The sequence below is a fragment of the Pleurodeles waltl genome, chromosome 2_2 (assembly GCF_031143425.1).
Source record: "Pleurodeles waltl isolate 20211129_DDA chromosome 2_2, aPleWal1.hap1.20221129, whole genome shotgun sequence".
NCBI lineage: Eukaryota > Metazoa > Chordata > Amphibia > Caudata > Salamandridae > Pleurodeles > Pleurodeles waltl.
In genome coordinates, this window is record NC_090439.1 from 924,918,865 (window position 1) to 926,060,859 (window position 1,141,995).

Sequence of the window (1,141,995 nt, forward strand, 5' to 3'; positions counted from 1 at the left end):
ATCTTATAAGTCACCTATCTGTCTAACCCTCACTTAGTGAAGGTTAGGTGCAAAGTTACTTAGTGTGAGGTCACTCTGGCACTAGCCAAGGTGCCCCCACATTGTTCAGGGCAAATTCCCCAGACTTTGTGAGTGCGGGACACCATTACATGCGTGAACTACATATAGGTCAATACCTATATGTAGCGTCACAATGGTAACTCTGAACATGGCCATGTAACATGTCTAGGATCATGGAATTGTCCCCCTAATACCATTCTGGTATTGGGGGGACAATTCCATGCATCCCCGGGGCTCCAGCATAGAGCCCAGGTACTGCCAAACTAACTCTCTGGGGTTTTCTCTGCAGCTACCGCTGCTGCCAACCCTTAGACAGGTTTCTTCCCCCCTGGGGCCTGGGCAGCCCAGTGCCAGGAAGGCAGAACAAAGGATTTCCTATGAGAGAGGGTGTTACACCCTCTCCCTTTGGAAATAGGTGTTAAGGGCTTGAGAGGAGTAGCCTCTCCTGGCCTCTGGAAATGCTTTGAAGTGCTCAGATGGTACCCTCCTTGCATAAGCCAGTCTACACCGGTTCAGGGATCCCCCAGCCCTGCTGTGGCACGAAGCTGGACAAAGGAAAGGAGAGTGAACACTCCCCTGACCAGCACCTCCCAAGGGGAGGTGCCCAGAGCTCCTCCAGTGTGTCCCAGACCTCTGCCATCTTGGATGCCGAGGTGTGAGGGCACAATGGAGACCTCTGAGTGGCCAGTGCCAGCAGGTGACGTCAGAGACCCCTCCTGATAGGTGCTTACCTCTCTCTGTAGCCAATCCTCCTCTGAGGGCTATTTAGGGTCTCTCCTGTGGGTTTCTCACCAGATAACGAATGCAAGAGCTCACCAGAGTTCCTCTGCACTTCTCTCTTCGACTTCTGCCAAGGATCGACCGCTGACTGCTCCGGGACGCCTGCAAAACTTCAACAAAGTAGCAAGAAGACTACCAGCAACATTGTAGCGCCTCATCTTGCAGGCTTTCTCAACTGTTTCCTGGTGGTGCATGCTCTGAGGGCTGTCTGCCTTTACCTTGCACTGGAAGCCAAGAAGAAATCTCCCATGGGTCGAAGGAATCTTCCCCCTGCCAAAGCAGGCACCAAACTTCTGCATCACTGGTCCTCTGGGTCCCCTCTCATCTTGACGAGCGTGGTCCCTGGAACACAGGAGCTGGATCCAAGTGTCCAGTGGCCCTTCTGCCCAAATTTGGTGGAGGTAAGTCCTTGCCTCCCCACGCCAGACATTAATCCTGTGTACTGCGTGAACTGCAGCTGCTAGGGCTTCTGTACACTTTTGCAAGACTTCCTTCGTGCACAGCCCAGCCCAGGTCCCCAGCACTCTGTCCTGCGTTGCCCAACTTGCTGAGTTGACCTCCGACTTTGTGGGACTCCCTTTTGTTGTGCTGAGACGACCACTGTGCTCAGATCTTCTGAACACCTGTTTAGGTGCTTCTGTTGGTGCTGCCTGCTTCTGCGTTGGCTCTCTCTGTTGCTGAGCGCCCCCTCCGTCTCCTCCTCCAAGGGGCGACCTCCTGGTCCTTCCTGGGCCCTGGCAGCACCCAAAATCCTCAACAGCAACTCTTGCAGCTAGCAAGGCTTGTTTGCTGTCTTTCTGCGCGGAAACAACTCTGCATCCTCCAGCACACCGTGGGACATCTTCTGACCCAAGAAGAACTTCCTGGCACCTTCAGTTGTTGCAGAATCTTTGGCTTCATCCACCCGGAGGCAGCCCTTCTGCACCTTCATCCGGGGTTTAGTGGGCTCCTGCCCCCCCCGGACACTTGCGTGACTCTTGGACTTGGTCCCCTTCCTTTGCAGGTCCTCAGGTCCAGGAATCCGTCTTCAGTGCTTTGCAGTCAGTTGTTGTCTTTGCAGAATACCCTACCTCGACTTTACTGTCTTTCTGGGGTAGTAGGGTAACTTTACTCCTACTTTTCAGGATCTTGGGGTGGGGTATCTTGGACATCCTTAGTGTTTTCTTATACTCCCAGCGACCCTCTACACACTACACTAGGCCTGGGGGGTCCATTCACGGTTCGCATTCCACTTTTGGAGTATATGGTTTGTGCTGCCCCTAGGCCTATTGTCTCCTATTGCATTCTATTGTGTTCTACAGTGTTTACACTACTTTTCTAACTGTTTACTTACCTGATTTTAGTTTGTGTATATATTTTGGATATATTACTTACCTCCTAAAGGAGTATATCCTCTGAGATACTTTTGGCATATTGCCACTAAAATAAAGTACCTTTATTTTTAGTAACTCTGGGTATTGTGTTTTCTTGTGATACAGAGCTATATAAGTGGTATAGTAGGAGCTTTGCATGTCTCCGGGTTCAGCCTAAGCTGCTCTGCTATAGCTACCTCTATCAGGCTAAGCTGCTAGAACACTTCTAATCTACTAATAAGGGATAACTGGACCTGGCACAAGGTGTAAGTACCACAAGGTACCCAGTATAAGCCAGGCCAGCCTCCTACACTGGCATGCTTTGATGCCTTCCCTCGTTCCATTAATCGATTGGCAGTGCCACAACAACTCTTGCAAAGATAACCGTAAACATACAAAATGACATGGGGCACTGCTGTCAGGATGTTGCATGTGGGCTAGTTCAAGTGGCCACAGCACTTGAAAACGTGCAGACCCACAACCTCTCAGTACCAACATTCCGCCACCACCTGAGAGTGGAGACCACCATAGCATCAGTGCCACATGAACACGAGGGATGCTGTACCAGGCGTACATACCAAAATATTTCTGTGTCTGACATGTCCCCACTTGTACAGGCCAGAGTTGCTGACAAGGCACCCAACCCCAGAGGCTGTAAAAGATGAATACACTGAACACTCAGAGTCATGAGTCTAACTTTTTTGTTTGTAATGAAATACTTTGTTGCCTTCTTGACACAATATTACATCAGCAATGGATACATTTGATTTAGGAGAGATACCTAATTGTCACTATCTGAATAAAAGGTAATCGTTCAGTTATACACCATGCATTACCATCATGTTTGATGTACATTTTGTAGATGTTCTAATCACTCTTACCTGATAAATAATTGTTGGTGATCTCTGTGCATCATGCACAACCCCCTGCTACACATGCCCCATCCTGCTGCACCTGTAAAGGTGGTAATTCATCATCTGGGTCAGATTCGGGCTCTTTGGTGATGCTGTGTAGACCCGTCCTTGTGGCAATATTATGTAGTAAGGCACACACAACATGATCTTATAGCAAGTCTCATGTCTGTACAGTAGTGCTCTGAGAGGCTGGTGGAACCTGGAGTTAAGTATTCCAAAGATCTGTTCAATGATGGAGTGTTGTCTTGTGGGCCCTGTTGTACTGCCTTTCACTTATTGTTCTTGGAGTATACAAGGATGCAAGGCATATGTACTGTCTCCTTAAAGAAAAGAGCATGAGAAGGGTGAACCATTAGGTCACATTGCACAAACATTTCTGGCCACTGAGTCTGAAAATGTCTTACCTAGTAGAAAACCATTGCCAAATTCACCCTGAGACAATTGGTTATGTATTACACTGTGGCAGAACATGAAGGGGTTATGGGTGCTGCCTGGGAATCTGTCCACAAGGTCTGTTATGATACATGAGGCATCACACACTACCTCTACATTGAGTGAGTGCACACTTTTCCTATTTCTATAGATTAATTCATTTGCAGAGGGGGGACATATAGGAATATGTGGGCCATAAGCCTAGCCAATTACATTGGGGAACTGTGCTACCCGATAAAACATTAATTTAGTTGGTAGCAAATATTGGGGGGTATTTGGGAAATAACTTTGCTAACCATGATGTCCAGAAACCTGTGAAAGAACCTAGAAAAAGCACTTTGTGACACCCCCGCCACTGCTAATACCCCAAGGTAACTGCCCAAAGCTAAAAGGTGTAGGTAACACAATACCTACACATGTGGATTGCATTTTGGTCTAAAGCTGAAGTTGTAACTCAGCAATTAATTCCAGGATTACCTCACTTCTGAGTCTGTATTTCTCATACAACTATTCATCTCTCTGTTCAAACAGGGTGATCCTCACCCTAAATACCCTCTCCTGTCTCCTCTCTGCCTGCCATCAAAAAATCCTCATCCTCCTCGCCAAAACATACACAGCCGCTATTCTGACAGAGCCAGGTGCATTTTGGTTGCCTTTTTATAGCTTGCATCTGGTTATCAGCAGATTGATGGTAATTGCATTTCTTAAATGCCCATTTTGCAACTATTCACAATTAGGAAATCCTTTGTACATGCTGCTAGCAATTCACTGTTTGGAAATCCGTTTTTGCAATTTCCTATTTAGCGATTTCAAAATGTGATTTCTACTGGATAGAAATCACATATCACGCCACCAAAACAGCCTTTCGTACATTCTGCAATGGCATTTTGTATTTCCTAACAGCCTGAAATTAGGAAATGCAAAATGCCAGCATACAAATGGCCCTTAGAACTACTGAAGTTGTTCTCAGGAAGGAAAGTTAAGATTGAGATTTTTGTGTATGTTGTTGTCACACCCATTAGTGATACATAGTTACAGAGGGCAGGACAAGGGCAGTAACTAACTAGATGACAGTATCACTGATAGGTGGCTGGGTGTTGCAAAACCTCATCAAACAAGTCAAATACAATTAGTTCTCTAGTACTACACTGATGGCAGGATATACGCGACTGTAACAAGAAGTAAGAAACTTTCTCAAGAATAAATAAATGACAAGGAACTTCAGGTAGGGAAAGTCTAGGGGGTAAAGTGGATGTGCAGTATAATCTGTGACAGTTTCAGGCGGCAGCTTCTCATCTCATCAATAAGCCACAATTCTTTGTATGTATGTATTGGTATTTATAGAGTGCTTTCCGGCCGTAGCATCGAAGCGCTAAGTGGCAACAAGTGATATAGAAGAAGAGAACCAAGGGTGGAGGCAGGGAAGCTGCCAAAAACAACTAGAATTAGTTTGGAAAAAGCCAAGTTTTGAGCTGCTTCCTAAAAGACAGAAAGTTATTGTCCTTCCTAATGGATAGAGGGAGAGTGTTCCAGCATTTGGCCGCTGCTGCTATAAAAGCATTGTCACCCCACCTAGCCTTAAAGCTACGAGGGACAGAAATCAAATTGAGAACTGATGACCTAAGCTGACAACCTGGCACATACCATTGTAAGGAAGAACAAAGGTATTCAGACCCTACAGAGTGAAGTGCTTTATGAGCTACACAAAGAGCCTTGAATGTAATGTGCCTCTTAACAGGTAACCAATACAACTGTCTCAGGCTGCCGCTAGCCGAAGCTGAACAAGGGAGATCTAATTTCAAGTGGGCAGCAATGTTCTGAATCAGTTGCAATTTGGCGAGAGAGCCTTTGTCAATATTTAACATCAGCGCATTGCAGTATTCGAGTTTGGAAATCACTGAGGCAAGAGACACAGAGATTCTAAGTTCCTTCTGGAGGTAGGGGAAGATTTTCTTCAAGGTTTTTAGAATCCAATAGCAGGCTTTGGTGGTTGAATTTACTTGGGACTTGCAGGACAAGGAATTGTCAAACACAATCCCAAGATTTCTAGTAGATGCTATGGGGACAGGCATGTCACCGCAAGATTGCGGCCACCAACGTGAGCTCCACAACTCATCCATTTATTAATCTCGCTCATGCGGTGGTGGAATCTGTCTGCTACCTCCTCCCAGTTCTTATTAACAGGAACAATTAGCTGAGTATCGTCAGCATAGGAGGCAGCCAGAAAGCCAAAGGAACGGATAAGTCTAGCTAGTGGGGCCACAGAAAGATTAAACAAAGTAGGGCTGAGAGAAGAGCCCTGTGGGACCCCACAAGTTAGTTGAAATGGGGGAGCTCTGAAATCACCACTGGAAATTAGTGAGAGTAGGAGTATCATTGCTTTCTGAACTATTTAATTGCTCATGAGGATCTGGCACCCCAGAGTACTGAGCAAAATTAGCTTGAATTTGAATGACTTTATATTTGAAAAAATTAGCGACCTTGTTGCAAAATTCTTGTGAATTTTCCAGTTCTGGGGGGCAGTAGAAACAGTGAGGGAGCGTACCACTCTAAAAAATGCTGTGGGGACATTATTTGCTTCCTCGATTTTACGCAGTTAAAAGTCAGTTTTAGCTTTATTGATCGCATGTTTATGATCACTGAGCATGGATCTAAGCTTCTCTTTTTCCGCAGGATTCTGATTTAATTTCCACCTGCGTTCCTGTCATCAAGTTAGCAATTCTACCCCAACTAGCAATAAAAAGACAGATACTAAAGACAAAGAAAGGGCCATTTATTTTTTTGACATATGAAACCCACCATCTCTACCCACAACATGTCCACCCCCTCCCCAAGCAAAAACCCCAAATATCCCTTTGGGCCTTTCCCAAACTCCCCTTCCCACCCTCTCTACCCACAACAGCCCCACCCCCTCCCAAAGCAATCAATCAATCAATAATTTATAAAGCGCGCTATGTACCCGTTAGGGTTTCGAGGCGCTGGGGGGGGTGCTGCTATCGTTTGAAGAGCCATGTCTTGAGGAGTATCCTGAAGGTGAGGAGGTCCTGGGTCTGGCGTAGTGAGGACGGGAGTGAGTTCCAGGTTTTGGCGGCGAGGTAGGAGAAGGATCTGCTGCGAGAGGTCTTGCGCTGGATTCGGGGGACGATGGCGAGGGCAAGGTTGGCAGAGCGTAGTTGACGTGAGGGAACGTAGAAGTTGAGTTTGGTGTTCAGGTAGGCGGGTCCGGTGTCGTGTAGAGCCTTGTGTGCGTGGGTGAGGAGTTTAAAGGTGATCCTCTTGTCCACAGGGAGCCAGTGGAGGTCCTTCAGGTGAGGGGAGATGTGACATCGGCGGGGTATGTCGAGGATCAGGCGGGCGGATGCGTTCTGGATGCGTTGGAGTCGTTTGATGTCTTTTGTTGGGATGCCTGTGTAGAGTGCGTTGCCGTAGTCGAGTCTGCTACTGACGAGGGCATGGGTCACTGTGTTTCTGGTTCCTGTTGGAATCCACTTGAAGATCCTGCGGAGCATTCGGAGGGTGTTAAAAGAGGAGGATGAGACTGCGTTGACCTGTTTGGACATGGTGAGGGCGGAGTCGAGGATGAAGCCGAGATTTCGTGCGTGGCTGGCTGGGGTGGGTGGGGGGCCCAGGGCGGTGGGCCACCACGAGTCGTTCCAGGCCGAGGGGGTGCGCCCGAGGATGAGGACTTCTGTCTTGTCGGAGTTGAGTTTCAGGCGGCTGTTGTTCATCCACTCGGCGATGGATTTCAGTCCCTCGTGGAGGTTGGCTTTGGCGGTGAGAGGATCTTTGGTCAGGGAGAGGACGAGTTGGGTGTCATCGGCGTAGGTGAGGATGCTGAGGTTGTGCTGGCGGGCCAGTTGTGCGAGGGGGGCCATGTAGACGTTGAACAGTGTTGGGCTTAGTGAGGAGCCTTGGGGTACGCCGCAGATGAGGTTGGTGGCATTGGAACGGAAAGGTGAGAGTCGGACCCTCTGGGTTCTGCCGGAGAGAAAGGAGGAGATCCAGTTGAGGGCCTTTTCTTGGATGCCGGCTTCGTGTAAGTGGGTTAGTAGGGTGCGGTGGCAGACTGTATCGAAGGCGGCTGATAGGCCTAAGAGGATCAGGGCTGAGGTTTCGCCGTTGTCCATTTGTAGTCTGATGTCATCTGTGGCGGCGAGGAGTGCAGTCTCTGTGCTGTGGTTTCGTCTGAAGCCAGATTGGGAGGGGTCAAGGATGGAGTTGTCTTCTAGGTAGTGGGCGAGCTGTGCGTTGACGATCTTCTCGATGACTTTCGCTGGGAAAGGGAGGAGGGAGATCGGTCGGAAGTTTTTGAGATCGTTGAGGTCAGCCTTAGGTTTCTTGAGGAGGGGTTGGATTTCTGCGTGCTTCCAGCTGTCCGGGAAGGTAGCGGTGTTGGACGAAAGTTTGATGATCTTTCGGAGTGCGGGGGCGATGGTGACGTCGGCTTTGTTGAACACGTGATGTGGGCAGGGGTCAGAGGGAGATCCTGAGTGGATGGAGTTCATGGTCTTTAGGGTTTCGGCGTCGTCTACTTGGGTCCAGGTGGGGATGTGGTCGGCGTGGGAGGAGTTGTTGGGGGTGGGGTCTGGCGGAGGTGAGGTGTTGAAGCTGTCGTGGATGGCTGCGATTTTCTGGTAGAAGAAGGTGGAGAGATCGTCGCACAGTTTCTGGGATGGAGGGATGTCGTTGACAATGGCGTTGGGGTTGGCGAGTTCCTTCACGATGCCGAAGAGTTCCTTGCAGTTGTGAGCGTTGTTGTTGAGGCGTTCTGTGAAGTGGGAGTGCTTCGCGAGTCGGATCCGTTGGTGGTGTTCACAGTTGGCTTCCTTGAGGGTAGCAAGGTTCTCAGGTGTGCGCTCGAGGATCCATTTTTTCTTGAGTTTCTGGTAGGTGCGTTTGGAGGTGGTCAGTTTGTCTGTGAACCAGGCTGTTTTTTTCTTTTCTTGGTTGGCGGTGGGTCTCTTGAGTGGGGCTAGAATGTTGGCGCAGTCGAGGATCCAGTGTTGGAGGTTGATGGCGGCGGAGTCCGGGTCGGTGGGGTCGGGTGGTGGGTTTTTGGCGAGGGTGTTGGTAAGTTGATCTTCGGTGACTTTTCCCCAGCGGCGGTGAGGCGGTAGAGGAGTGCGGTGGTGTTCGGTGTTTTTCTTGAAGGAGAAATGGACGCAGTGATGGTCGGTCAAGTGGAGTTCAGAGGTGTGGCTGAAAGAGATGTGATTGCTTGAAGTGAAGAGTGGGTCAAGGGTGTGGCCGGCGATGTGGGTGGGAGTGTTGACCAGCTGACGGAGTCCGAGGTTGGAGAGGTTGGTGGTCAGTGATGCAGTATTGACGTCATTGTTGTTCTCCAGGTGGAAGTTTAGGTCTCCCAGGAGGATGTAGTCTGAAGAGGCGAGGGCGTGGGTGCTTGCGAGGTCGGAGACGGCTTCGCTGAAGAGGGCTCTAGGTCCTGGGGGACAGTATATGAGAGTTCCTCTGAGGGTAGTGTTGGGGTCTGTGTGAATCTGGAAGTGGAGGTGTTCGGCTGTCTTGAGGGTGTCGTCCGTGTGGGTGTGGATCTTGAGGGTAGATTTGTGGGCGATGGCTATTCCTCCGCCGATTCCGTTGGTGCGATCTCTTCTGGTGATCTTGTAGCCGTCAGGGATGGCGATGGCGATGTCAGGGGCCGAGGAGTCGTTCCACCAGGTTTCGGTCAGGAAGGCTACGTCTGGGGCGGTGGTGTCGAGCAGGTCCCAGAGTTTGATGGCGTGCTTTCTTGCGGAGCGTGTGTTGAGGAGGATGCAGTGCAGGTGGTTTGTGTTGGTTGTTGCTGGTTTCGTTGTTTTGTTGCAGGTGCGGCAGGAAAAAGGTCCTTTGGTGTGCTTCGGGGAGGCCAGGAAGCACTCTGAGGAGGGGCCAGGATTGAGGGCGAGGAGTTCGCTGGCCGAGTAGCGGAGGCATGGGGCGCGGGGGGCGTGAGGGCCAGGGGGGGTGGCACTGGGCGCGGTCCAGGCGCGGACGGGCACAGATGGGCTTGCCTCTGGTGCGCCTCCGGCGCGCCAGCGGCGCGCCCGCTGCGCGGATGCGCAGCGCCAGCCATTAAGAAGGGAGGGAGGAGCAGCTGGGAGGCGGGAGGCGGGAGCGGCGAATGGGGGCGCGAGGGGGGCGGGGCCGCAGGGAGGCAGCGGCAGGGAGAGGACTGCAAGGGGGAGCGCACAAGGGGCGAAAACAGAAAAACAAGGCACAAAAAAGTCGGGCACAATATGAAAAACAGTCACAGAAATACACTAATGGCACAAAATCCAATCGGGGTACAGCAATCAGAGGGGCACAACGGGGGCAGAAGCGCAAGGAGGCAAGGCGCTGAAAAATAGGAGAAAACACTTACAAGACGGCGAAAAGCGGCACACGGGTCAAGTGAGGCTTACCAGGGCCTCGAACACGCTAGCAGCAGCGTGGGTGGGGGTCAGAGGCAGGAGACAGCAGGTTGGTGCTGCGGACGTGGGGGGCGAGCTCTGGACCAAAAACAGGTCAGAGGTTGCTCACTCGCGACGCGCAGCGCCAGCCATTAAGAAGGGAGGGGGGAGGGAGGAGCAGCTGGGAGGCGGGAGGGAGCGGCGAATGGGGGCGCGAGGGTGGCGGGGCCACAGGGAGGCAGCGGCAGGGAGAAGACTGCAAGGGGGAGCGCACAAGGGGCGAAAACAGAAAAACAAGGCACAAAAAAGTCAGGCACAATATGAAAAACAGTCACAGAAATACACTAATGGCACAAAATCCAATCGGGGTACAGCAATCAGAGGGGCACAACGGGGGCAGAAGCGCAAGGAGGCAAGGCACTGAAAAATAGGAGAAAACACTTACAAGACGGCGAAAAGCGGCACACGGGTCAAGTGAGGCTTACCAGGGCCTCGAACACGCTAGCAGCAGCGTGGGCGGGGGTCAGAGGCAGGAGACAGCAGGTTGGTGCTGCGGACGTGGGGGGCGAGCTCTGGACCAAAAACAGGTCAGAGGTCGCTCACTCGTGATGCGCAGCGCCAGCCATTAAGAAGGGAGGGGGGAGGGAGGAGCAGCTGGGAAGCGGGAGGCGGGAGGGAGCGGCGAATGGGGGCACGAGGGGGCGGGGCCGCAGGGAGGCAGCGGCAGGGAGAGGACTGCAAGGGGGAGCGCACAAGGGGCGAAAACAGAAAAACAAGGCACAAAAAAGTCGGGCACAATATGAAAAACAGTCACAGAAATACACTAATGGCACAAAATCCAATCGGGGTACAGCAATCAGAGTGGCACAACGGGGGCAGAAGCGCAAGGAGGCAAGGCGCTGAAAAATAGGAGAAAACACTTACAAGACGGCGAAAAGCGGCACACGGGTCAAGTGAGGCTTACCAGGGCCTCGAACACGCTAGCAGCAGCGTGGGCGGGGGTCAGAGGCAGGAGACAGCAGGTTGGTGCTGCGGACGTGGGGGGCGAGCTCTGGACCAAAAACAGGTCAGAGGTCGCTCACTCGCGACGCGCAGCGCCAGCCATTAAGAAGGGAGGGGGGAGGGAGGAGCAGCTGGGAGGCGGGAGGGAGCGGCGAATGGGGGCGCGAGGGGGGCGGGCCACAGGGAGGCAGCGGCAGGGAGAGGACTGCAAGGGGGAGCGCACAAGGGGCGAAAACAGAAAAACAAGGCACAAAAAAGTCGGGCACAATATGAAAAACAGTCACAGAAATACACTAATGGCAAAAAATCCAATCGGGGTACAGCAATCAGAGGGGCACAAGGGGGGCAGAAGTGCAAGGAGGCAAGGCGCTGAAAAATAGGAGAAAACACTTACAAGACGGCGAAAAGCGGCACACGGGTCAAGTGAGGCTTACCAGGGCCTCGAACACGCTAGCAGCAGCGTGGGCGGGGGTCAGAGGCAGGAGACAGCAGGTTGGTGCTGCGGACGTGGGGGGCGAGCTCTTGACCAAAAACAGGTCAGAGTTCGCTCACTCGCGACGCGCAGCGCCAGCCATTAAGAAGGGAGGGGGGAGGGAGGAGCAGCTGGGAGGCGAGAGGGAGCGGCGAATGGGGGCGCGATGGGGGCGGGGCCGCAGGGAGGCAGCGGCAGGGAGAGGACTGCAAGGGGGAGCGCATAAGGGGCGAAAACAGAAAAACAAGGCACAAAAAAGTCGGGCACAATATGAAAAACAGTCACAGAAATACACTAATGGCACAAAATCCAATCGGGGTACAGCAATCAGAGGGGCACAACGGGGGCAGAAGCGCAAGGAGGCAAGGCGCTGAAAAATAGGAGAAAACACTTACAAGATGGCGAAAAGCGGCACACGGGTCAAGTGAGGCTTACCAGGGCATCGAACACGCTAACAGCAGCGTGGGCGGGGGTCAGAGGCAGGAGACAGCAGGTTGGTGCTGCGGACGTGGGGGGCGAGCTCTGGACCAAAAACAGCAACAACCCCAAATGTCCCTTTGACCCTTTCCCAATCTCCCCTTCCCACCCTCCTATCCCACAATAGGCCCATCCCCCTCCTCAAGCAAATAATCCTAAACCTCCCTTGGACCCTTTCTCCAACTCCCCTTTCTACCCTCACCAACTTCAACAGGCCCTCCCACCCAAAAATATGTTCAGTAACAAAGGGCTTTGAGGGTATATATGTCCTTTTTGATATCTGTCACCTCCAGAGCCAGGTTCTGTTGTCCATTCTTGAGGAGCTCCATCTCCCATAGGATGTGGTGGAGGAGGGGGTTAGAAGATGACACAAGAAGGGGGGGTGGTGCTGTTCCAGTGGGCAGTGGACCCTGGCTGCAGGCAGTGCCAGCGGTGGAATGGCCGGGTTGGAGCCTAGCCTGGAACTAGAGGCCAATGCCTCTTCTTCCTCCACGACCACCAGTGGGTGGTATTCTGCAGCCACAGCTGTGCAGCTGTCTCCCACTGAGGTGGTTGCTGCTGGCCAGCTCCAGCAGCCAGAGTGGCTATATCAAGAAAGAAAAATAATTGTGATGGTCAACGCAAACACTTGTTTATACTATCTACAGTGGCACAGTAGCAGAACATTGCTGGTCCCCTAGGGCCATTGAAATTTAATTTGTATGTGATTAGTCATAGGGACACATTTTTCCCACACATGCATCACATAATGTAATTCAACTGACTGCAAAGACATAATCGAAAAGTGATTTTCGTTTAAAGGATTTCATAGTGAAAATGAACAGACACTTTATGTGTATAAATGAATTGGCTGCCATTAATGAATATGGCGTATATATGCTGCATAATTTCTTGACTACATATGTCACACATTGATTGTGCCATGATGAACAGTCTGCTATTCTGCTGCCACATGTTTTAGGCAGCTTCAATGTTATGATTTATTACAATATTATCATTAAATTCCATTGGCACTGCTCTTCTCCTACTTTCTCTTCAAATCTACCCAGAGTCCAAGCTCAGGGGCTGATAGAGTCTGGCAGATGGGATACTCCATTACACACATGGCAGATAACAGATATCCAGTCAGCATATTACAACAGACAGTGAATAGAATATTAGTGATGCAGCAAACAGGAACCATTTTATTCATCATGTTTGTCACAGAGTATGCCACCAGCCAAACTCCAAATCAAGTACTTAGGTCCACATAACATTCTGGGCTCCACCGCAAATTATTTTCAACAAACACCTTCACTTGGCAGTGAGGAAAGTCATTCTACAGAAAGGTAACTTATAGGGATTGGGTTAGATGAGGGTTTTGTTATGGAATGGTTCTGTGTCAATGATCATGTACTAATCTTTGGAACCATAAATCCATAATGGAAGCCATGAAATATAAGTCACTTGGGCAGAAATATGTGGCACATGCTGAGATGGAGTTTAAATTTTTGGATAAACTGGGACAGAAAGAATGATCAAGTGAAGGTGACCGAGTGGGTAGTGGAAAACACACCCTGTCTTCAGCTTGTATGCTTTGCAGACTTCGTACTGCACTGTTAACTGAAGCAGGCTCACATTTCCTCACCTACAGCGCCAAATTAATCCAGCTGCAGTTTTAAGTGGTGAAATAACAGGGAGCTGATGGGTGAACTGCCTCGCTTAACAAATACAGTATTGTCAATAAGAATTCAAGGTGACTTACCACTTGTCCCCACCATGCTGGTTGGTCTTAGCCAACCAGAATGTGATGCCTCCAACACATCTGGAGCTTCTCACAGAAGAATGTGTGACATATATGGACCAGCAATTTGGGAAGGCCTCACTTACTGTCCTGAGAGCCAGAAGACCAACATATGAACAGCATATTGGAGAATGTGAAATCCCTTGTTGACACAAAGAGGACCATACCAGAAATCAGAAAACAATGGTATGACCTGAGATCTCACACAAAGGAGAAGGTGGCCAGCAGGAGGGTTTTGGTACCTAGAGGACCCTCCAAACACCCCCTCCTAATCCCAATATCTCTCACCTAGCTAGGCTTGCTTTTCTGTTCATGGCTAACTGGTGCTGGCCGTAGCACTGGTGGTCTGCGTGCCTAGACTAAAGCATAATGCATCAATTTAAGAAACCACATTAGGCATCTAAGTAATTATTTTGCACAAGGCACTGCTATGGCAATGCCTCACTAAAGTTAGGTTAGCTATCACTATCTTCTATCAAAAGTATCAATTTGGGAGGTTTGGTTGACAACATTTTCAAAACCAGGTAGTCAACCAAAAACACCTTTCTCTTAATGGATGGATAAATACTAATGGATAAGAATGAAACACAATGAAGAGGTGGAAGGAAATACAAAGGATATATAGTATGGGTTAGAAATGGATGGTATCAATCCATGTCATGGAAACTGCCAGTATAATACAACATTGGGGGTCTATCACCATGACTACTCAGTACTTTTCGACTGTTTGTTCAAGAAAGCCTTCTCAACCAACATGTTTGGTGAATCCTTGGGCCTGTGATCCTCTTTACGTTACCAGAAGTCTGTTCTCGTAACAGTGCTACACAAGGCATGTAAAAGACAGGTGAGGGAATGCTTCATACAAAAGGGAGCAGAAGAAAGCTAGAGGCAGAAGAAAGTCAGTTATGGAATTAGAAAATATAGAAAACAGGGAAATGCAGGGATAACAAACATTAGGTAGATGAGTTGAAACAAAGTATGTACAGAAGGCCATATTTACTAGTGGGAATAGTTAAAAGTAAGAAATAATAATAAACATGACTGCGTTCAGCAGAACCATCTTCTGCGGCTGTGACGCTGGTGGTGTTAGTTGTGGTCAGTTGACTTGCAGAGGCACTGGTGATGGTGGCAGCTGATTGGGGAAATGCTTTCTTCCCCTTGGATGCTTATGAAAGTAATAAAGTTAAAAAGAAAAATGATTAGTGGTACTGTCTACAAAACACATCTTGACAGGCACAGCACTGTAATTTGTAAATCAGATAGCCTATTTCTAGTTTCCTAACCATTTAATTTTGAACATTCATTCCAACAAAAGATCTTTGCTTCTCCACCCCCTTTTAGTATTGCTGGGCAAGGCTGGTCTCCCTCTGCGTACTGCACACAGGGAGACAGGGACTGCCACTGTATGAATGAGGTACATAAAACCTCAGAGAAGAATGCTAACACCACTGATATACTACTATTGTAATAGTAATCATCTCAAGTGAGCAACTGGTTCACAATAGAACAGAATCCTGACAATATCATTCACTTGAGGTCCCCGCCACTTCTATGGTCCTATAACCTCCCTGTCAGGCTGAGACCATGTACCACTACTCTGGATACCAGAGCCCATATTTATCAAGGGTTTTGTGTTGCTGATGCACCACACAAGTTGGCACATGGGCAAAGCAAACCCTTAAGTGATATTTATTAAGACATGAAAAGCTACTTTGTGTGGCCCTATGTCATTTGGTAAATCTGGAGTAACGTAACAAGGCAGTGCAAGTTCCTACCTTGTTGTGTTATTCTGTGCTGGGAAGGCATTACGCTTTACATGGGTGGAGACAGAGAGTGGGTATTCTAACACATCTATCCATCTACACTGTTTCGTTCATTTCCATGTTTTTCATCACTGGTAAGCCTGGGAATGTGCCAAAATGTTATGCTTTCCTGTAGCAGTGCGTGCAGTGAGGAGAAATATGTTTATTTCTCCTTGTGGTTTCCTATTTTCCACGTGTGCTGTGTTCTGATGCAGCACACTTAGAAAGAGGAAAACGAAAACACAATATTGTTTATGAGCAAGAAGATTTTCCTTTCTGCACAAAACAAAAATATTTCAGGATCTGTGAGTGGGTGTGTGAGTGGTTGTGTGCGAATGGTTGTATGGGTGTATAAGCGGGTGAGTGTAAGCAGGTGTGTGAGTGGGTGTATGAGTGGTTATGTGGGTCTTTCACTGGGCGTTGTGGTGGTTTTGTGGGTGTGTGAGTGTGTGAGTGGGTGGGTGCATGAGTGGCTGTGTGGGTTTGTGAGTGGGTGAGTGGCTGTATGGATGTGTGAGTGGGTGTTTTAGTTCTTGTGTGGGTGTGTAAGTGGGTGTGTGAATGGGTGTCTTAGTGAGTGTGTGAGTGGATCTGTGATTGAATGCATTTTTTTAAATGTAGTCTGAACAAGCAAATCTGTCACGGATTCACACAAAGGCCACACTGAGCACAGCAGAAGATCTGCAGAGCCTCGTACACCCCAAAAGAATTTTGGGGTACCATCTTCCCATGTGGGGTCCCTCATGGACCCCTCCATCAGTCCTATTGAGTCAGGATACCTCTACACTGACCCCTTATATTCTATTTCATCTTTAATTCCCCTCCTATGGCTCAAGGGGGCCTGTGTTGGCACATTCATAGTATATCTAAAATATATAATTATACTATATATATATATTTTAATATATACATGCTTCAAATAACTCAAACTATAACAGGTGAATTTCTATAGTTTTGTATGTTTAAAATGTGAGCCTAACTATAACGTCCCGCAAAATTTTGTTTTTTTAATTGAACTTCTATGTTTTTTTAAATTCTATTTCCTAACTATAATGTCCCTGTAACCTTTGATTTTTTCAATGAATTTCTATGTTTTATTTAATGTAAAATCATTTTCATTACTATACGTTAATCCAACCACCAAACCCTGTGGCCAACCCCTATAACCACCCAACCCTATGCTGCCGACAGCCTTAAGCCATGCACAGCATTGGTTGTACACAGGTCTGTATTTCCCGCTCCCCCGGCCAATATCGGCCTTGGAGACCACATCCCCTTCTGTCCGGTCTTCTATTTTTTTTCAGGGGGGAGGGGAGACATCGCCTGGGACGCCACCTAAATATTTTATATTTTTTTTGGGGGGACCATGTGGCCCCCCTCCCCAGGCTGATCTCGGCCCGAGGGACCACATCCCCCGGGGCCCAGCCTGAGTATTTAATTGTGGTTTTTGGGGAAGGAGGCAGCTCGGAACCCAGCCCAGGCCGATCTCGCCCCCAGGGACTCTGTCCCCCGAGGCCCAGCCTAAATATTTTTTTCTTGGGAGAGGGGTCACACAGCCACCCTTCTGTGGCAGATATTGGCCCCCGAGACCCCATATCCCATGGCCCAATCTAATTATTTTTTTATTTTTAGGGGGTGGGACTGCAGGCCCCCCTGCCCCAGGGCTAATCTTGGCCCTGAGGACCCCATACCCTGATGCCAAGCCATGTGATCTGGGTGCCCCCCAGGGAACCGAGTAACAATGTTGAGGACCACAGGGGAAGCCTGATGGCCCTCATTGTCCCAGCTGACTTTCCACCTCCTTTGGGAGTCAGCAATGTTGTCACAGAGAGGCAGCTGCTAAAGCAGCTGCCTCTCTGTGAGAGCAGTTTCATCTGTTTCCCTGCCTGCACTCGCGGGCAGGGAAACTGTCACAGTGTCCTTTCCTCTGGATCTACACGCTGCTGAGCAAAAGGCCCACCTCCCGGCGCCAACTCAGAAAGTTATTAAAGCACTGAGGCGGTCATTACAACATTGGCGGTAAAAGCCGCTTACCGCCGTGCAGAAGACCGCCAACACACCGCCGCCGCCGCGTATTTCCGCCACAGCTATTATGACCCACATTACGGAATCCGCCAAAATTCATACACCCACACAAGTCCGCCACACCAAAGGTCAGTGATAAACTGGCTAAAACAAAACCTCCACCGTCACGCCAACAGATATACGCCCACACTATCATGACACACAAATCCACGCAACGGTCTTTCAACTGCGGTATTCTATTGGCGGTACACACCGCCGCGCTCAAAATACACACACATTTACAAAACACTACCACATTGGACAATTCCAAATACACACACCTGATACACATACACACACCACTCCCACACACCCTCACCACTATAAAACACACACCACAACACCCACAAACCCCCACGACAAAAAATTCCGAAAGAAGGCCAGAGAGAGAGCACCAGCAAAAACAATAGCAACCACAGGCGCACAACACCATCACCCACAGAACTTCCATGCACCTCACACAACACACAACTACATATCAGCACACATATCACCACACACTCCACCCCACACATCACCTACACCACCCCATGGCACGGCAAAGTCACCCCAGGTTCCCGGAGGAGGAGCTCAGGGTCATGGTGGAGGAAATCGTCCGGGTAGAGCCACAGCTATTCGGATCACAGGTGCAGCACACCTCCATTGCAAGGAAGATGGAGCTATGGCGAAGAATAGAGGACAGGGTCAACGCAGTGGGACAGCACCCAAGAAATCGGGAGGACATCAGGAAGAGGTGGAACGACCTACGGGGGAAGGTGCGTTCTGTGGTCTCAAGACACCACGTGGCGGTTTAGCGGACTGGCGGCGGACCCCCACCTTTTCCCCACAACTAACAACATGGGAGGAGCAGGAGAAGGAGAAGATTCTGCGTCCTGAAGGCCTCGCAGGAGTAGGTGGAGGAATGGATTCTGGTAAATCAAATCTTAACTATTACAACCCCCACCTTACCTGCATGCTATCACGTACCCCTACCCTCACCCTTAGCACCCCAACTCCTCACATATGTCCCAATATCACAAACCACCCATCCGATCACCAAGCCCTGCATGCAACAACAAAGCATGGACACCCATCACTAAAGCATGCCCACTGCACATACCCATACAACCCCCTAAACTATCCCCACATAAGGTCTTACACAGGAATGCAAGCACTGGGGTACACGGTCACCCACCCATTGCACACCATGACACACACAGATGCAATAACCATCCTTTTATACCCCTGCAGGACCCCTACCCAACGTCACCGGACAGGAGGTTCCACACATGTCCACACCACCAACAGAAGAGGCCCACAGTGATGACAGCACCTCTGTCCAACTGGATCTAGATGACCAGCCCTGCCCATCGGGGACCTTGGGACAGTCGGTTCCCATCACCCAGTCACAGGCCACTACAGACCTTCCACCCTCTGGAAACACCAGCACATCACCCACCCAATGGGCCCACACCTCCGTCCCCAGGACACGTCAATCAGCTGTGAGCTCACCACTACAGGGAACCCAGGATAACCTACCACCCCAACAACAACAGGGACCTGGGGGCAGTGGTAGTGGCCACACGGTCCAGGGGACGGAGGCCCAGGAACACAGGGGAACTGGGAGGGCTGCTGTGCGACAGGGGGCGGACAGGCCAAGGGAACCTACTCTCCACGAGTCCCTCTCCTCCATCATGGAAGCATACCACCACTCCCAGGAGACGATGGCGACGGTCCTAGCCAAGTTTCAGGAGACCCAGCGCATGCAGGAGGAACAATATTTGGGGTTCAGGGAGGAACTCAGAACCATCAGCTCCACCCTGGGCACCATCGTAGGGGTGCTGAAGGACATACAGAACACCATGAGGGACACTGTGGCACTACAAGTGACCCCTGACACTAGCATGGACGATGAACTGCCCACCACCTCCGCCGGAGCTAGTGGACAGGACGCCCAGCCACAGGACCACCACGCCAGCACCCCACCCCCTGCAGAGGGAGAACCACCCCGCAAACGGTCCCTGAGATCCAGGACAAAGACAGAGCATGATGCCAAGACCCCTGCCAAGAAATGAGACCACCCTGATTGTCATCCTACTGTCCCACTTTGTCACCCTGTCCATACTAAAACTGCCCCAGCTCCACTTCCTATGCCCATATGGGCAATGCACCTGTGAGACTAATAGACTGGACATGGGTCATGCCCTGGACATTCCTCCGCCATCACCCCTCACCATTTCCCTACCCCCTCCAATATTGAGCACTTAAATAAACACACTTAAAGCAGAAAACAATCTGGAGTCTGTCTGTGATTTCGAAATAGTGTATTAGCAATTACAGTGACAAAATGCTCTTTCAAGTTTAATGTCAACATACCTATGTCACACAGCTCTAGTCCATGAGGAATCTAAGCAGATGTCACACACTGGGACCCACATCTGTGAAATCGTAAGGGAAAGTGGCAACTCAGTGACCATACACTGGGTGAAAACCACACACAGTAGAGAGGTAGTAGTGTTAAAGTACATGTAGTAGGCAGGTCTGTACTCTTACCTGTGTCTCACTGGAAATATTGCTGGATCACTGAGTCCCTGTTGTTCATGTCTTCTTCCTCTGCTTCCTCGTCTTCACTGTCCACAGGCTCCACAGCTGCAACAACACCACCATCTGGACCATCCTCCTGCAGAAAAGGCACCTGTCGTCGCAAAGCCAAGTTATGAAGCATACAGCAGGCCACGATGATCTGGCACACCTTCTTTGGTGAGTAGAATAGGGATCCACCTGTCATATGGAGGCACCTGAACCTGGCCTTCAGGAGGCCAAAGGTCTGCTCGAACACCCTCCTAGTTCGCTCATGGGCCTCATTGTAGCGTTCCTCTGCCCTTGTCCTGGGATTCCTCACTGGGGTCAGTAGCCATGACAGGTTGGGGTAACCAGAGTCACCTGCAAATGGTGATGGACAACTGTTAGACACGCACTAACCTGGAGGGATATCCCCAGACCCAGACAACCATTCCCACTGACTTGCTTCCAGGTGCTCACCTAATAGCCACACACAGTGCCTCTGGAGTTGACCCATCACATAAGGGATGCTGCTATTCCGCAGGATGTAGGCGTCATGCACTGAGCCAGGGAACTTGGCATTCACATGGGAGATGTACTAGTCTGCCAAACATACCATCTGTACATTCATAGAATGATAAATCTTCCGGTTTCTGTACACCTGTTCACTCCTGTGGGGGGGACCAAAGCCACATGTGTCCCATCAATGGCACCTATGATGTTGGGGATGTGTCCCAGGGCATAGAAATCCCCTTTTACTGTAGGCAAATCCTCCACCTGAGGGAAAACGATGTAGCTCTGCATGTGTTTCAGACAACACTCTGGACAATAGGTTGGAAAACATAGGCTGGGACATCCCTGATGCCATGGCCACTGTTGTCTGAAAGGAACCACTTGCAAGGAAATGGAGCACTGACAGCACCTGCACTTGAGGGGGGATTCCTGTGGGATGGTGGATTGCTGACATCAGGTCTGGCTCCAACTGGGTACACAATTCCTGGATTGTGGCACGGTCAAGCCTGTATGTGATAATCAAATGTCGCTCCTCCATTGTCGACAGGTCCACCAACGGTCGATACACCGGAGGATGCCGCCATCTCCTCACATGTCCCAGCGGACGGTGCCTATGAAGGACAACACCGAGCACAGAGTCAAACAACTCAGAGGTACGTACCCACAGTTTAAACAGAACACCTATCATACACAAAAGGTGACCTGTATTTGTGTTGAGTCTAGGCCTAGGTATGAGTGACGCAGTTGGAAATGAAGCCATGTGGGCCGCTGAAATGGCGGCTGCCTGACCTGTAAAGTGGGACACTGGGAAGTGAGGTAACTGCGCTGGCGTTGTATACCTTTGCGGTAGGCGGTCGAAGACTGCGGCGCAACGCTGCATTGGTTAACATTGGACCCTATGGGTACCAGGAGCCAATGGCGATGTACGCCGGCAGTGACGGTACGCACCGCCGCAGATGTGACCGCCATTTTCTATCACTTCAATCACTCGATACCTGATCTCCGACAGGAGAGGACCTACACTGCAAGTGCTGCTGTGACCTCGGTCTGGAAGAGACAATGGCTTGAGTGTCTGGGGAAAGGGCCCCTGCCTTTACATCGGAGGAGTTGGAGAAACTCGTGGATGGGGTCCTCCCCCAGTACACGCTACTCTACGGTCCTCCAGACAAACAGGTAAGTACACTGGGAGCATGCTGTATGGGCTATGCCTGTGTGGAGAGGGAGGAAGGGGGGAGAGTGCTGCATGCATGAAAGACGGTGAATGCATGTGCCACATGGCAAGGGTAGGGATGGGGGCCAATCACTTCAACGGTGCAGTTGGTAATAACTTCTCTTTTTCCCCTGTACATTTCATGTAGGTCAGCGCCCACCAGAAGAAAGATATTTGGCGTGCCATCACCAAGGACGTCCGGACCCCGGGGGTCTACCACCGACGGACACCCACTGCCGGAAAAGATGGGGGGACATTCGCAGCTGGAGCAAGAAGACAGCGGAGGCTCAGCTGGGGATGGCCTCCCAACGTGGGAGGGGTGACCGTCGTACCATGACCCCCCTGATGTTCAGGATCCTGGCGGTGGCCTACCCAGAGTTGGATGGGCGCTTGAGGGCATCACAGCAGCCACAAGGGGGTGATTACACTCTCATTCTGCTGACTTTGCACGCAGTGGAGGTGTCTGGGTGGGGGAGGAGGGCTGTGGGTTTCCCTAGGCCAGGGCGAGTTCCATAGGCAAGGCCCCTCCGTATGTCAGGCCATGTGGCACCCCAGCCCACCTCTGTAGAGTGCCAAGTACAGCTATTCATGCCCCTGTGTCATCTATAGGTGCAGATGTCGTCCATAGCCTTGTAGGCCATTTCCCATAAATTGAACAGTGGAGCCCAAGAGCGCGGCGTAGTGCAGGGGGGCTTCTGTGTCTGTCGTGTCCGCCAATGGTAGCGGTAATGCATGCACTTAACCTGTCTTTCTTCTGTTGTCCCCCCCCTTTTTGTGGTCTCTCTGTTCTTGTGTGCATTAGCATCATCAGGCGAAGGAGCAGTGGCAACAGAGCACGAGGGAGCTGCATCCCACATGGCCCTGGAGGGCGACACTACGGAGTCAGAATTCATCAGTGGGATGTAGGGCGAGGGGAGCTCCACGGCGGGGACAGGAGCTGACACCAGCGACACGGAATCGTCCTCTGATGGGAGCTCCCTTGTGGTGGCGGCACCCCCGCATCTACAGGTACAGCTGCCACCCCCCCTACCAGCACCGCCCTCCCAGCAGCCCCTCAGCCTTTGCCCCGTGCCCGCTCACCCCGGAGGGTGGGCATCACCTTTGCCCCAGGCACCTCAGGCCCTGCCCCAGTCACCCCTGCTGCCCTCAGTGAGGAGGCCATTGACCTCCTCACGTCCCTTACTGTTGGGCAGTCTACCATTTTGAATGCCATCCAGAGTGTAGAGAGGCAGTTGCAACAAACCAATGTTTTCCTGGAGGGCATTCATTCTGGTCAGGCGGCCCTTCACCGAGCTTTTCAGACTCTGGCCTCAGCACTGATGGCAGCCATTGTCCCCGTCTCTAGCCTCCCCCCTCCAACTTCTTCAACCCCGACCCAATTCCCTGTACCTCAGCCTATCCCAAGCACACCTACAGACCAACATGCACACACATCAATACCCAAGGGAAGCTCAGGCAAATTTAAGCACCACACATCCCACAGGCACTCAACAAGCATCACACACATGCAGACACACCAACATCCACTGCCTCCACTGTGTCCCCCTCCTCCTCGTCTCCCTCCTCCCTCCCAGTCTTGTCTACACTCACACCTGCATGCACTACCTCTACAGCCCCTACGTCCCTCTCCAGCACACCCACCACCACACCACGCTCACGTGCAGTCACCACCCCCACTACCATTCACACGTCCCCTGTGTCCTCTCCCAGTGTGTCTGTGATGCCATCTCCCAAGATACACAAATGCAGGCACACACCCACCCAACAGTCATCCACCTCACGACAGCCTCCAGCGCATGCACCTTCACCCAAAGTCACCAAACATACAACCACCACCTCTTCCTCCACTCCCAAACCCCCTCCAGCTACCCGTCCCAGTGTGTCCCAAAAACTTTTCCTGTCCAACCTTGACCTCTTTCCCACACCTCCCCCACCCCGTCTGTCTCATAGGTCCCGCACTAGAACCTCAGCCACAACATCTCCGGGACCAGTGGTGCCTGTAGTCACCGGAATCTGGAGTGCACCGGCCACCAGGGCAGCCAGTGTGGCACGGAGCCACAGCACAGACAGTCCCCCCCCCTGTGAAGCATCAGAAGTTGGCCAGTGCCCGGCGGGAGAGGGTGAAGACTCCAGCCACCAAAGCCGCTCCCAGGGGTCCCGTTCGGAGTGTGGAGTCAGCTGTGACACCTTCCAAGGTGTGGAAGAGCCACAAGAAACTCGGCAAGTCTGGGAAGAGCTGCAAGGCGGACAAGACAGCCATCACACCCGCTGCCCAGGAGGCCACCGCCAGCACCAGCCCAGCTGCCCAGTAGGCCACCACCAGCACCAGCCCAGCTGCCCAGGAGGCCAGCACCAGCCCAGCTGCTCAGGAGGCCACCGCCAGCACCAGCCCAGCTGCCCAGGAGGCCACCGCCAGCACAAACCCAGCTGGGCCATGAAGGACCGCCAGCAAAAGTCCAGCTGGGCCATGATGGACCGCCAGCAAAAGGCCCGTTGGGCCATGAAGGACCGCCAGCAGCTGAGACTCTGCAATGGAGACTGCCATCTGAAGCACCGCTGAACAGGGCACCCGCAACTGAAGCACCGCTGAACAGGGCACCGCCATCTTAAGCACCGCTGAACAGGGCACCTCCATCTGAAGCACCGCTGAACAGGGCACCACCATCTCAAGCACCGCTGAACAGGGCACTGCCATCTGAAGCACCGCTGAACAGGGCACCGCCATCTGAAGCACCGCTAGCCCATGAGCGGCAGGGGCACTGACGCAACTGAGTCCGTCACAGGGTGAATGATGCACTCTGGGCACCATGCCCCCTCCAGAACCAGTGGAGACTGTCATCCACTACCTCTGTCCTTAACAGGATGAAGCACTCTGGGCACCATGCCCCCTCCAGAACAAGTGGAGACTGACATCCACTTGAGAGACTGTGGCTTTGCACTCCCCAGGATTGAACAGTGGGCAGACCACCCACTGTAGATACTTGAGAGACTGTGGCTTTGCACTCCCCAGGATGGAACAGTGGGCAGACCGCCCACTGCAGAGACTTGAGCGACTGTGGCTTTGCACTCCCCAGGAAGGAACAGTGGGCAGACCACCCACTGTAGAGACTTGAGAGACTGTGGCTTTGCACTCCCCAGGATGGAACAGTGGGCATGTAGCCCCCTCGTGGATTTGGCGTCGTGCACTCAAGCGGCTGAGGTGCCCCCCCTTTCCTTCCCCCTGAGGTGCCTGTTTTCTTGGTATCTAATGCCCCAGCAGTGTTCTCTCCATCATGGACGGGGTTCTTGTGTGGGCCTCGCCCATACCGTGTGGTCCCAGTGTTCCACGGACTATCTTAGTGCACTACCTGGACTACTATGCTTGGTATTTATTTTGTACATGGTGTATATATATATTTCTGCCTACTTGTTTTTAATATATTACAATGGTTACACAAATTTTCTATTGTCTTTGCATTCTTCCGGGGGGTTTGGGGGTTGTTACTGTGATGTATTGATATGCATTTGTGTGTGTTGTAGTGGGTGAGGGTGGGGGTGTTGGGTGTGTGTGTCCCTGTTTTTTGCCTCCCCCCTCCCCTGTGTCGTAGGTGCAGTACTCACCGTGGTCTTTGCCGCCGGCGTTCGTGCTCCTGGTAGAGGAGCAGGAAGACTACCGCAGGGAGAATTTGGAGTTCCGGGTCCATGGTGTCTTCGTTCCTCGTGGGGTGTGTAGAGGTGAGAGTTTTCCCTTCGAAATTCCTGTTTCTGCTGTGTTTTTATCCGCGGTGAATCTGCCCCGGAAAAGGTGGTGGATTGGCCTGTCATAATAGTGTGGGCGGTACATTGTCTCCCGCCTGTCTGTTGGCGGTGACCACCGTGCTGTTTGTTTGTACCGCCGTGGCGGTCGGAGTGTTAAAGTGGCTGTCTTTGTTGGCGGTTTCTGCCATGGTCGTAATTGCAATTTTTTTACCGCCGGCCTGTTGGCGGTTTTACCGCCGTTTAACACCGTCCGCCAGGGTTGTAATGACCACCTGAGTCTTGACAACGCCAGGCGTGGGGAAGGGGAATTAGGATATGAACTGCAGGGAAGGAGATCTGAAAAGGAAATGATTAAAGTATATATATATATATATATATATATATATATATATATATATATATCTACATTCATAACTGTTATTAAATCACAATTATCACACTCCCAGACAAAGCGTCTCCATGATAGCAAGACAAGACTCTTATGAACTGGGGGTGGCCCCTCTTGAACTGTGGGACAAAGAAAAACTGCAATCACGATACCTGAGGATGGTGTGAGCTTTAGGCAATGATCGCCCTTTCAAAACAGCATCCTCAGTATCAGAACCAAATACAAATATACTTTCATTAAATGAATGTCAAAACCTCGGCATAGGATTCCACAAAGAATAAAACATGTATCCCACATACTTTGCTTCCAAAAAAGAAATAAACTTATCAACATGCTTTTCTCTTTTGTAACTGAAGCGCTTTGTTCATGCTTTTTCTCTTTTGCAACTGAAGCGCTTTTCTCCTTTGTAACTGAATCGCTTTATTCATACTTTTCTCTTTTGTAACTGGAGCACCTCTTTTTTCATGCTTTTTCTCTTTTATACCTAAAGTGCTTTTCTTTTTCGTAACTGAAACGCTTTTTTCTTTTGTAATTAAAGTGCTTTCCTTAAACCTTTCTCTTTTGTAAGTGAAGCGCTTTTCTCATTTTTCTCTTTTGTAATTGAAGTACTTCTCTTTTTTGTAATTAGAGTGCTTGTCACTCTTATAACTGAACCGCCCTTTTTAGCTGAAACGCCTTTCAAGGCTGGCAAAACAGAGCCCTCCTGTTGACCTTACTGCTACGAGTACGACCTAGTCGTTATTATGGATCTGACTAGAAACACGAACTCTCTGCAATGCTGCAACTCATCGCGTTTCCTGAAGAGAAGACTCTACGAGGTCAGGCAGAACCGACGTCTCCAAAATAGTGAGCAATGTGCTTGGGTATGGGTGGGGTTTATAGTCCTGCCACACCCCAAGATGGCCGCTGCCCCTAAAATCTTGGGAGTTGTAGTCCATTCACAGAATGCCACTGATAAGTACATTGTGTCCACCAATGCCCTGATCCTGCAGCTAAATGAGCTTTACCACCGGGAAAGCGATGCCTGGAGCAAGAGGGGATAAATAGCGGCACACATGAAATGCTGCTAATGCGCAAATTGGAGGTCAGGGCGGGACCTGGACCACGCAGTCTTATTCCTGACAGAAACAGAAGAAATCTCCCTGTATGTTTGACAGCTCTCACTTTGGTGGAGCAGAGTGTTTGCTGTGTCACCAGTTGTTAGTGACATTACCAACCAGGTTTATTGTCAGTGAACAACTGACAACCTCAGTGCCCAGGGAATGGGTGTCATGGTGGTGTAAGGATGAGGACAAAACTAGAATAGATATGAAATTAAACAGATACATGTAGAATAATAGCATAGTTACAAGGGAATTAATATTCAAGTCCTACAAAAAGCAGTTATGAAATTAATGACCTAAGGAGCTGAGGAATATTTGTTATACCAGTAACTCCCCAATTTCTTGGTGCCATAAAGGTAAGCTTGTGCCTCAGATGCTGAGGTTCATGCCAGTCAACTTCCTCCAGGACTTTACCAATATAAATGTACCTCCCCTGTAAGCCATACTCCAAAGCTCCTTCCGAACCACCCCAGAGTCAATGAAAATGTTTCAAGGAAAAGATGCTAAGAGAAAAGGCCAAATACAATAGCTGTCCAAAGAGAATACCAGGTTTTAGCTGGAAAAGGTGAGAGTACATGTTAGAAATTGGGTTTCTGGTTGTCAGAGGTATGCACCCTATCCAAGCAGGAACCACAATCCTAGTCAGGGTAAGTCAGATACACACCATAAATTAACTTGTGCTCACCCTATGGTAGCTTGACAAAGAGTAGGCAGGTGTAACTTAAGTGGCAATGTGTAAAGTATTTGTAAAACACTTAAAATAGTAAAACGGTGACAGCACCACACAAAAATAATCCACACCAGACTAGATATATAGAATGTATAGAACTTAAGAACAAAACAAGACTAAAATGACAAAAACATAATACGTAGAAGTTGAAATGTAAATTTTTAAAGAATATCTGCAAATACAGTGCTTAAAAGAGTAAAGCACCAACTGGGGCTATCTGGTCATGCTAGACTGGGTAAAATCTGACAGTGATGAAGCGCAGGTTAGATACATGGATCAACCTGCTGAATTTAGTACCTTGGTTTAGGATTGCGTCGACGTAAAGGAGCAATGCAAGGAGCAGCAGTGTTGATGCATCATCGTGGATCCTGGTGGTGTAGGTGACGCATTGATTCCGAACCGTGCAATCGGAGATGTGTCAGTGTCAAAACCCTTAGATGCAGGTGATGTTTTGTAGTCGAGTCATGCAACCAGGGATGCGATGTCTCTTGCGGAGGCAATGCATCGTCGAAGGGGATGTGTTGGTGTCAACACCAGGACAGTGCGCGCTCTGCGGGCATCTGGAGTGCAGAGGCCCAACACTCTCAAGATGGTGTCGTTTATGCATTGTGATGGTATGTTGTTGTTTGTCCTTTTGCATTGCAGAATTCAGTCCAGAAGATTAATTCTTGAGGTGCTTGTAAGTGCTGTTTATTTGCGGTGTGTTGAAGCGGGCTTTCGGGGTGGGTCGGGTGTGATCCCTTTCCAGGGCTCTCTGGGGGCTTTCCCTGTGGCATGCCTGGGTGTGGTTGTGGCCTGGGCCGGGACTCTGTGGGGGGGGGGCAGCCCAGCTCCATGGGCTTGCTGTTCAGAGGTCCCGTTGCAGAGCAGCAGCAACTTCCTGAGCTCCTGTTCCGGTGGCCTACCTTGACCTTCCAGGCCTCTGTGCTTCATACTACAGTGGTGATACTTAGTCAGGGTGGTAAGGCGGAGGTTGGGCTGGGCCCCCGACCCCGTAATCGAAGACGCTCAAATTCTTGGGCCTAATTCTTTATGTTAATAACATTTCGCTCTTGTGCATGTAATTGTGCGTTTAGAGTTTTCATGGCATTTGTATGCACGAATTCGAATCAGCAAGACGGGCGATTCTTTCCTTGTGATTAATTCATGTTATTCATTGTGCGCTACCATTCCTTGGCAGTTTCATGGTGGCATTTGAATCGGCAACACACGCAATTCTTTCCTTGAGTGTAATTCTTGATATTCACTGTACGCTACCATTCCTTGGCAGTTTCATGGTGGCATTCGAATCGGCAACACGTGCAATTATTTCCTTGTGTGAAATTCTTGATGTTAATTGTAAACTACGATTTCCGAGGCATTTTCCTGGTGGCATTCGAATCGGCAAGACGCGCAATTCTTTCCTTGTGGTTAATTCATGATATTCATTGTGCGCTACCATTTCTTGGCAGTTTCATGGTGGCGTTCAAATCAGCAAGAAGCCCGATTTCTTCCTCGTGTTTAATTCATGTTATTCATAATGCGCTATCATTTTTTGGCAGTTTCATGGTGACATTCGAATTGGCAACACATGCGATTCTTTCCTTGTGTGCGATTCTTGATATTCATTGTACGCTACCATTTCCGAGGCATTTTCATGGTGGCATTCGAATCGGCAAGACGCGCGATTCTTTCCTTGTGGTTAATTCATGATATTCATTGTGCGCTACCATTTCTTGGCAGTTTCATGGTGGCGTTCAAATCGGCAAGATGCACGATTCCTTCCTCGTGTTTAATTCATGTTATTCATAATGCGCTATCATTTTTTGGCAGTTTCATGGTGACATTCGAATCGGCAACACATGCGATTCTTTCCTTGTGTGCGATTCTTGATATTCATTGTACGCTACCATTTCTGAGGTATTTTCATGGTGTCATTCGAATTGGCAAGACGCCCGATTTTTTCCTTGTGGTTAATTCATGATATTCATTGTGCGCTACCATTTCTTGGTAGTTTCATGGTGGCGTTCGAATCGTCAAGATGCGCGATTCCTTCCTCGTGTTTAATTCATGTTATTCATAGTGCGCTACCAGTTTTTGGCAGTTCCACAGTGCCACTCGAATCGTCAAGACGCGCAATTCTTTCCTCGTGTGTAAATAATGTGATTTACTGTGCGCTACCATTCTAAGGCATTTCCTTGGTAGCATTTCGAGTTGACAAGTCGCGTAATTTATTCTTTGAATCTACGTTGTGTGATTTCATGGTGCACAATCTTTTATGGTGTTTAATACATATATATATATAAACCTACAATGTGCGCAATTCACTTTTCAATGTTTTGAGAAGAACACAACAAGACCAGAGTTCTAGATGTAATCCTGTGTGTTCCTGATATGTAGTCTTAAATGGAGATTCATATGATGGTTTAGAAGTTACTCAGAGTGTTTCCTGATTCCCATGCTAAAGTAAGTACTTGAATCTGAAAGTTTTATTTAACTTTTATTGTTTCCTCCACAGGTATTCAGTCATCTAAAAGCCTAGTCAGTTTTAGGACTATTCTAAGGTTGTTCATGTTTTCAGAGTGACGAAGCTAGAGTTATAGCATAGTACTGATTTCATGAGATGTAATTTTGATGTTGTGTGTTTTTAACCTTTTGCTTCCTACAGGTCTCCTTCCCAGCTGTTCCCTTCCTAATCCCCTTTTCCCCACTTGGACTCTCTTAGACTCTGTGATAAATCTAACCAGAGTATTGGAGCTGTCTTGTGGTGGAAGTGTTGGGAACGTGCACAGACCCCGAGGATCTGGTGACTCTGACAGTTGGTTCCAGCTGGCGCAACAATGGCGATGTATGGATTCTGGAAGAAAACAGCTAGCAAGCCTACTTTCATGGCCTGGCACCACTTGGCAGGATAGGACTCACAGATGACAGAGTCCAGAAGCTGCTATAGGGTTGTTGGAAGTCTTTGATGTCCCTGAGACTTCAGAACAGGAGGCAAGTCAGCAAGCCCTTGGAGTCACTTTGGTTCTGGGGATGCAGAGGTGCAGGTCTAGTCCTTCTAACTCCCAGGCAAGGACGGTAGCAGGCAGCAGAGCAGGCACAACAAAGAATTAGTCTAGGAAAGTAAAGCAGAGTCCAGCAGAGTGATAGCCCTTTCAGTAGCACAGCAGTCCTTCTTCCTAGCAGAATGGCTCAGGTCCAGAAGTGTACTCATTTGGTAGGGTCAGAAGTCAATTTCTTATACCCATTAGTGACTTTTAAGTGAGGGAGACTTCAAAGAGAGGTCTTTAAAGTGCACCAAGTCCCTGCCTTTCCTGCCCTGGCTCAGGACACACCCCACTTAGATGTAAGTGTCAACTGCTTCCTCCCATCTTGCCCATCAACATGCAGTCACACCTAAGCTCCCTTTGTGTGTAGCTGTCTGGAGGGAATGCACAAGAGCCAAGCTCTTACCTAAGGCTATGTATATTTAGAGACAGGCAGAAGGCACAATGGGCCAGATGTACGAAAATGCAGTTTTGCCTTTCTTAAATAGCGGCTTCATAGAAATCGCTATTTAGGAAATGCAAAATGCTATGTACAAATATACCGATTTCCTAATAGTGATTCATACAGAGTAGGAATCGCTATTAGGAAATCAGTATTACGAAATCCCATTGCGTTTGAGTCAATGGGATGGTTTTACGTTTCCTAAATAGCGATTTCTTATTAAAAACTGCTATTTAGGAAATGCTAAACCAGGGATGGCAATGGAAAAAAGGCCCCCCTGATGTGCCCCAAAAAAGTGGTGCACCTGGAGAGCACACATATGCCTAAGGGGCTATGTGTGCTCTATTGCAATTTTAAAAAAGCACCTTGAGGTGCTTTTTTTTTTACATTGCACCTGGTTCAAGACCAGACTTCAAGTCAGTGGAAATTGCATCTCCAAAATGCCCAAATTGTATTTTGGAAATGCATGGTACATCAGAACAGACGGGCTTTATACATTAGAAAAGCCCAGCTTACATTTCTTAACAGCCTGAAATACTAATTCGGACTGTTACGAAATGCAAACAGGCTTCATACATCTGGCCACAAATGATTTAAAGAAAGAAAAGGACAAATTTCTGAAAATAGCTTTTTCAGATTTACAATTTAAAATCCGACTTCACCATAAGTTATGATTTTAAATTGTGTTTCCAGAGACACCAAACGCAGGGTCCCATCTTTTACCAATTGGAAATTAAACTTATAAAATATAACAAGGTAATCTCAATGTTTACCTATGGGACAAATAGGTCTTACAGCAGTGAAAAATGAATTTAGAGGTTTTCCACTACCTGCACATGTAAAACTAATAAGTTTATGTCCAATTTTTTTAACATACTGCATCCTGCCCTTGGGACTGTCCGTGGCCTACCATAGGGGTTTCTTTTAAATATTAGAAAGGAAGTTTTGAGCTTGGCAAGAGGGTTAACTTGCCAGGTCAGCATGGCAGTTTAGAACTGCACACAAAGGCTCTGCAATGGCTGGCCTCACACATTTTTAAAGGGCTACTGAGGTGGTTGGCACAATTAGTGGGCACATGTAGTTCACGTTACTAGGAACTTGTAAGTAAATTAAATATACCAATCATGGATAATGGCATCATGTTTTGGGGAAAGAGCACATGCACTTTAGCACTAATAAGAAGTGGTCAAGTGCACAAAGTTAGTTCTTGAATCCAGCATAATTGAAGTCAACAAACAGGAGGTTAGAAGAGAATGAGGTCAGAGAAGATCTCACCAAGGATTCCAGGTCTAACAGTAGAACAGATGAAGTGAAGAATATGGATACGCTTTTGAAGGAGTAGAAGATTGTGAATTAACATAATTATTGCAGGGTGCACTACATTCAGCCTTAATAATCAGCTTCAGCTCTTTCTAATGCTTCCTCTTCTGACCTCAAAGTCCTAAAGGATGCTGTGCCACTTGTGCTAACACCCTTGTATGGCTGAGTGCTTTTGACCATAATTGTGAGATGCTAAGGCTCACAAAGGAAGTAGAAGTGGCCCTATTAGGTTGTCGACATCGCCCCTGACCAGCAATAAAATCTAAATGGATTTGTTGAATGATGGTGATAGAAATAACTATGTTTGCTTTGAAAAGGAAATTCTGCAGTGGGGTTGGCTCATTTAGATTTGAAAAATGGCCAGGAGTACATAGAAAGCTATTGGTGTGTGGTGGATATACTATGGGCCGAGAAATATCAGAGACAGGAGCTAACTAAATACCTAGGACAGATTGTTGAATCTTCTGTTTGAGAAGCAACTTTTGAATAAACGTTCTTAGGAGCTGCAGCAGTATTTCGATGATTTTCAAATCACCAACCCAAGATAACTTGAATCTGTTGATTGGTGGATTGTGAACAATGTGGGCCAGATGGAACAGGGTTCTTGGAAGAACAACTCACATATTAAGAACACAACATAGCAAGTTAACCAAATGAAATTCCTTACATAGCTGTTGTAGTGGGGGCCGATCTTGAGCACCAAAAACCATGACATTTTACAAAAATAGAAGAAGCACCACATATTTCCATCAATGGAGCATCGTTGAATGACAGCTCTGATCAATACCGGAACGCAGAAGAGACAATAAGAAAGTAAATAAAATGAATTGTTTTTAAACTAGTGTCGCTTAAATGAGATTTTACCTTAAAAAACAAAAGGCAAGAGGTGTCTGGCAGAGCAGGTAACAGTTTGTTTAATAAAACAGTAGGCAGGGAGATCAGTTACAGAATCAGGTCTGAGGACTATCTCTCAAAGTACATCAGTTCAGAACACATTTTATACCACTCTCAGGGACCATAAAATGAGAACAGCTGCCCTGGAGTCATCAACATAAATTTTGGAGAGCCAATGCAGGTGGGCCCCAACCTGGCGTGGACACAAATGTGGGCCAGGGATATCTTGCCCAGGTGTCTGGCATGAGGGGTGCATGGTCACCTCGTGTGCTGTGTGTGTTGCATCCTAATTGGCTGGGTGTACCTAACTACATGTGGCGTCTAACCTTATGGGAATTTGGAATATCCATGTCCCTCTGGCCATGTGTTCTTTATTGGGGTGTGATGCTATCTGTATTCTACCCCCTGCTCCATCTTGACCACTGACTCCATTTTGTACTCAGCTTAGCTTCACACACCATCAGTTGTTTTTCCGTGCACAGCTTGTGCAATGTGTTTTTGCTCTTTCTCACTGAAGGATGAGTACATAACATTGGGGAGTGAAGGTCACAGATGATAAGATGTACTAAGCTGAGAATGTTTACAGGAAGGCAGGGAACAGCTCGGTCTTGTAAAAACACAGTGAGACTTGGCAAACCTCTAGTGTGTTCTTTTTAGCACTGACCTGGTATGGCCAACAGTTGAACAACAACTCACTGCATGGGAGGAGGAGGTATCCAGAATTCTCCTCTCTAGCTTGTTTACGGTATATAAGAGGTGAGCTTGACAACTGGGGTTGGATAGAACTCTTTCTAGGGAGGGGATGCCTTTGCCTGGATTCCATTGGGTAGTTTTTTCTTTTGCGGTCGGTTGGGTACACGTCTTGCTGTTGGCAAAGAGGTGATGTCTCCGTCATGCCCCATGGTGATGCATTTTTAATTCTTATTTTCTTAGCTTTGCATTGTGTATGCATGTATACGCAGTATGTATATATATATATATTAGTCATTGTTGATTCATGTGAACATTATTATTTCATTGCTGTGATCATTTTCAGAGTTGCGCATGTGTTTTCTCATGTGAAATAAAAGCTCACATTATTTTTCTGTGCATGAGACTTGAGAGGCATTTAAATAAATTCAGTCTCAGACTAAGACTGCTGGCCTTTTACATTTCTTTTACTTCTTCTCCTAGTCTGCAGCAGAGCAGAACAAGGGGCCAGCTTGGGACTGTTGTGGTATAGCTGCCTATCTGTGGGATCTTAATCTAAGATGTCCTGTGTGCGTGTTTGGCTGGTGGCTAAACGTTGTCCCACCTGTAATCTGTCAGTTATTAACCCTCAGGCCTCGGTCGCAGGTCCTGAATGACCAAATACCTTCATGCTAGGGTCGATGGAGAGTTCACAATGGGGTAATCTAACAGTGGAGATGCAATTTCATTTGAATATCAAAAATGAGATACCTTATTATTGTGCGTATCAACACCAGCATCATATCAGCTAATTAAATGGCTTACTTACAACAAATGCTAACTAACCCTGCTTTGGAACACCTAAAAAGTGCCTCTCATTATTTTCAGTCTGAAAACCAGAACATAAGCCAAATTTACTGAAATATGCAGAGTCAGCTGGTGAAAAACTGCGACTGACCCAGCAAATCAGGGACGGCTGGTCACCTTATGTTGTAGGGAAACTGAAATAAAGAAAAACAGGACTCCTCTTGGCAAGGCAAAACAGGTTTACTGTTGCTGCAGGAAGAGTAGCTATCCCCACACAGGTAGACAGCTGGTCTCAAATGGCTCTTCACAGACATCTGCTTGTATAGTTACATGAACAATGTTTTTTACAGAAAGTCAAATAACAGGTTACTCAATAGTTACATATTGGTTACAGAACATCACATCCCCTGTGTCCTCAAACACTTAGGCTTTTCTCTACACATTCTTCATTGTAATTCTAACAATGCTTAACACACCATTCATTTGCTTCTTTCCTATGCTTGTGTACGCATATGTGTTTTATTGTTCTGCTCGCAAAGACTCCTTATCAGACTCTGTGTACACTTGGCTAACTCCTACTCATATTATTTCAGTCACGTTTTCAATTTACCACAAACACAGAATATGTGCTTGTGTGCTCTGACCTTAAAGTCTTCTGAGCTTGCAAATGCAGGTTTTCCTTTAACTAAGACCTTGCTGATCATGCACTCTATTTTCAGGTGAACTCTTCACCTGCCTTGCATCATTGTGGAACTTATGCCTACACTGTCCTTTAATCATGTATAATTCTGCAATGCTCTCTATTAATGTCTGTGATGCAACTTCTTCACATTTTGTTTCCAAGCTAACATGGCCATGGGAATTCCTGTAGTACTCATCATCATGCCCCTAGCTCTGACAAAGGGAGGAATGGTTCTGATATCTTGAATTTGGGTACAGAGATACACTGTGGGATTGTTTAGTGCCAATCTCCCAGGAAGTGATGCAAGAATGGGTAGGGAACTTTACCCTCATTGGTTAGGAGGTTTTCTCCACCCACAAAATCGAACATAACAGTAGCACCACTGGGTATCAGCCTCTAAACACTAGCTGACTCACAAAGGGCTGAAGAAGGACTGCACCTGCTGAAGCTTTGGCCCTTAAAAAAAGGGCTGCAGCAAGGAGGGCTTTACCTTCTGAATCAAAAGCAGGACTTCAGAAAGAGAAAGCTGCTCCTGCTGGTAACATCATGGAAAGAGAGACTCTCAGAACTGCACTTGGTTCCATTCGTGCCAAGGACCAGTGAGTGAACTCCAGGGGCTAATGGTGGTTAGCCCCCTGTTAATCTCCAGAAACATAAAAACCAAAGAAGTTCTGCATCTGCCCTTCTACATGCACTGCTTAGGCCCTTTCATCTAATATCACTTGTCGCATGTTAAATTATAGCATTCCTAACTACACTTATCACAGGTATAAATACATAATTTATGGGAAGATGGTTCATGTAGAGTGGTGAGTTATAGTTAATATGGTGTGGCTACAGTTTTCATACCAGTGTGGTCTGAAGTGTGCAACTTAGAGTATTTTTGGATGTGGAAAAAGATATAATTGTAAGTTATAACTTTAACTTTGACATTTCAAAGTTTGTGTAGTTTTGTATTGTAATAAAATTATCTTCCTAACTATAACTAAGCTTTGACCTTTGTTTTTTTCATTTTTTTCAATGCATTCGTATGCTTTTTTAATGTTTAAAACATTTGTTGAACAGATATGAAAGGCATATTTACATTTAAAAAAGGTCATTTGAGTCAACTAGGAATGTGACACTTTAATTGTATTGTATTGTATTGTAATCGTATTTATATAGCGCTTACTACCCCTGAAGAGGCGTCAAAGCGCTTTTCGGTGAGTAGCATGCTACTCTGGAACACGAATTAGTGATGGATTAGTATCTGGAAATAATGAGTACAGTTTTAGTATTATTATGAGTTAATTTGAGCCTCGGGTATGAGAGTTTGTTAGTTAGATTGACTGGAGTAATGGAGGGGTGGAGGAGGAAAGAAATCCAGAAGTGTTAATTGGGAGTATATCCTTCATTTACTCAACCCAAAGACTTGGGATGAGTAAAGGGGGATGGAGGAGGGAAGAGTATGTGGAAGGGTTAGGGAGAGCATAGTAGCAGGGTGAGATACAGGCAGGAGCATTTAGTAGGGTTGTGTGGGAGGTCACGGTAGTAGAGTGAGGTTTGGTGAGTTAGATGTGGAAGCGGAGGGAAGAGCTTAGGCAGAGTTATTTAGGAGATAAAGTAGTAGAAAGGATTTGGGATGAGTCAGAGTGGGAATGGAGGATAGTTTGATAGAAACATGACATATGATGATGGGTAGATAAGTGTGATAAGATGAGAGCAGGAATTCATACATATCTAGTATAACAACCCACCCAGGAGCCATGCAATGACCCACGAACATGCCAAGCACAGAAACAACATATACACATAGACACATACATACATATATATATATATACATACATACATACACACACACATACAAACACACATGAATACACACACATATGCACATACCATACATAATTAGAACCATGGGTAAAATATACTTAGTCAAACAGGTTTAAAGAGTGTGTGTGTATTTTATTGTTATGACATAGTAGCAATACATATTTTCTAAAGAACTATACATAACTAGAAATATACACATAATCAGAAAAAATATTTATCAACATAGGCATATGCAGTACATAGTTGTTTGAATATGGTGGTTATGAAGGAAAGAGCCAACTCTTGAGTAGTTTTCTGAAGACAAGAAAGTCATCTGTGACTCTTATAGTTGGGGGTAATGAATTCCATAGTTTGGCTGCTTGAACGGAGAAGGACGTACCACCTATAGGGCCTGATTCTAACTTTGGAGGACGGTGTTAAACCGTCCCAAAAGTGGCGGATATACCACCTACCGTATTACGAGTTCCATAGGATATAATGGACTCGTAATACGGTAGGTGGTATATCCGCCACTTTTGGGACGGTTTAACACCGTCCTCCAAAGTTAGAATCAGGCCCATAGTCTTTTTCTTGTATGGTGGTGTCCTAAGGCGGGGTGCCAATCTTGAGCGGAGGTTTCTTTGTTGGATGTATTTGGTTATTTTGTTTCTGATAAAAAGCGATCCTGTTCCATGTATAGCTTTGTGGGTGATACAAAGCAGCTTGAAAGTGCATCTTCTGGCAACGGGTAACCAGTGTAGTGCTCTCAAAGCAGGGGAGATGTGGGCTTGTGGCTTCACATGTAATAGTAGCCTGGCTGCAGAATTCTGGATACGTTGTAGTTTTTTCATAATAGATAGAGATGATCCATGGTAGAGGCCATTGGCATAATCCAGTTTGGATAGTACAAGCGAGATAGTAGCTTGCACCTTGTGTGGAAATCCGAGGTGGGGGAAGATGCGTCGTAAAGTCTTCAAGGTGATGAAGCTTGTTCGTGCTAATTTGTCCACTTGGGCATTCATAGTTAACTTGGAATCCATGGTGATTCCTAGGTTTTTAACTTCCTTGGATAATTGAGGAGGTGGTCTGAGATCGTCATGCCAGACGCACAGAGGGTCATAATTTTTCCAGTCACCACATATGAGTATTTCTGTTTTGGAGGTATTTAGTTTGAGATGGCTCCACGTCATCCACTGATCAACGGCTCTGAGGCAACTGAAGATTTGTGAGTTTTCAATGTTTTTGGGGCATTCTAATTTAAGTAGTATTTGTGTGTCATCTGCATAGTTGTAGCATGTGAGATGGAAATCATTGATCAGTTCTGGTAAAGATATCATGGAGATATTGAAAAGCAAAGGTGAGATGATTGATCCTTGGGGGACCCCTGCTTTTTTGAGGTAGGGTTCGGACTAGAAGGGGGGGTGAGTGGATGATATTAGATCTTTTTTGAAGATAGGAAGTAATCCAGTCGAGAGCAATCCCTTGTATGCCGGCTTCGTGGAGTCTTTGAATTAGGGTGTCATGGTCAACTGTATCAAAGGCAGCTGAGAGGTCCAAGAGAAGTAGTGCAGCAACTCCATTGCGGTCGACTGTGTTTTTAAGATCATTCCAGATTGCAATGAGTGCCGATTCAGTGCTTCTTCCTGGGCGGAATCCAGTCTGGAAGTCTGAAAGTATAGAATTGTCTTCAATGAATTGTGACATTTGGGCGAATGCTGCTCTTTCTATCAATTTGCTCAGGAAAGGTCCATTTGTGATTGGTCTGTAGTTGTTGGGGTCTTGCGGGTCTAGGTTTGTTTACTTTAATAACTGTCGTATGTATGCCTTTTTCAGGTCCATAGGAAAAGTTCCTGTAGTTAAAGAGTTGTTGATAATTCTTACAGGTGTGGCAGCAGAAGTAGATAGAAGAATGTTCTTGAAGATTTGTGGTGGGCAACGGTCAGAAGGGCAACCGGAAGGTATGCTTGCTTTGACCAAATCTATAAATTCACCTTGGGATATTTGCTTTAAGGACTGTAGAGGCTGGGTTAGTTTATTCTTAGAGGGTATTTTAGGAAAGGGGTTGGTGCTGATGGTTTTCTTCTGTTTTAAATAGGAGCCCAATATGTCTGCCTTGGTTGTGTAGTGAATTGCCAATTTGTTTGTGAAATCCTGAGTAGTGGGATGACTTCCTTCCATACATGTAGGTTTTCGAAATTCATTGAGAATTTTACAAAATTCCTTGGTTGTAGATTGAGCATTTTGAATTCTGTCTGAGTAGTATCTTTATTTAGCTTTTTTGATTGATGATTTGTATATTCTGTTAAGTTTGTGAAGCTGCAGTTTGTCTTGACTGTTGTTTGTTTTGAGCCAGGTCCGCTGCAACTTTCTGATTTGTTGCTTTATCTTTTTAAGTTCTGTGTTTCTCCAAGGTGTTGGTTTTCTTTTGTTGTGTTTAGTTTTTCTGAGTGGTATTAGGATATCAAAAGCTTCCTCTAGCCACTCATAAAGTTTTGGCACAGAATTAATTGTATCTAGATCTGTTATGGCTGTAGTTGTGTTTCTAAGTCATCCAAATTGAGTTTGCTCCATGGTCGATAGGTGTATGTATGTAAGTAGTTGTGGGGAGTGTTGATTTGTGGAGTTGTATGTCGGAAAGTTATCAAATGGTGGTCTGACCAAGTGATTGGTGTGATGCGATGAATAGCAACTAGTTCAGGCTTAGCAAAAATGACATCTAGGATGTGTCCAGCGATGTGTGTGGGATTGTGTACAATCTGATGTAGGTTTAATGCGACTAGGCCAGTGGTGATAGCTTTCGGATGGGGCATATTGGGTTTGTCAAACCAAATGTTTAGATCCCCAAGAATGCATAGGTTGGGGTATAGTGTAATAAGGTTTGAGACTGTGTCTAGAAAAGCATCTGGGAATGTGGAGTTGTTAGGTGGAGGTCTGTAAAGGAGGAGAAAGTTACAGGAGGAAGTTGGAGTAGGGTGGCATCTGGTAAGGAGGGCTTCACAACCTTGAATGGAGATGTTGTCTGTTTTACTGAGGTTCAATGCCTGTTTGAATATAATAGCTAGTCCACCTCCTCTCTTGCCTATACGGTTTTGTGCAATGCTTTGATAGCCTGGAGGAACGGCTTTGTGCAACACTGGAGCCATGCCATCTCCCAACCAGGATTCCGTTATGAATAGTAAGTCAGGTTGTGTGTCCGTGAGCAGGTCGTAGATGTGGTGCTTGTTTTTTTAGAGTGATCGAATGTTTATGAGCTGGCAGTTTAGAAAAGGTGTGTTAGTGGTAGTGTTGTTTTGTTTAGGAGAAGGGTAAGTAGTATAATATGAGCTTGAAGCAGGAGTGTTGTTAGTTGTGATAACTGTTTAAGGCTCACAATAGTCTTGCTTTTCAATATAGTGTTCCTCTTCCAGCAGGTTAAGGAGGCATTTTGTTGGGTCTGTGTGTGTGGGTGGTGGACTTGGTGGCTGAGGGAGCCATGAAGAGTGTACTGTTTTTTGTAGGGTAGTCTTATTATGTAATAGACAGGGGGATGCGAGGTTGCTATGAGTGGCATGTTTTTTGATTTTGTTTGCGTTTGTTTAGTGTGGATGGAGTATGGGTTAGGGGTGGTGGAGGAGCATGTGGATCATGATGTGAGGCTCTAAATTGTGCAATGGAGGAGAGGCGAGTGAATGAAAGTTGCTGGGTTGGGGTGCTTGTGGTAGATGTTTGTGAAGAGTGAGAAAGTAGGGGTGGAGATAGGATGGAATTTGTATTCTTTGTATAGTCCTGAGGGTGGGAGTGGGTATGACAATAAGTGCAATGTAAGTTTGTGTTGATTTGATGTGCTGGTGTTTGTGGTCTGTATTGTTTTTCTGGAATAGTGAGCAGGGATATTGGTGTAGTTGTTTTTGGTGCTGGATTTGTATGTGAGTTAGTGCTGGTGAGTGGAATTAGAGTGTTAGATGGGGTGTTGATATGTTTTGGAGATTAATGTAAGAGGTGTGTAAGAGGTGATAGATATGTGTCAGGGGAGTTAGTGTTAGTTGTGATGACTGGAAGAGGTAATATGTGTGGTGGAGTGAAATGTGGGGATTGTATGGTTGTGTGTTGTTGGTGAAGAGAGGGGAAGAGTGTAGATGGGGTGTTTGAAGGCAGGGTTTGGGCATTGTTATTATGACAGGTGGTCTGTGTGGAGCAAACAGTGGATAGTGTTGTTTGTTAGTATGAGCAGAGAGAGTGTATCTGGAAGGCTGAGACTGAGAGAAATGTATACTGTAGTTTTGTGTTGTGTGGGTGATGGCAGGTTGTGTTAGTGGGAGTGGACAGAGTAGTGTTTGCTGTGAGAATGCAGCTGTTTGACTGTTGTAGTTGTGGAGGATATGTGTATATGTGTTGTATAAAGGGTATTGTGTTGGGTGATAGGACAATGCAATCTGTCTGTGGTTAGTTTGTGATTCATGAATTGGATGTCTTTGTAGAATATGTGTTTGCATGTTGAGGGATGTGTAGGGACTGTAATCATTCCTGGTCAATTGAGAATTGGGCAGCATTTCTGGCCCTAGTACTTAGTCCCTACCTGTCCTGAACAGGCCCAAACAGGCAGCTGCCCTTGTCCTCTCCGCCCTTTGCCTCGATGCCCAGGCTGAGACGCCCTGAGTACTAGGCTTAAATAGCCCTACTGGCCAATATGAAACTTGTCCTAACCCTAGCCAATCCAATTTCAAGTCCTGATTCAAACAACTAATGGGAGACTCAGCCATAATCACCAATCATAGCCCTATTTCTGACCACCAATCACAGCCCCAGCCCTAAAACCAGCAACCAATCAGAATCCCAGCCCTATCCACCAATCACAGCCCTAGAACCAACAGCCAATCAGAATCCCAGCCCTATCCACCAATCACAGCCCTAGAACAAACAGCCAATCAGACTCTCAGACCTATCTACCAATCACAGCCTTAGAACCAACAGCCAATCAGACGCTCAGCCCTATCCACCAATCACAGCCCTAGAACCAACAGCCAATCAGATTATCAGCCCTCTCCACCAATCATAACCCCAGCCCTGGAGCCAGCAACCAATGAAAAGACCATCTCCCAAAAACCTATCACAACAACATATGCAACAACCAATAGGAACTTATATAAGGAGCAAGTTAACTGAAGTCCAGTCCCTCTATTCAGAATCTCCTTGGATACAGACAGGCTGAATCCACACTTCCAAGCTAGCAGAGTCTACTTTCCAGGTAAGGGAGAGATTGTTTAAAAAACAAACACTGGAATACTGCTGGGCACGCACTGTGAAATCAGGCTTTTTTAAAGGCAAAAAAACAAGGGGGCAGACAGTTTTTAAACACAATTTAAATCACAGAAACAGATTAAAACAGTCTCCTAAAAACACACTCTGCAAGCTGTATGTAGCCTTTTTACTTAGAAGAAAAAAAGGGGGGGGGGTTTATGTGCCACAAACTAGCGAGGCAATTCACACAGTCACGGCAAAAACGAATTTTACAAAAACACCACTTGAAAAGAGGCCAGGCTACCTGAAACACAGAGAGCCCACAGTAAAACAGACACAGGTAGCTGAAATAAACACTTTTGAACAAATAATACTATTTACCCAGAAAAATCTCAGGGCTCCTTACCTAGGTCTTTTTGCAATCCTTGAACACTGGGCTGTATCAGGACACAGGGAAGATGCAGAGGCTCACAAAATAGAGATGGCTGTCTTGGGCTTCCCTCCACAAACTTAAGGGGCCAGAGCAGGTGTGGGGGGGTGGGCCTCAGGTGCAACAGGGACTCAGAGAGCCAATCAGCTAAGTCCAGTCCCTGTGGGCAGGGAGAAAGGCAGCTGCTGTTCTATTCAGAATCTACTTGGATACAGACAGGCTGAATCCACACTTCCAAGCTATCAGAGTCTACTTTCCAGGTAAGGGAGAGATTGTTTAAAAAACAAACATTGGAATACTGCTGGGTGCGCACTCTGAAATCGGGCTTTTTTAAAGGCAAAAAAACAGGGGGGCAGACAGTTTTTAAACACAATTTAAATCACCGAAACAGATTACAACAGTCTCCTAAAAACACACTCTGCAAGATGTATGGAGCCTTTTTACTTAGAAGAAAAAAGGGGGGGCTTTATGTGCCACAAACTAGCAAGGCAATTCACACAGTCACAGCAAAAACTAATTTTACAAAAACACCACTTTAAAAGAGGCCAGGCTGCCTTAAACACAGAGGGGGTCATTACAAAATTGGCGGTATAAGGCGCTTACCGCCGTGCAGAAGACCGCCAATACACTGCTGCGGTCGCGGTAGACCGCCACAGCTATTATGACACACATCACGGAATCCGCCGAAATTCCGACACTCACACAACACTGCCACACCAAAGGTCAGCGATAAACATGCGGAAACAAATCCTCCACGCCAACAGAAACACGCCCATGCTATTACGACCCACGAATCCAGGCGGCGGTCTTTCAACCGCGGTATTCCATTGGCGGTACACACCCCCTCGCTCAAAATACACACACAGCTCCAAAACACCGGCACATTGGACAATTCCAAATACACACACTTGAGACACATACACACACCACTCCCACACACCCAACACAATATAAAATACACACCCACATCACCCACAAACCCCTACAACCAAAAATTCTGAGAGAAGGCGAGAGATAGAGCACAGCTATTGACAACCCCATCACACCGAGGCACACAACACCATCACCCACACAACATCCACGCACAAAACACCACATACCACTACACTCACCACACTCATCAACACATACACCACCCCACACATCACACAAACCACCCCATGTCACACCAAAGACACCCCCGCTTCTCCGAGGAGGAGCTCAGGGTCATGGTGGAGGAAATCCTACGGGTAGAGCCACAGCTATTTGGCTCACAGGTACAGCACACATCAATAGCCAGGAAGATGGAGCTATGGCGAAGAATAGTGGACAGGGTGAACGCCGTGGGACAGCACCCATGAAATAGGGAGGACATCAGGAAGAGGTGGAACGACCTACGGGGGAAGGTGCGTTCCACAATATCCAGGCACAACATCGCGGTACAGCGGACTGGCGGCGGACCCCCACCTCCTCCCCCACAACTAACAATATGGGAGGAGCAAGTCTTGACCATCATGCATCCTGAGGGCCTCGGAGGAGTCGGTGGAGGATGGGACACTGGTAAGTCAATTCTTAACTATCATATCCTGTGGTTCTAAAAATTCTGGACCCATGTAATCTGCTTTTCCACAGCAGTACGATTTTAGTATCAAAAGACCGATAATGACTAGTACACTAAGCATGAGCATTTTCGCTCAATTCCAGCAGCGTTTTCACCTCGAAATCGCCATTTTCGTCCTGCACTCGTGGCTCCCATTTTATACACGACAGCCATTTTAAAAGTTGCCCTCACATAGGCTTATAATACAGTCAGATTTGATTCCAAGGACACGTACACCTTGATTGACTTTTCTCTGACCTGGGCAAGCTGGAACCATTGCCTCAGGCCAAACCTGTTTGGTCAGTCCCTCTCCCAGTGGCCGAATCAGATAGCATCAAGGCACACCAGGCCATAAAACCCTTATTATCGCTCACACACCCTGCCTAACTTGCTCACACCTGCACCTGCTCTTTTCTTCTTCTTACTTTACGAGGGGGAGGTGCCCGTTTTTATTGGGGGTCCACACGTATCTGATGTGAAATTCTAGGCCTTGCCGGGTAATTTATTATGGGTTGGATGACATGAAATATGAGGTTTCATCATGACACTGTTTTTTCCTTTGTAGTGAAAACATGTGAATGACCAACCAAAATGTCAAGAATGTTTGTCTGAAGCTTAAAAAACTGTATATAAGGAAACCTGATTTTGCATTGACACTGTCTCCTGAGAACATACAAGTCGTGCTGTTGTACTTCTAGGACGCCTGTCAATTGGTTGCAGCCAATAAATTCGATCTTTGACTTCACCTAGAAGACACTGAGTTTCTGTAGTCTGAATCAGGAAAGTACCCGAGGTCTTTGGGTGTACCCTGGCACCGCTGGGTTACCGGATCAGTACCGGTTCTGAAAAACCCAGTACCTCAGTTGGCGCCCAACGTGGGGCGATACCAGCGGTACCGGTCCAAGCCTGAGGTTCGTGAGGAGCTTCGTGTGAAAATTCTGGAGGAAGGCCGCCACTTCATCGACCCCTGCATGTCGACGTGGTCCGAAATTCTTTGCTGCGAGGTTCCCCGCTTCCAGACGGCTACGAAGGACTGCTGCCCTGGCTATCGCCCTGATTTGGACCCTTGATTTTTGGTAGAGCGAAACGATAAGACGAGTCTTCTGGTGACGTCATTGATATTTTCAGTTAAGTATAAGTGGAGCGTCTCCCAGTCCTTAGTTGGACACTTGGTTTGGTCCTTAGTTGGACACTTGGTTTGGTCCTTAAGTTGGACATTTGGTTTGGTATCCCTTTGGGATCACTTTGATTTGGAACTTGCAAGTACCAAAGCCGAAGGACTCATGTATTCACGAGACTATCGTAAACGATAATCCTTTGAAGTTTGAAGCTAGACTAGTGAGCGAAGATGCCTGGTCTTAGCAGACTTGGAAATTTGTTTTGTCTTGGTTGTAAAAGGGACTCCCGGTTGGAGGACTCATGTCCGGTTCCTCCGATTGGAACTCCAACTTATGAACTATATGTGAAGCACGGAGTAGGCCCCATCACATATAATGAAGTATGGATCCGTTACACCAGAAAAGATGGTGTTTTAAAATGGCCCCAAAATGGTAGCTTTGACACAGAAATCTTAGATAACCTCGAAGTTAGACTTTTTAAGAAGAAAGCCCGGCCGGCAATGTTTGATTCTTTCCGCTTATGGCGTAAAGAAGCCAAGCAAAAGGAAATTAAATTAGCTAAGAAAAATAAGAGAGAAAAAGGTATTTCGATTATGCAAGCTGCTATACAGTTTAAAGATAACGAAGCAGAACAGTTGAATGAGCAGTTGCATAGGCGACATAAAATGACAGTAGATAAATGCTATCCAGTTTTGTCACCTCTTCAGCAAGATGCAGCAAAAGACTCTGAAAAAGATCCCCTAATGTCGCATTTGCTAAGTTCGCCACCACCCTATGCGCAGAATGCAACGGCACCTCCGCAACCTCTAGTTGCACAACCAGTGGTTGCATTGCCTCCTGCTCCTCCCCAGCACCCACCAGCTATTCTTCAGTTGGTTCCTATTCCTCCGGTGCAGCCTTCTCAAGGGCCACCGGCTTTGACATCTGCTCTGCCTTTACTTCCTACAACTTTGACTACTATAGCGACTACCACTCCTGGTATTGTTTCTGATACTGCTTCTGTCTCTGCCTTGTCTCATTCTGTTTTTCCTCCTGTTCATTTGTCAACCTCTCCCTCTATCCGTCAGAGAATGACAAACACTGTGACTAGTCTTTTATCCCCTCTCTTTGGGTCATTAGCTACGACCCCAGTTACAGAGCGTAAGCAATTGCGTAGCCAATTGCCTGATGGTATGGAGAAAGAGACACTGAATTATTTGGCGCATAAATGGGTTACTGAACCAGCGAGATATGAACTAGAGTCTGTTATGGATGTCTTCCATCAGTGGGAAGAACCGAAACAGAGATACGTTTTTGAGAAAATGTGTACTTTTCTTTCTGAGGATTTAGAGGAAAATGGTTTGGAGCCCAATCCGCCTAAGTTGTGTCGTGTACGGTTTGATTTTTCGACAGGTTTGATTGTGGGTTCAGATGTCGAGAAAGCAGTTGCGACGTTATTGTCGTTTAGGACTGAAGGTGTTTCCAGGTTATTGTTTAAATATGATTCTTCTGCTAAAAAGAAAGGGAAACAGTACCCCATGAGAGAAGTTCCCCCACAGTGGAGGGAAGGGGACCCAAATGCTAATCCACCTGTCCTGCCTCACTTCCAGCGTGTATGGGTACACGTTCCATGGAAGCGAGCTGAAGTTTTAGCCCTTAAGCAGACATTGCCTGATCCCCGTAAGAACCCTACAGGGTATTACAAGGAATTGTCACAGACTGCGGGGTCTTGCATTATGAATTTAGCGGACATAGACATGTTGTTTGGGAATGTTGTTCCACAGCCTTTATGGGGAAAGATTCGCCATGCAGACCATGCTCAAGAATTAGGTGACACATGGGCTAATATTGCTGCTGCAGATGCCCGACAAATTGGTGGTGCTAAACCTGAGCCTTTAGTGACAGAACTTCCTGGTAGAATTATTGATTACATGAAAACTATAATGCCTGCGATGCGTGTAAACTGGGATAAATTGTCTGCATGTAAGCAAAAGAAAGAAGAAACGGTATCAGATTTCTTCACCAGGTTTGAAGAAACGTTTGTGGACCACAGTGGTCAAGATATGAGCACGGAAGGTGGTCAACGTTTGTTCGTCGATAAATTTGTGCATAATCTGCTTCCTGAGTTGTGTAAAAAGTTAAAAGATTCAGAAAGTTCTTGGGCAGTTTCCTCTTCAGCGCAGATATTGGCTACTGCACAGTACTACGAAAATAGAGATAAAGATGAGAGAGATAGAATAGAGAAGAAAACAAAAGATTTGAAAACGAAGGTTCTGTTACAACAAGCGTACCCGCCACATGGTGGTCAGAATAGTGGTGTACAGAACAACTATCAGAATAACTATCAGCCCCAACCGTTTCAGAGAAACTCGCAAAGAGCCGAGTATGCTCAACCACGTATCCCAGTAGGTCCCAATCAGTGTTCATATTGCAAGGAAGAGGGTCAGTTCAAGTATAGTTGCCCTGCTTTGCTGCAGCGCGCAAATGGTACTTCCGGTTTAAGAGGTCGAGGTGTTCCACAAGCACCTAGAGGAAGAGGACGTGGATATGTTCCCCAGAACGCGTGCCCATTCCTCCCTCAAAACTCAATGAACAGATTTGATCAACAGGTTAATGCATCCGGTAGGACGGCTCAGTACTATACTGATGATTACTATACAGAGGGTGAGCATTTGGACAGTAATGATTGCTAGGACAGCCATAGACAAAGAGAGGGAGTTGTTTCAGTTCCAGTAGACCAGAGTGGGCCTTATGTTGAGGTGATTGCATCAGGTGTGTCAGAACCTTTTCTGTTGGATACTGGTGCTACCAAGAGTTCTATTATGCACTCAAAACTCCCTGGCGCACCTTTGTCTGGCGAAACAAATGTATCAGTAGGTTTTTCCGGCGCCCCAGTTAGAAATCCGATTTCTAACCCTATATCTCTTTCTGTTGGACCTTGTAAATTTGAAACACCCCTTATTTTGACGACAGGTTGTGGCGAGAACTTGTTAGGATTAGATTTGTTAAAAAGATTGTATGCGACATTGTATTGCTCTCCTTCTGGAGTGCAACTCACATTGGGTAAGAAAGTGGTTTCACCAATGTATTTGTCAAAGGACAGATTTCCACCAGAATTTTCGTCTCTTCCTAATACTCTTTGGGCTACTGGACCTAATGATGTAGGTCTTTTGGAAATTCAGCCATATGTGATAACATTAAAAGCCAATGTTAAAATGCCACGTATTCCCCAATACAAGATCTCTAGTGAAGGGGAAAAAGCGTTGATGGCAATTATTCGTGATCTGATTGAGAAGGATGTAATTGAAGAGACAAGAGGCAACGTTTGCAATAGTCCTGTTTTGCCTGTCTTGAAGCATACTGACCCTACTCAGCCACCTGTTTATAGGTTTGTAATTGATCTTAGACAGGTGAACAAAATAGTTGTGCCACAGTTTCCAGTCGTCCCCGATATCACTGCATTGTTGACAATGATTCCGGCTTCAGCCACTTGGTTCTCAGTAATAGACCTGAAGAATGCTTTCTTCAGCATCCCTATTGCAGAAGAGAGCAGGGACATTTTTGGCTTCAATTTGGGAGGACGAAGCTTCAGATTTAAGAGAGCTCCTCAAGGCTATTGTGAAAGTCCATCCATCTATAGTCAGGCTTTGAAAGCACAACTTGACACTCTTATGTTACCTGATGGCGCCACTCTCATTCAATATGTCGATGATTTGCTAGTTGCCGCAGATACTAAGGAGATCTGCAAAGAAGCAACTTTGTCATTATTGCGTCATTTGTCTGATTTACACCACAAAGTGTCCCTTTCAAAGTTACAGTATTGTCAAAAAGAAGTGACCTATTTAGGTCATCTCTTTTCGAAGGAGGGAAGGCAACTGACCCCAGAGAGAATCAGAGCTGTTGCAGCAATGAGTGTGCCAAGAACACAAAGAGAAGTGCGTGCTTTCTTGGGTATTACATCATATTGCAGAAAATGGATACCTAATTTTTCGTTAATAGCCAAACCCTTGGTGGCATTAACTTGTAAAGATATACCGAATCCCGTCCCATGGTCTGAAGATTGTCAGAAAAGTTTTGTCGAATTACGTGATGCATTATGTTCAGCTCCTGTGTTGGGTACCCCCAACTACAGCAAGCCTTTTACATTGTATGTCCATGAGAAAGAAGGTTGTGCGTTAGCAATTTTGACACAACAGTTTGGAGACAGGGAGCGTCCATGCGCCTATTTCTCTTCAACCTTAGACCCAGTAGCTAAGGCACTACCGAGCTGCTTAAGAGCGGCAGCGGCAGCTGCTGTTTCTATCCGACAGTCTGCTGGTTTAGTGATGAATAACACATTAGTCGTAATGGTTCTACATGCAGTGGACACGTTGTTAAACAGAACCAAGACACAGCATTTAACTAGTGCTCGATTGTCAGGTTACGAGTTGACATTGTTAGCAAGCCATGTACATATAAAAAGATGCACTACACTTAACCCAGCTACGTTATTGCCAATTGTGATGGAGTTAGATACTTCTGAACAACATGATTGTCTCCGTAGAACAGAAGAGGAAACGAAAGGGAGAATAGACCTTCTGGACACTCCCATTGCAAAGAGTGATGGTACTTTGTGGGTGGATGGTTCATGCTTTAAGCTCCCGAATGGTGACACGACTGCGGCGTCTGCTGTGACAACTTTGTGTACGATTGTTGAAGCTGCACGTATCCCACATAATTCAGCCCAAGCAGCTGAGTTAATAGCCCTAACAAGAGCATGTACAGTATCAAAAGGAATGAAAGTGACTATCTATACCGATAGCCAATATGCGTTTGGTGTGGCCCATAGTTTTGGGCGTTTGTGGAAGGAACGTGGGTTCCTGACCTCGCATGGAACTAAAATACAGCATGGTCAGTTGGTAAATTAGCTCCTTGATTCACTTACTTTACCGTTGCAAGTTGCGATTGTGAAGTGTAGCGCACATAAAAAGGTGACTGATGATGTTGGTCGTGGGAATGCATTTGCTGACGAGGTCGCAAAAGAAACGGCAAGGAATGTGATGAGCCGAATGTATGTCGCGAGCCCTGCAAGATGGATTGGTGATGTTGGAATGTGTGAAGACACGATAGAAAGCGTGAAATCGATTCAAGCTGAAGCCACAGAGAGAGAATTGAGTGTGTGGAGAGAAAGTACGGGTAAATTGGATGCGAATGGTTGTTGGGTTGAGTTGTCAGAACATCAGAGATGGTTGCTACCCGATTCGTATGTGCTTGCAGTAGTTACAATGGCTCATGGAATGGCTCACATCAGTGTGAAAGGAATTTGTAAGTTGTTGGCCCCAGTATGGCAAAATGCGGGAATTCCCAAGTGCGCAGAAAATGTAGTTAAAAATTGCATGGTATGCCTGAAACACAACCCTGGTAGAGGAACCCCAACTCCAGCTGGTCATTTTGCACCTCCTACGTATCCGTTTGAGGTTTTGCAGCTAGATTTCATCCACATGGAGAGGTGCAACAACTTAAAATATGTACTCGTTGTTGTTTGTGCCTTTTCAAGATGGGTGGAAGCCTATCCCCTAAAAGACAATACTGCGCTATCCACAGCCAAAGCCCTTGTGAAAGAGTTCTTCCCTAGGTTCGGAATGCCGAGAATGATCTGGAGTGACAATGGAAGTGAATTTGTGGGTCAAGTGATGAAGAAAGTATGCGAAGGGCTAGGCATCAACCAAAAGTTTCACGCTGCAAATCACCCCCAATCAGCTGGATTAGTGGAGTGCTATAACGGCACTCTAAAGCTAAAATTGGCCAAGATACAAGCGAGCTCTGGTCTCAAATGGCCTGACGCTCTACCCTTAGCACTCCTATCAACCAGAATGACTGTGCATTCACGAGTGAAACTTAGTCCTTACGAAATAGTCTTTGGCCGCCCGGCCAATATATGGGGAGTGCCTAGGCCCAAGAAATTCAGCGAGATAGAGCATCCTGTCTTGCTTGACTATCTGTATGAATTGACGGCTAAATTGCGTGTCTTACATCAACAGGTCCACGACACCTTGCCTCCGGTCTCTGAATCTCCAGGTCATCCCATTGAGCCTGGATCCTGGGTTTTAATAAAGAACTTTCAGCGAACCAAAAACGAGCAGCCCAGGTGGACCGGACCGCACCTCGTTCTTCTCTCCACAAGATCAGCTGTTCGAGTAGAAGGGAAGAAACACTGGATCCATGGGACCCATTGCAAAAGGGTACCCCTACCTCTGACATGTGACCGGTGGGTCCAGGAAGGTATCGCCGACTCAGAGACTGAAACCGTGCCACGTTTTTTGCCTTTCAGCGATGCACGAATAAAAGGAACACTCACTGAGAAAGAAAGTGATGACATTTTACAATCAGCAGTATCACCGTCAGTCCGATTGGACACTACAGAACCTGAACTCCTTTTTCAGGACCACACGATATCTGGGACTAACCGTTATAATCTACGACCAAGAATAAAGGACAAATAAAACAGTTTACTTTTCTTCTCTTTAACAAAGTTCTCCAATATGGAAAATTATTTTTGAATGACTTTTTGCTTTTTGTATTTTTTGAACCTCCATCCGGGTTCAGCTGTAGGATCGTGGCTGAAAAGACTTAGGGGGGTAGCCTGTGGACACAAGGTCTACAGGTCTGGTTTGTTCTAGGGCGGCCTGGAACATTCAGAACACTCCTAAGTGAAGTAAACCAACCGCCACGAGCGGCAACGGTTAGAGGATGGAATCTTTCCAAAATGGAGAACATGTTGAAAGACTGAGTTTCAAGAAGAGAATATGTGAAACGATAACCAGGAAACGGTTTTTGCTGCTGTGCATTTTTATGTTATTTAGTATACTTATGTTTTTTATAGGATATATTTTATTCTGTTTTAATGTGATATTGGCACCCACTACCTCGTCTGCACCTCCTCCTTCCACTGTTTCCCCACATTCTTTTCAACTCCTCCCTAAACATGAATCTGCTAGGAGACTAGAGTTCATTAATAACTCCTTCATACAGCTTTTGCACCAACACCAACTAGTGATAAATACAACTAACTGTTGGGTGTGTGGCCTTATGCCTCACACAGCAGATAAAGGTATCCCTTATCTGATCCTGCCTTTTAGCCACAATGGTTCTGTGTGGGCATTCAGAACGATATTCATCTATGCACACTACCCCCTACGTTTTGCGGAAGACAACCCTAAGAAAAATGCTTTGGTTAAAGGAATCATAGACATGATGAAGGACAATATCTCCTACGAGACTATCCCCAGAGATGAGACAATGGCATATATAGGATGGAACATGACCGGATATGAAGCCACAATGAATGAGAAACAGCAAGCTAAGATATCTTCCCTGATTTGGGTTGTACCCCATCAGGGTCACCTGTGTCTGCAAGGTACTGGCAAGAATCCCAGAGCTCAGCTAGGGGAAAGCGTCTGCACTGAGACATATGTCTTCGCATCTCAGACCTCCCCTCCGCTTTTGGCAGCTAAGGGTACCTATTTCATCTGCCATGATAGAGCCTTTACATGGTTGCCCCCTGACTTTTCGGGCACATGCTTCGTTTCGTTCCTGTTGCCCCCTACCTACACAGCAGTGGCAGATTACCACAAGACAAGGATAGTTAGAGGCGTCTTCAGTGAAGAAGACACTGCAGGACAAGAATTTGGGGACTTCGTAAAGGGTTTTCTGCCGTTCTGGGGACAAATAAGTAACAGCAGGAGTATAAGGCAATTGATAAGAGTGGTTGAATCCACTGTGGCTGAAACCGCTGGTGCCCTTGGTAACTTGACTGCTGAGCTCCAGTCGGATCGTCTTATGACCCTTCAGAACAGGGTCGCATTAGATGTCATACTTGCAGACCGGGGTGGAGTATGTACATTGATCCAGTCGAGTTGCTGTGTTTTTGTCCCAGATAACGCTCCAACAGTATACCAGGCCATCTCCAAACTGCATAGAATTTCCGAATCTATTCATTTAGATAAAGGAGATTCGTCATTAATGGGATGGCTCTGGGAACTGATATCAGCATGGGGATGGAAGATTCTGATGGTCATTGGGATGATCTTGGCCATTCTTTTCCTGTTCTGTCTATGCGTGCAGTGTGCTCCTGCGATATGTGGCCTCTGTGTTACATCATGCATAAGGAAACCTGCACCAAGAGACGAGCTAAATACTAGGATGATGTTACAGCAACATCTCAACGACTTTAGAAACTTAGACCTGGACTCAGATTAGCATGAGAATAGGTTTATTGCCTATGTAAGGGCAAAAGGAGGGTTTGTGGTTCTAAAAATTCTGGACCCATGTAATCTGCTTTTCCACAGCAGTACGATTTTAGTATCAAAAGACCGATAATGACTAGTACACTAAGCATGAGCATTTTCGCTCAATTCCAGCAGCGTTTTCACCTCGAAATCGCCATTTTCGTCCTGCACTCGTGGCTCCCATTTTATACACGACAGCCATTTTAAAAGTTGCCCTCACATAGGCTTATAATACAGTCAGATTTGATTCCAAGGACACGTACACCTTGATTGACTTTTCTCTGACCTGGGCAAGCTGGAACCATTGCCTCAGGCCAAACCTGTTTGGTCAGTCCCTCTCCCAGTGGCCGAATCAGATAGCATCAAGGCACACCAGGCCATAAAACCCTTATTATCGCTCACACACCCTGCCTAACTTGCTCACACCTGCACCTGCTCTTTTCTTCTTCTTACTTTACGAGGGGGAGGTGCCCGTTTTTATTGGGGGTCCACACGTATCTGATGTGAAATTCTAGGCCTTGCCGGGTAATTTATTATGGGTTGGATGACATGAAATATGAGGTTTCATCATGACACTGTTTTTTCCTTTGTAGTGAAAACATGTGAATGACCAACCAAAATGTCAAGAATGTTTGCCTGAAGCTTAAAAAACTGTATATAAGGAAACCTGATTTTGCATTGACACACAGTCTCCTGAGAACATACAAGTCGTGCTGTTGTACTTCTAGGACGCCTGTCAATTGGTTGCAGCCAATAAATTCGATCTTTGACTTCACCTAGAAGACTCTGAGTTTCTGTAGTCTGAATCAGGAAAGTACCCGAGGTCTTTGGGTGTACCCTGGCACCGCTGGGTTACCGGATCAGTACCGGTTCTGAAAAACCCAGTACCTCAATCCCCCACCCTACTTGCATGCTATCACACACCCCCACCCTCACACCCTCCCCTATCACCCCAAATCCTCACTAATCTACCCATGACACCAACCACCCATCTCAACACCAAGCCCTGCATGACACAACTAAGCATGCTCACCCCTCACCAAAGCATGCTCACTGCACATACCCAGAACACCCCCCAACCATCATCACACAAGCCCCCACACAGGAATGCCTGCACTGGGGATCACGCACACCCACCCATTGCACACCATCAAACACACAGATGGAATAATCATGTTCTCATACCCCTGCAGGAACCCGAAGGAACGTCACCACACCAGAGGGTCCAGACAACACCACTCCACCCCCAGAAGAGGCCCACAGTGACGACAGCAGCTCTGCCCCACTGGATCTTGATGACCAGCCCGGACCATCGTGGGCCTCAGGACAGTCGGTTCCCCTTGGCCAGCCACAGCCCAACACCAAACTTCCACCCTCTGGTAACACCAGCACAGCACCCACCCAGCGGGCCCAAACCTCCCTACCGAGGACAGGTCAATCAGCGGTGTGTCCACCACTACAGGGCACCCAGGGTAACCCACCACCCCAACAACAACAGGGACCTGGGGGCAGTGGTAGTGGGCACACGGTCCAGGGGACGGAGGCCCAGGAACATAGGGGAACTGGGAGGGCTGCTGTGCGACAGAGGGAGGACAGGCCAAGGGAACCCACTCTCCACGAGGCCCTATCCTCCATCATGGGAGCATACCACCACTCTCAGGAGACGATGGCCACGGTCCTGGACAAGTTGCAGGAGACCCTGCGTCTGCAGGAGGAGCAGTATTTGGGGTTCAGGGAGGAGCTCAGGACCATCGGCTCCGCCCTGCGCACCATCGTAGGGGTGCTGACGGACATTCAAAAGACCTTGAGGGACACCGTGGCACTCCAAGGGGCCCCTGACACTAGCCACGACAATGAACTGCCCACCACCTCCGCCGGCGCTAGAGGACAGGACGCCCCGCCACAGGACCACCACACCAGCACCCCATCCCCTGCAGACGGACAACCACCACGCAAGCGGTCTCTGAGATCCAGGAACAGGACAGAGCAAGATGGCAAGGCCCCGCCAGGAAATTAGACAACCCTGATTGTCCTCCCACTGTCCCACTTTGTCACCCTGTCCATACTTGAACTGCCCCAGCTCCACTTCCAATGCCCAGATGGCCAGTGCACCTGTGAGACTAATAGACTGGACTCTGCCATGGACATTCCTCCACCATCCCCCATCACCAGTTTACAACCCCCCTTCATTTTTTGAGCACTTAAATAAACACCCTTGAAACACAAAACAATCTGGAGTCAGTCTATGATTTGGAACTTTGTATTATCAATTACAGTGTCATAATGGGTTACCCATTGTAAGGCCAACATACCAATGTCACACATCACAAGCCCTTCAAGGATGCAAGCAGTTGACACGTAGGTTACCACACTTGTGAAACTGAAATGGAAGGGTACAACTAAATTAACAAATAGTGTGTGAAATGTAGGTACAGGATAGAGGTAGACGTGTGAAAGTTAATGTAATGTTAAACCAGAAAATGTTCCCACCTGTGTGTCACTGGAAATATTGCTGTATGACTGAATCCCTGTTGTCGTTTTCTTCTTCCTCAGCTTCATCCTCATCAGTGTCCACAGGCTCCACAGGCTCCACAGCTGCCACAATACCGTCATCTGGATCATCCTCCTGCAGAAAAGGCACCTGGCGTCGCAATGCCAAATTATGGAGCATGGAGCACGCAACAATGATGTCGCACACCTTCTTCGGTGAGTAGAATAGGGATCCACCTGTCATATGGAGGCACCTGAATCTGGCCTTAAGAAGGCCAAAGGTGCGTTCGATTACCCTCCTAGTCCGCCCATGGGCCTCATTGTACCGTTCCTCTGCCCTGGTCCTGGGATTCCTCACTGGGGTCAATAGCCAGGAAAGGTTGGGGTAACCGGAGTCCCCCAATAGCCATACACGGTGCCTCTGGAGTTGACCCATCATATCAGGGATGCTGCTATTCTGCAGGATGTAGGCGTCATGCACAGAGCCTGGGAACATTGCATTAACCTGTGAGATGTACTGGTCTGCCAAACAGACCATCTGGACATTCATCGAATGATAACTCTTCCTGTTCCTGTACACCTGTTCACTCCTGTGGGGGGGACCAGAGCTACATGGGTCCCATCAATGGCACCTATGATGTTGGGGATATGTCCAAGGGCATAGAAGTCACCTTTCACTGTAGGCAAATCCTCCACCTGAGGGAATATGATGTATCTCCTTACGTGTTTCAGCAGGGCAGCCAACACTCTGGACAAGACGTTGGAAAACATAGGCTGGGACATCCCTGATGCCATGGCCACAGTTGTCTGAAAAGACCCACTTGCAAGGAAATGGAGCACTGACAGCACCTGCACGTCAGGGGGGATTCCAGTCGGATGGCGGATTGGTGACATCAGGTCTGGCTCCAACTGGGTACATAGTTCCTGGATTGTGGCACGGTCAAACCTGTAGGTGACAATGACATGTCTTTCTTCCATTGTCAACAGGTCCACCAGCGGTCGGTACACCGGAGGATTCCGCCATCTTCTCATATGTCCCAGCTGACGGTGCCTAAGAAGGACAACAGCGAAGAACCAGTCACTATTCCTCCAGGTATGTACCCACAGTTACACACAAGACTACACAAGACAATAAACCCTTCCTGTATGTGTGTTGAGTATAGGCCTAGCTATGTGTGACGCAGTAGTAACTGAAGCCATGTGGGCCCCTGAAATGGCGGCTGCCTGACCTCTAAACTGGGACAATGGGATTGTGGGGTAACTGCGCTGGCGTTGCACACCGTCGCGGTAGGCGGTCGTAGACCGCGGCGCACTGATGCATTGGTTAACATTGGACCCTATGGGTCTCAGGAGCCAATGAACAGGTGCGCCGGCGGTGATGATGCGCCCGCCGCGGACGTCACCGCCGCGGACGTCACCGCCATTTTCTATCTGTTCAAACACTAGATACCTGACTTTCGACAGGAGAGGACCTACACTGCTAGTGCTGCTGTGACCTCGGTCTGGAAGCGACAATGGCTGCTGCGTCTGGGGAAAGGGCCCCTGCCTTCACTGCACAGGAGTTGGAGAAACTTGTGGATGGGGTCCTCCCCCAGTACATGCTACCCTACGGTCCTCCAGACCAACAGGTTAGTACAGAGGGAGCACGTTGTATGGGCTAGGCCTGGGTGGAGAGGGCTGGGTGGAAGAGGGAAGGGGCCAGAGTTCATAGTACATTAATGCATGGGAATGAATGGGCCACATGGTCAGAGTAAGGAGGGGGCCACTCACATTGACGGTGCAGTTGGTAATGACTGTTCCTCTTCCCTTGTGCATGTCATGTAGGTCAGCGCCCACCAGAAGAGGCACATTTGGCGTGCTATCGCCAAGGAGGTCTGGACCCTGGGGGCCCACCAGAGACAGGGCACCCACTGCCGGAAGAGATGGGAGGACATTCGCCGCTGCAGGAAGAAGACGGCGGAGGCTCAGCTGGGGATGGCCTCCCAACGTGGGAGGGGTGCCTGTCGCACCATGACCCCCCTGATGTTCCGGATCCTGGCGGTGGCCTACCCGGAGTTGGATGGGCGCTTGAGGACATCACAGCAGACACAAGGGGGTTAGTACAACCTCATTCTGCGGACTTTGTGTGCAGTGGAGGGGTCTGGGTGGGGGTGGTGGGCTGTGGGTGTCCCTAGGCCAGGGTGAGTTAGGTAGGCAAGGCCCCTCCGTTATGTAGGCCATGTGGCACTCAACCCCACCTCAGCAGAGTGGCAAGTTGAGGTATAGTTGCCCCTGTGGCATCCATGTGCGCAGATTTCCACAATTGCCATGTAGGCCATAACCCAGAAATTGCATGTGCAGAGCTCAGGAGCACGGCGTAATGCATGGGGCTGCTGCGTCTGTCTTGTCTGCCAACGGTAGCGGTATGCCATGCACAAAAACTCTCTTTCTTCTGTCTCCCCCCCTTTTCCTGCTCTCCCTGTCCTTTTGTACATCAGCATCATCAGGCGGAGGTACAGTGGCACCGGAGCACGAGGGAGCTGCATCCCACATGGCCATGGAGAGCCACACCACAGACTCTGAATGCACCAGTGGGACGGAGGGCGAGGGGAGCTTCACGTCGGCCACCGGATCACCAACCAGCGACACGGACTCGTCCGCCGATGGGAGCTCCCCTGTGGTGGCGGCACCATCTGTGCGCCCCACTTCTACAGGTACAGCCGCCACCTCCCCTACCAGCACCGCCCTCCCAGCAGCCCCTCAGTGTTCGCCCTGTGCCCGCTCACCCAGGAGGGTGGGCATCACCTTCGCCCCAGGCACCTCAGGCCCTGCCCAGTCACCCCTGCTGCCCTCAGTGAGGAGGCCATTGACCTCCTCAGGTCACTCACTGTTGGGCAGTCTACCATTGTGAATGCCATCCAGGGTGTAGAACGAGAGTTGCAACACAGTAATGCATTCCTGGAGGACATTCATTCTGGTCAGGCTGCCCTTCAGCGAACCCTGCAATCTCTGGCCTCAGCACTGATGGCAGCCATTGTCCCTGTGTCCAGCCTCCCCCCTCCAACTTCCTCCACCCAGACCCAATCCCCTGTACCCCAGCCCATCCCAAGCACACCTACAGACCAGCATGCACACAAGTCAACACACACAAGCAGCTCAAGCAAACATAGGCACCACACACACCACAGGCACTCATGCAAGCCTCACCCACATACAGACACAGCAACATCCACTGTCTCCACTGTGTCCCCCTCCTCCTCTTCTCCCTCCTCCCTCCCAGTCTCGTCTACACACACACACTGCATGCACCTCATCTACTCGCACCAGGACACCCAGCACCACAAGCCGCTCACCTGCACTCACCACCTCCACTGCCACTTGCACGTCCCCTGTGTCCTCTCCCAGTGTGTCTGTGACGCCCCCTCCCAAAGTACACAAACGCTGGCAATCACTCACCCAACATCCATCCACCTCACGAAAGCCTACAGTACCTGCACCTGCACCCAAAACACCTAAAGTGACACCTCCTACAACCACCTCCTCTTCCTCCACTCCCAGACCCCCTCCAGCTACCCATCCCAGTGTCCGTCAGAAACTGTCCCTATGTCAAATTGACCTTTTTGTCCCCACCCCGCCCTCCAATTCATCAGTCCCGTCGTAGCGCCTCAGCCAAAAAGCCTCCAGTACCAGTGGTGCGTGTTCCAGGTTTTTGGAGTGCACCGTCCACCAGGGCAGGCAGTAGGACCCGGAGCCAAGGCACTGGCAGCCCACCCCCTGTAAAGGCTCTGAAATTGGAGAGTGGACGAAGGGACCGTGTTAAGACTCCTGGTGGGACAACAAGTGACATGGGATCGAAGGCGATTGGTGAGTCAGCTGTAACTCCAAAAAAGGTGGGGAAGGTCCAGAGGAAGTCTGCCCAGCCTGTTGTGAGTGTCACAGCGGAGAAGTGCGCCATCGTTTCCGGCGGTCCAGACACAACCGCCAGCACCGTCGTCACTGGTCCAGAGACCACCGCCAGAGTCACAGCCCAGGAGGGCCCAAGTATCGTTACTGGTCCAGAGACCACCGCCAGAGTCACAGCCCAGGAGGGCCCAAGTATCGTTACTGGTCCAGAAACCACCGCCGGAGTCACAGCCCAGGAGGGCCCAAGTATCGTCACTGGTCAGGAGACCACCGCCGGAGTCACAGCCCAGGAGGGCCCAAGTATCGTTACTGGTCCAGAGACCACCGCCAGTGTCACAGCCCAGGAGGGCACAAGTATTGTCACTGATCCAGAAACCACCGCCGGAGTCACAGCCCAGGAGGGGCCAGGATGCCACAGCCCTGCTGGGCAATGATGGAACGTCATGCCACACACCAATGCCCATTGGAGGGATCGTCATGCCACACACCAATGCCCATTGTAGAGATCGTCATGCCACACACCAATGTCCAGTGTGGAGATCGTCATGCCACACACCAATGTCCAGTATGGAGATCGTCATGCCACACATCAATGTCCAGTGTGGAGATCGTCATGCCACACACCAATGTCCGTATCAGAACCGCCATGTCAAAGCACTGCTGAACAGGGCAAAGACCGCCATGTCAAAGCACCGCTGAACAGGGCAAAGACCGCCATGGCAAAGCACCGCTGAACAGGGCAAAGACCGCCATGGCAAAGCACCGCTGAACAGGACAAAAACCGCCATGTCAAAGCGCCGCTGAACAGGGCAAAGACCGCCATGTCAAAGCACCGCCGAACAGTGCAGAACCGCCATGGCTAAGCACCGCTGAACAGGGCAAAGACCGCCATGGCAAAGCACCGCTGAACAGGGCAAAGACCGCCATGTCAAAGCACCGCTGAACAGGGCAAAGACCGCCATGTCAAAGCACTGCTGAACAGTCCAGAACCGCCATGGCAAAGCACCGCTGAACAGGGCAAAGACCGCCATGGCAAAGCACCGCTGAACAGGGCAAAGACCGCCATGTCAAAGCACCGCTGAAAAGGGCAAAGACCGCCATGTCAAAGCACCGCTGAACAGTCCAGAACCGCCATGGCAAAGCACCGCTGAACAGGGCAAAGACCGCCATGGCAAAGCACCGCTGAACAGGGTAAAGACCGCCATGCCAAAGCACCGCTGAACAGGGCAAAGACCGCCATGTCAAAGCACCGCTGAACAGGGCAAAGACCGCCATGGCAAAGCACTGCTGAACAGGGCAAAGACCGCCATGTCAAAGCACCGCTGAACAGTCCAGAACCGCCATGGCAATGCACCGCTGAACAGGGCAAAGACCGCCATGGTGAAGACCGCTGAACAGGGCAAGCACCGTGTAGGAATGAATAGGCCGCCACATCAGGCATCCTTATCCCATGTGCAGCTGGGACAGTGACAGGACAGGAAGTTTCACGGGGAGACTCATCCAGTCTGGGCACCAGTCCCACCCAGTACCAGTAGAGAACTCCATCTACTTGAGAGACTGTGGCTTTGCACTCCCCAGGATGGCACAGTGGGCAAACCACCCACTGTAGAGACTTGAGAGACTGTGGATTTGCACTCCCCAGGATGGCACAGTGGGCAAATCACCCACTGTAGAGACTTGAGAGACTGTGGCTTTGCACTCCCCAGGATGGCACAGTGGGCAAACCACCCACTGTAGAGACTTGAGAGACTGTGGCTTTGCACTCCCCAGGATGGCACAGTGGGCAAACCACCCACTGTAGAGACTTGAGAGACTGTGGCTTTGCACTCCCCAGGATATATCAATGGGCATGGAGCCCCGTCGTGGATCTGGCTTCGCATTCTTGTGGCTGAGGTGCCCCCCCTTACCTTCCCCCTGAGGTGCCTGTAGTATTTTCTATCTGATGCCCTGGCAGTGTTCTCTCCGATTTTGGTCAGGTATTGTGGGCCTCGCCCATGCATTTTTGGACTGTTGGTGCACGGACATTGTTGTGTACATATCTGCACTACTTCTCGGATTGTATGTGTAATAAGAGTGATTTAGAGATATATATCTGTATATTTTTGTATGACATGTATATTGGCACATTACAATGTTTGCCCGAAATTCGCATTGTCTTTGCATTCTTCCGGGGGATTGTGGGTTGTTAATGTGATTTTTGTGACTGCATTGGTGTGTATGTTGTATAATGCGAGGGTGGGGGTGGGGGTGTTTGGTGGGTGTCCCCCTGACTTTTGCCTCCCCCCTCCCCTGTGTCGTAGATGCAGTACTCACCGGTATCTTCTGCGCCTACGTAGCTGTTGGTCGTAAAGGAGCAGAAAGACAAGGGCAGGGAGTATTTGTAATTCCGGCTCCATGGTGTCCTCGTTCCTCGTGGGATGTGTTCAGGTGAGCGTTTTCCCATTGCAGAAACTGTTTCCGCCGTGTTTTTATCCACGGTGAATCCGCCCCGGAAAAGGTGGCGGATTGGCGGGTTGTAATAGTGTGGGCGGTACATTGGCTCCCGCCTGTCTGTTGGCGGTAACCGCTGCGATGCGCTGCTTGTCTGTACCGCCGTGGCGGGCGGTGTGTTAAAGTGGCTGTCTTTGTTGGCGGTTTCCGCCAGGGTCGTAATTCCAGTTTTTTGTCCGCCGGCCTGTTTGCGGTATTACTGCACCTTTAACACCGTCCGCCAGGGTTGTAATGACCCCCAGAGAGTCCACAGTAAAACAGACACAGGAGCTGAAATAAACACTTTTGAGCAAATAATACTATTTAACCAGAAAAATCTCAGGGCTCCTTACCTAGGTCTTTTTCAATCCTTGAACACTGGGCTGTATCAGGACACAGGGAAGATGCAGAGGCTCACAAAATGGAGGTGGCTGTCTTGGGCTTCCATCCCCAATCTTAAGGGGCCAGAGCAGGTGTGGGGAGTGGGCCTCAGGTGCAACAGGGACTCAGAGAGCTAATCAGCTAAGTCCAGTCCCTGTGGGCAGGGGGAAAGGGAGCTGCTGCTCTATTCAGAATCTCCTTGGATACAGACAGGCTGAATCCACACTTCCAAGCTAGCAGAGTCTACTTTCCAGGTAAGGGAGAGATTATTTAAAAAACAAACACTGGAATACTGCTGGGCGCGCACTCTGAAATCTGGCTTTTTTAAAGGCAAAAAAACAGGGGGGCAGACAGTTTTTAAACACAATTTAAATCACAGAAACAGAATAAAACAGTCTCCTAATAACACACTCTGCAAGATGTATGTAGCCTTCATACTTGTGTATGCACACACACACCCACCCACCCACACACACACATATAGTTATATCTATCCATCTCTCTCTGGCTCTCTCTCACTCTCTCTCTCTATATATTTACATATATATTTATATCTTCAAAAGCAACAATTGTCAAACAATTGATTGGTTGCACTCCAGGAGAGTTTTATTGCTTCTATCCAAAGAAGTATAAAAAGACATAGGGGGTCATTCTAACCCTGGGGGTAGGCGACCGCCAGGGCTAAAATGACGGAAGCACCACCAACAGGCTGGCGGTGCTTCCCAGCCCATTCTGACCGCGGCGGTAAAGCCGCAGTCAGAAAAGGGGATCCGGCGGTTTCCCGCCGGTTCTCCCCTTGCTGGGCTGAATCTGCATGGCGGCGCTGCAAGCAGCGCCACCATGGAGATTCTGACCCCCTTCCCGCCATCCTGTTCCTGGCGGTTTTTACCGCCAGGAACAGGATGGCGGGAACGGGTGTGCACTGCCCATGCCACTGGCATGGGCAGTGCAGGGGCCCCCTAACAGGGCCCCATAAAAATTTTCACTGTCTGCATAGCAGACAGTGAAAATCGCGACGGGTTCAACTGCACCCGTCGCACCCCTGCAACTCCGCCGGCTCCATTCGGAGCCGGCTTCCTTGTTGCAGGGCCTTTCCCGCTGGGCCGGCGGGCGCTCCTTTGGCGGTCGCCCGCCGGCCCAGCGGGAAAGCCAGAATGGCCTCCGCGGTCTTCTGACTGCGGAGCGGCCATTTGGCGGTACCCGCCAGGCGGGCGGCGGGATACTTCTTTGGATAGAAGCAATAAAACTCTTCTGGAGGGCAACAAATCAATTATTTGACAATTGTTGGTTTTGGAGATTGCAGAGAAATGGTCCTTTCCTCACGTTTGCACCCATAAACTTTGTGCGCCACAAGGTGGACCTTTGGATGGTGTAATATATATTTATATATATATACATACAGGTGTGTATATTCTACAACACAAGTTACAAGAGTTGATGGTGCGTTAGTGTAAGCAGGGCTCCTGCAGTCCCTATTAAATCCACTTCAGCATCTTCACAAATTCTGGGAAAGATACGCCCAGACTCTCCTATGATAAGCACAGTGAAGTTTATTGAACATATGGCTTCCCCCAACACCTTTCTAGTATGTTAAAACACAAATGCTGTTGTAACTGACTATGCGTGTGTATGTTAATTTGGAGTCCAAAATTGTAGTTCACCGGTACCATGATGCCTCCTAGATACTATTGCGTTAGTACAGTGGTACTTTTCAATTGTAACAACTTTTCATTGGCTTAAAACAATGTCAATTGTCAGAAAGAGGAAGGTGACACCTCTTGGTCATCATGTCAGTGTTAGCCTGTAAGGGGAAGATGGGGCTCTTTCACAGTTAGAGAAGTTTCTAGTTTGGATGTAGCTTTTCCTTTTCCTTGTACAGAACAATGGCTGACCAGCAGGATCCTGCCATGCAGCAAGAGGATGAGGAATACCAGAAGGACATGCTCTCATGCAGGAAGAAAAGAAGTTGGAGAGGCACAAGAAATTAAAGTACCCTGGATGGCAATTTTTATATTGCCACTAGGGGAGTAGAAAGTGAATGCCAAGCTGGTAACGTGTATCCATTGCAGAAAGGTGAAATCACAGTAGGCTTGCCAGCAGAGCAACTGGAATGTGTGATGAAGTTTTGTCATGGTTTTGTAGAAATGTTGATGTCCATGTTGGTTTATTAGTTCTTTAACTGACTGTACATATAAAGGTAGATAAACAATCAATCACATTGCTATAGCGAACGTACTAATGCCATTCTGATTTTGCAACTGATTTAATTTCCATCTGTTTTATTGTCTGTTTTTTTTTAGATTGCTTCAAAACAATCCAGTAATTGTAGTTTGAATCAATTTCCCTTTTAAAATAAAGTTTAGGTTTTGTCAGAAGGGAATACATTCACCAAGATGAGGAGAGTATCTCTTTCGCAAATTATTGTATTAATTGACACAGCTACTATATTTATTAATTCTTGTGTCATCTACATCAGTAATATATAGGCCTGTTCCTTTATTAATGCTTGATAGAGCAACATATACCATTTCCTTTTTGAATAATGTGGAGTCACTGTTAAGTAGTGCCTAAAGTAGGCTTGGTCCTTGTGATTTGTTTATTTTTGCCACATAAGCCAGATAAGGAGTACATTGTTATCTATGAACAGGTATATCTTTGACAAGTGGAAAGCTGGCTACACTCTGAGAGATGCTTTTGCTTTTAAATATAGTCAAATCACATTTGACCACTATAAGGTAAATCTTTCTTCTCTTTTTCAGATGGTGTAAAGTTTCTACAAATCCCATTACTCTATTTACTAGTCCTTCTTCTACATGTAAATTTCGACTTAATTTGGCACAACAATTTTTGCATCGCTGTTAATCATTCCTACAGTTTGTGAAACAGATTTCTCCATCTGTTATAATTTTGTGGCAAAAGCTTTGCTTATAGGTATGTGTACTCCGTGATTTTTGCCTTTATCTTTACAAAGATGTACACTTTCTCCTTTTTCCTGATGTAGGTTTTTATTATTCAGTTGAGCACGTTCTTTTAGGAAGTAACATAGCGGGCAACCACTGTAGAGTTATCTGCAGCAAATTGTATACCCTTGTTAGCATCCCACATGCGTAGAATTAAAGAATTGTAGCTATTGATCCATTGTTATGTTTGTGGTCTCTGAAGATTGTAAGAGTTTTTCAGTGATTTGCCAGTAACCGCATGTCATACAGATGACATGAAATTGTTTAATTTTCCTTTCTGTAGAATTGATATTGGGAATCTAAAGCAACATTTTGAGTACTATTTAGATTTGTTCCAAAATATTCTTACTGCACTTATATGATTGCAAGCATAAAGCTTGTTCAAATGTGTTTTTTTTTTGCTCATTTTTGGGATGTCACAAGGGATATAACATTCAATTAAATGTAGAATGGATTCATAAGAGTTGTATCCGAATTTAGGTTCACATTTGACACAAAGAAGCATTAGATGAAGTTTGGAATGTCCAAATTTTATGGTAGATGTTGTTTTTCTGAAGGTAATGTGGGCTTCTGAATTTCGTCTATACCTTTTAATTGTTGCCAAACTTTTTTAGGGTGGAGCCTGCGTTGCATGCGCTCGCGCATGCGTTTCGCAGGGAGACTCTTTTGTATTTATAAAAGGGCTCGGAGCCCTGTCAACTTCACATCAGTGTTTTTTATTGGTTGGTGGGCTTCCCTAAAAAATCTGCTTGCTTTCATTAGTCGAAGGCACGCATATGGCATGCCTTTTCCGGTGGGTAGCCCTCCTCCAGCGCAGCGACCAAGTACAGAAAACATGAGAGGCTCGCTGTTTTCCATTGGGCTCGTGGACTTTTTTTTCTCTAATTTACGAGCCCGATCTCGCTTGGCAGAAGTCGAGCGCTTTAGGTACTTGATTTCACTTTTTCGGGTTATGTACATAAATGCACTTTTGCCCAATAGGTGAAAAGTCGGGTTAGGAGTTTACAACGCGATCAGTTCTAACATGAGCAAACGCGAGACCCAATGCATTGTAAATGCTTGTTGTCTTTTGTAGGCACTCCATTGACTAGAACCAGTAAAAGTTCCTCTATTATGCATTCAATTCCAAGAGTGGTTATGTGTTTGTTGACATCTAGTGGTAGGAAATCAACTTTTCCTTTCAGTGTATGTACTAATTCATGTGACTGAAATCTTCCTGATTTTGGTTGCATTATTTTAATGGTTTGAAGAGAATGGACAATTCAAATGAGAATGCTTCCATATAAATTATGTTGCTGTACTTTAGTTGAAATAGGATAAATTTCAATTTCCATGAATTGCACCTAAAGTCTTAAAGTTATAGTTTAGTTTTACAAGACATAATTACAGACAATATGGTGTTTGCAAAGATCGTATGTTTCTCCTCCAAATAGAAACAGTGCCAGATTTCTCCAGTGAATTCGGTAATCATTTTCAGTTGTCTCAATTGTTTCTTATAATGTGTTCTTTGGCAACAGATGCAAATCTGATTCAGTATTTCAGGACCTGTTTCTTCAAATTGAAGAATTGTGATTTTGTAATTGGCTACGTCCAGCAATGGATAGTATGCTTCATCCTGAGTAAAGGTGACTTTTGGACAATTATTGTTATCAAAGAGTAAATCATGGTATTTAGATTGTGTGTGTGTAGCCTGTAATATTCTTGACTTGTGCTGGATTAGTGTGAAGTGGAGTTTAATTAAGTTGTTCCAATTGCAATGAAGGTGATTTCTTATGAATGATGTGTGGAGAACATTTTAATATAACAGAATGTGGTGTCATACATGTGATTTCTGAAGTATGCTAAGGAATGTCCTTGTACGTTTGTATGTGTCTGAAATCAGTACATGCCCAAGTTTTGTAGCAGTTAGATCTTTTTAAGTAGTGATGACCTTTCATATGTTATTAGAAATATCCTTAGCTTCATAATGGATGTTTTTCTAATATTACAAATGAAAGTGCTATTCCATTCATATATTAGCATTGATTTTTTTCCTCCGGCCAGCCTTGCTTACATATTGTCCTTTCTTTCAATTTTATTCCCCACTACATTCCAATTCTAAGATTTCACAACAGTGGCTTTTATTTCTGACTGAAAAGACAGGACTGTTATGTTGATGGTAACCTTCATCATGAAAGTATGATTCAGTGATAGATTTATGTCTCCAATTTCCTTCGAAAATTGTGCAGAAGTTTCAATTTGTTAGTTGTTTCTTATGCGTTTTATGTAGTTTATAGGCACAGTTGTCTCATCAATAATTTCACTGTAAATGTTGCGCTGATATTATCAATGATGCAACAGAAGATGTCTTTAGTGGTATAATATGTGAGGTAATTAGCAGTACATGGCGAAGGCACAAATTATAGCTACTCAAGATAACTGTAACAATAACAGGGGAATTTCTGTGTTTTTTACAGTTGAAAACAATATGTTGTTGCTGAACTTTTTACGTAATTATAATGCTACTTTAACCGTTGGCTTTTTCATTTCATTCCTAGTTTTTTTTTTAAATGTAAAGTGTCAGCATCAGGGCAGTGCGCGCTCTACGGGCGACTAAAAATGCAAAATCCTAGCCATTTCAAGCTAACATAATTTATGCAGTGTACTGATATGATGTTGTTTAACCTTTTGCATTGCAGAGTTTAATCTTGAAGACTTATGTTCAGCATGCATATAAATACTGTTCACATGTGATGTACTGCTGCAGTCTTTCAGACTGTGTCAGGGTGTGGTCCCCTTCCAGAGCCTTCTAGACGTTTTCCCTGCAGCATGCCTGGGTGAGGTTTGTGGGCTGGGCCAAGACTCTATATAAGGGAGCCAGCCCAGCTCCACGTGCTCACTATTCAGAGGTCCCGGTGCAGAGCAGCAGCAACTTCCTGAGCTCCTGTTCTGGCGGCCTACTTTGACCCTCCAGGCCTCGCCCTCTTTTCACTTCGTTTGGTGATCCTAGATCAGGGTGGTAAGACGGAGGTGGGGCTGGGCCCCTGACTCCATAATCAAAGACGCTCGAGTTCTTAGGCCTATTCTTCGCATGATAAGCGATTTGACTCTTGTGCGTGTGAATGTGCGCTTGGTTGTTTCATGGCATTTACATGTGGATACTCGAATCGGCAAAACGCGCGATTCTTTCCTCGTGCTTAATTCATGTTATTCATTGTGCGCTACCATTCCTTGGCAGTTACATGGTGGCTTTCGAATCGGCAAGACGCGGGATTAGTTTCTCGTGCTTAATTCATGTTATTCATTGTGCGCTACCATTCCTTGGCAGTTTACATGGTGGCATTCGAATCGGCAAGACGCGCAATTTCGATTTCTTGTACTTTAACCCTTGATATTCATTGTGCGCTACCATACCTAGGCAGTTATATGGTGGCATTCGAATCGGCAAGATGCGCATTCTTTTCTCGTGTTTAATCCATGTTATTCATTGTGCGCCAATGTTCCCTGTAAGGCGCGTGCGTCACCTTTCCTTCCCCCATCGCGCAGGCCCCTTTGGCAAGCGCGCACGTTGTTCCACCATTCCTATACTTTGTGGTAGTTTATATGCGTTATCACTTTCTAAGCCTAAATAAGCCTTTTAGAGCGATATACGTGCTCACCTAAGGCAGATAATACTCATATTTGAATCTGGATTGAAGTCAATGAAAACAGCGTTTAAATGTCGCGTGGAGTGTTTTAAACATCATTTGGCGTACTTTAGCATACAAGCGAGCAAGTGATATTTGTCTTGGAAATTAATGGTTCATGAGCTAGGAAATGCTTCAGAACAGTAGAAAATGTGCTATTATCAAATGTTCCACCATAGTCTAATATTGATTCATATGAAAATTTTTTGATATTGTGTGTTCTAACCTTTTTGCTTCCTACAGGTCTGCTTCCCAGCTGTTCCCTTCCTAATCCCCTTTTCCCCACTTGGACTCTCTTAGACTCTGTGACAATTCTAATCAGAGTATTGGAGCTGTCTTGTGGTGGAAGTGTTGAGAACGTGCACAGACCCCGAGGATTTGGTGACTCTGACAGTAAAGTAATATTTAGTTACAATATGTAAATTCAACTCCCCACTGTGCATGGCCTCCAGCCGTGCATGGCAGGGAGTTGGCTTGGCTGCGGCCCAGGGAGGGGGGCAGTATGCCCCACTCTTAAAGGAAATAGCACCGGGCCCCAGTGGATGGGGTCCCTGTGGACTGAAATCAGCCTGGGGGGCACGTCTACAGCCACCGAGGAAATACTGCCAGGCCCCGGGGAATGGGTCGTCGGGGCTCAAACTGGCCTAAGGTGAGGGAACCCACATGCCTTTTGGCCGTCTCAACCAGATCAATCATTTTTACTTGCTTCTTGTAACGTGTTCTTCAGCAACAGATGCAAATCTGATTAGATATTTCAGATATCGCTTCTTCAAATTGAAGAATATTCATCAAGGCAACTTTTGGACAATTATTGTTGTCAGAGAGTGAATCAAAGTATTTAGATTGTGTGTAGTCTGTAATATTGTTGATTTGTGCTGGATTAGAGTGAGGTAGAGCTTAATTAAGTTGTTCCAATTGCAATGAATGTGTTTTCACAAAGTATATTGTGCACACAGGTTTTCCTACTGCTGAATGATGTGTGGAGAGCATTTTATTATGATGGAATGCGTTGTCACATGTGATTTCTGAGGCACACTAAGGAATGTGCTTGTAGGTTTGTATGATTCTGAAATGGGTAGACGCCCAAGTTTTGTAGTAGTTTGGGGCTAGATGTATCAAAGCTTTTTGCATTCGCAAATGGTGCGAATCACAAAATTCAACCGCTTGCAAATGCAAAAATGCCTTTCAAGATTTGTGAAATACAGTCACAGTGCAATTTCAAGGAATCACTAAAATAGCGATTCCCTGAAATTGCGACTCCATTTAGGGACTCGCAAATTGCGATTCTCTAAATAGGAAATCGCAAATAGGGAATTCCTATTTGCGATTTCCAAAGCACAAATATCATGCATTTCCCAAATGTGAATTGGGCATTTAGGAAATGCAATTACCACCAAATCCAATTTGGTGGTAACCATGTGCATTTTTAAAAATGGATTAAAATGCATTTTTAAAAATGACATGAAGCGCACACATGTAGCGCACACATGCCCCTATGCAACAAAGGAGGCCTCAGGCCCCCAGCACCCTGGGATTTGCATTACCTAATTTGAGAATTCCTAACCGGAACTCGCAAATTCGAAAATGCAAAACCATTTGCACCTATGGGCCTACAGGTCTACATGCCCATAGGGATGAATGGAGTCCCATTCCCTCATTGCGATTCAGTAATAGTGATTGCAACTTTTAAGAAATCGCTATTAGTGAATCACAATTTTCATACATCCTATTTTGCATTTCTTAAATAGCGATTTCTTAAAAATCCTATTTAGGAAATGCAAACCGGGATAATGATACATCTAACCCTTGATCTTTTAAAGTAGTGATGACCTTTTATATGTCATTAGAAATGTCCTTAGTTTGGATGTTTTTCTAATATTAAAATAAAAAGTGCAATTCCATTCATATACGAGTTTTGGGTTTTTTCTTTCTGCGAGTCATGCATACATATTTTATTTTCTTTAAAAAATATTTCTTTCCCCATTACATTACAATGTAAGACTTCATAACAGTTGACCTAATTTGACTGAAAGGACAGAACTGTTATATTGATGGTAACTTTCTTCATGAAAGTATGATTCAGTGTTAGTTGTATGTCTCTAATTTCCCTGGAAAATTGTGAAATCATTTAGTATTGTTAGATGTTTCCCATGCATTTTATGTATTTTATAGGCACAGTTGTCTCATCAATGATTTCAATGCAAATGTGGCAAATGTTGTAGTGATATGATCAATGATATGATAGAAGATGCCATGAGTGATATAATATGTGAAGTAATTAGCAGTGAATGGCAAAGGCACAAGTTATAGTAACTTAAGATAACAGTAACTGGTGAATTTCTGTATTTTTTAGAGCTTAAAACATTATGTTGTTACTGAACATATCACCTAATTATAACGTCACTTTAACCTTTAGCTTTTTCAGTGAATTTCTAGGGTTTTTTAAATGTAAAGTAATATTTAATTACAATAAGTAAACACAATCCCCTACCATGCATGGCCTCCGCAGTTGTCTGCAGGGCCTAGCTGTGGCCCAGTGAGGTGGGCAGCCTGCCATTCTCTTCTCAGTAGATGAGGTCCCTGGGCCTGAAATCGGCCTTGTGGATTGGGGGCGTATGCCTCCCAGAAAATAGTGCTGGGCCCCAGGGGATGGGGCCCTGGGGGCAAAACCAGCTGGGGAAGGGGGCTAATACACTACTGTACTCCAAAATATAAACATTTCTTCCCCTGGGACATGTCCCACCCAGGTGTCTCACAAAACAAGCAGAGGAGAGCATGCTTGTTTTTTTTCTTAATTTTGTCACAGATCCTTTATGACTTCATGGCAAAATAAACCAAAATGTGTTTTCTACCCTCCCCCTTATGTCCTTTTTTTATATTTTTCCTTAGGACTCAAACCACTTACTAGTTGAGGTGGTGGAAGCCAATCAGATCTCAGTTTGAGATCTGTCGGATCCACAGAGCACTCTCCATCCCTAGATTTGAGCATTAATTGTTCAAAAAGTACTCAAAAGATTTACACCAAAACATAAAAGACACACTTTCTGGATCTAGATCTAGCTTTCTGCCAATTGTTTTGTAAATCAGTAGGTAGTAGTTGTGTCTAAAGTTCCTATGGTAAAATGAATTGGGATATGCATTCCCCCCTCACGGTCCTAGCCGGCTACCGATGTCCTGCGGGATCTGGCATTGCTCCCACAAACAAAGAGCTGCTTTAAATAGCCTGCTTGTGGGAGCAATGTTTTCATCTGTTTCCCTGCAGGCATATTTGAGCACAGGGAAACAGACGGAATCTTCACTTTTCTGCAAGTGTTTGACAGTTCTCACTTGCAGAAAGGGAAGTGTTTGCTCTGACTTGGCGGGAGCTGTCAAAGGTCCCGCCAAGTCAGAGCAAACAGCTCTGTCCTGGAGGATGGGCACCCCATGAAATAGCGTGAGCCAGCCCTGGGGGGTGCTGGCCCCCAGGGCCATCAGTGGCTCCCCTCCAACATGCAACTAACCCCCCAGAGAAGTGTTGGTCCGCAGGGTTTGGGGGTCCACAATGGCATTATTTTACTTAATACTCTAGGGAGATGGGGGTCACTGGGGCTGCAGGGGGGGTGAGTGCCCCCCCCCACATTACATTTACTTAAAGCCCCAAGGAGGTGGTGGTCCCTGGGCATGTGGGGGCTGGGTGGCCCGTCAGCATTATTGTTACTTAATGCCCTGGGGAGGTGGCAGTTCCAGGGCCTTGGGGGGGGCGGGTGGCCACCCCATATTATCTTAATCGAATACCCTGGTGAGGTGGTGGTGGTTCCCGGGGTGGCCTGCATACAATTAGCATTAAGCCACGGGGAGGTGGCAGCCCCCGGGGCTTCGTGGGGGGCACACAGCCCCCTGCTTTGTATTTATTTAAAGCTCCAGAGAGGTGCCGGTCCCCGTGGTCTACCTGCAGACAATGAACATTAAGCCTTGGGGAGGTGGGGGTACCTAGGGCTGCGGGCAGGGCCACACAGACCTCTGTACAGATTCAGCATTTAAGCCCCGGGTAGGTGGTGGTCCCCAGGGCAGAGATGAGCCCAGGAGGGGGGCCTGGTGCACTCTCTCCTTCATTATAAACATTCCCCTGGGACCTGCCCAGCCAGGCCCTTCAATCAAACAAGTGTGGGAGACCGGCCCACCCACATTACAGTTACTTAAAGCCCTGGGGAGGTGGCGGTCCCGGGGGCTGCAGTAGGGGTGGGCAGTCACCCCCATTGTATTTTTTAAATGACCTCAGGAGACAGCGGTCCCGGGACTGAGGGTGGTCCTGAGCATTATCGTTACTTAATGCCCCTGGAAGGTGTCCGTCCCTGGGGCTGCAGTGGTGCTGGGTGGCCCACATTGTCTTTACTTAATGCCCCAGGGAGGTGGTGGTCCAGGGGCTGCAGGGTGGCAATGCAGCCCCCCGCTTTGTATGTATTTAAAGCTCTTGTGTGGTGGAGGTCTGCGTGGCCCCCCTGCATACACTTACATTAAGCCCCAGGAAGGTGGCAGTTTTCTGGGACGCGAGGGTGCAATACCCCCACATAGAATCAGCATTTAAGCCCCTGGAGGTGGCGGTCCCCAGGGCAGAGATAAGCCCAGGAGGGGGAGGCCAATGTGCCCCCTCCTTTATTTTAATAATGCGCATGGGACCTGCCCACCCGGGCTTCAATCAAACAAGTGTGGGAGACCGGCCCCCCACTTTACAGTTACTTAACACACTGGGGAGGGGGCAGTCCCCAGGGCTGCAGAAGGGGTGGGTGTCCACCTTCATTGCATTCTTTTTTTTTAATGGCCTCGGGTGGCAGTGGTCCCCGGGACTGCAGGGAGGCTGGGTGGCCCCCCAGCATTATCGTTACTTAATGCTCCTGGGAGGTGGCGGTCCCTGGAGCTGCGGGGGCCCAGGTGGCCACCCCACATTATCTTTACCTAATGCCCCAGAGAGGTGGTGGTCCCGGGGCAGCAGGGCGGCCATGCAGTCCCCCGCTTTGTATTTATTTAAAGCTCCGGAGAGGTGGCAGTCCCCCTCCCCCCCTGCATACAATTAGCATGAAGCCCCAGGGATGTGGCAGTTCCTGGGGCTGCAAAGAGGGCTGCAAAGACCCCCACATAGGATCAGCATTTAGGCTTCGGGAGGTGGCTGTCCCCAGGGCAGAGAGGAGCCCAGGAGGGTGGCAGTGTGCCCCCTCCTTTATTTTAAACATGCCCCAGCCCACCCTGGGGCTTTAATCAAGCAAGTGCAGGAGACCACCCCCCACATTACACTTACTTAAAGCCCCGGAGAGGTGGTGTTCCCTGGGGCTGCGGAAGGAGCAGGCAGCCACCTGCAGTGTATTTTTGTAATGCTCGCAGGAAGCGGTGGTCCACAGGGCTGCAGGAGGCTGGGTGGCCGCCCCAGCATTATTGTTACTTAATGCCCTGGTGAGGTGGTGGTCCCTGGGACTGCGGGGGGTCCAGGTGGCCGCCCCACATTATCTTTACTTAATTTTCCGGGGAGGTGGTGGTTTCCTGGGCTGCGGAGGGCTACGCAGCCACCCTCTTTGTATTTATTTAAAGCTCCAGAGAGGTGTCGCTCCCCAAGTCCCCCCTGCATTCAACTAGCATTCAGCCCAGGGGAAGTGGCAGGCCCCGGGGCAGCGGGGGAGGGCACACAGCCCCCACTTTGTATTTATTTAAAACCCCAGAGAAGTGTCAGTCCCTGCGGCCCCCTGCATGCAATTAGCTTTAAGCCCCAGGGAGGTGGCAGTCCCCGGGGCTGCATGGGGAGGGCCACTCAGACCCCCCGCAAAGAATCAGCATTTAAGTCCTGGGTAGGTGGTGGTCGCCGAGGCAGAGATAAACCCAGAAGTGGGGCCCAGTGCGACTCTCCTTTATTTTATAAATGCCTCTGTGACCTGCCCACCTGGGGGATTTAGGCAAACATGTGCCAGAGACCGCATTTGGTCTTTTTTGTTTTTTTTACCGCAAATTCGCAACACGTTGGGAATTTGCGGTAAAAAATTTTTTTTACCTGCTTTTGCCCTGGTGGGGTCCCTCTGAGACCCTAGCATCAGAGCTAAGAGGTCAGAGTGACTCTACCCTGACCCCTTTTCCTTTTTTTTTACGTTTTGTTCTGTGGGACTTGGCTGAAGCCGAGTCCTAAGATGGCTGCCAACACTTCCTGGTTGAAGTGTTAACAGCCAATCATAGCTGTGCATTTCCCTGCACAAGATTGTCATTATTTGCAAATTCATCATGAAGGATCCCCAGCCCTAGATATACCAATTTATTTTTCCTTTAATATCTCAAAAACTACTGAACATATTTACAGCAAATAAGCAAAAGTGTAATCTGCGTACTGAAAGGCAGCTTTCTGCCAAATTTGGTGTAATTCCGTCCAGTGGTTTAGGCTGTAGTCATGTCTAAAGGTCCTGCACCCACTAACATGGGGAATGCAACTTTTTTGACCCCCCCCCTTTTCTCTGCCCCCGCTTCACGGATCACCTCAAAACTTTCCATGTATAACAAGAATCACATGGGCACTTTTTTCTTTAGAAAATGTCATCAAGATTGGGCAAATGGTGCCAAAGATATAGGCAAGTTAAAAAATGCTTTTTCTATGGAAACATGGTTATTTTGCCTATAACTTTGGTGCCGCTTGAGGAATCTTCACAAAATTTTCAAAATGTATACTCTGCTAAGTTCAGCTTCTGTCTTGAAAGTTTCGGGGTATCCATCAAATGGGGGGCTGAGAAAAGGGGGGTCCCAAAATGCGTTTTCCTCAGTCATTTTTCTATAAGGCCTTTAAACAAGCCTACAGCCCGAACTACTGAACAGAATTACACCAAATTGGGCACAATGCTCGATTCTGCTCCGCAGGCCCTGAGGACCACCATCACCCGGGGCAAAAATGCTTTTAAGAACGTGGGGGAGGCCCGATGGCCACCCTTAGAGCCCTAGGAATGCATCACCTCCCCGGAGCGATCAATTTAATTAATGCGGGGGCCTGTAGCCCCCACATCCCAGGGACCACCATACCCAGGGGCTACACTTTATTTGGGGAGGGGCTGCATGGCCCCTGCTCCTCGGAGACACCCACCCACAGGGCCTCATGGCCCTCCCGCTGCCACGGAGATGACCAACACCTGGGGCAAATTTTTAATAAAAGAAAGGGGGTCCCTATGGGACCCACAAACCCTGGGGACCACCACCTCCCTGGGGCTAAGCCCTTGTTAGAGTGAGCTGTGCGGCCTCCCTCTTGGAGCCACGGATGGCCTTGGGGACAGCCATCCCCAGGGCTGGTTCCTGTTATGTCCCAATGTGCCCATCCCCGGGGCTTAGCTGTTTGCTGTGGCTTGGCTGCAGCACTAAAGCTAAGCAACAGTGCAAAGCAGGTCCGGCTGTCAAAGACTGAAGCTTTAATCTCTGTCCCCTGCCCGGGTGCAGGGGACAGAGATGAAATGCTGTAGCAAGCATGGAGCTGCTTTCAAAGCAGCTCTGTGCTTGCTGAAGCAATGGCACCATGATGGAAGCCTTAAGGCTTCCCCGCAGTGCCTGGCAGCCCATAAAGGGCATTTGATTTAAAGAAAAGAAAGAAAATCAATTAATAAATATATATGGACCACAAGGTGTCACGGTTTCGGGCGGGGCTGATCAGGACTTTGGTTGGGACACCCCTTGAGGTCACCGAATATCCTAAAGAGGTAGTACACTGGGGCAGAGGAGCAGCTAAAGGCATACGCAGAAAGGACAGCTATGGATAGGCACAGGAAACAGGAAAGTAAAAGCAGAGCAACCCTTGTGTGAACAAACAGGAAACGGATTACCAGTGGACAAACACGCTGGGGTTGTACACAGAGTAAGGCGCAGAACCTCCCACGGTGACAGGGAATCTCAATGCCTCTGTGCAGTTTGCTCTTACAGATAGTCACCCTGCCAGCCCCATAGAAAGGAGGCGGCAGAAGTGATTCTGTCTCTGGACCCTAGAGCACAAACAAGGATAGTACTTACATACACAGGACACGCTCTTGTGGGTCCAGCTGGAAACACAGTGGCGATTCCTGAGAAAACAGCAATAGCACACTGTCACTGTTAGGCACGAAATACAACGTATAACACTGGACAAGGATGGGGGCTGGAATTGCCTCCTGGAAACCAGGAGCCAACCCCAGTACACAGGAGGACACGTATACACTGGTGAAGACTGATAGAACACTTACCAGACACAAAGAACCAAGAAGAAACAGAAACAGAAGGGAACAAACAAAGAGGCAGAGGCAAGAACTAGGAACAGGCTCAGGCTGAAGCAAAGGCGGGACTAGGACTTGAAAACAGGGCGCAAACTTCTGTCTGGGACAGACAGAGACAGGACTGGGAAACTGAGAACAGGCTCTGGCTGGAACAGGCAAGGACAGGACTGGAATACAGGGAGTAGGAAATGAGCAGTAAACAGGACTGGGAAACAGAGAGAAGGTTCAGGCTGAAACAAGGCAGGAGCAGGGCAGAGAAACAGGGAGCAGGCTTTGGAAGAAACAAACAGGTACAAGGCTAAGAAATAGGGAGCAGACTCTGGCTGGAACAATCAGGAGCAGGGCAGAGAAACAGGAAACAGGATCAGGCTGGAACAGAACAGGAACAAAACTGGAACACCATCCGACAAGGGGTCTGTAACACAAAGGAATTGAAGTCCGATGCACGACGGGGAGCTTGAGGAAATGGCTGCTTATAAGCAGTTCCAAGCTGGGCTGCACAGGAGAGGTTTCAGGTGTGTGTGGTTTCGGACACTTGCAAGTCCTGGAGGAGAGGATCCAGTGAAAAGGAGCAACTGGACTTCTCCCATTGAAAACAATGGGAAACAGAATCCGGGTTTTCCTGACTACCAAGCTGTGCATTATGGGATTTGCAGTCCCAAGAAGCAAATGTAGTCCTACACAAGTGTACCATGGAGAAAAGAGAAACAAACAGGAGTCAGCAAGGGACTCTAGATAGGTGTTCAAGGTGATTCCCAGGCTTCTGACAGTCCCCTTACAGCGCCCCCTGGAAATGGGACGACCGAGTCGTAACACAAGGAGCCCTTGAAGGCTCTCTCCCAGCCCCAGATAGCCCACAAAGGTTTTTTTTTTTTAAAAAAGTACAAACAAATAATAAATTAATAAAGGTCCCAGATAGCCGATAAAGGGCTAAAAAAGAAAAAAAAAAGAAAAAAAAACACAGCAGCATTAGGGGTTCGAGTCCAGCTGGACTCTTTTTTTCAAACTTTTTTTTTTAAATAACAAATATATTTTTGATTTTAAGTTGTACACAAATATGTCACTCTAAGTATATTAGACCCTAAAAAAACTATCTCTCTACCTCACTTTCTCTCTTTCTTTCTGTCTCTCTTTCAGGCAATTTCCCCTACTCACACACCCACTCAGACACTTATGCACCCACTCACAGACCCACTCAGAACCTCATGCACTCACTCACAGCCCCAGTCAGACCCTCATGCGCCCACTCACAGACACACTCAGACAGTTACACACCAACTCACACACCCACTCAGACTGTCACACACCCACTCACAGACCCATTGACACCCTTATGCACCCACTCACATACCCGCACACACACTGAAGCACCCAATAAAAATTTGATGTACGTACCTTTACACCCAGACAGACAATCCGTCAGCCACTTTCACCCCCAGACATGCCCTCTCAGATCTATTTTCACACCCAGAGAGGCAGCAGAAAACTCCTGCCGTGCACCGCCAAAGGGCAATGGGCAGCATGGGGTTGGTTGGTTAGGGAGGTTGGCCGCAGGGTCTGGCTGTAGGCCAGTTCTTGCGGGCAACCTCTGCTGCACATGGGTGAAGGCCATGCATGGTGTAAGGTTGGGTGGTTATCGGGCTGTCACAGGGCACGGTGGCGGTTGGATTAACGTATAGTAATGAAAATTACTGTACATTAAAAAAATATAGAAATTCACTGAAAAAAACAAAGGTTCTAAGGTTGTTATAGTTAGGAAATAGAATTTTAAAAAACCATAGGAATTCAGTGAAAAAAACAATGGTTAGAGGGACGTTATAGTTAGGCTCACATTTTAAACGTTCAAAACCATAGAAATTCACCAGTTATAGTTAGAGTTATCTCAAGTAACTATAACTCGTGCCTTAAGGTAACTACAATTTGTGTCCTAGCTGGGCTGACTGGCGGGAACAGTGTTATGGTATCCCCTTAAAGGAGCTGAGGCCAATACCAATAGCACCCCAGCACCCTCAGAAAGCGCACTGTCTGCAAAGCAGACAGTGCGTCTTCCCATGGTGCTGGGCTGGGGGGTCCCCAGCAGTGGCTTACCGCCAGCCTTTCCAAAGCAGTACAACCATCATGGAAATGCTGGCGGTAAGTGGAGTTGTGATCAGCACGGCGGTGCTGAGTTCAGCACCATAGTGGCTGAGCACAACCCCGACCTCTGTCAGCCTATCAGGAACCATGTTCTCAGAGTTGACGGAGGTCCCCTGGGTTTGTAATTTGGTGGTCAGACTGCCTGTAGTGCAGCGGCCCAACCGTCACCGCGGATCTGGCGGTCCTTGAGGCCCTATGCTGGTGAGTGCTGTCATATAAGTTATTCTGTGCATCATGGTCGCTGAAGAAATGTATCCCTACTTCTATAAGATCCCAATTTTTGGTTTTCAAAATCCGGTCACTATATATGTGCCTTTGTAGTACTTCTTAAGATTTGCTGTTTACATATGACCGTTTTGCTAGTTGTATTAACATTCTATTCTGCCCTTGGTCTCTTCAGACCACCAAGGGGGTCATTCAGTATAATTGGATATAATGTCAACTCTTTCGTACGTGTTTACAACCCGACTATAACTTGAAGGTCACCAGCTAACTTATTCTAAATTGTTGCCACTGTGTTGCAACACATGGGCATTGTTCATTTGCTAACATTTGAGCAGTTTATGCTAGAATCAACATTTTTTTTGAGTCTGCATATTACGCAGCAGGTATTGTATGACATAACCAGTATGGCAAATCCTTAATTTCTCACGAAAAGCCACAGCCACAGAATTACATATTTCCAGTGGCTTCATGTATGATCTATTTTGTTGTAGTCTATTGAAAATTCTTTCAAGCTGTAGCTGCCGGGCAGTGAAAGTATACTTACCTGTTGTGTTAAGTCGAGGAAAAAGACAACTTTCCCATGATAGTATCAAACCTAACCGAAACCTAAACGAAACTAGAGCTAATCTTCTCTTCCTATAGTGCCTACCAGCAGTGACACTGAATACTAAGCAAAGGTTCTGCAAGCTATGGTGTTGTTGTCTACCTCTGGGAGGTCCCTGCCCCGGGCTGGCATGTGCTATGTGGCTCTGGTGATATCAGTACCTGACATGAAAAGCAAATCAGATCTCACTGCCATGTCTTGTTTCCCTGTCTATTGGTGGGTTTTGGCATTCCGATCTTTCACAAGAGCACATAAGCACACTAAGTAGCTCCCTCCAGTGACAGGGAATACTATAGCAATGCGTGCCTTTTAACACCGAACATATATTTGGTTTAAGCCAATGTCTTTTTTTTTATATTGGTGGTGGCCCAAGAGCTGTCACTGCCATTCATTTTAGAAAGTGACAAAACGAAACAGGCGCTGACAAACAAAGCCAAAGGGTTGCCATCCAATGCTAGATCTGCTGGCATTGCCAATGCTCTCTTTATACTTAGAGTAGGGTGCTTGTGCCATCATGAAAAAACGGAAATAGGGCCCTGCATCTAGTTCTTTTCTGGTTTGGGGCCAGGCAAAATCTTGAGACATGCCTTCTTCTCAACATCAACATCAGGAGTAGAAAGCTGGTGACTTATTGAAACTGCTTAACAAAATTAAAGTTGATTTAGTAACCAGTAATGGATATTTTAACTGGCTGGGGAAGCCACACGGCTCGAATAAATTAATGCATCAAAGATTTTGCTAACCGGGCTTATTTTGACCTACATGACTGTAGGTTTTGTTATACTGAGGATAGAATATGACCGGACAAAACAATCTGGTCATCTTTCCAAGATGGGACTCATAAATGTTCTCCATCTCGTACATTAGCATTAAACAATGCAAGCCCCTGAAATAAGTTCCATAGTAGTCTGTGAGTTTCATCCGCTGCGCAATTATATAAAAACTGAGCACCTTTAACTACACAGTAACAGGCGAAAATTGCCGTTTGCGAGGCGCAAATGCCTCTTTGCTATGCCGAAATGCATATTGCGAGTTGGGACCGACTAGCAAAATGCATTTCAGAATCGCAAATAGGAAGGGGTGTTCCCTTCCTATTTGCGATTCGGAGTGGCATGCAATACCATTTGCGACCGCATATGTGGTCGCAAGGGGTGTCGCAGTTACCATCCATTTCAAGTGGATGGTAACCCACTCGCAAATTGGAAGGGGTCCCCATGGGACCCCTTCCCCTTTGCGAATGGACCCAATACTATTTTTTCAGGGCAGGTAGTGGCCTAAGGGACCACTACCTGCCCTGAAAAAATACCGAAACTAAAGGTTTCAGTTTTTTTTAAGTGCAGCTCGTTTTCCTTTAAGAAAAACCGGCTACACTTAAAAAAAAACTGCTTTATTGAGAAAGCAGTCACGAACATGGAGGTCTGCTGACGACAGCAGGCCTCCATGTTTGCGAGTGCCTAGACTCGCTATGGGGCCGCAATTTGCGACCCACCTCATTAATATTAATGAGGTGGTTCATTGCGACCCCATAGCGACTCGCAGACGGTGTCTGAGACACCGTACTGCATACCAATTTGCGAGTTGCAAATTGCGAGTCGCATGGACTCGCAATTTGCAACTCGCAAATTTTCTTTTTGCTACATCTGGCCCTTAGTGCTTTATTTTTAGATAGTGCAGCTCAGAATCAATGAATAAGGTTTGCCACTCTGCGTTGTTATTCATGGTCTCATAGATATGGAGTAAGAGAAAGCAGCGCAAGTCACTGCATTGCCTTACCCTGTGCAGGGGGCATTCAATGGGCATTGCAGTAGGTTTTCCCACGCAACACCCATGGATTTTGATGCTGCCACAGATTTACTTATTGGCGTAATCCTGGGGCAGCGACAAAGCCTTACGCCTCTCCTGGTTTTTTCCTGTTTCATGTGTGCAGCATTCGACAGCACACATGGAAAGAGGAAAACGCCTCTCAGGATTGTGTTTGTGCAGGAAGATGCCTCTTCCTGCACAAAAACAATCCTACGTGCAACGCAGACACCCTTGAACCATGGTGCAAGGGTGCCTGCACTAGTCAGCAAATTGTGCGCCAGCGAAGGGGAAAAGACAGGAATGCACTATATTTCATACATAAGGTGCATTCCTGCCCTTTCACATTGGCGTAGGGCAGCGCAGCTAGACGACTTGCAGTGCAGCTCTTCACCAATTGCCCATAAATATGGGCCATAGTTCTGAACAAAATGGGTCCTTGAGCCAATTTGTGAAGCGAGAACACATTTTATTCAAAACAATTGTGGAAGAAACAAGAGCACCCTGAACAACAGCTGCTCGAATTCTGCTGTTCCCATGCATTTGAGGTAATTTTTTACTTCAAATGGATCACTCACAGTAAATGTCTACTGCAAGTAGCATGTAATTATCTGAAGTGATGTAATGGCATAATTTTAGGAATTCTGCATAACACAAAAGTGCGCTGTCGCACAGACAAATTTAAGTTTAAGAAAGCCCTAGCTTGCCACTTTCTGTTTCAGACTGAGTTGTGATGACCCAGGCACTGTATAATGATGGTCATGACTGCTGCTAAATAGAGCCAGGCACCTGTTTTATGTGACTGCAGGGCGTTAAACGAATTAATTTTACCCGATATTTCTCTCTCTTAGGGCCAGATGTACCAAAGGATTTTACCCATTCTGTGTCTATGGGAAAAAGCTTTCGTACATATGGCCCTTAGTGTTTTATTTTCAGACAGCATAGCTCAGAAACAGAGAAAGGAGACATCCATCAATGCTTCCGAACTATACTATCTGAAAATAAAGCCATAACTTTGAGAAATACCGCGTTAAAGGATTTCACTTTATGCCATGCCGGTACATAGAAGAGTTGCTTGTCTCTGCCCTGCACCAGGAAAGACAACCATAAGTCATGATGGCATGTTCTGTGCTGTGTTGGCGCAGACGGGGTCTGTGCACTCCATTTTGACGTCTTCAACGTTAATGCATGATTTGCAGACGGCACACCTCAGAAATATGCCTCTTTGTGTTTCTGAGATTTGCTGTCAGAAAAGTTAATGTATACTCAATGGGCCACATGTATGATTGGTACACTTTGCGAGTTCCTAATTGTGAATTTTTGGAATTCGTAAGTAGGAAGTTGCAAAATGCGACGTGCAACAGTATGACATTGTTTGCGATTCACTGTGGGTCGTAAATTGACCTGCCTCATCAGTATTCACAAGGCAGGTCCCAATTTGTGACCCGTTGAGAATGGTCAAAATCATAGGGATGGTGGCCTGCTGGGGTCAGTGATGTCTGTGATTGCTTTGAAAATAACAAAACATTCGGCATGCTGTTAGGAAAGGGCGCCCTTAACATGCCCCTTTCTAATACCAACTTGCAAACCCTATTTTGTGATTTGGTGATATGTTACTGACTTGCAAAATAGGATTAGTACGTGTCAAAAGGCTATTTAGTGGTCGCAAACGGCCTGATTCTCCGTTTGCAACTGCTAAAACATTTTGTACATGTGGCGCAAGATGCCAAAAGAAGTGCATATAGCCCCTCAGTGCGAGCACAGCGCAGAAAACACCGTCGTGATACTGCCACAGGTGCTTGGCGGCGCAAAGGTATGCCCCAGAAGCCATTTTTGCACACAAAAGTTGCTAGACACTGCTGTTTGTGTCGAGAAGCATCGGAATCTATTGCGCTAGTGCTCGTGCAAACAGACAGTAAATCTGTTCATGTATAATATGTCAAACTGTGCTACTGCTTGAAGAGATGCACTAATCTGTTTAGAAAATGTTAATAACCGAAGGCGGAAACTATAAATCAGGAAATGCTGCAAACATTTGAAAAGAAAAATACCTCACAGCAAATATTTATCTCTACAGGAGAAGGTAGTCGGGGAAACGGAAACAGAAGGAATGTACAACGAACAATTCTCCTGACTTTACCCAATCCGCCATAGTGACTGGTGGTACTTAAGGCTATATTAGGGCTCAGCTGACACGCAGGCCAAGTGAGCGGCAGTGTCACCTTTACCGACGCACATTGTTATCCAGGATGACAAGCGAGCCTCAGCGTGTCTGACTCACTACGTCTCACATAACGGAAACCCCAAAAATTGACACTTTGATTCTTAGAAACCTGTCGGACAGCTTCGGCTCTATGTAGTTTCCCCGAGAACAATCACCAGTACGTGGGGTCCATGTCTTGACATCTTCCCTTCTGTTAAGGGCAGCGCCCTCTGCCTGTTGCTACGGGCGGCGGCTTTAGACAGATGATAAATAGCGGGCCGGCAGGTCAGGAGAACACCTGTCTTCATGGAGAAGGTTCGAAGAGAGACACAAAGTTGATCACGGCTAAAAGAAGCAGCGTCCCGGGACAGCAGAAACCGAGCCGCGGCGCAGCCGGTAAGGGGGGTACCGACGACCTGCGGGCGTTTACACCGTGCCTGCTGAGGGTCATCCCACCCTGTACCCGCTGTGGTGTTGGGGCGGGCACCCCCAACCCGGGCGTTGTTAATTTGTTGCACGCTTTCCGAATTTATTGGGATTTCTTTCTTACCTTGAGCACACATTTCTTTGATATCGAGGAGCTGAGTGGCCATCGTTTTAATTGCGTAAGAAGTACAAGAGGCTTTTTGGACTCCCTGGGAATTGACCCAGTGACCTCCATGTCTATAAAAGAAACTCAATTATGTAACTTATTTAACACTTAGGAAGCTATTTTCCTCTCCCCGAGCCTCTATTGAAAGCTATTATTCTCAGTTCACGACTTTTGTGTGCCATTTCCTTGAGGGCCTCTCCCAGAGATCGAAGTGTAACTTAGGAGGTGTAAACCTGTGATCTGTAGGCTGGAGATAGGCTGTTAGGCGAAATTGTTTGCAGTTTAGATTCCCTGCTCATTGTGTTTGTGTGAGAGTGGCGGGGGTGTGGTGGGGGAATGGTTGCATTTAGCTTTAAAAAAGCAATGAGTACAGTCGTAAAACAAAAAGTTATGCCTTAACTTAAAGAACTACATAAGTGTGAAAACGGTTGAAAAAGTGGAGGGACTTGTTTCTCACCAGTGGTCTACCTAAGTTGACTTGTACCTAATGCAAGCTATGAAAATTTCCCATCCTTCTTGGTTGGAAAGGAAAAGAAAGCAGTAAGTTCAAAACTTACTGCTAAAGCTGAACACCGACAAGACCAAAATTGTGATCTTCAGGAACAAATGTCACTGTGGAAGTCCACCTGGGGCTGTATTACACAAGTGCCATCGGGCGCAATGAGCATGTGTGCCTTCTCTGCTGACCCCTACGGCACTTTGGTATTACAGAAAGGCCCACAGGTCCTTGTACTGTCCATTCTGAAATATTGATAACACTGGTGCACATGTAGCACCAGAATTATCGCAAGAGAGCATTCTCTTATTTGCATTATATTATGTACATGGGGGCAGAGAAGCTGTCAGGAGGTACACTGACAATGCGCCTCAGAAAGGTGGAGCACTTTTAATGCGCCCAACCCTCCGAAGGGGACAAAGGACCATGGAGGGTCTCTATCCCTTCTGTAAATGCAGGCAGGTGCTATCTGCACAGTGAAACACACAGTGGCTGAATAAAGCAGCTGCTCTGTATTTCACTAAATGTGCTGCCCCAAAGGAAACTCCAAGTAACACAATAATATTGACCGAATTGGCCAACGAGCTAGGATTGACACCCACTCCCACCTTCCAAGCTAAGAGCCTCGGGATCGTCATCAACAGCAAACTCAACATGACCATTCAAATCATTGCTGGCATCTCTTCATGCTTCTGTACCCTGAGATGCTGAGGAAGATTTTCAAATGACTCAGAATTCACACTTAGAAAACCATCACAAGCAACCTGGACTACGGAACACCCTCTATTCCGGGATCAACAAAAAACTCGCCAGAAGGCTGCAGACCACCAGGAACTTGGTGGCCAGAATCACTCTCAACATCAACTAAAATCACACCACACCTGAAGGAGCTCATCTGGCTCCCCATACACAAACAAGCACAAATCAAACTCCTCATCCACATTTTCAAGGCACTACATAATGGTGGCCTAGCACACCTCAACAATTGCATCTGCTTTTACACACTTTCCAGACACCTCCACTTGGGTGGACTCCTTCTCAAACACATTCAGTGCATATGGAAACCAGATTTGGTGGTCAAACCTTCTCCTTCATTGCTCTTAAAGATTGGAGCGACCTGCCACTACACATGAGAGCCTCCTTCTCACTTCTTGAATTCTGCCTGAAACTGAAGACTTAGGGCCTGATTACGACTTTGGCGGAGGGGATTACTTCGTCCCAAATGTGACAGATATCCTGCCCGCCGTATTACGAGTTCCATAGGATATAATGGACTCGTAATTCGGCGGGCGGGATATCTGCCACATTTGGGATGGAGTAATCCCCTCCGCCAAAGGAGTAATCAGGCCCTTCGTTTTTTGAGTAGCCCACTAGGCATTAGGTTACTAGTTTAGGGTCACACCGGCTCAGCACCAGGATACCCTCCCAGGTGACAGTGCACTCTACAAATCTGCATATCGTAAGTGGGGCACAGTGGGCCTCTCACATACATAGGCATCAGTGTTACTGCACCTGCTGCACTATTAACAATTGCGCCTCACTCATTTAATCATTGGATGTTTCCACAATCGCCTCTAAATCTCTTGTTGTATGTTGGATAAAGTCTACGAGGAAATGCTGTACCAGTCCTTTTGGCACTACTAGGCTCATAACACTTGTTCCTGGTGTGCTAATATTCACTAAACTGAGCCAAGACCCATGGGTGGGATGTTGGGGCAGTGTATGATGGTTCCGAGGCATTTTTGGCATCTGTGTTCTTTTTAGGGTCGAGCCTGTGACGCATGCGCTTGTGCATGCATTTCGCTTACGAGACACTTTAGGAGTTAGAAAAGGGCTCGGAGCCCCGTCCATGTCACGTCAGTGTCTTTCATTGGTTCATGGGCTTGCCTGTTAAAAAAATCTATTTGCTTTCATTAGTGGAAGGCACGCATGCGTCATGCCTTTTTCGGTGGTTAGCCCTCCTCGAGCGCAGCGACCAAGGACTGAAAACATGCGAGGCTCACTGTTTCCCATCAGGTTTGTAGACTACTTTTGATCTTTTGTTCGCAGTGCGATCTCGCTTGGCAGAAGTTGAGCGCTTTGCATAACATCGACCCTTTTACATAGTTAATTGCACTTTTGCCGGTTACGTAGATAATTGCACTTTTGCCGATAGGTTTCACTACGAGTGAACTGTAGCACCGTGATCGCGCTGTTTTTTTCCATTCAATGTGGTAAGAAAAATCCGTTTGGGAGTTTACAACTGCTAATAGCTGTAACTCGGAGAAATGCGAGACCCTATTGCATTGCAAATGCTTGTTTACTCTTGCAGGTACAAAAAGAAACATTTACTAGTCAGTTTCTAATTTCTCACATGTGGAGATCCAATGTTGCCTGATCCTGAGCCATTGATGTGTGATCCTAGGCCAAATTTGTGTGCTATTGGACCATGTTAGGCCTGGCCCTTCCTGTAGGGTCATCCCCAAACATTTAGCTTTCCTCCTCCTCTTTTTCCGACCTTGTGTTTGTTGGCTTTAGGACTCTGGTCGCTTTACCACCGCTTACCAGTGCTAATGTTCTCTCTGCTCAGAACATGGTAACACTGGCTTATTAACAATTGACATATTTAATTTACTTATAGGTCCCTAGTAAAGTGCACTACATGTGCCTAGGTCCCGTACATTAAATGCCACTGGTAGGCCTGCAGCACTGATTGAGACACCCACTTCAGTAGCCCTTCAACTATGGCTCAGGCCTGCCATTGCAGAGCCTGTGTATGCAGTTTTAAATTGCCCTGTCGAACCTGGTAAGTTAGCCCACTTGTCAGGCCCAAACCTTCTTTTGTAATGCAAATAAGACAACCCTAGGGTAGGCCCTGAACAGCCCCAAGAGCAGAGTGCAGTGTATTAAAAAAGTTGGACAAGTACTTTTAAGTTTTACATAGCCAGGTAGTGAAAAACTCTCAAATTATTTTTTCACTGCTGCAAAGCCTATCTCTTGAATAGGTTAACATTGGGATTGCCTTATTACATAAGTGTAATGTCCAATTGGGACCAGATAGATATGTTGAGTTTGGTTTCTCTGAATTTACAATTTAAAGTCACAACTTATGATAAAGTTGGATTTTTTTTGTTGCTTTGCAATTTTTTTATTAATAGTACGTAATGATACAGAGAGAAAAGGAATCAAGGTCACTGTACATTTTGGAAATATCACAAACTGTATCACAGAAATGGTGGGGTAGGCTAAGTGGGTACAGCGACAAATCTAATCATTGCAAGAGGGCCATGGAAATTAAGAAAAGGGGGGAAGGCTAGCGGGGGGAGGGGGAAAACATGGGGAGGGAGGGAAGAGAAGCGAGAACACGAGATAGTTGGGAAATGAGGAGGGAGAGGGGGGTGGGTAAGGCGGGGGAGGTTAAGGCTGAAACTAAGGCTGCAAAGTGTGGTGGTACCTGGGATTACATGTCACACTGTGATGGGCCGTGACCTGAAGTGATCGCGTCGAGTAGGCCTATTGTGTCCGTGCGGGCTGCTTCCCCTCGCGCCTAAGGTCGGGATGTCTGGTATCACTTCAACGAGTCTATTGTCAATGCGTAGGCAGGATCTACCATCTTGCATTGGAACTGTAGCTTGTTGAGGGCCAGGTTGTAGGTTACAGTGTACAGGAGGGAATAAAGAGCGAGGGCTGATGGCCGTCATCAGGAGATTTCTGCGGAGCCTGCGTTTGATTGTACCGTATGGGCGGCATTTCAAAGAGGATAAAGTTGGATTTTAAGCTGCAGGTCTGATAATGCTACTTTTAAAAAGGTGGCATTTTCTTACTTTAATCATTCTGTGCCGATGCCTCTCTCTGAATACACATCTGGGTGGGTGACAACTGGGCTCTTGTGCATTCCCTCCAGACAGCTACACACAAAGAGAGCGCAGGTGTGACTGGGAAGCCATCTCCATGTTGATGGCTCATCCTGAGCAGAATGGGAGGGAATAGCTGACACTTACACATGAATAGGTTTGGTCCAGAGCCCTCACAAAGGACTGCATAACCCCCCATAGTGCGTCTGGAGCAAGGGAAGAAAGGGCAGGGACATTGTGCACTTCAAAAGCCTTTCTTTGTAGTTTCCCCCACTTCAAAGGCACAACTGAGTATAAGTAAAGGACCCCAGACACCACCAAATCAGTACACTTCTGAACCTGAGGACATTCAGCCCGAAAAAAAGGACTGCTGTGGTGCTAAAGGGACTGTCACTCTGCTGGAGTTCTGCTGGAGCTTGCTGAACTCCTGCTTTGAGTGCCTGCTGCCCTCCTTGGCTGGGATTGAAAAGGGATGGATCTGCATCTCTATATCCCCAGAACCAAAGTGACTCCAAGGGCTTGCTGGCTTGTCTCCTGTTCTGAAGTCAGGGACATCAAAGACTTCATTCACCTCTGTTACAGTTGTTGAGCTGCCAACTGCGAGTCCTACCCTGTCAAGTTGTGCCATTCCAGGGCCCTTGGAAGTGGTTCTGCAGCTGTGTTCTATGGAAATCCACGCATTGCCGTCACTGTGCTGATCAGAACGACTGCATCTCTCCTCAGTGCTGATACATCACTGCTGAATACAAGGACTGCTGATCTCTGACTGCACGGGTCAGGATCGACGCACAACCATGTGCCCAGCCGCAAAACTTTCGCATTGCCTACTGCGCAGCTCGACAGCGGCGCATCACTTTCATTGTGAAGGGTTCCACACCACACCACTGCCTGAGGATCAACGACTGCGTGGCTCGACGACAACACATATCTGACTGCACGGACTGGAACCAACACATCGCATCGTCTCCTTTGCTCTTTGCATAAGATCCTCAACATCAACACAACCCTCCATTGAAGGTACTCTTTCAGTGGGTCAAGGTTAGTCCCTAAAGGTGTTCTGCGATATATCGCAGTCAGCGTGAACTTTTGACTTTACTTTGGCCTTGTTCAACCAGATAGCCCAGGTTGGCGCTTTAAGCTTCTAAGCACTACAATTGCAGATATTCTTTAAAAATTCATATCTCGACTTCTACTTATTGGATTTTTTGTTGTGTTGGTCCTGTTTTACTCATCAAAATATAATCTTTTTTTCAAACTTTGGAGTGGAGGCTTTTGGTGGGATTTTCACTATGTTATTGTTTTAAGTATTGCTCAAATACTTTATACACTGCCTCTTAAATTTAGCCAGCATGCTCTCTGCCAAGCTACCAGAGGGTGAGCACAGACAGGTTAATTTAAGGTGGGTATCTGACTCTGCCAAACATAAACCCAATTTCTAACAGACCAATATTGTGTTATCTTTTACCAGATCTGTGGAATCTTGAACCATACATTTTTGAGATTGGCCTAATGCTGTGTGTCACACAGTGCCATTGAAGTATACAAAAAGTGAGGGATAAAATGCTTGAGTTAATACCAGTCACTGATAATTACTTGAGCCTCCTCCCAGTCCAGTGTTACCCACCTCGGTTTGGACCCAGCCATACACAAATCAGGCCTGCTCCTGCTCCAAGAGCAACAGTCCAGGCTGACTTCCCAGACCAGACCAGGTCCTAACTGAACCAGAGCACAAGCACTCTAGGACTGATTTCACTCTAGTTAGGGCTCATCAGCCAGGTGTAGCTTGGTCACAGGGTGCACAAGACTAATGTCTAAGCATACCAGTACCACTTATAGTCACACATTGGACTGAAGGTGCACTTCAGTGATGGAGCCCACAGAAGCCATGGCTGGGCTGGGGTTGACAGTGTTCCTGGTTCCCATCTAGAAGCTATTGTGGCAAAGTGAGCAGAAATGATGCACTGGAATGTGGGTCTGAGTAGCACCAGTGGTCAATCATCTCACTCATCATTTTTGGATTTTAGGTCTTCCTGAGAGTGCATTGTTTGCAATGATTTACTGTTAACTAAAACTTACTAAAAAGGGCTTCAAGCACATCCATTGCTCACCAATGGTTGGCTCCATTGTCACTCTTCTATTACATCTATATACATTTCTATTCCTTTCCTAGCAACAACTGGTCTCATTTTGCTTGTCTTGCTACAGACATCTTTGGAGGATTTGGGTTTCACATTCTTAAGTTCTACACACAAACACTGCACAGCACTGCAGGGAATCAGATATGTGTGCTTTACAACTATAAAATGTGTTACACATGTACACAATGCACTACAGAGGGTTATGCATCAATCCCAAAGAGGGATGCTGCCCGCTTGTGTGAGGATAACGTTTTGTCACAAATCTGTCTGCAATTTTGTTTTAAAAATTGTCACAGCCTCTAGCAACCAGGTTCATGAAAAGGGTCCAGTCTTTGTTCCTATTTGACATCTCCACTATGTCATGCATCAGTGCTGCATCTCCCCATGTGTTGTTGCTCGCACCAGTCTCCAGTACCTCCCAGGAAAAAATGCGCTATGATGCGGTTTCATCAAAGCACTTTTTTCCTTCGCTTTTAGGCATGTTACACAGCAGCCAAGCTGGTGTGCAACCAGAGCTGGTCTGAAGGGGGACCCCTGATCTGGCTGCAATTTATTCAGCCAGATTGTGGATCTGTCTTGCTCCAGAGAGATATGCTGAATTGGTCCTGGTGTAAGTTGCCAGCACCGAGACAAAATTCAGCAGTGCTGCATGTTTTCTGCTCGGAGCAGCAATGTGCAGGTGATGAGGAGCTTTTTATTTTCTCTTCCAACTTGAGCCCCCCAAAAAAGGCAATTTAAAGGACTGTCAGCTATCCTTTTGTTGGAGTAGAATCCTGGCTGGGAGCTATCTGCAGCCTATCGCCTAGATGCCAATGCAATGAGGAAACAAGCATTGGTAAATGCATTAGGTTTCAACTATGTGATTATTATTATTGTTTGTTGTTATAAGATTTAGCTTGGTGAGCAGTATAAGTCACTGAAACTCCATAAAAGTGTTATGACTTATTTATTGAGAAAGCCAATATATTGAGCAGTAACTGGTGGTAATATAATGGGCGGCGATTTGGACAAATGGCGGACAACAAAGAAAACAACATATAGTGGCCAAGCACATTTGATACATGTGCCATAATTGAGCAAGCTCATGTACTAAGGTTGCAAAGAGCTATAACCACACCCACCGCACGCCCATCACTAACACTTGTCCATGGTCTTGCCTTTTAAAACTCCTTTGTCATCATTAGTAAATGCTTTACGTTTGTCCCTCCTGGGGGGCAGTTTTGTTACCATCTTGGCCATTGACCCTGTTACATGGATAATTGCATGCCTGCTGGTACGTTTGACTGCGAGCAAACTTCTTTTTCCTTTTGTGTCTCTCCTTGGCGCTCATGCTCATTTCAGTTGCGGCAATTTGAATCAGCTTGCTTATGTCAACTGTTTTACTTTTCATTTTCAATTTATGTGGCAAGAAAAGTCCAGTTAGGAATTTACAATGCTGATAGCTCTAACTCAAGCAAACGCGAGACCCATTGCATAGCAAATGCTTGTTTTCTCTATTGGGCCGTTTTGAAGCAATGTTAGTTTGGCAGAAAAGGTAACTGGGGCATGAGAAGGGAACGTAATTTGCGCTGGATTATATGATGTGGACAAGTGAAGAGTATGACAGGCAGTACTTTAGTCACAAAGCAGTGGACATTTGTGGACCTCCATTGCTAGCATGCAGTAGGGTTCAGTTTGCAAGGCAGTAACTGCAGAACAGAGTGATGCATGACACACTCTACTGACACTAGTAGAAACTGGCATGTGAGTGATGGGGTGATGTAATTATTGATGGAGTTCCACCCTTTCTGCCCCTTCCCCTCAAAGCCTCATGAGACCCAGCAGCTGGCCAATCTCCACTTTTCACAAATTTACAAACACTGCCGCACCCACATTACAGCCCAAGCCACACCACACCTTGGAGCCACAGATGGCCAACACTGAAACACTAGAGCAGGGACTGAAGGTGGTGCTACTGCTGTGCATGGCAATGGCTAATGCCATGTCTTCCCTTGTCAGAGCAGCACCAGGAGTGGCAGCTGCTCTCAATGCTAAGTGGTGGGACAGGGGGAAATACCAAAAAAAAAACACAGATGAAATAATTAAAATAAATATAAAATAGTACTTAACAGCCACTGCTTTATTGCTGGAGTAGGTGGTGAGCATTAGCTCAACATGTTTTGTTTGAACAAAATCAATTAGTTCTAGTCAGTATGACCTGTCTTTTAGATATTTTGCCAGTACCCTTTTAAATATGATGTGCCAATCCAACTGGCCATATCTCCTGTATATCCAATGATGTTAATATATGAGTATGTAAACCGTGGGTCCATGGGGGAAGCCCTCAAACCAAGCAACTGAAAAAAAATGATATTTTAGTATGGTACTCTTACTTTCTACTATGGGGCCAGATCTGGACAAAGCAAGTTTCCTTCCCAGGGTTTGCTTGGTTAGGCTCAACTCCAATCTTCTTTGCTCTTGTGAGGTGAGGTGGAATGAGCGAACCTGAATAAGATTCTGAACAAGCTGGGAGAATTTCTTTGCGTATGTTGCTTTGGCCTTCCTAAGATGGCCACCCAACCTGACATGCGCAATTACAGTGACCACTCCTCCTCCTCCCTGAAGCTGAGGATGGTCCACCCGCCCTAAGACTCAGCTGGCACAGTGAAAAACAAAATGATAATAAAATTGCTTTATTGACATTTAATTTTTCATGTTTGCCTCTGCAGGCTATTAGCAATAGGGTAATGCTCCTCCACCATAAAAGAGGAGCCCCTGTTGAGCACCAAGTCACAAAAGTCGCTATCTGCTGGGTCACCCTCAAAAGAACTTCAGCGCAAACTTTAGTTCATAGATTTCCAGTAAGATACATCAGAGGGTTAATGTAGCTGCTGTAGAATGTGTGTCAAGCTCGAATACTGTGAGAGTTGAAGTCAGCTCTTTAGTCTTCTAAGTTCAAATAGGGTGAACGTAGTGCAGTGCTCGTCTCACCCCACTCAATCTTTATTTATGTATTTGTTTGTTTTATATAGCTCTTTATAGACCCTTGATAAGAGTGTCTGAGTGATGCACATGTTTAGTAGAACATGAGAATTACACCAAGAAGAATAATACACAAGACGATGTGACAGTGAGCAAAGAAACCAACATTTTATAACATTGTAAAAAAATAGTGCTCCACTTTGATAAGAAGCAAAGACGCCACTACAGAGAGTTAAGAATATCTTTTACTAACAGACAGCTAGTATGTGGCTCTTTACACCTTATTTGAACTCACCGAGGGAGGCTTGTGGAGTTTGTTGGATAGGCGAGAGTTCCACATTTTTCTATTTTGTCAGAGGAGGAGTGCTTCATAGTACATCATATCTTACTCTTAGATGACCATCTTTTCGGGCAGCTTTTTTTTGCAGTTGTGTAGTTATGTTTTTCTCAAACTCAGCCCACGGGCATTGGAGCAACTTACATGAGCACCAGTTACTTTACATAAGGTCAGATTAATTTTTAGGTCCCACCTAAGACAGTAAGCAGTGGTGTTGCTTGCAAAAGATATTATTTACTAAAAAGGGCTTGGAGCCGCCCATTGCTTACTATTTGGTGTCTTCATCTTCATTCTTAGTTGCTGCTTCCTGATTGGCCCGTGTGTGCATGCTCCACTTCCTTTACTTTGTGTGAAGCATGGACCAAGTAATGATTGCTTTATCTTGGCTTGTGTCCTTTTGCTTGCACTGTGATTGAGGTACTATTTTTATTTTGTCTTTCCCTGTCGTCTTTATCCGTGTCCTTCTTTCCTCCCATCCCTTGTTGTCATGTTGCTTCTTCACCTCTCATCACCGATTGCCCATGTTGATTTTTCTCCCTCGTATACCTGTTGTCCGTGTTGCTTCTTTTCCATCCCACCCATCTTTGTCTGTGTTCCTTCTTCCTTTTCCCACCCCTCCATGCCTTGTTGTAGGTGGAGTTTCTTGCCCCCTAAAGCCTATGTGCATGTTGCTTTTTACCCCCTAACCCTCTTGTCCATGTTGCTTCTTCCCCTCTCACCCCATTGTCTGTGGTGCTTTTCCTCTCTCAGCACACAGTTGACGGTTTTGCTTCTTGCCCTACCCCCTTGTCCATTTTGCTTCTTCCCTTCCCACATCCCTGTTGCTTATTCCCCTCATACCTCCCCTTGTCAATGATACTTCTTCCCCTCCCGGCCCTCCTCTTGTCAGTTACCCACCCACCCTTCCCCCTTGTCTTTATTGCTTCTTCATCTCCCTCACACCCTTGTTCATGATGCATCTTTCCCTCCTGCACCTTTTTTCTGTGTTTTTTTTTTCACTCTCATCCCCCTTGACCGTGTTGCTTCTTCTCTTCTTATCCCCCATTGTCCGGGTTGCTTCTTCCCTTTCAGCCTTGTTGACTATGTTGCTTCTTACATCCCACCCTCCCTCATTTTGTCCATGTTGCCCCAAAAAAGCGCTGTGATGCATCCAGTGCTGCTGTGTAACAGTGCTTTTTTAAATAACTTTTAGCCATGCTGCACAGCTGCTGCGCTGCTCTACAACAAGGTTATGAGGTTTTGGCAAAGCCAATACTTCTAGCATAGTCAAGACCTGTTTGCTTTGCTTATGCTTTTCCTGACTGAAATGCCGTGAGCGAAATGGGTAGGCCTAGATATGAATGTCACTGATGCAGCCCACAGAGCTCAAAACTAGTCTTAGGTTTCTTAGGATCCTGCATACAGGGCGCTCCGTGGCTTGGCCGGTCAGGCTGGAGTCTTCCTTTTGAATCTCCTATTTATCAATAACCATGCAGAAGTATGTAAGTGCTTAAATAAACTAAAACAAACACTGGCAATGCCAATAATGCACACCTTTGGGACCTATTGGCTTTGCCAATGCCTTGAGATGATGCTGTACAGAATAGCTCTAAGTACAAAGTGTGATGACGTGGATGCAGGAACTGTGTTATTTGGTAGGTACATTCATGTGCGATGACGTGCATGCGCATATGTTATTACTCATGTGCAAAACCAATTTTTGGGTTTACCATTTTTTTCATATACTGATCCGAGATGGACCGGTACATATTAAATAAAATAAAAAAGAAGTTTTGTTTAAAGGCAGAGGGGCTGGCAGCTATTTCCTGCCTAGTCACTCCCCCTAACAAATCTACATTTTGCAACAAAAAAAAGGATGGTGGCCCTGGGGGGGAATGGAGGGGCTGATGGGGGAAAGCAACAGGGAGTTGGTGAGGGTGGAAGCAGCACACAAGCAAGAGCAACACAGAGTGGGTGGGAGAAACATGAGAGAAAAAGCAACATGGAGCGTGGGGGACGCAGGATGTTTAGCGAGAAGATACGCATGAGAGAGCGTGCAACACACAGGAGAAAGCAACACAGCAAGGAGGATGGGTATTATGGTGGGGGAGGGCACACAGGGAGAGAGCTGGAAAACACATGCAATCTTATGCAGTGCTGAATCCATAATAACAAAATAGTTCCCTAAAAGGGAGCAGTGGAATGATAGAAGCCAACCAATGAGAGAGGTTTTAAAAAGGCGATGCTACAGAGAAGGGACAAACAGAAGATGGACCAGCTGGGGCAACAGAAGCAATTGAAAAAGAAGCAAATAAAGGAGGGTGACAATAAAGTCAACCACTGGTAAGTAATGGGTGGGCTGTAAGCTGTTCTAAGCTCCTGGCAAGCCACACAATACAGCTTTTGCAAAAAGACAGGTTGTGTTGTCTGGTGCTCAGTTTAAAATTCTTATGCTTCATCATTCCACCTGAAGAATTCTGTGATTAAAAAGCACTGCAAATAGTTTACTCTATTACTGCAGCGCTAAATAAATATTTTACGTTGATTGAATCGTGATACGAAAATGAAGACCAAACGTGATATTATACTCAACTTTTCATAATTTGTGATTTGTTAGCCAACCCTAGTGAAAGGTTAAAGTCTGCAACATATGCAACCCAACATTCAGGATACGCACTTCCTTTCCAACTTTATTTGGCACTTACCGCCATTATTCCATTTACAGTGATTGGGCAGTATGCATAAAACTAGTGCATGCATGCTTGAACACACGCAAAAACAGACACACTGACGCATCTACTCAAACCATTCAATGCATTTTAAAAATACTTAACTGTCGCAGCTGTCATGATGCTCCTTCTGATCTAGCCCCTGGATTCCCCACGTGCGCACAGCTTGCCTGTCAGACCATTTAGCACGCGTACAGCGTGAATGTGATGAGATCAGGGCCTGATTGGATCCCGTACTACCAATTACAGTGCGTCCCACGACCACCCAGGTAGCCGTGACTTCTGTGCACGCGAGCAGCTGTTGAAGAATTTGAGCGCCGCTTAGCAATAGGGCTACAACGGTGTGCTTGACTGCTACAATGACAGAATCTGACAGCCTCGTCCCTAGCGGTACTTACATCTACCAACAAACCGGACCCTGCCCAACTGCCCGTATTGTACCATTATACTCCTAAACCAAGGGAGAAGCTGAGGAGCTAAAACGGAAACTAGTAGTGCTGGAACTCAGCGTGCTTGAGTATGTGGAAGCACAGGTCCATTTGGAGCATTGCTCCGGATTCTGGTTGAATGTTTACACAGATGCCCTGCAGTGATTTCGCCCTTCAGCTCTCCAGAAGCGCTCAGCCTGCCTCATTGGGGGCCACGGCCACTACAGCCCCACTGTCAATAATGTGCTCCAGTAGTGCTGTCGTAGGTTGAGGACGTCACTGCGGTTGTTACAACCGAGTGGCCGTCATTGCGATTTTCACCTGCTCATGAACTATGTCTACTTGAGAAAAAATGGTGTAAAATATTTTAAAGAGCTGCGCTAAACTCCTGGGCCAGCTGCGAGTTAAATCTGGGGTGCATAGGGCACTTCAGTGTTTGTCTTCCATTCTCTCTCTCGCTCTCTCTGTTTTTAACTTACCCCTCTCTTTCTGAGCCCTCTTTCTCTCCTACACTCTTCCTCCTTTGGCTTTCTCTTTCCACGGGGTGTATGTCAGATATAAATGCTAGGGCATAAGTATCATTTACAAAAACATTACTCTAAGTGCAATATATTTTATTGCATTAAATCCAATGGGTTTGTATATTTAGGGCATGATATTTTTGTCAATGCTATTTTGCTAACAAACTCTGTCCCTGTTCGTTTCTCTCTCTTTCCCACACTCTCTAGACAGGCCCAGCTCTAGGATTCTCATTCTGGGAGGGCCATGAAACATAACATCTAGGTGGGCCATGAAGATGCATGGTGCTTTAAAAAAAAACATTGGGAAAGCCAGTATTTCTTGTCTGTGAAACCTATTGGGGCTGGCAATTCTTTTTAATTATACTGCACAGAGTGGCGGAAAAAAAACAAAAAAAAGGAGACATGACTGCAGTGTCATTTTATGGGTGTGATAAAGTTCTTAAAAAATATTAAAATGTAGGGGCAGGTTGCAGGAGTGGACTGAGGAGCAAGGGGTAATTGCAACACTGCAAATGGAGGAGAAGCAACACAGAGAGACCACAGGGGCTAAGGGAGAAACACATGAATAAAAGAGAAGTGTAGTGTGGGGGAGAACCACAAAGTGCTGGCAGCACAACACAAGTGCAGGTGAGCACAACACAAGTGTAGGTGGAGCACAGAAGCACATGGGTCAGAGACGCGAACGTGGAGGGGGAGAAAAGCACACGAGGGAGAAAGCTGGAAAACACATGCATGGAGTGCTTAAACAAAAAGAAAACCATAGGTTCTTAAAGCAAGCAGATCAAGAGTAGAAGCCAAACAATCAAAGATTTGATAAAGAGGCTAGGGTTCATAGGAGAGACAAACAAGCACAGGCAGGCAGGAACAAGGAAAGCCATCAAACAAAAAGTAAGGAAATAAGAGTGACGTAAAAAAAACAACTATTGATAAAAAATGGGTGGGCTGCAAGCTTCTCTGTTTTATTGTTAAGTAAATGATATGACTTTCTCAACCAGGCAATTTGCGCTGTTTGTTAGGCTCAGCCCCAAAAGGCGCCCACAGAGCCATCAAAGTGACTAATTGCAGTACTTGATGTTGAAGACAAATATTGCACAAAATCTAAGTATCTGAACTAGAAGGTTAGAATGCAAATTAAATCTGTTACCAGTCTTTTCATAGAGGCTTCTGCAAGGGTACATCAGCCAAAACTGCAGGACTGTCTGCTGTCATCCACAAATTTGTTAATGTTGGAGAGCTACTGTATGCTTCCTTCCTCGACTTCAAAACCATATTTGACTCAGGTGAGAAGAACATACCGTGGAGTAAATTGAATAGTTGAGGAATTCTATACTGGTCCAAGCTATCCATAAGCAAGCTATAGAGTATCCCATGGGTTCAAATTAAGTTTAGTAGCACCTCCGCTTTATCCCAATAGGATATACACCAAAAGGGTGTTAGAATAAGGCTGTGTTCTCACCCCTCACTTGCTCAGCCTCTAAGAAGCAGACATATTGGGGTTTTTGGCTCATCACGGATCCCCAAAACACAGGGAGACATTGACACTAATATTACAGTGTACATAGAATTAGTACCTGCCTGCTGCATCAATGGCCTTCATCAGTACTGTGAAAACTCAAAGATGTCGGTGATTTCAAAAATAACAAATGTTTTAGCATTTGGCAGAAAGGTCAAGAAACCAGGGTGGTGATGTATAAATGGACAAGAAGTTGCCAAATTACCAGCCTACAGATACCTTGGTCTAGTTTGATGCAAAAGGTAGTCGTCATGATAAACTAGCATTTCTAAAATTGAAAGCTGCTTTATGAGTAATTTGGTTGTTGGTTGACTGTGCTGTGAGTCCTGGTCAAGCAACAGCTGCAAATCCCTTTTAGGTTGAACCACAAAAAGTCACTAATTTAACCTGTGCTTAACTCTGGGTAGATTGGCACAAAAAGCAGCCAGGAGAACTTAGAGGCAACATGTTAATTATTTATGCAGCACACAAACAGTAGTACACTGAAAACACACCACAACAAATAAACTCAAACCAGTTTTGACGATTAGAGAAAATGTTAATAAATTATGTAACACAAAACAATCAAAATCCAATTAGTAGTACCTGAGTTATAAATTTGTAAAGTTTTAGGTTTACAATAGCAAGTCCTCAGTTTTGAAAAACAGACACCTTCAGCACCACAACCAAGGGTCCAGGACTGAATGGAGACCTCTTGGGGGTTCAAGACTCACTCAAGCTGGGTCCAGGTGTGGATTCAAGATGATGGGAGCCTATTATGTTTCTGTGGCTCTGAACGGGAGGCCTGCAAAATAAGCCGTCGGAGTCACTTCTAGAAGTACTAGGTACAGGTGAAGCAAGGCTGGCCTCTGAAGGTTCAAGGTAGTCTCCAGGCAGCAATGTAGTCCTTTCAGGTAGAGCAGTATTCTGGCAGAGTGCACAGTAGGTCACAGCAGCAGGCAGTCCTCTGACACTCCTTCCGCAGGTTCAGTACTGAACTCAAGAGTGGGTCAGAGAGCCCTGACTTTATACCCTGGTGCCATGCTTCTGGAACCTGGGAGACGCTTCTAGAAGGGTTCTTTGAAGTTCCAGGAGTTTCCTGACTCCCGTGCCGTGGCTCCTAGCTGGCTGCACTGACAATACAGACTCATTAAGCCTATTGTGTGGAGGCAGAGCACAGCCTATTTAGGTGCAAGTTGGGCTATGCTTAGGTCCACCCTCCCCTCCATCAAGTAATTTAATGGCCCATTCAGACACTGCTAATCATGCTATTGTGTGACTGACTTGGTGAATTCACAAAGTCTCAACTGTCAGTTACAGCCAGTCATGTGACCTAAGGCAGACTGCAGGCACAGTGGGCCAAGGGCAGGAAATTGCCAGTGTTCTAAAAGTGGCATTTTGAAACTTGTAATGATAAACCCAACTTTACCTTAAAGACGATTTATAATGAGAAGTTCATAAATACCAATCATGATATATCTACCACCTCTGATTTAGGAATGACAGTATTTGAAATATAATAAGTAATCCCCAATGTTATCCTATGGGAGGGGTAGGGCTCACAGTACTGAAAAATGAATTTGGGAGTTTTTAACTACTAGGCCATGTAAAACTGAAGGTACTTGCCTTACTTTAAATTACACAGCACCCTGCACCCTGCACTATAGGCTACCTAGGGTCTAGCTTAGCAGTGACATGTGTAATAAAAGGGAGTTTACAGCTTGGCAAGGGGTTTTTAAATGTCAAGTTGACATGGCAGTGGGACATTGCCTTCAAGCTGCAATGGCAAGTCTGGGACAAGTTCCAAGGCGCTACTTAAGTGGGTAGCACAACAAATGCTGCAGGCCTACTGGTAACATTTAATATACAGGCCCTGGGAATATGGTATATCACTCTACAAGTGACTTACATGTGAATTAAGAATGCCAGTCATGTGTATGTAAATCAACCATGTTTTGGAGAGAGCACAAGTACCTTAGCACTTTTTGGCAGCGGTAAAGTGCACCGAGTCCTGAGGCCAACAAGCAAGAGAATCAGCAAAAGGTAGGAGGAGAAAGGCAAAATGTTTGGGGGGTGACCCTGTAGAGAGAGCCATTTCCAACATCCTTCTTAAACGTATGTGTTGCACAAGCTATTTACTCAGCTATGAGGCCTGTCATCCAATCCAATTCTAGGTGCAGGAAGGACTGTATTTCTGTGCTGTTTTAGCCTATGGTGCAGAGGCATATCCAAATAAATTCTCAAAGTAGTTGTATACTGAGCTTGCTCAGAATCTTATTCAGGTTAATTAATTCCACCTCACCTCACAAGACCAAATTAGATTGGACTAACCAAGCAAACCCTGGGAAGGAAGCTTGTCTTGTCCACATCTGGCACCAAACTAGAAATTAAGAGTACCATACTGATTCTCTGTTTTTTTAGTTGTTTGGCTGGAGGGCCTGCCCCCAAAGACCTGTGTTTCCCATACTCATGTGTTAACATCATTAGATATGCAGGAGTTGTGGCAAATTGAACTGACACATCATATTTAAAAAGGTACTGGCAAAATATCTAAAAGACAAGCTATGCTGACTAGAACTAATTTATTTTGTTCAATGTTCAACATGTTGAGCTAGTGCTTACCACCGACTCCTGCACTAAGCTGCAGAGGTATCTGTTGGACCCGCCTTCCAATATTTTGTAAATCTAGGTTTTCTCATTTGGGGAACAAGTCCTGGTGCAGCCTAAAAAATTATAGAAATGTTAAGAGAACTGCAGGTGTAGTCATCTGAATAATCTACTTGACCTAACTGTAATGCACTTGACCAGTAAATTGGTCTCAAGTTGTGTGATCCTAGGCAAATATTTTATTTTACCAAGTTGCCTTTTTCTACATTGTCACGAGGCACCGCCCGTCCTCTAGGACGGAGGGGCCACCCCCCCCACCTTTTGCCCCTCATGAATAGTGCCTGTCAGGCTGAGCAAAAGTCAGCCTGACAGACACACTTCATGTTCAGCACAGGCAGCCAGGAGCGAGACATGCACGATTTGCGCAGACTCCTGGCTGCCTGAGCTGAACTTTGCTGGGCTGAAGAGATCATAGCTCCTATGGGCGTGGCCTCCTCAGCTCAGCAAAGGTGCCTCAAGGCCCTCCTCCTCGGTGACGAGGGAAGCGTCACCCATTGACTCCGACCTGGGCGCTTCAGGTTTAATCTCTGAAGTGCCCAGGGTGAGTGTCAATCAGTAACACCTCGTCACAGAGTGGGGTGGGATCAGCAGTCTCACTGACCCCATCCCACTCTGTGATGAAGTTGGGACTGCTGCCTTAAAGGAAGGCAGCAGTCCCAACCCTCCTGGGACCTCCGAGCTGAAGGTAAGTGTGTGTGTGTTTTTTTTTTTAATGAATGTTTGGTGCCTGCGTGTATGTTTGAGTGTTGATGAGTGTTGTGAATGGCTGTGCGTGCATGTGTGAATGAATGAGCGTGAGTGTGCTTTCCACCTACCCCCCTCCCTCCTAAAATTGCCAGTCACCACTGATTATCACATATGTGAGTGCTTTCAAATATGTGAGGTCTCCATGTCTGCTGCACAAAAAACTACTTTGTTTGATTCACTAGACTAAACCTTTGCTCCATGTATAATAGGAATCTATCCTACATATAGTATACACATGATTCTTTATTTGCCTCTTAGGCCCAGATTTATACTTTTTGATGCAAAACTGCGCAAATGCAGTTTTGTGTCAAAAAGTATAGCGCTGGCTTGCGCCATTCCAGGACTCCAGCCAGGCACCAAGTTTATAGAATGGCACAATCTGGCGCAAAGGGTGGGCTAACGCCATGTAAATGACATTAGCCGGGTTGGGGTGGCGGTATGAGAGAAGGGTATTTTGCAGCAAAAAATGACTTTAGGCTGGTTAGAGTAAAAAAAGACGACTCTAACTAGCCTAGCGTCATTTCCTGATGCAAAGCCATTCATACCACATGACTCCTGACTTATAAAATACAGTAGTCATGCTCACCAACCCAACGGCCAGCACAGGGGATAATGGTCCCCTGTGCATGGCAATTGCACCCAATGCCATGTATGGGGGACCATTTCAGGGCCCCAATGGCACTTAAAACAAAATCTAAAATACTTACCTCTACTTACCTCTAGTTACCTAGGATGGGGTCCTCCATCCTGTGGTGTCCCTCTGGTGTGAGTGGGGGTGTTCCTGGGGCTTGGGGATGGCACCTGTGGGCTCTTTCCATGGTGTTTAACCATGGAAATGGGTCCACAGATCCCCTAACGCCTGCCCAGACCCAGGGGTTAAATGATGGTGCTAAGCAGGCTTAGCACCATTATTTAGGCCGCCTCCCGTGCACTATTTTTGCATGGGAGGATAAATAAGGCGCAAGGGCCTTAGAGTCATTTTTTGGAAGGGAACTTCTTCCTTGAATCTCATTGACGCAAGGTAGTTTCACACATCCAAAAAATGACTTTAACTCCAATATTTTGGCACTAGACTTGTTTAATGGCAAAATATAAATAAGGAGTTAAGTTTGCGCTGAACTAGCGTAAAAAAATGTACGCTAATTCAGCGCAAACAGAGTATAAATCTGGGCCTTAGTTTATTAATAACATTGTCATCAGGGAAGAGTCAGGAATGCTTCTCAGTTCATGTTTAAAAACTATCACTTTGAATAAATATTTAAAAGCATGATGTTGCAGCACACTGTCATTTACAGGCAGCACATTTTCGATTGAGATGGCCACAATAACATGCAGTTTTATTGATAAAACAGTGCAGAATTCATACAATAATGTGTGGAAAATGGTTTCAGAAAAAATAGTTATCATTTACATTAAGCACATCATCCCTGGTGAAGAGGCAGATCACTTTCACACCATCAATCGAATCTGGTCTTCCTTAGTTATAATTCTGGAGTTCATAAATCAGTGCATGAAACGGATAAATGTATCATCTTATGTGGAGCAGAAAAGTCTAAAATGTTAGTTTTTTATGAAAAATGTGGGCAAGTAACATTGATCAAAACACAATATAATGTGTTGTTATAACTGGAGATGGGTTTCCCTTTAAGATAATTTGGGGAGAACCAGTGAATGGTCCATTTTATTGCTTGTAAGGCAAGACAGCTTAAAATATTAGGAATTAAACACCATTTTACCAAAGACTTGTAGTTTCTCTCCAAGATTTTCTTACCAAAAAAGGTGTGGTGCATATAAAGCATTAGAGGCAGTAGCAGTAATCTTAGGGTTTCAGAAAAAAAGGATAACATTGATTATTTTAAAGCACCCATAGAAATAGAATATTCTTACTTCGAAAGGAGATACATTCTAGGCCGGATTAAGTCACTTGCCAGGCCACAATATAATTAAGATTACCCCTGACATGTGATTAACTCCCCCCACTTTTTGCTCCCTTTAGAATTACTAGATTCTGGTTTTTGATTCTGACAGTGAACTGAGTCCTGCTAATTAGACCTCAGCTGCAGTGCTCTTTCACTTCAAACAAGTAAAGTCTGATTGCAACCCAATTGGCATGTACTTTAGCACCCCTGTAAGTCCCTAGTAAATGGTATCATTGGTACCTTGGGGATGGGTGCAAAAGAGGGTCCCTAAGGGCTGCAGCACATTTTGTGCCACCCTCAGGGACCCACAAACAAATTACACACAAACTGCCTTAGTAGGTTGCATGACATGGTGCAAACCATGTTTGAAAACAGGATAGGGCACACTCCTGTGTGCCATGCCAAAAACACTGCATGGGCTATATGTAAGTCACCCCTACAGCAGGCCTTGGAGCCCTAAGGCAGGGTGCATTGTAGCACATGTGAGGACATATCTGCATATGCAGATATGCCCCTGTGATGTCTAGTTTCTTTGCTAGATATTACAAGTGGGCAGTGAAGCCATCTTAATGTATGTACTGGGCACTGGTCAAAATCAGTTACCCACCCACATACTGGGTTCACTGAAACCCATTGTGTTTGGTATCAAATGCCTCGTCTTAATAAATCTGTACTGATGCCAGTACTAGATGTATTATGACAGACATCCAGAGGGCACTTTAGAGGTGCCCCCTGAAATCTTACTAGTTCTCTTGTGTACTGGCTGACTGGTCTTGTCCAGCTTGGCACCCCAGACGCATTTCTGAGCCCCTGCAGGTGGGAGCGCATGCTCTCAGGAGGTCAGGAACAATGCTTGCTCAGGCAGGAATTGTTATCACCTCATCAAGCAGGAAGGCTAGTAAATCAGCATATGAAGGCCAAAGGCTTCAGAGCCTCTGCCGCCTTTGATATGCGACCCTGGCTTCCTCCAGACCTGGAGAATGCCACCCCCTGCTCTGAGGCCCATTTGGCACCAGGACAGGTGGCCAATTAGATAGTCAGGAGACTTGTTACACTATCAGGCTAATAACATTGCTAAGTGGGCTACGTGAAGTGAACACAAAAGAAATAATTCCACCATCTTGTGTGTAGTGAAATTAGGAGCTCTAAGAAAGGGTTATGCCCACTTCATGCAGGAAATGGTCATATAGGGAGTTTAGTGACCTCAGAGGTAAATAGCCCATTGGCTACTACCTTACACTCCCCTTAACACACCTAAATGTAGTATTTAGGTGGCCCCCTTAAAGCAGGAAAATAGATCAAGTCAAGACTTTGACTACTGGAAACAGAGGAAGAAAGTAGAAAGACCTAAGAGAGTGAGAACTGAAGACCTGCACGAAAGATTGGTGCTAATCACTTCCAGGCTGCTTGCACTTCGACAATCGCTGGGACTGACTTTGCAAAGAGCTGAAAAACATCCCCCAACCCCTAAAGGACTGCCCGGGACCTCAAACTCTGGGAAAGTTCTTCCACTGTGTAGTATAACTACTTTCCTCCATCTGCAGGCACCAAACGCAGCTGTCTGGTACACCATGTTGCTGATTATTGGGCCCACCGAGGGAGCCAGGAAGAGGTCACCGAGGGTTTTGGAGGTCAGCCCTGTCTTCCCAGAGAATCTTGAGAAGCTGACCCCTCCAGGAGCCCCCAAGCATAACTATCCTAGGTACCAGAGCAGTTGCATTAGCCAAGGCTTGTTTGTCGAGTCTAGACACCAACACTGAGGAAGACTGACCTGCATTTCGAGGGACTTCAGGAGAGTGAGACCCACATTGAGTGTGGCCCAGATGTCGTGTTTGCCCCTTTTCTGCTGAAACAATGACAACAGTAAGAGTGTCTGACCGCCGTGACCCACTGGCCAAAACACCTATGCCCCCGAGCCCCACAACCCAAGTTCCCAGGAAGCAAATGTGCCTATGTGGCCCAAAGACCTTAAATAGCTCACACTTCTCCCTTTAGGTTTGGCCAGACTGGCCCCCAGTCCTTGCTAGCAGCCTCTTCTGCAGAAGACCAATAACCGTGAGAGCCTCAGTCAGCACAACCCCACTTGGCAAATCACTGCTTCACCCAAGCTCGCCAGCCTGAGTACGAGTGAACCAACAGTGTCTCTAGCCCCCAGAAACCCTCAAGACCTGAGCCCCCTTTTGGGTTCAACCAGACTGCCCCCCCAGTCTTTGCTTGCAACCTCTTTTTCCAGGTACCATTCCTCATTGACAATAACTGGTAGTGTTTGAGTCTACCACCATGAGAAGCACCTCAGCACCCAGACACCCCAATCCACCATCAGCTGATGCATTCTTAGACCTTGGTCCATACTTACCATAAGTCCTAAAGAACAGCCCTGGAAGTCGATTGTATATGACCCTATGCAGTGAATGTTTCTCTCATAGGATAACAGTACTGATTTTGAGGCTCATGCCTCAAATCTACACTATTTCCAATTTGATGTAAAAACCTAATTCTGAAAGTACTTACCCAATTCTGATGATCCTGGTGATTAAAAGTGCATAAAAATTTGTGTTATGTTTATAAATTGACGTTGGATGTCTTCTTTAAGTGTGTGGCACCCTTACTGACTCTATGTGCAATGAATGCCTACCTTTCCCCTTTGATTAGCCTAAGCTGCTCGATCACCCTACCACAAAATAGTGGACTTGGGATTATTAAAGAAAGCCCCTGTACATCAATAAGGGTCCTCCTGGCTATTTGTATTATGTATCCCTTTAGATGCACTACATAAATAGGTAGCTTCATACATTGATTTGAAATATTTTTATGAGTCTGCCATTTATTTTCATGTGTAGGGCTAGAAAGCAGAAAAAACAGCCTATATTTTTTCTAATTCATGACAAAGTTGAAAGGTACACACATACATCTCTTCAAAGGTGCTCTTGAGTTGTCTGTAGTATTCCCAAAGGATCTATAAACCAAACAGGTGACATCTGACAGGTTGAAAAAAAATGCAGAGAATTTTACAAAATATATTCAGGTATCAACTCCAGGGGCCTCATTACGACCTTGGTGGAGGGAGTTACTCCATCCCAAACATGACGGATATCCCACCCGCCATATTGCAAGTTCCATTATATCCTATGGAACTTGTAAAACAGTGGCTGGGCTATCCATCACTTTTGGGACAGAGTAATACCCTCCACCAAGGTCATAATCGAGCCCTAGGTCCTTCTGGAGAAAAAATAGTTTACATTTATCTCTGAAAATCAAACCCATCTTTTAATGCTGTACAGATTAAAGGGCCTCATTATAAATTTGGCGGTCTGACTATCGGGCCGCCATATTATGACGTTCCTGTGGGGCTGGTGGGACAGTCAGAGCAGCTTCATTGGCTCTAAAAGAGAGCCGAGGCCAATGCCAGCTGCACTAACTGTGCTGCTAGCACAGTCGGAATGCGCATTGTCTGCCATGGCATTCCAACTGTGCAGACAGACGGGCCTCTGCACTGCCCATGACGTGGCTACTTACAGCTCCGTCTTTGCGTTTCCTCTGGCCTTTTCATGGTGGGTTCCCTGCCATGAAAAGTCTGACAGAAAGGCAAGTCATGATCATGTTTTGCTTCAATAATGACCGAGCTGAAACACTCATGCACTGACAAAAATCTCTGGATTGCGCTTCTTAGTCCAAAGAAGACATTTATTATTTCACTATGCAAGGTTCCTAAAAGGAGATTAGCATGCTGAAAGCACATGTTCAAAAATGGTCACAGCAATGAAATGAAAGAATTTACAAATGATTCTCCACTGCAATATACACAGCAAATATATGTATCTATATTATAATGCAAAGCAAATAATGAATTAAAAAATATACATCACCATGAGAAAAGGGCATCACTGCTTCATCTCCCTCCTATTGAGCATCAGATCGCCAGATCCCAGAATTGATCGAGGAGAGAGAGATCAATTATCCTCACTAGAAAGATGGCACACTCCAGCATCCTGGATGTGCCTGAGATCTGCAAACACTCTCTGTCTGCGGTCCATCTGGTCTCTGCCTCTTATACTTTGAACAAACAAGAGATGAAAAGTCTACAACCTCCCTCTCCCTGCAGAAGTTTATTTATTTAAAAAAATGCTGATTGCTTTAGGCCAGCTGTGAAAATAACACGTCGGGACTTGGCCACAATCCCAAGGTGCCAATTCAAAACAAGACCGTCCCTGCCGTCTGAGTCCATTCTTTTCAGCCTAAGCCCTTGGGGGGAAAAACACGAAGAATAAAAACATGAGCACAGTACAACATGGAAAACTATTTGCAGCTTTTAACGTGGCAGTGGCTATTGCTAAAATAAAGTCAATAGGCAAAATTAAGCTGATGGTCACTAATGTGATGGTGTAATGCTAGGCTAAGTGCAACATGGAGTCAGTGGTCAAAACACACATATCATTACAGATCAGCACAACATTGCTGACATCAGTGCCGCCGTCCTGGAACACAGCTTTTGCCCCTGCGAATGTGCCAGGATCCACAATCCTGGCGGATTACGGTGGTTTCGTGGTGCTCCAACCTCCAGCATCGTAATCTGGTGGACGCACCCACAAGGTTGCAGCGGTCAGACTCCCACCACAGGTACGGCGGTCTTAGGACCGCCGTACTCATTGTAAGGCCCAAAGTCTGATACAGAAGATGCTGCCTCACCTGAGGTTGAGAGTGCCCATCCTTGCGAGTAGCTAAAGAACCGATGGGATTTGTTCTGGCAACAAAGTGTTTTTACTTCAGCTCTCATAGAAGGGAGGCGATAAGCAGAGAGAAACATTAAAAAAAGAACACACAAAAGGAGATTTCTCCTGAATGTGCTTTGGGAGGGCCAGGGTGCCTATCTCTGTCGTTCTCTCTCTATTGTATTTTCTCTCTATTTATCTCAGGAATTGCATGGCTTTCTCCTCCTCTATCCTTTGGTGTGTGTCCTTCTGCAATGCTGTCTCTCCTCTTTCATATTCACTTTTAGTGTTTTTGTCCCTTACTTGCATATTCACATCTATATTGTCTCTATTTATGTTCCTATGTATTTTTCCAATTTCCTTCTCTGGGCCATGTAGGGTTAGAAGTATTACCTGTTTAATGACAGCTGTTTTTGCTTCCTCTTGTAGGTGCTGGCTGTAGCCCACCTTCGGGCCCCAGATGAGATGGGTCCGACCATGGCCATCCTACACAATTTGTACCCCTACCTCCTCTGGGTCCTGCTGACCACCACCCTCACACCAGCAGGTATGCACTCCATTGCTCCCAGCTAAGATTGGTTTATACAAGTAGATCTACATGCACACATACATACACAGCCATACACTAACCTGTGGCAATCACCATCCTGGGGTGTGGCTTCCATGTTTATAGTCCAATCAGTGGCGTATTGAAACTGGGTTCCCCCTGCACAGAACAAGGAGGGAGGCCCCTCTGTACTCATTCAGGCAAAGTGCTGTGCCGAGGGGTCCCCCTAGAGCTCAGAGGCCCCCTGCACCATGGGAGCTATGGGGGCCTTTGTACGCCACCATGTCCAATTGCATTTACAGATGACTGGTGACAGGGAATTGGACTTTGGCTCTAAGGTGTTCGCTTACATCTCCTTAGGTTGATGCTGTTTTATTTTTGTTTCATTACATTTTGTATGTGCTTGCACGATGTTTCTTACAATGTTGTTTGTCTATTCGGAGGCACTGGTCTGGTACATTCTCATTATGTAAGGAAAGGGACAATGAAGTGCAGTTGCTCAACACCCTTTGGATTGATAGGGCTTTAGCCTCTCTCCCCTGTCAGTCCCTATGGACTGGGTTGAGCTTGTCAGTCACACCGCCAGGTGCCATCTCACCTACGGAGCTGTTCTGACTCATCCTCTAGAGGCCGTTTACAGCCCATCCACCTTTCATTGTCTCTTTGAATGGCTTCTTGATCTCCTTGCAGCCCCTGATCTTTCTGCCTAATCGAGATATCTGCATACAACAAAGCACGCTAAATGTAGTGTGTGAAATCGGCAGGTCATAACACAACAAAAAATGCAAGTTTAAAAGCTGTATACAGGAATTTTGCCTTCTCAATGAAAGTTTTACAAAACAGGTATGACATTTTAATGTAATTCTATAGCTCAAAGCCATTTGTTTTATTGTATCAGTACTGTGAGACCATACATAACATGGATCTCTTTTTAAATGAAAAGAAATGTTGCATGTTGACTTACAATTATTTAAGACTGTTCTATCAGCCTTTCTCTTGATGCATGTGTGTTTGTGTGAATGCTTACTAGAGATGGACCAATTAACAGGGAGAGCAGAACCAAATGGGAGTCAAGGACCTGGCTCAGATCTTAGAGCCTGTAGATGAGCAGAGCCCTTAAAATATGTGTTATGTAAACTTATAAAACAAATCACATAAAATATTACAAAGTCTCCTTAAAGTTCAAAAACTGTATTTCCTTAACAAGTGAAAGCTTTGACATTATTAATTCACCTTATAGCACTGCACTCAGAAGTATTTATTAAAATTCATAGTATTGTACTACTGCGAGTCTGAACTCACATATTTGAAAGTGCTTTCATATGAGTTAATGAAGAAAAAAGAGAGATTTTGTGAAATAAAATATTTTCCTAAGATAACACAGTTTAAGCAGGGAAGTCACAAACTATCCAGGCTTTCTGGTTTTACTCAGTACAAATCAGAACCTCTCCCCCCAGGATATTGCGGGATGGATAAGCAAATTAGGTGGCACAAATAAGCACATTTTCCAGCACTGTTATGCAAATTTTATGGAATTTTTGTGGCAATTTATTTTGCTAAAAAATAAATGCCCGTGGACAGCGGGTCCCTAATCATTAAAAAACATGAGTGCCCCCAGGGCATTTGATAAGCCCTAACCATTAAAACAAACAATGCCCCGAGGACATACCGCATTCCCTGTGGGCCCCTAATCATATACAAAAAAAAAAATAATGCCCCTGTGCCCACCGCATATCCTGTGGGCCCAAAACTTGATAAAAATGAATGACCCCCAGGTGCCCTGTGGGTGGTGAGCTCAGAGGGCATTCATTTTTATCAAGGTTTGGGCCCACACCTCACATGGCGGGCCCAGGGGACATTTAGGGGCTCATTCTGAGCCCGGCGGGCGCCGCCCGCCTGGAGGGAGCCGCCAAATGACCGCACCGCGGTCATAAGACCGCGGCGGCCATTCAGACATTTCCTCTGGGCCGGCGGGCGCTCTCCAAAAGAGCGCCCGCCGGCCCAGAGGAAATGCCCCTGCAACGAGGACGCCGGCTCAGAATTGAGCCGGCGTAGTTGCAGGGGTGCGACGGGTGCAGTTTGCACCCGTCGCGTATTTCAGTGTCTGCATTGCAGACACTGAAATACACAGTGGGGCCCTCTTACGGGGGCCCCTGCAGTGCCCATGCCATTGGCATGGGCACTGCAGGGGCCCCCAGGGGCCCCGCAGCACCCCCTACCGCCATCCTGTTCCTGGCGGGAGACCCGCCAGGAACAGGATGGCGGTAGGGGGTGTCAGAATCCCCATGGCTGCGGAGCGCGCTCCACAGCCATGGAGGATTCCCCCGAGCAGCGGGAAGTCGGCGGGAGACCGCCGACTTTCCGCTTCTGACCGCGGCTGAACCGCCGCGGTCAGAATGCTCGTGGGAGCACCGCCAGCCTGTTGGCAGTGCTCCCGTGGTCGGTGGCCCTGGCGGCCACCGGCCGCCAGGGTCAGAATGACCCCCTTATTTTTTAAATGATTAGGGTCCACAGTATGATGTGTGGGGGACCGGCCCAAAAAAAAAAAAAAAAACCACCCCCTAGGCAGAGACGTTCTAAGGCATGGGCAGGGGAGCTCGGGATAGAGCTGGCTCTGTTCTGCAGAGAGTCTTTGCTTGATGGCCTTGAATAGTTCTTAAACAAATTGTTTTAAATGTAATTTCCTTTAATGTATTTTTAATGTGGGTGGTGTGTGAGAGTCTATTACATACATTGTGCACAGAAATGTTGTGATGTTTCATACAGCATCCATAAAAAAAGTTTCTTTTAGATCAAAACTGGACCTCACATATGAGAAAAGGGTGGGTGTCACTGAGATTTTGAAGTAATATTAGTGAGCTGCTGTTGAGTTACAATATTGAAAACACACACCAGTAGTATCCTTGAATATTATATGTAAACACAATTTGTAACAGTGTGCTGTGCACTGTCAGTGACTTGCCGAAGGGGGCATGAAAGAACTGAAATTTGCCCTGACTTCAAAGCCTAACAGAAACCTGCTTAGCAATAATGTGCAGGCGGTATTTCCAGGTTACTATCAGTCCCGCTAGATGAGTTTATGCACACAGTGGCAATACATACAATCTTTTGTTTATGGATAACCCACTCAAAGGTAGCACTAAGAAATAGGGACATGTGGTTTAAAATATTTAATTCAAAGTTCTCAATCTCCAACATAAAATATCTATGGTAACCCTACAGAATGAAAACAAAAAACAGACATATAACTGTCAAGAACACAAAATAACCTCTTCTAATATTTTAGTAAGTTTATGACATCCTACCACTATGTGCTATTCGTTAGGGCTTCACTAAACCTTAGCCAAAGCATTAAATCTCCAAACCTGTTTTAGGAGTTTCTTAGGATAGACTGCACAGCATACCTTTGTATAGCTGGCTGCAGCTATTCCTAATCAAACTTGACTGAGAAAGCCCAGTGTGTGCTTTCCATAAAAGACACCTTCTGGGGGGCTTTTGAAATCACCTCTATGACTGAAAGAAGTGGGCATGACCTCTGGTGATAATTCTGGCACAAAGCCCTTTCCTTACCAATGATCATATCCTTTGTTGTTTATTCGGCCTGGGTGGAATTTCAATTACACCGGAGTAACTGGAGTAATTTCATTAAGTCAGCATTATTTTTTAAATTGTAAATGCTGATAAACTTGGGTAAATAATTCATCTTGGTTGTGAGAGTGCATTTTTCATTAAGAAACTAGCACTAAATGAAAGGAATAAGCTGGGAGAAAATCCTACTCCAAGTAAACATGCAGAGATCATGAGTGGATGCACCCTCACTTTCTATTCAGTTTCTGTTGCTTTTAGCAAAGCTCTTCACAGCAAAACACATCTTTGTGTCCATTTTGGATAAAAGGTACATTTCTGTGCTAGGAAAATAGTGCTGAATGCATAAATACACTTCTTGCATGATTCTGCGTAATTTTGCAGAATTTGGGGGTAATTCTGTGTGATTATTCAGCACACTGTTACATGAGTTATGCCCACCCCTATTTTTTATACCACATGAGCACTGATTTGATTTCCTATTCACAAAAAAAAACAGGGTTTGGAGACACTAACAATACTGTCAGTCTGAACTAGATGTTGCATAATTCATCTGCTTGAGCCACAAGTTGACTTCACGCATCCATCTTTGATAACATTACGGGGCCATACTGTAATTTCTATACCCATTAACATAAATAAAATGTCAACTTACAGAATTGTTGTTCATGAATATATCAGCATTTTTGCATGTGCTCTAGGAACTTTACACTTTCTATTAAAGTTAAGAAAAGCTGACAGCAAGCACAGAATGAAACCAGACTAAGGGCCTGATTACAACTTTGGAGGAGGTGTTAATTCGTCCCAAAAGTGACGGATATACCACCAGCCGTATTACGAGTTCCATAGGATATAATGGACTCGTAATATGGCTGGTGGTATATCCGTCACTTTACCGTCACTTTTGGGACGGATTAACACCTCCTCCAAAGTTGTAATCAGGCCCTAAGTCCCTTATTAGGACTTTGGTGGTCTTTTTACAAGACCTCCAAAGCAGCGGGTGCTGAAAGACCGCGAGTGCTGGCTGTCTTAAGACCATCGCATTACGACTGCCATCAAATTTCTACCTGAAATCAGGCGGAACTCTGACAGCAGTCATGCTGGCGGTCAGCTGGGAAGAGGCGGTTCCACCACAGGCACTGCCATGTCAAAACGACACCGAACGCACTCTTACGATGGCATGGCGGAGACCTGATGGAGGGGCACTGCCAGCAGTGGAAGCACCGGGACCCATCCCGTCCCGGACGACCTCCTCGACAGATGAGGTAAGTGATCGTCCGACAGGGGTGGGGGCGTGGGGTGTGTGTGTGCATGTATGAGTGTGTGAGTACGTGTGTGAGTGTCGTGAATGTGGGGGAGGTGGGTGCGTGTATGTTGTTGAATGCGGATGGATGGGGTGAGTGCATGTGTGCAGTGCGGAAGGGGGAGTGACTGGGTCTATGCGGTGCGTAGGGTGGTGTGAATGGATGCATGCGGGTGAGGGTGGGAAGGGGCTTGAATGTGGGTATGCGCTGGAGTGGGGAATAGGATGGGGCAGTGAATGTGTGTGTTAGCGGTGTTTGTGTATGTATGTCAGTGTGAATGGATGAGTATGTCGTATTTGCGTGGCTGAGTGGGGGTGTGTTTGTGTGTAGAAGTGTGTGAGTGCATGCGTGCAGGTATGTGGAAATGTGTGCCAGTGTATCCTGGCAATGAGGGTGTATTTATGGTGGACAAAATACATGGGATTGGCTGTGCTATGTCATAAGAAAACAAGAACAATCACTGAAAAACATTGTTAAAGGTAAGTAATGGTTTCTTATGGTCACAAGATATTAACGTTTTTAAAACGCCTCAGAAATTACAAAAACTAATACCCCTCTGAAATCAGATACTGCCTCCTGTGATGGGACTGTATCCATTTGCAAAGAAGAATTGGTGCCTGAGAGACAGCTTACAACTTGTGAATCAGTACACTCACCATTAAGGGAAGCAGATGATGATTGAGGGGACCACCACAGGCTTTCTATGTGCCATTCATTAAATATCTACTTTATTTTTGATTGAGCCCCCGTCTCTTGTGATCTAAGGAGATGAATACCAAGGTGGAGGCTTGCTATCCCATGCAGGCCTCTGCCCTGCATTTGTAGATTTAGTGAGATACGGAAATTAATACTGTCTCATTATTGTTAATAAGGAAGAGTTTGGCAATCCTCCTAAATTGTCATCTTGTGCTGTAACCCACTGGTACATCCATTGCAATTCAAAATATAGACCTGGTCACAAAAACATCAACTGTCTTGCAACATGAACCTTTGTCCTTTAGGCTTGTAATATATAGGGCAAATGCTATTATAGGTTGGCATCATAATTGTCCAAAAGTGTTGATGCAGGATGAGCATCACCATGAGTTTTCATTAAAATAAACAGGCCTGTTTACTATTTTCCTCCTGCTTGCGTCTTTATAGTTATCAGATGTTATTTCTAGCTGTAAATATTATTTAGCTGTTTAGTGCAATTACACATGAAGTTACTTCTTAAAACAACATATACCAATTTTTTCTCTTTGCAGCTGGACAGACTGCTAGAATAACACAAATCCAGCCCTACTATGGGGGCAGGAATGGAGCTGTGCGAATTACCATTTCAGGAGAGGGTGAGTTACGACAAATACTAACCATTTTTATCAGATTAATAATACAGGTGGTTAACCAATAAGATGTTCATAAATTTCAGGTCAAATCATAGCAGTAGATCAACAGACGGTGCATAGTATTTGAGAATAATTGGGTTACTGGTTGAGGAGGGTGAAATCCTACTCAAAGAGCAACCACAATCCTTGTCAGGGTGAAGCTCAGCCAAACCCCAAATTAACCTGTGCCCAACCCTCTGGTAGCTTGGCACAGAGTAGTCAGGCTTAACTTAGAGGCAATGTGTAAAGAATGTATGCAGTTCTTCAAACTGTAATGAAGTGAGAACACAACAAAAAAAAATCCCTTACCAATTTAGAACAAAATAGTGTGAAATGTAATAAATAATTCAAGACCAAAACAACAAAAATCTAGTCAATAGAACTGGAGATGTGCAATTTTATAGATTTGAGTGAAAATAGCACCAAACGACCTCATGTCCCATCCGCAGCTCTCTGGCCGTGCAAGACCAAAAGAAATCACAAGTTCAGGCTGACCAAGATGAACTGTGGGTAGGATTCAGGCTCCAGGCTAGTCCTGCTGGAAAATTACCTCCTCAGTCCAGTGCAAAAGAATCCTATTTGTTGTGGAGGGGACTGCAAGGACCAGAGAAGTGTCACCAATGGTCGTCGTTGCAGTACGAAGAGCAAGCTGGACATCAAGGACAGTCATCGCTGCAGTGCAAAGATCCTGTTGTCGTGGGAGGTCAGGCCAGAGCTTTGTGAATGGGGCTGCCGCCAAGTGGTTGATGCTGTAGCATGAAGGTTGGGTTAATGGAACTTCACATTGGCAGACAAGGTTTTGTCACCAATGGGTACATTTGCGGTTGCAAAGAGCCCCAAAACTTCCATTCAACTCCACTTAGGCCATATCAATATTCAAGAGCATGGGGGGCACCACCTGGGAATCAGGGGCTTACTCCTGCTGGATCGGGGTGCTGGCTCAGGTGGTTGAGGAGCCTCTTTTGTCCCTGTGGCTTTGAGTAGGAAGCCAGTAGACTAGCCCGCGGCGTCACTCTGGGAGACCTGGGTTTAGTACAGGTTCAATCCCTCTGACCTAAGTAAGAAGGCAGCAGGGCAGCAATCAAGCAATACAGGAGGAGGTCTGGCAAGACAGTAGTCCAGCTGGGCAGCAATCCAGTAAAGTGGCAGTCCTTTCAGCACTACAGCAGTCCTTCTTCCTGGCAGAGTCTCCACAGGTTGTTCCCCCCTGAAGTGGGCGAAGTTTCTAGAGGTTCCCCTTTGAGTGCACAGGTTTCCTGCCTCCCCAGCCATTGCTTCAGGCTGACTACAGGGGTATGCAGCCCTCTGTCCGGCAACAGGATACCACCTATTCAGGTGTAAGTAGGGCTGTTCCCTGCTCTGCCCTCTCGTCGTGCCAGTGTTGACCTATCTAGGCACACCCAAGTCCTCTATTGTATGTGGCTGTCTAGGAGAAATACACTAAGCCCAACTGTCAGCTAACCCAGTCATGTGCCCCAGAGACAGGTAGCAGGCACTAAGGGGCATGTTTACAAGGAACTTGCGCATCAGCTTTGTTGCACCAGTTTCCTTGCGTTGCCCTGCGCCTCCCTAACAACACCATGGTAGCACTGTATTTACAATGCAGCACACCATGGTGTTTGTTAGCACAACAGCGTCAACGTTTTTGATGCTGTTAAGGCGCTTTGTTGGACTAGCGCCAAATATTTTGGAGCTAGTCCAGCAAAGCTCAGGGAGGCCCTTAGGATAAAGCACTAGTGTCATTTTAACGCCTGCCCTGGACAGGTGGTAAAAAATTACTCTAGAATGGTGCAGTGAAATCTTGTAAATTTCACTGTGCCGCCCTTGCATTCATTGTACTTGCCGCAGGTATAATGTGGTGCAAGGTTTTACAAAGTGGCACAATGCATTGCACCACTTTGTACATAGAGCGCAGGGTGAGGGCCTGCTTAGCACCACCGTAGCGTCAAAACAAATGTTGCTACAGTATCGCTAAGGGGCTTGTAAATAGGCCCCTAAATGGCTAAGGTCAGAAGATGCCAACTCTCTAAATTTGTTTTTTTCAAAATTATAATTTAAAATCCGACTTCACTATATGACAGTTTATTTTCCTTACAATTCCAAAGACAGCAAGCATGAACTGGTTAGCTTTTTCAATTTGGATGTTACAGTTTATTAAATGTAATAAGGTGACTCCAGTGTTATCCTATAGGAGAGCTAGGCCTTGCAGGTGTGAAAAATGAATTTAAAAGTGTTTCACTGCCAGGACATGTAAAACTTAAAAGTACACATCCAGTTTTTAAGTACACTGCACCCTGCCTTCTGGGCTGTCTAGAGCTGACCCCGTGGGTAACTTATATTTATTAAAAAGGGAGGTTTGGGCCTGGCAAAAGGTTTATTTTGCCATGTCAAAATGGCAGTTTAAAACTGTACACAAAGGCTGCAGTGGCAGATATCAGACATGTTTAAAGGGCTACCTAGGTGGGAGACTTGGGAATTGTTGTAAGCCCACTGGTAGCAGTTAATTTCCAGCCCCTGGGCACAGGTAATACCACTTTAATACAGTCTTACATGTAAAGTAAATATGCCAATTGAGTATGAGCCAATTCTACCCTGTTTTAAGGTGAGAGCACTTTAGCACCTGTTAGGAAAGACAAAGTGTGCAGAGTCCTAAAAGACAACAAAAACGGATCCAGAAACAAGAGAATGAAGGCAAAAAGTTTGGGGATGACTCTGCAGAAAGGGCCAAGTCCAATAGCATTAAACTGCCTAGAAGTGTACTTTGTCAGGCCATTTCTCCAATCATTGCAGTTAAAGGGAACACCTGACAATATTAAAAAGAGTGCAGCTATTTCCTGTGAACCAGGACACTAGGTACATTGTGTGCAATGGGAAGTTGGCCTCCTGTTACCTTTGATTCAAGATTAACTTGGCTGAGGAGTGAACGCTCAAAGGAGGCAGTTTCCAGTGAGAGACGAGTTACAGGGTAACACAATTATCAACACTGGAGTAAAGATTCAATGAACATCATCGCTTGTTAAATTGTATAAAAACAGCCGTTTGCGGAAAACATATATAATGAAATATATGTACTGCGAAAAGAATATCCAAACAGAGAATCAGGCAAATCAACAAAGTAAAGCAACATCACCCAAGAAATACATTAGCAACACTTGGAGCCCTCATTGCACTCTGTATAACCTTTTTGCGGTCACTAATTGATCATGAACTCTGTGCTGTTCATAATTATTTAAGGATTTGGGGAAAGTACTGCCCTAAACAGTATTGGCTTTTACACTCTTCAGGTTCTCCAAATGGTTGTGCTGCTTGCAAAAGTTCAAAACTAGCCCATGTAACCTGTGAGGAATGAAAATAAGATTGTACCATGAAAAAAGTGAGAGGCATATTTATACTCCATTTGCGCCATGTCATTTTTTACGCAAATTCGGCATATATCAGAAGCATAGAGTCCACAATGCCTATCTTCCTGGGTTGAGGTAAGCTTAATGCAGCAGTTTGGCATCCTTCCGTGTCCAAACTGTTCAAGTGCATACCAAGTGTTCACAAATCCAACAAGTCAACTTTGGCAGAAATTCCTCCCTCAGTGAGAATATTGGCTAGAACGGGACTTGCCCTTGTTTCCAAAATGCGTTATGGGGTCTGGTGTCTATGTTGTCTGCAGAAACAATCTCCAGAGGTCTGCAATGGTACAAAATCTTCTTTATTGTCTGCGCATGGATCTATGGTCAAAGAAGCAAGAGGAAAACAAAATGGTGAATTGTGTGTTCCTGTTGTTTCTCAGAGGAAAGCATCAATCTTGCATCGCACATTCACTGTTTATTTAAAACATACGCTTATGGTTCCTTGAGGCGCTCCGGATGTCCTTGTGGTAAGCCACATGCTTGCTTTCGCTCTTCCAATATGTCTTACCATTAATGAAGATTTAGCTTAGATGCAGTTAACAAACATTCCTATTCAATAAAAAATAAACCCCAATGTTGCAAGTTTACCAGAGATCACTAGTAAAGTGCATCCCAAAGCTATATCAGAGATGGGTGGGGTTAATTTGGAAACTCCTAATCATTGGGCACATACTCTCTGTCACTAGAAACCACTAACTTAGATTTTGTGGGGTTCTTGGAATTGGGGTCCTCTCACACATACCCCAAAATGAAAAATGCAAAGGAACTTCAGTTTCACCCAGACCTAAGGCTTCTTGTTCCACTTCTTGATCAGTACTCACCTTGCAACCTTACGGGCACGGCTGTGCATTCACCTCTGCAGTCGAATAGTGTTAATTTAGGATGAATTGGTAATCCCTGTTTTGGTTTTTCCTCATATATAATACACCTCTCCTTTAATCATTGCATGATATTAAGTACTGATGTCACTCCCTCCGGCAATTTTGGAGGTAGGAATTGGTCCAAGAAGCCTTTCAACATCCAGGAATTCGACCAACTAGGCCACCACGTAGGTGATTGACCATGGTGGTTTAATGCAAACTTCAAGACAACAACTCACAGCCTACAAACTGCACCAGCACAGAGTAAAACCTTGTCTGTCGATGTTGTGTCCACCTCGAAGGGCTGGTTGCCCCCAGCCTTCAGAATCATACAACAAGGAGAGACTCCAACTATTAGCCATAGATTTACCTGTAATGGTTTTTACATATACTGTTTGTTAGAAATGGGGTCTTCGGTTGGCAGTCAGGTTACCCCCTGTTCAAGCAAGGACCCTCACTCTAGTCAGGGTAAGTCACGCACAATCCAAATTATCCTGTGCCCACCCTCTGGTTGCTTGGCACTGAGCAGTCAGGCTTAACTTAGAAGGCAATGTGTAAAGTATTTGTGCAATAAATCATACAACATCATAACACCATATAGCACCACAAAAATACACCACACGGTGTTTAGAAAAATATATAATATTTATCTGGCTTAATGCAGGTCAAAACAATTAAAATGCAATAAGTAGATGTTGAGATATCACTGTAAAAGTGATATAAAGTGTCCTAAGTCTCTGCAAAACAAATAAATGTCTCTTAAAAACAATAAAGGTCTCTTGCAAGCACAAAGTACCTGGTTCCCGTTCAAAATCTCCGCAAGGGACCGCAGAGGAGGCGATGCGTGGAAAACGAGTAGGTGTGCGTCGGTTTCGCTCCTTCGCACACCGACTTGCGCCGTTATTTTCCACGCATCAGAAGACTTTGAGTCGATTTCCGGTGCGCAGACTTGGTTCCTCTTCTGTTTGCGGGGTTTTCTGGCACCCTGGAGACAGTGCGTGGAATCCTGGGCTTGCGGAGCGAAGTCACAAGCAATATGTCGATCCAGTGGGCATTGCATGGAAATTTCTCCTGCATGGCAGGCGCTGCGTTGATTCCTCTCTGGAAGTCGGGCTGCGTCGTCCCAGGTCAGCTGTGCGTCGATCCGGTGGGCCATACATCGAAGTTCCGGTTGCAAAGCAGGCGCTGCGTCGATCTTCTCCTTGCGAAGTCAGGCGGCGTCATTACGGTTCAGCGTGCTGTGAATTTCTCATCGCGGGGCAGGCTGTGCATTGTTTTTAGCAGGCTATGCGTTGAATTTTCACCGCACAAGGAGTTTAGTTGCAGGAGTGAAGTCTTTTTGGTACTGAGACTTCAGGGAACAGGAGGCAAGCTCTATCCAAGCCCTTGGGGAGCACTTCTCAGTACAGCCAGAGAGCAGCAAGGCATCAGGGCAACAGCAAGGCAACAGTCCTTCTCAGAAAAGAAGTCCCAGTGAGTCCTTTGGGTAGCCAGGCAGTTCCTCTTGGCAGGTCTGGTTCAGGGATTCTTCACCAGCAGGTTTCTTGTCCAGAAGTGTCTGTGAGGTAGAGTGTCTACCTCAAGAAGTGTCTAAAGTCTGTGGTTTTTGGTGCTCTTCTTATACCCATTTTGGCCTTTTAAGTAGGCTTACTTCAAAGGAAAGTCTTGCTTGTTTGTGAAATCCTGCCTTGCCCAGGCAAGACCTCAGACACACACCAGGGGGTTGGAGACTGCATTGTGTGAGGGCAGGCGCAGCTCTTCCAGGTGCGAGTGACCACACCTCCCCTCCCTCCTAGCACAGATGGCTCATCAGGATCTGCAGGCTACACCCCAGCCCCCTTTGTGTCACTGTCTGGAGAGAGTTGCAAACAGCCCAACTGTCAAACTAACCCAGACAGGGAATCCACAAACAGACAGAGTCACAAAAATGGTTCAAGCAAAAAAAGTGGCATTTTCAAACACACAATCTTAAAACCAACTTTACTAAAAGATGTATTTTTAAATTGTGAGTTCAGAGGTCCCAGACTCCACATGTCTATCTGCTCCCAAAAGGAATCTACGCTTTAATCATGTTTAAAGGCAGCCCCCAGGTAAACCTATGAGAGAGATAGGCCTTGCAACAGTGAAAACCTAATTTGGCAGTGCTTCACTGTCAGGACATGTAAAACACATTAGTATACATCCTACCTCAACCATACACTGCACCCTGCCCATTGGGCTACCTAGGGCCTTCCTTAGGGTGTCTTATATGCAGGAAAAGGGAAGGATTAGGCCTGGCAAGTGGGTACACTTGCGAAGTCGAACTTGCAGTTTAAAGGTGCACAAACAGACACTGCAGTGGCAGGTCTGAGACATTATTAGAGGGCCACTCATGTGGGTGGCACAACCAGTCCTGCAGGCCCACTAGTAGCATTTGATTTACAGGCCCTGGGCACCTTTAGTGCACTTTACTAGGAACTTACTAGTAAATCAACTATGCCAATCATGGATAAACCAATTAACAGTACAATTTACACAGAGAGCATATGCACTTTAGCACTGGTTAGCAGTGGTAAAGTGCTCAGAGTTCCAAAGCCAACAAAAAGAGGTCAGGAAAAATAGGAGGAAGGAGGCAAAAGGTTTGTGGATGACCCTGAAAAAAGGGCCTGGTCCAACACAGTTAACATAGATCCACAGATTTTCTAGAGGTAATAGTCCATATTAAAAACATGTTCTTTATTTGGATAATATCCTGAGCAACACAACAAACAAATACCCAACACATTTTCCTCTTTGAAAAAAAGCTTTTTCAGGGCTAGAATATGTTAATGGATGCTTACTTCTACTGACAGCCTTCCACATATATCTCACATCAAGCACACCATCTCTTAGTGGTTCAACAAATGTCAACATATGTGTATCAGATGCTTTTGTATCTGTGATGTAAAGTCTCCCCTGTAACTCCTAAAAAGTAACAGTAGCATAGATATGAGGGCATCATCATGAGAGTTTGTCATCCACCGGTCGCTGGGCTAAGGAGAAAAGACTTCTCTCAAAGATCCATATGGATTTCTAGAAGGAATTTATGGTTCAAAGGCAAAGCAACAAACCATTAATGCATTCTCTCATCTTATGACCCACAGTGTCCTTTCTTGCACTCCTCCTAGTTTTTCAATTTTCAGAACTCATAATAGACTTTTCACTTCACTTTTCTACTGTATTACTTTTCCAGGACTAAGCGTGATTAACTCACTCAATTAATGTTCTGGTACTCCTTTCAAGCATGAATTAGATGAGTTTATGTTTGACCCCTTATTGTAGCCTTATTAGTCTCTACTGTCTCCCTACTCTTATAATGCTCTTTATTGATTGGCCATGAAAGATATTACATGTCTCTACATTTTATTCCATTTTTGAATGCTAGTATGTTTTTCCTTTTACAAACCAGTCTCTGAGGTAATAGCACATCTGTTCTGTGATTTGATTTTGGACAGCACTTCTTTTTACTTATCCTGCAGCCCACAATAAAAGTCGGAGACCTTTTAGTTTTACAGCCAATTGGTGTTAGAAATGGGGTCTTTGGTTGACAGTCAGGTTACCCCCTGTTCAAGCAAGGACACTCACTCTAGTCAGGGTAAAAGAGAATCACCCTCAGCTAACCCCTGCTTTCCCCCTTGGTAGCTTGGCAGAGCAGTAGGCTTAACTTCAGAGTGCTAGGTGTAAAGTATTTGTACCAACACACACAGTAACTTAATGAAAACACTACAAAATGACACAAGTTTAGAAAAATAGGAATTATTTATCTAAACAAAACAAGGCCAAAACAAGAAAAATCCGACAAGTTATGAATTTTTAAATATTAAACTCAAAAATAGGGCTTAGAAACACAAAATGCTTTGATGAGGTGTTACCACGGCGTCATGATGGAGTCGTTCCCAACAAGTATGGTTTTAATAACTTATGATGTCCTTATTGTCTTGTTTGAGTTCTATCAAGTGTTTGTCTGTGGAATGAGCAATAGACTAACAGTTGAAAACATGGGCAAGTTCTGCTAAGAATGAAGGACAATCATATGGCAAACGGTTTTTGGGTTGGAACAAGGGATTAGGCTAAAATGGGTGTCCCACACAAACAGGAATTGAGGAATGCTAATCTGATTTTGGAGTCCAGAAACTATTGGGACCTGCAAAGATAGTCAAGATGGACTCTTATAATTAATCTTTGGACACTATTGGAACCCTAAAATACAGTTCTTGACCAACTAATGAAAGTACAGGTGCAAAGCACATCATTGTCAAAAGAGGCAGTGTAGCAAGATGTGGAGGTGTTACATGAAAGAGTGTAAATGGATTATTTAGGTGCTCTCCTGATGACAGTAAGTATGTCCTGTCAAGAGAGTGATCCAAGCCTGCAGGTAATCTAACCAATTGTGTAAGGAAGTAGTCTTTGCTTGTGACATGACAATCTTGGAACTTGATGCAGCGCCTCAAGATATAGCTTGTTTGAGGCCTTAGATATGGAGTTGAGGGCCTCTTGAATTGAATGCATTGTACCTAAACATGTCGATATTCATAAGACAGTCTATCTGTTGGACCTGGGCCTTTTTGCAGGGTCATCCCCAAACTTTTTGCTTACTTCCTCCTATTTTTTCTGACCAGTTTTTGTTGGCTTTAGGACTCTGGGCACTTTACCACTGCTAACCAGTGCTAAAGTGCACATGCTCTACGTCTAAATTGAATTGGTAAGTGGTTGATACCATGTGGCATATTAGATTTACGAGTAAGTCCCTAGTAAAGTGCACCAGATGTGCCTAGGGTCAGTAAATCAAATGCTACTGGTGGGCCTGCAGCACTGATTATGCCACCCTCATGAGTAGCCTTGTAAACATGTCTCAGACCTGGAATTACGGTGTCTGTGTGTACAGTCTTACACTGCCAAATTGACCTGGCAAGTTTATTCACTTGCCAGACACAAACCTTCCATTTCACTATATGCATGTCACTCCTAAGGAAGGCCCTAAGTAGTCCCAGGGGCAGGGTGCAGTGTATTTAAAAAGCAGGACATGTACTGCTGTGTTTTACATGTCCTGATAGTGAAATACTGCCAAGTTCGGTTTTCACTACTGCAAGACCTATCTCTCCCGTAGGTTAACCTGGGGATTGCCACATCTTTCTTAGTGAAGTTTCCCATTGGGAGCAGATAGAGACTTGGAGTTTGGGGTCTCTGAGGTCACAATTTAAAAATACATCTTTTTGTAAAGTTGGTTTTTAGGTTGTCAGTTTGAAAATGCTACTTTTAGAAAGTGGGCATTTTCTTGCTTAACCATTCTTTGTCTCTGCCTGCCTGTGGAATCCACATCTGGGTCAGACTGACAGTTGGGCTACTTGTGAATTCCATGTAGACAGTGACACAAACAAAGCTAACATGTGTCTTGCATATTCTGATGAGTCTTCCTGAGCTCAAGTGGGAGGGAAGAGATGATACCTACATCTGAAAGGGCTGTGCCTGTCCTCACACAATGCATTCTCCAACCCCCTGGTGTGTGTCTGGGGCTACACCTGGTCAAGGAAGGATCTTGCGAACAACAGAGACTTCAAAAGCAGAAATGAGTATAAGTAGTGGAGCACAAACCCCACATTTTCAGATTACTTCTGGATCAAGAGGAACCTCTGCCAAGGAGAAGAGCTTGATGCTTGAGAAGGACCTGCCAATCTGCCTGTTGCTTTTCAGTGCTGGCCTGCTGCTTCTGCCTTAAGAGGGAAAGGAATGGGCTTTGCTTCCTGAAATCCTGCTTCTGAAATTTCTCCAAGGGCTTGGACTCAGCTTGCCCTCTGTTCTGAAGTCTCACAGACATCAAAGACTTCATCTGCAAGTGACTGGGCTCTTCTGCTGAGAGTTCTGACTTGCTAAATTGTGCCAAATCCAGTCCCTGGGCCCTAAGAAGTGGAAGCTGGCAATGTGCAGGAGAAAATCCATGCACCGTTGTGTGCTCATCAGAAAAATCTGTGCAGAGCCTTTCCCGTGGCTGAAAATTTGACGCAGCGCCTGTTCTCAACGTGAACCCTTCGCACAACGCATCAGAATTTTCCACACATAGACCCTGAGTGTCACAATCTTCAACATCACTGCACAGACCTGAGGCTGCTTGTCTAAAAATCAACACATTCCTGTAAGGAATCGATGCATCACTTACTTTTCCGATGCAAACATACAAGGTACTTTGTGCTAAAACAACCCATCCATTGATTTCTATGGATTAAGATTGTTTTTACTTTCAATATTCATATATTTGCTTGTGTATGTTGGATGTTTGTCATTTTGGTCTTGTTTGATTTAGATAAATATTGTCTATTGTTCTATCCTGGTGTTGTGTCCCTTTTGTAGTGTTTTCATGGCGTTACTGTGTGTGTTGGTACAAATACTTTACACATTGCCTCAGAGATAAGCTTGACTGCTTGTGCCAAGCTATCAAGGGGGTGAGCAGGGGTTATCTGAGCTGTATATCTTCCTTACCCTGACTAGAGGGATGGTCCCTACTTGGACAGGGTGTAAACTGACTGCCAATTAAAGACCCCATTTCTAACACAGTCTGTTAAACTAGCTTGAAATACTTACCTGGGTAGAAGAGAACCACTCACAACCCTTCCCCTAGTACAGAAAGGATGGTGCAGGCTAACAAACATGTTGCAGGTACGGGGAGGGGAAGTGTAAGAGATGCATTGCAATAGACCTTTGAAGATATAAAGACATCTGGTTATTATGGTTCCCAGTACAACTCTTCTATCAACATAATCAATGTTAATCAACATACCTGCCTGGTGCCACAGAACCCATAGTGACATAAAGTGTTAGGTTCATGGTGTTAAGATGAATTATTATACCCTATGGTATACACTGGTACAACCTCCTCGGTAAGCCACCTACTCCGCCTGCAGGGCTCACGACTCACCTAAAAGAGCATCTCTGTATTCCAGTATGGGAAACATTCACAGGGGACCGTTCTGCAGCACAATTCAGCCATAACAGCACATTCATGCAAGTTCACAGTTTGTATCATAAGGTAGCATCATGTCTCTGTGCTATGACCTAGTCAGTTTGAGTCTTACAATGCCTTTCAGTGCAAGAAGCACACTGTTGTTAGCACTGTTAGTATATGTCTTAAGGTATGCATTTTACCTTAATCATGGGTATTATCTTTTCTCACAAGAAGGCCTCACAATTTTGTAGTTCAATTACGCTTAAGAAAAGGTCAAATTATTATCTTGCACTTACTGGCTAAATAAGCAAGAAGACGGAGCTGTAAGTGGAAATCCCACTTACCAGCTTATTGTATTGACTACATTTGAGAACCTGGGTGTGGTGATTTTATTCTAATGCAGTTACTGGAAACTCATGTGAAACATTGGACATCTCACAAAATATTCAATCACAACCTTCATATGAAATAATGTGGGTTGTGTGCCATCCCCTGAGGTATTGTGAGAGATATGGGGCCATATTTATGAAAAGGTGGTGCATTAGAGCTGATGCGCCACATTTCTGTGACCTCCTGCCGGCACCTAACTACACTATGGTTGCATCATATCTATAACACGGTGCACCATGGCAGTTGTTAGCACAATAGCGTCAATTTTTTTTGTGCTATTGTGGTGCTTTGCTACACTAGCATAAACAATGTGGATGCTAGTGTTGCAAAGTGCAAGGAGGCCCATAGGTTTCTATAGGTGCGTCATTTTAAGGCCTGCTCAAAGCAGGCGTTAAAAATGATGCCAAAAATGGTGCAGTGAAATCTGTTAAATTTAATTCTGCCATTTTTGCGGGCCTTCTAGCAGTGGAACACCCCCCTTACATACATTATACCTGGTGCAGCCATAATGTGGTGCAAGGGGTTACAACGTGGTGTAATGCATGCACTTTGTAAATATGGTAGGGAAAAAGCCACCTTAGCACAGCCTTAGCATCCAAACAACAACGGTAAGGCAGCGCTAAGGCAGCACAAGTAATATGTCCCATGGTATCCATATGTGGGAGTGGGAACCCTATATAGACCATCCTCCACCCTGATGGGCTCTGTCACACAAGCGCCTTCCGTGTCATGTGTACTTGTGCTGCCTTACCTGCTGAAGACCCTGAAGACAAGGGAAGTGTGTGCTTCTCAGGCAGCCTCTATCTTCCGCATCTGTAGCAGTCATTCTCTAAGACAGCCTGGCTCAATCTCTTGTGAGTGGTATGGGGGGACCAGCCGATGTTTAAGGACACCAGAAGTCTTCAAGGTAGTTTCTTCAGCAGCTTGCCTCCAAACTCATGATGAGGGTAGAGTGGGTTTCAGGGCACTGTACGCAATTTCAAGTGTTCTTGGGCTGACTGGGGTGTTCCACAAAAGGCAAGGGCTGCAGAAGGACAGCAGACAAGCAGAGCTTCAGCAGAGGCTTTATGTTGGACGTAGGTAGCACACTGACTCCAAAATCTGAAAAGGTATGATAATGGAATATCAAAGTCACAACACATTTTACTGAATCCAGACAATTTGGAATCCTAATTGTAATAGACCGTGGAAGGACGGTCTAGTATTTGCTGCAATTGCCTTGACACCGTAAGGGGTCCAGGATATCCTCTGGCCAGGCATGACCAGAGGCTATAAAATAAAGGGGATGAGAACACACAAGGTTCTTCGGTCCCAACCTGACTAATGTGTCTGTTCTTTTGCGCCAGGCAGGGCTCGAGCCAAGGCATCATGTGGGCCTTTACACTGGCAACGAGGATCCTGTCACCTGTGCATCCTCATACTACCAAGGCCTGCATGTATGGCAATATTCTGAACCTGCCCGTCCACCTGCCTGTACTGATCCGCTTGAAACCTGGCCATCACGTCTGGAGCACTCCGGCCCCACTTTGCTCCTCTTTCCCAGCCCAGGTGGGCCTGGTGTTAACCACCTCACTCCAGCAAGAGACTACAGTCTACTAGCTAGCTACTGAAAAGGAGGAGAAATAAAAATGGATAATAACTGTGAGTTTATATAAAACAAGAGGGCAGAGAGAGGGAGTGAAAAAAAAGTATAAAATAGAGGGAAGCTCAGTCGCAATGCCCCCAACACACATCAGCTCCAAAGCGATCACTAGCAACATGGCATATGACCACCCAGCATCTGCAACACTGGCGCAATTCCCACAACAGCACACCATGGTAGGGGCGCTTCTCCCATTCAGCGAACTTGTTGACCCAGTGACAGCCTCCCCACAGGGGAAAATATGGGTCGGATGACTATAAAACTACTTCATTGAAATCGGTGAATGCGATGGAGCTGTCAAGAGACCTCTGGTACTGCACTGTGGCGGTGATTAAATTTACAAGCTTTTCCAAAACCTACCCAGCACCAGTGCCACAGATGACTACGGCTAGGAGGTAAGAGTGCTCAACGCTCATTTTGACCCGCAACTAAACCCAGACTTTAAGCAAGTCAAGCTCCGCCAAGCACACCAGTCAGAAGGGGAATCCATAGACCAGTTCTATGTGTGACTAAAAGAGCTAGCCAGCACATGCATGTCTGATGACCAGCCCAAGGAGATATGCGCACAGATAATCCAAGGCTGTCGCAACAAGACATTGAGAGGGCTCATCTTAAGGCAACCTAGATGACATCCTCAAAATGGCCAGGTCTCATTACCTCGCCACAACCAGAGCAACTGAAATGGTCGCTGCCATAACACAAACCCTGGAGAAAAGCCCCACTATCAAAACAGAATGACTTGGTGTTGTGTAAACCCAACACCCCATAGCCAAACCCAAAATGGCTCTGCTAACAAAACAAGGATCACAATGCATGTACTGTGGGTGAGAAGAGCAGGCCCCTAGGGACTGGCCAGCACAAGGATGGCAGTGCTCAAACTGTGGGAAAATTAACTATTTTTCAACTGTCTGAAGTGGAGGGGCCAGAAGCAGAGGCGCCAGAGATAGGTGACGGACCGCCAGAGCAGTGAAACACCTATCGCTTGAAGACCCTGAACACCCACAGTAGGACCAACGAGTGATGAAATGGAGGGACACACCTGAAGACTTTTCTGCAGATGAAGAGGAAGTGTTTCTCATCTCATTCAGGGTGACCTGAAGAGACACCAGAGGCCTCAACTGACCTGTGTAGTCAAAATTGCTGGATCATGTGTGAAGGCGCTAATTGACACAGGTGCCTTAGCAAACTAAATGAATGAGCGTCTAGCAATACTGCTGCCTTCAACCACGCCCTCTGCAAGTACCATCCGGCACAAAGATCTTTACATACGAAAGCCACAAACCACTACCACTTAGAGGCAAGATAATCACACAGGTTACAGTAAATGGCAAGAAAACACAAGCTGTTTTCTACATCGTGGAGAGGCGGACATGCTGCTTGGCAGCCATCTAGCAGAAGAGTTGGGGCTGGTGTCATTTGCAAAAAGTGTAAAGGTTTTTTAAGTTGACGAGCTCCTACAACAGTTCCCAGAATTGTTCACCAGCCTTGGATGCTTGAAGGCCCCACCTATGCACCTGCACATCAACAAGTTGGTAAAACCCACGCTCTACGACCCTGTTCCATCTTCGCCCACTGGTAGAACAAGAGTGAAGCACAAGGCATCATCATAAAGGTCACTGGGCCCATGCCATGGATCTCTCTGATGATGATCACAACAAAGCCAGTAAAAATATGCTCCTGCATTGATATGCGCCTCCCCAATCAAGTGATTAAACGTGAGAGGCCCATAACGCCAACCACCAATTACATAATCGGTGACTTGAACGGCTCTTGCTGGTTTCCAAAATTAGACCTCAATGCTGTCTACCACCAGCTGTGCCTGGCCGAGGAAAGTAGGTACATCACCACCTTCTCCATACACATAGGACTCCAACAATGCTACGATGCCTGGCAGACCACTGCCTAACCCTTCACAAGGAGAAATGCTTGTTCTTCCAAACATTCATTGAGTTTTTCGGCTACATCTTCAATCAGAACAGGGTGCAATTTAACCCAAGGAAGTCCCAGGTTATCAAGCAGGCCCCACCACAAAGGACAGTAGATGAATTATGCAGCTTCCTCAGAATGGCTACCTAATGTGACTGGTTTACATCAAACCTAGTCGCTTTAGCAGAACCCCTGCGAGCCCTCACCAAAACAGACCCTCGGTGTTCATGGGGTAACAGAGAAGAAGGTGCATTTCACGATCTCAAAGAGAACCTTCTGAGCAAGACCACCATGGTCTACTTTGACCTGAAAAAAAAATGGAATTGGTGGTAGATGCCAGCCCTGTAGGCCTCTGTGCTGTAATGACTCAGGAAATGGAACCAGGAAGGTGGGCCCGCTTTTGTCCACATGTAAAGCACTAACCCTGACTGAGAGGTGCTATGTTCAGATCGAACGAGATGCACTAGCGATCAAGTGGGCCTCTGGGCAATATTACCTCTACCCGTGTGGTAGGCCGTTCAAGGTGATTACCAATCACCAGCCCCCTCACCATGCATAGAACACTAGGTCATCCAACTACAATATTACCAGACGGATGTCATATACCACCCAGGTGCTAGGAACCCCGCAGACTTTCTGTCACATCACTGGCTGTGCTTAGACGACAAGGACACCAACTGATGACGCAGCCGATGAGTACATCCAGACACTGGCACAAAGAGCTTGTCCCAAGCCACTTAACCTTGATGAAATTGCAGAGGCAACTACCCACGACGCAGTACTGACAAAGGTGAAAGCAGCCCTGGCTGGAGAATCCTGGGAAGGATTCCTGAAAGATGGTAACAGTTGGACTGATCAGGAGAGACATCGACTGACAAAAGCTTGTAGAGTCCAAAATGAACTGAGCACAACGCCAAATGGCCTTATACTAAGGGGGCATCGGCTAGTAATCCCTGCCAGCATTCAACAGTGGCTGATCATGTTAGCACACGTAGATCACCATAGAACAGCAAAAATGAAGGCACATGAGATGGTGGATGAGCACGTTATTCAATGCCCTCCCTGCCAACTGACAAGGACCTTTGAAGCCCCTGTCATGACTGATGGGCTGTGGGACACACATTGGTCCAAGATAAGCTTGGATTTTAGGAGCTTCCCGGATAGGAGAACCACCCGCGTGATAGTGGACAACTACTCAAAGTACCCAATTGTTGAAATGATAGACTCTATGGCGTTTTGGCAATGTCGCACCAATGCTAGAGAAGACTGCCACAATGTTCGGCCTCCCTAAAGAGATAAAAACCAACAATGGCCCACCATTTCAAGGGGCAGAGTTCAAAGACCTGCTGGACTACCTAGGGGCAAGACACCAGTGCATCACACCGCATTGGCCATAAGGAGGTCGACCGGTTTATGTGCAGCCTGCACAAGGCCCTCCAAATTGCCATTCTAGAGGGTGCCAACCCTGAGGCAGCTTTGCAATAGTTCCTGAGGGAATATTGCAGCACCCCACATTGCACCACCCAACGGTTTCCTTGGTCGCTCATACTAAACAGGGTGAGACGAGATACCATACCAACATGCCCAGGATGGGCACTGTTGGACCTGGCACTTTTACAGGGTCATTCCCCAAACTTTTTTGCCTTTTTCCTCCTCATTTTTCTGACCCTTGTTGACTGACGTTATGATTCTGAGCACTTTTTCAATGCTGATCAGTGCTAAAGTGCATGTGCTCTCCCTTGTAAACTTGGTATGGTTGCCTTCTACCTGATTGGCATATTTAATTTACCTATAAGTCCCTTGTAAAGTGGTATCCCTATACCCACGGCCTACAAATTAAATTCTACTAGTGGGCTTGCAGCGCTGCTTGCACCACCCAGTAGCCTGACCTGTGACCCACAGAAGGAACTGCCACTGTTTGCATCCACTTTGTGCTGGCCTGTTGCTGGGACCCACTGCCCTGCGCTCCACTTTGTGTCCTCCAGGATCCGGGTGCTGTGGCCCCTGCCTCCCTTCGTACCTCTGCTCTTCAGCATAAAGGAGCGCTGTGCCCTGATTACAGAGGGCACGAGGAGCACCTTTTCTATTAATTACTTTGGGCACCTAGAGAAGCGCCTTGCTGTGTTCTCCAAAATGCACCTGGAGCAGTGCTTTCCGGGGCCATGGGAGGGATAATCACCGCCGCAACCCGGATTACTCGAGTGCATCTCAAACGTGCATCTTCTGATGCCCTCAGGGCACGAAATGGCAAAGATTGGAGCAACTGTGCTCCCACCAGGAGCCCTGGGGCACGGGAGCCATCTAGAGGCGCCCCTGGGGCACAAACCAGCACCTCTTTTGGTGCGCTTTCACCACCGCGGCCCAGGAAGACCTCAGGAACAGCACGCACACTATGTTGGGTGTGGCTGCTCCCCGAGCAGGGTGGAAGCCTCATTGGAGGCCCCCAACGCTCCATCTGGGCCCCATTTCAGGAGAAGCTTGGGGAGAAGGGAGGCCTCAAAGGAGGCTCCTCGCCTCCTTAGCCCCAATGGAGATCACGGGCGGGTGGAAGCCTCATCGGAGGCCCCCGCACCATCCAGTCCCTCTGTTTTCCCCTTGGCAGATTTTTGGCACTGATCCCCTGTCTATGGGAGGGTCTGTAGTGGCCTGGGGGCACCCCAGGAGATCACAGGCCCCAGGAGGGGCCCGATATAAAAGTAGGAGGGGGTGCGTGTTGCTCCCTACACCCTAATATCAGCTTGAGGCCCCCGTGGAGCGCTGGGGGCCCCCCTTATGCTTCATGGCATTAGGAGTGCCTTCTCATCGGATAAACAGGTACTCTTTTGCGAGACATAGGATTTCCCAATGTTCCTACTATGGGCATTATTGAATAATATGTTTTCCTGTCTCTTCTGATAAGGGGCTATATAGGGTTGCTGATGTTCCTTTTATGGGCATTCTATGCCACTATGTATTTTATGACTTGCCATATGTTTTATGATGTTCCTGATATGGGCGTTTAGGATATTTCTATGACAAGTGCATTTATTTCTTTACTGTGGTTCCTGAGTACGGCTTATGTTGCAGAATCCTGAGTACTTACGTGTTCTAATGTGACTACTGCTTATTCTTGCAGAGTATTAGTAGCCTGTGTAACGTTCTGACAACTGCTAAGGTAGCAGGCTATTTCTGGCATTTAATGTTGGGTCTAATTATGTTTTGTTCAGTACAGTTTATTTTTACATAGCTCAGTGTTGTGTTTACTTTGTGGTATATATATTGTGTCATGTGTGTTGTGTGTGTTGTGCAAACGCTTTACACATTGCCTCTGGGTTAAGCCTGACTGCTCGTGCCAAGCTACCAAGGGGGTGAGTAGTAACTCCCTTGCCCTGACTAGAGTGGGTGGGTTCTGCCTGGCTTAGGTGCATACCCTAGCCAACCAGAAATCCTATTTCTAACAGGCACCACCTCCCTACAGCCCAGAGAAGACCCAGTCACGAAGGCAGGAAACAAACGCACGAGCCAGCAAGAGCCAACATGCGACCATGCGAGGGGAAGATCCAGGAGATCATGTGATCATTTGAGACAGAAGGCTGGGATGGAAGCTACGAACACCGTTTGAACCTAGGACATGGACAGTCATCTCCATGACCAGCACGATGGTCACTGCCAGGAAGGGAGTGGAACAAGGGACTCAGAGCATATCATGGTTCCGCAAGGTCCCTGCCCCGGATGATGCGGAAGGCGACAGAGGGTCTGAGGACAGCACGTGGGACATGCACCCGAGGATCAAGGATCCCATGCTGGGCCCTCACCCAATACCTGAAACTGACTCCAGCACCCTGATTACCAGTGGAGTCTCAGATACCCAGGAGGGCACCATCCATCTCCATTCTCGGCGTCAGTGACTCTGGTCGAATCTTCAGCCCAGCCAGAGTCTCAGAGACTTCATGTTTTTCATGAACAAAACAATAATTTAGAACTAAGTTGGGGAGGGATGTCATAGACCGTGGGGTGAAGATCTAGTATTTGCTTGCACTGGCTTTGACACCTGAAGAGGTCCAGGATATCTTCTGGTCAGGCGTGGTCACAAGCTATAAAATAAAGGGGACGAGAACACACGTGCTTCTTCGGTCCCAACCTGACTAATGTGTCTATACTTAGCACCAGGCAGCACGTGAGCCAATGCCTCATTCGGTCCTTTACACTACAGATGTTCAACAAGCTGCAGGCCTGCTTCAGATTAAATCCTCAAGACCAGGCAATTGGACAGCAGCTCACTCCAAACCATGGGCAGTGTATTTTTCATTTCAAAAGGTCAGTCAATCAGGCTAAACCACAGTTTCCCTCCTCAAAGGAGGCTTATGGGATAGCTCTTTTCCACAATACCTCCAGATGCAGCAGAAAGAGGAAGTGCAGCGCCACTTTCCCTGTGCCCCATAGCACCCCCTACCGCCACCATGTGTACGCCGTATTGAAAATACAGGGCATCATGGCGCAGGGTATGGGGCAATAGCGTCATCTTTCATGACGCTATTGATGTACTCTGCAGGAGTGCAGAGTACATAGGGCCCAATTCTAAAGAATGGAAGGCCCCTTTTAACACCTGCTCTTGAGTAGGTGTTAAAAGTGCCGTACAAAATGACGTAAGGAAATCTCAAAGATTTCCTTACGCCATTTTTCGGGCTTCCATAACGGGGGAACGCCCCCTTTGCATACATTATGCCTGGCGCAGGCATAATGTAGGGCAAAGGGTACAGGGTGACGCAATGCATGCATTGCGCCATGCGCCACCCTGTAAATACAGCATGGAGATTTTGGCCTGGTTGGGCCACATTAACGTCAGAATAAATGACGCTGATGTGCCGCTAGGGGCCTATAGATATGCCCCTACATACCTATGTGTACTGATTACAAAGTTTGTGGTCTGTAGGATTTAAGGGATTCTAAATGGACTCACAGATCAGTTGCTTGTACAGGTTAAGTCATGCATTGTGCACTATACTTGGAGAGTCTTAAGCTGTAAAAGTTTGTTCATTTAAATGAAGCTAGTTCTTGCCTGGTATCATGATGCGAAATGTAGGCCATAAAAAAACGAGAGACTGTTGTATTGTAGATGCAATCTTGGTTATATGTATTAGGCTCACTCGTGATTAGCGCGAGCCGGTGAATGGGAGAATGTTTAGAGTGAATGTTGTGAAATGAATGTAGGGGAAGATTCGGGAGCGGTAGAGATGGAGACGACAGGAGAAGAGGTGGCAGGTCTGTGTGCAGCCAGGGCTATTTCTTTGTAAAGAACCTACTTGTTTGAACATTGCAGTCCTGGAAGAATAAATACGGTCATCCTACGGGCTTTCTTGGACTCATTTCTAACTGCCGCTGGAAACCCATATAACAAAATTGGCGACGAGTTGCTAGCCCCGCCTGCGTCCAGTGTTGCGGTCAGAGTTGCAATCTTCAAGTTTCGACGATTCCCCCACAACAAGACTTTCGAGGATCTCCATGCATAGATGCGCAACTGTTTATAAGTGTGAGTAGCTTATTTTCAACTTGTAGTCCTGAAGCAGAGGCTGTATGCGCACATCTTACGGCCCGCGCTACGTGCGCGCGTACGTCTGTAACGTGTAATTGTCTCCTACAAAACGCTCAGGCCTACCACTGCACACTGACCTGTAAAAACTTTACAGGATTTTAACGACTAGACCGCTAACTTCCAGTAAACTTCAGAAGTCACCCATAACGTTTTTTTTTTCCTGAACGAAAAAAGTAATAATACTTTTGCAAGGGAACTCACACGTTATTCAAGACGTTGGAAGTGAATTAAATTTAGATTTTTTTTTTTTCACACATATCAATGGTCTCTAGCAATTTGAACCTACCACCTCTGCAACCTTTTATTCCTGGAAGTAGCGATGTCTCAATTAAATGGCAAGAGTGGCAAGAATATTTTATAAATTACATCTCCGCTTGTGATGAAGAAAATGATTTTTCAGGGGAAAAGAAGAAGATTTTACTGTATTGTTTAGGGCCGCATGGCCTTAAAACTTACAATAGGATTGAAAAGAAACCCAGAGAGCCAGGAGATGTATTTATTCACGCATTGGAGGATTTGGATAGATACTATTCTCCCACAGTTTGAGTAGGGATTGATCGCTATCAATTTTATCATAGGAAGCAGGGAAAAGAGGAAACCATTGAAGAATATGTGTCAGCCTTAAAAAATTTGGCCTTAACGTGTAGGTTTGGCATCTTACATGATGAACTCCTTAGAGACCAGATAGTCACGCATGCGGCCAACCAGAACATACAGGATTGCTTATGGACTAAAGGGGAATCGCCCTTACAAGAAGTAATAGAAGTAGTAAAAAAGCAGAACTGACAGGGAGGTGCGCAAAATCCGTGTTACAGGGAAATCACAAAGAAGATGATTTAAAAGCAGAATCTTATAAACTAGTGAACAGAGTCTTAGAAACAAAAAAATGTTCGACTGGATCAGAGGGATTCTCGAGGAAGGACAACTCCTGTAAAAATAAAAAGAAGTCTAAATGGGACATCACAAAGGCGGATGTTACATGTTTCAGATGTGGATTACTTGGTCACTATGCGAATGACAAAAGTTGTCCAGCACGTAATCAGAAATGTTCTGGTGGCGGTATTGTTGGTCATTTTATTAAGGTTTGCAGGAGGAAAAAAGGAACAGCAATAAAATTGTTAGAGGATGCTACTGAATCAGCTTCCTCCTCGGATAGTGACGACAAGAATATGTGGGTGCTTAGTGTAAGAAATTCTGGAACTGTAATGTCGGAGTGCCAGCGGAAAAGACCAAAGTGTGACATATCTATTGGGGGTGTTACCATCACGATTACTGCTGACTCTGGGTCACCTTATACAATTGTTAATGAACAAGTTTGGTTAAAAAAAATTGAAACACACTGTAGGTGGGGTTTGAGATACTCCGGATATCTCACCGAAAAGTTTTACAGGAGAATCAATCCAGTTACTTGGCTACAAGAAATTGTTATTTGCTTTCAAAGATCACAAAGCAGAATGTAAGATGTATGTATCTAAGTCTGGGCCCTCTGTATTAGGTTGGTGGGACCAGGGAGCTCTAGGAATGATTTTAGACCCAAACGGTGCAGAACCGGTATCGGTGATCCAGGATGGTGAGGTGTGTGATGCAACTATAAAGGATCTGTATCCCCTAGTGTTTTCAGGAATTGTTGGCAAGCTAAAAAAATTCCAACATAAAATAATACTAAAGGATGATGCCGTACCTGTCATTCATAAGGCGAAGAATATTCCTCTTAGTATCAGGAATGAAGTTTCTGGTGAGTTGGATAAGTTACTACAGACAGGTATAATTGAACAGGTTGAGTCATCCGATTGGATTTCTCCACTAGTGGTAGCTAGACGTTCGAATGGCAAATTGAGGTTATGTGTGGACCTCAGGGACCTCAATAAGAATATTTTGGTTGATCAATTTCCATTGCCCACGATTAATGAGGTCGTAGCGCTAACCAAAGGTAAGGAATGGTTCACCACAATAGACCTTACTTCTGCATATCACCAAGTTCCATTGCATCCTGACAGCCGCAGACTAAGCGCGTTTATTACGCCGTTTGGGTGTTATCAATTTGTCAGAGTTCCATTTGGGTTAGCTTCTGCAGCTGCTACGTTCCAAAGGCTGATGTATAAACTTTTTAGTAAAATGCGGGATGTATTGTTTTTCCAAGATGATATTTTAATTATGGGTGATTCAAAAGATGACCACGACACTAAGATCAAGAATGTTCTTCAAGTGCTAGGAGATAATGGGCTTACGGCTGAATATAGTAAGTGCAAAATAGCTAGGAAAAGTGTCACTTATTTGGGACATGAAATTAGCGGCAAAGGTATAGAACCAAAAGCTAGTCTAGTAGAAGCCATTAGGAATTCACCTGCACCTACTAATAAAGACGAAGTTAGAGCCTTTTTGGGCCTAGCGGAGTATTATGCAAAGTTTGTACACAATTTTTCCCATAAAACATTCCCCATTAGGCAATTGCTGAAAGGGAAATGTGTATTTAAGTGGTGTGAATAGTGTGAAACAGCGTTTGAATTGATTAAAAGTGACATTACCCGAGCACCTGCTTTACAAGGTTTTGATCCTAATCTACAAAGTATAGTTACAACAGATGCCAGCAATAAGGGTTTGGGAGCTGTTCTTACGCAAGTGGATACGAATAATAAGGAATGTGTGATTGCATTTGCTTCTCGTTCTATAACCAATACTGAAGCAAAATATTCTGTTATTGAAAGGGAGGCCCTTGCATGTGTGTGGGGTTTGGAACATTTCAGATCATTTGTATGAGGTCTGAATGTCATCTTACGAAGTGACCACAAACCGCTTACCAAAGTGCTGACGACAAAAGGTTTATTCAAAGCCTCGCCACGTATTGCCCGGTTGTCCATAAGACTTTTGGACTACAAATATGAAGTATGTTACGTACCGGGAATCAAGAATAAGATTGCTGATTTCTTAAGTAGAATGCCTTTAGGCAATACTGACGAAGAGGTGAAGGGGTTGGAGGATTGTTGTGTAGCTGATGCCATACAAGACGGTCAGGGCATCTCTGAAAGCGATTGGGATAAGGCCATGGTTGAAGACGTGACATTAAATAAAGTTCGAAACTTGTTAAGTGAGGGGTGGCCCCATAAAAAAAATCTTGAAGAATGTGTAAAGGGGTTTTGGGAAGTCAAAGAAGAGTTGTCTGTTGAACACAACAGATTAATGCGCAACGGAAGGGTCGTTCCTCCAGAAGCACTCAGGAATAAAATTTTGAATTTATGCCATGATGGTCATTTGGGTATATCTAAAACGAAAAGTAAGGTTAAACCATTGTATTGGTGGCCAGGTATTGATTTAGCTGTGGAGAGGACAGTAAGAGAATGTGTTCTATGCAATGAGTCAGAAAAAACGTTATCCACGTTTAAACCACCGCTTGTTCCTGTTGAGTGTCCAGACATGCCATGGGAGAAGATTGGCCTGGATATAACTGGGCCGATACAGGTGGATGGTGAATGCAGATATATTGTGGTGGTGTTTGATAATTTCTCTAAATGGCCAGAATTGGAATTGTGAGCAAGTTGGATGCCAGGTCTATTGTGGAATTTTTGGATACTGTTTTTTTGAGAGATGGCCTTCCCAAAACCATTATCACGGACAATGGCGCGCAATTCACATCTGACCAATTCAAAGCTTTCTTAATGAGGTGTGGTATTAGACACATCACTACTTCCAACTATCATCCAGCTGGTAATGGCACTGTGGAACGTTTCAACAGAGTATTGAAGAATAGTATACAATTGGCAGAGTGTGCAAAATTAGATTGGGAAAAGGAAGTTTGGAAAATTACACCATGTGGTTCCACTGGTCACAGCCCTTTTGAGATAACGAGAGGGAGGGTTCCATTGAGGAAGGACAATGTAGGTTGGATGATCGAAGGTAGGAAAAGCAGTTGGATAAGTGAAGGTGTTAGGAAAAATATTTAAAAAGCACAAATTCGTTCGAAGGAATACTATGATGCAAAACATAAATGCAAAGATGTAAGAATACAGGTGGGCGATTTGGTTAGAGTGAAGGTTCCAGGTTTCAAAAAGTATGAAAAGGGAAAATTCTATCGTCCTTTAAAGGTTATAAAAATTTTGTGTAATACAGTACAACTCGAGAATGGGAAAGTATGGCATTTAAGCAGAGTCTCTCTGTATAAGGGCAATGGAAAGAGAGGTTTGGTTGGATCTGACTGGCTAACGTATGATGATGCTAGGAATAACAGGTGCTTGCAAGGTGTAGTTGGTGTTCCGATACAACGTGCCAATGTTGCACAAGCTGCACAGGCGGGTAGAAGCGGCGTGATTACTGCACAAGAGGGGCACGGAACTGAGAAGAGGCATAAGGGAGACAATGTACGGAACGGCGACACGACTGGTGCGAAGAATACGTTTAGCAGATGTGGTAGGAGGATCACAAGACCAGAAAAGCTTGATGACTATGTATGTAACTGAGTTTCAGTAAGGGTATTGGATCCAATATTATTGGTTATATTATTATTAGCAATCGCTATGACATATGTATAAAATTTATTAGGAAGGAAAATCCTATACAGTGTTAGAATTAGGAAATTAGAAAATGTTAATTAGAAAATGTTAGAGTTTTAAATTAGAAAATGTTAATTAGAAAATGTTAGAATTTTCCTTGTATGTTTAAAGTCTCTTATAGCTTTAGGCATGTAGTAGTACTTTTATTATTACGTTGTTATATGTAAAAAAAAAAAAAAAAATTAACAAGTGTAAAGGGGAAGATGTGTTGTATTGTAGATGCAATCTTGATTATATGTATTAGGCTCGCGCGTGATTAGCGCGAGCCGGTGAACGGGAGAATGTTTTGAGTGAATGTTGTGAAATGAATGTATGGGAAGATTCGAGAGCGGTTGAGATGGAGACGACAGGTGAAGGGGTGGCAGGTCTGTGTGCAGCCGGGGCTATTTCTTTGTAAAGAACCTACTTTTTGGAACATTGCGGTCCTGGAAGAATAAATACGTTCATCCTACCGGGTTTCTTGGACTCATTTCTAAACTGCGGCTGGAAACCATCATAACAGAGACATGTCAGCCACGAAAGCCTTCAGGGCATTTTTTATACTAGGAAGGACAATATCACGACAAAGTCTTCAACGTCACTTGTTCTGGTTCTCCTTATGTATTACATATGCCCTTCGATTTGTTATTAATTAGTGAGTGGCAAAATTCACTTTAAAGCTACAATCCGTGGATTGAATCCTTATTACTAGAGGTGCCATTTCCTCCGGACGTTAGCTCTGAGTACAATTACGCCACCCACATCTCCAGGTGTGGAGTTACCCGAACTGATCATTCGGGACGAGAGACACCAGACCTTACTTTACTGCTGCAGGGGTTGTAGAATCTGGACAGCAACACAGTCTGGCCCCCACCTCCAGACTGTGCTTCCCTGGAGCGACGGAAGCCTGCCCTGAACGGCAGGCCCCCCATCCAGGACACCCGCCTGCCTGCAGCTGTCTAGCTGACACTTTCTGCCTGCACAGAATAGGCGGAAGACATCAGTAGTTTTCTTCCCGGAACGGGGACAAAATGCAAGTTAAAGGATCGGGTATTTCACCCGGGTACGTGAGAATACTGTATACACCCCCACCCACCCACCCAGGATCCCCACAACAGCTTCCAGCCAACACGTAATGATGGCCTTAGTGGTTTATTTTCATTCTGCTATATTCTTGCCTGGTAGTTGCTTGGATCCCGGCTTCTGGTGGGAAGAGCCACCAAACTAAACGCTTCTCCGCTCATAATCCATCTAGAATAGTATATTTATAAAACATTAGCATTACTTCAAAACCGTGCATATTTAATCTCTTAATCTGTGTTTTATATTGTGGCACTAACGGACACATACATACAATTGTTCATTTGTTTTGTATTTTCAGGCTTCGCTGACTCAAGCCAATTTGACTACAGCAGCGACAACAACAACAACAACGAGGGAAACTCAGTGCAGATGGTGTCTTCGACTCAGTCGTTTCCTTGTGATGTGGAAAAAGATGCCAGTCACTCCAATTTACTAACTTGCAACACCCGGTAAAATTATTTTTCATTTTAAATATATTCCATTTTACATTTCAGATCCAACTGTTTTTCTCAAGTACAACAAACGTTAGAAACCAATAATACAGATTACAACGGTAAATTCTTTCTACAGAGTGCTTAAATGCACATAAAGAAGAGATTTCTTGCGCGTGTGTGAACATTTCCCGTTATTTCCCTGTTTTTCCAGAGCCATGCCACAGGGGTACTATTCAGTGCAAGTGAGCGTGAATGGAAATCTCGTCCCATGCTACTACTGGTGGTACGGGTGCTACTATTATGTAAGTAATTATCCGCTGATATATTAAGAGCGACTGCTGTGTAGTATTAAAAGACACTAGAAAACGCCACCTGCAAGCCCACAGCGTAGTGTGTGCAACGCCACCTGATTTGTTCATTCACCTGGTAGCTGAAGCCCACAGGGGGCAGTCTGGAAGGGAACCAAGGCGACCTCCTGTTTCTTTGCAAAGTTTGTAGATAGTATAGTATCTTACCTGCTTCCATATAATTGTGTTTTCCCTTTGTAACTCTTTCGTGTACAATTTAACCATATCAAAATATTCTATTCCATGACGTTGAATGCGGTAAAATAAGGTATCACGATCTCACAAACTGTGATCATAGAGAGCCGAAACCAGTCTGTTTAAACAAGTCTGAAAGCGTAAGACATCAGAAATCTTTCAAGTGTAGGGAGCAAACATAGGTGGTCATTCTGACCCTGGCGGTCTTTGACCGCCAGGGCGGAGGACCGCGGGAGCACCGCCGACAGGCCGGCGGTGCTCCAATGGGGATTCCGACCGTGGCGGTAAAGCCGCGGTCGGACCGGCACCACTGGCGGGGTCCCGCCAGTGTACCGCCGCCCCATTGAATCCTCCGCGGCGGCGCAGCTTGCTGCACCGCCGCGGGGATTCCGACCCCCCCTACCGCCATCCAGATCCCGGCGGTCGGACCGCCGGGATCCGGATGGCGGTAGGGGGGGTCACGGGGCCCCTGGGGGCCCCTGCAGTGCCCATGCCACTGGCATGGGCATTGCAGGGGCCCCCGTAAGAGGGCCCCTACATGTATTTCACTGTCTGCTGCGCAGACAGTGAAATACGCGACGGGTGCAACTGCACCCGTCGCACAGCTTCCACTCCGCCGGCTCGATTCCGAGCCGGCTTCATCGTGGAAGCCTCTTTCCCGCTGGGCTGGCTGGCGGTCTGAAGGCGACCGCCCGCCAGCCCAGCGGGAAAGTCAGAATTACCGCCGCGGTCTTTCGACCGCGGAACGGTAACCTGACGGCGGGACTTTGGCGGGCGGCCTCCGCCGCCCGCCAAGGTCAGAATGAGGGCCATAGTCCTCAAATTACCCCATCATTGAGTTGTATAACAGCACCACATGTCATTGACAGTGTCTAGAAATGGCAGACTTGGGGTATAAGCACTATATAAAAGACACATTATAATTATTACAAAGCATTGTTTTGTGTAGATTTGGTATGCATAGCGCTTTACTCACTCCTTGCGAAGCTCGGAGATACAGGCTATTAGCTTACAGAAACAGTGATCATTCTGCATAAACATTTATTGCGATTTTAAGGTTATAAAAATATCAATACAAATCATACAGCTATTCCACATAAATCATTGAATAACTTCCATAGCAGCGGGTGTATGTGTGTGTGGGGGGTGGGGGAGGGGGGGGGTGTAAGAGAAGGGGGGACGACAAACGCACCGTACCACCATGGAAATACTGCCATAATATCCGCAACAAGGGTTACAAAATAGGCATACATTGTCATTCAAATATCAGCTTGAAATATTTTATAAATGCTTCAATTATGCGTCATTATATATATGCCTAGATTCACCCATAATATGCGGGTACCTCCTTGTATGTCCATGTACTGGTATGATATGCCAAGCACAGCTTCCCCTGCTAGGATTCAGCCTCATATATCTCTAGCCTTCTGCATAACCCCACCATATGCGTTGAACAGATTTTCCCTCACGTAGCCATATACAGCCTTATAGAGTGACACGTATCTCACCGTTTGCCTGCCATCACTGTTGAATGTCAAATTATTTTAACCCCTTCGCTGCCACACCTTTTCCCCCTCAGGTGCCAGGCCTTTTTTGGCTATTTGGAGCAGTTCACGCTTAGGCCCTCATAACTTTTTGTCCACATAAGCTACCCACCCCACATTTGTGTTCTTTTTTTCCAACATCACAGGGATTCTAGAGATACCCAGAGTTTGTTGGTTCCCCTGAAGGAGACCAAGAAATTAGCCAAAATACAGCAAAAAATTAGTTTTTTTAAAAACAAATGGGAAAAAAGGGCTGCATAATAAGAAGATTTTTTAAAGCAATATACCGTTACGTCTGCTGGACTCCTCTGGTTGTGAGGATAGACAGGGCTTGTAGGTTCATCAAGAACACTAGGTACCCACAGCCTATAAAAGAGCTGCACCTTGCAATGGGTTTTCATTCAATACCGGGTATACAGCAATTCATTTGCTGAAATATAAAAAGTGAAAAATAGGTATCAAGAAAACCTTTGTATTTCCAAAAATGGGCACAAGATAAGGTGTTGAGAAGCAGTGGTTATTTGCACCTCTCTGAATTCTAGGGTCCCTATACTAGCATGTGAATTACAGGGCATTTCTCAAATAGACGTCTTTTTTACACACTGTCTTACATTTGAAAGGTAAAAATGTAGAGAAACATAAGGGGCAATAACACTTGTTCTGCTATTCTGTGTTCCCTCAAGTCTCCCGATAAAAATGGTACCTCACTTGCGTGGGTAGGCCTAATGGCCACGACAGGAAACGCAACATGGACACATTAGATTTTCCAAAGAAAACTGACGTGTTTTTTGGAAAGTGCCTAGCTGTGGACTTTGGCCTCTAGCTCAGCCGGCACCTAGGAAAACCTACCAAACCTCTGCATTTTGGAAAACTATACACCTAGGGGAATCCAAAATGGGGTGACTTGTGGGACTCTCACCAGGTTCTGTTACCCAGAATCCTCAAAATTTGCCCCCAAAACACCTTTTCCTCATATTTCAGTGACAGAAAGTTCTGGAATCTGAGAGAAGCCACAAATTTCCTTCCACCCAGCATTCCTCCAAGTCTCCCAATAAAAATGGTACCTCATTTGTGTGGGTAGGCCTAGCGCCCGTGACAGCAAATGCCCCAAAATACAACATGAACACATCACATTTTCTCAAAGAAACAGAGCTGTTTTTTGCAAAGTGCCAAGCTGTGGATTTTGGCCACTAGCTCAGCCGGCACCTAGGGAAACCTACCAAACCTGTGCATTTTTTAAAACTAGACACCTAAGGGACTCCAGAATGGGGTGACTTGTGTGGCCCAGAATCCTTTCAAACCTCAAAATTTGGCCCAAAAAACACCTTTTCCTCATATTTCGGTGACAGAAAGTTCTGGAATCTGAGAGGAGCCCCAAATTTCCTTCTACCAAGCATTCCCCCAAGTCTCCCAATAAAAATGGTACCTCACTTGTGTGGGTAGGCCTAGCACCAGCGACAGGAAATGCCCCAAAATACAATGTGGACACATCACAATTTTTGACAGAAAACAGAGGTGTTTTTTGCAAAGTGCCTACCTGTAGATTTTGGCCTCTAGCTCAGCCGGCACCTAGGGAAACCTACCAAACCTGTGCATTTTTTAAAACTAAGGACCTAGGGGAATCCAAGATGGGGTGACTTGTGGGGCTCTGACCAGGTTCTGTTACCCAGAATCCTTAGCAAACCTCAAAATTTGGCCAAAAAAACACATTTTCCTCCATTTCGGTAACATAAAGTTCTGGAATCTGAGAAGAGCAACAAATATTCTTCCACCCAGCGTTCCCCGAAGTCTCCTGATAAGAATGGTACCTCATTTGTGTGAGTAGGCCTAGTGCCTGTGAAAGGAAAGGCCCCAAAACACTATGTGGACACATCAAAATGATCAAATACTAAACTACCTGTTGTTGCGGGGGTGGGGACCTGTGTTTTTCCCTGGTCTCAGTTGGGCTTTCTGTCACCCCATTGGGGGCAGATGGGCCTTAACAAAAATTAGGCATGGGGCAGATATGGCCAACAATAATGTGCCCCCATGGGGAGTAACCCTTGCCCAAGGGGCTGCTCCCAGCAAAACACACACATACACACACACCAATCCCTGGGGCTCCCGGGGGCAGATTGACCTAATAGAAATAGGCCAATCTGCCCCCCAGGGGAGCAGAAATGGCCTAAAATAAATTTGTCCCGCAGGGGAACGACCATTGCCTAAGGGATCCCTCCACTTGCGTGAAATTGACGCAAAAAAATAAAACTCCCTGGTGTCTAGTGGTTTCTGCCCCCTTTGGGGCAGATTGGCCGAACAAAAATAGGAGGATCAGCCCCCAAGGGGGGCAGAAATGGCCTAAAGACTATTTAGCACCCAAGGGGAGTGACTCTTGCCTAAGGGGTCGCTCCTCAGATATAAAAGAACAAAACAAACAAACATAAAATCCCTGTTGTCTACAAATTTGCCTTCCCCAGGGGAGCGATTCTTGCCTAAGGGGTCGCTCCCCTCATGTGAAACTGATAAAAAAAATCCATGGTGTCTAGTGGTTTCTGCCCCCCTTGAGGGCAGATTGGCCTAAAAAAATTAGGCCAATCTGCCCCCAAGGGGGGCATAAATGGCCTAAATACAGTGTGCCCCCAAGGGGAGCGACCCTTGCCTCAGGGGTCGCTAATCATATATACAAAAATAAAGTAAAAAAAAAAATATAAATCCCTGGAGCCCAGGGGTTTCTGCCCCCCCAGGGGCAGATCAGCCTAATTATAATAGAGGCCTACAAATATTTTGTCCCCCTGGGGAGTGGCCCTTGCCAAGGGGCCGCTCCCCTTGTGTATAAATATAATTAAAAAAAAAAACCTGGTGTCTAGTCGTTTCTGCCCCCCTTGGGGGCAGATTGGCCTAATAAAAATAGGCTGATCTGGGCAGAAAAGGCCTAAAAGTAATTTTGCCCCCAGGGGAGCGACCCTTGCCTAAGGGGTCGCTCTCCACATAAAAAAATAAATAAAGAAACCAAAATAAATATCCCTGATGTCTGGCGGTTTCTGCCCCCCCTGGGGGCAGATTGGCCTAATTATAATAGAGGCCTAAAAATATTTTGCCCCCTAGGGTGCGGCCCTTGCCCAAGGGGCCGCTCCCCTTATGTATAAATATAAATAAATACAAAAATTCCCTTGTGTCTAGTCATTTTAATAAAAAATAGGCTGATCTGCCCCCAAGGGGGGCAGAAAAGGCCTAAAAGTAATTTTGCCCCCAGGGGAGTGACCCTTGCCTAAGGGGTTGCTCCCCACATATTAAAAAATATATATATATCCCTGGTGTCTAGTGGTTTCTGCCCCCCTAGGGGCAGATCGGCCTAATTATAATAGGCCAATCTACCCCCGGGGGGGCAGAAATGGCCTAAGAAATAAATTCCCCCCTTGGGGAGTAGCCCTTGCCCAAGGGGCCGCTCTCCTTATTCAATAACAACAAAAAACAAAAAAAACTCCCTGGTGTCTAGTGGGCATTTCTGCTGCCCGATCGCATCGCAATCGGGCAGCAGAAATGCAGAGGGAGACATCAAAGGGCAGGAAAGGCCTTTCCTTTTCTTTGATGCCTCTCTAGGCCCCTCCACGTGATCGGAGGAGAAATGCTTTTGCATTTCTCCTCCGATCCACAGTTGCAGCTGAGCTTCCAGCGCAGAGGGGTAGGCCTCTGAAGAGGTCAGCATGCGATCGCGCGCTGTCATCATCAGACATCACGGGAGGGTCAGGGGTGCGGGGCTGGAAGGGGAAGAGATTCCCCTTCCATCCCTGCTCTGGGGGTGCAGAGGCAAGGCTCATAGGGGGAGCACTATGGTTACGTCCTTGGCGCCTCAGCCAAGGACGAAACCCTTACGTCCTTGGTTGCCAAGGAGTTAAGTATTGCTTTCATGTGGGGCAGAGGTTGCATTAAGTAATTAAGCTTTAGCTTTAAATGCCTTCGATAACAATAATGTGCCATGGATTGCATTATCATGTAGGTAATTTTATTTTCCAGCATATGTTAAGGATTGCATTTATGTAGCCCAGTGATTTGCATAATTTTAATCAGACATTCCTCATATGTAACTATATGAACAATTTTCTTCCAATTACCGCCATCTTATGACAGTTTTTCATCTCATATGATATAATATATCTTCATAAACCCAGATGCTGTCACTTGCACATGCAGAGGAATACATTCATACACCCCCTACACACACACACACCACAGACACGCCCATGAACACCTGAACAGTCAAACGTGAACATGTGTGCAGACACACTCACACATACACACATGCAAAGAACCAACTGCTGACTTCCATTTATTGAGTATTTACTATTCTAACTCCTCCTTCCTTCCAAACAGTACAAAGTTTATACAGTGGACCTGAGTAAATGTATATAAAATAATATTTTTGAAAAGCATACTCTGCATTCTGAACTTAAAAGCACGAGACAGCTTATGAAGATCATTCCCCAAAGTACTCTCTGCTCTTGCAATTCTACTTACACACACACACACACATACACGTTGTTATTTAATCGCACACACAGAACCCACTTTATGGGGACTTGAACACGTTACCATCCTTTTGGGGACTTACTCAATAATTATAATTTCTGATTGAATATACTCAGAAACAGATAGGTAACTGCTGTTTTTCAGTGCTGTAGCTAAATCACATTATAGTTTAGGTATATATAATTGGCTCACTGTGTCCTGAGAGTACCCTGAAGATGGATTTTGATGACAATGTATTTCTCAACAGAAAACTGTAACATTTCAAGCCCATGGAAATTGGTTCACAGATAATCTAGTCTAATTCAGTGTGCTAACCAACTGTAGGGGGTAAGGAAAGAGCACATAGTTAAATTAATTTAGAGGCCAAAGACCGTGCAACGTGGTCAGATGGGAAAACTAAGTTGATATTACCTAGTTCTTTTTCATCAATTTCACCACTAGGCATCATTGTCTTCATAAGGCTGTGCAATAATAGTACTAAAGTTATTGCACACAAATATAGTACTGTTCTAGAGCTGACAGAAAGAGTGTGTGGTGATAGTCATTGTCAAGCACCCGCAGAGATAGTTAGTCCATAATTACATTGATGCCCAGGTCCCCACAGATATAGCGTTTAATTATAGTAACTATCACGTCCCCATGGACATAGGCCCTCATTATGACTTCTGCGGGTGGAAAAGGCCGCCCGCCGAAGTCCTGCAGTCAGGTCACCACCAGCGCAGTGACTTTCTTGCTTCCCCATTACAAGTTTCCCACTGGCCCAGCGGGAAACAGCCCACAACATTGACACCAGCTCGTAATCGAGCCGTCAGATATGTTGCGGTGCATAGGGTGCAACTACACCTGTCGTGCTTTTTACTGTCTGCTAGGCAGACAGTGAAAAGCGCGACGGAGCTGTCCATGGAACCCCTGCACTGCCCATGCCAAGTGCAAGGGCAGTGAAGGGTCCCCCATGGGGCCCCATGCACCCTGTCTCTGCCAACTCCTCTAAAAGCTGGCAAAGAGGGGTGTCGTATTCCCCAGGGCGTCGTTGCATGCAGTGCTGCCCTGGCTGATTAGGACCACCAGCACCGCTAGTCCCTCCAGTGGAGGGAAACTAGCGGTACTGGCAGGCCGACCATGGTGCAACCGCCATCGTTGTAATGTGGCAGTCAGACTGCGGCGAAAGCGGTCGGACCATTGCTTTGGTGGCGGTCAGACCGCCACCGCAAGTCTGGCGGTCCTAGGCCCGCCAGACTCGTAATGAGGGCCATAGTGTGTGATTATATTTATGTTCAAGCCACCGCTGATATGGTGTGTGATTATACTGATACTCAAATTCCTGCAGAGACAGTGTGTGATTATAATTATGTTGAATTCATATGAGACAGTGTTTCCTGATGCCCATGATACACATCCCGTGTTTCCTGATGCCCATGATACACATCCCATGACTACTAGAGAACCTCACCACCATCGGTCTCAAACAACTGGTCACCTCCCTAACCCACTCAAAAAGACACAGGCTCAACCCCATCTTCTCCACTGGCAACAACATCTCCATCACCCACACCTCCAAACTACATTGGACTGACCACCACTGTGTCCACTTCTCCTTCACCAAACCCACTGAACACCACTGTAGGTGTGAGACCTTATATTATGTTATATTATTATGATAAGGTGTCATGTAATAGGGTAAAGGCATCTATTACCCTTAGAGGTCGATTTTAATCTTTGGACTTAGACAGGAGTAAGAGAACATTCAAACAGACAACATGAGCCATTAACCATCAAATATATCATCCAATAATCAAAATATTCAATTTAGAGTCAGTAATTTATACACACCTTGACCTATGTGGCCATGAATGACCACACTAGTTGAGTAAAGTTTAAACATTTATTGCCCTAAAATTAACAATTGTAAAGTCATATAGATCATGTGCAAAGCCAAATGATAAAAGTACAAAAACAGCACAGGTTGACCAAAGCATTTAAAGAATCTCAATCTAGCTAAAGCATTTATCATGAGACACTCCAATAAAATAATGCAGAATAACAACAGAATTAAGTGAAAAATAAAAACAACATACATTTAGTTTGTGCAGATGAATTAATCACATTTATTTAATAAACAATCTAATTTGGATCAGGCAGCCATAGTCCTAATGTACCTGAACTAATAGGATTATAGGCAATGACAGAAACCCATCTAACTCAACACAGATCTAGAACAGAACACACTGGAACTAACTAACATCACCTAAAATTTTGCCATGTTAAAGTCCTAAAAGTAACTAACTAAACTTCTATAGGACAAGACTATAGGGTGAGAGTGTTAATAGCCAATTAGGCTTTACTTGCGTCACCAAAGTAACTATTCTTTATACAGAGTAGCTCGGATTGGTTTACGTTGTCACTCCTCTCTCGTCTTCGGTCAGCAGCTTCTGTGATTTAATACATTTTAGAAAGCAACATGAAACATGACATTGAGCACTGAAGCCCATTGTTAAAACTTACATTTATTATCTCGCGGAAATACGACAAGTGAAGCAAGAACAAAACATAATTTTTCTACTGTGAAGTCACACAGGATATTTAATAAACTAAGCTTTCAAACATTTCAATGAAGTCAGCAACAGTTAAAACATCTTGCTTCTAGAAAATGCTAAAACGTAGGCCTTTTCATTAAGCTCTGACATGAAAAAAATAAACAAAATAATAATACATTTCAAACCATTAGTTTTATAATTAATGAATAATTCATCTTCTTTAGTACATATAATTATGATTAATCAAAATACGTTTTCATTAGACATTATTATTTCATATAATGCACGTTGTGGTGGACACCATGTCAGTCATTTTAAAGCTGCACGTTTATTTTTCTAACACACGTTTTCCGTTAGGCCCTTAAATACATGCTATTTCACATTGAGTTTTAGTGATTCATTTTTATTAAGAATGTTTGCTGTCTAACAATCCCTCCTCGGATGTCTATTTGTTCCATCACAAAAGAAACATATATTAATACTAGTATTATTACTAATGAGACAATTCAAAACTTAGGCACTGATTACGAGTCTGGTGGTCGCCAGAATTGTGGATGGCTGTGAGACTGGCACCAATGCAGCGGTCTGACTGCCACATTACAACTCTGGTAGTCTGGCCGCCAGGGAACTGCTAGCTCTGCCAGGATCAGAGATCCCAGCGGTCTGGCGGTAGGTGGTGGTCGTAATCCACCAAGGCAGTGCTCCAAGCAGCGCTGCCCTGGGGATTAGAACCTTGTTCTGTGACAGCCATTTCATGGCAGTAGCTCTGCCATGAAAAGGCTGGTGGAGAACGGGTGCAAGCAGCCCCAGGGGAGACCCTGGCCAGCAGCTTTGCAAGTTCACTGAAATTGAACATTGTGAGTGTGCTAGTACACCCTGCAGCCTCCAGCATTGCCTCCGAGTCTATTATGAGCCGCAGACAATGATGTAGGATGTTTCCTGCTAGACCTGTGGGCGGAAACCTGGTTTCTGCCCGCTGACCTAGTAGGTAACTCTCAGTGGGCCCGGCGGGGAGGTAGCCAGTATGGCGGCAACCTTCCCGACGGAAGTTCGGAGGACAGTGAAAACCTTCCGCCTAACTCGTAATCAGACCCATAGTGTTTGGTTATAGTTGGGTTCTTCCCATTCCGCTGCAGAATGGGGCATGCTACGACCTGCAAGATACGTGGGAGCACTTGTATCATTTCATCAATGTGACTCAAGTGAAGGGAAAGATAGGAGTGGGGGGTCTTGAAGAGATTAAAAATACCTGCCTCCTAGCAGTTCCAATACTTCAATAGATCTCCTAGTGGCGGTATGGTTAAAAAAAAGGGGGATACGTGGAAGTAGGGTATATAGTGTACCTGCCTTCCTGGTCTACATGTTTCAAAGTCTACCCCTAGGCTTATCATCAGGACCAAGAATGACTCCTGAGTTCCACTACTTGCAGAGAGATCAAATATACAAGTTCATACTTTGTATGCTAAAGGATGGAGAATGCTACACCTATTTTATGTGGTGTCATCAAAGATATACCTGTGGAGACATAAAAGACAGAATTAACCTGCCCCTGTGCAATATTGGGCTTAAATACATTACATATGGTTATGGGTGTGGTGCCAAAACTGAGCAAACCACATCCCCAAAACGTGTAAAACACTTGTGGGTTTCAATGATCAAGTAATGAGTACTGATAAATTGTCAAGAGAGCTTTGCGATGTCTGTGGACAATACAAGACAAACTTAATATAGAACATGTAAAGCTCATCGAATAACACAGAGGGTCCATGCATGGCATACTTTGTAGGTTACTGGCTCCGGTGCCATAGATCCACAGGGTGGGGTGTGTGCTTATAGTCACACTCTAAGGATGTAATATGGCAGTAAAATACAATAAATTCCTCTGATATCCAGCGTCAACGACGCAATGAGGGGAAATCAAGGTAGCACTTACTTCGTCAAAGCGACACTCTTGCTCCATTACCTATTTCTCACCTCCCTGGGGTCCAGATGTTACCAGTTTCCAAAAGGACGGAGTTCTTAAACTTTTGAAAGCCGGCTTCTGTACATTCATAGCATTGTGGTACGATGTAAGAATATGTCGTAGCATTAGACTGCTAACCTGAATAAAATGGCGGCTTTCTGCGTTGTGTGTGAGGGCCCCTTTTGGTGTCCCAGAGGCTGCCTGTGAAAAAAGCTATTTGGCTGGGTTAAATTGCAGAAAAATCAGTTCCGGTTTGGCAGAATATTATATTGATACTAAGGTCAAGAAATGGTCATAAAATGCTGCATACTGATTGGACTCACCCTGTTGATCATAATATATATGGGTTATAGGTGCTATGCACCCAAATGTAATGATTTGGTGATTACCAATGCAGTTGCAATCATGATATTACTATTTCATCAGCTGGCTCCATTTAATGTGCTCATTTAACTCCTTCAGATGTGTGCGCAATCTGTAAAATCACCATTGTTATCTTTCAATATGTCTGGATTCCCAGTTATTAGTGTCTTGAAGATGTTCCAGAAAGGCCCACTGGTAGTCCTCTACTGTGTGGGTTTTCTCTTTATAGTGGGTAGACATCTTCATGGTGGCATGTCCACACCTTAGGTTACTGCGATGTTCGCAGATTCTGGTTCTAACTTTGCGAGTGGTCATACCAACATAATGTAAATTACAGGGGCTGGTTATCAGATACACTACTCATTGGGTGTTACAGTTGGTAAAATCTCTGATACCCCTTATAAGGAATGGCCATGCAGGTGCTACCCTTAACCACTTCCGCACCACGTGGCAGGCAACCCTGAGCAGGGACTACAATCCAGAAGATTGGACGACCTTTACTACAGAGTCACAATAAAGTCCTTAGAGATTCTCATCTAAAATTCTTGCATTTCAAAATCCTTCAAGGGTTGTACTGGACCCAGCAGAGGCTCGAATGGGTAAGAGTACTCCTCCATAGTTATTGCAGCAGCTTCTCAGAAGGTGACTGCAATCTGTATCATATCCTATGGAGTTGTAGGGACCTCCAACCCTATTTAGGGCTGGCCGAATGCACATGCAGTGGCTCTACCCACATGCAGTGAAACCCTTGGCCTACTTGGCCTTATTCTATGACATTTCTGAAACCGAGAGCTAGTTACCCACACACACAACACTGGGTGGCATGGCTTTGGTGGTGGTGAAACTATACATTGTTTGTCACTGGCATCCAGCCACCTGCCTGAATGCACTTTTTATACTTATGCTTTGAAAGCTGCACCAAGTGCAAATTTCCAGGTGTAGTCCTAGAAATGTCAGGTGACTTTTACAATGGGATCCTCTTCTCTACATACAAAGTTCTCAATAGCAAAAACATCAGCATAGGTGGAATCAGATCACTGTGAGAATGAATGCATTCTTTGTTTTCTTTGTAGCGCATTCCTTTATTAGTATTTTCATTATAGGTAAAAACAACTACAATGAAATACCACGTAACCCCTTCTAATCTAAATGTTATTCTAAATAAGACCCCAAAAGCGATGAAAAAGAATTTCAAAAGTGAAAAACAATCCAGTTAGGAGCAAAAGAGCAACCCTGCTCAACAAACAACATTGAAGCAATTCCTAAGATAACTAGCCCCCACATACAACATAACTTCCACCCCACAAACAAATGAATGAAGTCACCAAGCTCAGAAATTTAATCTCAAACTCAGATCACAGATGAAAGCACACACTTAACCATCACAGCAAAGTGGATAAGGAAGTGTATTTCACACAGGAGGAATATTACTAGAGTTCACACAGGCTCAACAATGGTTCCCAAATCCCATTAGATTCCTGAATTTGATCCGGGAGCGTGTAAATCAGACACTCATACTTAGCTAACTGGTAAAGTTTTGTTAATGATCCCTGATGAGAGAGAACCTGTATTGTACATCAGTGCCTCAATCTACAGATCTTAGCCATAATAAGGGCTGTCAATATCCATCTACACCAATGAATAGTCTTACTATCTGATGCCACAAGATCATGCAATAAGGCCATCTTGTCTGACTCCTCAAAAAGGAATGAGACTAGTTGAATGTAACGTCTCCTATACACAGCTCCAACAGATATCTAATGCAGGGCATAACCAAGTATATTGTACAAATCACATGCAACATCTGGACACATCAAGCATGCTTCCCAAGAAACCAGACGAGCCTTATATAATTTGAAAGGAGACCAGTACCGATTATGGAGGAGGATCTCAGCAATTGATCATGATACGCTAGAATTTCTTTCCAGTCATCCTTGAAATACTCTCCGCCCATCCGCTCTTGCCAGTAGGATTTTGTTGTATTGTAAGTATCATGTGAGTAGAGATTGTCAATGAGCATCTGGAACACGTTTGATATTCCTCCTCTCGATAAACCACACAACTTGAGATAGTTCAGAATCAGCAAAGTAGAAAGATGAATCAGATCCTGAACTTACCTTTTAAGCAATGCTGTATTTTCCAATACCTCCGGAGCTGTGCCTGTGGAAGCGAAAATGTTAATTTTAACACTTTATCTATCAAGAATATTTCTAATTGTTTTAATACACCATTCTTCCCATATAGTCCATTCAATTGGCTGTCGGTCCACAGTAATTCCTTCATTGTGCCAAAGTGGCACATTTTATGTATTATTCTAGTGATTCCCAAGAGTCAATGTAAAGCTATCCATGCAGCCCACATAGCCCTTATGGTAGGAGGACAAAGTTGGGTTGTTAAAACTTAGAAATTATACAAGATACATAAAGCCACAGGAGCCTCTTTAATGGTCATTCCAAAGACACCCAGTGAAGATGCTCCACTATGGGAACCAATAGATATGCCAATTGTGATAACTGTTATGCCAATTAGTAAAGCGACATGTTGGGAAGACGGAAACTATCCGATCCAGTATCTGCATGTAACTTTGAAGATTTAAGCCATGGTTTTCTGCCTGCCCAGATTAACTTCTAAATACTCTGATTTATGTTATGAAGTGTACACACTGGAATCATTAACGGCAGCATACTAGAACATAGTTAAATCTTGGAGCTGTCACCATCATAATCATTTTTACTTTACCCCAAAATGAAACCTGTAGGGCAGACCATTTTGTGAAGTCCTGATCCATTTTATTCATCAATGGCTGGATATTATCAGCCACCATATTGTCAAATCCTTTTTTTATTAGCAAACCCAGGTACTTCAAACCCAAGTTCTTCCATGAGAAGCCAAACGTTTTTTGCAGCAATCTATAATCCCTATGCCTGAAGGGCATTGCTTCACTTTTAGACCACTTTATTTTATGAACCAGAAAACACTGAGAAAGCCTTGATTGAAGAAATGAGTTGGAGAACAGAAGAATTTGGTTCACTCAGAGTCAATAAGATATCATCAGCATATGACAAGATTTTGCATGTACCGACAGGTGTTTCTATTTCTCGTAGAAGGGGAGATTGATGGATTGCTGCCACTAATGGTTCAATTGCTAAGAGGACCAGCAAGGGTGACAGCAGACCCATTGTCTCGTGCCTCACATCATATGAAAGGGCTACAATAGATGACCTCCACAGTCAATCTGTGCCAAGGGGGCAGAATACAGTCCACAAAGTTTGGTCAAAAAGCCAGGTCCTATTCCTACCCTACTCATGGTATAGAAAAGATACCCCTACTCGACCCGATCAGAGGACTTCTCTGCATCCAAAGAGAGCAGCAATTTACAATCTGAATCATTTTGTACTTTCCATATCACATTAGACAGAAGACTCATATCATTACAGGAAGAACGCCCCGGTACAAAACCAAGCTGAGAACTATGTATTAAGCTAGGAAGAACTTTTCCTAAGAGAGTTACAAAGATCTTTGCAAGAATTTTAATGCCTGCACTAATGAGTGAAATGGGATGGTAATTTGCACAATTATTAGGATCCTTATCAGGCTTCAAAATAAATAAGACTAATGAGTGCTCTATTATACTCTGGTCTAATGAAAGTAGCAGTCTCTAGTTCCTTGAAAAGCCTTTATAAAAGTGTAATCATCAACTCTTGGTTAATTTTATAAAAATCAATTGGGAAACCATCATCTCCCGGGGCTTTGTTGTTAGGGATGCTTTGGATAGCATTTGAAATCTCCTCAGTGATCTCCCTCTCAAGGAGCAAGGAGTTGCTTACCATCTCCAGACAAAGGGAGGAGTTGGACATCTCTGAGGAAATCTTTCTCCGAGGCAACATCAACAGCAGCCTCTGACCTATATAGTGCAGAGAAGAAATGCAAATGTTTCTATAATCTCCAAAAGGTGAGAAATCAATTCTTGATTCTCATTTAGAATCACTGAAATGGCAAAGATTGCCTCATGTTGCCCCAACTGTACCTCAAGAACCCTTCTAGCCTTCTCACCCTTTACATAGTGGCGCTATTTTAGGCGAAGTAGAGCATATTCACTATGTGCTGTTACATCACGTTTTGCTTGCTCCAATTGATGTAATAAAGCTGTTGTGGATGCTGTACATAAATTTTAGTGAGATCACATTCCTCTCTCTCTAATCGGGTTTGCGCTTCTCGTGCTTCATGTTTGCAAATTGCTGAATCATGCAAGGGCATACCTCTTAAGGTGGCCTTTCCTGCTGCCCATAACAGTGGTGCAGAAGTTGTAGAGGATTTATTATTTGATAAGAATTGACACAGATGATTAGTAAGTTTCTGTTTACTGTCTGGAGTTCGATAATGTGAGAGGTTCAACCTCCACTGCTTGGATACAGGGGATACATGCCCTAGCTTCAATTCCAGAACAATCTCAGTATGGTCAGAGATTCTCCCAGATTCATTAACACAAGCATTCAAGTAGGCTAGTGAAGTATGAGACATTAAAAAGAAGTCTATCCCGGAACAAATTCCATGAACACAGGAGATAAATGTATACACTCAATCTCTTGGGTGTGTTAAGTGCCACTGATCCTTCAAGCTGTGATCACTCAACATATCACGCAAAATAGCTCTATCTCTTGCATTAGCTTTGTCTATTGAACCAGAACAATCCAAGTATTAGATATTCCAGTCTCTTCCGATAATTGTCTTGCTACTACCAAACTCAGTCAGTAGTCCGTATAATGCTGAGAAAAAAAGATGCCCAGTCATAATTAGGGGCGTACACTGACCCCCACAATCAAAATCTGATCCATAGCTTTAAAGTTTACAAAGACAGTATAACCCAACGGGTCCATCAATGTCTTTAGAACAGTGATTGGTGCAGATTTGTGGAACAAGAGGGCAACTGCGCAGCTTTCAAAAGAAGATTGAGTATCAAAAAGGGTTGCTGGCAATACTCTACTACTAATAACACAGCCCTACCAAACTGGCCTTAATTTACTTGATTTCAGGGTTGAAAGACTTTGAGGCAATGTAAGACACTACCTACTTCCTTAAATGTATTGTGTGAGGTCACTAACGTAGGGATTGGGTGCACAAATGTTTTAGCTGTGATGGCAATGACGTGAGTCTAGGACAGAATTAAAGTAAACTATTCACAGTTTGAATGCGGTGACCTGATATTAAATTAGAGAAAATGTAGCAACAACTACATTGCTGCAGAGTGTGAGATGCTGTGTATATATATATGTGTATATATATATATATATATATATATATATATATATATATATATATATATATATATATATATAAAACAGAGGTTACAGAGACATGATACTTAGGCTCACATTTGAAACGTATAAAAACATAGAAATTCACCTGTTATAGTTAGAGTATCTCAAGTAACTATAACTTGTGCCCTAAGGTAGCTTTAACTTGCACCCTCGCCACACACATATTTTTCATGAACATGTTTTACTGCAAATATTAAATTGATATGATCAATGTTGTTGTCAAAGATGTCATGAGTGCTTAATGAGTTATACTTACCTTAGGGCACAAGTTATTTGCCGTGTTGCAGTGCTTGGCAGAGGTTGGCCACTGGGCTTGGCCTGCAGCCAGTCCCTGCGGCCAACCCCCTATAATCACACAACTTTGTGAACTGCACAGCCTTTGGCCATTTGCAGCGGGCATTGGCCGAAGGGCCTGGCCTGCAGCCAGTCCCTGCGGTAAACCCCCTATAACCACACAACCCTGCATCAGGCCATGCGTGACATGGGGTTGGGTCTCAGCAGAAGTTGACAAGAAAGAACCCACATGTCTCCATCACCACATGAGATATTGCGCTTGAAAAAGACAAGGATTCAAACACCTCCATCAAGGATTGCAGATAACTTTTGAAGGTGGAAATACAGAGAAAATACATTTGCTTTGCCTTGGCCATGCACAGAAAGTCATGCTGATTTGTACTTTGCAGAAGTGGAACTTCACAGGCACCTGCTTAGTTTGTGTCTGTAAGTTCTTGCTGCTGAGGTTTAATTTCTATAAAATGACCATCATGCCAGAATGACTCTTGCCTTGTGTATTTATCCAACAAGAGGCCATTATTTTGTACAAAATGTCTACCCAACTGGAGTACTTTCTACTGCGAATTAGTACGTTCTATCTCATTTGGTAGATGTATAGTGCATCTCCTACACTACAGCTGCTTAAAGGACGTTAGGGAAATGTCTCCAGTGACCTGGTGTGTCTATAACTTTTTCAATGTGATTGTACCTTGAGCATCTCCATCATATAATTTTTATATTCTGCAATTCCACCTTGAAAATTATTATTTGTATTTTTTATTTTAGGGGACCACAGGGATGCCACAAGTCCTGCTTAAAATACCAGCTCCCTGCTTGTGGGAGCAATGTTTTCATCTGTTTCACATTTCTGAGCAGGGAAACAGATGAAAACTTTGCTTTCTGGAAGTGGGAGATGTTTGACTCCTCCCACCAAGCAGAAGCAAACGGCTACCGCCAGAGGGTGGGCACCACTGGAGGTAGCAGGAGCAGGCCCTGGGGGGTGGTGGTCCCTAGGCATAAATGGCTCCACGAAGGAGACCTCACACCCCCTCATCATTTACTTTAGCCACGTTGAGGTGTTGGTCCCCGGGTATCTGCGATGGACCCCCTTTGTTATTTTATTCCAGCCCCGGGAAGGGCTGGAATTGCTCTGCAGAGGTAGTGGTCGCTGAGGCAGCGGGGCCGTGCCGCCCCGTATAAATTTAGGATCCTTTGCCCTGGGGAAGTGGCGTCCCAGTGGCAGAGGCAGGCCTACTGAGCCCTCCCATATACATATTTTTCAGTGCCCTTGGGAGGTGGCGGTTAAGCTCCCAAATCACTGCCACTCCAGTACCACAAAGTAGAAACACATTTAAAATTGCGAAATAGGACCACTCCTGACCCCCAAAGCTATCTCAGTCTTTTAATTCTGTACAGCAGAAGGACCCATATAACAATCAATATGAACAGGTGTTCACTTGGACACACATAGGAGATTCCTGGAGACTGCTAATTTCTCTGAGGGGTGCCAGGCATCGTCGAGTTCTAACCGAAGATGGCCATTTTGCATGGAGCGATCCTCTCCCTTCACACCCTTTGTTTCTCCAATGGGAAAATATTTTTCCTAATGGACAAATCACTTATTCTGTATCCCCAGCTAAACTGAGGATGATCTCATATCCTTCATATCTTGGAAAGGGAATTACTCCAGCTCTTTGCTGGAGTAAGTTTAATACCCTTTCCAGTGTATTGAGTGGAGGGAGTGGAGTTCGGAAATGCCCATCAATATACAAATGTGTGAGCATTCCCAAGCTTTCAAGGCAAACCACGCCTGGAATGCTCACTTCTGACTGCTGAGTGGGATTTACAGAAGTAGAGCTTCCCTCACTCGTGCCAAAGATCTCCGCCCTTTAAAAAGGGTTTACATATGTCAGGGATCCCATTGTGATTCCCTGGCAGGCATAAGAAATGTAAATTCAATCAGAAAAATGTATATATGGCTATAATTACTTTTGTGAATCAATTCCTTTGTCTTCTACAACAGCCAAAGCCACAAGTGCCTTTTCAGTCAGTTGTTCAAAGACTTACCAAGTGACCAAAAACTCGCTCTGCTAGCTTCTTTCTGGTTTATAGTATTGCAAACTGTCTCCAATAATGCAGAACCACTTTGCAGTACAACCTATTTCATTCAGGACAATACTGATGTGTATGAGAGTTAGGTACAGATTTCTCTTGTAGTTTTACCCGGCGAACTGTAAAGCAACAGTGCCTCGATGTAGTCTGATTCCTTTTGCTTAAGCGCATACTGAAATGTCTTATTCACTTGTCAGGCAAGATAAATTTTTTATCTATAATTTAACTTTGACTGTTATGTCATGAACTGTTCAGTCATTTGAAATCTCATCCCATTTTAGAGAAAATGGCATGTTGGTCTTCTTCCCAGACAGAGGTAATTGTGTTTCCCTTGGGGGTTCCTTGGCTCACCTTTGACTGGTACTCCGGTGCTCAGGGAAAATGTATGATGTGCACTTGTCAGCCCTTATGAAAAAGCTAGACCTATGTGCATTTTCAGTGCTTACTTTTCCTGGTTATACGTCCGTCATACATAATCTTTGCTCATAAACTTTCACATGGTTTTGTTAAATGCGGATCAGGCCTCAAGGCCGTAGGAGCACTGTACTAAAAAAAATACATTAGATAGGAAGGAGGTTCAGTGCAAGAAACGTATTACAGGCCAACATCTAAACGTGTTACATGCAGAAACGAGGAACACATTCTAATAAATAAAGGATCAATATGTTAAAAGTAGAGAAAGACTCAAAGGCTCTGACGGCAATGATTTAGAATTTTTCAACAAGACATACAATATTTATCAAATTAAGTGCTCCTGAAGGTGAACCGACCTACTTTTCTTCCAGGTAAATACAGTCTTACAGCATGCATATCTCCCATTGAATCATGAAGAAGCCCTGGACATTGTCTTGATTTTCTTGACAATATGCAGGCTAGTTAGCAATAATGCTTTGCTGTGCTTCTGAAAAGGTAACATTTTTACATGCTTACTTTTCGTTCTGGCTTCAGTGGAAGTTTCAGACCAGTCACACGTTTTGCTGTTTCTGGTGCTCTGTCTTAATAAACATGTTTGTATTCTGTTGGAGCACTGTCCATCACCCACTGTGTGGTAGAAAAAGGTTTTTTATAGTCTTTTTTAGTTGCATTTGAACATAGCACTATGCATAACATAGTCATCCACATTTGAACAGCTAACCCCAAACAGAACATGTAATTCCTCCCCCCGCAGACATTGGCTCAGTAGCATTTACAACCAGGTGGCATAAGAGCTCCCCCAGCCCCTGTAGCGGGTATACTTTCGGGAGAGAAAGAGGCTACTTGGACTACTTTGAATGTCTCATGGCACCATTTCCGGGCATGTCCATCCATGCACTATCCCTCCCCGGGCTAAGGCTGCTATTGACCAATTTTGTCAGAGCAAGGTTTAGAGGTGTTTCAGGTCTCCTAGTTCACTACCACAATGCTATGCAGGATGGTGACCATGGGCATGCCCTGACACCACCCTGTTCTTCTCCGTGAATAAGAACAGAAGGCTGAGCATCTTCCAATTCTTTTAACAAAAAATCTAAAGAACCAGTGCATTCTAAACAAAATAGTTGCTCACTGCTAAGAACAGAAATCGTGAACATTTAGGGCATATTTACAATCCTTGTGCGCCACCGATGCGTCACTTTTTGTGACACACCAGTGACGGATAGTGAAGGCACATATCTACAAGGCCACATAAAGCCACTTTGTGTGGCTTTTCATGGCCTTGTAGATATGGTATAAGGCAACGCAGCACAAGTCGCTGCTATGCCTTAGACTGGATCAGGGAGGCTTACCATGGGCGCTGCAGTGGGTGTTCCCAACACCCATGAGTTTGGAGGGATTTACTACTTTACAAGGATCTGTAACCCTGGGAATGCATCAAAACTGTATGCCTCCCCAAGGCAGGTTCAACATGGTAAAATATCTTCATTTCTCCTGGTTGTTTCCTCTTTCCATGTGTGCTGTATTCTTCAGCCAAAAAAGAAAGAGCAAAACGCCTCTTGGGATTGTTTTTGTGCTGAAGGCTTCTCTTCCTGCACAAAAATAATCCTGCTGACAACGCAGACTCCCTTGCACCATGATGCAAGGGTGGCTGCATTGGTGATAGGTAGCAATTTGTGCACCAGTGCAGAGGGAAAGGACAGAAATGCACCTTTTCCTATACATGCTTTGCATTTTTGCCCTTTCCCTGTGGCGCAGGGCAGCGCAGTAAGGTCACTAGCTCCGCTGCGCTGCCCTGTGCCATGGGCTTGTAAACATTCCCCTTACAAGTTGTGCCTACAATGGATATGGCTTCATTGCTGCGTTTGAAAGTCAACAAAATTCTGTTCTGATTTTTTTTTGGTGATTATTCCATAAAGTCTATTTGTTATATTTCGAAGAATCACTGCCACCACTGCAACCATATATTTTCTGTGAAGAGTTACAGCAATTGGGACCAGCAATGAGTGTGTTCCTGCACAGTAGTACTGTATAAGCACTAGCTTTAAATTATTAACCCAATAACTGCTGCCCCCTCCCCCAGCGCTGAGCCTTTTTATTTTTTCTATTTGGGGTACTTCATGATTAGACTTCCTTATCTTTTTGTTATATCCATATAAAGTATCCACATCAACTTTGTGGTCTTCTTTCCATCCCCTCGGAAATTCTAAAGGTATCCAGGGTTTGTGGATTCCCCTGGAGGGGACAAAGAAAATAGGCAAAATAAAGCTACATTTTGTTTTTTGTAACAAATAGGAAAAAAGTGCACAGGATAAAAATGCCTGTTTTTTCCCCAAAAATTGCATTAGTGAATGGTTTACTGTGCTAAAGTCACCATCTTCCCAGCTGTCAGGAACATACAGAGCTGAATCAAAAAACGTAATTTTTCTACCACAGTTTTGGCAATTTGCAAGGAGGTAGCCCATATTTTCCATTTCTTTTATTGATTGTAACCTACTTCCAGTTTGTGGAAGAAACCTTGTGAAACCCAGGAAAGCTATAGATTTCTTAAACGTAGTCAAAATTCTGAATTCAGTAAGGGGTCATGTATGGATATACCTCAGAGCTGTCTTAAAGAAACTGACTGCTGAAATAAAGAAATATTGAAAATTAGTAGGAAAATATGGCCATTTGTGATAACGTTTTCATCTGTAATTTTTGTCACACTGGCCGATTTACAAAAACAATATATCATTACGTTCGCTAGACCCTCCGAGTTGCAGGGTTGTATAGGGTTTGTAGGTTCCTTAAGAACCCAAGATATCCAGAGCCAACAACTCAGCTGCACCATACAATGGTTTCTCACTGTGTACACAGTATAGACCAATTATTATGGCGAAATTCATACAGTGAAAAAAGTATAGTTAGTATAAAGGAAACCTATGTAACATGGACACTGCACATTTTCCACTGAAACTGACCCTTTCTTTCCAGTGTGGGTAGCTGTGGATTTCTGGCCTTACCTCAGCCGGCACCTAGGGAAACATAGCAAACCTGACATGTTTGAAATCCAGACACCTATGGTAATCCAGTGTGGGGTGTGACTTATGTGGCTCTCAACAGCATTTCATACCCAGAAGCCCTTGCAAATGTCAGACTTTGACCAAAAAAACACGTTCCCCCCATTTCTGTGATGGAAGTCTTTCAGTAAAAATGGTACCTCACTTCTGTGGGTAGGGCTAGTGGGACAAAAGGGACAAAAGGGATCAAAACGCATCATGAACACATCCCATTTGTCCCAGAAAACACCCTTTTTATGCAAGGAGGGTAACTTTGGATTTCAGCCCCTAGCTCAGTCAGCACCTTGGGAAAGCTAGTAAATTTTAACATTTTTGAAAACTAGACAGTCGGAGGAATCCAGGGTAGGATGACTTGTGGTGCTCTTACTAGGTTTTTTTGTACCCGGACTCCCTTACAAACATCACACTTTGGCTAAAAAACACATCTTCCTCACATTTCTGTGATAGAAAGTTCTGGAATCTGTGGGGAGCGATCATAAATTTCCTTCCACTCAACATTCCCACAAGTCTACCAATAAAAATTGTGCCTCACTTGTGTGGGAAGGCCTAGTGCCCGTGACAGGAAACGGCCCAAAAATCAACATGGAGACATCATATTTCTCCACACAAAACTGACCCTTTTTTGTTAAGTGGGTAGCTGTTGATATTGGGCCCTAGCTCAGCCAACACATCGAGAAACTTAGCAAACTTGCTCTGTTTTGAAAACTAAACACATGGGGGAATAGAGAGTGGGGTGACTTGCATGGCTGTCTTCAGGTTTTTTTTTAGCTAGAATCCCTTGCAAACATCAAAGTTTGACTAAAAATACACATTTTCTTCATATTTCTGTGACCGAAAGTTCTGGAATCTTCGGAGCCACAAACCTCCTTCAACCGAGCATTCCCCAAAGTCTGCTGAGAAAAATGGTACCTCACTTCAGTGGGTAGGGGTAGTTCTCACAGCAGGAAACAGCCCAAAAATGCACCATAGACAAATCAAATTTTTCCAATCAAAACTTACCCTTTTTCTGCAAAGGAGGTAGCTTTGGATTTCAGCCCCTAGCTCAGCCACACCTAGGGAAACCTAGCAAACCTGTACATTTTTTAATACTGGACAACCCGAGTACGCCCAGCCTGCTCTTCACACTACTTTGATAGCCATCCGTGACGTTCTCCCTGCCCCTCGTGGCACCTTCCACTGCTAACGGATCTCTTTGCGTTGGACTATGAAAGTAGCTCATTCAGAGGGACTAACCTGGTCTCTGTATCTGGCCCGCATTCCACCTCAGTCAGCCTGAACTTGTGACTTTCACCCGACTTGCATGACCACACTATTATTACTTAAATATTTAAAAATGCATAACATTGCCTTTATTTATTGGACTTTGTCATTTTGGTGTCAAATAATTTATTAAATCTTACTCTATTTTTCTAAATTAGTGCGGGATTTCTCTTGTGTTGAATTTTCACTTTATAGCTGTTTGTGTAAGGCATAAATACTTTCTACATTGCCTCTAAGTTAATCCTGACTTCTTTTTGTGCCAAGCTACCCAGGAGTAAGCACAGTTTGATTTAGTCAGTTTTTGTGCTTCGCCCTGCCAGCCATTGTGGCTGTTGCTTGACCAGGCTTATCACCCAAAACAACCAACAACCCAATTGCTTACATTGTGAAATAAAGGATCAGCAGTGCCTGGTAGCGGATTAAAGAGGCTCGGGGTGAATTCAACACTACAAAGCCTTGGTATTCAATGCAACAGTTTTTAATAGCACCACCAAAGCACTGGCACTCATTTGTTTACTTATTAAGCATTTCTGGTTGTTAAAGCTGAAGGAAAGATATACTGGGTCACTTGCAAAGAATTTCTCAATTGATTGTGAAAAGACATATCCCTTGATAAATGTGGCCATCAGCAGACATTATATATAGATAAAGAAGGTTTGCCTTATGAGATAGTTTTCTTTCCTCTTTAAATGAGGGGTGTTTGGTAATGCTTGGGCTGATCTTTAGCAGAGTGCGTGATTTGGCCTTTGATCTTTTCCCCAAAAACGTTTGTGGGGATAGCTTTGATATGTGGTAAGATGTAAAGATCGTTGCACATCAGAGATTTTATTTAATAAAAAATAACTACTATTTTCCTTTGATGTTGGGTGCTCCTTTGCTTTTTTAGAAGATGATGTTTTGTTTGGATACCATTTTCCTGGTTTTAACATTATGATTTTCTCCTGTTTTGTATTTAAGGATGGTTGGCTTTTTATAGTTTTAATTGGCTGCATATTATCCTGTTTTTTGGATTCTGAAAGATTTTGACATTAACTCAGAACAGAAGAACAATTGTATTGAGTCAGATGTTAAATTCTGACAGGTGTTGCTTAGTCAAACAAGAGAGATATACACTGCTATTAACTAATTTTATGGAGCAGGCATCTTCTCTTGTTGCTGGAAACTGCTGAGTTGTGCTGTTTGTTAATGGAGCACATTTTCAATGGGCCTGCAATGACATTTCTTATTTTCGATTTCACAGAAAGAAATGCTGTGACTTGTTCTCAAACATAATCGGGGTGGCTCCTTCGGTATGGCAAAGGAGCGTTGGCCCCCTGTCTGAGCCAGCAAAAGGAAAATAAAATGATAGTTCAGTATTGTTTTATTTTTCTGCTGCTGGTTCATCCAACAGTGAAGGGATGGGTGGGGCTGGGCCACGGGAGGTGGGAGGTAGGGAGAGAGGGAAGAGAAGAGAGTGTGCCTAAGTGCGCATGTGTGTTTGGCCGGGTGTCTCAGGTCGACCAAACACACATGCGCACTTAGGTTTCTCCTGTCCAACTGTGTTTACCAGCCAGGCTGGAGAAACTGCACAGACCCCAGGACTCTGTCTGAGCCGCAGTCCGAGCCACTCAGACCAACCTAGCGCTGCTTTCATGCTAAGGTTAGAATGAAAGCAGCACCAGGGTTGCTGGGGAGCCTGTGCTGGTGTCCCAGTGAATTCTGGGACACCACATTGACGAAAGAGGAGCGACAAACGTGGCTGTGGCATATGTAAATGTAAATTTAATTTATTTTATTATTTTATTTTCTCCCCTGCGTGTCCGCCCCCTCTCTGCCCCTCCCCTTGTGATTTGCTGCGGCCGCCGCTGAACATAATACTTAATTTTTGAAGAAATGAATGAGAACAAATGCACTTTTGGTGAAGTAAAATTGTCAGCTATGAATATTTGGAGTTTTCTTACACTGTCCATACAATCCAAATTATATTAAAACGTTTTAATCGTATGTAAATATTTAACATCGTAAAGGACAATTTTGGTTGTGTAGTGTTCGCAAAAAATGTTATGTTGAACGTTTTATCATGTTTATGGCAAATCACAAAGTAGCAGAATGTACAATTGTGGTGAAAAACAATATTCTCGAATCATCAACATTAAAATCAAATACTGTTTGTATTGTAGGCTGATTCATACTATACTCCATCAATAACCAGCATCGCACCTTTATCGGGATTACCAGGTAAGGCTCATTGAATGCATATACTGAATGCTCTTTAGCTCTTTACAGTACAACTTTAAAGCGCGTTTTAAAATTTCCTAGCGTGTATCTCTATTCAGTTATGCATTAATAGGCAGAAGACCAGAGAATGGTTTTCCTTCTAGTTACCCCTTAGTAGCGCGCAGAAACCTCCACATATGTTTTGGAATTTCCAAATCGGAAAAACCTTCATTACTAAGTTACCCTTTTCAAATTAATAGAGCTCTCCAGAGTTCAGGGTAAGCTGCAAGAAAAGTGTTTTGCTTGATTCTGTGATGTTTGTATGGAACTCGAGTAGGAATTTTTATCAAACTAAAAAACACTTTTCAATGTACCTGTTTGAAATCTCATTGTAGCGTTTTGATGCTTCGTGTATTTCAGTAAGATATGACTATGTAACTTAGATGTCCCAAGGGCTCACAAGCCCTATCCCCTTTGATTATCATAATGAGTGATTTTCTCCTGAGGCCCTCAAATTTCACACGAACCATGCCCAAACATTTAGCCCTCATTGTAGAAGCTACGGAAGCAACAAGTAATTCATGGTAAGGTGCTCTGTGGCACAGTATCGGAGGACAGGAGAGTGGCTTATGAAAAGTTGCAACCGAGTGTGCTGGATCTTTTTTCTGCTTCTCTAAGGTTTTGAAATTGCTTATTGGACATATAGGGGGTTATTCCAACTTTGGAGGAGGTGGTAAATCCGTCCCAAATGTGACGGATTTACCACCAGCCGTATTACGAGTTCCATAGGATATAATGGACTCGTAATACGGCTGGTGGTATATCCGTCACTTTACCGTCACTTTTGGGACGGATTACCACTTCCTCCAAAGTTGGAATAACTCCCATAGTTATTTTAGGGGTGTTGTGTCCTCTTTGGCTGATCAGGGATCAAAATGTACATAGTTCATGTCTTGTCAGAGGGGCAAAGGTCATGTGCCAAGCAATTAGATGTGAAATGTCTCTGTTGCTTCAGAGAGTGGATCACAACAAAGCATCCGTAAATTACAGGAAACCTTAGGGACTCAAAGTACCACATATGCAAAAGCCTGTGGCAAGGCTATGTTGCTGTTAGCATTTTCACAGTGTGGTGAAACTCGTTTTACTTCCCCTCTTTCAGCACTTCTCAGATGACTGTCATAATCAAGGCATTTCCTCATAAAGTTAACATTATAATTTATGAAACATCACTTCTGCGACTTTTGAAATGCAATAATGCATGTATTGTTATCTAAATGTTGATTAATGGGACATTTTAACAATACTCCCAAGTGTGGGAGTCCAATGGAAAATAATTCTACATTTCGCCCACAATGTTACAACAATTTTGTGGTTTAAATAAATGGTGATATCATTTACTGTCTGCAAACATGGGAGCTACTATTTAGGGTAATAGCGCAACATCTATGCAATGATAATAACCTACCCCCGGTTCTACCCTAGTATAAATAGAACAAAATTATATATTCTTAACGAATTGAGTCCCGAATCTTTCCTCCCTGCTTTGTAGTGCCTTCTGTGTAGTTATTTTTTTTAAAACTATGTGACACTCCTTAGGGGCTGGGCCAACTCCACCTCATTGAGTGTCAATGTTCAAAGATTTTTTCATATGCATTTGAAACCCGAGTAGGTAAGCTAATTACATTGTTCAATGTTTATATGAGATCCAGAATTTCCTCAAAAATCACTACAAAATATTCACAACCAAAATATTCACAAAGCCCTGCCTTGGTTAAATTACTGAGATTTTATTTGCTGTAGTTTTGGCATTCCTCCTGTGCGCTTCCACTATGATACTCCAAATGCAGTAAAGATGATCTGTATGCTTCTTTCTGACAATCTCAGCTTGCCCATTGATTGGTATGTTGAGCATCTCACTATGTTAATTGAAAAAATATGTTCAAATAGAACTCATGATTCATCATGTCTAATAACTGCCTAGGACATGTCTCGTGTTGAAATGTATATTTGTATGGTGACCGTTATTTGATTTATTCAGGTTCGATGATCACCATCAGTGGAAACATCTTTACTGATGTCTACGGCAGTAGTACCGCTCACAGTTCTAATGGTGTAAATGCCCGAATTTTGAGGTAACTCCTGTTAACTATATTTATGTGTTTTTCAAATCACTAAATATATATATATAGATATATATATTAACGTGTATGGGCACTTGCATATGTTTTGTACATGTATGCTTTCGTATATCATTTTCCTATGTATGTCAAAAATTATATTTGTTACACTGTAAATAAAATCTAAAACCTGAATGAGTTATTTATGGTCCCCATTGCTGCACTGCGTTGTGATTTACTGCCTTCTAACACAATTACAACAATCTTAGGCAATAATGGTGGATACTAATAATTCCAGTATTAATATATGTTTGAAAAATAATGTTCTGTCTGAGTATAACATTGTGCATCATGAAACTGTTATATTATTTCACTATCTGCCCCCAATGAAATTGTTGTATTATTTTACTATCTCGCCACCATTTTTAGAACCTATGCAGGAGGAATGCCTTGTGAACTGCTGGCACCCAACTCAGACACTCTGTAAGTACCATGCTTGCAAACATGTTAGGGCTTGAATTGTGGAACCCTAGGGGCTTTTGTGGGGGGTGCGTCTGGCTCAATAAACCGTACCGGTCATTTTCTATACATTTATCATTAGCAATCATTGTGAAGCATGTTCTCTTGCATGTAAGGACTCCGTGCTTAATTACTTAAAAGATAAGAGCAGGGGCACAACGTTAATCTTATGTGCCAGTGCTGCCAAATGCTAGGGTTGCCTAATAACAAGGCTCCCTAAACTTGATTCAATCACATGCCACTTTCTCCCATCACTATAACCTTGCTGTCTACTTATCTCACTCACCTGGGATTTATTTCATCACTGCTTTCTCCCGTTGTCACTGCTTACCTATCCTTTTATACCCACTTCCTTCTCACATTTCTGCCCTTCTAACTTTTCGTCTGGGTGAAAGTCTGATGATCAAAACTAAGAGCCTAATTTACAAGGCCGTAGCGGCACACTGCACCAATGTAGAGTCATTTTATTTACACAGTGTGCCGACCCATATTTACAAAGCCACACAAAGCCAGCTTTTGTTGCTTTTCATGGCCTTGTAAATATCGCCCCTTTTCATGCATAACAATGTGTGAAAGGGACATTCCTTGGGTGTTACTGTAGATGTTTCCACAGCAACACCCAGGGAATCTGATGGAATCTGACGCATTCCCAGATTTACAAGTCTGGGAATGCATTATATTCCTATGCCCCCACAGGGGTGGCATTAAAGTGGTACAACAGGGAGTAATACCAATATTTCTCCCTGTTTTTCCCCTTTCTATGTGTGCTGCATTCTACAGCACACATAGAAAGAGGAAAACGCCATTAATGATTGTTTCTGTGCAGGAAGGTGTCCCTTCCTGCACATAAACAGTCATCCCTTTAATCAAGGCACCCTTGCTCCATGGTGCATGGGTACCTGCATTGGCGCTAGGCAGCAATTTGTTTGCCAGTGCAGGGGACAAGGACAGAAATGCACCATATGTTATAGATACAGCACATTCCAACTGTTTTGTTATAATGCAGAATAGCGCAGCAAAAAGGCTTGTGGGGCTAAAACACAGTAAATGAGGCTCTAAGTTCCTGTCTCCCTTGTAAGTGCTGGTGCTCACCACTGGCAGGCATCAACACAAATTAAGCAGTATATTGACCACATGGCTACTACAAGCCAAGAGATCTCTCTGATCTCTGACAGGCTATTCAGGATGCAGTGATCGCACAAGATGAACTATCGTGAAGCTGTTAAACACAAACTTCGATCAACATATGCAGTAAAAGTTTTAAAATGTAGTCTTTTCTGAGAATTCGAATCAGCACATGTGACAGTATGAATGTCACCAGTGAGGAGGTAAATGGCGACATACAAAATCACATCACATGTTGTTATTGCAATGGTGGAAGATGAGCATAGAAATGACAGCGCACAAGTGCCTGCAGTTGGTGATGGTGCACATTCCTCGCCGTGTTTTGTGTTACAGCACTTCATTGGACATTAGCCATTTAATTAAATCAGTGCTAAATTCAAATCGATGGTTGCTGGTGAGACCAACCCTTCCTGATTTGTTGGGACCGGCATTTATTTTTTTCTCATCAGATATTTCCCAAAAGCAAGAGAGGTAAAACACACAAGCGGGAAAGAAAGAGGAAGAGAAAGACGGGAAGAAAACGGGAAGAAAACACCTCAAGAGTGAGATAAACGGGCAGGGAGTGTCTTGTAGTGTATTAAAGAGGCGTTAGGTAGATTCAAGAATAGGCAGCCTTGGTATTCACCGAGCTGATATTTAATAGCATCAGACGCACTTTGAGCGTTGCTTTTGGCACCCGGCACTCATTCTTGTCTAAATTAGGAGCTAAATTAAAGACAGGAGATGTGAAATCCATTTTTACATTAAGGAATTGAACTAAAATCATATGCCACTTTAAACTTCATCTAGCAGCTTTCTAATAAGGATATTAAGTGCCTTCAAGATACACTTTGCTTTATTAGGCTTATTTGTCAAAGGTTGACACCTCTATAAGTATAAATATATGTGTGTATCTTTGAAGACTGTCACCAGTGCCCGAAGGTGGCAATATAGGAGCATATTACATGTTATACCTTATGTATTTTTTATATGAAGGATTTTTTTGGGGTTGTTAGCTTGAAAAGGTGCTTTTTCAAACAGTGAAATGTTTATTGAAAATACTGAGTGAAATACTGGGCTATCCCTTTTTGTCTGCAGAAAAAAAAATCTTAAATATTGTTAGAAATGGGGTTTTTGGTTGGCAGTCAGGTTACCCTCTGTCCAAGCAAGAACCCTCACTCTAGTCAGGGTAAGTCACACACAATCCAAAATTATCCTGTGCCCACCCTCTGGGAACTTGGCACGAGCAGTCAGGCTTAACTTAGAAGGCAATGTGTAAAGTATTTGTGCAATAAATCATACAATAACACCAAATAGCACCACAAAATACACCACACAGTGTTTAGAAAAATATATAATATTTATCAGGATAATTGTAGGTCAAAACGAATAAAGATGCAATGTGAAATTGTGGAGATATCGCTGAAAAGTGATATAAAGTGTCTTAAGTCTTTAAGAAGCAAACAAAGTCTCTTTCAAGCACAAACTACCTGGTTTAAAGTGGAGATACATGGAAAAATGGTGTGTGCGTCGATTTCTCCCCTGCACACACAGACTTGCGTCGTTATTTTTCACGCGGGGAAGTCGTGCGTCGTTTTCCGGTGCGCGGACAGTCTCTTTCTGTGGGTCACGGGATTACCAGATGTCCCGGGGTCTCTGCGTGGATTCTCCTGCTTGTTTTCCGGCTGCGCGTTGTTCCGCGGGGCTGCGCGTCGAAGTTTCGCTCTCACGGCAGGCGTCGCATCGATTTCCCCTCTGGAAGTTGGGCGGCGTTGTACTTGCGAGGCCGTGCATCGAAGTTCCGGTCGTCCTGAAGGCGTCGTGTCGATCAGCGTCTGTGTGCGGTGTTTTTCTCGCCGCGGAGCAAGCTGTGCGTCGAAATGTTCGGCGCACAAAGAGTCCAAATGAAAAAGAGAAGTCTTTTTGGTCCTGAGACTTCTCCCCTGCACACACAGACTTGCGTCGTTATTTTTCACGCGGGGAAGTCGTGCGTCGTTTTCCGGTGCGCGGACAGTCTCTTTCTGTGGGTCACGGGATTACCAGATGTCCCGGGGTCTCTGCGTGGATTCTCCTGCTTGTTTTCCGGCTGCGCGTTGTTCCGCGGGGCTGTGCGTCGAAGTTTCGCTCTCACGGCAGGCATCGCGTCGATTTCCCCTCTGGAAGTTGGGCGGCGTTGTACTTGCGAGGCCGTGCATCAAAGTTCCGGTCGTCCTGAAGGCGTCGTGTCGATCAGCGTCTGTGTGCGGTGTTTTTCTCGCCGCGGAGCAAGCTGTGCGTCGAAATGTTCGGCGCACAAAGAGTCCAAATGAAAAAGAGAAGTCTTTTTGGTCCTGAGACTTCAGAGAACAGGAGGCAAGCTCTATCCAAGCCCTTGGAGAGCACTTTTACAGCCAGACAAGAGTTCAACAAGGCAGCAGGGCAACAGCAAGGCAGCAGTCCCTTGTAGAAAGCAGTCAGGTGAGTCCTTTAGGCAGCCAGGCAGTTTTTCTTGGCAGGATTCAGGCTCTGGTTCAGGTTTCTTCTCCAGCAAGTGTCTGATGAGGTAGGGCAGAGGCCCTATTTTATACCCAAGTGTGCCTTTGAAGTGGGGGAGACTTCAAAGAGTGGCTAAGAAGTGCACCAGGTCCCCTTTCAGTTCAATCCTGTCTGCCAGGGTCCCAGTAGGGGGTGTGGCAGTCCTTTGTGTGAGAGCAGGCCCTCCACCCTCCCAGCCCAGAAAGACCCATTCAAAATGCAGATTTATGCAAGTGAGGCTGAGTACCCTGTGTTTGGGGTGTGTCTGAGTGAATGCACAAGGAGCTGTCAACCAAGCCCAGCCAGACGTGGATTGTAAGGCACAGAAAGATTTAAGTGCAAAGAAATGCTCACTTTCTAAAAGTGGCATTTCTAGAATAGTAATATTAAATCCAACTTCACCAGTCAGCAGGATTTGGTATTACCATTCTGGCCTTACTAAATATGACCTTCCTACTCCTTTCAGATCAGCAGCTACCACTTCAATATGTATGAGGGCAGCCCCAATGTTAGCCTTTGAAGGGAGCAGGCCTCAAAGTAGTGTAAAAACGAATTTAGGAGTTTTACAGTACCAGGTCATGTAACTACACAGGTACATATCCTGCCTTTCACCCACACCGCACCCTGCTCTAGGGGTTACCTATGGCACACATTAGAGGTGACATATGTTGAGAAAGGGGAGGTTTAGGCTTGCCAAGTACTTTTAAATGCCAAGTCGAGGTGACAGTGAAACTGCACATACAGGTCTTGCAATGGCAGGCCTGAGACAAGGTAAAGGGGCTACTTAGGTGGGTGGCACAACCAGTGCTGCAGGCCCACTAGTAGCATTTAATCTACAGGCCCTAGGCACATATAGTGCACATTACTAGGGACTTATAACTAGATTTAATAGTCCAATCAGGCATGATCCAAGGTTACCATGTTTAAAGGGAGAGAGCATATGCACTTTAGCACTGGTTAGCAGTGATAAAGTGTGCAGAGTCTAAAAGCTAGCAAAAACAGTGTCCAAAAAGTGGAGGGAGGCAGGCAAAAAGTTAGGGGTGACCACCCTAAGGCTGTCAGGTCTAACAAATATGTTGGTAAGAATAAGAAATTTGAGTTCGGCCCACCGTATTTAGATGTGTTGCGGCTGAGCCACTGACCCCGCTACGGAGTGCTTTTTCTCATCATCAGGTGGGTGGGTTCCTGCAAACCATATTTAGATTTTACAGTCCTGCAGGCAGTGTACTGCCGGCGGATTGCTGATGGAGAGAGACCATCGCTGAACCCAATGGACACGGGAGAATGGCAGTAGCTATGGAATACAGGCAAGTCACACACAAACACACACACTATATTTAGCCCATATGTGTACACCTGCATCACACATGACACAACACAGCACATGCTCATATCAATTTCCATTACATCACAACACAACCCGTGCATGCCACAAACACACATTAACGTAGATCCATGACACAACATACACACACTATTGACATTGCACCCACACATGACACAACCACAGTAACTAACACAACTACACACTCATTTACACAAACACACACACACACAAAGGCATAACTACATACATCACGACAATGACCGCCACACAACAACACTCAAATGAATGTTGCATGCAGAAACACAACGCACAACATACACAACAACATCCATCCCATATGCAAGTGGAACACATACTGACAAAACCACATCACCCACTTCATCTCCCTCCACCTCAACCAGTCAATAGCATTGCAGATACACATACACATACACGTACTGGCTCACATACACTACGGGAAGCACAACATGACAGGTACAGGTCCCCTTGCAGTGTGCACACATGGACACATTTGACAAGTGCAATTGAACCATCATTGCGGTGCCAGCATTCATTTGGATATGAATACTGACACCAAAATGACAGTTGTGTATGTGTGTGATATGTGTGATGTACCAGTGTGTCCCCATCCGTGTCTGACCCAATCATGTCCCTGAGATATGCATGTCATGGTAATTTAAAAAAAATACTGTGACATGTGTATGACTGCAGTGGTCCCAAGTCTTATGCAGTGCCCACACAATGTACATAGGGAATGCGGGGTCCCTATCTTCGAGTCGGGTGACGGGGGGTTGTGTTTCCTCCGTGCTCCAGCGGCAGCAGCGATGGAAGGTGTTGTCCAGTTGCGTCCAGTCGAAAACAGAAGTAGATTCTGGAAAAAAGGTACTTTTTTACCACATTTCCCCCCAATCCCCCAACTCAGATGTGGAGGTCGGACTGCCACAGATGATTTGGTGATAAGGCACATCAAGTCTGCATGGTGGTAAGGGTGGCTGGAGTCCCCCCTTCAGCCAACTTTTTCCTACGGCACCATTTATGCAGATGGAATCCTTGGTGGAGTTGGCTGGACTTGGGTGCGCTTTCCCTTATGGGCCTTCCAGAATCTAAATTGTGCAGGCAGACCCCCAATGAAGCGGACCGGTTTTCAGGAAAAAAACTACTCAGGACCATTGCCGCGAAGTTCTAAATCAAGCCCTAAGGATGGAGGAAAGGTCATGTGGCGAGGCTGGGGGAGAAGGGGGGCAAGTACACATGATTCCATCAGACTTACAGTGAGGGAAAGTGGCAATGTGTGTGCAACCAGGAGACCCTAGTTGGACTGTTGAAGGCTCAGTTCTCATCTGACGATACCTCATCTGAGGCACGGAGCAGGCTGCCATCCCTGACTATCCATGGGGTGTCTCAAAGTATTGTGTCCCACACTTGCACATGGTCAGGGCTGCGTCTGCCTTTCTGTGCTTCTAGATTTGGAATGGCACTCTTGCATTCCACCCAGCTAGGCAACTCCTGCTCACATTCCAGTAAAGAGGGTGTTACAGGAGACTTCCAAAACATAGCCATATGGCATTGTGCCAGGATGAAGGCCAGATCCGCAAATCTGGTGGTGATAATTCCGGAATGGGGTTTAGGGAAATAATCCAAACAGGCAGATAGCTGTGAAGTTTGAAGCTGGAGGCAGCACTGTGTCCCAGAATGGAGTAAGGATCAGGTAGCTCAATACCATGTGCTAGAAATCTGCATCCCCAGCTGGCATCTGGGAAAAGCTGTCTGGATCCCCAGGTATTTCCTATTGAGTCAAATAGGAATCAGGTATACCCTATGCAAGTAATAACACTGAATTCATTTGAAATGGGCAGTTCCAGATGTCTGGGCGGTGTAACAAAGAACATTGGCTCAATCACTATCTGGAAGTTCTTGTCCCAGATCAGTAATCCAAAGGTTTCGTAAGCTGGAAAGGTCATGCTTAGCGTGAGAGAACAGGGACCAATATGGATGATTACAAGGTGGGGGCTGTATAATTTGATTGTCAGAGAGCACATGTTCAGTAATTGTTTGACAGAGCTGCCACACACCTAGTGGATAGTAAGCTCACTGATACCAGGGAGCTTTCTGAGGAGGCGGGCCACAGGCTCAGCACGAGGGATCACTTGAGGGAATTGGGGGAGGAATCACAAAAAAGGTGGACAGGGTCCTCAGTAGGCGAAAGAAGGGAGAAACAAACCTAAAAAGGGAGTTCTATAAAGGCCCCAAAACTAGTTCATAGTAGAAGGATACCGAGTCCCAACATGACCAAAGAGAAGAGTGGGTTTACTGATAAGAAGTCAGGAAAGTTAATTCCCAAGTGCTAAGGGTGCTATAGGTATGGCTACTTTAAAAGAGACATCAGATGTCCTAAGAGGGTGCAGCTTGGTGGGTAGACACCAGAGCTGGCTAGTGTGGCGCTTGTGCAGGAGGTTGTCCCAGTTATTATGAGGGTAGAGCAGGGGTAATCCTAGTGTCCCTGTGTAATAAGGAGATGGTGCCCAAAGTGGTGTCCTCAGAGCAGGTATTCCCCAATACATTCCACCAGGTTGTGGTAGCAGACAACCTTGAGAGCCACTACTTTGTGGCTCTGGTTCCCCTTGAGTGGGGGAGGGGGCTTTCAGATTCCCTGAAGGTAGCTGTAAGTCCAGCCATGCATGTAGATTGTCTACTAGGGAATGAGTTAGAGGACACAATCTCGAAAGAGGTGGAGCTCCAGTCTCATTTTAAAATGCTAGGGTTGCCTGAATACAAGGTCCATGGCAGCCCGAGGAGGTAGTCAAGAAGACCTGGAGAATGGAAGATGGTCCAGGTAGCTGCCAAGTGGAGGAAGAGCAAGAGGCATGGTAATTCAGCCCCTGAAACTCCCACTGTCCATGAGGAGGCTGACTGGAGGCTAACTGGATGTCCCGGAGACTACCAAGGACCTGAGCTGGCTGGTTAGCAAGCAGAAGGCTGGCCATCCAGAGAGGTGTTCTGCAGAGCTCAAATGGAATGTCCCACTCCGGAGGGCCTGCGGCAGCAAGCTGAGGCCCAGGCAGCTGGTGACACCTCTGGGGATCACCTGATATAATGAAGAATAACTTCCTGTATTGTGAGTGTTAGACCTGACAGAGCTTAAGGTTCTGGAGCCTGAGGAAACCCATGTATTGGTGGCCCCCAATGCTACAGAGCCTTCCTACTGAATGTGGCTTATGACATCCCTCTGGCAGGACATCTGGGGAAGGACAAGATCTTTGCCAGGTGTATCACCCACTTCTATTAGTGCCAGGTGAAGACGGCCTCAAATGCATTCTGCATGTCATGTCCTAGGTGCCAAGCCAGTAGGAAATTAGGGAAAAAGCAAAAGCCTCCCTGCCCCGGTTCCCTTACCTGTTATTGACACCCCTTTGAAAGGGTGGGCATTGACATTGCTGGGCCACTGAACCCTCAGATTGCCTTAGGAAACAGGCTTATACTGATCTTGGTGGACCATGCCACTAGATACCAATAGGTCTGTAGCTGCACCTGCATTGTCTAGGGCCTTGATGGTAATTTGTAACCGGGGGGTTCCCCATAGAAGTAGTGTCTGACCGGGGCACACACTTCATGTGTGGTTACAGGAAGTCAGTGTGGGATGAGTGTGGGGCAACTTACCAGTTCTACACACCCTATCACCCTCAGAACAGTGGGCTTGTTGAAAGGTACAACAAGTCCCTCAAAGGCATGATTATGGGCCTACCACAACCCATTTGGCGGAATTTGGATGTCATCTTGCCATGTATTTGTTTTGCCTACAAGGAGGTGCCATGAAAAGGAGTTGAGTCCAGACCCTTTGAGCTCCTGTATGGCCACCCTGTTAGGGAGCCTCTTAGTCTGGTGATGGAGGGGTGGGAGTAAGCTCCCAAGAAGTCCCCTACCAGGATGTAGTTAGCTACATGTTGGCTTTTAGGAACCAAGTGCAGCACTTCTGAAAGAAGACCCCTGTGAACCTAGAAGCCAACAAGGACATAACTAGGATCTTGCATGACCATAAGGCCACTCTGGTTAAGTTTCAGCCTAGCCAGATAGTGTAGGTTATGGAGCCAGTGGATTCCCGTACCCTAAAATATTTCTGGTCTGGGTCTTATGTGGTGAAGGAGAGAAAGGGGGAGGTAACCTTGCTTGTGGACCTTAAGACCCCCAGGAACCCCTGAAGGGTAGAGAAAGGGAAGCAGAGCGGAGGAGTCGGGTGGGCTGATGGACGTCCAGGTGGTGGTTCAAGTAGGTGGGTATGCAGTTATGTAAGGCTTTGTATGCATGGGTCAGAAGCTTGAACTGGCATCTTTTCTGTACAGTGTGCCAGTGGAGTTCCCTGAGGTAGGGGGTGATGTGGGTTTGACTAGGGAGATTCAGGACGAGTCTGCCTGCTGCATTCTGTGTGGTCTGTAGTCATCAGAGGAGGTGAGCTGTGATCCCTGCTGTAGAGAGCATTGCTGTAGACCAGTCGGATGGAGATAAGGGCCTGGGCAATAGTGCATCTTCAACTTGGGTAGCCATTTGAATAACTTATGAAGCATGCAGAGGATGTAGAAGCATGAGGGGGAGACAGAGTTGACCTGAGTCATCATAGTTAGCTTATTGTCCAGAATGATGCATAGGTTACTAGCATGGTCATTGGAAGTAGGCGTAGGTCCAAGTTCTGATGGCCATCAGGATGCTTGGGGTACTCCACAGATGATTACCTTGGATGCGGAGGTGGAGGCAGACACTTTGAGTACTTTCTGTAGGGAAAGAAGCGACCTATCTAAATGCGGCTTATTGGATGCCTTTGCTCCGAAATCTTGTGATAAGCACGTGGTGGGAGAACATTTGAAGGATGCCTAGAGGGTCAGAGCTGCAGTCTCTCCTCAGTTGAGAGCGGCTCAGATGTTGTTGGTAGCCGATGTAAGGGCTGTTTCAGTGCTGTGGTTGCTGTGCATTCTGGATTGGGAGGAGTCGAGTAGGAGGTTCCTTTCCAGATGTTAGGAGTTGTTGGTTGATGCCTTTTTCTAATACTTTGGCTGGGAACGGGAGCAGGGAGATTGGTCGATAGTTGTTGAGTTCACTTGGGGCTGTTGATGGTTTCTTTAATATGGTATTGATTTCTGCATGTTTCCAGTCCTAGAAGAAGGTAGCCATTGCGAATGAGGTGTTGAACAAGGTGGTGAGCGTGTGGCTGATTCTGGCTTCGCCTAGGTTGAAGATGTGGTGAGGGCATGGGTTGGTTGGGGCCCCTAAATGGACCACATTCATGATGTAGGCGCTGTCCTGTGGGACGAGCTGGCTCCATTCGGTTCATCGGATGTCTGTGGTAATAGTGGGTTCTGTGTGTTGCCTGAAGAAGTCTTGTCATGGAAGACGTTTGCAAGGTTGTCGCAGAGTTCCTGTCAGGGGGTAATGTTGTTTATTGCAGCTGAGGGTTCGGAGAATTATTTGATGATAATGAGGAGTTTTTTGCTGTTATTGGAGCTTGATTTGATGCATGAGGCTAAGGCCTTTCTCTTTGATTCTTTCAACTGTCTGTGGTAGAGGTTGACGGCTGTCTTGAAGGCGGCCTTGTTGGTTGTGTTCTTGCTGGTGTGTTATCCCCTTTCCCATTCTTTCCAGTGTTGTTTAGCGGTTCTGAGGTCTAAAGTGTACCAGCTAACCTGCTTGTTGGAGCTTCTGTGGGTATTGAGGCTGATGGGAGTGACACTGTCGGTGCGGTTGGTTATGCAGTTGTTGAAATTTCTGACATTCGGGTCTGGATTGTTGGAGGAGATGAAGTGGGTGGTGTTGAGGGCATTGATCAATGTCTCCTTTGAGACATTGCTACAGCTGCGATGAGGGCACTGGGCAGACTAAGGGAGGAGGCCTGTGAGTTGTTGATGTTGAAGCAGACGATCAAGTGGTCGGCCCAGGCGAGTGCCATGGTATGACTGTACCTGAAATGGTCGTTGGCAGTGAAGATGGGGTCTACCGTGTGGCCAGCACTGTACGTGGGGTTGTGGATACGTTGGATGAGTCCGATGTTGTTCATGCTGTCAAAGAGGTTAGTAGTGTTGATGTCTTTGTGGTATTCAAGAAGGAAGTTGAGGTCACCAAGGAAAACGTAGTTGTTGGAGTCTTTGACCAGCTGGGGCGAAGAAGTTGGCAATGAAGTTGCAAAAAGCTGGCGGCGGTCCTGGAGGATGGTAGGGGATGGAGTTTTGCTGCCTGTTTGGATTCAGAAGTTGAGGTCTTCCCTGGTTGGGGGGATGTTGTCATTTGTGGTAGTGCATTGGATTGATTCCTTGTGTATAATGGTGATGCCTCTGTCAGGTTTGTTGATGTGATCTTGCATCCTTTGGATATTGGTGTGGTGATGTTGGGCACAGAAGTGGTGTTGAGGTAAGTCTCAGTGAGGAAGAGGACGTTGCATATGGGGGTAGTGATGAGGTCCAAAATTTCAGTGGTGTGCTTGCATAGTGAGCCTGTATTGAGAAGGGTGCATGCAAGTTGATGTTTTTGTTCAGGTGGTGTCTGCTGTGTGTTTAGGGGGGCCCTGGTTAGTGGGCAGGTGTGTGTGCTGTGGCAGGTGAAAGGCAGTGGATGCAGGTGAAAGGTCCTATAGTGGAGCGTGTGTCAGCACGGTGGCAGTATTTGTTGTAGTGTCCGGAAGCGAGGTTGTAGAGCTCGATGATGGTGTATCAGCATGGGATGGGAGGGGCAGGGGTCATGGGGCTGGGCTAGGTCCAGGTGAGAACAGGCACAGACAGGCTTGCCTTTAGTGCACTCTTGGCATACCCAATAAGCATGCCCACTGCACAATCACACTGAAGCCTACATTAAATAGGACCTGGGGTGAAAGGGGCTTCTGTTGGCAGGAATAATGGTGAGCGGGAGAAGACAGTGGGAAAACCAGGCAGCGACGGTATTATTTGGTCAAATGGCAGCAACTGGATCAGCCTGGAACAAGGAGGAACAGGCAAGAGGCAGACTAGGCTATGATCCTCCCAACTTTCTAGTCGGGAGGATCATCTGTTCCACCTCCAGAAGGTGCTTCAGGCACTGCAACATGCAAGCCCGACCATCACAACCAGCAAGTGACAGATAGGGCATGGATGGTGGTGTATCTGGGACACCTGGTTGGGGTGCAAGGTGCAGGCCCTCCATGCCAAGATTGAGACTATTATCGCCTGGAAACCACCTAAAATTCATACTGAGGCAAAGTACTTCCTGGGCATCAGTGGATACAATAGAAGGTTTCCCAATGGATATGTCTCCATTGTTGCCCCCTTGACTGATATGACTTCCAAGAAGCAACCGATGAAGGTGATCTGGGCAGAGGCCTGTCAAAAAGCGTTTCATACCCTCAAGGAGGCCATGTGTACAGCACCAGTGCACAAGGCCCCTGGCTTCTCCAGGGAGTTTATAGTGTAGACACATGCTTCAGAGTGTGCCATTGGGGGCTATGCTGTCACAGCTAAATGAGGAGGGCCTAGACCAGCCTGTAGCCTTAATAATTAGAAGGTTACTTCCCTGGGGACAGAGGTAGATTGATAGTTAAAGAGAAGCTTTTGCAGTGATTTGGGCATGGAGGAAGTGGAGACCATACCTGCCTGGGACCAACTTCCAGGTTCAGATAGACCACGGGCCCATCAGATGGCTCATGCAGATGAGGGGGTAAGAATGCCAAACTGTTGAGGTGGCCTTTCTTCCCACAGGAAATGGACTTTATAGTGGATCACCGCCTTGGGTCTGAGCAGTCTGGTGCTGACATTCTTTCCTGGTTCTTTGGCCTTAGGTTGAGTAGTTCGCCCCCTTTTCAGCTGGGGGGGGACACATGTTAGACCTGACAGCCTTTTATGTGGTCTTCCTCCAAATATGTTGCCTTCTCCCTTCCTGTTCGTTCAAATGTGTTTTTGTTGGCCTTAGGGCAGCTAACCAGTGCTAAAGGTCATGTGATCACTCCTTAGAACATGGTAGAATCAGTCCACACTCAATTAGCACTTTTAATTTATTTACATATAAGTCCCTAGTAAAGTGGCACTACTTGTACCCGGGGCCTATAAATTAATGCTACTATTGGGCCTGCAGCACTTGTTGTATTAAGTAGCCTTTTAAAACATGTCTCAGGTCTACCATTGCAGCTTGTGTGCAGTTTTAAACTGCCAGTCTAAACTGGCCAAATAAACGTTTTGTCAGGCCTAAACTTCAATTTTTAAAACATATTTCACCCCTTTGATAGGCCCTAAACTACTCAGGGCACATTGTTCTATATGTCCTGACAGTGAATCAAACACCCAAATTAGTTTTTCACTATTGTGAACCTTACCACTCCCATTGGATAACATTGTGTTACTACATTTAAGTCCTAACCTATGATTGGGAACAGGGAAAAATATAATTTCTGATGGATACAACTACCTGTGGATTCCTCACCTCATGAATACTCCCATGGCGCCAGCATTCTACGGAAATCTTCTTACTAGTCTCTGCACGTCGACGAGGACGTCACTGTCTCGCACGCGACGCCGTCTGACGTCATACAGGCAATAAGAGGTCCTCGACGACGTGCGGACGTCAGTTCCCTTTTTTCCGTGCATTCGAAACGGTTATCTTCGAGGGAGCAACTGTTACTCTTGCGGTTACAGTGTATATCTTGCTGCGTACTCTTTCTCTGTGGAAATAATGTCGCAGAGAAAGTCTGGATTTAAGCCTTGTCGTGAGTGTGGAGGCAAGATGTCGGTGACGGATCCTCATTCCGATTGCCTTTGGTGTTTGAGCTCCGACCACGACGTCTCGACTTGTGATTCATGTCAGCACATGAATCCGAAGGCCCTTAAAGAACGTGAGGCGAAGCTGTTTATGGCCAAGTCAAAGGAGAAGCATCACAAGAAGTCTTCTCCAAAACATCGGCGTCATCGAGACTCCCGGCGCCGTAGAGAATCTCGGCGTCATTCAAGAGAGGCTCGTTCCAGGTCTCCGGATCGGCGCCGAAAGACATGGGAGGTCAGCCCCACGGTGACGCCGCATCCTTCGACGCCGTTGCCCTCTCCGGCGTCACCAACTTCGCCTGGACAGGCGTCGGTGATTGAGGTATTGGAGCCTCAAGTGTTTTCTCCGGCGCAGACGCCGAGGCCGGCGTCGGGGTCGCCTCCGAGACAGGCACCCCAGTATCCGGCTTTTCCCACCCCTGGAGCCGATAGTTCCGCATTCTTGAATGCGATGTATGCCATCTTCCAACAGATGGCTCCAGGGGGTGCTCCGGCTGGGCCTTTGGCCTTTTCTTTGGGTGATCCTGCGCCTCTTCGGCCGGCACCCTTTATGCCCTTTCTCCCGTTTGGGAACGTGGGCTCGGCGCCAGTGTCGGCGCCGGTGGCCGCTCCGGTGGCTTCGGAGGGATTGGCCCCAGGGATTTCCATCCCGTCGACGTCGAGATTTCGGCCTGTGACTCCGGTGGGTCCATCTGTTTCAGCTGCTCTTCAGTCGGCGCCGAAGTTACCCGTGGCGCCGGATGCGGCGTCGGTGGCTTCGGAAGATCGGCGCCGATCTCCGACTTCGGCGGAGGCATTGTCGACTCCGCGGATTGAGCAACGACTGCATTCAAGGAGGCGTGCTCTCCGGGTACTAGAAGAGCAGGAGTACCAACGAGCCCTAGAGGAAGGAGAGCTAGAGGACTCGGGTGATGGGCTGCGTGGACTGGAGTCGGCCAGTGGGCTGGACACTTCCCCTGAGTGGGACCTTTCGTCCCCGGGGGAATATACTGAGGAAGCTGCTTCCTTTCATACAGTGGTACGGAAGGCAGCTAGTTTTTTGGACCTGCCTTTGCCGGTGGTGGAGGCAAAACAAAACCTTTTGACGGAGGTGTTGCATCCGGCCTCAGCCGCGGCGGAGCCTCTGTTACCTTTTAATGACGCTCTGCTGGATCCGGTTTTAGAGGTGTGGAAGAGGCCGGCATCTTCCCCAGCAGTTCACAGAGCCGTGGCCAGGAGGTATCGGACGGCTCCAACTGATCCTGGTTTCCTATCTAGGCACCCTACGCCGGAGAGCTTGGTAGTGCAGGCCTCCTGTTCGTCCAAGTCAGCGCCTGGTTCTTTCCCGACGGTGCCTGGGGACAGAGACTCAAAAAAGCTAGAGGCGCAGTCGAAGAAGATTTTTTCGTCCTGCAGTCTGGCGTTAAAAGCCACTAATGCGACCTGTATCCTGGGGAGGTATATTCATGCTCTGATGGATGACATCTCCTCTTCGTTTACAGAGCTTCCCCAGGGTCTTTTGGATCTTGTCTCTGATGCCCAGGCTGCTGCGACCCAAATTATCCAGACGGGACTGGATACCACCGACTCGGTAGCCAGAGCAATGGGCACAACTGTGGTGGAAAGGAGACAGGCCTGGCTCCGTAACTCGGGCTTTTCGGCAGATGTACAGTCCACATTGTTGGATCTCCCGTTTGATGGGGACAAACTGTTTGGGGCTAAGGCTGATTCGGCCTTGGAACGTTTTAAGGAGAGCAGGGCCACGGCTAAGTCGTTGGGACTCCAAGCTCCTTCTTCCACGGCCTCTTCCAGATTCTTCAGGAGGTTTCGTGGATTTGGGCGTGGCTCTTCCTCCTCTTCCTTTCGGGGAAGATATCAGCAACCTGCCTCTTCCCACCCCTATAGATCTTTTAGGGGGAGGGGTAGGGTCCGCACCAGGGGAGCCTCTCAGCAGCACTCTGCCTCTTCCTCATCCTCTGGCGGGGTGCAGCAGGGGAAGCAGCCTTAGGCTTCCACCATTTCCCACTCACTCCTCTCCTGTAGGGGGAAGATTACAGCATTTTCTCACCAAATGGGAGACTGTTACGTCGGACACTTGGGTTCTCAGTGTTGTGGGAAAAGGCTACACCCTTCCCTTTCGGGAGTTTCCGCCCCTCATCCCGCCCCGCCCTTCGTATTGTTCACAAGAACACCTCCTGTTGCTAGAACAGGAGGTAGAAGTCCTCCTTTTAAAGGGCGCGGTGGAGTTGGTCCCGGAGCAGGAAAGGGGTCAAGGAGTTTACTCAAGGTATTTCCTGATTCCCAAGAAGGATGGTCGTTTGAGACCAATTCTGGACCTGAGGATCTTGAATTGGTTCCTCAAGCAGGAAAAGTTCAAGATGCTGACCCTAGCACAGGTGCTTTTGGCGTTGAACATGGAAGACTGGATGGTGTCTGTCGACTTGCAGGATGCTTACTTTCATATCCCGATACTCAAGTCACACAGGAAGTATCTTCGGTTTGTGGTGGGATCGCAACACTACCAGTTTGCGGTCCTTCCGTTTGGTCTTACTTCAGCACCTCGAGTCTTCACGAAGGTGATGTCGGTGGTTGCGGCAGAGCTCAGAAGGAAGGGGATAGCAGTATTCCCTTACTTGGACGATTGGTTGATCAAAGCCAAGTCCCCGGAGCTTGTGTTGCGTCATCTGCAGTCAACAACCCAGTTGTTGTTCGACCTAGGCTTTTCGGTGAACGAGCCCAAATCTCACCTGGAGCCCTCTCAGCGCCTCCTGTTCATAGGGGCAGTACTGGATACAACATTGGGTCGGGCCTTTCCTCCGCCTCAGCGGATTCAAGATATTCAGGATTTGGTTCCAATGTTTCGAAATGGAGCGGTAGTTCCAGTCCTCAAGGTCCTTCGTCTGCTCGGTCTTTTTGCCTCCTGCATTCTGTTGGTCACGCATGCTCGCTGGCACATGAGGGCTCTTCAGTGGTGCCTCCGAAGGCAGTGGTCTCAACACAGAGGGGATCTAGAGGGTACTGTCAAGATCTCCAGAGATGCTGCTGTGGATTTGAAGTGGTGGATTGCAAGCAACAATCTTTCACAAGGAAAGCCGTTCCAGCAGTCGCCACCAGTGGCCACAGTTATAACGGATGCTTCCACTCTAGGGTGGGGAGCTCATCTGGGGGATCTGGAGATCAAAGGTCTTTGGTCTCCAGAGGAACAGATTTTTCACATCAATCTGTTAGAGTTACGGGCTGTACGTCTGGCTCTCAAGGCCTTCCTCCCTTCCCTTCGTGGTCAGTCGGTACAGGTCCTAACGGACAATACTACCACGATGTGGTACATAAACAAGCAGGGAGGAGTGGGGTCGTACCTTCTCTGCAGAGAAGCTCTTCGACTATGGTCCTGGGCAAAGGACCATCGGATTTGCTTGATAGCAAACCATCTGGCCGGAGTCTTGAACGTGCGTGCGGACAGTCTCAGTCGCCACTTCTCGGCAGACCACGAGTGGCGTCTCCATCCAGATCAAGTCCGTTTAATCTTCCAGAAGTGGGGGTTTCCTCGGGTAGATCTGTTCGCCACTCGAGAGAACGCGCATTGTCCGTTGTTCTGCAGCCTTCAGTATCCGATGCAGGAAGCGTTGGGGGACGCGTTTCAAATGACCTGGTGCGGCCAGTTGCTTTACGCGTTTCCTCCCATACCCTTGATTCCTCGAGTATTGAGGAAGATTCGCCAAGACCGGGCTCTAGTAATCTTAATAGCTCCGGATTGGCCAAGGAGGGTGTGGTACTCCGACCTTCTCCAACTCTCAACGTGCCCGCCGCTCCGTCTCCCTTTCAGGGCAGACCTCCTCTCACAGTCGCAGGGGCAGGTTCTACACCCCAACCTCCAGAGTCTGCACCTACATGCCTGGAGATTGAACGGGGCAACCTGAGTTCCTTCTCTCTCCCGCCTGAGGTAGTGGATGTTATATTAGCGGCCAGGCGACACTCCACTAAATCTATCTACGCTAATAGGTGGTCTAAATTTGTTGCGTGGTGTGGAGAGAGGCAGATTGATCCTTTACATGCTCATCTATCGGACGTTTTGTCTTTTGCTCTATCTCTGGCGCAGAAAGGTTGTGCAGTGGCTACCATTAAAGGTTATTTATCGGCCTTGTCAGCCTTCATATGTCTTCCAGACCAACCATCTTTATTTAAATCCCCTATTGTTATCAGATTCTTAAAAGGTCTTCTAAATCAATATCCTCCAAAGCCATTTGTTATGCCGCAATGGGATTTGTCCTTAGTCCTGACTTTCCTTATGGGGTCCCCTTTTGAACCTATGCATTCTTGCCCCTTGAGGTATTTGGTTTTAAAAACAGTCTTCCTGATAGCTATAACATCAGCAAGGAGAGTGAGTGAGTTGCAGGCCTTATCAGTAAAACCCCCTTATACAACTTTTTATGGGGATAAGGTGGTGTTGAGGACCAAGGCTGCTTTCCTCCCGAAGGTTGTTTCACCCTTCCATTTGGCTCAGGCAATTACTTTGTCCACGTTCTATCCTCCGCCTCATCCTTCCAAAGAGGAAGAAAGACTGCACCGTCTGGACCCAAAGAGAGCGTTGAGCTTCTTTATCGATAGAACAAAGGATTTCAGGCTGGAGGATCAGCTGTTTATTGGATACGTGGGCAAGAGGAGAGGAAAGGCAGTCCACAAGAGAACACTATCCAGGTGGGTTGTTCTTTGCATTAAAATATGTTACTCTTTGGCAAAGAAGGATCCTCCTGAGGGCATTAGAGCTCATTCCACCAGAGCTAAGTCGGCCACTTCGGCCTTAGCCAGAGGTGTTCCTGTGGTCGACATCTGCAAGGCCGCAACTTGGTCGTCCCTTCACACTTTTGCAAAACATTACTGTTTAGATTCTGAGGTTAGAAGGGACGGCCATTTTGCACGGTCAGTGCTGCAGGATTTCTTGGTTTGACCATTTAGGCACCCACCGCCGGGCGTGGTACTGCTTTGGGACTCTATTCATGAGGTGAGGAATCCACAGGTAGTTGTATCCATCAGAAGAACGAGTTACTTACCTTCGGTAACGACTTTTCTGGTGGATACATTAGCTACCTGTGGATTCCTCACGGTCCCACCCGCCTCCCCGTTGCCTTTATGGTCTTGCCAAGTAATCCTTGAGTGTGCTCCTCTTGGTCTTTGAGGGTGCAATAGATGTATATATATAATATATTTATATATATATAGGTATATGTGTATTTATCTTTATGTATATACTTGGTGTGTGTATATATTTTAAAAGAGAGAGTTTTATATATATATATATATATATGTACATAAAAAGATTTACAGTTATTCATACAATGTGGTGTATTTTTACAATATAATGGATGTTGCTTTGTTCTTTCATTGCATTACCTGGTTGTTCTCATGCACGTAAAAAATGATTGGTACTGACGTCCGCACGTCGTCGAGGACCTCTTATTGCCTGTATGACGTCAGACGGCGTCGCGTGCGAGACAGTGACGTCCTCGTCGACGTGCAGAGACTAGTAAGAAGATTTCCGTAGAATGCTGGCGCCATGGGAGTATTCATGAGGTGAGGAATCTACAGGTAGCTAATGTATCCACCAGAAAAGTCGTTACCGAAGGTAAGTAACTCGTTCGTTTGGTCTCAAAGGAATTGTATTTAAAAATTCTCTTTATCAGTAAAGTTGGACTTTAAGTCACTGTTCCGAAAATGGAAAGTTGTTATTTTCTTCTTCTAACCATTTGGTACCTGCAGATGTGTACTGGGTCACATGACTGTGAATAGTTGGCTGTTGGCATGTCTATTCCTCCCAGACCGTGAGACAAAGGGGAACTAAGGGTTGGCAGGATGGGTATGGCTGAGCTATCCCTGTCCCACCTACATCTCAAAGGTCTGTCTCCAGCACACCCGCAAAGGAACTTGACACCAGCATATTGTAACCCTAGACCAGTGTTTCCCAAACAGTGAGTTGCAACCCATTGACAGGTTCTGAGCATATTTTGATACGGTCATGAAAGCTCAAGCAATAAATAAAGATGCCTTTAAAATCTGTGTCCACATTTGCTGTGCTTCAAAGACAGAGGCCAATTGTCAGTCTACGTCTTCTGAAAAATTGCTGTTTTTAACATGGGGATTGACATGTAAGTTACATTTTTGGAGTAAATTTACACTCAGATTTTGTGACTAGCCAAAAATTAGTAAACATACTCCAAAGTGTAGATTACTGAAAAAGTATAAGTTACTTTTGTGAATCAGTCCCATAGAGTGTAAAGTTACTTGTGGTAATTGTACAATTGTAAATTGAGTAAGAAACTCCACCCCCTCATTTGAGGAGATGGAGACTTTAAAGTCTACATCTAGTTGAAAATATCCACTTGGAAAAATCGAATAGCACCAAAGTTGAAATCTACACCTAGAGATGTGAGTTAATCTACACATGAGTAGAGCTACACATGCAAACATACCTGTGTGTTAGACCTTACAGCCTTGGGGTGGTCACCCCTAACTTATTGCCTTCCTCCCTCCACTTTTTGGAAACTGTTTTTGCTGGTTTTAGGACTCTGCGCACTTTACCACTCCTAACCAGTGCTAAAGTGCATATACTCTCTCCCTCAAAACATGGTGACATTGGTTCATACGCAGTTGGCTTATTTAACCTACTTGTAAGTCCCTAATAAAGTGCACTACATGTGCCCAGGGCCCATAGATTAAATGCTACTTGTGGGCCTGCAGCACTGATTGTGAGATCCACATAAGTAGCCCCTTAACCATGCCTCAGGCCTGCCATTGCAAGGCCTGTGGGTGCATTTTCACTGCCACTTCGACTTGGCATTTAAAAGTACTTGCCAAGCCTTAAACTCCCCTTTTTCTACATATAAGTCACCCCTAAGGTAGGCCCTAGGTAACCCATAGGGCAGGGTGCTAAGTAGGTAAAAGACAGGACATGTACCTGTGTAGTGTATATGTCCTGGTAGTGTAAAACTCCTAAATTAGTTTTACACTGCTGTGAGGCCGGCTCCTTTCATAGGCTAACATTAGGGCTACCCTCATATACTGTTTGAGTGGTAGATTCTGATCTGGAAGGAGTAGCAAGGTCATATTTAGTATGGCCAGAATGGTAATACAAAATCCTGCTGACTGGTGAATTTGGATTTAATATTACTGTTTAAGAAATGGCACTTTTAGAAAGTAAGCATTTCTCTGCACTTAAATCCTTCTGTGCCTTACAATTCACATCTGTCTGGGTTAGTTTACAGCTCCCTTGTGCATTTCACACAGACAACGCCAAATACAGGATGCTCAGTCACACCTGCACACATCTGCATACTGAATGGGTCTTCCTGGGCTGGGAGGGTGGAAGGCCTGACACTTACATGTCAAAGGACAGTGGTCTACCCTCACACAACGGACTGCCAAACCCCCTACTGGGACCCTGGCAGACAGGATGGAACTGAAAGGGGACTTTGTGCACTTGTAAGCCACTCTTTGAAGTCTCCCCCAGTTCATAGGCACATTTGGGTATTTAAGCAGGGCCTCTGACCCTACCAACTTAGACACTTCTGGACAAGGCACTTCCTGGGAAAGAAACTCTGCACCACAATCTGCAACCTGCCAAGAGAAGTTGCCTGGCTGCACAAAAGACTCACCTGACTGCTTTGCTGTAAAGGACTGCTGCCTTGCTGTTGCGCTGCTGCCTTGCTGCCCTCTAGCTCTGTTGAGAAGTGCTCTCCAAGGGCTTGGATAGAGCTTGCCTCCTGTTCCTTGAAGTCTCAGGGCCAAAAAGACTTAATCTCTGCAAAGAACTCCTTGTGTGGTGAAAATTCGACGCACAGCCTGCCAGAAATGACGCACAGCCTGCATCGTGGTGAGAAAATCACCACACGCCAAACCAGAACTATGCAGACTGGCTCCCCGAGGGGAGATCGATGCAGCACCAGCATTGCGACTGGAACTTCAATGCACAGCCCACTGGATCGACGCACAGCCGAGTCAGAATGACGCAGCTCGACTTCCTGCGAGAAGAATTGATGCAGTGCCTGCTGTGTAACAGAAATTTCCCCGCAACACCCGCCGGATTGACGCAGCTCCTGTGACTTCGTCAGGCACACTCAGGATTTCTCTGCATCGTCCCCGGGGCAACCAAATATCTGCAACCTAAAGAGGATCCAAGTCCACGCACTAGAAATCGACGCAAGGCCCTTGCTGTGTGAAAAATATAAACGGGTCTGTGTGTGCCGAGAGAAGCCGACGCACACCTCCCTGTTTTCCACACATCTCCTCCTCTGCGGTCCCTTGCAGATAATTTAGACCCAAACTAGGTACTTTGTGCTTGCAAGAGACTCTAATTGCTTTTAAGGACTTAAGACTCTTTTTATCATTCTCTAAAGTGATATTTCAATGTGTACTTATCAAATCTTGATTGTTTTGACCTGCATTTTATCAGATAAATATGCTATATTTTTCTAAACCTGTATGGTGTATTTTTGTGGTGTTTATACTGTGTTATTGCATGATTTATTGCACAAATACTTTACACATTGCCTTTTAAGTTAAGCCTGACTGCTCAGTGCCAAGCTACCAGAGGGTGGGCACAGGATAATTTGGATTGTGTGTGACTTACCCTGACTAGAAAGAGGGCCCTTGCTTGGACAGGGGGTAACCTAACTGCCAACCAAAGACCCCATTTCTAGCACACTGTTAAAGGGTTTGTAGGAAAGTGCCCCTTTTGGATGGCTACTCCCCTATGTTTTGCTCGATACTGATGCTGACTTGCGTGCGAGTATGCTGGGTTCCTGCTAACCAGGCCCCAGCACCAGTGTTCTTTCCCTAAACTGTACCATTGTTTCCACAATTGGCACAACCCTGGTACACAGCTAAGCAAAAGGTACCAGTGGTACCAAGGCCTCTGTTACCAGGGAGGGTCCTTAAGAGCTGCAGCACATATTGTGCCACCCTAAGGGACCCCTCACCAAGCACATGCACACTGCCATTGCAGATTGTGTGTGTTGGTGAGGAGAAAAAGGTAAAGTCGACATGGGATTCCTCTCAGGGTGCCATGCACACCAAAGTCTGCCTGTGGCATAGGTAAGTCACCTCTCTAGCAGGCCTTACAACCCTAAGGCAGGGTGCATTATACCACAGGTGAGGGCATAGATGCATGAGCAACATGCCCCTACAGTGCCTAAGTCCATTCTTAGACATTGTAAGTACAGTGTGGCCATATTAAGTACATTGGCTAGGAGTTTGTCATTACGAACTCCACAGCTCCATGATGGCTTCACTGGAGGGTCGGAATTTTGGTATCAAACTTCTCAGCACAATATACCCACACTGATGCCAGTGTTGGGTTTATTGTACAATGCTACAATGCACCCAAAGGTCATCTTAGAGGTGTATTTTAACCAACCCTTTAGTGTAGGGCTGACCACTCTGTGCCAGCCTGCCACTAAAAGACAAGTCTCTGACCCCATGGGGTGAGGGCCTTTGTGCTCTCTGGAGTCAGAAACAAAGCCTGCTCTGGGTGGAGGGTTACAGGGCCCTAGAGCACTCCAGCTAGTGGAGATGTCTGCTCCCTGGATGAAAACCCATTTTTGGTGGCAAGTCCAGTGGTAAAATTAGGTAAAACAGGGAGAAGTGACCACTGCAGCTAGGACCACCCCTAAGGTGTCCAGAGCTGAAGTGACCCCCTATCTGCAGAATCCTCCATCTTGGTTTGGAGGACAGGGACCAATAAGGTTAGGAATGTGCCCCCCTTCCCCAAAGGGAGTGGGCACAGGAAGGGTGTAACCACCCTCAGGGACAGTAGCCATTGGCTACTGCCCTCTCACCCTTGTTAACACCCTTAAATCTAGGATTTAAGGGCACCCCTAAACCTAGCTCACCAGATTCCTGGGACCTCAAGACGAGAAGAAAGAAGAAGGACTGCTAAGCCAACCCTCCAGCAGTGAAGACTTCAGATGACAACTGACTTGGCCCCAGCCATTCCAGCCTGTCTGCAGCTTCATGGACTCTGCTACATAAAGGCGATGCATCTGGCAGGACAAGTGACCTCTACAAACCCCCAGAGGAAGGCCTGCCCACCGGAGCCCCAAGAACTCCTGAGGACAGCAGACCTGTCCACAGCAACTCCAAAAATGACTCCAGAACCCCTCCGGATCTGCAAGTCCTGCCCACTCTGCACCTGATGCCTATGGCTCGTGTCCAGGTGGCCCATCAGTCCAGAGCAGGTCTCCGGATGATTCTGACCTTGTGTCCACCCTGTGTTGACCCCTTGACAAATGGTCCAGCAACTTCAACAAAAAGGCCTCCTGCTTGTCCAGCCTTTGGTTTTCCAGAATGGACCCCCTGGACCCAGCTTGCAGCATCTTTGTGAACCCTGGGATTCCCATATTGAAAAGCATTGGGAGCCCGATGCTGTGTTTGCACCCTGCCGCCCCTGTGCCATTGAGGGTGCATGTTTGGTGCTAACCTGTGACCCCCCCCCCGATGCTCACCTTAACCCTCCAAGTCCGCCCTCTGAAGTCACAGGTACTTACCTGCCAACAGATCTGTTTCCGAGGGCCCCAGTCTCCATAGGATCCCATTCTAAATCCAACACCAACTTTGATCTCTGCACCCGACCTGCCCCATACTGCTAGTGGTGTATGTTTGGGGTCATCTTGAACCTTGACCATTGAACATCCTAACCCCCAGAGACTGGAACTGTAAGTTGAGTACCCCAAAACTGCACTAACACTTTTCCTCCCCAAGGACTGTACTGAAAATTGCAGTGTGTCAACTTTTGAAAGTGAAAAGTGTTACTTGCCTGTAAACTGTTTTTATTGCCAAACCAAAACAAAGTACATTTGATACATTTGCTTGATACATACTTACAACTGTACGTACCTACAACAGGAATCTTTTGGTTTTTAGAAATAAAGTAACACATATATTTTTGCTATATAAAAACAATTGGCCTGGAGTGTGTGCCTCACTTCTTGACTGTGTGTACAACAAATGCTTTGCACTACCCTCTGATACGCCTATTTGCTCGACCACACTACCACAAAAGAGAGCAATAGTATTATCTACTTTAGCCTCTGTTAAGCCTCTGGGGAACCCCTGGTTCTGTGCACACTATATCTCATTTTGATATAGTATATACAGAGTAAGCTTCCTACAGGGTCCTTCATCTATAGTATGCTTTAGGAGGCTAGAAGCAGGGCCAGTTATGTCATTAAAGAAAGATGTTACTGTCATTGTGTATTGTTTTAAAATGCTGTGGATTGTTTGAACCCTATCAATGTGGAACTTCTGTTAATGGCTGTTATTAAAATGAAATTGACTGAAGAAGCATTATACTCGTACCCTCGTCCTGAGAAAAGTAGTACTACTCCTCTCTGATGATGGCCAAAATGCACATGAGCAGATTGTGGTATTTAATTGCAATGCAGTTGTGTCTGCACTGTCCCTGACCTCAACACCATTAGACTTAGAGCATTGACCGCTACAAGTACTACAATGCATGGAGAAGTTAACTGCTGTGCCTTATAAAAAATATAATTAATTTAACAATTTATTTTGAACCTCAGTTATATATAGCGTGTTCGCTACGCTTGGGGGTTGCTGTCATGAGTGGCCTTATAGGTTAAACAGCAGATATTAAATTACATTCTGGCTATGATGGGGAATCCTGACTGCAGATGGGAGCATTGTTTTGAGTCGAGCAAATGATGTTTGTGGATACCTACTAGAAACGAACACCCATAGGCCAGTGCCAAAATGGTCTAAGTTTGGACGTCTTTTTTTAGTTGCTCCGAAGGCATGAGGTGTCTATTTTGTACACTTCAAGATGGAATTTGCTGCTTTTGCCATCTTGCTGAAATGTATGGTAAGTATGACAGTGCAGTCAAGTTTGAAACCGAAATAGTCTGCAGAGAGATTGGTATGGTCATGAATCCTCCCACTTTCAGAAAGTCCAGGACAGAGGGCCCAGTTTGCTCTTGAGAGATGTGTAACGATGAAATTCCGACTCCTGAGTATATTATGTAAGAATAGAAAGTTATCCACCAACGAGTGCTGCAGCTGGGAGAGGAGTCAGGGTCGTACAGGGACAGAAAATAGGCCCTGGCACCAAAATAAAAGTGGTCACCATTACTGAATTATAACGTTAAAAAAGTGCCCTATGTTTGTAAATTTGAGCAGTTTTGAACTTGTGGAGACAAACTGTGTGTATTGCATTTATTGGACACTGCATGGATTGAGCTTGCTGAAGCCGATGTCCGTTTAATATAAGGGCAATCAACTGCAGAAAGCGGCCAGTAGACTGTAAAACAGGCATTTAAACAGCCAGGAAACCGGCATGGAGGACCCTGCCTGATTGCCGTATATTCCAGTCAGTGGAGACAGTTTTGGAGGAAAATAAAATTTTCTGTTGCTGAAAACTTTTAGGTATAGTTGGATATTGTCTGCACGTTGGTGCACGGCAACTGTGTCGTTGATGAGATACAGACCTAAAAGCTTCAGGTATATGTTGAATATGGTGGTAGCTAGGATGAAGGTCTGTCACATGTCATTTGAGCTTTGATTGAAATATGATTTTGCTTCTTCACTATTTGGTGTCTGTTGATTAGGAACAATGCCACTCTGTCTTTAATATTGATAAGAGGGATAATCTATTTATAAAATCGATTATGATGTTTAGCGTTATCCCTTTAACAACCCTGTAGACAAGCAAGGGCGGCTTTAGCGCTGGTGGTGCCTGGTTCGACAAACATTTCAGGCATCATCTAATTACCTCCTTTTCTACATACTCCCTGACTACCACCCTCCAACCGTGGCCCTCATCTCTCCATAGCCCTTTGTCACATGCATCTCAATTGTTTCATAGCACTACTCATACCAATATAGGGTGTCAGAGTGCGTTACATCACATGATATACTAAGGCAATGAATTATGCCTATGGAAATCAGCGTATAGGAATTGTTACATAAGACAATGAGGATTACAAGGTGTAGGAATCACAAGTCATCCATACTAGTAGGCAGTATATTTTATAAGTGTTTGGTTTAGTGAAGCAATAACTCAGGATTTAGAATGTACCATAATGGTTGGGGTTGGCTTTGCTAATAAGCGTGTACTTCAACCCAAACCCTTCTTAGCAACATTAAGCTAATGAAAGACTGGGGAAGAACATAACGTTCTCACCTGTAGCATGGAGTTTCCAAGCAGCTCTTTATTGGCAGTTCGTAGGTCACTGCTCTATGTTACCATTATAATTGAAGAACTGCCAGCAAAAAAAGAATTGCTGTTACAAAAGCAGTAACCCACTAATGTATCCACATAAAATACAGTTCTGTGATCTGCATGGTACACGTTCTTAGCAGCAGGCATGTTAACCTTCTGTGCTACTTTATGGTGAGTCAGAACTGCCACATGACAAAACTCTGATCTCTCTACAGCAGAAACAAGTTATCTTGACATTGTGTTTGTTGCCTGAAAACTGCTGAACTCACAAGGAACTCTGCCGCAGGTGCTTTTAAACCTATTAGTTATTTCTAAATACAACCCCCGCCCCGTGCTCAGTGGCAGATGCAACTGTCTAAATACAAGCTTTATCATATTCCATAAAATCAGACATTGCCAGTCAAAATTTTATTGGGTGCAATAAATAGCACCTTTTACTAGTTTAGCCCAAAATCGAATATAACAAATGGATTTTGGTTCTAACTACACTTCAATTTGCATGTCGCTGTTTATGCTGGGGATTTCTCCACCTGTTAAGTTCCAGGCTTGACCTGCCGAATATTCTTCATGGAATGCGGACATTATCTCACTGATTAGTGGCTGGGTATGATAAAGTTCACGTAACTCATAATTCTGACCCAATCCAAAACGTGGATTTATGCAAGGGTCAGAATTGTCTTTTTCAGATTCAGAGTCCTAGTCCCACAAAAAATATAAAGATGATTGGCTCAACCTCTTTTAATATATTGGCTTCAGAGATCTGCTGAGATCAAAGGTTCTTGGTGGATTGTCAATTAAACACGTGATTGAATGTTTTTTGATCCCTCATTTCTGGTGGCAGGTTGAATATCAAACATATCTAGTGGATTGCTTTTATATTTATGTCCAAAAGTGGCTTGTTTCAAAATGAAATTATGCTACGAGTAGCTAAACTCGTTCCACTATTAAAGTTCAGTATTTATTTACTGAAAAATATACTTCATTATTGCAATGTATTCCCTTAGGTATGGATTGCAGCTTACCTCTTCTAATGCGGGAACCATGATTTGCAAAATGACGGGAACATACGTTGGTAAGCTGCCATTTTTGTGCATATTTGTTTTGTGCCACTAAAGAGGCCCTGTTTTACGCTTACAATTGTTTTATGTTTTATACAGGTCATCATAATGTGAGCTTCATCGTGGATTCTCTGTATGGAAGGTATTCTACGTGTGCAATATTAAGAATATAAGCATATTCTAGAGTGATATTTTTATTCAATTTTAGAACTATTTGTATCATCGCTTTATGAGCTATCATGTTTGTACCGTCTTTCCTTCTGCCTGAAAAACAACTACATTTTTTTTACAGTAACACACTTCTTATTAAATTATAGAAAATATAAAAACGTGGTACGTGCCTGCAAAGGAATTACAATAAATATTTGTAAATTAGATATGATGGTAAGGACAGGGTGAATAATAAAATCATATTCTGAATATCTGTATACCATACAACGTTATTTCACTTCTGCCTCAAATGTATATTTACTAGGAGTGATTGAAGAATTCTGCTCCGCCGGTGGAGTTTGCGAAGTTTTCCGCACTATGTGCGGAGTCCCGAAAAACTCTGTGGAGTGATGTGGAGCAGAGTTTTTTCTCTTGCTCGCCAACATTAAGTTGGAGAGCGTGATTAATTAGGCAAGCACGAGTGAGTTTTCCGAATTCAAGCGATAGGCCGCAACAGCTCATGATGAGGAAGCTGCTGCTCGCGTTGAGGAAGCTGCCTCTCGAGTAGAAATTCTACTCGAGTGGCTGAAAGAAGTTAGCGCCCTCTGGCGCTCTGTCTGCTGCCATTCGCACTGATTTTACAGCGCAGGAGAAACTCCTGTACTGAAAGTCAGTGCAAACAGCGCAACTTACCCAGACTCTGCCGCTTGCTTAACGTCATGTTGCGCTGCAGAGTTTTTCGGCACTTCGCGGAGTTCCGCATAGCAGAACTCCGCAAACTCCGCCCAGATGCATACTGTCATTTTTGTCCTTAACGGGCAAGTGGAACAGCAGGAAGCACTGGTAGTTAGCCTTCTCAAACATTCTTGTGTGACCACACTGCATTTGCAACTGATGCTTAGTGACACAGAGTTCTTTTTTGCACCTGGCAGAGGATTTGTCCATAAATAGTGATGTTTGGTCAAAGCAAACATCAGAAAAATTAATAACTTTTTTGAAAATCATGTGCACTGCTAGGTCTGAAAACTGTTTCTGGCGAACCCATCAAACTCATAGAAAGCATGATAGTACTTATAGAGACCTAGGCCATGTTACAAATAAGGTGCACTCTTCCTGGTTGTGCTGCTACACTCCTTCACATTGGTGTGCCAGGACAAACAGGGACAATGCAGTCTATTGCTCGTAATACGTTACCCCAAAGGCAGACGCCGCTGCCTTCAGGGCAGTGCATTAGTGCACTAGCAAAGATGATGTCTTCTGTTGTTGAAAGATTTTAAGTACAGTTGGGTGTTGTCAGCATTTTAGTGCATGGACAACTTTGCCGTTGATTCGATACAGCCCTAACGCTTCATTTATATGTTGAATATGGTGGTATCTAGGATCAAGGTCTGTCACTGTCACATGCCATTTGAGCTTTGACTGAAGTATGATTTTGCGTGCTCGCGATTTGGTGTCTGTTGATTAGGAACAATGCCACTCTGTCTTTCACTGTGCAGGCAGCACCCACCTTAGCATCAAAGGAAGGGGCAGAGATCCCTCTGCAGACGGGTGCAGTGAGTGACTGTACCCTCTTAGAGGGGAATGTCTGGGAGGCCTATAGGTCCCCATTTCTCTCCTCCAGAAGGCTGCCCTCAGCGAGCACACTTAGGTCCTGATTTATACTTTTTGATGCAAACCTGTGTTAGTGTAGGTTTGCATAAAAAAGTATAGCGCCGGCTAGCGCCATTCCAGAGCGCCATTCCAGAGCGCCAGCTGGGTGCCATATTTAAGGAATGGAGCAAGCTGGCGCTTAGGCCCGGTAAGTGTCAAAATACATAACGCTGACCGGGTGGGGGAGGCGTAGGGAAAACTGGAGGTTGTGCGTGAAAGAATGGCACTAGTCAGGCTAGATTAAAAATAATGACTCTAACCTGACTAGCGCCATTGTTAGACGCACAACCCCCATGGATATGACTCCTGTCGAAGAAAAGACAGGAGCCATGGCCCCCAGCCCAATGGCCATGCCCAGGGGACCTTGGTCCCCTGGGCATGGCCATTGGGCACAGTGCCATGTAGGGGGCCCAAGTTTGGCCCCCCTATGGCACTTAAAAAGAAAAAGGTAAATACTTATCTCTAATTACAGGTCCCCTAACGCCTGCCCTGACCTAGGCGTTAAATAATGGCACTAAACAAGCTTAACGCCATTATTTAGGCCCGCCTCCCTCCTGTGCACCATTTTTGCCCTGGAGGATAAATAAGGCGCTAGGGCCTTTGAGTAATTTTTTGTCCGGGAATGCCTACCTTGCATCTCATTGACGCAAGGTAGTTTTCTGCAGGCAAAAAATGACTTTAACTCCAATAAAATATAAATATGGAGTTAAGTTTGCGCTGAATTAGCATAACAAAAATTACGTTAATTCAGCACAACAGAGCATAAATATGCCCCTTACTGTATGCCATCTTTTTGTGGCGCTCAGTCAGTGCACTTCTTGATGTCACATTTGTCTCTGCTCCTGCGTCCATAACATGGTAAGGTCTTTGACAAGTTGCAGATATAGGGAACTGAAGACATTGCCCCAAAATTAAAATGTTCCTGCTGCAAAGTTTTTCAAGAAAACATTTCTTTGCATGATAATTTTACTGGATTAAAAAAAAACAAGACAGACGCCGGCAGACTTTTATATCTCAATTCTGGGGAAGCAAAGTTTGCCAACTTTGTGCTATCATATCTGGATTCCTTAGGGCTGCTTTGTAGAGCATTACAATCCTTTCAGGAGGCCTCACAGCGTTTAAGGTATCCAGTAACTCATTTAGTAGGAATGATGGCTATTTCTCTGGGTCGGATAACTATCTGGGATAGTGTAGTATTTCCTACTGGAATCTGATAACTCCTACTGTTGATGCATTAGGTGGTGGGTCCAGGCAGCCCTTTCCGGAAGTCAGAATGCTTTTTTCAGATGCATGGGTACTCTTTCGACTAGACAAATTGCTCATTTGGGAGACAGATATTTCAAGAGGTAGGTCATAGGTTCTTAGAGCTGTTTTGTTACATTATGCAATTATTATACAATAAAGACGTTCAAAGTGAAAATTAGAAGGAATTACACGTTGAAGTAATAGAATGTGCATTTCGCTATGGCAGTGTGAGCCATAATATGATCACTGGTTTCTAAAGGGTATTTGTGTTTTTTTTCCATAGGAGTTCTCCAGAGAGGAACACCTATTTTGTATCTTCACTGAATAAGATTGCAATGTTTCAGACCTATGCAGGTATGCATTTCTAGAAAATGAGAGGGAGCACCTCAGATAGGTTTGACATGAACCCACTGGTGCAGATGGTTTGTGGTAACATGTTAATGGTGCAAAGTTGTAATGTGGAATACATCATTTTATTCTTTGGGCTCTCTAAGGTTACAGCAGCTGGTATAGCATCACTGTTTATGTTTGAAAATGCTTATTGAAAGATGCTTGTAAATGGAGAAGCTTCATTTTTGGCAGCCTTTAACACTGCTTCGGTTACATTCATTTCCCACACTTTCATGAAAAGTGAGCATCTACTTTCCTTAATAACTAATATAGGTCCAGCCAGAATTTGGAGCTAGTTAATTGAGTATAACAGGGTCACCTACTGATGTACTGTTTGTTTGAGCTGGGAGAGTTGAGTCAATGAAGGCCCAGTAGAGTTTTCATAATGACGAAGACGCATGCAAATTACCTCCACTGGCATTCACAATATGTAAATTTACCTCAAATGTAGCTGCTGCGAATACAGAAAACCTGACTAAATTTCACTATTCTATGGGTCTAGACCCAATTCTAATTTTGTGTTACATGTTATTAGTTATAAATGAAACCAGCATCATTTTATTTCCAGTAAACAACCGCTTACATTTTCTACTGTGAGGGATAGTTTAAAAGGAAAAAATGTAAATTTCTGATAAAACAGAAGAGTACGGCATTAAGAGTGCGCATAACGTTGGGTGGAAGAGAGCTCCGTCCCCACAGCGACCCATGCAATACTTTTTATTGAGTGCAAAGTTTTAAGAACTGCACATCAATTGGGGAACTCTTACCCAACTTTAGATTCACTCTGAATCTTGTACTTTTCTAGCTTGATTGTTTGTACAATCGAACAGTTTAGTGAAAAAGCTAGGAATTTCTCTCACATGGCTCAAATTCATGAAATTAATTCTATCTGAAAAAGAAAAAATAGATATGAATATTTTGACATTTCCCACCATGCTGACTCTTAATACAAATCTTTTATTCAGTGGTCTCTTCAATTTCACCCTCTGCTGGAAGTATCCAAGGAGGAAGCCTGCTAACAGTAACAGGCCAGTACTTTGATGCCACAGACCAGCCGATCAGTGTTTTTGTTGGAGGTATGTTCTGGCGGTTTATGTTCTATGTTCTGTTTTAATCCTCCTTTTTCTTTTATTCGTTGAGTGTGGTACACGTTGAACACCCTCAGTATACTGCAGAAACCTGCATTGAGGGATTTGGATCAAGTAGCATAGCAATACTTCCACACTGTATTATGAGATTGTTTGATTTTCAGAGTACCATGTATTTGAAGAAGACAGACACTGAATTGGAACAACATGCTCTCCTCCACTGGTGAACCTCAATTATCAAATAATCAGGGGTGAGATAATTGTAGAGAAATATTCTTCATTTGCTTTTGTCCACCTACTAAACTGACAACAGGCATAAACTGAGTTGTGTAGCATGTATGGGACTTTAACCATGGAATGTGGAAACAAAGCAAGTCACTAGAAGGCTGCAGACAGAAAGACATTTCATCACTCCTACTTAGGGACCCCACTCAAACTGATACAATTGTGCAGCTTCTATATTTGATGCACTGGGAATTCTATTTGAAGGGCATTAGTGAGACTAAGGGGGTAACTTTGGCCCTCGTGGAAAGACGCTGGTTTACCAGGGGGATGGAAGCTATGCCCCAATCTTCCTATTGTTGGAGGTCATTCGGACGTCATACCCTAATCTTCCGACTGGTGGTCTGCCCTATTTAGTCATCCCTGCTTGGCTCGCGGTGATGTCTGTGCCGTAAAGGTAGCTGCTGCTTTGACAGCATCTTTCAAAGCACTGCAAGTTTGCCGAGCTGGCTTAAATTATTTTAAAAATGCCCTCTATGCAGACTTTTCATTCAGAGAAAGCAAACACCCGAAGCAACAGTTATTTTTCTTTAAATGAAAATCAAAAAATCCTGATACACAGGTAGTTTTTTTCTCTGTGCACTGGGGTGACTGTTTAATTGTTCCTGCATGTGTGCACCATGCCTCACCTGGTAGTAATGAACAGAGAAAATCAGTGATGGTCGCCACCCTCAAAAGGAGAGGGAAGAACACTATGACCTGACAGTCCTGTGGAAGACAGACCGTTGAGTCGTGGGATACCATTCTGTCTATTTTCTTACCTTTTACCCCTCAAAGCTGCTGCTTGGGGGCTGCAAGCAAACATAGAGGTCAACCTCGTATTTCAAATGGGAACCTGGATAAATAATCAATGTGAAACATGTTCCCTCAAGAATGGGTTAATTTCGAATACTTTTTCTAAACAAAACATAACAATTGGCCCAGAAGTGGGTCATGAGTGATCCAAAAATGTGAAAAATTAGCAAAAAAGCATCTTGTGGGTAAATATGTCGTAAACGTATTTGCAATAGAAATGTGGCATAACATAGCAACACTTGCAATAATCCAAGTTAATGGTTAAAATAAGAAAATGAAAAAAGAAAAACTACAATATGTTGAAAAACATACAATTTTCATAATAATTATAGTGTGATATTAGCGATTCATCTGTTAATAATTTGTACCCTGAAGTAGTGTTCATGCTACCACCCCAATTGGCAAGGCCTTCCTCTGGAGAGTGAATATTCAGATAATTCAATCCATGAATCAGGAGCACAAAGCACATGTAAATCAAGCATCCCCCGAAAAAAATGAAAAAGCAGGACCATCAAATTGAAAAGTGATGAATTAGAGTACTGGTATAGAAGGTCATAAGATCCAATTTGGCAGGCCTAAAAGATCCAAAACAAATAAGTGCTGAAGGTCCAATGCAGTTTTCAGCCATGCATGCATCACCTCAAGTGGGTGTAGAGGGAGCTGCTAGTAAATGTTGGAGTTCAAGTTAGATAGGACTGCTAAAGTCCTGCGTGCACAGGGACCAGATGTGTAAAGTGAAATGGGCCGGTGTGTGAACTGCGTTCATCCTAACAATCAGCCTAATGATATTTTCCCCAAATGAAGAGGGTCCTGAGGATTACAAGAAGATAGATGTGTTTTTCTATTAAATATTTGTGGTGAATTATTTTTTAATAGTTTCCGTTGTTTTTTATTTCAATGTTAACTGTCTTTCCTCAACAATTTCATCATCCATAAACTTAGTGCTGAGGATAGATGGGTTTGACTTAAGCTTACATTCTTTACACCAGAGGCACGGACATGTGTCAAGTTAAACAACCTCTGGTACAAGTGAGGGGGCAGACCTTGGAATGGAGGGCTGCGTCAGCCTCTCCACGCGAGTTCTCTACAAGTTGTCGTCACGCAATAAACTAAAGAAGGAAGGGTAATAATAAGAAAGAAGTGAACAGAACCACCAGATTCCCAGACAGCTTACTGATGAAATAAAACATGAAATCGAGTTAAAGTAAAGGGGAGAATGTAAATTAATGATGAAATGCAAGCTCAAATAATACCAACCCCATGCGCCTAAACTGAAATAGTAGATTTAAATAATTAGAAGGGATTATGAGACAGGCTCCCATCAAGCATATTAGAAAAATTACAGTTCGGCTGAAGGAAAAGCTAAAACACACACAGAAGTGTGTTCAATGTCACTGAGTGCTCGATATTAGCAAAAGGACTTTCTTTATGTTTTTTCAGTTTCTAAATTTTATTATTTAAAAGTGGCATGGATTTTGACAACCATTACTGTAAGAAAATAGGTTAATAGTTGGGAAGCATGCTACTCAAAGTAATAAGTCCCAAAGTCCGTTCAAATACAGTTTCAGTAATTTAAATCTCGGATCAACCCCTGGTCAAATTCAACATTCGCAGCTGCCAAAAACATCTTGTCAGGCAGATACATTTTGTGCTCTTGTCTGGTCAAGGTTGCTACCTTTGAACTTAGGGCCTGATTTATATGTTGTTGGTAAACATACACTGTCGCATGGAGGTGAGTTATGCTTATCACCAACATATTGGTCTGCCCGCCGAATTTAAAAGCAGGCAGACCATGGTTTGTCCACGGCAGAGACTACCCCTTTTGCGCCATGGGCAAACTTTTCTGACTGCCTGGTGGCATAACGGCCGTTGGAGAATTGGTTACAAGTCTGCCCACCCAATCCAGTATGGGCAGACATATAGCCGTTTATACTGTCCCTCAAACCCTGGTGGAGAGGGACAGTAAAAAGGAAATATTGCCCACCTTGCCATGGGAGATGACTCCTATGACAAGGGGGGCATTATCGTTTTCATTTTTAAAAAAAATAATCAATTTCTAGATTTTCTTTTGCGAAATAAAGAAAAAGGTTTTGTGCAAGAGTCCATCATGATGGCAGTTCCTGCCTATGTTTTTATAAATGATCGCCTGTCCCTTTTATCTACTTCTGAGGCTCCCAGGACCTTAGGGAAAGCATTTATTGACTATCACACACTCCATCAGAGGCCACCAGCAAGGTCCCATCCTGTTCCAGTTGTACGTGGTAAACTGGGCATGCCAGAAAGCATGCCTGGCACAGCTCGCTGTGTCCCTATATCCACACAGGTCAGCCAATTAATTCTTGCAGTCCACTTCTCAGTTCTGGTACAAGTGGGAGCAGGTCCAGCCCTTCAGGTTACCCCACAGGTTACATACAGCAGGTCCAGTCCTCTTTTGTTCTACCACAGAGTCAGAAAGTGTTCTGAGGAGCTGGGGGTGTGGTGTTACTTCTGCTCAAGTCACTAGCCAGTGGTTGACTCCTGGAATCTCCCCAACCAAAGGGCAATATGTTCCCAAGGACTAACCGTTCCACTTTTTCAGCAAATCTTGTTTGCCTCACTGCAAACTATCCCACTGTGCACCATTATCAGTAAAATCCAAGATGGCAAACCTTTCTACCCTTGAAGGAAGCCTGTGGCACCCATAGGGGTTTGATTAAGGTAAGCAGTCCCCTCCCACTAAACTACTCCAGCTGCAGCCAGTTTCCTTCTCCACAGAAACTAATAAAGGGAGGCTAAAGTACGTTTTGGTAACAAAAGACCCATCTTCTCCGGGCTTCCCTTATCACTAAACTGTATGAGTATATGTTTCAACAGAGCCCATTAAGTTAGTGTAGTTCCTGGCACTCCTAATCTGCAGTACTTGGGTTATGCTGAGTCACAGTCTTCTCCAAGGCCCAAGCAATTTTCTGTGCTCTGAGAACAGTATTTTATACCGTATTTAATGCAGCACTGACTGGCAGCTACAGGCAGACCAATGCTACTCAGAGTGCAAGAGCTTCACACAGGGAAAGGTTTACTTTTCAAAAGTTACTTTTCCTTTATATATATCAAAGGCAACTTCACCACTGATGCTGATTTTGAATACCTTTTAAAAATAGTGTTTGAGCCATCTCTGTAACTCATTAAAAACCATAGATAATGGATTAACTCATTATTTGTACATAAGCTTTTTCTTCATAGAACCAGGTACAGTACTCAAAGTGAAAATATCTTTTGGAGGCTGGTCGCTGTAGGAACATGCAAACATTACATTTTTATATGCCCCACTTTTAACTGCCAGGCACTATCCCTTGTGGGCTGCAAAGCCAACTTAGGGGTGACCTAATTCATTTAATCATTTAACCTTATTCAGCAACACATATATTGCTTCTCATGGGTGTTACCCTTCAAGATTTTTCAAGCATAGTGTGTAACTTGAGCTGTATTTCAAGGTGTTCCCATTCACCCTTTGTATATTCTTCATTTTAACTTAACATGATTGTGTCGTCAGAATTGCCTATTGAGCTACCTGTCAATTATATGTTCAGCACACGTGCTGAATGTACATCCTGCAAGAAACTTTTACTGAGCCTACATGTAGCAAAACTTACATGTAGCTGCATGACATTCACTTCCAATTCTTTGAAAAATATTTTATTCCCAGTTTATCAGGGCTCAGTCAAAAGCAGAAGTCAATATTATAAAGAGTGAAAGAGAATAAAACACATGGAAACATACTATGCAAATGGAATCTACTACAAGTTATTTCTGGGAGTACAGAGTCTACAGAAATGGTAGATGCATCTTGAGAAGTTGAAAAGCCCACAATAAATGGAGAAACACTGTCCCTGACAAAACCACAAAAGCAAGCATCAGTGTGTTTCACCACTTCTGTTCCCTTAATGTGATGCTGTGCCATTCTTCACAGCACAAAGGAACAGTCACATGCTCTGTTTGCATTACAAAAAAATATTGTTTCTGGTGATGCCTAGAGATGCTACAGTATGGCAAATATCGCTTTCATAATTGTACAAAATCCTATTCTAAAGTATGCATGGTATAATGCCCTGTTGTGAACACATTCTGCACAGTAAGACAGTAATGTTTTGAGTATTACCTTCTTGCAGGAAAGAGTTGTGAGGTTCAAGCTCATACTGATGGAGCAATAACATGCGTGGCTCCCACAAAACCAACAGAAGATCAGCTAAATTTTACAAGTGTGTTTCCAGGTAAGTTTGGTAAATACTCATGTGTTTTTTTTCAAATTGATGTATTTTCTGTGTATCCGTGTGAGTGACTTCTACAGACATACATGCTAAATTGTCTTTCCCACTGAAAATGGAACATTAAACAAAGATACCTAGAATGTGAATACACTTACAATTCAATTTTCTTCTAAAGGAAACAAGGCATCTTGCTTGACTTTCCTTGTTAACAGCCGACTCACATTTCTCCCAGTGATCTGGTGCCCTGTGCCCGATGTTTTTTTTCACAGTTTGGTTTTATCTGTTAATGGGAAATTGAAGTAGATCATTAGCTCTTGCAACCAGAAGATTCAACAATAGATGGAGGCTAATCTATCAAAATTGATGCATGGAAGGCAACTGTAAGAAATTGGTTATTGGGTGAGGAGGGTGGAAGCCTCACTAAGGCAACAAATAACAATCCTTGTCACGGTGAACCACAAATAGTCACTAAATTGACCTGCCCTTAACCTTCTGGTAGCTTGGCACAAAACAGACAGGCTTAACCTAGAGACAATGTTTAAAGTCTGTATGCAGCACGCAAACAGTAATAAAGTGAAAACACAAAATTAAAAATTCCAAACCAATTTGGAGAAATAGAGTAAATTTTAATAAAGTTATACCATAATGATGAGAATTCAATCAGTAGAATTTTAAATTTTGAAGTGTTATGTGAAAATATTGGTTGAAATAATAAAGCGCCACTTGAGGTCATCTGGTCACTCTATACCGGGGGAAAGTCACAAGTTCAGGCTGACCACGATGAAGCGCAGGTCGAATACAGGGACAAGATTAGTCCTGCTAAAAAGTTACCTTAAAAATCTGGTGCAAAGAGTTCTGTTTGCATTGTAAGAGTCTGTGAGGAGGAGGCTGACCATCCCAGATGGTCATCGCTGTAGCCCAAAAAGCAGGTCAGGCGTCATGGACAGCCATCACTGTAGCACAAAGAGCTGGTCAGGTGTCGCAGACAGTTGTTGCTGTAGCACAGGCAGTCATTGTGGGCTGTTCTTGCTGTAGCACGCAGTACAGGGCTCACATTGCCAGTGATCACTGGTGGTCATCGTCAGCACGAAGAGCAGATCTCTTCAGGATTTTCAACTTTTCTTGTGGAGGAGTACACTTTGATGCCAGCCAAAGGTCCAGGACCTTGGAAGGCACCTCTTGGGGATCAGGGAGTCACTCTAGAAGGGGCTAGCAGGGCTCAGGCAAGTTCAGTTGCATGTCCAGGAAGGTCGAGTTGCAGCTGGTCAGCTGGACAGTTGCAGGGAGGTCTCTGAATTATGTTGTTTCACTGTATCTCACACAGGAGGTTAGCCAACTGACCCTTAGATTCACTCTGAATAGCCTGGAATGAAGGCAAGAAGATCCACTCTTCCTTCTCAGACTGAGAGGCAGCCCATCACGCAGAAGGGCAGTCTTCTGGCAACAAGGCATTCCTCCTCTAACTTTCACAGGTCCAAAAGTTTTCTTAAGAGTGACTCTGGAGGTCTAATATTTATAACTCATGCCAGCCTTCCACATTAGTTCTAGAAAGGGCTTCCCCTTCCCCTGTCAAGGCTGCAGGCAAACAGTCTGTGGGTGACAAAAGGTGACAAAAGGCAGGACATGTCAGTTGTCAGTTTCCTTTGTGTGTGCAGGAAGAAGTACCATTTACTTGGGACTTATAAGTAACTTGCATATTATGTCCTGTGAACATCGTAATAAGACGGACTTGATATCCGTCACATTAGTGGTGGAGTAACCCATCCACGAAACTCTAAATCAGGCCCAGAATCTTATCCCACCATTCTTATGAGATCACAAAAAGACATGCACAATCCCATCAGTAATCGGTGGCACAGCTGGCATCCTTTAAACATCCTTAAAATCAAACCAAATGCCATTGTGCACGTAGCTCCTTTAATAAGCACCACAGCTAATTTCACAATGATACATGCTGATTATCCCTACCCCCCAAACACAAGCATCAGAGAAACCTGACCTCATCACAGCTCACCTGTTAAAGTTGCTTTTCAATCCTGAAATGGCATTGATTCACTTTTACATACCAGATGGATTCTTTATCTTGCACAAAGATAGACATCACATTATGGAAGTGGCATTGTTATTATGCTATAAAAATTGACTATGCTGTAGCAGAATCCCCATAAGTCTCTTTCTTTAAACTTCTGTCAGTAACCCTAAATATTTGCCACAAGAACGCCTTCTGTTTTCATATCATTTACCGCCCACCGGAATATGACAATTCCGTCCATGATCGAATCACTTTTGTGATACGCACTATTGAAATAATATTTTTGTATGTGACATTCCATGGATCAAATCCCCTTCAAACTAAAAGAAATCGGCATATTACATGATCTCACATACCTTGCCTAAACAAAAGGCAAATCTTTAATATGTATCGCTATTCCAGACACGTCTAAAAGAGGTGACATTCTTCAATAAAAATTGGGTGAAGAACACAGAAACACCCTTCTATCTTGCCATTATTGTTGGAGTATCTCAAAGATTCATTTACAACAAAAAACATTTCTCATGCTACTGAAAAGTTCATAAAGTACTAAATAAGGTTACCCAAGATGCCACAAACAAGGTATACTCTAACATGCATTGATCCATCACACACACACTGTGTGTTGCCTGGTGCATTATTGAATTCAGCCCTAGCAACAGAACAACCAGAAAGCTGGAAACAAGTTGGAAAAAAGCTCAAAACAAGTGAAGCACTGCAAGAAATTAACTCTCAAAGAAAATCTGCAAGAATGCAGTCATTCTCTCCGTGGTGAACTACTTCAAAAACAAGATCATCAAAAGCAAAACCCACCCAAGAGTGATCTTTCAAAATATCAAATATTATATCCATCTAGTCTAAAAGCTGGACAAAAATGCTTAACTATGATTAGCACAAAGTTAGTCAACTCACAGAAAGGACAAACTTAAAATGAACAACTTTAAAAACTCTTGACGCCCAGGGGTAGATTTACTAAGACCGTGTGTTGTCTTTGCGTTACGTAAGACGACACAAGGAAATGCAAGCCCCTAAGTAGGATTTATTAAGCTATGCAAATTCACCTTGCATGTCAGCATCCAGTACCACTCCCTAAGCTCTCCACTGACAGGTGGGTGAGCTGCTTTAGGGGAAACTGTGGGGTCCTGGCACCCCTCTTGCTGTTTAGAGTGGGGGCTACCACCTCCTGTGGCAGACACCCTACTTCCACTCTCCCGTCAGTCACTTCAGGGGCAACACCCTGCATCTGGACAGCTGCCTGACAACTCAGGACTTGGGGTCAGGTGAGGCCTCACCTGACTTGGGGTCAGGTGAGGCCTCACCCCTGTCTCCTAACTGTAGGAACTGGTTCCCCAGGACTTTGAGTTGGGGGGTTGCCCTGGGCGACCGCCCCATCTGGGATCAGACTCACCTCTCGGAGGTCATTGCCCAGGATACAATCATGTCTGGGGTCACCAACCAGTCACTCACTATGGTGCGACTGGCACAGGTGTCTCTCAGGCCAGTGGAAGGGATCCCATTCACCTGAATGGGGTGAAAGTGCCTACTCCCACTCTCAGGGATCACCAGCTTACCATCTGGTCCTGTTTCACAGCCCAATGCTATGAGGACTTAATCATCTGAGGAGTCCTCCTCTATGGCTGCACTGGACAGCCCAGTGCTAACCACCTTCCTTGGACAGGCTGCATCTCCTCTGAAGTGACCTGTCTGCTCACTGTCAAAGTAAGCCTTACTGTCCAAGAGCTTTATCAACCCTGGGTCTCCCTTCCTCTACTTGTCAGAGTTGGAGTGGGATTTACTCCCCTCCTTCTTAGGGTTCTGGGTTATAGAGGGAGGAGTCCCTGTGGTGGGCCTACCACCTCCCTCATAGGGTTTTGGGGACCTGACGCCCCCTTCTTGGAGTCTCCCCACTGGGGCTTGACAACAACCCTGGTTCTCAACCACTCATCAGCTGCCTCCCCCAGCTCTCTGGGGTTGGTCAGCCTAGAGGCCACTAGGTGCTGGCGTAACATTTCTTGGATACAATTGTCAAGATGTGCTCTCTCATGATCAAATTATATAACCCCTCAGAAGTATTTACTTTGTTACCGTGTATCCAGCCCTCTAGTGCCTTAAGTGAGGTATCTACAAAGTCAACCCAAGACTGGGTATGGATCTTTTGGGTGTCCCTAAACTTCATCCTATACTGCTCTGGGGTCAGACCAAACTTTTTATTTAGGCACCTCTTCATACTAGGGTCATCCTCCCCACTTAAGGTCAGAAGCCTATTCCTCCCAGAGTTGGGGACCAACTCCCATAGAAGTGAACCCCAGTATTGAGGCTTAACCCTTCTCATCTGGTGTGCCCTCTCAAAGGCCCCCAGCCATTTGTCTATATCGGCCCCCTCTACAAAGGCAGGAACCACCCCCTTAGGTACGGACAAAACCCCCCACCCATGGACATCTCAACTTCTCTGTTGCTGCTACCATCTCTCTGTTCAACCCTTGCCCACTTCTCCTTCTCTAGGGTCAACTTCTCTGCCTTGAAATCTATGAGAACTAACTGGACCTCAAGTTCCCTTTCCCTGACATCCAGGTCTGCTTCTTCCTGGTCTGATTCCACAGACCCTCCCCTCCTACTAACTCTGGATGGGGCCCTAACTGCTGGGATTATAGTGAGGCAATCATCCTCCTCCTCCTGGAAGTTGGAGAGGACATCTTCCCTCTCCCTACCTACCTCTGAAGCTTGCTCTGTCTCCTTCTGCGATAGATTATATTTTTATCTTTAAAATGACAACAAAACAACTAAAAATAGGATAAGGGGAGCTGGAGATATGCATTTTTAAAGAATTAATGTTTTCTATCGCATAGAAGCAACTAGCGCTCAAAGGGTTAAAAATGGTCACACTGGAATGAAACAAAGTCCAGAGTTAGGGCCACCCAGGATGTAACAATGTCACACTTACTTTCAGAAGTGTTTCTTGATTGAAGAAAGTGTTCCAGAGCATCAGCTAAAGGTTCAGAGGCTCTGGTATGCCTCTTGGGGTCTGGGACTACAACTCCCACAATGCACCTCTTCAACTTATGGAGTTGCTCCAAACATCTCCAAACTTCTGGATCTTCTTCCAGAGGTCCTTTTGTGGTCCTTGAGGTGTCCACAACTTGATCTATGGTTACAGAAGCTCTGAATTTCTACTTGGGAGTTGAGACTACAATTCCCAGAATGCACCTGGTCAGAATGCTCAAATGGCCACTGGGTAGCCAGCTGGGCTCTGCTTGCAGGACTTGATGCAGGAGACTCTGGGCAGCTCCTTTGTACCTGTAGCAAATAGGGAGTCCCTTCTTGAAGCAGTAGAAGACAGGCAAAGTCCTTTTAGTGGTAAAGCCCAAGTGTGCAGCTGGTGCAGTCCTTCAGAGTGCAGTGTCCAGGTGCAGGTCAGTGGTCCAGAAGGGCAGTCCATCTTCTTCTTTGTCTTGTTCCTTGTAGGGATCTGGTATGGATCTGAGGTGTGGGTCCTGCTTGACATATTTATCCTTGCTCCTGGGTGAAAAACAGGGGGGTCATGGTTCTCCAATCAAATGCAGGGTCCTTCCCCCGGTGATGACCACTTCCTGGGAAGTGTGGCAAAAATCAATCCCAGGGAGCAGCATTCTTTAAAAATCCATCATGGCTGAAGCTGATTTTTGGAGGTTACATTTGGCTGAGCCCACCCACTGGTGTGTCTAAAAATCTTAAAAACACCCTTCTCCTGCCCTCTCCTAATCTAATCAAGAGGGCACCTAATTATCTGAGGTTGCAGGATGTGAGGGAGGTGCTGGGTGTCTCCAAATGTCCTTCCCTGCCTTTGAAGACCAGTTTGGCAGCCCTCCTCCCTTCCTGCTTCCCCATCTGCTGAGGTAGTTCTCCTCCCCCAGGCACATCTTTTGTATTCAGCCCAGGCCACTTCACACCTCATCAATGCAGCCTGGCTACGCTGCCAGAGGCTGGCTAATCAAAGAAGGGCACTACAGAGCTGAAGTTGGCAACTTTTAAGGTAGAGTTTAAAACTCTTTACCTGAACTCGTTATATTAAATCCAACCATTGTGGGATTTATTATAACAATTAATTTGATACTAAACTCGAGGAATCTGACACTTAAGGGGACTTTGTTAATTAAAATAAAGTGTCCCTATTTTAGCCTATGAAGGCCATTCACTTCAGTGAGGGAAAAAATGAATTTGGCTATTTTACCTCACCAGGGCTTATAAAACTATTTTTATAAGGTCCCTGCTTATAGTTACATGGCACCCAAACCTAGGGGTACATAGGGCACACCTTAGGGGTGACTTATATGTAAAGATAAGGTAGTTTAAGACTTTGGAAGTACTTTTAATTCCAAAGATGAATTTGCATTTAACTTTAATTTAAAAGCAGCCAGCAAGGCAGGCCTGCTTTAAAACGACACTAGGCAACTCAGCAGTGCACCTATGGGCGCACCACCTATGCTGGGGTCCATAAACCTACATCTCTACCATATACTAGGGACTTATGGGTAGGTTGACATAGCCAATTATAATCAGCCTAATTTGCATGTTCATTTTACACAGAGCACAGGCACTGGAACTGGTTAGCAGTACCCAGGGCATCATCAGAGGCACCACCAGCAAAAAGTGAGGGTAAAAAGATAGGGGGCCTTTGCAATCAGCCCTGTTTTCTCACAGGTCCCTTCTGCACCAGGGTACCAAAGCGCAGTTCTTGGGCTGCGCACGCCCTCACACGGGCACACACGCGTGTGCACACCTGATTGTGTAACCACCCCTGGGCCTCCCACCCTTCCTGTATCACAGCAGCCTTTGCTTAACAAGACGGCAGCGGCGGTTAACACGTGCAGTCCATTTTACCATGAGTTTACAGTGGGTGAGTCCCAAACTATGAAGCTCCCTCACAGTGAAAGGTCAAAAAAACAGGTGATCCATATATATATATATATATATATATATATATATATATATATATATATATATATATTGTTAGACTTTTCATCCTCGGCGTGGTCTCCCTTAACTTTTTGCCTCTGTTCCCCAGGTTGTTGATGTGTGCTGGACTCTGATTTTGCTGTTTTTATTACTCTGGGCACTTTACCACTGCTAACCAGTGCTAAAGTGCAAGTGCTCCTTTACAAAATGTGTATGTAATTGGCTTATCCATGATTGCCATATTTGATTTACTAGTAAGTCCCTAGTAAAGTGCACTGGATGTGCCAGGCCCTGTAAATCAAATGCTACTAGTGGGTCTGCAGCGCTGGTTGTGCCACCCACATAAGTAGCTGTGTAATCATGTCTCAGACCTGCCATTGCAGTGTCAGTGTGTGCAGATTTAACTGTAAATTCGACTTGGCAAGTGTACCCACTTGCCAGGCCTAAACCTTCACTTTTCTTACATGTCAGACAACCCTAAGGTAGGCCCTAGGTAGCCCCAAGGGCAGGGTGCAGTGTGTGGTTAAGGTAGAACATATAGTAATGTGTTCTATATGTCCTGACAGTGAAATATTGCTAAATTTGTTTTTCACTCTTGGAAGGCCTGTCTGATTAAAGTGTAGATTCCCTTTGGGAGCGGATGGACATGTGGAGTTTGGTGTCTCTGAGCTCACAATTTAAAAATACATCTTTTAGTAAAGTTGATTTTAAGATTGTGCGTTTGACAATGCCACTTTATAAAGTGAGCATTTTCTTGCTTATACTGTTTCTGTGACTGTTTGTGGATTCCCTGTCTGGGTCAGTTTGACAGTTGGGCTGGTTCCACCTTACACTAGACAGTGACACAAAGGGAGCTGGGGTGTAGCCTGCATATCCTGATGAGCCATCTGTGCTAGGAGGGAGGGGAGGAGTAGTCACTCACACCTGAAAGGGCTGTGCCTGCCCTCCCACATTGCGGCCTCCAACCCCCTGGTGAGTGGGTGGGGCCTGGCGTGGGCAAGACAGGATTTCACATTCACAAGAGACTTTGCTTTGAAGTAGGCCTACTTCAAAGGAGAAATTGGGTATAAAAAGGGCACCCAAACCACAGACTTTAGAACACTTCTGGAAACAAGAGGAACCTGTGCCTGGAAAAGATCTGAAGAGCTGAGGAAGAAGAGCTGCCCTGCCTGTGACCGTGCTTTGTGGAGCTATCCTGCAGTTGCTGCTTCTGCCAGAATAAGAGGGCAAAGACTGGACTTTGTGTGCCTTCCATCTTGAGAAGAAATCCCCAAGGGCTTGATTTAGAGCTTCGCTGGAACGCGATGACCTTCGCAGGCCCGACATCGCTGCAGCCACGCCGAAGTCCACGACTCTGTGTAAGTCTCCGCACCACATCATGACCGAACCCGCTCGAAGTGCGCGGATTCAATGTTTCGCACAGACGCTGCAAACCTCATTTTCATTTCTTCACCAATTTACTGTTCCTGGGGGTCTACGCGACTCCGTGTCCGGCGCCGCTGGTGTCGGATTATTGGGAACGACTCCGTTACGAGGCCATGTTAACTAGGATTCACTACAACCTCATCGAAGCATTTTGTGTTTCTAAGCACTATTTATTAGTTTAATCTTTAAAAATTCATAACTTGACTTGTGTATAGCGGATTTTTGTCGTTTTGGTCTTGTTTTGTTTAGATAAATATTTCCTATATTTCTAAACCTGTGTTGTGTCATTTTGTAGTGTTTTCATTAAGTTACTGTGTGTGTTGGTACAAATACTTTACACCTAGCACTCTGAAGTTAGGCCTACTGCTCTGCCAAGCTACGAAGGGGAGAAGCAGGGGTCAGCTGAGGGTGATCCTCTTTTACCCTGACTATAGTGAGGGTCCTTGCTTGAACAGGGGGTAACCTGACTGTCAACCAAAGACCCCATTTCTAACATATATATATATATATATATATATATATATATACTAGGTAGTTATAGTTAGGACCTAGTTTCTATGAAAAAATCGTTTTTTTAAAAATAATAACTTTGCCACCGTTTCATTGATCTTTACAAAAACGCCCACTTTAGCTGGCCATCCTCAGTGTGGGGTTGGGTGGTTGGGGGGGGCCGCAGGCCATTCACGCCTGTAGTTGGATTAAAGTATAGTGATGAAAATTACTTTACGTAAGAAATACCATAGAAATTCACTTAATCAAAGTTTACAAGGATGTTATAGTTAGACTCACATTTTAAACATACAAAATTACAGAAATTCACCTGTTATAGTTATAATTATCTCAAGGTAACTATAGCTCACACCCTCGCCATGCACTGCTAATTACCTCACAAATTACATCACTCATGACTTCTTTGATAACATTATTGATAATATCAATGTAATATTTGCAGTGACACTTTTGGCGAAAAAACTGTGCATGGTGGGGGCGCAAATTGTAGTTACCTTAGGGCACGAGTTATAGTTACTCGAGATAACTCTAACAGATGAATTTCTATGGTTTTGTACGTTTAAAATGTGAACTTAACTATAAAGTCCCTGTAACCTTTGTTTTTTTTTCAGTGAATTATATACACACACACATACATACACACACGATACATTTAAAAAAATGCACACTTGTGAAAAGTTTTGTTTTTTTGTTTTTGCAATTTGCATTCATGATGAAATGAGACCCTTTATCTCCTTCAGAAACAAGACAATGCTAAAAGAAGAGAACATTGTTTTTAGGGTTAGTATGCCTGCAAAGGCAAAGGAGGAACATATTGAAATCTGTGGCATTCTTTGGCCTTTAATTGAAAAACAAAATTGCTAGACCTGACAGCCTTAGGATGGTCACCCCTAACTTTTTGCCTGCCTCCCTCCACTTTTTAGATACTGTTTTTGCTGGTTTTTAGACTCTGCACACTTTACCACTGCTAACCAGTGCTAAAGTACATATGCTCTCTCCCTTTTAACATGGTAACATTGGATCACACCCAATTGGACTATTTAATTTACTTATAAGTTCCGAGTAGAGTGCACTATGTGTGCCCAGGGCCTGTAGATTAAATGCTACTAGTGGGCCTGCAGCACGGATTGTGCCCCCCACTGAAATCGTCCCTTAACCTTGTCTCAGGCCTTTCATTGCTAGGCCTGTGTGTGCAGTTTCACTGCCAATTCGACTTGGCATTTAAAAGTACTTGCCAAGCCTAAAACTTCCCTTTTTCTACACATAAGACACCCCTAAGGTATGCCCTAGGTAACCCATAGGGCAGGGTGCTGTGTAGGCAAAAGGCAGGACATGTACCTCGGTAGTTTACATGTCCTGATAGTTTAAAACTCCTAAATTCGTTTTTACACTGCTGTGCGGCCTGCTCCCTTCATAGGCTAACATTGGGGCTGCCCTCATACATTGTTTGAGTGGTAGGTGCTGATCTGAAAGGGGTAGGAAGGTCATATTTAGTATGGCCAGAATGGTGATATATAAACTCCTGCTGACTGGTGAAGTTGGATTTAATATTACTATTTTAGAAATGCCACTTTTAGAAATGAGCATTTCTCTGCACTTAAATCTTTCTGTGCCTTACAATCCACGTTTGGCTGGGTTTAGTTGACTGCTCCTTGTGCATTCACTCAGACACACCCCAAATACAGGATACTCAGCCTCACTTGCACATATCTGCATTTTGAACGGGTCTTCCTGGGCTGGGAGGGTAGAGGGCCTACTTTCCCACTAAGGACTGCCACACCCCCTACTGGGAACCTGGCAGACAGGATTGAACTGAAAGGGGACCTGGTGCACTTCTAAGCCACTCTTTGAATTCTCCCCCACTTCAAAGGCACATTTGGGTATATAACTCTGCCCCTACCAACTCAGACACTTCCTGGAGGAGAAACTTGTAACCAGAACCTGCATCCTGCCAAGAAGAACTGCCTGAGTGCCCAAAGGACTCACCTGACTGCTTTTTGTGAAGGACTGCTGCCTTGCTGTTGCCCTGCTGCCTTGCTGCTCTCTGGCTGAGGTGCAGAAGTGCTCTCCAAGGGCTTGGATAGAGCTTGCCTCCTGTTCCCTGAAGTCTCAGGACCAAAAAGACTTCATCTCTTCAAGAAGGACTCCTTGTGTAGTGAAATTAGACGCATCCCGCCAGAAATGACGCACTGCCTGCACCGCAGTGAAAATTTCACAGCACGCCAAACCGGAATGACGCAGCCTGACTTCGCAATGAGAAGATCGACGCATCGTCTGCATAGTGACCGGAAATTCAACACATGGCCCACTGGATCGATGCACAGCCGACCCGGAACGACGCAGCTCAACTTCTGTAGAGGAATCGACACAGCGCCTGCTGTGCGGTAGAAAATTCAACGCAATGCTCACTGGATCGACACAGCTCCTGTGACTTCATCCTGACAGTGCAGGAAATCCACACACCGTCCCCGGGGCGTCTGAAAACCCCGCAACCCGAAGAGGATCCACGACCGAGCGCCGGAAGTCAACACACAGCCGTCCCTGCGTGAAAACTAAACAACGCATCACTGCATGCAGCCCGAGAAATTGACGAACACCCCTTTGTTTCCACGCATCTCATCCTCTGCGGTTCTTTGCAGAGATTTTTCACGCGAACCAGGTACTTTTTGCTTGAAAGAGACTTTGTTTGCTTTAAAGAGACTTAAGACACTTTATATCACTTTTCAGTGATATATCTACATTTACTTATTGCATCTTTGATCGTTTTGACCTGCATTTAACCAGATAAATATTATATATTTTTCTAAACACTGTGTGGTGTATTTGTGTGGTGCTATATGGTGCTATTGTATGATTTATTGCACAAATACTTTACACATTGCCTTCTAAGTTAAGCCTGACTGCTCAGTGCCAGGCTACCAGAGGGTGGGCACAGGATAATTTGGATTGTGTGTGACTTACCCTGACTAGAGTGAGGGTTCTTGCTTGGACAGGGGGTAACCTGACTGCCAACCAAAGACCCCATTTCTAACAAAAATCCATTCCCTAGAAGTCATGCCTAGGTTATTAAGTTTCTAACTTACATCTTACTGAACTCAGTGAGAGGCAAACATGCCTCACAAAAGGCTTTTCCAGAGTTCATTGCTCCCAAATTGTTTCATTTCCTGAACCTACTTATAAAAAGAACTTCACCAGTACTTGAATTTATAGTGGTGCGATACGCCCACACTAAATCATAAATCAGATTATCTTCATCAATGCCATTACAGATTGCCAATTGTAACGCACCCTTAATCATTCGATTAGCCCTTTCTACAATGCCATTAGCCTATGGATTATACAGCACAGTACGAGCATGTTTAGTACCACAAGATAGTAAAAATTCCAGCATCTCATTTGAGGTCAGTTGTATACCATTGTCAGTTATTAATACTCTTGGAAACCCTTCCTCCTGAAAAACTTCCCGTAATTCTGCTATTGTCTTCTTAGTGGATTTTTCAGAAATTTAACTACCAACCACCGTGTATTAAAATCAACCAATACCATGGCAAAGTGCTTCCTGCAATGTAACCAAGACATAGGTCCTACGAAATCCAAGCAAACACTATGCCATGGAATTCCAGGATCGCGAATGCTGCCAACATCACTCTGAGAACCAATCTTCAATCTTTTTTCACTCTCCCTGCACTCAACACACTGTTCAACCCATTCTACGACGTCACCATCCATTGCAGGCCACCAATAATCCATTCTCAATCTTTTTTTAGTTACAGTCTGTCCTAAATGCCCCTCATGACTCACATCGAACAAACTCTTATGAACGCCTACTGGGGGAATAATTTTATCTCCACGCATTAAAATTCTTCCATCAAGAATTTACACTTCTCCTTGCGAAGAGTCATTCCAGCATCAGCTATCTTCCTTAAAGCAAGATTCAAAGTACTGTTGTGTTTCTCTACACTGTCTCCAAAGATCAGTATATCATCTTGAAAATATATGATATTATCCATGTCCTGAAATAGCTCTTTCATCATCCTTTGAAAAAAACTAGCAGCCCATGACAAACCAAAAGGCATTCTTAAAAACTGATAGGAGCCCTCCATAGTAATGAACGCCGTCAAATGCTTAGATTCCTTGTGCAGACGTATTTGGTGATATGCATGTTTTAGATCAATTTGGAGAAGAATCTAGCCCCATTCCATAACAAAATCAGCTCATTGATGTTAGGTAGTGGAAAATTGTTGATTATGATATTCTGATTCAAATTTCTCAAATCCACACAAAATCTTAAACTCCCATCCCTTTACTTAGTGATCACAACAGTAGAGATCCATTCAGATGCCTCTACCGGCTCAATTACTCCATTCTGCAACATTTCTTTAAACAAGTGTTTCACTTCTTCTCTCACTACTATGGGAACTCTCCTCACTTTATGCTGGGTAGGAATTGCCCCTTTCTTCAGTTCAGTTTTGTGTTTCTAACCCTTCAATCCTCCCATTTCTTCTCTGAAAACCTTCCGTTCATGTAAAATATTATCACATTACTTATCCCCCACCATCATTATTTGTTGAGGTGCTCGTGGATTTATCACAATATTCAAATCATATTGATGAAACCACCCTAAAATTAGAGGACCTTTTTTTTGCAATATAGACTTTCCCTTTTATTTGTCTGTCATTAAACTTTGTCTGTTAACATATAGCCAATTATATCAATCTTTTCGCCTTGATAGCCCGCAGGATTGATATCAATAGGCAACAGACGCACATGTTGCCACACCGAGGTAAACAAATTATTTGGAATTATGATGTACAATGACCCAGAATCGGTCATCAATCCAACCTCCTTTCCTTTATTCATGAAACGAGCTTTCGGTCTATTTTTTCCTCCACTCACTTCAATTTGTTCACTAACACATAGCACTCTATCCACAGCTAAATCAGATGTGTCAATGACTTCCTCCGATAATGTGGCTACTTTTCCTTTCTTGATACCCCTCTCTTTACACATCCTGGCGAAATGGCCCTTCCGACCACAGATTCTGCACTCCTTACCCATGCCATAACACTTAGTAGACTCAGAATTGTGATACAGTCTCCCCCATTTGCTACAAAGTTTGGAAAAGGACTTAGCAGGAGTCAAGGTTTTGGAACCATTTGTCTTCTGCCCGATAGCAGCAACATCTGTGTTTACTGGTGAAACTTGACTATCTTCTCTTGCATCTTTTTTTACTCATCTCCCGCATGCAATAGTCCATCTTCAATAACCTTAGCAACTTCAATTGCATCTTTTAAAGACAGATCTCTCATTGCCCAAAGTCTTTCTTGACTCTTCTTGTTTCTACATTGTGCAACTAATTGGTCTCTAATCATTTCAACCACCATTGCCCCAAATTTGCATTTTAAAGATAATTCTCTGAAGCATGTAACAAATTCATCAATTGATTCCCCTTCCCTCTTAGGCTGCATATAGATCTTATAGCGTCTCATAGCTATATTTTTGCTTTTAGAGAACCTCACTTCCAGTCTTCTGTCTGCTTCTACAAATTCATCATCAATAACTTGACCTGCATTAGACACAGCTACTGGCAAATATTTGAAAATGTGTTTGCCCTCTGTCCCTAAAGAGTTCAATAAAATTTCTTTTGTTCTTCTAGGCGTAAATCCTTGACCATCTAGTGCTTCCAAATAGTTTTCAAAAATATCTATCCACTCTTCCCATTCTATCGACGGTACTCCAGGATGCGCTAAATATTGCGGGGTGGAAAGATTGAAGAGGAATCCATGTTCTAACATTATTGAATATTTTGCCAAGGTATACTTAATATATATACATATTATTTTTTTAATGAGGAGAAAAAAAAATGTTTCCAACTTTAATTGCCCACTAGAATTATGGGTAATAATACAGTATTTATCCAGGGATGTCGAAATATGTATCCAAATTAAGAGGTTTTTTTTTAGCCTTGAAAGTTACGATGCATCAGTCTGCGATCGTAGACACCTTTGTCATGGATATGAAGAGCAAACACTGTAGTCCCTTCTCAGTGTTCACAGAATTACAAGGGAAGATGAGACGTGAGGTGTGAGGCGTCGCTTCCGGTCTGCATGCGCTGAGTCCTCGCGCTGAGCAGTCCTCGCTCACCAACAGATTAGTGCTCAGACATGATAAAGTAACCTTGTGAGGTTGCGACTTTCACCGGAAACAGCTACACAGATGCGCTAAGAATAGCCCACAAAACAACTCACACGGATGTGCCGAGGTCCGCAGGCATGACGGTGAGTTCACGCTGAAAAGCAGCGATGAACGGGTCTGTGCTGGTGTGGAATCGTCACCAAAATATGTAGTAATGATGCTGACTTGACGATAGTTGACAGATCGCTCTGATCAACGGGATGCTCCCAAGACCAGCCAGCCACAACTGCCACTGGCCCAGAACACACGTTACAAGCATCTCCAAGAAGATAGAATCATTGAAGGATTCTGAACCCACAGAACCCTCTCATTAGATTACAACACCCTTCTTGTGAAAAACTTCAACACTGTAGGGAGTATTAACAAGAGAAGCTACAGCCATATGTTTATGTGAGATGTATTGTAGAGCTCTCATACATTGGAATGTCTCTTGTTGCTTTATAATTTAGGTTTAGGCAGAATGTTCCATCTAGATGTTACCCATATGACAGGAGAGTTGCTTAGAGAAAGGCATGTGTTTTATGTTTTTTTCTGTAACTATATGATTACATTTGAATTGCTTAAGGGAAGTCCATGACTGGAAAGTTAACTGTAAGGTGGTTTGAAAGTTTACACAAATATATTTTATCAAAGTGGTAAGGTGGACATCCACATTGATATCTCAATGAACCATTGAGAAAATAGCCTAGCTCTGAGCTAATATTGTAAGGGTAATATAGCCAGGAGTTTATTTTATGCTGAAGCATGATCCCCCTTTCTTCTGTCTTCTCTGCCATAGGATTAGTTGTGGACTTTGGAGTCTTGGTGCCTGTGTTCTAATCCTGGCCTCAGCTCTTAACCGAAGGTTACCCTTGTGATGCAAAACTAGGCAATTACAACAGCACAAGTAATTAACAGTAATTTGGAGCCCAAATCCTACCTCAGGAGAACAGGAACAACACCCTTAGAGAACACGAGTGACTGCTTGATGCCGCTGTTCATATCTTGTTGCATTTCGAGCTATTTTCTTAGCGCTAAATGCCATATACATTTTGGTCACAATAGTGCTAAATGCTAGATAAACCCTCCTTGTGTAATTAAGCATAGTTTTGTGTGAATTATGCATGAATACGCTAGAGGCAATTATGCTCACTAATCAAATATATCTAGAAAGTGAACTATCTGCTATACCAGGTGTCATTTGCAGTTCTGATTTTCTTTAGCTTCATTATTATTTTACTCTACACTTATTTTACTCCCTCTATCTCTTCCACTGTGTACAATTAAACCTTCACCCCATGCAGTCCACACATTTTTAACTTATGCATATTTTACTCTGTTTTTACTTTAATCCCATAAATGGTTCAGTTATCACCTTTTACAGACACACAGGGGGTCATTCTGACCCCCGCCGGCGGCAGTAGCCGCCGGTCTGGCTGGGACCGCCAGAAGACCGTACCGCGGTCAAAAGACCGCGGCGGTCATTCTGGGTTTCCCACTGGGCTGGCCGGCGACCGACAAAAGGCCGCCCGCCAGCCCAGTGGGAAACAACCTTCCACGATGAAGCCGGCTCCGAATGGAGCCGGCGGAGTGGAAGGTGTGCGACGGGTGCAGTAGCACCCGTCGCGAATTTCAGTGTCTGCTGAGCAGACACTGAAATTCAAAGTGGGGCCCTCTTACGGGGGCCCCTGCAGTGCCCATGCCAATGGCATGGGCACTGCAGGGGCCCCCAGGGGCCCCACGACACCCCATACCGCCATCCTGTTCCTGGCGGGCGAACCGCCAGGAACCGGATGGCGGTATGGGGTGTCGGAATCCCCATGGCGGCGCAGCAAGCTGCGCCGCCATGGAGGATTCAGCAGGGCATCGGAAATCTGCCAAACCGCCGCGGTCAGAATGCCCTGCGGGGCACCGCCAGCCTGTTGGCAGTGCTCCCGCCGACCCCGGCCCCGGCGGTCCTTGACCGCCGGGGTCGGAATGACCCCCACACAGTTTTTACTCTATTCACGTTTTACCCCACTCATTTATTGCCCAATGTATTTTTCAATCGTCTCACTGTATCCTTTTTTCATTTTCTCCCAGCATTATTGCTACACTCATGTTGCTTACTTGTGATTATTCTTTATTTTCTATTTCTAGGATGCACGGATCCATTAGTGCATGTAAGCACACACACCCACACACATATGTTCACACACTGTTTATTCTTCACTTTTGTATTTGTTCCATGTTGCAAGGATGTCTGCTTTGCAGGAATTCTTATTTTTGTGCAGGATTTGACACCTTCCTGCTCAAAAAAAATCACAAGAGGCTTTTTCCTCCTTCCATGTGTGCTTCAGAATGCAGCACAAATAGAAAGAGGAAAGAATGGAGAGAAATAATGTTATTTCTCCCCATTGCGCCACCCCTGGAATGCGTCAGATTCCATGGGGGTTGCCTGGGAACACCCATGGAACGCCCATTTCACGCAGATTAATTCGTGAAAGGGGGCCATATCTACAAGGCCATATAAAGCCACACAAAGCGGCTTTGCATGGCCTTGTAGACAGGGACCTGCAGCCTGCACCGCCAGTGTGTCAGAAAAAAAAAGTGATGCACAAGTGGTGCAGACGGCTTGTAAATGAGACCCCATGTTTTTCTAAACCACACATTATCACCTTTTTATGATGCTACTCAAATTCACTCCTTAGTCCTCGTGCCTCATCTCATCAAAGCACCATTGTGCAGTGTCACTCAGCCATATAACCAATATTTAGTTTCATATAGCCCTTGCCAATCTCTAGTGCCACAGTGTCACCCTCTATCCTCCAAATCTCCATATGGACTATATTACCATTCCCTGAGTCCACACAGGAGCCAACCTACCATGCAGTGCCATACATTTACTTTGTTTTTGCTTGGTAACACACATTTAGCATTCCACTCTTCTGTTAGACTCAGATAACCTCACTTTTTCAAATTAACCTTCTGCCATACATTCTCACTGAATTCTCCCATCCCCTACATGGTAATGGCAGACACTGCCATACTCCATTCTGCATCTTCTCTAATCATCCACCATCTATGATGCCTGCAATGAGATAACTATAACTCCTCTGTTAATAAGTCATACCCTGTTACTTTTTCATTCTTCAGAAGCTCATAGTCACCTGCGTCTTTCCAAACCAACACAGGGAGCACTTTGTTCTCCATCTCCAGATGCTGAACTTCCTTAACACTGCCCACCTTCCACTAGTCAGTCAATTCAGTAATTTTTTGTCTCCGCACCACAGAGCTACCCCTCTCTTTTCTCTGTTCCTGTTTTCCCCCGCCTCTAAACTTTTCCCACTTATTTACTGCATTTTCATGCATCCATTCTGTGGCCTCTGTGATTGTGGTTACATAATGAACCCATGATCCTTCAATGTACATGCTAACAGAGTTAGGGTCTGATTATGAGTGCCCTGGATTTAAATAGGGTATTCCTCTATAAACCTCACCCCTGGAATCACAATACTGGGGACATTGGTGATCCTGGAGAGGGGATGCTTTGCTTGGAATTATGATGTGTAACCAGAGTATACCATTGGAAATAGAGAAATGTTGGTAGAATGTATGGTCTCCAAGTTTCAGTGGTAGGGAAATCTGGATTTCATTAAAGAAACATAGGCTTGCATTATGCATGTGTTTTTATTGCAACTCCAGGCAGCATTTCAATGAACCATTAGCAAAACTCAAAATTCGAGAACCAGAACTGGAACACGAAATTCAAACAAAGCACAAAAGCACAGGTAGAGGATCTTCCTCTTTATATCTGCTCTGTGGCATCGAAATCCCAACCAATATTGAACTGCAAACCGAATCCTCTTCTCAAAGATTGTTTGTTAAAAAAAAAGAACAAAATGCACAAAATACAGTTTTACGCACAAATAACAAAGGATCTTTTGCATTATAAAATCATGAATACCTTTTTCGTAAGTTTTAATAACAAACAAACTTATCAAAAACGAAAACATTACAAAACAATCATCATACCTGTTCTTTTTTCCCAAACAATATTTACACACCTATGGGGGGGAAGGGCTGGATAATGCTAGCCTCCTTATCTTTAATTAAATCCAGATTCTCCTAACATTGAAACTTGGGGAATCTATATTTCATGTCAAGACCGGAGGTAGAATTAGCCACACTGAAAGCTCTATTTAGCTACATAAGAAACAAGCTGTAAAGTTTTTAGATACAATCAATACAATCAGTCTGCTGCCCTCAAAATATTTTCCAAATGACCACCTGAGAAAAAAACTACTTGCCATTGCCCCTTGCACAGAATGTGCTACAATTTTTTTTTAATCTATTCCAGATTCATTAATTAGCACTCGCACCCATCTGGCAATAGTAGAGGAAGTTACAACTCTGTAAGATTTAACATGGAATAAAAGCAATTGATATTCTCCATCATTTCCAAACTCACTCATTTCTCATTCATACTTATTCAAATACCTCACTACATACAGTTGTGGCTGTTCCTCAAACATAGGATGGAATACAGAAGAATGGTTCTCCTATTGATTTAGCACATAACCCCATCTGGACTATAAAAATGGTTATTCACATCTGACGCCTTAACATCACCAACTCTTCTGAATGAAAAGAAACAAAGCAATGTAGCTAACTTACATGATAACTGTTGTAAGAAATCTGTTTGAAGGCCAAGAGCAAATTTATGTTCCATAATGAATTATACTTTTGTTTCAGAGGTCTGCAAAACCTAATACCAGTCATGATCCTGCAAACGACTACATATTTATCAATTTTCTACTAAAATTATGACCTGCAGCTACAGCGGGTCTGCAACAATTTATAGATCTGTAACCCAAACCTTTGTCAAACAACATAATCTAGAAGTTACTCAATTGTACTGCAGAAGCGGCCATGGGATCCAAACCTTTCTCCAGGCACCAACAAACTCAGACTGTCATGCACCCATATACCGCTTCCTTGTTCCTGGAACCCAAGATTCCCTGAGTAACTCTTGAGTTATGTCTGAAAGGCCCGGTAAGCTGTCTCGTGCCCTGACATATTCCGAACAGGAAGGTTAATCAAACTGATTGCTTGGCCATTCTAATCCTCTCAATTGTTCAACCACTATATCAACTCCTTTACTCTTTCGACAAAACAGTCTAATCTCCGTACCAAAAACCTCTCCGAAAACTGTTGTCCTTCAGCCTCTGTAATGCTCTTTAGTGTAAAGGATTTGGAAATACAGCCTAATTAGAAGAAAGAAAAAGGCCTGCAACTGTTGCTAATGTCTCAAAGAGATCATCTGTTTGTTCAGAACTTAACTTACTTCTGATTTTATTTTTGATATTTATTTTTTCTTCCATGGCAGACACCACCTTTAGAGTGTCCACTTGAAAACCCAAAAACTCCAGAATCTGAGTGGATGCTAATGCTGATATATCCACATTTAAAAGAAAGCCCAAACTTTCCAACAGATCTGTCACCAATGGCAAATCAACCTTCAAAGCCAAATGATTCTGGGACATTATGCAAAAATCATATAGATACATAATCATGCAAACTTCCCTTTCTCTGAGATGCTGAGAAGCTGCAACTGGCCTTAAAACCTCTGTAAATCACCAGAAACACTAACCAAACGCTAACACTAAACCAAAAGGAAGGCAAACACTGTTATAGGATAACTGACCACCTTAATTGAAGACATTTTTGACTTCTCTTCGACACTGCAATAGTAAAATAATCATCCTTTGGGTCTAGTTTCAACAAATAATCTTTCACATGTAAAATATATTTCAAAAGATGGATCCCTTCCAGCTTGCAATGCCTGTATTCCACAAACCAATTCAAATCCCGTAGATTTATCATAGGATGCCATCCTTTGTCCTTCCTTTTTACCAGGAAAATTATGCTTACAAAACACTTTTGATCTTCCCCTTCTTCAACATTTCCTGAATCACTTGACCCACTGACATCATTAGATTTTTTGAAAAAAGCAATCTCTCTTGAACCCTGAGATTGACACTGGATTATATTGAAATCTATTACATAAAACATCAAATAATTCCATGTTTTAGGATTAAATTACCCAGACCTTCAAAGGGGAAAACAATAAATCATCTCTGTACTTATCTTGATTCCTGTTTTGTAAGTTATGAGATCTTAATCTTGACTGGCGACCTCTCTCAGGTCGAGATCTTAATCTTGACTGGCGACCTCTCTCAGGTCTTTCTCTCTGTGGAAAAAAATTCCAGTGTTGTGGAATGGATTTTTCTAAAACTGCCTCATCCTTGTCTTTGATGATGGGACTTATTATATCCTAGGGCCAAAAAAAATTCCACTTCTTCTGGCCAAGTCTAAAACTCTCCCACTAAAGAACCTTCTGAGAGACCTGTGGGCCTTATCAATAAAAGTTAAAGTAGACAGACACATGCCTTTTGCCTTCTCCAAGTCACCAGCCAAGAAAATATCTTTTGGATCTTCAGTGGGCTTTTTTTTGCCAATTCTACTAGCCAGGGATTTATTCTTATTAAAAATGTGTTCCTTCTTTCAGTTATCAAAGCCGCATTGGCATTTCCTAACAAACATACAGCTTTCTGACTCCAGCCTGATAACTAATCGATGTCCACCGACACCCACTTCATCTTGGCTTCTTTGACCGTGTGAAAGCTTCAAGCCAAAGGTCCAATGACATCCAACAGCCTATTCTGACATTGTTTGAATGATTGCTTCATAGTAGGCCTGGGTGAAATTGTAATTACGCCAGAGTAATCTGAGTAATTTTGGCAATTTTGTGTTACTATTTTAATGGGAAATTGCTGACAACTACGTGATTATGCCCCCTTGTATAATTTAGATCAATTTGGGGGGCAAAGTGCCTCCCACAAGAAAATAGAGACATAGCGTGAGCAGCTGTTGATGCTCTTGCTCGTGTTCTGTTTCATTTAACGCTGTTTTCTTCGCAGAAAATTCATCCTCGGGTCCATTTCGAACATGAAGATGCATTTTGCTTTACAAAAACACCTCTACATGCAGGGTCACACTGCTTGCATAATTCTGTGTAGTCTTGAGTAATTTAGCTGTAATTTAAATTAAGTAAGTTACGCTCACTTCTCTGTGAGGAGAACCCAATAATTCACCACACCCCAATATTTTACCACACTGAGTATTACCTCAATTAGTTCTTCTACCGCACCCTTGATCTCAGTATAGATTCACCACCACTCCTAACATGGTGTCAATCAAAATAACATTTATAGAACAAGTGATCTAGATCACTCAATAAACAAGTTCTAGCCCATGAGTAATTTCTAAACGATTTATTACAGAATTTTAAATAAGTGATTTAAAATACATTAGATGTCATAAAGACACTGTATTACAGAATGCATAGTAAATGTAATCCCAATTCTCATTCATACAGCAAAATCAGTAGAGCATTATTAGGAACTAGTGGACGAGAGGGAAAATAATAACAAAGTCTGTGAAGGAACTCAGAAAGGTAATTCATAAAGCTGTCTTAATCACATAGGAAACCATCAGTACCTCTAGTCTAAACAGGAAAGTCATCTGACAAATGGACAGAGTCTCAGAAGGAAATCAGAAAATCTCTGGAAAGACCAGGGGTTTTTATACACATTTTCGCATAGTTAGGAAGCCAAAATAGTTACTTACATTGGTATGAGTCCTCATTGAACAAATCAGAGGCTGCAACATACTTAAAAGTGTTCTTAGTGCTACCCCTTTTCTTCCTACTGCTGCTAGCAGCGACTTCGCCATATTCATCCAGAGATGACAACACAAATGTTACATCAGAACAATTGCCCATAAACAATGTTTCAAACAGGTCAACTAAGAAGCTCTGTGAAAGCAACCTTGCTAAAGTACATTTTTCTGCAACTAGGGTACATTCAGAAACCAGCTCCATTCATAATACATCTGCTCGAAGAACAAAGAAGATTTGTTACATCCTAATATCCAGCGGCTTCTGCTGCAAATCTCAAGGGGAGCATGGAATGGGAAAATAAAAAAGCAAAAAAATGTTTTAAAGTACCTTTCCGACGCCGCCACCTGACGCGTTGCTACTTTTCTCTCCTGGTGTCCAGCAGTCCCTGGGACACCAGCACAGGCTCCCCTTGCAATCCTGGATGGTCTGAGCGGCTTGTTCTGCCACTCAGACACTGCATGGGAGGCTGTGCAGCTGGGATGGAGATACCTAAGTGCCCATGTCGGTTTGGCCGGCCTGAGACAGCCAGCCAAGCTGACATTGCACCTAGTGCACTGACTCCACTCCCCCTCCTCCCTCCTACCATGGACCAGCCCTTGCCCTCCCTCCGCCTTCTGGCTGAGCCAGCAGCTGAAAAATAAAACGATAGAGCAATATTATTTTATTTTTCAGCTACTGGCTCTCAGCCAGGGGGGCGACTCTCCTTTGCAATTGCGAAGGAGCCATCCCTGCTAATATCCCATGCTCTGTAAAATAAACAATACACTATGGGAAAGAAAGTCACTCAGAGAAAATAGAATGTTTTCTCAGTTGGAAGAGTGAATGAAACAGTAGGAGTTAGTGCAGCTTTTGAGCTTTGTGGAAAATCACCAATTTAACGTCCATTTTAACAAAATGTGGCACAACTTAAACATGTTAAAAACATTTCTAACTCTAGCATGAACGTAATTTTAATGCAAAACTACTAATTCTTCGGTTAGAGTTATAAAAGTATGAAATTAAGTTATTTTCAAAAGTATTTTTCAACGTGAAAATTACAACTAAACAAAATTCTAACTCCCCTACTATGGGGGTTATTACAACTTTGGAGGTGGTGTTAATCCGTCCCAAAAGTGACTGTAAAGTGACGGATATACCACCAGCTGTATTACGAGTTCCATAGGATATAATGGACTCGTAATACGGCTGGTGGTATATCCGTCACTTTACAGTCACTTTTAGGACGGATTAACACCACCTCCAAAGTTGTAATAACCCCCTATGTATCCTTCATAGGGTCACAACCCAGTTTAGAAAGAAAAATGATTAGATTTAAATGAGACACACAGGGGGTCATTCCGACTCCCGCCGGCCGCGGTAACCGCGGTGCCGGTGGGAGCCGCCAGAATACCGCTGCGCGGTCAGAAGACCGCCGCGGTTATTCTGTGTTTCCCGCTGGGCTGGCGGGCGACCGCCAGAAGGCCGCCCGCCAGCCCAGCGGGAAACCCCTTCCCACGAGGAAGCCGGCTCCGAATGGAGCCGGCGGAGTGGGAAGTGTGCGAAGGGTGCAGTAGCACCCGTCGCGAATTTCAGTGTCTGCTATGCAGACACTGAAATTCTCAGTGGGGCCCTCTTACGGGGGCCCCTGCAGTGCCCATGCCATTGGCATGGGCACTGCAGGGGGCCCCAGGGGCCCCACGACACCCCTCACCGCCATCCTGTTCCTGGCGGTCAAAACCGCCAGGAACAGGATGGCGGTGAGGGGGTCGGAATCCCCCATGGCGGCGCAGCAAGCTGCGCCGCCATGGGGGATTCCTCAGGGCAGCGGAAAACTGGCGGGAGACCGCCGGTTTTCCGTGTCTGACCGCGGCCAAACCGCCGCGGTCAGAATGCCCTTAGGAGCACCGCCAGCCTGTTGGCGGTGCTCCCGCCGACCCCGGCCCTGGCGGTCAAGGACCGCCAGGGTCGGAATGAGGCCCAGAATGTCTGTTACCAATCAGAAGGAGTGAAAACTCTGCATGCATTACTGTCCTAGTCTCATTTTGCAAATGTCTACAAATCTATAACTTAATGAACTCAGCCACGAGTCAGAGGCCACCAGTCTGCACTAGGGTGCCTAATCATACCAGCGGAAAACATGACCTCACCCTGAGAATCCATGACAATTCCTTTATCAGTATTCCATGACTCCTTTGTATCACTAAGCCCAATAATTATCATCACATTAAGCATCAAATATGTATTCATCATAATTTGATGAACCAAAATCTTCTTCAGGTCTAGCCTGAATCTCCTTTGTGCCATAAAGGACTTCTTCCTGAATGTTGCAACGGACATCTTTGTGTTCTGTAGTGCTCAGGCCACCCCTCTGAATAGAGCAAAATACCTCTTCATGAAGTCTATTTCAAGATGCTTTTCATTCATCTTTCTGTTTCCACTTTCCTTAGTATTCACTCTTACATCTCCCTCATCCAGGGACCAAATGTCCTCACAAGTCTCTGATATCTAATTACATCCTTATGAACCTGTACATAAGAATTTCCTGTGTTCTCCAACATCTTCGGCCCATATTTATACATTTTTAGCGCCTCATTTGCATCATTTTTTGATGCAAAAACAGCGCAAACTTACAAAATACAAATGTATTTTGTAAATGTGCGACGATTTTGCGTCAAAAGATTACACAAATGTGGTACTAAAAAAGTATAAATATGGGCCTTAGTGTCCAATCTAGAATTTAGCAAGAAAAAATATGTCTTTAGATATATAAATTCAAATTAGATTATCCCCACCAAGCTGCAAAACAACATTACCTCAATAAACAAACTTCCTCATGTGTAATACATTTCCTGAAACTGCTGAAGTGAACTGTTAAAAATAAGGGTTCCTGGCCCTAAAGAAATATGGCTGAGTGTGACCTCAGTGCTGCCTAAAGTATTGATTTGATATTGATTCATATTTACCTGCTTTTCATGCTGTTTACTAGCCCCATCTGGATTTCTTTTGGACAATGAGGGGATAAATCTATCATTTAACGCACTCAACTTCTTCTTAAATACTTAAATATTTACAGTCAGGAATTACATGCTTTTTTTTTTGTAGCTTTCAAAAGCAAACTTTTTTTTTACTACGCTTTTTATCAGTAGCCTAGACAACTTTAACATTCATTTAAAGATTCTCATTCACCGCAAGGTTTATTCTATATTACAAATCCCAATATCCACGCATGCATTTTACAGATATCTATTGTGAGACATTGGGTTGTTGGTTGACTGGGATATGGGGCCTGGACAAGCAGCAGCTTTCATCCCTTACAGGGTGAACTACAAAAAGTCACTAAATTAATGTGTACTTAACCCTGGGTAGCTTGGAACAAAAAGCAGCCAGGCTTAATTTAGAGGCAATGTGTACAGTATTTATGCAGCACACAAACAGTAATGTGAAAACACAACAAAATAGAATCAATTTTAAGAATGTATTCAACACCAAACAACAAAAATCCAATCAATAATTTCTTTTCATTTTTAAGAAAAACTAGTGTCTAAAAGATCAATGCACCAGCTGTGGACATCCAGTCACACAAAAAAGTAAAAAAGTAAAAACAAATATTTCCGACCTCGATAGAGCGCAGTTCTGATACAGAAAGTGTATTGGGCCCAGTCAACGCTTACCCTGGCACTTAAAAGAACTTCTGAGAAAAAGTGTCTGAGAGGGTAAAGTTCAGGGGTGCTTCAGAAGGTATCGGAGGAGTAGGCAGCATTCTCATTGTATAGCCTTGGGTCAAAGTCGTAGTGAATATTTCTAGATTTTGACTTAGTCTCCGAGATGTAAGTTGAAAATCTCAAGCGGAACGAGGCAGATGGCTGTAACCGATGGCTGTGCCATGAGATCAGATACCACTTTGGTGAAGGACTGCTGAAAGGGATTTGCTGCTGTGGAGAACAGCATAGCAAGAGGAGCCAGGAAGTCAATCCAACCGGTGATGCACCTCAGGTGTCTAGGCGAGAAGGGTGGTCCCGGTCTCCTCCTGGTTCTTCAGAGCTCTTTTGAGCCAAAATGTGTCTAAATCCTCAGTTTTGGATTTTGGCTACCTGGGCACCTTTAGCACCACTTCCAAGGATCCAGGACTGGGAGGACACCACTTGGATGGCCAGGGATCAGTCAGGCTGGGTCCAGGGCGGGTTCAACAGGGGGGTAGTCTTATGTGTCCATGTGTGTTGCTCTGAACAGGAGGCCAGGAAACCAGCCCTTGTGAGTCACTCAGGTGTTCCTGGGACAGATGAAGATCCAGTCATTGTACCAAGGTAGAAGGCAGCAGAGCAGCTGAACAACAGGGCAGTGGTTCAGCAGGGCAGCAGTCTTCCAGAGCAGTAGATCAGAAGAGTAACAGTCATTCCAGGTGCCCTCCTCCTGGAAGGTGGGAGAAGCTTGTATACAGTGGGTGAAAAGTGCATGGAATTTCCTGCCTCTCTTGCCCTGGCACGAAGCTGGGTGCGGTGACAATGTGGATTTGTTAGGTTCTTTGTGTGGAGGCAGTACACACCCTATACAGGTGCAAGTGGGGCTGAGCTTGGCTCTGCCCCCATCCTACCAGCAGATGGCTCATTGAGGCACACCTAATCCTTCTATTGTGTGACTGCCTGGGAGAAATTTAGGCCCATATTTATACTTTCTTAGCGCCGCATTTGCGTCATTTTTTGACGCAAAAGCGGCGCAAACATACAAAATACAGTTGTATTTTGTATGTTTGCGCCGCTTTTGCGTCAAAAAGTGGCGCAAATGTGGCACTAAAAAAGTATAAACATGGGCCTTACAGTCTAAGAGTCAGTCAGTCATGTGACCCAAAGCAGGCTACAGGCACAAAAGGGATAAGGGCAGGAAAATGCCAATTTTCTAAAAGTGGCATTTTCCAAATTGTAATGACAAATCTGACTTTACCATTAAACAGAGTTTATCATTACAATTTCATGGACACCAAACATGATAAACCTACCTGCTCCCAATTCAACATTGCAGCTTCTCAAATGTAATAAGGAACCCCCAGTGTAATTCTATTAGAGGGGTAGGCCTCACAGTAGTGAAAAACAAATCTAGGAGTTTTTCACTACCAGGGCATGTAGAACATGTCCAAACTTTTAGTTTAGACTTTAGTCCCCTATGGGCTAACCAGCCCTCCCTTAGGGGTGACTTATATGTACTACTGCATTCAGGCTGCAGTGGCAGGCTTGGGACATGTTTTAACATGCTACCTAAGTGGATAGCACAATAAGTGCTGCAGACCCACTGGTAGCATTTAATTTATAGGTCCTGGGTATATGTTATACAGCTCTACAAGAGACTTATAAGTAATTTAAATATGCAATCAGGTGTATGCCAATCCAACCATAATTAGGGGAGTGAGCACAAGTAATTTAGCACTTGTTAGCAGTGGTAAAGTGCACAGAGTCCTAAGGCCAACTAAAACAAACTCAGAAAAAAGTGGATGGTAAAAGGCAAACTTTTAGGGGTGATCATGTGGAGAGGGTCAGGTCCAACATATATATTGACCCACGTGGTATTTTTTTTTAAGGGTAACATTGCATACAATGATGGAGTTATCTTCATTTGAGAGCATCATGATAGTGCCTAAATGCATTATTGAAAACTTTATAGGGCTACAATATTATAATGCCTTAGGCTGCTGCAGTAGTTCTACCAGTAATACAGTAAGAGTACCATGGGCCTAGGTGCAAGCAAGGAAATGGGTTCCCTGTCAACTGAAAGAAAAGTAAAATATAGCATAATTGGAGTTCAGTGGGCCCTTACGGTGCATGTGCCCTGGTGCCACTGTACCTGCTGCACTCTGGAAATGTAAGTATGATGTGAGATTTAACTTTTTCATTCAAAAGAAGGATGTTACAGTTACGTAATGAAATACCACGTATCGAAAAGCCATTTGGTAATCAACGGTATTGCAGTTTGAAGTTGCTATACCGGTAGATAAATACACATTAGTAATACTATTTAAAATAGTGGTAAATGTTGTTTATTACTTTGATTTTATATTTCTCTTTATCAAGGGGGAAGAGGACTAATGCTACAAGTGTGGAATAATACCAACCCTTCTCGCTTGGAAGATGCACTCATGTACAACGAGAACACCACCGGATATGCTGGAGCATCATGGGTCGATTCAGCTTCATACAAGTGGCCCTTGGGACAGGATGCATTTGTTGCTCGTCTCAGTGGATTCTTTGTGCCCCCTAAATCAGACAATTACACATTCATCATAAAAGGAGGCGTCAGATTTTCACTCTATTTTAGCCAGACTGGAAACCCTCAAAATAAGGTAACACTACATTTCAAAAGTATGCATCTGTTCTGAAACATTTGTTTATTTATTTGGCAGTTTAATATGGTAAAGGGAAGGGCACTAGTGAATTGCCCAGTCTGAAAAAAATCAATGAAAGGGGGGGGCAGCCCAAATAGGTGCCTGTAGCGATCACAGCTCTGAGATTTTAGAAAGTAAGCCTAAATATCTCAGTTTTTAAGAGGTAACATATACATTTGTATACACGAAGTAGTGTGTATTAGGAAAACGTACAAGCCAATCCGATTTAGTTAAAACACTAAGATATGAGCACGTTTTTTGCAATATATGAAAAATCACAGCTCAGCAACTGAAAACTGAAACTGGTGTTGCCAGTGCCATTTGAGGAATTTTGAAACTGGTGAGGCGTAACACCTGCCACGAATTACAGTGATATAATCAAAGTGAGCAGACCTCACTGTCTACATGGCGTCTGCTGAAGATACTCCCTTCCAAGAAAATGTTTAAAAAACGGTGAGAAACACTGGATTTTACAGCACATTTTCATGAAAGTTTGCTTATATGCTATAGACTTTGAACGGGCACTTCTGAATTATTCCAGTACTTTCATGGTGTGCCAAAGAAGCATAAGCTTGTCGGACGGATCTTACTTCTCAAGTAAGACTGTGTGTTTGTACAACATATGCGCCAAAATATGGGGACCCAGGGCCATATTTATGGGCTTTTGACGCAGGGCGGTGTAGCAAGTCACCTTGCTGCGCTGCCCTGCGTCAAAGGAAAAGAGCAGAAATGTGCTGTATCTATACAATACAGCACATTCCTGTCCTTTCCCACTGCGCTTGCGCCATTTTGGCTGCCAATGCAGGAGCCCTTGCACCATGATATAAGGGTGTATATATTGTAGGCAGGATTGTTTTTGTGCAGGAAGGTGCACCTTCCTGCACAAAAAATAATCCTGGGAGACGTTTTCCTCTTTCTATGTGTGCTGCATAATGCAGCACACATAGAAAAAGGAGACAACGAGGAGAAATAAACATATAAGGTTTTGATGCATCCCCAGGCTTACAAGATCTTGTAAATGTGGAAATTTGTCAGAATCAATGAGTGTTGCATGGGAAAACCCACTGCAATGTCTATGGAACTCTTCCCTTGTGCAAAGTAAGGCAACCAGTGATTTGCGCTGCCTTGCCTTACTCCATATCTATGAGGCATTCAAAGCCACTCAGAATCCAATCCTATAACAATTAGTGACATCTTGATGTACCTTATCCAGGCAATGTCTAGCTCCTGAGGTCTGCATATTATATCGCTAAGCCCTACTCTATAGTGTGCTAGCCCTTCAGCCGGCCATACCCTAATCCCATACAAGATTGGTTTCAGTCTGCCACTCTCACTTATCTTGTGTAGGCCTAAATCTATGTGGAGGGATTCCTCAGCAAAGAGTTTGCGGGCAGGATGAATAATTCAGCCATTATAGCATTGCAGTGATTATTGGAATGTATGAATATATATCATACTGATAACCCTACCTAAGGTAAGCTATGCTAGAGAGCAGAATAAGGTGTGAATTCTGCCAGATCTCTTGCAGTAGTTTAACTCCTCATTTACCTGTATGAGCGATGTATCAGGAAGCCACCCTTGTGTGGGACAGGTCTCTGACCTTTGCAGGATGGTGATCGCAGTCAGCAGGGCTGTGAATCAGCCAACGGTGAATGTCCAGGATAATCCATGGAAGTGAACCTCTGACAAGCTAAATGTCAAAAGAAGTTTATGTAATAAAAACCGGCCTCGTTCGCACTGTGTTTGAGGTTCTTAGCTATTTATTGTTTGTACTTCCAACTCAAAGCTGTCTCCAAATGGACAACAACAAAACGCAAGGGCAGCATATTCAGTGTACTCTAACCTTGAACATAATGTGCAGTTTTGTGATAAAATGCTTATGAAGAAATGGGCTTTGAAGCAGAGCACCTTCTGAGTATGTTATCATGTAAGTGCAAAGCAAGCAAAAAGTATTTTGTCTAAAAATGCCACGTTTACACGTGAACATTAAAAATGGAAGCTCTAGTGCATGGGTCTTGTTAAACATCACAACAAGCTTCCCTGATATGTTGCAGTTTCTCCTGCCCTGAAATAAGTTTTAGAAAAAGTAACTTTGCTGCGCTGCCCTGCGTCACAAGGAAAGAACAGGAATGCACTGTATTTATCCCCCTCTTGGCAGCCTAGCTCTAATGCAGGCACTCTTGCACCATGGTGCAAGGGTGCATGCATTGCTTGCAGGATTGTGAGGAAAGGCAAGGAGAAATAAAGATACTTCTTCTTGTTACGCCTCTCCGGGCGAGGCGCATCTTTTTGACGCATTCCCAGGTTTACCAGGTTTGGTAACTCTGTAAATGCGTTAAAAACCATAGGAGTTGTGTGGAAATACCCATGCAATGCCCATGGAACACCTCCCTTGCACAGAGTAAGGCAGTGCAGCGATCTGTGCTGCCTTACTCGCAATATTTGTGAAACCATCCAAAACCACAAAAAGAGGCTTTGCATGGCCTCATAAATATGCCCCTATGTGTCTAAAAAGAAATATAAAGCCACCAAAATGAGAGCCAGTGGGATAAATATTTAAATAGAGATTTAGGCCCGCATTACGACTTCGGCAGTCTTTTTCAAAGACCACCGAAGCCACTGTAGCCAGCATACCGCAGTGCTGGAGGTATGCTGGCTGCCCTATTAGGAGTTTTCCGCTGGGCCAGTGGGTGAAAACAGCGTTTCTGCCCTCTCGCCCAGTGGAAAAGTCACCACAACATTGAAGCCGGCTCATAATCGTAATTCGGGCAGTGAAAAGTGCGACAGGGCGGTCCATGGGGGCCCTGCACTGCCCATGCCAAATGCATAGGAAGTGCAAGTGCCCCCATGGGACACCGGCACCCCCTTTCCGCCAGCCTTTGCATGGCGGGGCTACCGCCATGCAACAGCTGGCGGAAAGGGGACCAGTAATCCCCAGGGCAGCGCTCTTGCAGCGCTGCAATGGCAGATTGCGACCGCCGAGACCGTCAGGTTGTCGACAGGCGGCAACCTGACGGTGCCGGCTGTCGGACCGTGGAGCATCTGCCTCATTCATAATAGGGCGGTCGGACTGCCCTGTTTGCGGCGGTCCAACCGTCATTGCCACACTAGTAATGAGGGCCTTAGACTCCATGAAAATTAAAAAAAATTGGAATCTCCATTTTCTTTGCTTTAAATTAAGAGAAATAAAGCCCTGAAACATTTTTTAGGTACGATAAAATCATCTATCCAAAGAGAACCAAAGGGCTGGACTTGATAAATACATTTAAAAAATGTATACACTTGGAAATACTTGTGTGATTCATTTGCTATGTTTCTTAAACATTCATTAATGATGTTTGAGGCTTGGTTTGATTCTCAATTTAGATTTTCTACCCAAATAGATGTCTTTGCACTATGCAATCTTTTGCAGACTTAGGGCCATATGTACGAACACTTTTTCCCATAGACACAGAATGGGTAAAAACCTTGCTACATCTGGCCCTTTGTTACTACAGGATGGAATCATTTGGACATACTAAATGTGCTTGACCAGCCCTTTTTATGGAACACAGTAGATGACCTTGAAATCTGTTTAATTATTTTAACATGCTGCTAGGCCATCATAATTTGTTTAAAGGGCGAGCAACCACTGCTGGTAACAAGGTTCATTGCAACCATGAAAGAAGCTTCTATTTTATTAAATCAACAAGGCAAAGATTAAATAATAAATGTCCACCATGATTTAATTGGTATCACATTCTATAATTTTAGATCCCAGGGTGGAACAATTTATTAATAATTGAATCTTTGTCACAGAAGGAGTCTAAAGTGCAACGATTGCTTTAAAATTGATTGTTGCTTAAATTATTATTCATTGGCTTTTATTCTAAACCTTAAATGAAATACGTTTTTAACGATGGAGGCACATTTACATTTAGTAAGTTTGAAATTATTTTTTTGTGAATGGCAAAGATACCCTTAAGAAATGTTGATTAGAAAATGCAGATAACATATCCATGGTAAAATGCAGATCACATGTCCACGTTAAAGTGCAGACGGCATGTCCACAGTTTTAGGTGCAGCTTTAATTGCATTATATTGCCAGGGGCCTGCAGCAAGGATGTTTTTAGTAACAAACACTGGCAAAGCCAATGGTGTTTGGCTCAAAAATACCACTGATTACCTTAGCCAATGCTTCTTTACTGGGTGCATGTGAACTCATGCATCATGAGGCTGGCACACATGACAGATAATTTTACAATGCATTTACTATTAAAGAAAACCCCATTTCAAGGTGGCCTCTGACATTTGTGATGCATCTTGACACATGCCGATCGTGAAGCTTGTGCACATATTTAAAGTGAAGCTTGTGCAAATGTGTGTCATGATGCAGTTGTACGTGTGGAGTGACAAATGGCGGCCATTTTTAATTTATCATTCTAATATGGGTGGTCAGCAAGTGAAAAAACAAACAAAAACAAAGTGCGCATAGGAGGAATAAAAAAAAAAAAACCACCCCAGTGGCAATGAGATGCATAGCTTTCATTAAAAAAATAAAAAAATATTGAAAACAGGAAGTAGGATGGGAAGCAGGAGCTGGGGAGGAGAGTGAAAAGGGAGTTCGCAGAGGGCACAGGAGCAAGCGTCCCCAGTGAGCATGGAAACACATGCACTTCCTTGATGTGATGAATGCTAAAAAAGTCTCATAAAGTCAGCAGTGGAGAAATATAACTTATCCAATCGGAAAACACTTTGAGATTGAAATAGTCCTGGGTGGGATAAAGATAAGCATAGGGAGGAAAGACATCAAACCTAAAGCAGACACTTTAGAAAGACAACAGAGCCATCCAGTCATGCACAGGAAAGTGACCCAAAGCCCACTCTATATACTAGGGCCCTCATTACGAGAGTGGCAGACTCAAGACCGCCACACTTGCGATGGAGGTATGACCGCCGCCGTAATGGCGGTCCGACTGCCCTATTATGACCGTGGCGGATGTGCCACGGTCCGACTGCCGGCACAGCCATGTTGCCGCCTGTCGACAGCCTGGCGGTCTTGGCGGTCGCAATCCGCCAGGGCAGCGCTTTCCGCCAGCCTTTGCATGGCGGTAGCCCCACCATGCAAAGGCTGGTGGAAAGGGGGTGCCGGGTGCCCCATGGGGGCCCCTGCACTGCCCATGCTTAAAGCATGGGCAGTGCAGGGGCCCCCATGGACAGCCCCATCGTGCTTTTCACTGCCTGAATTACGGGCAGTGAAAAGCGCGATGGGTGCTGTGGCACCCGACGCACCGCAACATTGCCGCCGGGTCGATTATGAGCCGGCTTCAATGTTGTGGTGAGTTTTCTGCTGGGCCAACGGGCGGAAATTATGTTTTCGCTCGCTGGCCCAGCGGCAAACTCCTAATATTTGGGTGGCCAGCATACCGCCGGCACTGGTGTTATGCTGGCTGCAGTGTCTTCGGCTGTCTTTGAACGAGACCGCCAAAGTCGTAATGAGGGCCTGGGTATTGGAAATAATATGCCTGCCAACAAACAGTTAAACTGCCTGTAACTGAGATCTAAAATAGAAGGAGCGCTCTATGAGAGCAGAAGTGAGACCAATAGACAAGAAGCAAAACCATGTACTGAATTTCAGCACGTCACTTCTCTTAAAATATTTTAAAAACGGAAAACTGACATTTGCATTTGATAGCGGACATGCAATGTAAAACAGTTTTAAGCTGCTGGTGAAAAATAGCCAGGGCACTTTTAGTTCTTGCTACAGGTAGCTTGAGATGTTTTTCAAAGATCCTTTGTATCCAATAATTTATCATATATCTAAAGTGGATATTACGTCGCTGTCTGCTTTCTGCGTGTGATTGGTTGGTTTTCCTCACTATTTCTGTGTTTGCCCAGCCCGAGTATCATTTTGGTTTCGCTGTCTTTTGGCTGCATGAGCTGTATCCTTTCATTGCCGACATCTGGGATCTATTTTTCCCTCCCAGGTTTCTATAGCGCTTGTATTTTAGCACTGACAAAGAGTGCATATTTTTTATTTATTTTACCTACTTTTACCGGTTTCCTATGCCTGATGGGTAATAAAGATGTGCAACTAAATTATTTTTCGAGTTGGATGATGAAAGCATCAACAGATCTATATAAGCTGTTGAGGATAAAACACATTTTTGAAAGTAAATGAAAGTTCAAATTAATAACTTTGTTCAAACCATAGATATTGTAGATACGGTGGTGACGCTGCTTATTGTATCATGACCGACTGAAGGTTTTTGCATAATAAAGTGTACATTTTATGTACTGCATTCTAACATAGTATTCAAAGTTTTCAAAAGATACAAATATAGGGAACACCGATTTTTCATAGCAACATAGTTTATTGTCATCTTATTAGCTGTTATTATTTTGAAGTTGTCGCTGCCCCCCCTCTCCTGATGTTACTACGCAAGTTCTTTTTATGTTGCTAAACTGCACGCATCATTTGGATTAGCTATCATATATGACCATACACTGATGTTATTGGTATGAGTGTTATCCTGGCTTTGACCTGTTCCTTTGTTTCACTGTGGTTTTGAATAGCGAGATGGTTATACATTGATCGTGGTGCTGGGTACCTTAGCCTGCCTCCTGTCCACTGATTTATTCAAGTGTTGGGGGTGGCTTTTCGCTCATCCTGCCAAGGGACAATATTACACTTAAATTTTATGCAGCAGCTACACTTTTACTTGGTGTCAAGCATGTCAACATTTCCTTGTCTGATGCTTCTGTAAAGCGTGTAATTTATAGTTTTACTACCGTCTTTTGCTGCTGTTTTTTAATGTGGTTAAATCATGAAAATAAAAATTCCTTTTACGCTTAGCTTCAGACATCTCAAGCTTGTGGCATGACCTCATGTCAGTACAACACAATATAAAACACACCATATATTTTGGTCACACCTTTTTAGCCATTGGTGGTCTTATGGTTAGCCACTTTCAGGCTCTGGCTGAAGGGCTCGTCTATCTATTTTTGGCTCAGCCCACTGCATTTTGTGGATGTTTGCACTGTTGCCTGTAGATCTGCGCCTTGTGACTTGAGCACAAAATAGGCTTGCAAATAGAGAATGTGCATACATTATCAGCAAGGAACAATTACACAAATGTGAAATATTCATTGCTTTCAACTGCAGACCACTCAGCTCATTAGAAATTAAAACACTTAACCATTGAGCTGATGTTCAGGCCTTGGATGAGATGTGCTGCTGTGTGAAGGATCCCCTTAAGCAGTCCCAATGTAAAGTGCGGAGGCCATGGAGTAGGGTATTACCACTATGTAAATGAAAAAGTATGTGACATTGAATACCAGTTCTGAAATCACTTTTTGGAAGAAACTGTTTTACTTTCTTAAAAAAAAAATATGGTTCCAGACAATGTTTGTGTGTTTGGTAATGTGTTGATGTGAAGTCGATGTCAAGGGTAAATCCAAATGCCTTGGAATTCAGTGAAAATGTGTATTGGAAGCTTCAATGTTCATGTCATTGAGGCAAGTTTATACTATTTCTTGTTTGTTGTTCTTGTCAAATAGCAGGAGTTCTGACTTGGTTGGGTTCAGCTGCAGGTAGGCCTGAAAACCCATGTCTGGATGATGTACAAGCAGTGCTTGAGGCACTAGGGCCCATAGTTATAATTTGTTACCACTGCATTTGTGTCATTTTTTGCCGCAAAAGCGGCGCAATCTTACAAAATATAATTGTATTTTGTAAGTTTGCGCCACTTTTGCGTCAAACATAGACGCAAATGTGGCACTAAAAAAGTATAAATACCGGCCTAGATATCTGAAGCAGCGGAAATATTTAGGTAGAGTTATGCACCATAAGCATATTGGTGAACTTAGGTGCTGATATCTGTTAGATGAGCTCCAAGTGACTCCATGTAGTTGTTGAAGATGACAGGTGACAGTGTGGAACCCTGGGAGAGACCACAGGTGACGTATCTTTTGGAACCTGGAGATGCCTGTTAGAAACTGGGTTTCTGGTTGGCAGAGATGTGTGCCCTGTCCAAGCAGGAACTGCAATCCTAGTCAGGTTAAGTCATATACACACCCTAAATTAACCTGTTCTCACCCTCTGTTAGCTTGGCACAGAGCAGTCAGGCTTAACTTAAGAGGCAATGTGTAAAGTATATGTGCAACACTTAAAACAGTAAACCAGTGCAAAGACCACACCTAGATAGGAAAATAGAGCTTAATTAAATGACAAAAACAAGACCAAACCAACACAAATCCAATAAGTAGAACTGGAGTAAAGAATTGTTAAAGGTTAAACTGAAATGTAGTGCTTAAAAGCATAAAGTGCCAAAAGGGGCTATATGGTCACACTAGACCTGGCAAATCCAAAAGTTCAAACCGACCGTGATGGAGTGCAGGTCGAATACAGGGACTATACTTGGTCCACTGAAAAAGTACCTTGGTTCAGGTTTGGGCCGAGGTTGAGAATGAGATGCGAGGGCCAAAGTAGACAATGCGTCGGCGTCGATTCTGGAGATGTAGGTGAAGCGCTGGTTCTCAGCCACTCAATAGTCAACGGGACGTAGATGATGCACTGTTCGTCGAGCCTTGCAGTCTGCGATGCAATGTCCTTGCAGCAGAGGCGATGCATTGATTCTGAGGTGTGCATTGAGGGCTGTGTGTGGGTTTTGTTTTTAGCTGCAAAACTTTAAACCCACTTCCAAGGGCCGAGAACTAGATTGGCATTACTTGGCAGGGCAAGACTCTCAGATGGCAGAATCCAGGTACTGTTAATGTTGAGGTGAGTGGAGTGAAATATTTGATTGTCCTGAGACTTCCAACAGGAGGCAAGCATACAAGCCCTTGCAGCAACTCTGGGGTCATGTGGTAAACAGATGCAGGTCCAGTCCTTCTAACTCCTAGGCAAGAAGGGCAGTAGGCATCAAGGAAGGCACTGCAGAGCAGGAGTCCAGCAACGTCCAGCAGAGTCCAACAGAGTGACAGTCCTTCCAGCAGCATAGCAGTCTTTCTTCCTTGCAGAGTATCCACAGGTCGAGAAGTGTACTGATTTGGTGGTGTCGGATGTCCAGTACTTTGACTCAGTTGTGCATTTGAAGCGGGCAAGACTTCAAGGAGATGCATTTGAAGTGTACAGAGTCCCTGTCCTTCCTACCTCGGCTCCAGACTAACTACAGGGGGATCTGCTGCCCTTTGTGTGGGGAGAGGACACAGCCTTTTCAGGTGTGTCAGCTCCTCCCTCCCATCCTGCCCAGGATGGCCCATCAGTCACGCTTGTGGCTCCCATTATGTGTGGCTGCCTAGATGGAATGCACAAAGCCCAGCTGCCACTCATCCCAGAAGTGTTTTCAGAGACAGGTGTAAAGCACCAAATGGCTAACATAAACAAAATCCCAACTTTATAAAAGTGGCATTTTTAGAATTACAATTTAAAATCTAACCTCACCATAAGTTAAGATTTTAAATTGGGAAATTACATTCATAAAATGTATTAAGATAATCCCAGTGTTAACCTATGGGACAGCTAGGCCTTGCAGTAGTGAAAAACCAATGTAAGAGTCTTTCACTACCAGGACATGTAAAACGAAAAGTACATGTCCTATTTTCAAATATACTGCACCCTGCTCTTGGGCTGTCCATGGTCTTCCTTAGGAGTGACGTGTATTAAAATGGAAGGCTTGGCCTGACAAGAGGATTAACTTGCCAAGTTGACATGGCAGTTTAAAACTGCACACACAGGCTCTGCAGTGGCCGACCTGGGTTATGTTTAAAGGGCTACTTAAGTGGGTGACAAAATCAATGCTGCAGGCCCACTAGAAGCATTTAGGGCCATATTTATACTTTTTGACGCAAAACTGTGCCAACGCAGTTTTGCGCCCAAAAAATTAGCGCCGGCTAACGCCATTCTGAAGCACCATGCGGGCGCCGTATTTATTGAATGGCGTTAGCCGGCGTTAGCCGACCGGCGCTGCCAGGTGTGCGTGAAAAAAAACAACGTACACCAGGCAGCGCCGGCGTAGGGAAAAATGGCGTTTGGGCGTCCCAAAATGGGGCAAGTCAGGCTGAGGCAAAAAAATCGTCTTAACCCGATTTGCGCCATTTTTTTTGGGCGCCCAGACGCCATTAACATGACTCCTGTCTTAGCAAAGACAGGAGTCATGCCCCCTTGCCCAATGGCCATGCCCAGAGGACTTCTGTCCCCTGGGCATGGTCATTGGGCATAGTGGCATGTAGGGGGGCACAAATCAGGCCCCCCTATGCCACTAAAAAAAATGTAAAAAAATACTTACCACAACTTACCTTTTCTTCCCTGGGATGGGTCCCTCCATCCTTGGGTGTCCTCCTGGGGTGGGCAAGGGTGGCATGGGGTGTCCCTGGGGGCAGGGGAGGGCACCTCTGGGCTCATTCTGAGCCCACAGGTCCCTTAACACCTGCCCTGACCCAGGCGTTAAAAAGAGGCGCAAATGCAGGTTTTTTTGCCCCGCCCACTCCCGGGCATGATTTTTGCCCGGGAGTATAAATACCACTCACATGCCTGGGAGTCATTTTTTAAGACGGGAACGCCTACCTTGCATCTCATTAACGCAAGGAAGGTGTTCACGCAAAAAAATGACGCTAACTCCATGAACTTTGGCGCTAGACGCGTCTAACGCCAAAGTATAAATATGGAGTTAGTTTTGCGTCGAATTTGCGTCGAAAAAAACGACGCAAATTCGGCACAAACGGAGTATAAATATGCCCCTTAATTTACAGGCTTTGGGTAGATGTAGTGCACTTTACTAGGGAATTATAATTAAATGTAAAATGCCAGTTGTGGAGAAGCCAGTGTTACCATGTTTAAAGTAGAGAGCACAAGCACTTTAGCATTGGTTAGCAGTGGTAAGGTGCTCAGAGTCCTAAGGCCCACAAAAATGAATTCAGGAAAAATGGGAGGAGGAAGGCAAAAAGTCTGGCGGTGACCCTGCAGAAAGTGCCATTTGCAACAGTGCCCTTATGAACAAAAGAGTGTCAGTTGGAAGGGTAAGAAGAGGACCAGTGAAAGATATTGCCTGTGAATTCAACTCAAGACTCCATGGTGCATATGAGAGTGATGAAAGTGGTATGGTCGACTGTGATGAAGGTAGCTAAGAGGTCCATTAATATCAGGAGGCAGAGGTTACCTTCATCTATGGTCAGGAGGGCATTGTCTATGATGTGTAAGGCTGCAGTCTCCATGCTGCGGCATAAGTTAACCCCAGAGTGGTATTCGTGCAGGAGATGTGACCTTAGAGTTGAACATATACAGCGTTTTAAGGGGTGTAGCTTCATGTTGGTGTCTGGGGTGTTACATCCCCTAATAATTGTATTTTTTGACAAATAGTTGGGTGTAGGTACTTTCTGTCGGGTATGGTGAGGTGTCTGTTGGATTTCACCAGGAATCTTTACACACTCAGACAAAACCACACACACTCTCTCCCTCTCTCTGTTGGAAAGACTTCAAAAATGTTTGTTATTTCACAAAATAATGCACTTTCTCTCAGTACACCTACCAATCTGCATTCCTCTCCCTTTCCACTGCCTCTTCAGCCCCTCTTGTGCGCTTTGCTTGTCGTATTATGTATTCTAACATCATGTGACAGCATAATTGTTGGGAAATCTGAAGCTAACACTCCCCCTCCATCATACTGACCAAGTTACGAACCAGACTGCTTTTCAAGGATTTTGCAGTTGAAAGATATGTGAGTGATGGGCCAGTAGTTGACGAGGACAGCAGGATCTAGTGTAGGTTTCTTTATGAGTGAGAGGATCTGGCCTGTCACAAGAGCTTCTGGGTAGGTACCATGGGTGAGGGAGGCATTGACAATGGCAGGATTGAGAGAACCTATTGTAAAAAAAAAAAGTATTTTGTTGTCCCTATTGTACACTCAGACTTACTAAACAAAATGAGATCTTTTCCAAGATGCTGATGTTTAAATGCAAATGGGGACTGGTGAGCAGGCTGCAAGGTCTTCATGGAATTTTGACCTCTCACCATTATCCATACAGCCATTCAACAGCATAGCATTGGAAATGTCAATCCTTCCAACATCACAATCTGGCGATGCGGGAACGGAGGAGACATCAGAGAGTCCAGTCAGTATTGCAATTAAAGTGCAGGAAGGTGTAGGTGAGGTAAATAGACAGTCAGAGCATCTGAGGGCTCCTGCATTTAAATAATCTAATCGGGGGAGAGCAGGTATTTTACATCCAGTATCCGCAGTGAGCAGTTTTGTGATTTATTAGCTCACAGCTTACTCCATCAGGTAGGTATTGTGATGTGTGCCGACTGTCCTTGTTTTCCAACGCAGCAATGGGCTTTCATGCTGTAACACAGTAGCTTTAGTGGACAAACAATTTTGAATTATCATGCTCTAAAGCGACGAGCATGATTGTTTGCCTGTGCGTGTCATGTCAAGAAAATAACATATAAGAAGGTTTAGAGCGTGCAAGATCACAGCAGGAGGACGTGTGCTTCACTGTGCAGTTAAAAAAGCAAGAACACAGGACATAGCACAGTCCCTAATTATGCAAGCACTGTAACGGAGTAGCTCAGGGGTCTTGGTACCTGCTGCTGTATTCCTGGAAGGTGGTGCAGAATCTACAAGATAGTAACTATTAGGATTTTATTTACTGTAATACTATTTAGCCCACTGCACCACTGCACCACCAACCCACTCTTTATAACGTTGTTGCCGTCAGTAGCTGTTAATGAAGTATATTTCATGCCCATGTTAATGAGTATGCCAAATAACAATAAATACAGAATTTCTCGGCCATGGCTTAAATTGTTTACATTGATTAATTTAGAACTGTCATCTTTCCATAGTACAAAATGCTGATTGTGTGTTGGACCTGGCTTTTTGACAGGGACATCCCCAAACTTTTTGCCTCCTTCCTCCTATTTTTTTCTGACCTGTTGTTGTTGGCTTTTGACCTCTGAGCACTTTACCACTGCTAACCAGTGCTAAAGTGCATATGCTCTCTGTGTAAATTGTACTATTGATTGGTTTATCCATGATTGACTATTTAATTTACCTGTAAGTCCCTAGTAGAGTGCACTACATGTGCCTGGGGCATGTAGATGAAATGCTACTAGTGGGCCTGCAGCACTGGTTGTGCCACCCACCTCAGTAGCCCCTTAACCTTGTCTCAGGCCTGCCATTGCAAGGCCTGTGTGTGCAGTTTCACTGCCACTTCGACTTGGCATTTAAAAGTACTTGCCAAGCCTAGAACTCCCCTTTTTTCTACATATAAGTCATCCCTAATGTGTGCCCTAGGTAACCCCTAGAGCAGGGTGCTGTGTAGGTAAAAGGCAGGACATGTACCTGTGTAGTTATATGTCCTGGTAGTGTAAAACTCCTAAATTCGTTTTTACACTACTGTGAGGCCTGCTCCCTTCATAGGCTAACATTGGGGCTGCCCTCATACACTGTTGAAGTGGCAGCTGCTGATCTGAAAGGAGCAGGAAGGTCATATTTAGTATGGCCAGAATGGTAATACAAAATCCTGCTGACTGGTGAAGTCGGATTTAATATTACTATTCTAGAAATGCCACTTTTAGAAAGTGAGCATTTCTTTGCACTAAAATCTTGTTGTGCCCTTCAATCCACGTCTGGCTAGGTTTAGTTGACAGCTCCTTGTGCATTCACTCAGACACACCCCAAACACAGGGTACTCAGCCTCACTTGCATACATCTGCATTTTGAATGGGTCTTCCTGGGCTGGGAGGGTGGAGGGCCTGCCCTCACACAAAGGACTGCCACACCCCCTACTGGGACTCTGGCAGACAGGATTGAGCTGAAAGGGAACTTGGTGCATTTCTTAGAGACTCTTTGAAATCACCCCCACTTCAAAGGCACAACTTAGTATAAAACAGGGCCTCTGCCCTACCTCATCAGACACTTGCTGGAGAAGAAACCGGAACCAGAAACTACATCCTGCCAAGAAGAACTGCCTGGCTGCTCAAAGGACTCACCTGTCTGCTTTCTCCAAAGGACTGCTGTCTTGCTGTTGCCCTGCTGCCTTGCTGAACTCTTGTCTGGCTGTGAAAGTGCTCTCCAAGGGCTTGGATAGAGCTTGCCTCCTGTTCCTTGAAGTCTCAGGACCAAAAAGACTTCTGCCTTTCACGTGGACGCTCCGTGCGCCGAAAATTTCGACGCACCGCTTGTTTCGCGGCGAGAAAAACGCCGCACACCGACGCTGATCAACGCGACGCCCTCGGGACGATCGAGACTTCGACGCACAACCTCGCAAGGACAAAGCCGCCCGACTTCCAAGGAGAAATCGACGCGACGCCTACCGTGAGTGCGAAACTTTGACGCACGGCCTCGCAAGGACAACGCCGCCCGACTTCCAAGGAGAAATCGACGCGACGCCTGCCGTGAGACCAAAATTTCGACGCACGGCCTCGCAAGGACAACGCCGCCCGACTTCCAAGGAGAAATCGACGCGACGCCTACCGTGAGATCGAAACTTCGATGCGCAGCCCCGCAGAACGACGCGCAGCCGGAAAATAAGCAGGAGAATCCACGCACAGACCCGGGACATCTGGTAATCCCCGCGATCCACAAAAAGAGACTGTCTGCGCGCCGGAAAACGACGCCCGACTTCCCCGCGTGGAAAAGAACGACGCAAGTCTGTGTGTGCTGAGGAGAAATCGACGCACACACCCATTTTTCCACGCATCTCTTCTCCTGTGGCCCTCTGAGGAGATTTCCCACCAGAAACCAGGTACTCTGTGCTTGAAAGACACTTTATTGCTTTTTAAAAGACTTAAAGACACTTAATATCACTTTTCAGTGATATCTTTACAAATTCGTATTGCAACTTTGATCGTTTTGACCTACAAGTACCCAGATAAATATTCTATATTTTTCTAAACACTGTGTGGTGTATTTTTGTGGTGTTATACTATGGTGTTGTATGATTTATTGCACAAATGCTTTACACATTGCCTTCTAAGTTAAGCCTGACTGCTCGTGCCAAGCTACCGGAGGGTGAGCACAGGCTGATTTTGGATTGTGTGTGACTTACCCTGACTAGAGTGAGGGTTCTTGCTTGGACAGAGGGCAACCTAACTGCCAACCAAAAACCCCATTTCTAACATTGGTGATCAGCGGTGAGGATAGGACTTGTGTTTGTGCAGTGACATACAGTAGCTAAGTATTTCACTACCTACCCACAGTTGAAGGTCAACTTGATTTTTTATCTCTTTTTTGACTTTTGGTCTCTGATGTCCTCCTGGATATACTATTGATATTTTGGACTTTGGATTTTGGTTTTTGCTGGTAAGATCCTATCAGAATGGGATCGCTTACCTACTTATTCTTTTTGCCTACTGACCACCTCACTAAGGCTGACCTAAGGAGGCTTTGCAGAGAATGTGGCCTTCCTGTAGCAAAGAGATCTACTAAAGCAGAGATGCTACATGCCTACATAGTCTGGGAGGAAGACAGATGGGCAGAGAGAGAGGCAGCAAGAAACCAAATGACTAAGTACCCCTCAGAGGAGGAGGAGGACGACTCAGATGAGGAAAGAGACCCAGTGAAAAAAGAATGGCTCATGGCTCAAGCACGGTGGATGGAAGAGCTAGATGAGTTTATTGAAAGGGCTGAGGCAGCAAGTCTCTTAGCCCTGGAAGAAGAAAAGATTGCAGCTCAAGAGCTGAGCTGTAAAGAGCTGAAACTGGAGGCCGGAAGGGCTGAGTCCAGTTCAGATGGTGGCAGCAAAAATCTTGCATCTAGTACTGCTGAAGAAGGGCAAAAGCCCAGAGATGTGGTACCCAACTTGAAGAAGAGAGTTGACACACCCCAGGCGGTTCAAGGGTATGAGGTAGTTCCCGTTATGCACAGGGTCCCTGAGAAGGATTGGGGAACTGGCTCAGGGAGTCATATTCCTACTGGGGGGAGGGACACTTTACTGACTCTAGCAGAGAGTGACAGAGAAAAGGGTTCCCCCCTGGTGGACGTCCTGGATATAGAGTGTAGAGACATCCCAGAAGAGTTTGGGTTGAGTGTCAGGGAAATACAGATACTGTCTCACCAGTCTCAGGAGGGTGAAGTAGAGTGCTTTTCCAAGGTTGAGTTACTGGGTGGTTGGGTGAAGGGTACTGTGGTTAATACATGTGAAGGGCAGAGTGATGTAATTGCTGGAGAGCATATGTCTGGTCCTTATTTTCCAGAGCTACGCCAACACCAGGTGGAGTGTGAGTTCTCTGACCCCAGGGAACTTACAGTGGAGGCAGACTTTTGGGTGAGTACCAGAGAGTCTGAAGAGGCATTTGGGGGTGCTCCTGAAGGGAGTGGTCTAGGTGGTTCCCGACCAAGTGAGGTGGGAGAGGATTGTAGTGTCCCAGGTAGGTCTCAGAGCCTAACCTGTACCGTAGGGCTACCTTTTGAGGGAAGCCCCGCAGTGTCAGAAGAACTTGGGGGGATGACTGTAGACAGCATCCCAACAGTTCTGGTGTCTGGCAGTACCACTCCTAGTGAGGGGGTGCAGAAGTCCAGACATAGGGTTGAGAGGGGGTGGCCGACCCCAGTGGAGGATCTTGAAAGTCAGGGGTCAGCTCTGAGAGCAGAGCCCCCCAGGAATGACCCAGGTGAAACCGTTTCTGGTTTGGGGGAAACCCAGACTCTGCCGGATGGGCAGAGGTCGGGAGACCTGCGCCAACCAGACTCTTGTGTGGCCCTTGGGGACGGCGTGTCCCTTGTGGGGGGTGAGAGTGCCCCCCAGGAAGTCCTGGCATGCCAGGCAAAGATTCAACCTCAGGGTGGTGACTCTGGGTTGGATAACCGGGTTCAGAGGTTAAACTTTGACCTGGTGGGGGGTAGATGTGCCCCCCAGAAAGTCCTGGAATGCCAGGCAATGGTTCAACCTCAGGGTGGTGACTCTGGGTTGGCTTACCAGGTGAAGAGGTCAAACTCTGACCGGGTGGGAGGTAGGTGTGCCTCCCAAGAAGTCCTGCTGTGCCAGGAAATTGTCCAACCTCAGGGTGTTGACTCTGGGTTGGATGGTCAGGTTCAGAGGTTAAACTCTGACCTGGTGGGGGGTAGGTGTGCCCCCCAGAAAGTCCTGGCGTGCCAGGCAGTTGTACAACCTCAGGGTGTCGACTCTGGGTTGGATGGCCAGGTTCAGAGGTTAAACTCTGACCTGGTGGGAGGTAGGTGTGCCTCCCAGAAAGTCCTGGGGTGCCAGGCAATTGCCCAACCTCAGGGTGGTGACTCTGGGTTGGAGAACCAGGCTCAGAGGTTAAACTCTGACCTGGTGGGAGGTAGGTGTGCCTCCCTGAAAGTCCTGGCCTGCCAGGCAATGGTTCAACCTCAGGGTGGTGACTCTGGGTTGGATATCCCGGTTCAGAGGTTAACCTCTGACCTGGTGGGGGGTAGGTGTGCCCCCCAGAAAGCCCTGGTGTACCAGGCAGTTGTCCAACCTCAGGATGGTGACCCTAGGTTGGAGAACCAGGTTCAGAGGTTAAACTCTGACCTGGTGGAGGGTCAGTGTGCCCTCCAGGAAGTCCTGGCATGCCAGGCGATTGTTCAACTTCAGGGTGGTGACTCTGAGTTGAATGGCCCAGTTCAGAGGTTAAACTCTGACCTGGTGGAGGGTCAGTGTGCCCTCCAGAAAGTCCTGGCGTGCCAGGCAATTGTTCAACCTCAGAGTGCTGACTCTGGGTTGGATAACCGGGTTCAGAGGTTAAACTCTGACCTGGTGGGGGGTAGGTGTGCCCCCCAGAAAGTCCTGGTGTGCCAGGCAATTGTTCAACCTCAGGGCGGTGACTCTGGGTTGGATACCCAGGTTCAGAGGTTAAACTCTGACCTGGTGGGAGGTAGGTGTGCCTCCCAAGAAGCCCTGCTGTGCCAGGCAATTGTCCAACCTCAGGGTGTTGATTCTGGGTTGGATGACCAGGTTCAGAGGTTAAACTCTGACCTGGTGGGGGGTAGGTGTGCCCCCCAGAAAGTCCTGGCGTGCCAGGCAATTGACCAACCTCAGGGTGGTGACCCTGGGTTGGGGAACCAGGCTCAGAGGTTAAACTCTGACCTGGTGGGAGGTAGGTGTGCCTCCCAGAAAGTCCTGGTGCGCCAGGCAATTGTTCAACTTCAGGGTGGTAACTCTGAGTTGAATGGTCAGGTGCAGAGGTTAAACTCTGACCTGGTGGAGGGTCAGTGTGCCCTCCAGGAAGTCCTGGTGTGCCAGGCAATTGTTCAACTTCAGGGTGGTGACTCTGAGTTGAATGGTCAGGTGCAGAGGTTAAACTCTGACCTGGTGGAGGGTCAGGGTGCCCTCCAGGAAGTCCTGGCGTGCCAGGCAATTGTTCAACTTCAGGGTGGTGACTCTGAGTTGAATGGGCAGGTGCAGAGGTTAAACTCTGACCTGGTGGGGGGTAGGTGTGCCTCCCAGGAAGTCCTGGTTTGCCAGGCAGTGATCCAGTCTGAGGGTACAGACCCTGGGCTGGAAGACCAGGTTCAGGGTGTCCCCCCGGACCTGGAGGGAGGGGCTACTGATAACAGTGCCCCTACCATGTTGTCTTCTGAGGAGGCCACTCCTAGTTGGAGGGTGCTGGACCCCAGAAGGGAGGGCAGGGGGAGGGAAGCCTCACCCCGGGCCCTAGTCCAACCTGAAGGTACAGGCCCCAGGTTGGAGGGCCAGTGGCAGGTTAACAGCCCTGCACTGGTGGAGGAATGGTACAGGGTGACTTCTGTAAGCACCCTGACCATGTTGGACCCTGGGGGTACCGCTCCAGGAGGGAGGGTACAAAGCCCCAGAGGGGAGGACCAGTTTCAGGCTGTCATCCCTGACCTGGTGGAAGGGAGAGTGGTTAAAGGGTGCCCAGCACCTGGGGCTACCGCCCCCCACTCTCCACAGCCACAGTGGTTGGAGAGCTTTGAGAGGCCTGGGGCCTGGCTCTCATCCCTGGCAGCTGTCAGTAATCACTGTGGCTTGCTGTCCGGGTGGACAGAGTTATCCCTGGGGAGGGGACAAGTGTCACACCCCAGGGGTAGAGTGGGCAACACCACTATGTTGGTCATGGTGGTACTATCCTGCTCCTGGGATACATCTGTGAGCAAAGTAAGGTTAGGTGCTACACAGATGGGATCCGCAGGAAAGGAGAAAGGTTCCCCATGGATGGGCTTAGTGGGCCCTGAGAGTATGGACAGAGGGATCCAATGGGAGTCAGGAAGGCGAAGAACTGGAGCATGCCCCTGCTGTTGTGGGCCTGGGTCCTTGTTCTGTCGCCTCAAACAGGGAAGTACATCAGGATAGTGATTGTTCTCCCCTGGCTTTAGGCTGGTGGGGGGTCATGTTGGACCTGGCTTTTTGACAGGGACATCCCCAAACTTTTTGCCTCCTTCCTCCTATTTTTTTCTGACCTGTTGTTGTTGGCTTTTGACCTCTGAGCACTTTACCACTGCTAACCAGTGCTAAAGTGCATATGCTCTCTGTGTAAATTGTACTATTGATTGGTTTATCCATGATTGACTATTTAATTTACCTGTAAGTCCCTAGTAGAGTGCACTACATGTGCCTGGGGCATGTAGATTAAATGCTACTAGTGGGCCTGCAGCACTGGTTGTGCCACCCACCTCAGTAGCCCCTTAACCTTGTCTCAGGCCTGCCATTGCAAGGCCTGTGTGTGCAGTTTCACTGCCACTTCGACTTGGCATTTAAAAGTACTTGCCAAGCCTAGAACTCCCCTTTTTTCTACATATAAGTCATCCCTAATGTGTGCCCTAGGTAACCCCTAGAGCAGGGTGCTGTGTAGGTAAAAGGCAGGACATGTACCTGTGTAGTTATATGTCCTGGTAGTGTAAAACTCCTAAATTCGTTTTTACACTACTGTGAGGCCTGCTCCCTTCATAGGCTAACATTGGGGCTGCCCTCATACACTGTTGAAGTGGCAGCTGCTGATCTGAAAGGAGCAGGAAGGTCATATTTAGTATGGCCAGAATGGTAATACAAAATCCTGCTGACTGGTGAAGTCGGATTTAATATTACTATTCTAGAAATGCCACTTTTAGAAAGTGAGCATTTCTTTGCACTAAAATCTTGTTGTGCCCTTCAATCCACGTCTGGCTAGGTTTAGTTGACAGCTCCTTGTGCATTCACTCAGACACACCCCAAACACAGGGTACTCAGCCTCACTTGCATACATCTGCATTTTGAATGGGTCTTCCTGGGCTGGGAGGGTGGAGGGCCTGCCCTCACACAAAGGACTGCCACACCCCCTACTGGGACTCTGGCAGACAGGATTGAGCTGAAAGGGAACTTGGTGCATTTCTTAGAGACTCTTTGAAATCACCCCCACTTCAAAGGCACAACTTAGTATAAAACAGGGCCTCTGCCCTACCTCATCAGACACTTGCTGGAGAAGAAACCGGAACCAGAAACTACATCCTGCCAAGAAGAACTGCCTGGCTGCTCAAAGGACTCACCTGTCTGCTTTCTCCAAAGGACTGCTGTCTTGCTGTTGCCCTGCTGCCTTGCTGAACTCTTGTCTGGCTGTGAAAGTGCTCTCCAAGGGCTTGGATAGAGCTTGCCTCCTGTTCCTTGAAGTCTCAGGACCAAAAAGACTTCTGCCTTTCACGTGGACGCTCCGTGCGCCGAAAATTTCGACGCACCGCTTGTTTCGCGGCGAGAAAAACGCCGCACACCGACGCTGATCAACGCGACGCCCTCGGGACGATCGAGACTTCGACGCACAACCTCGCAAGGACAAAGCCGCCCGACTTCCAAGGAGAAATCGACGCGACGCCTACCGTGAGTGCGAAACTTTGACGCACGGCCTCGCAAGGACAACGCCGCCCGACTTCCAAGGAGAAATCGACGCGACGCCTGCCGTGAGACCAAAATTTCGACGCACGGCCTCGCAAGGACAACGCCGCCCGACTTCCAAGGAGAAATCGACGCGACGCCTACCGTGAGATCGAAACTTCGATGCGCAGCCCCGCAGAACGACGCGCAGCCGGAAAATAAGCAGGAGAATCCACGCACAGACCCGGGACATCTGGTAATCCCCGCGATCCACAAAAAGAGACTGTCTGCGCGCCGGAAAACGACGCCCGACTTCCCCGCGTGGAAAAGAACGACGCAAGTCTGTGTGTGCTGAGGAGAAATCGACGCACACACCCCTTTTTCCACGCATCTCTTCTCCTGTGGCCCTCTGAGGAGATTTCCCACCAGAAACCAGGTACTCTGTGCTTGAAAGACACTTTATTGCTTTTTAAAAGACTTAAAGACACTTAATATCACTTTTCAGTGATATCTTTACAAATTCGTATTGCAACTTTGATCGTTTTGACCTACAAGTACCCAGATAAATATTCTATATTTTTCTAAACACTGTGTGGTGTATTTTTGTGGTGTTATACTATGGTGTTGTATGATTTATTGCACAAATGCTTTACACATTGCCTTCTAAGTTAAGCCTGACTGCTCGTGCCAAGCTACCGGAGGGTGAGCACAGGCTGATTTTGGATTGTGTGTGACTTACCCTGACTAGAGTGAGGGTTCTTGCTTGGACAGAGGGCAACCTAACTGCCAACCAAAAACCCCATTTCTAACATTGGTGATCAGCGGTGAGGATAGGACTTGTGTTTGTGCAGTGACATACAGTAGCTAAGTATTTCACTACCTACCCACAGTTGAAGGTCAACTTGATTTTTTATCTCTTTTTTGACTTTTGGTCTCTGATGTCCTCCTGGATATACTATTGATATTTTGGACTTTGGATTTTGGTTTTTGCTGGTAAGATCCTATCAGAATGGGATCGCTTACCTACTTATTCTTTTTGCCTACTGACCACCTCACTAAGGCTGACCTAAGGAGGCTTTGCAGAGAATGTGGCCTTCCTGTAGCAAAGAGATCTACTAAAGCAGAGATGCTACATGCCTACATAGTCTGGGAGGAAGACAGATGGGCAGAGAGAGAGGCAGCAGGAAACCAAATGACTAAGTACCCCTCAGAGGAGGAGGAGGACGACTCAGATGAGGAAAGAGACCCAGTGAAAAAAGAATGGCTCATGGCTCAAGCACGGTGGATGGAAGAGCTAGATGAGTTTATTGAAAGGGCTGAGGCAGCAAGTCTCTTAGCCCTGGAAGAAGAAAAGATTGCAGCTCAAGAGCTGAGCTGTAAAGAGCTGAAACTGGAGGCCGGAAGGGCTGAGTCCAGTTCAGATGGTGGCAGCAAAAATCTTGCATCTAGTACTGCTGAAGAAGGGCACAAGCCCAGAGATGTGGTACCCAACTTGAAGAAGAGAGTTGACACACCCCAGGCGGTTCAAGGGTATGAGGTAGTTCCCGTTATGCACAGGGTCCCTGAGAAGGATTGGGGAACTGGCTCAGGGAGTCATATTCCTACTGGGGGGAGGGACACTTTACTGACTCTAGCAGAGAGTGACAGAGAAAAGGGTTCCCCCCTGGTGGACGTCCTGGATATAGAGTGTAGAGACATCCCAGAAGAGTTTGGGTTGAGTGTCAGGGAAATACAGATACTGTCTCACCAGTCTCAGGAGGGTGAAGTAGAGTGCTTTTCCAAGGTTGAGTTACTGGGTGGTTGGGTGAAGGGTACTGTGGTTAATACATGTGAAGGGCAGAGTGATGTAATTGCTGGAGAGCATATGTCTGGTCCTTATTTTCCAGAGCTACGCCAACACCAGGTGGAGTGTGAGTTCTCTGACCCCAGGGAACTTACAGTGGAGGCAGACTTTTGGGTGAGTACCAGAGAGTCTGAAGAGGCATTTGGGGGTGCTCCTGAAGGGAGTGGTCTAGGTGGTTCCCGACCAAGTGAGGTGGGAGAGGATTGTAGTGTCCCAGGTAGGTCTCAGAGCCTAACCTGTACCGTAGGGCTACCTTTTGAGGGAAGCCCCGCAGTGTCAGAAGAACTTGGGGGGATGACTGTAGACAGCATCCCAACAGTTCTGGTGTCTGGCAGTACCACTCCTAGTGAGGGGGTGCAGAAGTCCAGACATAGGGTTGAGAGGGGGTGGCCGACCCCAGTGGAGGATCTTGAAAGTCAGGGGTCAGCTCTGAGAGCAGAGCCCCCCAGGAATGACCCAGGTGAAACCGTTTCTGGTTTGGGGGAAACCCAGACTCTGCCGGATGGGCAGAGGTCGGGAGACCTGCGCCAACCAGACTCTTGTGTGGCCCTTGGGGACGGCGTGTCCCTTGTGGGGGGTGAGAGTGCCCCCCAGGAAGTCCTGGCATGCCAGGCAAAGATTCAACCTCAGGGTGGTGACTCTGGGTTGGATAACCGGGTTCAGAGGTTAAACTTTGACCTGGTGGGGGGTAGATGTGCCCCCCAGAAAGTCCTGGAATGCCAGGCAATGGTTCAACCTCAGGGTGGTGACTCTGGGTTGGCTTACCAGGTGAAGAGGTCAAACTCTGACCGGGTGGGAGGTAGGTGTGCCTCCCAAGAAGTCCTGCTGTGCCAGGAAATTGTCCAACCTCAGGGTGTTGACTCTGGGTTGGATGGTCAGGTTCAGAGGTTAAACTCTGACCTGGTGGGGGGTAGGTGTGCCCCCCAGAAAGTCCTGGCGTGCCAGGCAGTTGTACAACCTCAGGGTGTCGACTCTGGGTTGGATGGCCAGGTTCAGAGGTTAAACTCTGACCTGGTGGGAGGTAGGTGTGCCTCCCAGAAAGTCCTGGGGTGCCAGGCAATTGCCCAACCTCAGGGTGGTGACTCTGGGTTGGAGAACCAGGCTCAGAGGTTAAACTCTGACCTGGTGGGAGGTAGGTGTGCCTCCCTGAAAGTCCTGGCCTGCCAGGCAATGGTTCAACCTCAGGGTGGTGACTCTGGGTTGGATATCCCGGTTCAGAGGTTAACCTCTGACCTGGTGGGGGGTAGGTGTGCCCCCCAGAAAGCCCTGGTGTACCAGGCAGTTGTCCAACCTCAGGATGGTGACCCTAGGTTGGAGAACCAGGTTCAGAGGTTAAACTCTGACCTGGTGGAGGGTCAGTGTGCCCTCCAGGAAGTCCTGGCATGCCAGGCGATTGTTCAACTTCAGGGTGGTGACTCTGAGTTGAATGGCCCAGTTCAGAGGTTAAACTCTGACCTGGTGGAGGGTCAGTGTGCCCTCCAGAAAGTCCTGGCGTGCCAGGCAATTGTTCAACCTCAGAGTGCTGACTCTGGGTTGGATAACCGGGTTCAGAGGTTAAACTCTGACCTGGTGGGGGGTAGGTGTGCCCCCCAGAAAGTCCTGGCGTGCCAGGCAATTGTTCAACCTCAGGGCGGTGACTCTGGGTTGGATACCCAGGTTCAGAGGTTAAACTCTGACCTGGTGGGAGGTAGGTGTGCCTCCCAAGAAGCCCTGCTGTGCCAGGCAATTGTCCAACCTCAGGGTGTTGATTCTGGGTTGGATGACCAGGTTCAGAGGTTAAACTCTGACCTGGTGGGGGGTAGGTGTGCCCCCCAGAAAGTCCTGGCGTGCCAGGCAATTGACCAACCTCAGGGTGGTGACCCTGGGTTGGGGAACCAGGCTCAGAGGTTAAACTCTGACCTGGTGGGAGGTAGGTGTGCCTCCCAGAAAGTCCTGGTGCGCCAGGCAATTGTTCAACTTCAGGGTGGTAACTCTGAGTTGAATGGTCAGGTGCAGAGGTTAAACTCTGACCTGGTGGAGGGTCAGTGTGCCCTCCAGGAAGTCCTGGTGTGCCAGGCAATTGTTCAACTTCAGGGTGGTGACTCTGAGTTGAATGGTCAGGTGCAGAGGTTAAACTCTGACCTGGTGGAGGGTCAGGGTGCCCTCCAGGAAGTCCTGGCGTGCCAGGCAATTGTTCAACTTCAGGGTGGTGACTCTGAGTTGAATGGGCAGGTGCAGAGGTTAAACTCTGACCTGGTGGGGGGTAGGTGTGCCTCCCAGGAAGTCCTGGTTTGCCAGGCAGTGATCCAGTCTGAGGGTACAGACCCTGGGCTGGAAGACCAGGTTCAGGGTGTCCCCCCGGACCTGGAGGGAGGGGCTACTGATAACAGTGCCCCTACCATGTTGTCTTCTGAGGAGGCCACTCCTAGTTGGAGGGTGCTGGACCCCAGAAGGGAGGGCAGGGGGAGGGAAGCCTCACCCCGGGCCCTAGTCCAACCTGAAGGTACAGGCCCCAGGTTGGAGGGCCAGTGGCAGGTTAACAGCCCTGCACTGGTGGAGGAATGGTACAGGGTGACTTCTGTAAGCACCCTGACCATGTTGGACCCTGGGGGTACCGCTCCAGGAGGGAGGGTACAAAGCCCCAGAGGGGAGGACCAGTTTCAGGCTGTCATCCCTGACCTGGTGGAAGGGAGAGTGGTTAAAGGGTGCCCAGCACCTGGGGCTACCGCCCCCCACTCTCCACAGCCACAGTGGTTGGAGAGCTTTGAGAGGCCTGGGGCCTGGCTCTCATCCCTGGCAGCTGTCAGTAATCACTGTGGCTTGCTGTCCGGGTGGACAGAGTTATCCCTGGGGAGGGGACAAGTGTCACACCCCAGGGGTAGAGTGGGCAACACCACTATGTTGGTCATGGTGGTACTATCCTGCTCCTGGGATACATCTGTGAGCAAAGTAAGGTTAGGTGCTACACAGATGGGATCCGCAGGAAAGGAGAAAGGTTCCCCATGGATGGGCTTAGTGGGCCCTGAGAGTATGGACAGAGGGATCCAATGGGAGTCAGGAAGGCGAAGAACTGGAGCATGCCCCTGCTGTTGTGGGCCTGGGTCCTTGTTCTGTCGCCTCAAACAGGGAAGTACATCAGGATAGTGATTGTTCTCCCCTGGCTTTAGGCTGGTGGGGGGTCATGTTGGACCTGGCTTTTTGACAGGGACATCCCCAAACTTTTTGCCTCCTTCCTCCTATTTTTTTCTGACCTGTTGTTGTTGGCTTTTGACCTCTGAGCACTTTACCACTGCTAACCAGTGCTAAAGTGCATATGCTCTCTGTGTAAATTGTACTATTGATTGGTTTATCCATGATTGACTATTTAATTTACCTGTAAGTCCCTAGTAGAGTGCACTACATGTGCCTGGGGCATGTAGATTAAATGCTACTAGTGGGCCTGCAGCACTGGTTGTGCCACCCACCTCAGTAGCCCCTTAACCTTGTCTCAGGCCTGCCATTGCAAGGCCTGTGTGTGCAGTTTCACTGCCACTTCGACTTGGCATTTAAAAGTACTTGCCAAGCCTAGAACTCCCCTTTTTTCTACATATAAGTCATCCCTAATGTGTGCCCTAGGTAACCCCTAGAGCAGGGTGCTGTGTAGGTAAAAGGCAGGACATGTACCTGTGTAGTTATATGTCCTGGTAGTGTAAAACTCCTAAATTCGTTTTTACACTACTGTGAGGCCTGCTCCCTTCATAGGCTAACATTGGGGCTGCCCTCATACACTGTTGAAGTGGCAGCTGCTGATCTGAAAGGAGCAGGAAGGTCATATTTAGTATGGCCAGAATGGTAATACAAAATCCTGCTGACTGGTGAAGTCGGATTTAATATTACTATTCTAGAAATGCCACTTTTAGAAAGTGAGCATTTCTTTGCACTAAAATCTTGTTGTGCCCTTCAATCCACGTCTGGCTAGGTTTAGTTGACAGCTCCTTGTGCATTCACTCAGACACACCCCAAACACAGGGTACTCAGCCTCACTTGCATACATCTGCATTTTGAATGGGTCTTCCTGGGCTGGGAGGGTGGAGGGCCTGCCCTCATACAAAGGACTGCCACACCCCCTACTGGGACTCTGGCAGACAGGATTGAGCTGAAAGGGAACTTGGTGCATTTCTTAGAGACTCTTTGAAATCACCCCCACTTCAAAGGCACAACTTAGTATAAAACAGGGCCTCTGCCCTACCTCATCAGACACTTGCTGGAGAAGAAACCGGAACCAGAAACTACATCCTGCCAAGAAGAACTGCCTGGCTGCTCAAAGGACTCACCTGTCTGCTTTCTCCAAAGGACTGCTGTCTTGCTGTTGCCCTGCTGCCTTGCTGAACTCTTGTCTGGCTGTGAAAGTGCTCTCCAAGGGCTTGGATAGAGCTTGCCTCCTGTTCCTTGAAGTCTCAGGACCAAAAAGACTTCTGCCTTTCACGTGGACGCTCCGTGCGCCGAAAATTTCGACGCACCGCTTGTTTCGCGGCGAGAAAAACGCCGCACACCGACGCTGATCAACGCGACGCCCTCGGGACGATCGAGACTTCGACGCACAACCTCGCAAGGACAAAGCCGCCCGACTTCCAAGGAGAAATCGACGCGACGCCTACCGTTAGTGCGAAACTTTGACGCACGGCCTCACAAGGACAACGCCGCCCGACTTCCAAGGAGAAATCGACGCGACGCCTGCCGTGAGACCAAAATTTCGACGCACGGCCTCGCAAGGACAACGCCGCCCGACTTCCAAGGAGAAATCGACGCGACGCCTACCGTGAGATCGAAACTTCGACGCGCAGCCCCGCAGAACGACGCGCAGCCGGAAAATAAGCAGGAGAATCCACGCACAGACCCGGGACATCTGGTAATCCCCGCGATCCACAAAAAGAGACTGTCTGCGCGCCGGAAAACGACGCCCGACTTCCCCGCGTGGAAAAGAACGACGCAAGTCTGTGTGTGCTGAGGAGAAATCGACGCACACACCCCTTTTTCCACGCATCTCTTCTCCTGTGGCCCTCTGAGGAGATTTCCCACCAGAAACCAGGTACTCTGTGCTTGAAAGACACTTTATTGCTTTTTAAAAGACTTAAAGACACTTAATATCACTTTTCAGTGATATCTTTACAAATTCGTATTGCAACTTTGATCGTTTTGACCTACAAGTACCCAGATAAATATTCTATATTTTTCTAAACACTGTGTGGTGTATTTTTGTGGTGTTATACTATGGTGTTGTATGATTTATTGCACAAATGCTTTACACATTGCCTTCTAAGTTAAGCCTGACTGCTCGTGCCAAGCTACCGGAGGGTGAGCACAGGCTGATTTTGGATTGTGTGTGACTTACCCTGACTAGAGTGAGGGTTCTTGCTTGGACAGAGGGCAACCTAACTGCCAACCAAAAACCCCATTTCTAACATTGTGCTATGCGGTTTGCAGCGAATTTGGTCTAGAGCACCCTTGTAAGTTGAGATAGTCATATTCATGAGATAAAGGGAGATGGCATTTAAGTGACAACATTACTATATGTGTTAAAGGACACATAGATTACCGTCCCGCCACCCCCATTGCCGAAGTTACCTGAACAAATAATTTTGCCCTTTGCGTTAATTTCTCTTTTGTTCATTTGTTTGTCACCTTTGTCCTAGAGATTTAAATGGAAGAACATACTTGATTACATTTAACGTGTTTAGATAATAATGAAATTAATGTACATTTTAACCTTTGTAAAGTTTGCTTACATAAGTTAAAGTGCAATTGTATTTTACCAGTTCATTCCAGAGAGAAATGTATATATTGGCATTTCGCTGCCAATACATTAAGAATGAATGATGTTATGTCACTAGCAATGCCCAGCCTTAAAAGGCGGCATTGTCTCCCTAATAACTGAAACCTGCCAGATTGTTTAATATAATATTCATTTTTCTTTCATAGCCACCCCCTTGCCTTAGCCCACTGCCTCTTTCGTGTGAATGCACAAACAATATAGGTTCAAAGTAAGTTTCCAGTTGCAATTGTTTACTTCGTTTTGCTATGTAAATATGTTAGAAACAGAGAGCTATTAAATTGACTTTAATGTACACCAACAAAATTTACTGTTTTTTTCTCTCCAAAGGTCAGGATTGCCAATGGAGACAATTACTGGTATTATTACTGGTACAGCGCACGGTCTCAGGCTTTTCTACTTCAGAAAGGAAAAGAGTAAGTTGTGTTTTATTTTTTATTGCATTTATTTGCAGCCATTTCTACTCATGAGCAGCATCCCTGCGCTTTATGTTAGGAAGACAATATACACGAGTAATCGGTTCAAATATTTAATATCTATATTATAAATGCATGCATGTTGGATTTTACCTTGTCACGTCTGAATATTTAAAGCACATAAAAGGGCTGCACACTAAACTTGTATCTGTTTGTTTTAAGTCACTACCAAAGCTTTAGTTGAGACTTACACTGGATAAAGAGTCGAAGACACCACGAGCTAATGATATTGCAATTGATCATTTCTGTATAACATTAATCCCATGGATATTTTAGCATAAATATACTGACATTTAGTTAATTAGGTAAGTTATTGTTTTTAATTGAGGATTTTCTACAAAAGAAACGAAAACGTGACTTTATATTTCTTTTATAGATTTATAGAAAAATATTTTGTTAAAAAAATATGTAACATGACTCTTTTGAGATTTCTTTTCATCAGTCTACAAATTTATTTTTTGGTTGATTTAGATCCCAAAAATTGTTTGTTGAACTAAACACTACAAATCAACTAATGTGTTTTAAAATTTACCGAAAAGAGGGAAATTGTAAGGGACACAATTTAGAAAATGATTTAAATTGCACAATTTGTTGAATTTTTCATAAATGAATTTTTGTGATGTATATCAGAAGAATTAAATGTTACATACCCATATGTAATTTAAACACCTATCCACAAAATTAACATTTTCAATTGAAAAGTTACTGCATCACAAACATGACAGATACCCCCCACCACCATATTACAAGTGCATTGTAGCCTATGACACTTGTAATTTAGTGGACAGGATAGCTGCCATATTTGTTATGGAGTAATCTGTTCCCAAAAGTCTCAATCAGACCCTACGTTTTCAAAAATCTCCAAACCATAGAAATGTGCATTTTAAGTTATTTCTCCAGCATCGCAACCACCAAAATCCCACTGCACCTCTCATTACCTCACACATGCCGCTTTCCATGACATGTTACATGAGAGACACTACATATGATGTCATATGACGCAATATATGTTTCCGAATCTCTGTTTCATCGTTTTTTTTACAACCAAGAGTTGTAAAGGCTTTGTGTGGACATTCTGCTTGTCATTTTTAGAGCTTAGGATTTTAGTGTCAAACATTAGGTGTCTGAATAGTGGTCTGAAACGGACAAGACCTTTGGCAGATTTGCTAAAAAGTGAGCTGCCATTTGATGCTATTAAAGGAAATACATCTCACAAAAAAAGGAAGGGAAATGCTACAACTCAGATGCAGTTGCTACAATGTCCCAGAAGACACAAAAGTTCACAGAACAAAGATCCATTCACTACATTGAAGATAGTGCAAAACATAAGATAGTACTTTTAGCACAGATTAGTGGAAGGAATCTCATGACATTGGACATGAGTGCCCAGCAAAAAAGGAGCACTGTCCTTCAAAACAAGCATCCTAGCTTCTTATCCAACATATGGGGAATTGTAGGGTGGTGGTTACTCTATGAGAGATAAATCCTGAAAAAGACAGGCGTAATGATGAAAACATGTTCACTAGGAAAGCCGCCTCATACAAAATGACCTCAACTATGCGGAAAGTTGGATTATTATATGCACAGCGGCTGTGCTACCCAGATATACAAGATTACTCACTGTGCTACACATGCTACGTGCCACACAACCTATGGATTAAAATGGGCACTACACTCATACAGACATCAATGTTGATGGATTGCCATGATTCTACTCATACACTCGGTGATAAACTCCTCCAACAAGGATTTTTTGTGGAGCTTCATTAACACAATGCTGAATTATCCCCAATCAACACACAGGGTGAAAGCAGCTACTAACGCTTCATGAAAGTAAATGACCTGGGAGAAGCAGCTATGCCATTTGTTTGTGACATTGTCAATGCACTGCAAAAATTTTGCCCTTATTACTGAGGCATCTTACAAAAACAGAGCAAAAAGGGAGAAGGCAGTTAGGTAAACTAGACTACTTGAGGTGAAGTTCAAATAATCTAGAGCCAGGGAGGTGTGGGAGGAAATAAAAAAGGCAGGAACATATTAAACACAACAGATGGTAAGAAACGTCTTGTATTTAAAGCAATAGTCCTGTAAACAAAATAACAGAACAGCTACATTTTTGTTAGTGCAACTAAAGCAAACAAGCCTCCAAGGCCACACAGACAAGCCAACAAGCACCTCTCAAACTGAGAACCCACAACAATTGCAGCAGCTTTGGAACTTTTTGAAGAGAAATTGAATCCAGAAGTAGATTATGCTCTGTTAAATGAAGTAGGGAAGCGATTACAAACACTGGTGCTAGCAATAGTACCACCCATGGTAGGGGGGACCACAGATATACCTTTCTCAAAAGTAACCTAAAATAGTCTCATAGAGATTGCCCTGTTAAATGACCTACTTTCCAGATGGTGTCAAAAATTTCAAAACCTTTTTGCTTCTTGTTTAGGCATAAAAAGTTAAACAAGATATGCACCTCAAACAACGAGATTCCTGGAACTTGGATGCATTTGTCTATAACAATAATATAGAAACTGATCCAAGACCTAACCGCAGTGATGCATGTTGTCCCTTCTTATTGATAAATATTGTATATATGGAACTAACTATTTTAACAGCGAATAGGTTAAAAGAACCTTCCATTGTTTTAGATACAGACCAATAGGATTATGTTAGGCTCCTTCTTACAGTACAGGCTCCACATAGGAAAAACATTGGTGAAGTCACAGTGATGGCCCTCAGTGAAGAAATAGCATTTGACCTTGTCGAACTGCCACACACAGTGATCTGTTGCTCAAGATGGGGTTCCCCTCAGGTTTACGCACTTTTTGCACAAATTCCACACATCTCCAACTTGTTGAATAAAACCTAGGGAGTGAAGTTAAAATCAGTTAAGTTAGAAAAAACATTTTTTTTTATATATGTGAGCCAATGGTCAAGCATATCCGCACCAACAAGAGTCTATAGGAGATGGAGGTAATGGGCATAGATAATAGAATATCAATGTTTGCAGGCAATGTACTCTTGTAGTTGGCAGTTTTCACATCTAAGACTACACAGATATTGGGAGACCTAGGGCAATCTCTGGCTGTACACAAAATACTGGCAAGACATAATGGTTGCAATGCATACTATGCATAAGCACTTGGAATCAATATCACAGCAAACTAAGATGCTTTACATGTGGTAAATTGTTTTCCAGGCTCAGAGCCTCTCTATAGGAAGCCTAAGACATGGATGGCTGCAACTCTCTTATGAAAGGGGGTGGGCATACACAGTAAAAGTTCACTTACTACCAAGAATCTTGGAAGCACAATATTTTTGCACTAGAGAAGCCCACTGTGTCCTTAATGTTGTGTAATGACCTCCCAGGAATCATCAAAAGCATTTTACTGAGTTGTGGTTTAGGTCTGCTATCCATGCTGAGGTAGTTTTAGTCTGCTCCATTTTATTATGTAGGGAAATGGCTCCATTGGGACACCTTGAAATAAGGTTCGAGATAGACCAGAAAACACATGCCTCCTAGTCCCTCAGCCCACATCTAACCTGCCCCTCACACTCCAACTCCCTATATGATACATTCATATATTCCTGGTCCTATACTACTAATCCCTACTACACTCTGGAATACCCTCTCTTCTCCTGTAAACTCCAATAATATACAACCTTTCTATAACACTCCCTCACCAGTCTTGATAATGTCTTCCCCAGCCCAGCCCACTTTTTACAATACCTGGCTTCCTGGTTCCCTCCACCATCCCTCCCCACGTTAGCTTGCTTCCCCAACCTGTGGTAATTTATAAAAAAAATGTATTACCTGGCTCCCTGACCTCATGTCAGTGTCAAAACGTCTAAAATCTCCTGTCAGCCATCTGTCTGCAGACACCTTCAGTTGACCAGGGCTAGGTACAAGAGCACCACCCACAATTATGTGACTGCAGAAACACCAGGGAAGCAGATGAAGGTGAGCAGGGCTGCAAATGGTTAAACATCATTCCAACACTCTCTTGGAATTCTGGAGATGCAAGAGAGTTAGTGAACTCACATCTGCAAAGCCATGTTTTTCACTGCTCTGATGTCAAACTAGTTAATAACCAATGTGTACTCTAATGGCTGCCACAACAAAATAATTCATGCCACATCTCTTTGCAGAAAAATGGATTGCTGATTTTTGCAATTTGTTTTTATTATTATAAAGACAACTTTTTTCTTCTCTACTGGGGTTAATTATAGCTGTATATAGCATATTAAACACAGCTTACTACTAATTTACGTCAGGGCAATGTCATGTTATCTATACACCCACAACACATACACACAGATGCATACACACACACACACGCATGAAACAGGAGGCCAATGGAATGATATCTACATACAAGGGCTACATATATTCTGCATCAAAAACAGAATAGGTTTTCACTGTACAGAAATATGAGATTCAAATCCAATCCAAAAAATCCAGTTCATTTCAATGGATACTTTCCAGCTATAAGCAGTTCAATCTTAATATTACTGCCAAAATGAAACAGCCATTAGCAAAGTCAATAGGTTGTGCCTGTGATATTGGGCACCAACTTATTGGTTTGCAAAGTAATTTTTTTTACCTCAGAGATGGTGCCCTGAATTTACGCACATGGATGGCAGTTATTTGCAATGGAGTTTCTAATAAACTCAATCTGCATTACAAGGTGACTGTCGTGCATGCCCACATGTCCTGTGGCCAGCATGTAATACAGTTTCAAAAAAGCATAAAGAACTACATTGCAAGATGGCTGCCATGCATATGTATTGTATTGAAGCTTCTTATGTTTTTTTAAGCTCCTTTACTATATGGCTGCCCTATATGCACCTTCCTGTATGGCATCTACTTTGAAATGGTTTGTCTTTGTCAATGCCTATAAAGCCATTCATCAAACATTGGCAAATCCAGATAGCGAACAGCTGCAAAGGGAAGTTTGATGAGGATAGTGTAGTGGAATGTTGGGGGGTGGAAAGGCACAGAGACAGCAAGAGGAAGGCAGTAAAATGATGAGGTCACAAAGGGGACAATGTAAAACCCCATGTACCCTTCCATTAAATATCATGGCTTTAATGACAGACCACCTCATCAAAGCAAGTATTAAACAAGCAGTGACAAATCCAGTAGGTCGCTTTAGTGAACCAATAAATGCAAACCACATTTATTTGTGTTTGTACTAGCTCATCAAGTCCAGACCTGTAGGCTTTGGTCAAAATGGTAGTTGTAGTGTTAATGGTGATAGTAGTGATAGTGGTAATAGTAAATGTAATGTTGGTGATGATAATGTTATGGTGATAATGGTAATGCATGGTGATGTTAATGGTGGGGTTATGATGGTGGTACTGATCAGTGGTAATGGTAGTTAAGTTAATGGGGATGGTGAAAGTGGAAATAGTTCTGGGGATGGTAATGGTGGAGGCAGTGGTTGTAATGGTGGTAATGGTGATGTTAATGGTAGTAACTGTGGTAGTAGTGGCATTAGTATTAGTAATGGTGGTAGTAGTGGTAACAGTGGAGGTAGTGATGTTGGCTATGTCAGTAATGGTGGTGCTGGCAGTAATGGCTGTTCTGATAATGGTTGTGATGATAATAGAATAAAAGAAGTGACAAAAGAAGTGGTCATCGTCCTCAGCTCACCAAACACCCGGAGAGAAACAACTTGCTAGACCCTTCCCAATCTGGTTTCTGAGCCAACCACAGAACAAGACCACTCTGATTGCCGTGCCATTACTCAACACATTGCCCTGATGCTTCTCGACCTCTCTGCAGCCTTTGACACTGTTTCCCCCACACACTCCTCAAGAGACTGCACCAGTTCAGAATCAAAGGAGATGCACTCATATGGACTGCATCATTCCTCATGGAATGCATGCAGAGTATCGGTCTCCCCCCCTTCACCACAGAACCCAAGAGCACCATCAGCAGCATCCAGCAACGTTCATCCCTCAGCCCCACCCTCCTCAACATTTACATGACGCCTCTAGCCAACATCGTCAGAATCTGAAATATCAACATCATATCCTAAGCCAGCAACATCAAGCTCATCTTCTCGCTCTCAGCTGACCCCACCACAATGAACTTCTAAAACTGCATGAAGAACATCACAGTCTGTAAGAAAGAAAACTGTGTGAAGCTCAACACGGACAAGACTGAGGTGCTGATCTGTGGCACCCATACTTCCCCCCGGAACAAAACCTGGTGGCCTGCTGAACTCCGACCCACCACACCACACCAAAAGACCACACCCATGACCTCGACATCATCCTGGACAGCAAACTCACCATGAAATGACAGATCAACAGATTCTCCTCAGTCTGTACAACACCTTCCGCATGCTCCAAAAAATCTTCAAATGGCTCCCCACAAGCACCAGGAAAACAGTCACACAACCCCTGATCACCAGTCGTCTGGACTATGGCAATGCACTGCACGCAGGAACCATCACTGAACTCATGTGAAGGCTGTCGATGATACAGAATTCGGTGGTCAGACTAATCCCAACTTTACCAAACAGGCCCACATCACCCAGCACCTGAGGAACCTTCACTGGCTCCTCATCAAGAAAAGATGCCAATTCAAACTACTGACACACGCCTACAAAGCCCTCCATGACCATGAACCAGCATACATGAATCACCACCTAAACGTCCTCCAACCATCCAGAAACCTCTGCTCCGCCTCCCTCACCCAGGAACAGATACCTCACATCCACTACCACAACCTTTGACCCTGCTTACAGGTAGGTCGCTCCCCGCTCCGCCTTCCACACCACCACCTTTTTCCCATTCCCTCTAGCTTCTTTCCCTGCCGCTGCATCCCCTGCGGCCCCTCCCACCTCCCCCATCGTTCTCTCACCGTTTTCTCTTCCCTTTTCCCGCCGCTGCGTCCCCTGCGGCCCCTCCGCCTCCCCCTCGTTCTCTCATCGTCTTCTCTTCCCTTTTCCTGCTGCTGTGTCCCCTGCGGCCCCACCCTTCAGCCCTCCCATAGGACAAGCCCTCCCACTTCCCAGCTGCCACTCCCACCCTCCCCTCCTCTTATGGCAGCAGCGGCGCGCTAGCAGGGGGCAACCTTTGACCCTGCTTGCAGGTAGGTCGCTCCCCGCTCCGCCTTCCGCACCACCACCTTTTTCCCGTTCCCTCTAGCTTCTTTCCCCGCCGCTGCGTCCCCTGCGGCCCCTCCGCCTCCCCCCTCGTTCTCTCACTGTTTTCTCTTCCCTTTTCCCGCCGCTGCATCCCCTGTGGCCCCACCCCCAGCCCTCCCATAGGACAAGCCCTCCTGCCTCCCAGCTGCCACTCCCACCCTCCCCTCCTCTTATGGCAGCCGTGGTGCGGCCGCACCTCTGGCGCGCCAAAGGCAAGCCCATCTGCGCCCGTCCGTGCCTGGACCGCGCCCAGCGCCACCCCCCTGGTCCGCGAGACCCCTGCACCTCCAGACGCCGCTACACAGCCGACCAACTCAATGCCCTCAATCCCAGCCGCACCACAGCATGCTCCCAGTCCTCACCAAGGAACACCCACGGACCCTTCGCATGCCGCAACTGCAGATTCACCTGCGACAGAACAACAAAACCAACAAAGACCGAAACTAACCACTTCCACTGCATACTCCTCAACACCCGCTCCGCACGCAAGCACGCCATCGAGTTCTGGGACCTGCTCGACTCCACCGCCCCAGGCGTAGCCTTCCTGACCGAAACCTGGTGGAATGACTCCTCGGCGCCAGACATCGCAATAGCCATCCCGGACGGCTACAAGATCATCCGTAGGGACCGCAACAACGGAATCGGAGGAGGTATAGCCATCGCCCACAAATCCTCCCTCAAGGTCGACACCCACACTGACGACTCCCTCAAGACCGCCAAACACCTACACTTCCGCATCCACACCGACCCCAACACCACTCTCAGAGGAACGCTCATCTACAGACCCCCCGGACCATGAGCACCATTCAGCGAATCCCTCGCCAACCTCACCAGCACCCACGCACTCACCTCAACGGATTACATCCTCCTCGGGGACCTAAATTTCCACCTGGAGAACAACAACGTCACCAACTCCACTACTCTGATCGACAACCTCACCAACCACGGCCTCAGACAACTCGTCAACACACCACACGCTTGATCCCATCTTCTCCTCAAGCGCCCACGTCACCTTCAACCATACCACCGTACTCCACTGGACCGACCACCACTGCATCCACTTCACCTACAAGAAACACACCGAACACCATCGCACCCAACAACCACCCCGCCGATGTTGGAGCAAAGTTAATGAAGACCAGCTTACCAACGCCCTCGTCCAGAACCCACCCCGACTCCACCGACCCAGACACCGCCGCCAACAATCTCACCCTGTGGATCAACGACTGCGCCAACACCCTCGCGCCACACAAACAACCCACCGACAACCAAGCCAGAAGAAAAGCCACCTGGTTCACCGACGAGCTCCTAAATTCCAAACGTGACTGTCGGAAACTAAAAAAGGAATGGCTCCTCAAACGCACACCTGACAGCCTCACAGCCCACAAGGACGCCACCCGCAAGCACCACCAACTCATCAGACAAGCCAAACGATCCCACTTCAAAGACCACCTAGACAACAATGCACATGACAGCAAAGAGCTCTTCAGCATCGTGAAAGAACTCTCCAACCCCAGCGCCAACATCAACGACATCCCTCCATCCCAAGAACTCTGCAACGCACTGTCCACCTTCTTCCACCGGAAGGTCACCGACATCCACGACAGTTTAGACGCCACTCCCACGCCAGACCCCACCCCCGAACACTCCATCTGTGCTAACCACCTGACCTCCTGGACCAACGTGAATGACACAGAGACACGCAAGATCATGAACTCCATCCACTCAGGATCTCCGTCAGACCCCTGCACCCACCACGTACACAGCAAAGCCGACTCCACCATTGCCCCCCAACTACGGAAGGTCATCAATATCTCCTTCGAAACAGTGACATTCCCTGAAAAATGGAAACACGCCGAAATCCGCGCCCTCCTCAAGAAGCCCAAAGCAGACCCCAACGACCTCAAGAACTTCCGACCCATCTCCCTGCTCCCCTTTCCAACAAAAGTGATTGAAATAATCATCAACACACAACTAACCAGCCACCTCGAAGACAACGGCATCCTTGACCCCTCCCAGTCCGGCTTCAGACGAAACCACAGCACCGAAACCGCCCTTCTCGCCGCCACAGACGACATCAGATGCCAAATGGACAACGGCGAAACATCAGCCCTCATCCTCCTGGACCTATCTGCCGCCTTTGACACAGTCTGCCACGCACCCTGGAATCACGACTCCACGAAACCGGAATTCAAGGAAAAGCCCTCGACTGGATCGGCTTATTCCTCTCCGGCAGAACCCAGAGTCCGCCTCCCCCCCTTCCGCTCCGAAGCCACCGACATCATCTGCGGCGTCCCCCAAGGCTCAGCCAGACGCTGTTCAACATCTACATGGCCCCCCTCGCACAAGTGGCCCGACAACACAACCTCAACATTCTCACCTACGCCGACGACACCCAGCTCATCCTCTCACTCACCAAAGACCCGCGCACCGCCAAAACTAATCTCCACGAGGGAATGAAATCCATCGCTGAATGGATGAGAAACAGCCGTCTGAAACTGAACTCGGAAAAGACGGAGGTCCTCATCCTCAGATCCACCCCCTCCGGCTGGGATGTCTCCTGGTGGCCCACAGCACTAGGAACCCCACTGACACCGACCGACCACGCTCGCAACCTGGGCTTCATCCTCGATTCCTCCCTCACCTTGTCTAAACAGGTCAACGCAGTTTCCTCCTCCTGCTACAACACACTCCGCATGCTCTGCAGAATCTACAAGTGGATCCCGAGAGAAACAAGAAGAACAGTGACACAGGCCCTCGTCAGCAGCAGGCTGGACTATGGCAACGCACTCTACACAGGCATCCCAGCAAAAGACCTACTACGCCTCCAACGCATCCAAAATGCCTCCGCCCGACTGATCCTCAACGTACCCCGCCACAGCCACATCTCCCACCACCTGAGAATCCTTCACTGGCTCCCCGTGGACAAAAGGATCACTTTCAAGCTTCTTACCCATGCTCACAAAGCGCTCCACGACACTGGACCAGCCTACCTAAACAACAGACTCAGCTTCTACACCCCCACCCGTCAGCTCCGCTCCTCTAACCTCGTCCTCGCCGTTGTCCCCCGCATCCGAAGAAAAACCTCTGGCGGCAGATCCTTCTCATACCTCGCCGCCAAAACCTGGAACACCCTCACCACCAACCTGCGACAAACTCAAGACCTACTCACCTTGAGAAGACTCCTCAAGACCTGGCTCTTCGACCAGTAACACCAGCTCCCCCCCCAGCGCCTTGAAACCCTCACGGGTACGTAGTGCGCTTTATAAATCCAATGATTGATTGACTATAGCCACAGCAGAGGATGCTCCTTATCCCACCTCACCATCAAAAACCTGAAATGCCCTCCCCCACCTTTAAACATCATCCTCGCTGATGGACTTCAGGAGAAGACTCAAGACCTGGCTCTTTGACTAAGCCCAGCAACCCAGTGCCTGGATACCCTCAAAGGTAATAAGCCACCCTCTACAATTACTGAGTGATTGATTGATAATGGTAGTAATGGTGAAGGTAATAGTGGGTTTGTACAAGTGGCAGTTGTGTTGGTCATAATGTTGGTGATTAGAAGTGGTAATAGTGTTGGTAATAGTGGTACTAGTAATGGTTGTGGTGGTGATGGCATTGGTAATCTTGGGGTCATGCTAATGATGGAGTTTAAAATGGTAGTAAGAGTGGTGGTAACGATATTAGTAGTAATGGTGGTGGTGGTGGTAGTGGTAGTAATTGTGCAAATGTTGGCAAATGTGTTCATACGAGCTACCATACTGCATGAACAAATAAGCAATCCAACCCACTGCAGTGTCAACTCAGGGGCAGCCATGTTTTCCTCCCACTCACTTCCCAGGCAGCCTAGAGTGCCAAGCGGCCCAACAGCGGCAGACGTGTGCTATGTAAGTACATACAACATACACTAGTACTGAACAAAGCAAAAGTATTGTCACTCTTTTTCAGGTACTACATAGAAATTTATGCCCAGCACTACAATAATGGCTACTATACTGGATTTGTTGAAGTGGGATTATTCAGCGAGTTCTCTTCCTACACTAACGACCAATTTGTGGATGCTGCAAATGAAGTACAGGCCCTCGAGTCCACTTCTGATGTCGTACTGGAGAAACAGGTTTGTTCCTTCACAGCATGTCTTTGCAGCAATGTAAAAAAATCTTATCACCATCTTAAGTATTTTATGATTTACAACTGTGTTCAAATAGTAGTAGGCGAGCAAGTTATGACTTCATACGAATGTGAGCATACATCGCCAGTCTATTGTCTTAGATTGCAAAGACTCAGCATTTTCAGCAATACCAAGGTTGTTTGAAATTATGTGACAAAACCTACTGCTGCCTCGGATGATTTAGGGAATTGGCTGCAACAGTTCTGTACCATGACTATCATTATCATGTGTATTAGTGTTTGCAGTCGACAATGATTTGTGCAAAATGTATTGTTTTTTTAATGGCATTACATATAATTCTTTCATCTAAGAATGATCGTCTTTCATGTAAGGACTGCATAAAGCCATCTCAGAAATTATGACACAGTGACTTTTGCAGTAGCTCTAGGCAACATTTCAAAATGGGGGTGTAAAAATCCATTCCCTGAAATGCATAAAGCAAGAAAAAAGTGCCAGCCTGGTCCACTGCAACATGATTGTGAATTATTTTCCCACTCAAAGCTTACAACATTAGGCCAATTGATTTATCTTGCAGCATAATCGTCAAATATGTTAGCCAAATGCAGTATGTTATACTCAAAGTTTTAAAAGGTACTTAAGAAATTTTCCAGTACCTTCATGTTCTACCAAAGTAGCCCAATGTCCCCCCTTGTCTGTTTCATGAGTTCACCTTCAGACATTCAAGCAATGAAAAGGGGTCACACAGTGCACTTTGTGCTCAATTTCATTAAAACATTAAAGGTTTGACTACAAATAGAAGACACAGGGTTGCTAAGCAGATCAATTATTCTTTTTAAGTTGCTCCGATCTATCATTTTTGCTTTTTAAGCAGGGGCGGCTCCTCCCCTAAGGAGGAGGAGCGTTGTCCCCACCTAACTTTTCCAAAAAGGAAAAATAAAATGATAATAACATACATTACATTGTTATCGTTTTATTTTTTCTTGTAGGGCTGGACGGGCCGGGCTGGAGGGAGGGGTCCGAGGAGGTCTATGTGCATACAAAGTGTGAATGTCTTTTTGACCGGCCTTGTTCAGTCGGCCAAAAAGACATGCACACTTTGCATGTTCTCTACCCGGCTGTGCTATTTTAAGTAGAAAATGTATTTGGAAGGGGAGAGGGAAGGTGCATGAGTAGTTAAACAGATCTCACAGTCTCTAGTCTTAGACACCAGAGCTTTGGGTTGCATAGATACCTCATGCTCGAAAAGCAGATCTTACCTTTCAGATTAGAGAGTTTCCTAGTTCAAACAGAAGATATATCCCATAGATAAATATGAGGCCCCAGCCACTAATCCTTATGATAGTTTCAGAAAAAAAGTATATCAATAAAGCTGATGGATTGCCTCTATGTAATAAAAAGCATAGGAGCAAGCACCATTTGGGAACAAAAAACTGACATCAACAGTGGTTCTCAATTCACCATGCATTGTTACAGGAATATCAGTTTAAATTATTTTTGCCAATGCACTGATTTTTTACTGAAACAGCTTGTCATCTTTTGACTATTCACCTATTTTGTCATTGTATACAAATTATTCATTTTTTGGGAATATAACCGTCTATCCTCAGATATCCTCTTTCTTTTTGGAAAATAATACATATTCTTTGCCATTCAGTAATAGTGTTTGTTTTCTCATAAACTAAAATATTTCTCTTTAACTGTTAGCTTGATATTTACAGAAAATACTTTTACTTTGCCTTTGAAATACTAGCTTTTAGTTTTTATTAAATTATCAAGTTTGTCTTCAAACATCAGCCTGCCATTATATGGCAGCATATTAATTTTGACCCTTAATTTCCGTTTTTTTCTTGTATTAAATACAATCTTCTGGACTCCAAATATCAATTTAAGGATTTCACTAGGCTGCTGCTTGACATAGGCAGGTACTGGATATCATTACTCACCACTTTATCTCAAGGATACTGAAAAGGTGACAAGCTTGAGACCAACTATGTAGGGTGGATGCCAGATGCCAAGAGAAGCCTCCTTACATTAAATGTGGCCTTCAGATGTAAGAGAAAATGACAATCTTATGTCTAGAGAAGCCACAAAATGATAGGAGTTCCCCCAAAATTCCAAGAATGCCCATCTTATGTAATGGATGCCCTCCTTAACTCAGCAATATTGTTGTGACATGTCACCAATTTATCTTTTTACAAATATCCAGAACCATTGTGCAGGATGTCATGCTGTTCTAGATCTTAGCATGCAGACTTCGTTTGAGATGTACTTGGCAGCCTGTGGAAGTTAGTGTGCTGTGTATTGTTAAGAATAAAACTTGCTAATTGAAGTTCCTGTGTTATGTCACCAACATTTTGGTGATAAGTGTAACACTGCAGTGCTTGAAGTCTAGACCAGAGCAGAGAAAGGAAGATTTTGTTGTGGAGTAGAGGCTGGATATCTCTGTGCGTGGCGATTTACTGTTCCTATTGACATCTACTGGATGCAGTGATTTCATGATGGTGGAACCTGTGTTTTATACCTGAGTATTTTGGTGATAATGGTTGTGATGCCACTATAGTAGAACCAGTCACTGACATTTATTCTAAATGTGGAGATGGAGACATTGGTGAACACATATCAATCATTACCATTGCAGGTAAGTGAAGCAGATCACAATGTGTTCTGGCTATCGGATGCATCATCAGTGTTAGCGTATGAATGCTATTTCAACAACAAGCACCATTGTGTGATCAGGTAGCCTAACAGTACAGTGTCTGTGCCGCAGCATTAGGATTATGCTTACAACCAATCAGAGTTAATCTCTGAAAATAATTTGGAAAAGGAAGATAATGAATAATAACAAAACAAAAAAATAAACCAAATGTTATGATTGTTTAACTGTGATTCATTTAGTGGAATGGGGTACATTGATCATCTTTCATGATATAATCAAGTGAATGTATGTGTACCTTTGTATATTACATATACGCCGCCGCTAGGGTAAGCCCTAAATGGCCCATAGGGCATGGTGCAGTGTATTTTAAAAAGCTAGACATGTAATTTTTACTTTTACATGTCCTGGTAGTGAAAGAGTCTTAAATTCAATTTTCACTTCTGCAAGGCCTACCTCTCCCATATGATAAAATTGAGTTAACGTATTACATTTAATACGTGATAACTTTCAGTTGGGAGCAGGTAGGAATGCAGAGTTTGGTATCTAAAGAATTTTACTTTTTGGTCCTATTTAATGATAAAGTCAGATTGTGAGTCTATTGTGACCCCAGACAATCTGTGGCTAGAACAGGGAAGCAGGAAATTCCAAACACCTCTAGGAGCGGAAGTCTCCAGAACCTTCTCCTACTTGAAGTGGCAACAAGTATAGATACTGGGCCATCAGACCCAACTCTTCAGTATACCTTTAGACCTGTGGAAGTCTCAGAAGGACTGCTGAGCTGCTGTGTGAGAAGGACTGCTATTCCATTGCCCCGCTGCCTGTGTAAAGTACTAGACCTGCCTCTTGAACCCAAGACCACCAGAGTGACTCTACAGGCCAGTTGGCTGGCCTCCTGATCAGAAGCCTTAGGGACAGAACAGGCTTCAATAATCTTAAACCCAGCACAGGACTCAGTTTGCTGCGAGTCTTATCCCCAAGTGGTGCCCAGTCCTGGACCCTTGGAAGTGGATCTGAAGGTGCTCTGCCAGCCCAGGTTTAGTCCCAGCATAACTGATGCAGCATGACACGTCACATCACATCACAAATCACCACATCAGAGCCTCTGTTCAAAGCATCTTCGATGCAGGACCAGCAGGCTTGTGGGAACCATAGCTGCTTGAAGCATCCTCAATGCAGACCTTCGCATTGCAAGCCCCTCGACAACAGCATCCTTGCCGACAAGGCAGGACACCACATTGCAAGCCCTGCAACGTATTTGGAACCTGATGGAGTGTGATGCAGGACTTTGCATCGCAATTCCCTCGTTTACAGCATTCTCAACAATGATGCAAGACTGCATTGCAAGCCTTGCAACTCCTTCAGAACCAGCTGGTGTGCGACAGAGGACTTTGCATCACAAACCCCTTGTCGAGGGAATCCTTGATGATGATGGAGAATCTCACATCAATGCCTTGCAGCTTCCTGGAGCTGCTGCTGCATGACGCACCTCCATACCAGGACCTTGCATCATCTCAGCTGTGTGACATATCCTCGATGTGGGACTTTGAAACACTCTTCAACCAGGATTTAAATACTCTTGCTACATGGCCTACATGGGTCCCAGTATGTGGCCTGCACTCCATCGTGCTCGGCCTGAACTTGTGACTTTGTCCCGGTCTGGTGCAACTGGATTACCACAGTTGGTCCTTTGTGCCTCTGCGCACTATGTTTACCCAAAACTTTGAGATTACATATCATCGGTTCTACTGATTGGATTTTGTTATATTGGTCTCAAATGATTTATTGACATTTACTGTATTTCTTAATTAGTGTGGGATTTTTTTTCCGTTGTGTTTTCACTTTACTGTTTGAAGTACTGCATAAATACTATATACATTGCCTCTAAATTAAGCCTGACTGCTCTGTGCCTTCTACCAGATTGTTAAGCACAGGTTAATTTGAGGTTTGCTTGTAACTTCTGTGCAGAAGTCGTGGCTGCTGCGTGAGTAGGGTATCACCCCGTAACCAAGTTACCTACAATTGCATTCAATGTGAGATTTGGACTTGTGTTTGTGCAGTGCCATTCAGTGATTTTGTGTTACACTAAAATCCCAGGTAAATAAGTGTTTGTGCAGTGCCATTCAGTGATTTTGTGTTACACTAAAATCCTAGGTAAATAATTTGATTCCAACTTGAGGTTTTTTAAACTTCACCTTAATGGGCTCTTTTGTTTTTTCCAAATCTACTGTCATTGCTACCTTACTGTCTGTGACCCTACCAGAAGTAATGGAATTTGAGCTAGTCAACCTAGAAGGTTACAATGTGGTTGAGCTCAAACATTTTGTTGAGAAAGGGGTCTGAAAATGAAGAAGGGCAAGAAAAAGTTAAATCTTCAGAAAGCTCTGAGGACCTGAATGGTTGTCCACCAGTTGCTTACAGCAGCAGACGAAGGTAATGAGGAGGATGATATGGATCAGCGGGAGCAGGGCCTGGATACCAGCCCTGAGATGCAGAATTCAGAGGAGTGGGAGGACTAATCTTCTCAGTAGAAGCTCCCTGCCAGAACAGGAAACAGTGTATCTTCCCATGGCCTGTCCCCAGAGGAGCTGGGCAGACAGGAAGGCAGAGAGAGAGAGAATTTCAGCTGCAGAGTCCTAAGTTCAAGATGGAGAAAGGTCTGCAGTAAACAATTTGCTTCTGGCTCATTAACTGAGTATTAGAGAGCTGGACATAAGAGCTAAGTAAGTATTTGAGCATACCCACAGTGTCTGAGGGGGAACAAAATCACATGCCCAAAGATATGGTGCCCAGCTCTGTGGTAGGGGATGACAGACAAGTCAAGTGGCGTTCTGTCTATGAGGTGGCTCTTAAGATGCATAGGGTCCCAGAAGCATTTTGGGGTCATCAGTCTGGAAGCACATGCCTACAGTGAGGAGGGATACCTTGCCTACACTGGAGATTGGGACCAGATGAAATACCTACCAATGAAGACCATTCTTGTCACCAAGTGTTGACTCTCTCCAGGGAAGTACCGCATTAGGTTCAGTAGTAGCCAAAAGATGCAGAAACAGTCTTGGATGGACTTCCTTGATAACGCCAGCAAGGCTTGGGTGCGGGCAGAAAAGTCGATGTGTTTTTGGGTTGTTTAATCTGATCCTAAGCGAGCACATGTTCAATACTCATTTTACAGAGCTGCACCGGCACATAGTTGATAGTAAACTCACTGATCCCAGGAAGCTTACTAAGGAGGCAGCTCTTGGGGCAAGCACCAGAATGTCCAAAAAGGTGTCTGGGGGAACCACCAGAATGGTGGTCAGGGGTCTCACCAGAAAAAAGAGGGGTGGCCCCCAAAATCATTCTCAAGGGAACTATAATACCCAGTCCCAATCTGAACCTAAGAGAAAGGGGTTTGTTGAGAAACAGACAGGGACGTTCCTTCCCCAATGTATTGAGTGCTACAAATATGCACTTCTAGGGAGACACCAGATGTCCCAAAAGGGCACAGCCACCCTCTCCCTCCCACTGGTGGGAAGACACCTGTGTTGACGTGTGTAGCATTTGGGGCGGAGATGGTCCTGTTAGCTTGGGGGAGAGGACAGAAATTAACTTAGTATCCCTACGAGATGGAGAGATGGTTTTTATTGATACAGGTTTTCAACAAACCAAGAATATGTTTGTAAATGTTTTGAATTATTGTACATGAACGTACAAAGATAAAAAGATGAATACACACCCATCCCTTCCTTCTGTGCTGCACATACGTGTATATAAGAGAGAGACTTTTGAGCCAAGTTAAAAAGGCAGATTGCCGAGGACTGTTTATACTATTTCTAGTTTTTGCCCTGTCCTAGGAATCTATTTCGGAACAGGGGTCCTGTAATTTACAAATTGCCAAGAGCCCATATGCCTTCTAATACTGCTAAGTATAGGCAGTGGGTCACCATCAAAAGGTGGAGACTCTGGGGGTCATTCCGACCCTGGCGGTAAATACCGCCAGGGCCTGGGTCGGCGGTAGCACCGCCAACAGGCTGGCGGTGCTCTGCCGGGCATTCTGACCGCAGCGGTACAGCCGCGGCCAGAAGCGGAAAGCCGGCGGTGTACCGCCGACTTTCCGCTGCCCATGGGAATGGGGATTCTGACACCCCATACCGCCATCCTGTTCCTGGCGGTTCGCCTGCCAGGAACAGGATGGCGGTATGGGGTGTCGTGGGGCCCCCGTAAGAGGGCCCCACTAAGAATTTCAGTGTCTGCTTTGCAGACACTGAAATTCGCGACGGGTGCAACTGCACCCGTCGCACCTTCCCACTCCGCCGGCTCCATTCGGAGCCGGCTTCCTCGTGGGAAGGGTGTTTCCCACTGGGCTGGCGGGCGGCCTTTTGGCGGTCGCCCGCCAGCCCAGTGGGAAACCCAGAATGACCGCCGCGGTCTTTTGACCGCTGTACGGTCTTCTGGCGGTTCCCGGGAGCCGCCCGCCAAGCTTAGAATCAGCCCCTCTGTGTGATGCAGGAGCTGGTATGACCACTGTGAAGTATCATCTGGTGTCCTCAGAGCAAGTCAAGCCTAATACATTCCACCAGGTAATAGGCACAGACAACTGTGAGAGTCACTAAACAGTGGCTCTGGTTCCCTTTGAGTGAAGGCTCAGACCTGCCTGAGATTGAGGGTGGGCCACCAGCGAAGAGTTCTGCAAGGTGCAGAAAGAGTGCCCATCTCTAGAGAACTTGAGGTGGCAAGCTGAAGTACAGGCAACAGGTAGTACCTCTAGGGATCACCTAATCTATTGGGAGAATGACCTCCTATAGAGTGGGGCTAAGGTTCCCGGACCTTGGGCTGCCCATGTCCTGGTGGTCTCTCATTGGTACAGAGCCTTCCTACTGGGTTTGGCTCATGATATATCCCTGGGAGGACATCTGGAGCAACAGAAGACCTTTGCCAGGCTTTTCCCCCACAATCACAATGCATCTATCATTGGGAAAGGGGTGTTGGGTGAGCCCCAGTGCCCCAGTGGACCCTGCCCGCTCCCCTGCCAGCACCCTTTGTGGGTGACAGCAACAGTCAGCTTCTTTCCTTTGCTCCAACCTGAGTGGGAGCATCTCCTTTCTGTGCTCCCACTCAAGCAGGAACAATGTTCCTTGGGCTTTCTCTGCTCTCACTCTCCCTGGCAGAAACAGCAGTTTCCCAGGGGATGGGATCCCTGGGATATTGCTTGGATCGGGCCCTGGGAGATGGGGGCCATCAGCCTTGAAAACACTGGCCCTAAAAGATGGGCTCCTCAGGCCCTACAATGGCTTGGGAGGGAGGCTTCACGCCCCTCCCCTAAACTTGAAAAGAGCTCTGGGGTTTGGGGTCACCAGGCTTCATAAGCGCTTGGAGAAGGGACTGCATGCTGCCTTTCTTTAATTATAATACATCCTAGGAAGTCATTCAGACTGAACATGCCTCGTTCTGTGATCACATGTTCTCTGCATCATCAACATGCAAGGGATATAATGTGCTTGCAATCAGGCAGACTGAATATCTGTCACTTTTGTGATGGAGTAATACATCCTTTAAACTAAAAATCAGGCCCTTTGCATGAACTTCTAGAACCAGCAATAATGATCTACATTGTGAATAAAAGGACAGCAGAATGAGCTGAAATTCATAGATATACTTGAATTAACATCAGTGGAAGTAAAGTCAGTCCTCTTGACAACCAAAGTGACCTAAATGCATTACCTGTTTGATGATTTTTGGCAAACCCCTGATGATCCACTCACCTTCAAAAGCCTGAACCACAAAAGCTCAATTGAAGAAATCTGCCCACGATATCAGACATTTTGAATAAAGAGAGAGAAGTCCAGGTCACCTTTGAAAAGCAATTTCCGCACAGTAGAACCAGTTGAAACCTCTTCTTGTCTTAATATGTTACTCTGTCCAAGCGGGCATTATCACATGCTCACCTTTACAATGATTGAATGGGTCTCTGCTTGCCAGATGGGGTCGTGGACTCTTTGTTTGAAGATCTGCCTTTGTATATGTCAATCATTATTGCATTCCTAGGGATGTCCCTGTGGATTACTGCTGATCTGTGCTCTGAGTTTCTTTATGACGTTTTGTTTTAACCATACTATGTGTCACTGTGGAACTACAGGGCGGGAGTATTTTTTCCATATCACACCCCTTACTCCTATCCCCCATATTTAGTTTACTTCCATCTCATTTTACTTCCTTAATGCTATAAGATTGTGTGTTCCTGTTGTATTATACTCGTCTCCTGTGGGTTCATTGTTGATTAAAGCTTCGGCCTGCTTAGAGACGCAGCTGTTGATTGTTCTGGGTCCCAATCTGCCCAGGATCCTGCACCTCTGTTGGTTCACCACCTCTCTTTGCTGCAAACTTCATTTTTATGGCACTAGCATATGATTACTTCTACTACCCAGATGCCCCTTTTGGCGCACCCACTCCCTCCTATTTTGAGATCGTACTTTGACACTATATAGTTGTGATACCTCTGTGGGTGCTAAGTTTTATAGTTCTCCATTCTTCTTTTATCACTTGTTGGATTAGATTCAGTGTGCCTCTGTAATTATCTTGTTCAATCTCCAGGTACTGCTGCACCGAGTATAGGTCGCTGATTTTAGATATGCTGCACTGTATGCAATGTCACCGACACTGTGCTAGTAGAATAGTGATCTCCTGGCTAAACATTAGTGGCATTTTCCAATGTGACAAACATAGGAATGCACATTTAGGAGGCACCTGTCAGAAACTGACTTGTTGAAACTAAGACATGTGGGTGGGTATGATTAGCTGTAGTAAGGCAGCAGGGATTTGAGGTTTGAGGGATGGCCCCTCCTATAGTGAAACAAAATGTGTGGTATGGTGATCCTTCTGTGTTCTGCATACAATAATTAGAAGGTGGGTGGATGCTGAAAACTGATTAGTCTTTGTTAAGATGAAACCAACAGACACAACTCTGATTGTTAGGCCAATATTTTTATAATTTTTGCAAAAGGTTCTTTGTTTCTTGACTATCACTGATCTTCACTGTATGTGGTTACACCCAAACTATCGTGGTGGGTGACTGGAATACAGCTGGCAAGATCTCTATAGCTAAGATAGGTCTAGTTGATTGGTGTATTGAAACACATAGGGTTGTGGTGCATGATCCTATGACATAATTAATCCATCCAAAGGACATTGGCTTTGCATTACTTTCCAGTGCGTGTGGCATGACCTCACATTGATTATTTTTTTTAGTTTAGACTTTGCTCCTTCCAGCTGTGCCTTACTCTGATATACTATAAGGGGGGCCCTTTGCTCATTTGTTGATACAGTTTGGTTTAGGCCTGTGCTATGTATCAACTCCCCCGTCTACGTGGCACATGCAGGCTACCAGATGCAGAATCCCCACTGCTAAAAAAATCTCTTAAAATGCATGTACATAACAGAGGGGAATGGTCAGGGTCAGTTTCCTCAGTGCAACTGTTATAGGCAGTCAGATAGGGGACCTCAAGGATCCCGCTTATGATGGACTTCCTGTTTGAGACCTGAGAGTACCTGACTGACGCTTTGACTGTGTTACACAGTTTGGAGAAAGCCTTCAACTGCATTGATTGGGGCTCTGTTGGTGGCGAGCCAAATGCCAGGTGGCAGTAAAGGTATAAAAACACAATTTGGAATGATGGTCTTTTTTGTGTTCAGATTATATTGCTTACACAAACCATCTGAGGCTTCAGTTGCCAATTTGGTGATGGTGATGGAGTATTTCTCTGCACTTTTTGGGTGTAAAATCGAATGGTGCAAATGTGAGGGGTTGTCCATGTTATGTCACCACAAAAGGCTGTCTTTGTATTCAAAATATGAAGTTGGTCACTAAAGGTCTTCAGTTTCATGGGATTCTGCTACATCCTGTACTGGAAAGTGTTGTCAAGAATAAACATATTCACTTTGAATGCTAAGACTCAGAACGCCATTACTTGTTGAGCTCATCTTAACCCGCCGTTTAAAGGGTGGAATCCATATAGTGAAGATGACAATAATGCTTTCATTAGTGCTTAATTTGTACAAAATGTTTTTTTTACAAGACAGCCACCATCTTCCATCTTCCATCATTAGCATGGACCACTTCCACCACTGGGGTTCCCCGCTGCAACATGGACACTGCTAAGTTTATTCAGTGGAAATACTAGACATACCTGTACTAGCAAGCAGTGACTACTTGTGAACAATTTACGTGGTGGGGCATAAGTGCCTGCCTTGAACAGCATAGTATGAGTGAGTGATGCAAGCAAGTCCTACATTTTTAGATCGGTTTTAGAGGACCCTCTCTAAGAAAGGACTAAATATCAACAGGTGCTGACTGGCACTAATTGTATATTCCAATGTTTATTGGTGTTGTCAGTAAAACTAATCCTCCTAAGGGTTATTGTCGGTCCCCCATTGAATAAAATCTTTGAAAATAGTAACACAACAGTGGATTTGTTGTAACTATTCTCCTAACATCTGGCAAAAAAAGGTATGTGTATAATAGGCAAAAAAAACAGAAATCTGATTTAGGAAATGCACACCAAAGGGAATGGAGTGGAATTTTTAGATTCAAACACCTCTCAGTCTTGTGCTGTTAACATGATTGTCTGCCCTCATTGTCATGGTTTCCACATGGCTAAATCTTTCTGCAAAGCCCTGTGCACTTTTGTATCCTCCATTTCAGCTTCATTGACCATAATATCCAGGAAAGAAGAACAGAGGGAATTGGCTCCTGCTGGTGGCTGCTGACTATGTACGGTGCAAAAAAGCTATTTCAATTTCTGTTTAGCATAGTGCATTATGGGGGGGTACTGCTTTTTCTTGGCACAAACAGATTATACAGATGTGCACCTAGTATTTGTGCCTACCCTGTAATTTTCCAGTATGCCCTTCCATGATTTGCAGCTATTGAGGAACTGTGTGTCTCAGAGTTGGGGCAAACTGAAGCATTGGAATAGGACATGAGTTCCGCTCCAGATCTTCTAGAAAAGCCTAAAGCCTGTGCAAATGTACTTAAAAAATGTGCAGTCAGACCCCAGTTGTTACAACGTTCTTTTGGGAGTGGAACACCCCAAAGCCTTCCACAGGGGCTTCAAGCTCACAGGTATGAATATTTTAACCAGAACATTAGCTGTGGAACAAGGCCTTTTCAGGGGGAAACGTAATGATCTTCTGCATTACGTTTTTGTTATGGATTCCAAGTCTCTAAAGCGAGAGACTTTGCTGTCTCCTTAAAAGGGGCACTTTGGATTTGAACTTTGGTAATTAGGGCATCTTTGGCTTTGCCAATTTAGTAAATTTTTAACAAAGTGCCTGACTTAGGTCTTGGCGCGGGAAATACTCGGTAACAAGCATGAAGGATATTCCGTCCGCTGTATTATGATCCCATTATATCCTATGAGGATCCTAATACTGCAGACAGGATATCCGTCACATTTGTGGCAGAGCATTCCTTCGCCCAGACCTAAATCATGCCCTAAGACCCCAGGCGATGAAGCAAACATTCAAAAGCTTGAGGTAACAGAGGACATTCTCAGGACCCCGGGGCTGAACAACTCAATGAGTGTAATCGCTGCAAAGCAATGCTTTTGGAACAGATGACAATAAAGGCTTGTTATGTATCGCAGATGGCTCCTCCAACCAGGGACATCTTAAGGATTTTTCAGGACTATGGTCCAAACGTAATTTGGCCCATGCTCCTTCTGCTCATATTTACGCTAATTTTTTATTTGAATTTAACCTAATCACGTTTTCAGAGACTTTGGGTGGATCATTGACAATCGTCTTCCTTGGCCACCCTACATCTTGGCCCACACCTGGTGCAAACAGTTTCTGACTGGCCAGCACCAGAGAAATAGAAAGATTGTCAGCTTGAAGAAGGCAGCTGCATGTGGTGCGGTGGACTGGTGTCCCACCTTTTGGGCCTGTTCATATGCAGGGTGTTTTTTTTTGTTTACTGCACTCCAGTCCCTTCTCTGTGCGAAAAAGGTGCCTTGTGGTAGGTGGCACAAGCTGTAATCGCAGCAGCCCAGTGGTGGCTCCACATGTATGTTGTAATCATTGAGGGAGCATATAATTATGCACTGCAAAATGCACCTGACCTGCTTGCCAGAAAAGCAAAAAGACAAATGGTCTGACCACGTCTTCTACCCACAATCTATGTTGTTATACTGTATCTAACATGTCACGGCCATTTGGGTATACAGTGCTGATGGGTGCCTTTGTCTACTGCATTTCCTTTGCTGCTAGTGAAAGGTATTCCGAGGCAGGAGGTGGCAAGCTGTATTTATACCACCACCCAGCAGCTTCAAAGGGACAACGCAGTCACAGAGGGACCATACCATGCCAATTTGTACTGCACAGTAACATAGCTGCCAAGATGTACATAGTACTTAGGTGTGGCACTTCCAACGTGACAATACTCAAGTGCAACTTTTCAAAGCTTTATGTGTGACTCTCTGGGTGGCACTTTAGAGAAAGTAGGTGTTAAAGACATATTAGAACTTACCCCTTTTGAGGACTGTATTGATCTAGACATTGCTTTAAAACAGCTGCAAATCTTGAAGTGGTTACGTTAGGGTAATAACCTATTCCTTTCTAAACCTAACACAGGTCACCAAACAACTATGGTGACATATCTCAATGTTCTACCATCTGTGTGCCCCTCACTCTCTGCTGGTAGAGATTTTAGACCAGGTCAGATCAACCAAGTCATATAAAATTTGTAAAAATAAATGTGTACATTTGCGGATGTTGACTGTCCCTTATAGCAATGCTTCCCAAACTTTTTAGAATTATGAAACATATTTAGAGCAATAACTGTTCATGACCCACCTTACTTTAATTACATGAGGCAGGGGCTAGTTTTTCATGCAATAACAGCAATTGTTTGTACATGCCATGGCCTTGACCACGCTATTCAGTGTGAGACTGTGGCCAAAATATTAATCTGGCCATGAACGTGGTAGATGGTCAACTGCACTGGAGTCGGAACACTTTTCAGAGTCAGATGCTGGCCTGAGACATGCATTCATTAAAATCACAAGGCTTCTGAAAAAATCTTGGTGTTGATATCAGTGGCATTAACAAACTTGAGAAGCCACTTATGCATCAGGCTATGGGTTAAGTGGGGTAAGGCCCCCTATCCATTATTGTGTTAAAACGAGGCCCAGGGGTTCAAATTGGCCTATATAGCTGTTGATAGACAGACAGATAAAGATTGCAGTTTTATATAGCAGAAGCACAGCCCAAGGGCATTGGAGCACTTTACATGAGCATCAGATTACATTACACAAGATCATATGCATTTCATTATAGGCACCGAAGACTAAGGGCCTGATTTAGAACTTAGTGGCTGGGTTACGCTGTCACCGTTGTGACAGAGTAACTCGTCTGCTGAGTTCGTAATCAGTCCCTAAGTGATTTGTCCAGAAATTTGTTATGCCAATGCCATGACTCAAACCTGCTTCCCCAGATTCAAACATCCAAATTCCTCAATTTATGTGTGAAAGTCAAATACAAGTGGCATGGGTATGCTTGCTCATATGTAGTGAGGACATTCTTTGTATAAATGGCTTTGTGAAGTAAACCCCGGCAGCAACAAATACTGGAACGTTCACCCAGATTGTTGATTGGGAATACTTGCAAGGATTTGTTTTAAACTGGATTTGGGGACATTGTTCAGCTCCTTTGCACAGGTGCACAAATAGAGCTAATCACTTTGAATATTAACTTAAATATAAACCAAGGGGTTTTTGGGACCTACCAAAAATCAGCTCATGACCTACCAGTGGGTCCTGACGTACAGTTTGGGAAACACTGCCTTACAGACATCCATAGCTATAGTGTCTTTGTACTGGGAGTACCCTGAGCTCCACCTACTTCCAAAGGACAGCTGGTAAAATAAAGGGGTCTTGCTTAGCCGCCTGTGGCAGTGAGCATGCCTAGGACCTGCTTTAATGTTTTAATGCTGAGTGCAAGAGAAAACCTCCTGGAGGAAGTACCAGGACCAGACAAGGATCCTAACCACAATCTCTACTGTTTGTGAGGTGAAGGAAATTACATTAACAAAATTGTACTTATGAACCCTAGCCATCTTTCCTTGTGGTTACAGACCAGGAAACTCCTGACACTCTCCCCCTCCTTTCCATCTCAATCCTTAACTTTGCTGTACATGCCTCCCTCTCTTCCTTTCTCATCTCTCTACTCTCCACTTTCCTTTGCACTCTATCTTTCATTCTCTTCCTCTATCCACTCGCTGCATCTTTCCTGCCACCACCATCTTCAGCTTCTAATTTTCCTTGATCCCACTTTTTACTTTTCTAATACTCTCCCTCTTTCTTTCACCTTTTCTCTAGCTTTGTGTCTCTCCCTCCTCCAAGTTTTCTCTCTGTGCCCCTCTCTATACTTATTCTTCCACATTCACTTTTTCTCTCCCTCTTCCATTTTATCTTCAAATTTTGGTCATCTTGGTCTTGACTCTTCCCCTCTCATCTTCTCCAGTCTTCCATCAACTCTCTCGCCTTTTTTACTACTCTCTCGTCAATTGGTCTCTCCCTCAAATCCCTCTTTTCTCTTGTCTCTTTCATTGTCTCTTCTGCTTATTTTCACCTCCTACTTTTTTCTAGTCCCTCTTTCAGACTCTCCTTCTCCCACTTGTTTGTCCCTCTCTAGTTTTGTTTCTTACTCCTTTGCCAGTGTTGATAGTTCATATATAAAAAAAAAATCTACTAAGTCACTCATTTGAACATTATTTTTTACTTCATTTAGTTAAAGAACTTAACTCGTTTGGCCCAGTAATTCCAGAAAAAAACTTGTTTTAAACAGGGATTGTCCACATTAGTATCCTTCACACTAATTGAGAAGCTGCGCTGATAACTGTTCCATACAAATACATTTGGCTGTAGACACAGCACTTGGGACGGCTGTGTCAGTGTCACATGCTCAATAAAGACAAAGGCCTGCGCAGCAATGCTGGGCCTATGCATCTGAGAGGTTGGAGTGCCTGCTGAACCAAATCAGAATAAAACAAATATTTTCTCTAACTTTCTCTGTTTCTCTGGCAGGGGCCGGACTGGCCTGGCTCAGTAAACTGTTTTTTTGATAACCCCTAGACAGCGTGGGAAGGTTCCGAAAGATTACTACGGGGGTCGTCCCTTTAAAGGTGTGGGCCCTTGCCCCGAGAACACTGTCATCATGCCTTAAAAGGCCTCTGCCTCTAACCTTTCCAACTAGGTCTGCACCTTTCTGACATCCCAAACTTGGGATATGAGTGTAGCCCTCAGTTCAAAGATACACTTTAATCTTTATGTGCAAAAGAGACAGCAACATAAGAAATCATCGTTAGTACTTTTGAAAAGTTTGCAAGATAGTCCAGCGTGCCGAGCTCTCGTTTGTAGTTCAGACTTAGCCATGAACAACTCATCATTCTGACTTTCATAAAATGTTTAACAATCAGCACAGGTTTAGTGATACCTATGTATAGCGCCAAAAAGAAACTCAGTTTGCAGTATGGCTGATACAATAGAAAACAGCTAAGATGGACTCTGGAGTCTTTTTGGTTTATGCTGGCTAAGTTATAAGGAAAAACAGTCACTTGAAAGGTGTAATAGAGCCCTTCAATTCTCTTTCCCAACCGTTACCTACTAATTACTTAAATTCTTGCTATATCACTTCAGTGCATGTTTCTCCCTTCAAAATTCTTTGTAGAGACTCACAACACAATTTACTCTCTATTCCTGTGCCCCCCCCCTTTTCCCTTAATGTATTTTTACCCCCTCACTCTTCCCTGGCTTTTCTCTCCTGTCTTCCCCCTCTTGGCCTCTTTCCTGTCTCGCTTTCTTTTCTCTCAGCCCCTTTCGTTTCCATTTCTTTTTTGTCTCTATTCACTGCCTATTTTTGCTTCTTTCTATCTTTCCGCTTCCTGTCACTCCCTCCCTCTTCAAAGTGTTTTCACAAAAAAAACGGGTAAAACAGAGCATGCCTCTTGTATCAAAAGGTTTGCTTCATGGTCAGACAGAGTAGTATTCAGTAGTATTCAATGATTTAGAGAATTACACTTTATGGTTCAAGAGGGTGAGGAGTAGCTGAGCCATGGCTAGATCTGAAATTCTTTGATGGAGTGCAGCTGCGCACCTAAGGAAAACAAGGGGGCGGCGATGTGAAGGAGAAATGGCCAGATGCCCAGAGGTGCCGACCTTGGACCTGGTGAACCAGGTTTGAGTCCCAGCATCGGCTCACCACCCTGTGATTCTGAGCAAATCACTTAGGGGCTGATTTACATTTGGACGACGAGTACTCTGTCACAATGGTGATGGATATCCCATCTGCCTAAATATAAATCCCATAGGAAATCATGGATTTTATATTTCAGTGAATGGGATATACGTCACTGTTTTGAGGGTGTATCCCGTCCGCCGAAATCTAAATCAGGCCCTTAATCTCTTGGTGTGAAAAAAACATAAATAAAAAGAGATCTGACCTTGAGTTATATATTTTGGTGCTCATGAAAAGCACTCTAATGCCCTTGGGCTAAATTGCCAAGTTATAGAAGTGTATATGAAGAATTACTAAGGCCAGGTTAAAAAGTATCCAGCAGACACACTTTGTAGTGTTCTGTTCTTTTGCCGCTTTCTCTAATCTTGTACACTTAGGCCCTGATTTAAACCTTTTGGTGCAAACTGCACTAACGCAGTTTTTCACCAAAAAGTTTAGCACCGGCTTGCAGCATTTCTGTGCACCAGCCGGGCACCATATTTATGGAATGGTGCAAGTCGGTGCAAAGAGTAGACTAGAGTAAAAAAATATGACATTAGTTGGGTGGGGCTGCCGGTATGGAAGAAGGGGGTTTTGGACCAAAACATGACGTTAGGCATGGAAGAGTAAATAAAAATGACTCTAACCTGCCTAGAGTCAATTTCTGACACAAAACCAGCCATACTACATGAGTCCTGTCTTATAAAAGACAGGAGTCATGCCCAACACCCCAATGTCCAGCACAGGGACCAGAGTCCCCTGGGCATGGCCATTGCACCCAGTGCCATGTAGGGGGACCCATTTCAGGGCCCCCAATGGCACTTAAAGCAAAAAAAATACTTACCTGTACTTACCTATAATTACCTGGGATAGGGTCCCCCATCCTCTGCTGCCTCTCTGGTGTGGGTGGGAGTGGCCCTGGGGCCTGGGTAGGGCACCTGTGGGCTTATTGCATGGTGTTCCACCATGGAAATAGGCCCACAGGTCCCCTAACACCTGCCCTGACCCAGGCGTTAAAAAATGGGGCAAAGCAAGCTTTGCACCATTTTGTGACCCCTCCTCCCTCCCGTGCACCATTTTTGCACAGGAGAATAAATATGGCGTTAAGGCCATAGAGTCATTTTTTGCACGGGAACGCCTACCTTGCATCTCATTAAGGCAAGGTAGGTTTCCACTTCCAAACAATGACTTTAACTCCATAAATTTGGCGCTAGACGGGTCTAGCGCCAAAGTATAAATATGGAGTTAGTTTTGCACCGAATTGGAGTAAAAAAAAAGATGCTAATTCAGTGCAAACAGAGTATAAATATGCCCCTTACTTTTATCTACCTCACACTTGCCGTGATCATCTGCTGATTTATTGGGACTCTGCTACTGTCAGGAATGATTAAGCTAGAGAAGGTATAGGTTAGTTGATTTTAAGTCCTGAAATTCACTTGGAGGAAAAGTTGTTCAATCAAAAGTGGTTAAGTAATATACTTCTTTCCAAGGTGTCTTATTAGGATGTTAAATCCAATGTCATTAGTCAGGTAAAGCCTTCTGATACTAAGCCAGCCAACATGTGTTTCAGCCCTTCAGTGGCGCGCAGGCCTGTGTTTTTTTCAAGGCTGTGTACGTTTAACATATACATCCAAAAGATTAAAATAAAGCAACCAGACCATAATAACACAATGCAACAAATCATAAGTAATGGTCAAATCATAAAGCATAGATATCCAAAAGATAAGAAAATAACCAAACCATTAAAAAACGAATCATAAGTAATGGTCAAATCATAAAGCATAGATATCTAAAAGATAAGAAAATAACCAAACCATTAAAAAACGAATCATAAGTAATGGTCAAATCATAAAGTAAAATGGGTGAGACATCACAAAAAGGAACGACAAGATAAAAGAAAGACAACATATAGAAAACATGCACTTAATTTTCAGAAGTAGCAAATAGCAGAATGTTATGATCATTCAGTTCAAAACTCAGTGTATTTTCCCAAAATAACCATATATGTTACCATTGGTCAATTAGAGTCAAAAGAGGAAGATATCCCGTGATAAGGGTGTGAACATTATAGAGCCAAAAACTATAATCAGGTGCTCATGACAGTGTCTGGTGAGAGGCCAAGATAGGACATCATTGTTTACGAAAAGTACATATGCATGCAGTGTAAGTGAGTACATAGAAAAAAAGCCTTATTTATGAAGATCAGCAGGTAAAAATAGAATATAGCCACACAATATGCACAGCAAATGGACACCAGCACCTGAAGTTATATGGGGGTCAATCAAGACAGATATAGCAGGATCTTAGTATGTAATTGCGAGCCATATTACCACCCCCCCACGTGTGAACAATTGTGTCATGCCCCAGGCTCACAATACCAAACCGCTGAAAGATGAGCAGTAATGCTAACAGGGGTAGGTGCAAGGATAATACTTCAGCATGTACTGGCATTTTAGCTGGGTGCAGTTGTGCCTGCTCAGCGCACATGCTGGGCTGATGAGTCACATGCGGAAACCTAAAGTTTAACACTCAGGCACTTGCTCATATACTCCAAGTGCCAGATTGATTACAAGGAACTTTGAAGCAGTGCTCCTGTATGCTGAAAGGTGGCATTGTGCAGCTCCAATCTGAAACCATACCATCCCAGAAGTGACAAAAGCAGAGATGCATATAAATGCCATTTCTGCATGCTGACAGCAGTTATTTTCTGTTTATACCTTTTGACACATGCAGCTCAAACCTTGTTGGTCTTCTGATGACTTTCAGAAACAATTCTTGTTCAATGAGCTAGGGGATAATGTTCCCACGAAATACAATAGGATTCAGGCTGTGCTGTGACTGCAGAAAGGAGATGCCATTTGTGGACCAGCATGAGCTGTGACTTTGGTGTCTAAGCTGTGGGCACTACACAAGTCAAGTGATAATAATGTCCTTATACACCTGATGGGATGGAGGCTTGTAGGTGAAGTTTTATGCCACTGACACAAGAAGGAGTCATAGCCTTCACTCAGGTTCTGCTCCCTTTCCCCATCATGAACTTGTTACAAAGCAAGGAGCCATTACCATGACAGATCCACTTTCCCTTAGAAATCTTCAGGTAAGTCAAAGTCCAAGGTCAAGCATATAAGAAAGGAATGCAGGACTCAACTGCATCCTGCCACTCTGGCTCCAGAGAGAAGACTCAAGGCTGCCAAGATCAGTTTGCACTCCCTCAAGGTCACTGGGCACTGAACAGATTCCTCAGTTGGTCCCAACATACCCCAAGATTCCTGGGCCTTCATTAAGTCTGCAGCCGATTGAGGCTTCAAAGAGTCTATGCTGCGAATCCTCAGTGTGGTTCAAGCTTCCTCTCTGGTGTGCCTTTGGGTCCCACAGAACCAAGAGGGGCTCCAGTTGGTTTTCTCTTGGTAGGTCCTTCCCTGGCACCATCTGTCCCCTTGTGACTTGTTACTGAGCTTGTACCAACACTGGTCTGGCCACTAGATCCACACCAGTCCCCACCACCCCAATCCATTACCAATGCCCTTGGCACCAGTTGAAGATCTTGTGTTGTTGCCCATGTCTGAACCCTGAACTGGCATTGGCTCAAGATCAACTGACGTTTGCTACAAAATTACAACAGCATGACTAGTTGTTATGCATCCTGGCTGTAACCCAGTGCCTCTACCACGTCAGAACTTTCAGCAGATGCACCATTTTTATTCTGGCTCAGACTGTACTCTTTCAGCAAGAGAAAGGTATACTTCAAGTGATAATGGTGGTGTGGGCGATGGATTGCTCCTTTACTGTGATTGGTGTGGGTGTAAGGGCAAATGATATTTGCAGAGAGAACAAACAAAAGTGTCTAAGAAAATCTTTGGGTGAACACTTAATTTTATTCTTAGTGGACAAAGGATAAAAGAGAAAACTAGGACCAATTTTACCCATTCTGGGAGTTCTGCCTAGGATATACACTGCCAAAAGAGAAGTGTGAAGACATTCTTCAAGATCATATCTCTCTGCTTAAGCAACTAGAAGTGTTGGAGTAGATGAAAAGTAAAGAAATTTTGAATAAATCTACAACTGGAGGTGAAAGAATGTTCACTGGAGACCACTGGGTATGAACCTTTGTAAGGTTAGTGTCTTGCATGATGTAGGGCTCACTGTATACTTTCATCACCAGGGCAAAGAGCTTTACAAATTGTAGAACTACTGCACAGTTCTTGGGGCTGATGATGCGAGCCAGCAGAATTCCTCACCAGTGCCAAACATTCTGGGGCAATTCCGTAAGGCTGGCTATAGGCAGGACCATTGGAAATATGTAATTCTGTGGCCACTGAATTTTTCTCATAGTTATGGATTTGCTGCATTTACCACATTATCCATCATCTGCTGCATAATCTGCAGATTTCAACAAAAAATGTGTTTCTAGCTCAATCAGAACAAATGTTACTAAAACATTGAACGTGTTCACGCACAGTGGAAGGCCATTCACAAAGGTCAAGTGGTAATTTTTCAGTTGCTTATTTCTATATTTGGTTGTTCAACTGGTTATAATGAGGTGATATATTTGCCCAGACAAGACTACCATGTCTAATAATGACAAAATAGTGAAGTATAGCAAAACAATTGTTCTGCATTATGCAGCATAATTTGCCTTTTTTTGCTGCATAATTTAGTCAACCCTGCATTATTTTAGTCAACCCTGCATTATTTGGTGTGCCACTGTTGCATAATTCCAGTTGCCCTGGTTAAAGGCAAAGACAGCCTTCCGAATAAGTGATGCAGCAAGCAGCCTAGTCCTTTTGGGGTTGCAGATGCAGAACCGGCAAACAGCGTGCAGGCCAACAGGGAAAACTGGTCCTCCATCTCCTGCTCCCTTGCTACTATGGCCAACAAACCACTTTTGTTTATCCTCATCAATGCACAGCCAATTGGGGGAGTATCCAGCACTTCCTCCCAGGTTAACAATTTATCACCTTAGTAAGGATGGGCCTTGCAAATTGTTCAAAAAGGCCATACCATACCTCTTCCCTCCTCCGAACCTAATATTTGTCTCAAAGCTGACGGAATTTAGAAGAGCACCTTCCTATCCTGTTTATGAGGTCTTCATGTTGCTTTTCAAAGGCACCACAGATAGGGGACAGGACCTGAAGAAAGACAGGGGTTGTTATGCATGATACTTCTTCATGATGGGGCTACAGTCCTATCTTAAGCTAATGAAGCATAAGAGCGACCCAAATGTTCATGTGAAGTTAGGATTTTAAATGTGAAGAAGAAACCCACTTAAAACAATATACAATCAGCCAGGAAATCCTGCTGCAATCTGTCCACAATATGTCAATGATATATAGAGAAACCAATACTGTATTATGTCATACAATTCAAGAACATATACTTTTATTATTGTAAATTACTTTCATAACACAAACAACTTTGTGAGTGACAAGGACACAATAGTGAAGAAAGTGCACCCCAAGTGAAAAAATATCATGAAAACATTTCAAACATAAAATCAATGTTCTATTGGTGTATTCATATGTGTACAAAGACATCCTTGATTGATATTTAAACAAATGCATGCATAGGGCAATCCCAGGTTTACCAGGTTTTCGTGAGGACAAAAGATAACCTGGGGGACTCATATGAAAGATAGTATTAGGAACTGAAGATGGGATAGTGTTATAGGGTTACAAATGAAGAAAATACAGGAAAAAATATTTACTGGTTGCCTTACAGTAGGGCTGCAAATATTGAAAATCTTAGGATAAAAGCCACACTTGGCATAGTATGTAGTATCCGGGATTCAAAAAAAGGCCACAAATAGTAAGTCTGTTGAACAAGGTATTTCAAGCCTCTCTGTTGTTTCTCATAAGGGCAATGCTTACCAAATCATGCTTGTAAAAATTGCCAATTGCGTCAAGCACATCAGATAGGATAGAGTATTCACAAGGCCTGTAGATGTACAAATTGCCATGAAAAGAGTGATAATCAATTTGTGTTAGGTTCATGTAAGGAATGTGATAACTCAAGGTATAGGGAAATTAACAATTCACCCTTGGTTGGCGAAATGTGGCTTCTGGTAGCAGTTGATATTACCAGTAGCAGTTCCTACAATGAGCAATGGTCTAAGTGTCTGAATCAGCATGTCCTCCCGGTCAGAGAGAAAATGGAAAAAGTGTAACATTGCTCTCTTCCTAAAATAAACAAAACCAGCGGCACCTGCGCGGCTGCGTTTGCCCAGGGGCACAAAATTAATTAAGGCACAGCTGAGAAAGGGTGTGAGCAGACTTGCATGCACTATTAAGGGAACCTGGGGCCTCCCAGCGGTGAAACATTTCTACCAGAGAGAAACAGTGACATAGATAAAATGATTCTAAAAATTAGAATTTAAGGCTTAATAAAAAATAAAAAAAAATTAGTTAAACAATCAAGGAAGGAATCAAACCTCGAATATCAATGTCTGATGAATTTTGCATTAGACTACTGAGCTACTCCAGAACCTACCAAAAGGGACAGTTTTTAATCCTAAGGGTATCATCTCATTAGAAATTTAACCAGAAAGACTACTAGTCTGTAGTTACTGGCCTGTGGAAATTTTGATTATGGATAATTATATTTGAAAATGCTATTTATTAATTTATAATGAAGTATTAACTGTAGCAGTATATGTGTATGAAGGAGCTAAAGATGTATTATTGAAGAAGCGTATAAACGAAGGTAAGAAAATGGAGAAAAGAACCCTGGGTATCATAGGTTGAAGACTGATGAAGCTATAGAGCAATTCCTATAACCTGCCTAAGGACAATGTTTTAAGTATTCATTTTCGGTGTGATAAGGATGACCTGGTCTATAATTTCTGGCCTATGGCAATCAAACCAAATAATTATAATATTTTGACAAGTTATCAATGAGATAACATCGAGGGACTCTCACATGCTTAAGATATAAAGTGGGGTCAGCCAAGGGGATTATCAACCATGGAATAATTTTCTTAATGAGGGACAGCAATGAGGCACCTGTCAAATTAAGTGAAGGAAGGGTGTGGCACATTTGTTATTGATACATCACTGAATTACACATACATTTCAAACATCTCAGTTCAAGAATGCAATATATATTCGCCTTACCTCCATTATGTTCAAACATTTTCTTATAGAGTCACATTTATCTATCCATTTACAATCCAGTTTTTGCAAGTTTAAATCAGTTATCTCCCCCTCTTGGAGATGGAGTGACTTTTCAGTTACTTGCCATGTAAGGTCCTCCATCATATGTCCTTGAAAGTGTTTAACCATTGGTGCAGTTTCTCCATAACATCTGATGCTGTCCCTGTTCTGGCTGATTTTTGTCCATACTTGTTGAGTGGTCTGGCCAATATAAGTAAGAGTACAAGGACACCAGGCACAAAAAATAACATTAGTGGAAGCACAATTAGTATGATGCCATAGGGTAACCTGGAGATCACCATGTATGAACATGTTTGTGTTAGATGTGTATTTACAGGCAACACAGGTTCCACATTTGTAATGACCATTGATGAGGTACAAACCAAGTAAAGATGGCAATGTGTGGTCAGCTTTTGGGATTGTGATGTACTTTTATCAAATACTTTTTTCCTCTTTTAGAAACATATGTTAGGGACAGCACATATATGATTTCTGGCTGGATTAGTTTTTGACCTCTTTACATCTTCACACCACTGACTCTCTTACCCTGAGTACTGTAGAAGACCAAGAATGACAGGGCCTAGGTCAACCTATTGGCCCTGGATTGGGCAAGGAGAGTGTGGCACCCAGAATTCCTAACCTTGCGCATCTGTCTTTGGATCCGTCTTCTTCTTGAAGAGGACCTCATATCTCAGCAGCAGGGCAAAGTCCTTGTCCCGATCTCTGCAACTTACACCTCCATCTCCATGGCTGGAAATTGTGCAGCAGCAATTGCAATTAACTCCTTTTGATTTGCTGTCTGACGTGGTGGAGGGCATCCGTGCTACTAAATGTGACTTCACAAAATTCATTTATTCTGAGTTCTGCAACAAATTTGTAATCTGGTGTGGTGCCAAGGATACTGACCCCTTACAGGAAAAGCTTTCAGATGTCCTGCAAGGCCTTACAGTGGGCACTTCAAAAGGTTGTTTGTTGGCCATTTCAGCCTTTCAGTGTGCCAGACAAACTTCCATTTTTAAACCATCTGAAGTGATAAGGTTTTTTAAAAGTGTGTTATTTCACAGCGAGACCTTAACGTGACCTTAGCACTCATCATTTATGTGCCTTCTGAACCTATGCATAGTTGCTCGCTTTGACTCCTGACCTTGAACACTGTCTTCCTCTATATTTCAGCTTGTTGTGTGAATGAAAATCAGCATTTTCAGTGGCAACGACCTACACCACCTTCTTTCCAGACAAATTGGTGCTGTGAACTTGGGTGGCCTTCCTACTGAAAGTTGTGACTCCCTTTTATATCGGGCAGTTGATCATTCACTAGCAATCCTTTCTCCCCTTTCACATAGAAAGAGGAGAAGAAGGTCCATATGTTGGACTCCAAAGGGGTTTTGTGTTTTTACATTGATTGTACCCTGATCAATCATGTGGATGATCATCTTTTTTGTGGGGTTTTATGGCGCAAAGAAAGGGAAGGCTGACCAGAAGACCCTGTCCAGCTGGATAGACCTCTGCATTAAGATCTCCTACATGGTGTCCAAGATACATCTCTAGAATGTCTGGAGCTGCCACCACTGCATCGGCATCATGGGTGACTGTTCTAGATATTGACCAGGCTGTGACCTGGGCATCATTATAAACATTCACAAAACACCACGCAAGACTTTTTGGTCTCAGCCCTCTCTATGTACCCTTCACATGGGGATGTACTGCTTAGGTATCTATTCTAAGTTGTGGAATCTGCAGTTAGAAGTATCCGTCTGAAAAACAAGTCACATACCTTCAGTAGAGATCTTTCTGATGAATATTCTAACTGCAGATTTCTCACTACCCTCCCACTTCCCAATTCTGTAGACTATTCTCTTTTTTAACTTCTAGCAAGGTTGCACATTAGAACTCTGATCACTGTTACCAACATTGGTTCAAAATGAAAAGGCAAAAAAACAAAGTTAGTGCACAGAGGTTACATTTATATTCAGCTCCTCTCCATCATTTCTTGGGAGGGCCATACAACTCAATTTTTCAGCATGCAGGAGCAGTGCTACAAAATTCTCCAGATCCAGCCTGGCACCAAAGGAATATTCCAAACTTGATTAATCTGTGGTTACATAGAGTATCCACCAGAAACGTAGCTTGTGTTTTGGCATGCTTCATTAACTGATACAAAAATTCTGTTATGATTCTGAGTGACTCTTCTATCAAGTCCTTTCTCTGGGAATATTGCATGCCTGAGGCTTAAGCCTCATAAACTGCAGACCCACCATGCTTTGGACAGAGTATGGATGGTACATATGCACTCAATGCCTAGCACACAATTTGTCACAACTAGTGTGTCCATGCACCAGTTGTGGGTACCCCTAGAGCCACACTAAATTATATAGAGGCTGTCGGCTCTATACTTGTTCAAATCCCTAACCCACCATTTCATAATCCTATACTTACAACCACCACTGTTTAATGGAAAACTGTACACAAATACTGGGTGTTGACCCTTTTCTACGTAATTCAGCTTTTTTTGCTCAGAACAAAAAAGATTTGTTTTTCATCACAGAAAGTTGATTGTGGGAATCTTCTTCCCCTGATGTACTGTTGGCCATACCTAATTAAAATTATTCATCTTGAACATGGTACGAGGCTAGGAGGAGGTCCTAAGAGTACTCTTCGTCAGTTGATAGTGTTTCCTTAGTCCCCTTATCAAGGTTCTCACAAGCAGAAGTTCTAGTATTTAGTTGCTTACCTTATGAGCATTCTAGTATATCATCCCCCAGCTTAGGCTCTACATTTCAGTAATATATTTGACCAACTCATCTCTCCTCTCACCTTAACAGCTACCAACTTGCAAATTATTGGCAATTTTAATATTTTCATTGATGATTGATCCCTTGATACATCAACTGCTCTATTTGATACTAGTGTTTCTATTGACCTCCAGCCGTTTGTCAATACTCCCATCGATAGCACCGTTCATATCACTGACATGACTTTCTTCTCCCCTGATCTGGTTACTCAATATCAACTTGTCAAGGTGAGCTGCTCTGTCCATTCATCCGCAACCTTTGTATTACTTTACCTTTTCCAATCTTGAACATACAAAGTTATTCTGAGCTCTCTAAATGCAAGATAGGAGTCTTCCCATATAATCATCAGGTTAGTTTGGATTATAATCTTGCTGACTCCATGGATTCAGTTTGTACTTTGACTATTAAGGCAATGAACATCTTTGGCCCAATCATACTATATACTTGGTCCATGAGAATTCAATCAGCTCTTTGATACACAGAGTTCCAGAGGGAAGCTAAAGGATCCTGTGAAGCTCTAGAAAGGTTGTGGTGTAGAGACTACTTCCTTAGGAGCAAATCTATCGACCAAATGGCTGTAAAGGATTATAAAAAAGAAGTCAGAACTCCCTGTGTTACTTACTACCCTGATAGGATCAAATCAGCCAACAAATCTACCTGACAGTTTTTCAAAATCTGTAAAGAACTCTTTTAACCATTTTCTGCAGTTTTTCAACCGTGCCTTGATTAGATATCTGCGATTTTCCCTCATATTTCATCAAGAAATATTCGGTCTTCTTGTAACCCCACTACTGTTACCCAGCTCCCTGAGACCTCATCGGAATCCAATAACAAATCCAAAGACCCTATCTTGTCTGCATTGTTGACTCTAACCTCAGTCATTGAAGTGCCATGATTTTGGCTACTGTGTTTTTGCCTAGGATATTGCGTTTATCATTAGCATCATGTTTAGCTCCACCTCTCTTCCAAAATAATGAAAGCAGACGGTGGCTGCTCTACTCTTTATAAAAAAACTATTGTAGTCCCTGCTGTGGTCAGAAACATGTCCCTGGTTTCCCAATTGACGTTTTTTTAGCTAAAGTAGATAAAGGGCAATTCAACACCCAACCTTCTTCCTTCATGAATGAAAACTCTGTCGTAGATCAGGCTTAAGCTGATTTTATAACCCACCACACCACTGCACCTGTTCTGATCAAAGTCATAGACAATGATGACCCTGGATAACTGCGGGTGTTCCAAGCTCATCCTGTTAGACATCTCAGTGGCATTTGATTCTATGGTCATGCAATACTTCATCGTAGTAAACTGGGTATCAACGGGAAATGCCTTTGTTTGGCTTTCATCTATCCTAAAAGTGCCCAAGTGGTGTCCATTTCTCCGTTTCTATCATCATTCATGCGTCTTACCTGTAATATCCCTCAAGGTTCCTGACTCAGCCATACCCTTTTCAATATCTTTGTGGCACCACTGACTAAACATAGTAGGTCTTCAACTTAAAATGTATGCCCTACTCTGATGAGACTCAAATTATGTTAAGGCTTGATTGGTCGCCACACAGAGCGCTGTCGCCACACAGATGAAATTCAATTGTCTTAAAGAGAGGTACTTCTACAAGGTGGCTTTAAATCTATTTGGTTACACCACTAGTGACCTGCAGCCCTAGGGGCTAGTCCATCTCATGTTGATACTGTTCGCAACTTGGGTTTTTATTTGACAGAAATAAAAGGAACAAAATCCTTCCTTTTCTACCTACCAGTACTCACTTTCCACTTATTCTCACACAGATTGGGTAATTTCTCTATTTTTGCAAGGCTCTCTGTAGGAAAGTAAGTTCAGTCCCACAGGCAAAAAAAGGATAGCCAGACCACTACAGTCATTCACAGGAGAGGTATCCCTTTGAAGTTGGTGGGGGGCAGGATGCCGGGGCCAGCAAGGGTCAGGACTTAGCTTTCCTGAGATAGTCTTTCAACAGACCACTTCAAGTCGCCATTTTCAAATTCCCAAAATGCTGTGCAAGACAATTGGGATAGGGGATATGTCATCCCAGGACCATACAGAGGACCCTAGCTTCAGAAAATTCCTTACCCTACTTAAAAACCTTTGACAGAAGAGAGAGAGGGAGAGAGAGAGAGAGAGAGAGAGAGAAGGAGACAGGATGGATTTTACAGGACCTTAATAAAACCGGACCCATGTTGGAGTGTTGGAGCACCCTGAACTCAGCATGGATGGGACATTCTGGAATCACCAATCCAGTTGGCCTGTTGTTGGGTACCCCTCATCAGATGGTAGTCCACTACCTTGTGCTAACACACAGGTGCCCTTCAAGATGCCAAGCTAGCCATGGGACCCCCAAGAGTGCAATCATGTATGGTATTCTGACTTGATTGCTTCAGGATGCCACTGGATGTAACCCAAGTCTGAGGAAAACACCAGGCGCTAGATAGAGGACAGTTCCAGAGAATGGAGCTAAAGCCAACTAAAGCAAGTACCCAAAAGAATAAAAAGCTTTAGGATCTAGGAGGCTTCCAAAATATCCTGGTGGCTAGAGCCAGCAATTAGGAGGCAAACAACACCAGAATTGTTTAAACAAGTTCTACGTGCCAAGAGAAAACAGACAGAGGTCTGGTCATCCCAGTGGACCTGCTGGGAACATTAGGAGTCCTCCCAAAGTTTGTATGGAATGTGTTTTTGGTCCCTTATCTCACTAGCTATCCAAAGCAATAGAAATTGGCCTTGGATGGAACATGTACATTATTATTTATTTTCACCAAAAATGCTTACAGGTTCCCCCAGCAGATGCCACAAGCGAGACAAGTAAAACTGAGTGCCACCACTTTCCAATGCATCTATACCCACTAGCGCTGACTGCATGTGGGAGACAAGAGACAGTGCAAGTCTTTGCTTTCACAGGTGCAGACGTGTGAGCAGGGAATTGGTCAATGCTGCCTTTGTGATGGTGCACAACAGTGGTATAAGCGGTGGGAGTGGGCTGGGCCATGTGAAAGCAGGGATTTTTGTCCTGCCCTATAGATAAGCTATACTGTGTGCCCTATTGGATGGCAGGAGCACCCAACCTTAAAAGAATAAAGAGCAGAGTGAGTCAGCAATATTTAAAGAAATAAAGCATTTCAGCGTAGTGCAAAGTTGCTAATAAAATATTCAAACCTCAGGGGAAGGAGTGCCCCAGAAGCTTCTAGGGCATTACAATTTGCAGTTTGTTTTTTGTGATGCCCCAGAATGAGTAGCAGCACCACCAATAAAAAGCAGCTTTGTGTGGATGCCAGGAGTGCAACAGATACCACAGGAGCCCCCACAAAAGATTTTCTCTAGGATGCCATACAGAGGCAGCTGGTGAGCTCTGAACGTGGAGAGGTGTAAATAACTATTCCTTGGACTTCTCCCAGCTAACTTTTGTTTTAAAATTTGGTGTGAAAATGTGCTTTTTACTGCTCCCTTCTCTCATAAGAATATTTGTTGCTTATCCTTTAACATACATTATTGAAAATGTTAAAAGAAATGTATTTTTAACTGTCCTGTACCAACAAGCTTCCATCAGATCAACAATTCGAAATGCCTGTTCACGACTGCTAGCATTCACATTTGCATGCTCGCATTGCACTCTGACATGCACATACTTAACTTGACACATTTAACAACCAGAATACTTACCTTTCCTGAGGTGCAGGCAGGTATCTCTGAATCACAGTTTATGGCTCACGGTTGCCCCAAGCAGCTTTTAGCTGTGGGCCTATCACCGGCCAAAGGCCTTCACAGCACTAGGCCTCCCCGAGCAGTACAAATAAGAATGACCGTGTGGGGAGTGTGGAGGAGAGATGTGTAATAAGGGCAGAAACTCAGGCCTCTAAGGCAGCTTGACAGAGGAGTATTACTCTAGTGGCTCACAGCTATAGTAGCATTTCTCTGAGAGGTGTCTCTCAGCTGCAGCTGGTGAAAGAAGAAGGGGATTACGGGCCCACCACAGGCACACATCACTGAATGCTCCCAGCTCCAATTCAGGTAAGTTAGAAGCATTTGGCCGGCCTGAGTGAGAAGACAGAGGGCTGCAGTGGTTAGAGAGCTGAAAAGTGACTAGGAGGCAAAAGGCTTCAGTAAAGGTTAAGAAGGGACACGTGAAATACTTTGTCCCACCAAACTCTCACCTCCTGTTCTCATAGGCTGATAGTATCAAGAGTCAGCCAGTCGGAGGAGTGGGTGGGATCCTGAAAAGACATACTCAGCCTACGTAGCAGATCCAGGAAGCTGATTAATCAACCAAAGCTCTGGAAATACTGCTGCTTTAGACAGCACCTGACTGCCCTCACCTCTGCCTCACAGACACACATTGCGCACGTGGGATTTGGCCGATATTGAAGTCATCCACCACACATGTGCAATGTGTGATTGTGTAATGTCGTGGTGCACTGCTACTCACGGACTGGGCAGTATGAGTGTCTCAGACCAGTCTAACGGTCTCCTTCTTCTCCTTCCTCCAAGACTAGTGGGGCTCTGCCCCCATCACTCTCATACAGGAACCACCCCTGATGAGATAAGTCTTCTAAGGGGGTAAAACTGGTGACCCCAGGAGACTTTTCTCTCAGAGGTTTTGGAGTGTAGAGACCTTTCCTATTCTAAAGCTGGGCTTGCAGTTTGTTAAAAGTAGAACAAATATTTATACATATATTTTATTGAAATCGAAGTGCTATTAACAAAGGAAATGCTGGCAGTGAAGCATTATATATTTTCATGAAGGTCATGGGAATGCTTTATTGGAAATCACAAAGTTAAATGTGAATATTTTAAGGACAATCATTGAAATGTTTTGCAATGCTTAAAAGTTAAGAGTGAGTCACCACTTCCCTAAAAAATGTTATTGGCAGATTGCCACAGCCATAGCAATTTAATGGTACTGTATTGGTTTATTACAACATATTTCTGCTTTTATGAGTTTAGTTACAACCTAGCAAAGCCAATAGGCCTACAGGAAGGTGCACCTTCTTTCACAGGAACTATCCCAAGAGGCATTTTCCTCTTTCTTGGTGTGCTGCAGAGTTCCTTGGGTATTTATCAGAAGAGTGTGATAGCAAAAGTGCAGGCTCTTACCTTTTTGTTTTTGCCTAAAGGAAGATTAGATAATGCTCACCAACCATTAAAAAACAGGTCTCCTAGCTGGCAAACTGTCCTTATCATACACATTGCTTGTTAAGCCTGAGGAGGAAGACAAGATGTATTGGGATCTTGTGTTTTCCCCCACATGAAAAAGCCCTAAATTCATTGCTGGAAATATAAAGGAGCGAACGTGCATCAAAATATGGGGAGTTTCAAGCAAACATGTAATATAATGTTACGCTAGTTAGAATAGCAAAGTTCCTTCTCATGGCATATTCTAACTAAAAGGCCCATTTCCTTACTGAATAAGCATCACCATGGGTGCTTCCTTTTGGTTTGGGCAGTCTACATTGCCTTATTATTAATTGGTGCTATGGGTTGGTAAAAGAGGGTGTGCATGTGTTGGCATGCCTACATCCTCCATGGTAATAGTCTGCAAAAAGAATACATTCTGATTGATCGTGTCCTTCTTAGGTGTGATTGATTGTGTCCTTCTTAGGTGTGATTGTAAATACCATAATGGTGTTTTCCATGGCAGGTAGCAGGCCTATTGTAAACCCTCATGTTGACTGCCTCACGTGGGATGACTGCTTTAACTTCTGGATCTAAAGCGTCCAGTGGCTGTCAATGGAGTATAAATGATCCGTGATCTAGCCATGCAGTCCTTTCAGTGATAGGTTTTACGTGTTTTGTTTAGCATTTCTAATGGGAGGTCATCATTTCCAATACTTTCTGTGCTGAGTCGCTTAGCACATCTTACTGATTTTAAGTTTTGATTTTTTCTGAGAGTCTTGCAATACTGGCAACCTTTTTGCAAACAAATAAGGTGCAGCATTTGTGTAACAAGTCGACTTTCTCTGATGGTTCAGTAAGTGTTCAGTCTTTGTTTTGCTTACTTAATCATTTTAATACTTTTCTATTCTTAGAAATATTTCTCTCACTTTGAGACTGGATGGTTTCTATAGCGGGGGGTCAGTGAATGGAGTATCTGAGCTGACATTCTTTATTTCTTTAGCAACTGAGGTATCTTCCTTTTGAACCTCTGCTTCTTGTAGAAAGATGTGACCTGTTGCTTTTGAAGTATGGATAATGTGGAGGTCTCCTTTTAACTCCTCAATAACTGTTGTTAACCTTCTAAGAAATATGCTCAATACCTTAAACATTCTGTAAAATTACTAAGGATCTTGCAACAAGCTCTAAGGCCAGGTCTAAAGTAGAATGATAAGAACATAGTAATTTAATGTCTCCAGGAGATAGACGTGAGCCTCAGATTTACCAGAAGTTACAGTAAGAGCTCCTACAGAAGCCTCAACTATTCAGTATTTGGATGATTTACCTGTGTCTAAATTAACAATTAGCTCATGTGTATCCGCTTCAGAATCTTTAGTCCCCACCAAAAGTGAGGGCACATTAAGGGATATGGATGGAATGAGGACACCAGACTGTGTGTTTCAGGCAGCTACATCACACAAAATGGGAGCACCTTCTACAGCTGCACCACCCGCCCCCTTAATAAAAAACCTGGCATTGTTCCATCTGGTTGGGTTCAGAATGTCCCCAAAAGTAGTAAGTGCAGACAAATAGGGGTGATTTATTCAGGGGCATTACCACACTGAGGCTGAGGTGTTGGGATAGATGTGGTGGGCTTTCATGTTTGTTGGCAAATTATGTAGCAACATTTTCCAACTCTGTTTTTAAATATAATATTTTTTTAGTTCCCCCCTTCATAGGAGCATCTTGAAGAGAAACATTTTGTTAAAGATCTGGACTTTACCACTCTCAAAGTCTCTAAGAGGAAAACATACCTTACTAAATGTTTCCTTCTAAATTCCTCTTGACCACTGTGCAGTGTCACCTGCCTCAAGTTTCTTTTTAAAGCAGAGTTGGACAATAACGGTGGTATATCCAGCAATGCCTCCTCCTACCTCCTTCCTACAGGTCACCACCCCACTTTTCTCACACAAACTGAAGTGGCCCACTAATGAGAAAGTAAAGTGCTCTGTGCAAACAATGTGCATGAAGTAAAGTGCATGTCTCAAGCAGCTGCTATGGCTTGCAATTTTCTTTTAAATCATAGATGAACAAGAAAGCACAGCAGCCTCAGTGGTTCTACTCACCTGCTTCCATGACTCCACTGCTTGTTTCTATAACTCCACTGCTTGGTGATGCTCACAGCAAGCAGGGATGACTTTAATGGAGCAGCAGCGCAAGGTATGGTTGCTGCTCTGACAAAATGCCAAAAATAAAGTACTAACATTTTTTTTATCACCCGCTCAGTTTCCTTTAAGTCAGAGTTTGCCAATGACAGTGTTGTGGTCCAGTACCCTGCTCCCACCTCCTTTATTGAGTTACCCAACCTGTGTGTCTCACACCAACTGGTAAGGATCCTTAACGGAGCGTAAGATCATTGAAAAGTGTGCAGTACAAAGTGCAAAAAGTAATGCACTTGGGCGAAATGCCTTTCTTAGAAATTGGGTATTGGTGACTGGGATATGGGCCGTAGTCAAGCAGAAACAACAATCCTGGATAGGTGTCAGGAAAACCCTAAATTAACCTGTGCTCACCCTCTAGCAGCTTGGCTCAGAGCAGTCAGGCTTAACTTAAAAGCAATGTGTACATTGTTTGTGCAAGACTTCAAACAGTGAAACAGTGAAAACACCATACAAAAAGATATAAACCAGGTTAGACAAATAGACCAAAATGACAAAAATCAAATTAGTAGAACTGGAGTTCTGAATTTTTAACGAACAAAATGCAGTATAGCACCAAAAAGCAAAAAGTGCAAACCGTGGCTATCTGGTTATGCTGGACCGGGTCAAAGTCAACATTACAAGCTAACCGTAATGGAGTGTGGGTTGGATACAGTTCCAGCTTTGTCCCACTGAAGTTTTTCCTTCTCAAGAATTGTGCCAAGAGTCCCATTCTCAGGAATGTAGTTCTCTGGGAGCAATGAGAGAGTCACTGACGAGGGTCGGTGGGGCAGGAAGAGCAGGCCGGGTGTCACTGAAGGGCGGGCTAGAACTTCATGCTGGAGAACCATGCCGGCAGAGAACGGTTGCTGTACGAAAAGACAGGGTTTCTGCGGCTTGCAATGGATTTCCTGTCCAAGCAACAAGGTTCCAGAGCGAACTGGCCCTTTGGCATTCACAAAGACCAAAAGCTTGGCTTTAGGAATTTTAAAATGACTTCCAAGGAACCAGGACCCGAGAGGCAACTCTTGGGGGGTTAGGAGCTCATTGAAGATGGGTCAAGGAGCTGTGGAGAGCCTATTATGTCCCTGTGGCCCAGATCAGGAAGCCAGCAGACTAGCCTTTTGAGTCTCTATGGGGTCCTAGGTTCAAGATGGGTTCGAGGTCCAGTTCTCCAGGCAAAAGGGCAGCAGGCAGCAGGTCAACAAAGCAAGGCAACAGCTTCTTCAGAGTGGCAGTCCAGTACATTGTCAGTTCTTTCAGCAGCACAGGGGTTCTTCTTCCTGATAGAGTACCCACAGGCCCAGAGGTGCATTGAGTTAGTGGTATCAGAGATTAGGTACTTATACCCCATTGGGCCTCTAAAGTGGTGGGAATTCAAAGACAGTCTTTTGAAGTGCACAGAGGTCCTGCCCTTCCTGCCCTGGCTCCAGACTCACTACAGTGGGGTATGCACCCCTTTGTGTGGGGACAGGACATAGGCCCTCGATATGACCCTGGCGGACGGCATAATTTTGGAGAAAGGTACTGCCAACAGGCTGGCGGTACCTTTCCCCAAAATATGACATTGGCGGTTTGGCTCAAGCCAAACCGCAAATGTATCATCTGTCCGCCATGGCGGTTACACCCGCCAGGTTGGAGACTTTAGTCTCCAGCCAGGCAGCCGTCACAATCCCACCCTCAGGGTTATGACCCCGCCTACTGCCATGGTTTTCATGGCAATCTTACCATCATGAAAACCATGGCGGTAGGCACTATCAGTGCCAAGGAATTCCTTCCCTGGCACTGATAGGGGTCTCCCCCACCCCCCCTACAACTCCCCAGAATCCTCCCCCACCCTCCTCCTTCCAACCCCCGACAAACAAACACCTACACGGGCAAACCCACATCCACCCACTCATGCATATATTCATACACATACCACAACACACACTAGCATACATAAAAACACACACGCATTCACATGACACAACATACACTCACACCCATTCATGCACACACGCATTCCACACTCCTCACACCCGTATGCACGTATACAAAAACAATCACTCACACCCCCCCACACACACACACAACACCCCACTCCCCTGTTAGAGAACCCGACCTACCTGCTTGCAGGGGGTCCTCCGGCAGGAGACGGGATGCAGCGCTGCTGCCAGGAGCAGCGTCCACCAGCTGAACACCGCCAGGCCGTATCATGGGTCATGATACTGTTGGCGGAACTCTACTGGTGTGACGCTGCTGCTGGCAGCATCCCCACCTTATCGCCGTCCGCCGCCATAACCGTAGCTGGAATTCCGCCAGCCTTCTGGTGGAATTCCAGCTAAGGTCATGTTATGGTGGACGGTAGGTAGGCGTAGCGATGGTCTTTTGGAGGCCGTCATCGTGGCAGTAGGCGGGATTTACGACTATGTTATAATGAGGCCCATAGTCTTTTTAGGTGTATGTGAGGCTGGGTCCAGCTCCTTCCTCTCACTCTCATCGTACCAGGGTGGCCCATCAAGTCACACATAAGTCCCCACTCTGTGTAGCTGTTTAGGGGTAATTCACAAAGCCCTGCTGTCACCCCCCCCCCCCCCTAGGCATGTGAGCAGAGACAGGCAGCAGGCATTTAATTATTTTTCAAGTGAATTGTACACAGGACATAAAAATATCTAGGAGAGTTGTGACATTCTACAAGTTGTAAATGGTGGTATAACAGAGGAGCCTATATAAACAGAATCTGTCTTTGCAAAGAAATGAGTGGATTGGAGTGAGATTGGGCTAGATTACAGTCAAGTACAGAAATAGCATACCTAGTTTTAAACTAGCTTTTGTGAGGAAAGTGCTTTTTATTTCAATGACATATTGAACTTTACAAGAAATACACTTCTTTATTAGTTTAATTATCTTTGCAGAATTCTCAAGTTGTTTATTTTTTATTAGGAAAGTAATATGAAAGAATTGTGGGTTATTGGTATCAAACACTGGGTGTGATAAGGATTTGTTTTTGAGGCATTGATAATTCTGGATGTTAGGCTACAGATGTAGAACAGAGTTTGAGAATTGCAGTTTCTTCTAACAGGTTGTGAAGGAGTGCCCTGATTTTATTAAAGACAAGAAGGCAAATATTATGCAGTCTATTTCGTCACTGCTCTATTCACAGCCTTTTTAAGGACTACAATACCTATAATGTATTTTGGTTCAAAAGAGGAAATTACATCATAACATAATAAAAATAAAAGGTATATAAAAGACAAACTGCTAACTCACCTCTTTTCTTGCTGCAGATAATGTATAAACTGTGTGCAAATTTCAACAGTATAAACAAAAGTCTGAACCAAAACAAAACACTTTGTCCCAAGACTGTTGTGGTTGCAATTCAGCCATCCCTTAATGACCCACATAGAAACATTCAAAATCCACTGCTGTGTCTTCAGTTTGGGGCTTGATTTGTTGATGGCACTAAGATAGATGAAATTAGAATTAATCAATGTGGATAATGTAGGAGCAGACGTGGGACAATAATCAACACCCTTTAAATTCAGGTCTCTCCATAACCTGTTAGAAGAATCTGCAATATTATTATAAGATGGAGGCTCAAATTATGCAGGTTTAAAGTTTATCAACATACTGCATGCTGAGCTGGTTTCTAATAGCCCAATTGTAAAGTTGACACCCTAAACCAATCTGCAGTTTTCAGAATACCTTCCATTCTGGCACTTGTCCAAATGGCCTTGGAAGCCATCACTCCCCTGGCTGATTAGGCTCCAAATTCATTCATATCTACCCCTTCCTAAAGACATAACAAGTTTCACTCATTTACCCACATCAGACACAGAAGCAAAGAGTTTACTCATGGCAATCAAAAGCTGAGGATGATTTGATCTTAATCTTTCAGTCACCTCTCTAGGTACCTCTTGAAACATCTTAACATACAATTTATAATGTGAAGGACAGCTTGGAAAAAAGCCTTAGTCAACGTAGACATCATCTGGAGTGAAGCTGATTCCCAATACATCTAGCACTTTGTCAGAGATTCTCCTAAAAGGTACCAAACACAAAACATCACCAATTTCACCGACAAAAGCTTGAATGATAAGCAGGATTCAAACATGTTCAACACCTTATTGGCATCCCAAATGGTTGAATTTGGGGGTTTAGGAGGATTTGCATATTTTATCCCTTTCATCTGTCTTCAGACTATAAGATTCTCAACAATTGGTTTAGCTCCATTTTAATAATGCCCTGCCAAAATAGCTGATCTATGTCCATTAATCATATTATAGGTTTTCCCATTACCTGCTAAAGCTGCTAAGAATTAAGGACAGTAACCACATTCACTGAAATGGGATCCTTATGCCTTTTCAAATACCATCTACACCAGCCTCCCTATGACGATTTCTAAGTCTTGAGAGTGGCTTGAGACTAAGATGCCCTGATATAATCTATAGCTGACTCAGAAAGCTGTGAAATGCTTGTGTCTGACCTGAAAGGTTCCATCTCACTAATTGTTACTTGCTCTGTACTGCCAGAGGGTTCATCAGGATTTTGGGCAATAGAGAAAGAAGGATCAAATAATCCAGTGGCATTTCCAAAGGAACTGGATACCGAGTTTGAGTTCGCCAAAGAGGAGTAACCACCACTACGCTTGGCAAATAACTGAGAATATGATCTGGAGCTCATTGAGAGGAGAGGGGGGAAAGCATAGTGTGTCCTTTAGATCAATCATGAAGAAAGGCATCTTTTGCTAGTGCCACCAGTTCTGAGTGAAAAATATGAATAATTATTTGGTGAGTTTGGATCAAAGGGATTGATCCTGAAAGGCGCCCAGATATCCTGAAGATGACTGAACACCGACACATTTAACATTCCCTGGAGTCATGAAGTCTCCATGAAGAGCAGTCCACTACTACATTGACATGCACTGGAAGATTTCCCGCTAATAAGGACACCTTGTGCTGAAGGCAATAATCCTAACACACCTTGGCTATGTCTACTAGAGACTTAGATTTGATGCCCTCTAGCTTGGTGATTTATATCACTGCTGTTAGAATCTACATTCTCAATGGAATTGCTCATTTCAACCTTTTGTTAAACTTTGGATCACAAGGGAGCCTGCAGAAAGCTCTAAACATTAGATATGCAGTCTGCACTCCTTCACTGACCATCCTCTCCCAGTCTGTATTGTTCCACAGCTTGCTCCCCAATATGTCAGACTTGCCTCTGACTCTGAATCAAGACCTGGGGAAATAGGGATGATGATGAGGCCATTCCAGACTTCTATGTGACCAGCCACCATTCTAATTCCTGCCTTGCCTTGCTGTCTAAGAGAATTAGGTGTGAATTACTTAACTGATTTCTTAAATAGTGAACTTTTAAACTTTGTAGTGTTCTCTAATGGAGTGGTTTGGATAAGATTGCCTGAATGGAGAAAGCCCATGGACCCACTATTCTCACAAAATATCTGAGAGATATATGAAAGCCTTAAAACGTTTTTCCCAACACTTTTTTGTTAACTTTTGACTTTGAACAGGGAAGTCTCAGCACACCTTTCTCCAAATCTATCATGAACCCCCAAAAACCAATTTATGTTGAAAGTTTCAAATCAGATTTTGTCTTGTCTTAGCATCCTAAAACCCTTTGACCTTAGCAATGCTGCCACTGATTTCAGGGTCTTTAGAAAGCTCAAAGAACTGAAGAAAGACTGAATGGTACAGACTTTGACCTGTAGGCTTGACTGTCCCAGAAGATACTTTCTGTGATGCTACCAAATGGTGACTGCAAAGTAAGCATTTTTTAGATTTCTCCTCATCATCCAATCTTACAACAAAAGAATGCCCTTCAGAGCTATTATACTCTCTGTCTTGAAGTGCCTGTCGGTGACAAAGCTTTACAACCATTTCAGGTTCAATATTGGTCTAAACTTCTTGTTTCTCTTCTGGAGGAGAAACATTTTGCTTACACATCCTCTCAGATGTAAGTTGCACCTCTCTGTTGCCCCTTTCTCCTAGGAGATCTCTCTGGCCTTTGGAGATGAGGTTCACACCTTCCTTTGAGCAATGTATAGGACATGGCATTCTGGAATGACAAGGATTAGCAAAGAAATCTATTATGAATCCCCATTACATTACGAAACACCCAAAGTTCTTGTGGAAAAGCTTGTCATATGTTGTGAAATAGAGCTAATCTGCACCCAACTTACCCCAGGGTGAGGATAAGAACCCTTACCTGTGGCTCACCTTCTCCTGCCTTGTCCTACAAATGAGCCAAAGAGTCTTCCTCTCCATCTCTGCCAAAAGATCAGTCTGGAGAAGTCACTCTGCTGGTCATAATGGGGCCAGTGATACCTTTCATGGCTGGCAAATTGGCCCCTGAAGCTGCCAAGCCTGTCAGCGACCCATCAAAAAATGTGCATGAGAGAGGAGTGACCTTTATCAAAGGACATAAAAGCCTGTACATTCTTTCTAATTACTTAAATGCACTCATCCCCAAATAAAGTGCCTTGGGAGAAACATCAACTTTCTGATCTTGCCAGACTGCACAGCTTTGGGTCAGTCCTGACGAGAATACTTTGCCCCCTTTCAAAGGAGAGTCCTGCATTTCTATTTCAAAGGGAAAAACATGCCCTTTGTGCCCAGATGGAAATAATAGCTCTCACTGCTCTCACTGGACACCTTATCCCCTGCCATTTAAAAAAATCTTTGCTACAAGTCTAAAGATGTAAAGTAACTTAAGCTGGCATGAGGACCAACCTCTTCAACTCCTTTCCAAGAATCTTTACATTTATTGCTCTGATAGATAGCATTCTTTTTATGCAGTACCAGGGTCGTGGAGGTCTTATCTGAAACACTGGGCTTTAGGCATTCAGCTCCAACTTTGAACCTAGTAGCTCTATCAACTGGGGACATAATGCAGGCTTTAAAAGACTCCTACAGTAATGTTGTGAGGCCTTCTTGGGCCCACAATGGTTCTCCATGTTTTAGCTGACATTGATTTAGCAATTCCATTTTACACACTTTATGCTTGGACAATATTATTTCAAGAATACATTGTACATGCTGCTTTAGCTAGCCTTCCCCCATATGTAATCTGTACACTTGGTTCAAAGCTAAGAACAAAGAACTATAACTTGCGCCTTCACCATACACAGCTAATTACTTCACATATTACATCATTGATGACACCTTCTAGGGCATCATTGACATTATTACTGCAACATTTGCAATAAAATTATTAATGAGAAAACTGCATGGCGGGCGGCAAGTTATAGTTACCTTAGGGCCGAAGTCATAGTTACTTGAGTTAACCAAAGCTATAACTGCTCAATTTCTATGGTTTTGTGCGTGGAAATTCAGAACCTAGCTATATGGAAATATAAATAATGAAAAAAGTATCATAAAAACATAAAAAGATAAATAAAATATATACAAAGACTGATCTGTCTTCACAAATCTAAAGTAAATAATACGACAAGATAGAGGGAATTACTGATTTTCACTCGAGCGCGAAGGGAAATGCATAATGGATTAAGTTGCGCCCTTGAGTTGACAACCAAACACTCTGCCAAGGGAGCAACTATGTATTTGAAGTACCAGGAGGCTTTATACAGACAACTGGTAGACAGGGAAACAAGCCCACTCCTGCCTGTAGGAAACGCATATAAAGAATAAACAGAACCACAAGAAAGAAGCAATAATACGAATTGAAATTGAACACCAGCAGTAATAAACAGAAAGCATGGCGCACAGTTAAAGATATGAAATAACAGAGAGTGAAATAGTTACATATAAATTGCACTTGTTTTTGCAAGACACAAAAAAGACGGGGAGCTGACAGGTCATGGCTCTTATATATCTTATATTGCTATTGTGCTACATCATTTTCTGTTTTGAACTGAAATGCATTATGGGCTTTGCAGTCCTTTAAAAAGCGTGAATAAAGCAATGAGGAAAGAGAATGCATATTATGAGCCTCCTTCTTGTTATAAACTTGTTGTGGTGAAAGGAGATGAGATATTCATAGAAACATATGCCCAGATTTAGTCTACTGAGGATGTGTTTGTGGGAGCCTGTGTGTATGCAAATACATGTGGGCTTCAGACCAATCTGAAGAAGCAGAGAGGAGCCAAACAATTGTAGGTATTCATGGGAGGAAAGAAAGGTTAATCTGGGCTGAACAGGAGCAATGCATGCCAAACAGAATTAGAGAAAACCCCAATGAGGAAGAGCTGGAATACTTTCTACATTGTATCGAACCATCGAGCTGTACAATAATTCAAGTGGCTAACCATGCATTGTAAAACTCTTGAAAAACAATAAGAAGGAAGAAGCACAAATATGTTTAAACGTTGAAAAAGTGAAGGCAGGAATACAAACAGAGCAAATCTCTCATCCTTAGTAGTAGAAGAAAAAAACTAGAGTTGGATGTACTAATCTATGTTTATATTTCTTGCTTAGGTGATCACTTTGGAGAACTGGACGATGACGAATGCCACTGAAGAAGTCCAGGCAATAACCATTGCCTGTGCAGAATCGTGTTATTTGTTCTCTTTTGCACTCATTTATGATACGGAAAAGACAAGTATGTACTCAAAGTGAAACTTTATATTCAGCACTTTCACTGCTAAGTCCAACCTAAATGTACCATTTCACTATATATTTTGGTATGGCTCCTTTATGATCGACTTGAAAGAAAATTATTTTGTCACACTCTTTATAACATTGCGCATTTAGTTGGATGTGACTCCTGAGCCCAGTGTTCCTAAATTTCTGTTGCAAAGAGAAATTGCATTACTGTGGAAGAGTTCTTGACATTTGAGACGGTGATTCATGTTATTTAGAGGTCTACTAAATTAATAAAAGTACACAATCCTAAATATGTTAAAATAAAAAATTTAAAATACGGCCCTTACAGATATATTAGGAATAGTAGCTCTTTATAGATTTAACAATAATGTATTTATATTTTCAAGTCATCTAACTTTGCACTTCGAATCCCAGTTTTTTTGTCAGCTGATGCCTCAGACCTTGAAGTGGAATCTGCTTTGAATGACCTGTTGTCAATAAAACCAGACACGGTAGAAGTTACGAAGACTGATGCTATTGACGAGCACATCTATACTGTGACATTCCACTCACACAGAGGTATGCAATATGCCATCATGCTTAGCGGCGACTTTACTGCGTGGCACTCTACCCTTCTAATGTTCCTGTATTGTTCTTCCTATTTACCATCACATAGTTTACTGGACAATGTATCAAGACATCAAGTGCTTTTAGAGCCCTATTACGCCACCTATGTCTTTTGGTTTAGTCACCTGCTAATGCAGGGCACTCTTTGGTAGTACTTATGGCACTTCAGGCGCATTACATTTAACTATCCAGGGCTCCTTTCATATGGTTTATGCGTCAATGACTCAATCCTTTTTCAGCCATACCATAAGTTCACTCTTCTCTTCCTTTACTAGTCTAAAAATGTTGATTTGCTGCTTGTGCAACCATCATAATAATACCTTTTTCACATGGTCAGCATACCCAAACTCATATAAACAGAACATCATCAAACTATTTTCAATTCATTAGTTACATCACAGTGCATTAGATACATCACAAACATTAAAAATCAATGTAGACCTAACCGCATGTTTGGCCGTGGTGAGAAGTTCTTCCTTAATGTTTAGTGGTCGCTGCGCCCTGTGGGATCTGAGGCCTAATTGTAAGTCACTTAAAAGGCTGTTTAACTCCAGGTGGGAAAAAGAGTAGGCTGTTCAAACGCTTTGTAAGGTCTTTGTGACACAAGGAAGGCAAGAGCAGAGATGGGTATGTGGTCATTTTCTTTAGGGCCGGGGTGATCCTTGCACGTTAACGGACCCTGGGATGACTCATCTGCATATGGAGGTATTTATGGGGTACATGTTTATCAGCTGGGCTGAAATATTTTTGGTAAATGTTTTCTTTTTGATAGGAGTCTTTGAACAGCTCTGTAATTAGGCAAAACATTTCCTATTGGGTTTTATTTCTATGTCATACATCAAGTGCTTTTCGAAAAAGACGCAACTGTATAATTACTATATGATTATCAAAAAATGTTATGCACTTTTCTAACCACTATATGTTTTCTTTTCAGGTGATTTTAATTTGCTCAATTATGAGGTTGCTGAGGGAAGTAACATGACAATCGACATTGTTGAGCAAACGAAGGGAATCCCCAGCATGCAGGACTTCACCTTAATGTGGGATGGCGTACCCTCTCAGCCTATAGCAGCACAGGCGTCGGCATCCGAGGTTTGTGATTTACATGAACTTCATTTTTTAGGTATAATAGACAAGTGTGTGTGATAACATGAAATGCCCAATTGCAAAAGGAATGAAAATGGTGAAGGCACTAAGCACAAATTTAACTTCCAGTAAATGTCAATAGCACAGGGTTTGATGTTTGCCAGGTACGCAATTTACACTCCATTATGATTTGCATACCCCAAAATGGGGAATAATGCACTAATATGACGTTTTATTCCCATTGAGAAGTGGGCATGGGAGCCAGGTGCATTATATGCTCCTGCAGTTTTCAGTTTATCCTCTGTAAATCAGTTATAAGTGTTGAAAAGACAACGTTCATACTTTGGAGTGACAAATAACAAGAGCGTTTGTCATGCATCATTTATTTAATATTGTGATATATTTTGGCAAACTAATTTGACAAAACGCAATGTACTATATGCAGCAGAATAGAAATTAGCAGGCTAGCTTTAGAAGTGCACTTTTCACTTTTAGTCACATTTGTGGCAGTCTTTATCCTTTAAAGCGTTGTTCATGAAACAACAGAATGGGAAAACATTGTTATCTGAGCTCTACCATTCAAACTCGTTCTTTGTTTGGTCGGAGGCCAAAGCAAAAACAGTTTCTGCATACACATTGTGGTGAAGAACTGCTCTGAAAATACTAAGAATGAGATCAAATAAATGTTTACATAACATTGTGGTTTTGTCTAATGAATTGTGTGTGGTTTTTTTCACATTTTAAACTTAAAAGATTTATGTTAATATATTCTTACTCAAAACATAATTTTTACATAGGTGTGTATCATAACCAAGGTTAAAATTGTCCAGAGAAAACCACTGGAGCTTTGACTTCTAAAGGAAGCATTTACATTACCGTTTCATAATTATTTCGAAAGGAATCATGTTAAAATTTATAAAATGATATGACATAGAGGCCACCTTGTCTTGTAAGTTCATAATTACCAGTGTAGGCGTCCTCAGAGAATGTTCTATTAATATTTTTTTTCTTCAGAAGTGGAGATCAAAACACTACCACCTATACAATAGGTGTTCTCACTAAGTGCTTGCCTAAAGCTGGCGCCACAAGTGTGCATAGTTTGACCGAGGGTGAGGTTGCTTATCTATTTTTACTGTTTTAATGTGCTTTACCATCATGACAAACCTGGCCCCTGTATCCAACAAGCGCTACATCGCATTCAGTCTTAATTCTTGCCTTCTTGCCTCGGTGCTGGTGCTGGTCAAGTGCAACCAGATTACCGTGGTCGATGCTTAACACTTTTTTGTCCTGTTTTCATTTAAAACTTTAAATGTAAAAAATCATATCTGAGGCTTATTGGATTTTTGTTGTTGTGTCAATTTATTCATTACGTTATTCTCTATGAGCCCAATTCACAAAGGTAAACTTAGACCTAAAGTCTAAGTTTAGACCAAAAGTCTAAACTTACACCTAAAGTCTAACTTTACTCATAGTAAAGTTGGTAAAATTAGACTTTTGGTCTAAGTTTGGACTTTTGGTCTAAACGAACACCAAAAGTCTCAACTTACACTAAAAGTGTAACGTTACTCAATAAACTTACACCAAAAGTCTAAACTTACACCAAAAGTTTACTATGAGCAAAGTTAGACTTTAGGTCTGAAAGTAGACTTTTGGTCTAAGTTTACCTTTGTGAATCGGGCCCTTCATTTATAAATCGGAGAGGAATTTTTAATGTGTTGTGTTTTCAACTTTTCACCTGTTTTGGTACTTTTAAATGTTTTCATATTTTCTTGAATTAAGTCTGTGGGCTCCATACCATGGCTACCAGGGCTTGACCTCAAGTGTAAATTACTGATACCTTTACTGGAACTACCACAAATAGTGTCATTGTTACTTGTGGTGGACTAACTTCCACCCCAAGTAATAATAAAATTTCTCACAAGCAAATTATCACTGACACATTGGACCTTTTATATTTTTGGTTGTAAGCCAAAAACTGGGTGATATACTTTAATCATCAGGTCTTTGGTGGACAAATCAATTAAAACATACAGGACACATACCAGGCACAAGAGAAATAAAGTGACCAGAAATATTTTGTTAGCTGTGATTTATCTACAAATATGGACTTAATCAAATTTAATACACGGTGGAGCTCAGATGAAAGACTGTGAAACAAAAAAGCAATGTATAGATTTTGAATAGCAACAAGGTGTCTGGAAATTGGCATTGACTACATACGAAATATGAAAAACAAGGAACAACTTTTTGGAGGAAGCAGGCACAAGGGCCAAAGAAAATGACAAGGAAGCAATATAAATGTAAATACCATTTATTGTCAAAGAACCTACTTCTTTGAGTGCAGCCATCTCCTGGGGTGTGCCAGAATTACGCGCATTTACCACAAGGTTCCAAAAAGGTATTCCAGCTTCTCCAGTAAGAAATTATCTTTCGCATATGTCCCCAGCTTGTCTGCATTTTTGAGGACTTTCATTGCAGTTTTTCACTGCAAGCAGGATTCTTTTCGGGTGGCCTCTTCTACAACTTAAAAATTGCTGCCTTTCCTGTTGCATGGTTAGGTTGTATATTACTCTAAAATATGTCAAGTCTTTGGTAGACACAGAGTCCTTTCTTAGCTTTGTATCAAGCTATGATTGCACCCTCTCACTCAAAGTGACAAGGGTTCATGGTGTTAGTGATCATGATATTAGAATTACTGGCAATACATGAATGCAAGTTTACACCTCTATTCATAGGCAGAACCAATCTCTTTACATACATAAAAGATTAGTCTTGTACCAGTGACAAAAATAGCCAATGTCCAAGCTAACGTCAAGTCAAAAAAAAAATTATTATGCAGAAATAAGACAAAATTATCATATAGGCATACTGCGAGACAGTTTTACATCTCTAAAGCAATTGAAAATATAATGCTAGCCCCTCTCAAAATCTCCCCACTTTGATACATTTTCTCTACATACAGTACATAAACCATAGGAGACCTTCAACTGACAGTAACTTAAACTTAGACAGTAGGAGTTAGTGGGTGCTCAGCTTTCTCACCAGAAAATGTAAATAAACTTGAAAATATACAAATGATGCAAACTTCCAGATGCTGATATAGTCATCATCACTTGAACACCCCAAAAATGACAATGAGGCTGAATGTGCCAGAAATAAGATGGCATAAGTAGGCCTCTGTAAACATGGCCATACAAATTGAACGTAAGATAAACAATATTGCCTTTTATTAACTGCACTATAAAGTAAGCATAAACCATTAAAAAAATGAAAGAAATAACCCGTCTGCTCTATGGATAATTGACTCATCTTCTCTGTGACCTTCATTTCCTCAGGATGATTCATGTTTGAAGAGTTTACACTTTATGTTTTTTTGCCAATTCAATGGTCATCTGATTTCTTTGAGCAGAGGATCCTTAGGAATTTTCTGTTCATGTACCCATCCCTCTTTTTGATTCAGGACTAAAATCTGGTTTTACCATTGGCCAATATCATTAACATTTTGGGTTGTACAGAACTGAAGCATTATGTTATCCACCACTAACAGTAGTGCAGAAAACTGTTGCATGGTGGCCACTTGAATCTGACTGTAGACCAGATTGACTTTTTGGATGTCTTCAACCTTCCTCTAAATACTCTTCATGTTACTAACAGAGAAAGAACCTTTTCCTAGGACTTCATTGGTAAGTCAATACCTTTTGTGCTACAATGTCCAATGGGCATTTATGAAACCCAGCACTTTGCCTTTTGGGGATGTCAATTAGCAAGAATCTTTGGGCATGCTTGTTTTCTTCTAGGAACGGGCTGTCAGGAACACTTGTGTAAAATCAAGACTATACTGATTAACAGGAGTAGCTTGCTCTCTGCAGAAACAAAGTATGTCTTGAGGAAGGGAGTACCTGAAAGTCTGGAAAGGAAGGCATAAGGCAGAAGCTGAAGACTGGGGCAGGTTGGAATGTTCTTGGATTGGAACACTGGACATAAACTGGGTAATGCCTGCAAAGACAGTAGTAGACAGCTGATGCATATACTGGTCAATAAGCAATACAAATGCAATCCAAACGTACAAGGAAGAAAACAGTACACACTATGTTATATGATAGTTTGTGGAAAGGGATCTCTCTGTGAGGGTTAAAGGTCTTACGAGAAGGCAGGTAACAGTTCAGTCAGTCAACCAATCAGTAGATTTGTTGAGCGCCTCTTGTCACTGGTGAGATTATCCAGGTGCAAGTATCCAGGCACCAGCAGGATCCAGTTGATCAGCAGGACAGCCAGGTCTTGAGGGACATTTGGAACTCTGGAAGCGATCGGAAGGTTCAGAGATAAAATGGTAGCTCATTCCATGTCTTCACTTCTAGGTAGGAGAAGAAGCAACCTTTGCATCTGCTACGCCGGATGCAGAGGGCGTGTGGGTTAGAGAATGGGAAGCAGAGCGGAGGTGTCTGGTGGGCTGTTGGAGGTTTTGGCAGTGGTTAAAGTAGACGGGACTGCAGTTGTATAGGGCCTTATATTTATGAGTCAGGAGCTTGAACTGTCATTTTTTCTGTGCAGGGAGCCAGTGGAGTTCCCTGAATTAGAGTTCGCCTTGGGAGATTCAGGACAAGTCTGGCTCTAGTGTTCTATATTGTTTGTAGTCTTCACAGGAGATGGTCTGCGATCTCTGCATAGAGAGCATTGTTGTACTCCAGTTGGCTGAAGATGAGGGCTTAGTGATGGTGGTCTTGAGATTTGGGGTACAAATTTTAACATCTTACAAAGCATGCAGAGGATGAAGAAGCAGGACGAGGAGACAGCCTTGACTTGAGTCATCATGGTTAGCTTGTTGTCCAGAATGATGCCTTGGTTCCTAGAGTAGGCAGTGGGGGTAGCAATAGGGCTGAGTTCTGAGGGCCACCAGATTGAATCCTATTCTGAGTTTTTGTTTACAAAGATCAGTCCCTCTGTCTTGTTCATGTTGAGCTTCAGGCAGTTGTCCTCCATCCAGCTGGTGGCCTCTGTTAAGCAATTGTGGAAGATGGTTTTGGTGTTGGTGGTGTCTTCGGAGAGGATTAGTTTTTTGTCATCAGCGTAGGATATGATGTTGAGTCTGTGGGTTTTGACTATGCAGGCCAGAGGTGTCATATATAAATGTTGCAGAGGGTGGGGCTGAGTTATCCTCAGAGTCTTGTAAGACACTCAGCAGCTCCTTTGGAAGAAGAGTGCTGGGTGAGTTTCCTTGCAGAGGCGCCAAGCTTCAATATCTCACTGGCACTCTTTGTATAATGATAATCACGATTACACTGCAAGCAAGGGAGAGGACAAAAGGGAATAGAAGAAACACTGACTACAGTGAATTTGCTCAGGGAAAAGCAGACCCATATTTTAGGAACAGGACTCGCATAAAGTCTGCAGAGTTAGGAATACTGAAATCAGAAAAGGAAATCCATATATAAACAAGAACAGGACTGTAACAATCAACACAAAACAAGAGATAACATAATTCAAGCCTACACCTAGGAATATGCAAAACAACCGGGGCAGGACAGGGAGTGTGCAGGTAGAACTCCAAACAATGGTATCCAAAGTGATAGAGAAGCTATTCCAATGAGGGAGGAATATGCAAAAATAACTAAATAGAAAGAGGGGAGCAAGTAATAAGGAAACCCAAGATATGAAGTCTTTACAACCAAATCTGAAAGCAGAATCATTAGAGTGCATTGTTTCATCTGGGGCCTCAGCAATAAAGAGTGATGCCAGCTGCTGCACACTGAACTCACAGGTAGAACCAGTTGAAGGCTCAAGGGTGAAACCACAGGTGCTGGGAGAAATCCAGCTGTGAGAAATATATAAATTGCAGGGACTCGGGAAACAACCAATTGAGGAAAGGTCTGGACTTGGAGAGAGAAAGACTATGTAAGCCATCAGGCAAAAGCATGGAAATAGGGAAACCTGAAATGGAGTGTTATTCAGAGTTGAGAGCACAACAAGTTGATGAAGCAAGTATGAATGAGTCACGGAGAGGGGTAGGAAGTGCAAGAACCAGTAACCGAACAAGACAGATGACAGGCTGGCGCTGGCACTACAGATGGAACATAAGACCCAACCGGCTAGAGACAACAAAATGGACTGGCCAGTAGTGAGGATCTCACCTGGGCCTTTCCAGAGGAACATTGCCTGACATTAAGCTCAGGGGGTGCCTTTTGTTCTTCCAGATAGAAAGGAGCAAACACTGAGATAGTGGGAGCACTAGCCCCCCTGCCTGAATGGACACTGTACTTCATACTTTGGGACTGGAACTCTCCACATGTTGACAATTTCAGTGGTAACATTACACTTTTTGTATGCAGAGAGGGCGGTTGGATGGCAGTCTTACAGGATCCACAGCCTCCTTTCATTAGTTTGTATTATGTTTGGGGGCCACAGGCACTTCGCAAAGTTGTGGGGGCGGTCAGTTTCAGGTCCATCATACAGGAAGGCAGGGTGGGGGTATGTTATTGGGGTTTGTGTTGAACAGTTCATTTAATTTTTGTTATATCAATTTTATGGCAATGCTCTCACATCTACACCGCAGCAGTTCAGAATAGACATTCCAGCATACCATCTAATGGCTGCCCCCATTGCTCGGGAGACGTGGCTTTGTCCCACACAGCCAATTCTTCATGACCTCTAGAATGGCGTTTCTCTTCCCCCTATTGCTTGTTGGGCAGCCCCAGAACAGGGTGGGGGTCTTCACCAGCAGGCTCCAAGCTCACTTGCTACCAATCCTCCATGGCCCTAGGAATTTCTAATTTTAAGATCCTCTCCTGTGATGTTGACCGGCTGGGAGATAGGATCAAAAGACGAGTGGTATTATAATACCTCAAGAGGGAACACCTACCACACCCTAGATAGATGGGGTTTTCAAATGGTTGCCAATGCAGGATATGCAGCGGAATCCAGGAGGGTGGGGATCCTTTTCCATGGATATCTCCCATTTAGCACACTAAACACCTGGCATGACTCACATGGGAGCTACATGGCGATCACGGGACAGTGGGAGGGCAAAACCATGAAAATCATCTCGCTCTATATACCCCAAAACTCCATGATGCAGCATTTTCAGACCTCAGCATGCTTCTTCTCAGTGCCCCGAGGGCGGCTTCTTGCTGCGGGGAGACTTTAATGTGACCCTCTATTATGCCACTGACCACTGCCCTCCTGGTCAGTCGCTGTAAGTCAGTCAACCATTGGTGGACTTTATTTGGGTGATTGGCCTTGTGGCTGTGTGGCATACCTTTAACCTACAACACAACAGTATTCATATCACTCAGGAGCACATGGGAGCCTCTCGCACATAGACTACATACCTACCCTGGCTCAAAAACTTCCCCCACATCGGTGAGGTTCACCACCTTGCCAGAGGTATCTCTGATCACTCCCCAGTTTGTGCAGCCTACAGACTGACTGACCCTAGGAGTAGACCGAGAATGGTGCTTAATCCCTGGTACCTCAACATACTTTGCATATGGGTGAACCTCCATGGGTCCACAGAACAACATTTTGATGAATACAAGGTTTCAGACGAATCTGCACAGACATTAAAGAAAGCATATAAAACCATCATAAGGGGTCAGGGCAGAGCATTGATGGTGGGGCACAAAAAATAAAAACAAGCCCAGTTGTAAAAACTTAAAGGGGAAATCTGGGAGTTGGAATCCCAACGTGTTATGGATAAACAGGGGATTTTACAACATAAAATCTCTCTGAAACAAAAGGAATATTGAGATGTTGCAATATAGGCCGCAAGGGCTTGTCACCGCGCAACTCAGTACCGCATATAAGTTGAAAGATAGAGCGGGGAGGCTTCTGGCTTGGATGGATAAAAGAGAGGTGGCATCTCCGTGGGTGCTCAAGGAGGTGAAAGTGTACGGGGTAGGCAAGGCATGGCAGGTGCCTTTGAGGAGTACTATGGCCGTCTTTTTTCCCCAACACATACGGCTATGGCTTCAGAATCTTGTCAATTGCTATATGATATCCAAATGCCGGGTCTTTCATAGACAGACGAAGAGTTTCTAGAGCAGGGCCTGACAACAAGTGAAGTGAAGCAGGCGATCCGTGACTTGGCATCAGGTAAAGCTGTAGGTCCTAATGGCTTACCTATAGAATACCAAAAACTTACAGCAATGTTCATTGCTGCTCATCTCTTGAAGATGTTTTTGGAGTGCTGAGATGCCGGAGTACTGCCCAACGACTAGACAGTAGCCAACATAGCTGTCCTACATAAGAAGGTTAAACTGCCGGAACTGTGTGCCCCCTATATATCATTACTAAATGCTGATGTTAAAATTTTGGCGAAGCTTTTAGCTACACGATTGATTAAGGTGATTGGATCATTGGTCCACCAAGATCAATATGGCTTCATGCTGGGGAGAAATACTGCACTGAATCTGAGACATCTAAATGGTGCCCTGGGTCGTGCAATGAGAATCGGATAAGCAGCTCTTGTATTGTCTCTCAAGACACAGATGGCCTTTGACACAGTGGAGTGGCCCTTTATGTATGCAGTACTGGAGAAATTGGGCTTTGGCCCGTACTTTGTTTCCTGGATATGGCTCTTATATTCTGATCCTCTCGCTCAGTAAATGGGAAATGGAGGGGCACATCTGCACTATTCCACCTCTGACGAGGCACGAGACAGGGCTGTCCACTCTCTCCCCTAATTTTTGCTTTGGTCCTATAACCGATCGTGGCCTATGAAAGTCAGGGTTGTCCTAGCAAGCAGACAAAAATATGGGGAAAATGCAATGTATATCAAGGAGAGCTGTGTGCTCCTATTTCAAATATCAATCCAGATGTTTGGGGTCAAAGATGCTAGAACTTTGATACTGCCCTGTGAATTTCTGGGGGAGGTGGGTGGGTGGTTCCGTGGTTATAGATTCCAGAAGGGAATTAATTACTGTGTACCAATGTTTTTCCTATTGCGAAATTTGCTGCTTAATGTCACCATGGTTCTTTTTGATTTATATGCAATTAAAATATATTTTAATAAAAGTAGTATGAATGAGTCTGTATATCTCTAGAAACAATGAAGCTGAACAGAGCTCCACCTACATTACATGTTCTAGGCAAGGTTTGATAACAGAAAGAACTACATATACCATTATGCATCAGTGTGGTCTGGAAACACGGACAAGAACGTAATGCGATGAGAGATGTGCAGAGTGTTTTAGAGTGCTTTGACAAGGGTAGGCCTAGAAGAAGGACCGCACAGGGCCTTCTTTATTATCCTCTAATGGCCAAAAACGAGAATCCTGACATGGTCTTCTTAATTTCGGCTAGTGGATTGGGGATCCTTTGAATTTGTTTTAGAATTGGTGTAAAATGTATTCACTTGAGAGGTGTGAATTTTTCCTCATTTACTTTTTTAAGTACGTTGGGTGTGGTGTAGGAAATCCCTTCGTCTACCCTTGGATTATCCAAAGCCTGGGAAGGAGTGGGCACAGCTTTTCTTCTAGTATCAAAAAATGCCTGATAATTTAAGGTTATGGGCCTGGGTGGGTGTATATCTGAGGCTGTTCTTCTCCCTCCCATTTTGGCATCTAACCGCCCCTTGCACTGGCCAACTGACACATCAGAGATTACATCTTCCTGATCTCCTGTGGTGGTGTCATTGGTATACCTGGATTAAAGTATTTCCTCTCGGCAAAAAATACAGTTCAAGTCCAAGACTAATTGCTCAACTTTAAGAAAATCTGTGATCTTCTGTTGGGTTCTCATAACTTTTTACAGTAGTGATTGCTGTCCCCGCAGCTTTTACTGTTCATGTGAGCTCCTGTGCTAGTGATTTCTTCCTTTTGTGTGAAGAGAAATGTTATTAGAAAATAGGGGAAGTTGTGCCGTATTTATGTAATGGAACATTGCAGCTCAAGGAGGATGCAATTGAGGCCCAATGAGATAGCAAACTTAACACAGTAACAGGTTAAAGACTGAGCGCTAGAACAGCTAGATGTAAATGAAGCATAGGGAAATGCAAATGATTGGTACAGGCATCCACTCCAGAACAGTGGAGACCTCTCAGTGGGTTAGGGTACTCAGACTGCCATGGGCTAAAAACTCACAAGCCTGGGCATGCTTCATCATCTCCTCAGAGCTTTTTATAGACTCTTTCTTTCCCCGTAACACATAAAACTATATTTGTGTCTTACCTGGCTGCACTGAGCTTGGTTCTCCATGGAAGCCCTCAGTAACCCATGCTGCTCCTATGACAGGTGTACTCCTTCGCTAGGCCTTCAGCCTGACATTTGATTCGGCTGCATAACCTTAGAGCACTCTTCCCTCATCCCTCTTCTATCCAGGCCCTAAATCTCCTAACCTGCGAGGCACACATGCTGCGGAAGGAGGGCAACCTGCGCTGCCACCTCGAAGTGCTAACCTGTTCAATAGGCCCCTTGATCTCCGCAACTCACTGGCAACACACTGAGCGCCAACAGCAAGACATCTTGGTACCACACTTCTGTAACGTTGGCTAATCTTCAGTGAACTTAAACACGAAACAGTCCTTGTACATACATTAAACAAATGACAGTTTCTGTACAGCTGCTAAAATCAGTGCTCCCTACCTGTGGCTGTAATTCATAGGGGAGTGTGTTGACTATGAACAGATTCAGATATTAACACATACACTTCACAGTGATGCAGAGTATCATTAAATGATGACGTTTTAGCCCTTGTGCTTGGTGTGTCAGTGTACATTCATTCATACATATAGAAAATTAAAACATAGAAAATAGAAAATTGAAGTCAGCTTGTACGATTCTCAGACCATAGTATCGAAGAAAGCACATTCGTGTGCTCCAAAAAAGAGAAAAAGTCTTCACAGCGAGTCGCTTGAATATGTTTAACCTGGTGCCAGTGGGATGTGTTTGTCCCATTTGAGAATACAAATTGCAAGGAAAACCTGATGACATTTGCACAGAGAAAACTGGTCGGAAAGAGGAGCAATCTGTCGTAATTGATTCTGCCGTACCCCCACTCGTCAATCCAAAACGTGGAATGGGGATGTCAAGCCACTGAAGGCAAAACGGCACCGTGCCAAACCAGTGACTTACTGGCCGGTTTTACTGGAACTAAATACACGACCTCTCAAAACGAGGGCCAAAGTTGTCCATGAGAGGGACTCTCATTTTTTGGTAATCGTCATACTCTTTCTGATCTGTAATCCTTTTGAGAATATGTTCCAAAATTAACCCAACTTCTTCCATCTGTGCACAAGTGAGCCACGCAGTCTTTTTCCTGCACTGTTGCATGGTTCAGTGGGTGGAGTCTGAGATGGGTGGCTTTCTGCGCTCTACACCTACTTCTCTCTCGGAGGCACTGGCCTGTCTACCGCCAAGCACTATACAAATGTTTCAACGTTTCCTTCTCATTCTGTGGTCGTGCTCTCATGGTTTACAATAAGACAATTAGACAATTTGTGATGTGAATTCTGTATTCAGTATGTTATTGTGTTACAATTCTGCTTTAATGTTTTAGGTTCAAGCTGCGATCAAAGGAATGATCAGTTCTAGTTGCCCAGACTCCATTGCTAATGTCATTGAAAACCAGTATGTGAAGTACTTTAATAACTATGAAACAGAGGTACGTGGTATCTTCGTGCTTTTTAGAACCAAGAAAAATCAGTGTGTTTTACAATGAACATTAAATATATCAGTGTAGTGTTAATATGTATTAATACATTGAACAGAAAAGGTGTGCTTATATTCATTTCAATCGAACTGTGCTACCATAAATGTACATTTGTGACTCTGTTGTACTAGTTATACACACTAAATCCGATATCGATCTCTGTACTTCCTTCCTGCTGCTTTAGATTTTAACTCTGCTATGATCCCTAATTGCATGGCTTCCTTCTTAAATATAAAATGTAGATTACAAATGTGATTACAACATACATTTACAATGGCCATCCATATGAAGTATATAATTTGCTATTGGGATGAGCCTTGACTGATTTTAAAAATATTACTGCTCAGCAGCCATTTTGTATTTGATGAGTAATTGGCCCAGTGTTGGTTATTGGGTTTGATCGCTGAATGTAATCACTAAAGAAAACCTGTAGAACATTACTTTTGAGGATATTCTCCATCTAGCCTGTTGCCTCAAAATTTCCAAGAAAATTGGCAAACACTAGTTGTTAAAATCCAATTCAGTGAATGCCTTTTATCTCGATATTGCTTTCAAGTTTCGTTTTCATAAAGGGTTGCACACATTCTCGTTTTCCAGTTCTTTCTACAGCCATCCCTTTTTCACAGCTGCAATATTCTCCCATAATTTGTATTCCCTTCTAAGCGTAGCCATCCAAGGGTAATTGAATAGTAGTGCTCCTATTCCTCTCTCCTTGTTATCATCCTTTCCTCACTCTCTGTCCTCTCCCACACCCTTTCCTTCTTTTTCTTCATTTTTGCTTTCCTTGGGGGAGGAGGGTATGCAGGCCCTTCCCATAAACAAAACAACCTGCCTATGCACCTATATTAATCTTTATGTTATCCTCCTCTTTGCCATATAAATCTCTTTCGCCCCTATGCCTCATTTTTAAACCAAAAGGAATCAATTTCACAGTACCTAGGTTGTTTTCCCTTCGTTCTACTCTCCCATGCCACCCAGTATTTCTGCCCCCTGTCTCTTTTCCTTGTACGTTTCCTTTTGCTGTTGCCCACTATCCATGTTCCCTCTTATTTTGAGAGTTACAGTTGAACTAGAACATGGACTGCTCCAAAACCTTTACCTATTTTTTTTACCCAGTTTTTCAATTTCCAATTTATTAGGCATCTCTGGGTGTTTATATGTTTCTTTTTTAATGCTATATCTCTTCAGCTATACACACGATGTGATACTAGGCGTGCTATATTTTTCTTATTTTTGGCCAGTGTCATAAATAGGACTTCCCACAAAATGTTCTTTGTGGTTTCCGATTATCATGTCTTGTAGTCACACAACTTTATGTTGTATACTTCTTACTGCCGATTCATCACCATTAGAAAATTCCTAGGTGCAGATGGGCTTTGTCAGAATTCCATGCTTGTGCTCCCCCGTTCCACCCTCTGTTCCCCCATGCAGATCACTGTCACCCCAATGCTTAGGCTGACCTAAGATGACTATCTCCCTTTCATTTATTTTAAAGTGTCTACTAAATGTGAGCCAGTTCATTTCTGCCCCCAGGCCTTTAACCCCCCGCTACTAGACCTCCCTCCTATGATAAGCCTTTTTTGGCTATTTGAGGTAGTTCAGGCTTAGGCCCCCATATGAGTTGATCCACATAAGCTATCCACACCAAATTTGCATCCTTTTTCCCCAATATGCTGGGGATTCTAAAGGTGAACAGGGGTTGTGGATTCCATTGGAGAGGACTGAGAAACTAGTCAAAGTACAGCTAAATTGTGGATTTTGGGGGAAAAATTGAAAAAGGTGCTGCAGGAGTAAGCTTCATGTTTTTCCTCTGCACATGGCATCCATGAAGGGTTTGTGGTACTAAAATCACCATCTTCCCAGCTTTCAGGAACAGGCAGACTAGAATCAGAAAACTCAATTTTTCAACACAGTTTTGGCATTTTACAAGGACATACCCCCTTTTTCATATTTTGTGCTTTCAACCTCCTTCCAGTTAGTGACGGAAATGGGCAGGAAACCAATAGTGGATCCCTGGAAGATATACATGTTTATTTAGACAAAATTCTGAATTCAGAAAGGGGTAATTTGTGTAGATCCTTCAAGGTTTTCCTATAGAAAGTAACAGTTTAAATAAAAAAATATTGAATTTGAGTTGGAAAAAAAAAAGTAATTTCTGTCTACGTTTTCATCTGTAACTTTTTTGCATCTATGGTAGATTTACAAAAGCAATATACCGTTACGTCTGCTGGACCCTTCTGGTTGCAGGGATATATAGGACTTGTAGGTTTAGCAAGAACCCGAGGTACCCAGAGCCAATAAATGACCTGTACCTTGGAAAGGGTTTAAAACAGCAATTCATTTGGTAAAATATAAAGAGTGAAAAATGGTTATCAAGGAAACCTATGCATTTCCAAAATGAGCACAATATAAGGAGTTTAGAAGAAGAGGTTATTGGGACAACTCTGAATTTTGGGCTACCCATAAAGGCATGTGAAGTAGAGAGCATTTCTCAAAATGACTTCTTTCTTAAACACTGTCTTACATTTGGAATGTGCATATGAAGAGAAAGACAATCTGTAATAGCACTTGTTCTGCTATTCTGTGTTTCCCCAGATCTTCCAATAAAAATGGCACCTCACTTATGTGGGTAGGCTTAGTGCCCAGGACAGGAAATGCCCAAAACACAATGTGGACACATCACATTTTTCCACTGAAAAGGTGTTTTTTGCAGTGTGCCTAGCTGTGGATTTTGGGACCTAGCTCAGCTGACACCTAGGGAAACCTAGCAAGCCTGTACATTTTTTGAAAACTACACACCTAGGGGAATCCAGAATGGTGTGACTTTCACCACATGTTTTTATCCAGAATCACTTGCAAACTTTAAAATGTGTCTAAAAAACAGATTTTCCTCACTTTTATGTGATGCAAAGTTTTGCTAACTGAGGGGAGCCACAAACATCCTCCCACCCAGCATTTCCCCAAGTCTCTCAATAGAAATGGTTCCTCACTTGTGTGGGTAGGTCTAGTGCCTGGGACAGGAAATGCCCAAACCACAATGTGGACACATCACATTTTTCCACTGATTGTTTTTTTACAATGTGCCTAGCTGTGGATTTTGGGTCCTAGCTCAATCAGCACTTAGAGAAACCTAGCAAACATGTAAATTTTTTAAAACTAGAAACATAGGTGAATCCAGGATGGGGTGACTTGTGTGGCTCTTGCCACACGTTTCTACTCAAAATCCCTTCAAAATTCAAAATTTGTCTAAAAACATATTTTCCCCACATTGCTGTGATGGGGAGTTCTGCAATCTGTGGGGAGCCACAAATTACCTACCACTCAGCATTCCCCGTGGTCTCCCAATAAAAATGATACCAAAATGATGCCAAAAACATGTAGAGATTGAGGGGGCACCAAAGCATGTTCATAGGTGCAGTTTCTTTTTTATACATTTTTAAGCTGAATCTGCTTTGGGCACCCACACTAGTGAGACATAATTTTTATTGGGAGACCAAGAGATACCCTGGGTGGTAGGCCATTTGTGCTTTATTTCTGTTTCTGGAAGAATAAGGCACAGAAATGCAAGGAAATGTGTGATTTTATTCACATTTTGACATTTGCAGGGCATTATGGGTAGCAAATTGTGATTGGATCTGCGAGAGGCACACCGCACTGTACTCCCCCTGGTGTTTTCTTTTTTTTTCTATCTAGAGTGGGTAGATTTCCCCAAACAAGAAGCAAGCATGTTACCAAGTCTCTTACTTCTGTGGTGTCCCAAACACTCAAATTGTGAAAAAAACACCCTTAGGTTTTGTTAAAAAGATCCTTCGCCCACCAACGTAGTTGGTGGCATGCTTCATCAATGGGGTTCCACCCTAGACACCTAGCATGTCAGGGGTGTGCTTTGACACCTGATTACAGCGGAAGAGGTTTTTTTCATGAGTTGAATTCCCAACTAAGACGAGCAGTGCAATAAATACGTCATGTGGCTACCCACCAATATTGTTGCAAACATACTGGTTGGATTTGGCACAAGGTTGAGTGATGGTTGAATGTATCAAATTTTATTAACAAGAGATTTTACAAAAATGAAATGTACTGTTAATAATTGAAAGGTCAAAAAACTGAAACAATAACTCACAGCTTGTGAGCTGTAAAGCCGCAACAAGACACCAACTGCTTAACAGGCCATTCACACTCCTTTAATATGTGACACATATAGACCATTCACACCACCAGCCGCGGGCCCAGCACATTACAACATTCACAACAGAAGACAATGTACACCCTGGCAGAGAAAGAGAGAAAAGATAATTATTACTGCACAACCATATATTCATCAAGTAAACACACATGGTGGCTGGATTTGGCACAAAGGTGAGTGATGGTTCTATATATAACATTTTGTAAGAAGAGATTTCACAAAAATGAAATGCACTGGTAATAATTGAAAGGTCAAAAAACAGAACTAATGACTCACAGCTCATGAGCTGTAAAGTCACGTCAAGGCACCAACTGCTTTACAGTCTGTTCACTCACCTTTCATACGTGACACACACAAGACCATTCACGCTACCAGGCACGGGCCCAGCACATTACAACTCTCAAATCAACAGAGATCACTATGAGCTGACAGAGTGTGTGGACTGGGGTTTGGTTAGCAGTGTGGCGATCAGCAAGTCACTATTCACACACTCCCAGCCATGCACAAGTTCACACACCCCACCAGCCAAGTGCAAATTAACACACACCACCAGCCAAGCACAGCTCCAAGCACGCCACGCGTTAGTCCTCGCACACATAATTTTTTTTTAACAAAAATAAAAATACAAACTAATTGTGAGTAAATACAAAACTACAAACACAAAAGCTCTAACTACATAAATGAAACTGATGCCAACCATGAAATTGAATAAAAAATATAAAATGATATAGAACAGGCAGTTCACTTAATGCTCACTGTCGCTACAAAAAATTATTTTGGGTGTGGTACATTCTGAAACTGGCAGGCATACACAGCACAGGTTTAGAAGGACAGTCAGGGCAGTACATACAACTCTTTTTCTCCACACCTCTTCCCATACAGCCTCTACATCTCCTACTTGGAAGGTCTCTTTTGGGCATGGGAGGAATGTACAAAGTGGCTATCTTTCAATCTAGCCCCATTCCATATCTGATATTTACATGTCAAAAATATTTTGCCATTACCTCACTGGTAAGTTACCCATGCTATAGAATGGCCTTGTTTGGATCCCACATGTGGATGGCTAAAGTATTGGTACAGCCCACACTTTGCCTTTGACTTTTGTACCACTTGTACAGTTTGTGCCTATTTGACTGTGGCCATAAACAAATGTAAAATATCCCAATTAGTTTGTCAAAATGGTTACCATTTTTTAGGAGAAATATCACATACGTTTAAGGCTGTTTGAAAGGCTTTCTATGTCCACAAGTGCAATATACCAGCAATCCTGGTCCATAAATCTAGAAGTCTTGGGAGAACATGCAAAAAATTAACCTTACTGCTTTTTTATTGTGTGCTGTTAACAGCTAGTTGGAAAGGACAGTAAAGACCCAGCAAGTATTTCAAATTATACAGAACTCTCAGCTGTACCATTCCTATATACCTAGATCCATTGGAGACACCCATTTGCTTGCCACATAGAGAACTCTGAGTACCTATGAACGTCAGAATAGAGGAGATCAGCATCTACCATCCTAATCTACAAGCAGTAAAACTCTTGGATTATTCTCCAACTATCACATCTCCCCTGCTCATTATAACTGTTTACATACATCTTTTGCAGGTTAAAAACACTGATATTGTACTGGATTTTTTGACTGTCCATCTTACAGCAAATCTGGTGCCTCTTACCTTACTGACCGGCGATTTTAATATGAATCTTCTGCAGGGTACAATCATGGATCAAATAGTGGAAAACTTTGATCAGATTTGGCATATTCCCTTGTTTCAACCCTGTACGCAGAGGAAGGATGCTAATGGGCGTCTATTTATAAATGAAGTGGAGCATCAGGGTCTGAGAGTTTTGAATGGTCATGCTGAACCTGATATTCTGGCACATCCTTCACACTACTTGGCAACTTCTAATGCTACCATTGACTACACCTTAATGTCTCTTCCTTTATTTTACATGGTAGCATACTATGCCCTGGAAAGTCTGCTGGAAAGTGACTATCAACCCCAGAACATCCAGTTAAAACTGATTACCCCTTTGCATGAGCTAGTCAAGCTGGATATCGGTGTAGTGTCTGCAATTAATTACAAAAGGTTGCAGTAGACGACAGATTGCACTGAGAAAGTGAAACACCAAGCCAGGCTGCAATAGAAAATAGTATGTGAAAGAACTCCAAACCCATTGGCCCAGTGGGTCCATTTCATTAAGCTACTTTTGGAGAACCAAGATTTCCCTCAGCTTTGGTACATACACGGCCTAGAACAGTCTCTGCCCAACTTAAAAGATCTTAAAGAAAGTTGAACCACGCTTTACGGCTACTCAGAATTCATCCAAAATCTATCATGTGGGGTGGGCCCCTACCAAAGTTGAGACGATTATATAAAAAAGCCTTGGGGGAGTCAGCCAAATCTGAGCTTGATTTGAATTGGTGCAAAATTTTCTCAGCCATCAGATGAAATGATGCCAAAGAGTTCTAGTGGTTGGTGATCATGCTATGGGCCCAAGGAGATCTCCCTCAACCCCGAACATTTCGGAAGCCTCCTAGATAGCGTATCAACAAGAAATATATGGTGATGCAGAATCATTGCAGAGAGCTCAGAAAATAGAGTCTTTGAAATTGGAGGATGTAGACTCACTAAGTGCTATCTCAATAGGAGAAGTGGAAAAAACATTCATCACAAGTCATCGTGATGGTGCCCTAGGATCTAAGGGCTTACCGCAGGCAATATTTAAACAAAATTACCATTATTGGGCCAAACAGCTGGTCACCTTATACAATCATGTCCTTATTAACCAAGAAATCCCAGATAGCTAACATGGGTCTATCCTACCCTGAATCTATAAAGCAGGAATCCCAACACAACATTCCAATTACAGGTTGATTGCACAATTGGTGAGACAAAATACTATGCAAAATGCCTTCTTGCCAAATTGTCTGACTGGGCAGATAAACGCTCATTGGAGCCGATGAATCAGACTGGGTTTATCAAGAGAATTGGTACATCCACCAACACCCAGATGTTGACCATATTAATTGAACAAGCAGAGAGCAGTTCTTTAAATTTATATCTATATTATGTGGACTTTCATTCAGCTTTTGAGGCAGTGCAGCGAAACATTCTGTGGTCTAACTTACAAAGTTATGGTATTTCTCCCCTCTTCTTAAAGGCCATCCAATTACTTTATACAGATACTTGTAAAATGTAAGGCTTTCTCTAAAGCAAGGCTGCGTTTTGCCTACATTTTTATTTAATTTGTCTCTTGCAGAGATGACAACGGCCTAAAATAATGTCAACTCTCACTCGCCCATGATGGCTTTAACATTTCACATATGTTGTATGCAAACAATGTTTTCTTGATCAGCCACTCTAAGGTTGGCCTCCAGCACTTAATGAATATAACTGCCCTGTATGCACCGAAACCTGGGTTAAGTGTCAATCTTAATTAAACAAAAACTATGTTAGGGAAAAGAAAAAGGCTTTCATCACCCATATTCTAAATAGATGTCTCAGATCTGGAAACTGTGAAGGGGTACAAGTATTTAGGGGAAATTTAGGGAAATTTATTCCAGAGTGCAATTATGAATCAGTGCAGAGCAATAGAAAGAAGAAAGAACAGCCTCACTGCTTCCTTCTGTTTACTACGGAATTCTATAAAAGACCTGTCCTTCCAGCCACTCCTGCAAGCAATGGCTGCTAAACATGTTCCTTCTCTTATGTACAGCACAGAAGCTTTGAGAGGAAGACCGTACAAAGTTATTGATAATGCCATTGTAGGGGCATATCGACGCCTATTCAGTCTTTCTCGTCAGGCTACTCAAGGCCAAATTCATTTAGAGTTTGGTCTTGAAAGGCAGAGCATAAGCAGCCTGGGTTCCTTCTTGAAATGTTGTTATAAATTGTAAAATGACCCAAGACCTACCCTAGGTTATATTGTGTGAAAACCCATTAGTGATCCCAGAAACATTATGGCACGCAATTATTTTAACTTGGCCTTAACCACCTATAAGGCTGAGGAGCTTTGGGCTTTAACCCTTTCACAACATGCATTTAATAAAGTAATTAATTCTTCTGCGAAAAATATCTCATCCCTACTGGACAAAGGTGTGCTGTCCAAAAGATCTCATGAATGGATGGTGTTAGGTTCATATGGTGCCCTCAAATTTCTAACATACTAACTGGGTTTGTTTGGTCTGAAGAGCTTAAGCTGCTGTGCCTTCGGTTATACGACTTTCAAACATGTCTTAATTCCACTCTCTGGAGAAGAACGACTGGTGAGACTTCATGTCAGCTTTGCAATTATCCAAAGGAAGACATTTGCCACATTGTCTGTACCTGTCCAGCACTAATAGTAGAATGGAAAAGCCTGTTGATACAGTAATTTATTAGGAACACTGCACGTATGTGTCAGCAAGCAGTTATAGCCTGTCTTCAAGGGGAAGACGCAATGTTCTGTGGGAAATGTTTTAAGTTCATGTGCATTGCAGAGTTGAAGCTAGCAAAGTTTGAGTTATAAAGGACTTTATCTGTGGCATTTTTAGGGTCGAGCTTGCGTCGCTTGCGCATGCGTTTCTCTTGTGAGACTCTTTAGTAGTTAGAAAAGGGCTCGGAGCCCCGTCTATGTTACGTCAGTGTCTTTTATTGGTTTGTGGGCTTGCCTGTTAAAATCTGCTTGCTTTCATTAGTGGAACGCATGCATACGTTATGCCTTTTCCGGTGTTTAGCCCTCCTCAAGCGCAGCGACCAAGCACTGAAAACATGCGAGGCTTGCTGTTTTCTGTCCAGTTTGTGGACTACCTTTTATCTTTTTTCGCAGCGCGATCTCGTTTATTTATGTTTTTTTTTAATCCAGCTGTACTTTATTTTTCTTGATGTGCTGCATTTCGCACACGGAGTCTCGTGTTGACTCCGTAAGTAGCTCACCAAGTACTGTTTTTTTGTTATTTATTTGCATTGTCACATAGCTTTATGCTTTTTCCAAGTTTCTACTTTGCGTTCTGGCATTTGGTGTTCTGTTTATTCCATAATAAATTCAGGACTACGACTCCCAGAGTTTATTGAGCGAAATTGAGGCTGGAGGAGCTATTTATGGATAAAATCGAAGAGCTTCGTTCTTGTGGTTTTGTGTTTCGTGTACAGGTGCTAGACTACAAGTCCCAGAATGCAAAGGTAAGAACAGGACTCGAAGAGTTAGTCATGCCTCACATGGTTCAGATTAGGAATACCAACCAGACTTCTACTACCATCTCAAAGCTTTGTATTTCTCTTCCTACAAATCACGCACAGATTCCAGTGCCAAGAAGCAAGGGCAGTCCCAAGGTGTCGCATGTGACGTGGGGCGAGCTCTTGGCTTCGTAACTGGGCTCAAACCAAGGTGTGGGGTGAATTGGATAATTGTGCATCAAACACAGTCAAGTACTTAAAAAGAATCCGCGTGTTAGCATGATTTTATGTTCTGTAACCCTCCCTGCTGTTCTGGCCACATGTGCTATCTTGTATATATTTACCTCACCAATCTATTCCTGTAGTTTGGTTATACAACAGCGAACTTGCAAAGTACGCAAACTTTCAAATGACAAAGCCATTTGCACACTTCTCACCTGGGCAATAAAACGCACTAAACTTGAATGCCTGTGTGTTTACAAATCCTTTTTTCTGATAGTTTGACTCCCTGAAAATTGTTGGAGCTGTATTCCCTTAAATATCAGGATTAAATCCGTTCTTGGGTGTAAAATGCGAGGACGTGCCTCCAAAACTGGCCACTGTGCCTGTCAGTAAAGGGGCCTCTCCACCTGCAACAATAATTTTGCTCTGCCGAAACAAAAGTACAGTTAAACCTTGAAAAATCATTTGTACGTCACATGTATGCATACGGGAATATGGATGGACTCGCTACATTTCTTTTAGAATGTTAGTTGCAATAGTCCATATCTTTATGGTCTTTGAATATTCATTTGTAGGTAGGTTTGGTGTTTACTCTTCGCGCTAAGTTGTATCTATTCTGATAAGGAATGCCCTTATGTCATGTCCGCGGACATCCGCGAACAACACTCTGTGGTCACGCGGGAAATGCAGCTGCTTAGAATAGTTCTGGTCAGTGCTTTAAATGGACATATAAAGTGTAGCTCACTCATTGTTCCAAAATATCTGTTAGTGAAAAGTTCAGGTACTCTCCCAGTAAAAATACTGCACTCCTGCAGAAAAACAGTAGGTACTCTCCCTTTCCAATTCAATACCTGGGAGCACAGGCCCACTTTAAGCAATTTTTCTGGCATAGTATGAACCAAACTTCGCCTTGTGATCTCTACTTGGCATGAACCCACGACACACGCTGGTGACGAGTGTGATATTTGGCTGGCACACCCTCGGAGCATTAGAAGCCGTCACGTGACAGCTTCAGAAGGTTGCACAGCTTCAACCGCGAACTGATGAGGGCATGAGCTGTGGCCATGTCACATGGCTTCTTTCCGAACACTTTTAGGAAGGTCCAGGAACTGTGCAAGGAGGACCCTAATGAGCTTTGGTGTACTTAGACCCACACAGTGCCGCAGGGAACCGCTCCCTGATTTAGCAGATTACATAGGAACATCCTCTGCCTCCGCCGGCCTGATGATCTTGGTACCACTAAATCATGGTTCATTATTGGTGAGCACAAAGCGCTCCATCCCATGCTTTAACCTCTCTTTGGGCTTGTAACCACGCCCAGTCACGTCAGTCATTTTAATTGGTTTGTGGGCTTGCCTTTTAAAATCCGCTCGCATTCATTTGTGAAAGGCATGCATACGTCAAGCCTTTTCTGATGTTTAGCCCACCTACACAGCACCGGTAAACTACTGAAACCATTCGAGGCTCGATGGTTTCCGGACTACTTTATCTTTTTATTTTCCACGCAGTGCGACCGTGCTGGGGCTTACATAGTACAATCACGCTCCATTTTTCCATTTTCAATTTCAGCGCGGTTGCACTGCCTTTTACATAGCACGATCGTGCTGTGTTTTTTTTCCTGTAATTTGTGTGGCAAGAAAAGTCTGGTTAGTAGTTTACCGCGCTAATAGCTCTAACTCAAGCAAATGCGAGACCCGTTGCTTTGCAAATGCTTGTTATTTCATTGGAGATACTTCACGAATACTCATTTACTCTGGTTTGTTTGATGGGAGAATTAAAGTTAAGCTTTGAAGCATTACCTTCTGATACTAAATGTATTAAGGCTTTAGATATGATAATTGCAGTTTCATTTTTAAATTTTCGTGGTTTTAGTATATAGAATTGAAATGTAGACTACTGTGATACCATATCTATGTTATATCTTATATGATTCATATTTCACATTCATTGCAAATTCTTGAATGCATAAATCAGGTAAAACTAGTATGCTTATATTATATGCTTGATAGCTGCAAGAGCTGAAAACAAGCTAAGCACTAGGTACTTTATTGTGGGTACTTATGAACTTAGGCTACGAGAAAACATGGTCTCTTAGGGCGTTCATCCTTGCAATGCAATGGTGTGAGATTTAAAATGTATAATATTTTATAGTATTTAAACAAAATATTATCATGATATTCATGCCTTGTGTTTATACCTTACATTACATATTCAGATGTTAGGTTGGGGGCTTAAGCGAGATAACATCTCGTATTTAAAATAAATGAAGACAGTATGTTTTATATGTAATGATGATATTTATTGTTTGGTGTTTTAACTTGTGATTTTACCTTATAATATTATATGTTTTAATTAACTGAACCATAAAGTACTATCTTACTTACTATGTATGCATAGTGAACCTCACATTATTGTTGCAACACATCTTATTAATACTGCCTTGGATGAATATAGCACATTTTGTAAGTTTTGAATTAAATACTTGGGAAAATATAAGATTTTACCTCAGGAGACAGTTTTCGTTCAGCATGACGTATTTTGACAAGACCACTTCGAAAAATGATGTGCTTTCTGCTTGACTCATGCTTGCCTCTTGCCTTCTCATGTGAAGTTTAGCATGTGTAGGTTTCATGGAGGAGATAATTCTTCAATTGACAGATCTCAAGCTACATCTTGGCGTTCTTCACCAAGGGCTGCACTTCATTTAATCAGGGACGCTGCAGTGGTTTAGGGTGTTCATTCTCATCCACACGGTCGCATTTAATGTAATATGCATGGTGGGTTGTTAAAGATGAATAGCCATAATCAAGGGACAGCAATGGAAAATGTTTGATACTTTTACCAGTTTAGGTACAACAGCATTTCTTGTCTAAGTATGTATGTATATATGACATTAACCGATCAAGTGTGCAGTTCCGTAATGAATGTCGGGTTTCCTCTCGTTGGTACCCAGACCTGCAGAGGTCAGAGGAAGGGCCTTCTTTTGGGCTAGCGCAACGAGGAGCACAGCCCAATGATGAAGCATGCCAACCTTGGGTTGTTGACGGCTTGTACTCCCAAAAGAAGCCAGCTCAAGTGAACTCCGCAGACCTAGGTACCAACTAGAGGAACCACGAACTTCATTAAGGAACTGCACACTTGACTGTTTAATTGTATATTTGGGGAGTTTGTGTGCTGGGACAAAACTTCTCTTCCTCCCTCTTCTAGTTATAATTGTATATATAACCTGGCATTGCTCGAAATGAACTTCTTCACACTTGAAAGTAACAAACACCAACCTGCACTGACTTAAATTAACGGTATGGTATTGGCTAACCTTACAGGCTGTCGGTTGGAGTGGAGCAAGGACAACTGAAATTGAAGCCTTCTGTGGACGGTATACCATGAAAAATCCAAACTATGTTTTTTATTCAGGTTATTATACAACAGGAGGACAGCAGTACGGTGCCATCTCTTTGACTTCTACCAACAAGGTGCGTTTATTGCTTGATTTCACTGTTCATAAGACAAGCCTAAAATCAAATTTTCTGATGTGTGTACACATATTTGTTATTGAGTTCCGTTTGATCAAATTGCCACACACCTGTCTACTTATTTTGTTTGTCAGTATCTTTATGCCAGACTAAAGTACATCCTACTTTTTGCTAGAGATTGTGGCAAGATCAATAGTTTAGTTTCGAATACTCATATCTTTTCATCCTTTTATAAAGCTAGCTCTATCTGCTTATGGGTTATTATTGCCCTGTTTGGGCTTATGGAGTGCGATGATGGATTTTCTCTCTTTCAGGCTAATTTCACAGTATGAGGCCAGACTGACATTTAGGGCCTGACTATGACATTGGTGAATGGGATACTCCATCACAAACTTGCCGGATATGCCTCCCCCTGTTTTACAAGTTCCATAGGATATAATGGAATTTGTAATAGGGCGTATGGGACATCCGTCACGTTTGTGACGGAGTATCCCATCTGTCAATGTTGTAATCAGGCCCTAAGTGTTACTTTCAATGAGTGGTAAACACAAATGAAAAGAACCTTCAACAGCAAAAAAATAAACAATATGATGAATGTTCCAGACAGTGATAGTTTAACGACAGACAGGGATAGTTTAAGGATGTATTTTGGAATCCGTGGGCCAAATGGATTGTGGGGGTCCCTGCTCAGCACAGCTTTGTGTTTATGATCCAATTTCAGCTCTTTAATGCTCTCTTTGGACAGGTCACTAACATTGCACAGTCACACTTGTCCAATTTTTAAATGTATTCACATCTTATATTCGGGCATAGTGACTTGTGTTTTCAATATGGCAGTACAGCAGCAGCTCACTAAGTTTCCTGCAAATTATCTATGTGACACCCTCCCATTTCTCAGGTGAGGTCCTGTTTTGATCTAAAAGAAACTTTTTTAGCATGAAACAAACATATTTCTTGCAAAATGTCTATAATCCACTTTCACACAGCACCCACATTAAAAATAAATTAAAGGAAAACGGTATTTAAAATAATTTGTTTAAGAATTATTCAAGGTCACCAGGGGAAGACTCTTTCCAGAACAGAGCTGGCTCTATAAGGGGCCCCAGGCCAGAGCACACTTCGCCCATGCCTTAAAACGTCTCTGGTTACAGATTCCATCAAGTCAACAGGTTTCGTTTAAGCCAAGGTTGTACGTGGTTTAGAGGTAACCCACAGTGCTAACAATTCACTCCACACTCCCTATATGATGCAACACATACTTCAATAATTCCACATGAAATATGCAGACCTCAAACAGTGTTGGTGCTTTCTGGATGCTGCTTGGCTGGAAACCTCCAGGATGTCAACAAATTACCCACCTTAATTTATCCCAAAAAGATCACTACATGTCCTTATTCATAGCTAAAATTAGTTGTTTTCTGAAAAACAATTCTCTTCCCTGGATAAACCAAGTCATAAGGGGTTCCTTAACCCCTTGTGCAGTAAATCCCACATCCTTCAAATTAGTCAGCATCCTGAAGAATAATTGTAACTAAAGGCCTGCTACTCTAAAATGACATCAAAACCAAACTTTACCTCCCTTTCCACATCATCTTCCTTCCAGTATGCTTCTTCATTGCATCTCTCCCAAGTAGTGTTTCATAGAATTCCTCTTTGCTGCCCTGAGACTTTCCAACGCATGCTTAGTTGCTGAAGCTTGTGCACTACCTCTGGCTCAAACCCTAGTGAATCACATCACCTCTCCTAGATCTAAGAGTCTATTTCCATGGCCTTGGCTCAAGCCATGATAATAATCCTGCTAGTGGTATCCTACACCCCAGATACTGTCTGCAGTTACAGATGCAGCTACATCATTTCTCCTTTATATCAACTTTATCTTAATGTTGTATCAAAAATCTTTTGACCCTGACATTGACTTAACCAGCCTTCATCTCTGACACCTATGGTGCATGCAAAATGGCCAACATTGACATGTGGAACCTATCCATGTAACCAGATTTATTCTTCAGAATGCTTCCATTGAAAGGATCAGAGCAGCCTCCAAAACCTCTTACTGGACGATTGACCTTTTGGGTTAACAGCACCACCAGTATGACTAGTCCGACCACAGGAGTAGAATAACGTTTCTTTGAGCAAGGTTTATTAACTCCAAGTCTAAGCAATACTCCAATTCAATGTATCTACAAGTGACTGACAGAAATTGACCCTGTTTCCTCAGGGACAGGGCACCGAACACTCTGTGAAGTGGCCATTCCAATCCACAAATTAGTGAGGAATAATTTCTATAATTACAATGGTATAGCCCCGGAAACAATATCTCTTTAGGGAAAAACATCAGCTTCTCACTGATTACCCCACGGCAGTGAGAGTCTGGTGCTCCTGCTCATTCAAAAAATGGATTAAGAGGTCACCCACCGAAGGACTGCCTGCACAATGGGGACTCTTTCACTGAAGCTTGATCACTGCTGTGGCACTGAGCCACAGCATCTCCTTGCTATTATTATATGTTTTTCTATGTTGCACATTGAGACGACATGCAGTATAAATGAAATACGGAAATGGATTTAAAAAATATATTGAGTGTCCCAGAAAAGAAAAATGCCTAGCTCTTTTTAGTGTTCTCACTGATTCTCTTTCTACCCCCATCCTCTCCATCCATGTTACTTAGTTACGCAGCCGCCCAGCAAATGAAAGCGTGAAGAAAGTAATATGAATATTTGATTAATTAATAATTATCTCATATCTGGTAGTTTGTGGTGTCTCTAACGAATTGATAATGCATATAAAATATGTATTGAAGGGAAGAGTGTAGGAGAAGTGTAAAGTGGTCACCTGGCAATAATTCTGTTTTGCTATCTAGAGCATCTAAACATGTGCAAACCTACATATTTGACATATATAAATACATAATTGACAATGATAATTACTTTTTATCTGTGCACAGTTTTGCTTCGCCTACAGAGGATTCCTGTACCCGCATATCCAACTATACTTCTATTATGACGGCAGTGATTTTACAAGGAGGAGCCAATGGGAATGGTTCCCCTATGACTTTGCTCAGCAAGACAGGTAAATTATGCTTTTTGTTTGTGCTCCTCATCTTTATTTTAAGACAACACAAGTACCAGCATACAATAAATTATTTTTAAAGTCTAACTGTATCTATGGCTTCCTGAGAACTGCTTTAACTCTTGGTTCAGTTGTGCTAGTTCACAAACTGGAGGTTTAAAGAAGAGCCCTCGTCCCTCAATTTCCATAAACATTTTATATACACATGAGTAAATAATTTTGTATCAGTCTGATAAATCACAAGAAAGTTGTAATTATTATTTATAAACGAATGTGCATATACGCATCAACAAGTATAGCATTTTGATAACTCCTTCATTTCAAAATGTAGAGCTTCATGAAATATTATTATATTTTTACAGTCAACGAAAACAAAAATATGGTACGAACCGTCACAGTTAGATAAAAAGTACAGCATTGAAATAAAGCCATTGGCATTCCCATTGAGTGATGTATTTGTTTTTAGCAAATCAAAGAAGTGTACAGTTCTAAACAGCAGCCTGTTTGTGGCATTAGGGAAACATCGTTAGACAGTCTTTTAAGTAAGTTCCGAGGTTTATGAATGAAGTCCAGGGAAAGGGTGAGATCATCCTCAGCACCACCCTGTCTTGCTTCTAAAAGAGTGAGAGCCTCAGGATAATCTTCACTGGGTACCTCTAACCTGGAAAAGAATGTTGACACAGTTTAACCCATGTTATTGATGGGGTGACTTCAGGATAGGGACTTGGGGCCGTATCTTTGAGAATGTGGAACAGCGCACAAGTTACCTTGCTGAACTGTGCTGCGTCACAGGGAAAGGGCAGGAATGAGCTGTGGTGCAAGAGCAACGCAACAGGGCTTGTAAATATGCTCCTGGGGGTTTCTAAAACTGATACTAGAACTGACTGTATTTTAGTGGTGCTATACACCATAGCGTGTATTTATTGAATGCAGCAGCCCTAAGGACAGGCATACCTCATCATTGAGACCTCTCTTGGTGAATTATGGGAAGGGAATGTCCTCTACACGGTGAACAGTTGAGTTTCGTAACCTGGTGCCCAACTGTGTGTATTTGGTATCTTTCTTTTTTGATTTTTGGCAATAGTCTCATGCTAATCTAGTGTATTTACACAAGGGCCGAGGCCTGTCCCTTGATGTAAGCCTGGTTCTTCCCTGGGTCTGGAGCAGTGCACAGTGTGTGCTCTTCATAGTGACAGAAGGCTACTGTCACTTTCATGGGTTAAAAAATGTAGCGCGGTGGTGGCAGCATACTGTGTTTTAGTGTTCCTTGTGTGTCCAGACCCTGTATCTGTGTCACAGAAGTGTGGGCCTACTGGCCCACTGGTGTAAAGTTCCACGGCTAAAGGTGAAGCTAGTTTCTTTTATGATATCCCAAGCACACATTTTTAATTGGTCTGTGTAAGAAAACTGGCCATTAGTTGTGTGGCCTGCACAAGTAATGGGTCCACATTTGTCCTCCACTAGAAACTAAACACCCCATAGTAGCACTTGACTCTCTCTGGGTAGTGAAGCAGAGCAGTCCAAGGCCTAATCAAGGAAAGTGGTATGGGCTAGTGATCACCATTTGTGGGGACACAATAATACAATTCAATAAATGATTGTCCAGGCTGTGCTTCTTTTTGAAAAAAGAAAAGTACATTTATTAAAAAACACAAACACCTCTCAATACCACACAGTAGTTTAAAAATATACAAAAGGCTGGTGGAAATACTTCTTGCTGACATTGTGTAATCAATTTTAACCCTCCACAGGAGGGGTCTAGTTCAACAAACCACATGTCAAAACCTTAACTTGTACTTAAATGCAGTACTGGAAAATAACTGGGGATGAACACACTTAATACTGCCAATAAAGCATGTATACTTTGATCACAAAAGTCTGTCAGCATCATAAGTTCAATGAGGCATTTGCATGAAAAATATATATGCATGTATGGATTGTTTCTGTACTCATAATAAGCTTGCAACATGGAGAACACGATTAAAACATAGCCCCTAGAGGACATCACATTATGATTGCAACACTTGCAATCATAGACTTTGCCCCTAGAGAGCATTGCATAACATCTACTCTTTTTACTACTTTCATACAACAATAAATGTAGCCATAGACTTAACCCTTAAAAAGTGCATCATTCCCAGCTGTAGAACAAAAGCTCCAGACTTATGAATGCTTGAAATCAATGAGAAATTCTTGGGGAGGTTATACTTTTGCAGTCCCCCAACTAAGGGTGGAGACTTCCCCATTCCTTTTGGGGGGATTGTGCACTGCTCCTGCATCTCCTCCCATAGTTTATGCACTTATCGGTGGTGACCTTGTTGTCCTGGGGCTGCCACAAAGGGAGAAACAGTATGAAAAATAGTCAAAATAGTCAGGCCCCGTAGGACATTATGGGGCACTCCTCCGGGAGCAGTGAATATTTTATTAGCGGCTCTCCCATTGCCCTGGGAAGCGCCACAGTCTTTGTTCATTTTGCTTTCTGACATGTGGCATTACGCAGCACGGCCTCTTTCCTTTATTTAGGGGTGCCCGGTTCCACCCAGGTACCACACACTTTATCCACGTTGGGGTGGCTGCCAGGGGAGAACATTCTTAGCCACTCCCCTCCGGCTCCCCACTCAGGCAATACTGTCCCATGCTGCCTCAGGAGCCAGCAAGGTCCCTTTACCAGCCTGCTCCTGCGTGCAGGCACTGTGATCTGTGCAGCCTCCTGCTAACTCCAAACAGGGTGGCTGACTACAGTTGTGGAGCATGACAGCGCCCCCCCCCATAGTTTTGTGCATGCAAGGGTCAGAGATGGGTTCCTGGCCCTCTGAAAGGAACACACTCGAGGGATGGGGTCCCTAGGCATTTAAAAGAGTAGCAGGAGGGGGTGTCTCACACACCCCCTCCCAAAGGCTAACTGATGAAATATTGTGCCTCTGGGCCCTGACCCACCCATTGGTATTTACTGGAGGGGGCAGCAGAGCTTGACGCACTTCATGCAAGGAAAAGGTAAAAGGCAGCCAAACTTGAAAATGCCATATTGCAGGCTCCGTTGGACTGATTTTGACAATCTTGGGCTCATTTTTCTCCTGATGGGGAGCTCCAGCCAGCAGGGACCGTTGCAGCAACACTCCACACCTCCAAAGTGGTGCATCTCATGAAGGTGGTTCTCTTGACTCCCTATGCACAAAAGTCCAGGGCTTCCCCCAACTGGTCCTCAGGGGGCGCAAGGGGGCCAGCCTCACTGGTCCTTGGTGAGACCCCTCCCTTGGTCCTGGGGTCAACTGGGCAGAGTCCTTTGTCCTTTCTGGGCATTAGGGGGTTGTTCCTTCTTGTTCTCCCTGGCAGTCCCAGGATTCAACAGTGAACTGTAGAAAACTGATGAGGCAAGAGAGAGCTTGCCCCCCTATAAAAAACGTATAAATGGGGGCAGGAGGGCCCAGCAGTAAGGCACCTCTCGCCTCTCCTGGGGTGCCACATTACCTCCATGCCCTCCCTGCACAGCCTTCTGGGATATCTCAAAATGGCATCACCCAGGAGTCACATGCCACAACTGCTCTGGGGCACTCAGCTTCACCCTAGCTGACATCACTGCCAGGGCCTTTCCCTGCAAATTTTAAAATGAAGCTCCCTCCTGGGTTGGCTCAAGCAGAGGCGGCTCCTCCGTTTGGCCGGAGGAGCGTCGCTCCCTGCCAGCAGCGACAGCTGCAAAACCTTTTAAAGAAAACGATAATAAACGTCGTTTATTATCGTTTTCTTTGAAAGGGGCGGGGCCACGGGTTGACATGCACTAAGGAGGTGTGTTCAGTACTCCCCCATACAGCGCATGTGTGTTTGGCCGGCTGTCATGGGCCAGCCAAACACACATGCGCTGTAGGCTCTCTCCAGCCCAGCAACACAGTTGCTGGGCTGGAGAGAGCCTGCACGGGCTCCCAGTCTGCCTGGCAGCGCCCTGACTGCGTGCTCCCAGCCAATCCTGAAGCTGCTCTGAACAGCGTCAGGGTTGACGTAGGCAGGCTGGGAGCCTGTGCCTGCAGCGAGGAGAGTCGAGGGGCGGAGGTGGAGGTTAGTGATAAAAAAAATAAAAAATGTTTATTCCCTCCTCCCTCCCATGCTTCCCCGCCCCACCCCTTCCGCGGCCACTACTGGGCTCAAGAGGTCTAAGTGCCCTCGTTTGTTTGGTGGTTTGGGGCAGGCCCATCCCTGGCACAGTGTGGCAGCTGGTTGATTGGTGCAGAGCATTCAGCCCCACACTTTCCCCCTCACGAGATGAAGGGAAGCACCATAAGTTCTCCCTTCATATGGTGAGGCTTTTGTTCTTGCTGCTAGAGAGAAATGTAATTAACTTGACACAGCAGGGTGACAAAAGGCCTGGGCTCGGATCTTGAGCTGATCCGAAGAAATATGACTTTCCTAGATGACCTATAAGCTGTACAACAGATATGTTTGTGGACTTTGCAGAATTAATTTTCTCAGACAGGTTACATCCTAAATTGGTATGACTCTGGTGTCTGGAAGCTAAGGGGAAGCAAAACTGCACTCTAAGGCAGCCTTCCCATATAGGTGTACAATGGAGTGTCAAAGCATACAAGACAGTAAACCACGCTGACTTTCCCTATGAGTGTACGCTAACATTATGAGGCCTACCCCATGTCAATACCCTCTGTGCCATGTCAGTTCACTTTGTGCCAGGCTACCTGTGAGCATTTACCGAGCTGCGCACAACAGAATTCTCCCATGCACACCCCTCACACATATGCACAAGCATTTGCACACTTGTTCACATGTTACCAGACAAGTGCATCTTACCCTTGGTGAGTCACAGCTGTCTAATCCAAAAAGGCAGACACTGGCAATGAACATGTGCTGTCCATTTGCCATGAGTTGTACTCAAATAGCATTCAAATGAATTACAAAATGCTATTCAAATTCACACCCTACACTTGAAGAAAGTTTATGCTTCTGCCTCTTCTATGCTTTTCTATGCAGAGAACTTCTTTCCTACTGTGGAGTCTCTGCACACGAAAGTATGTGTATTTAGTAGTAAATGTAGGATGGAAAGGGACGAGTGGCTGTAAAATGGAGAATATGTACTACAAAAGAAGGGGATAGGGAAGATTAAGGAGGGGTTATTGGAGAAACATATGCTCTCCTACTAAAGAATAAGTTAATTGCTATTCGCAAACTATGTTCTAAAGGTACAACAGTGAAAAAGGGACCCGAAAGGTAGTAAATTACTTCAGCTCTGAGCTAAAGTAGGTTCAGTACAACACAAAGCCAAACACTGGTACTGCAACAACCTTCCAGAGAAATCAATGGAGTTAGAAGTTTAAAATAAAACCCCTAAATAAAAAAATCATTTAAAAAAGTTAACATATAAATAATTACAATTTAATTTAAAAACATATATCAATAGTACATCCTTTTATTCAATTATAACATATTTTAACAACATTTTGGCATTTTAAAATTAATGGTGTATTAAATTGCATTACATTATAATGAAATTATGTTTAATTAATTATATACATCATGTTTATTATGATTTAATACACATTAATGAATAATAAAACGTTTAGTTTTTTACTTTAGGTGGAATTTATTTTTTACTTTAATTCAGAAAAATAATTGTTATTTTATTGTAATATATTTGCAGTAATTAAAGAATTATTCAGTTATTTGTGCTGTAGCATATTTTCTTTAGTTTTACATTTAAAATAAATAGATACAATTAATTTACATTAATATTTAGCATAAAATTATTCTTTCAATTTTCTTCCAAGCTTAATAAATGTTTTTACGCTTCCTTATACTTTATCACAGGGAGACTCAGAATTGGGGCAGAGTTTTTCATGTGATACATTATACAGGGAAGTTTGGTATACTTTATCATAGGGAAACCTCTACTATCACTGTTTTAACTATGTTAAATAATTTATTTTTAATTAACATTTCTCCTGAGGGGTTTACATGTAAGTCCTGTCACTAATATTTTGTATGGGAGGGTGTTGCAGTACCAGGGGTTGGCCATGTGTGGTCCTGGACTTAGTACATTTTTCAGTAGTAACTTACACTTTTACATTTCTGTCCACCCCCTTTCTCCAGTGCTGGATGCCTACAATTTTGAGTAATTTTACACAGGGATTTATAAAGAATTACACATTTTTGGTCAAACTGATACAAACTGAAACAATTCGAGTAACTCATTCGTACTTAGATTTTTATGGAATGTGGGCGAAAAAGGCTGTCCTAATTTTTTTTTTTAAATAAATTTTTATTAAGTTTTATAAGCCTGCACATGGACAAATATAGTCAGTATAGTATTTTAACTTTTCCCTTTATGCCTCTAAGGTGAGTGGCTCCCCAGGACATTTAGTACAAGTTCACAAGCTATAACATTGTACATCTTAATCCAAGGGATTTCTCTTTCAGCTCAAGAGGTTTGACGTAGTGTAGACTGGCGGGAATACAAAGATTAATGTTCGAATGTACAAGTTAAAAAGAAAGTTACAGTAACATTGAACTTATGAACACATTTAACAGGATAAACACTGGGTTCAAGGGGAGGTGACTTCCAGTGTCTCAGGAGTGTGCAGAGGGAGGTGAGGGGCAGTCGGTGGGCCACCTGCAGCAAGACAACATTGCCTTGACCCATGTGTCCCAGCTATGTCCCACATGGTGCCCCTTTCACATCATTGAACCAATCCTCTCTGGGCTACAGACGAGCACTTGTTCTGAAAATGTCTCCCTGCAGGAATCCAGGCAGTCCCCCATATACCTTCTCAAACGCTTTCCCCTGTCTCATCCCTGGATCACTAGCCCTCCAAATGGAGAGAGTCATCTCTCCTAGGGTTGTTAAATGTGCCCATTCCCTCTGTCCATAACTGGGCTATAGGCCACCTTCGTATGCCTCTGGGTTCTTCTCTGTGAAGTGACTGATCTTCCACTCTGGCCCACTCTCTAACAGCAGTTTCTCGATTTATCAACACTGGACCCCCGCAGACTTCTATGTCATGAATGTCTGCCTCTTGGCACATATAAGGACCAGGTCAATGAAACAGTTACCTAATTTCTTGGGTGCTGGGTGGGTGCATGGAACCATGGAACCAGGAAATACTTTACCCAGGGTGCAGAGTATGGTGTGGTTAGTGTGGCATTCAACCTACACAACACTGTGATCCAAAATTCCTGTGTATATGCACACAACCAGGTCATGGGCAGAAGTCTGCTTCCACTAGGGCACATCAGGTACAGTGTTTCAGTTTCCCACTATATTTAGTGATCGCCTTCTTCGGGGTGAGATATGTTTGGTGTACATAATTGAATTGCACGACTTTAAACCAGGTGTTCTGGGACTCCTTTTGTAAGTAGGCCAGTATTTTTGCCCTGTCCCTGTCTGTAATTGTCCAGACCAGGACACCCTCCCACTTAAGTCAGGTGGCGCTCAAACTTGTTTGCACTATCTCATTTAGTGTGCCATATAGCCATTTGACCCAATGTCTACTTCCACTCAGAGATAGCAATTGATGTAGGACATCATGAGGGTGGGGTTCCTCCACTCCAGGACCCCAAAGTGCTGCAAAAGACCAGGTCAGTGTCTCATAGATGAGAAATTGTCCAGCTTACAGATCACATGATTCCACCAGTGTTTCCAGCGGCATCAGGGAGGAGGCCTCACAGCAGTCCTCCCACTGTCACCAATCTCACCTTTTTTCATGTTGTTAATTGTGCTGTTGTGAAGTAGGCTGGGGTCTCTCTCCATGGAAGGTCCACTAGTGGCAGCGAGGAGGCATACAGTGGGCACTTCTTCATCCTCCAGACACAGCACCAGCAGCACCAGAGTGCCACAGTAAAAAGTACCCCGGTTCCTCCCCGCCCAGTTACCCACTGCATCAGACACGCCAGGAGAGCTACCTGGTTGGGGAGCAACCCCAGACATCCTAGTTCAGACAAATTTATGCCGTATACCCAGAGCGTAATCCACTGGAGCTGGGCAGCCAGTTAATATAATTCATAATCCAGCACGACCGTGCCCCCTTCCAAGAATGGTCACCTGAGTATGTCTAGGGACACCCTCTGTCTCCTGCAATCCCAAATACGTTCTCTCAGTAGTGAGTCCAATTGTTTGAACCTTTAGGCTGACAACCAGGTTGGGAGATCAGTAAAGAAGTAGAGCCTGGGTAACATAATCATTTTGGTCAGTGTAATCCATGCCGTGATGTGGAGTCAAAGAACATGCTGTAGAGCTACACTTCCCCTCTGGGAGTGCACTACCACCCCAGGTTACCCTCCCACAGGTCCTCCTGGGAATGGTAGACTCGGATACCCAGGTATCAGAAAGTTGAGGTAGCCCAACCAATCTCCAGTAATAAAGTCCCTGGTCTATCTACACTGAGAGTCAATGGGAAGGCACAGGTCTTTGTCAGGTTTTTCCGTAGCCCTGATAGTCCCCAGACTCATTTAAATGTTGCAACAATGCTGGGGCATTGTTACCAATGTCTTCCACATGTAATGGTAGGTCTTCTGCATTAAGTGAGTCGCACACCTGGATACGACAACCATGTCTACGCATTCTGCACAGTTCAGCTAGGCGCTCAAAAGCAAGGGCCCCCTTGCCTGCCTGTCAGACCTCATACTGGTCTGACACCATTGTACCCGTCTTGACTCTGGCAGTGGGGTTGGTATATAACAAGCAGACCCATGTCACCCACCCGTCTTCCAGCTGCATCCGGATCATGACTACATCTATGTAGGCCCAAATGATGGTGTTGAATACTCACTCTAAAACTACAACTATCAGACCTGCTCCAGCTCTGATTTCCAGCTGGGGGGCAAACATCACAGACTACAGTGGAGGAGGTTGAGGGAGGTATTGCACTATAGAATGAACCCACACTGGTCAGGGTGTACCATTGGGAGGAGATGCACAATTAGTATCTTGCTTAAGATCCTGAAGTCCATGTTTAACATGGACAATGGGTGATATGCCATGTGGGGCGTCCCAGCTGTGGTAGTCTTCTGGGGTGGTACAGCTATTCTGTCCCTGGTGGTGGCTGGTAACTCCCTATGCTTGAAAGCATTATTGTATATGTCGGCTAATCGTTGGACTAGTGATCCAGTGAATGCGGATTGGAACTCTACTGTTAGTCCTTCAGGACCCGGCATCTTTCCCTTTTCCATGTCCTGGATGGCCCCTTAGATCTCTTGAGGCATAATAAGGACCCCCAGTTCTGCTGCAGGGAACAGTGTCAGGGTCTGTAACCTTCCATGTGGTTTCTTGGCACTGCAGTTTGCTTTCCAAAGAGCCTGGTGTAATATTTCCTGAAGGCAATCTCCACCTGGTAATGTACCTGGTGGGTGTCCGCAGAGGTCACTCATGTTATCGTGGCTCCCCTTATTTTGGGACGCACCAGCAAGGCCAACAATCTGCCCTCCTTACCCTCTCCTTCATGTGCCCTGGCAATGTAATCTCTATAGTTATGGCAGTGATGTTGCTCTATGGTGACATTATAGCATTCCTTGGCTTCCGCCAGCTTGGTCCACACATCAGGGGCTATATTAACCCTGTTGCCCAGATCATTAATAGTCCCACCTACTGATCCCAATCCCAAGTCAAGTTCCCCATGAACGTCCACCATCGCACCCATAAGGTGACCATAGATGACCACCTTGAATGCCATTCCACCTGTCAGTCAAAGGCTGTGCCCTAGTTGTGTGCAAAGTAGTTTGAGATAACTTCTCAGTGGCCTTCTCGATAAGTGTTGTTGTGGGAGTGCCGGTCTAGCTGCGGTCAGTTGGAGTCCTAGAAGTTGAGGATTATGATCCAAGATAGTACGACCCAGATACTCAGTATGGTGGTCAAGTTCACAAAGGAGCGTTGAGCACAGGACTTTGTCTAGGTGAATGTGAAGTGCATTTAAACTGGAATAATAGGAGCAGTCCCGTTCTACCCCGTGGTGTGTCTTCAAAACATTCTTAATCCCCTAACTGTGCGACCCATCCTAAAACCCCTTTGCGAGTCTCTGGGCGGGTACCCCAGGGAGCGGTGGGGAGGAGCGATCAAGACCAATGTCCGCCACACAATTGAAGTCCCCTCCTACAATCATTTCCCTTCTGGAGAGAGAGCCCAACAGTGCTGACACAGGCCTAAGAACAGTAGTTGATCCTGGTTGGGAGTGTATATTCAACCGACTGTCAGAGGCCTGCTGTCTAGTTTCCCTTCCACAAACACATATCTTTCTCTTGTGTCTATGCGGACCGCAGTGGCTTTTAAGGGGATACCTGTATGTATACCTGATCAAGGTGTCTGAGGTGTAAGCAAGAAATTCCGTGGCATACACTTCTCCTCTCCAGCGCCTCTGGAGGTGATGTGCTTCCCCAGCAACAAGATGTGTCTCTTGCAATAAGGCTATACGAACTGCTGTATGTTTAACAAACATAAATACCTTATGCCCATGGGCTGTTCTTCCCTTGCCCTTAATGTTCAAGTTATTAAGGTAAACTCAGTACGAGCTAAATTTGGATGCAAGAAGTGTGATATTAGTTGGGGCCTCCTTCCATCCCATCCCCCCTATGTCTCCCTGTTGGACCTGGCCCTTTTTACAGGGTCATCCCCAAACTTTTTGCCTCCTTTCTCCTATTTTTCCTGACCAGTTTTTGTTGAATTTTGAACTCTGATCACTTTACTGCTGCTAACCAGTGCTAAAGTGCATATGCTCTCTGTGTAAATTGTACTGTTAATTGGTTTATCCAGGATTGGCATATTTGATTTACTAGTAAGTCCCTAGTATAGTGCACTAGAGGTGCCCAGGGTCTGTAAATCAAATGCTACTAGTGGGCCTGCAGCACTGGTTGTGCCACCCACATAAGTAGACCTGTAATCATGTCTCAGACCTTCCACTACACTGTCTGTGTGTGCAGTTTCAAACTGTAAATTCGACTTGGCAAGTGTCCCCACTTGCCAGGCCTAACCCATCCCTTTTCCTACACATAAGTCACTCTTAAGGTAGGACCTAGATAGCCCTATGGGCAGGGTGCAGTGTATGGTTAAGGTAGGACATATACTAATGTGTCTTATATGTCCTGACAGTGAAATACTGCCAAATTTGTTTTTCACTGTTGCAAGGCCTATCTCTCTCATAGGTTAACCTGGGTGCTACCTTTAAACGTGATTAAAGCGTGGCTTCCCTTTGGGAGCAGGTAGACATGTGAAGTTTGGGACCTCTGAACTCACAATTTAAAAATAGTTATTTTAGTAAAGTTGATTTTAAGATTGTGTGTTTGAAAATGCCACTTTTAGAGAGTGGGCATTTTCTTGCTTAAACCATTCCTGTGACTCTGCCTGTTTGTGCATTCCCTGTCTGGGTTAGTTTGACAGTTGGGCTGTTTGCACCTCTCTCTAGGCAGTGACACAAAGGGGGCTGGGGTGTAGCCTGCATATTCTGATGAGCCATCTGTGCTAGGAGGGAGGAGAGGAGTGGTCACTTGCATCTGAAAGGGCTGTGCCTGCCCTCACAAAATGCAGACTCCAACCCCCTGGTGTGTGTCTGAGGCCTTGCCTGGGCAAGGCAGGATTTCACAATCAAGTGAGACTTTCCTTTGAAGTAAGCCTACTTCAAAGGCCAAAATGGGTATAAGAAGAGCACCGAAAACCACAGACTTTAGACACTTCTGGGGGTAGACACTCTACCTCACAGACACTTCTGGACAAGAAACTTGTTGGTGAAAAATCCCTGAACCAGACCTGCCTAGAGGTCCTGGCAGCCCAAAGAAGTCACTGGGACTGCTTTTCTGACAAGGACTGCTGCCTTGCTGTTGCCTTGCTGCCTTGCTGCTCCCTGGCTGTGCTGAGAAGTGATCTCCAAAGAGCTTGCCTCCTGATCCCTGAAGTCTCAGGACCAAAGAGACTTCACTCCTGTAACTGGATTCCTTGTGCGGCAAAAATTCGACGCACAGCCTGCTAAAAATTACGCACAGCCTGCCCCGCGGTGAGCAATTCACTGCACGCCGAACCGGAACGACGCAGCCCAACTTCACAACGAGAAGATCAACACAGCGCCTGCGTTGCGACCGGATTTTGACACATGGCCTACCGGATCGACGCACAGCCAACCCAGGACGACGCAGCCCAACTTTCAGAGAGGAATTGACGCAACACCTGCCTTGCGGGAGAAATTCCCACATAATGCCCACTGGATCGACGCAGCGCTTGTGACTTCGCTCCGAAAGCCCAGGATTCCACGCAACGTCCCCAGGGCACCAGAAAACCCCGCAACCCAAAGAGGAACTAAGTCTGCATTCGGGAATCGACACAAAGCCTTCCCCTGCATTGAAAATAACAACATAAGGGCGAAACCGACGCACACCTTCCCTTTTCCATGCATCGCCTCCTCTGCGGTCCCTTGCGGAGATTTTGAAAAGCAAACCAGGTACTTTGTGCTTGCAAGAGACCTTTATTATTTTTAAGACACATGTATTTGTTTTTCAAAGACTTAAGACACTTTATATCCCTTTTACAGTGATATCTCAACATCTACTTATTGCATTTTATTTGTTTTGACCTGCATCTTATCAGATAAATGTTGCATATTTTTCCAGACACCGTGTGGTGCATATTTGTGGTACTTTATGGTGTTATTGTATGACTTATTGCACAAATACTTTAAACATTGCCTTCTAAGTTAAGCCTCACTGCTCAGTGACAAGCTGTTAGAGGGTGGGCTCAGGATAATTTGGGTTGTGTGTGACTTATCCTGAATAGAGTCAGTGTCCTTGCTTGGACAGGCGGTAACCTGACTGCCAGCCAAAGACCCCATTTCTAACACTCCCCAAAAAAGTATTCACGTATGACTCTGAACCCATAAACCCAACAAACAGTACCCCAACTCCCCTACCCCAGCACAGTCTGGCAACAGCCAGCTACTCAAACATAGACATGAGGAAAGATACATAGGATGTGTAACCATTACTCGCTAAGTAGAGGGCATGGTTGTGCTTGGGGGAGGTGTGATAGCCTACGCAACCTCCCCAGTCAACCACCCACATATCTGACCAACTGAACATTCACTCACGGGCAACCCAATAGGAGCTGTAAGAGCCCAAAAAACCCTCCACCCGCACATCCCAGGCATTGCATGCAGTGTCAGGAGGGTAGTCTCTCTTCAGGTGTGTGTGAGTGCAAAGCAATAAGACGTGCACATAACAATAACAAAATTGCAGATGCACCAGGTAGGCCCTGGCTGGCTATCCACCAAGGCATCATTTGTGTTAGGACTCGCACTCACACACACACACACACGCTTCTTGCTGCTCCCTCACAAAATAAATCACCATGTATGAAAAAAGATGAAACATGTCATGAATGTGTTTACAGCATAACACTTCCCTGTAAAATGTGAGGAAAATAATCTTCCGTCTGAAGACCGAATATTACATTGCATGTTTGTTTCTATTGATAAAAGCAAGTGTTGTCCCATTTGTGAACTGTGTGCCTAGCGGTTATGGAGACATCGAATTCCTTCAGACGTTTTTGATGACTCATCACCCGCATATGTCTGACTCATCACCAGCGTACCATCCACACTCCTCATGATTGATGACTCATCACCAGGATGTGTCTGATAACTCATTAACAGCACACCAGTCTATAAACAGAACTGCCAAGGTGTTCCCTGTGCTTGGCTTCGAGTCTTCCTTTGCTCGCAGGTGTTCCCGGTTCAGCTGGAGTTCCGTGATTCTTTCAGGGCTGGAGACACCTGTTCTGCATCCCCATCAGTGGCACATCATCCGTCAGGTTTGTCCCCTGCACGCTGGTAGGCACTCCTGTTTCTTTCGCTCTGTGTGTACCCACAATGGTGCATCCCTTGTTATGCATGCAGCGCTGCTGTCACCCCTCGATGGGTCACTTCAATAGTCATACACCAGAGTCCAGGTTCCACAGAAAGCCTCCACCCAAGGCCCCGTTCAGCTGCACCTTAACAGGGGTGCCTCCTTGTGCCAGCCCGTCTCAGTTCAGGGTGCACAGTCACCAGGTGATCCCTCTGTGCTAGCTCTGCATGGCTTCTAACTTCTTATGTAGCTGGCCCATTGCGGCTCTGTGGAGATTAGAACCTCACACTTGTGTTCCGGGTTTCAAGTCATTCTGTGGGTAGGGGGGGTTGGGCCCCACACCTCCAAGACTTGAGGACAATTAGTTTTAGAGACTGTACTCAACCAAATCCCCACTTGTCAGATGCCTTTTTAATTACAGGGTCTTATCACCATTAGTCCAGGGGGCTGGGAGCCGGGGGACTACTTAATCTCCATGAGGGTTCTCAGGGAGCCCCAAAGTTTCTCACGTGGAGCCCCCTATACACTCCTGTGTATAAGGGATTTTGTCAGGATTAAGTTGCAAGGACCAAAACGGGAGAAGATATGACCTGGTGGGAAGGTCTTGTGGCTCACTGGTACCCCGCTCTCCAAGGGGACTCTGCAGATGGGGCCTGGATGACCGGACTTCAGGATGTTCATGAGGGCCACAAGTGTGTGGACGGGGCCCGCAGGATGGCAGCTGATTCTGCGTGTGCAGCGCTTGTGGGCTGTTACTTTGTCTGTGCTATCTCTTGGCGGTCCATCATGGCTCTACAGGTGCCTCCACCTCTGTGTATGAAGGCCTCAGTCTGGGCCCAGCACTTTCCCACCTTCACCAGGGGAACCCTCACAGTAAGTTAGGTCCTCTTCCACTGGCTATCCTCAGGTGAGAGGCATGCTCCCCACCCCTAATTCTAAGCCTGGAGTGGGGGACTTACTGCTGTGTCACCTCACATGGGCCTGCACCAGGCATGACTTAGGGTAGCCTTTTAAAACACATAGTGGTCCGAAAGTCAGTGGTTCATTAGAAGATTTATGGGTACCGGGATGGCTTAGGACCCAAAGTAGGCTTCCAGAGGTACTAATCTTTAAGAACACTGTAGGAAAATGCCTCTTTTTACATGATCACCCCATTGTTTGGACTTATACTATTTGTTTTTTACTCTGTACACTGGGAACCAGCTAACCAGTGCATGTGCTCCTATCTTTGAAACATGTCAGAAACATCTGTCTTCCTAAGTGGCATCCCTAGTATATGGTACCAAGGACCAGATGTAGCAAAGGGTTTTTCCTATTCTGTGTCAATGGGGAAATGTGTTCGCACATATGGCCCCAAGTGCATTCAGCACCTCTAAGTTAAATGTCACTAGTGGACTGCAGCACCCATTCTTCCACCCATAACAGTGACAGTGCAAACATAACTGCAAGACTGCCACTTTAACCTGTATGTATAGTTTTAAATCCAGACCTGAAAAGGAATATGATAATACAATTCCAAATGTTTCACACTATTGATTCATAGCATTCTAGGGATATATATAAATATTGCAACGGGGTGTCTTTACCACTGTTCGTCAAAGTTCTGGCTCAACTAACAATATTTGCATAGTTCTCATAGAATGCCAAACACTCGTCTTCACATCCATATGTTCTGGTCCATCACATAATATTGCCGTAGTTTCCAGATGAACTCGAAACACTCTCATTCACATATATAAGTATAGCATTCACACTCATAAACTCGTATGGAACAAAAAGATTCCCAAACCAACTCACACAAACCGGAAATGCAGAAATGCCAAGCGCCTCTGGGAAGTGTGCAATGAATAGTAATAATTGTTCACCTTGGTAAAATCTCAATGCGCAAAATGAGCGATCCTCACAAATATCCTACTCAGGACAATGCACGATAATGCACTGTGCACATACTGGTAAATCAACCTTACCGTACAGAACACGGCCTGTTCTGGATTAGTACATGAGGGATGAAACTTCCTCGTGCAAGAACGTGCCCAGACAAAATTAACAGAAACGCCCAGGAAATCGGGAGCTTGTTTACTGCTGCTGCGATAAAGGCGAAGAGGAGAAGTCCTTCGGAAGCTGCCGCCTCGCTTAGATAATCCTCGTTCAGACAGGAGGCCGGAAATCGGAGCAGGAAACCAGCTCACCTTCATGAGGAATCCGGAAAGAATAGTGAGCATCGGTTGCCGGGACGGGGCCGGTTTTAAACTGACTGTCACACCCAAGATGGCAGTTGTGCTGCTTGCTAGGAAATGTAGTCTCCTAACGACTACTACCAAAATGACAGGAGAAAATGCAGTGCAATCACAACAAACAGCTCCATAATCAACAAGCTTCACACATAAACAAAGGTAGCATGCAATATAAAGCCACATAATATAACACCACATAAGTAGAGTCAATAAGCAATAAAGCACATCAATGAGAAAATGAACAACGAGACCACCAGTTGGCAGTACAGGCTGCTTCATTAGCCTTCCCACATAATGTATTAGCACACAATGGCAATGAAGATAGCACAGGTAACTTGGTTGGGGCGGGCCTTAGATCGCGCACCACCCGTGCTCTGACAGAAACCAGCTACAAAGTTCTTTCTTGGACTTTTAAAAAAAATGTATTGCACAACCAATTCACTGATAAGGTAGGATTTGTAATAAATGTTTTAGAAAATGTACTTTTATTAAGTCATTTTTTCCTGCCTAAAGCCTCTGGAAGCCCATTTGCATGAGCAGCTAACTGTCGTTGAGGAGCTGAGTAGCCCCTTGATGTGGTGTGAACTTGCTCCCAGTGCTGAGCCAAAGGCCTTGGGTGTGGGGAGGAGTTCTGTTTCTCCAGCAAAAGGACCATCTGGTTTATACAGAGAAACGTAATTAACATGCCCTGTCGCAGGCAAATGTTAGCTGACACCTGGTCAGGGCCCTCTTTTGTCCACCTCGATAGCCAAGCACCACTGCGAGGGGTAGAGTAGATACCCCAAGAAATGGTTTAGAGTGACTACAGAAGAAGCGTTCCTCATTTCTGTGGCTATAGCTTTGTGGTGGCACAGGAGCTCTGCACAGGAGAGAACGGTTTTTCCATGTTGGATTTGAGCAAAGAGGGACACCTTTGTAATGTTTGCAATAGGGCACACAGGAGGCACTCCAAGCATGAGTATGGGCACTCCTGACAACTTTCAACCTACTAAGGAATCAGTAGTCACCCCCACCCACTGGCATAAATGAGGCACCCCTGAGCCCACTCTTCAGGACACTGCTGGACTCCTGGAAGACAGAAGGACTGAACCGGTTATTTAGACCTGTTCCAACCTGTAGCCATGACAAAGATTCTGGCTGACCTCCTGTTACATGGATACAGCAAACTGCTAGAAGCCTTTTTCCTGAAGAGCCCCTTGGCTATGCCAAAGTGTACTTCCCCTGCATCCTGAAAACCCTAGAACTAGAAAAAACGTTTGGCTCCAAGGACCTCCAGAGGAGATATCTGCCAGGTCAATCCAATGAAGGTGCATTGCCATTGAGCCAAAGATTTTGGTTGCTCCTGCTAGGAGCTTTTCTGCAGCAGCAAATCTGTTTCAGCTGAACATTGTAAGTAAGGTGTCCAGCCTTGTGGAACCCTGTTTAGTTACAGCTTCCAGCCTTGCACTGCTGGATTAATCTGATCTCCCAAAAAGTGACTAAGTTCAAAGGTAGAAATTCTTCACCGGGCAAAGGCACCAAAAGTATCCGGCTGATGAGGAACCTTCCTTGGGCATGAATTGCGAATTTCATCCAATGAGAGCTTTCTTGCCAAAACTCAATGGCTACTCCGGGACCTTGTCAATGGCTGTCTGACATTGTGGAGCCCTCTCAGCCACAGCCTGATGTCTTACCCTGCTAAGGATGTCTAACTTCCATTTCAGAGACTAATGGCCTGATTCAATATTTGTTGGGCAGCCCATTCTTCGCCAGGTCAACAGTGGAAATTACTCTGTTGCCCTGACTGAGGTGCCGCCCATCAAATTTTGAAATGTCCACTGGCCCTGCAGACATTTTAAGCATTGACATGCACTGCCGTGACAGCAGTTCCTGCCAATGCATTGTAAGTTTGACAAACAGGCCAGTCAACATGATGGAACTGTATGTCAAACCTATTCTTTTTTTTCATTTTCAAAAAGAAAATCCGAAAGCTGGATTATAATTTTGAAAATATAAAAGCAATGCCCACCAATCTTAGAGGTTTCCTCTCATGATGAGGGGGCATTGATCACTTTTCAATGCTCTTACTGCCAGGATCTTCCTGGCAGTGACTGGCACTGAAAAAGGGCTGAATGTACACACCCATCTAAATTAGGTGGGTGGACATACAGCCAAACCTTTCATGGCCCTTACTCCTACATGCCATTGGAGGAGTTTGACCACAGTAGAGACAGAGTAGTGTCTGTCATTGTCAAACTATGGCCCGCCCAAAAGTAAATCGGGCAGGCTGACCATTATGTTGGCGAGGAGAGAACACCATCACCATTACAACGGAGTTGCATCTCCACCAAAATATAATTTGGACTCAAACTCAGAAGGTAAAACTTTTGACTAAATCAAACCTGCTTTCTGTATCTGACTCGCTCTCCATTTTGGTTGGCCTTAAAATGTGCTTAGGTACCAGTCAAGTGCAACCAAGTAAGGGTGCCTGGGGTGCTACAGCACCCCCAAAATAACCGAGTTGGAGATCAGAAAGTAAATGAGCAACGAAGATGCCTTTAAATGTTGTGTTTATCTTGTCACATAGATATGGCCCAGAGGAAAATGTCAGGGCATGTCTTCTGACAAATTACATCTTATTCTGTTAGCATTGAGATGGGTGTTTATCTTCCTTTCCCTGCACTATGAAAGGATTTGGTAAGGTGAACTGTGAGGCAATCTTGCTGTCATAGAGGGAGTTTGAAAGGAAAGGTTCTAGGATGGCCATTTTTGTAACACTTAAAACTTAAATAACTGTAATGAACTGTGCACATTTTAAAAAAATGTATCACCAGTTTGGAAAGCACAAATGAAACACACTTCATAACATAATTCCGAAGTGCGATGGAGACAAAGATTTTTATAGAGTAAAGACACTTTACTTGGCGAAGCACAATTGATAAATATGCACTGAAACCCGGCACATTATCTGTTGTTGGCAACCTATGTAGTTTTATCAGTAAAACTACATGTCTGTACAAATTTAGTGGTCACTTCTATGGAAAATGTGCTGTCTGTTAATAACAGTGCACTACCACACCATGCTTTAAAAATACATTTGCAACAGTGTGCTCCAAATTGTACCAGCGGCTACATAACATGCCCATACCACTCGCCTGCTGAATAGGTGTGGCTTATCTGCTACACTTGTTCTTTATGTGATGTTTGGAATTTTCACAACACGTATGACTTCAATGATGCAACACTGATCACAGCACCACTATTCTGAAAATTATTCCAGCACCACTGTTGGTGCTTAACACTTTTTGGCACTATTTTCATGTGAAATATTACAAATTAATGTATTCCGTTCCACAATTGGATTTCTGTTGTTTTGGTTTCATTTCGTTCATTAAATTCTTCTCTGTTTTTATACATTGGAATGGGTTTTTCATGGTGTTGTGTTTTTGACATTTGAACTGTTTTTATACTTTTAAAAGGCTTACATATTTTCTTAATGTAAGTTTGTCTGCTCTGTGTAATACCACCAAGGTTTGAGGTCAGGTTTGAGTTACCAAACCCTTTTCTGGCTCTAATAAGAATAGTGACAATATTACTTATGGTGAACTCCCATCCACTCAGACTAATAATCCACTTTCTCACAGCCATATAGCTTGTAAATGGCTGTACTGGTTGCAGTCAAAAACTTGCAAGGTTGGCGGGACACTCATAGGAATGGTGGTGTCTTTTAGGTCTTACATGTCCTGGTAGTGTAAAATTCTTAATTATGTCACTACTGCACGTTTTATATCTGCTATAAGATAACACTGGGATTACCTTCTTACATTTTCTAAGTGTTGTTTCCAAATGAGAAGCAGATATTACTGGTTCAAGATTGGTGCCTCTAGAATACTAATTTTACATCCTAAATTATGGTGAATTCAGGTTTTAAATTGCAATACTGAAAATATAACTTTTAGAAAGTTGGCATTGTCTTGCCTTAGCCATTTGGTGCCTGCAGCCTGTCTCTGGTCACATGACTGGGTGTAGTTGACATTTGGGCTTTGTGTATTCCTCCTAGACAGACACACACAATGGGAGCTTAGGTGTGACTGAGTGGGCCATCACTGGCAGGATGGAAGGGAGAAGCTAGGATCAGCCTCACGTATTCCTGAATAGGCTGTGTCCTGTTCCCACACAGAGAGCTGCATACCCCCTGTAGTAAGTCTGGAGCCAGCGCAGGGAAGGCAGGCATCTGTGCACTTCGAAGGCATGCCTCTAGATGCTTCTCCTCACTTCAAAGAAACAACTGTGTATAAAAGAAGGACCTTAGACACCACCACTTCAGTACACTTCTGGTCCTGTGGGTACCCTGCAAGGAAGAAGGACTGCTGTGCTGCTGAAGGACTGCCAATCTGTTTGACTGCCACTCCTCTGGGCTGCACTCTGCTTTCCTCTGGCTCTGCTGACCAGTTGCCATCTTGCCTGGGTGAAACGGACTGGACCTGCATCTCTCAAACCCAGAACCCAGAGTGACTCCAAGGGCTAGTTGGATGACCTCCTAATCTGATGCCTCAGGGACATAACAGGCTTTCAACCACCTTGCATGTACATCTAGACTCTGTCATATGCAATTCTGACCTCCCAAGTGGTGCCACCCCAGTCTTTGACCCTTGAAGGCGGGCTTAAGGTGCTTGCCAGCAGAACTCATGCACCTTGTATTCTGAGCGATGCAACGCTGAGCAGAGCAGATGCATTTCCTCGACTGGCCATTGTATCCCCAAGCAGAACAGATAGATTGCTGTGACTGCATAGATAGGGCCCTTTGCAAAGAACCATGTCAGCCACTGAAGTTCTCAGAACCAAAGCATCACCCCAGGCAGCCCTTACCGCCTACAGCCCCCGTCCTCCCATCTCACGTTGACGGCAGCCTCGATGATGATGCTGAACTCATCACCATGCTGCACACAATATCCCCGTTGCTGGATGCAAGCCGCACCAACAGGACCCTCAATGACGCAACAGGACCTTACACCGCAATCTCCCTGCATTGCATTGGCTGCATGGTGCATCTTCGACACAGATCAGCGCAACACTCCACAACCAGGATTTAAGGTACTCTGTTCAGATGGCCTACCTGGGTGGTCATGAGGGTGAGGGCACCCCTCAACCCACTGGTTCCACTTGACATGTGGGAGGAACACTTCTTTATGGTGAAAGTTCTATTGCAACTTTAAACTGTGATACCTCAGAATCATGCATGAGAGTCAGATGGTTCAAACAGTTGCAAACTCAAGAGATAATGTCTCAATAGACAAAGTATCCCCAAGGACCTAGGTTAAAAGCTTTAGCATACAGTGATGCAGAGCACTACAAAGTCAGACTGAAGAGTTATATGACCTATTCTTTGATGTTCCCGGTGGGGGTAGGATTTCATTAGTGTCAAGCACTGAAAAAAGGGTTTTATGTAGTAAGGCTGAATATCCACACCTATGTCTTTGGTAGCCACATTGTGCAGACATGAAAGTTTAAAGTGTAGAAATTAAAGAGTAGGTCAGAAAAAGAAATATAAATCAGGTGTCAGATCTTTTCTGTTCTTTTTACCCTGCAGCACTAAGAAATGTTTTTAGGTATTTACTATAAACAACTCCTTTGTTCTTATTGTTTTTCAGCTGGTCATACACATGCATAAATCTGCTGGATCTTATACAGACGCGGTACCCCGAGGGAACCAACTATGATTTGTATATAATTTATCTGCAACCACGCGATGCTGCACACCCATTGTATGTGGATGCGGTGTACATTGGACAGACTGTTACCACAGATGACCAGAGTGGTGAGTTTCACACAAGTTTTTCCTGAAATGTTGATATTTTAGCACTCCCACCCAGCCCTAAATTCCACAGCAAATATGTACCATTAGCACAGAGTATTCATTTCTGTGAACACTGGAGTTTTTCTCTGAGTGAATCAGTGGCCTCAAACCCCGTTCCTTCCACCTGTAGGTAGCTAGAAGAAAGCACTTGACAATGACGCTTATGGTACGTCTGCTTCAGGATTAGTTTTGTGTGGTCACCTTGGACTTGCTAATTAAAATAGAGCTCCATGTATGTAAAATCAAATTAACTGTCTATTGGTTTGACAGGACTAAATGGCAAATAATATGTTTAACTGTAACGTGTTATCAGTGAGAAGTAAAATCTTCCTCTTATATAGCTATTTCTTCCCCGGACCTTACTCCTGAGTAGTCAGCACCATAGCCAAACTCAAGGTCTCCCCACATGTAAATCCGATGGGCAGACCTTTATGTCGGCGGTATGTATACTCTGTCGCTATCTGATAATGAAAAAAAGTGCTAGTCCCCAAAAATGAATGTTAAGTGTCCACCACCTTCAACCAGATGCACAAATATAAGCACTGGGAGAAACGTGCACAAGGGCAAATTAGACCGAAGGCTGAGCCCACAATATTTACCATATAGGACTTGTTAATGATGTAAATGTTTGAATTTCTCTGAGGTCTCACTGCATAGATATTTATACAGAGGGAAGATAATCAGCCATATTCGTCCATCAGTCCTTCTGTTTGACTTCCTCGTATATTTTTGTAACTTTAGCAGTTAGACAGAGAAGACTTCCAGCATTGGTCAGCGGAGGAATAGCTGTACACTTGATTGATGACATTCACGTGGATGAGACCCAGCCTTCCTCACCAGATGCAGACAAGCAGTATACCGTGACCATCTCATCACTCGGCTGTGTTTTTGACATACCACTCTTGGCAGTTGCATTTGCTCAGGTTTGTGCTTATTACAGTATCATTTGAGGTGGATTTCTTGAGAGTTCCTATACAGCTTGCTCCTTATTTTACCATTGCATGTGCCCAGTTCTGTTCTAAAATTGATTACAGCACAGATGCATGTGCTCAATGTTAATCTAAAATTATCTATAGTTGCTTGGATCGACTGTGGCGACGCGGAGGTGGAGAAAGAAGAATTCCTGGAAAGACATAACCATAGCTCAAAGAGTGCACATTATGATGTGGTCTCGATGGATCATATTTGCATTCAGAAGTCCTGTGAACATGCTGCGTCGTACATATTCACATTTATAATGCTCACACAATGTAAATTCTTTTCGGGAACTATCGGTCTTTTCAATTGATTTAAAATCCTTAAAAGAACACAGTTTTCTAGTGGGTACATCTCCATTCTCTATGACTCATGCAGTGTCCAATTAATACACAATTAGAAGAGCTGTATAGCTGAATCAATGAGCAATACTATGCTGAGACAGGTATAATGGCGAATACAAAAGTATGGCATTGTACGTGAACTGTGTAATGATGATACCGCGTTAAAGCTTTCTTGATTCATAGTTTTACAATAATGTTTTTCCTAAAATTGATTTATGAATTAATCTGTTTTTATTTGAAAGGATTATGCAATTGATGGAGACAACATTGGAAAGTACCGAGGCTCCACATGGCCGAGCAATTCAGTGATCACTGTTAAAAGAACCCAGGCTGCATCTCCTCCTATCAATGGAACCTTTGACATTGAAGCTTATGGATCAATCATCAGGGGTAAAAACAAACACATACATCACTTCACATTCCATACTTTTCGTCAAAATGCTTAATTGCGATAAAAAGTCTTTCATGCATTTCTGAAGTAAAACCTACCGAAGGATGCCAGACGTAAGGTGCAGAAAAAAACGGTGAAATAATTATCCATGGATTTTTTTTGCAAGCAAAACACGTGATCTTGCAGAAGTAATTTTTTGACTTTGTTAATTAATAGTTTTGGTTGCTAACATTGAGGGCTGCATATGTTACAGGAAAAATAATAAACTGATGTACTAAATGGATTTGTGCCTGCGAAACCTGCAAATCGCAAAGTCTCAGCATTTGTGACTGCAACAAAACAAGTCACAATCTAATGTATCAAAAGAAAAGTGTAAGTCATTGCAATTCAGGTGGAAGTGGGGGACAAGAAAGAGGCATATTCCTTATTAGAAGTCACAATACCATGTATCAAAGCTTTGTGACTGCAACTACTGTCACAAACAATCCATATTATCCCTCCAAGCATGTGGCATTGTCTTCGCAAAGTGTAAACCAGGGTCGGACTGGCACAAAAATTAGACCTGTGCACCAAAATAACAGTGGTCCCCTATTAGTAAATAAGATAGCTAGAAAGTGGCTCTTGTTTGCAAAGTGGGGAAGTTTTGAATTTGTAAAGACTTGCTGCATAAGTGATATCCAAGGTATGGAAGACTGCATGGATTTCAGCTTGCTGTAGGCAATGTTTGTTTTAATATCAATGAAATCACAGAACAACCGGCTGAGAAGAGTATAAAACAGGCCCACACACAGACAAATTACCGGCCCGCATTCTGATCTCTCAGACTAGCCCTTCAAGCACTGTCTGATTGCCCTATAGGCCAGTCCAACTAATGTGGAAGCTGCCCTGGACTGCACCCACTTTGGGAATGTGGGCTATGGCAATGGGGCAGGGTGCAGTGGTCCAAGGGACTGCTCCAGGCCCCCCCCAAGCCATTTATAGAATGGCTATTTTATTATTTCATTGCATCCTTTGCCCCTTAGATGGACAATGGCTGCAAACAAAACATAAATTTGGCATTTTTTTACTGCAAATGCATGGATGGAGGTTGGTTGCCCCCTGCAGGACTCCATCCCAGCATTCAGAACATGTCACTTAGCGACACAAGCTGATTCCAGCCTCATTATTATAAATGAGGAAGGAAGATTGCAAATATCCCTGATCCTCTTCTTTGTGGTACAAGTGATTTGAATCGCCCTTGCATAACAGACGGACATAGTGGTGGCAGCACAGTGCAAGCATTGCACTATAGAATCATCTTCTTCTAATTCTTCTCCTTTAATTCTAGTTTTCTAATTTCTTTACAGGGAGTGCGTAAGGAGTTGATTAAACTGAGACAGAATCAGATCTCTGATAATTTCTACTCAATGGTTGGTTCAATGTATAAGGAAGACCCTCTTTATCATCATTAGATGAATCATTTTATTCATGAAAGTGTGAATTTGATAGGTTAACAAGTGATAAGAGTAAAAAAAGACATCCAGGGTCTTAGTATACATTCTGATATGATGTTGAGTCTCTCCCAGTTTTTGGGAAAAGCAAGAATTATTCTGCCACTAGCCAGTATGGGAGCAGAGCCTCATACCCCAATATTCAAGGCATCCCAAAAATCAGATCACCCCAATTTTTACCTTAGGCGGTTCTGCTGCTACGTGTTGATCTTGTGCTAAAAAACACCAACAATACTATCAATTTAGCAGAGCAATAATTATAAGTAACTGGGACCACTCAATAACTGAGGGCCTGATTTAAGATATTGTTGGACGGGTTACTCAGTCAAAACAGCGACAGATATCCCGTCTCCTGAAATCTGAATCCCATAGGACATAATGGGATTTAGATTTTGGCGGACAGGATATCCATCACTGTTATGATGGAGTAACCCGTCTGCCAATATCTAAATCAGGCCCTAAGTTCTAGATCAGGAGAAAGGTTAAAAGGTTTTATAACAAAATCTCGAAATCATTCAGTACAGAATAAATGCCATGAAGGCTCAAATGCAGAGTAATACAGAGTTCAGAATTATTCACAAATGAACTGCAGAATCAAAAAGAAATTGGACAGTATCCCTAGCTGAAAGATGTGCTCTAAAATCTGGCTCATTCCACAAACCAAGAGGTTCTTATACAAAATTCTTACATAACGAATTAGAGAAAATGCAATCTCATCATAAGATGAGTAACAAATGATTCTGCAAATCAAAGTTTTCTTTGTCACTATTAGGTTCATAAGCACTAACTCATTCTAAGAAAATATCCAATATACTCTGTGTTATTGCTATCCAGAGGTTTTCAAATAATATGAAACATTTCAACATTGATTGTTTATAGAAGCACTACTGCAATGGTACTACAACATAAGGACCTGGGAAATGTTCAAGTTAGGAACACTAGAAAGTTAATTTGCAATACATGTACACTGGAAAAACTCGATGACATCAACTTGTATTCACTCTGTGGAGAGAAGATGAGCAGGGGTACAAGATGGGAGGGGAACAGCAGGACTGAATGATAAATAGTATCAGAACAGGATCCATGTTACCCAATATGATGTTTTATGAAAATGCGACACAACTAAATTAGATGCATAAACAAGCTTTCATTCGTCATATTAAACTAATTTCAACTTTATGTTAATTTAGCATTTTCTTATTGGATCCATTATAAAAGTCACTGTTCATCATTGTTATTTATCCACAAAAAATATTATTTCAGCAAAATGCTACCACAGTTTCCCCTCTGATTATTTTATAATCACTAAAACACATCAATAAACTTGTTAATCAGGAAATCATTTGTAAGTCATACACTCAGCACAGTTTAGCTAGTGAAATAGAACAAGTGCGCAAACCATTATGATTATTAAAGGATTAGTCTGAGAGTATTTCCAACAAAATGGTTTATCCATTCACTAACCTATCCCCTTGAGGTCACCGAATATCCTGACGAGGTAGTCTACTGGGGCAGAAGAGCAGCTAAAGGCATTCATGGGAAAGGACAGCTATGGAAAGGCACAGGAAACAGGAAAGTAAAAGCAGAGCAACCCTTGTGTGAACAAACAGGAAATGGATTACTAATGGACAAACACGCTAAAGTTGTACACAGAGTGGGGCGCAGAACCTCCCGCAGTGACAGGGAATGTCAATGCCTCTGTGCAGTTTGCTCTTACAGATAGTCACCCTGCCAGCCCCATAGAAAGGAGGTAGCAGAAGTGATTCTGTCTATAGACCCTAGAGCACAAACAAGGATAGTACCTACATACACAAGACAAGCTCTTGTGGGTCCAGCTGGAAACACAGTGGCAATTCCTGGAAAAACAGCAATAGCACACTGTCACTGTTAGACACGAAAGGCAACATATAAAACTAGACAAGGATAGGGGCTGGAATTGCCTCCTGGAAACCAGAAGCCAACCTCAGTACAAAAGAGGACACTTATACACTGGTGAAGACTGATAGAACACTTACCAGACACAAATACAGAGAGGAAACAGAAACAGAAGGAACACACTAAGAGGTAGAGGCAGGAACTGGGAAAAGGCTCAGGCTGAAGCTAAGGCAGGACTAGGACTGGAAAACAGGGCGCAAACGTCTGGCTATAACAAACAGAGACCGGACTGGGAAACAGAGAGCAGGCTCTGGCTGGAACAAGCAAGGAAAGGGCTGGAATACAGGGAGTAGGAATAAGCAGTAAACAGGACTGGGAAACAGAGAGCAGGTTCAGGCTGAAACAAGGAAGGAACAGGACAGAGAAACAGGGAGCAGGCTCTGAAAGAAACAAACAGGTACAAGGTTAAGAGAAAGGGAGCAGACTCTGGCTGGAACAATCAGGAACAGGGCAGAAAAACAGGAAACAGGTTCAAGCTGGAACAGAACAGGAACAAGACTGGAACACCATCCAATAAGGGGTCTGTAACACAAAAGAATCAAACTCCAATGCGCGACGAAGAATTTTGAGGAAATGGCTGCTTCTAACCAGTTCCAAGCTGCAGAAAACCCCAGGTGGAATCACATGACTGGGCTGCATAGGAGAGGTCTCAGGTGTGTGTAGTTTCAGAAACTCGCAGGTCCTGGAGGAGAGGATCCGGTCAAAAGGAGCAACTGGAATTCTCCCATAGAAAACAATGGGAAACAGAAGCTAGGCTTTCCTGACTACCAGGCTGTGCATTTTGGGATTTGCAGTCCCAGGAAGCAAATATAATACTGCAAAAGTATGCCATGGCGAAAAGAGAAACAAACGGGAGTCATCAAGAGACTCGAGATAAGTGTGCAAGGTGATTCCCAGGCTTCCGACAGTCCTCTTACAGCGCCCCCTAGAAATGGGACGACAGAGTCGTAACAGCTCTGCTGTTTCGAACAACACTCTTCTAATTTCCAGATCTCTCAAAGGCATCCAACAGTTGTTTGCTTACTTTAACTTTTCCTGTAGCAAACAGGGGTTAGAATTGAACAGCTCCAAAATACAATTTATGGTATTCCATCCGGAAAGAAGCAAGAGGTATAAAAGTAAGTTGTTAGCTGAAACAGTCCCAATAGAACAGGTTTCCAACTTCTACCATGGACTGATCTATGCAGAGCCACAAATCAGAATGTTCATTGATTTTCTATACATCAAGATTTCTGGTGACCTGCATCAAAACATTTTCTAAGATAGTTGCATCTGCATTGGAAATTGATCTTGTAAAAGCTCTAGGAGCCACCCTATATGCAGCTGAGCTGTGGGGCCATGTTAATTGCAATAATTTATCATTTGTGGAAAACAGATTAATTAGACTATTGTTTGACCTTCAAAAAAGTGGCCCTTTGCCCTCGTTATTTCTTGATTTGGCTGTCAAGAAAATCTTGTGGAAAATTGCACTTAAGCTTTTGCTTTATTGGCATATGTTATGGCCAGTCTCTCATCTCGAACCCCATGGAGAATCCCTTAAGGATATTTTAACTCTGCTTAGAGTCCAAAACTTACAGTGGTTTCACCATGTAAGAATGATGCTTAAAAATCTAGGATTGGAAGAGTTTTGGGTCAATCCATGAAATATTTTTTCCACCACAAAAATGGCTATTAAAGCAGCACATTGCTGCTGATTCGACCATCAAGATTCAAATGCCAAGAAACAATCGCACACGCTACGCAATTTAATCCAAAGACCAAAACTCGAAAAATCTCAAGAAACAGAGTTGGGGGCCTAACCCGAACTCCGCCTTACCGCCCTGCTTGAGGATCACCAAGGTAATGAGGCCAGGGCCTGGGAATGTCCAAGTAGGCCTCCGGAACAGGAGCCCTGGAAACTGCTGCTGCTCTGTACCGGGACCTCTGAATAGTGAGCACGTGGAGCTGGGCTGTGTTCCTTAAATAGACACAAGCCCCGCCTACTGCCACACCCAGCTACACCTAGCCAGGCAGCAGGAAAGGGTTGAAAATGAACAATACATTGCAAATAGTATTAAAGACATTTCAAGATAAATACCTGCAATGCAAAAAGTTAATATGCAATATCAGCACACAATGCATGACTTATTACATTACATAAGGTTTGTTTCTTTGCATTATGTTGCCGGTAGAGTGCTCACTGTCCTGGTGTTGACAGTACTCCTCCTTCCCGAACGCGCTCTAGGGCCTGGTTTGTCTGGGTTTAGGCGGTGAAAACGCCCCACTAGTCATGGAGCATGAATATCAGATGCTGAGACCCATAAGTCATTCTCTGGACTGTACCCTTTCCGGGATATTAGATACCAGAGAGTACAACCTCTACATTTTGAATCCAAAACCTGTTTTACTTCGTATTCCAGTTCTCCTTGTACCAGTACTGGATTTGGCTGAGAGCGAGTTTTCTGTCAAGCTCTTTTTAGGAGAGAAGTATGAAACACGGGATGAATACGTAGTGATTTTGGTAACTGTATTTTGTAAGACACTGGATTGATCTGTTGAAGAACTGTGTAAGGACCTATATATTTGGGATTAAACATATGTTTTTTCTTGAAGTCAATGTGTCATGTGGAAAGCCACACTCTATCTCCTGGTTTATATTCTGGTCCCTCACAATGTTTTTTGTCATAATGTTTTTTATACTTTTCTTTTGCTTTGTTCAGATGTTGCTGGATTTGTTTCTGGGTTTGATGGAGTTGTCGTATTGTTTCTGATACCGCTGGTGTAAGTGAACTTTCTTGTGGAATTGTGATTGGCAAAGTATCTGGGTGATAACCAAATAGACCAAAAAAGGGCGTCTCTCCAGTAGAAGAATGATACGAGTTATTGTAGGCCAGTTCAGCTAACCAAAGCATTGATACCCAGGAATGAAGTGCTTTTTCAGCATAAGCACGCAAATATTGTTTCAATGTTTGATTGAGGGTCTCCGGTTGTCCATCTGTTTGAGGATGGTGGCTGGTAGATAATGTAGATGTAACTTGTAGTGTTTTGCACTATGTTTTCCAGAAGTTAGAGGCAAATTATGAACCTCGATCGGAAATAATTATTTTTGGTAATCCATGATAATGGACCACTTGATTTAAAAGTATTGTTGCCAAATCGCTGGAGGTAGGCAATTTCCTGCAAGCAATGAAATGTGCAAATTTTGTGAGACTATCTACCACTACAAGAATTACGGAGTGATGTTGAACGACTGGCAGTCCTGTAATAAAGTCTATTGATATGTGTTCCCAAGGTCAGAGCGGAGTAGGGAGAGGATGTAACAATCCTTTTGGATTTGAATGACTTGTGTTGGTGCGGGCACAAACTTCACAGATAGTTACCATTTGCTTGATGTCTTTTGTCAAAGTAGGCCACCAAAAATATCGTTGGATTAGTTCAAGTGTCTTAGTAATAACTGGATGACCTGTCGTAGGTATAACGTGCAACCAATGAAACACTAATTTGCGCAACTTAGTAGTAGGAACAAATAAACATGCATCATAAAAAGGTAGGCCTGTTTGATTGATCTTTTGGGGATTGCTTGAGCCCATTCCTGTCATTTTTCGATTGTGAAAGAATTATGAATACTTTCAAAAAAATCTTCAGTCTTGAGGATACAAAGAATTTTGTCTGGAGCAATGATAGCTCATGGGGGCTGGATTGTGGATAACATTGTAGAGTCTTGTCTGGACAAGTCATCCGCTTTGCGATTATCTTTGCCGGGGCGAAAGGTTACCACAAAATCAACCTCAGCAAAAAACAGCATCCATCGTTATTGTCGAGGAGTCAAAAGTCTAGCTGAGCTCATGAACTGGAGATTACAATGATCTGTGTATACTGTAATAGTGTATCTGGCGCCTAGTAAATAGTGTCTCCACTCTTTAAATGCGTCACGGATTGCTACGAGTTCTTACTCAGCAATGACATAATCTTGTTCTGCATCGTTTAGTTTTCGGGACCTGTAAGATACAGGGTGTAGCTGACCGGTATCTTTGTTGCGTTGTGATAACACTGCACCAATTGCCACATCTGTAGCATCTGCTTCTACTATGAATAGATGTTCAGTATCTGGGTGAGTCAAGACTGGGTCGGTGGAGAAGGCTTCCTTTGAGATTGAGGAAGCCTTGTCTGCTTCTAGAGACCATATAAATGGTTCTTTCTTTCGTAGTAACTCGGTGATTGGCGCCACTGTCTGTGAGAAGTGGTCTATGAACCTACGATAGATATTTGCAAAACCAAGGAAGCACTGAACATCTCGAACGGTTTTTGGGATTGGCCAATTGGATACTGCTTACACTTTTCTTTCTGCCATGACCATGCCTTGAGGGGTAAGGACGACCCCTAAAAATTCAAAGGTGGTAACATGAAATTCACATTTGCTCAATTTGCAATATAAATGATGTTTCTGAAGGGCTGTGAGAATTTTTTGTACATGTTGTACATGTTCGACTTCGTTATCAGAATGGATTAAAATATCATCTATATAAACTAATGCAAATAGATCTAGATATTCTCTAAGGACATCATTCAGAAAGAATTGGAATGCCACTGGAGCATTACAAAGTCCAAAGGGCATGATTGTGAATTCAAATAGACCATATCTAGTTTTAAAGGCGGTTTTCCACTCGTCGCCTTCTCTGATCCTGACTAGGTGGTAAGGTCCTCTTAGGTCTAACTTGGTGTAAATTTTGGCCTTTTTTACTTGATCCAACAGGACAGGGATCAGGGGTAATGGATATTTATTCTTTATTGTGATTTTGTTTAACACCCTCTATAATCTATACAAGTCCTAAGATCCCCATTAGCCTTGGGAACAAAAAAAAGAGGAGCTGCTGCAGGAGACTTGGAAGGACGGATAAATCCATTAGCTATAAATTAGTCTAAATAGTTCCTCAGATATTGATTTTTGTGTTCAGACAGGGCATACACACAACAACTAGGGAGTATAGCACCGAGAGTCAGATCAATTTGGCAGTCATAAGGTCGGTGTGGAGGCAAGGCTCCTGCTTTGTTTTAATCAAAAACATCAAGGAAAGATGAATACTGCACAGGCAGCTTTACATCTTTTTCAGCGGCTGTGGCTATGTGGGATTTGTGGGAATCTGTGACAGTTGATGTTTGGAGGCATTTTTCTTTACACCTAAATGAAATAAACTTGATTTTCCTTTCTTGCCAGTTTATTAAAGGGTTATGATAACTTAACCATGGCATTCCTAGAATAATTCCATACTGAGGAGCATGGATTACATCAAAGATGATTTTCTCTACATGTTTGGTGTCTTGATTTCCCCCTTTACAGATCACAGACAAAGGGAAGGTCTGTAGAGTCACCGGACCTCCAGCTATCAGTTTTCCACCATTTACAGCTTGTATTACTTCTTTTTACATGGGATCCCCCATGTTTGAATCAAGTGTGCATCGATGAAGTTACCAGTAGCTCCAGAATCTACTAAGGCTTTCTTTAGATAATTCTTCTGTTTTACTCGTACTTCTAGATCTAATTTTAAATGTCTGGACTCAAGTAAAACCTTTGTACCATCTTGTGAAGGGTCCACAGTTACACCCAAGAGCAACCCTTCCTTACACCTTAGGTGTTCTAGTTTTCCTGAGTGGTCTGTGCATTCGCTACAACCTTCTTGATAGGGGTTTGTTTGACTTTTGGTTTTGCTGGACATTCTTTAGCGAAATGACCCTTTCAACCACAATATAGATATTGTCCGTTCTTTCTATGTAGATCTTTCTCCTCTTTTGTTAAGGGCCGCCTGATGGTTCCTATTTCCATTGGTTCATCATTGTGGTCTCTATGAGTTTGTGAGTCTTTATGCTCATGAACATGCCAGGAACTTTTCTCAGTCTTTTTACGTGTTCCACGTCGTTCTGCAAGACGATGGTCCAACCTTAAAACAAGATTTATCAGATCTTAACAATCTGTGGGTTGAGGATCAATCTGTGCAAGGATGTCTTTTAACTCATCTTTGAGTCCTTGATAGAATAGAGCTGATCTCTTTTCCGCATGCCAGGCTGTTTCTGCTACCAGCCGATTAAAGTTAGCCAAGTAAGAGACAAGATCCCTATTTCCTTGTTGCAATTCTAACAGTTCTCGTCTGCGGACAGAGTAACTGTTCTTCGGTCGAAAACTCTTTCAAATTCTCAGACAAAGTCTCCTCAGTTATAAAGCAAAGGATTATTTCGACGCACAAGAGGAATTGCCAAGGTGGCCACGTCTCCAGTCAGATAAGAAATCAAGAAGGCCACCCTGGTTTGGGCATCAGGGAAGGTGTTTGGTCTACAGGTGAAGTGCAATTCTGCTTGAGTCAAAAAGGATTGTACTTTCTGAGGATCACCTGAAAACCTTTCTGGGGGAGCCAAAGGAATGGGTGTGGGGACCGTGAGTGATATGTTTGTTGGAGGATTCCCTCCTGAACCTTGAGTAGAAGTATTAAATCTACCCGCACCCAAAGGACCTCGCTCCTCCTTTCCCACTCTGTCTTGTAACTGATCCACCCTTTCTGCTAGATTGGTTGCTATGTTTTTAGATTCTACTACATCCACATGAAGCTGCATAATAACCTTAAGCAACTCGTCCAATGTTGCCATATTGAATACCTACCACAAACCAGGAGGATACAAAATTCGTGGGCTCACTATTCTGTCAGCGAGACCAGATTCTCGGGGTTTGCACCTGTTCCCAATATGTCCACCTCTTGGCAGGTCAAAACTCTACTAGCCGTTATAGCACAGAGTTGAAGAATGGCCAAGTGGGGGATGGCGTTTAGGTTGGGAACAGCGGGGAAGGAGACCTGTGAAAGCAAGAGTTAGGAACACAATAGCAAAGTTATTCACATTAATCTTCATGAACTTTGTTAATAAATATCTATACTTTGATAACATGAGAGATGAAAAGCTTTTCAATAACATGACATTTTAGTTCTGGATACCTGGAAATAAAAGAAGGATTACACAAACTTTAATTTAAGATTTTCCAGAATAGCACCTTATGCACTGAACATGGAACTCTCTCAAGTTAGTTCTTGGAATAGTAACTATAGCATGACAAGAGTCAATTAACACATTAATTCTCAAAACATGAACAGCGAAAGATTCATGAATAATACTGTAATGTCACACTCTGTTTTGATTTGAGTTTCAGGATTCAGTTGCCCAGAAATTACTATGCATCTTATTGCTAAACTGTATATCAACATTCCAATGCCAGGAATTGATCCCGCACTCTGCCGATCTGAACTGCGAAGGTTAATTGCCAAGAATGAATCATGCACACTGCTGCAGATTCAGCCATCAAGATTCAAGAGTCAGGAAATGATCGCGCACTTTGCCGATCTGAACATGCAAAGATTAAATGCCAAGAATGAATCGCGCACACTGCTGCCGATCCGACCATCAATATTCGAATGCCAAGAAACAATCGCACATGGAGTCAGTGGTCAAGATGGAGCTGGGGGTAAAATACAGATAGCATTACAAGGTCTGAAACCACAAGGTTGGTGGTCTTTGTTGTTGCAAGATACCTACAGGCCGTATGGTTTTGGAGGTCCAAGTCTATTCATGCTTGTGTTGACATGGATCACTAGGCTGAGCATAAATGCAAGGAAATGGTACTTGACCTATTTAAGTAACTGTATAATTACTTATGTATAAACTCATCCCTGCCTCTTCTGGATCTTTATTTATATGCATTTTTTAAAAGCTGTTTTTATAGTTTTATGTATTGCTCTGTGATGGTAATCATATGCTCTTTTAAAACATTTTATTGTTCTCAATTTTGGCTGTTACGTTACACATCTCTTCTAAAATAAATGACCGCTGTGAGTGTAATAAGGTGGGTGAGGTCACCCTAAATAAGTTATGATGACCTAAAGGAACACCTCAAGAACAACTTTGACTTTAATCTATCTGCCATACAAAACTGACTCATGAATAATATCTTCCAGCATTGGACCTACTGACATGAATGACAGGGCTCAAGCACAAAGAGACTATAAGAATAAGCTTGAGGAGTTCAATCTGCAAAAGAGGCTCTACAGCTGTATTAGAATATAAATTTATGGGACTATCCGTAGACAGTCATCATTTAATAAACCAACCATACATAGATCACAATCTGGAGGTCTAGAAAATTAAAAAAATATTTAAGGTGTCATCTACTATACAATACAATACACCAGACAGAAGCGTCATGGAAATCACAAAATTTCACTTTGCTATGTATTTGCCCTTCAAAAAGAAAGTACTTGTGATTATCATTTATAGAAGCAAAAGTAGGAACTATTTGAGATGCTATGATATGCTGCTTTAATCTACAGACTAACTTTTTTTATTAGTAAGTGCATGAAGTTCCTTGACCTAGCATATCATATGCTAGAATCAGCAACAAAGTAGAACCTTCATGACAACATACTGGAATTATTATTTCTTGTTGCTAAAAGTCAACAAGATAGCTCTGCAGTTCTGTTTTTAAGTTTTTTATTGTATTTCTGCTAATGGCTTTATCTGTTATGAAACCAATTGATTGTAAATGAGATATCTTAAATACAATAAACCTTTATTTAACAGACCACTGTATCAAAACAAAAAATAAGCGTTTCCATCTTAACCATAGTTTTTAAAACTTTATTATAAGTGGTTACAAGAGGGAGAGCTCATTTCTTTAAGAAGCACATGATGCTTGTCATTTTTTTCTTGGGGGGGGGAGGGGACTGTTTAGCTTTTAAAAATTGTATTTGTTTTTTAGTTTTGTAGTTAGGAGGTTGTTCAGCAAATGTGATTTTCACTAAGAAGTCTCTTGGGATTTGAATAGCGGCAAGATAAGCGCCACCTTACATCCATCACTTTGCCCTATGTAGATGTTTTTGATGAGAGATATTTTGTATTGATGAGAGACTGCTTATTCAAAGGTTTTGTAGTTCTTTTCTTAAGGGCCCTATTTTCTGTTGTTTAAAATGATACAAAAAGAAGAACAGTTGAAAAAGTTTCAATTACACCTGTTAAGGAATTATTTAAGGTTTTCCTAGCACAGCCTACTCAAATTCTAGTATTCTGCTGCCGACAGACTTGGATCAAGGTTGCAATCAGTCATTCTACTGAACTTTGCCACCATGGATAGTAACATTTGCATTGACTCTGGCAATGTGTTTGCCTATTGGTTTGGACAGCGTCGTTTGAATCTAGTATTGGATTCCTAGTTAACAGCACTACTGATATCCTGAATAACAGTGGAAATAGATGTGAGGTGTAAGGTGATTGTGTAAAGTTCAGTAGTTGGTGTTAGATAATTCCTAAATCTTTCCCAGTTCAAATTGGGCCAGTTGGCAGGGTCACTCAAAACCTCTACCGAGGTTCCTGAAACAACAAAAACTGGAATTATTGTGATGTCACCACAGAAAATTGGCATGCATCAAGGCAACCAACTTTGTGTATCTAAGTAAATTTGTGCCAGTGCATTTAGTTTCTGATCACCCAGGTGCTGGGGTTCCCTTATCCCTGCAAATGGTACTGTGCACCTCTGCTCTCTAGTTTCGATTTAGAGACTGTACGTTTTGCATTCTTCCTCTTTATTGTCTAAGAATAGGGCTTAAGAATGGTTATTACAAGCGGTCATTGGTATTGTGTCATTTGAATATGTTTACTTTGTATTTAACCATTAGAGGCAAAGTTGGTTAAGGGATATGGATCCCTCCGAGGAACCATTTTCTTGTTCAATTTCTGTTCTGCCTTGATGTCTTACGATTTTTCTCATTTGTATTTTTTTCCTACTACACTTTCTCATAAATCTGGTGTGCACATTGCAAGTTCTCTACTTCATACTGTATTGCTGAAATGATCTGTTTGTAAGACATAACTGAAAGCATGAGAGATAAGGACGGTGTTTGCACCATGCAAACTTGGTGGAAATTCAAACCTCTGCTTGACCTTTATCTCAAAATGAGGCCAGACTCATCAATTCAGCAACATATTAATGACAGTGAAGCAGATTTTGCCTCACAGAAACAATAGAGTGGAGTAGATTTCCAAACCATGAAGTTTTATTAACAAATTAGGAAAATTATAATCTAAAGTGGAATCAGTTTAAACATAAATCAATAATCACCTGATTACAGCATGTGTGAATATAATCCATATAGATCAACATGACAAATGAAAGAACAGATTATTAAAAGACCAAATATGCAATGTTAAGTAAATTGTTTTCCCATGAAAGGAAACTCCCTAAACTAAGCTAATTTGCAGGCTAATCACAGAATTTAGAGGCAGCAGGTGTCACCATATAATTCAACAAAAGGAAAACCAAATGAAGGTTTCAATCGAGAAAGAGAGAAATGTACCTGCTCTTAAAATATACTCTATGAGTAGAAACCGTAGGAGGAGGATAACACTGTCTCCCACAATACCCTCATCAGAAGAATTGACGTGACTGGTATACAAGGATCTGCTCTCAAACGGATGCTACTTCCTCATGGGAAGAACCCAAAGGGTCAGGCTGCTACCCTTGACATCAGAGACCACGAAACTGATATGGGGAGTCCCACAGGGATAGTTCCTCAGCCCCACGCTTTCCACTAACATCTTCCAATCACAAGACCATCTCCTACGCTGATGACACCCAACTCATCCTATCCCTGACCGACAAGACAGCCACCACCAGAACCAACTACACCAACTGTATTACCATTGTAGCAGACTGGATGCAAACCAACTGCCTAAAGCTCCACTCTGACTAGAAGAAAGTACTGATTTTTGGCAATAAGACCTTCCCATGGAACTCCACTTGGTAGCCGTCATAATTAGGGCTAACACCCATATCTGCAGACCACGCAAGAAATCTAGAGATCATCCTAGATGACAAGCTTGACATGACGGTTCAATTTAATGCAGTGTTCACCTACGCATGCTGTGAAACATCTTCAAATGGTTGTCTCAGAACACCAGATGAACCGGCATGCAAACACTCTTCACCAGCAGGCTGGACTAAGGCAACACCATCTATTCTGAAATCTTCAAACAACTCTTACACAGACTCCAGACCATTCAGAACTCCGCCACGAAGCTCATACTCAACCTCCCACACCACACCCACAGCACACTGCACCTCAGGAAGCTTCACTGGCTTCCCATTCACAAGTTCAGACAATTTAAAACTTCTTACGCACACATACAAAGATCTACACATCACAGTACCAGAATACCTGAACAGCTGCAGACACTTTCACTAGCCAACTAAACTTCTATGCTCTGCCTCACTTTCACGTGCACACACTCCCTGCATCTGCAAAAGCATTACTGGAGGTCTCTCATTCTCTTATATCTCACACAAGACATGCAACAACCTCCCTCAACATGCCAGTCTCCTCCTCCTTCTTGAGTTCCGCAGGAAGCTGAATACCTGGCTTTTTCTAAAAGTACCTTTGGGACCCCCACTTACACACTTGCCCAAGCATCTGGATACCCTCTCAGGTGATTAGTGTGCTATACAATTCAACATAACAAAACAATAATAAGATTTCAGAGAATATTTCATTTTAAAATGGAGTTAGTTATTCTAAGGCCTACCATAACTCAGGCTAGTTTAGTAGGAATACACCTGCACTACAGTTAATTGTTTATGTGAATTTACTCGATCTGGTCAATCTAAATGCAAAATACCATGTGCCAATAAATCAGAACTGATTTTAGATATCACATGATAGTATATTATGACACTAAGCCCCTCATTCCAACTTTGGCGGGCGGCGGTTGCTGCCTGCCAAAATTCCCCCGCCATTTGGCCGCTCCGCGGTCAGAAGACCGCTGAGGCCATTCCGACTTTCCCGCTGGGCCGGCGGGCGACCGCCAAGAGAGCGCCCGCCGGCCCAGCGGGAAAAGGCCCTGCAACACAGTGTTGCAGGGGTGCGACGGGTGCAGTTGCACCTGTCGCGATTTTCACTGTCTGCTAAGCAGACAGTGAAAATCATGCTGGGGCCCCCAGGGGCCCCACGACACCCGTTCCCGCCATCCTGTTCCTGGCGGTAAAAACCGCCAGAAACAGGATGGCGGGAAGGGGGTCGGAATCTCCATGGCCATGGAGATTCAGCCCAGACAGGGGAAATCCGTCAGGAAACCGCCGGATCCCCTTTTCTGACCGCGGCTTTACCGCCGCGGTCAGAATGGGCAATGAAGCACCCCCAGCCTGTTGGCGGTGCTTCCGTTGCCCGCGGCCCTGGCGGTCTAGGACCTCCAGGGTCGGAATGAGGCCCTAAATCTAAAATAGCAACAATTTGTCACCACAACACTTACATGCACTCTGGCTGAGATTTACCTTTCACTCTGGCTTAACTACTTCTGATAGCCCGTTTTCCTTACAGAAACTTGTTCTCCTTTGTGGTCCGTTGTGTAGCACAGCAGCTCCTCCCCATCAGCTCTCAATGCATAATTGTTCTGATAAGATTTAGGAAATATAAGAGCGAAATGTAGGCAAATGTAGGCCGAGTACGAGCCTTTTAAAATAATCTACTCTTTAACCAGTGTTTCATGTTACATGTTTCCATTTGTGAGCACTTTACTATCAGGTGCTTTATTTATATAATGCTGTGGTACTTTTCTATGCTGGCAGGATGGCACAGTGAGAGGAATGCTCCCTGTTGGCAAATACAGTGTTCTTAGCTCATGTTTTAGCATGCTCTTGAGATGGGTAAGTTGGGTCCCATAAATCAGATAAAAGCAACATTCATTATTTAAAGAGCACACTATACATTACACCATTACACAAGTGTGGTACTAATCAGCTGTGGGTGATACACTCACTGTGCTATCTTGACTGGTAAGTGCTATTTAGATGTAATAGCTCAGTCGGCACTAAATTTCATACGAAAATACAGAATTGTTTGACAATAGGCATGCCATGCTAGCTAGTAATTGCGTATTGTGCTTATTTATTTACTTGCATCTAATAACAGGCTTAGAAAAGATGCGCGTGATTCCTGCAATGCCTCCTGCCCGATTGATGAAACACTTCTCATTTACAGGTCTAAGAGTTGATATTTCCGCAGTAGATTTGAAGTTTGCACTGCAAAGTATTCCTGAAATGGGGCAGGTGCGTGTTTCAGAATGGTATAGAAGGTGTAGTGGATACGGAAGGACAATCGAGTGGGTAACTGCAAGTGGCAAACAACCTATTTTACAGGTAGGAACCGTATATTGCACTTTTGATAGCATATTTAAGAAACTGTTTGGCAGTATTTATTTTGTTGGCAAATGCATCTAACAAGTAATAGGCTGGGACGTGGGGGCAGTGGAGCACTTTACACAGTACACTGACCGTGCCTGGTTACCGAAGGCGTTCAGGCGAGGTTATTTGAGTCATTCAAGGGTCACAGCAGTTACATTTGGCACAGATTAAATGTTATATAGTTTAAAAAAAAGTTACTTAGTGTGCTGTGCATGTGTCATGGGTCTTTCATGCTCCAGTGTTGCGGTGGGGGGGCACTGATGACTGCTTCCTGGTGGGGAAGTTAAATTATATTGTTCAACCAATGCAATGTCCAGTTTTCAACACTGTGCCCTATATTCTTCTACCCCCACCCGCCCTGCGATTAGGTTGATGATTCCAACACAACAGGAATAAATGCCAGAACGACGGCTAGTGAACATGTGCAGGGGGGCCTGCTCCGGAGGACAATCCTGGGAGACATGCTTCGCACACCACATTCACAGCCCCAGGTATTGCAAGATTGATGTTCTGGAAACATTTCCATATTCATGAATGTATTGAATGTAACACTGAACAACTAGGCCCAGATTTACCGATATTTTGCGTCAGGATTGCATCACTTTAGTAGCCATTTTGGCATTTACTAAGCCATGCAAAGCCACTTTACATGGCTTTGTCTGATTTAGTAACTCACAAAGTAACAAAAGGCAGTACTAAGTGCTTTCTTGCTTCATTTTGCATTGGATGGGTGTTACTTGGGTGGAGCATGAGCGTTCCAATTCATCTACTCATGTATTGTGACATAAACCCAGATTACAAAGACTTGTAAACCTGGGTTTGCACCAAAATGGTGTGCCTACCAGACACAGAGGCAATGAGGAGCGATATCTTTATTTCCCTTTGTTACTTCCTTTGTCCACGTATGCTGCATTCTGACATTCAAACAGAAATATGCCTCTAAGGATTGTTTTATGCAGGATGGTATGCCTTCCTGCACAAAAACAGCCTGGCACGTAACGCAGACACCGTTGGGTTCTGCATTTTCCCTCGTACAGTGTGCCAGCACCAGGAGAGAGCAGAAATACTTCATATCTTTGTAAATATGGACCATTTATGCTCAGTCCCTCTCACACACAGCAGCCCAGCAAGTTTCCTTGATGCAACACGTTGCATGAAATAATAGTAAATGTGCCCTAAATAATACACAAATGTACTTTTTTTCCTTCATTCACCTCACAGTCTCTCTTAACAAACATTGTCAAAACGAATATATTTGGCACTGGAAAGAGTGTGATTTTTCTTTATGCAACCTTCTTTCTGATAATCTGCATGTGTCTGTTATCTCTTAGATAATCTGCATGATAGTGGCACCCAAACTGATGAGTTTGTGATGGTGTTGGCTTCACAAACTATGAGATAATAATATGTCCTTAGAGACAAGATTCAAAACAGCATTTCAACATGCAGTCAATAAAAAAGACAGACTAGGGAAGGGAGTTTGAGATCATAACATTTGAAAAAACATGAAGTTTTATTTAATATTTAGTAGCAGTACAGGAAAAATTATAAATACAAATGCAGAAACTCACTTAAATCAGTCCAAGTACATAGAAATTGCAGGAAATTTGCCCTTTTTTCAGGGTCACCCCATTTTTGTCTTCACTATCCTATTGCTACTAAACCCACCCTTCTAACCAGTGGTAAAGTGTTTGTGGTCTCCCTTTCCTAGCATGGCAATATTGGTATACACTTGGTTGGAACATTTAGTTTACTTCTAATTACTGGTAAATAGCGCTATGTATACCCAGGACATGTAAATGGCCTGCCATTCGCAGCCTGTGTGTGCATTATTAAAATTGCCATTTTGGCCTAACCCATCATTTTTAATACTTATAAATCACCCTAAAGTAGGCCCTAAGTGCTCTTAGGACAGGGTGCATGATATTTAAAAAGTCAGGCATACATATTTAACATTTTACATGTCATGCCAGTGAAAAATCTCCAAAGTCATTTTTTCAGTGATACAAGGCTGGCATCCCATAGCTAACATTGGTTTACCTTATTACATTTAATACGTGCAAAATTAAGCTTGGGAACAGCACAAGGAATTATTATTCAACTCATTTTAATTGTAATTTAAAATCATCTTTAATTTTTGTTTTTCTAAACTGCCACTTGTCTTTCTGCCAGAATCCAAGGTCAATTGACTGTTAATGGTCTTCCTGTGGTGTGATGTGTATTCCTCATAGAAAGTGGACAAAATGGCCTTGGTATGGAGAGGAGAGGATCTTCTAGACAGGATAGCTGGGGAGGACCCTGGACCCCGCCCTAATTACACTTCCACAAGTAGCCTTGAGACCTGTACCCAGCACTTCCTGACTACAAAAGACAGAAGTCTACCTTGTCTCTGGGCTTGGGTGCCCTTTGTTTCACAAGCCAGGCTGGAGTTTAACCCAAGCGAAGGATAAGAACTGACCAGAACCAGTTTAGGGTTACACAGAGGGTGGCCCCTCCACCCACAGGCTGGCAGTGGGCATAAAAGTGGCAAGCCGCAGAACTCTTATCTGGTCCTGAGAAGATTCTCAAGAAGGGCTGCCCTGCCCTGCTGTCTGAAGAAGAAAGGCTGTGCCTGCTTGCCTTGAACCCAGGACCCATTAGGGCCTCCAAAGTTATTTGGCTGACTTACCTCCTGTTTGAGCTACAGGGACACAACAAGCTTCCAGAGGCATTTCCTGCTTTCCAGCTGACCAGACCCAACTGGACCGAACTTGGTCCCTTTTGACCTCTGTGGGAGTGAGTCCTTGACCCCCATGGGTTGTCCTCAAGTCTGGCCCCTTAGCTGAAGTCAAAGTGTACTTCTACGTGTTCAGTGGAAGGTTACACCAGGTCCGACACAGAGTGACACAGGGCCTTGCATCATAGCACTAGGCAGCAGAGAGATGCAGAGCCTTGCATCAAAGCACCTGTCCCGATCGTCTGCTTCAATGGATCTGAAGCAGAGTCTCACATTGCAACACTGCACGGCCTCCACACCATGGACAGAAAGTGTGACTCCCACTAGGCCAACCATGGTCCCATACCTGGTCCTTGCTCCATTGCAGTTGGCTTGAACTTGTGCCTCTGTCCTTGCCCGGCGGTACCAGATACCCCATTGTCAGTTTTAACCTTAAACTTTAAAAAATCATAACCCTGGTCCTACTAATTAGATTTTTCTTGTTTTACTCTACTCTTATTTATTAAAATATTCTCTATTTTCTTAAGCTGCTTTTGGCTTTATTACTGTTTGATGGGTGCAAAAAATGTTTCAGATATTGCCTCCAATTTAAGCCAGACTGCTTTAAGCACAGGTATATAAATTGACATTTGTGGTTGACCATGACAAAGACTGTGAATATTATTTTAAGTGTGTTCTCACTTCCTTTAACCAATAATCCAAATTCTTATAGAAATCATTTGCATTGAAGGCTGTCAGTTACAGGAGTAACGCAAAATCAGAAAACTGGACTAAGGGCCTGATTTAGTTCGTAGTGGATTGATACTCTGTCAGAAACGCGAAGGATATCCCGTCCACTGTATTACGATCTCCCTAGAATATAATGGGATTGTAATATGGCGAACGGGATATCCCGTCATGTTTGTGATGGAGTATTCCGCTCCGCCAAGAACTCAGGACCTCATTACAAGTTTGGCTGTCATGGGATTGCGACCCTGGTGGTCAGACCAGCAGGAGACCACCACCTTGGATGGATCACGGAACCTGGCGGGTTGGCAGAGGTTGAAGTTGTGGTCAGTCAAGGTGGCGCTAAGTTCAGCGCCACCATGCTGATCACAACTTCTGTTTCTGCCAGCCTTTTCATAGCAAAGTCCCCGCCATGAAAAGACTGGTGGAAAGGCAGTGCTGGGGGCCGCAGGGAGAAATATAAACACACAATGATCATTGTGATGAAACTGTAGCTATGTTTTAAAGATGGAGTCGAGGCATAGTTGTGGCCTACTGTATTCCAAGTCATAAAAACACATTAAAACATGTCCTCAAAATGTTGTTTTAATTGCAGAAGCTTCATGTTAGACAATACATATAATTCAAAATGTGAAAGAACATCCTCAAAAACCCACCTTTAATCAGTACATCATCACAAAACCCAAACTATTCATAATACACTAGGCATCACTTTCTTTCTTTTGCTTCTCAATTTTGTCAACATTTTGATGCTATCAAAATGTTGTGGCGTGATGTCTTCTAACACAATCACATCACTCTTCCTATTATTCTTCTATGTTGTTGTTACCTTCTTCCTGCACCCACAAATTTAGTCCCAATTTTGAAAGGGTTACTTCAAAAAAAATAATTTTGAAGAATTAGAACAATTGCATAAATTAACATACTAATTATAGAGGTTAGTATAGTATGCAGCATACTACCCCTAAACAATCAGACCATTCACCAATCTTTCTAAATCCCTTTCCAGTCTCACAAAACCGAGAACTGACTGATTCTCACAAACCATATGCATTAGCTTTTGCTTCACAACAAATATTAGAGATACTGGTTATATAAGCATTATAAACCTTACTGTTATCTGGGATGAAGGCACAGTACTCTCGTACCCTCAAAACAAGACAAACTAAAGCAAGGTATTTCTGCATAATCGTAGCACACATAGCTATTAGCTTCTGATTAATACTTTTAGTTAATGCTCCCGCAGTGTTAGAAACAAGGTGATCTACAAGCATGGGTAATCTTCTAATCCTCATATCATTTATAGCCTGAACAACAGATGGAATCATAGCACCCTGCATATCCAACACAAATCCCACTTCCTTCTTTTCAAACCAGCCTTTCATTCCATTCATATTGTAAACCAGAGGGAATATGAGAGCAAGGTAACAACTCACTACCCAGTCACAGGACAGGTAAAAATAAAAAGTGTCACCAAAAACATAGTAATATAATACATTCCTCCAACTATTGACTCTTCACCAACCAAATATTCAGTATCAACAACACAGCTCATGTCACAGTCACTCTCTCCAACAAACTACATCTTTCTACTTACCTGAGGATTCTGATACACCATACACAACTCTCCCTTCATTTCATTCTCCATTCCCTGTCTTATAAGCATGTTCAAATTTCTAAATCTCTGGTCGAGTTCTGTTTGTGTTCGAATTTCATGCACATCTTTCCAGTTTCTTAGAATTTTCACTTCTCTCATTTATTCCTTAACAACCCAACAGTTCTATTTTCTCAGGCTCCACACATGCCTATTTTAGTCATAATAACTCTAAGATTAGATTGTGCAATTATTTTTAAATGTTTATAATAATTCGAACAGTTTCCAGAGTCCTCAAATATAGGAATGTATTCCACCAAAGCCTTGAAATCTGAAAGATATGTGACAAAAACTCTTGCTTAAGGAAAACACTAATAAAACCACTACAGGACAAACTATGTGAGAGAGGCAATTGGAAATATGTCACCTTTCATCAGCACGGTATGGAAATATGTAAACACTTACTGGTCTCTAACATTGATTATACTAACATACTTCCTTAACAAATTTGAATATACGTTGGACCAGATTTATAATTCTTCACATAATGCAATGCAGCAAGACAACTTGTTGTACTGTGCTGCATGAAAGGGAGAGGGCCAGAATGAATCAGTGTATGACACATTCCTGTTCCACTGCCTGTGTTGGTGCACTCTCTGCTGCCTAGGACCAACGTAGGAACCCTTACTCCATGGTGCAAGGGTGCCTGCATTGCAGGCAGGAATGTTTTTCTGCAGGATTATTTTTCTGAAGAATTTAGCACACTGAGAAAGAGGACACAACAAGGAGAAATAAACATATCTCTTGTCTTGCACCTCCCTGGGAAGGCGTCACATTTTGATGCATTCCCAAGTTCACCCATTTTATTTAATCTGGCAATGTATAGAAATCTACTGGGGGATGCATAGGAACACCCATGCTCCACCCAAGGAACACGTTCCCAGGGCAGAGTAACACTTGTGCTGCCTCCTGTTGCTGCAGATTTTCCAAGCAATGCAGGGCCTTGCAAGATGTCTTGCATTGCTTGATAAAGCGGACTTAAGTATTGTGTTGCACTTACGACACCATGCATGATGCAAAGCAAACACTGTACAATGATACATCTGGTCCATTGTCTTTATAGCTACTGACTTCTCTATTCCAATGTGCTAACTTCATGTGTTCTATTTTATTATGTATGGTAGGTAATTCATATTTTGAAGGAGAAACATATCCAACCAGAGGAATTAAGAACAACATTAAGCCAGCTAGAATTATTAATGGCATCACCAATGAAAATAGGCCAGCATTGTGTACAGGATCTGCTGTACACCATCTTCTACTGAGGAAAAATTACCAAAAAAGGTACAAAGGATTCTATAGTACAAAATAAGGAATTAAGCTGTTATTTCTGATGGATACAACTACCTGTGGATTCCTCACCTCATGAATACTCCCATGGCGCCAGCATTCGACGGAAATCTTCTTACTAGTCTCTGCACGTCGACGAGGACGTCACTGTCTCGCACGCGACGCCGTCTGACGTCATACAGGCAATAAGAGGTCCTCGACGACGTGCGGACGTCAGTTCCCTTTTTTCCGTGCATTCGAAACGGTTATCTTCGAGGGAGCAACTGTTACTCTTGCGGTTACAGTGTATATCTTGCTGCGTACTCTTTCTCTGTGGAAATAATGTCGCAGAGAAAGTCTGGATTTAAGCCTTGTCGTGAGTGTGGAGGCAAGATGTCGGTGACGGATCCTCATTCCGATTGCCTTTGGTGTTTGAGCTCCGACCACGACGTCTCGACTTGTGATTCGTGTCAGCACATGAATCCGAAGGCCATTAAAGAACGCGAGGCGAAGCTGTTTATGGCCAAGTCAAAGGAGAAGCATCACAAGAAAAAGTCTTCTCCAAGACATCGGCGTCATCGAGACTCCCGGCGCCGTAGAGAATCTCGGCGTCATTCAAGGGAGGCTCGTTCCAGGTCTCCGGATCGGCGCCGGAGGACATGGGAGGTCAGCCCCACGGTGACGCCGCATCCTTCGACGCCGTTGCTCTCTCCGACGTCTCCAACTTCGCCTGGACAGGCGTCGGTGATTGAGGTATTGGAGCCTCAGGTGTTTTCTCCGGCGCAGACGCCGAGGCTGGCGTCGGGGTCGCCTCCGAGTCAGGCACCCCAGTATCCGGCTTTTCCCACCCCTGGAGCCGATAGTTCCGCATTCTTGAATGCGATGTATGCCATCTTCCAACAGATGGCTCCAGGGGGTGCTCCGGCTGGGCCTTTGGCCTTTTCTTTGGGTGATCCTGCGCCTCTTCGGCCGGCACCCTTTATGCCCTTTCTCCCGTTTGGGAACGTGGGCTCGGCGCCAGTGTCGGCGCCGGTGGCCGCTCCGATGGCTTCGGAGGGATTGGCCCCAGGGATTTCCATCCCGTCGACGTCGAGATTTCGGCCTGTGACTCCGGTGGGTCCATCCGTTTCATCTGCTCTTCAGTCGGCGCCGAAGTTACCTGTGGCGCCGGATGCGGCGTCGGTGGCTTCGGAAGATCGGCGCCGATCTCCGACTTCGGCGGAGGTGTTGTCGACTCCGCGGATTGAGCAACGACTGCATTCAAGGAGGCGTGCTCTCCGGGTACTAGAGGAGCAGGAGTACCAACGAGCCCTAGAGGAAGGAGAGCTAGAGGACTCGGGTGATGGGCTGCGTGGACTGGAGTCGGCCAGTGGGCTGGACACTTCCCCTGAGTGGGACCTTTCGTCCCCGGGGGAATATACCGAGGAAGCTGCTTCCTTTCATACAGTGGTACGGAAGGCAGCTAGTTTTTTGGACCTGCCTTTGCCGGTGGTGGAGGCGAAACAAAACCTTTTGACAGAGGTGTTGCATCCGGCCTCAGCCGCGGCGGAGCCTCTATTACCTTTTAATGACGCTCTGCTGGATCCGGTTTTAGAGGTGTGGAAGAAGCCGGCATCTTCCCCAGCAGTTCACAGAGCCGTGGCCAGGAGGTATCGGACGGCTCCAACTGATCCTGGTTTCCTATCTAGGCACCCTACGCCGGAGAGCTTGGTTGTGCAGGCCTCCTGTTCGTCCAAATCAGCGCCTGGTTCTTTCCCGACGGTGCCTGGGGACAGAGACTCAAAAAAGCTAGAGGCGCAGTCGAAGAAGATTTTTTCGTCCTGCAGTCTGGCGTTAAAAGCCACTAATGCGACCTGTATCCTGGGGAGGTATATTCATGCTCTGATGGATGACATCTCCTCTTCGTTTACAGAGCTTCCCCAGGGTCTTTTGGATCTTGTCTCTGATGCCCAGGCTGCTGCGACCCAAATTATCCAGACGGGACTGGATACCACCGACTCGGTAGCCAGAGCAATGGGCACAACTGTGGTGGAAAGGAGACAGGCCTGGCTACGTAACTCGGGCTTTTCGGCAGATGTACAGTCCACATTGTTGGATCTCCCGTTTGATGGGGACAAACTGTTTGGGGCTAAGGCTGATTCGGCCTTGGAACGTTTTAAGGAGAGCAGGGCCACGGCTAAGTCGTTGGGACTCCAAGCTCCTTCTTCCACGGCCTCTTCCAGATTCTTCAGGAGGTTTCGTGGATTTGGGCGTGGCTCTTCCTCCTCTTCCTTTCGGGGAAGATATCAGCAACCTGCCTCTTCCCATCCCTATAGATCTTTTAGGGGGAGGGGTAGGGTCCGCACCAGGGGAGCCTCTCAGCAGCACTCTGCCTCTTCCTCATCCTCTGGCGGGGTGCAGCAGGGGAAGCAGCCTTAGGCTTCCACCATTTCCCACTCACTCCTCTCCTGTAGGGGGAAGATTACAGCATTTTCTCACCAAATGGGAGACTGTTACGTCGGACACTTGGGTTCTCAGTGTTGTGGGAAAAGGCTACACCCTTCCCTTTCGGGAGTTTCCGCCCCTCATCCCGCCCCGCCCTTCGTATTGTTCACAAGAACACCTCCTGTTGCTAGAACAGGAGGTAGAAGTCCTCCTTTTAAAGGGCGCGGTGGAGTTGGTCCCGGAGCAGGAAAGGGGTCAAGGAGTTTACTCAAGGTATTTCCTGATTCCCAAGAAGGATGGTCGTTTGAGACCAATTCTGGACCTGAGGATCTTGAATTGGTTCCTCAAGCAGGAAAAGTTCAAGATGCTGACCCTAGCACAGGTGCTTTTGGCGTTGAACATGGAAGACTGGATGGTGTCTGTCGACTTGCAGGATGCTTACTTTCATATCCCGATACTCAAGTCACACAGGAAGTATCTCCGGTTTGTGGTGGGATCGCAACACTACCAGTTTGCGGTCCTTCCGTTTGGTCTTACTTCAGCACCTCGAGTCTTCACGAAGGTGATGTCGGTGGTTGCGGCAGAGCTCAGAAGGAAGGGGATAGCAGTATTCCCTTACTTGGACGATTGGTTGATCAAAGCCAAGTCCCCGGAGCTTGTGTTGCGTCATCTGCAGTCAACAACCCAGTTGTTGTTCGACCTGGGCTTTTCGGTGAACGAGCCCAAATCTCACCTGGAGCCCTCTCAGCGCCTCCTGTTCATAGGGGCAGTACTGGATACGACATTGGGTCGGGCCTTTCCTCCGCCTCAGCGGATTCAAGATATTCAGGATTTGGTTCCAATGTTTCGAAATGGAGCGGTAGTTCCAGTCCTCAAGGTCCTTCGTCTGCTCGGTCTTTTTGCCTCCTGCATTCTGTTGGTCACGCATGCTCGCTGGCACATGAGGGCTCTTCAGTGGTGCTTCCGAAGGCAGTGGTCTCAACACAGAGGGGATCTAGAGGGTACTGTCAAGATCTCCAGAGATGCTGCTGTGGATTTGAAGTGGTGGATTGCAAGCAACAATCTTTCACAAGGAAAACCGTTCCAGCAGTCGCCACCAGTGGCCACAGTCATAACGGATGCTTCCACTCTAGGGTGGGGAGCTCATCTGGGGGATCTGGAGATCAAAGGTCTTTGGTCTCCAGAGGAACAGATTTTTCACATCAATCTGTTAGAGTTACGGGCTGTACGTCTGGCTCTCAAGGCCTTCCTCCCTTCCCTTCGTGGTCAGTCGGTACAGGTCCTAACGGACAATACTACCACGATGTGGTACATAAACAAGCAGGGAGGAGTGGGGTCGTACCTTCTCTGCAGAGAAGCTCTTCGACTATGGTCCTGGGCAAAGGACCATCGGATTTGCTTGATAGCAAACCATCTGGCCGGAGTCTTGAACGTGCGTGCGGACAGTCTCAGTCGCCACTTCTCGGCAGACCACGAGTGGCGTCTCCATCCAGATCAAGTCCGTTTAATCTTCCAGAAGTGGGGGTTTCCTCGGGTAGATCTGTTCGCCACTCGAGAGAACGCGCATTGTCCGTTGTTCTGCAGCCTTCAGTATCCGATGCAGGAAGCGTTGGGGGACGCGTTTCAAATGACCTGGTGCGGCCAGTTGCTTTACGCGTTTCCTCCCATACCCTTGATTCCTCGAGTATTGAGGAAGATTCGCCAAGACCGGGCTCTAGTAATCGTAATAGCTCCGGATTGGCCAAGGAGGGTGTGGTACTCCGACCTTCTCCAACTCTCAACGTGCCCGCCGCTCCGTCTCCCTTTCAGGGCAGACCTCCTCTCGCAGTCGCAGGGGCAGGTTCTACACCCCAACCTCCAGAGTCTGCACCTACATGCCTGGAGATTGAACGGGGCAACCTGAGTTCCTTCTCTCTCCCGCCTGAGGTAGTGGATGTTATATTAGCGGCCAGGCGACACTCCACTAAATCTATCTACGCTAATAGGTGGTCTAAATTTGTTGCGTGGTGTGGAGAGAGGCAGATTGATCCTTTACAAGCTCATCTATCGGACGTTTTGTCTTTTGCTCTATCTCTGGCGCAGAAAGGTTGTGCAGTGGCTACCATTAAAGGTTATTTATCGGCCTTGTCAGCCTTCATATGTCTTCCAGACCAACCATCTTTATTTAAATCCCCTATTGTTATCAGATTCTTGAAAGGTCTTCTAAATCAATATCCTCCAAAGCCATTCGTTATGCCGCAATGGGATTTGTCCTTAGTCCTGACTTTCCTTATGGGGTCCCCTTTTGAACCTATGCATTCTTGCCCCTTGAGGTATTTGTTTTTAAAAACAGTCTTCCTGATAGCTATAACATCAGCAAGGAGAGTGAGTGAGTTGCAGGCCTTATCAGTAAAACCCCCTTATACAACTTTTTATGGGGATAAGGTGGTGTTGAGGACCAAGGCTGCTTTCCTCCCGAAGGTTGTTTCACCCTTCCATTTGGCTCAGGCAATTACTTTGTCCACGTTCTATCCTCCGCCTCATCCTTCCAAAGAGGAAGAAAGACTGCACCGTCTGGATCCAAAGAGAGCGCTGAGCTTCTTTATCGATAGAACAAAGGATTTCAGGCTGGAGGATCAGCTGTTTATTGGATACGTGGGCAAGAGGAGAGGAAAGGCAGTCCACAAGAGAACACTATCCAGGTGGGTTGTTCTTTGCATTAAAATATGTTACTCTTTGGCAAAGAAGGATCCTCCTGAGGGCATTAGAGCTCATTCCACCAGAGCTAAGTCGGCCACTTCGGCCTTAGCCAGAGGTGTTCCTGTGGTCGACATCTGCAAGGCCGCAACTTGGTCGTCCCTTCACACTTTTGCAAAACATTACTGTTTAGATTCTGAGGTTAGAAGGGACGGCCATTTTGCACGGTCAGTGCTGCAGGATTTCTTGGTTTGACCATTTAGGCACCCACCGCCGGGCGTGGTACTGCTTTGGGACTCTATTCATGAGGTGAGGAATCCACAGGTAGTTGTATCCATCAGAAGAACGAGTTACTTACCTTCGGTAACGACTTTTCTGGTGGATACATTAGCTACCTGTGGATTCCTAACGGTCCCACCCGCCTCCCCGTTGCCTTTATGGTCTTGCCAAGTAATCCTTGAGTGCGCTCCTCTTGATCTTTGAGGGTGCAATAGATGTATATATATAATATATTTATATATATATAGGTATATGTGTATATATCTTTATGTATATACTTGGTGTGTGTATATATTTTTAAAAGAAAGAGTTTTATATATATATATATATATATGTACATAAAAAAGATTTACAGTTATTCATACAATGTGGTGTATTTTTACAATATAATGGATGTTGCTTTGTTCTTTCATTGCATTGCCTGGTTGTTCTCATGCACGTAAAAAATGATTGGTACTGACGTCCGCACATCGTCGAGGACCTCTTATTGCCTGTATGACGTCAGACGGCGTCGCGTGCGAGACAGTGACGTCCTCGTCGACGTGCAGAGACTAGTAAGAAGATTTCCGTCGAATGCTGGCGCCATGGGAGTATTCATGAGGTGAGGAATCCACAGGTAGCTAATGTATCCACCAGAAAAGTCGTTACCGAAGGTAAGTAACTCGTTCTTTAGGTTCAGTTCATTAATTCAGTTCATAAGATTCAGGAACCCCTGTAATTTTTATCTGGATCCCTAAGTTACATACCAGAATCAAATTCTTTGGAATTTCATGTCAGAAGCTCATCAGGACTTGACAAAAATTCAAGGTGGTTCGTTTTCATCTGGTTCGGCTTAAAGGATTAACTGGTAACAATTTGCCAAATCAAAGACTTCCACTTCTGACTCTTCATCTGTAGGTACTCATGCTAGATCAGTACACTCAGGAGATATGTACTTTCTACTTGGCTCTCTTTTTCTTGTCGCTCATCTAGCTACAGGATATTCCCTTTCACTATTTTCAGAATCAATTTCAATTGTCTCTGGTTCTTCTCTGATAAATCTGGTCACTGAGGGCCATATTTACAAATGGCCTGCACACCGATGTGTCACTTTTTGTGGCGCACCGGTAACCCATATCTGTAAGGCCACGCAAAGCCACTTTGCATGGCTTTACATGGCCTTGTAGATATGGAGTAAGGCAATGCCAGGAAGAGCTGCAGCTACTGGATCTAATGAGAAGAACCAGAGAAATAAGCAACATGCTGCTTTACCTCACCATACTTTTGAATAACAGCTGACAGTGCACACCCATCTTTTTCAAGGCAGTGAAGCAAAAACGTTGTATCGTAATTAGGTATTCCTAGGACTGGTGCGCTTCATAGATTCTCTCTGAACTCTAGGAAGGCTTTTTGTATTCACCAGCAAATGGCTTCAGATCCTCTACTTTGCTGTGAGTAAGCCTTATTAAAGTCTTTTCAATCAGGGAAAATTTGGTATCCACTGACTACAGTAGCCAACCAATCTCAAATACATTTTGACTTTCCCATAGGTATGGAGGATTAATTTTCAGTATTTTGGACACTTTTGTTGCTCCCTTTTCAATGAGAATTTTACAGTACTGCATCTTTGTAGGTGAGACCTTATGTCTATTTCCATTGTCAGCAAGATAGTGCAAGAGCTCAATTATACCCAGCTTGCAAATTTCTTTTGTCTTTGATTCCACGAAAAGGTCATCTATATACTGCATCAGCACTAAATTACAGGGCAGTTGCAGACTTTCTAAATCTTTCTCTAGAATCTGACTAAATATTGAGGGTTTTTCTGTATACCTTTGTGGTATTCAACATCAAATGAGAACTCTATTGGAGAACCAAAATGAGAAAATATACTGACTATCTTTATGAAGGGGTATGGAAAAGAATGCTTCGCATAAGCCCATGATTGTATAGAATACCATATCCATATGAATCTGAAACAAAATTACAGCTGGATTTGTAAGTTACTATGGGACAACATGGAACTATAATTTTATTTTTCAAGATGTAGGTCTACCCTGCATTTTCTATTTGTTTTTAATGCTATTCTCAGGTGAGTTGCATAGCTTATCACACAAGTTTTGTAAAATGCCCTGTTCTATCATCTTCTCATGATGAACTTTGTTCTGTCTTCTGTTTCTTCTGAAAATGTTGATATCTATGTAAAGTGCCTGTGGTTTTACTATACTTTCCACTTGTCCCGCACTCTTTATTAATCCTATTTCTTTACCAGTGAAATCCCATGACTCTTTTTTCACAATGTGTCTTAAATCAAGGCACTTCATCTTTTGTAAGAATTGGAAACAACAGAACTCTTGTTGCTTGTGATTTTATTTTAGATGCTGAATCTTCATCTTGGGTTTCAATTTTGACACCATCTGGTGTGCAATAGGTTGCACAATTCATCTTGGTGAGCAAGTCTCTGCCAAATAAATTAGCAGGACTCGAATTACATAATATGAATTGGTGATCACTCTCCATGGATTCTATTTTAACTAGGTCATTTGCTGAAACTTGATTTGTAATCTGTTTCTTGCTTATACCTACTGGAACGAACTGTGGGACAGGTAGGACCTGTATCGATTAAAAATGCTATCAGGTGACTGCTCACCTTACCATCTGCATATTGGTCACTCTGGTCTAACTCCAGGACTGCAACAAGCATGTAATCCTCCTCCCCCTCTGACACCGCCATTGTGAATTAATCACATTTGGAGAAAACTGGAAGAATCACTACTTAAAACCAATGGATTTTGCTGAAACTCTAGCATTTTATTTCTCATGTTGTGCTGCAACACAGGAGCTACAGGCATGATCCTATTGCCTTAGATTTTGCACATTTTGCACACAAATCTATTGGGCTGTGTTGGGCCTGGCCCTCTCTGGTGGATGGCCCCCAAACAGTTTGCTTTTAGCCTCCACTTTTTGCTAAAATTAGTTTTTGTTGGCTCTAGGACTCTGTGCACTTTACCACTGCTAATCAGTGCTAAAGTGTTTGTGCTCACTCCCCTAAATGTGGTAACTTGGGTTACCCTTAATTGACTTATTTCATTTACTCATTCGTCCTTTGTAGAGTGGTATATCATATACTCAGACCCTGTAAATTAAATGCCATGCATGGGAATGCAGTGAGTATTGTGCAACCCCTTAACACATTTCCCAGGGCTGCCACTGCAGCCTGAAAACAGTTTTAAACTGTGAATTTGACTTGGCAATATAACCCCCTTTCCACGCCTTAAAATCACAGGGAGAAATTGGATTGTAGGTTGACTGGGTTGTGAGACCTGGTAAAGTTACAGCCACAATCCTTTGCTGGATAAACTACAAAAAGGTCTCTAAATTAACCTGCACTTCACCCGGGGTAGTTTCACACAAAAAGCAGTCAGGCTTAAGTTAGTGGCATGGTTTAAAGTATTTATACAGCACACAAACAGTGAAAAAAGTAAAAACACCACACCAGAAAAATCTCAAAATAGAGTCAATTTTAATAGATCAGTAGAATGTTATGAATTCTTAACATTTTAGTAAAACACAATCACAAAAAGATCAACGCACCAAGCGCAGACATTTAGTGATGCAAGACCGGGTTAATGTAAAAAGCTATGGCTGACAACAATGCAGCACAGTTCAGATACAAGAAGTGCATTGGGCCCAGTCAGTGCTTATCTTTCGGGCAACAGTTTGAGAGAACTCAGATATTCCTTTGGTGAAGAACCATTAACAGGATTTGCTGCTGCAGAGAAGGCCATTTTTAAGGCTAGAGTATGCCCAGACGTGGGTTCCTTGCTCACTGCGCCAATGGATTCAACTTAGCCTGGCTGATGAAGGGTGATACCCTGAAACCGTCCCAGGATGCAGGTTTCCTGTTCAAGGGGGACCTGGCTTGGCAGTTCTTGCTGGACTGTTTCCATGAGGAATAGGGTCAAGCTTTGCATATGGCTGGGTCCAAATTTGGGTGAAGTGGCAAGCAAAATAACAATGAATTAAACCCAGATCTGTGACTGGGGGTGAGTGTTTGAAAAGTTTCAACACTCAGGCCATCTGTAAGGAAATGCCTCCTTGGCATGGTTACCCCCTGACTTTTTGCCTTTGCTGATGCTATGTTTTGAATTGAAAGTGTGCTGAGGCCTGCTAACCAGGCCCCAGCACCAGTGTTCTTTCCCTAACCTGTACTTTTGATTCCACAATTGGCACACCCTGGCATCCAGATAAGTCCCTTGTAACTGGTACCTCTGGTACCAAGGGCCCTGATGCCAGGGAAGGTCTCTAAGGGCTGCAGCATGTATTATGCCACCCTAGAGACCCCTCACCCAGCACAGACACACTGCTTACCAGCTTGTGTGTGCTAGTGAGAACAAAATGAGTAAGTCGACATGGCACTCCCCTCAGGGTGCCATGCCAGCCTCTCACTGCCTATGCAGTATAGGTAAGACACCCCTCTAGCAGGCCTTACAGCCCTAAGGCAGGGTGCACTATACCATAGGTGAGGGTACCAGTGCATGAGCACTGTGCCCCTACAGTGTATAAGCAAAACCTTAGACATTGTAAGTGCAGGGTAGCCATAAGAGTATATGGTCTGGGAGTCTGTTTTACACGAACTCCACAGCACCATAATGGCTACACTGAAAACTGGGAAGTTTGGTATCAAACTTCTCAGCACAATAAATGCACACTGATGCCAGTGTACATCTTATTGTAAAATACACCACAGAGGGCACCTTAGAGGTGCCCCCTGAAACTTAACCGACTATCTGTGTAGGCCGACTGGTTCCAGCAGCCTGCCACACTAGAGACATGTTGCTGGCCCCATGGGGAGAGTGCCTTTGTCACTCTGAGGCCAGTAACAAAGCCTGCACTGGGTGGAGATGCTAACACCTCCCCCAGGCAGGAGCTGTAACACCTGGCGGTGAGCCTCAAAGGCTCACCCCTTTGTCACCGCACCGCAGGACACTCCAGCTAGTGGAGTTGCCCGCCCCCTCCGGCCCCGGCCCCCACTTTTGGCGGCAAGGCCGGAGAAAATAATGAGAATAACAAGGAGGAGTCACTGGCCAGTCAGGACAGCCCCTAAGGTGTCCTGAGCTGAGGTGACTCTAACTTTTAGAAATCCTCCATCTTGCAGATGGAGGATTCCCCCAATAGGATTAGGGATGTGACCCCCTCCCCTTGGGAGGAGGCACAAAGAGGGTGTACCCACCCTCAGGGCTAGTAGCCATTGGCTACTAACCCCCCAGACCTAAACACGCCCTTAAATTTAGTATTTAAGGGCTCTTCCTGAACCTAGAAATTAGATTCCTGCAACTACAAGAAGAAGGACTGCCTAGCTGAGAACCCCTGCAGAGGAAGACCAGAAGACAACAACTGCCTTGGCTCCAGAAACTCAGCGGCCTGTCTCCTGCCTTCCAAAGAACTCTGCTCCAGCGACGCCTTCCAAAGGGACCAGGGACCTCTGAATCCTCTGAGGACTGCCCTGCTTCGACGACGACAAGAAACTCCCGAGGACAGCGGACCTGCTCCAAAAAGACTGCAACTTTATCCAAAGGAGCAGCTTTAAAGAACCCTGCAATCTCCCCGCAAGAAGCGTGAGACTTGCAACACTGCACCCGGCGACCCCGACTCGGCTGGTGGAGAACCAACACCTCAGGGAGGACCCCCGGACTACTCTACGACTGTGAGTACCAAAACCTGTCCCCCCTGAGCCCCCACAGCGCCGCCTGCAGAGGGAATCCCGAGGCTTCCCCTGACCGCGACTCTCTGAAACCTAAGTCCCGACGCCTGGAAAAGACCCTGCACCCGCAGCCCCCAGGACCTGAAGGACCGGACTTTCACTGCAGAAGTGACCCCCAGGAGTCCCTCTCCCTTACCCAAGTGGAGGTTTCCCCGAGGAAGCCCCCCCTTGCCTGCCTGCAGCGCTGAAGAGATCCCTTGATCTCTCATTGACTTCCATTGCGAACCCGACGCTTGTTCTAACACTGCACCCGGCCGCCCCCGCGCCGCTGAGGGTGAAATTTCTGTGTGGGCTGGAGTCCCCCCCGGTGCCCTACAAAACCCCCCTGGTCTGCCCTCCGAAGACGCCGGTACTTACCTGCTGGCAGACTGGAACCGGGGCACCCCCTTCTCTCCATTGAAGCCTATGCATTTTGGGCACCACTTTGAACTCTGCACCTGACCGGCCCTGAGCTGCTGGTGTGGTAACTTTGGGGTTGCTCTGAACCCCCAACGGTGGGCTACCTTGGACCAAGAACTGAACCCTGTAAGTGTCTTACTTACCTGGTAAAACTAACAAAAACTTACCTCCCCCAGGAACTGTGAAAATTGCAGTGTGTCCACTTTAAAAATAGCTATTTGTGAATAACTTGAAAAGTATACATGCAATTGAAATGATTCAAAGTTCCTAATGTACTTACCTGCAATACCTTTCAAACAAGATATTACATGTTAAATTTGAACCTGTGGTTCTTAAAATAAACTAAGAAAATATATTTTTCTATACAAAACCTATTGGCTGGATTTGTCTCTGAGTGTGTGTACCTCATTTATTGTCTATGCGTATGTACAACAAATGCTTAACACTACTCCTTGGATAAGCCTACTGCTCGACCACACTACCACAAAATAGAGCATTAGTATTATCTATTTTTACCACTATTTTACCTCTAAGGGGAACCCTTGGACTCTGTGCATGCTATTCCTTACTTTGAAATAGCACATACAGAGCCAACTTCCTACACCATCATTTTATTTTGTGTTGTGAGGTCACCAAGGGAGGCAATGTCCTCCCTGGTAGGTTTGAGGCACTTCTTCTGACACCACATCCACCTGTACCATGGGGCATTTAGGGGCTGGTTTTCCACACCCCTTCCCTCTCTTGGCAACTGTCTGGGCCATTTTTTCAGGTTCCAGATTTCCTCAACTCTCCTCCTGGGCAGCCATGGACCTCATGGTCACACAGACCCATTTAGGTAGCCCCAGCATTTCCAGGTGTGACCTGAGCTCCACGTCCTTCCAGGCAGTGTGCTCCAGATCATTCCCTAACAGACAGTCCACAGGCATGGCAGGGCTAACAGCAACTTTCAGAAGACCTTAGAACCCCCTACCACTCAAAGGGAGTCAGAACCACAGAATATATGTCTGCTACTACAACCTGGTGGAATGTATTTGGGAATCACTTGCTCTGAGAACACCAGATGACACCTGACAGTCATTATTGCTCCGGTGTCCCTCAGCGCCTCCACCTTCTGCCCATTCGAAGACATAGGGGCTTTGGGCACCATCTCCTTTTCACCTAGGGACACTAGGATAACCTCAGTTGTTTCTCCCATAGTAACTGAGGCTGTACCTTCCCCAATCACTATGCGAGCTAACCCCAAGGTCTGCCCACCACTTTGCCCTCCTGGTGTGCCCATGCTCGTAAAATTCAAAGCACTTGAAGGCAAACGTACCAGTGTTCTTATCAAAGAAGCCTTCTTTTGATCCTCTGTTACTGATGCACCTACTGCCTGTTTCTCTGAGGGGAGCCTCTCCCGTGGAGACACTGACCAAGATGCAGAGAACAACATGGGAGAGACGCACGGTGCTCATGGCTGCCTACCTGCCTGCCCCACCTCTCACTCGATGAGTGGGAGGAAAGGCGGCTTGGAGATCTCCTACTCTCACACCTAGAATGGACACAGTTTCTTGGCATTATTTTCATTTCTACCAACCTTGCCTTACTATGCTGCAAACTTGCAAGAGATGGAGGCAGGCTTGAAAAATTATAACTGCTTTATAGCAGGGACTTGGTGAACGGTGGCCCGGGAATCATCAAGGCTCACAAGGACATTGCTGTAGTACGTAAAAATGGTAAAAGTAGTTACAATAACCACTTAAACAAGGAACTGAAAGTGACTTCTTCATGGGGTCAGTGTTCTGCTACTGTTCCAGCTCTCCCCGTGGAATCGGGAAATGTCTGACATGTGGCAGAGCTTGCACATAGCCCTCTAGGCACCCAAAGCTTGGAATCTTTGGTGTGAGGATTGAGCCTCTGGAAGCTATATAAGGGAAGCATGTCCCCTAAGGACGTCTACCACAGAAGCAGGTGGTGAGCCCTGGTATAAGGACAGGGTGGAGGCAGTGGCAGGAAGAATGAAAATGAGCTAAGAAAGCGAAGGAAAACTAGCCAGTCAGGAGAACTAAGCAGTTTGCCTCCACATTGTTAATCAATTAGACACTGGGCATAACGGCTGTCAGACACCTGCGGTAGCAGTTCGAAAATAGGGCCCGAGCAAACAGGCCCTGACACATTAGAAAATAAATAATAGCACCCATCAGAACCAAAGGGGGACAAGGTCAAAAAGGCAAAGGAAAAGAGGCAAATATGATTGGGACATAGGCACTTGTAAATTAGAAGTCAGTAGGCAAATACACATACCTAGAAGCATGGTTTGAGAAAAAGCTATTGTGGAAATAGCACATTAAAGCATTAAAAACAAGTGATAAAAACAAAAGCAAAGGCCTCAGTAAGTGGTCTCAAAAAATTCAACAGAGATTATGGGGGGTATGTCTTTAAGACTTGTGCTAACTGCACAGGTGACTATAGTTTGCCCGCAATCCCACTACAGTGTTGAATTGGTACATCTAAGTAGTAAGTGGGATTGGGAGTACATCAAGGGTAAATGTTTAAAAAGCCTGTTGTCACTACCAAAGACAACAATGATACAGGCTATAAGGATTAAAACTGATTTACCCTTCTGAAGGTAATTGCCAGACACTGAGGTGTTGAGACTCTGGCTTCGTCTGACAACAGGTGATAGACAAAAAGGTTTTGCCATTCTGTAAAAATTAGGTCACAAAAAGTGATTAGGATGGGCTAAGAGAGTCTGAGAAAAATTGAGGGACATATTTAGGGGACTTGGGTTAGATATAGATAGACAAGAACAGGAAATTAGGACCACAAAGAGGGGACTTCAAACATTAACAATAAATGCAACCAGAGAAGATGATATGGAGTATTTAAGGGGCTCATGAAAAAATGAAGAACGCTTCCCACACATAGAAGCATTACCCAACCCCAAGTTCAGATATGAAGTAGTAAGATTAAGACCTGGCCTAGACTCTTGCTATATAAGCAGTAAGGTGGATACAGCAATGCACATGGATATTGCACATGTGGTTTAATGGCTAAATGTGACTGGTTGCGTATACCTTTGGGTTGTTTGAAAGCGCTGACCATACAAAAAAGTGTTTTAAAGCCACTCTTTTTAAAGTACAACATTTGGAATCACATGCAAGCTGCTGTCTTTTAAACTAATATGAGAAAGCTGGGTTTGACTTGTGCCCTGGGAAGATTTATGGCAACTCTGAGAGAACTTTTATCTCAGCTTTAGGGCGTATAATAAGGTACATCTAGGGGTTGTGTTTTAGTGCATACATTGCAGAGGCGCTATATTTAATCAGCTGTTAAATAAAGGAATTTCTATCTTAGTCATAAAGTGTTTTTATGAGGTATCTTAAAGGTTTTGTTATTTTAAATATATCGTGCATGGTGGATTTATTTTATACTAGTTAAACTGAATAAGGGCATTTATTATTAATATTGTATGTATCATTTTTACTGTTGTTTAAAGACCAAAACCTAAATTAACATTATGTTTTGACTGATAGATTGACTGACTTAATTCTGGTGCCCATATTGGATTTGGGACCCTTTCCCCTGAGAAGTATTTTGGGGCCCTTGAGAGGACTCTTTCTTATTTTGATCTTCCCCCTCTTTCTTTTGGTGGGGGTAAACCTGACCACCCTTTTGGGAGTCCCTGACAGATGCCTTTTTGGACACTGTGGTGCTGACACAGAGGTCTGCCTCTTCAGTACGCTTCCTGGCATCAGTCAGCATGCTATCTACCAGATATTGGCATAGATCAGTACAGTAGGTAAAGAGCACGTGCTCCCTCAGGACCAGCACTTCCATGCCTTGTTAGAAAAGTCTAAGTAGTCCCTCAGGACTGGTTTGGGAGTTTGTGGTTGTCCCTGAATCTCTGATGATATTTCTCAAAGGTTAGCCCAAATTTTTAAAGAAGGCATACTTGGTCTGGTCCTCTACCTCAAGTGTAAAAAATGTGTCCTCCCCATGGTAGGCATGTTCCTCCACAAGCTACCCCTCTCCCCCAGTTCTCATCTGGGATCCTGTGTACCCACAGAGCTATTTTCATGTAGAAACCCACTTATCAATATCTTTCCCCTCCACATAAGGGGGCACCAGCTCCTTTCGTATGCGGACCCTCATCTCTCCTTTACAGCTACACTGCCACCAATATTGCTGTTCTCCACTTGCTTGATATTTATGTCCTGCTATTTGAGACTGAGCTCATGGTCCATTCTCCTTTTCTCCGTGGCCAGTCTTTTCTCCTCCAAGGCTCTATCAGCCTTCCTCTCCTCTGCTTCCAGCTTCATCTTGGCCACCTGCAACGTGAAATCCTTCTCCACTTTCCTGTCCACTAGCTCCTCTGTAGTCAGACCCCTGGCACACAAACTGCTCCCTGCTCCATCATGTGCATCCTGATCATCTACTAAGGTTGTGGTGAAAGCAGCAGGAATAGTTTGTGCTGGAAACTTGAGCAACTCCAGAGTACCACGATTGCAGTTTATGCAGGTGATGATAACAGGTACAGAGGCCTTGGGGACCAGAGCACTCCTGGATTACTTTGACCCAATTGTGGCTGTTAACTCTGGGGTTCTGGAATCACATGGCTATTTGACCTATTGTATTTGATAGAGGGCCTATATTATTAATGTGTCTACCAAATATAAGCATGGGGGCTTCTTCATAGGGAGGCTAACACAGTTCCTACACAAAACATCCTGTAAAGACAATCAACAAAGAGGTGAAGCCTAAGCCCTTGGCCACTTAACTGTTGAACCAAAGAAAACACAAAACACACACGTTTAGCCCTTGACTCCCAAGGTAGTAAGACACACCAATCCAAGGCGTACCTAAGGTGATGGTGTGGGTTGGAAACTCAGAGATCTACAAAACAGAATAAAACTTAAAACATCAATGTTGTCATTGCTCTTACTTTTAAAAAGAAAAGACACATTAATTAATATACAACTTGGTAATTAACAGACAATTACAATGTAGACTAGGATAACCAGACGTCTCAAGAATGTCTTCTACCCTTAAATATTATATAAATCCCGTCCTTTGGTATTGTCATGCAGCTGAAAACGAAAAACCCCATTCGTATGTGTTTTTGGAGTGTTCGTGGTGTGCACCCCCCTTCCTGTGCATTTGTAACAGAGTTCACAATATAAACGTTTTTCCTATTGTCAGAGAGTGTATTACATTGTATTGTATTATAGTTATATTCATATTTTGCTTTCTGCAAACCCATAAACTATGTTTTTTTAATGAGATTGCTTCTTAATTCATTTGAGATTTTGCATGTGCGGTTGCTCAAAATGGGAATGCAAGAATATGTTAACTTGGATGAACGAATGGGTGAGTGACTAAAAGCATGGCTAGTTGATAGAATGGGTGAGTGAATACATTGATCGATGGATAAATGAATGGATGAACTGAAAGATGAGTGTACGTGTATGGATGAAATACTGATAAATGAGTTCACAAATGAATGAATGAATGAATGAATGCATAAGAAAGATTATGAGTGAGTACATGGATGGCAGAAGCAGGGTTCTTTAGATGCTACGTTGCTAGAAAAGACAGGAGAATGCATTATCTTGCCATTGTTGTAGTTCAGTTACCAGTGCGCAAATATTCACATCCTCTTACATGTGTTCCTATTAAACATGAGGACAGTCACAAACAGAACTCCTTAAATAATAGCGTGTAGGACAACCCTGGGGAGCCCAGAATCCTACCAATTGTGTGGACATGTTTTTCTCAACAGGCATTTCAATAGTGGGACGAATATACCTAAGTGAGAGAGTGTATCAATCAATCAGTACAATAATGGCTCTAGGAATTCATTACTAAAAGTACTTGAAAGGCGCAGAGAATGAGTGAATACAGGGGTAAATGCCTGCAGCAGGTAATGAGTGGGTACAGAAGTGAGTGTACAGGAGTGAATGAGTACATAAACCAATACAGGAACGGAAGAGTATTTAAAAGATAGTGTACTATATGGAAAGGACAATCAATCAGAACTGAGCTGATTTGGAATAATTATTCAGACACCAGGAGGACAATTGTTCAGTGAAACCTCGTGTTTGCTATATCACTGTGGTCAGGTTTAAAGACCAGTTCCAAGATTCCACCCTAAACTAGGCTTCTGTCGTTTCCTTGAACATATACATGTACAGATGCCTCGCAAAATATGACTGATATCATGAATTTACATATTAATAGAGATTATTTAAGATTAGAATTGTGTAGTCTCCTAATGTCGTAAAATGAAGTCTTACTTTTGAATAAAAGTCTGATTGTTCTGAATTGTCAAATTATGACAGCAGCTTTGCAGCCACCGCTGTTGTAGGTTCCCAGGAGCACCGTTATAACAGCCATTTGCAGTACTGGGCATAAGTAGAGAGGGAGACGTTACCTGAAAAGCCATGTGAATTTTCACAAACCTGTAGGTTTTTGGATTGTCACCAGCTTTAAAAGTCGAAGCAACTTGTAATGCTCAAAGACTGGATAGGTGATTTGCTCAGCTGGAAGAATTTCTGTTTTAATAAATCCCATTCACAAGAGCATTTTTTAAATCGTTTTCTGATTCTGTGAGTCAGGAATATGATCTGGCCCGAGTAAATTACACTATTTGTTCCCCTAACTTTTAGTTTGAGGCATCAACATCTTAGTGAATTGGGCCTGGTGTCCCTACTAAAATGTGTGTATGCTTACAACCATGTGGGTCACATTTACTAAAGCATTTTCCAGTAGACACAGAGTGGGTAAATCTCTTTGATATATCTGGCCTGTTTCTGTAAAAGTAATTTTCTGCAAGGCCTCATTACCGTCACTTTGTTTTTGCCCTAAAGATCACCGTTTTAATCAATGGAATACCGTCTCGATGCTCTGGAAACTGTAACTATTCCTGGGATCCTGCAAAAACTCCTGTCATCTCTGGCATTGATCCAACTGAAGGTAAGTATTCAAAACTCTGCAGCATGTTTAGGATAAACTCCAAAGCATTAGCTGGTGGGACTCAGTTTGCGACCGCACGGATTGATCACCGATCTCAAGGGGATGTGATTTCATGATAGTACTTGGGCTAATGTGGTGATGACAACAGTTGTCATATTATAATGCACTTTGATATGAGATACAGCAGATACTTTTGTAAGAACTTTATAATTTCCACAAAGGGTGTGATGTTTAGGGCACATTACAAATTGGACTCGAAAGATATGGAATTACCACCTGATAGGTGAAATATGTATTTTGGTATGGCGTGGATTCTCATATTTCTTTCTTAGGCCAAATGAGTGGGATTTACTACATTTTTAGAAAGTAATACATTGGTTTGTACTTGTATTTATCTATAGACAATGCTCTGTTAAGATCATAATGCACATAGAATTCTTTTTTCTTCTTCTTCTTAATAGATTATTATTATAGTTATTAATATTAATAATAATAAAGGTATATTATTATTATTATTAGTAGTATTAGTATTATTGTTAGTATTCTTATTATCATTCCAATGATTATTATAATTATGCTACGTGTATCGCATTCACTCCATGTCTTTAGGTAGGAGGGTTGATAGTGGAAGGAGAGCGGTACAATCTCTTCTAGAGGGTTTGCTTACCATTAGTAGCAAGACAGTCACATTCAAATATTTCTGACCGAAGTATTGCTCATTCTTACACTCATGGTGTAATAACTGAATTTATTGATTTATGTTGAATATAATCTTTCACAGAGACTGTAACAGAGGTTGAAGAAGGAAGTGGGATAGGCTACCTAGGTACGTGGTCACAATGTTTTTGTCTATACTTAAATGTTTTCATTTATCCAGTGCAATGTATCATGTACCCCAAAGTGGTCTTTAATGTGCTGCAATTGACTGGTGACCTAATTTAGGTTATGCTTGGCTGCTGGTTACCGTTATTCAAATGTTTCTTGTTAAGAAATATAATCATGATCATTTGCAAGCCACAGCTAAGCCTTGTTTTCCATGACAATGAAACAGTCAAAATAAGTGTTGGGACTGCAACAACCATGCCAATGGATACTCAGAGGCTTTCAATTTTCAGGTAGATGGAAAACCCTAATATATACATTTTTATATGATGTAGATTTGCATTCCTCAAATTACTTAATGTTTCAGTCTCTGCATACCCTTTATGCCTGCCATTAACAGTGTAAGTCAGAGCGAATTTTTTGTAAAGCTATCTTTTAATTTTCACTACAATTTCCCAATAAAATCTCACTTTATGGTAATCAATTTGAACACGCTCTAGATTGCTTCATATTTTTAATGATTTTCGGAGAGTGATATGTGTTTCAGAGATTTACCAATTAAATCACAAATAACTTGAACCTACCGGTATTTTGCAGAAGCAGAAGGGGATGTTCAAGAAATGCTTTACCATTTCTGAGACGTTTCTGTGTTTAATAGTTTCAGCAATTAATCCAATCCATTTTATACGTTTAGAATTTCAGGGGGCTCTAGCCAGGAGGCTCTAGTCTCAAAGGTACATTTGGTTGTAAACACAAGGTTACAATCAAATTTACCCTTTTACACCTGTCAAGAACCCTCAATGGAATTTGTGGTGGAAATTTACTATAATGGATTTCTTGGACACATTTGTGGCGAAAACCTTTGTTGTAAATCCCACTGAAAAGATAGAAAGTGTGCATTCCAAGGTGTAGTTTCCCTTGGGAGTTTGGGGCTACCTACAAATATGTACTTTTGTAGCTATTCCCAAACTCCTCTCTGGCCTCTACCCAACTTAGAAGTGGTTATGTTTTTTTTCGAGCCAGGCAGAATAACTTCCTTTCCTGGATGAGTAGGTGAATGGATCTAGTGGATGTGCAGGGGAAGAGCTTAAGAACGTCACAAAATAAAAAAGTGCATTTGCACAGGAGGCTCCATTGTCCCTGTGTGGAGTTCTTTGTTATGGAGCTCTCCACACAGGGGCCCAAATTTAAGGATGGCCTCGCGCCATCTAACAACCCATTGGCATCATTTTTCTGATGCTAATATTGCATTTCATTGCCAAAAACGCTGCACCATGTCTATAGCATTGCGCCAATTTGGGACCCTTTGTGCCAAATTATGCATGCGCCATGCATACTGTATGCAAAGGGGGCGTTCTGACGTAAGGAGGCCTGCAAAAATGGCACAATGAAATCTGCAAAATTTCATTGTGCTATTTTGGCGTCATTTTTAACGTCTGCTTATAGCAGGAATTACAAAGACGCACCCATTGGAATCAGTGGGCGTCCTTGCACTTTGCTCCACTAGTGTCAGATATTTTGACATTAGTGGAGCAAAGCGCCACGATATCGTCAAAAATGTTGACTCTATTGTTCCTAATACTGCCAGGGTGCGCTGAATCTTGAATACGGCGCTTACATGGTGGCGAAATGTGGGTGCGGGGGGGGTGCAAGAAAAGTGGCGTTGCATTGGATGCAGCACCACTTTTCTTAAATTCTGCCCTAGGTTTATAAAGGAGTTTGTCAAAAGTCACATGGCACTCCAGTTTGCACAGTGTTTTAAGAGTACAACAGGGAATATTAGTGAACAGAACAAACTTGAAAAAGCACACTCAAGTGAAGGTGTAAGTCTGTCCCTGTACATTTTTTGTTTCTTTCATGAATAGGGTCATCAGTGTTTACTTAGTGAATATTGAATGTAAAGAATAAAATAAATAAGAGAACATGATTTGGTATTTCTGATGGATACTTGTAACCGCAGGTTCTACACCTCTTGAATGTTCCCCAGGCATCAGACTAGATCCAGAAAATCTTTAGTAGTACCCCTGTGTGCCGATAGGCAGCATTTTGCACCTCCCCACTGATGTCTTTCTGCGCCAGAAGTTACGTGCAGAGCCACAAATAAGTGACACCCATGCGTATCAATGTCAGATTATTTCTTTCTGTGCAACCAGAATAGTTTACGGCACTGCCCCTGGTCTTTTCCTAAAACGTATCTAAAATACCCACTGTGCTAAGGAAATGTAATCCTCTAATACAAGAGGGTTTAAACCTTCTGGGAACTTTTGCAAGCAAATGTCTATGACAGATCTCCACTAGATTTGCCTTTGATTCTTGGGGTCAGAACGCGATTACAAGGTATGTAGCAACTGCAACTTTATGAATCTGAAAACCACTTATTACTGTAAGGCAGCCCTGTACTTTGCCAAGTTCCAGAAGACTCTGTGTATGGACCAGTCGAAGTTGAAGGGAAGGTCTCATTCCTGGAGTTGTTCCTGCATCAAATCTTCATCGCATGACAAAGTCCTCGGGCAAGTCAAAAAAGAAGCATAAGAAGTTCAAGTGCAACTCAGCCCCTTTCTGCCACTCTCAAACTCCTAAAAAGGCTTGACAGTGTAAATGTGCCTTGGTCTCGCTATTGAACTTGAGCTCCTTTGGACCAAATTCTGACTCTCTTCCCAAGTCAACCTAAATTTACAGTTTCCTTAGTGACACCATAACCAATCCATAACTTCTGTGATGCTATGCCACAATCTTTCGGCACACTGCTGGCTCTCTCTACATTGCCTCTGGGCCCCAAGGAACCACAACAACCACAACCTGGAACTCCACCAGTGAATCTACACTCTGCACCAGATGAAACCTTAGGACCCATTACAGGTCCGTACTGGATTTGGTGCCGATGACGATCTTGGCACTACACCCATGCCAGGCTCTGGAGCATCAACGCCAGTGCTATCAACACTGGATGACAAAGCACAACCAATAGTGCTCTCCGACTCCGAGCAGACTCCGCTTCAACTTCTACAGAGGATGCAACCTGAATCCAATGGGCTACAGACGTCTGGCAATGCATCAGATGCTGATACATTGCCCTTGCCTCAAGGAAGGGTCTAGATTATCCATATTCTTTTAGGAACAGATTCTAATAATGACAGTTATGATGAAGAGGACACAATTGGCAACCCTATACTGAGGAGAACATGTATGAGGAGCTGCAAACTGAACTGATCACTCCACCTGGGTTGGCTACTGAAGACAATGTCGTTTTCACAGTTGTAATCTAAAGGGTGGCTGAGGTTCTTGACCTCCAATTGCCCACTGTGGAGGCAAAAAATAATGTTCTTATTTAAGCCCTCCTACCAGGACAAACTAATATTGAGCCCCTATTACCTTTCAATGTGGCCTTCACACACACCATTTTGGGACCACGGGTATATAGGCAGATTGCAAGATGGCACTGCCCAGCCCCCGTGATCTGGCTTTCTTAATTCTGCCATGCATCAGAAGTATTGATTTCTTGTGGATTAGACACGAAAGGTTGCCTTGGCCAGACAATTGGTACCAGTCTGATACCCAGGGAACATGCCTGGATGAGGTCTAGGGCTTCTCTGGGGATATCCAATCTTTCCTTAATAAACACGCTCTTTAATGGCTCTCACCTTTTTGTCAAATAGGCAGACTCAGCTCACGCACAAAGCACACACCTTGAGGCTAGCTGTCCAACAGCAGTTCACCCTCTCATTGTCTTCCTGTGGAAGGAAAAAAAACAAGATGCTCACTTAGGCCCAGGTTTTGTCTGCCCTTGATCCTGAATATTGGATAGTAGTGCTGGACATGGAGTACACTTATTTGCACATCTACATCCTACAGGCTTGCAGGAGCTATCTGTTTTTCCTGGTGGCACAGTTTGCTATGCTCCTCTTTGGGCTCCCTAGTACCCCTCAGGTGTCACAAAGGTTGTTGCAGAGCATCTTCAGGGATCAGGCATTCCAGCCTTCCCCTACCTTGATGACTGGTTACTGGAGGCGGGCTCACTCAAGGCAATCATCACTCACCACCAGCTTACAGCAAAGCTGTTGGCAACATTAGGGTTCACTAACAATGTGCTGAAGTCCCCCCTGACTCCTTTGGACAGAGTTCAATGTTGTGCCTTCTCTCTAGAGTTGGGAGTCCAGGACATTTGGAATATGATTCTGATATTTCAGGCTCTGTCTTGGATCTGAGTGAGGATGACTCTTTTTTAGTCTGCAGGGACTGATGGCCTGCTTTATTCTTCTGATCAAGCATGCCAGTTGTCCGATGCAGAGGGATCTTAAGTCCCAGCGGGCAAAGCACCATGGGTTTATTTCAGACTACGGCCACATTTCAGGAAAGACTGAAAAAGACTTGTAGTGGTGGCTTCTGGACCACAATTGGGTCAGCAGCAGACCCGTCTCCTTACCCCCCCAGAGGTAACAGTGGTGACTGGGTTGGGAAGGTCATCTGGAATAGGCGAAGATCAGAGGAATATGGTCTCCAGTGAAGGCCCAGCTCTACATCAACCTACTGAAGTTGTGGATCATCTGCTTGGTATTAAAAGCCTTCCTACCATCCATTAGAAAGGGGCTAGTACAGGTGCCCACGGATAACACCAACGTCATGTGACACTGGAACAAGTGGGGCAGGGTGGAGTCATGGACTCTGTCAGCAGGTGCTATGCCTTTAGAAGTGGCAGGAACATCAGGGATTTCCCTTGTACTACACCACTGGGCGGGATATGTCTGCCAGAGGGAACTGAACAAACTCAACCATCAACAACTAGTGGATCACAAATGTCATTTAAATCTTGAGATGGCACATGGTATTTTCTGGGAAAGGAAAAGACTTTGACTTGATCTTTTTGCCACCACGAGAACACACAATTTCACTTTTGAACACTGGAGTTTCTAGACAGCTCTCTTTGCATGTCATAGAACTAGGGACTCCTGTACACCTTCCTGCTGCTATCACTCGTGGCTAGGTTCTGAAGGAGATCAGAAACCACCTACCTGATTCATCCTAGTGACATGAGATTGGGCCAGGAGAGTGTGGTACCAGGAATTCCTGGACATGAACATCTGTCCCCCGATCCATCTACCACTTCGGAAGGTTCTTTCGTCTCAACAGGTAGGCAAGGCCTTGCACACATGCCTGCAAAATTTCCACCTCCTTGCTTGGAGACTGAACAGTGACAGTTGGCTGCATTCTCTCTTCCTTCTGAGGTTGTTGGTGTCATCTTGTCAGCCAGGCATCCCTCCACAAATCAGCATTTACCTGTCTTTGGGACAAATTTGTGGCCTGGTGTGAAACTCTGTAGATTGACCCACTTCAGTTCAACGTTTCCGAAATGTTGCTTTTTATATTTTACCTAACCCAGGAAAGACTCACCTTGTGCACTGTTCAAAGTTATTTCTTGGCTCCTTTCGGCCTTTTTTGCGATTGCCAGATCAGGCTCGTTTATTCAAATCACCTGTCGTGCTGCATTTTTTAAAATGTTTGTAGCATATGTTTCCACTTGGGGCCATATGTACGAACACTTTTTCCCATAGACACAGAATGGGTAAAAACCGTTGCTACATCTGGCCCCTACTTCTTTCATTATGTTCCAATGGGAGTTTAGTCTAGTCTTTACATTTCTCCCATCACCTTCAAGAGAGCTTCCCTTCATTGCCAGAACATTGAAATTACATGTTACTGACCTGCAAGTCCTCTCTATCAAACCCCAATACATGGCTTCCTTTGCAGACAAGTTAGTTTCCCTGGAGCTAAAAAAGGCAAAGCACTACAAAAAAGAGCCTTCTCTCATTGGATCAGGATCTGGATTCAAATCTGCTACGCATTGACAAAGAAGGAGCCCCAGGGGTCTTATAGGCTTTTTTGACCACTCAGTGTCACAGTGTACTTTCCTCGGGATCTGCACATCGCTGAACAAAAGGCCCACCTTCCGGCATCACCAACTCAGAAAGCTAAGTCGGGGGAAGGGAATTAGTGTAGGGAACAGCAGGGAGAGAGATCTGAAAAGTAAAGGTTGGAACAAATATGCATTTACTCATTCATAGAAATGTAACTCATCAATAGACTCTTGACTAAATGTGTCTCCGAGATAGCCCGTCTTTGAAATATGGAACAAGGGTAAACTACGACCTCAGAATCAAGAGATGGCAAGAACTTTGGACTATGATTATACTCAGAATATCAATCCTGTAACATCTATGCCTTCACAACATAAACCTTTTAAATCATGACTTAGAAATCTCAAAGAATTAAATATGCTTTTCACGTCTTAAGCTCTTCAAAGAACAATGAAAACTATGATTTTGCTTATCTCCAGAAATACTTTCACATTCACAACAATAAATGCTTAATAATACCAGGAAGTGCTTTTACTCAAGTAGCCTGAATCACTGTGAATTGAAGCGATTTGATTGTCGTGCCAAGAGCGCTTTAAACCTGAGGACTGAAGCGCTTGAATTGCTATGCCAAGAGCGCTTTACAACTGTGAACTGAAGTGCTTGAATTGTTGTGCCAAGAGCGCTTTACAACTGTGAACTAAAGCGCCTGAATTGTCGTGCCAAGAGCGCTTTACATCTGTGAACTGAAGCGCCTGAATTGTCGTGCCAAGAGCGCTTTACATCTGTGAACTGAAACACTTTGAATTGCTGTGCAAACGATTGCTTTACATCTGTGCTCTGAAAAACCTTTGATTGTTGCGCCAAGGCCGCTTTACTCTAGAAACTGGAAACGCTTTGCTCGTTATGCTAAGGGGTGCTTTACTTTGTGGAAGCAATGACTTCCTCCAAACTTGGATTCAGCAAGGCCTTACCGCTATGAGTACGACCTACTCGTTTTTTGAATGCAGCATGGAAACAAGGATACTTTGGTTGGACGACACTCTGCCATTCAGGAACTCTGCTCTTCTCCAGAGAAACCCCCACGAGGTCTGGCTGCATCGAAGTCTTCAAAATAGTGAGCAACGTGCTTCGGTGTGGCTGGGCTTTATAGGCCTGCCACACCCCAAGTTGGCCACAGCCTCTAAAAACATGGGAATTGTAGTCCCTTCATAGAATAGCACTGATAAGTGCATCTTGTCCACCAATGTCTTGAACCTGCATCTCTATGAGCTTTGCCACAGGGCAGACAACACTGATGGTCCTCTTTGGAACATGAGGGGATGACAAATGGTGCGCATAAAGCACTGCAAAGTCACGCAGCGGAGTTTCAGGCGAGACCTGGACCGCGCCTGGCCTTATTCCTGACATTCAGTCTTGCAGGATATTATAGTTTGAGCCAGTACACAAGCTCACCTCCTGGGAGTTACTGCTTTGGTATCTTTTCAGAAGGTGATAATCTGAATTTAGAAATAGTCATCAGAATAGCAAGTTACTTACCTTCAGTAGTGCTCTTCTCTATCCAACCTCAGATTCCTCATCAACCCTCCCACCTCCCTTCTGTGAACTTGGCTCCCTTCTCATTTTTATAAAATCGAGAGCTCTGCACACTGGTCAAAGCCAATCTGCTGATGGGCTCTGCATCAGAAGATATGCACAGCCTGGAAAGTAAGTGGTGTTAGCACACAAGGTTGGGGGGAAGCTATATGAGAGGCACAACACATCACTTCCCGAGCAGAACAGTATTAGTTCAGAGCAGCACAATTCCACATATCTACACTTAGGGGTTCCGCTAAAGATTTTACTAGCCTAACCATATGCCTGGAGAGTATTAAAAAGGTGAGGGATCTGCAGTTAGATAGAGTATCCCCAGATAGACCGTTACTGAAGGTAAAGAACTTGTCCTTCTTTCCATGAGCCATTGCTGTTCACATTAGTCAGTTATAGAGCAGCAAGCAGCATTGTTTACTTCGCAAACCAAGCAGTGTGCCATTTTAGTTAAGATAACTGCTTTAGAACCTTCAGATGATGGTCCCACTTCACAAGGACTTTCTATAGGCTTAAACTTATGTTTACAATCCCAAATTACTAAATTTATACCTGCCAGACATTCAGAAAATGATACCTGAAAGATGTAAAGGGTTTTAATACTGCATGATTGCACAATCAGCTGTATACAATTATGTAGTCATAAACCCCATGCAAAGGTTGGAATGGATAGATCCTAGAGTGGTTTGCCTTGAGACATTGAGAGGTTGTGAACTCCTACCGACATATTCATTTATGCCATTTAAAAATTTCTCTTGAACCCTTTCCCCAAAAGGTGATGTAGATTTGCTCTGCACAGAGCTGGATTATATTCTCTCCTAAGGTGTGAAATGGAACAGAGCCCTGCCATTTTTCCTGGTGGTGTAGGTTAAGTGTTGCCTCCGTAGATAAAATATTTTTCCTACTAGAAAGAAAAAACAGCACTGGAAAACAAAACAGGCCTCAGCTCTAAAAGGCGAAATATTGGCTTTGCCATTGTACTTTACATTGCTATACACATGCAAGGCCTGTCCCAATAGCTGAGTGCTACTCACTGTAAGTACATATATTGCACTTGAGTGCTAATGTCTAGTGCCTGCCCTTTAAAATAAGGTTTGTTGACACAGAACTTGGATAAGAGGTTCTGGGTTGGATGCACATGAACAAGTGGGCACATGTGTGTGCACACATGAGGGCTAAGTGAATAGGACTACTGTCCAACTTAGCATGGTATCAGTGCACAGATAACTTGTCACAAATTGGACCATTAATAGATTGATGATGACCTTTGCAGATATTATAATGGGATGGGACATTCATAATAATATCTGCAGTGCTCACTGAAGTATATTGTCCTTCAATGTATGGTGCAATACAGGCAAAGACTGGCAGCAAGTCTGTGGCAATCAAGGACCTTAATTTATACTATCTGTACTCCTTCAGGTACTTCAGGTTTTTCACATGTCTCTGGATTGATTCTGGCTTTGAATCATCCTGCTGAGTAACTTCTCTGCTGGCGAACAGGAGGATCAAATCTTTCCCGACGCACTACAGCCATCAGGCAGTGAATAGACTTGTTCCTGGAGGAGGGCAGGTTTGGCACGGAATCTGACTATCCTGAAGCTGGGAAGGCTCAACCCAAGGAGAAAAAAAGGAGAGAGAAAGTCCTCTGGAACCAATCAGAAGAGAGAATCTCCTTTGGCGTTTTGGAGGGAAGGAACCATGCAGCTCTTTCCTTCAGGGGTGTGTTTTAAGGCTCTCAACATACCACTTGAAGTAACAATATTGGAAAGTCCCAAAGTGCTGTGCAAAAGGATTAGAACAGAGATGGAATGATGATGCATATTCTGTTGATTGGAGAAAGTGGCTAACTTTATAGAACTTTCCAACCCCACTTAAAAACCTCTGCATAAGGGAGAGACAGAGAGAGCAGCATGGATTTAACAGGACTCAATGAAATAATGAACGTCGATAGATATAGATAGATATAGATATATGTTAGTAGCTGATTGCTACTAACATAAAGTCTCTGGACCTGTCTCTGCAGAGATACTGGCACCGGCCTCCCACTACCCTCTGGTGGACAGAGATTGGTGGACCCATTAGGAAAGTGTTCCTCTAGAATGTCTGAGGACTGTGCCTGTAGATGACTGACATGGACTGGTCCTGTAAGTGAGTGACACAGGAGAGGACCCCCAGGCTCTTGCTGACACACAACGGCCAAGGAGGCTGTGGTACCTGGGGAGTGAAGACAGGGATGGTACTCTGCTTGAGAGCTCCACAGTGATTCTCTATGAGACCCCAGGCTCAAGCGATAACCAGGGGCTCAGACTGATGACAAGACTTAGACAAGGTGGGCAGGTCTGAGCTCTTGATCATCAGAGAGACAGTGGCAAAAAATCAAGCTGTTAGACGTTTGTGCAACTTAGAGGCCAACAGGCCTGAATGAATTTTGTGGCCGGGTGGCTGATGCTCACCCCAACTAGCAAAATAAGACAGGATTCATTAAGATAGGCCTTCAATCTTCAATTGTTGAAGCCCTTTCTGGGGCTGAGAAGAGCTGTGTGACCTAAGCAATGCACTCAAGGAGCCAGGGATAATGTGGTTCTCCCAGGGATCCATCAGAACCTGGGAGCATAATGGTACCCAGCTCTGTTGCTCAGGACTATTGAGGAAGTGCCCAGGTCCTAGGGAGAGAACTGATAGTAGAGGTTGCACATGGCATCTCTTCTCTCATTTATAATGCTCCTGGGGGCCGCAAGTGCTAAGTGACAGACTCAAAGGAAAATAAGCGCTGTTACAAACATTATCCCAGTAGAGCCTCAGTTATCTGGGGACGAAAGACTGAGTGAGCATTGTCATGCAGTGCAGCAGGTAGCTCCCTGACAGGACCAGAGTCAAGGAAGCATAGCTGGGTGACCTCCTCAGTTTCCTTAGCTGTGTTTTGGGGGAGTGGAAGGCACCCAAAGTGATGAGGGACTGGGGTACTACAAATATTCACCACTAACTCTTTGGGGTTGCTTGGAGTGCAGCAGCCCATTTGAGAGCCTTTTCATCAAGTTTTAATAACAGACCTCTAAAGACTTTTTCCCCAGATTTTTAGTGCTCTTGGAGCTGCACAATTGGGTCTTAGTTTCTAGTGACATTTAGTTTTAGATCATAAGGTTCCCTTTACAGCAGTGTAACAAGACTCACAGTGCACAATATTGATTATTCAATGCTTTAATAACACGTATGTTAGATCACATTATCATTAAAAGGTGGTACTATCTCAAACTGCTTTTATACTGTTGTACTGGGTTTCTGATTGTTTCCGACTGTTGATTTCCCACTTTTATTAGTAATGGTCACACTCTGGCAAAGCTACAAGGTCTTATTTTAAAAATTATATTCCTTGTATTGCGTTCACTGTATGTATAGGTGTATTATGGTTTAGAGATCAGAGCTTGCTGGTGCTCAAACTGTTGGAAGGATTAATCAGAGGTATTTACACCTGTCAACTTTTGCATACTTGCAAAGTAATGCATGATACTGAGTTGCCATTTGTGGGAGGAGGTGCAATAAAGTGCTTTTGCTTTTTGAAAGAAAAAGTACTGAATGACCTGCGATTATTAAGTGTTGTTTACTGTGCTCCTGAGGACTGTTTTACTAGACCTCTGCAGGCCTTCAACTGCTCTGCCTTGCTACCCTGTGAGAGTCAAGTACAGTGCATGAATTTTAACGAAGCGCACGGTCACATTTGAATGTCAAATTAAAAGTGAAAAAAGTGAAAAACAAAGTGTGTACCAGTTCAAAAAACAGAACACAAGCACCCCAAAAATAAACATATAGATATTGAACCATAGTAGAGTGGGGAACATTGAGGAGCTTGAGAGGGGAATAAAAAGATAGCATGTGGGGCAGAGGAATATGCGGGTCTTAGACCTCACATCCTTGGCTTTACATTCCCCCACATGTTTGCCTTCACTCCTTTATTTTTGCTGAACTTGTTTTTTGGCATTAAAACTCTGTGTACTTTCCTCTTGCTTACCAATGCTAAGGTGCTTGTGCTGTCTCCTTTCAACATTGTAAAATTGGAACACACAAAATGTAGAACATTTAGTTACTTTTAAACCCCTAGTAAATAGTACAGTATAAACCCAGGACCTGTAAATTTAAAACTACTAGTGGCACTGTTAACCCATGGGTGATCCATTCCTGACGCAGGCACTAGGCACAGACACTCAAGTGGGGTAGCGTTTTTATCAGGACAGGAAGGGAAACACAGGGTGGTAGGAATTTAGTGGATCCCAGCATATTCTTGTAGTTTGTGTGACAGAAATGCAAAAACAATAGAGTCTTTATTCAACATTTGCATGGTATTCTTGGTAAGAAAGCACTGGGGAGTCCACGCAAGCCACAGCTCTGTGGACTCCCCCGGGTGTCTAGTTTCCAGAAATATCTGGGTTTGGTAGGTTTCCCTAAATGGCCGCCGAGCCCAGAACCAAAAACCCAGGTATCCGCCTTACAAAACCAAGTTGTTTTGTGATAGATAATTTTGATGTCTCCACATAAAATTTTGGGCGGTGGAATTTAGGGCTGAACTAAGTTAGGGAGCTCCCGAAAAAGCACTTTGTCTGTGCTTGCCACCACACACACCTGCTGTCTGGGTTGGGCTAACCTGCCGTTGTCCCGCTGCACAGACTGTGCTTGCAAACGAACCCCACCACTGTCCTCATCACCTCCCTCAGAATCACTGGAAGAGGAGTTTTTTGATGGACTCAGACGACTGAAAAATCACTCCTAGAGTCTGTTCCATTGTCCTATATCTCAGATGCTTTCTCAGTATCTGCTGTCTCAGCCTCTGATTGCAGCCTTACCTGCTGCTTCCTGCTCCGGTAGGGAAAACAAACTGTTGAGCTGATGCATCTTTGTGATCACTTTAAGGTGGAACATAACCCTAGGACTGACTATGCCAATGCAGATGGTCGTTCCAGGTTTTTCTGTCTTACAGATGAGAAATCCCATGACAAAAAGTAGTTCTTCCTGCTTTCTTCTTAGGAGAACACATGTTAGACCTGACATCCTTGGCATTGGTATTCCTGCAGACTTTTTTGCCTTCACTCCCTTCTCTCCTTTCAACATGACAAAACTGACATACACCCAATTTGTACATTTAGGTTACTTACAAGTCCCTAGTAAATGGTACTACATGTACTCAGGGCCAGTAAGTTAAAAGCTACTAGTGTGCAGCAGCACTCATTAAGCCACCCACTCAAAGTAAACTTGTAAAACATGTCTCAGGCCTACCACTGCAGCCTGTCAGGCAACTTCAAACTTTTTCCAGTCCTAAACTTTCCTTTTTATTACTTATAAGTGACACCTAGGGTACGTCCTAACTACCACAGGTCAGGGTGCATGGAGTTTTAAATTTAGGACATGTGAGTTTACGTTTTACATGTCTTAGCAGTGAAAAACTCCTAAAGTCATTTTCCACTGCTGTAAGACTATCTATTCAATAGACTAACAAAAGGTTACCCTATTTCACTTAATATGCCAGAACTGCTGTTTGGGACCAGATAGAGAAACTCTATTTACACTCAAATAAATTGTCATTTAAAATTCTCTTTAAGGGTAAGTTCAGATTTTAAGTTACAATTTTGAAAATGCCACGTTAAGAAAGATGGCATTTCTCTGCCGAGACCAACTGTGCCTTTCTGCCACTGTTGTGGGTCACACACCTTTCAATGGCTCTCCTGTTGTTGGTTGTGTATGCTTCCAGACATTGAGACAAAAAAGGCCCATGTGTGAGGGTCTTTCTGACAGGTTTGCTGGGGAGGAGTTGTGCCCTGTCCTGATTACACTTAAATTGACCCTGCCTGCGGCACACACAAGGTAACCATCCTGGTCTTGTCTTTGTCACCCTCAACATTTTGGATCCAGAACCAGGGGAAGGGGAAGAACTGAGGAGGATCAGTTTTGGGGATGGTCCAGTGAATTTCCCCACATAAGGAGTGGCACCAGGTGTTAAAGTGGCCCTCCCAGAACTTTTCATAAGAACACTCCTGGGCCTGTGGAAGAATCAGAAGAAGGACTTCGCTGCTGTCTGAAGAAGAAACACTGCACCAACTTGCCTTGAATCCAGGCCCGAAGATGTGGCTCAAAGAGTCAGTTGGTGACCTCCTATTTGAGCTACAGGGACACAAAAGTCTCCAGAGGCATTCCCTTTTTCCAGGTGACCGGTCACAATTGGATCTGACCTGGTCCACTCTGCCGGCCTCTGTAGGAGTGATTCCTGACTGCCCCACCCCCAGTGCTGTGCTCAAGGTCTTGGACCCCTGGCTGGCATCGGAGTGTATTCTGACCTAAGCAACTGAAGGTTTCCCTGGAATCAACACAACAAGGTACAGACCAATGCAGGACTTCGCATTTCAGCACCTCACAGCTCCTGAACAGTGGCTTCACCAAAACCAATGCAGTGCTGACTGATGCAGTAACTCATATCACACCTTACAACTCCTGATCGGCTTCTTCAATGAAATTGATGCAGCGCAGCACAGGCCAATGCAGATGCAGAACTTCATAGCACCAAGGAGAAAGAGGTATAAATCTCAAAGGGCCGAACTTGATCTTGTACCTGGCCCTCAGTCCATCAGGACTAGCCTGAGCTTGTGCATTTGTCATAGACGAACATGACTTGATATTCGCAATTGGCCGTTTGGGCTTTTTGGAGCTTTTGTCACCACATACATGTCAAAACACATAACTCCAGTTCTACAGCATGTATTCTTACTATTTTGGTGCTGTTTTATTTATTAAAATGTACTCTTTTGGTCTAAATTGGTGTTACTTTTTTCTTGTTTTGTGTTTTCACTTTATTTCTGTTAATGCTTCCTACGTTGCCTCTAAGTTAACCCTGGCAGCTTTTGTGTCTAGCTGCCAAATGGTTAAGTATTGGTTTATTTAGTGTTTTTGTGGTGCCCCTGACAAGGATTGTGTTTAATATTTGAGTAGGACTTCAAATTTCTTAACGTGGGGTAGAAAGCAAGAAAATGCATGAACTCTCATGGAGAATTTAATTTTAAAGAAAAACATTCCCTCATGTTAGCAGTAAAAAGATGCAGTTCATCTAGTCAGAGTGCTGTGAGACAGGAATGATCCTGAATATGACAAATACAAGTATAGGAGTATGTTCCCAGTAGTACTCCCTGAAAGCTGTGATTGTTGCAGCTTTCCTCTTGTGCTGCTGGCAGTGTATATGAATTGATAAAACACATAAATCTATACCTGTACATAGGGTACGTCTGCATTTCTGAGTGTTTTGTGTTGTACTTTATAATAATAATACTTTTAGAGTCATTTGTAAAACATTGTTAAGTACTGTTAAGAACCTATACCTACCCTACTTTTTGGCCAGGTGGTGCACTGGTGCTGGAGTGGAAGTATTCAAGAGGGAGTAAATTTATTATGGAGCCTGGAGACTGACATTGTCTACTCAGAAGCATGTATCATGGCTTCAGGTTAAGGCGTGCAATAAAGAAGGAATTTACTGCAATTACATTTATACTTTTTCCTTACTTTGCTTCCTCGGGTCATTACTTCCCATAAATTGAAAACAAAACGATTGCTATTTGTTCTAGCTAATAAATATTGTTGGGTCACAACCATTTGATTAGAAGCTGATTATATAATTGTTATTTGAATGCTTTACAATTACGGACTGATTCCATAATAGCATTTATATCTTATTCATATGCTTCACAGGTCTATTTGAGGAAGGAAGGAATCTGACAATTATAGGCTCTGGGTTTGCTGATAGCACAGGCAATGACAACACATCGGTATCCATTGGCCCAGTCAGATGCCCAATCATCTCTGTGTCTGGTAGGTTTATTCTAGAAAAGCCAGAACATAAATGCCGTTCTATGTGTTTTGTTTAAAGGTTGGTCTTCAAATGCATGTTGTGAAAGAAAGTATGAGATTTGGAATTGAAAGTAAATGTCAGCTTATGTCACATACTTCGACCTGAGCTGATTGATTGTGAGGGCAGGGAGAGTGTTTCAGTTATATGTACTTAAATAGTTTGCAACAGAAAGAAAAGAGTAATGAAGCCAAACAAGTGTGAATTAGCTGGTGTGATCAGTCCTTGCTTTTAGTCTTGCACTTATGTTTGCATTTATTGCACGGGTAACAACACGGTGCTAACTATTCACACAGCCATAGAAGGTTTTGCAGATTGCATGACTACTAACATTTTATAACAATACAATATATCATGAAATAATCTAAGATCGAAGTGTTAGTCCTGTAATATAGGACTGGTCACTAAAACTATAGTCAGAGCCATATTTCTCTTAATACATTTTACTTGAAAATATTTCCAGATCTCCTTTCTGGCTGGGATCTCTGCCATGAATGAATTCAGTAGTTGTCATATTTCTTTCATATTATAGCGACTGTCCAGTAATGAGTATATATAAAAACATTTTTCATGAACACATTTTATATGTTTTGGAAAGGGAGTTTTCCTGATGCTAAACAAAGGTACACTATGAAAGCTATGTAAACCAAAAAGATGTTTCCTGCAAAATCTATTCTTACACTATTAACAGCTAGCTACTCCCAACTGTCTTGATGAATGTAAAAAGACTGTGTAGCTGAGAGAATGAACGCATGGTATTTGTCTGGTTAATCAGGTACTTCCAATGTTAAATCATTTAGTAAGCACGTTATATTCAAGTTATTTCACAATTCGGTTACATCCAATACGTGTATCACAATACCAATCACTTTTTCAAGATTGAACTACTTTAAATGAAATCGTTACTAACCAATTCCTGTTAACCACTTATTTCGTGCTAGAATTGTTACACTTAGTAACATCATAATTGTTTATATCAAAATTCATGTAACTTTCATTGTTCTTTAAAAATATGCTTTACTGTTGAGCTCTTGATTTTATGCATAAGGGAAATTCGTTCAAGTATTTCTACAGAATAATTGCAGAGTTATATCCTTAACATAAAGAAACTTAAGTAAAAGACCGGATGTGTCAGAATGCAAGATCATGGTGTCAATGAGAAAATAAAACTGTCAAGTTATCACTTATTTCTGGATGCATCAAGAAACCATTTGACAAGTGGGGTGTTAGCTTGTCCTTATTTTAATTTATAAGTATCAGTTTGGGGTTTAATCTGACCGTGATACACCACATAGTCTACGTACATTGTATGAGACTTGTCGCTTGAAGTATCTTGACTGGCAGTGAAGTTGCAGAAAGCAGTTATTATGAGGGAAACACTTCATTGTTTGCAAGGCATAATATCAACAGTGCACTCCTAGCTCTCCAGTAATAAACTGACTCTGGCAGTTCAATCAATCAATCATTATTAAAGCACGCTACTCACCCGCTAGGGTCTCAAGGCGCTGATGGGGGTGGGGGATTGCTACTGCTCGAACAACCAGGTCTTGAGGCTAGTATCTTTAAAAGCAATTCCACATTCTAAAAGTGATGTAGGAATGTTCTGTGATGAGGGGCCATCAGAGAACACTTCAGGCAACACATTATGTAATTCTATTGTTTACAGATTACCTTTCATGACCCTCAAAACCTTGAGTTAAAGTTTCCCAAAACATTATTAATTTCCACAATTCAGTATGTAGGAAATCAAATGTTAGCTGGGCACCCCAGAACGAACATCGTCACTTCAACATACTATTTCATCAATCTCTTTCAAGAAATATGTTCAAAATGTAATTTTATGTCTAAGATTGGTAGACTAAGAAGCTGGTAAATATTGACCGTGATAAGTCACCAGCCTTTAAAAAAAAATTAACTTAGTTGCATAGGGTTGCTATCTGTAACTAACCTTTACTTAATGTTGAGAACTCAAAGGTTTATTATAACCCCTATCATTTCACCTTGTATAGTTGCATTTCCTGTGATATTTCGGCCAGTAAATCGGTGTGTCATTTGAAATGACAGTTAACTAGTCTACTGCATTCATGAGCCTGCTAATGGGGTATTTTCAGTTACGATCAACCGGAAACTGCTGATCGTCATGCTTGTAGCTGACGGTGTGACCGGTTTCACATGTACTGAAGATATTTTCATACCTTCTTGGAACTAAAATATACAATTCTGATATTTGAATTCTATGCTCAAATATTATTTGCAATTACCAACGCCAAAAAACAAAAGTTAAGAAATGACAGTGATAGCTCTAAACGTTCAAATAGTTCCAGAAATTGAATTCGACTTTTGGATTACCAGGGGCTCACAGGAGCAAACTGGTACACTTCAGTGTCTGCTTTTACATAGGTCCATAGAAACGAAAACGTATGATTACTCATTTGCCTATTTATATAGAAAATCATGTAAATAATTGTCCGTTTTTAAGCTTTAATTGTGTCAAGAGTATGTAGCCAAAAATCTACCTTTTTAAAGTTATAATTCTCTATTTCCTCCTGTTCTCCCCTGGACATATATTTAATATCAATCATTCAAAGTTGATCATTTTGCGTCAAGAATAATTTTTGTTGCAGTGCTTAGCAAAGGGTATTTTTATCATTATATTTAATCAGACACCTGATGTTATTATTCTTCCGCTTACAATTTTTTTCTCCAAAAAGAAAGTAAAATTGTCTGCCGGATACTTAGCGGAAAAGCTGGATCCTTCCCCGTAATTGTTTACATCGCCGAACGTGGACTTGCACAACCGGAACCAAATAAAACAGTCCGTTTCACATACAAGATTCATGTCTCCAATATTTCCCCCGACAGAGGAAGTCCTGCAGGTAAAATTAAAGCCTTGTATCATTGCTTATAAAATTGTGGCCCCAGCCAACATTTTTAGAACTGTATTGGCATGCACTGCGAAATCTTGATTGTAAAAAGTACAATATAAATGTACCTTTCATTAAAACCTTAGCACATCCCAGCAGCTTTGATTGTCAGGCATGCTATTTGATTGGAGAGATGTGGTTGTATTATGACATACGGGAAGAACGGGGCATGGCGCACAAGGTCCTGACACATGGTCATGTTATGGTGAAATTGACAAAACGTGATCAAATGTTAATAGTGGTGAGTGTGTTGGGTAGGACAAGCTTAATGCAGCATTTATTCCGCATACTTGATCAACAAATTCTTGCCTGGTTAGTGTTAGTGTTTTTCTTTTCCCATTTCAGAGGTAACACAACAGGTTGGGGTGGCCTAATGTCACAGGACCAAAACACATTTGTTGAATAGGCTAACTTTCAACAATAGGTTTCACTGTATTTTTGGCAGAGGAGGGCATACAGCCAATCTCCAAACGTCCAGCCCAATGGGCTGCAAGTAAGAAGGCTCATTTAGGCCTTTTATATTGCCTAAAGTTTTATAGACATCTCAACAAAGTAGGGTGTATAAGATAGTTCAAATGTCTTGGCTTGTCAATTCTGTAGTGCAAGACGACAACAGTTGTTTGAGAAAATGAAAGAGGCGTGGCTGAATTATTGTGCACGCTCCACAAAACATGCTATAGAGTTGAAAACAGCTTTAGGAAGAGCATGGGTTATTGGTGGTTAATCACTGAGATTGGCATATCCACCACCCACCCTTGAAATATTGTACACGTATTCAGCAGATATGTATTCATAGTCAACAAGTGATGTATTATTTACAGTGAAAATTAAAGAATAAAACACTAAAACACAAATAGGTGAGAGCTAGAAATTCAGTTTTGGTAAGAATTTTGGTTTTAGGGAAGTTGGGGTATTAGTATTTGATAAATATGAAACCGTCCGTGGTGGAAAGAAATCATCCAGTAATGGCCCAGCAAATAGAGTTAGCATCTAATGCCTTCATTATGCTGGTGGATGGATAGGACTAAGTCCAGCACCACATCATCCAGCTATTCCATTAGATATAAAAGAGCAAGGGAAACCCGATCAGCCCCAGCAAGTACCCTGCTTCTCATGAGAGGAGGGTCTATCCTGCACTTTCTTTTCTGGACGAACTGAATTAGGATGGAGAGGAAATATAAAAAACACTCTTTGACACAACCCCCAATCACAGTCCACGTAGATAAAATGGTAAAGCCATCCACGACTAAGTTTGTCAAACACCTCCAAGTGTTTAACAAGTATGAGCAATGAGGCATCTGCACTATAGCATTGTTTAGCCATCATGCACACCAAGAATTGCAGCTTTATGGTGCCACCTTTAGGCTGGTACCCCATCTTTAAAATGACCGTGATGCAGATACCCTAATTCTGTGCTCAATTTAACAAGTAATTAATATACATTTATTTGGACATTTGTCTGTCAAATAGAATAAAAAGCCATCAACACAAGGCATATTGTTATTGTGTGTTACTGTTGTTATTATTATTATTTTTATTATTATTATTATTAAGTCAAATATTATTATAATTATGCAACAAGGAATTATAACATTATCACACTCACCACCTTTCTTTAGAGAAGTTAAAAGCAACCAAGAGCTAATGTTACATTCATAAATCTCAGTTGAATAATTAATAATTTGGCACTATTACTAGTCAATTGCTGTATGTAACAAAAAGGGGTGTACGAATATGTCAATGTGGTGATAAAGAGAAAATAAAATCAAGTGAAGTGTGAGAGCAGGTACATTTTGGTGGAAGAGGGCACTGTCACATTCCACCCAAAAGTTTGAATTTAGCTGCAACTGAGGGTTTAAAGTATAAGTATTTCAACCCTTTCTTAAATTTAAAAATAGCTGCATGCATAATCATATATGGGACCTGTGAAATATATTGGAACTGATAATATGCGTTAAGGAAACGTACTGCTTTGAATCTAGGTTGATTCTATCCCTTTCAATAGTGTCAGGACTTTTCACATGTGGATAAGGTACGGATCCCGTGTCGAATGGCAAAAACACTACTAAACATACTCATAATTGATATTGTTTTTTACTTTCGTTTATTTCTGGGCCAATTACACTCACTAGAAACAAGTTCCTTCAAACATAAAACTGATCATTTCCAATAAGAAACAAAGTGAATGTTAAACCACTAGGAAATTAGGGAGTAACGACTTCTAATCTGACTGACTGTGGCACTGTACTTGAAAGTAAACTTAGTATTTGTTTCGAAGAATTACTTTCTAACAAGCCAAAAGATACCTGCTTAGGGACTTTACAATTAGGATGGGGGTTCCTGATGATTAAGGTGTCTTCTAGTAATGCCTGGAAAATTGTTGCATATAAAAAACTGCTATTGTCAGTAAAATTTGGCAATGTTGAGTTGTCAAGGATGCAGTTAGTCACCAACTAGAGAAACACATGCATTGCAATTGGGAGTCGGTATTTTGGCATAGGGGTATGCACATTTATATTTTGATATGCTAGTACCTGTTGTCTGCAATATAGGTACATTCAATTAAAAAAGCAAATAAGATACTGAAAGAAAAACATAAAAATCTAAAATAACATTTCAATACAGTACAATACAATACATGTATTTGTCCATGATATGTAATTTAACGTGTAATGCAACATAATGCAAGATACTATGTGGCAATACAAAAATGAATGATTGTTAAGAGGGGTGTGTGAAATTTGCAGAATTTATTTTTGAGCAAATTACATGACATTTCAGCAAAATTATGTTGAATTAGGTGCAATGCAAAACTGGCACTTGGTGCTGAAATTTAGTGTGAAGTCTTTTCTTTTGTCAATTTCCGACATGAGGATGCATTCTGCGCCAAAAAACGTGCAAAAACAACACCGCAAACAACAGCTTCTTGAGCTCAGACACCTGCATTGTGCCTATGAGCAATGTAGTGTTCGAAGTCAATTTTTATTGCAAATAGCATGTAAATATGCAATGTGGTGTTACAGAGTAATTTCAGGAATTTCACGTAACAGTAGCAACCTGAAATTACTGAAATTACACATTTCAGGCTGGTCTAGCGCGAATATCAACCAGGCGTAACTATAGTAGTAATAATGATTATTAGATGATATTGCCCGTGTGCTTTTTGTTCCTATTGATCCTGTGTTGATCCTACTGCTTCTTCTGTTACATGAATGATAAAATGTAAAACATAAGACTGAACTACGAGTGAAAATAAGTAAATAAATTAAAAAACAACCACATGGAAGTTGAATGGACACTCATGTTATCCACAGACAATTAGATAAACAGTTCCAGAATACGAGCACATTTAGAAAGGGACCTTCTTTGTGCCACACTGACAGCACATTTTTTAGCCAAAGAGTGAACAGATCTGAAGTGATATTTCTACAATTTTTACACTTATTTCACCATACACGATTCCCAGAGGTTGTACCCATATGCATGGTGCTTTCTGAAAGAAAAATAAATAAATTAAATAAAACAATCCTTACAGAAACTGTAATGAATAGCAAATCAAGAAGGTGTGAAGGTCTTGTGTGCCCCTTGCAGTATCTTGTAAATACTTTGAGTTTGCATTGAGCATGTTATGACTTCTAAAGAATGTATTTATTAATTAGGTGGAACTCTGTTGACAATTACTGGTAGTGGCTTTGATGAACAATCTCAAGTATCTGTGAATGGCAACCCCTGTGAAGTTATTAGAAGATCACTGACTGAAATACAATGCATAACACCACCAGTAAGTAAATCATGTTTTATTGTGATTTATAAGTTGTAGAATACTTTTTCTTGATGCATCAATGTATGACTCTGTAAAGACATTGGGGGTCATTATGAGTTTGGTTGACGGAAAGAGCCATCTGCCAAACTCCCGCGGTCAGGTTGCCGCCAGTGCAGCCGCCTTCCTGCGGGCCCCATTATGAGTTTCCCCCTGTCCCAGTGGGAAACAGCCTACAACATTGACTCTGGCTCATAAGTGCTGCAATGTGTAGGGTGAACCAAGTGCACTAGCAGTGCAGGGGACCACTGGGACCCCCTGCACCCTGTCTCTGCCAGCCTTTACTTGGCAAGGCTACTGTCATGTAAAAGCTGGCAGAGAAGAGGGTCGTAATCCCCTGGGCAGCTCTGCATGCAGCACTGCCCTGGCAGATTAGGACTACCGACGCCGCCAGTCCCTCCTGTGGAGGAAAACTGGCGGTGCTGGTGGTCTGACTGTGGCGCAACTGCTGCGATCATAATGTGGCAGTCAGACCGCCACCAAAGTGGTCGGGCCACCTCTTTGGCGGCAGTCAGATTGCCACTGTTAGACCTGACAGCCTTAGGGTAGTCACCCCTAACTTTTTGCCTGCCTCCCTCCATTTTTTTTGGACACTGTTTTGCTGGTTTATAGACTCTGCGCACTTTACCACTGCTAACCAGTGCTAAAGTGCATATGCTCTCTCCCTTAAAACATGGTAACCTGGAATCCTACCTGATTGGACTATTAATTTACTTATAAGTCCCTAGTAAGGTGCACTTTATGTGCATAGGGCTGGTAAATTAAATGCTACTAGTGGGCCTGCAGCACTGGTTGTGCCACCCACTTAAGTAGCCCCTTTTTCCTTGTCTCAGGCCTGCCATTGCAAGGCCTGGGTGTGCAGTTTCACTGCCACCTCGACTTGGCATTTAAAAGTACTTGCCAAGCCTAGAACTCCCCTTTTTCTACATATAAGTCACCCTTAAGGTGTGCCCTAGGTAACCCCTAGGGCAGGGTGCTGTGTAAGTAAAAGGCAGGACATGTACCTGTGTAGTTATATGTCCTGGTAGTGTAAAACTCCTAAATTCGTTTTCACACTACTGAGAGGCCTGCTCCCTTCATAGGCTAACATTAGGGCTGCCCTCATACACTGTTGAAGTGTCAGCTGCTGATCTGAAAGGAGCAGGGAGGTCATATTTAGTATGGCCAGAATGGTAATACAAAGTCCTACTGACTGGTGAAGTCGGATTTAATATTACTATTCTAGAAATGCCACTTTTAGAAAGTGAGCATTTCTTTGCACTTAAATCCTTCTGTGCCTTACAATCCACGTCTGGCTGGGCTTGGTTGACAGCTCCTTGTGCATTCACTCAGACACACCCCAAACACAGGGTACTCAGCCTCACTTGCATACATCTGCATTTTGAATGGGTCTTCCTGGGCTGGGAGGGTGGAGGGTCTGCTCTCACACAAAGGACTGCCACACCCCCTACTGGGACCCTGGCAGACAGGAGTAAACTGAAAGGGGACCTGGTGCACTTCTTAGCCACTCTTTGAAGTCTCCCCCACTTCAAAGGCACATTTGGGTATAAAACAGGGCCTCTGCCCTACCTCATGAGACACTTGCTGGAGAAGAAACCTGAACCAGAAACTACATCCTGCCAAGAAGAACTGCCTGGCTGCTCAAAGGACTCACCTGTCTGCTTTCTACAAAGGACTGCTGTCTTGCTGTTGCCCTGCTGCCTTGCTGAACTCTTGTCTGGCTGTGAAAGTGCTCTCCAAGGGCTTGGATAGAGCTTGCCTCCTGTTCCCTGAAGTCTCAGGACCAAAAAGACTTCTTCCTTTCACTTGGACGCTCCGTGCGCCGAAAATTTCGACGCACAGCTTGTTTCGCGGCGAGAAAAACGCCGCACACCGACGCTGATCGACGCGACGCCCTCGGGACGATCGAGACTTCGACGCACAACCTCGCAAGGACAAAGCCGCCCGACTTTCCAGGAGAAATCGACGCGACGCCTACCGTGAGTGCGAAACTTTGACGCACGGCCTCGCAAGGACAACGCCGCCCGACTTCCAAGGAGAAATCGACGCGACGCCTGCCGTGAGACCAAACTTTCGACGCACGGCCTCGCAAGGACAACGCCGCCCAACTTCCAAGGAGAAATCGACGCAACGCCTACCGTGAGATCGAAACTTCGACGCGCAGCCCCGCAGAACGACGCGCAGCCAGAAAACAAGCAGGAGAATCCACGCACAGACCCGGGACATCTGGTAATCCCCGCGATCCACAAAAAGAGACTGTCTGCGCGCCGGAAAACGACGCCCGACTTCCCCGCGTGGAAAAGAACGACGCAAGTCGGTGTGTGCTGAGAGGAAATCGACGCACACCCCCCTTTTTCCACGCATCTCTTCACCTGTGGCCCTCTGAGGAGATTTTCCACCAGAAACCAGGTACTTTGTGCTTGAAAGACACTTTATTACATTCTAAAGACTTAAGACCCTTTATATCACTTTCCTGTGATAGTTCTACAATTTTCCATTGCATCTTTATTCTTTTTTGACCTACAATTATCCTGATAAATATTATATATTTTTCTAAACACTGTGTGGTGTATTTTTGTGGTGCTATATGGTGGTATTGTATGATTTATTGCACAAATACTTTACACATTGCCTTCTAAGTTAAGCCTGACTGCTCGTGCCAAGCTACCAGAGGGTGGGCACAGGATAATCTTGGATAGTGTGTGACTTACCCTGACTAGAGTGAGGGCTTTTGCTTGGACAGAGGGTAACCTGACTGCCAACCAAAAACCCCATTTCTAACAGCCACCATGACCCCAGTGGTCGTCATAATGACCCCCATAGTGGCAAATATTGACTCCATGAAGGATAGTGAGGGTTCAGTAAAGATAATTGTTTTTTGGTATTCACAGGAACACAAATGTGCACAAGTTGATTAGTCATTACTATTATTGTTTGATAAATGTATTAATAACCAAGGATCTTGAGTATGCATCAGTTCTGTAGATACTAAAGAAATATAATGAAATTGTAAACTAATGTCAGCCCTTCAACCTGTCTGGTCAACTTAATTTTAAATTTGATATGTGGCATGTGAAGCAAAGGAAGACAACAGTTTGTTCTTCATGCGTTAAATACTAAACTGGAACCTAATAGAATAGTTAAATTCCAATTAGGTGTGCAAAGGCATTTCTGGATTGAACACAATATGCATTGACCAAGGCGTGAATACTGTAAACACTTCAACAGTAAATTCTTTCAAGTTTCAATATGCACAATGGCTGAGTATCAGAATCTATTAATTGAAGGATCTATTAGACCCACCAATTTTGTTTACTCAGATTTCATCAGCAGTATTAATCATCACTTATTCAGTTGTTAAATTAATCGCATAAACACACAGTCAGAACTCTGTGGAGCATCATTCTCTCCAGTCTCCTCTTTCATTGGTGGTTGTAGTCCACAGTATTCAGTAGGGAATATCAAACTGACAGAATAAACTAGCCAAAAATATTGAGTCTGTAATGATTGACAGGAAGAGGCTGCAAAAGTCATTCAAACACTATTTTAATGCTTACTAAAAATCCACTTACATGAAAAAGTCACATGTTTAAGAACTATTTAGGAATGGTAACTTTTAGAAAGTTACCTTTTACCTCCATCAACCTCTAGTAGGCTAGTTAGCATTAGCCTTCTGACAACTAACCTGCCAGTGTGACTGCCCACTCTAAAGAATAATCCTCCTTCTTAGAGTCCCTACTCAATATCTTATATGTCCATCCTCAGTGCCATCAGAGGTGGCTAATGAAGTCAAAACAGATTAAAGAGATCCCCAGGTTACTGTTTCCTTTCAACTCTTTTCCACAAACAATTCAGGTTTAGCCAAAAGGTGCTTTCATAGGTTAAATACATTCAATGATAATGATAGTGTGTGATAGATGAAGCTTTAGATTCACAAAATCATACACATTTTAGATTTTGAAATCTTTTTCCTTTTGAGTTTATTCTGTAACAGGTAACTTCTTCAGCTATCGAAGTGGTGGTATGTGCAGATAGAGGAACTTCACCGGCATTTTAATGTGCAACGCACATTTACTCAAACATATGAGAAACCAAGTTTGTATTTGTGTGTCAATTCCTGTAAAGTTCCATTACATTGGGTTTTCACCCAGTTTCTAAGGAACTTCACTGACTACTTCCCTGACACAAAGCATAAAATGTGCCATACACAGTGATACTTAAGCAACTTCCACATGTGTACACAATTTTATAAATCAAGAGCATCTTACACCTGTGTCTAAGGTACATTATTTCTGGGAAAGAGCCTAATGTAAGTGTTAAGGAGCCTTACATAAATTCTTTAAATCAGAAACATATATAAATAGGATAAGCTTGGCCTTTAAATCAAAACATCTCTTGTAACTTGGGTCGCTATTTTTCTTACTGTCTGTAGGACTCTTGGCAGCTACAAGCCTCCAGATTGGATCAACAATACTCAGCATTACATTTTTGCTTACCATATACTGACCATCCAATCTTTCCTTCCATCCACCCACGCATCAGTTCTTCTGTGTCTTGCTTGTGATTGTAACTAATAGCAGTGCTTCTAATTATTCCAGTCAATCAGGGTTGGGGGGCTTGCTTCCTCCTTTCATGATTGTCTTCATATGTATTCAATTCATGAATAACAGGTAATTGAGTTAAAAAAATAAAAATCCTCATTTGCCATGCTCATTTCAGACTCACCACCATTCGCCAAACTAATCTGCAATCGAGGAGCACTACGTTTCTCAGATGGGAAGAAGGTTCCAACTTTTACAGGCTTAAGTTTACTGGACACCATGCCTGGAAACCCAATTAACTATAATTGTTGGACCAAATAAGAGAGTTACAACAGCTCATGAGCCAATCAAACTTGCTCCTGGGATCTACTCCCTGTCTTTTCCTCCCAACCATGTGTTAAAAGGGGAAGCATACTTAAGTTCTTTTTGCATGGGGTACACCTGAGTCCATCTTGCAAACATACATAACTGAGTTTGACCATTCAGCTTTAGTAGGACACAACCTAAATGTCCACTGCTTGAAAATTTCTCTTCTTCCCATCAATACTAAGTAAAACAACATTTTGCTGCTTTTGCCTTGGGGTACCCCCGATTCTCGTGAACACCCAAATATAATCAATTCAGGGCCAATTTGGGTCTAAAAAATGCCACTCAAAATGACCTCTGCCCAAAATTCCTGTATACTAGGACAGGCCACAGTCATATTAAAATCATCGGCATGGCAAAGCTTGCACTTCTTGCAAAAGGCCTCTTCCGACCCTCCTAGTTTGGCTAGTAACCTAGGTGTCCAAAATGCTCTGTGGAGGGAGAACAAATGGTTTCTTCTCAGATAGGCAGGTTTATACACAGTATGTAAAGATACTTGCCATAACTGATTTATTCATGGCTAAGTTGTTCCCACAATGTCACAGGCATGCAGAAATATTCATCCAAGATATCCAGAATTAACCCATACCATACTAACACCTCCTTCTTTCACTGATGCCCATTAATTAAGTGTTCCTCCAACTCATTTGTGCCACTGTTCTCCTCCCCCAGAACCCGAGCCCAGATATGCAACTGATAGAATTTAAATTTCAAGATGGATCCCTTTGCCATTGCTAGAAACTCCTCCCAAGAGCAGAGTTTCCCTGCATGAAGCACCTGACCCCAATCTACAATACCCGCTTCTCTCAGCCCAATTGCCAACATGCCTTCCAAACACTCAGGTGTACCCAGAGAATCCCAAACTGGAGCATATTTACTATGCCATGGTCGACTTGTTGCTCGCCTGACCTGTGTCCATAACAGGGAAGTCGCATAAAGAACTTATAACCTCTCCTTCTTGAAATAGCTCATGTCGCCACACTTATACATGAACTTGGTCTCTCCTCCCTTCACCTCATTTAACAATGTTTGAAATAAATTGTTATCCCTAGAATCACTCAAGTCAGTCAACAAAGACCTACAACTTTTAAGTTGGAAGGCCAGGTATAAAGTTGGAAGTCTGGCAATGCAATACCTCCCTTATCATATTTCTTACATAGTTTTGTACTTTTGATTCTTAAACTCTTGGAGGCCCAGATAAAGGAGTTTATTCTTCTGTGTCATTTTTGTAGCCAAGCACTTTTAAAGTGCAGAGGGATGGCGTTATAAGAAAGGTACATTTTGGAGGATAGGCATCTTTATTTTATTTCTCTCCCATATAATGGTAATGGTAGATGTACCCAACTCAATAGTAACTTATTCATTTCCACCATTGCACTATTCAAATTTAGTTCTACAATTTTATCCAAAGATCAACAAATTCTGATGCCCAGATTTGTTGGTTCCTATTTTATCATGCAATTTCCCTCTTCCATGTTCCATGCCATAATTTCTTATGCCTTAATATGCCTTAATATCTGCACACTTTCCCAAAATCAGATTTCAGGCGATCCAAACTAGCTAATGTGGGGACTAGATCTTCCATATGGATCATCACATCATCGGTGTACAAAGAGATTTTCTTTTCCCAAAGGCCACATTTGAAGGGTTTTATTTCCCTCTCCTCTCTTTCTTATCTGGCTAAGGGCTCGATGTACAAGTTAAATAATATCCGGGAGAGTGTGCAGCCCCGCCTGGTCCCTCTTGTTATTTTAAAACTCGCCATTAGATTCCCATTCAACAGAATTCTAGCCAAGGGCGGTTTATAGATTTCACATATTATCCTGCAAAATTTGTTTCCCAAGGTATAATGTCCCAGGAGAGTATTCATGTATTGCCAATTCATTGTATCAAATGCCTTGGTAGCATCCAGTGTTATAATAGCAAGAGGGCCCTTATTCACCAATGCCAGATCTGTCATCTCTATCAGCTCATGGGTCAGATCATACATTTACCTCCTTTCATAAAGACTTTTTAGTCCTCCACTATCATCCCTCCAACTACCTTACTCATCCTATTAGCCAGTAAGTTTGCAAAGAACTTATAGTCACAATTAAGGGGCAAGATAGGCCTGTAGGACTTACACACTGAAGGGTTTTTGTCACGTTTTAAAATCAATATGACTATAGCCTCCTCCCATTATTTCCAGTATGAAGCCCCTTCTTTCAAACACAGTGCAAAAAGCTCAGTTATAAATAGGGCTATTACATCCCTTGACACCATGTGGAATTCATTTGGGGGCCCTTTGGGGCCAGCTCCCTTCCCTTTGTTGCCCTTATTTATTAGCCAGTTAACTTTTTTCAGGGTAATCTCATGGTCTAAGCTTTCCTTCTCCTCCTATGAAAGCTTGTCTACTGTCAGACCTTCCAGCTACCAGTTAACCTGGGCCACTGTCATTTTCAAATCCTCTGTATGAAGGGAGCCAAAAAATATTTAAAAAGCCTATTCCACCTCCTTAGTCTCCATTAGGATTTTCTCTATGGCCCCACATTTTACCTCCCTCACATCGTTCCTCATTAGCTCCATCTTGGTTTTCCAGGTTATGAGTTTACAATATACTCGAAAAGCGCTAACCTACTCGCCTCCCACAGAGCCCTAACTCTAAATTCTAGGACTTCGGCCAAACTGGACTTCCGAATCTGAATTTCCTGAAGAAGTTCCTCATTTGGCGCCTCTGAATGATACTGACCTCAGAATTTCCTTGCTAGGAATGTGATCTCCTGCTCCAACTCCACAACTGTTTTCTTGAGTTCTCTATTTTTCTGGGCAATGATGCAGATCAAGATTCCATCACATTGCTCTTAATTTATCTAACACTTCCTGGTCTGTTAGCAGGGTTTGGTCTAAAGTCCACCTTCTTGTAATTTGGCCTGACTGAATTTTTAAATCTGAAACCACAGCTGCGTGTTCAGACAAGCGAGCCGCCTAATGTTGCACACTTAGAATGTCTGCCTTGTTTGCTTGGTCCACCAAAAAATAATCTATTCTAGACAAATGTCTATATTGCTTGTTGTGATAAGTATACCCTCACCATGTGCCAGCCCACAATCTCCAAATATTGCACAAACCCAGCTGTTTCATCAAAATTTTAATATACGCTTGCATTTTAGAGTACGTTTTTGATGCATTATTTCTTGACCTGTTTCAGGGAACTTTCCAATATTGTATTAAAATCCCCTGACAGAATTATTGGATGGGAAGTTTCTACCAGCTCTAAGCACAGATTTTGGATGTGTTTCATGTCATCCACATTCGGGCCATAATAACCCACCAGCGTTTAACTATTGTCAGCTATTCTCAGAGTTGCAATGACCATATGCCTCTCTTATCGGATTTATAATCCTGGTTTGAGATTATCAATTTTTTTTAAATCAGAATGACCACTCTTTTTGTGCGACTGAATAGGTCCATACACACTTCCTGCTGATCTCATTTCTGAGTTTTAAAGACCTCCAGACACACAGATCTAGTCAGATGGGATTCTTGTAGGACTAATATTTGAGCAGATCACTCCCTTAAATATTGAAAAATATTTGATTTTCCATTCCTTGGCCGGTGCCCATTTACATTCCAGGATAAAATTTGCACTCCTTTACCATCCACTCCCAATTCTAATTCTACCTATGGGTTTTGCACTAATCAAATGACTTCCCCAGAGATAATATAGGGGGTCATTGTGAGTTTGGCAGATGGAAAAGACCGACCACCAAACTCCCGCGGTCAGGTTGCTGCAGTGAGGCTTCCTTCCTTCAAGCCCCATTAGGAGTTTCCTGCTGGGTCAGCAGGAGGAAACAGGGTCAGACCGCCACCGCGACCCTGGGGGTCTGAAGACTGCCAGGGTCATTATGACCCCCATAGTATTTGAGGAGACATTTTTGTTTCCATCTAGGCCCCCCAACCCTGCCTCCTCCTCCCAAGAGAGCACACCCCTGAATCTTCTTGGTTGAGTAAGCCATATTTGGAAACACAACCAGGAGCAACGGGGTATTACCTAAAGCAAAAAACAACAAAAGAAAATTAGTGAATGTTAGTGAAAAAATAACACAAATGACAAAAGAAAAAAACACTGTAGCTAAGCTGCAGTTTAAGAATATGCTTAGGTTCCAGTAAATTCTGCCACAGGCCCTATGACATGCTAAAAAACGTGGTTAGTTCTGATCTTCCCCAGTGGATTATCAGCCTTTTCATGGGCCCTAAAATTGTACATTTTATTTTTAAACATCACTTTAAGGGTAGCAGGGAGCCTCAGCTGGGCCGTGGCCCCTAACTTCCTAAATTCTCCTATCCTTTTCCCCAATTCCCACTACGTATTTGGAGTAGCTCAGGAGATGTCAGAGCTAATTTAAAGAAAAAAGCCTTTTCCATTCAGGGAGCTCATTTTCAGTTCCTATTTAAGATACTCTCTTTGATAGAGTATGCAAGAAAGTTTAGCAGGATTCTTTGTGGCTTAGTTTTACTAACAACCTTTTTAAAGGGATCCCGGTGAACCCTCTGACTGCCCTTAAACAAGTTTTCTTCTGGCCCTTCCCAGGAGCAGTTGATCTTCAGCAGATCCGCGAGGAAGGACTTAATATCCTCCCCCTTACTCAGCAGTCTTAAATTGTTTCTTTTGCATTATTTCCTAATGATTCCAATTTATCATGACTCTCTTCTTATGTTATTTTCATCATGTTAATTTCTTGTCTGTCAAGAGCAGCATTTGCTTTTGAACTCTGCCACCACTCAGTTTTTCAATACTTAGGTTCTCTGTTGCAGAGAATCACATTTTTTACCAAACCCTTCACAAACAGCCTGTATGTCCCTTTTGTTAGCCTGGGAAATGGAAAATACATTTCTGACCTCATCTAAGAGGGACTTCCACAGATATTCCATTGCGTCAATGCATAGGGAGGAGGCATCAGTATTACCTGAGGGATGAGAGGAGAGACTCTTACCATCTGGGCAGACCAAAATACAATGCAATCAACCATCACATGGACCGGCTAGTGTGCTTGACATCGTGGATGCTGTAGGTATATTGGTGTTGGTCTCCTCTCCTAGTCTTGGTTCCACACCTACCCCTGCATCACCTATATCAGCTAAACACTGATATCGATATGACCCCCAAGATATCTGGGTACTTCTATCATCAACTTTCCAACCCTCTTCGATCTAAGTTTCCCATGTTGTGTCCAACTGCTGTACAGTTATGGGTGATGAGGCCCCCTGACTTATTTCACAACCCTCGAGTGGCTGTGCCGAGGGTATACTGGGGGTTGATATTGACTCTCCAGACATTAAGTTCCTATAATGTGCTTTAAAAAAAATCTGAGAGAGGGGGTTATCCTTAGTTGCTGGTTAAGGGGTGCCCAGCTTATACGCCCTCTAAAAATCTTCTGCGTGGAGGCTTTACTTGCTGAGTCAATTGAGCCTTGTTGTCCTGGTAGTACCAGAGATGCTTCTGTAGGGTGCAGTAAACTGGATTGTTTCCCCCCAGGTCTCTTTGCTTGCAAATTAATAGTGTCAATAACCACTTTGCCTTTGCCCAGGGGAGCTTTGTCCTAAATTTTATCACTTTCACCCCTTGCACCTACTGTACCCCTCAGCACATATTTGTTTGGTATGTAAGGCTTCCCCTTCATCAACCAGCCCCCAGCTTGCCTAGCAACCCTTTTGCTTTGTCTCTGCATGGTAATGTTTTGCCCCTCCCTCCTCCACCACTGCTGTTGTCATTCTCACAGTCTCCATCTCAGTCCCACAGCTCCAGGGTGTTCCTGGGCACTGTCCTAGACCCTGTCTCCTCTCTACCACACAACAGAAGTAGAAAAACCCTCTGCAGCTATCCTGCCAGTGCTGCCTTTGTACATTTGCTATTCCCTTTCAACACAACCCTGTAAGTGAGTTTACGGACTGGGCAGCCCTTAGCTAGCGTTCTCCCTCCACTGCTTCAATCACCTCCCTGGGCTGCAAACCCACTGCTGCGCTGCACCATTGCTCCACATGCACTTCAGATAGCGGTGCCAGCCTGTGCTGTCTCAACGCCTCACTGAGACCAGCCCAAACTCCCAGCACTGCTGCCAAGTCCGTTGTAAGTTAATGACACTCCTACAGCGTGAAGCACTATTCTCCCCCTTCCTGCACAGTCCACTGTTTGGGGAACTTTTGTTGCATTTACATCTGACAATGATCCCCCTCACTCCTGATGCGGCAGTGACCTGCCGCTAGCTTGCCACCATGTTCTTCAACAGGTTATTGACTTTAATTTATGCCAATATATGCACATTTTTTAAGTAAGCATCCAGTAACTTCAAATTTTAATTGAGTGTAAGAATCATATTTTATTTTATGAGTTGTTTTGAGTAGTTTTACATCTGCAGATATGATGATAACATTGTATGCATTTTTAATTAATTTGAGTTTGCTTTACTTTCCAATTTTTGCTTTTACTATATATTTACTTTGTTTTCCTCTGTCCTTCATTGTTTTATTGCTTCTACCTTTGCTTCCTTTTTTTAATTACCCTGTTTTTCCTGCACTGTCTTCTTTTCCTGTTTTACTTTCCTTTTCTTCGTCCTACTTTTATATCTCATGAGAGGTAACCATCTCACACCCTTATTCCTCCCTAACAACCACTTTTTTCTGATTTCCTTTTATCTTCTCACTATGACCAGTTTTTCAAATTCTTTTATTTTTTAAGGGTTGAATATTTCAAATGATGGCTTCACAAAATATCATTGCATTCAGTAAAAGTGGGTTCGCAAATTGCACCACTTTTACTGAATGCAATTTTCAGTCCACGAGGATCTTTTTTCACTGTACAGGTTTTACAGGGGCTACACACCAGCACCAGAAAAACAGTGACGCAGGCCCTCATCACCCGCTGGTTGTGGACTACAGCAATGCTCTCTACTTAGGCACCACCGACAACCTTGTGAGAAGACTCCAGATTATCCAGAAAGAAGCAGCCAGACTGATCCTCAACCTGCCCAAATGGACCTACATCTCCCAGCACATGAGAGAATGCCACTGGCTCCTCATCAAAAGAGATGCCAGTTCAAGCTCCTGGCCCATGCCTAAAAAGCCCTTCATGACCATGGACCGGCGCATATGAACTACCACTTGAATTTCCACCACCTATCTAGAAACATCTGCTTCCCTCACCTTGCCCTCACTCAGAACCCACACATCCACCACTGCCGTGCCAGAGGTTGATCCTTCTCCCATCTCAATGTCTAATCCTGGAATGCCCTTCCCCTCCACCTTCGAATAGCACTCTCACTGGCAAACGTCCGGGAGGAACTCAAGACTGGGCTTTTTGACTGTGACCCTCAGTCCAGCGCCTGAATACCCTCACGGGTGATAATCTGCACTTTATAAATACAGCCTGATTGATTGTTTACCGTTATTTATTTTAGGCTGACTCAGTTCCATATTTCAGGAGTATTTCTGCACATTGATCTGTTATTCTGTAGGCAAAAGCTCTATTCAGAAACTAAAGGCTGCTTGAACTTTTCGATAATCTGCCAAATCATAGCCTGTAGGCCTAAAAAAGTATTTATTGATCAACTTTTGTTTTCTTTTGCAGGGACAATTAGGAAATACCAGAGTTGATGTTTTCGTCAATGGATTAAATGTTACTTTAACAGGCCATTTTCTGTATACCTCTGCCGTTTATACTTCAGTAATTACAGATGTTTTTCCAAATACAAGTAGTGTCTTGGGTAAGAACATATGTAAATCATTATTTGACTGGTTACAAAAAGTGTTTACAGATGCCTGTGATTAAAACATGTTGTTGTCCTCTTCTGTAATCAGAACATGTACCCTATCATATTTTACAATCTATTCGAAATACATTGTTTACAATACTTTGCCGTATATAATTCAATTAATATGTTTCAGCAAAAACACCTATATACATGCGAGCAGAGTCTGAATCATTTTTGTACATACTTTTCATATTTATTTCTCTAAAAAGTGCTAAACAATAAATAAATCAATTGTATTATCAAAAAATTTAACTTTTTTTACCAACCCCATTTCATCTTTCAGTCTCACATTCATACACACAAAACACACATCCTCTCACATCTCCCATTTTTTGCGGTCCCGCCCACGTAAAACAAACACTCCAGGTCACAACAGTGATAAGATCTCACATTTCTGTCATTGTGTTGTGGGTCTGGGATCTCTCCAAGGACATTCCACCTTCTTCGGGACCACATAATAAATACATGTAATGACGTGGACCAATATGGGGTAATCTTCCTCTCTTGTGATGGTCACAGCACACTCCTCATATAGCGATATGTAGATGATAAAATCATGTTGTCCCTACACTTGGATATCATGTAATATTGGGCTCATTTTCAAAGGATCCTTCAATTAAACCATCTCTTTGAGGCTACTAACCATACAAGGCTCCTTGATCCTGGATCTGAAGGATGGCACAAATGTGCGCCCGAGGAGGGTTACCACGTGCTGTATTGTGCTCCCACTGGAACAGTGGAGGCACAGGCTCTGCTTGCATGTATGAAAAATATGAAATTACAATCCAAAAAAATTCTCGATACTGGTCTAACATTGGTTGCGGTCATCCTTAGTAAGTACCTGAGAAATAAAATAGATAGTTGATTGCGAACAACTTAATCAATGTGGAATTATTTTTAACAGTGATGTATTATTGATTGCCTGAATGTAAAACCACTTTTTCCTCACATTTTACCCCATTCCCTTCTTGTTATTTGGGAGTTATGATCTTTTTACTGATATCGATCTACCCCCTTCAGTCCAGTATGTTGTTTCATTCAATTCAAGGCATTAGGTTTATTTTAGTATTAGGGGGAACAAATAAGTGTCATGCTGTCGTCTGGTCTGTGGTTATTACGACTGTGTACTGTTTTCAATGTCTAATTTGTAGGCTTGTTTATTGTGCCTGGGACAATATTCACATTAGGGTAATAATAAGGCCTATAACAAAATTAGTATGAAGAAACGCCAAAGAAAAACACACTTTCCTTGTGGAAAGCACGTCATTGATAATCCCTTGTTTGCAAAAGGATATGGTGAAATATTCCCTTGCTGCATATCATATTTCTTTAAAGCAGGCCTGCATGGTGCAAGACTGTAACAGTCCTATGTATGATCTAACATGCCCATGCCAGCATTTCAGTCACCTGTTCTCCACATCTCAAATAAACCATAAATAGTAAGTTGGGAGTGTAAAGCTAATTCAGTGCATCAGTGTGTAATATATCCTTTTAGGGTCGGGGTGAAAAAATTGGATTATTAGTTACATACTAAGTAATAATATTCTCGCTATTCTTGTTAGGTCCAATAAAGGTTTTAGTAATTTAAACCAGAGTTCAACCCCCAGCAGCTATGGTACAGAGCACATCGGCTTAAAATAGGAACATGTGTAAAGCACATAGAAGTACTAAAGCAGTTAAAAAGTGAAAAATTTAATGCAATAAAAATTCTACTCTAATTTATAAACATGTATTCTAATGCATAAAATAACACGAAAACAACTAAAATATAAAAAGGGAAACCAGAGGGATGAATATTTAAAGTTTGAAAAAAGCAAGTGGTCTCACTAGACCTGGACAAGGCTAAAGTTTGAGGATAACGACGATGGAGTGCAGTCGGGTATGAGGCCTAGGTAGGTAAGGAATTACCTTCGGATTTAGGGCCTGAGTTAGAGTTTGGCGGATGGTGTTACTCCGTCATACACATGACGGATGTCCCATCCGTCGTATTACGATTTCCATTGGATATAATAAAATCGTAATAAGGAGGAAGGGATATCCGTCATGTTAGTGACGTAGTAACCACATCTGCCAAACTCTAAATCAGGCCATTAGATATTTTTCTGGAGAAATCGTGGTCCTCAAAGAGGCTTTGGTGGGGCAACCCAAGTGCGATCCAAGTCGGGGTTCAACAGTCCTGGGTTGGTGAAGAGGGGGGTCTCAGTACTGTTGTCGATGAAGGCAGGAACGCTCCAAGTGGGCGAAGTCCAGCAGTTTGTCCCCATGAAGTTCTTGACGTTAATCTGCTTCAGCTTGTCATTGCTCTTGGTGAAGTCCTCTACATTCGCACTTGAAAAATTTGTGAAAGTGAAATCTGTTTCAGTGGGGCAAAACAGCAAGATGGGTCCAACAATTCAGTCAACAGCTTCAACTCGATAGAGGCCCTGTCTCCTACCTACCAGTTCTTGAGAGGAAAAGTTGCCAAACGGATACAGTAGTGGGTGTGACACATCTATGCCCAGTGCCAGCCTGTGGGTGGGGGTAACTCCTGGCTATTCCCTAACCTATTTGATAAGAGGTCCCAGAGATGACCCTATCCACTTGTGCAGCACTTACTGTGTGCTTTACTGTAAATTATCCCATAGTGTCACTGTCTTCCTAAAACTAACATGGCTGAACCTTTTTTCCCTTGTGGAAATCTCCCTGAACCCACTCAGAGTTGTGGCTCTGGTAATGGGCAAACCCTCTTGTTAGACCTGGCAGCTTTTTGGAGTGTCTCCCTTGTTTTTTTGCCTTCTGACCTCCTGGTTTTAACGTGTACTGGATTCTGTTTTTGCTGGTTTATTGTCCCTGCACACTTTACCACTGTTAATCAGCGGTAAAGTGCAAGTGCTCCTCATATAAATTGTACTGTGGATTGGTTTATCCATGTTTGGCATATTTGATTTACTAATAAGTCCCTAGTGAAGTGTACTAGAGGTGTCCAGGGCCTGTAAATCAAATGTTACTAGTAGGCCTGCAGCACTGGTTGTGCCACCCACATTAGTAGCCCTGTAAACATGGCTCAGACCTGCCACTGCAGTGTCTGTGTGTGCAGTTTTAAACTGACAATTCAACTTGGCAAGTGTACCCACTTGCCAGGCCTAAACCTTCCCTTTTACTACATGTGAGGCACCTCTAAGGTAGGTCCTAAGTAGCCCCATGGGGAGGGTGCAGTGTATTTAAAAGATAGGACATGTACTGGTGTGTTTTATATGTCCTAACAGTGAAATACTGCCAAATTTGGGTTTCACTGTTGCAAAGGCCTATCTTCCTCATAAGTTGACATGGGGGCTGCCTTTAAATAACTTTAAAGTGCAGATTCCCTTTGAGAGCAGATAGAAATGTGGAGTTTGGTGGTCTCTGAACTCACAATTTAAAAATACATCTTTTAGTGAGGTTGGTTTTTACATTGTTCGTTTGAGAATGCCACTTTTAGAAAGTAATCATTTTCTTGCTTAAACCATTCTGTGACTCTGCCTGTTTGTGGATTCCCTGTCTGAATCAGTTTGACAGTTGGGCTGTTTGTGAATCTCCTCTAGACAGTGAGACAAAGGGAGCTGGGGTGTAGCCTACATATTCTGATGAGCTATCTGAGCTAGAGTGGAGGGTGGAGTGGTCACTTACACCTAAATGGACGGTGCCTGCCCTCACACAATGCAGTCTCCAACCCCCTAGTGTGTGTCTGGGTCCTGGCCTGAACAAGATAAGATCTTGCAAACAAGAGAGACTCCCCTTTGAAGTTTACCAACTTCAAAGGCAGAAAGGGGTATAACTATTGGACCCAAAACCTCTGAAAATTAGATTACTTCAAGGATTCAAGAGGAACCTCTGCTTGGACAAGAGCTGAAGTGCTGAGGAGAAGTGCTGCCCTGGCCTGTGACTGTTCTGTTTTGGGCTGTCCTGCAGTTGCTGATTCTGCCTGTGCAAGGGGACAGAGACTGGACTTTGTTTTGCATTCTTGCTTGAGAGGGCTTGGAGTAGAGCTTGCCTCCTGTTCTGAAGCCTCAGGGTCAGCAAAGGCTTGCAAACTTAAGAAGACATTGAATAATTAGTCAAGTAGGCTACTCCAGAACCCTGGATCTTGCTTGAACATTGAGGCGGGGACCAGGTGTCCAGAGCCTCTTATTGCCTTTATTTGTTCGGCGCTGGTGGTTTGAGAGATAAACAGAGCCAGCATTGTCGTTTTCAGGTTTGGAGGCAGTGGCGCCAATTCCTTGCAGCTATATAGTCACCCAATGTACTTCAGCCAGGTGTGCTAGGGGATGTTGCTGACTGCGCCACAGGCCAGGCCACCCTCTAATTAGTTTATCACGGACTACAGTGGTTTGCTGTTTTTTGCCTGCAGGCGTGTACATTTTCAATCCGTTGTTACTTACACACACATTTTGCTTTCCAGATGGATTTCTTATATTCCTTCCTGATTTCTGTAAAAATCAAAGCAGGGGCACCTGGGGCATGTTGATTGCGTGTAGATTTGGTGGCTTTTAGAGCATGCTTCTGCAGTTTGAGGGGGGTGTTAAACCATTTGTTGCGTACAGGGCATTGCTGAAGCAGGCATTACCACTTTTTTGTTCCTAGTACCTTCTTTAGTCCTGTCTGAACTTTTTCCGAGTCGGCCACTGGATTTTGAAGTTTGCATCTTCCTGCTGGAATAAGGATTCTCCAGATTGCATAATTTGCTTTGGAGACTTCTGTCCATTCAGAGCCCTGAGTCCCATTGCTTCTAAAATTGTCAATAATTGGTGGTTAGCTCTGTTGGTTTTTGCGTGTTTCGACACTTGCTCCTGTATATGCCAGTCGGAGGCCAAGGCACAGTCCTCTGTATAGTTCCCCAGATGACTGGCCAAATTTAAGTTAAAGTCTCAAGTCACTATCCACTGTACGTATGAGTAATGGCTGCTGAGTTCCTGCAGAGCTTACTCTACTGCCTCAATGGAATTTGGTCAGCGAGCATCCTTCGGGTTCAAATAAGTGTTGACTATCAATGCACAGGTTTTGTTTGCCTCTACTTTCCAATTTTTAATGGTTGTTGTTTGTATATGTAGTGAGTCCAGCTCCAGGTATTCTGTGATTATATTTATTAAGGATCACATATGTACTCAAGCCCCTTTTTAGCCTGCCTTTTCCTCTGTTTTTTTCGTCGGGTTTGTAGAATTGCACATGGATGGGGACTTCAGCAAGACTCCACGTCTCTTGGAGGCATATAATGTTGTACAATTGTAAGTAAGTTTCAAGCATTGTGTTCAGGGCGATTTTGTTTAGGCCTGTGATGTTCCATGAAATTAAGGCGAGCTTGTCTTTGTGGCCTGGGGCTCTATTTCCCTATGATGGCTTAGTGCTAGGGTTCACCCTGAAGGGTGGTTGCTGGCCAGTTGGTGCATGTGCTCCCAGAGGATGGTTGTGCTAAGGTTTCTAATCTAGGGGATTCTAGTCTAGGAGGAATAGTTACTTAGAAGTTTTGTTGTATTTTTATTGCATTGCTTGGGGGCCCCTTCGCCCCTGCCAGTATTGAATACGTTTTTGCGATAACTGGACTGTTCTTTAGCTGGTGCGCTAGAAAGTGAGGATACTTTTCTGGCAATGGCGAACTCACTTGAATTCCCCATTCCTCCAGCAGAGCTCTGTGTCGCAGGATGTCATCCTTATTTTTTGTGTCGCTAAGACGTATTTCAGAGGATTCCTTGGATCCCCCGAGTGGCCAGGGGATAGGAAGGATACTCGATCCAGGTCTCAACTGTTTATTTTATCAAGACATGAAAGAGACATACAAATTTTGAGAATATGTGCACTGTTCAGAATATCTCCGGGACCCCTGGAGTTGTAGGGGGGGTTGAAAGATTAATGTGGCCTTTGAGACTGATGATAGTTCTGTGTCAAGGTTCAGATTCCTGTCTTCTTGTAGGTAACTTGTGCCTGAGCAGCTGTGTGCTTATGAAGGTATTTTGTAGTAAGGTTAAAGTTCTGTCTGTATCAAATAGAGGAGGGTCGGATGTTGCTGCTGAGTTGCGGATGCCCGCAGTTGTGGTGGGGCACAGATGGGCCACTTCCCCTATGCTTAGCCTTTTGTTAGTGAGTTGAGTTTCGTTGTCTTTCATGGTAGGTGTTAGACTTTTCATGCTTGGCGTGGTCTCCCTTAACTTTTTGCCTCTGTTCCCCAGGTTGTTGATGTGTGCTGGACTCTGATTTTGCTGTTTTTGTAACTCTGGCCCATTTCTAACAGTAGGCATCCTGAAACTCCATGTGCTCAAGCTGCACACCTGCTGAGAGTATTTGTTTATCCGTGAGGTTAGGGCTGGGTAACCTGTCCTGGAGTGCTTCTAGGCGGGGCGTGCTGCCTGTTGCCACCATTTGAGTGATGATTGTGTGTTTACGGTGCCTGCTTTTTTTGAAGTGAGCCCCCAAGTATTCAAGCACTAGTGGGCCATAGATCTGCCATTCTGAGCTACCTCTGTCTCATGGTGGCTGTTCTTCTGGCACCTACCCTGAATGCTCATTGCGCAGGTGCCAAGCAGGGGTTGGAAAAAGCACTGATACTGACATTAAGGTGGGGGTTTCATTCTAGGGATCCTCAGTGCCTTTGTTAGCTGAGGTTGTCATGTTTGTAGAGTCCTTGATGTTGCCCTGAGTGTTCCCCCTTGTTTGCTGCTCGCTGTCCCAAGAAGTTTGTTCTTTTGCAACCTGATTAAGCTGGGCCTTATTATCCTCTGTGCTCGTGGATGCTGTCATCTTCTACTGATCGGACCCGGTTCTGGTTGCTTGCGCTTGTTTGTATACAGAGTATACTGGCCGGCCCTCACAGCTTTTCAATTACTTAATTTCTGGTGGTCTTGCATTTTTCTTGTTTTTTTCAGTCTCTTTTTGTTGTTCCTGGAGAGAACTGGTTCGAAAGGTTGTGAATCCTTGGTTTCTGATCCCTTTAAACTTGGAGGTGCAGTTAGCTCTTGTTGGATTTTGCAGGTCCTTTAGCCCACATCAGCTTTGTGGGCGGGTAGTTCAGAGGCTGATGTCCAAGCGGTTTCCTGGAGTAGTGAGTTTAGTGATGCAAGGCAAAATTGAGGCTGTTGGGTACCTTTGCTGGCAACAGTCTGAAGGAACAGACTGTCCGGTTCGTGTGTAATTGATTTGTTTTGCTGCAGAGTTGTATTTTTTTATTTCATTATTCATATCATTCATGACCCTGGGTAGTTCGGTTAATTTTTCCATGACCGGGCTGTGGTCACGATGTTGATATGTTTCTGCCCCATATGACTGCACTCTTGTTATCAAGCAGGTCAGCTTTTGCATTTTGCCGTTGATTGCCATTATGTATGAAGCCACTGTTTGCATGATCGCAATCTGAATGTATAATTTGTCAGTGTTCATTGTAGCGGCTGTGGTAATTGCAGACAGGACATTGCATAAGGTTTTCCCATTGGGCCTTTTGCTGCCCTGGGTCTCAGACTTGGGGTTAAACTCCTCTTGTATTTCCTCCGTGCCCCTTAGTGTAGGGCTCCATGATAAGGAATGCTTTTGGGGGGCTGGCTTCGACTCCAGACAGGTCCGCTGCCAATTTCCTCCTCCCATGGTTGTTGCTTTGCCAAGCTCTTGGTGGCCATCTTAGGTGAATTGTTTTGTGCGGACCCCTGAATGGTTGTAGCAGTTTGATACCATGTTTGATCCTCTGCAAGTTGCAGTTTTATTACTTTGATCACTGGGGATAATGCAGGCTCCCTGGATGGTGAGGGCTCGTGGTGGCAGCGTTTGTGTGTGCCCGTCCACTGGCAGCATGAGCCTCTTCTAGGTCCGGTAGTGATCCTGGTAGCCAGGGCACCTGGTAGCTGTTTTCAATGTCTGAGTACTGCGTGATAGCACTATCGCTTAGCGATCTTGTGGTGTAGAGATCGCCACATGAGATCGCCTGACTCTTTACTTTTGCTTTTTTCTCAATTAGTTTGGGGCTCACTGAATGGAAGCATTCCCGTATAGTTTTTGTCACTTTTATCTGGCTTGGTTTTGGCTTAACTACTCCCTGTGCCTCTCTCCCTTTGAGTTCGTTTGGGCATACCTTTTGCTGGATGCTGCTGAGGAGTGTACTGGAGATAGGCTTCTCTTCTTCTGTTTCCTTGGCTTCTTGGTGACTGATCCTTTTGGTTGGTGTCTGATCCTTTTGGTGCAAATTTATTTTTCTTAAACATATTTTGCGCTCTGTCATGAGCCATTAGCAGACGGGAGATGTGAGTTCTCATTTTGTTGAGTCTTGAAGAGTATGATCACTGTCTGTGTGGCACAGATGGTGAACTGGTCTCACCTGATGCCCCAAAAGCTGCACCAAGTCCTGCCTGGGCTGTTTCTGTGGGGGAATCAGGGCGAACAGAAGGTTGAAGAGCAGTTCCTTGTATTATAATTGAATGTGGCAGTGATTTCTATCCATGTTACAGTGAAGGACTGTAGAGTTGGGCAGCTCTACGTCCCTTGTATGATACAGTGGTTTCCTACAGTTCATTTCTTTACCGAGCCATTGGGTGTGGCATATCTCACACCCAGTGAGCTGAGAGATGAATCATGTTGATTATTATTATTTTTTTTTTTTTGGTAAAGGCGCTCTGGTGCCCTTGTGGCTTAGAGCCACTTTCCTCTTGCAGCACAGTGGTGACGTGCACTAACCAGGATACCGGTGGCGAGCAGGTCTCACCGGATGCCCCACAAGCTGCACCCAATCCTTGCTGGGCTGATTCTGTTGGGGACCGTGGTGCCCACTCTGTGGCAGCTGGCTAAGGCTGCTGCACTCGCGTAGTTTTCCTGTACATCGCTCTTGTTATTTGTGGCGTGCTGTTACCTGTGGCCCTGAGCATCTGTGCCCACTGGCCACGCTAAGGCATGCAGCTCCTGCCCGCCATGCCGCTGACCCTGCTCAGGCAGCTGCCGGTGTCACTCCCCACGCATGGGCCCACTAGAGGGTTGGGGCAGTGCTGCCTATTTGGGGGGGCGGTAGGGAAGCCAGTCGGCGACATTGCGGTAAGAACTCTGCAAGCCACTGCTTGCTCTGCTCGTTGGAGACCGTCGGAGTCTGTCGGAGTCCGTCGGGCATCACCACGTCAACACGTACCTATCAATAATGTAAAATGTAGTTTCTTGATTCCTTGTGAGGGCACTTGTCAAGGGAATGGTCTGATACTTGGCAGCACTGTATAGCCAGCAAAGGCCCAGGATTACTACGACCAGCACAAAGATACGCATGGTATTTACTTTTCAGGGCAAGAGGTGCAAAACACTTTTTGTTCTGCTTCGCCTTATAGTGTCAAGTGGGTGTTACTTGGGTGCAACAGTGTGAACAACTATTGGTTTCGACACAAAGCCCAGTAGATAGGAATGCTGGACTTTGCAGCAAAAACTAATGGCTGCTTGAAGGCAGAGACTTTTTAGGGCATGGGCAAATTAGGCTCTGGCTCAGGGCCCCGCCTTTCAAGGGGGACCCTCATTAATTGATCAAATTCTTTCAGCCAAATATAAACAACTTCATCTGCCTGCTTATCGTGCTTTTTAAAATCCTTTACTTATACAGAAAAGAGGACAACTGGATAAAAAAGCATAACAATTTATGACGAAAGGTGAGCAGCCTTTCCAATTTTTCCAGCAGCTGATCCAAGACATAATGACAGTGAAGAATAAACCCCAAATAAAGTTAATAAGATACAATCTGTGTTATAAAAGTGAATATTTAGTGTTCTCAGGAAAAAGGGAGCCGCCACCCAAAAATGTTTAGATGCAGCCACCAGTTTATATAAAGTTTAAAACTTATGGTGGCTCAATGCGTAGAACGGCAGCACAGAACATTTTATGTTTTTTATTGTGTGGAAGCTTCAGAAATCTGAACAGTGGTGGGGTGGTTGACTAATAAAGCTGCAAGGTGAAAACGGTGCCTGCCGAAGACATTGTAGGTGGGTAGCAGTGATGGAGTGGCTGAGGTAAACCACAAAATTAAACGGACCACAAGTCAGGTGGCGCTGCACTTCAGCCTGGAATGAGTTAGCTATTTTAGGTCCATGAAGAAATCATTTTAAAGATTTGTCTGCTTTAGACATCTTTAATTATGAAGAAGAAGCCCCTCAAGGCAATACACAGTGCAAAAAATGATGGCGTGTCTGCTGGTATTGAATGCTTGCCATGCACAAAAACAGCATTTTTCATTTTTTTTTACTGCAGAGAAACAGATGGAGATTCCTTCGCCTTAGCACATTACAATGAAGTTTATCACAGAGCAAATTCAAAATACTGAGGGGCATATTTATACTTTTTGTGCAAAACTGCACTAATGCAGTTTTGCATCAAAAATGTTTGCACCAGCTTGCACCATTCTTGAGCATCATCCGGGCACTATATTTATGGAATGGTGCAAGCCGGCGCAAAGAGTAGGCTAGTGTAAAAAAAGATGACGTTAGCTGGGTGAGGGTGGCCGTATGGGAGAAGGGGGTTTTTGCACCAAAAAATGACGTTAGGCAGGTTAGAGTAAAAAAAAAAGACTCTAACCAGCCTAGCATCAGTTTCTGACACAAAACTATCCATACCACATGACTCCTGTCTTATAAAAGACATGAGTCATGCCCACCACCCCAGTGGCCAGCACAGGGGACCAGGTACCCCTGGACATGGCCATTGCATCCAGTGTCATGTAGGGGGGCCCATTTCAGGGCCCCCAATGGCACTTAAAAAAAAGACTTACCTGTACTTACCTATACTTACCTGGGATGGGGTTCCTCATCCTCCGCTGTCCCTTTGGTGTGGGTGGGGGTGTACCTGGGGCGGGCACCTGTGGGCTTATTCCATTGTGTTTCAAGATGAAAATAGGCCCACAAGCTTTGCACCATTATGTGACCCCTCCTCCACTCCATGATTTTAGCGCAGGGGATAAATATGGCGCTAAGGCTATAGAGTCATTGTTTTGCACGGGAACGCTTACCTTGCATCTCATTGACACAAAGTAGGTTTCCATGTCCAAAAAAGACTTTAACTCCATAACTTTGCCGCTAGATGGGTTTAGCGTCAAAGTATAAATATGAAGCTAGTTATGCACCGAATTTACGTACTAAAAAATTATGCAAATTCCGTGCAAAACAAGTATGAATATGCCCCTAAGGTCCTCATTACAAGTTTGTCGCAATAGAGTGGTGTATTTCTCTCACTTTGTAAAACCCATTACCACATGGTGAAGTATTTACCACATCAAGCAAATACCTCATATTCTGAGTTTTAATGAGAAAAATAGGGCATCACCTGTGGAATTGTTTTTTAACACAGAAAATTATGTTTTGCCCTTTTTCAGGGAATTTTCCCTTGATAAATGTCATCATGCTTGTCTTGCCAGAATGTATCAGGGAACACTTACAGAGGTGTCATAATTATGACACTACTAGGCCCTGATTCAGAGTTTATCGAAATTAAAGTGTTAGTTTTTTGCAACTGATAATGATACTATGGGGTTTGTTATTTATCAGGTGAGATACATAACATCTATCATACGTTTTTGTGGACTAACAAATGGATTTAGTGTTACTGCACGAAAATCTGCATGGTAACTACCATACACTTTTACCCTATTATATTCCCATAGTTATCATGCTAACTTGGTGAATTTCAAATGCCAGCTCATTCCTCTTCCTTCCTTGCATCTTTGTGTCTCTCCATCCTTTTATGCCAGGCATATAATTCTTTCACCCTACTCTTTTTTCATGCATCTCTCTCTTCATGTTCCTCGTTCTGTTCTTCATTATACCTTACTTCCCCTTCCATTATGCCTCTGCCTTAATGCTCCCTCATTCTAACGGCCTTATTTTCATCATCGATCAACCTATTTCCTGTATCTTTCTCTATCCCTCTCTGCATTTCTTTCTTTACATTCTTTACACTTTCTTAATAGATCATCCTTGTTTCCTTCTTCCTTTCTCACTCTACTGTCTCACCTACTCTCACCATTCTTTCCACCTTTGCTCCTCGTGCTTCCATTCTCCCCGTCACTTTACATTTTCTTAATATTCTATTTATACATCTTCCTTACAATGCGTTTTACTCGCATTCACTATTCTAAAGCCTTTGTTTTGCCATTTGATTTTCCTCTCTTTCTTCTGCTTGCTTATCCTTTCTCCCAGTTCCTATCCTTCTTGACGCTCCTTTTTTCTACTCCCATGTACTAACTATAATTTCCCTTCTCAATCTTACTTCCATCTTTTTCTTTTCATTCTCCTCTCATTCTTTCCTCCCCATCTAATTTTCTCTGATCACCTCAGGTTCATCACTTAATTCCTACCCTGTTTAATGCTCTCACAACTACCCTTGTGTCTCTCTCCTTTAGCCTTACTCTTCTTTCCTTTCGCCTCTTTGAATGCTTCCATCCCTTCTCTCTCTTTTTCCTTCTTGTATTTTGTACTCTATACTCCCTTTGCAGCCTTCTTGTTTCTATCCCTTTCTCTTTATTCTTCTTACTCTTCTTGACACAAGCAAATGGCAATAGAACTACTGTACTTGTGCGAACAAGGATGAAGCTGGAGACAATGCAAAACTTGAGAGAAACCAAAAGACTGGAATGGGTAACCTCAATGGCCCACATGTGGCGAGCATAAATAGTGCTGGAAAAAGACAAGTTTAAGGCTGGTGCATAAACAGTGGTTAGCAAATAGCGACACTGGATGGGGCTAGCAGTCCTCATCTGCTACATGTTTCTATTGAGCACAATCAAATATCTCTATGAGTTAAGCCTAGTCCTCACACCTTTTAGCAATGTCCTCAGAACCAAAACCCACACCACCCATATAAGGTGTTATGTAGTAATTTCCTGAGATCTCCTCATCATGTTAAATGTCTTGTGAGATCATTGTTATAAATGTTTGAATGTTTGAAATCTGAAAAATCCTGCCTCTTTTGGTCATAGATTTTTTCCAAAAACACTATAGCCTCATAGTTGTCTGCCTCATGGTGGTCCATGGTGTGCTATATCATGACAATAATAGATCAGATCAAAAAAATGTAGGGGGGTGCAGGCTATGGGTGAGACCTTGCAGATTTTGTATGGTATTGCCTATCATTTGTTGTCTCTCTCTCACCATTTCTGAAATTTTAATAAATAATTGGGTGTGAGTAGACCAAAAATAGAGCTGAAATTGAAAGTTGTTTGCAACAGGGCACCCACAAATATGTTTGGCCATCAACTCCCAAAATTCTTAAAATGTCCCTGCTTGGAAGCAGAGTAATCGAGAAGAAATGTGTTTATTTCTCAAAAAACAACATTTTGAATGTGTGCTGCAGCACACATCTAATGATAAGGAATCATCTGAGTTGTCTACCGATGGTTGTATGTACTGGAAGGGTATGCTTCTAGAACTAATCCCATGCTACAAAGAGAACACTGACTACTGCACCTGATGCGAGGCTGTGTACTACGATAGATGTCTTAAGTTCTATTTCAAGGAACGACAGCAGCAGACCAATCATAGCAATTATGGCTCTGCTCTGAATCTTCCATCTTGTGCAAAGCAGCACGGCACATGTGGTTGCTGCACAGCATTGCATAATAAATTAACAAATCTGAGCCAACGTTTTAATTTAGATATAAATATTGTCATCTTTAAGACAGGCATGTACACACATTAAAAAATGTGTTTGTAGGTTTAAATTTTTGAATGATTGCTATTATGTAAATTAAAGTAAAACATGTTGTTTTTTTAAACTAATTTAGGAAACAGAAATCTAACACTATTTGGCTCCAACTTTGGAAATGCACTGGCCGACACTAGAGTATACATTGGGGTGGGCCTCTGTCCAGTACTTGAAATGAATTCCACGCATGTTGTCTGCCTGTTGCCCAGTCTCCCACCCGGTACATACCCTGTCCTGCTGAAAGTTGGAAACTTGGGTTTTGCTTCAGTCAGGTAAGATTTTTGATCGCACTGTAGTATTGGTGACAGCATTTGTTTTCCTAGCTATGTTGTGGTTTCATTTAGATTTTTTTTATTAGTGTAGCTTTCTGTCTTAACCAACTAGTGATTACTAGTATCAAGATTGTATTTATTGTATTTAATGCTTGTGTGCTTGTAGTTAGGAAGTGTCTTCCTGTGGTGTGGCTCTAAGAGAAAGACATACCAAATTACATAGATTCTCAGAATGACATAGTATGACATAGTAACTAATTTATAAATGTGACCCCCAAATTTATATAGGACCTGGATATCCAACAGTACAGCCTGTGGCATACATATGTCTGCTACACCCAAGGGCATTCACACACTCACCCTAAAATTCTACAAATCGGGATAAAATGAATATCAACAAGTTACCACATGTTCGATATAGGTACAAACATCCTTATGTAAGCAGGTGCCAAAGTAAATGGGAACAACGTTTCAAGATGATAGGTTTTCTAGAAAGCATATTTTGAATGACCTGGATTTACGGTGCACTGCTGACTCTCTGGAGGTCGGTGGGGCAGGGGTTGCCTTTCCAGCAATTGTATAGTGGAATATTTTCAATGAAAAGCAAGTAAGAGCATGTTAATTTTGGAAGCCTTGTCATGTACTACTACTTATCCCTCATTGTTCTAAAAAAGAAACTGTCCATATCCTTCTTTGACCTGCTACAATTAATTTTTAGGCAGCTTTGCACTAACACATGGCAATCCTCAATGATAAAAATTGTAATCGTCAAAACACAGAAGTTATTTTTTCTGTCACTGGCAAGCTCGTAGTGAACTAAATCAGGTGACAAAATGAGGGTTCTGATTGTCTCCTCGTATGAAATAAACATTCAAGCTAGACCGCCCTTCCTAAAAAATGTCAGTGATTCATGGGTCAGGATTTGGACTTTGTAAATTTAAGTTAACAAATTATTTTGAAAAGTATTTTAGTTCAGCAAAAGAAATGTTAACACCCTGAAGGGAATCCCACAGCCAATTGTATCAAATGCTGCAGAGATATTAGAAGAGTTCTGACTTGAAAGGTCACCTGAGTCTAATAGGCAGAGAACACAGAACAACATCCAGCATGCAACTGAGAATTAGTGAGGACAAAATTCCATTTGACCACAGGCTAGATCGGTGGTTCTTAATCTGTGGTCCGCAGATGTTTGGAAGTCCACAAACACTTACTGAAGGAGCCTGCGACTGTTTAGAAACTAAATAATAATTAGCAGATTAATAAAGTATATTCAATTGAAAAGCAAAGAGTAAAAATTCTAAATTTTAAAATGCACTGTGAATGTGAAGGAATTTGAAACTGCAAGCTAAAGAATTGGCTCATATCGTTAGCTTTAGTCTTTGGAAATGATCTGTACCAAAAGAAGAATGCATTACTAGGAAACAAGACAAAGTGATGTGCTGGAGCCTAGCGTATCACTATATCTTTGAGAAATAAAACAACATTATGAAAAGGTCTGACCTTTCCATTAAAATTAAAATTTCGATTTTTTTATATTTTTTGCTTGTGAACTAAAGAAAATGTTTCACAATTCGTGTGTTTGCTTGGTGTATTCTTGTGCATTGTTGTTGGCTCACATCATAGAAATTGCTTAAGTCGGAGACTTTGGCTTCCAGTAATGATTCAGTGAAGGGACACTGTGGAGAAATCTCCTATAATGAAGTGCTTAGTGGATGGTGGAATGTCATGATGTAAGCAGTGAGGTCAGATGGGAGATGGAACAGGGGGAACTCTAGTGAAGACTGGAAGGAGAGAAGGGTGAATGGTGGTGAAGGTGTCACGTTACTTCTGATTATTAATAAAACTGAATGTCAAAAGAAGACTTGGAAGAGAGATCTTTACAGACACGGAAGTCAAAAAGTTAGGAACCACTGGTCTGTACCTCGTCTTTCAGCCCTATGCTGCTGGTGTTAAACTGGCATTCATCCTTTAATAAAGATCCCCACAAAACAAAGGGAAAGGAAATGAACATATTTAAAAACAATTGGATATAGATTTATGGTTTTTCTTTGATATTCATGCATCTGAAATATATTTTGAAGTGACTGTTTCCTGTAAGAGTTCATTGTTTCTAAAATAAGAAAACCTGTACACTCTAAAAACCATCACCCATAACGTACATTATTTTCAGAAATGCAGCAATCCATGCATTGGTTTCATCACAATTATTAATTCAAGTGAAGTGAAGGCTAGACATTAGCTATTTTTTAGTATATTTTATTTTGCCATGAAGCTTGGTAACAGCACACTAAGCAGAATTGTACAAGTTTAACATGAAAAAAAAGGTGGCCTTCTTTTGGACAGTCAAAAAATGTATTTGTGGTTTTGTGACCTTCTGTTAACGTTATTTACATCATCACACCTTCTTTGATTGGACAACACTTGAAAATACACTTCATAATCAACACATTAGACTCTTCGATTAATATGGAGAGAGGACACCAAAGACCAATTAGGGCCTCTATTTATTTTCCTTTATTATCCAATAAAGTACACTGCAGTAAGAGTCTAGAATGTAAAACCATTAGTCCAATTATTATCCACATCATTTTAGACCCAACAAGTAGCATGAATCTGATCATTCATTCTCTTCTTTCCTTCAAGGGGAGCATAAGCTACCAAAATACAGCACTCCTCCTCTTGCGCCTAAGATTCAGAGTATTTGTGCCTTACACTTGCCTCTAAACTGTAAAGTAAATAAATACAAAATAATCAATTATTCACATAAACCAACTATTGTGTGCCTTTTGTGTGAAATACATCTTTTCAAATATGTAATTCATTAAAACCAGATTACTAAAATATACACACAAACATATGTCCAGGTATAGAATAGTGAAATACACATCTGTGACACATGTAGGAGTAGAATCCCAATACTCTAATCAACCCCAAAATATAGATCACCCCAAACTTTACATCTGGTGGTACACTTCAGCACCCCTTGATCTTGCAATAACAGTTACCACCCTCCTCAAAATCAGGCCCAACAAAATTAGCAGAGTTAATAATAACTGGGACCACCACTCAACAGAGTCCCAGATCAGGGAAAAGTTATACGATTTTATTTCAAAACCTCAAAAATAGGGTGGTACAATATAAAGTTAAATGCCATGAAAACATAAATGCAAAGTACATAATCAGAAATCAAAACAATTCTAAACCCCACATGAATAACAAAACCAATAGATAAATGGACAGCATTCCTAACCGCAGGAAGTCTTATATAATTCAGACAGAATCTCGAATGGAACAGGAGAAGTCTTTGGCTCTCCCCCAAAACCAGGGTTTCCAGCATTATTATTGAGCAAAACTGCAAACTCACAGTGATATGACTAGTGATAACACATTCTAAGCAAAGCAGAGAATAATATATCATTATAATAGATGCACAACACTTTTCAGTACATTAGTTAAACAATAGTCCACACACCAATGTTTTAAACCAGGACCACATCAAGAATCTACAGCAGAAATTACATTCAATATGCGAAGAAAGTTTCCTTCACAATACATGAGCTTGAAGGAAAATAACTAGTTATGTCACATTGTCCTGTACTTTACAAAGGCTGCAGAAAGTGTGGGTAAATAGGTACCACAGGGGGACAATGATTGCAAGGTGGAAATGAGCAGGAGCAATTTGAACAGTTCATCAGAAATAACATTCATTTTAATCAAATGGTGTCCCAAATAAAACTTGTGGGGGGGGGGGGTTCGGGGTTGGCCCAGAAGAAAACCATCACCTTTTCAGATACCACACCACATTCTGATAATGAGAACACCACCCAAGGGAGGAGTAATTTCGGTCTTGGTTCTGAGCCATCAACTTCTAAACAGTCTTTTCTGTCACAAGGACAGAGGCCTCAATGGGGCCCAGTAAGAATCCCAAACGAGGATGGTACATGAATCAATACATGCTAGGATACAGCCAGATCAGGAATCAATCTTACTAGTGGTAGACACACCCAATACCAACAACAATATGGAAGTTGTTCCAATTTTTATTTTATCATCAGATCAGTTATATGGAATTGGATGTGCTGAGTGCTGGTCCTTCAGTTACACCTACTTTTAGGAATGATCCTTTCACCACACATATTGAGCTATGTTGATTATTTAGGACTCTAAGGTTGCAATATATTTTCCCCAGTACACCTGAGACTAGCACACATGATACCACAGGTGTACATTGTCCATCCACATTTTATCCATCTTCTAATAACATGCCCAAAGAGATTACAACTTTTGAAAATGTGGTTTTGACAGAAATAAAGTTGTTATTTAAACAACAAAAATATGTGAAGTACAACTTCATTAAGTCACAAAGTGAAACTTTGACCACCCTGTCTAAATGTAGGAATATTGTAATACAACCAGCAGATAAGAGTGACAGGATCAGAGTCCAAGACAAACTAGACCATGATAACGAGTTGTTGAGGCAGCTAGAGAATCCTTTGCATTATAAGAAACTTCTAAGAGATTTTAACCATTAAGAAAGAAATATCTACACTAACCATCGCAAGTGTGAGTGCTCCGTGGCTAAGTAAAAAAGAATTTGATTATTTGAATAAAGACGACTCTACCATACCAGAAATTTACACGGTACCCAAGATTCATAAAAGTGACAAAAAACCATCAGGGAGACTGATTGTTGCAGGATGTCAGTCCATTTTACAGCCACTTGCAGAATATGTGGACTTGTTTATAAAACCTTCTGTTCCCTTAATAGTAATCTGATATAACACATCAAAATCCAGAATTTCACATTTTGTCATGATGTAAAGAGTAGCCAAGCAGAACATAAAGGCTGCAACATACCAACATGGTAACATGGACTAATTTAGGAACACACAAAGAATACCAAGTGTGGATCCCTCAGCCATAGATTGGCATTGGGGAGGACTACGCCCCCTTTGGGAATAGTTTGTTTTGATAATTGTTTTTAAAGTAGCACATGTTCCTTAAAGGATCCAGAACTTTTTTTAAAAAAAACAAAGGTGGGAAAGCTTGGCAGTTTGTGTAAACTTCTGGGGGAGTAGGCAGCGGTCCACTGGACCACTGTATATTCCCATCTGAGGTCACCTAGTACCATACACCAAGGAGAAAGTATCCATGGAGGACATCTTCCCCTTTGTAAATCAGTTACCACCTCCATGAAGGTGTCGTTAACTGATCAATGGTTTAATCTGATCACTGCAATTGTAGTTGCAAACCATTTATTCATGCCATACTGAATTGCAGATAGGAGTGGACGCCGCCTTTAATGTCCCTACCTAATTGTGACTCAGTATGAGTCACTAAACTCATTTTCCAAGTCGGGAAGGGTCTTCTGACTCCAAAAGTAGGTTTAATACATTTGTAAAAGGTATTCTCTGGTCAAAAACTCTGTGATGTTCTTGAAAATTGTGGGGTTTGCAATTAAAAAATGGATTTGGCCCTCTGGCCCCAAATTAGTCAAAAACTGACATGATTGAGGTCTTTCTCCTAAAATCACTTATGTCTTTTCTTTTTTCTTAGTGACCCCTTAAAAGCTAACATTACATACATTTTGGAGGTAAACAGCATTTCTCCTCAGCACGGGTCAGTGTATGGTGGCACAAAAATAACAATAACAGGTTCTGGATTCAGCACAGAGCCAGGGATCAATGAAGTGCAGCTAGGTAAGTTTTGCTTTTGCTGTAATTTTTCATTTTAGGGTCAAAAGTTAAACAATATTTGATCTTGATTATTATGTAAATAGAGAATTAAACAATTGATGATGTCTGCTCACTCCTTTATCAGTGGAGGTTATTGCCTCGTTGATGGATTCTTTAAACATGCAATAGGCATTTGTAGGCAATCATAACAGTTCCCTCACTTGCTAAATGAGAAAATGTCACAGGAGAAGGTGGTAGCATTTCTATTCATTTGGCCGCTACTACTGCTTCATGGAGGCATTAGTTCATTCATTGAATGTTAGCCATTCAGGAGCAACAAGGTCCCCACTGGTAGCAGACACATTTCAGATTGCCCAGCCTCAGACAAGCTCAAAGTTCCAACACACTTTTGAGTATTGAAACCCGACAGCCATCAGATACCATATTACAGTTTGACAGCTTTTACATTGACAATAAACATCCAAAAGTTGGAAAATTAATGTATTTCCCACCCTTAGGTTTTAGGACTGCTCATTTCCATGCCTTGAATAGGATTTTAAGGGTGAGGGTTTCTTAGACAAAGATCAACAGCAACTGATCTATAGTTGGAAGATGCATTTACCTTGCTCCAAAGGACTGCCTTGCTCCATAATTCCATATTTTAAGTATTTTCTTTCAGAGGGTATCATCAATAGTTTTGATATTTGTGTAGCATAAATTAAACTTAACTAGAACTGACACCCACCATAAAATCTTAGTGGTCCCCGAACCAAGTACTTCATCAAATAAGACTTACAATCTGTATAATTATAATTTAACGCAAGATATGGAAGCTAATTAATGCAAGCCACTCATGTTACAACTAAAACAAAGTTGATAATTATATAAGTGCTGTACTAATTAATTCAAGTTTGGTAGTGGATGATGCTTACAGAGTTATTTGATTTATTAGAAGCAAATGATCTTAACACAGTAGACATTATGGGGACGTTGGTTGAATCCTGCTTAGGACCTTCTATATCTCCTTAATGTTGCCACACAGGTCTTTTCTTCACAATTATCATGGAAATAAGGGCACCATGTAAGGAAGTGGTGTGAGACCTCTCTGATGTAAGACCTAGAACTATTCCTATTTTAACTTATTTATTTACATTTTTATTTAAATGAGTCCCTTCCAACTTCAAATTACAGTCCAAACCAAAGGAGAGAAATCAATCATATTGCCAGTATGGTTGGGAAGTGTTGTATTTGAAATCTGTAATGAATAAAGTTAAAATATCATGTACAATAACATTATATTTTGGTATTAAATGCTTTTATCATTTACAACAAGTTGAAAAATTAACTTATTGAGTTTCATAAATTTACAATCCATTAGTATTTGAAAATTAAAAATAAACCTGTTGTTTGTGTTCTGAGGAAGTAGGAAGTATTGTTTTGGTTTTATAAATATTTTCAAAATTATTAGGGGAATATATTGATTTTGTTTTCAAATGTTATTATGAATTTTCCTAAATTGGTAAGATGAAAGTAATTCAAATTTACTATTCAAACATATGTGTTTTTAGAAAGAAAAAAAATATAATATTGGGTTTTAGAATCTTTTCATTTTAATATGTAGTAAATATGACCCATGCAACTACTTATACTTTCCCACGTTTTAAGCTTGACTAGAGTTAGAAAACATAATCTCAGCCCGCCCAAATATGTGCGCGTTCTCCAATGTTTTTGTAACAAGAATTAGAAAAGCAAATCTGACTTGCAAAAAGAATTGATGAGTGCACCTTCCACAATGTTTGTGAGGCTGTAGTTATCGTAGTAAATTTGAAGCCACAACATAGATACACTTTACTCAATGTTTATTGATTTGGTGTTAGACTATCAATTGTCATCTCACATCAAATTCTGATTCATGTTGTATGCCTGATTCCGAATATGCCACAAAATAAGGCTCTGCTTTTGTGACATATAAATAGATTTAGCAGTGGCAGTGAGGGGCCCTGAAAAGAGCAATGTCTGGGAAAATAGCTCCAGTTGCTCCTACATTGTAACAGCTCTGGGTCGATGCATTATTGAGGTATCTTTTTCAAAACATAAATGAGGGGTTAAGAAGTTTCTTAAAACATCAAGAGAGATGCATGTGTATTGGCAAGACAAAGGCTTTGGTTGACAACACGAGGAACATCATCATTACTAATGTTCTCAAAGTATAAGGTAATGCATGTGGTACCGAATTTCAGGTCAGTGAATTGCTTTCATATCCTTCCATGGTGCAGAAAAGAGGCTGTATTCTCATTGGCTGTCAAAAAGACCAGCTTACCAAACATCCTCAATAGAAGCAAGAGGCTGAATCAAACATTATCTGAGTGCAAAAGTGAAACTGCACCCTTCTGGATTGTTCCGTTGTTCATTTCCCAACAGCAACAAATAAACATTGAGTTTATTATCACCTAACTTGACGGGATTCTTTTTCAAGCAACTTTTCACAGCAGAGTCCAAATTTATAATAGTTTTTAAATGTATCCTGCATGTTTTTGAGTTGTCTATAAAACGTTGGCCAGGTAATGATGTGCTATGCCTATAATGTCACTTTCACTTTCTGTGGTGAGTGAAATCAATCTCCAATAGGACTTCATTCTGTATCCTGCTTGTCATATATCAAATGTTTATGTTGTTTTGATTTAATTTTCATTTTGTAAAAGGCAAGCACCAAAAGCACTAATAAATACATAAAAAAGAGAGATGAAAAAGTTACATTTCTTTAAAAAAAAGTGTATATTATGGTTCTCCTTTCATATATTTTTAACTTTGATAATACAGGTTTTGGTTGTTCTTCAGTGGTGTTTCTTTTTTTAAAGTGTAGTTCTAAAGATTCAGAATGAAGTTTGTTTTCACCTGAAGTCAAATAACATTTTTCTTGTACAATTTCTGCTGATCATTTTACACATTGCAGATTCTACACCATGCCAGGTCACTTCCTCAGCAGCAGAGAGCTTGGAATGCATCGTTCAGTCAAGGAGAGCAGCACACTTGGTCACCAACAATGGCAGAGATTTATGCAAGTACCTTTTTCTAGTTTTCTAGTACAAAAGAAGATTCCTTAATAAATTATTATTGTTTTGTTACAGAAATTTGATTTAGAATGATATATCCTGGAAGGACTATAATGGATTCCTTAACCATTTCTTATCCATCAGCCAGATCATGATTGTTTCAATTATTTCTAACCTTCTCAATATTTAAGTGACTATTTAATTAAAACCAAAGCTCTAACACAATGCCTATTTTTGGGTTGTCACCCAAATTTTATTTTGCTGATTGGTATTGCTGTTTTTTATATTTTGCACACTGGGGCACTAGTGTCCAGCACACAGTGTATGTGCTCTGACCACTAAAACCTGATTTAATTGGTTAATTTCCAACTGGCCCATTTACTTCTCCTACAAGGCCCTAATATTTCGAACAAGAAATCCACCTATTTCCTAGAAATTGAATACTACCTGTGGACTACAAAACATATTTTGTCATCCACTAGGCTGGCAATGAGAATACAGCTACAGGCCAACGTGTATAGTCTGACTGCTTCACCTTTTAAATCTGAGGCCAGATCTGACCAAATAACACATTTTGACAGCAGGAAACCCGAACCATTAAGGACCTGATTATGAGTTTGGCCACCCCAACGGAAGACCACCAAACTTGTGGGAAGGACACCACCACCATAATGGAGGCGTCCCACCGCCCTATTCCAAGTTTTCCACCAGTCTGACCTGGCTGAGTGGCAGAAAGCTCAAAATAGTGCTACGGAACAGTGCTACGAGATAGCACTTGGCTTCAAGGAGCCGATGCTACGAGATAGCACTCGGCTCCCAGGAGCCGAGTGCTATCTCATAGCACAAAGGGGGCTGTCCGCCACCCTCAGAATGCGCACTGTCTGCAAACCTCCCCAGGCCGAAAAATGGTGGCCATGCCCAATTTTATTCCGAATGAATGCCATGCAGTCAATGATAACGATTTAACTGCCCATTCACATTCTTATTTGTTGAGGGCACACAACCAGAAGTGCTGAAACTGTATCTGTTTGCTTTCCATTGGAATTAGATTTGGACAGCAGTGTATACCTCAGGCGTAAATATGGACTGTTTCTCTGTTCTGATTGGAACATGTGACTGGATGCACCCCCTTCCCAGTGATGTAGGAGTCTCTGCGGTTATGTCATTGTGAAAATGCTGCTGGGCAGCTGAATGATGCCTTCCATACGTGCAGTCTGTACGTATCCATACAGTAACAAAATATTCATGATGGCATAGGCAGGCTGGTGAGTTTGAAGCAGTTACGTGCCCACTGCAAGATACCACTTTGTTCTTTTCAGTCTGCAGGGGTAGAAGTGAATCTTTGAAACAGAGAGTTAGTCCAACAATTTGCTTCTGCTTTACAAGAAAAGAACAAGCATTGCAAGGTCGATAGGTCTGGCATAGGCTACTTATTTGTTGGCTTTGCCAGTGCTTGTTTTGTAATGGCCGTTGTAAAACTTCATCATAAAAGTCATTACAAAAATAATCACTGCATGTGCACGTACTTGTACATGCATGGACAACCATCTTAAAATGCTTTTTGTTATAAAGTTTTACAAAATCCAGTGAATTATGCCAGCCTATGTGAATGCACACATGCACGTACATAGAGCAGCCATCTTTGAATGGCTCTTATTAAAGTAAACAATATTAAAAGGTAGATGTGCATGTATTTGCTGCTGTTTTAAATTGTTTTGTTGACAAATAATGAGTTATGCAGCAATATGTATATGATGAGATGTAAGCAGCCCAGTACCTGTGTTGGTCGAGCTGCTAGGCGTTCACAATCTAAAATAAAACAATCACTGAGTAAAAGGCAAAATATTTTTGTTATGAAAAAAATACCCATTGCCACAATAGTAGCTAGCATTGAAGGGGACTCCTTTTAGTGTGAATGTGAACCTAGTACAAAGACAGAATGCCATCACTCACAATATAGTAAGCTAATGGGTGAAGTCTGCTACCCCACTGCCCATGCTGAGGACTGTAGTTGACAGAAATTCCTCCAGATCTTTAACTTCTTTTAGAAGGAAGAGGATTTTCCATAATGCCCCAAATAAATTAATTTCATTTACATTTCCAGATTACTTGGCAGCAAGTAGTCCTATGCGAACACCATGAATTAAGGCACGCCCAGTTTAGTATTGCCAGGTATCCCTGTCATTTATGACAGTCAACTTAAGTATGGGTAGTCTCAGCAGAAGGATAAGGATTACATGGTCATGGGCACTGCTAGTAATATATTGCTCTTAACAAACTGAACACAGGTAAGGGATCAGTAGTTCTATGGTGTAGACATGTCAGGATGTGAATTACCCCCCTCAGTTTAGCTGCACTTGTTTTTATTATGCAGCAAATGCAAGTGGGATGGGATGGGCTTCTTGGATATGCTTGAATAATGTTTCTCAAAAAACAAAAAGATCCTCTTTGGGCAAAATAAAAAAGTGACAAAGTGAACATGCAGAAATGAACAAGCACTGGCAAAGTCAATGGTCTGTTGTTTACCACTAGCATTTTGGCTCTGTCAGTACTGTTTGTATTTTTGTGTCAAGTTTTATGTTAAACATTATTGTTGACGAAACTGCTGCTGCCTCATCAATCTCAAAACAACATTGGCTAAAAGCTAAAATATTTTTGGGCCATGTGGTCCCTGGCACTTTAGAGAACTACTTTCTGTGTTGAGGTGCTCCTTGTGAGAGGGCAAAATGCTGTAACTCACAATAAAGCTAGCCATTTGCTGAAGCTGGCTTACTCACTGGTCCATGCTGTATGTTGTTGAAGGCAAATGTGAATATCACAATAAAAGGCCAATGAATAAGGAAGATTGGCTAAAAGACTCTATAAGTAAATAAATTACACATTTAATTTTAGCAAAATCAAAAGGTCTTGGCTAACACCAGACCTAAAAAAAACATTGAGAAAGCCAATAGGTCTGGTGCTGACCACCAACAATTCGAATTTTGCAATTGTTAATTTGTTCTGTCATTGTTTTTACAAATCTTTATTGTTGAGGAAAATGCCAAGCCTTCATTAATTAAAAAAAATATATGATTAAAGACAGAAATATTTGTTGTCTCAAAAAAGCATACATTACCATATTAGTCCCTGGCACAAAAGGAAACTTATTTGTGTATAGGTGTGCTCATTGTGAAAGGTCAACTTCCCAGAAGTCACAGTGAAGTCAGCCAATGTAGGTTGACCAATTTCCCCATGATGCATGCTGAAGTGGGTGGAAGACAGGTGTGAGTGGAATAACAGACAAAGGGCCTGATTTAGAGTTGGGCAGATGGGCCACTCCGTCACAAACATGATGGATATCCTGTCCGCCCCATAGGATTTCCATACTGGAATCGTGATATGGCGGGCGGGATATCCGTCATGTTTGTGACGGAGTAACCCCATCTATCAAACTCTAAATCAAGCCCAAAGCCTTGCCAAAGTAAAAGTCCTTATAAATAACTTAACTATGTTAAGTACATCATTCTAGGAAAATCAGGTCGAAAATGCAGACCTAAAACAACCAATCAGTCTGGCATTGGCTGCGACCATCTTGCCTTTGTTAATGCTCTTTTGTTATGCTTTTGTAAATCTTTATTACAAATAGGTAGAGAGTTTTGGAACAACAGATAAATAGAAAGGATTTACAGATAGGAAGGGTGCTATAGATAGGGCCTGATTACGACGTTGGCAGACCGAGGACCACCAATACCGTGGTGGCAGTTGGATCGCCCCACTCCATGTGGTCTGACATTATGACCCTGGCAGTTGGACCGCCAGGGGATTGCTGTGCCCACCAGGAACATGGTTCCCGATGGGCTGACTGTTCGCAGAGTTAAGGTTAGCCATGGTGGTACTGAGTTCAGCGCCACCGCACTGATCACAAGTCCAGTTTCCACCAGCCTTTTAATGGCAGGGACCCCGCCGTGAAAAGGCTGGTGGAAACACAGTGCAGAGGGCCACATAGGGGCACCTGTACTGCCCATTCCCATGGCATGGGCAGTCCGGGGGCCCCCACCCAACACCCTTCGAATGCGCACTGTCTGCTACAGCAGACAGTGCGCATTCTGGGGATGCTGGTGGCACTCTGTGGGTGACGGCATTGGCCTCGGCTCCGAGACCAATTCTGCTGCACAGTTGCCACTGGGCTGAGAAGCGGAAATCGCTGATTTTAGATGTGTCCGCCCAGTGGAAACCTCGTAATGGGCCCAGGGGGAGACCACCAGCTCTGCTGAGGTCTCCTCTCCACGGGGCTGGTGGGCCGAAAGTCGGCCCACCACCCTTATAATGAGGCCCATAATGTTGCATAGCTATCTCAGCAGGTGGACAGTGGACAGAGGCATAGACAGAGATTTTTGCATAGATAGATAGCTAGATAGAGAGGGCCAGATAGATAGATAGATAGATAGATAGATAGATAGATAGATAGATAGATAGATAGATAGATAGATAGATAGATAGACAGATAGATTGAAAATGCCCTTTTCACACATACAGTCTCACTTTCAAAGAATCATTTCCTACAAGAAATCCTTCTGGAGAGCCAAATCTGCATGTCAAAACAACAAATGGGCTACACTGTTTCAAGTTTACAAAGAAAAAAATGGGAAGGCATTAGGGGGATTCATAAACAAACTGACTATCAGAGACTCGAAGAGTCAACAAAGCGAACATCAGTATGGTAGCATGAACTATACACAGAACCATATTTTATGGCAAACCTCCACCTACAGATCTGCTAACAGGAGCAGATAACACCAAATGTGACATCAAATAGCCCCAGTTGTAATTCAACCTAACTCTGTATGATCATTAACAAAGCCTCAAAAGGGGGAAATCATGGTTCAAATAGCCTAGCAACTGCACTCTTCAAAATTATGAATTTTGGAATAAAGCTCTAACCCAATTGTTCAACAATTGTTTGGCCACTGGAACTATTCCAGAATCATGGAAAAGAAGTATAGTCCATCCAATGTATAAAAAATGACACCACCAGAGACCCAGTGAATTATAGGCTGATCGCTCTCATAAACATCAAGACAATATTCTTCTCCAACCTTAATTAAAGGGCCTCGAAGCCTGAGCAAATTTAAAATGCCTTGTTCCCTCAAACCAAGCAGACTTCCACTGAGTGTCACAAAAACAAACCTCCTTGTATTATCAGTTATAATTGAGGATTAACTTTCTAAAAAATAGCCTCTCTATGCATACTTCATGGACTTAAAATCTGTATTTGACAAGGTTTTGCAAAGATCCCTATAAACCAAACCGAACTCCTGGGTGTTAGAAATTGGGTTTTTGGTTGGCAGTCAGGTTACCCTCTGTCCAAGCAAGAACCCTCACTCTAGTCAGGGTAAGTCACACACAATCCAAAATTAGCCTGTGGCCACCCTCTGGTAGCTTGGCACGAGCAGTCAGGCTTAACTTAGAAGGCAATGTGTGAAGTATTTGTGGCGTCGCGTCGATCAGTGTCGGTGTGCTGCGTTTTTCTCACCGCGGAATAAGCTGTGCGTCGAAAATTTCGCCGCACAGAGCGTCCAAGTGAAAAAGAGAAGTCGTTTTGGTCCTGAGACTTCAGGGAACAGGAGGCAAGCTCTATCCAAGCCCTTGGAGAGCACTTTTACAGCCAGACAAGAGTTCAGCAAGGCAGCAGGCCAACAGCAAGGCAGCAGTCCTTTGTAGAAAGCAGACAGGTGAGTCCTTTAAGCAGCCAGGCAGTTCTTCTTGGCAGGATGTAGTTTCTGGTTCAGGTTTCTTCTCCAGCAAGTGTCTGATGAGGTAGGGCAGAGGCCCTGTTTTATACCCAAATGTGCCTTTGAAGAGGGGGAGACTTCAAAGAGTGGCTAAGAAGTGCACCAGGTCCCCTTTCAGTTCAATCCTGTCTGCCAGGGTCCCAGTAGGGGGTGTGGCAGTCCTTTGTGTGAGAGCAGGCCCTCCACCCTCCCAGACCAGAAAGACCCATTCAAAATGCAGATGTATGCAAGTGAGGCTGAGTACCCTGTGTTTGGGGTGTGTCTGAGTGAATGCACAAGGAGCTGTCAAGCAAGCCCAGCCAGACGTGGATTGTAAGGCACAGAAAGATTTAAGTGCAAAGAAATGCTCACTTTCTAAAAGTGGCATTTCTAGAATAGTAATATTAAATCCGACTTCACCAGTCAGCAGGATTTTGTATTACCATTCTGGCCATACTAAATATGACCCTCCTGCTCCTTTCAGATCAGCAGCTGCCACTTCAACAGCGTATGAGGGCAGCCCCAATGTTACCCTATGAAGGGAGCAGGCCTCACAGTAGTGCAAAACAAATTTAGGAGTTTTACACTACCAGGACATATAACTACACAGGTGCATGTCCTGCCTTTTACCTACACAGCACCCTGCCCTAGGGGTTACCTAGGGCACACATTAGGGGTGACTTATATGTAGAAAAAGGGGAGTTCTAGGCTTGGCAAGTACTTCTAAATGCCAAGTCGAAGTGGCAGTGAAACTGCACACACAGGCCTTGCAATGGCAGGCCTGAGACAAGGTTAAGGGGGCTACTTAAGTGGGTGGCACAACCAGTGCTGCAGACCCACTAGTAGCATTTAATCTACAGGCCGTAGGCACATATAGTGCACATTACTAGGGACTTATAAGTAAATTAAACAGTCCAATCAGGTATGATCCAAAGTTACCATGCTTAAAAAGGGAGAGAGTTTATGCACTTTAGCACTGGTTAGCAGTGGTAAAGTGCGCAGAGTCTAAAAGCCAGCAAAAATGAGGTCAGAATAAGAGAAGGAGGAAGGCAAAAAGTTTGGGGATGACCCTGTCAAAAAGCCAGATCCAACACTGGGGTATTTGTCCCTCACTCACCCTCCAGCTTCTTTAAAGCAACAACCTGGGTGAGAGTAAAAATAGGTGATGGCAACAGAGCAGATTTGAGCCTGAGATAGATTAAAGCAGGGTTGCATACTGGCTCCCCTCGTATTTGCTTTTCGATTGCCAGCTTAAATGAGACTCTGGAAGCAGCAAACTCAAATCCTCCCACCCCCAACTGATGCTCAAACCCACTGTAAGCTTACAATACACAAACATAGTACATCTCAGTGAGACCTTGACTGGTCTTCAAAAATTAATATCCGCATTCTCAGTATGTACAAAAAAAGAATGGTATGGAAATAAACATTAAAAAAAATAAAAATACTGATCTTTGGCCCCAACTCAAAGCAATTAGTTTGATTTACAGATGATAAACTGGCAATAATAACTATGTATGTCTATTTATTAGTATTTTTTGCCAATTGAAACAACTTCAATAATCGCAAACACAAAAAACATAGGGCCTCATTACGAGACTGGCAGTCCAAGGACCACCAGCCTCACGGTGACGGTCGGACCTCCGAAACTGTGGCAGTACGACCGCCACATTACAACCCTGGTGGGCAAACCTGCTATGGGGACCACAGTCTCCACTGAGAACATGATTCCCGACGAGGTGAGGTGACGGTGGACTGAGTTGTACTCAGCCAGGGCGGTGCTGAGTTCAGTGCCGCCTGACTGATTACAACTCAGCTTTGCGCCAGCCTTCTCATGGTGGGATCCCCTCCATAAGAAGGCTGGAAGAAAGCCAGTGCCGGGGCATGGGCATTTTAGGGCCCGCCTGCCTAGCACCCTTGGAATGCGTACTGTCTGCTTTGCAGATAGTACACATTCCTTAAGGGAGCCAAAGCCAATATCGTAGCACTGTTCCCACCGGTCGACCTGGGGGGAATGAGTAATACAATGTTCCTGTCTATCAGCCTGGCGGGAACATTGAAATACACTTTGGGGATGCCACCACTATGGCGGTGACATCATCCCCGCGACATTGGTGGTCCAGTGGTGGGACCGCCAATTTCATAATTAGGCTCTAAGGGCCAGATGTACAAAGCAGTTTTCAAGTCGCAAACGGCTAATCGGCCCATTTGTGACTTGAAAAATGCTATTTGGGATGTACAAAGCCCAAACTGTGTTTCGGTAACTTGTTACCGAATCGCAGTTTGGGTTTGCAATTCGGTATTAGGAAGAGCGTGACAAGGGCTTCCCTTCCTAATTCCGAATCCAGATAGTATGCATGATTGTTTTGTGACCGCGAATGTGGTTGCAAAATAATCGCAGTTAGCACCAGTTTTAAACTGGTGCTAACCCATTCGCAAACCGGAAGGGGTCCCCATGGGACCCTTTCCCCTTTGTGAATATTCATGAGGTAGGTCATTTGCAACCACAGCTTCCCAGAACATGTAGAAGGACTGGGTTCACCTGTCCAATCTAATCCAGGTGCTGCTTTTATGCTGTTTGGTAACATAAACAGCAAGGGAACAACATCTGGATTGGCTCAGCAGACGCGGTACGCCTCTAGTGCTGCAGAGGCAGCTCGGGTGGGAGCTGGCCCAGGTTCACAGAACGTAGCCAAACGATGCATGGCTTGATTTTGAAGCCATGCAGTGATTGGCCATTTCTGTCCCTTGCTGTTTCCCCTCTGTATGCCCTGCGCCTCTCTAAGGGAGTGGAAAAGAGAGTTGACTCACACATACACGCAGTCTTGCAGTTAATGTAGATGGCTGAACGTATTGTCTTGATTTCCGAAAGCAGTACTCAAAGTCGAAATAAAATGAGGTAAAAAAATATGAGTTCCCGTTCAGGGGGAGATCAATTACAAAAAGTAAATGTGTGTGTAAGTTGTGAAGTGTGTGATATTATGTTGTTGCAATTGTAATTGTTTTCGTACCAGGATTTGCTTTTTATCTGAAAATCTAAGATGTTATATCAATGTTAGATTTGCCCTGCGCTGCTGTTGCCATGGCTGATGTTTGGGTCTGTTTCATGAATTTTATTTCTCGCACACTTTGTTATCAGCAGGGCAGTATGATGTCAGCTGCATGAAAATCTAAAATTTAATTTCAACATTGAATCTACCTAGCGCTGGTAGGCCTGTGAGCATGTGCCTGAGTCAGTCACCCATGATTCGAGGCTATTCACAGGCAAATACACAAAGGGAGAGTGTCCTCAGACACTGGGGGCAAATCCACTCCATCGATCTGTGCCTCGTCGATTCCTACACCTCCAGCCCATCTCGGGAAAAGGTATGACTTCATTTAGGCAGTGGATTGTCTTGCAGAAAGTAAATCTCGGTTAGAGTCTCTATGATTGGCCAGGAGGTCAGCAGATCAATTAAAAGACCATCCTGTCGGAATTATAGGCTACTCTATGCTGCAGGATCCGGACTACTCCATGACTACATTATAGCCAATCAGAGAGTTCGCTAAATTGCACTGCATGTGCTCATTCCCGATAACGTTGCCTCGGAGCAGGCTGCAAGTCTGAAAACCGTGGCTACTCGTCCGGTGTCGCAGATAATTCGAAATGATCCTAGGGCTGGGAGTTGCCCCTGCCATTGAGCCTGGCATCCATGTTGCATGCTAAAAGCGTCCATGTTGCATCAGAACTCTGTAGCAGTGTCAACTTTGCAATGCGACTTCCAATGACAGAAATATCATTCAAGCGAAATAGGCCCTTTCACCTGTTTATCACATGCATTTCATTACTCGGTGCCGTTACCAATTTTACTTAAGTAGATGATCATCAGATGTAGGCAATAAATTAACGTGCACACGAGTGTTTTTTTATGGCTGCGGTTTAATTGAATGTGTAAATATATCGAAGAGGATGGCCCGGCTCTCACAGCGGACACAGATCACTTTATGTAATCCCACGCCATATTCAGAGTTTAGCCTGAGTGTAAGATTTGTGAGAGAAGCCCACCAACCAAAGCAGATACATCGTATTCAATGCCATAGTTCATTTTTAATATTAGGCAACAACTTGATTAAAGAGATGCATTCCTTCCCACTAGGACTATGTGGAATCGCCTTACAAATTGTGCAGCGACTAGAGTTCTTATAGATACGTTTCTCTCCCATCACAATATTCCAACTATGTGCATGCAAAAGAGCAGAGTCATTGCGAGGACCAATCAGAGCCTCGTGCCTGGAAGCAAACAGTTGCCCCATAAGCCACACTGCAATCTCAGTGCATTAGAATGCAACTTATTAAAAAGCTGACCTCACCTTACTGGAAGAGTAATGTTGCAGGCTTTCAAGTCTACTTGTTCACAATTGCTTTATAAAACATCTTGCTTTTTCAAATGTGTTTTAGAGTGCGCCATTTGCCACTCTCTTTTTTCAAACTTTACTCAGGGTAAGTCCCCACCCCACAGCCCCCTTAGGACAGTGAGGCTCGCTCGCCTCGGCTGCTCGTAAAATGACCCACTATTTACGCCCTATCTCTTTCAAATGCCACCAGCTGCCACTAGACCTTACCACTGTGATACCTTTTAAATCCTGAGTTTGTGCTTTTCCAGACCAAACACTTAAAATATACTTCCTATTAGTTTACAAGACATTTGATTCCTACACCTAGTGCTTCTCAGGGTAAGTGCCCTTCCATTTCAGGTGCTTTGCAGTAGTTTCAAGATCTTACAGCTTCTCATTGCTCAAATGGGTATAATTTCTGACATTTAGGTATTTCCATGGATGTAATTGCTTTGTTTTGCCCGCAAGTGTCACTTTAAGTTTCACACATTTGATCATTGAGCGTCACTCAAAAGTACACTGAAACCATGAAAATGTCACACACGGGCACTCAGAAAATTTGGCAGCTGTGAATCGAACTATCTCAGATCTGCACAAAAAATTGGGCCCGCAGAGGAAATGATTTCAACAAGTCAAGGGCGAGAGGGAGAGACCTTTTAACTGCTGATGTATCCTGGTGTGCCAGATACAACTGTGGAGCCCGTTAAAACCTTATCTAATTCTACGCCACATGAACTCCCATCCAGTGGTCGGCGGGGCATCCTTTCCCCCCGAGTACCCTTTGAGAATGTTTTTGTTTTACCCCTTACTTCTTGATTGAGGAACGAGTGATCAATAATTCACCGCAGAGGAATCATGAGTTCCTCTCTGTTAATATTTCACTTCGAGGGCAGGCAGTGTTCAGGAAATGGGTTTGCGTCCGTATTGCTGCACGTATTTTACTCCTAATCAAAGAATTCGGTTTTAAGGTAATTAATCTTGTATTGCCAGTGTTAGACCTGACAGCCTTAGGGTAGTCACCCCTAACTTTTTGCCTGCCTCCCTCCATTTTTTGGACACTGTTTTTGCTGGTTTATAGACTCTGCGCACTTTACCACTGCTAACCAGTGCTAAAGTGCATATGCTCTCTCCCTTAAAACATGGTAACCTGGAATCATACCTGATTGGACTATTAAAATACTTATAAGTCCCTAGTAAGGTGCACTTTATGTGCATAGGGCTGGTAAATTAAAAGCTACTAGTGGGCCTGCAGCACTGGTTGTGCCACCCACTTAAGTAGCCCCTTTTTCCTTGTCTCAGGCCTGCCATTGCAAGGCCTGTGTGTGCAGTTTCACTGCCACCTCAACTTGGCATTTAAAAGTACTTGCCAAGCCTAGAACTCCCCTTTTTCTACATATAAGTCACCCCTAAGGTGTGCCCTAGGTAACCCCTAGGGCAGGGTGCTGTGTAGGTAAAAGGCAGGACATGTACCTGTGTAGTTATATGTCCTGGTAGTGTAAAACCCCTAAATTCGTTTTCACACTACTGAGAGTCCTGCTCCCTTCATAGGCTAACATTAGGGCTGCCCTCATACACTGTTGAAGTGGCAGCTGCTGATCTGAAAGGAGCAGGGAGGTCATATTTAGTATGGCCAGAATGGTAATACAAAGTCCTACTGACTGGTGAAGTCGGATTTAATATTACTATTCTAGAAATGCCACTTTTAGAAAGTGAGCATTTCTTTGCACTTAAATCCTTCTGTGCCTTACAATCCACTTCTGGCTGGGCTTGGTTGACAGCTCCTTGTGCATTCACTCAGACACACCCCAAACACAGGGTACTCAGCCTCACTTGCATACATCTGCATTTTGAATGGGTCTTCCTGGGCTGGGAGGGTGGAGGGCCTGCTCTCACACAAAGGACTGCCACACCCCCTACTGGGACCCTGGCAGACAGGAGTAAACTGAAAGGGGACCTGGTGCACTTCTTAGCCACTCTTTGAAGTCTCCCCCACTTCAAAGGCACATTTGGGTATAAAACAGGGCCTCTGCCCTACCTCATCAGACACTTGCTGGAGAAGAAACCTGAACCAGAAACTACATCCTGCCAAGAAGAACTGCCTGGCTGCTCAAAGGACTCACCTGTCTGCTTTCTACAAAGGACTGCTGCCTTGCTGTTGCCCTGCTGTCTTGCTGAACTCTTGTCTGGCTGTGAAAGTGCTCTCCAAGGGCTTGGATAGAGCTTGCCTCCTGTTCCTTGAAGTCTCAGGACCAAAAAGACTTCTTCCTTTCACTTGGACGCTCCGTGCGCCGAAAATTTCGACGCACAGCTTGTTCCGCGGCGAGAAAAACGCCGCACACCGACGCTGATTGACGCGACGCCCTCGGGACGATCGAGACTTCGACGCACAACCTCGCAAGGACAAAGCCGCCCGACTTTCCAGGAGAAATCGACGCGACGCCTACCGTGAGCGCGAAACTTTGACGCACGGCCTCGCAAGGACAACGCCGCCCGACTTCCAAGGAGAAATCGACGCGACGCCTGCCGTGAGACCAAAATTTAGACGCACGGCCTCGCAAGGACAACGCCGCCCGACTTCCCAGGAGAAATCGACGCGACGCCTACCGTGAGATCGAAACTTCGACGCGCAGCCCCGCAGAACGACGCGCAGCCGGAAAACAAGCAGGAGAATCCACGCACAGACCCGGGACATCTGGTAATCCCCGCGACCCACAAAAAGAGACTGTCTGCGCGCCGGAAAACGACGCCCGACTTCCCCGCGTGGAAAAGAACGACGCAAGTCTGTGTGTGCTGAGGAGAAATCGACGCACACACCCCTTTTTCCGCGCATCTCTTCTCCTGTGGCCCTCTGAGGAGATTTCCCACCAGAAACCAGGTACTCTGTGCTTGAAAGACACTTTATTGCTTTTTAAAGACTTAAGACACTTTATATCACTTCCCTGTGATATTTCTACAATTTTCCATTGCAACTTTATTCTTTTTAACATACAATTATCCGGATAAATATTATATATTTTTCTAAACACTGTGTGGTGTATTTTTGTGGTGCTATATGGTGGTATTGTATGATTTATTGCACAAATACTTTACACATTGCCTTCTAAGTTAAGCCTGACTGCTCGTGCCAAGCTACCAGAGGGTGGGCACAGGATAATCTTGGATAGTGTGTGACTTACCCTGACTAGAGTGAGGGCTTTTGCTTGGACAGAGGGTAACCTGACTGCCAACCAGAAACCCCATTTCTAACAGCCAGATGTTCCTTTAAACAGTATTTCGAAAATAGACCTGCTTTCCAGTAGATTAAGTGTGGCTGCAGCCATTGCAGGTTTCAGGAAACATGATTTTGAAGCGAATAAGACTGAGTTTCTTTTTTGTGTGCAGTTTACGGACTCGGTTACGCCTGGTCTCCAGCATTCCTGGATATCTCAGTTGGAGACACAGTCACATGGCAGTGGGAACCCCAGCCTTCCGTTGTGGGGCTGAGTTATCGCGTGTACTCTGTGTCCAGCCCCGGAAGCACTGTATATGATGGGGAAGGATTTCAAAGTTCAGGCGCCAGACAAGAATCAGGTAAGCGGTGACTTTTATGAAACGTGAAATTGCATTTACGCTAAAGGCGGAGTGAAACGAGAAAGTACCTCTTTTTATGGAGATTGTCAAATGATTTTTCTAGTTTACTGGCAAATTTGAAATGTAAGAAGAAATTCCCAGTGTTGTCGAGTATAACATAATTGCAAAGCAAAATATTTATCCAGTGTTGCTGGGGGGCGACGAGGGGCTGAACTCAGCACCCACCTGGGACTGAGGGAAGCATGCAATGATTGTAAAAAGGAAGTATGGGCGCATTACCTCCTAATACTCTTCATGGTTACAATTGTTAGTGGATAAAGTGAACCAAAGAAAATCCACTGGGGCGTCCTACCACTTCATAAGAGAGAACTTGGGTCTCAACCAAATAAATAAAACCAGACGCGATGCCTATGCACATGATCAATGCAGCCCTGCCAAGTGCCACGCATTGCGGGTTAGGTTAACACATGTTAATGCCTATTCCTGCATCACCGCACTGGCATTAAATGTCACGCATTAGTGCCGTTACTTGGTCAAGGCATTGCGGCTCTTGTGTCTGTGCCGCATACTGATGCAACAGTGAATAGCTCCTGGGTTAAAGAGGGGAGTGTGGTTGTCATAGGTACACAGTCATTTCTGCTTGGGCGAGGCCCTCACATCAGGTGCTGATCCTCGGCTGAAATTAGACTGCACGGAGCATTGTTGTTAATGCTTGGGTATTTCATACCAGTGGTCCAGACAGAGTGGTAATCGCGCTGTTCCAATACTGGCACCCGATCTGCTGGATGGCACAAAATGGACCAGTACGGGGGTATCGAGGCTTATGGGGGATCAGCCAGGGGCGTAGCTTGGCCAGTATGACCGAAGGGAGCTCTAGAATTCCCGAAAATTACACTGGCACATGACGTTAAAATACTCTAGAATTCCCGAAAATTACACTGGCACATGACGTTAAAATACACTACAGACAAGCAAGGCGCACAAGAGGGGCTCAAGAGGCAGTGTAAAGGGGGAGGAATGCAGATTGGTAAGTGCAATAAGTGAGAGAAAGCTCATTATTTTGTGAAAGAGCCAACATTTTTAAAGTATTTCCAAGCAGAGCGAGGGAGGCAGTGTGTGTCCGTTTTTGCCTGTGTGTTTAAAAATTCCTGGTGAAATGCGACAGACACCTCACCATTCCCGACTGAAAGCACCTGCACCCAACTATTTACGATAAAATACACTGCCCTACACCCCCCCTTCACCGAGGCTACTACCCTTGACTCAGCCCTCTGCCTGGTTAAACGAGTTCTCCAAAGGTGGACGAGACGCTATAAAATAAACCTGGAGTCTAATCTTTATTATCATGAAGCACTCTTCTGTACCTCAGCATGGTTCGCGCTGTTTAAACTGCTGACAAACAAACATGCAATCACTGCACGTTTATTTTTCAGCAGTTTAAATAGCGCAAACCTTACATAGGGAAAGGGATGAGTGCTTCATGAAGAATACACACTGCATTACTAACGGATCCTGTATTCGCTAGGAAGTGTCCTTTTTCCCTGTGCAATGATCGCGGTATTTAAACTGCTGAAAAAATAAATGTGTAATACATTATGTGGCAGTTGTGAAACGCTGCTTTGACCCTGGGCAAGTTTCACGCTATATAAAACTGCCAACAAATGTGGATTTTGCCTGTCACCCATGGCTTATTTCAAACACCAATGACATGAAAAACAAAGGCACAGATTTATTCTTTATGCTGCAAAACTGCGCAAACGCAGTTTTGCAGCAAAAAGTATAGCGCTGGCTTGCACCATTCCACAGTGCCATCTGGACACCATATTAAAGGAATGGTGCAAGCCAGTGCTAAACATGGGCTAGCATCTTAAAAAAAGACACTAGCCGGGTGGGGGTGGCGGTAGGGAAGGAGGGGATTTTGCTTCAAAAAATGGCACTAGCCTGGTTAGAGGCAAAAAAAAATGCCTCTAACCAGACTAGCGCCATTTCCTGGTGCACAACCACCAAGTCATGCCCACCACCCCAATGGCCAGTGCAGGGGACAAGTGTCCCCTGGGCATGGCCATTGCACCCTGTGCCATGCAAGGGGCCCCAAGTTAGGGCCCCCGATGGCCCAACAAAAAAAAATACAAAATACTTACCCTACTTACTTGGGATGGGGTCCCCCATCCTCCGGTGTCCCTCTGGTAGGGGGTTCCTGGGGCTTGGGGAGGGCACCTGTGGACCAATTCCACGGTGTTTAACCATGGAAATGGGTCCACAGGTCTCCTAACGCCTGGTCTGACCCAGATGTTAAATAATGGTGCAAAGCAAGCTTTGGATAATTATTTAGCCCCTCCTTCTGCCCGTTCGTCATTTTAGCACCGCAGGGATAAATATGGGGCTATGGGGATAGCACCATTTTTTAGATGGGAACGCCTCCCTTGCATCTCATTGACGCAAGGTAAGTGCACAAATCCCAAAAATTGTGCAAACTCCTATATTTTGACATTGGACGTGGCTAATGTCAAAATATAAATATGGAATTAGGTTTGCGCTGAATTTGCACTAAAAAAATGATGCAAATTCGGTGCAAATGAAGTATAAATATGAGCCAAATTACTAAACTTTGATGTGAGAAAGTGACTCGCATCTACTGGTTGATTTGCACAATTAGTAACTAGGAAAACAGGGATAATTCCTGGCTTTCTTGCTTGTCCAAATTATGAAATCCAAGGCAAATTATTTAACTGAGACTCTTTTTTGTTCATTACCATGTATGGGAACATTTTCAAGTATGTAATGAGTCCAGGATGTGTTGTGCAAAATACTCTCTTGTGTTTTATCTAATAGCAGATAATGGGCCAATGACTTCTATTTTCACAGGTTTTGTAACATTTTCATGACCTTTTAAAGCATTTTGTTGTTCAAAAAGAGGGTAATTTCCGATCTTCACTAGTGACGTATGCATGTCTTTCCCTAATGAAATCAAGTGAATTTTAAAAGGCAAGCCTATGAACCAGCCAAACTGATGGGCGTGGTTAAAAGCCCACAGAGAGAATACAACAGGGGCCAAAGCGCTTGTGCGTGTTCGACCCTAAAAACCAAACCGAAGTGTGTGGTTAAAAGCCCACAGAGAGATTACAACAGGGGCCAAATCGCTTGCACGTGCTAGACCCTAAAAAGGGAGTATTACACGAGGAACTGTGTGTTCCACTCTAAAATCTGCATTCATCAGAATATGCACGACATTTCTGCCCCAGTAAATTTCATGAGGTTTAACATTTAAATAGGGATAATCATGTAAGGGTGTAGGTGATGTCACATAGTATATAATCATGATCCCTGTGCAAAAAGGAGTAGACGCAAGGATTAGAATTTACCACAGGCTCAGAATCGTGGCATTAGATTTCTAGACCATGATTGCAGCTGGGTTATTTCTAACTGTTGTGCATATACATTCAAGTAATTAGCAGGTGAAATAGAGTCAGCACCCCTCATGACATACTGATAGTGCTAAACTCGTAATAGGCAGTGAAAATTACACTTGATAAATACCGAATCCCAGAATCAGGTTTTATTGACTGTGATAATCATCCCCATCACCTCTGTGGCACCCCCTATTCAGGGCCGTTCGCTTGCCTTACACAGAGGAGCGTATATGCAGCAAGTAGGTACATCCTTCATAGACATAGAAGAAACACAATATCACTAATTCAAGCCTTCTGCACGCAAATGTCATTTTCATGTCGATAAGTGCTCAATTTTAAACTCACAATGATTTTCAGGTTCCTATTCATACCGGTTCACATCCCCTGGTGTGTACTACTACAGCAGCGGCAGCGCAAGTAATTCCAACAGCTTTTCTCTACAAGGGAGAGTCACGGTGCTGCCGGTGCCTGAAAGAAAAGCTCAGCTGCACGTTCGTGTTGGAGGACAGGAGGCGCTATATAATCCAGGTAATCATGACTTCAGAAGGTCCAGTTATCCCATTCCCAATTGCAAGTTTGTTTGCTAAAATAGCATCTTAATTATATCATTAGGTTAGGAACGAGCTGCCTTGTTCATCGATCCCTGCTTGATAGTTTCTGTCTCCAGAAAGAATTATAACAATTAGGGCCGTGTTCTTAGCATAACATTTTAGCTGCAGCGCATTACGAGCGTTAATATCATCAGTATACGACATATCACCGATGGTTAGACGCACTGCAGGTACTTCCTTCAGTCATCTTAATTTCACAAGTTCACATGCATGGAATAATGCCACCAGCCTGTGCCGGCTTTTGTGTGTCACATGCATGCATCCCAGGGCAGGCACATTTATTTACCAAGACTTGTTTTTTAAACGCTTTACAGTTTTATTAATGCCTCGCTGTAAATAGATTAAAACCATACTACTAAATATGCTTTCTCTTAGTTTAGTGATTTTGAAAGGCAGGGATTATATTTAAATAAAACAATAAACACATACTCCAGATCTAATAAGGTCAGAGTGTGGGTCAGTGATGGAAGCACCTGGTTAGGAGAGAAATGGATAACACTGCTCATGAATAGTAATGAGAGATGCGTAGCTACTGGGGGAAATAAAAGGAGATATTTTGATTTAAAAACTTTAGATCTTTGAAAGACTGAGTAGTTTAAATGCCACCTCTGTATTTGGTAAATTTGCTAGCGGTAAGACTGTCTAATGTAAAAGAGGAAAAATCATGTTTTGTGGTAAAATTGACCGCACCGGGTTCTCTCTGGCAGAAATAACCTACTGACATTCCACATTTCAGAAAGATAAACTTTCTGAAAATGGCAACATTTAAGGCCCAAAATAAGGTCAGCTTTGTACTACTCTTAACAGGTTTGAACTTCATAACGTACCCAGGTACCACAGTGCTGGATGTGTGTAGTCACTAGGCTTAATGACGCGACGTTCAGGCACACGCTAGCATCAAGATGCGTCTTGTAAAACACGTGCGCTCTTACTTACACTTCATGCTTCAAGTCTAGGGTAATCATACAGCGTTTAATCCTGGGTATTTTATCCTCCTCAGCTCCTGCCCCAGCTCACAGACAACCATCAGCAGAAGATTGCAGGGCCCAAGAACCTGAATGCAGTCAGCTCCCGAATGGAACTTCAAGTGAAAATACCATCTTTTTTGAGTTTTCAAATTGCTATTCTGCTTCCATCACTGGCATCACGCCATCCAGTGGCACGCTCTTAGATCCAATAACAATCACAGGAAGTGGCTTCAGCAATATTTCCTGTGCCAATGAGGTAAGCAGCATCCGAAGACACCCAGCTCTTCTTCAATTTTAAGCTAGAACTTCTTTACCTGAAAACATTTATCGAAGGACAGAATTTTTAGGGTGCTGTCGTTTATTTTAAAGATATGTGGGACTTTGAAGATGACAGTTCATTCGACTGAATGTTTTGCTACAAGAGCAGAAATAGGAAGAACATTACACTTTTTGTGGAATTACATAAACAAATCTGGAGGTTCCATTAAATCTAGAAGTAACCAAACTAGACATTGCTAAATTGTTCTTGGCAGAGGTTCCTCTTGAATCGAGAAGTGATCTGATTTTCAGGGGTTTTGGGTCCTCTTCTTATACTCCCTTCTGCCTTTGAAGTAGGCCTACTTCAAAGAGAAGTCTCTGTTGTTTTCAAGATCCTGCCTTGCCCAGGCCAGGCCCCAGACACACACCAGGGGGTTGGAGACTGTATTGTGTGAGGGCAGGCACAGCCCTTTCAGGTGTAAGTGACCACTCCTTCCCTCGCTCCCAGCACAGATGGCTCATCAGGATATGCAGGCTACACCCAGCTCCCTTTGTGTCACTCTCTAGAGAGAGGTGCAAACAGCCCAACTGTCAAACTGACCCAGACAGGGAATCCACAAACAAGCAGAGTCACAGAATGGTTTAAGCAAGAAAAATGCCTACTTTCTCAAAGTGGCATTTTCAAACACACAATCTAAAATACAACTTCACTAAAAGATGTTTTTATAAATTGTGAGCTTAAAGACCCTAAACTCCATATTTCTATTCCCTCCCAAAGGGGATTTGCACTTTAATAATATTTAAAGGCAGCCCCCATGTTAACCTATGAGAGAGATAGGCCTTGCAACAGTGAAAAGCAAATTTGGCAGTATTTCACTATTAAGGCATGTACAACACATAAGTACATGTCCCACCTTTTATACACACTGCACCATGCCAATGGGGCTACCTAGTGCCTACTTTGGGGGTGCCTTACATGTATAAAAAGAAATGGTTTAGGCCTGGCAAGTGGGTACCCTTGCCAAGTCGAATTGGCAGTTTAAAACTGCACACACAGACACTGCTGTGGTAGATCTGAGCCATGTTTACAGGGCTACTAATATTGGTGGCACAACCAGCGCTGCAGGCCCACTAGTAGCATTTGATGTACAGGCCTCTGGCAACTCTAGTGCACTGTACTAGGGACTTACTAGTAAATCAAAAATGGCAATCATGGAAAGCCAATTAAACATAAAATTTAGATAGGAGCACTTGCACTTTAGCACTGGTTAGCGGTGGTAAAGTGCCCAGAGTATCAAAAAACAACAAAAACAGAGTCCAGCACACATCAACAACCTGAGGAAACAGAGGCAAAAGTTAGGGAAGACCACGCCAAGGATGACAAGTCTAACAGGTAGGAATCATCAACAACATATTCCTGAAAAAATGCTTGGTATATGTTTAACATAAAATTCATAACTGATTGTACTTGAAGTTGGTCCCCTACACAGATTGTCTTGCAAGTAAATTTTACAGTAAAGTGACTCTGTAATAAATAGTTACCCTATAGAATATGTATACTTTCCAGTACATGTGACTATCATACCTTTCTTTTCTGAATATTCCCCTCCAAAGAGATTTCAAAATAGTAGTTCATTATAATGGTGAATAAGTAAAAAATGTACAGTTAAATTTATAAACTCTCTCTTAGCGTGATATAATTTCGCTCTAATGCATGTTTTGCTTTAGGTGAAAATCGGAAGCTATCCATGTTTGGTATTCTCAAGCAGTGAATATGAACTGACATGCACTGTGGATCCACAGAACACAATGAACATTGGAGTAGCAGAAATGGTCTCCTTAAATGTCCAGAACCTTGGCGCAGCCATCAGCACATTGGCTAGGGAGTTTGATCGCCGTTTCGTCCTCCTCCCCCACATAGACTCTGTGACCCCGAGTATTGGGTCACTCACAGGGAAGACCAGACTAACCATCCACGGTTCAGGGTTTGCAGCTCAACAGAGTGGGATAATTGTTGCAATGTCCGGATATCCATGTGCCATTGTTTCTGTGAATTACACAGACATTGAATGTGACAGCCCAGAAGCCTATGTCGAACGAAGCTTGGATCTAAAGGTTGTCATAAATGGTATCCCTGCTAAATGCAAAGGGTCGTGCACCTTTTCATACTCCACAAATGTCACATCAAGAATATCTAGTGTCGTGCCCACCATCTTGCAAAATGTATCTACTGAACTTGTGATTGAAGGGGAAGGATTTGGGTCCAGAGTTGAAGACATCCTTGTATACATTGGAGATGAGGAAATTGAGGCAACAGACATCACTGAAAACAACATTACTTGCCTTGTAGCTCCGCTTCCTGCTGGAGTCTACACTCTCACAGTTGTGGTGTTGAGCAAAGGCCTAGCTACAGGTAGGCTCACCCTATCCAGTCCTGCGGCGGCTTCACTCTCACCCCACTCTGGAAGCATCAAAGGTGGCACCCCGTTGTTAATCACAGGAAATGGATTTGCCACAAACAGGACTAGAGTGACCATTGATGGTAATTTGTGTGAAATTTTGTCTGTCACTCCTGGCGAATTGCACTGCATCACACCAGCACACTACGAGGGAGCTGCAAGTGTACAGATACTTGTTAATTCAGTTCAGTACCCTCCGCTGAGTTTCACATATGCAGCAAGCCATACTCCACACATCACATCTATTTTTCCTACAACAGGTGTGTATATCCTTTAATACTTTATTTGTGTTAATTGTCCCATGAGTATGATCATCTTTAACTTCTATTAACTTCTATTTTACCTTTCACTATACTCTGGTTTCTACATTCTTGATTTGTATCAATTTCACGCAATGATATTAAAAGAAGTCATATAATGAAACATACACAGAGATACTAAAGAAAGCATCTGATGCCCTCTTTGAGTTGTCCCTGTTACATTTTAGGTGCTTGCTATTTGCCTTGTGTTACATTACTGTGTCTTGTTTTACGATGCGGTCAACCTCCACGTCGCACAGCCATATAGTTTTACATATGGTAATAAAATATTACTTTATGTAACGAAAACGCTGGAAAACCTAGAACCCTAGAAAAAAAAAAACTAACTTTATAGTTAAGTGTGACAAAATGATCTGTTTTTGTTTAAAAATAACCTTAGAATTTCTCTGAAAAAACAAAGGTTACAGTAACATAATAGGTGAACATTTCAGTGACAACATTAATGTTTTGAACTAAAATAATCACAGAAATTTACCAGTTGTAGTTAGTAGAACTAACTATAATTTGGGCTCCGCCATGCACTGCTAATGACCTCAAATGTTACCTCGTTTATAACATGTTCTATGTCATCATTTATGATGTCACTGATGACATCTCAAACGACATAAATGATGACATCACTGATGACATCATCCAAACTTCTTTCGCACACATTGCTCTATAATCTACTATGACATTAGAGGCCTGAATGTAAGTACAAAATAGCTCAGAATAATATGAAGCATCAGTAATACCATTACAGATACAACCCCCTTTGATAGAGCGAGCCTGGGTTTTGTGCAAGATTGACCCTATACCATACACTTCATGGGTAGCCTCATTCACATCAACAATTAGCCACAGATATGTAGGAAACCTTCATTGCACGTGGTGTTGAATCTGTATACCACTTTTCAGAGAAAGCCAAGTTCCTCAAGATACTCAACATCTGTTCCAAAAGGAACGCCCTACTATGGACAGATTTTATCTGTATCAAGCCCCTCACAGTCACCAAACGTCCATTGAGAAATTAAGTTGATATGAGTAGAAAAGTGGGTACTGTAAACAGTGTTTCCTCTATGAAGAGAGTATACTGTATGCAGACATGAGAAATACTCCTCTGTGTATTAAAAAATATCTACTGAGATCAGTGTACTCTCTTCTCAACATTTGTAAAAAAGACACTATTCACTTAAAATAACCAATGTCTGAAGCTTTTAAAGATTATACTAAGTGAAGCCTTCAGAATGTGGTGAAAACGTTTCAGATAGTCCATCTTTTGAAGCAAAAGAAGCTCATGTATATAGTACCTGGTGCAAACAGTCTTCTACGCTATGTAGAAACTGACACACTAAGACAATTCTGTCTAATAGCTGCTTACAATACTTAGATTCTACTACAAAGAATCTTGACCCTGTTGGACACATTTTCTGCAGAACCAAAAAACATGTGTGGAACATACTGGACACAATTCATCAACTATCATCTACACACAGAGTTACTCTTCAATACAAAGAGTTATAACATGTTCATTACATCAACACACCTATGATGCATTAGCAGCACCTGCATTTTGTAAGCACTTACAACCATTTGCTGGATACAGGCAGTACAAAATTAGGTGGAGAGGTAATATGGAAGTTACCTACCACTATGTAAACTGTAAAACAAACTAGCGCACTCATTGGATGATGGCATTATTGATGTCATCAATGATGCCATAGTGATTTCATCAATTATGCCATTTGAGATGTCATGATTGATGTCATAAATTATGTCATAGGACGTCATGAGTGATGCATTATGGGCGGTCATAAGCAGGCAGTGCATCGCGGGGAGGGGCTTGTCAATGTCTGTGTTTTTTAGTTCAAAATGTTAATTTTGTCACTTAAATATTGACCTAAGTATAACTATGTATATTCATGTACCCAGTGACAGTCATCACTGGGTAGTTATGGTTAGGACCACTTTTACACAGGAAATACATTTTTTTGTTTTGCCAATAACTTGGTGCAGTTTGGTGAATCTTCACAAACGTTTCCACAAACAAAGGTCTCATCCAACTCAGCTCCTTTCTGGGAAACTTTGGGGTGATACATTAACCGAGAGCAAGAAAAAAGGGCGGAGGCCAAAACTCGTTTTCCTCATGCAGTTTCCCATACGGAATAAACAGAGCTGCACCAAATTTGGCAGAAAGTGAGATCTTTACCCATAAACCATGCTTTTATGATTTAATTTCAATCCACTCAGTAGTTTTTGAGAAATTAAGGTTCAAAATGTATTTATATATCATGCCCAAGAGGATGCACAGACCTGTCCAATCTAAAGATTAGATCTGATTGGCTGCCACTACATCAACAAAGATATAGCAGCGGCCATTTTAGGACTCAGTCACCTGTCCTCAGAAAAGGTAAAAAAGAAACATGCAGGGACAGGGTAGGGATACCCTGGCACCCTAGGTCAGGACAAAAATTGTACCCCTTATTTCATGGGGCAGCATGCTATTTTTATTAGGAGTAGTCACCCCCCAACAAAGACATCATATGGCCCTAGAGACAACTTCAAATTGGCCACATCATTGTTTAAAGGGATCATTTTAGCCAACATAACTGGTGGCTAAAATGGCCGGGTTGATGATAAAGTTGCTTGCTCTGCTTCTTCTGCCATCATCCTAAGTATAGAAGAATTACTTTCTGTAATCTGTATCTGCCTGTGTATTGCAATGTGAACATTTTACAACACACTTCAATGGGTGTTATATACTGTGTAAGGGATCCAATGATGCCATCAATCTCATAGATTATACTGAGACACCTCATGTCGCATATTACCTTTGATGTCATGTTATTGCTAGTAACACATTTTACATTTGACTGTTCTAAAGGCTGAATGGTAAATCTTAACATCAATATTAAAATGGTTTCAGGATAAAACAATATCTATTTCCTTGTGACTTCTTTTCAGGGGTGGCTGGAACAACAGTGACAATCAGTGGATCTGGACTGGGGTCTGTCAATTCAGATGTGACAGTGACAATCGACAAAGTGGCATGTGTTGTTCAATCAGTCAACGACAGTGAAGTTCAGTGCGTCATTGGGAATCACATGGGGGGAAACTTTCCTGTTGTTTTCCACCATGCTGTGAAAGGCTATGCTGTATCAAATATATTCTTCATGTATGCATTCAGCATAGACACTGTCTTCCCAAATGAAGGTATGTACATTCTGTAACTAAATACATGAACACTTTTTGAATTGTAAGCCCATTGTTTGCACCTATATAATATATTGTCCATGTTAATTGTAAAAGTATAATGCGATTGATGTTAGAAATGCGGTTGACGAATTCCGATAAAAATCAGAAGTTATTGGGACCCATTTGAGTCAATGGAGGTTTTTCGCCTTGGGTATCCTATGGTACCTGCATTTAAGATTCTTAGAAAGTGACATTTGATTTACAGTGTAGCAAGGCAGAGCAATCAAAGTCTGACCCAGGTAGATGCTAAGGCTTTGAAACTCAGAACATATTATTGCATTAGATAACACTCAATTAACCTTTGCAAACTCGGGTCCTCATTACAACATTGGCGGTAACTACCGCCTACCGTCACGGCGACCTCCACCAACATACCGCCACCGTGGCTACCAGCCGTCTACGCGTATCATGACCACGAAGGTATACCACCAGAATGCTGGCGGAACACCGCTGACGGTCATGGCGGCACAGCAGCACTGCCACGCCAGCAAAACACCACCGACCGTATCATGAGCAATGATACGGCCTGGCGGTGTTTTGCTGGCAGATGCTGCTGCTAACAGCAGCGCCGTGTACCGTCTCCAGCCGGGGGACCCCCTGCAAGCAGGTAAGCCGGGTTCTCTGACCGGAGAGGGGGCTGGGGGTGTTGTGTGTATGGGGGGGTTGTGTGTGTATGTTTTGGTATGCGTGCATGCGGGTGTGAGTCGCATTGGATGCATGTGTGAATGAGTGATTGAGTGTTGTGTGTTGTGAATGCATGTGTGTGACAAGGTATGTTGGTGTGTGTTACGGTGTGTGGGTATGTATGTGTGCATGCGTGGGTGGTGGTGGGTATGCGTGTGTGCATGTGGGTTTTTATATGTGCGGGGGGAAAGAGGGAGGGCTAGAGTGGGGGAGGGAGAGGGGGCAGGGGAGACCCCTATCTCTGCCAGGGAAGGAATTCCCTGGCACTGATAGTGCCTACCGCCATGATTTTTGTGGTGGTAAGTTTGTCACGACAACCATGGCAGTAGGCCGGGTCGTAATCCTGAGGGTGGAATTGTGGTGGCTGCCAGGCTGGAGACCGAAGTCTCCAGCCCAGCGGCTGTTACCACCCTGGCGGTCGGTGTGTTAAAGTGGCAGTGTTGAATGGCGGTTACCGCCAGGGTCATATTCCCATTTATTTTACAGTCGGCCTGTTGGCAGTATTAACTCCACTGTAACACTGACCGCCAGGGTTGTAATGAGGGCCTCAGTGTTTTGTCTTTAAAAAATGAAAAGAACATTAATGCATACACAGATAAATGCTGCACACAAAATTACAAATATTTACAATATTGAAAATTGGAACCCTTGCTAAATGGACTTCACAGAATAACCAGGGTGACAATTACATATCCTAGAATCATCAAAAGGGTCAACTAGCCTCCTAAGTCTAGTCTTTTCCAGTCTTCTGTAAGCTACTATAGGAAAATGTGCACATTAACAAACTATAACCTTGAAAAGAGCAATACAATACAATAAGATGTATACAGATTTTCACTATACAAGAGTCATGCCTACTGTTTTTAATTGTAGTAGTCACAGTTAAATGAACAAGGCTCACAGCAACTAACATTTCTTTTTATTGTAAACAAGAAAGATCTTCAACGACAATAGCCAATCAGTATGAGTGGGGGGGGGGAAACTAGAAATCCACTTGATACATATTTCCCGGTGTGCTATCAACACCAAGTAAAAATGAGGTGCGCCAGAGGTTTCTCCAATTTATCGTGTATGTTCCTCTCCAAACCCTCATATAATCCAAATACAATCATTGGCAGACTTATCTCTACCTGTCTATTTATGATGGATAAAATCATCTTGCCCACTTTTTCCCAGAAGGTTTGAATTTCCTGACACCGCCACCAAAAGTGTATTTCATCCGCACCCTCTAGGCCGCACTTCGGGCAGTTGCTCGTCCTGTGAATTCCTACTCTAGCTAGCCTTCTGGGAGTCCAATAGGTCCTGTACATAGTGAACAAGTGATTATTTTTTAAGGGGGCGGATTTCACCACAGACCACAGTATATTCATAGATGCCTGCCAAAGATGAGGGAGGTCAAGTGCTGAGAGACTAGATTTCCACCCCTCTATGGGTAATGGAAGAGAGGCATCTTTGGCTTGTATTAATACCCAGTACCACCTTGAGACTTCTTTCTTTAATCCCTGGGTGACTATAATTTTACTTTCCCAACCCGTGACAAGCCCTGCCTCAGGCTCTCCTTGTACCCAGTTTTTAATTTGTATATATTTGAAACTGGATAGCTTAGCATTTGTTGCACCACATAGGGACTCCCATGGAATCACAGAGCCCCTGCTAACTATTTGTCCCCATCGTACAATTCCTACCTCTATCAATGGAGTAGCTCGTGCATCTTGTAGACATATCGGTGTACCGGGCAAATCCCAGATTGGAGCCAGCTCACTGTAGTACGAGATTCCCAGTCTCATTCTCACTGCAAACCATATCCTACAAGCCTTAGTAAGAACTTGTAATCTTACTTTTTTGTAATGCCTAGGATGGCCACATTTATAGAGAAAATGTGTGCCCTTCTCCCAGAGACTCCCTGTTAGCGCCCGCAACCGGGAAGATACATATTCTTTAGAGAATAGTGGTCTAATGTTTTTCAGTTGAAATGCCCAATAATAAAGCTGGAAATCTGGAAGTGCAATTCCTCTGTCTAACTTCTTCTTCCTCAATTTCTTCCAGGCTATTCTTGGATTTTTATGTGACCAAATGAAACTAAGTACTTCCCCCTGCAATTTCTGTAGCCAGTCAGCTTTAAAAAATAAGGGGAGAACAATAAAGATGAAAGTGAATTTCAGCAGTATCACCATTTTTATTAAATCCGTTCTACCTAGAATAGAGAGTTGTAAATGCGACCATTGGAGGAGAAGCCTCTTTGTTTTCCTAAAAAGATTAAAAAAGTTCACCTGGGCCATTTCTGCCAAATTTCTGACCTAGATTGTATAATGGCTCGGTCAAGTGTTTGAAAATGTGGGAGCCTTTTCTGGCTTTCTACAGAGCTACTTTTTCTCATTCTTAGCCCGGGGAGACATAATATGAATAAATCTTTTGGCATTTGAATATGGCAAGAGTCCAATGATTAATTATTAAGATGCAACAGAGAGGAGATGAGGGTGTGGATCTGTTCTTACTCTTTCCCCCTCAGGTTGATGGAGGCTGCCTTTTTGGTGTCAACTCTTGGGTTAGGGATCTGACCAGAGTCGGGACACATTGCGGTTCCTCCTGTCTTTGGTTATAAATGAGGACCCAAAAATAAAAAAAGAAAGATCTTCAACCTTTGTTAATACCTTTCATCATGAACAGACATAACCTATTGACTTTAATGTAAACGGCAGCTTTTCACCATATAAAAAGAAAGGCTTTTAGATTTGACATATAACGTTGTTTTCATGTTGCTTAGTAAGCACTCTTGAGCCCATAACACAAGGACTCAGCTGTCCCAGGACCCTTCAATCACTGAATCTGGTGGCTATTTCTTTCGATTTGACTTGACAGGTCTACATTTGTTTGCAAATGAGGTGATGCAGCATTCTTGGGGCAATCATTCTCACACACTTGGCCATGCCCACGTCCGGAGGGACCAAAGGGTACTGCACATTTAATTCTTTGAAACTCCTCAGTCCCTGTTGGCTCCCCCACTACCTGACACACTGTATGCAATACTGCTGATGGAGCTCACTGATTGTCCATCAATCTCTCTAGCTTAAGCAACTTTATGAACTGAACCCTCACTGCAATGTTTTGTGTGCTACGCCTGAAGTGAAACAAATGACAAGATAACACAATCCAAGTGGAAACATTTAAGTGGGGCTGCAGATGTTCTGTTCCTGGTAGCAGTCTCAAGCCACGGCGGCTAGTGCCCAGAGGCCTTCTGAATCCCAGCATTTTGAGGATCTGTTTCTTAGCTTTTTTCTGCTGCTGGCACTAAAGTCTTGAACTTGCTCGTGTGACCACTCTCCTTTCATAAATTCACTAGCCACGAAGCCCTTTGCAGGGTAACTGAGCAAAAAACACTTTCATTTTCATCAGCAGGTCCCCCACCACTGGGCTTGGTTGAGATCCAGGGAGCTGTTGTGACCAGCCCTTGAAAGATTATATAAATATCTGGAGTAGACAGCATCTGCCAAGTGAGAGTTTCTTTAGTTAATATGGAACTTTCTGTTCCTCCATACTCACTTTCAACTTCCTAAGCCTGCGCAGGAACTTACTATCCTACACAGAATGAAGTAAGTTAGGCAAGAGGTGGTACATTTTAGTAACAGAAATGGTTGGACAGTAACGTGAACACCGACATTCCCCATTCCCTCTCCCGGGATACTTACATTTACAAATGTTTCTATACACTGGAGAGCCACTGAGAGGTACACTGCTGCCTTTGGGCAGTCATCCTAAAGATATCTGCAAGTGTCCCAGTATTACAGGAGCACCTGCTTTCTAATATTGTGGGTTTCCCTTTGCCCTAAGGCTTTAGAGATGATGCCATGATTCCTGCAGCTGCTCTTTGCCTTTCTTTATTTTTCTCTTGATTTGTTTTCATTTGATTTTTTTGATTTTTCTTCTGATGCCTGTTTTCAGTGCAGATGCTCCAGCCGTCATGGGGCATCCATTCACACACACACTTGGCCATGCCAGCACCAGGATAGGCAAAAGGGGACTGTGAGGTGACCTCCTTGAAGCCCCTCCGTCCATGCTGGCTCCCACACTTGCTGACAAACTGTGTGTAGTGCTGCTGCTGCTGAATATGGTTGATTCTTCATGAGTCGCTATTGCCCACCCACCTTCAGTACCTGAACCTCTGCTGCAGTGCTTTCTGTGCCATGCATGAAGGCCTACACAATACAGGATAACTAAATCCAAGTGGGAGGTGTATGTGGGACTGAGGATGTTCTCCTCCAGGTGGCAACCACTAGAGCTAGTATACAGTGGCCTTTTGAATACCACAATCTTGAGAATCTGAATCTCAGCCTTTCTGTTGCTTCTGGCAGTGCTACAGAGGCTTGGACCTGCTCTCCCATCCACCCAGTGACCTCCTTATCTAACCACTCTCCTTCCATGAACTCCATAACCACCAGGGCATTGAACTTTTTCAAGATGACTGTCCCATGGCATATCAAAGGAGACAACTGAAAGAAAGCGGTATTAGAGTTTCATGTTGCTGCAAATGGCTGCTGGATCTGAATTCTGTTGGAGGCTATCAATGAAGATTGGCATCATAAGTACTTGTTCTCACCACAAAGATGGAGGCAGCAAAAGATCTTTTCAGCGAAGCTTCAAGCTTGTATTCCACTACCTCAGATAAGGTGGAATTCTCAGATGACAAGGAAGAGGAGGATGTCATTGTAGAAAGGATGCAATTGACTTGTGGCATTTGAGGAAATTGAGCATGTTTTAAATAAAGCCATGTAATGGAAGGTCATCTGACAAAGAAGTACTGTACTGAGTGTAAAACTCATCCTCGTGTAGCAACCTTTGCTCAAAGCCCAGTGGTTTTCTTATGTCGACCAAACATTCTTGCCATTGGGTACCCTAGACATACTTCCCCTTGTGGTCCATATCTTCATCTGCATCAATGTCCTGGAATAAAAGCTGTTTCTTTGCATGAGGGTCATTAAGCGCTGAGTCAACAGTCTCCTTGCTGAGTGATTGTAAGTGTGACTGAGAAGGTTTTAAGACTCACCTTCTGGTTCAGACTCGATATGAGTCTTAGAAGTGCACTTTCTTGCTTCCATTGCAAACAGCAAACAGGAAAATATAGAACACTGAAAATAGTGTTTTCTTGTATATAAAGGTTGCTATGCAACCAATTATGATCTCACAAGATGAGAAAGAAGCTACAGTAAAGTTTTTCTAGTTTAGGCAATAAGAGTTTTCAATTCTATTAAGGACATGGAGGTAAGGTTTATGCTTCTCTAACTTCACTGCATTTGTTTGACCGCAGCCAATTATAAACAAGAAAGTCAAAAAACGACATTTCCTATGAACATACGTATACCAACAGTCACATGTTTGAATAAGGCAGCTAGCCTTATATTAAATGCAACCACCATGTTAGCTCCTCTTTCTTTGCCCATCAACACTGGGAACTGCCAATCTGTAATTCCGGATTCATCCAGCAATAAGAACTTTCAACCAAGGGAAACATGAAAAACAGGAGTCCTCCATGAAAGCCACCAACCGTGGGCTCTGTGGAACATCTTCTCCATGAAGAATCAACTGACATTTTGTATTAAGTGAGGGAGGTCCAACTTTGATAAACTAGGTCACTCAGCCAGCACTTGAGCTCAGCCTGGTTCAGGATTGCTTCTTACCATTTACAAAGAAAGTTCAAGTTGTAATCATTGTCCACTTAGAAAAAAATTATAACAGGGTGGGTACCCACAAAAACACAAATCGTGCAATTCAACAATAATGAGCATGTGATTTGTTCACCATAACCATATTTATCTATTGGCCAGGGTGGGAATAATCTTCCCTACGTGTCCTTAATAAAATTGAAAATTAATTTTTTGGGGAACAAACTTTATTGCATTTTCAAGATATCTGACAGCACTACATATTTCTGGTGGGGTTCTACATGCAATTTACATCGTTAACTTCAATAATCAATAACGTCTGGTAAAGCTCTCTTACATTGAAGATCAGCAGGTATGTGCTAGTGATGTTCACTGGCCATAGGTACTGCATTTCGGACAGTCTTATACATTTAATGAACATTCCTGGTGAACTCCCCTCCTATACCCCCATGGAGTATTTTATGGTAGAGCTGTTCAATCATCTTATATGTGGGGTGACCGGTCGATAGAAGTATTTCATCCAGCAGTAGGTATTAACGCTCCAGAGATCCTCCCCTAGTTATCTTCTTTCATTTGGTCCTCTGGATCCCTCAAGGTGTCCACTGGGGCCTCCCATGCTTGTGCTGTTTCGATAGAGCCCTTTCCCCTCTTTGCATCCTGAAGGCGCACCTCTGCCTTGTAGTCCGCTCACTTGCTAAGTTCTCTTCTCTATGTGTTCAGGCTAGGGCCTCTTGGATTCTTCCAAATCCTAGCTATTTCTCTTTTGGTGAGGGCAAAGGCTAGGTTTTGGAGTTGGCTAGTAGCTTTATTCTTGCCTATGTGTGGGAACCAGCCCAAGAGGCAGTGCTGCGCTAAGCAAGCTCAATGCTAGTAGCTAGAATCTCTGTGATGCCCCCTCAATATGTGGCTAACTCTGGGCATCTCCAGAACATATGATAAAACTCCCCAAATTCCTCTTCACATCGTGGGCATTTAGCATCCGCTAATGGATAGTATCTATTGACTTTCACGGGTGTTAGAAGTGCCCTGTGTAAGATATAAAGGTTAATAAGCTTAAATCTTGCATTTCTGTTTCCTTTAGTGGTATTGTATAGGAGATATTGTTTTAGTCCCTGTCATCTGTCATGTATGGCTACCTCCTGGTCTGCCTCCTAGCGATCCTTCATTGTTGTCAGAGGGCTCATTATATCTCCCTGGAAGTGTCTATAGAGGCAGGTAACCACCTTGTATGTCCCCGATGCCGTCAGGATATACTGGTAGTAAGTTGCGCCTCACAGCTCCATCAGTCCAGCCCTCAAGTGTTTGCGGATGGCTGCAGTGAGCACTGTATGCATAGGAAGTGGCCCTGAGGTAGGCCATATTGAAGACGGAACTCCCCAAAGGTGAGGAGCACTCCATCCTCAACAAGGGCTCCCACTGTAGTAACTTAAGACTCCAGCCATGTCTCTAGTCCTCCCCATGTACCACCGTGAGGTAGCTCCTCAAGGAATCTGAGTGGTATGTCTGCTGAGTATGGGTATCATATGCACGCCCTGCAGAGACTGGGAGCCCAGCAGCGAGGTGTGATTTGAAACTTGGCAGTATCTTTAGCGCCTAGTGCTGGAAGACCAAGCAAGATCCAAGCCAACCTAGTTGTTTCTGGAGCCATAAGGTCAATGTCCCGGCGTGGCGTGAGTCCGCTGGTGACCCACTGCATAAACCATTGCATCTGTCCTACTAAGTAATAAGCCTCAAAGTCCGTGACCACCACCCCCTCTGTCATTGGACATTGTAGGGTAGCTAAGGCTATTCTTCTCCAGCCTGAACCCCTGATGAAGCTTGTTACTATCTTATCGATGTCGTGGAAATAAGAGCTACGGATCCAGATCGGGAGTCTCATAAAATAGGGTGGCAGGCAGAACCACCATCTTCAGCAGCGCTGTTTGGCCCGCTGCTGAAAGCCGTACTGTGGCCAAGAAAGTGCCGTTGGTCCTAAGGGTCTGAATTCCCCTTCTAATGTTTCCCTCCAGTAGGTCATCTGGGTTATGGTACATGCAAACCTCTAAATATTGAAAGGAGTTATAGAATTGAAAATTCTTATCGCATGAGCTAGAAAATGTTTTATTCTATGTCAGGATCGCAGGCTCTGAATATGCTTGTTTAAAGCCTTATGCTCGTTTAAAGCTGTGCCACCACAACTGACACAACACCAGTCAGCTGCTTTGAGGATATCATCCAAATGAGAATCTAGTGCAACATTTTTGGAAGCCATGCCTTCCTTAGCTGAATGAGCACCAAATACTGACATGTTGCCTGCCTCTGGTAAGAGCCAACACATCCATCTGGCTAAGGTGGCAGCTGCCACCAGTCTATGGGGTTTTTGTAAAGCAATTAGCAATTGATCCAGCAGATCTGATCAAAATTCACTCATAAGCTTTCAAACATTGCACCACATGAAGCTTATTATTATCAGATAAGAAACCATCTGGGAATTAGATTTAGTTCACCTGGTAATAGAAAATGAAACGAGCAAAGGGAAACAAGCATTCCACTTACTTCTGGGGACTGCCCTTCCCCTGAGGAAGTTAGTGGGCTAGACACTCTATGAGAACGCACATAGATTTACATGTTCTCCATGTGGCCGTCAAAGGGTTTGTGCTACAGTGTGTTGAACATACTTGTCCTAAAGACAAAATAAGCATCAAAGAGTATTGTCCTTGACCCCAAACATAATGTCCTGGGCATGCTGAAAAGGCTTCCATGAAGGAAGAAAAATCCCTCTAGTGCACTAATAAGTCAGCTAAATCCACCAGAGACCTCTTTAAGCTGGTCAACATGCTCTTTGTACCCTCAGGCTTACCCTGCACATAGGTTCCTCAGGATTTCTGTAATCGAATTGTGAGTTTCTTTCACACTAAAATTCTTAATAATTATAATGAACTTGTTCTCCTCAACAGAGAATTGCTGACTTCCTCGCAGGGCATTCCCCTTGCAGAGCTAAGTCCCTCCGAGGTCAGGCTCTCCACAGACAAACCTACAGCATCTCTATCCAGCTTCCTTCGTTTGACTCTGGAGCAAACGGAGCATCATCTTCTTAGTACAAAGTCAGGCTTCCCCTTTGAACCTTGTCCTCCCAATATTTTGAAGTTGTCGCTTACGACCATTGCTCCCATCTAACAACAACCCTGAACAAAACTTTTTTGTTAGGATGTTTCCCACATTTATGGAAAAAAGCTGTTGTTAAGATACTTCTAAAAAAAAAAAAAAAATCTGGACCCCACAGGTTTATCAAATCTAAGCCGGAGCCTCCCCCTTTCTTCTGCACCAAGAAGATGGAACTGAGAAACCTGTGAGGATGGGGGATTGACTAGCAGATGGCTCCCTTCTCAAAGAATGTTTGTATTTCTGAGTAAATCAAATTCTGCTTTTGTTCAGAAAAATACATCCTTGGGGAGGGAAACTCTGGTGAAGGGAGTAATAGAATTCCAGTTTGTATCCCTGTACTGATTCAGAACCCATTGGATCTTGAGGTAATTCTTTCTGAGTATTTAAAAAGAGGTGGGTTCTGCCCCGCAAAGTCACCTCTGTTAGAGGAATAAGTTTGCAACTGTAAATCCAGATTCATGGGAGGATCCCTATGACCTTCTCTATTGCCGTCTGTGGAAGCATCTCCTCCTGACGTGGGATCTTGAGGGATAGAAGGTGATATCATAGTTGGAGTCTTGCCTTCCTCCCTATCCATGCAGGGATTAGTCAAATTGTGGGCCTTGGTAGAAACCACGGCCAGATGATCGCCCTCTGAGTCTCACAGCCCTGCCAAAAAAGTATTGTCAAAAACCTTTTCTAAGTTAGAGTTGAGCCCTGTTTATGGCGCTGTATGTTGACATAAACTTGGCCAAATCATTGACGAAAGGGCCACAAAAAAACAGACTCTGGTCTATAAGACCAGCTTCAGAGGATGCTAATGTGTTTATCTTTGGATCTATCATCATGAGGACAGAGCGTCTGAGCTCTATAGAAATAGCACAGTTCACGTTTACTAGCTGACACATGGCCTGTTGGTCCCAGCCTACCAGTCCATCGGGATCAATGGGGGTTGCTAAAATTTTGACCTGAAAGCCCAGCTCCAGAATTTTCCTAAGAGGGCTAGTCACATCCAACAGCTTGTCTTGGCAGTTGTGCCAAGCTCTATTCAGCCGCTACTTGAGGTCCTTAGAATATTTTTTCAAAAACATGACCATAGTTAGATCTACTTCAGGGGTCTCGGTGACCTTGCCTGGAAGGTTTGGCCTTGGGCATTCAGACTGGAGCCAGTTTCTCACCTTCTTGTCAAAACAATGCCTGATGTGTGTTTGAACATAGTCTGCCTCTTTTTGGGGGTGTCCAAGTTAGTTGTACAGGGGTGGATGATGTCGCTGGGCTTGAAGTCCAGCACCTTCAAAGGTTTGGGAAAGAAAGACGAATCATTGAGGTGATCTGAGCATCTCTTCTTACTGGAACCTGGCTCATCCTCCTGGTCAATCTCACTGTAATCCAAGGTACCGGAGACCCAAATGACTCTATCTTGGAACAGGATCTAGGTGAAGGGAAAATGTCCAGTGGAGGTGCACTATAGCCTTGATCCCCTGAAACAGTGTCAGACAGCTGTATGAGGGCCCCTCACAGATTTGAATTTGGCTTTACCCTGTCTCGCCATAGGCAAGCTGTTGCTCTCAGTCAGAGGGGGGATTGGTATTCATCCCTTTTGAGGGCGTAGCCTCTCCGGTGTTGAGTAATGGGGCCCAAAGCCCTGGCCTGGTCTTTATTCACAGACTGTTGGCCACTGGAGTCCAAAGCTTCCACCTGGTCATGTTCAAGGGAGCACTCAGAGTCCTCCTTGTAGTGCTCCAAATCCACTTCAAAGAGATCATAAAGGGCCCTTTTGACAATTATTCGGAGTATAAGATGCACCTCTATCAAGGGAATCTCTTGCACCCAATATGAATACAGTTAGAGTGTAAAAACCACAATCATGGAGAATGAATAAATAAGAGTGGAGGGAATTGCCTGAAAAAAGACTCTCAACCGTTAGCTTGATCGATATTTTACAACTCTGGGTGAAAGTGCACCACAGGGCATCACGGGGGAGCTCACCGAGTCAAGAGGTATAGGCGGGAAGAGAAACAAACTGCCAATTAGTTTAATCAAAGCAGCGCTTGTGGGAGCTTGAAAATTCACTGGCTCATATACGCGAGAGGCCTGTACTCATAGAAAAGGGACTACGTTGGTCAGAGAGACCAGTGCATCCCGCTTCTACTCCACAGTATCAAAACTTCTGTGGCACAGCTGAGTGAATGAGAGACGAAGAGCGCCACATATGTAAAAGGGAAAAACATGGGATTACGCAATAAACATGAGCGTCAATGCACAACTGAGAATGTCATACACTTTAGCCATCATAAGAAAACAGTAAAGTAATTATGCCCCACAAGGCTATTCTTAATAGTAGTATAAATTACTTAACAAGTACTTTGTATAAAAGGAATACAAATACACTTATCTGGCTGTGCAGCAGCAAAGAAAGAGGAACTAAGGAGGTGGTGTCAGTTAACATAAGGCTAGCTGCTTTATGATTGGAGCCTGTTATGGTTGATATATGTATGCTTATGGGAAATGCAGTTTTTTGACTTTGTTTAAAACTGACAGCTGTCAAATAAATGTAGTAAAGATAGAGAAGCATAATCAGAGCCTCTGGTTCTAGCATAGAATAGTGTGCCACCCTTTCATAGCACTTATTTTTTATGCATGCCATTGTGGCAGGGGATAGGATACTATTGCAACCTGTGACACTCAGCAAAATCAGTTTTTTTGCTTTGGAGCGTGGCTAAATGCTGACTGGGAATTTGGGCTCACCTGCTTAATCTGTGAGCATTGGAAGAAGAAGGATGGGCAAATGGGTAATGTAACAATATGAAAAGCAGCACAGCAAGAAAAAAATAAACAATGAGGCATAACATCTGTACCTAAGATTATAGTAACACAACCTCTGGTAATTGAGAGGCTTTGTTAAAAAGATAACTAACATAAAGCAAGTGAAACAGAATCATGGCACAATTTTATGGTATGTTATCTGTGTGTGCATGTGTGTGTGGGTGTGTGTGCGTGAGCGTGTATAGTTGTTTGTATTTATTTACGGGTGGAGGCATTTGATTAAGAACATTTTACAAAAACTTTCTGTATTGTTGATCCATGCTGCCTGTAGCACACTTTGGCCCTCATTATGACTTTGGCGGTCTTTTCCTAAGACCGCCAAAGCCACGGGCGCCAGAAGACCGCCAGTGCTGGCGGTCTTCCGACCACCATATTACAAGTACTGTAGGATTTCCACCACAATTTGGGCAGAAATCCTCCAGTAGTCATGCTGGCAGTCGGAGGTGCAGAGGCAGTTCCACTACTGGTTCCTCCCCACCAAAAGTACTTCACCAGCCGTATTATGACCTGTAATATTGCCTGGCGGTGTCTGCATGGCAGTGCGCTACTGGCGGTGGAAGCGCCTATTCCCGTTCCCTGGCAGAAGACCTCCTCGCTGGACAAGGTAAGTCGATCGTCTGTCAGGGGAAGAGGATGAGGGGTGTTGTGTGTGCGTGTGTGAGTGGGTGCTGTCTGCATGTGTGAGTGTAAGTGTGTATGCCTGTGTGTATGGGTGTTTGAATGCGTGTTTTAACACGTGTGTATGTGTGTGTGTATGGGTGTCTGAATGAGTATTTGAATACATGTGTGTATGCATGTGTATATGGGTGTTTGAATGTGTGCGTGTGTGTGGGTGTTTGAATGCATGTGTATGCATGTGTGTATGTAAGGGTGTTTGGACTCGTGTTTGAATGTGTGTGTGTACGTGTGTGTGTATGCATGTGTATGCATGTGTGTATGGGTGTTTGAATGCGTGTATGATTCTTGAAGTGAGTGCATTATGGAATGTTTGTGTGAAGGCTTGTATGTACGTGTGTGAGTTAATGTGTGTGAGTGAATGCATGTATGTATGCGGGTAAGTGAATGCGTGTATGTAAGTGTTGGTGAATGAGTGTATGCGCGGTGCTTGTGGGTGTGTATGTGCGTGTATGCGGGGAGGGGCGTACTGTTATGGAAGGAGGGTAGAGGGTAGGGGAGGGAGGTGCTCTCATGGAATGAGGGTGCTGCCATGCAAGGGGGGATGAAGGTTTTTTGGAATTACAGGGCGGGGTTGCAGGAGTCGTCTGCCGGTGACAGGAAAAAAAATTCCTGTCACAGGTAGCCTTTCCACCAGGGTTTTCATGGCAGTGCTACTGCCGCAGGAACTGTGGCGGGAAGGAGACTCGTGATACTGCCGGCGGTCTTCAGTGGACCGCCGGGTCAGAGATGCTGATCTCCGGCTCTCCAACCGCCCTGGTGGTACCAGCGGGGATGTGGCAGTTTGGCAGAGGCCAAGCCGCCACACTCATAATGTGGTGGTCTGCACCGCTGGCCCGTCGGCAGTGAGACCGCCACCGCAGCCCTGAAGGTCTTCAAACCACCAGGGTCGTAATGAGGGCCTTTGTGTGCCTGATGCTAGCATTCATAGTTTCTTTTGTTCTTTGGTAGGTATGTGATGTAATGCTTAAATGATCGGTTGAAGGACGTTGTTACATGCAGCCAGTCAAAATATTCAGTTTTAGTGAAATTATAGATTGCTAATTTATCACCTGAAGTAAATATCACCAGCTATGCTTATTGAGGTACTCCAGGGAAACATATTTCATGCAACCACCAAAATTTCCAGCAGCTAATCAAATACCACCAGTGAATAAAATAAATATTGCTGGTGATAAATATATTGCTTTCCTGAAATGTTATTGTGTGATTCCTACTAGTACTCATAAATATCTTGTAGCCCTAAGGGCCAGATGTACGTAGCTTTTTTCTTTTCCCAAACAGCCTTATTCCCTGAATTTGGCCGTTTGCGACAAGAAAAAAACATTTTGGTATGTACAACCTTATTTTGCGATTTTGTCATCTATTTACCAAATTGCAAATTCTGGTTTGCAAGTCACTATTTGGAAGTGATGCGCCGAGGGCATCCCTTTTAAATAACAAGTCGCAGTGGTATGTAAGATTGTTTTGCGACCATGAATGCAGTCGCGAAACAATCTGTTACCACCAACTTCAAGTTGGTGGTAACCCATTTGCAAATGGGAGGGGGTCTCAAAAGAAACTCAAAAGAAACTTTTCATTTTTTGTAATGCATCTCATTCTCCTTTAAGGAAACATGCTGCATTTTTTTTTGAAAACTGCTTTATTTAAAAAACAGTCACAGACATGAGTGCAGCCATTCCCAATGGGGTCGCAAATTGGATCCTACCTCATGAATATTAGGGGCACATGTATGTTCCATTTTTCCTGTCGCAAACGGCCCGATTTGCAGAATCGGACCGTTTGCGAAAGTAAAAAAACAATTTTGGTATGTACAGGCCCTATTTTGCAATTCAGTCATCTATTTACCGAATCGCAAAATAGGTATGCGAGTCACAATTAGGAAGGGGTGTTCCCTTCCTAATTGTGAGTCGCAGCGCGATGTAGCATTGTTTTGTGACTGTGAATGCGATCACAAAACAATCACAGTTACCACCAGTTTCAAACTGGTGCTAACCCCTTCGCAAATGGGAAGGGGACCCATGGGACACCTTCTCCTTTGTGAATGGCAGCGAAAATATTTTTTCAGAGCAGGCAGCGATCCGTGGGACCACTGCCTGCGCTGAAAAAATATGTCATTTAAACTTTAAACTTTTTATTTTTGTTTTTGAAATGCATCTTGTTTTCCTTTAAGGAAAACGGGCTGCATTAAAAAAAAAACTAAAAAAAACAGCTTTATTTAAAAGCAGTCACAGACATGGTGATCTGCTGTCTCCAGCAGGCCACCATCCCTGTGAGGGCGGCCATTCCCAATGGGGTCGCAAATTGCGACCTACCTCATGAATATTCATGAGGTAGGTCATTTGAGACCCCATTGCGAATCGCAAACAGTGTAAAGTACACTGTTGTACAGAAGGTTTTGTGGCTAACAATTTGCGACTTGGAAAGAAGCCGCAAATTGCGAGTCGCAAAACTCTGGGTCGTACATCTGGCCCCTAATGAGGTAGGTCAATTCTGACCCCATTGGGAATCGCAAACAGTTTGCTTGACACTGTTGTACATTTTCTTTTGTGGCTCACAATTTGCAATTCCCAAACAGATCACAAGTTGCAAGTCGCAGAAGGAAATGTCATACATCTGGCCCTAAATACACCCCTATCACTCCAATCCCACAGAACGTAACTCTAGAGAAAGTCAAACAGTTCTGGATTGGCCTGAGCGGAGACCATCTAAGAACCCTGTTCATTTTCAGCGATCGTCATAATTATCTGGTAGAGAGTCTCCCGATAATCTAGATTTCTAGGTGTTATGCAGTTACTGTAGGTGGTGTTGTTTGTATTCCTAATGGCTATATTCGCCAATTTGGTAATTCAGTAGAGTTGATTTTAGCACTAGATAAAATATTTCCATGTGTAACTGCCAGTTGTATTCGAACGCTACTAGAAGGCAATGAGTTTTAGAAAACACCATTCCGGGTGGCATAATAACCTACAATGTAGCTCTGAACCACAAATAGGGAAAAAAGGGAAATTCTTAAGCAAAGAGAACAAGCTAATCAGTATGATTAAGGAGGACGTGGAGAAAGCAAAGCCTTTATACACTTCTTAAATTTCACTGGTTTGACTGTTGATGCAGAGCGAGTGGGAGTGAGTTCCGTTTTCTGGCAACTGCAACCAAGATCAAGCTTCATCTCAAAGACTTCCGCTAGAACCTACAGACCTTAAAAAGAAATGTGCCTGATATCTTAGCGCACGCCATGGGTGTATACCATTTACGATGTTCACTGCGGGAAGGAGTCTGGAGCAGTATACAAGTTTCTGTTCTAGGCAACGTGATTTGAACGTCCCTTAACTGACAGCCACTGCAACATGGTCAGAGAAGGGGCAATGGGATCTCTTGGTTTAGGCCCAAAGCTAATTTAGCAGCATCCTTTCGCACCAGTAGATGGTTGTGGTTTGTGCTTTGAGGTTGGTCCATACATGTAGTGTAATAGTCCAATCGCACAGAAATTAAAGCATTCAACATTTTTGCTCTCTGAGAAAAACAAAACGGGTGGAGTTTCCATTTTAATGTAAGAAACTGAAAAAAGAAACTGATTATGGCAATAATTTCAGAGTACGTTTTTTACCCTTGTGCCAGGGACTGGGTTGGACCTAGAGGCAGCAACCAAAACGGCAGTTCCAAAAAGGAGAAGGCCTCCCTGGTCATAAAATCTCGGTCTGCTCGCCAGTTGATTTCAATTGATTGGTGCACATCTAAATTGCAACCTCCACAGTTATTAATGCAGATGAGAAGCGCATCACCAATATTTGTTAAATAAGTTTGTGTCATTTGTATACATAAAAAAGGCCAAAATACCAGATAATATGAGCCAAACCAATATCTTAAAATCTATGGCAAATTGCTGATCATTCCGCTACTGAAAGATACAAACCACTTTGCAAGCTACTGTTTCTCATAACAACTCATTTGTTTTCTCCCCTTTCAGGTAGCTTTGGTGGTGGCCAGCTACTCAGAGTGAATGGCACAGGCTTTGATAGCAATAACTCCCGTGTATTTATATGCACCTCAGAATGCAGAGTTAACCAAGCACTATCAAATTTAAGTACTCTCTTTTGTGAAGTTCCACCTAATAATGGTAAGTAGAGACCCACACTGAAGATGTTTTGGGATTTCGTAGTACTTTTACTAAATTGTTTTATTGTAGTTTGTATAATTGAATGAGACCAAATAATACATTAATATATTATACATACGACGATGCCAAGAATTTACCACAGACCGCACCTCCTCTAAAGACACAGGTGTAATGTCTGAACCAGTTTGCATTCTGCAAAACATAACTTATTGCAATGAATATAGGGCCCGATGTAGCAAAGGGTTTGCGCCTCTTTGCTATTCAGAAATGCATATTGCGAGTCGGGACCGACTCGCAATATGCATTTCAGAATCGCAAATAGGAAGGGGTGTTCCCTTCCTATTTGCGATTCGGAGTGGAATGCAATTCCAAATGGAGTCGCAGTTACCATCCACTTGAAGTGGATGGTAACCCACTTGCAAATTGGAAGGGGTCCCCTTGGGACCCCTTCCACTTTGTGAATGGACCCACAAATATTTTTTCAGGGCAGGGAGTGGTCCAAGGGACCACTCCCTGCCCTGAAAAAATACCGAAACTAAAGGTTTCGTTTTTTTTTTAAGTGCAGCTCGTTTTCCTTTAAGGAAAACGGGCTACACTTAAAAAAAAAAAAACTGCTTTATTTAAAGCAGTCACGAACATGGAGGTCTGCTGACGACAGCAGGCCTCCATGTTTGCGAGTGCCTAGACTCGCTATGGGGCCGCAATTAGCGACCCACCTCATGAATATTAATGAGGTGGGTCATTGCGACCCCATAGCGAGTCGCAGTCAGTGTCTGAGACACGGTACTGCATACCAATTTGCGAGTTGCAAATTGCGAGTCGCAGGGACTCGCAATTTGCAAGTCGCAAATTGGCATTTTGCTACATCTGGCCCATAATTTGCACTGTTGTCTGTGAATATAGTAATTGCAATGTGGGCTCAACATTGAGAGTGGCCCTTGGTGCAAAGGCCACTTGAAACCCACAGTAACATGCAGTATATCAACAAAAGAGATGTACATACATGTCTGGTGTCCAGTGCAAATATCCCAAAGCAGTGTGTCCCAAGCACCAATTGCCTATTGTTTGAGTTCCTCTCTCTGGGGCCCATATACCATTTATCTCTCTGCATTCCCTGTTTGCGGCTTGGCTACTGCAGTTGTACTGCCAGGTTTGAAATACTAAGCAAGAACAGTCCTCCTTAGAAGAAGTGTAAAGATAGCATATGGCCTTCCATAACAAGCCCAAAGAAGAGCCCAGCCCTCAAAAAATAATCAAAATGATAATCCTGACAATTAAAAAATAATGCATTCTCATGAGTGAATACAACATTTATGTAACGTTTTAAAACCACACTCATTATTCATTGCAGATAACCAACATTTCTAGGCTTCAGCACAAAATATCTGAGTGTCATATCCTGAAGCTTCTTGAAACTGAAGTTTGATTCCTACATTTCTTATTTGAATATTATATAACGTAAATGTTTTTTTTACTGTTGTTTCTTCTGTCAACAGTCTCGCCTAATTCATGCACCTAGCTTTGTTCAGACTATTGTACATTTGTGTATGCACTTACTTTCAAATGCTTCACACATGCTGCATCCCCATTATAAGATGCCACCACCCAACTCTTGTCTGGAATTCTTTTTTTTCTTCGTTGTCAGCTGGATAAAGACCTCTTTCACACTATTTATCTATCCTCTGGTCAAATTGTACATTATCTCTACTATTCAGCCTGTGGCCATCTAAACGACATGGATAATGTACTGTTTTGCCAGCTGCTGGATAAATAGCAGGGAGTATGTACTACTTGTCAGGCAGTCACTCCCTCAATGAAAATGTGTATCTGCTGACATCCCTCCTCACCAAATGCTCAAGATCATCATAATGCAAGAATATATTTTTGGGCTATGATGCCTTTGATTAGAATTTGCTTTTCTTCATGACACTGCTTTAGAAAGACACAACATTGGCGAGTGTGAAATATTCAACCACATTTTTATAACCTCCTTTGTTAAAAGCAACTTTTTTAATATCAAATTAATTGGATATTTGGGCATTTCATGGACTATTTGAATAGCAAGTTCAGATCTTTGTTGCACATATCTTTACAGGGACTGGTGATTCAGAGAGCTGCAGTGTCCGTGTCATCAATGGAGGAGACTCCATCACATATCAAAGTCCATATACCTACAGAGCTTCTTTGACACCAACAATTAGTGATGTGATGCCAAGACGAGGAGGCACAGGTGGTGGCACCCACCTTACCATAACAGGGACAGGATTCAGGTATTTGCACACAAATAACTCATGGAACAAAATGAACTGTTGAAGATGAAGTAGTGACTGTTTTAGTAAATACCAGTTTTAAGTTGCAGTCTACTATTGGTCAGCACAGCCTTGAAAATACCATTGAAGGGCTTTATTTACAAAGTTAAACCTACACTTTTGGTGGAAGTTTAGTATTTATTTGCTAGTCACAAACTACCAGTGCAATTTTACATGTATTATATTTACAAAAGCAGAAAAGATAGGAGAGTCTCTGCTTTCATAAACATATTACATGTAAAACTATACTTGTAATTTATGAATAACAAAAAAGTAGTAAACGTACATCAAAAGTGTAAGTTTACCTTTGTGAATAAGGCCCAAGGATAGTAATATAGAATGACTAAGTAAAATCCCAAGGCAAGCCAGCAAAATAGTTATACAAGTGTGTATGAAAGAACTTGCTAAATCTTCAAAACAAAAATCTTTCAGCCTGAGAGCATGAGCGTCTGTAAATGTTCCCACCAATTCAATGGAAGAGTTTCTATTAGCAATGTAAAAACAATGGGCTAATTTGCAAAGGTAAACTAAGACATAAGATTAAGTTTACTAAGTTTTGGTATTCACAAAGGTAAGGTACTACTAGTAATTTTACTACTTGTAAACTTATGGATAATAAAGTTACTAGGAGTAAAGTTACTACTAGTAAGCTTACTAGTAGTAAAGTTACTAGTAGTAACTTACCTTTGTAAACACCAAAAGGTAATACACTTAGGCTTAAGTGTAAGTACTTTAAAGTTACTACAAGTAAAGTTACTAGTAGTAAAGTTGCTGCTAGTAAAATTACTCGTATTAAAGCTAGCAATAGTAATTTACCTTTGTGAATACGAAAAAGTAGTAAACTTACACTTAAATCTACTTTTACCTTTGTGAATGGGGCCCTATATCTTCGCTACGCGTCTCACAATAATTTCAAATTACCTATATCTGGCAAGACACAGATGATGAAGAAGGGGACAGATTGAATCCTCCTCACTATTATGATCATGCCCTGAATAAAATGCTAGTGAGCTAGATACATCTCATCAGAGCTAGACTCATCACCTGGTCCACTGATGGAGTAAAGTGCTTCATAGCAGTGGTTGTTCAAGGAGCAGCTGAAATACTAGAGCTCCAGTTGCACACCTTTGATATGAGAAGAAATGCATTGACTGAGATGCTTCAACCAGACTTCAATCAATCAATGGTTCTTGTAGTGTGACGCTAATCACCTGTTAGGGTCTCAAGGCACGGGGAAGGTGGTTGGGAGGGTTGTGCAGTTCAGTCGAAGAGTCAGGTTCCTGAGGTTCTTCCAGAATTGAAGCAGTGGGGGTGATTGCCCGAGATGTAGCGGTAGAGTTCCAGGTCCCCTCAGTGAGGTAGGAGAAGGATCTTCCTCCTGCTGAGGTCTTGTGGATTCTTGAAGTAGTGGCCAGGGCCAGATGGGTGAAGCGGAGCGGAGATGTCTGGTGGGAGTGTAGAAGGAGAGGCAGTGGTTGAGTTATGCAGGTTCGATATTGTGCAGGGCCTTGTAGGTCTGTGTGAGGAGCTTGAAGGTGATTCTTTTGTTGATCTGGAGCCAGTGAAGGTCTTTCAGGTGACTGGAGATGGGGCTGTAGAGGGGGATGTTCAGGATAAGTCTGGTTGAGGCTTTCTGGATTCTCTGCAATTTCTTTTAGTTTTCTTGGGTGGTGCCGGTGTAGAGTGACTTGTAGTAGTCGAGCTTGCAGCGGACAAGCACATGGGTGACTTTCTCTTGGACTCATTGGGGATCCACTTGAAAATCTTCCAAGAGCGTGTGGAAGCAGTAGGATGAGATGGCCTTGATTTGGCGGTTCATTGAGAGCGAGGAGTTGAGGATGATGCGGAGGTTACATGCATGGTCGGTGTGTGTGTGTCTAGAGAGGTTCTGAGCGCTGCAGGACACCAGGAGTTGTCCCAGATGTAGGGGGCGGTGCTCAGAATGATGACTTTGGTTTTGTCAGAATTGAGTTTGAGGCAGTTGTCCTTCATCAAGACGTGACTGCCTTCATCCCGTTGTGAACGTTGCTCTTAGAGGCTGTAGGTTCGTCAGCGGGGGAGAGAATAAGCTGGGTGTCGTTGGTGTAGGGAAAAAATGTTGAGCCCCTGGCTTCTGATGATGTCTGCAAGTAGATGTTGAAGAGGGTGGGGCTCAGGTAGGAGCCTGAGGAACTCCGCAGCTGATCTCTATAGGTTCTGAGGAGAACCGGGGGAGCTTGAATCTCTGGGTTCGGCCGGTGAGGAAGCAGAGGATCCAATCTAAGGCTTTGCCCCAAATGCCGGAGTCGTGGAGTCTTGGGCAGAGCGTGTGGTGAGAGACGATGTCAAAGGTGGCAGAGAGGTCCAAGAGTATGAGGGCTGTAGTTTCGCCTCGGTCGAGTAGAGTGTGGATGTCGTCTGTTGCGGCGAGGAGTGCAGCCTTGCCGCTGTGGTTGCTTCTGAAGCCTGATTGGAAGGGGTCCAGGGTATGGTTAGTTTCGATGAATTTGGTGAGTTGGGCGCTGATGCCCTTCTCAATGACTTTGGCTGGGAAGGGGAGCAGCGAGATGGGTCTGTAAATTTTTAAGCCCATTGGCTCGGCAGAGGGTTTTTTCAGCAGGGGGTTGATTCCTGCATGTTTTCAGTCTTCAGGGAAGGTGGTGGACTTGATGGAGCAGTTGATGGTGCGGCACAGTTCGGGGGCGATGTTGGCGCCAGATCGGTTGAAGATGTGGTGGGGGAAGGGGCTCGAGGGGGCACCAGAGTGGATGATTTTCATGATCCTTAGGGTGTCATCAGTGGTGAGAGTGGTCCAATTGAGCAGGGTTGGCTGAGAACTGGAGCATTCGGGTGCAGTGGTTGCGGGTGGTGTGGGTCCTGTGTTGCAAAGCTGTCACAGATGTCTATGATCTTGTGGTGGAAGAAGGTGGTGAGGTTATCACAGAGGTCTATGTGGGGGGGGGAGATGTTTGTGGTATCCGTTCTGGGTTTGGCGAATTCTTTGATCACTGTGAAGAGTTCTTTGCTGGTGTGTCCATTGGCATTGATACATTCCTGTATGGCAGTTTTCTTTGGTGCTCTGATGAGGTGGTGGTGTGTGTGGTGACAGTGGTTTTGAAGGCTGCTTGGTCAGCTGGGGTCTTGCTGCTCCTCCATCTTTTCCAGAGCCGTCTGCAGGTGCGCTTGGACTCTTGGAGAATGGGGGAGAACCAGCTGGCTTTCTCGGAGGGCTGTTTGCCGGAGGGTTTCTTGAGGGAAGCCAGGCCTACTTCATCTGAGCTATTACTGCCATTTGATAAAGCCCTTATTGACTCCCTTATGGCTACATGGTAAAGCCATATTCATTTCTGTCAGTCAGTTGACCTGTGGCTTGAAAACCTCAAGTAGCTTCCAGTGGTCTGGACTTTTTTACAGAGCGCCCCACATTAGAGAACTTCATTGTTCAAGACTCATTATCTAGGGTAAATCCTAAGTCCTTTCTGGGCAATGCCCCTTTTAGTGAATGAAAAAGAATTGATGTCTTTAGAAGAGGATGTTTTCCTTGATTAGCCTAGCTGTTAGACCTACCAACGCCGTTTGTTTGTTGGAAATGGTCAGCAAAATGTTTCTGGCTGCCCCAGAGGACCTCAGAACCTTGCTGGCAGAGATAATGTATGATAGCCAGGAAATGACAAAGTATGTTCTGAAAGGCAGCTGAGACACTATTGACTACATTCACAGAAATATTTGCACCAGCATTGTGCTCACATGGCAAACAGGTTTTCTGGTGATGTGCAAGCGTCCATAACAGAAATACCGTTCAATAGTTTCAGGCTACTTGTAGAAAAGGCTTGTTTGACACTTGAATAGCTCAAGGACAGTCACTCCACAGAACAATCCTCAATCCACAATACCTGTGCTCACTGTGCCACTGGATTCAAGCTAGCCTGGCTGATGAAGGGTGATACCCCAAAACCAGTCATAGTATACTTGTTTCCGGTCCAGGAAGGACCTGGCTTGGCAGTTCGGGCTGGACTGTTCCCATGGAGAACAGGGTCAAGACTGGTTTGCATATGGCTGGGTCCAAACTGGAGTGGCATAGTGAGCAAAAAAAACAATCGATTAAACCAAGATCTTTGTGACTGGGGGTGAATGTTTGCATTGTTCAGCATTCCGTTGATCATCTGTTCTTTTTGCATTTACTTTGGGGTCTGCAGCTGGAAGGGGCATCATCTTCCTGCTAAGAACCCCAGGTAGCATCAGCCCCCAGCCCTACCTCACATGGCACAGGGCGAACACCTCCCTCTATCACTCTGTCATGACAATAAGGAACCGGGAAAGGTTTCCTGGAGGCCTTGAACTTCTGAGGGGCACTGCTGCACATCATTGCTCTCCATCAAGCCTCTTTAGCCTAGGCAGACCCTTTGCTGCACATTCTCCCCCCTGCCCACCAGCAGACTTGGTTACTTGGTTGCTCTCTACGATACTCCTGGTGAGCTTTTACGTCCCCCCATCTAGCCCTCCTCTATGACATGTCAGGCCTTCCTGACCTGATGTCCAACAAACATAGATGTTTGGTTCCCTCCTTAGCTATGGCTAAGCTCTGCATTCTTTGCAATTGGCTGCAACCCACTCTGCCCTCTAATACTAAATGGAGACACAAACTCCGACGAATTGCTGGTTGTGAGAAAATTACGTTAAAAATAGACAATCAATTTCACAAGTTTGAGGCAGTGTGGGGCCCCTCCGTCACCTTAGAAGCTGCCACCCACTTGACCCATTTGGGTGACACCACGTTAACATGTTCACCACCCTACCCATCCTGCCTCCTTTCCCACGCTCTGGCACATACTGGTCCAGTGCCTGCCTCCCCTGGGCAGCTTAGCTTGGTGTGGCCAGAGGTCACTCAACTGCCACCCCCGTTAGACAACCGCTGCCACCCCCAAGGATTCCACTTTGCTCCCCTCTTTCTGCATTACCCCTCCAACCCTTACCCCTTCTTAGAGTAGTTGAGGAGGGCCTTCTTCAGGCGAGGGAATAGATATCTTTCGGTTGCATTGTCCAGAGGACCAGATCGAGGACATTGGTCACCTCTTTTTGCCTATTGTAGTAGTCATGTGCCCTTGCGGACCATGCAGCTCAACTGTTGTACTGTCTCCAAAACTTTGGTTATAGGCCCGATGTAATGGATATTGGTCATGTGTATCGGTTTCTCAGTACTGTATGCTGTTCCTAATAAAATCTAATGAAAACCTCAAGCAAAAAGGGGAAAAACAAGTTACTTACCTTTGGTAATGCCCATTCTGGTGGTTTCCTTGTTGCCCTCCAATCTTCCCGTTGTGTTGAGTGGCCTATATGACATCTAAAAAGGTCCCAATTTGGAGATCAGCAAACTGTCTCACAATTTGTTCTATGCTCTGGGTCTGAGGGTCCGTAAGTAGAAGGATACATTTAACTGATGAGAGATTGCAGGGGTAGCCATTATATACAGCTCCCCTACAGGTACCCTATATATACAGCTCCACTACAGCACTTCCGGAGTGGTACAGAAAGAACTCAGAGCCACATGACACCACATGCCGGTACGAAGGAGCATTGCTGAAGAGTTCAACAAATTCAGTCTGGTGCCTGGGGATATTCTAAAGGTGAGGAATCTGTGGTTACCCCGAACATCTACCAGAAAGGAAAACAATTTGTTCATTTGGTTCTTAACACAGTCGCAGGTCTGTCTCCTGTCAGGAATATTTTGAATGTTTGCATCTATTGGTCTTTTAATAAGCTTACCTCTTAAACCTGCATGTATAGTGGTGCCAGTACTTTGTATAGATTAGTTGGTTATGGATATTACAAGGATTCACCTATCATGCTGGCTAATTAGTAGTAATTTTAGGACATCTAGTTTTGGTGAGATGTGACATATTTTGTGGACTTTCACCAGAATACCAGAATACCAAGAGCCTTATTCTATTTAATGTTCAGTTGCGCTGATATCAAGTTAGGGATGCTTAGTTTCAAGACATTGACATTCATTACTTAACAGCTTCATGAATTAATAATTGGCAGCCAGTGCTGGAAAACAATATAAAGAAAAGTAATTTCTAGACCTGACATCCTTGGTGTGGTCTTCCCCAAACCTTTTGCTTTTAGGCCTCCTGTTTTTATAAATTCTATTTTGTTGGGATTAGGACTGCTAACCAGTGCTAAAGTGCTTATGCCCACTCCCTAAAACATGTTAACATTGTCTTACGCTTGATTGGTATATTTGATTTACTTTTAAGTCCCTAGTAAAGTGGTATACCAAATTCCCAGGTCCTGTAAATTAAATGCTACTATTGGGCCTGCAGCACTGATTGTGCAACCCACTTAAGTAGACCCTTTACAACTTATCTCAGGCCTGCCATTGCAGCCTGTGCATAAATGAGTCCTGCAACCGTGAGCAATATTGTTGGACAAAGCGATGTTACACTTGTGTTCAGGTTCAGATCACAATAAATAAAACATTTTCAACAAATAAGCAAATAAATAAATCCAAGCAAAATCTTGGGAAAGAGAAGTAATTAGAAAGCAGCTGCAAAAGTGTAGCACAAAATCCTCCTGTATGATCACCAGTCTTGACAGAGACTTTCTCGAGGCTTGGCTAACATCAAAGAAGGACTTCTCACCACCCTTGAAGAGGGACAACACGCAGCTCACATACTCCCAGGGCCTAAGGCTAATAGGTCTAACTGGACGTCTGTCACAAATTGTTTTGCACATTTAATTTGCAGCATTGCGAACACTTCCATGTGTGTTTCTGGTGAGTTTTGTGAGGGTGCAGAGAATAATATCCGACGTGAATGTCTTGTTCTAAGTATCGTCTGCAAAAATAGCTTCCCATCGTAGTCAAGAACTGAAAAGCTACGTCCAGTGGGACGAGATTATTGCAAACGATAGTTAGTACACAACCCTGAAATGCCATAAATGTTTAAAATCTTAAATATAAAACTATTATGCACATATATGAAACAATACATTTGTAAATGTGCCATACTTGTTCAGCCTAATGGCCTTAACACATCTTTTCAGTCCACCAGATATTTTGGTGTAGTCTGTAGTGTAGGTCTAGCTTCACTACCAAAGATGGTTCCCCTCAGTCAGCTCCTTAACACTTGGTATTGTGGTCACTTTTTTTGACAAAATCCTGAGACCAACATTCAGGAACGAAATTGGAATATTTCGACCTATTTGGAGTTACTAGTCCACTGTAGTCCCCAGTACTTGGTCTTGCGCCTTTTGGTCATGTTGCTTTCCAGTGGAGAGAGAAACGCCTGTTTCGGTGCTGCCTTCAGTTATTCTTTCTAAATACCTTTTGTGCCATCATTCACATCTGCTTACAGGTATTACTGTCAGGCTGGCGGATGTAGTTGCTTTTTAACATGCACTATGAACTAGTATGGATGACAGCCACACAACGACGTGACCCCTTAGGAGACCAAGGCCCACAGTTATACTTTTTTTTACGCTAAAGCAGCATAAACGTGCAAAATACAAATGTATTTTGTAAGTTTGCACCTGTTTTGCGTCACAAAATGACGCAAATGCGACGCTAAAAAAGTATAAATATGGGTCTAACTTTCCTAAATAAGAAATTGAGTCAGAAAATTCACATAAGCAAACAACTTTCTTCTTGGTATAGTAGTCTCAAAACCCTTGAATTCCGTCGAAGAGTAATGCATTCTTAAATGTAAGCACTAAGAGACAGTTTTTCGTCAATGAAAAAAATTAAAGTATTTTCACAGGTTCAGCGCTGTTGGCGTCAAAGATTGTTCATTATTTTTCGCAGCTCAGAGGATGTTGATGTCACCATCGCAGGGGATGAGTGTGCTGTTCTATCTGCAAATAATACGCACATCATCTGCAGAACTGCTGCACATTCTCCCTCTCAGCGGACAAAAGTGAAGGTCAACATCGGTGGCAAAGGAATGGCAAAGCTGGTAATGGCAACACTACTTCTACACATTGCCTGTGGGGACAAGAAATACTGGTTTATTGTATGAATCTCGTTATTGTTTGAATGTTAGTAACAAAAAGTCCTGACGTTCCATAATCGGTCTTCAGCGTTTTTCATCCTGATCACACTTTTAAATTTGCAGGCCTCATGCAGTTACTGCAGTGCAGCTTTTGAATCGTGTATTCTTTCTCATCAATTTCTTTTGCCATATCTACGCCAGTAGCATTATAATTTATTTAACAGCAATTTCTCATTCCCATTACTGCTGTTAATCACAAGAGCCCATCTGATGGATGGTCCAGTGAGCTATGAGCCACATTCTGAATGCTGATGCCCCCTCGCTCCCTATTGCAAATCTATGCATCCCTTAGCCAGTGCCATGCCAAATTAAATACATCCTTGTGGTGAATCTGTTGCTTTTTTAATTAAGGCCATGCATACAAGGCATAGATTTGGTGGCGGGCCGGCCCTGGGCATGGGCGAGCTGGGCCCAGGCCTGGGGGCACCAATATTCCAAGGGGCGCAGCAGAGAGCTTTGTGAGCTGCTTGACTTGGTCCCATATTTATACTCCGTTTGTGCCGGATTTGCGTCATTTGTTTGGTGCAAATCCGGCGCAAGCTTAACTCCAGAGTTATATTTTGATGCTAGACCCATCTTGCGTCAAAATATTGGAGTTAACGTCATTTTTTGCCTGCGGAAAACTACCTTGCATCAATGAGATGCAAAGTAGGCGTTCCCAGGCAAAAATGACTCTAAGGCCCTTGCCCCTTATTTATCCTCCCATGCAAAAATCACGCACGGGAGGAGGAGGGCCTTAAATAATGGCGCTAAACCTGCTTAGCGCCATTATTTAATGCCTGGGTATGGGCCGCATTAGGGGACCTGTGGGCCATTTTCCATGGTCAGAGACCATGGAAACAGCCCACAGGTGCCCTTCCCTGCACCCAGGGACACCCTCACCCACCCCCACCCACACCTTGGAGGACACCTAAGGATGGGGGGACCCATCCCAGGTAAGTCCAGGTAAGTTTTTCGATTTTTTTTTTTTAAAGTGCCATGGGGGGGGCTAAGTTGGGCCCCCCTACATGGCACTGTGCCCAATGACCATGGCCATTGGGCTGGGGGGCATGACTCCTGTCTTTACAAAGACCGGAGTCATGTCCATGGGGGTTGTGCGTATTTTTTTTTACTCTAACCTGACTAACGTCATTCTTTCCAGCACAACCTCCAGTTTGCCCTACGCCTCCACTTCCCAGTTAGCGTCATTTATTTTGCCACTAACCGGGCCTTAGCGCCGGCTTGCGCCATTCCTTAAATATGGCGCCCAGCTGGCGTCCCGGAATGGCACTATACTTTTTGATGCAAACCTGAGCTAACGCAGGTTTGCGTCAAAAAGTATAAATCTGGGCCCTAATGTTATGCAAATAGCAGCTCGTCCATCCCACTTGGTTTCAATCGGGTCCCGTGAAAGACTTTGTAATCAGCCCTCAATGTACCTCATCATAATTGTTAGCACCCTATCAACCCCCTGTCCTCCTCCCATCTACCTCACACTTCCTGCTGTCACAAAATTGTAACTTGACATCTTTCAAGGATCATCTTTTCTACTTTGCTCTAGTCAAATGTCTTAGTGAAATGATGTATGGTTCCCAATGTAGATCAGTTCCCCTTGTTTTCGTGGAGTTATGAGAGGTCATACCTTTTCCTTGTAGTACGCACATCATGGCCATTCTGCAGGCCACCTGGTGGTTGTTGCTGTATTGACATATATTGTCCCTTGTTGATGTGCTCTCCGTTGCATTGTTATCTGTGAATAGGGACTGGATACATTCTTTGGAAAATGATTATGTTCTGTAGATTGTCTTCATGTTTGTTCAAGGTACTGGGAATGGATCTCAGTGAGTCAGTATGCTGCTTCATCCTGTCTTTCAGGCCAGATATTCTTTCTATCCTGAAGGCCCTGTCACATAATTTACCAGTATCTTACAAAAACAGTTACCTCTTTATTGCCCATCAGTATTAGCCCCTTAAAATCACGCTTGGAGAGTCCTGCTGTTTTAACTTCATGGGATCCAGTGGTTTGAGGAGTGGCCTTAGCCTTCCGCACCATTTTGTTTGGACATTCCCTTATGGATGGTTTTGGGCACAGTTGTGCTGCACCAATGTGCTTCCTCTTGCTAGGCATATGTGTTTACAGATTTGTCACTATGCTTCAGTCAAATTTACCATGTCACGTTGCCGCATGGGATTTGCATCATCACGATCGCTGAAGTGAGAGTTGACCTAGGTGTACAAAAGCAGTTAACTCAACTAATCATGCAGTTCTTATGAGTATTTCCTTGAAAATGTCACTCAGCAGCGGATCATCCCTAATATAGTCTCCCCAAGATCCAGAGAGAGGTGATAGTACTGTTAGTACCTGAGCCTTTTCCACAGAAATAAGTAGCCCGAATACACTACATTGAACAGTTTCCAGTATTGTGCGTCCCACTGTATCCCATTACACCGGTTCTTATTTACCCCAAGGCAGAAGTGCTATATTCTCAATCCCAGCTATCCGAAGTGTCCTCTGTTGGACTGTGTAGTTACAAATATGATCCCTGCAGTCTGCAGCCTCCTCAGGGCCTCTCACACCATTGTGGCAAATCAGTTCCACCCCTGGCTCTACACAATCTCCAAGGACACCTGAGGCATTCTGGTGCTGTTCTCTACTTGTGGTGGCTCAGTGGATGCCCAAGCATGATGCACAAGTCCAGTCCTCTCGCTATCTCTAACCTTGCACTCCATAGACAGTCAGGCCCAGGTAATGCCCACTTCGTCTGCCAGCCCCCAAATATCTGTCCTACATGGGTCTGAAGTTGGGAAGACCCTAGGCTTAGCTCCAGGGGGTCATTGTGTCCCAGCCAGGAGCTCTGCCTTAAATGTATAGAAAATGAGCCTAATGTGGTTTGTGGTTCATTACAGATGCACAGTAGGCCCATATCAAATTTATGTTTCATGCTTTAGTTACTTATAACCATGCATAAAAATATGCACAATAAAAGCAACAACGGTACGCCCATATAAAACTCCTGTTGTGATAGTAGGTTAGCATACATTTAATGTATACGTGCAACTTGGTTACACTTCTTAAAGCTGCTTAGTCTCTTGAATTGTCTAATTACTTTCAAGGAATGCAAGTCACACCAGCAGCTGCTATTAGAACTAAAGTGGGATTTTGCAAACGGTTCCTGGCCTCTACCAGTACCAGAGTTCCAAATGGTCCTATGGATATTAACTGGAACTTTACTTTGGTAGCGAGCAGATGAGTAGCGTCTCGCACTAACAAAACAGTATCAACTATATGCATGGGCATCCCCGAAGTCTGTCGCCTGGAAAACCCCCCTTTTCCCATTCCCCTCCATTAGACCCCCCTCCTTCTCAGACCATGTCACACCCAGTATGGCAATACTTTACCTTTAACAACTACAACTCATTGGAATTGTGAGTCGTTAACGCCCGGTCGTATTTTATTTAATAAAACAAAATTCATCAACAAAACTTTACGCAGTAACCCCACATTATTTACACTGTATGTACATTGTCAAGATGCCTAGCCTTAACACAGTCCGCTAATACATCAAAATTCCTGCCACTGACTACATCCGTTCCTGTGCATCTCAAATATCAAACATCAATGACTGAGAAGGAGATCATGACCCGTCCCCAAACCTCCGGCTCTAAGGCCCCAGGGATAGTCTTTCCAAATGGGATTGGTTTGCTCCATCCCCTCCTCCAAAAACCCTTCTAGTTATATGTAAACCATGTGGAAGGGGCCCTCTTGCCTGCCAGGATACCTACCTCAGGCACCCCTTCCACCCACAGACTCTCGTGTGCTACCCCCCCAGGCCTGTGCTAGCTTCGAGTCCCTGTACACGCGCAAGTGGTTGGCCCAGATGCCAGCGACCGCCTGCAACCCCCTGTGCCCCTTGTTGTCATTCTTCCTTCCCGCCAGCACCCCTGGAGGGTCAAATTACCTGGCCGTCCTGCTGAAGTAATGGAAAAAAGTCATCCAGTTGTTCCCCCAGTCATGATCTCACCCCGCCAAACCTAACCACAAAATACGACAAAATGCCTCACGTTGAACGCTTTGATGCTGTAGGATGAAAATGTTAGCACTATCACAAAACATAATAGAACTCTGAAAAAACACTACGAGGATCAAATCAATCACAGCAGAACAGCATAAAATGTAGAAAGGACAAGTGTATGCCATGTTGGGAGGAGTGTGGGTGTTCAATGCTCCTTGTCCTGAGGAGTGCTGTAAAAACGGGTGGCAAGTGGCGTTGGAAAGTCCCGCTCACTGCCCGCTCCCCCCTTTTACATGAGGGAAGCACTGTGCACATCATCAGCACGCGCGCCACGGAAGCACTCAAGTGCCTCGGGCCGTGCGGCCAGCACCACCAATCAGGTGCCATGCGGTGAGGGCAGGTGGGACGCAATGCACTCCACCCCCGAACTGTCGGCTCGGCGAGCCGAGCATATCTGGGGCCCTCCTGATAGGTGAGGGCCCCTTCCATATGGCTGGAAATCTTTTGTCGTTTTCAGCATACATCAGTCCAAGCAGACGCTTATCCCCTTAACCTGCACAGCTTACCCTGGGCTGCGGAAACTGAGCCGTAAATAGCACAGCCTAGCTCAAATCTTCTTCTGTGACTATGAATGACGATACATATGGAGGGTGACTATGTTTCTGCCTTGAAGACCCACCTTACTGTACTGACACACAGTCACATAAATTTCCCACCTCACCTTTTAGATCCCATATGGAAAGCAAACAAGGGAGAGGCACTTTGGGTACTCGATCTGCTACAACAAACCTGCCCATATGACTGAACAGCAACAACTATATAGGACACTGTCTAGATGAGAAGTCTTTAGATCCTGCACAACTCCAAACCATGACCAAGAGACATTTCAAAGGGAACACCAGAATATTTTTCATATCTAGAGAATCTATTGGGATAACTATTTTAAGGGATTTTAATGCTATATTAGCATATACTTTGTGATTGAAACTATGTTTCTCAATCTAATACAATAGCTTAGAGTGTCGCCTTTTACAATGTTCTTCAATAAGTATTCTTTATGTAACGCATTTTCGTTAGGTGCCTTGGCATGAAAGATGCTATGTTTACTAATATAAGGGCATTGCCTTTAATGCAGGACCACGCAGACTTCTTCTACATTGATGTTTGGTCTTCCAATTACACCTGGGGCGGTGAATCACCTCCTGAAGACGGCTCATTGGCTGTTATCACCCAGGGACAAACAATCCTGCTGGATGCAAACACCGCTGTACTGAAGATGCTCGTCATTCAGGGTAAATTTGAAGAGTTCTTATTTTGAGCTTTAATTATCAGACTTAATGAGCAAAGTAACTATGCATGAGATTAATGCTGTGCCAAAGTAATCCATTTGAAATACCTGCAATCACAGAAAAAACTACCCACAAAAGAGATTATGTTTTACTCAAAGAACTAAATAAAAGATAGGAAAATAGACTTCTAAACTGATGTGAAATCTAACATCTACAAACTGAAAAGTGGTATGTCTACAATTCTTAATAAATTGGGTGTAAAGAAACTAGATAGTATTAAAGGGTAATGCTTAAATGTGCATCATAAACGTCTTCCTTTTTCTTGTCTCCAGTATTAAATATTGTCTTTCCTTTAACATGTACACCAGATACCAGTTAATTTTGAGAAATGCAGAACGTCATTAGATAATAAACATAAACAACTTAAAAGATTTACAAAATATAGAGAAAAACGTACTCTTCTTTACAGGTCTCTTTATCACTTGTATCCTGACTCATATCTGGCCATCAGGAATAAAGCATAGTATAATTTTAATTTGTCCTTTAAAATAATTGCAACTTCTATAACCCAGAATCCACATTCACTATCTAAATTAAATTCTAAAGTCCCAATCCTGAGTAGTTTTATTTTAAATTCTTCTTACACGTGACCTAATTGCTGTATATCTTGAAATAAGATGCACATATCCACTTGAAAAGCTTTTTAAGTTGTGTCCTAGATACTGAGGAAACAGGGAAGAAAGCCCATCATTTAGCAAGGACCAGAGCATCAGCTCCAAGACCAGACTGGCTGTACCAGGTATCAGGCATTTCCCCAGGAGGCTGGAAGGATGGGGACATAGGCGTCATTTAGAGGTCACCAGGGTCACAGCTGTGACCCCCAGCTTGCCCATTGTGACCCCTGGCACTGCCCTTGCGACCCCTGGCCTCAGAGGTGGCAAAATCAATGCCCCGAACAAAAGGGCAGCTCGCCCTTTTGTACTTTGCTTATGGCTCCACTTCCTTATTTTCAGTCAGTTTTTTCATTACATTAATAGTGAACAATAATATATTATTCACTATTAGTGTAATAGAAATAAGCTGGAATATGACCCTCCTTGGTAGCTGAGGTAAGTAAAAAACACATTTAAATGTATGTTGTGTGCATGCTTGCGGGTGAGAGTGGTCTTATGTAAAAGAGAGCATATGAGTGAATGTATGAGTACGTGTAAGCATGTGTGTGTGACTGAAAGTAAAGATGAAATGGCATTTGATGTCACTTCCGCTACCACCGGCATTTTGGTGAATTGACGTCCATGGTTGAGGTCCTCTTTTGTTACTGGGAGGCAGTTTTGTAGCAGTGAAGCAGTTTTAAAAGCACTGCGGGGTGCCTTGTATATGTAACAGTTTTCAGGCAACAATAAAAGTGCCAAAATATCTCTGTTGATTAATGTACCTGCTGGAGACAGATTAGATTTTTGTCTAGTGGCAGTTTTGACTCATCAAAAGTAGCACAGATGCTTAATATGTCTGTTGTAAGGAATGTGTATGATACCGATCACAGAAGAGTATTTTTGTGCAGTGCTCAGTGGGATGTTGCTTTTGTCACAGATCCTTTTGTTACTGTGCAGTTCGTATGTTACAATCATAATCTAGCACAGTGAGCTATCAACTTCCATCAAAGCGTTGCATGAAAACTTCATGGTATAAGTTAGAAAGTTATGTTTTACCCCAGTCTTTGGCTATCCTTATTTTGCTAAGAAGGTTTGTGGTTTGTTGGGGTAGGAATAAATTACTAGTAAAGTCAACCCTAACCATTGTGTTACTTTCTGAATCCTGAGTTTATACTTCCCCCAGACAGAGCACTCTTCAAAATGGCTACCAGTATGGATGACATATGAATCCTACAGCTTGTAGTCCCCTTTCTCTTATGTAACATTTTCTATAAACTGATTTACACATGTATGATTCATTGTCTCTGTATATGTGTGTGCTGTAAATTGCTCACTAGGTTGGTAGTAGAAGTGCTGTAGGACTAGTGAAATACATGTGACAGAGGGGCACTGGAGAGATGAGGGGCAATGTTAAAGGCTGATGGTGAGGAAATCTTTGAGGAGCCCCAATAAAGGTTGTCGTATCCTGGTGCACTGTAAGGCTATCATTAACTATGCTTTAAAAACACATACAATTGAATATATAAGGAAAAATGTGTTGTAAAATGCACTGCTTATGCCATTTTCCCCAAATTGTCTGTGGGGGGAGGGGAGGGAGAGAACCTGCGCCCCATTGTAGTAGTCAGGCTTACTTGCTATGCACCCTATGGGGGCTAGTCTGACAACATTTGTGAGGGCTACTTTGGGTTCGTACTCCATCCCTTGAAAGCTCCTGTTTTTGAAGAGAGGAGAGGCGAGTGACAACATGTATGGAGGGTGCTGATATAGTCTTGTTCCGGTCCTCGGAGGCAGTTCCGTCCAATGCCAAGGGTCCGAAAGATAGTATGTGGACTGAATGCATAAAATGTTCTACCTTTTGGGCTTCAAATATTTATGCCCCAAATTTTTTTTACAGAAGTTATTTTGTGTGATGGGAATGAAAATCGCCTGCTTATACATAGTCCTACGTGTCTGTAGAAGCTCCGGGTTTCTCTGAAGGGAGTAATTACGTGAGATGGATTAAATGTATCAATGTATTTGCTTTCTTGATTAACATCGATAGTCAAATCTCACTGAGAATGTAATATTTGTTAGGTTTGGTTCTTTCCAGTTTCCTTTGGATATTAGGAAGATTCATGTAATGAAAAGATGCAATGAGTTATCACTGCCAGTGTGACTCTGTATTGGTATTAATTTTCCCTTTGATAATATTAGATCATTTTGTAAAACAAAACAATATGCAGGAAGTAAGTTCCACCATGAGAAAAGGCAAAGCAGCTTGGGCAGTTTTGTGTATTGATGTCACCACTGATATACAGTTTTACACCCGGGCAGGTGTGATTGAACATCACATATTTCACTGATGCAACTGGTGTCAAAATTGATTTTTGACTGACCAGCTGGTGCAAAATGTTGTCTTTGCACTAGTCAGCTAGCTTTAGGTTGGTGCCAGTGACTACATAATTGCCCATCGCGGTGTAGCTTATTTAATGCAGTACCTTACGTACCTGGGGTGCCGGCCGGAATGATGACCTTAATGTCTGAATTTTCTTGGCTAAGGCATTTTGGGACTGCTGTACCAAACACTGTTCACCATAATACTGGTTGCAGACTGTGACCATTTTCGATTTTTTCAGACCAACTTATGTATTAAAAGGTCAGGTCACGAATTCCCCATTTGGAGTGGGTAACCATTCGACCTGCCTCATTAATATTAATGAGGTAGATAGCAAATTGTAACTCACTCCAATTGGATGCTATAAAATGAATTGTGGCATGCTGGGATGAGCAGACCACTACGTAAACCTTTTTTTAAAAACAATTCAGCTAGTTTCCTTAACACAGTGCTGCTTTGTAAAAAAAAGTTTACATATTTTTAAAAAGTTTGTTTGAGTGCTGCCAGTGGTCTCCTGGACCATTGCCACTCGACAACAAACACTTTTTTTTATTCACGTAGGCCTTTTATGAAAGGCTTAGCACCCCCAACTCAGGAGTCTGCAAATGTTCAAGGTTTTGTGGCCACGTTTCAGGCACACAAAATTGATATCTCTGCTAAAGATGTTCCAAAACGCCTCTTCCAAAAAAGTGATTACTTATGAGTTGCAAACGCATTTTAGGAGTCAGTAATAATTTGCGGATTCTTAAAATGGGGTTGTATATATTTTTTAAAAAAAACGTTTTATAGTTGCAAACAGTCAGAATAACTGTTTGCAACCATAAAACATTTTGTACATCAGGAGGTTTCTTTTAATTATCCAATGCATTTTGTGCTCTGTTAAATGCATGTGTGCTTTTCCTTTTTGTGTCATTTAATACTTTAAAATGTTTTATCTGGCTGATGGATTTCCAGCTCATAAAACTATTGGAAATAATACTTGCTGAATACATTTTGGGGTTTTCCCACTTTCACACAGGTGGAACTCTCATGTTTGATGAAGCTGACATTGAATTACAAGCAGAGAATATTCTGATTACAGAAGGCGGAGTTCTTCAGGTACACAATTTATTCGATGTTGGTCAAAGTGAATGTTTATTACAGGTAGTATTGAATAAAGAGTGCAGACTATTGAATAATTTACCAAGGCCTTAATTAAAAACTTATAGTTTAGCTCATGAAGACGTCCATAATGCCACAAGATTGTCCTTCGATGATGATGGACTCTTTTGCTTGTGTTAGGATACTTTTCAGTTCTGACATGATCATAATCTTTACCTTCTTTTGGCTGAATTCTACAGAATAATTAAACCCTTCACAAAATTAGCCATTTATATAGCAGAACCGACAAGCAGAAGAGTCTAGCTGCTGTTCACATATGTTATTATTATTATTACCAGTAGGTGAAACCTATGATAAATCTGAAGAAATCTGAAGTGAATCCCAAAACAATCTTAAAATCATTGATTTATAAGGTTTATAGGTATTTTTTTCTTTTTTTAATGTTGTCGTATTCCTGTTTGAAACAAGTACTTACCCTTGCCTGCAGGTAAGCTTTGTATGGGATGTATGGACCATTGTCCCTTTTGACTTTCTTGTTCTATTTCCTGAAATTCTTTATTGATGATCGTTCTATTGGTCTGATTGAACTTCTCAAATTGGTACCAACCGATCAGTGAGTATCAGCATTCCGATATCATTGACACTATCTGGCTGTGGTATTCTTGATAGTTAAAACAACACTTTCTGCATTAATTACTGTGTGGCTAAATATTAAGCTTTCTGTTTTACTTGTGTTTAATGTAGATTGGGACAGAAGGTGCCCCCTTCCAGCACAAGGCAATAATCACACTTCATGGACATCTGCGTTCTAAAGAACTTCCACTTTATGGAGCAAAGACTCTTGCAGTAAGAGGAGGAATCCTTGACCTTCATGGTAAGATTTCTAGGTCTGATGCCCTCTATGTCTTTTAAAGTGGTTTAGCCCACAACAGTTGAAAAGAAATGCTTACTTAGTGAATATATAATAAACACCTGTTGGACCTGGCTTTTTGACAGGGACATCCCCAAACTTTTTGCCTCCTTCCTCCTATTTTTTCTGACCTGTTGTTGTTAGCTTTTGACCTCTGGGCACTTTACCACTGCTAACCAGTGCTAAAGTGCATATGCTCTCTGTGTAAATTGTACTACTGATTGGTTTATCCATGATTGACTATTTAATTTACTTGTAAGTCCCTGGTAGAGTGCACTACGTGTGCCTAGGGCAGGTAGATTAAATGCTACTAGTGGGCCTGCAGCACTGGTTGTGCCACCCACCTCAGTAGCCCCTTAACCTTGTCTCAGGCCTGCCATTGCAAGGCCTGTGTGTGCAGTTTCACTGCCACTTCGACTTGGCATTTAAAGGTACTTGCCAAGCCTAGAACTCCCCTTTTTCTATACATAAGTCACCCCTAATGTGTGCCCTAGGTAACCCCTAGAGCATGGTGCTGTGTGGGTAAAAGGCAGGACATGTACTTGTGTGGTTATATGTCCTGGTAGTGTAAAACTCCTAAATTCGTTTTTACACTACTGTGAGGCCTGCTCCCTTCATAGGCTAACATTGGGGCTGCTCTCATACATTGTTGAAGTGGCAGCTGCTGATCTGAAAGGAGCAGGAAGGTCATATTTAATATGGCCAGAATGGTAATATAAAATCCTGCTGACTGGTGAAGTCGGATTTAATATTACTATTCTAGAAATGCCACTTTTAGAAAGTGAGCATTTCTTTGCACTAAAACCTTGTTGTGCCCTTCAATCCACGTCTGGCTAGGTTTAGTTGACAGCTCCTTGTGCATTCACTCAGACACACCCCAAACACAGGGTACTCAGCCTCACTTGCATACATCTGCATTTTGAATGGGTCTTCCTGGGCTGGGAGGGTGGAGGGCCTGCCCTCACACAAAGGACTGCCACACCCCCTACTGGGACTCTGGCAGACAGGATTGAACTAAAAGGGGGCTTGGTGCATTTCTTAGACACTCTTTGAAGTCACCCCCACTTCAAAGGCACAACTTAGTATAAAACAGGGCCTCTGCCCTACCTCATCAGACACTTGCTGGAGAAGAAACCTGAACCAGAAACTACATCCTGCCAAGAAGAACTGCCTGGCTGCTCAAAGGACTCACCTGTCTGCTTTTCTACAAAGGACTGCTGCCTTGCTGTTGGCCTGCTGCCTTGCTGAACTGCCTGGCTGCTCAAAGGACTCACCTGTCTGCTTTTCTACAAAGGACTGCTGCCTTGCTGTTGGCCTGCTGCCTTGCTGAACTCTTGTCTGGCTGTAAAAGTGCTCTCCAAGTGCTTGGATAGAGCTTGCCTCCTGTTCCCTGAAGTCTCAGGACCAAAAAGACTTCTCTCTTCCTCTTGGACGCTCCGTGCGCCGAATTTTTCGACGCACAGCTTGTTCCGCGGCAAGAAAAATGCCGCACACCGACGCTGATCGACGCGACGTCTTCGGGACGACCGAAACTTTGACGCACGGCCTCGCAAGGACAACGCCGCCCGACTTCCCAGGAGAAATCGACTCGACGCCTGCCGTGAGATCAAAACTTTGACGCACGGCCTCGCAAGGACAACGCCGCCCGACTCCGCAGGAGGAATCGACGCGACGCCTGCCGTGAGATCGAAACTTCGACGCGCAGCCCCGCAGAACGACGCGCAGCCGGAAAACAAGCAGGAAAATCCACGCACAGACCCGGGACATCTGGTACTCCCCGCAAACCACAGTAAGAGACTGTCCGCGCGCCGGAAAACGACGCACGACTCCCCGCGTGGAAAATAACGACGCAAGTCCGTGTGTGCTGAGGAGAAATCGACGCACACACCAGTTTACCACGTACCTCTTCTCCTGTGGCCCTCTGAGGAGATTTTCCACCAGAAACCAGGTACTTTGTGTTTGAAAGAGACTTTGTTTACTTTCTAAAGACTTAAGACACTTTATATCACTTTTCAGTGATATCTTTACAAATTCGTATTGCAACTTTGATCGTTTTGACCTGAAGATACCCAGATAAATATTATATATTTTTCTAAACACTGTGTGGTGTATTTTTGTGGTGTTATGCTATGGTGTTGTATGATTTATTGCACAAATGCTTTACACATTGCCTTCTAAGTTAAGCCTGACTGCTCGTGCCAAGCTACCGGAGGGTGAGCACAGGCTGATTTTGGATTGTGTGTGACTTACCCTGACTAGAGTGAGGGTTCTTGCTTGGACAGAGGGCAACCTGACTGCCAACCAAAAACCCAATTTCTAACATTGGTGATCAGCGGTGAGGATAGGACTTGTGTTTGTGCAGTGACATACAGTATCTAAGTATTCACTACCTACCCACAGTTGAAGGTCAACTTGATTTTTCATCTTTTTTGGCTTTTGATTCTCTGATGTCCTCCTGGATATACTATTGATATTTTGGACTTTGGATTTTGTTTTTTGCTGGTAAGATCTTATCAGAATGGGATTGCTTACCTACTTATTCTTTGTTCGTACTGACCACCTCACTAAGGCTGACCTAAGGAAGCTTTGCAGAAAATGGGGCCTTCCTGTAGCAAGGAGATCTACTAAGGCGGAGATGCTACATAACTACATAGTCTGGGGGGAGGAAAGATGGGCAGAGAGAGAGGCAGCAAGAAACCAAATGACTAAGTACCCCTCAGATGAGGAGGAGGACTACGCACATGAGGAGGAAGACTGCTCACATGAGGAGGAAGACTACTCACAAGAGGAAAGAGACCCAGAGATAGATGAATGGCTCCGAAGTCAAAGGCGACAGGAGCAACAATTAGAGGAGTATCTTGCAGAGGTTGAGGCAAAAAGACTCTTAGCCCTGGAAGAAGAAAAGATTGCAGCTCAAGAGCTGAGCTGTAAAGAGCTGAAACTGGAGGCCGGAAGGGCTGAGTCCAGTTCAGATGGTGGCAACAAAAATCTTGCATCCGGTACTGCTGAAGAAGGGCACAAGCCCAGAGATGTGGTGCCCAACTTGAAGAAGGGAGTTGACACACCCCAGGCGGTTCAAGGGTATGAGGTAGTTCCCGTTATGCACAGGGTCCCTGAGAAGGATTGGGGAACTGGCACAGGGAGTCATATTCCTACTTGGGGGAGGGACACTTTACTGACTCTAGCAGAGAGTGACAGAGAAAAGGGTTCCCCCCTGGTGGACGTCCTGGATATAGAGTGTAGAGACATCCCAGAAGAGTATGGGTTGAGTGTCAGGGACAGACAGATACTGTCTCACCAGTCTCAGGAGGGTGAGGTAGAGTGCTTTTCCAAGGTTGAGTTACTGGGTGGTTGGGTGAAGGGTACTGTGGTTAATACATGTGAAGGGCAGAGTGATGTAATTGCTGGAGAGCATATGTCTGGTCCTTATTTTCCAGAGCTACGCCAACACCAGGTGGAGTGTGAGTTCTCTGACCCCAGGGAACGTACAATGGAGGCAGACTTCTGGGTGAGTACCAGAGAGTCTGAAGAGGCATTTGGGGGTGCTCCTGAAGGGAGTGGTCTAGGTGGTTCCCAACCGAGTGAGGTGGGAAAGGATTGTAGTGTCCCAGGTAGGTCCCAGGTCCTAGAGGGTTCCATGAGGGAACACCAGGAGGGAAGCCTAGCCTGTACCGTAGGGCTACCTTTTGAGGGAAGCCCCGCTGTGTCAGAAGAACTTGGGGGGGTGACTGTAGCCAGCATCCCAACAGTTCTGGTGTCTGGCAGTACCCCTCCTAGTGAGGGGGTGCAGAAGTCCAGACATAGGGTTGAGAGGGGGTTGCAGACCCCAGTGGAGGACCTTGAGAGTCAGGGGACAGCTCTGAGAGCAGAGCCCCCCAGGAATGACCCAGGTGAAACCGTTTCTGATTTGGGGGAAACCCAGACTCTGCCAGATGGGCAGGGGTCGGGAGACCTGCGCCAACCAGACTCTTGTGTGGCCCTTGGGGACGGTGTGTCCCTTGTGGGGGGTGAGAGTGCCCCCCAGGAAGTCCTGGCATGCCAGGCAAAGATTCAACCTCAGGGTGGTGTCTCTGGGTTGGATACCCAGGTTCAGAGGTTAAACTCTGACCTGGTGGGAGGTAGGTGTGCCTCCCAAGAAGTCCTGCTGTGCCAGGCAATTGTCCAACCTCAGGGTGTTGACTCTGGGTTGGATGACCAGGTTCAGAGGTTAAACTCTGACCTGGTGGGGGGTAGGTGTGCCCCCCAGAAAGTCCTGGCGTGCCAGGCAATTGCCCAACCTCAGGGTGGTGACCCTGGGTTGGGGGACCAGGCTCAGAGGTTAAACTCTGACCTGGTGGGAGGTAGGTGTGCCTCCCTGGAAGTCCTGGCCTGCCAGGCAATGGTTCAACCTCAGGGTGGTGACTCTGGGTTGGCTAACCAGGTTCAGGGGATAAACTCTGACCTGTTGGGGGGTAGGTGTGCCCCCCAGAAAGTCCTGGTGTACCAGGCAGTTGTCCAACCTCAGGGTGCTGACTCTGGGTTGGATAACCGGGTTCAGAGGTTAAACTCTGACCTGGTGGGGGGTAGGTGTGCCCCCCAGAAAGTCCTGGCGTGCCAGGCAATTGTTCAACCTCAGGGTGGTGACTCTGGGTTGGATACCCAGGTTCAGAGGTTAAACTCAGACCTGGTGGGAGGTAGGTGTGCCTCCCAAGAAGTCCTGCTGTGCCAGGCAATTGTCCAACCTCAGGGTGTTGACTCTGGGTTGGATGACCAGGTTCAGAGGTTAAACTCTGACCTGGTGGGGGGTAGGTGTGCCCCCCAGGAAGTCCTGGCGTGCCAGGCAATTGCCCAACCTCAGGGTGGTGACCCTGGGTTGGGGAACCAGGCTCAGAGGTTAAACTCTGACCTGGTGGGAGGTAGGTGTGCCTCCCTGGAAGTCCTGGCCTGCCAGGCAATGGTTCAACCTCAGGGTGTTGACTCTGGGTTGGATAACCGGGTTCAGAGGTTAAACTCTGACCTGGTGGGGGGTACTAGTGCCCCCCAGAAAGTCCTGGTGTACCAGGCAGTTGTCCAACCTCAGGGTGCTGACTCTGGGTTGGATAACCGGGTTCAGAGGTTAACCTCTGACCTGGTGGGAGGTAGGTGTGCCTCCCAGAAAGTCCTGGTGTGCCAGGCAGTTGCCCAACCTCAGGGTGGTGACCCTAGGTTGGAGAACCAGGTTCAGAGGTTAAACTCTGACCTGGTGGAGGGTCAGTGTGCCCTCCAGGAAGTCCTGGCGTGCCAGGCAATTGTTCAACTTCAGGGTGGTGACTCTGAGTTGAATGGTCAGGTGCAGAGGTAAACTCTGACCTGGTGGGGGGTAGGTGTGCCTCCCAGAAAGTCCTGGTTTGCCAGGCAGTGATCCAGTCTGAGGGTACAGACCCTGGGCTGGAAGATCAGGTTCAGGGTGTCCCCCCGGACCTGGAGGGAGGGGCTACTGATAACAGTGCCCCTACCATGTTGTCTTCTGAGGAGGCCACTCCTAGTTGGAGGGTGCTGGACCCCAGAAGGGAGGGCAGGGGGAGGGAAGCCTCACCCCGGGCCCTAGTCCAACCTGAAGGTACAGACCCCAGGTTGGAGGGCCAGTTGCAGGTTAACAGCCCTGCACTGGTGGAGGAATGGTACAGGGCGACTTCTGTAAGCACCCTGACCATGTTGGACTCTGGGGGTACCGCTCGAGGAGGGAGGGTACTGAGCCCCAGAGGGGAGGACCAGGTTCAGGCTGTCATCCCTGACCTGATGGAAGGGAGAGTGGTTAAAGGGTGCCCAGCACCTGGGGCTACCGCGCCCCACTCTCCACAGCCACAGTGGTTGGAGAGCTTTGAGAGGCCTGGGGCCTGGCTCTCATCCCTGGCAGCTGTCAGTAATCACTGTGGCTTGCTGTCCGGGTGGACAGAGTTATCCCTGGGGAGGGGACAAGTGTCACACCCCGGGGGTAGAGTGGGCAACACCACTGTGTTGGTCATGGTGGTACTATCCTGCTCCTGGGATACATCTGTGAGCAAAGTAAGGTTAGGTGCTGCACAGATGGGATCCGCAGGTAAGGAGAAAGGTTCCCCATGGGTTGGCTTAGTGGGCCCTGCGAGTATGGACAGAGGGATCCAATTGGAGTCAGGAAGGCGAAGAACTGGAGCATGCACCTGCTGTTGTGGGCCTGGGTCCTTGTTCTGTCGCCTCAAACAGGGAAGTACATCAGGATAGTGATTGTTCTCCCCTGGCTTTAGGCTGGTAGGGGGTCATGTTGGACCTGGCTTTTTGACAGGGACATCCCCAAACTTTTTGCCTCCTTCCTCCTATTTTTTCTGACCTGTTGTTGTTGGCTTTTGACCTCTGGGCACTTTACCACTGCTAACCAGTGCTAAAGTGCATATGCTCTCTGTGTAAATTGTACTACTGATTGGTTTATCCATGATTGACTATTTAATTTACTTGTAAGTCCCTGGTAGAGTGCACTACATGTGCCTAGGGCAGGTAGATTAAATGCTACTAGTGGGCCTGCAGCACTGGTTGTGCCACCCACCTCAGTAGCCCCTTAACCTTGTCTCAGGCCTGCCATTGCAAGGCCTGTGTGTGCAGTTTCACTGCCACTTCGACTTGGCATTTAAAGGTACTTGCCAAGCCTAGAACTCCCCTTTTTCTATACATAAGTCACCCCTAATGTGTGGCCTAGGTAACCCCTAGAGCAGGGTGCTGTGTGGGTAAAAGGCAGGACATGTACTTGTGTGGTTATATGTCCTGGTAGTGTAAAACTCCTAAATTCGTTTTTACACTACTGTGAGGCCTGCTCCCTTCATAGGCTAACATTGGGGCTGCTCTCATACATTGTTGAAGTGGCAGCTGCTGATCTGAAAGGAGCAGGAAGGTCATATTTAGTATGGCCAGAATGGTAATATAAAATCCTGCTGACTGGTGAAGTCGGATTTAATATTACTATTCTAGAAATGCCTCTTTTAGAAAGTGAGCATTTCTTTGCACTAAAACCTTGTTGTGCCCTTCAATCCACGTCTGGCTAGGTTTAGTTGACAGCTCCTGTGCATTCACTCAGACACACCCCCAACACAGGGTACTCAGCCTCACTTGCATATATCTGCATTTTGAATGGGTCTTCCTGGGCTGGGAGGGTGGAGGGCCTGCCCTCACACAAAGGACTGCCACACCCCCTACTGGGACTCTGGCAGACAGGATTGAACTAAAAGGGGGCTTGGTGCATTTCTTAGACACTCTTTGAAGTCACCCCCACTTCAAAGGCACAACTTAGTATAAAACAGGGCCTCTGCCCTACCTCATCAGACACTTGCTGGAGAAGAAACCTGAACCAGAAACTACATCCTGCCAAGAAGAACTGCCTGGCTGCTCAAAGGACTCACCTGTCTGCTTTTCTACAAAGGACTGCTGCCTTGCTGTTGGCCTGCTGCCTTGCTGAACTGCCTGGCTGCTCAAAGGACTCACCTGTCTGCTTTTCTACAAAGGACTGCTGCCTTGCTGTTGGCCTGCTGCCTTGCTGAACTCTTGTCTGGCTGTAAAAGTGCTCTCCAAGGGCTTGGATAGAGCTTGCCTCCTGTTCCCTGAAGTCTCAGGACCAAAAAGACTTCTCTCTTCCTCTTGGACGCTCCGTGCGCCGAATTTTTCGACGCACAGCTTGTTCCGCGGCAAGAAAAATGCCGCACACCGACGCTGATCGACGCGACGTCTTCGGGACGACCGAAACTTTGACGCACGGCCTCGCAAGGACAACGCCGCCCGACTTCCCAGGAGAAATCGACGCGACGCCTGCCGTGAGATCAAAACTTTGACGCACGGCCTCGCAAGGACAACGCCGCCCGACTCCGCAGGAGGAATCGACGCAACGCCTGCCGTGAGATCGAAACTTCGACGCGCAGCCCCGCAGAACGACGCGCAGCCGGAAAACAAGCAGGAAAATCCACGCACAGACCCGGGACATCTGGTACTCCCCGCAAACCACAGTAAGAGACTGTCCGCGCGCCGGAAAACGACGCACGACTCCCCGCGTGGAAAATAACGACGCAAGTCCGTGTGTGCTGAGGAGAAATCGACGCACACACCAGTTTTCCACGTACCTCTTCTCCTGTGGCCCTCTGAGGAGATTTTCCACCAGAAACCAGGTACTTTGTGTTTGAAAGAGACTTTTTTTACTTACTAAAGACTTAAGACACTTTATATCACTTTTCAGTGATATCTTTACAAATTCGTATTGCAACTTTGATCGTTTTGACCTGAAGATACCCATATAAATATTATATATTTTTCTAAACACTGTGTGGTGTATTTTTGTGGTGTTATGCTATGGTGTTGTATGATTTATTGCACAAATGCTTTACACATTGCCTTCTAAGTTAAGCCTGACTGCTCGTGCCAAGCTACCGGAGGGTGAGCACAGGCTGATTTTGGATTGTGTGTGACTTACCCTGACTAGAGTGAGGGTTCTTGCTTGGACAGAGGGCAACCTGACTGCCAACCAAAAACCCCATTTCTAACAACACCTAATAGCATATCAAGGTATTACCGAGTGGCAAAGAAGATTCGACTCTGGCTATCATTTCTACTTTGAAGATACTGTAGGAATGTGCCTACTTTTACTTGAGATTTCTTCCACACTTACTTTTCCAAGCCACAGAAGAAATCGCTCACCCAGGTAACATCTGCTGAATCTTCTGACCCTAGGGGCCATAATTACATGGAATTACGCATCACTGCACTAAGGCAGCCGTGCATCAAAATTACTTGCGCTATGGATGTGTTGTATTTGCAATTCGGCACAACATTGTGTAAGGTCCTGAGGATAAGTCAGAAATTATGAAGCATAATTGGCAAGTGTGGTGCAGTGCATCAGGGCCAAAAGTGGTGCATCGCTGAAGTTGGGCTTATGATAAGGGCAACTTCAGCAATGCATCAAAAAACATAGGCAATGTGTCAGTTCTGACTGAGGCAAGTAGCCTAATGTGTCGGGAGTAATGTAATAGAGTGTGAATTAGTGCAAAGATCACCTTGTAATATATTACACTGGTCCTGGATGTAATGCAGACAAGAATGAAGTATGTGGGCATAATCTACTTATGTGTATGTAGAAACCTAAGTATGTGTGACATATTGAGTGACACTTGAATGTGAGTGGATACCAGTATACCTTGTAATGTAAAGGGGCAATTCATGTGTTACCTACCTTATGTGTGTACTTACCTGTTGTGCTTTGGAGTATGCTTGGCTGGACTTGGGGACAAATTCCTATATGGATATGTGGCAATCCGGGCCTGTCCTTTGTATGGAGTACACAGCGTCACATTGCATTGCTGCGGTGCATGATAATATCTCATGGTTCCTGGTTGGTCAAGGGGTCCTACAACATGACTGTTACATGTGCAGGCCCATCACTAGTTGAGGGGATGTAATGTACTTATTACAGTGTTTCAAGTGACTCCAGCTGGTCAGATTTCTATTACACAGCCACTGTGTCATTTCCTATGCCTGGGTTACAGAGGCATAGGAATTGTGCTGCATTACAGGCTTAAAGCGATGCATTGAAAATATGTTTTACACACTGCAAAACATGTAAATATCACTGCGTCAGTTGTGGGTGAAAATTTAAGAGAGAACGCCTGCCCTGCATATGTTATAAACCGCGTGGCGTAGCCGGTTATAACGCAGGTATTTTTTGGTGCAGCCCTACAGAAACTGACACATTGAGTCTAATGCGTTGCTTTTCAAATATGGGACAAGGAATGTGCCGCCTGAGCGTTAAAAAAAATGATGCAACATCAGTGCAACTTCCTTGTAAATGCTATTAAATATGAACATTTAGATAATCATCAGTTCCTTAATCCACGTAATAGATTGGATCATATGTGATTTGTTTAATTGGTCTGTTTCACTGGTGAGTATTAAAACCTAGAAGATTTTGAAAACACTTTGTGACCGGGTGTTCCCGGCACAGAGCGCTACCAGTGACGTATCGGACGATGCTGATACATCACTTCCGCGTCTCCCCATTGTCGGGGAAACGCGACGAGAACGAGACTGGGAGAATGCCGTTGGCAGGGAAACCAATACGGTCTTCCGGCACGGCAGGAGAAAAAGGGAGTCGGTGCGGCAACCGGGGGAGAGTCCCATGGGACGAGAGGTCAATAGGAGAACGGAGGAGACAACCAGAAAGGAGGAACACCGAGAGGAAAAGCCAACGAAGACGGAAGGATGTGGAAATCCCGAAGACCACGAGGATCGCGAGCTGGACACCCTTGGAGAGAGAGAGCCACAGGGGGACCGCCACAACGCCAGCCACGACCCTGGAGGGTCGTGGCTAACCAAGGTACGGTCCTTGTGGACACAGAAAAGGGGCACACCTAATAAAAGGACTGGGGAGGGGATATAGAGGAGGGGGAAGAGGGAGGTTTAATAAGGGGCACCACGACCAGCACATGTGAGGCACTTTTCCCACCAACCTTAGATTGTGACCACATCATTTCCCCAACTCCCCACTGGCACCAACCCCCTCCCTGTGTTCTTACCTATTTCCCCAGTCAATGATAGAGAGAGAGTGAAAACCCTGTTATAGATCCCCATACTTACCCGAGCGTTCTTTGTCCTTCTGTTTCCGGTGTCGTCCTGGATCCACCTGCGAGGGCAAGCCAAGCATCCAACCTGAAAGAGACAACAAGAAAATAGAAGAATTCACCCATCTGGGAAAACAGACGAACAAAACTACAAGTCCAGGAAAATCCAACCCCACCTTTGTTACAAAGACTTCTTTTTATTTTGTTTCACCAATTAATCAGAATAAACCACTTACCTAATCAATTCTACACCTCTCCGTTGCCTTTATACTGTTCACTCTGTCACAGTGGTGTCAGAAGTGGGATCTTTGTTTGGACCCTCCCCGACATTTGAACAGTATAAACAATGAGTGACACCCCTTCATTGGAGGATATGATAAAACAATTGGCCGAAGGCCAGCGACACCTGCAGCTGGTGTGGGAGGCTCACCAGCGAGAAGCAAAAGAAGACAGGGAAGCCTTACAGTCGGCTTTGAAAAGTCAGGCCACAATACTTGCAAATAATCAACTGGTCCACGAGACGGCCATGAAGAAATTAACCGAGACTATTGCTGTCAGTAAGGTTCACCCCAATGTCCCAAGTTCCGTGTTACAGAAATATCAAGAAGGGGAAGACCCTGAATCCTTTTTCACTAATTTTGAGAGAGTGGCTTCATCAGCCCAATGGCCGGAGGATAGATGGGGTCAGTATGTCGCCCCCCCTCCTTACGGGGATATTACAAGCAGCGTATCAAGCAGCAAACCCAGGTGGAACCACGCCCTACCAAGAAATAAAGACTAGTATCTTAGAACGTGTGGGACATGACACTGAATATTATAGGGTCAAATTCCGGAAAATCAAATGGGGACCGAATGAGGATCCCCGAACCTTTTACTATTGTGTAAAGGATTTGGCTTTGAAATGGTTGGGTCCGTCCGGGAATAGCAGGGAGGAAGTGATCCAAACGATCGTTCTTGAACAATATCTAGATGCCTTACCTACAGCCACAAACCACTGGATCCGTCAACATCCAAAGGTGAATACGGACATGGCGATCGATTTAGCATGTGCCTATCATCGCTCGGTGGATATAAGAAATGTACAACCCCGACCCAGCGTAAAACCAGGGATGTCCAACCCTAAAAGCTCTCCCAGAGCCCTCCTCGACGAACCCGTACCTCGCAGACTAATCGATCATCCACTGGTATCTGGACCACAATGTTATAACTGTGGGGAATGGGGACACATCGCCCGCATGTGTCCGAGGAAACAAGATAGTAGTGAGCCAATGGAGATCGGAGTAACTCGGCGACGGGTACTGTGTACAGGCGGAGGTAACCCTAAGTTTAAACAGACTCTGAACATCAATGGACGTGCGGTATGGGCTCTCTTAGATTCCGGGTGTAGCCAATCCGTAGTGAGAAAAGATATAGTAAACATAGCAGACAATGAAGTAGAGCGATGGGTGAATATTTGCTGTATTCATGGGGACAAAGAGCAATACCCCTTACATAAACTAACAGTAGAGTGGAGAACTTACCGGGATGTCCTACCTATGGGGATAATGACGGATCTGATCGAGGAGTGTATCATCGGGACTGATTATGAACATTTTCAAGAGATCCTGGACCACGTTAGAAAACCCAAATTGACACAAGACTGGTGGAGGGAAGCTCCCTTCTCTGACAGTGATATTGAATGCCCCAGAATCCGTAGACAGTTGTCACGTAGAGAGAAACGGGCAGAAAGAGCGAATCACCGGGGAAAAGAGGTACCAGGACTAAACCCAGGTATTATTGCCGAAACACATGAGGTACCTGTCAGTTTTCCCCAGCGACAGAGAGAAGATCCTTCTCTCGCCCAAGCCTGGAAGTCAGCAAAAACAGAAGAAACCGAGGAGGTGGGTCCCTACTTCCTAATTAAGAAAAACCTCTTATACAGGGTAACCACTACTCGTACAGGGGACCATAAACAACAATTGTTAGTACCCGAACATTATAGAGATCATGTCCTAACTTTGGCTCATTGTCAACCAGGTGGGGGTCATTATGGGAGAGAAAAAACCGAAGAGTACCTCCTCAGGCGGTTTTATTGGCCGGGGGTTTTCGCCCACATACGCAAATATTGTTCCCAATGTCCCAGGTGCCAACTTACTGAATCAGGTAGACCTAAAAGAGCCCCTCTAATGCCCCTACCCATCATAGACATCCCTTTTAGTAGGATGGGAATGGACCTGATTGGTCCGGTAGTACCCTCAACGAAAGGTCACATGTATATCCTAGTTATGGTTGATTATGCCACCCGATACCCCGAGGCCGTCCCTCTAAAAAGTATGACAACCAAAACGGTTGCCCAAGCAATGATAAATGTCTTCTCTCGTGTTGGGTTTCCGCATGAAATACTCACCGACCAGGGAACCCCTTTTATGTCTACGCTCATGAAGCAGATGTGTAAGACATTAGGTATTTCCCAGATTCGAACTTCGGTGTACCATCCACAGACGGATGGACTGGTGGAACGATACAACCGAACGATAAAAACCCTATTGAGGAAAGTGGTAGAGGATTCAGGGAGAGACTGGGATCAGAAGTTACTGTTAGTGTTATACGCTATACGAACCCATGAATAGGCCTCAACCGGCCACAGCCCTTTTGAGCTCGTGTTCGGAAGACAGCCTCGGTCCCTTTTAGACATGGCCATTGAGACATGGGAAGAAGAGGCGGAAGAAGGGGGAAGGCCTTTATTAGAATATGCCCACAGCCTACGGTCTCAATTACAAAGTTTATGGGAAACAGTCAGAGTAAATATGGAACAAGCTCAACAAAACCAAAAACAGTATTATGACCGAGGAAGTAAGTTAAGGGTTTTACAACCGGGAGATCAGGTTCTAATAATGCGTCCCACGTCTGAACAAAAACTGGTTGCAAAATGGCAGGGTCCCTATAAGATATTAAGAGCCGTTTCTCCGGTCCCGTACCTAGTTGAAATCTCGAACACTCCTCAGAAAACCCAGTTTTATCATATAAATCTCTTTAAAAAATGGGAAGAACCAGACAACTCCAACACTTCCGGAGCAATGGGCCAATTCCTATGTCCTAGCAAAAACTTGCATATCGAGTTTTGTCCAACCGAACACAATGATGGGGAGAGACTACCCGTAGTAAACGAAACATTAACCATACCAGAGAAAGAACAAGTATACAGCTTACTGGAGCACTTCAGAAAGTTCTTTTCAGTAGTACCAGGTAAAACCACACTGATAACCCATAAAATAAGGACTACACCAGGTAAAATTGTCAGGTTACGGCCGTATCGTATCCCTGAGGCGAGAAAACAGATTATGGAGGACGAAGTACAGAAAATGCTAGGACTAGGGGAGATAGAGCCTTCGACTAGTCCCTGGTGCTCCCCAGTGGTCCTGGTACCAAAACCTGATGGCACTATTAGATTCTGTATTGACTTCCGGAAGCTTAACGAAAATTCAATGTTTGACACATATCCCATACCTAGAGTGGATGACGTACTAGAAAAACTGGGAAAAGCAAAATATATGTCCACATTAGATTTGACTAAAGGATATTGGCAGATTCCATTAGCCCCAGAAGATAAGGAGAAAACGGCTTTTGCCACGCAGTCCGGTCTTTATCAGTTCACCGTATTACCGTTCGGACTGCATGGAGCACCAGCTACGTTCCAAAGGTTAATGGATAGACTCCTAAACCCATTTCAAACTTTTGCAGCAGCGTACCTTGATGACGTAGTTATTTTTAGTGAAACCTGGGATGACCATCTAATACATTTACAACAGATATTCCACACCCTTGCACACGCTGGGTTAACTGCCAACCCTAAGAAGTGTGTTATAGGAAAGCCCGACATATCATACTTAGGTTACAAAATCAGTCAAGGGAGCCTACAACCTCAAACTAAGAAAGTAGAAGCCATTCTAAATGCACCTGACCCTACAACAAAAAAAGATTTGCGCTCATTCCTAGGGTTAGTAGGCTACTATTGAAGATTCAGACCCGAATATTCCACTCTTGCCGCCCCCCTCACAGATCTTTTGTCTAAATCCCATCCCAATCAGTTAGCCCCTTTTTCGGATCAACAGAAGGCTAGTTTTGCACAACTGAAGTCCTATCTGACTCGGGACCCAATACTACGGTGCCCGGATTTCTCGAAACCCTTCCACCTATACACCGATGCCTCGGATGTAGGTTTGGGGGGAGTGCTGGCCCAACCAGATAAGGAAGGTAGGGATCACCCAGTAGTATATGTCAGTAGAAAACTGTTTCCCCGGGAACGTCACTATCCTACTATCGAAAAGGAATGTTTGGCCATTAAATGGGCCGTGGACACTTTACAGTATTACCTTTTAGGCCGTCCTTTTGTACTTTTTACGGATCATGCACCCCTCACTTGGTTATCCGCTCATAAGGATACAAATTCCCAGATCTTGAGATGGTTCCTTGAACTCCAACCATTTTCCTTTCAGGTCCGTCACATACCAGGTCCCCAACAAGCCCCGGCTGATTTTTTGTCTCGGTTCCTGGTCTCTACTACGGCCCTCGAACAGGACCGTTCATGGGGAGAGGTGTGTGACCGGGTGTTCCCGGCACAGAGCGCTACCAGTGACGTATCGGACGATGCCGATACGTCACTTCCGCGTCTCCCCGTTGTCGGGGAAACGCGACGAGAACGAGACTGGGAGAATGCCGTTGCCAGGGAAACCAATACGGTCTTCCGGCACGGCAGGAGAAAAAGGGAGTCGGCGCGGCAACCGGGGGAGAGTCCCATGGGACGAGAGGTCAATAGGAGAACGGAGGAGACGACCAGAAAGGAGGAACACCGAGAGGAAAAGCCAACGAAGACGGAAGGACGTGGAAATCCCGAAGACCACGAGGATCGCGAGCTGGACACCCTTGGAGAGAGAGAGCCACAGGAGGACCGCCACAACGCCAGCCACGACCCTGGAGGGTCGTGGCTAACCAATGTACGGTCCTTGTGGACACAGAAAAGGGGCACACCTAATAAAAGGACTGGGGAGGGGATATAGAGGAGGGAGAAGAGGGAGGTTTAATAAGGGGCACCACGACCAGCACATGTGAGGCACTTTTCCCACCAACCTTAGATTGTGACCACATCATTTCCCCAACTCCCCACTGGCACCAACCCCCTCCCTGTGTTCTTACCTATTTCCCCAGTCAATGATAGAGAGAGAGTGAAAACCCTGTTATAGATCCCCATACTTACCCGAGCGTTCTTTGTCCTTCTGTTTCCGGTGTCGTCCTGGATCCACCTGCGAGGGCAAGCCAAGCATCCAACCTGAAAGAGACAACAAGAAAATAGAAGAATTCACCCATCTGGGAAAACAGACGAACAAAACTACAAGTCCAGGAAAATCCAACCCCACCTTTGTTACAAAGACTTCTTTTTATTTTGTTTCACCAATTAATCAGAATAAACCACTTACCTAATCAATTCTACACCTCTCCGTTGCCTTTATACTGTTCACTCTGTCACACACTTCTTTGACTTTTAAGAGATTGAGTTGTCTGAATTGAAGCAAACATAAGCCCATTTGATTTTAGAATACAAGATCAGAGTTTTATACAGTTTTTCTACCAGATTCTGCATTTGTAAGCAGTTTTGTCCAAAGAGATATGTGTATTGGAAAGTGGATTATTAATTACGGTAGGTGTTAGTCTACCACAAATAATAATATCACTACTCTTGTTAGGTCTAGTAAAGGGTTGAGTAAAGCTGAAACAGCATGCAGCATACAGGTTTAACCAGGATTTAGAAGTAGCAGTCAAAAGTTTTTAAAAAACTATGTAATATTTTTTATGATTAAAATGAGACCAAAAACTGCACAAATCCAATAAGGGGAGGCTGAGATATTAATGTTTAAAGTTTGGGTTAAAGTTTTGCTCCAAAAAGCACATTTTGTTACTCGGGGGCAAGTGTTCGTGCCAGAGCAGAAAAAGGTCAACCTACCAGGGTGGAGTGTGATTCGGAAACAGAGACCAGGTTCATCCCACTCTGAAGTTATCCCTTCTGACTTAAGGGGTCATTTCGACTTTGGCAGAAAAGCCCGCCCGCCAAACTCCCGCAGGCAGGTTGTCGCCAGTGCGGCCGTCTTCCTGCGGGCCCGATTACAAGTTCCCCGCTGGGTTAATGGGTGGAAAGAGTGTTTCCACCCACTGGTCCTGTGGGGAACAGCCCACAACATTGAAGCTGGCTCATAATGGAACTGGAGTCAATGTTGCATGTGTAGGGTGCAACAGCACCCGTCGCGCTTTTCACTGCATAGCATAGCAGACAGCGAACAGTGCAACAGGACTGTCCATGGGGGCCCTGCACTGCCCATACCAAATGCATGCACCCTGTCTCCGACAGCTTTTACATGGTGTGCAACTGCCATGTAAAAGCTGGTGGAGAGGGGCCTCCGGCGGAGGGAAACTGGCTGTGCTGGCAGTCCAACTGTGGCTAAACTGCCACGTTCATAATGTGGCGGTCTGACTGTTGCCAAAGCAGTTGGACCACCGCTTTGCCGGTGGTTAGACCGCCACCGCGGCCCTGGCGGTCTTTAGATCTCGAGGGTTGTAATGACGTCCTTAGTGACTGAAATGGAGGTCAAAGGTCCTCAGCAGGGCAAGGCAGCAGGCAGTGGCCCGAGATGGGTCCCACCAAGCCTGATAGCCATCAGATGAAGTCATGGTGAGGCCATTGACTTTTAACAGGAAAGCTCTGAGTGGACAAAATCCAAATTTGCGCCCACACAAGATCTTTCAACATCTGGATGCTTTCGACACTGTTGCCCAGTGAAGACTCCTACTTTTGGACTAAATCACTTTTTTGGAGCTCAGATCTCTCCAGACGGTCAAGACTGCAAGCTGTAGCTGAACAGGCCCCTGAAAGGGATCTGTTCCAGCAGAAAAGCTCCCACTGGAAACAACCTAAATCTTAGGTCCCGCTGCAAAGCACCTTCCTCGGATTTACTTGGCAGGTCGTTAGTGTCAGTGCTCCAAGCAAAAGTCCTTGAAAAAGTTTCTCAGTCCCAGCTTTTAGGGCTAAGCAGGAGTGCTTTCTGACACTTCTCTAAGGGCACTAGGATCTTAGGAACGGCAGGCAGAGGTCAGTCTCTCACTCAAGTAGAAGCATCAGCAAAGTCCTGGGCAGGACCAGGTGAAACTGATCAGCCAGCAGGGCTCTTCAGGAAGTGGGCCTCTTGCAGTTTTTTCTCCCTGTAGCTCATTCCTGAGTAAACGTGGGAGCCGGTCCAGTTCTTGTGAGTCTCCTCGCATTTCACAGCAACAGGTGCAGTCCACAGGTTCAGGGGAGTTCTTAAGGTGGTTCTGGGGGTGCGACGTGTATGACCAGTGCCAGCCTTTGATTCGGGGAAACTCCTGGTAACTACCTAACCAATGAGGCAGAAGTTCCCAGGGGTAACCCTACCCACATCTGCAGCAACTACTGTGTGAGATTCAGAAATTCAAATTTAGGTCACACGGAGAAATGCCCACTTTCTAAAAGTAGCATTTTATAAATAGTAATCTAAAATCCAACTTTACCATTAAGTTGAATTTACATTCCCATTAAGAAGAGTCCATGAATCATGCTTCTAATTATTCCTGTTAGACTTTTCATCCTTGGCGTGGTCTCCCTTAACTTTTTGCCTCTGTTCCCCAGGTTGTTGATGTGTGCTGGACTCTGATTTTACTGTCTTGTTACTCTGCGCACTTTACCACTGCTAACCAGTGCTAAAGTGCAGGTGCTCCTTTACAAAATGTGTATGTAATTGGTTTATCCATGACTGGCATATTTGATTTACTAGTAAGTCCCTATTAAAGTGCACTAGAGGTGCCAGGGCCTGTAAATCAAATGCTACTAGTGGGCCTGCAGCACTGGTTGTGCCACCCACATAAGTAGCTCTATAATCATGTCTCAGACCTGCCACAGCAGTGTCTGTGTGTGCAGTTTTAACTGTAAATTCGACTTAGCAAGTGTACCCACTTTCCAGGCCTAACCCTTCCCTTTTCCTTCATGTCAGACACTCCTAAGGTAGGCCCTAGGTAGCCCCAAGGGCAGGGTGAAGTGTATGGTTAAGGTAGGACATATAGTAATGTGTTTTATATGTCCTGACAGTGAAATATTGCTAAATTCGATTTTCACTGTTGCAAGGCCTATCCCTCTCATAGGTTAACATGGCGACTACCTTTAAATCTGATTAAAGTGTAGATTCCCTTTGGGAGCGGATGGATATGTGGAGTTTGGGGTCTCTGAGCTCACAATTTAAAAATACATCTTGTAGTAAAGTTGATTTTAAGATTGTGTGTTTGAATATGCCACTTTTAGAAAGTGGGCGTTTTCTTGCTTATACCATTTCTGTGACTCTGCCTGTTTGTGGATTCCCTGTCTGGGTCAGTTTGACAGTTGGGCTGGTTGCACCTCACACTAGAGAGTGACACAAAGGGAGCTGGGGTGTAGCCTGCATGTCCTGATGAGCCATCTTTGCTAGGAGGGAGGGGAGGAGTGGTCACTCACACCTGAAATGGCTGTGCCTGCCCTCACACAATGCTGTCTCCAACCCTCTAGTGAGTGTCTGGGGCCTAGCCTGGGCACGTTAGAATTTCACATTCAAAAGAGACTGTACTTTGAAGTAGGCCTACTTCAAATGAGAAATTGGGTAAAAGAAGGGCACCCAAAACCAAAGACTTTAGAAACACTTCTGGACACAAGAGGAACCTCTGCCTGGAGAAGAGCTGAAGAGCTGAGGAAGAAGAGCTGCCCTGCCTGTGACGGTGCTTTGTGGAGCTATTCTGCAGTTGCTGCTTCTGGCAGAGTAAGAGGGCAAAGACTGGACTTTGCATGCCTTCCATCTTGAGAAGAAATCTCCAAGGGCTTGATTTAGAGCTTGCTTCCTGTTGTTTGAAGTATCAGGGACAGCAAAGACTTCTCACTGCCAGCACCTGGATTCTCTGGAGAGACTCCTACTCTGCCCTGTGGTGCCCATCCAGTTCCTGGGACCCTGAAAGGAGAAGCTGGCAGCCTAAAGACAAGGAAATCCACGCACAGAGCGCCGTGCGGGGAAAAGATCGACGCAAATCCGATCTGCGGCTGAAGAAACGGCGCACCGCCGGCTCTGCAGCTGAGAAACGATGCTCGCAGGAAACGCAACCAAAGAATTGACACACAGAGCAGGAGAAACGACACACAGCATCTCTGACAGAAGCTGGGAGATCACAACCCATGCTGTGGGGTTTTAGGATCATCGTGTGGCTGGATTTCCGACTCAAGTACCGCTGTGCGTGAAAAAACAACGCAAGGCCTGCCCGGACCCGAGAGTGCTGACCAGATCGACGCGCCCCTACCTGGTGAAAGGAGAAATGACGCACGGTCCTGCTCGTCAGAGGAATCAATGCATCGCAAGCCCTTTTTGACGCGCACTCGCACGTGCTAGGTTATTTTTAGCGCGCCCAATATACTTTTTCACGCTGATGTTAGTGTGTGTTTGAAACTACTTAAAGACTTTTTTTGCATTTTTATTGATAACTTGACTTGTGTATTGTGGATTTTTGTCGTTTTGGTCTGGTTTTGTTTAGGTAAATATTTCCTATTTTTCTAAACTGGTGTTGGGTCATTTTTTAGTGTTTTCATTGAGTTACTGTGTGTGTTGGTACAAATACTTTACACCTAGCATTCTGAAGTTAAGCCTACTGCTCTGCCAAACTACCAAGGGGGTAAGCAGGGGTTAGCTGAGGGTGATTCTCTTTTATCCTGACTAGATTGAGGGTCCTTGCTTGAACAGGGGGTAACCTGATTGTCAACCAAAGCCCCATTTCTAACAATTCCTAAATTCAATTTATGCATTGGAAAGTGCTTTCTAAGGGAGAGCCAGCCTTACCATAGCAAGACCTACTTTACGGTTGACATAAGTATTAAAGAAGAAAGGTTAGGCCTGGCAAAAAGGTTTTATTTGCCAAGTCGAACTGGCAAATTTAAAACTGCCTAACCAGGCTATGGGCAGGCCTGGAGACATGCTTTACGTGGTCATTTTAGGGGTGGTACAATATGCGCTACAGTCCACTAGTGACATTTAACTTACAGGCCCTGCGTAGACATCTGTGCAATATACTAGGGACTTATAGATAAGTTGAATATGCCAATCAGTATTGTAGCCAATTTAAAAATATTTTAGAAATCAGAGCACTTGTTGCACTGTGGCCCGTTAGCAGTGTCCCAGTGAGCAGTCACAAAATGTACTACATGTATTAGATGTAGTCATAAAACCTTACCCCATTCCTGAAAAATATATATAAATGGGAGGGTACCAATAAGAGCATTTCGGTAAATCTTTAGATTTTGCTATTAGTCCATAAATTGTGACATATTTTTCTGTCTTTGCCTTACCTTTTCAAAATTGGGAAATATTTAAATTGCATAGTTAAGGTTCTTTATATATTTGGGCTAACTAATTCACTCACACTTATCTCACATAGCTGTATATGGGTACTTACAGGAACATTCAGTTGGAGTTCAAACAACCAAAAATATCTCTGAATATACTAAAATAAACTTACAAGTCTTTTTTTTACCATAGGCTTACCAGTCCCTGTGACTTGGACTCGATTGGCTCAGACTGCTGAAGCAAGGTCATCTACTCTAATTTTACAAGATGCTGTAACATGGAAGGTTGGAGATGAAATTGTTATTGCATCCACTGGAAACAGGTATTTTACTTAAAATTAGTACGCATAGGGCCTGATTACAACTTTGGAGGAGGTGTTAATCTGTCCCAAATGTGACGGATATACCACCAGCCGTATTACGAGTTCCATAGGATATAATGGACTCGCAATACGGCTGGTGGTATATCCGTCACATTTGGGACGGATTAACACCTTCCTCCAAAGTTGCAATCAGGCCCATAGTTTTTTCCTTCCTAAAAGAAATGTGTGAAGATCACCTTTATTATAAATATTATTGAATAGGTATATAGAACAGATGATTATTCCAAAGGATGTGAGTGAGTTTGATTAATTTAATGTTTACTTCTTTTCTTGTATTTTTTGTTTGTTTCTATATATAACCATATGCACCACAGGAAGTTACACATAACACTTTGTGGGGGAAGGGGGAGTATCCTCAAATTTCATGTATTCAGCTTTCACTGCATAAAGGCACTTTAGAAGTTCATAGCTCAGACATGGGACTGAAGGCATTATCCATGTCCATTTTGTGATCATATTAGTATAGTACCATATAGTGTAAATACAGATCTATCTATCTATCTATCTATCTATCTATCTATCTATCTATCTATCTATCTATCTATCTATCTATCTGTCTATCTATTATTATATATATAGATAGATGGATATATGTAAAAAAATATAGATATATGTATGTATATATATATATATATATATATATATATATATAAATATATATACACACACACACAGTTATAGTTAGAGTTACCTCAAGTAACTAGAACTCATGTCCTAAGGTAACTCTAACTCGTGCCCCCGCCATGCACAGTTTTTTCATCAAAAATGAGTGCCGTAATTTGTGGGATAATTAGCAGTGCCCGGTGAGGGCGCGAGTTATAGTTACCTTAGGGACCTTAGGCCTCCCCACATATTAAAAGCATTTTTCATTATTTGCCCTGGGGAGGTGGTGGTCTCCGGGGCTGTGGGGGGGGCAGGAGGTCCCCCTATTAAGGAGAAAAGAGTGCCCCAGGGTCCTGGCCCACCCGGGGGGGCAGGGCACATTTAATAAAAAGCACAGGAGCATGCACATGTTTTTAAAAACTATTTACTGCAGATTTGTGGCCCCGTTACAAATTTGCTGTAACATTTTCTAAAAAAAGCTTTTTAGTCTGGGGTTGGGCGGGTACCTTTGGGATCCCAGCACCAGAGCTAAGGGGTCAGGGTGTTCATACTTTTACCCCTCTTGTATTTTTTATTCTTTTTTTTCTGGGACTCGGCTTCAACCGAGTCCCAAGATAACTGGCCACACTTCCTTATTGAAGTGTTGGCAGCCAATCAGATCTCAACACAAGATGGGGAGGGTCGCAAATCCTTGGCGTCACTAGATATACAAATTTAGATTTCTTACATTTCTCAGAAACTACCGACAGATTTACAGCAAATAACAAAAAGAGCTCTTTGTGGACCAAGAGCTACCTTTCTGCCAAATTTGGTGTAATTCCATCCAATGCTTTTTGCGCTACCGCTGTTCAATTTTTCCTATGGGAAATAACAATGAAAACGCTCTAAATTTCACCCCCCTTTACCTCTTCCCCTGCTTGATGGATCATCCCAAAACTTTCCAGACAGCAGCTTACATGACTGTCCAATTTTTTGGGAAACTTTTGTGAAGATTCGTCAAGTGGCACCAAAGATATAGGCAGTTTTTCTATAGAAAGTAGGACCTCAATATAACTACCTATTGGCAAGCGCCACTGGGTGCTCTCTCTCTCTCTCTCTCTCTCTTTCTCTCTCTCTATATATATATATATATATATATATATATATATAACAAACAAACAGTTGAAAACAATTGTACCGCTGCACTGCAGGAGAGTTTATAAGCTTGTTTAATTCATTCGTATAAAGGACCAACCATCACCATATGCCCTTTAGTAAAACACTGACTAAAATGATGCCAGAAATGTCAAACACCTCATATAAATTCTTTAAATAGGATTTTGAAAATGGACACAAATCAAAGAATTGTTGTTAATCAACATACATATGTTTGTTTCAACAATGTGTGATTTATTTTGCACACAAATACCCAATGATAACTTACCGGTTGTTGGATTAAAAATCGATTTATGTTCTTCACACAATATTTTAAAGGAATGTTGCATAAACATTATTTATTTCCAGTAACATATAGCGAATACTACACCACATATGTCATAGACTTTTACAGTCGTTCAAGGGAAAATTACAACATGAAAGTAATAGGGGAATTTTATAATAGCTAGTAAACCTAAATCTTCAACCCATTAAGGGTCAAATTTACAGCCTATGTACAGAGCAAGGAATGTGAATGTGATTAATCAAATTGGAAATTCACAAATAAAGGCTAAAAATGCAGAGTTTTAAATATTAGTAATAATTCTAATAATAATATTCTTGAAATCAGATTTCATTTTATGATGCAAATTTGAGGAGAGAAGTAATTAGATATTTAGAGCAAGGATGAGAGTTGAAGAGGATTTGACATCTGGATGGGCCAAGTTCAATTGCTTTACAAAGCAAGGAGAAGGGTAGACAGAGAAAAATGAAAAACCTTACTCAAACTGTTAAAAAATAAGCTATGTTCAGACATAAATATTGTAGGAATTAAGAGTTCAGTAACCCTGAAAGCATTGAAAACAAAAATGCAGTACACAATTCTTGGGATAGGGATAAGTGGAGAGAAGGAGGAGCGTTCGAGACTGCTGGTCTTCTGTGAAGATATTGGTTAGAACGCTGTCTCTTTGGTTCATCTGGCATCACTTTTGTTTTATCATCTCAGCGAGGAAAACAGCAAAAGAGTTTTGTATATGTCTGCTCGCATAGAACTGGTTCCTGTCTGTAATTGCACAGTGAGCAAAATAACGATGGAGTGGAATGTGAACCAGAATGCGAGAATAAATCAGGCATTCCTTTTTTAACACCTTTTTGATTTTTTTTGTTGGTTGTGTCTAAATCATATAACCGCTGTTGGCTTGGAAGCAATCCACCTCTTACTGGCGAAATACAACAGAGAATAGTAAATGTTTCAAGAGTACTGGGAATGATTTCCAGTTCTATTACAACTACTGGTGTGTTGAAATTAAATCAACACATTTTATGTGCATTTTTATGGATATAATTGTGTTTTTATTTCAGGCTAAGTCAACGACAGAATGAAAAGAGAATAATAACACAGGTGTCAGAAGATGGCAGACGTCTGACCATCAGCAACCCTCTTACTTACAAACATTTGGGGATATCAGTTAGTCTGACTAATGGTAAAGTGTTTGAAGCAAGAGCAGAAGTTGGCCTCCTCACCAGAAATATCCTTATTCGTGGCAGTGACAATGTAGAGTGGCATGATGACATTGCAGCCTGTCCTGAAGGATTTGATCCAGGTAAAGTGAGATTGCTCTTTTTAGTTTTTGTTTAGAATGAACTGACTTATGGGCAAATGAAAAATTGCAATAGATTTCCAAAATACTCCCAGCAAAACAGTACTCCCGTGTGGTCTGGCTTATGCCTTTTTATGGATAGAGGAAAACACTAACTAGAGCGATGGTAGGTGGAGTTTTGGCTGAATATTTTCTTCCAAAATCTTCTCTGCAGCACGACTTAGTAAACACAAACATTTCTCCATAGGACACAGTCACCAAGATCTAAAACAGGGAGGTCAGTCAAAAGCTAAGGCAATAAAGGTAACAGTATCCCATTTAGTCAATGCAAGGATCATCCGCCTTGAATTCTTTAGAAATTGTATGCATTAAACTTTATTTCATATGGCTGCAGTTCTTGCATTGCCCATGTTGTGAAGGGTGGATACTTAAACATGTGTGATGTAATTTTGGTGTCATGAGATCCCAAAATAAAGCAGAAGACATATCTAAGTCAAAGTTGCTTGCAGCACTCCTCAAGTGGATTACGATATCCACCATCGCCAGGCCACTGGGATCCATGATCCTGGTGGAGCTGGTGGTTTCCTGGAGGTCTAACCACCAGCTTTATAATGTTGTGGTCAGACCGACGCATGTGTGGCGGTTCTGACTGAAATTGTGACCGCCACACTCGTAAAGACCCCCTTAGTGTTTAAAGAAAAGCTTGGGCTTGGTATGAAAGGGTTAGAAATATAGGTGTATCTGAACTGTTGCTGTCCAGTTGTGCCTGATTGTCCAGTTTAAAGGGGGCTTGTCAGTCCTGACTATGAACACACCTTGATCACCAGGGCCATGTGAAGGGGTCCCCCACTTCCCTTGATTGGCTTGCCATATCTTTGCCAACATGTTGTGGCAGCCATTAGAGGACTCATGGAAATGGTGCCAATTGAAATGCATTGTAGTGAATGCCAGGTTTTGAGGGTCACAGAAGGAGGACAGATAACGGGTGATAACAGATTTTAGTCACAATGTAAATCATTTGTTGATGGTGTTATACTAATTTTAAGAAATGTTGCTGAGTTTTCAGGTGAGTTTACAATTTGAAACATTCTGGCCCTTTGCTGAGATTTATTGAACCATGTTTGACAGAAAACATTTCTCACAGGATTTTCTCATATAGGCTATAGAATGTGCTCCAGAAGCTAAAATGAGATCACATTTTTTATGAATTCACACTATCTTCCTCAGCTGAATGAGAATAAAGTCTGACATTCTGAGGAAAATTTGTACTTTCAACAGCAGCAGAAACCAGTTAGTTGATTCCCTATGTTTCTACTGCTGCTTCATCAATGTTTCCTAACGAACAACTAGAGTGCTAACAGTCTGCTTTTATAGCTAAAGTGTGGCATTCCTCACAGGGACTAGTGATGGACACTGTCTAGACAGGCATGGAGGCTCTAATGGGGATAGAGAATAGATTGTTGGTGACTTGACTCGTTATACACTCACCTTGCGGTAGGTGGGGATTTGAGCAGGGAGGCTGAAGATTATTGCCATATAAGTCACACAGGAAGGTGATTCAATGCTTTGCTGCAGATGTCTTTTGCTACTGGATGTCTTATGGTTGATGTATTTCACACATGAAACGTAGCAGAGAAATGCACTCAAAAAGTGTGGCATGTCTGAACGTCATCCTGATGGATTAGAACCTGTAAATTATAAAGCTTTTTCTTTAGAAATAAACAAAATAAGGATGTTCATTTTGTCAGAAATTAAGGCTATTTTTCAAGAAAGCTAAAATAAAGCAAATTTTCTTTGATTTCTCAGATATCTTTCTGACTCATGTCAGTCAAACACTCTAGCATGCAGACTGATATGTAGTTTCAACACCAACAGCAGTCTCTCAGTTAATTCTTAGTGATCAACTGTAGGTTTTTCAAAAAGTCCTAATGAGCAACGGAAGTGCTTACATTCTGTATTATGACAAACGCGTGGCACACCTGAATCTTGATGGAATCAAAGAAGTTAAGGTGACAGCATTTCCCTCATTAGATACTGTAATAAACTAACAAAATGGTATGGTTCTTTTTGTTATGGTTAGTGCTCTATAAAGGTAAAATGAGGACATATTTTTCTGACACGTCATTTAACATGTCATAAGTGAAGATAATATGTGAGGTCGTAAGCAGTGCTTGATGGTGGTGCAAGCTATAGTTAGTTCACTATAATATAACTGGTACATTTCAGTGTTCTGTTTTTTTTCCGTGTCTCATTCCAACACCTAACTATTACATTACTGTTAGAATTTTTAAAGATTGAAATGCAGTATAGTGCTTAGACCTTAAAAGCATAAAGCGCCAACCGGGGACATCTGATTGCGCTAGACTGGGTTAAATCCAAAAGTTCAGTCTGAAAGTGATGGAGCACGGGTCAGCTACAGTCCCAGATAAGGCCCGTTGAAGTTTTACCTTCTCAAGAATTGGGCCAAGAGTCACTTTCGAAGGGTAGAAGTTTGCCAGGAGCACAAAGAGCATCGCTGGCGGTAGTCCGCGAGCACAGAAAGTTGGCCGGGTGTCGCGGTCGGGCAGGCTGGAGCCTCGCACTTGCAAGCAGTGATACTTGCTGTGCGAAGAAACAAACTTACGTTGGCTTGCACAGATTCTTCGGGCGAGCTGGGAGGTTTGGGTACAAGCAGGCCCATTTGTGAAAAGCCCAAAAGCTGAATTTCAGGAGCCAAGAGACACTTACAAGGGTCTAGAACTGGAGAGGCATGTCTTAGTGTGCAGGAGCTGGTTGAACACAGGTCCAAAAGCTGTAGCAGGGGAGTTGGAAGCGTTTTATGTCCCTCAGACTTCAGAAAACAAGAGGCAAGCCATCAAGCCCTCAGAGTCACTTTGGTACTGGGATGTAGAGACGTAGGTCCAGCCCTTCCCACTCCCAGGCAAGAGGGCAGCAGGTCAGCTCAGCAAAACAGGAGTCCAGAAGAGTATCAGCTCAGAAGAGTGGCAGTCCTTGTAGCAGCACAGCACTACTTCCTCCTGGCAGAGTATCCACAGGTCCAGAAATGTACTGTGTCAGAGGTTTCAGTATTCATACCCAGTCATGCCTTTGAAGTGGGGGAATCTTCAAAGAAAGGTCTTTGAAGTGTGCAGAGGTCTCCCCATCCTGCCCTGGCTCCAGACTCACTACAGGGGTGTATGCATGCCATTTTCTGGGGTAGGACACTGCCCATTTAGATTTAAGTGTCAGCCCCACCCCCCCATACTGCCCAGGAAGACCCATCAAACTGTGGATGGCCTTTCAATCACACTTAGGCTCCCTTTGTGTGTGGCTGTCTGGGGGCAATGCACAGGCCCAGCTGTCACCCTAGCCCAGACTTGTATTGAAGACCGGCAGTAGGCACCAAATGGCTAAAGGAAGAAAATGCCAACTTTCTAAAAGTGGCACTCTCAGAATTATAGTTTAAAATGCGACTTCACCATACGTTGTGATTTTAAATTGTGATCCCATAGACACCAAACTTGAAAAGTCTGCCTCTTCATAGTTGGGAATTACATTTAAAAGATTAATTAAAGTAATCCCAATGTTATTTTATGGGGGAAATAGGCCTTGCAGTAGTGAAAAATGAGTTTGGGAGTTTTTCACTAGCAGGCCAAGCAAAACTTAAAAGTACATGTCCTAATTTTAAATACACTGCACCCAGCCCATGAGCTATTTAGGGCCTACCTTAGGGGAGACTTGTAGGTATTAAAAAGGAAGGTTTAGGTCTGGCAACAGGTTTAACTTGCCAGGCCGACATGGCAAACTGTACACACAGGCTCTGCAGTGACATGCCTAAGACATGGTTAGAGGCCTACTTAAGTGGGTGCCACAATCAGTGCAGCAGACCCACAAATACCATTTAATTTACATGTCTTGGGCACGTGTAGTGCACTTTACTAGGGACTTAAAAGTAATATAAATATGTCAATTCAGGTTTGAGCCAAAGTTACCATGTTTAGAGGAGAGACCACATGCGCTCTAGCACTGGTTAGCAGTGGTAAAGTGTTCAGAGTCCTAAAGCCAACAAAAATAAGGTAAAACAAAGAGGAGGAGGAAGGCAAAAAGTCTGGGGTGACCCTTCAGAGAAGGCAATTTTCCAACAGTCACATAGACCATTGTGTTTTTCTTTCAGTGAACACAAACACATATGTACATAATGTTAGAGAGTGACAGTAGTCACTATGTAGTTATAGTTAGGATTCTCAGATATATGAATTTCTCAGATTTTTGCTTGATAATAACGCATCTCCACAAAACGTTGCAGACATGTTGGTTTTTATACATTGGCAAACAATGCAAAGTTTTGTAGAGATTCCTCAAGGGAGTGCAAAGTAAAAAAGGAGTTCCCAAAACAAGTTTTTCCAACAATCCATTTTCCAAACATTTTGTAGTGAGGTGTAGTCTGAAAACAGTCATATTTTAATTACATTTTGTAGGTATAAAGTTTATGGAGTATAGATGATCCTTTTTTGGTAATAAAAGTAGGAAGGATAAGCATTTTTGTAAAGCTCTAAAACTTAGTGCTATATCAGGCCAAGGTATTTCATGTGATTTTGCTGTAACTTCGAGGTACTTGCCTATGACAAGGCATTTTATGATTGTCTTATGGCTACCTTTACAAAAGTAAAAGGTAGCCATGTTGTTATTAGCATACTTTTTCTGTATTCTGGGTTAGGACATTAGATAAAGGTAAGTAATAGGTTTTATACTTTATTGAAATGATAATATGTAGTGAAGGTTATTTATAAGTTTCTATGTGTTGTAAAAACAAAAAGATTACAGGCCACCAAGGAAGTACCCTGATACCTAAAACAATATAGATATAAAAAATGGAATATGTAAATAAGGTAAAAATGCAGTGAACTGCACTATTTCCCAAAAATAATGTACCACATAGCATTTTCAATTTGTTACATATTTACTTACAAAATCAAACTTAACGGTACTGCAGTACTTACCTAGAAAGTACTGCACTACTAAGAAAAATAAAATAAGTAATTTCTTTAAAAAGGAAAGACACCACAGTACACTATATTTCAACAATATAGTGTACTATAGTGTGTTATTTTTGTTTTTACATATTTCTTTTTTTCATTTTACTGTAACCACCATGGTAGGTAGGTACTAGCTTGCTACTTTGTCAAATGTTTTTTAAATGTATAGAACAATATTAATATATTTCCCTACCTATTACCACTTTAATAAAGTGGAAATAGGTAGGGAAGAGCAATAAAACCTATTATTTACCTCAGACAAGATCCTGACAATTGAATGTGTTGCACAATACCCCCACTACTGTATTGATACCACCACAGCACAATCATATGTAATGAACACTGACCAAAAAATATCAATTGTTTAAAACATTATTTATATATTGAAAAAATAGAAACTTAGAACCCCCAGTTGTTAACATGCAGACCATTATGCAATCCATCTCTTTCTCATTATCGGCAAATCGATTTCATGTACAGGGAAATATGTCTACAGTCCAAACCTTAGTGCTTCCTCATGCTTCTTTGAACCATATGGTGGTTATCCCAATTCATCCTGCCTGTAATCCACCTGAAGGTAGTCCCATCAGCAAACAAGTATTGCGTAAAGTGCCCTTTAGTGCCTCCTACTGTTAGTCTATTCTAAGGATATTTTTTACTTTCCTGAACACCTTCCAATGAAAGTCGATGCATTTCTGCCGAAGTGATTTAAAGCCCAAATCAGGGCTAAAGAAGTCAAAGGACCAGTTTCTGTGAAGGTAAATAGCAAAATCTTAACATAACACATATTGGTGTTTTATACAATTAGTGTGTGGTAAGAGCCAAAAACAGATAGAAACCTTTCAATAGAATTAAAATTGACTGCTGAATAATCGTATTTATATTGAAAAGTTTATATCCATTTATAGCTCTGACCACACACTAAGGCCATCATTACGAGGCTGGCGGTCATCAGACCTCCAGCCTTGCTGGGAGGTCTTACCGCCTTGGACCCAGCGGTAAAGACCGCCACATTCCAAGTTGTGGGGTTTGGCAGAAGCCAAACCTCCACAACACCGCCTGGCTTTTCGGTGTGGTCGCACCTACGTGGCCAGCCGGATTACGAGGCTGCAGACTGCCAGGCTTTCCGTGCGGTCACACCACCATAAATCCCCCTAGCGGTAACGCACCTGGCAACAGGTATCCCCATTCCTGTCCTCAGCACACGCACCCCCACACATCCATACACATGCAGACACCTCCCCTCTCGTCCACACACTTACAAACAACCCCCTACCCCTTCATGCAGGCATGCATTCACAGACACCCCCACTCACTCTCATACATGCAGCCACACACACCGACTCACTCACAAACATGCAGACACACACCCCACTCGCTCACACACACACACCCAGACACTCCCATACACGCACACAAACATTCACATTCAATCGCATACACGCACACTTTTACCACCCCGCTCCACATACTCGTACTCACGCACCCACACACACAGACATCCCCTCCCCAACCCTTGTCAGACAATCAACTTACCTTTTCCAGAAAGCTGGTCATCCGGGAGGGGATGGGATCCTGGCAGTTTTGCATCTCCAGCACCACCATGCCACTAAGACTCCACCAAGCCGTATTACGGCTCTTAATACAGCGGGCTGAGCCTTGTTGGCATGGCGGTGTTGGCGGTACAACCGCATCTTTGGAGTCGCACTTCCGCTCATAAGTGGGCGGAAGTCCTCCAATTACTCCTTATATGGCGGTCAGCAGACCATTGGCGGTCTGTTGTCTGCAGTGGCTTCTGCGGTCTTACAGAAAGACTGCCAAAGTCGTAATGAGGCTCTAATTCTCTAGGCTATTGCAATGTACACCACTCCACTCTATTCTATTTTACTCTATGCCATTCCACTTTACACCACTCTACTGTATGCTAAATAGCCCTATGCCACTCCTCTCTACTCAACTCCACGCCACTCCACTCTATGCCACTTGACTCTATGCCACCGTACGCCACTCCACTGTACAGTATTCTATTATACACCACTCCACTGTATGCCTTTCCACTCCACACCATTCCACTCTTTACCACTCAACTTTACACTACTCCACAGTATGCCACTCCACTCAGTACTTTTCCGCTCTATGTTCCTCCACTCAATGTCACTCCTCTGTATGCTACTCTGCTGTTCGTCTCTAATCAATCAATCTCTCCACTCAATGCCACTTCACTCTACTTTATATCACCATAAACCACTTGACTCTACCCCACTCTACGCCACTCCACTCTATGCTAATCTACTCCAAGTCACTCCACTTTATGACACTCTACTGTATGCCACTGCACTTTATGCAACTCCACTCTATGCCACTTCACTCTATGCTATTCCACTCTTTGCCATTTGAATCTACCCCACTCTGCACCCCTCCACTCAATGCTATTCCACTCTACATCACTCCACTCTACACTATTGCACTCTACTTCACTCTATGCCACTCCATATGCTACTCCACTCCACAGTATGCCATTCCGTTCTATGCAACTCCACTCTACAGCACTCCACTCTACACTATCCCATTCTATGCTATTCAACTCTATGCCACTCCACTTGATGCCATTCCACTTTACGCCACTTGACTCTACACCACTCTATGCCCCTTCACTCTATGCTATGCCACCCCACTCTATGCTATTCCACTATATGCCACTCAACTCTGCACCACTCAACTGGATGCTATTTCACCCTATGACATTCCATCCTACTTCCTCCACACTATGTTGTTCTACTCTTCCCCGCTCCACAATACACCACTTTATTCTTCTCTACTGAACTTTATGCCACTCCAAGCCTCTTCACTAAATCCCAATCCACTCAAAGTGATTTTGACTCTATATCACTCCACTCTACTCTATTCCTTTTTATGCCATTTCACTCTATGCCACTCCTGTTCACGCTGTTTCCCTTCTATGCCACTGCATTGCACAACACTCTTTTCTACTCCACTCTACGACACTGCAGTGTATGACACTACACCGTACAACATTGTCCTCGAATGTGCTCTTTAACGCTCCTCTTAACAACAGTTCACTCAATGACAGTAGACTCTATGATTTGGAACACTTTTTTTAATTACACAATAAAGAACATTAAAATTCACTAAAAAAGCAAAGGTACACATTTAGTTGTATTTGGGAAAAAAATTACATTATCAATTCTACAGTTATAGTTATATCTTAAATTATAATTTACATACCACCTTTAAATTACTATACCTCATGCTCTTCTGAACACTTTGTCAATTTGCTAGCCACACTACATTAACTATAACTCACCATTCTATGATGCACTGTGTTCTCACAAATGGTCTAACTTGAGATGTCATAATTGTTGTCAGCTATAATTTCACATAATGTAAGTGATGTAAAATAAAAGGTTATAGTTAATGGAGTCTGACTAGCGAGGTGCACGTATATTTATTTTATATATACTGTATATATATATACATATAAATAATATATATACATGTATGTATGTGTGTGTGTGTATATATATATATATATATATATGTATATATATATATATATATTATAAATATATATATATGTGTGTGAATATATAAATGTGTATATATATATATATATATATATATTACCTAGTGGCAATCACCACTAGGTAGTTATAGTTAGGACCTAGTTTCGATGTAAGAAGCTATTTTTTTACTTTCCTTTATCTTTGGTGCCGCCTCATGAATCTTTACAAAATGTTCCCAAACATTTGCCAGTTTCATCCGCTGCTGTCTGGCAAGTTTCGGGGTGATCCGTCCAGAGGGGGCCGAGAAAAAGGGGGTCCCAAAGCACTTTTTCCCCATTCATTTTTCCATAGGAAAAATTAAACAGCGATAGCGCCCAAACTACAGGACGGAATTACACCAAATTTGACAGAAAGGTAGGTCCTGGTCCAGAAAGCGACTTTTTTTGTTTTGGTGTAACTCTGATCAGTAGTATATAAATAAGGGGAAAATACATTTGTATATAGGGACGCAAAGGATTTGTGACCCCTCCGGATCTCATGTTGAGATCTGATTGGCTTTACCAGGAAGTGTTGGCAGCCATTGTGGGACTAGGTAGCCGAGTCTCAGAAAAAAAAAAAGTAAAAAAGAGAAGGGGCCAGGGTACAGACACCCTGACCCCTTAGTTCTATTGCTGGGGTCCCAGAGGGCTCCCCAGGGCTAAAAAGCATTTTTTTTTAAATGTTCACCACAAGTCACAGCAGAGCCAGCGAAAATGTAAAATAAATGAAGCGCGGGCTCCCAAGCTTCATCTTTTTTAAGCCCTCAGGTGGGCCAAGTCTGTGGGCATTCTTTTATTGTAGTGCGGGGGCTACGTGGCCCCCCACCCTCCCAGGGACCACCACCTCCCAGGGCTAAATGAATTATTGGCTTGGGGGAGGACCGTCGCCACCCCACCCCCCCCAACAGCCCCAGGGACCTCTTCTCCCCGTGGCAACCTGAAAAAATTAGGGGGTCTGTTTGGACTCCTGCAACCCAGGGGACCACCATCTCTCTGGGGCTATACTTATCAGAAGTGGGATGCGGGCTCCCTCAAGAAGCCATTAATGGCCATGGGGACCGCCACTCCCCATGGCCGGCTCCTGCAATGTCCCATGGTGCCCATCACCGGGACATAGTTGTTTGCTGTGACTTGGCTGCAGCATTGACAGCTGCAGCCAAGTCACAGCAAACACTCCACTGTCAAACAGGTCCTGCTGTTAAAAAGAAGAGTTTTCAACTCTGGTCCCTGGGCATAGATATGTGTGCAGGAAACAGAGATGAAAGCTTTGCTAAAGCAACCACAAAGCTGCTACTTAAAACAGCTGCCTGCTTGCTAGAGAAATGGGATCGCGGGGGAGGCCTTGAGGCTCCCCCTGCGGTCCCATGTAGCCCATGAAGGGCAAAAAAAAAAAAGGTGAATAGCCCAAGTGTGAAGGTCACAGACTTTTGCGTTGAGGGTTCGAGTCCAGCTGTATCCCTGGTCATTTCCCTCCTTTATTTTATTTTTTTAATGGAAATGTTTAAGGCTCATACTGAAAGGTGATCTTACTCTTTTTAATTGACAAATGCATTTTTCTTTTCAATTTCTGCAGAAGAATCTCATTTTAAATATATCATCCATCAAAGCCTAAAACATTTCTATCTTTCTCCCTCTCTTTTTCAGTCTCGTTCTGCCACTTACAGACCCACTCACAGACCCACTCAGACCCTTGTGCCCCCACTCACTGCCCCAGTCAGACTCTCATGCACCCACTCACAGTCCCACTTAGACACTTAGGCACCTACTGACAGGCCCATTCAGACTCTCACAAACCCACTCACGGACCCACTAACACCCTCATGCACCCACTCACAGACCCACACCCACACTAACACACCCACTAAAACACTGATGTAGGCATTCTCACACTCAGACACTCTCACAGCCAATCTCACCCCCAGATACATCCTCTCACACCTATTCTCACAGAGAGGCCGCAGCCAGCTCCAGCTGCGCATGGCCAAAGGGCCATGCACAGCGTAGGGTTTGGTGGTTAGGGGGGTTGGACGCAGTGTCTGGCTGCGGGCCAGGTGTTGTGGGCATCCTCAACTGCACACAGGCAAAGGCTGTGCATGGTGTAAGGTTGGGTGCTTATAGGGGGTTGGCTTCAGGGTGGATGGATTAACGTATAGTAATGACAATTACAATATGTTGAAAAAACCATAGAAATTAAACAAAAAAACAAAGGTTACAGGGATGTTACAGATAGACTCACAATTTAAACGTACGAAACCATACAAATTCACCACTTACAGTTAAAGTTAGTTATCTTAAGTAACTATAACTCTTGCCCGAAGGTAACTATGACTTGCGACCGTGCAACGCACTGCAAATAACTCAAAAAATGACTGCACTCATGACATCTTTGATAACATCATTGATAATATCACTGTAATATTTAAAGTGAAAGTTTTGATGAAAAACCTGTTCCTGGTGGGGGCATAAGTTATAGTTACCTTAAGGCACGAGTTAAAGTTACTTGAGATAACTCTAACTGTAACTGGTGAATTTCTATGGTTTCATAGTTCAAAATGTGAGCCTATCTATAAAGTTCCTGTAACCTTTTTTAAGTAAAAATATATATTTCGTGAGGAGCACTGGAGGGGCAGAGCTTGCAGGACGTGAGATCGAGGTCAGAGCTGTGTAACTGCTGCACTCAGTATGCACTGCTGCGGGGTGCCCTCTGCTGAGTTGGGAGAGGCAGGAGAGGCCTTCCATGCAGGTTTAGTCAACTCGGTTGGTCGATTTGTCCACTTGAGGTGAGGCGGGTCGGGCTGGGTCGAGAGCAGTCCGTCACCACAACTCTTCATAACGGTTCTCACCATAACATAAGGTGTGCATAAGTGCAGCGAGCATCAGCTCTGCAATCGGCTCTAGTTGGCTTTGGTTTTTGCTCTGTGAACCCTTGCCCCACCTTGCCTCGCCTCACCTACTGTATTTTACCTCTCCAACCGCCTGCCTGCACCGCTTGACCACCCATCGTATAAACACTGCAAGCACTGTAAGGGGAAGGGTTCTCCGAGCATGGGGCTGTAGTCAGCCTCAACAGAGTGTGTGCCCAGCCTCCCTGCGGAAGCAGTGCAGCTAGGTCTGAGTGCGGCATCTGTTATAGGCTGCTGTGCCCTCATCAGCATCCCCTCCTGGCCCCCCCACCAAGCTCCTGTGGTATTGTGCTTCTGTTGTACCACTGTGCGGGGGTGTGGCAGGGCTGCGGCCTCTGAAGGGCACCCTATAATCACTCTGGAATCACTCTTGAACCACTCTTAGTTTAAGGAAAGTCCTGGCCAATTGCCACCATTGATGCTTAATAATAATATTACACCAGCACAGCCACACCAAGTAGAGCACTCCGAACAGCTTAAGCAACTTGATAAACTTGAGGAGTAGCTGTCAAGAAAGGCTGGGGTGGGGTTGAGACATAGACATAAAAGCCTTATAGAAAGCAGATTACAACAATTGCCTTTGATTTGTTACAGCGGCTGGAAGGCCTCAAATAGGTTCTTTGTTGCACAAAGACAGGTGGTCAGGCTATGAAGAACAGAGGGAGTACCAAGAATATTAAGAAATCAAAAATCATCCAGCTAGTGCAAGCATTTGACAGAGTGGGCACACTGGCAATAAACAAAATGGTTAAGTCCAAGAAGAGGAAGAACAATAATATTGGTACAGGGGCAATGGTGGGTGACAAGAGGCAGCGGAAGCTCCCAGCAGAACATGGGAATGGGCAAGGGAAAATGGTCCTAAAGGCAACAGCATCCACCGTAGATGCAGAAGGCAATCAGCTCTCAAAAACTCTTTATACAAGTACTTCATGAGAAGAAAGATGGAGGCTAGCAAGATAACCGAGTTTAAGGTACTAAATCCTGAAGTGGTGAGGTTGGCACCTGGGAACAGAGTCACCGAGCATTATGCAGCCTCGGAAGCATTAGCCTAGAAGAGTCTGTAATTGCAGAGATGGTGGAGTTGGCAGACTCAGTGATGCCCTTACAGAATACAAATATGCATATTGCCAAGGCAGAGGGACCAGAATTCCTAGAGATCTCTTCGACACTGGATGAGGGAGGCATAAACCCTGAAAACAATCTTAGCAACTAAATGAAGGAGTGCAATTTAAACTTTAACTCAAAAGCATCGACTTCGTATGCTGAGAATAGCAGACAGGGCAGCCGGGGCTTGAACCATAGCCCGTACTCAGTAGCGCTGAGGCCTGCACCATCATAATGAGGTCTCAAGCTCATAATGGAGGCAATAGTACATCAGCATGAGCAGGTCCCTGCAAAGGAGAGAGTTGATCGGATGTGCTTGACACCATTTGCCAGCCTGAGAAGAACAAAATGAGAGCTGGTTTGCCATTGTTAGTCACAAGGCACACCGTTTCTATCTTTAACCAACCCTGGGGAGGAGGAAATAGCCATTGAAGAGGAACAGAGCACACTCTAAGGCTCTAAATCAATAGACAACTGTTCTCTAGACCCCAAAGCATTTGAGGATGGCACTGCAGATCACATTATCTCCACCATATTGGTGGGCTGTCAAGGGTCTTTTGTGACAGTTGCATAAGTTAGAATTTCAGGTAGAGTTGATACATATGCTGGCACAGAGTGCCTTGTCTCTAGACAAGAAGATGGACAATGTAAGCACAAAGGTTGATTATTGGTTTACCCAAAAACACAATGATCACACAGTAAACAGCTCCATCATCGACAAGCTCACTACACTACCAGAACTATTGTTGTCATTGTTAAATCATTGTAAAACTACGCACTTGGATGCCTCAATCAATGATAAATTGGCCATTTAAGCCCTGCAGGAGGGTTCAGTGAACATAGACCATATGGGCAAAAGCGTTACAGATAGTAGTTCCCTAGAGAGGGCTCAATCCATCAGGGTATTAAGCTCAGTGGAAAATTAGCATAGCCCACAGTTGGTCCCATCTGCACTTAACTTGGAAGATGATCAACGTGGTAATCATGGAAGTCAGTTAAAAGAGATCGCAGACTAAGTGAAAGACACCTATAATGATCCATAGGGAGGCAATCAAGCAGGTGGGGTGACCTCTGAAATGAAGAGGGGCAATGGCTCACTAACGCCGCCAAAAGAAAAACTAAGAAAGGCTATTAAAAATAGCAGAAGACTGAGTCACCCCTCCAACGCATCTCACACCACCCACACTACTTAGAAAGTGTATTGCATTGCTATTGAATGCATTGATGGACAGGTATATAGCATTGGTCACTAAATAGAATCCAGAGGACTATCCAATTTTCAATCTGAAGCCTCTTGTGCAAAAATCAATAGAAAAAGTTAATCAACAGGCAGGTGCGAAAGCAACAATCGACACTGGAGTCTTGCCCCTGCAACATAAGGCCTCGCCCTCTTCAGGGCAAATCTATGCTCAGGTGGTAGACCCCTCTGGCAACAGGCCCGAATTACAATTAAGCCTCCAGCTCCATAATACCACATATGAGCACAAATTACCTGTCAGGCATGTAGGCCGTCATCAGGCTCCACATAGTGTTAATACAGAGGAGACAGTGGAGCAGGCGCGCACGAGGAGGAACCTTGTCAAAATATTTTTGACACACATTCTATGGAGGCAGCAGCCAGTAAAGACCAGACATTAGGAATTCAAAATGAAGGGGGTCTATTTATCCCCAAACCAAGAATTTATGGAGATAACTCTGCACAAACGTGGGCACCATCAAATACTATTTTGGTCTTTATCCCACAGGATAGGTCAAGAGGGCCTTGGGATATATTAAACTGTTCGAACATACTTTAGCTCTTGAACAACATTCCATCACTCAACCATCTTACAACGGAGCACCTGTTGTCTGTGCAATTCAAGAACAGTGCACTGGCTAAATATAAGGACCTTAATGGAAGGGTCCAATCCTGAAGATACCATAAAATTCATGGCAGAAGCTGGGAATATACTGGAATGGGGAATTAACGTGACCATGTAAGCCCAGGCAAATTACCCGCACCACCTGGCAGATAAACAGCAGATCTGTCATACAAAACCCCAGAATAATCTTTAATTAGTGTACTGACATAGGACAAGGAGGCCTACAGAATCTTGAGCGGGACAAAGCAATTAAGGCCCTCCATTTGGGATAAAAGGATCATGACCCACATGATTCATGATAATGGAGACAATCATCCTTTAAGAAGTTCAGAGCACCAGACACCTAGAAAAATACTGATTATGCTGACTGGTCATGGGTGCTGAAAGTGCATATGGCCAAAGAACAGCCTTACGCCAAATCGCAGGGGGGAAAAAGGCTTTATATAGAGCCACAATCAAAGTGATAAGCTAGAATGTGGCAGGCCTTCTTTCGAATGTATCTAACATAAACACTGTGGATTTTTTGCAATCAGGGGACATCCTTTTTCTACAAGAAACATGGCTAATGGCATCTATTGCTATTCAAGGCTTCTGCTTAACTCATATACCAGCCTCAAAGGAGAACCTTTTTGGGCGGACTATGGGTGGCCTTGCCATTTAAATTAAATTGGAACTACAAGTGAAGTAACAGCAATCAGCCTACTCTCTAATGATCTAGAGGCGCTGGAGCTTAAAGGTCTGGTAATAGATGGTATCCCAACTTCCATTGTAGCGTTTAATTTGTACCGGAACTCCCGTAGGGCAATTCAATCTGTAAAAGTTAAATAATTGGCCAAAATGATGAGATCTGTTAGGTATGATCATCCTGCTCATGAGTACATCATTGCGGGAGACTTCATCATATGTGACTTAGGCCTCGTAGGTCCACAGAAAAGGGTTTCCCCACATGACCTGCTCGAGGCCCATTTCCATGGGTTTAGCTTGAGTTCGGCCAATCGTCATGGCACACAACTTCAAACTTTGAGAAACATTTTGACTTTAGATTATGTATTTCTAAGCAGGATCTTGCAAAACAGCTCTGATGCACTTCAAGTACAGCAGAGATCAGAAAGTGACCACCATCCATAGTGATGAATACAAGGGTAACAACACACATGAAGGAAAAATGGATTAAGCAGCCACTTTTATCCAATATTGGCACATCCATCAAACTGATGCAATGGGGATAAGTGGCCAAGAATAGGTATGCATCGTAGAAAGGTAGTGCCACACTTTCAACCTTAGTGCTCAATGCTATAATACCCCCAAAACAATGGGAGATGATAATAACAGCACTACACAAGGCTTTTAGCCATAAAAGAGCATAGGAAGCAATCAACACAGAGTATGGATAAACAGTGTCCCATATTCTCTGGAACTAAAGAATTCCGGGAGAGTAAATGAAACAGTCGCCTTGCCATAGTCCACAACAGAATCTGGAAGAATGGCTATAGAGAAGAAAAAGTTAAAAGCACTAGGAAAGCACATAAGAAATTGGTTTGACAGATAAAACAAATACAAATAGAGAAGGTATGGTTACGTATACATTCCTTGCTAGCACCAAGTAAATCAAGAGAATTCTGGAATTACATCAACAACTCAGCAAGTAAACCATTTGTCAAGGACAACGCAGTTTCAGCGGACAGGTGGTACGCTTAGGTAACAACCTTATACTTTGACTCAGAGACACATAACTCAGCAAAGTGCCTTCATACCAGAGTCTTCGATGACTCGGAAGGGGATCCAATATGCATCACTGAAAAAGGGATATCAAACCTTCTTAAGAGCCTTAGTGCTGATGGAGCATCGGGTTCTAATAGGCTGCCAGGGAGCATTTTCAATGATGATTGGGCCTTTTGAACAATACACATGCATAGTTTAATAACTGAGTGTGTTTTGTCTACTATTCCACAATCATGGAAAGGCTCTATTGTGTTTCCGATTCATAAAAAAGGTGATTGTACTGCACCAGAGAATTAAAGATTAATTGCCCTGCTTGATGTCAATAAAAAGGCGTTTGCGATGGGCTACTGTGGGAACTTGAGGCATGGATTATCAAAAGCAATATCATCCCGTATTATCAGACCGGATTCAGGCCAGATTCATCAAACATCGAAAATGTGACTGCTTTCTCTTATTTGGGAAAAAAGGCCACCAAAGCAAGTATGCCCCGTTCTATGCCTGCTTCATCGATTATAGATCTACTTTTGATTGTACTGATCGGAATATCCTTTGGGCCAAACTTGGTAGGTGGGGCATTCCAACTCAATTACTGGCAGCAGTCATAGCTTTTTATGTGGACACATTGATGCAAATCAGGATCTCACATAGCCATGCAACCGGGAAAATACACATCAATAAGGGGCTCAAACAGGGTTTTATCAGTGCCCCAACTCTTTTCAACCTTTACACAGCCAACCTGGGCACAAAGCTGTTGAAGGGCAGGGCATTTCCACCTAAATTAGTGCACTGCAATCTTCCCTTAATGCAATATGCTGATGATCTGGCATTGCTCGAACACACCCGAATTGGCTTAAGCGCTGGGGATGTTCCATACATATAACATCAACAACACCTTATAGGTAAATGCTCAGAAGTCAAACAATTGGTGTTCAGGCAAAAGACCTGAAAAAAACAGCTAAAATTGCAGCTACTCAGGTTAAGCATGATTGCTAAATACAATTACCTGGGTGCCTTTCTGTCGGACTCTGGAAAGCCCACTTGGCACACCGAAGCACAAATAGGAAAACCTGCATAGACAGCTTATGCGCTATGTAAATTGCACTATAGCTTGCACAGCCGCTCTGTAGAGGGCATATTAAGATTGATACATGCCAAAATTTAACCTCTTTCATCTTACAGCCACTTGGCTTTTCCTGGCAGGTTCATCGAGGCTCTGGAACGCTACCATATATCTGCATACAGAAAGATTTTTGGCATCTCCTAAGGGACGCAGAGCACATTGATTCGCCTAGAATTTGGGCTTGAAAACATGGATATCTTTTGAAATAATTATATAATCAAGTACCACGATCGGGTGTCTATGGCTGCTACCGGCTGACTGATAGCTGCTCTAAGTTACATCTTTCAAGATAAAAACTCCTTTTGGTTATAATTTTTAGTTGTGGCTGCAGCCACGCTGAGTTTGGACCTTGAAGGCACTGGCAACACTCTTTTGACTACTGAAGCCTTAAAGAGGATGCTAAAAACACATGGCAAACAAATATCAAGGGAACAGGACATTAGAAAAATCAAAGGTAACCATGGGTTAGAGGGCCTAGTTCAATCACATGAAGCCATTGCCTTGCAACCATACTTCAAAGCTTCCCGGGGGAAACCAGCTTTAAGGAATATATTAATGATGGGGGTATTGACTATGCCCATAAAGGAATACAGGGCACATTGGAAAAATATTCCTAAAGCTACCAAAAACTGTAGTCTATGTGCTACCTCTCCAGAATCTGCTATTCATGTTGTTGTCCTGCACTGTTCGCTCAGAGACGGATTTATCTTAAAATGGTATGAGAGCATGCAACAATGAAATTACATTTATTTACTCAGCAGTGACTGCAAAAAAAAAACCTGGCACAGATTAGTAAATTCATGGTCACGGCTAGTCGAGCCTGCATGATGCCATCCTGCCAGGTTAGAGACAATTAAAGGCCCTTGTTGTATGCTGCCAGTTTTTATCCCTTAAAGTTACCAACCCCGTTCACAAGCAGGCATATAATTAAAGTGGGCCTACGCCCTGTAGGGTCTGATTTGCAGAATTACACTTTGCTGTAGCAGGCATGGCATTAAATTACTGCAGTGACTGCAACAGAATTTTAGCCAAAGGGTCTTTTGTTTTACACATTGAACTTTAGGGGATGGCCCCGTTAAACACCATTGCTTTAATTATTGCTTTTTAGGGTCGAGCGTGTGCAAGCGCTCTGGACCATGTGGTAATCTCTATGTGGGTGTGTAACCACACCCATGTCACGCCTGTCACTTTCATTAGTTTGTGGGCTTGCCTTTTAAAAATCGATTGATTGCATTTGTGAAAGGCATGCATACGTCATGCCTTTTCCGGTGTTTAGCCCTCCTCAAACTACTGAAAACATATGAGGCTCTGTGTTTTCAGCTGGATTCTTGACTATTTTATCTTTTCATTTCCTGGGCAGCGCAATCTCACTGGGCAGTAGTCGAGCAATTTGCATTACATCGACCTTGTTACATGTATAATTGCACTTTTGTTGGTTACATGGATAATTGCACTTTTGCCGATAAGTTTCTCTGCCAGCGAACTTCTGTTTCCTTTTCAGTGTCTCCTTCACACTCATGGGGACCATCGGCTTACATATGTGAAACTGTTATACTTTTCATTATTAGTTTAAGTGGCAAGAAAAGTCTGGTTAGGAGTTTACAATGCTAATAGCTCTAATGCGAGCAAACATGAGACCCATTGCATCAGGGGCAGCTCTTCCATAAGGGCGGAGGAGCGTCGCCCCCCCCCCTCCTCGCCAGCAGCAGAAGCTGAAAACCCTTTCAGAACAAAATGATAATATACTATGTTTATCATCCTTTAGTTCTTAAAGGGGTGGGGCCACCGGGGTGATGTGCACTGAGGGAGGGTGCTGAGCACTCTCCCTCAGAGCGCATGTGTGTTTGGCCGGCCGTCTTGGGCGCTCACCTGCGCAGTAGGCTGTCTCCAACACAGTTGCTGGGCTGGAGAGGGCCTGTACAGGCTCCCAGTCTGCATGGAGGCACCCTGGCTGGGCGCTCCCAGCCAATCCTGACGCTGCTTTGAGTGTCAGGATTGGTCCAGGGCAAGTTGGGAGCCTGTGCCTGCAGCTGGCTGCAACAGACTGAGGAGCCTGAGTTCAGGTAAGTTTTTATTTTATTTTTTTAAGTAATTGAATGTATCATCCTATGCGCTCCCTACTCCCAACCCCCCTTCCTCTCCCCGCCGCACCAGCCCCGCCCATTTTAAGAGCTGCGAGCCGCGACTGTATTGCATTGCAAATGCTTGTTACTTACTTGACTTTTAACTTACTTGACTTTAAACACATTGATTTTTGATACCATCGTTATTCTCACAAATGTTTTTAGCTCTTAACTGCAGTCCTCCAATTTTGTGTTTTTTTAACGCTTGCTGCAGCTATCAGGAAAGTATCTTTTGTCTTTGGATTTTTATTGACAGTCTTGTAATCTTCGCGGTTTCACAATGCTTGCCGCTTGCATCATGCAAAGTAATTTTACGGAATTCAAGTTGTTAATGTATTATTGTCATCTGTGCTCAATGACGAACACTTTTATATTATTTCTTGTGCTAGTTTACACTGGTGCCGATGTGATTTCTTTCATTTTGCACACCTTCAGATATTTTTGTAATGGTTTCAAGTAACTACACAATACAATTAACTAACTAACTAACTAATTAAACAGGTTTACTTATGGCCAAATATTCCTCGGCTTACAAATCGTCGTGCTTTTTCAGGTGAATTTGCCACGCAGACGTGCTTCCAGGGGCGCTTTGGTGAAGAAACCGGCAGCGATCAGTTCGGTGGCTGCATCATGTTTCATGCGCCGCAGCCAAACAAACAACTTGCAGTTGGGAGGATTGAATACGTGGAGGTACTTTTCTTTAACCGCTTTTTCGAAACAATTTAGTAATGTGATAATGCCAAAATAATTATCTTTTATAAAGAAAGCAAATGTTCATTACATAACTTGTCAAAAATCCCACAGTCTTTTCAAGAAGGATATATTTTTCTCAGCTGGGCATCAGTGATTGTTTGGACTTCACTGCCTTATAAGCAGAGTAAATTAATTACTATTCTATTAGGCTTCATATATATGTAAGTGCCAATGCAATTCGTTATTTTCAGTTGTCAGTCAATGGCTAATACTATTTATCCCATGGTTGCTAAGAGTAAGTCTTTACCCTCCAAGGATCCTTTTTTAATAATTACTTATGTTAGTTCTGTCCCTTCCTAATTTCTTTTTTTTTAGGAGCTTGTTAACTGCTTTACATCTCTTTAGTCTCATCATAGGGATGTAACAAACCAGAGGAGAACAAAAAAGTTCTGATAACAGGGGAGAAAGCATCTCAACTGATGCGTAGGATGAGCTAAGATCTGCCATTCTTCGTAACACACAATTGACAGCCTGTTTACAATTTTTATCTTAATGGAGCTTCTTACATTGAAGGTGATGAGCTTCCATTTTAAAATAAAAGGATTTTCAACATTCTTTAGTCTTTTAAAGAGATTGTTGTTGGATCAAGTGAGATGAAGACGGTAACAGGCCCATTGGTGAGGAAGAAAGCTGAGCAAATTTCCAAAGGTCTTCGGAGCCTGTGCCCCAGGACGCTCTGTACATATTTTGTAAAGAAATCAACTTGATCCTAAATCTAAGCAGGAACCATTATGGACTAAGGTTATAGTCCCTTAACATCCCTTCAGTGGTCTGTGACCAAGCTCTGGTCTAAATAAGGAGTGATGTGGGAGGAGTAGTTGCCTTTCATCTAAATGCCTCGGTAAAAAAAACAGCTCAATTTTTCTGCTGCACACCTTGAGCCTCTTCGGGTGTTGTTCTTCTGAGACATCCGGTTCAGACATCTGTTTATGCTCCATCTCCTGCTGTTTCTAAAGAGGCTGTGGTAGCCCTGCATAAGTATGAAGCCTTTTATTCACCCAGTCAATAAAATGAAAGGCAGCATCTGCTCTCGCATTGCACCCTGTTTTGGTGGGTATTGAAAACAATGATGTGGCCGAGGGTCAGTAATTGCTGGTATAAACCTTCTGATTCAACACTTGAAGCTTTACCTTTCTCTTTCTTACAGTTAATGTACACCATTCTACACTCAGTGGTTGGAATGCTCTAATACTATTATTGCCCATTTGCCTCAGGGCATACAGTTTAGTAAAAGCACCTCATATAAACCTTCACCCTTACATGCAGCTCAGACCTCTAACTTGGGAAGAGGGCCATCATCAACTGGTACTGCCATCGGGCCATCATCAGCTGCTATGCCCTCTGCAGTAGAGTATAATGCTGGACTATAAGTTTAGAAACATTATGTAGATCAAATGTCTAGGTAACTTGTAAGAAGCTGAATTAGTGGTTATAGAGTCAACTGATAAGCAATTCGACATTCCATGTCTCAAGTTTAATATTGACTTTATGAGTTCCTAAAATTGAATTTAACTGTACTAGAGGCCAACTAAAGGAGGTACTGGGTTTGCATGTGTTACAAATATCCAATCCAATTGGCATTGCAGTAATGCATATTGTTTTCCTTTTTCCAGGTATTTCATGCTGGTCAAGCATTTAGATTAGGAAGGCACCCCATACACTGGCATCTGATGGGCGATATGCAGTTTACTTCTTACGTGAGAGGTTGTGCAATTCACCAGACATACAACAGGGCTGTGTCCATTCATAACACACATCATCTTCTTGTGGAGAATAATGTGATATACGATATCATGGGAGGAGCTTTTGTCATAGAAGATGGAATAGAACATGGCAATGTTTTGCAGTACAACCTTGCAGTATTTGTCAAGCAGAGCACCAGTCTTCTGAATGATGACATTACTCCGGCTGCATTTTGGGTGACCAATCCAAACAACACGATCAGGCACAATGCTGCAGCGGGCGGAACCCACTTTGGTTTCTGGTACAGAATGCACGACCACCCAGATCAGCCTTCCTATGACCCAACTATTTGCCAGAAACAGATTCCTCTTGGAGAGTTCTATAACAACACTGTCCACTCTCAGGGCTGGTTTGGCATCTGGATCTTTGAGTCCTATTTCCCCACACAGGGAGGCACCTGCTATTCCAGTACTCCAAAGCCTGCCGTATTTGATTCATTGACAACCTGGAACTGCCAAAAAGGAGCTGAATGGACGAATGGTGGTGCTCTTCATTTCCGGAATTTTCTAATGGTAAACAATGAGAATGCTGGCATCGAGACTAAGAAAATACTCCTCGACTATGTTGGAGGATGGGGGGAGACCAATGGAGCTGTCATAAAGAATGCCATCATTGTCGGGTATTTGGATGAACTTGGACTGGGCTCCTCATTCTGTTCTTCCAGAGGCCTTATCCTTCCCTTCGATGAAGGACTCACAGTTTCTTCAACAAAGTTCATAAATTTTGATCGCAGCTGTGCCGCCATTGGTGTGACTTCTGCCGCTGGGGTGTGTACAGACAGATGCGGCGGCTGGAGTGCAAAGTTTGATGGGATCCAGTTTGTTAACACAAGTAACAAGGCTGGATTCAGATGGGAGCATGAAATTGTTCTGATTGATGTTGACGGTTCGCTTACAGGTACTTGTCATGAACTCAGTGCTAAGTCTGTTTTGAAATTTTACCCTCCTTAGAGCGAAAGCACCATAGAGACAATGTGCCAGCTGATAATTTGAGGCACTCGTGATTGTGACTCTCTCTCTTTGAGAAAGAATGTGAAATTGTGATATATTGTGACACCATTAGGTTTGTGGTAACCTAAGAAGTGTAGTTTATGAATAGGAATGGTCTTACTCTTTTGGTAGATGTGTTTTGCATTAGCATTTCCCTCTGAAACCCCCTCCTTAAATTCCCCCATAAATCCCTTGCAGTTAATAGTAAATGTTCCCAATTTTCCAGTCACTTTCCCTCCTCCCTCCCACATTTACTACAAAGTAACAAACTTACAGGTGCGGAGATCTCCACCACCTTGGTAGAGATGTCCGCATAGAAAATATAGGAGAGTTGGAAGTCTGCATCATTAGCTTTGTAAACAGCATTTTGTAATTTGTGCGTAGTACTAAACCTATTAGAAAATGCAGTTTGTAAATATGACCCTATAACTTTTCTTATTCCTCAAAAGACCACAAACAAGTGTAGTGGGTTGAGATGAATTGGCGTGCATGGCCATGTGTCTACGTTTAGCTCTGTTTGGGTGAAACTGAAGACTGATGTATTAGTAATTGTCAATTTTATTCTATATGCGGAGTTACCAGTCGCAGATCACTTAATAATGTTTATAGATGCATGCCATTTCCATTTGCTAGCCGCTGCTTATTTACAGTCATACGTGCCTCTTGGGAGGGCAGGCATCCCTATATTTTAGCTTCTCAAATGATCTTTCCTAATCGGTTAGATGAAAGCCAGCCTGGATGAGAAGTTAATACATGAACATTCTGTCATCGAGTTCAGTCCCCACCAATCCAGTCCAGTTTTATTGGGCACTTTACACTCCATAGTGATGACTGTGCCTAGTTTAAAACATTGCGTTATCCATTACATGTGTGCATGTGAAGAGGCAATCACATTAACTGTGGTACTGATGTGGAATGATACATCTAATGTCTGTTTAATATAAAGCATATGTCTTTTTCCAGCAGGTGCTGCAGGCCGAAAAGTAGTTCCAAGAAGTCCTCTTCTGAATCCCTTAGAGTGCAGCCGGAGCGCAGAGTGGAGTTTTGGCTTTGATGGTTTTATCTGCAATTCATCAGTCAGTTTTCATCGTCTGGCTGTCAACAATCCTTCACCGTCATCGCTTACTGGACGGAATGCCATTCTCTCCAACGCTTATGGTAATACAGTTTGAGTATTTTTATGAGATAAACACAATCCATAAAAAACAGTGAAGCTGGTCGGAAATTCCTATGCAGTCAAACTGAGCATTGTCCACACAATCTGACATATGTATTTTACAGCTTTAAAACGATTGCTATGCCTTCATTCAGCCAAAGAGCAGGTCAAAGTACTTTGCACACAGTGCGATTAGTGCAAAGGGCCTGGAATTCAAAGTAACGCATCACCATCTCCCCTAGAGGCCTGCCCTTGGAGAATGCTTCTCAAGGATGCCTCTTAACATTTCAGAATTGGTGGCAGGGGTAGGGACAACTGTTCTTAATCTACATCAGTTTATTAAATCTTCTGCTCTGCAGAGACTAAGTAACTCGGTTTTGCAGGTTGGCATTGTGGACCCCAAGACCAATTTATTTCCTCCCAGCTGCGAGGAGCCACACATGGGAGAAGAGTAAAAACTACTGAAATCAGTACCGGGTTATATATGGGCAATGATAACCTTCAATAAACATGGGCAGTCAAAATCCAACAGTCCAGAGAGTAAATCAGTGATTATCAACACAGATGCAGCAACAGACCTACAGTGCCCTCTTATTGCTGCTGAACATATCAATAAATAGAAAGGGGTTGGCTTTAGACGCCACAAGGTATCTCCCTTCACTTGAGGCATTTTCCTCCTAAGTGCTATCTGTGGGTGCAGTGAGGGATCCAGCAGCGAGCACAGACTGGGGAATGATTTTTAAGGGTGCTGCACCTGGAAATTACTCTGTGGTCAGCTCATGGATAGCGTTCTATGGCACACTTAAGAACATTCAAAATCTTCATTATAGACAGCCCAGGATCCTGCTGATGACTAGACGGATTTCCATAGGCAAAATACTACTAGCACTGCTCACTTTAGTACTACAAATGAGTTGACCAAGCATCATGCAAAGACTATAACTGTATCTTACCCTTTTTACCCCAGAGGACTTACATCTATTTTTGAGAGACAGAAAATAGGTTTCTGCACTGACACCAGACATCCTGAACTATTTTGCAGCCTCATTTACAAGGCCCTAGCAGCACGCTGCACCATGGAGCAAAATTTATTTTTGATGCTTCGGTGGCACAGTGTGCCCGCATATCTTTTTAAGGCCACGCAAAGCCACCTTGCTTGACTTTCATGGCCTTGTAAATATGGCCCCCTTTCACTGATAACTGCATGAAAGGGGCCTTCCATGGGTGTTCCCAGGCAACACCTATGGATCCTGACGGAATCTGATGCATTCCCAGATTTACAAGGCTTGGAATGCGTCAGATCCCTACGCCACTTCAGGATGGCGTTAAAGTGGTGCAACGAGGAGAAATATCATTATTTCTTCCCGTTTTTTCTGCAACACACATACAAAGAGGAAAATGCCATTAATGATTGTTTATGTGCAGTAAAGTGTCCCTGCATGCACATACACAATTATCCCCTTAACACAGGCACCCTTGCACAATGGTGCAAGGGTACCCGTGTTGGTGCTAAGCAGCAGTTTGTGCACCAGCGCAAAGGAAAGTACAGGGGTGCATTGTATTTCTGTAAATAGGATGCATCCCTGCACTTGCAAAATGATGCAGCGCAGCAGGCTGGCTTGCAGCGCCACGCTGCTTCATTGCCTTGTCAATGAGGCCTTTAGTCCCTCGTTGCAACTTCCCTCGGATAGCTGCGTTAATAATCGCACGTGATAAATCTAATACCTCCTGGTTTGCTAGTTGTATTTGTGTTTTATGGCACTTACTTATCTGCTTGTTACATGTGTTACCTTAAAAAATCACGCATCTCATATGGATTTTCATGCTTACCCCACCAAAATGTGCATGTCCCGTTAATTACCATGCATTTTTCCCATGTTAAATTCTGCTAGATTTGAGCCACTGACATTTTCTGGGTGATATAGATTTTATCACACCTGGTAAATTACCGGGTGTAATGAAGAACTCCGAGTTGGAGGGGGGTGGTCAAAATGTTCCAGCTCACTCATAATGAGGGGCTACGCCTGAAATCTACTAGTATTCTTAAAAACTTATAGGTGCCAGTTTTATGATGCTGTCATTTGTTGTGTGTTGTAGGTGTGACCACTGTTCCTTATGCGTCCGGCTGGATGGCTTTGCTCCCAAACGCAAACTCTATCAACTGGTATTTTCATGGTGCAGAGTTCATCACAAACATATCGTACACTGCCACGTTTTATGGATTTAAGGTAACTGACTAAAATATGCCTTTAATTTCCATTCAACACTATTAAACATTTTAGACCGTGACTGAAACTTAATCTTAAACTTGTGTCTATTTCGCATTAAGTGCTGAAAATTCCTCGGTCTGTTTTTTGACTGACATGCCTGTATTTTCTTAGTTTTTGAGTAATATTTTGTGTAGTTCTATGTTTTTTAAATACTTGCATATCCGCATTAGTATTTGCTTAAATTATGCTGCACTCAATAAGGTAAATAAACAAAGCTTTTGTAATTCTAATAGTAGTAAGATGCTTATTTGAGTTCTACATGAGTTTTTTTTGTACTTCCTTTATCAAGGTTTGACATGACTGTATGCTTCGAAATTATGATTAATATTTTAAAAGAAAATCTTCAATTATATTTGAACTTGGTTAACATGATTCCTAATTGCTATCTCTTGAAACCATTAAAAGCTATTACAGAATAGTTAAATCGTGTTTTTGTATAGAGCAGCTAAGTAATTGTCTCTTACGTAATTTATGTTTTAACAATACAATAGTATAGCACTAACATACTAGTGCTACTAGTACTACAATGTACTGCACTGCTGCTGTGAGTATTGCCTTGCTGGCTGAAAAAGGAAGACTGGGCCTGTTTGCCTTGATCCCAGGCTACCCAGATTGACTACTGGGGTGTTGTCTGACCTCCTGCATGATTTTGCGAGGTATAGGAGACTGTGTGCATTTGTGTTTCCTGCCATCTATGTTTGTGGTGATATCAGGGACATCAAAGTAAAAATCAGCCCATAAAACAGGTCCTCAAACTGCTCAAACTGCTAAAAGGCTTTCCCACACTGATCTGTCAGACCAGCCCATCGGACACTGCCTGATGTACCAGTCTGAACATGTCCAGAGGCCTTTATGCAACTGCCTAGCTGACCAACACCAACTGGACCTGTCTGGACCTGCCTGAGCCCTGCTGGTGGCATCTGCTGAAGTGAGTCCTGATCCCTAAGAGGCGCTTACCGAGTCCTGTGCTTGTGGCTGACCTCAGCGTGAATTCCTCTTTGAAAAAAGACAAAAATGATGAAGTTTGGTTTCCTTGCAACCACCGAGTGACCTCTTTGCATCAGGAATCGATCGCTCTCAATGACCGGCCATGTAAAGCTCCAGTGGGACCTGCTCTTTACACTGACAGCAACCATCCATGTTGACTGGGAACACAAGACCTTCTCTTCGTGCCGACAGCAACCGTTTGCAACGATCAACCAACGTGAAGCTACAGTACTGACCAGCTCTTCGCGCTACAGCCACAACCGTTCGCAGTGCTTGATCTGCTTCTCGCACTGAAAGCTTCCTTGTCATTGCCCCCTCAATATGAATGGAACTCTTTGTGCTCGACTTCAGGAGATAGCTCCTCAGCTAGACTAACCTGGTCCCTGTGTCCAACCTGCACTCCATCGTGGTCAGCCAGAACTTGTGACTGCAAAAAGCAGGGAGAGCATAATGGATGGTCATTGCTCTAGCACAAAGATCCTGTAAGGCTTTTCTGACTGTTGTTGCTGGAAATTCACAATGCCAGTCACCGCAGGCTGTTGATGCTGTAGCACAAAGTGCAGATCTCATGTTGCTGGTCATTGCTGGTAGTCACTGTAATGCGAAGAGTCAGGTTCACAGGAGCTTTGTGTTGGCGGTCTACGCGGACTCCAAGATTTTGGCACAAAGAGGCCCGTTTGCGATGACAAAGAGCAAAAGAATTCAGAATGTCTTCCTTTCTTCAAGGGATAGCTCAACTGATCTTACACCAAGGGTCCAAGACCTGAGTCCAATAACTGTTGGGACCCCCTAGTGCACTGGTGACCTTTGGAAGGGCATAGCCATGAAATGTGGTGGCAGTGCTGGATAAGTCAAATGTACACGCAACATGACACCTAACAGCCTCAGTGATAATGAGAGGTGACTGGGAGCTTGGTGACAGTCAGTGGCACTGCCTCCCTAGAGGACGGGAAAGGTATTGTGAGCAGAGCTGTTATCCTGCTCTCTCTATCTTCTTGATTGATTGTCTGCACGGTGCTACCTGGGGAACAGTTGAAGGATTGCTGCAATAAAAGCAGAGGGCAAAGGTGCAGAAATCAAATTGTGGACACTTTAGATAGCGCAGTAAACCAACCTTCCTTCTTCTACTTCTATAGTCACTGTAGCTTGCCCTGCTATGGGATTTCCCGGGATTCATCTGGATGGAGAGTTTTTGACCCTGAACATCAATTCACAAAGAGGACATGTTTAGAAGAAGTAACATCAAAAGCCATTTGACCTTTGCATGACTCACACACACATGCTTACACATACATACACAATCACATATACATACTTGGCTCTCACATAAACACACTCTTACCTGCATGCCTGCACAAAACATACATTTAAAAGCATGTGTTACTTACATAAGCTGCCAGGGAGAGTCCTTTTCCAGCTAATTGTACTCTTTATGTTTTATTACACTAATAGAGACTATTGTTATTCACTATTATTTTCATAAACAAACAACAAAAATACAAGGAGATAGGAACCCCAACCTCAGTCCATAAGGATGAGTTTTTCTTGTGTTCCTGGCATTGATTCTGCCACCTCTGAGGCAAGGGGTTGCAAATGCAATGCCAAGGATCACAGGGGGCAAACCAGGGGTCGCAGCTGTGATCCCTGGCGACCCTTAAATGACGTCCATGTTTCTGACAGTCTTGCCTCTGAGATGTATTTGGTGCGAAAACTGCTTATACCCCTCTCTAGTGGTGGATCACTTGCCACAGCAGATTTTCATCTGGCAGCATCTCTATTGTTGGGATGGGGGCGGTGGGGAGGGGAGGTTAGTCTCAAGCTTCTAATGTCTGCGGTGAAATAAGGAAATTCCCATCTACCCCAGTCGTTTTAATCTAGATGGGATATGTGAAAGCACGTTGCTGGACCTCTTACTATCCAAGAACTATTTCACTTGGATCTCATCTACTTTAAAAAGCTTCGTTTTCAGCCTCAGCATCTTGGAAAGTGCTGATTGGTGAGTGATATTTAGTAAATAGTGCAAGCTTCCCAAAAATGGCCAAAGTACTATTGAACATTTCTTGAAGTACTTCAGAGTATGCTGTTCTGGTTACCTCAACAACAGTATAGGAACCAAACAAGAGGACTCCCTGTTTTGCTATACGTCAGACGGAGAGAAGACAAAATCAAAGGAAAGCCAACAATGCAGCACTCTTAGTCTGAGTAATGAATTTGTTAAGGCACTGCTCAAGGTCCGTACAGGGAAAGCGTTTATGTCAAAGGCAGCACCACAAGTACATTTCTGAAAATAATCACAGCAGTAGAATAATAATGATCACAGAAGCAAACAAAGACAATATACTACTTCAGCATTGGATAATATATCTATATATAGTGATTACATATTCATGTACAATGCAAATATAAAAATAAGAATTAAAAATCCTTCACTATGGGGTGTGACATAGACATCATCTCTTTGCCAGCTGCAAGCCGTGAACCCAAATGCCCTCGAAAGGAGAGAACTACCCACAATGGAAATCAGGGTAAAGGCGTTTCCCCTCCCAGAAAGATTTCTGTCTAACCCCGGTCATCAAGCTTCCCTCCTAAATACCTTAAACAAGCTGGAGAGGAGAATTCTAGAAACTCCCGCCTCCCATCCAGTAAGTTGTTGTTCAAACGCTGGCTGTACCAGGTCTGTGTTGAAAGAGCACGTTTAGAGATTGGCCACATCCAAACGTGCGCTCCCAAGACCGAACTGTTCCCTGTTGTACCATGAACATTCTCTGGTACATCCTTATCTCTCCCTCACTCCTCCATGTTATGTCACTGCCTTAGTGAGAATGAGACGAGAGTAGCGAAAAACATGTTGCATAAGTTGTGCGCGGAAAAATATCTGCACCACCAATATGATGATGTTTAAAGCTAAGCTAAGCACAAAAGGGTGTCAGTGGTCAAGATGAGCTGGGGGTAAAATAGAACTAGCGTTACACTCCCTTATGAAGGAAGAGCTGAAAACCTGCTTGCCTGAGTATTTGTATGGTTTTGAGATACTTCTTACAGACAGTCTGTCATCCCTCAGAGCTGAGCATAGTAAAGTAATTGTGGAGATTAAGGCCCTCATTTGGACCTTGGTGGTCTTTTTGAAAGACCGCTGAGGTACCGCCGGGCCGAAGACCGTCAGTGCAGGCGGTCTCCCTCCCAGCGTATTATGACTGCCGGCAGCCCTCCGTCCTTTTTTGGATGGAGAGCCGCCAGCAGCCATACTGGCGGTTGGCGGTGAAGTGGAGGCTGCTCCACCTCCACCCCCACGTCATCAGAACACCGCCCACCGAATCACATCCGAGGATTCGGCATGGCGGTGTTCTGGTGACGGGGAGCTGGAGGCAGAGCAGCCCCCATCGATCCCTTCCCTCCCGGAGGATCACCGGACAAGGTAAGGTGATCGTCCATTGGGGGAGGGGGTGAGGGGGTGTTGTGTGTTGTGTGCGTGCATGGGAGTGTGTGTGTGAGGGTGTAGAGGGGGTGTGTGAGTACGTGTATGCATTCGGGGGTGTTGTGTGTATGGTAAAAGTGTGCGTATATGTCTGTGTGCATGTGTGCGTGTGTGTGTGTGTGTATGTCTGCGTGTTTGTGTATTAGTTGTGTCTGCGTGCGTGTAGGGGTTGGGGGTGGTGTGTGTGGATGTTTTGGGGCGGTGGGATGGGGAGGGGGTCCTGCCACCTTTGGGGGGAGGTAGGGGGGTCGTGGGTTTGGGGGAGGACTCTGGGGAGGGGGAGACCCCAATCAGTGCCAGGGAACGAATTCCCTGCAACTGATAGTGCCTACCGCCATAGATTTTGTGGCGGTTCCAAACCCCACGAAATCCATGGCGGTATGCGGGGTCCTGATACCGCCGGCCGTCCAGTGACGGCTGACGGGCTGGAGACTGAAGTCTCCAGCCCAGCGGTTGTCACCACCCTGGCGGTCGGAGTGTAGAAGTGGTGGTTTTCCATGGCGGTAACCACCATGGACAATGTTTCCATTTTTTTGTCCGCCGGCCTGTATTATCGCCACTTCTCTTCCGACCGCCAGGGTTGTAATGAGGGCCAAAGTGTGACATGCAGTCTCTGAACCAATGGCTAACAGTTGACTGTGAGTACTGAGGCGAATGACTTACTTTAGTTTAATGTGACCCATTTGGAGTCTCGAGAAAAATTCCTTCTAGTCAAATGTGAAGATCTGCTAAATAAGTCCAGGTGGGATGACATTTGAATTTGCACCCTAAAGGACGAGACTGAGGAAGAGGACAACATGAAGGTGCTCCTTCACTTATAAAGAGGCCAGCCCTATTGACTTTGCCATTGCTTGTTTTAAATGAATCGCACAATTTGTCTGAAATTTTGTAGTAAACTTGCATGACCAGTAGATGGTGCACTGTGCTGTTGCTTTAATACTTCTGATAGAAATGCCGTATTTCCCTGGTAGTCTACGAATGCTTCCTGACCAGTCCCCCAGGGACAGTTCTTGCCCACAAATGAAACATTCTGATTGGTTGTTCGTGTCAGAACGTTCACGTTATTATGCTGATAATGGTTTAAGTCGTATTATTGTTATCTTTTTAATGTGATTTTGACATTGTGGCTAAGCGTTATATGTGTAACATATTTGTAACAGTGCAGTCTTTATTGATCAATTTATGCTAAATGGTGTGCATTCTGGTATCGTATCGCAAGTATTTTGACCTACGTCTCCATTAGATTCTGGTCTGTCTTCATATTTGCAATAGTGTGTATTATCAAGCAAACCCATAATAAATTCGAGATTCGGCAGTTGTATTCAATTAAAAGTAAAGTAATTTGCTGTTCATAAAGTATTGCCTCGGATGTGTCTTTCAGCCGGAGGACTACGTCATTATATCTCACAACTTCACCCAACGGCCAGACGGGTTTCACATCATTGACTGGAGGAACGGATCTCAGCAGCTGCTCAATTACAGCTCAAATATCAACGGAGACTGGAACTTTGACAACAACACGAAAACATTGGCCTATTTAGGTACCTTGAGCCGGTTTGTTAACTAATTCCCCTTTTTAAAATCCCGCCTGCTACTGCAGCTCAAAACTATCCCTAATGCCTGTGGCAACCTGTGTAGGTGGTCAATATTATGTTACATTTCGAAGCTGTAAACACTTTAGTTGTCTATTAAGGGTAGATTACATCATACATTGTATTGTGGAGAAATATTTGTTGCCCGTTTTAGGCCCATTTTGTTTGCTTGATGTAATGCACGAGTTTCTGATGGATTACATTCATTCTACACAAATAGTGTGGGAGGTCTATTAATGCTAGCTGTATAAAAATGAAAGAGACGTTTCATTGGGAAATCTAGACACTGCGCGATCTTCATTCAGCTTATGACGGTGCATTGTGCTCCAGGAGAAAGGCTGCGCAGATGTTCTGAGTTCATTGACCAACTTGCTTGCAGTTGCAAGAGCAACTTCCTTTGCAATGCAGCTTCCTTTTTCGAATGCTGAAAACTTCACATTTTGCTTTTCGAGAAACATTTGTCATTGCAATTGGCAATACGGACAGTATGCTGCCAGGACAACACGTCATCAAATTGACGATGCCCCTCCTTGCAAATCACTAGCCAATGCGCAGACGCTTTTCACCTTGCTCCTTCAAGCATAAAGAACTAGATGGTTGCTGACTGATGAAAGCAGGTGTTAACTATTTGCAACATGAAATCGGTCTTTATCAAGAGGCTTCCACTGTGCATTTGCAAGTTTTGAGCACTGAGTGCAGCGGAACAGTGCCTAATTTGTAAATAAATACGTGCCAGTCCCCAAAGCCCTCTGGGGCTGCTGCAATTAAATGTGCGCACACTGAATACTGAGGCAGCGTAATCCTGGCGCCATCTCGGGCCTCTTTAATCCATTTAAAGCCACTCCCTGCCACCTCAGATCACTCTTGCAGCTTTCTTCTGTCTCCCATTGTGACACTTTTTCGTTTTTCTCTTCCCCCGTCATTCCCACATGTGTCCTATGCTCGCAGTAAATGCTTGAGGCCGAAAAATAAGTGCCGGCCTTAAAAAATAAGTGCTGGTGCTCCGCACCAGACACAACAAGCACAAATTAAGCACCGGAGCAGACACTTTCCCACTGTCACAGTCACAATACTCACAGTGACCCCTCCGCCTGACCAATAGCACTGCTGGCAGATTGTAAATCAAACGCTGAGAGTGAGATCAATGGCTTCTTGCAAACCTTGGACTCCTTGCCCTAGACTGACACTTTTTGCACGGTTTGCGTCATTAAATTGATTTAAACCCAGTGCAAAGTGTTGCGACGGGGCTTGGAAAGTTGACTAAAGTAACACAGACTAGCTACCTTGACCTACTATCCATTAAAGGGAGGAACCATGATACTAGGGATTTTCTATGTAACTACCATGGATTTTGATGCAAAAAATTACACCCTTCGAGACAGGTATAACATTGAAGCATCTTATATATGACCACATTCTTCCAACTTTGCCTTTCTGCTGCACTGTGCAGCACGCATACAAAAGCGAGAAAAGTATTAAGACATAGCTTTTGTACTGGAATGGTCCCCGTGTAGTACGAAACCTATGCTTAACAGAAGACACGCACTCTTGTCCCATGGTGCAAGGGCATGTTCGTTGATGCACAGCATCCCATGGCGAGAGGAACATTTCAGAAGCTATGGCACTTTTCTGCTGCCTCACTGTCACGCAACACAGCACAGCAACTCTGGCTTAGTGAAAATGCTGTGAATCTGCCCCCTCGTTTGTTGCAACACTCGAAGAGGCAGGCGCACTGCTGATTCTTGCCTCATGAATAATAATGAGGCATGCCGTGTCCACCTCATTGGTCTTAACCTCATAGTTCTTTGGATAACCAGTAGTGTTACCTTCAGAAGAGACTTTTTGATTGAAACACAGTGAACCACAGGCATATCTGGGCTGACCACCTGAAAAGGGCAATTGTGTAAACTGAGAAAGTGTGTCTGCATATGTGGATATATGAAGATATTAAACAATTAAAATAAACATGTATGCTCATGGATTGTGTCTTTGCCGTGACAGATAGACGGATTTAATAATTTGTGTGGCCAGACGCAGAGTCTGTTTTGCTGAATGCGTGGCATTCAACAGCTTCGGTGATGGGGTCCAGGGTGCAGGCCAGCCAGGACAAACGGTGCTGGGGTACGTGCCCCATTCCCCTCCACCCAGAACAAGAGATGCCAGTGCTAGTCATTACTGTGATCTCTGGGCATGAAAGTGGCATTCTTGCTGTTTTGTACCAGCGACCGATTAGCACAAAGCAGTGATACGACTATTGATGTGTAAGGCCCTTTGACTGGGCAGTGAAGAGGGACTATGTATTGTGTATATTTTTGATCAGAAATGTACATACGCAGCAGGTCACAGTGATGGCCCTTACTCATTTATTTACTCGAGGTACCCGCTAGACTTTCAATAGATGAAGTTCTTATTTCTATTCCTGCCAACACTGTTATTAAAGTTATGCAACTAAGAGATGTCATTGTGCTAAAGTTTAATACGTTTGAATTCCAGTGGCTGGACAAAAAAACCTACGAGCGCGAAGGGCTATTGCTGGGACACTGGATCCCACCATGACCAACATCAATGTTAACCTGATAGTGTACCGATGCTACTACAAGGACTGCATCCCCCCGCCGACGCAACCACCGTATCAACCTAATGGGTAGGTACTTCAGCAATATAAGACAAAAAAAAGTATATAATTGGCTGACACTGACAACATGGAATGCCAACAAGATTAAAAGTTATTGTTTCATTTGTAAGCGGGTTCGAATAGTTTTTTGATGGAACAGAATGCTTTGTAGGAGCACATGGCTGATGACAACGAAGAATAGAATCCATGTAAGGTGGCGAATGCGGTCTCTGCTCTCTAACAAAAGACCTGAGCATTCGCCACCTTACATGGATTCTATTCTCTTCTTCTTCTTGACCAAGAAGCTGCAGTTCTTTTCAGATACTACAAAAGAAAAGCTACCTTGGACTGTCTATCGAAGAACGTCATTGCTTAAAACATGAAAAAGGGAAAATGCTAATGGACGAAAACACAAACTTTTAAGCATCCCAAGAGAAAGGCTTTGGTGGGCAAAAGGTACAGCCATGTGACTAACAGGCTGTTGGGCTGGGGCTGTATGTTAAGTCATTCACAGTGAAACAGTTGGAGAGCAAATGAGAGTGGACATTTGGAACACGTGAGGACAAGGGTCACGTGCAAGGGTAAAATCCTACTGGTCACGTGGGAAAGGCGCAAGCTGCAGTTGCAGGTCAACCTACCATTGTCAGCCTATCAGTGGTCCACTGTTATTCTGTCAATTCAAGGCAGAGAGGCTGGTTATCATTCTGTCGGAAAATGAACGTTAGCCAAATTTGCCCAGGTAGCCCCTTTTGGATTCATAAGACTTAGGAAAAACCATACTTTTGGGTTTGCCTTTTGTTAGAGGGCAAAATGCACTAGCCTATACGGTGCAGTCGTTAGTCCTGCAAGAGCATCATGGAGACATCATTCCCTCCATCACTTGGGGCCACCACCAAGAAGAATCTTGGGACAACTGACAAAAGTGAGCTGGGAAAAGGAGAATGGGAGAAGCAGCGAGAGGACTTGCCTGTTTTGCTGCATGGTCCGCAACTGCCTGCTCACGTCCTGTGTGCTGAACATGATGTACTTGGAGTGAAATCACAACTGTGGAAAAAGCAACAGATCATACAGAAGTCATTACTTCACTAAGAATTGTTCTACTTTTACAGAATCAATATAAAGGCTTGTATTGCCATCTCTGTAAAGTACAGTGTGCCGCACTAGTTCTCTACAATTGTGCTATGGAAATAATACATGCAAGGTGTGTTAAAGTCACTGCTGAAATAAAATGAGCACAATGTAAATACTGAAACATTCCTTATTCTAGTATGTTCACATGGTGGAAAGTTCTGGAATTCTATCTTTCTTTGTGCACTACGTCATACATTGAGACAAAAACAGAGAGTGCTCCGTTCTGAAATGCTGCTTGGTAGAAACCCATAACCTTGGTCGTGCTAGATTCTTGAGAAAGTGTAATCAGGATTAAATTCTATATATACTAAGAATGCAAAGAAGGGATGTTGGAAATGGCCCTTCTGCAGGGTTATCCCCAGAATTTTTGCCTTCCTCCTTCTCTTTTTTGCTGGTTTTTAGACTCTGCGCACTTTACCACTGCTAACCAGTTCTAAAGTGCATATGCTCTCTCCCTTTAAACATGGTAACATTGGATCATACCCAATTGGACTATTTAATTTACCTATAAGTCCCTAGTAATGTGCACTGTATGTGCCCAGGGCCTGTAGATTAAATGCTACTAGTGGGCCTGCAGCACTGGTTGTGCCACCGACTTAAGTAGCCCCTTAACCTTGTCTCAGGCCTGCCATTGCAAGGCCTGTGTGCAGTTTCACTGCCACTTCGACTTGGCATTTAAAAGTACTCACCAAGCCTAAAACTCCCCTTTTTCTACATAAAGGTCACCCCTAATGTGTGCCCTAGGTAACCCCTAGAGCAGGGTGCTGTGTGGGTAAAAGGCAGGACATGTACCTGTGTAGTCTATATGTCCTGGTAGTATAAAACTCCTAAATTCGTTTTTACACTACTGTGAGGCCTGCTCCCTTCATAGGCTAACACTGGGGCTGCGCTCATACATTGTTGAAGTGGCAGCTGCTGATCTGAAAGAAGCAGGAAGGTCATATTTAGTATGGCCAGAATGGTAATACAAAATCCTGCTGACTGGTGAAGTCGGATTTAATATTACTGTTCTAGTAATGCCACTTTTAGAAAGTGAGCATTTCTTTGGACTTAAATCTTTCTGTGTCTTACAATCCACGTCTGGCTGGGCTTAGTTGACAGCTTCATGTACATTCACTCAGACACACCCCAATCACAGGGTACTCAGCCTCACTTGCATACATCTGCATTTTGAATGGGTCTTCCTGGGCTGGGAGGGTGGAGGGCCTGCTCTCACACAAAGGACTGCCACACCCCCTACTGGGATGCTGGCAGACAGGATTGAACTAAAAGGGGACCTGGTGCACTCCTAAGCAACTCTTTGAAGTCTCCCCCACTTCAAAGGCACATTTGGGTATAAAACAGGGCCTCTGCCCTACCACCTCAGAAACTTGCTGGAGAAGAAACCTGAAGCAGAAACTACATCCTGCCAAGAAGAACTGCCTGGCTGCTCAAAGGACTCACCTGTCTGCTTTCTACAAAGGACTGCTGCCTTCCTGAACTCTTGTCTGGCTGTAAAAGTGCTCTCCAAGGGCTTGAATAGAGCTTGCCTCCTGTTCCCTGAAGTCTCAGGACCAAAAAGACTTCTCTTTTTCATTTGGACTCTTCGTGCGCCGAAGATTTTGACGCACAGCTTGCTCCGCGGCGAGAAAATCGCTGCACGCTGACGCTGCTCAATGCAACGCCTATGGAGAGGCCGGAACTTTGACGCACGGCCCCGCATGGACAACGCCACCCGACTTCCAGAGGGGAAATCGACACGACGCCTGCTGAAGAAAATTCCACGCACAGCCTCGCGGAACGATGCGCAGCCGGAAAACAAGCTGAAGAATCCACGCACAGACCCTGGGACATCTGGTAATCCTGCAAACCACAGATAGAGACTGTCCGTGCGCCGGAAAACGACGCACAACTTCCCCGCATGAAAAATAACGACGCAAGTCCGTGTGTGCAGGGGAGAAAACGACGGACACACCATTTTTCCACGTATCTCTTCTTCTGCGGCCCTTTGCGGACATTTTCCACTTTAAACCAGGTACTTTGTGCTTGAAAGAGACTTTGTTTGCTTTTTAAAGACTTAAGACACTTTATATCACTTTTCAGTGATATCTCTACAATTTCATATTGCATCTTTATTTGTTTTGACCTGCAAATATCCAGATAAATATTATATATTTTTCTAAACACTGTGTGGTGTATTTTTGTGGTGCTATATTGTGTTATTGTACAATTTATTGCAGAAATACTTTACACATTGCCTTCTAAGTTAATCCTGACTGCTCGTGCCAAGCTACCAGAGGGTGGGCACAGGATAATTTGGATTGTGGGTGACTTACCCTGACTAGAGTGAGGGTTCTTGCTTGGACAGAGGGTAACCTGACTGCCAACCAAAAACCCAATTTCTAACAAGGGACTATTGTGCCAAGACAACTAGACTACGGCAAGGTCCAGGTGAATTTTGTGCCACAACACCATGCTCGTAGCACGGTAAAATTAGGAAAAAATTTGCAGGTGGCATACCAAACACAGTCTTCATGTGCAAAACTGCAAAGTGTACACAAGGCACGCAGACTGAATCCCTGACTGGCTAACACCACAATCATAATTGGATCTTGATCTTGCAGCATATTCTGGAGTAATAACTGTGAGGCAGGTGCTGGAACTAAAACTCTTGAGGTGATGGGTTCTAAAGCTGTGACAGTGGAGAGCATGATAGAGCACTCCAGGAGCAAGGACAGAGCTCTGGGATCAGCTTGACTGTTGTCTGAAGAGCTGGAGCTTGAAAATATGCTGCTGCCTAAGATTCAGAGGTGTCCAAGACAAACAGTATGGTTTTTACTGACTCACACCCTGGATTTAGACCACACACAAGAGCTGAAGCCAGAGAAACCCTCAGAGGCTATCAGAGAGCTCCTACCTGCACCACAACCGAGGTCCACATGGACAAGCTAATGACAGCTACTGATCTGTGCACTGGAATTAAAGCGCCTCAATTTAAAAAAAATGGTCTTTGGTTCTCCATATCTGAATTTAAATGTTTCGGTGTATTTTTATTGTGCTGTTTTGTATTTTAGAATTATTAATGCTTGAAATTAATACATATTTCTCTGAGGAATATCCTGCTTCTTGTGCCATAGCTTACAGGGCTTGAACAGTGATTCACCTACACTTGCATTGGGATCTGCTCAGGGTATGTTGATAAGGGTTTCCTCTTCTCGAAATAATAATCCACTTTCTGATGCTATGTATTATTAAGAGGATGTTAGTGTACTTTGAATAGTAAGTGTATTGAGTGCACTTTATTCCATTATGACTTTGTATTTTAGGCACACATCCTCTGGGCCTTATTGAAAGTTTGTGTCATGGAATATTCATTCAAAAGGTGATGGACATCCACTGCCACAGGCTATAATGCACATCTTGGATGGCGGAGAGGTTATCCTACACGTTTGTAACATAGCACAAGATCTGCCAAATTCTAAATCAGGCCTACAGTATGTATTTAGGAGAAAATGTAATATTGGGTCTTGATATTTAGCAAGCAGGCTAATTGATGAATCAAAATTTTAAAATGTTCTGCAAAACCCTAAAGATTTAGAAAGAAGTTAAGAAATAGTCTGTGACAAGGAGAGGACAGTTACTGTATTCTGCTTCATACTAAGCATGGAGTTTGTGTGGACATTCAAAAATACATAATGTAACTTGTACATAGCTATATATGTGTAATTGTTCTATAATGCCTCTTTACATACTACAACATAGAAAGTTAATTGCTTTTGCACACTTGGTAATGCTACTGCCCATCTTAACAGCATTCACATTATCAATATCTGAACAATCACGATTACTTTAGCCCTGCAAGAATTCAAACCTTGGTAATGGTAATGCAGGTCCTAGGCAGATGTTTGCAGCAAGGCCACAACCCACTGAACTACAAACAAACCTCAAATCTTGTAACCCACAGGTTACACAAAGATCTCTGCAACAATGGTGTGAACCCGCTCAACTTTCTTACTTAGATTTCAACCTACACATTGCTATGCAAAAGATTCATTAACAATTGTACTAATCTACAAGTTTGTGGATGCATTACAAATGAAACAGTTTATAGATGTGTTTTTGTGCATATGTATGTAAGTACCTTGTGTGTGCTAAAGATTGGTATAAAGGGACACACTGTTTCTCTTGTAAAGGGCGTAAAGGCCTGATGGTTTACTACCTAATTTTGTGTGGCATATATTGTGCTAAAATATTGCAGCATGATTTACAAAGACCAAAATATTGTGTCAGTGCATTTAGGAGTGTACGATTACTTTACTTAACTCCAGTTATAATTACATTGAAAATGTATATTCACTTTGAAGGTATGTAGATGTTTAAATTTACTTACATACGTTGTTACCTTCTCCAATTTTGGTCCTTGATTTTCAGGCTATGATATTTTGATACTTCAATAGTTCTCCCTTGATATTCTGATACTCTGATACACAACCATCCAGATTTTACATTAAACAAAATTGGCAACCTAACAGTTGCAGATTAGTGGCAAGCGTTTGACTCTAAAATCTGGGAATGGGTCTCTGGTGACAGGTGTAAGGATGAACATTTATAGAGTGCACTGGTATAAAAAAATGTTTTTTGATGCTTATAGGGTGTGTCTAAAGGCTCTGATGGCAAGGGACAAACAGTTTACTGGGGCTCAAAGTGAGGTTCTGAAGACTTTCAGAGGAATTATGCTTATAGTGGAGGATCAGCACAGATGACGTGAGTGACAGCTGAGGTGCTCTAAAGGGCTGGGTGATGGAATATTAAGAATAGTGTAGGAGATGTTAAGAGATTGGGGTTGAGAGTCTCTGAAATCAGCTGATGGTCTGTGAGAGATAGATTAAATGTGAGGGTCATCTTGGGGCTTACGAAAATTAAGTATTTATCTCACTGGCTGACTAAGCGGGTCATTATGAACACGGCCGTGTTTACGGCTGTGTTCATGCTGGTGGTCATTTCACTGACTGCCAGCCCCCCTTGGACCCCGCCGGCTGCATAATGAACATTCTGCTGGGCCGGCGGGCAGAAACATTGTTTCTGCCTGCCGGCCCAGCAGAATGCATGGCCGGGACATTGCCGGCAGAACTACATGGAGCCGCTGTCAATGCCGCTGTGCGGTGGGTGCAGCAGCACCCGCCGTGCAGATCACTGCGACCAGCACGATGGGCCACTGCTCAGAGGCTCATGCACTGCCCATGCCAAGTGCATGGGCAGTGCAGGGGCCCCCAGGGGGGCCCCAAAGCACCCCTTCTGCCAGCCTTTCTCTGGCGGGGGAACCTGCCAGGGAAAGGCTGGGGGAATCAGGGTACATTATCCGGAGGGCATCGCTGCTTGCAGCGCTGCCTAATCGGATAATGTTATCCGCCATCGTCAGGCTGCCTGTCGGCGGTAGCCTGGCAGTGGCGGAAGGCCGCCACAGGCGGCCCTCTCTTTGTTGTTTATATGGCAGTACAGACAGCCATGCCAGTGGTGGTCTTTTCTGCCGTCGCCGACTTGGCAGTCTGAACCACCATATACATAATGAGGGCCTAAATGTCTCTTGGGTCTTCTGAGGACCATTGAAGTGTGAAATATGATTGGCTGGTGGAAGGTTAAGGATGGTTTTGAAAGACCTCAGCTCACTTGGCAGGGTTTGTTAGTCAGAATTAAGGGTCTATTGCAAGTAACCGAGGGACTGTAGTAGATCTGATGGTTTCTGATGATCTTTTATTGATCCAAGATGACTGTCTGAAAGCATGTACAGGGTGTATTGGGATTGACCAATGGTCTCAAGGGTGACTAGGGACTTGTTTATAATTGACTTGGGGGCAGCTTTGGTCATGTAGCATTGATTGAGGGGGGTCTTCAAGGTCGCTGACAGTTTGTGACCCCCATTTGAGGTTAAGAAAGGCTTGGCTGTGGTAATGTAGGAGTCAACAGACCATCTTTAATGTATGTTTAGTGAACCTCTTTAGAGCCGGCTATGAGTGACTGAGTGCAGGCTGGAGGATTCTCAACTGCTTGTAGGGTGACCCCTGCAGCAGTCCTCTACTCCAACACGTAAAGAAGGTCTGTTCTCCCACCCCACACTTTTTCCTGTGTGTACTGTTCAGGGTAGAAAGACACCCGACATAGTCTTCTGCTCTGTCTTCCCACTGTCCTTTCTTCTATTAATGCTATATGTTAGACCTGACATGCTTGGCATGGTCTTCCCCAGATATTTTGCCTTCACCTCTCCAGTTTTATGTGATTAGTTTTTGTTGCCATTAGGACTGTGTGTACTTTTCCACTGCTAACCAGTGCTAAAGTGCTTGTGCTCTCTCCTTCTAGCATGCTAAATTTGGACCACTTGTAAGTCCCTAGCAAATGGTAATAACAGTACCTAGGGCCTCTAAATTAAATGCTTCTAGTGGGCTTGCAGCACTGATTGTGCCACGCAGTAAAGTACCCTTTTTAAGCACATCTCATGCCTGCCTTTGCAGACTGTAGTGCAGTTTTCAACTCCTATTTTGAACTTTCACAATAAACCTTTTGCCAGGCCAAAGCTTTGCGTTTTAACATATATAAATCACCTCTATGGTAGGCCCTAAAGGTTAATAGGGCAGAGTGCTTTGTATTTAATGTATAGGATGCGTAAGTTTTACATGTCCTAGCAGTGAAAAACTCGTACTGTCGTTTTTCACTGTTGCAAGGCCTATCTCTCCCATTGACTAACAATGGGTTACCTTATTACATATCATAAGTGATAACTTTGGATTGGGAGAAGGTAGCAGTATGTTGTTTCCTCTAAAATAAATTCTAATTTGAAGCTCTCTTTAATAGTTAAGTTGGATTTCACCTTACAATTCTGAAAATGCCCCTTTTAGAAGATTGGAATTCTTTGTCCTAATCATGTATGTTTTCTGCTGGTATCCTATGTTCCCATCACACACAAACGCTGGCAGCACTTATAAATATTGGACCTCCACAGCCACCATTCAGAACACTCCTGGACCTGTGGACCTTACAGAAGGAAGACTGCCCTGCTGCCAGAGGACTGCCCCAATGCTTAGGATTGCGTTGAAGGAGTACTGAACCCACTACCCTTCATCCCAGGCTAACCTGAGTGACTCCAAGAGAGGTTTGGCTGACCTCTTGTGCGAGCTAGAGGGACACAACAAATGCCAGAGGCCTCCCTGCAACAGCCCCAGCTAACTTGCTAACTTGCTACACTGGACCAACCTAGATCTACATTGATTCTGCCTGAGCTCGGTTGGCCTCTACTGGAATGAGTCGCTGATTCCCAAAGGGTGCCTCCAAAGGTCCTGGACCCTTGGATGGCATCAAAGTGTACTCTGTGGTGCAACTGAAGTTTCATCTCAACCAACGGAGTGCAATACAAAGCAACATAGGCCCTCACATTTCAGCCCCTTGCAGCTCCAGATCAGTGGCTTCATTGGAATTGATAGAGCATGACACAACCTGATGCAGGATTTCGCATCACAGCACCACACAGCTTCTGATCAGTGCTTCACCTGAACTGCAGCACAAGGCAACCTGAAGCAGGACCTCGCATTGAAGAGCCTCACAGCTCCTGCTCAGTGGCTTCATCAGAAATGATGCAGCATGGCACAGTCTAGTGCTGGGCCTCGCTTTACAACACCTCAAAAGCTCCTGGCTGGCAGTTTCACCAGAACCGATGAACCACACCTTAGGCTGATGCAGGACTGTGCATCTCAACCCCAAAGATACAAAGGGACAACTCCCAGCTAGTGCAACTCGGTCCTGTTTGCGGGGACGCACTCCATAGCAGTCTGCCTGAACTTGTGACTTTGTCCTGGTCCAGTGTGACCAGATAACTGCTGTTGGCGCTTTGTGTCTCTAGCCACTGTCTTAATGTAAAACTTTAAATGTGCATTTCTCTGATTCTAGTCATTGAAATATTTTAATCTGGTTTCATTTTATTCAATAAAATATATTGGGCCTAATTCACAAAGGTAAACTTAGACTTAAGTCTAAATTTACAACTTTTTGGTATTCACAAAAACACTTACGCAATCTCTGCACTCAGGGTGGAATCTTTGCACTCATGGTAGAGCTCACCACAATGAAATACTAGGGCAGACAGAGGTGCCTGCCTCAGCACATAGGCTCAAATTCAGAAGCCACATCATATACTACATGTATTAGTACTACAAACAGTACTGCAAAATACAAACACAAAAAATTCATTGCATTGTCAATCCTCTGCTTGCCCCATATGTATGTAATTTAATGTAAGAAACAGCATAGTGTGGCAACATATGACTATATTCTGTAATGGCCAATGAGTGAGGGGCACACGTAACTGTGGATCAAATGTGAGGGGTCTAGGTTTGAGCAGGTAGCTATATTAAGAGTATCTTGGAAGGATTTGTGAGACGGGTAATGCCCACCTCTAAAACATTGAAAAAATAGTAACTAAAATATTACCAAAAGCTTAGTCACATTATCCTACGAGTTGCAAGCACAAAATGAAAATTGAAATTGTAACAACATTTCGTCTTGCACTGAAAACGAGATAATGAGATATCTGTCCTGCAAAAGCCTGTTCAGGTGTGAAGGTTAGACACAAGTCAAAGCCTCAACATGAACCTCACATTTCAAGCAGTGTTTCAACCACTTCACACATACCTGTGAATGTGTTTACCACACCCCCCACCCAGCTTCACCAGAATGTTGTTAGCAATGAGCAAGCAGAAACAGACTCTTTCAGGCCTTTCAACATGTCAGTGAATGTGTCTGGGTTTGTCCCTTATTATGAGAAAGAATAAAGAGGAGGAGAAGAGCTGAGAGGACTTTCAGACAATGGATCAACATTTTTGGGATGTTCAGCCAAAATGTAATCTCCAGATTTCGTTTCCCACTTGATGTCATCTTGGACATGGTTTCTGAGTGGGAGCAGGATATTGATTCTGAGAGATTCTGCCCCTATGCCATCCCAGCCTAAGTGAAGGTCTTAGCAGCTCTCAAAGGCTGTCCAGTGACATTTTTGGTGTTTCTGAAGAAAGCCAGTCCGATGCTTGCATCAAGTACTGAGATACATAAATAGGAGGTTGCAAACCAAAGCAGGACCTCACATTTCAGCCAGGAAGGCAAAGGGTTGTTCAGGATTTTTACATAATTTTCCACTTCCCACGCGTGGTAGGTACAATTGATTGCACTCATGTGGCACTTCAACCACCTCACTACACAGCACACATTTTCCACAATAGACACCATTGGCACTCCATCAATGGGCAGGGTGTGTGTGACACTAGTGGCTGCTTCACCAATGCGTGTGTTGTGTTCCCAGACAGTATACGCAACAGCTTCGTATTCCGCACGTCACCTCTTACATGCTGCTCGGTAGAGTAGAAATTGGGAATATGTGGCTTATGGGTAAATGCTAGTGCACCATACAGGTCTAATATGTATAAATGTTGGTTACATATCCGCAACCATACCAAACGACTCATACTCATACCAAATAAATGACCCTAAAAGACACTGCATGTAGTGTTCCATATATAATGTAATATACAGAAGAGAGTGGTCCATTTTCAAATTTCATTATTTTCCCTTCCAGGTGATGCTGCGGATTTACTCTCTCCTCATCTCCTCACACTGTAAAGATATGCAACCACTGTACACGAGCCATCATAGAGTGGACTTTCAGTCTCCTAAAGTAGTGATTCAGATGTCTTGACTGTACAAAGGGAGTGCTGCTGTACTCCTCTAAGGCTGTGTGCAAGATAATAGTAGCCTATTGTGCCTGGCACAACACTGCAATATGTCAAGGCGTACACCTCAGAACCCTCACCAGTTTGAAACTCCAAGGAACCGGGGTGTTGTCCCAAATAGCGGGGAGGGTATGCAGGTGCGTGACCAGCTGGTTGACACTTTTTTCTCTTCATCCACTAGTTATGTTAGGCCCTTTATATAGTTTCACACCCCTTATGTGAATTCTAATCCCCTCCATGTGTGTTGGTTCCTTTGACTGCACTCCAGGTAGGGATGAGGGCTAATGATGATGTCAAGACTCTGATATCTTGGGGCTTCCAGGTCAGTTTGGATTAACGCCAGATGCTCCAAGAGACACATTCTGAGCAGCTTCAAAGCATAAATGCCTCCATCATCAACTTGAATGAAGCTATATTATCTGCTTAGCCCCAAGACCCGCCCAACCTACTATTGTTGTGTTTCCAAGGTCTTCAACCCTGTCTGTTTCCCTTGCTGCCTTTCACATTTTCTCCTCTCACGGGGTGCATGAGCCTGCACCAACCAGCCAAAGTGTGTCCATGTGTAAGGAGGATGTGCACATCATCATCAAAGAGTCATGATTGCCAGTGCCTGTTTCCCACCAAGCCTGGAAACTAGTTATGTTAAGTTTTGTCTTGTTAGGTTATGTTATTTTGTGTCATGTTATGTTATGTTGATTTGTATAGCATACTAATCACCCAAGAGAGTATCCAGATGCATGGGCAAGGTGTATAGATGTGTGGTCCTAAGGTACTTATATGAAGATCCAGCTTTTCAGCTTCTTGCGGAACACAAGAAGTGAGGAGGAGGCTCTGATGTGTTGGGGAGGTCATTCCATGTCTTAGGTGCGATGTAGCAGAATGAGACAGGTTTGCTTTTGCGGATGTAGGGAGTGTGCTTGAGTGAGGCAAAGCATAGGTGTCTGCTGAGTAGGTGAAAGTGTATGCTGCTGTTTGGGTATTCTGGTTCTGTGTTGTGTAGGGCTTTGTATGTGTGTGTGGTATGTTTTAATTGGCTGTGCTTATGAATGGGGTTCCAGTGAAGCATCCTGAGGTGTTTTGTGATGTGGGGTCAGCATGGGTGGTTGAGTATGAGTCTTGCAGCTGTGTTCTGGATGGTCTGGAGTCTGTGAAAGAGCAGTTTGACGATTCTGGCATAGGGAGTGTTTCGTAATCCAGCCTGCTGGTGATGAGTGCTTGTCTGATGGTTAGTTTGGTGTTCTGAGGCAATCATCTGAAGATCCTTTGCAGCATGCATAGGATTAGAAGCTGAGGTTGCATACTGCATTGACTTGAGCTGTCAAGTTGAACTTGTCATCTAGGATGATCCCTAGAATTTGTGCATGGTCAGTTGGTGTGGGTGTTGGTCCTGGCTCCGACAGCCACCAGGTGGAATCTCACAGGGAGGTCTTGTTGCCAAAGACCAGAACTTTTGTCTTGTCAGAATTGAGCTTGTTAGTTTGCCTCCAGTTTGCTGCAATGGTCATGCAGTTGGTGAAGTTGGTTTTGGTGGTGTTTGTCTTGTCCATCAGGGAAAGAATGAGTTGGGTGTCATCAGAGTAGGAGATGACGGTGATCTCTCGTGATTGGATGATGTTGGCAAGGAGTGTCATTTATATGTCACAAAGAGTGGGGCTGAGGGACGATCCCTGTGGGACACCGCATATCAGTATCATGGTCTATGAAATGAAGGGTGGCAGCCTATTTGGCTTCTTCCTGTGAGGAAGGGTCAGATCTATGTGAGAGTGGATCATTGTATGCCAATCTCATAGAGTCTTCTGATGTGGATATTGTGGTAGACAGTGTCAAAGGCCGTAGAGAGGGGAGCAGGATCAGGGCCACTGTTTCTCCTTAGTCCTGGATGTTTTGAATGTCGGTGGCCATGATGAGTGTTGTTTCAGTGCTGTGGTTCTTTCTGAATCCCGATTTAGTGTTGTCTAAAAGATGGACAAGTGAGAGGTGGGTTGTGAGTTGCTTGTTGATGGCCTTCTCAATCACTTTGGCTGGATAGAGGAGCAGGGTCGGAAGTTGCTCAGTATATTCAACTTGACTGTGGGTTTCTTGAAAAGGGTGTTGATTTCTGCAACTTTTTATTAATTAGGGAAAGTGATGGATGTTATGTAGGTGTTGATGGTGTGGGCCAGGGTGCTGCTGATTGGAGATGTCCCCATGTTGAAGATGTGGTCGGGGCATGAGTCCGTTGGGCCCCTGAGTGGATGGCCTGCATGATTGCTGCCATGTCATTTCTGTAGAGGGTTGTCCATTCAGTCAGGTGACCTTCTTGGTTGGTGATGGGTAGGTTAGCATTGAATTCTCTGGTGTTGGGTTAGTGTGTGAAGTTGCTGTAGATGTTCACGGTTTGGCTGCAGAAGAAGTTGTATAGGTTGTTGCAGAGTTGTTGGGAGGCAGCAATGTTGTTGACAGTAGCTGAGGGCAAAGTGAAATCCTTAATGATCAAGACGATCTCCTTGCAGCTGTTAGAGTTTCCTTGATGCGATCCTCCAGTGCTTTTTTCTTGGTGTCTCTAATTTGCTGGTGATAGTGTCTGTGTACAGCTTTATAGGTAGTTCTCTTGGTGGTGTTACGGCTGGCTCTTCATTTTCTTTCCAGCTGTTTACAGTGTTATTTGGTGCATTGAAGGTCTTCTGTGTACCAGCTGGCCTGCTTGTTTGACCTACTATGCTTGTTGTGTTTGATGGGTGCGATAGAGCCTGCACAGTTCTTTATCCAGTTATATACGTTGTTTATATAATTGTCAAAGTTGTCTGTGGGGGTAAACTGATCAGTGCTGAGGGGGCTGAGCCAGCCTATTTCTGTGATTTTGCCCCTGCTGCAGCTTGGAGTGCTGAACGTGGTAGGGGTGTTGGCTTGAAATATATTGATTTTTAAGTGGACAGTGGAGTGGTCAGTCCATGTGATCTGTGTGGTGGAGTTATATTTGATGTTGTTGCATGTGGTGAAGATGGGGTTAAAAAGATAATAGTTGAACTTTGAATTTGGTTTACTTAGAATTCTGGGACTTATAGTGTGATATAGAAAATTAACCACATCACCTTAAAAATGAGTTACAGCACAAACATGCAGTGCCTTCCATAGTCACTACTGCAAATGAGTAGACACATATTTGAAATAGAAAGGATCTTGGTTCTCATGAATTACCTGGCCTCACAATATGGTTGTCTGTCACAGGCAGCCCATGCAGCAAGTGGGGGTGCATGTTTGAGGTGATGTCCTTCTCAAGTGGGGTGAGACAGAGAAGAGTTCCAATTTTCTCACCAGGAAGATTTCTAGCCAGATCTATCCTGGTAAACCTCTACTTCCCCCATCTCCTCTCATCCTGCCACTTTTCCTTAACATTGGTAACAGTTTGGGCATTCTTCCCAAATGCAGTGACTGCATTTTCCAACTGCTGCCATAAGGCTGCCTTCTGTTTGGCACTGGTGATGTAAGGGGGTAAGCCATGTCGTTTTTTGAGGTTTGGAACTACAAATCTGACTATCATGTCAGTCTCCTCCTCTCAGAACTTATATTTCCTTCTAAGGACAGGCAACATCTTTGCAGCAAGTAAGGAAGGGCCAATCCAGATCCCACATTGGGCAGCCTGTAGAATGTGGTTGGAAAAAACAGATTTCTGTTTTTATGTAGTTTGAATTTAATGGGTTTCAGGTGCCATTATTTGTTTTCAGGTGTATGTACTCACCAGTTAGGCAGATGTGTGGTTATCAGTTTCTCTGACCTGAGTGCAGAGATTTCGCCCTGAGTATAGATATGGCCCTGAGTGTGGAGATTCTGCTCAGAGTGCGGAAACTCTATAATCTTACAGACACTACTCATAAGTGCCTTTGTGAATAGTGTAAAGTTGTGAATTTAGGGCTTTAGTTAGACTTTTGGTTTAAGTTAGTCTTTTGGTCTAACTTTACCTTTGTGGATATCAAAAAGTAGTAAAGTTAGACTTTTGGTCTAAATTAGACGTTTGGTCTAAATTTACCTTTGTGAAGCAGGCCCTTAGACTTAAGTCTAGGTTTACCTTTGTGAACCATGCCCATTCTATTTTTCTATATTGATTTGGGATTTTTCTTGTGTTGTGTTTTTTCTTTATTTCTGTCTGTGTGCTGCATAAATACTTTACACTTTGGCTCTAAGTTAAGCCTTACTGCATTGTGTCAAACTACCAGAGGTTTAAGCTCAGGTTAATTTAGTGACTTTTGTGGTTCATCCTGACAAAGATTGTGGTTGTCAGAACTGGCTATAGGGTGGTGTGAATGGTGCCACCGCACCAGGTGCTGACTTCGGGTGGGGGCGCTGTGTTTGCAGGTATATTATGGCTTTAAAAGCACCTGCTGTGGTGTTCCATGCCTCCGACTACTTTTGTCAGAGAGGTTCTTTTGTTACTTGCAGTTTTTAAGTTAATGAGGAACACTAACTATTAAGAGTCATCAAAGAACTTCATGCATACTTCAAGATATAGATTAGAGTGTTATGATTTTCCCCAGTCTTTCAGTGTCCTAATTTTTCTTATTAAAGAGAACCCCCAACCATGGCGTTATTGTTTAAATTCTGAATTTGTGGTTCTCAAGATCAAGCACTTTTAAGCTATACAGTCTACCAGTATGTATGACATGTGAGCTCTATGTCGTGTAGCCCTCTGCCCTATGTAACATTTCTTATACACTGATTTACATGCTTATGATGCTATGACACTACGCTAGTATGAGTGGCACTATAAAACTAATCAAATGCATCTGCAAGAGAGTGGTTATGGAAACTTAAAGGGCACTGTTAAATGGTGGTCGTGAAGGAATCTGTTGTGGAAATGGTCAGTGTGGGGTGCCAACAAATATTGTCGCACAGAGCGCCACCAGCACTAAGGCCTGCCCTGGTGGTTGTTGCCTGACTGGGGCTTCCACCCCGCTCCAGCAAAGACCTAAATTCCTACATTGTACCTCCTCGGTTGACATTTTGCATCCTTGCTGCCTGTACTGGACCTGCACTTTTATAAAAGAAAACTTCCACTTCTGCTACCTCTGCTTAGTTTAACAGTAATGTTCCCCACAGGTATTGACCACCCTTAGGCACCTTAATACATTTATTCACAGTATGCACTATAGCAATAATGTTCCTAATTACCCTTTTCAGAAACAACTGCAGAGTTAATAAACACTAGGCAATATATAACAATAATAATGTCCATTGCGCACTATAGCAGTACTGTTCTTAAGGTCAGCTTTTTGCATGGGCAAGCTGGGCCCAAGCTCAGGGCACTAATCTTCAGAGGTGTGGAAAGCACTGCTGGTATAAAGGTCCTGCAGGTATCAACGCCTCCTACCTTGGCTCCAGTGATTTCGTTTAAAGTGCTTTCAGTCTTTTTTAGCGTGCTGGTTTTAGCACGCTATCACCCCCTACCTTGCCTTTCCACCTATCTCTCACCACCTGACGCCCTCAACCCAATACTGAACCCCATCGGGTACTCTAGTCATAGTAATCAAACGGGGTGCAGACACACGCCTCCCACTACGCATCTTCTATGGGTTAAAGCAGATATGAGCGGTATTGTTCGATTACTTTTTGATTCTCCGGGAGCAGCATGAAAAGGACTGTCCTATGTAAATCATGTTGTATTTATCAAGCCACGACAAGAGCATTGACTGCATGATTCCTGAGTGTCAGGAATAGGCAAGTATTTGTTTGGCTGCATGCTGTTTACTTCTGGCAGGCATACGCTCTTTGCATTGCAAGTCAACGCGACCCTAGTGTGAGAGTCCCCGGATACCGTTTGCATATCTTCATTTCTAGGGATGTATAGTACTAAAGCAGTTGTGAGTAACTGTTTTATAGTAAATTAGCCATGCAGCTCAAGTTTGCCAAATTCGGGGATAACCGTAAATTTGGGGATAATTTGATAACCTGTTTTATTTTTATTTTTCTAGCGGCAGCAGTGGCGGCAGCAGTGGCGGCCAGTCATCAGATCCTGCACACCCAGGATTCGAAATCAAGTAAGGACCTTACTGCAGAACTAAAGCTTCAAGGCTCGCCCCTAAGTGTTGTTTTTGGGGCCTGATGTGCAGCATCCATTGGATTTTTATGATTTGTTCAGCTGTTGATAGGTGGATCAGGATTGCCTTCACTAGTCTTCACACCTACTTGGGAATGGCAAATGGCAACTTGCATTCTAGATGGACGGTTTTGTTCTCATCCATTGAGTTACTTTTGACGAAGGCTTTGAAGGTGATTCACAAACTGTGCAAGCACAAATGGCATGATTTGCTTATCTGACAGGGTCTGAATTGATAGTTCTCGCATGACCTAAAACTGATCCTATTTGCTACTTTTCATTTACCCCTAAGGATGGACCTGTGTTATATCTTGCTGTTTGCATGGCATGAAAAGACCAATCCAGAACTCACAGAATTATACACCTAGAAGCCAACACCATTTCCAAATTTCCAGACGTACCACTGAAAGCCTCAGTGAATTCGTTGTTAGTGCGTCTAAATATGAAAGCATATATTTTTACATAAAAAAGATCATGTACTAAAGGAATTTTTCTACATAGGAGAATAACATTTTCGTAGGGTAAACCCCCTTTCCCTAAACTCACTCCAGCCTTCTACTGTTCCTCTGCCCTTCCCGTCTTGGAAAGGGGTTTACTCCCTTCATTGACAAGGGGAAATATCCAACGTTTTTGTGGTAGGAAGAGGTGCAAGATAGTTTTCACCTACCCATATCCATGTGAGCTTGTGGGTGCTCCTAAACTCATGATATATTTCTACTCAGAAAAGGCCTTTACCCACCTTCCCTTACCTCCCATTCAGAAGCAGATTTATGTACATCGATGCCATTTCATATAGCATAGACCAGCAGTGGCCCACATGCAGTAGAGTGCTTTTTAAAAGTGGAGGCACCTTCAATGCAGCTAAATTAAAGCATAGTTAAAGCAAAAGTTAACATAGGAGCAACATGCAGATGGGGAAAGCGTTCTTATTGAACTTCAGAAACCTAGGCACTGGACCACAAGTTTATTCCTAGTTTACATACAGTAATAGTTTGTAAAATTGAACTAATGCTTAATAGTATATTTGCCAGAGCAATTCACAAGATGATTCCTCAAAAGCCAAAGTTAGAAAGAAAGCTATTCCTCAGAAAGTAAGAAGGCCCAATAATACCATTGTAACAATGATACATCCAAACACTGCTTTGTCAGAACTCTGACATAATGAAAATGCTAGTAAAATAGAGGCCCCCTGTTGCCAGAAAGCCGGTGTGAATAGAGGCTGTTTGTTTAGAGCCTGCTTTAATCAGATATATGGCATAATCAGGGACTTTCTATAACTCAAACCCTGCACAAATGTGAGGGGTGGTATGCATATGTTCACAGAAACTAATATAAGGAAATTGTTGCCATAATTTGCCACTTACCGACACCAAATTGGAGGAGTGGACTTTTTGTTACCAGATATATAGATGTCTAAAGCATTTCGTCGCTGGGAGGCAAGTAGTTAGTGTATACAATTGTTCTTTTTGAGCTTAAAAATAACCCAGTTTCACAATTCTTTATGCCCTGAACCCTGGAGGTTTTTTTATACACAGTAACCAACCCACTTTCGTTCTCAAATGTTAACTGCACGTTTTACCAATGCCTGATAGTTGTTAAATAATCAAATTTCACCTAGTAATGCTTGAAGCCTGATTTACCGATTTACTTTAACCAGTGTGTGAAATTTTAGACATTTTTCTGCAATACGTAAACAAAATTAAAAGCATCCAATGTAACTTGTGCTATGGTCGCCTCCATAGAAAACCTCCAAATCTGTGGACAGCTTCATCCCCTGAAACCTGTACTGCACCAAATAAAGACAAACAATTAGAACTTCTATTGCATGTTTTTGGTGTCAGTGGTAGAAATCCAAAATATGCCAGGGTAGGAGTGCGTTTAATGATCGGATTTCATCCCCAAATTAGTCTCAACACACTTACTTGTTTTACAAAATCTCACCCATATCTCAAATCTTTTGCTAGTTTTCGTATATCGTACATCTCATTAGAGTTTAAAAGGTACAACGCAAGAATGATAGAATGGCCATGTGTTCTTAGAAATTCAATTAGCTGAATTCAGTGATGAAGAGCTAATCTCCATCTGTCTGTCCTCAGATTTAACAATCATTTGATGTGGAAGTAACTTTCTCAGCACATTTCTAGTCACCCTGCCAGAATCCTTCTCCGTAGTGTATTCTATCTTTGATTGCTCAAAGACAAAATAACACAAAGACGTTGTCAGTTATCAAGTCCTGGGCAGGTGAGAAGAAAGGATGAAAATGGTACAGCCGCTGCCATTGACTTTGACAGAATGACAGTGGTGCACTTTGTGATCGTAACTACCATGCACACCCTGTTGTCTGGTGGATCATTCTGAGAGAAACAACTAGGCTGAAGCCTGCTGCCACTGGAAAGGTGACTGGTTGTCACCTTTCCAGTGGCATGGAGGTTGCACCCATTAGCCTTGACCTTGCACAGCGTGTCATTTCCGCTACACGGAAAGAATCAAGTTTGAATGATTTAATATGAATATATGACAGCAAAATCTGAATGTGCTTCTGTTTTTTTTCTCTTCAGCTACTGGTCAAATAACTCTTTCTGGTTGAATAACAGCATGAGCGTTCCAACTAATGGCTCAGATGTGGTGATCCCTGCAGGTACTGTATGCCAGTGTGGAATGCTATTGTCATAATATGTATCCTATTACAATGGAAACAGTGCATTATTTAGCCCTATATTGAACTACAATGGGTAGAATTCCACTCTCAGTAACACATGCAGAAGGTGGAAAAATATCTGGTCAATATGATCCAGAATATATTTTAAAGGTTTAAAAAAATCTTTATTTAAATAACAATATAAACATAAAAGGAAGAGCAAGTTAAATAAAGCAAGCTTCTAATACAATGGAAAAGAGAATTCGCTAAATGACAAACGCCTTTTATATTATGCAAATGGTAAAAGGGGAGGGAAGGGAGGAAGGAAATCAATTATATAAGAGAAATGTTACTAGTATAATAAAACTGTCCTCAAAAATTGTACAACGATACAATTAACTTAGAGATATTATCATAATAAAATCAAGTGGTAACAAAATGCAATAGTAATCTATAAAAATAAGAAACAACAGAGAGATTCATATTCATGGTGGTTTGGAATTTTCAGACAATGTTCATGCTGTAGATGACATACAGTATTCAGCACTGTTAAGGAAGGAGGTCAAAGGTAACCATAAAAAGTTAGCATTATGAGACCAATAGCATTGAGACATATGGATACTGGATAGTATCCAGTTTATGAGAGGAACAGACACTATCCCATCAAATCTTATATGGTAGCTTAGATGAACACTTCCAATTAAAAGCAATTTGTTGAAAGACAATTGCTTAGAAAATATAAAGTAATTAGCATTTAGGGAGGGTAGGAGAAAATTCATTAGTTAAAGATCCTAAAAGAGATGGAGACTGTTAAGGGTATGGTGTATTTTAAATATTTGTTTAAGTTTAGACCAGACGTTGTGCCAAAAGATAGAGCATTAGGACACCAGAATAACATATGCATAAAATCAATTTTAGGACACTCACAAGACCAGCACTGGGAAGAGGTATTAGTTGGACATTTTGAAAATTGAAGGGGAGTAAAATAAAGTGTATGGCAAATACATAATAGGGTCTGAGTTATACTAGGTGTTCAAGACATATTGTAAATGCCTGACCAAACTTTATTCCAAAAAGCAACATGCAAGGTCATTCCAAGGTCATTTTCCCAAAGAAGTTTAGCTTTCGACTTACGTTGAAGAGGAAGTGAGGATGAAATCAATTTGTAAATAATGGAAGCCTCAGGATAGGAAGTAAGAATAGTAGTGAAGTCAGACATATATAACACAGAGAGTGGATTGTCTTATAGAGAGCAAAGAACATTCAAAACAGAAAGTATAAGTAATGAAAAACAAGTTTAGAAGAATGCAGGACAATGAAATAATTGTTTAAAGCGAGGAAAGGAGATAGGAGGATCATTATCAAATAACTGTGCTATCCACACAATACTTCCAAGAGCTCAAGAAAATAGGTCTGTTCTGAATTTTCACAAATTTATTATACCATATTGACATAGCAATAAAAATAAAACGTTTTAACATAATAGGGCTATAAGCTGATCTTATGCAAGAACAAGTGTGTTTAAAAAGGAAGTAGTTAATATAGGATTTAGAAGAGAAAGAGATTACTTCCCTTAGGGAACAAAGTGGAGTGAAAGGTGAAGCCAAATCAGGAATCCAAAAACCAAATGCTTTAATATATCGACTAGAAACTGAAATGTTTACACCACCTTAACATTTTGATTTTTTGAGGAGATAAAGAGAACCCCTGGTCTTCTTAGAGTTCCACATAAAAGGAGAGCATAAAAAAAAAATATTTTTTAAAGTAACTTTAGGGATATTTACCAGCAGTATAGCAATTGCATAAAGCAAAAGTGGAAAAATCATCTAAATAAACCCCGCCAAGGCGAATATAAAGGATTTCAAGAAGAGAGTATGTTCTCAGTTTTAGTGAATAACTCCTTAAAGTTAGTAGTAACAGAATTATTGTACTGAATTAGTAAACCAAATACCTAGGTCAGTGGTTCACAATCTTCTGACATCTGTGGACCCCCACTTTATCATTATTGGAATTCGGGGATCCCCCACTGAGTCACTACTAAAAGCTGGGGACCTAATCTGTTAATATTTTTTAATTTTCTAAGCAGTTGCGGACCCCCTGAGATGGCTTTGCGGACCACCAGGGGACCCCAGACCACAGGTTGGGAACCACTGACCTTGGTATTTAATTGTAGAAGAGATTTAATCTTAGAAGAGGATGACCACTGAAATCCAGCATCTCCAATGAAATGTTTATAGGTGTATTTATTTGAAAGAAAGATTTCAGTTTTATCCCTATTGACTTTATAATCTGAAACTCCTGAGAGGAAGGCTATTTTACTAGGAGTGCTGGTACGGATGCAAATGCTGCCAATTTTAGATGGCAATCACCATATTAAAAAACAGATATCAACAAATTAAGTCTGATACTTGAAAGGAAAGGTTCAAGAGAAAAAACAAATAATAACAGGGAAAGAGGACAACCCTGTCCAACACAATGTTGGAGAGGAAAATATGGTGCGACTATAATGTTGACTAAGTCTGATGCTTGTGGGGATTGATATAGGAGGGAGATAAGGGCAATTATCTTAAGGCTGAAACCATGCCAGGCTAAAGATTTTCACAAATAATAATCCCAGTTAATATCAAAAAGCTTTCTCTGCATCGTTGGTATTTGATGCAAGTGGAGTTTTAAGAAAGGGGAGTTTATTGAGAACATAAAAAAATTATCTAGTACTATCTGATTATAATTTTCCTTTTATAAACCCTGACTGTTCCTTCTAAAGAAGGTGTGGAAGAAAAGAATATAAACGGAGAGCTTACATTTTCACAAAAATCTTATCACCTACATTTACTAAAGACATGGGCCTATGGTTTTTACATAGGGTGGAAGCATTGCCTTCTTTAAGTATAAGGCACATTGTGGCCTCTAGGAGAGTACTGGAAGTAGAACCAGATTGAATAAAATAATGAAACAAGTGCATCAAGTGAGGAATAATAATATTTGAGAAATGAAGGAAAAATTAAATAGTAAACCCATCTGGCCTGGGTGAATTCATTCCCTTTCTTCATTGAGTTAAGCAATTGGATAATCACACTGGAAGAAAGTTCAATTTCCAAAGAGCCAAAGTCTAAGGCCCATATTTATAATTTTTTGACGCAAACCAGCGCCGGCGCTGGTTTGCGTAAAAAATGTTACTGCTGGCTAACGCCATTCCTACGCGCCATGTGGGCGCCTTATTTAAGGAATGATGTTAGCCGGCGCTGCGGACTGCTCAGAGTAAAAACAAATGACTCAAACCAGGCAGCTCTGGCGTAGGGGAAAATGGGGGTTGTGCTTCCAAAAATGGTGCAAGTCAGGCAAGGCGAGATCCTTGAGGGGATGCGTCAGCTCCAATGGTCTGTGGTGGGCGATGAAAAATCCTTGCAACGCACAGATCCACGCATCAGTGACAATGCATCAGTTTGGACGGTGATGCTTTGGGCAATGGAGGCAATGCGCCTGTTCTGTGGGAGATGAGCTGCAGAGAAGATGCTTTGGTTTTCCTGAATCCACAGATGGGCTGGCAGAGCACCTTTAGGCCCACATGCGAGGGCAGGACTCACAGATGGGAGAGTCCAGGTGCTGGGTTCAAGATTGCTTTAAGCCTTTTATGTTCCTGAGATTATTCATCAGAAGGTGAGCCAACCAGCCCTTAGAGTAACTTTGCCGTCCTTGCTTTAGAGATGCAGGTCCAATCCTCACCTAGGCAAGGAGGACAGTAGGGCAGTAGGGCAGCATAGCATTCCCTCAGAGCAGCAGTCCAACAATGTCCTTTCACTGGCAAACCAGTCCTGCGCCCTGGAGGAGTTCACAGGTCCAGAAGTGTATTGGAGAGTTGGAGTCTGAGGTCTTTAAGAAGTTCTCCCTCCCACCCCCAAGGTGTCAGGAATTCTCTTTCTCCCTGTCCTGGCCCCATCAAGGCTGGTGTCACAAAAGGCCAGTGTCAAACCCTTTGTGAGAGTTCTTAGGCATGGCCTTCATGATGTGCAAGTGTGGTAGGTTACAGCTCCTCCCCCTTGTTAACTCAGAGTGGCCCTTCCTGCCAAAACCTATCTTACCTCACTGTCTGGGATCAACACACAAAGACATCTGCCAGCTACACCTAGCCATGCGACCCAGGATACAGGCTAAAGGGACCAAATTGGTAGAACAAGAAAATGCCAACTTTCTAAAAGTGGCATTTTCAAATTTGTGACTTAAAATCCCACATGACCATTTAGGAGGGTTTTAAAATAATTTTCTTTAGACATCAAACTTAACATTCCTAGTCATTCCCAATTGAAAGTTATCATTTATTAAATGTAATAAGTTAACCCAATAATATCCTATGGTAGAGATAGGCCTTGCAGTAGTGAAAAACAAATGTAGGACTTTTTCACTACCAGGACATGTAAAACTTAAAAATACATGTCCTATGTTTTGAATACAATACATCTTACCCTCTAGGCTGTGCCAGCTCTACCCTTTGAGTTACTTATACGTATTGAAAGGCAAGGTTTGGGCCTGGCAAAATGTTTATTTTTCCAGGTCGAAATGGCAGTTAAAACTATACACACAGACTGCAATGGCAGGTCTGAGAGTTTTAGAGGGCTACTTAAGTTTGTGGCATAATTTGTGCTGCAGGCCCACTAGTAGCATTTAATTTACAGGCCCTGAGTACATGCTGTCCCACTTTACAAGGCTCTTCCAAGTAAATGAAATAGGCCAGTTGGGTGTAAACTGATTCTACCATGTTTTACAGAGAGAGCACCAGCACTGTTTAGCAGAGACGTAACGCCAGCAAAACAAAAGTCGGCTCAAAAGAAGGGTTGAAAGCAGAATTGTTAGGGGAAAACCATGCAAAGGATGCCAGGTCTAACACACACTCAGACAGGGAAAGTGAAAGCCTGGCAACACTAACCATAGAGCCTTTGAATACTGACTTCTGAATACATAGAGAGAAACCTTCATTGACCCCAACAGCTGTTTGGCATTTTAGGCTGGACTTTGAAACCCCAATCAGACATCTACCCGCTACCTGACATTATATAACACAATTTGCATTGCAGAACACCATATAAGTCATACAAAGGTATTAAAATTGATCCTATCATGCACTATACATTGCTGGAGCTCACCACCCCTACTTAACACTCCCTTGCTGCAACATCAGAATGTAACGGTTTTCTATGTTTTAATGTTTCTTTAGATCCAGTGACATGCACCATTGCCCCTATACTGTATGAATCAGTACTTTGAGTGATAAGTGACCCTATGGACCCTCTGAAAATGCACCGTGAGCGTTGATTTCCCCTGTGCCACCCCTGCACCTTTGGACTTGACAACCCCCCCACCACTCCCTGTGTCGCTCTTGCACTTTGACATCTGTAACATGTATAATTATTCACCTTTGTTGCCTTCTCCATTTAGAGAATCTTGAGAGATTTCCGTCCCTGTGTGCCCCTTGCAACCTGAGAAATGTTTCGGACTGATTCGTGCCTCAGCATGACCCCTGCACCATAAAACCTGTGCCTTGAGTGAATTATACTCCTGGGTGCTCAGTGCACTATAAATTAAGAGAACAGCGACACAGCGTGGCTACTACAAATCATTTCATCTGTCTACATGTCAGTAGTTACATTCATCATATTTAATTGTGAAATCATTTTTGCAGGCAAATGGGTTATAGCAGACATACAAACGCCAACCCTGGAGAAACTCACTATCTACGGCGTCCTCGAACTAATAAATCTCACGGAGCCTTCTTCAGGATTCAAGACAGTGGTACTAACCGCTACCTACATCTCTATACAGGTAAGGGAAATAAGTAAAATTCCCAATGCAGCTATAGTTTACACTTGAAACTCATTTTTAATTAATACCTACTGACCCAACCAGGGCAGCTGTCAGAATTATTATTTTACCACTTTTTTGTTGTAATTGAAAGTAAGGTCTGCATAAGTACCAGATTCACAGAAGCATTTCTTCTGCCTTTAAGCAGTGCGCTCGTTGATGATAGGATTTAGATTCCTCTGTAGGCTGCAGATGAGCGATGACTTAGAAACTGCATAAGTGCAGGCTGACAGGTGCAGCTTTGGCTTCATTCACTCAAAACACCCCTGTAACAGACATCCTGCTCAGCTGGACTGCATTTGAAGCGAGAGTTTAGATTCTTCCAAAAAGGGAGACGGACCTGAGGTTGCCACAGTAACGTATTTGAAAGAACCTAAACATTAAACAATGTCTGTAAATTTTAAACGGCTGTGAGAAGTATAAACAACAGAGAAAGAGGTACTGATGTGACTGCAAGTATCATCAGTAAAGTCACCCAGTGAACAGTGCGATATTCTTTGAAGGAGCCCTAGAATGAGGAGACTCAATGATCTGCCAAAATGGTAAATAGCAAATGTGTTGAGCCAAAAAGAGTATACGCGAAGGTGAGTCATTTAAATGTGCAGGCACTGAAAGTAAAGCTGATAGAATAAGGACAGCAACATGCCTAAGTGAATAAATGCATAACAAGCGAATGTCAACAGGTGCAAAATGTAGAGCTGACCAGAAAAAAACTCTGGAGAAATAATAGAAAAAAGTTTATCCAAAAAATGACAAAGAAAAAATAAAGGAACCACGTATTGAGGTGCAATGGAACCAAAAACAGTCTATGCGTTAATAAAAATCTGGGCTAGAAAAATGCAGATAGTATTACTGCTTTAATAAAGGCAATAACAAATATATAGATAGAATATGTTTAGCAGTGGGTTGCTCTTAAAATTGCAAATGCGGACTAGGCACTCATTTATGACATTTTGAGGTTGCACAGTGAGGCCAGACCATGTCACATGGCTGCTTCTTACTGATGCATCACAGTCATGGCAGTCACCCAACATGATCTCACTCCCATGGAAGAGAACAAGACTACCACGGTCTACAGCACTTGGCCTTCTATACTAACTTCCAATATCTGGTAATCTTTTGCTGGGTTTGGAGCAAGCCTCTCCTCCCATGCATGCTTCTATATGTGCCAGGCCAACAGTAGCCCACCTGCTTACCAATTTTACAGGCCACAGCCCAGATCTGGATCCAGGATAACAAACACAACTCTGTATAGGGACCGGTGCAGATCCAGCCATGTCTTAGCAGAAATCATCTAGTGTTGAGTTACATACGCACCGTCACATCTACCCATGACCCTCAGCTGATGGAGTCGACCAGAGACTTGTTGCATCCTCCACTTGCTTGAGTTCAACTACATCAAAATACATGGAAAGTGTGAAACAAGAAAATGCAGTGAATCTTCATGAAACCCAGTTATTTCCCCTGTATAACTACAGGTCCCATGCAGGTCCTATGCTCTTGTGACCATTAATGGATCAGCAGCTTCTCTGCCCTGTTACAGGGATGAACAGTCCTGTGCTGGTAAAGACTCTATTGAGGTATTTGTTTTAAATATCAAAAATATCCCTTAAGGATTAAACTTCTTGCAGCTGGTCCAGTTCTTGTTAGACCTGACAGCCTTAGGGTGGTCATCCCCCAACTTTTTGTCTGCCTCCCTCCATTTTCCTTATCCTGTTTTTGCTGGTTTTAGGACTCTGTGCACTTTACCACTGCTGACGAGTGCAAAAGTGCTTGTGCTCTCTCCACTAAACATGTTAACATTGGCTCCTACCCAATTGCCATATTTCATTTACCTATAAGTCCCCAGTAAAGTGCACTAGATGTGCCCAGGACCTGTAAATTAAATGCGGCTAATGGGCCTGCAGCACTGATTGTGCCACCCACGTACGTAGCCCCTTAACCATGTCTCAGGCCTGCCATTTGCAAGGCCTGTGTGTGCACTTTCACTGTCACTTCAATTTGGCATTTAAAACTACTTGCCAAGCCTCAAACTCCCCTTTTTCTACACATGTCCCCCGTAGGCCCTGGGGAACCCATAGGGCAGGGTGCTATGTAAGTAAAAGGCAGGGCATGTACCCATGTGTTTTACATGTCCTAGTAGTGAAACATTCACAAAGTCATTTTTCTCTACTGTGAGGCCTACCACTCTCATAGGCCAGCATTAAATATGCCCTTACATAATTTTAAGTGGTAGATTCTCATCTGAAAGGAGTGGCGTTGTCATGTTTGGTATGGTCAAAATGGTAATGAGAAATTCTGCTTACTGGTGAAGTTAGATTTAACATTATTTTAGAAATGCTACTTTGAGAAAGTGGACATTTCTCTGCACTTACTGCCTTTTGTGCCTTACAGCCTGTCTCCAATACATGTTTGGGCTGGGCTGGTTGACAGCTCCCCTTGTGCATTCTTCCAAGACAGACATAAACACAAGACACTCAACCACATCTGCATTCATATGCATACTGAATTGGTCTTCCTGGGCAGGAAGGGTGGAGGGGTTCTTACTTACACTTCAAATGCCACTGGGATGCCCCCACACAAATGATTGATAACCCCCCATAGTGATCCTGGCAGACAAGGCCAGGGTGAAAGGGGACCATGTGCACTTGAAAACCACACTTTCAAGTTTCCCCCACTTCAAAGACATTTTACTGGGTCTGTGACCCTCCAATATCAGACACTTCTGGACCTGCAACTGGACTCTGTTAGAGGGACTGCCTAGCTGCCCAAAGGACTCATCTGGATTGCCTTGCTGAGAAGAACTGCTGGTCACCTGCTTGTTGCCCTGCTGTCTGGCTGACCGTGACTGCTGAAAGGACTCTGCCTTCCTCATGAAGTGCTTTCCAAGGGCTTGGCTTGAGCTTGCCTCCTATTTCTGCAGTCTCAGGCCAACAAAGACTTCACATCTTCAAGGAAATCCAGTGCATCGGAAAATTGATGCAGCGCCAGTCTCACACCCCGGAAATCAGTGCATGGCGTGCCGATCGACACAGCAAATGTCTTGCGGTTGGAAAATCGACGCATCGCCTGCCAGATCGACGCAGCGCCTGTTGCCTCTTCACAGCTCACCTGGATTTCTCACGCATCGTCCCTGGGCACCAAAATAATCCCTGCATCGCTTTGTTTTTCAATGCGCCTCTTCCTCTTCGTCCATCTGATTCGTTATTTTCGATGCACACCAGGTACTTTGTGCTAAAACCATTGCATCCACAGATTTCTGTGGATTAAGACTATTTACACCTTTTTAAAAGCAATATCTCTGCTTGTGTACATTGGATCCTGGGCAAAGCACAGTAGGGTAGTAAGGGTGAAAGGCGCCGCACAATCTAGGCAGTAAAACAGTAATTGCAGACAAGTGACAAGATCATAGATGAGTCTGGTGCAACCTGGCCCAGTGCCCTACTACCCTGTAGGCACCAAGAATGGGTATCACAGTACCCAAAGACAAAATTGAACAATAATGGCCACAGCACACAGGAAGTATAGTCCAAACAGTATGGCAGGGATAGTTGCCCCTGGTAGTATGATGTTGAAGTACACAATTGCAAGAAGTCTCAAGTCTTATGTGTAGATGGTATCTTTAATTAACAGATACTGGTCATCAAAGTGTCATCAGCGCAATACAGCCAACACGTGTTTCGTCACGACAGTGACTTTATCAAGGCGGGGCCGTCCGGCCAGGAGGGTACGTTGCGCAGGTAAGTTATGAGGGAGAACCCTATACAATTGTATGGGCTGAGGAACGTCAAAAGTATCTTCTTATAGTGGAATTGTCAATGATGAAAATGAGTAAGTGGTTAGGAAAAGTATTTGAATGCAAGGTGGGCAGGCCCTGATAAGCCTGTGACCGGAACCTGGAAAGGTCGTCAAGACGCGCGGCAACTTGTTGACGACCTTTCCAGGTTCCGGTCACAGGCTTATCAGGGCCTGCCCACCTTGCATTCAAATACTTTTCCTAACCACTTACTCATTTTCATCATTGACAATTCCACTATAAGAAGATACTTTTGACGTTCCTCAGCCCATACAATTGTATAGGGTTCTCCCTCATAACTTACCTGCGCAACGTACCCTCCTGGCCGGACGGCCCCGCCTTGATAAAGTCACTGTCGTGACGAAACACGTGTTGGCTGTATTGCGCTGATGACACTTTGATGACCAGTATCTGTTAATTAAAGATACCATCTACACATAAGACTTGAGACTTCTTGCAATTGTGTACTTCAACATCATACTACCAGGGGCAACTATCCCTGCCATACTGTTTGGACTATACTTCCTGTGTGCTGTGGCCATTATTGTTCTACATTGGATCCTGGTCGTTTTGATCTTAAACTCTTCAGATCAAGATTATCTTTTTTTCTAAACTGGTGTGGTATACTTTGTGGTGTTTTCACTGTGTTACTGTATGAGATATTGAATAAATACTTTACACATTGCCTTCTAAGTTAAGTCTGCCTGCTCTGTGCTAAGCTACCAGAGGGTGAGCACAGGATAATTTAGTTTGGCTTGTGCCCTACCCTGACTAGGATAGCCGTCTCTACTTGGACAGGGTGCATACCTCTGCAAACTAGAGACCCAATTTCTAACAGTTCTCAAGCTCAAGTACATTAAATATTCTCAGGCCAACATGTGTTTTACGACATATGTCGCTTCTTCAGGCCCAGTACAAATGAAATGTCAGAATTTCAATAATCTAAGACAAGCATCAAATACTGAAAGTACTCAGAGAAAAGAAATACAATATGCATCAGATTTGTGAGAGAAAAACAAATAAACCAAGAGAAGGGACAATTTGCAAGAAGAAACAAAAAAGACAACAAAACTTTATATTAATAACTTAGTAATTTCAATGAATATACAAAGCTGAAAATATTTACAAGGTGCACCAGTTACAAAAATGGTACTGAAGATGCTCAAATTGAAGGCAAAGAATATGAAATGAGTGAAATGCCCTAAGTATCTGGAAATGATTTACCAATTCTCTATATATACTAGAAAAATCTTGAAATAAGTAACCCAAAATTATAAAAGCACAATACCAGAGATAAACACAGGTTTCCCAATAGGTGTAACGCGTGACAAGAAAGATGACAGAATAGTAAAAGCAGATAAAACGAATATATAAGTGAAGCCACAAACTCAAAGAAAAATACACCCAAGAAAAGGGTTTGGTGCAAAAGAAGAACACTGATTCATACCACAAGACAAACCATAAATTGGAAACAAATCAAATGGAATTCAACAAGATAGCGATCATGCTATTAGCATTCGTCTAAAAAGTAAATAAGGCCCATACAGAGCAAGAAATCTATTAAGTGGGCGAAACAAGACCACCAATTAAGATGCAAATAAACTAATCCCACAAGTTCCAAAAATGTGTACTCACATAAAGAAATTTATGTACAAAATGAGTAAGGGATTAACACATTGCAATGTAGTATCAGGTGTTAATTGCCGATAATCACTGAAATAAAAAGAAAAAAGGGGAAAAATATCTAAAAATAAAATAAAAAGCACCAAATAGGCAAATACACAAACAGTTTTGACCAATAAGTAATGGTTTATCATGTAGTATCCAAATATCCGTGCCTGGATTAAAACGCACAGCTGACGCAATCACACACGCTTTATGGCGTTCATGGTCTAATATTGTATTATATCCAAAAGGAAAAAAAGTGTGACATTGGGAAAAGTAACAAAGTGTGGTCTAGTCTCTAAAGCATCCTCATATTTGCGCATTCTTGTATCTCCCTGGGTTGACAGGCCTCCAAACACCAAGAAAGTCCAAAGAAAATAGTGAACTACTTTAAAAAATCTACACAAAAACGTTTAGTCAAAAACCTATCTGCTTCTTGGCAACTAGACTAATGTGCGCGGCTGCGGAAGAAAATGGCAACCCCAGAAAGCGCGCCATCTCAAAATTATTTATCCATTGGTCTAAATGATTTTTTTTCTTAATCCGCTTATCTGAATAAAACTCACAAAATACGATATTATGGTTAACTTAAACAGTACACCTGAAAAGGATTCTAATAATCGTACAGAGGAGATATCAGCTCATTCCCGGTGAAAAGCAACAAACACCCACCCATACTAAAGCTAAATATTTGTGTAATGGGGGAACCGCAGTTTGATGCGACTTACTTACAAAAAGTAGAACTGGCTCACTGGGGTTACCAAAAGTGAGAGCTTGTGTAATAAATGCCAGCTGTTAATGTGGTTAAGAAATCATAGTCGATAAATATCAACCACAATAAACATATGATAAAAAATATAAATTCCAATGACTAAGGTAACAAGCAACATACCGTCATGATAATCATGCAAATAAGTGGCTGCGGCAGTAAAGCAGTAGACTCCATTGCTCAAAGGGAAATACAAAAAATACTAGTAGAGGCAGTCACATGATCAGCCATGTGATCGCATTTGAAAAGCTGCACTGTAAACAAACCAACTTCATTTTTTTAAAAGAGCATCCATATTTAGAGAATAATCAACCGTAAAAGATTAACATAAAAAGTAAAAAGAAAAGTAATAACCAAAATGTATCCAGGGGCAGAAAAAAGGAAACAAAGGGCATTGTAGTGCCTCTATCACAACATGATCACACTCTAATTCCCTATTTAAACAATCAATGACTACTTACAGTCCATAACAGCAAGACGTTCCTGACCTCAATATTAGAAAACGAATAGATGCATCAACCAAAATAAGGTGGATAATCATTAGCCTCAATGAGATGCAGTTACAAACAAATGCATACAGGAAAAGTAGTGGATAACAAAACACAAAAGTAGCTCATGTGCTGCTTCAGCCTCAAACAACACCATTAGTTATGGTGTGAGATTCCTAATAAGAGGAGATAAAAGAAAATATACCAAAGGACATGCAGTGTGCTCAAATTGATGAAATAAATATTTTTTCTTTGAGTTGCTGAAAATGATGATTTTGTATGTAAATGTACATTAAGCAAATTCCCCAGAGACGGAGAGCAGTGTAACATAAGGGAGGTGACACAGCATACTGTGAAAATAAGAGGAAGCAATACAAAATGCCTACCGAGGTTTCATTCAATTAAGGGTATATTAACATGCAGGAAGGAGAAACATGAAATTTGAAAGTATTAGGACATCATAGTTATAATATTAATTTAACTCCACACATTTGGAGGATTGATATCCATAAACAATTACTATTATAACAACTAGTGCAACTCCTCCTTGTTGAAGCCCAAGGTGAAAGCCTGAAGTTTAAAGATCCAGAAAGTCTCCCTCTCCCTTAATTTTTGTACTCGATCGCCACCTCTTCTGTGGGGTTAGATAACTTCTATTGCAACAAATCGTATGTCATTAAGATTGGGTCCACATTAGGAAGCACGTAAATGAACCAACATAGGATAGTTGTCATTAGACTTTTTAAAGGCCCTGAGGTGTTCTTTCCACCTTTCTTTCACTGGACGAATACAGGTATGAACAGGCCTGTACTAATTTACAACACCTTCACCCCCACAATCCTCTGCTTTCATGTCGCCTGAAACTACATGTCCTCTCACTGGCACCTCAGGCAGAGGGGTCTCTGGGGCCCAAGAATTTTATTTAAGGAAGAAGGGGCACCAGGACTGCACATGCCTCTATGGCAGGTTAGCTCATTAGCAGTATTCAGTCCACACTCAGAGACAGAAGACGCAGCTAGTCCTCTCCAAACACACCTGCTAGGAAAGCGCTTTTCTCCAGAGATTCACAGACATAGGTAAAAATAGCTCTCTGCTCATCTATACTGTTTTAGTTCTCGGTTTTAGACAGCTTTAGCTGTATGTAGTAAGGCCTGTTGTTTCTAGTACCTAGAATATGCTCGGAGTGAGCTTTGGGTCAGCCCTTAGCTCATGATTTGATGGCTATGATGTTTATCGCGGTGTTCTGCTTTTGATTTGATGGTTTCCCCCCTTATTCTTGAGTTTACCCCACCCTCCATGGCGCCTACCAGTGTTCTGGCTAAGCGAGTTGTATGCTTCCACTGCATTATTTGCTATTGAGCATGTCATAAGATGGATTATGTTTCAATGTCCCCTCCTGCTATATTCTTGCTGCACCAACACACTCTCTTTTCCCTCCCCTTGCTCCCTGATTCTCCAGACAATGTGCCTTATGCCGCTACCCACCGCCCCTCGGGCATGGTACATTTGTTCTTATTTATTAATGCTTTGCATGCAATTTTTCATTTTAATCTACCACATTAACACACCCATCTGCCATTTTAGAACAGTAAATTCAAAATGGCCTCATGCGACATGACACACAGATGCGCATGTCACTGTGCATACATCATGACACACCTGCATGTGAGTGCATTCACAGCTTTCTTGGAATGATTCGTCTACTAAAAGAAACCCAGTCCAAGATTAGTGGATAGGTATACACATGTATCTTGATGCATTAGCATACTAGTACCAGTGTCTTTCAAAGCTGAGACCTATTGGCCTTGACACCGCTTGGTTATCCTTTTAATGTTGCTCATGTAACTTCAGGAGCAGAGCAATGTCTGGTAAGAACACATCAAAATGAGTAATTGGTTAATGGCACAGCCCACCAGTGCAAAGCCACTTTTAGGTTACTTAACAGAATCTGAACCGGGCATACATTTAATGATTTCAAATAACAGCATTATATTGCAATTAAATAGTGCTTCATATCTCTGTGTAGGTGTCTACCCACTTTGGAAAGACACATAGGCCCCCATTATATCATTGGGGGTAAAAACCGCCTTCCGCCGCGGTGACGGATTCTCTTGAGAGGATCGGAGGGGGGGGGTGGTTTGGATTCCCTGTCACCGGTAGGGCCTACCGCCATGGTTTACGTGACGTTGCTAACGATACGAAAACCATGATGGTAAGCTGGCTCAAAATGCTGTCGGCGGTACTATAGCGGCCGCCGGGCTGGAGATTGACATCTTCGGCCCGACGGCTGCTACCGCCATGGCGGACTGAGTGGAGAAGTGGCGGGTTGGCTGCCATTCTCATAATGTGGCGGTAGGTACCGCCAGCCTGTTGGCGGTACTGTTGCCACATTACCACTCACCGCCGGAGTCATAATGACCCCCATAATTTATTCCATCGAGACATAGTTATGAGGCACATGATCCAAACTGACATTACAAATGACTGAAAAAGAATAACTTTTACTAGTGTGCCTTATAATTCTGTTCTACAAACGTCTTTTTATTTTATGTTGCTCGGTTATATGCTTGGTCTGTTTTTATGCTTTCATAAATCTGCACCTGATTTCTGGTCGACTTGGCCTCATACACGAGTGCCTCTGAGAAACAAGTACTATTTATCTCAGCTTAGAAACAATGATACTCTGGGGTGCGAAATTTAATGCGTGCTATAAATAGGACCTAATGTGAAATTTGGCCCGCCGATGCAATGGGGAACAGCTTTGGTGTTTCTTACCCCAAAAGCCACATGTCCGGGTATTCACCTACTACTTTCACCTAGCAAATTTCGATAGGTTTTTCCCGATCATAATTGCAACACCCTTGAAAACAGGTTTGCACGGTGCCTCAAAGTAGCACACATGCATAATTCAGACTAAGGTCTTCAGTACAAGTTGGGCTGAAAGGGATGGATATGTGCCACACCTGGCAAATATCCTTAACCTGGTGAGATATTTATAAACCCAGCAAACACCTGCTATTCCAAGTTTTCAACTTGAAAAGGAACAGTTATTACACCAAATTCCGCATGTTTTGCCTTTTTCACATGTGTTTTCCCCCTGATCCATTTCGGCAGGTTTAACCTGAAAGAATCAATCCAAGAAACAATGCGAGGCAGTGAGAAAACTACTCTCCAATCTGTAATTCCGATCAGAGTCTAGCCCCGAACTTGTAAAGAACGCCCTGCTCCTGGACATTCACATGAACTAATTCCCGATGACAATAGTTGTAGTCAAAGGGTATTGGTGTGAAGCGTGTAAAAGAAATCCCGGGAAAGAGATACTCTTTATTAAACTTGTAATTGGACGGAAGGAAGTGTCCAGTGTACTAGGATGTAAGGGAATGTCTGAGCAAGTCAGCTGTCGGACTCTGAAGAAGGGACCAGTACAAGGGAGTGTTGATACAATGTCCAGAGTGAATTGTTGCAGACAGTTTACATGTGCGAAGAGATTTTTAAATCTACGCAGCATTAGTGGTTTTCAGTTTTCAAAAATGTGTAAAACCTTGCGTTTTGTAAATAATGCGGTAATATGTATGTATGCAAACAGTTTGAAATATGAATCTCTGGAAGTATTTCTACTTACCGTACCCACAAGCTAAAGTTGACGCTCTGTGTACTCTTGCTCACGACAGGGTGGCCGATTAATCGGAGGCTGGGAGAATAATCCTTTCCAAGGAGAATTACACATCGTACTGAAAGGAAACCACTCAACGCCAGAAACTCCGTTGCCCAGTGGACCCATTCAAGGGGCAAAAGTATTAGGTAAGCCAAGGAGGTTTTTAAGACTATGGTACACTTTTTACGTGCAACCACTTTTACTTGAATTGGCATCAACATCACTTAAGTAGAGTGAAATATTTTTATACAGTAATCGTGTATGCAATAAGTTTGTAGAAAACTAGTGCATCACTAGATTGGATCTACTGCGAATAAAGGCTCGGATAAATTCTTAGATTGTCTATTAAAACCCATCACGAGTTTGCATCCACAGGATTTTAACCCAATTGCTCCCCAAACGTTTCCTGTTAAATCGTCAACTCCAACAGCCATAGCTTTCCAGATCTTACAAGTTTGTATGCACTTGCTATCTTGTTTCTTTTTTCTCTCTTCATCTACCGCCCCCTGCATTTCTGTGGGGTGTTACTCCCCACTTTTTATTATGGACATTAGTTTACTCCTGTCCTTGGTAGCCGTGCTTAATTTGTAAAAGCATAGGAGCTGGGTCCCAACGTTTTACCCAGAAACCTGCGCCCAGATGGCCTCAAATGTTGGGGATGCTGAATACCAAAACCGAGTAGATGTAATTTCACTCATGCCTCTTTCATCCCAACTAGACACTACCTGGCGCTTTATCGCAGTCTTTCAGATTCAGATTCAAGCCTACTCTCTATCTTTCTTTGTCACTCTTTTTCATCCTCTTTTTTTCTTCTGTTTGTGTTTTTCTCTTTTTGAACGAGGTCGAAGTTTGAATAAAAAATAAGTGCTGGTCCCCCAAAATGAGTGTTGGTGGGCCCTACTTTAAACCAGTGGTTCAAATAAATAATTCCCTACAGGAATAACTATCCCTGGGTGGGAAGGGTGAGCCAATGGCTTGTGAATGCCCACAAATAGGAAAGGTGGGTGTTCACAGTCTTGCATTGCTGCCCTGGAACGTCCAGTCTACACAACAGGAAAAACTTTGTATTAGTAACTAATTTTATGAGTACGCGCCTGACGTCTTTGAATCACAAAATTAATTTTGCACTCCTACAAAAGGGTATTTTGTGCATATAGGCCAGACCTACAGGCACAGATAGCGTTATGAATGAGGCTGATTCACTTTTCACTGCTTTTATCCCATGTTTGCTTCCAATATTTTAGAACTAGCAGCATTTCTAACCAACAGAAAGACAATCCATCTGCACTCATATCAGGTATGATGTTCATGACCTTAAGTAAGACAGGCCATTCAAATGATAACAAATATCTCAATGACAAGATATTGTGTTAGCAGAAAATGAAAAGACAACTTTGGAAGAGTTGTGAGGCTCGAAAGTCAAAGCCTAAAACATATCCTCAGTGGGGCTTCCTCAGGTCATAGATACAGAGGCTTGAAAAATTTCCAGCAATTGTTCCCACACATGTTGGAAAAGGAAGGCATTCAGACTCATATTTATACTTTTTGCTTCAAAACTGTGCAAATGCAGTTTTGCGGCAAAAAGTATAGCGCCCGGCTTGCGTCATTCTAAAGCGTCAGCCAGGTGCCAAATTTATGGAATCCCGCAAGCCAGTGCTATGGGTGGGCTAGTGTCTAGGAAAAATGACGTAAGCTGGGTGGGGGTGGCGGTACAGGGGAAGGGGGTTTTGCGTCATAAAATGACACTATGCTGGTTAGAGGCAAGAAAATGCAATTAACCAGCCTAGTGTCATTTCCTGATGCAAAACCATCCATACCACATCATGCCCACCATCCCAATGGCTAGCACAGGGAACAAGTGTCATGCAGGGGGGCTCATTTCAGGGCCCCCAATGGCAGTTAAAAAATGTAATAAAATACTTACCTATGCATACCTGGGATGGTGTCCCCCATCCTCTGGTGTCCCTCTGGTGTGGATGGGGTGTTCCTGGGGCTTGGTGTGAGCTCCTGTGGCCCATTCCATGGTGTTTGAAAATGGAAATGGGTCCACAGGTCCCCTAATGCCTGCTCTGACCCAGGCGTTAAAATAATGGCACTAAGCAGGTTTAGCGCCATTATTTAGGCCCGCCTCTCACCTGTGCACCTTGTTTGCACGGGTGGATAAATAAGGCGCTAGGGGCTTTGAGTCATTTTTAGGCCGGGCATGCCTACCTTGCATCTCCTTGATGCAAGGTGGTTTCATGCATCCAGAAAATGTCGTCAACTCCTATATTTTGATGCTAGACAGGTCTAGTGTCAAAATATAAATATGGAGTTAAATTTGCACCAAATTTGCATTTAAAAAAAATGACACAAGTTAAGTGCAAACAGAGTATAAATATGCTCCTCAATACATATTTTATGAAGCAGCATACATTGATGTTAATTGAGAAACTCTCATGATACAATTCAAGGCAACGTTCGGTGCATAGTGAACTGTACTTAAACATTCTGTACATTAAATTCAACTGGAAAAAAAGCTGAATGAATAGAATACTTACCACTGAGTAATGCGGTGATCTGAAAGTTACGTTTTGGAACCCTGGCAAGGCATTCCATGATTCTGAAGTGGGTACAATGAATACCGTAAACTGGGTTGTTGTACACCTGTTACGTAGGATGAGTAGAAATGTCAGCTATACATTTTATTTTATCCTATAAAACAAAATAATGATTTATTTTAGCGATGGTATATGAATAATCAATATCTTTTGCCTCCGTGGCTTTTATCATACATTTGTTTTTATCAAAGGCCTACCTTTATTATCCATATTATTTGCGGATTAGGTACCAAATGTAGTATTATTCCAGCATGTTTTAAAACATGCGCTTTTTGTAAAATTTCAATAGGCTTCATGATATTTTAGAAATTAAATATTAGCTACAGTGCATTTTCAAAATTTAGTTTTCTTTTTCTCATTTTGGCTATTAGTGTGTGCCGTTGGCCATGTATAAATTCCAGCAGTCTGCCCCAGCTGTACATGGACACAGCTGGGGACACTTGGGAAGGTAGATGGCTCCTTTGTGCTTTTTCCACGGAAAGTGCATTCACTCCTTGCACAATCCGTTCCTCTATGCAAGTGGTTGCCAACCTTTTGACTTCTGTGGACCCCCACTTTATCATTTTTGGAACCCAGGGACCTCCACTGAATCATTATTGGAGTCCTGGGACCCACCCACTGAGTCATTACTGGAAGCCGGGGACCCAGGCCTGAACATTGTCTTTGAACCGCAAAGCAATACGCAAAAAATATAAAAACAAGCATTCTGTCAAACACATACACAAATGATAAAACATATTATTTAATTTGTAAAAGGAAGGTTCAAGCTTTTCTAAATTCAATTGAAGTCAAACATCGGCCATACTATTTTCTGTTTGATGCACCTGCTCTGCTCCCACGAATCAATCTGAGGGTACTATTTCTAGCCTCCGATTTCAAATTCCTTGAAATTTACAGTGCGTTTTAAAATGTTAATTTGTACATTTACCCACTTTATTTCTATGTACTTTATTAATCTGTTAACATTACTTAATATTAGTTAATTTTCTAAACACTCACGAACCTGCTGAGGAGGCTTCATGGACCCTCAGGTGTCTCCTGACCACAGGTTGGGAACCACTGCTCAATGCAACTGTGAGTAAGCTTGTTGCGATTATCCAGGGGCTGCTTTCTTGCAGTAGATAATATGGGAGGAACCAGGGGCAACACATGTAGCCCCTTCTTGCATCTTGCTTTCACTACAGAACATCCAATGTTATTCATGGTGCGTCTCCCGGAATAATAAATGCATTATGGCGTGGTGTCAGGTGCCTTTAGAACATAATAAATAATATGCATACATATGAAAGAAAGAAAAACTGCTAAATTATCAAACATTTGGGACATACATAGTTCACTGTACTTAATCACCACAACAACAACGAAATTGTGATACTGAAGAGTGTCCATTTTATGTATACCAAAAGGTCAGTCTGGAAATGAAGAGTATAGGTCATCATTGCCTTCAAGTCCCGTGTTAAAATTTGCAAAGCAGCTTATGCAGTCTGATGGTGAATTAAAGCTCTGCATTTTCTGGTGTGCAGGTGTCTTCGGGGTCCTGGATCTTCATGGAATTCCCCGCTCCGTGTACAAAACAAAATTGTCTCAAACAGCTTCAGCTGGATCAAGAAACATATCCTTGGTGGATGAGGTGGATTGGATGGTAGGATATACAGCACAGTAACAGTATTGTTGTACCTTTTATATGCAAGCATGAAATTGATAATTCTACCTTGTTGACTCTTATGTAATAGTTTCCATCTGAAAACAGTCTCAGTGAAGTCAGCATGCCTGAATTCTCTTGGATGCATGTCCATGTCTTCTTCACTGATTGCTGACTTGATCTTCAATGGGTTTGTAAAGCAAGTCTCTGCTGTGTGGGCATCCCTTATCCAGATCTTTTTTCAAGGCATGAGTTGACATTTGGTGTTCTACCTTCAGTTCCGAATATGTTCTTCAGGAGATTTTTGACAAGGCTTATCATGCTTCCTTTACCACCCAGCTTGGTGCCTGCTAGACCTCTGAAATATACACTTCATGCCTCTAAACACTCACTTTAATAATTTCAGCATGACTTTCATCTATCAATGAATACAAATGTGTAATTTTCCTTCTAGAGCAGTGGTGTTGATTTAGGAAGAGACCTCCAATAATCAAGTCTATCTCCCCTGCTGTAGTACTATTTTAATGCATGTATGTCTAATGAGATTTTTGGCCTCACATTCCCAGCTTCCCAGTGCTATCAGGGATCAAACTAATAGTGGAATCAAGGGGAGGGGTTCATTTGCATGGGCTTGGCAAATAAGCTTTGCTGGAGGGAATCCGACCTTGGCAGTGTGATCCCTCCACTGGACTTCTATGTTTGGGAAGCACACTGCACGTCAATGTACGTCTTATTTAAAAGAATAATACTGTTTCACTGGTTTGTACCTTAACTTACATCTGACTGTTCAGTACCTTTTAACAATGTTAGGCAAAAATAAACAGATATACATGAACACATACTTGCTCATGCATTTTGTGATGTTCAAATTGTTGTAATTGATAAATTGAAAGCAGGCCGTGTCAGCAGCTGTAACATTTGTTTGGTGCATAATCGGTTGTGCAAGCTGTTCTTGCTCTCTGTAGATGCTGTCCAAAGCTGGTAAGGTTTTTAATGATTGGTTTGTTAAACTTTTTTATGATTTTGGCTTTAAGACTCTGTGACTTTACCACTGCTAACTAGTGCTAAAGTACTTGTGCTAACATTGGCTTATACCCACTAGGAACAAAGATGCTGTGCATTTTACCACTGCTAACCAGGGATAAAGTACTTGTGCTAAGATTGACTTATACCAACTTGGAACATTCAATTTATATATACGCTCCTAGTAACGTGGTAATACATGTACCCGTGGCCTGAAATGAAATGCTACCAGTGGACCTGCAGCACTGTGCTACCCACTTCAGCTTTGCAAACATGTCTCAGGCCTGCTATTGCAACCTTTGTGTGCAGTTTTGAACTGCCATTCTGACCTGGCAAAATAAGCCTTTTGCCGGGCCCAAACCTTTTTTAATATAATACATATTATAATACATATTAGTCACGCCTAGTGTAGACCCTGGACAGCCCAAATGGCTGGGTGCAGTGTATGTAAAAAGCAGGACATATGCTTTTAAGTTTTACATGTCCTAATAGTGAAAAACTCTTAAATACGTTTTCACTACTAAAAGTCCCATACGATAACATTGGAGTTACCATATTACATTTATTAAGATTTAACTTTCAATTGGGAACAGGTAGATACTGGGAGTTCAGTGTCTAAAGAATTGTAATTAAATGCCCTCTTTAATGGTAAAGTCAGACTTTTAATCAAAATTCTGAATAAAATCACTTTTAGAAAGTTGGAAAGTTCTTATCCGACTAGAAGCAGCTGGCAGTTGAACTTTATATATTGCTCCCAGGCTGTGAGGCAAAGGGAAAATAGGAATTGGCAGGATGGGCCACTCTGAGTTAATGATTGAGAGGAGCTGTCACCTACACACTTGCACATCACAAAGCTTCCGCCTGAGCGCCCTCACAAAGGGTTTGTCACTAGTCTGTTATGATCCCAGAGAAGCTGGGGCCAAGACAGGGAGGAAGGGGATGCCTTACACCTCAGGAGGTGGAAACCTTTAGAAAATTTGTTCACTTCAAAGGAGGCACCAGGTATAAATATTGGTCCTCAGACACCACCTCTTCAGCACAGTTCTACACCTGTGGATGCTCTGCTAGGACGAAGAACTGCTGTGTTGCTGAAAGGACTGTCACTCTGCTGGACTGCTGTCCAGGTGGACTACTGTTGTGCTGGACTGCTGCCTGGGTGGATTGCTGCTCTGCTGTGTGAGACTGAGGGATGTGGACTTGTACCTTGCTCAGGACTCTCAGAGTGACTCAAAGGGCTTGCTTCCTGTTCTGAGCCGCAGGGACATAACTGGCTCCCAACCAGATGCACCAGATTCAGCTGGTGCAAGCCTCTGATGTCAGGTTGTGCCCTCAGGTCCTGGACCATTGGCATGAGCTCAGAGAAGCTAAATTGCAGTTTTTGGGGTCTTGGCAACCACGAATGGACCATTGGGCACTGAATCCTTGTCCGTCACACAGCCTGACAATGCAAAGATCCATCTGCCCCACTCTTCCACAACAGCATCTACTGCTCCATCGGAGTGACACTACGAATCTTTGGCCTGACTGTTAACAGTGACAACAGGACTGTTGCGTTAAGCCTGCCCTGCTCTTTGCACTTCATAAATCACTGCCTGTAACGGTTGCCTGCTCCAGTGGCCCACTCCACTGCAAATGGGACTCTATGCCCAGGACTAAGAAGGTAACTTTTTAGCAGGACTAATGTGGTCTCTATCTCAGATCTGTGCTCCATCCTGGTCGGCCTGAACTTGTGAATTGCTCCCAGTCTCGCACGAACAAACAGTGATGAGTGGTGCTTTGGGCTTTTTCGTGCTATTTTTCACTTAAATATTTAAAAATTCATAACTTTAGTTCTACTGATTGGATTTTTGTTTTGCGTTCTAGTCTTGTTTTATTTATTGAATCTTGCTCTATTTTTCTAAACAAAATGTGTGTTGTATTTTCACTTTATTACAGTTTGAAATGCTGCAGATATACTTTAATCCTTGCCTCTACGTTAATCCTGACTGCTCGATTTGAAGCTACCAGAGGGTTGAGCACAGGTTAATTTGGGGTTGCTTGTGCCTCAACCTGAAAAGGATTGTGGCTGCTGCTTGAGTAGGGTTTCACCCACTCAACTAGTAACCAAATTTTTCACAACGCATATTTAAGTTAGAGGCAAGCCACGTAGAAACAATTTTGAAATACGCTTTTAAAATAAGATTCTGACCAACTTCTAAATCTGATTGTAAAATGTTTCACCAGGTGGGAGAGGACATTGTGATCACCACCACCAGCTATGATGCCCGGCAGACAGAAACTAGAAGGATTGTTGATGTCTCACACGACAGAAGAATACTCACTCTAAATCAGTCTCTTTCTTTTGGCCACATTGGTAAGTGCCAACCACAGGAAAATATATATTTCAAGCCACTACTTCACTGTAATATGTTTGTGTACCTTAACATGTCAGTCATTACTCTAGTTCTTGTGTTTCCACAGATGTCTTGGTATGTTTTGTAACAATATGTGAATCCTTTCCCCTGCCCACAAAATCTGTAGCTGAAAAGGGCGGGTTCACCTATTCCAAGCCATGTGTAATTCCCATCAGAATCATCGTAGTTTATTTTTTAATCGTGTCTTTTACGTATGATCTCTTTGTGTTGGAATATGTTGGAAGCACGTTTTTTGTAGTTAGAAGTCTACACCAACAAATTGTTACTTGAAGCAGATGGACTTAACTACACAAAGTCGATGCAGAGCATTATTCATAAGATGCCTTACACTCCAAACCTCTTGTTCCATGGTATGACGTGCACAGGCCTAATGCACCAAGAGTGGCTCTGTTGGTGTTCAGTAGTCACCATGCGGTGCAATGTAGTCAAAGACTGCCCCCATCTTCACAGGGCCTTTTGGCTCACTGATGGTCGGAAGGTGCACTAGCGACCTTCTAAGAAGCTAGTGTGGCTGCATTTGGTCTTTTTTGGTGGTGTATAGGTTTCAATACGTATTTGTCAACAGTCTTCGCCTATACTTCAGTTCTAGCACTGAAAAGACCTTTCCTATTTCTAGCCCCCAAAAAATACTGTAGTGAAATAGAGAATGTATACTAATTGGGAAATGCCACTATCCTAGGAAAACAAAACAAAGCATAAGTATATGAAATTTCAGCAAAAGTATGCAATATATGAATGAATAGGTGAAATGTAAACCATCATTTAGCACTTTTCTTTAGAGCAAAATGCATCCTCACATCCATTTTTTTACACGAAAACACATTTCAGGCAAAAAACAAAAAATAGTGCAAAAGGCAAAATCACAACTAACAGCACCTTGCATACAGTTGTATCTGTGCATTTTCAACGCAAACGGTGTGTAATTACGTGTTGTGGTGTCATATTGGGAATTTCACATGACGAGTATAATAAATTCCCAAAATAATTAAAATCAGCCTGCCATAAATGTGATTCACTGAGGTTTAGTTGAAATGTGGGCATCCACCCAAGTACATATAGAAAAGTAAACCATGGTAGATGCAGTTTTGTATATGAGTCAATAAGAATTTGCAATTTTGCTAGGAGTAGAATAGGATAGCAATGAAATGAGTTTATGAAATATAGAGCCAAGAAGCTTGTCAAGTTACAAGCAATCTTTATTGAATTGTACATTTGATTGTACAGGTACTGGGAAACACAGATCTGTCCGCAAATATGATTGATGGAGGTCTGTCACAAGATCTTTGGCAAGTTGGCCGGGGCTTTTGTCTGTGGACAGAGCAGTGTTGGGTGTTTCATTTGTCAGAAGATAGTGCATCTAGGTGTCTCACAGAGCTTAATAATGCCAGCTTCACCTGGGCACTAGTGCCCAGCGAAAGCTAAGACTTTGACCTGAACCGAGCTTGAGTCAGGTTTATCGTCCTCACTTATAGTGCATTTTCTAGGGTACAGACAAAACCCCTTCTCATGATACAAGTTAAAAAAATAAAGATTTGCCAAATGAAGGGACACAGTGGGGTAACAATAATTCTGCAGGATTCTGAAGTCTGATTCAAGGGCAAGAAAAGACTTAGGGCCAGATGTAGCAAAGAGTTTTTCCAATTCTGTGTCAATGGGAAAATGTGTTCGTACATATGGCTCTTAGTGTGGTGATGGACTGCCCTATTTATTTTTTTCTTTTATTTATCATATTTTTAGAGCGTAGACACTCATCCTCAGAGGGATATCACAGTGCTAGATTTCTCCAGAACCTAAAATTGCAGCACTTGCCTCATGCAGAGAATAGCCAGGTTTTTAGTTTCTTTCTGAACCTGGTGTGGTCTGAGGTCAGACCCTAGTACTAGTTTGCGTGTGTCTGAATTTGGGGTAACCACTGCCTTCAGCAGAAAGGGTGTAAACACTTTGGGGGTTATTCTAACTTTGGAGGAGTGTTAATCCGTCCCAAAAGTGACGGTAAAGTGACGGATATACCACCAGCCGTATTACGAGTTCCATAGGATATAATGGACTCGTAATACGGCTGGTGGTAAATCCGTCACTTTTCCGTCACTTTTGGGACGGATTAACACCTCCTCCAAAGTTAGAATAACCCCCTTTGTCCTCATCAAAAGGCATACCAGTTTGCCCAAAGACGTGAATCCATCCAATGATATATTCTGCGGCCTCTGTGGGAATCCACTTTAAACCCATGGCACGGTTGATAGTAAAGGGACTGAGCATGCGGTTGTCAAATTCACCAATAACCACTTTGGCAAGGGGGAATCTTACCTGCTGTTTTCAAAGGGTATTACAACCAGACTCATAAAGGATTGTTCCTCGTGACCATTTGCCTCTTCAGAACAGCATTATGCTCCATCTTTGCAGTCTGAAGTATCCAGAATTATGTTGGCCAAGTTTAGGGTTTGGCTTACTTGGTACTTCATCCCAAATGCTTGGGGAGTTTGTTTTTGAAACACAAAAAGCTCTTGAAAAGTTTGATTACCAGTGATCATGTCTGACGGGAGTGTTCGTTAAACTTTCCTACATTGACATGCACTGCCATCACAGAAGTTCCTGTAAGGTAGAGAGTTGTCTGCAGGGCATGCGGACAACTCTAAATGTGGCATACTGAGGTCGCGTGACAATGCACAGGTACTGTCTTTCGCCATTCTGACAGAGTAAACTCCATCTGCCGCACTCCAAATCAGGCCCACAGTTTATTTTAGTTTGATAATGTTTTCTGCTTCCTCTGAGTTAATGCGTTGTGAATGCAATAATCATGTTTCCTTGCAGGAACAAATTCTCTCTCATAATGCTTCATTTCTAAATGAAAAAAGCTTTCATTTGATTTGCTTTCTTTTTGAAGGATGTACTTTTTGACTAAAACCCAGAGTTATCTTGATCTGAGAGTTTTCATTGAGGTCACTTCCTTTTTCTTGTGTCAATAACCTATACCATCACCAAATGGCGAGGAAAGTGGGTTCTCCACCGCTTCCTCCAGAAAGAAACTCTCTTTTAAGTCAATATATATTAGGATTATAGCCTTACTCACAGCCCTCCTGATAAGTATTCCCTGAAATATCTATTATTATGAGCCATTTCTCCTCAGGGGCGAGACAGAGGATTTCCCTCAGAATCCATGCATGTGACCCTAGTGGAAGTACAAAGGCCCATATTTTTACTTTTTTTTTTGCGCCACATTTGCGGCATTTTTTGAGTTTGCGCTGTTTTGCATCCAAAAATGAAGCAAACGCGGTGCAAAAACGTATAAATATGGGCCAAAGTTTCTTATCTTTGTGCGACAAATGGACTTAATTCTAAGATTCTTAAAATAAATAAGCACGCTACAGAATGAGAACTACTGCACTGGTTTTCTCAAAAGATACCCCTGCCTTATGGTTGGCATGTGGACAAATATTGACAGCTAGTTTTTACATATGTGGGTGTGGTCAGAGAAGGCGCCATAACTTCTGTGGCCTGATTCAACATGTGGATTGTAATGTGGTTTGCCAAATGAAGGGGTATTAAGGACTGAGCGTAGGGAGTCCTGCCCCAGATCTGGACCTGGGTGCGTGTGCACTGTATTTACTCTGCACCTGTCCAGCATGCCCTGGGTGCCGGTCAGCCATACCTGGCCCAGGATACAACAGAAATGTGAAGAGAGGCATTCCCGAGAAGTATCTTCGTACCTCAAACCTTCTACCAACCTTCCACTGAGGAATGCACACAGCAATTTTCCGATGAGTATGTGAGGAAAGAGGGAGAATGTTATTTAAATTCACACTGAGCAATTTAAGAAGAGAAGAGGAATAAATATGTGTGAAATATCTAATATACAACTGACAACTCCAAAAGAGAGCGTGGAAAGCATTTAGTTGTTAGTGTTGCAATTGCTAATTAACTCACTGTGCTATTGATACAAATAAAGAGGACTTTTGAGGGTCAATCACTGACTACAGGTGAGATCTTGTGTACTTTTTGGAAAACTGACCCATGCTTTTTCTTGCTTCTTTGCACTTTGGTTCACAAGGCGATGTAGTATATTAGGTTATTTTGCTACTGCCATTTATAAAATTAGAAACATTAGACAGATGTGACATTTTAATTTCTTTCCTGTGAATCCTTTCCAATGATGTAATCTTCTTGAAATAGAGATAAATGATGATGCTATGGTCTAATTCGAGTAAGTTACTCAATGTGCACGATCTTTCATTAAATCTCCTCTTTTTACAGCTGAAACTCACCAGGTGGCAGGTACCAATGTCAGCTACACTCTGGCAGCAGATGTTGGCCTCCTCAGCAGAAACATCAAAATAATTGGTGAAGATTATCCCGGGTGGTACCAGGAGTCTTTTGGCGCCCGAGTGCTGGTCAGCAGGTTTACAGCGAATGGCCGTGTGTACCGAGGTAATAAAACAACCAAGGATTTTGTCCCATTTTCTATCATTTGTGGATGTAGTACACTGTTTGCCCATCTTGTGAACATGCTGTGGGGAAATGGACTAGTTACTTTACTTGGTGGACCACACATGGGATACAGCACATTTAGAAACAATGTCCCTTGTAATTGGGATTTCCACTATCTTCCATTCATCTGTTGTTCAGCGAAGAACAAAGTTTAGCAAGGGGGGTTGACTATTCATTAGGAGTCATGCAAGGGCTTTGTAATAAAAACTCGAGGCCACACTTGAGAACATAAGGGCAACATAGGCTGATCACTTCAGCTCACTGCGTCTCGGGTGCCTTACCTGCCCACCTGCACGAATGTGTTGTGCGTAACGTCAGGCTACACCAGAGATCTTGGCACCAGATGAGACAAGCATTGAATTGATGACAAATGAGGTTTGTTTTTGTGTAGTGCATTCACACAAATGCACACACAGACACCCCTGCAGGCACATATGCAGACATGCAAAAAGAGAGAGTTACATACTTCTTTGAATACAGGCTAACAGACACACATGCACCCAGGAACAGATATAGCACAGATATAGTAAGACAATTTCACAGGCTTGCAGGCTTACAGTATGCATATGGAAAAACATGCCAACACACAATTCTGCAATTTCCAGGGTGCTCTTTTCATTGTGTGACATCTGAGCGAGTCTTGTGTTTTTGGTTAACAACAATTTGCATACTGAGATTTTCTAAGCAAGTGGTGGCAAAGGTGTAAGCAAAGCTATAATTTTTAAAACAGAATGCAGAACTTATCTATTAAAAAGAATGTGATGAATGAACATGTCGCACATCAACTGTAGCTATGCCCATGAGCAAATGCACACAAAGGGGGAAGGAAATAACAAAATCATACAGTCTGTCTTTTCAATGGAAGCATTTTTATTTATTTTCTTTTGCTACTTTCTTGGTATTTAACATTGCCCTCGCAGATAGGTTGGTGTAGATTGTGTTGCTTAATACAGCAAGTGACATATATTGTGCTCCATCTATAGAGTGCGAGGCTTCTTTGCGATAAGATATAACATAGCATGCCTGCTGTAAAAGGAGTTATATTACGGATTAAAAAAACAGGTTAGGTGAACTTTTCTATGCTTGGTTGGATTCAGTTCTGCACACAGGGCAGCTGGGGAGGAGCTGTTCAATTTTATGCTCCGACGCAGAAGGAGGTGTCCCCACAAATAACTCCTCTTGAGGTGCAGTTAAAAAACATGGATTGACATAGAGTAAGGACTGGTTTGGTGATGAAGTTAGAGTTTAAAAATCAGGAAGGAAAGAAGGGCTGTGCTGCTTTAATATTTTGGGGGTCATTACAAGCCTGGTGGACGGTGTTAAAGCGGCGGTAAGACCGCCATCAGGCTGGCGGTCTTATTTTTGGAATTATGACCATGGCGGTTACCGCCATGGTCATCCTCCGCTTCTCCGTTCCGCCCGCCAGGGCGGAGACGACCGCTGGGCTGGAGAACTGGGTCTCCAGCCCGGGGGCCATGACAATACCGTCGCCGGTATTTTGACCCGCCTTACCGCCGTGGATTTCCAGCGGTAGGAACTGCCATGAAATCCATGGCGGTAAGCACTATCAGTGCCAGTGAATTCCTTCCCTGGCACTGATAGGGGTCTTCCACACCCCCCACCCCGACTCCCTCCCCTACACCCCCCACCACCCCTGCCACCCCCCAAAGGTGGCAGGACCCCCCTCCCCACCCCGACCCCGACCCCTGACATTACCTTACACACACACACCCGACACGCACGCAGGCACCACCAACACACATACACGCACACACACCGACACACATGCCAACATCCACACACACAGTCAGACACGTACACCCACATTCACACATTCACGCACACATCCACACAGACATACCTACAGACATACACGCACTCATTCGCAAAACACGCAACACCCCCGCAAGCATACACGCACTCACACCCCCCTACATACACAGACGCACACCCCCATGCACCCACACAACACCCCCCCACCCCCTCCCCTAACGGACGATCTACTTACCTGTTCCGTCGATCCGCCGGGAGGGGACGGGAGCCATGGGGGCAGCTCCTCCAACACCACACCGCCAACAGAACACCACCGCGCAGAATCACAGGATGTGATTAGCTGGGCAGTGTTCTGTTGGCGTGGCGGTGGAGGTGGAGCAACCTCCACTTCCCCGCCGCCCGCAAGTATGGCTGTTGGCGGCTCTCTGTCAGAAAAACAACGGAGTGCAGCCAACGGTCATAATACGCCGAGCGGCAAACCGCCACTACTGGCGGTCTTCCGCACGGCGGTCTTGTTAGAAGACCGCCGAGGTTGTAATGACCACCTTTGTGTGCAATCGTGACGGTTTTAAAGGGAGGCTATTGCAAGAAAATACTTTAATTTTATGACTTGTGCAAGCTAAGCACCCACAAGACCAATGTAGTGATTTCTGGTGTTATTAGTTATTAATTATTCCAGTGTATGTGGTTTGGCTCGATATTTTAAAATTTTAAAATACCTATTTATTGAATCTTGCTCTCATATTAAAACTGTTGTTGTTGAAACCGAGTTGAAAATAATCACTTAGAAAATTATGGGAGAACAGTTTAAGAATGTGTCTCTTTTTCCAAACTGAATGCCAAGCTGTCTATGAATGTTCAGATTACAAATTTTGATTTACTTTGGTCATTATTATTGTAAAAAGCATTTGCTAAAGTTATCTATTTTTATATAGGAAGTGCACGAATTAAAAATGTTGAATTCTATCACAGTGGCCAGGAGGGCCACAGGGATGAGTACGATCCCAGATATTCACTCGCCTTCCTCAACCTAAATGAGGTACGTCACAGTGTTTCTTTCATATCCATTGTTTTGAAAGCCGCCGTTTGATCTTTCCCCTATCCTATCTACGTAATGATCAAACTTTTGAATATTGTTTACTGAAGCTGGAATATTTCTGAGTGCATACACACAAAAGAGGATGCTCGCGTGGCCAGTGTGGGAGACGGTGTATCACTAGAACGCTGTCATTGACTTAGGATCTGAATTAGAGTTTGGCGGACAGGTTACATCATCACAAATGCAACGGATGTTCCATCTGCTCTATTACGTGTTCTATAGTTGAGATGGAAAGAGCCTGAGAGCATGCCGGCAATTAGATGGCTGAGCTGTGAGTTTCAGAGCAAGATCTTGTCATCCAGTTTTCAGTGGAAACAAGGGAAATCATTCAGGGCCCATCTCCCCTTCCTCTCAATTAACTTTCTCTTCACTGCCGGGTTCTCCCATACTTTACTTGTTCAAGTGCCATCATTAGATATGGTTTATGTTCCATATAAATATAAGGGAGATGGAGAGTCTAGGGGCTGCAGTATAGCGCTATGTGGTTTGAGACACTCAGGGCCTTATTACGGGTTTGCCGGAGGGTATTAATTCATCCCAAACGTGACAGATATCCCGTCCACCTTATTACAAGTTCCATTAAATCATATGGAACTTGTAAAATAGCGGACATGATATCCGTCACATTTTGGACGGAGTAATCCCCTCTACCAAGGTCGTAATCAGTCCCTCAGCGTAATGACTTAGCACAATCCCTATGTCTCCACATGGCACACTGGTAGACATGAGCAGACTTTGCTTTATTATACTGGACTCTATAATAGAGCAGCATTGACTAACGGTGGCATCATTGGCACCACTGGTCATTTCTGTGTCCAGAGGTAAATTATCTTTGAAACTTCCACCACCTATGAGTCTGGCATTGCCTCTGCAAAATGGAAATAAGAATGTGCACATATAAATAACCCCAAACAAATATACATGTTTTTAGTTTTCCATTGTTTTGAAGCCCCTCTTTTGCTGCAGCAAAATTACATTATCTTGTATTTTTCAGGTTCAGCCCAATGAGTCGTATGTCCAGGGTTGTGCTTTCCACAATGGATTTTCTCCAGCCATTGGAGTTTTTGGAACAAACGGGCTAAACATTGATGACAACATCATTCATTTCACTGTTGGAGAAGGTAATATGCAAGTACATTGTACATCTTAATTTTCGTCCATAATGTTAAAGAGATTGTATGGCCAGATAAACTAAATGATGAAAGTATTTTCTTATTTAACGATGATGTTATACTAAAATATGTGAAAGTATAAAATATGTAGTGGTGCATTCTATGATTGTAAAATTAGGGTTCACAGCTGACTGATCTCCCATTGTCACAAACATATGTTGACCTAAACCTTCAAGAACAATATTGTTTTCTTTTACCAATGTTGCTCAGTTTTCCTAAAGAGGCTTTGATGTGCATTGAAATGTGTTGTATCCTCCAGAACATTGTCTGTTTACATTTAAAAATCCACAACAGATAATATCACTGACCCAAATGATACTGATAATGATGAGGGCACAATTTCAGATACTGAACACCCAGATGGCAGATTTATTAGAGATTGAATTATATATTGATATTTTAAATTTCCAGAAGGGATTTTTCGATAGACTGTTGGCAACCGAACAGCTATTTTTAACTTCCAAAGATCAAATTATTCAATGAAACCATAAGGCTGTAGTCACATTCGATTCCTTTGTTGGTTTGTGACAAAACCTGAGGTCTTGAGTGACATTCCTGCAAATATCCAGAGATGCCAGACCAAAGCCCTGTTTGTTATATTACGGATGCTATGGTTCACAGAAATTTGGTAAAGGAAAGGTTTGGGAGACCTAACGATACCTAGAATACCATTGTGCACATTTCAGGGGAATCCAGAGATGTGTCTTCAAGTACCCTTTTGCAGTTCTCCACTGGGACTGGAGTGGTCATTGCCCAGGGGAAAGCTGCCATAAGTATTGATCCTCCAGTAGAGTGCATTGTGGGGAACATATTACCAGACCCTGAAAATGGGGCTGTGTGGAGCAAGCTTTAAAAATGAAATCATTGCAAACTAACATAAGGAAGGGTGAGAGGTTCCAGGCTTATTCTGCTCAGAGGCCTTATTCAGGACCAACATGGTTCCTACCTCAAAGGAGAAGGACCTTTAAAGAGAAGAGGAGAACAAGCTTTCTGCCACAGAAGGGCATCTGGTCCTGCTTGAGAAAAGTGACCATATTGTAGAAGATTGTTATTGGTCTACAGGTTGGTTTCTGACATTTAAAGATGGTTTCAGTCCTAGAAGGTCTATGTATACTGAATGGAACAGACCCAGTGAGAAACCCCTGACCTTGTAAGATGACTTTAAAGTAAGAATTTGTGCAGCGTAGTTTGGGTGGCTACTGCCCATAGACCACTTAAAGGCTTACAATGTTGTAAGTGCTGCCTGGCTGGAGGAATTGAAGCATTCTTGGTGCAGGACTACCAGGAGTTCCATCCCCTGTCTTTAAATAAATCTTAAGATTAGCTAACTGAGATATGTTAGTACTGAAAAGGAACCCTGTGCCCTGTCTAGTCTACAGTAAATGTCAGTATTCAAAAGGTGAGCCATTATCTACGGGGTACCCAGGAAACTCTCTTTGCTAGTGTCTTAAATGCAGGAAACAAAACTTGCTGATAGACATAGGTACGTGATTCCTCCAGTCTTGGCATTGAACTAGGACTGTGAATGACTAACAACTAGACTCTGATTGTACTTATTGTGCACAGTAACACCACAGGTAAGGTGACCAGGTTTATCTGCTCCCAGCTGAAGACAAATGCATCTTCTGTACACTTATCCAACATAATCTATTTATGGGGATACTTAAAACTGGTGATGATGTTGGATTAGGTTGTTGGCATTTCACATTATTGAAAGTAATGTGAGACAAGTAGATTGGCTTCTGCCAACCCTAAGTGAAAACAAAGAGGCTGAATAAGTGTGTTCTGGCCTTAATAAACTTCATACAGCTTGCTACATCTCAGAGAAGTAACACAGTGTTTTCCAATGATAAAGGCATTGGAAATCACAGAATGATTAGAAAATGATCCTAACACCAATAGACCTACTACTAAGTAAAGGACCTTTACTCCATTTCTGTCCTTACTTATTTTATGCCACCTCCCACTAAAAGGGCTCACTCCAGTATTCTTTTTTCAGCACATAACCACCACACCCAGATGATAACATTGACATTCACAGATGTCTATACTTACAATTTGCAATGGAGAGTAATATTAAAATAGTTTTCCTCTGTGAGATTTGTTTGTCTTTGCAATAAACATGAACATCTTTGACATCCTCCTGCCAAACAGGATTTGCATTAGTAGATAAAGACAGAAAATAGTTTTTGCTGCCAGATATTCAAACATAATATCAATTATTTTATCAGCAAAGAATCAATTCTATGCACTGCAGTGTTTGTAAAGCAGCTTTACACTGAATTTCAAGGAATTATGGGGGTCATTATGACCCCGACGGTCGGCAATAATGTGGCGTTAGTACAGCCAACAGGCTGCGACCGTCATGGAGGTAGCAACCATCGGGCTGGAGATAACCATCTCCAGCCTGGCGGCTGCCATTGTGCCGCCGGCGGGATTATGTCCCTGCCTACCGCCATGGTTTTCATGGCATTTGTAAAACCACAAAAACAATCAACAATCAGGCCCTATCAGTGACAGGGAACTCATTCCCTGTCACTGATAGGAGGCCCCCTCCCCAATACCTCTCCAAACGCCCTCCCCACCCCCCCTGCATCCACGCTCCCATTCACACACATGAACACACACTCATTCACACATACATACACGCATGCATTTATCCATTCACGCACACATCCGCACACACATCAAAACATACACGCAGACACGCATTCCAATTTTGATACATAAACGCACTCACACTTCCATCCATACATGCACTCACATTTCCATACATATACGCACTCACACACATTCATACAGGTATGTAACATAACACGAAACACACACTCGCAGTCACGCACACACTCACACATACATGCACACACCCCCCCACACACACACACAACAGCCCCCAACCCTCTCCCCTGTCGGAGACCTGACTTACCTGGATTTAAAGGGTCTTTCGGCAGGGGACGGGCGCTGCTACCGCCAGCCGTGCCGCCAGCAGAACACCGCCAGGCCGTATTATTTGTCATAATACGGCTGGCGGTGGTCTACTGGCGTTGCGGTGCTGGTGGTAGCAGCCCACCTTACCGCCATCCATCAGTATGGCCACAGCTGGATTTCCGCCCTTCTTGTGGCGGAAATCCAGCTGTGGTCATAATATGGCGGATGGATGGTAGCCACAGCAACGGTCTTTTGGCGGCCGTCACCGCAGAAGTAGACGGCCATCGCCGCGGCAGTAGGCGGCATTTACCGCCAATCTTAAAATGAGGGCTTATGTGTTCAAACATTGATATCCTGTTCTTATGTTTCCAGCAAGATTACTGATTTGTGGAGTGCTATTATTCTTATGGCATGGTAGTTTTCTGTAGACTGTACTTTTCCGATGGATAAATCTTTCCTCAGATGTCTTTCCTTATAAACATTCTGTGGGCATGAGATGGAATCGAGAAAATGTTTCCATTTCCAGCTGCAACTCTATCTATCCCATATGTAATGACATTGGAGTATTTATGGCAGATATCTGCAGGTTGGCACCAGTTCCTTTATTTCCATGCCTCATTGACGTGAGTTTGGAACTGTGATGATTCACTGTCAACATTACTCAGCTTTTGACATTGATCAGGTCAAACATCTAAACCTAAGATCTCAGGTTTCAAACCATGCCACAGATGCTACAGGAAGATCTCCTTGTTTGAACCATACACCATCTGCATGTTGTGTCTGGGCAGCACACATGGTGTCATGACCTGAGACTCCTTTTCACTTTTCAGTGAAGTAATTGAAGTCTATTAGAGGTCTGTTTTAATTCTCACCAAGTTCCACAGGGATACACCAAAATGTTTCTGTTACTGTCTAGTTAAGATACTGGACAGCAAAGGATCTCCTAAAATACCTTACCTAAGGTAACATCAAAACAGCCAAAGAACGGAAAGGTTCTCTTCTTCCTTGAGGCAGCTACCCATCAGTACTTCCAGAATTCATCAGTACCTTAATGCCATTCTCCGATGCCTGGCTCTTCCCTGTCGTTGGAGCTAATTCTGACGTTAAAAAAGATGAACCTGGACTTTCTGACCTGTCAGCCAATCTCATGCAGGTCAAGGTGTTCCAATAGCCCATGACAGATATTCTCAGAATGGACCAATTGCCCTCTGGTCCATGAGAGGTAGTCAACACTTGCTACTCTGATCATTAAATCATCTGACTCCCAGGGCCCATGCCTTGGTGTCGCTTCTGAGAAGTATGTGCTCAGCACCACTACCATGTGCTCAGCTCCACTACCATTGACTTTAGAGCTGATCACTCTGCCACCTCAGAAACCCTAGAATCAGTGATATTATCCTAGTGGCAAAACAAAAGGTTAGGGCTTGCCTGCATTTAGGACATTTTCAGACCTGAATCTGACGCATTAGTCATTCTCAACAAAGGTCACAATTGTTATCAGCCTGACTGAAAGCATCACAAATTCTGTTTTGTGATATGGTCTATGATATCTTAGATGTGTCCAATAAGCTCCTGAAGGGCTGCATATATCCAGCAGACACTGACTTCAATGTCATGATACATGGTCATGTTTAGTTGTGTCCCACCATACGTCATCACAATTTATAGACTTCCACAGACTGTAAAGATGTCCTGACATGCCTGATATAAATGTCTTATGATGGCAAATGGCTATTTAGAGAGAAAGCAAACTCCTCCACGGAACTCTTCAAAGAGTAGAGCCATGGCATGCTTGATTGGCCTAGCCTACCCAACAAACCAATTCCACCAACAGTAAATGAAGTTTTGGGGCTACTCCTAGGCAATGCAGTCTTAGCAGTATCAGATTTTGCAACTGGCTTAGTCACCCGAACAGATGTACTGTTCCTTTGAAGAAGGCGTGGATCTGGGGGACACCAGGAAAGGCAGTTCCACTCCATGCTAATTTTTCTGTCATCCCTGATTCATGAGTTCTGACTCCCTTCCCCTTCATGCACTGTCTACCATTTTCCACCAACCGAGAAGGGATTACAAGCTATTGAACTGAGCTAGGCCCTACACTTCCCATCCTTCCCACCAGGCAGCCCTCCTTCAACCAGGAACCTCTGCCTACAAACCTTGGTTTTGCAGGCAGACGTTCTTGTCCTTCCATTTCCTCAAGGAGTTTCCTCTATGTAGAAAAAAAGGGTACAGGATTCTACTCTCATTACTTCTTGGTTCCCTTTGCCATTAGAATCTGTTAATTTGGCAGGATAAGTTCAGTATGTTTTCCATGAGCCTAGTTTTGCTGGCCCTCAAAGCAGGTAATTGACTCTGATCCCTGAATATCCAGGATGTCTATCTTCATCTTGCAATCCTCCCTACACACAGTCATCACCCAGCATTCACTGGGAGTCAAAGAACTATCAATTCATGGTCCAGCCATTTGCCCAGATTTCTCCTCCATGTGTCTTTACAAAAGTTCTAGCGGTTGTGGCATCTTCACTATGCTGGTCAGCAGTCCATGTATTTCCATGCTTGAAGGACAGTCTGGTAAAGGTGGGTTGTCCAGATATCAACAAGGATCATCTTCAGCACATTATACCCCTTCTTTATGACTTGGACTTTACAATCACACCCAAAACCTCATCTCACACCTCAAAGAGGCTGACTTTCAGAGGGATGCATTTGTACACAACCCACATAAATCCTTCTCCTGAGAGGATTGTGGATATTCAGGAGATGATTCAAATGTTTATGACCTGTTTCTGCAAGTCCTGTGCCTGTAGACTCTGATTGCCTTGTGCTCCCTGTTAGTGCCTCATCAACTATGGCTGCTGAGAGAGCACCTTTGGCGCCTGAGAAACCAGTGGCTCCAAAATCAGTGAGCCTATCTGCTCGAATGCAGATCCTGGAGTCATTCCATCCAGATCTGCACTGGTGGATATGTTCCTCCAACTTTTTGTTAGCACTTCCCTATGAGCATCTGCAGGTGCATGCTGCCTTGGTCTTGGACACCATCTAGCTGGGCAGCTGCACCCATCTGGGCAACAGTGGGTATGAGGCCTTTGGTCTGCATCAGAGCAGCATCTACACATAAACATGCTAGAGCTGCATGCAAACGACCAAGAAAGACTTCTCCCTTTCCAATTCAGATAGTGTCTTTCAAGTTCTGTCCAACAACACTAGCACCATCCCTTATATTTACAACCAAGCTGATTTTCTGTTATGGATCATGTGTTGGAATTATCATCTTTCCTTAGAGGATCATGAAAGGGAACTTCATCTCAAAGTGATGGATATTACCTTCTCCTGGATAGAATGTGTTTGCCTAGATCCTAAATGTAGAGGGCCATACTTTGTGCTTTTATTGCCCTATTCATTGTGTGTCCTAATCACTGTGTTTGGAATGGACAATTATTTTTGCAGATTCCTCAACTTACAAATACCCTCCAGGTGCCAGACTGGATCCAAAAAGGTTCCAGTCCTCCTGGGAGAAGAGGTTGTCAGATTCTAAGTTGTCATCCTATATGCAGCCACAACAAAGCAGGAGTATAGTTTGTGATAAACATGAAAAGGACTTGCATTGTATGTGCCTTTTTATCTAAGTGCTTAGTTTTGATAAAGTAGAAAATAAAACAGAGTGGGGCTGGGGCTACCAACAGTGACTTTCCTAATAAAATATGTCTGAAATAATAGAGTCAATCAAATTTTAAGAAAAGTTGTCTGATTCTTTTTTGTCGATTTCTTTGACAGGTATTCGACTTTGGGGACAGCGGAATAAGGCTCGGAGGAACTTAGTTACTCTTGCAATTTGTCCCTCAACTTACCAAGTCCAGAAAGAGATAAACAGCAATTTGTTATGGCATGCTGGGATTGAGGTAACTTAATTTGTGACTTCCTCTATATCTTCAGACTTAATGAGTTTTCTCGCCAAATTCCATACTTAATGGAAAAAATACAGATTCTTTACTGCAAAGTAGTAGAATGTTGTGACATAAAGTGTGTTGGTCTAATCTATATAACCTTTTTGGTCAAGGAAAGTTGTACATGAATATCCATGTTTGGCTAGTTTAAAGGTTCTGGAATGCATCAATCATTGAATGTCATCACTGCTGATATGTCTCAAAGCTTGCATTCCTGAAAAATGAAGTTTAATAAACGTCTCAAATGAAGTTTGTATTTCTCCAAATCCCACAGGTTATATAGTACTCAGTATTGTTACGGTAAGCAGCTTTGGTTCCAATGGCAGTGGCATGGTCATCTGGCCCTGTATCTGCTGACTGGAAGGCAGTGTGTGTTGTGCACTTTGGCTGCGAAGGATAGGGCCATAGTTACTGGGAGGAGTTGACTCTTCTTCAAGCTATCAAAGGGAACAAGATGGAGCTTTACTGCATCCAGACTGCGAAAATAGGTCTGTAAGAATACTTGAGTCACAAAAAGAAGAAAAAAGCTGAATTTGCTAAAAACGCTGGACAAATCTAAAAAAATCAATACAATTAAATAAAAAGAGAAACAGTTTTCAGTTGCTGTGATTAGTGAAGGTTGCAGTTTAAATTAAAACAGCTACATATATAGAAACTAAAGGATACTCTAAAGGATACTACAAGAAAAGGGTAGTAAAACACATCATAGATGTAAAGACATCTGAACAACTACGACACAGGCAGATTAAAGCACATTCATTTAAGTCTATAATCGCTAGTCATCTAAAATTTAAATGCTTATTAACTTGTAGGAAAGAGAGGAGAAAGTAATATCTGCACCTTTTTGCTCAAAAAGAATTGGGGAGGAGTTGAATCAAACCTTTAAAATCAATCTGCAGGTCACGAAACATGATGGAAATGGATTCTTATACTGGGCCACCAAAATGTGTAGTGCAAAAAATATTTTTTTTATATCACAATTTTTATAATGGTCCCACAGGACTATACTTGATTTCTGTTTAGTGGCAGTAGCCTGGCAAGATCACTGCCATTGCCACTGCCTCACACTCCCCTGCTCTGTCGTTTCCATCACAGTCCTGTTACTAAAATATAGTTAACAGACTGTAGCTCTAAGTACGAGCTGCATGATACTGGGGCGATTTTATTGTTTCTGCCCAAGTACGGTGCAATTGTTATGTTATGTTACAGTGCCGATGAAGCACATAGCTGCTCCAACAATGGGGCTTCCCAGCGCTGGCCCCATGGATAATTGTACTGTATCTACCAGTTGACAGAGGGGAGAAAAGAAGAGGCAATACTAGCTGGAGAAAAGCCATGTTTTCAGAGTTTTTCTGAAATGCAGGTGGCTCTTAGTGTTCCTGTTGGAAAGGGGTAGTGAGTCCCACAGAACAGGGGCCTAGTCTTGCCCTCCTAACTCGAGGGACAGTGTCCAAATTGAGATTTTCTGAACGTAAGGAGCGGGAAGGTTGGTAAGGAAGTATAAGATGAGACAAAATAGTGGCCCCCTGGGAGTGCATCAGCTACACACAAGGTCTAAAAGTGGATGCACTTTTCCACTGGCAGCCAATGCAGTTTATGGAGAAGATCTGAGACAGCAAAATTTCAGGAGAGAGAATAGCAGCCTAGCTACAGCATTTTGGGCCAACTGGAGCCTTTTACTACCTGACGTGTTGGTTGTCACATACAGGATATTACAGTAATCTAACTGGGACAGAATTACCTGTGAATGATAGTTTGTTAGGTGCTAGGGTCCAAAAAACTGAGGATAGGTTTGAGGCTTCTCAAGAGTCCAAAACAGGTGCCCACAACTGACTTGGCTTGGCCCTTAAATACCAGGGTGCTATCCATGAAGTCACCTACATTTTTGATGGAGGATTTAGGGTCCTGAAGAGGAGGGCCACCGGTGGTCATCACAAGAGTAGGTATATTCTTTCAGTAGAAGTAGTTCCATTTCAATTGGATTAAAGCAGATATTTGGCATTCAGCCACTCCGATACAGCTTGCAGTCCTCTTTGGAAGTTAGCCCAGTCGAGCGTGGAATTATCTGTAAAGAAGAGGACAAGCTGAGTATCGTCAGCATAAGATATCAATGCTATCTCCGTAGATTTGATAACCTGTGACAACGGCTGGATATAAGCATTGAATAAGATAGGGCTCAGTAGGAGCCCTGGGGGACTCTGTGTGATACATGTGGGGTTGGGAACTATAGGAGGAGAAATGACCTGGAAGGAACATTCAGATAAAAAAGACTCAAACCAGGACAGTGCCTCCCCACCTATGCAATGCCTTGTAAGCGTGAAGTCAAATTTAATGAGACACCATATCAAATGTGGCGCTCAAATCAAGCAGAATCAGGACTGAAGATCAGCCTTCGTCCAGGGCACTGCAGAGTTGCTCGGTGACCGTGATGAGCGTGAATTCCGTACTATGCCGTAGTCTTAAGCAGTTTTGGGAGATATCCATGATGTGGTTATCATCTAGGAACTTGATCAGAATGCAATTAACATGTCTCTCTGTTGCCTTTGCAAGAAAAGGCAAAAGGGAGATAGGACGGAAATGTTCAGATTTGAAGGCATCCAAAGAAGATTTCTTCAGGAGGTGGATAACTTTAGCATTTTTCACTTCTAAGCAAGATAGGACGAGGGGGTCACTATGCTTAAGAAACAGACCTGATTTGAGAGATCAACAGGTGAAACAGATTTAGCTTGAGTACAGAGGGTAAGCAGCTCAGGCAGACACAGAAGAGGAAATGAGTTGAGTGTGGGCATAGGCCTGCTGGCATCAGGCCGTGCTGAATCATCTAGCCTTGCAACGGAAGCATCAGAAAAGAAGTGCAAGTAGATATCCTTTTTCTTGCCATTTAAATATTCTGATAACTTCTCGCAGTGTGTGCTAAAGGTGACTATAGGATCGACTGAAAACACTGGTTAAATAAGGCTATTAATTAAGTTTAACTTTTCTTTGGTACAGCAGTACTGCTCCTAATTTCATTTGCAAAATATTCAGCCCATTCTTTCGAAATCAGTTTATGGTAGGTGTTGGACTTTTTATTGCTTATGCAGGGTCATCCCCAATCTTTTTGCCTCCTGCCTCCTATTTTTTCTGACCTGTTGCTGTTGGCTTTGAAACTCTGAGCACTTTAACCAGTGCTACAGTGCATATGCTCTCTGTGTAAAATTGTATGTTAATTGGTTTATCCTTGATTGGCATATTTGATTTACTAGTAAGTCCCTAGTAAAGTGCACTGGAGGTGCCAGGGCCTGTATATCAAATGCTACTAGTGGGCCTGCAGCACTGGTTGTGACACCCACATGAGTAGCTCTGTAATCGTGTCTCAGACCTGCCACTGCAGTGTCTGTGTGTGCGGTTTTAACTGTAAATTCGACTTGACAAGTGTACCCACTTGCCAGGCCTATACCTTCCCTTTTCTTACATGTCATACACCCCTAAGGTAGGTCCTAGGTAGCCCCAAGGGCAGGGTGCAGTGTATGTTTAAGATAGGACATTTGGGGGGTCATTTTGACCTCAGCTGTATTTTTTCAAGACCGCCGAGGGACCGCTGTGCAGAAGACCGCCAGTGGTGGCGGTTTTCCGCTCGGCGTATTATGACTGTTGGCAGCACTCCGTCCTTTTTCGGACGGAGAGCCGCCAACAGCCATACTGGCGGTCAGCGCGGAAGTGGAGGTTGCTCCACCTCCACGTCAACAGAACACCCCCCACCGAATCACGTCCTGTGATTCGGCGTGGCAGTGTTCTGTTGGTGGTGTGGTGTCGGCAGAGCAGCCCCCATGGCTCCCGTCCCCTCCCGGAGGATTGTCGGACCAGGTAAGTCGATCGTCCGTGAGGGGAGGGGTGGTGGGGGGTGTTGTGTGTTGTGTGCGTGCATGGGGGTGTGCATGTGTGTATGTAGAGGGGGTGTGAGAGTGCGTGTATGCTTGCGGGGGTGTTGTGTGTTTGGGAATGAGTGCGTGTATGTCTGTAGGTATGTCTGTATGGATATGTGCGTGTATGTTTGAATGTGGGTGTGCGTGTCTGACTGTGTGTGTGGCTGTTGGCATGTATGTTGGTGTGTGTGCGTGTATGTGTGTTGGTGGTTCCTGCGTGCGTGTCAGGTGTGTATGAGTGATGTGATGTTGGGGGTCGGGGTGGGGAAGGGGGTCCTGCCATCTTTGGGGGCTGGCAGGGGTGGTGGGGGGTGTAGGGGAAGGACTTGTGGTGTGGGTGAGGGGTGGGGTAGACCCCTATCAGTGCCAGGGAAGGATAGTGCTTACCGCCATGGATTTCATGGCGGTTCAAAACCGCATGAAATCCATGGCGGTCAGCCGGGTCCAAATACCGCCGGCGGTATAGTGACGACCGCCGGGCTGGAGACCCAGGTCTCCAGCTCAGCGGTCGTCTCCGCCCTGGCGGGCGGAACGGGGAAGTGGCGGATGACCATGGCAGTAACCGCCATGGTCATAATTGCAAAAATTTTACCGCCAGCCTGTTGGCGGTCTTACCGCCGCTTCTCCGCCGTCCTCCAGGGTCGTAATGACCCCCATATATACATACTCTACCAAAGGGGTGTCTGACCCCCCACCCTGTGCTTTTAAAGCAAAAGGGAATATTACTGAGCTGGCATGTGCTGAATCTCACTTTCACAAAGTTTTCCAAAGTTGAGGAGCATATCAAGCACTAAATAATCTAGAATTTGGGTTATTACAGAGGTTTCAGGTTTGCCCAGGCCCTGCACCCAGACTCAACCCAAGACATTTTTGCACAGAGTGTATGTGATGTAAAGGTAAGCCAAATTATGATTGGAGAAGTAACACTGACCAGCAATAGGTTCCCTGGTATCCTCTACTTTGACTCTTAAGCCCAGACCACAAATTACAACTTTCATGATATAGTGAGTGAAAAATACCCCAATTATTCTTAGGAACAATGAAACGGGTCTATTCACAAAGGTAACCAACAGTTGTGAGCGATTTACAGGTGTAGGTTTACTCTTACACTTTTGAGTAACTCTACTAATTTTGGTCATTGGCAACATCTGAGTGCAAAGTTACTCAATAGTGTAAACCTTCAGATTTCCACCTCCTCAATAACGGAGTGGGGCCAAAATTACAACTCTCATTTTCTATTGCCATAAATAAACAGTTGTAAATCCAGCACCACACACGGCTAACCACTGATATTGCAGCACTCTCCAATAGAAATTAATATAGGGAGGGACTTAAAATAAAGCCCACTAGAAATGATGTCAAACTAAATTAAATCATTTAACATAGTTAAAAATATAAATAAATATAAGTTAATGTTAAAACATTCTGAGAACCAAACATTGATTATATAATTATAAAATATTTTAACAACCTTTTTCATTTAAAAATGAATGCATAATTAAATTGTAATGAAATATCAATAAATTACTTGTTATTAATTCTATATATCATTTTAATAATTACTAATGCACAATAATGTTTGTTTTTACTTCAGTTGGGAATTTCAGAAAAATGTGTTTACTTTAATTAATATATTGACATTACTTAAATGTCCAATTCAAAATTAAGTCAATAGTGCTATACTATTTAGACTTTGTTGGACATTTGAAATAAGTATATGTCATTCATTTACAATAATAATTAACATAAAATATTTTTACTATTTATTTTTTTAGTTTAACCGTTTTTTAGTTTTCTATATACTTTAACATAGGGAGATATGGATTGGCTGCATAGTATTTTAATTAGCTAGAAAATATTTTTGTACCTTTTGCTTTTCTTTTTGTAAATAATCTTTTCCTTTTCAGCTTCATCTGTTAAATATATTCACAGTGTTAAATCGACTTGTACCATGAGCCATTTTTTCTTTGCCTGAGGCGCAGTGTTTACAGGGACAAGGTGGTTTTAAAATCCCCTACTGTCCTGTTCCTTGCCTCCAGCAATTCTCAGGCAACAATAAAAATGTCAAGATAACTACAGTGATTAATGTTCTTCCTGGAGAAAGATCGAGTTTTGTTTAGTGGAATTTTTGGCTCATCTTAAAGTAGCACAGAGGGTTAATATGCCTGCTGCAAAGGACGTGTACGATGCAGATCACAAAGTACATTTAATGTAAATAGGTCAGTGGGTTACTGTTTTGTCAGGGAGATCCTTTTGTTATTTGCAGTGAACTATTAACTGTCATCAACAAGCTGCATGCAAACTGCAAGGTATTGATCAGAGCGTTATGATTTTCCCCCATTCTTTCATTCACCTAATGTTACAAAAAGGGTTCATTTGGGTAAAAAATCAGTTCTTATTATTAAAGAGATCCCTCAACCATAGTATTGCATTTTAAATTCGGGGTTTGTGAGTTTTCAGACCAAGCAATCTTAACTATACTGCCTACCAATATGGATGACATGTGATTCCTCCACATTGTAGTACTCTGTCTTAGGTAACATTTCCTATACGCTGATTTACACACGTATGATTGATTGTCTGCATGTTATGTGTTTTTGTGATGTGAAGTGCTCTGACACCCTACACTGGTATGAGCGACGCTATGAAACTAACTAAATGCATCTGAGAGAGAGTGGTTATTGAGCGTTAAGGGGCACTGTTTAAGGGTGCTAATGAGGGAATCTGTGGCGAAAGTGTTCATGTGGGGGTGCCAACAAACATTGTCGCACCCAACACCACCTGTGTCCCTTTTCATAGTAACATTATTTTTATGTTTATATGTACTTTCAGATAAATAACGGCAGGCAGATCGTCCTACAGGACAATATTGTTGCAGGATTTGAAAGAGTTGCATATCGTATTAATGGTGAACCATGCTCAGGTAAGTTGGTCACAATTTTGCTCCATTGACTTACATTGGCAACATGATTTGAAATAATGTCTGCAATCCAGTTAAGGTGGAGATAGACCTTAAGTGCAAATGATTTGAAATTCAACCTAGTGTTTATGTATCAACACAAGCTGTCTTCCAGAATGCCCCGGGAGTATTTGTACCCAGGAAAAATATGCCTCATGGAACTTTTCAGATTGTGCGTGACTGGTATTAGTCAAATCAAAAATAAGTAAGCATGCCCAGGCTTAAATCAAGCCCAGAACATAAGCAATCAACTATCTAGTGTATCTAACAGAACTATTTAAGACAGATTATTTTTAGTGAGCGATCACAATATTATTTTTAATTATTATTTGTTATATTCACTGTAGTCTTAAAGAAATTCATCATAGTAAACCTAGCATTTCTTCTGTTCTCCCAAACAGTCTACCTTCACATGTATTTTAGATCCAGGTTTGCTGAGGCATTGGGCCTATCGTCAGACTTCAAATCTCATTAATGTTCGGTGTAATCAATGTCCTTACCCCATTCTATTTTATCAGGGGTAAAGCTCTGCAGCTTGTCTGTGGCATTCGAAATGCCCGAAGTCACAAACCTGAAACAGGCTCGCTTACACCTGGGATACTATTAAATAAAAAAAATGTTCACAAACTATAATGCATAGGTACGATTAAGTTTATAAATTAGACTGAAGCATGGGTACTTCCTTGTTTCAAGCAATCATGTAAGCAGTGTATATTAGATGTACACTTGTAATTCATCAGGAGAGAGTGTCAAAGCCTCATTCAAGAAACAAGGCAACTCGTTTGGTATGGATGAGAGAGTACCATCTTCCTGGGACTGAAATATGCTGAACAACTTTGACCTTATGCTGGCGCCCGGACTGCCACAGTTGAAAATCATGTCTTCAGTTGAGCAGAAACACAAATGAGCTGAATCCAGTCACCTGCTGATCTTTTTCGTTCTATTGAGAGTAAGAGTGCTGGAAACCGAAAACCATCAGCTTAGCCTTCACCAGGACCCACATATATACAGTTCTGCTGGCCTGAAAAGGCAGCCTTTCTGGGCAATACACTTCACACTCACTTCTCTCACATGGTCTCCGGATTCAGTGACTTTTATAATAGTATCTCTCAAGTATTTGATTGTGGGCCCATGGTCTCCCAGTCTACATCGACATACATTAAATCACTTTTGGATTCTACCCTTATTTCAAATGATTACAAGAGTCCATGTCAGAGATAAGGAGCTTACAAGAAGAAACTAGGTCAACTCTGAACTAGATTGACTTGACGAGGGCAGCCCAGTACAACTTCATTGGAGTCCCGGGTCTAGACTGTCTGCTAGCTCACCAAGGACCACAACTTAGTGAGAGGTGAAGGGTATGTCCAGCCTCGTCATGGTCAGGGGTATCTGTCAGTCTGGGTTGTGGATCATTAGTGGGGGAACTTTCTGTAGCTCAATGTTGCTTTTAATCAGGTATGGTTAACGCAGTGGGAGATTTCATCAGGCGTAAATTTACAAACTGTGTATTCATATCACATAGCATGAGGATAACGTCAGTTTGCATTTTCAGATAGTGAATATGTGATGCCACTTTTCTGACACATTGCACGCTAATTCTTATGAAGCTTTGGGACATGAGACAGTTACTGCTGGTATAATACAGTTAAGGATAGGAAAAGCAAAAATACCAGCGTTTTGAAATGTTAAAAAGTATAATGACTTTAACTCAAAAACCTTTCCGTTACTGCATTTACAGGTGAGCCGTTGAATTATATGCTTCTGATGGATACAACTACCTGTGGATTCCTCACCTAATGAATACTCCCATGGCGCCAGCATTCGACGGAAATCTTCTTACTAGTCTCTGCACGTCGACGAGGACGTCACTCTAGCCCACGCGACGCCGTCTGACGTCATACAGGCAATAAGAGGTCCTCGACGACGTGCGGACGTCAGTTCCCTTTTTTCCGTGCATTCGAAACGGTTATCTTCGAGGGAGCAACTGTTACTTTTTTGGTTACAGTGTATTTTTGCTGCGTAGTCTTTCGCTGTGGTAATAATGTTGCAGAGAAAGTCTGGATTTAAGCCTTGTCGTGAGTGTGGAGGCAAGATGTCGGTGACGGATCCTCATTCCGATTGCCTTTGGTGTTTGAGCTCCGACCACGACGTCTCGACTTGTGATTCATGCCAGCACATGAATCCAAAGGCCCTCAAGGAACGTGAGGCGAAGCTGTTTATGGCTAAATCGAAGGAGAAGCATCACAAGAAGTCTTCTTCTCCAAGACATCGGCGTCATCGAGACTCCCGGCGCCGTAGAGAATCTCGGCGTCATTCAAAGGAGACTCGTTCCAGGTCTTCGGATCGGCGCCGAAGGACATGGGAGATCAGTCCCACGGTTACGCCGCATCCTTCGACGCCGTTGCCCTCTCCGGCGTCTCCAACTTCACCTGGACAGGCGTCGGTGATTGAGGTATTGGAGCCTCAGGTGTTTTCTCCGGCGCAGACGCCGAGGCCGGCGTCGGGGTCGCCTCCGAGACAGGCACCTCAGTATCCGGCTTTTCCCACCCCTGGAGCCGATAGTTCCGCATTCTTGAATGCGATGTATGCCATCTTCCAACAGATGGCTCCAGGGGGTGCTCCGGCTGGGCCTTTGGCCTTTTCTTTGGGTGATCCTGCGCCTCTTCGGCCGGCACCCTTTATGCCCTTTCTCCCTTTTGGGAACGTGGGCTCGGCGCCAGTGTCGGCGCCGGTGGCCGCTCCGGTGGCGTCAGAAGGATTGGCCCCGGGGATTTCCATCCCGTCGACGTCGAAGTCGGGATTTCGGCCTGTGACTCCGGTGGGTCCATCTGCTTCAGCTGCTCTTTTGTCGGCGCCGAAGTTACCTGTGGCGCCGGACGCGGCGTCGGTGGCTTCTGAAGATCGGCGCCGATCTTCGACTTCGGCGGAGGCATTGTCGACTCCGCGTATTGAACAGCGACTTCATTCCAGGAGACGTGCTCTCCGTGTATTAGAAGAGCAGGAGTACCAACGAGCCCTGGAGGAAGGAGAGCTAGAGGACTCGGGTGATGGGCTGCGTGGACTGGAGTCGGCCAGTGGGCTGGACACTTCCCCTGAGTGGGATCTTTCGTCCCCGGGGGAATATACTGAGGAGGCTGCTTCCTTTCATGCAGTGGTACGGAAGGCAGCTAGTTTTTTGGACCTGCCTTTGCCGGTGGTGGAGGCTAAACAAAACCTTTTAACAGAGGTGCTACATCCGGCCTCAGCTGCGGCGGAGCCTCTGTTGCCATTTAATGACGCTCTGCTGGATCCGGTGTTAGAGGTGTGGAAGAGGCCGGCATCTTCCCCAGCAGTTCACAGAGCTGTGGCCAGGAGGTATCGGGCGGCTCCGACTGACCCTGGGTTTCTATCTAGGCACCCTACGCCGGAGAGCTTGGTGGTGCAGGCCTCCTGTTCATCCAAGTCAGCGCCTGGTTCTTTCCCGACGGTGCCTGGGGACAGAGATTCAAAGAAGCTAGAGGCGCAGTCGAAGAAGATTTTTTCATCCTGCAGTCTGGCGTTAAAAGCCACCAATGCAACCTGTATCCTGGGGAGGTATATTCATGCTCTGATGGATGACATTTCCTCATCGTTTACAGAGCTTCCCCAGGGTCTTTTGGATCTTGTCTCAAATGCCCAGGCTGCTGCGACCCAGATTATCCAGACGGGACTGGATACCACCGACTCGGTAGCCAGAGCAATGGGCACAACTGTGGTGGCAAGGAGACAGGCCTGGCTCCGTAACTCGGGCTTTTCTGCAGATGTACAGTCCACATTGTTGGATCTCCCGTTTGATGGGGACAAACTGTTTGGAGCCAAGGCTGATTCGGCTTTGGAACGTTTTAAGGAAAGCAGGGCCACGGCTAAGTCGTTAGGGCTCCAAGCTCCTTCTTTCACGGCCTCTTCCAGATTTTTCAGGAGGTTTCGTGGATTTGGGCGTGGCTCTTCCTCCTCTTCCTTTCGGGGAAGATATCAGCAACCTGCCTCTTCCCATCCCTATAGATCTTTCAGGGGGAGAGGTAGGGTCCGCACCAGAGGAGCCTCTCAGCAGCACTCTGCCTCTTCCTCATCCTCTGGCGGGGTGCAGCAGGGGAAGCAGCCTTAGGCTTCCACCATTTCCCACTCACTCCTCTCCTGTAGGGGGAAGATTACAGCATTTTCTCACCAAATGGAAGACTGTTACAACGGACACTTGGGTTCTCAGTATTGTGGGAAAAGGCTACACCCTTCCCTTTCGGGAGTTCCCGCCTCTCATCCCGCCCCGCCCTTCTTATTGTTCAGAAGAACACCTCCTGTTGCTAGAACAGGAGGTACAAGCCCTCCTTTCCAAGGGCGCGGTGGAGTTGGTCCCAGAGCAGGAAAGGGGTCGAGGATGTTACTCAAGGTATTTCCTGATTCCCAAGAAGGATGGTCGTTTGAGACCAATTCTGGACCTGAGGATCTTGAATTGGTTCCTCAAGCAGGAAAAATTCAAGATGCTGACCCTAGCACAGGTGCTTTTGGCGTTGAACAAGGAAGACTGGATGGTGTCTGTCGACTTGCAGGATGCTTACTTTCATATCCCGATACTCAAGTCACACAGGAAGTATCTCCGGTTTGTGGTGGGATCGCAACACTATCAGTTTGCGGTCCTTCCGTTTGGTCTTACTTCAGCACCTCGAGTCTTCACGAAGGTGATGTCGGTGGTTACGGCAGAACTCAGAAGGAAGGGGATAGCAGTATTCCCTTACTTGGACGACTGGTTGATCAAAGCCAAGTCCCCGGAGCTTGTGTCGCATCATCTGCAGTCAACAACCCAGTTGTTGTTCGACCTGGGTTTTTCGGTGAACGAGCCCAAATCTCACCTAGAGCCCTCTCAGCGCCTCCTGTTCATAGGGGCAGTACTGGATACAACATTGGGTCGGGCCTTTCCTCCGCCTCAGCGGATTCAAGATATTCAGGATTTGGTTCCAATGTTTCAAAATGGAGCGGTAGTTCCAGTTCTCAAGGTCCTTCGTCTGCTCGGTCTTTTTGCCTCCTGCATTCTGTTGGTCACGCATGCTCGCTGGCACATGAGGGCTCTTCAGTGGTGCCTCCGAAGGCAGTGGTCTCAACACAAAGGGGATCTAGAGGGTACTGTCAAGATCTCCAGAGATGCTGCTGTGGATTTGAGGTGGTGGATTGCAAGCAACAATCTTTCACAAGGAAAGCCGTTCCAGCAGTCGCCACCAGTGGCCACAGTCATAACGGATGCTTCCACTCTAGGGTGGGGAGCTCATCTGGGGGATCTGGAGATCAAAGGTCTTTGGTCTCCAGAGGAACAGATGTTTCACATCAATCTGTTAGAGTTACGGGCTGTACGTCTGGCTCTCAAGGCCTTCCTCCCTTCCCTTCGTGGTCAGTCAGTACAGGTCCTAACGGACAATACTACCACGATGTGGTACATAAACAAGCAGGGAGGAGTGGGGTCGTACCTTCTCTGCAGAGAAGCTCTTCGACTATGGTCCTGGGCAAAGGACCATCAGATTTGCTTGATAGCAAACCATCTGGCCGGAGTCTTGAACGTGCGTGCGGACAGTCTCAGTCGCCATTTCTCGGCAGACCACGAGTGGCGTCTCCATCCAGATCAAGTCCGTTTAATCTTCCAGAGGTGGGGGTTTCCTCGGGTAGATCTGTTTGCCACTCGAGAGAACGCGCATTGTCCGTTGTTCTGCAGCCTCCAGTATCCGATGCAGGGAGCGTTGGGGGACGCGTTTCAAATAACCTGGTGCGGCCAGTTGCTTTACGCGTTTCCTCCCATACCCTTGATTCATCGAGTATTGAGGAAGATTCGCCAGGACCGGGCTCTAGTCATCCTAATAGCTCCGGATTGGCCAAGGAGGGTATGGTACTCCGACCTTCTCCAACTCTCAATGTGCCCTCCGCTCCGTCTCCCTTTCAGGGCAGACCTCCTCTCGCAGTCGCAGGGGCAGGTTCTACACCCCAACCTCCAGAGTCTGCACCTACATGCCTGGAAATTGAACGGGGCAACCTGAGTTCCTTCTCTCTCCCGCCTGAGGTAGTGGATGTTATATTAGCGGCCAGGCGACACTCCACTAAATCTATCTACGCTAATAGGTGGTCTAAATTTGTTGCGTGGTGTGGAGAGAGGCAGATTGATCCTTTGCATTCTCATCTATCGGACGTTTTGTCTTTTGCTCTGTCTCTAGCGCAGAAAGGTTGTGCAGTGGCTACCATTAAGGGTTATTTATCGGCCTTGTCAGCCTTCATATGTCTTCCAGACCAACCATCTTTATTTAAATCCCCTATTGTTATCAGATTCCTGAAAGGTCTTCTAAATAAATATCCTCCAAAGCCATTCGTTATGCCGCAATGGGATTTGTCCTTGGTCCTGACTTTCCTTGTGGGGTCCCCTTTTGAACCTATGCATTCTTGCCCCTTAAGGTATTTGGTTTTAAAAACAGTCTTCTTGATAGCTATAACATCAGCAAGGAGAGTGAGTGAGTTGCAGGCCTTATCAGTAAAGCCCCCTTATACAACTTTTTATGGGGATAAGGTGGTGTTGAGGACCAAGGCTGCTTTCCTCCCGAAGGTTGTTTCACCCTTCCATTTGGCTCAGGCAATTACTTTGTCCACGTTCTATCCTCCGCCTCATCCTTCCAAAGAGGAAGAAAGACTGCACTGTCTGGACCCAAAGAGAGCGTTGAGCTTCTTTATTGATAGAACAAAGGATTTCAGGCTGAAGGATCAGCTGTTTATTGGATACGTGGGCAAGAGGAGAGGAAAGGCAGTCCACAAGAGAACACTATCCAGGTGGGTTGTTCTTTGCATTAAAATCTGTTACTCTTTGGCAAAGAAGGATCCTCCTGAGGGCATTAGAGCTCATTCCACCAGAGCTAAGTCGGCCACTTCGGCCTTGGCCAGGGGTGTTCCTGTGGTCGACATCTGCAAGGCCGCAACTTGGTCGTCCCTTCACACTTTTGCAAAACATTACTGTTTGGATTCTGAGGTTAGAAGAGACGGCCATTTTGCACGGTCAGTGCTGCAGGATTTCTTGGTTTGACCATTTAGGCACCCACCGCCGGGCGTGGTACTGCTTTGGGACTCTATTCATTAGGTGAGGAATCCACAGGTAGTTGTATCCATCAGAAGAACGAGTTACTTACCTTCGGTAACGACTTTTCTGGTGGATACATTAGCTACCTGTGGATTCCTCACGGTCCCACCCACCTCCCCGTTGCCTTTCTGGTCTTACCAAGTAATCCTTGAGTGCGCTCCTCTTGGTCTTTGAGGGTGCAATAGATGTTGTATATAATATATTTATATATATGTATATATGTATATATCTTTGTGTATATACTTGATGTGTATATATATTTTAAAAAGAGAGAGTTATATATATATATATAAAAGATTTACAGTTATTCATGCAATGTTGTGTATTTTTACAATATAATGGGATGTTGCCTTGCTCTTTCATTGCATTGCCTGGTTGTTCTCATGCACGTAAAAAATGATTGGTACTGACGTCCGCACGTCGTCGAGGACCTCTTATTGCCTGTATGACGTCAGACGGCGTCGCGTGGGCTAGAGTGACGTCCTCGTCGACGTGCAGAGACTAGTAAGAAGATTTCCGTCGAATGCTGGCGCCATGGGAGTATTCATTAGGTGAGGAATCCACAGGTAGCTAATGTATCCACCAGAAAAGTCGTTACCGAAGGTAAGTAACTCGTTCTTTTGACATATTCATATGGGAACACTCTGCACAACTCACGTACATATGCAAAATTTAGGGCCAGATGTATCATACAACCGATTTGCGATTCTCAAATAGCGATTTTTAAGAAATCGCTATTTCAGAAATGCAAAAAGGTATGTATGATTTTTTCGATTCGGTAATAGCGATTTCTTAAAAATCGCAAATGCTATTACCGAATTGCAAATAGAGAATCTGTCCCCATTCGCACCTATGGGCCTGTTGGCCCATATCTGCGAATTTTTTGCATTTCCAAAATTGTGATTTCTTAACCAGAAATCGCAATTTTGGAAATGCAAAACCCCAGGGTGCTGGGGGCCTAAGGCCCCCTCTGCTGCACCCCAAAAATGTTTTGGGGGACATGTAAGGTGCACACATGCCAAAAAGGGCATGTGTGCTTTACATATACAATTTAAAAATGCATTTTAAATGCATTTTTAAATTTTGCACATGGTTGTAAATCGCATACATGTGCTAAGGAATCGCAAATAAGGAATCCTTATTTGCGATTTCTTATTTTCTCTAAACAGGGTCGCAATTTTAAGGAATCACTATTTTAGCGATTCCTTAAAATTGCGATCAGCATGTATTTCAAACATTCAGAAATGGCATTTTGCATTTACAAACGGGCATTTGCACCCTTTGCGAAAGCAAAATGCTTTCATACATCTGGCCCTTAGTCTTATGTTAAATTTTAACTCCACATGTCCCTGGTCATGAGCAATGACGATCCTCAAATTCATAAAAAGGATGCATAGATGCATAGCCTTTTGTTGCATTTCATAGTTAGTGAATACTTATTGACAGGGTATGTGCCTGTCTCCTGTAAATTTATGGCCGTTCACTGCACCAAGTATGCTGAGGGAGAGGACAACTCTTAGGCAACATTTTACTTTTTGGGGCTGAAAACGTTTGTTCATAATAATGCTCATATTGTTCAAAATTACTGTCCAAGCGATAATGTTAATCTTGTAAACCGCAGAACATGCTCTTCAACAAATAGGGTTAGTTTAGATGACTGTCTACTTGCTCACATGCATCAACCTGAGTTCCTGCAAACGAAGATATCTGCTCAACTGAACAATGGCAGTGCATCTGTCACTTATAGGATAAGAAGTGCTTAATTTGAGCCAGAAAATTGCCGGTGGGGAAAACAGCACTCATTTTTGTTGATCACACTTGTATTTCTTCTGCAGACATGTACAGAGAGCAAGAGAGAGAGAAACACAAAAGGAAAGAAGGAGAATCAGAAAGACAAGAACAACCATCCAAAAGGGAGAAAGCAGGATCTTGGAAGACTGAGATAAAAGGGCAGGGAGTGTCTAGTAGTGGATTAGAGAGTCATGAGGTGAAATTAAGACTATGCAGCATAGGTACTAGGTGCGCTGGCATTTATTAGCACCAGTTGCAGGCTTCTGAGCAGAACGTTGGGTACTGGCACTCATTTTATTACACACTAAGCGCAGCTAGTAAGCGCTTATGGCAAATATGTTAGGGACGATATCACCACACTTCAGAATTCCAGTGGAGTTAAAGTACTGGGTGATAAAAAATATTGTATGTTTGTTTGCAGGTGCAAGTAATTCAGTGGAACAATGGTCCAATAATGAAGCTCACGGAGGATTGTATGGAGTGTACATGCAAGGAGATGGCCTACCCGGATGTTCTCTCATACAAGGCTTTACACTTTGGAGATGCTGGGACTATGGCATCTATTTCCAGGTGATATTTTATTGTTTTCTTTTAAGCTACCAAGCATCTTGAACCAGACATACAGCCTCATTATGAGACTGCGGTGGCAGTCTGGCTGCCACATTACAAGATTGGTGGGCGGACCCACCTACAGACTGCCGCCAAAGATCTCAACATGGTGATGACAGTCAGGCTTATAACCACACTTTCCGCCAGCCTTTTCATGGCGGGTACCGCTCATGAAAAGACTGGTAGAAAACCAGTGCTGGAGGCCCTCCTGCCAAGCACCATCGGAATGAGCACTGTCTGCTCTGCAGACAGTGTGCTTTGTGAGGGCAGTGGTCGACCCCCTCTGTCATCCCTTAAAGGAGCTGAGCACTATCTTGTATCTTGCATGGCTTGTGTGAAAGGAAGAGAGAAAAATTTGCCATATCTTCTAAGGTAGGATGCATTTTTGTTCCTCTCCCACAGTGCTGGTGCACCTTTAGTTGTCCTGCACCAACGCACACACTGTTACTCATAGTGCAAATATTTGTGCATTCTTCAAACCATAGGTTTTTATACCGGAAGGCAACCCTTCCAGTACAAAAACTATTCTTCAAGACTTTTCCAACCTCAGGTGTGTGCTGTACAATGCAGCAAACATGAAAAGTTGGAAAAATAGGGAAATATGAAAACATTTCTCCTCGTTGTGCTTGTCTCATGGAGGTGTACGATTTTGATACAAATACCTGTCTGCAAATGTTAGCAGGTAGGGGTTGCATCAAAAACCATGGGTGGTTATATGACAGCATCAATTTACCACTCATGGAATAACCCCTTCATAAACGTAGACCAAATTAGTGCATAACTGAATTTTTAGCTACTTAGGCGAAGTGAGTATTAATCGCGTTCCTGAGATGTGGATGTTGAAAGGAGAAAAAGTACTTCAGATTAGTCACTTTGATATATGTAGTGGGAGTAATGATTGACTGGAAAACACCAGTCAAATGCCAATATATTTAGTTTCATAAAATGAAGACATGCTGGAATATTTTGATATAATGACGTTTATAAATAGCAGATCAGTGAATGCAAAGTGGAACATTTTATCAGCCATGATTAAAATATGGATTATATATCTTTCTTGAATACAAGTGAAGCCTCAGCAAGAATAATAAAGTAGGTTATGACCAAGATGAATTGTAGAAAGAAAAACTGGTAGTAAATTGTGTAGATAATGGAGGTGATGAATGTGGTCCTGTCATGAGTGAGTCTCCATCCCCCATTTTTTTCATTGAAAGAATAATATCACAAATAATGTAGAGAAAACGTATGTTTATTTTGCACAACAGTAACACTTTACGGGTTGATTTAGGTCATAAATTGGCTGGCTAAGCTACCTCAAGCATAGAGATAGTATGGTGGCTGACATCCTTCTGGTGGAGTCTACTCTGTAGTTAACATTTACTAATTGATTCTGGGAATTTTTAGTCAGTCCCAAACTCTAAATACGGCCCTAACATCTTGGAGAGAGGATTGTACTACTTAATACCAACTCCCAGAATATTGTGGTGCAAGAAAATCGAGGACAAACTATCAAGGGACAAAATAAAGAAAGGTAGGTGCATGTTGGGAAGCGTTGATTCACCTTTCATAACTCCACATCTATGTGCCTTAAAAGCATATTTATAATCAAGGTACATACATGTGGTGTTAAGTATAGAAAATGATTTAGAGTTTGGCCGACTGGTTACTCCGTCACAAGCAGGATGGATATTCCATCCGCTATGTTACGATTTACATTGGATATAATGGAATCATAATACAGCGGATTGGACAACCATCTTGTTTGTGATAGAGTGACCCCATCCGCCTAAGACTAATATTTTCAATATTTTGTCCTGAAAATTGTGCGCTATTGATACTGTGGTGTCAAAATTCAGGGTGCATACCGGAGATCGGACATCACAGAGAAATTTTTAAAAAGAAGCACCTAAATTATTGCGTCGTACTGACTGCCAAACCTCCATCCATCATAATATAAATTGCCCATCTGTCTAATTTTTAGAGCTTGAAGACTTCCAGAGGGCACTTGGCACCAGGCTCCTTAGCTGTGAGGATTGGCTGAATTTTTTTTGTTCAGTAGCCAACAAGCTGGGAGTGGGACCTATCTAATTTTCTTGCTTGACAGTGTTAGTCCTGTTTTCTAGAGGCCAAAACATTTCAAGTGCCAAATGTTTGTTCTTTTTTTAAACAGCTACTCCATGTCACGGCACGTACACTAAACTGTGAATGCTCTTCAACAAATAGGGTTAATTTGGATGACCTTATCTTCGTCCCTTTCAAATTAATGAAGTTCTCACACCTTCCTAGTGACACTTTCTGAGATACGTTCAGTCTCATACATCTTAGCCAGGGCATCTCTCGATTATTCTAAACCAAAGTTACAAAAGTAGCATTTAAATGTAATTTAGGTTTTCTCATTGAAAAAACACAGTCCGTATATAATGAAAATAGATTCCAAAGACTACTGGATGAACATTCTATTATTACATTCTTACATCTTTCACTTTTAAATACCAGGCAACCTGCCATGAGGGCTGCAAGGTCTACTTAGTAGTGGCTTGCTTTATATTGAAAAGTAGGATTCCCTTCCACCAAAAAAGGATTTATTTTCACAGGTGTACCTGCAGGTTTAAAAGCTTCAGCAGTTAGGCTACACATGTAATTCAGACAGCGTGTTTTATTGGTCAGCCTGGTCGATGGCATAATAGTCCACAGGTGACATTTAACTCCCATGCAGTTGGCATTTGTACCGCACCATATGGTATGCTCTTCCTGAGAAGGTAAACATGTAAATAAGAAATTAGCCATTTTCACTATGTTTTATGGATCTGAGCACTTACCCTGCAGACTGAAAAGCAGTGCCTCAGTATGCTAAGTTAAAACCCAGTAGTATCAGTTAAAGCGGAGACTGTTTCTCTCTTTCTTTCAGCACTATCAGTAAACAAAGAGACTCTTTCTCACATGGAACAAATTCTGACTCCCACATTTCCTAACTGCTGATAAGGTACTTCACAGTCACTCCTGAAGCCCTCATGCTGTCAATACGGGCCTCTAGGTGCCAGGTCTCTCTCTATCCAGAGCTTCTGCAGGGTCTAACTCATAGTGGTCAGCTGGAGCTTCTTGGAGTCAAGAGTTCATCTGCTTTTGTGTTCCCATTGCAGATAACAGGAAGACAACTACTTGACCTTTGGAGCCTCCAGGAGTCAAGTCTTTAAGACAGAGACTTAGGGCCATATGTACGAAAGCTTTTTCCCATAGACACAGAATGGGTAAAATCCTTTGGTACATCTGGCCCCTACTTCTTTCTTCAAGATGTTGTACTCCCAGGTGTGGGAATATTGTGAAAAGATGGTGGTTGACTGTCAGTGTTTCCTGTGTGCTAGCCAGTAAGAGGGTAAATTCCCACACTGAATCCCAGCTAATTTCTCACATAATATACACCTCCAGTTTCAGAACTTCCTTTCTCAGTTTACTAAAGACCCTACAATAGTCTTTCACTCAAAATATTCATAGGCTTCATCCAACTGCAGAAGCCATATTCACCCCTCCCTCTAGCCATTCCCCTATCGAGATATGCTGTCCTCCTCTCTGCCAGCTTTAGACTTAGGTTTCCTTCCTGCTAGGGACACAGACAGAAAGTCTAGAGTTGCGCTGCGAATAAACGTCTGCAGTTCCTGACACCCTGATTTGAGATGCCCACTTCTACAGAAGAACTGTGAATGCTGCCCTTTTGGTTGCCCTATATTCCTAACCTCTGCCTAGATGGCTAATCCATGCTAAGAGGCCACTTTTAACCCATCTCCAGACTTTCTGCTACCAGATTGCAAACCCTGGTCATTAGGTGGTTTTTACCGTCCAGCCACAGAAGTGTATTCCTTTCTTTGGGCAGGGTTACGAAGCAAACCTATTCCAAACTAGTTTAACACAAAATACACTTTTCAGAAGTCATTTTTCCAGGACAGTTATCAAATATCTACTGCCACCTTGTAATATATTATTTTCAAAGCTAAACACAAAAACACCTTTTAATTAACATTCTGTTATACTCCCAAGCCAACCTAGGTACTACTTTCCTCACAGATTAACATTTGATATGACGATCACTACAGGGGATACTTTTCCTGCTATAAAGTATGCACACTTTTATAGGTTTAAAGAAGAACATTTTGGGCTTATAAGGCACTGTTAAGTGCGACTAAGCTAATATATAAAGGTATGTTTTCTTACACAGTAAAGGAAATGTTATGTCTGGAACCATACATTTTGCCATATATGTAGATGTTGCAAATACACAGTGCATCCCACATGACATTTAACTTTCACTTGTGTATTTACTGTGCCATTCACTCTGGACCCAATGAAAAGTTAAATAAACCTATTAAGTGAAACCAGTTTCACAGCACGATTTTAGGGACAGAGCACACACACTGTGTCATTGAATGCCAGTATCACAGTGCACAAAGTTATAATAACAGTAATTAAAAAATCATACAAAATGTGCCAAAACCAGTTAATCATGTAGAAATTGTGGATTTAATACATGATTTTTATTAGGTCAAGCCTAGACAGCACTTGCGTTGTCAGATGATCTGTTGGATTACTTTGTAAGGTTTCACTCCTCCCATCGCTTAGGATTTCTCTATTTGGTTGTCTTGTAAAAATCGAGGCTTGCCTGTGGGTAATTTGGCTTCCAGGTCCTCCTTTTTTGCGTTTTTCACTCCCCTGGAGTATTGTCCCAGCACCTATAGGTTTCCACTTTTTTCTATATTACTTATTGTTCAGGCACTTGCCTGCCTTTATCTTGTTACAGTGTGTATCATCTGTGTAAGTGAGAGCACCAGTTTATTGATTTTATTTGTTTCATGAGCACCATGCTTTATCTACTTATTTTGTCGCTGGATTTGGTATTATTTTTAACCCGGCCAACACATTTACCCATCTCAGACGCGCGGACACCATGGCAACTTCTGCTTTTACCTCCTTGGTGACTGACCACGGCCCATGGCCACGACAGGAATGGTCAGTTGCGCAAACAGCTCCACCAACAATTCTGGGCATCCATTGTTGATTTTGCAGGGGGATCAAACATAAACGCCAGCAAAAAAGAGTTTGTCTTATTTTTTACTGTCTGTCCTGGACTGAGAACAGGCTGCCGAGAAGCAAGAAAGGGGTGAAACATATCCACACCTGGGCTTGCCTGGGAGGCATCCTTCAGCTCCCGAAGAAGCTGCAGCCCGGGCTCTGCCTGCTGCTGCTGCTCTGCCCCTGCACACGGGGACTGGAACAGCTGCCAGTAAGTGCAGGCCACCCTGACTTCCATGGGACCCCAGCAGCCTCTGTGTGCATAGAGTGCTTACCCCGGCAGTGCTGTGTGCTGCCTCCCTTCACTGACCCTGTCAGTCCCTGTGTGGTGCTCCCAGTATTGGCACAGGCAGCCTCAGGCATCCAACACTGGAAACATCTTGCCATTCAGAGCGGCGCCAATAGTCCTAGGTCTGGTTGTGTTTGAGCTAAACCCCCAGGAGTGATGACTTATGTAGAGCACACAGGATCATGGCAGTGATCTGTCTACGCTGCCCGATTTTAAACCCTGTTTTCCCTACAGTTTTGTTGCCTTTGCAAACGATGATAACTTTGTGTGTACACTGTACCTTTCAGCCCCGGGTCTGAGTCACTATCACCCAGATCTGGTTTTACTAAGCTATCAGTCCCAAAGAGGCTGCTTATCTCACTGCCATCTAAATACTTAAACTTTGCCAGAGGAGAGCACGATGTTTATAGGCTCAAAAATACTGTCTTAAACAGATCTCGACTGCAGAGCCAAGGCATGCTCTCAGGGAGAATGTCAATATCTCTTTTCAGTACCTTGTTGTTTAGGTAAAACGTTACAATGTAGCTTTGAGGCTAATCGCAGTGCCCTGTTTAACAGCTGTGTGGATTTTCATATTTTCAAGTAGTTTAGATGTGTCGTTAGCTTTTTTGGTGATTCTTTTACTACTGGGAAAAATGTGTCCACGTCTCTGAAGTGCTCTTGCTGGTCGCTCCTTATACAACTCTGCTCTACGCCACTATGCTCTGCCTTACTCCACTCTACTATAAAAACGCTATGCCACTAGGCACTAATATACTTGCAGCACTCAAATGTAAAATTCACTATTGCACTTTTAGACTCAACTTTAACACTTCACACATGCTACTTTACTCTACTATGCACCACTCAATAGTAAATGCCATTTCACTATTACCCACTCTACTGTACACAACTGCACTCTACACCATTACACTATAAACTACACTCACCACCTCTCCACGCCACACTACACTCTATGCTCTGCACTCTATACCACTGTACTCTACTCTACATCACTCCATTGTACACCAATGCACTCTATGCCATGCCACGCTACTCAGAACCACTAAACTCAACAACACTTCACTCTACACTACTTTGCTCAAATCAAATGCACTCTACCCCACTATACCTATGCCAACCACTTTATACCTTTACAGTTTACACCAACATACACCACAAAATTCTTCTATGTGCCACTGCCACCTACTTCACTAAACGTAATTACAGTCTACATCACTACACTCTACACCACTTTGCTATACTCTAAATCAATCTACTATAAATCACTGCATGCTATACCACTACAAAACATACAACTCTATGCCAGTGCACTATACGCAATGTCACTCTATGCCTCTACACCCTACACTGTGCCACTGCAGTGTAAAACTAAACATCACTTTACTCAAAACCAATATACCCCACACAACTACACCTACACAAATTACTTGCCCCTCTGCACTTTACACCACTATAAAAAACTACATTCTACTGTATACCACAGCACTCTACACCACTACATACTACATTACTCTACACGATTACACTATATATCACTACACCTAAACAAACTGCACTGCTTATGACTCTCTGCACCACTATACTTTACACCACTCTATAACACAGCACTATACAAACCTACACTCGAATGCTACATCCTGCATAACTACACTTTATATCACTGCATTCTATATTACTGCACTCAACAACTCCAAACTACCCTGCACTATATGCCACTACACTCCATGCCACAACAATCGACCCTACACTACTCCACTCTACCCTGCACAACTTCACCCTATAACACTATACTCCTCTTTACCACACTGCACTCTACACCATTGAACTATTTACAACTGCAATATACTCTACACCACGATACTCTCTACCACAGCACTCTATACTGTTCTACCTCACTACACAAAATCACCAATACACTACACAGCTTTACTCAAAAGAAATGCTCACTACACCACTGCACTCTATGCCAATATATTCTGGGCCACTGTACCTTGAGCCACTTAACTCTGAGCCATACTACTACACTCTACTACACTACACTCTGCAACACTCCACTCTACAATAATACACTCTATAAAACTATACTTTGTTAAACTGTACTCCAATAACACTCTAATCCACTATATACCACACCACTCTACAGCACTATACTCCACTATCTACCCTTTTAGAACACTACTACACTCTAATCCACTATACAACACTCTACGCAACTCCATCTATACACTATATACCACTTTACTCCACTGTATTCTATAACACTATTCCTACACTGTATAATAATATGATCCATTCTATACCACTGTGCCACTGTGCTCTACAACACTCTACTCAACACCCTCTACACCATGGCACACATTATAAAACACTCAACTCTACTACACTATACTCAATTCTAATAGTATACTCCACTCTACAACACTAAACTCCCTCCACAACACTTCCCAGCACTTTCAGCTGCTTCATAACACTACTCTTCACTCCTATCCATGCCACTAAACTCCACTATATGGCGAGACCGATTGCCATTGCCAGAACTTGGGTGTGAGAAGGAAAGTTACAGTTCGATCAGCATTTCTGATTCATTTTCTCCAACAGAATCTAAGGCTTCTTACATAAATATGTGTCACCCTTGTCTCAAGTCTCCTTGAGTCTGGACTTCAAGAACGAATGGAAATAGAGTGGGCCTGACAGGAGCTGAGTATTGTCCTGGAACCAGATACCTGCCTTGAAGCATGTTCATGGCAGGTGGAATGAGAGTAGAATCAGTAGCATTTTGAATCATTTTCGTAATCAGAAACTCATTGTTTCACCATAATGTATTGTCTTTTAATTGTTCTCCTGGAGTGTCTGAGAATGGACAAAGATGGCCTGGCCTCGGCACAGAGTTGCCACATGACCAATATTTTATCAGCAGAGCCTGCATTTATATGTCAATATCAGTAAAAAAAATGGAAAGTCAGAAAACAATATATTTTTCCTTTCTCAATGCAAACCAAACACAGCTTATACATGAAGAAATCAATTTAGAAAAAGTTATGAGCTGTCTCAATGGTTACTAATTGATCATTGCAGCAAACAGAAGCAGAACTGAACTTTTGCACAAACCTTCATTCGAATACCATTATCATCTCACCCTGGTCTCTGTCTTAGCGCTGGCATGGACAGTCGCGGCTCGCTGCGCGGTGAAGGGGCGGAATGGCACACGATGGTGGGGGTGGTGGGACAAAAGAAACAAACATTACATTTAAAAAAATAAATAAAAACGTACCTGCCTCGCTGCTGTGCCGCTCCTCTTTCCTCGGTCACTGGAGGCACAGGCTCACAGCCTTCCCTGCGGCCAATGCTAACGTTGCATGAAAGCAGCATTAGGATTGGCTGGTGCACCCTGGCTTGGCAAACTGGGAACTTGTGCCTGCTCTCTCCAACCCACCAACACAGTGCCGGGTTGGAGAGAGCACAATTTGCATGTGCATTTGGCCAGCGCGAGACGGCCAGCCAAACATACATGCACACTAAGGGGAGTGCACACCACTCCCCTCCCTGGCTGTCATCCCCCCATGGCTCATCCTCATACTTTTTGTTTTCACTTTATGTGGCAAGAAAAGTCCAGTTAGGAATATACAATGCTAATAGCTCTTACTTGAGCAAACACAAGACCCATTGCATTGCAAATGCTTGTTACTATTGATTTCCCTGATATTAAAACAAACATTGCCTGCAGTAAGCTCCCATCCATGCAACATACAGCGTGTTATCACAAGTAAAAAAATGCCCCAGTTTGTAAACATGAGGCACATCTTTATGTATCTAAATCAATAGCGGGAGCCACTTTTATATTGGTGACAGTGCATCGTTTCTGCCCCAGCCTGACCAAAATGCAAGTCATTCGTCATGTTCTCCTATACATGACCTATGCTGTTTTTATAGATCGAGCAACACTATATATAGCATTTTGAGCATATTTAAGGGGGTAGTCTTACATCGCACATCCTCAGCAGATGTAGTTTAAGGTGCTCCTAAATGTTTTGATCCAGGGAAAAGAAGCACATAAAGTAATGCATGTGTATACTAGCACACAATGTAGTCAAGCGGGAAGCTGATATTGAATCCAGATTTCCTGGTTACACATTGTCCAGTTCAGACACCGGGTGAGTAATTGGGTCACTTTTGCATGCTGTGAGCCTGATTTCGAAAATTTGGTGGCAGAGTAGATGAAACTGACTTGAAACTTTCATGTCAGCTGAGGCCTTAGAGCTTTCCACAATGGTACGACAACCTAAATTGAATGCATGTAAGCAGTGTCAGGATTGGTCTGAGCAGCAGTGACTGTTTCTCCAGCTCGCCTGTGTATACCGCCGGGGTGGAGACCCCTAAGTGAACATGTGTGTTTCGCCAACCTGACACAGCTGGCCACACACGTGTACATAGTGCACCATCCCCTCCTCCACTTCCCTGTGGCCCAGCCCACCCCTCCCTCACCTGCTGGCTGAGCCAGCAGATGAAAAATGAAAAATAAAACGATAGCAAGCTATTGTTTTACTTTTCATCTGCTGGCTCATCCAGGTACATGACAACCAAAATTGGATGCAAACTGTCAAAGCATGGAAATCACATCTGTATTGTTCCCACAATCAAAATATATTCCTGTGCGGGTTTCTCCTTTGATGACGTAATTGTCCCTATGAAACGTAGTTTTGGGTTGGTTCGTGCAATGTGCTGGCTGGTTGCTGCGGTGTGCTCTGACTGTCCCTTTTCAAGGCTGATCATTTACAAAGATGTGTGTGTGTGCACGCAGCATCACATAAGTCCTCGTGTGTGAAGCTGGAGGCCATGCAGTGTCTGTTAAGAGCAGGAGAAAAAAGGTGAACTGGATGAGCATACCAGCTGTCAATTTATTTTCGTCTCTTTTCGTATTAACTATGCCACATGTCTAATTTCTTGTGTTAGACCGCACAGAGTGTGCAGATAAAGAACGTGAGCCTTGTGGACAACGGAATGGGAATTTTCTCCATCATTTACGCACCTTCTGCAACAACCCATGCAAGGTCAAACAAAACCGTAGCAATTAAGGTGAGCCAATGTGTACTGTGTGAATGTTGTATTTATACGCAAACGTGTTCCCGAAAGAGGCAATGAACGAAAACATACTAAAAAGTACTTATATGAAACAACTCTACCACATGTTTTGCTGTTCACATGCCGTAGGCGCTCAGGGGGATGCTGCAGCAGTCTCAAAATCATAATACTGGAGTTCAAAAGTTGAATAGGCAATAAAGATGCCTGTAAATTGTCTGGCTATCTTCCCCCATTAGCTGTGCGTTGAAAGACAGAGGTCAAATGTCTGACAAACTGATGCTTATTCTCAGGCTGGAGATTACTGTTTACTTTTCTTGGACTCCAAGTTGAGATGATTTTGCTAAGCAATCCTGCTCGGGTACAAAAAGTATGACAGGAAAGGATGTAAGATGTTATTTTTTCGAACAAACAACAAAACTAAAATACCTGTATTTGAACTATACAGGGAGTGCAGAATTATTAGGCAAGTTGTATTTTTGAGGATTAATTTTATTATTGAACAACAACCATGTTCTCAATGAACCCAAAAAACTCATTAATATCAAAGCTGAATATTTTTGGAAGTAGTTTTTAGTTTGTTTTTAGTTTTAGCTATGTTAGGGGGATATCTGTGTGTGCAGGTGACTATTACTGTGCATAATTATTAGGCAACTTAACAAAAACAAAATATATACCTATTTCAATTATTTATTATTACCAGTGAAACCAATATAACATCTCAACATTCACAAATATACATTTCTGACATTCAAAAACAAAACAAAAACAAATCAGTGACCAATATAGCCACCTTTCTTTGCAAGGACACTCAAAAGCCTGCCATCCATGGATTCTGTCAGTGTTTTGATCTGTTCACCATCAACATTGCGTGCAGCAGCAACCACAGCCTCCCAGACACTGTTCAGAGAGGTGTACTGTTTTCCCTCCTTGTAAATCTCACATTTGATGATGGACCACAGGTTCTCAATGGGGTTCAGATCAGGTGAACAAGGAGGCCATGTCATTAGATTTCCTTCTTTTATACCCTTTCTTGCCAGCCACGCTGTGGAGTACTTGGACGTGTGTGATGGAGCATTGTCCTGCATGAAAATCATGTTATTCTTGAAGGATGCAGACTTCTTCCTGTACCACTGCTTGAAGAAGGTGTCTTCCAGGAACTGGCAGTAGGACTGGGAGTTGAGCTTGACTCCATCCTCAACCCGAAAAGGCCCCACAAGCTCATCTTTGATGATACCAGCCCAAACCAGTACTCCACCTCCACCTTGCTGGCGTCTGAGTCGGACTGGAGCTCTCTGCCCTTTACCAATCCAGCCACGGGCCCATCCATCTGGCCCATCAAGACTCACTCTCATTTCATCAGTCCATAAAACCTTAGAAAAATCAGTCTTGAGATATTTATTGGCCCAGTCTTGACGTTTCAGCTTGTGTGTCTTGTTCAGTGGTGGTCATCTTTCAGCCTTTCTTACCTTGGCCATGTCTCTGAATATTGCACACCTTGTGCTTTTGGGCACTCCAGTGATGTTGCAGCTCTGAAATATGGCCAAACTGGTGGCAAGTGGCATCGTGGCAGCTGCACGCTTGACTTTTCTCAGTTCATGGGCAGTTATTTTGCGCCTTGGTTTTTCCACACGCTTCTTGCGACCCTGTTGACTATTTTGAATGAAACGCTTGATTGTTCGATGATCACGCTTCAGAAGCTTTGCAATTTTAAGAGTGCTGCATCCCTCTGCAAGATATCTCACTATTTTTGACTTTTCTGAGCCTGTCAAGTCCTTCTTTTGACCCATTTTGCCAAAGGAAAGGAAGTTGCCTAATAATTATGCACACCTGATATAGGGTGTTGATGTCATTAGACCACACCCCTTCTCATTACAGAGATGCACATCACCTAATATGCTTAATTGGTAGTAGGCTTTCGAGCCTATACAGCTTGGAGTAAGACAACATGCATAAAGAGGATGATGTGGTCAAAATACTCATTTGCCTAATAATTCTGCACTCCCTGTAAAAAGATTTCCAAATCTATCAGAAGGTAGGAAAGTACAAATGAAGCACATTTTTAGTTCTGAAATTTGATGGAAAAAAATATTTTATTAGCATCAAAACAAATCAAGACATTTTACTTTGTGTTGCATACATTGAGAAAAATTAATTTATTCCCGTTTTCCACACATTATCGTTTGTGCACTATATAGTTTTACCAATAAAGCTGTATGTACAAATTTAGTGATCATTTGTAAGAAATTGGGTTCTTGATTAAGGGGAGGGAAGACTCTTCTCAAACAACAACCACAATCCTTGTTAGAGTGAACCACAAAAGTCTCTAAATTAACCTGTGCATAACCTTCTTGTACAAAAGCACTCAGGCTTAACGTAGAGACACTGTGTTAAGTATTTATGCAGTACACAAATAGTATTAAGATGAAAACACAACACAAGAAAAATCCTCAAACAATCAAGAGAAATAGAGTAATTTAAAAAAATAGAATTCCACCAAATGAATTAAATCCAGTCAGAAAAACCGGAGCTATGCATTTTTAAAGTTTTAAGTGAAAAATAGCACCCAACCGCGGTATCTGGTTGCGCAAGACCGGGAAAAAGTCAAAGGTTAAGGTCATCCTCAGTGGAGCTTGATTTGGCTACATGAGGTGCATTCAGCCCAGTCTTGGCTTACCTTTGGATTTAGAGGAATTTTTGAAGAAAGGTTCCTGAGAAAGTAAAGTTCAGCGAGGCAAGGCAGACTATGGTGTCCAACGAGAGGGTGTTGACATCAGAAACCCACTAGATGGAATTGTGGTGAAGATTTTTACCTAATGGCTTTGCCACTTTTTTGGAAGGCAAAAATGTCCAGTAAATCAAAGCTGCAACTGTACCTGACGAGGACTCCACAAGGCCAGATACCTTTGGTGAAATGTCCTGCTAAATAGTATTTGTTGCTCCAGGAAAAAATATAGCTGAATCTACACAGAGTTAGGCTGACTGTCGATGCAACATAGGTGGATCAGTGAGCAGGTAGGTCCCAGTTTTCTGTTCGTTCTCAGGCTACTTTTTGGTGAAAATAGTCTAAGTCCCAACTTTCAGCACCACCGCCAATGCTCCAGAAGAGAAGGGGCACCGATTGGGGGGTGGACGTACTCCAGCAGAGGCCAAGTGCAGGGTTTAACTTCTCTGCAGCTAGTTATGTGGAGAAGTGTGGCACAATGGTTAGAGCGGCAGACCCTGATGCAGAGATCTGTCCCGGGACCAGGGTTCATTTCCCGCCTCGGCGGGTCTTGGGCTCAATTCCCTTGGACCAGATAATTCTTGCCTCAGTGCCTAATCTAATTAATGGGTCCCACTCTGTAACTCTGGGCAATAGCTTGCTTAATCTCCACAACGGCCCTGACAGTGCTCGGATGCCTGGCTTCACCCTGGGGGTTACCCAGGAGTGGGTGCCTCACAGGGAAAAGCCAGGAGGGGTTCCACAGTGGTATGCGCACAGCGCCTTTAGACCCTAACGGGTGAGTAGTGCGCTATACAAGTGCGAAGTTTATGTCACTGTAGCTCACACAAGAAATCAGCCAAATAGTCTTTGAAGTTACTCTGGTAGCCCTGGGTTCATGCAGCAAGGCATGCCTCAAGCAATATGGTAGTCCTCTGTTAGCAGCAGGTCCATCCTCTAAGGTACAAGGCAGACCTTGAGCAGCAGGGCTGTCCGGGGCTGCCCTTTGGATGCCCTCTGCAGGTCCAAGAGTGTACTGAATAGTTGGTCTGAGGGTCCAATATCTATACCTGGTACCATCCCTTGAAGTAGGGGAACTTTCTAAACTAACCCCACATCTGGTTCAGGAAACTTCCTTCCTTCCCCTACTGAGGTTCAAAGCAGTCTAGGGTGACAAAAGACTTGTGCACAAAGGCAAACTGCCAAGCTGTTCAGTCATGTGACCCAGAACACGAGTTGCAGGCACCGAACGGTTAGGACAAGAAAATGATAAATTTCTAAAAGAGGCATTTCCAGAATTATGAATTAAGAACCTGATTGTACCATTAAAGAGGATCTTAAATTACAATTAATTTCAAACCAAACATGATTGTTCCCAATCAGAAGTTAGCACTTATTAAATGTAATTAGGTAGCTAAATTTTATCCCATGGGTGAGGTAGGCCTTACAGTAGTGAAAAATGAATTTAGGAATTTTCCAGTACCCGAAGTTGTAAAACTTAAAAATACTTGTTGTGCTTTTAAATGCAATACACCCCACCTTGTAGACTATTTAAGGCCTATCCTAAAAAGGATAGGGGGAGTATCCCAGTTCTGATAACTTAGACAGCAGAAATATTATAGTTGGAAATGCTTGTTTCTTTATTGTAAGATCTTCATTGATAGTCACAAACTTCAGAATAGTTTCCCACAGTGGTGGGAATTGCAGAACTATATCTCTCAAGAGTGTGACTGGTCGAAACGCGCTGTTTTCCCTGTTTTCTCTGCAGAGTAAATACAATATCCAGCTATCCCATTGGTATGGCTCGCTTCTTTTTCCAACCTGCCATGGAGTGGTTGGGTGCGTGAGCAGTGGTGGTTTCTTGATAAGAGCAGAGGGGCCACACCCCTCCCAATGTTTTGCTCATTTTGTGTTTTCTTATGCTAGACCATCATCCTGCTTTTTTATGCCCTGTATTACACTCGCTGTGAACGAGGATCAGGCAATGAAGACATTTTTAAAAGACACATGAGGTTGTGCGCATGTGCCTCTTGTAGCATGATTTACGGGGCTTGTTATATTTCAGCCCTTACACTGTGTGACCTTAGTCACTTTTGTGCCACACCCACTGATGACGAAGGCCTGGGGCACTGATTGAATGCAGCCTGGGCACTTTAGGCTTAAGTCCAGTGCTGCCTGAAACTGCATGCCAATCAGAAATAGGCCATTTTCTTTACTTGTCACAGCATGAAGTGGGATCAGCAGTTACAATGATTCTCACCTCACCCTGTGACATGTTAAGGAAGGAGTAGGCTTCACATAAGGACAGCAGCACTGGGATTAATCCCTCAGCGACTGTTACATTGACTTCATCATTTAAAAGCAGCGACTGGAATTCCCTTAATAAGAACAAAGTGCAGTGATCTGGTCTGTGCTAAATGAGGCTGGTGACTGGAGAGAAGGGATGTACAAATTTAGCCACCCAAGATTCATCAGTGCGCCCCGTCTGCCCTCTGACCTATACACCCATTGTGGTTCAGTCCTGAAAAGAAGAAAGGATCTCCTGTGCATCACATCAAGTGAAAAGGATGAGAGTGAGACACAACTTTGTATCTCATTAATTCACCTTATTCCAAAGCGTGTTATAAAGTCCTTGGTTAACAGTCCTGCAGATGTGAGAAAGGCAGCCACAGAGAAAATGCTCGTGCCCAGGCACATCTGGCTGAACAAAGAGTCATTAGAAACTCTGAAGGATTTTCAAAGCAAGCGTTTTAGTTTGCATGTAAAAAACATAAAAGAATGAAAATAAAATATTTGTTGTACCATGACTAAAGCTTTTGTGAGAAAGAAATACAGCACTCAGCACAGCCAATTTTCTCAGGTCTATGTGTGATGTGTTGCTATAGTTCAGGCTTTCTTTTTTTCCTTGAACTATGGGACTTGTAGTCTTATTTATATCATTTTAAAACCAGCACTACAAGTCCAAGAATTCAAAGAAAAAGAAACAAGACTGGAGTACCACATCACACATGGAACTGGGAAACTTGGTTGCAATGAGCATACAGCAAAAGAAACATTTGCAGTTTGTCCAAGGCACTAAGAAAGGCCTGTGGCAGGGAGACAGTGAAAAAGACAGAAACAGCCAGAGAAATACAGGGAGACACAAGTAAAGTCAGGAAAGATAAGAAATGGAGAGGAAGAGGTTTAGAGAGAAAGGTTAAGTACAAGAGAAACAGAAATAGAGAGGAAAGTGATGGGCATGGAATAAGATAGAAAGATGGACTGCTGGAGAGAGAAAGGGAAATTGGATAGATAGAAGGAAAAGTCAGAGAGATACATTCGAAGGCAGATACAACAGAGATAGAGGGAGGGAGTGTTAAAGAGACAGACTTAAGGACAGGAAGAGGCAGAGTAAAGTATACACTGGGCAAGAAAAACCAAGAGAAAGAGACTGAAAGATGGAGAGATAGAAAGTGAAAGACAGGGGGAGACAGATACAGAGATAAAGGGAAATACAAAGGCATGGGTAGAGCTATAAAAAGACAGGGGTTGACAAAGAAAGTCAGGAAGGGGCATAGAAATCTGCAAAAGAGAAAAGACAAAAAGGCAGATAAGGGATTATAGAGACATCAAAACAAAACAGGGAGGAAGAGACACCAGGGTCACACTGAACTGAATCTACCATTCATTCTGAGAAACATCCCGAACAACGGGGTCTAAACCACTACTTTCCTGAACCACTACTGCTAAACAACTAAAAAGTCTCTATAACTAAGTACTGAACAGCGACTGTCTAAACAACAATTGTGACTGAATAACAATTGCCTTAACAACTAACTTCAAGCACAGAACAGACCCTTACTCTGCCGGGTCACAATGCCTGGAATGAGGCACCTATTCAGAACCTTTACTCTCTTTTAATGAAGCCCTTACTGACATCCTACTTGGGGCTAAGCCTTGCACAAGGGCTCCTGTGCATAGGGAAAATGCCTGCCACAATTGTCCCAAGATTACTTACCAAGAACCCCACCAAAGAGAGATTGGTGGTCCAAGCCTCCACCTCTAGAGTCAACCCTGGTGTGTTCCCTTCCACTCCACCGGTTAGGGAATCCAAGAACTGGATACTGTTGACAAGGGTATGTTCTTTCCCACCTGCCTTGCACTGAGGAAGGTGAACACTGTGTGCCTTTTCTGTTGCTATCCCCATATGATCTGGGATTTGGTTGCACAAGTGCTGCCTATGGTCTTGGAGGAGGCCTGAGCCATACTCTCCCACGCTATTGCTGATGGGAGAGATGCAGTAAAGTTCACCATATGATTTGCACTGGTCATGACCGAGACACTGGGTAGAGCATTTTCATTGTGAGTGGCCCTGCAGTGCCACGCCTGGTAAAAATCATTGGCTTTTCAGGTGATATCTAAGCCTTGCTTATGAACATGCCGATTGATAGCTTTTGTCTTTTTGGAGAAAAGGTGGACTCAGTGCTTGAGCACTTTAAGGAAAGAAGTGCTAAGGCCAGGCCCTGGGGCTTGTCTATGGCCCTTGGTAACCAGAGTCCACCTTCTGCCCCTTTCATGGTCACAGAAGGGGGTTGCAGCCACATCAATACTCTCCCAGCCACTACAACCAACCGGCTTCCCAGCCTTTTTACGGCCAAGGTCGTGGGTCCCATGGACCACGTGGGACAGGTAGCCTTAGGTCCGGCCAGTTTACCACCATAACACCAGCAGCTGAAGCCTCCAAACCCCTTAGGTTTGCCCTTAGATCATCATGGACATACAGAGGGGGCAGGACATGCCATTGCCTGCACCAGTGGCAGTCAGTAACATCAGATCATTGGGTTTTGCAAATCGTCCAAAGGTGCTACTCTATACCCTTTGTGAACACTCCTCCACTCATGCCACCCTGTCTGACGGAGGACCACCTCTCCTTCAGGAGGTGCTGGCTCTCTTGGCCAACAGAGCCAACAGAGCCATCAAGAGGGTGCTGGCATCAGAAATAGATCTTGGTTGCTATTTCTATAACTTTCTGGTGTCCAAGAAGGATGGAGACCTTTGTTCTATTCTAGACCTTCGCCTTCTCAATCTCTTCCTGAAAAGGGAGAAATTCAAAGTTCTAGCACTATTTCTGTCTACCTTGGATTTGGTAGACGGGATGGTAGTATTAGACTTGCAGTAATTATATGTTCACATTCCTGTCCAGTCTGCCCACTGACATTACCTGCGGTTCATGGTGGCCCAAGAGCACTTTCAGTTTGCTGGGATCCCCTTTGGCCTAACCAGCACCCCTAATGTGTTCCCAGAAGTGATGGTGTTCGTCACGGCTCATCTGCGGAGGTCTGAGGTTCCAGTCTTTCCCAACCTCGATGAGTGGCTGTTGAAGGTGGGCTCACCACAAGCAGTCGTCTCCCACCTCTACACTATGGCAAACCTTCTGCACTCGCTGCGGTTCACTATCAATGTGCAAAAGACACCCCTGACTACCTGATGCTCCCTTACATCTGTTCTGGAGACAGTGCATTTTGGGATTATCATCCCAAGCAGTGAGCCCAGGATATTCAGGCTATGAAATTGATGTTTCAGCCTTTGTCCTGGATTTCGGTGAGAATGACCGTGCAGTTGTTGGGGGGGCTAATGGCCTCCTGCTTCCTGCTTATAACCAATGTGTGATGGAATATGTGTGCTCTGTAGTGGGACCAGAAGTCTCAGTGAGTACAGCATCAGGAGAATCTCTCTAACATGGTCCAGAACTCTGAGGGAGCTGGGAAAGACCTGCAGTGGTAGCTGATGAACCACAATTGGGTCATTGGCAGATCCTTCTCCCTTCCCCAAACAGGGCTGACTGTAGTGATAGATGTGTCACTTCTGAGATGGGGTGGCCATCTGGGATAGGTGTGGATCAGAGGACTCTGGTCTCTGATGGAGTCTGAGCTCCACATCAACCTGTTGAAGCTTTGGGCAATTCACTTGACACTGAAAGTCTTTCTTCCTTCAATCAAGGAAAGGTGTAGGTGTTCATGGAAAACACCGCCACCATGTGGTATTGCAACAAACAGGGTGGGGTGAGGTTGTGTCCCTTTGTCAAGAGAACCTGTATCTCTGGACATGGCTGGAGTGCCAGGGCCTTTCTCTGGTGATTCAAGAGACCCTGCGTCTCTGGACATGGCTGGAATGACAGGGCATTTCTCTGGTGGTTCAACACCTAGCGAGCTTCTGGAACACCAGGGCAGACAAACTCAGCCAAAGGTACACTCTAGTGATTCCAAGGTAAACCTCACCTTTTGTCCTGAGTCGAGCTCTGGCGTTTTGTACGCTTTTCTGCCTATACACCTCCGTTCCAGAGTTCTCAAGAAGATCAGGAACAACCAGGCTCAAGTTATTCTTGTGACTCAGATTGGGTACGGAGACTGGTATCCCGAGCTGTTGAGCATGAGCATTGGTCCCCGAATCAGACTGCCTCTTGAGAAGGTATTCTGTCGCAGCAAGAGGGGAGGGTTCTGCACCCATATCTGCACACCCTTCACCTTCATGCATAGATATTGAGCAGCAATAATTTACAGCTTTTGACCTTCCCCCCGAAGTCTGTAATGTTATTTTAGTAGCTAGGCGTCCATCCACCAAGTCAGTATACCCCTGTTGTTGGGATTAATTTGTGGCATGGTGGGGTTCAAAATACATTGACCATCTTTCTTCTTCTCTTTCAAAGGTTCTAAAGTTCATTCTATCTTTGGCCCAGCAGTTTTCTGCTCTGGGCACAGTTAAAGTTATTTATCAGCCATTTCGCCATTTTTGCAGCTGCCGGACCAACTTTCTTTATTCAAGGCACTTGTTGTGGTTATGTTTCTCAAAAGCTTGCAGCACGTTTCCTCCAGGCCATTCATTATGTGCCATTGGGATCTAAACCTTGTTCTAACCGTCTTAATGTGTGCACCTTTTGAGTCTCTGCAGAATTGCCCTCTTTGGCTATTGATCATCAAAACTGTTTTTCTAGTGGCCATTCAGTGGCCAGGAGGTTCCGTGAATTGCAGTCAATCTTGGCCCACATTTCCTTCTGACGTTTGTGACTTCTTTCTTTGTAGGCCAGAGCATCACTGTGCCTACCTTCTAAGCTCCGCCTCACCCCTCCAAAGAGGAGGAGAGACTGTACCCTCTGGATCAAAAGAGTGTTGTCATTTTAACTTGATTGCACAAAAGAGTTACCGGTGGACAATCAGCCCTTTGTGGGGTATGTAGGAGCCGAGAAATGGACCATCATATTCTCAGGAGCTGCTACGCATTGCCCAAGAAGCAAACCCATGAGGGCTTGCGTGCTCATTCCACCAGACCAAAGGCTGCGGCCACTCGGTTAGCCTATAATGTCCCTGTTCTGGACATCTGTTAGGTAGTAACCTGGTCATCTTTGCACATGTTTATCCAACACCACTGTCTAAACACTCAAATCTGTCACTTCGCCTGCTCGGTTCTACAGGACTTTCTGGTTTGAATTGGCTTTGCAGATCCACCTCCAGGGAAGCATTACTTGGGTATATATTCTAAGGTAAAGAATCTGGAGCTAAAAGTCTATACTAGCTGAACAAGTTACTTGCCTTTGATAATGCCTTATCGGGTAGAGATTCTGTCTAGCCACAGATTCCTTACCGGCCTTCCCACCCTCCATGCTTTGCAAGCAGACTGCAGGGTCAAGCACACTCTTCTGGGGGCCTTGTATTTCACACCAGTTGTCAGTTTGCATCATGGCTCTGCATTCCTGGCCTGGGAGGTTGTGAAAGTACCTGACATGAGCGTGCCGGGGTGTCACCTATATCCGTACTGCTCATGTTATTTCTGGCATGGACGACACCAGTGTGGATCAAATGAGGCAATCTACCCGCGGGCAGGGCTACTGTTTGAAAAATTCTGGATCCAGTCTGATGCTTGTGGAATATTCTAATGTAAGGAATCTGAAGCTAGATAAAGGGCCTGATTACGACCTTCACAGAGGGCATTACTCAGCCACAGATGTGATGGATATCCCATCCACTGTGTTACAAGTTCCATAGGATATAATGGAACTTGTAATATGGCGGGCGGGATATCTGTCACGTTTGGGACGGAGTAATGCCCTCTGCCAAGGTCATAATCAGGCCCAAACTCTCTACAAGATAAGGTGTTACCAAATGTACGTAATTTGTTCAACAGTTGCATTTTGAGAATGTTAATATAAAATCCGACTTTGTCATGAAAGAGGTTTTTAAAATACAATTCAAATGAGTGGAAGAAGACTTTGTTTTTGTTTATTTAGTTAGCCTTTCTGCAGTAAAAAACAAGTTTGGAAGGTTTTCACTCCCAGCATATGTGATGCTTAAACCTACATATTCTACTTTTTTAATACCATGCATGTCGCCCTAAGAGCTATTAAGGCCTACTTTAGGAGTGACATATAAGCAATTTTGCCAGGTCGAAATGGTAGTTTTTAAAACTGCACTTCAAACCTCAGCGGCAGGCCTGAGACATATTTCACAGTGCTACTTTGTGGATGACAGAATCAGTGCTCTAGCTCACCACTAGCATTTAATTTACAGGCCCTCGGTACATGTAGTGCTGTATATTAGGGATTTATAAGAAAATTAAATAATCCAATCAGGTGTATATCAATTTTACCATGTTTGTAAGGGAGAGTACAAGCATTTTACCACTGGTTAGCAGATGTAAGATGTGTAGAGTCCTGAAATCCAACTAAATAGGTTCAGCAAAGGAAGGGAAAACTCTGGAGTGACCATGCAGGAAGGACTTGGTCCACAGCTTCCTTTAGATTGGGAGTGGGTCCAGTTAGTCATTTTTATGATACTTCTATGATCCGTCATTTAGGCATCTATTGCATTTGAAATTGCATGACTAGGTATGCAGCTGACGTTTGGCTCTATTTAGAGCTTGGTGGATTGGATAATCACAAACATACACTTTTTATACTGCGGACAGGATATCGTCCAAGAGTAACTATCCCCAAACTCCAAATAAGGCTAGAGTGCCCTAAGGTTCTGTACTTATATAACATTGGTGTTAAAAAGGAAATTAAAAATGTAAAAGCAAATGTATGGTAATTTAATGAAAAACATATGAATTCAGTTTCAATGGAGATTCAGGGCACTCATACAGAGTACTTTATATAGATTTGATTTCTGAAATTGATGCAGACTTATTTAGCATTTTTGAGTTTCTGTAACACACTGCTATTATATGACACTTAACAAACAAATATTTCTGTTTACAGAGCTCATTGCTTGTGGGAAGTAGTCCTAACTTCAACTGCTCTGATGTCCTCACCAACAGGGATGCTAATATAGAGCTCAGCAGCGCTCACCGTAGCACAAGGCCTCCGAATGGTGAGCTTCTTTGTCAGTGGAGATTGATAATGTTGTAAAATGCATACCTTTTACAACAATTGTTCTCTGCTCACTCCATAGGTGGTAGAAGTGGGATATGCTGGCCAACCTTTGCTTCCGGACCCAATGGGGCCCCAGGAACATCCCATGCAGTCCTGTCATCTTACAATGCTATTACTGGCTTAATGACAGTAGAAGGTAGGTGTGAAATGTTCTAGCTTTGCTTGTGTTACTGCTACTCTGATAGCTGTTTGTGATTTTTTCCAAGAGCTCTACCACATATGTCTTAATGACGTGTCTATACACATCATGGACATGAGCTGCAAATGTTTTCATAATTGCCTCTTCACTGTTTGTACAAGGTTTGCACAAACATTTGAAAAATCATTTGAAAATGTATCTGGCATAGGACCCCCCAGCAGTCAAGGTTTTATTTTGCTATTCAGTTGATGTTTTACCCTACATAGCAGGGCTGGACTCATGTACTTTTGTCCCCTTATTTTATCCCATGCATGGATTTGTCAAAAAATAGCCAGTTCCACTAAGGTGTGCTAAATTTCTTGCAGATTTTTTAAACGATGCCAACGATAAAAGCTAATCAAAGGCATTTTCAATACAAAATGCAGCTGAACCATAACTACATTCACTATTGCCTGATTTTTAATGGTTTCTGAACAACCTTCCCGTTTCCCTATATCGTAGCTCTGTTTTTGTATGCTCGTATACATTTATGTATGTATGTAAAGGTATTAAAGCTCTGTACTCTATAAAAGGCAAACATAAAGTGTAGATTGTAGAGGAAGTAGCTGGGTGATGGACACTTCATGGACTGTGATTTAGTGTCCTCAATTCTTTCCAATTTAGAGCAGCGTTTTAGGGCTGCAACGATGTAAACAGGGATGGCTTTGGGGGTTTCATAACCCTGATGAAATTGATATTTCACAGGCAAGAGTGAAATATTATCCATATTTCAGGGTTTTCTTTGGTCTGTGGGTTTTACACCCCAGTATTTTGTGCAATAAAGGCACCAAAACCTTTAGAATTTGTGCCTAGAAAAACCACTGAATATTTCAGTAAACTAATCATAACTTTTACCCATATCAAGCACCAAAGCCCGGGTTGGCTCTGTCATTGGAAAGCTTACTCTAACAGGCTGACTGGGTAGGGTCATTTGAAGTAAAGGTATCAGCACACCTTATATAAAATGGACCTTCTGATTAACTTTGTTTTTCTGTCCATCACCTCCAGGAAACACTGGGTGGTACCAATCAGAACAAATAGGAAAATTACCCCAACACCCTGGGAGAAAACGAGCAGAGTGCAGGTTCTTTAGGGTTGGTGAAGTTGGGCAGTCAGAGTAAGGACATAAGACCTCCCACTCTATCTAGAGAAGATGGTCAGACTTTTTTATTTTGATTATATCAGACATCCCACTCCGTCTAGAGAAGATGGTCTGATTTTTTTCTATCCATCACCACTGGGACAAACCTGACAATAGCAGTCATAAAAAAACTCAAACAGTGTGGACATCATTTGTTTTGTTTTTAAAAAAAAGACAAAACCCGTTGTTAGACTTTGCATCCTTGGCATGGTCTCCCCTAACTTTTTGCCTCTGTTTCCCAGGTTGTTGTTGTATGCTGAACTCTGTTTGTGCTGTTTTTGATACTCTAGGCACTTTACTACTGCTAATCAGTGCCAAAGTGCAAGTGCTCCTATGTAAAATGCATATGTAATTGGCTTTCCATGATTGGCATATTTGATTTACTAGTAGGTCCCTAGTACAGTGCACTAGATGTGTCCAGGGCCTGTAAATCAAATGCTACTAGTGGGCCTGCACCACTGGCTGTGCCATCCAGATGAGTAGCCCTGTAGACACTACAATGTCTGTGTGTGCAGTTTTAAACTGCCAATTCGACTTGGCAAGTGTACTCTCCTTCTGTTTTTGTACATGTAAGGTAGGCCCTAGGCCATAGGTTGCCCCGTGGACAGGGTGTAGTGTATGTTTAAGGTAGGACATATACTGATGTGCTTTACATGTCCTAACAGAGAAATACTGGGAAATTCGGTTTTCACTGTTGCAAGGCCTATCTCTCTCATAGGATAATTTGGGGTCTGCCTTTAGGTATTATTAAAGTGCAGATTCCCTTTGGGAGCAGATAGGAATATGGGGCCAGATGTATCATTACATCCAATAGCGATGACCTAATTGTGATTTTTTGCAAATCACAATTAATTAATCGCTATTGGAATGTATGAAACACCAGGAGTTTCAAACTGCGATTCGCTAGGGCTCACAAATGGACCTACCTCATTAATATTCATGAGGTCGGTCACAATTTGCGAGCCATTGTGAATGGCTACAATCACAGGGATGGTGGCCTGCTGGGCTCAGCAGACCACCATGTCTGTGATTGCTTTTCAATAAAGCAATTTTTTTTTAATGCAGCCCGTTTTCCTTAAAGGAAAACAGAGTGCATTTAAAAATGAAAAATGAAAAGATTTCTTTAGATTTTTTAAGAGTAGGCAGTGGTCCGTTAGACTACTTCCTGCTCTTAAAAAATGTTTTTGCATGCATTCACAAAAGGGTAGGGGTTCCGAGGGGACCCCTTTACCTTTGCAAATGGGTTACCGCCAATTTGAAATTGATAATGACTGCGATTGTTTTTCGCAAAACACTTTGATACATCTGTCCCATGGAGTTTAGGGTCTCTGAACTCGCAATTTAAAAATACATCTTTTTACTAAAGTTTGTTTTTAGATTGTGTGTTTGAAAATGCCACTTTTAGTAGTCATTTTTAGCTTAAACCATTCTGTGACAGCCTGTTTGTAGATTCCCTGTCTGGGTCAGTTTGACAGCTGGGCTGTTTGCACCTCCCCTCTAGACAGTGGCACAAAGGGAGCTGGGGTTGTAGCCTGCATATCCTTATGAGCCATCTGAGCTGGAGGGGAAGGGAGGAGTGGTCACTTACACCTGAAAGGGCTGTGCCTGCCCTCACACAGTGCAGTCTCCAACCCCCTGGTGTGTGTCTGGGGCCTGGCCTGGGCAAGGCAGGATCTTACAAACAAGAGAGACTTTTCTTTGAAGTTTACCTACTTCAAAGGCAGAAAGGGGTATAAGTAGTGGACCCAAAACCCTTGAAAATTAGACCACTTCTGGATTCAAGAGGAACCTCTGCCAAGGAGAAGAGCTGAATAGCTGAGGAGACGTGCTGCCCCTGCCTGTGACTGTGCTTTGTTGGGCTATCCTGCAGTTACTGCTTCTGCCTGTGAAATGGGACAAAGACTGGACTTTGTGGTATATACCTGCTTAAGAAGAATCTCCAGTGGCTTGGACTGAGCTTGCCCCCTGTTCTGAAGTTTCAGGGCCATCAAAGACTTCCTCTGCCAGCACCAGGACTCTCTGCTGAGACTCCTGCCCTGCTAAGTGGTGCCCTACCTAGTTCCTGGGCCCATGAAAGGAGAAGCTGGCGAAAAACCAAGAAAACCGACTTCGGACGACTCCGGACTGAAGCCACTGCTGAATTCCATGACGCTGCATGCAACCAAAAGCGTGCTCCTCGCTGGCGTGTGACAACCCTGCTAGTTCGATGCTGCTGCAGCCCCGCCGAAGTCCGTGACTCCGTAGAAGTCGCCGCACCATGCTGTGCATGCCGAATATCGACTCCGCCCGAAGTGTGCAAATTCAATGCTTCGCAGCTACACCTACTCACTTCCACCGCTCCACAGCAAGGACCCGATGCATCTTCGTGATGCCTCCACTGCTTTGCTCCGCAGCACTGGAACTGATGCCGCCTCGGACCCAGCAACAGCACAATCCCGGACTTCGTGCACTGGCTTGTTTTGACATTTCACTAAGCTACGGTACCTAGAGGTCTGCGTGACACCGTGACCGGTGCCATTGGTGTCAGATTGTCAGGAATGACTCTGTCACAATTCTGTGATATCACCTCATCGAAGCATTTGTGTTTCTAAGCACTATGTTTGAGTTTAATCTTTAAAAATTCATACCCTGACTTGTGTATGTCGGATTTTTTGTTGTTTTGTTCTTGTTTTGTTCAGGTAAATATTGGCTATTTTTCTAAACCTGTGTTGAATCCTTTTGTAGTGTTTTTACTGTATTACTCTGTGTGCTAGTACAAATACTTTACACATTGCTTCTGAGTTAAGCCTTTCTGCTCGTGCCAAGCTACCAAGGGGAGGAGTGAGGTTAACCAGGTGTGTTTCTCCTTTGCCCTGACCAGAGTCAGGGTCCTTGCTTGGATAGGGGGCAACCTGACTACCAACCAAAGAACCCATTTCCAACACCTGCCAACAGCATTTCTTCGGAATGCACAACAATCATCACTAGGACGACAGAATAAGTGGGTGGTACTCTCTCAGGTTGGTGGATGTAATGTTGTTTGCCATCCTGGCAGATGGCTTGCTGCCCACCAAACTTTAGATTAGTACCTGACACATTTTTATTATTTGTAGGATCTTTAAAAGCTATTTTTCTAATACTTTGTTTTTTTCAGTCTCGTGTTTCTTTGACGGTATTATTAGGATGTAGTGAAAATACTTTGGCAAAGTAATGTTCTATCATGAGGGTATAGAAATATTTTGCCGTTTCTGTGATTATATTCTAAGGAAGGAGAATGGGTTTTGTGGCCATTTTCATGTTTACTTATGTATATTTTAATGTATGTAACATGGTGATAAAGAGTGAAATGCCATATATGTGTACTTGTTTATGGTAGTCAAATAGATTTTTTTAGCATTCATCAGTGAATTTGTGGTCGTATAATTCTAGTAAAATATTTATATTACATGCAGAGTGTCGAAATCACTGTATATGGGTTGTAGAATGATAATGAAAGGTATATTTTTTAAAGTCCTGTGTGGTGTTTCCTGTAAGTTATGATGATGTACATGGGGTACTGTATGGTGGGTGTGTATGATTATATTATTACTTGTATAGCAGATTACAAAATATGCAGTTGGTCTCAATATTTCTGCGTGTGTTTTAGTATAACCTTAATTTCTCATTATAGTGAGCTATTGTGTAAAAGAGAGTTATGTCTCTATAGGTGAGAATGCATTATGATTGCAAAGTGTATTCATAAGCATATTTTGTGGCTAAACCTCTTGATAGCACTTGACAAACCGTTCACATCAAACACAATACCTTTGTAGTGCACTTTGCGGGAAAGATTCATTAAGCACATTGAAAAAGAAAAGCCTTTTGGTGCATTTACCTGAATTAATTTATTTTTATAAAATGAATGTTGGAATGTGAGGGATGTGAGGGAAGAGCTTCCTTGTGTTTTCCAATCCTTGTGACACACAGTGCGCTGATGTCTGAATGACTGAAAGTGAAGCCAGTCAGCACCTGTAGCGCCTAATTGTTTAGGTTTGATTGGTACTCGGGGCATAACTCTGCCCCAAGTACCAATCCAGTGGTACCATGACTTGTAGATCCCAGTTTGGAGATTGCTCCAGGACTGCAATCCCCAAGCAGGGAGCCACCCACTAGACAGCAGGAATACCTTGAGAGTCAGCTTATCCAGAGCAAGGACAATCTCCTCCAAACAATCAGTCTTGTTTCTGCCCCATGGGGGTGGAGGGGCTCATGTGATGGGCTACCCCAAAACCTGCCAGGGGGCAGAAAGCCCACTAAAGACATATATATATTTTTTAAAGCAGGGGTAGGGAGGTCCACCTTGGCATTTGGCCAATACCCCACCTAAAAGAGGTAAACATTCTTTCTGTCTATACTGGGGAAGAATGAGGGTTTGACCTGACGTCTTCTCGAGAGGAAGGGGCAGAGAGGTGACTAGACATGAGGGGAAAAGGATAAAAAACGGATGGGTTAGGGCAGTCTACCTTGGCATCAGACAATGCTCCCAATACAAAAGGGCCACAACAGTCTTTCTGTCTCCCTACAGTGGGAACTTGGGGGATGGGAGGGTAACTTCAGTATACCCTACCAGGAGGCAGAAATCCCTCTAGACCACCAGTAGTATATTTTGTTTAAAATAAACAAGAGCTAGGGGAGCCCACCTTAGCAGCGGGCTCTACCCCACCACATTATGACCACAACAATAATGTTTGCCTACCCCAGGGGTAGAATGAGAGAATGTGCCCCAAATACATCCCCTTTGGGGGCAGACTGCCGTGGAGACACTGGGGAACACATCATTAAATGAAAGAAGGGATGGGGTGGGATTCCAAGGCATCAAGCATTGCTTCTGCCTCATAATGGGCCCAGCAGTCTTTCTGCCTCTCTGGGATCAGATTGGGGGGATTTTACCTCCAATCTGCTGAAAACTCACTAGATAGCAGGACATATTTTGAAAAAAAGAATGGGGTATGGGTGGCCTACCAGGCATTGGAATTTACCCCTGCTCATAAAGAATGACCCAGTCCCTGGGGTCAGATTGGGTACTGAACCCCAAATACTCCCGCAGGGGGTGGCTGAAAACCAACCAGACCCCAGGGATAATTCTTTTTTTTACTAAAAAAATAGGTGTAGAGGAACACGCTGTACCAAATCTTTGCCCCGGGTCCCTCAATGTTGTGGCCAATCCATTAGATTATTCCAGTACTGTGGATCTTTCTTCAGATTTCCTTTACCAAAATGACAGACAGCAGAAAAAAAACTCTCACCTCCACAAATTTACCATCTTTGGTATGAAACCTTTTCATGCCCAAATTGAGCACCATTCCGAAACAAGACACTTCCTTGAGTGATTTCTACCTTCCTACTACATTTACTGTAATAAGCCTTAGCTGTTGTTTTTTAGCAAATAATTCTGTGGGAATTAAGATGCCACTTTTGCCGTTCCCTTTTTGTTGGCCCCTGGATAAGGGATCTGCACAAAAGGTGCCTAAAAGAACCGAACCAAACATCCTTGCACTTTTTTGTTTTTTGGAAAGTTTGTCAAGATTCATCAAACAGCACCCAGGTTACAAAGAAAAAAAAATAATGAGAATGGAAATTCTAACTAACTTGAAACTCACTTGCGCTATCACTGCTGCTGTAATATATCCAAAAATCTGCTATTGGCTAATAGAGTCATTAATAGAACACTGTCATGGTTCGTGGTATCCTCCCTTTATGGAGGTAACGCAAAAACCACAGACATTTTACTGTAAGAGTTAGAAATGGTCCAGGCCGCTGGATTAAATGCACATGTAGATGTGTGGGTTTGATCCACAGCATCATCGCAGGACATGAGTGCATTTCATTCTGATTGTGGTCCCTGGATGTAGCACACCATTTACTTTCCAGCCCATTAGCCACTAGGTTCTAATTTTACAATGGAAAAATCGATGTGAGCAACAAAAAGATTTTCCTTGAGAAGATGAAATGCGCACTTCAGTTAAAAATGAAAGTAACTAGAAGTTCTCATTTTTATCAACATAATTTTTATGAAGTCAAACATCTGTTCAGCTTCTGATCCATCTGCTGTAAAACATCATAAAACGTATAAACAAACAACGCATTTGCCTCTTCTTAGATTCTCTCTTCGTTGGATTTAAGAATGTCTGTTCAGTCGAAACAAACGTGATGTTTATGACGAATCCGCTGAATGAAGACCTGCAGCACCCGGTGCACGTATCAGGAATCCAGATGGCTGACACAGCAAACGAGGCAAAGATATTCATACACAGACCGGATGTGGGGTACGTGTTTATAACAGAGTATCCTACTGAAGTGCATACGCTTTTGAAAATATTATTTATGCGTGATCATTTTCGTACAGTGCGCACAGAAACCTGACTCTTAGTTAGACACTCACCATACGACACAAGTATGGAAAAATAAGCCCAGGAAGGTAACGTGAGTTGCCAGATTTGACATTGTGTTGAAGATGAAAGTCAAGTATCAGAAGTCAGTCTTACTGGTTTAATTGATGGTACATTAGGCACTAGGACCCAGATTTATGAAGCTCTAGTGTCACCTCAGCGTCATTTTTTTAGGCTAAGGTGGCGTTCAGCTTCAGAAATCGCTGCGCCATATTCGCAGAGTGGCTCAATGCATGCATTGTGCACTTTGTAACACTTTGCTCCACATTATGCATGCACCATGCATAATGTATGCAAAGGGGGCGATCCCCTGTTAGGGGGACTGCAAAACTGGCACAGTGGAACTAAGAGATTCCACTGCATCATTTTTTGTGGCTACTTTTAACACCTGCTCAGTGGTTACAAAGGGTCCTTATATACTGTTCAGGGTTAGCGGCAAAATTAACCCGTAAGTGTACATGACTAGCATCAAACATTTTGATGCTATTGCCCCCTGGTGCGCCATATTTTGATTACGGCGCACACATGGTGGCGGTAGGGGACACTAAGGAGTGCAAGAAAAGTGCAGTACCACTTTTCATAAATCTGCAGCTAAATGTTCCATGTATACTTTCAGAGTTAGTAGGAATATTGCAATGGAAGTGAAGTTGGCTGGGCACTTTTTTTGTATAGGAGACTTGTCAATCATACATATCACAGAGCAGATTCTATTAGCCTCAGATCTATAGAAAAAAATGTTAATTAGTACATTTCTTGGAAAATAATATTCAACACGGATCTGAGCATTCAATTGCATTTTATTAAACAAAAAAACACATTGTATAGGTACAATATGCAGAAGAGGAATAACCTTGTTTTACTTATGCTACTTTATGCAAAACAATGGGCCGCACTATTTCACAAAGAAGGACAGTATTCTTTACAAACAACAGTCCAGAAGACTGAACCTCAGTTAGAAAAGACCAGGAAACACTGGGATTTCCTTTGCCAAGCAACCTCAGCATTAACGTTTGTTCAAATACTGCAGGGATATGGGCAAAAGTGTCCAAGCAAGGGAGTGCATCTCTTCATAACTTCAACAATCTGAATGATCTATTGGTCCAAAGGTATGGAGCACCTGTAAGACAGGTGATGCTGAACCCTTCCATCTACATGTCCTAATGTATAGTGGAGCATTGTCGCTGCAGTTCACAACTTCCATTTTCACTGCTTCTTTTCCTGGCCCTACAAAAAGTCTCTGTGGGTTAGTGAATAGTTTGAGAGAGTTGTTGTTTGTAATACACAAACCTCACAAGTATCCACTCAATTTCTTTATTGTTGATGGAGCCGTCCAAAGAGGGAAAGAAAGCCCAGGATGTGGGCTCCAGTCCTATTGTCTTTACTTTTTTCTAAGGCTGAATCAGTAAACTCCCTAAAAGTTCTGTTGCAAGCTCCCAAAAAGTGGTGCCACATGGCACAGAGTTCTAATAAACAATTTACTATACAGCACAAAACCTGATTTGCACTGAAAAGTAACATTAGGGTAATGCAAAATAAGCCTTTGCAATACTTTGCACTACTTTATGTCAAGACGGTGTTCCATGGGTGGTACACAGGTGTTCCCACAAACACCCATTTTTTTTTACACCAATCCCTGTTTACTAAAAGAGGTAGACAGAAATTTGCGCCCACGAATTATGCCTCCTTCAGACAGGCATAAAATTGGACAAAATCTATAGTTCCTCTGAACTGTGCAAACTTTCCATTTATGCTGTACAGCACAGCACACAGACAATGCTATGTCTAAGCAATGTATTTTGTACTGGGAATGAAACCTTCCTATATAAACCCTATGCTAGACATCCCACACACACCCTTATTTCACGATGTATTGCAGTATATATGCTGTCCCTGGCACAACCTTTCATATGCAACTGGACTTGTGGCAGCACCCTAGTGAAAGGCAGACCTGTTATTTGAAGTCTGCCTTTTACTGTGTAGGTAGCGACACAGCCGGCAATTTGAAGGAGGGCAGAGGTTCCCCCTGCTGTCAGGTGCAGTGAGTGACTGCTGCCTCCTGAAGAGGGATGTGGGAAGGATCCATACATCACCCTTTCCGCTTTTAAAGGGCACCCTCAAGTGCCACTAATGCAATGAACACAACTTCCGACAGCCCTGCAGCTTCTGGGCCCGCATCTACACTACAATGTGGGCTCACTTGCAAAGCATATCCTCACATTTACATGGGCCACACGCCCATGAATTGATGGAAAGTCCCTTTATGATGATTCTGACATACATGTTGCTCGCACATACAGTATTACAAATGGGGTTGCACTAGCACCTGCAGCCCTTTCTCTAACATCAAAGTGCCCCACGTGTGCAGATGGTAGATGCACATGCCCAGTCTATCCCTGGAGGTAAAACATGGGCATCCTCGCATAGTTGTAACAGGACCCCCACTGTCAAATTTTGCATGTGTAGAAAACCGTGGATGCCACACCAGGGAGAGTGGGGAAAATTGCAATGTCATCATCATCTTTAATCTTAATCTTTAATCAGTTACTTGAAACCATAAAAGATACATGCAACATAGAAACAGAAAAGATTACAAATATAAAAATTCAACTAAATAAAATACACAACAAAAGTCCTAAGCGCCATGCTGGCTATCAATAAGATAATATTATTAAAAAAGAGATCAACATCATGGTGGTTAAAAAAACAAACACAACACCTAAAAGTTGGCCTAATAGCACTGGTTAAACATTTTACAACATTGAAAAGGACAAATTCATTAGACAGCATCTATAAATAGGTTAGGACAGGTCTGGCTTGGGTTTATTTTTTCTCTCTCTCTCCTAATAAGGGTAAGATAAATTGATGATGAGCACTAGTGTGAAATTCACAGATTAAAGCAAAGTGGAGGGTTTATATTCCCTGTGCCCATAATATTCACTAACTCAAACTCTTGTGTCTGAGGACTGTCCTGAACTCTAGTACATATATTTTGATTCATTCAGGCATGCATTTTTCTTGGTTTACTTGTGCTAGCATTTATTATAAATAGGAATGTCTTATGTTTGATTTCCTGGCCTGCTTCCTACACTTCTTACTTTGTTTTACTCCTTGTTCTGCTTTTTGTAGCTTATCTCTAATGTACCTTTGCAGAATGTACCACAGACTGTTGCAAGTCAGGCACATAAAACCTCTAGTTCCGTCTCTGAGAGGCACGATCAAAATATACATATAAAGGTTCCACACCTTTTGTTCTACGCATTGTCATCCTTTTTACATTTAATCTCATTGTATCTCTCCCTGGTTCCACTTAAAGAAAGAAATGTTACTAGGGCACATTTTCAGGCTTGAGACATTGCAGGAGAAGTGTAGTTGTAGCACATGTTTTGTATCTGTTTAATATGCATGGTTTAATGTAAGAATTGTCTGATGGATACAACGTTTCTCACCTCATAACTATTCCTTTCAGAAAGCATTTCCCCAGCAAAGTCTCTTCAGTGTCACCAGGTGGCGACATGCAGCTCACATGTAGTTGTGAAATTACTGGAGTATATATGCCAACCGGTATGCTGGTGTCGATCCTTGCTTTATTGAGGGCCAGGAGCGCACTTGTGTCTCACTAACCCATCATTGACTTCTGTGAAAGTCAAATCTGTCATTCTGCCAGAGGTTTTACAATCATCTGCAGCCTCAGTCGAGCTCTTAGTTCTGTTTCTTGAGGCCCTCCTTACCCAATAAGGGCTGCAAGGTAAAACCCCTTTTTGAGAGCAGCAGTCCACACACAGATTTCCAGGCACCACAGACTCGCCCAGTCACTCACTTTTTCACTCCTCTCCCTTCATCGAAGTCTGTTTTTTCAGACTCTGCCATCAAAACGGAACCCAATTGCCTTTCTGGCGTCACCCTCAGACAGGGAATCCCAGAGTCTTGATGCCTTGGGCTCCAATGGATTTGCTTTCAGCATTTTGACCCTCTGTAGTACTAAGTCCCCCTGCTTTATAGGCTGATAAATCGAGGCCGTGTGGGAAATGTCAAATTTTACAATCATCAGCCTGCTAGACCATATAAAAAACAGTTTTCTGATGTGGTGAATGATAGGCTTGTTGCACTGAAACAGATCTTGAAGTGGGACTTAGACTCCGCAGACTTCCATTGTTTGAAATGGATACCGTTCTCATTCTACATCACCATTCTTGAATGCATTGAATCAGATTCTCATGAGATATCCAGGCCACACTTATTAACTTGTCCTTTGATGGAGGGCCACTATGCAGAGAGATGTTTGACTGCTTCTCGGAATGTTTCAACAATAACAGAGCTATAGTGCACACCATGGGCCTATCCCCAGTGTAATGACAATTCCACCAACAATACCACAGTTTTGTGGCTATTCCGCGCTGTACAGTCTTGGATAGTAAGCTGTCTCAGCCCCTCTAAATGCAACAGCAGGTGTGTCTCTTTTTGCGCTTCGTGGATTCTGCTGCTTCCAGGCCTCTCTGACTCTTCCCCCTCATGACACCATCTTTTGATATCAGACAGGGTCTCCCAATTTGTCCCATTTTGTAACCATTTGGGAGATGGCCACCACAGATTACTGGGTCATCCAATCCAGATCACAAACTTTCTTTAGAGTGAATTTTTAAGCACATGCTACAATCCCAGAGGCAAACGTTTTTGCCTTACTGGAGAAAGGGACCATAGAATTGATATCTCTGGAAGATAGAGGCACATGATTCTACTCCCTTTCTTTTTTGGCTCCCAAGAAAGGCATAGACTTATCTTGCACCTCTCTCATCTCTACCATCTGAACCTGTTCATCTATCAGGACAAATTCAAGATGCTGTCCATGAGCCAAGCTCTATTGTCTATCAACTAGGGCAATTCATTGGTGTCTTTGGACCTCCAGAGTGTCTACTTTCACCTTTCAGCATCCCACCCCACTGGTGATACTTGAGATTCATGGAGGGATCTAAGTACTGTCCTAGCATTTGGAATGATAACAGGACCAGTCTGTCTTTACACAGGGTCTGGTGGTTGCAGCTGCTTCATTCCAATGTTTGGTAGCCTCTGCATTTCCATACTTGGCCGACTGATTGGTGAACAAAGTGTCTCTAGTGCTTGTCAAGGAGAGTCTTCAGAAATGGCGACTCTCCTCCATGACCTCCGCTTTACCATAAACCATCAGAAGTTGCACCTCTTTTCCAGACATATTTTGATTTTTGCTGGGATGGTGCTTATTACACCCCCATGAAAGCCTCCACTCCTCTTTAGTAGATTGTGGATACTTGGGCAATTATTCTGCTGTGTCTTACTCTAGGCCCTTAAGCTCTTCTATCTGCCAGACCTCATGGAAACATGCATACTGGTTCTGCCACAGGAGGGTGCTTCAGTGATGTTTGAGAAGGCAGTGGTTTCCACACTCTCAGCTCTGGCACAATTTTTCCAGTATCTGCATCCAGATCTCTACTGGTGGATGAACCCTTCCAACCTCTTCATGGATTGTCTATTCAGCTCAGGCTGTTGTGGCCATAGATGCCTCCTCAGGAGGCTACGGTGGTCATCTGTGCATCAGAACAGCACTGAACCTTTGCATAACATCAGAATAAAATTTGTACATAAACTGAGCTGTGTTCCTCTAACTTCCAATGAATGCCTTTCTCGCTTCCATCTCAAGGGCAATATCGGTCCACAAATTATCAAATGTGAGATCATACCCCCTATAGTGAGGTGGTGTGGAAGTGAATGCAGAGATCGAGAGTCTTCCTGATAGCGCTCACCTTGCAGGTTCTCTCAAAGTAATACCATGTGCTCGCAGCCGTCTCTTGCAGGAAGACCATGAGTGAGAAATGCAGTCTGAAAGAGGAGGTCTTCTCCAGATAATCTTTCCATTCATGAATCTCTTTTCAGTGACTGGTAAGGGGATGTATCCTCAATTCTGTGCCAAATATTTCCCTCTGAATTGTTCCCTCAGGATGCCTTCCGGCTTATTTTGACTGAGGATCAAAATGCATATGTGTTACTGCTTATACTAGTTTTGTCCAAAGTTTTGTAGAAGATAGGGGACAATTGGGCACAGCATATTGAGTAATCCTGGGCGGAGTTTTGAAGTTCTGCTACTTAGCTCAGTTACTCTAGACCAGTCCTCTACTGCTTCATTACTCAAGTGGTGCTGCAGCTCAGCTACTGTAGGTCAGTCTGATGCTGCTTCTTTACTCCAGTGGTGCTGCACCCCAGTTACTGTAGGCCAGTTGACTGCTGCTTCATTACTCCAGCAGTGATGCACCTCACTTACTGAATGTCGGTGTGCTGTTGCTTCACTGTTCCAGTGGTGCTGCAGCTTAGTTACTGTATGTCAGTCTGCTGCTGCTTCATTACTCTAGTGTTGCTGCAGCTCAGTTACTGAAGGCCAGTCTTCTGCCATTACTTTTATTGTGCTGCATGTCAGTTACTGTAGGTCAGTTTGCTGCTACTTCAGTATGCCTGTAGTGCTGCAGCACAGTTACTGTAGGACGGTCTGACACTGCTTCTCTACTTCAGCGTTGCTGCACATCACTTACTATGTGCCAGACTTCTGCTACATCATTACTCCAGTGCTCTGGAAGCTCATTTACTGTATGCTAGTCTGACACTGCTTCATTACTCCAGTGGTAATGCTGTAGCTCAATTATTGTATGTCAGTGTACTGCTGCTTCTTCACTCCAGTGATACTGCAGCTCATTTACTGTATGGTGGTGTGCCGCTGCTTCATTACTTTAGTGTTGCTTCATCTCAGTTACTGAAAACCAGTGTGCTGCTGCTTTGTTACTCTAGTGGTGGTGTCCAGTCTTATCTGAGGTCCTATTATTTAGCTATGCCAAAATATGCAGGTTGCACAGGGCAAATTTGTTTTTTCTACATCGCAATAATGCCTGTTTTTCCCTTAAAACCACCAATTATGCAATTAGGCCTTGCTGCTGCTCATTTTGCTTAAGTTGTTGCTGCATATTTAGTTCTGTGAATTGCTACTCTGTTGTGCTCTGAGGGCTAGTTCTCCATTATCCCAGTGAAGCTGCTTAACTAAACTTGTTCTGCCACTTAGTATATGTCTGCATTGCTGCACATGTATATCCAAGTGCTGTTACTCAGTTATGCCCTTTGACATTGCTTGCTAATGCTCATGTTCATGTTCATGTTGACGGAGCCCTGCACCAAACAATAAAATGCATTGACAGGAATCTCCACGACGGAGATTACTGGCAATGCTTTATAATTGACCATCAGGAATTAAATCAGCCCCAAAGACTTCTCAGGGAGGTAATTTAAGAGGGGAAGAGAGTTGGAAGTTCAGAACTCAACAGTGAACCAAAAACACAACAACATATTGTTCATCCCAGTCCTTCTGTTTTGGGTAAAAAGAAAGTACTTTAACCACACAGCATAAAAGTAAACAGCACTAATTAAATACAGGTGCAGTTCGCTCAGAATTTCCCCCAAAGCATAAATGCACACAACAGTTCAGTTTGCTTTCAACACTTCAAGCTCACACAGTAACGGTCTCATGGTCTTAGAACAGAACTCAGTCTGCTTCCTCCATATCTCATTCCAAACACATTTAGGTCCAACTGTTACCTGAGTTTGGTCATTGCAGTTCTGATGGTGCGAAATAGGCTCATGCAGCAGTCCTCCTCCTGCAGCAGCAGTTCTTGGACTACAGGAGCTGTAACTGTGGCCTTCCTTACAATTCGACAACTGTGAAAGATCAGTGAGGCTGCTCACCTGGCAGCACATATTTTTAACAGTAGCAGCCTCTCTAGATTGGGTGCAAATGTGGACATCTTCAGCAGTTGTTGCATTCGGTCGCATCAGAGCTTTAATCAAAGTGGTGACAGTGAATTGAGACATTGGCAGCACTAGAACCTGTGTCTCTGTCACACAGCAGGCCGTGGATCACATACATTACATGGCTAATTGAAGTATTAGGCAGTTCATTGCAAGAACTGCTCAGGCAGACCGAGGTACACATCCACACATGGATGACCTTTGGCTTTACTCCTGTTTAGTCGTCTGGTTACTCTGTTTACTCCCCACACTGCAAGAATGCTTCTCCAGAACACTTTCCTACTGCAGGGTCAGGAACACTACGCCCCTCTTTCGGCAGTCAGGCAGTCTTCTGGTTCTAAGCTCACTCTCAGTTCCTCCAGCAAAGGTGAAGTCTTCAGGTGATCTTCCCTCACCTCTGAGATGCTCTGCGTCATGCAAAAACCAGCCCTGGTGACACATCGGTTCTCTGGGCACTCTGCAGAACACTGCATTTCTTGATTATGAAGATCCTGGAACTGGAACAATGTGGGGTGGTTTGGGTCCCATCTTTATACACATTTTCCAGGTGGCAGGGCATTTGGATCCACTGTCAGTGTAGGTTGATTCTCTTCAAAATTACATTTTCTGGCTGTTCCCAGACACAGCCTTTTTAATAACGTTGATGCCTCCAAGCAGAAGTGTAAAATGAGGTGTGAGATCTCTGTGCTTGTCTTCCATCCGGGTTCCAGAACCAGTACTCAGTGACAGACAAAAGTGCAGGCTCTGTCTGCACATTCCCTCACCTTAAACACAGAAACTGCAGTCCCACCCTTTAACCCTATCATCCATTGGTTGGCAGTGATGTCGAAGAACTAATCAGAGCTGTTTGTTAACAATGACCTAATTGAATTTCTAAGGGTAGATCTGTGTCCATTCTCCTTCACTTCAGTATCTCGTTCATCCACAAAAATGCAGTCAATACACTTCTACTGTCTGTGGAAACTGTATGCACCCTCCATCTTGTACGATGCTAAACTAGTGCCTGTCAAAACAGATCCCACTATATTCAGAGTCCTACTATCATCCGGGGGCCACACCCTCATTGCACATAAATGCACTTGATACACCCAAAGGATAGCAGTTCAAAGATTTGGGGCACAAGACCAGTCAGCAGACCACACTTCCCTAGACATAGAGTAAAAGGTCAGGTAACACTAATGACAGAAATGCTTTAAGACACTGGCAAGTGGGCAGTTGCCCAGGGCCCCAATGTCATGGGGCTTTTTATTGTTTCTTTCAGCTATGCTGCTCAGCAGCCACGCTGCTGTGTAACGTGGCTAAAAGCTTTTGCATAGACAAGACCTATTGGCTTAGTTTTGGTCATCATCTATGCGCAGTCACATGGGGTCAATACAGTATAACGCTGCATGTTTGGGACGTAGCCTATGCAACTGTGCCTCCTCTTTGGTTGCATGTGAAAAAAGAGAAAAGGATGGAATGGTAACGGACTGGTCAAATGGAATTGCAGAAATCATGCTGGGTAGGAAGCACAGGCCGGTGCAGAGAACCAGCCTATTCATGTAAAGGTCTGTGAATGGTGGACAAACTTAGAGAAACTAAAGCTCTCTGACCTTTAAGTAAAAGTAATTTCTATCAACAGAACAGTTTTAGAGTAAGCGGTCAAACTGCAGAACTCTGCATTGGTTTGACTGGAGCTGCCATCAAAAAAGGCAAAACTAAATTTGAATCCTACTGTGAAACAATGAAAATGGTTAAGTAAGAATGTAAGACAAACCAAGCAAGCATGCCAATGGTGACTTAAACATTGTAGCTGACCAGGAAGACACAAGTAACAGACAGGGCTCCATATATCCCTTTTAAGTGGCAACACCCAGAGCCTAATATGCAAGGGATAACACAAATTGCAAGATGCTAGAAGGGTGAGAATGAATGGGGTCCATTCATTTTGACTTTCACTGCTGAATGAAGTTAAACCAGCAACCTATATACATAAATTTGGTAGCATGTTTTCAGATTGTGTGCAGCCTCATCTGGAAGGCACAATGACTCTGAATGACACAGCTCAATCACCATAGATGCAGCAGCATGTGAGATGATGAGGGTGAAGGACATGACGATAGTCCTAGGTGAGAGAATATCTGAACTGTGCTAGAGGAAGAGATATGGCTGAATCAAGTCAGTGTACCAGATCCTCATAGCTCAATATTAGGGTAGGGCGATGAATTCCGCTCCACCAGTGTAGTTTGCAGAGTTTTGCCCACTTCCAAAAATCTCCACAGAGCAGAGTTTTTCCTCTCTCATGACTTGCCAATGTTAGGTTGGTGAGCATGATATATCACACGCTAGACTACCTGCTGGCAAGATTTCTCAACATGGGCAGCCACGGGAAATCACTCCCGCTCACGTTGAGAAGCCTGCTGCTTGCGTTGAGGAAGCTACCGCTCAAGCAGAAATCAATTTGAGTGGCAGAAAGAAGCAGCGCCCTCTTAAGCTGCAAATTGTGCTGTTTGCTCTGATTTTACAGCATGGGACAAACTCTTAGCACTAAGAATCAGCACAAAAAACATACTCTGTTGCTTGCAGAACCCTGCGGAGCACAGCAGAATGTTTTCAGCACTTCGCAGAGCTCTGCGTAATAATGCAGTAATGACGCAGCAGCAGACTGGCCTGCAGTAACTGAGCAGCATCACCACTGGATCAATGAACCGGCATCTGACTGGCCTACAGTAATTGAACTGGTGCACCTCTGGAGCAATGAAGCAGCATCTGACTGTCCTACAGTAATTGAACTGGTGCACCTCTGGCATTAGTAAACCGTAGCACCATGGCATACAGTTGCTGACTTACAGCACCACCAGGAGCACATCTGCATGAGTAACTGAGCTGCAGCATCAACTGATCGCTGAGCCTCAGAACCTAAGCATCCAGCAAATAAACTACAGCACCACAAGGTGAACTGTGTTAGAGCATTAGCGGCTTAACAAGCACCACACAGCAAAAACTAACATAAACGTGCGGTGCGTTGGTGCTATTGGCAGAGTCCTACTTCAAGAAAATGTACATACTGGCTAAATTTTTAGATATACTATGAGCACTCCATCCTAAAACTGTGGCAATTCGATAAGAATTCTGGTTTCGAGACAAGTATATTGTTAGGATTTCATTCCGTTGGAAACTTTGATGAGCAATATATCTTCTGCCACAATATTTAACACTGGTATTATTTCTCCAAGGACTTGATTTGTGCAGGCATTATTTATAATGAAGTACAATATATCATATACCATTTTTCCCACGGAATAAATATTTGTCTGCTATGTATCAGGGGCATAACGTTGGCCCTTGCAGCCCCTATTTCTCATGAGACACCAAACCTTCATGGGGCCCCAGACAGCCCAAGGTTAATGAATATTTATGAGATATGGGAGAATCAGGGGCCGCTCGTCACATTCTCCTAGAGACCCATCATTTTAAGCTATGCACTGCTACGCATCCAGTGATTTTATGCATATTTCAGTTGGGCACACAAATATATTTATTAATGCATATATGCAACTTAGTTAAAGGAAGAAACTGAAAGCACTGGATTATGTCCTGTTTTTTATTTAATGTAATCATCTACAGAGCTCTTATCTAACAGTGCAACTCTAAATAAAAAGTGCTACATACAAAATGGAAATGGTATAAGAAAAAACATAATAAACTGAGAAAGAGATAGATGAATGAAGGTGGTCGTTTTGAACAGATTGAAACGATTTGCTAAGGTAGCAAACATTGTACCGAATCATGAACTCCACTCGAAAGTGCTTACATCATCTTGTTATACCTCATCCTCTGAGGTGACTGGTCACAATCAATATGCTGGTTTAATCATGTAACCTGAGATGGCCATTAAGAGATTCCATAAGGACTTTTACTTCAAAGTCTGGTCCTGCAAGTGCTGACATCTTTAACAATCACCGAATGAAGCTACAACACAGGGAAGAGGTAAGTGAGAAAGAAAGAAGCAACATGGAGTACAGGAGTGTGAAAAGGAAGAAGCAACAAAGACAAGGGCGAGGAATGGGGAGGGAAGAAAGTTAAAAAATAACACCTGTTTCAGAGTGCAAGGAGGGGATAGACAATGAAAGAACACTGATACACCTAAATCAATCAGTAGTTGATCCATTCTCCACATGAAAGAAGAGGAAGTGAAGCTCGCTGACTCTGGCCAATTAGTAGCCAGCAAAGAAGAGTGACAAGCGAGTCAATGAATGGTATGCAATGGATGGGCTCTAACCCCTTTATAGTAAACAATACCCCTCCCAGTGGACAGCACATGCACTGTCAGCATGTGAGACCTAAAAAGGGAAAAGTGGTGACTGAATGGACCATCTATTATTAAGTCATCCTTTGTGCTAAGATCTGGTATGCCCTATCCTAGAAGCATCATGGCAGCTTTCTCAGCTGTCTCCCGCTGTGTCATGGGTGTCAACACCTGACAGGCATCTACCTGGTCATTCTTGCATGTTTTTCCTACACTACTTTCTCACATCTCAGGTTTGCAGTGATGGCTATTTTGCTTTACCCCTTGACTAAACAGCACTGTTCAATCCCGCCTCCCAAAGAGGCACTGCTTTAGGACTCACGTGTTGCAAACATATTCACGCTGTATTTGCTGCTGTTATGGCTCTCTCTCATCCGCTCCACATGCCTCAATAAGATAGAATAAAAGCATCAGGAACTGATGTCAGGGAACCAGCTAGCATCTAATATACTCAAGTGATGTCATATCCAGAGTTGGAGTCAAAGCCACAGCCAAATTGAGCCACCTGACAGTTCTTCAGAATCATTACGGGGTAAAAACTTTTCCAAACTGGTGTGAAGCCTCGAAGAAATTTTGATAAGGTGAGGTATCAGAGGGAAGACTATGGGGGTCATTCTGACCCTGGCGGTTCGAGACCGCCAGGGTCATAATGACCGCAAGCACCGCCAACAGGCTGGCGGTGCTTTTTTCCCCATTCCGACCGCGGCGGTAAAGCCGCGGTCGGACCGCCGGGGCCGACGGTTTTCCGCCATTTCTGCCCCGGCGGCTATAATCCGCCAGGGCAGCGCTGCTTGCAGCGCTGCCCTGGGGATTATGACCCCCTTACCGCCAGCCTGTTTCTGGCGGTTTTTACTGCCAGGAAGAGGCTGGCGGTAAGGGGTGTCTTAGGGCCCCTGGGGGCCCCTGCACTGCCCATGCCACTGGCATGGGCAGTGCAGGGGCCTCCTAACAGGGCCCTGGCCAGCTTTTCACTGTCTGCATAGCAGACAGTGAAAAGCGCGACGGGTGCAACTGCACCCGTAGCACGGCCGCAACACTGACGGCTCCATTCGGAGCCGGCTCCTGTGTTGCGGCATCATTCCCGCTGGGCCGGCGGGAATGTCAGAATGGGGGCCACGTGAGTGCGGCCGCATTGGCGGCCGCATGTCGGTTTCCGCCTGGCGGGCGGCAGTAGCCGCCCGCCAAGGTCGGAATGACCCCCTATGTGTTCACCAGAAATATTATCAGCAATGGCAAGTAACTTTTTCTTCTGGTAATTTCAACCTGTTCTTACTCCAAAAATTAAGTGCCTGTACTAGTTGAAAATTTAAGATTTGTTAAACTTAATGAACAGTGTCACTTATTTTGCTTTACACAGAAAAGCAAATCCATCCGACTGTGTGGACATGGTTTGCGATGCCAAGAGGAAAGCTCTGCTGAAGGACCTTGATGGCTCTCTTCTGGGAAACCCAGGCGCTGTGGTAGCTCAATCTGAGTACCAGTGGGGTGGAGTTCAATCATATGGAATTGGAGACTATAGAATTCCAAAAGTGATGCTTACACACCTCAATGGCAGCCGTATTCCTGTGAAACAAATAGCACCAAATAAAGGTTTGAAGTACAATATTCTTGTATTCGTTTTAAGCTGGTAAGAGTTGCTATCTTGCAGTCCCAAAGTGTTTCCCTTTTAAATAAAAGTGATATAAACTGCCCGTATATGGCATTCTCCTTGTCAACCTTCACAAAATTTCAGTTCATCACTGCTTCTCTACTGTGGGTGGAGTCTTTCCTCTCCTGTCCTGTCTTTTCTGCCACACAAGTGCCAGTTACCAATGCTGTTGATGGGCAACAAAAAGAGCATTAGAGATCCAGACAACAATACAGTTGGGCACTAAGTGCAGGAGTACATGTCCATTACCACGCAGAGAACTTTTCTCTCCCAACACTCACTCAAAGCCATTTTCGGATGCGGAGCAATTAAAAAAAATAATAAGCACAAACTATACCGTAAATAATTTGACATATAATATTAAGTAACATATCCATTGAAGCTGAGATTGAGGTCTGTATTATCTATCGCTTTAAGCCATTCTTTTAAATGTTGAATGTGTCTCATTTGTCTAGGTATCATCAGAGATTCCACATGTGTCTATATGTCCACATGGGAAGGTTACAACTGCTCAGGACTAGATTATGAGATGCTGGTTATTGAGAGCCTTGATTCTGACATGGAGACCAGGAGACTGTCACCAGTAGCTGTACTGGGGGACGGTTACATTGATCTTATAAATGGTACGTAAAAAAACAGCCCTATTTTGAAATAAGTTAAGTCACAGCTATACTATAAAGTGTTACTTTTATAAATAGCCATTTAGAAGATTCTGGTTATATATACTAATAATAAGTTGGTTATAAATCTATAGAGGATATAAAGATTTAGCGGTGTAGGAAAAAACACAAAAGATCAGACATTTCCATCACAATATCTTACTGCATGTATTACTTCGGGGACCTGTGAATCTAAATGTACCTAGATGACAAGACGTTGCACGTTTCCAATTTTTACAAAATTATCTTTTCCACAAAGTGCATATTTGTGCAAAATTATCTCTGCCTTGAAAAAGGCTTCATCACTTTCTGTGCAACAGACTTTCTTGTTAAACATCACTTGTACCCTGCACAGCCTGCAGCCATCCTCCTATCAACATCTCACGTATTACTCTCTTCATGGATTGGTCCAATCTACCCACCCATCAAGCAGATCTCTGTTGAATTCTCGCATAGTTCTCCTTAGCGTTGATTCTCCCAAACGTACTTCGAGGTAGCCTTGCAGCAGCACAAGTTTTCTATAACAACAACAACAATGAAATAAGCAATATGAATACATCACAGCTCAAGACACATAAGGGGCGAAAAATTTCATCTGGCAGTGAATAGTCCTCCAGTTAAATGGGAGATACTGCCCTACACTTGTTCCCTGTGAAAACGATAGGCCATTCTCTGGTCAGCACAGTGCCTACTACTGTAAGCTGATCATGACTACAGGGCTACTAAGCTGGTCAGATATGTCAGAATTTTAATTACTCCCTTCCCCTTATGTCTACCGGCCAAGACTGCCAAGAATTCAGGTCTTTAGATCTTGGGACTTGTAGTTTTGTTTATTCCATTAAAAACAAGACTACAAGTCCCAGAATGCAAAGTAAAAAAAAAACATACAGTAGCAGCTAGTCATGCATGAATCTCATAAATGTGGCACCGTTTTGATGGAACACTGTTGTAGAAAGTGATCATTTATATGACCATTTCCGGCTAAAGAGGTTCCTTTATCTAAGCGGAATAATAATCAGTTTTACTGTGCTGAGATTATTCCTGCCTTGGCACCACCACACAAGCCCGTGGCTCATTGTAACATAATCGAGGGATATATGGGTGACATGTCTGTTGAATCCCTGGCTGCGCAGTGCTCTATCTCTAAGGATTCAGACTCTAATTTAGATTAGAACATTGGAATGCTGGGGGCTCCATTGAAAACAATGGAGTTCTGCGGGCTTTTACTGGCCGGCAAAAGCCAGCAGCGCCAACATTCCAATGTTCACTTTGTTCACAGCAACAGCTGTGAACAAAGCCTCACGGAGCCCGAGGGGATTTTAATCCCCTCGGGCTCCGTGAATTTTTTTTTTTTTAATAGAACATTCTGCCTGAGTTGCAGAATGTTCTAATAGCCTTAGAACCCGCCGTAGCGGGCTCTACCGGCTATTAAAGTCCCTCTCCCTTGTTAAATGCCCTCGCCTTCGGCTCGGGCATTTAATGCGGGGAGCAGGCCTTTAATAGCCGGTAGAGCCCACTACGGCGGGTTCTAAGGCTATAATACTTGACTTAAGCTGAAAGCGTGCAGAGTCTGCATCTGTTTTTTCCTACACTGTGGAGGCTGCCGAGGTGTGTCCAGACTTCTGACTAAGTAAGCAACAAAGGCAGGCAGATTAAAGCACCCAGTCTCTGCCTATATGTCACACACACTCGGGAAACATCAACTTGTAGTCCCAGGAGCCATGTAACACGGCGTGATGACCTGCCCGGGTGTTACTGAATTTGCAGGAAGCAATTACTCAACTCTAAGTAATTATTAAGGTGTGTTCCACCCCATACACCCTTCTTGAAGCTACGCCCCTGCTTAGATGAAGAGACTTTATGTTCCTGCTGCCACTTAGTGGTCATGTTACCTAACAAATCATTAGTCTCTGTGTCACATACTGGCCTTGATAGGAAGGCATGCCATTTACAGGTCCTCTAGTAGTAGTAAAATCTTTATTCAGGATATAAAAATATCCACAAAAGAAACATGAATATAAACATACAGGCAAATCACCAAAACCATATATAGGTTCAAGACAATAAAAATCACACGAGATATAAAGGCATATAAAATATAAATTACACTTACAGGTCCTCCCCTACATACAATTCAAACAATCACCTATCACACAAGATATAAAAACACATAAAATATTAAAAACACTTGCAAGTCCTCGTCTACATACAATTCATCTGAACTATATTAAAACAGCATGCCCTTACGCCAGGCCACTGCTCCTTTCAGAAAATGGCCCACGGATTTGCATACCTTATAATCATTTAACAGGTGAAGAAAGAGCAAAGCAGCCCTGCAATTGGTAAAGCTATATTTTCGTAATAGCGGTACCAGGTACAATTTTCTAAGAGGTGCTTAGTGTTTACTGAAGAACATAAAATGTAGCAGCGTTTGTGGGGAGTGCTCATCACAGGAGCAGATACAAATAGTGCTGGAGGCGAACTGTCTTTGAGGAAAAGACAGCAGCCAAAAAAAGGGACCATAATCTAAAGCGGGTTAGAGCCAATCGCTCATACACATTATTTACAAACAATAAATAAGGGGCTGGGCCGGACACATTTGTACCATACAATAATCTTTGACAGTTACCTTGTCCACTTCATGTGATTCTCGAGCCGCCCGCCTTAATTCAAGGAAGAAGTCACATATCCACATTTTATCAATCAGAGTTTTTTTGATGCATTTCAACCATGGGATTGAACAAGCGAGATCACTAAGAAGGCAATCCTGAATAATCAGCTGGTTGAGGACGGCTTCTTCATCAAGCCAAATTGCACACCACGGCTCCAGCGTTAATTCTATCCTGTAAGTATTCAAGACCCAATTCCTGTTGAGCAGAAAAATGGGGTGTAGACGGCAGGACACCCAATAACCGGCGACAGAATCAATTTTCTTCTACCTGAACGTTCCCAACATCTTTATACCCCCACAACCCCATACCATTGGTCACAGACAGCAGACATTTTCTCTTATAAACCTCCAATATAGGGGCAACCAGCTTCCACCCTATACTGGCGGCCAGAGAGATGGTAATACCCACTGTATGCACATGCGTAAAACTCAATTTTTTAAGCAGGGATGACAACTACATGCTTCATCAAATTCTAGCCCCAGATACGAGAAGGAACTTACTTTTGTTAAGGGACGTTCTCCTATTTGCATTGGGTGTGTCTTAGTATTTTTAGGGCCACAGACCATTACAAACGTCTTCGAGGAGTTGATTTCAAGGAATACATTTTTCATGAACTCAACAAAACTATCAACTAGCAGTTTGAGCCCATTCGCAGTCCTCGCCAGTAAGATTGCATCATCCGCATACAGTAGAACTGGAATGGCATTATTGTGTATGCTGGGAACATCAGCTCCTGTAGCAACCAAGGTTTTCTCTAGGTCATTAATGTATAAAAGAAATAAAATAGGGGCGAGAATACACCCCTCTAGTATTTTCTCAGAGTTCATCAGGTGGGCCCCTCAGGGCCGGCTTTTGCGTTGTTGGCAGTCAGTGTAACAGTCTTTGTTGGAGTCCACCTATAACCTTCTCCTTCACTGATACCCTCACTACCGTCCATGAATGGTGCCCCTATTCTCTTCTTAGACCCTCTTTCATCAAGTATTTATTTTATGGTGCTACTGATCCCAATGCAGACTTCTCAGACAGCTTTACATACAAACATATCATACAGAGACAACGAGTCATACAAGTGTGTAAATCAATGTATAGAAAATGGTATTTAAGACAATGAGGAACTCAAGGTATAGGAGTTACATGTTATCCATACTGGTAGGCATTATATGTTAAGAGTGCTTGGTCTGGAGAAATGAAAGGGTAGATTAATTACGTTTTTACAATGCACTGTAACCAAAGCTGCAGTACTGTATTGCATGAAAAGAAGAGAGTACAACAGAACTATCCCTACTGAGATACGGTGCCACTGCTCTTTGCGTTAGTGCTGGCCTACTTTAGGCTGCCTTGCACCAATGCACACACTCTTCCTGATGTCAAGCTTAGGTTTTATACTGAAAGTGTACCCTTCCAGTGCAGAAACTTATGCTGTGACAAAGTTTAACTCTTTACAACTTTGTATGTATGCTTTATGGTGTAGCACATGTGCAAAGTTGGAAAGGTTTGGAGAAAATACATCTTTGTAGCAGCGAGGTAGGAGACTCATTTTCCACATGTTCCAATATTTTGACTTCCCAATCTGGAGGCACTGTACACAAAGGACTGCCACACCCCCTACTGGGACCCTGGCAGTCAGGATTGAACTGAAAGGGGACCTGGTGAACTTCTTGGCCACTCTTTGAAGTCTCCCCCACTTCAAAGGCACATTTGGGTATAAAACAGGGCCTCTGCCCTACCTCATCAGACACTTGCTGGAGAAGAAACCTGAACCAGAACCTGCATCCTGCCAAGAAGAACTGCCTGGCTGCCTAAAGGACTCACCTGACTGCCTTCTACAAAGGACTGCTGCCTTGCTGTTGCCCTGCTGCCTTTCTGAACTCTTGCCTTGCTGCTGAAGTGCTCTTCAAGGGCTTGGATAGAGCTTGCCTCCTGTTTCCTGAAGTCTCAGGACCAAAAAGACTTCTCTTTTTCATTTGGACACCTTGTGCGTAGAGAAATTCAACGCATAGCTTGCTCCGCGGTGATAAATTCACCGCACGCCGATCCGGAAAGACGCCGCTCGACGCGACGCATGCGGTGCGACCGGAACTTCGACGCACGGCCTCGCCTGGACAACGCCGCCCGACTTCAGAAAGGAAATCGACGCGACGCCTGCCGTGAGGGAGAAGATTCCAGACACAGCCCACCCAAGCGACGTGCAGCCGGAAAACAAGCCTAGGATTCCACGCACAGACCCCGGGACATCTGGTAATCCTGCGAACCACAGAAGGAGACTGTCCGCACGCCGGAAAATAACGCAACTTCCCCGCAGGAAAAATAACGACGCAAGTCCGCGTGTGCAGGGGAGAAACCGACGCACACACCATTTTTCCACGTATCTCTTCCTCTGCGGCCCTTTGCAGAGATTTTCCACTTTAAACCAGGTACTTTGTGCTTGAAAGAGACTTTGTTTGCTTTTTAAAGACTTAAGACACTTTGGCCCTGATTCTAAGCTTGGTGGGCGGCGGTAGCCGCCCGCCAAGCGGGAACCGCCAGAAGACCGTACCGCGGTCAAAAGACCGCGGCGGTCATTCTGGGTTTCCTACTGGGCTGGCGGGCAACCGCCGAAAGTCCACCCGCCAGCCCAGCGGGAAACACCCTTCCCACGAGGAAGCCGGCTCGGAATGGATCCGGCGGAGTGGGAAGGTGCGACGGGTGCAGTTGCACCCGTCGTGAATTTCAGTGTCTGCAAAGCAGACACTGAAATTCTTTGTGGGGCCCTCTTACGGGGGCCCCTGCAGTGCCCATGCCATTGGCATGGGCACTGCAGGGGCCCCCAGGGGCCCCACGACACCCCATACCGCCATCCTGTTCCTGGCGGGCGAACCGCCAGGAACAGGATGGCGGTATGGGGTGTCAGAATCCCCATGGCGGCGCAGCAAGCTACGCCGCCATGGCGGATTCCCATGGGCAGCGGAAAGTCGGCGGTACACCGCCGGCTTTCCGCTTCTGGCCGCGGCGGAATGCCCGGCGGAGCACCGCCAGCCTGTTGGCGGTGCTACCGCCAACCTCCGCCATGGCGGTATTTACCGCCAGGGTCAGAATGACCCCCTTTATATCACTTTTCAGTGATATCGCTACAATTTCATATTGCATCTTTGATCGTTTTGACCTGCAATTACCCAGATAAATATTATATATTTTTCTAAACACTGTGTGGTGTATTTTTGTGGTGCTATATTGTGTTATTGTGTGTTTCATTGCACAAATACTTTACACAATGCCTTCTAAGTTAAGCCTGACTGCTCGTGCCAAGCTACCAGAGGGTGGGCACAGGATCATTTGAATTGTGTGTGACTTACCCTGACTAGAGTGAGGGTTCTTGCTTGGACAGAGGGTAACCTGACTGCCAACCAAAAAAAACATTTCTAACATTGGTGATCAGCGGTGAGGATAGGACTTGTATTTGTGCAGTGACATACAGTAGCTAGGTATTTCACTACCTACCCACAGTTGAAGGTCAACTTGATTTTTATCTCTTTTTGCAAATTAGTTTTTCCTGACAATTTTCAAAAACGAAATCCTCACTCAACATGTCTCTGGCTGGGTCTCAAGTGGGAGGTTTTGACCTAGCCCTGTTGGATACATATACTGTCAAACAGCTAAGAGGGTTCTGCAAGGTGATGAGATTACCCACCCAAGGGGCCTCCGAAAAGCAGGACTTTCAAGTGGCGCTGAGGGCCTGGGCAGAAGCCCATTTAGAGGAGGATGATGAGGAAGAGGAGCCAGAAAATGGCCCCTCAGAGGATTTGTTGCTATCAGTGGGTGATGTTACCACTGCAATTGTGCCCCCTTCCAGACCAGGGAGCAGTGTCTCTGTGCAAAACCTGACCGCAGAGGAAAGGAGAGAAGAAAGGGAGTTCCAATTACAAATGGCAAGACTGAAAATTGAGGCTCAACAGGAGGAAAGAAGGGCAGAAAGAGAAGCCAAGCAAGCTGAGGCTGAAAGAGCAGCCAAACAGATTGAAGCTGAAAGAGCTGAAGCTGCAGCTGAGAGAGCCTTGGCTGAAAAGAAACTTTTGTTGGCTCATGAACTGAGTCTCAAGGAGCTGGATCTCAAGGCAAAGCAGTCTGAATCCAGCAGTAATGGTGGCAGCATACAGACAGGACCTGCTGGAGAAAAGAAGGTTTGTATACCCAAAAATGTGGTGCCCTGTTTTGTGGTGGGCGATGACATAGATAAATGGTTAGCTGCTTAGGAAGTTGCACTAGAGGCTTATGAGGTTCCTGAAGGGCAATGGGGTACAGCTATGTGGAGTTATGTACCAGTACTGGGGAGAGACACACTTCTCACACTGGATCCTAAGGATAGAAACACATACCCACTTCAGAAAGCCAGTTTACTTGCCAAGTTTGGGCTGACCCCTGAGAGGTACCGTCAGAGGTTCAGGGACAGCACCTAACTATCCACACAAACATGGGTAGATTTCTTTGACTTTTCCAGTAAGGCACTGAATGGATGGGTGCAGGGCTGCAAAGTAGATGATTACAGAAGATTATATAATTTGATTCTGAGAGAGCATATGCTCAGTATTTGTTTTACAGAGTTGCGCCAGCACCTAGTAGACAGTAAGCTGACTGATCCCAGGAAGCTTGCTGAGGAGGCTGACCTCTGGACTAGTACCAGAGTGTCCAAGAAGGTATCTGGGGGGGACACCCACAAAGGTGGTCAGGGTTCTCATCAGAAGAAAGAGGGGGGAGAAAAACTTAAAAATAAGGAGTTCTCAAAAGGCCCCCAAAATAGTTCCCAAGGGAGTAATGGTAACCAGTCCCGGTCTGATTCTCAAAAGAAAGGTTTCACTGACCATAAGACAGGGAGGTTTGTACACCACTGTTCAGAGTGCAATAAGTATGGGCACTCTGAGGGCGACTCCAAGTGTCCCAAGAGGGCACAGCCCCCCCAAGTAGGGCAGACACATGGGTTGGCTAGCGTAGCACTCGGGTAGGAGATGGTCCCAGACAGTTTTGGGGTGCAGACATAGGCAACCCTAGTGTCCCTGGGGGATGCAGAGATGGTGCCAAAAGCCCACATGCCTGCCAATACTTCCAAGTATAGACAGTGGGTCACCATCAATGGGCAAAGGGTGGAGGCTCTGCGTGACACAGGAGCCAGCATGACTACTGTCAAGGGTCAGCTAGTGTCAGCAGAGCAGGTCATCCCCAATACATTTCACCAGGTCATAGTCGCTGACAATTGTGAGCGCCACCTACCGGTAGCTCTGGTTCCCTTTGAGTGGGGGGGGTCTCTGGTACTCTGAAAGTAGCTGTGAGTCCTGCCATGCCTGTAGATTGTCTGTTAGGCAACCACCTTGAGCACACTACCTGGAAGGAGGTAGAGCTAAGGTCTCACTTGGAAATGTTAGGATTGCCTGAGTGGGTCTGCATGACCACACGATCAATGGCTGACCGAGAGGGAAGTCAAGGGCGTCTGGAGCCTGGAACAATGGCCCAGACAACTGCCAAGAGGAGGGGCAAGGGGCGCGGGAAACCGGCCCCAGAAGTTCCGGCAGTGGTTGATGGGGTTCCTGAGGAGGAGGCCCCTGAGACAACTGGGGAAGACATTGCCACCCTAGGTGATCTACCTGAGCTTGCTGGCTTGCAAGTTGAGGGTGGACCCACCAGGGAGGAATTCCGCAAGGCGCAGAAAGAATGTCCCACTCTAGAGGGTATGAGGAAGCAAGCCTCAGCCCAGGCAGCAGGTGAAGCCTCTGGCGATCACCACATATATTGGGAGAATGATCTCCTCTACAGTGAGCTTAAGGTTCCGGCCATTAGGGCGGCGCGTGCGCTGGTGGTCCCCCAGTGTTACTGAACCTTCCTACTGGGTCTTGCTCACGACATTCCCCTGGCATGACATTTGGGGCAAGACAAGACCTTTGACAGGCTTGTCACCCACTTTTATTGGCCCAGAATAAGGACAAACTCCGATATGTTCTGTAGATCTTGTCACACCTGCAAGGCCAGTGGTAAAACAAGAAAAAGGGTCAAGGCCCCCTTGATTCCACTTCATGTCATTGGCACCCCCTTTGAAAGGGTGGGCATCGACATAGTTGGTCCATTGGACCCCAAAACTGCCCTAGGCAACAGGTTCATCCTTTTTTTGGTGGACCATGCCACCCGTTACCCAGAGGCAATCCCTCTGAGGACCGTAACTGCACCGGTGGTGACCAGAACTCTGATGGGGATATTTACCCGTGTGGGATTCCCAAAGGAGATAGTGTCTGACAGAGGCACTAACTTCATGTCTGCATACATGAAGTCTATGTGGGATGCGTGTGGTGTAACCTACAAGTTCACCACACCCTATCACCCCCAATCAAATGGTCTTGTGGAGAGATTCAACAAGACCTTGAAAGGCATGATTGGTGGCCTCCCTGAGGCCCTGAGACATAAGTGGGACGTCCTCTTACCATATCTTCTCTTTGCTTACAGAGAGGTACCCCAGAAGGGGGTAGGGTTCAGTCCCTTTGAGCTTCTCTATGGGCACCCTGCCAGGGGACCCTTAAGCATTGTCAAGGAGGGGTTGGAGAAAGCTCCAAAGGCACCCCCTCAGGATGTGGTCAGCTCCATGTTGGTCCTCCGCAACCAGATGAACCGCTTCTGGAAAGAGGCCAAAAGTAACCTTGAGGCCAGTCAAGAGGTAATGAAACGCTGGTATGACCAGAAGGCCACCCTGGTAGAGTTTCAACCTGGAGACAAAGTGTGGGTAATGGAGCCAGTAGATCCTAGAGCTCTCCAGGACCGCTGGTCTGGCCCATTTGAAGTAAAGGAGTGGAAAGGGGAGGCCACTTACCTAGTGGACCTCCAATCCCACAGGAACCCCCTGAGGGTGCTCCATGTCAACCGACTGAAGCCTCATTTTGAGAGGTCTGAAGTCAACATGCTTCTGATCACAGATGAAGGAATGGAAGAGGAGAGTGAACCTCTCCCCAACCTCCTCTCTGCCCAAGAAGGTGATGGGTCAGTGAGAAGTGTCATTTTCTCTGACTCCCTGACTCCAAACCAGAGAGGAGACTGCTATGAGCTGTTGGAGCAGTTCTCCCCCCTGTTCTCCCTTACTCCTGGACTGACCCACCTCTGTGTTCATGACATTGACACAGGTGACAGTCTCCCTGTGAAGAACAAAATGTACAGGTTATCGGATAAGGTGAAGACCAGCATCAAGGAGGAGGTCTCCAAGATGTTAGCTTTAAGGGTTATTGAGAAATCCAGTAGTCCCTGGGCCAGCGCTGTGGTGTTGGTCCCTAAGGCTACTGCCCCAGGTGCGAAGCCAGAACTCAGGTTCTGTGTGGACTACCGGGGTCTCAACTCAGTCACACGAACTGATACTCACCCCATCCCCCGAGCTGATGAGCTCATTGACAGACTAGGCGCTGCCAAGTTCCTGAGTACGTTTGATCTTACTTCAGGGTACTGGCAGATCGCCCTGACTGAGGGGGCTAACGAGAGATCCACATTTTCCACACCTGATGGCCATTACCAGTTCCGGGTGATGCCATTTGGATTGAAAAATGCCCCCGCTACCTTCCAACGGTTGGTTAACGGGTTCCTAGCTGGCAAGGATGCCTTCTGTGCAGCCTACCTGGACGACATAGCTGTCTACAGTTCCAGCTGGGAGGAACACCTGTACCACCTCAAGGAGGTGCTTCAGGCCCTGCAACAGGCAGGCCTGACCATCAAGGCTAGTAAGTGCCAGATTGGGAAGGTTCCGTGGTGTACTTGGGACGCCTAGTGGGTGGTGGCAAGGTGCAGCCACTCCAGGCCAAGATTGAAACTATCAAGGCCTGGCAACCACCTAGAACACAGACTGAGGTGAGAGCCTCACTGGATACTACCGCAGATTTGTCAAGGGCTATGGTACCATTGTGTCACCCTTGACAGAACTCACTTCCAAGAAACAACCTAGGTTTGTGAACTGGACAGAGGCTTGTCAGAAAGCCTTTGACTCTCTGAAGGAAGCCATGTGCACGGCCCCGTGCTCAAGGCCCCTGACTACTCCAAGGAATTTATTGTGCAGACAGACGCTTCAGAGCATGGCATAGGGGCAGTCCTAGCACAGCTAAATGAGGAGGGCTTAGACCAACCAGTAGTCTTTATTAGCAGAAGGTTATTACCACGGGAACAGAGGTGGAATGCTATTGAGAGAGAAGCTTTTGTTGTGGTCTGGGCCCTGAAGAAGCTGAGGCCATACCTGTTTGGGACTCACTTCCGGGTTCAGACAGACCACAGGCCCCTCAGTTGGCTCATGCAGATGAGGGGTGAAAATCCTAAACTCTTGAGGTGGTCCATTTCCCTACAGGGGATGGACTTTACAGAGGAGCATCGCCCACGGGTTGACCACGCCAGTGCTGATGGTCTCTCCAGATACTTCCGCCTTAGCGATGAGAGCTCCCAGGAGGTTGGGTAGCTCTCCCCACTTTCAGCTGTGGGGGGCACATGTTACACCTGACAGCCTCAGGGTGGTCACCCCTAACTTTTTGCCTGCCTCCCTCCACTTTTTGGACACTGTTTTTGCTGGCATTTAGACTCTGCAAACTTTATCACTGCTAACCAGTGCTAAAGTGCATATGCTCTCTCCCTTTAAACATGGTAACCTTGGATCATACCTGATTGGACTATTTAATTTACTTAAAAGTCCATAGTAATGTGCACTATATGTGCCTAGGGCCTGTAGATTAAATGCTACTAGTGGGCCTGCAGCACTGGTTGTGCCACCCACTTAAGTAGCCCCTTTACCTTGTCTCAGGCCTGCCATTGCAAGGCCTGTGTGTGCAGTTTTACTGTCACCTCGACTTGGCATTTAAAAGTACTTGCCAAGCCTAAACCTCCCCTTTCTCCACATATGTCACCTCTAATGTGTGCCCTAGGTAACCCCTGGAGCAGGGTGCTGTGTGGGTGAAAGGCAGGACATGTACCTGTGTAGTTTACATGTCCTGGTAGTGTAAAACTCCTAAATTCGTTTTTGGACTACTGTGAGGCCTGCTCCCTTCATAGGCTAACATTGGGGCTGCCTTCATACAGTATTGAAGTGGTAGCTACTGATCTGAAAGGAGTAGGAAGGTCATATTTAGTATGGCCAGAATGGTAATACCAAATCCTGCTGACTGGTGAAGTTGGATTTAATATTACTATTCTAGAAATGCCACTTTTAGAAAGTGAGCATTTCTTTGCACTTAAATCTTTCTGAGCCTTACAATCCACATCTGGCTGGGCTTAGTTGACAGCTCCTTGTGCATTCACTCAGACACACCCCAAACACAGGGTACTCAGCCTCACTTGCATACATCTGCATTTTGAATGGGTCTTCCTGGGCTGGGAGGGTGGAGGGCCTGCTCTCACACAAAGGACTGCCACACCCCCTACTTGGACCTGGTGCACTTCTTAGCCACTCTTTGAAGTCTCCCCCACTTCAAAGGCACATTTGGGTATAAAAACAGGGCCTCTGCCCTACCTCATCAGACACTTGCTGGAAAAGAAACCTGAACCAGAACCTGCATCCTGCCAAGAAGAACTGCCTGGCTGCCTAAAGGACTCACCTGACTGCCTTCTACAAAGGACTGCTGCCTTGCTGTTGCCCTGCTGCCTTGCTGAACTCTTGCCTTGCTGCTGAAGTGCTCTCCAAGGGCTTGGATAGAGCTTGCCTCCTGTTCCCTTAAGTCTCAGGTCCAAAAAGACTTCTCTTTTTCATTTGGACGTCTTGTGCGGCGAAATATTTGATGCACAGCTTGCTCCGCAGTGAAAAATGTACTGCATGCCGATCCGGAAAGACGCCGCTCGACGCGACGCCTGCGGTGCAACCGGAACTTCGACGCACGGCCTCGCCTGGACAATGCCGCATGACTTCAGAAAGGAAATCAACGCCTGCCGTGAGGGAGAAGATTCCTTGCACAGCCCACCCGAACGACACGCAGCCGGAAAACAAGCCTAGGATTCCACGCACAGACCCCGGGACATCTGGTAATCCCGCAAACCGCAGAAGGAGACTGTCCGCGTGCCTGAAAACAACGCACGACTTCCCCGTGTGAAAAATAACGACGCAAGTCCGTGTGTGCAGGGGAGAAACCGACGCACACACCATTTTTCCACGTATCTCTTCCTCTGTGGCCCTTTGCGGAGATTTTCCACTTTAAACCAGGTACTTTGTGCTTGAAAGAGACTTTGGGGGTGGAAGGGGTGCGACGGGTGCAGTTGCACCCGTCGCGATTTTCAGTGTCTGCTTGGCAGACACTGAAAATCTTGGTGGGGCCCTGTTAGGGGGCCCCTGCAATGCCCATGCCAGTGGCATGGGCACTGCAGGGGATCCTAGGGGCCCCGCAACACCCGTTACCGCCAGCCAGGTTCTGGCGGTCAAGACCGCCAGAGCCAGGCTGGCGGTAAGGGGGTCGGAATCCCCATGGCGGCGCTGCCTGCAGCCCAGCCATGGAGGATTCCCCAGGGCAGCGGGAAACCGGCGGGACACCGCCGGTTTTCCGTTTCTGACCGCGGCTGTACCGCCGCGGTCAGAATGCCCATGGGAGCACCGCCAGCCTGTTGGCGGTGCTCCCGCGGTCGTTGGCCCTGGCGGTCCATGACCGCCAGGGTCAGAATGACCCCCTTTGTTTGCTTTTTAAAGACTTAAGACACTTTATATCACTTTTCAGTGATATCTCTACAATTTCATATTGCATCTTGGATCGTTTTGACCTGCAATTACCCAGATAAATATTATATATTTTTCTAAACACTGTGTGGTGTATGTTATTGTATGATTTATTGCACAAATAATTTACACATTGCCTTCTAAGTTAAGCCTGACTGCTCGTGCCAAGCTACCAGAGGTTGGGCACAGGATCATTTGAATTGTGTGTGACTTACCCTGACTAGAGTGAGGGTTCTTGCTTGGACAGAGGGTAACCTGACTGCCAACCAAAAAAAACATTTCTAACAACAGTGTAGTAAGTGTGTCTGCCAGGGAACGTCTTATTAAAAGTACCAGGTGTGGTCTGGTTTAATTGTTCACAAATCTCTAGGAAGTGCATCCTATTAAACAGCCTTTCTGTGCCATTGTGTGTGTTCCTTTTGAAATTTGTCACCGCCTATATTTTTCTGCAAGTTGATCAAGAGCTGTGATATGGAACAAATATACATCTCTTTAGGCCTCTGTAGCTGTATGCGACACATAATATCCCATGTGTCAGACTCACAAATCTAAAACCAAGGAACTAAATCTGAAGATTGATGAGAGTAATTTAGGTTAAATTCAGTATAGTATAAATGTTTGATATTGATCACACTTATCACACATGAGATAAAATTCAAAGTTAACATTTTATTTAACAGGGATCAGGGCACTGCAACAAAGCTTTCAGATGTTCAGGCTCTCATCATGCTGACTAAAGAGGGAGAAACTGTGGGGACGAGTCACCATGCACCAATTTCCCTAATCGACCTGTTAAGAGCAAGCGCATTTGAACCCTGTAGACTTAAAGGGAGTGAGTGATTACAATTCTCACATAACTGACCAGCTTAGTAGCCCAGTAGAGTCATGATCAGCTTAAAGTAGTAGGCGGTGTGCTCCGAGTAGGTGACAACAATTTCACACTAGGTTAATGCACTTGCTGGATTCACTTGTTTATATTTTGGCCACATGTTAGAATCCTCCCAAAATCACCTAGAGGTTAATGTGCCTGCTTGAGCGCACTGACACTAGGCCACAAATATGTAGTCTATGAATAACAGCTCAGTGTGTTAATGCTTTCATTGCAGAGACATTGTTTAACCTGTGAGTTAAAGGAACAAACTTGGTAAAATAGTTCTGTTAGTTGTGCACTAACAGCAAACTGCAGCATGAGCCATGCAAGGTGTATTTTATCATTCAGGTAACCAGTGAGATATTTTTAGAAGGCTCATTTGCAGCTTTTTTAAAACATATTTTATTACATTTCCAACATGTTCCAGCCGAAGCCAGAAAGTAATGTCATATAATCACATTAACCATGAAATAATAACATTAACATCATGTTCCACCGCCCATCCCACCACCTCCCGCATCCCTGAGTTCCCGTGGATATTCCTTAGTTGGCTGTTGCACACACATGAGGTATGTCTGCTACACGGTAACATTCATGTCATCTATGTCTGATTGAGGGTAATGAATCAGGGGTAGGGAGATGCCCCTATAGTCTGCCCATCTCTAAACCCATACAATGGCCTAGGCCTTGCTTCCAGACACTCAACACGGGAGGTAGCTCCAATTTTCATACTTGGCTATATCCCTCTTTGCTACGGTGAAACCCAGCAACGGCAGTGTAGGTTGATATTGATTTCCCCCACATGCCTTCGGCTATATGTAGAAGTGTTAACTCAGGGTCCAGTGGTATGGTGTGCAAGAGGACTGCACTAAGATATCCCGTGACCCCCTTACAGAATGGCTTCAGCGAGTGCATTCCCATACTATATGTGTAAATGTACTTTTGAGCCTTGGACCAGTGGATCTATTCTGACCCATTCAGCTAAGGGTTCTATCACCTGGGTGAATAATAAGGGTGAGAGACACCCTTGACGTGTTCCCCTTTTTCTCTGGAAGATCTCAGAGATATGCCATGTGATTCTAACGGATGCTGTAATATCTGAATACAATATCTGAATATATGAAATTAACCTGGGTCCAAAGTTCAGTGTTCGTAATAGAGTAAACATGTATTCAATTGACTGAATCAAATTCTCTGTCCAAGTGCTCTGATAAGATGGCCACTGGTCATCTAAGACAACCGGCTAGAGTCAATGTATTAGAAGCCATCCGTATTATATGGTGAGTGACCCATCCTGACTTAAAGCCGGCCTTTGTAAGTGCTCTGGTTAAAAAGTTTGACCTCTATATTCAGTAGAGAAATTGGGCGATATGAGGATGGGTTCTCCGGGGGCCGGCCCAGTTTTTGAAACACCACAGTTTAGGCATGACGCTAATCGCCAATCTGGAGGCAGAAGGCCGTCTTCTACTGAGGGGTGAATTGTGTTCAATAGGTGTTTCCACAACTTAAACATATACGCCTTAGGAAATTCACAGGGAATCCATTGGGCCCTGGGGCTCTGCTCATGCAAGGATTGGCTTGCGTGAGAACAACCTGGCTGCCCATCATGCCTCTCCTAGGCACTTATGAGCCTCAATAGACAACCTACACACAGGTAGGACATTTACAAAATCCAGGATCTGTTCATGTGTGAGTATTTCTTGTCGGGTATAGACCACCTTGTAGAATGATGTAAATTTATGGGCCAGTGTCTACAGGTTGGTTATCAGAGTTTTTTTGTTCGTCGCTCAATAACGGTAGATTGAGGGAGTATGTCTGATGTTGGCAGAGCTGATACAATAATTTGCTGGATTTATTGCCCCATTGTAAAGTTCTACTCTGGCTTGCCATATTAGTTTGGCTTCATCTATAAGATGATGACCATATCTTTGCTGAGCCAAGGCTATTCGCTTATGTGTCCCTCGCCCATCAGAGGTCGTCCCTCCCTCTTCACAAGTCTTGATGTGCACCTCTAATGTGTGTATGTCTCGTGTTTTTACGTTGCTGATCCTCCACCCACAAATTCATATCAATGTAAAGCAGAACAGGCTTGAGCGCCTCCCACAATGTGGCAGCACTTGTCACAGATCCAGTCTCAGCCTCAGTGATTCGCTCTACCGCATTATGCAATTCTTGCCATAGTGAGGTAATGTCTGAGCCAACCATACTAATCAAAGAGTCAAGAATGTCTCTCTATTGGGTAATTGTAGCCAACAGTGTCACTGTATCTGGGTGTGACACTGGCTGTCCATTAGGGGCAGCCCCGTGCCACTCTACTGCGTCTATTGGTCCATAGTGTTGTTTTGAGCCAGGAGGTGGCTTGTCTTTGGTCATGATGGATTATTTATGACTCTCTCTCTGGCTATCAATTGAACGGCTGGACAGGCCCAGCAGTCAGCTCCTCGGGCCAATGGTGGACCCTTAGATCAAAAACGCCTTTGCACCCCAGGAAGCGATGAGGGTCCAACAAATGTTGATTGCAGTGAGCAAGGCTGTAGAGCGTGGGCCCCTCCATCTACATTGGGCTGTGTGCCTATCCAGGAGTTATCCAGCTCTGTCCTCGCTGCCACAAGGAGCCACAATCCGGATGCAGGCCCGGCCTGGGCAATCTCAGGCAGGCCGTCTCCCAGGCCACAGGCTATGAAAGGGGCCATCAGCTACAGACTGCAAGGGCCCAAATGCACCAAGGGGGGGCGACCGCCACCCCCGCTTCACCTCCAGAGCAGTCGGCCTACCCCGTGCCCTCACGGCCAGCCACAATCCATCATCCTCCCTCCCAATGTGTCTGTATTTTGACTCCAGGCCCTGGGGATGAGTGTCATGTTACCTCTCCGCCACCTCCCGTGGCTGGCCACCTGGAGTTGAGGATCCATGCTGCGGATGGCACTGGAGGGGGGTTCCCACTCTCGCCTCCAGTGAGTGATGCTGGATGCAGTTTCAGTTCCGGTCTATCCCTCTGGCCGCCATCACCTCATGGCACGAGATGCACGATTGTGTGTCACCTGACTCCTTGCCACTCCCCGCAACAAACGGGGTTTAACTCGATTCCAGGGGGAGCCTTGAAGTGGTGCAGTTCCCTGTGGTGCTTGGTGGTGGATATTGAAGGATTTTGTCGGACCACCAGGAGCCCTCTCAAAAGGTGGCCGCCATGTTCAGCTGCTAAGCTACGCCCCCTCATTTGCAGCTTTTTGAAAATAGTAGGATATCTCCAGAAATGTCAGTCTCACAGAAAAAGTGTCAGTATAGTTGCTACACATGTGCGCTTGTAAAAAAAAAAAAAGTAAAGCATATTAATCAATGAGGATGAGACTATATGACCTGTTATAGAGAGACCAAATGCTGGATTTCGACATTCACCATAATTGCATGCCAAGTTCTAGACCCCTTCTCCTGGTGTATTGGGTAATGAAGATGATAGGTGATGGATTAGCAATCTGAAGTGAAAGCTTGACGTTGAATGTTTGTGGGGTAAGGGGCCTCCCAGGATCATTTTGATGTTTGTTAGGCTATTGTCAGGAGAGGGAGTTCCAGTCAATTTGGCGTGACTCTCTCTCACAGCTCCTCTCTGACACTTATAAGCTCAAATCTCTACACTCTACACGTGCAATATTTGTGTGCTTGACAGCCTTCGTAGAACATTACCAGCACTGCTATGGACATGGAAGGGATGAGGTATTAAGGAGCAGAGCAAGGGTCTTGGGTACCCTTCCTTAGCAGGTTGGTGCTGCATGTGGGGTTTCCTTTACTTGAACAACATCAAAAGTAGGTAAATGGATGTTATGTTTATTTAATCAATATCTTGACATTTTCAATTGACTGATGTGAGGGTTTTGCATTTTAGACATTGGAGATTGCATTTTCTCTCCTCGTGCTTCACTCCCACAGGCCAACCCTGTATTACGTAGATCTTAGGAAGAACAGCTGCACTGCACCAAACGTAAGCTTCCAGCATAATTCCTGGTACCGTCATGCACACAAAACTACTCCAAACCATCCAGCAGGCTAAGCATTTCCCGCCTCAGAGACACTTCCAGATAAAGCTAAACTCACATATTGCCCTACATCAACAGTACACTTTACACTCAGCTGCAGGCACAATCATGTGTACGACATTATTCCATTTCAGATAGTTGCTGTGTTAACTTGTGTTTTATGTCTCTAAGAATATGTTAAAGCTGTTCATAATGTCATTTGACAAGTAATGTAGAACTACTGTCATTATCCCAGACTGTTACCTCTATCTTTGCTGGCAGAGCCTGCCTTCTGTCCTCTTTAGTTTTGCACACTATGGCCCTCATTCTGACCCTGGCGGATTGAATCCGCCAGGGCCGAGGGCAGCGAATGCACCGCCAACAGGCTGGCGGTGCATTCATGGGCATTCTGACCGCCGCGGTCAGAAACGGGAAACCAGCGGTCTCCCGCCGGTTTCCCGCTGCCCATGGGGATTCCAACCCCCTTCCCGCCAGCCTGGTTCTGTGGTTTACACCGCCAGAACCTGGCTGGCGGGAACGGGTGTCATGGGGCCCCTGGGGGCCCCTGCAGTGCCCATGCCCATGCCCATGCCAGGGCCCCACATTGCTTTTCAGTGTCTGCTTAGCAGACACTGAAAAGCGCGACGGGTGCCACAGCACCCGTCGCACACCTTCCACTCCGCCGGCTCCATTCGGAGCCGGCATCCTCGTGGAAGGCGCTTTCCCGCTGGGCCGGCGGGCGATCTTTTGCAGATCGCCCGCCGGCCCAGCGGGAAAGTTGAAATGCCCCCCGCGGTCTTCTGACCACGGGGCGGTGTTTGGGCGGTTTCCGCCCGGCGGGCGGCGTCCGCCACCCGTCCGGGTCGGAATGAGGCCCTATGTTGCTTGTTGAGAAATCTCAGACTCGCTCCCCCTAACAGTTTTGACCAAGATACGCCCCTGCATCTAAGGGTCTGATTCTCATGAATCAGGGGCCTCTCAGTACCGAGATTCATGTGAGGGATTCCAGGGGCTCACATGGTAGTGCTTCCAGTGCATCTCTTATATGGACACCAGTATCCCGGGTGAATCTTACCACCTATCTCCGCTTGACCCTTTCGTGATTCTTCTTGCATTCACTTTGCAAGCTAGATTATATGGCCTTTTCAGCATTCACAACTATCTAACCTTTCTCAGTTTGTCACACAAGAAACACAGGCCTCTGCAACACCACTAACGAAAATACCTACTTTACCCTGCAGCTTCTCAACAAACATTTCTATTCTCATGGCCTCTCTAGGTCTCCAAAGGTAAACATCACATATTTTTAGAATCCACTGACAAGACTATCTTCCCTCCTTCCAGAGTCCATGAACACTTAGAGCAAGGGATTCATGTACTTGCCTGACATGAATACACTACTTTTTCCTGCATCATTAAAATATGGGCTCTTGGCCTTTCATGGACCCACATGCAAGGAGACCTGTCCTTTTCCTAAACATGGCAAATGGTCTCTGCTCTCTCTGCTCCAGAACATGAATGTATAATCACATTGCCATCAAACATGAAAACGTAACTTCCTACTGGTAGCAAAAGTACCAGATGATTCCATAACTCTGCTCTCCCTGTATTAATTCTTAGTCTCCTCTGTAACCTCTTTTCTCAACATCTGTTACTTGGCTACTCATAAGCAATAATACCTGACTCACACAAACACTAAAACAATTAAACTCACCCCATGTCAAAACATCTAGAGGTCATATTTATGCTCTCCATGATTATATTCACTGTGTTTTATAAACAATGTGTTGAATCTGTCCTCTATCTACTTTCCCTCCTTCTACTCTCATCATTAGAGTGTGCATGCCCGGTCTTCTCAATTGGATGGCAATGCTGTTTTACAAAGTTATAGGCCCTGTCAATATTTACAAATGAGTAACAGAAGGGGTGAGCGTAGAAGAAAACTTGAATCCTACACACTTGTTCATCTTGAGCTTTCATGCCCAGCTTGCTGACTTTGGGTGATCTAAAGTGTACATGGACATCCAAATCCCGTGGTGGCATTCCTTGTTGCATTTGTTTATCAGGGAGCTGGTCTCCCTAAGTATAGTTGTTGCCTAGATTCACCAAATGTAAGGAATTTCTTGCTTCTTCCAAACCACTCTGATCTGCACAGCAACACTGGATGGGCTCACAGAGCAGAAAATGTCTCCTAATGCCAGATGAGTGGTGGCAGATGACAGCTACATCTAGCGTGACAAAATCCTACCATTAGCTCTCAATCAGAGAGAATCCTTGTTAACTTGGTGGATGCAATGGGTGACACTATGTCATGCCTCTGGAGAGCTGTTAAATGCTTGGAACCTTTGCATGAACTGCAGTATCACCTCACTTGTTCATGCACATATAGTAGCTCCTGTGAGCTGCCTTCAAGTGTTTTAATGTTTCTCTTTAATTGTGTATTTTTTAGGCCCACAGGATCATGGCTGGTGCTCAGGATCCACGTGTCGGAAGAGAATTTCTTTGTTTCACAGCATTGTAGCAAGTGGCAAACACTTTGATATCTTTTTCACAAGCACCACCCCTCAGAAACTCCGATTAATGCTCCTCAACGCGGATGACACAAAAGTAAGGCTTATCCTACCTGTTTGTAGCTATACTAATTACACTGCACGTCAAAAATGATTTACCAGTAAATAGATGCAGTCAATGAACGTTGCCTCTAGCGTAGCTTAAATGGTACAATATGGAAATCAATATTGCAAACAAGGAAAGCATTATAATGAGCATACTACAGCTTTATATTATACAGACAAGTTCTTAGTAGCACGGTCTCCTACACCTCATTTAGATTTGTTTCGAACCTACAGTATATGGCAGCTCCTTCCCCTTATCCAGCAGTTGCAGTAAGGGTACATTAATTTGTACATCTTTACATTTGAGCAGTATTGGTCACTGCTTATGTCTCATTAAATTAAGTATCATATTTATGGGAATTCTGGTGGATGCAATTGGGATGTAACCCTTTTTAGAGGTCATTTATGGTGTATCACAAAAAGCATGTTGGAGGAAATTGACATTTGTAATGTCTAACTGCAGAGTTCTTTAGCTAGCTGATAGACCCAGATGTCACTACTACACACAGCACACACCACAGAGCACACTACGCGATACAAAATGTATAGCGAGCAGCTTTAGGGCATCCCCGTGAAGCCATTAGCACCATGGTACATTTTAAGGATGTAGCAAGCAGGTGACAATGTTATTTTTTTAAATGACTCTGTGACAGTTTGTCGTGCTCTTTAGAAGTATATTTTTTTTTACCTGAAATACAGTTTTCTGCGGTACGCTCATCCAGCCTTTCATTTTAGAAAACATTCCTCAGGTGGGAACACATTCTCAGAAACATAGAGACGGACATTTAGATTCCCAGATAAAAAATATTGATGGGACTGATGTACTCAGGGCTGTCTGCTTTCCTAAGAAATTCCAGAACAGACCAGTATCATAGGCATTAATGAGTATTAATGCAAGCAAAGCAAAGGGACTCACCACCCTGCTTTGGTAGTGAGAAAGAGCTAGAAATGAGGTACAATGTGCTCCTCAGACTTATGTGTAGGTTCTCATTATGGTAATGAGGCTACTGGATTTGGGAGACAGGATCACATGGATTGTGGGTTCTAAGTATGATTCCACACCACATGACACCTGTCGGCCTAATCCGGGTTCTCCCGCTAACTAGCAGCACCTCATCTCTGGCCGAGATGATTGAGGCAACTGGGCGCATGACAAGAAAGACTCCTCAGGGAAATCGAGGTCAATCAGATCTCTTCCCTTTCTCTCAGTTACCAAGGGGTCTGATACAGGCAAAGTCAACAGAGGCAGAATATAGTTCAATAAGAATTTATTGAAATAACTGCATTTTAAATAATAAAGGCATATTTTGCAATAACTAGTATGATAAAACACAATAAAAACAAGCAGGTGACTAACAAAGTAAAAGACAAGAATAGTCCTACCATACTGTCACTAGGTGTGATATATATATTTATCCTACCTACACTATGTCTAAGCACAGCCTAATCTGCCCTTCGGGTTTCCCCCCTGGGGGTACATCATCCCTCATACCTGGAGGAAGAAACCTGTAGTCTCGAGAGACACCGTCCCCATGTGGATAAGGGATCCGGCCGTCTAAACAAGTAGCTGCAGTGAAGCAATCAGTATACAGTTGTTGTCATCTGGCTCGAATCTCCCTCTAATGTGTCTGGGACAAAGGGGTGTTTTTATATTAAAACAGCTGACATTCTAAGAAATAGTCCCCACGTATGAGTGTGAGTTTACTGTGATTGTTGGAGAGCATACCACGTTTGTCAGCAAACCCTATCTGACTGTGGCCTTGGAGAAAGCACAAAGTGAAATAAATGCCCTACTAAGGATGTGATGCTCTCCTAGGCAAAAGTACAATGAGCTAAAGAAAATAAAACATCACCACAAATGTGACTATTGCTAGAAAAATAAAGCAGTACTGAATAAAATGTAACAGGGTTAAAGTGCACAGCGACAGGCCTAGTTAGCTTAAAACAACACATCTAAAACATGGCTAAAATAGCTTTAAAACAACCTCTGGTCCTTTGTCCAACTTCACCTACTCGGCTTGATAGCTCCTGCAGTGATGCAGACAATGTGAACTGACCAAAACAATCTCTTGTTTTTCCATCATTACAGGTCAACCTAGGGTCACAATTTGTCTATGTTTGAGCTGTGAAGACGCATGTCTAGCAAACATGCTTGCATTCTTTCCAAGTGTGATTTTTTTTCAAAAACTCAAGATGTTCGTATGGTGTCAAAATAAAACAAACACTGGAAAAGCCCATAGGTCTGGGTCTTCAGTTATAAGTCTGAGCTATTTGTGTTGCTAGTGCTTGTTCAGTGTGTAATTCTGGTTATTTTACCACTATGGCCCTCATTATAATCTCGGTGGGATCTGCGCTGACGGTCGTCAGAAGACAGCAAGTGCGATGGACCCTCCGCCAGCCACATAATGAACTTCCCGATGGGCTGGTGGGTGCAAACAGTGTTTCCACCCACCAGCCCAGCAGGAAACAGGGCCTGAACATTGACGCCGGCTCCAAATGGAGCCGGCGCCAATGTGGCAGTGCGGCCGGTGCGGCAGCACCCGGCGCGCATTTGTGTGACGGGGCTGTGCATGGGGGCCCCTGCACTTCCCATGCCAAGTGCATCATCCGGCGAGCAGAGCTGTTTGCAGTGCTGCCCTGGTGGATCTGAAACACCACCAGGCTGCCTGGTGGCAGGAGTCTGGCGGTGGCGGCGTTTCCACTGTGGCGTTTCAGCCACGTTCAGAATATGGCGGTCCAGACCGCCATGTTCTAAATGAGGGCCTAAATGTGTTTGAGTTTTTCAATTAGTTCTATAAATTGTGTGCTTTTGTCAACTTAGTGCAGCTCCCATGACTGAGGACCTGAGAAGTTTGCTTACAAACAAATACCTGTTCATGACATTTCTGAATTATGGAGACTTTTGACCAGTTAAATAGTTGTGAGTGGTGAAGTTCTAAAGAGGCATCTCGAGGGGCAATAGTCATGCCACCAGACGTGGCTTTTTTTGATTTCCGATTCTATGTTTTGGAAACAATTGGTTGAAGTTTCGATTATAAATGATGGGCACACGTTTATGGCTCATGCATCTTTGTTCTGAAACCTAGCAGTCTATAGATTTGTGTGGCATTGTATTCGGCATAAAGAATATTCGCCTATTTATCCAGGTGGATAGAACAATTGTTTGATGAGAGTTAATATGTCAGATGTATCAAGATTTGCGAGAAAATCTTTTTACAATTTTAATTGAAAGTGACACCTTTTCCCTTCAACAATCTACCTGGGATAATTTATATAACTGATAATTCAAGTTCATTCTGAAGTTCGTGAGGACATCGCTCATAAGAGCAGGTTCGCTCGGTGCATCCGGCCATGAACATGAGAGCCACAAAGCACAGGAGTGCCAAACGTCAGTGTCAGTTTCCCACCTGTAATTGGCTGCCTTGCTTTCTGCATCCACCCGTAGTTTTCGAATAGCCTAAGGTAGCTCGTTTTTTTTCTCTTGCTGTTCTATTTTTAGATTACCTATTATCTGTTTATCATTAACATATCATTGTCACTTAAGGTCAAAGCCCCAAACTTCCTTGGCAGGTGGTGACCTCCACTCATTGGCAAGCGCAGGGCGAAGGAAGAGCTGTGCTGATCACCATACTCAGTTGTCTAGGTCGGAAGTTGTCTCGATGTAGCAAGCGATACTTGTCAGCAGTCAGCCAGGAAATACGGTAGCCATGCATACGCATTTCCTCTGATTCCAGGCAGTGGTCAAGCCTCTGCTGCAGAACTTGATATCAAGAGCATTTAAAGGCACTAAGATTTCCAACAAACCAATTGGTGCCTCCTGCCCCCGGTCTGTAGGCCGTAACAGTTGTTCTGAGCTATCAGCAGCAGCTAATTCTGAACCATAGCTTAGACGAACACCAGACTGAAAAGTGACCATCGGTGGTATGTTCTACGAATATTGCATCAGTTGCTTCTGCACCACACATCTACAATTTTGCATTAGTATTACAGTTTGAAATATTCCTAACATTTGCTTTGTTACTGGAGGGGGATCATCCTTCTTAGCTTAGGGCCTATGTCCACTAGTGGTGCCACGTTAGGGCAAGTTTTTTTTATTTTGCAGGCAGACAGTCCTCAGGCACAGAGCCTGCCTTTTCCACTTTTCGTTCCCACCCCTGGACTGGGATAAGCAAAAAATCAACAAACTCATCTCCCAATAAAGGATGTTCAAGAATCAAAAAGGTTGGAATGAGGGGATGTGGAAAGCTTGATTTTCACTCTGAGTTTTTCAGTGTTTTCTACTGAGAATGATTTGCCACCTATCTAGCAGTTGACTTACATATACAGGATTTGAGAGTTTTTTTAAATATCTTAAAGAGCTCTAAAGTGATCTGGTTATCTTGATCTAGTTGAGTAGCCTCGTACTCCTTCTTTGCATGGCTAATCACTTTATTCTTGTATTTCTGTCATGCCTGTTTATCTTTGGCTGGTTATAATTTTGTCTTTCTTCTTTCTGATTTTCTACACCACGGCTGTAGTGCTCATACTGGTTACACTAAATGATTACTACTCAGACTAAGAGGGACAAATATTTAATCTAGAACTCAAAGCTTTAAAGAACGTGCCTGGGTTGTCACCTACTATTCCCGATAGAGTTGAAATAAGGTCACCCACTGTCCGGTCCTTTTGGAAGCTAGCCAGACTTAAGTTTGACAACTTTCTAACTTGAGTGGTTAAAATCGCTGGACTGGTGGATGAAAGGGACAATCAATGGGGAATATTAACATCATATGGTCAGACTTTAATGTAAGGCCTTTAGTAAAAGTTCTGTCACGACTTACGTGCTGCTTTACCCTGGAGGCCGCAGAGCGAGTGGCATGGATAGTGTTCTTGAATGTTCGGCCTTGGCCCAAGTAGGGGCGACTCTTTCCGGTAGCCACGGTGCTGCAGGCAATGGGTACGCCAAGAGCAGGCCGTGTCCCTCAGAAGTAGTGCCAGAGGGGAAAAAAAACCTGAAAGGGGAAAAAAACCTCCAAAAGATAGGTTCCTGCAGCAGGAACAAAAAAGAATAAGTAACAGCAGGAGCAAAATACAGGAAAATACACTGGAACCGACGAGAACCAGCACCGGAATACAAGGAAGCAGGAGCGAAGACACCATCCAAACAGAAAGTGTTGCAGCGCAAGGAGAGAAAGAATCACAGCCCTTAAATACCAACAAACAGGAAACGACCAACAGGAAGTAAAAGGCCCAAATAGACCATGTTGCCCTCTTCTTTATGATATATCAGTGCACCAGAAGGATTACTAACTTCGCATATATCACATTTTTCGCTGAGGAGCGATCCGTAATTCTTAAGTGATCTAACCTGGCATTAGTTTATAGCGTCCTGTTGCATAGGGAGGTTAGTGGAATTGTGTACTAGGGATGACACCACAGATGAGGATGAGATATTGGCCATGATTATGACTTTGTCAAGCTGCTTTCTCTCTGTGTAGAATGTTTGAGGCTATCTATCAAGCTTTTATCTTTGAGTTTTGTCTAGGAATTCTGCTCACAGATACAATTTAGCTGTTTTTCTAAAAAAATAAACAAAATGGCTCCTTCACCAAGTGTAGAGATAGTTCAATTCAGATCTACCTGCTTTTTAGCTCACTGCTTAGTTGCATGCACTATTCTCAGGCATATAACCAGTGCCTTGCGATGGCTGCGTTCTTTCATAGGAACTGATATATATGTTCATGGAAGCCATCTTATCCTTTGCAAAGTACATCACCATTGTGTCATAATTCTGACGTAACTTCCGTCTTTCTTTCATAGGCTGTTCGAGTCGCAATTTACTATTCAAATCCTCAGCGTTTGGATGTGTTTGTTAACAATGCATTTGTTGGCCCCAAGAATGCTGAGTGGAATGCGGACAGAACCGACTTTACATATAAAGAACCTAAATACCCAGGTAGGTGCTTGCAATGCCTTCTTGATCTTCACAAATATTTCTACAGAAGCAAATTAATTATCAGTCACCCTTCAGGTCTAAGTGAAATACGTTCTTGTTTCATAGTAATGCATGAACAACAAACTAACGCGTTGTCTTGTGAAAATTACAGTTGTAGGCGAGAGTGCCTATGAATGGATGGATGAGTGGGTGTATAGATTTATTGGTGGATGCATGGACAGCCAGAAGACTGCATACCTAGTTGGATGGATGACACACACGCACATGCACACGCGAAAACAAGGAGCGCAGAATGCAGGTGGGCTACACAGCAACATTCCATGCTTACATCGGGATATACCTCATCTCATTTTCTTTGCAATCCAATAAATCAAAAGAACAATGAATAATGCCTGGTCAAGGAAGTTAAAATACACTCACAGCCTTCCCAAAAAATAGATAAGAGATTGGTACTTGCAAACTTAGTTACTCAAACACTTCAGTGTAATAATAAAGCATTCTATGCTGATTACAGTCATTTTGATTAACACGTTACTACTTAGTGTAGCTGCACTGTACCTTTTGTATATCTACTCGAAAACAAGCCCCTGAGTGTCTGCGTTCTGTTATTCTCTCCGTAGAAGAGTTTCTCCCAGCATTGAACTCCGCTACTCATGGTGAAAACTACTTCGACAGCACCTATCAGATGCTATACATCTTGCTTAGAGGGTCAACGCCTGTGGAGGTTCGCACGTCCCCTCTGCTCATGATTGGATTTAACCTCCCCGCCATGACCGTGGACCAGTTCTACGAAGGGAAGAACTTAGTGAACAATCTTGCAATTTTCCTCAAAATCCCAGCAAGTAAAATCCGCATCACGAAGATCATTGCAGCTTCCAGTAAGCGCAGGAAGAGGGCGACCGGATTGTCTGTTACTGTACAAATTTCAGATCCTCCAACTCTGATGACAAACGACAGTGCCAACACCACAGGCAAGTGTCTTGCATTATAATACATGGGAGCCTGCAATCTCTGTGTAAAGGTTAATCGCTAGTGCTCCTATTACGGTTCAGTTGTGATGTCTACGGTTACCTGTAATAAAGAAATGATGTAGTTGCGCGACTGTAATAAGTTATTACAGATGAGTCGTGACGTCAGAATATCTCCTACCAGCAGCCAAGGAGAAAGACAGGTGTCAGAGCATAACTGCAACTGCGGCTTAAACAACAGAAACAAAAACTGTATTTTCATTATTTTGATCTGTTGTTCTAAAGTGAGCAGTGGTCAGCAAAAAGGAGATATGTATGGAAGCGGAATGATGCACCGAACAGCCACTAGTTTAACGTGGGAAGGAAATGTGCACTGCCTTAAGGATAGTCAAATGAATCTCTGGGCAGAGGCAAAACCCACTTCAAGTGTATCCTAAATAAATGATAGTTAAAAAGTCTGGCAGAAGCTAAAGCTGCCCATACCCAGACCTAAAAATAATTTAGTGAAAGTCTCCCTGCACTGGGACAAGGAGCTATTTTTAACATTACTTTTGTGATCCACTTAAAAATCAGCAGTCGTGCTATAAATCTTCTTGACGTTCACTTATCTTGTTTTACATACAGGGCAGCTTCAATATGCCGAGCTTCAAAACATTTCCCAGAGCATTGCCGAGGCCGCAGTTACCGGGAGCCTCAGCAGTAGCCTCAATATTACTGTTGCTTCAGTGGCTGTGAAAGAGCCCCCTCCGCCTCCAGATGACCCTAAATGGCAGCAGGTAAAACATCCATCAGGGGGGAATAACCATTCCTAAGCATAAATCATAAAAGTTATTTTCTTTATTTTTATAAAGTGTGAACATGTAATGAAGGTGTCAGGGAGCTGCACAGTGTAAGATAAGATACAGGTAAGGAACAAACAGAGATGTAATGGTATGTGACAGTACTAAACTGGTAGGTTACAGATAATACAGATGAGTGTAGCCAGAGGTTTACAAGTAGGTTGTCAATTGAAAACTTTACTTCCAAGCAGTTTACATTGGTGCCTTCCTCTCTTTTTATATGCAGTAACTCCACAGTTGTAAAGATACTACTAGAAATATACTTTTTTGAAAAGCAGACAATTGTAAACTTACACAAAAGTGTACTTTTACAATTGTGAATCAGGCCTGCTATCTTTAGGATGCAAAAGGCTGCAAAAGGCAGCCACTTGAGTGTGATCAAAGTGGGAGTGATGTGATCATCACAGCTTTTCCTGCGTGGAGCATAGCCCTTAGGGGATTGTTTATAATGGGGTTTCGGGGGGCTAGGGTATGCACCTAAGCCAGGCAGAACCCACCCACTCTAGTCAGGGCAAGGGAGTTACACGTCCAAGATAACCCCTGCTCACCCCCTTGGTAGCTTGGCACGAGCAGTCATGCCTATCCCTGATGCAATGTGTAAAGAGTATGCACAACACACACAACACTCGTGACACACTATCCCTACCACAAAGGAAACACAACACCAAGTTATATGAAAATATACTGTATTTTACACAACGCAATTATTAGACCAAACATCACATATCAGTAATATCCTGCTACCTTAGCAGATGTCAGAACATTACACATTAGTTACTCTGCAAACTAGCAGTAGTCACATATAACACACAGGTTACTCAGTATTCTGCAACATAAGCAGTAGTCAGGAAACACGTTATTACACCAAAGCACTTGTCATAAGAATATCATAAACGCCCATATTAGGAACAATATAAAATGTATGGCAAGTCAGAAAAATATATCATAAAACAGGTAGGCAACATATAAATCACTAAAGTCTCTAAGAAGAACATAGGCAATATATATTGTTCCTTAGGAAGTACCTGTATAAGATGAAGGCACCTCCAGTGCCCAAAGAACAAAGAAGGAGCCCCCGGCGCTCCTCTGCGCAATGTGGGGGCCTCCTTGAACTATGGGGTAGTGGGGAGTGGCACGCACCCCATCTTTACTCCTGATGGTACCCCTCCTGGGGCCCACGATCCCTGGGGGCCCCGATGCCTCCACCAGCCCTTACGAAGGGGGCCAAAATCAGTGAAATGCTTTGGGAGGAGGGGGGCTCAGTGCATCCCCTCTGTTCCAAGAACGGGCACCTCCTGGGGCCTGTGGTCAACCATGGGCCCCCTGGGCCTTCACTGGCCCTCACGAGGGGGGGCCAAGGTCCAGGCACAGGCCCACAAGGGGCCAAACGAGGGACCGGCGGCACGGGGGAGCCTCCGTTGATGCTTCTACCCCACCCACAGCCCATCAGAAGGCTCGATTGGGCAGGGAGAGACCTCCTTCTCCCCTGCCCCTTGTGGACGGAGAAAAAGGGGCCTGGTAGGGCAGGTGAGCTTCCGATTAGGCCTCCTTCCCTCCGCCCGCTGAAAACACACGTCACGGCCTACCCAGTGTGGTTGAAGCAGCATGCACCAAAGCAGGTGCCTGCTTGTGCCCCAGGGGCGCTCTATTGAGCGCGCTTCACCCCGAGGGCACAATAGTAGCGCGCTTGCTCGCTCCAATCTTTACGTTTAGAAATGTTCTCCGTGCCCCGGGGGCACCAATAACAGCGCGACCCCTGCGCTACATCCCAGACGGCCCGACTTGCGGCGGTGATTCTGTGCCACAGCAAAAAGCACATTTGAAGCGCTAGGGCACCAACAGAGGCAGCGCTTTCCTACCCCAAGCGCTAGGCCTCCAAGCTATAAAGCCACTTTTCAAAGCGCTTGGTTTTAAAAAGACCTTGAAGCACTCCTTGTGCTAAAATTGGATGCAGGGGTCTGGGGCCACAGCACCCTGCTCCTGGGAAGCAGAGCTCCAGGAAAAGGCCCACAGGTGAAGGGGCCCAGCAACAGGCCAGCACAACGAGGATGCAGCAAGTGGCAAGTCCTTTTACAGTGACCAAGCAGGTCACAGGTCAGCACAGCAGCAGCAGTCCATGGCGGTCCCTGGTGAGTCCTTCAAGCATTTCTGTGTCCAGTTCCAAGATGTTTTAAAGAGTCTCAAAAATGTGGGGAAAATTCCCCTGTACTTATACTCAGTCTTTACAGTGTTTTACAATGGTGGGGAGAGGAGGTTCCAACCAGTTACAACTGGTTCTGGGAGTGGCCCCTCTCTCTTCCAGCACAGGCTCCAAACATCAGTGGGGGGTAAACAACCCTATTGTGTGAGGCCAGGTCACAGCCTTTACAAATGTAGGTGTGCCCCGCCTCTCCCTTCTCTCAGCCCAGGAAGACTATTCAGTATGCAGGTGCACCTCTGTGACACCTCCACCCTCCCTGTGTACAGGCTGTCTGAAAAGTATGCACAAAGCCCCAACTGTCACTCTGCCCAGACGTGGATTTGAGTCAAGCTGAAAAACACCAGAGTCATAAGCACAGAGAAATGCGCACTTTCTAGAAGTGGTATTTCTGTAATAGTAATAAAAAATACACCTACACCAGTAAGCAGCATTTATTATCACCATCACAACCATACTAAACATGCCTATGCTACCCCTCATAAAGCAGACAATACCCCTTACACATAAGGCAGGGCATTTCTAATGCAATCCTATGAGAAGGCACCACTCACAGCAGTGAGACACCAAGTTAGGCTGTTTGTCACTACCAGGACAGGCCACGCAACCTGGCACATGTCCTGCCTTCTACATATATGGCACCCTGCCCATAGGGCTAGTTAGGGCGTACCTTAGGGGTGACTTACATGTAGTAAAAGGGGAGTTCTGGGCTTGGCAAGTAAATTTAGATGCGAGGTCTCTGTGGCAGAAAATTGTGCACACGGGCCTGAGACAGGTTTGAAAGTCTACTTCAGTGGGTGGCGCAAGCAGCGCTGCAGGCCCAATAATAGCATTTAATTTACAGACTCTGAGTATAGAGCTACCACTGTAAAAGGGACTTACAGGTAAATTAAATATGCCAATTAGGTATAAGCCAATCATGCCAAGATAGCACCTGCACTTTAGCACTGATGAGCAGTGATAATGTTCTCAGAGTCCTAGAGCCAACAGCGAGAGGTCAGAAAAAATAGGATAAACTAGGCAAAAGGTCAGGGGTGAACCTGCCACAAGAGCCAGGTCCAACATGGGTTAGTTGAGATATTGTTGCGCCTGTAAGCACCACAATACCATAGTCTACTTTGGAGATTAAGAGTGTTTGTACCACATTTTACAAGTCAGGGAGGGGGGTGAACGTCTTAATTCTCCTAACAAGCCTGATTTGGTGTAGTGGTCCTTTAGTGGTGGAGTTAACATGGGCAATCATGTTTAGGTGATTGTCAAGGGGAAATCAGAGAGAATCCATACAGTCAATCATTTGCAAAGTGCATTTGAAGGAGGTTATGGGGTAAAGAGATGAGAAGAAAAACGCTCTTCAGTGGGTTCAGCTTTAGGTAGTTGATTGAAAGCCAACTTTTATTTTCGATTGTGAGTTTGAGATGTATTATAGCCTCCTACAGGTGATCTGGAGGTAGAACTTTGTACCATCTGTGTAAAGATGGTAGGATATGTTGGGCTGGTATAAAACTGAGGTCAAGATTTCCATGAAAAAACTGAAAAGCATCAGGGCAAGAACAAAGTCCAGACAGCTCCTTGGTTGATATGGATAGTATTTGATAAGGAGTCTTTTTCTTTGATTTGTTGGAGGTGGTTGTTTAGATAAGTGAAGAATCAGTTGAGTCCTTTGCTACTTCAACCCATTTGTGAGTTTTTGATTAGAATGTTGTGATTGACAGCATCAAAGCCAAGGAGAGATTGGGAAGTATAATCAGAAACAATTCTCCTTTGATCAGTATTGTTAGCGCACCCCACAATGTTGAGGATGGCTGTCTCTGTGCTGCAGAGATAGATCAGTACTTTGCTGCGTCTAGTTGGGATGTGAAGGAAGTGGCTTTGGGTTTACTGATATTTTTTGTTGTATATGTTTCTTTCCAATCTTAGCTGAGATATATGTAGAGCACAGAGGTATTGCTGCCATACTTTTTCTGCCATTCTGATCTGTCTTCTTTCTTAATTCACGGTTTTGAGTGCAGAAGGGTTTAATTTTTGCTTCTTGAGGTTTTAAGTATTTTTGGAGTATGTTGTGTTGTAGTGTGTGGTCAGGTTTTCAGCATTGTGAAGACAAATAGCTGGCCGACAGAGGTTGTTGATTTTTGCAGATTTCCATCCCTTGATATTCATAGGAGGTATTCTTTGATATAGAAATAGTTGAGTTGTACTGTGTTTTGGTGTATGACCAGCATGCTACCACCAGACTTTCCCTTTCTGTCCCACCTTTTGATGGAGTCGTTGTGAGGGGCTAATAGGTCACTCATTGTGGAGCATAGGATTTTTAGCCAGGTTTCTATGAGGAATGTAATGCCCTTTCCCTGATGTAGTATAGAGTCAGTTATATCTTTGCAGTGTTTAGTTGGCGAGCTACAGATATGAAGCATACATTTTATGTTGGATTCTGAGGATATTGTAATCCATTTGGAGACAGTAGGTAGGTATATATTCTAGTTGTAAACTATATTCACCTACTGTCTTAAGTTACAATTAGATGATTGCATAGTTACCGGTATGTTTTATGAGTTCTGGATAGAATGTTTATGGCATTCTGGTTTGTACACACTACTGACCTATGTGAGGTTGTTGATGTGTGTGATGCCTGTTCATCTTCGGGAGGGCATGGGTAAGAGATCTAGGGTTGACAGACTTAATTAACATGTTTTTGCAATTGTGCAATTGGATGTAGGGAATATGAAGCAGTTAGATTCTTCAGATTGGGGTCAGGATAAAAGTTGGTCAGGTGCTCTGAGTGTACTGGGCTAATGGTTAATGCATATGGCATAGGGAAACAGCAACATTTGTGTATATTGTTAATTCCCCATTGTGACTTATGTGGGGTAACTGGGGAAGGTAAGGGCAATCTTTAGTGAAAGTTCATAGTTGAGGTAGATGGCTGCTGTGATGATTGGCACTCCTAGTAATGGTGATGTGTTGGACTTGGGCTCAGAATTATGGTGGCCAAGCGCCATTCCAACGCCTCATTAGCGTAATTTTGTTTTAGCTAATGTGGTGTCAGAAGGGCAAAACCACTGCACCATATTTACACAGTGGTGCAATGCTTGCATTGCGCCACTTTGTAACCCCTTGCACACATTATGCCTGCGCCATTTTTATCAGCATTTTTTAACTCCTGCTCTTTGCAAAGAGGCTATCATTGGTTGAAATGGGCCTCTGGGTCCTTTGCAGGATTGGTGTCATAATTTGTTACGCTAATCGTGCAAAGCACTGGACTAGCATAAAAAATTATGACACTTGTCCCATTGACTACCACTATTGTGCGCCATATTTTAAATATGGTGCACACATTGTGGCGTAAGGAGGGCACAAACGGACACAAGAAAAGTGGTGCTGCACTAGGTGCAGCTCCACTTTTCATAAATCTGCCCCTTGTTGCTGAGATTGAGTTATGAGGAGGGCTAGGATAGAGTGGTAGAGTATTTTATTGGTGTGAGGCTTAAAGTATAAGGTGTGGTAGATAAAATATGGAATGAGGAATGATGGGTTGAGGAGATTTAAGACTAGAGTAGATTGGGGTATGCTTATGAGGATGTAGGTGAGGGGAGTTTATTTGCCAATGAAGGTATGATGGGAGATGCGTCGCTTGAGAGGTATCTGAGATTGTGAGAGATGTGGTAGAAAGCAGGTTTGTGATGAGGCTTTGTCTCAGATTTCTCATTAAGAGGTACAACAAGGTGGAAAAGTGTAGTTCAAAGTATTTAAGGTTGTGGTTAGAGGTCTCTATTAGGATTTTGCAATTTTTCTAGATGTTCTGCTCTCAGTTTTGAAATTCGATATGGGTGATATAGTGAGTTTGAGGCCATATGGGATTTTCAGTTCATTTGGTCGTATGGAGGTGGATGTTGATACGCTCTTTCCATCCTCCAATCTAGCCTGTGTTGAAAATGAGATCCACTTTTGATCTCCATTTTTTATGCCGAAATAGAGATCTGCAAATAAGAGTCCAAGTTTCTAAAATGCTGTGTTTGTAGTTCACTGAGGCATTTGTGGATAGATTGAGTAGCTGATCCTAAAGGAGCTGGGTCCAGGTTTTTGAAGTATGTTTACCTGGTCAGACTTCATTTGGGCTCTAATGAGTTAGAGGTTGATTGCATAGAGAGGATTGATTAGGAGAGTATTGCCAAGGTTGGTGTCAAAGGATGATCTCATAGAGTGATGACCCAGTTGTATTCTTTAGCAGTTACATAGCTTTAGTGTTGAAGTGGAGGTGTGTTGTAATCCAACAGTACGCTGCATTGGAACATTCAGGATATGAAAAGAGCTACATTTCTAGATTCTCTAGCGGTTGCCTTGGGCTGCAGTAACAGTAGTTAAAAGTCATGTTTGCCCACCAGTTAGTTGCATCAGAATGTTTGTGTGTCTGCAAATAGCTTGAGTGTGGGTCTGAGTAAATGCAACCTTGTGTGCTGGTCTCAGTTGGGGCTTGCTGTGATGAGCAGAGTCTATTGCAGGGAGTGGTCAGGCAAGTCGAAACTCTGAGATCCTTACAGATTGAAAGTTCCGCCCTCTTGATGCACATTTCAACCTACGCATCACATTCTTACTCTGCAAGTGAAGGCCGCAGGACGGTTACAACTGTAGTGCGCGCCTCACAATTGGGATAAGCCATCCTGTCCTAAGAAAACAACCGGTCATAAACTTTGAGAAATAAAACATACATTTAAAACTTGCCTAAAGGCCACAATCACTGTATGTTTAGATTTTTTACAAATTCAGCAGAAGGAGGAGAAAGTTAACTCAGCTAACAGAAACACCATTCTTATTGTATCTGCTAAAAGAGGTGCTGTAATTCAGAGATGCTGAAAGAGAACCAACCCGCCTCAGTTGGGAAAGATCTGGAACAACGTGTTCGGAACCACTACTGTGTTGTTCATGCAAGCGGAACAACACTTGCCTGAACAACGCAGGCCTTTTTCTCTGCAAGAACCACGCATGTGCTGAACAACGCAGATGCGTGGTTAAGGCAGAGAAAAAGGAAGATCTACTGGGACAGGACGCGGTCAGGTAAGTGGGGCACGGGCAGGGTTGGAGGTAGTTTTTAGGGTTGGGGGCAGGGGTGAAGCGGTTGGGGGGTAGGTTATTTTTTTTTAAGAGTGCTCGTACTATGGTTTTTAGGGTGGGGGTGGGGAGTCAGGGTTATTTTGTTTTTAGGGGCGGGGTGGTGGGTCAGGGTAAATTTGTATTTGGGGTTGGGGTAATTATGTTTGTAGGGCGGGTGGGGGCTAGTTTTTAGGGGTGGAGGTCGTGGTTTGGGTAATTTTGTATTGAGGGCAGGTCGGGAATCGGTTTTTAGAGGTGTGGGTGGGGGGTTGGGGTACTTTTGTATTTAGGGCAGGGTGGGGGGTGGGTTATTAGGGGTGGGCGCGGGGAGTGTAATTTTGTTTTTAGGGTTTGGGTTGTTTTATTTTTGAGGGTGGGGTCGGTTTTAGGGCTTTGGGTGTGGGGGTATCAGGGTAGCTTTTAAGGGTGGGGGGTCAGGGTACTTCTACTTTAGGGTGGGGGTGGCATGCGACAACCACGCATGCTGTTTCCACACATGCCTTTACTAGGCATGCCTTTACAACGAAAAATCATTGTAAAGGCGTGCGTGGTAAAGGCATGCGTGGAAACCACGCAGTCGTTGTTCCGACTGCGTTGTTCAGGCACGCGTAGTTGCTGCATGCGTGGTTCCATCATACAATCACCTCAATTAGCATCCAGAAATCTGCTGGGCACTGAGTTCACCCTGTCACAGCCCTTCAATGTCCCGTTCCTGGGACTTTAAAGAACACATCTCACTAACAAAATAAATCACAATACCCTTTGAAAATATGTCTAAATACTTTTCTGCAATTCACGAATCCCAGGATATAATTAGTTTCTTGAGAATAAATCTATTTAAGCTATCTACCAACCTTGAAAAGAACATGCACAATTCGCCTTTTCCCAGTCGAGAAGGTCTTTGAGGAATTTGGTGCTGCACTCTAAAATATATTATTTAAAAGACCAATTAATTAATTCATTTATGAATTCATTAATTTGGTCAATATTCGGTCATTTATTATTTTAATCATTCACAGAGATATCTGGCATTTTATCCATACAAGTGCCTTTTGTATTTCTCCTGAACTGTAGAGCTGTTTCAGTAGTTTTCTAATTTATGTCCACTTTGAAGTAATTGAAGCAAAATGTAGTGCATTGCTCATAGGATTTCAATATCATTGGCAAACCAAGAGATCCACCAAGCTGATAGGCTTAAGTAAGGCTGTCCCTCATCCGTTTACCTCTACATACTCAATATTGATTATCAAATCAGACTTGCTAAAGGTCATGTTAGCTAATCCATACTGAAAGTATCATAATATCCCACATGGCCTTTTGGCGAACCTCAAAGTGTAAAGAATTCAGTCACCAGCCCCCCCATTCGGACATCTCCGGAGTCATTATCATAAGTATGGTCTTAGTAAGCTGTCCATGTTGCTGATTAGTCCAACACACCAGATAAAAACAAGCAATTTATTTCAATTGTGTACATAAAAGAGACAAACTATAATAGGCAGGCTGTAAACATGATACCAGGCACTGAAATCTGTCGCTGTGGGAACTTGGATTGCAGGGAAGAAGAAGCCACCATCAGGCTCTTTCTCTAATAGCTGCCTCTCTGTTTTATGATGGGTGTAGTCATTTGGATTGTGAATTAGGCACAGCACAGGAATCAAATGCTTCTTAAATTCTCCTCTGTTGATGCGCATGGAGAGGAACAGATGCTATGCACATCTCAGAGAGCACAACCAGCAGTATGCAAATGAATGTCCGACGGGCTTGTTGACCCGTGTTGAATGTCACACTAATTGAACTGCCTTTGTTAACTCCTCACCCGCTAGTGTCCCTACCATTTTTGGGGGGTCTGCTACTATGGTAACACACCCCTGTGCCGTTCAGCCCCTAAAAATCATTTGTATTAAAATTGATGTTTGGATTGTCCATGGATTAAAAGCAGGCAGTAGTCCTTCACGGACTCATGAACACTGAATTGTCCTGCACATGCAATGTATCATTAAGTACCTGTGAAAAGATAAACTAAAGCAATGTAACAGCTTAGACAGCAGCCAAATATTGCTGGAAAACGGAAACTGCAGCTTTACAAAATCTCATTCCCCCAATATCCCATCATGCCCTGTTAATGGCAGTTGCTCCAATTGTGTTTTTTCAAGCTCCTCATTGTAGGATTGTGGTGCGCTGAAGTTGGCCTTTTTGTCTTTTTAAATGTAGGCCCATATTTATCATTTTTTGACGCAAAAGCAGCGCAAACTTACAAAATACAACTGTATTTTGTAAGTTTGCGTTGGTTCTGCGTCAAAAAGCGGCACAAATGTGGTGCTAAAAAAGTATAAATATGGGCCTTAGAATCTTTTCAAACCTTCTTTAAAAAGCTACTAAATGCTAGCACTGCAAGATGTTTTTTAAGTTGCACCATCAAGGACAGGGCAAAAAACGAAGGGCCACAAACTTTAGGAGAAGGAGTGAAGACACCATTAATCTCTCTGTGGCTGGTGAGGATGCTCTGGTGAGTGAAGAGGAGATCATTTACCAGAGCTCCAATTTCCATTTCTGAGACACTCCAAGAGAGAAATAGAAGAGCAGACACTTTCACCGGAAATTACACTGTTCCTACTGAGCTTAAAACATCATTACACTAGGACAGTGTACAGTGGTTCCTTTCTCAGTGTTGAGGGATGTGTCGTCATCAGGGAGGCATTGGACAATGAGGTAATGAAGACATTTAACAGAGAGAGTGTCTAAATGTTAAAGCAGCATTGTCAATGCATTGCAAGTCACCAGCTTCTTTATACTGGTCTTCTGAATGAATTTGTAAGCTGAAATTTAGAAGGCTGCCTTCTACTTCAGACTGAATAGTCAGTACTTACACCCCTGACAGACTTGGTATGCTGCTGGTACAAAATCCAGATACACCTCCTCTAAGGCCTCAATGACCTCCACAGCCGATTGCATCAGAGGGTGTTTTTTGCCAAGACCGGTCTGTGCAACATTTCTCATTCCTGGGACACCTCTCTAAGTCCCACCATCAAGATCACGCACTACTCCTGATGCAGGTGACCTAAAGACGTCCAAGACTCCCAGGCAGAGATAATGATGTCTTCTCAGATCACAGTGTAGGCACAGAGATAGACACCACTCTCTTCAGTCCACTCTCAGAGATATTGGCCTGTATTTATACTTTTTTTAGCGCCGCTTTTGCGCCGCTTTTTGACGCGAAAGCGGCGCAAGCTTTCAAAATACAACTGTATTTTGTAAGTGTGCGCCGCTTTTGCATCATAAAATGACGCAAATGCAGCGCTAAAAAGTATAAATATGGGCCATAGTTCTTCAAGATGTTTTTTGAGAACAATAAAATATTCCTTGTCTTTGTATTAATCTTCTTGACAACGCATGTGAAAAGTTGATTAATATTGTACTTGTGAGTTGCCCAACTCAGTAACACACAATAGCCCTAATAACACTAACTTCTTAGGGTGAACTCTAAAATTACTAAATTAACTTGGGCTCTGCTCACTGGTAGCTATTGCACAGAGTAGACAGACGACCAAACAATAAAAAGTGCAAAGCACATGAGAAAAATAGGATAAATTGTAATGCATACAGTGACACTAAAGTAGCAATAGTGCCAAAAAACACTAAGCACTGATGATAGTTTATGGAAGAGGTTGACCAGGGACTGATGAATTTCAGGCCTTCAGCAATGGAGTGCAGGTCAGATACACCATTCTGGTTTGTACCAGTCTAAGATTTTAACTTTTGATAAGGCCAAGGCCGAATCTGAATTTAATTGGGACTTGTCAACTAGTCATTTCAGGCAAAAGGCCTTTTGCAGTTTGTTGTGTCACGGGAGCCACACAAGAGCTCAGCACCATGATCCTTGGAGCCCCCTTCTTTATTCTGGTTTCATAAAGATTGAGTCAAGTCCTTCAGGGCTCCTCTCCAGTCAAAGAAACTGGTTTAGCCCTCTTCTGATCTTCTAAAGTTCCCAAAAGTATTCTGAGGAGGGCTCCTTGTGGGGCCACATTTATGGTTGGCACTAGGTAGTGGCGGTCTCCTCCCTAACCATTGGGGTAAAACGTCCCAGGGACAACATTTGCTGCATTTCCTGCCTGCTCTGCTGCAAATGATCCCACAGTGCCCCTTTAAAAATCTAAAATGGGGAAGCCCTTTCTCTCTTGTGCATAGAGAGCCGTCCCTTCACCTGTATCCACTCAATACCACTTCTGGTGGTAGCTTCCCTTCCACTGAGTTTGGTGCCAGACTGGCTTGTTTGGGCCCAGGGGACAAAAGATTTCTCTTCTTACCCTAAACTATTGTAGGAAAGTGCAATTTGTGGTATAATTACCACCATTTTTGGCTTTTTGTTTTCTGCTAAACAAACCCCAGTGCATGTACTCTGACCTCTAAAAGTTGACAGTTGGACAAAATTGGCTAACTCTTAATTGCAACCCCTAACTTTTCTATAAGGCTGTAGTACAAGGTACAGAAAAATCCATAGCATGAAAAGTTACATATCACCTGTGGACAGTAGATCTAATTGTGCCATCCACTAGTGTGGCAACCTAAAGCATGGATGTAGGCCTACCATTGTCAGCCTGATTGCTGCAGTGTATATTCTGTAGGGCGACCAGTTAAAATAACCTATTGTAACAGGTGGAGCCTTCTTTTGAAATACTCATAAGTCATCCCTGTGTAAGTCATGTGGTCTTCAAAGAAGGGTACATGGTATTTAAAAGTGGGGCATGTATAAAACTAATTTGTCCATATCCCTATAGTGGCAAGGCAGTAAAAGCTATATTAACTGTGGTAGGCCTCAGTATTTCTGCATCACAGTGTAATGCGGAATTACCAGAATGACTCCATGTATTCCGGTGTAATTTAAATTTCTCCCAAGCCTATATAGGATAAAGCAAAAATAGAGTTCTTTCACTCTTTAGCAGACATAATATAGGTCATAATATTAGTAAAAAATTAAACATCTTAACAGGGCTGGCTTTAGGGCGGTGCGAGCCGTGCCGCCGCACCGGGTGCTGACGGGGCACTGTGTTTAGCAATAACGTAGGAATCTTGTGACGTAAAAAAAAACTGCTGAATAGTTTATTCAGGAAGCAATTAAAATGTCAATATACCTATTGTGATTAATGTTCTTGCTGGAGAGAAAGATGGGAGTTTTGTCTAGCGGAAGCTTTGACTCGCCATAATGTAGCATAGAGGGTTAATATGCCTGCTGCAAAGAACAGAATGATATTTTATGTGGATAGCTGAGTGGATTAGTAAAGCCAGCTTTTACAAACACTTTAAAACAAATTACTGCAGGTGAAAGGGGGGCTATGGAGAGATGAGGGGACATTTGCTGGGTGAAAATGAGGGAATCCGAGCAGGTGGTCATGGGGTGAGGGGGCACAAACAAAAGACTGTCGCACAGGGCACCACCGGCACCAAAGCTGGCCCTGCATCTTAAGAGGAAAAAGCTTAAGTCCCCAAAACAGCTGATGCAATAAGTGAAGATATCTTTCAAACTTAATATTAATAGAGCGGGCCTAATTAATACCAGCATTTCGAGCTCTGGTCGCTAGGAGTAAGCTTTTCACCAAACTCTGTCTATCATATTTAGAGAGTCCAAAAAGACTAACCAAGCTAGCAAACTCACTACTGAATTGTCTTCTATATCAGTGCCCCCTCTTCAAGTCCAAATCAGAAGCAACCTCGGGGAAAATAAGAGCTCTGTCGAAGCAATACTTTATTTTTTAAAGCTAAGAAAATTAAAGGCAAATGGAGAATGGCACTTCTTGCTATGAAACGTAGTCAGCTTTTGGCAGCATTTGAAATCCCCCAAATCTAATGGTATTATTTCGAAAGATCAGTTCTTGCTCACCTTTCTTACGTATCAAGGGTGTAAACTAATTACAGCACCTTTTTTTTTTTTTTACAAAGATTCCCTCCTTAGTTAAGGAGGCAGAGACCAAGTTCCACAGTATAGGTATTGGTTTATGTGCTGGGCCAAGCGCTAATCCTAAATGAACTAGTTCAAATGGTATCCCTATGTTTTTGAAGGATTGTGACGGTATTACTCCTACTCTAGTTGGGCTGTTTAATGCTCCATGGTACACCCTCTAATTCAAAAGGGAAAAAATCTATTTACACTGTACACTTAAGATGTATGATTATCTTTGTAAAAATTACATTTATCTCAATTCCACTCTCCTAGCTTAGTAGAGGCTAGATTTAGGACATGGGGCCCCGAACATTCACAGAATTATGATCAGTTGAATGACATTCCCTAAGTAAGTGGGAAGTCCAAATTCTCAGCTCTCTTTGTATGGAATGTGCCTAGGTTTAACACCATTATAAATTCTGGCTTTTTTTCTCAGTTCCATGATATAAATGATCTATTGCTATTTCAATACACATGGCTTAGGGCACGCCCTACTGTTAATTCGTGTGTGACTTTCTCCAAAAATGCAGTATGACACAGACAAAATATGCCTTCTCGGGACTATCTGCCCTAGCGTAGGTTACTTCCATTAAAAATCGGGCACGTTTGAAAACAGAATGTAATTGGGTTTTGCCTGGGCTGTAACATTTGTATGGTTTTGACAATGAAATTACAAAACTGTTTCATGATCTAGACAGTTTAGGACCTACAAATCCAACTTCTGTTTTTCTTAATGCATGAGATTTTACCCTTGAACTCATATTACAGCATTTATACAATGTGCTGTAGAATTATTTTTGACAGCTTGAAGGTAAAGCCTCTATACCTTCTGTTCACTCACCTAAAGTAGAACAAATACTTTTGTTATAGGCTCAACATAACCTGTTGAACTTAAATGGTCAATTTCCGAATGACACCCATGCATCAATTGCCCATAAACATTTTACCAGTTGCTCCAAGTTCCAAATCCTCTCCTTGGATATTAATCTTTCAGTCAACATACACAGACAGGAAAAAAGTCCAAACTCAAACTACAGGTAAAAATCTCAGAGAGTTAAAAAGATCAGTTTTGAGGATTTTCTATTTTAAATCTAGGTCATAACGTAGGACGGTATACTCACTTTGTTGAGGCGCTCTCCAATTGTACGAAAGCTAAGGGCCAGATTTAAGAACTTTTCTTGCAGCCCTTTCACGCCCCTCTATTGCCACCATGTGTGCGAGTTTTTAGAATATGCAGGGTAGGGGGCAATAGCATCAGAATTTCTGACACTATTGATGTATTGTTCAGGGTTAGTGCCAACATTTTGGCGCTAACCCAGAACAGTGCATAGGGGCCCATTGAATACAATGGCATGTCCCCTTTTGCCGCCTGCTCTGAGAATGTAGCATTCCAAAAAACAGCTGAGCATTTCAGACCATCCGGTTGGGACTCTTCATGTAGCACTTGCCAAATAGCAGGAGCTCCTCAATTCCCATTTATGCACACCTCTGACAGGAAGTTAGCTATAGTATATAAAAGAAATTAATCAAATTTGCTATTATAGATATTTCCATTTGGCTGCAGGATTTGTTTAAAAGAAAAAGATGTGACTTTTTCTAACTAAAAGACTAAAAAAATATCTTTTCAAAAGTGCTCTGGGATCCTGTGTGTGGGTGAGACGATTCATTGCTTATGATTCAATGGAGAGTCCCCTGAGGGAGAGCGGGGATCATGGGTAATTAACTATTCCTTATCTTTGCTGTGTGATGAACACTATCCCCACTTGCCTACTTTTCACGGTGCAGTATTGTGAGGAGCTGTTCTTCAACAATGCAGATTCTCTCAACTTGATTATTGACTTGACTATTATTATTCATCGATCTTTTGCTTTAGACTTCATGTCACTTTATTTTCCTTGCTTAAATTTGTAGTCACCTTAATTATTTCTCTAAAGTCATTGCACCAGAGTGGGCATTGTTACATACATACTGCAGACATTTACCAGCTGTTACACCTAGCTACATGTACCAACTGCTACCCCGAGGTTACCCTTTGGCACCACTGTCGGTTCCTGGCTACCTCAGTCTAGAGCAATGCTTAATTTGTAAATAAAAACATGCCTGTGCCAAAGCCCTCCTCTTACACATGCGGCTGCTGAAATTAAATGTGCGAACACAGAATACTGAGGTAGGTAGTCCTGAAGCAATCTCGGGCCTCTTCAATGCATTTAAGGCCACTCCCTGCCCCTTCAGCTCACTCTTGCAGCTTTCCAGTGTCTCCCATTGTAACGCCTTTTCGTTTTTCTTTCCTTCTGTCTTTCCCATGTGTCTTTTGCTCGCAGTAAATGCTTAAGGCAGAAAAATAAGTGCCGACCCTCAAAAATAAGTGCCAGTGCTCCACACCGGACACAAACAGCACAAATTAAGCACTGGTCTAGAGAGATACAGAAAAAGGCAGCGGGTACAGGGTTGTAAGCGCCCTATTTACTTGTTGTACGTTCCAAAACAAAACGTGCTCTCTGTGGAGGGTGAAGGCTGTGTGAGGTCCCTTTCACTCTCCCCAGCATTTTGGTGAATAGTGTCCATGGTTCCAGACCTTGCTCACAGCCATGCTTCACCACCAGTAACTTCATATATTTCAACCAAAATGTCGACATGAAAAATATATTTTTTTAATGAGATTTCAGATCTTGCAGCACACAAATCACATATGTGATGCTACTGTAACTGGTGTGGCATCAGAGGTTAGACATTTCCAGCTTGTAACCAGCATTAGAATTGGCACAAGGTCTCGTCTGTGCGAGATCTATTGGCTTTGTCAATGTCTGTACTTTTAGCTAAGCTGCACACGGCTAAAAACATTGACGCAGCCAACAGAGCTCGCAGTGGCAATACCTACTGGCTTTGCCAGCGTTTGTTTTTGTAGTCTGCTTTGCCTCATTGATGGGCTGCTGTTGAATAGAAGAGCACGAATGTAAGAGCATGACTACGCGCACATTTGTAAACTATCAAGACTGCCAGCGGGATACCATGACTGTCAAGGGCCACTTGTCATGATATTCACTGTCATCAAGCCCAGGCGCTTTTACCAACAGCACTTTGGATTCTGGGACTTGAAGTTTTGCTTTTCCAGCTACATGATCCTGAGGGCATGCAATCTTAGCAGATGGACATGCATTCTCAGTGTATGTTGTACTTTTGGATAAAATTCAAGCACCAATGAGCATCATACTTTTTGGGAACCGCATTTCTGCTTGTGCCTCAAATCGAGTAAGCGCTTCCTTTGTATAAAAAAATGCAGATGGTGTGTACATAATGGGGGAGTATCTGGTAAACTGGATGTGGGTGTAAATCATTAGGGGCCATATGTACGAACACTTTTTCCCATAGACACAGAATGGGTAAAAACCTTTGCTACATCTGGCCCTAGGTCCCTTCTCTTTCTACCTGAGAGCACTCACCTCTCAGAACATGAATCGTTAGCCAGCCTGTGTTTATTGAGCACTCAAGATCCATGTGAATGAAGGACACAATATAAAAGAGCACTGCATTGTACCTGCGCTGAAATCATGGTGCACGGAATGCTGATTGTGCTGGTCCCTTTTTAGGGTGTTTGTTCACTGCTCTTTTATTGGTCACTTAGCAGCACCTCTGAGGCCTGGCGGGGGTGGCTGGGGGTGTTGGGGGTGGGGAGTAGTGACGAGAGGTGTTGGGGCAGAGAGAAATAAAAACTGCTGCAAGGAGACCCGAAAACCCCTAACTCTAAACACAAAAAAACACACTCCAGCAAACGGTACATCTAAATCAGTAGACAAGTTCAAGCGGAGGGCACTGCTGCCTTCTTCTCACGGCCCTGCACTGCATCTCTAAAGTTTAAGATGTTTTTCATTTTGGTGCAGGATTCTTACACAATATGCGATTTGGGAAAACACAAAGGGGATGCTTTGTTGCTGGAAAAATCATGATTTTTATTAGTCCACTGACTTGTAGTGAAGTGATGAATGGTTTAGACGGGTTACGTCATGAAAAGAAAGAAATATCATTTTGAATATTAAAAGACGGATTTGTCGTTGATGGGAGTAGAATGGTGACAGCGATTTAAGTGGGGAAGCAGCAGAGGAGGAAGACAGCTGGAAACCACATGCACTTTCATGGAGTGAATAATGTAAAAAAGGAGTTCTCTATAGATGTGGACTTGAAGGACAGAATTCAGCATATCAAAAGGAGAGTGAGGAGGGTATGCTCCATGGGAGGGACAAAGACACGCTGGGTGGCCTGAAACACATAAAGCCAGTGAATAGAACTCAAGCAAATGTGAGTTACAAAGCCACTGGTAAGGAATGGGAAGAATGCATTCCTAGGTCAGCTTTCAGTATGTCCCAAATATGTGTATGCAACCAGGTAGCACAGAATCCAAAAAATTTGGAGATGATGTATTGCATTTTTATGTAAATGTGCTTCATATGAATGCATGTCTTTATATGTTTACAGTTGGCAAGTACTGAGGTGACAGAAAGAACCGAGGAAGCTGCAAGTTTTGTGTCTACTGTAACCAAACTTGTCGTCATTACACAGCCTGAGGCAGGATTTCCCGGGGAACTGCTTACTCAACAACCCTCCATACAGGCAGTGGATGATAATGTAAGGCACATTTTGCAGGCTTTAATTGTACTATTGCTCTGATGTATTGTTCTAAGAAGATTTATGGTCCTCATTCAGAGTTGAGAGGTAACTGTAAATTCTCGTTTATGGGGCAAATTCTATACAGAATAGAAATTCTGCCAGTCGATCCTTCTGTGCATTTAGAATTTCCTCCAGAGTTTGGATGATCAACAAGTTACCCCTCACCTGAAAGTGAAGCCCTAGACTCTCTTGTCCATTCTGCACACATCAAGTTTTACCTTACATTGGTCAGCTGTCATTATTTTACTGTCCTGGTAGATTTTTGTTTTGTTGCCAATATTGAATTAAAAAAACATTTGCACCAAATCGAAGGTCTCTCTTCTGGTAGTCGAGCTGTGATCAGGGAAATCATGCATGCCCGTCAGTGCTCTAGGCCACGTGGAACTATATGAAGGGCCTACCTGGATAAACTGTTGTATTTAATATCCATCAATTTATATCATGTGTTGGTTCTTTCAATTCCCTGTGACACAAATAAGAAATGCACTTGAGTATTGTTCAGAAACGCATTAGTTGCTATTTTTCGAAATAGTGTTTATAAGGTCAGATAGATAGAACCAGGGACCAATTCCAAAATAGAGGACTTGCCACAAATGGCTCACGACCTCTCTTACATGCAACATGCAGAGTGGACTCCGAAGGCATGCTGAAAAAGTGGAGCTTCCTTTGTGGCATGTATGAGTTAGTTTTTCAGTTTTGTGTGATGTTGCCAGGCAACAGAGGTGTAGGCATATATTCCGCCAAATATTGAAATAGATTAAGACATGGGCCAGAAGTGTGAGGCGGTGCCTTGACTGGAATGAATATAGTTAGTATATATGTAATGACAGATGCACTGAAACAATAGAATTGAATGTCCTGAGCTAGCCCATGAGTCAGAAGAATAACCAGTGAATCAAAGCAGTGAAATGCCATTGTTTCAGATGCTAGCTTGATTCAGTCCAAAATTTGACAACATTGATAGGTGTGTGGACTATAGGGGACTGGTAGTACAAGAAATGCACATGCACGACCAGTCTCCTGTAATATCTAAAAAAGGTATGTGGTATCCTTTTAAAAGTCCGCAACAAGCCTGGAGAAAACATGCCAATATTGTCAAGTCTATTCAAAGGGACTTGTCAATGATGGTACCTAGACTTCGGGCTAATCTACTGGGGACAGTTGTGGTACAGAAGATGGATGGATCAGCCATAAAATTGTTCTCTTCAGATGGATGACGTTTTGTATTTTCCAAATAAACAATATAACACTCATAACTGGATGTCAACAAGTTTGTCAAGTTGCTTAATGTAAAGTGCATATTGATATCCCTCCATTGTCTGATTTAGTTTCAACGGATCTATGATCGGTGAATACTTCAGAGAAAATGGGTATCATTGCGATACACCACACTTCGAGGTGGCAATGGTACAGACTGGCCATGAATAAGTCAACCTATTTTAGTTCATTGCCATATAATTCCTAAAGGAGGGTGTGAAAGAAAGAGGTCGATTTTCAAATGAAGAAGATGATCTCAAAGAGATTCATGCCTCTAGTAGACACAAAATTAGAAGTGGTAGCTATAGTTGAAAGGTGAGCTTCTTGAAAACACACTCTCAGTTGCATTGCCAACACGGGACACGGTGTTACAAAGCACAGTGTTGCGCTATCTAGGGCAGCTATACCAAAACCATGTCTACCTGCTTTTTTCGTGTCCATGGCTACCACATACACCATCACCCTTCCGGCCAGAAAAAGTAAACACATGTATCCTAACTTTAAATGTGTCAGGCAAAAAAGACAGCAGCCTCAGATAAAAATAAAAAAGGGCATCAGGTCTGCAGTACCCACAATGAATTGGAAGACGTTCTGTCACTGTTTGTTAATTTTGATTACCAAAGCAGCTTCCTCCATGGAGGCAAAAAGTGTCTGGGAGAAAGGCCCTGGGCTACAGCGGGTAACTTTAAATACAGCAGATAACCCAAGCTGGGCCAGAGTAGTTGGTTCGCTCAGTCCCCTAGCCCGTACAGTACCCATTTCCCTTAGTACCTCCTTTGAAGGAGTCCAGAAATGGGACATTTCTCTAAAAAAGTGGTAGTTCCATCCACCCACCTCTTGCATATCCCAGCTCATTTAGATGAAGACTGAAGTGTGTTTTTTGTAGCTGAGTCACCAGCTGCTCTCCTATTGGGAAAACTCTCTTGGGGAGTTGTCCATTTCAGACATAGCATTGAAGGAGCCACGCTTCCTACACCATGTCCACTACCTTTTTAGGGGCGAGCGTAAAGCACTCCGTCCCCTGTAGCGATCTGTATTTAGGCTTCCAACCACGCCCTTGTCATGTCAGTCACTTTCAGTGGTTCATGGGCTTGCCTTTTAAAATCCGCTTGCTTTCATTTGTGAAAGGCATGCATATGCCATGCCTTTTTCGGTGTTTAGCCCACCTACACAGCACCGGTAAACTACTAAAAACATACGAGTCCCGATGTTTTCAGCATGGTTTCCGGACTACATTATCTGTTTATTTTCCACGCAGTGTGATCGTGCTGCATTTTACATAGTGCAATCGCGCTGCGTTTTTTTTTTCTTTTAATTTGTGTGGCAAGGAAAGTCCGGTTAGGAGTTTACAACGCTAATAGCTCTAACTCGAGCAAATGCAAGACCCGTTGCATTGAAAAATGCTTGTATACTGCTGGAGCCCAAGGCAATGCACAAATTCCCATTGCACCTTTTGCTGAGAGGTTTTTTATGGTCTGGCAGAGAATTCGACCTAGTTTACTGTGAGCCAAAAGGGTTCCTCTGGGCATTTATCTGATGAGCCTAGTGACTAACATTAGAGGGTATACGATTTTTCAGCCCATTCTTTGGCGGTGAATTCTGCTTCTCACTGTGCTTAAAAATAGAATACAGAAAACTTAGTTGTGGTAAGCACTTTATAAATAGCCATAATAATATCAGTAACATTATTTATAATAAATATAATGGCTAAAATAATTATCCTCGCACTCCTGTCAGTTCACTGAACATTTGCCCGTTGCATTTCTTTTGCCTAGCCGCTCTATGAAATTGTTTTATATATGTTGTCTAATATTTGTTACTGTACAAACATTCTTACATGCTTGTTTGTTGCAAACTATTTTGAAGCACCCATGCACGAGAATAAGTATCTTACTGCATAATCAGAAGACTAAAGAGAAAACAATGTATTTCTTCATGTTTTAGAACATCTGTGTAGCTGTGGATGCTAGTGCGTTGACCTTGACAGCCAAACTTATGAACTCAGAGAATGCATATAGTACTGGCGGACTTACAGGAAATACCACAATTTCATTCAGCAGCTGTTGGGCCAACTACACTGATCTTGTTCTAGTTCCATCTGGTAAGAATCTTTCTTAACTTACTGCACTGATTAATTTAATTTGTAATAACCATACTATAGAAACATCTTTACTTCAAATCATATTTCAGTGACGTCTACCTGTTGGAAATTGTGGTTACAGGTTGAAGGGGGAGAAACCCTGCTCAAGCACAATCTCAGTCAAGTTGAGACACAAGCAAACCCCAAATTAACATGTGCTAAACCCTGTGGTAGCTTGCCACAAAAGCAGTCAGGCTTAACTTAGAGGCAGTGTGTAAAGTACTTATACAGCTCTTCAAACAGTAACAAAGTGAAAACACAGCACCAGAAAAATCCCACATCAATTTAGAATAGAAAGAGTAAAATGTAATACATTATTTGAGACCAAAATTCTAATCATTCAAACCCGGAAATATGCAATTTCAGATTTTTAAGTAAAAATAGTGCCTAGAAGCACAAAGCACCAAATATTCTTACCTGGTTGCACAGGACCAGGATTAAATCACAAATTCAGTCTGCCTTGATGGAGCACAGGCCAGATAAAGGGAAGAATAGGCCCACTGAACAAAATACCTTAAACCTTGTTGTGAAGCATTGCGAGATAACTCGTCAAAGAAGTGCTGCACAATGGCAGATCCGTTGAGCTGCACAGCTGCAATGTGAAGTCCTGCATCATCGTTGGGGATACTGTTGATGAGAACCTTGTAGTGTGAAGGTCTATATTGAGGATGCATTGCACTGCAGTGGTTCTGACGAGAGTGCAAGCTGAAATGTGAGGTATGGTGTCCATGCATAGTGCTGTGGCAATTCCGAAATGAAGTTGCAAGGAGATGCATCATGCTGGGATGGTTCTCCCACCGGACCACAGCTGGGTTGGTAACACCTTCAAGAACATTTCCAAGGGTCCAGGACTGGGGTGGCACCTCTTAGTGGGCAAGACTCACAGTAGGCTGAGTTCAAGTACAGGGTTCAAGATGGAACATTTTCTGTCCATGAAGATCTGATCAGGAGGTCAGTCAATTAGCCCTTGGAGTCACACTGGTGGTCCTGGGATAAAGATGCAGGTCTACCCCTTTCACTCAGGCAGCAGGGCAGAAGGGCAACAAAGCAGAAGCCATTCTTGCAGAGCAGCACAGCGTCCTTCAGACTTCCACAGTTCCAGAAGTGTACTGAAGAGTTGGGTCTGGGGGTCCAATATTTATATCTTTAGCTAGCTTTGAAGTAGGAGAAGATTCTGGATGTGTTTGTTCTAAGGGGTGTTTGGAATTTTCTGTCTCCCTGCCTGGTCCACACTTGTCTGGGGTCACAATAGACTATGATCATACTGTTAGACCTTTCAGCCCTAGGGTGGTCTTCCTGCAAACCTTTTCCTTCCTCCTCCATTGTTAGTGTTTTTGGTTTGGCCAGATTAGGACTTTACACACTTTGCCAGTGCTAAAGTGCTTGTGCACTCTCCTTAAAACATGGTAACATTGGCTTATACCCAATTGGTACATTTGTCGCATAGGTTCTCATTAGGGTAATGAGGCTACTGGATTTGGGTGGTTGGATCGCCTGGGTTGTGGGTACTCAGTACAATTCCACACAAGGTGACACCTGTCGGCCTAATCCGGGGTTTCCAGTTAACTATCAGCACCCCATCTCTGACCGAGATGATTGTGGCAACCGGGCTCATGGCAAGATAGACTCCCCAGGGAATTGTGGTACATCATATTGCATCCATTTCCCTCACATGCCAAGATCTCACTCAGGCAAAGACAACGGAAGCAGAATATATTTCAATAATTAAAATATCTGCATCTTGGATATAATCAGGTGCATAGTAATAATGAGGATGATAAAAAGCAATAGGAGCAGGCATGTGACTAAAAGTGTAAATATTTATATCAAATGCACAATTTGTAGTATATAACCGGGGATTGCACTGTTGTTCAATAGTTACCGTGTGCATTCGGGCACTACCGTATATTAATTTAAAATGCCTTCCTTTTTGGTACATTTTTATTCATAATGCCTTTTTAATGCTGTATTCTAATGATATTCTTTCTTGTGTTTTATTATTCTTAATTATTTCTATTGTGCTTTTATGGTATATTTTTACCCAAATAAAGTGGAATTGACTTGACTAAAAGTGTAAAACACAGAAACAGTCCTACCATGCTGTCTAAATAGGGGAGTGGATCTATAACCCCTCACCTACGCTAAGTATGAGCACAGCATACTATGCCTAGTCTGCCCTTCAGGTTTCCCCCTGGGAGAACATTATCCTTCATACCTGGAGAAGAGGCCTGAAGTCTAAAAAGACACCGTCCCTATCCAGATGAGGGCTCAGTCGTCTAAGCAGGTAGCTTGGGTGAAGCTTGTCGCAATCAGCATAAAGTTGTGGTCATCTGGCTGGAATCTCCCGCTAACGTGTCTGTGACAAACGGGTGTTTTTATAATAAAACAGCTAACATTCTAAGAAATGGTCCCTACGTATGAGTGTGTGTTTTTCTGTGAATGTTGGAGACACAGCATACCACGTTTGTCGGCAACCCTCTGGGACATAACAGGCTTCCCACATCCTTGCACCTGCCTTCAGCTTGACTCTGCCACTCCGCCATCTGTGAATTTACCCTGCCATGTGATACCACCCAATTCCGGGCCTTTGGAAGTGGGCTTAAGGTACTGTGCCAGCCTCTGTTGATCCAGTGGAACTGACACATCTCACCTGACATGAGGTGCAAACCTCTGCAGAACAAATGCATTTCTGCTGCTGCGTGCATTGAACCTGTTGCAGATTCCTGCATCACAGCACAACCACCACATTACCCTGACTGCATGAGGCATCCTGGCCCAGGTTCTTACATCCCTCATCAATGGCAGACTCATTGATTATGCCAGACTCCACAATACAGCCTTGCAGGTCTTCGGAACCAACACATCACTCCAACTGTACATCGCATCCTCAATGCCGGGCTTCACATCACAAGCCCCATCAGCAGGGTCCTCGATGACGAAGCAAAACTTCGCATTCCACCCTTGGTGCATCTCAGAACCAATGCATTATTTCAGAGAAATGATGCACCTTTGACACAGATGCTCTCATTGCTGTGCAAACCAGGATTTAATGTGCTTTGTTCACTGGGCCTATCAGGGTCCCTGTAGCCGGCTCGCTCCCGATTTCGGTTGGCCTGAACTGTGACACTGTCCCGATCTAACATGACCAGATATCCACAGTTGGTGCTTTACACTTTTTGCCACTATTTCCACTAAAATATTTAAAATTTAAAATCTCCTGTTCAACTGATTGGATTTTGTCACTTTGGTCTTGTTTTATGTACTAAAAATTACTCTATTTTCTAACTCTGTTGTGGGTTCATTTTGTGGTGTGTTTTCACTGTGTTACTGGTTGAAGTGCTGCACAAATGCTTTACACATTGCCTCTAAGTTAAGCCTAACTGTTCTTTTCCAAGCTGTCGAAGGTTTGAGCACAGGCTAATTTAGGATTTGCTTGTGACTTCACCCTGAGTAGAATTGTTGTTGCTGCTTGAGAAAGGTTACACCCCCCTCAACCAGTAACCTAATTTCTTACATAAAACCTTTGTGAGTGTGCCCAGTTATAGCCTTTGTGATGTAGAAGTGTGGTAGGTGACATCTACTCCCCCCTCATCAAGTCACTGGGGAGAACTACCTAACCTCCTGGGAGTTAACATCACTATGGTGGAAGAACCTGGATAGGTCATCAGCATTGGCATGAGCTGACCCAGGATGGTGTTCCAGAGTAAAGTCCATTCCCTGAAGGTAGATGGACCACTTCAAGAGCTTGGGGTTTTCACCCCTTATTTGCATCTAGGGGGCCTGTGGTCTGTCTGATCCTGGAAGTGAGCCCAAACAGGAATGGTCTCAGCTTATTTAGTGTCATGACCCCAGCAAAGTCTTCTCTTTCAAAAGCACTTTGCATCTGTTCCTGGGAAAGCATCCTCCTGCTAATGCAAGCTACAGATTAGTCTATGCCCTCCTCAATTAACATGCTCTGGAATGTCTGTCTGCACAATTAATTCCTTGGAGAAGTCAGGAGACTTGACAACAGGTACTGTTCATATGGCATCCTTAACGGAGTCAAAGGCTTACTGACAGGCTTACTGAAAGGTCACACATTTTTGGGCTGCTTCTTAGAAGTCAGCTCGGTTACGGGGATGGCATTGGTTCCATATCCTTTAGCAAACTTCCTGTAATATCCTGTGAGACCTAGGAAGGATCTCACCTCAGTCTGAATTTCAGGCCAGGATAGACCCAATCGTGGCATGGATAGACTTCACCTTGCCCTCACCCACTATGTGGCCCAGAAATACCACAGTATCCTGCTCTATCTGGGATTTACTGGTCTTGGTAGGCAGTTCTCCCTGCTCCCAGGCCTTAAGCACCTCCTGGTGGAGGTACTGGTGTTCCTCTCAGTTGGAACTGAAGACAGCTATGTGATATGGGTAGGCGGCACAGAATGCTTCCTTCCCAGTCAGGACCCTGTTCACCAACTTCTGAAAGGTGGGAGGGGCATTCTTTAAGCCAAAGAGGCATCACCCTCAACCGGAGGTGGTCCTCTGGAGTCGAGAATTCAGATCTCTCTTTTGTCCCCTCATTTTGAGCAATCTGCCAGTACTCTGATGTAAGATTAAAACTACGGAAGAATTTGACCGCGCCTAGCCTGTCTAGGAGCTCATTAGCTTGGGAGATGGAGGGTGCATCACTCTTAGGCCCATATTTATACTTTTTATCACTGCATTTGTGTCATTTTGTGATGCAAAATCGGCGCAATCTTACAAAATACAACTGTATTTTGTAAGTATACGACGATTTTCTGCCAAAAAATGACGTAAATGCGGTGCTAAAAAAGTATAAATATGGGCCTTAGTGACTAAATTGAGTCCCCTGTAGTCCACACAGAGATTAAGTTTTGGAGTGCCACCCGGTGGGCAGCCTTGGATATCTGCACCACAGGACTGGAGCAGGTACTGCTGGAGGTCTCAAACACCCCTAGTGCCAGCATTTTGGAGACCTACTCATTGATGCTAGCTCTCACCTTGCTTGACAACCTGTACATTTTATTCTTCACAGCCATACTGTCTCCAGTATCTACATGGTGGGTACACCAATTTGTAAGCCCTGGGATGAGGGATAACAGAGAAGAAAACTGCTGAAGCAACTGGCAACAATCAAGGTGCTGGTCTAGGGTCGGAGTAGGAGAGAGGTTGACACCCTCTACTGACCAATCATGCTCCTTGGTACACAGGAGGCAAGGGAGATGTTCACTCTCCTCTTCCACTCTGCCATCTGTCACCAAGAGCATGATGACCTCAGACCTCTCAAATTGTGGTTTGAAGCAGTATATATGGAGCACCCTTATGGGGTTTCTAGGGGTCTTGAGATATATCAGGTAGGGGCTTCCCCTACTGCTGATTCACCTGATATTGGCCTGCCCAACGATCTTGGAGAGTGTGGCACTCTACACGCTCCATGACCCACGCCTTCTGCCCAGGCTGACACCCCTGCCAGATTGGCCTTTTGGTCATACCAGAATTGCAACACTTCTTGATGGCCTCAAGATTGTTTTTAGCCTTCTTCCAGAAGTGCTACATCTGGTTACGGAGTTCCAGCATATAGCTGCCTACATCTGGAGGTTTACTGGGAGCCTACTCCCATCCCTCTCTCACAAACTGATGGGGTATCCATAGAGGTGCTCAAATGGGCTAAACCCAATCCCCTTCTGTGGCCCCTCATTTTAAGGGAACAGGCATTGCAAGAGGACATCCCACTTCCACCGCATGGGCTCAGGCAGGCCTATAATCTGCCTTTGTGGATCTTGTTGAACCTCCCAACTAACCTGTTTGAGGATAATTCAAAGCAGAGAACCTGTAGGTTACCTCAACACTCATCCCACATGGACTTCATGTATGCTGACATGAAGTTAGTGCTTCTATCAGACACTACTTCCTGGGGGAAAGCCAAGCAGTTAAAAAATCTCAATATGACCTTTTCCACTGCAGATGCAGTCACCAACCTCATCGCTATGGGCTATACTTACGGTGTGGTGTGGTTCACAAAGATCAGGATGAACTTGTTGCCTAAAGCTATCTTGGTGTCCAGGGGACCAAAAATGTCAATGCCTACCCTCTTAAAGGAAGTGCAAACAACAGGCAAGGGGAGCCTTAAGCCTTTTCCCTGCTTTCCCACTAACCTGGCAGGTGGGGAAATGCCCACAGAACTGGCTGTGTTCATTCGGAACCATAGGAAGTGGTAGACAAGCCTGAACAAAGGTCTTGTCCTGCCCCAGCTGTCCCAGATGGAGTATATCATGAGCCAGCCCCAGTAGGAAGCTCCTATAAAACTGGTATACCACCAGCACCAGGGCTACCCTAGGTCCAGGGACTACAGGCCCACTGTGTAGGAGGCCATTCTCCTCGTAGATAAGGTGCTCTCTAGGGGTATCACCTGCTGCTTGGGCCTAAATGTGTCACCTCAAGCCCTCTAGAGTGGGGCACTCCTTTTGCACCTTCCAGAATTTCTCCCTGGTGGGTCCATCCTCAACTTGCCGTCCAGTGAGCTCAGGCACGGCTCCTAAGGCAGCATTGTCCTCCTTAGTAGGCTTCCTCAGGTGCCCCATCAACCTGGACCTTGGGAAATTCAGGGGATGGTTTTTCACACCCCTTCCCTTTCATCTTCTTGGCAGCCTCCTGGGCCATTGTTAAAGGCTTCAGACTCCCTTGGTTCACCTCTCGGCTAATTGTGGATTTTGCGTCCATACAGATCCATTTAAGCAATCCTATCAACTTCAGGTGTGACCTGAGCTCCACTTCCTTCCTGACAGTGTGCTCTACATCATTGCCCATCAGACACTGTATAGGCATGGCAGGGCTCACAGCTAGAATTTCTCCCAGGTATCAGGTGGCATCGGTCAGCTCCACTTCCGTCATCGGCATTGTGTGCACCGCATAAGATGTTGTGGGACCTATATAGGTGCAAACCCAGCATGCTGATATCAGTGCAGATTTGAAGAAGAGCTACCCCTACAGTCATTTTTTTTCAACTCTTGTCGAAACCTTTTTTGGGATGTCATGATGGATCTGCAACTCATGTGTCTCAGTTGTTTGGAGCGTGACCACAATCTGAAGTCGAGCTCTGAGTGCTTGGATAGGAATCCGAAAGCTCTGAGGGAGTGGTCCCTAAAAGTACTTGTGGCCCAGTGCTCGGCTCTGCATCACTCCCGGTCTTGGTCAAGAGGAAGATCCCGAGACTGGTCGCAAAGCCCCACTCTTTGTCATTCCATTCCAAGTCCTCAGAACATTCCGGTAAGCATAAGAAGAAGGCAAAGAAGAGCAGGAGTTCTTCATCTTAACCCCATCCGTTGGCTGAGGTGACACAGGAAAAGGAGCGTTGTCATTCTAGGCCTCCATCGTTGGAGCCTGCTTCTGGGTTGGCTCTGCACCTCCCTGTGTTTTTGGGGGCCAGAGGCACCCCTGCCCAACTCCGTGAGTTCTACAAGGCCATGCACCTCATATTTGGGCAGTCCGACCCCACTGGAGTGCTTTTGGGCCCTGCGGGGTTGACAGGGGCCCCCTCGGGTTCCGCTCTGGTGGCTTTGGCCTCAGCTTCGGAGGGCACCCAGGGATCTGTTCCCAGATTCAAACCGGCATCATTCGTTTCATCTTGACCTTCTCCGATGATGGTTTTAACATCGACGCTCCTTTTCTGCCCGGGTCTACAGTCGGGGTCAACCCCATCCTCATTGGCGACTCCGACACAGAACCGGACCAGCATCGTGCAACAGCGATTCTGACTTTAGCCGGGACCTTGATCCCCAGGTCGAATCCTGACCCTTATTCTTATAGGTTGGGGTAGGGTGAGTATTGGGAGGGGTCACTGGACACTTTAGAATACCAGCTTGTTATGTTATGTTATGTTATGTAGATTTATATAGCGCCTGGCTACCCGAAGGACTCCTAGCGCTGAGAGCTTGGACCCTTGTGGTCAGTATATGGAAAAAGAGAGGATTATGCTTTGAACAGCCAGGTTTCAGGGCTTTCCAGAAAGTTAATTAGTGGCTGTTCCTACATAAGCTCAATGGTAAGGAGTTCCATAACTTTGCCCTCTGATAGGCCAGGGATCTTCCCACCCATCTGGCCTTCTTCACTCTAGGGGTCACTGCTAAAAATGCTGTGGAGGACCTAAACGTCCTGCTCGGTAAGTAGAAGGAAGCCAGTGTCGTCAGTAAGGCCGGACCTGTATTGTGCAAAGCTCTATGAATATGACACAGCGTCTTAAATTCTATCCGTTTGGCCACCGGCAGCCAGTGGAGAGAGGAAATTCCTGCTTTTACTGATTCACGTCTAGGTATATTTAGAAGCAGGCCAGCGGACGCATTCTGAATTACCTGCAACTTTTTTATCACATATCCAGGTGCTCCAATATACAGAGCGTTTCCATAGTCCAGACGTGAACCAATCAAGGCCTGTATAATGATCCTTTTGGCTACTAAAGGTAGGATTGTAAAAACCTTCCTTAAAATCCTAAGGAGGACAAAACAGGTGGCGGAGACTTTATTGGCTTGATACATAATAGATAGTTGTGGGTCGAACCATATACCCAGACTCTTAATGAGTGATTTGGGGGGTGGCAAGTCTCCCAGACTCTCCATAATAGATAGATTAAAAGTGGGTTGTGAGTGATTTCCAAATATCATCACTTCGGTCTTATTGTCATTTAGTTTCAACTTACTTAATGACATCCATGTTGCCACCGCTTGGAGGCATGGACCCAGTGCTGGACCATTAGCACTAGGGTCATTGGATAATGATACTAATAGCTGTGTGTCATCTGCATATGATACCAAAGCCATCCCAAAAGGCTTGGCTGTTTCTGCAAGAAGTAGCATGTAAATATTAAATAAAGTGGGGCTAAGAGAGGACCCCTGCGACACTCCACAGCTGTTTTTAACATGCTTTGAAACATATGATCTGTCTAGAACTTGATATGATCTATCCTTGATAAAGGATTTAATCCAGTCTAAGGCATGCCCTGATATTCCAGTCTCTTGTATCCTACCAAGTAATATATCAAGGTCCACTGTGTCAAAGGCGGCGCTGAGGTCCAGAAGGATGACAGCCCTGATCTATATACCTTCTAGCCTCTTCTGTCACAGCAATTAGAGCTGCCTCAGTACCATGGGGAAGTCTGAAACCCATTGAGTGGTGTGTAAAATAGTATTGTCCTCCAAAAAACAGGAAAGTTGAGTATTGATATGCTTTTCAACAATTTTAGCGAGAACAGGTAGCAACAAAATAGGTCCATAGTTGCTAAGCTGTGCGGCGTCAGGGTTGGATTTTTTTAAAAGTGGTTTAACAATGGCGTGTTTCAAATGTTCTGGTACTGTCCTCGAGGACAGTGAAGAGTTCAGAAGGTTCGTAATAGCAGGTACTGTCACTGGAGCGCCTAATGTCAGCACCTGAGGAGGGCCAGGATCCAGAGGGGATCCAGATTTAATAGATGTAAGGTATTTGGGGCCAGATGCAGGAAACTAATTGCAAGTCGCAAACGGCAAAAAATGCCGTTTGTGAGTCGCAAATTCCAGTTTCCAATGCAGAAATGCATATTGCGAGTCGGGACCGACTCGCAATATGCATTTCAGAATCGCAAATAGGAAGGGGTGTTCCCTTCCTATTTGCGATTCGGAGTGGTATGCAATACCATTTGCGACCGCATATGCGGTCGCAAATAGTGTCGCAGTTACCATCCACTTCAGGTGGATGGTAACCCACTCGCAAATTGGAAGGGGTCCCCTTGGGACCCCTTCCAGTTTGTGAATGGACCCAAAACAATTTTTTCAGGGCAGGTAGTGGTCCAAGGGACCACTGCCTGCCCTGAAAAAATACCGAAACTAAAGGTTTCGTTTTTTTTTTAAGTGCAGCTCGTTTTCCTTTAAGGAAAACGGGCTACACTTAAAAAAAAAACTGCTTTATTTAAAAGCAGTCACGAACATGGAGGTCTGCTGACTACAGCAGGCCTCCATGTTTGCGAGTGCCTAGACTCGCTATGGGGCTGCAATTTGCGACCCACCTCATTAATATTAATGAGGTGGGTCATTGCGACCCCATAGCGAGTCGCAGACAGTGTCTGAGACACCGTTCTGCATTGCAAATTGCGACTTGCAATTTGCGAGTCGGAAGGACTCGCAAATTGCAAGTCACAATTTGCAATTTTCCTGCATCTGGCCCCAGGTCACAGCTTCTTCGGATATCAGTAGAAAATCTGAAAGAATTGCGGGCCCAGAGACCTCAGTTCCACCACCACCTCCTGGGCCTGGACCGTGGCTGTAGGGAGGGTGGAATAGATCTCTTGTACCTTTTGTTGAAAGTATATTGCAAGATTATTGACATGCTCTTGGGAGGCATCCAGGAGTGCCTCGTCCTGCTGTGGCTGGGTTATTTCATTGAATATCTGGAAAATCTCCTGAGGAGAATTTGATGCCAACTCAATTTTTGCTGAATAATACGCAGTTTGAGCAATTTTGATTTCATTATGATAGGACCGGATGCCTTTCCTATACCCTAGTTTTAATGTGTCATCATAGGATTTTCGCCATCTCCTTTCCAATTTTCTACATTCTCTTTTGAGATGAAGAAGGTGCGGTGAGAACCAGGGGGCGCTCTGCCTACAACGACCTTTAATTTTAACAGAGGAGGGCAGAAGAACGTCTAAGCTATTGGTGATCCAGCTATTAAAAGGCTCTAACATGTCTCTAATATTATCGTTAGTAGATGGTTTTAACCTCTCCAGGGTGTTAATCCAGGCACTGGCTTTAAGATTGCGCCAGCGTCTGATAGGTAAAGGTAAATTATGAATAGATTTTCTGGGGCTGGATATGGCTAATTCAAGGGTTATCAAGAAGTGATCAGACCACGCAAAAGAGCTTAAAGAACCTAAGGACTGGTGTGCGAATAGCTGGGTGAAGCCAGTGGTCTGGACACTTCCCCTGACACTGGAATGCTTATGCCCCTTACCGTGACTATGGAGGACAGAGCATCCTAATCTATGGTGGTGAGAAGAGTGGGTGAAGTCCTGGGCCTTGAGCTGCCTTTGGTGGCCATCAGGTCTAACCTCAGGACTGAGGTGATTTAACCTGGGGCTTTCTCTTCTGAATGCCTTTTGCCTTTTAATGAAGCCCTCACTGATATTCTGAAGGGGACTTGGTTCAAACCCAGCACAGGGACTCCTGTTAATAGGACAATCACCCACCACCAGCATCTAATGGCCCAGTGTTCCTGATGCAACCCCCAACCCCTGAGAGCTTGTTTATCAATGCTTCCACATCACCAGGTGCCTTGCCTTACGGACTTCCGGATAGGGAATCCAAGAGACTGGATCAGCTTGGGAAGAGAATGTTTTCTTCCTCCAGTCTGGCACTGCGGTCTGTGAACACTGCATGCCTTTTTGGTCGTTACACTCATACTTAATGGGGCACAGTTACGCAGGTGCTGCCTCAGGTGCCGGAGGAGGCCTGGCCCATTTTCTCCCAAGCTGTTGCTGATGGGAGAGCCTCCAAATCTTCCTAGTCTGATGCTTTCCCATCAGGGACCAATCCGAGGCAGGATTCTCCATCACCTGCCCCACTGGCAATCAATGACGCTTGACAGGTGGGTTTTGCAAATAGTCTGAAGAGGCTACTCCCTCTCCTTTGAGACTAACACTCCATCCATGCCACCATCCTGCAATCAAATGATTGAGGTTATGGCTCTCTTGGTAAATGGAGTCATAGTGAGGGTCCCTGTGCCAGAAGTAGGTTGTGGTTGTTATTCCTGCTACTTTCTGGTGCAGAAAAAGGACAAGGTTCTATGCCCTATCCTAGACCTCCTCGATCTGGCTCAGGTCCTATCTGCCCTGGACCCAGGAGACTGGATGGTAGCATTGGACTTGCAGGACATATATTTCCATATTCACGTCTTTCCTGCCCACAGATGTTACCTGCGGTTCACGGTAGGCCACAAGCATTTTCAGTTTACCATGCTCCCCTTTGGCCTCACCAGTGCCCCTCAGGCTTTCACCAAAGTGATTTCGGTGGTTGCAGCTCATCTGCGCAAGTCAGGAGTTTCAGTTTTCCCTCACCTCAAGGACTGGCTGTTGAAGGCAGGCTCCCTCCAGGCTGTCGTTTCCCACCTTCAGACTACAGTGGACACCCTGCATTTGTGCCGAAGTCACACCTGTCTTCCTCTCAGATGCTCCCTGTCATCGGAGCTGTTTTGGAAACAGTGCAGTTTTGGGCCTATCCTTCTGAGCGGCGAGTCCAGGATATTCAGGCTGTGATACCGATGTTTCAGCCTCTATCCTGGATTTCGGTGAGAATGATTCTGAGGTTGCTGGGCCTCATGGCCTGCTGTAACGTGCTGGTGACACATGCCAGATTGCATATGCGGGCTCTGCAGTGGACCTGAAGTTCCAGTGGGCATCAGGGGAATCTCTCTGACATGGTCCAGATCTCAGAGGGAACTGTGCAAGATCTGCAGTGGTAGCTCTTGAACCGCGATTGGGTCAGAGGCAGATCCCTCTCCCTTCTGCAACTGGAGCTGACAGTAGTAACAGATGCATCACTCATGGGATGGGGCAGCCACATGGGAGAGTGCGAGCTGTACATCAGTCTTTTGGAGCTCAAGGTGATCAGGCTAGCATTGAAAGAATTTCTTTCCTCTCTCAAAGGGAAAATAGTGCAGGTGTTCATGGACAACACCACCTCCATGTGGTACTGCCACAAGCAGGGTGGGGTGGGTTTGTAGACCCTTTGTCAGGAGGCTCTGCACCTCTGGACATGGCTGGAAACATCAGGACATTTCCCTGGTGGTTAAACACCTGGCGGGTTTTCTGAATGCCAGAGCAGACGAATTCAGCCATCAATGCTTGGTCGATCACAAATGTCATCTCCATCCAGAGGTGACGTAAGGTCTCTTTCAGCAGTGGGGAGAGCCTTGGTTAGATCTGTCCACCTCTGTAGAGAACGCACAATGTCAACTGTTTTGCACGTTGGAGTTTCCAAGGCGGTACTCGCTCGGAGATGCTTTTTGTCTCGAGTGGAACTCAGGCCTCCTGAACGCCTTTCCTTCCAGACCACTTCTGCCCTGAGTTCTTAAAAAAATCAAGAACGCCCAAGTAATCCTTGTGACTCCAGACTGGGCATGAAGAGTTTGGTATCAAGAGCTATTGAGCATGTCCTTCCTTCCTCTGATCAGCCTGCCCCTTCAGGAGGATGTTCTGTTGCAGCAGTGGGGGATGGTTCTCCACTCAAACCTGCTCAGTCTCTGCTTTCTTGCATGGAGATTGAGCAGTGGCAGTTGACAGCTTTTAACCTTACGCCCAAAGTCTGTAACTTTATATTGGCAGGGAGACATCCATCCATCAAAACTGTATACCCTTGTCGATGGAGCAAATTTGTGGCATGGTGCACAGACAAGTCTGTTGACCCCCTCTCTGCCCCTCCATCTGAGGTCCTCTTGTCTATACTTTCTTTAGCCCAGCAAGATTTTGCTTTGGGCACCCTCCAAGGATATTTGTTTGCTGTCTCTGCTTTTCCCTCCTTGTGTAAATCTCCTATTGTTGGTAGATTCTTAAAGGGTCTTAAACATATGTTTCCTCCTTCACGGTTCATAATGCCCCAATGTGAATTGAATCTGGTTCTTACTTTTCTATTGTGCGCTCCTTTTGAGCCACTTCATAACTGTCCACTCAGGCTTTTAACTTTAAAAACAGCCTTCCTTCTGGCCATCACTTCTGCCCGCAGGACGAGTGAGCTGCTGGCCCTTCCTTCGAAGCCACTCTTCCTTTCCATCAATCCTGACAAGGTGGTGCTTCGTACCCAGGCTTCCTTTTTATGAAAAATGGTCGTGCCCTTTCATGTAGGCCAATCCTTCACCTTGCTTACTTTTCACGTGCGCCCACATCCTTCTAAGGAAGAGGAGAAACTCCACCGCCTGGCCCCAAAAAGAGCATTGGTGTTCTATCTTGATCATAGTTCCAGGTAGATGATCAACTCTTTGTGGATTATGTGGGTGAGAAGAAAGTTCAGGCAGCGCAGAAGAGGACCACCTCCAGATGGGTCATTCTCTGCATCAAAATGTGCTACGCATTGATTGGGAAGCAACCCCTGGAGGGTTTGCGTGCTCACTCAAACACAGCAACAGCTGCAACCACTGCCTTAGCACTCGAAGTTCCAGCCCTGGACATCTGTCAGCCAGCAATGTGGGCGTCATTGCACACGTTCACCAATCACTACTGCCTGGACAGTCAGGTCCAAAGGGACGGGTATTTTGCCTGTTCAGTCCTGCAGGATTTACTAGCATGGTTTTGGTTAGCAGACCCACCTCCAGGGGATGGTATTGCTTGGGTAGCTATTGTAAGGTAAGGAATCTGCAACTAGAAGTCTCTATCAGATTAACAACTTACTTACCTTCAATAATGCATTATCTGTTAGAGACATTTTCTAGTTGCAGATTCCTTACTGACCCACCCATAATCCCTATTCTGCGAACTGATTTCTAGAGACAGGGACTTTCCTTTCAGAGCCGTAGTTCTGATGCACCAGTGATCAGTGTTCTTCATGGCTCCGTGCTTCTGGAGTGGAAAGTTGTGAAAAGAAACTGACATCAGCTCATCGTGGTGGCACCTATATAGGTCCTGTAATGTCATATCTGGGACGCACAACGCCGACAACGGATGCAGAGCTGATAAACGCCACCTAATGGCGCACAGTGGTACCTCTTGAGAAAAATCGCCAGATTCAGACTGATGCCAGGGGTAAAATTCTAAGGTAAGGAATCTGCAACTAGAACATGTCTCTACTTGATAATGCATTACCGAAGGTAAGTAACTTGGTCATCCCTCCCTACTGTAGGCATGTGTTTCCTTAGTGATGCCAACCATGACTCGTTTGGGGCCTTGTGCATCATTAGGGCCACCTCATAAACAGAAAACACTTATCTATGTCATCCTTTATTACATATCTGGGCACCATATATTTAGGAGCGTGAAATTGTCCCCCTCAGACATTGTGGTTATACTGCCACCATTACTGCTGGACTCTATTTGCTTGCTTTGATGTCCAGCTCTATAAAACGTAGCCTATGGGCCATTCTCCTCTCCTCCATGGCTAGTCTTTTTTCCTCCAAGGATCTTTCACCCTCAGCCTTTTCTCTTATCAAGGGACTCTCAGCCTCTGCTGCCTAAACTGCCTTTCTGCCTTCCTGTCCACCAGCTCCTCTGTGCTCAGGCCATGAGAAGATACACTGCTTCCCATTCTGGCAGAGAGTTTCAACTCAGAAGATGAGTCATCCTCTTCCTGTGCATGCTGCATCTCAGGGCAGGTATCTAGGCCCTGCTCCTGCTCATCCATATCAGTTGCCTCGTTCTCATCCTCTGTTGCTATCAGCAAGGGGTGGACCTCTGTCCAGGCTCTCAGAGCTTTCTGAAGCTCCAACTTCTTGGTGCCTTTCTTGATTTGCAGTCCCCTTTCCCTACAGAGCTATTTGAGCTCAACCACAGTGTAACTTTCCAGGTTGGCCAGCTGAATTTCCATCACTGCAGGTATGGTCACAGAGAGCCGGGTAGCAATGAGAGTAGATTTGGAAAAAGCATATCAGCCAATCAAGGAAAATGTAAAAACTCATATTGGAATCAAATTATTAATCTGGGATTTTAGCATAAAACTAAATCACTATATGGCACTGCACAAACACAAGTCTAAATCTCACCACTAAGCACAAATATTGGAAACTGGTTTAGTGTTTGCGGAGGGTGAAACTCTACTCAAGCAGCAACCACAGTTTCTGTCAGGGTGAGGCGTGAGCAAACCACAAATTAACCTGTTCTCAACCCACTGGCAACTTGACAAAAAAGCACTCAGGCTTAACTAAGAGGCAATGTGTAGAGTATTTATGCAACACTTCAAACAGCAATAAAGTAAAAACACAATAGAAGAAAAATCCCACACTAATTTAGAAAAATAGAATAAAATGTAAAAAGTTTTTTGAGACCAAACTAACAAAAATCCAATCAGTAGAATCGGAGATGCAATTTAAGAATTTAAAGTAAAAATATTGTCCAGAAGCACAAACCACCAACTGTGGTTATCTGGTCACGCCAGACTGGGGCAAAGGCAAAAGTTCAGGCTGACTGTGATAGAGTGCGGGCCAGATACAGGTACCAAGTTAGGCTTGCTGAACAAAATATCTTAAATCTTGATTGAAAAGCTTAGTGAGATCCTGCGTTGAAGATGCATCTCGCAGCAACAGTTCCATGGACCTGGGAGGCATTGATGCGAAGACCTCAGTCATCATCGAGGATGCCAGTGATGAGGCGCTTGCGATGCCAAAGCCTGTGTCACACAGCAGTGCTTCCGAGGAGACTGTGGACTATGATGCGAGGTCTACCATCCGGTATGCATTGGACTTCGGTGGTTCCAAAGAGAAGCTGCAAAAAGATACATCACTCTGTGTTGGTTCTGCCCACTGGACCACAGCTGGCCTGACAGTGAACGTTCATGCCCACTTCCGAAGGTCTAGGACTTGGGTGCTACCTTTTTTTTTTGGGGGGGGGTGATCAAAACTCCCAGAAGGTTGAGTCCAGATGCAGTGTTTGAGGCAGCTGGAGTCTTTTCTGGCCCTGAGTCTCTGATTAGTAGCCCAGCCAACTAGCCATTGGAGGTTGCAATGAAATGACCTACACACAGTAGCATTGAGTTTGACTTAATTGTATGGAGATGTCACGTCTTTACATAAATAGCCCTTGTCTGCTAAATGGTCTATGTAATCTCTTAAACTGTGTATGAGTGTTAGTTACCCTGCACTACTTTAAATGCCAAAAAATCCCTTTCTGTTTACTGATAACTAAGTACTGCATGTATTTCTAAATAGTACTGTTTGCTGCAACATCTAAGCTTTGTGCTGGATTAGACAACTTTTGGGACACACCTGTCCTTATGCTTATTATCATGGTTACTTTTTAAATGGCTGCTGCAGTCTCATCTAACTTCTGATGTTATGTCTGCATCACTTTTCAGGAACCGGTTATAAAATCGAATTTTCATTGAATAATGTGTTAGCACAAACTAAAAACTTTAATTCGAGAAGCTCAGCAGTACCATCACCAACCCCAGCACCAACACAAACACTAGAACAAACACCAACAGCATCAACGACAACAAAGAAAAACATAGCAGTGGACCCAATTAATTCTGCCTCAGGAGTCAGCAGTGGCCTTGCCTTCCAAGTGGTGGTCCTATTCTTTGGATTGTGGCTAGGAACGCTCTGAAGGTGAGTGATATTTATTTTCTGGTATATGTTGCGTGAAAACTGTAAAATCTAACATTAGGCCTTTTAATTGTAGCTGACACTAAGAACTAAGCAATGAATGAACAGATGATTAATGGTTCTAAAACACATCTTGTTGTTAGATTTGTAGCTCTTTAAAATGTATTCCAAAACCTCGATTTTACATTATTCTGCTGTTTTGCTGATGTGGGTGAAGGCTTTTAGGTTTGGGAAGCTACACTTTATCAGACCAAATAGAACAAACACTATTTCTTCCCTTCTAAGATTTTGTATCAGGGTACAGCATGCAAGAAACTAGCTTCACGTTACTTTTGCTCAATTTATATGATAAGAAATGAAGGTAAACTTTTTCCGCTTTTCAGATTAAAAAGATTGGACTTTGACGGAAAACCAGTTTGGTCATTATGCAAAACCTGTTTGCTCTATTTTCATTTGAAATGATGTGGTTCAGGTAATTTGAACATGGAAGGATATATATTTGTACCTGCGTCTTATCGAGTAGAACAAACTTGGAGATAGCACGAATCATTGGATTGGTGCACTTAAAGTCTTTAATCAATTCCTTCCCGAAAAACAGGGATTGCAATGGTTACGTTCCTGAGACGTTTCCTGAGCATTATTCTAACTAGTGTATTTTCTAGAGGATAACCAGACATGTAATTAAAACTCTTGACGATTCACTCCTATTACATTTTATGTCATTTTGTTCAAGAGAATCATTGACCAGATACTCCATAGGACAGTACCTGTGGTTATCTATACTTCACGTTTAGATAAATTACTATTCCTTCGTTTTATTATATAACAAACTAGTGCATATCAACCTGGCAATTGATTTTTTGCACTAGAAGAGCAACCATACCATGGAACACTTTCTGTTGTTTGATTCGATGTGGCTTTTGGAATACGTTCTGGTATTGTCTTATGACAGTATCGTGGTACAGGGATCTTACATAAGTACAAACATGGATTTGCCCCTTTAGAAAATAATGACCCGATATGTAAAGCATGCTTACAATTACAAACTTGTGATTCGAAAAATCTTGGCTTTGCAGTCACAGATATTAATGTTGTAATATACACAAACTAATTGTGAGTTGATCATGTCTTTTTTCTTGTACTCTTTTTAAATAAAACACAAAATGTAAAGGGAATAATGTTTTTAAATAGTCTAACCTCTGGCAATGTCTCAAGGTAGCACCCACACCCATCCTTTTTCGTCCATTTGCAAACCAGCCTTGGTTCTGCTATGAACAGGCCAAGGTAACCCAAGATAGGTTTCAGCCTAATTGGACTTCTTCCATTGGGTGCAGCTTGGTCTCACTGGCACAGAAAGCACAGAACCAATGCTTGGGCATTCTCTTGGCCACTTACGGTGTTATACCAAACATATAGAAAATGATGGGATAGCACCCCAACCCATCCTTGTTTTGCTATCTACTCACAAAAACATGTGTGCCTTTCTACAAACCATGCCAGCCCCATCCACTGACAAAGGAAACTAACCAGTTTTATTTTTCACTTAGAAAATTCAAACTAATAAAGTTAAAAGTATACCTTCTCACTCATTAAAATATTACATCCAGAAACAATGAATACATGTAACACATTTGAGCATTTAACATTTGGAGAACTATCAAAAGTAAATACACTTCTTAAACTCACAAGATATTTTCAAGTTGTTATTCAAGTGCATAAAAAGAGACATCAAAGACATTTTTACCTATTCATCTTTTTATTGTGCATGGTTATCAGTCTTTTGCAATTCCCTAAAACAGGCCAGATCACCCTATGCTGAAAAAGGAAAATCTCAATATGAAGATCCAAGCATTTTTCAAATCTATAACTAGCATACCATGGTTAGGAAAAGACACTGAGTAAGGTGTGACCATACACCTAACCAAATAAATCACTCAAAAGATTTTACCATGTGACAAAAAATCAGGTTTTGGATTCAGCACAGAGTTCTTGGTTGGCATCTACCGCATAACAAAGGTGATCCATACTAGTAATGCAGCGTTTGACACGCTTAACCATCACAAATTTCAGACGTGGCTGGAATCTAGAACCTGATTCCTCAATCAAGTCCTTCATTGGTACTTGTTAGACCTGACAGCCTTAGGGTAGTCACCCCTAACTTTTTGCCTGCCTCCCTCCTCGTTTTGGATACTGTTTTTGCTGGTTTTTAGACTCTGCGCACTTTACCACTGCTAACCAGTGATAAAGTGTATATGCTCTCTCTCTGTAAACATGGTAACTTTGGATCATACCTGATTGAACTATTTAATCTACTTATAAGTCCCCAGTCATGTGCACTCCAGGTGCCTAGGGCATATAGATTAAATGCTACTAGTGGACCTGCAGCACGGATTGTGCCACCCACTTAAGTAGCCCCTTTTCCTTGTCTCAGGCCTACCATTGCTAGGCCTGTGTGTGCAGTTTCACTGCCACCTCGACTTGGCATTTAAAAGTACTTGCCAAGCCTAGAACTCCCCTTTTTCTGCATATAAGTCACCCTTAATGTGTGCCCTGGGTATCCCCTAGAGCAGGGTGCTGTGTAGGTAAAAGACAGGACATGTACCTGTGTAGTTATATGTCCTGGTAGTGTAAAACTCCTAAATTCGTTTTTGCACTACTGGGAGACCTGCTCCCTTCATAGGCTAACATTGGGGCTGCCCTCATACACTGTTGAAGTGGCAGCTGCTGATCTGAAAGGAGCAGGGAGGTCATATTTAGTATGGCCAGAATGGTAATACAAAATCCTACTGACTGGTGAAGTCGGATTTAATATTACTATTCTAGAAATGCCACTTTTAGAAAGTGAGCATTTCTTTGCACTTAAATCCTTCTGTGCCTTACAATCCACGTCTGGCTAGGTTTAGTTGACAGCTCCTTGTGCATTCACTCAGACACACCCCAAACACAGGGTACTCAGCCTCACTTGCATACATCTGCATTTTGAATGGGTCTTCCTGGGCTGGGAGGGTGGAGGGCCTGCCCTCACACAAAGGACTGCCACACCCCCTACTGGGACCCTGGCAGACAGGATTGAACTGAAAGGGGACCTGGTGCACTTCTTAGCCACTCTTTGAAGTCTCCCCCACTTCAAAGGCACATTTGGGTATAAAACAGGGCCTCTGCCCTACCTCATCAGACACTTGCTGGAGAAGAAACCGGAACCAGAAACTACATCCTGCCAAGAAGAACTGCCTGGCTGCTCAAAGGACTCACCTGTCTGCTTTCTACAAAGGACTGCTGTCTTGCTGTTGCCCTGCTGCCTTGCTGAACTCTTGTCTGGCTGTGAAAGTGCTCTCCAAGGGCTTGGATAGAGCTTGCCTCCTGTTCCTTGAAGTCTCAGGACCAAAAAGACTTCTTCCTTTCACTTGGACGCTCCGTGCGCCGAAAATTTCGACGCACAGCTTGTTTCGCGGCGAGAAAAACGCCGCACACCGACGCTGATCGACGCGACGCCCTCGGGGCGATCGAGACTTCGACGCACAACCTCGCAAGGACAAAGCCGCTCGACTTTCCAGGAGAAATCGACGCGACGCCCACCGTGAGTGCGAAACTTTGACGCACGGCCTCGCAAGGACAACGCCGCCCGACTTCCAAGGAGAAATCGACGCGACGCCTGCCGTGAGACCAAACTTTCGACGCACGGCCTCGCAAGGACAACGCCGCCCGACTTCCAAGGAGAAATCGACGCGACGCCTACCGTGAGATCGAAACTTCGACGCGCAGCCCCGCAGAACGACGCGCCGCCGGAAAACAAGCAGGAGAATCCACGCACAGACCCGGGACATCTGGTAATCCCCGCGATCCACAAAAAGAGACTGTCTGCGCGCCGGAAAACGACGCCCGACTTCCCCGCGTGGAAAAGACCGACGCAAGTCTGTGTGTGCTGAGGAGAAATCGACGCACACACCCCTTTTTCCACGCATCTCTTCTCCTGTGGCCCTCTGAGGAGATTTTCCACCAGAAACCAGGTACTTTGTGCTTGAAAGACACTGTATTGCATTCTAAAGACTTAAGACACTCTATATCACTTCCCTGTGATATTTCTACAATTTTCCATTGCAACTTTATTCTTTTTGACCTACAATTATCCTGATAAATATTATATATTTTTCTAAACACTGTGTGGTGTATTTTTGTGGTGCTATATGGTGGTATTGTATGATTTATTGCACAAATACTTTACACATTGCCTTCTAAGTTAAGCCTGACTGCTCGTGCCAAGCTACCAGAGGGTGGGCACAGGATAATCTTGGATAGTGTGTGACTTACCCTGACTAGAGTGAGGGCTTTTGCTTGGACAGGAGGTAACCTGACTGCCAACCAAAAACCCCATTTCTAACATTGGTGATCAGCGGTGAGGATAGGACTTGTATTTGTGCAGTGACATACAGTAGCTAAGTATTTCACTACATACCCACAGTTGAAGGTCAACTTGGTTTTTATCTCTTTTTGAAAATCCGTTTTTTCCTGACAATTTTCAAAAACTAAATCCTCACTCAACATGTCTCTGACTGGGTCTCAGACAGGGGACTTTGACCTAGTCCAGTTGGATACATACACGGTCAAACAACTAAGAGGATTCTGCAGGGCATTAAGGGTACCCACCCAAGGGGCCTCCAGAAAGGAGGACTTTCAAGTGGCGCTGAGGGCCTGGGCAGAAGCCCATTTAGAGGATGATGAGGAAGAGGAGCCAGAAAATGGCCCCTCAGAAGGATTTTCACTATCTATGGATGGTGTTACCACTGCAATTGTGCACCCTTCCAGACCAGGGAGCAGTGTCTCCATGCAAAGCCTGACCGCAGAGGAAAGGAGAGAGGAAAGGGAGTTCCAATTGCAAATGGCAAAACTGAAAATTGAGGCACAACAGGAGGAGAGGAGGGCAGAAAGAGAAGCCAAACAAGCTGAGGCTGAAAGAGCAGCCAAACAGATTGAAGCTGAAAGAACAGCCAAACAAGCAGAAGCTGAAAGAGCAGCCAAACAAGTGGAAGCTGAAAGAGCGTTGGCTGAAAAGAAACTATTGTTGGCTCATGAACTGAGTCTCAAGGAGCTGGAGATCAAGGCAAGACAGTCTGAATCCAGCAATAATGGTGGCAGCATACAGACAGGACCTGCTGGAGAAAAGAAGGTTTGTATACCCAAAAATGTGGTGCCCAGTTTTGTGGTGGGAGATGACATAGATAAATGGTTAGCTGCTTATGAAGTTGCACTAAGGGCTCATGAGGTTCCTGAAGGGCAATGGGGGGTAGCTATGTGGGGTTATGTGCCGCCATTGGGGAGGGACACACTTCTCACATTGGATCCACCGGATCAAAACACATACCCACTCCAGAAAGCCACTTTACTTGCCAAGTTTGGGCTGACCTCTGAGGGATACCGTCAGAGGTTCAGGGACAGCACCAAACAAACCACACAAACATGGGTAGATTTCTTTGATTTCTCTAGTAAGGCACTGAATGGATGGGTGCGGGGCAACAAAGTAGCAGATTATAAAGGTTTATATGACTTGATCCTGAGAGAGCATATGCTTAATGTTACTTATACCGATTTGCGCCAGCACCTAGTGGATTGTAAGCTGACTGATCCCAGGAAGCTTGCTGAGGAGGCGGACCTCTGGGTTAGCACCAGAGTGTCCAAAAAGGTACCTGGGGGGGACTCCCACAAAGGTGGTCAGGGTTCCCAACAGAAGAAAGAGGGGGGAGATAAACTTACAGATAAGGAACTCTCTAAAGGCCCCCAAAAGAATTCCCAGGGAGGGGGTGGCAACCCTTCCTTTTCCAAATTTGGGAAGAAACCAGGGACATTTGACAGGTCAGGAAAATCTAGCCCCAAATGCATGGAGTGTTACCAATATGGTCACTACAAAGGCGATCCACAGTGCCCCAAGAGGGCACCGTCCACTACCGGACAGGCACCTGGGTTGACTAGTGTAGCACTCGGGGGGGAGATGGACCCCACTAGCTTTGGGGAGCAGGTAGAGATTTCCCTAGTGTCCCTGGGAGAAGGAGAAATGATGTCCAAGGTCCACATGCCTAAAAATACTTCCAAGTACCGGCAGTGGGTCCTCATTGATGGGCAGAAGGTGGAGGCTCTGCGTGACACAGGAGCCAGTATGACTACTATCAAGAGTCAGCTGGTGTCCACAGAGCAGATAATCCCTAATACATTCCACCAGGTCATAGTCGCTGACAATCGCGAGAGTCACCTACCGGTGGCTCGGGTTCCCTTTGAGTGGGGGGGGGTCTCTGGTACTCTGAAAGTAGCTGTGAGTCCTGCCATGCCTGTAGATTGTCTGTTAGGCAATGATCTAGAGCATACTGCTTGGAAAGAAGTAGAGCTCAGATCTCACCTGGAGATGTTAGGGTTACCTGAGTGGGTCTGCATGACCACCCGGTCCATGGCTGACCGAGAGGGAAGTCAAGGGCATCTGGAGCCTGGAACGATGGCCCAGGGAGCTGCCAAGAGGAGGGACGAGGGGCGCGGGAAACCGGCCCCAGAAGTTCCCACAGTGGCTGACGGGGCTCCTGAGGAGGAGACTCCCGAGCCAACTGGGGAAGACATTGCCACCCTAGGTGACTTACCGGAGCTTGCTGGCTGGCAAGTTGAGGGTGGACCCACCAGGGAGGAATTCTGCAAGGCGCAGAAAGAGTGTCCCACTCTAGAAGGGTTGAGGAAACAAGCCTTAAACCAGGCAGCAGGTGACGCCTCTGGCAATCACCACCTATATTGGGAGAATGATCTCCTCTACAGTGAGCCTAGGGTTCCGGTCTTTGGGGCAGCACGTGTGCTGGTGGTCCCCCAATGTTACCGAGCCTTCCTACTGGGTCTGGCTCACGACATTCCCCTGGCAGGACATTTGGGACAAGACAAGACCTTCAACAGGCTTGTCACCCACTTTCACTGGCCCAAAATGAGGACACACTCAGACAAATTCTGCAGGGCTTGTCCTACCTGCCAGGCTAGTGGTAAAGCAGGAAAGAGGGTTAAAACCCCCCTGATTCCACTTCCTGTCGTTGGCACCCCCTTTGAAAGGGTGGGCGTCAACATTGTTGGCCCCTTGGACCCCAAAACTGCCTTAGGCAACAGGTTTATCCTGGTTTTGGTGGACCATGCCACCCGGTACCCAGAGGCAATCCCTCTGAGGACCGTAACTGCATCGGTGGTAGCCAGAACCCTGATGGGGATATTTACCCGTGTGGGATTCCCCAAGGAGATAGTGTCTGACAGAGGCACTAACTTCATGTCCGCGTACATGAAGCATCTGTGGGATGCGTGTGGTGTAACCTACAAGTTCACCACACCCTATCACCCCCAGTCTAATGGGCTTGTGGAGAGATTCAACAAGACCCTGAAAGGCATGATTGGTGGCCTCCCTGAGGCCATGAGGCGTAAATGGGACGTCCTCTTACCATGCCTTCTCTTTGCTTACAGAGAGGTCCCCCAGAGGGGGGTAGGGTTCAGTCCCTTTGAGCTTCTCTATGGGTACCCCGTCAGGGGACCCTTAAGCATTGTCAAGGAGGGATTGGAGAACGCTCCAAAGACACCCCCTCAGGACGTGGTCAGCTACATGTTGGCCATCCGCAATCAGATGACCCGCTTCTGGAAAGAGGCCCAAAGTAACCTGGAGGCCAGTCAAGAGGTGATGAAACAATGGTATGACCAGAAGGCCACTCTGGTAGAGTTTCAACCTGGAGACAAAGTGTGGGTAATGGAGCCAGTAGAGCCCAGAGCTCTCCAGGACCGCTGGTCTGGCCCATTTGAAATAAAGGAGCGGAAAGGGGAGGCCACTTACCTAGTGGACCTCCAAACCCCTAGGAACCCCCTAAGGGTGCTCCACGTGAACCGACTAAAAGCTCATTTTGAGAGGTCGGAGATCAACATGCTTCTGGTCACAGATGAAGGAATGGAAGAGGAGAGTGAACCTCTCCCGGACCTCCTCTCTGCCCAAGAAGGTGATGGGTCCGTAAGCGGGGTCATTCTGTCTGACTCCCTGACTCTAAACCAGAAAGGAGACTGCTATGAGCTGTTGGAGCAGTTCTCCCCCCTCTTCTCCCTTACTCCGGGACTGACCCACCTCTGTGTTCATGATATTGACACCGGTGACAGTCTCCCTGTGAAGAACAAAATTTACAGGTTGTCAGATAAGGTGAAGGCCAGCATCAAGGAGGAGGTCTCCAAGATGTTGACGCTAGGGGTTATTGAGAAGTCCAGTAGTCCCTGGGCCAGCCCAGTGGTGTTGGTCCCCAAGGCTACTGCCCCAGGCGCGAAGCCAGAACTCCGGTTCTGCGTGGACTACCGGGGTCTCAACTCAGTCACACGGACTGATGCTCACTGTAGGAAGTTGGCTCTGTATGTGCTATTTCAAAGTAAGGAATAGCATGCACAGAGTCCAAGGGTTCCCCTTAGAGGTAAAATAGTGGTAAAAATAGATAATACTAATGCTCTATTTTGTGGTAGTGTGGTCGAGCAGTAGGCTTATCCAAGGAGTAGTGTTAAGCACTTGTTGTACATACACAAGACAATAAATGAGGTACACACACTCAGAGACAAATCCAGCCAATAGGTTTTTATATAGAAAAATATCTTTTCTTAGTTTATTTTAAGAACCACAGGTTCAAATTCTACATGTAATATCTCATTCGAAAGGTATTGCAGGTAAGTACTTTAGGAACTTCAAATCATCAAAATTGCATGTATACTTTTCAAGTTATTGACAAATAGCTGTTTTAAAAGTGGACACAGTGCAATTTTCACAGTTCCTGGGGGAGGTAAGTTTTTGTTAGTTTTACCAGGTAAGTAGGACACTTACAGGGTTCAGTTCTTGGTCCAAGGTAGCCCACCGTTGGGGGTTCAGAGCAACCCCAAAGTCACCACACCAGCAGCTCAGGGCCGGTCAGGTGCAGAGTTCAAAGTGGTGCCCAAAACACATAGGCTAGAATGGAGAGAAGGGGGTGCCCCGGTTCCGGTCTGCTTGCAGGTAAGTACCCGCGTCTTCGGAGGGCAGACCAGGGGGGTTTTGTAGGGCACCGGGGGGGACACAAGTCCACACAGAAATTTCACCCTCAGCGGCGCGGGGGCGGCCGGGTGCAGTGTAGAAACAAGCGTCGGGTTCGCAATGTTAGTCTATGAGAGATCTCGGGATCTCTTCAGCGCTGCAGGCAGGCAAGGGGGGGGTTCCTCGGGGAAACCTCCACTTGGGCAAGGGAGAGGGACTCCTGGGGGTCACTCCTCCAGTGAAAGTCCGGTCCTTCAGGTCCTGGGGGCTGCGGGTGCAGGGTCTCTCCCAGGTGTCGGGACTTAGGTTTCAGAGAGTCGCGGTCAGGGGAAGCCTCGGGATTCCCTCTGCAGGCGGCGCTGTGGGGGCTCAGGGGGGACAGGTTTTGGTACTCACAGTATCAGAGTAGTCCTGGGGTCCCTCCTGAGGTGTTGGATCGCCACCAGCCGAGTCGGGGTCGCCGGGTGCAGTGTTGCAAGTTTCACGCTTCTTGCGGGGAGCTTGCAGGGTTCTTTAAAGCTGCTGGAAACAAAGTTGCAGCTTTTCTTGGAGCAGGTCCGCTGTCCTCGGGAGTTTCTTGTCTTTTCGAAGCAGGGGCAGTCCTCAGAGGATGTCGAGGTCGCTGGTCCCTTCGGAAGGCGTCGCTGGAGCAGGATCTTTGGAAGGCAGGAGACAGGCCGGTGAGTTTCTGGAGCCAAGGCAGTTGTCGTCTTCTGGTCTTCCGCTGCAGGGGTTTTCAGCTGGGCAGTCCTTCTTCTTGTTGCAGGAATCTAATTTTCTAGGGTTCAGGGTAGCCCTTAAATACTAAATTTAAGGGCGTGTTTAGGTCTGGGGGGTTAGTAGCCAATGGCTACTAGCCCTGAGGGTGGGTACACCCTCTTTGTGCCTCCTCCCAAGGGGAGGGGGTCACAATCCTAACCCTATTGGGGGAATCCTCCATCTGCAAGATGGAGGATTTCTAAAAGTCAGAGTCACCTCAGCTCAGGACACCTTAGGGGCTGTCCTGACTGGCCAGTGACTCCTCCTTGTTATTCTCATTATTTTCTCCGGCCTTGCCGCCAAAAGTGGGGCCTGGCCGGAGGGGGCGGGCAACTCCACTAGCTGGAGTGTCCTGCTGGGTTGGCACAAAGGAGGTGAGCCTTTGAGGCTCACCGCCAGGTGTGACAATTCCTGCCTGGGAGAGGTGTTAGCATCTCCACCCAGTGCAGGCTTTGTTACTGGCCTCAGAGTGACAAAGGCACTCTCCCCATGGGGCCAGCAACATGTCTCGGTTTGTGGCAGGCTGCTAAAACTAGTCAGCCTACACAGATAGTCGATTAAGTTTCAGGAGGCACCTCTAAGGTGCCCTCTGGGGTGTATTTTACAATAAAATGTACACTGGCATCAGTGTGCATTTATTGTGCTGAGAAGTTTGATACCAAACTTCCCAGTTTTCAGTGTAGCCATTATGGTGCTGTGGAGTTCGTGTTTGACAGACTCCCAGACCATATACTCTTATGGCTACCCTGCACTTACAATGTCTAAGGTTTTGTTTAGACACTGTAGGGGTACCATGCTCATGCACTGGTACCCTCACCTATGGTATAGTGCACCCTGCCTTAGGGCTGTAAGGCCTGCTAGAGGGGTGTCTTACCTATACTGCATAGGCAGTGAGAGGCTGGCATGGCACCCTGAGGGGAGTGCCATGTCGACTTACTCGTTTTGTCCTCACTAGCACACACAAGCTGGTAAGCAGTGTGTCTGTGCTGAGTGAGAGGTCTCCAGGGTGGCATAAGACATGCTGCAGCCCTTAGAGACCTTCCTTGGCATCAGGGCCCTTGGTACTAGAGGTACCAGTTACAAGGGACTTATCTGGATGCCAGGGTCTGCCAATTGTGGATACAAAAGTACAGGTTAGGGAAAGAACACTGGTGCTGGGGCCTGGTTAGCAGGCCTCAGCACACTTTCAATTGTAAACATAGCATCAGCAAAGGCAAAAAGTCAGGGGGCAACCATGCCAAGGAGGCATTTCCTTACACAACCCCCCCCCAAACGAAAGAGGATGAGACTAACCTTTCCCAAGAGAGTCTTCATTTTCTAAGTGGAAGAACCTGGAAAGGCCATCTGCATTGGCATGGGCAGTCCCAGGTCTGTGTTCCACTATAAAGTCCATTCCCTGTAGGGAGATGGACCACCTCAACAGTTTAGGATTTTCACCTTTCATTTGCATCAGCCATTTGAGAGGTCTGTGGTCAGTTTGAACTAGGAAGTGAGTCCCAAAGAGGTATGGTCTCAGCTTCTTCAGGGACCAAACCACAGCAAAGGCCTCCCTCTCAATGGCACTCCAACGCTGCTCCCTGGGGAGTAACCTCCTGCTAATGAAAGCAACAGGCTGGTCAAGGCCATCATCGTTTGTTTGGGACAAAACTGCCCCTATCCCATGTTCAGAGGCATCAGTCTGCACAATGAACTGCTTAGAATAATCTGGAGCTTTGAGAACTGGTGCTGAGCACATTGCCTGTTTCAGGGTGTCAAAGGCCTGTTGGCAGTCCACAGTCCAGTTTACTTTCTTGGGCATTTTCTTGGAGGTGAGTTCAGTGAGGGCTGTCACAATGGATCCATATCCCTTCACAAACCTCCTGTAGTACCCAGTCAAGCCAAGGAATGCCCTGACTTGAGTCTGGGTTTTTGGAGCTACCCAGTCCAGAATAGTCTGGATCTTGGGTTGGAGTGGCTGAACTTGGCCTCCACCTACAAGGTGTCCCAAGTAAACCACAGTTCCCTGCCCTATCTGGCATTTGGATGCCTTGATAGAGAGGCCTGCAGACTGCAGAGCCTTCAAAACCTTCCTCAGGTGGACCAGGTGATCCTGCCAGGTGGAGCTAAAGACAGCAATATCATCAAGATAAGCTGTGCTAAAGGACTCCAAGCCAGCAAGGACTTGATTCACCAACCTTTGGAAGGTGGCAGGGGCATTCTTTAAACCAAAGGGCATAACAGTAAACTGATAATGCCCATCAGGTGTGGAGAATGCTGTCTTTTCTTTTGCTCCAGGTGCCATTTTTATTTGCCAGTACCCTGCTGTCAAGTCAAAGGTACTTAGAAATTTGGCAGCACCTAATTTATCAATGAGCTCATCAGCTCTTGGAATTGGATGAGCATCTGTCTTGGTGACAGAATTGAGCCCTCTGTAGTCCACACAAAACCTCATCTCTTTCTTTCCATCTGTGGTGTGAGGTTTGGGGACTAAGACCACTGGGCTAGCCCAGGGGCTGTCAGAGCGCTCAATGACTCCCAATTCCAGCATCTTGTGGACTTCCACCTTGATGCTTTCCTTAACATGGTCAGACTGTCTAAAGATTTTGTTCTTGACAGGCATGCTGTCTCCTGTGTCCACATCATGGGTACACAGGTGTGTCTGACCAGGGGTTAAGGAGAAGAGTTCAGGAAACTGTTGTAGGACTCTCCTACAATCAGCTTGCTGTTGGCCAGAGAGGGTGTCTGAGTAGATCACTCCATCTACTGTACCATCTTTTGGGTCTGATGACAGAAGATCAGGGAGAGGTTCACTCTCTGCCTCCTGATCCTCATCTGTTACCATCAACAGATTGACATCAGCCCTGTCGTGGAAGAGTTTAAGGCGGTTTACATGGATCACCCTCTTGGGGCTCCTGCTTGTGCCCAGGTCCACCAAGTAGGTGACCTGACTCTTCCTCTCTAGTACTGGGTAAGGGCCACTCCATTTGTCCTGGAGTGCCCTGGGAGCCACAGGCTCCAGAACCCAGACTTTCTGTCCTGGTTGGAACTCAACCAGTGCAGCCTTTTGGTCATACCAAAACTTCTGGAGTTGTTGGCTGGCCTCAAGGTTTTTGGTTGCCTTTTCCATGTACTCTGCCATTCTAGAGCGAAGGCCAAGTACATAGTCCACTATGTCCTGTTTAGGCTCATGGAGAGGTCTCTCCCAGCCTTCTTTAACAAGGGCAAGTGGTCCCCTTACAGGATGACCAAACAGAAGTTCAAAGGGTGAGAACCCTACTCCCTTCTGTGGTACCTCCCTGTAAGCGAAAAGCAGACATGGCAGGAGGACATCCCATCTCCTTTTGAGTTTTTCTGGGAGCCCCATGATCATGCCCTTTAATGTCTTGTTGAATCTCTCAACTAAGCCATTAGTTTGTGGATGGTAAGGTGTAGTGAATTTATAAGTCACTCCACACTCATTCCACATGTGCTTTAGGTATGCTGACATGAAGTTGGTACCTCTGTCAGATACCACCTCCTTAGGGAAACCCACTCTGGTAAAGATACCAATGAGGGCCTTGGCTACTGCAGGGGCAGTAGTCGACCTAAGGGGAATAGCTTCAGGATACCTGGTAGCATGATCCACTACTACCAGGATATACATATTTCCTGAGGCTGTGGGAGGTTCCAGTGGACCAACTATGTCCACACCCACTCTTTCAAAGGGCACCCCCACCACTGGAAGTGGAATGAGGGGGGCCTTTGGATGCCCACCTGTCTTACCACTGGCTTGACAGGTGGGGCAGGAGAGGCAAAACTCCTTAACCATGTTGGACATATTGGGCCAGTAGAAGTGGTTGACTAACCTCTCCCACGTCTTGGTTTGTCCCAAATGTCCAGCAAGGGGAATGTCATGGGCCAATGTTAGGATGAACTCTCTGAACAGCTGAGGCACTACCACTCTCCTAGTGGCACCAGGTTTGGGGTCTCTGGCCTCAGTGTACAGGAGCCCATCTTCCCAATAGACCCTATGTGTTCCATTTTTCTTGCCTTTAGACTCTTCAGCAGCTTGCTGCCTAAGGCCTTCAAGAGAGGGACAGGTTTCTTGTCCCTTACACAGCTCTTCCCTGGAGGGTCCCCCTGGGCCTAAGAGCTCAACCTGATAAGGTTCAAGCTCCAAAGGCTCAGTTCCCTCAGAGGGCAGAACTTCTTCCTGAGAAGAGAGGTTCCCTTTCTTTTGCTGTGTTGCAGTTGGTTTCCCCACTGACTTTCCTGTTCTCTTGGTAGGCTGGGCCATTTTTCCAGACTCCAGCTCTACTTTTTCACCCTGTGCCTTGCATTGTGCTCTTGTTTTCACACACACACCAGTTCAGGGATACCCAGCATTGCTGCATGGGTTTTTAGCTCTACCTCAGCCCATGCTGAGGACTCCAGGTCATTTCCAAGCAGACAGTCCACTGGGATATTTGAGGAGACCACCACCTGTTTCAGGCCATTGACCCCTCCCCATTCTAAAGTAACCATTGCCATGGGATGTACTTTTCTCTGATTGTCAGCGTTGGTGACTGTGTAAGTCTTTCCAGTCAGGTATTGGCCAGGGGAAACCAGTTTCTCTGTCACCATGGTGACACTGGCACCTGTATCCCTCAGGCCCTCTATTCTAGTCCCATTAATTAAGAGTTGCTGTCTGTATTTTTGCATGTTAGGCGGCCAGACAGCTAGTGTGGCTAAATCCACCCCACCCTCAGAAACTAGAGTAGCTTCAGTGTGGACCCTGATTTGCTCTGGGCACACTGTTGATCCCACTTGGAGACTAGCCATACCAGTGTTACCTGGATGGGAGTTTGGAGTGGAACCTTTCTTGGGACAGGCCTTGTCTCCAGTTTGGTGTCCATGCTGTTTACAGCTATGACACCAGGCCTTTTTGGGATCAAAGTTTTTACCCTTGTACCCATTGTTTTGTGAAGAGGCTCTGGGCCCACCCTCCTGTGCAGGTTTTTGGGGGCCTGTAGAAGACTCTTTACTATTTTTAGTTTTGGTTGTCTCCTCACCCTTCTGCTGGGGAGTCTTTGTGACCCCTTTCTTTTGGTCACCCCCTGTTGAAGTCTTGGACACCCTTGTCTTGACCCAATGGTCCGCCTTCTTTCCCAATTCTTGGGGAGAAATTGGTCCTAGGTCTACCAGATGCTGATGCAGTTTATCATTGAAACAATTACTTAACAGGTGTTCTTTCACAAATAAATTGTACAGCCCATCATAATTACTTACACCACTGCCTTGAATCCAACCATCTAGTGTTTTCACTGAGTAGTCAACAAAGTCAACCCAGGTCTGGCTCGAGGATTTTTGAGCCCCCCTGAACCTAATCCTGTACTCCTCAGTGGAGAATCCAAAGCCCTCAATCAGGGTACCCTTCATGAGGTCGTAAGATTCTGCATCTTGTCCAGAGAGTGTGAGGAGTCTATCCCTACACTTTCCTGTGAACATTTCCCAAAGGAGAGCACCCCAGTGAGATCTGTTCACTTTTCTGGTTACACAAGCCCTCTCAAAAGCTGTGAACCATTTGGTGATGTCATCACCATCTTCATATTTAGTTACAATCCCTTTGGGGATTTTCAACATGTCAGGAGAATCTCTGACCCTATTTATGTTGCTGCCACCATTGATGGGTCCTAGGCCCATCTCTTGTCTTTCCCTCTCTATGGCTAGGATCTGTCTTTCCAAAGCCAATCTTTTGGCCATCCTGGCTAACTGGATGTCCTCTTCACTGGAGTTATCCTCAGTGATTTCAGAGTTGTTGGTCCCTCCTGTGAGGGAACCAGCATCTCTGACTATTATTTGTGGAGTCAGGGCTTGAGAAGCCCTGCTCTCCCTAAGTAGGACTGGAGGGGGGGAATTTCCCTCCAAGTCACTATCTTCATCCTCTGAGTTGCCATCCTCAGAGGGGTTGGCCTTTTCAAACTCTGCCAAAAGCTCCTGGAGCTGTACTTTGGTAGGTTTGGGGCCCATTGCTATTTTCTTTAGTTTACAGAGTGACCTTAGCTCTCTCATCTGTAGATGGAGGTAAGGTGTGGTGTCGAGTTCCACCACATTCACATCTGTGCTAGACATTATGCTTCTAAAAGTTGGAATACTTTTTAAGAAACTAAAACTGGTTCTAGAATCTAATTCAAACTTTTACAAACTTTTAAACTCTAAAAGAAATGCTAAACAGGATCTAACACAAGGCCCTAGCAGGTCTTTTAAGAATTTAGAAAACTTTTCAAATTGCAAAAATCAATTTCTAATGACAATTTTGGAATTTGTCGTGTGATCAGGTATTGGCTGAGTAGTCCAGCAAATGCAAAGTCTTGTACCCCACCGCTGATCCACCAATGTAGGACTTTGGCTCTGTATGTGCTATTTCAAAGTAAGGAATAGCATGCACAGAGTCCAAGGGTTCCCCTTAGAGGTAAAATAGTGGTAAAAATAGATAATACTAATGCTCTATTTTGTGGTAGTGTGGTCGAGCAGTAGGCTTATCCAAGGAGTAGTGTTAAGCACTTGTTGTACATACACAAGACAATAAATGAGGTACACACACTCAGAGACAAATCCAGCCAATAGGTTTTTATATAGAAAAATATCTTTTCTTAGTTTATTTTAAGAACCACAGGTTCAAATTCTACATGTAATATCTCATTCGAAAGGTATTGCAGGTAAGTACTTTAGGAACTTCAAATCATCAAAATTGCATGTATACTTTTCAAGTTATTGACAAATAGCTGTTTTAAAAGTGGACACTTAGTGCAATTTTCACAGTTCCTGGGGGAGGTAAGTTTTTGTTAGTTTTACCAGGTAAGTAGGACACTTACAGGGTTCAGTTCTTGGTCCAAGGTAGCCCACCGTTGGGGGTTCAGAGCAACCCCAAAGTCACCACACCAGCAGCTCAGGGCCGGTCAGGTGCAGAGTTCAAAGTGGTGCCCAAAACACATAGGCTAGAATGGAGAGAAGGGGGTGCCCCGGTTCCGGTCTGCTTGCAGGTAAGTACCCGCGTCTTCGGAGGGCAGACCAGGGGGGTTTTGTAGGGCACCGGGGGGGACACAAGTCCACACAGAAATTTCACCCTCAGCGGCGCGGGGGCGGCCGGGTGCAGTGTAGAAACAAGCGTCGGGTTCGCAATGTTAGTCTATGAGAGATCTCGGGATCTCTTCAGCGCTGCAGGCAGGCAAGGGGGGGGTTCCTCGGGGAAACCTCCACTTGGGCAAGGGAGAGGGACTCCTGGGGGTCACTCCTCCAGTGAAAGTCCGGTCCTTCAGGTCCTGGGGGCTGCGGGTGCAGGGTCTCTCCCAGGTGTCGGGACTTAGGTTTCAGAGAGTCGCGGTCAGGGGAAGCCTCGGGATTCCCTCTGCAGGCGGCGCTGTGGGGGCTCAGGGGGGACAGGTTTTGGTACTCACAGTATCAGAGTAGTCCTGGGGTCCCTCCTGAGGTGTTGGATCGCCACCAGCCGAGTCGGGGTCGCCGGGTGCAGTGTTGCAAGTTTCACGCTTCTTGCGGGGAGCTTGCAGGGTTCTTTAAAGCTGCTGGAAACAAAGTTGCAGCTTTTCTTGGAGCAGGTCCGCTGTCCTCGGGAGTTTCTTGTCTTTTCGAAGCAGGGGCAGTCCTCAGAGGATGTCGAGGTCGCTGGTCCCTTCGGAAGGCGTCGCTGGAGCAGGATCTTTGGAAGGCAGGAGACAGGCCGGTGAGTTTCTGGAGCCAAGGCAGTTGTCGTCTTCTGGTCTTCCGCTGCAGGGGTTTTCAGCTGGGCAGTCCTTCTTCTTGTTGCAGGAATCTAATTTTCTAGGGTTCAGGGTAGCCCTTAAATACTAAATTTAAGGGCGTGTTTAGGTCTGGGGGGTTAGTAGCCAATGGCTACTAGCCCTGAGGGTGGGTACACCCTCTTTGTGCCTCCTCCCAAGGGGAGGGGGTCACAATCCTAACCCTATTGGGGGAATCCTCCATCTGCAAGATGGAGGATTTCTAAAAGTCAGAGTCACCTCAGCTCAGGACACCTTAGGGGCTGTCCTGACTGGCCAGTGACTCCTCCTTGTTATTCTCATTATTTTCTCCGGCCTTGCCGCCAAAAGTGGGGCCTGGCCGGAGGGGGCGGGCAACTCCACTAGCTGGAGTGTCCTGCTGGGTTGGCACAAAGGAGGTGAGCCTTTGAGGCTCACCGCCAGGTGTGACAATTCCTGCCTGGGAGAGGTGTTAGCATCTCCACCCAGTGCAGGCTTTGTTACTGGCCTCAGAGTGACAAAGGCACTCTCCCCATGGGGCCAGCAACATGTCTCGGTTTGTGGCAGGCTGCTAAAACTAGTCAGCCTACACAGATAGTCGATTAAGTTTCAGGAGGCACCTCTAAGGTGCCCTCTGGGGTGTATTTTACAATAAAATGTACACTGGCATCAGTGTGCATTTATTGTGCTGAGAAGTTTGATACCAAACTTCCCAGTTTTCAGTGTAGCCATTATGGTGCTGTGGAGTTCGTGTTTGACAGACTCCCAGACCATATACTCTTATGGCTACCCTGCACTTACAATGTCTAAGGTTTTGTTTAGACACTGTAGGGGTACCATGCTCATGCACTGGTACCCTCACCTATGGTATAGTGCACCCTGCCTTAGGGCTGTAAGGCCTGCTAGAGGGGTGTCTTACCTATACTGCATAGGCAGTGAGAGGCTGGCATGGCACCCTGAGGGGAGTGCCATGTCGACTTACTCGTTTTGTCCTCACTAGCACACACAAGCTGGTAAGCAGTGTGTCTGTGCTGAGTGAGAGGTCTCCAGGGTGGCATAAGACATGCTGCAGCCCTTAGAGACCTTCCTTGGCATCAGGGCCCTTGGTACTAGAGGTACCAGTTACAAGGGACTTATCTGGATGCTAGGGTCTGCCAATTGTGGATACAAAAGTACAGGTTAGGGAAAGAACACTGGTGCTGGGGCCTGGTTAGCAGGCCTCAGCACACTTTCAATTGTAAACATAGCATCAGCAAAGGCAAAAAGTCAGGGGGCAACCATGCCAAGGAGGCATTTCCTTACACTCACCCCATCCCCCGAGCTGATGAGCTCGTGGACAGGCTAGGCGCTGCCAAGTTCCTGAGTACGTTTGATCTTACTTCAGGGTACTGGCAGATCGCCCTGACTGAGGGGGCTAAGGAAAGGTCCGCCTTTTCCACCCCTGACGGCCATTACCAGTTCCGGGTGATGCCGTTTGGATTGAAAAATGCCCCCGCTACCTTCCAACGGTTGGTTAACGGGGTCCTGGCTGGCAAGGATGCCTTCTGTGCAGCCTACCTGGATGACATAGCTGTCTACAGTTCCAGCTGGGAGGAACACCTGCTCCACCTCAAGGAGGTGCTTCAGGCCCTGCAACAGGCAGGCCTGACCATCAAGGCTAGTAAGTGCCAGATTGGGCAGGGTTCCGTGGTGTACTTGGGACACCTAGTAGGTGGTGGCAAGGTGCAGCCACTCCAGGCCAAGATCGAAACTATCAAGGCCTGGCAACCACCTCGAACCCAGACTGAGGTGAGAGCCTTTTTAGGCCTCACCGGATACTACCGCAGGTTTGTCAAGGGCTATGGTACCATTGTGTCCCCCTTGACAGAACTCACGTCCAAGAAGCAACCTAGGTTGGTGAATTGGACAGAGGCTTGTCAGAAAGCCTTTGACGCCCTAAAGGAAGCCATGTGCACGGCCCCCGTGCTCAAGGCCCCTGACTACTCCCAGGAATTTATCGTGCAGACAGACGCTTCAGAGCATGGCATAGGGGCAGTCCTAGCACAGCTAAATGAGGAGGGCCAAGATCAACCGGTAGTCTTTATTAGCAGAAGGCTATTACCACGGGAACAGAGGTGGAGTGCTATTGAAAGAGAAGCTTTTGCTGTGGTCTGGGCACTGAAGAAGCTGAGGCCCTACCTGTTTGGGACTCACTTCCTAGTTCAGACAGACCACAGGCCCCTCAGATGGCTCATGCAGATGAGGGGTGAGAATCCAAAACTTCTGAGGTGGTCCATTTCCCTACAGGGGATGGACTTTACGGTGGAACATCGCCCAGGGGTTGACCACGCCAATGCTGATGGTCTCTCCAGGTACTTCCGCCTTAGCGATGAGAGCTCCCAGGAGGTCGGGTAGCTCTCCCCACTTTCAGCTGGGGGGGACACATGTTAGACCTGACAGCCTTAGGGTAGTCACCCCTAACTTTTTGCCTGCCTCCCTCCTCGTTTTGGATACTGTTTTTGCTGGTTTTTAGACTCTGCGCACTTTACCACTGCTAACCAGTGATAAAGTGTATATGCTCTCTCTCTGTAAACATGGTAACTTTGGATCATACCTGATTGAACTATTTAATCTACTTATAAGTCCCCAGTCATGTGCACTCCAGGTGCCTAGGGCATATAGATTAAATGCTACTAGTGGACCTGCAGCACGGATTGTGCCACCCACTTAAGTAGCCCCTTTTCCTTGTCTCAGGCCTACCATTGCTAGGCCTGTGTGTGCAGTTTCACTGCCACCTCGACTTGGCATTTAAAAGTACTTGCCAAGCCTAGAACTCCCCTTTTTCTGCATATAAGTCACCCTTAATGTGTGCCCTGGGTATCCCCTAGAGCAGGGTGCTGTGTAGGTAAAAGACAGGACATGTACCTGTGTAGTTATATGTCCTGGTAGTGTAAAACTCCTAAATTCGTTTTTGCACTACTGGGAGACCTGCTCCCTTCATAGGCTAACATTGGGGCTGCCCTCATACACTGTTGAAGTGGCAGCTGCTGATCTGAAAGGAGCAGGGAGGTCATATTTAGTATGGCCAGAATGGTAATACAAAATCCTACTGACTGGTGAAGTCGGATTTAATATTACTATTCTAGAAATGCCACTTTTAGAAAGTGAGCATTTCTTTGCACTTAAATCCTTCTGTGCCTTACAATCCACGTCTGGCTAGGTTTAGTTGACAGCTCCTTGTGCATTCACTCAGACACACCCCAAACACAGGGTACTCAGCCTCACTTGCATACATCTGCATTTTGAATGGGTCTTCCTGGGCTGGGAGGGTGGAGGGCCTGCCCTCACACAAAGGACTGCCACACCCCCTACTGGGACCCTGGCAGACAGGATTGAACTGAAAGGGGACCTGGTGCACTTCTTAGCCACTCTTTGAAGTCTCCCCCACTTCAAAGGCACATTTGGGTATAAAACAGGGCCTCTGCCCTACCTCATCAGACACTTGCTGGAGAAGAAACCGGAACCAGAAACTACAACCTGCCAAGAAGAACTGCCTGGCTGCTCAAAGGACTCACCTGTCTGCTTTCTACAAAGGACTGCTGTCTTGCTGTTGCCCTGCTGCCTTGCTGAACTCTTGTCTGGCTGTGAAAGTGCTCTCCAAGAGCTTGGATAGAGCTTGCCTCCTGTTCCTTGAAGTCTCAGGACCAAAAAGACTTCTTCCTTTCACTTGGACGCTCCGTGCGCCGAAAATTTCGACGCACAGCTTGTTTCGCGGCGAGAAAAACGCCGCACACCGACGCTGATCGACGCGACGCCCTCGGGGCGATCGAGACTTCGACGCACAACCTCGCAAGGACAAAGCCGCTCGACTTTCCAGGAGAAATCGACGCGACGCCCACCGTGAGTGCGAAACTTTGACGCACGGCCTCGCAAGGACAACGCCGCCCGACTTCCAAGGAGAAATCGACGCGACGCCTGCCGTGAGACCAAACTTTCGACGCACGGCCTCGCAAGGACAACGCCGCCCGACTTCCAAGGAGAAATCGACGCGACGCCTACCGTGAGATCGAAACTTCGACGCGCAGCCCCGCAGAACGACGCGCCGCCGGAAAACAAGCAGGAGAATCCACGCACAGACCCGGGACATCTGGTAATCCCCGCGATCCACAAAAAGAGACTGTCTGCGCGCCGGAAAACGACGCCCGACTTCCCCGCGTGGAAAAGACCGACGCAAGTCTGTGTGTGCTGAGGAGAAATCGACGCACACACCCCTTTTTCCACGCATCTCTTCTCCTGTGGCCCTCTGAGGAGATTTTCCACCAGAAACCAGGTACTTTGTGCTTGAAAGACACTGTATTGCATTCTAAAGACTTAAGACACTCTATATCACTTCCCTGTGATATTTCTACAATTTTCCATTGCAACTTTATTCTTTTTGACCTACAATTATCCTGATAAATATTATATATTTTTCTAAACACTGTGTGGTGTATTTTTGTGGTGCTATATGGTGGTATTGTATGATTTATTGCACAAATACTTTACACATTGCCTTCTAAGTTAAGCCTGACTGCTCGTGCCAAGCTACCAGAGGGTGGGCACAGGATAATCTTGGATAGTGTGTGACTTACCCTGACTAGAGTGAGGGCTTTTGCTTGGACAGGAGGTAACCTGACTGCCAACCAAAAACCCCATTTCTAACAGTACTCTATTTCTTTCACTATTACTAGTTAATGAAAATTAAAAAACACACATCATTTGTTATTCCCATTAATCGCAGCGCTCCTCGAGTTTCCATAATAGCATCATGAGTATTCAATCTCTGTTTGCTAACTCTGTCCAAATTACTAATCAATTCAGGAATTTGAATTCACCAGTATGCTGACTATATATGATTAGATATCAGGCCATCTTTCATCATTTATTGTGCCTCATGAAAATCCTGCAGTGGTATAAAATTACTTTCTCCTATCAAATCCCAACAAAATGTAATTCATCCTTGTCTCCACCAAATATAAAATCACATTTATTGATGCCCAGTCATCTCTCTTTCCTACTGTCTCAATTTCTCTTTTGACAACCATATGTCTTCTGACATTTCGTCAACAAATGAGACAAATCTGCAAACCTATTTTTGACATTTGCTAATGAAAATCAAACATCTCCTGACACAAACCAAGTAAAAATGATTACCCATGTACTAGTAATTACTTGATTACATTTTCTCAATGCTTTCTTTGTGGGAATTTCCACATCATCTTCTGCCCCAATGAGGTAGTCTACATTGCCACAGCCCAGTACCTAACTTACAGTTAAGTGTTCGATCACATTGCACCAGCACTGCAGGAACTACTTTAGCTGCCAAGCCAGACAAGAATAAATTTCAAAAATTCAGGCTGCTGCTTTTCTAAATGGGATTGCCTTCACTCCATAAAACTATAGACTAGGTATGGAAAAAAATCTGCACTGAAGAATGTGGCTTATGAGATCCTGCATCACCAGTTAACCATTGATGAAAACAGATATTGTACTACTCCCTCCCTTATCAACACAAGCTGAAGTGAGTAAGGGGAATACGCTCAGGAGACATGATCCAGAAGAAACAGCTAGCTCAGGAGTGGACTGCTGGTGAATGTGGCACTATCAAATTGACATTAATTTAAAAAAAGAGAGGTGAAAGTGCTCTGCTCATCTAAACAATACCTTCTATAGGTGGCTTGATCCTCAACCACTGGGCCTAGCCATGAACCAGTATACATCCACCACATGGGGGATGCCTGAAGTGGAAAGGACAATATAGGGCACCATAGACCCACACTTACTGGAGGAGGTCAAAGGGCCTCTACTCTTGGGGTCAGTGGCCCCATACACAAACATTAAGCCTACCATATTGGAGAAGGGGAATGGTGGGCTCAAGTTCCTGGGCACCATCGATGCTGCATTTCTTCTGGGGTCATCATTACTTGTAGGATGCTTGGTGAAGACCACTGATGCAGCGTATGTGAATCCAATCAATATCAAACCCCATTTAAGATTCAAACCTGCTCACCAAAGCTCCTTCCATCTACTTGCATGAGCCTGAGGCCCAAAGGATTCTTCCTCGTAGGGATGGCATTGCTTTTTGGTCCTAACCAGGACCTGGAATCTGTCACTGTGATACTTTGAATCTTTGCAAGCCGCCAAACTCCATGCTTAAAATCAGCATGTGGCTCTCAATCTCTGCCTTTGCTGCATCTGCTACACTGAAACTTATATAACAGCCTAAATTGGAGGCAGTCTCACAGAGTTGGCCTGCATCAAATAGGAGAATCACTTACTAAAGACGGGGAAAGGGCAAATCACCTCTTAGAGGGAAGCAGGACCCTTAGAGTGGACAGTTATGTGTGCTTTCATGGTCATTTACTTTCCCTGGACTGATTTGCCTACCCATTAGACCTCTGCTGTAGGCTGAATCTACCTCTAGGGGGTCTCTGTGTACCCCACATTGAGTCTTATCATCTGCCATATCATTTATCACAAATGCATTATTTCTTGCCACAGCAAGGTGAGTTGCTGACATTGCTGATTATAGAACGGGCCCTGCATTGATGCCCAATGATAATGCTTCTGGCATAGGTCCACCAGCCTGACCCAAACTTGGATGATCTGATTAATGTATCTATGTCTCTTGACTAAAAGACAGTACACAAATGATTTAGGGTAGACGTGTTCTTTCATAAACTGCCTACTGCGTTGCGAAATGTCAACCGGGCGATCAGTGATACCATGATTTTCTGGAAAGAATTTACAAAAAGTACATTGGTTCCCTAGACAATTTATTCCACGCCGGCTCACCCAAATTCTTTGAATCTCTAAGGGCAGACTAAGTTCTATGTATTTCAAATAGCTGAAAACATAGGCAGTTTGCACGTTGCTATGTCAGTCATCTGACTGTGCTGACAGGCTGACCCATTAAGAACTTCCTCACACTTAGTGGCCTAACCTGAGTGGTAGTGTTTAGACTTTACAGAGACCTTATTGATGAGTTGTTTTCAAAACTTATGCTATGTGCATCCAAATTACTCTGTCATACTGTGCTGAGGAAGTACCACTCTACTGAAAACTGGTACAGCTTAGTCCGCGATTATGTAACAATGATCCAAAAAGCTAAACTCAAATTGTTGCATTTCAGTGTCCTGCATTATGATGGAACTGAAATATTTGGAAAATTAACAAGGAAAACCTGCTGGGACAGTCTGACTGCTGGATATGTGACTGATCCACACTAAATTCATATTGGAGTACAGAATGAGTTAAACTGACTATTAGTGACATCCTCATACCCTCATCGGCTCACTTGGCCATCCTACTTGGCACAGCGAATGCACCAGTGCTGACCACTTATTAAAATATATGGATAGTGGCATCCTTGACAGAAATCAAGATCTGAATTTTATATCACTGGTGCCAGAGCTCGACCTCCCCCACCCTAGATAAATGGTTCACAAAGCTCTCAGATTGCCCAGTGTGAGTGGCTAATGTACAGAGTTAATGACCTACTTCACATATTTGAGGCCCTTTTCTAGTTGGCCAATGGGATATCGGAGATGACAGCTGATGAGTCCTTGGCAAAAGGATTATAATGGCAATTATGTTGCCACCCAGCCTTTGCCTGCATGCCACAAAGAGTGGTCATCATGACATCTCCCGCTTTCCCGGTGGTACACTATGGACAGATAGACTATAAGAAGCCACCCGGCACAACATTACACTTGCTCTCAAACACCTCCCGCATATATATCACACTCCTAACATCCTAAAATCCCATATTGCAACAGGACCCACAGCACTATATCTATATCTAGTGATCCTCCATCATGTTGATAACCATCAGCCTATACCACAAGATTATTATGACAAGGTGGTCCTGTCTTTTTGATTTTTATCCCTTAAACCACTGATGCTCGTGAGGTACTATATTATGAAAAAACCTAGAGTGACCCCTCAATCCCGATCAAGCACCTAATCAAGACTTCAGAATAGCACACCCCTTTCTTACTCTGCTCCCATCTCTTCCCACCCAATTTATGCTGGCCCCTAGTAATCGTAGCACCAAATCTCAGACATTTACTTGATGCTACGTGATCAAAGTGGGGCATTCTTGCTTTGATACTTGTTTTTCCCCCCTCCCATCAGCCATTGTTCACCATTCATTACTTATTATTATTCATTCTATCTCCTTGCTCATGTTCTTGCTTCTCTTTGTATTTCTTGTAATCCCGTTTTTGTGCCCCATGTACGGAGGCAGTATTTGACTATTGTCCATTAGTTGTTAGACTACACTGAATAAGGGAGACATCGACCACTGTTTTAGTTGCAAGACAGCAAACTCCTCCTACTCTCTGTTTTAAGCTTGCAGCAGCCCCCAAATATTAATTATACCTGTTAGTTTCAATTGCTATTTTCAATTGATGGTTCAATTTTCATGTATACTCCTTCAACCCAGAACTGTAAAATACATGTGAAAAAAAGGCTCAGAAAAAGAAAAAAAAAAAACATTTACCTGTGAGACTACATATCTGGGTAACTTACACTACATGGGGAGACTCTTAAACATTTTCCCAGTACTAAAAGATCTTGGAAGCGCCAACTGAAAATTCCAAAATTTAAATAATAAATTACTTAACGTTTAAAGGTTTAAAGGCACTGCATTCAGTCTATGGAATTGATTACAACCTCAGCTCAGGACTATTCAGATCTATTCTTATTTAGGAAACAATTGAAAACACATTTATTTTAATGTTATCAGTTGTACTTATATTTCTTTGCATTTTCATGTTGCCCTAATACACTCACTTTGTACCAGTTTTCCCATCTGTCCACCAACTTAAAACTTATTCGCCATATGCCATATTATTGTTAAAAGGAAAGTGAACGAGCACCTTTCAGGTATAGCTACACCATGGAAAATAACAATAATAAAACAGAACTCCTTGCAGGGCTTAAGTAATGGTCGTGTGATCAACTCACCCTGCCTTGTAAGCCATTTAGTACTTGCTGCTTTGACCAGTGTGCGCATTGTTATTCCCCAGCACTTCAACAAGATGCCTCACCATAATATTTACTGAAATAAACAACTCTTGCAAATGTTATTATGAAGGACCATGCACAGAGGCAAATTTAGACTTTAGGTGAGCAGAACCACCACACTAAATATGCCGTGCTCTAGTTTCACCAACAAATGTACTATTCCCCCACATTAAGAGTCAGGGGAAGTGCTGGGTTTATGCAACATGAGCCTTAGTTGGGTCCCCCGGTTTGAACTGTTGACCTGACACAAGGCCATCAATTCACATTGACAGTTGCCCAGTCCTACATAGGGCAGGGGGGGCGTTGCTCATTTTTCACTGCCAGAGTCTGTCATGCTGGTAGTTCCTGGTAGCAAAAAAAGGTGACTCCTATCGCCAGTTCAAAAAGTATAGAAAAGTTGTCCCATATGTGACTTGCTAAATATCTTTCAGTGTCATAAGTGCATACTAAACTGCCAGTCATTGGATGATGTCAATAATGATGTCATTTGAGATGTCATTAGTGATTTCATCAATAATACAATTGAATGAATATTTCCAGGAAGGAGGAGAACATGGCGGGCTACGCAGGTCGCGTAGCGCGCTAGAGCGCTTCCCGTTCCGGTTCCCTGGGGGCGTGTCAGGTCGCGGCAGCCGCGGCAGCCGAGCGGCGGAGCGAGTGGCGGTCGCAAAAGCACACGAATGTGCGCGCCGCAATTAACTACATCCGAGGAAATTTGGAGGACAGCGGGGGCTGTCTGGTGGTATCGGGCCGCGCTGGAGCTGCGCCGGACCCGTAAAAACGTAGCGCGAATTCCCCTTCGGGGGAATAGCGGTAGTTGTAACACCAGAGCGTCTGGAGCCGCATCTGAGAAGTGGCGGTGGGCTGAGCAGCCCAAGGAGATTCCGGAGAAAAACGCCAGGAAGAAGACGGTGAGGCAGAGTGGGGAGGGGGGCGTGTCTCCTGCTCCCCTGCACCCCTTAACAAGAGTGGAGGGGACGGTTCAACTGCCCCAGGATAATTTGGTTCCGATTGCAAAGGAGAAGGGAGGATCGGTAAAAAAAATGTTTTCGAGATTTAAATCCGGGGAAGGAGCTAGGAGTGTGGGGGGGAAAGCAGGAGAGAGTAAACTTAAAGGTAGAGATAAGCTGACGCCCTCTCTAAGGTCCTTCTTCAAAGTGAGACCGGAGGTAGTTACACTTATCCCCGGGCAGGTTAGAGTTGCAATGGAAGTTACCACTAGGCAGGTGGAAAACATTATGGGTGAGAGCAGGGAGGGGACGAGGTCCCCCCTGCCAGGGCTAGGAGAAGAACAGATGGCCCCAGTGTTAGTTCAGACTCCAAATGATAGCCTTGTAGGAGTTCAAGACTTCGCATCTAAGACGGTAGCGCCGGAGCCCTCTCAGGCTGCCTCGGGGACCCCCCCCTTATTGAGTGCTTCGTTGGAGGCTTTAATTTTGTCTATTTCTGAGGATGTTAAAAAGGGCTTTGCGAACTCGGAAGTAAATCAAGGGGAGATAAGAGAGGTGTGTGCTAATTTGGAGAAAAAAAATTGATGGCGTAATGGTAAGAACGCAGGCCCTGGAAGAAGCGATGGGGGGTATGAAGGAGGAGCTGGTACAGCATAAGGGCGAGATCGAGACTTTGAAGAGGAGCGAACTGGCTCTAAAAAACAGGGTGGAGCAGATGGAAAACTATTCTAGAAGGAATAATCTAAAACTGTTGAAAGTGCCGGAAGGCACGGAAGGGAGCGATCTTAAAGCTTTTGTAGTGTCATTAATCAAATCAGCGGTGGACCTAGAGGAAACCGAGGATGAAATTGGGAAGGATATTCAGAGAATCCACCGTGACCCCTTTAAGCTACGAACAAATAGCAGTAGACCTCGGAAAATTTTGATAAACTTTCTGTCATACCAGATGAAAGAAAAGATTTTATCTAGAGCATTGAAATTGAAGTCTTTAAGAGTGAAGGATATTGTGTTCGAGATTAGATCTGACCTATCCAGGGCGACTATGGATAGGCAGTGGGAGTTGGGGAAACGTTTGGAGATTTTCAGATCTTTGGGGGTTTCGCTTCAGCTGAAATTCCCAGCTTTCCTTAGAGTTATGTATAACAACAAAATGTACAACATTAGAGACATTAGTGAAGCAGATGAATTATTGGCTGTGGTTAAAAATGAGCAGGCTACTGAATAAGGCTGCGTGTAATGCGCAATGGCGAAACTCTCCTAGGAACCTGGGGGCGCTCTAAAATTTGGATCAGCATGGTCCTTAATTGGGGGGGGGTTCTCCACGGGCAGGGGTGGGGGGGAAGGTGGTAGGGAGGGGGGGGGATTTGTAGGGTTGGGGTGGGGAGATTGGAAGAAAGTAAAAAGTAGTGCCTCGTTCAGCCCAACTATTTGTTATTTAAGATTGATAGATGGCTAGTAGGGGGGGAGGTCAGAGGGTGCTGAATATGCCACCACAAATTCTTTCATGGAATGTTAATGGCTTAAGGGTGCGAGGAAGAAGGGAACGAATATTACAGTATTTGAAGGATTCCATGGCACAAATTTTAGTTCTGCAGGAAACACATCTTACAAAGGTGGAGTGTACTAATATAATACAAAAATTAAGATGGGTGCAAACATTTGCATGCACAGATCACAGCTATCATAATAAAGGTGTGTTAATTTTAGTTAAACATGTACAGCAGGGGGGTGTAGTAATCCTGGACTCTAGATCAGACTTAGCAGGGCAATGGGTAATAGTTAAAACACAATTTAGAGGTCCGAATCTGGTATTAGCAGGATACTACGGGCATAACCACGACGACATAGAACCCTTAAAGCAGCTTTTCTCTCAGCTTCTGGAATTTTCGGATCCGGTTATTTTGATGGGTGATTTCAATGTAGTACTAGACAATGAGTTAGATAGACATAACTGTAAATCACGAGGTACACCTAAGTCACAACAGTATTTAAGGAGGATGATGAAGGAATTTGGTTTCTGCGATATTTGGAGGCAAAGGGCAGGGAACAGTAAGGACTTCTCTTTCTTCAATAAGAAGTACAGACATGCGTCGCGAATTGATTATTTTTTATTGGACATGCGTTTGAGAGAGGAGGTGAAGAATATTGCGTATCTCCCCTCCCATTTATCAGATCATTCTGCGGTGGTGTTAAACATGTGCTTTTGTCAGACAAGTTGTAGTGGTCGGTGGACGATTGATCGAACATTGTTATTAGATCAAGAGGTGTTGCTAAAGTTGCGTAAGGAAGCTGAATTCTTTTTTAGTGTAAATTTGGGCTCCGCTCCCTTATTTGTAGTATGGGACACGTTTAAAGCAGTCATCCGCGGGGAATTAAGGAGTTGTTCCAGCCAGAAACATAAACGGTTGAAAGAAGAGATTTATGCATTGGAGCAGGAAATGCGAAAATGTAAAGCGAAAATAATCGAAGCAGGAGAGACGGAGACTGTGAGGTCTAGCTGGGAGGGGTTGAGAAGTCAGTTGGAAAAGATACTACAGGGAAGAATTCAAAGCAAATGGGAAGCAAGCAAATTGGCCCATTTTGAATACGGGGAAAATGCGGGGAAGTTGCTAGCTTGGAAAGGCAAAGCGGATCGAATTAGGAATTACATTAAGGAAGTTGAAGTGGGGCATTCAGGTGAAAAAACAATAGATGGGGCGGCAATAGAATCGGCTTTTCGAAACTTCTTTTCGAATCTGTATTCGGAAAAGTTGGAGGTGGATGAAGGTATGGTGACGGATTGGTTAGGGGCTGATGGATTCTTAGGTTTATCACTGCAGGAGAAGGAAGTATTGAACGCCCCAATAACGGCTGAGGAAATTAGGAGAACCCTGACTAGTAGTAAATCGGGTAAGGCGCCAGGCCCGGATGGTATCCCAGTGGAAGTTTATAAGGCACTAGAGGATTTAGTTATCCCAGTGCTGACAGAATTGTTTGGAGGGATCCTGGAGTTTGGTAATGATATTCCTCTTTCATGGAATGAAGCAGTGATCTCCCTAATTTTGAAACCGGGTAAAAACCCAGCGAAGTGTGCCTCATATAGGCCTATATCATTGTTGAACAGCGATTATAAACTGTTGGCTAAGCTTCTTGCGGATAGGCTGAGTAAGACAGTGAATACTCTAGTGCACCCCGATCAAAAAGGGTTTTCAAAAGGTAGATATTTGCATGAATTAACCTTCGAATTGATCGGGGCAATAGATATGGCCACAACGTTTGGGTCGCCTTTGGCAGTTATGATGTTAGATGCAATGAAGGCTTTTAACCAAGTTAATTGGAATTTTTTAAAATCAGTTTTGAGGCGGGCCAATTTAGGCTCAAAGTTTTGTAGTATAATCGATCGGATTTATACTTCCCCTTATGCTAAGATTTTGGTGAACGGTAAACTCACGGGTCCTATCACTATCTCAAGAGGTACGAGGCAGGGTTGTCCCTTGTCCCCGGTATTGTTTAATCTATATATTGAGCCATTTGCCAGAAAAATCAGACAAAACCCTCTTATCCCACCCTTCTGCTGCAATGGCTGGGAAAAGAAAATTTCTTTATATGCAGACGATGTATTAATATATACTAATAACCTGCCCCTTGCTTTTAATACAGTTAAAGATCTGGCTGAACAATTCGGAAGGATATCAGGGTACCGGATTAATGCGGGGAAAACAGAAATTATGCAGTGGAATATGGAGGGTGGGCCAACAACAATTAAGCAGGAAATACGGTACCTGGGTATTCTAGTGACCCAAAACTTGAAGGATTTAGCAGAGAGGAATGCTCAAAGGTTATTAGCCGAATGTAAAATTATGCTACAAAAATGGGTATATCTCCCTTTGACGATTCTGGGGAGGACAAATCTAATTAAGATGTTTATTCTGCCCAAATGGAACTTTGTGTTTTCAGCTATACCCTTGGCAATGCACAAGGCGCATCTAGATAAAATGCAACAAGCAATAAGTAGTTTCATTTGGAACTCAAAGGGGCCGAGGATATCATGGAAAAAGCTACGTAGAAGGAGGGAAAAAGGAGGATTGGCTCTTCCAGATTTGACATATTATGCGTGGGCTTTTTTGTTTAAGAACTCAAGTATGCTGTTTATATCCCCAGACGACTCAGCAGTAGGCAGCATGTATAAAGCTATGGTGTTGTCTGAAAAAGGGGGCTTACAGTCATTTTTATTTAAATTTGGTGACCCTAAATTTTTCAAAAAAGTTAAACTAAAAGTGCTGCAAGGAATGGCAAGGAGCTGGTATCAGTTGAGGCGGCAGTTGGGTGTACACTATTATAGTTATCAGGCCCCTATCTGGGACTCCCCGGGCACCCCAGAATGTTTCCAGGATATTCTCGTATTACCACTTAAAAAGGCAGGTGTGGAAAGGTGGGGGGAGATTGCGCGAGAAGGCACTCTACTTCCTTGGGATGAATTGGTAAGAATAACGGATGGTTCTCTGTCTAGGTTAAAATATTTACAGATAAGACAGTGGGAGAAAGTAACTAAGGAAGGATTAGGAGTGGTAAATGTTTTTGAGGACTCTTTTCTAGACCTGGCAGTTTCGGCTTCAGGGAAGAAGGTGGCGGCTTGGTATTGGGAAATATTAGAAATTCTGGATGAGAACTTTGACCTACCAAGCAAGTTATGGGGCAAGGTGATGTTAGGCGACAAGATTGGGTTATGGTGGAGGAAGTCGTGCATGACACTGTATGAAGTAGTGAAGCCGGCTCCACTAAGAAAAAATCATCTTTATACTCTACATAGAGCGTACATATCTCCAGCAAAACTTTCCAAATTTAAGAAGGGGGAGGAGATTAAGTGCCCGAAATGTGGTGGGCTAGGAGCAACAGATATACATATGTTCTGGGACTGCCCTTTTGTTCGGTTGTTTTGGGAGGAGGTTTTTAGGGCGTTATCATCTATGTTAGGCTGGAAAATCAATGTATCACTACCACTAATTATTTTTGGGCAGCTCCAGGATGAGGGGATATGGAAAAGAGTGAATAAAACTAATCGTGCATTTTTGTTCTATGTAATTGTGTTGGGACGGAATGAAATTTGTAAAAAATGGCTGAAGGAGCACCCGCCGAGCTATACTGACTGGTTGAACGCTGCTCTCCGTGTGGCAAATATGGATCTAAATGTGCAGGGCCCAAAGAAAAGCATAGAAATGTGGGCACCATTAGTAAAATCGGCAGAGAACCGTCTACATTTGTTTTCCTGTTAAACTTCACTGAGGGGTATCTATGGGAAATTGCACAATTGAGTTTTTCTTTTGCCTCAGTCCAATGATTAAGCACCGTGTGAAGCCTTGGTAGGTCTGTCTAGGTGGACCAGGAGAGATAAAGGTGCACCCCCTGACTTGACTCTCTCTTCTTAGGCAAGAGGGCGAAAAGGTTACAAGAACGAAGAGGGATCTCAGTAAGTGGGGCTGAATGAGGACAAAAAAAAAATTACAAAAATTATTAAAAAAAATAATAATACAATTGAACATGTCATGATTGATGTAATACGTGAGGGCATAAGCGGTGTATGTAGTTTTTATCTTTTGATGGATTGACACATATGAGAATTAGGGCCAGATTTAGCAAAACGCCAATTTGCGACTTGCAAATTGCGAGTCCCTGCGACTCGCCATTTGCAACCCGCAAATTGGTATGCAGTACGGTGTCTCAGACACTGACTGCGACTCGCTATGGGGTCGCAATGACCCACCTCATTAATATTCATGAGGTGGGTCGCTAATTGCGGCCCCATAGCGAGTCCATGCACTCGCAAACATGGAGGCCTGCTGTCATCAGCAGACCTCCATGTTCGTGACTGCTTTAAATAAAGCAGTTTTTTTTTTTTAAGTGTAGCCCGTTTTCCTTAAAGGAAAACGAGCTGCACTTAAAAAAAAAAACGAAACCCTTAGTTTCGGTATTTTTTCAGGGCAGGGAGTGGTCCCTTGGACCACTCCCTGCCCTGAAAAAATAGTTGTGGGTCCATTCACAAAGTGGAAGGGGTCCCATGGGGACCCCTTCCAATTTGCGAGTGGGTTACCATCCACTTCAAGTGGATGGTAACTGCGACTCCATTTGCGACCGCATATGCGGTCGCAAATGGAATTGCATTCCACTCCGAATCGCAAATAGGAAGGGAACACCCCTTCCTATTTGCGATTCTGATATGCAGATTGCGAGTCGGTCCCGACTCGCAATATGCATTTCTGAATAGCAAAGAGGCTTTTGCACCTCGCAAACGGCGATTTTCGCTGTTTGCGAGGCGCAAACCCTTTGCTACATCTGGCCCTTAATGTCGATTTTTGATTTTCATGCATACTCTCGGTTCTCCAGCTACTCTCTGTCTGATTCACCATCGCAATTTGCATGTGTGCGTTTATTTTTCGTATTTTTGTTCTCCTCACTGGCAATATATGCCTCTCTGTAAATATTATAGATACTATAAACACCATTTTTAATTTAATAAATTATAACGCACATTCTGTAGTTGGAAGGATCGTGTGAATGGTTTAGAAATACCTACAAAAGAATACGTTTTAGCAGTTACATGTGTCTCGAGTGTTCTCCTTTAAGTCTAATTTTCTCTCTTTATTCTTAACGTAGTAATGTTAGAAAATGTGCTATAACACTTGTATTCCTGCAATATTAAGTTCTATATCCAAGTATACATTTCCAAATGCCATTTTCTGTGAATCAAGATCTTAGAATTTATGCTTACCTATTACAATTATCTTTCGTTTTTACATTTTTAGGTTGCATTACCAAATGGCAGTCTGAAAAAAAGGAACTCTTCCAAAGGAAATGAAAGAAATTGATTTTAGTTAATATATTATGAATGTTAGATGAGCCACCTATTGTTTGTATCAATTATATGAAACTCATTTCGGGTCTTGCGTGTTTTGTGATATTGGTGGGTGTAGGGATATTCCCCATATGTTGGACAAAATATGGCTATTTTCAAAGTTAGTTGCAAGGGAAGATGTGTTTTGGTATAACTGTATTTTCTTAATTTTTCACAGTTAGTATTAATGCATTAATTATCAATTTAGCAGTGCAAACGTTTCAGAAAATATTAGTTGCTTTACTTCTTAAATCTGTCTAATTTTAGAAATCTCCTTAGTACACTTCCAGCTGCAGTGGAACATGTATGATAGTAAAAGAACAATAAGTGACCCATAAAGTTGCATTTTCCTAATACACAAGTTATGTCCCATCTTGACTTGAGTTATCTTTCACCAGTGTGAGTCCGCTAAAGCACCTAAAGCCAATCACTGATTCAGTGCAGAGCCTATTTCACCATGAGTGTGCGTTTAACCTCACCTGTTGCATGCTGGCTGACTGGCTTGATTAGAGCTGTACGACTTTTTAACACTACATTTATTAAGTCCTGAACAGTATTTAAGTTGCCCCGGTTTGGTATCACCTTTTACCACTAACAGAGAATTCTCTAGTTGAGGTCTTACCACACATCTCAGGATTGTTCATGACTGCTCAAACTCTAGGTCATGCCCCAAGTCTTGCCCAGCTACTGTGGGTAGCATCCGATAAGATCTCAGTTTCTGAGAAGGCCAAGGCGTCTTCTTAGCAAAAAGCATGGCCAATGAGGCACATCCCTCAAGACCAAGAAGATACATGCAGGTTTAGAATGACTTTTATTGATATGTGTTCACACAATATTTACACTTCAAACCGTAATTAGAAATTACATTAGGAAGTGTAAATAAACCTTTATGAGGAGAGCAATGGATAGTGACTGATTTGACCTAATGTTATGATTCGATTGACAATAGTTAAATTGTTAGTTTAGTAGGTAAGGTACAGTTTTGCCGTTTCTGAATACTGTGAATTACAAGTGAATGTATTTTCAACGTAGAGGTATTTAATCTGCCTCCATTGGAAGGATGAACGTACTACATGGCCCTGCTATTATTTTATAACTCTATTTACAATCCTAATAAGAATGAACTCTGCTAAAAATACCAATCAGACACCTGTGATGTATACTGTTGTTTCTATTACTTTAACTGTAATGAGCTAACCAAAGCAAAAGGAAAATTCTTTGCGACATATACTACTTTTAACTGATGGAAATGTGTATGATCTCTGTTTTAGATTTGCAAATTTCTTTTACATCTTCATGTAATGATTTGTTTACTGTCCCTAATTAAATCTGCCAAAGTAAGAAAATACTGTTTATAATAACATAATACATGATACAACTTTTAAATGAACCAATAAACTAAATTATTACTAAGATCAGTCGTGTCCTCGAATATTAAATTGCCCAAGTAGTGTGAACATCTTCTGTGACCACTTACTTATTTACACGACAACACTGGCTTGATCAATACTTTAGGCATCTCTGATATTATCTTATACTGCAATAAAGTATTTCTCTTTCAACTATTCCAAAGAACATGCTTTAGAAAAATTATAGTGATGGGTGTGCTGCAAATCCTAAAATCATTAGTTGGTAGTCTATATAATTACTGATACAGGTTTATCCTTTTAGACTGCTTCAAAAGCTACCGTGGTGTGTCTTCGTTCCAAGCTCAGTACAAATGTAAACAATGGGTCTGTTTCTGTCTTACAGAGGATGTATTTATCTACCCGTGTTGAGTGAGATGAGGGAGCTGGTGCTAAAAGCCTTATTAAAGCATGCTGTCCGGTGTCCAGAGCTGTTTATTGTCCTCTTGCACACTTATGCCCTGTGACATTCAGCTCCCATCAATAATTGTGAGTTGAAAATTAACAGAGATTAATGCCAACTAAAGAAGGTGTTAACCTGCAGAGGGGCTACATCAGCCATGAAAAGGTGCTCCCAAGTATAAGAACAAGGCAATGGCGGGTATAGTTTTGGTACGGCTGGTAGAGCCCGCAGCATCAGTCTGTACCAGCAGGGCTATTAGAACATCCCACCCCGCGAGAGCTGAGTGTTATAATTTAAAAACAATCCCCCGGGGAGTCAAATGGACTTTACAACCCTCTGCTGCTCTTAAGCGTTTGCACCTTTGTTTCGCATGGAACAATGCTTGTTGTGTGCATTACTACAGCAGTAACTGTCATCAGACAGCAAAAGCTGCGAAAGAAGACTGAATTCAGCCCCTCATTCTTCTGTGCCTATGCCAGAGCCGAGGAGAAGCCCTCCCTCCCTCCTTCTCTGGCTCAAGTGACACTGTTAACTACAGGGGGGTGGCAGAGGGGAATCTTCATGTCTTCCGTCTTCCAAAGATTCTGCCTCTTATTCCCCGGCACTTAGGGCCATATGTACGAACACTTTTTCCCATAGACACAGAATGGGTAAAACCCTTTGCTACATCTGGCCCTTAGTGAAGAAGCAGGTAAGAGGGTGACACAGGTTGTAGATTGGGTCATTGAAAAGTTGACAGCAAAGGGTCTACGCCATTGCTTATAGCCCATTACTGCTCCTCTGTCTTCATCTGCACAGTCAACATTCCAAAGTTCTAATGAAGCCTAATTATCATTCATAAAAGTCATGTCGGTTTCTTATAAATTCTAGTTTTGTAGCACTTCATTAGAACAGAAAATGGGTAATCACACTATGTATATTTCGAGCCACATTTTAATTTGTTCTTTCATATTGTGTCTGTATTTAGGGCCAGATGTAGGTAAGTATAGTTTTGCGACTTGCAATTTGCGAGTCATAGCGACTCGCAAATTGCAACTCGCAAAACCAAATGCAGAAAGGTGTCTCAGACACCTTCTGCGACTCGCTATGGGGTCGCAAAGACCCACCTCATGAATATTAATGAGGTGGGTCGCAATTTGCGACCCCATAGAGAGTCTGGGCACTCACGGGGATGGTGGCCTGCTGGAGACAGCAGACCACCATGTCCGTGACTGCTTTTAAATAAAGCAGTTTTTTTTTTTTCAAAGTGTAGCCCGTTTTCCTTAAAGGAAAACGAGCTGCACTTATAAAAAAAAAACGAAACCTTTTGTTTCGGATTTTTTCAGGGCAGGTAGTGGTCCCTTGGACCACTGCCTGCTCTGAAAAAATATTTTTATGTCCAGTCACAAAGGGGAAGGGGTCCCATGGGGTCCCCTTCCCATTTGCGACTGGGTTACCATCCACTTCAAGTGGATGGTAACTGCGATTCCATTTGCGACCGCTTTCGCGATCGCAAATGGAATTGCATAGCATTGCGAGTCGCAAATAGGAAGGGAACACCCCTTCCTATTTGCGAGTCGGAAATGCATTTTGCGAGTCGGATCTGACTCGCAAAATGCATTTCTGCATTCCGGTGAGTCTTTTGCGACTCGCAAACGGCGTTTTTCGCCGTTTGCGAGTCGCAAACGCTTTGCTACATCTGGCCCTAAGTTCCCAAACAAAGCAGAAAGCTGTTCACATGTGTTTGCTAAAACGTCCAATCCACAGGAGGAATCACTCTCAACTGGCTCATTAGTATTACTAGCCCCAGCAACAGAAACGTTTCGAAATGATCTCAAATTGTATATACTGGCAGCTATATCTGCAATAACAACAAAAAAGCCAGTAGATCTCGCTGTATAAGTTAATGTGCCTAGATGCTTCAATCCATGAAGTTGCTTATTGATTCCTTCATGTACTTGGTCACTCATCCATTCACTTATGCATTGAATAGTCAAACCTCATTCTTATATTCACCCCTTCTCCCATCTTCATTACGAAGGGCAAACTCACTTGTCAATGAAGAGTCACTGTCAGCCTTCTGCCTGACTTAATGGAAGACAGTCTGTGAGTGGTAAGCGAATGCTGTTGGTAGACTACAAGTGGTAGTTTGTGAGGGGCGTGAGAACATTGTTGTGTGACTTGACCGTGAGTGCTTTTCGTAATACATGACTGCTTGTCTGAGAATATTTCTGACTGAGGAGTGTTACTGTAGTCCATAATGTCAGACTGCTATTCTGAGTGGGTCGTGTGTGCTGTCAGAAGATTGTGAGGCTGCAAGTCTGTGCTGGGTGTGAAAGTGCTAGTTATAGTGTTTCACTGCTAGTCTGAGGGACATGGGAGTGCTGTCCATATTGGAAAAATGCTTGTAAGTGAGATGTATAAGAATGCTTAGTGTGTGACTTGTATTCTGAAAAAACTCTGCTGTAATAATTTGTAGGTAGAGTCCTCCTCTGCTTCTGAGGGGAAACATCACTAACAACGCAGTTAATGCAATGCTATGCATTGACCACGCTGCCATTACCATGCATATGCGTCTTCTATGCATGCATGTACCACGCATACGTTTACTATACGTATGCATGGTAACAGCATAGAAGGCGGTCTAGGTGTCCGGGCGGAACAGGAAGGAGCAGAGAGCAGAGGAGAGAAAGGTAAGTGGGGCCAGGTTTGGGGGGTAGGTTGGGGTAATTTTTAGGAGAGGGCGGGGCGTTGATTTTAGGACAAGGTGGGGTAGGTTTTAGGGTTCAGGGCAGGTTATCGTGGTAGTTTTTAAAACAGGGCGTGGTAGGTTTTAGGGTTCAGGGCAGAGGTGGGAGCAGGTGGGTTTGGTTAGTTTTTAGGACGGGGTGGGATAGGTTTCAGAGTAAAGGGTGGGGGATTGGGGTGGATTTTACGACAGGGCAGGCTAGGTTTTAGGGTGCAGGGTGGGGCCAGGGGGTTCAGGGTAGTTCGGGGTAGTTTTTAGGACAGGACAGGGTAGGTTTTAGGGTTCAGGGTGAGGGTAGGGCGGTCAGGGCAGTTTTTAGGACAATGCAGTGTAGATGTTAGGGTTCAGGGTGGGGGTAGTTTTTAGGACATGTGTGGTAGGTTATAGGGTTCAGGCCATGGGGTCAGGGATGTGTTTAGGACATGGTGGGGTAGGTTTTAGGGTTTAGGGTGGGGTTAGGGGGTCAGGGTAGTTTTTAGGACAGGGCAGGGTTACCTTTAGGCCTCCGGGTGGGGAAGTTTAGGACTCAGGGCAGGGGATGGAAGGGACAGATTTTAGGGCCTGGGCAGGGTGGAGTATGATGTCAGGTGTAAGGGGGCAGGGTGGGAGAGAATGTACCATGCCTGTCCCTTTATCAAACATGCTTTTACAACTAAATTCGTTGTAAAAGCATGCGTGGTAAAGGCATGAGTGGTAAAGACATGGTTGTTGTTGAGACCGCGTTGTAAAGACATGCGTGATATACGCATGTATTGTTCCATCATACATCTGCTTGTGAGCCTTGTCTGCTTGCTTACATTAATGTGGCTTCCGAGAGACTGGAATGGAGGCATTAATGACCTTATTTACTTTTGAGAGCATGCATTACTGACCCCTACACCATCTGCACTACCGTTTTTTTTGGAATCTCCTCCCCCTGAAATCTGAATGCTTACAGACAATCACCCTCGGTTCTGGAGGTTCAGACTATGACATCACAGGAACAACTATGCTGTAGTTTCTAACAGCTGCTTTCCTTGACTGACACCTGTCCCAGTGCAGCAAAGTATGACCTCGCTATATATATATATATATATATATATATATATGTATATATATATATATATGTATATATATATATATAGACGTCTATATATATATATATATACACACACACAAACGCCATTAATATTGCTGAACACTTGGGGATGGGTGCCTCCTACGTGCAAATGGCATGCACGTTAATATAACAAACCAAAAGGCTCCACTTTAGAGCCAAAAGGAGCACTCTACAGTTTCCCAGCCACAGTTATTTCACCCAGCATGACGTTTCGGCTGCTTGCCTTTCTCAAATGGCGTTTGTGAAGAATTTAAATGAATTGCTAGAACTGCCATAGCCTGGAAAACTCCTAAATGTCTGCTGTTTATTCAGGACCTGACAACATGTTTTTGGGCCTGTTACTAAACTACCGCTTTCAGGTCTGGAGAGAAAATAATGTTGGCAAAGAGATGGCTGGATGTAATGGCTCAGCTTATGTATTTTACCAAGAGACACTCGCATGCTTCATAATTTATAATCAACATGAAGTATCAAAGTTAAAAGCAGGCAAGTGATGATAAGAACAGCAATGGGCCCAGAACCACTCTGGTATTTAAATCTACTCAAGAGAATCTATGACTGGGACTTTGGAATATCGGATAACACATGCTATTAAGGTGGCCTGTTAACTGTGATTTATGGAGACATTTTACTCCCTTTTTACTTACGAGTACACTGATAAGAACAATGAAGGAAAACTATTTAAAGCCCTTGCAAGTGAATAGTCTCTTTTTACAGGCATTTGAGAAAGGCAAGCAGCCAAAACGTCATGCTGGGTGAAATAACTGTGGCTGGGAATCGGTAGAGTGCTCCTTTTGGCTCTAAAGTGGAGCCTTTTGGTTTGTTTTATATATATATATATATATAAAATAACGTCTAAAAATGAAATGCAACCAAAAAACAACACATGATCAAACCAATTATTGATACTACATTAATAGTTGCCTATGTCGGAGTGGTAAGGGTGATGTGATATGTAAGGTCATCTATAAGATAATTAGATATGTTTTATTAATGTGAGGCCATAAGCATTGTATTTGTTGTGAAAGTTAGGGTTTGCATGGTTGTTATGTGAATCCTGGACTGTGTTCCTAACTAGAACTTGGGAATTTCTTTGATTTTTCAGTTTGAATTCATGAGTACAATTGCACCTTAAATGTGGTTTTGTAGGTGTATAGGCGATTTTTCAAATATATATTTAGGTGTGTAAGGCCAAGTGGTATAGCATGTCGTAAAGTTGAGTGGCATGTTGTAAAGTAGAGTCCCATAGAGTGGAGTGTCATTGAGTGGAGTGTCATGAAGTGGAGTATCATCGAGTGGACTGGCGTAGAGTGGCATATAATAGAGTAGAATGAAGTGACAAAGAGTGGAGCATAGTGGCGTAGAGTAGATTAGCATGGAGTGGCGTACAGTCAAGTGGTGTAGACTAGAGTGGAGGAGAGGAGAGTGTCATAAAGTTTAATGTTGTACAGTGGAGTATCTTAAAGTGGAGCATTGCAGAGTGTAGTGTCGTAGAGTGTGGAAGAATGGAGTAGAGTGGAGTGGTATTTATTGGAGGCATAGATAGGAGTAGAGATGTGTAGAGTGGAGTTGAGTACAGTGGAGTAGAATGCTGTATAGTGTAGTAGAGTGGAGTGGCATACAGTGGAGGGGCATATAGTCGAATGGTATACAGTGGAGTAGAGTGGAGCAATGTGTCATAGAGTAAAGTGGCACAGAGTAAGTTGCATAGAGTGTCTTGGAGTGGAGTAAAGTGCTGTAGAGTGGCACAGATTGGAGTTGAATATCGTAGAGTAGCACAGAGTGGTGCAGAGTGTCATAGATTGGAGGAGCATAGAGTGTCATACAATAGAGCAGAGTGGAGTGTTGTGTCATAGAGTTCAGATGAGTGGCATAAAATGGAGTAGTGTGTTGTAGCGTAGAGTGGAGTTGAGTGGTGTGTCATAGAGTGGCGTGTTGCAGAGTGTCTTACAGAGGAGGGCCATAGAGTGAAGTGGTGTGTTGTAGAGTGGAGTGGCGTATCACAGAGTGGAGTGATGTATTGTAAAGTGGAGTGGTATGTTGTAGAGTGGAGTAGTGTGGAGTGACTTGAGTAATGTGTTGTAAAGCAGAGTGGTATGTCGTAGAGTGGAGTGGCGTGGAGTAGCTTGTGGTAGAGTGGAGTTGAGTTGATTGGGCATCTGACAGAGTGAAGTGGAGTGGCATGTCATACAGTAAAGTGCCATCTCAGAGTCACGTTGTACACTCTTGCCACTCCACTTTACCAGAGTGGAGGGGCATAGATTGGAGTGGCGTGTCATAGACTACAGTTGAGTGGAATGGACGGGTGTGTTGTAGAGTGGAGTGATTTGTCATAGAGTGGCATATTACAGAGTGTCTCAGAAGGGAGGGGTGTAGAGTAGAGACGTGTAAAGTGGAGTGACATGTCTTAGAGTAGAGTGGTGTGTTGTGAAGTGGAGTGGTGTCTCATCGAGTGGAGTTGAGTGGGGTAGAATGGAAGGGCATATAATGGAGAAGAGTGTTGTGGAGTGGCATAGAGTCGAGTGCCATGTCGCCCGGAAAAGGGGAGTGGTATGTTATAGAGTGGCATGTCTTAGAGTGTCTTAGAGTGGATGGGCAAAGAGGGGCATGTGGGAGAGTGGAGTGGCATGTGATAAAGTGGAGTGGCGTGTCATAGACTGGAGTGTCAGAGTTGGGTGTCTTCGAGTGGAGTGTTGGTTGAGTGAAGTATCATTGAGTGGAGTGTCACAGTGTCGTAAAGAGTGAAGTAAAATGTTGGTGAATGGAGTAGCAGAGAGTAGAGCAGAGTGGAGTGTCGTAGAGTGAAGTGTTTTAGAGTGGAGTATTGTAGAGTGAGGTGTTGTAAAGTGTGGTAGAATGGAGTGGAGTGGCATAGATTGGAGTAGAGTTTTGTGTAGAGTACAGTCTTGTGTCATAGAGTGTGGTAGAGTGGAGTGGCATTCAGTGGAGGAGAGGACAGTGCAGTAGAGTGGAGTAGTGTGTCATAGAGTAAAGTGGTGTTGAGTGGCATAGAGGGAGTCGCGTAGAGTGTCGTAGTGAAGTAGAGTGGCATAGAGTGGAGTAGAGTATCAGAGTGGCATAACGTGGTGTAGAGTTTTGTAGAGTGGAGCTGAGTGTAATGGAGTGAAGAGGGGTGTAGAGTGGAGTTTCATATCATAGACTACAGTGCAGTGGCATGTCATACAGTGTCTTACATGGAGGGGCATAGGTAGTGTATTATAGTGTGGCATGTTGTAGAGTGGAGTGGCGTATCACAGAGTGGAGTGATGTATTGTAAAGTGGAGTGGTATGTTGTAGAGTGGAGTAGTGTGGAGTGACTTGAGTAATGTGTTGTAAAGCAGAGTGGTATGTCGTAGAGTGGAGTGGCGTGGAGTAGCTTGTGGTAGAGTGGAGTTGAGTTGATTGGGCATCTGAGAGAGTGAAGTGGAGTGGCATGTCATACAGTAGAGTGCCATCTCAGAGTCACGTTGTACACTCTTGCCACTCCACTTTACCTGAGTTGAGGGGCATAGATTGGAGTGGCGTGTCATAGACTACAGTTGAGTGGAATGGACGGGTGTGTTGTTGAGTGGAGTGATTTGTCATAGAGTGGCATATTACAGAGTGTCTCAGAGGGGAGGGGTGTAGAGTAGAGACGTGTAAAGTGGAGTGACATGTCTTAGAGTGGAGTGGTGTGTCGTGAAGTGGAGTGGTGTCTCATCGAGTGGAGTTGAGTTGAGTGGGGTAGAATGGAAGGGCATATAATGGAGAAGAGTGTTGTGGAGTGGCATAGAGTCGAGTGCCATGTCGCCCGGAAAAGGGGAGTGGTATGTCATAGAGTGGCATGTCTTAGAGTGTCTTAGAGTGGATGGGCAAAGAGGGGCATGTGGGAGAGTGGAGTGGCATGTGATAAAGTGGAGTGGCGTGTCATAGAGTGGAGTGTCAGAGTTGGGTGTCTTCGAGTGGAGTGTTGGTTGAGTGAAGTATCATTGAGTGGAGTGTCACAGTGTCGTAAAGAGTGAAGTAAAATGTTGGTGAATGGAGTAGCAGAGAGTAGAGCAGAGTGGAGTGTCGTAGAGTGAAGTGTTTTAGAGTGGAGTATTGTAGAGTGAGGTGTTGTAAAGTGTGGTAGAATGGAGTGGAGTGGCATAGATTGGAGTAGAGTTTTGTGTACAGTACAGTCTTATGTCATAGAGTGTGGTAGAGTGGAGTGGCATTCAGTGGAGGAGAGGACAGTGCAGTAGAGTGGAGTAGTGTGTCATAGATTAAAGTGGTGTTGAGTGGCATAGAGGGAGACGCGTAGAGTGTCGTAGTGAAGTAGAGTGGCATAGAGTGGAGTAGAGTATCAGAGTGGCATAACGTGGTGTAGAGTTTTGTAGAGTGGAGCTGAGTGTAATGGAGTGAAGAGGGGTGTAGAGTGGAGTTTCATATCATAGACTACAGTGCAGTGGCATGTCATACAGTGTCTTACATGGAGGGGCATAGGTAGTGTATTATAGTGTGGCATGCTGTAGAGTGGAGTGACATAGTATAGAGTGGAGCAGCATGGAGTGTCAAAGAGTAGAGTGGTGTATGATACAGTGGAGAGGCATGTCATACAGTGGAGTGGAGTACTGTGCTGTGGAGTGTCATAGAGTGTAGTGCTGCAGAGTGAAGTGTGATAAAGTGGTAGAGTGGAGTGGCCTAGATTGGAGTAGAGTGCTGCGGAATGGTGTACAATGGAGTACTGCATCATCAAGTGTGGTAGAATGGAGGAGCATAGAATTGATTGGCATACAGTGGAGTAGTGGAGTTAAGTGGAGTAGAATGGAGTAGTGTGTCAGTGTAAAGTGGAGTAAACTGGTATGAGTGGCATAGAGGGAGCTGCATAGAGTGTTTTAGTGAAGTAGAGTGATATAGAGTAGAGGATCGTAAAGTGCATAAAGTGGTGTAGAGTGTTTTAGAGTGGAGGAGGATAGAGTGGAACAGTATGTTATAGAGTGGAGTGGTGTAGAGTGGAGTGCATTTCATTGAGTACAGTGGGGTGGCGTGTCATAGAGTGGAGTGGCATGTCATAGAGTGGAGTGTTGTAGAGTGTCTTACAGTGGAGGGCCATAGAGAAGAGTGGCATGTCATAGAGTGGAGTGGCTTGCTATGGATTGAAGTAACGTGTCATAGAGTAGACTTGCGTGGATTGTCATAGAGTGCAGTGCATGGTGTTTGGTAGAGTGGAGTGGCATGTCATAGAATGGAGTAATGTGCCATTAACTTGAGTAGAGTGGTGTGTAAAAAAGTGGAGTAGAGTGGCATAGAGTGGAGGGACATAGACTGCGGTAGAGTTGAGTAGAGTGGAGTTGCATGTCGTACAGTAGAGTTGAGTGGTGTATTGTCAAGTGGAGTGTTGGAGAATGGAGTGGAGTGGCATGGCGTGTCATAGAGTGGAGTAGAGTGGAGTGGTGTGTCATACAGTATGGTGGAGTGGCATCTTATCGAGCGGCATGTCATTCAGTGTCTTACAGTGGAGGGGCATAGATTGAGTAGCATGCCATACAGTGGAGTGGAATATCATAGAGTAGAGTGGCAGTGGAGTGGCTTATTGCAGAGTGGTGTGGCATATCTTATAGTGGAGTGGAGTGTGCAGAGATGGAGGTGATGATGTGTAATCAGAGCCACTGGAATTATGAGGCAGTAAAGGGCCAAATTATGCTGCAGGGTTGAATAAATTATGCAGCAAGAAAAGGCAAATTATGTGGCATAATGGGGCACATTTTATAATAATATTACTTCATCATTTCATCAGTGTGAAACTTAGGAACACTGTCTGGGCATTGGTTGCACCTCATTGGTACCAGTTTAATACCCACATATTGCAATAAGCCACAGAAAGGTGACCAGTCCAACTTTTCAAAGGGCCTTCCGCTATGCTGAAACACATTGCTGCATTTTCCGTAATGTTTGAGCCATTTGAGCTAGAAACAATTTTTTTGCTGAAAAGCTGCAGATTATGTGGCAGGTGATGGATTACACGGCAAATGTGTCAAATCTATCACTATGCAGAAATCGCTACAGACATTCCATCACATTATTCCAGTGGCCCTATATATACTTTTCAATGTGTCTAATGCCTTTGAAGGAGAAATACAACTGTATTGCTTCCCAGAAGTCAGCAGAGTTTCTATGGTTGTTGACATTCTTCAGTACTGGGCTGTGTTTTATAGCTCATTTTGTGGTAATAACCAATCACATATTGCTTTACTTCTTAATTATATTTCTTATCTAGTTTTCTAATGGTTTTTTATTGTCATTTGACCAGAAATATGTGTATCAAATGCCTTTCTAATACTTGTTGTTAAATTCTATTGTCTCAGACTAGTTTATTTTCCTACTTCATTTTTTTTTTTTTTTTGGCAGGATTGTGCTACATTAGTAGCCCTAATTATATTTAAACCAATAATTGTCTTTCTTTCAAAATTAAGTTGTTGATATTATGCACTTTTCAAATGGCCAACAATCTAACTCTTTATGTGTTTGCCTGCCTTTGTGTTCCACATTCTTCTATGTCAGTGTTTGTGCAAGATGAATAGAGTTTGGCTTGTTGGGTACAGTTTCCTTTTTTGTGCCAGAGTGCATGTCAAGAAAGCAGATGTTGAAAATGATTTAGGTTTCAAACTTGAAAAAAAAAGGATTGGTGAAAGAGGTTTGAAATGGAATCAGTTACCCCCTCTACATTCCTCTGTTATTAAATGTCACCACCCATCTCCACTTTATTGTTATCCACTGTGGTGGCAATGATATAGGACACTTAACAGGAGTTAGACTGTAAAATAAGATGAATAAACATTTTTGATCTTAATGGCTATGTATCCAAACATACATTTTGTGTTAAATGTTTGTCAGAGACAAAAGTGGAAGTTGTCTACTCTAAATGCTGCTACGTTTGAAAAGACTCAAATGCATGCGAACAAGGCAGTCTCAGCATTCCTTAGAGATTGTGAAATATTTTCAATTTTCCAGTGGAATATAAAATGTGTCAATGCAGCACTGTATCGTCCTGATGGTGTACATTTTGATGGAAACCACTTTTCATTTCAAACCTAATAACTTGGATTGAAAAACCACTGTAAACATGTTTAGTTAAAAAACAACAAAAGTTTTTTTTTTTTTTTAATAGCCATTTTAATTTATGTCTAAATATATTTTGTCATATATAAATTCTTTTTTACCACTTCAGTAAGTTTTGTTGAGATTCGCCAAACGGTGGCAAAGTTATTACCAATAAAAAAACAGAGGAATTCCTATCTCTTGGAATCCACACTATACCTACAGTGTGGCTATATATGCTATATAAATCACTCAGGCTGTGCCCTCCTTTTAGACCAGGACCAAGGTTTATTTGCATAGGTCCTGTTCTTCTATGAAGTAGCATGGTGGGCAAAATATCTTATAAATTGGACTGTGGACCAGAGTAACTACCAGTTGTGGGATTAATTCAAGTCCACCTATCACATTTTTGTTTTCCACGGTCAACCACTTACATGGGACATGTATGTCCAGACGTGAGTTCCCAGCTCACTGTACTACATGACTCACGTTGCACCCTACTCAGAATGACCAAGGATACCAAAACCAGTCTGTAGTTGCTTGTGTTCCTGATCAAAGGGGACAAGGGTTTCTGTTCAGGATGGACTGTTTATATTGAAGGAAAACCAAGTCTGATTTGTGTATGGCATATATGGCTGGCTCCTGTCTGAGGCAGCATGATGGACGAAATAATGATGGGCTGGGTTTTAGCCAAGAGTTATTACCAGTAACTTGGATTAATTCAAGCAATTAATACATTAAGGCCCTCATTACAACCCTGGCTGTCCAAGACCGCCAGGGCTGTTCTGGAGGAAGCACCGCCAACAGGCTGGCGGTGCTTCCCAGGGCATTACGACCGCCGCGGTCGCACCGCCGGCGGTTGTAATCCACTAGGGGGTTACGAGTACGGTACGGGGAGTCGCGGGGCCCCCTGACAGGGCCCCGTGCAACTTTTTACTGTCTGCTATGCAGACAGTGAAAAGCGCGACGGGTGCAACTGCACCCGTCGCACGGCCGCAACACCGCCGGCTCCATTTGGAGAAGGCCCCTCTGTTGCGGCCGAGATCCCCGCTGGGCCGCCGGGCGGAAACTAGGTTTCCGCCTGCCGGCCCAGCGGGGATCTCCAAATGGCCGCAGCGGGGGTGCGGATGCATTGGCGGCCGCCCGGCGGTCCGATCTTGGCAGGCGGCTTCAGCCGCCCGCCAAGGTCGTAATGAGGGCCAATATGTTTTTCAATGTTTTCCTTTTTCTTTATGAGGGGATAAGTTCCACTCATCCTGGAGTCTCAGCCTGGTACAAGAGATTTATTGGTGGCATTGATGTCCAATGGAACTCAGCAGTATGTACTAGAATATAAAATCTTCTAATTAAGTAAGTCATTAACAAATACACAGTCACATTGAATGTCTGTCATGAAAGTTCCCAAAACATTCTAAATATTTTATGTTGCTCACACCAATCTTCTCAAATCAGTAAATAAATTTAAATAGATTCTGGTAGTGGTAGATTCCTGTATCTGCTTCATATGAATATGTCCTCAGCACCAAGGGATGGCTTTTCCATTCACAAAAGACGTAATCCAATAAGTGTAGGGCATTTCTGATTAATAATTCTATTAGCAGATTCATCACCTTTTGGATATCCCTGTGCCTCAAACTAGCTCCCAAGAATGTAAACAGCAGTGCTCCTGGATGCCGTTAGATGGCATTGTGCAGATCCATTTTGGCTCTGTATTGCCTCAGAAGTGATGGAACCGATCTGCTTATAAGCACCACCCTTGTACACTGATGACAGTTCCTTTCTTTATATGCCTTCTTATGCAGATCTGGAGTTCTGATACCAATTTTTGTCAATATTTTGACAATTACCAAAATTATTAGTGTGTTCAGGGACTATGTTCCACCAAAACTCACAGGATTTGAACCATGCAGAGTCTGTAGGAAGCATATTCCCAACATGGAAGTGTGTCTTTGGTGTCTGGCCTCTGGTCATACTATCATGCATTGGAAGGCGATCCAAGACCATCAAATGACATCGAAGCACAAGTCTGCTTCACATTCAAAGTAACAGGTCCAGTCTCTGCACCAGTGTTCCTGTGAATGGTCCACTTTCTACTCAAAGACTTAAGATAAGTCAAAGTCAATGCACAAACACAAAAAGATGAAGTAGGATCCAAACCCATACTACCAGTTTTGTTTGAAAGAGAAGACGCAAGAGTGTCAGGATGAACATCACACCCCTCCCACGTCGCTGGTTTCAGAACCAATTGTCAGTAGGCCCCAGCCTGCACAAATTCCCTAGGCCATTACTGACCATGCAGTAAATAGTGGGATTCAAGGAGGTCATGGTGCATGTTGGACCTGGCCCTTTTACAGAGTCATTCCCCAGACTTTTTGCCTTTTTCCTTCTTATTTTTCTGACATTTGTTGGCTGAGGTTATCACTTTGCGCACTTTTTGCACTGCTAACCAGTGCTAAAGTGCACGTGCTTTCCCTTGTAAAATTGGTATGATTGGCTAATTGGCATGTTTAATTTACCTATAAGCCCCTTGTAAAGTGGTATCCCTATACCCAGGGTCTGCAAATGAAATGCTACTAGTGGGGCTGCAGCGCTGCTTGTGCCACCCACTGAAGTAGCCTGTCAAACCTATCTCAGGCCTGCTAGCGCAGGGCCCATGTGCGCAGTATTCTGCGACAGGGACCTGGCATCTAAGTTTACTTGCCAGGCCCAGAACTCCCCTTTTACTACATGTAAGTCACCCCTAAGATACGCCCTAGCTAGCCCCATGGGCAGGGTGCCCTGTATGTAGAAGGCAGGACATGTGCCAGGTTGCGTGGCCTGTCCTGGTAGTGACAAACAGCCTAACTTGGTGTCTGACTGCTGTGAGTGCTGCCTTCTCATAGGTTTGCATTAGAAATGCCCTGCCGTAGGTGTAAGGGGTATTGTCTGATTTATGAGGGGTAGCGTAGGCATGTTTGGTATGGTTGTGATAGTGATAAGAAATGCTGCTTACAGGTTTAGGTGTATTTTTTATTACTATCACAGAAATGGCACTTCCAAAAAGTCTGCGTTTATCTGTGCTTATGACTCTGGTGTTTTTGCAGCTTGCCTTCAATCCACGTCTGGGCAGACTGACAGTTGGGGCTTTGTGCATACTTTTCAGACAGCCTGTACACAGGGAGGGTGGAGGTGTCACAGAGGTGCATCTACATATTGTATAGCCTTCCTGGGCTGAGAGAAGGGAGAGGCGGGGCACATCTGCATTTGTAAAGACTGTGCCCTGGCCTCGCACAATAGGGTCGTTTACCCCCCACTGATGTTTGGAGCCTGTGCTGGAGGAGAAAAAGGGAACTCCCAGAACCAGTTGTAACTGGTTGGAACCCCCTCTCCTTCCCATTGTAAAACACACTGTAAACTTAGTGTAAGTATAGGGGAATTATCCCCACAATTTAGTAATTCTTGGGACTCCAGAAACCTTACCTGGAGCTGGACGCAGGACGCTGTTGATAGGACTCACCAGGACCACCTTGGACTGCTGCTGCTGTGCTGAACTGTGGCCTGCCTGATCACTAGGAGGAGCTGCCACCACCTGCATCCTTTGTGCTGGCCTGTAGCTGGCCCACTCCAACCCTGTGCTTCTTTTTATTCTCCCTTGTCTCCAGGGGCAGGGTGCTGTGGCCCCTGACCCCTGCAACAATCCGGATCACGAAGGATGCTGTTGACCGTGGCTGCTATAGCGCTGTGAAGCTCTTTTGTGGGGCCCTTGGCTCTCTAAGGTGCCTTACTACGGAGGTAATTACTGCCGCAGCCCGGGCTTATATTAATGCCCTCGCACTTTGACAGCGCTCCCCTGCTGACAGAATCACCGCCGCGGCTCGGCTTTATTGATTTTTGTGTGCCAGAGCTGCGCTGCCCCCGGTGCTCCAAAGGCACCACCAAACTCAGAGAAAGGAGCGAGCACCCTCCTGTCGTGCCCCCCGGTGCACGTGAACCTGGAACAGTGCCCCCGGGGCACCGGTTGAATCTGCTCCACGTGGGAGCCCACGCCGCCAGAGGAGAAGAGCTGGGACTCCTCCTGTGTAGCCGGACCTTGAGGACGGGGTCCCAGGCTGCCGAGTCCTGGGCATCTCCACCTCCGTTTCCACACTTGAGATCGCGGTGGGGAGGAGGCCTCATTGGAGGCCTCCGCGCCGCGAGACCTCACTGCCTTCAGTATTGCAGGGCTCAGGAGCGGAAAGGGAGTTCCTTTCCCCCGGCCACTGCCTAAGGGGCGCAATCGCCACGTAACTTCAGTTTGGGCAATTGTGGGTGGCCCCCCTTTTGGAGAGGGCCGTTTGAGGCCCGGGGGCCCCACAGAGATTGTGGGCCCCACAGAGAGGGTTCAGTCCACCCCGCTCCCCCACAGAGACCGCATGGCCCCGTTTCACTCATAGGAGTGCCGGGGCCCCTATGCTCATCTTCTAGGCACGAGGAGATATTGGCTCAGTGAGCCTAGTATGAACCTTGGGGGTTTACATGTTTCCTACCTGCTTTCATGACGCTACATATATGTGCTGATGTTCTTTTTATGGGCATGACATGCTGATATGTATTTTTTATGACTTGTGATATGTTCTCTAATGTTCCTTTTATGGATATTTATGAGGTATTCATGACAAGTGCATAGAATTCTTTACTGCAATTCCTGACTACTGCTTATGTTGCAGAATCCTGAGTACTTACGTTGTTGTAAAGTGCCAACTGCATATTTTTGCAGAGTATTAGTAACTTGTGTAATGTTCTGACAACTGCTAAGGTAGCAGGGTATTACTAACATGTAATGTTGGTCTAATTATCTTTTGTGCAATACAGTTTATTTTTACATAGCTCAGTGTTGTGTTGTGGTGTACATTTAGTGTCACGTGTGTTGTGTGTGTTGTGCAAATGCTTTACACATTGGCTCCGGGTTAGGCCTGACTGCTCGTGCCAAACTACTAAGTGCGTGAGCAGGGGTTATCTTGGACGTGTAACTCCCCTGCCCTGAATAGAGTGGGTGGGTTCTACCTGGCTTAGGTGCATACCCTAGCCAACATGAAACCCCATTTCTAACAATGCATATCTTTGTTGCGATTATGGTTCCTTTGGTTCTCCCACAGTGCAGCACGTCAACTGATGTCATGGGGGAATATCCGCCAGTGGGAAGCTGACTTGGGACCCATTACTGGAACCGTATCACCTCTGGTTCAGAATTCTACAGCGGCCTTAAGTTCCATACAAGGTTCCTGTCACACTAACCTTGATAGTATCTCCTCTGACGCCGATAGAGGGCCTGCTGCGGACACCTATGTGAGACTCTGAAGTAGTATTGCCGAAGCTTGACTGATGTTGCTCTACAGTATAACAAAAGCATGACCAATTATTAGTCATTCTGATTCTAAGCAGAAGCCTCTTCTGTGATACAGGTATAAGCAGTCATTCCATTCTAATTTATGTTCTGACTCTATACAAGAATCACACACAGTGCCTCTGAACAATCATGATAAGGATAAAGGTGATGGGTTACTCCCACCTCTCTAGAGTAATGATACTGTATACTTGGATTTACAAAATGCCAGTGGGCTAGATACCTTACTTGAAACAGAGTATGAGTTGCCGCATGGACTACCAATGTAAGAAAGTGCCTTGTTTGCAGAAATGACCTTGAGAGCAGCTGTCATGCTGGATCTGCATCTGCCCTCCACAGAGACAAAACGTTGTAACTGAAATTCTCCAACATCATTCAATTTATTGCTCCTATTTAATGATGCTCTTAGTTGTGCCTTAATGGATACATAATCCAAGTCTCAGACAGTAAATAATGGACCAGATGGAATGAAGTATGCAATCCATGCAGGCATGGATAGAACTGAATGCATTGACCTGGGTATTGGCACCAGTGTCATGCTTCAAAGACATGTGTGAACGAGGTCGACAATGTTGTCTGGGGATGTGCAAGTGCCCTTAATTGATATGCTCTTCAAAGGCCCAAGTCTCTTTGGGTGAGAATGTCTGCTAAGGCCTTCAAAGATTTCAAGACAGCCAAGCCACTGCACACTCTTTTGGGGTTACTATAGCCAGCGGAATAATTCATAATATTTAGAGGCAATTCCAAGGGTCTGGCCTATAGAAAACATCAGGCTTCCCAACCAGTTGTATACCAGGGAATTCAGTCGTTTTAGGGCCATGGGCATAGTACCAGCTGAAACAGCACAGGTCAGCAGGGATTGGAGGCCACTTATTCCTCCTTCCCTGCTGCAATGTTACCAAGCCACTTTAGTTTCTCTCCAACCGCTCATACTAGGTCAGAGGGGGCAGAATTCAACCTTTCCTTACCAAGCTGGAGATCCATTCCACCAGACAAATGAGTATTACAGATCATCCAATGGGGATACATCCTACCCTTCATTTCTTACCCACGTCATTTACCTCCCAAACCAAAATGCATTTCAGAGAAGCAGTTGACGATCCCGATATAGCAGGCACATCTCTTACAATCAAATAGTGCAATGGAATAGGTATCAGACTTTGAAAAGGGTAAGAGATGCTATTAACTCCACTTCCTCACCCCTAAAAAGGACTGGGGACTGAAGCCTGTCCTGATGCCTTCACCAGCTGAATGTTTATGTCCAGAAATTGAAATTCATGATTCTATGTTGGTTTAAATTTTGTCTGTTCTGGACGCGGAGGCTGGATGGTGTCCTTTGACTTGCAGGGTTCTTATTTTCTTGTACTTGTCATGGATTCCTACAAGCGTTATCTGTCATTCAAGATGGGCCAAGAACACTTTTAGTTTTCTGTGATCATCTTCAGCCTTAATTCATCCCCTTATCGCTGCTAAAAATGGCAAAGATCACCTGGTAGTAGTGTTCTAAACCCATCTTTGCAGTTTGAGAATGCATTTTTTTGTACCTCCACAACTTGCTGCTGAAGGTGATTACTGCAGTCAGTCATTGATCATCTACAGAAGACAGTCAACATATTGACATAATTGAGGTTCTCCATCGACTAGCCAAAGTGTTGCCTGAACCATCACAGATGATTCCATTTACTGAGGCAGAATTGGACACATTGACATTCAAACATTTCTCGCACCTACGTGAATCCAGGATATTCAGGATATATTTGACAGATGCTTTGGATTCAGTCTTGCGTGTTAGTGAGAATGGTGAAAAGGCTTCTTGTCTTCTGTCCTCATGTATCCTCCTTATACTGTATGCTATATTGTACATGTGAGCCCTGCAATGGAATCTAAAGTCCCAATGGGCTCAACACCATGGCAGGCTCTCTGACACTCTACTGGTCTCACAGGAGACTGCTCAGGGTGTGCAGCAGTGGCTGACAGATGCCCACCTGACCTGTGGCAAGCCATTTTTGTATCCCACACCTGAAGCTCACATAGTGACAGATGCATCACTGCTGGTTGGGGCCACCTATTGGAGGTGGAGATCAGAGAAGCTGCAGCTGTGGGCAGTCCACTTGCCTCTAAATGTCTTCCAGCCATCTAGCAAGGGGAGGCTTGATGCAGGTTCCCAAGGACAACACTACTGTCATGTGGTACTAGAGCAATCAAGGGGAGTGGAGTCCTGAGCCCTGTGTCAACAGTTAAGTAAGCAGGGGTTGTTGTTTGGAATGGAGCAAGTAATTAATTACCACCTTTACCTCACCAGCCTTGTATGTTGAAGATCAGGGGGACTGGGGCAGTTCTCTTGACAACCTCAGACTGGTTCAGAAGAGTGTTGTACAGATATCTTCTAAGCTTGAGAATGTGCCCTCTAACACAGTCACCACATTGGGAGGACCTCCTATCTCAGCAACAGGCCAGTATACTTCACCCAAATCTCCACAATCTACAATCCATGGGTAGAGAATGAATGGCAGCACTTAAATGCATTTGATTTGCTGACCAAGGTGATGGGTGTCATCTTTGCTGCCAGATACCCTTCTACAAAGTACATCTACACTGGGTGGAGATAAAGGAATCCTAGTGTGGACCCTGCCCCACCAATTCCTTGCAGACCAAACATTCTGATGTCCTTTTGTTGGCCCAGCAGGGCCAATTGGTTCAATACATGGTTACTTATTGGGCTACTCTGCCTTTTTACACTTATCAGACCATGCAGCCTTGTTCCATCACCAGTTGTGATGAGTTTCATCAAAGGTTTGGGATATATGTTTTATCTCAAACCATTTGAAATCCCTCAATGGGACCTTAACTTGTTTTGACATTCTTGATGCGATCACACTTGAGTGAATGCACAATTGCTCCTTAAGGCTCTTGATGGTGAAAACTGTTTTATTTATTGTTATTACACCAGCATATAGTGTGAGTGAACTGCAGGTGTGATTGGTTCAACCACCATGTACCACTCCTTTTTTGGGGAAGTTGGTTCTTCAAGCAAGGACGGTCTTTCTTCCTCAAGTCGTGACACTCTTCTATGTTTTTCAATCAATGCCTTTGGAAGCAATTGTTGCTCCACCTCACCAATAAAAGAGGAGGAGAGGCTCCATGGCCCTGATCCAAAGAGATTGTGAAGCCCTTAAGACGAACAGATAGAGGATCAGCTTTTCTTTGTATTTCCAGACACAAAGAAAGGCAAGGCAAAGTTGATATTACTCTGCATCAAGATCTGCTATTCACTGGTAGCAAAGTAGCTCTCTGAAGGTCTAAGAGCCTATTCTATAGAGCCAATGCCACTTCTTTGTATGTCAGGCTGTGAAGTGGGTTTGGTACATACGTTCATGAGGTTCTTCTACTTTGACAGTCTGGTCAGACAGGAAGGACACTTCACACACTCGATTCTGCAGGACTTCTTATTTGAATCCACTCCACAGACCTCCGCCTTTGGAAGTACTACTTTAGAATATATTCAAAAGTTGAGAACTCTGTGGTTTGAAATATCAATCAGAAAATAAAATGATTTTCCATCTGTACTGCTCTCCCCCATGGATACTCTGTCTAACTATAGATTTCACACTGCCCTGCATCTCCTCCCCATTCTGTACAGTGGTCTATTTATCATCTATAAAGTCTCGAGTTAGCAATCAGCACACTGCCACCAATAATTGTTCTATGCTCCGCTTCGGAGGAAACAGAAAGGAGAAAGACAAAAAAATGATGTTAGCATGTAGGGGTGGTGCTCATATGCAACTCCACTCTGTCACTTCCTGGATGGTATGGGACAAGGGTGGAGCTGCAAATCGCCACCTACCAGTGTACAGGAGCACTGCCGTTGAAGTTCTCTGGATCCAGTATGGCACCTGAGGATTTTCAAGAATAAAGAATCTCTCTTTAGAAAGAGTATTCAGGGTGTAAGTCATTTGCTTATCCTTCACTTAAGTGAGGGGCAGATTTTCACTTCTAAAGTATTAGCAAAGGCAGTTTATGACTTGGAAGTACACCTTCTCTCATCCTTTCAAACCAGATTCAAACAGAGAAGCTGAGAGAAGCGACTGCATACTTTTCCATACTTAAAAGCCTTGACTGAGGGTGTCTTCAGTAATGTTGAAACTTGACTAAATAATCTGTTTAGCACACATAGAACTTTAAATAATTTGCAAATGTATGTGTTGCTTAATTGTTCATGTTATGAGGTATTATTAAGTATGAAGATGGATGTGCCAACCTTCAGGGGGGATGAGAATCCTAATCAATGGTCTACCAAGTCTTGATCTGTTACAGGACGTACGACAAACCTGACTAGTTTCTGCCCACTCTATGTGTGTTGCCATTGACTGACAACCAAGGGTCAGGGAAGTACAAGAACTGTCATTTTACCAACATTACCTATATATAAAAAAGCAAAGACAGCATTGAAGGTGTCAATCAAATTTGTCAAGCCATTCCATGTGGCCACTTCTTCACAGTCATTGGTTGTCGCTGCCAAAATGAACACAAATTGGCCAACCGCCAGACATATCTCCCTATGATATGCAACTGAGTGCAAGCCCATCTTCAAAAATGGTAAGCAGTGTGGTGGTTGAAAAGGAGATAGCATGCTGCAGATTTTACTGTTGTAATACCAACAGGATCATCTGTCACACCTGTTTTGGAATTGCGTGGTGCTCAAAATGGCACTAAATTGAATATGCAATGGACCAGAAATCCACCAGGCCCAGAACTGTCAAATTGTGAAACATCTTTCATAGAGTGGACGCAGGCTGCAGCTCTCAAAGGCTGAAAGCGTGCAGCCTTTGAAAGCTGCAGCACTCATGCAGATTTTAGTTAGCTTTAAATCAGTCAAAGTTTAAATTAGTGAAGAGTTTGGCCATCTTTAGATGGCACTAAGTAAATACAAAGAGACATATTGGAGTTGTCTTTGTATAATCTTGAAACTAATTGCATAAACAATATTGATTGCAAAGATTGTGTTTAGCATCCAAATAATTTACAGACAATACCTATCTGTTTTTAGTTCGGTTGATCGGGCACTCCATCAAAATCTTGCCAACTGTATTACAAGTGCTTGATAGGCAACGGTGCTCTGAATACGTCTTATGGGACCTTCATCAATGGCACTAAGTAAATACCAAGAGGCATATTGGAGTTGTCTTTGTATAATCTTGAAACTAATTGCATTAACAATATTGATTGCAAAGATTGTGTTTAGCATCCAAATAATTCACAGACAATACCTATCAGTTTTTAGTTTGGTTGACTGGGCACGCCATCAAAATCTTACCAACTGTATTACAAGTGCATGGTAGGCAATGGTGCTCTGAATACGTTGGATGGGGCATTCATCAAATTTTATGGCGTACTCTGTCAAATGCTAAGTAAGGCCCTAAAATCTGTAACAGTATAAGTAGGCAAGAAGGACTTATTTCGGTGAACTACAAGGTGTATGTGTGTTGTCAAGCTGATGGTGGTCCAACTGCAGGATAATACTTACTAGGAGGAACTGAAGCACTATATGCTTGGACCGGAAGAGGCAGTGCAGGTACTTCATAACTTACATCTTATCCTTGATTGCATTTCCTGAGCAGGACCTTTTGCCAGTAAATGTTGTTGATTCGTATTTGAACAAGGTTAGTTAGAATTGTTAAAATAGAAATTCTGGCTGGTTCTTGTAAATGTGAAATGCTGAATGGGTGTTTGCAGACAATGGGAGCACTGTGTCGAAACAGTCAACTGAGTTCATGAATAAGTTTCCAGAATTCAAATCTCCATCAAAGCCACTTATTAGATTCATTAAAAACATTCAAATAATTGGTGCCCTTCTTCCAAGGCGTAAAATGACATATCTACTTTAATTTCTAAATGAACATGCTGAAAAAGAATAGGTATCCTGGCTGTCAACTATTTGTCTATAGGAGCAAAGATCAGACACACTGGCCCGATGCACAAAGTGCATTTTGTAGTATATAAAGTAGCACTACAGCAGTACTACTTGCATACTTCAGAAATGCTACGCACATACCTATGGGAAGGGGCATCTGCTTCTGCTTATCCTATCGTTTCTGTACAGGAGATGTCCGTCAGAGGTCGCTGTCCACATCACTATGCACTTTAGTAGTAAATGTAGTACTATGAAATGGGGGCGGTTTAGAAAAATTTGAGGGCGGTGTTAGGCAGGGAAATGCTAAAACAAATACCCACATTGATTATTACATGCTACACTCCTAAACGTATTACAGTTTTTAAATGGCAAAACAGGTGCAAATGTTCTCCAGTCCAGCCTTGTACAAAATGAAGCACCAAAAATGGGCACGCGCAATTATGGTAACAAAAGCAATAAAGGCAGGGAAATAAATTAACACGCCATAGGAATTAATGCTGAATCGATTAACTAAAACTGCAATAAGGTAAAACCTAAAGTAAAAACCAAACAAACTTATTAATGCCAGTTTAGTAACATAATTATCACTTCCACCACCATTCACTGCTTTGCAACTCACATATTATATTACTCAGTATGTTTTAAAAGACATTTTATATGACATATTAGATGACATAACTGAGAACATCATACAATCATTATAGGACAGTTGGGTTTGCATCGGTTTTCATAAATACAGAATATTATCACCCTAGTTAGTCTTTAGAACTTTGTGGTAAAGCTGCAGTTGATCACAAAGGAGTAAACTAACAGGCTGCTGCTGGTGTTAAAAGTAAATATTTCACTCTGTATGTCAGACGTTTTTACTGAAACACATGAGGAAGATATGAGAAAGATATTTGAGGATGCATAAAAAATGTGTCCTCATTTTAGATTTCTAGAGCACTAACCAACATTTCCATGACAGCTGTTCATTTTTATAGGAATTGCTTTAAGATTTGCAGGTTTGAATTCTTCAAGATAGCCTCAGGTGTGCCACAGTATTGTCATGAATACTAAATGTTAGTGCTCTAAGGGCCACATTTACATAAGTGTCAACCAATACGATGCATCAGCCAAAAATGCTGAACTGAATTGCTTGACAGGGAGGGAGCAGGAGAGTGCTATATCTACAGAGATATGACACTCTCCTCCACTTTCTCTAGGCCAGTGTAGAATTTAGCTGCCGCACGCCCCCCCCCCCACACACACACACACACACACACACCATTGCGCCATAGTGCAAAGGTGTGTGAATAATTTTAACATGGGTTTTGTACAGAAAGTGTATCCTGCTAGTACTAAATAAATACTATGCCTAGACAACTTTTAAAACTTTTCCTACTTTGTATGCATGCTCTACAATGCAGGACACATACAATTCCACAAGAAAAGTAGAAAGGAAAAAATGGAGGCATTCATTTTTGACACAAAACCATGTCTATTATTGTTAGTAAATGGGGTTTGTGTCAAACAACATGTGTTGTTGCATGGGAACGCCCACCTATCGCCAATGTAATGCCCCCTTGATACTAAGTAAAGGAAAGCAATGCTTCACGTTGCTTTGCATTACTTTTAGCTAACTTACCAGCACAAAACAAATTCTGCACTGGAAAGTAAATTATAAAATCAAATTTCACTTTTGTGAGGCAAACTCAGTGCAAAATCTTTATAACTCTGTCCTTAAATGTTCATTAGAACACTTTGGGAAACTTCAGGGGCACACTGGGGAATCAACTGACAGGCTGCTGCTGCTGAAAATACATATTGTACTCAGAATATCAAGCTTTGTTCTCACATAGCTGAGGAATTGTGTGAACCTATAGAAATGCGTTCTCATTTTAGCTTCTGGGGCTCCTTCCATAACATCCATGAGAAAATCATGGTTCATCAAATGGCAGTAGAGGTTAAGCATTTTTTAGAGGGTAAAAACACTTTATAACACACTACAATCCCTGAAATTAGTAGGGTCCCACTAACAAATGATATTTATTGTGACTGACATTTGTTACTACCCTTTATTTATGCTCCTTTATTTGACCCTTAAAATCTTCCATTTAACTGTATGGATTGCAGTAGGGACCATGTCCACTAGTCTTGGAATGGTTGCCACAACATCTGGCCAGTAAATCAAGGAATGTCCCCCCCTAATCAAGTGATGCCCCCACATGCCCCTAGGGGCTTTGCACCCTTACATTTCTTTAATTCATTCTCCTGATGCAGGCATCATGTCCCTGAGTCAAGTAATAGCTATCACTACATATTGTTCAAGTTATGACCAGCCAATTAGGATTGACTATCTCCCATTAGAACATTGAGATATTGGGAGCTCCATTGAAAACAATGGAGCGCTCCAGGCTTCAAATGGCCAGTAGAAGACCGGAGCGCCACATTCCAATGTTTTGTTAACAGCTTTTGTTCTGAACAAAAGCCTCACAGACCCTGAGGGGATTTAAATGAGGCTTCAGGAGGTCTTTGTTTTATTCATTAGAACATTCTGCCCACTAGTGGCTGAATGCTCTAATAGCTTTATAGCCATTTGAAGCTGGGATATACCTGGATTTAAAGTTTTACTCACTTGTTAAAGGCCTTTGCCTTCAGCTCAAGCATTTACTGCTTGAGTGGGCCTTAAAAAGCTGGAATAGCCCACTATGGCAGGCTATAAGACTATATTTGACTCAGCATTTGTCCTGTGATGAGGCTACCAATTCAGGGGGACCTCTGTCTCAGCAACAGTGCAAGGTCCTGCATCTGAACCTCTACAACCTACACATCCTGTCATGGAGAGTTTTTCAAAAGTTTGAATAATTTATTGTAAATTAACTTTGTTTCCTATGACTATTTCTTAAGTCCCTACCTCAAAATGTTTTTTATGGAAGGGTGTTGCAGTGCTAATAGCTGGCCATGTGTGGTGCGGGACTTACTCCAGCTTTCACCTGGAGTACATTCACTACTGTTTTGGGTCGTGTTTGGTTGTTCAGAATTGCTATTCTGTATGTGTCAGTAAGCCCAGTTAGCTAATTAGAAAATCTTACTCACAAAATTAGTCTAATACATACCACCAAGCCATTGTGAAGTTGCAAAATCTGTAATTTGAAAGATTGTAATGATCCTAAAGCACACATGTGACTGCAGAAGATCTAGTAAACCCTCTTAATTCCAATATTTCTCGATACTCCATCACCTGCCGAATCAGCAATTACATACTCTCAAAATGAGAGATTCTTTGTGGAAACTTAAAATTTGTCAAACTTGCATACAAAGTGTGAATGTCTTTGGATTCCGCAAATCCCATAAAATGCAACAGGTTGTTCAATGATGATAAATGTGTACAGCGACGTTTTTCATGCATCAATTTGCTTTCTTTCTGTGAAAGGGGTAGGCGTATTTTGTTATGTACCTGCAGCAGTGCTTAATTTGAACCGGTGGTTGCAGGTGGAAGCCACCTGCACTCGCGCTTTTGTGACTGGCACTTGCTCTTCCACATGTGGTATTTACCAAGAGCAACAGAGGGAAAAACAAAGTGAAAAGATGGAGGAAAACAAAGATGGAAAAAACCATCATAAAGGAAGAAAGCAGCAACCTGCAAGAGTGAGGTAAAGAGTCAAGCAGTTTCTGGAAGTGGAGGCATGAGGTGGAATAACCACTACATGGTCTTGTCATTTGGCTCACCAAAAGTAATTGGCACCAGCCAGGTGATTGTGGCTTAAAAGAAAAAGTGATAGTTTCAGAATGAATCGGATTCACACCTGTGACGACAGCATTTGTATGTGCTCATTATGTCCATCAAACACACTGGTATTTTCAAAATGCCAAAAGTGTCACAATAATTATACGTTACTGAAGCTCCATAGAAACATAAACATCTTAACTATGCAGAAACATTTTTTTGCTGAACAACCAATATGTTTTCGGTAAGCAGGTATTCATTTTACAGCCATTTGACAGACATTACCAGACGTGACTTTTCATTTGACAATCCAAAGATCTTTGTGAGTTGTAGTCTTGGAGGGCAACTCCAATAGGGCTGGACTGGGAACCCAAAGCATCCCTTGCAGTTTTGTCAGACCAGCCCCCACCTGGAGGCTGGAAACGAAAGTGAGTGGAATATTGTAAGAAGTTGGGTTCTGACTGCAGTACCCCAGCCCCCACATGGAGGCTGGAAACAAGAGTGAGTGGATTATTGTCGGAAGCTGGGTTCTGACTGCAGTACCCCCCTCCACCCACAGTTTTTGCCTGTTTTGTTCATGCAACTTTGACTGAAGTGCACTGGGTTCTTGCTAACAAGGTCCCCAGTGCCAGTGTTCCTTCCCCAAAACAAGACACCTGGTCACTTGATTCCCAAATTGCCAGGCCCTTTAGCACCTCTGTGAGACCCTAGTAAATGTTACCATGGTCCTTATGGCATGGTTACCAAAAAGGGCCTCTAAGAGCTGCAGCACAGTTTGTGCCACTCTAAGGGACCCTGCACCAACCTCATGCAGACTGCCATTGCAGGCTGCGTGACAAGGTGATCACTAAAAGTGAAAACATGTCATGGCGCACAGACTGTGTGCCCTGTCCCATTAAAACTGCATGTAACAGTTGTAAGGCTTCCCTACAGCAGGACTTACAACCCTAAGGCAGGGTGCATCATATTATGTGTGTGGACATATCTGCAAAAGCAGATATGCCCCTGCTATGTCTTTGTCGATTCTTAGACTCAGTAAGTGTGCAGTTAAGCCATTTGAAATACATATGCTGGACAATGGTCAATAGAAATTCCCCAGCTACTTGATGGCTTCACTGAAACTAGGGATGTTTGGTATCAAACATCTCGTATTAATAAACCCTCACTGATTCCAGTGCTCGATGTATTAATACATGCACCCAGAGGGCACCTTAGAGGTGCCCCCTGAAAACTTACTAACTGCTGGTGGGCTCACTGGCTAGGTCCAACCAGCCTGCCACCAGCAGAAAATAATTTGCCCCCCCCAAGGGTGAAAGCCTTTGCTCTTAGGTGGTCAGAAAGAAACGGCTGCACTGGGAGGGGTGTTAACACACACTTTTCATCAGGATGACTGACAAATCTGCATTCCAAGACAGGGAGCTACAAAGAAGCCCACTGCCTTTGGTATGCAGAACTAGCCTCCCTCAGAGGAAGATGCCAACTCCCTGCCTAGACAGGTGGGAGAATTAGCTATGCAGGAGGTGTGTCCCATTTCCAGGCTGGACACACCCCTAGTGTGGCCAGCGTGAAGTGGACAAAGCCTCAGAAATTCTGACATCTTGTGTGTAGTGGAACTTAGGAACTCTGGATAGGGTGATGCCCTCTGCCCACCGGAAGTGGTCATTTAGGGGGTATAGTGCCCCAAAGGTAAGTAGCTCATTGGCCTCCACCCTTCACTCCACTTAACACCTCCTAAATTGAGTATTTAGGGGTACTCGCTGAAACATGGATTTCAGATCTTCTCTGGATACAAAAGGAGAGGACAAGAAGCCTGTTGAACCCAAGAACCAAGGAGCATGACTGATTTGGCACCAACCCTGCTGGCCTGACTGATGTCCTCGACCTTTAAGGAGCAACTCACCTGTCGTGCCCCTTTAGCCTCCATGAGACTGGGAGAGCTGCCAGTGTCTTACAAGTTTCCAAGAAGAACTCCATTGGAGTAGAGGATTTGCTCCCCTGCATCCACAGGCACCCAAGAAAGAAACGTGAAGACCGTGCTGCCAAAATCCTGATGCCGGACATTACCACTGCACCCGAGCCATCTAGCCCCTGCTGAACTGGACCAATGGTGTCAGCTTGTTCCCCAGGCCCTCCGGAGATGAAGCCCACCTTGAGTGCACCCCCTGTGGACTTCATGACTAAGTCTGCAGCCTGTGTCTGCAGACCCCCCTGCTACCACGAGAAACCAGGAGACAAAGACCCAAGGTCTCAGGACACGTCTGCACCCGTCCACCTCCATATCAAGGAGAAGAGGACCAAGGGTGTCCCCACGTCTTCCAACCCTGTGAGACCTGAACCCACTTGCTGGCTTGGTTGGACTTGACCTGCAGTCCACACCTCCAGACTGTTTCTGTGGACCCCCAGCAACCACGAGGAACTACGGCGCCAGAAGACACCACAGCACCCGCGTCACACAGCCTGAGAAGAAGCAGACCGGTGGTGTTGCCACATGCCTGAGGACCTTAAGGGTCAAGCACCCCTGCGGGTTCCACCAGACTGGCCTTGCAGTCCCAACTTGCAGCAACTTTCCAACCGGACCATTTCCCATTAAAGTGAATGGGACAACCAATGCCATTGTGCACCTCTGCACCCGTATGCACCAGAGCGTCCCCAGGTGACCTGTTGATGAGGCCTTGGATCTTGCCCCATACTCGCCTTAAGTCCTGGAGAACCGGCTTGTAAGTTGCTGTGAAGTGCCAGAATTCAGTACTTGTTTCTCTCCCATAGGATAACATTACCGCCAGCTTCCTACAATGATGTTGACTTGCTGATTTTGATACTGGGGGCCGATATAGCAGCACTGTTGCAAAACCGGGCCCAAGTAACAAAACTGCCACCCACCCTTCGAAGCTCCTGGGATACACCCGATGCCCATCGCGGCCAGTCCGCCCCTGAACTCCAATGCAGTAGACATCTAAGAAAGATATTTTGTAAAAAGAAAGCTGAGAAGTGGAGCACAGTGCCATGCTGTCATCGATCAATGTGTCAGCTATTTTTATGTATTGCAATGTGTGTACTTTACAACTAATGCTTTGCTTTTATATTATGCACAGATTGTTATTAGTACATATAATTATACATTTTAAAGGTTGGCTTTTAAGTTTCAGACTATTCTACTAAAATTGTTCGTTGTGAGCTAACAAACAGTGGCCCAAAAACCAGGTTTGAGCCCTGATAAGTCTGTTTAGTATTGTATCTGTCTGGGATCAAAAACATTTACGGAAATGACAGAGATAGCAGAAGGGATAGCACAGAGTTGACCTCATTACTTATCATTAGACACTCAATAGCCTCCTATCTGGGGCTGAGAAGTTCCAGAAAGGGCAAGAAAGAAAAACATCCGAGTTCTTTAAGCCCTGTTTAGTTTCTTTTGCTGTTACTGCCTGCATGACCTATGACACTGAGTGCAAGGGTAATTTCTAGAGGGACCAAATGACATGCCAGTGTTTTCAGTAATGGCCCCTGGCTACTTGTTAGTTGGCCCCAGTAGCTCATTGATTTGAGGTATTGACAGCAAGAAGTATTTCCATTGTTCGAGGAAGCAGGCTGTAGTCCCTCGAGCAGTGTCCACGTGACAACCTGCTCCTCATTTCTATTGTGCTGTGTCACATATGGCATGCTGTCTGGTGCAAGAGACCTGCGTCACAAGTCTCCTGGTCAAAAACTGACAAGGTTCTGCCAATTGTTCACTAACAAAGGCTAGAATTCCTTCAGATCACATAACATATGGTGATAGCTAAGAAGTCGCAGGTCTTTTTCTTGTACTTCTCTGTGAGGATTGCCTTCAAGCTTTACCTGGTGATACACCCTAACTGGATCGTCTAGTTCCCCTGATTACATGTTGTGTGTGAATGTGAGTACACGGAGAACATGTGTGATGGGATACCCTGGTTAGCATACCCACTTATGTATGAAGAACCTAAGATTGAAGGATCCTCCAAGTGGTTGTGAAGACTCTGTCTTCTACTTTCCAGTATGCTCTCCCGTGCAGCTTCCTTACATCCCCGCCTCCCTTTAGAAGACCCCGTACCATGCAATAAATGCCTGGATTTTAATATACGCTACTGTGTACATGATTACGAATTGATCTTTTAATTCCGTCCCGTGTGTAAGACCCTGTTTATGCACAGGTTAGAATTACGAGTTGCTCCATATTTAATGCATTCGATAGTTATCTGATACATGAAATAACCCCAACTTCCTTAAATTTCAGCAGTTCAAACCTGACGAAATTTAGTTGGGGAAAAACACACAGTATTTACTCACTAAGAACTGGTAATTGGTGGTATTTATTGCACTCAATAAATAACATATCTTGAAGGACCTTTAGGTGCTCTAGATAAAAATTCAAACCATTCCCAACAAGTCATGGTGGGACTGTGGAAGCAGATTCCACAATAAATAATTCTGTGATTTAATTGAAACTAGAGTGTTGCAAATATAATGTGTTTTGATTATGTTTAAAAAATAAAATCTTGTTAGCTCGACTTTAGTGGCCATTGGCCTAATCATGTTTTCGGAATTGCACTTTGTAATGCCTGTGGTTTGCTGTGCCTGACCCTAATTCAACCTCCCCATCCCTGCCTGTGCACCGGAGAGCTCCGATGTGAACTTCATTGTTACAAACGTTCAGGAACATTCTGTGAATTCCATGGTCTTGCTCGCTCTGTACCGTTTATAAAATTTAATGTTTTTTTCCTAGCAAGAGCAAATTTACAATCGTATATAATTAAAGGCTACTTACTTCAGCCAAACAAATATGCTGTTTATATTTTGAATGTGGTGTTGTTTTCTGTCTAAGTCATGATACAGCATATTCATTAGATGTGGAATAAAAGCCAACAGAACTGTTAACGTGTCCCTTTATGATAATTTATTACACATCAGGACTCGTTTTTGGGTCAATGAATCTTTTGGCCCAGTTGAGAGACACCTTTGGACAGATAGCTAATCAATACGTCCATCAATACGTCAATAATGTCATCAATATTTATCACAACAATACATTTCACTTCAGTCAAAGTCATCAATTAATTCCGCACACTACCATGACTTCTCAGCCATGAATAACCAAACCAGTTTAGTAGAATTTTATGAGGTTTATTTCCTATTGATTACAATTTTAAAAGCAGATGCGTTAATCTCAAAACCAAGAAACATAATAGCATAGTCACGATATGGCAACTTTGATAAGATTTAATTAAGGCGAGAATCACAAACATCCGAACATAACACGGCGCGAACATAGATCAATTAGCAGAGTGTCAATAACGCGTCAGTTCAACAAAGCATAGATTCAGTTGTTTGTCTATTTGCGTCAATTTTGTGAACACCTGTCCTAACCACTGATTAGCATTAGCATGTTGGGCTTCATGCAAAACGATTTAGAACACCAATTTGGAAAACATCTAACTATGGTCTCTGTCAAAAGTAAGCAGTTGGTATCTAGAAAGGAAAAGCAAACAGACAAATCACAAATGCATTGTCATAATTACCCTCCAAAGTTTAGGTCAGCGCACAGGTTCAGGCTTCGTCTTCAGGAAATCAGTCAAATCGCCATCAGTCAGAACTCAGCTCCAGGGCAAAATGGGCACTTCCCTCATAAGGAGGTAAAGTGTAAAATGGGCAATCTAAGGACGAGGATGGTTCTAAGCAAACCAATAAGTCACCAGACAGAGTGACAAAGTTTCTGGATAAAATCAATAGCATTCCCTAACCCACCTAAATGGCTCCCCGTGTCATGGGTTTTTATCCCTTTTTCGTTGTACATTCCCCTAATATTTGATTGGTCCGTGTTTATACCCCACTATCTTTAACCTATCAGAAAATACATTAGGTCATTAATCTTTCACCCCAAATTTTTTTACAAGTCTCTCATTGGTTCTACTGTTCGATGTCTTCAGAGGTGGCACATTCGGTATGATTTCATCTTTCTGTAATTCTTTGCACATCTTTTGGTCAGTAGCTCCATTGTCTTCACTGGTTTGTATGACCTTGTACATTACATTAATCTACACTGTTTCATTTTGTTTAATATCACCCTACAAGCAATGAAGAATTCGTAGGAATGGATCTAGCATGGTTACATTCGGCTTCTAGTTTGAAGAAAACAAGAGGTCATGTCCTTTTGTGAGTCAGCACACTGCAAGATAGGAAAAATACATTTAATATGAGAGCCAAGCAGCTAAGCTTCGGCTCATGCTAACTTAAGGCCTACAAGGATTTCAGCATAGATTCAATAACACAATGATGAATGGTTAGTATAGAACTTATTCAATATAACAATTCATAAACATTTTAGTCATCATTATTAGTGTACGTATACATTGGTGGCCACTCCCCGTGGTCACATTTCAAGTGCACGTTTAAGCAAAATTTTACTATTACAGTTTCTATGGGGCATAATCACACATTATTTCATAAACATTTAATGTTAATATAGATTATATAAACTACGATCTCTCATTACCATGTTATGTATGTTCGATATTTCCACCTTTTGTAAAATGTACTTTTCACACCACAGTGACTGCATAGTTTGATAGTGAGAAAATGTATAAAAATCCACCATTTGGGAAACAAGCCAGGTCTTCCTCTGGTCCTGTTAGAGAACAGACTCTGTGTTGGCTAGTTTATCATTCTCTTCTTTGAATTATTTTCAACTTCTCTCCTGCTTTTATGAGGAGTCCTTATGACAAATGTGCCTTGATTTCCTTTTGCCTTGTGTTAGACCATATTCTGTACTGGGTATTAATTAGATCAGGGCTTAGTTTCTGCTGTCAATTTGCATATTGCATATTTTAAATTGATTGAATAACCAATGCCTTTTTGTCTTCTGTATTTATTTCTTAACTTAAACATGTATTATGTGGATTTTCCTGAGTGGATTTCCTTTTCTATCTGGGTAATCATGTGAATGATCAGGGCTCTGGTCGCTAAGAGGCTCACACATAGCCATGATCCATTCATTCGTCCTTTTGATGTAAAAAAGCACCAACACAACATTATGTAGACCAACACCAAAAGCAGCAGCCCAAGGCTGCTTTTTTTTTTAGAAATGATGAATAATGTGCATGGCATGCTGACGTCATTACAGTGAACTTGGGCCCGTATTTATACTCCGTTTGCGCCGAATTAGCGTCGTTTTTTTCGACGCAAATTCGGCGCAAAACTAACGCCATATTTATACTTTGGCGTTAGACGCGTCTAGCGCCAAAGTATTGGCAAATAGCGTCATTTTTTTGCGTGAATGCCTTCCTTGCGTTAATGAGATGCAAGGAAGGCGTTCCCGTCTAAAAAAATGACGGCGACGCAAATGCGTCGTATTTATACTCCCGGGCAAAAATCACGCCCGGGAGGTGGCGGGTCAAAAAACCCCGCATTTGCGCCACTTTTTAACGCCTGGGTCAGGGTAGGCGTTAAGGGGTCTGTGGGCTCAAAATGAGCCCACAGGTGCCCTCCCCTGCCCCCAGGGACCCCCCCTGCCACCCCTGCCCACCCCAGGAGGACACCCAAGGATGGAGGGACCCACCCCAGGGACATTCAGGTAAGTTCACGTAAGTATAATTTTTTATATTTTTCAATTTTTTTTGGGTGGCATAGGGGGGCCTTATTTGTGCCCCCCTACATGCCACTATGCCCAATGACCATGCCCAGGGGACATAAGTCCCCTGGGCATGGCCATTGGGCAAGGGGGCATGACTCCTGTCTTTACTAAGACAGGAGTCATTTAAATGGCGTCTGGGCGTCGAAAAAATGGCGCAAATCGGGTTAAGACGATTTTTTAGCGTCAACCCGACTTGCGCCATTTTAAGACGCCCTAGCGCCATTTTCCCCCTACGCCGGCGCTGCCTGGTCTACGTGGTTTTTTTCCACGCACACCAGGCAGCGCCGGTCTGCTTGCGCCGGTTAACGCCATTCCATAAATACGGCGCCCGCATGGCGCTTCAGAATGGCGTTAGACGGCGCTAAATTTTTTGACGCTAAACTGCGTTAGCGCAGTTTAGCGTCAAAAAGTATAAATATGGGCCTTGGTTGCAATATGAGGCAGTCGACTTATCTCACTTTCACTTGCATCAGCTCTCGCGGCATCTCTCACTAATGGATCCCTGCTTTGGGATCACTGCAGAAAGGTGATCTCCAAGCAGGAAGTCATCCCTAGAAAACAGGGATTTCTTAAGACGGGGAGCAGCCCCCTGGCAATGGACTAGTGGTCCCCTCCCTCAGGCAAACAATATTTCTGCCCAACCCCTAGGGTGTGCAGAAAACACACTAGACACCAAGAAATTGTTTATAATCAATATAAAAAGAGGTTGGGCAGACCTCCTAGACATCGAGTAGTGCCCTTACCCCAAAACAAATTCTACCCCCTTTCCGGTCCCCTGGGGTACCTACACATCAGGTACAAAAATGTCAAAAAGCATTATTGGATGCCCAACTAGGCATAAGACCATGTCTCAACCCCAGAGTGAGTACGACAGGCTTTCTTTCCTCTAGGCGTGCATTGTGGAGTATACCCCCAATCTGCCCCTCCACAGAAGAACAAAAAGGCCACTAGACACTATGGAAAAAAGAAGGGCTGTGGCAGCCCAACCAACAGTGGGCCTTGCCCCTTTCTCACAATGAGGGTAACACTCTTTCTGTCCCGGCCAGATTGGGGTTGTTTATCCCTAATCAGTCACCCCCTTGTCCACTAGACTCCTGGGATTTCTGCAAGAAGGAACAGACAAGGGGTGGTGGCTGCCAAGCCAATATGGTCTTCACAGGGCACCTGTTTTCCTATTGCAGGTGCTAGGCCGAGCCACAGAAGCGGAGCAGCGTTTTTATTGGGAGAAATGTGGGAACACTGGGTGGCAGGAAGTTTGTGAATCTCACTGATTATGAGTTATTCCCTTGTAGAAATGTGAGGAAAATGTTTTTATTTTTTACCAAAGTTTGAAATTTAAGGGCCTCCTGGGCAAGACAATTTAGGGGATCCATGCCAGCCAGACCACCCTGTCTCCTCTTAACATCTATGTTTCAGAAATATTTGGGCTCGCTAGATTTTCCCAGGTGGCAGCCAAGCCCATGAGCAAATGTTGAAGCTTTGTCATCATCATCATCATCCTTTATTTCAATTAATTGAATCATGAAACGTTGAATTAAGACCAGGAATAAAAACCATCAAAAGTTAAAATATAATAGCATACATTCTCCCACTTCCACATGGTGATTAAAACTTAAAATATGACTAAAATATGCAAGAATAAATATTCAAAAATACATTTTGAGTCATCTGACTTTGAAAATTATTCCTTAATACTTGAGGATCTTACTCTAATGTGCCATATTGCTACTAAAAACTTTGCCACAGCACACACCACAGTGTCATGAGTGCTTGTTTTGCTGATCCTGAGGGCTGAATGCTGATCACTAATGCCCAGAAAGTTGCAGAGGGGTCTAATCCAACAGGCCCTCTGCTTGTTATACGCAGGACAATGGATTAGGACATGACTGATGTTTACTTTGGTCTTGCATTCCATCGGGCAAGAGTCTGTTAGACTATCATTCTGCTTCCATTGAGAAGCAAAATCACACAGCGGTAAGGATCCAATCCTTAATCTAATGTAAAGTGCACATGCTGAAGGCTGTAAAGTAGTATCAAGGTAATGCTCAAATGTATAATAACACTTGACTGATAAAAAACTATCTGTAATACTGCCAGATGGAGCTGATGCTAATCCAGCCATTAAAACACTCGTCCAAAATGCATCCTTCAGGCTCTGTGGGGAATCTTTTGGAAGATGCAAGGGGTATAACCAAGCGCCCAGCCCTAGTTTGGAAAAGCTGTTTTTTAAGAACTACCCCACACAATTTTCTCAACTTGCGAGGACCCTAGAAGCTATCTTAATCATACCCTATATGGTTCTAAAATATCTGTAGACCAAATCCTGATCCAATACTGTAGTGGCCTCAGGACAGCGATATCTGCAATGGAATGCAGATTCAAGTCCAAGTGGATTGGGAGTGTGGGTGACCTCGACGGAATCTTTAGCAGGGCCTTCATAAAATGGTTCTCTTCCCTTACAATATCATGCAGTTTGCCATGGCCTCATAGCTCAGCATCATACAAAACTCCCCTTGTAGCTTGGCTTTTATATATTTCTATCGCTAGTGTGGTGGAAAAACTGGAGGATCTTCTAGCAAATCATAAAATACCCCCTGCCTTTTGTCTTAGGGACATGGTATACCTTAACAATTGGCCTTCCCATTTATGGGAATTCTCTAGTTTGACTCCCAGATATTCAAAATATGATACTCATTCGAGAATCTCACCATCTAGCGATATGGTTTTCTTCACTGTGCTTTGTGTCACAAAAAAACAAATATTTGGTTTTGGTACTATTTATTTGTAAGCCATCATACTTGAAGAACCCCAAACATTTCTCCAAGAGCCTAGATAGTCAGACGCTGTTTGCGATAATGATAAGGTGTCATCAGCAAACAGTAAACACGGTGTCTTTGACCCACCCATTTTGGGGGCATCGTTTTCACAATCGTATAAATAAGGGATACAGGCATTTAGAAAAATAAGAAAAAGTGTGGGGGCCAACATACAGCTCTGTCTGACGCCTTTCTGTATGGTAAGCACTTCTGTTAGTTCCCTGTCAATTCCCTACCTTATTCTGGAGAAACTCTTGGAATACAATTCCTGAATCAGACTTAACAAAGGCCCAGGAACTCCAATTTTGCCCAAGATCTCCCATAATTTCTGTCGGGTACCTAACTCAAAGGCAGACTTAAGACCTACAAAGGCAACAAACAATCTCCCAGTGTCCAGGTCCACCAATTACCACTTTATTGTGGGGAACCAGAAGATCTGGTCAAACGGTGCTCATCTTCTTCCTGAAGCCCGCCTGTAAGTGACTTAGGACATACTCCTCTATCTAATCCCTGAGCCTACCCAGAACTTGGTAGGAGAATGTTTTCTGTAAGTTGTCTAGCAGACTAATCGGTCTGTAGTTGCCTGGGACTGACTCATCCCCATTTTTGTAAATGGGTATAATTATTGCACCTTTCCAGGAACAGGGGAAATGGCTACCCACCAAGATGGCATTTGACACACAATTTATGTAGGGGCCCCAAAGCTTCAAGTCAGATTTTAACAGGTCAGACGGTATCCCATCTAGCCCAGGCGCCTTCCCCGATTTTTGAGCCATAATGTCTACCACAGTTTCCCTCATGGCAAACGGAGTGATCACTCCTGGTTATGCATTGCCCCACTCGTTTAAACTCACTGGACCAATTGGGGAAGCAAACTCTTGTCTGTAAAGTTCAGCGAAGTGCAAAGACCAGTTTTCAGTAGAAATGTGACAATCGGGTCTGAAACTCTAATTTCGCCCATTGTGAGAAACTAAGGACCAGAACCGCGTAGCATTGTTTCCTTAGCTGGTGTTAATAATTCCTTCCATGTGGCCTCCTTCCACTGTGCCCTGCTAGTCTTTACAGCAGCAGCATACTCACACCTCGCCAAAATTATCATTGGTCTATCCTTTTGTCTTATTGTTTCTAGGAGTCTACACTTGGCCTTTTTACATTTATTATCAAACCATCTGTTGTGTTTGCCTGATTTCAGCTGCCTGCTTCCTTTAGCATCCCTAGTAAATAAAACTTTCAGGGAAGCAAACGGCTTGACGTGTTCTGCCATGATCTGATTTGGGGCATAGGTATTGGATGTAAGGGCTGGCAATTGGCTGGAAACTAGGTTGTGCATTCTAGCTACTAGAGCACCTGAGTTCATAAAATTATCTCATTTTAAAGTATGTTGGTTTCCCGCCTCCACTAGAGGAGGTACGACCTCCCACGCTACCATTATGGGGGAATGGTCACTGTTTCATTGCTTTCCCACCATAAGATCCTATATCTCCTGCCAAATCCTTATGTCTATAAGCAAATAATCAATGAGGCTGCTATAGCTCCCTCTAAAGAAAGTAAGATTAGCTGGGTTGTCTGAAGGGAAGCGCCCATTTCCTGGCCGTGCATCAGCATTAGGTCAATGACATGCAATTCCATAGCAATGGTCTTCAGCTGCTTCCTCAGAATTAGCATTCATGTAGTATCCTCTGCCTGCATTAACTCTGAAAAAAGGGAGTTAGGTTCTAAGGACACATCAAAATCTCTAGCCATGATAACAAAATGTGACGGGAGTAACTCTGCCACGAGTACACTTAAAGAACTAAGGGCCAGATGTAGGTAGCTAAAAAATTGAGGGGCATATTTATACTCTGTTTGCGACGGATTTGCATCGTTTTTTTTTACGCAAATCCGATGCAAAGCTAACTCCATATTTATACTTTGGCGTTAGACCCGTCTAGCGCCAAAGATCTTGGAGTTTGCATCATTTTTTAGCGTGGACACCTACCTTGCGTTAATGATATGCAAGGTAGGCGTTCCCTTCTAAAAAATGACTCTAAGGCATGTGCGCCTTATTTAAACTCCCATGCAAAAATGACGCACGGGAGTGGGCGGGCCTTAAAAAATGACATCCAGCCGCTTTTGCGTCATTTTTTAACGCCTGGTCAGGGCAGGCGTTAAGGGACCTGTGGGCTCAGAAGGAGCCCAGAGGTGCCCTCCCATGCCCCCAGGGACACCCCCTGCCACCCTTGCCCACCCCAGGAGGACGCCCAAGGATGGAGGGACCCATCCCAGGGAACTTAAGGTAAGTTCAGGTAAGTATTTTTTTCGTTAATTTTTTGTGGCATAGGGGGGCCTGATTTGTGCCCCCCTACATGCCACTATGGCCAATGACCATGCCCAGGGGACAGAAGTCCCCTGGGCATGGCCATTGGGCAAGGGGGCATGACTCCTGTCTGTGCTAAGACAGGAGTCATTTCAATGGGGGTTGGGCGTTAAAAAAAATGGCACAAATCGGGTTGAGGCCAAAATTTTGCCTCAGACCTGAATTACCCCATTTTTTGACGCCCAAGCTCCATTTTCCCCTACGCCAGCGCTGCCTGGTGTGAATAATTTTTTTTGAGGCACACCAGTCAGCTGCGCCGGCTAACGTCATTCAATAAATAAGGCGCCCGCATGGCGCTTTGGAATGGCTTTAGCCGGCGTTAAAATTTTTGACGCACAGCTGCGTTGGCGCAGTTGTGCGTCAAAAAGTATAAATATGGCCCTGAGAGTCGGAAATTGCGAGTCGTTGCGACTCGCAATTTCCGACTCGCAAAATGGTATCCAACAAGAAAAAGCAACTTCGTTTTGCGACTCGCAAATAAATTTGCACCGCAGATTGCGAGTCCGCTGTTTGCGAGGTCGCTTTTTGCGACCTCGCTAAAAACAGACTCGCAAATTGCGAGTGGGTGTTGCAAATTGCGAGTGGGTGTCGCAAATTGCGACTGTGCCGCAAATTGAATGCAGGTGCAGCATAACAGTTTGAAAAACACTTCCTGGCTCTTGCTGATGACATCACAGCCAGGAAGTTAACAAATAAACCTGGGAGGAGGGAGGACCACACCCATTTCTACCTGCTGAGCAACCACCTGGAGGAACAGCAGCAAGAATGGAAGACTCCGGCAGGAAGAGAAAACTGAAGTTTTCTGAAAAGGAACTTGAGGTGCTGACAGAGGAATGCTGCCAGCACCATGACCAGCTGTTCGTAAGGGCTGCCCTGAGTGTTCCAGACATGGAAAAAAGGAGGATCTGGAATGACATCCAGGAGAGGGTCAACGCCATAGGGGTGAGCCACAGGAGTATAGAGGAGATAAAAAAGAGATGGTATGACCTGCGCTCCAGGACCAAGGAGAGGGTGGCACAGCGCCTCAGGGAGATGAGGGGCACAGGAGGAGGCCCATCCACCGAACCACCACCCACACCCATGGAGGAACTGGTGGAACAGACCCTTGAGACTGAGGCAATGGCAGGAATGGGAGTGCTGGACACGTCAGCGCCAGGGACATCAACAAGTGAGTACCATGAAACATGCATGTACACCCATAACTGCCATACCCCCACCCACCCAGTACACAGCAGCATGCACAACCAAACTAGCTCTATTCCAGACTTGCAACCACCAGAATGGTGCATTATGGGCAATGTAGTTCAGTAGTCAGCTGATAGGCAACAGTTTATTAGGAGGCATACAACAGATGTTAGATAATGACAGTGTGTTCCCTATGTCCCACAGGTCTCCCACAAGACACCCCCACCAGCCAGTCCGTCCAGGGTGCAGAGAGCAGCCAACAGGCAGTACAGGAGTCCGAAGCAGCCACTACAGGGCCCAGCACCACAGTCCCCTCCAGCTGCACCAATTGACATTGTTGAAATCGACACAGCACCTGGTCCCAGCCACAGTGTCATACAGCAGGACCCTGAAGCTCCACTGCGTCGCAGACACAGACTGTCGCAGACACAGACTCCATGTGCCAGCAGTGTCCCAGGAGGATGTACGTGACTCATCTATGTCTGCCGCGGAGGCAGCCCTCATATCTGGTCAGAGCCTGCAAACAAGGCAGATGAAAATAATATCAAGGGCAATGCAACGGATGGAGCGTAGTTTCACCACAGGGCTGGCACAGGTGAACACACAGTTCACACGTCTGAACAATAATGTTGGTGACCTTGCACTCTCCCTACGTCAACTGGTCACAGAACTAGTGTCAGGCACCGTGAGTGGCAACTGGTACACAGACTGGACCGCATGGCTGCATCCATCGTCCACCTCGCTGTCAACACAACAGGTCTGTCACGCCGTACAGTTAGTTTGCAGGTGGACTTGGGCCACTTTGCAGGGGATGTGGCTCGGGGACTGGGTCGCATCAGCCACGCTGTGGACATGCTGGAGGCTAGACATGTGGTTAGGGGCACGGCAGAGACACCTCAGGATAGTGAGGAGGGGTCCACCGTCAGAAGCGCATCTGCCACGGACACACGAGTCTTGAGGAGTGGCAGTGCACGTCAGGGGTCTGCTGACACACCGAGCACTAGCCATGCTGGGTGTCCCAGGCGGAGGTGTTGAGCCCATGCACTGCAGGACAAAAGAGGCACATGAAGTGAATGTGTCCTCATTGCAGGTGGACATTTACAGCCCCTTCACAAAAGTTCAGTTCATCACTAATTAGGTTCACTTAATAAAAGTTCTTGTTTGTTCCACTTCACAACTGGGCTCTTTGTGTGTGACATTAGTGTGTGTGGTGACAGTTACCACGTACCTTCCGAAGTATTGGTTTGTAATGTGGTCCCGTCTCTGTCTGCCTTGATTTGCAATGCTTCTATCCCCAGGATGGCATTGTGGTAGCTCTTGCTCGTCATCCTCCGAATCTGGGTCTTCAGGGGTGAGATGTAGCCCACGTCTGGTGGCAATGTTGTGTAGTATAGCGCATGCGCCAACTATCTTGAATCCTGTTATTGGGGCATACTGGATCGCACCTCCTCTTCTGTGGAGGCATTGGAATCTTGCCTTTAACAGTCCAAAGGTCCTCTCTATGACATTTCTGGTCCTCCTATGTGCACTGTTATATCACCTCTCATTCTCATTGCTGGGTGTGAGGTACGGGGTAAGTATCCATGGTCGTAGCGCATATGCACTGAGACCTGTTTGGCAAAAATGGGCAATGTTAACAGGGCATGGATGGTTTCTACTGTGACCTGTGTGTATGTCTTCAGGGTGTCTGCATCAATACCTAATAGATATCCGTCTCCAAACTCCCCACATTCTAGGCGTTGGTGTATCCCACTGTGCCTGAAAATGTAAGAGTCATGTGTACTCCCTGGAAATTTGGCTACCATGTCAGTGATGACATAATGGGCGTCACATACCACCTGGATGTTCAGTGAGTGGGTACACTTCCGGTTGCGGAACAGATATTCCAGATTTGCAGGAGGGCATATTTGTATATGTGTCCCATCTACACACCCTATTACATGAGGGAAGTTGGCAATCCTGTAGAATTCCAACTTGGTGCTGTTGATTTCTGCCTCATTCCTGGGTAGGTATATGTATCTGGACATGTGTGTGAGTATGACATCTAAGAAACATCTGAAGAACCGTGAGAGTGCACTTTGGAATACCCCACCTGCCACAGCAATGACCCCCTGATAGCTGCCAGAGGCCAAGAGGTGCAGTGAGCATAGCACTTGCACATGTGTGGGGATGGCGCTGCCGCGCACAGTCTGGCGTTGCAGCTGCGGATTGAGTAGATCTATTAATTCTAATATTGCTGCACTGCTGAGTCTGTATTTATCATATATCTCCTCCTCTGTTTGTTGGAAAAGTGTCTGCCTGGTTCTGTATATCCTCTCCTGTCTCTGGCTCCTCCTCCTCCTCTGCTGTGCGGTGTGGACTCTCCTCCTCCTTGCCATCACATATATCTCCGCCATCTTGAGTAAGCCAGATGCCTTCTGGGTCTCCTTTTATACTTTGTTTCTGGTTACCACCTGCTCTGAGTTAGTGGTAAATTGGGTGTGCAAAATGGGCTTTTTGCGACGTCGCAATTTGCGAGTGGCTTTTGCATATGGTTTGCGACTCGCAAATTGCGTCTCCCTATTTGTGAGTCGCACAATGGGGTCGCAGAATTTACGAGTCGGTAATGGCTCGCATCCCAGGTAGGCTTAACTTAGGAGACAGGTATGTGAAGCATTTAAATTCACCAATACAGTGAATATGTAAGACACAACACACAATCCCACACCAATGTATGAAAATAAGAAATATTTTTATCTTTAAAATGACACCAAAATGACAAAATACAATATAGGGAACCAGAGATATGAATTTTTAAATATTAAATAAAAAAATGTGTTTTCCAGTGCTTAGAAATCAATTGCGCCAACCGAGGACCTCTGTTCACGCTTGACCGGGACAAAGTCAAAGTTTGAGGCTGATCGCAATGGAGCCTTGCTTGGATACACTGACTGGGAGGCCTTGGTTAAAATGTTACGTTCTTACTTAGAAACTTTTTTGGAGCTTTTCTCTCTTGAAGTTGTGCAGTCTTCTCTAGCAAGCCAATTTCAATGCGAAGTCGTCGGACTGGTTTTTTCCAAGGACTGGGTCAAATCCTGCAAGTCTAGCGCTCCGGAGCTTTCAGTGGGACAGCCTGAAATTCAGAACGGGTCGCAGTTGAAGGTAGTCAATTTGACTTCCGACATCAGGTCGGTCCACTTCTGGAGCTTTTCCCAAAGTTGCTCCAAACTTCTGGAGCTTCTTCCTAAAATTCCTCTTGAGGGTTCAAAGTGTCCAAAACACAAATCCAGGGGTCTAGAAGGTCTGAGATGGTACTTGGAAGTTTAGGACTACAATTACCCCAGTGCACGAGGTCAAATTCTTAAAGGTTCACCGGACGCCCTCCAGGCTTTGGACTTTTGTAACAATTGATGCATGCATGCTCTGTCTTTGTCCTTTTAGAAGCAAGGCAAATTCTGTAGGGCTGTTGTTTCAATGTGCAACAAGAAAAGCACAGCAGACAGCATACAGAAGACAGCAGACAGCAGACAGCAGTCATTTGGGTTGCATACCAGGTCTCCATCAGGGCAGTCCTTCTTCTTCTTGTGGTTTAAGGCAGCAGAGCTGAGTTTACTATACAACTCCCAGATATTTATTCAATTATCCTGGGGGAGAATCAGAGGGGCATCCCTGTCCAGTGAGATGCATGGTGCCACCCAAAAGCATGACAGCTTCCTCCAAAGTGTGGCATTTTCGTGTCCCACAAAACACAGCACTTTAAATTCCAAGATGGACAATTTCTGTCCAGAGGAGCAGGACTTGTATAAACCAACCCACTGCTGTGGCTCATTTCCATTAACACTCCCCCTCCAGATCATCTGCAAGTTCCTTTCCTGGGCCTGCAGTCTGACTGTGGGGTTATTTGTCCTGCTTGCTATGAAGCCTTGTTTGATGTACAAACCCACTTCCTGGCCTGGCCTCTGCAGCTGCAGAACTCCCCCCATCAGATAACCTCTATTCAGTGCAGACCACTTATCACCTCATCAAAGCAGCCTGCCTAATTCTGTTAGGCTGATCAATCAAAAGAGGCCACTAGCAGGCTGGGGTTTGGCTTACAGAAAAGAAAGTCTTGTAAATTATTTTCTGTATTAGCTATTGTTAAAAATGCAGTATTTGGTTGGCAATCAGGTCCAAACAAGGACCCTCGCTCTAGTCAGGGCAAAGGAGAAACACACCTGGTTAACCACAGCTCACCTCCTTGGTAGCTTGACGTGAGCAGAAAGGCTTAACCTAGAAGCAATGTGTAAAGTATTTGTGCCAACACACCCAGTAATTCAGTGGAACACTCCAAATTGGACACCACACAGGTTTAGAAAAATAGTAAATATTTATCTAAGTAAACTAGACCAAATACTATAAAAATCCACAATACTCAATTACAAATATATCTTAAGCAACTAAGAACACAAAAATGGTGCTTAGAAGCACCAATGCTGCAATTTGATGTTAAGCGTCATCGTGTCGGAGTCGTTTCCAACAATGCGACGCCACTGGCTCCGTTTACAGAGTCGCATGGACCCCCATGTACAGTACATTAGCAAAAGTGGAAAACAGGCCAGTGCACGGAGTCAGGGAGCGAGGTGTCACTGTATCCGAGGCGGTGTGAGTTCTGGTGCTGTAAGACAAAGGAGCGGAGGTGTCATGAAGAGGCGTCGGGTCCTTGCAGCGAAGTGGTGGAGGTGAGGCGGTGTCGATTGCGAGGAGTCGGTCCCGTGGCACTTCCAGCAAAGACAAAGTTTGGCAAAGTCACGATGCTGTGGGGCGACCCCCCAGGGTCGCGGACCGTCACCGAGTCACAGGTACTGAGACAGAGCCGGGTGTCACAAACATCAGAGCTATGACACTCCAATTGTGCAAGCTCTTGGGACGTCAACGGCGTCAGTTGCAATCCTTGCAGAGGCTTCAAAAACAGGAGGCAAGTTGAGTCCAAGCCCTTGGAGATTCTTCTCAAGCAGGAATGCACAACAAAGGCCAGTTTTTGTCCCTAAAGTCTCGGGTTTTGGTCCAAAACGTATACCCCTTTCTGTCTTCGAAGTTGCCCAACTTAAAAAAAAAGGTTTCTTTCATTTTCAGGATCCTGCCTTGCCCAGGCCAGGCCCCAGCCACACACCAGGGAGTTGGAGACTGCATTGTGTGAGGGCAGGCACAGCCCATTCAGGTATAAGTGACCACTCCTCCCTCCACTTTTGCCCGGATGGCTCATCAGGATATACAGGCTGCATTCATCTCCCTTTGTGTCACTGTCTAGAGGAGATTCACAAACAGCCCAACTGTCAGTCTGACCCAGACAGGGAATCCTCAAACAGGCAGAGTCACAGAATGGTTTGAGCAAGAAAATACCCACTTCCTAAAGTGGCATTTTCAAACTAACAATCTAAAAACCAACTTCACTAACGGATGTACTTTTAAATTGTAAGTTCAGAAACCCCAAACTCTGAATTTCTATCTGATCTCAAAGGGAAACTGCACTTTAAGACTATTTAAAGGCAGCCTCCATGTTAACCTATGAGAGAGATAGGCCTTGCAACAGTGAAAATCCAATTTGGCAGTATTTCACTATTAGGAAATGTAAAACACATTAGTACATGTCCCACCTTTAATATACACTGCACCCTGTCCATGGGGCTACCTAGGACCTACCTTAGGGGTGTCTTACATGTATAAAAGGGAAGTTTTAGGCCTGGCAAGTGGGTACACTTGCCAAGTCGAATTGGCAGTTTAAGACTGCACACACAGACACTGCCTTGGCAAGTCTGAGACATATTTACAGAGCTACTCATGTGGATTGCACAATCAGTGCTGCAGGCCCACTAGTAGCATTTGATTTACATTCCCTAGGGCACCTCTAGTGCAGTTTACTAGGGACTTACTAGTAAATCAAATAAGCCAATCATAGAAAGTCAATTACACATGCAATTTCACATAGGGTGCATTTGCACTTTAGCACTGGTCAGCAGTGGTAAAGTGACCAGAGTAACAAAAACAGCAAAAACAAAGTACAGCACAAAGCAACAACCTGGGAAGCAGAGCCACAATGTTAGGGTAGACCACGCTAAGGATGCCAGATCTAACAGTTATGATAAATTTAATAGTGGCACGTTGTTGGATTTATCATTCCCAATCTCTTGAGTCCTTTCATGACATGTTCCTTCCTAGCAATATTTGTGCTTATATGAAATATTGACATGTTATCCTATTGAGCTAAGCATCCACAGTGGGGAAAATTAAATGGGCAGGTGTTCCCTCAACAGGGCATATAAAACATCTTTTATAATTTCTCTGCTTCTAGGTACATGGCACCCCATCTCTGGGGCACCTATAGAAGACCTTAGGGGTGACATATATAAAAATAGGGTAGATTATCACTCTGACATTTAACCCCCGCTCATCCCCTTGGTAGCTTGGTACGAGCAGGCAGGCTTTATTTTTTACACTAATGATGTACTTTGTGTAACAACAGCATTCTCACTGTTTTCAAATGATTAACTCTCTTATTCTTTTTAAAATTCATATCTAGGGCCTACCTTAGGGGTGCCTTACATGTATATAAAGGGAAGATTTAGGACTGGCAAGTGGGTACACTGTCCAAGTCATATTGGCAGCAAACTGCACACACATACACTGCAGTGCAGGTCTGAGCCATGTTTATAGAGCTACTTATGTGGGTGGCACAATCTGTGCTGCAAGCCCACTAGTAGCATTTGATTTACAGGTCCTGGGCACCTCTTGTGTGCCATACTAGGGACTTACTAGTAAATCAAATGTGTCAATAATGGATAAGCCAATGTACACATACATTTTACATAGGAACACTTGCACTTTAGCACTGATTAGCCATTGTAAAGTGCCCAGAGTTTCAAAAACAGTAAAAACAGAGTCCAGCACACTTCAACAACCTGGGAAGCATAGCCAAAAAGTTAGGAGAGACCACGCCAAGGATGCCAAGTCTAACAGTAGGGACTTACAGGAGTCTGTCATTGCCAATTGTAATTGCAGCACATTGCCATATACCTTTTGTTCAGAGCACTGGCCCTGGGCCTGGTTAGCAGCACCCAGGGCACAGTCAGAGAAAGTTACCACCAGTATCAGCCAGAAAAAATGGGGGTGAACATGCTAAAAGGACGACATTCTCACAACATATAATTAAAAATAGTGACATTATATTAATATATAACCATAAACAATTATAACACAACATCATCTCTGTGCTAGACAAACACGTCTACCTCCCACACCAAAAGCACCTTATATTCACCAGTCCAAAAGTGGATCATCCCTTTATGGGCAAGCCCACCTGCCCATGGAATTCTCAATTTGAGAGCAAACTTTTATTAGTTCCCACCACAATTCTCCACCAAAAAAGCAAATTGGATTAAGAAATCAGCAGCGAAGAATACCACCAAAAGCAGTCACCTGGTCTTTCATAATATTAGATGTAGTCATTAAATATTACAAAAAGTAATGTGATTAGCAAAAATATTAACAGTACGTAGTAAAATGATATGCTCACGTCACATAAAGTGCCTAGAGAAAACAATATGCAGGCTAAATTAAAAGAGCATCATCAAGTCACCAGATCACAAGACTGAACCCCGGAGTGAACTCCAAGAAAGTAGATAACCCATGTTGGAGTACCCAGTTTGAAATAAATAGTAATGCTTCAAGCCTGGTTCTTTCAATTAAAGTGCATTTATTAGTGACAGTTGTGCTTAAGAATCTTTAAATGTCCTGTTATGTATAGAAAATTGGAAGATAAAGAGGAAGAGTAGCAGACACGTGTTTGGCCCCCTTGTGGTAGGTCCACCTGGGGCTTCTTCAAGGCTAAATTTTGTTCATAATAAAACATCCATTCTTAAATCGATTGTGATAAATCAATATCAAGGTTGAAATTGAACAATGTCTCGGGATAAATCCGATACGTCCTCGTACGACGTTCTAGTCGTGCGCCATCTTGGGCTTGAACCCCGGAATGGTAGGCACAACAAGACCTGTACAATATGCCCCTATAGTAAGCATTCTAAAAATGAACTTTCTAAAATGAGCTACTTGCTATTAATTTGAGTCTTATAGGGTTTTGAACAAAATGAATTATTCATATGTACAGAACTAATTGTGACATATTTAATACATAACCTTTTGGCAGCAGCAAGAAAAGAACCAAAATGCTACGTTAAAATAAAAACTTTTTCTTTTGCTTTCCACCCAGAAACTTCTATCTTTAAAATACCAATATATTACAATTTTCTGCCTGAGCATGCATTACATTCACATAATATTTCCACCAGAAATAAAATAACAACTTCAAAGTGTAGTACACAATATTTTCTTTGCACGTACTTTATACTGGAAGGAAGCATTGCATAAATTTAACAATATGAGAAGATTGCACTTCTGCCGAACCACATGCAGACTTCATCCATGTAATGTTACATCTTTTATGCTATGTAAAGATACAACATACCAGCAGGCCAGGCAGATTCAAAGTTATTCACAGTATTTTTCTATTTTACAGAAAGGCTATTCGTGCACAAGTCTTTGTCCTGCATTGTTGGCAACTACAAAACTATGCCATATTGATTTCAAATCTGTTAATTATCTTTCTCATAACAATCCTGACTCATTATTGTATAGATGTTTCTTTGCTGCTCATTAGCTATACTAGCTGTTGAACCAGTGTGCTGCAGGTTATCATCATGGTCATGTAATGCACTAGACGATTGAAACATTTTATCGTACATGGTAGGATATTTGCAAGGTTGTTAACCCCATCGCTGCCAGGTCTTTTCATCGCAGGTGCCAGGGCTTTTTTTTGGCTATTTGGGGCAGTTCACACTTAGGCTCTCATAACGTTTTGTCCACATAAGCTACCCATGCCAAATTTGCGTCCTTTTTTTTCCAACATACTAGAGGCACCCAGAGTTTGTGGGTTCCCCTGGAGGAGAACAAGAAATTAGCCAAAATACAGCAAAAATGTAGTTTCTTTAAAAAAATGGGGGGAAAAGGGCTGCAGAAGAAGGCTTGTGGTTTTTGCCCTGAAAACGGAATCAACAAAGGTATTGTGGTTCTAAAATCACCATCATCCCAGCTTTCAGGAACAGGCAGACTTGAATCAGAAAACTACATTTTTCAACACAATTTTGGAATTTTCCTGGGACATGGCCCATTTTTACTATTTTTTGTGCTTTTATAGTCCTTCCGGTTAGTGACAGAAATGGGTGTGTAGATCCTACAAGGCTTTCCTACAGAACATAACCGCTGAAATAAAAAAATATTGAAATTGAGGTGAAAAAACAGACATTTCCCTCCACGTTTTATTCTATAACTTTTTCCTGCGATGTCAGATTTTCAAAAGCAATATACCTTTATGCCTGCGGACTCTTCTGGTTGTGGGGATATGAAGGGCTTGTAGGTTCATCAAGAACCCTAGGTACACAGAGCCAATAAAGGAGCTGTACCTTGCAATGGGTTTTCATTGTGTACCGGGTATACAGCAAATCATTTGGTGAAATATAAAGAGTGAAAAATAGGTATTAAGGAAACCTTTGTATTTCCAAAATGGGCATAAGATGAGGTGTTGAGAAGAAGTGGTTATTTACACATCTCTGAATTCCGGGGTCCCTATACTAGTATGTGGATTACAGGGCATTTCTCAAATAGACGTCTTTTTTACAACCTGTCTTACATTTGGAAGGAAAGCATGTAGAGAAAGACAAGGGGCAATAACACTTGTTCTTCTATTCTGTGTTTCCCCAAGTCTCCCGATAAAAATGGTACCTCACTTGCTTGGGTAAGCCTAATGCCCGTGACAGGAAACACAACAGGGACACATCACATTTTTACATTGAAATCTAACAAGTTTTTTGGAAAGTGCCTATCTGTGGGTTTTGGCCTCAAGGTCAGCTGGCACCTAGGGAAACCTACCAAACTTGTGCATTTTTTTAAACTAGACACCTAGGGGAATCCGGCATGGGGTGACTTGTGGGGCTCTCACCAGGTTCTGTTACCCAGAATCCTTCGCAAACCTCAAAAGTTTGCAAAAAACACTTTTTCCTCACATTTCGGTGATAGAAAGTTCTGGAATCTGAAAGGAGCCACAAATTCCCTTCCACACAGCATTCCCCCTAGTCTCCCGATAAAAATGGTTCCTCACATGTGTTGGTAGGCCTAGCGCTCACAACAGGAAATGCCCCCAATACACTATGTGGACACATCAAAATTATTGTCAAGTACAAAACTACCTGTTTTAGCGGGGGGCACCAGTGTTTTTGGTCCTCAGCTCAGCAGCCATCTAGGGAAACCTACCAAACCCAAACATTTCTGAAAACTAGACCCCTGAGAAAGTCCTGGGAGGTGTGACTTGCGTGGATCCCCCAGTGTTTTCTTGCCCAGAATCCTCAGCAAACCTCAAATTTAGCTAAAATAAATCACATTTTTCCCACATTTCTGTGTGGGATCACCGCACCAGAATAAATTTCCTACCACCGAACAATCCCCTCAGTCTCTGGGTATAAATGATAGCTCACTTGTGTAGTTGGGCCAAGTGCCTGTGACAGGGAAGAGCCAAAAACATGTTGAAAATGAGGGGGAACCAAAGCAGTTTCAAAAGGGCAGTTTGAAAAAAAACGTTTTTAGGTTGACAAGTGGGGCAGAATTTTTATCGGTATAGATGTGACAATGCTAGTTGGTAGGAATTTTGTGGATTCCTGCAGATTCCGGAAGGTTCCATCACAAAAAATGTGAGAAAAGTGAGTGATTTCCAGCACAATTGGAGGTTTCCAGGGCATTGTGGGTAAGAAAATGGTGCGGGTGCATGTGAAGCACATCACCCAGATGAGTCAAGGTCTCAAAGATTTTTCTACATGGCAGCGTCCCAAAGTCCAAAAAGTGCAGCCCTCACCATTCCAAGTGGGACGAATTTGAGAGTTAGACAAGCTCTCATGGCCCAAATGTACAACCAAAACCCAAAATAATCAAATGTCCTCTCGTTTGCCATGGGATAAGATGTTTAGTGTGCTGGGGGAGAGCTGAAAGACTGTTACACCTTCAGTTGGGGTGGGAGCATAACCATGCCCATACTGGTTGGTAGCCACCACCTCACTATTTTATTTTTTTATTCCCTGGCATCTAGTAGGTTTCCTGCCCCCTCCGGGGAGTGAATCGGGGGTAATTGCCCCATCTGCCCACTGGTGGGCAGAACAACTTTGTCTCCATTTAATTGGGGTGGGGGTATGGCCATACCCCCATCCTCGTTTTTGAAAACAATCTTCCCTGGTCTCTGGTGGTCTTTCTGCCCCCGTGGGCAGATGGGCCTTACAAAAATAGGCCGATCTGCCCTCAAATAAAACACACACACACCAATCCCTGGTGCCTAAGTAGATTCTGCTCCCCGGGGGCAGATTGGCCTAATAGAAATAGGCCGATCTGCCCCCAAGGTGGGCAGAAAAGGTCTAAAATAAAATTGCCCCCCAGGGCAGCGATCCTTGCCAAAGGGGTCGCTCCCCATCTGTAAAAAAAAAATAAAAAAAAATCCCTGGTGCCTAGTGGTTTCTGCCCCCTTTGAGGACAGATCGGCCTAATAAAAATGGCCTAAAATAAATTTGCCCCCCCAGGGAGCAAACCTTGCCTTAGAGGTCGCTCCCCTTTCGAGTAACTGAAATAAAATTAAAAAATCGCTGGCTTCTAATGGTTTGTGCCCCCCTTTGGTGCAGATTGGCCTAATAAAAACAGGCCAATCTTCCCCCAAGGGGGCAGAAATGGCCTAAAAACAATTTCCCCCCACAGGGGAGCGACCCTTGGCTAAGGGGTCGCTCCCCACATCTAAACATTAATAAACAAAAATTAAAAAAAATCCCTGGCGTCTAGAGGTTTCTGCCCGCGGGGGCAGATCTGCCTAATTACAATGGGCCGATCTGCCCCCGGGGTGGGGGGGGGGGCCGAAAAGGCCTTTAAAAAAATGCCCCACAGGAGAGCGACCCGCTTCACGATCCGGCTGCAGAAATGCTCACAGAGACATGAAAGGAAAAGAAAGGCCTTTTGTGCCTCTGCCTGCCCCCACCACCGATCAGAAGAGAAATGCTCTGCATTTCTCTTCTGATCGTGCTGGAAGCTGAGCTTCCAGTGCGATGTGAGGCAGCCTCTGATGAGGTTAGTGCACAATTGCGTGCTGACATCATCAGATGTCACTTGGAAGGAGTGGGGTGGGGCGGCAGTAAAAGGGGAAGTGATTCCCCTTCCATCTCTGCCCTGGGCTGGCCCATGGGGGGAGCACTAGTGGGCTGGGTGCAGGATGAGCTGGTCTCATCCTCGGCACACGGCAATCGTGGCCGAGGGCGAGACCAGCTCGTCCAGGCTACCTGAGGGGTTAATGTTCCCAAAGTGAGTTGGCCCAAGGAGGTAAAACTGCTCTTATTACTTTATCTTAATGGAATGTAGATGGAAGAACCCATTAGCACCTCAATTGTATCATAACTATATCCCAATGGTCAATTTAAAAAAATCACAGTTCTGCAGGGGCAACATCAAATAATATTTCCAGGGTCACAATTTATGCTTGTAACGCTAACTTTGGAATTGGTTCATTGGCTGATATACCAGAGGCTCGCTGGTGCCATATGGCACATGTATTTGAAGTAGTCCATTCAGACTGTTTACGTTATGACTTTGATTTTTAAATATAGATTTCAGCATTATAATGTTAATATTGGAATAGCCAATGTCGATGTACACAATATACATTTACATATAAGAACAAAGTCGTATCACCACTGTTAGATTGCCTTCTAGTGAACTCTCCATCAAACCCGGCATGAAGATACATAACCATTCAGGGTCTGAGAGCTAGGCCTGAGGTCACTAACTTACAGTTCAGAGGTGTGGTGGCATGTAGCCGGCAGACAAATGCACAAACAGGAAACTTAGAGCAGTTCCCAAAGATAGGCGCAGTGACACCACAATGTTCCCAGGAGATTGGCCCCCAAAAAAACACACATAGGCAGAGGGGTAAATACATTCACAAAAACACCATGAAGTTAGATGCCACTTGTAGTTAGGAACACTTAACCAATGAGAACACAACACACATAGTAACATGCAGCAACCATGCACCCCTCAGGTTCGACATCTGGATACATACTTTCTGGCCCACAAAGTGTCCATGCAAGGTCGAGTCCCACTAGTGTTTGCTATCAGGATCTTATTTATGACTCTATGACAAATGTTCACATTCTTAACCAAGAAAGGAATGTTTTAATTATTTTATGGCACTCAGAGAAAATGTATAAAAACCCCACTTCATGCTGATGTACATAGAGAGACAGTACTAAGACCCTGGCTCTGTAACTGCAGTTATGTTTCATTAAACAAACTGTTCCTGTTTTGCCAAATGGCTCCTGTCTTTTGTTATTGAAGGTAAATTTACATTTGGGCAACAATAAGACTATGTTTGATTTTCATGTTTCGGTACAGAGTTGGAGACCTCAGCATTAGGGGCAATGTTTATGCCTTCTATGCCAATCAGTTTCTAAGGACAGAATACACATGTCAACTACCTGTTCCAAAATGAGATAATTCTGGGAAAGTGTCTTCCTTTGTCTTTCAGGATATAGAGGCTGTAAGGAAGCTTCATTTTATTTATTTTTTAGCGTGAACATTGGAAGATGAATCATTGCTGAAAGATAGAAAGACTGCTCCTCTCACTTTTACCGCATGGTGTCAGGAGATAAAGGAAGTTGGGTATTTCTAATAGATCCCTCGGAAACCACCTAAACCTAGCTCTTTCTTTAATTGGCCTGTGGCATGCTCATTGGTCTCTGAAGTAACTGTGCTCCTTAGTGCTGGAAAGCACTAGTAGGGGCAGCCATGAGCTCTATAAATGTCAACCATAAATGAGATGGGGAATGTCAACTAGAGCAATAACTCAAGTTGACATTCCTCAAGATGTCATTACAAGTATGTCTTTGTTAGGACTTATTGGGTACAAAAACGGTATGCTTATAACTTTGGGCCTGGCAAAACTCGGCCTGTATCTAATGCTGCTGGACATGGCCTGTGGACAGCAGCATTGCCCGGTCCATGTGTGTCCCATGCAGTGGTCAAGGACAATGCTCCCCTGAAGCAGGCAGGGGCATGCCCTGGACCCCTGCACTTCTCCCCTCCAACACCCTACTCCCTACCCACGTGTCAACATTTTTTGTGCTAAAATAGTGAAAAACTATGTGGAACGCTTCTGATAACGAAGAGTCTGAGCTGCTACTCCCCATTTCATTGGAAAAACTCATAATGGCTGGACTTTGGCTCAGAGATACCGGTCGGTGATTTTAAATCCAGCCCCACTCCCAGTATCTCCACAACAAATCCGACCATCTCATAATAAGGGTCTAGGTATGTTTTGGATCTATATCTAATCTGCTGGTTAAAGAAAGCCTAGAAATACTTTTAAGTATTATTTTGCCTCAAATAAGTTAATCTTACTGTCCACACCTTGCTATCAGGAACTGTGGAGAAGATGAAACTGCAATGGAAATGCAAGCTTCAACACCCAGTTAACGTGCAACACTTCTCAGAGTCATGGTAAGATGTTGCAATACTTATGGCATGTGGTGATTCCATAAGAGTGAAAAGCATACATACATGAATTGTGTCCTACTAGACGAGTCACACTCCCATGCATACACATCACCAACCACTGACAGCTCCTTCTTTAATTCCTTTTCTTTTAGGTGAGCACATTTAGGCATGGAACAAATTGAGATGCCTTACCACATTATGCCCACTCCATCATGGAACAGAGTAGATACAACTGTGCCCACATGTGCATTCCATTAAGGGAGTAATTGTGGGACTTAACACTTTATGTGCAGCCTTTACCTGATCTGTAGGACCCCAGGCCACCTGGTGATAATAGGGTCCATGCTGAAGGCCTCCCTTTTGTGCATTAATATGGTCATCACCCTGAGTCCTCCACACTCAAGAAGAATCCCATGCCAGGAGCATTACCACAACTACTCAGATAAGGGATGGTCCAGAAACCCTTACAATAACCATATACAGAAAGTGTTAGTATTGTGAGGAGAGTAGCATTCGCCCATGGAATGTGGCACTTGGGCAGGTAGAGATATTGATGTATCTATAAGATTCTACATGAGTGCAAGTGGTAGTGGAATCCCTCAGAAGTATCCTGACATCTATCTCCTTTTGCACACCAAGTCCTATGCCATTCCTCCTCTATTTTTCCCTTAGCCACTCCTTTCCTCCTGCTTCTATTCCACTAATTTCACCCTCAAATAAAGCTTGGTTTGACTGTCTGAAAATGCTACCTATACTCTTTTGCATTGCTTTGTCTTTTCTGCTACACCACCATGACCCCACTTACAGGGTCTTTTAAATCTCGTCCTCAGCAGTTCTTTCAGAAGCAGTTCAATGCATCACTGTTTTACAGGAATTTTTTCTTATTTGCCCTCTTGACTTTGTTCTCAGTTCTTGATAATTGTTAGTTTTATTCTGTTGAAATGCATGGTTCCCTGTAAGCTGAGACATATGTCTCTTCATACGTCTCTTCATTATTTCAGACTTAAAAGGAGCTGACACCTTTGCTGATAGAGCTTGCTACAGAAGAATTTAAAATGGATAAACAAAAAAATACATTTGGGAGACAGGTGGTGGATGTTTCTATCCATGAACACATGCCTTTGTACTGTATACAGACTGTGGTTCTACTGACTCTCCCAGGCAATATCTAACCAATCCCCTAAGACTGAGGCAGCAATACCCATCCTGAGGCGCTTCAATTCTATCTGATTGCTTGCTGTGTGGCTCTACTTAAAAGAAATTTAGGCCCAAATTTAAGCGGGCCTAGCTCAATTCCAACACCACATCAGCGTCATTTGTTTACGCTAATGTGGTGTTAGAAGGCCAAAAACATAGCGCCACATTTACAAAGTGGCGCAATGCATGCATTGTGCCACTTTGTAACTCTTTGCACTACAGTACGCCTGCACCAGGCATAATGTATGCAAAGGGGGTGTTCCCCCATTAGGGAGCCATAAAAATGGCGCAAAGAAATCCAGCAGATTTCTTTGCATCATTTTGTACCGGGATTTTCAATGCTTGCTCAGAGCAGATGTTAAAAGGAGGCTCTCATTGGTTTCAATGGGCCTCTAGGTGCTTTGCAGGATTAGAGTCAACATTTGTTATGCTAATCCTGCAAGGGTGAACTAGCATCAAAAAGTCTGAGGCAAGTTCCCTTATCTACCACCATGGTGCACTGTGTATTAAATACGGCGCATACATGGTGTTAGTGAGGCGCTAATTGAAGCAAGAAAAGTGGCACTGCACTAAGTGCAGCACCACTTTTCATAAATCTGCCCCTTAATACTGGATTCATGTTTGTCTGCTTTCTGGTCTATAATTCATATACGCCTCAAAATACCACCTGTTTGAAACTGGGGTGTTAGATTGTGCAGCTCATTTGACGTGTCACAGCAACAACCTAGCCCAACTCAACTTGTCTGTCCCAGGACTTCGAATTGATGTCCTCCCACTGTTTGGATAACACCTAAGACTACTACTATGTCCTATCTAAAAGATGAGTTAATGGTCTCTCTAGAGGGCGGCTGTACTGACCTCAATGGTCACACAGGGCTCTGCTAACTGAGACCTGCATGGAAGATGGCTTGTGGTGAGAGCCTACAAATGAGGCACAAAAAGCAGCAGTCCAGTTGGCTCGCCACACAACTCAGAGTAGGATCACAGCTGCATTGGAAGAACGTCCTGCACATATCTGAGACATCAAAGTACTATGGGCTTCATTACAAGTTTGGCAGTCGGACGGCCAGACCGCCAGGCCGCCATATTGGCGGTCCTGTAAAGACCGCCATGCCAGTGGTCTTTCAGAAGAACCCTATTACGAGTTACACAGGCAGGACTGTGGACCACCAAGGAAAAACAGCAGACCACCAGTGGGGAGGCAGTCTGGAATTAAGCGGTCTGACGTCCAGCGGCATCAGCATTTCAACCAACCACCGAGCATATTACAAGCACACAGTCGCTGTGACGATCCCTTCATGGCAGTTAGCCAATGGCACTCCGTGCCACGATGGTTCACAGTCAGCAAAGCAACAGACTAGCTCACATTAAATGAATTTGAAAACAACACAGATGGCACACATTGGCCAGGTGGACGCGCCTGCAAAGGACACTATAAAACACACTCCTTCACAGACCACAACCCTTTGCATTTCCAACGCAAAACACAGAAGCCCGAGCACCTTATTTTCCATACAGTTAAGAGATTAGACACCCCTTTTTCACCATCCCATAGAACACCCTGCACACACTTATCCATTCACACCCTTTTACACTTTCCCTGTTCAGTAAGCCACTGTCACCCGCTTATTTTTTCCACCTTGTCACATTCTAAAAATCCCTGTTTTTCAAAAGATGAGTTAAGAGTTGTTGGAAATGGCCTTTCTGCAGGGGTCACCCCCAAACTTTTTGCCTTCCTCCTTCTCTTTTTCTGACCACATTTTTGCTGGCTTTAGGACTCTGCGCACCTTACCACGGCTAAAGTGCATATGCTCTCTCCCTAAAACATGGTGACATTGGCTCATACCCAATTGGCATATTTAATTTACTTGTAAGTCCCTAGCAAAGTGCACTACATGTGCCCAGGGCCTGTAAATTAAATACTACTAGTGGGCCTGCAGCACTGGTTGTGCCACCCACATACGTAGCCCCTAACCATGTCTCAGGCCTGCCACTGCAAGGCCTGTGTGTGCAGTTTCACTGGCACTTCAACGTGGCATTTAAGAGTAATTCCCAAGCCTTAAACTCCCCTTTTTCTACACATGTCACCCCTAAGGTAGGCCCTAGGTAGTCCATAGGGCAGGGTGCTATGTAGTTAAAAGGCAGGACATGAACATGTGTGTTCTGTATGTCCTGGTAGTGTAAAACTCCTAAATTCGTTCTACACTGCTGTGAGACCTGCTCCTTTCATAGGATAGCATTAGGGCTACCCACATATACTGTTTGAGTAGTTGATTCTGATCTGAAAGGGGTAAGCAGGTCATATTTACCACGGCCACAATCGCAATAGAAAATCCTGCTTATTGATGAAGTTGGACTTAATATTGCTATTCTAGAAATGCCACTTTCAGAAAGTGAGCATTTCTCTACACTTAAATCCTTCTGTGCCTTCCAATCCAAGTCTGGCTGGGCTAGTTGACAGCTCCCTTGTGCATTTCACTCAGCCAACCCCCAAAACAGGATGCTCCGTCACACCTCCACACATCTGCATACTGAATGGGTCTTCCTGGGCTGGGAGGGTGGAGGGCCTGACACTTATATATCAAAAGGCAGTGGCCTGCCCTCACACAATGGACTGCCAAGCCCCCTACTGGGACCCTGGCAGACAGGATGGAACTGAAAGGGGACCTTGTGCACTTCTAAGCCACTCTTTGAAGTCTCCGCCACTTCAAAGTCACATTTGGGTATTTAAACAGGGCCTCTGGCCCTACCAACTCAGACACTTCTGGACAAGATACCACTGGGGAAGAAACTCTGAACCAGAACCTGCAACCTGTCAAGAGGAACTGCCTGGCTGCCCAAAAGACTCACCCGACTGCTTTTCTGCAAAGGACTGCTGCCCTGCTGTTGCCTGCTGCCTTGCTGCCCTCTAGCTCTGCTGAGAAGTGTTCTCCAAGGGCTTGAATTGAGCTTTCCTCCTGTTTTCCGAAGTCTCATGGCCAAAAAGACTTCGGGCCAGATGTATTAAAAAGTTTTGCACTCGCAAACAGTGCGAATCGGTAAATTCGGCCGTTTGCGAGTGCAAAACAGTGGTCTGCGATGCATGAAATGCATTTGCAGACCACCAATAAGAAATCGATAAAATTGTGATTTCTTGCGTTACGACCTGGAAATTGCGAGTTGCAATTTGCGATTCGCAATTTCCAGGTCGCAAGGCTATGCTGGAAAAAATCGCATTTTGCACTTGCAAAATACCATGAAATGCAACCAGGTGGTAACCTGGTGCAAAATTTAAAAATGCAGTAAAACTGCATTTTTAAATTGAACATGTAATGCACACATGCCCTTTTGGCATGTGTGTACCTTACATGTTCAAAAAAATTATAATTGGGGTGCAGGAGAGGGGGCCTTAGGCCCCCAGCACCCTGGCCTTTTGCATTTCCAAAATTGCGATTTCTGGTTCAGAAATCGCAATTTTGGAAATGCAAAAAATTTGCAGCTATGGGCCAACAGGCCCATAGCTGCGAATGGGGCCGGTATCGCAATTTGCGATTCGGTAATAGCATTTGCGATTTTTAAGAAATCGCTATTACTGATTCGCAAATGTGATACATGGCCCTTTGCGAGTCGGTAATAGCGATTTCTTAAAAATCACTATTACCGAATCGCAATGGGCCGTGATGGTACATCTGGCCCTTCATCTCTACAAAGAACTCCTTGTGTGGCAAAATTTTGACGCACAGCTTGCCAGAAAAGACGTGCAGCCTGCATCTCGGTGAGAAAATCAACGAATGCTCAACCGGAACGACGCAGCCCGGCTCCCCAAGTGGAGATTGAAGCAGCGCGAGCGTTGCAACCGGAACTTCGACGCACACCCCACTGGATCCACGCATAGCCGAGTCAGAACAACACAGCCTGACTTCCAGCAAGAAGAATCGACACAGCGCCTGCCGTGCGACAGCAATTTCCCTGCATCGCCCACCGGATCGACGCAGCTCCTGTGACTTCGTCCTGCACGTCCAGGATTTTTCCACATCGTCCCCGGTGCATCCAAATACCATGCAAACCAAAGAGGATCCAAGTCTGTGCGCCGGAAATCGACGCAAGGCCCTGGATGCATGAAAAATATCAACGCATCATCTGTGTGCGGCCGGAGAAACCAACGCACACCTCCCTGTTTTCCACGCATCCCCTGCTCTGCTGACCCATGCGGATAACGTAGATGCAAACCAGGTACTTTGTGCTTGCAAGTGACACCTATTGCTTTTAAGAACTTAAGACTCTTTTTTATCATTCTCTAAAGTGATATTTCAATGTGTACTTATCAAATCTTGATCGTTTTGACCTTATTTTATCCAGATAAATATTCTATATTTTTCTAAACCTGTGTGGTGTATTTTTGTTGTGTTTATACTGTGTTATTGCATGATTTATTGCACAATACCTTACACATTGCCTTCTAAGTTAAACCTGACTACTCACTACCAAGCTACCAGAGGGTTGGCACAGGATAATTTGGATTGTGTGTGACTTACCCTGACTAGAGAGAGGGTCCTTAATGGACAGGGGGTAAACTGACTGCCAACCATAGACCCAATTTCTAACAAGAGTCATGGTGGATGAAATCATGAGAGTAAAGCCACAATTGTTTAGAGCACAAGTCGAGCAGAGCCTCTCAGTAGGAAAATTGAAATGTGGGACAAAATCGTCGAATGAGTGAATGCTGTAGGCACCACCCTGCACGCAAAGAAGGACATAAAGAAGAGATGGAACAACCTCAGGGGCAAGGTCCATTTCCTGGTACCAGCTGCAGGCCAAGAAGACTGTCAGAGGTCGTCCCAGTGCCCCTTTACATCTCTTTCCCAGAGAGGAAAAGGTGTTGGCCATCCTGTGGGAATAACATTTGTATGTGTGTGTAGCAGATGGAGTGGCATGACTCCTAAGGCCAGGAGACTCTGTTACTGTTACTCCAACCACCAGCCCAGTGTTCTCTTGTCCAAAGTTCCATTTGTCAACTCACAAATTACATTTACTAACCTAGGGGGATAATATTTGTATAGTGTATGCAGTACAGAGAGTGACATATCTGTCAACATAACTCCATCTTGACATGCTAACCAAAGATGAAATATTTGAGAATAGGAATGACACCTTATCCAGTGTGTATAACGAACATTCATGAGGCCTCAAGATACATCATCAGATTGGTATTAGCAGCAGACACATTCACACTGCACTGTGCACGTGATGCTTCCAGTCACATATACAACAAAGTCCTGGGTTTGTCTGCATCACACTCAACTAGGCCTCCAAATGGTCAAAGCCATATCTTGCCTAGCCACTGTTTTGCCTCAACTGGTGGCAATATGTCATTTTCAGGCCATCCGCCCAAGTGCAAATGATTTGCACATTTCAGCAGCTGCTTGAGTCTAAATGAAATGGCATGCTTCACACAAGTCATGTCAATACACCCAATACCATGGTTCTTGCCACAATAGGATTAACTACAACTTAACTTTGTACAAGGTCTCTGCTTAATGTAACTCTAAACCATTAGAGGTAAATGTCACAATACAACCAGTAAAATTGCACGTTTTAAATCAACAGGTCAAGCTGCCTCTGATCACACAGAGGCCACAGAACAGGCTGCTACTACCCCCTGGATGAAGCCTTCAGTGAAGATGACCGTCCTGGATGTCTGGACATGAAGGATGGTACTGGCCCATCTGGGCAACCTGTTCAGACTAAAACAGTGAATCTCACTGTGCCCACAACTTTACCTGCTAGCCCTGTTGCCTCAACATCCGGGGCAACCATTTGCTCCTAACCTGTGTACCAAGCACAGTGTCCACCATCTCCCACCCCCAGTCTTGGATCTTGAGTTGCAGGTTGTTAGAACTGACAGCCTTAGGGTGGTCATTCCCCCCACTTTTTGCCTGCTCCCTCCATTTTTCTGAAACTGTTTTTGCTGGTTTTAGGACTATGCACACTTTAGCACTGCTAACCAGTGCTAAAGTACATGTGCTCCCTCCCCTAAACATAGTAACATTGGTTCCTACCCAATTGGCATATTGAGCTTACCGGTGAGTCCCTAGTAAAGTGACTACATGTGCCTAGGGCCTGTACATTATATGCTACTAGTGGACCTGCAGCACTAATTGTGCCACCCACATAAGTAGTCCCTTTACCATGTCCCAGGCCTGCCCTTGCAAGGCCTGTGTGCAGTCTCACTGCCACTTCGACTTGGCATTTAAAACTACTTGCTAAGCCTTAAAATCCCCGTTTTCTTCATGTAAGTCACCTCTAAGGTAGGCCCAGGTACCCCATAAGGAAGGGTGTTATGTAAGTAAAAGGCAGAACATGTACTTGTGTGTTTAGATGTCTTGGTAGTGGAAAACTTCCAAAATCATTTTCACTACTGTGAGGCCTGTTTCCCTCATAGACTAGCATCAGAATTGCCCTCATATACTTTTAAGTGGTATACTCTGATCCGTAAGGAGTAGCAATGTCATGTTTAGTACGGCCAGAATGGTAATAAAAAATCCTGCTTATTGGTGAGGTTGGATTTAAAAATACTGATTTAGAATTGCCACTTTTAGAAAGTGGGCATTTCGCTGCACTTACTGCCATCTGTGCCTTACATCCACGTCTGGTCTGTGCTGTTTGACAGCTCCCCTTGTGAACCCAGACAAACACAGGATACTCAGTAACATTTGCATTCATCTGCATACTGAATGGGTCACCCTGGGCAAGAAGGATGAAGGGGCTCTCTCTTACATTACAAAGGCCAGTGGCCTGCCCCCACACAAAGGACTGATAACCCCCCCACAGGGATCCTGGCAGAAAGGACTGGGTTGAAAAGGGAACGTGTGCACTTCAAAACCGCTCTTTGAAGTTTCCCCCACTTCAAAGGCATGTTTGAGTATATAAACTGGGTCTCATGAAGACACACTTCTGGATCTACACCTGAACTCTGCCAGAAGACCTGCCTGGCTGCCCAAAAGACTCATCTGGACTGCTTTGCTGAGAAGGGCTGATGCCCTGCTGTTGCCCTGCTGCCTGCTGGCTTCTGACTGTGCTGGAAGGACTCTACCTTCTCCACAAGTGCTCTCCAAGGGCTTGGATTGAGCTTGCCTCCTTTTCTGAAGTCTCATGGACAGCAAAGACTTCATCTACTGGCTTTTAGCCAGTCTTCCGACTTCAGCGACACCTGGAAAGACTTCAATGATGCCAGCACCAACGCCGAAGCCTGCTCCCACTCTGTAGACATTGCTACTGCAACAACCATGGGCTGCAACGCAAGTCCAACGTTCCCTCAACACTGCTGACATTACAGAGGGTCATCGCAACACAGAAAAGTCGCCACATCACATCTTGACTGACTGACTGAAACCATCGACCCCGCCGGGTCACAAGGAACGGACGCATCGCCACTGATGCCACATCAACTCCCTCTGCAACCGGACAGATTAAATGCCTTGCTTCTCCCTGCCTCACAGTCGGAACCGATGCCTCAACTCCCCTGATGCCATAAGGGACTGACCACGCACCAGCCTCTGCAGCGCCTAACCTCCACGACTCCGTGCAGCATCTTTTGTTTCTTTGTTTTCAAAAGGTATTGTACCTGTGGGTCCATGCGACTCTGTAACCGTTGCCTATAGCGTCGAATTATTGGGAACGACTCCGTCAATGACACCGTGATAGCCCCAGTTGAAGCTATTGAGTTTCTAAGTGCTTTAGTGTGATTTAATCTTATAAATGTATAACTTTGCTTGTGTACATTGGATTTTCATTGTTTCAACAGTACTTTATTCAGATCAATATTCTCTATTTTTCTAAACCTGTGTGGTGTATTTTTGTTGTGTTTTCACTGTGCTATTGCATAAGTGCCGGCACAAATACTTTACACATTGCCTTCTAAGTTAAGCCTGACTGCTCAGTGCTAAGCTACCAGAGGGTGAGCACAGGATAATTTGGATTGTGTTGGGACTTACTCTGACTAGAATTGTGGTCCCTACTTGGGCAAAGGTGTATACCTCTGCCAACTAGAATCCCAATTTCTAACACAGCAGAACGCTTCAGACAATGAGGGTCCAGGAAGAAGTCAGAGAGAGCACCATGTGGCAAGGGAACAGGCCCATGAGGGTAGGGTGTGTGGGAGGAATGCTGTGGACCAGAGGGGTAAAGTTGCTGGGGCTGCTCTTGCTCAGGACACCATCAGCCACATTTTGTGGGTCTATTAGGAGTCCGAAGACATCAAGGGCAAGGTGTTAACTGAACTCTGGGAAATCAAGCAGCTACAGAGCAACATGCATAGAGATGCAGGAACAGATGGAGGCCCACAACAACATGGCCTCCTTTTCAGGGGTACTGAGGGACATACATATCACCCTGAGTAGGGCTTTTCAACAACAGTATACCCCTTGCTTTGGCTAATTACCACCAGGCACATCAACATTGGTGCCAGCCACTGGAAGGGAGGCCCTGCCAGAGAAAGAACCATCACCAGATATCCCTGCCTCTTTAGCAGCAGATCACCTCCCACAAGTGGGGACATCCAACAAAGAATCAAGGGGGTCCGAATGGCAAGACACCCACCACTGCCAACAAGTGAACTCTTCCAAAAGGACCTCCTTTGTGTTCCAAACATTCACACTGTTGACTGACCTACTACCAGTTCCAATGGGAGGAATACTCTGAACTTTGGACTGCCAATGGTGTGGCAACTACTCCAATGATTGAATTCACCATAACTGACACTTTCACTTTACATTTTAGTTTTTCTGTCCCATGTTTATTTTCTGTATAGGCATAGTAATAAATTCACCCATCACAAACTCGTTGTCTGCTTGCTAAATTTTCACATTTTGCTATGGAAAATAAGAATGTGTGATGTAGAGATGTAGACCGTGTGAACCATATGAGCAAGATACAATATACTTGTGCAAGCAGGCATATGTTACAGGTATACAGTGTGCAGCTCAGGATTAAAACAATTACACACCAACACATACATACTAGTGTCTGGTCAAACCAAAAAGGTTATTACAGTGTACAGCACATGGGCTGTCAACATTTCTGGACTATTGGAAATCAAGAATGGGTTACTTACACTGAGTAAATGAACATATTTACATGTACTGATCTCCGGCCCACAGAAGGAAGGTATTTGTCAGACATTGTGCTGTAGAATAGGCAAACATTAAAGTGGCTTAATGTCAACACCAGAACAGTACGCGCTCTATTGGCGTCAAAAAATGCAAAAAAACATCACTTTCAAAATAACATGATTCATGCATTGTGCTGATATGTTGTATTTTACCCTTTTGCATTGCAGAGTTCAATCCTAAACACTTAGGGGGTTATTCTAACTTTGGAGGAGGTGTTAATCCGTCCCAAAAGTGACGGAAAAGTGACGGATTTACCACCAGCCGTATTACGAGTCCATTATATCCTATGGAACTCGTAATACGGCTGGTGGTATATCCCTCACTTTACCGTCACTTTTGGGACGGATTAACACTCCTCCAAAGTTAGAATAACCCCCTTATTCTTAATATGTTTACAAATACTGTTTCTTTGCAAGGTATTGCTACAGGTTTTCAGAGCGGGTTAGGGTGTGGCCTCTTTCCAGGGCCTTCCAGAGACTTTCCCTGCAACATGCCTAGGCGTGGTTCTGGGCTGGGCCAAGACTCTATATAAGGAGAGTCAGCCCAACTCCCAGTGCTCACTATTCAGAGGTTCCAGTGCAGAAGAGCAGCTATTTCCAGAACTTCAGTTCCAGTGGCCTTTTTGATCTCCCAGTTCTGCTTTGAAATCTTCATTGGTGCATCTTGTTCCTGGGTGGTAAGACAGTAGTTGGGTTTATTCCCAATACCGTTTATTTTATCTAGAATTATCTCATTCTAAGATCTGATCGTTTATTTATGTTAACAATTTGTTTTAAGGTCATAAAAAGTGCACTTGAGTATTTTTGTTAAAGTGTGTACATGGATGTTTATGAATTAGCAAGAAGCGCAATTCGTTTATAGTTTTGAAACTCATGTTACACTGCGCACCAGCGTTTATTGACATACGCCCTGAGGTTTACAAATCGACAGGAGGCGCGATTCGTTTGAAAAGCTTTGAAATCTTGAGTTGCATTGCACGCTGGCATTTATTGACACATACATGATTGATCACGAATCGGCAAGAGGCGCGGTTCGTTTATGAAGCTTTAAAAGCTTGTGGTACATTGTGTGCTACTATTTATTGACTTTTCAAAGAAGGTTTTGAAGTGGCACGATGTATAATTCAATTTAAGATAATTTCTAAACCTGTCGCTATTTATTTTGCAACCATTTCTTGACTTTGCATGGTGGCATTCGAGTCAGCAGGACATGCAATTTTTTACTAGAGTTTATTTATGTTGTGAACTGCATATTACCATTCCAGGATAGTTGCTTGGTACAATTCGAGTAGACAAGTATGGGAAATATTTCTTGAACTATTGAACCCATTGAAAAATATTTCTTCTCTAGTGTTTTAAGAGTGTAATCTGTGTTGAAAACATTTCAAGGAAAATATATATAGAAGTTCTAGATGCAATATTATATGCTCCTATTCTGCATATTCTTGTTATTCTAATTCATGCTTGAATAAGAAAAGTTTTATTTCAATTAATCTTGATTCCATTACAGGTTTCTGATCATCACAAAATCTGTTCATTTTTAAAACTGCAATTCAAGATTGCTCATATTTTCAGAAAGACTATGGGCCTCATTCTGAGGCTGGCGGGCGGCAGTAGCCGCCCGCCTGGCGGGAACCGCCATATGGCCGCTCCGCGGTCAAAAGACCGCGGAGGCCATTCTGGCTTTCCCGCTGGGCTGGCGGGCGACCGCCAGAAGGCCGCCCGCCAGCCCAGCGGGAAACCCCTTCCCACGAGGAAGCCGGCTCCGAATGGAGCCGGCGGAGTGGGAAGGTGCGACAGGTGCAGTTGCACCCGTCGCGAATTTCAGTGTCTGCTAAGCAGACACTGAAATTCTTTGTGGGGCCCCCAGGGGCTCCACAACACCCCATACCGCCATCCTGTTCCTGGCGGGCGAACCGCCAGGAACAGGATGGCGGTATGGGGTGTCGGAATCCCCATGGCGGCGCAGCAAGCTGCGCCGCCATGGAGGATTCCTGAGGGCAGCGGAAAACCGGCGGGAGACCGCCGGTTTTCCTGTTCTGACCGCGGCCAAACCGCCGCGGTCAGAATGCCCTGTGGGGCACCGCCAGCCTGTTGGCGGTGCTCCCGCCGACCCCGGCCCCGGCGGTCTTTGACCGCCGGGGTCGGAATGACCCCCTATGTTTATTAATATTTACTTCAGGTTATATTGTGTGTTCTAACCTTTTTTCCCATTAAAGGTCTCCTTCCCAGCAGTACCCTTCCTAATCCCCTCTTCCCCTCTTGTACTCTCACAGTCTCTGTGAATTGTCTATCAGAGTCTTGGAGCTGTTCATTAGAGGACGTGTTGGGAACGTGCGCAAACCCCGAGGATCTGGTGACTTATGCCAGCAGGTTGAGCCTTATCACATACCACACCAAAGTAATTCAACCGCACATTATCCCCGATACAGACAGATGGCAGTACAACAACCCCTGATCTCAGGGAGATCATAATCCAATACCCATGTATCTGATGGTATGACACAAACATGTCAGTGTTGCGGCACAGGCACTTTGGCCTGCAATACTGAACCACAGCTACAGCTAGATATACGTCATTCAAAAGAGCTAAGACTACATATTTTCGTATCACCTGGTGACACACATGATGCATCAGGCCAATCACAAGACATATAACAAGCGCAATGGGCACTTCTGTACCTATACCTATGACACAAGTCACATAGCAAGCAACTGGAAAACAAAGTACATGGCAAGGAAACAGACACAAACAAAGCAACATAATCAAGGTGGGGATGTGTCACAAGCTATCTTATCAAGCAGCCTTTGGCTAAATATTGCAGAGTATCAGCTCCCTAGCTGTTTCATTCTCACAACTACAGTTCATTGTACAGTCACAGTCATCACATCACATACACACAACATACTTTCACTCATGAGAAGTAGCTATTGATGAGATCGTCTCGCAAGTCAGCTCCTTCCTCTTCACCAGAGTCATCCGCAATTGACATTTCAGGATTCTCACTATGTGGCACTGCAGGCTCCCTCTTCTATGGGATGTATGGGGTATTCTTCTGCTGGGCGGTGTAGTGGAGCATGCAGCATGCCACAGTTATCTGACACACTTTCCCGGGTGAGTAGAGGAAGGCTCCACCAGTCCTGCCCAGACACCTAAATCTGGCTTTAGGAGCCCAAAAACCTGCTCCACTGGCTGCCGTGTTCTTCCATGGGCCTCATTCAAGCAGACTTCCCCTGTCATACTTGGATTCCTTAGTGGCGTCAACAACCAAGGACAGTTTGGATATGCAGAATCTCCTGTTAAGGAATGGGACATAAGGGCAACAATGAGTCACTAACTTCATGATTGTAGCACCTGACATTGCACACACACAATCAAGACATAAGTTACTTACCAACCAGCCAGGCCCAATCTGGGTACAGTTGTGACATCAGATGAGACATGGTGCTGTCCTGCATTATGAAGGAATCATGGGCTGATCCAGGATAACGGGCACACACATGTGAGATGTAGAAACTCGCCAAACAAATAACTTGCATGTTGATGGAATGGAAGTTCTTCTGTTGCAATAGACGTGTTCAGTGGCCTGCGTGGCACCAAGCAAACATGTGTGCCATCAATGGCCCCACCACTTGTGGGAGGCAGTCAAAACCATTGGCTAAATCCTCACATCGTGGGAACCTAATAAAGCTGTCAATGACTTGACTTGTACAATGGGTGGTATGCAGATTGGATAACTAATAGCTGGCATCAGATCTGGCTCTACCTGATGGCATAAGTCCACTATTGTTTTCCTGTTTGCCTATTCACGTGGTATAACATGATTATATGCCCTTGTTCCATAGTCTGAAGGTCTGGCAGTGAACTGTAGACAGGAGGTTGTCGCATATTCTCTCTCCCATGGTACCTATGTGTGACAAGACATGATTTGTAACCAATAACATCAGTTGACAAGGCATTTCTGACTGGATAGACATGACACTCAGTACACATCACAGCTCCCAACTACACAAGGGTAACATGTGACCCCATGGTTGTCAACACATGTGTCCACAACACGGAATTGGACACAACTCAAAGATGTGCTACACAATTGCCCCTCAAAATGTGACTGTATTTTCCAACTGCCAAAAAGACTGTCAGCAGCGGTGGACCGTGCACTGCCGTCAAATGCCATCAGTGCCCTGCAACATACTACACTAGTGGATGTGTACAGTGACCTACATGACAAGACAGAATAAGGATGTTGTGATGCTATAACACATCTATTGTAGATGAGACACAGTTTACAAAGCTAAATTCAGTATTTCAGGTTTTCAAAATGGTTGATGTCTGAACTACTCAACTGGACATTAGGAACCGCCCATGACCATCAGCGAAAGTTGTCTGGGCAGTAGGCGATTCCAACCGTGGCAGACACAGTCACCAATGGCTGTGTCTGCCAGTGGTGATGACTGTGTATGTGGTTGGTTGATCACATGTTCCGCACATTCACTCACTTGATTCCTGACACTGCTGCCAGCAACACCTCCACTACCTGAGCTGATGTGTGCTGCCTCTGGGAGCAATCATGCCATGTCCAGCAGGTGATAGGGCCCCTGCCTTCTCTCCAGAGTAGCTGGAGATGCTTGTTAATGAGGTCCTTCCCCTAAATGGACAGCTCTATGGCTCACCAGAGGAGCAGATAAGTATCTCATTGGCATAATTGACTCTGTTTGACACCATCCTTTCCCTCTTCACAGGCTTCAATGTGCCCCTGTGTGCCAGATAGACTTCTTGTCTGCCTGTTGTTGCAGTCTATGAGGCATCAATGGGATATACATTGTTCAGGTATTTGTGCCCAGTACTATTTGTTAAGTTCCGTCACATTGTATTGTGTGAGGTTTTTAGGGTCCGAGATCCTAGGGACTCACTGGAGTAGCCAGAGGACTGGACACTGGTGAGTCACCATTTACAACCTATCACACACCCCCATTCCTGCATGCCATCTCCCCCCCCTCACGCTGATTCTCTTCACCCTACTCCATCTCACACAGTGCACTACCCCAATTACCACACCTAAATGTCCACCCCTGCATGCCACACCCACTGCAAGCACATCCCTCCCAGCTCTGCATGCACACCCACCATCAATGCATGCACAGCATGTAGAATCAAAGGTGGGAGGACAACACCATTATCATTGGGAAAGCTAGGAATGTGGAATATGTCACAGACAAGTAGCCTAACACATCACTTACATCCCCACAGGTGCCCCAGCCAATGTAAGTGGCGAGGAGGTGCCACGGCTACCCAGTCCCCCAACAGAAGATGCCCTCAGTGATGACTGCAACTCTGGATGTCCCGAGCTGGATGAACTCCCTGGCCGTTAGGGACCACTGGTCAGTCGGCTACCCCATCCCACAGCCAGTCCACTACAGAGCCCCCCCACCAGAATCTAACACTACAGCAGCCAGCCAATGCCCCAAGACCTCTGTCCCCAGGGCACGTCAATCAGTAGTGTGCCCACCTGTATAGGGACTGAGTCGCCACCACACAGGCAAGACAATGAGGGCCCTAGTGTCAGTGGGAGTGGACACACTGTCCAGGGGACACAGGCACAGAGGGCCAGGGACACTTAGAGGATAGCTGTGCACCAGGGGGAGGACAGGGAACCAACTGCCCAAGAGGCACTCACAAATGTCCTTGAGGCATAACAACAATCCCAGCACAGGATGCGTCAGGTGCTCAACATCATGCAGGAGAACCAGCAGCTGCAGGGAGAATACCACCAGGAGGTCATGCAACACTTTCAGGTCTTGAATACCACCATGGCCTCCATAAGAGGGGTGCTGGGTGACATGGCCAACATCATGAGATAGTACACAGTACAACAATGGGCCCCTATCATTGTACTGACCAGCCCTCCACATCTGCTGCAGCTAGTGGACAGGAGGCCCTGCCAGAGGACCCAAAAGCCACTAGCACCCCTCAACATGCAGAAGGTGAACCACCCCGCAAACGTTCCCTACGACCAAGACAGACACCAGAGACAGTTGCTAAGAGCAAGACCACCAGCAGGAAATGAGCCCCTAAAAAATGCCCCCCTTGTGTTCCACTGTGTCACTATGTCCACTTTGAACTACCATTGCTCCTCTTCAAATGGCCCCTTGGACGAGGACCTGTGTTACAAACAGACTGCGCCACTACACTGGACGTTTCCCAACCATCACCCCACCCTATTGCACTTTCCATTGTATACTTGATTTACAAGTATACACCCTTGGACACAACTTGAGTAATAGTGCTTTATCTGAAGGAAATGTACAATGTATTAAACTGTATTGAACTGCATGATCCTGTGCAAATGTCCTATAATGTTACATCCATCCTACATATGTGTCTCAGCAGTCTGAACACATCACAGCAATACACTGTTGTAATAACACCAACATCTGCAATAAGGGAAGGCATAGGTGACAGTCAGTTGGGAGGCAAAGGTAGTGACTGGCATTATACTACAGCCACACAGCACAACAGTTAAATGGAGAAATGTATAGTTCAACAGTCTTACTTGAGTGTCATTGGAAGTACTGCTGTGTGATAAGTGTCCTGTCATCCACATCCTCCTCCTCTTCCTCCCCCTCACTGTCCTCAGTGTCCACAGCTGCCACAGGTGCATTGTCACCCACCTCCTCCTGCAGATAGCACGTGGCATCTGAGGGCCAAATTGTGCAGCATGCAGCACACAAAAACAATCTTGCAGACCTTCTGAGGGGAGTAGCATAGGGAACTACCTGTCAGATGGAGGCACCCGAACCTGGCGGAAGGTCCGTTCAACAATCCTCCTGGTGCACCCCAGAGCATCATTGTACCAAGTCTTAGCCCCTGTTCTCGGATTTGTAAGAGGGGTCAAGAGCCAGGACAGGTTTGGGTACCCGGAGTCACCTGGAAGAAATGAGGGACACACATTAGCCTTGCACAATGGCATGGGGTATGACTCTTGTAGGCATACACTAACATACATTGGATGGGGACTCAGGCTTACCTATAAGTCGCACTCTGTGCCTCTGTAGTCGTGCCATCAGCTGTGGGACGCTGCTATTCCTCAGGACAAAGGCATCATGCACAGACGCAGGATACTTGGCAGTGACGTGGGAGATGTACTGGTCAGCAAGGCACACCATCTACCCATTGAGTGAGTGGAAACTCTTCCTATTCCTGTACACCTGTTCCTTGGCTCTGGGAGTGGCTAAGGCAATATGCGTGCCGTCAATGGCCCCAATCACATGTGGTGTGTGTCCCATTGCATAGAATCCAGCCTTCACAGTGGGCAAATCATCAGCCTGGGGGAATGTGATGTAGCTGCATATGTGTTTGAGCAAGGCAGCCAAAACCCTTGCAAGCACAATCGAGAACATTGGCTGTGACATTCCTGCAGCCAAGCCCACTGTCACCTGGAAAGAGCCTGTTGCCAGGAAATCGAGCACTGATAATACCTGCACAAGAGGGGATATTACTGTGGTGCAACGAATAGCTGGAAGCAGATCAAGCTCCAATTGTGCACACAGCTCTGTGATTGTGGTCCTATCCAGACGATAGGTGAGTATGATGTGCCGGTCCTCCACCTATGCCGCCGCAGTGGTTGGTACCTAAGTAACACAAGAGTAACAAGGGAGTGACAACAGGACCTATGGACACACTACATCAGAGTACACTAGAATTGTCTAGGTGTGTACAGTCGACACCAATGTCGCACTTTTAAATCAATACATGTGTACTAGCACTAGGAAATGGCAACCGCCTGTCCTGAATGCAGGGACAGATGGAAGTGATCTCACTCCGCCGGCTTTAGGCATCATGGCAGAAGGCAGTCTGCACCGCTGTGCAATTCCTCATGGGCTAATATGGGGATCTATGGAGTACAGGAACCAATGATGATCAACACCAGCGGTGACCGTGTACACCGCTGTGGATGTGACCACCATTTTCTTCCTACTACTTCACTTGATTCCTGACTTTCCACTGGACTCCATCTCCACTGCGGGTGCTGCTGTGACCTGTGTCTGGTACCTGCCATGGCCTGTGCTACAGGGGAAAGGGCCCAGCCTTCACATCGGAGGAGTTGGGGAGGCTCGTGGATGTGGTCTTACCCATGTATGGGTAGTTGTATGGTCCTCCGGACTAACAGTTGAGTACATCATAGGTACATTGCATCCGACATGGCTGTATGGAGATGTATGTGTGTGCTGCAGCATGTCATTTGGGGGGTATGGCTGCAGGCAATGTGAATGAAGAGGTATGGGTCATGTGTGTGCCTGATGTGTGGCAAATGCTGTGTGCAGGCCATATGTGTGACAGGCTGGGTTGTATGGTTCATGGTGTCTCTCTGTCTGTGTTTCCTCTGCAGGTCAGCGCCCATCAGAAGAAGGGGTTGTGGCATGCCATCACCAAGGATGTATGGATCCTGAGGATCCCTAGCCGGCAGAGCACCCACTGCAGGAAATGGTGGGAGGACCTGAGACGCTGGGCCTGGAAGACCACTGAGGCCCAGCTGGGGACGACCTCCCAACAAGGAAGAGGTGCCCATCGGAGCCTGACCCCACTAAGGCCTCCATACTGGTGGTGGCCTACCCAGAGCAGGATGGGAGCTTGAGGGCAGCACAGCAGCCACAAGGGGGTGAGTAGAGTGTGTGTGACATTCATTATTTGTTGCCTGGCATGGGATTTGGGTGCAGGGTTCTAGTCAGTGGATGCCCCAATATGGCAGTTTAGACATTGCTGCATGGTTCAACTGAGGTATGTTGAGTGGTATGATAATTTTTAATTCCTAGATAGCTAGCTTTCCATGGCAGACAGGGCTTAGTTGTTCCCAGTAGGTGTGCAGATGGCAGTGTTTACGTGCCCTTGACAGTCCTGTTGCAGAAAATGCAGATGAGATGAGTCCCCCCTTGGTGGTTCATATTAAACTATTCCATCCGTTTGAGTTCAATTTGAGTAAAATCCCTCAATATTGTTGACATTGCTTGTCACAGAAGAAGTTAATGGGACTAAGGAAAGATAATTTTCCACCCTTCTCAAGCTCTGGGACGTGTCAGCGTTGCTGCTTAAATCCTGTAGAGGAACGTCCTGGTCTGTAGTTAGAGGCAGTTGGGTACTACTCAGGAGTCCTCTAAGTCTACTGTGCAGGATTGGCCATATGGTGTAGCTTGACATTGTTGATGGAAACAAAGAGGTTTTCTTTAGGACCAGGCAACGGTGGTAAAATAACAGTTCTGGTACTGTGTATTCCCAGGACTGAAACTGGTGCACAATAAGAAGGACCAAACTCCTTTTTCACAGCAATCTTTTCATGCACTAGATTCCCAACTTTTGGAATCCACTCGGTAGATGCTATTGGTGCATCCCTTATTCCCAAGCAGGTGGCACTGGCTGATGCGTTGTTGTCATGGAACTGTTGTAAGTCCTGCAGGACAATGACATGTTCATTTATTTCTAAAAGGTGTATCTGCCGCCTTCGCGCCAGGACCATCAAGATATGGAACATACATTTGTGTTTCAAACAGGCATTCATATGGAGTACGCCCTCCCAGGGACCTTCTTGGGAGATTATTAAGTGCTCTCTGGACTCCATACAGGTGCTTAAGCCAACTACAACCCATGCCTAATACTCTAGCTGTTAAGGATTGATTTAAGTCCTGTTTCTTTTCTCCACAACACTGTTTCCCTGGGGATGATACAGAGACAAATAATACAGTTGGACCCATAACGAAGCCATGGTGTCCCTGAATGCCATTGAGGCAAAAGCAAGTCCCCGATCAGAGTGGAAAGCCACAACTGTATATGTGCCGATAAAGACGTGCAAATTTGTAATAACAGTTTGAGCATCAGATGAGCATTGTGGCCTTGCCCATAGAAATCTGGAGCATGAGTTGACAGTGAATAGAATCGATTTGTATGAACCATCAGGTGTTAAAGGACCACAATCGTCCAGGTACGCACATTGTAAGGTTTGTTGGAAATTAGGAGGGGTGTCTGCGGCGGGTGTTTGACGGTGGACCCTTTTATTTGTTGGCAGATGTTACAACAAAGGACATATGGCTTGGTATGTTTATATAGACCTGGCCACCAGTAACATGCTTGTAATAGTGAAATAGTAGCCACCACACCAGCATGGACAGAAGCAACTGCTTTAATCAACCCAGGTCTTTTATCTTTGCTGGGGATCACACGATCACCCACCCCTGGTATTATTACTAGGGCAGTATTTATGCTAGATATGCAGTAGGAATACTTGGCAGGATATGGCTTTGGCATGGGCTTGCTTTCAGCTGAAGCTTTCACAGCAGCCAGTGTTTCATCATCCATCCTCACCCATGAACAAGTTATTGCAGCAACAGAAGCCACAGCTACTGCTGACTTGGCCGCTTCATCAGCCAGGTATTGCTGTAACGAGTACTTCAACACGTTGGTGTCCCAATGAATGACCTTCATGGACATTGTGTGGTGTTTCTTTCAGATTTGCTACTTTCCCTCACAGTAGTCTGTGCTTGATGGTGTTACCGTTTGAATCTCTGAACCCATTCTGGCACCACTAATACAGATATTCATTGAAGGACTGGACACAGTAGTATGAATTACAGATGATTAGTGTTAACTGTCCTGGATGCGTGTGTTCCAGTGCCATCAACAGAGCCTTGAGCTCTGATAATTGTACATTGCAGTCCCCTACGGTCTGTGTATAGGTGTGTTGTGAATGGAATTCACCATCCATCATATGGCCACTCACAACCGCACAAGCGGTGGAGTACTGATGGGTGGTGCCTATTGCTGGTTGGGCTGAGCCATCAGTGTACATAATTATAAAATATTGTCCAATAGGCAAAGTTTTTGCTGGGTATTCTAGTTCACATGGGAGAAATTCTTGAGTTTGTAATTTTGGGTCAAAAACATAATCAACATCAGTGGCCATCAGAGACTTTGTCCATTGAATCCAACGTGGATGTAGTGCCTTAGCATTAGCCTCGAGGGCTGGGATTGGATATACGACAATAAAGCATTTCTTCTGGGCCAAGGGTCTCTCTTTAATGACAGCCATATGAATAGCAGTCAGAATCTTTTCTGTGGGAGCAAAGCGTTGTTCAGCTGTGGAATACAAATGTGATTTATATGCAATAGGGACGGTATTGCCCTCATTGAACTTTATATAGGTGAAACCAATGGCACCAGCAATTACTATGAAACTCTGATGACCAAATGTGTTTTGTTGTCTCTTGTGTGTGTTTAGCTGCAAGCATGTCTTGTTGCAATGTTCTCAGAATGCAAGTGTGTCCAATATTTACTTGAAACGTCAGGACGTATTAAGTCATATAATGGTTTAATGCGTTTTGCATAATCTGGGATGTAAATACTACCAAAGTTTAAAAAGCCCAACAATGTCTGGAGCTTTACGATGGTATTTGGTGGTTGCAATTGTGTGCATTTTTCTACAAATTGGGGCACTAGGCTCTTGTCTTCATCTGATAGTTCGTATCCCAAAAATAGGACACAGGGAAGGTTTTTTTATTTGTCGAAAATTACATTTGTAGCCTAATTCGGCAAATCCCACAACAATGCAGCTTTCCCGTCTTGTATATTGAATGAGATCATAAGCCATAAGGTAGAGGTCATCTACATAGGACAATGCCTCAAGGTCAATGTCATGTAAAATTGAAGTAACACAAGCTGAAAACAATCCTGGACTATTCTTATACCCTTGAGGGAGTCAGCATTTTTTTTTTATATGAGCCAAAAGGACTAAAATGTTCTAAATCTCTACTTTCAGGAGCTATATTTTGGCAGAAAATGTTTTTGGAAATATCGAAGGTTGTTTTGTATTTTTTGTGGACTTTACTATTAATAAGTGCTGTACTGTGTATATTTTGAATGGTAAATGTGTTTGTATGACTATTTAAATGTCTGTAGTCTAAGACAATTCGATATGAACAGCCATGTTTAGCTACAGGGAACAAAGGGTTGTTCATTGGTGAGACACAGGGTTCAGTTATACCGTGGTACTCAAGATGCATGAGGATTTCCCTCATTGGTGCTCTAGCCTCATGGTTTATTGGATATTCGGGTTGTGGTTGAAATCTAATTGGTATTATGTGGTAGGGAGGATCTTTATCCCACCCTACATTGTTGCGATATTACAAGGATGCCTGTGCCAATACCCAATCAATAGCACAAGCCTCCCTTGGCTCTCTTGGAAAAAGGGCAGAGAAAGCGGGTTCAATTAGCTCATCCCCATATGGGACTGCAGACTGATTCTGGCGGCCAACCTTTTTTGCCCAATAAAATCATAACTAGTAGTTACGTGAACCCAAAAGATAGCATCAATTGTGCGCTCAATGTCTCCTACTAATTGTATTTTTAGTTTATACACGTCCTCAGTCTCGACTTGTAAAAAGTCATTAGTTGCTTTCACTGCCAGATGCTCTTGAAGATTCTGGTGAGCTATTGTGACCTCTGCTGTGCTTTCTAGCAGAGCCAGTGTCAACTTCCTGTCCTTTAGCAAAGCTCTCATTGTGAGTGTCATTTCAAATAGAAATAACTGCCACCTTTTTCTTTTTGAATTTAGGTTTTGTTGGGGAAGTTTATTTTCTTTCTTAAGATAAACTTCTGATGAGCGTTGTGACTCCTTTCTTGGTTTCACGTACTCAGGGGCATATTTATACTCCATTTGCACTGAATTTGCGTCATTTTGTTATGCAAATTCGACGCAAAACTAACTACATATTTATATGTTGAACCTAGACCCACCTAACGTCAAAATTCAGAGTTTTCACCATTTTTCAGATGTACGAACCTACGTTGCATCAATGAAATGCAAGGTAGACGTTCCCATCTAAAAAACAATGCTAACCCCATAACCCCATATTTATCCCCCGAGCTAAAATGACGCACGGGTAGGAGGAGGGCCTCAATAATGGTGCAAAGCTTATTTAACTCCTGGGTCAGACCAGGCATTAGGGGACCTGTGGACCCATTTCCATGATTGAACTCCATGGAATGGGTCCACAGTTGCCCTCCTAAAGCCTCAGGAACACCCACACCCACACCAGAGGGAGATCAGAGGATGGGGGACCCCATCCCAGGTAAGTAGTGTAAGTATAGGTAAGATTTCTTTTTTAATTAAAGTGCCATCGGGGCCCAACTAGGGGCCCCCTGCATGGCACAGGGTGCAATGGCCATACCCTTGTCCCCTGTGCTGGACATTGGGGGGAGTGGGCATGACTCCTGTCTTTTCTAATACAGGAGTCATGTGGTATGGATGGTTTTGTGTCAGAAAATGATGCTAGGCTGGTTAGAGGCATTTTTTGTTTTGCCTGTAACCAGCCTAACATCATTTTTTGGTGCAAAACGCCCTTATTCCATACCGCCACCCCACCCGGCTAACGTTATTTTTTTTTACGCTAGCCCACCTTTTGTGCTGGATTGCGCCATTCCATTAATTTGCCGCCCGGCTGGCGTCCTGCAATGGCGCAAGCCAGCACTATACTTTTTGACGCAAAACTGCACAAACGCAGATTTGCGTCAAAAGTATAAATATGGGCCTCAGTTCACTGTTCTGACCACCCACCTCTCTCCCTGTGTTTATCCAGTGAGTCCTGAAAGGAACGAGATTAGCGTGTATCAGTATATTGATATCTATCAGGTGTTTTTTATATTTTCTCTATTTCTAAGATTATAACGATTTTGAGGTGTCTCCGAATGCGGAGATTCTCCCCTTTCTTCTTTAGGTGTTTTTTTTGTTTAGCCCAGCATTTTTTAGAACCCTCAGATGCTTGCTTGGTAGAATCCTTATTGTATTTACCCTGTAATTGTAGTTTGCTAGATCTGGTTCCCACACTACCTCGACCAATACTAGAGTAGTTCTCATCAATAATCTTTGGCAGCTTGTGTTCTTGATGCTGTACAGGAACGTCCCAGAGCTGCATGCACCCTGCTAGTGCTACTGCTTCTTCTTTAAGATTACTTAGTATTCTTGAAAATGCAGTGGAAAAATTGCCCATTAATTGCATCCCCAAATCCAGGGCTGAAACAGCCACGTATTCATCTTCAATTTGTTTGAACACTTCCGGAATATTGGCAAGTGTTGGTGTACCTTGTGCAATAGTACAGAGCGTGGCAAATACCGTGCCCCAAGTAGTGCAGTTATCTATTGTGGAAATCATCCTGAATGGCAAGCACATAGTGAGAATTCTATGTTTATCTTGAGGTCCCGTATGGGAAAATACTGCTTCCAGCGCATTTTATTTTGAGCCAAACAAAACGGAATTTCTTCCCGTTTGGCGGGTACCTTACCCATGATCAAATGTTGTAGGGTTAATGCATGGTGTGACTGCATGCGGTTACACTGGGGCAGCTCATACTGGGTTACTATTTAATGTTTACATTACACACTACACTAAGAGTCTCTATACTGCGGTAAGTTCAGTGTATGAACTGTGAACCTCAGCTACTACCAAAGTGGCTGCATCAGGATGGAGTGTATATGTGGCCAATAAAGGCCACGTAGGACCATCATTACTCAGAGGACCTAACCTAAGGTGTAGTATTGTATGGGGTAGGGCACCATCAAATCAGTTATTCTGGTCTTGAAAAGATAGAGGCATCTCTAAGAACGCCTATGCTCTGTATTGTGCAGGTATATTAGCAGGTGTGTAATGATGAAATGTATTAGTGTTCCCATCAACTGCTGGAAAGGTGATCCAAGAGTAGAATGTTTCAGTTCTGTAGGCTGGATGAGGCTCAACTACAAAGGTAAAAGGACCCCCCTGGGCTGTAAGGCCATTGGCTAGCAGTAAGGGGAGGTCGATCGTTTACTGCAATTACCATCCATTGCTGGTTCGCCATAGTGGATATACTTGTTCAAAGATAAGGACACCAAATGGGGATCGATCCTTTTAAGGTTCAAGCTTGAACGACCTACAGCATAGAATAGGTACTACCTACCTAGGTGAGGAGGAAATCCTTAAAACCACAGGATCTCCATATATAGTATTGAGGTGCCTTTAGCACATTGTCAGACAGAGATACTCAGGAGGATCAGTGCCTGACCAAATGTTGGTGGCGCCATGTCACGTTGGCTCTCATTGTACCAATGAGGCTGCTGGATTCGGGCGGCATTATCAACTGAATTGTGGGGAACTGGGTCTAATCCCACACCATGTGACAACTGTCGGCCTAATCTGTTTCTGGCCAGCTAGCAGGACCTCATCTCTGCCCAAGAGCAGGGAAATTTGTGGCAACCGGGCGCATGGTAAAACCGTGAAAACCCTGGTAGATCAGATCTCACCCTTTTCTCTTAGTTACATTACTTTCACACATGCAAAGAGAAACAGAGGCAGGAAATGGTTCAATAAGATTTATTGAAGCAACTGCATCTTAGATAAAATGCCATGAAATGAAAAAATTAGACCGATGAAAAATACTAGAAGCAAAATGGTGACAAGAAAAGTGAAATTCAGGAAAAGTCCCACCATACTGTCACTATGCACAATATATCTAATTCCTGCCTAAGCTATGTTAGAGCACAACAGGATAAGCCCTAATCCACCCTTTAGTATTCCCCCAGGGAATACATCATCTCCCATACCTAAGTATGACAGTAGTGGAGATGCCAGTTATCTATAGAGACACAATCCCCATATAGGCCAGGGAATCAGTAGCCTCAGTGATGCGGCCATGGTCATCTGTCTGGAACCTCACTCTAAGATGCATGTGACAGGGAAATGTTTTTATAATAAAATAACTGAGGTTCTGAAAAAGGGTCCCCACGTCAAAATTCATGTGTTTCTATGAATGTTAGAGACACAGTGTACCACTTGTGCTGACAATTCTATCTTGCTGCAGCCTTGAGGAAAGCACAGAGTGAAAGAATGTCATGCTAAGAAATGGATTGCTTTCCTAAGCAAAAGGACAACAAGAGAAAGAAAATAAAACACCACCACGAATGTGGCTAATTCTAAAACAATAAAATGAAATAAAATAAAACATTACTAGGCTAAAGGGCACAAGCAGCAGGCATAGTTCCTAAAATAATGTGTCCAGAAACATCACTAAAATGGCTCTATGACAAATCAGTGGTCCGACCGCCAAGCCGATGGCAGCCGGACCATCACTGCCACCATGGCGGTGCATGGACAGTGAAGCTCGTAATGAGGCCCTATGTCTGTAGGTAATTCTGCTTCAACCTAATCCAATTTACATCTATGTACAGCTGGGTAATAAACATCAGTATCGGACATAGAAGTCATACAAACCTTCTATTTGACTCGCTTGAAATGTGCATTGTCCATTTCTGAATGCAAAAGGAACTTGAAAAATTTGTCCCGGTATTCCCTTTCACCGTAGACTTGTTGGTGTGTTTCCACGATTTCATGATCTAAACACATGCTAGCACGCTGACCCCTAACTCAGTACGCCCTTATTCCCCATCAGGTCTAAATAGTCCAGTGGCTGCCTGCAAACCCACGAGCGCCCCACTGCCAGAAGGTTTCCATTGGAACAAATTGGTTAAAATTGAAATGCAGACACAAAAAGATTTTGACCCTCTTGGGTACTAATCAAGAACTGCTACTCATTCGGTTTTCATCCCTTGGCTTTTTGGTCTTCTGAGAAAATGGGTTTTTAGTTGGAAAGGATGTAAATTTAACCCAAGTAATAATCCCAGAATCCTATCAGGTCAAATATTCAGTTTCAAACATTTAAATATGGACTCAACCCCTGATAGCTACGCCACAGAGCAAACAGGCGTAACACAGAGAAATGTGTGAATTATTTAACAACACTTAAATATTCAAAAATGTAAAACACAAGTCAAAGAATATTTCACAACCAATTTCTAATATTTAAGATAAAGTTAAAAGAAAATATTATACTAAATTTACTACAATTCAATAAACTGAAGTGAAGTTATGGTTTTATAAAGACTTGAGGCAAAAGTTTCCAAGAAAAAGTAAATCACTAATCAGAAATCACTGTCCGCGGTGACTGGGACCTAGGTGCAATTTCAAAAAGACTGTGATGGATACACCAAATGTGTTCTGGGAAAAGCTTTTACCTTCTGGCTTTTTTATGGAAGTTGAAGTTGAAGTGTTTAGATCATTTTTATGGAAGTATGAAGTAGAAGGTTTTATCCAATTAAGTCCTCTCAAAGCCAGCTAGACAGTGGACAGAATCTCCCCAAAGCAGTTGGTTTTGGCAGAAAAAGTTCTGAGCAGGAAAATTCAAATTTTAAGGCTGCAGAAGTCCTCTCATTGAGCACGTAACTTTTAGTGACTTGACTTGCTCATAATCTCTACCCTTGGACTTAGTCTCTTTTTCAGAGCTCAAAATCTTCCGGCGGGGCAAGCCTGAAGCTTCAAAATTCTAGGAAATCCAAAAAAAGTTCCAACATTTTCAGACTTTCTGGGGCAGTTCCACATAATTAGGTCTAAGGCTCCGAACACCCCAGGTACCACACTTAGGGGCCAATAAACACTCCAGCAGAAGATACCAACAAGGTCTAGTTGTAATTTGTCAACTGATCACTCCAGGAAAAAGGCCTCTTTCGGTGATTGATGCCCTGGAGCTATACAGGAAGTCATTAACCTGACAACTGTAGACCCCTTCTTAGTCCTGGGTATAAGTGGGAGCAGATTCAGCATTTCAGGTCCTCATAAAGGTTACAGACAGCTGGACCAGTCTTCTTCTGATCTGCCACATGTATAGAAAGTGGTATGAGGCTTAGGTAGCTATTGTTCTACTTCTATTCAGTTCACTTGCTAAAGGCTGGGGGTGACTCCTGGACACTCCCTAACTAAACATTTACAGGGCAAATCTTCCAGCTTTTTCAGCAGATCCTATTTGCCTCACTGCAAACCAGGCCTTAGTGCACCATTCTCTGTAGAATCCAACATGGCAGAACATGTGTACCTCTGTTGTGAGCTTGTGGAACAAATAAGGGTGTGTCTAAGGCACGGGTACTCACAAACATTTTTCCAGGGGCCAAAAAGTTTGGTATGTGATGTGCCTGGGGGCCGCATTGATGCCAGGGCAGTGGCAGTCGGGTGGGGTGGCTAGGGGAATTGATGGCAAGGTAGGTGTAGGGGAAGGAAAGGATATACATCGAGTGGCTGAAATAAACAATGGGAAACCAGAAAACCTGGAATTAATTCCGGATTACCCACTTTTCCAAATTTTGTGATTCTAGGCAATTGTTTATTGTCACTTTCTCGCCTTTTTCTGCATTATCACATTTAAGATGACCTCGAAATACATGATTCATGGAGTGCGCTGCACAAAACCTGCTTCTATGTTTGATTTAATAAACTATAATGTTGTTAATGTATGATAGGAACCCAGGCCACCCATGAAGTGCACATACCAAGTGACTTGCCTCTTTAATTTACTATTGGTGGTGTTCTCAGGGTAAGGGAAATAATTAATGTTTCCAAATTTATGTTTGAAAACTATTACTTTTAAATGAATACATCTCAATGCACTGCTGAATTAAATTGTACTAAGATGAAAAGGTTCTGCATGTTAACTAAATACACTTTTTTACTTTTGAAGCAACTGTCTTAGTTTTACACTATGCTGCAAGATGTCTTTAAAAATGAAGGCGTTTCTAAAGTTAAGTGCAGGAGTCCTTAGTTAATTCCTTTCTTTAACACCGATTAAGTTTGAACTAAATGATTGTGTGTGTATTTATTGTGTGTGTATTTAATATGTTTGTTAGTGGGGAGTCGAGCAATCAGCTGCCCAGTGCTCCTTTTGCCCCAGAGGCCGCATGTAAAGGTCAGAGGGGCCGCATGAGGCCCGCAGGCCGTATTTTGAGTATCCCTGGTCTAAGGTAAAGAACATTATACTCTCACTCAACTACTCCTACTTGATTCTGAAACTAAAGCCAGGAAGGCAAAAGTGTATCCTTGGAACAGACGACCCCTCTTCCTCAGGTTACCCTTGTCTTTAGCTATAAAAGTACAGGTTTCCCTCTGGTCCTTTTCAAGTTAGTTAGTTCTTAGGCCCTCTTGAATGGCCTGCCTGGATTAAGCTGGTTCATTTTCTTTACCCAAACCATCCTGACAGGCCCAAGCTATTGTCTCAGCTCTGTTTTACCCAGACAAATGTCAATATTATGAAAGTGGCATTTTAAGAACAGTAATTTAAAATTGACTTTACCATTAAAAAGGATTTAAATTATAATTGAAATTTCAGACCTCATCATAGGTATTACTGGCAGTCAGCAGCAGGCAGGCTAATGCCTCTGTTAACGCGTCCCTTTCTGTTAATTTATACACATTAGGACTCGTTTTAGGCCGATGAATCTTTGAACCCAGTGGTGAGACACCATAGGACGAGACAACTGATCAATACATCAAGCAATACATCAATAACATTGTCAACATATGTCAACATATATCACCACAATATTTTCCACTTTAAACATTAGTTAAAACTTCGGCGCAACCATGACCTTTCAGTCATGAATAACCACACCTTATTAAAGTTTTGTAAATTTTATTCCCTATTGATTACAATCTAATAGCAAACGTACTAATCTCAAAACCATAAAGCAAATGGCATAATCACAATATGGTAATAATGCAAAGATCTTAAACATAAGATAGTAACATGAAGATTAACAAACCTAACGTGTAGAACCTCGTAGGTATTTAGTTCAGCATAGCACTACGTCAGTCTCGTCAGTTATGTCAGTCAAGATGAATGCCTCATCTACCCACTAATTAGCATCGGCATGTTGGACTTCATGCAAAACAATTTAGAACACCAATTTGGAAAACATCTAGCTAAGGTCTCTAATCAAAATACACAGCAGTTGGTACGTAGAAAGAAAAGGCAAATAAGTGAATTTCAATAGGCAACAATATAATTACCCTCCTCGGGACAGGTCAGCATACAGGATCAGTCTTCGTCTTCAGGACATCAGTTTGATCACCGTCAGTCTAAGTACTCTAAGGACAGGGGACACTTCCCTCATAAGGAGGGAGATGTAATGGGGCAGTCTATGGGCAAGGATGGTTTTGTCTAAGTCTCAAGTCACCAAATAAAGTGACAGATTTTCAGGATATAATCGATATCATTCCCTACCTAATGCTCTCGAGTCTCCTGTGTCATGAGTTTTTATCCCTTTTCGTAATACATTCCCCCAAAATTCTATTGGACAATCACTACACCCCACTGTCTGTGACCTATTAAATTATACATTAAGTAATGCATTTGTCATTCTTCGATAATTTTCTACACTTTGATTGGTCTTCGTAATTGACGTTCTTCGTAGGTGGCACATCCGGGGTTACTTAATTTTCTGGCACCCTCTTCGGGTCAAGAGTTCTTTTTTCTGCGATTTAGTGTCCTTGAAAGTGTCCATGTTTGTTGCAAAGCCTACAAATTTTTATACTAAAAGCTGCTAGTATGCGGATGAGAAAATCTAGCAATGTTACATATAACGGAGAAAAGAACAATTGCTGGGTCATGGCCTTTTGCGAGTCAGCACACTGAAGAAACAGAAAAATACGCTTTAATATGAGAGCTGCAGAGCTAGTTTTCCGACTCACGCTAACTTAAGATGTATGAATTCTAATGCAATCTTTATATGTGTTAAAAATTTTCAGTTAGTCATAATACAAACAATTAATTCCTACAGTCAACATTAGTCTATGCATACGAAAAATTCACCAGGTTAAAATATGTTTCAATGAATAATATAATTAATGCAGCATTGTTAAATATAGGCATTTCACATCTAAATAGGTGATGTTTAAACTACGCTCTCTCACCTCTTGACCCGCTAGAGTTTCAGGGAGGAGAAGTCTAACATTTTAGATGTTACTTTTCCTACATATTTATCAACAATCCAATCTCACAATGGAATTATATGTTAATAACTTTTAAAAACAGTGGTTGGATCATTTCTGTAGCTTATCTCAAACCAAAGTTAGCAAAAATAGTATTTTAATTGCACAGTAGGTTCCCTCAAAGGAACAGCTACAACAATATTCAGTGAAATAGCTTTTAAGGGCAAGTTACTCCAGGAGCATGCTGACATGCAACTCTTGCATATTCCGCTTTTAAATACTAGTCTACATACTTTGTAGGCTACAAGTTCTACTTAAAGGTAACATATTTATGATTAAAAGTAGGGTTACTTCCTGTCAAAAGGATTATTTGACAGGTCCACATGCAGATTTGTTTAAAAGCTGCAGCAGTCAGGTGACATATGTAGGTCTGTAGACATGTTTTCCTTGTCAGACTATTGAATGACACAATAAGTTCTGCAGCACACAGGTGACACAAGTTTTTATGCCGTTAGTGTATTTTCTGGCACCATATTCAGTGGTCTTCCTAAAATGTTAACTATGTCAATTGGGGATTAGAAAAATTTACCATGTTTTAGGGGATAGAGAACATACTCTAATACTCTAGGGACTGGACAGTACCCCAGTGCATAGTATTCAAGAACCAGCAGCATCAGTTTACAAAAATGGCAGTGACTATGCAAAAAGAGTCTGGTACCACCATGTTACCTTTATGGGGGCATGGGTGCTCTGGCGTAGGGGACATCTCATTCACTAGAGGCACTCAGGTTTTAGCTATACTTCCTCTTTCTGTGGTTTGGCTTTGCTAGTGCACTTTGGTTGTTAAGTAATTGGACTTTGGTAGGTTCGCTGAAGTATTGCCTCTGACCCACTGACCTACTTTTCTTCACTTCTAAATAGAGGGAACTGTAGGACAAAGGGCAGACATGTTTAGCCCCATAGATATGTGTATTAAATCATTGACTGAAGTGTAAGTGATTCTCCACTAACAGTTGGTGGATGTGTTTTGAGATTGTCTGTGGTCAAGCAATTATATTGAGATAAGCTGCTGTCCAGTGCTTGTGTGAATATAGTTTCCATACACCCTGCAGTGATTTAAATCCCTTGTGGTAAAATTACATAGACAATAGAATCATATTTGGGCTTATATCTCCACCTCAAAATGTGCCAAGAGCTTGTAGTCTCATTTTAAATGTCCATCTTTTCTCGTGTGTTCATAAGGACTCACTACATTCTTATCCAACATAACTTTCATTGGAAATTGATTATAACAGTGTACTGTGTGTCAGTATTGGGTACAAGCTGTTGAATCTACAGTCACCTTCTCGAGCAGCGGTTCTTAGCCTCTGGTCTGCGGGAAACTGGGAATCTGTGATGCCTACTCAGAGGGTACGCAACTGCTTAGATAATTGTTAAACTGTATGTAAGAAATTGGGTTATTAGTTGAGAGGGGTGAGAGTGCCACTCAAATGTTAAACACCGTCCTTGTCAGGGTGAACCACAAAAGTAATTAAACAATCCTGTGCTTAACCCTCTGGTAGCTTAGCACAAATGCAGTCAGGCAATGTGTAAAGTATTTATGCAGCATACAAACAGTAATAAAGTGAAAACACAATGCAGGAAAAATCCCAAACCAATTTAGAATAATAGAGTAGATTTCAATAAAGAAAATCACACAAAAATGCAATCAGTAGACCTGGAGTTATGATTTTTTTTAAATGCTTAAGTAAAAATAGCATCAAGAAGCACAACATGCCACTCGTGGTTATCTGTTTTGCTGGAATGGGTGAAAGTCATAGGTGCCGGACACACCACATTGGACTGCAGGTTGGATACAGTGACCAGGGTTATCCGGGTGAAAAGTTTATCTTCTCAATGTCCAAGTCCATGCAAGGAGCCTTGGCTGGAATTTTGCATTGGCAGGAGTCGCCAGCAGAGGATCACTCCAGCAGAGACCGTCAGCATGTTCAGGCTGGTCCAGTTGGGCTTGGTCACCTGGGAAGTTGCAAGGAAGGTCTCTGGAAGCTTGTTGTGCCCGGCAGCTCAAACAGGAGGTCGGTCAACATGCCCTTGGAGTCATTTGTTGTAGTCCTGGGCTCAAGGCAATGAGGTCCGGTCTTCCTTCTTCAGGCAGGAGGGTAGACCTTCTTCTGAATCATTCACAGGTTCAGGAGTTTTCTCCTGAGAGGTTCTGAGGGTCCCATTCTTATGTTCATTACCAGCCTGATGCCCCCTTTGTCTAACCTTCCCCTTTTCCTGGGTTTGGCTCCCCTGTAGAGAGCTTGTGGAAAACTCAGTGTGTATAGGGAAACAAAGTTACACAGGTAGGCTTAGGTCTTAGAAGTCAGGAAGGGAGTTGGTACAGCCCTCATACTACCCTTTGATGGTCAGAAAGGACTGAGTACAACCTCTCCCAGATATCCTGCTCAGCCAAGGAACATTCTGCCACACACCCAAGGCCCTTTTGCCCTCATGTTTGGAAGGAATACACAAGACACCAAAGGAGAGCCATTCACATTCATCTGACCCTTTACCCTAGCAGAAAGACACATTTGTTTTACTCAGAAAAATGACAACTTTTTTTGGCATTTTAAGAATAGTAATTTAAAACTGACTTTGCCATTAAAGAGGATTTTAAATTACGATTCAAATGAATAGAAGAATCATTTCTCTGTCTGTTCCCTAACTGATCTAATGACTTGCACAGGAAAAAAAGCACAACCAGGGCACTCCAAGGTCAATAATAAGTCCATGAAATTCAAGTTGCCGGAGAAAATGTATTCTTATGTAAGCAGAAGACCGATATAATGTTCATGAAGTATAAAACTCCATACAAGAAACAACAGAAAGCAGCCAACACATGTTTCGTCCTATCGGACTTTTTCAAGGCTGAAAACAAAGTAAGAAGGGAAATATTTACATATAAAATCATTTACTGTTGGTGGGTGCAACAGGTAATGTGAGGACTCAAATTATACAAAGGAAAGAGGAAGGCTGTCCATAGTGCACATCCTTCAAATGCATATACATGATTTACCACTGAGAAATATCCATTAGTAGACTATTAATCAAAAAAAGTAATGCCACCTTATGCTAGAATTTTCGGATGCATAAGGAAGGTAGGATAGAAAAGAGAATGGTGGAAGAAAATGCAGAGAAACACCACCAAGGACAATAATTACTATAATAGCAAAAAGAGAAAAATAAGAACGTGAGATAGTGCATAAGTTAAGTGAAGAGTGGGATAACAAAGTGTCCAAGAAAAATTATTTTATGAATTACCTCAAAGACTATGGTAGAGAAAAAAATGCTGAACAACTAGTACACTTCTGTTCGATTAGCAACAGCGTGTTGTCCTATGTCTAAAAGAAAAATCCAAACAGAGAGACATGGAAAACCATAAGACTCCTGAGATAAATTGTCAAAAATAACCAAAGCAGCAATTTAGCCAGATGGGCACGAGGCAGGAAGAAGGCTGATAATGACCTACCCAAATTAGAAAGATTGCAGTGTGGGGGTATTAAGTGGCGTCACAACACGGCGAGTTGCCCAAAATTGTAGAGAATAAGGTTCAATAACTCCTAAAACAAGGAGAAGTATATAAGAAGAAGGTCTGGGAATGGAAAAATAACTGTAACAGTGCCCCACAAGTAAATGGCGCTAAAAAAACATTAACAAGTGGATTCCGACGGGTATCCACAAAAATAACATTGCGTCCGCAGGGAAGTGCGATCGGTACCAAATTCCGCCATTATGTCCAAAATAAACCCCGTTACCCGTAAAACCCCGTTACCCGTTAAACCACGGCTCCTAGGAGTTCCCGGTTTTCCATATTTAGGACGGGCGACTACTCAGGTACATTTATCTGCAATATTTTTATAATATATCTGACTGGTGCTATCTCTTATCTCTGTTTTACGGGTATACATATAGCAAGCAGACTGTCTGTTTGCCCTCAGTGTCTGCTTTTTAAGATACGGTTGCTGCGACACAGCTAGGACACTTGGCTGGTTACACGAGAAAACATACATACATGTGTGGGCTACGTGTGTTAGACTACTGTTGTGTGCAGCCTGGTAACTGAGCATAGGTAGCTTGGCTCAGAGGGGACTCTGCAGGGTTAGATATTGACCTGGGTTAGGCATTAGTGAGCACATAGTGAGCACTTAAAGTCAATGTGAGAAACTGTTTTGTCTGTAGTGGCAGTTTATTGTGCACCTGGGGAAATCTGCCTTAGAGTGCAGTTTCACATCCAATAGCTGTACCAAATCCCATGAGGTATGAAACTGGAGAGGAAAAGGTGCACCCAGTTCATATTCACAGGGCCCAATACCATACATGTACATGTTATCGGTTATCCATAATTGTCACATTTCTTTGGCTCAGCTCCGGATCAGAGTCCAGGTCTTTTGTCACCCTGCAGGACCAAGTTAATTACATTTCTCCCCAGCTGAGGGAATAAAGGCCACCCACAGGAAAGGAGTAACTAACTGTGCTTCCTTCCGCTTCTGAGAAGAAGATGGTAGGGACAGGGCACAAGTTGAGGGTACACGCAGGTGGGCAGCTTCCACCTACTATTTTCACAGAGTGGACACCATCCATCCTGCCAAGAATTTGGCCCCTGTAAAATATGGTGAATATGTCCTAGTGTAGCAGGACACTTTCAGTTGTGCCTGCACACACTTTAAGCAGTGCCTGTACATTGTATGCTTGTGTTTGTTCTGAGCAGCAACATGCAGAACAGGAGGGAGGTTTCTTATTTTAAATTCATGCTGGGCCAGGACAAAGGACAAAATTAAGGGGCCATCAGACCTTCTTTTGTTTGATTAGCCTGGCTGGAAGCTGTCTGAAGCCTCACACATGGCTGTAATAGAGGAAACAAGGGCACAGAGTTTGTTAGCACTTCACAAGTACTTAAGAGAGGCATGGTTTTCATTTTGTTCAGCCCCTGTATATAAGAGAAATGTATGCACTGTAAGAATCTCTCATGTGTTGGTATGTCCCGGTATTTACACAAAAAACAATTTAAATAACACTATATTGCTTTATTTTATATATAGTACTACTCATGCCAATGCCGGGTGCCCAAGTGCTTTACATCATATGTAAAAATTATACATTGACAACAAATAATATGCGTGTAAAAATCAATATACAGGATGTGTTATATAATACAGTGAGGGTTACAAGTTGTAAGAGTCACGTCCTTCGTAGCTCCCTGTGCTATGCTAGAAGGATTACTAGTTGTGACCTGCAGGTTACAAAGTATATTTGTGTTAAAAGCAGAAACCCACTTACCTATCTACATAAAATAAAAATCTGTCCTCTGCATATTACATGATGTGCATTGCAGGAGACACATTAACCCTAAATCCTACTTTAATTTAAAACTGGGACTGGGCAAAGCACAGATCGCTCCAGAAAATGTGTGAACTTCCAGAGTTATCTTACCTTTATTATTATTCCATGAGATGCACTGCACATACACATATCTCTGCAGCAGGTGCGTTAACCCCATAGGATATTTAAAAATGCAGACTTTGCAACCAAATAAGCAGAACAGATTTACTGTCACATTTATTCTTGCTGCCAATTTATTTGTAGCAGAGTTAAAAAAAATATATATATAAATTGAGGCCCAGATTTTATGTCAGGGTTGCGTAACGTATTTTACACAACCCCAATGCAAAATCTCACTTGTAAAATATTGCAATGCACTCAAATCGAGTAATAATGGAACTGCTAAGCATATTTTTGAGGTGTTAAGCTCTGATGCCACTTCCTGTGAGGTCATAGGTTGTGATGCCATGTGCGATGTCACGCTCTGTGATATCATGCGCTATGATTTTGACTGCATACTGACTAACCTGGTTAGTCCCCCCACTTCTTTTTTTTAGTACTTGTGCCCTGGATTGTGATAAACATCTGCATCTGTTAATTACCTGACTCACTGTACCAGGGCAGGGAACAGCCCAAGCCCACTAAACAAAGGAAGAAGACCGGACAACTGAAGCCAATGGTGAAAAGACCCTGGCAGTGGGCTGAGGTGCCAATAGCAGATGTGATCATTGAGACCTGGATGATGCCATCTTGAACTGTCCCAGAATGTTGTATAGGAGAGGTTGGACAGGTGTAGAGAGGTAATGTTTCACCCTAGAATTAGCCAGGGATGCCTGGCTTCTAGAACCCTCACCCCCTTTTAAAAACTCTTGCTCAATGGAGAGAAAGTTCTGTTCAACCTATTTATGCTTTTTGCTGCTGGAGCCTGTGACTGAGACAGCCATGGACAACTGGAAGGAGGAACCACTTGATACTCAAAAGGACCAAGGACTCTGCTCCAATTGATCCCAGCACCAGTGGGTCTCTTCAAAGGCCAGTGTGGATGTCCCCCTTACACATCCGGAGGACCAGTCTGAGGAAATATCTGGACTTCTGCTCCCAGAGACAAAGATCAGGAGAAAAGCGGATGCAAAAAGAGCGAGTGGAGCCAGCTCCTTGAAAGGTACACCATGTTTTACACCAGAAGGTCTTCAGAAACTGCACCTGGGGCTGGAGCTCATCATCAAGAAGAAAATGAGCACAGGATCGTCTGAATCGGCCAAACAGGGTCCACGTTATGGCATTTTAAAGGTCAGAAACCTTTAACCTTTTGTGAGCAACAGATTGCATGGAGCTCTACCACCGCCCCTCACCCCCCTGAAAATTACCTCTGGCATTGGCCAGGGCCCAAGGGCTGGTGTAAGGAGTATCTTTGTTTATTTCCCTCAGGGAGGTAGTGTGTGGAGCCCTTCGCCTGGCTCATTTTTGCTTCAGGAGCCCTCATCTCCTTTGTGGCTGATGCAGATAGAAACCAGAGAACTGTTATCACACCCACCCACAAAGAGAAAAGGGCCCAGGACCCCATCTCTGGGTCCCCACTATTAGTGATCTCGCTCCCTCTCCCCATGCATTTGTCTTGGGGGAGCGAGGCAGGCACTGCATAACAAACTCCCTTCCCACAAGGAGCAGGCAGGGGAGAAGCATGCTGCCAGCTCCTAAGCCACCTTCAAGGAGGGCTGGGCCAGCAGGGAGCCAGCTTCAGTAGGCAGGTATGGGCACCCCGAACTGCACCACCAAGCGTACAGCATCCTCTAAGGGGTGGTTCTATGGCTCTGTTTTTGTGACCTGAAGGTATGTGAAGAAAACACATGTAGTGTTGCTCTCTCTTGGGGCTGGTTATGTGGTTGAATTTAATATGTCTGGCCTGAAAATGGTGCCTTCTAGGGGATGTTTTTATGGTTGCATGTTATGTTACCTGAATGTATATAAAAAGCATATAGACATGTTCTTTTCATTTTTAAATGTTTTATTGATATAATAATGTTGGCAGAGATTACTGATCATAGTTGATATTTTTTATTGACATTAATAATTATATTTACATATGGTTCTTATGGACTATTGCATTTACACACAAAATTATGGTATTTTTAACATGTGGTTTGCTGCTCTTGTAATATGGTGAACCCTTGATAAAGCCAATAGGCCTATTTCATCTAAAGTGGAACCCTTTATATTGTGAGGTGTTTTCACATATAAGTGGGGAGTACTATGATTTTGGGAGTCATGACCCTTTAAGGGCCAAATGTGAATCCAGAATATTATCTAAGGTATTTTCAATCTACCTTATGTATATATTGGTGAATTAATGTGTATTATTTAGTAGTGTGTGTAATAAATGTACTTTTCTTTTTCTAAAGAAAAAGCACTGACTGGATAATCATTTATTGAGTTTTATTATTGATTGCCAGCAAATTGTAATTATTAGCCCACGCCACTAATCCACACCACCTCCCACCACCTCCCCTAAGTAGGTTTTGGAATCCTCTGCTTTTCTACTCTGAGAGAGACACGCGCTGCAATAGGGTGCTTGGTTCCCAGTAAGAGGTAATTGTCTCTGGGTCCCAACTGGCAGTGACTATTACTTGAGCAGGCCTCACATCCCGCACAACTAATAACCTAATTTCCTACAAGGGACTTGTAAGCTAATTAAACATTCCTATCTAGTATTGGTTAACTTTTCCATGTTTAAGAGGGAGAGCACAAGCACTTTATCACTGATTAGCAGGTAAAAGATGCACTGGCTCTGCAAAGGATGGCAAACGTCTGGGGTGACCCTGCAGAAATATCCCAGTCCAGCAATGTATATGAAGGAAGAAGCAAAATGTAAAAGTGAAAATTCAAAAGCATTCTGAAGCATTCTGAAGAAATTTGAAATTGGAGGCTAAATGTTAAGGGGCAGATTTTTCACATAATGCAATGCAGCAAGACATCTAGCTGTGCTATGCTGCTTGAAGGGGAGAGGAGAGGGCAGGAATGCACCACAACTATCAAGATATGGTACATTCATGTCCTCTCCTTGCATTGGCACAATCAGTGCAGCCTAGTGCCAAAGTAGGCAGCTTTGCACAGTGGTGTAATGGTGCCTGCATTACAGGGAGGATTGTTTTTATGCAGCAAGCGACACCTTCCTGCACAAAAAAAATACTTAGAGGCAATTTTATCTTTATAAGTGTGCTGCAGAATGCAGCACATTTAGAAAGAGGAACCAATGATGAGAAATAAAGATATTTCTCCTCACTGCACCTCTGGTGTGAAGGAGTACAATTCTGATGCAATCCCAGGTGTACTACTGTTGCCAAATCTAGGAATGTGTCAAAATGCATGGGTGGATGCATGGAAACACCCACAGTCCACCCAAGTAACACCTCCACCTGGCAATGTAACACTAGTCAGTGACTTGCTTTGCCTTGCTTCACACCAGATTTACCAAGCCACACAGGGCCACGCAAAGTGGCCTTGCCTGGCATGATAAATCTCATTCTAGGTTTCGAGTCACCCTGCATCACCTTGCGTGGCACAAGAGCTATGCAAAACATTGATAAATCTGCCCTTAAGTTGGTACCCTCCGATTGATTTGTGGGAGGAGTGCAAGTGTATCAATCAGAATATAGTATGAATGATGGGTGGCCTCTATTGAATTTAATAAAATTCCAACCTTACCATTTGAAATTAGAATTTTGTTTTTGTAATTATATTTTTTTAATTAAATAAAATAAGGTTTGTATTTTTGGTGAATGATTGATTCTGTATTTTTGTGTATTGTTTTGTGCTTTAAATCAATGAATTTGTTTAAGCCGAGGTCATCAGTTTCTTGTACTGACTCAGTGGGGATCACCGGATCCCAAGAATATTTCAGTGGAGTTCCTCCGGATTCCAGTAATGATTATGTGGGGGTCCACACTAGTCAAAAGGTGAAGAATCACTATTCTATAGTAATGTTAGCCTTAACTTTACAACCTTGTTATATCTGGTGAGGCAAATATGCAAGGGGAGACCTGGCTATCCAGTTGAAGTAGAATAGTATTCTAGGCCTTGGGGCACCAAGGGTAAATGACAATACCCGTGTTCCATATTGCAAGTGAAATGAAACACCACGGCCTGGATAAAGGGTCTCAAATTGATGTCAATGCAAAGATACAATCCCAAAGTTCAGAAGATAAGAAATTAAACACCAATACATTTATTACAGAATAGTTAAAAGGTGTCTGGCATTCAACTGGTAGAGGAATCATTTCCCATGATTAGAAAAGCTGAGACATCTTTGTAAGTACAGTAACCTTAAATATTCTGAGCTACTTAAGGGTGAGCTCGAGACAAGAATACTAGATAGAAGGTAAACAAGCGGACTGAGATCCTGAGGATAATAGCAGTCAGTTTTCCTCAGTATGTGACCCTTGTGAAGGTCCCTCTACTATTCGTCGTGCTCCCAGCACTCCCGCAAACCACTTAGAAGTGGTTGTATAACAATTGTGAGTTAGAGATGGTTAGAGAAAAAGGCAAGAGAAAAATCCAAGGATAGCAAGTTTGAGCAGGAGCTCTTTAGCGTGTGGTTGCAGAATGAGGAGAAGGAAGAGAGGGAAGAAAGACAGAAAAAGATACACTTCTGAATAAGTAGAAGCCTACTAATGGGATTAGATGAATAGCTAGAGTTGGGTCACTAACAGCAGCCTAGACCACAATGCGGCTTAGATGTAGTTTACTGATGTTGATTGAAAGGGATATGCTTGCATTAAACACAAAACTGTGCAGAGGGTTGGGTTGCCCAGAGTTTGAAAAGTTCAGAAGGACATAGAAAGCTAGTAGTGCCTTAAGAGATGCATGGATATATGGAAGACAAGAATAGGAAAGCCTGACAGGGCACGAGGTAAAAACATAGATGGGCTGCTAGTCGTCTAATTGGGAAGCAGATTTTGAACATCTGAAGCCAGATTTATCATAGCGCTGCATTGTCCTTGTGCCATGCCTGGTGTCACAAGGGCAATGCAATGCCAAAGTCAGATTTACCGAGCAAGCAATGCAAAGCCATCTTGCATGGCCCTCAATTGCTGGGTAAATCTGGAGCAATGCAAGGCAGTGCAATTTGCTGCCTTGCTTTACATTAAATGGGTGGAATGTGGGTGTTCCCAGATTTACCAGGAGTGGTAAACTTGGGAATGTGTAAAAATGTTAAGCCTTCCCAGGGGAGGCACACCCAGAAGAATATCTTTATGTCTCCTGTTTTTTTCCTCTTTCTAAGTGTGCTGCATTTTGCAGCACGCTTAGAAAGAGGAAAAATCCTCAGAGGATTGTTTTTGTGCAGGAAGGTGTCCCTTCTTGCACTTAGGTAATCCTGCCTGCAAAGCAGGCACCCATGAACCATGATGCAGGGTGCCTGCATTGACGTCAGGCAGCAGACTGTGAACCAGTGCAGGCAGAGAACAGGAATGCACCATATATTGGTAAATATGGTTAATTTCTTCCCTCTCCCTTTCACGCAGCACATCAATCTACCTTTTCGTCTTCTGGCAGTCATACACCAGCACTCCTGTACTCCTTGATTTCCACTTGATGCTGTAGAACAAATTATTTGGTAGGCATAGCATAACTTTTGTTGCAATTTATTCCCCCATGTCATCAACACCAAAAGCATACACAGAAAATGGCTTAGATCCTGCGGCGGCTGCTGGCAAAAACACTCGGTGGGACATCGTGTGGGGTGGGGCGTGGAGCGCACGGGGCGAGCACACAGGGGCGTTGTGAAAAATAAAAATAAAAATAAACACTTACCTGCTTCATGCTGCCACCTCAGTGCTTCTCTGTTTGCTCCCCTCCCTACCCAAATCCAGATGCTTCTCTCATGCTGAGAGAAGTGCCAGGATTGGTCTGAGTGGGCTAAAATGCTGCTCACTTAGGGACTGGGGAGCTTGTTGTGGTTCTCCACCTGGCTGTGCAACACAACCCTGGTGGAGAGTGCTAAGTGTGCATGTCGGTTTTGACTGCCTAAGACGGCCGATCAAACTGATATGCACACTTAGACCCATATTTATACTTTTTTTGTGCCACATTTGTGTCATGTTTTGATGCAAAAGCAGCACAAACTTACAAAATATAATTGTATTGTGTAAGTTTGTGCCACTTTTGCGTCACAAAATGATGTAAATGCGGCACAAAAAAGTATAAATATGGGGTTTAGAGTGCACCTACCACTCCTCCTCCCTGCTGCTGATGAAGAGGGTGGCCCCGCCCCACCCTAGACTGACGGACTAGATAGTGAATAATAAAATGATAATAAAATAGTTTTATTATCATTTTCTTTTTCTTCTGTCTTTCAACAGGGAGGCGACGCTCCTCCGCCATAACGGAGGGGCCGCCCCTGCTTGGATCAGCCCACTTCAGCCATTGCTTGGATAATGTGGCATCCACACACTGAATGAAGGTAGATGAGATTTTCTGCCTGCTCCTCATTCCACTGCAAAGACGGAGACCCTTGGAATCCATGGGCTGCGATGGAAATGCATTTGTGCTCCTAAAGGTATATGCACACTCTCGTTGACATGTCACGAAGGGTGATTGTCACCTACATTTTATTTTGCACCTAAACAGCATTTTGTACTTAATGTAAGTTGTTGACCGCACTACTGCTGGTTTTAAACCAAGCATGATTACAAATGATTTTGCACTAAAATGTGAATTTACTCCTAAGGGTGATTCCACAATGGTGATCAATATTCAATAAGGGAGATTTTGCTCCTAAAAGTGTATTTTAATGTAAAAGGTATTTTTCACACAAATGCGTTTCGTGCTTCTAAACGTTATCCACATTCAAGATGGGGCCGCACTGAACGTGAGTTTGAACCTCATTATGCTGTCAAACCAAATGTGATGTCATAATTATGAACACTTTTACACCTAAAGTGATGCCTTACTGCTAGATTTTCTCTCTGTATTGAGTGACTTTGTACCTCCTGCTCACTTTGTACCAGGGGAGATAATGGACCTAAATGTTTGCTTCCGAACCTCGTTTTGAACCTCAATATGTTACCCCACTCCTACAATAAGGACGATTTGTGTTCCTGCAATTGTTTTCAGAGATGTTCCACGGAGTATGTCTTTGCACCTAAATGTACCTTTATTCCGAGCTGTGATCTGTTGTCCTAAATATGCTCGTGTGACTGGAGAAAATATTTAAGAGCACAATTCGAAATGATGTGCAAATTTACATTTAACTGCAATTTCTCCCTTGTCACAATATCAGCAGAAGAGTGAAGCACTTATAAGAGCACAAATCATTTTAAGAAGGAAAGCACATGTAGGCGCAAACTCACAGTTAGAAGAAAAATCACCCTTGATGCAACCTCAACAGGTCTGTGGTAACAGTTTTGGAGCACAAATCACATTTTATTGCAAAACTACATTTGGATGCAAAATCACCTTTGGTGTAGCATCATCAGGAGTGTTAAACTATTAATAGGAGCAAAACTGCAATTTGACTGAACTACATAAAAACTGTCAAAATCACTTTTGAGGGAGGAGACACATTTTGGTACACAGTTAAACTTAGTACGACACTAGCAAGACCGTGGAGTAAAAATTGTGATTTGGATGCAAAATCACATTTTGGTGCAAATGTACCCTTCTGTAACATCAACAGAGACAATCTTAGGTGCAAAACATATTTAGAAGTAAAAATCACATTCAGGGAGCTAAACGCAGTTGGGTGCAAAATCACCCTTGCTGAAAAGTCACATAAGTGTGGTAGACTTTAAATTTGATTTTGCCCCCAAATGTGATTTTGGAAAAGAATTTATTTTTACATGCAATCTCTACTTCTGAATGTATTATTACACTCCTGCTGATGTTGTTGCAAGGTAGAGTGTTAAATGTACTTTTGCACAAAAAGTGTAATTTGTGCTCTCACAGGCTTTTCCATGCTCATATTGTTTTTGCACATTTTTTTATTGCAGCCCATTTTCCTTAAAGGAAAACGAGATGCATTTCAAAAACAAAAACGAAAAGTTCTATTTGCATTTTTTAAGAGTAGGCAGTGGTCCGTGGGACCACTGACTGATATGAAAAAATGTTGACCTCCCATTCACAAAGGAGAAGGTGGTAATTTGAGACTGTTTTTCGACCGCATTCTGGTTGCAAAACATTCACACATACCACTGCGAGTCGCTGTTATGAACGGACAGACTTAACAATCCCCTTCCAAGTACCGAAACACAAACCCTATTTTGCAAGATGGCAAAATAGGGTTGGTACCTGTCAGAAGGCCATTTAGCAATCGCAAACAGCCCATTGAGCCATTTACATCCCTTAAACACTTTCACACATGTTAACCACAGTCTCATATGGAAGCACATTTTCACATCTAATATGAATTCTCACTACAATGTTTTCTCCTGTTCTGTATGATTTTTACCTAATTGATTTACCACATACCTGTTGACTTTGCACCAATGGTGATTCTGACCCTACTATTGTCGCGTATGCTCTCATTCTTCTAATGAGACTACTGGATTTTGAGCGGCAGAATCACCTGCGGTGTGGGGAGACTGAGTCTGACCCATTGCAGGTGACACCTGTCGCTCCAATCCGGGTTTTTCTCCTGCTAACTAGTAGTGCCTCATCCCTACCCAAGGGCAGGAATGACTTGGCAGCCGAGCGCAAAACATAATTGATTTCTCAGGGAAGCCGTGGTTACTCAGGTCTCATCCGTTTCTCTCAGTTACATTAGTCTCCTATATACAATGACAAACAGAGGCAGTGTGTGTTTCAATAATGTTTTTAATGAAGCAACTGCATCTTAGATAGCAAAGCGTGAGCTGCAATAACAGGACGACACAGCATGACATTATTAAAATTGTGACAAGGAGAGGGAAGCATCAGAATAACGCTACCATATTGTCACTACAGTCAGTAGACTAACTCCTACCTAGGCTATGATAGAGCACAGCATGTTAAGCTCTAATTCTTCCCTTCAGGTTCCCCTTGGAAGACATCATCCCCCATACCTGAGCAAAGGCCTGCGGTCTGCAAAACAGCTGCAGCGAAGGATTCGGCAATCAGTTCTCTGGCTCGAATCTCCCTCCAACGTGTAAGGGACAGGGAAGTGTTTTTATAATAAAACAACTAATATTCTGAGAAAATGTCCCTACATTAGGATGTTTTCTACGAATGTCGGTGATTAAACTTATACCACGTTCACCGGCAATGTACCTTGCTGTAGCCTTGGAAAAAGCACAAAGGCCCATATTTATGGCGCTGGTTTGTGTAAAAAAATTTGCCACCGGCTAACGCCATTCCAATGCGCCAGATGGGTGCCTTATTTATGGATTGACGTTAGCCGGCGCTGCGGGCTGGTCAGAGTAAAAAAAGAAGACTCTAACCAGGCAGCTCCGGCGTAGGGGAAAAAGGGGGCTGTGCGTCAAAAAATGGTGCAAGTCAGGTTAGAGTAAAAAATCATGGCTCTAAATGGACTTGCGCCATTTTATGATGCACAACCCCCATGGAAATGACTCCTGTCTTAGCAAAGACAGGAGTCATGCCCCTCTGACCAATGGCCATGCCCAGGGGACATCTGTCCCCTGGGCATGGCCATTGGGCACGGTGGCATGTAGGGGGGCCCAAGTTAGGCCCCCCATGCCACTAAAAGTTTTTAAAAAACATACTTACCTCAACTTACCTGTACTTACCTGGGATGGATCCCTCCATCCATGGGTGTCGTCCAGGGGTGGGTGGGGGTGGCAGCGGGTGTCCCTAGGGGCAGGGAAGGGCACCTGTGGACTGCTACCATGGTCAGAGACCATGGACATGAGCCCACAGGTCCATTAACGCCTGCCCTCACCCAGGCATTAAAAAACGGCACACTGCAGGCTGGGAAAACCCACTGCGACATCCATGGATCGCCTCCTCGATGCAGTGTGCATAGCAACTTGTGCTGCATTGCCTTACACTATATCTACAAGGCCATGAAAAGCCACGCAAAGTGGCTTTGCATGGCCTTGTAGATATAAGCCTGCACTATTAGCCACCGGCCTGTCACAAAAAGTGACACACCAGCGGTGCACAGGCCCTGTAAATAAGAACCAATATGTGTTGTTGCAGGTAAATATGGTTGTTGTTCCAATAATTATTTTCTCATTCCTCTTATTGTGATTTTTCTCTGAATTTATATTTTGCCCTTAAATGTAGTTTTCTTTAATATGTGGTTTGTACTTCTAATCCACACTCCTCCTGAATTTGACTGAAGGCTGGCCTGGAAGTGCTTTTGCACCTGAAATTGCTTTTACTCCAAAAATAATTTGGCTCTTAAATGACTTTCACACTTACTGACACTGCACTACGTGTGATTTTGCCCCTTATTATACCATTAACCAATTGTGGTCTTGTACTGGAGGACACCTCTTAAAACTAATAGTACATCTCACAATCATTGTTTCTCTTTGCTAAATGAGTTTGTACCTAAATGGGATACCACTGTCTTCTTACACTACACCGATGGTGATTTCTCACCTACTAGTCTTTGCTGCTTAATTCTTGATTATACAATTGTCTCCAGACATCCGCTGATGTTGAAACAAAAACAACTTTGCACCTAAATATGTGTTTTCATCCTAAATCTGATTTGTGCTACTAAAGGTGTTTCCATATTCATGCACACCTAGTACAAAGTCAGCATCAGTTTGAAACTTCTATACAAATTCACATTTAGATGCAAAGCCTCCAGTGATATAACATTAGCAAAAGTTTGAAGCACCTCTAGAGGCACAAACAATATTTAGGATGAAAACACAGTTAAGTGCAAAACCACATGTATTTCCAAAGTCAGCGTTGTTCTGTTTAGGTGCACACTCAGAGGTGCCAAGTCAGCCTTTGTGCAACATCAGTAGGAGTGCAGGAATACACTTAGGAGCACAAATCACACTTAAGAGCAAAATCACATGTAGATGGAAAATCGCCCTTGGTGCTAAGTCGCCAGGACTATGGAAGCGCTTTTAGGTGCACAAAACACATTTAGAAAAAACAATAATCAGGTACAGAAACACAGGTGCACAATCAGTATGGTGTACAGCCTTCAAGTGTGTAGTTTTCTTTAAGTGTGATTTTGCCATTTATATTGATTTTGAACATAAATGTTGGTAGCACCTATATGTGAATATAGCTTCTACAAAAATTGTAATGCTCTTGTTGATGTTGCACCAGGTTTAAAAGAGTCTCAATTCTTAGAAATAAACAGTTGTCTCTTTCTAACACACAGTACCTGGTATGCGTCAAAAATACCGACACACAGGGACCACAGAGGACGATATGCGTGGAAAAATAAGGTGTTGCGTCGGATTTTCCAATGCGGCACAGACTATGCATCGTTTCTTTCCACAGTCTAAGGGGTTTGCGTCATTTTTCAGCACAAAGTTTTGGTTCCTCACTGTGATGCGAGGATATGTTGACTCTCAGGGATGATGCGTTGAAAGTCCTTGATGCACTGGAAGAAGGCACAGTCGATGCGTCTATCGGATAAGCGATGCATCAAATTTTCTGTCGCAAGGTGGGCGCTGTGTCGATTTTCCATTCAGGACTGCGTCGTTCCAGTAGGCTGTGCGGCGATTTCTCGGTCGCAATGCAGCCTTTGCATCGATTTCAGCAGGCATTGCATTGATTTTTAGCCGCACAAAGAATTTCTTGCAGCGGTGAAGTCTTTGTTGGCCATGAGACTTCAGAAACAGGAGGCAAGATCAATCCAAGCCCTTGGAGAGCACCTTTGGGGAAGGCAGAGTCCTTGCAGCAATGTCAGATGCCATAAGGGCAGCAGGGCAATAGCAGGGCAGCAGTCCTTCTCAGCAAAGCAGTCTAGATGAGTCCTTTGGGCAGCCAGGCAGCTCCTCTGACAGGGTACAGGTGTAGGCCCAGAAGTGTCTGAGGTGGTGTGGTCAGAGACCCAGTTTATATGCCCAAAAATGCCTTTGAAGTGGGGGAGACTTCAAGGAGAGGTTTTGAAGCCTAGACCTATCTGCCAGGGTCCCAGTGTGGGGGGGGGGGGGTTTCAGTCCATTGTGTGAGGTCAATCCATTGTGTGAGGGCCTTTGAAATGTAAGTGTCAGGCCCTCCACCCTTCCAGCCCAGGAAGACACATTCAACATGCAGATTAATACAGATGTGACTGAGTGTTCTGCGTTTGTGGTTGTCTGGATGAAATGCACAAGGGGGCTGTCAACCAGCACAGACCAGACATTGATTGGAGAAAGGCTGTAAGGCACAGCTGGTTTTAAGTGCAGAGAAATGCTCCTTTTCTAAAAGTGGTATTTCTAATATAGTAATATAAAATCCAACCTCACCAATAAGCAGGATTTTCTACTACCATTCTGGCCATACTAAATATGACCTGGTTACCCCTTTCAGATCAGAAGCTACCACTCAAAAGGTATATGAAGGCAGTCCTTTTGGTAGTCCATGAAAAGAGCAGGGCTCACTGCAGTGGAAAACGTATTTAGGAGTTTTCTACTACCAGGACTTATAAAATATGTACGTCCTGCCTTTTACCTACAGAGCACCCTGCCCCATGAGTTACCTAGGGCATACCTTAGGGGTGACTTACATGTACAAAAAGGGGAGTTTAAGGCTTGGCAAGTACTTTTAAATCCCAAGTCAAAGTGGCAGTGAAACTGCACACACAGGCATTGCAATGGTAGGCCTGAGATATAGTTAAGGGGCTGCTTATGTGGGTGACACACTCAGTGCTGCAGGCCCACTAGGAGCATTTAATTTACAGGCCCAGGGCATGTGTAGTGCACTTTACTAGGGGATTAGAAGTAAATCAAATATGCCAATTGGGGAGGAACCAATGTTACCATGTTTAAGGGAGAGCACATGCACGTTAGCACTGTTTAGCAGTGGTAAAGTGCACAGAGTCCCAAAACCAGCAAAAACAGTGTCAGAAAGGTGGAGAGAGGTAGGCAAAAAGTTGGGGGATAACCACCTTAAGCCTGTCAGGTCTTACAACATCCATCACTTTTTGTTCCATGTATTCCAGAAAGGAGTAAAAGACACTGGCTCTAGGGCATTGTCATGCCTGTAATGTGTTGTGAAATAACTAAAGCCCATGTAATATGTAGTAATATTCAATTATTGTTCTCTAGTTATGGCTGCAGGCAAAAACTATTACCACATAGTATGAGTATTAAAAACCAAACACTGGACCAGGGAAGAGGACAGTGCCACCCTACAAAACTGAAGGAGACACCTCACAGGGTCATCCATCAAGTATACTATGTGAATTTTTCATTGTTTCCCAGGCTTCTCCCAGTCTTCTCAGTTTTCGTTATTCTTGAAGGTATTTACAATGGAATTTGCTGTAACAGTCATCCATAGTGTGGCTTTTCAAAGGGAGGCCTTGTGACTTGCCTTATGGCTAGCTCTTTCTCTAGTAAGGAAAGCAAAAGTCAGGGAAATGTGTGTGTCCTCCCTTGGGTGGGATGAACTTCACTTACCTTTAAAAAATGTGCAGTAGAGATGCTGGAAAAAGAGGTTTGGGCTTAGCACAAGATTAGCTGAGTACCCTCCACCAACACAATCACCAATTTCGGAATACAAATATTTTAATGGGGAAACCAAAAGTGTTGACATATTTGTGGCTGAACTAAATGTCTGCAGCACTTTGGTGCTTTTAATTATTTTCATGCCACTATACCAGAAACCTGCATGAAGCATCTGCTCCTGGAGTCCCCCCCCCCATTGTGGGACAGAAGTAATCCAGTTTGTTCCAACATTCTTGTAGGATATTGGGTTAGTGATTGAGGGGTGAAACTGTATTCAAGCAGCAACTATATTTTCTGTCAGGCTAAAACATAAGCAACCCCTAAATTAACCTGCGCTTAACCCTCTGGCAGCTTGGCACAAAGCAGACAGACTTAAATTAGAGGCAATTTGTAAAGTATCCATGCAACAATTCAAACAGTAATAAAGTGAAAACACAATACAAGAAAAATCTCATACCAATCTAGAAAAATAGTGTAAACTTTAATAAATTATTTGAGAATGAACAAAATCAAATCAATAATACTGAAGACCTGCAATTTTAATGATTTGGGATAAAATAGTGCCTAGGTGCAGAGCCAGCCCATTGTGGTTATCTGGTCGCACCAGTCCAGGACAAATTCACAAATTCACGCTGACTGCGATGAAGGGCGGGTTGTGCAGTGGCGATTCTGGGGGCATAGCTGAGGTCTGATGCGGAGTCCTGCATTATTGTCGAGGATCCCCTCTATTAGGGGCTTACGACACAAAGGCCCTCATTACAAACCTGGAGGTCGGAGATAAAGCGGCGGTAAGACCACCAACATGCCGGCGGTAAAAAAAATTGAATTATGACCATGGCGGAAACCACCAACACAGACAGCCACTTTACCACACCTACCACCACAGCGGTAGCAACAAGCACCACAGCGGTAACTGCCAACAGCCAGGCGGAAGACAAGGTTCCGCCCACTGTATTATGAGACACCAATTCGCCACCTTTTCCGGGGCGGTGCCAACGCCATCAAACCATCAAAAGCACTGCAGAAACAGTACACAGAAGGCAAAGGACTCACCTCTGGAGACTCAAGGAAGAACCACAACGCCATGGAGTCCGAACTGCAGGTGTTCCCCATGCTGGTCTACCTCCTCCTACACCAGGAATACCAACGTTGCGACGACGACCACGGTGAGTACTGCCGCCTAGCACACAGGGGAGCGGGGAGGAAAAAGAGAGTGACACCCACATGCAACACCCCCCACCCCCAACACCATACACACAAGCAGATGCAAGAACATCACATATTCACCCCCGCCCCTCAGGAATAATGCAAGGACAAAATGATTTGAAGAAAGTGAGTGTAATGATATAAAATACTAGAAATACGTTCTAAAAAATCATAACAGTATTTACAGATACACAGATGAAGGGACACTGCCCAGTCCATAATGTCCGTGGACCACAGGGCCATATCACATAGGCCAAGGCCCCCCTTGACTCCTGCCTCAATACGGAGAGAACACTGCTGGGGCTTCAGGTCGAAAATACACAAGCACCTCAGGGGCAAGGGGAGCACCTCAGCCGGAAGATGGTACAACGCCACTGCTCTTGGAGGGGGCTATAGGCCCTCTGCGATGTCCTGGAGAGTGCCAGGCCACAGTCTCTCAAGTGGGTGGGTTGCCCACTGCTTGGTCCTCGGGAGTGCAAAGCCACAGTCTCTCAAGTGGGTGGTTTGCCCACTGCTTGGTCCTGGGGAGTGCAAAGCCACACAAGCCACAGTCTCTCAAGTGGGTGGTTTGCCCACTGCTTGATCCTGGGGAGTCCAAAGTCACAGTCTCCCAAGTGGGTGGTTTGCCCACTGCTTGGTCCTGGGGAGTGCAAGGCCACAGTCTCTCTAGTGGATTCTCCACTGGTTCTGGAGGGGGCCTTGTGCCCAGTGTGCTTCACCCTGGCAACGAGGGGGTGAGCGGATGCGTTCTTCCACTGGTTCTGGAGGGAGCTTTATGCCCAGTGTGCTTCATCCTGGCAAGGAGGGAGTAAGTGGATGCCTTCTTCCACTGGTTCTGGAGGGGGCTTTGTGCCCAGTGTGCTTCATCCTGGCAAGGAGGGGGTGGGTGGATGGCTTCTTCCACTGGTTTTGGAGGGGGTCTTGTGCCCTGTGATGCAGCACATGGGGAGTGCAAGGTCACAGTCTCTCACCTGGGTGTCAGATCCATAAGATGTGCTGTAGGCAGGATGCATGGCACTGCATGGAGGCAGGACTACAGTCCATTACCGGCGGTGACAGCTGTACAGTGGTGGCAGTGCTGGTGCTGGTGTCGGTGCTGCCAGTGGTGAGGGGAGGCTCCAGCCCTTGCCCTGCAGCCTCGGACAGCTGCCTACTGAGGCTGCTGCTGCTGCCAGTGGTGCTGCTGGCGTGCTGCCAGTGGTGGGGGGGAGGCTCCAGCCCTTCCCCTGCAGCCTCGGACGGCCGCCCACTGGGGCTGCTGCCAGTGGTGCTGGTGCTGCTGGCTGTGCTGCTGGCGGTGCTGGTGGAGGTGCTGCCAGTCCTGGGGGGAGGCTCCAGCCCTTCCCCTGCAGCCTCGGACGGCTGCCCACTGGGGCTGCTGGCAGTGGTGCTGGTGGTGGTGCTGCCAGTGGTGGGGGGAGGATCCAGCCCTTCCCCTACAGCCTCGTACAGCTGCTCAGTGGGGCTGCTGCTGCTGGCAGTGGTGCTGGCAGTGGTGGTGGGAGGCTCCAGCCCTTCCCCTGCACCCTTGGACGGCTGAAGCGGCACTGTTGGTGGTGCGGGCTCAGATCCTGTCACAGCACCAGGCCTCCTGTCCCTCCTGCCTGCAGGGGCAGGCCGTTTGACCTTGCCTTTGGCAGCTGGTGGTCCCTCTTTGCCCATTGCAGCTGGTGGTGCATCCTTGGCCTTGGCAGCTGGAGGTGCCTTCTTGCCCTTAGCAGCTTGTGGTGCATCCTTGGCATTGGCAGCTGGTGGTCCTTTCTTGCCCTTGGCAGCTGATGGTTGTTCCTTGGCCTTGCCCTTGGCAGCTGGTGCAGGCACACTGCCAGTGCTGATGGGTGTCTCCTTGGAGCCGCTCACACCTGCTGTAGCTGCCAAAACTACAGTGGCCGTGGACTGGGTGGCTGAGGTGCTGGCCTGGGTTCTGCCCACCCTGGCCCGAAGTGAAGGACGAGGGGAGGGGTAGGGAACAAGTCAAGGGTGGAGAGGAAAAGCTTCATAGGGACACTGGGGCGGGAAGAGGGTGTAGATTTGGGTGTGGAGGAAGAGGGAGTGGTTGTAGGAGGTGTCTGTCTGCTGTGTTTGGGTGCAGGTGCACGTGCTGGGTGCTGTTGTGAGGTGGATGGCTGTTGGGTGTCTGAGTGCCTGTGTTTGTGTACTTTGGGAGGAGGGGGCACAAACACAGTGGGAGAGGACCCAGGGGACATGTGCATGGATGTGGGGGTAGTGACTGCCAGTGAGGGGTGTGTAGTGATAGGTGTGCTGCTGATGGAGGTAGTGGATGAGGATGTAGTGCATGCAGATGTGAGTGGAGACGCTACTGGGAGGGAGGTGGACGAGGAGGGGGACACAGTGGAGGCAGTGGATGTTGGTGTGTCTGCTTCTGGATGGTGTTTGTGTGAGTGCCTGTGGGATGTTGTGTGTTGCTTGTGTTTGTCGCGTGGGCTCTCATTATTCTAAATGAGACTACTGGATTTCTAGGTAGCAGGATCTATAACGGTGTGGGGGACTGAGTCTGACCCACGTGTAAAGAACTCTGTCACCCTAAATCCGTTTTTTGCTCCGGCTAACTAGCAGTGCCTCATTTCTCCCATGTGGAAGGAATGATTTGGCAGCCGAGCGCATGACATCTTTGGAACTTCTCAGGGAAGTCGTGGTTACTCAGATCCAAACCAACTCTCTTATTTCCAATATGATCTCATATACAAATGACAAAGACAGTATACGTTTTATATAATGTTTTAATAAAACGACTGTATTTTAGATATTAAGGCGTGAGCCGCAATAACCAGAACGATACAACACAGTAGGATTGAAATAGTTACCAGGAGAGTAAAACATAAGAACAAAGCTATCATATTGTCAAACAGTTTCTACTCTCCCTCTGCGTGTTTTATCTAGAGCACAGCATGTTAAGCTTCTAGCTTGCCTATTAGAATCACTGTGGAGACATCAGCCCTTATACCTGAGTAAAGACCTGTGATCTTGGTTTAGCATCTGCAACGAGGCAGTCAGCGTCTAGTTGTGGTTCCCTGGTCGGAATCTCCCTCTTGCGTGTATTGGGACAAGGAAGTGATTTTATAACTAACATGTCATCATGATCACAAAATGTCCCTACGCAGGAATGCCAAGTCTAAACTCTTACCACGTCTATCGGCAATGTACCAGACTGTATCCTTGACTGAAGCACAGAGTAAATATGTTATGGAGAACTCCAGTGCTGAAGTAGGCAAAACAGTGTGATATGAATAAAAAAACAACACCGTAGAACTGGCTATTTGAAAAATAACAGTACGAAGCCTAATAAAAAGCATGTAGAGCAAAGTGCACAGAGGCTCTAAGCTGTCAGCAAATTAATAAAATATATTCAGGGCAAAGTGCACAAAGGCCTAAAGCCTGAAGCTAAAGCGCAATGAATACGTAAAACTAACCACACTACACCCTCCCCTTGTCGGTAGCAAGTGGTTCCAATAATATAAAAGGATGCCCCAAATATAAACAATACCTAAAACAATTATTTCGACAAAGTGAGAAGACAACAAAGTCATAAATTTTGGTAACATGTGACGATAAAGCCAAATTCAATATAGTGTCAATTTCGTAAAAATCCAATCGTCAAATAGAAGCAATAGAACGCAGGAGTTCCTTCACTTCGATATATGTCAATATCGGAAGATCCACGCCACAAAGCACCATGGAGCAGGTGTGATCCAAAGCCCCAAAACCATTCAGGGCGGCACCCCGTGCAGGGCCTATGAAAGAGACAATACCATCTTCCTCCAGGAAGGGAATCTCATAAACTGCCTCACGAAGCAAGCGCATCCGTAGTGAACAAGTCTGGGAATGAGCCCTAATCGGGAACATCAACAGATCAGTTTCGACCATTGGAGGGCGCTGCAATGAGAGACAGAGAGCCAGTGCATGTTCAAACGAGCACCAAAGGCACCGAAACACGGGTTGCACACAATCCAAAACCGGTCTGAATGACAGAGACCAGTCACACTCCAAATGTCCCAGGAGTGTCGCTCCAAAATGCTGCATCATGCGTTCACGACACAGCTGCGCTGACGGGAGCAGCAATACAGGATCTCGTTGTGACGGGACAGCCATTGCGAAAAAATAGCAACAACAGCAAGACTTCAGCCAATAAAGCCAAAGTAATCGGGAAACCCCCAAAAATGCTTCCGAAAATAGAATGTATAGCCGAAGGTATCAAACCGAATATGGAAGAGAAGGTGTGAGCGAAACAAACACCAATGACTTTGAAAAAATGTGCAATACCAGCAGTGCTGGATGCATTAAATATACGTCCCACAAGTTCACCGAAGTGATTCGGAAAGTTAGTATTCAAAAGGGACTGTATCTCCGCCGATGACCTTGCCACCTGAAGTGCGTAGGTCTCGCTAGCAGATGTAAGGGCCACATGCTTTTGAAACAATAAAGCTTTTAGCCGACTCAATTTGTCAAAATCAACCTTGGAAGTAGCAATATGAGGCCAGATGTCCGCTACCTCCCTAATTTGAGTGGGGGGAAACAACACATTCCCGCAGCACGTAACGGCCTTGTTGAGAACGACGATGTAAACTATTCCGGCACGCATGCCACAGCAGCGTTCGCTGTTAAGGACAATGTAACTGCTGTTAGAAAGCACCTGGAAAGTGTTTTTAATAACCGGGACTGGAACTCCCTTCAGATAACAAGCTAAGTTAGCAATCGAAGCGTTACACGCCCCGTGCAAGGACAGCTGTTTACAAACCATTGAATGGCTGACAGAAGCTTTGCATTCGCTGCCGCTAAGAAAATCTCCTTCAAACCATTAACACATCTGTACTGAAAGGGAAGGTCCCACACCTCCTGTATGTAACTGTCTCCCAATAGTTCATATCTTCCCACCGGAATGTGTTTCAAACACGAAGTAAATTGCAAAGTAGAGATAGGCAAATTAATAACCCCATGAATCAACCATTCAGCTGACGTAATCTCAGCTACCGTGAAAGGCAGTTTCTCTAATTTCTCAATATTTAACATAACATATGTCGCTTCCTTTTTAGCCATCAGTTGTTGTTGACGAGTCAAATTAAAAGAGATAAAGATCTCTCAGGCACGAACGTGCTGCCATGGAACGCGACCCGCCTTCAAGGTCTGAAGAGTCCAACCCAGCTGCATGATGGACCGCGTCTGACTCTGCCCATGATATAAAGAAGACATGTCCGATTTAATAATGTCAATGGCAGAGGAAACAATGCTGTCAATCGTGTAAACACGTCAGAAAGGGTATGCATGCCATTATCAACAACAGACTAAGGGGGTGATTCTAACCCCGGCGGTCTTAGACCGCCGGGGCCAGGGTCGGCGGGAGCACCGCCGACAGACCGGCGGTGCCCCGCAGGGCATTCTGACTGCGGCGCTTTGGCTCCAGGCTACAGGTCTCCCACCGGTTTTCCGCTGCCCCTTGGAATCCTCCAAGGCGGCGCAGCTTGCTGCGCCGCCGAGGGGATTCCGACCCCCCCTACCGCCATCCAGTTCCCGGCGGTCCGCCCGCCGGGAACCGGATGGCGGTAGGGGGGTCGCGGGGACCCTGGGGGCCCCTGCAGTGCCCATGCCACTGGCACTGGCATGGGCACTGCAGGGGCCCCCGTAAGAGGGCCCCTAAATGTATTTCACTGTCTGCTGCGCAGACAGTGAAATACGCGACGGGTGCAACTGCACCCGTCGCACAGCTTCCACTCCGCCGGCTCGATTCCGAGCCGGCTTCATCGTGGAAGCTTCTTTCCCGCTGGGCTGGCGGGCGGCCTGAAGGCGGCCGCCCGCCAGCCCAGCGGGAATGTCAGAATTACCGCCGTGGTCTTTCGACCGCGGAACGGTAACCTGACGGCGGGACTTTGGCGGGCGGCCTCCGCCGCCCGCCAAGGTCAGGATGAGGGCCTAAGTCTGCATCAGGTTTTCTTGATCAATCTGCATCAACTGGGCTGCAGCCTCCTGTTGTGAAAGCTTCCAAATCTCATTATAAACCTCGTATAAGAACCTTTTCTTTCGTGGTACTTTGGGACCTGACAAAAAATCTTGTAAATCAGTATCATTAGACAGAACGTGAGATGTGACTTAACTGCATCCAGCGTGGATGACTTCAACCATTGCTGACAAAGCTTCCCCACACTGTATGTAGTTATAATATCAGCATGTTCTGGTGAAACGTAACGAGGGTCTGCCCTACTAGTCCTGAACCCCCCTGAAGAGGTAACAAAACGTTGATGACACATATTAGTGTCCACAGGCCATAATAACCACCCGCCTGGATGTAACGATGAAGTGTTAAGCATACCATTCTGGACCCAATGTGTAAAGTCACTAAAAGTAGCATTCACATAGTGCTGCCAATTTGTTAATTTAGAAGGGACAGGTATACCAGGCAAAGTCAACTCCCTAATTGTCGCTAAGCCCAAACAGCTAGTCTGTTGTACTGTGTCATTGAGGAAAATCATCTGCACAGGGATAATGCATGCTCTAAATAGCGTGTCCCTGCCTTGCATGTGCCAATTTTTTGAACCCCAAACACTTTTCAAGTCAACAGTTTTAAACCAGTATTCATATCCCTCGACCGAAAGTTTAGATACAAACAAATTGGAATACAGTAATTTAGTATCGGTCAATAACATTTGCTTATTAGAATACGGTGCAACTTTAAAATAGTAGGACTTAGCATTTCATTGATCATGCCCAGAAAATATGCAAATTTATCATAATACGTTTTCGAACTCCCTTGTGGAGGAGTCGAGCAATGTTCCCATTGCACATAATTAAACATGGGCTTAGGGCTACTAGCTTTATGAATAAAGTGGTGTCCATAATAGTTGTAACAAAACATGTCACCATGATTATCTCTAAACTGGTAAGCATCTTCATCGTCATAGACAGTATAATATTGCAAATCCGTTAGCATAGAATCTACTGTCTTCACATCCCAATCATCAGAAACAATGCCAGGTATAACAATATCATTCATTGATAATTTGAGGACATACGGTATTTGAATCAATTCAGTGGGACCATATATATCAAACATTACTTTATCCTACACAATTCCATCCGGAACTGATATAGCAGAAATGTTTACTGTGGACAAGTCTCTTCGAACCATATGAGACGAAAAATGCGGTTTTAACACAGTCTCCACGTGCTCAATGTCAGATCGATCAGGAAGAAAATGACCATGTATGATCAGAAAAAAAGTAACCACAAATCCCAACCATAATAAAATAGTCATCACGGCCAAAAACAGCCAAAAATAGTTCCAAGGAAACACAAAATATGTGCGTTTAAGCCAACCCAGCATCCGTCGTGGACCGTGGACAGAAGACATCGAGGACGAGGAGCCGGACCCATCATTATCAGCGTCGTTGAAGCAGCCAGAAGCAGTTCTAGCAAAAGGTGCAACTGTGAACGAAGAAGCAGATGGAGGCTCTCGCCGTGGCACGCTATAAACCACATGTTCAGAAACGTCAGTAGAACGTACAGCAATTTGATCACAAGATTCCATATTAATCGCCGTCGGTGGAACAATCGCAAGATCATCATCCACCCTCCCCAAGCTCGGAGAGGAAACAGTGTCGGTGAAAATCACCTGCAGCTGGACTTCCTCACCAGTAGTGAGAGGGATTCCGGAACTACTGGGTGTCCCTCTTGGTCTGCTGTGCAGAATCAGCCACATGTTGTAACTTGACATTATCAATGGAAACAAAGCGATTTCCTTTGGCCCCTCGCAGCGGCGGTAAAATCACAGTTCTCGTGCCGCTTACCCCCAACACAGGGACAGGTTCTCGATAAGAAGGACCAAATTCTTTTTTAACTGCGACCTTTTCACGCACTAGATCCCCAATCCTGGGTATCCAACCAGTAGGTGTTACTGGCTCATCCTTAATTCCTGAGGAGGCAGCACTGGCAGAAGAGTTATCTTCACTGAATTGTTGTAAATCCTGCAAAACAGTGACACGATAATTTATGTCAAAGGGCGTATCTGCCGCCTCCACACCAGGACCATCTAGATCAGGAACATACATTCGTGTTCCAAACAGGCACTCATATGAAGTACGACCCCCCAGTGACCTTCTAGGCAAGTTATTAAGTGCTCTCTGTACTCCATATAGGTGGGCTAGCCAACCACGACCCATACCTATAACTCTGGCCGTTAAGGACTGCTTTAAATCACGATATAAACGCTCCACAACAGAATTTCCCTCGGGATGAAATGGAGACGAGAATTGGAGTTGGACCCCCAACGAAGCCATGGCGTCCCTGAATGCCTTAGAGGCAAAAGCAGGGCCCTGGTCCGAATGAAAAGCTGCAACTGCAAATATATCGACAAAGATGCGCAAATCTTTAATAACAGTTCGAGCGTCAGCCGAGCGTTGTGGCCATACCCATACAAATCTGGAGCACGAATCTACAGCAACCAATATATATTTGCATGCACTATCTGGTGTCAGCGGACCACAATGATCCAAGTACACACACTGTAATGGTTTATTTGAAAGCAGAAGGGGCGTCTGCTGCGGGCGTCTAGCCGACGATGCTTTAATTTGTTGACAAACGTCACAACAAAGAACATATTGCTTCGTCTCTTTATAGAGACCAGGCCACCAGTAACGAGCCTGCAATAGTGAAATCGTGGCAGCCACCCCAGCATGTGCAGAAGCCACCCCCTCATGTGCTGCAGAAATTAATCGAGGTCTCTCAATTTTATTGGGAATTTCACGTACACCAATGCCTGGAATTGTAAGAGTAGCATTCAGCGCACCATTCAAGCAGTAACTATATTTTGAAGGAAATCCTTTAGGAAAGGGCGTGCCAGCAGCCGTAGCCTTTATGGCAGCCGAAATTTCTGTGTCTGGTTTGGAACTCGAACGAGTCACTGCGGCCACAGTGGCAACAGCCACTGCCGATTTCGCGGCTTCATCAGCCAAAGTATTCCCAGCAACGTGTATTCCAACGCACTGGTGTCCAAGTGTATGCACAACATGGACTTTAGGAAGCGTTTCCTTCAGATTCGCAACCTTACCCCACAACATTTTATGTTTAATGGTGTTGCCTTTAGAATCTCTGAACCCATTCATCTTCCAATAGTGTAGATATTCGTTGAAAGACTGCACACAGTAGTAGGAGTCACAGACCAGCAAGGTTAAAAGCGCCGGATCCGCGTGCTCCAATGCTAACAATAGAGCTTTGAGCTCAGCCAGCTGTGCCGTGCAATCTCCCAAGGTTTTAGTATAAGTATGTCGGGGGCAGAACACTTCCCCCTCCATAGTGCTGCTCACCACCGCACATGCAGCAGAATACTGTTGTTTAGTTCCAACCGCTGGTTGCGCAGAGCCATCGGTATACATGACCACTTGATATTGGTCAATAGGCAACGTACCAGCAGGAACAGGGTATTCCATTTCATATTGAAGAAATTCTTGAGTCTGCAGTTTAGGGTCAAATACATAATCTACATCAGTGGCTGTCAAAGACGTAGCCCATTGTATCCATCGCGGGTGTAAAGCTTTCGAATTAGGAACACTCGCTTTTGTAACAGCCTCTAAGGCCGGAATCGGGGAAACGACAACGATGCGTTGACCCTGGGCCAGCGGTCTTTCTTTAATAACAGCCATCTGTACTGCAGTGAGAATTTTCTCAGTTTGTGCAAAACGTTGCTCTGCATCAGAATACAAGTGAGACTTGTATGCAATCGGGACTGTCTCCCCTTCATTAAAGGTGACATAAGTAAACCCAACAGCCCCAGGTATCACCCTGATGACTAAATGTGTCTTATTGTCCCGTGTGTGTAAGTGTTTAACTGCTAAGAGATCACTCTGTAACTCTCGCAGTATGTGTGTGTGTTCAATCGTCCAAAATCTACTCGAAAAATTCGGGCGAATCAACTCGTATAAGGGCTTTATACGCGTCACATATTCAGGAATGTAAGTTCTGCCAAAATTCAGAAACCCCAACAATGACTGGAGCTTCCGAACCGTATTAGGAGGCTGCAATAAAGCACATTTCTCCAAAAAAAGTGGCGCTAGGCTCTTGCCCTCACTCGACAACTCATATCCCAGGAAAATGACGCTGAGGAAGGCAATCTTTGATTTCTTAAAATTAAACTTATAGCCAATATCAGCAAACCCCACAACAATGCGCGATACACGCCTTAGATGTTGCAGAATCTCATCATCTGTCAGATATATGTCATCAACATATGATAATGCTTCAGGGTCGAACTCATGCAGCATTTCAGTTACACGAGCCGAAAACAGTCCTGGGCTATTCTTATACCCCTGAGGCAAACGACAAAAAATTTTCTGAGAGCCAAACGCACTGAAACAGGTATAGTCCCGACTCTCGGGCGCTATATTCTGGCAGAAAAATCCATTCGAGATATCCAATGTTGTCTTGTATTTTTTACGCACTATATTATTCATAAGCGCTGCGCTGTGTGAATTTTGTATTGCATATGTGCGTGTATGGCTATTCAAATGTCTATAATCCACCACTATCCTATAGGAATGGTCCGGTTTAGCAACCGGAAACAAGGGATTATTCATCGGCGAGACACAGGGCTCAATTACACCCTGGTATTCCAATTGTGTAAGAATTTTCCTAACCGATGCCCTTGCTTCAAATTTGATAGGATACTGCAGTTGTGGCTGAGGTTCGCCCTTTATCGGAATTACATGATAAGGTGATTGTCTGTCCCACCCCACATTATTTCTATACAAGGCTGGAGCCTGTGCTAGAGCCCATGATTTACTATAGGACTCCGCTAGTTCTCTCGGAACAAGTGGCGAGAAGGAAGGTGTAATAACCACCTCCCCAACCGGACAGTCGCGAACAAAGTCAGGTGGCCAATCTTGTTCGGCCAGCAGAACATCATATGATTTTACCACATGGTCCCAAAAAATGGCGTTTATAATACGGTCAATGTCCCCTTCCAATCGCAGAGTCACTTCATATACTCTATCAGGATCAGAGACTCGCATATCCGCCGTCTCGACTTGTATGAAGTCATCAGTTGCTGTCACCTCCAGATGCTCTAGAAGACTCCGGCGAACTATTGTGACCTCTGCCGCGCTGTCTAGCAGTGCTAACGCCCATGTCTTGTTCATCAAGAGAACTCTCCTCTTGAGCGGCATGTCTGACTGAGACTGCTGCCACTTTCTTCTTTTTAAATTGCTGTTTTTGTTGCAGCGGTTTCTCTTCTTGTTTAATAGAAACCTCCGCTGAGCGTTGTGAATCCTGTCTCGGTTTCACGTACTCCGTCCTCCGCTCTGACCGCCCACCTCTCTCACTTCTTTTTTCCGAGGAGTCCTGAAAGGAACGAGATTGGCGTGTATCAGTATATTGATATCTATCAGGCGTCTTCAAAGTATCCCTATTCCTGAGATTATACTTATTCTGTGGGGTCTCCGGTTGTGGAGACTGCCCACCATCTTTCTTAGGTGTTTGCTGTTTCTTTTCCCAGCGCTTTTTTGAACCCTCAGGTTGTTGCTGTTTAGCATTATCTTTATTATTTTTACCCTGTAACTGGGGTTTTTGTGGCCTAGCCCCCAGGCTATCACGACCAATACTAGAATATGTTTCCGCTATTATTCTCGGAAGCTCTCGCTCCTGATTAAGCAGCGGAACATCCCGAAGATGCATTCGCACTGCTAGTGCTACTGCCTCTCCCTTGAGATTACTCAAAATAATAGAAGAAACTGTGGCAAAATTGCCCAGCAACTGCATGCCCAAATCCAAGGCAGGGGCAGCCCCATATTCATCCTGAATCTGTTTAAGTACGTCCGGTAAATTAGCTAATGTCGGTGTACCGTGTGCCGTAGTGTAGAGCGCGGCAAATACCGTGCCCCAGGTATTACAAAGGTCCACCGGAGGAACCATCCCGTACGGCAAACACATCGTCAAAATTCTATGTTTATCCTGAGGTCCCGTATGGGAAAATACTGCTTCCAGCGTATTAATTTTTTGCGCCAGCCAAAATGGAGTCTCCTCTCGTTTAGCCGGTACTTTACCCATAACCGAGTGCACAGTGGCCGGATTAATACCCGGAACCACAGCCTGTGGGTGCGCTGGAGCAGCACGCGCTGCATTCGTATTTAGTGTCTGCATGACAAACTGAACTAATCGTCTATATGTAGCCGTTAATTCCGTATATAAACGACGAACTTCAACCACTGCCAATTGAGCAACCGCAGGATGTGGTGTATATGTAGCCAATAAAGGCCAGGTAGGACCATCATTACTCAGTAGACCTAACCTAACCTGTGCTACTGTGTGTGGGAGGGCACCATCAAGCCAATTATGGTGTTCTTGATAAGATAGAGGTATTTCTAAATAAGCGTAAGCCCTGTATTGTCCAGGGACATTCGCGACTGTGTATATAAAAAAGTTCCGTTCTATAGGCTGCATGGGCGTCCACCACAAAAGTGACTGGACCCCCCTGGACTGTCAGTCCATGTGTCAACAGATGTCCCGTGAGCGGGTGACGCATATTAATTGCTATATTCACTACATTAGGATTCGCCATTGTATAAAAAACGGCTTCAGGTCAGAGAAGGCACACCAATATCAGGGTTTCTCCTTTTCAAAGTTCAAGCTTGAACAACCAACCACTAAGCAACAGGAAGCACCTATGCCGTGGCGGCGGAAACCCTCAGCCCCACGGACGTCTCCGTATACGGAACCGAGGAGTCAAAATATATATGAGACCAAGAGTCAGTCGGACCTAATCATTAGAGCCAGACCAAACGTTGGCGGCACCATGTCGCGTGGGCTCTCATTATTCTAAATGAGACTACTGGATTTCTAGGTAGCAGGATCTATAACGGTGTGGGGGACTGAGTCTGACCCACGTGTAAAGAACTCTGTCACCCTAAATCCGGTTTTTGCTCCGGCTAACTAGCAGTGCCTCATTTCTCCCATGTGGAAGGAATGATTTGGCAGCCGAGCGCATGACATCTTTGGAACTTCTCAGGGAAGTCGTGGTTACTCAGATCCAAACCAACTCTCTTATTTCCAATATGATCTCATATACAAATGACAAAGACAGTATAAGTTTTATATAATGTTTTAATAAAACGACTGTATTTTAGATATTAAGGCGTGAGCCGCAATAACCAGAACGATACAACACAGTAGGATTGAAATAGTTACCAGGAGAGTAAAACATAAGAACAAAGCTATCATATTGTCAAACAGTTTCTACTCTCCCTCTGCTTGTTTTATCTAGAGCACAGCATGTTAAGCTTCTAGCTTGCCTATTAGAATCACTGTGGAGACATCAGCCCTTATACCTGAGTAAAGACCTGTGATCTTGGTTCAGCATCTGCAACGAGGCAGTCAGCGTCTAGTTGTGGTTCCCTGGTCGGAATCTCCCTCTTGCGTGTATTGGGACAAGGAAGTGATTTTATAACTAACATGTCATCGTGATCACAAAATGTCCCTACGCAGGAAGGCCAAGTCTAAACTCTTACCACGTCTATCGGCAATGTACCAGACTGTATCCTTGACTGAAGCACAGAGTAAATATGTTATGGAGAACTCCAGTGCTGAAGTAGGCAAAACAGTGTGATATGAATAAAAAAACAACACCGTAGAACTGGCTATTTGAAAAATAACAGTACGAAGCCTAATAAAAAGCATGTAGAGCAAAGTGCACAGAGGCTCTAAGCTGTCAGCAAATGAATAAAATATATTCAGGGCAAAGTGCACAAAGGCCTAAAGCCTGAAGCTAAAGCGCAATGAATACGTAAAACTAACCACACTACATGTTTACCTGAGCAACTCCTGTGTGTTGTCTTGAGTGCATGCTGGTCTGATTATGTGCTTGGGATAGGTTGGGGTTGAGGGGAATGGGACTCGGTAGAGGAAGTTGGAGGGGGGAGGCTAGAGACAGGGACAATGGCTGCCATCAGGGAGGAGGCCAGAGCCTGGAATGATCTATGTTGGGCCGCCATGCCAGAGTGAATGCCCTCCAGGAATGCATTTGTATGTTGCAAATGCCCTGCCAGCCCCTGGATGGCATTCACTATGGCTGACTGCCCAACAGAGATGGATTTCAGGAGGTCAATAACCTCCTCACTCAGGGCAGCAGGGCTAACTGGGGCAGGGCCTGAGGTGCCTAGGGCAAAGAAGATGCCCACCCTCCTGGGTGAGCAGGCACAGGAAACTCGCTGAGGGGCTGCTGGGAGGGCAGTGCTGGTACGGGTGAAGGCAGCTGTACCTGTACTTGGGGTGGCCACAGAGCTGTTCGCCACCAGCAGGGAGCTTCCATCGGAGGAGGTATCACTGTTAGAACTGTCCCCTCCTGTCTCCGCCGTGGTGCTGCCCTTACCCTCCGTCCCACTGGTGCCCTCACGGTCGGTGGATTCGGCCTCCAGGCCAGTGCCTCTGCTCCTCCACCAGATGATGCTAATGCAAAGAAGGATAGGGTGACAAAAAAAAAAGGGGGGGAGGGACAGAGGTTACACTTGGTCAGTAGGAGCAACAACACCACAGTTGGCGTACACAACACACAGGGGACAGCCCTACACACTATGCAATGCACTACCACTCACAATGCTAGTCACCAGTCCAAGGACAGTAATACCTAACGCCAATAGCAGCATACCTGAGACCCACAGATCCCTGCCCAGTAGTAGATGGCCACTAGCATGTTTGGGGGTGGCGTGCATCAGCCCCTGCCCAACATGGAACCTACCTTGCAATGTCTGGCCTGGCCTAGGGGCACCCACAGGCCCACATCCCTGACCCAGAGACCACCCCTCCATGCGCAAGTAGTTATATTGGGAACTGTACTCACCCCTTGTGGCTGCTGTGATGCCCTCAAGCGCCCATCCAGCTCCGGATAGGCCACTGCCAGAATACGGAATATCAGGGGGGTCAGGGTTCGACAGGCACCCCTTCCTCATTGGGAGGCCATCCCCAACTGGGCCTCTGCCATCTTCCTTGCCCGGCGTCTCAGGTCCTCCCACCGTTTCCGACAGTGGGTGCTCTGCATGCCATAGACCCCCAGGATCTGCACGTCCTTGGCGATGGCACGCCATATACCCTTTTTCTGATGGGCGCTGACCTGCAGAAAAATGAAAGTGGAAAAAGGGATCAATCAGTCATACCGTCTGGCCTGTTACACCCATGGCCCACCATATCCCTCCCATCCCCTTACGCACATACATTGCCCACCATATATGCTGCACGCTGCCCAGGACCCCTCCACCACCCCCCCTTACACGAGGCCTTCACACACATCACACCATGCATTCATACCCCATGCTTCGTGCCTACAGTGTACTCACCTGTTGGTCTGGAGGCCCACAAAGCAATCAGTACTGGGGTAGGACCCCATCCACCAGTTTCTCCAACTCTGCAGCGGTGAAGGCAGGGGCCCTTTCCCCAGTGACTCGAGTCATGGTCGCTTCCAGACACAGGTCACAGCAGCACTTGCAGTTTAGGTCCTCTCCTGTTGAAAGTCAGGTAGCAAGTGAGTGAACAGATGGAAAATGTTGGTTACATCTGCAGTGGTGCGTACTGTCACCACCGGCGTACATCACCATTGGCCACTGTAACCCATAGGGCCCAACGACAACCAATGATTAGTAGCACAGCGGCAATGGCGCACAATGTCAGCGGCATTATCTGATTTCCACCTGTCCCGCCACACAGGTCAGGCATCTGCCATTTCAGGAGGGGAGTCCATGGCACCTAACTGCGTCACAGCCGACAGAAGCACATTTTGGGAATAAACATAAAGATACTGTTTCTGTCACAACATTCAATGCATTGTACATTGAGGAAATGTTAAGAACTAACCAGTTGCTCATCGTTTTGCCCCCCTAGAGTACAACTGCTGAAGATGAATAGGCGATGGAGACATCCCCCTGTGTACAGGTCCCTGGTGGACTTGGCAACAATGGAAGACAGGCACATTATCCTCACCTACAGTCTTGATAGGGCCACAATCCAAGAGCTGTGTACCCAATTGGAGCCAGACCTGATCTCATCTCTCCGTCAGCCCACTGGGATCCCCCCTCTTGTGCAAGTCCTATCTGTGCTCCATTTCTTGGCAAGTGGCTCCTTCCAAGTGACAGTGGCCATGGCAGCAGGAACGTCCAAGCCATTGTTCTCAAGCGTGCTGACCAGAATGTTGTCTGCCCTGATGAAACAGATGCACAGCTAAATCGTTTTCCCCCAGATGGAGGATCTGACCACAGTGAAAGCTGACTTCTATGCAATGAGACATATCCCCAACATTGTTGGGGCAATTGATGGAACACATATTGCCTTTGTCGCCCCCCCGGAGAAATGAACAGGTGTTCAGGAATAAAAAGAGCTTTCACTTCATGAATGTGAAGATAGTGTGCCTGGCGGACCAGTACATCTCCCATGTGAATGCAAATTATCCTGGGTCTGTGCATGATGCCTATATCCTGAGAAATAGCACCATCCCATATGTGACGGCTCAACTCCAGAGGCACCGGGTGTGGCTAATAGGTGAGCCCAGGGTCCCCACCCAGTGTATGTTGGTATATGGGTGTGGGGCTGGTCCTAAGGGTGAGTTTCTGGTTAACAGGTATCCCTTGATATTTACAAGTGACTCTGGTTACCCCAATCTCTCATTGCTACTGACCCCAGTGAGGAATCCCAGGACAAGGACAGAGGAACATTACAATGAGGCACATGGGCGAACAAGACGAATTATAGAGCGAACCTTTGGCCTCCTGAAGGCCAGGTTTCGGTGCCTCCATATAACAGGTGGATCCCTGTGCTACTCACCCAAGAAGGTGTGCCAGATCATCGTGGCATGTTGCAGGTTGCACAACCTTGCCTTGAGACGCCAAGTGCCCTTTCTGCAGGAGGATGAGGCTGGAGATGAGTGTGTGCCAAAGGTGGAGCCTGTGGACAGTGATGAAGAGGAGGCAGAGAATGAGGATGTGGTGTGAGAAGGTAGCCTCTTTCTAGCCTTGTTACCCCCACTTTTGGCCTGTTTGTGAGTGTATGTCAGGGTGTTTGTCACTGTTTTCACTGTCTCACTGGGATCCTGATAGCCAGGCCTCAGTGCTCATAGTGAAAACACTATGTTTTCAGTATGTTTGTTATGTGTCACTGGGATCCTGCTGGTCAGGACCCCAGTGCTCATAGGTTTGTGGCCTATATGTATGTGTCACTGGGACCCTGTCACACAGGGCCCCAGTGCTCATAGGTGTGCATGTATATGTTCCCTGTGTGGTGCCTAACTGTCTCACTGAGGCTCTGCTAACCAGAACCTCAGTGGTTATGCTCTCTCATTACTTTTAAATTGTCACTAACAGGCTAGTGACCAATTTTACCAATTCACATTGGCTTACTGGAACACCCTTATAATTCCCCAGTATATGGTACTAAGGTACCCAGGGTATTGGGGTTCCAGGAGATCCCTATGGGCTGCAGCATTTCTTTTGCCACCCATAGGGAGCTCTGACAATTCTTACACAGGCCTGCCACTGCAGCCTGAGTGAAATAACGTCCACGTTATTTCACAGCCATTTTACACTGCACTTAAGTAACTTATAAGTCACCTATATGTCTAACCTTTACCTGGTAAAGGTTGGGTGCAAAGTTACTTAGTGTGAGGGCACCCTGGCACTAGCCAAGGTGCCCCCACATTGTTCAGAGCCAATTCCCTGAACTTTGTGAGTGCGGGGACACCATTACACGCGTGCACTACATATAGGTCACTACCTATATGTAGCTTCACAATGGTAACTCCGAATATGGCCATGTAACATGTCTATGATCATGGAATTGCCCCCTCTATGCCATCCTGGCATTGTTGGTACAATTCCATGATCCCAGTGGTCTGTAGCACAGACCCTGGTACTGCCAAACTGCCCTTCCTGGGGTTTCACTGCAGCTGCTGCTGCTGCCAACCCCTTAGACAGGCAGCTGCCCTCCTGAGGTCCAGCCAGGCCTGGCCCAGGATGGCAGAACAAAGAACTTCCTCTGAGAGAGGGTGTGACACCCTCTCCCTTTGGAAAATGGTGTGAAGGCAGGGGAGGAGTAGCCTCCCCCAGCCTCTGGAAATGCTTTGTTGGGCACAGATGTGCCCAATTCTGCATAAGCCAGTCTACACCGGTTCAGGGACCCCTTAGCCCCTGCTCTGGCGTGAAACTGGACAAAGGAAAGGGGAGTGACCACTCCCCTGACCTGCACCTCCCCTGGGAGGTGTCCAGAGCTCCTCCAGTGTGCTCCAGACCTCTGCCATCTTGGAAACAGAGGTGCTGCTGGCACACTGGACTGCTCTGAGTGGCCAGTGCCACCAGGTGACGTCAGAGACTCCTGCTGATAGGCTCCTTCAGGTGTTAGTAGCCTATCCTCTCTCCTAGGTAGCCAAACCCTCTTTTCTGGCTATTTAGGGTCTCTGTCTCTGGGGAAACTTTAGATAACGAATGCATGAGCTCAGCCGAGTTCCTCTGCATCTCCCTCTTCACCTTCTGATAAGGAAACGACCGCTGACCGCGCTGGAAGCCTGCAAACCTGCAACATAGTAGCAAAGACGACTACTGCAACTCTGTAACGCTGATCCTGCCACCTTCTCGACTGTTTTCCTGCTTGTGCATGCTGTGGGGGTAGCCTGCCTCCTCTCTGCACCAGAAGCTCCGAAGAAATCTCCCGTGGGTCGACGGAATCTTCCCCCTGCAACCGCAGGCACCAAAAAGCTGCATTACCGGTCCCTTGGGTCTCCTCTCAGCACGACGAGCGAGGTCCCTCGAATCCAGCGACGCTGTCCAAGTGACCCCCACAGTCCAGTGACTCTTCAGCCCAAGTTTGGTGGAGGTAAGTCCTTGCCTCACCTCGCTGGGCTGCATTGCTGGGAACCGCGACTTTGCAGCTACTCCGGCCCCTGTGCACTTCCGGCGGAAATCCTTCGTGCACAGCCAAGCCTGGGTCCACGGCACTCTAACCTGCATTGCACGACTTTCTAAGTTGGTCTCCGGCGACGTGGGACTCCTTTGTGCAACTTCGGCGAGCACCGTTTCACGCATCCTCGTAGTGCCTGTTTCTGGCACTTCTCTGGGTGCTACCTGCTTCAGTGAGGGCTCTTTGTCTTGCTCGACGTCCCTTCTCTTTTCAGGTCCAATTTGCGACCTCCTGGTCCCTCCTGGGCCCCAGCAGCGTCCAAAAACGCCAAACGCACGATTTGCGCCTAGCAAGGCTTGTTGGCGTCCTTTCGGCGGGAAAGCACTTCTGCACGACTCTCCAAGGCGAGAGGGATCCGTCCACCAAAGGGGAAGTCTCTAGCCCTTTTCGTTCCTGCAGAAACCTCAGCTTCTTCTGTCCAGTCGAAGCTTCTTTGCACCCGCAGCTGGCATTTCCTGGGCATCTGCCCATCTCCGACTTGCTTGTGACTTTTTGGACTTGGTCCCTTTGTTCCACAGGTACCCTAGATTGGAAATCCACAGTTGTTGCATTGCTGGTTTGTGTCTTTCCTGCATTATTCCTCTAACACGACTATTTTGTCCTTAGGGGATCTTTAGTGCACTTTGCACTCACTTTTCAGGGTCTTGGGGAGGGTTATTTTTCTAACTCTCACTATTTTCTAATAGTCCCAGCGACCCTCTACAAGGTCACATAGGTTTGGGGTCCATTCGTGGTTCGCATTCCACTTTTGGAGTATATGGTTTGTGTTGCCCCTATCCCTATGTTTCCCCATTGCATCCTATTGTAACTATACATTGTTTGCACTGTTTTCTAAGACTATACTGCATATTTTTGCTATTGTGTATATATATCTTGTGTATATTTCCTATCCTCTCACTGAGGGTACACTCTAAGATACTTTGGCATATTGTCATAAAAATAAAGTACCTTTATTTTTAGTATAACTGTGTATTGTGTTTTCTTATGATATTGTGCATATGACACTAAGTGGTACTGTAGTAGCTTCACACGTCTCCTAGTTCAGCCTAAGCTGCTCTGCTAAGCTACCATTATCTATCAGCCTAAGCTGCTAGACACCCTATACACTAATAAGGGATAACTGGGCCTGGTGCAAGGTGCAAGTACCCCTCGGTACTCACTACAAGCCAGTCCAGCCTCCTACATTGGTTGTGCAGTGGTGGGATAAGTGCTTGAGACTACTTACCACTCTTGTCATTGTACTTTTCATAAGAGAAAAATATACAAAACAAGGTCAGTGTATATACACATAGCCAAAAAAAAGTTTTGCATTTCCTCTTTTCACTCTTTTCTAAGTGCTGAAAAGTACTTCTAAACTTTCAAAAAGTTCTTAAAAGTTTAAAAAGTTTTTTTCTGTCTTTCCAAAAAGTTCTGAAAACTTTTGTCTCTTTCTCTGTCACTTTAACTCTCTCTAAAAAATGTCTGGCACAGGCCAAAGTGTTGATCTGTCCAAACTTGCATATGACAACCTTAGCTGGAAAAGAGCAAGGAGTCTCTGTATAGAGAGAGGTTTGAGTGTAGGGAAGAATCCTGCCTTGGAACTGTTAATTAACATGCTTAGAGAACAGGATAAGGCCATAGGTGCCCCATCTGTTGAAAAAGTACCTAATAGTTCCCAATCTGATTCAGGGACTCCCCCAGGAAAAGATTCAGGAAAGAAACTTCCTAGCCTGCCCATTACTAGACAATCTAGCATAGATGGTAATGATGATGAGCCACACCAAATAAATAGTGTTCTCTCACATCATAGCAAAAGCATTTATTCTCACCATACTGGTAGTAATGTTTCTGTAAACCAAGCTGTTAAGTTGGCTTCTGTAAGGGACAGGTCTCCTTCTGTTCATTCCCATCATAGCTCTGTTTCTAGGAATGTCCCTCCCACCAACCCTGATGACAGAATGTTAGAGAGGGAACTCAATAAGTTGAGGGTGGAACAAACCAGACTGAAGCTTAAAAAGCAACAGCTGGATTTGGATAGACAGTCTTTTGAATTAGAGAAGGAAAGACAGAAGTTGGGTTTAGATACCCATGGTGGCAGCAGCAGTATTCCCCATAGTCATCCTGCAAAAGAGCATGATTCCAGGAATCTGCACAAGATAGTTCCCCCTTATAAGGAGGGGGATGACATTAACAAGTGGTTTGCTGCACTTGAGAGGGCCTGTGTTGTACAGGATGTCCCTCAAAGGCAGTGGGCTGCTATCCTATGGCTATCATTTAGTGGAAAAGGTAGGGATAGGCTCCTTACTGTGAAAGAAAATGATGCTAATAATTTCCAAGTTCTTAAGAATGCACTCCTGGATGGTTATGGCTTAACCACTGAACAGTACAGGATAAAGTTCAGAGAGACCAAAAAGGAGTCTTCACAAGACTGGGTTGATTTCATTGACCATTCAGTGAAGGCCTTGGAGGGGTGGTTACATGGCAGTAAAGTTACTGATTATGAAAGCCTGTATAACACAATCCTGAGAGAGCATATACTTAATAATTGTGTGTCTGATTTGTTGCACCAGTACCTGGTAGACTCTGATCTGACCTCTCCCCAAGAATTGGGAAAGAAGGCAGACAAATGGGTCAGAACAAGGGTGAACAGAAAAGTTCATACAGGGGGTGACAAAGATGGCAATAAGAAGAAAGATGGTGAAAAATCTCAAGATAAGCATGGGGATAAGGGTAAAACCAAAGATCCCACTTCAAATCTTAAACACTCTTCAGAGGGTGGGGATAAAACAAATTCTTCCTCTTCTTCCCAACCTGCACACATTAAAAAGCCTTGGTGCTTTGTGTGTAAAAACAGAGGCCATAGGCCAGGGGATAAGTCCTGTCCAGGTAAACCCCCTGAGCCTACCACCACTAATACAGCAAGCTCTAGTGCCCCTAGCAGTAGTGGTACTAGTGGTGGGACTGCTGGCAACAGTCAAGCAAAGGGTGTAGTTGGGTTCACTTATGGGTCCATAGTGGAAACTGATGTAGTCAGTCCCAAGACAGTTTATGTCACACCTAGTGGCATTGGCCTTGCCACACTGGCTGCTTGTCCCCTTACAATGGATAAGTACAGGCAGACAGTTTCAATAAATGGTGTTGAGGCCTTGGCCTACAGGGACACAGGTGCCAGTTTCACTTTGGTGACTGAAAACCTAGTGCACCCTGATCAACACATCATTGGACAACAGTATAAAATTATTGATGTCCATAACTCCACTAAGTTTCTTCCCTTAGCTATAATTCAGTTTAGTTGGGGTGGAGTTACTGGCCCTAAGCAGGTGGTGGTATCACCTAGCTTACCTGTAGACTGTCTCTTAGGTAATGACCTAGAGGCCTCAGGTTGGGCTGATGTAGAGTTTTATGCCCATGCAGCCATGCTGGGCATCCCTGAGGAATTGTTCCCTCTCATTTCTACTGAAATGAAAAAGCAAAGGAGAGAAGGCCTGAAAACTCAGGATCCCTCTCCATCAACAGGTAAAAAGGGTATCACAGTATCCCCTAACCACCCTACCAGTCAGGATACCATTCCTGTGGTGGGAGAAACCTCTCCTGGGGTGGCACCTGTTCCAAGGGAATCATCAGCTGGCAAAGCTGGACTCCCTGAGGTAGAAGTACCTCTCTGTGGGATAACTAACATTGGTGACAAAAAGAGCACCATTTTAGTTAACATGGAGCATCCCTCCAACCCTCCCAGAGAAACTTTAGTGCAGAAACCCTGCACTGCCTCACAACACTTTGGACAGCATCCCTGCCCTAGTGTGGAGCTGATAGGACAGCATCCCTGCCCTGCTCCAACCCAAGAGAAACAGCATCCCTGTTCTCTCTTCCAGCCATATGGACAAAGTTTTTGCCCAGCTATGGCTTTTCTGAGACAGCATCCCTGTCTGGCATTTCCATCACTACAAATAGGTTCAGTGGACAATTCCCACTGCTCTAAACTAAAACTTACTGATAGAAACTCTGAAAATACATCTTCACATTGTTGCTTAGCTAAAAAACTTCAAACAGGGTGGTTTACATCCCCACAGGGAAGTAACCATATAGTGGATGATAAAGGGAGTAATCAGTCTATTGCAGAGCTACTCTCTACTTATCACCACTTAGACAATAAAGTCTCAACTGGCCAAGGTTAGCCTTATTGTCCTTCGTTTGGGGGGGGGGGTTGTGTGAGAAGGTAGCCTCTTTCTAGCCTTGTTACCCCCACTTTTGGCCTGTTTGTGAGTGTATGTCAGGGTGTTTGTCACTGTTTTCACTGTCTCACTGGGATCCTGATAGCCAGGCCTCAGTGCTCATAGTGAAAACACTATGTTTTCAGTATGTTTGTTATGTGTCACTGGGATCCTGCTGGTCAGGACCCCAGTGCTCATAGGTTTGTGGCCTATATGTATGTGTCACTGGGACCCTGTCACACAGGGCCCCAGTGCTCATAGGTGTGCATGTATATGTTCCCTGTGTGGTGCCTAACTGTCTCACTGAGGCTCTGCTAACCAGAACCTCAGTGGTTATGCTCTCTCATTACTTTTAAATTGTCACTAACAGGCTAGTGACCAATTTTACCAATTCACATTGGCTTACTGGAACACCCTTATAATTCCCTAGTATATGGTACTAAGGTACCCAGGGTATTGGGGTTCCAGGAGATCCCTATGGGCTGCAGCATTTCTTTTGCCACCCATAGGGAGCTCTGACAATTCTTACACAGGCCTGCCACTGCAGCCTGAGTGAAATAACGTCCACGTTATTTCACAGCCATTTTACACTGCACTTAAGTAACTTATAAGTCACCTATATGTCTAACCTTTACCTGGTAAAGGTTGGGTGCAAAGTTACTTAGTGTGAGGGCACCCTGGCACTAGCCAAGGTGCCCCCACATTGTTCAGAGCCAATTCCCTGAACTTTGTGAGTGCGGGGACACCATTACATGCGTGCACTACATATAGGTCACTACCTATATGTAGCTTCACAATGGTAACTCCGAATATGGCCATGTAACATGTCTATGATCATGGAATTGCCCCCTCTATGCCATCCTGGCATTGTTGGTACAATTCCATGATCCCAGTGGTCTGTAGCACAGACCCTGGTACTGCCAAACTGCCCTTCCTGGGGTTTCACTGCAGCTGCTGCTGCTGCCAACCCCTCAGACAGGCAGCGGCCCTCCTGGGGTCCAGCCAGGCCTGGCCCAGGATGGCAGAACAAAGAACTTCCTCTGAGAGAGGGTGTGACACCCTCTCCCTTTGGAAAATGGTGTGAAGGCAGGGGAGGAGTAGCCTCCCCCAGCCTCTGGAAATGCTTTGTTGGGCACAGATGTGCCCAATTCTGCATAAGCCAGTCTACACCGGTTCAGGGACCCCTTAGCCCCTGCTCTGGCGCGAAACTGGACAAAAGAAAGGGGAGTGACCACTCCCCTGATCTGCACCTCCCCTGGGAGGTGTCCAGAGCTCCTCCAGTGTGCTCCAGACCTCTGCCATCTTGGAAACAGAGGTGCTGCTGGCACACTGGACTGCTCTGAGTGGCCAGTGCCACCAGGTGACGTCAGAGACTCCTGCTGATAGGCTCCTTCAGGTGTTAGTAGCCTATCCTCTCTCCTAGGTAGCCAAACCCTCTTTTCTGGCTATTTAGGGTCTCTGTCTCTGGGGAAACTTTAGATAACGAATGCATGAGCTCAGCCGAGTTCCTCTGCATCTCCCTCTTCACCTTCTGAAAAGGAAACGACCGCTGACCGCGCTGGAAGCCTGCAAACCTGCAACATAGTAGCAAAGACGACTACTGCAACTCTGTAACGCTGATCCTGCCGCCTTCTCGACTGTTTTCCTGCTTGTGCATGCTGTGGGGGTAGCCTGCCTCCTCTCTGCACCAGAAGCTCCGAAGAAATCTCCCGTGGGTCGACGGAATCTTCCCCCTGCAACCGCAGGCACCAAAAAGCTGCATTACCGGTCCCTTGGGTCTCCTCTCAGCACGACGAGCGAGGTCCCTCGAATCCAGCAACACTGTCCAAGTGACCCCCACAGTCCAGTGACTCTTCAGCCCAAGTTTGGTGGAGGTAAGTCCTTGCCTCACCTCGCTGGGCTGCATTGCTGGGAACCGCGACTTTGCAGCTACTCCGGCCCCTGTGCACTTCCGGCGGAAATCCTTCGTGCACAGCCAAGCCTGGGTCCACGGCACTCTAACCTGCATTGCACGACTTTCTAAGTTGGTCTCCGGCGACGTGGGACTCCTTTGTGCAACTTCGGCGAGCACCGTTTCACGCATCCTCGTAGTGCCTGTTTCTGGCACTTCTCTGGGTGCTACCTGCTTCAGTGAGAGCTCTTTGTCTTGCTCGACGTCCCCTCTCTCTTCAGGTCCAATTTGCGACCTCCTGGTCTTTCCTGGGCCCCAGCAGCGTCCAAAAACGCCAAACGCACGATTTGCGCCTATCAAGGCTTGTTGGCGTCCTTTCGGCGGGAAAACACTTCTGCACGACTCTCCAAGGCGAGTGGGATCCGTCCACCAAAGGGGAAGTCTCTAGCCCTTTTCGTTCCTGCAGAAACCTCAGCTTCTTCTGTCCAGTCGAAGCTTCTTTGCACCCGCAGCTGGCATTTCCTGGGCATCTGCCCATCTCCGACTTGCTTGTGACTTTTTGGACTTGGTCCCCTTGTTCCACAGGTACCCTAGATTGGAAATCCACAGTTGCTGCATTGCTGGTTTGTGTCTTTCCTGCATTATTCCTCTAACACAACTATTTTGTCCTTAGGGGAACTTTAGTGCACTTTGCACTCACTTTTCAGGGTCTTGGGGAGGGTTATTTTTCTAACTCTCACTATTTTCTAATAGTCCCAGCGACCCTCTACAAGGTCACATAGGTTTGGGGTCCATTCGTGGTTCGCATTCCACTTTTGGAGTATATGGTTTGTGTTGCCCCTATCCCTATGTTTCCCCATTGCATCCTATTGTAACTATACATTGTTTGCACTGTTTTCTAAGACTATACTGCATATTTTTGCTATTGTGTATATATATCTTGTTTATATTTCCTATCCTCTCACTGAGGGTACACTCTAAGATACTTTGGCCAATTGTCATAAAAATAAAGTACCTTTATTTTTAGTATAACTGTGTATTGTGTTTTCTTATGATATTGTGCATATGACAGTAAGTGGTACTGTAGTAGCTTCACACGTCTCCTAGTTCAGCCTAAGCTGCTCTGCTAAGCTACCATTATCTATCAGCCTAAGCTGCTAGACACCCTATACACTAATAAGGGATAACTGGGCCTGGTGCAAGGTGCAAGTACCCCTCGGTACTCACTACAAGCCAGTCCAGCCTCCTACATGTGGTCAACAGAACATCCATCATTCAACAGTACTCCAGTGACACACAGGTAAGACACTGTAACTTCATCTTCCATTGCAGTTTTGTGTTGTAAATTATCACTGGCAGGCTGCTGTGCCCACTACTATGGCCACTTCCTGTACTCTTTGACATGTCTGTTCACAGATATCTGTGCCCTACTCTGGCTCCAGGTGTATTGACTCCAGCACAATACAGGTCATACCTATGTATACATTACTGTACAGTCTACTTGCAATGTCTACAGATTGTGAAAGGAATACATACGTAAATCATTTGACATACTACATACCTGTATTTTGTAAAGTGGTGTTTATTTACTTGCTGAAAATATAATGGGGATGTGCAATGGGCTGGGGTGATAGTGGAGGAATGTCCAGGATAGAGTCCATTCTATGTGGATCACAGGTGCATTGTCCAAGGGGTCATAGGAAGTGGAGCAATGGCAGTTCAAGGTGGACAGGGGGACAGAGTGGGACACAGGCGTGACATTCAGGAGAGTCTTATATCCTGGCGGGGGTCTTGGCAATGTTCTCTGGCTTCTGCCTGGATCGCAGGGACCGTTTGCGGAGTGGTTCTCCTTCTGCAGGGGGAGGGGTGCTAGTGGCCTGTTGTTCCTGTGGCAGGGCCTCCTGTCCACTAGCGTCAGAAGAGGTGGAGGGCTGTTCAGTGGTCTGGCTAGTGTCAGGGGCCCGTTGGTGTGCCACTGCCTCCCTCATGGTGTTGGCCATGTCTGCCAGCACCCCTGCAATGGTGACCAGGGTGGTGTGAATGTCCCTCAGGTCCTCCCTGATCCCCAGGTACTGTCCCTCCTGCAACCGCTGGGTCTCCTGCAACTTGGCCAGTATCTGGCCCATCGTCTCCTGGGAATGGTGGTTGCTCCTAGGATTTTGGTGAGTGCCTCGTGGAGAGTCAGTTCCCTGGGCCTGTCCTCCCCCTGTCGCACAGCAGTCCTTCCAGCTTCCCTGTTGTCCTGTGCCTCTGTCCCCTGAACCGTGTGCCCACTGCCACTGACCCCAGGTCCCTGGTTGTCCTGTATTTGTGGGGTTGCCTGGGGTCCCTGTAGTGGTAGACACACCGCTGATTGATGTGTCCCGGGGACAGAGGGATGGGCCCACTGGGTGGGTGCTGTGCTGGTGTTTCTTGAGGGGGGAGGCTCTGTGGTAGAATGGGACTGTGGCTGGGTAACCGACTGTCCGGAGGTCCCTGATGGGCCAGGTTGGTCATCCTGATCCAGGCGAGCAGAGATGCTGTCATCACTGTGGGCCTCTTCAGGGGGGGGCAGGATGTTGCTGGCACCTCCTCTCCGGTGACGTTGAGTGTTGGACCTGTGGGGATGTAAATGCAGTGTTATTGTTTCTGCATATGACATCTTGTGGATGGGTGTGTTGCCCTGTATGGTTGTGAGTGCCCTGTGAGCTTTGCCTTGTGTGAGTAGTTATTTTGTGGGCTAGGTGACTCTCTCTAGTGTGCATGCTGTGGTGATGGGTGTCCATGCAGGGCTGTGATTGGTGTCTATGCATTGGTGGTGCATGCAGTGCTGGGTACTGAGATGGGTGGGTTGTGATGGTGGGGTGTGTGGGAGGTAGTGGAGTGATGGAAGTGAGGTTGAGGGTGGGGGTATGTGATGGAATGCAGGCAGGGGGTGAAAGTAGTAAAGATTTGACTTACCAGAGTCCAGTCCTCCTGCTACTCCTGCTGGCCCCTCAGGATGCAGTATTGCCAAGACTTGCTCCTCCCATGTTGTTAGTTGTGGGGGAGGAGGTGGGGGTCCACCGCCAGTCCTCTGTACAGCTATCTGGTGTCTTGCAACCACGGAACGCACCTTCCCCAGTAGGTCCTTCCACCTCTTCCTGATGTCATCCCTTGTTCTGGGGTGCTGTCCCACGGCATTGACCCTGTCCACGATCCTCCGCCATAGCTCCATCTTCCTTGCAATGGATGTCTGATGCACCTGTGATCCTCTGAGAACCTGGAGTGTCTTTGTGGTGCCATGGGTGTAGTGTGTGTGGTGATGTGTTAGGGTGTGTGCTGTGAGGTGCGTGGATGGTATATGGGTGATGGTGTTCTGTGGCTCTGGTTCTGTAGGTGCTCTCGGTGTGTCTCTCTCTCAATTGTAAATTTCTTTGAGTCGTAAAGAGATGTGGGTGGTGTGGGTGTGTGTTTTATAGTGGTGTGGGCGTGTGGGTGTAGTGTGTGTGTGAGTGTCAGGTGTGTGTAGTTTGAATTGTCTCGTATGTGGGTGTGTATTTTGAGCGCAGCAGTATGTGCCGCCAATGGTTTACCGCGGTTGAAAGTCCGCCACGGTGATTCGTGGGTCATAATGCTGTGGGCGTAGTTCTGTTGGTGTAACAGTGTGGGTTTTGCTACCGCCAGTTTATCACTGACCTTTATGCTGGCGGACTTGTGTTTGTGTCCGTACAGTGACAGATTGCTATGTGTGGATCATAATATAGGTAGCGGTATTCCGCTGCGGTTGCGGTATGTTGGCGGCAGTTGGCATGGCGGTAAGCGGGACTTACCGCCAATGTCACAATGAGGGCCAAAGTCTTGCATCGAAGAAGCGTTGCGCACCAACTGTTACAAAGAAGCTGCAGGGCTGCAATGTGAGGTCCTGTGTCATCGTCTAGGATGCTATCTACGAGAGGCTTGAGAACGCCTCTCGGCGTCAAAGATGCATCTGTTTCAATGTGGCTGCAAGGAGATACATTGCGCTGCATCAGTTCTGCTTACAGGACCACAGCTGGGCTGGCAGAGCACCTTCAGGCCCACTTCCAAGGGCCCAGGACTGGGGTGGCATCACTTGGTGGGCATGACTCACAGCAGTGAGTTGGAGCCTTTTCTGTTCCTGAGGCTCTGATCAGGAGGCCAGTCGACTAGGCCTTGGAGCCAACCCCTAGTGGTCTTGGGTTCAAGATACAGGTCTAGTCCTTTCAGAAAGGGAGCAGGGTAGCAGTGCACTAGGTCAGCAGGGCAGCAGAGTAGCAGTCCTTCTTGCAGAGCAACAAAGCAGTCATTCTGATTCTTCCATGGGTCCAGAGCTGTGCCAAAGATCTGGGTCTGAGGGTTCAATATTTATACCTGGTGACCTCCTTGAAATAGGAGATGGTTCTGGAGGTACCCATCCCAATGGTTGTCATGAATTTCCTATCGCTTTGCCTTGGACCCAGCTCATTTGGGGTCACAAAAGACTAGTATCAAACCCTTTGTGAGTGTGCTCTGGCAGAGCCTTTTGGATGAGACAGCGCCAACAGCTGTCTTCCTTTGCCTCACTATCTGAGAACAATACAAAAAGACTAACTGCTAGTTACACCTAATCATGTAACCCAGGATACAGACTGCAGGCATCAAATTGTTAGGACAAGAAAACGCCAACTTTCTAAAAGTGGCATTTTTAGAATTGTGGCTTAAAATTCACTTTACCATTAAAGAGAGTTTTAAATTCAAATTCCATAGACATCAAACTTGGCATTCCTATCAGTTCCCAATTGAATGTTTCACTTACTAGCTAATAGGATAACCCGATGTTATCTGAACGGAGAGAGAGGCCTCACAGTAGAGAATAAACAAACTTAGGAATATTTAACTATCAGGACATACAGAACTCAAAATTGTATGTCCAACTTTGTAGGAATGCTGCAACCTGCTCTCTGGGCTGTGGTGGGCCAACCCTACGATTGATTTATCTGCATTAAAAAGGGAAGTTTGAGCATGGCAAAAGGTTTATCTTTCGAGGTAGATGTGCCAGTGTAAAACTGCACACACAGGCTGAACTGGCAGGTCTGAGAGGTGAAAGGGCTACCTCAGTGGGTCCTGCAGAAACACTGGTAGAATTTACTTTACAGGTCCCAAGTACAATTAGTATCTTTTTACTGGGTACTTACAAGTATATTAAATGTGCCCATTGGGTATATGCCAATATCAGCATGTTTAGAGGAAAGTATTAGTAGGATAAAATGCACAAAGTCAGTCCTAAGGCCAAAAAAACTAAGGGGGTCATTCTGACCCCGGTGGTCTTAGACCGCCGGGGCCAGGGTCGGCGGGAGCACCGCCGACAGGCCGGCGGTGCCCCGCAGGGCATTCTGACCGCGGCGGTAAAGCCGCGGTCAGACCGGCAACACTGGCGGTCTCCCGCCAGTGTACCGCCGCCCTATTGAATCCTCCAAGGCGGCGCAGCTAGCTGTGCCGCTGAGGGGATTCCGACCCCCCCTACCGCCATCCAGTTCCCGGCGGTCCACCCGCCGGGAACCGGATGGCGGTAGGGGGGGTCGCGGGGCCCCTGGGGGCCCCTACAAGTATTTCACTGTCTGCTTGGCAGACAGTGAAATACGCGACGGGTGCAACAGCACCCGTCGCACCTTCCCACTCCGCCGGCTCGATTACTAGCCGGCATCCTCGTGGGAAGGGAGTTTTTCCCTGGGCTGGCGGGCGGTCTTTTGGCGACCGCCCGCCAGCCCAGGGAAAAACTTAGAATACCCTCCGCTGTCTTTCGACCGCGGAGCGGTATTTCGGAGGGGGAAGTCTGGCGGGCGGCCTCCGCCGCCCGCCAGACTTAGAATGACCCCCTAAATCAGCAAAAATGGCAAACTCTGGCAAAAGGTTTGGGGAAATACCACCCTAAGGCTGAGAGGTCTAACAATTCTGCTCCAAAATGTATGCACCTTGCTCTGTTCCACATAGCACAAACTTGTTCTCATGATTGTGAGAGAAGAGCAGTGCAGCAGATATGTAGTTAAAATAGACCACTACTGACTCAGAGTGTGGCTTTTGAATGCAGGACATGATGTGTGCCCCAGAACCAGCATTTTGCACCTGATCTTGGTATTCCAAGACAGCATGCCCGGAGAAAGCTTCTACACCCTCTCCATGGCTTATATGGCTGTCATACCAATGTTCGTAAAGTCCTTGGAAAGAGTCGGTAGTCACATGAAGAAAAATGAACAGAGGCCCATATTTGTCAAGGTTTTACATCGCCCTTATGTAGAGCAAGGGGGAAAAAGGCTGTCACAAAACCTAAGTGAGATTTATCAAGACACATCGGACCACCTTCCATAATCCTGCATGGCTTGATAAATCTAAAATACCACAAGGAAAGCAAATCACTGCCTTCCCTTACTCTTCCCCAGGGAGGTATTTCAATGGGTGTTCCCCTTCCTGGCAAAAGTCATCAAGAAAATTGTCAACAAACAACTGACTCACTTCCTCGAGGAGAACAACACTCTGGACCCGTCCCAATCTGGATTCGGCAGCAACCACAGCACCAAAACTGCCCTCATCGCAACCACCGACGATATCAGGACCATACTTTACAATGGCAAAACAGCGGCCCTCATCCTCCTGGACCTCTAGGCCGCGTTCGACACCGCCTGCCACCATACCCTACGCACACGCCTCAGCAACGCAGGGATCCGTGACAGAGCCCTGGACTTGACCACCTCCTTCCTCACCGGCAGAACCCAGAGAGTCTGCCTCCCTCCATTCTGCTCTGAAGCCACCAAAATCATCTGCAGCGTACCCCAGGGATCATCCCACAGCCCAACTCTCTTTAACTTCTGCTGGCTCCGCTCGCAAACATCGTCCGATCTCATAACCTCAACATCGTCTCATACGCCAATAACACCTAGCAGATCCTCTCCCTCACCAAGGACCCTGCCACCGCTAAAACCAACCTCCACAAAGGAATAAAGGCCATCGCCGAATGGATGAAGAACAGCTGCCTGAAACTGAATTCTGACAAAACTGAGGCCCTCGTCCTCGTCTCTACCCCCTCCGCCTGGGAAGTCTCCTGGTGGCCTGCCACACTGGGAACCACACCGACACCCACCAACTACGCACACAACCTGGGATTCATCCTGGACTTATGACTATCAATGACCCAGCAAGTCAATGCCATCTCATCCTCCTGCTTCAACACCCTCTGCATGCTTCCGAAGATCTACAAATTGATCCCAACTGGAACCAGAAGGACGGTCACACAAGCCCTCGTAAGCAGCAGACTGCAGTACAGCAACGGCCTCTATGCAGGAACCACGGTCAAGCTCCAGAAAAGACAGCAATTTATAGGGAACGCCCCCGCACGCCTCATTCTCGACATACCGCACCACAGCCACATCACAGCCCACCTGAGAGACCTGCACTGGCTCCCCGTCAACAAGAGAATAACGTTCAAACTCCTCACCCACGCTCACAAGGCACTGCACAACACCGGACCAGAATACCTCAACAGACGGCTCTCCTTCTACACCCTGACCCGACGGCTTTGCTCCTCTGACCTTGCCCTCGCCATTGTCCCACGCATCCACAGGACGACCGCCGGTGGCAGGTCGTTCTCCCACCTCGCCGCCAAGATGTGGAACACTCTTTGCATCTACCTGCGACAGACACAGGACCTACTTACCTTCAGAAGACACCTCAAGACTTAGCTGTTCGAGCAGTAGCAGCCCCCCCCTCCAGCGCCTTGAGACCCTCACGGTGAGTAGTGCACTTTACAAATGCTTTGATTGATTGATTGATGGGTGGAGTGTGGGTTTTTCAATTAATCCACCCATGGATTTTAGTCCATTTCCAGAGTTATCATTAGTGGTAGACCTGGGAATGCATCAAAATGCTGCGCCTCCCCAGGTGAGTCATAACAAGGAGAAATATCTTTATTTCTCATTGTTCTTTTCTTTATCTATCAGTGCTGCATTCTGCAGCACACATAAAAAGAAGAAAATGCATTCAAGATTGTTCCTTCCTTCACATAAACAATCCTGCCTACAACGCAGGCCCCCCTTGCAACATGATGCAATGGTGCCTGGCATTGGCACTAGGCAGCCAAAAGTGTGCTAGCACAAGTAAAGGACAGGAATGTGCTGTATAGTGTTAAATGCGACTCATTCCTGCCCTCCCCATTTTGAGCAGCAAGGTTGCTTACTTCATTGCGCTGCACAAAAGATTGATAAATCTGCCCCATAGTTCCCCCTGAGCTAGGAATACACTATGTGGAAATGGAGACCCAGGCTTAGCTCCCTTGGTCAAGCTCATATTATAAAAGGTCAAGGAGCCCCAGGATTTTGCCCTGTTAGGTAGGGAAAATTCAGAAACAAGCTTCTTCGTCCACATATTTTTGGAAGATAAAAAAACTAACTACAAACAGAAATGTCATAATTGTCAGAGACACACTGCCTCCTATTGAGGCTCTGCTTTTGATGCAGTAATACCCATGCTTATCAACTACTCATAGCAAACCACCTGCCAATCACACCACTCCCCGGCAACAAACTGAAACAAATGGCCTTATGGGCTTACGGGCATTGTTTAACACAGGGGCATTTAGCTCCTTGATATATACTGCTTTATGGACACCTCACTGTGTGACACGTCTCACTTCTACAGTACTGCAGCATCCCAACAGAAGCTGTTTTACTTTACTTTGAATTTTGCTTTGATATCTTTCTTTGCCTTTTAAATGTATGTGACACATTCTGTTTCTTAATTCCGTGAACCCTGGAAAGCAGCTAACAATTACTCTGATAAATGTTGCGAACGCGGGTTCACATGCCATGGAGAAGGTTCGTTTTGTAACATTTAAGGAGTACTCAGGTTACCTGTAATGAGACGGCTTTGGAGACGCGTTTGAAAGATGCTAGACAGTGGCGTGACGTGTAGCTGTCGGTCGTCAGGTGCCAGTAGAATTAGCTTCCATGGCACAATGGTGACAACCATTGGAAAGCGGTGACAACGAAGAATGCACAGCAACGCATTTCAAAAGAAGGTGTTTTCAAGACTTACCTCGATATGGAATGTTGTGTAACTGTTTCTGGCTGTCAACAGAGTCTACTGTGAATCTAGCACTGGCAATGACAATAAAATGTATCTCTATTGTCAGCGCAAATCTGTGTCTCATTTGATTGCCCAATGTGCGCCACCTGCTCAGACTAGGGGCCGTATTTATACTCTGGTTGCGCCGAATTTGCGTCGTTTTTTTCGACGCAAATTCGACGCTAAACTAACGCAAACTAACGCCATATTTATACTATGGCGTTAGACGCTTCGGGCGCCAAAGTGCCCGGAGTGGGCGTCATTTTTTAGCGTGAACACCTTCCTTGCGTTAATGATATGCAAGGGAGGCGTTCCCGTCTTAAAAAATTACTCCCAGGCCTTTACGTGGTATTTATACTCCCGAGCAAAAATGACGCCCGGGAGTGGGCGTGGCCAAAAACGGCACATTTGCGCCGCTTTTTAACGCCTGGGTCAGGCATGGCGTTAAGGGACAAGTGGGCTCAAAATGAGCCCAGAGTGCCCTCCCCTGCCCCCAGGGACCCCCCCTGCCACCCTTGCCCACCCCAGGAGGACACCCAAGGACGGAGGGACCCACCCCAGGGACATTCAGGTAAGTTCAGGTAAGTATTTTTTTTTTTATTTTTAATAATTTTTTTTGGCATAGGGGGGCCTGATTTGTGCCCCCCTACATGCCACTATGCCCAATGACCATGCCCAGGGGACATAAGTCCCCTGGGCATGGCCATTGGGCAAGGGGGCATGACTCCTATCTTTACAATGATAGGAGTCATGTTGATGGGGGATGGGCGTCGTTAAAAAATGGCGCAAGTCGGGTTAAGACGATTTTTTTGCCTCAACCTGACTTGCCCCATTTTAAGACGCCCTAACGTCATTTTTGCCCAACGCCGGCGCTGCCTGGTCTACGTGGTTTTTTTCCACGCACACCAGGCAGCGCCGGTCTGCTCGCGCCGGCTAACGCCATTCCATAAATACGGCGCCCGCATGGCGCTTCAGAATGGCGTTAGACGGCGCTAAATTTTTTGACGCTAAACTGCGTTAGCGCAGTTTTGCGTCAAAAAGTATAAATATGGCCCTAGGAGTCTGCTCACACTTTGGTGCTCCCCGACTGGACCCATCTCTCTATAATAGACCTGTAACATTATCCATCAGAGAGGGTATAAAGTTTAAATGTTTAATAAAAGAACATACAGCAGAAATATAAGCTGGACCAAAAGCTGGACCATCAATCCATTAGTAATAGCACATAATTCATAAGCACAAAGAACTCTGTAAAGTTTAATAGAAAATCCAGCATAGATTCACCAATTAAAGTGGGAAAGAAGTAATCTATCTAACAGTGAAAACATAGGCCCTTTTATATGACTTTCAACAAAGGATTTAATACATTCATTACACCAGAACATGGTTCTCAGGGTATGCAGCAATGAGGGACAAGCAAAAAGACACATTTTACTGAAGAATACTTTGGAAGATTCTCTCATAGTAATATTATATTCGATTCAGACATTCTCAGAATCTTTTCAGGTAACATGACTTGATACAAAGTATGAAATGCAGTCTGGTTGTTCTTAGGTATGTCGCTTCCAGTGTGACTGGAATATTCTCCGTTTTTCAGTGTAAAGCTTACAATTCTTCATTACAGCCAGGAAAACAAAAGCAGCAGTAATTGAAGTAAAGTATGAAATCTAACTTATCTGTGCATGAGCTTGATTCCTTTACAATAAACGCTACAACTCAAAAACAGATTCCAACCCCCCATGATTTCTGAATCATCACATCTAGGACTTTATTACACCACAGCTGCCATATTTTTTTGTTCTTTTCTTTGGATCCACCCATTTCCTTTTTGATATCGTATAGCTCTGCATTTCTTCAACATTTACATCAATTTCTTTCTCTTTCTTCCTCTATTTGCTGACAGCTTCTTGATCATACATCTTAACACAACATTTGATGAAAATCTTTTGCAAAATTTCAGGTATAAAAGCACACCTGCAATACCAATCAGTATAAACAAAAGAGGAGTCAAAAGCAATTTAAGTATTCCTACACCTACACTCCTTAAACATTCACCTATTTTAGCAAATCCTATCCTATAGGCTAAAATACAGAGCCTATTCCTTCACAGTCCACTGTTTCTTCTAACTCAGTCAGGTCATGGGTGATATAAATGATGTTTGTGATGTTACTGTTAAGCCGGTTATCTATTTTTGGGGTGTAAGTGCAACATTCTTTAGCGTAAATTACCTTGCAGACTCCCCCACCCTTTGCAAAAAGCATGAATAAAGCAAGCCTATTTTGTATAATCATAGCTCTCATAGCAAGCTTTGTTAATCACAGTTAGTGCATCTGCAGTATTAGGAGAAAGCCTGTCTTCTAATGTTGATCATTTTCAAATGGCATTAATGCACCAAAGATGTCACTTAGTATCTGCTTAAAGGTGTGTTGGCTTCATTTTTTATATCAGTCAAGCTATAAGCTTACCTAATTAATGTGGTTAATTGAAGGAAAGACTAATGCTGCTTGTGCAGTATTTCTGTGCACATCAAAGGCCTGTCTTTGAAGTCTTCCCACTTCAAAAGTCCAACTGGGTAAGTACTGGACCTCTGACACCACCACATCAGTACACTTCTGGACCTGTGGATACTCTGCCAGGAAGAAGGACTGCTGTGCTACTGAAAGGACTGCCACTCCGCTTGGGCTGCTACTCTGAAGAAGCGTCTCCCTTGCTGTGCAGAGCAGTGGCCCATTGTCCTTTTGCCTGGAGAGAACAAACAAGACCTGGAACCCATCTTGAACCCACGACCCCACAGTGACTCAAAAGGTTAGTTAACTGGCTTCCTGATCTGAGCCTCAGGGACATAACAGGCTCCCCACAGCTCCGGGACATGCCTTCAATGTGCTCCTTGTCTCTAAAAGGTGCCTGTCAGTCAAGCTTTTGAGTTCTTTGCTAATGAGAATGGTCCCGTTTGCTCAAGAACCTTGTTGCTTCCCCGGTAATCCAGCTTGTGCAACCACAAGTTTGTCTAATGAACAGATGATGGACGGAATGTGGAATAAATCAAACATTCACCCCCAGTCACAGATCTGGGTTTAATCCATCAGTTTTTTGGCTTGGATTGCCATTCCAGTTTGTACCCAGCCGTATGCAAATCAGTCTGGACCCTGTTCCCAATGGCAACAATCCAGCCTGAACTGCCAAGCCAGTTCCTCTCTGGACCACAAACAAAGCATCCTGGAACCGGTTTTGGAGTATCACCTCTCCTCAGCCAGGTTAGCTTGAATTTGGTGGCATAGCAAGCATGGGACCCATGTCTTGGGATACCCTTCCCACTTAGGTAGACAAATGCAAAAAGAACAGATGATTGCTAGAAATGGGGTCTCTGGTTGGCAGTCAGTTTGCACTCTGTCTAAGCAGGGACCCCCACTCTAGTCAGGGCAATGGAGAAACACACTTAGATAACCCCTGCTTACCCCCCTGGTAGCTTGGTACAAGCAGTCAGGCTTATCTCAGAAGCAATGTGACCCAAGGGTAGGTCGCTTCCCTCCGCTGCTGCAGCTCCACCTGCCCAGGCTCCTGCCACCTCCAGCAGACCGTAAGTACTCCCTGCGCTCCCCCTGTCCAGCCCCTCGTTCTTCTCTTCTGTCTTCTGAGCTCTCTTTCTTCCAAGTTTCCTTCGTTCCTCTGCTGTTCTCTGTCTTTGTCCATTTCCCTTCGCTCTTCTGCGGTCCTCTGTCTTGTCCATTTTCCTTTGTGTTCTGCTGTTCCTTATACTGTCCATCTTCCTCCGTTTTTCTGCTGTTGCTTGTACTGTCCATTTTCCTTCGTGTTCTGCCGTTCCTTGTACTGTCCATTTTCCTTCGTTTTCTGCTGTTCCTGTGTTGTCCATCTTCCTTCGTTTTCTGTACTGTCCATCTTCCCTCGTTTTCTGCTGTCTGCTGTTCCTGTGTTGTCCATCTTCCTTCGTTTTCTGTACTGTCCATCTTCCCTCGTTTTCTGCTGTTCCTGTGTTGTCCATCTTCCTTCGTTTTCTGTACTGTCCATCTTCCCTCGTTTTCTGCTGTTCCTGTGTTGTCCATCTTCCTTCGTTTTCTGTACTGTCCATTTACTGTCCATTTACCCCTCGTTTTCTGCTGTTCCTGTGTTGTACATCTTCCTTCGTTTTCTGTACTGTCCATTTACCTCCATTTTCTGCTGTTCCTTTGTTGTCCATCTTCCTTTGTTTTCTGTACTGTCCATCTTCCCTCGTTTTCTGCTGTTCCTGTGTTGTACATCTTCCTTCGTTTTCTGTACTGTCCATTTACTGTCCATCTTCCCTCGTTTTCTGCTGTTCCTGTGTTGTCCATCTTCCTTCGTTTTCTGTACTGTCCATTTACCCCTCGTTTTCTGCTGTTCCTGTGTTGTACATCTTCCTTCGTTTTCTGTACTGTCCATTTACCTCCGTTTTCCGCTGCTCTCTCCCTCGTCCATTTTTCTCCTTCCTTCTCTGCTCTCCCCCTTGTCCATTCCTCTTCTTTTTCTGCTGCTCTCTCCCTCGTCCATTTTTCTCCTTCCTTCTCTGCTCTCCCCCTTGTCCATTCCTCTTCGTTTTCCGCTGCTCTCTCCCTCGTCCATTTTTCTCCTTCCTTCTCTGCTCTCCCCCTTGTCCATTCCTCTTCGTTTTCTGCTGCTCTCTCCCTCGTCCATTTTTCTTCGCTTGCCTCTGCTCTCTCCCTCATCCATTCTTCTTCGTTTTTCCTCTGTTCTCCCCCTGTCCTTGCTCCTCGTTTTCGCCTCCATCTCCTGTGGATTTTTCAATTTTTTTCACACTTTCCCTTCTTTCTGAGCCCCCTGCCCCCTGCCCTCTGCTTTCCCACCGCCGCCACCCGTGCGGCCCCGCCCCCCCAACTCCCATTTGTCGCCCTCCATCCCGCACCCAGCTGACCCCTCCTCCCCCCACCTTCCTCTTATGGCGGCCGCTGCGCGACCGCGCCACTGGCGCGCTGAAGGAGCGCCAAAGTCAAGCCCATCTGCACCCGTCCGCGCCTGGACCACGCCCAGCACCATGACCCCTGGCCCCCAGCACTCCCAAACCCCGCAGCGCCGCTACGACCCCGCCTCCCTCCACGCACTCAACCCGGGACATTCTACAACCTGCTTCCAAGCCAGCCCGAAACGCACTCATGGACTGTTCGCATGTCTAACCTGCAAGCATACCTTCCACCGCGACTGCACCCCGCCCACCAGCCCACGCGCCAATAACCACCTCAAGTGCATCCTCATCAACGCACGCTCCGTCCACAAACAAGCCATTGAACTATGGGACCTCCTGGACTCTACCGCACCGGACGTCGCCTTCATCACTGAGACCTGGATGAACGCCTCCTCGGCCCCCGACATCGCCATAGCCATCCCTGACAGCTACAAGATCGCCAGGAAAGACCGCACCAACCAAGCCGGAGGAGGAATCGCCATCATATTCAAGAACTCCATCAACGTCACTACCTCCACTGAAGACACCCCCCTCGCCGCCGAACACATGCACTTCCAGATCCACACTGACCCCAGGACCACCCTCAGAGGAACTCGCATCTACAGGCCCCCCGGACCACGCGCCCTTTTCAGTGAATCAATCACAGACTTCATCTCCCCGCATGCCTTAGCCTCGCCAGACTACATCCTCCTCGGAGACCTGAACTTCCACCTGGAGCAGAACAACGACACCAACACCACCACCCTGCTCGACAACCTCGACAACCTCGGTCTCAAGTACCCACCCAAATCGCCGGACACACGCTCGACCCCATCTTCACCGCCAGCAACCACGTATCCTTCAGCCACTCATCCGAAATACACTGGAACGACCACAGATGTGTTCACTTCACCTTCAGACGCAAGACTCTCCACCTTCGCACACAACCCATCCCTCGCAGACCTTGGAACAAAATCTCCACAGAACAGCTACTTTCCACTCTCAACCACAACCAACCTACCATCACCTCCGACGCCAACAACGCAGTCCTCAGCCTCTCACAGTGGATCACCAACTGCGCTGACAACCTCGCCCCCCTCAGACGTCTCCCAAGACAGACCAACACCAGGAAACCTCAGTGGTTCACAGACGCCCTCAAAGAATCCAAAAAAAACTGCCGTACCCTCGAGAAAACCTGGCGCAAAGATCACACCGCAGAAAACATGTCAGCCCTCAAAATCGCCACCCGCGAACACCACCAGCTGATCCACGCCACCAAAAGAGCATCCTTCAAACAAAGACTGGACAAGAACACTCACAACAGCAAAGAACTCTTCAACATCGTCAAAGAGCTCTCCAATCCCAACGCCAGCTCCAACCCCATCTCGCCCACACAAGAACTCTGCAACTCCCTCGCTACCTTCTTCCACCGAAAGATCACCGACCTACACAACAGCTTTAGTCCCCAGACCCCGCCGACCACCACGGATCCCACAACCCCAGCCATCACCCTCAACGCCTGGTCACCCATCGGTGCCAAAGAGACCAAAACTACCAAGAACACCATCCACTCCGGTGCCCCCTCGGACCTTTGCCCACACTACATCTTCAACAAAGCCGATGACATCATCGCCCCCCATCTCCAGACCATCATCAACAGCTCGTTTGCATCTGCCACCTTCCCCGAGAGCTGGAAACACACGGAAGTCAACGCTCTCCTGAAGAAACCCACGGCGGACCCCAGCGACCTGAAGAACTTCCGCCCCATCTCGCTCCTCCCCTTCCCGGCCAAAGTCATTGAGAAGGCCATCAACAAACAACTGACTAACTTCCTCGAAGACAACAACTTGCTCGACCCCTCCCAATCTGGATTCCGGGCCAACCACAGCACGAAAACCGCCCTCATCGCAGTCACCGAAGACATCCAAACTCTGCTGGACAACGGAGAAACAGCCGCCCTCATCCTCCTCGACCTCTCGGCTGCCTTCGACACCGTCTGCCACCGCACCCTAATATCCCGCCTCCGCTCCACCGGTATCCAAGGACAGGCCCTGGATTGTATCGCCTCTTTTCTCTCTGACCGCTCCCAAACAGTCTACCTCCCGCCATTCCGCTCGGATCCCACCGAGATCATCTGCGGCGTCCCACAGGGCTCCTCGCTCAGCCCGACTCTCTTCAATGTCTACATGCGCCCCCTCGCCGACATCGCACGCAAACACAACATCAACATCATCTCCTACGCCGACAACACCCAGCTGATACTTTCCCTCACCAAAGACCCAGCCACCGCCAAAACCAACCTGCAGGATGGAATGAAAGACGTCGCAGAATGGATGAAACTCAGCCGCCTGAAGCTGAACTCAGACAAAACGGAAGTCCTCATCCTCGGAAACACCCCGTCCGCCTGGGACGACTCCTGGTGGCAACGCACCGACCCCCTCAGACACGCACGCAACCTCGGATTCATCCTGGACCCCCTTCTCAAAATGACCAAACAAGTCAACGCCGTCTCCTCCTCTTGTTTCCTCACTCTCTGCATGCTCCGAAAGATCTTCCGCTGGATCCCTACCGACACCAGAAAAACTGTCACCCACGCCCTCGTCATGAGCCATCGGGACTGCCGAAACACCCTATACGCAGGAATCACCGCAAAACTTCAGAAACGTCTTCAGCAAATACAAAACGCCTCTGCACGCTTCATCCTCGACGTACCCCGCCACAGCCCCATCTCCGCCCACCTGAGACACCTGCACTGGCTCCCCATCAACAAAAGGATCACCTTCAGGCTCCTCACCCCTCCACAACAAGGGCCCCGGATACCTCAACCGTCGCCTCACCTTCTACACGCCCACCCGTCTTCTTCGTTCCACCAGCCTCGCACTCGCCGCCGTCCCTCGCATCCGCCGTACAACTGCGGGTGGGAGATCCTTCTCCTACCTGGCAGCCAAGACGTGGAACTCCCTCCCCGCCCACCTCAGGACCACCCAGGACCACCTCACCTTCCGGAGGCAGCTCAAGACCTGGCTCTTCGAGCAGCAGTGACCCCCATCCCATGCGCCTTGAGACCCTCACTGGTGAGTAGCGCACTTTATAAATTTATTTGATTGATTGATTGATTGAATGTGTAAAGTATTTATTCCAGCACACACAGTAATACAGTGAAGACACTACAAAATGGACACCACACCAGTTTAGAAAATTAGGTAATATTTATCTAAATCAAACAAGACCAAAATGACGAAAATCCAACATACAGGAGTCAAAATATGAATTTTCAAAAGAATATGAGTCCTACCCTGTGGAAATCAATGGAAACTTTGATTTTACACAAAGTGCCTGGTTTGGGTCAAAAATAAAGCTGCACAGGTGAGGGTGCATCAGAAAAGTCAACAATGCATTGATTCCTTACTCACAAGTGGGGCCGTGAGTCGTTTCTTTTCCGGTTGGGTCGACGATACATCATTTTTCTCTCTCGCAAGAGAGCAATGCATCGATTTCCGGATGGGCACCACGGATCCGCGCTGATTCACAATGACTTTGACGTCCTGGGATGATGCGTGAGGGGCGCACTGTGTGAAAAAAATGTGCAGCATCTGGTTTGCACCGTTATCAGCAGCCGCAAGCGCTTGTTGCGTTGTTTCTCCAGCCACGATGAGTCGATCTCCCAGCCGCGATGCAGATGGAGCATCGATTTTAGCCACAAAGCAGGTGGTGTGCCGTTTATCAGCCGCATTGCAGATGATGCATCAAACATTTCCCTGCAAGCCGTTCTGTGCGTAGATTACAGTTCTTGTTCTGCCAACTTCACCTTTCAAGGGCACAGGGACTGGCTAGGGTGCCACTTGGCAGGGCAGGAGTTTCAGCAGAGAGCCCAGGTGCTGGCAGAGGAAGTCTTTGATGGCCGTGAGACTTCAAAACAGGAGGCAAGCTCAGGTCAAGCCCTTGGAGATTCTTCTCCAAGCAGGAATGCTCACAACAAGTTCCAGTCTTTGTCCCCTTTCACAGGCAGAAGCAGAAACTGCAGGATAGCCCAACAAAGCACAGTCACAGGCAGGGGCAGCACTTCGCCTCAGCTCTTCAGCTCTTCTCCTTGGCAGAGGTTCTTCTTGGTTGCAGAAGTGATCTAAAGTCTTGTGTTTTGGGTCCAATACTTATACTCCTTTCTGCCTTTGAAGTAGGCAAACTTCAAAGGAAAGTCTCTGTTGTTCACAAGATCCTGCCTTGCCAAGACCAGGCCCCAGACACATACCAGGGGGTTGGAGACTGCATTGTGTGAGGGCAAGCACTCTTCCCTCCACTCCTGCTCAGATGGCTCATCTGGATATGCAGGCTACACCCCAGTTCCCTTTGTGTCACTGTCTAGAGGAGAGTCACAAACAGCCCAACTGTCAGTCTGACCCAGACAGGGAATCCACAAACAGACAGAGTCACAGAATGGTGTAAGCAAGAAAATGCCTACTTTCTAAAAGTGTCATTTTCAAACTAACAATCTAAAAACCAACTTCACTAACAGATATATTTTTAAATTGTGAGTTCAGAGACCCCAAACTCCAAACCTCCATCTGCACTCAAAGGGAAACTGCACTTTAAGGATATTTAAAGCCAGCCCCCATGTTAACCTATGAGAGAGATAGGACTTGCAACAGTGAAAATTGACTTTGGCAATATTTCACTGATAGGACATCTAATACATATCAGTACATGTCCCTCCTTTAACACACACTTCACCCTCCCCATGGGGATAGGACATCTAATACATATCAGTACATGTCCCTCCTTTAACATACACTTCACCCTGCCCATTGGGCTACCTAGGGCCTACCTTAGGGGTGCCTTACATGTATAAAAAGGGACGGTTTAGGCCTGGCAAGGGGGTACGCCTGCCAAGTCGAAATGGCAGTTTAAAACTGCACACACAGACACTGCAGTGGCAGGTCTGAGACAGGGCTACTAATGTGGGCGGCACAACCAGTGCTGCAGGCCCACTACTAGCATTTGATTTTCAGGCCCAGGGCACCTCTATTACACTTTACTAGGGACTGACTTGTAAATCAAATGTGCCAATCATGGAAAAGCCAACTACACATACATTTTACACAGGAGCACTTGCACTTTAGCACTGGTCAGCAGTGGTAAAGTGCCCAGAGTACCAAAAACAGCAAAAACAGAGTCCAGCACACAGTCAAAACATGGGAAGCAGAGGCAAAAAGGTAGGTGAGACTGTGCCAAGGATGCCAGGTCTAACAATGATGGACGGAATGTGGAATAAATCACACATTCCACCCCAGTCACAGATCTGGATTTAATCACAATGCCACTGGATTCAAAATAGCCTGGCTGATAAAGGATGATAACCTGAAACCGGTCCCAGGAGGCTTGTTTCTGGTTCAGGAAGGAAATTCTTGTCCAGCTGGAGTAGCAGCATCGACCTGATGAGGGATGGAACACACCACATCAGCCATTCCATTATAGTATTCGAGAACCAGATATTCTGTGAGATTAACAAGAGCAGCAGCTGGAACTGAAGGAATTCAAATGACTCTACCCATTAACAGTTTATGAGGAGACAGTCCTGTTCATTCGCATTGCATGCTTTGAATGCTCATCAACACCAGAGGAAGTGCATCAGGCCCTTTGAGTGACACAAGCACACAAGCTTTGGCTAATTTTGCTTTGATAGTCCCATTTAGCCTTTTGGCAATGCTTGTAGCTACAGTGGAATCTTTGGTCTATCCCTGATGTTGGTCATAGAAACAACATCACTTTGTTTGTGAAGTGACTTCCTTGATCTGATTCAAGATTAACAGGCACCCAAAAAACGATATAATTTACCACAATAGTAATTTTGTAAGGGTCAGACTGTCACACCTCCTGGTGGGATATACCTCCATCCAATGGGAAAGCAAGCATGCAATCTCAAGGTTATACCTAACTGGTTATATTGCGGCATCACCACTAAATTGATCTGGAGAGAGTTGAACGGACCATCAGATTTGCCTATGTTTCAACCATTTTGCCCACATTTTTGGAAAATCATACAGCACTGGCATAGTTTTTCAGCCATCACACAAAGGTGTGCATTATAGCAGAATTGTCAAAATCTCAACACTATCTCATCTTTTCCCACATGTGTTGGTCCATGCATGTGTCTTTGCATGCCAGGTAACATGAAACCAGAAAGCACAAGCTTTCCATCACTGGATACTCAAATGTCACTAGTGTCCTTGACACATCCCATCCTTTCCTATTTGATCTTCTCAATCTCTAGAGTGGTATGTTACAGTTCCTTCAGCGCATTGAAAGTCTGTACAATGTTCAATAGCATGTTTGGTACAGTTTCTCCCTCAGCATAGAATGGCTTGTCCAATTGAAATGTGCTAGACTCAAGAGCGCAATATAGAGTAATCTCATCCACGTAGTTTCCCCGTTTGCATGCAGCACACCTTAGTACAGCAACCTCTCTTGGCAAATTAAGGGCTTCCAAAAAGTTGGAGACATACATCTCATTTTTGATTGATGAGCAGCAAAGGTCATGAATTCTCTCTGTAACCACAGCTGGCCAAAATCATGCACAACACCAAATCTATGCTGGCTGTCAGTGTAACTTGCAAGCCTTCTGACATACAACAGGCTCTGTGAAGGGACAATTAGTTATACTACTTGTGGAGAGGTTACGTGACACAGGTAGGATGCTTTTATGATCCCGCTTAAAGTACATACATATGTGGCTCTCACGATGCTGCTCCTGTCTCTCAAACAAGACAGACATGGTATGGTCAGAATCAGGGAGGGGAAAATCCAGTATGTCTGGTCTTGGCCACAGATACATGTCATCCTCCATTTGTAATCCTTCACTAAGTCCTTTGGGATGTGTATCCTACTGTCAGACTGCACTGAGGTACTGCTGCCACCATCTCTACTAGACTGGCTCCTCTGATCTAGTTCTCTCAAACTAAGCTCATGAGCCAGAAGCATCTTTTTCTCTTCTATGGCCATCCTCCTCTCCTCCATTTCCCTCTTCATTTTCATCCTAAGCTTCTCTAACTCCACCTGGTGAGCCCTCTCTGCCTGTCTGTCCTGCAACTCTTCAGGAGTCAGACTCTTGGATGCACATTGCTACCTTCCCTGGAGACCTTCCCCCCCCAGGCATATCAGGTACATCCACCACACCATTGTGAATACTCTGCACCTCCCCATCCTCATCTTCCTCTTCTGTGTGACCCCAAACTCATTGGCTGTCACCCACGCCGTCAGTACCTTTTGCAGTTTCTCCTTCCTGGTGGAACTCTTAATGGGACAGGCAAGATCGTTAAAGTGTAATGGTAACTAGCCAACCTTCTGACATACAACAAGCTCTGTGAAGGGGCAATTAGTTATACTACCTGTGGAGAGATTACGTGGCACAGTTAGGATGCTTCTATGATCCCCGCTTAAAGAACATACTTATGTGGCTCTCACGATGCTGCTCTTGTCTCTCAAACAAGAGCCATTGACAGACATGGAATGGTCAGAATCAAGAAGGGGAACATCCAGGATGTCTGGTCATGGCTTTGTGCATCACTCACTGATACTTACACAACTGTGGTCAAAATCACCCTCTTTGTTGCTAAGGGGGGTGGGCAATAAAGAAGCACAGTTTAAGGTGTTACATCTTCTTATTGATACATTATCTGCAGCAAGAATGGTTTTCTCATAGCAATTTAAGCGGCTGTTGGTCAATGTTGTGTGTCAGTGAGAGTCATGAGAATTTCAATGGAATGTGGTACCTTCACAATGAGTGGATGACCTATAATGACCCCTCGGTATGCTGAATGCTTAGGCTACTGGATCAAAAGTTGCATAAAAAGTAGCCAATGGGATGTTTACTCTCTCTGTGCTTCTTCTGTGTTAACACAGTTAAAGCACACCCATCTTGCTCACAGCAAAAGAGTATATACTCTTTCATGTAGTTTGGCATTCCAAGAGTAGGTGTACTGGTGTACTGCAAAATAAGTTTTTGAAGTCCTGGAAGGCTTCCGTGCTTTCATCATCCCTTGGTACCAGAGTGCGTCAGCCTCAGCAAAGGCTTCACCACAAAGGAAAAGTTTGGGATCTATTGCCAGCAGTAGCCAACCATGCCCAAAAACATTTGTATTGTTCTCTGTGTGGTCGGAAACTTCACCCTAAGAACTTTTTTGATGTGCTCTGTTCCTTCCTAATTTGATGTCCTAGATACTTGACTACTGTTTGACAATACTGCAACTTTTCAGTGCAAACTTTGCATCCATTCTTCTTTTGTCATCAATGCAATGAGTAAATCATTGATGTATTGATTTAGTATCAAACTACATTGTAACCGTCAAGTCTCCAAATTAATTTTGAGTATCTGATAGAAATATGATGGTCTCTGTGAATGCTGCTGAGAAGAGTGACACAGCACAATAGTTTTGTTTTGGAATCTAAACACAAAAAAAACAGATCTCTTCATGAAGGGAGGCTGAGAAGAATGTCTGACAAAGTTCAATGACCATGAACCACTCCCCTTCTGCAGGTAATTTGGAAATAGGGTTATGCTAGGTTTTGGTACCATGGGATAGCACAGAATGACTATTTGATTAATTTTGCTTACATCCTGCACTACACTCCAGATTTTATTTGCTTTTTGCAAGGCAATTATCGGGGATTTTCATGGATTTCCAATGATGTCCTTCAATATGCCCTGTTCTAACATGCTCTCAATGACAGGTGTTGTTCCTGCGAAGGCTTGTGGGGTCATTTGGGAAGGATGGGCTGGAGGAAATATAGCATTCTACCAAAATTTTGTTTTTTGGGAATTGGCACCCTTAATCAATCCAACCTCCCTACCTGTGAAATCACATTTATGTTCTCTGACTGATTATTTCAGATCTGCCTTGGTAAGAACCGTGTATAATCTGACTACAGATTCTGGTGCTTGGAATTTGAACTTAGTGCTACTGCACAAGTCTTTAAGCCTACTCCATCAAGTGTACAGTATACAATTGAGTTTACAGAACAGATCCCTTCCCAACAGATTTACAGAACTTTAATCATGTGCAACAAACTGGTGGTGCCCTTTGATGTCCCTAATTTGCACTGGGGCTAGGGCAGTACCCTTATTCGTATGCTGTTGATTTGTAATGCCAACAACTTGGACTTCCTTCCCCGAGAGGGCTAAGTTAGGAAACTTAGCTGTTCTAACAGTTAAGTGAGTGGCTCCTGTATCTACCAAAAAGGATCCAGGATGCCCATTAACCTCTCCATCTACATAGAGGCTACTCTGATCCACTTGCAGGCCAGAATTCCTCACCCGCCCCCCCCCCTCAGGCACCATTATTGAGCCTGTTCAAATTCTATGGAATTCCCAAACATGGTGGGAATCATTGCAGTCTGGGTGGAAAAAAGCCTGTGTGGAACTCTTTTTCTGGGTTGGAAATTGTTATTTCCTCCTTGCATCTGTATGGGCACATGATGATTATGTGATGAGCCTGGTTTAAGGATCTTTGAAGTTGCCATAGGGGGTCTAGAAACTGAGGGAAGCTCTCCCTGCATCAGAAAATTTGCAGCTTGGGTATCATTCATTGCTCAATAAGGATTACAGCGAAATTCCTGCTTCCAATGACTAGCCTTATATGTTAAAGAAGCGGCAGGGGTAACATTCTTTAAAGCACTTACGTTGTTTCGTGGCATAGCTCTTCAACCTATTCCCATTCCTCGTGTACTTCCCCCATAAGAAATAGAGACTCCCTGCATGTTTATTCCTGCACTGGTGCAAGTATCTAGCCCTGGAATGGACAAATGTAACCCTCTCACACCTCCATTCTGTGCTAACAAGGTCTGTGTGACCAAAAATTTCTCCATCAGCCCTATTCAGTAAGCATCCAGTATGTCACTGCATACTTTTGTCTACTGTAGAATTTTGTCTATGGGCTTGCTTTTCCCAGCAGGGAAGACCTTCCATGATTTTATTGCTGACCTCACGTTGCAGCCCTTGCACAAAAGAGATGAGAAGCCCTCTCATATTATCTCCAGTCGGATCATTCAGACCGCTATGCTCCCTATACACCTGCATAAGTTTCTCAAAATAAGCACTTATAGATTCTTTGGAGATGGACCTCAGTTTAGACACAGCCATATGCAAATCTGCCTTGCCCTTGCTCCAATCAGATTAGTTAAGCCCAAACTGCCAGGCCAGGTCCTCCCTAAACTGGAAAATAAGTAACTCAGGACTGGTTTTGTCCTTATTATGAGCCCATCATCCAGGTACAGCCTGATTCCAGTGGTACCTTGAGCATGTGACCCATGCCTCTGCATATCCTTCTCACTTAGGGCGGCAGCTGCAACAACAAAAAAGTTATGGATGGAATGCTTGAATTCATCTCAGCCACTGGCAGTTGTTGGGGTGGTATCTCAGTCCATTATTTCACACACAGCATGCCACCTCAGTTTGGACCTAGCCATGTGCAACTCAGCCTTAACCCTAAATCGAAACAGTCTAGCCTGAACTGGCTGGCTATGTCCTCTAAAAATTCAAATATTCCACTCATAACATTTTGTATACTTTAATAGGTCACCCTAAGAGGGTGAGTTTCCCAAACGTGGATCCAGTGTCACTGGGACCAAGCTATACCTGGCTGATGACCCCATAACACAGGAGAAACGGTTACTGGGTTGCCTGTGTGCCAGTTCAGAGAGGGCCTGGCTTGGCAGTTTGGGCTGAGCTGTTCTGCCCGAAGCAGGGCCAAAACTGATTTGCATATGGCAGGTTCCAAACTGAGATGGCATGGTGTGCAAAATAACAATGGACTGGGATGCGACCTGAGTAATTACTAGTGGCTGAGAATTCATTCAAGCATTCCACCCATCATTTAACAATTTCCTGTGATGTCACTAAAGTTAAAGCATACGTGATGTCACTTTGGCTACTCCTGGCATTTTGGTGAACTGACATACATGTGGCTGCACCTATTTTCTGTCCCACTCCGACATTGTATGAAAGGGTCTACAGCTCAGCATGTGATAGTGCCTCTTCACCAGTGTGATGAGGTGTCTAACTGTGTGACAGTAAATGAGTTTACAGGCCTACAATTTTAATTTCACACCTAATTAATTGTAAGAAAATGTGACACAGAACATTGCTTTTGTATTATTCTTTTGAAATAGTGCACTACCAAGAGATCCCACGTGACATATTTGGCTATGGCTTGCTTTGCATTACAATACATAAAAGTTTTGTGATAAACTAAAAAACACTACTCTAGATCAGTTTCTGTCTGTATTGGAGAGTGTGGCCTCATGCCTCAATGCCCCAAAGTCTTCAGCATGCTTTCAGTATTTTATACTTTATGGAATAAACGTAACAAAATATGATTATCAATTTCGAGGTTCTGATGATTTTTTTTTAGATTCCTTTTATTCATTTTCCAGACAGACATCAAGAAAATTAACAGTGTATCATCATCATCATTTCTACGGTAAATTCTTTCATGGAGTATAATTTTGACATGTGCACCTGTGCATTTCTATACCTGAATCTCGGTTAGTCCCTTCCCCTCATAGAGCTAGGGTATATGCCAAAGGTACTTTCTAAATATTATACAACCCTCTAAACTTTATCCAGGCCCCCCATAAATTTTCCGATTTCTTGAGGCATCCTCTCCTCCAGTGACCTACTTGTTCCTCCAGCATACGCCAATCCATGTTTCTTTCCTCAACATGTCTTTAGCCCCCTATCTCCATGCAGTGTTCCTGTTTGCTACCCCCAGGGCCTGTGCCACCCACGGTTTGGAGTATTTTGGTTTGTTGTTGTCACCACAGATATTCAAGACGTAGTTCTTAGCAGTTCTCATAACTGGCCTGCCAATTACCTGCATCATACCTTCTTCAATTCTCCTCCAGTATTCTTCACTCAGTGGACAGGCCCACATTAGGTAAAATGGAGCCTGCTTGATTGCAGCCTCTCATGCAGTTTGATGAGGAGGCCCTACATTTATTTAGGAGACTTCTCAAGGAGTAAGATCTGTGTAGAATGTAGAGTTGTACTAGGCAAAATAACAATTTCATTGCTATTTCTCATAGATCTCTCAATGCTTCCTCCCACTCATCCTTTTCTAGCGTCCCCACATCTTTTTCCCAGGTTGCCTTGTCGTATGAACTCTCACATCTCAATGAGACTGCTGGATTTGGGGCAGCAGTACCTCTACTTGTAGGCGACTGAGTCACTCCCACACCAGTTGGCAGCTGTCGACCCAACCCTCCCGGCTCTCTAGCAGCACCTCCCCCAAACCCAAATGGTGAAGGTGATATGTGGCAGCCTAGCACATGGAACACAGAAGACCCCATGGTGAGCAAACCTTACCCTTTTCTCTCCAAAATGCAAGCCTCTTACACATACATAGGCAAGAAAGAAGATGCAGGATAGTTTTTGATACATTTAATGAAAAGACTGCAATCTGCGATAAAATGCATGAGTTGCAATGATTATAATAATGAGGACTAACAAAATCAGGATTGTGAAGATCAGAGATGTAAAAATTAACAACCCCAACATATTGTAATGTTATGTTATGTTATAAGCATTTGTAGAGCACACTAAACCCAAGGGCATCAAAACTCTAGAAAAAAACCGGCAGGACTCACGAATACTCATTAAGAGCCATGCTGAGTGAAAAGCCATGTTTTCAGTTGTTTTTTAAAGGTTGAAAAGGTTTCTGTATCATTGATGAGGGATAGCTGGTTTTTCCACAGTTTGGGCTCTCTCAAAGAGAAGCCCATGCTCCCCATCTGGCTTAGCGAAAACTTGGAACAGTTGCCAGTCTATGAGAGGAAGATCTAAGAGGTCTTGCTGGTATATACAACGCAACATAGCTTTGAGCTATTCAGTGTTCTGGAGGTGAAGGGCCCTGTGAAACATACACAAGCCTTTGAAAACAATTCTCTTTCTGGTAGGAAGCCAGTGGACGGCACTCAGACCTTCCATCACCGATACCTGTCTAGGGATATTCAGAATGAGCCAGGCAGCTGCATTCTGGACAACCTGGAACTTGTTGACATCTATCATATTAGTATTCAGGTATAGGGAGTTACAATGATCTAATGGAGAAGTGATAAGAGCGATGACAATCACATGACAAAATTCGTTAGGGATTAAAGGAAATATATTCCTCAGGATTCTAATGATATGAAAACAAGTGCTGGAATTGTGACTAGCCTGATTATTGAAGCTCAATGAGTTGTCAAACAAAATACCCAGGTTTTTGTCGGATTTTACATGGGTGGGAAGAGGCCCACACTCTTCATTCCACCAGATATTAGACCAAATTGTGTCCTGGGCACCGAAAACCAGAACCTCTGTCTTTCCAGCATCAAGTTTGAGTGGTATGTTGTTCATACACTTCTCAATGCTGGACATGTATTGCCTAAAGGACTGGGCAACGTAGGTAACATCATTGGAGACAGACACAGTGATGTGAGTGTCATCAGTGTATGATTGAACTTTATAGGCAAGAGACCGCACTAGAGCCGTCAGAGGTGCCATGTACGTATTGAAAAAAATCGGACACAGCATGGAGCCCTGGGGGACACCACAAGGAAGACTAAGGGCCTCCACTTTAAAATCCCCACAGCTATCCACATGTACTCTATGAGGAAGGGAGATAGTAGATGGAGGGCAGGGTCACCAACTCCAATCGCCTCCAGACGTTGAATCATGCGTGCTGGCCATATCGTATCAAATGCTATGGACAAATCGAGCAATAAAAGTATGGCCGTACCCCCCTGATTGACGTGGCAACGGATGTTGTCAGTTACTGCCACCAGTGCGGTCTCTGTTTTATGACCTGGCCTAAAGTCATTTTGTGAGGGATCCAGGGAATCGTGGATCCCTCACAACAGTTTTCTAAAGCTTTAGCTGGCAAAGGGAGCAGAGAGATTAGGCAATAATTCTTAAAATTGTCTGGATCTGCATTGTTTTTTTAAATAAGGGAGTAACCTAGGCTCATTTCCAAGTGATGGGAAAAATGGCACATTATGGAATACACCTGAAAGAATTAAAAAAAGAAAACAGCAATAGGTTCAGGAGCCAGTGAAAATTTTTGGCAGAGCAGGGATCTAACAGAAACCCAGATTTAATTCTCAGGAGCAACTCCTGAGTCTGTTGAAGAGAAATTGTGGGACACTCCTGCAGTTTTTGTCCAGAGGAGCCCACAACAGTGGCCAAGGAACCTGTTGCTGATAGAAGATCATAGGAGGAGTATAGGTCCAGAATCTTATTTTTGAAGAAAAGTGCCATGCCATCACAGAAGACTTGGGAGGTAGGAACATGGTTCTGAGAAGTTAGAGAGGCCAAGTCTTTAATAGTCTTAAACAAAAGTTTGGAAGAGCTTCTTGCTGTCCTGATTTTATCTGAGAATAAGGGAATTTTAGTGGACTTGATAGCCATTTTATATTGTGACAGCACAGTCAAAAACAACCATCCACACTCTTGCCAGCAGCATTTCAAACACAGCTCCTTAAGTTCAGCCGAAAACCAAGGTGCAGATGGTTTAGTCCTGGACATAATTTTGGTTCTTAAAGGGGTGATGGAATCTAAGGAAGAGGAAACCCTGGTGTTGAAACTGCCAGCAGAAAAGCCCAGAAAAAAGCACAATGCTATGTTTAGATGCACAAAGGGCTCATTCAAAATTAGCTGTTGTGATCTTACTCCCATTTCTACAGGTAGTAAACTACTTTAAAATGGACTAAGGGAAGACTGAAAATAATAATATGGTGGTCCATCCAGCTCAAAGGGTGAATCACATGAAGAAGTAGGTCAGGATGATTAGAAAAAAACACCATCAAGAGTTAGGAGTGAGTAGGCATCCTAACTCTCTGGGACAATTTTAGGTTTGTCATTGACTCAACCAGAGAGTGTCCTTACTAGAGGGATCATTAAAAGAAAGTCTAAATCCTCTAATATAGTGGTGTACCTATAATTAAGGCAGGATTCAATAATGTGTCAACATGATTGAATAAAATTGGCCCTAGTGACAGGAAGTCTATAGACTAGAATTCTCAAAAAAATATCCTTGGCAGTGAGCTTTAATCTGAAAAAGGCTGCCTCAGTACTATCTTTCATGTTGAGGGATATCAAATCCAACGTGCAACCAAAAGTAGTCCTAGCAATAATGGCAAGGCCCCCCCCCCATACGGCCTTGGCGGTCCTGCCTACAAATAGAGTATCTGGGAGTGATAGCATCAATAAGGTAAGAGTCTGAGTCATCTCTGGTCCAGGGTTCAGGGATAAAGAGGCAGCCAAGAGCCTCCACTAATATTGGATTGTGGATTTCAGTATTGTGCTTAATTAGTGAACGTGTATTCTAAAGACCACACCAAAACTTCCCAGAGTCTGAGGATAGAAAGCAGAAGGTTTTAGCCTGAAAGGAGCATGGGTTACATTTGGTATGGGGTAACATCACTTCAGTATTGGGCACAAAGTAGAAGTCACAATTAAGGTAATGATTTATGGAAGGATCAGAGATATCCAGAACTAAAGGGCAGACACTGTAGGTCTAGCAGCTGCTTGCTAAACAAGCTGTGCCTCTGAGCCTGGTCCATTTTTTGTCCAGAACATCACCGTCCAGGCACGGATGGGTGCAGATGGGCTTGACTTTGGTGTGCCTTAGGCGCGCCAGCGGCATGTCCGCACTGGCTTGCTCCTCAAGCAAGGAGCGAGGCAAGAAGTAGTGTGGCAAAAGAGGTAAAAACAACTACAAATCAAAAGTTTTAAAACTTCACAACTAGATATAAAAAATGGCCACAGCTCAATAATGAGTGCTGCGTGAGCCGGGGTGTGTTGCGCATCTTCGCTTGAATGCTCCTTAAGAAGGATCGAGCAGTGGCGGCCAGCAGTTGTAGGAGGGAGGGGGGTGGGTGGAAAGCACACTCACACTCAATCTTTCACACACACACGCACATCCATTAACAACACTCATCAACATTCAAACATACATGCACGCACAAAACGTTCATTTAAAAATATCACACACAAACGCTTACCTTCAGCCTCAGAGGTCCAAGGAGGGTTGGGACTGCTGCCTTCCCTCGCTGGCTGACCTTAGGTCAGCCACCGAGGGAAGGCAGCCGTCCCAAATTCGTCACAGAGTGGGATGGGGTCAGTGAGACTGCTGATCCCACCCCACTCTGTGACGAGGTGTCACTGATTGACACTCGCCTTGGGCGCTTCAGGGCTTAAACGTGAAGTGCCCAGTGCGAAGTCAATGGGTGACGCTTCCCTCGTCACCCGGGGGAGGGCCTCGAGGCACCTTTGCTGAGCCGAGGAATATCATGTCCACAGGTGCTGTGACCTCTGCAGCCCAGCAAAGTTCAGCTCAGGCAGCCAGGCATCTGCGCAAATCACGCATGTTTCACTCCTAGCTGCCTGATGTGAACATGAAGAGTGTCTGTCAGGCTGACCTTTGTTCAGCCTGACAGACACTCTTCATGAGGGGCAAAAGGTGGGGGCCCCGGCCGCTCCGCCCTAAAGGACGGGCCGCGCCTTTGAGCGAGGCAGGAAGTAGTGTGGTACTAGCCCGCATCAAAAATGGTGGTGTGCTGATACCGGAAGTGAGTAAAATGAGAGCCTGCACCCTTTCCACTCAATCAGCGAGAGTGGCTGCGGTGGACCAGAAGGTGACGGAAACTCAAAACAACAAAAGGTCCTCCCACCCAGACACAGCCCATCAAAAGAGGTAAAAACATGTACAAATTAAAACGTTTAAAACTTTACAACTAGAAATAAAAATTCACACAGCTCAATAATGAGTGTTGCAGGAGCCATGGAGCTGGGGTCAGCTGTGCGTCCATGCTGGCATTCTCCTTACGAAAGATCGAGGCAGGAAGTAGTGTGGCACTAGCCTGCCGACCTCAAAAAATTGAGTTGTTCTGATACAGGAAATGAGTACAATGAGAGCCGGCACCCTCCCCGCTCCATCAACCAGAGTGGCTGCAGCAGACCGGAGGGTGTTGGAAAATCAAAACAACAAAAGGCCCTCCCACCCAGACACAGTCCCGCAAAAGAGGTGAAAACAACTACCAATTATAACTTTTAAAGCTTCACAACTAGAAATAAAATGCTCACAGCTCTACTTCCGTTACCTTAGTACAAGGTTGGGTCTCCAGTCTCCAGATCAGGCAACGTAGAGACACAAAGGCTGAGGTCAACTGCAAACTGACGTGCAGTGTAGATGGAAAATCCTGGCAGGAACTCCTCCTAATGCCCTTTGTCTTACAATATACCTGTATAAAGGACATGTTTTGTTCTTGCAAAATAAGCCTCACACTGGTATGCACCTAAGTGTTAGAATGTTTGGCAGTCTTGTGGCAGCAATACCATAATATTACCTTGTGTTCTTCGCATTCTGTTCTTGTCAACCTGGGGCAAAAGAACACGGTGAAAATATGACATACATAACACTGATAGTGACGCTCTTGCAGAATTGCAACTGATTATGAAAATAAAACATCACCACTAAAAGAATCTGTGTTAAAAGTAACAAAACTGAATAAATGAAAAACAGAGCATATTATGTGAGTGAAAAGGCACAGGCCGCAAGCCTAAGCTAAGCCAAATACTGTATGCAGGCAAGGAGCTTAAATGGACCCACAAGAACCTCGGAGTAGGTTTTGGGTATTATTGATTATGTTTCTGAATGTCTGCAATACCTTTCTCAGAGGATCTATCAGTAGTAAATCTTTCAGGGGAAAGGATTAGTTTACTACTGTCGTAGATGGGAGAATAGTGCATTTGTGACCGGTATATGTCTATATTTTTCAGTTACTGCCATTTGGTATTCTTCTCTCAAAATCTAAAATGGTATCATGTTGCCTTTTCACCAAAGATTACCTAGTGTGGACATTCTTTTTGTGACCCATTTTGTGAAGCCTTCCAAAGCTCACACCTCTCCCATAGCAAGTCACTATCCCGTAGTGGAGTTTGTTTGGTTTAGGGTGGCCTTCCATCCTGAATGTGCTGTCACCTCTCTCCAGGCTGCTACCACCATCTCTAGGGTAGCTGGTATGTCTAGGCCTTATAAAGCCCTATGTGGTATCAGGTGGATCAAATTGCTTATCTATCTGCTTTTTATGCCAGTTTCCTGGCAACTATTCATTCAATTACTGTGACCAGCTGGGTGGCCCAGTAATATGTTTTAATGTTCAGAGGGCTATCTCTCCATCCTAGACCCCTCTGATTCATTCTTTTAGTGCAATCTGGGGAGGGACTCCATCCCAAAGCAGCAAACATATTTCCACTTCTAGAATCCTAAAAAAATACTCTTCTCTTCTGGGATTTTGAAGGGGGTGTTCTGAAAAGCATAGAGTAGTCCAGGCCAAGTGGGCATTTTGAAGAAGGCCACTGTGTCCAACAGTGACAGTGAGAGTGCCAATGATTCACATCCTCTTTGAAACGGTCTAGGAATCTGTACAGTTTCAGCTCAATTAATCTTTATTTATGTTTGGTAATATAGATTCCTAAATATTAGAATTTCTCATTCACCATGGGTATCTCTTGGCCTGGTGAGAAGCACCATGGAAACCCAATGTGTGGGGACAGTTAGGAATTACTCCAACTTATTTTATATCATGAGTATTGTCCAAAACATTTGAAGAGGTGGAGCAATCTTGGAACCACGTGGGCTGCGTCTGCCACATACAGGAGAATGTCATCTGCGTACAACAATTTTCTATCCTTCCACATGATTGTCCATTGCAGGCTGTGAACCAGGGTATCTTGCCAGATCCAGGATGCTAGCAGCTCCAATGTAAGGGTGAACAACATCAGTAAGAGTGAGCATCCCTGTCAGGTGCCTCTCCATTGTGTGATTGGTGGAGACATCATGTCATTGAATTACTGTACTAATAGTGATACAAATCTATAGAAATTCTGGAACTGTACCACTGTACTTTTGTAAATAGGGTGTATAACAAGACCTAGGCCCTCATTCCGACCCTGGCGGTTTCAAACCGCCAGGGTGGAGGACCGCGGGAGCACCGCCGACAGGCCGGCGGTGCTCCAATGGGCATTCCGACCGCGGCGGTAAAGCCGCGGTCGGACCGGCAACACTGGCGGTCTCCCGCCAGTGTACCGCCGCCCATTGGAATCCTCCAAGGCAGCGCAGCTAGCTGCGCCGCCGAGGGGATTCCGACCCCCCCTACCGCCATCCAGTTCCCGGCGGTCCGCCCGCCGGGAACCGGATGGCGGTAGGGGGGGGTCGCGGGCCCCTGGGGGCCCCTGCAGTGCCCATGCCACTGGCATGGGCACTGCAGGGGCCCCCGTAAGAGGGCCCCTAAATGTATTTCACTGTCTGCTTCGCAGACAGTGAAATACGCGACGGGTGCAACTGCACCCGTCGCACAGCTTCCACTCCGCCGGCTCGATTCCGAGCCGGCTTCATCGTGGAAGCCTCTTTCCCGCTGGGCTGGCGGGCGGCCGCCCGCCAGCCCAGCGGGAAAGTCAGAATCACCGAACGGTATTCTGGCGGCCCCCGACAGGCCGGCGGCGACCGCCGCCGGCCAATGTCGGAATGAGGGCCCTAGTGTTTGAAGGAAGTAAGGGCTATATTTATAGCCATGTCACTCAGTGCAGTGCAGCACAGCAAGTCTCTTTGCTGTACTGCACTGCTTGACAGGAAAAATGCAGGACTGTGTTGAACAGCAATAGCAGTGAACAAAGGCCTCATGGAGCCTGAGCGGGTTTCAATCCCCTCGTGCTCCATGAGGACTTAATTGTATTTATTAGAACATTTATTAGACCATTCTGCCCTCTATCAGTGGAACATTCTAATAGCCTTATAGACCTTCATAGCTGGGCTATACTGCCCATTAAAGTCCTGCTCCCTTGTTAAAGCTGGAGCAGGCCTTTAATAGCTGATATAGCCCACTACAATGGGCTCTAATGCTATAATAAAATGAAAACACAGCAAAGGAAACCTTCCAAACATATTCAGAAAAGTATAGAACATTTCCATAATTACAATTACACCAAAAACAACACAAATCCATTAAATAGAACCAGAGATATGAATATTTACAATTTGAATTTTAAAAAATCAGCATGAAGCACCAACCATGCCTATCGCTTTGTGCAATGGAGCATATTCACCCCATTGGAAAGCTTACTTTCTTAATTATAAACGTTTCTGGAGAGAAAGGGGTTGTTAATGAGTTGGCAGAGTGGCAAGCAGCAAGCTAGATCTGAAACTAGTCACGTTTCTAAAGAGTAGAGTCCCAAAAAAGCATTGATTAACCCCTTCGCTGCCAGGCCTTTTCCCCCTCCTGTGCCGAGCCTTTTTTTGGCTATTTGGAGCAGTTCACGCTTAGGCCCTCATAACTTTTTGTTCACATAAGCTATCCACGCCAAATTTGCGGCCTTTTTTTCCAACATCCTAGGGATTCTCGAGGTACCCAGACTTTGTGGGTTCCCCAGAAGGAGGCCAAGAAATTAGCCAAAATACAGTGAAAATTTCGTTTTTTTCAAACAAATCGGAAAAAGGGGCTGCAGAAGAAGGCTTGTGTTTTTTTCACTGAAAAGTGCATCAACAAAGGGTTTGCGGTGCTAAAATCACCAGCTTCCCAGCTTTCAGGAACAGGCAGACTTGAATCAGAAAATCCAATTTGTCAACACAATTTTGGAATTTAACTGGGACATACCCCATTTTTATGATTTTTTGTGCTTTCAGCCTCCTTCCAGTGAGTGACAGAAATGGGCATGAAACCAACGCTGGATCCCAGAAACCGCAACATTTCTGAAAAGTAGACAAACTTCTGAATTCAGCAAGGGGTAATTTGTGTAGATCCTACAAGGGTTTCCTACAGAAAACAACAACTGAAAAAGAAAAATATTGAAATTGAGGTGAAAAAAACTGAAAATTTTCTCTGCGTTTTACTCTGTAACGTTTTCCTGCTGTTTCAGATTTTCGAAAGCAATATACCGTTACGTCTGCTGGACGCCTCTGGTTGCAGGGATATATACGACTTGTAGGTTCATCAAGAAACCTAGGTACCCAGAGACAATAAATGAGCTGCACCCTGCAGTGCGTTTTCATTCTATACCGGGTATACAGCAATTCATTTGCTGAAATATAAAGAGTGAAAAAGAGCTATCAAGAAAACCTTTGTATTTCCAAAATGAGCACAAGATAAGGTGTTGAGGGGCAGTGTTTATTTGCACATCTCTGAATTACGGGGTGACCATACTAGCATGTGAATTACAGGGCATTTCTCAAATAGATGTCTTTTTTACACACTCTCTTATATTTGGAAGGAAAAAATGTAGAGAAAGACATGGGGCAATAACACTTGTTTTGCTAATCTATGTTCCCCCAAGTCTCCCGATAAAAATGATACCTCACTTGTGAGGGTAGGCCTAGCACCCGCGACAGGAAACGCCCCAAAACGCAACGTGGACACATCACATTCTTTTAAAGAAAACAGTGGTGTTTTTTGCAAAGTGCCTACCTGTAGATTTTGGCCTCTAGCGCAGCCGGCACCTAGGGAAACCTACCAAACCTGTGCATTTCTGAAAACTAGAGACCTAGGGGAATCCAAGATGGGGTGACTTGTGGGGCTCTGACCAGGTTCTGTTACCCAGAATCCTCTGCAAACCTCAAATTTTGGCTAAAAAAAACAAATTTTTCTCACATTTCGGTGACAGAAAGTTCTGGAATCTGAGAGGACCCACACATTTCCTTCCACCCAGCGTTCCCCCAAGTCTCCCGATAAAAATGATACCTCACTTGTGTGGGTAGGCCTAGCGCCTACGACAGGAAACGCCCCAAAACACAACGTGGACACATCTAATTTTTTTCAAGAAAACAGAGCTGTTTTTTGCAAAGTGCCTACCTGTAGATTTTGGCCTCTAGCTCAGCCGGCACCTAGGGAAACCTACCAAACCTGTGCATTTTTTAAAACTAGAGACCTAGGGAATCCAAGATGGGGTGACTTGTGGGGCTCTGACCAGGTTCTGTTACCCAGAATCCTTTGCAAACCTCAAATTTTGGCTAAAAAAACACATTTTCCTCTCATTTCGGTGACAGAAAGTTCTGAAATCTGAGAGGAGCCACAAATTTCCTTCCACCCAGCGTTCCCCCAAGTCTCCCAATAAAAATGATACCTCACTTGTGTGGGTAGGCCTAGCGCCCGCGACAGGAAACGCCCCAAAACACAACGTGGACACATCCCATTTTTTGAAAGAAAACAGAGCTGTTTTTTGCAAAGTGCCTACCTGTAGATTTTGGCCTCTAGCTCAGCCGGCACCTAGGGGAAGCTACCAAACCTGTGCATTTTTGAAAACTAGAGACCTAGGGGAATCCAAGATGGGGTGACTTGTGGGGCTCTGACCAGGTTCTGTTACCCAGAATCCTTTGCAAACCTCAAATTTTGGCTAAAAAAACACATTTTCCTCACATTTCGGTGACAGAAAGTTCTGGAATCTGAGAGGAGCCACAAATTTCCTTCTACCCAGCGTTCCCCCAAGTCTCCCGATCAAAATGATACCTCACTTGTGTGGGTAGGCCTAGCGCCTACGACAGGAAACGCCCCAAAACACAACGTGGACACATCTAATTTTTTTAAAGAAAACAGAGCTGTTTTTTGCAAAGTGCCTACCTGTAGATTTTGGCCTCTAGCTCAGCCGGCACCTAGGGAAACCTACCAAACCTGTGCATTTTTTAAAACTAGAGACCTAGGGAATCCAAGATGGGGTGACTTGTGGGGCTCTGACCAGGTTCTGTTACCCAGAATCCTTTGCAAACCTCAAATTTTGGCTACAAAAACACATTTTCCTCACATTTCGGTGACAGAAAGTTCTGAAATCTGAGAGGAGCCACAAATTTCCTTCCACCCAGCGTTCCCCCAAGTCTCCCAATAAAAATGATACCTCACTTGTGTGGGTAGGCCTAGCGCCCGCGACAGGAAACGCCCCAAAACACAACGTGGACACATCCCATTTTTTTAAAGAAAACAGAACTGTTTTTTGCAAAGTGCCTACCTGTAGATTTTGGCCTCTAGCTCAGCCGGCACCTAGGGAAACCTACCAAACCTGTGCATTATTGAAAACTAGAGACCTAGGGGAATCCAAGATGGGGTGACTTGTGGGGCTCTGACCAGGTTCTGTTACCCAGAATCCTTTGCAAACCTCACATTTTGGCTAAAAAAACACATTTTCATCACATTTCGGTGACAGAAAGTTCTGGAATCTGAGAGGAGCCACAAATTGCCTTCCACCCAGCGTTCCCCAAAGTCTCCCGATAAAAATGATACCTCACTTGTGTGGGTAGGTCCAGCGCCCGCGACAGGAAACGCCCCAAAACACAACGTGGACACATCCCATTTTTTTAAAGAAAACAGAGCTGTTTTTTGCAAAGTGCCTACCTGTAGATTTTGGCCTCTAGCTCAGCCGGCACCCAGGGAAACCTACCAAACCTGTGCATTTTTGAAACATAGAGACCTAGGGGAATCCAAGATGGGGTGACTTGTGGGGCTCTGACCAGGTTCTGTTCCCCAGAATCCTTTGCAAACCTCAAATTTTGGCTAACAAAACGCATTTTCCTCACATTTCGGTGACAGAAGGTTCTGAAATCTGAGAGGAGCCACAAATTGCCTTCCACCCAGCGTTCCCCCAAGTCTCCCAATAAAAATGATACCTCACTTGTGTGGGTAGGCCTAGCGTCCGCGACAGGAAACGCCCCAAAACACAACGTGGACACATCCCATTTTTTTAAAGAAAACAGAGCTGTTTTTTGCAAAGTGCCTACCTGTAGATTTTGGCCTCTAGCTCAGCGGGCACCTAGGGAAACCTACCGAACCTGTGTATTTTTGAAAACTAGAGACCTAGGGGAATCCAAGATGGGGTGACTTGTGGGGCTCTGACCAGGTTCTGTTCCCCAGAATCCTTTGCAAACCTCAAATTTTGGCTAACAAAACGCATTTTCCTCACATTTCGGTGACAGAAAGTTCTGGAATCTGAGAGGAGCCACAAATTGCCTTCCACCCAGCGTTCCCCAAAGTCTCCCGATAAAAATGATACCTCACTTGTGTGGGTAGGTCTAGCGCCCGCGACAGGAAACGCCCCAAAACACAACGTGGACACATCCCATTTTTTTAAAGAAAACAGAGCTGTTTTTTGCAAAGTGCCTACCTGTAGATTTTGGCCTCTAGCTCAGCCGGCACCCAGGGAAACCTACCAAACCTGTGCATTTTTGAAAACTAGAGACCTAGGGGAATCCAAGATGGGGTGACTTGTGGGGCTCTGACCAGGTTCTGTTCCCCAGAATCCTTTGCAAACCTCAAATTTTGGCTAACAAAACGCATTTTCCTCACATTTCGGTGACAGAAGGTTCTGAAATCTGAGAGGAGCCACAAATTGCCTTCCACCCAGCGTTCCCCCAAGTCTCCCAATAAAAATGATACCTCACTTGTGTGGGTAGGCCTAGCGCCCGCGACAGGAAACGCCCCAAAACACAACGTGGACACATCCCATTTTTTTAAAGAAAACAGAGCTGTTTTTTGCAAAGTGCCTACCTGTAGATTTTGGCCTCTATCTCAGCGGGCATCTAGGGAAACCTACCGAACCTGTGTATTTTTGAAAACTAGAGACCTAGGGGAATCCAAGATGGGGTGACTTGTGGGGCTCTGACCTGGTTCTGTTACCCAGAATCCTTTGCAAACCTCAAATTTTGGCTAAAAAAAAAAAATTCCTCACAGTTCGGTGACAGAAAGTTCTGGAATCTGAGAGGAGCCACAAATTTCCTTCCACCCAGCGTTCCCCCAAGTCTCCCGATAAAAATGATACCGCACTTGTGTGGGTAGGCCTAGCGCCTACGACAGGAAACGCCCCAAAACACAACGTGGACACATCTAATTTTTTTCAAGAAAACAGAGCTGTTTTTTGCAAAGTGCCTACCTGTAGATTTTGGCCTCTAGCTCAGCCGGCACCTAGGGAAACCTACCAAACCTGTGCATTTTTGAAAACTAGAGACCTAGGGAATCCAAGATGGGGTGACTTGTGGGGCTCTGACCAGGTTCTGTTACCCAGAATCCTTTGCAAACCTCACATTTTGGCTAAAAAAACACATTTTCCTCACATTTCGGTGACAGAAAGTTCTGAAATCTGAGAGGAGCCACAAATTTCCTTCCACCCAGCGTTCCCCCAAGTCTCCCAATAAAAATGATACCTCACTTGTGTGGGTAGGCCTAGCGCCCGCGACAGGAAACGCCCCAAAACACAACGTGGACACATCCCATTTTTTAAAAGAAAACAGAACTGTTTTTTGCAAAGTGCCTACCTGTAGATTTTGGCCTCTAGCTCAGCCGGCACCTAGGGAAACCTACCAAACCTGTGCATTTTTGAAAACTAGAGACCTAGGGGAATCCAAGATGGGGTGACTTGTGGGGCTCTGACCAGGTTCTGTTACCCAGAATCCTTTGCAAACCTCACATTTTGGCTAAAAAAACACATTTTCATCACATTTCGGTGACAGAAAGTTCTGGAATCTGAGAGGAGCCACAAATTGCCTTCCACCCAGCGTTCCCCAAAGTCTCCCGATAAAAATGATACCTCACTTGTGTGGGTAGGCCTAGCGCCCGCGACAGGAAACGCCCCAAAACACAACGTGGACACATCCCATTTTTTGAAAGAAAACAGAGCTGTTTTTTGCAAAGGGCCTACCTGTAGATTTTGGCCTCTAGCTCAGCCGGCACCCAGGGAAACCTACCAAACCTGTGCATTTTTGAAAACTAGAGACCTAGGGGAATCCAAGATGGGGTGACTTGTGGGGCTCTGACCAGGTTCTGTTCCCCAGAATCCTTTGCAAACCTCAAATTTTGGCTAACAAAACGCATTTTCCTCACATTTCGGTGACAGAAAGTTCTGGAATCTGAGAGGAGCCACAAATTGCCTTCCACCCAGCGTTCCCCAAAGTCTCCCGATAAAAATGATACCTCACTTGTGTGGGTAGGTCTAGCGCCCGCGACAGGAAACGCCCCAAAACACAACGTGGACACATCCCATTTTTTTAAAGAAAACAGAGCTGTTTTTTGCAAAGTGCCTACCTGTAGATTTTGGCCTCTAGCTCAGCCGGCACCCAGGGAAACCTACCAAACCTGTGCATTTTTGAAAACTAGAGACCTAGGGGAATCCAAGATGGGGTGACTTGTGGGGCTCTGACCAGGTTCTGTTCCCCAGAATCCTTTGCAAACCTCAAATTTTGGCTAACAAAACGCATTTTCCTCACATTTCGGTGACAGAAGGTTCTGGAATCTGAGAGGAGCCACAAATTGCCTTCCACCCAGCGTTCCCCCAAGTCTCCCAATAAAAATGATACCTCACTTGTGTGGGTAGGCCTAGCGCCCGCGACAGGAAACGCCCCAAAACACAACGTGGACACATCCCATTTTTTTAAAGAAAACAGAGCTGTTTTTTGCAAAGTGCCTACCTGTAGATTTTGGCCTCTAGCTCAGCGGGCACCTAGGGAAACCTACCGAACCTGTGTATTTTTGAAAACTAGAGACCTAAGGGAATCCAAGATGGGGTGACTTGTGGGGCTCTGACCTGGTTCTGTTACCCAGAATCCTTTGCAAACCTCAAATTTTGGCTAAAAAAAAAAAAAATCCTCACAGTTCGGTGACAGAAAGTTCTGGAATCTGAGAGGAGCCACAAATTTCCTTCCACCCAGCGTTCCCCCAAGTCTCCCGATAAAAATGATACCTCACTTGTGTGGGTAGGCCTAGCGCCTACGACAGGAAACGCCCCAAAACACAACGTGGACACATCTAATTTTTCTCAAAAAAACAGAGCTGTTTTTTGCAAAGTGCCTACCTGTAGATTTTGGCCTCTAGCTCAGCCGGCACCTAGGGAAACCTACCAAACCTGTGCATTTTTTAAAACTAGAGACCTAGGGAATCCAAGATGGGGTGACTTGTGGGGCTCTGACCAGGTTCTGTTACCCAGAATCCTTTGCAAACCTCACATTTTGGCTAAAAAAACACATTTTCCTCACATTTCGGTGACAGAAAGTTCTGAAATCTGAGAGGAGCCACAAATTTCCTTCCACCCAGCGTTCCCCCAAGTCTCCCAATAAAAATGATACCTCACTTGTGTGGGTAGGCCTAGCGCCCGCGACAGGAAACGCCCCAAAACACAACGTGGACACATCCCATTTTTTTAAAGAAAACAGAACTGTTTTTTGCAAAGTGCCTACCTGTAGATTTTGGCCTCTAGCTCAGCCGGCACCTAGTGAAACCTACCAAACCTGTGCATTTTTGAAAACTAGAGACCTAGGGGAATCCAAGATGGGGTGACTTGTGGGGCTCGGACCAGGTTCTGTTACCCAGAATCCTTTGCAAACCTCACATTTTGGCTAAAAAAACACATTTTCATCACATTTCGGTGACAGAAAGTTCTGGAATCTGAGAGGAGCCACAAATTGCCTTCCACCCAGCGTTCCCCAAAGTCTCCCGATAAAAATGATACCTCACTTGTGTGGGTAGGCCTAGCGCCCGCGACAGGAAACGCCCCAAAACACAACGTGGACACATCCCATTTTTTGAAAGAAAACAGAGCTGTTTTTTGCAAAGGGCCTACCTGTAGATTTTGGCCTCTAGCTCAGCCGGTACCCAGGGAAACCTACCAAACCTGTGCATTTTTGAAAACTAGAGACCTAGGGGAATCCAAGATGGGGTGACTTGTGGGGCTCTGACCAGGTTCTGTTCCCCAGAATCCTTTGCAAACCTCAAATTTTGGCTAACAAAACGCATTTTCCTCACATTTCGGTGACAGAAAGTTCTGGAATCTGAGAGGAGCCACAAATTGCCTTCCACCCAGCGTTCCCCAAAGTCTCCCGATAAAAATGATACCTCACTTGTGTGGGTAGGTCTAGCGCCCGCGACAGGAAACGCCCCAAAACACAACGTGGACACATCCCATTTTTTTAAAGAAAACAGAGCTGTTTTTTGCAAAGTGCCTACCTGTAGATTTTGGCCTCTAGCTCAGCCGGCACCCAGGGAAACCTACCAAACCTGTGCATTTTTGAAAACTAGAGACCTAGGGGAATCCAAGATGGGGTGACTTGTGGGGCTCTGACCAGGTTCTGTTCCCCAGAATCCTTTGCAAACCTCAAATTTTGGCTAACAAAACGCATTTTCCTCACATTTCGGTGACAGAAGGTTCTGGAATCTGAGAGGAGCCACAAATTGCCTTCCACCCAGCGTTCCCCCAAGTCTCCCAATAAAAATGATACCTCACTTGTGTGGGTAGGCCTAGCGCCCGCGACAGGAAACGCCCCAAAACACAACGTGGACACATCCCATTTTTTTAAAGAAAACAGAGCTGTTTTTTGCAAAGTGCCTACCTGTAGATTTTGGCCTCTAGCTCAGCGGGCACCTAGGGAAACCTACCGAACCTGTGTATTTTTGAAAACTAGAGACCTAGGGGAATCCAAGATGGGGTGACTTGTGGGGCTCTGACCTGGTTCTGTTACCCAGAATCCTTTGCAAACCTCAAATTTTGGCTAAAAAAAAAAAAAATCCTCACAGTTCGGTGACAGAAAGTTCTGGAATCTGAGAGGAGCCACAAATTTCCTTCCACCCAGCGTTCCCCCAAGTTTCCCGATACAAATGATACCTCACTTGTGTGGGTAGGCCTAGCGCCTACGACAGGAAACGCCCCAAAACACAACGTGGACACATCTAATTTTTTTCAAGAAAACAGAGCTGTTTTTTGCAAAGTGCGTACCTGTAGATTTTGGCCTCTAGCTCAGCCGGCACCTAGGGAAACCTACCAAACCTGTGCATTTTTGAAAACTAGAGACCTAGGGGAATCCAAGATGGGGTGACTTGTGGGGCTCTGACCAGGTTCTGTTACCCAGAATCCTTTGCACACCTCACATTTTGGCTAAAAAAACACATTTTCATCACATTTCGGTGACAGAAAGTTCTGGAATCTGAGAGGAGCCACAAATTGCCTTCCACCCAGCGTTCCCCAAAGTCTCCCGATAAAAATGATACCTCACTTGTGTGGGTAGGCCTAGCGCCCGCGACAGGAAACGCCCCAAAACACAACGTGGACACATCCCATTTTTTGAAAGAAAACAGAGCTGTTTTTTGCAAAGTGCCTACCTGTAGATTTTGGCCTCTAGCTCAGCCGGAACCCAGGGAAAGCTACCAAACCTGTGCATTTTTGAAAACTAGAGACCTAGGGGAATCCAAGATGGGGTGACTTGTGGGGCTCTGACCAGGTTCTGTTCCCCAGAATCCTTTGCAAACCTCAAATTTTGTCTAACAAAACGCATTTTCCTCACATTTCGGTGACAGAAAGTTCTGGAATCTGAGAGGAGCCACAAATTGCCTTCCACCCAGCGTTCCCCAAAGTCTCCCGATAAAAATGATACCTCACTTGTGTGGGTAGGTCTAGCGCCCGCGACAGGAAACGCCCCAAAACACAACGTGGACACATCCCATTTTTTTAAAGAAAACAGAGCTGTTTTTTGCAAAGTGCCTACCTGTAGATTTTGGCCTCTAGCTCAGCCGGCACCCAGGGAAACCTACCAAACCTGTGCATTTTTGAAAACTAGAGACCTAGGGGAATCCAAGATGGGGTGACTTGTGGGGCTCTGACCAGGTTCTGTTCCCCAGAATCCTTTGCAAACCTCAAATTTTGGCTAACAAAACGCATTTTCCTCACATTTCGGTGACAGAAGGTTCTGGAATCTGAGAGGAGCCACAAATTGCCTTCCACCCAGCGTTCCCCCAAGTCTCCCAATAAAAATGATACCTCACTTGTGTGGGTAGGCCTAGCGCCCGTGACAGGAAACGCCCCAAAACACAACGTGGACACATCCCATTTTTTTAAAGAAAACAGAGCTGTTTTTTGCAAAGTGCCTACCTGTAGATTTTGGCCTCTAGCTCAGCGGGCACCTAGGGAAACCTACCGAACCTGTGTATTTTTGAAAACTAGAGACCTAGGGGAATCCAAGATGGGGTGACTTGTGGGGCTCTGACCTGGTTCTGTTACCCAGAATCCTTTGCAAACCTCAAATTTTGGCTAAAAAAAAAAAAAATCCTCACAGTTCGGTGACAGAAAGTTCTGGAATCTGAGAGGAGCCACAAATTTCCTTCCACCCAGCGTTCCCCCAAGTTTCCCGATACAAATGATACCTCACTTGTGTGGGTAGGCCTAGCGCCTACGACAGGAAACGCCCCAAAACACAACGTGGACACATCTAATTTTTTTCAAGAAAACAGAGCTGTTTTTTGCAAAGTGCCTACCTGTAGATTTTGGCCTCTAGCTCAGCCGGCACCTAGGGAAACCTACCAAACCTGTGCATTTTTTAAAACTAGAGACCTAGGGGAATCCAAGATGGGGTGACTTGTGGGGCTCTGACCAGGTTCTGTTACCCAGAATCCTTTGCACACCTCACATTTTGGCTAAAAAAACACATTTTCATCACATTTCGGTGACAGAAAGTTCTGGAATCTGAGAGGAGCCACAAATTGCCTTCCACCCAGCGTTCCCCAAAGTCTCCCGATAAAAATGATACCTCACTTGTGTGGGTAGGCCTAGCGCCCGCGACAGGAAACGCCCCAAAACACAACGTGGACACATCCCATTTTTTGAAAGAAAACAGAGCTGTTTTTTGCAAAGTGCCTACCTGTAGATTTTGGCCTCTAGCTCAGCCGGAACCCAGGGAAAGCTACCAAACCTGTGCATTTTTGAAAACTAGAGACCTAGGGGAATCCAAGATGGGGTGACTTGTGGGGCTCTGACCAGGTTCTGTTCCCCAGAATCCTTTGCAAACCTCAAATTTTGGCAAACAAAACGCATTTTCCTCACATTTCGGTGACAGAAAGTTCTGGAATCTGAGAGGAGCCACAAATTGCCTTCCACCCAGCGTTCCCCCAAGTCTCCCAATAAAAATTATACCTCACTTGTGTGGGTAGGCCTAGCGCCCGCGACAGGAAACGCCCCAAAACACAACGTGGACACATCCCATTTTTTTAAAAAAAACAGAGCTGTTTTTTGCAAAGTGCCTACCTGTAGATTTTGGCCTCTAGCTCAGCGGGCACCTAGGGAAACCTACCGAACCTGTGTATTTTTGAAAACTAGAGACCTAGGGGAATCCAAGATGGGGTGAATTGTGGGGCTCTGGCCTGGTTCTGTTACCCAGAATCCTTTGCAAACCTCACATTTTGCCTAAAAAAACACATTTTCCTCACATTTCGGTGACAGAAAGTTCTGAAATCTGAGAGGAGCCACAAATTTCCTTCCACCCAGCGTTCCCCCAAGTCTCCCAATAAAAATGATACCTCACTTGTGTGGGTAGGCCTAGCGCCCGCGACAGGAAACGCCCCAAAACACAACGTGGACACATCCCATTTTTTTAAAGAAAACAGAACTGTTTTTTGCAAAGTGCCTACCTGTAGATTTTGGCCTCTAGCTCAGCCGGCACCTAGGGAAACCTACCAAACCTGTGCATTTTTGAAAACTAGAGACCTAGGGGAATCCAAGATGGGGTGACTTGTGGGGCTCTGACCAGGTTCTGTTACCCAGAATCCTTTGCAAACCTCACATTTTGGCTAAAAAAACACATTTTCATCACATTTCGGTGACAGAAGGTTCTGGAATCTGAGAGGAGCCACAAATTGCCTTCCACCCAGCGTTCCCCGAAGTCTCCCAATAAAAATGATACCTCACTTGTGTGGGTAGGCCTAGCGCCCGCGACAGGAAACGCCCCAAAACACAACGTGGACACATCCCATTTTTTTAAAGAAAACAGAGCTGTTTTTTGCAAAGTGCCTACCTGTAGATTTTGGCCTCTAGCTCAGCGGGCACCTAGGGAAACCTACCGAACCTGTGTATTTTTGAAAACTAGAGACCTAGGGGAATCCAAGATGGGGTGACTTGTGGGGTTCTGACCTGGTTCTGTTACCCAGAATCCTTTGCAAACCTCAAATTTTGGCTAAAAAAAAAAAAACTCCTCACAGTTCGGTGACAGAAAGTTCTGGAATCTGAGAGGAGCCACAAATTTCCTTCCACCCAGCGTTCCCCCAAGTCTCCCGATAAAAATGATACCTCACTTGTGTGGGTAGGCCTAGCGCCTACGACAGGAAACGCCCCAAAACACAACGTGGACACATCTAATATTTTTCAAGAAAACAGAGCTGTTTTTTGCAAAGTGCCTACCTGTAGATTTTGGCCTCTAGCTCAGCCGGCACCTAGGGAAACCTACCAAACCTGTGCATTTTTTAAAACTAGAGACCTAGGGAATCCAAGATGGGGTGACTTGTGGGGCTCTGACCAGGTTCTGTTACCCAGAATCCTTTGCAAACCTCACATTTTGGCTAAAAAAACACATTTTCCTCACATTTCGGTGACAGAAAGTTCTGAAATCTGAGAGGAGCCACAAATTTCCTTCCACCCAGCGTTCCCCCAAGTCTCCCAATAAAAATGATACCTCACTTGTGTGGGTAGGCCTAGCGCCCGCGACAGGAAACGCCCCAAAACACAACGTGGACACATCCCATTTTTTTAAAGAAAACAGAACTGTTTTTTGCAAAGTGCCTACCTGTAGATTTTGGCCTCTAGCTCAGCCGGCACCTAGGGAAACCTACCAAACCTGTGCATTTTTTAAAACTAGAGACCTAGGGGAATCCAAGATGGGGTGACTTGTGGGGCTCTGACCAGGTTCTGTTACCCAGAATCCTTTGCAAACCTCACATTTTGGCTAAAAAAACACATTTTCATCACATTTCGGTGACAGAAAGTTCTGGAATCTGAGAGGAGCCACAAATTGCCTTCCACCCAGCGTTCCCCAAAGTCTCCCGATAAAAATGATACCTCACTTGTGTGGGTAGGCCTAGCGCCCGCGACAGGAAACGCCCCAAAACACAACGTGGACACATCCCATTTTTTGAAAGAAAACAGAGCTGTTTTTTGCAAAGGGCCTACCTGTAGATTTTGGCCTCTAGCTCAGCCGGCACCCAGGGAAACCTACCAAACCTGTGCATTTTTGAAAACTAGAGACCTAGGGGAATCCAAGATGGGGTGACTTGTGGGGCTCTGACCAGGTTCTGTTCCCCAGAATCCTTTGCAAACCTCAAATTTTGGCTAACAAAACGCATTTTCCTCACATTTCGGTGACAGAAAGTTCTGGAATCTGAGAGGAGCCACAAATTGCCTTCCACCCAGCGTTCCCCAAAGTCTCCCGATAAAAATGATACCTCACTTGTGTGGGTAGGTCTAGCGCCCGCGACAGGAAACGCCCCAAAACACAACGTGGACACATCCCATTTTTTTAAAGAAAACAGAGCTGTTTTTTGCAAAGTGCCTACCTGTAGATTTTGGCCTCTAGCTCAGCCGGCACCCAGGGAAACCTACCAAACCTGTGCATTTTTGAAAACTAGAGACCTAGGGGAATCCAAGATGGGGTGACTTGTGGGGCTCTGACCAGGTTCTGTTCCCCAGAATCCTTTGCAAACCTCAAATTTTGGCTAACAAAACGCATTTTCCTCACATTTCGGTGACAGAAGGTTCTGGAATCTGAGAGGAGCCACAAATTGCCTTCCACCCAGCGTTCCCCCAAGTCTCCCAATAAAAATGATACCTCACTTGTGTGGGTAGGCCTAGCGCCCGCGACAGGAAACGCCCCAAAACACAACGTGGACACATCCCATTTTTTTAAAGAAAACAGAGCTGTTTTTTGCAAAGTGCCTACCTGTAGATTTTGGCCTCTAGCTCAGCGGGCACCTAGGGAAACCTACCGAACCTGTGTATTTTTGAAAACTAGAGACCTAGGGGAATCCAAGATGGGGTGACTTGTGGGGCTCTGACCTGGTTCTGTTACCCAGAATCCTTTGCAAACCTCAAATTTTGGCTAAAAAAAAAAAAATCCTCACAGTTCGGTGACAGAAAGTTCTGGAATCTGAGAGGAGCCACAAATTTCCTTCCACCCAGCGTTCCCCCAAGTCTCCCGATACAAATGATACCTCACTTGTGTGGGTAGGCCTAGCGCCTACGACAGGAAACGCCCCAAAACACAACGTGGACACATCTAATTTTTTTCAAGAAAACAGAGCTGTTTTTTGCAAAGTGCCTACCTGTAGATTTTGGCCTCTAGCTCAGCCGGCACCTAGGGAAACCTACCAAACCTGTGCATTTTTTAAAACTAGAGACCTAGGGAATCCAAGATGGGGTGACTTCTGGGGCTCTGACCAGGTTCTGTTACCCAGAATCCTTTGCAAACCTCACATTTTGGCTAAAAAAACACATTTTCCTCACATTTCGGTGACAGAAAGTTCTGAAATCTGAGAGGAGCCACAAATTTCCTTCCACCCAGCGTTCCCCCAAGTCTCCCAATAAAAATGATACCTCACTTGTGTGGGTAGGCCTAGCGCCCGCGACAGGAAACGCCCCAAAACACAACGTGGACACATCCCATTTTTTTAAAGAAAACAGAACTGTTTTTTGCAAAGTGCCTACCTGTAGATTTTGGCCTCTAGCTCAGCCGGCACCTAGGGAAACCTACCAAACCTGTGCATTTTTGAAAACTAGAGACCTAGGGGAATCCAAGATGGGGTGACTTGTGGGGCTCTGACCAGGTTCTGTTACCCAGAATCCTTTGCACACCTCACATTTTGGCTAAAAAAACACATTTTCATCACATTTCGGTGACAGAAAGTTCTGGAATCTGAGAGGAGCCACAAATTGCCTTCCACCCAGCGTTCCCCAAAGTCTCCCGATAAAAATGATACCTCACTTGTGTGGGTAGGCCTAGCGCCCGCGACAGGAAACGCCCCAAAACACAACGTGGACACATCCCATTTTTTGAAAGAAAACAGAGCTGTTTTTTGCAAAGTGCCTACCTGTAGATTTTGGCCTCTAGCTCAGCCGGAACCCAGGGAAAGCTACCAAACCTGTGCATTTTTGAAAACTAGAGACCTAGGGGAATCCAAGATGGGGTGACTTGTGGGGCTCTGACCAGGTTCTGTTCCCCAGAATCCTTTGCAAACCTCAAATTTTGGCAAACAAAACGCATTTTCCTCACATTTCGGTGACAGAAAGTTCTGGAATCTGAGAGGAGCCACAAATTGCCTTCCACCCAGCGTTCCCCCAAGTCTCCCAATAAAAATGATACCTCACTTGTGTGGGTAGGCCTAGCGCCCGCGACAGGAAACGCCCCAAAACACAACGTGGACACATCCCATTTTTTTTTTTAAAACAGAGCTGTTTTTTGCAAAGTGCCTACCTGTAGATTTTGGCCTCTAGCTCAGCGGGCACCTAGGGAAACCTACCAAACCTGTGTATTTTTGAAAACTAGAGACCTAGGGAATCCAAGATGGGGTGACTTCTGGGGCTCTGACCAGGTTCTGTTACCCAGAATCCTTTGCAAACCTCACATTTTGGCTAAAAAAACACATTTTCCTCACATTTCGGTGACAGAAAGTTCTGAAATCTGAGAGGAGCCACAAATTTCCTTCCACCCAGCGTTCCCCCAAGTCTCCCAATAAAAATGATACCTCACTTGTGTGGGTAGGCCTAGCGCCCGCGACAGGAAACGCCCCAAAACACAACGTGGACACATCCCATTTTTTTAAAGAAAACAGAACTGTTTTTTGCAAAGTGCCTACCTGTAGATTTTGGCCTCTAGCTCAGCCGGCACCTAGGGAAACCTACCAAACCTGTGCATTTTTGAAAACTAGAGACCTAGGGGAATCCAAGATGGGGTGACTTGTGGGGCTCTGACCAGGTTCTGTTACCCAGAATCCTTTGCAAACCTCACATTTTGGCTAAAAAAACACATTTTCATCACATTTCGGTGACAGAAAGTTCTGGAATCTGAGAGGAGCCACAAATTGCCTTCCACCAAGCGTTCCCCAAAGTCTCCCGATAAAAATGATACCTCACTTGTGTGGGTAGGCCTAGCGCCCGCGACAGGAAACGCCCCAAAACACAACGTGGACACATCCCATTTTTTGAAAGAAAACAGAGCTGTTTTTTGCAAAGTGCCTACCTGTAGATTTTGGCCTCTAGCTCAGCCGGAACCCAGGGAAAGCTACCAAACCTGTGCATTTTTGAAAACTAGAGACCTAGGGGAATCCAAGATGGGGTGACTTGTGGGGCTCTGACCAGGTTCTGTTCCCCAGAATCCTTTGCAAACCTCAAATTTTGGCAAACAAAACGCATTTTCCTCACATTTCGGTGACAGAAAGTTCTGGAATCTGAGAGGAGCCACAAATTGCCTTCCACCCAGCGTTCCCCCAAGTCTCCCAATAAAAATGATACCTCACTTGTGTGGGTAGGCCTAGCGCCCGCGACAGGAAACGCCCCAAAACACAACGTGGACACATCCCATTTTTTTAAAAAAAACAGAGCTGTTTTTTGCAAAGTGCCTAACTGTAGATTTTGGCCTCTAGCTCAGCGGGCACCTAGGGAAACCTACCGAACCTGTGTATTTTTGAAAACTAGAGACCTAGGGGAATCCAAGATGGGGTGAATTGTGGGGCTCTGGCCTGGTTCTGTTACCCAGAATCCTTTGCAAACCTCACATTTTGGCTAGAAAAACACATTTTCCTCACATTTCGGTGACAGAAAGTTCTGAAATCTGAGAGGAGCCACAAATTTCCTTCCACCCAGCGTTCCCCCAAGTCTCCCAATAAAAATGATACCTCACTTGTGTGGGTAGGCCTAGCGCCCGCGACAGGAAACGCCCCAAAACACAACGTGGACACATCCCATTTTTTTAAAGAAAACAGAACTGTTTTTCGCAAAGTGCCTACCTGTAGATTTTGCCCTCTAGCTCAGCCGGCACCTAGGGAAACCTACCAAACCTGTGCATTTTTGAAAACTAGAGACCTAGGGGAATCCAAGATGGGGTGACTTGTGGGGCTCTGACCAGGTTCTGTTACCCAGAATCCTTTGCAAACCTCACATTTTGGCTAAAAAAACACATTTTCATCACATTTCGGTGACAGAAAGTTCTGGAATCTGAGAGGAGCCACAAATTGCCTTCCACCCAGCGTTCCCCAAAGTCTCCCGATAAAAATGATACCTCACTTGTGTGGGTAGGCCTAGCGCCCGCGACAGGAAACGCCCCAAAACACAACGTGGACACATCCCATTTTTTGAAAGAAAACAGAGCTGTTTTTTGCAAAGTGCCTACCTGTAGATTTTGGCCTCTAGCTCAGCCGGCACCTAGGGAAACCTACCAAACCTGTGCATTTTTGAAAACTAGAGACCTAGGGGAATCCAAGATGGGGTGACTTGTGGGGCTCTGACCAGGTTCTGTTACCCAGAATCCTTTGCAAACCTCACATTTTGGCTAAAAAAACACATTTTCATCACATTTCGGTGACAGAAAGTTCTGGAATCTGAGAGGAGCCACAAATTGCCTTCCACCCAGCGTTCCCCAAAGTCTCCCGATAAAAATGATACCTCACTTGTGTGGGTAGGTCTAGCGCCCGCGACAGGAAACGCCCCAAAACACAACGTGGACACATCCCATTTTTTTAAAGAAAACAGAGCTGTTTTTTGCAAAGTGCCTACCTGTAGATTTTGGCCTCTAGCTCAGCCGGCACCCAGGGAAACCTACCAAACCTGTGCATTTTTGAAAACTAGAGACCTAGGGGAATCCAAGATGGGGTGACTTGTGGGGCTCTGACCAGGTTCTGTTCCCCAGAATCCTTTGCAAACCTCAAATTTTGGCTAACAAAACGCATTTTCCTCACATTTCGGTGACAGAAGGTTCTGAAATCTGAGAGGAGCCACAAATTGCCTTCCACCCAGCGTTCCCCCAAGTCTCCCAATAAAAATGATACCTCACTTGTGTGGGTAGGCCTAGCGCCCGCGACAGGAAACGCCCCAAAACACAACGTGGACACATCCCATTTTTTTAAAGAAAACAGAGCTGTTTTTTGCAAAGTGCCTACCTGTAGATTTTGGCCTCTAGCTCAGCGGGCACCTAGGGAAACCTACCGAACCTGTGTATTTTTGAAAACTAGAGACCTAGGGGAATCCAAGATGGGGTGACTTGTGGGGCTCTGACCTGGTTCTGTTACCCAGAATCCTTTGCAAACCTCAAATTTTGGCTAAAAAAAAAAAAATTCCTCACATTTCGGTGACAGAAAGTTCTGGAATCTGAGAGGAGCCACAAATTGCCTTCCACCCAGCGTTCCCCCAAGTCTCCCGATAAAAATGATACCTCACTTGTGTGGGTAGGCCTAGCGCCTACGACAGGAAACGCCCCAAAACACAACGTGGACACATCTAATTTTTTTCAAGAAAACAGAGCTGTTTTTTGCAAAGTGCCTACCTGTAGATTTTGGCCTCTAGCTCAGCCGGCACCTAGGGAAACCTACCAAACCTGTGCATTTTTGAAAACTAGAGACCTAGGGGAATCCAAGATGGGGTGACTTGTGGGGCTCTGACCAGGTTCTGTTACCCAGAATCCTTTGCACACCTCACATTTTGGCTAAAAAAACACATTTTCATCACATTTCGGTGACAGAAAGTTCTGGAATCTGAGAGGAGCCACAAATTGCCTTCCACCCAGCGTTCCCCAAAGTCTCCCGATAAAAATGATACCTCACTTGTGTGGGTAGGCCTAGCGCCCGCGACAGGAAACGCCCCAAAACACAACGTGGACACATCCCATTTTTTGAAAGAAAACAGAGCTGTTTTTTGCAAAGTGCCTACCTGTAGATTTTGGCCTCTAGCTCAGCCGGAACCCAGGGAAAGCTACCAAACCTGTGCATTTTTGAAAACTAGAGACCTAGGGGAATCCAAGATGGGGTGACTTGTGGGGCTCTGACCAGGTTCTGTTCCCCAGAATCCTTTGCAAACCTCAAATTTTGGCAAACAAAACGCATTTTCCTCACATTTCGGTGACAGAAAGTTCTGGAATCTGAGAGGAGCCACAAATTGCCTTCCACCCAGCGTTCCCCCAAGTCTCCCAATAAAAATGATACCTCACTTGTGTGGGTAGGCCTAGCGCCCGCGACAGGAAACGCCCCAAAACACAACGTGGACACATCCCATTTTTTTTTTAAAAACAGAGCTGTTTTTTGCAAAGTGCCTACCTGTAGATTTTGGCCTCTAGCTCAGCGGGCACCTAGGGAAACCTACCAAACCTGTGTATTTTTGAAAACTAGAGACCTAGGGAATCCAAGATGGGGTGACTTCTGGGGCTCTGACCAGGTTCTGTTACCCAGAATCCTTTGCAAACCTCACATTTTGGCTAAAAAAACAAATTTTCATCACATTTCGGTGACAGAAAGTTCTGGAATCTGAGAGGAGCCACAAATTGCCTTCCACCCAGCGTTCCCCCAAGTCTCCCAATAAAAATGATACCTCACTTGTGTGGGTAGGCCTAGCGCCCGCGACAGGAAACGCCCCAAAACACAACGTGGACACATCCCATTTTTTTAAAGAAAACAGAGCTGTTTTTTGCAAAGTGCCTACCTGTAGATTTTGGCCTCTAGCTCAGCGGGCACCTAGGGAAACCTACCGAACCTGTGTATTTTTGAAAACTAGAGACCTAGGGGAATCCAAGATGGGGTGACTTGTGGGGCTCTGACCTGGTTCTGTTACCCAGAATCCTTTGCAAACCTCAAATTTTGGCTAAAAAAAAAAAATTCCTCACATTTCGGTGACAGAAAGTTCTGGAATCTGAGAGGAGCCACAAATTGCCTTCCACCCAGCGTTCCCCCAAGTCTCCCGATAAAAATGATACCTCACTTGTGTGGGTAGGCCTAGCGCCTACGACAGGAAACGCCCCAAAACACAACGTGGACACATCTAATTTTTTTCAAGAAAACAGAGCTGTTTTTTGCAAAGTGCCTACCTGTAGATTTTGGCCTCTAGCTCAGCCGGCACCTAGGGAAACCTACCAAACCTGTGCATTTTTGAAAACTAGAGACCTAGGGGAATCCAAGATGGGGTGACTTGTGGGGCTCTGACCAGGTTCTGTTACCCAGAATCCTTTGCACACCTCACATTTTGGCTAAAAAAACACATTTTCATCACATTTCGGTGACAGAAAGTTCTGGAATCTGAGAGGAGCCACAAATTGCCTTCCACCCAGCGTTCCCCAAAGTCTCCCGATAAAAATGATACCTCACTTGTGTGGGTAGGCCTAGCGCCCGCGACAGGAAACGCCCCAAAACACAACGTGGACACATCCCATTTTTTGAAAGAAAACAGAGCTGTTTTTTGCAAAGTGCCTACCTGTAGATTTTGGCCTCTAGCTCAGCCGGAACCCAGGGAAAGCTACCAAACCTGTGCATTTTTGAAAACTAGAGACCTAGGGGAATCCAAGATGGGGTGACTTGTGGGGCTCTGACCAGGTTCTGTTCCCCAGAATCCTTTGCAAACCTCAAATTTTGGCAAACAAAACGCATTTTCCTCACATTTCGGTGACAGAAAGTTCTGGAATCTGAGAGGAGCCACAAATTGCCTTCCACCCAGCGTTCCCCCAAGTCTCCCAATAAAAATGATACCTCACTTGTGTGGGTAGGCCTAGCGCCCGCGACAGGAAACGCCCCAAAACACAACGTGGACACATCCCATTTTTTTTTTAAAAACAGAGCTGTTTTTTGCAAAGTGCCTACCTGTAGATTTTGGCCTCTAGCTCAGCGGGCACCTAGGGAAACCTACCAAACCTGTGTATTTTTGAAAACTAGAGACCTAGGGAATCCAAGATGGGGTGACTTCTGGGGCTCTGACCAGGTTCTGTTACCCAGAATCCTTTGCAAACCTCACATTTTGGCTAAAAAAACACATTTTCCTCACATTTCGGTGACAGAAAGTTCTGAAATCTGAGAGGAGCCACAAATTTCCTTCCACCCAGCGTTCCCCCAAGTCTCCCAATAAAAATGATACCTCACTTGTGTGGGTAGGCCTAGCGCCCGCGACAGGAAACGCCCCAAAACACAACGTGGACACATCCCATTTTTTTAAAGAAAACAGAACTGTTTTTTGCAAAGTGCCTACCTGTAGATTTTGGCCTCTAGCTCAGCCGGCACCTAGGGAAACCTACCAAACCTGTGCATTTTTGAAAACTAGAGACCTAGGGGAATCCAAGATGGGGTGACTTGTGGGGCTCTGACCAGGTTCTGTTACCCAGAATCCTTTGCAAACCTCACATTTTGGCTAAAAAAACACATTTTCATCACATTTCGGTGACAGAAAGTTCTGGAATCTGAGAGGAGCCACAAATTGCCTTCCACCAAGCGTTCCCCAAAGTCTCCCGATAAAAATGATACCTCACTTGTGTGGGTAGGCCTAGCGCCCGCGACAGGAAACGCCCCAAAACACAACGTGGACACATCCCATTTTTTGAAAGAAAACAGAGCTGTTTTTTGCAAAGTGCCTACCTGTAGATTTTGGCCTCTAGCTCAGCCGGAACCCAGGGAAAGCTACCAAACCTGTGCATTTTTGAAAACTAGAGACCTAGGGGAATCCAAGATGGGGTGACTTGTGGGGCTCTGACCAGGTTCTGTTCCCCAGAATCCTTTGCAAACCTCAAATTTTGGCAAACAAAACGCATTTTCCTCACATTTCGGTGACAGAAAGTTCTGGAATCTGAGAGGAGCCACAAATTGCCTTCCACCCAGCGTTCCCCCAAGTCTCCCAATAAAAATGATACCTCACTTGTGTGGGTAGGCCTAGCGCCCGCGACAGGAAACGCCCCAAAACACAACGTGGACACATCCCATTTTTTAAAAAAAAACAGAGCTGTTTTTTGCAAAGTGCCTAACTGTAGATTTTGGCCTCTAGCTCAGCGGGCACCTAGGGAAACCTACCGAACCTGTGTATTTTTGAAAACTAGAGACCTAGGGGAATCCAAGATGGGGTGAATTGTGGGGCTCTGGCCTGGTTCTGTTACCCAGAATCCTTTGCAAACCTCACATTTTGGCTAGAAAAACACATTTTCCTCACATTTCGGTGACAGAAAGTTCTGAAATCTGAGAGGAGCCACAAATTTCCTTCCACCCAGCGTTCCCCCAAGTCTCCCAATAAAAATGATACCTCACTTGTGTGGGTAGGCCTAGCGCCCGCGACAGGAAACGCCCCAAAACACAACGTGGACACATCCCATTTTTTTAAAGAAAACAGAACTGTTTTTCGCAAAGTGCCTACCTGTAGATTTTGCCCTCTAGCTCAGCCGGCACCTAGGGAAACCTACCAAACCTGTGCATTTTTGAAAACTAGAGACCTAGGGGAATCCAAGATGGGGTGACTTGTGGGGCTCTGACCAGGTTCTGTTACCCAGAATCCTTTGCAAACCTCACATTTTGGCTAAAAAAACACATTTTCATCACATTTCGGTGACAGAAAGTTCTGGAATCTGAGAGGAGCCACAAATTGCCTTCCACCCAGCGTTCCCCAAAGTCTCCCGATAAAAATGATACCTCACTTGTGTGGGTAGGCCTAGCGCCCGCGACAGGAAACGCCCCAAAACACAACGTGGACACATCCCATTTTTTTAAAGAAAACAGAGCTGTTTTTTGCAAAGTGCCTACCTGTAGATTTTGGCCTCTAGCTCAGCCGGCACCTAGGGAAACCTACCAAACCTGTGCATTTTTGAAAACTAGAGACCTAGGGGAATCCAAGATGGGGTGACTTGTGGGGCTCTGACCAGGTTCTGTTACCCAGAATCCTTTGCAAACCTCACATTTTGGCTAAAAAAACACATTTTCATCACATTTCGGTGACAGAAAGTTCTGGAATCTGAGAGGAGCCACAAATTGCCTTCCACCCAGCGTTCCCCAAAGTCTCCCGATAAAAATGATACCTCACTTGTGTGGGTAGGTCTAGCGCCCGCGACAGGAAACGCCCCAAAACACAACGTGGACACATCCCATTTTTTTAAAGAAAACAGAGCTGTTTTTTGCAAAGTGCCTACCTGTAGATTTTGGCCTCTAGCTCAGCCGGCACCCAGGGAAACCTACCAAACCTGTGCATTTTTGAAAACTAGAGACCTAGGGGAATCCAAGATGGGGTGACATGTGGGGCTCTGACCAGGTTCTGTTCCCCAGAATCCTTTGCAAACCTCAAATTTTGGCTAACAAAACGCATTTTCCTCACATTTCGGTGACAGAAGGTTCTGGAATCTGAGAGGAGCCACAAATTGCCTTCCACCCAGCGTTCCCCCAAGTCTCCCAATAAAAATGATACCTCACTTGTGTGGGTAGGCCTAGCGCCCGCGACAGGAAACGCCCCAAAGCACAACGTGGACACATCCCATTTTTTTAAAGAAAACAGAGCTGTTTTTTGCAAAGTGCCTACCTGTAGATTTTGGCCTCTAGCTCAGCGGGCACCTAGGGAAACCTACCGAACCTGTGTATTTTTGAAAACTAGAGACCTAGGGGAATCCAAGATGGGGTGACTTGTGGGGCTCTGACCTGGTTCTGTTACCCAGAATCCTTTGCAAACCTCAAATTTTGGCTAAAAAAAAAAAAATTCCTCACAGTTCGGTGACAGAAAGTTCTGGAATCTGAGAGGAGCCACAAATTTCCTTCCACCCAGCGTTCCCCCAAGTCTCCCGATAAAAATGATACCTCACTTGTGTGGGTAGGCCTAGCGCCTACGACAGGAAACGCCCCAAAACACAACGTGGACACATCTAATTTTTTTCAAGAAAACAGAGCTGTTTTTTGCAAAGTGCCTACCTGTAGATTTTGGCCTCTAGCTCAGCCGGCACCTAGGGAAACCTACCAAACCTGTGCATTTTTGAAAACTAGAGACCTAGGGAATCCAAGATGGGGTGACTTGTGGGGCTCTGACCAGGTTCTGTTACCCAGAATCCTTTGCAAACCTCACATTTTGGCTAAAAAAACACATTTTCCTCACATTTCGGTGACAGAAAGTTCTGAAATCTGAGAGGAGCCACAAATTTCCTTCCACCCAGCGTTCCCCCAAGTCTCCCAATAAAAATGATACCTCACTTGTGTGGGTAGGCCTAGCGCCCGCGACAGGAAACGCCCCAAAACACAACGTGGACACATCCCATTTTTTTAAAGAAAACAGAACTGTTTTTTGCAAAGTGCCTACCTGTAGATTTTGGCCTCTAGCTCAGCCGGCACCTAGGGAAACCTACCAAACCTGTGCATTTTTGAAAACTAGAGACCTAGGGGAATCCAAGATGGGGTGACTTGTGGGGCTCTGACCAGGTTCTGTTACCCAGAATCCTTTGCAAACCTCACATTTTGGCTAAAAAAACACATTTTCATCACATTTCGGTGACAGAAAGTTCTGGAATCTGAGAGGAGCCACAAATTGCCTTCCACCAAGCGTTCCCCAAAGTCTCCCGATAAAAATGATACCTCACTTGTGTGGGTAGGCCTAGCGCCCGCGACAGGAAACGCCCCAAAACACAACGTGGACACATCCCATTTTTTGAAAGAAAACAGAGCTGTTTTTTGCAAAGTGCCTACCTGTAGATTTTGGCCTCTAGCTCAGCCGGCACCCAGGGAAACCTACCAAACCTGTGCATTTTTGAAAACTAGAGACCTAGGGGAATCCAAGATGGGGTGACTTGTGGGGCTCTGACCAGGTTCTGTTCCCCAGAATCCTTTGCAAACCTCAAATTTTGGCAAACAAAACGCATTTTCCTCACATTTCGGTGACAGAAAGTTCTGGAATCTGAGAGGAGCCACAAATTGCCTTCCACCCAGCGTTCCCCCAAGTCTCCCAATAAAAATGATACCTCACTTGTGTGGGTAGGCCTAGCGCCCGCGACAGGAAACGCCCCAAAACACAACGTGGACACATCCCATTTTTAAAAAAAAAACAGAGCTGTTTTTTGCAAAGTGCCTACCTGTAGATTTTGGCCTCTAGCTCAGCGGGCACCTAGGGAAACCTACCGAACCTGTGTATTTTTGAAAACTAGAGACCTAGGGGAATCCAAGATGGGGTGAATTGTGGGGCTCTGGCCTGGTTCTGTTACCCAGAATCCTTTGCAAACCTCACATTTTGGCTAAAAAAACACATTTTCCTCACATTTCGGTGACAGAAAGTTCTGAAATCTGAGAGGAGCCACAAATTTCCTTCCACCCAGCGTTCCCCCAAGTCTCCCAATAAAAATGATACCTCACTTGTGTGGGTAGGCCTAGCGCCCGCGACAGGAAACGCCCCAAAACACAACGTGGACACATCCCATTTTTTTAAAGAAAACAGAACTGTTTTTTGCAAAGTGCCTACCTGTAGATTTTGGCCTCTAGCTCAGCCGGCACCTAGGGAAACCTACCAAACCTGTGCATTTTTGAAAACTAGAGACCTAGGGGAATCCAAGATGGGGTGACTTGTGGGGCTCTGACCAGGTTCTGTTACCCAGAATCCTTTGCAAACCTCACATTTTGGCTAAAAAAACACATTTTCATCACATTTCGGTGACAGAAAGTTCTGGAATCTGAGAGGAGCCACAAATTGCCTTCCACCCAGCGTTCCCCAAAGTCTCCCGATAAAAATGATACCTCACTTGTGTGGGTAGGTCTAGCGCCCGCGACAGGAAACGCCCCAAAACACAACGTGGACACATCCCATTTTTTTAAAGAAAACAGAGCTGTTTTTTGCAAAGTGCCTACCTGTAGATTTTGGCCTCTAGCTCAGCCGGCACCCAGGGAAACCTACCAAACCTGTGCATTTTTGAAAACTAGAGACCTAGGGGAATCCAAGATGGGGTGACTTGTGGGGCTCTGACCAGGTTCTGTTCCCCAGAATCCTTTGCAAACCTCAAATTTTGGCTAACAAAACGCATTTTCCTCACATTTCGGTGACAGAAGGTTCTGAAATCTGAGAGGAGCCACAAATTGCCTTCCACCCAGCGTTCCCCCAAGTCTCCCAATAAAAATGATACCTCACTTGTGTGGGTAGGCCTAGCGCCCGCGACAGGAAACGCCCCAAAACACAACGTGGACACATCCCATTTTTTTAAAGAAAACAGAGCTGTTTTTTGCAAAGTGCCTACCTGTAGATTTTGGCCTCTAGCTCAGCGGGCACCTAGGGAAACCTACCGAACCTGTGTATTTTTGAAAACTAGAGACCTAGGGGAATCCAAGATGGGGTGACTTGTGGGGCTCTGACCTGGTTCTGTTACCCAGAATCCTTTGCAAACCTCAAATTTTGGCTAAAAAAAAAAAAATTCCTCACAGTTCGGTGACAGAAAGTTCTGGAATCTGAGAGGAGCCACAAATTTCCTTCCACCCAGCGTTCCCCCAAGTCTCCCGATAAAAATGATACCGCACTTGTGTGGGTAGGCCTAGCGCCTACGACAGGAAACGCCCCAAAACACAACGTGGACACATCTAATTTTTTTCAAGAAAACAGAGCTGTTTTTTGCAAAGTGCCTACCTGTAGATTTTGGCCTCTAGCTCAGCCGGCACCTAGGGAAACCTACCAAACCTGTGCATTTTTGAAAACTAGAGACCTAGGGAATCCAAGATGGGGTGACTTGTGGGGCTCTGACCAGGTTCTGTTACCCAGAATCCTTTGCAAACCTCACATTTTGGCTAAAAAAACACATTTTCCTCACATTTCGGTGACAGAAAGTTCTGAAATCTGAGAGGAGCCACAAATTTCCTTCCACCCAGCGTTCCCCCAAGTCTCCCAATAAAAATGATACCTCACTTGTGTGGGTAGGCCTAGCGCCCGCGACAGGAAACGCCCCAAAACACAACGTGGACACATCCCATTTTTTTAAAGAAAACAGAACTGTTTTTTGCAAAGTGCCTACCTGTAGATTTTGGCCTCTAGCTCAGCCGGCACCTAGGGAAACCTACCAAACCTGTGCATTTTTGAAAACTAGAGACCTAGGGAATCCAAGATGGGGTGACTTGTGGGGCTCTGACCAGGTTCTGTTACCCAGAATCCTTTGCAAACCTCACATTTTGGCTAAAAAAACACATTTTCCTCACATTTCGGTGACAGAAAGTTCTGAAATCTGAGAGGAGCCACAAATTTCCTTCCACCCAGCGTTCCCCCAAGTCTCCCAATAAAAATGATACCTCACTTGTGTGGGTAGGCCTAGCGCCCGCGACAGGAAACGCCCCAAAACACAACGTGGACACATCCCATTTTTTAAAAAAAAACAGAGCTGTTTTTTGCAAAGTGCCTACCTGTAGATTTTGGCCTCTAGCTCAGCGGGCACCTAGGGAAACCTACCGAACCTGTGTATTTTTGAAAACTAGAGACCTAGGGGAATCCAAGATGGGGTGAATTGTGGGGCTCTGGCCTGGTTCTGTTACCCAGAATCCTTTGCAAACCTCACATTTTGGCTAAAAAAACACATTTTCCTCACATTTCGGTGACAGAAAGTTCTGAAATCTGAGAGGAGCCACAAATTTCCTTCCACCCAGCGTTCCCCCAAGTCTCCCAATAAAAATGATACCTCACTTGTGTGGGTAGGCCTAGCGCCCGCGACAGGAAACGCCCCAAAACACAACGTGGACACATCCCATTTTTTTAAAGAAAACAGAACTGTTTTTTGCAAAGTGCCTACCTGTAGATTTTGGCCTCTAGCTCAGCCGGCACCTAGGGAAACCTACCAAACCTGTGCATTTTTGAAAACTAGAGACCTAGGGGAATCCAAGATGGGGTGACTTGTGGGGCTCTGACCAGGTTCTGTTACCCAGAATCCTTTGCAAACCTCACATTTTGGCTAAAAAAACACATTTTCATCACATTTCGGTGACAGAAAGTTCTGGAATCTGAGAGGAGCCACAAATTGCCTTCCACCCAGCGTTCCCCAAAGTCTCCCGATAAAAATGATACCTCACTTGTGTGGGTAGGTCTAGCGCCCGCGACAGGAAACGCCCCAAAACACAACGTGGACACATCCCATTTTTTTAAAGAAAACAGAGCTGTTTTTTGCAAAGTGCCTACCTGTAGATTTTGGCCTCTAGCTCAGCGGGCACCTAGGGAAACCTACCGAACCTGTGTATTTTTGAAAACTAGAGACCTAGGGGAATCCAAGATGGGGTGACTTGTGGGGCTCTGACCTGGTTCTGTTACCCAGAATCCTTTGCAAACCTCAAATTTTGGGTAAAAAAAAAAAAAAAAAAATCCTCACAGTTCGGTGACAGAAAGTTCTGGAATCTGAGAGGAGCCACAAATTTCCTTCCACCCAGCGTTCCCCCAAGTCTCCCGATAAAAATGATACCTCACTTGTGTGGGTAGGCCTAGCGCCTACGACAGGAAACGCCCCAAAACACAACGTGGACACATCTAATTTTTTTCAAGAAAACAGAGCTGTTTTTTGCAAAGTGCCTACCTGTAGATTTTGGCCTCTAGCTCAGCCGGCACCTAGGGAAACCTACCAAACCTGTGCATTTTTTAAAACTAGAGACCTAGGGAATCCAAGATGGGGTGACTTGTGGGGCTCTGACCAGGTTCTGTTACCCAGAATCCTTTGCAAACCTCACATTTTGGCTAAAAAAACACATTTTCCTCACATTTCGGTGACAGAAAGTTCTGAAATCTGAGAGGAGCCACAAATTTCCTTCCACCCAGCGTTCCCCCAAGTCTCCCAATAAAAATGATACCTCACTTGTGTGGGTAGGCCTAGCGCCCGCGACAGGAAACGCCCCAAAACACAACGTGGACACATCCCATTTTTTTAAAGAAAACAGAACTGTTTTTTGCAAAGTGCCTACCTGTAGATTTTGGCCTCTAGCTCAGCCGGCACCTAGGGAAACCTACCAAACCTGTGCATTTTTGAAAACTAGAGACCTAGGGGAATCCAAGATGGGGTGACTTGTGGGGCTCTGACCAGGTTCTGTTACCCAGAATCCTTTGCAAACCTCACATTTTGGCTAAAAAAACACATTTTCATCACATTTCGGTGACAGAAAGTTCTGGAATCTGAGAGGAGCCACAAATTGCCTTCCACCCAGCGTTCCCCAAAGTCTCCCGATAAAAATGATACCTCACTTGTGTGGGTAGGCCTAGCGCTCGCTACAGGAAACGCCCCAAAACACAACGTGGACACATCCCATTTTTTGAAAGAAAACAGAGCTGTTTTTTGCAAAGGGCCTACCTGTAGATTTTGGCCTCTAGCTCAGCCGGCACCCAGGGAAACCTACCAAACCTGTGCATTTTTGAAAACTAGAGACCTAGGGGAATCCAAGATGGGGTGACTTGTGGGGCTCTGACCAGGTTCTGTTCCCCAGAATCCTTTGCAAACCTCAAATTTTGGCTAACAAAACGCATTTTCCTCACATTTCGGTGACAGAAAGTTCTGGAATCTGAGAGGAGCCACAAATTGCCTTCCACCCAGCGTTCCCCAAAGTCTCCCGATAAAAATGATACCTCACTTGTGTGGGTAGGTCTAGCGCCCGCGACAGGAAACGCCCCAAAACACAACGTGGACACATCCCATTTTTTTAAAGAAAACAGAGCTGTTTTTTGCAAAGTGCCTACCTGTAGATTTTGGCCTCTAGCTCAGCCGGCACCCAGGGAAACCTACCAAACCTGTGCATTTTTGAAAACTAGAGACCTAGGGGAATCCAAGATGGGGTGACTTGTGGGGCTCTGACCAGGTTCTGTTCCCCAGAATCCTTTGCAAACCTCAAATTTTGGCTAACAAAACGCATTTTCCTCACATTTCGGTGACAGAAGGTTCTGGAATCTGAGAGGAGCCACAAATTGCCTTCCACCCAGCGTTCCCCCAAGTCTCCCAATAAAAATGATACCTCACTTGTGTGGGTAGGCCTAGCGCCCGCGACAGGAAACGCCCCAAAACACAACGTGGACACATCCCATTTTTTTAAAGAAAACAGAGCTGTTTTTTGCAAAGTGACTACCTGTAGATTTTGGCCTCTAGCTCAGCGGGCACCTAGGGAAACCTACCGAACCTGTGTATTTTTGAAAACTAGAGACCTAGGGGAATCCAAGATGGGGTGACTTGTGGGGCTCTGACCTGGTTCTGTTACCCAGAATCCTTTGCAAACCTCAAATTTTGGCTAAAAAAAAAAAAAATCCTCACAGTTCGGTGACAGAAAGTTCTGGAATCTGAGAGGAGCCACAAATTTCCTTCCACCCAGCGTTCCCCCAAGTTTCCCGATACAAATGATACCTCACTTGTGTGGGTAGGCCTAGCGCCTACGACAGGAAACGCCCCAAAACACAACGTGGACACATCTAATTTTTTTCAAGAAAACAGAGCTGTTTTTTGCAAAGTGCCTACCTGTAGATTTTGGCCTCTAGCTCAGCCGGCACCTAGGGAAACCTACCAAACCTGTGCATTTTTTAAAACTAGAGACCTAGGGAATCCAAGATGGGGTGACTTCTGGGGCTCTGACCAGGTTCTGTTACCCAGAATCCTTTGCAAACCTCACATTTTGGCTAAAAAAACACATTTTCCTCACATTTCGGTGACAGAAAGTTCTGAAATCTGAGAGGAGCCACAAATTTCCTTCCACCCACCGTTCCCCCAAGTCTCCCAATAAAAATGATACCTCACTTGTGTGGGTAGGCCTAGCGCCCGCGACAGGAAACGCCCCAAAACACAACGTGGACACATCCCATTTTTTTAAAGAAAACAGAACTGTTTTTTGCAAAGTGCCTACCTGTAGATTTTGGCCTCTAGCTCAGCCGGCACCTAGGGAAACCTACCAAACCTGTGCATTTTTGAAAACTAGAGACCTAGGGGAATCCAAGATGGGGTGACTTGTGGGGCTCTGACCAGGTTCTGTTACCCAGAATCCTTTGCACACCTCACATTTTGGCTAAAAAAACACATTTTCATCACATTTCGGTGACAGAAAGTTCTGGAATCTGAGAGGAGCCACAAATTGCCTTCCACCCAGCGTTCCCCAAAGTCTCCCGATAAAAATGATACCTCACTTGTGTGGGTAGGCCTAGCGCCCGCGACAGGAAACGCCCCAAAACACAACGTGGACACATCCCATTTTTTGAAAGAAAACAGAGCTGTTTTTTGCAAAGTGCCTACCTGTAGATTTTGGCCTCTAGCTCAGCCGGAACCCAGGGAAAGCTACCAAACCTGTGCATTTTTGAAAACTAGAGACCTAGGGGAATCCAAGATGGGGTGACTTGTGGGGCTCTGACCAGGTTCTGTTCCCCAGAATCCTTTGCAAACCTCAAATTTTGGCAAACAAAACGCATTTTCCTCACATTTCGGTGACAGAAAGTTCTGGAATCTGAGAGGAGCCACAAATTGCCTTCCACCCAGCGTTCCCCCAAGTCTCCCAATAAAAATTATACCTCACTTGTGTGGGTAGGCCTAGCGCCCGCGACACGAAACGCCCCAAAACACAACGTGGACACATCCCATTTTTTTTAAAAAAACAGAGCTGTTTTTTGCAAAGTGCCTACCTGTAGATTTTGGCCTCTAGCTCAGCGGGCACCTAGGGAAACCTACCGAACCTGTGTATTTTTGAAAACTAGAGACCTAGGGGAATCCAAGATGGGGTGAATTGTGGGGCTCTGGCCTGGTTCTGTTACCCAGAATCCTTTGCAAACCTCACATTTTGCCTAAAAAAACACATTTTCCTCACATTTCGGTGACAGAAAGTTCTGAAATCTGAGAGGAGCCACAAATTTCCTTCCACCCAGCGTTCCCCCAAGTCTCCCAATAAAAATGATACCTCACTTGTGTGGGTAGGCCTAGCGCCCGCGACAGGAAACGCCCCAAAACACAACGTGGACACATCCCATTTTTTTAAAGAAAACAGAACTGTTTTTTGCAAAGTGCCTACCTGTAGATTTTGGCCTCTAGCTCAGCCGGCACCTAGGGAAACCTACCAAACCTGTGCATTTTTGAAAACTAGAGACCTAGGGGAATCCAAGATGGGGTGACTTGTGGGGCTCTGACCAGGTTCTGTTACCCAGAATCCTTTGCAAACCTCACATTTTGGCTAAAAAAACACATTTTCATCACATTTCGGTGACAGAAGGTTCTGGAATCTGAGAGGAGCCACAAATTGCCTTCCACCCAGCGTTCCCCCAAGTCTCCCAATAAAAATGATACCTCACTTGTGTGGGTAGGCCTAGCGCCCGCGACAGGAAACGCCCCAAAACACAACGTGGACACATCCCATTTTTTTAAAGAAAACAGAGCTGTTTTTTGCAAAGTGCCTACCTGTAGATTTTGGCCTCTAGCTCAGCGGGCACCTAGGGAAACCTACCGAACCTGTGTATTTTTGAAAACTAGAGACCTAGGGGAATCTAAGATGGGGTGACTTGTGGGGTTCTGACCTGGTTCTGTTACCCAGAATCCTTTGCAAACCTCAAATTTTGGCTAAAAAAAAAAAAAATCCTCACAGTTCGGTGACAGAAAGTTCTGGAATCTGAGAGGAGCCACAAATTTCCTTCCACCCAGCGTTCCCCCAAGTCTCCCGATAAAAATGATACCTCACTTGTGTGGGTAGGCCTAGCGCCTACGACAGGAAACGCCCCAAAACACAACGTGGACACATCTAATTTTTTTCAAGAAAACAGAGCTGTTTTTTGCAAAGTGCCTACCTGTAGATTTTGGCCTCTAGCTCAGCCGGCACCTAGGGAAACCTACCAAACCTGTGCATTTTTTAAAACTAGAGACCTAGGGAATCCAAGATGGGGTGACTTGTGGGGCTCTGACCAGGTTCTGTTACCCAGAATCCTTTGCAAACCTCACATTTTGGCTAAAAAAACACATTTTCCTCACATTTCGGTGACAGAAAGTTCTGAAATCTGAGAGGAGCCACAAATTTCCTTCCACCCAGCGTTCCCCCAAGTCTCCCAATAAAAATGATACCTCACTTGTGTGGGTAGGCCTAGCGCCCGCGACAGGAAACGCCCCAAAACACAACGTGGACACATCCCATTTTTTTAAAGAAAACAGAACTGTTTTTTGCAAAGTGCCTACCTGTAGATTTTGGCCTCTAGCTCAGCCGGCACCTAGGGAAACCTACCAAACCTGTGCATTTTTGAAAACTAGAGACCTAGGGGAATCCAAGATGGGGTGACTTGTGGGGCTCTGACCAGGTTCTGTTACCCAGAATCCTTTGCAAACCTCACATTTTGGCTAAAAAAACACATTTTCATCACATTTCGGTGACAGAAAGTTCTGGAATCTGAGAGGAGCCACAAATTGCCTTCCACCCAGCGTTCCCCAAAGTCTCCCGATAAAAATGATACCTCACTTGTGTGGGTAGGCCTAGCGCCCGCGACAGGAAACGCCCCAAAACACAACGTGGACACATCCCATTTTTTTAAAGAAAACAGAGCTGTTTTTTGCAAAGGGCCTACCTGTAGATTTTGGCCTCTAGCTCAGCCGGCACCCAGGGAAACCTACCAAACCTGTGCATTTTTGAAAACTAGAGACCTAGGGGAATCCATGATGGGGTGACTTGTGGGGCTCTGACCAGGTTCTGTTCCCCAGAATCCTTTGCAAACCTCAAATTTTGGCTAACAAAACGCATTTTCCTCACATTTCGGTGACAGAAAGTTCTGGAATCTGAGAGGAGCCACAAATTGCCTTCCACCCAGCGTTCCCCAAAGTCTCCCGATAAAAATGATACCTCACTTGTGTGGGTAGGTCTAGCGCCCGCGACAGGAAACGCCCCAAAACACAACGTGGACACATCCCATTTTTTTAAAGAAAACAGAGCTGTTTTTTGCAAAGTGCCTACCTGTAGATTTTGGCCTCTAGCTCAGCCGGCACCCAGGGAAACCTACCAAACCTGTGCATTTTTGAAAACTAGAGACCTAGGGGAATCCAAGATGGGGTGACTTGTGGGGCTCTGACCAGGTTCTGTTCCCCAGAATCCTTTGCAAACCTCAAATTTTGGCTAACAAAACGCATTTTCCTCACATTTCGGTGACAGAAGGTTCTGGAATCTGAGAGGAGCCACAAATTGCCTTCCACCCAGCGTTCCCCCAAGTCTCCCAATAAAAATGATACCTCACTTGTGTGGGTAGGCCTAGCGCCCGCGACAGGAAACGCCCCAAAACACAACGTGGACACATCCCATTTTTTTAAAGAAAACAGAGCTGTTTTTTGCAAAGTGCCTACCTGTAGATTTTGGCCTCTAGCTCAGCGGGCACCTAGGGAAACCTACCGAACCTGTGTATTTTTGAAAACTAGAGACCTAGGGGAATCCAAGATGGGGTGACTTGTGGGGCTCTGACCTGGTTCTGTTACCCAGAATCCTTTGCAAACCTCAAATTTTGGCTAAAAAAAAAAAAAATCCTCACAGTTCGGTGACAGAAAGTTCTGGAATCTGAGAGGAGCCACAAATTTCCTTCCACCCAGCGTTCCCCCAAGTCTCCCGATACAAATGATACCTCACTTGTGTGGGTAGGCCTAGCGCCTACGACAGGAAACGCCCCAAAACACAACGTGGACACATCTAATTTTTTTCAAGAAAACAGAGCTGTTTTTTGCAAAGTGCCTACCTGTAGATTTTGGCCTCTAGCTCAGCCGGCACCTAGGGAAACCTACCAAACCTGTGCATTTTTTAAAACTAGAGACCTAGGGAATCCAAGATGGGGTGACTTCTGGGGCTCTGACCAGGTTCTGTTACCCAGAATCCTTTGCAAACCTCACATTTTGGCTAAAAAAACACATTTTCCTCACATTTCGGTGACAGAAAGTTCTGAAATCTGAGAGGAGCCACAAATTTCCTTCCACCCAGCGTTCCCCCAAGTCTCCCAATAAAAATGATACCTCACTTGTGTGGGTAGGCCTAGCGCCCGCGACAGGAAACGCCCCAAAACACAACGTGGACACATCCCATTTTTTTAAAGAAAACAGAACTGTTTTTTGCAAAGTGCCTACCTGTAGATTTTGGCCTCTAGCTCAGCCGGCACCTAGGGAAACCTACCAAACCTGTGCATTTTTGAAAACTAGAGACCTAGGGGAATCCAAGATGGGGTGACTTGTGGGGCTCTGACCAGGTTCTGTTACCCAGAATCCTTTGCACACCTCACATTTTGGCTAAAAAAACACATTTTCATCACATTTCGGTGACAGAAAGTTCTGGAATCTGAGAGGAGCCACAAATTGCCTTCCACCCAGCGTTCCCCAAAGTCTCCCGATAAAAATGATACCTCACTTGTGTGGGTAGGCCTAGCGCCCGCGACAGGAAACGCCCCAAAACACAACGTGGACACATCCCATTTTTTGAAAGAAAACAGAGCTGTTTTTTGCAAAGTGCCTACCTGTAGATTTTGGCCTCTAGCTCAGCCGGAACCCAGGGAAAGCTACCAAACCTGTGCATTTTTGAAAACTAGAGACCTAGGGGAATCCAAGATGGGGTGACTTGTGGGGCTCTGACCAGGTTCTGTTCCCCAGAATCCTTTGCAAACCTCAAATTTTGGCAAACAAAACGCATTTTCCTCACATTTCGGTGACAGAAAGTTCTGGAATCTGAGAGGAGCCACAAATTGCCTTCCACCCAGCGTTCCCCCAAGTCTCCCAATAAAAATGATACCTCACTTGTGTGGGTAGGCCTAGCGCCCGCGACAGGAAACGCCCCAAAACACAACGTGGACACATCCCATTTTTTTTTTAAAAACAGAGCTGTTTTTTGCAAAGTGCCTACCTGTAGATTTTGGCCTCTAGCTCAGCGGGCACCTAGGGAAACCTACCGAACCTGTGTATTTTTGAAAACTAGAGACCTAGGGGAATCCAAGATGGGGTGAATTGTGGGGCTCTGGCCTGGTTCTGTTACCCAGAATCCTTTGCAAACCTCACATTTTGCCTAAAAAAACACATTTTCCTCACATTTCGGTGACAGAAAGTTCTGAAATCTGAGAGGAGCCACAAATTTCCTTCCACCCAGCGTTCCCGCAAGTCTCCCAATAAAAATGATACCTCACTTGTGTGGGTAGGCCTAGCGCCCGCGACAGGAAACGCCCCAAAACACAACGTGGACACATCCCATTTTTTTAAAGAAAACAGAACTGTTTTTTGCAAAGTGCCTACCTGTAGATTTTGGCCTCTAGCTCAGCCGGCACCTAGGGAAACCTACCAAACCTGTGCATTTTTGAAAACTAGAGACCTAGGGGAATCCAAGATGGGGTGACTTGTGGGGCTCTGACCAGGTTCTGTTACCCAGAATCCTTTGCAAACCTCACATTTTGGCTAAAAAAACACATTTTCATCACATTTCGGTGACAGAAGGTTCTGGAATCTGAGAGGAGCCACAAATTGCCTTCCACCCAGCGTTCCCCAAAGTCTCCCGATAAAAATGATACCTCACTTGTGTGGGTAGGCCTAGCGCCCGCGACAGGAAACGCCCCAAAACACAACGTGGACACATCCCATTTTTTTAAAGAAAACAGAGCTGTTTTTTGCAAAGGGCCTACCTGTAGATTTTGGCCTCTAGCTCAGCCGGCACCCAGGGAAACCTACCAAACCTGTGCATTTTTGAAAACTAGAGACCTAGGGGAATCCAAGATGGGGTGACTTGTGGGGCTCTGACCAGGTTCTGTTCCCCAGAATCCTTTGCAAACCTCAAATTTTGGCTAACAAAACGCATTTTCCTCACATTTCGGTGACAGAAAGTTCTGGAATCTGAGAGGAGCCACAAATTGCCTTCCACCCAGCGTTCCCCAAAGTCTCCCGATAAAAATGATACCTCACTTGTGTGGGTAGGTCTAGCGCCCGCGACAGGAAACGCCCCAAAACACAACGTGGACACATCCCATTTTTTTAAAGAAAACAGAGCTGTTTTTTGCAAAGTGCCTACCTGTAGATTTTGGCCTCTAGCTCAGCCGGCACCCAGGGAAACCTACCAAACCTGTGCATTTTTGAAAACTAGAGACCTAGGGGAATCCAAGATGGGGTGACTTGTGGGGCTCTGACCAGGTTCTGTTCCCCAGAATCCTTTGCAAACCTCAAATTTTGGCTAACAAAACGCATTTTCCTCACATTTCGGTGACAGAAGGTTCTGGAATCTGAGAGGAGCCACAAATTGCCTTCCACCCAGCGTTCCCCCAAGTCTACCAATAAAAATGATACCTCACTTGTGTGGGTAGGCCTAGCGCCCGCGACAGGAAACGCCCCAAAACACAACGTGGACACATCCCATTTTTTTAAAGAAAACAGAGCTGTTTTTTGCAAAGTGCCTACCTGTAGATTTTGGCCTCTAGCTCAGCGGGCACCTAGGGAAACCTACCGAACCTGTGTATTTTTGAAAACTAGAGACCTAGGGGAATCCAAGATGGGGTGACTTGTGGGGCTCTGACCTGGTTCTGTTACCCAGAATCCTTTGCAAACCTCAAATTTTGGCTAAAAAAAAAAAAATCCTCACAGTTCGGTGACAGAAAGTTCTGGAATCTGAGAGGAGCCACAAATTTCCTTCCACCCAGCGTTCCCCCAAGTCTCCCGATACAAATGATACCTCACTTGTGTGGGTAGGCCTAGCGCCTACGACAGGAAACGCCCCAAAACACAACGTGGACACATCTAATTTTTTTCAAGAAAACAGAGCTGTTTTTTGCAAAGTGCCTACCTGTAGATTTTGGCCTCTAGCTCAGCCGGCACCTAGGGAAACCTACCAAACCTGTGCATTTTTTAAAACTAGAGACCTAGGGAATCCAAGATGGGGTGACTTCTGGGGCTCTGACCAGGTTCTGTTACCCAGAATCCTTTGCAAACCTCACATTTTGGCTAAAAAAACACATTTTCCTCACATTTCGGTGACAGAAAGTTCTGAAATCTGAGAGGAGCCACAAATTTCCTTCCACCCAGCGTTCCCCCAAGTCTCCCAATAAAAATGATACCTCACTTGTGTGGGTAGGCCTAGCGCCCGCGACAGGAAACGCCCCAAAACACAACGTGGACACATCCCATTTTTTTAAAGAAAACAGAACTGTTTTTTGCAAAGTGCCTACCTGTAGATTTTGGCCTCTAGCTCAGCCGGCACCTAGGGAAACCTACCAAACCTGTGCATTTTTGAAAACTAGAGACCTAGGGGAATCCAAGATGGGGTGACTTGTGGGGCTCTGACCAGGTTCTGTTACCCAGAATCCTTTGCACACCTCACATTTTGGCTAAAAAAACACATTTTCATCACATTTCGGTGACAGAAAGTTCTGGAATCTGAGAGGAGCCACAAATTGCCTTCCACCCAGCGTTCCCCAAAGTCTCCCGATAAAAATGATACCTCACTTGTGTGGGTAGGCCTAGCGCCCGCGACAGGAAACGCCCCAAAACACAACGTGGACACATCCCATTTTTTGAAAGAAAACAGAGCTGTTTTTTGCAAAGTGCCTACCTGTAGATTTTGGCCTCTAGCTCAGCCGGAACCCAGGGAAAGCTACCAAACCTGTGCATTTTTGAAAACTAGAGACCTAGGGGAATCCAAGATGGGGTGACTTGTGGGGCTCTGACCAGGTTCTGTTCCCCAGAATCCTTTGCAAACCTCAAATTTTGGCAAACAAAACGCATTTTCCTCACATTTCGGTGACAGAAAGTTCTGGAATCTGAGAGGAGCCACAAATTGCCTTCCACCCAGCGTTCCCCCAAGTCTCCCAATAAAAATGATACCTCACTTGTGTGGGTAGGCCTAGCGCCCGCGACAGGAAACGCCCCAAAACACAACGTGGACACATCCCATTTTTTTAAAGAAAACAGAGCTGTTTTTTGCAAAGTGCCTACCTGTAGATTTTGGCCTCTAGCTCAGCGGGCACCTAGGGAAACCTACCGAACCTGTGTATTTTTGAAAACTAGAGACCTAGGGGAATCCAAGATGGGGTGACTTGTGGGGTTCTGACCTGGTTCTGTTACCCAGAATCCTTTGCAAACCTCACATTTTGCCTAAAAAAACACATTTTCCTCACATTTCGGTGACAGAAAGTTCTGAAATCTGAGAGGAGCCACAAATTTCCTTCCACCCAGCGTTCCCCCAAGTCTCCCAATAAAAATGATACCTCACTTGTGTGGGTAGGCCTAGCGCCCGCGACAGGAAACGCCCCAAAACACAACGTGGACACATCCCATTTTTTTAAAGAAAACAGAACTGTTTTTTGCAAAGTGCCTACCTGTAGATTTTGGCCTCTAGCTCAGCCGGCACCTAGGGAAACCTACCAAACCTGTGCATTTTTGAAAACTAGAGACCTAGGGGAATCCAAGATGGGGTGACTTGTGGGGCTCTGACCAGGTTCTGTTACCCAGAATCCTTTGCAAACCTCACATTTTGGCTAAAAAAACACATTTTCATCACATTTCGGTGACAGAAGGTTCTGGAATCTGAGAGGAGCCACAAATTGCCTTCCACCCAGCGTTCCCCGAAGTCTCCCAATAAAAATGATACCTCACTTGTGTGGGTAGGCCTAGCGCCCGCGACAGGAAACGCCCCAAAACACAACGTGGACACATCCCATTTTTTTAAAGAAAACAGAGCTGTTTTTTGCAAAGTGCCTACCTGTAGATTTTGGCCTCTAGCTCAGCGGGCACCTAGGGAAACCTACCGAACCTGTGTATTTTTGAAAACTAGAGACCTAGGGGAATCCAAGATGGGGTGACTTGTGGGGTTCTGACCTGGTTCTGTTACCCAGAATCCTTTGCAAACCTCAAATTTTGGCTAAAAAAAAAAAAAATCCTCACAGTTCGGTGACAGAAAGTTCTGGAATCTGAGAGGAGCCACAAATTTCCTTCCACCCAGCGTTCCCCCAAGTCTCCCGATAAAAATGATACCTCACTTGTGTGGGTAGGCCTAGCGCCTACGACAGGAAACGCCCCAAAACACAACGTGGACACATCTAATTTTTTTCAAGAAAACAGAGCTGTTTTTTGCAAAGTGCCTACCTGTAGATTTTGGCCTCTAGCTCAGCCGGCACCTAGGGAAACCTACCAAACCTGTGCATTTTTGAAAACTAGAGACCTAGGGAATCCAAGATGGGGTGACTTCTGGGGCTCTGACCAGGTTCTGTTACCCAGAATCCTTTGCAAACCTCACATTTTGGCTAAAAAAACACATTTTCCTCACATTTCGGTGACAGAAAGTTCTGAAATCTGAGAGGAGCCACAAATTTCCTTCCACCCAGCGTTCCCCCAAGTCTCCCAATAAAAATGATACCTCACTTGTGTGGGTAGGCCTAGCGCCCGCGACAGGAAACGCCCCAAAACACAACGTGGACACATCCCATTTTTTTAAAGAAAACAGAACTGTTTTTTGCAAAGTGCCTACCTGTAGATTTTGGCCTCTAGCTCAGCCGGCACCTAGGGAAACCTACCAAACCTGTGCATTTTTGAAAACTAGAGACCTAGGGGAATCCAAGATGGGGTGACTTGTGGGGCTCTGACCAGGTTCTGTTACCCAGAATCCTTTGCAGACCTCACATTTTGGCTAAAAAAACACATTTTCATCACATTTCGGTGACAGAAAGTTCTGGAATCTGAGAGGAGCCACAAATTGCCTTCTACCAAGCGTTCCCCATAGTCTCCCGATAAAAATGATACCTCACTTGTGTGGGTAGGCCTAGCGCCCGCGACAGGAAACGCCCCAAAACACAACGTGGACACATCCCATTTTTTGAAAGAAAACAGAGCTGTTTTTTGCAAAGTGCCTACCTGTAGATTTTGGCCTCTAGCTCAGCCGGAACCCAGGGAAAGCTACCAAACCTGTGCATTTTTGAAAACTAGAGACCTAGGGGAATCCAAGATGGGGTGACTTGTGGGGCTCTGACCAGGTTCTGTTCCCCAGAATCCTTTGCAAACCTCAAATTTTGGCAAACAAAACGCATTTTCCTCACATTTCGGTGACAGAAAGTTCTGGAATCTGAGAGGAGCCACAAATTGCCTTCCACCCAGCGTTCCCCCAAGTCTCCCAATAAAAATGATACCTCACTTGTGTGGGTAGGCCTAGCGCCCGCGACAGGAAACGCCCCAAAACACAACGTGGACACATCCCATTTTTTTTAAAAAAACAGAGCTGTTTTTTGCAAAGTGCCTACCTGTAGATTTTGGCCTCTAGCTCAGCGGGCACCTAGGGAAACCTACCGAACCTGTGTATTTTTGAAAACTAGAGACCTAGGGGAATCCAAGATGGGGTGAATTGTGGGGCTCTGGCCTGGTTCTGTTACCCAGAATCCTTTGCAAACCTCACATTTTGGCTAAAAAAACACATTTTCCTCACATTTCGGTGACAGAAAGTTCTGAAATCTGAGAGGAGCCACAAATTTCCTTCCACCCAGCGTTCCCCCAAGTCTCCCAATAAAAATGATACCTCACTTGTGTGGGTAGGCCTAGCGCCCGCGACAGGAAACGCCCCAAAACACAACGTGGACACATCCCATTTTTTTAAAGAAAACAGAACTGTTTTTCGCAAAGTGCCTACCTGTAGATTTTGGCCTCTAGCTCAGCCGGCACCTAGGGAAACCTACCAAACCTGTGCATTTTTGAAAACTAGAGACCTAGGGGAATCCAAGATGGGGTGACTTGTGGGGCTCTGACCAGGTTCTGTTACCCAGAATCCTTTGCAAACCTCACATTTTGGCTAAAAAAACACATTTTCATCACATTTCGGTGACAGAAAGTTCTGGAATCTGAGAGGAGCCACAAATTGCCTTCCACCCAGCGTTCCCCAAAGTCTCCCGATAAAAATGATACCTCACTTGTGTGGGTAGGCCTAGCGCCCGCGACAGGAAACGCCCCAAAACACAACGTGGACACATCCCATTTTTTTAAAGAAAACAGAGCTGTTTTTTGCAAAGTGCCTACCTGTAGATTTTGGCCTCTAGCTCAGCCGGCACCTAGGGAAACCTACCAAACCTGTGCATTTTTGAAAACTAGAGACCTAGGGGAATCCAAGATGGGGTGACTTGTGGGGCTCTGACCAGGTTCTGTTACCCAGAATCCTTTGCAAACCTCACATTTTGGCTAAAAAAACACATTTTCATCACATTTCGGTGACAGAAAGTTCTGGAATCTGAGAGGAGCCACAAATTGCCTTCCACCCAGCGTTCCCCAAAGTCTCCCGATAAAAATGATACCTCACTTGTGTGGGTAGGTCTAGCGCCCACGACAGGAAACGCCCCAAAACACAACGTGGACACATCCCATTTTTTAAAAGAAAACAGAGCTGTTTTTTGCAAAGTGCCTACCTGTAGATTTTGGCCTCTAGCTCAGCCGGCACCCAGGGAAACCTACCAAACCTGTGCATTTTTGAAAACTAGAGACCTAGGGGAATCCAAGATGGGGTGACTTGTGGGGCTCTGACCAGGTTCTGTTCCCCAGAATCCTTTGCAAACCTCAAATTTTGGCTAACAAAACGCATTTTCCTCACATTTCGGTGACAGAAGGTTCTGAAATCTGAGAGGAGCCACAAATTGCCTTCCACCCAGCGTTCCCCCAAGTCTCCCAATAAAAATGATACCTCACTTGTGTGGGTAGGCCTAGCGCCCGCGACAGGAAACGCCCCAAAACACAACGTGGACACATCCCATTTTTTTAAAGAAAACAGAGCTGTTTTTTGCAAAGTGCCTACCTGTAGATTTTGGCCTCTAGCTCAGCGGGCACCTAGGGAAACCTACCGAACCTGTGTATTTTTGAAAACTAGAGACCTAGGGGAATCCAAGATGGGGTGACTTGTGGGGCTCTGACCTGGTTCTGTTACCCAGAATCCTTTGCAAACCTCAAATTTTGGCTAAAAAAAAAAAAATTCCTCACAGTTCGGTGACAGAAAGTTCTGGAATCTGAGAGGAGCCACAAATTTCCTTCCACCCAGCGTTCCCCCAAGTCTCCCGATAAAAATGATACCTCACTTGTGTGGGTAGGCCTAGCGCCTACGACAGGAAACGCCCCAAAACACAACGTGGACACATCTAATTTTTTTCAAGAAAACAGAGCTGTTTTTTGCAAAGTGCCTACCTGTAGATTTTGGCCTCTAGCTCAGCCGGCACCTAGGGAAACCTACCAAACCTGTGCATTTTTGAAAACTAGAGACCTAGGGAATCCAAGATGGGGTGACTTGTGGGGCTCTGACCAGGTTCTGTTACCCAGAATCCTTTGCAAACCTCACATTTTGGCTAAAAAAACACATTTTCCTCACATTTCGGTGACAGAAAGTTCTGAAATCTGAGAGGAGCCACAAATTTCCTTCCACCCAGCGTTCCCCCAAGTCTCCCAATAAAAATGATACCTCACTTGTGTGGGTAGGCCTAGCGCCCGCGACAGGAAACGCCCCAAAACACAACGTGGACACATCCCATTTTTTTAAAGAAAACAGAACTGTTTTTCGCAAAGTGCCTACCTGTAGATTTTGGCCTCTAGCTCAGCCGGCACCTAGGGAAACCTACCAAACCTGTGCATTTTTGAAAACTAGAGACCTAGGGGAATCCAAGATGGGGTGACTTGTGGGGCTCTGACCAGGTTCTGTTACCCAGAATCCTTTGCAAACCTCACATTTTGGCTAAAAAAACACATTTTCATCACATTTCGGTGACAGAAAGTTCTGGAATCTGAGAGGAGCCACAAATTGCCTTCCACCCAGCGTTCCCCAAAGTCTCCCGATAAAAATGATACCTCACTTGTGTGGGTAGGCCTAGCGCCCGCGACAGGAAACGCCCCAAAACACAACGTGGACACATCCCATTTTTTGAAAGAAAACAGAGCTGTTTTTTGCAAAGTGCCTACCTGTAGATTTTGGCCTCTAGCTCAGCCGGCACCTAGGGAAACCTACCAAACCTGTGCATTTTTGAAAACTAGAGACCTAGGGGAATCCAAGATGGGGTGACTTGTGGGGCTCTGACCAGGTTCTGTTACCCAGAATCCTTTGCAAACCTCACATTTTGGCTAAAAAAACACATTTTCATCACATTTCGGTGACAGAAAGTTCTGGAATCTGAGAGGAGCCACAAATTGCCTTCCACCCAGCGTTCCCCAAAGTCTCCCGATAAAAATGATACCTCACTTGTGTGGGTAGGTCTAGCGCCCGCGACAGGAAACGCCCCAAAACACAACGTGGACACATCCCATTTTTTTAAAGAAAACAGAGCTGTTTTTTGCAAAGTGCCTACCTGTAGATTTTGGCCTCTAGCTCAGCCGGCACCCAGGGAAACCTACCAAACCTGTGCATTTTTGAAAACTAGAGACCTAGGGGAATCCAAGATGGGGTGACTTGTGGGGCTCTGACCAGGTTCTGTTCCCCAGAATCCTTTGCAAACCTCAAATTTTGGCTAACAAAACGCATTTTCCTCACATTTCGGTGACAGAAGGTTCTGAAATCTGAGAGGAGCCACAAATTGCCTTCCACCCAGCGTTCCCCCAAGTCTCCCAATAAAAATGATACCTCACTTGTGTGGGTAGGCCTAGCGCCCGCGACAGGAAACGCCCCAAAACACAACGTGGACACATCCCATTTTTTTAAAGAAAACAGAGCTGTTTTTTGCAAAGTGCCTACCTGTAGATTTTGGCCTCTAGCTCAGCGGGCACCTAGGGAAACCTACCGAACCTGTGTATTTTTGAAAACTAGAGACCTAGGGGAATCCAAGATGGGGTGACTTGTGGGGCTCTGACCTGGTTCTGTTACCCAGAATCCTTTGCAAACCTCAAATTTTGGCTAAAAAAAAAAAAATCCTCACAGTTCGGTGACAGAAAGTTCTGGAATCTGAGAGGAGCCACAAATTTCTTTCCACCCAGCGTTCCCCCAAGTCTCCCGATAAAAATGATACCTCACTTGTGTGGGTAGGCCTAGCGCCTACGACAGGAAACGCCCCAAAACACAACGTGGACACATCTAATTTTTTTCAAGAAAACAGAGCTGTTTTTTGCAAAGTGCCTACCTGTAGATTTTGGCCTCTAGCTCAGCCGGCACCTAGGGAAACCTACCAAACCTGTGCATTTTTGAAAACTAGAGACCTAGGGAATCCAAGATGGGGTGACTTGTGGGGCTCTGACCAGGTTCTGTTACCCAGAATCCTTTGCAAACCTCACATTTTGGCTAAAAAAACACATTTTCCTCACATTTCGGTGACAGAAAGTTCTGAAATCTGAGAGGAGCCACAAATTTCCTTCCACCCAGCGTTCCCCCAAGTCTCCCAATAAAAATGATACCTCACTTGTGTGGGTAGGCCTAGCGCCCGCGACAGGAAACGCCCCAAAACACAACGTGGACACATCCCATTTTTTTAAAGAAAACAGAACTGTTTTTTGCAAAGTGCCTACCTGTAGATTTTGGCCTCTAGCTCAGCCGGCACCTAGGGAAACCTACCAAACCTGTGCATTTTTGAAAACTAGAGACCTAGGGGAATCCAAGATGGGGTGACTTGTGGGGCTCTGACCAGGTTCTGTTACCCAGAATCCTTTGCAAACCTCACATTTTGGCTAAAAAAACACATTTTCATCACATTTCGGTGACAGAAAGTTCTGGAATCTGAGAGGAGCCACAAATTGCCTTCCACCCAGCATTCCCCAAAGTCTCCCGATAAAAATGATACCTCACTTGTGTGGGTAGGCCTAGCGCCCGCGACAGGAAACGCCCCAAAACACAACGTGGACACATCCCATTTTTTGAAAGAAAACAGAGCTGTTTTTTGCAAAGGGCCTACCTGTAGATTTTGGCCTCTAGCTCAGCCGGCACCCAGGGAAACCTACCAAACCTGTGCATTTTTGAAAACTAGAGACCTAGGGGAATCCAAGATGGGGTGACTTGTGGGGCTCTGACCAGGTTCTGTTCCCCATAATCCTTTGCAAACCTCAAATTTTGGCTAACAAAACGCATTTTCCTCACATTTCGGTGACAGAAAGTTCTGGAATCTGAGAGGAGCCACAAATTGCCTTCCACCCAGCGTTCCCCAAAGTCTCCCGATAAAAATGATACCTCACTTGTGTGGGTAGGTGTAGCGCCCGCGACAGGAAACGCCCCAAAACACAACGTGGACACATCCCATTTTTTTAAAGAAAACAGAGCTGTTTTTTGCAAAGTGCCTACCTGTAGATTTTGGCCTCTAGCTCAGCCGGCACCCAGGGAAACCTACCAAACCTGTGCATTTTTGAAAACTAGAGACCTAGGGGAATCCAAGATGGGGTGACTTGTGGGGCTCTGACCAGGTTCTGTTCCCCAGAATCCTTTGCAAACCTCAAATTTTGGCTAACAAAACGCATTTTCCTCACATTTCGGTGACAGAAGGTTCTGGAATCTGAGAGGAGCCACAAATTGCCTTCCACCCAGCGTTCCCCCAAGTCTCCCAATAAAAATGATACCTCACTTGTGTGGGTAGGCCTAGCGCCCGCGACAGGAAACGCCCCAAAACACAACGTGGACACATCCCATTTTTTTAAAGAAAACAGAGCTGTTTTTTGCAAAGTGCCTACCTGTAGATTTTGGCCTCTAGCTCAGCGGGCACCTAGGGAAACCTACCGAACCTGTGTATTTTTGAAAACTAGAGACCTAGGGGAATCCAAGATGGGGTGACTTGTGGGGCTCTGACCTGGTTCTGTTACCCAGAATCCTTTGCAAACCTCAAATTTTGGCTAAAAAAAAAAAAATTCCTCACAGTTCGGTGACAGAAAGTTCTGGAATCTGAGAGGAGCCACAAATTTCCTTCCACCCAGCGTTCCCCCAAGTCTCCCGATAAAAATGATACCTCACTTGTGTGGGTAGGCCTAGCGCCTACGACAGGAAACGCCCCAAAACACAACGTGGACACATCTAATTTTTTTCAAGAAAACAGAGCTGTTTTTTGCAAAGTGCCTACCTGTAGATTTTGGCCTCTAGCTCAGCCGGCACCTAGGGAAACCTACCAAACCTGTGCATTTTTGAAAACTAGAGACCTAGGGAATCCAAGATGGGGTGACTTGTGGGGCTCTGACCAGGTTCTGTTACCCAGAATCCTTTGCAAACCTCACATTTTGGCTAAAAAAACAAATTTTCCTCACATTTCGGTGACAGAAAGTTCTGAAATCTGAGAGGAGCCACAAATTTCCTTCCACCCAGCGTTCCCCCAAGTCTCCCAATAAAAATGATACCTCACTTGTGTGGGTAGGCCTAGCGCCCGCGACAGGAAACGCCCCAAAACACAACGTGGACACATCCCATTTTTTTAAAGAAAACAGAACTGTTTTTTGCAAAGTGCCTACCTGTAGATTTTGGCCTCTAGCTCAGCCGGCACCTAGGGAAACCTACCAAACCTGTGCATTTTTGAAAACTAGAGACCTAGGGGAATCCAAGATGGGGTGACTTGTGGGGCTCTGACCAGGTTCTGTTACCCAGAATCCTTTGCAAACCTCACATTTTGGCTAAAAAAACACATTTTCATCACATTTCGGTGACAGAAAGTTCTGGAATCTGAGAGGAGCCACAAATTGCCTTCCACCCAGCGTTCCCCAAAGTCTCCCGATAAAAATGATACCTCACTTGTGTGGGTAGGCCTAGCGCCCGCGACAGGAAACGCCCCAAAACACAACGTGGACACATCCCATTTTTTGAAAGAAAACAGAGCTGTTTTTTGCAAAGTGCCTACCTGTAGATTTTGGCCTCTAGCTCAGCCGGCACCCAGGGAAACCTACCAAACCTGTGCATTTTTGAAAACTAGAGACCTAGGGGAATCCAAGATGGGGTGACTTGTGGGGCTCTGACCAGGTTCTGTTCCCCAGAATCCTTTGCAAACCTCAAATTTTGGCAAACAAAACGCATTTTCCTCACATTTCGGTGACAGAAAGTTCTGGAATCTGAGAGGAGCCACAAATTGCCTTCCACCCAGCGTTCCCCCAAGTCTCCCAATAAAAATGATACCTCACTTGTGTGGGTAGGCCTAGCGCCCGCGACAGGAAACGCCCCAAAACACAACGTGGACACATCCCATTTTTTTAAAAAAAACAGAGCTGTTTTTTGCAAAGTGCCTACCTGTAGATTTTGGCCTCTAGCTCAGCGGGCACCTAGGGAAACCTACCGAACCTGTGTATTTTTGAAAACTAGAGACCTAGGGGAATCGAAGATGGGGTGAATTGTGGGGCTCTGGCCTGGTTCTGTTACCCAGAATCCTTTGCAAACCTCACATTTTGGCTAAAAAAACACATTTTCCTCACATTTCGGTGACAGAAAGTTCTGAAATCTGAGAGGAGCCACAAATTTCCTTCCCCCCAGCGTTCCCCCAAGTCTCCCAATAAAAATGATACCTCACTTGTGTGGGTAGGCCTAGCGCCCGCGACAGGAAACGCCCCAAAACACAACGTGGACACATCCCATTTTTTTAAAGAAAACAGAACTGTTTTTTGCAAAGTGCCTACCTGTAGATTTTGGCCTCTAGCTCAGCCGGCACCTAGGGAAACCTACCAAACCTGTGCATTTTTTAAAACTAGAGACCTAGGGGAATCCAAGATGGGGTGACTTGTGGGGCTCTGACCAGGTTCTGTTACCCAGAATCCTTTGCAAACCTCACATTTTGGCTAAAAAAACAAATTTTCATCACATTTCGGTGACAGAAAGTTCTGGAATCTGAGAGGAGCCACAAATTTCCTTCCACCCAGCGTTCCCCAAAGTCTCCCAATAAAAATGATACCTCACTTGTGTGGGTAGGCCTAGCGCCCGCGACAGGAAACGCCCCAAAACACAACGTGGACACATCCCATTTTTTTAAAGAAAACAGAACTGTTTTTTGCAAAGTGCCTACCTGTAGATTTTGGCCTCTAGCTCAGCCGGCACCTAGGGAAACCTACCAAACCTGTGCATTTTTGAAAACTAGAGACCTAGGGGAATCCAAGATGGGGTGACTTGTGGGGCTCTGACCAGGTTCTGTTACCCAGAATCCTTTGCAAACCTCACATTTTGGCTAAAAAAACACATTTTCATCACATTTCGGTGACAGAAAGTTCTGGAATCTGAGAGGAGCCACAAATTGCCTTCCACCCAGCGTTCCCCAAAGTCTCCCGATAAAAATGATACCTCACTTGTGTGGGTAGGCCTAGCGCCCGCGACAGGAAACGCCCCAAAACACAACGTGGACACATCCCATTTTTTGAAAGAAAACAGAGCTGTTTTTTGCAAAGTGCCTACCTGTAGATTTTGGCCTCTAGCTCAGCCGGCACCCAGGGAAACCTACCAAACCTGTGCATTTTTGAAAACTAGAGACCTAGGGGAATCCAAGATGGGGTGACTTGTGGGGCTCTGACCAGGTTCTGTTCCCCAGAATCCTTTGCAAACCTCAAATTTTGGCAAACAAAACGCATTTTCCTCACATTTCGGTGACAGAAAGTTCTGGAATCTGAGAGGAGCCACAAATTGCCTTCCACCCAGCGTTCCCCCAAGTCTCCCAATAAAAATGATACCTCACTTGTGTGGGTAGGCCTAGCGCCCGCGACAGGAAACGCCCCAAAACACAACGTGGACACATCCCATTTTTTTAAAAAAAACAGAGCTGTTTTTTGCAAAGTGCCTACCTGTAGATTTTGGCCTCTAGCTCAGCGGGCACCTAGGGAAACCTACCGAACCTGTGTATTTTTGAAAACTAGAGACCTAGGGGAATCGAAGATGGGGTGAATTGTGGGGCTCTGGCCTGGTTCTGTTACCCAGAATCCTTTGCAAACCTCACATTTTGGCTAAAAAAACACATTTTTCTCACATTTCGGTGACAGAAAGTTCTGAAATCTGAGAGGAGCCACAAATTTCCTTCCCCCCAGCGTTCCCCCAAGTCTCCCAATAAAAATGATACCTCACTTGTGTGGGTAGGCCTAGCGCCCGCGACAGGAAACGCCCCAAAACACAACGTGGACACATCCCATTTTTTTAAAGAAAACAGAACTGTTTTTTGCAAAGTGCCTACCTGTAGATTTTGGCCTCTAGCTCAGCCGGCACCTAGGGAAACCTACCAAACCTGTGCATTTTTGAAAACTAGAGACCTAGGGGAATCCAAGATGGGGTGACTTGTGGGGCTCTGACCAGGTTCTGTTACCCAGAATCCTTTGCAAACCTCACATTTTGGCTAAAAAAACACATTTTCATCACATTTCGGTGACAGAAAGTTCTGGAATCTGAGAGGAGCCACAAATTGCCTTCCACCCAGCGTTCCCCCAAGTCTCCCAATAAAAATGATACCTCACTTGTGTGGGTAGGCCTAGCGCCCGCGACAGGAAACGCCCCAAAACACAACGTGGACACATCCCATTTTTTTAAAAAAAACAGAGCTGTTTTTTGCAAAGTGCCTACCTGTAGATTTTGGCCTCTAGCTCAGCGGGCACCTAGGGAAACCTACCGAACCTGTGTATTTTTTAAAACTAGAGACCTAGGGGAATCCAAGATGGGGTGAATTGTGGGGCTCTGGCCTGGTTCTGTTACCCAGAATCCTTTGCAAACCTCACATTTTGGCTAAAAAAACACATTTTCCTCACATTTCGGTGACAGAAAGTTCTGAAATCTGAGAGGAGCCACAAATTTCCTTCCACCCAGCGTTCCCCCAAGTCTCCCAATAAAAATGATACCTCACTTGTGTGGGTAGGCCTAGCGCCCGCGACAGGAAACGCCCCAAAACACAACGTGGACACATCCCATTTTTTTAAAGAAAACAGAACTGTTTTTTGCAAAGTGCCTACCTGTAGATTTTGGCCTCTAGCTCAGCCGGCACCTAGGGAAACCTACCAAACCTGTGCATTTTTGAAAACTAGAGACCTAGGGGAATCCAAGATGGGGTGACTTGTGGGGCTCTGACCAGGTTCTGTTACCCAGAATCCTTTGCAAACCTCACATTTTGGCTAAAAAAACACATTTTCATCACATTTCGGTGACAGAAAGTTCTGGAATCTGAGAGGAGCCACAAATTGCCTTCCACCCAGCGTTCCCCAAAGTCTCCCGATAAAAATGATACCTCACTTGTGTGGGTAGGCCTAGCGCCCGCGACAGGAAACGCCCCAAAACACAACGTGGACACATCCCATTTTTTGAAAGAAAACAGAGCTGTTTTTTGCAAAGTGCCTACCTGTAGATTTTGGCCTCTAGCTCAGCCGGCACCTAGGGAAACCTACCAAACCTGTGCATTTTTGAAAACTAGAGACCTAGGGGAATCCAAGATGGGGTGACTTGTGGGGCTCTGACCAGGTTCTGTTACCCAGAATCCTTTGCAAACCTCACATTTTGGCTAAAAAAACACATTTTCATCACATTTCGGTGACAGAAAGTTCTGGAATCTGAGAGGAGCCACAAATTGCCTTCCACCCAGCGTTCCCCAAAGTCTCCCGATAAAAATGATACCTCACTTGTGTGGGTAGGCCTAGCGCCCGCGACAGGAAACGCCCCAAAACACAACGTGGACACATCCCATTTTTTGAAAGAAAACAGAGCTGTTTTTTGCAAAGTGCCTACCTGTAGATTTTGGCCTCTAGCTCAGCCGGCACCCAGGGAAACCTACCAAACCTGTGCATTTTTGAAAACTAGAGACCTAGGGGAATCCAAGATGGGGTGACTTGTGGAGCTCTGACCAGGTTCTGTTCCCCAGAATCCTTTGCAAACCTCAAATTTTGGCTAACAAAACGCATTTTCCTCACATTTCGGTGACAGAAAGTTCTGGAATCTGAGAGGAGCCACAAATTGCCTTCCACCCAGCGTTCCCCCAAGTCTCCCAATAAAAATGATACCTCACTTGTGTGGGTAGGCCTAGCGCCCGCGACAGGAAATGCCCCAAAACACAACGTGGACACATCCCATTTTTTTAAAGAAAACAGAGCTGTTTTTTGCAAAGTGCCTACCTGTAGATTTTGGCCTCTAGCTCAGCGGGCACCTAGGGAAACCTACCGAACCTGTGTATTTTTGAAAACTAGAGACCTAGGGGAATCCAAGATGGGGTGACTTGTGGGGCTCTGACCTGGTTCTGTTACCCAGAATCCTTTGCAAACCTTAAATTTTGGCTAAAAAAAAAAAAATTCCTCACAGTTCGGTGACAGAAAGTTCTGGAATCTGAGAGGAGCCACAAATTGCCTTCCACCCAGCGTTCCCCCAAGTCTCCCGATAAAAATGATACCTCACTTGTGTGGGTAGGCCTAGCGCCTACGACAGGAAACGCCCCAAAACACAACGTGGACACATCTAATTTTTTTCAAGAAAACAGAGCTGTTTTTTGCAAAGTGCCTACCTGTAGATTTTGGCCTCTAGCTCAGCCGGCACCTAGGGAAACCTACCAAACCTGTGCATTTTTGAAAACTAGAGACCTAGGGAATCCAAGATGGGGTGACTTGTGGGGCTCTGACCAGGTTCTGTTACCCAGAATCCTTTGCAAACCTCACATTTTGGCTAAAAAAACACATTTTCCTCACATTTCGGTGACAGAAAGTTCTGAAATCTGAGAGGAGCCACAAATTTCCTTCCACCCAGCGTTCCCCCAAGTCTCCCAATAAAAATGATACCTCACTTGTGTGGGTAGGCCTAGCGCCCGCGACAGGAAACGCCCCAAAACACAACGTGGACACATCCCATTTTTTTAAAGAAAACAGAACTGTTTTTTGCAAAGTGCCTACCTGTAGATTTTGGCCTCTAGCTCTGCCGGCACCTAGGGAAACCTACCAAACCTGTGCATTTTTTAAAACTAGAGACCTAGGGGAATCCAAGATGGGGTGACTTGTGGGGCTCTGACCAGGTTCTGTTACCCAGAATCCTTTGCAAACCTCACATTTTGGCTAAAAAAAACACATTTTCATCACATTTCGGTGACAGAAAGTTCTGGAATCTGAGAGGAGCCACAAATTGCCTTCCACCCAGCGTTCCCCAAAGTCTCCCGATAAAAATGATACCTCACTTGTGTGGGTAGGCCTAGCGCCCGCGACAGGAAACGCCCCAAAACACAACGTGGACACATCCCATTTTTTGAAAGAAAACAGAGCTGTTTTTTGCAAAGTGCCTACCTGTAGATTTTGGCCTCTAGCTCAGCCGGCACCCAGGGAAACCTACCAAACCTGTGCATTTTTGAAAACTAGAGACCTAGGGGAATCCAAGATGGGGTGACTTGTGGGGCTCTGACCAGGTTCTGTTCCCCAGAATCCTTTGCAAACCTCACATTTTGGCTAAAAAAAAACATTTTCATCACATTTCGGTGACAGAAAGTTCTGGAATCTGAGAGGAGCCACAAATTGCCTTCCACCCAGCGTTCCCCCAAGTCTCCCAATAAAAATGATACCTCACTTGTGTGGGTAGGCCTAGCGCCCGCGACAGGAAACGCCCCAAAACACAACGTGGACACATCCCATTTTTTTAAAAAAAACAGAGCTGTTTTTTGCAAAGTGCCTACCTGTAGATTTTGGCCTCTAGCTCAGCGGGCACCTAGGGAAACCTACCGAACCTGTGTATTTTTTAAAACTAGAGACCTAGGGGAATCCAAGATGGGGTGAATTGTGGGGCTCTGGCCTGGTTCTGTTACCCAGAATCCTTTGCAAACCTCACATTTTGGCTAAAAAAACACATTTTCCTCACATTTCGGTGACAGAAAGTTCTGAAATCTGAGAGGAGCCACAAATTTCCTTCCACCCAGCGTTCCCCCAAGTCTCCCAATAAAAATGATACCTCACTTGTGTGGGTAGGCCTAGCGCCCGCGACAGGAAACGCCCCAAAATACAACGTGGACACATCCCATTTTTTTAAAGAAAACAGAACTGTTTTTTGCAAAGTGCCTACCTGTAGATTTTGGCCTCTAGCTCAGCCGGCACCTAGGGAAACCTACCAAACCTGTGCATTTTTGAAAACTAGAGACCTAGGGGAATCCAAGATGGGGTGACTTGTGGGGCTCTGACCAGGTTCTGTTACCCAGAATCCTTTGCAAACCTCACATTTTGGCTAAAAAAACACATTTTCATCACATTTCGGTGACAGAAAGTTCTGGAATCTGAGAGGAGCCACAAATTGCCTTCCACCCAGCGTTCCCCAAAGTCTCCCGATAAAAATGATACCTCACTTGTGTGGGTAGGCCTAGCGCCCGCGACAGGAAACGCCCCAAAACACAACGTGGACACATCCCATTTTTTGAAAGAAAACAGAGCTGTTTTTTGCAAAGTGCCTACCTGTAGATTTTGGCCTCTAGCTCAGCCGGCACCTAGGGAAACCTACCAAACCTGTGCATTTTTGAAAACTAGAGACCTAGGGGAATCCAAGATGGGGTGACTTGTGGGGCTCTGACCAGGTTCTGTTACCCAGAATCCTTTGCAAACCTCACATTTTGGCTAAAAAAACACATTTTCATCACATTTCGGTGACAGAAAGTTCTGGAATCTGAGAGGAGCCACAAATTGCCTTCCACCCAGCGTTCCCCAAAGTCTCCCGATAAAAATGATACCTCACTTGTGTGGGTAGGCCTAGCGCCCGCGACAGGAAACGCCCCAAAACACAACGTGGACACATCCCATTTTTTGAAAGAAAACAGAGCTGTTTTTTGCAAAGTGCCTACCTGTAGATTTTGGCCTCTAGCTCAGCCGGCACCCAGGGAAACCTACCAAACCTGTGCATTTTTGAAAACTAGAGACCTAGGGGAATCCAAGATGGGGTGACTTGTGGAGCTCTGACCAGGTTCTGTTCCCCAGAATCCTTTGCAAACCTCAAATTTTGGCTAACAAAACGCATTTTCCTCACATTTCGGTGACAGAAAGTTCTGGAATCTGAGAGGAGCCACAAATTGCCTTCCACCCAGCGTTCCCCCAAGTCTCCCAATAAAAATGATACCTCACTTGTGTGGGTAGGCCTAGCGCCCGCGACAGGAAATGCCCCAAAACACAACGTGGACACATCCCATTTTTTTAAAGAAAACAGAGCTGTTTTTTGCAAAGTGCCTACCTGTAGATTTTGGCCTCTAGCTCAGCGGGCACCTAGGGAAACCTACCGAACCTGTGTATTTTTGAAAACTAGAGACCTAGGGGAATCCAAGATGGGGTGACTTGTGGGGCTCTGACCTGGTTCTGTTACCCAGAATCCTTTGCAAACCTCAAATTTTGGCTAAAAAAAAAAAAATTCCTCACAGTTCGGTGACAGAAAGTTCTGGAATCTGAGAGGAGCCACAAATTTCCTTCCACCCAGCGTTCCCCCAAGTCTCCCGATAAAAATGATACCTCACTTGTGTGGGTAGGCCTAGCGCCTACGACAGGAAACGCCCCAAAACACAACGTGGACACATCTAATTTTTTTCAAGAAAACAGAGCTGTTTTTTGCAAAGTGCCTACCTGTAGATTTTGGCCTCTAGCTCAGCCGGCACCTAGGGAAACCTACCAAACCTGTGCATTTTTGAAAACTAGAGACCTAGGGAATCCAAGATGGGGTGACTTGTGGGGCTCTGACCAGGTTCTGTTACCCAGAATCCTTTGCAAACCTCACATTTTGGCTAAAAAAACACATTTTCCTCACATTTCGGTGACAGAAAGTTCTGAAATCTGAGAGGAGCCACAAATTTCCTTCCACCCAGCGTTCCCCCAAGTCTCCCAATAAAAATGATACCTCACTTGTGTGGGTAGGCCTAGCGCCCGCGACAGGAAACGCCCCAAAACACAACGTGGACACATCCCATTTTTTGAAAGAAAACAGAGCTGTTTTTTGCAAAGTGCCTACCTGTAGATTTTGGCCTCTAGCTCAGCCGGCACCCAGGGAAACCTACCAAACCTGTGCATTTTTGAAAACTAGAGACCTAGGGGAATCCAAGATGGGGTGACTTGTGGGGCTCTGACCAGGTTCTGTTCCCCAGAATCCTTTGCAAACCTCAAATTCTGGCAAACAAAACGCATTTTCCTCACATTTCGGTGACAGAAAGTTCTGGAATCTGAGAGGAGCCACAAATTGCCTTCCACCCAGCGTTCCCCCAAGTCTCCCAATAAAAATGATACCTCACTTGTGTGGGTAGGCCTAGCGCCCGCGACAGGAAACGCCCCAAAACACAACGTGGACACATCCCATTTTTTTAAAAAAAATAGAGCTGTTTTTTGCAAAGTGCCTACCTGTAGATTTTGGCCTCTAGCTCAGCGGACACCTAGGGAAACCTACCGAACCTGTGTATTTTTGAAAACTAGAGACCTAGGGGAATCCAAGATGGGGTGAATTGTGGGGCTCTGGCCTGGTTCTGTTACCCAGAATCCTTTGCAAACCTCACATTTTGGCTAAAAAAACACATTTTCCTCACATTTCGGTGACAGAAAGTTCTGAAATCTGAGAGGAGCCACAAATTTCCTTCCACCCAGCGTTCCCCCAAGTCTCCCAATAAAAATGATACCTCACTTGTGTGGGTAGGCCTAGCGCCCGCGACAGGAAACGCCCCAAAACACAACGTGGACACATCCCATTTTTTTAAAGAAAACAGAACAGTTTTTTGCAAAGTGCCTACCTGTAGATTTTGGCCTCTAGCTCAGCCGGCACCTAGGGAAACCTACCAAACCTGTGCATTTTTGAAAACTAGAGACCTAGGGGAATCCAAGATGGGGTGACTTGTGGGGCTCTGACCAGGTTCTGTTACCCAGAATCCTTTGCAAACCTCACATTTTGGCTAAAAAAACACATTTTCATCACATTTCGGTGACAGAAAGTTCTGGAATCTGAGAGGAGCCACAAATTGCCTTCCACCCAGCGTTCCCCAAAGTCTCCCGATAAAAATGATACCTCACTTGTGTGGGTAGGCCTAGCGCCCGCGACAGGAAACGCCCCAAAACACAACGTGGACACATCCCATTTTTTGAAAGAAAACAGAGCTGTTTTTTGCAAAGTGCCTACCTGTAGATTTTGGCCACTAGCTCAGCCGGCACCTAGGGAAACCTACCAAACCTGTGCATTTTTGAAAACTAGAGACCTAGGGGAATCCAAGATGGGGTGACTTGTGGGGCTCTGACCAGGTTCTGTTACCCAGAATCCTTTGCAAACCTCACATTTTGGCTAAAAAAACACATTTTCATCACATTTCGGTGACAGAAAGTTCTGGAATCTGAGAGGAGCCACAAATTGCCTTCCACCCAGCGTTCCCCAAAGTCTCCCGATAAAAATGATACCTCACTTGTGTGGGTAGGCCTAGCGCCCGCGACAGGAAACGCCCCAAAACACAACGTGGACACATCCCATTTTTTGAAAGAAAACAGAGCTGTTTTTTGCAAAGTGCCTACCTGTAGATTTTGGCCTCTAGCTCAGCCGGCACCCAGGGAAACCTACCAAACCTGTGCATTTTTGAAAACTAGAGACCTAGGGGAATATAAGATGGGGTGACTTGTGGGGCTCTGACCAGGTTCTGTTCCCCAGAATCCTTTGCAAACCTCAAATTTTGGCTAACAAAACGCATTTTCCTCACATTTCGGTGACAGAAAGTTCTGGAATCTGAGAGGAGCCACAAATTGCCTTCCACCCAGCGTTCCCCCAAGTCTCCCAATAAAAATGATACCTCACTTGTGTGGGTAGGCCTAGCGCCCGCGACAGGAAATGCCCCAAAACACAACGTGGACACATCCCATTTTTTTAAAGAAAACAGAGCTGTTTTTTGCAAAGTGCCTACCTGTAGATTTTGGCCTCTAGCTCAGCGGGCACCTAGGGAAACCTACCGAACCTGTGTATTTTTGAAAACTAGAGACCTAGGGGAATCCAAGATGAGGTGACCTTTGGGGCTCTGGCCTGGTTCTGTTACCCAGAATCCTTTGCAAACCTCAAATTTTGGCTAAAAAAAAAAAAATTCCTCACAGTTCGGTGACAGAAAGTTCTGGAATCTGAGAGGAGCCACAAATTTCCTTCCACCCAGCGTTCCCCAAAGTCTCCCGATAAAAATGATACCTCACTTGTGTGGGTAGGCCTAGCGCCCGCGACAGGAAACGCCCCAAAACACAACGTGGACACATCCCATTTTTTGAAAGAAAACAGAGCTGTTTTTTGCAAAGTGCCTACCTGTAGATTTTGGCCTCTAGCTCAGCCGGCACCTAGGTAAACCTACCAAACCTGTGCATTTTTGAAAACTAGAGACCTAGGGGAATCCAAGATGGGGTGACTTGTGGGGCTCTGACCAGGTTCTGTTACCCAGAATCCTTTGCAAACCTCACATTTTGGCTAAAAAAACACATTTTCATCACATTTCGGTGACAGAAAGTTCTGGAATCTGAGAGGAGCCACAAATTGCCTTCCACCCAGCGTTCCCCAAAGTCTCCCGATAAAAATGATACCTCACTTGTGTGGGTAGGCCTAGCGCCCGCGACAGGAAATGCCCCAAAACACAACGTGGACACATCCCATTTTTTGAAAGAAAACAGAGCTGTTTTTTGCAAAGTGCCTACCTGTAGATTTTGGCCTCTAGCTCAGCCGGCACCCAGGGAAACCTACCAAACCTGTGCATTTTTGAAAACTAGAGACCTAGGGGAATCCAAGATGGGGTGACTTGTGGGGCTCTGACCAGGTTCTGTTCCCCAGAATCCTTTGCAAACCTCAAATTTTGGCTAACAAAACGCATTTTCCTCACATTTCGGTGACAGAAAGTTCTGGAATCTGAGAGGAGCCACAAATTGCCTTCCACCCAGCGTTCCCCCAAGTCTCCCAATAAAAATGATACCTCACTTGTGTGGGTAGGCCTAGCGCCCGCGACAGGAAATGCCCCAAAACACAACGTGGACACATCCCATTTTTTTAAAGAAAACAGAGCTGTTTTTTGCAAAGTGCCTACCTGTAGATTTTGGCCTCTAGCTCAGCGGGCACCTAGGGAAACCTACCGAACCTGTGTATTTTTGAAAACTAGAGACCTAGGGGAATCCAAGATGAGGTGACTTGTGGGGCTCGGGCCTGGTTCTGTTACCCAGAATCCTTTGCAAACCTCAAATTTTGGCTAAAAAAAAAAAAAATCCTCACAGTTCGGTGACAGAAAGTTCTGGAATCTGAAAGGAGCCACAAATTTCCTTCCACCCAGCGTTCCCCCAAGTCTCCCGATAAAAATGATACCTCACTTGTGTGGGTAGGCCTAGCGCCTACGACAGGAAACGCCCCAAAACACAACGTGGACACATCTAATTTTTTTCAAGAAAACAGAGCTGTTTTTTGCAAAGTGCCTACCTGTAGATTTTGGCCTCTAGCTCAGCCGGCACCTAGGGAAACCTACCAAACCTGTGCATTTTTGAAAACTAGAGACCTAGGGAATCCAAGATGGGGTGACTTGTGGGGCTCTGACCAGGTTCTGTTACCCAGAATCCTTTGCAAACCTCAAATTTTGGCTAAAAAAACAAATTTTCCTCACATTTCGGTGACAGAAAGTTCTGAAATCTGAGAGGAGCCACAAATTTCCTTCCACCCAGCGTTCCCCCAAGTCTCCCAATAAAAATGATACCTCACTTGTGTGGGTAGGCCTAGCGCCCGCGACAGGAAACGCCCCAAAACACAACGTGGACACATCCCATTTTTTGAAAGAAAACAGAGCTGTTTTTTGCAAAGTGCCTACCTGTAGATTTTGGCCTCTAGCTCAGCCGGCACCCAGGGAAACCTACCAAACCTGTGCATTTTTGAAAACTAGAGACCTAGGGGAATCCAAGATGGGGTGACTTGTGGGGCTCTGACCAGGTTCTGTTCCCCAGAATCCTTTGCAAACCTCAAATTTTGGCAAACAAAACGCATTTTCCTCACATTTCGGTGACAGAAAGTTCTGGAATCTGAGAGGAGCCACAAATTGCCATCCACCCAGCGTTCCCCCAAGTCTCCCAATAAAAATGATACCTCACTTGTGTGGGTAGGCCTAGCGCCCGCGACAGGAAACGCCCCAAAACACAACGTGGACACATCCCATTTTTTTAAAAAAAACAGAGCTGTTTTTTGCAAAGTGCCTACCTGTAGATTTTGGCCTCTAGCTCAGCGGACACCTAGGGAAACCTACCGAACCTGTGTATTTTTGAAAACTAGAGACCTAGGGGAATCCAAGATGGGGTGAATTGTGGGGCTCTGGCCTGGTTCTGTTACCCAGAATCCTTTGCAAACCTCACATTTTGGCTAAAAAAACACATTTTCCTCACATTTCGGTGACAGAAAGTTCTGAAATCTGAGAGGAGCCACAAATTTCCTTCCACCCAGCGTTCCCCCAAGTCTCCCAATAAAAATGATACCTCACTTGTGTGGGTAGGCCTAGCGCCCGCGACAGGAAAGGCCCCAAAACACAACATGGACACATCCCATTTTTTTAAAGAAAACAGAACAGTTTTTTGCAAAGTGCCTACCTGTAGATTTTGGCCTCTAGCTCAGCCGGCACCTAGGGAAACCTACCAAACCTGTGCATTTTTGAAAACTAGAGACCTAGGGGAATCCAAGATGGGGTGACTTGTGGGGCTCTGACCAGGTTCTGTTACCCAGAATCCTTTGCAAACCTCACATTTTGGCTAAAAAAACACATTTTCATCACATTTCGGTGACAGAAAGTTCTGGAATCTGAGAGGAGCCACAAATTGCCTTCCACCCAGCGTTCCCCAAAGTCTCCCGATAAAAATGATACCTCACTTGTGTGGGTAGGCCTAGCGCCGGCGACAGGAAACGCCCCAAAACACAACGTGGACACATCCCATTTTTTGAAAGAAAACAGAGCTGTTTTTTGCAAAGTGCCTACCTGTAGATTTTGGCCTCTAGCTCAGCCGGCACCTAGGGAAACCTACCAAACCTGTGCATTTTTGAAAACTAGAGACCTAGGGGAATCCAAGATGGGGTGACTTGTGGGGCTCTGACCAGGTTCTGTTACCCAGAATCCTTTGCAAACCTCACATTTTGGCTAAAAAAACACATTTTCATCACATTTCGGTGACAGAAAGTTCTGGAATCTGAGAGGAGCCACAAATTGCCTTCCACCCAGCGTTCCCCAAAGTCTCCCGATAAAAATGATACCTCACTTGTGTGGGTAGGCCTAGCGCCCGCGACAGGAAACGCCCCAAAACACAACGTGGACACATCCCATTTTTTGAAAGAAAACAGAGCTGTTTTTTGCAAAGTGCCTACCTGTAGATTTTGGCCTCTAGCTCAGCCGGCACCCAGGGAAACCTACCAAACCTGTGCATTTTTGAAAACTAGAGACCTAGGGGAATCCAAGATGGGGTGACTTGTGGGGCTCTGACCAGGTTCTGTTCCCCAGAATCCTTTGCAAACCTCAAATTTTGGCTAACAAAACGCATTTTCCTCACATTTCGGTGACAGAAAGTTCTGGAATCTGAGAGGAGCCACAAATTGCCTTCCACCCAGCGTTCCCCCAAGTCTCCCAATAAAAATGATACCTCACTTGTGTGGGTAGGCCTAGCGCCCGCGACAGGAAATGCCCCAAAACACAACGTGGACACATCCCATTTTTTTAAAGAAAACAGAGCTGTTTTTTGCAAAGTGCCTACCTGTAGATTTTGGCCTCTAGCTCAGCGGGCACCTAGGGAAACCTACCGAACCTGTGTATTTTTGAAAACTAGAGACCTAGGGGAATCCAAGATGAGGTGACCTTTGGGGCTCTGGCCTGGTTCTGTTACCCAGAATCCTTTGCAAACCTCAAATTTTGGCTAAAAAAAAAAAAAATCCTCACAGTTCGGTGACAGAAAGTTCTGGAATCTGAGAGGAGCCACAAATTTCCTTCCACCCAGCGTTCCCCAAAGTCTCCCGATAAAAATGATACCTCACTTGTGTGGGTAGGCCTAGCGCCCGCGACAGGAAACGCCCCAAAACACAACGTGGACACATCCCATTTTTTTAAAGAAAACAGAGCTGTTTTTTGCAAAGTGCCTACCTGTAGATTTTGGACTCTAGCTCAGCCGGCACCTAGGTAAACCTACCAAACCTGTGCATTTTTGAAAACTAGAGACCTAGGGGAATCCAAGATGGGGTGACTTGTGGGGCTCTGACCAGGTTCTGTTACCCAGAATCCTTTGCAAACCTCACATTTTGGCTAAAAAAACACATTTTCATCACATTTCGGTGACAGAAAGTTCTGGAATCTGAGAGGAGCCACAAATTGCCTTCCACCCAGCGTTCCCCAAAGTCTCCCGATAAAAATGATACCTCACTTGTGTGGGTAGGCCTAGCGCCCGCGACAGGAAACGCCCCAAAACACAACGTGGACACATCCCATTTTTTGAAAGAAAACAGAGCTGTTTTTTGCAAAGTGCCTACCTGTAGATTTTGGCCTCTAGCTCAGCCGGCACCCAGGGAAACCTACCAAACCTGTGCATTTTTGAAAACTAGAGACCTAGGGGAATCCAAGATGGGGTGACTTGTGGGGCTCTGACCAGGTTCTGTTCCCCAGAATCCTTTGCAAACCTCAAATTGTGGCTAACAAAACGCATTTTCCTCACATTTCGGTGACAGAAAGTTCTGGAATCTGAGAGGAGCCACAAATTGCCTTCCACCCAGCGTTCCCCCAAGTCTCCCAATAAAAATGATACCTCACTTGTGTGGGTAGGCCTAGCGCCCGCGACAGGAAATGCCCCAAAACACAACGTGGACACATCCCATTTTTTTAAAGAAAACAGAGCTGTTTTTTGCAAAGTGCCTACCTGTAGATTTTGGCCTCTAGCTCAGCGGGCACCTAGGGAAACCTACCGAACCTGTGTATTTTTGAAAACTAGAGACCTAGGGGAATCCAAGATGAGGTGACTTGTGGGGCTCGGGCCTGGTTCTGTTACCCAGAATCCTTTGCAAACCTCAAATTTTGGCTAAAAAAAAAAAAATTCCTCACAGTTCGGTGACAGAAAGTTCTGGAATCTGAGAGGAGCCACAAATTTCCTTCCACACAGCGTTCCCCCAAGTCTCCCGATAAAAATGATACCTCACTTGTGTGGGTAGGCCTAGCGCCTACGACAGGAAACGCCCCAAAACACAACGTGGACACATCTAATTTTTTTCAAGAAAACAGAGCTGTTTTTTGCAAAGTGCCTACCTGTAGATTTTGGCCTCTAGCTCAGCCGGCACCTAGGGAAACCTACCAAACCTGTGCATTTTTGAAAACTAGAGACCTAGGGAATCCAAGATGGGGTGACTTGTGGGGCTCTGACCAGGTTCTGTTACCCAGAATCCTTTGCAAACCTCAAATTTTGGCTAAAAAAACAAATTTTCCTCACATTTCGGTGACAGAAAGTTCTGAAATCTGACAGGAGCCACAAATTTCCTTCCACCCAGCGTTCCCCCAAGTCTCCCAATAAAAATGATACCTCACTTGTGTGGGTAGGCCTAGCGCCCGCGACAGGAAACGCCCCAAAACACAACGTGGACACATCTAATTTTTTTAAAGAAAACAGAGCTGTTTTTTGCAAAGTGCCTACCTGTAGATTTTGGCCTCTAGCTCAGCCGGCACCTAGGGAAACCTACCAAACCTGTGCATTTTTGAAAACTAGAGACCTAGGGAATCCAAGATGGGGTGACTTGTGGGGCTCTGACCAGGTTCTGTTACCCAGAATCCTTTGCAAACCTCACATTTTGGCTAAAAAAACGCATTTTCCTCACATTTCGGTGACAGAAAGTTCTGAAATCTGAGAGGAGCCACAAATTTCCTTCCACCCAGCGTTCCCCAAAGTCTCCCGATAAAAATGATACCTCACTTGTGTGGGTAGGCCTAGCGCCCGCGACAGGAAACGCCCCAAAACACAACGTGGACACATCCCATTTTTTGAAAGAAAACAGAGCTGTTTTTTGCAAAGTGCCTACCTGTAGATTTTGGCCTCTAGCTCAGCCGGCACCCAGGGAAACCTACCAAACCTGTGCATTTTTGAAAACTAGAGACCTAGGGGAATCCAAGATGGGGTGACTTGTGGGGCTCTGACCAGGTTCTGTTCCCCAGAATCCTTTGCAAACCTCAAATTTTGGCTAACAAAACGCATTTTCCTCACATTTCGGTGACAGAAAGTTCTGGAATCTGAGAGGAGCCACAAATTGCCTTCCACCCAGCGTTCCCCCAAGTCTCCCAATAAAAATGATACCTCACTTGTGTGGGTAGGCCTAGCGCCCGCGACAGGAAATGCCCCAAAACACAACGTGGACACATCCCATTTTTTTAAAGAAAACAGAGCTGTTTTTTGCAAAGTGCCTACCTGTAGATTTTGGCCTCTAGCTCAGCGGGCACCTAGGGAAACCTACCGAACCTGTGTATTTTTGAAAACTAGAGACCTAGGGGAATCCAAGATGAGGTGACTTGTGGGGCTCGGGCCTGGTTCTGTTACCCAGAATCCTTTGCAAACCTCAAATTTTGGCTAAAAAAAAAAAAAAATCCTCACAGTTCGGTGACAGAAAGTTCTGGAATCTGAGAGGAGCCACAAATTTCCTTCCACCCAGCGTTCCCCCAAGTCTCCCGATAAAAATGATACCTCACTTGTGTGGGTAGGCCTAGCGCCTACGACAGGAAACGCCCCAAAACACAACGTGGACACATCTAATTTTTTTCAAGAAAACAGAGCTGTTTTTTGCAAAGTGCCTACCTGTAGATTTTGGCCTCTAGCTCAGCCGGCACCTAGGGAAACCTACCAAACCTGTGCATTTTTGAAAACTAGAGACCTAGGGAATCCAAGATGGGGTGACTTGTGGGGCTCTGACCAGGTTCTGTTACCCAGAATCCTTTGCAAACCTCAAATTTTGGCTAAAAAAACAAATTTTCCTCACATTTCGGTGACAGAAAGTTCTGAAATCTGAGAGGAGCCACAAATTTCCTTCCACCCAGCGTTCCCCCAAGTCTCCCAATAAAAATGATACCTCACTTGTGTGGGTAGGCCTAGCGCCCGCGACAGGAAACGCCCCAAAACACAACGTGGACACATCTAATTTTTTTAAAGAAAACAGAGCTGTTTTTTGCAAAGTGCCTACCTGTAGATTTTGGCCTCTAGCTCAGCCGGCACCTAGGGAAACCTACCAAACCTGTGCATTTTTGAAAACTAGAGACCTAGGGAATCCAAGATGGGGTGACTTGTGGGGCTCTGACCAGGTTCTGTTACCCAGAATCCTTTGCAAACCTCACATTTTGGCTAAAAAAACGCATTTTCCTCACATTTCGGTGACAGAAAGTTCTGAAATCTGAGAGGAGCCACAAATTTCCTTCCACCCAGCGTTCCCCCAAGTCTCCCAATAAAAATGATACCTCACTTGTGTGGGTAGGCCTAGCGCCCGCGACAGGAAACGCCCCAAAACACAACGTGGACACATCCCATTTTTTTAAAGAAAACAGAACTGTTTTTTGCAAAGTGCCTACCTGTAGATTTTGGCCTCTAGCTCAGCCGGCACCTAGGGAAACCTACCAAACCTGTGCATTTTTGAAAACTAGAGACCTAGGGGAATCCAAGATGGGGTGACTTGTGGGGCTCTGACCAGGTTCTGTTACCCAGAATCCTTTGCAAACCTCACATTTTGGCTAAAAAAACACATTTTCATCACATTTCGGTGACAGAAAGTTCTGGAATCTGAGAGGAGCCACAAATTGCCTTCCACCCAGCGTTCCCCAAAGTCTCCCGATAAAAATGATACCTCACTTGTGTGGGTAGGCCTAGCGCCCGCGACAGGAAACGCCCCAAAACACAACGTGGACACATCCCATTTTTTGAAAGAAAACAGAGCTGTTTTTTGCAAAGTGTCTACCTGTAGATTTTGGCCTCTAGCTCAGCCGGCACCCAGGGAAACCTACCAAACCTGTGCATTTTTGAAAACTAGAGACCTAGGGGAATCCAAGATGGGGTGACTTGTGGGGCTCTGACCAGGTTCTGTTACCCAGAATCCTTTGCAAACCTCACATTTTGGCTAAAAAAACACATTTTCATCACATTTCGGTGACAGAAAGTTCTGGAATCTGAGAGGAGCCACAAATTGCCTTCCACCCAGCGTTCCCCAAAGTCTCCCGATAAAAATGATACCTCACTTGTGTGGGTAGGCCTAGCGCCCGCGACAGGAAACGCCCCAAAACACAACGTGGACACATCCCATTTTTTGAAAGAAAACAGAGCTGTTTTTTGCAAAGTGCCTACCTGTAGATTTTGGCCTCTAGCTCAGCCGGCACCCAGGGAAACCTACCAAACCTGTGCATTTTTGAAAACTAGAGACCTAGGGGAATCCAAGATGGGGTGACTTGTGGGGCTCTGACCAGGTTCTGTTCCCCAGAATCCTTTGCAAACCTCAAATTTTGGCTAACAAAACGCATTTTCCTCACATTTCGGTGACAGAAAGTTCTGGAATCTGAGAGGAGCCACAAATTGCCTTCCACCCAGCCTTCCCCCAAGTCTCCCAATAAAAATGATACCTCACTTGTGTGGGTAGGCCTAGCGCCCGCGACAGGAAACGCCCCAAAACACAACGTGGACACATCCCATTTTTTTTAAAAAAACAGAGCTGTTTTTTGCAAAGTGCCTACCTGTAGATTTTGGCCTCTAGCTCAGCGGGCACCTAGGGAAACCTACCGAACCTGTGTATTTTTGAAAACTAGAGACCTAGGGGAATCCAAGATGGGGTGACTTGTGGGGCTCTGGCCTGGTTCTGTTACCCAGAATCCTTTGCAAACCTCACATTTTGGCTAAAAAAACACATTTTCCTCACATTTCGGTGACAGAAAGTTCTGAAATCTGAGAGGAGCCACAAATTTCCTTCCACCCAGCGTTCCCCCAAGTCTCCCAATAAAAATGATACCTCACTTGTGTGGGTAGGCCTAGCGCCCGCGACAGGAAACGCCCCAAAACACAACGTGGACACATCCCATTTTTTTAAAGAAAACAGAACTGTTTTTTGCAAAGTGCCTACCTGTAGATTTTGGCCTCTAGCTCAGCCGGCACCTAGGGAAACCTACCAAACCTGTGCATTTTTGAAAACTAGAGACCTAGGGGAATCCAAGATGGGGTGACTTGTGGGGCTCTGACCAGGTTCTGTTACCCAGAATCCTTTGCAAACCTCACATTTTGGCTAAAAAAACACATTTTCATCACATTTCGGTGACAGAAAGTTCTGGAATCTGAGAGGAGCCACAAATTGCCTTCCACCCAGCGTTCCCCAAAGTCTCCCGATAAAAATGATACCTCACTTGTGTGGGTAGGCCTAGCGCCCGCGACAGGAAACGCCCCAAAACACAACGTGGACACATCCCATTTTTTGAAAGAAAACAGAGCTGTTTTTTGCAAAGTGCCTACCTGTAGATTTTGGCCTCTAGCTCAGCCGGCACCTAGGGAAACCTACCAAACCTGTGCATTTTTGAAAACTAGAGACCTAGGGGAATCCAAGATGGGGTGACTTGTGGGGCTCTGACCAGGTTCTGTTACCCAGAATCCTTTGCAAACCTCACATTTTGGCTAAAAAAACACATTTTCATCACATTTCGGTGACAGAAAGTTCTGGAATCTGAGAGGAGCCACAAATTGCCTTCCACCCAGCGTTCCCCAAAGTCTCCCGATAAAAATGATACCTCACTTGTGTGGGTAGGCCTAGCGCCCGCGACAGGAAACGCCCCAAAACACAACGTGGACACATCCCATTTTTTGAAAGAAAACAGAGCTGTTTTTTGCAAAGTGCCTTCCTGTAGATTTTGGCCTCTAGCTCAGCCGGCAGCCAGGGAAACCTACCAAACCTGTGCATTTTTGAAAACTAGAGACCTAGGGGAATCCAAGATGGGGTGACTTGTGGGGCTCTGACCAGGTTCTGTTCCCCAGAATCCTTTGCAAACCTCAAATTTTGGCTAACAAAACGCATTTTCCTCACATTTCGGTGACAGAAAGTTCTGGAATCTGAGAGGAGCCACAAATTGCCTTCCACCCAGCGTTCCCCCAAGTCTCCCAATAAAAATGATACCTCACTTGTGTGGGTAGGCCTAGCGCCCGCGACAGGAAATGCCCCAAAACACAACGTGGACACATCCCATTTTTTTAAAGAAAACAGAGCTGTTTTTTGCAAAGTGCCTACCTGTAGATTTTGGCCTCTAGCTCAGCGGGCACCTAGGGAAACCTACCGAACCTGTGTATTTTTGAAAACTAGAGACCTAGGGGAATCCAAGATGAGGTGACTTGTGGGGCTCTGGCCTGGTTCTGTTACCCAGAATCCTTTGCAAACCTCAAATTTTGGCTAAAAAAAAAAAAATTCCTCACAGTTCGGTGACAGAAAGTTCTGGAATCTGAGAGGAGCCACAAATTTCCTTCCACCCAGCGTTCCCCCAAGTCTCCCGATAAAAATGATACCTCACTTGTGTGGGTAGGGCTAGCGCCTACGACAGGAAACGCCCCAAAACACAACGTGGACACATCTAATTTTTTTCAAGAAAACAGAGCTGTTTTTTGCAAAGTGCCTACCTGTAGATTTTGGCCTCTAGCTCAGCCGGCACCTAGGGAAACCTACCAAACCTGTGCATTTTTGAAAACTAGAGACCTAGGGAATCCAAGATGGGGTGACTTGTGGGGCTCTGACCAGGTTCTGTTACCCAGAATCCTTTGCAAACCTCAAATTTTGGCTAAAAAAACAAATTTTCCTCACATTTCGGTGACAGAAAGTTCTGAAATCTGAGAGGAGCCACAAATTTCCTTCCACCCAGCGTTCCCCCAAGTCTCCCAATAAAAATGATACCTCACTTGTGTGGGTAGGCCTAGCGCCCGCGACAGGAAACGCCCCAAAACACAACGTGGACACATCCCATTTTTTGAAAGAAAACAGAGCTGTTTTTTGCAAAGTGCCTACCTGTAGATTTTGGCCTCTAGCTCCGCCGGCACCTAGGGAAAGCTACCAAACCTGTGCATTTTTGAAAACTAGAGACTTAGGGGAATCCAAGATGGGGTGACTTGTGGGGCTCTGACCAGGTTCTGTTACCCAGAATCCTTTGCAAACCTCAAATTTTGGCTAACAAAACGCATTTTCCTCACATTTCGGTGACAGAAAGTTCTGGAATCTGAGAGGAGCCACAAATTGCCTTCCACCCAGCGTTCCCCCAAGTCTCCCAATAAAAATGATACCTCACTTGTGTGGGTAGGCCTAGCGCCCGCGACAGGAAACGCCCCAAAACACAACGTGGACACATCCCATTTTTTTAAAGAAAACAGAGCTGTTTTTTGCAAAGTGCCTACCTGTAGATTTTGGCCTCTAGCTCAGCGGGCACCTAGGGAAACCTACCGAACCTGTGTATTTTTGAAAACTAGAGACCTAGGGGAATCCAAGATGGGGTGACTTGTGGGGCTCTGGCCTGGTTCTGTTACCCAGAATCCTTTGCAAACCTCAAATTATGGCTAAAAAAAAAAAATTCCTCACAGTTCGGTGACAGAAAGTTCTGGAATCTGAGAGGAGCCACAAATTTCCTTCGACCCAGCGTTCCCCCAAGTCTCCCGATAAAAATGATACCTCACTTGTGTGGGTAGGCCTAGCGCCTACGACAGGAAACGCCCCAAAACACAACGTGGGCACATCTAATTTTTTTCAAGAAAACAGAGCTGTTTTTTGCAAAGTGCCTACCTGTAGATTTTGGCCTCTAGCTCAGCCGGCACCTAGGGAAACCTACCAAACCTGTGCATTTTTGAAAACTAGAGACCTAGGGAATCCAAGATGGGGTGACTTGTGGGGCTCTGACCAGGTTCTGTTACCCAGAATCCTTTGCAAACCTCAAATTTTGGCTAAAAAAACACATTTTCCTCACATTTCGGTGACAGAAAGTTCTGAAATCTGAGAGGAGCCACAAATTTCCTTCCACCCAGCGTTCCCCCAAGTCTCCCAATAAAAATGATACCTCACTTGTGTGGGTAGGCCTAGCGCCCGCGACAGGAAACGCCCCAAAACACAACGTGGACACATCCCATTTTTTTAAAGAAAACAGAGCTGTTTTTTGCAAAGTGCCTACCTGTAGATTTTGGCCTCTAGCTCAGCGGGCACCTAGGGAAACCTACCGAACCTGTGTATTTTTGAAAACTAGAGACCTAGGGGAATCCAAGATGGGGTGACTTGTGGGGCTCTGGCCTGGTTCTGTTACCCAGAATCCTTTGCAAACCTCAAATTATGGCTAAAAAAAAAAAATTCCTCACAGTTCGGTGACAGAAAGTTCTGGAATCTGAGAGGAGCCACAAATTTCCTTCGACCCAGCGTTCCCCCAAGTCTCCCGATAAAAATGATACCTCACTTGTGTGGGTAGGCCTAGCGCCTACGACAGGAAACGCCCCAAAACACAACGTGGACACATCCCATTTTTTTAAAGAAAACAGAGCTGTTTTTTGCAAAGTGCCTACCTGTAGATTTTGGCCTCTAGCTCAGCCGGCACCTAGGGAAACCTACCAAACCTGTGCATTTTTGAAAACTAGAGACCTAGGGAATCCAAGATGGGGTGACTTGTGGGGCTCTGACCAGGTTCTGTTACCCAGAATCCTTTGCAAACCTCAAATTTTGGCTAAAAAAACACATTTTCCTCACATTTCGGTGACAGAAAGTTCTGAAATCTGAGAGGAGCCACAAATTTCCTTCCACCCAGCGTTCCCCCAAGTCTCCCAATAAAAATGATACCTCACTTGTGTGGGTAGGCCTAGCGCCCGCGACAGGAAACGCCCCAAAACACAACGTGGACACATCCCATTTTTTTAAAGAAAACAGAGCTGTTTTTTGCAAAGTGCCTTCCTGTAGATTTTGGCCTCTAGCTCAGCCGGCACCCAGGGAAACCTACCAAACCTGTGCATTTTTGAAAACTAGAGACCTAGGGGAATCCAAGATGGGGTGACTTGTGGGGCTCTGACCAGGTTCTGTTCCCCAGAATCCTTTGCAAACCTCAAATTTTGGCTAACAAAACGCATTTTCCTCACATTTCGGTGACAGAAAGTTCTGGAATCTGAGAGGAGCCACAAATTGCCTTCCACCCAGCGTTCCCCCAAGTCTCCCAATAAAAATGATACCTCACTTGTGTGGGTAGGCCTAGCGCCCGCGACAGGAAATGCCCCAAAACACAACGTGGACACATCCCATTTTTTTAAAGAAAACAGAGCTGTTTTTTGCAAAGTGCCTACCTGTAGATTTTGGCCTCTAGCTCAGCGGGCACCTAGGGAAACCTACCGAACCTGTGTATTTTTGAAAACTAGAGACCTAGGGGAATCCAAGATGAGGTGACTTGTGGGGCTCTGGCCTGGTTCTGTTACCCAGAATCCTTTGCAAACCTCAAATTTTGGCTAAAAAAAAAAAAATTCCTCACAGTTCGGTGACAGAAAGTTCTGGAATCTGAGAGGAGCCACAAATTTCCTTCCACCCAGCTTTCCCCCAAGTCTCCCGATAAAAATGATACCTCACTTGTGTGGGTAGGGCTAGCGCCTACGACAGGAAACGCCCCAAAACACAACGTGGACACATCTAATTTTTTTCAAGAAAACAGAGCTGTTTTTTGCAAAGTGCCTACCTGTAGATTTTGGCCTCTAGCTCAGCCGGCACCTAGGGAAACCTACCAAACCTGTGCATTTTTGAAAACTAGAGACCTAGGGAATCCAAGATGGGGTGACTTGTGGGGCTCTGACCAGGTTCTGTTACCCAGAATCCTTTGCAAACCTCAAATTTTGGCTAAAAAAACAAATTTTCCTCACATTTCGGTGACAGAAAGTTCTGAAATCTGAGAGGAGCCACAAATTTCCTTCCACCCAGCGTTCCCCCAAGTCTCCCAATAAAAATGATACCTCACTTGTGTGGGTAGGCCTAGCGCCCGCGACAGGAAACGCCCCAAAACACAACGTGGACACATCCCATTTTTTGAAAGAAAACAGAGCTGTTTTTTGCAAAGTGCCTACCTGTAGATTTTGGCCTCTAGCTCCGCCGGCACCTAGGGAAAGCTACCAAACCTGTGCATTTTTGAAAACTAGAGACTTAGGGGAATCCAAGATGGGGTGACTTGTGGGGCTCTGACCAGGTTCTGTTACCCAGAATCCTTTGCAAACCTCAAATTTTGGCTAACAAAACGCATTTTCCTCACATTTCGGTGACAGAAAGTTCTGGAATCTGAGAGGAGCCACAAATTGCCTTCCACCCAGCGTTCCCCCAAGTCTCCCAATAAAAATGATACCTCACTTGTGTGGGTAGGCCTAGCGCCCGCGACAGGAAACGCCCCAAAACACAACGTGGACACATCCCATTTTTTTAAAGAAAACAGAGCTGTTTTTTGCAAAGTGCCTACCTGTAGATTTTGGCCTCTAGCTCAGCGGGCACCTAGGGAAACCTACCGAACCTGTGTATTTTTGAAAACTAGAGACCTAGGGGAATCCAAGATGGGGTGACTTGTGGGGCTCTGGCCTGGTTCTGTTACCCAGAATCCTTTGCAAACCTCAAATTATGGCTAAAAAAAAAAAATTCCTCACAGTTCGGTGACAGAAAGTTCTGGAATCTGAGAGGAGCCACAAATTTCCTTCGACCCAGCGTTCCCCCAAGTCTCCCGATAAAAATGATACCTCACTTGTGTGGGTAGGCCTAGCGCCTACGACAGGAAACGCCCCAAAACACAACGTGGGCACATCTAATTTTTTTCAAGAAAACAGAGCTGTTTTTTGCAAAGTGCCTACCTGTAGATTTTGGCCTCTAGCTCAGCCGGCACCTAGGGAAACCTACCAAACCTGTGCATTTTTGAAAACTAGAGACCTAGGGAATCCAAGATGGGGTGACTTGTGGGGCTCTGACCAGGTTCTGTTACCCAGAATCCTTTGCAAACCTCAAATTTTGGCTAAAAAAACACATTTTCCTCACATTTCGGTGACAGAAAGTTCTGAAATCTGAGAGGAGCCACAAATTTCCTTCCACCCAGCGTTCCCCCAAGTCTCCCAATAAAAATGATACCTCACTTGTGTGGGTAGGCCTAGCGCCCGCGACAGGAAACGCCCCAAAACACAACGTGGACACATCCCATTTTTTTAAAGAAAACAGAGCTGTTTTTTGCAAAGTGCCTTCCTGTAGATTTTGGCCTCTAGCTCAGCCGGCAGCCAGGGAAACCTACCAAACCTGTGCATTTTTGAAAACTAGAGACCTAGGGGAATCCAAGATGGGGTGACTTGTGGGGCTCTGACCAGGTTCTGTTCCCCAGAATCCTTTGCAAACCTCAAATTTTGGCTAACAAAACGCATTTTCCTCACATTTCGGTGACAGAAAGTTCTGGAATCTGAGAGGAGCCACAAATTGCCTTCCACCCAGCGTTCCCCCAAGTCTCCCAATAAAAATGATACCTCACTTGTGTGGGTAGGCCTAGCGCCCGCGACAGGAAATGCCCCAAAACACAACGTGGACACATCCCATTTTTTTAAAGAAAACAGAGCTGTTTTTTGCAAAGTGCCTACCTGTAGATTTTGGCCTCTAGCTCAGCGGGCACCTAGGGAAACCTACCGAACCTGTGTATTTTTGAAAACTAGAGACCTAGGGGAATCCAAGATGAGGTGACTTGTGGGGCTCTGGCCTGGTTCTGTTACCCAGAATCCTTTGCAAACCTCAAATTTTGGCTAAAAAAAAAAAAATTCCTCACAGTTCGGTGACAGAAAGTTCTGGAATCTGAGAGGAGCCACAAATTTCCTTCCACCCAGCGTTCCCCCAAGTCTCCCGATAAAAATGATACCTCACTTGTGTGGGTAGGGCTAGCGCCTACGACAGGAAACGCCCCAAAACACAACGTGGACACATCTAATTTTTTTCAAGAAAACAGAGCTGTTTTTTGCAAAGTGCCTACCTGTAGATTTTGGCCTCTAGCTCAGCCGGCACCTAGGGAAACCTACCAAACCTGTGCATTTTTGAAAACTAGAGACCTAGGGAATCCAAGATGGGGTGACTTGTGGGGCTCTGACCAGGTTCTGTTACCCAGAATCCTTTGCAAACCTCAAATTTTGGCTAACAAAACGCATTTTCCTCACATTTCGGTGACAGAAAGTTCTGGAATCTGAGAGGAGCCACAAATTGCCTTCCACCCAGCGTTCCCCCAAGTCTCCCAATAAAAATGATACCTCACTTGTGTGGGTAGGCCTAGCGCCCGCGACAGGAAACGCCCCAAAACACAACGTGGACACATCCCATTTTTTTAAAGAAAACAGAGCTGTTTTTTGCAAAGTGCCTACCTGTAGATTTTGGCCTCTAGCTCAGCGGGCACCTAGGGAAACCTACCGAACCTGTGTATTTTTGAAAACTAGAGACCTAGGGGAATCCAAGATGGGGTGACTTGTGGGGCTCTGGCCTGGTTCTGTTACCCAGAATCCTTTGCAAACCTCAAATTATGGCTAAAAAAAAAAAATTCCTCACAGTTCGGTGACAGAAAGTTCTGGAATCTGAGAGGAGCCACAAATTTCCTTCGACCCAGCGTTCCCCCAAGTCTCCCGATAAAAATGATACCTCACTTGTGTGGGTAGGCCTAGCGCCTACGACAGGAAACGCCCCAAAACACAACGTGGGCACATCTAATTTTTTTCAAGAAAACAGAGCTGTTTTTTGCAAAGTGCCTACCTGTAGATTTTGGCCTCTAGCTCAGCCGGCACCTAGGGAAACCTACCAAACCTGTGCATTTTTGAAAACTAGAGACCTAGGGAATCCAAGATGGGGTGACTTGTGGGGCTCTGACCAGGTTCTGTTACCCAGAATCCTTTGCAAACCTCAAATTTTGGCTAAAAAAACACATTTTCCTCACATTTCGGTGACAGAAAGTTCTGAAATCTGAGAGGAGCCACAAATTTCCTTCCACCCAGCGTTCCCCCAAGTCTCCCAATAAAAATGATACCTCACTTGTGTGGGTAGGCCTAGCGCCCGCGACAGGAAACGCCCCAAAACACAACGTGGACACATCCCATTTTTTTAAAGAAAACAGAGCTGTTTTTTGCAAAGTGCCTTCCTGTAGATTTTGGCCTCTAGCTCAGCCGGCAGCCAGGGAAACCTACCAAACCTGTGCATTTTTGAAAACTAGAGACCTAGGGGAATCCAAGATGGGGTGACTTGTGGGGCTCTGACCAGGTTCTGTTCCCCAGAATCCTTTGCAAACCTCAAATTTTGGCTAACAAAACGCATTTTCCTCACATTTCGGTGACAGAAAGTTCTGGAATCTGAGAGGAGCCACAAATTGCCTTCCACCCAGCGTTCCCCCAAGTCTCCCAATAAAAATGATACCTCACTTGTGTGGGTAGGCCTAGCGCCCGCGACAGGAAATGCCCCAAAACACAACGTGGACACATCCCATTTTTTTAAAGAAAACAGAGCTGTTTTTTGCAAAGTGCCTACCTGTAGATTTTGGCCTCTAGCTCAGCGGGCACCTAGGGAAACCTACCGAACCTGTGTATTTTTGAAAACTAGAGACCTAGGGGAATCCAAGATGAGGTGACTTGTGGGGCTCTGGCCTGGTTCTGTTACCCAGAATCCTTTGCAAACCTCAAATTTTGGCTAAAAAAAAAAAAATTCCTCACAGTTCGGTGACAGAAAGTTCTGGAATCTGAGAGGAGCCACAAATTTCCTTCCACCCAGCGTTCCCCCAAGTCTCCCGATAAAAATGATACCTCACTTGTGTGGGTAGGGCTAGCGCCTACGACAGGAAACGCCCCAAAACACAACGTGGACACATCTAATTTTTTTCAAGAAAACAGAGCTGTTTTTTGCAAAGTGCCTACCTGTAGATTTTGGCCTCTAGCTCAGCCGGCACCTAGGGAAACCTACCAAACCTGTGCATTTTTGAAAACTAGAGACCTAGGGAATCCAAGATGGGGTGACTTGTGGGGCTCTGACCAGGTTCTGTTACCCAGAATCCTTTGCAAACCTCAAATTTTGGCTAAAAAAACAAATTTTCCTCACATTTCGGTGACAGAAAGTTCTGAAATCTGAGAGGAGCCACAAATTTCCTTCCACCCAGCGTTCCCCCAAGTCTCCCAATAAAAATGATACCTCACTTGTGTGGGTAGGCCTAGCGCCCGCGACAGGAAACGCCCCAAAACACAACGTGGACACATCCCATTTTTTGAAAGAAAACAGAGCTGTTTTTTGCAAAGTGCCTACCTGTAGATTTTGGCCTCTAGCTCCGCCGGCACCTAGGGAAAGCTACCAAACCTGTGCATTTTTGAAAACTAGAGACTTAGGGGAATCCAAGATGGGGTGACTTGTGGGGCTCTGACCAGGTTCTGTTACCCAGAATCCTTTGCAAACCTCAAATTTTGGCTAACAAAACGCATTTTCCTCACATTTCGGTGACAGAAAGTTCTGGAATCTGAGAGGAGCCACAAATTGCCTTCCACCCAGCGTTCCCCCAAGTCTCCCAATAAAAATGATACCTCACTTGTGTGGGTAGGCCTAGCGCCCGCGACAGGAAACGCCCCAAAACACAACGTGGACACATCCCATTTTTTTAAAGAAAACAGAGCTGTTTTTTGCAAAGTGCCTACCTGTAGATTTTGGCCTCTAGCTCAGCGGGCACCTAGGGAAACCTACCGAACCTGTGTATTTTTGAAAACTAGAGACCTAGGGGAATCCAAGATGGGGTGACTTGTGGGGCTCTGGCCTGGTTCTGTTACCCAGAATCCTTTGCAAACCTCAAATTATGGCTAAAAAAAAAAAATTCCTCACAGTTCGGTGACAGAAAGTTCTGGAATCTGAGAGGAGCCACAAATTTCCTTCGACCCAGCGTTCCCCCAAGTCTCCCGATAAAAATGATACCTCACTTGTGTGGGTAGGCCTAGCGCCTACGACAGGAAACGCCCCAAAACACAACGTGGGCACATCTAATTTTTTTCAAGAAAACAGAGCTGTTTTTTGCAAAGTGCCTACCTGTAGATTTTGGCCTCTAGCTCAGCCGGCACCTAGGGAAACCTACCAAACCTGTGCATTTTTGAAAACTAGAGACCTAGGGAATCCAAGATGGGGTGACTTGTGGGGCTCTGACCAGGTTCTGTTACCCAGAATCCTTTGCAAACCTCAAATTTTGGCTAAAAAAACACATTTTCCTCACATTTCGGTGACAGAAAGTTCTGAAATCTGAGAGGAGCCACAAATTTCCTTCCACCCAGCGTTCCCCCAAGTCTCCCAATAAAAATGATACCTCACTTGTGTGGGTAGGCCTAGCGCCCGCGACAGGAAACGCCCCAAAACACAACGTGGACACATCCCATTTTTTTAAAGAAAACAGAGCTGTTTTTTGCAAAGTGCCTTCCTGTAGATTTTGGCCTCTAGCTCAGCCGGCAGCCAGGGAAACCTACCAAACCTGTGCATTTTTGAAAACTAGAGACCTAGGGGAATCCAAGATGGGGTGACTTGTGGGGCTCTGACCAGGTTCTGTTCCCCAGAATCCTTTGCAAACCTCAAATTTTGGCTAACAAAACGCATTTTCCTCACATTTCGGTGACAGAAAGTTCTGGAATCTGAGAGGAGCCACAAATTGCCTTCCACCCAGCGTTCCCCCAAGTCTCCCAATAAAAATGATACCTCACTTGTGTGGGTAGGCCTAGCGCCCGCGACAGGAAATGCCCCAAAACACAACGTGGACACATCCCATTTTTTTAAAGAAAACAGAGCTGTTTTTTGCAAAGTGCCTACCTGTAGATTTTGGCCTCTAGCTCAGCGGGCACCTAGGGAAACCTACCGAACCTGTGTATTTTTGAAAACTAGAGACCTAGGGGAATCCAAGATGAGGTGACTTGTGGGGCTCTGGCCTGGTTCTGTTACCCAGAATCCTTTGCAAACCTCAAATTTTGGCTAAAAAAAAAAAAATTCCTCACAGTTCGGTGACAGAAAGTTCTGGAATCTGAGAGGAGCCACAAATTTCCTTCCACCCAGCGTTCCCCCAAGTCTCCCGATAAAAATGATACCTCACTTGTGTGGGTAGGGCTAGCGCCTACGACAGGAAACGCCCCAAAACACAACGTGGACACATCTAATTTTTTTCAAGAAAACAGAGCTGTTTTTTGCAAAGTGCCTACCTGTAGATTTTGGCCTCTAGCTCAGCCGGCACCTAGGGAAACCTACCAAACCTGTGCATTTTTGAAAACTAGAGACCTAGGGAATCCAAGATGGGGTGACTTGTGGGGCTCTGACCAGGTTCTGTTACCCAGAATCCTTTGCAAACCTCAAATTTTGGCTAAAAAAACAAATTTTCCTCACATTTCGGTGACAGAAAGTTCTGAAATCTGAGAGGAGCCACAAATTTCCTTCCACCCAGCGTTCCCCCAAGTCTCCCAATAAAAATGATACCTCACTTGTGTGGGTAGGCCTAGCGCCCGCGACAGGAAACGCCCCAAAACACAACGTGGACACATCCCATTTTTTGAAAGAAAACAGAGCTGTTTTTTGCAAAGTGCCTACCTGTAGATTTTGGCCTCTAGCTCCGCCGGCACCTAGGGAAAGCTACCAAACCTGTGCATTTTTGAAAACTAGAGACTTAGGGGAATCCAAGATGGGGTGACTTGTGGGGCTCTGACCAGGTTCTGTTACCCAGAATCCTTTGCAAACCTCAAATTTTGGCTAACAAAACGCATTTTCCTCACATTTCGGTGACAGAAAGTTCTGGAATCTGAGAGGAGCCACAAATTGCCTTCCACCCAGCGTTCCCCCAAGTCTCCCAATAAAAATGATACCTCACTTGTGTGGGTAGGCCTAGCGCCCGCGACAGGAAACGCCCCAAAACACAACGTGGACACATCCCATTTTTTTAAAGAAAACAGAGCTGTTTTTTGCAAAGTGCCTACCTGTAGATTTTGGCCTCTAGCTCAGCGGGCACCTAGGGAAACCTACCGAACCTGTGTATTTTTGAAAACTAGAGACCTAGGGGAATCCAAGATGGGGTGACTTGTGGGGCTCTGGCCTGGTTCTGTTACCCAGAATCCTTTGCAAACCTCAAATTATGGCTAAAAAAAAAAAATTCCTCACAGTTCGGTGACAGAAAGTTCTGGAATCTGAGAGGAGCCACAAATTTCCTTCGACCCAGCGTTCCCCCAAGTCTCCCGATAAAAATGATACCTCACTTGTGTGGGTAGGCCTAGCGCCTACGACAGGAAACGCCCCAAAACACAACGTGGGCACATCTAATTTTTTTCAAGAAAACAGAGCTGTTTTTTGCAAAGTGCCTACCTGTAGATTTTGGCCTCTAGCTCAGCCGGCACCTAGGGAAACCTACCAAACCTGTGCATTTTTGAAAACTAGAGACCTAGGGAATCCAAGATGGGGTGACTTGTGGGGCTCTGACCAGGTTCTGTTACCCAGAATCCTTTGCAAACCTCAAATTTTGGCTAAAAAAACACATTTTCCTCACATTTCGGTGACAGAAAGTTCTGAAATCTGAGAGGAGCCACAAATTTCCTTCCACCCAGCGTTCCCCCAAGTCTCCCAATAAAAATGATACCTCACTTGTGTGGGTAGGCCTAGCGCCCGCGACAGGAAACGCCCCAAAACACAACGTGGACACATCCCATTTTTTTAAAGAAAACAGAGCTGTTTTTTGCAAAGTGCCTACCTGTAGATTTTGGCCTCTAGCTCAGCGGGCACCTAGGGAAACCTACTGAACCTGTGTATTTTTGAAAACTAGAGACCTAGGGGAATCCAAGATGGGGTGACTTGTGGGGCTCTGGCCTGGTTCTGTTACCCAGAATCCTTTGCAAACCTCAAATTTTGGCTAAAAAAAAAAAAAATCCTCACAGTTCGGTGACAGAAAGTTCTGGAATCTGAGAGGAGCCACAAATTTCCTTCCACCCAGCGTTCCCCCAAGTCTCCCGATAAAAATGATACCTCACTTGTGTGGGTAGGGCTAGCGCCTACGACAGGAAACGCCCCAAAACACAACGTGGACACATCTAATTTTTTTCAAGAAAACAGAGCTGTTTTTTGCAAAGTGCCTACCTGTAGATTTTGGCCTCTAGCTCAGCCGGCACCTAGGGAAACCTACCAAACCTGTGCATTTTTGAAAACTAGAGACCTAGGGAATCCAAGATGGGGTGACTTGTGGGGCTCTGACCAGGTTCTGTTACCCAGAATCCTTTGCAAACCTCAAATTTTGGCTAAAAAAACAAATTTTCCTCACATTTCGGTGACAGAAAGTTCTGAAATCTGAGAGGAGCCACAAATTTCCTTCCACCCAGCGTTCCCCCAAGTCTCCCAATAAAAATGATACCTCACTTGTGTGGGTAGGCCTAGCGCCCGCGACAGGAAACGCCCCAAAACACAACGTGGACACATCCCATTTTTTGAAAGAAAACAGAGCTGTTTTTTGCAAAGTGCCTACCTGTAGATTTTGGCCTCTAGCTCCGCCGGCACCTAGGGAAAGCTACCAAACCTGTGCATTTTTGAAAACTAGAGACTTAGGGGAATCCAAGATGGGGTGACTTGTGGGGCTCTGACCAGGTTCTGTTACCCAGAATCCTTTGCAAACCTCAAATTTTGGCTAACAAAACGCATTTTCCTCACATTTCGGTGACAGAAAGTTCTGGAATCTGAGAGGAGCCACAAATTGCCTTCCACCCAGCGTTCCCCCAAGTCTCCCAATAAAAATGATACCTCACTTGTGTGGGTAGGCCTAGCGCCCGCGACAGGAAACGCCCCAAAACACAACGTGGACACATCCCATTTTTTTAAAGAAAACAGAGCTGTTTTTTGCAAAGTGCCTACCTGTAGATTTTGGCCTCTAGCTCAGCGGGCACCTAGGGAAACCTACCGAACCTGTGTATTTTTGAAAACTAGAGACCTAGGGGAATCCAAGATGGGGTGACTTGTGGGGCTCTGGCCTGGTTCTGTTACCCAGAATCCTTTGCAAACCTCAAATTATGGCTAAAAAAAAAAAATTCCTCACAGTTCGGTGACAGAAAGTTCTGGAATCTGAGAGGAGCCACAAATTTCCTTCGACCCAGCGTTCCCCCAAGTCTCCCGATAAAAATGATACCTCACTTGTGTGGGTAGGCCTAGCGCCTACGACAGGAAACGCCCCAAAACACAACGTGGGCACATCTAATTTTTTTCAAGAAAACAGAGCTGTTTTTTGCAAAGTGCCTACCTGTAGATTTTGGCCTCTAGCTCAGCCGGCACCTAGGGAAACCTACCAAACCTGTGCATTTTTGAAAACTAGAGACCTAGGGAATCCAAGATGGGGTGACTTGTGGGGCTCTGACCAGGTTCTGTTACCCAGAATCCTTTGCAAACCTCAAATTTTGGCTAAAAAAACACATTTTCCTCACATTTCGGTGACAGAAAGTTCTGAAATCTGAGAGGAGCCACAAATTTCCTTCCACCCAGCGTTCCCCCAAGTCTCCCAATAAAAATGATACCTCACTTGTGTGGGTAGGCCTAGCGCCCGCGACAGGAAACGCCCCAAAACACAACGTGGACACATCCCATTTTTTTAAAGAAAACAGAGCTGTTTTTTGCAAAGTGCCTACCTGTAGATTTTGGCCTCTAGCTCAGCGGGCACCTAGGGAAACCTACTGAACCTGTGTATTTTTGAAAACTAGAGACCTAGGGGAATCCAAGATGGGGTGACTTGTGGGGCTCTGGCCTGGTTCTGTTACCCAGAATCCTTTGCAAACCTCAAATTTTGGCTAAAAAAAAAAAAAATCCTCACAGTTCGGTGACAGAAAGTTCTGGAATCTGAGAGGAGCCACAAATTTCCTTCGACCCAGCGTTCCCCCAAGTCTCCCGATAAAAATGATACCTCACTTGTGTGGGTAGGCCTAGCGCCTACGACAGGAAACGCCCCAAAACACAACGTGGACACATCTAATTTTTTTCAAGAAAACAGAGCTGTTTTTTGCAAAGTGCCTACCTGTAGATTTTGGCCTCTAGCTCAGCCGGCACCTAGGGAAACCTACCAAACCTGTGCATTTTTGAAAACTAGAGACCTAGGGAATCCAAGATGGGGTGACTTGTGGGGCTCTGACCAGGTTCTGTTACCCAGAATCCTTTGCAAACCTCAAATTTTGGCTAAAAAAACACATTTTCCTCACATTTCGGTGACAGAAAGTTCTGAAATCTGAGAGGAGCCACAAATTTCCTTCCACCCAGCGTTCCCCCAAGTCTCCCAATAAAAATGATACCTAACTTGTGTGGGTAGGCCTAGCGCCCGCGACAGGAAACGCCCCAAAACACAACGTGGACACATCCCATTTTTTTAAAGAAAACAGAGCTGTTTTTTGCAAAGTGCCTACCTGTAGATTTTGGCCTCTAGCTCAGCGGGCACCTAGGGAAACCTACCGAACCTGTGTATTTTTGAAAACTAGAGACCTAGGGGAATCCAAGATGGGGTGACTTGTGGGGCTCTGGCCTGGTTCTGTTACCCAGAATCCTTTGCAAACCTCAAATTTTGGCTAAAATAAAAAAAATTCCTCACAGTTCGGTGACAGAAAGTTCTGGAATCTGAGAGGAGCCACAAATTTCCTTCGACCCAGCGTTCCCCCAAGTCTCCCGATAAAAATGATACCTCACTTGTGTGGGTAGGCCTAGCGCCTACGACAGGAAACGCCCCAAAACACAACGTGGACACATCTAATTTTTTTCAAGAAAACAGAGCTGTTTTTTGCAAAGTGCCTACCTGCAGATTTTGGCCTCTAGCTCAGCGGGCACCTAGGGAAACCTACCGAACCTGTGTATTTTTGAAAACTAGAGACCTAGGGGAATCCAAGATGGGGTGAATTGTGGGGCTCTGGCCTGGTTCTGTTACCCAGAATCCTTTGCAAACCTCACATTTTGGCTAAAAAAACACATTTTCCTCACATTTCGGTGACAGAAAGTTCTGAAATCTGAGAGGAGCCACAAATTTCCTTCCACCCAGCGTTCCCCCAAGTCTCCCAATAAAAATGATACCTCACTTGTGTGGGTAGGCCTAGCGCCCGCGACAGGAAACGCCCCAAAACACAACGTGGACACATCCCATTTTTTTAAAGAAAACAGAACTGTTTTTTGCAAAGTGCCTACCTGTAGATTTTGGCCTCTAGCTCAGCCGGCACCTAGGGAAACCTACCAAACCTGTGCATTTTTGAAAACTAGAGACCTAGGGGAATCCAAGATGGGGTGACTTGTGGGGCTCTGACCAGGTTCTGTTACCCAGAATCCTTTGCAAACCTCACATTTTGGCTAAAAAAACACATTTTCATCACATTTCGGTGACAGAAAGTTCTGGAATCTGAGAGGAGCCACAAATTGCCTTCCACCCAGCGTTCCCCAAAGTCTCCCGATAAAAATGATACCTCACTTGTGTGGGTAGGCCTAGCGCCCGCGACAGGAAACGCCCCAAAACACAACGTGGACACATCCCATTTTTTTAAAGAAAACAGAGCTGTTTTTTGCAAAGTGCCTACCTGTAGATTTTGGCCTCTAGCTCAGCGGGCACCTAGGGAAACCTACCGAACCTGTGTATTTTTGAAAACTAGAGACCTAGGGGAATCCAAGATGGGGTGACTTGTGGGGCTCTGGCCTGGTTCTGTTACCCAGAATCCTTTGCAAACCTCAAATTATGGCTAAAAAAAAAAAATTCCTCACAGTTCGGTGACAGAAAGTTCTGGAATCTGAGAGGAGCCACAAATTTCCTTCGACCCAGCGTTCCCCCAAGTCTCCCGATAAAAATGATACCTCACTTGTGTGGGTAGGCCTAGCGCCTACGACAGGAAACGCCCCAAAACACAACGTGGACACATCTAATTTTTTTCAAGAAAACAGAGCTGTTTTTTGCAAAGTGCCTACCTGTAGATTTTGGCCTCTAGCTCAGCCGGCACCTAGGGAAACCTACCAAACCTGTGCATTTTTGAAAACTAGAGACCTAGGGAATCCAAGATGGGGTGACTTGTGGGGCTCTGACCAGGTTCTGTTACCCAGAATCCTTTGCAAACCTCAAATTTTGGCTAAAAAAACACATTTTCCTCACATTTCGGTGACAGAAAGTTCTGAAATCTGAGAGGAGCCACAAATTTCCTTCCACCCAGCGTTCCCCCAAGTCTCCCAATAAAAATGATACCTAACTTGTGTGGGTAGGCCTAGCGCCCGCGACAGGAAACGCCCCAAAACACAACGTGGACACATCCCATTTTTTTAAAGAAAACAGAGCTGTTTTTTGCAAAGTGCCTACCTGTAGATTTTGGCCTCTAGCTCAGCGGGCACCTAGGGAAACCTACCGAACCTGTGTATTTTTGAAAACTAGAGACCTAGGGGAATCCAAGATGGGGTGACTTGTGGGGCTCTGGCCTGGTTCTGTTACCCAGAATCCTTTGCAAACCTCAAATTTTGGCTAAAATAAAAAAAATTCCTCACAGTTCGGTGACAGAAAGTTCTGGAATCTGAGAGGAGCCACAAATTTCCTTCGACCCAGCGTTCCCCCAAGTCTCCCGATAAAAATGATACCTCACTTGTGTGGGTAGGCCTAGCGCCTACGACAGGAAACGCCCCAAAACACAACGTGGACACATCTAATTTTTTTCAAGAAAACAGAGCTGTTTTTTGCAAAGTGCCTACCTGCAGATTTTGGCCTCTAGCTCAGCGGGCACCTAGGGAAACCTACCGAACCTGTGTATTTTTGAAAACTAGAGACCTAGGGGAATCCAAGATGGGGTGAATTGTGGGGCTCTGGCCTGGTTCTGTTACCCAGAATCCTTTGCAAACCTCACATTTTGGCTAAAAAAACACATTTTCCTCACATTTCGGTGACAGAAAGTTCTGAAATCTGAGAGGAGCCACAAATTTCCTTCCACCCAGCGTTCCCCCAAGTCTCCCAATAAAAATGATACCTCACTTGTGTGGGTAGGCCTAGCGCCCGCGACAGGAAACGCCCCAAAACACAACGTGGACACATCCCATTTTTTTAAAGAAAACAGAACTGTTTTTTGCAAAGTGCCTACCTGTAGATTTTGGCCTCTAGCTCAGCCGGCACCTAGGGAAACCTACCAAACCTGTGCATTTTTGAAAACTAGAGACCTAGGGGAATCCAAGATGGGGTGACTTGTGGGGCTCTGACCAGGTTCTGTTACCCAGAATCCTTTGCAAACCTCACATTTTGGCTAAAAAAACACATTTTCATCACATTTCGGTGACAGAAAGTTCTGGAATCTGAGAGGAGCCACAAATTGCCTTCCACCCAGCGTTCCCCAAAGTCTCCCGATAAAAATGATACCTCACTTGTGTGGGTAGGCCTAGCGCCCGCGACAGGAAACGCCCCAAAACACAACGTGGACACATCCCATTTTTTTAAAGAAAACAGAGCTGTTTTTTGCAAAGTGCCTACCTGTAGATTTTGGCCTCTAGCTCAGCGGGCACCTAGGGAAACCTACCGAACCTGTGTATTTTTGAAAACTAGAGACCTAGGGGAATCCAAGATGGGGTGACTTGTGGGGCTCTGGCCTGGTTCTGTTACCCAGAATCCTTTGCAAACCTCAAATTATGGCTAAAAAAAAAAAATTCCTCACAGTTCGGTGACAGAAAGTTCTGGAATCTGAGAGGAGCCACAAATTTCCTTCGACCCAGCGTTCCCCCAAGTCTCCCGATAAAAATGATACCTCACTTGTGTGGGTAGGCCTAGCGCCTACGACAGGAAACGCCCCAAAACACAACGTGGGCACATCTAATTTTTTTCAAGAAAACAGAGCTGTTTTTTGCAAAGTGCCTACCTGTAGATTTTGGCCTCTAGCTCAGCCGGCACCTAGGGAAACCTACCAAACCTGTGCATTTTTGAAAACTAGAGACCTAGGGAATCCAAGATGGGGTGACTTGTGGGGCTCTGACCAGGTTCTGTTACCCAGAATCCTTTGCAAACCTCAAATTTTGGCTAAAAAAACACATTTTCCTCACATTTCGGTGACAGAAAGTTCTGAAATCTGAGAGGAGCCACAAATTTCCTTCCACCCAGCGTTCCCCCAAGTCTCCCAATAAAAATGATACCTCACTTGTGTGGGTAGGCCTAGCGCCCGCGACAGGAAACGCCCCAAAACACAACGTGGACACATCCCATTTTTTTAAAGAAAACAGAGCTGTTTTTTGCAAAGTGCCTACCTGTAGATTTTGGCCTCTAGCTCAGCGGGCACCTAGGGAAACCTACTGAACCTGTGTATTTTTGAAAACTAGAGACCTAGGGGAATCCAAGATGGGGTGACTTGTGGGGCTCTGGCCTGGTTCTGTTACCCAGAATCCTTTGCAAACCTCAAATTTTGGCTAAAAAAAAAAAAAATCCTCACAGTTCGGTGACAGAAAGTTCTGGAATCTGAGAGGAGCCACAAATTTCCTTCGACCCAGCGTTCCCCCAAGTCTCCCGATAAAAATGATACCTCACTTGTGTGGGTAGGCCTAGCGCCTACGACAGGAAACGCCCCAAAACACAACGTGGACACATCTAATTTTTTTCAAGAAAACAGAGCTGTTTTTTGCAAAGTGCCTACCTGTAGATTTTGGCCTCTAGCTCAGCCGGCACCTAGGGAAACCTACCAAACCTGTGCATTTTTGAAAACTAGAGACCTAGGGAATCCAAGATGGGGTGACTTGTGGGGCTCTGACCAGGTTCTGTTACCCAGAATCCTTTGCAAACCTCAAATTTTGGCTAAAAAAACACATTTTCCTCACATTTCGGTGACAGAAAGTTCTGAAATCTGAGAGGAGCCACAAATTTCCTTCCACCCAGCGTTCCCCCAAGTCTCCCAATAAAAATGATACCTAACTTGTGTGGGTAGGCCTAGCGCCCGCGACAGGAAACGCCCCAAAACACAACGTGGACACATCCCATTTTTTTAAAGAAAACAGAGCTGTTTTTTGCAAAGTGCCTACCTGTAGATTTTGGCCTCTAGCTCAGCGGGCACCTAGGGAAACCTACCGAACCTGTGTATTTTTGAAAACTAGAGACCTAGGGGAATCCAAGATGGGGTGACTTGTGGGGCTCTGGCCTGGTTCTGTTACCCAGAATCCTTTGCAAACCTCAAATTTTGGCTAAAATAAAAAAAATTCCTCACAGTTCGGTGACAGAAAGTTCTGGAATCTGAGAGGAGCCACAAATTTCCTTCGACCCAGCGTTCCCCCAAGTCTCCCGATAAAAATGATACCTCACTTGTGTGGGTAGGCCTAGCGCCTACGACAGGAAACGCCCCAAAACACAACGTGGACACATCTAATTTTTTTCAAGAAAACAGAGCTGTTTTTTGCAAAGTGCCTACCTGCAGATTTTGGCCTCTAGCTCAGCGGGCACCTAGGGAAACCTACCGAACCTGTGTATTTTTGAAAACTAGAGACCTAGGGGAATCCAAGATGGGGTGAATTGTGGGGCTCTGGCCTGGTTCTGTTACCCAGAATCCTTTGCAAACCTCACATTTTGGCTAAAAAAACACATTTTCCTCACATTTCGGTGACAGAAAGTTCTGAAATCTGAGAGGAGCCACAAATTTCCTTCCACCCAGCGTTCCCCCAAGTCTCCCAATAAAAATGATACCTCACTTGTGTGGGTAGGCCTAGCGCCCGCGACAGGAAACGCCCCAAAACACAACGTGGACACATCCCATTTTTTTAAAGAAAACAGAACTGTTTTTTGCAAAGTGCCTACCTGTAGATTTTGGCCTCTAGCTCAGCCGGCACCTAGGGAAACCTACCAAACCTGTGCATTTTTGAAAACTAGAGACCTAGGGGAATCCAAGATGGGGTGACTTGTGGGGCTCTGACCAGGTTCTGTTACCCAGAATCCTTTGCAAACCTCACATTTTGGCTAAAAAAACACATTTTCATCACATTTCGGTGACAGAAAGTTCTGGAATCTGAGAGGAGCCACAAATTGCCTTCCACCCAGCGTTCCCCAAAGTCTCCCGATAAAAATGATACCTCACTTGTGTGGGTAGGCCTAGCGCCCGCGACAGGAAACGCCCCAAAACACAACGTGGACACATCCCATTTTTTGAAAGAAAACAGAGCTGTTTTTTGCAAAGTGCCTACCTGTAGATTTTGGCCTCTAGCTCAGCCGGCACCTAGGGAAACCTACCAAACCTGTGCATTTTTGAAAACTAGAGACCTAGGGGAATCCAAGATGGGGTGACTTGTGGGGCTCTGACCAGGTTCTGTTACCCAGAATCCTTTGCAAACCTCACATTTTGGCTAAAAAAACACATTTTCATCACATTTCGGTGACAGAAAGTTCTGGAATCTGAGAGGAGCCACAAATTGCCTTCCACCCAGCGTTCCCCAAAGTCTCCCGATAAAAATGATACCTCACTTGTGTGGGTAGGCCTAGCGCCCGCGACAGGAAACGCCCCAAAACACAACGTGGACACATCCCATTTTTTGAAAGAAAACAGAGCTGTTTTTTGCAAAGTGCCTACCTGTAGATTTTGGCCTCTAGCTCAGCCGGCACCCAGGGAAACCTACCAAACCTGTGCATTTTTGAAAACTAGAGACCTAGGGGAATCCAAGATGGGGTGACTTGTGGGGCTCTGACCAGGTTCTGTTCCCCAGAATCCTTTGCAAACCTCAAATTTTGGCTAACAAAACGCATTTTCCTCACATTTCGGTGACAGAAAGTTCTGGAATCTGAGAGGAGCCACAAATTGCCTTCCACCCAGCGTTCCCCCAAGTCTCCCAATAAAAATGATACCTCACTTGTGTGGGTAGGCCTAGCGCCCGCGACAGGAAATGCCCCAAAACACAACGTGGACACATCCCATTTTTTTAAAGAAAACAGAGCTGTTTTTTGCAAAGTGCCTACCTGTAGATTTTGGCCTCTAGCTCAGCGGGCACCTAGGGAAACCTACCGAACCTGTGTATTTTTAAAAAACTAGAGACCTAGGGGAATCCAAGACGAGGTGACTTGTGGGGCTCGGGCCTGGTTCTGTTACCCAGAATCCTTTGCAAACCTCAAATTTTGGCTAAAAAAAAAAAAATTCCTCACAGTTCGGTGACAGAAAGTTCTGGAATCTGAGAGGAGCCACAAATTTCCTTCCACCCAGCATTCCCCCAAGTCTCCCGATAAAAATGATACCTCACTTGTGTGGGTAGGCCTAGCGCCTACGACAGGAAACGCCCCAAAACACAACATGGACACATCTAATTTTTTTCAAGAAAACAGAGCTGTTTTTTGCAAAGTGCCTACCTGTAGATTTTGGCCTCTAGCTCAGCCGGCACCTAGGGAAACCTACCAAACCTGTGCATTTTTGAAAACTAGAGACCTAGGGAATCCAAGATGGGGTGACTTGTGGGGCTCTGACCAGGTTATGTTACCCAGAATCCTTTGCAAACCTCAAATTTTGGCTAAAAAAACAAATTTTCCTCACATTTCGGTGACAGAAAGTTCTGAAATCTGAGAGGAGCCACAAATTTCCTTCCACCCAGCGTTCCCCCAAGTCTCCCAATAAAAATGATACCTCACTTGTGTGGGTAGGCCTAGCGCCCGCGACAGGAAACGCCCCAAAACACAACGTGGACACATCTAATTTTTTTAAAGAAAACAGAGCTGTTTTTTGCAAAGTGCCTACCTGTAGATTTTGGCCTCTAGCTCAGCCGGCACCTAGGGAAACCTACCAAACCTGTGCATTTTTGAAAACTAGAGACCTAGGGAATCCAAGATGGGGTGACTTGTGGGGCTCTGACCAGGTTCTGTTACCCAGAATCCTTTGCAAACCTCACATTTTGGCTAAAAAAACGCATTTTCCTCACATTTCGGTGACAGAAAGTTCTGAAATCTGAGAGGAGCCACAAATTTCCTTCCACCCAGCGTTCCCCCAAGTCTCCCAATAAAAATGATACCTCACTTGTGTGGGTAGGCCTAGCGCCCGCGACAGGAAACGCCCCAAAACACAACGTGGACACATCCCATTTTTTTAAAGAAAACAGAACTGTTTTTTGCAAAGTGCCTACCTGTAGATTTTGGCCTCTAGCTCAGCCGGCACCTAGGGAAACCTACCAAACCTGTGCATTTTTGAAAACTAGAGACCTAGGGGAATCCAAGATGGGGTGACTTGTGGGGCTCTGACCAGGTTCTGTTACCCAGAATCCTTTGCAAACCTCACATTTTGGCTAAAAAAACACATTTTCATCACATTTCGGTGACAGAAAGTTCTGGAATCTGAGAGGAGCCACAAATTGCCTTCCACCCAGCGTTCCCCAAAGTCTCCCGATAAAAATGATACCTCACTTGTGTGGGTAGGCCTAGCACCCGCGACAGGAAACGCCCCAAAACACAACGTGGACACATCCCATTTTTTTAAAGAAAACAGAGCTGTTTTTTGCAAAGTGTCTACCTGTAGATTTTGGCCTCTAGCTCAGCCGGCACCCAGGGAAACCTACCAAACCTGTGCATTTTTGAAAACTAGAGACCTAGGGGAATCCAAGATGGGGTGACTTGTGGGGCTCTGACCAGGTTCTGTTACCCAGAATCCTTTGCAAACCTCACATTTTGGCTAAAAAAACACATTTTCATCACATTTCGGTGACAGAAAGTTCTGGAATCTGAGAGGAGCCACAAATTGCCTTCCACCCAGCGTTCCCCAAAGTCTCCCGATAAAAATGATACCTCACTTGTGTGGGTAGGCCTAGCGCCCGCGACAGGAAACGCCCCAAAACACAACGTGGACACATCCCATTTTTTGAAAGAAAACAGAGCTGTTTTTTGCAAAGTGCCTACCTGTAGATTTTGGCCTCTAGCTCAGCCGGCACCCAGGGAAACCTACCAAACCTGTGCATTTTTGAAAACTAGAGACCTAGGGGAATCCAAGATGGGGTGACTTGTGGGGCTCTGACCAGGTTCTGTTCCCCAGAATCCTTTGCAAACCTCAAATTTTGGCTAACAAAACGCATTTTCCTCACATTTCGGTGACAGAAAGTTCTGGAATCTGAGAGGAGCCACAAATTGCCTTCCACCCAGCCTTCCCCCAAGTCTCCCAATAAAAATGATACCTCACTTGTGTGGGTAGGCCTAGCGCCCGCGACAGGAAACGCCCCAAAACACAACGTGGACACATCCCATTTTTTTAAAAAAAACAGAGCTGTTTTTTGCAAAGTGCCTACCTGTAGATTTTGGCCTCTAGCTCAGCGGGCACCTAGGGAAACCTACCGAACCTGTGTATTTTTGAAAACTAGAGACCTAGGGGAATCCAAGATGGGGTGACTTGTGGGGCTCTGGCCTGGTTCTGTTACCCAGAATCCTTTGCAAACCTCACATTTTGGCTAAAAAAACACATTTTCCTCACATTTCGGTGACAGAAAGTTCTGAAATCTGAGAGGAGCCACAAATTTCCTTCCACCCAGCGTTCCCCCAAGTCTCCCAATAAAAATGATACCTCACTTGTGTGGGTAGGCCTAGCGCCCGCGACAGGAAACGCCCCAAAACACAACGTGGACACATCCCATTTTTTTAAAGAAAACAGAACTGTTTTTTGCAAAGTGCCTACCTGTAGATTTTGGCCTCTAGCTCAGCCGGCACCTAGGGAAACCTACCAAACCTGTGCATTTTTGAAAACTAGAGACCTAGGGGAATCCAAGATGGGGTGACTTGTGGGGCTCTGACCAGGTTCTGTTACCCAGAATCCTTTGCAAACCTCACATTTTGGCTAAAAAAACACATTTTCATCACATTTCGGTGACAGAAAGTTCTGGAATCTGAGAGGAGCCACAAATTGCCTTCCACCCAGCGTTCCCCAAAGTCTCCCTATAAAAATGATACCTCACTTGTGTGGGTAGGCCTAGCGCCCGCGACAGGAAACGCCCCAAAACACAACGTGGACACATCCCATTTTTTGAAAGAAAACAGAGCTGTTTTTTGCAAAGTGCCTACCTGTAGATTTTGGCCTCTAGCTCAGCCGGCACCTAGGGAAACCTACCAAACCTGTGCATTTTTGAAAACTAGAGACCTAGGGGAATCCAAGATGGGGTGACTTGTGGGGCTCTGACCAGGTTCTGTTACCCAGAATCCTTTGCAAACCTCACATTTTGGCTAAAAAAACACATTTTCATCACATTTCGGTGACAGAAAGTTCTGGAATCTGAGAGGAGCCACAAATTGCCTTCCACCCAGCGTTCCCCAAAGTCTCCCGATAAAAATGATACCTCACTTGTGTGGGTAGGCCTAGCGCCCGCGACAGGAAACGCCCCAAAACACAACGTGGACACATCCCATTTTTTGAAAGAAAACAGAGCTGTTTTTTGCAAAGTGCCTACCTGTAGATTTTGGCCTCTAGCTCAGCCGGCACCCAGGGAAACCTACCAAACCTGTGCATTTTTGAAAACTAGAGACCTAGGGGAATCCAAGATGGGGTGACTTGTGGGGCTCTGACCAGGTTCTGTTCCCCAGAATCCTTTGCAAACCTCAAATTTTGGCTAACAAAACGCATTTTCCTCACATTTCGGTGACAGAAAGTTCTGGAATCTGAGAGGAGCCACAAATTGCCTTCCACCCAGCGTTCCCCCAAGTCTCCCAATAAAAATGATACCTCACTTGTGTGGGTAGGCCTAGCGCCCGCGACAGGAAATGCCCCAAAACACAACGTGGACACATCCCATTTTTTTAAAGAAAACAGAGCTGTTTTTTGCAAAGTGCCTACCTGTAGATTTTGGCCTCTAGCTCAGCGGGCACCTAGGGAAACCTACCGAACCTGTGTATTTTTGAAAACTAGAGACCTAGGGGAATCCACGATGAGGTGACTTGTGGGGCTCTGGCCTGGTTCTGTTACCCAGAATCCTTTGCAAACCTCAAATTTTGGCTAAAAAAAAAAAAATTCCTCACAGTTCGGTGACAGAAAGTTCTGGAATCTGAGAGGAGCCACAAATTTCCTTCCACCCAGCGTTCCCCCAAGTCTCCCGATAAAAATGATACCTCACTTGTGTGGGTAGGGCTAGCGCCTACGACAGGAAACGCCCCAAAACACAACGTGGACACATCTAATTTTTTTCAAGAAAACAGAGCTGTTTTTTGCAAAGTGCCTACCTGTAGATTTTGGCCTCTAGCTCAGCCGGCACCTAGGGAAACCTACCAAACCTGTGCATTTTTGAAAACTAGAGACCTAGGGAATCCAAGATGGGGTGACTTGTGGGGCTCTGACCAGGTTCTGTTACCCAGAATCCTTTGCAAACCTCAAATTTTGGCTAAAAAAACAAATTTTCCTCACATTTCGGTGACAGAAAGTTCTGAAATCTGAGAGGAGCCACAAATTTCCTTCCACCCAGCGTTCCCCCAAGTCTCCCAATAAAAATGATACCTCACTTGTGTGGGTAGGCCTAGCGCCCGCGACAGGAAACGCCCCAAAACACAACGTGGACACATCCCATTTTTTGAAAGAAAACAGAGCTGTTTTTTGCAAAGTGCCTACCTGTAGATTTTGGCCTCTAGCTCCGCCGGCACCTAGGGAAAGCTACCAAACCTGTGCATTTTTGAAAACTAGAGACTTAGGGGAATCCAAGATGGGGTGACTTGTGGGGCTCTGACCAGGTTCTGTTACCCAGAATCCTTTGCAAACCTCAAATTTTGGCTAACAAAACGCATTTTCCTCACATTTCGGTGACAGAAAGTTCTGGAATCTGAGAGGAGCCACAAATTGCCTTCCACCCAGCGTTCCCCCAAGTCTCCCAATAAAAATGATACCTCACTTGTGTGGGTAGGCCTAGCGCCCGCGACAGGAAACGCCCCAAAACACAACGTGGACACATCCCATTTTTTTAAAGAAAACAGAGATGTTTTTTGCAAAGTGCCTACCTGTAGATTTTGGCCTCTAGCTCAGCGGGCACCTAGGGAAACCTACCGAACCTGTGTATTTTTGAAAACTAGAGACCTAGGGGAATCCAAGATGGGGTGACTTGTGGGGCTCTGGCCTGGTTCTGTTACCCAGAATCCTTTGCAAACCTCAAATTATGGCTAAAAAAAAAAAATTCCTCACAGTTCGGTGACAGAAAGTTCTGGAATCTGAGAGGAGCCACAAATTTCCTTCGACCCAGCGTTCCCCCAAGTCTCCCGATAAAAATGATACCTCACTTGTGTGGGTAGGCCTAGCGCCTACGACAGGAAACGCCCCAAAACACAACGTGGGCACATCTAATTTTTTTCAAGAAAACAGAGCTGTTTTTTGCAAAGTGCCTACCTGTAGATTTTGGCCTCTAGCTCAGCCGGCACCTAGGGAAACCTACCAAACCTGTGCATTTTTGAAAACTAGAGACCTAGGGAATCCAAGATGGGGTGACTTGTGGGGCTCTGACCAGGTTCTGTTACCCAGAATCCTTTGCAAACCTCAAATTTTGGCTAAAAAAACACATTTTCCTCACATTTCGGTGACAGAAAGTTCTGAAATCTGAGAGGAGCCACAAATTTCCTTCCACCCAGCGTTCCCCCAAGTCTCCCAATAAAAATGATACCTCACTTGTGTGGGTAGGCCTAGCGCCCGCGACAGGAAACGCCCCAAAACACAACGTGGACACATCCCATTTTTTTAAAGAAAACAGAGCTGTTTTTTGCAAAGTGCCTACCTGTAGATTTTGGCCTCTAGCTCAGCGGGCACCTAGGGAAACCTACCGAACCTGTGTATTTTTGAAAACTAGAGACCTAGGGGAATCCAAGATGGGGTGACTTGTGGGGCTCTGGCCTGGTTCTGTTACCCAGAATCCTTTGCAAACCTCAAATTTTGGCTAAAAAAAAAAAAATTCCTCACAGTTCGGTGACAGAAAGTTCTGGAATCTGAGAGGAGCCACAAATTTCCTTCGACCCAGCGTTCCCCCAAGTCTCCCGATAAAAATGATACCTCACTTGTGTGGGTAGGCCTAGCGCCTACGACAGGAAACGCCCCAAAACACAACGTGGACACATCTAATTTTTTTCAAGAAAACAGAGCTGTTTTTTGCAAAGTGCCTACCTGTAGATTTTGGCCTCTAGCTCAGCCGGCACCTAGGGAAACCTACCAAACCTGTGCATTTTTGAAAACTAGAGACCTAGGGAATCCAAGATGGGGTGACTTGTGGGGCTCTGACCAGGTTCTGTTACCCAGAATCCTTTGCAAACCTCAAATTTTGGCTAAAAAAACACATTTTCCTCACATTTCGGTGACAGAAAGTTCTGAAATCTGAGAGGAGCCACAAATTTCCTTCCACCCAGCGTTCCCCCAAGTCTCCCAATAAAAATGATACCTCACTTGTGTGGGTAGGCCTAGCGCCCGCGACAGGAAACGCCCCAAAACACAACGTGGACACATCCCATTTTTTTAAAGAAAACAGAGCTGTTTTTTGCAAAGTGCCTACCTGTAGATTTTGGCCTCTAGCTCAGCGGGCACCTAGGGAAACCTACCGAACCTGTGTATTTTTGAAAACTAGAGACCTAGGGGAATCCAAGATGGGGTGACTTGTGGGGCTCTGGCCTGGTTCTGTTACCCAGAATCCTTTGCAAACCTCAAATTTTGGCTAAAAAAAAAAAAATTCCTCACAGTTCGGTGACAGAAAGTTCTGGAATCTGAGAGGAGCCACAAATTTCCTTCGACCCAGCGTTCCCCCAAGTCTCCCGATAAAAATGATACCTCACTTGTGTGGGTAGGCCTAGCGCCTACGACAGGAAACGCCCCAAAACACAACGTGGACACATCTAATTTTTTTCAAGAAAACAGAGCTGTTTTTTGCAAAGTGCCTACCTGTAGATTTTGGCCTCTAGCTCAGCCGGCACCTAGGGAAACCTACCAAACCTGTGCATTTTTGAAAACTAGAGACCTAGGGAATCCAAGATGGGGTGACTTGTGGGGCTCTGACCAGGTTCTGTTACCCAGAATCCTTTGCAAACCTCAAATTTTGGCTAAAAAAACACATTTTCCTCACATTTCGGTGACAGAAAGTTCTGAAATCTGAGAGGAGCCACAAATTTCCTTCCACCCAGCGTTCCCCCAAGTCTCCCAATAAAAATGATACCTCACTTGTGTGGGTAGGCCTAGCGCCCGCGACAGGAAACGCCCCAAAACACAACGTGGACACATCCCATTTTTTGAAAGAAAACAGAGCTGTTTTTTGCAAAGTGCCTACCTGTAGATTTTGGCCTCTAGCTCCGCCGGCACCCAGGGAAAGCTACCAAACCTGTGCATTTTTGAAAACTAGAGACTTAGGGGAATCCAAGATGGGGTGACTTGTGGGGCTCTGACCAGGTTCTGTTACCCAGAATCCTTTGCAAACCTCAAATTTTGGCAAAAAAAACACATTTTCCTCACATTTCGGTGACAGAAAGTTCTGGAATCTGAGAGGAGCCACAAATTTCCTTCTACCCAGCGTTCCCCCAAGTCTCCCGATCAAAATGATACCTCACTTGTGTGGGTAGGCCTAGCGCCTACGACAGGAAACGCCCCAAAACACAACGTGGACACATCTAATTTTTTTAAAGAAAACAGAGCTGTTTTTTGCAAAGTGCCTACCTGTAGATTTTTGCCTCTAGCTCAGCCGACACCTAGGGAAACCTACCAAACCTGTGCATTTTTGAAAACTAGAGACCTAGGGAATCCAAGATGGGGTGACTTGTGGGGCTCTGACCAGGGTTCTGTTACCCAGAATCCTTTGCAAACCTCAAATTTTGGCTAAAAAAACACATTTTCCTCACATTTCGGTGACAGAAAGTTCTGAAATCTGAGAGGAGCCACAAATTTCCTTCCACCCAGCGTTCCCCCAAGTCTCCCAATAAAAATTATACCTCACTTGTGTGGGTAGGCCTAGCGCCCGCGACAGGAAACGCCCCAAAACACAACGTGGACACATCCCATTTTTTTAAAGAAAACAGAACTGTGGCTTTGCAAAGTGCCTACCTGTAGATTTTGGCCTCTAGCTCAGCCGGCACCTAGGGAAACCTACCAAACCTGTGCATTTTTGAAAACTAGAGACCTAGGGGAATCCAAGATGGGGTGACTTGTGGGGCTCTGACCAGGTTCTGTTACCCAGAATCCTTTGCAAACCTCCAATTTTGGCTAAAAAAACACATTTTCCTCACATTTCGGTGACAGAAAGTTCTGAAATCTCAGAGGAGCCACAAATTTCCTTCCACCCAGCGTTCCCCCAAGTCTCCCAATAAAAATGATACCTCACTTGTGTGGGTAGGCCTAGTGCCTGCGACAGGAAACGCCCCAAAACACAACGTGGACACATCTCATTTTTTGAAAGAAAACAGAGCTGTTTTTTGCAAAGTGCCTACCTGTAGATTTTGGCCTCTAGCTCCGCCGGCACTTAGGGAAAGCTACCAAACCTGTGCATTTTTTAAAACTAGAGACCTAGGGGAATCCAAGATGGGGTGACTTGTGGGGCTCTGACCAGGTTCTGTTACCCAGAATCCTTTGCAAACCTCAAATTTGGGCTAAAAAAACACATTTTCCTCACATTTCGGTGACAGAAAGTTCTGGAATCTGAGAGGAGCCACAAATTTCCTTCTACCCAGCGTTCCCCCAAGTCTCCCGATCAAAATGATACCTCACTTGTGTGGGTAGGCCTATCGCCTACGACAGGAAACGCCCCAAAACACAACGTGGACACATCTAATTTTTTTAAAGAAAACAGAGCTGTTTTTTGCAAAGTGCCTACCTGTAGATTTTGGCCTCTAGCTCAGCCGACACCTAGGGAAACCTACCAAACCTGTGCATTTTTGAAAACTAGAGACCTAGGGAATCCAAGATGGGGTGACTTGTGGGGCTCTGACCAGGTTCTGTTACCCAGAATCCTTTGCAAACCTCAAATTTTGGCTAAAAAAACACATTTTCCTCACATTTCGGTGACAGAAAGTTCTGAAATCTGAGAGGAGCCACAAATTTCCTTCCACCCAGCGTTCCCCCAAGTCTCCCAATAAAAATGATACCTCACTTGTGTGGGTAGGCCTAGCGCCCGCGACAGGAAACGCCCCAAAACACAACGTGGACACATCCCATTTTTTTAAAGAAAACAGAACTGTTTTTTGCAAAGTGCCTACCTGTATATTTTGGCCTCTAGCTCAGCCGGCACCTAGGGAAACCTACCAAACCTGTGCATTTTTGAAAACTAGAGACCTAGGGGAATCCAAGATGGGGTGACTTGTTGGGCTCTGACCAGGTTCTGTTACCCAGAATCCTTTGCAAACCTCACATTTTGGCTAAAAAAACACATTTTCATCACATTTCGGTGACAGAAAGTTCTTCAATCTGAGAGGAGCCACAAATTGCCTTCCACCCAGCGTTCCCCAAAGTCTCCCGATAAAAATGATACCTCACTTGTGTGGGTAGGCCTAGCGCCCGCGACAGGAAACGCCCCAAAACACAACGTGGACACATCCCATTTTTTGAAAGAAAACAGACCTGTTTTTTGCAAAGTGCCTACCTGTAGATTTTGGCCTCTAGCTCAGCCGGCACCCAGGGAAACCTACCAAACCTGTCCATTTTTGAAAACTAAAGACCTAGGGGAATCCAAGATGGGGTGACTTGTGGGGCTCTGACCAGGTTCTGTTCCCCAGAATCCTTTGCAAACCTCAAATTTTGGCTAAAAAAACACATTTTCCTCACATTTCGGTGACAGAAAGTTCTGGAATCTGAGAGGAGCCACAAATTGCCTTCCACCCAGCGTTCCCCCAAGTCTCCCAATAAAAATGATACCTCACTTGTGTGGGTAGGCCTAGCGCCCGCGACAGGAAACGCCCCAAAACACAACGTGGACACATCCCATTTTTTTAAAGAAAACAGAGCTGTTTTTTGCAAAGTGCCTACCTGTAGATTTTGGCCTCTAGCTCAGCGGGCACCTAGGGAAACCTACCGAACCTGTGTATTTTTGGAAACTAGAGACCTAGGGGAATCCAAGATGGGGTGACTTGTGGGGTTCTGACCTGGTTCTGTTACCCAGAATCCTTTGCAAACCTCAAATTTTGGCAAAAAAAAAAAAAATCCTCACAGTTCGGTGACAGAAAGTTCTGGAATCTGAGAGGAGCCACAAATTTCCTTCCACCCAGCGTTCCCCCAAGTCTCCCGATAAAAATGATACCTCACTTGTGTGGGTAGGCCTAGCGCCCGCGACAGGAAACGCCCCAAAACACAACGTGGACACATTCAATTTTTTTAAAGAAAACAGAGCTGTTTTTTGCAAAGTGCCTACCTGTAGATTTTGGCCTCTAGCTCAGCCTGCACCTAGGGAAACCTACCAAACCTTTCCTTTTTTGAAATCTAGAGACCTAGGGGAATCCAAGATGGGGTGACTTGTGGTGCTCTGACCCGGTTCTGTTACCCAGAATCCTTTGCAAACCTCAAATTTTGGCTAAAAAAACACATTTTCCTCACATTTCGGTGACAGAAAGTTCTGGAATCTGAGAGGAGGGACAAATTTCCTTCCACCCATCGTTCGCCCAAGTCTCCCGGTAAAAATGATACCTCACTTGTGTGGGTGGGCCAGGTGCCTGCAACAGAATAAGGCCCAAAACGTATAGAGATAGAGGGGATAGCACAGTGAGTTTATAAGGACATATTCATTTATACATCTTTAGACTGACTCTGCTTTGGGGACCCACATAAGTGAGGTGTCATTTTACTTGGGAGACTGAGGGGAACACTGGGGAGCAAGAATTTTGTGCTGGAGCGGTGATCCTATGAAGAAAAGTCAGGAAAATATGCTTTCTTAAGCAAATTTTGAGGTTTACAGAGGAGTCTGGGTAAGAAAATGTTGGGGGATCCACGCAAGCCACACCTCCCTGGCCTCCTTGGGGTGTCTAGTTTTAAAAAATGTCTGGGTTTGGAAGGTTTCCCTAGATGAAGGCCGCACCCAGGACCAAAAACATAGGTGCCCCCTCCCCCACAAACACAGGTAGTTTTGTAATATATCATTTTGATGTGTCCACATACGTCTGTGATGTGCCAAACACTAAAATTGTGAAAAGAAACGCACTTAGGTTATGTGAAAAAGACCCCTCACCCACCAACCAAGTTGGTGGCATGCTTCATCATCGGGGTCCCACCTGAGGCACCTAGCGTGTCACAGGTGTGCTGTGACGCCTGATTACAGCGGAGCAGGTTTTGTAATTTTTACCACACATACTGGTTGGATTTGGCACGAGGGTGAGTGATGGTTCAGTGGATCAAATTTTATTAACAAGAGCTTTCACAAAAATGAAATGCACTGTTAATAACTGAAAGGCAAAAAACGGAACCAATGACTCACAGCTCGTGAGCTGTAAAGCCGCGACAAGGCACCAACCGCTTTACAGTCCATTCACACAACTTTCATATATGACACGCACAAGACCATTCACACCGCCAGCCACGGGCCCAGCACATTACAACACTCACATCGACAGACAGTGCCACTCAAGGGCTCATTACTTACATACGCCCACATGCCTGATACAACAATCACACCAGCTGATGGGAGTGTGTGGACTGTTGTTTGGCTGGCAGTGTGTTGCAGTAGCCAATATGTACACTCTCAGCCAAGCCCCATTCCACACATAATGGCATTATTTTTTATTTATTTTTAAACAGAGGAACCCCTAACTAAGTAGAAAGAATTACAAAACTACAAACACAAAAGCTCTAACTAAGTACATGACAGAAATGCTAACCATGAAACTGAACACATGAAAATACAAAACAGACATGAGTTTACACTCATGGTTGTTCCCAGAAATTCTTCTAGGTTTGGTAATTCTTAAAACAACCACCCACACACAGCCCAGGCTTTGAAGGACAATCTGGGCAGTACATTCGAGTCTCCCTCTGGATACCTCTTCGAAAACACACTCTACATTTCTTAGCTGGAAAGTCTTTTTTGGGTGTGGGAGGAATGTGCTCAGCAAAGTGGCGATCTTTCAATCTAGCCACATCCTCCACCACTGCTTCTCTAGGAACTCTGGCCTGTTCCACCACAATAAGGCTCCCTATCACTGACTCCTGAAATTTCACAAATGTCATCTTTGACTCTGGAGACCTATCCCTAAACACAATAAAAGCATTGAAGGTTGCTAAGTGGAAGAGGTGAATTGCTAACTTCTTATACCAAACGTAAGACTTACGAATAGCAGTATAAGGTTCCAACCTCTGATCAACTCTATCTACACCTCCCATGTGGTTATTATAATCTAAAATGCACACAGGTTTGCGCACTTCAGCAACCTGGCCCCAAACAGTCACGGGGGAAGTACTCTCATCATGGATGGTACTTAGCATGTAGACATCCCTCTTGTCTGAAAATTTCAAAGCTAGCAGCTCATCATTCCGTAAGGCACAGCACTGTCCCCTCTCAAGTTTTTTACAGACCAGCTCCCTTGGATAGCCTTTCCGGTTAGAACGGATTGTGCTACAAGCAACAGTGTCCACTCTAAACAATTCCTTGAACAACTGCACTCCAGTGTAGAAGTTATCTACATACAAATGGTGACCTTTGTTGAACAGTCTTCTACCAAGATCCCACACAATTTTCTCAGTAACTCCAAAAGTGGGAGGACAACCAGGGGGGTCAATATTGGAATCCCTACCAGTGTAGACACGGAAACTGTACACATATCCTGTACTACTTTCAGACAGCATATACAATTTAATTCCATATCGTGCCCTTTTGCTAGGAATGTACTGCCTAAAAACCAAACGACCCTTGAAGAGGACCAAAGACTCGTCCACACTTATCTCTTTGCCTGGAACATAAACCTCCGAACACCGATCTACAAAATGATCAAGGACAGGCCTAATCTTAAAAAGACGTCAGAATCTGGGTGATCTCGTGGCAAGGCTAATGCATTGTCAACAAAACGCAGCATCCTAAGAAGAAGCAAATACTGATTACAACTCATGGTCGCAGGAAATATAGCTGTTGCCATCAAGGGACTAGTAGACCAATAAGAAGCCAGTGACGGCTTCCTTATCAACCCCATCAAAAAAGTCAAACCCAAAAACTTTTTTATCTCCTCCAAATTTGTGGGAATCCACTGGGCAGCTCTAGAGTGTGGCCTAAGTCTAGCAGCGTTGTCCCTCAAATGCTGCTCCGCATACAAATTAGTCTGCTCAACAATCTCTTCCAAAAACACATCATCCATGAATAACTCAAAGAAATTGATAGGCAAAAAGTTCTCTGTATTGGCGTTACACCCCGGGAGACCAGTAAAGGCAGGCAACACTGGCTGCTCCATGTTTGGGGCAACCCAGACATCAGGTCTTATAACGGGAAACCTTTCAGCCCCAGGTTGCTGCACTATTGGCACATCAGTGTCCTCCTCTAAAACAGGCCCTTCATCTGCACTGAGTGTGGCTTCATCATCAGAAGATTCCCCTCCAACAGAAACATCACTGCCAGAATCTCTCACTTCCTCCTCTGCCTCAGATGCAGAGTCCGTCTCATAATCATGATCAGACTGTGACTCAAAAAGCATACCAACCACATGATGAGCGGTCATCCTGCAGCTAGCCATGATCTCTCCTACTAAAATTAACTGGACAAATTCACCACCAACAACCAGCACTGTGTAAGACAAGTAACAAAGTGTAGCTTTGTTAGTAAGAGTTATAAACTCAAAAACTATACCGCTCACTTGCCTGAAAAAGCTTGATTCACCAGCAACTACTCTGCACAGACACAGCAATCACCAATGATATCCCACTAAAAAGAAAGAAAGAAAGGCAAATTAGAAATAAGACAAAACAAATATCATTGTGCACAAATCTAAGGACAATTTCACACACAATCCTGCATTTAGTACACCCCCTACCAACATGTCATTCATGCATGGCAACAATACTCCTTTGGAGGAAATCGTTTTTACTTACCTAAAACATGCAACTGTGCAAACTGCAGGTCAACCACCGCCAAAACCGCAAGGAGCCACAGCAAATAAAGCAAAAGCTTTGAACTAGAACAAAAAGGAGGAAAACATTTTTTATCACAAATGCAAATACTTCATCAGTTGACAAACACCCCACCATCAAACATTTAGAAATTGGTGCCTAAGTGGATTTTGCCATAGGGGCAGATGGGCCTACTAAAAAAATAGGCCTGTCTGCCCCAAGGAGGCCAGAAAATACCTTTAGTAGTGTGTCCCCATGGGGAGCGACCCTTGCCAAAGTGGACAGCCCCCAAACAATAAAAACAAAAAAACACACACAACACTATCCCTGGTGCCTAAGTGGCTTCTGCCCCCCTTGGGGGCAGATCAGCCTAAAAATAATAGGCTGATCTGTCTCCAAGGGGTGCAGAAATGGCCTCGGTACATGTGCCCCCAAAGTGGGAGGCGGCCCTTGCCCAAGGCCCCCCCCATCCACTAACACACACACACACACACACTATCCCTGGTGTCTAAGTGGCTTCTGCCCCCCTTGGGGGCAGGTGGGCCTAAAAAAAATAGGCCCATCTGCCCCCGGGGGGGCAGAAATGGCCAACAGGTTAATGCCCCCCTTGGGGGCGCGCTCCGTGCCCAAGGGGACGCCACCCCACAAAAATAAACAAATTTTAAAAATCCCTGGCGTTCTAGTGGTTTCTGCCCCCCTTGGGGGCAGATCAGCCTAAAAATAATAGGCTGGTCTGTCTCCAAGGGATGCAGAAATGGCCTCGGTACATGTGCCCCCAAAGTGGGGGGCGACCCTTGCCCAAGGCCCCCCCCATCCACTAACACACACACTCTATCCCTGGTGTCTACGTGGCGTCTGCCCCCCTTGGGGGCAGGTGGGCCTAAAACAATAGGCCCATCTGCCCCCAGGGGGGGCAGAAATGGCCAACAGGTCAATGCCCCCCTTGGGGGGGCACCCCGTGCCCAAAGGGACGCCCCGCCCACAAAAATAAACAAATTTAAAAAATCCCTGGCGTTCTAGTGGTTTCTGGCCCCCTTGGGGCAGATCAGCCTAAAAATAATAGACTGATCTGCCCCGAAGGGGGGAAGAAATGGCCCTAAAAGACATGCCCCCCAAAGGGGAGCGACCCTTGCCCAAGGGGCCGCCCCCCCATCCACTACACACACAATCCCTGGTGCCTAAGTGGCTTCTGCCCACCCCCTTGGGGGCAGATGGACCTAAACAAAATAGGCCGATCTGCCCCCAAGGGGGGCAGAAAAGGCCAACAGTTCTATGCCCCCTTGGGGGGGCGCCCCTTGTCCAAGGGGGCACCCCCCCACATAAATACACAAATAAAAAAAATCCCTGGTGATCCAGTGGTTTCTGCCCCCCTTGGGGGCAGATCCGCCTAAAATAGTAGGCTAATCTGCCCCAAAGGGGGGCAGAAATGGCCGTCAGTAGTTGCCCCAAAAAGGGGAGCGACCCTTGCCCAAGGGGCCGCTCCCCGACACCGAAAACACATTCAAATTGAAAAAAAAAAATCCCTGGCGTCTAGTGGCCATTCCTGCTGCCCGATCGCAATGCGATCGGGCAACAGGAATGCTCAAAGAGACACCGGGGAAAGGAAAACCCTTTCCTTTCCCTCGGTGCCTCTTTCTGCAAAAACCCCCACCCACCGGGAAGAGAAACTCACCTCTTCCTTTCTCGCCGCCCAGGAAGCAAATGGCTTCCTGTGCGGCGAGAACCCCATAATGAAGTCAGCACGCGATCGCGCGCTGACGTCATTATGGGGGTGTGGGGGGTCGGGGGTGGAAGGGGAAGGGCTTCCCCTTCCATCCCTGACTTTGGGGGGGTGGGGGGAAGCACACAGAGGGAGCGAGAGCACTCCCTCTGGGCTGTGTGCCGAGGACGTAGTGGTTACGTCCTCGGCACAGCAGCACTGTGCCGAAGGACGTAACCACTACGTCCTAGGCACAGAAGGGGTTAAACTGGGAAAGCTCAGAGTAGGCAAAGTCTGAAGTCTGTAGCCAGGGAGGCCTCGGCATAGATCGGATGCGGTTTGGCACCAGTCCCAATAAGCTCTCCACAGTAGGATTCAGACACTTTACTGAAAGTCAGATCTCCTTCAGCAGGGCAAACCAGCAAGTTGAGGCCAACCAGTGATTCGATGTTGGTGGCTGCAGCTTCGACAGCAATTATGGTCTCCCTTGGTTCTCCAGGCAGAAAGTTGGCAAAAGTGTCTGTGTCCCACTTTTTGCAGTTTGGGACTGAAGGAGGATAGTCTAACATCAGTCATGGGACCAGGACCAGTGGGGCACCATGCGGGGTTAGCACTCACTCCAACAGAGGCCAGCAGCTGGATCAGGGCAGAGCCAGTTGCAACTGGTCAGTGGTTAGTTGCAGGTAAATAGAACTCTGGAAGCCTGTTGTGTCACTGTACCTCAAACAGGAGGTCAGCCAGTTGACCCATGGAGTCACTTCTGGGGTCCAAGGTTCAAAGCAAGCAGGACCAGCCTTCCTTGAGTTTCTTCAGGCAGCAGGCAGTCCTTCAGATTCTTCAGAGGTCCAGGAGTATTCTGAGGAGAGGTCTGTGGCTTTCCCAGGCTGTGGGTGGAGGGAAAGCCTTTGTCTACCTCTAAACCAGTTGTGGTCGATTCCTTCACTCCCATACAGTTTGGTGCCAGCCTCACCAGCGAGACAAAAGTGAGGCAGGTCTAGGTTGAGATTCATCTGCCAGAGATAGGATAGGGTACACATCTTTTGAATCCCAGGAATGTGTTAGTCACAGCTCCAGGCCATCCTGTCAGGGGAGGAGACCTCCTTCCCACAAACAGAGCTCTTTGTCCGCTGTTTGGGTACAATACACATTTCACCACGGGAAGGTGAGAGCTGGACACTGCCAGGAAAACCTTTTGGTTTTAGGCAGGAAAATGACAACTTTCTAAAAGTGTCATTTCAAAAATAGTTATATGCATTTCGACTTGACTATTAGAGTGGATTTTAAAGTACTATTAAAATATGTCTTTGAACCTTTTTCTTGCTATTCCCAAAACTGAAGATAGCACTTAGTAAAGGAAATAGTGTATATCAGTGTTAACCTATGGGAGAGCCAGAATTGCCACAGTAACAAATGACTTTGGAGGCTTTTCATTGCCAAATCATTAAATATGCATGCCCTACTTTTTAAATGCCATGTACCCTGTTCTATGGACATTTAAGGCCTACCTTAGGGGTGACTTATTATATAGGTAACATATTAAATAGGAAGGTGTAGGTCTGGCAAAAGGGTTTATTATGCAAAGTAGAAATGGCAGTTTATAACTGCACAACCTGGCTGCAGGGGCAATACCTGAAGATATGTTTTGTGGTACTACTGTGGTGGGTCACACAATTAATGATTCAGCACACAAGTAGCATTTCGTTTGTAGCCCTGGATATTAGGGAGTTATAAGCAAATCCATTGTATTACTCTGGTGTATACCAATAATGTTGAGCAGAAGTAATTTATCACTGGTGAGCAGTGACAAAGGGTACAGAGTTCTAAGGCCAACAAAAATGTATTCAGCAACAGAAGGCAATAGTCTGGTGGAGTCTCATGCAAAACAATGTAATTCCCATCAGCTTTCAATTTATATGATATACTGTGTGGATGTTTCAAAATGAAACATAAACATTGGAGCATCTGTGATATATTGAAAGCTTTTCAGCTGTTATGAAGCTCTTCTATCTTGCAGCTCCATCTCTGTTGAATTTCCTACCTAAAGTATTCTCATTTTCCTCCTGGCCCCCACTATTCTCTTTGCTAGACATGACAGTCTTAGGGTGGTCTCCCCCTAACTGTTTGCCTGCCTCACTCCATTTTCCTTCCTACCTTTTGGTAGCTTTATGACTCTGTGCACCTTACCAATGCCAACCAGTGCTAAAGTGTTTGTGTTCTTTCCCCTAAATCGTGTTAACATCCGCCCAACCCCATTTGGCATATTTAACTTTAACTTTCTTATAAGTCCCTTGTAACATGCACTACCAGGGCCACAAAATTAAACACTACTAGTGGGCTTGCAGGAATGATTGTGCCACCCACTTAGGTAGCCCCCTAACTATGTCTCAAACCTTACACTGCAGAGCCTGTATGTGTAGTTTTACACAGCTATGTCGACCTGGCAAGATAAAGCTCTTGCCAGGCCTAGAACTTTCTTTTTTATACATATGTCAGTCTGTGGCATGCTTAGTGTGCATAGTTTTGGGGTCCAAAGGACACAATGAGAAGGAACACACTAAAACTTGAAATCCTCTGTGAAAGGCCATCCTGCCAAATGCAAACTGGCCACATTAAACACAGTTAATACCCAAATCATCAATGTTTTCACATGGAATATGTATGCAGGGATTTCCTTTCCTACATTGTAAATTCATCCAACAAAATCTTTGAATCCTTTTCAGAACCTTCTGCTCTGGCATTTGTGGATACATGAATAGGTAATGTGTGGCAAAACTGAACCTATCAAATGTTATCATAGCCTCCAAGAACTGGAAACTTGCCTCCAACGCTGGCAATGTAAGATTTTGGGTTATGTTAGAAACTGGTTGGCAGAGATATGCACCCTGTCCAAGTCAGAACAACAATCCTAGTCAGAGTAAGTCAGACACACACCATAAATTAACCTCTGCTTACCTTCTGGTAGCTTCGAACAGAGCAAGCAGGCTTAACTGAGGAGGCAATGTATAAAGTATTTGTGCAATACTTCAAACAGTAACACAGTGAAAACACGACAAAAAAGACGCCACACTTAACTAGAAAAATAGATAATATTTTAATAAATAAAACAAGATCAAAATAACAAACAGCGGATAAGTAGAAGTCAAGAGATGCATTTTATCCATGCCTTCTTACTTGTTGGTTGACCATGTGGCTGGTAGTCATTTTGTGTAGCCAGCAGTGAGGGTTTACCGTAGACATGCATGTGCTCTTTGTTGTGGTCATGCCTCCATGCTTGCTGTTGTTTGCTGACCATGTATCTGGTGGCCATTTTGTGCAGCCAGTGTGTTTTTGCTCTAGGCTTGCATGTCGTCTTTTTTTCTCCATGCCTCCTTGCTTGCTGCTGATTTTTTACAATGTGTCCGGTGACTATTTTGTACAGTCAGTCAGTGTGCTTTTACCATAGGCATGCATGTTCTTTGTTCTCCATGCCTTCCTGCTTGCTGTTGGTGTTTGACCATGTGGCTGCCGGCCATTTTTGTACAGCCAGTCCATGTGCTTTGCCATAGGCTGGCATGTGGGTTGTATGATGGAACCAGGCATGCTGGAACAATGCATGTCTTAACAACGCGGTCAGAACCATGACCACATTGTTTTCATGCATGCATTTATCACACATGCTTGTACAACAAATGTTTGTTTTAAAAGCATGCCTGTGTGGAAACGGCATGCAAAACGGCATGCATGGTTCTTTCATGCAACCCCCCCAACTGCCCTGAGGTCCACATCTGCCACACACTAAATAGCTTAACTACCCTGACCCCACCACTCAAACTAAGTCCTAAAGATAAAACTATCCCAACCCTCCAACCTCGCCCCTATAAAAGATACCCCAACGCCCTTACCCATGCCCTATAAAACTAACCTACCTCAACACCCTCCCCGGCCCTGAGCCCTGAAAGAAAAACTATCCTGACCCCCCCACCCGACCCCTAAAAAGTAAACTACCTCGACCCCCAACCCGTCCTGAGCCCTAAAACCTCCTCCCTAATAAGTAAACTACCCCAAACTCCCACCTAACCTAAGCCCTAAAAAAAACTATCCCCACCCTCACCTGTCCCTAAAAACTAAATTACCCTGACCCCGCAACCGCTCTGAGCCCTAAAAAAAACTACCCTGACCCCCCATCCCTGCCCCTAAAACCTAAACTGCCCTGACAATCCTCAGCCCACCCTAAACCATAAATCCACCCTACTGCTGAAAACTACCCACCAACCCTACTCCAACCCCACTTACCTCACCGCATCCTCTCCCGATCCTTCCTCCTCTTCTCCCTCCATCCTCCCTTCCTTAAACCTTCTGCCACCCCATTAAAAATAAACTACCCTGCCCCACCCTAAATAAAAAAATACCGAAACCTCCCACTCCCACCCCTAAAAAAAAAAAAGTGCCCAATCCCCCACCCTAAGACTTTAAAAAAATACCCAAACCTCTGACCCCATCCCTCAAAAAAAATAACAGCCTGTCTATCCACCTACCCCTCACCCCAGCTCCACTTACCTTACTGTGTCTTCTGCGTCCTCTCCTGAACAACGCATGGCTTTTTCTGTGCCTTCACCACACAAATGCAAGGCACAGAAAAAGCCATGCGGTGTCAGGCAAGCGTGGTTATGCTTGCATGGGAAACATTCACGTCCTTAAGGATGCATTAATAAGGGCGTTTCCCTTGCAGGTTATATGATGGAACCACGCATGCTGAATCAACATTTGCCTTAACAAGGTGGTCAGAACAACGACTGCGTTGTTTCCACACATGCCTTTACTATGTGTGCCTTTACAACAAATTTTCATTGTAAAAGCATGCCTTGTAAAGGCATGTGGGGAACGGCATGCAAAACGGCATGCGTGGTTCTTTCATGCAACCTCCCGCTCGCCCTGAGCCCTAATAAAACAACTAATCCGACCCCCCACCCCTCCCCTAAAAAAAAACCATCGGACTTCCTTAATCTACACCCACCCATGCCCCAGCCCTCCTTACCGCACTGCGTCTTCTGCATCCTCTCCTGAACAGCGCAAAGCTTTTTCTGTGCCTTAACCAAGCATATGTGTAGTTCAGCACATGTGCGGTTAGGGCACAGAAAAAGCCATGCGTTTTTCAGGCAAGCGTGGATACGCGTGCATGGGAAACGTCCGCGTCCTTAAGGATGCGTTGCTAAGGATGATTCCCTTGTATGTATTCTTTGGTCTCCATGCCTCCTTGCTTGCTGCTGTTGGATGACCATATGGCTGCTGGACATTTTGTGCACCCACCCTTTATTCCACTTTTCAAAGCCATTTTCTAGGTCAACTTATAGGAGAGGGCTATGGTTTGTTGTTTTTGTTTCAGTTTAACAATATGCTTGATGAGGATTGCAGTATATGTTATGTACATATTATAAATATGATGAACAGTGTTTTATATTACATAACATTTTTTGCATCTACCACATGCACCTCCTTGTTTCCCACTGGGTCTCTCATAATCCTTTAGTACCCCAGCAATTCAATTTTGTTTATTTATTATTTTTTCATTTCATTTGTTATTATTTTTATTTATTTTTGTAGGTTTTTTATTGTTTATTTTAAAATGTTTTTTTTTTTTTTAATTGCTTCAATTTGTTTTGTTTAGCATTTTGCACAGCACAGCGATGCGATCGGGCAGCAGAAATGCCACTAGACACCAGGGATTTTTTTTGTGTGTTTATGAAATAAGGGGAGCGGCCCCTTGGGCAAGGGCCGCTCCCCAGGGGGGCAATTTATTTCTAGGCTATTGTTTTTATTTGTATGTGGGGAGAGACCCCTTAGGCAAGGGTCGCTCCCCTGGGGGCAAAATTAATTCTAGACGCCAGGGATTTTTTTTTTTGTCAGTTTCACATGAGAGGAGGACCCCTTAGACAAGGGTCGCTCCCCTGGGGGGGCAAATTTGTTTTAGGCCATTTCTGCCCCCCCTTTTGGGGCAGATCGGCCTATTGTCATTAGGCTGATTTGCCCCCAGGGGGCAGAAACCTCTAGGCACCAGGGATTTTTTTATTTTTTTTTATTTCTTTATATGTGGGGAGCAACCCCTTAGGCAAGGGTTGCTCCCCTGGGGGCAAAATTATCTTTAGGCCATTTCTGCCTCCCTTGGGGGCAGATCAGCCTATTTTTATTAGGCCAATCTGCCCCCAAGGGGGGCAGAAACCACTAGACACCAGGGATTTTATTTTTTTTGCGTCAATTTCGCGCAAGGGGAGCGACCCCTTAGGCAAGGATCATTCCCCTGGGGGGAAAATTTATTTTAGGCCATTTCTGCCCCCCTTGGGGCAGATCGGCCTATTTCTATTAGGCAGATCTGCCCCCTGTGGCCAGAAACCACTTAAGCACCAGGGATTGGTGTGTGTGTATGTGTGTGTTTTGTTTGGAGGGGCAGCCCCTTGGGCAAGGGTCGCTCCCCATGGGGGCACATTACTGTTGGCCATATCGGGGCAGAAAGCCCACCAGAGACCAGGGAAGATCTTTTTTTCAAAATAAGAGGGTGGGGGTATTGCCTACCCACACAAGTGAGGTACCATTTTTATCGGGAGACTTGGGGGAACGCTGGGTGGAAGGCAATTTGTGGCTCCTCTCAGATCCCAGAACTTTCTGTCAACGAAATGTGAGGAAAAGGTGTTTTTTAGCCAAATTGTGAGGTTTGGAAAGGATTCTGGGTAACAGAACCTGGTGAGAGCCCCACAAGTCACCCCATCTTGGATTTTCCTAGGTCTCTAGTTTTCAAAAATGCACAGCTTTGGTATGTTTCCCTAGGTGCCGACTGAGCTAGAAGCCAAAATCCACAGGTAGGCACTTCGCAAAAAACACCTGTTTTCTTTGGAAAAATGTGATGTGTCCACGTTGTGTTTTGGGGCATTTCCTGTCGCGGGCGCTAGGCCTACCCACACAGGTACCATTTTTATCGGGAGACTTGGGGGAACATAGAATTGCAAAACAAGTGTTATTGCCCCTTGTCTTTCCCTAAATTTTAACCTTCCAAATATAAGACAGTGTGTAAAAAAGACATCTATTTGATAAATGTCCTGTAATTCACATGCTAGTATGGACACCCCGGATTTCAGAGATGTGCAAATAACCACTGCTCCTCAACACCCTATCTTGTGCCCATTTTGGAAATACAAAGATTTTCTTGATACCTATTTTTCACTCTTTATATTTCAGCAAATGAAATGCTATATACCCGGTACAGAATGAAAACCCACTGCAAGGTTCAGCTCATTTATTGGCTCTGGGTACCTAGGGTTCTTGATGAACGTACAACCCCAATATATCCCCGCAACCAGAAAAGTCCATCAGACGTAACGGTATATTGCTTTAAAAAATCTGACATCGCAGGAAAAAGTTACAGAGTAAAACATAGAGAAAAATGGCTGTTTTTTTCACCTCCATTTCAATATTTTTTTATTTCAGTTGTTATTTTCTGTAGGAAACCCTTGCTAGATCTACACAAATTACCCATTGCTGAATTCAAAATTATTTCTTCTTTTCAGAAATGTTTAGGTTTCTGGGATACAGCATTGGTTTCATACCCATTTATGTCACTGACTGGAAGGAGGCTGAAAGCACAAAATATTTTAAAATTGGGGTATGTCCCAGTAAAATGCCACAATTGTGCTGAAAAATTTGTTTTTCTGATTCAAGTCTGCCTGTTCCTGAAAACTGGGAAGCTGGTGATTTTAGCATCGTAAACCCTTTGTTAATGCCATTTTCAGGGGGAAAAGCACAAGCCTTCTTCTGCAGCCCTTTTTCCCATTTTTTTTTAAAAACGAAATTTTCGCGAATTTCTTGGTCACCTTCAGAGGAACCCACAAAGTCTGGGTATGTCTAAGATCCCTATAATGTTGGAAAAAAGGACACAAATGTGGCGTGGGTAGCTTATGTAGACAAAAAGTTATGAGGGCTGTAATAATGAAGCAAGTCCTGATGGTCCTGGAAGCAGGTTCTTTTAATAGGAGTAACTTAGCCACAGCAAAGGAGAGGACACAACACAGTCAGCTCATCAACAGCTCCCTCGGAACATCTGACTCTAACACTCTAATCTGATGTCACACATGACAACAAGCCTTAGAGATGAGGTCCCTCACATTCTATTAACATTCTACCACACACCTTTCCCCTTTAAAACAATTACCAACCCTTGTAATAAGAAACACTATGGATAAAAAAAAACATAACCTAAGGAACAGATTTGTAAATTAAAAAAACAGTAACATACTATATACAGAAGAAAATTTCATAATGAAAGTTCTAATACCACACACATTTGTTAGGGAAAAATTGCATTTTCCTTGAGCTGACAACACAGTAGAGATTCCACAGAAAAATTACAATTTCTTTGAGATAACATCACAGATGAGATTCCACACCCTTCCATCCATAATCTTTACTGCATTCCTGAAAAGCTTGACAACTTCAAATGGACCCATAAACTTACTCTCAGACTTACATAACCTAGGGTTTCTAATTAGAATCTTGTCTCTCACTTTTACCTCGCTTTGCACGTATTCTTCCTCCTATCACAGTTTTCCTTTGTTTTCTCCAAGCATTTTTCCTCTTTTTCCCTTTCCTCCTTTCTCATGTCACACCATGTTACACACTTATTCTTACCCCCAACACACCCAACCTGGTGCTAAACGTGTGTTAGCCGTCCGCCCCCTGAAAACTTCAAACTGTACTTTACCGGTCGTTGAGTGAGGTGAAAATCTATATGCATGAAGAAAATTCCTAAGACCATCCCTCCAATTTCTCGCAGCTGCAACTTCCAATTGTATGCACTCCTTTATGCACTTATTAAACCTTTCTACCGTACCATTTCCTTTGGGATGGTACAAGGAACATTTTCAATGCGTAATACCTCTGGACTTAAAATACTCTTCCATCTCAAATGATACAAACTGCGGCCCGTTGTCAGTGAGAATAGTGTTCGGCAAGCCCTCACGACTAAAAATCTCATTAAAGAAATCAATCACTTTTTTGGTCTCCATACTACCACTAATAGCTATTTTTGCCCACCTCTAAAACTGGTCCACCAAAACTAAAATATAGTTACAACCTCCTTTTCCAAAGATAGGTCCTACCACATCAACTGCCACTTCATCCCACGGCTTGGTAGAACTTTCACGAGTACACATCTGCGGCACTCTTGTTTTGTAAACCTTATCGCTATTACAGCAATCACGACAATCTCTTACTTTCCTTTCGATCATGAGATCCATCCCTGGCCACCAATAATTAAGGCAAATTCTTGCTTTAGTTTTACTCATACATTGATGACCTTCATGTCCTAGTTCTATGATCTTCTCCCTCAAAGAAACAGGGACAACTAATCTGGTCCCCCGCAACAAAATGTCATTCTCCTCAGACAACTCATCTCTCACCTTCCAAAATCCTCCCAATTCTTCATCACCCTTCACATACGACTTCCATCCATTACTGTGTTCCTTACTCACACGTTGTAGCACTGCATCCTACAAAATCGCTCTCAACCACTCTTCTTGTTCAACAATACCTCTTGTCACATTACACACACTAATAACATCCTCTTGATTTTTCCCTGAATTACCTTCTACTTGTGTACTTAGTCTTGACAAACAGTCAGCAATCTTATTACTCGGACCTGGGACATAAAACACCTTGAAAGCAAAGTCCTGTAACCTGACTATCCACCTACTAATCCTTCCAGAGATCATATCCAGCCCTCTTTTCATAAAGACTTACACAAGGGGTTTGTGGTCAGTAAAAATTTGAAACTCTCTTCCCCACAGAAAGTTCTTCAATTTATTAACCGCCCAAATACACTCAAGGCTTCCTTCTCAATCATCGAATAATTCACTTCCGCTCCTCGCAAAGTCCTAGAACAGTACACAACAGGTTTAAGGTCTTGCTCTCCCACATCTTGTAAAAGTACCGCTCCTAAACCCTTCACACTGGAATCAGTCATGATCACACACATCTTTTTAGGATCAAATGAACTTAAACTTTCAACTGTTGTCAATTCCTTTTTTATACTTTCAAACCCCCTTCTGCACTCATCAGCCCACACAAATTCTCTCCCTTTCTTCAAAAGTTTCCTCATGTTTGTCGTCTTCGATGCTAAATTTGGTAAAAATTTAGCATGGAACTCAACCATTCCCAAAAAAGATAACAGTTCCTCTTTTTTCTCTGGTTCCCGTAAACCTAAAATGTTCATAATAAGATCTTCCTTCGGACACACCCCATTAGGAGTTATCCTATGACCCAAATATTCCACCTCAGGTCTACAGAAAGAACCCTTTTTAATCTTGAGAGTCAACCCATGCTTTCTTAAGATTCCCAACACCTTCCTAATTCTCCTCTCATGCTCTTCTTCAGTCTGTGCATGTATCAAAATGTCATCTTGAAAGCATTTAACACCTGGTTCTGAGCCAAACATATTGTACATTAGGCGCTGGAATACAGCTGCGGCCGACACTAAGCCAAAAGGCATCCTTTTGAACCTAAAAGTTCCAAACGGTGTGACGAAGGTGCTGTAGTCTCTTGAGTCTTCATGTAACATGACCTAATGGTAGGCTGAGGTTAGATCCAATTTGCTGAAATACTTGGACCCGTGTAGCAGTGTCACCATCTCCGTTATGTTGGGCAGCGGAAATTGATCACTCACCACACATTTATTTAGATTCCTCAAATCCACACACAGTATAATGTCACCAGACTATCTGCGTGCAACTACTATTGGTGACACCCATTCCGATGATTCCACTGGCTCAATAATTCCATCCTTGCACAGTCTCTGTATTTCTCTCTCCACATCAACTTTCATTGCAATGGGAATAGGACGTACTTTGGAAACCACCGGAACTGATCCTTCTTTTACTCTAATGCAGTGGACGTACTTCTTAAGACAACCTAACTTGTCACTGAACACATCCTCATAATCCTCAACAAACTTCGGCCAAACGTCTCCTTTGATTCCTTGCACAGGAAGTTCACTAACTTTCTGCACCTGTTCGATAAATTAATCTCTAATCATTACAGGAGTAGTAGAGTTGGGATCTAGGATGACGTTCCAATCTTGTTGATGTGGCCAACTTAAAACACTGTCTACTTTGACCGGCACGTACATTTTCCCAAAAATAGTGTACTTCTTAAATGAAATTTCTAATTCAAAATAACCCCTCAGCTGGATAGTTTGACCACCATACACTCCTGGGACAACATCTGGATCTTTTAAATGAACCTTATGACTTCAATTTTAATCAAAAAACTAATTTGATAGCAAAGTCAACCATGCACCCGAGTCAAATAATTCTTCTGTATCTTCATTTAAAATTGAAACAGTGTCCCTCGGATGACCCTTCCTCTGAGTATTTGCTGAAATTGACAAAATACAATCCTCCACTACTTTCACAGACGCTTGGCTTTTGCTCGACTTACAGAATTTAGCAAAGTGCCCCCTTTTATTACACAACTTACAGATGCTTTTGATAGCTGGACATTTTCTACACAAAGCAAAGTGACCTGTATTCCCACAGCGGAAACATTTCAAATCCTTAGATCTAGATCATTGTCCATGAGTCACTTTATCCTCTCCCTTCTCACCAGATGCTTCTTTACTTAATTCTTCTTTTTTTGTAAAGACCTTGTTTGCTGAATTATTCTTCCCTCTTTCTAACTCTTCCACACAAGCCAAAGTGTGTTCCACACTTTTAGCTAGTACTATTACTTCTTGTAAAGATGGATCATCCTTGCTCCATAGTTCCCGATTAATTTTATCACTTGAGCATATTAGCATAAATTGGTCTCTAATACGTTCCTCTATAGTTGCTCCAAATTTACAAGTAGATGCAAGTTTTCTCAAGGCTGTGATATAATCTTCAATACTTTCTCCCGGTTGTTGCTCTCTCATAACAAAATGGTACCGTTCCAAAATAGTACTAACTTTTGGTAAATTATGTAGGTCCAACTTTTTCAAACAAATCTCAAATCCATACAAGTCTGTTCCTTCATCTCCTGTGTCAGGTAAATTGACAAACATTTCTTGCACCTCACATCTCAAACAATGCATCAAAAAGGCTGTTTTCCTTTCATTCGAAAGATTAGTTCCACATACTCTTGAATAATGTAAAAAGGCTTTTTCCACTTAGACCATTTTATTGGTGGTTCTCCTGGTATTTAAAAAAAAAATGGTGGAGGCGAAATGTTCTGCATTATTTTTTTTTCTTTTTAAACAAGAGTACTTACAATTGAAGAAATTTGGAAAATTTACTCTTACAATGAATTCACCTATTGAACTATAATAGCTTTGAGACTCCACTTTATCATACACTTCGTTGTATGTTTTGTTAAGCATTGCGGTCTCTTTCTAAAGGAAATAGCCTTTTCTCGAGTTCCAGTGGCTAAATCTGTGTGGCAACAACAGCTACAAAACGACTGCATACGGTGAGTTTACCAAATAAAGCCTTCGTTGAACACTTGAAGGTTTATTTACATTGTTCAAGCCTTCGTTGAACACTTGAAGGTTTATTTAGATTGTTCTTGCCTTTAAGAAACACAGCACGGCACGTGCGTCTGAATTTCAAGTCTTCCCTTTGTTTACTTTTGTACCGTATGCACGTGTGTCTGAATTTCAAGTCTTTTCTTTGTTTACTTTTGTCTGGCATGCGCGTGCAGTCTCTGTGTGATAGGAATGTTTCTCAGCAGTTTATAGACACAGAGACTGCAAGATTATTATTTGAATATAGAACACAGCGTGCGCGGTAGAGAACCCTTCCGTCTGAATGATCAGCGCGGCAAAGATCAAAACAGAGACGCACATGCAAATGTAACTGGTTGTGTTGACAACCAGCACGTGCGCACTCACGTGAAACACTTGTTTCAGTTGAACCAAACTGAAACCAAAGATGAGAGCGAAAGCCAAGCGTTTAATTCCTGAGACCTGCCAAGTATAAAGAAGAGTATTAATATACGATGTAGCGCTCACCCCCTTGAGTAGAGTTGAAGAATATGAAGTTGAAATACTCTAAATGTACAAAATGTGCTGAAGGGTGTATAGTCCAAAGTTCAGTGTTAAGATACTCCTGCCCCTTGTTGCCACATGTAATAATGAAGCAAGTCCTAATGGTCCTGGAAGCAGGTTCTTTTAATAGGAGTATCTTAGCCACAGCAAAGGAGAGGACACAACACAGTCAGCTCATCAACAGCTCCCTCGGAACCTCTGACTCTAACACTCTAATCTGATGTCACACATGACATCAAGCCTTAGAGATGAGTTCCCTCACATTCTATTGTTAACATTCTACCACAAGGGCCTAAGCGCGCCCTGCCCCAAATAGCCAAAAAAAGGCCTAGCACCTGTGGGGGGGAAAGGCCTGGCAGCGAAGGGGATAAATTGCTGAAGTATTGGCAAACTAGCCCCTTATAGGTCATTATTGAATGATTCTGTCATCCCATTCTGTTTTTTGCTTGTGGCTTCTGGGCATTACCATTTCCTTTTGATTTAAGGGTGTCCTCGTCCCTCCCAGGGCACCCCAAACAGGTTTTTTCCAGTGGCGGTCGTGAGGAGAGCCCCAAGCCACCTGTGCCCCAGCGGACCTCCAACTTGAGTGCACCTCCCGTTCAGCGCATGGGACCTGCCCCAGGTTCTAGTCTGCTCCTGCCCAGTGGGAGCAATTTGTCTTCAGCTTCCACCCACAGGTGGGCAGGGCCGGATTTAGTGCTGGTGATGCCTCGTGGTTCACTGTTTGTTGGCACCTCCCAATGACCACCTTCCCCACTGATTCTTTCACTACCACGCTTTTACAGTAAGAATGGATCATTTACCCAAATGAATCCTTTTTGCAACATTAGGATAATGAAAGAATGGGGGGGAAATTATAATGCTCTGATCTATACCTTGCAGTTTACATGCACTCTTTGATGACAGTTAATAGTTCACTGTTGTATATTATGATTTTAACTTATAAACTGCAAGTAACAAAAGGATCTCCCTGACAAAAGCAGTACCCCACTGACCTATTTACATTATGGCCCTCATTACAACTTCGGTGGTCTTACAGAAAGACCGCTGAAGCTGCGGGCGCTACTATACCGCCAGTGCTGGCGGTATTTGTGGCTCCCTATTATGACTTTTCCGCTGGCCCAGCGGAAAAGTCACATCAAAATTGCATCCGGCTCACAATAGAGCCGGCAGCAATGTTGATGTGCAGCAGGTGCAGCAGCACCCTTCACGCATTTTGGGCAGTGAAATGCGCGATGGGGCTGTGCCTGGGTGCCCCTGCACTGCCCATGCCAAGTGCATGGGCAGTGCAGGGGCCCCCAGGGGCATCCCGAGTCCCCCTTACTGCCAGCCATTCCATGGCGGTGTGTACTGCCATGGACAAGCTGGCGGTTGGGGACTCATAATCCCCAGGGCAGCGGTGCTTACACTGCTGCCCTGGGGATCATGACCGCCTGGCAGAAGCCTGGCGGTATAGTGGAGGGGCCGGCGGTATGGCCATGGCTAATGCGCCATGGTCATAATACACTGGCAGTACACCGCCAGCCTGTTGGTGGTGTTACCGCCAATGTACCGCCGGCCGCCAGGGTCGTAATGTGGCCCTAAATGTACTTCATGGTACACATTCTTTGCAGCAGGCATATTAAACCTCTGTGATACATTATGATGAGTCAAAAATTCCACTAGACAAAACTCTGATCTCTCTTCAAGAAGAACATTAATCACTGTAGTAATTTTGACATTTTTATTCTAACCATATTATAATTGTAAACATTGTGCCTCCAAAGTGAGAGACCGGTGAGGTGGCCATTTGTCACACCGCCCTAAAGTTGGCCCTGCAGGTGGGAACAGTGCAGTCCCCTGTATGTGGGTGCACAGGCAGGGAGAAGAGTGGCCGCTGTTACCAGCACCCCAGACACAGGCATGATGGTGAGTAAAGCACAGAGCCTAGGAAGGCTTCTTCTTTCTTGGTGTTTGTCCCAGGTGATAGGGTCCCCGAAACAGTCTTGCACCTGGCCACGGGAGATGTGATCACAGCGGCTGAAAGAGCCTTTGGGAAGGGGGTTCCCGCAAGTCCCCTTCCTATTTATAAATTATGAATGGGTTTACATCGAACCTCGGGCTTGGCCCTCCCTTGGGTAATTCAGTAGAGCCTGTGTGAAGCATAACATGTTCGGTCACTAGATTTTCTTCTCTGAAAGGGCCAAGCTGAAAACAGCCATTATTTAACGCCTGGGTGAGATACCGTGGAATAGGGCCACAGGTGCCCAACCCCAAGCCCCAGGAACACCCCCATCCACACCAGAGGGACACCAGAGTATGGGGACCCCATCCTAGGTAAGTAGGGTTAGTATATATTTTTTTAAGTGCAATCGGGGCCCCTAACTTGGCATGGGGTGCAATGGCCATGCCCAGGGAACGCTTGTCCCCTGGGCTGGCTACTGGGGTGGTGGTCATGACACTCCTGTCTTTACTAAGACATGAGTCAGGTTTTTGGTGGTTGTGCACCATAAAATGGCACTAGTCTGGTTAGAAGCATTTTTTTTTGCCTCTAATCAAGCTAGCGTCATTTTTTGGGGCACAACCTCACCCTTCCCTACCACCACCCAGCTAGCGTCATTTTAGTTGCCGCTAGCCCAAGCTAAGCGCTAGCTTGCGCCATTCCATTCATTTGGCGCCTGGCTAGCACTCAGGAATGGTGCAAGCCGGCCCTATACTTTTTGGAGCCAAACTGCGTTCCCGCAGTTTTGCACCTTGGTCTCATTTTGCTCCTGGTGACCAGCTCTAGCTACTGGGAGAATTATCTTCAGTTCTCTTAGCCTCTAATAGGCTCCTATGATGAAGAGCTTGATATTTATTGCTCTCTGTGACAGACCTGTCCTTTGCTTACCCCCCTGCACTATCCTTGTGCTAGTGGGGACATCTTGAGCAGCCATTTGGCAACCAGCTAGAAAAACACCGTCCTTGCCACACACCCCAAGCTTAAGAGCCTCCTAGCACCCAGATAGCAGACCAGGGCCAGTCAAGACAAGTTCTAGAGAGTCATCCAGGTTTCCCCAGCAGGTCCTTTCCCCTAACTGTTCCTGAGGGGGCATAAGGGGGCTAGCACCAGTGACCTTGGAAAGACCCATCCTAATCCTAGAGGTCAGCTGGAGTCAAACTTCTAAAGTTCATCTTTGCAGGGAATCAGGAAGCTTTCCTTTCTAGCTAGGCCTTTTGCCTTTGTCTCCCCCAGGTCCAGGGTCTTCTCATCAATCTCTTCTACATGCAGTGGTGTTTAGGTGGGAGTGGAATGTTTTAGAAGCCACCCTCCCTCCACTCCTGTCTCATCTTTCCTGCACAGCACTCTGGGACAACCCAAAATGGTGACTTTATGTTGTTTCTGGCAGGAGCTCCCATGAGAGCCTCAGCTCTTCTCCTAGCTAACACAAGTGCGTGATCCCTTCCCATCAAAATTTCATAAGTGAGCCCATTGTTTGTTAAATCCAAAGATCTGAACTTCCTCCATTGTTTCAGTGGGCCTCAGCTGCCCCAGCCCAGGTGCAGTGTAACACGTTAATTATTAGATGCAAAGTTACTCCCTATCTCTTTCTTTTCTCAGGAACTGGGTTAAGCACTTATAATTTTCCTTTTATGTCGGGAGACCATAGATTCCCCCTGCTTGGGCACAGAGTAATTAACTTGGCCTAGTAGAGGGGGCAAGGTCTGGAATATGATCATGAGCTAAGCCACACAACAAAAACCTTGAAGTTCCACTTGGGGACTAAGCATTTCTGTTTGGGTGCATGCTTTACCCCAGTTTGGGAATTCACTGGTCAGTGTAGGCCTATGGATTTCTCTTATCATGTATAATACAATGAAGCACCACAGATGTTCCGGTAATCACTCCGGGCCTATTCAATGAAAAGTAAAAAATTGTGCTATTGGTTGAGAGGGTGAAACCCTACTCAAGCAGGAACCCCAATCTTTGTCAGGATGAATTCACAAGCATACCCCAAATTTACCTGTGCTTAACCTTCTGGTAGGTTGGTACAGAGCAGTCAGGCTTAACTTAGAGACAATGTGTAAAGTATTTATGCAGCACTCAAACAGTAATAAGGTAAAAATACAACACAAGTAAAATCCCACATCAATTTAGAAAAATAGTGGACATTTTAATAAATAAATCAAGAACAAAATGACAAAACTCCAATCAAACTGCCAATGGTGGATATCTGGTCACACTAGACTGGGACAGAGTCACATGTGCAGACCGGCTACATGGACCCAGTTAGACCTCCTGAACAAGAGTATCTTAAAACCTGGTTGTGAAGGGTTGCGGAATCCTGTACTGAGGATGCATCACGCAGCCAAAGTGATGCAAGGACTGGGTTGGAGATGTGCCACATAGTGTTGGTTGCAAGGAGTTGCAGGGCTGTAATGTGAGGTCCTGCATAGTCATCAAGGGGGCTGCCAATGAGAGATTGCAATGTGAAATCCTGTGCTCCATTGCGGTGAGGTTGCATTGTGCACTGGCTGGTTCCAAAAAAGCTGTGGGACATGTGATGTGGAGTCCTGCATCATCATTGAAGCTACTGTCAACAAGAAGCTTGAGATGCGAGGGCCTGTGTTGAGGATGTGTCATGCAGCAGTGCTTCCAAAGGACTGCAGGCTGAAATGTGAAGCCCTTGCTCTAGAAAAGTCTGTGCAGCAGAGGAGATGTGTCACTTCTGCTTGGGGTTGCGCCACACAGTAGAGGAGATGCATTGGTTCTGCTGGAGGGCTGGCAGAGCACTTCCAGACCCACTTCCAAGGGTCTAGGACTGGGGTGGCACCACTTGGCAGGGTAGGGCTCACAGATGGCAGAATCCAGGTGCTGGGTTCTAGGTTGTTGGAGCCTCTGTCCCTGAGGCTCTAGTCTGAAGGCCAGCAAACTAGCACTAGCAAACTAGGCAGCTTGCATATGTATAGACACTTGTGTGCTCACTTGTTCACATGTAACCAACCCAGAGCCTCTCATCCTAGCTGTTCAGTGGTGACCTAGCTAAAAGATGCACACTATCAGTTAACACGCTCTGTCCAATTATAATGAACTTGCTCTGAGATTCATGTAGTGAGACTCTCACTCACATAAAAGGGCAAAAACTGGATAGGCAAATGTGAATATTCTTGGGGAACTAAACGGGAGAAACCCAATGTTCTACAAGACTACTATGGAGATGGCTAAGTGAATTAGCACCTAATGATTGCTAATGTTAGCTATGAGATCTATCACAGAAACCGCTGTTTAGCCTTTGAGCTTACTGTTGGTAAATTATGTGCAATAATGAAATTGGATAATAATAATATCTGCTAATTTAGAAAAGCACTATATAAAATTAAATTATTTTGCACGCACTCAGATGGTACATAAGACTTAGCCTTACCAGCCTGGGCTCCTCTTGCTACACCCCACCTAAAGAAACATGCCAGAATCTGCTCTATGGTTAATAATGTGAGGTCAATGAGCAACCAGGTCTTATTGAAAATAAAAAAGGGAGCACAGAGTGAAAGAAGTGATTAAATGAATCGATGGATAGTGCATAGTGTTGATTAAGTATGTACACAATGGAGACTAATGCATGCATTGAAAAATTGTGATTATAGGAGGATTCCAAGTGGATTTGCGGGGCAGTGGTAATTAAAGTGGGAGTGTGCTGCTTACAGGAAACTGCTGACTGTAGGAGGTAATTGTGTTCACAATGGATAGTGTAATCTTGCAAGAGAGGCTACCATCTCAGTCAGTGCTACATTTTTAGGCTACACTTATGCTTTGCTACTTGTTATCTAGGGGATCCTGGAGAAAAATCAGTTTAGGTGCTCATTCCAGCATACTTACCGGTTACTCACAACTTGTGCTTCCATCATCTGCAAGGTCATAAACCATTATAGAGGACCTTCATAGACCTTTGTCGCTTAACCCATCAGAGCTCTGATCTCTTGATAAAAGAAGACCAGGACAATAATAAGAGTTGGAAATTGGGTTACTGGTTGATGGGGTGAATTCCTACTCAAGCAGCAACCACAATCTCTTTTAAGGTAAAACACATCAAACCCCAAATTGACCTGTGCTTCACTCTCTTGTACCTTGGCATAAAAACAGTCATCAGGCTTCCCCTAGACACAATGTGTAAAGTATTTATGCAGCACTTCAAAAACTAATAAAAAAAACATACCAGCACAATCTAGAAAATTTGAATCAAATCTAATACATTATTTGAGACCAGTGACAAAAATGCAATCAGTAGAACTGCAGATATGCAATTTTAAGGATTTCAGGTAAGCAAAGAGCCTAAATGCACAAAGTGCCACTTGCCATTTTCTGGTCATACAAGATTGGGAGAAACTTATAAACTCAGTCCAAACATGATGGAGCACAGGCTTGATATAGTTCTGGCCCCTTGATATACCTACATAAACACATTGCTGTCCCGAGATTTCAAATGTTTGATGTGTGTTTTTGTATCAATAGAGAAGTGATTTAGCTTGGGTAGAATGTTGCTAATCCAGGCCAATATTTTCTGGACGACATTTTCAAAAATGGCGGATGTGTTGAGGTGATGATGTAATATTTCAAGAACCACGAGACCTAAATACTTAATTTTGGTGTGAAAACATAGGTTTTGGGGATCAAGTAGTCTTACAGAGAGACAGAAAATAACCAATCGAAGCAACACTCCTGCCCTGCTGTTTTCCAAAATGGTGGCTCTATAATGATGTGTTTTAGCCATCATATTGGTAATTTATTTTAAAATTGTTTTTGTTTCAATTTTTTCGTTGATTCAAATTTGTAAACATGAGCGAAGCAGGTGATAGCAGAGGATCTTTACCTTCTAATAATGTGTTACTAACTACAAAATATGAGGACTCTTTCCACAAAGAAAAATGTGTCATATGCCAAACTAATCAGAAAGAAAAGCTAACATCAACTGAGGCTGGACAGAAGAGAGTTAGAGATGCTGCAGAAATATGGCAACATGAAGTTCACAAAAGATTGAAACTGATGGATGAAGAGGATCAAATATTATTTCATTGTAACAACAGGTTCTACAAGTCATATACACTGATAAAAAGCCTGGAAACAATTGTAAAAAAAAATAGCAGAAATCAGTGAATCACAACAAGAATATGAGTCTTCTCAGAAAGTGACAACAACCAAACCCAATGCCCATCCACTTAGATGATCGATGTCAACCTACAACAACTGATCAAAAACAGAGGATCTTCAGTGTGTTCTCTGTGGTTTAGCCTGAGCAAGATCCAAAAGGATTGACGAAAGAACAAATTACAGAGTATGTGAGTCTCAAAGGGCAATCACGTTTATTCTGCAGCTAGTTTCTTTCAAGATGAAGTTTTCAGCTGAGTAGCTGATCTAAACAGCTAGGTGAATGTACTTGCAGCAGATCTGAGTGCCCCCCTGAACTGCATGCATGCATACATTTGAAAATATGAATGTACAATGAGCTCCCAGCAGCAAAGTAACCTCCAGGCTTCAGTTAAGTTTGCACTCTTTGAAAAAGCAAATGAAGCTTTGGGTTCTGGGTATGGATTCACACTCAATGAGATAAGCGAAATAATGGTCAACATTGAGGAAACTGTAGTGATCCATAATAATGAAATTACGATTTTTCTGGTGAGAATGTACAATGATAGGATTTGTTTTTGTCAGTCTAACAAAAAGAATTAACTATTTATGGTGTTCTGAGCTGATTTGACTCCTGAAGTTCTTGCTATCAAAATAAGACCACAGGATGCAGTAAAATCGGCAGGAACCATTTTAAGAAACGTCCTCAAAGATTTAGACCCATATTTATAATAAATGGCACAAAACTGTGCCAACGCACTGTGGCGCTAAGGAATGGGTAGCATTAAAAAAAAAAAGACGCTTACAGCTGTGCAATGCCGTAAGTAAAAATGATGTTAAGGCTGCAAAAATTACGCAACACCGTTTTGCGGAACGTAAACATGTCACAAATGAGTCAACGCAATATTTACACTGCAGTAGAGTCAAAATTAAAACGCTAATGCAGTGAAGAATGAATTTGTAACCGAAAGTAGAAGAAGCATCAGGCCAGGAGAGACCAGGAAAGACCCCAGGAAGACCCCATAAACCCAAGTGCCAGCCAGGAGGGAACAGAACAAGTACAGGAGAAGCAGAAGAGAAAGCGCAAGTGTCTCATTGAGGAGGATCATGACATCCTGGTCAGAGAGCTATTCGTCACCTCCAAATTGCCAGTTAAGAAGAGGGATGCAATCTAGCATCAAATCGTGGACAAAATCAACAGCGTGGCAGAGGTGAGGAGGAGTGTTACTGAGTGCAAGAAGGGCTGGCACGATTGCAAGCGCAGGAAAAATGAGAACCTTTCCAGTAACCGTAAGGCAGCACTGCCAGACTGGAGTTGGAAGTCGTGCACCACAAGAGGACCTGGATGAGCTGGAGGAGATGGTGGCAGTGTCATCCTGGAGTAGCTGGTCACTTGAGTTGCAGGACGGGACAGCGCAGACTACCAGGAAACACCACTAATGCAGGGTAAGTTGCAGAGGGGTATGTCTGAAACATCACCAATGGTAGAAGGGGGATGTATATAGGGCACACCCAATGTATGCTAAAGGGCTGCATCAGGACACATAGGTCCTGAATCAGGACGCACCATCCTCACCCAAGCCACACATGTACTGACGCTTTGGTTGTGCTATGCACACCAACATATACACAATGTTGACATAGGTCACTCACTATGGCTAAACTTCACCATGTAACTAAGCACCACATTGCCTGGTATGCACATGCAACTAGTGTGGCTGTGGCTGTGCCATTACAACACCCATTGCATACAGTCAAAGCTCCTCTACCAACACAACATACACATTAGAGACTAGGACGGAAGTCAATACCACTGCGGGGGTGTCCCTGGCCAAAATGCTTCCCTTCCTCAATGTCACATTGCCTGTATGCATGTTTGCTGCATCTTGCAGCACACGTTGAAATGCCATCCTTGCAAAAATGGTTTGTACATGTGCAGGAAAGGACACCTCCCTACACATTAACAATCAAACCTATCAACGAAGACTTCCTTGCAGGATGGTGCAAGAATGCATGCATTGGTGCTAGGAACCTCCAGTTCATGTCAGGGCAGGGGATAACACATGGAAATGAATACAGCGCATCCTTGTCTGTGAAAATGATGCAGAGGGGCACTGCCACTCTCAGTGTAGTGTTGCACTCCGTCGTTCCCAATAACTAGTGAGCTTGATCCATGTGAGCTGCACAATGCTACACATAAGTACAACCACAACCTGGGGTCAGTGACATGTCACTGAGTCTCCAGTAGCAAATACATGATGTACCATGTGAACAGCCAATGCAATCCAGAATTGATATTACACTATCTCATTGCAGAGGATGATGGCTTACCTCTTGCCGACCTGTCTGTCCGGGACTTTTAAGATGGCATGAATGATCAGCTGTCAACCATCAATCAACAGACTCTCCAGGATGACCTAGGATACCTTTAGACACCACCTCCAGTCACAGGGGGGACAGACAGTGTTGTGGGGTCTCCATGTGAACCACCCAGCCACCAACAGACACCACCAGGCAGTCGAAACACAGCCCTGGACTATGAGTACCCAGAGATCAGCTTTCAGAGGACAGTGGTAGGAGTCCAGCGTGGGCTGGCAAAGCAGGTTCGGATGGGGATGGCAGGTAGCGTAGAAGGTGTGCGGAGGTGCTTCAGTCCAAATAAGGACAACTCAGCTGCCATCAGAGGCATCCATTCCCGGGTACATGGACTCCAGCAGTCCCTGGCAGACATAGCTGTTGTGGTGAACCAGATGCTACAACAGATGGCCTCCTAGAATGCCAGCAGCATGCAGAATACACTGGAGTCCATACAGCGGGAATTGGTCTCCCTCAGGGGAAGCATGGCTGCCTACCACCGTGACGTTGTTGCGGTCTTGAAAAATCAGCAGTTCCTCCTTGCAGCAGTAATGTCTTATGTTTTGCCAGAAATGGCAGCTGCCGGGTCCCATGACTCCGCATCTCTATACCATGAAGTGTATGTGCCCCCCCTGCCTCTACAACAGCATCAGCCATAGCACAGGAGGCACCACACACATCAGAGGATGAAGATGTGGAAGGAATAACAACCAAAGGAAAAGCTCCTGGTAGCACCAGTCTGCGCCACTTGGACAGTTACTCCTTAGTTCTGGCCTTAAGATTATGCCAGTGCTGTGACAGTAGGAAATGTGCCCTCATCACCTAATCACTGTTGAAATGTCCGCTATTTGCTGTCAATATCTCTACCATACTAATTGGCAATGTCATGCACTCCTCCCACATGCACACTACTCCTAACCATGTCTGATGACATGTCCCTCAACCCTGGACTCTGAATGATCTATATTTGGCAAACGTTCACTCATGGGCCAGTGAAATGGACATTGTATAGTAATCACAATAACAATTGTACATGTAAATTAAGCACCTTGTACACATGTAGCATGTCTACGTTTACTGTGATCTGTCTACTCAGCAATAATTTACTATTGTGTCAATCCATGTCAATGTGTACAGGATATCACTACATGAATGCATGACTGTCAGACACTAAGCCACACACTAGGATCCAAACAAGACGAAGCTGAATGATGGTGTTGGCTACAATTTACTGTGTAGATCAAATGCTCCTGAACACGTAGCCTTTGAAGTAGACATAAGGCATGGATCGCTCATTACCCAATCAAATTTGAGTTACCTAGATGGGAGTACAAGTACAACTAGAATGTGTGGAACAGGAAAACCTAACCTAATCAGTGATGGCCGCCTGTCAGTGTTGTAGGACACAGTTCCAAAACTGTGAGTTGTCTGATGGAACACATTTACCAACAATGAATTACAAGGACCCCACCAATGACAGATGAAGTACTATATTCACCTCTCTAAGATGAAAATTAAAAACACATTGTGACTGGCTGGAACAAAGGATGTCAAATGTGTGCTCAAGTAGACAGAATGTAGAAGACAAACTGACAGCTCGTTGGTCATGAGGATGCATATGGGAAACCTGGGAAATCATGACAGTAAGCATGCCCTAGACCATTCCCCCAACTTGCCCAGTGCACTCATGATAAGCCCCATACAAAATCATTAAAAAAAATTATGAGGCAAATATGAATAGGATTTATTTAAAACCGCAAGCATATGAAAATCTAAAACCTACCCTTTTCTAAACTAACCTAAACTAATTTTCCTAAAATGGAAACTTCACCTATACTAAACTAATCTTACACATGCAATACCACACTCTAAACATTGCCCCCACCTTATGAGATGAGATACAAGTAGGACAACATAAACTATAACTGCACATGTACTACCTAACCTATGGCCTAAACAAATGTTTTTTGTTTTTTTTCCTTTAATTCTTTTATTTTTTTGTACAACTGATTGAAACTTCCCAGAAAGTTAGGCTTCAAGCCAGTGCTGCACATCAGAGTTGTCAACACATAACGGAACTGAAGCCCCCTACCCTGTGCCATGTAGTGCTACATGTGTTAAACGGCACACACATGGTGGCTGTATGGGTGCCCTTAGGTCCACAGTGAGTTTGGCACTGCAGTGGGTGCTGCAACAATATCAAGAAACATTGTATATAATTTGCACATACATGTCAGATGTACTCAAAGTACCTGGTATGCACACACCATTCACATCATATGCATATGTGATGGGACCTACCTCACTCACAAATAGCCTTGTGGCAGGACCCTGTTGTGAAAACTGCCTGAGAGCTGGTGTCGGATATTCATAGACTTTTTACACAACCATCTGGAGGTTAGTTGTCAACTACATGTGTACACTATTGATTGTTGTGCAGCACAATATGGCTCATTGCAGTGCAACAGACATATGGGCCCATATTGATAGGAAAATGACAGAGTGCATTGCTGTGGCAAAACTGGCAGTGCCACACTCTGTCATGATCCCAACACAGGGAGGCCCCGTATTCAATTGAATACGGGATACCCCTGTGTTGTCCCCTGCACTGGCACTAAATTTAGCTGCCAGTACCAATGCAGCCATTCTTTCACCATCTATGGTTTATGGGTGGGAAGGTGTCTCCCTTTCTGCACACAAATAATCATAATTGGAGATTTGGCACTTCTGTGTGTGCAGCAGAATGCAGCACACATAGAAGTGCCAAAGCATATTTGACAAATGATTGTTTATGTACAGGAGGGGACACCTTTCCACACATAAACAATAATTTCTGGCATTTTGCCCTTTCTATGTGTACTGCAGACTGCAACACATAGAAAAAGCTAAAAACGAAGAGGAATAAAAGTATCCCTCTTCACTGCGCCTTGCTAACGCCACCCCTGGGTGGCATTAAATCTTGGTGCTGCCTCAGGTTTACTAATACTCGTAAATCTGAGGCAGCATCAACAGCCATTGCACACCCCATCCACGCAAAGGGCTCCATGTGAAGGGTTCATATTTACAAGGTTGTGTTGAGCCACAAACAGTGTCTTGACACCACCTTGTAAATACGGCGCAGGGTATAGTTCCATGAAAAGTGACGCTCTGGTGGTGCTAGGGGCTCATAAATATACCCCATGATATCTGAAGGGTACTGAGTCACCTGTGGTGTATGTTTCTCCTACATGAGCCCCCTAGAGACCTCTGCAGATGTCACCCACATCTCTGCCATCTTGTCAGTAAGTGTAAGCTATGTGTGGCACACTGTGGTGACAATTGTGTTGTGACAAAGTCTTTGTAAATGTGAAACGTCACAAACAACAGGTTAGAAACAACTCAGACGTTCCCCATGCAAGCTTAACCACACATGCCAGAACAACAAATGCCTTTATATGTGCCTTAACCACACATGAGCTGACCTATGCAAATGTGTGGTGAAGGCACAGAAAATGCAGTGCGGATTGGGATAGGACGTGGTGAGGTAAGTGGGGCTGGGGCAGGCTTGGGGAGGTAGGTGTTAGGGGTGGGGGTGGATGAAGGGCTTGGGTTGGGTGGGAGATTCTGCATATCAGGGAAAGGGTTTGCGATTTTATTGTTTTAGGTTTCAGGGGTGGGGAGTGGAGTGGAGTGGAGTAAAGGCTTGGGGTGGGTGGTGGGTTGGGCTGAATGCTAGTTTTTTAGGGCCGGGGGTGAGAGGGCCTTGGGTATTTTAGAGTAGGGGTTGCACTCCTTCTATTTTTGAGGGCTTGGGGTGATTGGAGGGGTGGTATGATAGAACAACAAATGCCATTCCCACAAAAGCCATGCTTTTGCAATGTAAAACTGTTGTAAAGGCATGCGTGGTGAAGGCATGCGTGGTAACAATGTGGTTGTTTTTCGACCACGTTGTTAAGGCATGCGTTGGTCCAGCATGCATGGTTCCAGCATGTAATCTTTGTAAAAAGGCATTCTATGTACAAGAACTGCTGCCCTGAGACCTGTCATAGTAGACAATAATGGATTACTGGCCACTGGCCTACATGCAAGCCATTCTAATTGCACAACATTCCAACATATAAGATGTCACCATCCATTCTCCAATGAAATCAGGTCATTGGTTAGGCAAAACAATCATATATTGCATTCCACACTTCAGACTGACTCACACCAAAACCAGGACTTGCACCCATAATGCACAGGATGACACTTACTGGATACATCAGGGCATTCAAACTGGCGACCTCTCTGATAGTGTAGGGTGCAGGTCCACCTGCAAAACATGGAATGAAAACATTGGTTAGTGTAATTTGTACATTTCTGTTAATGGACAACATTGTTTAGTGTTAACTAGTTAGGCTGAGTGAGCACTTCATCCTAGTGGTAGAGCAGAGCAACTAACAAACAAATGTGATCAGTCACTCACACATACTCTCAAATAATGTAGACCCACACACCTACAAACCATCACTATCCCTGACACTCCTATGGTGCTTCTCAGTGCTCCATTGCTACATGGCATTGCCATGCAGGTGTCTGTTTTCGCAACACCTCATGACCATATGGGACTGCTTGACACTGTATATTGCATCTGAGGGGCATGCAGTGGTTGTTGCAGTGGCTGTCCCATTGTGACACCCACAGCATTAGCACCTGCCTCAAATGTTGTTGTCATCTACCTCATTGTCATAGCACACTGATAAACTACTTCCCAGGGGTTGTTTGGGCATGTCGCGGTGTTAAGGAGTGACGTCATACATCCTTCAGTGACCTAAGTAATGTGTGTGTGCCATCACAAGGTACACACAGAAGCAGTAATGCAATGGGAGTATACTAATGTGAAGATAGTTGTACCTACCTGCAAACTGACTGATTGTATTCATGGATGTAGTGACAATATTGTTTGGCCACACATTGCTGCCATTGTATACCATCATGTGTCCAGGAAGGGCTCTGAACATGGGCATAGTACATGCTTCAATAGTGAAACACTTGCTCTGTCTTCCAAGGATGCATTTGTTGGTGGAGGTAACTGAGTGATGTGCCAGTGAAGGAGCAGATGCAGACAGCCCCATACTGTCAGTGAGAAGCGGCAGGCCTGTGGAACTGAGTGTGCACATATGTGTGGTAATAGACATAGTATAGGGTGTATGTGATACTTAAGGAATTTGAACAGGGAAGTGCTAGTAGTCTGGGCCCAGTGCATGGTCAAGCTCCCTTACATGGCTTTGGCCAATGACACAAAGGGGCAAATTAAACAACAGGGGTGCTCCAGCAGTTGCATCAATACAGTCTGTGTGGTCTTCAGTACAACTCTTACCCCTCATGTGTGCGCATCATGAGAATTGAGGCACAGCATAATGCAGGTAGGGCCCAAATGCATCAATGTATGTGTAGGTAAATGATGTGCTAGGCCGGAGTTGCAACAGATCCCGACCACTTCTGCTGAGTACAATGGGGGCCATCTCATACATTTTAATTCCCCCAAATCACACCTGCTCTCAGCAGCCATTCAGACTGCGGGTAATATTGTCCAAAAGGATTTCTCAGCTTACTCAGTGGCACCTGCATATGCCACCCTGTAGTGAATCCTAGTTTGTTTTAATGGGATAACAGGAGTTAGCTTAGCCTTTGGCTTGCAGACTCGTGCCCCCGTCACCTAGTGAATTTTAACCTACTTAGCTTGCTCTGACTTATCCCATTTAATTATTTCATTAATCTAAGAAGGCTGCCTTGTTTATAGTTAGGCCATTTGTTATGCTTTACATTATCAGTGCCACCGCGTTATGGCGCCAAGATCAAGCGACAAAGACAAACAAACAGTAGGTGTTCACACTTAGGTATTTTCCCTCTCTATACTTTCGAGGGAATTGTTTATAATAATTGCCGTCCCAAGCATGTCTGTTATCTATTGTTTGGGAACACACCTACGTCAGGGGTCCTGGTAGATCTGTATAAATACATCGCACTTTAGACAGATAATCAGAGGGATTCCAACCAGAGGGCATCACCACCATCACTGATATCGATGCTGCACGTCGTGTTGACGCTGACCCAGCCTTCGTGTCCCTGCGGAGTCTGAGATAGAGACCTCATTCCAAAGTAACGAGGGTTCGGGGCTCCTCTCATGGACATGGCATTGGCAGATTAGGTTTAACAAACCCAGTTCTCCTTTAGGTAGGAGGTTAGGCCTATCATATTAGGGTATTAGGGCATATTACACCTCTTATGTCTTTACATGCTATTGCAAGATGGTGGGGGTCTTTGTAATAATGACTCTCGTCTTCACAATTCTGTTTCTTGCACTGTTCATTATCCTAATCATTGCAGCCCATGCAACATACCACAAATTGCAGTTGTGTTAAATAAAAACTATAGAAACTTTACTGCATCTTTGTTATTGCCTGTGTTTGGTTGAGACATGATGTATCTGTGAGAAAGGGGTAATCTCCGTTTAACCATGACACTCCCTGAGATGTCTTATTTTCGAGTCCATGCGTAAAGGCTGCCACAAATCACCTTTTACTATTGTGTTTCTGGTCAGGTGCTGCTAGTGAGCCTGAAGGGTTGGGACAACAGTTGCGACTTGTTGTAGGATCGGCATAGTCGCCTACAAACAGAAGTACTGTCATCCTTAAACCAGCAGTCTTGCCTACAGCAAGAGTCCAAACTACAACAACCCAAACAGGTTATGGGACCCCCTTCCATAAATGATGCATGGTGCTGGCCTCATTTGTTACTGCTCATTACCAAATTGCCCTATGCATGCATCACAATACTTTCTAATGGTTGTGCTGGGAAAATGGTACATCTGACATTTTTTATACCTCACTTGCAGACCTAAGGTGGCGCTGGGACTCATCATACAGGTAGCATACGACCTGTCCACATCCACAAGCATTACATGCAGCACTCAACTGTATCTACACATGTAAAACTACGAACTTTGCATGGTAATGTGAGACTTACCAACTGGTCCACCAATCTGAATTCCCAGATGATCCAGCAGATCCTGCTCCCTTGGCACCAGATCTGCCCATCGGTATTTAAGCTGGTGGTCGTTCCTACCACCGCAGAAAATTCTGTTGAGGTGGTGGAGCACCTTGCCCCACCGCAGTCTCCGTGCCTCTGTGGGGTACCCGAGGATCACAGGGCCACCCAGTTCCAGCATCAGTGGGAGGTAATGCTGCACCAACCAGATGAACTCCCCAGCTCATCTGCAGACATACGGGACAACCTCCCTTTGCCACTCATACTGTTAGTGCAGTTCACCCAATTAACTATATATAATACACCTAACCCCAACCGAACTACTCCAGACAAGAACTCCACAATACAGAGACAGAAACAATACTAAAACACTACAAAAGACAATTTTAAAGATAAGCAAAGACAAAAACTACAAGACACAGCACAAAATACTACTAACTCCAAACATCAGCAGTCCAACCACCACACCAGCACCACACACCCTCCTACAGTCACAGACAAATAGACTGTAGAGTGAAAGTGAACGTTAACTCACTGTACACTGTTTGGAGGCAGGATGTCCTGTCACATCACTTCCTGGGCCTGTGTGTCAAGTTTTCAGTTATGAGTCATTTTATTTATGCTTTACGTCATGTATCGTATTTTCTCACCATTAGCGTGAAAAAGCCTGTGAACGTGCAACAAACTCATAGGGGGTATGCGTCTATTAGCTTATGGGTATTGTATGGCACATGGGTATGCGTGAATTTTTTTTCACGCATGATGACATTGTGTGGATTTTTGCATTGTGTGCCTTGAGTGAACCCTGAGTGACTTCCATGTTACATGGGGTGTGAACAATGCTGTAAATGTGGTATGGCAACATGTGGGTGAATGTTCAGTACTGTCATTACGGTGACAATGATATGTTGGACCTATGGGTTTGTCTGTGAGTTTGCTGCATGTGATTACTCAATACCTCATGCACATGTGCATGTGTAGCTACACTGTGTCCACATACATGTTGGCACATGTGTGCTATGTGTATACACATGTGTACATAAACTAATTTGGGGGTGGACTACATTGTTATGTCTGAGATACAGATGTACACATACCTACAACACCAAACGTGTTTGGTGGCCTATATGCAACACATGGTAAAGACAACCATGAGAGTTTCTACACACAGTACTCAGTGGACTGCATTGACATCACGTCAACCCTGCCAATTTTCCCGTGTATATGTATCCACTCTGTGGTGTGTCATTGGATTTCCCTTCGTGTTTCTCTGCTGCATGTGGGCCATTTGTGCCTCCATGCATCGTAGTGCAGGAGATGTCATGTACACACGTGTTGGTGAAGATTGGTATCTGCCGTGTGTGTATAGACAAGTGTTTTGTGATTTCTGTTACATGTGACGACAGTGGTGTGTTCACGAGATGTGGAACCTCACATTACTGTCTTCCTGCATGGACACATGTTGCCATTTGACAAATGCATGTGTTGTCACATCAGTGTCACCTATGTTTCCTTATGTCAGAACACATGTGAAGAAAATTTCTGACAGTCACTGATCTAGTGATACCTATGCCCTTCCTTTTGTGCTAAGTTGCCTTTTGCTCTCAATCCATACACATTTCCATGCCTGGGCAAATACAGTAGTACATGTGTGCTGACATATGTGGCATATGTGTATGCCATCAACTAGACGCCCATATTTGTCCACATCATGTTTGTATTGACTGTCACAAACAATGGCATACCACTGTGTTACAATGTTGCAGTCTGGCATAGGTGCCAGCCTACTCATCATCACAACAGTGTGAGTTTCCATGGTAACTTAAACCTATGGTTGCATGTGAAGGGCAAAATCAATGGAGTCCCAGTTTCATCTCCACCTGTGCACATGCAATAGGCCCTTGACAATGTGATGTGTTCCTGTAGCTAGAGCAGTGGCATGTGGTCATTGAGCAGGGACATAGCCTCTTCATATTTGTTACTCAGCAGTACCATGCAGACGCCCCAGCAGACAGACACATGCACAATTGTGGTCATACAGTCCAGGATCTCACATTTACCTCTGCTGTACTTGATGTCAGCTTTCCCCTCTTATGTACAACACTTGGGTCTTGCACATTTGGGACATGTGACATGTTTTGATGTCCTTAGCAGTTTCCTTGGGCAGCTTTTTGAGGCTTGTATCTCTGTGGTGATGTCAATATTGGTAACATACCAGGGTACAGATGGTGTTGTCTCTCACAGCATCCTGTCATAGTGGCATGTGATGGGTCAATAACCATAGTATGCTAGTGGCCAACATGACTAAGTGATGTACTGACCTGGCCACCCTCTCTGAACATTTGTGAAATGTTGACATTGATGTGTTGTACTGTCAGTGCTGGTCTATGTGTGTCCCTTCTCCATGTATTCCTGCACTACTGGTGAGGCATGTATTATCACCTACATTGCTCCCATTCTTTAGTCTGTTTGCACTTTGTGCACATCTTCTACTGAAGCATTGTCTATTCATATATGGACATAATAATGCAACATGTGACGTGTAAATGGAAGATGTCCACATCTCCTTCTCCTGCCTACTTGATAGGTACAGTTCAATTGATGGTATTTATGAGTTGTCATGAGTTTCACACACACATGACATCACTCCTGCCACACCACCTGTGTTGTCCCCATTTCACCTTCTGTGTTGTATTTGGAAGTATCTCTGGGTGTCGGGAAGCATTCCATCCAAACGTCCAATGTACATGGGTTTGTATTTCTTCCAGCATGGCACAACCTAGGTAACTCTTACCACGACTGACTGATATTGAGGTGTCACATCATTTCAGTGCTGGAGAGTTAATTTGCCAATTGCAACATATATGGGTAGGTCTACTCTCACTCAGTTTGGTGTTGTGTTGCAGACAGGTTTCAACAATGCTAGACAGAGTAGCACATCCCACACCTGATGTGCGATGTTGGAGGCCACAACATGTAGGGGACTATTTGCTAATGTTGCTATCATGCACTTGTTCTGTCATGTGGGAGTCAATGAGTGATGTGTATTGCTTTGTGCTGTGTGATGTAGTTGTACACAGCATATTAGATATACATGCTGACACATCAAGCATTGTTGATCCTGGCAAACCCATTGCTACCTAGAACATACACCCATACATCAGTCTGCACATGTTTGCCTAGATTTGCTCTAGCCATGTGTCAAGACTGCAGATTTGTGTGACAAGTGTGCACCTTATGTACATAGTGAATATTTGCAACTCTGCCTACATTCAACCCCTTTGAATATGTGGTGGTGCATTGTCCCAATAAATCCCTGGATAGTGACTGTGGGTCATGTGTTTGGATACTGATTCTGCACCCACAGCTGATTAAGTAGTCAAGGCAATCCATTGAGCCAATGTGTGTGGCCATACGTGAGGTACAGCCCACCATGTGCCAGGGTTGTGCACATTGGTTGTTCCAGGACACAACCCCATGGATACACTGTGCAGGCTCAACATCGGACATCGGTTACAATCCCTTGGCATTTACTGAGGGACCACAGTTCACAATGATTTTCCACTCTTGTCACTCATGTACAATGCAGGCAATGCTACTGTCACCATGAGTTATGACAGTGTTCTGCTTCTATATAACTTGATATCCATTTGTTGACAGCTCCTACCTCATGTGTGTCCCCCTTGCATTCATCCTGTTATTCATGATGTTTTTTTGTGGTGAATGGGTTAGGTATGAGCACCTTGCCCACTTGACAGGACAATATAGGTGGTGGTGCATGGATCTAAATATCAGTGACACGCAAATTGCGTGTCACTGATATTTGAGATGGTGGCAGTAGACCCGCTTATGTCACAAACGTTATTGCTACCATACTTGTCACCTTTGTATTACTTACCTGCTCACTGAGGTTTAGGTTTGGTTCACATTCCAATGGTGTATGTAGTGGAAAATGAATAGACTAAGGAGACTCATGTGCAAATTCATTTATTTGTGCAATTTACAGTGTGAAGTTCAAAGTATTGTGAGAATGTGTAGAAGGTGTCAACAATCTGGTGTCTCTTACAAACTCCTGCAGCAGTGTTATGTTGTTCCCCCTCCACATTATCTGCTCCATCATCATCCTCCTCCTCGTTGGGGACATCAACCTGTTCATCCCAGGGGATATTTGTTGTGACACATATGTTGTGCAGGATTGCACATGTCAGAATTATCTTGCAGACAAGTGGTGGAGCATACAAGAGGCTTCCTTCTGTCAGGGCAAGGCACCTGAACCTGGATTTCAGGAGGCCAAATGTCCTCTCCACACCATTGCTAGTTTTCCTCTGTCCCTCGTTGTAAACCCGCAGTTCCACCATTGTGGGATTTGCAAATGGGGTCATCACCCACCGCTGTATGTGGTACCCTTCATCAGCTGCAAAAGATCGATAGGAGATGTGTTGATAAGTGTTGATAGTGGTTTGGAACATCCCATGGCAGTTGCACATTTTAATTGGAGTGGTTACACAGATTTGCTTGTGGTGTAGTGTATGTTCCTGTTCTTGTGAAATGGTTTCTTTGGAGTGTGTTGATGGACATGACAAACTTGGGAAGTGGCTCAAGGTCCTGGGGACATCTTATGTTGATCCCAAAAGTAATGGTTATGATTTAGGTAAATGTGTTGTGTAGTCCATATTTGAAGCAGTGTTCTATTCTTACATGTCATATACCACCTCATAGCAGCACAATGGTGTCAGATTGTTTTAGCAGCATAGTTGCCCTACAAAGCTAGAATGTGCCATCCATGGTACCATGTGGCACTACGCATACAGTGTGACACGTTGTGACCCTTTGTGGCAGATGATGGTTGTGCCAGCCATCAGGTATACGAGAGTGTGTATCCCACATTGGTAGGATGATGTCATTTGGTGAAGTTGCCTTCTCCAGCTTCTATTACATGATTTATTACACTTTGTACACATGCACAGTGCAGGCATTGGGAGGGGACACAGATATTTTTCACCTGGGTCCCTTTGTACAGCGCATGTAAGGTCAGGTCTCTCCTTTCTACTCCTGCCGCATCCTACAATGACATCCATGGATGTTAGTGTTTTTTAACAGACTCAACACCATGGAGGACCATTTCTGGTAGTAGCAACAGACATGGTGTTCTTAGGGAGTACAAGGGGCGCATGTGAGGTGGCACTGGAGTAGGTGCTGCCCCATTTCTCATGATTCAGCCTCATGGTCTTCAATGGCAGATTTTTTTGTAATTGTGTGTGTGGGACACAATGCAGCAGATGTATGTCCACACTACAGGTAGGTCAGGTAGGTGTAGCTGATATATACTTGGTTATGGTACCACTTGGGTGGCAGTGGATTTAGGTTCTGCCTGAGGCTTGCACACCGTGGTTTATGTGGGACTGTGCCTATTTGTGACTTCCTCAACATGACCATAGCTTATGCCATTGACATGCCTGTGCACTTCTTTGTTTGGTGTGATGTGTGTGTGATCTGCATTTCATTGTCAACCTGTGGACACGTGTAGTGGTTTGTAAGCAGCTTCTGTATGCAAAGGGGACTTGGCTCTACCTGTCCACGTGTGGTTTTCCAGACTGGTTGTTGGTGTGTTACCTAGATTTAGGTGTATGTGTTTGTGACATGCAATGTGTGCAGTGTAGTGTGGTCTGTTGCATATGTGTTGTTGCCTGTACGTTTCTGTGTACCTGCCCATGTGTATTTATTGTGGTGTTTGTCTTGTTTGTACTCTATGGTTGGTGTTTTGTGTGGTATGATTGGCATGGTGGCTTATCTACAAGTAGGCCATTGCCATATTGGCAATCCTGGAACCGCTCATTGATGGTGCAATTGCGAAACATGTATGCATCATGGACGCTGCCGGGATATTTAGCAAGGATGTTGGTGAAGAGCCCAATGTGGTCCAAGATGGCCAGCACATTGATAGAACATGTGTGCTTGCGATTCCTATATAGGTGCTCTGTTGCTGCAGGTGGCACCCGCTGCACATGAGTACAGTCCATTGCAGCCAGCACATGTGGAAACAATTTGATAGAAACCTTGCTTGATCTCCTGCTTCAGCTGCTGGGTGTTTGGAAAGCAGATGTGTTGGGTTGTGAGGTGTAGGATTGCGTCCAGGACCTTTGGTAGGAATACGGAGAAGGATGACTGGGAGATACCAGCCACTAGTGCACCCGTTGTCTGGAATGATCCAGACACCATCATGTGGACGACAGCAAGGAGTTTTGTCATGGGTGGGATGTTCTATGAAGTTTGCAGCCATGCCTTAATGTGTGGCACAATCTGGTGCAGCAGGCATACGATAGACTCCCGGTTGAGTATGTACATCTGGACCACATCTTGTTCCCTCATTCCAAAGATGGTTATCCTCTGTCTGAAAATCCTCTCCCTCCTTCTGCACTGCCTTTGTGGCTGCTGTGGTGGGGTTTGAGGTTACTGCGGTAGTGGTTGGATCTGCTGTCTTTGCAGACGTCTGCAGCGTGTGTCAAGCTGGAGCAGTGCCACTTCCATGTTGTCCTGGCAGTTTCCAAAGCTCCTGCTGTGTTTTTCCCTTGAGTGGTGGTGTGTGAGCCTCTTTTTAACGCCTTGTCTCACCAGGCATTAAAATTTGGTGCTAATCAGACTTTGCGCCATTTTTCCACTCTGCTTCCTTCATTAGCATTGTTTTTGCGCCTGGGGATAAATATGGCGCTAGGGGGTAGCGTCGTGTTTAGGATGGGAACTCTTACCTTGCATCTCATTGACGTGAGGTGGTTTTGCACATCCTAAACATGGCACTAACCCCAATATTTCTATGCTAGACAGGTCTAGTGTCAAAATATTAATATGGAGTTAGCTATGCACCGTTTTAGCGTCAAAATTGTTTACGCTAAAATGGCACAAGCCAAGTATAAATATGGAACTTAGATTTGGTACTTAATGACAACTTTCCTGATATGCTAGAGCTCTGAAAATCATGGGAGTTAACAAGAATGCCTGATGTTGTCTCAACATTTTTACACCATTGTTTAATATCAGCAAAACAAAATTGTTTCAAACTAAAGTTCTTGAGTTCGGAACAGAAGAAGACAACATTAATGATGGCTTTGAAGATATAAGCGAAGAAGTGGAAGACTATCCCATGAATTGACAGGCTTATGCACTGGAAATGTATTGTCTTTTCCAAATCATGTTTAATGAATTACATCATGGCAAAAAGAAAACTCCACTACACATAATGACTGCCCATGCAATCTCTGACAAGTGCAAAAGTAGAGAGCTAATCACTTCAATGAATAGGATTGGTGTATTAAAAACCACCACCGGCATGGCGGTCTGAACCGCCATATTCTGAACAAGGGAAGGCGGCCAGGCTCCCGCCGACAGGCACCCTGACAATGGCGGAATACTTTATCCGACAGGGCAGCAGATAAAGAACCCTTGTTCCTCCAGCCTTTCCCTGGCAGAAGGGGTGCACCTGGGCCCCCGTGCAGTGCCCCATCGCACAGGTCACTGCCCGATTTACGGGCAGTGATATGTGCGACGAGTGCTGCAGCACCCACCGCACAGTGGCATTGACGACAGCTTCATGTGGAGCCGTCTGCAATGTCCCAGCCCTGCATTCTACTGGGCCGGCGGGCAAAATCACTGGCGGGGTCTCAAGGGGGCTGATGGTCTGTGATAAAACCGCCAGCATGAACACAGCGGAGTTTCCTGCCGTGTTCATAATGACCCCCATAGTTTGGAGCAGGAACTTGTTAGCACCTCATGGTGTAAAATCTTGTGACTCTCACAGCACACTACTTCTAAGTCACTTTACCAGGAAAGAATTTACAATTGCTGCTCTTGATAATTTTGATTTTGAAGACAGCTCTTCCTTATCTGCAGCATCCAGCACACATGATACTGCCATGGTGCTTTTTTTTAAACTGTACCAATGAAGTAGTTGCTGGAAAACAAACTGTGTCAGCTGTAGGCATAAACAAATGAAACTGCAAACTTATGACCCAACTGCCTTGCCAACGTCTGCAAAATCACTACAAGCCATCAACACGTCCCTGTCTACTATAAAGTTTCAAAGTGGCTGAGGACATGGATCTTCTTCTACCTGATGCTGCATTCCGCAAAGTTTATTTAAGTGAATTTATTATATTGCTTATTCAATGAGGACTGAAAGATGAAGAAAAGCCAGTTACTCTGTGGGCTGGAATTCATGCTCTGATCTCCCAGAATACTATCCCACTGAAGAACTTTGGGTTTTTATCAGTAATACAATTTCCAGTCACAAACTACACAACAGTATACACAGCTCTAAAAATTTCGAAAATGTGTATGCTCAGCTTGAAGGTCAGTCTATCCTGTCAACTTTCTATGGTGAAATTGTTTTCCGTATTGTAGCTGACATTTTTATGAGCAATCCAATAGAATTGATGATCTTTTTCCAATGATGGGCATTGTCCACATACCAAAAGTTGTGTTGTGGTGTGCAGGAAGTTATCTCAGTGGATGCAGCATAGGCGATGCACTTATGGAGGCTGGCAGCAAAACTGTCCAGTCAGTATTGAGGGGAACTCATTATGTTTGTTCATTACAAGGTATGCTCATCATATCCGAGGCTATAGAAACATTGCATTAGAATGGTTTCTGGGACAAAAATGATCAAATAGGTTTTACATATCTTATCTCAGAAGTGAACAAGGCACAGGGTGAAGTTCATTCAAAAGACATAATGCAAAGCCAGTCAAAGTTCAAAACACTCAGTTCAAAATCTGAAAGCCTGAAAAACAAGTTTCTAGAGTTTGTCAAAGAATGTGTACAAAAATCAGAGCTCTCGATGTACTGAGGAAATGTTTTACACATGATAGCTCTAATGAAAAGATTGGCACATGCTGATCGGGAAGGTGATTGGGAGCTGCACATGAAGTCTCTGAGTCACCAATTACTGTGTTTCATGAATTTGATTGCATAAGCTACCTGAAATATGGGTCCTGGTATTTGGAAAGAGTGAAGAAGCTAGAGGTGGAAAAAAGCACCTCTACAGAAAATTCATTTAAAGACATTTTGTGGTGAAAGACAGAGAGGGAATTTTCAATGCTGTAGCTCCAGATATGAAACTGGAACAGACGATCCAGAGATCACAGAAAAGCTCCAGGGGAATTGTTAGTCAGACATGTAAAATTGAATATGTTTCTCAATGGCAGCAGTTTACCATGACGTTCTTTCTATTTCCAATATTTTCAGAGAGGTGACAAATTCAGAATTAATGGACCATCGTCAAAATGTATGAAAGAGAGGGGAACGTTTTAATAAACATGTTGACAGCCTTCTTCATTTCATACAGCAGCAAGGAAACCCCTTTGAAATGACTGAGCCTGTGCACCTACACAACTTTATGAGCAAACAATATGTGGATAAGGATATAAAAACACATCTACCAGATGATCAGTAACATGGATCGAAACTATAGACAGAACTGAAGCAGGGGAGATTTGTACTGAAAGAGAAGAAGCTGTTTGACATAATCACTAAAGCTAAACTTCCACGCCTTTATTACCATAGTAGGAGTTTTATCCAACCAGCCACAACAAAACAGTTCACAAAAAAACAACTTTCGTAAGCACATCCCTTCCCTCTCTGTTTTTTCTCACTTCCTGTTTCTTCTGCTCCTTGCCCTCTCTTCCCTCTGAATTTTTACTTTCCCTCAAATCCTCAGTTTTTTCCTCCACTAACTTGTTTGCTCTTATACGGTTCTCGCTTGACTTCCTTACGTCCCATTCCTCCTTTCCTCCGTTCCTCTCCAGCTTCTGTCTTAATTATTAGGACGAAAGTTGTAGTAGAATAAATGTACAAATGATATTGAATTCCCACAAGTAGAGTGTAGTTCCTTGTTAGTCATCTATTTGGTTTACAGGAGTGAATACTTGTTATGAGAAAAGAGAATTTGTCAATAGGAATTTATGTTCAACTTTCCTAAATGGCATTTCAATGCTATTAAGAGAAATGTTTTTTATGGAAATCCAAGGCGTAGTTAAGCTAGTTAAAGAGGTGATAAAAGTTCAGGGTGACACCTACCAGGATAAGAGACGCACAGTAAAATATGGATTAAGAGTATTTATTTTTAACAATGGTCTCAGTCCTGCAATGTAGCTAATGTAAGTAGAGCTGTGGAGGGTGAATGCCAATGCTAGTTGGAAGTATAATGTTAATGGACGTGTGTGTGTATATGTATATATTCACATAAAAAAACAAAGATTACAGGGACGTTATAGTTAGGCTCACATTTTAAACATACAAACAATAAAAATTCACCTGTTATAGTTAGGGTTACCTCAAGTAACTATAACTCATGCCCTAAGGTAACTATAATTCGCGCCCCAACAAGGCACAGTTTTTTCGTCAAAAATTTTACTGCAGATATCACACTGATATAATCAATGATTTTATGAAAGATGGCATGAGCACCGTAATTTGTGGGGTAATTAGCAGTGCATGTGAGGGTGCAAGTTCTAGTTACCTTAGGTATGGGTTTTTAGCCCTTGATGGGCTATCTAGGACCCCAAGGGAGCCCTTAAGGGTTCCCCAACGATTTATTTATTTATTTATGTTTTTAAAAAAAAATAAAAAAAAAACCCTTACAGGCTACCTGGCACTGTGGGGAAGCTTTAAGGCTTCCCTGGTAGTGCCCTTGCTGACAGCAGCTCCATGCTTGCTGAAGCATTTCATCTCTGGTCCTGAACGAGATTAGGTGTTGAAGATTTGTAATGGCCATCATATTGCTGGTCAACCAGCAAGCCCACTCCCACTAAATGTCTATTATTGGAACATTAGGTAAGTAACAAGCTTGTAGAAACATTTGAGGCACTGAGTTGAGGAGGAAGGGATCATTTCCTGATAAGGTAAATTGTAAATATATCATTGGAGTTTACATTAAATTTTGAATAGTGAAGATACACATTTTGCCAAGAAGCATGACTGTGAATGGCCAGCTGTAGTTATAGGGGAAGGAAAAATTATAAATTGGGAAACAGCGGAGTTAATTCTCAATGATCAAATTGAATGTAATTCACCTTTGCTGCTGCTGTGCTTGATGCTAATTTTGTGGTGAAGACCTCCATCTTAGTATCAGCTCAGAGATGCTATCTCAAGAGATCCTGCTACATTTCTGTCCAAAACAAGCATGAGCCTTTAGGTTCCTGTAACAATCAACCAATTAACACTATTTAAGATGGTAAGATGGTGCTTCTTGAGCTTGTCATCTATGAAAGACACCAGGCAGCAAAACATTGTGTCAGAAACAGTGAGCCACATTACATGAAGTGAGTATTTGAAGAACTAAGTTGAGACACAGGGGGTCATTACAGGTATGGCGGTACCAGGACCACCATGTTGGCAGCATCAGGCGTACCGCTAGCAGGTTGGCGGAGAAGACCACCAAATTATGACAATTGCGTCTTCCCAATAGAAGGCAGCCAAACATCTGCCAGTACCGGCAGTGCCACCATGTTGCACGGACGGCAGTAGCCACCTTCAGACTGGTGGGGACCATGTTCCCGTCAGACGCATTATGAGGCTGCACACCGTTAAGGTTTCTACCGCGGTCGCACCATCACAAAAACCCTGGTTGAAACCAACGCTATAAAAGGAAACACTCATCTTCTAGCACACATACCAGTCTGGAGGCGTCATGGAACCCGAACTGGAAGTTCTCCCAATGCTCCTGCTTGTAGAATGACTCCGGAACGAGTGACGGTGACGAAGACAACAACCATGAGTACACACACTTACCTGATACTGTAGGGAAAAGCCAAAGTACACACACACACAGAACATACACATCCGGGGCGGCAGGTCTCGGCGACACACACACTTATCCACACACCTATACGCACATACACACACACCTACATACACACATGCACACCCATATTATACACACCACGGCCAACACTCACATGCAATACACACAGCAACTCGCAGATACACAGCACTGGCACAGTCGAACACAACAATACACAAAAGCACTGATTCACACAACGACACCACAACTGTAACTACACAAAAACTTCCTCAGGTGATTTCAGTAACACCTCCACATAACACCATATACATACTACAACATGTAACAACACCTGACAACCAAGATACACAATCCCACAGCCATACAACGAAACATACGTCATACTACGCTAACACAACACATAACACATCTGACATATCCATCACCACAAACATACACACACGCACACACAACAACCACACAAAGGCTCAGAGCACCACCATTACACATCTCAACAGAACCAATACAAAATAAATCCACACACATGCATGTACCAAACACAAAAATAACCTACTCACAATACACAGCCATCACAGTGGGACAAAAGGCAGAGCCACACACACATGCAGGACCGAAACTACAGCTAGCACAACACACACACACGCCACACATAAACAAACTGTGACGGATTCTCTTGGGGTATTGAAAGGAGACACCCAAATATATATATATTAGTGAACCTTAGAGGATTTTATTTGCCATTGTTATATGCACAGGTAAGTGTTCTCAGACTTTTTTTTCCTTATTTCTTTTATAGTCTTTTAGTCCTTTTTGTTATTCTTATAATGCTTGGTGTTTTCTGTATTGGTTGTCTCTAACCAGTGGTCATTTTCTTCTTTCTTTCTTTCTCTTTGTATTAGGTTTAGCCCCTTCCTTCGTCCACCTCCAATGCCGGCAGGACCATGTGGGGGAAAAACAGAACCAGGACAAAACAGGTAAGCGTATCCTTCTTTTTTTATCTTGTGTTTTTTTCTTGTAAAAAAAAAAGAAAAAAAAAAAACTACTCGGTGGTGAGAAGTGGGGAATAGTGTGGGGAGTAGTTCGTGCGAGGGTGGGTATAATATAGTGTAAGTCACCCTTTTTGTGCGCGTGAATACCAGGCCTTTTCATGCCATATCAGTGTTTCTAGTGCCCCAGGTGAATAGAGATCTATTCTCTGTGTTTAAGGGCTAGTTTGGGTTCCCCTATTGAACTTCCCGCCCCCCCCCACTGCCACCAATATCCTGTGGGGTTCTGCAAACAGGCACGCACCTGCATGAGCCATGTCCCTCCAGGGACGTGGCTGGGGTTCTCGTCCTGTCCACCGTTGGAGTTCTTGACACTCCTGCTCGCCTCCTCTCTCTGTGCTGCGGCGTCTTTCTGCTCCGACTCCTCTCTCCGTGGTCTGATGTCCTCCTGCTCTGTCTCCTCCGTGCATGTTCCGGCATCCTCCTGCTCCTTCTCCTCCGTGCGTGTTCCGGTGTCCTCCTGGTCCGTCTTCTCTTTCCAGGAACTCTCCATAATCCGGATATTCACTGTTTTTATATGAGCCTGGCTCATTTGTCTCTCGTCTGGACCCCCGGGGCACGATGCTATCAGCTCTGTTTCTTTAGTCTGTGATAGGGTTACCACAACCCTGTTACACAAACCAAAGGTGCCAAATACATTACAGCTATTTGGAAAGAAAGGCAAGACAAGTATGTTATCATTGAATCCAACAACCAGTCCAATGTCCAAAGTGCCAAAGGCACAAAGGGCACCTCTGTGTGCCACTACTTGACTCCTGACTGGCAAATGACCTCCACAAGGTAGGGGCATCAAGGGAGCAGGCAAGCACCTCAGTGTTGGGGACAGAGGGGAGGGTTGGCTTGGGTTTGGGAGGCGGGGTCTTTGGGCTTAGGCTTATGAGGGGGTCCTTGGGAGGGGTTGACTTCTTGGCAGGGGGAGGGGCATGGGATTTAGCGGGGGTACAGGGGAGGGCTTGGAGGTGTAAGGGCTGGACTTGGGGAGGGTATCATGGGTGGGAGAGGAGTATGGAACATGGAAAACTCAGAGAGGAAATGCTTTTAGACACACAGGGTGGTCATGGCAAACAGGTTTGGGAGTGGAGGTAGAGGGAGTGGTTGTAGGAGGTGTTGGTGTGGATGTCGTGGGTGCAAGTGCCTGTGATGAATGTTTGTGGGTGCTGGGTGTCTGTTGGGGGGGTGAGTGTGGGTGCTTATGTGTTTTGGGAGGAGGAGGGTAGGAGGTGATGAGAGATGCCATGCTGGATGGGTGTCTGTCTGTTGGGGTGGTGTCTGCAAGTTTGGTAGATGTGCTGCATGTGGGTATGTTGGTGGTTGTGGTGGCTATGAATGTGGTGAATAGGGTAGATGTTTGCGGGTCTGCTATTGTGCTGACTGCAGGTAAGATGGGAGCTGTGGCTGGATCTGTCAATGTTGGTGTGGTGGATGCAGATGTGTCTTGTGCAGTGTCTGTGAAGGAGGGGGTGGTGGGAGAGTTAGTGCAGGTAGTGAACGTTGGTGAGTCTGCAGGTGGGTGTTGTTTGTGTGCATGGGTCTTGTGGTGCTTGCATTTGAAAGTGGTATTTTTTTCTGTTGAGGTGGATGCCTGCTTGTACGTCTGTGTGCTTTGGCTGGGACTGGGAATAGGGGTTTGGGTAGAGAAAGGTGGAGGGGGGACGGTAGACAAAGGGTGACTGCCTGCCATCAGTGTGGAGACTAGACCCTGACAGGATCTCTGTAGGCCAGCCAGTGCACCGTGAATGTCCTCCAGGAATGCACTGCTCTGCTGGACTTGAGCTGCCAGTCCCTGGATGGCATTCACAATGGTTGACTAACCCACAGAGGTTGACTCAGGAGGTCAATAGCCTACTCACTGAGGGCAGCAGGGCTGACTGGGGCAGAGGTGCCTCCGATGAAAGAGACACCCACCTTCCTTGGTGAGCGGGCATGGGCAAGTGGGTGGGTAGCTACTGGGAGGGTGGTGGTAGTAAGGGGGGTGGCAGACAATGATAGTGCTGGGGTGGTCCCAGAAGGGTCTGCCACTTCCAGGAAGGGTCCACTGGAGGAGGATTTCAAAGATCATGTGAATGATCGAGTCTCCCCTGTTGCACTCTCCTCGCTCTCTGTGCCACTGGGTCTCTCGGTGTCCCTGGTAGCAGCACTCCAGGTCCTGCAGCCATGGCCTTCAGCATCTCCACTCGCCTGAGCCCCTTCTGCCAATGCTGATGCACAGAAAGAGAGAGAGAGAAGGAGGGAGGGAGAAAGATAGGGAGAGAGAGAGAGGGTTAATACATACCACACATACACCCTTGTAAACATGCACATCTGTGACGATACATATCCTGCATAGGCTATCTAAGGTGGCAATACACATGTCCTACATCTTGCCACAACATGCCACCATTACCACCCATGTATGCCAACCCTCACAACTACATTAACATTCCAAGTAAATCTGCACGACTGGAGTCATCCACATGATCACAATCATAGCCATGACTGCACAAACCAAAGGTGCCCTGGATGAAGTACCAATGTCATCCTGAATTCACATATGACCTCTCCATACTCATATCACCTATTGGAAGTGCACTTACTGAACCAAACACATCAGGCCTGTACAATTACAACAGCTGATCAGTCCATGCCCTTTGTGATATATCTGACAACTGATTAAGCCACAACAAGTTAGATAGCCATACAGGTGACATCTGATGTGCACAATACAATGGGTACAGGCACATGATTAGTCTAACCCAATCACAGAGGAAGATTTACACAAAACACATGTGTATCACAAGTAATCATGCATTTAAGTGCATCTACAATGGCACATATTACACATCAATATTCAGTCACTGAGTGCAGTGTTACAACTGATGAACACACATATGACATTGTGGCCCACATTCAAAATCACCACCCATGCATTTTCACCAGTAGGACTTCACAACATCACCACCCTCAATTACACCATTCCAGATACAACTATCAAGCCATTAGTCCAGTCATTCACAACCCATATCTGTGGTGGACCTGTTATGGCTGACTCAGATGGAGTCAACACCATTCCCAGTACCTGATTTCTAATGTCCCAATGATAAAAGCAGAGTCACACAGTTGCATATACAGGTGTGTCATACAGATGGAAGTGGACTGACACCTTAGAGATCCAAATGCCAAATGCAGAGGGGTGAAGCAGGTAGGGTGGTACACAAGCTCACATCCATAGTAAAGGCAGGATGGCGTTACACATGTCCCAATATAATTTGACCATCTCCACAGTGCAGACATGTAGAATACTGGATATGGGAGATGTACATCCACTGACAGCAAACCATAAAGACACATCTACAGCTAATGCTCAGGCCAGGTGGTTACTACCCATTTCCCCCAAGGCTACATGCATGTTGAATTGACTACATTGTCACATAAGCTACAGTGAGGCAGCTAATCCCATACAACCTGAGCCAAGTCCTAGGATACAGTCGGTACTCACCCCCTTGAGGCTGTTGTGCTGCCCTCAAATGCCAATCCACATCAGGGTAGGCCGTTGCCAAAATGCGGGCCATTAGGGGGGTTATGGTCCGATGGGCATCCCTTCCTCATTTGGAGGACATCCCAAGCTGGGTCTTTGTTGTCTTCCCAGCGTCTCAGGTCCTCCCACCACCTGTGACAATGGGTGCTCTGCCACCTATGGACCTGCAGGGTCCGAACTTCCTTGGTGATGGAACGCCAGATCCTTTTCTTCTGATGGGCGTTCACCTGCATGGACGACACAAGTAAAAGGAGAAAGTCAAGTACACTGGCACCATACTAATAGGAGAGGCCTAAACACATCAGACTCACACACACCCATCCTCTCTGCCCATACGCCTTCACTTCATGCCCTCTGACTGCATCTATAGTCCCTCACCGGTACACTTACCCTATTCACTGTCACACACACCTCTATCACCCATGGGATTGGGCTCACCTGTTCCCCTGGTGCCCCATATTACTGTCCATACAGGGGTAGGACCCCGTCCACAAGCTTCACCAGCTCTTCTGGTGTGAACGCTGGGGCCCTATCACCTGCAGGACTGGGCATGATGGCTCCCAGAGACAGTACACAGCAGCTCAGGTCATGGAGGTCTTGCTGGCAACAGTGTCAGTGAGCAAGGTTGCAAAAAATGGCAGTCACGACCGCCACGTACAGCACCATCGTCACAGGCAGTCATCGCCATTGGCTCAATCCCCCATAGGTAGCAATGTTAATCAATGGCAAGTTGCAAGGCGGTAGTGAAGGCAGACTTTTATGTTATGGGGCACATCCCTCCTGTGATAGGGGCCATTGATGGCACCCATATAGCTCTGTTGCCTCCCAGTGCCAAAGAACAGGTGCATAGGAACAGGAAGAGCTAGCACTCCATTAATATTCAGCTGTCTGGCAGACCAGTACATCTCACAGGTCACAGCCAAGTCTCCTGGATCTGTCCATGACTCCTTCATTTTGAGGAATAGCAATGTCCCACACATGATGGCATGACTACACACAGAGAAGGCCTGGCTCGTTGGTATGTATGCATTTGAATGTGGTTCACTGTTATTGCTTCTGTCATCATTATCTTCCCAGTCTCTGTACCTGTCATGTCACTGGTCCTACATTTATTCACACAGGTGGCTCTGGATATCCTAACCTTCCCTGGCTATTGCCACCAGTGAGGTACCCTGCCACGGATGGGGAAGTCCGCTTCAATGAGGCCCATGGGAGAATGAGGCATGTAGTTGAAAGGACATTTGGCCTACTGAAAGCCAGATTTAGGTGCCCGGACCTATCTGGAGGTACCCTCCTCTTCTCACCCCAAAAGGCATGCCAGATAGTAGTAGCCTGCTTGATGCACCACAATTTAGCCCTGAGATGCCAGGTACCATTGCTAGCTGATGAAGGTGAGGCAGCTGGACCAGTGGCTGGAAATGCTGACATGGCAAGTGACGAGGAGGCAGAGGAGGAAGGCAAAGCTGACTCTAGGACTGAGCTCATCAATCAGTACTTCCAGTGACGTACAGGTATGATTATTGTGGGTTGCCAAGTGTTGTATAGCCACACGATTTGCTGGCAAATGTCCTCCTAAGTTGACTCATAATTGGTGGTGTAATTTTGTCTTATCCTTATGTGTGTGTTGGGGGAGCAGACTGTTTGAATGTCATGGGCACAGTGAATATTTCTCCTATCTAATAAGTGTACCCACTGAAGTTTCCTTGAATCAAATCTCTAATGTACAGATCAGTAATGAGCAATGTATGCTGTAAGTGGAGCAATGTCATTCCACTTACTGACTGTGGTAAGAAAACAAGTGCCTCTGCTAACTATGGCTTGAGGATTTGCAGTCATAAGCCATTGCAGTATCACTTGAGAATTGAGAGTTGTAAATGACAGATGGCAGCTACAGTGCTTAATGATGACTATTCTGTGACTGCTGTTGTACAGGGTTATCACTGGGGGACCTTGGTTAGGGGGTACTCTACAATGGGGACGACCTCCACGTGCTGCATATGTGCTTTGTGTGCCTTCATGCCTTCCAACCTGATGGCACTCTCTGTCAGTGTGTTTTTACCATTTAGCATGCTGACTATACTCTTGTGTGGGTCAGGATTTTGCACTGTCTGACGTGACCCGGAACATATCTGTTGTACTGTGTCCTCTGCTGAGGATGCCTCCCTCTCCTGTCCATTACACTGCCTGTTAGATGTAGGTGTGCATAGCCATCTTACATATAGCAATCATGACTTTTGTTGATGTTGTAATGAATACACATAAACAGTAGCTGGGTTCCATTGGTGTTTCTTGTGCATATTTTGATAGTGTAAGATACATATATAGTGCAAACATTGTCCAAGAGGTTATGACTGGGGTCATGGTAGATGGAATCATCAGAGTAGGTGGTATAGCTGTTGGTTGCACAGGTCAGTTGTCCAATTGTCAATGGGGAGATGGAGTTATGTCATTGAACAGTCAACAGGGTGTCTCAGTGGCACACAAGGGAGAATAATCAGGTTATGGTCACTTCCTGGCAGTGGGTGTGGCCTTGGCATCTGCTCCAGCCCAATGTCTGGATGGATGTGCAAGTTTGCGGGGGGTTCTTCATATACAGAGGGAGGGGTGTCTGAGGGCTGTGGTTCTCCTGGCAGGACCTCAATTCCGCTGGCTACCGCTGATGTGGATGAGTCTGATGTTATGTTGCTAGCAGGATTGGCCAGCTGGTGGGTGGAGGTAGCATGCAGCATGGTGTTGATATGCCTCAGCACCTCTGCAATGGAGGCCATGGTGGCGTTGTGGGCCTGCCGCTGCTGCACGACCTCCTGGTGGTATTCCCTCTGCAGCTTTTTGTTTTCCCGCAACATGGTTATAATCTGGCCCATCCTGTCCTGGAATTGTTGGTATGCTTCCAGGACTTGGGAGATGGTAGCCTGGTCAGTAGAGTTTCTGGGGGGGCCATCCTCTGGGCCACAGCTTCCCTCCCATGACCCGTTACCCCATGTGCCTGTGCCCCTGGAACAATGTGCTGACTCCCAGTGTTTGCAGGACGTTCATTGTCTGGGGTGTGAGGGTCGACTGAGGTCCCTGTACTGTGGCGCACACAATAGTTTGATCTGTCCTTGGGACACAAGTTTGGGGATGAAGGGTAAGCTGCGATGTTAAGGCCACAGGGTTTGGGGGGGATTGATGTGGGCGGGTGAGGCAGGGAGTTGTAGACTGAACAGGTGTATCAGAGGGGCCAGGTAGGTCGTCAGTGTCCAGACATCCAGGCCTGTTTTCCTCAATGGGCCTTAATCCTGTGGTGGGCTGGCAGTCTCTGGTATCCCCTTCATGGTGGCACTGGCAGGGGTACCTGTGGATGGAGTGAGAGAGGGAGTTACATATTGAGGATGTGTTTGGTGAACTCTTTTTCATATGCATACAGGGGCTTGGCATGATTCCCATACAGTACAGTGACAGATGCTTCACAGCATACCATTGGTGTTAGGTAGTGATCAGTGACATATGTACCATACTCCATTTAGGTTGGTGTCATTCAAGTTAAGTATATCTGGCTGTACAGACTGATAGTTTGCATGACAGTTCCGCACTGTGAGCTAGTGACTATTCAGGCTTGGTAGTTGTGAGTGGTAGAAGGCTGGACATAGCAGCATGGTGTCCCAGTGGGTGGAGGGTATGGGAGTATACAAGGTTAATTCTGTTGTCTGTGCACGCTGTGCTTGTGCATGGAGTCTGCCAATTGACATACCAAGCCATGGTGACAGACTTTCTGGGCTGTGGATCCTGATTAGTGGCCAATTGGATTAGACACAGTGCTGCAGCTGTATTTAGCCTTGTTTGGCATTGTGTTGTACCCTTGCATTGCTGTCATTGCCATGTTGTGGTCCTCAGTCGCAACATCTAGTTGGTATAGGTAGTCCAATAGGCATACATGCAAGGGATGTGATGTGATGTGCACAATCCAGGTATTCAGGTAGATGGGCTTGTGCATTGTGGGAGTCATAATGTTAGTATTAGCCCATGCTAGGCGTGAATTTGCGAAGGGCTGTGTGTGCAGTTGGGATGGGTGGAGGTGTGGCATGCAGGAGAGGGGCATTAGGTGGATAGGTGGGATGTGTAGTGAGATACGCAGTACATTGTGGAGTATTTGGGTGTTGAGGATTCATGCAGTGCATGACAATTGTGTGACATAGAGGTTGTGTGCTCTTCCAAGAGTCCAGTCCGCCAGGTATTCCAGTCAGGCCCTCGGGATGCAGGGGGTTCAAGACCTTCTCCTCCCAAGATATGAACTGTGGGGGAGGAGGTGAGGGCCCACTGCCAGTCTTGTGCACAGCGATCTGGTGTCATTATGCCATGGAATGCACCTTCCCCAGTAGGTCGTTCCGCCTCTTTCTGATGTCCTTGCTTGTACGTGAATGATTTCCTACTGAGTTGACCCTGTCAACTATTCTCTGCCACAACTCCATTTTCCTGGCAATCAAGGTTTGCTGGACCTGTGCTCCAAACAGTTATGGCTCTAACCTGACGATTTCATCGACCATGACCCTCAACTCCTCGTCTGTGAACCAAGGGTACTACGTGGTAGTGGTGGTGTTGCAGGTGGGAGTGGCTTCTTGTGTGTGTAAGGGTACAGTGTAGGCTGATTGATGGGGTGTGGGTAGTACATAGTGGGTGATGGACACTTGTGGTGTGTATGTGTGTGTGTGTGGTCGTTATGTGTGTTTTGTGTGGGTAGTGCAGTTGTGTTGTGTGTGGTGGGGGTGTGTGTATCTGTGCCTATGGTGTAATGGTGCTATATGGGTGTATTTTCCTGTTCTCTGTGTATTTGTAATTAACATTTGTAGCAAAGAATTGTGGGTTGTGTTGGGGTGTGCTGTATAGTGCTGTGAGTAGGTGTGTCTTGTGTGTGTATGTGTGTCAGATGTGGGATATTCAAACTATCCAATGTGGTGTTGTGTTCTAACTGTGGTGGATTCTAGGTGCAGAGGTTCTCACCGCCAATGGTTTTCTACTGTGGAAGAACCGCTGTGCTGATTTGTGGCTCATAATCTGGTGGATGGAAATGTGTCAGCATGTCGGTGCTGGTGGTGAACCACCTCTTTCCCACCCTCCAGTCTCCTGGCGGTGACGGATTTGTGGCTGTTTTTTGGCAGTCTTCACGGTGTGAGTCATAATGTGCCGGTCAGATTACCGCCAATATGACAGTCTTTTGGCGGCCGCCACTGTGGCGGTCTTCCGAAAAAACCGCCAAACTCGTAATGAGGCCCACAGCCTCTGCCACAGTTTGGGGCTCATTGTTTTCATAAATAGTTGAAGAGCTGGATCAGCACTATTTTACCATCCTAGACAGCAGTAAATGTTTGCTTGTTAAAGGCACTTTTGAGTCATGTGGTGCTTTTGTTTGGTAATGTAGCAACAGTTCTTGACATACCTAACAAAAACAACAGAACATAGTGCAGTAACACACACAAATCAACGCAATAACCCAGTTAAAACATAAAGAGCTCAAGAAAACAAAAAATCCAAAACAACCCATCACAACATTACATTACAGTAATGCAGCACAAAACAGGAACAGAATAAAAACCAACAGCATCATCAGTACAACAAAATGCCACATAACAGATATGCACAAACATTTTTGTCACATATTATTGCACCAGAAACCTACTTTAAAATATGGTGGTGAGAGGCATTTGCTCCAAGAACTACCATAACTTACTAACAAGAACATGAGCAAGCGCCAGTCAAAAGGCATTTTGTGATCATGCCTGTGTCTTGGCTCTTGCACTGCTCACTTTATGTGATAAGCCCAAGGGTCTCAAGGGTGATGGAATTTGTGTTTCAATGTTTCACCCATGCTCACTACTACTGGGAATGAAGGAACGCATAATTAACTGTAGATTGTTGGCTTAATTTACACATTCGTGATTGACAAATCTATTGTACTTTGGGTGTTAATAAATAGGAAAAGAAAAGGAAACATTTTCAAATAGAAAGTTAGGGGCATATTTATCAAGGAGCTGTGTCATGATTGCCCCATGCTATGGGGTACAAGAGCTACCTAACTCTTAAGTTAGATTTATCCAGCCATTCAAGGCCACTTTCTGTGGCCTTGCATGGCTTTATAAATTTAGAGTAATGCAATGCAGCACAAATCGCTGCATTGCGTTTCTCTGACCTGGGAAGGCATTCCATGGGTGAAGCATGGTTGTTCTCAAGCATTCCATGGATTTTGGCACATTTCCAGATTTACCATTACTGGCAGACCTGGGAAATGCATCAAAATGCTACGGCTCCTC

At 44.7% G+C, this 1,141,995-nt stretch overlaps 1 protein-coding gene across 2 annotated transcripts; it reads left to right on the forward strand.

Moving 5' to 3' along the window:
- Nucleotides 1–85,313: 85,313 nt before the first annotated feature.
- LOC138282757 (fibrocystin-L-like) lies at nt 85,314–820,642 on the forward strand. 2 transcript variants are annotated; one of them, XM_069220628.1, is made up of 81 exons: nt 85,314–85,416; nt 110,998–111,115; nt 117,252–117,335; nt 144,022–144,172; nt 144,369–144,459; nt 170,202–170,259; nt 172,277–172,370; nt 172,785–172,838; nt 200,787–200,854; nt 200,940–200,982; nt 204,169–204,239; nt 205,241–205,351; nt 210,586–210,687; nt 239,519–239,787; nt 268,536–268,621; nt 279,790–279,958; nt 322,547–322,670; nt 323,090–323,233; nt 324,216–324,373; nt 335,858–335,962; nt 348,896–349,045; nt 351,990–352,114; nt 373,791–373,957; nt 374,738–374,919; nt 375,558–375,705; nt 392,169–392,326; nt 392,740–392,862; nt 417,103–417,208; nt 417,990–418,034; nt 433,189–433,308; nt 436,057–436,221; nt 439,929–440,050; nt 452,600–452,735; nt 466,510–466,702; nt 472,259–472,401; nt 475,331–475,435; nt 488,936–489,124; nt 492,892–493,062; nt 494,146–494,369; nt 496,100–497,090; nt 500,094–500,342; nt 517,317–517,466; nt 519,562–519,736; nt 527,556–527,706; nt 532,930–533,086; nt 537,129–537,208; nt 537,956–538,085; nt 559,288–559,417; nt 562,577–562,818; nt 582,780–582,916; nt 584,593–585,619; nt 586,675–586,869; nt 588,965–589,095; nt 594,981–595,140; nt 597,685–597,835; nt 614,625–614,690; nt 617,308–617,387; nt 623,062–623,201; nt 633,630–633,759; nt 637,737–637,855; nt 641,102–641,231; nt 645,544–645,717; nt 648,486–648,589; nt 649,644–649,770; nt 656,524–656,648; nt 663,431–663,521; nt 672,884–673,032; nt 683,375–683,497; nt 695,434–695,545; nt 695,627–695,743; nt 703,045–703,210; nt 716,794–717,026; nt 717,540–717,707; nt 738,415–738,572; nt 744,380–744,515; nt 745,136–745,486; nt 746,108–746,259; nt 764,010–764,159; nt 767,403–767,559; nt 784,610–784,862; nt 819,139–820,642. In XM_069220628.1, the coding sequence occupies exons 2-80, from the start codon at nt 111,034–111,036 to the stop codon at nt 784,858–784,860; spliced, it is 12,801 nt and encodes a 4,266-aa protein (XP_069076729.1). In that variant the 5' UTR covers nt 85,314–85,416; nt 110,998–111,033; the 3' UTR covers nt 784,861–784,862; nt 819,139–820,642. The 2 variants fall into 2 exon arrangements, with proteins under 2 accessions (XP_069076729.1, XP_069076730.1); XM_069220629.1 differs by having other exon boundaries at nt 586,678–586,869.
- Nucleotides 820,643–1,141,995: the final 321,353 nt, after the last annotated feature.

Coding starts and splice junctions, on each gene's coding strand:
- LOC138282757 (XM_069220628.1), top strand. CDS start 111,034: ATGGGTCCGACCATGGCCATCCTACACAATTTGTACCCCTACCTCCTC. Junction 200,855..200,939: donor AATGACGGGAACATACGTTG/GTAAGCTGCCAT, acceptor TGTTTTATACAG/GTCATCATAATGTGAGCTTC. Junction 335,963..348,895: donor TTAATAACTATGAAACAGAG/GTACGTGGTATC, acceptor CTAACCTTACAG/GCTGTCGGTTGGAGTGGAGC.